The sequence below is a fragment of the Eubalaena glacialis genome, chromosome 3 (genome assembly GCF_028564815.1).
Source record: "Eubalaena glacialis isolate mEubGla1 chromosome 3, mEubGla1.1.hap2.+ XY, whole genome shotgun sequence".
Lineage (NCBI taxonomy): Eukaryota > Metazoa > Chordata > Mammalia > Artiodactyla > Balaenidae > Eubalaena > Eubalaena glacialis.
In genome coordinates this window covers 157765133-158918565 of record NC_083718.1, presented here as the reverse complement: position 1 = coordinate 158918565, position 1153433 = coordinate 157765133, and the positions used below count along the sequence as shown (strand labels likewise).

Here is a 1153433-nt window from a genome sequence, read left to right as displayed (position 1 = left end):
AAAATTTCATCAAAGTAACTTTATATACCTAATCATGGCATACTCTTTGATGAATTAAATTTTGGGGGGAGTCTGGGGCTTCAAAGATGGCTATATAACTTCTTGATTTTACCACTGTGAGAAATAAACAGGCAAATAGGTCATTTTAATTTATGTAGGATTTGGATTTGGTTTAAATAAATAAGCTAAATTAAAAGAATCACCTAAATTCTTAAATTGCCTATAAGCTGTATAGTTTATTATTATTTACACTAATATTTAAGGATTCTAAGTGTAAACATGGTTGTCCAATTAAATTGAATCATAATTTAAATAACTAACATCTTTATAAATTTTGTCCTTATAAATCTCAGGCAAAAATGAAAATTATGTGAGCCTATGGAATTAGGCTAACTAAACTAACTGGGACATGTTTTCAGGGGTCTTGTTTCTCTGTCAGATTCTTATTATTAACAGTGATGGTATTATTCTTCAATGATAATTTAATTATGTCATGTGAAATTGCTAACTGACTTTAGGATCTTGGACTAATCCAATATTAAGATAATAGTAGTCATTGTTTACCTGGAAGCCTCCAAAGAAGTTAAAATTCAGAAAGGGAGAGAAAATAAAATTCTTAATTGCCATACGATCTTCAAGTGAATTTTTAACCTATGTATTCTTGACCATATATGTCTTCTTCATAATGCTCAAACTAAGATGGAAAGTCATTCCACGTCTTTTAATCCTTCTTCCAAAATAGTGCGTCTTTTCATTAGATTTAGGGTTTATAAGAATCATCTGGGAAAGACCACAAATTACAAATGCTGGTGAGGATGTGGAGAAAAGGGAACACTTGTACATTTTTTGTGGGGATGTAAATTGGTACAGCCACTGTGGAAAACAGTATGGAGGTTCCTCAAAAACTAAAAATAGAACCACCATATGACCCAGCAATTCCATTTCTGGGTATATATCTGAAGAAAATGAAAACTATAGTTTGAAAAGATACAGGCACCCCAATGTTCATAGCAGTATTATTTACAATAGCCTTGACTGTCTTGATATGGAAGGAACCCAAGTGTCCATCAACAGATGAATAGGTAGGAGATGTGGTATATAAATGTCTATCTCTCTCTCTCTCTCTCTCTCTCTCTCTCTCTCTCTCTCTATATATATATATATATATATATATATATATACACAATGGAACACTACTCAACCATAAAAAAAATATGAAATTTTGCCTTTTGCAACAACATGATGGACTTAGAGGGTATTATGCTCAGTGAAAGAAGTCAGACAGAAAAAGTGAAATATTGTATATCACTTATGTGTGGAATCTAAAAATTAAAACAAACTAGTGAATATAACAAAAAAGAAACAGACTCACAGATATAGAGAACAAACTAGTGGTTACCAGTGGAGAGAGGGAAGGGGAAAGGGGCAAGAGAGGGATAGGGGTTAAGAGGTGCAAACTACTATGTGTAAAATAGCTACAAGGATATATACACAGAACAGAGCCAGTTTCTTATAATAACTATAAATGGATATAACTTTTAAAAATTGTGAATCACTACATTGTACACCTGAACTTACATAGTATTGTAAATCAACTATACCTCAATAAAAACAAAAACAACAAATAAGAGTCACCTGCCAAGCTTGTTAAAATACAGATTTCTGGGCCCCACCTCTGGAGATTCTGATTCATTCGCTGTGGAATAGGACTGGAGAATTGGAACTTGGCAATCTCTGAGGTGATGCTGCTTCTGCAGATCAGTGGACTATTTCATGGAACTCTGCCCCAGAACTACAGTGATTAGATTAATTTTTTAAAAAGTAGAGTTTAGGGTTTCCCTGGTGGCGCAGTGGTTGGTAGTCTGCCTGCCAATGCAGGGGACACGGGTTCGAGCCCTGGTCTGGGAAGATCCCACATGCCGCGGAGCAACTAGGCCCGTGAGCCACAATTGCTGAGCCTGCGCGTCTGGAGCCTGTGCTCCCCAACGAGAGAGGCCGCGATGGTGAGAGGCCCGCGCACCGCGATGAGGAGTGGCCCCCGCTTGCCGCAACTGGAGATAAGCCCTCGCACGGAGACGAGGACCCAGCACAGCCATAAGTAAATGGATAAATGAATAAAATTAAAAAAAAAAAAAAAAAAAAGACCTTCCAGTTGTTTAACTCATGCTCACAAAGGAGAATCTCCCTTTCAACTGGGTAAGTCAGGCCCACACAAGATAGTCTCCCAAACTTAAAAAGACAACTGATTAAAGACTTTGATTACATCTGCAAAATCCCTTCCCACCAGCAACTAGATTCGCTCCATTAAAAAAAAAGAAAGAAAAGGGGGCTTTCCTGGTGGCGCAGTGGTTGAGAATCTGCCTGCCAATGCAGGAGACACGGGTTCGCGCCCTGGTCTGGGAAGATCCCACATGCCGCGGAGCGACTGGGCCCGTGAGCCACAATTACTGAGCCTGCGCGTCTGGAGCCTGTGCTCCGCAACAAGAGAGGCCGCGATAGTGAGAGGCCCGCGCACCGCAATGAAGAGTGGCCCCCGCTTGCCGCAACTGGAGAAAGCCCTCACACAGAAACGAAGACCCAACACAGCCATAAATAAATAAATAAATAAATAAAATATTAAAAAAAAAAAAAAAAAAGTAGAGTTTAAAGCTTTGAATAATACCATCAATTAAACATATTATATTGTTGGATGTAACTATATAAACACATGTAGATGTACATACTTAACTATCAATGTATATACAATAAAGTTAGCAAAATAAGAAGTATATAAAAGAGAGACACTGGTAGCTCAGAGAAAATGGAATTGGGCTCTGGGTACATGATCTGTGCTTAAAACTAGGTAGTTTTCTCGTATCTCTTCTGCCAAGATGGTCCTACTCAAGCATGCATCTATCCTCCAGAGTCTGTTAGCCTTTGGACTGACTTGCATTATATTTTTAGATAGTTCAGCTGGAGACATTTGTGAAACAATATGGCTTCTCACACTTGAAGGAGTAGAAATTTCCAGTGATCATTATGTTACTTTCTGTCGGGATGTAATAAAATATTGTCACTGATTAGTGATATAGGCAAGGATGTAGCCGTTTCTCATTCTCAGTCACCTTTGCTCTTATCATTGTGAACTGACCTGTTTTACTTCCGGCACCTTTTTCTTATCTTGCATTTCTGTAGGATCCAGTTCTCTTTTGCACCTGGATTATTTTTGCCTGTGCACCTGCCCAGAGAGACACTGAATATCACCAAAGGTTTGCTCCTCATCTGCTTGGGCATCCTAAGGCAATGCAGCGTCCTCGGGGTTTTAGAAAAAAATTACTAGGCTCCTAATTCTTCCAGAGTGGTTCAACAGTGCAGTAAAAACTGCTTTTGTTTGTCATTCCCACAATGTGAAAAAAACTGTCAAGACAAAGAGAAAAACTTCAGGGCTGCCATTAGATTGTTTCTATCCAGAAGTAGTAAGTCATGTTCATGTCATGTACCCTAATGGGACACTTCACTTCTGTGGTATTCTTCCCCAAAGTGCAAAACTCCAATCTAATCATGAGAAAACTTCAGAAGAACCTTAAAACTTCAGAAGTTCCTTAATTGAGGAACATTCTATAAAATACCTGACAAGTACTCTTCAAAAATGTCCAGATGGGGAAACACAAGGAAATAGAGAAACTACCAGAGATTGGAGGAGATCAAAGAAACATGTCAATTAATGCAATGTGGGATCCTGGACTGGGTTCTAAACAGACAAACAAACAAAACAGGACAGTAGTGGAAAAACTGTCAAAATTCAAATATAGTTTTCTTAGTCAATATTGCTAAAAGTTTGTCCATTTTGTTAAACTTTTAGAAGAACCAACTTTTGGTTTCATTGCTTTCCTGTATTCTTTTCCTATTTTCTATTTCATTTATCTCTGCTCTAATCTTTATTATTTCTTCCTCCTGCTAGCTTTGGGTTTAGTTTGCTCTTCTTTTCTAATTTCTTAAGGTGCAAATTTAGGTTGTTGATTTGAGATTTTTCTTCCTTTTTAAGGTGAGTGTTTAAATTTCCCCCTTAACATTGTTTTCACTGCATCCCTCAAGTTTCATATTTTCATTATTATGCAAATGAAAACAGTGTTTTTTCATTCCCATTTATTTCTAAATATTTTCTTATTTCTATTGACCCATTGGTTGGTTAAAAGTGTATTGTTTAATTCACACAATTTTGTGAATTTTCCAGTTTTCCTTTTGTTATTGATTTTAGCTTCATTTTATTGTAATCAGAGAAAATACTTGTTATCCTTATATATCTTTTAAAAAATCTATTGAGAATTGAATTGTGGTATAATGTATCATCTGTATTAGAGAATGTCTCATTTGCAGGTAAGAAGAATGTCTATTCTGTTGTTGGGTAGAACGTTCTCTTGTTAAAACCAGTTGGTTTTTTGTGTTGTTCAAGTTCTTACTTATCTTCTATCTGGTTCTATCCATTATGGAGAGTGGGGTGTTGACACCTCCAAGTATTATTGTAGGACTGTTTCTTCCTTCACTTTCTTCAGTTTTTGCTTTATATACTTTGGTGGCTTGTTATTATGTCTGTAAACATTTGTAATTGTATTATCTTCTTGCTGTATTGAACCTTTTATTAATGTATAATATCGTTCTTTGTCTCTTGTAAACTGTTTTGATTTAAAGTCTGTTTTATCTGTTACAGCTTAGCAACTCCTACTCTCTTTTGGCTACTATTTGCATGGACTATCTTTTCCATTTTTTCACTTTCAACCTATTTGTGTCCTTGGATCTAAACTGAGTCTCTTATAGACAGCATCTAGTTAGATCATGTTTTTTACTTCACTGTACTAACCTCTGTCTTTGGAGAGTTTAATCCCTGACAAGGAGGGATTCACTTCTACTGTTTTGCTATCTGTTTTCTTCTATATGCCTCATAGCTTTATTTGTCCCTCACTTCCTATATTACTATCTTCTTTTGCATTTAGTTGATTTTTTGCATGTTTTAATTTCTTTCTTGTTTCCTTTAGCCTATATTGTATAGCCATTTACTTGTGCCTACCGTGGGGACTATGTCAAACATCTTAAAGTTTTAACACCCTAATTTGAAATTATACCAGCTTAACTTCAAAAACATATAAAAACTTTGCTCCTCTGAATCTCCATCCCCACCCCCTTTCAGGAAGGGATAATGGGAACAATATTCCCTGCATTCTGGCATGTTTAAAATTGCTTTCCTGCTGCCTTGATATTACAGGTAAACTGTTCCACAATTTCTTTACCTGCGTAGTTGCTATATTACTGTTTTCTTGTATTGAATGTTTATGTCATGAACATAATGCCAAACTGATGTTTTTCCTTTGTGAAATAACTTGGTCTTTCTGCTTGCAGTCCCTAAGAATTTTTTTTATTTTTAAAGTCTAATAATTCTATGAGGATATGTCTCAGAGTTGATTGTACTGAGTCAATTTCTCTAGGTAAATGTGGTACCTTTTAAATATATACAGATGGATCCTATTTAACTTCAAAATATTTTCTTGAATTAGAATTTTAAAAATTAGTTGCTTTCCCCTGTTTGGATTTTCTTTCTCAGAGACTCCAATTATACATTGGTTGACTCTTCCTTGTCTGTTTTCTGTATCTATCACTTTCTTCCTGATTTTTAAAAAATCTCTTTCTTATTTTTGAAACACTTTCTTGGTTCTTTTCATTTCTGTTCTCTATATCCTTTATTGTATTTTCAGTTTATTTATTTTCTCTTGGACACCCTGTAATTTAGTTTTCCTTTCTGAGATAATTTTGTCTTTTTCAATCTCTTTCCTGAGTTAATAAGTAAGCTACAGTTTACATGATCCTCTGGTTTGGTGCATTTCTGTATTTTTGCATCTTTGTTTCTTGTGATCCCCTCCTCCCCATATTTACAATTGTTTAAGTATTTGAAATTCTGGTTGGATTCTTGTTTTGTAATTTTCCTCTGCTAAATGACAGGAAGTTTTCAGTGTGTTTTCATGTGATAAAAATAGTTGATTCTCATTCTTTTTTTGAGGTGCCTGTTTATTTATTTATTTTTTTAAATTTTATTTATTTATTTATTTATTTGGCTGCATTGGGTCTTCGTTGCTGCGTGTGGACTTTCTCTAGTTGCAGCGAGTGGGGGCTATTCTTTGTTGCGGGGCGTGGGCTTCTCATTGCGGTGGCTTCTCTTGTTGCAGAGCACAGGCTCTAGGCACACGGGCTTCAGTAGCTGTGACACATGGGCTGTAGTTGTGGTTCGTGGGCTCTAGAGTGTAGGCTCGGTAGTTGTGGTGCACAGGCTTAGTTGCTCCACGGCATGTGGGATCTTCCCAGACCAGGGCTCAAACCCATGTCCCCTGCATTGGCAGGCGGATTCTTAACCACTGTGCCACCAGGGAAGTCCCTGATTCTTATTCTCAACAATCATTTTATCTTTGCATGTATGCTTTATTTTAATTTTTCTTGTTCATGTTTAGAATGTATTGGGTTTTTCTGGATCATATATTTGAAGAAGAAATTTCTGGATGGCAAGGAGTGAAGGTGTAGGCATTTTTACCAATTTTCAGTTCAAGGGCTCCCTTTCTGTTGCCAAAATGTAGAGCTGTTTCTTTAATACATGGTACCTTTATTTCTGGTGACGTTTTCTCTGATCCTTAGATCTTATTTATTTAAGTAGAATCTTTATTATAAGCTACTTCTTTCCTTCTCTTCACATCTACTGAGGCCTCTTCTAGACACTGCTGTCTTCTAGGGTGACTCTCTTTTTCTTCCTTAGAATTGGTACCTTTCAAACACTTTACAATTTTGGTCACAGGCACTTTTGAGCCACTTCCTTTTGAATCTTCTATTGTTAGTGCTCTGACACATCAGTCTCCGACCTGCTCTCAGTTGTTCCCTTCAGGATGGGTTCCTCTCTGTCTGAGGATGAACCCTTGTTCTGCCACTGCTAGGACCCATCCACATTCTCACTCTTGCATGCAACTCCTTCTGCCCTCCCACACCTATGTGGGCTCAAGCACAAATTCTGCTAGTCCCTGGTGTTTCTCTCCCTCACTTTCTACTAAATTGGAATGTGTAGTCTCTTCTGTCTCAGAGTTACACTATGAGGATAAGTTCTGGGTATTTTTTTTATTCTCAATTCTCTGCTTGATTTTTAGGAGGAGGTGTGGGAGGTATCAGATCTAGGCAACATCCACTATCATATTATAAGATTCTACAGGTTATGGGCTTCAGAGTTTTCTTCCCTTGTGAGAACTGAAATTAAGCTGCCATGTCAGAGGGCTTTTCCAGACTTCAGACAAACCACTGTGGACCTTTGATCTATGTTAGAGGGAAAACTTTTGGCAAGAAATACATTGCTTTTCCTCATCAATAGGAAACTACTTATTCTGGAGGAGAATCACATGTACAATATATCAGTTTTTTAAAAGTTCAGGATGGGATATATGATTATATTTCTATTCTGAGTGTATCTTTTAAAATTGTGGGTGAATTGGGTCTGATTATTTGAAGCTTGTTCCAAATGTTTGAATCTCTCTTTTCTTCATTTTCTTTAGAAGAAATGTGGAAATCTATAAAAATATCAAATGATTTATATTAGTCAGCTATTATTTTAGTAATAGCTCATTATAAACAACCCCCCAAATCTCAGTGGCTCACAACAACATACAGGCTTACCTTTGTTTCATTATGCTTCATTTTATTGTACTTCACAGATATTGTGCTTTTTACAAATTGAAGGTTTGTGGCAACCCTGTGTTGAGCAAACCTATCAGTGCCATTTTCCCAACAGTATTTGCTCACTTTGTGTCTCTGTGTCACATTTTGGTAATCCTTGCAATATTTCAAACATTGTCATTATTATTATATTAGATATGATGATCTGTGATCAGTGATTTTTGATGTTACTGTTACAAAAAATTACTTCTCATGGATGGCTCAGATGATGGTTAGCATTTTTTAGCCATAAAATATTTTTTAATTAAACAAAATACATTGCTTTTTTAGACATAATGCTATTGCACACTTAATAGACTCCAGTATAGTGTAAATATAACTTTTATATGCACTTGGAAACCAAAAACATTTGTGTGACTTGCTTTATTGCAATACTCGCTCTATTGTGGGGGTCTGGAATCGAGCCCAAAATATCTCTGAGGTATGCCTGTACATTTCTTTTTCTTGTTTATAAATCTGTAGGTCAGCTGGGGCATCTGCTTCGCTTTGGATTGGCTGGGCTTGTCTGTAGGCCATGACCTTGGCTCAGGTCTGCTCCTCATGTTTTTTTTCTAGGGCCCACCTTGAAGAGGCAGTGGCTACCTGGACATTCTCTTCTTATGTTGGATCATAGGAGTGTAAGGGTGGAGAGTGGGAAAACATGCACTGTTTCTCTGGGAGATTGGGATTGACATATATACACTAATACGTATAAAATAGATAACTAATGAGAACCTGCTGTATAGCACAGGGAACTCCACTTTACTGTACAGTAGAAACTAATACATTATAAAACAACTATACCCCAATTAAAAATAAAATGCACTGTTTCTCAAATTCTCAGCTAAAAACTTCAGTTACTTTTGCTCATATGTCACTGGCCAAAGCAAACCACGTGGCCAAGCCCAACATCAGTGCAGAAGACAGTTATGGCTCTGCCTCCTTTAGTGGGAGGTACTGCAAAATACATGACAGACCTCATGCACGTATAACTTTTGTACAGAAAGAGAGTGAAGAACTGGAAGCATTGATCCAATCTATTACAGAAGCCAAATAAGGAAGTGGACAAAAACTTACGTGACAGAAAAAAGGCATTTTATCCGTGGATATTAGATACTGTGCTAAGCTTAAGCTGATCTCTCAACCCAGTTGGACAATGGAAGCAGCATATGTAATAAAATAGGAAGAAATATTCTCCAATAATAAAATCCTCACATGGGGGCTTCCTGGCTTAAAAACTCTATACCTTGACTGGGATACTCACCAGAGCTTGGCTCTGGGGACAGGGGGCCTGTTGTCTTAGAAGAAGGTCTTCTTAAACTCTCTAGATTGCCTGAGAATTTAATGAAATCTTCAACTCCTTGAGTGCATGAGATGTTTTCTTTTCGTCCTGGAAGAAAGTATGAATTGGTTGAGAGATGGAGAGTGGAGATTTTAGGAGGATTCTGGAACCCCAAAACTGAATATGACTTTTTGAAAAAAAAAGTTTTATTTTGAAATCATTTCAAACTTACAGAAAAGTTGCAGGAATAGTACAAAGGACTCATATATCCATCCAGATTCCCCAGTTGTTGATATTTTGCCACATCTGCCTTATAATCCTTATTGTTATTCTCTCTCTCTCTGTATGTATAGATATAGATATATTGATATTTGTTTTTTCCTGAACCATTTAAAAGTAAGTTGCACACAATGCTTCATTAATACATCCACACCACCCCTTAATACTTCAATGTTGATTTCCTCAATGCAAGGGTTCTCGCCTACATAACCACACTATAACCAACCAACAGATCAGAAAATAAACATTGGAGCAATTTGACTGTGTAATCTATATGCTCCACTCACATTTTGCCTATTATCCTGATGTCTTTTATAGGTCCAAGATCCAATCCAGAATCATGCATTTAGTTGTTACGTCTCTTTATTCTCCTTCAATATGCAACAGCTCTTTGGTCTTTTTTGCTTTTCATCATCTTGGCATTTGTTAAAGAGTGCAGACCAGTTACTTTGTAGAACGTCCCTCGATTTGGGTTTGTACGATGTTTTAAATGATTAGATTCAGATCATATACTTTGGGCAGGAATACCTGAGAAGTGATGCTTTGTTCTTCTCATATCAGGAGTCACGTGATGTTGATTTGTCCCATGATTGTTGATGTAAACTTTTAATCACTTGGTTAAGATGGTGTCTTCCAGATTTGTCCACTGTAAAAGTAATTAACAGGTATGTTGTCCTTATTAATTTAACTGACAAGTATCTTGTACTTATACATTTAATAAGTAATTAATAAATATTTTGTGAGGACACAATTTGAGATTATGTAAATACCTGTTTTCCCATCAAACTTTCCCCTATTAGTTTTATCATTCATTAATGATTTTTGCATAAATCAATTATTGTTATGATGATGGATAAATGATAATTTTCTACTTCTACCCTTCCTTCTACATTTATTAGTTGGCATTCTACTGTAAGAAAGAGCTTTCAATTCTCCCTCATTTATTTATTTATACGAGTATGGGCTCATGGATCTTTATTTTATTTGATGAGTTAAAATCCATTATTACCATTATATACTCTGATGCTCAAATTGTCCCTAATTTGACCAGTGGTAGTACCTGTATCCTTTTCTCAAGTTCCTTTTGACATATTCCCATAGTTCTTTGACCATCTCCTTATTTTCTGACCCTATAAGATATCCTAGGCTCTTATTTTTTTTCCTTATCCAGTCCTGGAATCAGCCATTTCTGTAAGAAGCCCTGTTCCCTTTTATGGAAAAATAATATTTAGATTTGGATGCTAGGTATCCTCGTTGCCATGAGATACCATTGCTACTAGACCTTCTCAATGGGCAGAGCTAGGACATATACATACACACTCACAAACACATCTATATTTGCTTTTTGTATCTATCTACTAAAAATCATGAGTTCTCACTGATACCTCCAATTCCAATACAATCCTACAGAATTATTCTAGACTATCCTCTTTCCATATTTGTTAACTCCCTCAATACTGAGGAACCTGGTTCCCAATATTCTCAGTGTATTTACTTACTTGCCTATATGTAAGAAATCTTCTGGCCATACTGGTAGCCTGTTCAGCCCTGATCCCACTGACCTCTGGCTACTCTGGCTGAACCAGCCAATTCCTTGGTCCTGGTCCTGACAACCATGCCTACTGCACTGCCTTACTCCTTGGCTTCAACCCCACAGACGATGCCAGCCGCACCAATCAGATCTTCAGCTCCTGCCTTGCTAACTGTGTTGGCCATGTTGCCAAACATGTGACCCTGCCCGCCAGATCTTGGGCTTGTTTTATACGGAGGGACAGAGCTAGCAATAGCCTTTATTACTGCTTATTGCCAATGGTTGAATGTAGATTCAAGTCAATCTCTTCTGATAGTGCTTCTGACAGTAGCAGAAAGCTGCCCATAATTTTTAGAGCAAAAGAATAGAATCATAGCTTTACAAATTGAAAAAACCAAAATGCTGGAAGGGGACAGAAGAATTACAAAGGAAAGGGGAGGAAGAGCTTTTAACAAAGATCCTGAGTGGAAAAGTTTTCATTTCTGCAGGCAAAGAGATCGCTAGAAAAAATAAGTACCTATACTGACTTCCGAACGGAAATAATTCCTTGGGCCCACCTCCTCAGCTGGCTCAGAATCAAGTTGCATCCCCGAATCTGTACTCCTCTTATGGGAGCCTAAGAATTAGAAGGTCATTTCCACGTGGCAGAACCCCTAGGTCACACGGGACTTTGTGTCTTCCACACAGTAGGTGTCACCCAAGTCAAGGGCTTGTCCCCACGTTCAGTTAGGATAAGTTGTGGCATATTCCTCTCTCTTCAAAAATGTTTAATGCTGTGGGGATTTCTAATCAAACTGTGACTTCTTCTACTTCTCTCCCTGCAAGTGTTACCTTAGGGCCATTCTGCCTTTTTAATTAAATCCTTCCTTTCCTGTCAACCTGATGTAGACCCGATGGAGAGAGTTTCTGGAGGACACCCCACTCCTCCCAGGAAAGGAGCAGGGAGTCAGGTGGACTTGTAAGACTCCCAGGCACTTCCAGCCCTCTGTATGGTGAGGCCAAGTTATAGGGTCCAATGCCCAAGGGCAATTCATGCTTTGCTGCAAGTGTAAGCTTTGAGAAGCAAAGCATGCAGAAGCTTGGGGAAGGGTGCACAGAGCAGATAAAGGGGAACTGAGAGCATCTGGGTAGGGCCCTGCAGTGATCACTTCTTGTACATAAATCTATTCTCAAAGTGAAATGGAACAGGACCCTATGGTCTATGCCTCCCATGTCCTCTGCCTGTTTTTGTCTGTGGAAAAACTTTAGCCAAAGAATAAGTTTAATCAGAGAAGTGAGAAAATGCAGAAACAGAGGAAAAGAGTCAAAGGAGACCAAATAATAATAATCTAGTCATTAAGCAAAGTCAAGGACCTTTAGCTCCTCCTCAAGGGCTATAGATAATCTTCTGAGCCGTATCCTGTGAGCTGTCTTATAGATACTGAAACCCCTACCAGGTGGAAGAAGTTAACTACATGAAGACCAGACTGTAGCCATGACATAAGCTGACACAATTCTGAGAACTGGCCTCAGGGAAATGGGAACAAACCGACCCTGGAACTGAAGACTAACTGTTCTTAATCAAGATGATGCTGATCAGACCATTGGTCTTGATGACCAATTTCAAGATGACTGTCAGAGCTGACTGTGCTGTTTTTGCATGTAGCCCCCTCCCTCAGCCTATAAGAGCTCTTGCCCACTGATTGTCAGTGGGGGGAGTCGGCCTTTGGACAGGCGTCTGCCCTCCCCACCGGTTGCCGGCATCAAAAATAAAGCAAATTTTCCTTTCCACCAACCTTGCCTCTTTATCGGCTTTTCAGCGACAAGCAGCCGGACCCCACTTTCGGTTACAGAAGTACCTGTTATGAGCTGAATTGTGTCCCCTTTAAATTAATATATTGAATTCCTAATCCCCAGTTACTTCAGAATGTGACTGTGTTTGGAGATAGGATCTTTAAAGAGGTAAGGAAGTTAAAATGAGGTGATTAGGGTGGGTCCTAATCTGGGTATTAGTTACTAATATGAGTGGTATCTTTATAAGAAGAGGAAATTTGGACACAGACATGCAGAGGGAAGACCTTGTGAAGACACAAGGAGTTGACAGCCATCTATAGGCCAAGGAGAGCAGTCTCAGAAGAAACTAACCCTGCCAACATCTTGATCTCGGACTTCTAGCCTCCAGAACTGTGAGAAAATAAACTTCTGTTTTATAACCCACTCAATCTGTAGTATTTTGTTACATCAGCCCAAGCAAACTAGTATAGTATCTTCTGCATCTGGAAGCAGGTCTCCTTTCTGTAATTATATCACTTTTAAAGCAAACTATTTTTCAAACAAGAGTTTTTCTGTACCTGGATACCTGTAGGGAGGCCACAAAGTTAGTAAAAATACCTATCTTTTAATTCAAGATCTCCGCTCCATTAATGAAGCATACTGCCTTTGTTTCCAATTGCCCCTAATCCAGCCACAACACTGTCTGCTAAATATTTCACACTCACAGCCTTGGGTTCTACCTTTTTCTCTGTTCCAATCTAGAAAGAAAACATTCCAAGGCCTATCCATTTTTCTAAATGATTTAGAAGGGTTTAAATAATATTATGTTTCCTGGGACTTCCCTGGCAGTCCAGTGGTTGGGACTGCTTGCTTCCACAGCTGGGGGCCCGGGCTTGATCCCTGGTCTGGGAACTAAAACCCCGCAAGCCACACAGCACAGACAGAAAAAGAAAAAAGAAAAAAAGTGGGGCTTCCCTGGTGGCACAGTGTTTAAGAATCCGCCTGCCAATGCAGGGGACACGGGTTCGAGACCTGGTCCGGGAAGATCCCACATGCCGCGGAGCAACTAAGCCCGTGCACCACAACTACTGAGCCTGTGCTCTAGAGCCTGTGAGCCACAACTACTGAGCCTGAGTGCCACAACTACTGAAGCCCGTGTGCCTAGAGCCCATGCTCTGCAACAAGAGAAGCCACAACTAGGGAAAGCCCATGCACAGCAACAAAGACCCAAAGCAGCCAAAAAATAAATAAACAAATTTATTTTTAAAAAAAGAAAAAAAGTATTATGTTTCCTGGTTGTTTAGTCTCATTTGACATAGTGATGATCTATTGCTATTCTGTCCTTCAGTAGATGCCTGCAAACAGAACAAGCATCTGTCCTGTGTGGCCTAAAAAAGCCACTATACTTTTGTGAAAACTGTTACAGTTATGGTACTCTGGGTCCACTACCTAGAACATAATATCTCTGCAGGGGAACAGCATCTTTCCAACAACTGAGAAAAAGCTATTTTCAAGGACTCCAGACATACTGCAGTTTCACAGATGTACTCTTTATTGGGCATGATTGGAAGTTTTCTCTTTTCCTTTCATGCATAAGAATAAGATAAACCTAGGCTAATGGGATTCCATATTCAAAATGTGTCCGGTGTCTTTTTTTTGCATTTAAATGAACATGATTCATACGTATGAGATACCAAAACAGCATAAGGCACTTAACAAGCCTTGGGCAGTAGTGCTGCTAGAGACGTGGTGAGCAGGGGAAACAAATCCAAATCAGAATAAGTGGCTATTCCAATGAGGGTCAAATCACTACTATGTTGTGATGTAATCAATCTGCCTCCAGGTGCTTGACTGCCCCCAAGTGCAGGGGGCTAAGGGTTAGTGACTCTTACCGGTAAATTGGGCCTCAGTAATGGCAATAAACATGTCAAAGTAAGGGGAAGTCCATGTCATTGAACCCATTTAATTTATGAATCCATTGAGCAAGTAGGGAGTGACTAGGGAGGGAGGCTGACTGACACCCACAGAACAGGTCATCTTGTTTACCAGGTTATGGGGAGTCTCCTACATTCTGAAGATGAATAAATACTCTCATAGTCTAGACACATTTTAAGAGGGTCTTAAATCCATCTACATACCTCTTCTCCAATCTTCCTTGTCATCAATTTTCTTATTTTGCTCCTTCCAAGTCCCTGACCATACAGTTAACAACTTGCCACTTTTTTATGTGTCCCTGTGAGGTCTTACCGCAGAACATCTTCCCTAACCAGGAAAGTGGACAACAAGCTGTGCTACTTAAGTTCTACCCACTAGAAGGATTCCCTTCTCTGCAGTCCATCAGGGACACTCCGAATGTAATACAGGACACAGTAGTATAATTCTGGCCACTGCCAGTGTCCTGTGCTGAGTATTCTGTAAAAAGGCTAAACGTTTTTTCTCTTGGCTCATTGATCATAGGAAACTCTCTGTGAGGTCATTGGCATTGGCTGAGGGATGGATGGCATGTGATGAGAGTAGACATACTAGGAATGTAAGCAGTCAGCTCATGCAACTTACGTGTATATTCAGACTTAGGCCTGGTCTTATAAGACCACTTCCACTTGATGGATGACATGCCCTCTATTTTATGGTTTGGGATCCGTTGGGGTTGTATAGTCACCAAGTATTTCATGGCTTAGTGTTTTTATACTCTCCTGGAGTCCAGGAGCAAGCCAGGTGCTAGTTCCCCAAAGAGCCATTTGCTGAAGATAACATGCTTTCTAAATGTGCTCTATTTATTAGGGTAAAGTTAGCTTCACCTGGTGATTTCAAATGAGAGTCCTTTTAGACTTAATGTACTTTTGTTTCTATCACATCAGAGTATCTCAAATCAAAGGCCACCAGCCCCCATCTTTACTTTGCTCTAACTAGTCAAATAAGAGACTACTTCATGCCTCCATTTTTTCCCCATCTGCCCCCGCTGATTAAAAAAATAAAAAAACAAGAAGAAGAAAAGGAAGGATGGAGTGTTAGAGAGCCCTTTGGGAAAATTTTCTATATTGGATCCTGGATCCCATAAAACTGCCATATAACTATTTATCCTTCTCATGGGAAGCATATGGGATTAACAGACTGTGACAATGGTCTTTTATTCTTCCATAACATTTTAACTTCTATCTGTTAAAAGGTTTTCAAGACCAAAGAAAGCAACTTAAAGAAAGTAATTTATGTTATAAAACTTTTATTTGATCTAACACTTGATCTTGCTCTTTTGAGTTCAATGGCTTCACCTGGGGAGACATATGAGTGAGAGAATTCATACCTTTTTATTATGGAAAATTTCAAACATACATAAAGTAGAAAGAATGGTATAAGAAGCCTCCGAGCACCTATCATCCAGCTTCAACAATTATCGATATTCTATTCCTGTTATTTATACTCTAGCCTACCCACCACTACTTTTTTTTTCTTTTGCTGGAGTATTTTAAAACAATCCAAGACATATCATTTCACTGTGTAAATTCTTCAGTAAAAATCTCTAACATAAACAGACTAATTTTATAACCATAACATAACCACAATTTCATTATCACACCCAACAAAATTAACTATTAATTCCTTAATATCATCTAATAATCAGTCCATGTTCAGTTTTCCCCAATTGTCTCAAAATGCCTTTTTACAGTTGCTTTATTTAAGTCAGGATCTAAACAAGAGCTACATATTGCATTTGGTTGGTAGGTCTTGTCTCTTTCTCTCTCTCTTTTTTTAAGTTAAATACAGTCTTTTCTACTGAAGCAATTTATGTTTTTTCTAGTTCCTGAAATAGATATCAGGTTTCTAAACAGAAGGAAAAAGCCTTAGCCAAAGAGCCACATATTAGATATTCAGACTGGTCTAAGAAAACTAATAAATTGAGTAAATGAACTTGAATAGATTAAGAGTGCACATTCAGAACAGAATTGTACATTTTGGTCAGAAATATATGAACCAAAGGCAAAAATCTGCTAAGATTAAGGTCATTTTAAAAATATATATATAACACAAGGTATTTTTTCCTTCATTTTGCATTCATCTTGATATCATATAAAGTGCATTGCCAAGCTAAAATATGAGCTTCCTAATTTTAAAAAAATGGCATAGAAATTTCCCTTTGTTTTATGGTCTTCCTTATACCTATTAACGGCATTTTGTTTTTGCCCTCACATTCTTAGTGTAAGAGATTACTGCAACAATCATAGGACTCTAAGGCAAAAGCTTGGGTACAAAGCATGACAACTGTGAGGGTGATGGTTGTAGTGAGGAATTATTGCTTTTTTCTTTTGTAGTTAAGTTTGTTTTTTAACTGTGTGTATATTTTATTATATCAAAACTATAAAACAAGGTACATTGAGAGAGATACATCCCTATCCTTTTCCTTATAGGTAATCATTTTTATTTATTAGGTTTTGGTTTATGCACTTTAAAATTTTGAAAATAGAAATATATATGTGTATATATATATATATATATATACATACATATACATATATATACTTTTTTTCCATTCTTACACAGAAAGTATAATACTATACATACTCTTCTGCATGTTGCTTTTTTCACTTTTATCCTGAAGATCACTCTTTAGCAATATATAGAGATATTCTTCTTTTTACATTTGACTAATATTCCAGTGCATGTATGTGTCATTGTTTATTCACCTGTCCTTTACAGATAGACGTGTGGGCTGTTTACTGTCTTTTATTATTACAAAATGTGCTGCAATAAATAGCCTTGAGTATTCATCACTTCAAGTTTTTACCACTTAATCTTAGCTACATATACCTAGAAGGTAGGTTGCTTGGGCAAAGAATAAATGCACACATAGATTTGCTAGCTCTTGTCAAATCCCCCTCCATGGTTGTACCATTTTTCACCCCCATCAGCAATACATGAAAGTACCTGTCTCTCCACAGTCTCACCAACTCAGTGTGTTGTCAAGTTTGAGATTTTTGCAAATCTGATAAATAAGTAATGGTATCTCATTTTAGTTTTAATATGCATTTTTCTTATTATACAAGTAGTATATCAAAGTTAAGCATCTTTTCATATACTTAAGAGCTATTTGCATTTATTTTTCTATAACTTTCTCATTTACTACTGGGTTGTTAGACTAGGATTTGAATTTCTTTTCAATATTTAGAAAAATTTTATATATTAGGGATATTGACCTTTTGTGATATTAGTTACAATTTTGTCTTGGTTTTTATTTAACTTTTACATTGCTCATGGTATTTCAGGCATGCAATTTTTAAATTTTTAAAAATTTTAGGTACATAAATTTACCCATCTTTCCTTTATTAAATCCAGATATGGTATCATAGTTAGGAAAGTCCTCTTCATTCCCAAGTTGTAAAAAAACTTGTTTTCTTCTAGTATTTGTATGACTTTATATTTTTACATTAGATATGTGACCCACTTGGAATTTATCCAAGTGCAAGGTGTGAGGAATGGATCCAATTTTACCTTTTTTTTTTTTTCGGTTGTGCCAGGTCTTAGTTGTGGCAGGCAGGTTCCTTAGTTGCAGCAGGTGGGCTCCTTAGTTGTGGCATGCGAACTCATAGTTGTAGTATGCATGTGGGATCAAGTTCCCTGACCAGGGATCAAACCCATGCCCCCTGCATTGGGAGTGCAGAGTCTTAACCACTGCACCACCAGGGAAGTCCCAGGATCCAATTTTATCTTTATCCACTTGGCTATCAGTTGTTCCAACACCATTTGTTTATCAAACACTAAAATTTCATACGCCTTTGGAGTCTATCTTTGAATTTTATATCCTCTTCGATTAGCCACATGTCTGTTTATGCACCAATACCATAATGTTTTAATAAGAGAGTTTTTTTTTTAATTGAAGTATAGTTGATTTACAATGTTGTGTTAGTTTCTGGTGTACAGCAAAGTGATTCAGATATATCTGAATGGTTTATCATGGTTTATTACAGGATATTGAATATAGTTCCCTGTGCTATACAGTGGGACCTTGTTGTTTACCTATTTTATATATAGTAGTTTGTATCTGCTAATCCCAAACTCCTAATTTAACCCTCCCCCACCTCCTTTCCCCTTTGGTCACCCTAAGTTTGTTTTCTATGTCTGTGAGTCTATTTCTGTTTCATAAATAAGTTCATTTGTGCCATATTTTAGATTTCACATGTAAGTGATATCATACAGTATTTGTCTTTGTCTTTCTGACTTACTTCACTTAGTATGACAATCTCTAGATCCATCCAGGTTGCTGCAAATGGCATTATTTCATTCAATAAGAGAGTTTTTATAAATGTTTCAATGTGAGGTAGGGCTACTCCACCATTTCTCTACTTTTTTAGGAGATTTCTGGCTAGTCTTGTATTTATTTTCCAAAATAACCTTATAATCAACTTGTCTGGCTCCAGAAAAAAAAATAATAACCTGAGGATATTTTTACTGGGATCACATTAAGTTTACAAACTTTTAACTTGGCAAGTATTGATATCTTTCTGATATTGATTCTTCTGATCAATAACATGGTATGTTTTCCCATTTGTTCAAACCTACTTTTTGTCCTGTAAGAATGTTTTATAGTTTTCCTCATGTAAGTTTTACACAATTCTAAATTTGTGCCTGTATTTTGTTTTGTTTTGCTTTTGCTATTGTAAATGGAATCAGGGCTCTCCTCTTCCTTTATTTCTTCCAAGTGGTTATGATACCATGCACCTCAGACTGGGACTCGAACCCACGTGCTAGGACTCGAACCCAGCCAAAACCCTGATTGGGACTTGAACCCACGCAGCTGGGACTCGAATGCAGCCAAAACCCATGGTCTTCCAACTGAGATCACACACCTTGTTTCAGGACTTAATGAAGCTCAGGTTCTTGATGTCTCATTGCAGAAAGAATTCAGTGAGAGACAAAGTGATAGGTAAGAAGTGGACTTATTTAGAGAGAAACACACTCCACAGACAGAGTGTGGGCCATCTCAGAAGGTGAGAAAGGCACCAAGTTATGGGGTTGTCAGTTTTTATAGGGGTGGGTAATTTCATATGCTAATGATGGGAGGAGTATTCCAGCTATTTCAGGAAGGGGCAGGGATTTCCAGGAATTGGGCCACCGCCCACTTTTTGATCGTTTTGGTCGGCCTTGGAACTGTCATGGCGCCTGTGGGTGTGTCATTTAGCTTGCTGATGTGTTACAGTGACGTGTTACAGTGATGTGTTACAGTGATGTGTTATACTGAGGCTCAAGGTCTAGTGGAAGTCGACTTGTCTGCCATCTTGGACCCATTTGGTTCTAATCAGTTTATGTCATGTCCTCGGGCTGTGTCATTCTTTCAAAGGTTGTGCCCTGCCCCCTTCCCTCCTGTTTCAGTTACAAAGCTCTTTATTTCTGTATGTTAATTTTATATCCTGCTACTTGACAAAATACATTTACTCTTCATAGGAGGTTTTCCATTTATTATAAGTTTCCTAGAACTATATTATTTCCACATGGATGTAACTTTATGTCTTCTTTTTCAATTCTTATGCCTCTAATTGTTTTCTCTTATATTAAAAAAGTGGACATCTTTGTCTTCTTTCTGATTTTTGCAATGAGGTCCAACACAATTGTCTGATACCAGCTGTGTGTCCTACAATTCAATTCAATTGACACCAACTACCTGCAGTTAGTGAAGATCCCACAGGTTAAGGTTTTCAGTCCCACAAGGCTGCCCCCACATCAGGTCCTGCATGTCCCCAAGCCACCCACACTTCTGCCTGGCTGGATACAAATTTGGGGCTTCCCACAACATCCTCAGGTGGAAAATTCACTAGAACCAATCACAGAACTCAGGAAAGTGCTGTATTTACAATTACCATTTTATTACAAAGGATACTAACGAACAGCCAGATGAAGAGGTACTATCCCCTAAGCCTATTAAGGCGTTCACCAGCTGGGGAAGCTCCCTTAGCCTCCTGGCCCAGGGTTTTTAAACCATTGGCTTGGTGACTGAACTCAGTCTCCAGTTCCTATCCCCTTCCCCGAGGTTGAGGGTGGGGCTGAGAGTCCCAATGCTCTAATCACTGGTTTGGTTCCTCTGGCCCCAGCCCCCATCCTGAAGCTACCAAACCCCTCCCCCCATGAATCATCACCATGAAACTCCTTATTAGCATAAACTTGAATTTATAAAGTATTAAATATATCAAGAGTTGAGTTTATAAACTCAAGTATCAAGGGGCTTGTTATAACTAACAAGACACTTTTATCACTCAGAAAATTCCAAGGGTTTTTGAAGGTCTGTGCCAGGAATCTGGGAGAAAAAAAAAATTTTTTTTTTAAATTATATGACCAGCAGGAAAGCCTCTAGTGTTTGCCCACTAATTAATTAAGATGCTGAATTTGGGGTCAAGCTATGTAAGGGAAGTATCCCTCAATTTCTTTTTACTGAGTCTTTAATATGAATGGGTTTGAATTTTGTCAAATGCCTTTTCAGCATCTATGGAGATTATCAGATCATTTTCTCCTTAGGTGTATAAATTTGATACATTATGTGAACAGATATCCTAGTGTTAAATGATCTTCATATTCCTGAAATAAACCCCACTTGGTTATATATATTTATTTAATGTGCTATTGAGGTATGTTTACTAATATTTTACCATTTTTATTCATTTACTTGTTATACTTGCTCCACAAAAAGAAATTAGAAGTGTTTCTTCATCTTCTATGCTCTAGAATTGTTTAAGTAACATTCAGGTTTTTTCTTTCTTTAATCCCCGTTAAAGCCATTTAGTGCAAATCCCCCTTAAAGCCATTTGGGCCTGATGCATTTTTTGTTGGGTTTCTGTTTTGCAAATTTGTATTTCTACAGAATTCTGTCTGTTTAGATTTTATATCTCTATGAGGGTCAATTTTGATAAATTATAATTTTCTAGAAAATTATCTATTTCATCAAGATTTTCATATTTATTTGCATAAAATTGTACAAATTAATAGGCTCTGTTTTGATGGCCATGTCTGGCTTGTCATTTAGTTTGTATGTTTATACTTTATTTTAAAAATTAAGTTATTTAATAGTTTGTGCACATTGTTAGTGTTTTCAAATAAGCCTTTTGATTTCTGTATTACTTTTACTCTATTTCTATTTTTTTAATTCATTAATTTTTCACTCTTATCAATTCCTTCCTTATGCTTTCCTTTGGTTTTCTTTGATCTTTTTCTATCTTTGTGACATCAATGTTTCATTTATTTACTTTCATATTCATTGATATAAGTATTTAGTGTATGAATTTTCCTCTGATAACTTTTGTTGCTGTAGATCATTTATTCCGATGTAATATTTTTACTATTAGCAGTAGTATTTTCAAGAGTTCTGAATTTTTTATTTTTCCTTCATTGCAGGAATCATTTAAAAGTATGTGCATTAAAATTTTTTCCAAGTGGCAGAAACTTTATTATTATTTCTAATTTCTTACATTGTAATCAGAGAGTTCTATTATTTGCATTTAAAATTTTTTTACATTATTTTATTTTATTATTTTTTAATTGAAGTATAGTTGATTTACAATATTATATTAGTTTCAGGTATATGGCATAGTGATTCAGTATTTTTACAGATTATACTCCATTAAAAGTTATTTCAAGATAATGGCTATAATTTCCTGTACTGTATAATATATACTTGTTGCTTATCTATTTTATACATAGTAGTTTGTATCTCTTAATCTCATACCCCTATCTTGCCCCTCCTCCTTCCCCTCCCCACAGTGGTAACCACTGGTAGTTTGTTTTCTATATCCATGAGTCTGTTTCTGTTGCTATATACATTCATTTGTTTTATTGTTTTTTAGATTCCACATATCATACAGTATTTATCTTTCTCTGTCTGACGTATTCCATAAAGCATAATATTCTCTAGATCCATCCATGTTGCTGCAAATGGCAGAATTTCATTCTTTTTTATGGCTGAGTAATAGTCCATTGTACATATATACCACATCTTCTTTATCCATTTGTCTATTAATGGGTACTGGGTTGCATCCATATCTTGGCTATTGTAAATAGTGCTGCTATGAACATTGGGGTGCATGTATATTTTCGAATTAGTGTTTTTGTTTTTTCCAGATATATACCCAAGAGTGGAATTGCTGAATCATACGGTAGCTCTATTTTTAGTTTTTTGAGGAACCACCATACTGTTTTCCATAGTGGCTGCACCAATTTACATTCCCACTAACAGTACACAAGTGTTCTTTTTTCTCCACATCCTCTCTGATATTTATTACTTGTAGACTGTTTGATGACAGGTATGAGGTGATATCTCACAGTTGTTTTGATTTTCATTTCTCTAATAATGATTGATGTTTATTGCCAGTTTTCCTTGTGTCCTAAGATATCCATTTTTAGGAACATTCCATGTGCACTTCAAAAGGAAGTGTATTCTCTAATATTGATATTCAGAGTTTGACATATATTTGTAAGAGTTACCAAACCGATTATGTTCTTTAGGTCAGTGCTACTCAAAGTAGCCAGTCTACTGTATCACTAAGCACAAAATAGTTCAGCTGATTTTTTTTTTTTGTAGCAAGACTTTCTAGATGAAGGAAGTGGTTCATCAATTTATATTCTGGAGTAAGCTTCTTATCTCACTGCATCTGGTAACCACAGTTCATGAACTTGCACCAGTCTGTAACCACATTTTCAGTAGCACTGGATTAGGTTTCCTAAATCCTTATTCATATTTCATCCACCTGCTTTGTCTTGGAATGAAAGTAATGTATCAAACTTTTCTCTTGTTAATGTGTTTCTATTTTGTCTGCATCTGCTGTAGCTTTTACTTTGTGGAAGCTGACTGCTGTGTTATTGAGTATATATCTCCATTGTTAAAACCATTAACATTTTTAAAAGTCCTCCTTTTTCTTTTTAAAGCTTTTTGGTCAGAATTCTACCTTGACAGATACCAACATCATGACCCTTGCTGTTTTTGTGTTTTACATCTTGCTTGGTATATATTTATCCATTCTTTTATTTTTCTTTAGACTTTTTAAAAAATAAATTTATTTATTTGATTTATTTATTTTTGGCTGCGTTGGGTCTTTGATGCTGCACACGGGCTTTCCTAGTTGCAATGAGCGGGGGCTACTCCTCATCACTGTGCATGGGATACTCATTGCGGTGGCTTCTCTTGGTTAAGAGCACAGGCTCTAGGCGCGTGGGGCTCAGTAGCTGTGGCACGCGGGCTTCAGTAGTTGTGGCTCGTGGGCTCTAGAGTGCAGGCTCAGTGGCTGTGGCGCACAAGCTTAATTGCTCTGCAGCATGTGGGATCCTCCCAGACCAGGGCTCGAAACCGTGTTCCCTGCATAGGCAGGCGGATTCTTAACCACTGCGCCACCAGGGAAGCCCCCATTCTTTTATTTTTAAGCTTTCTAATCTCTTTCTTTTAGGTGTGTTTATAGGTAACATGGGGTTAGACTTTGCTTTGTCTGACAATTTGAAAATCTTTTCATTTAATATGTGAGTAAGCCTCATTTATATTATTGATAAAAACAATTTTTTTCAATTATAAAATATTTCACCATATGGTCATCTCTCTCTCTCTCTTTCTCTGTCTCTCTGTCTCTCTTTCTCTGTCTCTCTATCTCTCTCTCTCTTTTAAAAAATATTTCTCTTGATTTGGAGAGGAGACAAGATGGCAGAGTAGAAGGACCCTGAGCTCACCTCCTCTCACAAGCACACCAAAATCACAACTAACTGCAGAACAACCATTGATAAAAAAGACTGGAACCTACCCAAAAAAAAGACATTATACATCCAAAGACATAAAGAAGAAGCCCAACAAGATGGTAGGAGGGATGCACTCACCATATAATAAAATCCCATACCTCCTGGGTGGGCAGCCCACAAACTGGAGAATAATTATATTGCAGAAGTTCTCCCACAGGAGTGAGAGTTCTGAGCCCCATATCAGGCTCCCCAGCCTGGGGGTCTGTCATTGGGAGGAGGACCCCCCAGAGCGTTTGGCTTTGAAGGCCAGTGGGGCTTGAGTACAGGAGCTCCACAGGACTGGGGAAAACAGAGACTCTGCTTTTGGAGGTGCACACAAGATGTCACACACACCGTGACCCAGGGCAAAAGCAGTGACTTCTGACCTGGGCCAGACCTACCTGCTGGTCTTGGGGTGTGTCCTGGGGAGGCAGAGGATGGCTATTGCTCTCTCTGGGGTCATAAAAGCTGGTGGCAGAAATATCAGGGAGTGTTCATCTACTTGAACTCTTGTTGGAGGCAGACATCTTGCTTGGGTCATTAGCACCAAGACCTGGCCCTACCCAACAGCCTGTAGGCTCCAGTTCCTCAGACCAAACAACCAACAGGGTGGGAACACAATGCCACCCATCAACAGACAGGCTGCCTAAAGACTTCCTGAGCCCACAGCCACCTCTAGACACATCCCTTGGCATGGCCCTGCCAACCAGAGGGCCAAGACCCAGCTCCACCCACCAGTGGGCAGACACTGGCCCCTCCCACAAGGAAGCCTGCACAAGTCTCTAGACCAGCCTCACCCACCAGGAGACAGACACCAGAAGCAAGAAAACTATGATTCTGCAGCCTGTGCAACTCAGTCTGCAAATGCAGGTCAGAACCTTCCCTGGGACCAGCTGGTCTCTGGCTCTTGGGTGACAAGCAGAGACACATAGGACATCCCCTACAGAGGGCCACTTCTCCAAGGTTGAGAAACATAACTAACCTTCCACATACATAAAAATACAAATAGAAATTTAGACAAAATGAGATGGCAGAGGAGTATGTTCCAGACAAAGGAACAAGATAAAACCCCTGAACAGCTAAGTGACATGGAGATAGGAAATCTACCCGAGAAAGAGTTCAGGTGTAGTGACTGTAAAAATAATCAAAGGACTTGGGAAAAGAATAGAGACACAGAGTGAGAAGTTACAAGAAGTTTTTAACAAAGAGTTAGAAAATGTAAAGAACAACCAAACAGAGTTGAAGAATACAATAACTGAAATGAAAAATACACTAGAAGGAATCAATACAGAATAAATGAAGCAGAAGAACAGATAAGTGAGCTGGAAGACAGAGTGGTGGAAGTCACTTCCATGGAACAGAACAAAAAACAAACAAACAAAAAGAATGAAAATAAATGAGGACAGGGCTTCCCTGGTGGTGCAGTGGCTAAGAATCTGCCTGCCAATGCAGGGGACACGGGTTCAAGCCCTGGTCCGGGAAGATCCCACATGACACGGAGCAAATAAGTCCGTGTGCCACAACTACTGAGCCTGTGCTCTAGAGCCCACGAGCCACAACTACTGAAGCCCACACACCACAACTACTGAAGCCCACGCACCTAGAGCCCAAGCTCTGCAACAAGAGAAGCCACCGCAATGAGAAGCCTGTGCACCGCAATGAAGAGTAGCCCCTGCTTGCCGCAACTAGAGAAAACCCACGCGCAGCAACGAAGGCCCAACACAGCCAAAAATAAAATAAATAAATTTATTAAAAAAAAAAAAAGAAAAGAAAAGAAGTGAGGACTGGGACTTCCCCAGCAGTCCAGTGGTGAAGACTCCTCCTTCCAATGCAGGGGGTGAGGGTTCAATCCCTGGTCGGGGAACTAAGATCCCACGTGCCATGTACTATGGCCAAAAATTTAAAAAGAAAAAAAAAAAAAAAAGAAATGAGGACAGTTTAAGACTTCTGGGACAACGTCAAACACACCAACATTTGCATTATATCGGTCCCAGAAGGAGAAGAGAGAGAGAAAGTGCCTGAGAAAATATTTGAAGAGATGATAGCTGAAAACTTCCTTAACATGGGAACGGAAACAGTCACTCAAGTCCAGGAAGCACAGAGAGTGCCATACAAGATTAATCCAAGGAGGAACACGCTGAGATACATAGTAATCAAATTGACCAAAATTAGAGATAAAGAGAAAATATTAAAAGCAACAAGGGAAAAGCAACAAATAACATACAAGGGACTCCCCATAAGGTTATCAGCTGATTTTTCAGCAGAAACTCTGCAGGCCAGAAGGGAGTGGCATGATATGTTTAAAGTGACAAAAGGCAAAAACCTACAACCAAGAATACTCTACCCATCAAGGCTTTCAGTTTTAAAAATTATTTATTTATTTATTTATTTATTTGGTTGCGCCCGGTCTTAGGTGCGGCTCACAGGCTCCTTAGTTGCAGCTCATGGGCTCCTTAGTTGTTGCTCGCTGGCTCCTTAGTTGTGGCACATGGGCTCCTTAGTTGTGACATGTGAACTCTTAGTTGTGGCATGCGAACTCTTAGTTGTGGCATGCGAACTCTTAGTTGTGGCATGTGAGATCTAGTTCCCTGACCAGGGATCAAACCCGGGCCCCCTGCTTTGGGAGCACAGAGTCTTAACCACTGTGCCATCAGAGAAGTCCCTCATTCAGATTTTGACAGGTCTCAGGACTGTTCGGACAATTTAAAAATCTTTCCTTCAAGCAGAGGACAGGAACAGTATGAGTAATATCTGGATAGTACTTGGCAATGGCTTTGATAGGGAAAGAATAAAATAACCTCTTTTGATCAGTTTCTGTCTTTGTGTAAGATTTCAATTTCCATTCTATTGTGTAATATAAAATCAAAGCATGTCCTCTTGTTTATGGAAGGAGGCATTCTCAGACTCTGGAATGGGGTCTGCTGTATGAAGTCATTACTCCCTTTTTCTAATCCTCTCTTTCATTTTTACACAAAACAATTTTGAGTGATAGCAATGGTCCCTGCCTTGTTCCTGACTTTAATGGCAGTGCATTTAATGTTTAGCCATTTAATATGATGTTTGCTCTTTGTTTCTCAGAAAAAGAAAATACACAACTCTTTATCATAGTTAAGAAATATCCTTTGTCTCTTGTTTTACTTAGTGTTTTTTTTACCAGAAACTGTTCTTGAATATTCTTAGCTGCTGTATAATTGTACAGTTTTCAACTTGATTTTATCAATGTGATTAATTAGGTTGATGGATTTCCTAATTTTGAACTATCTGTAAGGGCCTGAGATAAATTCTATTTTTAGGTTTACTCTTAGGTGGTTAATAGTTTTTCTTGCTATTGTGAATGAAATCTTATTTTCTATTACATTTTCTAATTGGTTATTGCTGGTATATAGGAAAGCTATTGATTTTTTTTAGGTTGCTCTTGTATGTGGTCACCTTGCTGAATTCTCTTATTAATTCTAATAGTTTATCAATTGATTTTCTTAGGTTTTCATATGTAAGCGATAGTGTCATTTGCAAATAATCACAGTTTGCCTCTTCTTTTTTAACGTTTATACCTCTTAGTGCTTTCCTTCTCATTTTGAATTAGAGAAAATAAGTGATACCATTTTAAATAGTAGTGGTGATAAAGGTCATTCTTGTCTTGTTTCTGACTTCGATTGGAATGTGTCTATTGCTTCACCATTAAGTATGGCATTTGCCGTAGGTTTTTTTTTTTTTTTTAAATTTATTTATTTATTTATTTTTGGCTGTGTTGGGTCTTCGTTTCTGTGAGGGCTTTCTCTAGTTGCGGCAAGCGGGGGCCACTCTTCATCGCGGTGCGCGGGCCTCTCACTATCGTGGCCTCTCTTGTTGTAGAGCACAGGCTCCAGATGCGCAGGCTCAGTAGTTGTGGCTCACGGGCCTAGTTGCTCCGCGGCATGTGGGATCTTCCCAGACCAGGGCTCGAACCCGTGTCCCCTGCATTAGCAGGCAGATTCGCAACCACTGCGCCACCAGGGAAGCCCCTGCCATAGGTTTTTATCATTGTTTTATTAAAAACAAACAATGTGGGACTTCCCTGGTGGTGCAGTGGTTAAAAATCCACCTGCCAATGCAGGGGACACGGGTTCAATCCCTGGTCCAGGAAGATCCCACATGCTGCGGAGCAACTAAGCCCGTGTGCCACCACAACTACTGAGCCTGCGCTCTAGAGCCCGCGAGCCACAACTACTGAGCCAGCGCGCCTAGTGTTCCACAACAAGAGAAGCCACCGCAATGAGAAGCCCGCTCGCCACAACTAGAGAAAGCCCGCGCAACAACGAGGACCCCATGCAGCCATAAATAAATAAATCAATAAATAAATTTAAAAAAAACAAAAAAAACCAATGTATCAAATTAAGGCTGTTCTTTTCCTAGATGCTAGGACATTTTTTTTCTTTTATATCATTAATGGGTATTGAATTTATTAAGGCATTCATTTAAAATGTTTTTATTTATTAATATAATAGGTTAAATTGATATATAATCTAATGCTGAACCATTCTTCTTTCTTTCCTTCTTTCTTTCTTTCATGAATGACAACTTATTTTTTACACTGAAAGGCTGCTGAAAAACAATTACTAGTCCTATTAAAGAAAATCCAACATCTTAATTGAAAAGTATGGTGACTGTATTTACTCATTAACCACTACTGAAGTTTTCTAAAACAACTTGAAAACATCATGTGCGTGTTTAATTTCAGTACAATGGATTCAAGATCAAGTATACCTGTTACATGTATTAAGGCTGGATTACAGATGTTCATCGTCATCACCATCATCATCGTCATCACCTTCACATTTTCTTTTAATGTGTTTGATGATTCATGGGCAGTATTTTGTGATGGCACCATGTTAGTGGTAATAAGAATGTTTTTGGACCCTATTAATCCGACATTCTGAACTGCTGCTGTTGCAGGAATTGATGCTTTTACAGCTGGGACTATGAAGTGAGCATCTGTACTATAAACCTTTGCTCTGTGAGGGACATTGGAGTCCCTACCTTAGTTGAAACGGACATGATTTTTGCGGTTCGTGTGCCTGGAGTGGGAATTCTTGGTCTGCTACTAACTGAACCAACACTTAACTGTGGAACCGTTACTCTTCCTGCAGAGCAGATGCCTTTTTTTGTAAAGATTTAAGTTTATAGTTTGGACTGTCAAGCAATATCTATCAAGTGGCAATCTAGGGGCTGAATATGGCTTGACCAATGGCAAAAGAGTTTGATTTCTTTGCCTTCAATGTCTAATAAAAAATCTCTTGGGGAGGAGAGGTAAAAGATTGGTTAGTGCAACACTGGATTGCCAATCGCACATCATCTGCATCAACAGTAGCGTTCTTAGCGTGGCTTGAATAAATTTTCACATCATCTAAAATTGTGGTCACAAATTGAAAGGCGAACTCCAACATCTGATTTATAACTCTTGCCTCATAGTCTGTAATCTCCATGTCCTTCAGGATTTGTGCCATCATCTGTGTATCTTTTGGCATGCTCTTGGGAGAAGGCATCTTGCCAGAATCCGTGATATCTAATGATCAGACTCCTTGAGCTAAATCACCCACATGAATGTATTTCAGTTTTGATGCAAGTCCTTTGCCTGGTTTTGGTGCAAGTCCTTTGCCTAGTGTGGTTTTTCCAACCCCTGGTTTACCTTGCCTGCTCCACCCTCCAGCTCCACCCTGCCATACACCCTGACTGGTGAACAGCATGTTGGGCCTTTTCTTATTTTCTTAAATAGATTATATAAGGTGAAAATTATGTATCCTTCAAATGTGTTTCTCTCTTTATTAGGCTCTGATATTGTGCTACTTTCATGAGCTGAGAAAAATTTCAACTTCTTATATGCTCTGAAGTCAACTTGTTTAAATGACAAATAATCTGTCCCTTGAAGTTCAACTAGAACCACCTATTTATAACTCTCAGCCTGTTACTTTTTAACATTGTAGCTCAATGACAGTATTTTTATCTTTTCTATGGTTATTGCTCCATTTGGTTTCCTAATTCTTTTTGGAACAATTTTGGCTACTTTTTTTTTTTTTTTTTTTACTGGAAAACATAACTCAGAACTATGAGCTTTAACTGATAAAAAATTGGTATCAGAACAGGCATGAATTTGGTATTTATTTTTGGGCAGTGAAAATCCAGCTAATACCAAAGGTAGCCTTTGGCCTGCTGCCAATAGATTATCATCTGCAATCAATTATCACCTGAATGAAAGATGCGTTGAAGGCAAAGCGTTGGGGAACCAAGTGGTCTCTGCTACAGAACAGTATGGAGGGCAGATGGGATCTGTGAACTGCTGTAAAGAGGGGTTTCTTCCTGGACAGAATGAAGAAAAAGAATGTGAAGCTTAATACCCTAAAAGTTTGGCTCAAGACAAGTCCCAAAACCATTGGCTTTCTATGTCTATGATAAAAATAATTTATCTTTTGCAGTCGTGGGGCTGATAGTAACTGAAAATCAAATCCAAAGTGTTATACTGAGAATTACTGTAGTACAATATCAGTAAAATTCACAGCCTTGGGACTTCCCTGGTGGTCCAGTGGTTAAGACTCCGTGCTCCCAATGCAGGGGGCCTGGGTTCGATCCCTGGCCAGGGAACTAGATCCTGCATGCCGCAACTAAAGATCCTGCATGTTGCAACGAAGAACCCGCACGCGGGAATGAAGATCCCGCGTGCCACAGCTAAGACCCGGCAGCCAAATAAATACATAAATATTAAAACAAAACAAAAAACTCATAGCCTTGCCAGGTCTCGTATTTGAAAGTCAGAGCGTTGACCAGAAAAGAAAGCAGTCAGATGACTCAGAGCATCCAAAATCCTACCCCCTTTAGCCTCCCTAGCCAGCAGAAGTGGCTCCTCAAGGCTAATGGATGACTTCTGACAATCCTTGTCAGCAGGAGGAAATAGTGACATAGTTCTGTGACAGCCTTCTGTTGATCCTTTTTGGTAAATCAAGGTAAATAAGGTAAACTCCATGAAAATACATGTGAGTGATGCTTCTGGAGAGCCAGTGTTCTAGGGAGCATCACAATGTCCCTTCCTAAGTACAAGTTGCTTTGCCTTACAACCTCCTACCATGTGAAAGAGACAGAATACCATATTTTACTGATTCACATTTAAGAAAATAATTTATTACGGTAAAATTCACATGACATAAAATTAATCATTTTAAAATGAACAATTCAGTGGCATTTAGTACATTCACGATTCCAACGTTCTAACATCTCTGAAATGGAATTCATCTTACAATCAATGGTATGCTATGGTTTAATTGATAGTGTTTTATAAAATTCTTCATAGTGGAATATAAATAAAGGTGCACCTTTCAGTTGATGGTGTCTTAGAGTAGTTGAATTTGGGCACTTGGTGGTTTTCTTGGATTTTTGAGGGAGCATACACCATATTTGGGTGTCTTGCAACCCACTCATTTACTGAGTGACCTGAAAGACTGTCAGCTTTGAGAGGAATCCAGAGCAAAGGAAATTGTCCAGGTGGTCTAGGCTGCAATGTACGTAGATAGGCCACTTGGTCTCCATGACCCACCATACCCCAATCATGTTTCAGTCATCTTGCTGAGGGAGTCTATAGCAAGCCCAGGAGCAGCAGTGCAGAAGTGAAGAAAGCCATGCCCTGTCTGATAAGTAACTGATCTCCTTTGAGAAACAGCTTTATCTTACTACCGGTTCCTGACAGAAACTGAATGCTTGTCCATGGGACAACCAGGACAAGTGACCTTGCAAACTGAACTGCCCAATATAACCTGCGAACTATTTGATCCACTCTAAAGTCTGTAGTGTCCAAAAGCATTCATCATCAGGTAGAAAGGATACAAATGAGAACAGGCTTAAGCATGCTTTCCTTTACCACCCATTGCTCAATGAATACTTATGATCTCAACAGGCAGAGACTGTTTGAATGGATAAAGAAAAGCAAAACCCAAATATCTGCTGTATATAAGAGATGTACTCTAAAAGATGAAAGAAAATGGAAGGAAAAAGATATACCATGCAAACAGTAAGCTTGTGAAGGCTGGAGTGGCTATAATATCAGATAAAGTATACTTCAAGACCAAGACTATTACTAGAGATAAAGATAGATATTTCATAATGATAAAATGATCAATTCACCAGGAAGAAATAATAATTTAAAATGTGTAATAAAAGAGCTAATGACCTAATAACAGAGCTTCAAAATATGTGGAGCAAAAATTGACAGAATTAAAAGAAGAAATACACAATTCCACAATCATAGCTGGAGATGAAAAAAAAATCTTCAGCAATAGACTAAGAGACATAAAAAATCAATAAAGACATAGATTATGTGAACAATACCATCAATCATCTTGCCCTAACCGAAATTTATAAAACTCTGTACCACGACTGCAGGATAAACATTCTTTTCAAATACACATGATATGTTCACCAATGGACCACATGCTGGGCCATAAAACAAACCTCAATAAATTTGAAAGGATTGACTAGAAAAACGGTACAGATGAACCGGTTTGCAAGGCAGAAATAGAGACACAGATGTAGAGAACAAACGTGTGGACACCAAGGGGGGAAAGTGGGGGTGGGGAGTGGTGGTGGGACGAATTGGGAGATTGGGATTGACATATATACACTAATATGTATAAAATAGATAACTAATAAGAACCTGCTGTATAAAAAAAATAATAAAATTCAAAAAAAAAAGAATTTAAAAGGATTGAAATCATATAGAATATGTTCTATGACCACAATAAAATTAAATTCGATATCAATAATCATAAGATACCTAGAAAACTCCCAAATATTTGGAAATTAAGCAACACAGTTCTAAACAATCCATGGATCAAAGAAGCAATCGCAAGGGAAGTTAGAATGATAATGAAAATGTAAAATGATTAGTAGGATGCAGCTAAAGCAGTCATTAGGGTGAAAATTATAGCTCTAAGTATTTGTAATTGAAAATAAGAATGGTCTAAATACCCCTTACATTTTATCGTGGAATGCTGACTTGCATCCCCAACTTTATGGTTCAGCGGATTAGATAATTCTCAGTTCACGTTGGGCTGTTTCACGGCGTCTCGTGGACAAGTGTTCAGTTTCTACCAGGGTCGCTGTAAGCCAAAGACTGCTTTTCAAGTAGTGGCCAATGGTTTGCAGGTGGGATCAGAGCCTTACTTCAGAATCCTAGGTGCCCATGCTATAATTCTCCAGTTGGGGTTGCCAGAAGGTATATGTAAGTTTTTTGTCACGAAATACTTCCAAAACCATTGGGTCTGTTGGATAATCAGGCCCAACTGGTAACACAGCTTGCACTGCAACCTGGACCTACATTTTGGAGAACCCCCTTTGGAGCCAGGTTCCTCTCTAAACTTATAGGTTACTGGTAAGTGAGTCAGAGCAGCACGCCCAAAAATAGTACACATCACCTCCAAACCCAAAGAGGGCCACCGAGCTTTTAACTCTTTCTTTGAGGTGAGTGGTATAAGCTGTGGCATCTTGTTTCTTACTTCAATTTTTATTTATTTATTTAGTTTAGAAAAGCAAAAGAACTGACTTGCAAAGAAGTTTGTAAGATACTCCAAGACTTTGGAAGGACTGGCTCAAAGAAAAATACAACATGTATTTAAAAGAAAAAAAAAGTTGTCTTAGTTTGAGCTGCTCTAACAAATACTATAGGCTGAGTGACTTAAACAGTAGAAACTTATTTCTCAGAGTTCTGGCTGCTGGAAAGACTGAACTAAAAAAAAAAAAAAAGCCAAATTGCATAAAATAGACCACAGGTGAGAGCGAGGGAAGGGGCCAGGAGTCCACTCAGGAAAGCTGGTAATTGTCGACGTGGAACTGGCAGGGGAAGGAGAAGGGAGATGCCTGCAAGAGCACGAATTCCAGAAAAGCTGAAATGGTGCGGGGAGAGAACTCCCACAAACCCTGGAATACATGGGCAGTGAGTTTGACAACAGCAATCTTTTCCTTTGCTCAGGATGGAGGTGGAGTCTCCACTCAGCCGCAAACTCTGGAGACTCAGCGCTGGGGCTGGGGACGGGGGCGGGGCTCCCGAGAGCACCAAGGGAGGCGCTCCCCTCCGGAAGGCACCTGGCACTGTCCCGGTTGGTGCCACACGTGTCTTCCAGCTATTCCCAGAGGAGGTCTTCATCTTTCTTTGGCCCCCAGAACTGGCCGGGGACCACACAGGCCTTGTCGATGCCACTGTCCTCCAGCTCCTTGCCCTCAACTTTGCCAATCCCGCGCACCCCACTGGCTTTCCCCCCAGGGGTGCAGGATGCTTTGGAGAGGTTGTCATCTTGATCAGGCCTCATTGGCAGCTCCAGTTCCCACCTACCTGTTTCTTTTTATTGAGGTACAACTTTCACACGATCAAGTGCACAGTTCTTAATGTACCAGCTGAAGGCAGTGATCACTTTTCCTTCTGGACTGCTGAGGCCTCTATGGCACAGGGCCTGGCATGTAGTGGCATATCTAAGTGGCTTACGGTAAGTACTAAACAATTATTTGTTGAATGAACTAATGAACGAAATCTAATCAATGTACATTCCCACCAACAGTAGACTGGTGCCTATGTCATCCATATCCTTGTCAAAAATAGGTATCACAGTTATGTTCAAGTTTTACCTATATGATAGGCATAAAATGATTTCTCATTATAGCTTTCAATTTTTCAGCTCTTTGAATCCCAGTGAGGTGGAATGCTTATCTGTACGGTTACTGGCTGTTGCACTTCTTCTGTGACTTTCCTAATCATGTTCTCTGCGCATTTCAAAAAGTGGGAAATTTGTCCTATTAGTTGGAAAATGTTCTTCATAATTAACCTGAGCAAGACCAGGTCAGACTGAGCGGTTCTGGATCTTGATCACACCACACACAGACCACCTTCCCTTTCCCACAGTTTCTAAGGAGCCCTGCAAATAGGGTACATGCTGGGAGAGACCAGAGGATGAGGAGACCCAGTACCACGCTTAAGGAGTGAATAGTCTTGGTGAGGAGAGGGGAGGAGGGGAGAGGGGGAGGGGAGAGGGGGAAAGGAAGGAGAGAGCCAGGCCAGGCACTCAGGAGCTCCAATCCACTCTTTCTGGGCGCAGCTGTGAACAGAGAGGCTGAGGAGGGAGGGGCTTCTGCGACTCTTTTTTATTCTGCATCCTACTGCCACGGCCAACCAGTCCCCAGTTCCAGCTGACTCTACCACTGCCTCTCACCAGGTTCTCCTGCCTCCAGCTTCATCCTCCCCGCTGGCAAGCCACCAGTCATCTTTCTAAAAGATGAATCTGACTCTTTTTCAGCCTTCTTCCTAACTCTCCTCCCCATGCCACCGCCACACACCCTTCAATGGCTTCACATTGCTCTCAGGATTGAATAAAAACTCTGTTAAAGTCAACTTTGCAGCCCCAGAGCACCCCAGCCTGAAGTCCCTCTCCCAGGCCCCTCAATAGGACACTGCAATGCAAGAGTCTCTTCAGAAGTGATGCTGGGTTCCTGAAGAGGGTCAGCTGGGTGGGCACCACAGAATAAGCTCCTCTCAGGGCTGGCAGGGAGACCTGTTGTCACCTGCAGTCTGGTAGAGGAAGTGTAGCAGTGGCTCCCCAGAAGGGTCAAGAGAGAGGCATCTCTCTCTCGTCCTCTTTTCCCCAACCCCTGGACTCAGTTTCCCGGAGGAATGAGCAGCTCTGGACCCGTCATTCTGGGGGATTTCTTTTTTTTTTAACATCTTTATTGGAGTATAATTGCTTTACAATGGTGTTAGTTTCTGCTTTATAACAAAGTGAATCAGTTATACATATACATATGTTCCCATATCTCTTCCCTCTTGCATCTCCCTCTGGGGGATTTCTTAATGGCAGCAGCTAAGGTGGCACTCCAGGATGGGGACAGAACCAGGCCATGGCCAAGACAGAATGACAAATGATTAACCTTAGGGTAAACCCCTTATCACGGCCCCCAATGCCTACCTCTGATCTTAAGTCTTCCTATTCTCCCCCTCCTCACCCAACAGCCACCACACTGGCCATTTTTCTTTATGTCCTTTCAACACATAGTTCCTTCCATTTTAGAGACTTTGCACTTGTTATTCCTCATGTCTGAAACTCTCCTTCCCCAGGTATTCTGTGGCTGTTTCCATCATTTAAACCTCAGCTCTGATTTCAGCTCCCTGGAGAAAACTTCCCTGAGGTTCCATATAGTCCCCCATCCTATTACCCTATTTTATTTTTTTCACAGCCCTTGTCACCATCAGACTTACACTATCTATTTTATTGTTCATATGCTAGTTACAAGCCTCATTGGGAAATATTTGTATCTCATTCACCCACTGCATCCCCAGAGCCTAGAATAATGCCTTACACATACACACATTTATGTACCATGATCCTTGCCCTCACAGAAATGATTCTATCAAGAGAGACATATCTTAAACAAATAATTATGCAACACAGTAACTACAGGCAGAGTCAAGGGTTTTGAGGCAGAGGTGCAGGACCCTCTCCCACTTCTCGCTCTAAGGACCATTCCCTTACCCTGTGGGCAATTTCTGCTGCAAGACCCTGGCTTCCCCTGGAAACTGTTTAGAGCTCAGAGGATTCACCCAGGAATCAGGCCTCAGGAACAGGGCAAGGTTTGTACCTCTAGGCCCAGTTCTTCAAACTTTCGGGGTCTAGCTAGGCTTGTGGCTGCAGCAGCTATGTCCCCATATGCCCCCAAGCCAGAATAAGTTACAACATTGATAGCTCACTTGTGTGGGCTGTCTGCTCCTCCAGGCCCCGCTTGGATTTTTGACAGGCCCTTGGCTTGGGGCCTGGTCTCCTTAATACCTTACAAGCTCCACTCCATCCCCCATGCTCAATGCCCAGTGTCCTCCATGTCTACAGGCTAGTTTGCAGAGGCTGAAGTTGGGAGCTGCTTCCCCTGTCCCTTCTGTGCTTCCTCAGGACCTCCTGTTCTAGAAGTCTCTCTCTCTCCAGGGAGATCAGCAAGTTTCTTCCTTTGAAGGATACTTCTTCCAGCTGCTACCTGTTTGGGGCTGTGTTCTTGGACTTCTTTGGAACCCACACTAGTGCAGTTAGCTCCCAGACTAGTGAAGTTCCAGGAAGCTGGGCTCCAGGAAAGCCCCATGAGGCCCCGACCCACACACACCCCCATCAGAGGAGGTGCAAGTGAGGGTCCAGACCTCACTCCATCTTGGCAGCCACCCTGGGAAACTCTGCCTTGTCCAGTTGATCTCTTCATCTCGAACGCGTAGCACAGTATCTGGTACGTACTTAGCACTTAATGAACAGGGGCAATTAATACCACTAATTTATTTAATGAAGAAAGGCACTGTGCAAATGTTTTACATGGATTATTGGCACTTCACTTACGCAGGTACCACGACAATTTCCATTTTAAAGTGAAGAAACGAGTTCAGAGAAATTAAGCGACTTCCAAGGTCACAAAGCTGTGCACTCTCTCTCCATTGCGCGACGGAGCAACGCAGAGGGAAAATGCCAGAAAGCAGGCAGCCCAGGAAACTGACGAGCTCCTGGCAGCCAAGGAGCGCAGCAATCTCTGCGCGGTCAGTAGTTTTCACACTGGGTTACCAGCCGGCTCGGTTTCCGCTAAGCACAGACCGGAAGTGTTCCTGACGGCCGCATTTCTAACGCGCACGACCGGAAGTTTCTGTTTGCGGCTTTGCGGGGATAGGGGAGTCGCTGGGCCGCAGCCCGGAGGTCTAGGTGCGGAGGCGCTGGGGCTTAGGAGACAGCTGGGGCCGTTAGGGAGACCCAGGCGGCGGGACACTGGCGGGGCCCCGACCTGACCCTGAGCCACTCTCGTCCTCGCGGCCCGCCTCTTCACCCCGCCCCCACTTGGGGCTGAAGTGGTTCCGCCCCCCGATCTGAGCCTGGTCGCTCCTCAGGCACTGACTGTTGACCTCGGGGCGCTCCCCCGTCTCTCGGGCGCGATGGCTACGGGCGCGGATGTGCGGGACATTCTAGAACTCGGGGGTCCAGAGGGGGATGCAGCCTCCGGGACCATCAGCAAGAAGGACATTATCAATCCGGACAAGGTAGCAGTGGTGCCTGAGAGCGCTGGGTCGCGGTAGTGAAGTGGTGGGTAGGAGTGACAACGGAAGACGGCTCGGGGAGAGATGAGGTGCCACACTTCTTGTGAGATGGGCTGTAAAAGATGTGAAATAACGGGATAGAGAATATGTGTCACCTTGGTGAGATGGGATGGAGGAGGTGGGACCCCGTGGAAAATGGTGGGGACCAAGAGGGTGTGACATTTGTAAGACAGGACCTAGAGAGTGTGACACTTGTGGGATATTGGGGGGACATCAACTCGGTGTGACACGCTGAGAGATGCTGGAAAAGTATCTTCTGCTCTGACAGGTAGGGCTCTGAGGTACGGGTGTGGAGGGGAATGACCTGCTCAAACCCAGGTGCCCCTTGAGTGGGTTTCTGTACCTTCATAGTGTGTCATTATGTGTCACAGTGTGTATGTGTGTCATTGTACCTGTAGATGCTGGTTTGTTCAGGGATTGAGCTGGGCTAAAGAATTTTCAGGGATGGGAGTCTAGCCTGTGGTTCCTCTCCTGTGGTTTCCCTCCCCAGAAAAAGTCCAAGAAGTCCTCTGAGACACTGACCTTCAAGAGGCCCGAGGGCATGCACCGGGAGGTCTATGCACTGCTCTACTCTGACAAGAAGCAAGTATTAGAATCCCAGATCCCCCAGGCTTTGGTCCCTGACCAACCTGCATGTCCCTAACTCCTAATTTTCCCAGCCAGTTTTCTCCCCACCTCCCCTCTCCACACAGGGCTTCTGCTTGCTTAGGATGTGGGAGCTCGGATGTCTCACTCCGGGACGTGACTTCCTTGCTCTATGGTAGATCAGCAGCCTGGGTCCAAAGGCTCTCTACACACCTTCTGACTGTAATCTCTCACCTCCTTAAACCCTGCTGCCAGGGATGCGCCCCCACTGCTACCCAGTGACACTGGTCAAGGCTACCGCACCGTGAAGGCCAAGTTGGGCTCCAAGAAGGTGCGGCCGTGGAAGTGGATGCCATTCACCAACCCAGCCCGCAAGGATGGAGCCATGTTCTTCCACTGGCGACGGGCAGCTGAGGAGGGCAAGGACTACCCCTTCGCCAGGTTCAATAAGGTGAGCCACCACCATTGGGACGTAGGCCAAGGTTGCCCACCTACTCTGAGCCACTTGCCTGAGCACTCCAGTCTCCTAGTTGGCTCCAGAGGCCCCCTCAGGCCAGGTCATTAACAATGGTTACCCGCTCAGTCATTGGTGCAAATACCTCTGTGGGTCTTCACTGCTCATGGGGTCCTGTCCTCTCCTAGACCTGCTCTGATTTTTGGTGTGTTGCCTTAGCCTTTCATTTCTCGCTATTCTTCAGAGCTGTGTCCTAGGTGTTCTACTCTCCTCACTCTCTACTTTCTCCCTAGTGTGTCTCATTTACCCTGTGACCTCAGTTACCCTCTGTATGCCATTAACCCCAATTCAGTATCTCCAGTCCAGAGCAGCAGTCCACATATATCCAATCATTTGCTTACCTCTCTCCCTGAAGGCCCCACGGGTACTTCAGATCAAGTGGATACCCTTGAGCAGAACTCATAATCTTCCCTCTGTTCCCCACCCCCAAACCTGTTCCTCACATAAGTGAATGACACCACTATCCACCCAATTGCCCAAACCAGAAATTTGGGAATCATCCTTGACTTAGCTTCTCCCTTAGCTCTCATATTATTTCAGTCAACAATGGGACAGAGAAGGTAGGGGAAGACAGATAACAAACATGTAAGCAAATAAATTGGATTCTTTCAGATAAGAGCCATCAATAAAATGAAACCAGGATATGAAATGAGATAAAGAGTGAACTTGTAGGTGTAGGGGAGGCCTAATAGATAGGGTGGTCAGGGAGGGCCTCTCTGAGAAGCTGGCATTTGAGTTAGACTTCAGTGATACATGTAGTCATTGAGTCCTGCTGACTCTGTTTCTATAATAAATCACATCTGCCTGTGTTCTTCATTCTCTGTACCCTAATCCAAGCTGAATTATCTCTGGTCTAGATTACTGAGGCTCAGATGGAGCAGGGCCTTACACAGACTCACCCAGCCAGTGAGAAGCAGAGCTGGGCTGGGCTAGGATTCCCTAGGCTGTTGTTTAAGCCACTCACGATACGGCCCCACAGTCCCTGCAGCTTGGAGCAGCCTAGACTTCGAGTCTGCAAGCACTGGGGGCTTGAACCCAGGACTCCCAAGTCCTGACTTCTTTCCCCTCAGCCAGTATACCCACCTGCACCTGGACACCTCCCCCTGGATGGCTCACAGGCCTCTCAGACTCAGTACGTCCAGGTGTGACCCATCATTCTCCCCCATGCCCCCAAACTGATTTTCCTCCTTAGGCCCCTCACCACCATCCTTAGGCCCCTCAGGTCCAGTGGAGGGAGAGGCTGGAGATGTAAGACTGAGAAGGGATAACCAAGAGGTAAGAGATTTGAGGTGGGGGTGGGAAGGTTGGATGAGATAATTTGAGGTGAAGACAAAAGAGTGTTCATTTTGTATTTAGTAAATACTACTCCATGCCAAGTCAAGCCCGAGGCAGTGAGGACACAAACATGAATCGGACACAGTATCTGCCCTCTAGAAACTCTCCATGTTGTTGGGGAGCTGGGGGGAGGCACAGGCAATTACAGTTCGGTGGGATACATGCCATACTGGGAGGAACTGAAGGTCATGGAAACTTCCTGGAGAAGTTAGAGCTTGAGTTGAGTTTTTTTTTTAATTGAAGTATAGTTGATTTACAATGTTGTGTTACTGGTGTACAGCAAAGTGATTTAGTTATACGTGTGTGTGTGTGTATGTGTGTGTGTGTGTGTTTATGTATTCTTTTTCTTACTCTTTTCCATTATAGGTTAATACAAGATATTGAATATAGTTCCCTGTGCTATACAGTAGGACCTTGTTTATCTGTTTTATATAGTGTAGTTTGTATCTGCTAATCCCAAACTCCTAATTTATCCCTCTCCCTCTTCCCCTTTGGTAACCGTAAGTTTGTTTTCTGTGTCTGAGTCTGTTTCTGTTTTGTAAATAAGTTCATTTGTATTATATTTTAGATTCCTCATATAAGTGATATCGTATGATATTTGTCTTTCTCTGTCTTACTTCACTTAGTATGATAATCTCTAGGTCCATCCATGTTGCTGCAAATGGCATTATTTCATGATTTTTTTATGGCTGAGTAATATTCCATTGTATATATATACCACATCTTCTTTATCCATTCATCTGTCGATGGGCATTTAGGTTGCTTCCGTGTCTTGGCTACTGTGAATAGTGTTGCTATAAACATAGGGGTGCATATATTTTCGCAAATTAGAGTTTTCTCCGGATATATGCCCAGGAGTGGGATTGCTGGGTCATATGATATTGATTTGAGTCTCGAAGTATGTTACCAGGTGATAGTAGAAAAGGAGTGCAATGACTTGTTCAGGCAGAGGGGACATCATGAGCAAAGGCATAAATGAAAAATCAGTCATATGTGTGGGATGCTGTGGGCATTTCCCTCTTGATGGAGCCTAAAGTCCAAGGTAGGATATGGTGGGAGATGAGACCTGAGAGGGCAGCAGGGCCGGGTCAGGCAGGGCTTGGCAGCCAGGCTCAGGAATTGGGGCTTTGCTCTGATGTCTTTAGGGAGCCACTGGCAAATTTTAAGTAGAGAGGTGTCGGGATCAGATTTGAGTTTTAGAAAGATCGTGGTAACTGGGTGGAGAATGAAGTCGAAGTAAAGGGAACTAACAATCTTCCCTCCAATACTGCTCTTTCCTGGGGTCCCGCTTTCAGTCTGTGGCTCCCCAGCCGCTTTCTTGCTCAAGCCAGAAACATAGGAGTTACCTATGACAGCATCTTCTCTCACCCCTCACAGCCAGTTGTCACATCCTATGGTGTTTAATCTAAAGCCTCTCAAGTCCGTGCCCTTTTCTCTACCTTCCACTGGTGCTGCTTTATTTCAGGCCTCTTCACTTCCCACCTGGATTATTTCTTAAACCTGCCAGCTGGTCTCCCAGGCTCATGTTTCACCCCCTGTCTTCACTGTTGCCAGGGTGGTCTTTGTAAAAGAGAATCATGACCATCTCACTCCTCTCTTTAAAACTAACCTTACTGACGCCCGTCACCCACAGGATGAATTCCAGACTCCTTAGCAGTCACACAAGGCTTGCAGCAGCTTGCCTCTGTCAACTCTCCAGGCTCTCTTCAGGCCTCTTCCTGTCTCGCCCTTTTCTTGTTTCCCTTAGTGTCCCTGACTGCCAAGCCCGCACACATCAGGCCATTTCTCTCTCATCGCTGTTTATGTGGCCCCCCTGCTTAGGAGTCTCTCCAGCGCCTTCCCTCACTGGTTCAGTTCTACTTAACCTTAAGACTGAACCAGGCTCCATTTACCTCTTCCCTGACAACCCTTGTCCCAGGCTGCATCAGGTGTCAGTCATTACACCCTAGGCATACCTTTGTCATCAAATTCGCTGCACTTTACTAAATTTTCAGCTGGACTGTGAGCTCTGAGAAGGCAAGGCCCCTCTCTGTCTTATTCAGCATTGTGTCCCCAGCATAGGGTTAGCAGGCCCATGATAAATATGTGTTGAATGAATGACCATCTTCCTTGCTTGACGGTGAGCTTCTTTTTATTTTAAGTAGCAGTGTTCAGAGAGGCTGCAGATGGAGAATTGCTTGGAAGAGGATTAAATGGAGGCAGAGAGGCCAGTGGGGAGGCTGTTTCTCTATCCAGGCAAGGGGTAGTGGTGGTCTGGACAGGGTTGTGGTAGAGGAGATACAGAATTGGGAGGTAAAGTCCACAGATGTGGGAAAGGGGAGGGGTCAAGGGTAAAGGTAGGATTTAAAGATGCCTGCTAGGTTTCCGCTTGGGTGATGGTGACATTGACTAAGATCCGGACTGGGGGAGATAGGAGTTTGAGGGAGGGCGATGAGCTCAGTACTGAACATATTAGGATTTGTTTGTTTGTTTTTTTTAATTGAGGTATAATTATTATATATCATACATATATTAGCTTCAGGTTACAACATAATGATCCAGTATTTGTACATATTGTGAAATGACCACCCCAGTAAGCCTAGTTAACACGTATCACCTGAACATATTCAGTTTGAGATGTATACAGGATCTCCAATAGGAGATGTCCAAGAGGCAGCTGGACATAAGGGTTTTGAGAGCAGGTTCAGAGCCAATGTGGTCTTTGATGGAGAAACTTCCCTGGTCCAGCCTAGCATTGTCTCTTTCCTGGGGTCTCTGACTGATAAGACGCAGCTGGTGGTGGTGCTGTTTGTCCCTGAGGGAGGTCTGGGGGACGGGACATGGGGTAGGGGAGCCAGGGGCATGGGTGTTGGGGTGGGGGGTGTATATTGCGAGTAGGATTCAGGTGCCTTTTCCTTAGAGATGTGACCTTGGCCAGCTCTGGGGGAGCTGCAAGTCTCACTGTCACCACTGGGTGGCAGGAGTGCTCCAGACAAGTGTGCCATGACTAGGGCTCCTGGGCCTTTCTCCAGAATTTAGCCATCTGCCTTACTCCAAAGTTGACCTTTGGACTCCACAGAAGCACTTACACGTGGGCCCCTCACCTTAACCATCGGGTCAGGAGCATGTGTCCTGTTACCAAGGCTCTGGAGCCAAAGGCATGATGAAGTTGGTCCTGGAGTGGATTCAGAGGCAGGCGACAGTCCTAGAGCCTGCCAGAGCCTGTGGTCAAGCAGAGTTTCTTTTCTTGCTCTGGAAACATCATCTCCAGGTGCCCTGTGCAGGGTCCCAGGCAGAGGATTTGCTTTTGTCCAGCCCAGGGATTGACAATAAACAGGAGGGGCTGTGGTCACGCTGCTGGAGCCTGCGGGACGTGCCGTGACGTGGGCGTGCCCCCTGTCCCTCCATGCCTGTAGACGGTGCAGGTGCCCGTGTATTCAGAGCAGGAGTACCAGCTCTATCTTCATGACGACGCTTGGACAAAGGCAGAAACCGACCACCTCTTTGACCTTAGCCGCCGCTTTGACCTACGTTTTGTTGTTATCCACGACCGGTATGACCACCAGCAGTTCAAGGTGAGCTGGTATGGTGCATTTGCATGTGGGCCCAACCCCCGGGCGTGGCAGGCCCACTACCTTCATGATCTCCTTTCCACATGCCTCTGAGTGTTCATCCTCCCTCTCTCTGTATCTTTATCCTCAGAAGCGTTCTGTGGAGGACTTGAAGGAGCGCTACTACCACATCTGTGCCAAGCTTGCCAACGTGCGGGCCGTGCCAGGCACAGACCTCAAGATACCAGTGTTTGATGCTGGGCACGAGCGACGGCGGAAGGAACAGCTGGAGCGTCTCTATAACCGGACCCCAGAGCAGGTCAGCCCGAGTCCCACAAACTCTGCTCCATGCCGTGAAACCCCTTGACCGTTGCCTCCCTCCTCCGTACCCTCAACTCCCTCACCCCAGCTCCCCTTCTTCCCCCTCTTCCCCCTCTTCCCGCCCCCATCCAGTCCTGCCCCCATCCAGTCCCGCCTCTCACCGGCCATCCTCCCTGCTCTCTGTAGCCCCCACCGCCCTCACAATCCCCTGCTGCTCAGGTTCCCTCACAGACAGCCCGGCACCCCTCCGTCTCCCCGTCTCCTCTCACCGCCCCATGACCCTCACGGGCGTCTCAGCGTCTCTCTTTCCCAGGTGGCGGAGGAGGAGTACCTGCTGCAGGAGCTGCGCAAGATCGAGGCCCGGAAGAAGGAGCGGGAGAAGCGCAGCCAGGACCTGCAGAAGCTGATAACGGCGGCGGACACCACTGCCGAGCAGCGGCGCACGGAACGCAAGGCCCCCAAGAAGAAGCTCCCCCAGAAAAAGGAGGCTGAGAAGCCGGTGTGGAGACCAAGTCAGCCCAGCTCAGGGTGGAGGGCTCTGAGAGCACGCGGAGCCGGCAGGGGGCTGGGACTAACACTGGGCCCTCTCCCCGTGACACCCCGATCTCCGTAACTCCTTCTCCCCCAGGCCGTTCCTGAGACTGCAGGCATCAAGTTCCCAGACTTCAAGTCCGCAGGCGTCACGCTGCGGAGCCAGCGGGTACGTGAGTCACCTCCTTCACTGTGTCTGGGCCCTGGGCTCTGCGGCCTGAATGCTGCAGGCCATGGGGCCGGAGCAGGTGGAGGCGGACGTACCGGGATCTCGGGCATGCCAGGCTGAGCTCACAGCTTTCACTCTATTCCGCTTACTGGCTGTTTTCTTCTGTGACCCAGAGCTGCCTCTAGGGGTTAACTTCTCTTCCACTCCCCCCACTGCCTTTAGTCTCCGTCATTCTAAACTGCTTGTGGGGGGAGAGGGCTTAGCTGCCTGGGTCATTGCAGATGAAGCTGCCAAGCTCTGTGGGACAGAAGAAGATCAAGGCCTTGGAACAGATGCTGCTGGAGCTGGGTGTGGGTGAGTGCGGGGGCCGGCCCCTCAGGACGTCCCCACCGAGGCTGCGGATGAAGGCCGGGCGGTGGTGGGGCAGTTCCGGCTGCCGGCCTCCCACAGCACCCCAGCTCTGGCCCTGTGCCTTCCACCCACCTGCCCACAGAGCTGAGCCCGACGCCCACGGAGGAGCTGGTGCACATGTTCAACGAGCTGCGGAGTGACCTGGTGCTGCTCTACGAGCTCAAGCAGGCATGCGCCAACTGCGAGTACGAGCTGCAGATGCTGCGGCACCGGCACGAGGCGCTGGCCCGGGCCGGTGTGCTGGGGGGCCCCGCCACACCGGCATCGGGCCCGGCCCCGGCCCCGGCGGAGCCGGCGGTGCCTGAACCTGGTCTCGGCCCGGACCCCAGCAAGGACGCCATCATTGACGTGGTGGGCGCACCCCTCACGCCCAATTCGGTAAGAGGCCGGGAGAGCGCGAGCTGGCCCTGCTAGTGACCACACGCATGTGTGTACGCAGGCCCCACCCCCTCTAGTGCCTGCAACAGGAGTCGTCACTCTGAGGGGTTCTGAGAATGAGGGAGTGGGTGGTCGGTCAGGGGGCATCACCTTCCTGACTCAGAGCGTGAAACACGTGCACCCAGCCTGAATCTGGCCCTGGGGGCCATTGACCTCAGCACCTTCTGTGTCTCCTCAGAGGAAGCGACGGGAATCGGCCTCCAGCTCCTCTTCTGTGAAGAAAGCCAAGAAGCCGTGAGGGGCCACACGGGGCGTGGGATGGTGCTGTGTAAATAGAGCTGCTGAGTTGGACTGGGCTGCTTCCTTTTCCTTCCCACCACTTCTCATGCCCCTGGCTGGGAGGGTGGGCAGGAGGGGGGTCACCATACCCACTCCATGGGGATGGCGCTGGGGCTTGCCTGCACTGAGGCCCTTAGCAGCCCTTTAACCACTGACCAGCTTTGCCCAAACACCTGTATCCGGGAACACCCGTGGTTCTGCACTCAGGTTGGTTCACACACAGCAATGACCGTAGATACCAGCTGCTTTGAACACAGCCTTGTGCTCAGACAGTCCCCAGGGCCCTGTGCATATTCGCTGTGGGTCCCCTAGGTGCTCCAGAGACTGCCAGCTCTAGTGGTGGCCTTGAGCACAGGGCAGCCTGGCATATGCTCTAACCCCTGCATATCCAGTGTCAGGCACGGCACTGCCTGGTCCACACACACACCCAGGGCCTCGTTTCCCCGACTTTATTCAGTGGCACGTTCACAGCGGGGATGGGGGTAGACACAAGGTGGGGCCTGATCTGTCCTGGAGCCCTGGGGGCACCACACACCATGCACTACAGATGGGAGGGGGCACAGGGGGGCTTGGTGGCCCCAGCAAGAAGCCTGTACTGGGAGGAGACAGTGAGGAGGAGGTCCCCCAGCCCAGGCCCACAATGGGAGGGCCTGATACTGGGCTGAGGTTGAGGGGAGGGGGTAGGGGGCACAAAGTGTCTGTTCCAGAGGGGCCAAGTGGCCAAGCCTTACCCAGGACACAAGCCCACAGGGCGGGCTGGGGGACACTCTGGACGTAGAGCTGTGCCACTCTCCCTTTGCCCCTCTGGTGAGGGAGAGGAGGGTTTTGGGCTGGGCCAAGCAGCTACCCTGTCCTGCCCCATCCCATCCTCGGCCAGTCAGAACGGCTTTGATGTCTGCTTGAAGATGAAGCCTCGGTATGCGAGTGTCTTCATGATGTTGGCAATGTTCTTACAGTCATCTAAAAAGAGGAAGAGAAGACATTTAGATGGGCCCCAGAGCCTTCCCCTGTGGGCCCAGAGGTACACAGGTGGGGGTGGGAGGCAGGTTCAGATTCAGGAGCCATAGGCTCTAAACCAGTGGGTCCTATCCCCAGGTGGCAGCAACTCCAGCTTCAGGTTGGGCCAGGTGATGCTGGGCCAGCAAGAAGCCTGGTCTCAATGCTTCTGAGTCCCATAATTCATGCTGGAAATTGGCCAGCGTGTCCCTCCCTGGCCCCAGCGGTGATGTATGGGCACCGTCGCAGTAAGAAAAAGGCAGAGTAAATGTGTAATTTCTCCCTTGACGGCCCCCGGCCGCTGGGCGATCCTTCTTGTTGCCGCCTCGTGGGGACGGCCCGTCCGCCACACTCCGTCTTCCCGCCACCCGTCTTGATGTCTCCATTTCATTACTGTGCGGCCATTCATCACGCCCACGGCCAGGGTGACTTTGCCGGCACTTGCATGTGTGTGGGAGATGTGGCCCAGGCCATAATCACTGGTGACAAGGCACAAGCCTCGGCACTTCCAGGCCAGGGTCCCAGGCTCACGTGCTCCAGCAGCTACGGCCTGGGCGCCTGCTCCTGTGCAGCCCAGGCCAGTGGAGAGGGGCCGGGTCTGTGGTCCTCTTAACACCCTGGCCGGCAGCCTTCTACCAGACAACGCCTGTGTAGCTCAGCCCAAGCCCTGCCTCTCCCACCCCGGCAGGCTTCAGCCCTGTCTCTGGCCATATCTCAGATTAAAGACATCTGCGCCTGCCAGACCCTGTCACAGCAGTTTCCTCAGTATTGACTGCCGTGAGAAACTCCATGGTGAAAACTGTCCTAGACCCTGGTGGCCACAGGAACAGGTACTCCTGGAGCCTCAGTATCATGGTCATGGGCCCCGACTCCCTCACCTGCCTCTTCTTCCATCCCCCTCCCACCTCCCATAGGTGCTCTGCTCCTGTGCCATAACCAGGACCTCAGCTGCCACCGCCCTCGTGGGGTTGATGCTGTGGTGGCAGAAGTATCGTACGTCGATGATGTCATAATCAGGTGTGGGGGTGGTAAGGTCAAGGTGGGGTCAGGAGGCCCCTGCGTCTGTCAAGGACCAACCCCTTGCGCTGAGCTCCCAGCCTGCCCTTGCCAGGACCTTAGACCAGGAAAGGGGACCCACCAGAGCCAGAAAAAGACTGTGGGAATGGGAGGAGTCTGGTCAGGCCAGGCCCTGTATCATCAGCCAGACACCAGCTCTGCAGACCCGGCGCATGGCAGACGAGCTCTCTGGGTCAGGCCAGACATGTCACACGGGGTCCTGTCTCTCAGCTCAATATGAATGTAGCTACGGTGGATGTGGGCATGGACAGGTGACCCAGGACCCAGGCACAGGGACACCTTGTTCCTCTAGGCGCTTGGGAAGCCATGAAGGCTGGTCTGAGGCGGAACAGTGAGAAGACAGATGGGTGGGTAGTGGCGGCCATGGCAACTCCAGACGTGACCCATCCCCATGGTTTATGGGCCGGACACGCGCCCCGCTCAGCTGAGGCCCCGTCATTTGTCTCCCTTAGTGTGTACGCCTGTGCTGTGGGGGTAGAGGGTGGAGGGAGGGGGCTGTGACGGGAGGAGCTAGGCAGTTGAAAGGAAGGGGAATGGGGCAGGAATGGCTGTGCAGGAGGGGCGGGCCCCAGGAGTGGGGAGGGTTTATGACAGGGTCCAGGGGCTGTCATGGCACCGTTGAAAGGGCTACGATAGGTGATTTTCTTCCCAAATAAATCTGGCCTTGTCAGGGCCCCTCCGATCCTTGCTGTCTCCGGCACTCTGGGGACCGTGGCCGCTGTGCATATTAAGAATAAGTCCCCTCGTTATCTGCAATTACCCAGCGGCCACACACCTCATTTCTTCCAGCAGAAAAGAAAATTAGTTTTCTATTGACTTCATCTGGCTCCTCCCTCATTGCTGGACAAATTGCTCAATCTACCTCCCCTGGCCCAAGTGAATGTGCCCAGCTCCTCCCCCCAGGCCACCAGCCATCCAGTAGGGGAGCACTGACTTCCCACCTGTGCCTCGTCTGGAGCTGGGCAAAGGTCCATGTGCCCCAGTCTCGCCCCTGACCTCTCCCCACTCTACACACCAGATGGCTTCATCCACATCCTGAGCTTCTGAAAATTGCTGTCTCCAGTCTGGGCCTATCTCCTGAGCTCCAGACCACAGATCCAAACGCCTCTGGAACATCTCTTCCTAGGTATCTATACAAACTCAAAACATCCAGCAGTGAACTAATTTTCTCCCCCAAGCTCCTTCTCTCCCCTGTGTTCTCCATCCCAGTGAATGGCACTCCCAAATGTCCCAGAAGAAACCTGATTCAAGCTTGACATCCTGCCTTCCCCCCAAATCCAATCAAGCGTGAACTGCAGGCTTTATCTTCTTCTCCGTCTCATCATCTACTTCCCTTCATTCTGGCACCACTTCCCAGTCCAGACCCCATCATCTCCTGCTCTTACAACAGCAGCTGGTCCTCTTTCTTTTCCCTTTAATCCATTCTCTTACAGCCAAAGTGATCTTTCTCACACAAATCTGATCACGTTCTTTTCTCTTTAAATCCCTTCAGTGGCTCCCCTGCCCTCACTTTCAAGTCTACACGCTCCTTATTATGACTTCAAGTTAAAGGCCCTGCAAAAACAGATCCCTGCTATCTCTGGTCTCACCCCCGTCACTCTCTACCCCCAACGCCCGGATTCCAACCTCAAGGAACCACTTATGTTTTCTGAAAATGACAAAATGGGTTTTGGAGTCAGACCTGTTTGTAGTCTTAACTTCGCCCACTGGCTGTGTGCCCTGCGGCAAGTGTCGAGTTTCTCCAAACTTCAGGTTCACTAAGGGTGACAACAGATACTACCTCAGTGTTACTGGGAGGACTGAACAGTGATACACCCACATGTCTGCACATGCTGTATGTTTGGAATACCTCCTCTTTTCTTGAAGGGAAGGCCAGGATGCTAGTTTTCTGGATGACCCAATGGTGAGAAGGTGTATACTGTACAATCTGTGGCACAGATGACACAGGGGCCAGCACACTTGGTGAAACCACTTGTCACTCGCGCCACAAACTCTGACTACTGACCCTGTCCACTGGGGATTCTGGAGTCTTAACTTGTTGCAACTGGTCCACCACAATGAAGAGAGACCCAGACTGGGGAAGACAGCCCTGAAAGCCGACCTAAGAGTCAGTGCAACCCACTGATCAGCACAGAGACAAATCTGGGCTTTTAATAGACCATAAGTTCAGAGAGAGCACCGGGTGAGCCTCCCAGAAAGCCCTCTGCTCGAAGCTCTGGGGCCACCTGGGTCAGCAGCCCCACCTTGTGGCACGTCATTGAGCTACTGAGGCCAGCCTGAGGCTGTTCTGGGGTCGGGGGCAGGGAGCCTTGTGCCCACAATGGAGGCCTCCAAGAGTAGGTCTTCCTCACCTCCAAATTCTAGAAGACTAACCTGTTTTTATGTTCCTGCAGGAACATCAACTTGTGACAAGACTGCCCTCTTCTTTTGGGGGGCATTAATATTTCTAATGTTGGAATTAATTCTTAATGTTTTTATATTGCCAAGGCTGTAATGGGGGGGTTGGCTGCATAAACCCCTCAGAGAGGTGAGTGGGGCCAGCACCTAACAAAGGATGAGCTTGCTGGCTGGCTCCAAGGGTAGTCAAATATCTGCTTGGCAAAATAGCTGCTAGTGGAAGGGTGGCTCAGATCGCTTAGGACAGCCGGTGAGAACACACACAGGGCAACCACCTGAGGCTGACACGCTCCAGTTGGCTGCACTTGTCTGGGAATTGAACGGTAGAGGACAGGATGCAGAGCCTGGGCCAGGGCCACCCTCAGGAGGGAAGGGACCCAAGGAAGCTCTTGGAAGGCCATCTATTCATGCACTCATTCATTCAGCAAATACACACTGACACCTTCTGTGTGCCGGCTGCGCAGGGCCATGCTGGGCCACAGGGCTGCAGACTCTGCAGCTCCCTGCCCTCGAGGAGCTCAGAGACTGCATCTATAAGTGGTGCAGTGTGAACAGTGCTATGAGAGAAGGAGGCACAAAACAGGGCACTTTGTTCAGTCCAAGGATCAGGAAAGGGTTCCTGGGAGGACGAAGTTAAACATGCAGAGAGGGCCGGCCAGCAAGTTGGGGTTGAGGTGAGGAGGAGTTCTCAGCATACGGAACAGCACAGGCACATTTCTGGAGGGGAAATGTGGAGTGTCCCCCACAAATTTAAGTTGAGCAGGTGGGGGATGATGTAAGAATAAGAGGCAGGGGAGTGGCGAGATGAAGGCGGCGAGGTCAGCAGTGGCCGTCTAGAACAAACCCTGCAGAGCCCCGAATGCCAGACTAAGGAGCTTATAATTCCATTGTTCTGGGAATGATGGGGAGACTCACATGTGTGAGGAGGAGCATGACAGGACCCCATTTGTGTTTCAGAATTATCTTTCAAGGATTAGAGGTGTTAACGCAGAAGGCAGAGACAGCAACTAGCAGACTCTACTATGTATTTCTGGTCCAGGCCAGAAATGGTGGCCCAGAACTAGGCCAGTGGCGGTGGAAATGGAGGTGGAGATATACTGGTGATGTGGAGAAGCAGATGGAGGCAAGAGATTTTTAGGAAATAGAATGAGCAAGACTTAATGAGGGGACTGGGAGGGCTGGAGGGATACGTCTAGGATCTGAGCGCCGCTCACTGAGATGAGGCAAACCAGAGAAGGTGCAGGTTTGGGGCAGTGATGAACGTACCTTCGGATGTATTAAGTCTTGAGATTTCTATGAGACAGCTAAACTTATCAGGCATTTCTTTTATGGCTTCTGGGCTTTATATCTTGCTTAAACAGGCCTTCTCTATCCCAGTGTTATTAGAAAACTATCATGTATTTTCTTTGAATAATTTTTGTATTTAACTTTTTAATCTGTCTGGAATTTACTTTTGTATGTGGTGAGAAGTAGAAGATCTAACTTTATTTTTCCCCTAGTGGATAGCCAGTTGTCCTGTCACCATTGATCAAACTGTCCACACCTGCCCCATGCTTTTGAAACGATGCCTCTATCTTATATACCATCCCCACACATGGATCTGTCGGAGCCAGGAAAGAGAATGAACGTGAAATGATCGAAGAGGCAAACCAGATTGAGAGGACACCTGGAGCAGCAGGGTGACAAGCCGCTGACCTTACAGGGCTGTGAGGCAGTGTGGCCTAAAGGAAGACATAGACACAACCTGAGGCCTCCTGCCTAAAAAGCTCAGCCTGGCAACACACCTTATGAGTGATCTCCAGGTGCTGGTGAGGAACGGGGCTGGAGCCCACGGAGCAAAGATGGGTGGAGAGAACAGCACAAGGAGCAGGAACCATGACAAGGAAAAGAGAGCAAGAACCTGGCGCATGCCGACATTCTAGAACCTCATCTTGTTTCCACCTCTTTCTGTCTGTCTGTTAGGACACCTTGGCAGCAGCGTGCCTGAGCGCAAAGTGTCAGTGGGACTGCCAGATCAAATATGTCCCCAGCCCCACATGGGACACACTTATACTAAAAAGATTATTTGCTGTTTATCTGTTTAAATTCTAATTTAACTGATGTTCCTATGTTTTTATTGCTAACTCAGCAACTCGGTGCTGGGGGCCCGCATCTCAAGCCATGGCTGGGTGCAATTCAGGGCACAACAGCAAATAGGAACTCAGAAGAAAGGAAGCCAAGGCAGGGAATTTAGGACTAAACCAGCAGAGGGCCCCTGTATATCCTTAGATTCTGGGTTCGAATCCAACCTCCATCACTTAGTAACTGTGTGAACTTGAGCAAATTACTGTACTTTATTTAACCTCTGTTTTTGGATTCTTCTTCTCTAAAATGGGAATAATAGTGATAATTATAGCAACTACTTCCCTCAAAGGGTTGTTAAAAAGATGAAATGAGTTTTTATTTGTGAAGTGCTTAAAACAGTGGCTGGGTTAGTTATTATTAGTAGTATTGGTGTCGTTATTCCAATAATATCCAATAATAATATTGTTATTCCAACAGAAATACCCTGATATCCCCCAACCCCTGTTCCTTGTCCCAGATATGACCCACAGAGTCCCCTGGGCCCCCAGACAGGGTGACCTTGGCCCACCCGACACACCCTCCAGACATAGATTCCCTTCTCCCCACCGACACGGCTCCCACGGCTCCCTCCCCCTCCCCCCCAGGTGGGGCCGTTATAGCCTCAACTCCAAAGTGACCCCTTCTTCCAGCCCCTCCCCACATCCCCCCTCCACCCCACCGAGGTGCCCGGAGGTGCCACAGGGCTGATGGTGAAGGATGACGGTGGTTCCACAATAAGGGGAAAAGGCAATTTCATCTTGATTAGCAGGCGATTTCTCTCTCCGTAATAAGCGCGCTCCAAATAATTAGCGTGTTTTACGTAATAATGAAATTACAGAAATGCAGTCCACTTATTCAAACAACTCACCATTACCATATTTTTAAATATTAGACTTAATTAGAGTTTATCACTTCGGAGAAGTATGCGGACCGAAGATGTTTTTAAAAAAATCCTCATAAAGTGTTTATTAAGCGCTGGTAAAGCTGGGATAATGATGTGTTTGGAAATTAAGGCAATCAAACACTTACCGCCGCTTCTGGAGGCCGGGCATGGAAATGAGGCCATTACACGCCCATTACCCGCCAGCTCACAGCCACTTGGGGGGCGGGGAGAGGATGCGCCTGGCCGAGAGGGCACAGTGCCCAGAAACGCCTGTGCCAACAGCCCACAACAGCCTGACCAGTAAGCACAGCATCACTTACAGGACATCTGGCTACCAGGAGCCCAACTCAAACCTGGCCAGGCAAATGACTGGACAGGTCCCAAATGCCAAAGAAGACACCCAAGACTAACCCAGGTCCAGACTCCCAGGCCTGGCAGGACATATCAACTTCATTTAAACCCCAGTGCAGAGTGGGGACAGGAGCCAGACTGGGCAGCCAGAGAGGTCAATGAGAAGAGGCGGAGGCTGAGGAAGCTACAGACCCGAGTGTCCACTCCCAATTCTGGGCCACACAGGAAGGGGCAGCTAGAGTGGTGGAGAAGGGTCTAAGAGGAAGCTGGGGAACTGAGCTGGGAGCCAAAGATGCAGAGGAGCCAGGGGCCAGGCTCAGGAGCACACCTGGGGACAGACTCGGATTGGGGAAAGTAGGCAAGAAGGGTGGCGGGAGAGGGGCTGGTGGCTCCAGGCCCCATTTATCCCGGTGAATAACTAATTCCAGAATTTATAGTGCTGGGTTTTTGTTCTGTGGCCATTTATATCTGCGAGGGGAGGAAATGAAGAGGCAGCGCGGATGCCACATCTTTCTGTGTTATTGCTTGTCTGCCATTTGCAAATCATTATTAATTGTGGGCCCTGGTGGCGCGCTGGGCGGGGGCCGGGCTGGGTACATCCACATAGCTCTTCATCAAGGACCCCAGCCGCTGCCCCAGAGAGCCAATTACCCCGCCCTGATTGGGATCAGATAAAGAGGGAATTTTTACAAATTAGGGAATAAATAGAATTTCCACACAGGGCGCGGGCAGGACCTGAGAGGCTGTAATGAAAAACCATCCGTCACCATCAGCGCGGGCTGGGCACATAGCCCCGGCACTCCCTCCCTTTGTGGGCCCACCCTCATGCTCAGGGGCCTGGACGTACAGGTCTAAGGACACCCCAACCCCTCCAAGGCCCGGAAGCAGGGAGAGGAGTTCCCAGTGGGGCGCGTGTATGCCCTCTGGGCCCCAGCTCTGACACTGTCCCTAGTGCCTCTCCCTCAGGGTCTTGACAAGGAGGAGACTGAGGCAGTCCTGAGGACGACCAGAGTTGGGGACCACAGGGCAAAGACCACATCCACGCCCCTCCAGCTATGGCAGCCCTAGGGCAGAGCCCCGGCCCGTGGACCACTCACTCTGGGTTCCCATTAGCGTTCCTCCCCTTGGATCATTAAATATGTATATCTTATTACACGCCTTGTTAGAGTATCGAGCTCTATTGACTGATGATAAATCCTGAGCCTCGTCCTGGCCATAAATTTATCTGGAGATGATGAAGACTCAATAATCTCGTCAGGCAGATAATATCATCGGGCCTTAAAAAAGATCATTACATTATATGTCAGAATTAAAAGTGAAATACGCCGTAGTAACAGGGCGGCTGCTCTGGCCATTACAACGGGTGCCCGCCTCCCCCAACTCGTCCCCAGCCAAGGCCCCATCCAGGTAGAGGGGCCAAGAGCCTTGCCCTTCTTTTGGCTCTGGATGCCACAGATAAAAGTGCCTGATAACCTAAGGCAAAGTGAAGGGGACCTGGCCTGGGAGGGGAGAGGGGAAGAGGTGGTTACTGAGAACAGCTGAGCACCTCTGCCGTACTTGGCAGCCACTTCTGCCCCAACCGAGCTCCCACCTGACCCTGTCCCTAGGGGTCTCCTGTGGGACTGTCTTCTGGGGGTCCTTGAGTGGCTCCAACAGGAAGGTGACAGGGCTTCACACCCTTCCAGAGTGGCCTGACCAATCAGGGCAGATTCTTTCCAAAATGGAGACACAGGGATAGGGAGAGGTTAGGCTACTTGTGTGTATGCCCCAGGCACCTGTGACCTGGCCCCAGACCCATGTGCCAGCAGCATATCTGAGGCCTTTCCTGTGAGCATGTGCTATCAAGCCAGACCACGGCCACCTCCTTCCCGAGAGCCCTGCCTGTCACAGCCTCTACATCCTGTCCTTTGAGAAACTTGCCACCAGCCTCTTGTTCTTTGACCTCAGCACTAACAACCGTCTCCGTTATATCTTATTTTCACCCATTTCCACAGTCACACCCTCCACCTTGTTAACATCCTCCACTGTGCTACCTTTGAAATGTTAAATTCAAATATTCCCAGTTACTGACGATAATATGCTTTTTCTTTCATCTCACTGGAACCTCGAAACCGTTTACATCCCTAATATCTCCAGATACATTCCCCCTCCTGTGTTCACCCTTTTCCCCGTCCACTTTTGACTGCTTACCCAACAGCCACTCCCCTTCTGCGAAGCTGGCAGAGCCCGCTCCTCCCTCCCTGACCCAGGGAAACCTCCGTGGTCTGAGCCATTTGTGCGGATCCTACCCCCTTGCCAGCCATGGGTTTAGGAGGGGCCAAGTGTTCTGGCTACTGGGATATGACGGTAAGTTTGCTCAAAGACCTTCAAGGAAAATTTCTTCACTCTTACGAAGAGAACCATGAGGGGAAAATAGTCCTGTATATTCTGCTGGATGTTTTCATGTCTGCACATAATGTCTGGGACTGCAGAAGCCATATTCCAACCTTGAGGGGAGTTAGCCTGTGAAGAACATGCTGAAGATAAAAGAACAGAACAATGGAAAAAAATCTGGGTCCTTGATGACATTGCTGAGATGCTGAATTAACCAACCCTAGGATCACCTTACCTCTTTTGTGAGGGAATAAACCCTCTTATTATTTAAGATTTAAATTGGGTTTTCTTTTTCTTGTAGCCAAAAACTTACTAACATACAGAATGTAAAGGCAGGAAAGAGAATGACAAAACAAGTGAAGGGAGGCAAAGGGCAATGAGGACACTATTTCAGGCTAGGAAGCTGGTAACCCTTGTTATGCTCTCTTAAAACATTTGCTCAGGGCTTCCCTGGTGGCGCAGTGGTTAAGAATCCGCCTGCCAATGCAGGGGACACGGGTTTGAGCCCTGGCCCGGGAAGACCCCACATGCCGCGGAGCAACTAAGCCCATGCGCCACAACTACTGAGCCCGCGTGCCACAACTACTGAAGCCTGCGTGCCTAGAGCCCGTGCTCCGCAACAAGAGAAGCCACCGCAATGAGAAGCCCGTGCACCGCAACGAAGAGTAGCCCCCGCTCACTGCAAGTAGAGAAAGCCCACGAGCAGCAACAAAGACCCAACGCAGCCAAAAATAAATAAATTTATAAAACAAACAAACAAACAAAAAAACCATTTGCTCAAATTGTCTCCTGCTGTATCTCAGGACACAGGCCATGTTACCATGAAGGCTAAAAGAGTCAAGTTTAGGTGGGAACCCAGGTGAAAACAGAGGGAAGAAAATACAACTTTACTGAGAAAGGATTTTTATGTCTCTGACTTGCAATTTAAGTTGACTTTTTCAAAGTCCCACAGCAACACAAAATCACAAGACTCAAGGCTTCTTTCTCCCCTGCCCTTCTTAGCATGTCGTTTCCAATTTCCAGGTTATCTTATGGTCCAAAATGGCTGCTGAAGCTCCAATTATCACGTCCACATTTTAGGAAAGAGGAAGAAGGAAAAAGCAAGAATAATGTACTTTCCAGCTAAGTCATTTCCCTTTCAGTACTGTTCCTGGAGGACCCACACACTTTTCCTTTTATCTCACTAGCCAGAACTCAGAGACATAACCATATCCAGCTGTGAGAAACTAAAAAAAAAAAAGTAGTCTTTTAACTGGGTACATCCTGCTGCCCCTAATTATCCAGGGGCTCTATTTAGTGAGAAAGGTCAATGGCTATTGGGTACATACCAAGCAGTTTCTGTCCTAGCAACATAACTGATACACCTCGCTTTGGAGCTTGGATTCCATGGTCCACCATCTTAGTCCTTTCTTGCCAATCGTCTCAACTCTCTTGCTCCCCTTTTCTCCCATCACCCTTGCCTGGAAAAACCCAAACTCTGCCTTCTCTATGCTTACACCTGAGCTGAGTGTGACTAGAGAAAACCGAAACCTTACAGATTCACGCATCTCATAAAATCATAGTCATCAACCTCAACTGGGTGTATAAAACTGCCCCATTTCCTATGTGCCTGATCAGTGCGCATGCTCTCTCTCCCTTTCTCTCTAGTTCAATTTCCAACTTTCTCTACTTTCCACAACTCTCAAGCTCCCTACCCCCAACATAGCCCTGACCCTCTCAGCCACACAACCTCATCTCCTACTTCACAGGAAACACAGAAGCCACACCCCTGCACCTGTGCCAGTCCTCGCCTTTCATCCTGATACAAGAGAGGAACTGTCCTGATGTCACTTCTGAAGCCCATCCCCCAACTCCACCTGGTTTCTAGAGTCTAACCCGACTGCCTTTTCAGGGGTCTTACTTTGTGAGTAACCCCCTTTCTCTCTGATATAGCTTCAGTTGCTTCTTCTGCACTGGTACCTTCATGAAAACATGTAAATATATTAAATCTCTCCCATCTTTAAAAACAAGCTCCCTTTAATTCCTTTTCCCTTTTCCCATGTGGCTAAGACCCAATCTTTCCTCCCTTTCGTAGCCAAAGGTCTCATTTCCTCCTTTCCCACCCTGCGATCTGATTTCCCCCAGCAGCGCCTTACCAAACTGCTTTCTCTAACAATCCTTATGGCCTCATGGGGCTGAAGTCCAATGGAAGCTTTTCAGGTTTAGATCAACCCAGTGGACTGACTCATGCCTTGAAACTCTTCCCTCGGTTTCAGTGACACCACCTTTTCTCCACTACCCTCCTCCAGCTCTCCTGCCCACGCCTGCCTTTTCTCCTGACTACCCCTAAGAGGCGGGTGTTGCTCAGAGTGGTCGTTGGCCTTCTTCCCTTTTTACTCTCTGCACTCTCCCTGGGCAAACTTATCTACCCCTAAGCTTTATTTACCATATATTTCCCCATAGTTTCTAAACCTGTATTCCTACTACCACCACCCTGGTCCAGGGCACCACCCTCCCTCATCCAGGTGACATTAGTGCCCCTGCCAATCTCCTCTATAGCGTCCTTCTAAGCCACAAATCTGGTCATTTCACTGCCTGTCTTAAACCCCTTCAATGATCCTGGAACTGAAAAAGGACATCAGTAGAAATGCTGGTGAAACTGAAGTAAGGCCTTTCGTTTAGTTAACAGTGAAGTAATACCAATGTTAATGGCCTGGTGGTGATAGTTGTACTATGATTGGGTAAGATGTTAACACTAGGGAAAGCTGTGTAAGAAAGGCTTCTGCAAATGTAAAATGAGTTCCAAGTAAAAAGTTTAAGAGTTAATAATTAAAACGACAACCATCACCCCCACTTCCAACGGTGCCTCACTGCTCTCAGGATAGCATCCAAACTTCTACATTAAGTTCTGGGGATCTGCCCAGGTGTCCCCCTCGGGACTCATCCTTCCCACTCTCCTGTTGGACCGCGGAGTTCTGGCTCTTCTCCCTCACGTGTTTTTTCACGGGCTCTTCCTTCTGCCTGGGAAGCTCTTCCCCCACTGCTCAGCTGGAGCGCCCCCTCGTCTATCCTGAGGGATGGAGGCTTGCTGTGGTTTCCTGAGGTGCCTTACCTGCACCCCCATGTAGGCGTTAGGAACCCCTTCTGTGTGTTCCCACAGCACCCATGTTCCTCCATGTGACTGCCTCTGTCACTCCCTGCTGGACCACAAACCCTTTGGGGGCACTAAGTTTACCTCAACAGAGGCCCTCGGTAAATATGTATTAAGTGTAGGGAAGGAAGGACTGGAGGAAAAGAAAGAGGGAAGGGTGGAGGGACAAGATCACAGGTGAGCCTACTCCAGCCCTGACATCTGCCACCTGAAGCCCAGACAGGCCCAGGCCCTGAAAATCAGTCTCGGTCCTTCCTCAGATTCCAACGTGCCGGCGGCTTCGGCCCCTTCCCCACCTCCACTCCTTCCTAGTACTTTCATTTCCTCAGGACCTGCTGTGCCAGGAGACTGGCTGGGACCTGAGCTCTCAAGTGACCTGGCCAGCCTGTCCTGAACCAAGACATCTGGGGGCGGAAGTTGTGGCGCTGGGGCTCCATACTCCCCGCCAATGATGCCCTGGAGAAGGGCCTGGAGATGCCTGGGGACTCTGGTGGGGGGGCTGCCCTCCCTAAGCCCAGTCCCACCTGGTAAATATTTCATCCTCAAGCTGCTCAGCTAATCCCTATTAATTTCAATACCGCTGCCTTGCCTGGCTCAGCTCCCAATGCATTATTTATCCCCTTTGTTTGTTTGTCGCTAACAGGTGGGCCCCAGCGGAGGCGCTGACTGGGGACAAGCCCACTCCATCACAGTGTGGCTGTGAATTAATCATGAGGACTAATGGGAACCACCTCAGCTCCAGGCACTTCCCTAGCCCCCTCCCCCTGCCCTGGCACCCAGGGGTGGGCCGGGCCATCTCAGCTCAATTTAACTCAATTCAAAACAACACATTTTGCTCACCATCTACCCACAAGAGTCAGACAGTATGTTATGCTTTGGGGATACAAGCTGAACATAACAGACATAAATTCCTGCCCTCAGGGAACTTACAATCTAGTAGGGGAGAGAGGCACTAAACCACCTCTTAATGAGGACTGTGATGGGATGCTCCAAAGGGGGAGTGCACAGAGGAGGGGCGCTGACCAAGGCTACGAGTCAGGGAAGCTTCCCTGAAAAGCAAACTGAGCTGTGCTCTGCAGGAGGAGTGGGACTTGATTAGGCCAAGGGTGGGAATGGGGGCTCCCAAGGAAAATAAAGCCACGTGGGAAGGCCCTGAGGTGAGTGAAGGCATGGCAGGTTCCAGAAAATGAGGGAGGGCATTGTGCTGCCGCACACGGGGCACGAGGAGAGAGGCTTGAGAAGGGAGCGCTCTTCTCCCTGAATGACCAGCATCCATCCTGGCGGATTAGCACAGAGTCCTCCTGAACACCCGGACACAAGCACACACTCACACCACCTCTGCCGAATTGAGCAGCATCTGATGGCCTGACCTTGCGCCTGCGACACCGGAGAGGCGGTCAAGATTATGAACCTTCAACTGCACAGATCAGGAAACTCAGGGGAGCATCTGGCCTGGAGGCTTCTGAGGGGGCCAGTGCGGGCCTTAGCACCCTGAAGCTTAGGTGTGCCCGTGGCAGGCCAGGGCTGGGAACACCGACCGGCCTCGGCCACAATGCTCACATCACCCCCCAGGAAGGAACCTGCCTCACCTCTGAAAACCCAGCACTGGATGGGGCACCCACGAGATGCCAGCAAACACCTGCTGAGTGAATGACCGCACGAGAGCGAATCTCTCTCTGGGGAGATCCTTCCCCAGAGATCTAAATAGACGGAACGAGCTAACCTGTACGCAGGGTGTTACAGTACTTTCATAGTAAGCCTCACAGTAAGCCTGAGAGGTAGGAGCCATCATCAGCCCCATTTTAAAGAGGAAAAAACAGAGGCCCTGGACGGTGAATGACTTACCCAGGACCACACAACCTGAAGTGATGGGCCGTAACCAGGATGAGGTCAGCCTGGCTCCAGGCTCCTGGTTCCCACATATCCATAGATCTAACCCCTCTGTGGAGGCATTTCCCCAGGGATCTCCCTTGGTGACTCCAGGGACCCTAGTTCTTGAGGACAATCCTAAAAGGCACCTTGTTTATGAACCAAGTGTAGCTCTGCCGGGGCAGAGACCTCATTGTGCGCATGATCAGGGGTGCGTAATTCTATTCAAAGTGGCCACTTTGAAAATCCATGTGTCTCCAGGCTCTCCGTCCATCATGGTGTCAAGTCCTGGAGCAGAGGCATCCGTCAGCGCCTCCCAACGCCATGGGCTGTGCGCCCGCACGCTGATCCCGCCCATGCGCCTGTCCTTGGCTCGGGGCTGCTCTGGCAGCACTGCCCCGCCCTGTGAGAAGGCTCAGGCTAGCCTGCTTGCTTGGCCCAGCCTTACCCCTGCCTTCAGGCTAGCCTGACTGCCGGGCCCCACCCCTGCCCCAAATGCCTCCTCTGCCCTACCGGGTCTCCGTCCTCTTGGAGCTAGGCAGCCAGCGTGGAGGCAGCCTCGATAACTCGCTAACGTGCTGCCCATGCTGTTCTTAAAAATTTATGACTGTGCAACATGAAAAATCCGGCTGAGGAGCCGTCATTAGCGGCGCTGCCTCCCTCCCCCACCAGGGCCACCCTCGTAAATTGAGATTTATGGCTGCAGCAGGCGGGGCGGGGGCGCGTGCAGACGGCGAGGATGCTGTGGCGGAGACAGGCAGAGGCCGATGAGGCCGCGATGGGGCCGGGGGCTCCCCCCTGCGGCAGCTACGGTTCATCGCAGTCTGCGGAGATACCTACCGAGAGTAACGTCTGGCCTGGGGTGCAGGCCTAGCGCGGATGCTGATTCCGTTTAGCAGTCGGACTGCAGGGGGAGGAGCCAGTCCTATGCCAATCACTGGCTCCTTGAGGTGTAGGGCCAGATCCTGAAGTCCAGGGGCAAGCAAGCAAGGGCCTCTTAGTAGGATGACTTGGGGAGGGGGAAGGTTGGACCTAGGGAGGAAGGATCATCCTTGCTGGGGTCACAGGGCCTGGGCCCCCCAGAGCCAGCTTCTCCAACAAGAAGCATCTAGTTTGGGCTGTGACTGTGGTATCCCAACCAGAGAATTGAAGGGGAGGGAGGGAGGGAGGAAGGAGGATGCCAGGACCCTTCCCTTCCCTCTCCTTTCTCTGGTAAGAAGGGCCAATGGAGAGGATGTTAAAGGCAGGAGGGCAAGGACTGGATCAGCCACAGAGCCTCCCCTGACAGAGGCCAGGCTGGGGCTGAAGAGGGGAGGAGGTGAGCCCATGAGCCTGCTGCCCACCCCCCCCCACAGGCCCTCCCGATTACCTCCCCTCTGCCTCCCCCCCTGCTCACTTAGCCCTGTCAGCCAGGCCATTATGAAATTGGGGTTTCATTTACAGACTAATTAAACATTACAGCTTGTTCACAATTACAACGCGGGGATGAGGGAGTAACTAATTACGGAAGAAATGAGCTAACATTTATCTCTGCTCCCACCCTCCCTCTACCCACTGCCCACCGCCCCACCCCCAATCTGGCTTCCTCCCACTCTCTGGTCAGTACCAGCTCTCAAGGCTTATTACCTAGGATGGGGGACTGGAAGGGTACCCACCCACCCTAGACACCAGGTTGGGCTGCAGTTCCCAGCTACCCCAGGGGAGGGGCTTAGCTCCCAGAGCCCTGCCACAGAGACAGTCAGGGCTTTTGTGCAAGACCCTGTGGGTGTAAGGACCCTGTGATGGTACGTGTGGCCCTCATATGGGGGGTGGGGACCTGCTCTGGTGTATGACTGTGACAGCACTGTGGAGCCATGTGGCTCTATGTATCTTTATCTTGTGGGGCAAGGTTCTGGTGTGACTGCTGCAGACAAAGATTTGTGTGACGGGGTATGAGCGTGAATGATCCATGCCCTAACCCCCAACCCCCAGGGCAGAGTAGGAAAGAACCAGGCAGCTGCAGGAGGTGATGGTCTAAGCGGGCCTGGGATGTGGCCCCGGCAGCCCCAGGACCAAATCCCCACTGGGCAACCTTATTCACTCCCTCAGAAGCAAGAGAGGCAGCAGGGTTACCCTGCCCTAGGGCTCATCTCGTCCCTGTCCTCGGGCTGGCCTTGGCTTCTGGCCAGATGCCCCCCTGGGGCCCAAGGAGCCTCCTGGGGGCCTGGGGTGCCCCCTGTGGGCAGGAGTCCTGGGGTCTGGCTGGCCTGCTGCAGAGTTTAATAATAGTAACAGTGAGAGTAAGCGTTTCCATCCCTCCTGCCTTTGGGCAGAAGAAGAAAGGAAAGAGGAGGGAGAGGAGGGAGTGGAGGGAGCGGGCTGAAGGGAGGCTTTGAGGCCTCAGAACTCACATCAAACGGCCGGATCTGGGCCTAATTGTCTGACCCCTGCCCCTGCCTTCAATCAGCTCTGCGGCTCCCCGCCCGCCCCTCGCCTAACTAGCAGCCATGTTCTCCTCATTAGGACAAGCTCCCCTTGCACACATGTCCCCGGACATGTCCCCAGCACTCCCAGCTCCCAACCCTGCCTGGTGGGAGGGTACAGCAGGGACCCAGTTTTGGCAGGGCTCCTGGGACAGCTATTCCCTCAGCCACAGCTGGCTGGCCTGAGCAGCTCAGCACCTCTCCCTGAGCTGCAGGGTCCTGGATGCCACGTGCTGTGACATATCCCTGGGCTGGCTCAGCCGCTGGGTGCATTCTGTCCTCTGTGTGTCCTTCTTGCTACAGCCCAACTGTCTCAGACACACAGCTCCTGAGGGCAAGATGCATTTGAATCCTGTCCCCTTCTGGCTGGTTCAGCTGTTTCAGCCCGGCAGGGGGTCTGCTCTGGGTCAGGGTCTGTGTTCAGAGGCTAGGAGCTGAAGGAATTTGTCTGCCTACTGTGTAAGGGTGGTTCCCTTAAACAGATCCAGGCGTGGCGATGTGTGAGTGTCTGCGGCTGGTGGCATGGCAGTGAGGCAGGAGAGCTTGGTGGTTAAGAGCTCTGACTCTAGAGAAATGTGTGTTTAAATTCTAGCTCTCCTGCTGCCTTGGGTGCATGACAACCTTCTTGAGCCTCAGTTTCCTTATATACAGTAGAGGTGACAGCCCCAATCTCACAGGGTTTGGGAATTCAATGAGATTACAGACATAAAGTCCTCTGTACTACATCTGGCACTCAGCAAATCTTGTGGAAGGATACAGGTGTGGATGGCGGATTCAGACCAGACCAAACAAATTCCCTTCTCCACAGGCCACAGGCCTCGCTTTGTCCAGCTGGGTCAATAGTATCAAGGACAGAAGGAGCTGTGAAGAAGGGTCCAGAGCCCTGCAGAAAAAAAGAGCAGCTCCCAGGGGACCCAGCTGATACCAGGGGCAGAAACACCAATGCTGGAACCAAAACTTGGGGGCAGGAATGTCACACAGCAGTTTCAGGTGGGAGGGGCAGGGGCCCAGCTTAAGGACTGTCAGGTGGCTTGAGGTCAGATGAGGTAGGTTAGTAGGGCTGGTCCATGAGGTATGGATCGTCCCTTGAGTACTGTGGGCTTGGAAGGAGGGGATGCTGTGAACACCACCGGAGTGGAGGCTGACTGGACTGCTCTAGGTATTAATTCTCAGGGTACCAGACCTGTACAGGATTGGGGGAAGGGCTGGCCTGGTCTGGGCCCTGACATTGTCTCTCACCTTAAACCAATGGTAATGACTTGCAAATATTGATGAAAACACAAACTACAGAGACTGTGTTTTTCGGGGAGTGAAGGTGGGGAGAGGGGATAAGGAGGAAAATAAACTGAAATGAAGTCCGGTTATCTCCCATCTGTGGCTGCTCCTAATCCCCCAGCCCAAAGGAATCCAATGCAGCCCCTTATCTGCCCTGTCAATCACTCCATCACCGCCCAGTGCTTGGTGGGCACCGCACGCCCTCGCACACACTCAAGCACATGCTCACACATGCACACACACGCACACACTCAGACTCTTGCTCCAACACTCCTGCCCACCCCCAGCCCATTACTCCTCTGAGCAGGAGCAGCCAGCACGCAGGTCCTGCCAGATGGATGCAATTTGCATAATATCAGCAGCGGAGGCTGCAAGATCACCAGGGGTCAGGGCGCTGACATCCCCGCACAGTCTATCTGCAAGTGCTAATTTGGCCAGCATTGATCTGTCTTTCTGATTTCTTTGTCATTTACGTCTGCGATGGTTTGACAGGAGATACAGAGAGAGACAAGGGGAGGCCAAGCCAGGCCTGGGGCTAGGAAGGTAGGGAAACAAAGATTGTACTTCCCAGTGCATCTCACACACACAGACATACACCAGAACCTCCTCCATCTACCTGTCACTACACTCATCCATCCGTCCATCCATTTTTCCATCTGTGGTTGCTCCTGAAGACTAGAGACTGGTATCTGGCAAGGACCAGTTCCTCAGATGTCCTTGGACTCCAAGGGTGCCAGCTCAGGGGGGAAGGCGTGAGCAGCCCTGAGCACTAATGCAGGCAGGCCAGTGGAGGCCCTGTCAATGCCTGGAGATTTATCCCTCCTTGTGGCTGGCCATCCCCTGGCTCCTCACTTTCTCTGGGACACACTAGAAAGAACTGGATGGGGCGGAGAGGCGGGAGGTGGTGTAGGGGAGTGGTAGTGCTGGGGAAACAAGCACACTCCAGCTGTCTCTGACGCCTCCTCATAAGGCAGCCGTGCTGACTCCTCCCCTCCCAGCCCTGAAGATGGCCAAAGCAGGGGGGAGGGGGCGAGGCACCCCTCTGCCTCTCCAGGACAGGGCTATCATGTCTGCAGAAGCCTCATATCAACTCTTCACCACCCTCAGGTCACCCAAAGCCCAGACTGGGCTCTGACTGATTCCGAAGGCCCCTAGCTCAGCCAGGAAGCCCAAGATCAGATCGGGTCTACATCCTACCTGCTGGACCCTTGGCCAGAGTCCCCACATTCTCCCCTGCCTTGGGAGGAGGGTTCACCACAGGAATGGGGACGCTGCCTGGGGAGGAGATGTCATGGGGGAGGAGAGGGGAGGAGAAGATGGGAATTCTGGGAAGGAAGAGCCCACTGCAGAGAGGTGGGCATGGTCACTCTGTCAAGGGAGGCAGAGGGGCTTAAGCCTTCCAAGGGTGCCCCCCAGTGGCTCTGTCTTCGCTCCACCTCTTTCTCTCGCCACGGCAGCAGGAGCAGGTGATCAGAAGGAACTCCCTGCTGGGCAAGAGGGGGGCTGGCGTTTGGTGTGTGCTAATCCCGGGCCGAGGTCTTCAGAGGGACCGGGGAACTTCAAGGAGGGAAAGGCAGAGCTGTACTGCAGACGAGCTCATTAGCCAGCACCCCACCCCCCCACGAGGAGGAGGGCGGGCAGCCCAGGGAGCGCGGCAGCGGAGGCGGCAGAGAAAAGGCTGTCACTGTCCTTTCTTCCTTTTGGTACAAGCATCTCCCTGAACCAACGATTCTCCTGCAGTGACACCTCTCACGGGCGCTAATGAGATCCGTGTCACAGAGCTAATGTGCTCTGACTGGACTCTGATAGACACCCCACTCCTTCAGGGGAGCCCACAGGCCAGCACTGCCCCCCAGGGCCAGGCCCCACCTGCCACCTGCCGGCCCGCTCTCTTGCCAAACTGTGCTGGGCAGCAAGCTCCTGAGAGAGCCCACCCGGTGTCGGGCCATCCTGTCTCACCTGGAGCCTTTGGGGCCCCCAGTCCCTGAGCAGAGAGGGTAAGCAGCCAGGGCAGGACCACCTAGCTGGGCACCAGGGAAGGTTCCGACTGTTCTCCCCGCCTGTGACACCAGCAGTCTGTGGGGCCTCTGTGTCCCAACAACAGGGGAAATCTGACATTTCGTGTGCAGACTTCCAAAAAGAAGGAAGGGAAGGAGGCCCAGGCCCCGCCCTTAGAGAGGTCAACTACGTAGGGCCTGATCATTACGTATAAATGGGGTCCAGGGATGTATTCTGTGCGCTCACAGTGGGAGGGCCAGGCAAGATCCCCAGAGGAGGGGGCCCCTGGAATATGGGCAGGATTTTCCTGGGCCACGAGGTGGAGAGCAAACAGAAATCACAGTGCAGAACTAACTGTCGGGGTCAGGAGGAGGCCGGAAGCCAAGTGTTAGGGCCCTGGCTCCAAGGGCGACTGTAGCAGGGTGAAGGGTGGAGATGCCCCCGCCCCTTTCTTCCTCAGGTGCTGCTACCGAAGATTGTCAAGACCTGTGTGTTTTACACAACACTGAGGGAAATGCAGAACGTGAGCTTGTTTTCTTCCTCACCATCTCTGCTGGCAGCACAAAGCCCAAGACCAAAAAGGTGCTCCTAGTTCAGCACGGTGGTGAGAACACAGGCTTTGTGCTCAGGTGGACCTGGGTTTGAATCCTGGCTCCTGTGTGACCTCAAGCAAGTCACTTAACTAAGCCTGAGCCTCCCAATCTGTAAAATGGGAACGATAATGCCTGCCTTCATGAGAGTGTGAAAATTAAATTAGCGCCCCCAGGTAATGTGAGTGCCGTGCTGACCACTTGCTGAAATGAAAGAAGGCCCACTCAGCAGTCCCCTCTGGAGGCCGCCCTGCCTCGGAAACTGCCCGAGCCAAGAGCGCTGACGGAGCCCGCTGACCCAGTCAGTCAGCAGTCCTACAAACGTGCAGTCCCCTCACCTACAACCTTCTCCATGCCACCCTGCTCACCAGGCTCCCAAGTGCAAATCTGGCCCCCCAGGAGGAGGCGTCCCTCGCCAACCACGAGCCCACTCGGACAGCCCCCGAGCCCCCTCTCTGCCCGGAGCTCCATCCCTGAACCCTACCTCTTCCTCGGTCTCCAGGGCCAAGCCCTCACCCCATCCTGGCGACCGTACCTGTGAGCTGGGTGGGGGTAGGGCCCTGTGGCTGTCATCTCCCAACACACGTTCAGCACCTACCACAGCTCCTGACACACAGTAGATGCAAAGCAGACATCCACCACCTCCCTCCCCATGGCCACTGCCAGCCCTGAACTAACTACCACCTCCCGCATGCCTTATTACACACACCCCCCACGCCCGTGGCCTCCCCTTCTGCGATTTCTCCTCACTAGTCCTCCCTATACAAACTCTCAGATGGCGCTGACTGGAACCCAACTCTGACCAGTCACTCCTCTACCCAAACACCCTGCGGCTCCCCCTCAAACAGCTCAGCCGGGCGCACCGATCCCAGCGGGCCCCTCCCTTCCACAGCCTAGGCCCCTGCCCTGCCCGGCAGCCCAAGCCTCCAGCACGCCTGCCCCCTTACTCTGTCAGCGCCTCCTCCACCCCAATGCTCAGCAGGAGTCCCCGCCAGGTAGGCCCCACAGGCTTCCCCTGCCACACATACCTTAGAAGGAGACTCAGAAGATCCCTCCAGGGCCCAGGGTCCTCGGTGATCTGCACACCCCGCCACTGCCCCCCACGGCATTGTGGAAGAAGCCAGCAGCTCCTGGAGAGGGCCAGGCTGTGGGGTCTGCAGAGCCCTTCCCCAGCGTCACCAGTGCCGCCTCACCTCCCAGCAAGATACATACCACTCCCCACTTCGGGCTGGCAGCTCCTCACACAGTTAATTAGCACCATGTCACTGAGGACCAGCCTGAGTGGCCACTGACAGGAGCTGACCCCTGACCCCAGGGCTGGGAAACAGTCCACATCAAACTCTTACAGCGCGACCCTTTTAGCACGCACAGTAACTCGGGGCACCGCCAGCTGAAGCTCATTAAAGCTGTCTCTTTGGCGCGAGGGCCATTAACCTCACCGCTCAAAACCCGCACCTCCCCTCCCCGCCTCTCCCAGCCCAATTAATGCCCTGCATCCCCCCCCCCCGCTCCTTCCAAGCACCCTCACTCACACCTCAGAGCCAGCCAGGAGCTGGCAGGGCAGCCCTCTTCATTCACAGATACAAGGACCAAGTGCCAGGAGCCCCCAGTACCCTGGGGAGACCCTGGCATGGGCAGAGCGACAGAGGAGGCAGCTCCTTGAGCAGCCACTGTGTGCTCAGACCACACAGGCCCTTCACACAGGGGACCTCGCTGAGCTTTCCCAACAGCCCGGAGAGGCAGGTAGCATTGGCCCTTGTCTAAGGTCACGGGGCCTGAACTGCTTCTGGCTCCAAAGCCCTGACTTCATTGTCACCCATAGCCTTGGGCTGTCCCCTGGGGCCCACCCAGATGGAAAAACCTTCTTCTCTGAAGAAAGAGGGAATACTTCAGGGGTCCCACCCCAGAGTCAACATGGGTGAACCAACAAGAACGACATCACTGAGTCCCAGGAGGCAGCAGAAAGTGGGAACAAGGAACCCCTTCCTCTCACAAACAGCCCCAGGACAGATACACTGAAGCAGGGCACCCAACTCAAGGCTGCGTGGGGTGCATTAACGCAGTCCTGCCAGCCCCTCCCACCAGGCAGACTCAGTTTCTGGCAGCTCCTCCTTCCCTGGGCCAATGCAAGTCTTCTCAGTGGCCTTGGTTCTCTGGTCCCTCCCTTTCCCGTCACGCTTGCACTGATTCATCCACTCACTCACTCACTAACTGTCCATTCATCTACCATAGCATTTGTTGAGCACCTACTTAGAACTAGTGTGTACAGCACCAACTGCCTCACTGATTCTGGATCAGAGCTCTGATCCTGTCCTTATCTCACTCACGAACTTCCTGTCTCCTCAAAACCTCACAAAAAGCCACACCCTCTAACCTGGCATTCAAGGCTGGCTTGTTCCCCGTTTATTTTCTAGCCGTTTCCTAACCCAAATGTCCCACTCCAGTCACGGCAAACTACTTGCAGACGTCCAAAATTATCCTCTCAGCATGTCAGGCTTCCTCCTGCCCTTGGGCTTTTGTACACACAGTTTCCCCAAAGTGGAAAACCCTTCCTCCATCTGCCTGCCTAGCAAGCTCCTATTCATCCTTCAGGGATCCCCTGACTCAAGTCTCATCTTCTCTAGGAAACTTTCTGCTGACCTCCAAGGCCTATCAGCTTGCTAGGTTTGGGGTCTCCTCTAGGCTGTACGAAATAACTCCTGTGGGAGGGAACAGCAGTGGTTGTGGGGTACTCCCAATTCCCCAGGCCCGTTGACCACTTTCTCTTTCCCCCTGGACCCCAGGAGAGCCTTGGGGGCCAATAAGAATGATATGGGGCGTCCCTGAAGTCAGTGAAATGTAAATGAAGAAGTAGAAGCCACTTGGCAACTGAGGACAGGGGAAACCTCCCCTGGGGCAGCCCAGGAGTTTCTATCACCACCCTGAGTACCCTGGGTGGCAACTGCCCAGTTAAGTCTCTGTCTCCTCCCAGGATGTGAGCTCCCTGAGGACAGGAACATCCACTCAGCATGCCCAGCTCCACTAGGCACCTGTGATGTCCGCGGACAGGATTAGGGGCCAGTCTGTAGCAGGTGACTGGACCCTTTCGGTGTTACCTTGCCAGTCCCCTCCCCCTCATACCTCCCCAAAGGTACACAGGTTATGATAATGTCGTAGCACCACCCAGGGACACCCCTGCTCCTCCCCACTTGGAACAAAGCCTATACCTGTCAAGTACTCTGCTTGAAAGCATTTGTATGCACATGTGTGCAGATGCACACACAAAATAAGATACACAGAAATGAACAAACACACTTTCTGATGGATACACATACAGGCTGATGGTTGCTTCCATACACAGACAGGTGCCCCCAGGAAAATGTATATAGATACACTGTTACACATACACACATACACGCATCCCTCAAAAAAGATACACATACATGGACACATATAAACCCCTAGACAAACACGGAGACATGCAGCTGAAGGTGCCATTCACACACACATACACTCACAGACACATATCCACAATGATAATATAAGAAGCTAGCAGAGCCTCCAATGCCTAGAACCAGCCCCCTCCCATGCAGGAATCCCCCTGAGGGTGCACCCCCATCTGGTACCCCAAGTGGCCCCTCCCAACCCAGGCATCGCTCAATGGAGGCTGCTGCTCCTACGGGGGAGTTCAATACCCTGTGGACAGAGCCATCGGTCAGAAGGACCCTGACTAATTAAAAGCTGGTGAGGTTTAAATAATTCATCTCCTTAACTCCCATTGATCGCCCAGTTTAGTGGCCACAGACTTGAAACAATATTAAACAGCCTTCTCTAGCTCCACGGGGGTTGGGTAAGCTGACATGTGCCCACCCCTCTGAGGACATCACCCATCAGAGATGCAGCCAAGGGCAGGATCCCTTGGCCTGAATCCAAGGCCACCTGTGACCCACCCAAAGCCCAGACCCCAGCCTCCTCTTGAATGTTGTTTTGAGAGATCCTTTCCAATGGTCAGATTCCACTCTCCCCTCACTCCACCCCCATTCCCTGCTCCCCCCAGCTAAGGAGAGCACCCGGCTGGAGCACTGAATGAGCCACGGAACCCCTCTGTGTGCCAGGGGACTGGGGCATGTGGGCAGGGGACGGACCGAGTTGCCCGGGGGATATGTGGAGGGACTGACCAATGCCGCTGTGGGGCCGGCCTATGTGTTGCAGGCTGAGGCCCTTGTTCATGTCTAGAAGTCCATTCTTGGGCCAGCAGCCCATGGCGAAGCTGTAAGCCTGGAAGACAGGAGGCAAGAGTGGTTACCAGAGGCCCTGACCCCTGACCCAATCCCATCACTCACCAACACCCCCAGCCCCCCATGTCTTCCCAGCAAGGGCTTACTCTCATCATGCCACTTCATGAGAGTCCCCTTGCTGGGTCCCCTTTCCACCAGGGCCCCCTCCAGAAAACCCCTTCCTTCTCCACAGCTCCCTTTCTCCTGGGCGTCTCCCCATCAGAGGCCCCCAGCTCCCACAGGGTGCCCCTCACCAGGCTCCTTTCTACAGCTCCCATTTACTAAGATTCTCCTGATCAGGACCCCTCCTCTCATAGGGCATCCGCTTCACCCCACATCCCCCCTTTCCAGAGTCCCCGGCCCTCTGCTGGGCCCCCTCCCCACAGCATTACTGGTCACAAAGACTGCTGTCGGAAGGGACTTGGAGACCAATATATCCAGACTTCACTCCACAGACAGGAAAACTGAAGCCAGAGACCAGGGCGCCAACTACCTGCCTGTGGTCAAGTTGCTTTTGACCTGGAGGCAGGCCAGACTGCGGAGCTGAGTGCCACATGGGGGCTCAGCTGAGGAGGGGTAAGCTCACCTGGCTGACTCAGGCAGCTGTGAGGGGAGCATGTGAAGAGTGTGTGTGTGTGTGTGTGTGTGTGTGTGTGTGTGTGTGTGTGTGGTGGGGAGCAGATCTCGCTGAAGGTCAAGTGCTCACTTATGCATATTCAAAGCGGCCACCCATCGATCTGTACTTAATTGTTTTCCTGGGGTTGGGGAAGGAAGTGCTGGGGGTATCGATCTGCTCAGGCCCCCAGCACTCCATTGTCCCCCTCTGTCCCCTGGCCGCCACCCACCTCCATGGTGGGGGGCGGGGCACACATCAGGCCAGGGACAGCACCTTCTCTTACATCCCTTACAGGCTCGATGACCAGATGTCACAGATGAGGAAACTGAGGCCAAGAAGAGACTTATAAGGGTTAGAATGCTATTAAGTGGCCCAACAGGGATTTAATTCCTGTTCAGCCTGCTAGCAAGTCCCAGGCTTCTACCAGTGGGCTTGCGAGGCTAGCTGACTCTTCAAACATTGCCCATCTCCTCACCTTAGAAGTCCCCAAACACCAGGCTGTCCTCCCAGGGGCAGGAAGGTGACAGCGTGTGGGACAGTGGTCAGTGGGAATGAAGCTTGGGTGAGTTTCCAGAAGCTGGATGGTGAGTCCACTGGTGGAACTAAGGTGACTGCTAGCCATGGTCAGGTAGGCACTGCAGAGCCCCCACCCACCACTGGGCCCAGGAGGTCCCCATCCCACTATAGACTGCCTCCCAGTGGAAGAGTGCCCAGCACGGGGTCAAAAACGGAGGACAGGAGGCTGGACACACAGGCTGTGCCAGGACCAAGGGGCTGGGCAGAGGTCTAGTATCCTTCCTTCCCAGCTGCAGGAACCAAGCCTCAGCCCCTTGGGCACTGGGAGGCTAGGAGCCAGTGTACTTCAACCTCAGCCCCCTCCAAAGCCACTTTCCTTGACCACAGAGGTACCAGCCACAGCCCAACTTCCCAGCGAACCCTCCCACCCTTCCCCAGGCCACAGCTGTACCCACAAATCGGGGGCTGAGCGTGAGGCTCAAGGACAGGGGAGAGGACGCTGGCTTGGAGCCAGGGCAGAGCTGGGACACAGGCAGCAAGGAGAACAGCCAGTGGGCGGTGCACAGCTGGAGGAGCTGCTGAGCGTGGTCAGGGCCGCGGCTGGAGCGCAGTGGGCCAGAGAGCAGTGGCGGGCTGGCTTTCAAGTACTTTAAAATCACTTACAAAGGGCGGATTAAACGATCAGAAATTCCATTTAATAGGACAAATAAAGAAATAACAATCTACTCTATCAGCCTGGAGAAGGCGAGCTGGATGGGTTTTTTTTCCCCTCTAAAAAGGAAAAAGGGAAGGAAGGGGGAAAAAAAGAAGGATAATGTGTGTTTACTCAAGCAAAGAAAAAAATATTTAAGTGATGTCGGGGAGAAGATTGCAGTAACTAGTGAAGAATAACATCGTCTACTTTGCTGTCAAATCACACCCGAATTTCAGTAATAGATTCTCGGCTGACACTCAATTCAATTCGAAGGTGATCCTGCTTTATCCCAGCCCATCAAATATTAAACACTTGCATTAGCAGGTGCTGCCGCTTCCCGGCTTAAAGCGGCGGGCGGGCGGCAGGGCTGCGGAGGCCCCTCTGCTCCGCTTGCGGCTCGGGGACAGGGCAGCTCAGCGTTATCTGCACGTCATCCTGAGTCTTATCGCAGCTAAGCGGGAAGACCACTTCAGATAACATTAGGCGCTTGCCCCGATGCGTCACCATGATTAGATTATTATTATAATTATGACTCCCCAAGATCTTCTGCAGACGGGGATGTGCGGAAGCGGGGTGGAGGGCAGCAGAGACCAGGAGGGCCAGACTGGGCCTGGCTGGTCCAGGGCAAGCGGGGACCCACGGGGGGAAAACAGGGGTACGAGGCAAGGCGGCAGCCCGGTCCCGCCTGACGAATGCCTTTCAGGAAGGGCAGTCTAGCTTGTCAGAGCCGAGGCGAGATGAATTGGCGTCTCCACCACGGCCGCGGGTGTCATGCCGCACAGTTTCGTATTCCCAGATAAGGCGTGATAACCAATTGCTGCCGTGACATGGCCTCATCCAGCACTTCCTCAGGGGGGCATGGGCGGGGGGAGGGGAAGGCACGTGCACATGGGTCTGCCAAGCTCCTAATAAGAGGGATTTAATTTTTACAAATGCTGCTTCCAGCGGGGCCTTCACATACCAGCCAAAGTCCAAAATGATATTAAAAACGGTTAATTAAAACTGCTCTCCTTCAGCCTGGGCTCTCCCCCTGCTGCCCCTGCTGAGAACCCTGGCATATCTCCTCCAGGTACTGCCATGCACCTCTGCAGAGCTGAACCTTCAGACGTGACCACCTGCCTCGTGGAACCCCCCCTAGGCACAGTACCAGGGCACAGCCCCACAAGCTCCCCTCAACTCCTGCTATCCCGGGTACCCCTCAGGCACAGCCAGCAGAGAGCCACCCAGAGAACACAGGGTCCTGTCACAATTTGTGCTCCTATCAATGTGTGGTCTGGATCTTGCACCTGCTGCCCCTGTGAGCCTGTACCCACATGCCCACCACCCCCAGCACTCCCTTCTAAAGTCCCTCCCCTACTCCCCCCAACCCCAGATATATACACCATCGAGCACGAGTACACACACCCACCAAACTCTCCCTCAGGTGACTCAGCCCATCCTTCCATTCCCTACTCCCTTCAGGCATCCTCCCTAAGAGATTACATCCATCTGTGAATCTTAGCAGAGCCTTCCCAGGAGTCCAGCTCAGGGCAAGGTGATGTGGGCTATATCTCAGAGATTCTGGCTGAGAAGTCAAGGCTGGGACCAGAGAACCATCAGAGCAGGAGGATTGGGGAGGCTGTCCCCTGTGGGTTGCCCACAAGCACAATGGAGAAAGACAGCCCCATGAGGGGTTGGAGATGGCTAGGAGAGCTTCCTGGAGGAAGTGGTACTGGAGGCACCAGGAAGAAGACACAGCAAGGACAAAGGAGAATAACAGGAGCAAGCTTGATGAGAACAGGCAAAGGCTGGGGTGTGGCTGGGGCAGCCAACGTGGGTGGAAGGAGAAAATATCTTGAGGGCTGCCTCCCAGCTCTGTGCAACACTGGCCGCTGTCATCAGTCAAGGGGCCCTAATATTGTCTACCCCCTTTCTCCCACCTACTTCCTATCCCCACTCCCTCCCTCTCTTCTGCCAGCCTTTGGGGTGTGGGGTAAGGGACCCAAAAGCTTTCTGACCCTGATCAGTGCTGGGCAGAAATTTAAGAGCCAAAGCCTGTGCCTGGGCCCCTTTCCCATTCTGGTTCCAAATTCTCTGGGTGCCACTTCTCTAGCTGCACCTTTCCCAGCTACCAGGGCCCAACCTGCCCATCTGTGGCTTCCTGGCCAGAGGGTGGGGCAGGTGGAAGGATGACGGAGGAGTACTATCCAGGGCAGGTAGAGTCGGGGTGAAAGATGCTGGGCCTCCCAAACCACCCACCCCAGCCCTGTGCCAGGCAGGCACACACACTTTCCTTCCCCTGGGCTGCTGTAATTTCCATGCGCAGGGAAGCAGATGCCGAGCTGTTCCCGGCTGGCTCTCCCCTCTCGCAGCTCTGCCCGCCTTGGCTGCTGCCCCATTAGCTTAGTGGCCAGCCATCTGCGACGGGCCTGCCGCGCAGCCCTGCTGTAGGCGCGGCGGGTGGCCCCCTGTGTAACAGGGAGCTTTGCCATTAGCGCCTTTAATATTCTGACACCTCAGCACAGCCTGCTATTACATGCAAACGCTGATCGCCCTGTGAAATTACATTGCTGGGCCCGCGAAATGGAATCGTGTATAATCAGCCTCCTCCATGCACTGTCAGTCCCATCACAAACACTGCGCCCGGCGGCTTACGGGGGCTTAGCAGCTGCGACAAGTGTATTGGGTTTAATAGATGAAGTAGCCCTCATCGGCAGCAGCATCAGATCCTTCAAAGAGGAAAGAAGAGGCATCGACAGCTGCTAGGGTGTCTCTGCCCACCCATTTGCTACCTTACCAGGGCCCTGAGAGTTGGGTGGACACAGAGTGGGCAGGGCAGTGGCTGGGTCTAGAACCCAGCTCAGACCGCAAAGAGAAGCACAAACTGCTCTGCAACTTCCAGAAAACCCAGAGCCTGCAAGCTGGCAGCAGCACATTTGACCCATCCATCCTCCCCACGAGGTTACCCTGTGGGCCTAAGGCTGAAGGGCCATTTCCCAAGAGGAGGAACCAAATCAAATCACCTGCCTTTCCCATAAACACCCAACAGGCAAAGATATAGAGGTGATACTCTGGAGGATGGGGGGAGAGACAGTCTGACAGACATAACTACTACCTAACCTTTTCTTTAACTGGCCAACACATCTACAGTTGGTGAACCAAGTACCAAGGCAACAAGTATACATGAGGATGGCGTACCCAGCAGCCCAGGCCTCATGGAAAGGCAGTGTGTTCAGGCTCAGGCGCTGGTTCCCAATTCTGCCAATTATTAGCACCATAACTTTGGATGAGTTATTAAACCTCTCTGAGCCTCAACTTCCTGTACTATAAGATGGGATGATAGTTCTTTCTCCCCGGTATACCTGAGGTCACTCAGGAACACCCACTCCCACTGCCACCTCCAAATATTCTTGGTGCCATCACCCAAAATGCAGATTGCCTTTGAGAATGCTGGTCCCGCTCCCTTTTCCAGGTTCAGCTTAACACCGATCACGGCAGGCTGTATTTTCCAGTGACTGTCATAACATTATCTTCCATCTCACACATGCTCTTCTTGCAATATGACTCTGATAAACCCGCCATCAAGAGGGGGAGTCTAGGACTTCCCTAGTGGCACAGTGGTTAAGAATCCTCCTGCCAATGCAGGGGACACGGGTTCGAGCCCTGGTCTGGGAAGATCCCACATGCCGCGGAGCAACTAAGCCCGTGCGCCACACTACTGAGCCTGCGCTCTAGAGCCCACGAGCCACAACTACTGAGCCCATGTGCCACAACTACTGAAGCCCACGCTCCACAACAAGAGAAGCCACCGCAATGAGAAGCCCACGCACCGCAATGAAGAGTAGCCCCCGCTCGCCGCAACTAGAGAAAGCCTGCGCACAGCAACAAAGACCCAACACAACCAAAAATAAATAATAAATAAATTAATTAATTTTTAAAAAAATCATAAAAAAAGGGGGGGAGTCTATACCTCTCCCTTTGAAATGGGGTGGGCTTTTTTTTTTTTTTTTTTTGTACTATTTCAACCAAAACAGTAACACAGAAGTAATGCGATGTGATTTCAAGGCTATTTCAGAAATGCTGAGGAAGCTTCCTCCTCACTCGCTGGAACATTTTCCCTGGAGCCCTGAGCTGCTTGTAAATGGTAAGACTGCTCCAAGGCAGCCATGCTGTGAGGAAGCCCAAACTAGTCCACAAGGAGAGACCACATGGAGAAGCCATGAGACTAGGTGAAGAAAGAGAGATGCCCAGCCAGCCCCCAGCTGCTCCACCCACACACTGTGCCAGCTCCAGTCACTGACCACAAATACATGAGAGAACCTGGGCCAGAACTACCTAACTGAGCCTTTCCTGAATTCCTGACTCATAGAAACCACGAGAGATAATAAAACAGCTGTCGTTGTTTTAAGTCACTAAGTTTTGGGTGATAAGTTATGCAGCAGTTCTGGAAAACTAATGCCTACTCACTTCTGGATACACTGTGTCAATACTTTCAACTTCCTCTTTCTGGCTGCTTCTAGACAATTCTTCCTCTCTCTCTGGAACCTCATTCCAAATCATCATCACTCTGGGTAACTTCAGTATCTACAGGATAAACCCACTCATGCATCTAGCCTCTTCATTTCTCAGCTCCCTGTGTTCTAATGACCTTCTCCTCTACCAATTTCAGCCATCTGTCCCTGGGGCCACACCCTGGGCCTTATTACCCAGCACTGCTCTCCCTCTGGAATCATACAATGACAGATTCCACTCTGATCGCAGCCTCTGTCCTTCCAGATTTTGAACCCTCTCTCCCTCTACTCTTGCTTTTTTTCCTCGTCTGTCAATCCCCTTCTAGCCCTTTTCTACCAAACCTAGACCTCTTGAATCTATGACTTCAACCAGCCCAATCTTCAACTTCCCTGCCCATTTATCCTAGTACATCTTCCCTAAGAAACCCCAACATGACTCTGTTTCACCACACGTGCACTTGAGCTCAGTGATGCTGGAAAGAAGTCACTGTTCTGTATAGAAAGTGGCCACTATAGATCCAAGATCACTATCTTAGCAACCCTCAATGGTATCCAACCACCCTACTCCCCTCCTACTTTCACAAAGAAAATAAAAGCTGCTAGGCAGAACTCTTCCAACTGCATGCCCTTCATATACAAATGCATCTGTATCCTTCCCCACCTGCTCGTGCACCAATGCTGTTCTAATGGAAGAGACACCTCACTTCCAGTCTAAGGGCAAGCCCACACTTGTGCTGTACATCTCACTCTTTTTCCACCTCCTCAGGCCCCGTTTCATCTAGTATCCCCTTTCTTTCTAAATTCTGAACCTCCCCATTTCTGCTGGCTCCTTTCCGTTAGCATTCAAGCGTATGCTTGAATCTCTATCATCTTTACATAACTTTTTGTGTCTTAGTTTCCTTTTTGTAAAATGGGGGTAAAAACAGTTCCTACCCCATAGAGTTGATGTGAATGAGTTATTGCATGCACAGTGCTTAAAACGATGCCTGGCTCTTTGAAAGTTATGTAAGTATTAGATAATTATTTTTAAAGTCTTCCATTCATTCCACATCCTGATCCAGCTACTGCCTGTTCTCCTGTTAACAACCAAACTTCTCAAGGCTGTCTCCACTCACCTCCCCAACAGGCCTTAACCCCTGCAGTCTGGTTGCCAGCCTTATCATGTCACTTAGCTCCGGCGAAGGTCAACAGTCCTCACCATGCTGCCCACGTCTATGGACAGTTTCAGGCGCTTGCTGCCTTTGCCACCCTGCAGCCTGCTTCACATCTTTGAAATCCTTCTCCTTTGATTTTTCTCAACACCCTACTCTTTGAGTTTTCCCCTCTCTCTGACATCTTCCTCACAGTCTCCTGTAGAGTCTCATTCATCTGGTCATGTGTGGGCTTATGCATGTTCCCTTCCTGCTTCTGTCTGTGCTCTACCACTCTCCCTGGGTGATTTCTTAAACTCCCTGGTCTTCAACCTCTCCAACTTGCAAATTGATATTTTTTGCCACTACTTGAGTGTCAAACATATATAGTCTATTGCCTACCTGGCACTTCCACCTGGATTCCACTCAGGCACTTCATTCTCAGTAGGTTTAAAACCAATTTCAACATCTCCTCTCCAAAGTGCTCCTTCTCCTGGGCTCCCAAGTCCCAGTGAAAACCCTTACCACCTACCTGGTCTACCAGAAATGTGGGGGCCAGCCTTGCTTCCTTCTTCTTCCTTACCTCTCACCAAGTCCTGAGATTGCTGTTTCATGCCCCCAAGACTCTACTCGAGCAATTCCTTCAGCCTACCTAGGATGCCCTCTGCCTTCTCCCACTTTTTTCCCCTAATGAACACATACTCTTCTTTCAACACTCAATTCAAAAGTATCTTCCAGGGCTTCCCTGGTGGCGCAGTGGTTGAGAGTCTGCCTGCTAATGCAGGGGACACGGGTTCGAGCCCTGGTGTGGGAGGATCCCACATGCCGCAGAGCAGATGGGCCCGTGAGCCACAATTACTGAGCCTGCGCGTCTGGAGCCTGTGCTCCGCAACAAGAGAGGCCGCGATGGTGAGAGGCCCGCGCACCGCGATGAAGAGTGGCCCCCGCTTGCCGCAACTGGAGAAAGCCCTCGCACAGAAACAAAGACCCAACACAGCCATAAATAAATAAAAAAGAAAAAATAGAAACGTGTGGTCTATCCAGCCAATGGAATATTAAAAAAAAAAAAAAAAAAAAGTATCTTCCATCACCAGGCCTTTCCTGACTTGTCCCTTCCTTAAACCCACCCAGACTCTGAATAGCATCTGTATTATTAGATTTGTTTACAAATCGGTTACCCCATGATGCTGGGAGACTCTCAGGGTGGGGCTGTGTCTGCTCTCTCTGAACGGACTCCTTTGAGGGAAGGGCAGGAAAGCATCTCTCTGGATATAATTCCGCCAGGCAGAAAGGCCTGGTTTTCAGAGTTGCTGCTCCTGCCAATCCTATTCGGTCTCCTTCAGGAACCACTGTGATCCTGCCCAGCAGGACAGCAATCCCACCCAACCCCCAGCCATCCTTGGAACTGGGGGCTCAGCTGCCTGGTTTAGGAAAGAAGGGGAGAGTGGCCCTGTCTCCCTTCTCCTTTTCTGAACTCTTTGGTCTTATGGGTGGTCTTGACTCCATTCCTCGGGCCAGCAGAGACCTGGCCAGCATGGCTATAGCAGCAAAAGGATGGACACTCCCATCAGGTGACACAAACCCATCCTTCCTACCTCCAGCTGGTAGTTCTCCATTTTCACAGTGTTCCCTGGCTTCCAACATACTTCAGGGGCACCAGAGCTGCTGCCGCCTCTGTCCATCAACAGCACTTGAGTGGAATAATTATTTTCTCTGTGTACTTAACCTTCCTGCTCACTGCCTACAACAGGACAGCTGCCTCTAGTGCATGGGACCATCACCACAGCAAAGGCAGGGGCTGTGCTACAGGTCCAGGACCCACAACATTTGGAAGACAGCTGCCAGCGCAGTTTGATCCCTTGGGTCCTGAGTCTATTTTTAGGTAGAGCAATCTTCCTCATGTTCCCAGAGCCCTTGCTTCACTGCTGAGTCAGAGTGGACTTGGGGACACTGAGGTCTCTGGGGAGAGAACCAGATAAGGAGCAGGATCCTGAGCCGTGCCGCCTGAGCCTCCACAGAAGAGGCTGGCCTGTCTGGGGCTCCACATGCACCGCCACAGAGTCAAGGCAGCAGGTCAGTCTGAGCCAGCTGCCCAGAGTGAGAGCTACATTGTGGGTTTTCTTTGTTTTCATTACAATTTCTTCTCCCATTGCTTCTTTTGAGCCAGCCCTTTCCTCCCCGGGGTGCTGGGGATTGAATGAAACACCACCCCCGGCTCCAATAAGTGTATTTCAATTACATCTGTCACTGCATAACGATATAATGATATATCATGTGATATTAAATCCATGGTAATCATATCAGGGATTTTTTTTAATCGTGCACTAATCGCATTATGACATCTCTATAATTAACAACAGGAGGTATGGAAATTCAGTTAAGGCAGAAGGCTCAAGGTACTCCCCCCACCCCACCCCCGCCCTAGCTCCCCCAGATTAGGGCCCGATTAGGAGATGGGAACTGCAGGGCACTAGCAAGATGGGCCAAAGCTCCCACCTCCCAGTACCTCAGCCATGGGCAGAGCCTTCAGCATCTGGGGCTGGCAGACATAGGCCAGACTGAGACCAGGGTGCTGTCTGTCTTGTGGCTGCTCAGGAAAGAGCCTGGGGCAGAGGCCACACAGAGAGGGCCAACAACAAGGCAGCCGGGCCTGCCAGGCCTCCTGCCATTGCAGCGCCAAATCTTCTCCATGGGGAGGGGTGTTTGTTACCTTTCCTTCATACCAGCAAGGCCCTCAAAGGTGCTTGTAGGGCACAAGGCAAGTTCCTGTCTCATGACCTCCTAGACCAGAATTCCTCCTACTATTGCTACACATACTCCCTCCCTTGACCTAGCCCTTTGTGTTGGCAGCTCTTAACATCACCAAGTCCAGCAGCTGTGATGTCTCTGCCTCTCAATCCTATCATCCCTGAGCTGAACAGACCCAATTCTTCTTGAGGCCATTCCTCCCCAATTCTCCCTCTGAAGTTTGGCCCTGACTACTGCATGACAAGTGGATTTCTGATAACCACTGGAGCCGTTCTCCCATCCCCCCAGATGGTCCAAGTTCTTATGTCCTCCCACCCAGGCCTATATGGAGAAGGGAGGGGCTTGGGACTGCAGCCTGAACTATGTCAAATGACCCTGTCTCTCCCACCCCCTTCCTGATACTGAGCTGTCAGGACTAATCCCCTCAGGGGTGTCAGAAACCAGTCTGCAAAGCAGAATTTTGTGTTTCAAGTCCAAAGCTTTGAACTTAGCATGTAACTAGTCCTCAGTGAGGGGCAGGCATTTTGCTAAGTTTGACTCTCAGAAGTTGGACAGGCCTGAAGATGAAAGAGAAAAATCATGTTCTTTTTCCTAATAAAAAGGAGACACTAATAGCAGTCAGCACTTAGGCAAAGCACTTTAAGTTTCTAAAGTCCTTTCCAAATTAAAATATAAGCCTTTACTGAGCATGTGACACCACCACCATGGCCACCCAGCCCTCACAAACGAAGGCAGGTACATGCTGGCACCCAGCACACACACCTTCACTTCTTTCTCCCTAGGAAAATGGAAAGGGTGCTCAAACCTTCATCCCAGACCTCCCTCCCTCTTTGTTGGCTTGCTCATGTAACACACACTTAATGAGCAAATCCATGTGCCAAGCTCTGTGCCCGGTGCTGGGGATAAAGCACACTAGGCCGCTCGCTGCCTTCCAAGCTAGGGACGTCCCTGGCGGTCCAGTGCTGAAGCCTTCGCCTTCCAATGCAGGAGGTGCGGGTCCGATCCCTGGCTGGGGAGCTAAGATCCCACATGCCTCGCGGCCAAAGCACCAAAACATAAAACAGAAGCAATATTGTAACAAATTCAATAAAGACTTAAAAAAAAGAAAAAAGGAGCTTCCAAACTAGAAGGAGAGACATGTCAACTCACACGTGGTGGGGGACTGAGATCCTACAAGAGCCCCAAGGGAGAAACCAGCCTTAGAGGGGGAATAACTGAGAAGGACCAAGATGGCTTTCAATGGGACATCCAAGGTGGGGTGGCTGCGGAAGGTGGATATGCAGGCCAGGAGCTCAGTTCCATGGTCTGAGCTGAGACAAGAAAGTCCTAGGAAAGCACATGGGTGGCGCAGGAAACTGCAGGAGTGGATAAGCTCACCCAGGAAGAGAATAAGCCTTTAGGGTCAATGAGGCCCTTCTCTTCTCTGATGTTTGGACGGAAACAAGGAAGGCTGAGAGCTGGGACGGCTGAACACTAGAGCCTCCAGAGCTAAGGCCCAAAGAGACTTCTCTCTGGGCACACCCAACATCCTGGCCTCTTCACCAGGACTGTCATCTCCACCTTCACTTTACCCGGATGTGACACGATGAAACAGTGTGGACTTCAGGCTCACACCGACTTAGTCACAACAAACATTACTATGAGAGCCTATTATATGCCAGGCCATATGTGTACTTGTAGCAATACAGACACAGTACTGTCCTCAGAGAGCTTCCAGTCTATTAGAGAAAGCCCATGTTAAATAAATAGCAACATAAATAATCATTAAGTTATCATAAGGGCTCAAAGAAGAAAGGCAGGCTGTTTATAGGATGGAAGAGGGGAATCTGACCTAGCTGGGGAACTCAGGACAGGTCAGCAGAAACTGACTGACAGGAAGGCAACAGGGGAATGACACGTGCTGAGGCCTTTAGGCAAACAGCACTTGGAAGGAATCAAGTCAATGCTAGTGTCCCTGGAGCACAGAAAGCCAGCAAGAGATGAGGCTAATGAGGAAGGCAGGAAAATCTAGGGCCTCATAGGACACGATGAGGGTTTTGTACTGTTTCCTAAGGCGATGGGAAGCCATCCAAGTATCTACCACTGCCATGCTATGCGATCTTGGGTGCTCCACCAGCATCAAAAGTTAGTTCCTTTGCACACCTACCCATCCCTATTCCCAAGGGTAGACAGGCCTGGGAACCGGGGACCATTTTTTTTATCTAGAAGGAGAGAAAGAAACTGCAAGAGAGCAACTGACCTCATTGGTTCATTGTAAGATTCACACATTTACTGAAGGCCTGCCCGACCCTGGCAACTCAAGTGAATCACACGCAGACCCTGTCCTCGTGGAACTCACAGTCCTTTGCAAGGAAACAGATGTCAGTAAGTGCCTGGTCACCGCGATAGAGAGTGATTAGAGAGAACTGCAGTAGAGACAGAAAGGAGGACAGTGCTCAGGCCCGAGGCATCTGGAGCCTGGCATGGGGAGTGCTGCCCCTAGTTCTCTCCTCACCGCACAACCCGCAGCAGGCTGGGACAGACAGCACTTCCCACAGAGACTGCAGATTGGGCGGCGGGCAGGCGTGTGAGGAGGACCCTGAGCAGCAGTGAACCTAAGCCAGGATCTTCCGGTTGCAAAGATGAAGGGTGAAAGGCTGTGACTAAAGCCACTAAGGAGAGAAGAGGGAAAGGTTCACTGTATCGTCCAAGGATAAGGGAAGGGGCACCTTTAGAACACGGAACAGGACTGGAATAGAAAATCATTTCAGGAAATGGCAACTCCAGTCTCCAGGCCTGTTTCCTCTTTGGAAAACACGGGGCTGGGGGGTGGGGGAGAGGGATAAATTAGAAGTTTGGGATTAACAGATACACACTACTATATATAAAATAGATAAACAACAAGGACCTACTGTTTAGCACAGGGAACTATATTTACTATCTGGTAATAACCTATAAAGGAAAAGAATCTGAAAAAGAATACATATATATATATATAAATAAAACCGAATCACCTTGCTGAACACCTGAAACAAACACAACACTGTAAATCAACTATACTTTAAAAACTTAAAGGTGGGGGCAGGTTGCTTAATTACTTGATTTCTTAGGTCCCTTCCTGGTCTGAAATTCACCAGTTCTGAGGCTCTTCAGCCTCCCAGAAGAGTCAGGCTTATTGCCGTCCCCCAATCTTTGCTTATGCTATTTTCCCACCTGGAACACTAGCCTTCCTCTACCCTCCCCAAATCCTGTCTGCCAGGACACCACCTTCAGGAAGTCCTTCCTGATTTTTCTTCCTCCCTCCTCCACGTCCCACCCTGACCTCCACAGTTCTCCCAACAGCACTTTGCTTAATAACCTATTACATACGGTCTGGTACTCTTGCTTGACTAGTCTAGGGACTGTCTCATCACTTCCAACCTCTGACATCCATTTCAGGGGCAGGAGGGAAGCTCCACCCACACAGGCCCTAGAAGCAGACAGAAGTCTGGGTCCCCACTCCCTCTGCCCACAGTCCTTTGAGAACTCAACAGGCCTCCACTTGAAAAGGGTGCTGAAAGCAATGATGTCTCCAAGTGCGATGGGAGATATTTGTGTCTGCTTTACCCTTGGCTTTTTGCTCTGGTTCAGGTAGGAGCGGGGTGGGCTGGCTGGCAGATCTGAGAGCGCGGCACGCCCCAGCGGGCAGGGCGCACAGCGCGGAGGAAGGCGCGAGTCAGTCTGGAGTGCTCCCCATTTATCAAGCTCACGCAGGCCGCCAGCCGAGCGAGTCTTTCTATCATTACACCTCTCAAAATCCGATTCATACCACTAATCCTGCCTTCATTCTCCCAGATTAATAACATCTCTTTCAACCTTCACAGTGTGATAAATAGACAAAGAGAGAACAAAAGGAGAGACAGAAGAGAGAGAAAGAGCTGGAGCAAGTCCCCATAATAGAGAGAGCCGAGAAAGAGGAGAGGGAAAAAAGGAGAGCGAGCGAGAGCAGGGAGCGGCCAGAGACTGCAGCGGTCTCAGAGAGCCACGAGGAGAGCGGCGGCTGCGCCCCGCTATGCGCTGTGCTCCGTCCCCAAGAGAAAGAAAGGCTCGTTAACAGCTCCTTCCTGCCTGCACTTTTGTTCAAATTCTTTTCTTCCCTTCCAATCCTGCTTTAGGTCAAATTCCAGTGAAAATGAGTCTCCTGGCTTCCCGGTCTCCTCCCAGCCTCCCTACCAGGCCCAGGGAACCAATCGGGCCCCTGGCGGCAGGGCTGGGTCTGGGCACGAGACAGGGCTGGGCAGGGGCTTAGAAAGGGGTGGAGCGAGCTGGCCTAAAGCTTTGCCAGAACTGTTCCCTTAGCACAAACCCCTGCCCCTTCCCTGCTCTTTAGGCAGAAGAGGAGAGGGAACAGAGCAGAGAGGGGGCTTGGGGCCCGTCCCCGAAGGCTCTGTCCTGCACATCTTTCCAACCTAAGGCCCTAGCTGGTCCAATCCAAGGCCCCCAGCTGCTAGCAGCTCAGCTAGATGGTGAAAGTAGGCACCTCTCAAGCTTGCTAAAACCAAGGTGTGGCCCATAGCTCCAAATTCTGATGGAGAAGTGTGCCAGCGACAATAAACCCCACTGGGCCCCAGCCCTAGCCCTAACACAACTGACCTGCGATGCTTCTTGTTCTCCCTGCCCACATGCTTGCCCAGACTTGTCTCCACAGCATACTTCCCATCCTCCTCTCAGACTCAGCTCAAGGGGCCCCCTCTGGATGCCCGGCTGAGCTCTTCCAGGAGGATTCAGGCACTCCCTCTTTGGGGCTCTGGAAGGCAACAGCATTCACATTACCCTGTAGCGACTATCTGTCTCCACTGGCAGTCTGTCTTCTGAGTTCTCTAGTCCCAGGTCCAAGCTGCCCATGGCGCTTCCATTCTTTCTCGACTTTGCCCGAACTAGCTCTAGCAGAAAACTAAGCCAAACAAGCCTCGACCCTCCCTCTGGACTGCAAAGTATTCCTAGGCAACTGGCAAGCCTAGCTCAGAGGCAGAGGCAGAAGCACTCCGCATGGGGAAGCTCTCTCGGCCCTGTGCACCCACTCCCTTCACAGTCCATCAGAGTGGAGGGAGGCGGGGCTGCACCAAGCTCCCTGGACCACTCTCTTCTTCAGCAGACCCTCATGGCGGGAGATGGGGTGCACGTATGCCGAAGGAACGCCTGCCCTGCCCAATCCAGCCTAGTAGGAAGAGCCTTCCAAGAAAGTCAAGGCTTCTCCAAGGACAGAGTCTGGTAGTGGACAGGAAAGACCCAAAGCAGACCCTCAGTAGAAAGCTGGTGGCCTTGTGATCTGTTGAGAGGCAGATCCCTCCTAGGGAATATCCTGCAGACACCTGCCAGATACTTTCCTCCAAAAAGCCTCCCTCTACCCTCTGCCCCAAAACACAGCCCTCCTTTTGGATCAAAATGGCTGCTACCTACTCCCACCATTCACTCCTGGGGGCCCCATCACCTCCAGCCACAACTCTCAGGTTTGCCCAGTTATATCTCTGCCTGGGGAAAGTCCAGAGAAAAGGAGGCTTCATAGGGCCAAGTCAAAGAGCAAAGTAGGGATCATATCCCATCCACCAAAAATCCAGAAGTTCTGTTAACCTTCCCTCAGCCCCATATCAGAAGGACTGTCCACACTGTCACCTGCTCTACCAGGCCTCCAGGATCAGACACCTACGATAGGGAAGGCTGAAATAGTGACAGTGACTGACATTTGTCCACGGGTCCAAGTGACCCAAGGAGGTGGGGGGCTGAAGAGGGAGGGCAAGAAGGAGAGAGAATGATACAGTCTCACTGAAGGAGAATGGTCCTCCCTGCATCCAACCTAGCCCACTGGTACCCTGGGCTCCAGGACAGGCTAGGTCCAGCTGGCACACAGGCCCACACTGCCTCCGAGGCCAAGGCCACAGCAGAGCTCCAGAAGCATGGAGCCCAGAGGCCCTTGCTTCGCTAAGAGCCCACACTGCTGGCAGATCAGAGAGCCTCAGCCAGTCAAGCCTGCAGCCTTCTAGACACAGGCAGCCAGCAGGCCCAGACACCCCTAAACTTGCTCTAATCAGCTTCCCCAGGGGCTCAGAAAGATGCCCCACCCCTGACACTGGGACAGTCCCAGGCCCTAGGAAGAGAAGTCACGGCGGCCCCTCTATCCTCTGCCTTTACCCAATACACAGTCTCAGGGCCTCCCCCAAGGTATGCCTCCACCAGGCCATCCAACTCAGGGGTGAACCTCATCCCTTCAGGAGGCTTGGCCCCTGCAGCAGAGAGAGTCAACCTAGACCTCAGTAAGGGACCTGTCAGAGGTCAGATAGAAGAAAGTCAGCCAGACACAACAGGATCTCTGGCAGGTCGAGAAGCCAGACCCGAGTGATGCTCTCCCCCCAAACCAGACTTTAAAAGCTCACTCTTTGAGTGCCTGGTTCTAGAGCCCACTCTTCGAGGCAGCCGGTGGCACAGAGCAGGGAAGAAGTTGGGTCCTAATGTGTAAAAAGCTCCAGCAAAGCAAAATCATTTACTCTTCAGTGCGACTGCTTAGCAGAGCTAATAAATCTTGCATGAGCAGGGCCGATTCTAATTTCCTAATATGAAAAGGCATTTGGATTGAGAGAGAGGGGGAGATAAAAGTGATTGAATCTCCAATAGTCCAGGTTACTGACAAGAAACATCCTGCTCAGCCCTGAGAGAAGGATGGCAGCGCCCGGCCGCCTGCACACACCCATCCGTTCTGCCCCCCTCTTGGCGCGATACATCTCAGTCTCTTCTATTGACAGGACGTGGCTTTAAACACAGTTACACAAGTTATCATTTCTGCCTTCTGATCAATCTGAATTTTCAGGACAATTACCCTCTTAATCAATGATTGCTATCAGCAGCCCTGCGCCCGGACGGATTTCTCAGCAAGGTAATCATGCCGCCAGGCTGGACGGCGCGTGCATAGGCAATGAAGCTCCGGGTGGGGTCTCCTCCCTCCCTCCGGAGCCCCCATATCCCAGTGTCACTGCCAGCATCGAGGACAAGGACGGCAAAGTGTGAAGGCCACTTCAAGGAGTGATGAGAGTAGAAGGGAGGGAAGGGAGGGGCCCAGCCACCCCGCAGCCTTCCAGACCACCTGATTACGGAAGAAACCTCTTAAAACCCTAGATTTACTGCCCACCAAGCTGATGCATCTCCACATGCCCTCCTGCCATCATTCCTACCTCCTAATTAGCCTAATAAAGCCCAATTCTAATTATGGGCTCAAACTATTAGGGTGATCACCAAGTGCAAAGAAAAGAGAAATATTGGTTTTACTAATCTCTTAGAGGCTACTGGTTCTAGAAATTCCTTTTCTTCCATAGACTTGGTTCATATGGGCTACTGACTGGAAGGGCAGGGGCAGCCCCTCCTACTCCTCAGAGGTCCAGGCATCTGGAGCTTTCACAAAGCCAGCCTGGCCTAGAGCCAGGAGGCCACCCAGCCCCACACTCCCTCCAGGGTCCTCCCACAGATTCAGCCCTCTGTGCATAAAATAAGGCAGGGCCCCTCCTCAGGAGAAGAGGGGAGGGTGGATTTGGTCTCTGCCTCAGCATCAAGTTAGCCAGAGGTTGTATCTGCCATCATGGGGGCAACTCAGTTTCTCAGATCACCTGTTGTTGGGTGAAGGACTTACACGAGAAACGCCAACAGTGGAATGAAAAGGACATGGTCCAGGACACTGACGCATCAACTTATGCTTCAGCATGGGTGGCAGATATGTGTATACAGTTATACCCAAGCAGAGTGGGTTATGGGATTAAAACAGGTCCCCACAATTTGCTATTACATCCTGAGGGGGAAAGAGAATTAGAAAGCATGGATGTATTCACCTACTGACATTTACTGAGTGCTAACCATAGGCTAAGTGTTGGGGATACAGCAGGGAACAGTATAGAAATGACCCTTACTCTCAGGAGCTCACAATCTACTAGGAGACAGACAAGCGTCTTTCTGTCTGCAAAACAAAAACAATAAAACAAACGTAACACGAATGTTCAAAGCAGCATTATTTAATAGCCATAAAGTGGAAACAGCTTAAATGTCCATCAACTGATGAGCACATAAATAAAATGTGGGGACTTTCCTGGTGGCGCAGGGGTTAAGAACCCGCCTGCCAATGCAGGGGACATGGGTTCGAGCCCTGGTCTGGAAGATCCCACATGCCGCGGAGCAACTAAGCCCACGAGCCACAACTACTGAGGCCGCACACCACAACTACTGAAGCCCGTGAGCCTAGAGCCCGTGCTCCACACCAAGAGAAGCCACCGCAATGAGAAGCCCGCAAACTGCAACAAAGAGTAGCCCCCGCTCGCCGCAACTAGAGAAAGCCCGAGCACAGCAACGAAGACCCAACGCAGCCGAAAATAAATAAAAATAAAATAAATAAAATTTTTAAAAATGTGGTATATCCATACAATGGAATATTATTCACAATAAAGAGAAATGAAGTACTGATTCATGGTACAACATGGAAGAACCCTGAAAATTATGCTAAGTGAAAGAAGCCAGAAACAGAAGGCCACATATAAGAAATTCCCAGAATTGCAAGAATAGGCAAATTTATAGAGATGAAAGTAGACCAGTGGTTGTTTAGGGCTGGGGTGTTTGAGGGGAAATGGGAAGTGACTGCTGTGTTTTAGGGGTGACAAAAATGTTCTAAACTTAGATGGTGATGATGGTTGCACAACCCTGTGAAGATACCAAGAAACAATGAATTGAAACACTTTAAATGGGTGAATTGTATGGTATGTGAATTATATCTCAATAAAGCTTTTTTTACACGTACAGTATGATAGAAGAAGTGCAGGCTCACCAGCAGTGAACAGAGCCAGGGAAAGCTCTAGCACGGTGCCCGCATGCTCTGCAGGCACTTGATACAGGTGTGTGAAGAGAGAGGAAGTTCCCAATGGGAAAGGGGGAAAGTCTTCACAGGGGACATAAAGGAATTAGGTCTTGAAGGATAAGCAGGAGCTCACTGGGCAGGAATAAAGCAAAGGACATCCCATGCAAATGGAACCAATGTGAATAAGGTCTGGAAGTGGACGGTCACATAGGCTATCTTGGTATAGTTGGAGAGGTACTTTGGGGGTCTCAAAGGACAGGCCAGAGAGCTTGTACTTCATTCAGTAGACATCAAGATTTTTCAAGCAGAGAAGTTAGATGATCAGTACAGGATAGCTTGGGGTTTGATGGTTCAGGTACGGGAAATAACACGTCAGAGTTGCAAGGACATGGTTTTGGAGTCAGATACCCAGGATTTAAAATCCTTAAATTCCTCTTCCAATAAACTCAAATAACCAACAAGGGTTGGGATTTTGCTATTTTGCTCACTATTTTATCCCCATTGCTTGGCAGAGTGCCTGGCCCAGTAGGCGCTCAATAGCCATTTACTGAATGAAAATAAAATGAATGAATGAATGGCTATGTTGAATTCAATCCCATTTGACAAATGTTTATTGAACACCTACTGTGAAGCTGGCACTCTGGTTACATAGTGTGAGCTCTTCAGCAGTAGGGCCCCTGTCTGATCTCTGATCTCTGCCTCAGCGCCTTACACAGGTTCTGTTTGGCACAGGGCAGGTGCTGAAATCAATATTAATTCCCTTCCCTGTCCTGGTCTAGGAGGTTTCCCTAAGAGCCAGTGAATCTTGGAGAGGAGTAGCCTGAACACTTCACTGTGGTTGGCGAGAAAAGGGAAGCTGAAGCTGTAGGGGTGGAAGGCTTCAGGAGCAGGGGGTGGTGCCCACGGTGTTTGTCCCAAAGCCAGCCATGGTGCGCCAGGAGGCGATCCGAGTCATCAAAGCCAGTAAAGAACTGAGCAGGGATCAGACTGTTCCCACAGCGCATTCTCAGAACCCTCTGCAGACTGCCCTGGACCAGGCCTCCACGCAGGGAACCTAGCACAGGTAGGGTGGAAACAGAGACTCAGGACTTGCAGGTGGAGGAGGAGGGGAAGATCTGGGCCTTATCTCCTGAGCACCCTGTCTTGACCCTGGGCAGCTGCCATTTCCACATCTCCCCTCTGGTCGGGAGGGCCCTTCAGCTCATGGCTGACCACAGTAAGAAGGGGGCTCCTCAGTCTCCCAGCCCCCAATTCCTGTAGGCCTCCCCTCCCCTCCCTTTCCTTCCCTCCCTCTCCTTCCTGCAGAGCTTCCCTCGAGCCATAAATATAAAATAAAACACAAACACCCACAGTCCAGGAGGAGGGCGTCAGACAGATAATGGGCATTTTATATCTTTTTATGACACTCCCCATAGGCAGCTCGGCAATCACAGCGCAATAAAGGCAGGCATGCAGCTTGCATAGTTAAACAACTGCCGGGTAATTAGGCACAGCAAACACACCACTGGGGAGGCCTCAGGGCTGCCCTGGGATCTGCCTGCAGCCTGCCCCCCTGCTTGCAGACAAGTAGGGGCCAAGCCCAAGCCTAGCACAGTTAAGACCTGGTTGTGGGGCTGAGGACAGACCACTGGCTGCTGCCGTATGCACACTTGGGCTCATGCCTGTGCACGCTCACAAGCACACCTGCCCACACCCACACACAAGCACTTCCTGAGCAGCTAGCCTGGACCTCATCTCCCCAGGAAGGCCACTCCTCTTTTCCAAGTAGGGTAGCCGAGGGTCTCTCAAGGGCCCTGCTTTGATGCCCTTGAAGAGGTCACAGGCCTGGCTGCAGCAGGGGCTCACTCATCCAGGTAGCCCTGAGCTTACCGAGTTGCACAGGCAAGGGGACACATGAGCATATGGTCATGATTACACTGACTCTTTCTCTTGTAAATTCCAACTCAGTACAGAGGCGAATTCGAAATAAATTATTTTTTAAAAATACACTCACACATACCGTACACATATTCCTATCACCGCACTTATTACCTCTACCGCATTTTTCCCCATCTACCTTGACCCACCCATCTTCCTTGCCAGATGGGGAGCTCTGTACAGGTGGAGACCAGACCTGATTCATCTCCAAGTCTACATGCCCTGATGCACAGGGCTTCGTTGAGGAATGGTGTTAAGTGAGATGTTAACTGAGATGTGCTGGCCCAGGCAGAGCACAGGTCACTTGCTACCTGGGGCCTAGGTCCAGGCTGACCTAAGCCCAAGCAACAGAGAGAGAAGCCCTCACCAGCGCTGAGGCAGCTGCACTGTGAGTCCACACAATGCCCATTCCTCCTCTAGTGACCCAGCCAAATTCAAAGTTTCAGGGAACTGATGGCTAATTAATGGAACAGAATAGACAAAACCCTGCTCCAATCCCACTTGAAGACTGAGACAAAAGATCCCATCTCTAGGAGCCACCAGATCAGCTCTGAGGAGTCAGCCAGGGAAAATTAAAGCACTCAACCCTAAAACACTCTTCCCTCAAGAGAGCTGACAGCAGGCCAGGTGAGCTCACAGAAAGACCTTGGTTGACCCAGCACAGTCCCATATGAATGTGAACACACATCCAGCTACTTTTCCTGGTCTCTATCTGGCCGTCACTCCATGTCTGCCAAGACAATCAACAAGGGGGTCAAAGGCCAGAGGAAGGGCCTGGGCTGCACCCCACCTTTAGGGTACTGGGAGGTCCCCCCTTCACCCCCTGTAGAAGCAGGGAGACAAGCTTCTCCTCAGCCCATATTTTTATGGAAAAGCCCAAAGCCTCAATGGCATTCAGCTCCAGTCCAGGTCACCCCAAACTGTGACAGACACCATCTGTCCAAACTCCTCCCCAACACCTGAGCCCCCAGCTCTCCTAACTTGATGCCAGGCAATGCCTTGCCTTCCCTGGACCCGCAACTTTTCCCAATGCGGTAAAGGGGTAGCCCCAGGGCTAGAGATCAAAATAAGTAAGGGTCAAAGAGGGACTTCTCTTTCCTTCCTTGCATCCATCACATTTTTTGCTGGGAGCAGAAAGAGGAAACCTCATGTACAACGAATGATCTCAGAATGGCAAAGGCAGAAGAGACCACAAGAAAGATCACCTCACTCAACTTCCTTATTTGTTAGATGAGGAAACTGAGGCCTTAGAAAGGGCAAGTGACCCAACACCAGAGCCCATGACTTTATCTTCCAGCTTCGAGTTCAGTCCAGGGTTCTTTGTATTGCATCATGCTGTCCTCTAGAGACAAGGCCCACATCTGCACACCTCCAGGTGGAGTCAGACCACAGAGCCCACACCTACACCCTCCCCAAATTCCCATGTGTGGGCACATGCACACACCTGAGTATGCACAGACACAAGCCTCCCCGCAGGGAGAGATACGAGATACACATCTTTAAACACATATAGACATGCATGTTCACATGGGCGCACTCTCTTACACACAGACAGATTCCCATTAAATAGATGTCACTCCCAAGAGAACTGGAGCATGAGGCCAATCCCTGTCCTTCCCCAACCACTGCCTCCCTGGCCATACAACTAGTAATGGCCGGTGTGTGTTTGCCCAGGCCTCCAGCCCAGGCCAGACCAGAGGAACTGCCTTCAGGTAGTATCTGCTATGGGACAAGTGACAAGAAGGAAGCCATGGAAGGTGAGAACCTGGATTTACATCCTGGTCATGTGGCCTTGGGCAAGCTTCTTAATGCCTCTGAGTCTCTATTTCAGCACCCATTAAGTAGGGACAATAGCCCTTGCCTTGCTGAGTAGCTGCGAGGACTAAACGTGGTAATAATGTGTGGAAAGCGCCTAGCATAGAAGTTGACTCCAGCTGGGGCTCAATATGTTGGTGCTCTATTGCTGATACCTACAGACATGGTCAAACCTGCCTTTCCAGAGTGGTCTGCATGGAATGTGGGAGATGGGAGGCAGGGCTGCACCTCCTCCCTTCAAGGAAGTCTCTTTGCCCTTTTCTCTCCTTTTCTGTAACTCCTCCCAGTTTCCAGGGTCCAGAGTAGCAACAACAACAATTTAAAGAAAAAAAAAAAGGGAAGAAAGAAACAAACAAAACAAAACAGAACCTGGGAGAAGGCAGAGTAACTAAGGGTTCCCTTGGCTCTCTCAGACTTCACACTGAACGCTGATAAGTCCACCTCTTCCCTACACTGCCCTCAGCTCTTCTATAGTATCTATGCCTCTAAGAGCCTCTTGAGGTCCCCTCTGCTTGCCTCGTTCTGTGGATTCAGAGAAGCAGCAAATCTGGTCCCTTTCCTCAAGTGGCTTACGGTCCTGCACAGGGAGAGACCACGCCACAAAATAACCAAAAGGCACGGACCGTGGGCCACTGGGCCCTAGTCCCTGGCCCGAGGGTGAGAGTATGGGCTCTGCAGTCTGGATGCTGAGGTTTAAATCCAGGCTCCAAACACACCCAGGACAGAAGAAGCACTCTCCCCTGCTCCAGAGCAAGCTCAGAATTCACTTCCTCAAGGACACAAGACAAAGACAGAGGCGGCTTATGGTGGGACCAGGACGAAGAGGTTGTGTCATTTGACAGGACATAGACTCTGAACAGCAGCCAGCGAGAGGCACACAGACCCAGGGCGGGCCTCGCTGTAAAAACCTGCCACAGAGGGCACTGCAGGCAACTCCAGGATAGAGGTCGATTTTGTAGCAGCTGCAGGGAACCTCACCGAGGAAGAAAGAATCCCAGCTGCCTTGAGCTGATTCCTCACCTGCTCCCCTCCCCCTTGTGGCCACACTCACCAGGGATACAGAGCAAGGCAGCATCTCTCCCCGGCTGAGGCGGTGCCAGGCCACCCACCCCCACACCAAGTACCAGCACTCTTCTAAAAGCGTGACAAACAGCACCTAACTGATTCTTCACTCTGTAATTTCCTACATGTTACTGTAAGGATACTGAGGTCTTCTGGCCAAGTATTCTCAGACTGTCCACAGACAATAATGCTACAGGTCATGGTGGCCTCTTTCCCTCCCTGCTATCCACCAGGCCCACAGGCTCTTCCTTCCCTCACCTGGACATAAACATGGCAGTTTTCTGGAGCCACTGCCCCATTCTTAGAAGGCAGCTTAGGTTGGCTCCACTCTAGACATCAGGAAATGGCTCCTTACTGCGCTCACTTGCTTTCTCTGCTTTTCCTCCGCTAAAAGGCATACACACGGCTGGACCACATCAGTAGCTTACAAAACCTGAAAACTACTGTTTGTAGTTTCCCAGTGCAGCAAGCTCCTTCCCCTCCAGGCCTTTGTTCACACGGCTCCCTCTGCCTGGAATGCCCTTTCCATTTGACTCCTAAAAACTCCCTCATCTTTGAAGGCTCACCTCAACAGTTTCCTCAGTGAAACTTTGTTGACTGTCTCTCCCACACCCCAGGTGAAATGACTCCTCCCTCCTTTGCCCTGGAGGCAACAGGGCAAATCAGTTACAGGCATGGTCCCTAGATTCAGGCGCGTAATTCCACCACTCACTAGCTCTTGAACCTTGTGGAAGGTACTTAGCCTCTGTACCTCAGTTTCCTCATCTGTAAGTTGGCTAATAATAGTACTTATCTCAGAGTTGTTTAGGATTGAGCTAATTTATAAAAAGGCATTTAGAGCAGCACCTGTTTATTATTATTAATTATCTCTACTTTACAAACGAGGAAACTGAGGTTCTGAGAAGGTAAGTGGCTTGTCCAAGGTCATAACGTAGCGAGGTGGCAGAGCCAGGAACTGCCCGAAGGTGAGGGTGACTCCATACTCTATTGGACAGCCAGGCACGCTGATGGCGGCTGGAATCTAGGACATGAGATGATGGGCTCTGTTCCTCAGTGTCGGCTGAGAGTAAGCTAGTCCAGGGGTGGCATTTGGCTCCTCCTCCCTGGTGCTCACTTGCATTCTGCTGGAGGAACCCCCTTTTCCTAGCTCCTGCCCACAAAGGCTTATATGTCTATCTTGAGCTCCTGTCTCCTTTCCCCTTGCAGCCTAGTCGTCTTGTCTCCAGTGGTCAGCGCAAGGACAAGGGAGCAGCAGAGGCACAGTGCTGTCACTTCATGCCCAGGACAACTCTCGGAGTGGGTACTCTTTTTCCTGTTTTACAGAGGTTGATACTGAGGCTGAAAGAAGTTAAGTGAATTTCCTAAAACGTCACAGCTAGTAAGTGCAGAATCAAGATTCTAAATCAAGCCTACTGGACTTCAGAGTCTATGTGTCAGATATTGGCACCTTTTATAGGTTCAGAGAGGTTAAGGAACTTGCCCCAGATCACACAGCTAGTTGGTAGCAGTATCATACGTTTGAGCCAGACTCATCTGGCTCCAAAACTCTTTCTCTTGCACCAATGGTCTCTAGCCTGTGAGCCACATCCCCAGGGCCACATCACATCAAGCATCATCTGAAGACTAAGTGAAGGGGAAGTGTCACATACAGCCATACCATTTGTCTAGGATTATGCAGCTAGTATTGTAATTAAGAAATACAAGTTCATTTAAAAGCCAATCAAATTCATTGTAGCTTTTTTTTATTATGTACTTTTATCACTATACACCCAAAATATAAGTTCCACCAAGTGCTCAAGGGGGAAGGGAATGTCTGATAAGTTTTCTGACATTACTAACTAAGAGCCCCATGTGCTATGTCTGCCTACCTCCCTAAGAGCTCTCCAAAACCACACTTAGTACCTTTCTCAAGGTACCTTCCTGATCCTTAGTCACAAACTCACAATAGAGAAGTGCCTTTTGTGTGGAATAACTGTCTAAAGGTCATTAGCAGGAACAGGAGGCACAGTCCTTTCCAGGTCTTGAGTCCCATGAATGTTAAGAAGTAATGCAGTCTCCAGCAAAGAGGACCCAAGTCCTGAGCTGTGGAAGGAAGGAAGGAAGGAAGGAAGGAAGGAAGGAAGGAAGGAAGGAAGGAAGGAAGGAAGGAAGGGGTCAGGGAAGTGAGTTCCTGTCTTTCCTATCCTGGCCTCCAACTCCTTCCCTGTCCACCTGCCTAGGATACATGGTCTGGGGAAAAGAACACCTATGTGGGTTCAAATCCTAGCTTTACCTCTTCCTGGCTATGTGCTCTTAGACAAATTACTTACCTTCTCTAAGTCTATTTGTCTGGGAAATCTGGTAGGGGAATAGGCATCTGACCTCTGGAGCTCATTAGTCCAGCCTTATACTCAGCATGGGTTCAGTGAATGCTTGTTGATACCCAGTGTGTGCCAGGCCCAGTGCTGAGCACAGGACATACAGAGATAGGTGGTAAGCAGGCCTCAAGGAGCTCACAGTTTAGTAGGAAGCACGAACATGTAAGCAGCTGATTACAAGATCACATGATATACTCATTACAAAGTACTGAAGCCATACTAAGGAAGTGATTAACTATGTCTACCAGAAGTGGGGGAACACCAGAGAAGGCTTCACAGAAGAGGGTTTTGAAGGATGAACAGGAGTTTTTCCAACACATTAAAAGGGGAAAGGGGAGGTAAGCAAAGGGAACAGAATGAGCAAAGGGAAGTGAAAGTGCCCTGTCTATTTGAAGAGCAGCAAGAAGTTTGATATGGCTGGAATGTTAGAGAGACAGGAGATATGAAGATAGGGATGCTGCAATGAGCTAGATCCTCCAGGCCTTGGGTACCGTGCTCAAGAGGAAGGATGGGCCACAGCCTCCCACACCTACCCTCTTGGCTCCGGTGCTGTTCCTGTCAAAACAAGCACACTGAATCACACCCTTTCCTGTGCCTTTGATTTAAGAGTTCCTCTCCTGGCCCTGACAGTAAGGCATTTCTGTCCCACAGATTATAACTCACTCTGGGCTATTATTCAGCTCCCCAGCCCTGGCCCTGCTGCAGTTAGTCCAAACATAATATCCTTCATGCATATATTATCTGTCTCCCTATTATCTGGAATCATTTCGGAATTAAATTTCAGTCCTGCAATATTGGCTTCAGGAGCGGCACGCTTTATGGGCTAGTCAAAGGTTAGAATACCAATCAAAATAACAGTGCCGATGCAGCGAGACATTTTAATATTCCAAAACCCGGTAATTGTAAAAGGACATAATATTTTTTCCCTGATTACCCCAAAGGCAACACATGTTAACAAGGCGAGGGAAGGAGTGAAAGAAATTTCAGAGTTCAGACAGCTGTAAGACATATTTAAAGGAAAAGCCCAGGCAGGGCACTACACCATGGGGGCAGGGAGATGAGAAGAAAGAAGACAGTCTCTCTAGCTCCAGCTGCCCCATCTCCAAATATAGCACTGGTTCCTCTGCTACCTCTGGACTACGTCCCAAGAGCTCATTCCCAAGGGCAGATGTTACAGAGGATGGGATGAAAGGAGAAAGAGCTCAGGATGCGGAGTCTTGAGGCCCAGGTTCTAGTTTCAGCTCTTCAATCCAAAGCCTCCAGCCCCCACGCTGGCCCCTCCCAGGGCTTCAGCATCAAATCCAGCGGCAAACCTCAGGGCTGCTCTCCCACTCGGCCTCTCCTTGTCCGGTGCCTGTGTCCCCGCCTCTCCCACATTTATACCTGGTGCTTTTGTGTCCTGATCTCTTTGCACATATTTCTTCCCAAAGACAGTTAGAGGCCCTCATCTACCTGGCCTCAGAGCTGGCTCCCCTCAAGATGGCAGCCCATGTGCCCACTGCCCCACGGACAACGCTCTGTACTTTGGTTGATGCCAAAGACCTGCGCCACAGCCCGAGTCTCGTCCTGACCACTGAGAGGTCCAGAAGCATCTGTCTCAGTGCAAGCCCTCCTCCCTCCAAAATAAACACAGAACAAACACCTGGCAGGGCCCCTACATCTTCAAACCTCTCTTGATTTTCATTTTTGTTTTGTTCTTGTTTTTTCCAAATAGCCCCAATCAAGGGGCTCTGCGGCAGGCACCATGCAGCCACCACTGTATGAAGAGTCCCAGCCTCTGTCAGGCTGCCTATCACTTGAGCAGCTCTATCCCCACAGCTCCAAAAGAGTGACCTGACCAGCAGAGCTCCAGACCCTTTCAGTCCAGACGGCTTCCCAGCTAGCTCAGCCCACTCGCTGGAGCCTCCAATCTGCACCATCCCGACCTGCTGACCTGCCTATGGCCCCCAGCAAAGAACTTCATTAAGGCCGAGAATTTATTCCTCCATAAGCCCTTAACTTATTACTGCGCTGATTGGGACTCTGAACGCTCCAAGGTCAGGAAAAGTCGTACTCAGTCGTAGACACCAACCCTCCCTTCAGCAGTTTCTCCTGCTGCCCGCTCCCAGGGGAGGGGGAGACAGAAATGCTTCTTGGAGGGACCCAAGAAGGTCTCCTCTCCCTCTTTCACAGCTGGTCCCAACCCCATCATCCCCTTCAGGGCACGCAGATATTGTAGCAGGGCATACAGCACAGATGGCAGAGGAAAAGTGGAACAGCAATCTTCACACCCTGGTTCATCTGGGTCTGTCAAATGCTAGGTGACCTCCAACCCTACAACTTCTGAGCATGACTGGCTGAGCCCTGTCTGCCAGGACTGACTCAGAATCCTCCGAAGGCTGCTGCCTGCCTGCTTCCCCAAAAGCCCATCCAAACAGGCCCAGGCACCAGAGGGAATTCCAGACCATTTGTGAGTGTATGTGCACGTACTTGCATGGCTTGGTCTGACTGTCCGTGAATCGTGTATATGGAGGCATGCATTTATACATACATTTATACCTATGTGTCCTGCGTATGCAGTGAATATATACATACTATGTGTGCATGTGTATATCCACATACTCACATCCTTTTGGACCTACCCATTTCTTGACCTCTTATTTACACTAACATTCTCCTCCACCTAGTCTTAGCTACCCACCCCCATGGGCACACCTTGCAGCCTGCCAACACTTAGAACTGCCCCATCTCTGAAATCACTAATTCAGACATGCTACTTTCCAACCATAATCTCTTATCCTTTCATCTGGCATGCTCAACTATAGCCGGTATACCTGTTCCCCATCTTACTGGGACCTATCTACTTTTTCCATATCCGTCAGGCCCCCTGCTGTCTTCATTTCCCTCAACATCCAGCTTAAATCCCACAGCCCATCTTGGCAACCACTGTCTTGACAATATCTTCAACTCCTTTGTTCCTTTCATCACGCCCCTTGGGAAAATCTCTACTGTCTATGAATCTAAATGTCTGCTTTCTGCATGCCCATAGCCAGGCAGCTGAGCTTTGCTAAAGGAAAGCCACACAACTGAACAGAGAGGTTCCACTGTGAATTAATGTCACCAACATCAACTGGACCCGCACCACTGCCTAGAAATCTGACTATACTTCTCAAGTAAGCTCATATTGCTATTCTTTACTAAAACTACAGCAATCCTTTTCCACTTTCTGCAAACCTTCCCAGCCCTCCCCTATTAGTTATCAGCAAATGACTGATCTACTTCACAGAGAAAAACAAAAGCCTCGGATGGGAACTACTGCTTATCATCACCAAATGCACAAGCCTACCTGCATCTGTCTGCACCCATCTTCCTCTCCTTACCCCATAATGACGGAAGAGGGGACCGTCCTCCTGAAGACAGCCAGTGTCAAGAACCTGAGTTTTCCATACCATCTCCTGTCACCTTCTCAGAGACCTCTCTCACTCCTATATTTCGACCCTTCCTTGTCTAATATACAAACGAGCACGTATGTCTTTCACCTTAAAACACAAAACCTGCCTCAACTACACAGCTGCCCCACCACAGCCCTTACCCTTTCTCTCTCCTTCAAAACCACATTTCTGAAAAAGTTAAAATTTCTCTGTCTCCTCATTTACTCAATTCACTCCAACTTGGCTCCTATCCCTATCATGCCATCAAGAGGTTTTACCAGAGTCACCAAGGTCCCTGAGCCCAGGTCTGGCACTCATATTTCAGTCTTTACGTTATGTGGCTCCCTCTGAGCAGACCAGTCCTTTTCTTCGGAAGACACTCTTGGTGTCTATGGCATCACACTCTCCTGGTCTACCTCTTCTTCTACCATTCTTTCACCCTCTCTTTTTACTGTTTACTCTCTTGAGCACAGAGTCAGGTAAAACTAAATTTAAGTTCTAGCTCTGCCATGTACCAAAAAGTAAGACACTGAGCAAATTTCATCACTACTCTGTGCCTCAGTTTTCTCAACCTTAAAATGCAAAAAATAGGGGCTTCCCTGGTTGCGCAGTGGTTAAGAGTCTGCCTGCCAATGCAGGGGACATGGGTTCGAGCCCTGGTCTGGGAAGATCCCACATGCTGCGAAGCAACTGGGCCCGTGAGCCGCAACTACTGAGCCTGTGCGTCTTGAGCCTGTGCTCCACAACAAGAGAGGCCGCGACCGTGAGAGGCCCGTGCACCGCGATGAAGAGTGGCCACCGCTTGCCACAACTAGAGAGAGCCCTCGCACAGAAACGAAGACCCAACACAGCCAAAAATAAATAAATAAATAAATAAATTTTTTTTAAAATGCAAAAAATAATAGTAACTACTGTGTAGGGCTGTGAAGATTAGATAATGGGTTAGATAATGAGTGCAGTGTCTGGCACAGCACTGTCCAACGCAAACATAACGTGAGCCACATAAGCAATTTATGAATTGAATGCCCAGCTCAAGTAAAAAAGAAACAGATGAAATTAATTTTAAGAATATGTTTTATTTAATTTGGTATATCCAAAGATTACCATCTCAATAGGGACTCAGTATAAAAAAATTATTAATGAGGTATTTTGTATTTTTTCATATTAAGTGTGTAATTTACACTTATGACACATCTCAGTTGAGATGCTAAATCTTCATCAGAGATACCTGATCTGTATTGAGACTTTAAACAATTAACAGTTGAAAATGCAGATTTACCAATCCAGCGTGTTCTAAATATACTGAAAAGTTCTTCTTGAAAGTTTTTAACTTACATTTAAATTAATTAAAATTAAATAAAATTTAGAATTTGTTCGTCAGTCATATCAGCTACAATTCAAGCACTCTATTGCTACAGGTGGCTAGTGGCAACTATATTGGACACAACAGGTCTAGCACACGAAATAATCATTAAATAAGAAACATTACTAATACTACTAGTGACCACTCCTCCTCCTTCTCTAGTTCTGACTCTTCCTCCTCTATGTATCAAACGTTGGTATTTCCCAGTGTTCTGTCCTAGGCTCTCTTTTCTTCTCATCTTATTCACTCCATTCCCATGGCTTCAATTATCACTCACATACCAATAATGCCCCCAAATCTGTATCTCTTATCCTGACCTTATCCCTGAGCCCCAGACCTATATATTCAAATATGTTCTCAACAGCTTCACAAGGATGTCTCAAAGGCATCTAAACTCAACATGTCCCACACTGAATTCACCTTCTCTTCCAATCCCCAAACTTCTCCTCCTTCCATTATCTCAGTAAATGCATTCCAACTCTCCCAGTTGCTCACATCATAAACCTTGGGAGTCATGATGGTCTCCTCCTTCATCCTCAACCCTCACAGCCAATCAGTCACCATTTCCCATCTATTGTACAGTCAATTCTGCTGTAACACTCATTTTGAAAGAGCAAATTTGTTCCAGTGCAACTGAAGTATTAGGGAACGATTTAGCATAACGCACATTGTGCATTTGTGTGAGACTTTGTCCTTAAGCAATACAAGATAAACACAGGAAGTTACACCCAGCTGAACAGAGCTGTGTAAGAATAAACAAAATGACACATGCGCACACGTCAAACATATACCAGCTACCTGGATCACCACATGTGCTACAAGCCACAACCATCTGATTACAATCTCTGATTTCAGAGAATTCTCTTTCCGCCACTTCACAATAACTCACAAGCTACAACCCTTCTCATGCCCATTTTCACAAGCAAACTTCAAGTTTTTTTCAAGGTAAAATGCCATATTTATCGTAGTACTTATGTATTTCTTAACCATTTAATACGTGTAAAATCATGCTACCCATAATTTTTATTTTACTAGATTCCCATCTTTTTTCATGTGTCGCTGATGAAGTTTGTGAGTACTGTGCACCTAACCCCATTTTTATTGCACAACTTTCCATAGCACGGTGATCTGGGGGGAGGTATATGTTGCATCACAGCAGAACTGACTGTACCATTTAACACTCCAGATTCAGTCCATTTCTCTGCATTTCCACTGCTAACAATTTAATCCCAGTAGCTATCATCTTTCACTTGGAATGGTCCAATTCTCTAGTTCTCAACCAGGGACGGTACCTCCCCACTCCCGCACCATCCAGGCCACTGGAAAAGTTGTGTCTGTCGAGGGGGAGGTGGCATTTTTAGTTGTCACAGTGACTTGGAGAGGTGCACTACTGGCTTCAATGAACAGGGACTGGGGATGCTGCGAGTTCAGCAATGTTGCCCACATGATGATGTGCCCCATCCCAACACGCCAACTATAGCCCCATTAAGAAAAACTAGTACCGGTCCCCTAGATCTACTCCTAGCTCTCTCTACACTGCAGCCAGAGAGACTTTTTTCAAAATGCAAATCAGATGATGCCTCTCCTATGTTCAATACCCTTTAATTGCTTCCCCTCGCCCTAAGGATAAAGATCAAAATCTAAAGTCTGGTCTACAGATTCCCCTCCAGTTTCATCTTATGTCAGCCTTCTCTCTTCCCCACTTTCACTGTGCTTCAGGTAGTCATTCATTCAACAAATAATGATTAAACATCTACTGTGTGCCAGGAACTATCCAAAGTGATGAAGACAGAAGAGTAAACAGAAGAGACAAAAGTTCTTTGGCCCTCATGGGACTTACATTCTAGTTTCATGAAGCTGCCAGGCTTCTCTTCACCCCAGGGCCTTCCCACGTGTGGTTCTCTGCTTAGCCAATTCCTGCTCATCCCCCAGGTCTCAGCTTAGACTCCCTTCCTCCCTCCACCCGAATAAGTCAGTTCCCCTTGTGATGTGATTCCATGACTCTGAACTTTTTAGTGTTATAACACAACTGAAATTGTTTAACATCCATCTCTTCTGTTATATCCCCAGGGCCCAGCACAGTACCTGGAACACAGAAGGCGCTCGAAAATATTTTGCTTATTGATGCAGATGTGTATGTTTATATATGTGCATGTGCCCTTACATTTTATGAATATGTATATATAAACACATTCGTCTCTGTGTATATTTTCAGATATTTCTGCAGGTGAAAATGTGTATACACATGTATGCAAGTATGGATACATACATACAATTTTGGGTATGCTCGCTTGAGTGTATTCATTCACATGAGTACACGTGTATATTTGTGTGTGTGTGTGGTGTGTGTGTGTGTACTCTTCTGGCCCCTCAGTGACAGCTCTGACCTCCTGGAGGCCGCTGGAAGCAGGGCCCCAAGTCCTCTCTAGGCTGACAGTTCAATAAGAGTATAGATCATTCAATGACATTCCAAATGTCAGCAAACACCAGCTTGCTCCTCTCTGCTACAGGGAAAGCAGGTGGAGACGGGAGATGTGGAAACCTGGCCCTAGAAAAGTTGTCCTTCCCTGACGCAGCCCACATCGCCTCTGGACAGGGGAGGGCAGCTGAAAGATAACATTCTGCCTCTTCTCAGACTGGAGGCCTTAGTCAGTCAGTGCAGACCGTGACCTCAGTCCCAGGTGCTCACTCAGCACGTCTAGGTGGCCAAGCAGACCAGGACACTCCCCATTCTTTTCATGGGGCAAAGCCCTGCTGGGGGGTTGAGGAGAGGAGAGGAAGGGAAGGGGGTAGGACAAAGTAAGATCAAGGATGGGAAAGGAGTCTGCAGATAGCCAGGGCCTGGGTCCCATCTGGGGACAGAAGGCAGGAGTGAGGCTTTTACATGGTACTCCCACAACCCTGGCAATGGCCTCTCCGGCTTAGCTTTCATCATTGCTCTTTTTAAGGGTGCAGGAATTTTTGTGCAACCTGCACTAAGTCACGCAGTATAAAGATCAGAAAGATTGCCATGTGCCTGGACCTCTGGGGCCCTGCAGCCTCCCTGTCTTGCATGGCTGCTGGCAAGGACTGGAGTTCGGTCATCTTTCCTGCTGGGCCCTTAAGCACAGCTGGAACACGATGTGGCTGTAGGGCAGAGAGGAAGGGGTGAGACCCCTGGTTTTTCTTAGACCTGCTCAGTCGACCTCCCAAGAGGCGATCACGGAGTCCTCAGCTTCCCCTGGTACCCACTCCCCGCTCCATGGCTCAGCACAGCCGCCTCCACTGCCAGCAGCACCGAGGTAGTCCCGAGTGGCAATGTTATCACACGGCTCAGCTGCTTTCCCGCCTCTCTGCCAAGGAAGCTAGAGGCAGGGAGTCATCCATACACCAAAAAGTCTAGTGAACTTCACAGAGCAATTGTTCATGGTCTGCGCCTGCCTCGCTTGGTGGGGCCTTCACATTGCATTTGCCGAGGCCAGCAAGCAGCCTCAGATGCGCTCTGACAGCTGGCACGCCATCTTCCAGGAGCACAGGCCTGGCCACACCCGCACGCGTAGCCCCGCCAAGGCCCGCGTGAGAGGGCCTCTCTGGAGCCAGCTCTCAGAGATCAGCCAGCCAGTCAGCAATTGTTCACTGAGCACACACTCTGCACCTAGCCTTGATCTGGCCACCGGGGACACAGAGAGGAGCCAGACTCAGTCTTTGTGCTTTGGATGGACACGTCTGCAAGGAAACACACGGACTCAGTTTCAACCCTCAAAGATCACTGATATCCAGAGTGTCAAGGACCCTCAAGGCAAGAGTTGGACTGCAAAGCTTCTCAGTGGAGGTGAGACCTGAGCTGAATCGTCAAGGAGAGGGAATAAGCCCGATGAAGATGACTGGGGGCGCTTCAGAGGGAAGGCCATAGGCCATAGGTCAAGGCCTGAAGGCAGGACAGAGCCTGGTCTCCTCAGCCAAAGCTGGGAGGTAGTAAGCAGCTGTTGTTCAGCTGCAAGGGAGATCATCGGGAGAGGTGGGGAGGGGTCAAAGCACAGACAAGCCAGAGGGCAAAGGACCCGTACACCAGGGAAAAGCAAAGGAGTTCACAAACACTGCCACAGAGAGTGGCCGCCCTGAGATGTACAGAACAAAGTCCAAGGTCATTGTCTTCCAGTGCTCCTCCAAATGCTCACTTAGCTCCAGCCTTCACACACACCAAAGGCATGCTGCTCCCCCTGCCCCGAAGCCCCCTCTCCTCCTCAGATCCAAATCCCACCTCCCTTGAATGCCCAGTTCAAGACCCAAATCCCCACGATACCAGCCTGAGCCTCCAACGACCTCTCCCTTCTCTGGGCCCCCCGGGAGCCACTACTCTGAGCTCTGGTGTGTTCTCCCTTTTCTGAGCTTCCTGGGAGTCACTGAACGGCATGGGGTTCCTGGGGCTGCCCCAGGTCTGTTGCCCTTACATCACAGGGATTAATGGGAGTCAGTCTCCCTAGTGGCCTGGGCCTCCTAGAGTCAGGATCCTATCAGAGCAGGGGTCTGCGGAGTCTATTCCTACACCTCCCTTCTTGTGCTTACCTAGGAAGGACAGCACATACTAGGAAAGTACAGTTTTCTGGCTGATTCATTCTCTGCCAGGCCCACTTTCCTAGCTACACGGGGTCCCTCCCGGCCCACAGCCTCAGCGCCCACTCCCCAGGTGCTTAGTGCTACATGAGTGCCAGTCTCTTCCCCCATGCTCAAAGGGAAGTGGGCTCTAGTGTCCACAGCCCTTCTCACATGAGCAAGCTCGGCTGGGGCTAGACAGGACCAAAGCCCGCCTGAACCAACTCTGCCTCCCAACCCGAAGGAGATACCAGGGCCAGTCAGGAGGCTCAGAGGCCACACTCATGATCACTCATGATACTTTCCCAGAGGCTCAGCTAGGACCATCTCCCTCCCAGAGGCAATGCAGCTCAGCCCAGAGGTGGAGCTCCAAGCAAGAACCTGGAAACTACCCTTAATCGGGACTTCTCTGCACATCTGGGTTAACACCAAGGAGGGCAGTGTCAAACTCCACCCAGCAGCCTGGTCCCCCAAGCAGCTCCCCACTCCCAGAAATAGCCACAACCTTCCAGCACACATTAGCTAGGGAAGGGTATTGAGAAAAGAGAAGAAAAGAGATGAGAACAACAAGATGAAAACAGCAATGAGAAAAGAAAGCAAGAGAGGGGGGTGGTCTGAGGCAAAGGAGAACCAGAGGAAGCATGGAGCGGGACTCAGACACAGTACCTTTTTCAGATTAATCCACTGCTTGAAGTAATCTGCCACTGGCAAGCCCAAGTACTGGCACTGGCCCGGGAGCCTGAAGAAAGGGAGGAGAGAACAAGTTGAGCACCCATGTCCCAGGTATGGAGTCTTAAAACAGGAAATCTGATAGAGTCTATAAGACAAAGTGACCTCAAAAGGCTAACCCACTAGCCATGGGTCCTACCCCACCCAAGAAAAGCACCCCACCTCCAGCACTCTGGACACTGGGCTCCAGATGCAGCCCTCAGATCCAACTGTGAGAACCTGGAGACTCTATTCAAAATGATATCAGCCGCACTGCTTTCTGATGGCCTACAACACGCTAAGTGTCTTCCTTACATTCTCACGTTAATTCAGAGAGATGCTGTGAGGTGGGTAGATCTGTATATATTATAGATGAGGAAAAGATTCAGAGGGGTTACCTAAGATTCCACAGCTAAAACATGATAGTGCCAAGAACTGAACCCAGGTCTGTCTCACTCCAAAGCCTATGTTCTTTCCAATGCACCAGGATGTTGTCATCATCTTGTTTCACAGAGAGGCAGAGATGTAAGACAGGAGGAGAGAGAGGAAGAGCATGTGATTTAGAGATAGTTGGGCAGGGGCTTCGGCTCACATTTAAGTCTCAAGCAATAGGCTTTCTGTGATAGAGAAGAGACCATACAGAGGGCTAAAAAGAAGTCAGAATCTAAACCAAGAACCTGTTCTTGTTTTTTCTTTAAATTATAATTTATAAATTTTCTCCCCTTCCAGCTGATGATGCCGTTTCACCCACACAAATCCATTCAGCCAAACACTTACTGATGTTTTACAATAACAGTCAGTCACTTAGGCCTCAAAAAGTAAGACTTAACTCCTGCACATAAGGGGCTCACAGTTTGTCCAATGGAATGGATAATAAAAGAAATAGATAAAAAGCCTTAAGTTGGGACTTCCCTGGTGGCACAGTGGTTAAGAATCCGCCTGCCAATGCAGGGGACATGGGTTCGAGCCCTGGTCCGGGAAGATCCCACATGCTGCGGAGCAGCTAAGCCCACGCACCACAACTACTGAGTCTGCGCTCTAGAGCCCGTGAGCCACAACTACCGATGCCTGCGCGCCTTGAGCCCGTGCTCCGCAACAAGAGAAGCCACCAGTGAGAAGCCCGCACGCTGCAATGAAGAGTAGCCCCCCCTCGCCACAACTAGAGAAAGCCCACGTGCAGCAACGAAGACCCAAGGCAGCCAAAAATAAATAAACTTTAAAAAAAGCCTTAAGTTGCAGCATTGGGGTACATGGAAGGATGGTGGAAGATACTAGAAATATCAGCTGGGGAAGATCATGGAGTTTTCTTGCTAAGAGGAGCTTGGCCACAGGCAACAGAGAGCCTCAGAAGAGTTGTGATTTACAAAGATTGTTCTGGGGGCAACAAAAACAATACACTAAAAAAGCCGAGTAGTAGCCAGGAGACTAGACGGCAGCCGTAGAGACAGCGAGCCGGCAACAGAAAAAGATATAAAGGAAGCCTTGGTGACCGAATGGGACGTGCGGCCCAATGAGAGAAAGCAGTAGAACCCAATTCAGAGGTGTTTGGCTTGGCTCGCTTCATGCTACTCACTGAGACAGATACAAAGACCAAGTTAGGGGCGCAGAGAGCATATCTAATAGATGAAGCGGACCAGCATTTAGTCAATTTCATTATTGTTTTTAAATTTTCTTCATACAGTGTCTCCCTAAACCAGGGTACACTGCTCCCACTGCCTCGCCCCTACCACCCCACCGGATGAAGGCATGAGTTTGGGAATGCAGTTTTAGATATACACCTGACGTGTGCTAAGCGCTCAACATCTCTTGAGTCTGAGATGCCTAGGAGACATTTGGCAGTGGGGACGATGTCTAAGAGGCAGATGGATATCCAGTTTTAAAGACAGGTCGGGACTGGAGATATAAATTGCTAAGTCATTAATGTAATTTAAGTAAAATTAAAGCCATGAGAGTAGACGAGATCACCTGGGAAGAGTGTGGAATGAGATGAGCAGAGGGCCCAGGCTAATGTCTCATAAGTTTTGTTGAGCTAAAATGAAACCAGGCCACCCCTACCAGACCATCACCACAGACAAGGAACTCACTACTACACACAGCAGTCAGCTCTAATTTTAGACTCCTTCAATTCTCAGAACATCCTTCCTTAATACTAAACTAAAATCTGTCTCTTGTAACTTCTACCCATGAGTCTGAGAAATGTCTTTAGAAACTACAGAGAATGAGACTTCTATCTCTTCCTTGCAGAACCCTCCCAAGATCTGAGAGCCTAGGGAGCTTCCTCAGAGTTCCCTTCTCCAGGTCGCATAGCCTCAGCTCCTTCGAGAATTCTGTAGGAGATAATGTACCATGAGTCGGGACTCACCCAACCCACCTCCATGTCCAGAGGGCAAGGCTCCTGGACCTTTTTCAGGGTATCAGATAGCCAAGGTCACACATGCTCTTTGGACCCCACTTCACATCACCTGTGGTCAACCTAAATGATGATGAAAGCAGGTTTACCCTTTCTGGAATATTTATAACTGATTTTTGAGCTTAAAAAGCAGGTCATTAGTGTCAAATGCCAGAGCGGCCAAGCAAGATGGAGCTGAGAAAAACCCAATGAATTTGGCATCGGTGGGCTGGTGGGGACAGAAGGCAGCAGGCGACGTGTTGAAGAGCGAGAAGAGATAAGAAAGTGGAGATCACAAGCACAAACTCCTTTTTTAGGAGGCTTGGCAAAAAGAATCCAGTCGAAATGACTTGTTTCTACCCTAGAAAGTGTTAGGGCAGTCAGCCTTCCATCCATTACTCTTCAATTATTTGACAGACACTAGTTGGAAGTCAGTGCCCATGTTTCAGGTGGTAGAGTTAAGGATTTACTTTTCTAAGACCTGAGACACCTTTCCAAGGGAAGGTTCCTCTCAACACCCAGGTGGCACAGTGACACTAACTACAACCAGTCAATTTCCTGGGAGGGAAATTCTGGCTGAGGCCAAGATGATGAAGGGGTATCCAGGTAGGATGTCCCCATGTGGGAACCAAGGACCAAGGTTATAAGGAAATGAGGCAAGATTTTGAAAGATGAAAGGTAGCTTTAGGAACTAGAATGTGGTTGCCTAAGAAGCAGAACTGTAATGTCTGGATAATTTTCTTATTCCCTTCAATTTTTCTTTCATGTTCCTTATCCTTGGTATTTGTGAAATGCTTGCTCAGGTCAGCTATTTTTGAAAAATCATATTAAGACCTGTGAGTGAAGGGGGTCACCAGAAGCAGCAGAATCTACAAAGGAGCAGGTTAGGGGACTGGCCAGCAAAAGGCAAGGGTCCTGGGTCACCTATCATACCCTCCCTTAGCCAAGCCCAGCACCCTCTGATTCTTCTAGTTGACACAGGCCAGGAGTGCTTTTGGCTGGCTGGTCCTGGGAGAGGGAAGGGCTCCCTCTTCAGCAGGATTTCAAAGGCAGATGTCAGCTGTAGGCTTCTCTACCCAGGTAGGAAGGGTCTAGCTCAGTAGGATCCTGCCTGTTTCTCTTGGTGGAGGACCTATACCAGAGTGGTCACACTGAGGACAGACTAGACAGATTGTCAGGCTGGAGACTCAGCTTCAGGTACGGCTCAGCAGCATCCAGAGTGCTGCCTGGGTCCCCTGGCTGACTGAAACAGAGGGAGGCGGGACCATCATTCTCACTCGGGGCCCTGGTCACTTGCAGGTACACATGCTGTTTGCAGACTCACAGGCATTCAGGTTGTTGAGTCCTCCAGCTAATGGGAGGTCCTAGCTATGTGACTTCAAGACACAAGCAGTACAGTTATAGCAGGACCCAGGCCCATCTTCACAGGAGACACAGAGCCATATGCCAGAACTTGAACTCCCAGGTGCCTCGTGGGAAGACAGCTACACATTTCTATGACAGAACCCTAGCCCAGCTTAGAGAGCACCAACAGAAACCCTGTGAGGAAGGTAGGTTAGAGTAGTTGTCACCCCTTCATAAAAGAGGAAACTAATGCCCAGAGAAGAAAAAGGATTTGCTTAATCAGACAACAAGCCAAGGGCAGAACTAGAAATGGGATCTAAGTCTTCTGACTACACAAGGCATCAGTCATATAGATGCAGTCTTTGCAGTCCCTGGGAAGGCAAGGTCTGGGGCTTTAGAGGGGCAGATAGCATGGTGGTCAGTGCTCAAGGTCACACCTGGGTCCACGGTTCTTAGGAGCCTAAGGCTAGGGTCAGTGGGTACCAGTGGGTACATGGTTCCACCAATTCGGAAAAGAAAAAGGCAAAAGTCACCCTGGCACAAAGGGCCTGAATGCTGTGAGTTCCTACCAGATACTGATCCCAGGAAAAGAGCCACTGGCAGTGGGCCCTGGACTAGCCTACGGGTATGAACGTGCAGGCAGGTTTATGGTGCCCAGGTCTCCAGGCAGCTGGGATCACTGGGCACAGAGCTCCTCAACTGCCCAAACATCATCTGGCCATGCTTATTACTGCTGTCCAATGAAATTTTATGCACCAAGTCCACAGGTGTGATTTCCCCTTCTTTATGAGGGTCAGAATGACATCACTGATGGCCAATAGAAAAGAGCCAATTATGTCCAGGCCGTAAAAAGGAATGGGATTTTTTTTCAACCAAATCAAAACTTCCTTCAGCTTCGTGAATGCAAGGGGCCCTATTTAAGGAAGCTCCCCCCACCACCAACCCCAGTCCTGCCTGTGGGCTCTAAACCAAGGGATATGATTGCTTTCCAAATACTATGGGGCCTAGGGCCAGAGAGGGGCTCTGCCTTTGGCATTTACCATGTGGCCCTGCTCTTATCACACTGGCCCCTTAGGGTCATCAGAACCCACTGTGAAACCCTCTTGCTGATGCTTGACTGGCTCCCTGCTGCTCCATCCAGGGGGGCGTTAGATAAGATATTACTCCTGCTAAATAACAAAAAGCAAGCAAAGAAAGCCCTCTCCTACTTAGAAAGAAGAGAACAGTATGGGAGGAATAGGGGTGTAAGAAACAGGCCCCCGCCCATACAGCACAGAGCAAAAGGAGCCCCTCATCCAGCCCTACCACCTGCAGCCCAGCACTTAGGCTAGGTCCAGACAGCCCTGATGGCAAACAGGTGTGACCAGCTCAGCGCCAGCCAAGGCAGGGGACTAGCTCATTAAGGGAACGTCACCCTTGCTAATGGGTATGGGCGGGACGAAGCCACTGTTAGCAAGAGCTCAGCTTTGAAGACTGGGTGAAGCAGAGCTGGGGGACTCTGCTAGAACTACTAGGCTTGAGTCAATGGGGCCAGCAGCACCCATGGAGGTCTGACAAACAGACTGGCAGACACCAAGAGCCAGGACCAGCAGGAGAGCAGGCACCAGTTCTGGCAGAGGTCATGGACACTCTTCCTGCTGTGCTTCTCTCTCTGCAAGTCTTAGCGACAACTCTAAATTGGGGAGATGCAGGTCACTCTCAAGCCCTTAAAGAGGAGAAAGTCAGCTGAATCAGAGGCCATATTTGATCCCTCTCTGCCTCTCTGGAAAAGCTGTGGGACCCAGATCTCGGAGTGATGTAGGCTGTCAGTCCTGGTACTCAAAAGCACGTACTGCTCACCTGCAAGGGCAAACTATTTTGTCCCACCTGATATGCAGAAAAAGGGGAGTGTTGAGGTGCAGAGGCAAAGAGCAGAGAGAAAGGCCCTGTCTTCTTCAAAGTCACCTTGGAGCATGGAGGCATGGAAGGCCCAGCCTGGGGAAGGCGGAAGCAGCAGACCCAGCTGACCAGGCAGATGGGAGCTCCTGCCGAGGGGTCACCTATGAGGGGGGTTGGACTTGTTTCCATGAGGGGCTCCACACTTGCTCATTCTGATACAAACCTTCCCAAAGAATGCTGTCACTGGCTGTCCTGCATCTCAGAACCACCACATCTCCTAGGCTTGTCTCCAACTCCCAGGGCTGAGCCTCAGGAAAGGTCCCCTTCCCCTGGGTCCCAGTCTGGGAGTCCTACTAGTCAGAGCCTCCCCAGTCAGCATGACGTGATTCTGCATCCAGCTCCGGCAGGCTACCCCAGCCGAGGCAGCACTTAGCTGGGGACGCAGCTCTTTGTCTCTCCTATTTCCGTTCCCCTACCCAGAGGAGATAAACAGACCCTGGGTGATAAACGGCCCGCCTTTCACGATCACTCTTCCTCAAGTTGAGGAGAGTAGCTGGTGATGGATGGGCTGGAATTTGGTTATCAGGAAGGGCTGTCAGCCAGAGGTGCCTATCTCCTCCCCCACTACGCAGGGCATCATTACGCTGTGGCATCGAGGTAAAATATGAGCAAGGGGAGGGAAGGAAGGAAGAGGGGAAGGCTGGGCTTCTACACGGAGCCAACTGAGCTACAATGAGAGCAGGCACGGGGCTGGGACGTTAGTTATCTGCCTGTGACACCTTTTATCTCTGCACAAATTGGTCCTTCCACCCCCACTGCATCCTCTTATACAAACACAGGCAGGCACAATGTGTCACCACTGCAATCGCGTAGCAATTTAACCCGAATTAGTGAGGGGGTCAAACAAGGAAATAGAGGTTTCTCATTTCAACAGGTTCCTTAGTCTCTGCTCTGAACCACCACACTGGGGGGAGGAGGGTGGAGAGAGGCAGACTCATAATTGAATTCACTCACTTGGCCACTGCTGATGTATAAAAAATTAATGCTCAAGTCTCGTACTTATCAAAGCCAGTCAGTTTCCATCTCACCTGCAAGACGCACCATGGCAGGAGATACAGCCTGGCTGCCCCCGGTGGGCCGAACGCTCAGTGCTTTCCACCAGGGCAGGGCTGGCAAGGACAGGAAGGCAGAGAAAGGCGCTGCCCTGCACCAGCAACCCCTACTAGAAGCCTACAGGATAGTGTGTAGGGTATGGGGGAAGGATGAGGGCAATGGGGGTTACAGGAGGTGAGCACATCAAAGATGATCTTGGACAGTTCAAGAATACACTTCAGTCTACAGAGAGAAAAGGCATTCTGGCTCCACCCTCCACCAGGAGATGGCCAGTAACCCCTCTCTGTCCCACAGACACACACACACAGACACAGCTGTGCTGAAATTGAGGAAGCCAATGGGAGCACTGACAGCACTGACAAGGCTAAAAGAGCAGGGAGTGGAGGAGTCAGGTCTGTTCCCAAATCACTTCCCCCATGCGGACCCTGGAGCTAGAAGAGCCCCTGATGGGGGCGGGGGGAAGGAGAGCACAGTAGAAGCCCCACCAGGCACATGGCTCTGCAGCACTAAGAGACAACCTGGTCAAGTGAACATGTGTCCTTGGGCAAGTTACATCACCTCCATGCCCTACTCTGTGAAGGTTAAACGAGCCGGCCAAGGGAAACATATTTTATAAATAAGCACTTATAGAAGGGATTCTGGCTGTAAGGAGGTCAGCTGAGACCAAACCTGCCTTTGCAGATGCTTCCAGGCCACCTGCATTGAGAAGACAGTGCCTTGGTCAGGAAAAGGATTCTAGAGAAGTTTTCTGGGGATGACAGAGTAGGGAGGTCCCAGAACCATTCAACAGTTGCCAAAATGAATTCCAAGAAGCTTGGGGGCAAGGGGAGGAGCTGTGGATAGAGAAGCACCTTGGTACTCATTCTCCAAATCCAAAAAATCAGCACGCAAATAGGAGAGAACAAAAGCCAAGGCCCCAGTCTGAGACACGAAGTGGGAGAACTTTCTACCTGAATTGATACCACATATTTACGGGTATCACTGAGACCCAGGACCCTCAAGGAGTAGAGGCCAATCAAACCTGATTCCTATACTCAGGGAGCTTTCAGGACCACCTACAAGATAACCACAGCATGAACTATAATGATCGCTCCAGGAGAGACTACAGCAAAAGGGTCATCTCATTCCTGGGGATGGGAGGGCAATGCTGAGGAGCACTTACAGAGACTGAGCTTCAATCCCCTTTGCTATCTCACACACATACACACACACACACACACACACACACACACTCTCCCTCCCTCCCTCTCTCTGTCCCTGCACTCTCCTCCTGCCCACAGCCTTGGGAGAACGCACTGCCGACTTCTCAGCCCACTTTGCCCCCACACTTGCCCCTATCCTCTGGGACGGCTGCAGGTTACAATTCCAACCACCGGCTTCAGAAAGATGATACACTTGCTGGAGCCTGCAAAGGGTCAGGAGAGAGTACTGTTTGAAATACCAGCGTGACAGCTGGCTCCTTGTCTGTCTCTTCCTCCCCCATCCCCCTCCCCAAACTTGTCATGGTACAAGAAGTCTATAAGCAGCCCATCAGCTTTAAATATCAGTGTGCGTGAAGCAGGAGCACAAGAGCGAGGGAGCGGGAAGCAGACAGCGAGCGCCTCTGTCGCCACTGCCTGTCAGGGAACACTAATGAATTTCACCACCAGCAGCCATGCCTCAGATGGGGGTGAGGTGGGGGTGGGGAGTTTTCTAGGGAGAACACTCACAGTATTAAAACATCTCTTCCCAAAGCCCTGTTAATAAATGTCACTGCAGAGCCAAGTACTACGCCCCACCACTAGGACTCAAGGCAAGGGAGGGGTTGGGACGAGCCCTGAGGTCCTCCCAAACAGGAAGGGGAGTGCAAGTATGAGGCTGGAGGGAGCCAGCTGAGCCCCCCAATTAAGAGGGTGACCACTATCACCCGTGCTCATCTCATAATGAGATGAGCCTTGGGATGCTTGGTTGAGAGGACAAGGAGGACAAGAAGGAAAGGCCTCGCGCTGGGAGAGAGCACCAGCAGTACCGCCCCAGCCAGACTCACTCCCCGCCCCACTTCCCATCAACTTCAGCCAGCTCACTACACTTGAGGCCCCAGGTACCAGGGGCTCCAGGCCATCTTTCCAGATCTAGGGGAGGTGGGGTGAGGAAACTCAGGCACCAGTCCCAACAGGAAGCTACTTCCCCAACAGATGTCAGAAGCCAGAGCTTATTATACTCTCCATTTCACAGATGAGGAATGGGAATGTGACTTTGAGAGTGGGAATGTGACTTTCCCAAGGCCCTACAACTAGTAGGTAGTGGAGCCAGGACTCAAACCCAGGTCTCTTTCAATCCTAAAGGTCCTGTTCTTTCCACAATACCACACAGCTTCTCTGAGGAGGGGCTGATCACCTCACTGGCTCCTGTGTGTCCTCTACTGCCAGGCCCTGCCCTGCCCCTCCACCCCCTCCCACTGGTACACATGCACCTCCGGCCTGGCATGGGCCACAGCTGCCATGTAGCACAGGGCTGGGCCTCAGGCCAGGGTGAACCCAGCCTGGCAGAGAAAGCCCTGGGCCTGAGCCAGGCCATCACCCGGGAGTCTCCACAGCCCAGAGGGCATGGCTGCAGGCACAAGCCTTCCCTCGGGTGCTCTCCGCACGGCTCTGATCAGCATGTCTGATCTGGCAGCGACCTGCTGTGCAGGGGGCAAATGACATTTAATTTCCTCTTGGTTTCCCTATGGTACAGACGAAAGGCCGTCACCTGCGTCTGGGTCTGGCAGCACAGCTGGAGGTGTTCCCAGACATGCTGCTCTGGAGAGTTCCCAAACAGAAACCAGAACACAAGCAGGTGCAGAGGGACGCCCCGTAGGCCAAGCTGCCCGTACGCCCAGAGAAAACCAACCTCAAATCCCCATCGGCAAGCAGATGCTTGAAGCCTCCAAAAGGCACCGTATATGTACAGAGCACCTCCCTGCTCCACTGCTTTGTGGCCCACCTGCCACCTATCTCTACTCCCATTTCTCCCACACGGAGCCCACAGAAATAACCACACAAAGCACACAAGAGCCACAAACACCCTGGGGAACAGTCTAACATGCACCTCCCCAGTGCCACAAAATCAAATACTGTGTATCTCGCCAGCCCCTCTGGTGAAACAATAAGACAAGCGCCTCTTCGGAGTCCCTCCCGCTGCAATTCTTCCAGGGAAAGGGCACAGTGCCCCACCTGTTGTGGCTGTGAAAAGTGCTGGAGCAGCTACCAGGACCGGCCAGCCCTCCTTCCCAGGCGGAATGGCAGAGGCCCCAGCAGGCAGCAGGGAGGAGGGTCTGGGGAGGAGGGTGAGCAGGTGACAGGAGGTTTCCAGGGTACTCTGGTCAGTGTCTTGGCTGGTGAGCTATTCTCTTTTTGGCTCAGGCACTCCGTAGCAGTTTGAGTGGTCTCCAAGATACCTCATTCATCCCCCACCAGAGTCTCCACCTGGCCTATGGCCATGTTGACCCTTTGCCTGGGCTGCCTTTGTGTGGCCTACAATGCCCTCTGGAGGCTCTGCGGAGAGCATCCTGCAAGCATTCGGGATCTGGGATGTGGGTCTGACCTCTGCTTCCAGGACACAGCTGTTCCCCTGACCCCTGGCTGATCTCCTCTGCCCTGATCCCAGCTCCCCTGACCCCTTCAGGATGTGTAACACCTAGCCTACACAGTCACACTTCTGGTGGGCATTTTAAACCGTGCTCCATGGAGCTCTAGGGTTCTAGGAGGGACGTCGGGCTACTCTGTGGACTGGGGGAGGAGGAGGGAGAATGGGCAGGCCTTGCCCCAGCTTCAACCAGAAGAGCTCAGCTTTTATGTTTTGTAATATTGGGCTTTCTTTAACATTTTATTTTTTTAAAGTTTCCTGCTAAAAATACTACCCATTCAGTCTCTCTACTATGCTGCTCTGGGTTCTCATGGCATTCGTTCTGTATCTTCTTTGTAGTGTTCTCATGCTCTACCGTACTTATTACTCAGCCTGCAATTAGTTTTGCACGTGCTGCTCCTTCTGCCCTGATCACCTGGCAGTCCCTACAGTCCCCAGCACAGTACTTACTGGGCCCCGAGCAACTCTCAACAGGGGCTAACTTCAGGCTCCTGCTGGAATATTCTTCCAGGATACACAGTGGTTAGTGCCTTCGATGGCAGTTTCCAATGGTATTCCTCGGAAGAGAAGAGCTGAAGTGGGTGGTAACTGACATTTACAGGGAGGTCCTAGTGAAGACGTGTGGCACGTGCCACTCTTAAATCACCAAATGCAGCACACCTGCTACTATCATCAATCATCTAAATCAACCTCCAGGGGACCAAGAAGACTTTTGCATCTGGCCAATCTCTGAGCAAAATGCAGTATATTCCAACAGGAAATACCACTCACTAGACGTTTCTAAACCATGAATGTGGGACCATGGGAACATAGGATGATGCTCCTCAGCCAAGTACTCAAGGGTCTGTTCCCTTGTAGAGGAGTCACGAGTCCCACAGTTCTGCTTATCCGACTGGAGATGGGGGAAGCCCCTTGGCCCGTCAACCAGACCCGCCGTCTGGGCCTCCTTCTCCAGCCAGCTTTGGGGAGGTGGCAGCAGGGGGGCAGGGGACTGTGCTCCTCCTAGCTAAAGCCGCTTGTTAATAGGCCCTAGATTCCCTTATCCCCCGGGAAAGGGAGGTAGCAATGAGCCCTCTCCCTCCCTCCACACACCCCCACCCCACAGATGCCTCCCAGCAGGGCCAGGGAGGGGAGCCATTAGTGTGTGCCTCAGCAGACAATGGGGAGGAGAAGCCTCCAGAGCAAAGGACAACTGCAGCAATTAGAATGCAGGGAGGTTCAGAAGCTATTTAACTGGGTGACCCTGAGGTCGCTGCATCTGACTCCCATCCCTGGATAAATATTGTATGAGAGGGGAGGGGGGCAAGCGAGGGAGCCATCGGAGCGCTGCCCCTCCTTCCACTCCTTTCCCCACCCAACCCGGCTGCCTCCAGACACACACACCAAGAACCTTATTTACAGCCCTGACAGTCAGAGCACTCACTCTGCTAACCAAGAGGGAATGGACAGAGTCGACTCACCCAAAACTGACTCTGGCAATCGAGGAAGAATCCAGGGCTGTCGGGGCAGGGAGCTGAGCCAACACTGAAACGCAAGGCTTCCCCCAGATTCTGGGTCCAGCTGGCACAAATACTCTCTATCACCCCAAAACCACCAGCAGACGAAGCTGGTCCCAACTGGCAGCGAGTAAATCAAAAATGGACCATCCTTCCACCTTTTGGGGGCCCTGTAACGGAAAAACTCCTGGATCTTACCACTACCCAGGTGTTCCTTAGCAAAGACGGGAGTCCTAGCTACCTGTCCAGAGGAAGCGGGAAGAGCCACATGCCACTTATCCAGCAGGTCCCTTAGCTGACCTAGTGGGGAAAGGCCACGAGCAGGAAAGTCAGACAGAGCAGCAAGGGGTCAGGGTGGGGGAAGAAGAGGAGAGCGTCTGAGCACAGGCTGCTCCTCAGCCCCCTCGTGCCGCTCCTCCAGCCCTGCTCTAATGCACCCTGACATGCCTCTGAAGACAGAGAGCTGTTTGCAGTCAGCACCGTGATTTGTTAGTAATTATTTCCATGGTGTCACATTGCTGTCACTCTGTTAACAAAGAGACAGGCTGCCTCGGGCTGCCTGCAAGAAAGAATCGCAGAGAAAAAGGCCTGTCAGGCTCCCGGGATTCTCTGGGCTGGCTGGCTTTCTTCCCCAAACCAACATCCTTGCAGGCTTTGGAAGAAACAGTTTTACAGAACTATCAAGTCTGAGGCGTGTCACCCATTAGCCAGGGACACTGAGAATTTACCCCACCCGCTCACAGGCGCCCTTCCCAAAGGGCGACAGAACTAAGCCCCCAGAGCCCACAGATCATTCAGGCACGGGCCACTATGCCAGCTGCAGCCTTGAGTTCCCTGGCCTTCACCTTCCAAGACCCCTGTTTCCTGACCCTTCCTGCTCACTGGGGTGTTCACAGCCTCTCATGTGCTCTTAGGAGCCTGAGGATAGAAACCTATTTCAGAAGCAGCCACCCCACTGGCATGGATGGTGGTTAGGGAGTATACGATGGCAGGGCATCTTCCCTTCTTGAATCTGCCAATCACTGTTCAAGACCAAAGCTGCTCAGGTACCAACACCTCTGTAGCCCCCAGGTGCCTGAGCACCTGCGAGGAGATCCTCTCTGAGCTGCCTGGATCGGGACAGAATCCGCACTAGGAGAGCTGGTGGTTTGCTTTAGCACAAAGTAATGTCTCCATTACCCTGGCTGGGAATTAGAGGACAGATTGGCAAGCGCTGACAAAACAGAGGTCACTCACCTTACAGGCATGGAAAGTTGGAGATTAATTCTCTCCTCTCACAGAGGGAATCAGCCTCCTGGATAGTGGAAGAAAGCACCAATCTTGAAAAACCCTTTCACTGCCAAGCAGCAGCAGCAGAGAAGGGAGACGAAAGCCCACGAAAGCCCTGGAGAGGCCCTGTCAAGGTGGCAAGAGCCACTGCCACCAAGCTCCTACAAAATCCCAGGAGACAGAGGAGCCTAGGCAAGACTAAGATTCTTCTGGTATCAGGGTCCAAAAGACAGAGGGCAGGGCTGGCTGCATGCACTGAAATGTAAACCCCATGAAGACAGGATATTTTGGAAGTTTTATCTCTTTGTTCACTGCTAAATCCTCAATACCTGGAACAGTGTAAAACATATAACGGGCATTCAATAAACATCTGCTGAAAGAATAAATAAAATGGGTCACTAGGGCTCAAAGGCCACTTCCACAGGCCTGGGGTCAGTCTCTCTCTATCACAGGGGTTTAGAAAAGAGGGGGCCAGTGCAGATTCCACAAGAGACAGGGAAGACCACATGTCTAAAGGACTGGAATTAGGTTTTAAAGGATGAGGGAAATTAGGACAAGCTGATAGGTCTAGGGAGATGCTCGTATCAGATTGAACATTCACATACTTATTCGACAAACATAAACTGAAAGACTAAAGAAGGTATGTAGTCCAACAGAAAGGGAACAGATAAACTGCAGTACAGTAATACAATGGAATCCTACCCAGCAATAAAAAGGCTGAACTACCGATACATACAACAACACGGATGAATCTCTCATATGCTATGTTGAGCAAAGGAAGTCTGACTCAAAAGAGTACATCTCGTTTGATTCCATTTATATGAAAGTCAGTAAGAGGCAAATGATCCAAAAGTAACAGAAGTCAGAGTAGTGGTTACCTGGCAGAAGGAGGGCATTACTGACTGGGAAAGGGCACAAGGGAACTTTCTGGGATGACGGAAAAGGTTCTTCGTCTTGATCTGGGTGGTGACTACACAGGTGTATACTTGTATAACAATATATTGAGCTGTCCATTTCTCGTTTGTATACTGTATGCACCCTACTGTACCTATTTTATACCTCCATTTCTAAAAAGATAAATTTTTTTTAAAAAGCTGGATCTCAAGAGTCACACAAAGAATGTTAAAAAAAAAAACACAAAAATATCTCACCCAAAGGAAAATATTTCCCAGCATCAACAGTGGCTCTTTCTCCCTGGAGTTCAGGACACAAACCCTCCAGAGGAAAGAGAAGCCCAAACAAACGGCCAAGGCCTGGGAAGGTCCAAAAATGTTCAAAACACAAAGCAGTGCAGCCCGAGTCTTAGGTGGAGGACATCATGAGCTGGTGGGAGGCCGCATGCGGCCGCTACTCCAGACCACATGAGCTCCAGGGAAGCAGAGCTGGCACCCCTGGTCAAGCCGTGCCCTGCTGGTTCTGAGGCTCTCTGAAGCAGCCTGTCAGATTCTCCCATGCAGCGTAGAACCAGACTTCCAGACACTGCCCAGAAGAGCCACAAACATAAAACCAATTTGTCTTCCTGACAAGCCAGGCGGAGACTGGCTGAGCTACCCCAACTCTGGGCGATGGTCAAGGTCCGAGTGCCTACAGCCCCTCCTGCCAGCAAGGAAGAGGCAGTAAGAGCCTCATGGATGGTCAAGGGGCACTCCACCTGTCAGACTGGGGACCAGAAACCAGGCGGCAACACTCACTGCAGGACCAATTAAGCAGTAAAGAGCCATCTAGTCAGCAGCTCCGCAGCAGGCCAAAGCAGGAGGCTGCCACCACCATAAACATCTCAACCTGGTCAGTCACTACATAAACATCTCCATCTTTTATCAGGGTTTTAACTGAGCAAAACTTCCATTCCAGGGATTCCTATAATCACTAAAGCGCTTTAGACCCTCTGACACCTTCCAGGGGGTGAGGAGATGAGGCTGCCACTGGGGCCCCACCTTTCAGCCTAGAAATGCCCAGAAAGTGGAACACCAGAGGCTCTGTCTGCCTGTGACGGGCCGTGCTCGCAGACCCGACGACAGGACTTCTCTCTCCCCGAGTGCCCCTGCAGGCCCAAGGTCCTTCCAGGGCACACCAGCTTCCCCGGACTCAGGCTTTGAAGGAAGGCCTCAGGCTGCGCCACCCACTGACCTGCAGCTCCAGGACCACATGCAGAAGAGCGGGAAGGGAGCGCAGGCCGGGAGCCAGGAGCCTGCTCGGGCTCCAAAGAAGCCTGCTCCCGCCCTGAGGCCTGCCCAAAGGAAATGGATAATCCCCAGCCAAGCCTGCCATCAGGCGCCCCTTTCCTGCCAGGTCCAGGCCCCAGGACAGGTGCAGGAGGGGGCCCTCCTGCATCCGCGAGGAGGCTGGCCCCAGAGGCCGTGAGCCCTCAGGTGGAGGCGGGGCACCCCTCGCTCCTCCGCGCCCAGGAACTCGGGGCCCAAGGAGCTGTCAGGCTAACGAGGCTACCCCACCACCGCTCCATCTGAGCGTGGCAGGCTGCGCCGCACCACTGGCTTCAGGTGGCTCTCCTTTAATTAATGGCATCCCAGGCTCTGCAGGGAGCTTCACCCCACAATGAATGGCCCTCTCTCATTAGAGGCAGGCCTGCCATGATGTATTCAGGGCGAGGGCCAGGACTCATTTCCCTGTCTGTGGGTTGGGGATGGGAGGGAGGGGAGAGGCAGCAGAGAGATTTATATCGAGTGACTTGGATTAGCTGCAGCTGAAACATGACCCCATCAACGCAAGCTGCCTTCTTGGGGCTAACCCCATGTACCTCTGCTGACGAGAGGGCTCTAGGGAAGCCGAAGGGAGGGCAGAAGGTCTGGTTCTCGTTCTCTCTGGGCTTAGGCTGCAGCTCAAAGGCCCAGAATTCCTATACAACCTCCAGAACCCTCTCCCCACCCCGCCCGCACACACTTTGTGTGCACTGGGAGCCTACCCTGACTCTGAGCTGATCTCGTCCACTGAGAGCCTCTTCATGGCCAGGAAGCTGACCCATTGGCCTCACAGCTATGGGACCGAGGCCCTGACCATGGCAGTCGGCTGTTTCTCCTGCTTTCTGTAGGAAATACCCTCACTCCCTACCTCAGAGGAGGACTCCACAACATGGTAAGGCCCCGTGCCTGCTGCTGTGTGGGCAGGATGCCATGGGACATCTCAGACATCAGGCTACCCAGCGCTAGGTAAAAGGCAGGCATCAGTCTGACATGGAAACATGCTGGCAGCCATCACCTCACCGTGGTGATCCATTAGGCTGAACCCTACATCCAGGGTGGGGAGATCCTGTGCAATATGACTCTCCTTCCCTCCCCCTGGCGCCACTTCACAGGGATCATCAGACTGTGCAGGGTGGTCTGGGGTCTTCAAGGCAAAAAGGAAAGTGCGGCCTTCAGTGGTCCACGTTTCCAATGTACTTCTCACAGACCTGGAAAGAAGGCCACCCTGCACTCTGCTAGCCACACAAGTGGTTTTAGGCCACGGAGCTGGGTAGGTTCAGGCTGGCAGCAAACAGCACACAGGCCTACAAACTCCCCCTGCAAATCCCACTAAACTTGATGTTCAGTTTTGCTTGTGCTTGGGAGAAGAATCCTACTCAGAGCCTGCCCTCTTTCCATCCTCAGCCCTCTTAGAACGCCAATTCACTAAGAGAGCTGGAGGGTGGGCCCTCACCTGCTGCTGCCAGCTAGTCAGAGGGTTGCTTTGAAGGCCTGCTGTGTCCCAAGGAGGCCAGGGCAGAATGCTTATCATCTGTACACACCGGCTCCATGTCACCCACACTTCTCCCGGTCCTCGTGGTGGAGCATTCATGTACCCTTCCTCCCCTACTCAGAAAGAGATGTAGCTCAGTTCTGCTTTGCTAAGCCCTATTTGGCAATGTGTCTAAACACATGCAAACTTAATTAGTTCAGGAGGGGAGCCCAAGCGCTTGCAGTGACAGATAAAAGTATCAGGAAATGAGACAAGTCAGGACTGCCAGGGAGTTCTTACTCAAGCCCCTTCCCCCAGCAGGCTGCTAATCAAAGGTGATACAGCTCAGTGCTGAGACCAACTGGCAAACCCATGGACAAGAGACACGTTTTCATGAGCTTAAAGACACGACGAGATGCCCCACGTGCTTCCAAACATACTACAGGATAGAGGTGTCCAAAGTGATATTGGCAGTGGTTTCCTTAAAACAGATCTGAGGATTCATTCATCTGTAGCTCAGCAAAGAGGCTCTCAGACAGCCCCAAGTCATCCCCCACCACACCTCCTGGCCAACCACGTCCCCATAGCAAAATGATCATAACAGTCCAGACCTCCGCCAACACCAGACCAGGTACCAGAAGCCGAGGGTGTCACAGAACATCCCGAGGCTCTGCCACTCAGTTGCAAACAAAGGAGAGGAGGAAGGGCGTTCCCACCAACCACAAAGCCATGGGCCATGAAGGAAGATAGAAGCAGACAGTCAGATGGCAGAGCGGTCAAACGCATGGCTTCTAGAATTCAAATCCCTGCCACAAATTGGTTGTGTGCCCTCGACAAATTACTTACCTCTCTGGGCCCCAGTTTCCTCATTTGTTAAAAAAAAAAGTTACAAAAATAATGTTTTTCATTGGATTGTAGTAAGGGTTAAATGAGATTAATGTATAAATAGCACAGCAGGACTCCTGGGATGTAGTAAGTGCTCAATAAGTGCTGGCTATCTTTATTACCTGATGTAACTTTTCCAGAGCAGTTCCAGCCCTCAGTCCTGGGGGCACAAATGTCTCAGAGAAAGCCCTTCACACTGCGCCTAGGACCAAACTCCTCCTCCCTCGCCCAGGCCCCCCTATGCCATCTCACCCAGTACCCACCGTGGAGGGCCCAACACCCAGTGCTGGCAGGGGCAACCCAGGAGCTTCTTGGCACTAGCAGAACGGTCCTCTAACCCCTCACACTCAGGCTGGTGCAGGAGGGCCCGAGGTTTCCTCTTCCATTCCTTTCTCCCTGAACCTACCCACTATGACCCTCTGCCATTCTTCCTGAGCAGGGTATTCCACAGGCCCACTCCATAACTTAGTTGTCATTTATTCAACACACATTTATTGAACAACTACTACATGTCAAGCATTGTCCTAGGGTTGTAATGGTGCCCACAATCTAGGGAAAGAGACAGACAAGTTGAGGCAGCTACAGCACACTTTCACGTATCAATAAGCACATGTGCTCCAAGAACACACAGGAAGGCACCTGGAGAAAGACGTTAGGAGGGATCCTTAGGAACTGGCCAGTTAAGAGCATCTGGCTGGGGTGGGGACTGAATACATAGACAGCATCAAGAGATGAGGCTAGAAAAATAAACAAGAGCCTTGAAAGCTCCAATAAACAGTGTGACTTTGCCTGGAGGGCAAGGGGAAGCCTTGAAGGCTGCTAAACGGGTGTGATGTAATCTGCTACAATCAGGAGAAAGGAACAAAAGAAGCAAGACAGTCAGAGAGACCAGTGAGAAAGGAGACTTTCATAGGAATCCAAGAAGAATATGGTGACCTGAACTAGGGCAGTGGTAGTGGGTTTGGAAAGAAGGCAAAGACTCTGAGAAACCTCTGGGACAAAGGATCAATAGGATTTGGCAATTAATTTGTTATGGCTAAAGGGAGGAACCAAGGGTGATTCTCAGGTTTCTGACAGAACTACTGAGTAGATGGTACCAGTCAGTCATTATTTAAGAGAATGTTGGAGGACAAGGTGTTGGGAGAAAAGTAACACCTGAGCTTTAAGGGGTCTGTGTATATCTAGGTAAGAGAAAGAACAGGAGCTGGATATGAAGGCTTGGAGTTCAGAGGGCAGATGGAGCCGATTCCTTTTCTCCAGTGGGATCACTGCTGCCATGTCAGTTCCCACTTCTCAGATGGAGGAAAAGATGAGAAGACAGCATACAGAGAATAACTGAAGCTGGGGAATAGATTAGATCACCCTGGTAAGTGTGAGTGTGTCGGTTAAAAAGAAAAGACAGCTAGGAGAGAGGTCGAAGAAATACCAATATTTAAGAAACACCAAATTTAAGAAAAAAGGAAAGAAGAATCTGCCAAAAGGACTGTGAAGGAAAAGTCAGAGAAACAGGAGACATAAGTAGAAATGAAGAGTGCTTCAAGATGGATGAAGTGGTCAGCTCTGCTGAATGATGCCAAGAGGGCCCAGACTGACCCCCATCAAGCATGTCACCGGCTCAGCATTTCAGCCTTCATCTACATGCCCCACGAGACAGTCCCTGCCCCACAATGCTCCCCAGGCGGGTGCTTCCACTGCCGTGGGACTTCACCCCAGGTGACAGCAGTCTCTGCTCTTCCACAGTCTTGGCTGCATGACCCTCAGTAGTCCCCATTGAGTGCATGCCCCCAAATCAAGCAGTGAGTAGGGTAATATGAGCAAGTGTCTTTTTTTTTCAATCAGAGACATCATGTTTGTTTGTACTTGAAACAACAAGAAGGGAGACCTATGTAGTCTGGAAAGGGTTCAGTCATCTGAAAAAAAAAAAAGAGTGTGAATTCAGGTGTGACTTTTACACAGATGCTTCCACCTGCCTCCTGATTGGTCTTCTTCATGATGAATAAAGAACAAAATAACACAAAAAACTTCATGTCAGAGTACTGAAGTAATTGGAATAGATCTCATTTCCTTTGGCTGGACAGCATAGTATTAAGTGCTTTCCCCCAACTGGCACTCTTATAAATTATCATTCTTTTTTCAGAAAGCTTTCTACCCAGGTGGCTGAGTTTTTTGTTGCAAAATTAGTTCAGATGGTCTCACACAAAATAATGTTAAATGTTGAGCAAGTATCTCTTGATCGCCAGACTTTCACCAACAGAGGGGTGTGGTATGCACACCTCACGAGGAAAGCAAGGAAAACACTCAAGTCAAATGCCAGCCCCGCATTCACACAGTCGACCTCCAATGGCAGGAAAACTCGCTATTCCAAAGCTGAGGGGGAGGGGGAGGAGGACCCTCTCAGCAGACCTTGAGCAGACCCCTGGGCCCTGCTTCCCCACAGCGGTGTCTGATGATCCTGCCCCTCTCCTCCAAAGGGCCTCTTCCCAGGCGGCACCGAGGACCAGGTCCACCCTCATATCAGCTCTTCCTTGTCCCCCACTCCCAGCCCACACCCCCGTCCTCCTGATCTCAGACCCACAGGTCACTGGAAAAGTCTTTGGTCTAGCTTCTCAGCTACCTGTGCTATTCAGCTGGTAAACACAGGTCTCCAAGCTACAGGTGAAAAGCTGAGTTCCTCAAGGGCAGCACCTGTGCCGGTGTCACTCCTCACTCCGCATCCGCCCTATCCTCCCACCATGCCGAAGGTGGAAGCCCTTTACAGAGACAATACAGAGAGCCTGGGTAAGTGGAAGAGAGAGAAAATTGGTGAAAGAACACTAAACTCTACAAGGAGCTTCAAGAAATACCAGGTAAGGCAAAAGGAAAGGTAGGTCAGGTAGGAAAGGCAAGCTGACCAAGAGCCAAAACCACGAGTGTCGTTTCTTAAACAGGTTTAGAAGGAAAATTAAATCTGCACCCCCTAAATTAAAACCCACCATAGCAGGATCTGTGATGATAGCATCAAAGCCCATGTAAACCTGAGTGTCAACCCATTCAGACTGACCAAAGATGGACACAAAATGATTCTGTCAGGATGGGAGCAGATTTCTTTTCTCCAGTGGGATTTCCGCTGCCACTTCAGTCCCCATTTCTCAGTGCCTCACTAATCAGGCCCTTTCCAACAAAAGTGGTGTGAAGTTGGTTGGAGGGAGAGGGGGGCTGGGAGAGAGAGGAAGGACAGCAACGAGAGGGAACCATGGCTCTGAGAGACTACAGTGGGAAATGAAAATATTTGCCAAGTTCCTCAGACTTAGTTAAATCTGAAAATGGATGTCAAAATAAGAAGTGAGCCACATACTAACAAGTTGTGGGTGTCAGTTTAACACCACCCTTGTCAGGCTCATCAGCAGGCTTTACCAGGCGTGTGAGAAGGTGATGGTTCCGACGACAGCCATCTGACGAGAGGATCCAGGAACATGGAAAAGCTGTGCGCTGTCACGCAGCACCACTTAGATTTCCTCTCTGGCTGTTTTTATTTTGTTACACATTTAATTAAGAGCCTTCCCAGCAGTTATGTGGGGTTCTGCTTCTAAAAGGCAGACACAGAGCTCTCCTCCCCCAGCCACCTGCCACCTGCCACCTCCCTGCTCACTGGCTTTCACAGCTTCGCTGGTCTTCCCAAGCCAGACCCAAACCAGCCACCAAAGTCCGCCGGAATCATCTCTTTTGGAAGCTATGTGGCCTTAAGAATTCAATTCTGCCTACCTCTGAGTCTGCCAATTTGAGCCTCGGTTTTTAATTGTGCTTTGTTTTTTTCATCTATAAAAGGGAGACACCACCTCCTACCCGAGAAGGCAGTTAGGAGGACTGAGTGAAACATAGTATGTGCTCATTAACATCTGATTTCCTTTTTTTTTTAATTTTTTATTTATTTATTTATTTATTTTATTTATTTTTTTGATTTCCTTTTATGTGTGATTTGATTCCCCAACCCTATCCCTCTTCTTGATTACACCAGTTCTCGTGAAGATGCAAAGCAGCCTCCTGAGTCACCAAAATCTGTCCAGGGCCTACCGTGCCAAGGCCTGAACTGGTGCTGCAGGCCAGCACAGGCCAGACCCAAGGAAGATAGCATCTCCTCTCCTTCTCATGCAGAAACCAACCAGACGGTCCCCAACATCACGCACAGGAAAGCTTTCATATACACATATAAGTACACACCACTCACAGCTATCACAGAAGATGCTGAAACTGGGTGTTTGGGACATGAACACACCAAAGAGAGAAAGCCACTGGGAGAGTGGGAGTCTCAGAAGGCTACCTGGAGAAACTGGGCCTCTGGTCTGGGCCACAAGAGCTCCAGAACTCTGGGTGTCAGCCTGAATCCCGCCCCACCCCAGATAGCTTCTCCTGTGCTGGAGCTCCTCGTAAGTCCCTTCCCACTTCGAGCGCTCAAAGCTGCCCAGGATGCCGTAACAGAGCAACAGCCTTCCTCCTCCTCACCTTCTCCGCGGAACCCTCCCCGGACTCAGCTCTGCCTCCAGGCCCAGCCACTGTAATTTCCCTGACAACGAGCGACAACGGGAGCTCCGGAGCGTGTGGTGTGCAGTCAGCGTGCACACGACCTAGGGGCTGAGGGAGACAGGTGCACAGCCGCTTATGTGATCCAGGCCTGCCCTTCCTCCCGCCTCACCTAGAGGGTTGGGTCCAAGAGCAGGCTGGACAGCCACCTGCGTGCAGAACTTCACCTCAATGCCCAGCATCCAAAAGGCATAAAAAGGATCTTGGTGAGAAAGTAATGCCTGAATTTGTAGGAAATGTCACTCTAGAGCCACGACTCCCCACCCCGGCCAATACCCTAACCTATGTTCAAAAGCTCACACACACACACACACACACAGAGTGCTTGCTGCCACCTTCAGTCACAAAGAACACAGAGGTATCGATTCTATCAATCCTCAGCAAACAGTGCCCCACCACCTCCACCCCGCTTTAGTTCCCTGGGGGCTCTCTGAAGCCAGGTATCCAGGAGGATAGCCAAGAGGCAGAAGTGTCAACCCAGCAAAGGAACCAGTTCCGTCTTCCATAACTGGGACAGGATCAGGAGACAAAGGAGAAAAAGCAGTGACGACAAAGGAGGAAAGAGGAGGCTGGTGACCTGGGCAGCTTCCTAGAAGCATCCCTCTCTCATCCCCACACTGGGCTCTCCGTGGGACCGTCAGGGCCTCGTATCCCAAATAAGAGCCTAGCCTAGTATGATGGTTAAGAGAATGGACCCTGGAGCCAGGTTGCTTGGGTCTGAATTCTGGCTCTGTGTGTTCTTGGCAAGTTACTTAACCTCTCTGTGCCTTAAGGTCTTCATCTATAAAATAATAATAAGAATCCCTAGGGTTAGTAAATGAGTTACTATTTCCAAAGCATTTGGAACAGTAAATACTATGCATTTGGTTTAGAAAAAAATTTAAGACCCTCTTTTACCTCCTTCTTTTCAGGGCAATAACATGTAGCTCCACAACAGGAAGGGCTGCCCTGGCAAAAGCAAGAAGGCAACAGCAGTACTAGTAGGGTACTTGGCCTGTCCACTCCTGGTTCTAGAGGCAGAAGGCAGGGGTCCCAGCCCTCGTCTTGCCCTGCTGACCCCAAAATCCAGGGACTCCCTGACCCAGGTGCCCTGAGGCTTGGACATTTGAGCCTGAGAAAAGCAAAACCTGGTCCCGCAGATTCCAAGCCCTGCCAGCAAAGGAGTCCTGCTCATACTCACATGACTTTTAAGTCCCAGTCTCCACAGGTGACAAAAATTGACTTGACGTTTGGATCTAAGAGGCCTTCCTTCGCCATCCACTCATCGACCCTCTGAAAAGTACACAACAAGAACAGATGAGATTTTCCTTTTTTTTTTCCCTGAGTCTGTGAAGAGCCACACAGTGAAACGCAGATAAGCTGCTTGTAATCAGAGCAGGAGAAAACTGTAATCTTATCCCTCCACTCTGGGCTCTCAGTCTTGGCTCAGAACTTTGGAGGCCCTTGCAGGACAATCCCTGCAGGCAGATCCCACAAGCCCAAGTGGTGGGGGGCAGGGAGCCCCTCCACTCCCCCAGTGCCTGGCAGCCCACCCTGGACAGGATAAGGACAGATCCCAGGAGGTCAGTCCACGTACCTCTGGTCCTCAGACAAAGGCACAGCCTAGCACAGACACAGGCTGTCCTGGGCCACGAGAACAGGCTGGGAGGAGGCCCCACGCAGGGAACTCCAATCCACACGTTCATTCGCTCATTTCTTCATTCCACCCTCCCACCAAATGTCTACTAACCAAATTTATTAATTTGGTTATTCCCCAAATGAAGGTGAAGTTAATTTTCACCATGAGTCTAGCAGAAGAGGCTCCTCTGCCGGGCTGTAGGCCCACCTTGACAACTGGGATAGCACTGCCTGCTCCAGTCGCTAGAAGCTCATAAACTGGCCCCAGACTTTGTATTTCTCCTCTCCTGGTTGGGGATTCGAATTCAGCGGAATCTTTTGAAGGCTGAGCTCAATTCCTAGACAGGGAAAGAAACTACTCCGAAACACACTTTAAGTCTTTCTTCCCCTTCATCCCTTTGATCCATTTTATTATTTGCCTCACACTGGAAGTACAAATACTAAAATCAGTATATACCGAGAAAATTATCATAAAGAATTCATGAAGCATTGCCTGTTTTTCAGAAGATCCCAGGCATGGGGCAAGCGTGCAGCAGATCACACTGCTGCTCCACTCACACAGGAGGATTATTTTTAAAGGCTATATTGCGTAGTCCTTAGAAACGTGGGATTGAAAGTCAGACACATCTGGGTTCTAACCTTGGCTCTTCCATATCCTGGCTGTGTCACTGGTGGGAAGTCATTTAAAAGTCATATAACCCCTCTGAACTTCAGTTTCCGTCATCTATAAAACGAGGTAGGATGACTAACCTTACAGGGTTGTTTTGAGAATTGTATGTGATAATGTATTAAGTGCCTACCTAAAAATAGACAGTAGGCTGGGAAGGGGAGAAAGACAGATCATCTTAATACAATATAATAGAGGCAGCAATGCAGAAGTACCCAGGATGCCATCAGACCAAGAAGAGGCAGAGGCTAGCCTTAACTTTTACAGGGAAAGGAGTCAGAAAGGCTTCATAAAGATGACTGAACTAAGGGCTTGATGACAAAACTAAGAGTTTGCTTGACAGCATGGAACGCAGGAAAGGACGCTCCAGGCAGAGGCAAAGGCTTAGGCACAGACATTTTGTATCTGATTAGCAATTGTCTGTTTAATGTCTGCCTTCCCCACCAGACTATCAGCATCACAAAGGCAGGGACTCTTAGCTGTCTCATTCATCGTCTTAATCCCTAACCCAGCACAGTGTCTTCTTGATTAAAATGTGAGTAAGAAATAATGTGACTGGAGTCCGCTGTGATTGAAAGGAAGGGCAGGAACTGAGGCTGGGGGACTAGGTTAGGCCAGACTGTGAAGGGCCTTGGGTGCCCAGCAGGTAATGGAGAGCCCATGGTAATCCTGGGCTCCCTGGAACCGCAGAGATTCTGGAAGCCTGGCCCATGCTGAAGCAGTGCTGGAACAGGGCCCAGGATCCCATCTAGGTCCACGGCTACAGCAGCCCTAGCTCCTGGGGCATCAGGGCCGCTCCTCAGTACCGGACTCTGCAGACCCTCTTCACAGTCTGCACACCAGAGAATCCTCCTCAGCCCGAGGGTCTCCCCAGCAGCTAAATTCTGGACCTGCCACTGCTGAATGGTTTGTCTCCCCAGTCACTCTGGCCCAAACCCTTGCACGACACACACACACATGCACGCACACATGCATCCCTTCCCCAGGGTCACCTAAAGAAAATAAGGCAGACTTTACATAAGAAAAGAGGTAAGGCAAACCTGGAGGTCCCTAAGTCAGCTAATCTCGCTCCAGTTCACTGGCCTTAAATCCCCAAGGTAAGTGCCCCACCTGCTAGGGGGCTCCCCAACGCCCCAATTCCTGCACAGTGGTCCTGGAAAAGAGAGCAGGACAGGACAGGACAGGACTGTCAGGAGGCAATGCCCAGCAAGACGAGGGCTTCACCATAAGAAGCACTTACTGCCTCTTGGAAGCTTAGGGCCGAGGCCATTCTCTCATGCAGCAGATATTTAGTGAGCAGCTTCTGCTACGAGCCTGTCCAGGAAAGTGATACTTTTGGAATCATGCCTGTCCTTTTCCTTCCCTTCCTGTTTGAATGGATAAAGGGTTGGAGGGACCACCAGGACAAGCCCCAATCAGCCAGCCCTCCTGGCTACTGAAGGTCTAGAGGAATGCAGACTGAGCCCTGCTTAGAACAAATGTGTCAGGCAAACATCTAACTGGCCACCTGCTCAGGGCCTTGCTTAGGACAAGAACTAGCTCTTCAGCTCTATAACCAACTCAGGGCTAATGGGAAAGAGTAGAGCCTGGTCTGGTCTCCTTGTCCTCCCGGAGACTTCCTATCTAGGCCAATGCCAGGAATCTCCCCCTCTTCACCCCCAAAGTATGCTGAAATAGCAGAAAGTAGCTTCCTGGGTGAGACTCAGAATCCTCTGAGCATCCTGCTCCAGAGCTGGCCTGGGGTCAGCAGGAGGAAGCCTTCTGAAGAACAATCTCTCCCTCAACCAGCGCCACTATGGAGAAAACTCCATAACCTCAACAGCCCTGGTTTGGTGCTGGCCCAGAATAAGCATCTTCCTCCCGGGATCCCAGCCAGAGACACTCCAGGGAAAAGCTGCCTGCCTCCCTGGCCTCGCTCTGGGATGCTGGCTGGGAGATAGGGAAGGAAGGGTCCCCTCTTTCTCCTTGAGTCTGGGCTTGGAGGGAGCAGTCCAGGCTGAGGACCCCCCTTAGTCATAGGGGTGAATCTCCCCACCCAAAAAAGAGGGTCAGTGGGGCTTGGAGACACCTCAGAGCCCATCTTCTCCCAACCCCACAAGAGCCTGACCAGCCACAGAGCCTGGGCCTGCACGCTCCCTGGGACAGGGAGCACACTCGGCCACTGGGTAAGCCTAGACCTCTCTCTCTGGCCCTAGTTCCATCCTGAGGAGCCCCAGGAAATTCAGTCTGCATTTCTCTCTCCCATGGGACAGGCCTCTAGGCTCAAGAAAGAGATCTTCCTCCCCCTCCACCACCCTGCTCCCTCCAGGTGGACCTCCGATGCAGATGCGCTCTGCTATCCTCCAGACACTCTGCTCTCTCCTGTGATAGGGGCTGAGCTTTGGGTTTATTGCTCTTAAAGATAAATAAAGCACCTAAGGAGATCCACAGGCTTTTCCTCTTCTCTCCTCCCGCTAGAGAAGGGAGTGGGAGGGGGACCTTTCTCCCTCTTTGAAAACCCAGGCCCGCGGGGGTGGGAGACAAGCGGAGGCCAAGCACCGCTGCCTGTCTCCCTCAGGCTGGAGCACAAGCAGCAGCATCTTAACCTTTTCCAGCTCCCGGAGGAGAACATCCCAGAAGTGTGGTCTCTGCCAAGGGTTCTAAAGCCTTTAATTTGATTTTCCTCACATAGGCAATTGTTGTAATTATTCTGATTAGGAATCATTACCCAGCGCAGCCTCTGCACCCCTGACAGGCACGATGCATCCAGCGGCAAGCTGCAGTGGGGCAGGCGGGCCGGCCGCACCTCCTGGAGGAGCTGACAGCAAACAAAAGCCATCGATGGGGAGTTCTGCGTGAGTTAATGAAGTGCTCACATGCCACAGGAAGCCAACACTAAAGCTAAACAAAAACACCTCCAGTCCCCGGGGCCAGCCCGCAGTGCTGCAGCTTGGCTCCCCTACTCCCAGCCGCCCACCGCGGGCTGCCCGAGCCGCCGGAGCCGCCAGCCAGCACAGCCATGGGCCGGGAGCTGGCGGGGCCTCCACCAACCCCCGGTGGCACTCGGACATCTCGTCGGTAACCCTGACGGGAACAGCTGGAGATGACAGATCAATGGTTCAATACTCTCAACAGCATGTCACTGATGTGACAGCAAATGTTATTCTAATCAAGCCATAATCATAGTCAAATTACATGGCTACGTTCTCACGAGGGGAGGGAGAGGAAGGCAGCAGGAAGGGGTCAGAGGTCAGGAATTAAAGGTCACTCAACCTACCTCCAGCACTTGCTGCAGGCTTGGCTGACCATCCACCATGGCTTGAATAATCCCGGTGAGCTGAAAGAAAAGAGAAATAGCCGATGGGTGGAAAACCAGGGCGCAGGGACTCAAAGCTGGACTGGATCCTTTCCTTTCTGTTTTTCTCCTTCTACCGTAAAAGACTCTGACCTGCACAGCTGTAGGCTCCGAACCTGACAGAAGCCTTGGGAATCAAGTTTCCCCACAAGTTCCTGCCCCGAGATGGGGGAACACATCCACATACGGACCACGGAGTGGGTCTCAGACCTGTTTCAGCTTTCATTTTGCAGAAAATTTGATTTTATGTGTCTTTTGAATTCAACAGGCTCAATAACTCCCCCCGAATTACAGTGAATTCACCTCCAAGCTTCTCAGAAGTTCCTGCAGAACTCGGGGAATGCTCACACGGGACCAGCACACTTGGTTCCAAGTCCACCCCTTCTCTGAGCGCCGGTGTCCAGCACTTCCCCCTCTGAAACCAGCAATGGGCCGGGGGAGCCCCCCAGGCATCCACCCTTCACCCCGCCTACCTGGGCCCTCAATACCGGCTAGCCAAGCAGGAAACAGGCACCTTTAGCAGACAAAAAAGCCTACGAACCTAGTCTAGAGAATTTCTGACTCAAGGGCCTCCGCTCCACCCAGGTCAGGCCTAGGTTCAAACCAGCTTGTTGCTTTGTTTTGTTTTGAAGTGGAAAATGTCCCTCAAGCGCAGACTAGATAGGCTGCCTGGAAGGCTTGCGGCAGGAGGCCCCCTGCACAGACGTGGGCCCAGCTGGAAATCACGGTGGCCAACATGCCCCCAGCCACTTCCAGACAGAGTAGCATCTCAGGCCTGCTTGGAAACTTTTTTTTTTTTTTTTTTAAGTGCGGGGGGTGGGGATTAAACTCCAATTAAACTATAATTACATTTAATGAATACCAAATACCCAACTCACAGAAACCGCTGGCTCTAAGAGGGAAGGTTATTTTCTCATAGCGACTTACATGGAATGGTAATACACACCTTTTAGGGAAGAAATTTTCATTTTAAGAACGCTGAGTTCCTCTAGGTGGGTTTCTGTAGTTCATCAAGTCATTATTAGGTGGTATTTTAAGGAAGTGTAAGGACACAGCCACTCTATTTTATATTCCAGAAACTGTTTTTATATTAATCTGTATTTTAATTGGGTAACAGCTGCTGCCTACAGACTTCCCATGGTCTAAAAGGAAAATAAATTAGAAAGATTAACTACACTGTTGTTTCGCGAGGCTTTAACCCACAGCATGCCCACCCGGCTGGCACCTCCACACCCTTTCCTTGCTTGGGAGACCAAAGAACTGCCCAGCAGAGGGAGGGCCTGAGCCAAAGAGAAGAAAAGGTGGTCGGTCCCCTGAGGGCTGGGGGTGGGGATGGGGAAGAGCCCAGGGTCTGCAGCTTTCATCTTGGAGTGCTAAGACTCCTCCTTTTATTTAGTCAACATCTACTCCTGGAGAGGCTGGGCCCCATTCTAGGAAGCGGGGATCCAGCAGTGAAGAAAAGCGTGGAAACCCTGCCCTTGTGGAATCTGCGTTCTTCTTGGCAGCCCCGTCCTGGCCCAGTCCAGCCAGCACCCAGAGCCTGTCGGCCTTCCCGACCCACACACTGAGCAGGAAGAGCCCTGTGTTTTGTCTCATGCAGGGGCCGGAGTCCAGAGTAGGCCTGTTGCCAACTCCAGGTCCAATAGCCAGATGACTGGCTGGCACCCATGCACCCACCACTGCCCTTTCTCGCCCAGCTTCTCTCCTGCTCAGTTCTCCCAGGGCCGAGTCACATCCCCAAGCCTGGAGCTGGGGCTTTGGGTCAGGACTATCCTGGAAAAGAGGGCCCACAGCCATTCTTCTTGGAAAGCCCCAGGGTCTGTGTACAGTCTCATGTCCAGTCTGAGTTTCCTGGGGCAAGGTTAGGTCTACTCCTTCTCTTGGCTCCCACCAAGGGTCACTCAGATGAACACTGAGGGGCTTCCAGAAGGTCTCGCTTACACAGGAAACCAATGGCACCCTTGCCAAGAACCCTCCCTCCGTGGAGATGGGACTTAGGTCAGCACTTGTGTACAAGGTGCACAAGCACCTTCCCTGGGCCCCAGGAAAAGCACTACACTGAAAAGAAAAACCGGGGCACTGCTCTGCATGGTCTCTCACCACAGACTAGGCCCACCTCTTCCCACCCTGGGGTTTGGTGAGGGTGGGAGCCTCCCGGATCCTGGGGCTCTCTCACACTCCTCTCCGGGGCTCAGCAATCCCAGAATCATCAGCCTGGGAGGAGCCTAGTGAGCTCAGCTCCCTCCCTCTCCATGCTTCCCAGACCGCCATGTCCAGCAGGACATGGCTTATGGCTTACAGCTGAAGGACTTGAACTCAACCCCCAGAGATACAGGGGCTGGAGATCCTTTCAGGGGCAGGCCTCACTCCCCTGCATTAATGACTCCAACAATGGACCACATCTTATCAGCTCTGCCAAGGCACTGGATGAAGAGGGGGTGAAATCTTAAAAGTCAGTCCCTGTACCTGATACTGACAACCTATAAGACTTGTACCACAAACTGTGAGGAAGAGAGACAATATAATAAAATAAATACTGGGAAGTTATACCTTATGCCTAACCTAAATCTTTCATGCTGCTGTTTAAGCCCATTCCCACTTGGGTTAATATATGTTTGTAAAAAGCTTTCACAGCCTCACAATGAAAGGTACTACAGCAAAGCCAAGTATTTATTAAGCTGAGAACCAGGGCTCACAGACTAAACAGAGCTCAGAGACCTTAACCACTTAAAGCAGGAGAGGTGAGAGGAAGAATTAATGTGTGCTCTGTGGCTCCTTTCACTGAGGGATTACAGATTAACTCCCGCTTCTCCAGACTCAGAAACCACAAGGCGAGGGGCTTTTGACCCTGACTGATAACATGGCTGGTTACTGAGATCCCCTCCCGCACAAGGGCTTTGTCCAGGAACGAGCTGGCTTCCTCATAAACACTGGCAACTACAAGAAGCAGCCCAGGACACTCGGTGCCAATAGCATGTCAGCATCCAGTGCTTTCTCCCTTCACAGTTTATCTCCGGCACAATCGTATTCTGACACCAAGACAGTTTGTTGATTACATAAGCACTTGTCTCTGGTGTGCAATCTGATAATCAGACCCACTCTTTCTCCTCAGACAAAGAGACCAATAAATCTCACCCTTTATAAGTACAGGTGCAAGACAAAGCCCTTTACTGGCAGTTAGCAAAATGGGTATTTTTCCTAGTTTTTTTTTTTCACAATGACAACAACAACAAAAAAGACTGCACATGGTCAGCCCAGCTGCTAGAGACAGAGATCTGATGAGTTGGAGCAGATTCTAGAGGTGGTAGGGAAAGGAAAGAAACACATCCCATCCTATCTCTGTCAGAACCATGTCTCCAGACCAACTATCAACTGGAACTAAGAAAGGACCTCAAGAAAGCTAACAACATGTTCATTACACAGAGCAGTAAGAGTGTCTACATGTGGGCTGCAGACTCACTCAAGGCAGAATCCCTCTTCCTGCTGCCCAGCACTGAGCCTGTCTCTCTCCCAACACAAGCATGTGCTTGTGCGTGTACACACACGGTCAGGGTTCTTAAAACACTTCTTGTGCAAGAGGGAAAATCCTACCAGAGGAGCTGCTTAGGAAAATCTGGAGGTTTTTGTTCCTCACACTTACTAATGAAAGATTCCTTCTGGCCACAATGACCTCCCTCCCGACCCGCAAAGGCAACTACCGCCAGATTGGATGAGGTCTGAGAATGACAGCCCCGACCCGTGTCCATGCCTCTCTTTGCATTACAATCCATCTAGTATGAAGGTGGGGCAATATTTAGATGATCTGAGGTTTTACAAGGAAGACTTTACTTACTCAAAAGAGCAAGTCAGCAGTACAGCTACTCTGAGGGGAGGCAAGGTGTGGTTGAAAAACTCCTTGACGATATTCATTCAAGGAACATGTATTTTTACTTGGTGCCAGGCCCTAAGGATGGGACCAAGATGGATCAGATCTAGTTTCTGCCCTCAAGAAACTCACAATCTAGTGGGGAGATGGATAAATGACTGCAGTATAATGTATCTGATTGGTGCTACGCTGGGGTGAGCACAGCCCAGCCTGGGCTCAAGGAAGGCTTCCCAGAGAAGGTGACCCTGAGCAGGGTGCTGGAGGACAAGTAGGAGGGTGGGCGCAACACAGAGGCAGAAAGACCATCGCGTGCAGAGGCAGACCGAGGGAAGTGAGGGGGAGACGAAGCAGGGAGATCTGAGGCTGGATGCAAAGGCAGGGACCAGGCCAGGGAGAGTTCTGAGCTCTGGAAGCCTGAGACAAAATGGCAGAATCCATACCTACAGCACAGCCACAGCCTCACTTCAGAGCAGGCTTCGTAATGAGGATCCCACACCACCAAGCCTACTACCCTCCAAATTATGTATGTGTGTCCTTGGGTGAAACTTTCTACAAAAAGGAAACATCTTTCATCAAAGTCTCACAATCGGGACTTCCCTGGTGGCGCAGTGGTTAAGAATCCGCCTGCCAATGCAGGAGACACAGGTTCGAGCCCTGGTCCGGGAATATCTCACATGCCGCAGAGCAACTAAGCCCGTGCAGAGCAACTAAGCCCATGCGTCACAACTACTGAGCCTGCACTCTAGAGCCCGCGAGCCACAACTACTGAGCCCATGTGCCACAACTACTGAAGCCCGCACACCTAGAGCCCGTGCTCTGCAACAAGAGAAGCCACCGCAACGCCCCGCTTGCTGCAACTAAAGAAAGCCCGCACACAGCAACAAAGACCCAACGCAGCCATAAATAAGTAAATAAATAAATAAATAAAAGTCTCACAATCCCTCCTCCCCTTCCCCAAAGAGAAGCAGCAGCAGCCCTGCTCTGAGAAAAAACCCTTTTCCCAATATTCTCAATCATCCATTCCTGCCCAGGGCTGAGTTCCAGCAGTGCTCTGTCCCATTCCTAAACAAGTAGCAACTTCCCCAAATTTAGGCCTGCCTGTCTATGCCAGGCAGTGAGCTGGAACTGGAGCCCTCAAGGGGGAGGCCACAGAGGAGGAGGAAGAAAAGGATAAGAGGACATTACACTTTCAGGCCAGTGGAGGGCTCAGGTATCTGGCTGGTTTAAGGAAAGTCTTCCCTTCCCTTCCCATAAGGAAGGGGATTTTCATCATCATTAAAATGATGATTTTTTTCAAAAGGGGCAAACAGGACAGATTAGCACCCCCTAGTGGTATAGGTAATTCCCAGGGGAAAGAGGGGGAAAAACAGTTGACCCCAGAGGAAGCAAGAGCCTCAACATCATTGGTTGGAACAACAAAAGGCTTGAGAGACTAGACACCTTGGCAGATGGACGCCTACAACAAAAGGCCCACCTGGGTCACTGGCATCCAGCCCTGGAGAGACCCTTAAGACTCATATTTGGGCTAAGTCAGTCTCAGAGCCCACTGAGCCCCCCCAGCAGTGCAGGCAGGCCCTTCCCCAGCCCCTTCCACACCAAACGGATTGTTTTGGGATTACTCAAGAACTTCTTTCCTCCTGTTTCGTTCATATGGAGAAAGTAGGTCTCTAAATGAAGGCACAAAGTCTCTAATGTACTCTCACCCCAAATGCTTAAGATACCAAAAACGCTCATGTTTTCCCATCACCTCTACCACACACACTTGACCGGTGATTCCACCACACAGCCTGTGGCTACCACAGAGTAAATAACACGATGCACCACAGGGAAAAGCAGCCATAGAAGGCCTCTCCATACAGTCCTGGGAGTCAAACTCTTCAGGGGCACCTCTTCTCTGCCGATGGCTCTTTGAGCCTCCAGCAAGCATCAAGATCTCAGTTAGTCCCAGTTTCACAATCTGTGAAATGGGGCCATACTGACCTGTTGGCAAGGTGGCCGGGTACAGAACCAGCCTAGGATAAGGATAAGGACATTTCAGCCTCAGCCAGGCTGTCCTCATACCCCACTTGGACTGCTCTTGTCTTTCCTCAGTGATAGCGCTGTGCTTCCCACAAATTCAGCCAATGCTTCACACGGGACCACTTTGCTCAAGCACAGAAAAACATCACCAGAAAGCTAAGAAAGCCTGAACATAACCTCTGCTTCCAAGAAGCTGAAATCTTCACCTCTTGCCAAGGGCCTTAAGGGAAATGGAACTGAAAAGAAGCTGAACCCCAGAGGCACCACCCTGCTCCTAAACTCCAAGTGCCTTGTCACCAAGAAGGGGAGGGATGACAAGGAAGGGAAAATGTTGGGGAAGCTGGGACAGATTGTGCCACTGCTCTCCCTGGGTCCCCTAATGACCACACTGGTCCAAGGGGAGTGGCAGGCTTTGTAAAAAGCTGACTAGGTCCAATGCACACCTGCCTTAACCACTGAAAAGACCTAAGCTTTCCCTAAGCAGCCCGTATAGAGCACCAGTGATCCCCAAGCTCCCGTCCCAGCAACCCCTGCTGCCCAGCCAGGGCCCTTACCTCTGTACAGAAGGGAGTAAGCTGTGGATGGACTACAGGCTGGACATACATGTGAAAGGTAGACTCAATCTCCATGGTCCGGCCATTTAGCTTCAGGATGGGGAACTCGATGATTTCCTGGAACAGCAAAGGCACAGAAAAGGAGGAATGAGTTTTTTTTAACTAACCATTTCAAATAACTCAGAGTCAAGAATGGGGGAGTGTTTTGGACTCATTAGCTCCTGCCAGGCCAAACCCAAGATTGAGTGAGATGGTGCCAGCTCAGTTATAATCCTAACCCTCCCGCTGGTAACATCCTCACAGGTTCCAGGGACTCGACACATATACCATCCCCACTGTCTCTGGAAAGGGGAGGGAAGACAGTGGGAACATCTGCCCTGATTTCCCCAACTGGTTCTCTAGCAGAGGCCTGCTCACTCGAGCCCCTAAAAGTAGGACCCCCTTCCTCTTGCCCAGGTCCCTGCCCTGGAATGGGCCTGGGTCCCCAGTCACATAAATAACCAGCCATCAGACTAATGCACAGACCTCCATATATGAAGTTTAAACAGAGCCGATGAGTTTCATTAGTTTTTACAAAAGGAAAAAAAAAAGATAAATAATGAATAAAGCCAAAGGGGCCAAAGGGGATACTGAAGAGAAGGAGAAAACTGAATAAGAGTAATAAGAGTTAGTGCCCTCCCACCTTTCTTTCAGGCAGTACGCTCACCCCTCAGCTTCTCCCTCTGCCCCCCCCCCCCACCAACCCAATCACTTAGCCAGCCCTTCCCAGTCCACTGGAATGTAATGGAAGAGAAGGAGGAGGAGTGACAATTTGTTTGGTGTCTCTAAGATTAATTTGTCTCCGTTATTTAATAGAGATGCACAGCACCAAGGTCCTGGTGTGCAAACAGGCTTGCAGCATGCCGGCTGTGCAGTCCGCCTCATACATAGCTGCTGGGAAGGGAGGAACACGCCAGAGGGGGGAGAGGGCCGGAGAGAGCACGCACATGCTGGAGAGAAGAGGGAAAGCCAGGAGAGAGAATAAAAAAAATGAGTGCTTTTTAATATTCAAAAACAGTTTGCAAAATTTAATCAAAGCAGAGGAAAAGCTAACATTTTTACCACTTTGACATTTTTATTAGCGCTTTCATAAATTTTTAAAACATGAATGGAATTAGTTTACAACACAAAAAAACTGCCCTGAAAACATCTGGAAGAGACAAATAGGAAATAATAAAAATAAATAAATAAAAACAAAATCCTCTGAGTAAAATTAGCATGTGAAAAAGGCCTCCACTGCAGAGAGAGGAGGGGGGCTTTGCCCACTCAGTGGCCACCACAGTCAGCCCCAGTGGCATCCCTACCCCAGGTCCCCCGTTCTGGTGCGGACCTTTCCAGTATCACTAAAATCAAGGCAAATTGGTTCTCTCCAGGGACAGCCCGAAGAAGCAACACAGAAGCCGTTGACACCCGACTGCACTCAGGAAATGGATGAGCGGGGAGACAGAAGGAGAAACAGCCCACCTCCCTGATATTCCACGGCAGCCTGACGTCTCCCCACCAAACATACCTGCTCTGTTGGCCTCATTTTTAAAGCATCTTTATCCAACACATCACAGCAGGACTGAAGAACAAATCAAGGCAGCCAGATTTCATGACTGAGAAATTCAAAGGTTCCGGTTGACTGGTCTCCCCGGAGTGCCCCCAAAGATGGGGAAGCTGACAGGAGCCCCCAGAGATAGGAAGGGCGGAAAGACTGCAAGACTGAGGCAGAAGGGAACAGAGAGGAAGCCCAGGCTGCTGCTTAAACTAGGTGATGCTTCTCCTCCCACCGCACTAGGAAGTAGGCCAGAGAGGAGAGTTTGGCTCTGAAAAACAGAACTGAGGCACACACACACAAAATACACACTGGTTCCCCAATGTGTATTTTGAAATCAGATACCCAAGATTTCCAAGTGCTAACTCTGAGGTGGGGCTCATCTGAGTCAGGCTCATTTCTGATATACCCTTCCTCTGCCGCTAAGTAGGAGAAACACTTCCCCAACAGAAAGACCTCCGTAGCCTGGTGAGTTTGGCTGCCCTGGCGTCTAAGGAAACAAATACAGCCAGCTCCTCAATAACAATGTTAGCTGGGCCCGCAATGAAATTTAACCTGTGACACAACTGTACTTTTCATTTAAACTTTCATTTGGAGAGAAGCAGTGTTTGGAGACCTGCAGTTTGTCCTGCTAATAAAGACAAGTGTTGGGACCTTTAAGGATGCCATTCATCTCTGGCTTTTATTAAATTCAATTTTCTTAAGCCCATGATACATTATGAAATTAGGAGTTGACATTCCTCTGGAAACAAAAATATCTATCAAACATAAATAGGAAAAAAACCCTCTATTACCAAGAATTTATGGCTTAAAGTTGATCTCTTTCCACTTTTTTACAAGCACATGGTTTGTTTTAGAGATCTGAAATGTTATTATAGATCTAGAATTTTATTAGTATTTATTGTAAAATAGTAAGCGCTTCAGCTCCCACTCTGACCAGCACCAAGTCAGCATCCCCAACAGATACTCTTAAAACTTGGCCTTTGGGTTTCCCTGCTGCAGCTCAATCTTCCCTGCTGCTGGCTTCCTCACCCCTGGGGAAATGGAGCCAACCTAAGTGCTCACACTAAGTATGACCCTCCCAGAGAGGGAGAACAAGCCAGCCTCGGCTCCATGTGAAGAGGAGTGACCCTGAAATGCCTGGGGGCCAGAACACAGCAAATTGGACCTGTCCTGAACACCTCTCCAATGTTGCATGCCCATCAGCCAAGCCTTCCCTCCAGGACCAAGAACAGGGCCAATCTCAGAACATGACTTTGCAGGGGCCCTTCCTCAGCACCACCATCAGCTGTTGTAACAATGACCTTACACACTGGCATATTCTTTTGAGCCACTGAGGATGGAAAAGAGGGACTTTTGATAGATGACCCTTTGGGGAGTCAGAAGAGTAAGGACCTCACTTAGATACTTCTAACCTTCCCATGTTGCCCAGACAAGGCCAGAGCCTCAAAACACTGGCCCCAACAGCCCATTCATAGGAGAGGAGCCCCAATGTGTACCAGTTGACAAAACTCTGCAGCCAGTACACCTTGGGTATGCCAAACACTTCAACAGTTTTCAGCTGATAATGAATCAGGGCGGGAATCCCAAAGCTCTAAGCTGATCACATTAATTCCACCCAAGAGCTTGTGCAGATGTGCCCTAAGTGCCAGCTTCTAGGGACAGGTGCTCGGATCATGAAACTGTTATTTCTGCCCTTCCTCCTTTGCCCTCCTTCTAGTTCCTCATTCCCCTGGGAAGAAGTTTTTTTAAAGGAACATTTGAGTGTCTGCTTGTGTAAAGGTAGCACCATGAGGGAAAGAAGAACTGGTTTGTATTTACCAGCCCTCTTTCCCAACCCTAATAATAATTTCTCAATTCCTTACTTTTGTATGACATTTGCATTCAATTAAACTACCTGAGCATCTACGCTGTGTAGGACACTGGATAGGCGTTGGAGTGGGATTCAGAGATAAGATGTAGTCTGCTTTGGAGAAGTACACGAACTAGAGGGCAGAAAAGATACGTGAGCAAGTGATGAACAATGCACTATGATAAATATCTTAGTGGAACGACATACCCAGTGTTATGCTTTTTATTACAGTGTGCTTTCAAATGTATTTTCTTATTTTACCCTTTTTAATCCTGGAAGATAAGTCATATCGTCATCACCATCAGGTCATAAACCAATACTATTAAGCACCTACTATCTACCAGGCAGGGGCTGGGTGTGGACACAGAGGCACATACAATGAGATGTGGCTCCTCTGTCTGAGGTGCTCGGAGTCTGGGCAAGGCGTAGAGAAGAGCTGGCCCCAAGACCCTCGGAGACACACACAAAATGGAATCATTTCATTCCTTCCATTTATTGTTAACTATGTGGCAGACACTCTGCTAAACGCTCCATAGGAATGACCGCACTGAATCTACCTAACAACTCATGAGATGGGAATCACTATTATCCCTATTTTACAGAACAACTAAGGCCCAGAAAGCAGTTGTCACTTGCTCAAGGTTAAATGAGACTTAAAGAGAGTAGGACTAACAGCTTTCAAAATCTGAAGGGTCAAGAAAGATCTGATTCTTTTAGTCTGAAAGGCTGTCTTTAAGGAGCTCAGACTCCTATCTCCCAGGAAGAAAGGCTGTTCTCGCGTTACAAGAGCGATGAATGTGGACCATCCTGGCAGAAAGTCCAGCAGGATTGCTACTGAAAAGCCTCCACTATGGCTGCAGGGACACAGATGACGCTGAGCTCGGGGCTCAGAGAGGGCAGAACTGTGAGCCTTCAGTCTGCATCTCTAGCACCCAGGTCTGTTCCAGCACACAGACCTCATTCTCTGCTTTTGGTGAGTAAACACATGAAGGAGCTGATAAATAAATAGCAAGACAGAAGCCAAGCGCATGGCTCTAACAGAAAATTCTCTGTTTTCCCAGAGTTCTCCACAGGACCAGAGAGGTGAAGTGATGGTTGGTGGTAGAGCCAGGATTCAAATGCAGATATATATCGCTCCAAAGTATTGATACTCTCTACTTTCTGCCTCTCATCTCTAAGTGGTCTCCCATCCTCCCTCAACTGCTACAAACCACCAACATCCCAGTTTTCTGTTTGCCTGGGACCACAGTTTCCTGGAGCAGGAATTTGCTAAAATTGGGATAGCTTGGTCACCCTACACCATCCACCGCTACCTGCACTACTAGGTTGTCCAAGGGTAGAGCACCATAACCACAAAAAGCTGGTCTGCTGATGGTTGATGGGAAGTGGCCACAACTTGATAACTAAGCACAAAAGCCTTGGAACTTGGATTTTTCAAAGTATCCATGGTTCTAAACCTATTGTTTCTGCTGTCTCAATCAATAAAATGCTAGCGGCAAATTTGTTTTGAAAGGGAAGGGAAGACAGAGAGATTAAAAGGAAGCACCAAGCAAATATTCTTTTACCTTTTTAAGTGAGTAGAAGTTTCAGTTGGAGCAGAGATTTCAGATGCAGCTACTTTCTAAAATTGCTTAAGTAGGAACCCCAGTGATTCTCTTGATAAACTGAGGACAAAACTGCAACAGCATTTCAAATGAAATTTCACACGCACGATCAGTAGACTACAAGAAATAAATGTGTAGGTCGCTTTCGGTGTATTCAGACTCCCTTAAGCTAAAGTGTCTGCAGTGATAAGATTATATTCGAAGATACAACAACAACAAAAGGATTTTAAGCAGAAGGGACTTGGGTTTGGCATTTCTTGACAATGGGCCAGAGGGTTTAACAGTGTAGCATTCTTACAGACCTTTTCTCCAAAGCACAGATTCTTCTTTGCCTGAGCCGATGTTTCTACGGTCCTGTCTAAAATGGGCAGATCATTCTTCATGGCTCCCCTCTCTCAGCCTAGGAACTGACATTCCCTCAATTTAGAGACGGTAACAACTAATCTATCCCTTCTCTACATCCACTGACTCTTAGTCCAAAAACTGTGCACCCCTGCAGAGAAAGGTTTGATAAAATCCAAAAGCAACATTATCACACGGCAAGGCAGAAAAAGCAGTACCTGGTGAAAACATGGGTTTTATCCAGACAATGATTTTTGGATAAAAGTTCCATGCAAAGGCAGGCCCTTTCTCCAAGGGATCAAAGAGGCTCTTGGCCACAGGGAAGAGGGGAAGTTGAGAGGGAGAAGTGAGGGCTGCACTGGGCAACGGAGGGAACATGGTTTGCTTAACAGTTTCTCCTTTGGAAAAAAAAAAAAAAAAGACATTTTATGCACAAGGAGCTTATTTCTTAAACAAACACTCGTGGTTTTGATTTACACCACAGCCTGCTCCTAAATAATTTATGGCGGGTTAAATTTATTGCCGAGCCCTGGCTGGCTGCAAATTCGAATTGCCAAATAATTAGATTTTAGGGCAAAGCTTATAAATTACCCGTCGATTTGTCCGGACTTGTTTGTCAGTTGCTTTGTGCTTCGGGTCATCTTTGGCATTTGGCTGTTTGGGTTTTAATTGCTGATTTACACTTTGACAGATGAGAGCTGATGCTCTAAGTTTCAGGACAAGGAAGGGTAAAAAATTGGAGCTTTAAAAGGCTGATTTTTCACCTACATGTCCGTCTTCACCCATTCCCATAGACCCCAGAGCAATTAAAATGTAGAAAAGAGGCTGAAAATAGACACTGCTATTCTTTATGGGGGGGGGGGGTGCAGAGTGAATTATAATTTACTTTTACTGAAATCTGAATTTTAAAAAAATATATAATACCAATAAATGAAGGAGACCAAAAGTCTTAGAAACTGCATCCTCACCCAGGGGTGTACGAGCCTGCGTCTACCTCTACACGCACATGACTCTGAATCAGCCTCAGTTCAAACACTTCTAGATACTCAACTGTAAGTAACTTCTGATATTAGTGGCCTCTGTGAAGTTGACCCTTCAGGGCAGCAAACAACCAAATGATTTCTTTGTAGCTATCTGTTTACATACATTTGTCATGGAATTTATTTAAACAAATCTCAGGTTCTGTGCAGGAGAGGTTCCCCAGCGGCAGCACTATAGGAGGGCAGGGAAGTGGAAGGGTGCGAAGTCCAACTTACCATCCCAGTGGAAGGAAAAAATCTCTTTGGATAGTGCTGCGTTCCCATCTACATGCTGACAGAGGGCCTGCAGGCTCCCTTTATGCTCCCCAGAGAAGCAGGGCCTGCCTCCCAGCCACCTGCTGTATCCCAAAAGCTCACCATGAGGCCATGAGTCAAAATAATACTAGTAGTAATTCTACTAACAAGAGCTGATACATATAGCTATTACATGCCAGGCACTGTTCTAAGCTCTTACATTTTATCCTCCCAATAGTCCTATAAGATTGATACTATTATTAATCCCATTTTGCCAATAAGGCAACTGAGGCATAAAGAGTACAAGTAACTTGCTCAAGGCGAGTCATACTGCTAGTAGGTGGTAGAGACCAGACTCAGATCCAGAGGGTCCAGTCCAGTGGTTAGGAGTCCATGCTCCTAACCACTCTGCTCTATTGCTTCTCATTAGAACAGCCTCTACCTGAGTTTCCCCTCTCTTTGGAGGTTGAGAGTCCACATTCTGGGACCAGGGCACATGCAGCCAAAGCCTGTTCAGTTAATCACCCAATAGGGTGGGGAAAGTTATGTAACATGCTCAGGATCACAAGATGAATCAGAGGCTTGGTTTGACAAAGACCATTTTTCCAATCAGTGCAAATACCGCACTGAAGATCCACTAGCCGGGGGTGAAGAGGTGGGGGTGAGTAACAGGTGATCAAGACAGACCAGGCCCACTCAGGCAGACAGCGGGTTCTAGTCAGGCAACCTGGAGAGGAGCCCAGAGAGGCTGGCTGGGCTTTAGGAAGCCTTGCTCAGTAGTCCCCATCCACAGCCCCAGGGGCTGCTGGTCTCTTCACAGAAGACTGAATCCCCCTGGGATGCTTCATAGATTCCCTGCTCTCTGTGTGTACCTGACGGCTAGAAGCCAGGACAGGGAAACAACTGTGCTGCCATGACGGCAGATTTTCAAAATCACTGACCAGTAAGCGAGCAACAAAGACTGACATCTTGCCCACACTGCCTGAACACTTCTCTCTCACACTGGCTCATCGGAACCCACATCTCTGTAAGGGAGGCAGGTATCACTGCCCGATTTTATACACGAGAAAGCTAAGGTGGTCAGTGGTTTAAAGCATGGTCCCTTACGGGCAGCATCCCATCTCCTGGGAACTTATGAGAAATGCAGATTCCTGGCCTCCACCCCAGACTTTCTGAATCAGAAACCCTGAGGGTGGGCACAGCAGTGTGTTTTAAAAGGCTTGCAGCTGATACTGATACTTGCTGAAGCTTGAGAACCACTGGTCTAGAGTAGAGCAGTGTTTCTCAGACTTCAAATTACCTGAAGATCTTGTCAAATTACAGATTCCATTTGGCGCTGGAGTAGGGCCTGATATTCTGTGTTTCTAACAAGCTCCCAGAGATGCATCCCTGGGGACGCTGTTGGTTCTCGGACCACACTTTGAATAGCAAAGGTGTAATCTAGAACATCTGTGTGACTAGCTCCTTATCACAGAGATACTGACGAGTGAGAATCAGAGCACAAGGTTCTCAGCTCTTCTCTCAGAACAAACCCTTGCTTGGCCCACTTTCAAGCCCCTTGAGTGAGCCCTTTAGATCTGCCAACCACTCCCGGCTCCTGCCATCAGACATTTCATTCTCCTGGCTGCCAAGATCCAGGGGAGGAAAAGCTGGCATCTCACATCCCAGAACTTTGTAGAGCAAGTTGACACATCTCTGTTAGGAAGCCAGCAAGAGGTCTTCCTGCCACGGCAATGCCTGCTCCCTTTAAGAATGCGGTCAAGACCCAGGGCATCAGCTACCCAACAGAGCACTCGTCATACTATTCTCTCCAAAAAAACACCTTCCTTCTGTACAAATGAACCAAAAAGCAGGATTGGATACCTAGGTCTCCTAGGAAGACCTCTCATTACAGACATAAGCCAGGAGCTATTTTTCTGCCCCTGGTCCTGAGAAAGGCCTAACACTGGCCACGGATGCAGAGCGGGATCACAGCAATTCCTACGATATCCTGAGGCCCCAAGCTGGAGATGCCTCACCACACTCCACACCATCGCCATGAACTTCCTTTAAGGCCTTCCCCTAGCACTGTCCCTCTAGTCATGTTACCTCTCTAGTGAAAGCAGACCTTATCAAAATGGCATGTTTCCTCCCGCTCATCAGTCCCAGCCTCCTCCATCCCCAACTAACTACCAATCCCTTTCAGCTGAGCAGTTGGCCTTTCATTCAAATCTGCGAGTGCTGGGGGTGGGGTGGGGGTGGACAGTGAACAATACAGAGTCCCTGGACTCCATTTCAGACATCGCAATCTCAAACCATGGCCCTCAGTTTGTATCACACTTGTGGAGAGCAAGATTCCAAGCTTTTCAGCCAGTTATCATCCTATCTACCCAACCATCACCACCTACCTCCCAAAGGCCAATGGCCAAACAGTTCATCAAACAGACCCTGGAAGAGTAACGGCCTACATCACCACTAAGGAGCTGACCTATGTCAGGTGTACCCGACATGGACCTTCAGCGCAGAGCACTCCACGTACGACAACCATAGGTTTCGTTCTCCACTCCTTACCAGATCTCTTAGCACCACTGACTACCAGAGCCCACGAGTACCCAAAAAAGCTATGAGCTACTTAAGAGCACAGTTCTCAAGCTTGTTTCTTTCCCAGCACATCTAAGGGCTACAACATGTAACCCTTCTCCATTCCCACCATCACCACCTTAGTCCAACCCACTAACCCACTTTTAAGTAATGCCTCCTAACCAGTTTCCCTCTGCCCATGTTTAACCCCTTGAACACTTTTCCCTCCATTCCCATGAACTCTGGCTTATGATATCTATTTCTGTTTCCTCTCTTCCACTCAACAATACATTCACACTTCCTTTTCTGGGTCGCCAATTTTGCCCCCAACCCTACTGTGGACTCTGCACTTCCTCTCCTTTCAGCAACATCGGCATCTTCCAGTGAGAGCCTCTGCCAGCATTTAGCCTTCAGACGAGCCCTTGGCTGGAAGGGCCTCCCCAGCACTAGACCATAGCACTGGAACAGAAGTGGAGCCCATACAACAGACGTTTGCTACCACAGACCAAGATCTCCCACTGGCCAGCTACAGGCAGGGGCAGGGCCTAAACAGCAGCCCGTTCCAAGGCACCTTCACTTCAGCTTAGGAGCTTCCCTGATGTTTGACTCCCCCTCCAGAGTCTACCTCCCTCCTTTCTGATTCTCCCAGCACCTAATCGGGCTTTGCCTGTGGTAGCACTCAACACACACAAACCTTCTCTGCCTGTCCTAGCCTGCTCACCCTTCTGCTGCAGACCTGCCAGCCTGGGGGGCTAGTGTCAATCTGGGAACACTCTTGTTTCAGGCTTTTAGGCAATGACTCAGTTTTCACAGCTAGGGCTCAAACCTCATCACATAAACGCATGACTGTGGGGGCTCTTTAAGGTTGTGAACACCCAGGATAAGGGAATAAAAAATAATCATTCCAATGGCATCTTAATCAAAATGATGCAGGATCCTTTTTCCTAACAAGACACAGAGATGGAGGAAGCATCTCCTAACATCAGTTTCCTCATGTCAGACAACTGATTTCAGTCTACAAAGTGAGAAATGTAATGAACAGAGGGGAGAGGAAAAACAAAACATGATGGGGGCAGGAGAAGTGAAGCCCACGGACCAACCCTAAACGCTCCTCTGGATTGCACTCCCCCTCCTCCCTTCCCAACCTAACTGGTTTTCTTTCTGTGGCTGTGTTACCTGTTGCTGCTGCTCTGAGGGAGAGCTCGTCCCCACCTCCCACCCCCTCTGGTCACCTCCACTGTAGCAAATCTCTTCTCATCCAGGCTCTCCTGCCTCTTTATTAATCCTTCCCTCTTTCCTTCTGTTTCTCAATGTTAGTCAGCAGGCCGTTTATCTGTTTGAAGGGTATAAACCTCCCTGATCTACGGAAGGAGGTCTTCCCAAGGGATGCCTAGCAGATCCAGATCCAAACTGCCAGTACTTGGCAGGCCGAGCGGTTGTCATGTCATTCCCTAGCCCTTGCCTCTCCCTGGAGACCTCGCAGCCCAGCCCAGTGCTACCTTCAGGGGCAGCTCCCTGACAACGCCTCAGGGCCTCAGCTCACATATATCTCTATCTTGATCCTCACCCTTTTGGCCCACACGTTACTGGCTAAAATTCTCTTAAACCTCTTGTAGCCTCTGTACTCTCACTTGCAGCATCCCAATAAGATGTTCTACTTGAACATGGGAAATACCATATCACCGATATAGACAATCCTACTAGCCAAACAAGTGAAATAATTTGCCGGGTTCTGAGAATTCCCCGGTGGTCCAGGGGTTAGGATTTGGCGCTTTCACTGCTGTGGGCCTGGGTTCGATCCCTGGTCTGGGAACTAAGATCCTGCAAGACGCTCGGCATGGCAAAAAAAAAAAAAAAAAAAAATTGCCGGATTCAAAGTCTTCATTCTCCCTCTTCCTCATTTTCAACGTTCGCACACAAACAAGCTTGCAATGCAGGTCAGGTTTTTCAGACTTCATTCAGTTGGTCCTGGCTTACTCGGTGAGTGCCTTCTTTCATTCCTGCTGCAGCAGTTCTGAGAGTCCTCCAGCCCACTTGGTCCTCTCGGCCTCCTGACTTTCCCTTAACATGAAGCTGTGCAACCCCTCCCCCACCCGTGAGCAGGGCTGACCAGTCCCCTCCTCTATGTGCCCACTGTACTGAGTACTCACCCACGCCACGGTACTTATCACGCTGCTTCACAGCAGTTACGCGGCTGTCTACCCTCCTCGACTACGAGCTCCTTGAGGGTAGGGATCATTTCTTGTCTTTATGCCCCAGCATCTAACATAGAGCTTGAAGTTGTTATCCAAAGAGTAAGAGGAGGCCTTTTCGTTGCCTCTAAGGTGGCTACCATGAAGTCCTCCCCATTCCTTTACTGACCTGGTTGGTTTTGTCATGTCCAACAAAAACCTTAAAAGGCAGCTCAGTGTCACTGTTAGTTTAACAGTCCCTAATTTCATTCACCATTTATCAATGGCCCTATTCTTTAGAGCTCTTCCCCACCACCAACCTTAGCTCCGTGTCTAACAAAATCTGCGTTCCAACAGCTGTCTCAGCCCTGGAGAGGCCACCGGATAATAAGAGGCTGGGGGAAATGTCTTCCGATTTGCACTAAATTACGTGGTGACTTTGTTACCAGTGACCCAGCGCTCCCCAAGGAAAGTTCCTTGGTCCCACCCCAAGGCAACTCCGTAGCCTAACTACACACTATGGCAGCTTAAAGGTGTAAACCCTGGGGAAGGGAGAGAAGCAGACTGAATAGAGCAAATAAACCCACTTCAATCGTACCCCTGCTATGCCAAACACACGCGACAGCACCACCATGCACGAGTGCTCCGCTCCCCGAGATGTATATTTTACTTTTACATTGCTGTGTCTGCTCCAAATAAAGAAGGGCCGTTCGGCTTTCACACGAAGTTACAACAGGGTCAAGTTCCGGACACGGCAAACGGGGCAAATGCTTGTCCCACTCAGGGAGCACTAGTGGGGAGCCACAGTGAGAGCCAGGGGAGGCCCATCCCTATGAGGGACCACCAGGAAACTGCAGCCTGTGGAGGGGGGCTCAGGAAGGGGTAGGGGAGGCACCACATTTACGGAAGCAGCAACAAAAAGGACAAAAGGGCCTAGTGGGCTGCCCCATGCCCACCCATCACTGGCCACCACTAGAGGAATTCACTTACAGTGACCCTGAAAGAAAAGATGTGTTAAAGCAGAGATAAGAAAGGCAATAATTGGTCTGATGGGTAGGGGAAAAATTATTCCAGGAGTCGAGAGCCTATGCAAGAACACTTACGGCTCACACAGTCATCATAACTCAGCCCCCTCAAGCATTTTGTGCTCTGCTTATGGTGTTAACTTTAATGTCTTAACATATAACACCATCCACGCTAACACAAAATACTACACACGCCAGATGAGGCTGAGTTATAGTTGCTGTGGGAAGCATAACTTTGAATTTCCTGATTTTGGTGCATTTAATCTCAACCATAATGTTACATTAACGTCGGTTTTGCATTTCATTTCCCAGTTTAGAAGAATAGCGTCAGCGCCTTCGCCTGTCTGTACAGGAAAAGGGGCGGGGCTGACTGGGGCCACAGGCAGATGGACCACCACCCAACAACTGGGTCCTCCGCTAAAAAGCCTGACCCGACCCCTCCCCCTTAGAGGAACCTGGACCAGGACAAGTGAATGGGGAGGGAAGGGTGAGCTCTTTCCCTAGGGAATGGCCTTTCCATCCACTTGCAAAGTACAGGAACCAAGAGCAGAGGGGAAGAAGCCGAATATGGAGCAAGAGCAATGTGTGTATATCAGGTGGGGGGAGAGTAGGGGGTAGGGGGCTCCTGCCTCTCAGCCTTGAAGGGAGGAGAAGGGAATCAATCTAGTGTGATTTGTAGGGATCTTAACCAATTTCCTGTGACGTTTTCCAAAATGTCTCTCTCACAAAAGACTAATAATGAGGAGCCAGCTTCAAGTCATACTGAAATCCTCCAAATGCCTCTCTTCTATTTTATCCCTTCTCCTGTCACCATCAACCCTCCCCCCACCCTGCCCTCCCAAAATAACCCGGCATCTGGACAATTTTCTATAAAAAAGAAACGCCTTTACTCATAGTTCTAACTCAAAATGCAGATGGAGTCTCTTCAAGGTTTCCTTAAAAAAAAAAAAGCCCCTGTGGACAAAGACCAAACACTAGAAAACCTCAACCCCAAAGGTCATTTTTCTCCAAAGTTGTGGGCACTTAAATACAGATGAGAAGGAAAACAGTCACCGGGGCTGCTGCAGAGTACTGAGAAAAAGGCTGTACTTCGGAGCCTGATGGAGTCTGATGGACGAACTCAGGGAGGGAGGGGAGGCGGCAGCCAGGACATGTGCTCCCAGACAGGAGCGCCGGGCCGCCCCTCCCTGGCCATCTGGACAGCTGAGGTTACTTCCTCCTCCCCGCATGCTGTGGCCTACACCTCATTTTCCTCACTTACATTTGCTTTGGTCTTTTCTGAACACTGAGGTGGTGAGAGAACTTGCCCCCAGGTTAAAGCTGCACAATTAAAGTTCCCACCAAAGCTTTCAGGCTGCTCCCTGGGCTTCGGGGTCACAGCCACCAGCATTCGATGCACATCCACACCAAAATGAGCAACATGAACTCCTGCTGGCGAGGACAAAGCAGCCACGATTCTCCGAACCAGATAAAAACCTACTTCCATATCAAGAAACAATTCCGAAAGCAAGAAAGGAACTGTATTCCTCAAATTTTGAGTCTCTAAAACATTTTAATCCACCTAAGTTAACATTTAAGTGAAAAAATATTTTCAAACGAAAAACAGGCTCATATTCAACCAATACCTATCATGTTAATCTGAATCAAAATGTGTAAAACAAAATGAGTGCAAATACCAGAAAGGTGAAAGCCTGTTACTGGCAAACCAACCACTCCAGTTTCAGTGAGCTGAACAGAGTACAAAAATAAACAGCAAAAATTATGACAAATGGGAAATACCAGATGTTTTACCATGTTTACAAACAATATTGTTACTCAAGTACAACAGAGCTTGCACCTGTCAGTTTGCATGGTGGCATTCCTTTTGGATAGTCCCAACAAGCTGACTCAGGGATTTCTGAATACCAGACACAGATGAGAGAAATGAACCCCATGCCGAGCCTCCAGAGAGGCCCTGGCCCAAAACTTGTTCCTGCCTCCTATGCAACTGAGGGGTATGACACACTCCCAAAAGAATCAGAAATGCGCTGTGTTCAAGTGTTCAACTCTTGGGAGCCAGGCAGCAGGGGAGCCGGGGTGGTTCTGATTCACAGTCCAAGCACATCCCCAGGAGGCACACAGACCTTGTGCACAAAGTATCTCTGTCAAGTGGACAGCCATCAAGAGGTTCTGAGAGAGCTAGGTAGGGCTGATCTAACCTGCACACCATATTCTAGTCCTTTTACTGTCTCTTCTAGAAGTTCATTCTCATCCCAAATCTCAATCTTTCCTGCTTCCACTTATATTCTTTTTTTGTCCTTATTAAAATGAAGAGCAAGTTATCATCATACTCCTTGGAACAACTCCTTCCAAGTCTGGACAAGAAATCAGTCACTAAAACCATATTCAATTTCTCTTCTTTCTAAGTCTTATTTTTGTGCCTCTAATAATTTTTGTTCCTTTTTTTTTATTTTTTATTGGAGTAAAATTGCTTTACAATGTTGTGTTAGTTTCTGCTGTACAATGAAGTGAATCAGCTATATGTATACCTATATCCCCTCCCTCTTGGACCTCCCTCCCCCCTCTTCCCCCCCAATCTAGGTCATCACAGAGCACCAAGCTGAGCTCCCTAATTTTTGTTCCTCTTATCCTGAGCTTTTCCAATTTCTCCACTGCCCTTGTTGACCAAAAGATCTAAACAATACAGAGGCTATGATGAGAACCTGACCTATGAGGACCTCAGTGGAAGGACACTATCCTATCTGGGACCGACAACTTCTCCAATCCATCCTCCAGCCTTTCTCTGAATCCCTTCAGGACACTGCTACATGCAAACTTTAGGGAAGGTTTTTTTTTTTAAAGAAAGTGGGGTTGGCGGGGGAGCTTTAATCTGCCAATAACAGTAAGTCTCAAGTCACTTCTAAGCTGCCCATCCCTTTCCTGAGAGTGGTCCAGGGGGTAGTTCAACAACAGAGCTGTCTGGCCCCAAACTCACCTTCTTACCTGTTGATCACAGCATTGTAAAGGCTTAATGAAGGAGAGATGCATTACATTTATCACTTGCCCTAGATCCACTCAAATCCATCACTATGTCACAGCAAGGAGTTAGATTGATCTGACAGGATTTGCTCTTCTTCACAAACCCATGTAAGTTATTACTCAGTACCCTATGCTCGTCTAGCTGTTTGCTGATTGATTATCTGACGATCAGGTCAAGTATCTTCTTTGGAATCACAGTAAACTAACAGGTCTATAATTTCCAAAATCATTCGTATTTGCCTTTTAAAGATAAGCAAGACAGCAAATGCTTCTTCCTGAGTTCTCTAAAGTAACAGCTAATGCTTTGCTAATAATGAACCAGGACAGCCAATTCCTTAAGTGCCCTTGGAATCACATCATCAGGGTTCATTGATTCTGGAGATAATCTTTAATCAGGCTCAGACCCTGGTAAAAAGCAGGAAGCCCAACCTCAGTCTAGGTCTAAAAGGCCCTGGTGCCTAAGTCTGGGAAGGAAGTTGGTGATACAAGTGATTTAAATCTGTACTGCATTATATCTTCAGCATTGCAATAGATAAATAAAAAGAACAAAAAATTAAAAGAACAATGCCCTTGAAAGAGAGATGAAAGGTGATACTAACAGACCAAACTGAGACATGAATCCAGTTTCACCTTCAGTAACATTGGCAGGACCCTCTGTAGGACAAGAGAACAGAGCTACATAATTATCTCAGCTTATAATCTAACTGAAAAGTTCAGAAACAAATACACACAGGCATGTGCCAGGAAGCAGAAAGCAGGAAATGTCATCAAGAAGGTGTCAAGCAATCATGAGGCTTCAGAAGAGGGATGAATCCTATGCAGTAGCAACGTGTTAGGTTTTAGACTCAGGTCCTACTAAGGCTTACTCAGCAACTGAAATCATCAGCAAGGGAAATAATATGGCATATTGGGGTATGGCTCCCTGATTCTCAACCCAAGAGAATCTACATAACCAAAACTCCCACTCACCACCCAGGTACACCCACCACAGAATCTCCAGTAGTTTGGGGAGGTGGAGAAGACGACCCTACAGCACAGGTAGGAGCAAGAGGCTGAGAAAGAAAGTGTGGCTCAGGCTGCCCCCAAGCCGTCTTCCCTTTCATGCGAAGTTCCTTCCCCTAGGAAGCTCTCCTCATCCAGCGCCTGTCTTCCCAAGCCTCAGCAGGCCTGATTCCAATCCTCCCCCAAAGGCAGACCACTACTTTGAGAATAGGAAACAAACAGGAAAGAAGAAAGGGAAAGGTAAAAGTGTTGTGGTATCTGCTTTATGGAAAATAATCTACTATCCTAAAGATAGAACCCCTCCCTGGAAAAAAAACCAACCATGAGAAATGAACCCAGTTTACCTCTGAATGGACCTCCCTGTCTCCCAAGTGCCTGCTGCTACAATCCTCTTCTCCTCCTCTTACTACTGAAAGCTACTCCCAGACACACATGTCTACAAACCCCCAAATTACCCACCTGATAATCCAGCCCTACAGGGAAGAGTTCCAGTCCTAGAGTCAGGCATACCCAAGGCCCCCACACTACAACGCACTGCCACATCGGCCCCCAATCAGGCCCCCAAAGCAAACACCAAGCAATCCAATATCACCTGGCACACGTGTCTCTCTGCTACTAATCCAAGCTTCTTAGCAGCACTACCTCAAAAGGTAAAAGATCTCTGAACACAGTTGGTAACTAAGAAAAATATGCAAGCAAAGAAATTTTCCTTTTCAACAGACCAGCAATGGTTGTTCAGGTTATCTAATGCTGCATAACAAATCATCCCAAAACTTAGTGGCTTAAAACATCAATAATCATTTATTATCTCCCACAGCTTTGATGAGCCAGGAATTCAGGAGTGGCTCGGCTGGTCAGTCTGGCTCGGGGTCTCTCCTGAGTTTGAAGTCTGATGTCCACTGGGGCTGTAGTTATCTGAAGGCTTGACTGGGGGTAGCAGAGTCACCTCCAAGACAGTGCCAAGAAACATGACCAGCAAGTTGGTACTGGCTTTTAGCTAAGAGCCTCAGTTCCGGTACACATGTGCCTCTCACCAGAGCTGCTTGAGTGTCCTCAAAGCATGGTGGCTGGCTTCTTCCATAGCAACTGATCCAAAAGAGCAAGTTGGACTGTGACGCTTTTTATGACTCAGCCTCAGAAGTCACGCAACGTCTCTTCCACTCTACTCTATTGGTTATACAGGGCTAGCTCTCATTCATTGTAGGAGGGGGCAACTACCAAAGGTGGGAATATCAGGACGTAAGGATCGTTGGGGGCCATTCTGGAGGCTAACACAGTATTCCTTAAAAGAACATGCAGCAGTAGCAGGAGAAGGAAGGAGGGAAGGGAAAGGAGAGAGGAAGGATGGGACAGAGGGAAACATTTTGATTCCCAAAGGCTGAGACCAGAGAGAAACAGTGTGCCCAGTTCTCTACAAAGACCTCTCAGGTCTACCTTACCCTAGGATGCCTGAGTCAAGTCCTGCTTCTTAGGCAGGAACTCCAGATGAGTAGCTAAAAGCCAAGAAGACGTGAGAAAGTTCCTCTGGGTCCCAGAAAGCAAGTCTATCCTCCCTCCCTCCTTGCCCACCCCACCTTTGCTGAAGCAATGATGCAACAGTTACCTGAGGATGAATCTGCGGCTTGTCACACGTGGCCTCAAAGTCCAGCACTAAAAAGTAGTGATACCTCTGGGGAGGGAAGGACATCATTGCCGCCATGGATGCGCCAAAGCTGTGGGCCGCCAGCTTTCTGGTGGATATGGAGCAGAACTCCGGAACACCACAGGGAGAAAATAAGTGGGAGCCCAGCACTTTTCTTGCTCTTGAAAGTAAATATGAAGAAAATCGAGCTGCTCCAGTCTGTAAAGGTGCTAGCATTGAACATCCAGAAGCATCTAAAACTTAGGGGAGGAAAGTTTAAAAGAAAAAAAAAAAGAAAGAAAGAAAGAAAAAGAAAAAAAAAAAAAAAGAACAGAGAGTCTGGGTTACTCCCTCCCACCGTGGCCCTGTTCCACCTGGTCTTCAGGAATAGTCACAGAACATGAACCACTCCCCAGTGTTTCTGTGCCCCTTTTCTAAATCCCAGTATTCGTTACTGAAGTTCAAGACCCTTAATACTGGCCCCCACAGCATTATGACAGCTCTGAGTCTCCCAGACCATTCTCAAAACAAGATGCAGCACTAGCCTTGATCTTTAAGTGGAGCTCTAAAGTTCAAAAGAGAGAGAGAAAAATTCTGTGTTCACTTCTCAGGTGGCAACAGTTAACATTAAAGCTAAGTTTCCCAAAGTAACCCGGGGTGCCCTGGTTGCACAATCAGTCCTGGGAGCTAAATAGACTCAGACAGACAGCAGCAAACGTCCAGGACTCTCTCCTCAGCTCCATTCCCAGCCATTGTCCCTGGCTTTCCTGTCTGTATCTTGACGTCTCCACATGCCCTCCTCCCTTCTCCCAACGGGAAAGGAGCAGAGCCCATCACAGGGAGCTTGCTCACCATACTCTGGTGATTCCCCAGTCCCCAGCCAGTAAGTGGCACCTGGGGGAAAGAACGAAGCCTGCAGAGCACAGCTGCCAACAGCCTCGGGCCTTCCTCCGCTGCCTTTAGACTAACTCCCTACTAGAGGCCTTGAATGACTGCAGGACTTTTTTTAAATAGGGAAGAAAAAGAGAAAACCCAGATGTGGTGGTAATGAGAGCATTGCTAAAAGTCTAGTAAAGTTTTCTGAGTGTACATGTGCAAAAAAAAAAAAAAAATCCATATCACTTTTCAAGTTTTCCCTTTAAATTTGCAGAATGTCTGCTCCTTAGAGGACTAACGAAATATAAAAATCAAAGCCTAAGTTTTACTCACGAATAACTCAAGCTTCCTTAAAAAAAAAAAAGAAACAGGAATAAAGCAGAAATTTTGTGTTTTTCCCATTTCATACCCAACACTCAAATTCCCTCAACTTTAATCCTCAAAGTCAAACAAGAAATCATGCTGCTCAATACGGAAATGGCCATAGTTTAAGCTTCCTGAAGCCCCAGTCTGACGGAGCCAAAAGCTTGCCTCTGAAAGACTGCAATGGGCACTCACTCCCTCCTGTAGCGTGGAGGAGGCTAGCAGCCTGGGAAGTCCAGAGCACACTAGAGGCAACAAGGTCACTACCACCTGAGCGGACATGGATCATGCCAAGTATCACTTCTCACCCCAGCTCTCCCGGGACTCAAGAAATGACCTACAGTAACTTGCCTGCATATTTATTAGGATACATGCTGGTGTGGGTCCTCAATGTCCCTATTCCTATAGTGAGGTTCCATGTGGAACAAAGACCAAGAAGTATTTTAAGTTCTTCATGATTCTAGCACAAGCGTAGTGCTTGTTTTCACCGTGGCCTACAGCCTCTCCAAAAACGCAGCCAAACTCCGTAGCCGGGGATAGACAAAGGCTGGCTTGAGTTTCATTATGGAATCCCTTGGAAAGGCAAACAGGCCAAAATCCTTTTGAAAGCCGGAATCCAAAATAACTCTTCACGTCACCCACTCCTGAACAGTACTGGAAGGCTTGCTGAGATGGGAGACACCAGTCTGCTCAGATTGCACATTCTAGTTTGAATCCAAAGTCCCTCAGGGCCTTAGAACTTTTCTCTAACCTCTCAAAGTCAGGTCATGCATAAGGACTTCTGAAAGTCTTAATGTTTTCCAGTGTGTATATATAGTGTATAAAGTGTTTTTAGTCAATCAGACTCCATCTGCCAAATACTACAGGCAATTAAGCATCATGATTAAGGAGGGCTTCTGGGTTTGAATCCTGGTTTTACCACTTATTTGCCATGGCACCTTGGGCAAGCTCTGTTCTTCAATTCCTCACCTGTAAAATGACAATAGCAGCTCCTACTCCTTAAGCGAGAGTGAAATGAGAGGACATATGTAAAGCACTAAGAGCAGGGTCTGGCACATAGGGCTCAATAAATATAAGCTTACTATTATTACTACTACTATCCTATTGGGCTATGCCCACCTGGCCAAGTCTGGACCCCCATACTTTGGGCCTATAAATCCAATGCATAAGGCAACCTCAGAGAGTAACATCAATGTCTCCTGCACCCCCAGATTGCTCTAGACCCCCCATACTACATACTGTATATGCCATATCCCCTCCCATAGACAACACACTGATGGCCAGAGGTCCTCACGCCTGCAGGCCTTGCTTTCTCATCTGATTTCACCCACATAAAAAAGCTTCTCTCTTGTAAAAAGTCTTGAGAGCAGACATTAGGAGACCAGGCCTCCACATATCAGCAGTCACTGGGTTCCATACTTCCCTTACATTTAAAAAAACCAAGTTCAACTCAAGTCAAGAAACAGAGGGCAGCTCTTCTCCCCTTCCTGAAAAATTCAATCTAATGGCTTTAGAGCCATTAGTTGTGGCAGAGGAAAGTAGGGTCTACATCAGTTGAAGTGGGAGGAGCAGAAGGGTCTGGGAGGGAGTATCAGAGCCCAAGCTGGGTGAGGAGGCATCCATACAGAGGCAGGAAGGTGTGATGCAGCATGCCACAGCCCTAGCGGGGTATGAAGGGCACCGCTGGCGGAGAAGGAGCGGCAGCCTGATGTGGGGACTCACAGGCAGGGTGAAAGAGTACCCAAGGGGGGAAAGGGCAGTGGCCACAACGGGAGATTAGTTACATACAGAGGGATTGATCAAAAAAGGGCATATATTAAGGGTAATGGGACCAGGTTTCTCACTGTTAGAGGATGGAATTAAAACATGGAAAGGGAAAAACATCTGTGGTGTCGAATTGGAATTGGAGTGTGAACTCATGGTTTCTGATATATATATAATATATAAAAATAAAGCTAGGGCTTCCCTGGTGGCGCAGTGGTTAAGAATCCACCTGCCTGGGGGACATGGGTTTGAGCCCTGGTCCGGGAAGATCCCACATGCCGCGGAGCAACTAAGCCCGTGCGCCACAAACTACTGAGCCTGCGCTCTAGAGCCTGTGAGCCACAACTACTGAGCCTGCGCTCTAGAGCCCGCATGCCACAAGTGCTCAGGCCTGCACGCCTAGAGCCCGTGCTCCGCAACAAGAGAAGCCACCGTAATGAGAAGCCTGCGCACCGCAATGAAGAGTAGCCCCTGCTCGCCACAACTAGAGAAAGCCTGCACTCAGCAAGAAAGACCCAATGCAGCCAAAAATAAATAAATAAATAAATAAATTTAAATAAATAAAGCTAGATGTACATATGAAGATGAGTATATATCTATACACAAATATATAGACACATGTATATATATTTTCTAGCTCTGCTTACTGAAGGGCCAGGGAGCAGCAACACTCTGATAGCAATGTGCACATCTAGCACCTAGCTGCCTTCTAAACAACATTCTCCACTGAAAGAACTAGAGCTCTTTGGAGAGCTGGCTGATTCCAGGGCTGTGGCAGAGAAAGTACAAGATGAGCCTAGAACATCCTGTTGTGCCAGAAAGCAAGGAAATGTTCAAAAGGACGCAGAAACCAGTTTGAAGGGGCTCCCACTGGCAAGTAAATAATGATATTAATGGATTATAATGCACTGAATAAAAAAAGGAAACCATGAGGCCATAAAGATAAAAATAAATACATAAATAAGTAAATAAATTTTAAAAACTAAAGTTTGGTAAGGGATTTCACATAGTTTCAAAATATCTCCCCACAGAATGCTTATTAATTATAACAGGGAATAAGTTTACAATGGAGAAGCCTGAAAGACATCACCTTAATCAAGTGAGCAAAATGAACATCATCAATAATGGGATTAATCAAAATCTCGCATCACATGATAGGATGCAATGAGAAAAACAAAGCATCATTTCTGTGATACTCCTGTCGAAGATGCATAACCTGAATCTAATCATGAGAAAATATCAGACAAACCCTGAATGAGGGACAGTCTACACAATAACCAGCCTGTAATCTTCAAAAGTATCAAGATCATGAATCTCAAGGAAAGTTTACTGAGAAAAGTCTATAGGAGATGAGAGACTTGGTAACTAAATGCAATGCACGATTCCGAACTGGATCATTTTGCTGCAAAGAACATTACTGGGACAACTGGCAAAACTTGAATGGGGTTTGAGGATTAGATGGAGGTAACATATGAATGTTAATTTTGATGGTTGTGTTAGGTAGGAAAATGTCCTTGCACATAGGAAATGCACGCAAAGTATTTAGGGTGATGGGGTGTTAGGTTGGCAACTTAACTCACAAATGGTTCAGGAAAAAAATTCTTTGTACCCTACTTCCAACTTTTATGTAAATTTGGCCTATTTCAAACTTAAAAAAAAATTTTTTTTTTTAACCACATGCAATGTTGTTTAAAAAAAAAGAAACAGAGAACAGTATGTGAGGGAGCCATCTCCCCGTACTGCCACAGAGGGTAGGCTGCACGCTCTCCTCTGGCAGCCCTCAAAGCACGGAGTCTCCATCCTAAGTGCCCCTGCCCAGTGCCCCCTCACTGGGCATCTCTGCCACCTCTAGAGCCTGCTCGGGAAATATCCCTGCACTCCCTGCAGAGGCGCTCCACTTGCCTGTCTACCCTCTGACATCTTAGAGATTGCCCCTTTCTACTGATGTCATTATATTTTAGTCACAAGTTTGCAGAATATAAGTCTACAACTTATATCATCAGCCAGGACTTTAAGAATCTAGTTGAGGGGCAGAACTCAAAAGGAACAGTTTATGATTCTGTGTATATCTATCTCCTCACCAGCTTTCACCAGAGACGAAGATTTACACACATTTATTCTGACACCCATTTCCTTCTCCTAGCAAATTAAAGGTAGTAAGTAGCCTATGGCAAAGAGGAAAACGAATGATTCTCTCCTCAAAATAAAGGGACCAGTCCCCCAGTGGGGCAGGGGAGAGGAAAACAGGGACTGCCACAGGGCCAGCCCGATTTGGAGGAGCAGGCCTGCACCACAGCCCCTGGAGGATGTGCACAGTATTTACACAACAGACACAATGGCTCCTCTGCAGCCATTACTGTCGGTCAGGTAAATAACGCATGTGCCAAAACACACATTTAATGAGGGAAATAATATGCCTTTATAAAAAGCCTCAATTTCTATTTACCTGAGAGACCAGGGAAGCACCAAATCACCAGATTAGTGGAACCACAGAGGAGTCATTCTGGCGTCTTAGGTAAATAGACATTTTATAGCCTTCCATTACCGGAGGGGGGAAGGAAGGGCGAAGGGAGGGGGCCATCCTTTAATATCCACATACAGGCCAGGGGAGCCTGGGGGAGAGAAAAGAAGAGAAGCCCATCATGAAATATGGGGTCCTCTCCCACCCCCATCTCCCCATCCACATATACTTGGGATCTCTGGGGAGGGTATGGGTTTATACCATCCCTGGGTTCAATCCACTCCATAAAAAGCCAGACTGGGGAGTTCCCTGGAGGTCCAGTGGTTCGGACTCGGTGCTTTCACTGCCGCGGGCCTGGGTTCAATCCCTGGTCAGGGAACTAAGATCCTGCAAGCCTCGTTGTGCGGCCAAAAAAAAACAAACAAACAAAAGCCAGACTGGGAGGCAGGGGTGCATTCCAGGGAAACTTCAAGGCCCTGAGGCAGGTTCTGGGTCCAGACTAGAAGCACATGGGACAGCCACAGAGTACCCAGTTCCCAGTCTCGGGGAAGTCCCTGTTCCAATCTGACCTGCAGTAGCACAAGTGCTCAGACACCTAAGCCACAGAGGCATCCACAGAGAACACGGTAACACCTGTCTGCAACTCGTTCAGTCACAGGCCCTGTCTCAGGTGGCTAAAAATAACCTGGGAAAAATATAAATAAACTGCATGCCTTCAAAAGTCATAATTTTCAATCTAATGAATGCATTCTTAACTGCCAGAGCACTTTCTGGGAAAATCATAGACTGTCAAAGGTGAAAGAAAACCTAAGAGAAGACGCAGTCCAGCAAGCCAGGGAAAATGAGCCCCAGAAAGAGAAAAGGACAGTCCAAGGTTCACAGAGCAAGTAAGGGTAAGAAGAGAACCCACGGCTCCCGACCCCCAGTTCAGAGCCTCCAGCCACTGCCCCAACACAAGGAGCAGACACCAGCATTTGTCCCCCAAGCTTTTCTGTAGCCTCACAAGTGGAGGCCAGGGGCCTGAGGACTCGGCCTAAGGCAGAACAAAGCTTGACACCCCTACAAAAGCTTAGAACCTCTACACGACTTCCTGATGGCCCCAAAGTGGAATGCAAGCAGGAACTCTAAAGCTGGGTCCTCACCTCAATAAAACACTCTTCTCCTCTCTACACCCCATCACCCCCTAGACCTGTAGCTTCAGCTGCTTCTGCTCCAAGACAGGGCGAGGGAGAACTTGTCCAACATCAGAAGCAGCTGCTAATCCCAAACTATCAGAAGAGCTAAAGTCACTAAAGACCTTCAGGAATACCAAATTCTGATGGCAACATCACAGGCCGTAGGAGGCTCGCTCTCCCCTTCAATTAGCCTGTCTCAGCAACTCAAGGCAGCACAGAAAAAGAAGTACCTGTTTGTGATTTGCCTGCTGTTTACTAACCCATCAGCCACATTCAGTAGCTTGGGCAAACTCCTTCAAGGGGCCAAGGATGGGAAATATCTCTTTGCAAAGACCTGCACGTCAGTTGTGACCCCACACACGAGAGGGAGCAAACGCTAGTTTCCTAACACTTGGTAAACAGGATAGAAATGGAGGAAGGGCAGGGTATGGTATGGTACTCTCATCCCTGTAAGCTCCTCCCACACTTGTAGACAGCATCTGACCCCAGAGGGGAGGTACACAGAACCTGCTATACCCCTGCTTCCGAAAGGGAGAACTGGAGCAGAAACAAGGAGTCATACAGCTAGTTGTTAAAATGCCGTAATAGACAAGCACAGGTTCAAATCCTGCCTCCACCACATGCTCTTTGTAATAATAGCTGTAACAAAAATACCTATCTCTTAGGGGTTCAATTAGACCATACAATATGTACAAAGTGCTTTGCACAATAGTAAGTTCTCAGCAAAAGGGAGCTATTGCTAATACATGAGAAAGAGGAAAGTGAAACACTATTTTGTGAAAATCTACTACAAGCCAGGCACTGTAGTTGTGACTTACATATTTCATCTCATTTAAGCCTCCCAACCATCAAGCAAAATAGGTAACAGTATTCCCATTTTACACATGAGAACACTAAGGCTCAGAGGCACTCAGCTCTTCAGGGCCCTGTTCTCCTCTCCCACATTTAAGGGTCCACTTTCTCCACTTGGCTGATTCTCCCATCAGCCATAGGGCTAACAATGCATATCAACTATAGTTTTTCTTTTGAGCTAAGGTATGACTTTAACTAAAAGGAACTCAACCATAGCAATAATTAAGTCTGTCCAAATCACTCAAATTTGTTTCTAATAAGAAAAACAAATTGCAGCCTGGGTACAAAAGCGGAAACAGGGGGACTTCCCTGGTGGTGCAGTGGTTAAGACTCTGCGCTCCCAATGCAGGGGGCCCAAGTTCCATCCCTGGTCAGGGAACTAGATCCCACATTCATGCTGCAACTAAGAGTTCGCATGCCACAACTAAGGAGCCCGCATGCAGCAACTAAGGAGCCCATGTGCCGCAACTAAGGAGCCAGCGAGCCACAACTAAGGAGCCCAACTGCCACAAATCTTCCCCTTTTAGTAGCTTTCTCTGACACCTCATCAGAAAGTTAATTGCTTAAGTGATCCAGTAGCACAGTTTAACTTTTATCTCACTATATTGTAAGATTTTAGTTATGTTTCTCCTCTTAGCAGTAATTTTCAGCAAGTCGGGTGAGAAGGATGGAAGATAGCAGGTATAGGGGTGTATGTGTGTGTAAAAAGGCATATTTGAAGAGATCATTTCTTTTTCTCTTTGGCCGCGCAGCATGCGGGACCTTAGTTCCCCAACCAGGGATCAAACCCATGCCCGCTGCAGTGGACACAGGGAGCCTCAACCACTGGACCGCCAGGGAAGTCCCTGAAGAGATCATTTCCTGTACTTGTTTTTTGTCAGACCCTTGAATCCAGTTTAAAATTTCAAGCAGCATTAAAGAAAAGTATAAGATTAGCTTTTTCCATCTAAGGAGTATACGAGTTTAAAAAGTCTGAGGAACACTGAGCTAAACATAGATCCTTAAGGGCAAGGACCACATTTTATTCATTTTTGTATCCCCAGCACAGGGCCAGGCACAAAGTAAGTGTGAGGCAATGTCTGCTGAATGAATTATAATGTCAACTGCTCTGGAATCAGAACATGGCAGAACAGAGCAGGGCCTAAGAAGCAGGAAAAGCTTCTTTTCTTTCTTTCTCTCTCCTTCTTCCTACCCACCTCCCCCCAATTCTGTCCTCCCCAGTTAGAGACAGAGAGTGAGCGAGCATTGCCTTGGTGCCAGAATACTATTAAAAGGATTAATTTAGGGACCGGTGTTTGGACTGTCACATCCAATCACTACCCACAGATCTACAGCTTCCCAAATCAGGCTCATGCAAAGAGGAATCAATTGCAAGGACACAGAGGGTCTGAACAGGCATACTAATGGCTTCCTGAGGTGCCAGCGGCCAGCTCTGACACTCCCATAAATTATCCGCCTTTTGATTTTACCTGTAGCTGTGGGGCACAAGGCACAATTTTGAACATATCAAAGCAATCTCTCGTCACCCAAGGCTCCCCCAAGAATGTCCCCAAAGGAGGATGGACTAAAAACAATGACCCAAAGGGAATCTGCTTCCCAGCAGGCCTGTTCCTAGCAGTCATCAATTAAAACCCAACAGGACCAAGTGGATAAAGGGACCCAGATCAAGACTAGGAGATATGGATAAGACATGCATCAGACTGCAGTTCTGCAATGACTATACATCTCTCACTCAAAGGAAGAGAAATCACAGCAATAAACTCACACAATTTCATCTGGGGGCAACTCTGCACCAGCTCTAACAGTACCTCGCAGCATGATCTCGGACAACACACTTAACCTTCCTGGGCCTCAGTTTCCTCACATGTGTAGCAGGGACAATAATGCTGACCACCTGACCCGCTTCCCAGAGTGGTGATGAAAAGTAATAAAAAGCATTCAAGAGGCACTTTACAAAGCCACAAGGGTTGCAACATTAATAAACGACCCCGACAGACCAGGAAAATGACTGGTCACACTTCGGTGAATTTCTTTCGGGTAGCTGCTCACTCAGTTCACTTCACTGATGGTGCTGGGGCTAAGGTCCACCCTGAAGAAACTTCTGGAATTCTGAATGGGACTCCTGCTGTCTGAAGATTTTCCATTATGAAGAGCAGCATCTTGTTTAGTTATAATTTCCTCCTGTTTGCTGGCTGCCTCTGCCAGGGGCTAGGTTTCTATCACATGGCCACAAAGACAATTGGGAGCACCCCAAATGTACTAAGCCAAAGGCCAAGTCACCCAATCGCTACCTGCTTTTTAAAAAATTGTGTAAAATATTGTTAATAACAAAAGTTAAGGACACCTTGCTAAGAGTTTTACATCTCATTAAATCCTTTAACCAACCTATTAAGTTTCATTTTACAGATAGAAAAGCTAAACTCAGAGAGGTAAGTCATTTGCCCAAGGTCACATAAGCACTGTTATCAGAAACCTCTAGCAATGCACACCGGAGCTTGCAGGAAGAGGAAGACAATTCATCAGACACTCAACAAATACTTTATTTGATCCCTGTACCTGACACATACCATCATACTCAACTAGGAGACACTCTCAAAACCAGAAAAAGATCATCAGTTTCTTAGAAGCAAGCAAAGAAGAAGACTAAGTAGGACATATAGAGAATGAGGCAATTCCCTGGGAAGCTTAGGAAAATGGGTCCCCCTCCGTGTGTACAGTTCAAGAAATTCAAAGCAACTAACATTAAGCTATGAGACCAAAGACCAAAATCTCTCCCCGGCTACATTTATTCACTACTACTTTCAATAGAAAAGAGTTCCCCCAAACTTCTCATTCATTCCACACCAACTTGCCCTTCCCACATCTTTTCTAGTCTGTGAAATAGGAGCTGGTATCGCCAACAATTTCTCTGGTAGACATCCTTTAAGCTCAAGTAGATGGCCAGGAAATTAGCAAAGAGAACCAGTACACACAAAGATGCAAAGATTCAGGTATACTCAATTTTTAATTGTCAAAACACTGCCTCAAAGGTGAAAATGTTACCCATGTAACTGCCACAGCCTCCTTACTGGTCTCTCTGCCTCAGGTACTATCCCCTTCAATCCATTCTTAACACTGAACATTGAAATTAAAGCAAACTTTCTAAAACACAAATCTAGTATCAGTCCACTTCTTAAAACCTTTCAATGGCTTCTCACGGTTTTTATGATGGTCTGATCCAGTGGTTGGTCACAGGCCAAATCCAGCTGCCACCTGTTTTTATAAAGTTTACTGGAACACAGCCATGCTCACTCATTTTCCTACTATGGCTGCTTTCGTGCTATAGCAGCAGAGTAAACAGTTGTGACACAAACCCATAAAGACTAAATATTTACTATCTGGTCCTTTACAGTAAAAGTTTGCTGACCTCGTCTAACCTTTTTTTCTACCCACCATTTAATCCTAAGAGCTTATAAGGCCCTGGCTTCTGCTTACCTTTCCTCCTTAATTTCTCACTGTATTCTCCTGTCTCCCGCTCACTGAGTACTTTATGTTTCAGTCACACTGAACTTCAGTTTCTCAAACTCAACAAAGCTCTGACCTTCACACTTGGTTCTTCACATCTTCATCTAATTCTAGCTGAGTAGTTTACTTCCTCTGAAAAGCCTTCCCTGAACCCACCAGTCTGGGCTGGAGATCCTTCTGAGTACTCTTAAGCACATATACTTACCTCGTTACAGCACTCTCAGAGGTCTTGTGACTGCTTCAATACTATCTGTCTCGCCCATGAACTTGTAAGCTCTTTGGTGTCAGATATAGCAGCTGTCTTGCTCACCACCACAATCCCACCACCAAGCAAAATGCCTGGACCTCAGTTATTCAACAAACAGCATCTGACATCCTGGATATCAATCGTCAGAGTCTACCTTTTTAGCCAGCCCCGATCCTCGTAAAGCGGAGACAGACTGGGATTAACCATCCAGCCAAAGGTGACCCACAACTCAAATTTGATAAATGTATGTGACCAAGATCCCAAAGGCCTTGGTCAAATGCATTTATCAGAAGCCAAATAAATGTGATCCTTCCTATTGTCTTAAGATGTGTATTTCTCAGGATAAAGGATTATTCCGGCTCTATTCAACCTTCCTGAACTTCAAGTAAGTGCTCATGTAATGCCCACTCAGAAATCATGGCAGAACTTGAAAGTATGGCTATCCCACCTTCAACTCTCACCACTTTATAGACTTCAGGTAAGTTTCAGTAGTCTTTTAGCATATGGTATCTTGTCAGAAAAAGCTACAGAAAAGTACAGTCTGCACCAGTCCCCACTCCCCACCCTCCAAGCCCAAATACTCATAAGGAAGAAGTCAAGCCAAACCTTGACCATGCAGCAGGATTCTCACCTCTCCTTACTTCGAAGATGCCAAGACTGGCCGCTGGGGATGCTGAAGGTTCTGTGAGAGCTGGAAAGCCCCAATGCTGTGGATAAATACAGATCTCTGCAACAAGTCTATTTCAATACTGTCTGAAACAACTTAAAGATCACACTATACTTCAAACTCCTAAACCCAAACTACTTTGGGATAACAGTTATCTATGTGGAAGCACAGTGCCAGTACAGAGCTTTCAGAAGCTACTAGTACTACAGTTGACCTTTGAACAACACAGGTTTGAACTGCGCAGGTCCACTTCTTATGTGCAGATGTTTCTCAATAAATAAATATATTGGGAGATTTTTTTGGAGATTTGTGACAATTTGAAAAAACCTGCAGATAAACCACATAGCCTAGAAATACCAAAAAAATTAAGAAAAAGTTAGGATGTCATGAACGCATTAAATATAAGTAGATATACACATAACATACAAAATATGTGTTAATCAATTGCTTATGTTATCAGTAAGGCTTCTGGTCAACGCTATTAGTAGTTAAGTTTTTGGGGAGTCAAAAGTTATAAGCAGATTTTCAACTGTGTGGGGAGTCGGTTACCCTAACCTCTGCGTTTTTCAATGGTCAACAATATATACTTTTGCAATGATGAATTTCATCTTCTCTAGTGTCATACTTTTCTTCCTAAGGAGGTTTATCTCCTAGAAATACTAAACATTTACAATATCTGAGCTTGGACTGAGAGAGATGGCCATGAAGTTGTAGCTCTCTGGATAATCCTGAATCCTAGTCTAGCCAAGGAGGGGACACTAGTAAAGGCTGACAATATTCAAAACTCAGGAACTGAAGCAGGGATTGGGGGAAACACTGGTTGCCACAAAGCCACAGGCCATACTGCAAATGGCCACACAGACCAGGAAACACTTGCAGGATATATCCAGGTCTGCCTCAAGTTCTAAAAAAGTCAAGGTAATCAAACCCCAAATCAAATCATCAATGGACACCTATCATATTTATCACTTAATTCAGATTTTCCATACTCCGGTTTCTCTTCAGATAACTTAAATCTTGCACCTTTTACTCATCAGATCTTCCAAAGGATTAGAAGTTGCAGAGGTGCCCTTGTAAGCTAGCAACGCCCTTGCACAAAGAAACACCTAGGTTTGGAACCAATCTATTCCTGTCTACCACTCTACACATTTAACACTTTATTCTACTCAGATCCCCTGAGAAAATGCCACTCGCCAACCTACCCCACCACAAAGAAAACACTTTTCAAAATGAAAGGGAATAAAAGCACTTTTATTTGGAAATTTCAAGTTGCAAGCAGAGCTCTCAGCCAAGCTCTGTGACCTAGCTAGCCGATTATTTACAGGATCTTTGGGCAGGAATTGTTAATGAGCTTTTAATTTGGAGTGCTTAAGTTGCCAAAGTGCTCTGAGCTCCAGTGAAGCACCACAGAATCCATAAAGGAAACCTTATCAATCACTTCCCGGCAGCTACCTCCCACAACCCCCCCCCCCCACGAAAGGCAGCCAAGTGGGTTTCTAACCAAGATCACAGACACACACATTAGTGGAGTCACACTCCAAGTCCCTGTTTATAAATTGGCTTTCAAATGCTAGGGGATTCAGGTATAATATACTTAAGCTCCAGGCATGAACCCACCAAAACAAGGCATGCTGTGTATGATAAAGTCAGAATAAAGCAGAATTTGATGAAGCCAATTTCTGGTAGAAACTCTACAATCAAAAATCATTCAGCCAATCACAACCTACTATCGTTCAAATAGTGTACGGTCTTTAGCCAATGGGATTCCTGGTTTTTTGCCCTTCGCCTGGGAGACTGATAAAATGTCTGACAAGAACTAATACCAGAGAAGTGGCCAGAGACCTAGGGCAGAGGGAATGATGGGTACTATCAGTTTGCAAAATCCAGCCCTAAGGACAGAATCCAAACCCCCAATGAGAAGCCACGTTCAGCATCTTCCAAGTCAACAAGGAGCAGTTATATTTTGCAAGAACTCGCAATCAAGCCCCAATCCAAGTTCATGTCTTTTTGTTTTAAGAAAACACCTGTTGCTGGAGCATTTGCAGGAAAAGCAAACAGAAAGCTAGCCAAGTTAGGCCCCTTATTCAATCCTTCCACCGTAACTACGACCACCGCTACAGATTTACAAAAAGAAGTAAACTGCTAAGCTTGTGTGTCTGTGTGTGTGTTGGGGAGAGGGTAAAGGGAATGTTCTCTCTACCATCTCCTTGCTAGTTTTCTATCCTCTTTGGTCAAAGCTCTCTTCCTCCTCCTAAGTAACCCCAGGTAGGAAGTCAGCATGCTTAATCACCTCACCCAGCCTGTCTTTCAAAGCCCTGCCCCTCTCCCTCTCCGCCAAAACGTTTCTCAGTAGACCATGCATCCAGGGTGAGCACATGGGCCAGCACCCCAGGCTGCACAAACTGCGCGCCGCGACCCTCACCCCGCATGCATTACCAGGGCCCAATCTAGGGGGGCCTCGCCGCATCACCCACCCCGGGGTGTTGCCCCCAACTCGGGCCCATCCAAGTCCAGGGGATTGTAAGGGGAGGAGCAGGGGGCCAGGAGACCAGCCCTCCTTCCCAGGGCCGCCCCCGCCCCCCGTCAGCAGCGGGAGAGGCTGTCGCCATGGCAACGCCCCCTCCTCGGGGCCAGCGCGGCAGGCTCCCTCCAGGTGCAGGCCCCGACTTCTCCCTCGGCCTGAGCAGGCGCTCAGCGCAGTTTACGGCGGCGGGCGCGGCCCGCGCCGACTGCGGCGCCGGCCTGGCAGAGGCAGGGCCAGCTCCGCTCGCTCCCCACCGCCCGTTCCCGGCCGCCTCAACAGCGGCAGCCAGCACCACGAGTCCACAACACACCGACTCACCTCCGCGCACTCTGACCCCGGCCGACGCGGCGGACGGGCGGGCGCGATGGCCAACCGCTGAGCCCGCCGCCGGCTCCTCCGACCAATGGGCTGCACGGGGGCGGGGCTTCTTCTCCCCAAAGGCTCGCTCTCCCGCCGACATGCGCGCGAAGGTGCGCCAAGATGGTGACTCCCCACCGCAGGCCTTATGGGACTTGTAGTGTCGAGGGTGCACGTATTTAGAAGAAAGTGAAGGGGGGGGCCTCACTTCTGAGCTGTGAAAGAAATTTTTTACAGAAGGAAACTTTCTAAGGCCTAGAGAAACCCAGGTCCCCCACTTCCGTTTTCCCACCTTCCAATATACTCATGAGGTGAGTATAGGCTCATAAGGTGACATGTTGTATTTAGATGTCACCTTCTCATGATTAGTTCATTCAGCAAGCCATTACTATCATTTAGTCTCTGAGGTCGGCCTGGGGGAAGACCTGAGAGGAGGGGGATTTTAGGCGAAGAAAAAAATGCTTAGATTTCTGAAGGGCTTTCCCAAGGAAGAGGGAACTAAGTTGTTAAGATCAGCTCCACAGGGAACTTCAGAGTTAAAAAGGATTCTGGCCTCAGCTGTGGGGAGTTTCAATAGTCAGTCTCTTCAGTCAACTGGAGAGAACTCTGGCCAAATCCAGAGATGTATTTCTTCATCTTGGTTGTGCCTCTCTGGGAAGTCATGGGTACTAGGTTCTGAGCTGGGAAACCCCAGCCTTGTCCAAGCCAGTGATGGTTTTGACAGCCTCCCAGTCAGCCAGGAACCATCTTCTGTGCCCAGCTTCGGTCACCAAGCCCTCTGTCTGACATCTACATATTTTCACTTAAGAAAATGACGTCAGGGCTTCCCTGGTGGCGCAGTGGTTGAGAATCTGCCTGCCAATGTAGGGGACACGGGTTCGAGCCCTGGTCTGGGAGGATCCCACATGCCGCGGAACAACTGGGCCTGTGAGTCACAATTACTGAGTCTGCGCGTCTGGAGCCTGTGCTCCGCAACAAGAGAGGCCGCGACAGTGAGAGGCCTGCGCACCGCGATGAAGAGTGGCCCCCACTTGCTGCAACTAGAGATAAGCCCTCGCACAGAAACGAAGACCCAACACAGCCATAAGTAAATAAATAAATAAATAAAACCAAAAGCCAACTAATTATTGCAAAAAAAAAAAAAAGAAAGAAAGAAAATGACGTCAGTTCTGGGCCCTACCACCTCCGTGAGATCTGACCTTAACATAATGAATGGTTCCCACCTGAGCTGGGAAAGCCTGGTAATCCCCCTTTTAAGGAATGCCTTCCTTAATCCCACATGATGGGTTAGGTGATTCTACTGTGCACCTACGGAATTTATTGCATTGTTTTATAATTGTCTCTTTCTTTGTTGTCTCTCCCCCAGGGCTGTAAACTCCTGTAAGGTAGGCATTATTTCTATATTGTTCATGCTGTAAAGTAATACCCAGCACAGTGCCAGGCATAAAGCAGGCACACAATAAATGCTTGTGAACAAATGAGGGAATAAACACCAGCAGGGACAGGTGTCACTTAACCAAATGTCAGTAAAGTGGAGGCACATCTGCCTATCTGCCTGATTCTTGGAGCTGGAATTGGGTCTTCCTCTTTCCATTAATGTTATCTAGATGTTAATCCTAGTTGATCACATCAGTCAACATATTTTATAGTGCCTCTGCTAAGTGTCAGGCACTGTTTCTGTTGCTGAGGATTCACTGGTGAAAAAGACACACAAAATCTGTGTCCTCAAGGAGCTTTTACATTGAGGAGGAGGAGGGGAGAGGAAGAACAGACAATAAACAAGTAAGTAAATAGATAAATAAAATTAGACCAGTATAAAATAGATAGCTAGTGGGAAGCAGCCACATAGCACAAGGAGATCAGCTCGGTGCTTTGTGACCACCTAGAGGGGTGGGATAGGGAGGGAGGGAGGGAGACGCAAGAGGAAGGAGATATGGGGATATATGTATACGTATAGCTGATTCACTTTTTTATAAAGCAGGAACTAACACACCATTGTAAAGCAATTATACTCCAATAAAGACATTTTAAAAAAAAAATTAGACCAATAAGAGGCCTTAATATGGCCTCCCTTGTCTCTGGCTTTGTTATATCCTGAATCTGGCCTGAGAATATGGCATAGCCAGCCTTCTTGGCTGTAAGAATGAAGTAAACACACACTATGAGAATTGGAGGCTTTCCTTAAGGCCCAGCCCCAGTATCCTCCATGGAACCCTTGACTTCCCCAAAATGTGTTCTTTCCTCCTTGGTGCCCTAGAGCTCATCTGAACAACTTCCAGGGCCTCACCACATTGTAAGCTCTTTTTGGACAAAGACCAGGCAAAATGCACTCAAATTGTAGGACAGTTTAAGTACACTTGGTACCTTACACTGCTGCCTAACCCAGCATTTGGCTCCCTCAAGCCTTTGGCTGTGTTCTGGTTCCCTAGAAAACAGAGCCTGAGGCAAATCTTATGTAGTAAGATTTCATTGGGAAGTGTAATCCCAGGACAGCAAGAGTGAGGGGGAAAAGAGAAGTGAGGCAGGGAAGGAGGGAAAGAAAATATAAAGTAGTATTGTATGACCAAAGCTTAACAGAAAGCACAGCTAGTTGCTCTGTCCTACAGACCGTGTAGAACCATCACTTCTCAGACAGGAAGAAAGGGAGGGTTGTGTTACCCCACCACTCCTGTAGCCACAGGGGGCGCCAGATCCCACACCCTAAAGCACAGTGGTTCATCTGAGACTAGAAAGGATGAGAGGAGCCTCTGACTTGGTCAAAATAGGCCACTGCAGTCCCATCACAGTGGGCACATCGGAAGCTCTTTCAGAACCTAACCCTCCTCCCAGAGGGCGCTGAGACAACCAGATGTGTTAGTAAATGACATGATAGCAGTGGCAGCTGGGTTGTCCATAAAACAGGTGGCCAAGGTCTGGGGTAGGGCAAGCAGATGGGGCGAGTGAATTTTCGGAGACAGATGAACTGAGTCCAATACAGGCACATATACACCCTGGGTAGACTGCCTGGCTGCTGGATTAGGTGACTGAACTAAAGTGAACACTGAGAGCAAGAACCAAAGAGGACCACATGGGTTCTTCTGCAGCCCTGTCAAACCACCAGGAAAAACCTCAAGATAGCCATCAAAGTTGGGACCTTAATCAGCAACTGAAGGGCAGAGAACCCAGGACCCAAGGACAGCGCATGGCAGCCCCCAAACTTGGCACAGCTGAGAGAACCCAGACTGGATCTGAAACCATTTTATCTGATAACTGGAGAAACTGCTTCTGCCATTCTCAGTCCCTGTAAGCTATGTAAGATAGCATAGTGCAGTTATAGGGAGTGTGAGCATGGAGAGAGCCTGCTCAGGTTTGCATCCTGGCTCTATCTGTGACCTTAGGCAAGTCACATATTCTCTGAGGCTCAGTTTCTTCATCTCTCTAGTGTAGGTAATACTAGTACCTACTTGTTATTAGAATTAAACGTGCTTAGCACGGTATCCTGCGTAAAGAGTGCAGTAAATATTGGCTGTTACTATTATTCTTGCCCCTCCCCCACCCCTCTCCCAACTCCTCTTCCCACCGTGACCACCACCATACCACCTCCTCGCTCCCCCACGCCCAGCCCCAGTCTTCTCTGCTCCAAGAGCAGTGGAGCCTAGACCTGGCCATGCCTTCTTCGTCCTGCTTTCCCCAGGGCTGTTCCCTATGAGCCTGAGCCATTCATCTCCCTGGTGACCTGAATCTGAACTAAGAGATGGATGTGGGGTGGCTGAGGCCAGGGTGGTAATGTGCTCCCTTATCTCTGTGCCCCTCACTGGGGCCTAGTTAATTTTCTCTTTGATTTTAATATAGATTTATTGAAAGTTTCAGTTATCAAAACAAACTGCAGCAGCAAATTGGTGTTCTTTGCTGGCCTACAAGTGCCTATAAAGCTGCCATGCTCGGGAACGAATGGCGCTCTCCGGGAGGTCAGTCATGGCAACAGGAGGTCCCTGGGGACATACACACTGCCATTTAATATTTTTCTTATTAGCCTTTTTCTTCTTGGCTATCTAAGCCTCCCCTTTAAATTGGAAATCAAATGGAGCCACCTGCCCAGAGAGGCTCTCTTCCCCAAGCTGCTCCACTATTCCTTCTCCAGTCCTAGCCTCCCCACCTCTAATCTTCTGACTTCTCCCGGCCTCGCCCATTGTTCCAGAGAGAGTTGTGATTCACATGCCCCAGAGGTATGGCCCAATGCCCCGTCCCAACTGTGGAAGGTTGGCTTAGGCTATCCAGCCACTAGTCAGAAGCAAAGAATCCCTAGAAAAGATTGGGGCCTCTTCCAGATCTGGTGCTCAGAAGGGAGGAAAAAACAAAGTTTTTAAAGCAAAAGAGTTGTTTTCCAAAGGGCAGACAGTCCTGTTAGGAGCTATTGAACTCAACAGAAGCAAAAAGGAGATGATGATCCTAGAGATTGGGCAGATTTTCCTTCCAGCCCAAGGACTGTCTGATTTCATTCGCACATCCCCACTGCCATTCCCAATAAGGCCCCTCCTCTCAATCCCAGCTTGATTTTTGAGACCCTCCATTTTCTGGTACCAATCTGCCTCTCTAAGTGCAACCTGCTTTCTTGCTTGCCCCAGTGGCTCTTATAGGTAGAACCACTCACTGCCACCTCTAGGCTCTGGAATCAGTCCTGTCCTAGGGGAGAGGCTTCATGATCTGGTAACCTCTCCTGTCCCGGTCATCATCTCCTCTTCTGGGCCTGAGGTGCTGCTGGGTCACTTGTACATGCCGCATCCCAATTCCCAATGGCTTCTCCTTGCTGTTAAACATTCCCTGCCAGCAACAAGGGCTACTGCTCTTCCTCAGAACTCAGACAATGACTAAAGGTCCTGACAGCTGTAGCTGTGCAGCTAGAGTGGTGGAAGGTGCAAGGGTTTGGATCCAGAGAGCCCAGGAGTTGAACCTTGGCTCTGACACTTGCTGCCTCTGTAACTTGGGGAACCTCTCTGTGGTTTCATTGCATCTTGTGCTTGCATCTACTCTTTTCTAAGGACCACTCTATAATGAAACGACTTGTCTGTATTGCTCACCTACAATACTCTGAGATCCTTGAGGAAGAAGACTGTGTTTTAATGGTCTTTATATTCCAAATATGTCTACTTGATGAATCAGTAAAGTCTGTTTCCTCTACTATAAAATGGAGATAATACCTACATAAACAAGAAAGCACCTACCATAGTGCCGAACCAACATGAGGTAGGTGCTCAGTGAGTGAAGTTTCCCTCATCAATTTACCCTTGAAGTTGGTCATCAGCCACCAGCACTCCCACTTTTTGCCTGTTCCCGTCTCGGCTTCAAGTTCAGCTCTTCTCTCCTGTTGCCTGCTGGAGCCCTTCCACCACAGTTCAAATGCCAGCATTCACCCTGGCCGCTTTAAAGTGGTGCCAACTTCTCCTCTCCTCTAGACCAGGCTCCCTCCATTTCTCCAAATCTACTCAAAAACTGCTGTCTCCTGGTGGCTCTATTCCCTGGACTACCTTGTAGTTCATCTATAGCAGTGCAGATGCTCCCTACCATCTATACCAGCTGGTGATACCAATAAATTTACATTAATGTTAGCACACCAATGTTGCTGATTCTAGGCCCCCGCCCGCTCCTGTAGAAATATTGGTCCCCTGCAATGTTCCTTTAAAAAAGCCTCAATTGTGCCCATGGAGCAATACAAGCTACTATGATCCACTGGCTTCTGTCATTAAGTGCACCATGGGTGCTGGCCTGGAATGCCTCTGCCTGATGTGCTCAATTCTCATGGTACCATGACAGTGTGAGAGCATGGCACTCTCTCACCAAGTAAGAAGATGACTCCCTCCATATTACATGCAGCTAGGGGGATGTGAAGCCCCACAGCAGGGAGGTTTGAGCTCTTAAGTGTTTCAGAGGCAGGTCTTTCCACTTATTTAACCAGTCCTTTTTCTTCCCATTTTGTACATCTACTACCACCAGAGGAGCGAAAATAGGGTGAGTTTAATAAGAGCCATCATACTGAACCAGACCCACGATCCCTCTTCAACCCTTAGTCCTATTGTGGAAACTGGCTCATCTGCCAGACCCCCCTCTTCTCTATCATTAGGTTTCTCTCCGGAGCTCTGCTGGCCCTTCCAGCAATATGGTGTCCATTGGGTTATCCAGTCATGCTGGTGTATACCTGATCCAGTTATGGGCTTGGTTCAAAATTTTTTTCCTCTGAGAGGATTTTCAGCCCCATGTAAAACAGTGGATTCAAATAGATATTTGGGTCAGGGGATGTTGCCTGGCTCCCCACACTGGATGTAGCCAAGTATCAGCTCCAAATCCCGTAGGACCACCATTACACTAAATTTCCCCCCCAGGATTTAGTGAATAAATTCCTTTTACTGCCTACCACCTTCTGTTACCTTCCCAGACTAGTGGGGCCTTGTCCTTACACTAGACCCCTTGTGGTTTCATAGCTCCTCCTTCCTGGTCTTGACTTGGTGTTCAAGTCCTCTACACTCAGGCTTCAACCTATGCTTCCAGCCTTATTTCCTAGTAGTTCTTTAACTCCCCTTCTCTTCCAGGCCAAAGGGACTGATTATTACGCATCGAGGAGCTTTGTATGTCTCTGCCTCCGAGACTTTGCTGGTGGTTCTCTCAACGGGGAGTGTCTTCCCCATTCCCATCTCTCACCTGAACCCCGGGAGAAGCGTGCCCTGCTCCAGGAAGTATTTCCTGATCCCCAAGTGGCTATTCCTTCCCCTCTCCTGAGTCCCCAAACCCTATCTGGCTGTCACACCCTGCATGGTAGGCGGTAATGCACAGGCCAGAGGCTTGCTCAGCATTCTTGATCTCTAGGCACTGCCCGACCACAGCCCCCAGGACCTGAGAATGCTGCTGTAGAGCTTTTAAGAGGGCATCCAAGGCCTTCAGGGGATCTCCTCCAGCAACCCCAGCTGAACTAAGAGCTTGTGTGTATACTTTTTTCAAGATGCAACAAACATTCTTTGAATATCTAGTTTGTGTTAGGCTCCTTGAAAACTCAGGACAGGAACATGAGCCACAGACACAGTTCTTGCCCTCATAGAGCTTACACTCTACTGAAGGAGACACATGGGTAAGGAACCAAGTGTCACTCAGAGTGATAACTGTGATCATAGAGACCAGTTGCCATGAAGGTTTTAGGATGAGGGGTCAATCACAGCTGGAAAGGTTTCTCAGAGCAGGTGACATTTAAGTCAAGTCTTAAAGGTTGAGCAGGACTTTCCCAGGCCCAGGAGGTGGGGAAGAAAAGAGTGAAGAGGGCAATACAGGCAAAGGGAATAACATGAGCAAAGGCTCAAGGCAAAGAAACGGCCCACGTGTGGATGGGAAGAAAGCCAGTACTACTGGAGCAGAAAGCGTGGCAAAGCCAGTGGTGAAAGAAGAGTTTGAAGAAGTAGGCAAGAGTTAAATTCATGTGTAGTCTTATAAGCAAGCCTTCTTAAGGTGTTTGGACTTGATCTTGAAGGCAATAGAGAGCCACCCAAGGGTTTAAAGCAGGGCAGTGACTAGGTCAGTTTGGTGTTAGGGTGGTACTGCTCAAGCTTTAATGTGCTTGCATTCCAAGCACCTGGAGATCTTGTTAAAATGCATATTGTCATTCTGTGGTCCTGGGAAAGGCCTCAGATTCTGCATTTCTCGGAGTTCCCTGGTGACACCGATGCTGCTGGTCCTCAGACCACGCAAGAAGTAGGCAGGTCTTAGTGCCATCTCTCTGGCCCAACTTCCCGCCTTCCCCAATGCATCCACTCACAGAGCATTCTTCTTTTCACTGAAAACGGTTCAAGGCTGCTGTGGCTCTTCACTTTTATTTAGCATCTATATTTTAGAAGTTGTTCATTGATAATTTGCTCCACGCCCAGCAAAGGATCAGGTGCAGAGGGCGCAGGGCTGGGGGAAACAATAAGCAAGACATTTTCCTGCCCAAAAGTGTTCAGCGTCATCTGTGAAGGGGCAGTTTTCCCTGAGCTGCCCTCTGCCAGACTTGTCATAAACATGGTAAATGAGGCCTGTCTCAGTAGTGCTCCCTGGGGCCCCACCTCCTCGGCAGCCCCATCCAGAGATGAGCCTGTTTATCCCTAACGGTTGTCTGTGCCCTCTAAATCAATTCCCTGTCTGATACAAAAACCCTGGTCCTCCCCAATCCTCCTCCCAATTCCAGGCTATGTCAGTTTGTAAAATTGGAGGCACGTGTGATGACAGGAGTTATAAGCACAGGCTCTGAAGTCAGACTGCCTCGGTTCATAGCCCAGCTCCACTACTTATTAGCTGGGTGATCTTGGGCAAGTGGCTTAAGTTCTCTAAGCCTCAGTCCTCTCATCTGTAAATTGGGGATAATAATTCTTCCTGTGTCATGAGGCTGTTTTGAGACTCAGATGGGGCAATGCCTATAAAGCACAGCCGCTGAACCAAGCAGAGAGTACCCCATAACTGTTAGCTATTGTTTTTATAAATACGAAAACCTATGTGTACAGGAGCTTACCAAAGCCCTGTTGAAAGCCTGTATAAGCGAAAATCCCTGTCATCCCCTCTCCACCTAGGACGGCTTTTTCTGCTTGTACCAACCCCTCCCTAATGCTGGGGAAACAGAACACAGCCCGAGGCCGGCAGTGCAGAGATGCCCCGCTGGATGAGGCAGCCTTTGGAGAGCACTTACAGGGCAGGAGGCTTCAGCCTCCCAAAGCTGAGGCTCCGTGTTGGAGGGGGATGCTTTGTGGATTCCCTCCTACCTCCACGCATCCCCACAGTGTCCCCTCTGCCGGGGTCACCCGGGCTGCCCCTCCTTCTGGCTGCAGGGAGAGAGACAGCTTCAATCATTCATCATAATGTCTTTATTAAGCAGGGTTATGACCAGGATGAGACAAGAAACAAGGTCTTTTAGTGTAAAAACACGGGCTCCCTGGGCTTGGCCCCAGGGGACTCCTCCCCGGCACTGCTGCCGCTCCCAGTTACCGCTTCTGGAGGTCTAGGTCAGGCAAGATGATTCTGCCCTGATTTCTCTCTCTCTCCCTGCTTCTTTGGAAACTTCTAAGGGCCTACCCAGAGCTTTCGTGTCCAAAGGGAAGAGCATGACTTGGCATTTGGTGGCAGCCACGGGGCCCTCAAGGCTGTCTGTGTTAGGCTTGAGCCCTAACTTGGGATCACTGTCTTCATCTCCTCATCACTCACCCCCATGTGCAGGCAGCGACAGCCTTAGCCACTGGGGCCGGGGTGGGGTGGGGTGGGGGGCACGATGGGGCCTGACCTGGAGTCTGGGCTCAGAGCCTAGGTGATAACAGTTTTCCTGATTATGGAAAGACTGAGGAGGATCCTAACAGGACCATTCCACAAGTCCCCATTACTCAGAGAAGTTTCCGGAGCCATCGTGGAGTCAGCATATGCTCAGACCCAGGCCTGGGCTCTAGGGCAGTAGCTGTTGGCCCATAGAACCCATGGCTTACTGACTCTTACCCATCCCCATGCGAGGGCAGTGGTTTGTGGGCGGCAGCAGGGCCAACCCCCTGACCTGGAGAGAAGGGCAGAGGCTCCGGGAGAACCAGAATCAAAAAGCCTCAACCCAGAACACACAAGAAGGCCTCAAAGGGAGCCGTGTGCCCAGACCCACCCTTCAGAGGCATGGAAAGAGTCCCCAGATAACCGTTCCCACATTTTAGTAACATCACCCTGAGAACGCGAGTCCTTAGCTAACCGACATGGGAGGATGAGAACACGGAGCATGAAGAGGTCAAGGTTCAGAAGGAAGAGACGGGTCACCCAACACAGTTTGCTGACCACAGCCCTGCTAATCATCAGGCCACTGACTTCTGTTTCCCACTGTGCTGCTGCCTTCTCAATGGCCCTGCTTTCTCCCTCTATTTCAAGACTTATCCTGAACGTGACCTTCTCACACGGGCTTCCCTGAGGCAGGCTGGCACAGAGGAAAAGCTCAAGCTGTGGAGTCACGTGATAAAACTGTGTTCCCATCCTGGCTCTACCCGCTTCAAGCCAAGCAACGCTGGGCAAGTCATTGCTGCTCCCTGAGGGTCAGTTCCCTCTTTTGTTCCTAAAGGTCTTGAGGGGTCACTGAGACAGTCTGTGTTCAGCTTAGAGTTGGACCTGGAACACAGCAGAGGAAAGAGGGATGGAGGAGGGAACCGGGGGTCTCAGTCCTCTTCATCACAGGAAGAACGCAGGGGTGTCCCCTACTCTCCTCCCTGCAGGCTGTGGGTGAGAGGCCTTGGCCAAGGAGGGCCAAGAGAGAGCAGGCGGACTGTGGAGGGAATGCCAGAGCCGCTGAGGGCAGCACAAAGTCAGAGTGACTTAGCACTGGTCCCAGGGGCTGCATGAGCCAGGCAGGCTTTTACAGAGATATCCAGGGAACAAGAAATACCAGCAAGGAAGTTGCCCCATTAATAAATAAGAAGGCGGGAAATTAATGATGGTCTGAAAATGGCTGAGCTACTGAACTCGTTCTTTAAATCTGTCTTTAACAAGAAAAATAAAGAAAAGAGATTTGGCCAATTAGGAGGTAATGAAGACATTGTAAAAATAGCACCTGACAAAAAGCACACGTTGGTGGCGGGGGGAGGCGCTGAGTGAACATCTAATGGCCTTGACCCTGCCCCTACCCCGACCCCAGAAGAAGGCTAACAACACGGGGGAGAACAGGGGATCATTACAGGGCCTGGGAAGGAGTAGGGAAGGAACCAGAATGGGGAAACTCTGATTTGGGCTTAATTGATGTTTTTTAAGAACCTATCGTGAGCCAGGCACACCTTCTCCAACATTGTCTCCTGTGAAGGCTGGAATGAAGGTGAGAATGGGGGCAAGCGGGGCAGATAAAAGGGGAGCCAGAATGAGGCCACATGAGGTGATTGAAGGGTGCCCAGAGATGGGGCATCTCTAAGGGCAGGGAAAAAACGGGACCCTGAGTAGAACCACAAAAAGTCTAGGCCCCTGACATATTTGGGGTGGCCGCTTTGGACCATATGCCTGTAAACAGCAGAAGGGAACAGGCGAGGAGGCATGGGAGGGAAGGAGAAATGTGTCAGAAGGAGAGACCTGGAGCCTAAAGGAGAGGGCGCCAAGTGCTTACATGGAGGAAGGAAAGTGAGAGATGGTATTTGGGTGGGGCTTAGGGAAGGAGCGTGGAAGGGTGGGGTGCGGGGCCCTTCTGCTAAGTTCTGGAAAAAGCACACTGCTTGCCAGCTCCAGCGCTCCACCGCGGCCCAGGTGACCCACCCACTGAGCAGCATGGCAGCCTCAGTGACAGATGGTGTCACAGGTTGAATGTAAGCGAAGGAGCTTCGAGAAATAAGAGAAGGGTGAGCTAGAAAGATGAGGGTGAGAAAGAAGTCCCAGAGAAGATGTGACCTTGTAGGGCGAACTACAGGGGTAGAGTCTGGATGCTGCTCTGCACACCCCACCACCCAGGTCACTGGTGCAGCGGCACTCGTCCCACCCACTCTCCCTGAGCAGCTGGGGACCGGGAGGGTGTCTGCGAGAGGAGCAGGGTCACAGAGGAGGAGATTTAAAGGTGGGCTCTTGGGCTTCCCTGGTGGTGCAGTGGTTAAGAATCTGCCTGCCAATGCAGGGGACACGGGTTCCATCCCTGGTCCGGGAAGATCCCACATGCCGCGGAGCAGCTAAGCCCGTGCGCCACAACTATTGAGCCTGCGCTCTAGAGCCCACGAGTCACAACTACTGAGCCCACGTGCCACAACTACTGAAGCCCGCGTGCCTAGAGCCTGTGCTCTGCAACAAGAGAAGCCACCACAATGAGAAGCCAGCGCACCACAACGAAGAGTAGCCCCCGCCCACTGCAGCTAGAGAAAGCCCGCGCGCAGCAACAAAGACCCAGTGCAGCCAAAAATAAATAAATGAAATAAATAAATTTATACAAAAAAATAAAGGTGGGCTCTTGGGAAGATCTAGGCAGGGAGGGAGGGGTGGGGCTTGAGGAAGAAAGTAAGGGAGGGAGCATGCAGGCCCACTCTACCCCCACCCGCGCCCCCTCTTATGCGCAATTGAACATGGTCCTATGGCTAGGAAGGGAGCCCATGCATCCTCACCCCTCTCCATCCTTTCCTAGGCCATGGGCCACCCTCCCCTGCAGTCCCTGGGTGCTGCCTTTGGGCTAACTGCCCAGGGAAGCCAAGGCCCACAGCTTCCCCCCGGGGACAGAGGTGGTCCAGGGTCCGTCCTGAAATCTGGTTCCAGAATTCAATCCAAAGTGGCTGGACCGTAACAACACTGACATCGTCCACGTGGGGCATGGGGGGTACAGACAGTGACACCGCAGGAGAAAAGGAGGGCAGTCGGTGATGAATAGGGGCAGCCAGAGCCTCGTTAGAGGGGGTGTGGAGAGGATGGCCACTGCAGGGATGAGCCCGGGGCCTGATTTATCATCTTCAGAGCTGATCTGAGCAAGAGGGGTTAAGTAGCAAGTTAATGAAATCTGCAGATGCTGCTAAATGGGGAGAGCTGGATGGCTAGAGGGGTTACAGGAGGGAGGCAAGCAGGCAGGCTGGCCCCTGAAGAAGGAGACTCATGTGGAGGGGAGAGAAAATAGACGTAGCCCAGCTAAGGGGAATCCTGTCACATAGTCCCTGAAATCCGGTTTTGGCCAGCCAGGGAGAAAGAGGTTAGACAGACAGCAGGGAGGAAGGGAGAAGCCAGGTCCCGTCCCAGGGAGGTCCGCAGGGACAACAAGCTTCACATCCCCCCCGGCCCCAATCCCAATGGGCTTCAGCAAACACTTACTGGGCAGCCCCTGAGCCCCAGAGACGAGCAGGTGGGTGGGCCAGACGGGGCCTCTGCCGTCTCTTCCCCCAGGCTGAGTGGTGAAACAAGTAACTACAGTTCGCCGTGATAAGTGCTGTTGAGCAACACAAAGGAGGGAGCAATTAATTCTGACAGGGGAGGGCAGGGAGGTCAGGATGACATTAAAGCAAGCCTTGAAAATAAGGATTTTACCAGGCAGAAAAGGGAACAGAGGGATGCTAGGCAGAAGGAACAGCACGAGCCGCTGCCAGGAAAAGCGCAAGGGAAGCGGAGGGAAAGGGAGCTGGCCCAGCAGAGACGCCTGTTCAGGGAAGGAAATGGGCCAGGGGAGACCAGCCAACAGCCCTGTGTGCTCCATCCACTACTGGGCTCAGCTGGGGGCACCGGGTGTTGTGTGAGACTAGAGCAGCCAGCCTAGGTCCTGTGGTGGTCTGCACGTGCAGGGCAGGCCCGTGGGCAGCAGGATCCTGGCCAAAAGAGCTGCTTCTGCGTGCCAGCTGCACGCTCTACCTCTAACAGTAGACCAGGACCTCCATCATGGGGTTGACACAAGGATGAACTCAAAGCATCCATAGAGCTTTTGGCACAAGGCCTGGCATACAGTAAGGGCTTACTAAATGTAAGTTATTATTATTTTGGTTGTTAATATTTCCAGGCTGAAGTTAAAAACCTGGGCCAAGGGTATGGCTGCAGCTCCAAAATGCAACCAGGGAGCCAGCAGAAAAGTGGCTACTTAGTAAGTAGAAACTTGGGCCCATGAGACAGAAAGTAATTTGTCGCTCTAATGATGAGGTGGGACAGGATGCTAGTGAGACATCAGGGCCCAGAGATCCCTGAGAAGCGGGAAGACTGACACCAGGCTATCGAAAGGAATGTTGAGGACCAGGCTGTCAACACCTCTTCCCAGACCCGACAGCGGCAGCTCCTGGAAGCAGAGAAGGAGAGCAGTTTGCATCTGAAGGCTAAGCTATCTGTTCCTTCCTCTAGCCCTCAGATCAGTCCTGGGAAGATGAGTGCAGCCCTTCCTACAGAGGCCCTCTCTTCTCTACTCTTGTCCTGAACAGTAACCCTCTCCCTGTAAAAGAAACTTCCCATAGGGAAGTAGCAAGGGTATAGTGGCAAGACATGTGTTTCACTCCTTTTTATTCTGTATTAACCAGGTATTCAGTGATTGTTTGTTGGATGAAGGACCAACTCAATATGTAAAAATTTTGAAGCTCTTCTGCATAACACATCATAATCATACTAGAAAAGCCTCCCCCAACCCCCTCTCCACACCTCTTTCCTCATTGCATCTCATGGCAGCTGGCATGAAGAGAATGGCTAATGGTGTGGCTAGTTAAAGAAAAGGCCTTGATACGATCCAGCAATTCCACTCCTGGGTATTTATCCAAAGAAAATGAAAACACTAATTCAAAAAGATATATGTACTCCTATGTTCATTGCAGCATTATTTACAATAGCAGAGATATGCAGGCAACCTAAGTATCTATCGATAGATGAATGGACAAAGAAGATGTGGTACATATATGCAATGGAATATTACTCAGCCATTAAAAAAAAAGAATGAATCTTGCCATTTGTGGCAACATGGATAGACCTGGAGGGTATTATGCTAAGTGAAATAAGTCAGAGAAAAACAAATATTGTGTGGTTTCCATTATACATGGAATCTAAAAAAACAAAACAAACAAAACAGACGCATAAATACAGAGAACAAACTGGTGGTTGGCAGTAAGAGCAGGATGGGGGAGAAATGAAATAGGTGAAGGGGATTAAGAGGTACAAACTTCCAGCTATAAAATAAATGTCATGGAAATGTAATGTACAGCATAAGGAATATAGTCAATAATATTGTAACAACTTTGTATGTTGACAGATGGTTAACTAGACTACTTATTGTAGTGATCATTTCATAATGTATTAAAAAACTGAATCACTGTTGTACATCTGAAACTAATATAATATTGTATGTTAACTATAATTCAGTTTTTAAAATTAGATAGAAAATAAAATAAAGAAAAGGGCTTGGAGTCAGACAGCCCTGAGATTCAGACTTTGCTCTACTACTCACCAACTCCATGCTCCTTAGGAAGTTACATACCCCCTTAAGTCTCAGTTTCCTCCTCTGTAAAATGGTTATAATAATAATAATACCTACTTCATAGGTTTTTTGGATTAAATTAATAATTCATAATAGTTCGTATAAATAGTACAGTGTGCCTGGCACACAGAAATTGACTCTAGATGGGGTTGGATTCAATAAAATCAAAACAGTAGAGAAAATTGAAACAGTAGTATAGAAAACATCCTAATTCTCCCTTCACTTCCAACTTGTATCCCTTCAAAATTTCTCTAGGGGGCTGTTCTTTCCCTGTTGCTATATGGGTTTTTTTTAGTCAGGTCCTATAACTTTACTGTTTAATTAAAACTGGGCTTTTAGAGCCACGAAGTCATAAGGTTGTGTAGGCCCAGTAACAATCCATCCTCAGACGGAAGAGACAGATGTGAGACTGAGCATAAGCAGGACTGGAGGGCACAAGCAACCTGCCGAGCAGGTATCCCAGACTCCCCCATCGTCCACCACTGGTGCACCAGTGCGTTTCCTCTGCTCACACCTATTTGCATGGAGGAATGACCAGGGAGTAGGAGAAAAAAGCCCTACCTTGGTTCTTGGTTGGATTGACTCAATACAGGGGGACAAGCTGAAAATGGACAGTGGCTGCACTGAAAGACAGTGATGAGGGAAAGTGTTCCCAATGGACAGAGCACTGGTCATCCACTTTGTGGGGAAAGAGAAGTGCCTCAGGGATAGAATATATCTAGACTCATGGACAGTGGTTAATGACTGGGCTGACTGGTCAGGGGCCTGGAAGGAGCAAGGTTAGAAGATCACAGACAAGACCAGGGACTGGACCTATGAGAATGGACACAGGGAGATTGGTTCAAGATGGCGGAGTAGAAGGACGTGCTCTCACTCCCTCTTGTGAGAGCACCAGAATCACAACTAACTGCTGAACAATCATCGACAGGAAGACACTGGAACTCACCAAAAAAGATACCCCACATCCAAACACAAAGGAGAAGCCGCAATGAGATGGTAGGAGGGGTGCAATCACAATAAAATCAAATCCCATAACTGCTGGGTGGGTGACTCACAAACTGGACCACAGAAGTCCACCCACTGGAGTGAAGGTTCTGAGCCCCACGTCAGGCTTCCCAACCTGCAGGTCCGGCAACGGGAGGAGGAATTCCCAGAGAATCAGACCTTGAAGGCTAGTGGGATTTGATTGCAGGACTTCAACAGGACTGGGGGAAAAAGAGACTCCACTCTTGGAGGGCACACAGAAAGTAGTGTGCACATCGGGACCCAGGGGAAGGAGCAGTGACCCCATAGCAGACAGAACCAGACCTACCTGCTAGGGTTGGAGTGTCTCCTGCAGAGATGGGGGGTGGCTGTGTCTCACTGTGAGGACAAGGACACTGGCAGCAGAAGTTCTGGGAAGTACTCCTTGGTGTGAGCCCTCCCAGACTCCGCCATTAACCCTACCAAAGAGCCCGAGCAGGCTCCAGTGTTGGGTCACCTCAGGCCAAAAAACCAACAGGGAGGGAACCCAGCCCCACCCATCAGCAGACAAGCGGATTAAAGTTTTACTGAGCTCTGCCCACCAGAGCAACAGCCAGCTCAACCCACCACCAGTCCCTCACATGAAGAAACTTGCACAAGCCTCTTAGATAGCCTCATCCACCAGAGGGCAGACAGCAGAAGCAAGAAGAACTACAATCCTGCAGCCTGTGGAACAAAAACCACATTCACAGAAAGATAGACAAGATGAAAAGGCAGAGGGCTATCTACCAGATGAAGGAACAAGATAAAACCTCAGAAAAACAACTAAATAAAGTGCAGATAAACAACCATCCAGAAAAAGAATTCAGAATAATGATAGTGAAGATGATCCAGGACCTCAGAAAAAGAAGGGAGGCAAAGATCGAGAAGATGCAAGAAATGTTTAACAAAGACCTAGAGAATTAAAGAACAAACACCTAGAAGAATTAAAGAACAAACAAACAGAGATGAACAATACAATAACTGAAATGAAAAATACACTAGAAGGAATCAATAGCAGAATAACTGAGGCAGAAGAATGGATAAGTGACCTGGATGACAGAATGGTGGAATTAACTGCCATGGAACAGAATAAAGAAAAAAGAATGAAAAGAAATGAAGGCAGCCTAAGAGACCTCTGGGACAACATTAAATGCAACAACATTCACAGAAGGAAAAGGAGAAGAGAGAGAGAAAGGACCCGAGATAATATTTGAAGAGATTATAGTCGAAAATTTCCCTCACATGGGAAAGGAAAATAGCCACCCAAGTCCAGGAAGCGCAGAGAGTCCCAGGCAGGTTAAACCCAAGGAGAAACACGCTGAGACACATAGTAATCAAATTGACAACAATTAAAGACAAAGAAAAATTATTGAAAGCAACAAAGGAAAAAAGACAAATAACATACAAGGGAACTCCCATAAGGTTAACAGCTGATTTCTCAGCAGAAACTCTACAAGCCAGAAGGGAGTAGCATGACATATTTAAAGTGATGAAAGGGAAGAACCTACAACCAAGATTACTCTACCAGACAAGGATCCCATTCAGATTCGACAGAGAAATCAAAAGCTTTACAGACAAGCAAAAGCTAAGAGAATTCAGCACCACCAAACCAGCTCTACAACAAATGCTAAAGGAACTTCTCTAAGTAGGAAACACAAGAGAAGAAGAGGACCTACAAAAACAAACCCATAACAGTTAAGAAAATGGTAATAGGAACATACATATCGATAATTACCTTAAACGTGAATGGATTAAATGCGCCAACCAAAAGACACAGGCTCGCTGAATGGATACAAAAGCAAGACCCATATATATGCTGTCTACAAGAAACCCACTTCAGACCTAGGGACACATACAGACTGAAAGTGAGGGGATGGAAAAAGATATTCCATGTAAATGGAAATCAAAAGAAAGCTGGAGTAACAATACTCATATCAGATAAAATAGACTTTAAAATAAAGAATGTTACAAGAGACAAGGAAGGACACTACATAATGATCAAGGGATCAATCCAAGAAGAAGATATAACAATTATAAATATATATGCACCCAACATAGGAGCACCTCAATACATAAGGCAACTGCTAACAGCTATAAAAGAGGAACTCAACAGTAACACAATAATAGTGGGGGACTTTAACACCTCACTTACACCAATGGACAGATCATCCAAGCAGAAAATTAATAAGGAAACACAAGCTTTAACTGACACAATAGACCAGATAGATTTAATTGATATTTACAGGACATTCCATCCAAAAAGAGCAGATTACACTTTCTTCTCAAGTGCACACGGAACATTCTCCAGGATAGATTGCATCTTGGGTCACAAATTAAGCCTCAGTAAATTTAAGAAAATTGAAATCATATCAAGCATCTTCTCTGACCACAATGCTATGAGATTAGAAATCAATTACCGGGAACAAAACGTAAAAAACACAAACACATGGAGGCTAAACAATACGTTACTAAATAAGCAAGAGATCACTGAAGAAATCAAAGAGGAAATCAAAAAATACCTAGAGACAAATGACAACGAAAACATGACAATCCAAAACCTATAGGATGCAGCAAAAGCAGTTCTAAGAGGGAAGCTTATAGCAATACAAGCCTACCTCAAGAAAAAGAAAAATCTCACATAAACAATCTAACCTTACACCTAAAGGAACTAGAGAAAGAAGAGCAAACAAAACCCAAAGTTAGTAGAAGGAAAGAAATCATAAAGATCAGAGCAGAAATAAATGAAATAGAAACAAAGAAAACAATAGCAAAGATCAATAAAACTAAAAGCTGGTTCTTTGAGAAGATAAACAAAATTGATAAAACATTAGCCAGACTCATCACGAAAAAGAGGGAGAGGACTCAAATCATTACAATTAGAAATGAAAAAGGAGAAGTTACAACAGACACCACAGAAATACAAAGCATCCTAAGAGACTACTACAAGCAACTCTATGCCAATCAAATGGACAACCTGGAAGAAATGGACAAATTCTTAGAAAGGTATAACCTTCCAAGACTGAACCAGGAAGAAATAGAAAATATGAACAGACCAATCACAAGTAATGAAATTGAAACTGTGATTAAAAATCTTCCAACAAACAAAAGTCCAGGACCAGATGGCTTCACAGGTGAATTCTATCAAATATTTAGAGAAGAGCTAACACCCATCCTTCTCAAACTCTTCCAAAAAATTGCAGAGGAAGGAATACTCCTAAACTCATTCTAGGAGGCCACCATCACCCTGATACCAAAACCAGACAAAGATACTACAAAAAAAGAAAATTACAGACCAATGTCACTGATGAATATAGATGCAAAAATCCTCAACAAAATACTAGCAAACAGAATCCAACAACACATTAAAAGGATCATACACCATGATCAAGTGGGATTTATCCCAGGGATGCAAGGATTCTTCAATGTACGCAAATCAATCAATCATAAACCATATTAACAAATTGAAGAAGAAAAACCAAATGATCACTCAATAGATGCAGAAAAAGCTTTTGACAAAATTCAACACCCATTTATGATAAAAACTCTCCAGAAAGTGGGCATAGAGGGAACCTACCTCAACATAATAAAGGCCATATACGACAAACCCACAGCAAACATCATTCTCAATGGTGAAAAACTGAAAGCATTTCCTCTAAGATCAGGAACAAGACAAGGATGTCCACTCTCACCACTCTTATTCAACATAGTTTTGGAAGTCCTAGACACGGCAATCAGAGAAGAAAAAGAAATAAAAGGAATCCAAATTGGAAAAGAAGAAGTACAACTGTCACTGTTTGCAGGTGACATGATACTATACATAGAGAATCCTAAAGATGCCACCAGAAGACTACTAGAGCTAATCAATGAATTTGGTAAAGTTGCAGAATACAAAATTAAAGGACAGAAATCTCTTGCATTCCTATATACTAATGATGAAAAATCTGAAAGAGAAATTAAGGAAACACTCCCATTTACCACTGCAACAAAAAGAATAAAATACCTAGGAATAAACCTACCTAGGGAGACAAAAGACCTGTATGCAGAAAACTATAAGACACTGATGAAAGAAATTAAAGATGATACCAACAGATGGAGAGATATACCATGATCTTGGATTGGAAGAATCAATATTGTGAAAATGACTATACTACCCAAAGCAATCTACAGATTCAATGCAATCCCTATCAAATTACCAAAGGCATTTTTTACAGAACTAGAACAAGAAAATCTTAAAATTTGTATGGAGACCCAAAAGACCCCAAATAGCCAAAGCAGTCTTGAGGGAAAAAAGCAGAGATGGAAGAATCAGACTCCCTGACTTCAGACTATACTACAAAGCTACAGTAATCAAGACAATATGGTACTGGCACAAAAACAGAAATATAGATCAATGGAACAAGATAGAAAGCCCAGAGATAAACCCACACATCTATGGTCAGCTAATCTATGACAAAGGAGGCAAGGATATACAATGGAGAAAAGACAGTCTCTTCAATAAGTGGTGCTGAGAAAACTGGACAGCTACATGTAAAAGAATGAAATTAGAACACTCCCTAACACCATACACAAAAATAAACTCAAAATGGATTCGAGACCTAAATGTAAGACCGGACACTATAAAACTCTTAGAGGAAAACATAAGAAGAACACTCTTTGACATAAATTACAGCATGATCTTTTTTGATCCACCTCCTAGAGTAATGGAAATAAAAACAAAAATAAACAAATGGGACCTAATGAAACTTCAAAGCTTTTGCACAGCAAAGGAAACCATAAACAAGACGAAAAGACAACCCTCAGAATGGGAGAAAATATTTGCAAACGAATCAACAGATGAAGGATTAATCTCCAAAATATATAAACAGCTCATGCAGCTCAATATTAAAAAAACAAACAACCCAATCAAAAAATGGGCAGAAGACCTAAATAGACATTTCTCCAAAGAAGACCTAAAGATGGCCCAGAAGCACATGAAAAGCCGCTCAACATCACTAATTATTAGAGAAATGCAAATCAAAACTACAATGAGGTATCACCTCACACCAGTTAGAATGGGCATCATCAGAAAATCTACAAACAACAAATGCTGGAGAGGGTGTGGAGAAAAGGGAACCCTCTTGCACTGTTGGTGGGAATGTAAATTGATACAGCCACTATGGAGAACAGTGTGGAGGTTCCTCAAAAAACTAAAAATAGAATTACCATATGATCCAGCAATCCCACTACTGGGTATATACCCAGAGAAAACCATAATTCAAAAAGACACATGCACCCCAGTGCTCACTGCAGCACTATTTACAATAGCCAGGTCATGGAAGCAACCTAAATGCCCATCGACAGACAAATGGATAAAGATGTGGTACATATATACAATGGAATATTACTCAGCCATAAAACGGAACGAAATTGGGTCATTTGTTGAGACGTGGATGGATCTAGAGACTGTCATACAGAGTGAAGTAAGTCAGAGAGAGAAAAACAAATATCGTATATTAAAGCATGTATGTGGCACCTAGAAAAATGGTACAGATGAACCAGTTTGCAGGGCAGAAATTGAGACACAGATGTAGAGAACAAATGTATGGACCCCAAGGGGGGTAAGTGGCGAGGGGTGGTGGTGGTGTGATGAATTGGGAGATTGGGATTGACATATATACACTAATATGTATAAAATGGATAACTAATAAGAACCTGCTGTATAAAAAAATAAATAAAATTAAATTAAAAACAAAAACAAACAAACAAAAAGAATGGACTCAAAGTGTGACGATTTTTGTATCACATGTTAATATCCACCAGAGAGTATCAACCATGGAAGGAGCACTAAACCATCAAGTAAACAAAATGACTCTGCTTGTTGACACCAGCCAGCTTCTGTCATCAGCTACCCCAACATCAACACAACGAACGCATGGATGAAGTAGCTATGATGGCAGAGATGGAGGGAAGTTATGCACAGGCCCAAAAGCATCGGTTGCTACTTACCAAGGCTAATCTAGCTACTGCCACTGCAGAATGTCCAACCTACCAGTAACAGAAACCCATGTTAAATCCAAGTATGGCACAATACATTGAGGAGATCAATCGGCCAACTGGTGGTAAGTTGACTATTTGGGGCCCTTTCCGTTCTAGAAGGAGCAGAAGTTCACTTTGACAGGAATAGTCCCACATTCCAGTTATGAGTTTGCCTTTTCTGTCTAAAGGGCTTTAGCTAGCACCACCAAGTGAAGGTTTACAAAGTGTTTGATCCCCAGCATAGAATCCCATATAAAATCCACCACGTGAGACCAAGGGACCCACTTCACAGCATAGGAGGTGCAAGAGTGAGCCCATCACATAGGATCTGTTGGTTGTATCACACGCTCCAGCATCTAGAAGCTTCCAGCCTAGCTGAGCACTCTAATAAACCTCCTGCATGCTAATCTTTGTCTCAGAATGTGCTTTCTGGGGAACACAACTTATGACAGTCAAAAACCAAAATAAGATCCCTAGGGACTTCCCTGGTGGTCCAGTGGCTAAGACTCTGTGCTCCCAATGAAGGGGAGGCGGGTTTGATCCCTGGTCAGGGAACTAGATCCCACATGCTGCAACTAAGAGTTTGCATGCCACAACTAAAGATCCTGCACACGGCAACGAAGATCCCACATGCCGCAACTAAGACACGTTGCAGCCAAATAAATAAATAAATATCTTTTAAAAATAAGATCTCTATCCATGTTGAGCTTACATTCTAGTGCGGGAAGCAAGCAAAAAACAATAAACATAATAAATAAGTAAATCATTAAGTATGTTGGAAGATGTTAAGTATGATAAGTTCTAAGACATAAAGAAAAAGTAGAGCAGAGTAAGGAGATCAGTGGTGCCAGGGTGTAGGAGTTGGCAGATAGCATGCAGTATTAAATCAGGTGTCAAAGTAGGCCTTAGTGAGAGATGAGATTTGAGCAAAACTTAAAGGAGTGGAGAGAGTTGAATAAGTGGATATCTGGAGACATCCCAATTAAAGAGAATAGCAAGAGCAAAGACCCTAAGTCAGGAGCCAATGTGTGTCAGGAGCACCCAGGAGGCCAGTGAGGGTAGATTAGGGTGAGCAAAAGGGGAATACAATGACAGAAATAGAAATTGGAGAGGTAATGTGGGGCTAGAGGGTCAGATTATGTAGGGCCATTTTAAAGATGATGGCTCTTACTTTGAGTAAAATAAGGACTGTGTCTTATCCATGTTCCTCCAGGAAGCCTTCCCTGACTCTCTCTGGCTAGATGCACTCTCTCTGGTGCCTCCTCTGTGCTCTCACAGCCTCCTGGGCTTCTGCCATGGTTGCATTTATCACATTCTATTGTAACTGCCTCATTGTCTGTGTTACCCACTTTCATCGTGAGCTTTATGAGGACACACTGAGATTGCATTGGTCAAAGGGGGTCATTGTGAGGATATAGATGGAAATAAGGAAGTCAAGACATACAGCCACACAGTGAGACTTCACAGAGACTATAAAAACTTTGAGAACTGGAAGGTTATTCAGGATATAGCATAGTTCTAGAAAGTAGGTGTTTTCATTGCTGCCTCTGAATGGGCATTCATTGAGCTCCGCTCTTATAGTTCACCATTTTAGTCACGTACTACTCTGTCCTTGCACCTAACACTTCCAGCCAACATGAGTTTATATTTTCCAAGAAAAAGGATCTAATTGGTTTGGCCACACCCAGTCAATAACTCTGTTGAGCAGAGCGTTCTTGCTGGACCACTTCATGGGCTCCTGGCCAGCCAATAGATTGGCTGCCTTTGGGTCAAGTGTCCATCCCTGATCCAGTTAGCTGTGGTCAGAGTAGTAAGATTGCTTGATACAAAGCGTGGTCATCTATGCATATGGAAGCACCCAGAGCTCCTTCTCCTGACAAGGGGCAATAGATGTGACTGTTATTCACTCTCCAGTACAGACTCTCCTCTCCATTACAGCACAATGACTGGCAAATAGGGAAGATCAATCGATCAATCAATCAATCAATCTTGTATAAAGTCTACCCCTCCCAAGGGCTAGCACAATGGCTGGCACAAGATAGACAATAGTTATTTTGAAATGGAAGGCCAATGTATTCAAACAGCATTGTACAGGAGGAAAAAGTATAAAAGTACTGGTTTTGCATGTGGATTCTTGCCCTAGACTGAGGTCAAATCCCAACTCTGCCACCCAGCAACCACATGACCACAAGCAAGATACATAACCTCTCTGAGACTTAGTTCTCGCCACAGATGGCTCTGATATCATAAAAGTGTTCGGTACATTAAATGAACAATATAATAAAGTACTTTTCTACAGTCCCTGGCAGGTGGTGATGCCTTAATAGAAAATGGTGTTATTTTCCTTTGTGGGACTCGCGCTAATGAGCACAGATCTCTAGGCTAAATCCTGGTTTGGAAGGCAGCAGTCATGTCCCACTTTCAACTGAGTAAGGCAGGGTCCTACCATGCAGAGAGCACACTGATGGCAGGGCCAGGTCAACTGGCTGGACCCACAGTCTTCCCTCTGCCCCCATCCACCAGGTTACAATTTCATGGGTCATCCAGGCAGCTGTTGCTGACTTTAGCAAAGAAAACTACTATGAAGGATGTACCCCAAAACCTTTCTAAGTCAGTAATAAATATATTATTCACTGGGCAAGCAGGCTGCTATACCCTTAATCTCCTGACATGAGGGGTGTCCAGCAGAGAATGGGGAAGGGAAGAGAGAGGAGGGAAAAAGAGAGAGAGCAAGAGCACATTGACCAGAGTCAAGGATTCTGTAAGCTATAACTCGGTATCTAGCCAAGCCCATCTGGCCTGGAGAAGCCTTCTGGTCACCACCTCTGGAAACACAGGGATCAATAAGAAGATCAAGATGGAGATAGCTGTCTGTGCATTCATGTGCATGCAGACACATTTGAGATTGGAAGCTCATTCAGGGCAGAGAAAAGCCTAGCCTTACACCCTCTTGAGCCCTGCTCCAGGCTGGCACACGGCCTGGGACTGAGAGCTGATGGACGGTGAGGTTCTTCTCTGGGACCTACTTAACCAGGAAGGGCTCCTCATGGAAGAGATTGCAAGAAGGTTTGGGGAAAAGAATGCGAGTAGTCACCTTGGCTCAGGATATGTTGAGGAGGCACACAGGTAATGGGCAGGGAGAAGGAATAGAGACAGAGAGGGAGGCTGAGTCGCTGCTGCAAGCTGAGTCCTCAGCAGACCACACAAGGACCAAGGAGAGCCCCTTTCTCCATGGAGCACCGCCGTGGCCTGTGCTGTGGGCAGGAGTCTGCTGGCCCCAGCCTCGCTTTAGGACTTTCTGGGGCCATATGGCTGCGCTTCTTGGTTCCCTCCAGGTGCTCCAACTGCTACAAAGCCTTCTGCTCTGCCAGCCCCCCACCTGCCCCAAGGAGCCCCACACAGCAACGCCAACTCCCTCTTACTGTGCACAGCATCTGGTGGCTTTGAGGTACACTTGTCAAGGGAGAAGTTTCTGTTAGGAGACCAGTTTTCTCTTTGCCCCACTCAATTCATCTCTGAATTTCCTTTGAGGACTTGGTGGTGCCTGAGGCACCACCAGGGGGCACTAGGGCCTCTAGGCACCAAGGGCCAAGGAAAAGGAAATCCCCGAAGTATGGAGGCCCCAGGTGCAATTGCTGGGCCCCTGCAGCCCGCTCCGGCAGGACCTTGGCGCAGGAAATCAGGGAGACTGTGCTGGCTTATCTAACGAGAAATGAGAGGACTGGGCCAAAGAGCCCTATTTCTGTCCAGCCCTACACTACCTGCCATAAAATTAAGTGATCACAATGAGTACATTAATTACCTGACATGAATGCTTTAACATAACAAAATTATTAGCCATTCTAGATTTAGTGTTTGTACAGCACTTTATATTTGCAAGGGTGTTGCAATAACTTACCCTGCTGAGGGTGCATTTCAGGCCCTGAACAACCTCCTAAAGGGTTTCCTCTGGCCAGCCAGCTGTCTGGTCTCTGCCACAGCTGGTCCCCTGTCCTTCTTGCCTTCACTGACTGCTTTTCTTCTTCTCCATCTGCCACCTGGCATCTCCTCCTGGCAGCCCCCTCATCCGTTCATCGAATCCCTTTTACTTCAGAGAGACGGTTTTTTCACTTGCGCCAGGTCCCCTGATCCTGCATCAGAATGAAAGGGCTCAAGGGCGGCTGCCGTGGGCAGGGCTGGGGTCAGTGTCCGGCATGTCTCTCTCCAGGGCTGGCTGTGACTGCAAGTATGGACACGTGACGGGCTTGGCGCATAGCAGGAACTTGGAGTGTGAGGCCTGATGGCCCCCCAACCTCTACAGGAGTTGACGTCATGTCCTGTCGTTTGCAGAATGTTCCCTGCACCCACCCTGCAGCAAACCCAGGGCCCTCGGGGGGGCATGGCATGAGGGGACTCACCTCTGTGCAGATTCAATTGCACACTGGATGGGATATCACAGGACACTTCACTAGGAAAACTTGTTGCGGTTGGCCTGGGTGTGAAATCTGCTTCCCGGGCAGAGAGATCAAAAGCCCCCTTGATGGATGGCTGTGTACCCAGCTCTCCTTGTTCACTTTCATCTTCCTTCCAGAAGGAGGAGTAAACATTCAGCTAGTGAGCACTGCAGGTGTTCCCTCGAGGAGTGGAAAGGAATATTATTGAGAGCAGACAGGACCACCAATGAAGGTGTCCACAGGGACATCAAGGGTCTCAAGAAGGAGCAGAATGAAGGGCACTGCAGCAGCAGTTCCAGAATTTCTACATAGGAAGGTCTCTGGGGCAGTAGCAGTTTGGCTGGAAGGTAGCTGGGGGGACTTGCCTTGAAGCTGCATTTGTATAGCTTGTATGGTACAGAGCAACGCTATTTCTTAACGTGCTTTCAGTCATACTTTACACAAGTGGAGAAAACATCCATTTTCTATATAAAGTGTATCTTAATGCACAGCACAGTGGTTAAGAACAGAACTCTGGAGCTGGATTGCTTGAGTTCAAATTCTAGCTTCGCCATTAACCAGTTAGGTGAACTCAGGCACGTGCTTTAGCTTCCCTGTGATTGTTTCCTCATCTATAAAACATGGGTAACTATAGTATCTACCTCTGGGACTTGCTGTGAGGATTAAAGGAGTTAATCCATTTGAAGCATTTAGCATATAGTAAGTGTTCATTAAGGGTTAGCTATTACTTATTGGCAAGAGACTTGAGAGGGCCTAGGATGCCTGTAGCACCCACAGCGGGTATTGGGAAGTAAATTCCTAAGTCATTCAAAGTGAAGGGGAGGTGAGGAGAGGTAGCTGAGATTTAGGTTAGGAGTGGTATGTGCGGTGGGGTGCTGAGGAGACTCCTGGTAAAGTCCAGAGAATTCCACTTCCAAAGGGTCATGGGAGGGAAGGGCTGGGCTCCAGGTGATGGGAGGGCCTCAACCTTTTGTTGGGCATTGAGTGCTGGGGGCTGCCTGACACCCCCATTAACTGATCTAGATGTTTCACCTATGAGTAGTAGGGAGAATGTGGTATTCTCTTGCCTTTTGGAGCACAGGGTGTGCAGTGGAGGTGGAAGGTAGAGGCGGGATGTCTGTGCGGTGGGCAGGTGGTCCTGCACCCCTGGCTTGCCTCTGCCCTGTGCTGCCCATGGGCTAATCCCCAGGTTCCTGGCCCTGACCCAAAGTGGTAACATGATGGAGATAAGATAAGCCTGGCAGGCAAGGAGACTTGTCCCCTTTAGGTCACACAAAGCCCCAGGCCCACAGGATTGGGGGACATTGGGCACTTCGTCCCACATCTCCCTCTTCAATGAAACAAGGGGGTCTGACAAGTTTCTCTTAAAAGCCTCCTCCATCAAAAGGCCCATTTGAAATTCCATGTCTTCTTGTGGTGGCCACCAGGACAATGATGGAGCAGAGCTCAGTTCTAGGGTTTTGCTACCACTCTTCTGGGCTCTGGAACCTTAAAATTAAGATGACCAGGCCCAGTTCCCCTCCTCCCCACGCTCTAGGCAGAGTAGGCTCATCCACCATGAGGTGAACAAAGGGTCCCAGATACACATGTTTCTTCCTTGGAACCTCATTTTCAGGCAGACTCTGGATTGAGAATAAGAAAGCCGACTAGAAAACTTCTGACCTTGTTACTTGAGGAACCTTCTGTTCTATGGGTCTTCAAGGTCAGGAAGAAAATACTTGAACTACAGTTTATATGTATTTTTTATGTAAAGAAGAAAGAAATTTGGGGTTTGCTGATATTTGACATACACATTGAGACAGGCACCCTCACTTGGTGAGTCACTTGGTCACCTGTCATGTAGGGGACATGATGTATCCTGAGGAGAGACGGGGAATTCAACAATATGGGGTTGACGGGGTGCTTATGACATATTGCAGTTAACATGTGTCCACCTAAGGGATTTACTGATTATATTAGTTAGCTTTAGTTAAACATCTTCATAGAATGGACAGATGGTTTTAAAAGATTCCTGCAAAGAAAACATGACTTTTAAATAATACCAAAAAAATGCAGGCCCAAGCAATCACTTCTATTCCTAGGAGGAGTTCTTAGTCAGATTATCAGACAAAAACAATTACAAGCTTATCAGATCTGACAAGAAAGCAGCAAAAACTTTAAAAAATTATTTAGAAGAGTAGAAGAGTATGTGAAATACGGGTTTACATAATTATAACAAATTCTGCCCTATTGTACCGTGAGATATTAGCCAAGAGTAGTAATTTAGAAATATATAAATATACATATATTGAGGGTATGTGTGCATTTTTCCTAATAAGTATGCATGGTTAAAAAATTTGGAGATCACTATTTTAGCTTGTCTGTGGCTCAGGTTTTGTCAAAAATAATTATTGTTTTTCAGAACAGTGATAAGATAAAACTTCATTTCTCTTAATTTGTGATATGTTATTTAGCATCTGGACAGTCATTTTCTATCTATGAAATCTCATACAAGTGTCTCAGAACTCTCTGACCTTTGCTTTGATTACCTGTAAATCATTATAGGGTTGTTTTAGGGATTATATAAAAATGTTTAAATGTCTGTCACATTGTGGGCCCTTGATAAATGGTTGACATTATTACAAAGAAAGAAATTGCTAAACCAAATTAAGAGGATTAACAAATTAATAGGAGAAACAATATTTTGGCCAACATTTTTTTAAAATTTATTTCATAGAAGTATAGTTGATTTACAATGCTGTGTTGATTTCTGCTATACAGCAAAGTGATTCAATTATACATATATACGTTCTTTTTCATATTCTTTTCCATTATGGTTTATTACAGGATATTGAATATAGTTCCCTGTGCTCTACAGTAGGACCTTGTTGTTTATCCATTCCATGTATAATAGTTTGCATCTGCTATTCCCAACTCCCAATCCATCCCTCCCTCACCTGCCTCCCCCTTGGCAACCACAAGTCTGTTCTCTATGTCTGTGAGTCTATTTCTGTTTTGCAGATAAGTTCATTTGGGTCATATTTTAGATTCCATATATAAGTGATCTCATATGGTATTTGTCTAATTTGGCATAGACCCTGTGGTCCAGAATTTGGAGCTGACCTTGTCTGGATTCCTGCAACAGCTCTCTGTCTAGTCTCCCTGCCTTCATTGTCCCCCACAGTTCCCTGGCTCCAGCTTCCCTTTTCATGTGACTGACAAACCAGTCCTCCTCATCACTTTCATCACTCATTTCCATGCTTACACACCTTCCATAATTCTCTTGTCCTAGACAATTCTCTATCTGTTATATACTGTCTCATATTGTTCAATAATTTTTCTTTGTTAGACTTCTCTTCCAGATAAAACTGTTGTAGTTAGTACTTAGAACTTACAAGTAAGGAAAATCAGGTTGCCCTTGAGAGAATTTAACTTAATCAGCAGGTGATGAAAAGAACCCAAGGTCTCCCAGGCCCTTGGGAACAGTTACTAGACAACTAATCAGTGGTATTAACACATCTAAGGAAAGAAAACTTCAGTTCAGTATGGTCTACAATAGAGGAAAGAGAGGAAAGCCAGAGTTTATTAAACTTTAGCTGAATGCATCCAGCAAAGTCCATGGGAGAGAGTTACTGGACACAGGGGAACCTGAGCACTTCAATCATTAGTCTTCAGGGCTGCTACTTCCTCCAACAGGAGAGGTCCTGCTCCATTGTACCTTCTACTTCCCTAGGTAATATACCCAGCATTCTTCTCATCTTTGACCTCCTGGATGAAATATCCCCCTCTTTTAATTACAGTTGACCCTTGAACAACACAGGGGTCAGGAGTACCGACCCTCCATGCAGTTGAAAACCTGTATATAACATAGCTGGCCCTCCAACTACGTGGTTCTTCCATATCTGAGGTCCCACAGATTTAACCAACCATGGATCGTATAGTATTTACTAGTGAAAAAAATCTGCATGTAAGCAGACCCATGCAGTTCAAACCCATGTTGTTCAAGGGTCAACTGTACTAGTTCTGGGAATACAATCAGGGCACTGGTTTACTAATTCTGCTTCCCAAGTACATCCAGATGGAGATGGAGGCCTCTGTTAGGGGTTCAAGCATTCTGGTCAATGGAAAATTATATCTCCATTGTTTATGTGAGTCTGATAATCAAAGTTTGGTAATCTTAGTCTATGTGAAGCTGATAATTAGGTAAAGATATAAGTGGAAAAGATGAAACTTACAGACCAGGAGAAAATAGAGCAGAACATCTTTTAAATTGTGTGGTTGAAATGTCCCTTTTAAGTACGACATAACATCTAGAAGCTGTAAAGGAAAAAATTTAACTAAGGAAAAAAATTCAAACTTCTATACAAAGAAAAACTATAATTCGAAAGACATTATAGACTGGGGTTACATATTTGCAACATATACAAGAAATAAAGGATGAATACCCACAAAATATGAAGAGAACTTAATAATGAATAAGGAAAAGATAACCCAATAAAAAAATGGGCAAAGGATATGAATTAGGAAAATCACAGAAAATATGTCCAATATCAATATGTTTCACACATAGTTGAAAATGGTTCAAGCTCACTTTTAACTAAGGAAATGAAACTTAAAAAGCAGTGATACTCCCCTTCCATAAGATTGATATAATTTTTTAATAATATGTGAACATATTTATTCAGTCTATTTTTTTAAATTGAGGTATAATTGACATATAACAGCCTCAGATGTGCAACATAATAATTTGATATTTGTATATATTGTAAAATGATCACCACAATAAGTCTAGTTAACACCCATTGCCACACATAGTTACATAATCTTTTTTTTAACTTTTAAAGATTTTTTTAAAATTTATTTATTTAATTTATTTATTTTTGGCTGCGTTGGGTCTTCGTTGCTGCGCACAGGCTTTCTCTAGTTGCGGCAAGGGGAGCTTCTCTTCGTTGCAGTGCAGCGGTTCTCATTGCGATGGCTCCTCTTGTTGCAGAGCACGGGCTCTCGGCACGGGGGCTTTAGTAGCTGTGGCATGCAGGCTCAGTAGTTGTGGCTCGCGGCCTCTAGAGCGCAGGCTCAGTGGTTGTGGCGCACGGGCTTAGTTGCTCCGCGGCATGTGGGATCTTCCCGGGCCGGAGCTCGAACCGGTGTCCCCTGCATCAGCTGACAGATTCTCAACCACTGCGCCACCAGGGAAGCCCCTTTAATTTTTATCAGAGTATAGTTGATTTAAAATGTTGTGTTAGTTTCTGCTGTACAGCAAAGTGAATCAGTTGTACGTATACATATGTCTACTCTTTTTTAGATTCTTTTCCCATATAGGTCATAATATAATTTTTAAAAGATACATTAGAGGGGTGTATCACTGCTATTTAATTGAAAACTTGATAGTGTCTTTAATGCAATTGATGAGGGTGTGCAGAAACAGATATTCTCAAAATACTGTTAATGGGATATCCCTTGGTAGAGCTTCTTTTGGAGTATCATTTGGAAGTATGTATTAAAATGTGACTCTTGTTGTTATACTTGAAAGACAACTTGGCTAAGAATTGTTTGCATTTTTTCCCCCTCAGAACCTGAAGTCATGGCTCTATTGTTTTTCTGATGTTGAGTGTTGCTTTAGCTCTTTTACCCCAGCATTTTCATTCATCTCTTGATTGGTCTGATTTCATCTTAAGTTTTTGTTTTGTTTTTGTTTTCCTTTTCAGGAAGGCATCATATATTCTTTATTCCCTAAGTTATTGCTTGTTTGAAAATGTCTGTCTTCAGCTTGTTTACTTAAATGACAAGTTAACCAGATATAATATTCTTGGGCTCACTTTATTTCCCTAGACACTTTGCAGCCACTGAATCTGGTGGAGAAGTCTGAGACCAGCCTGATTCTTCCCTCTTTTAAGTGACCTGCTTTTTCTGCCTAAATGACTGAGTAATTCTTTCTTCCTCCTGAAAACTGAAGGACTTAATCAAGATATATCTTGGTTTCAGTTGTTCACAATCGGTTTTTTTTGGAACACAGTTTGTCCTTTTAATGAGTAGGTTCAGTTCTCCATAGTTCATAACAGGAAAATTTTCTTCTGTTATACATTAAAGCAGCTTTTCTTTTTAATTTGTTGCATTCTCTGAGAACACCAATTTTCCTTAGGTTGTATCATCTTTATGTGTCTTCCATATTTTTTTAAATCTTCTCTCAAATTTTTTAGAAAATTGGTTTTTTCTCTTATTCACTAATATTAAACCAAGAATCATTTTGTTCCCTGTTGTTTTACTTAATTTATTTATAAGTTATGCAAGTGTTCATTGAGTCTCTAATTCATTTTCTCTGCTCTATAATATCTCTTTTCATCTCATTCTATTGTTTTATCATGTTGTCTTTGGGTTCTTTTACTTAATCCATGCTTTTAGAAATTTCTTCTGTAGCATGAACCATTCACGGACAATTTTCTTTTCCCCTGGTTATATTTTCCTCAACCGTGCATTCTTTATTTTTTGCATGCCATGTTCCTTTCTTTCTTTGTCTCTTTTTCTTTTCTATTTACCATGTTATAATTACACATTTATCATGGTGATGTTGTGGAGGAATTCCTTCATGAGACCTATCCAACATTATTTAGTTCAAGGAGTGGGCCCATACACAAACAAGGCCAATCAGAATTCTAAGACAATTGGTAAATGGATGCTTCTTGTTTCTTTTTTATATTTTATTGCTTTGGTTTAGAATTACCATAAGAGTGTTTTATAAAATACTGAGGTTAATAGATAATATTTTATAATAACTATAAATGGAATATAACCTTTAAAAATTGTGAATCACTACATTGTATACTTGAAACTTACATAATATTGCACATCAACTATACCTCAACAAAAAATAATAACTTCTAAAAGAGAAAAGAAAATACTTAGCGGTCATAGCAGCTAAGCATCCCTCACCCTCACTGTATGTTCTCAGGCTACAGATATGTAGATAGACTACCCTAGTCCACCCTCAAACTGTAGCTCTTAGGCAAAAACAAATCCCAATTCTAGTGTCACCTCCTCAGAGAGGTTTCCTCTGATAACCCTTTCTAAGGATATCCATGCTCTAGTTACTCCATTGAAGCACCTAGTTTTATGTCTTCAAAGTATTTGTCACTATCTGAAGTAGACTACAATGACCAATCAAGGTGAAGGTAGCAGGGGTTTTTACCGAAGGGTGGAGAAGCAGTGGACTCTGAGTACCACTGAGGAGTATCCTCCTCTCCCAACACCACATAGGGATGAGAATATGAGCAGACTTTACTGGACGGAGTTGCAGGGAAAGTAGCAAAAAGAGAGCCAGGTTTAGATAAGGCAAGAAGCAGAAGGAACATTCAGAGAAGTGATTGAAGGCATAGAGGAGTTGGAATTTCCAGAGGGCTAATGGAAAGTTTTGGCAGGGAAAAGAAAGCGATTTGATTAGGCTTAGGGAAGTATAGAGCATTTTAGGAATGACAGTTCCATAGAGGACAAATTTAGGAGGGGAGCAGATACTTATATTTGGGGCTTTGACCTATGACAATAGGAATGAAGCTTGGCAGGTTCAGTCACAGCTGACCCATGGAAAACAGTGGACACAAGGGCTTAATAAAAGTCAACTGTGGTCTGGAATGTTCTGCAAGTATATGTTTTGATGCAGAGGTATGATTAGTCACAGCAGATGCAGCACAGGACAGTAGTGGGAGCAAAGAAGCTTGACGTTCAAGGTTCTTTAAGGGGAGGGGTGAACAGTTGTCCTAAGAAGATTAAATTCTTAAGTTCAGTATCCACTGGTGTCCTGTTTAATAAGGTGTTGGAGGTCTTGGTTCTTGTAGCTTGGGATTGGGTGTGTGGAATGAGGGACTTAGTAGTAGCCCAGGAATTGAGCATAGATCTCCAGGTGCAGATATAGATTTAGAACTTCCATTAGAGCACAATTTTTATTTTCATTCTCCACGTACAGAAATGATACCTAAACTACTATTTCAAAATATTTACACTTGTTCTGGCAGGTTCAAATTTTAAATGATTTGGGCCATTTCCCCCAAATTTCATTCTTATTTTAGCATATTATGTATTTGCTTAATTTTTAATTTACAAAATTTGGGGGGTTAAGTTAAATTTTCCAGCATAAGAGAAATCATGGTTTCCAGTTGGTGTAACGATGGGGTTCAGAAGTCTTAACAAAACTTAAAGTTGTCACATTTAGGGACTTCCCTGGTGGTGCAGTGGTTAAGAATCCACCTGCCAATGCAGGGGACACGGGTTTGAGCTCTGCTCTGGGAAGATCCCACATGCCACGGAGCAACTAAACCCATGCACCACAACCACTGAGCCTGTGCTCTATAGCCCGTGTGCCACAACTACTGAAGCCTGCATACCTAGAGCCTGTGCTCCGAAACAAGAGAAGCCACGGCAATGAGAAGCCCGCGCACCACAAAAAAGAGTAACCTCCGCTCACCATAACTAGAGAAAGCCCGCACGCAGCAACGAAAGCTCAACGCAGCCCTAAATAAATAAATTAATTAATTAAAAAAAATTTTAAGTTGTCACATTTTAGGAGGGAAAGTATAAAGCTTAATTTTTAATTTATTCTTTTCTTTCCAGTGCCTTATAGAATCAACAGGAAATACATTAGCAGAACCAGGCCAGAATTATACACAGTGAGGCTCCTTGCGACTTCTTGCTCCACTGAACTTCTGAGATCCTTTTGTCTCTAACACTCGGAGCTTTTTATGGGTATATTCCATTATTTTCTCACTGTGGAAGCTCTTTGTTTTCTACCCACATATAATCACTTCTAAGACACATATTTTTCCACATTTTAACAGCTCTGACATTGGGATGCTTCTTATAATCCAAACTATCTTTGATTAGATGAGATATAGCACTTTGTAGCACTCTCCCATATAACCTAACATAATTCCTAACACACAGTAAGCACTGAGCAAATGTTTGTTTATTGTTTGACTAATACGTAATTGAAGAGGCCATTTAATTTGAATTACTTCTTAAATACAAACTTTAACTTGACCTCTGGCATTTCTTCAAACTCTTAAGGTCCCCAAGTCTTTATTCAATAAAATGTTAGATTCTTACAAAAATTAGAAGAAAGAAATGAGGAAAGTGTAATTAGTTACTGCTTTTACAATGACTTTTAAATGGATTTAATACTTAAAAGGTGTTCTGTAGTAATACCTACTTTACTTTTGTGTAGAATTTGTCACCAAAAACCCCCTGCAATACAGGTAGAAAAAAAAGACTAAACGAATAACAGAGAAAGTATATGATTTGCCCAAGTTCTGCAACTAGTCAAAGTCTTGCTTTCCTGGCTCACAGTACTTGTTCTTTTCACTGGGCTGTATTGTCCCATGGAAAGGCAAATGGACCCAAAGCATTCTTAAATGCAACCCATTTTTGCAAAGGTCGTCTTAAAATTGATTGCCATGAAGTGAAATTCAAACTACACCTGTGCTGTTGCCTTCATCTCCTTCTAGTCTTCAAAAGAAAGGGTGGGAAAAGATACTGCAGAGCTAAAGCATAATTGCTTATTAGGCATCACTCAATGAGGGAGGCAGTAAGAAGCGAAACTACTATTATTGCATAGTAAAGAGCCCCTTATTTAGCTCTTGGGAAAGATTGAAGGATATTTACTACTAAAATTTCACTCACTTTGAAGGAATCATCACAAGTGTCAATTCATTTTCCAACTTAGAACCTTTAAGTCATTCTCATGAAATGTTTTTTTTTTAATAAATTTATTTATTTATGTATTAATTAATTTATTTATTTTTGGCTGCATTGGGTCTTTGTTGCTGTTCGTGGGCTTTCTCTAGTTGCAGCGAGCGGGCACTACTCTTCATTGTGGTGCACGGGCTTCTCATTGCTGTGGCTTCTCTTGTTGCAGAGCACAGGCTCTAGGAGCACGGGCTTCACTTCAGTAGTTGTGGCACTCAGGCTCAGTAGTTGTGGCACGCAGGTTCTAGAGCTCAGGCTCAGTAGTTGTGGTACACGAGCTTAGCCGCTCTGAGCCATGTGGGGTCTTCCCAGACCAGGGCTCGAACCTGTGTCCCCTGTATTGGCAGGCAGATTCTTAACCACTGCACCACCAGGGAAGTCCCTCATGAAATGTTTATATTCTTTTGTCTTGCGTGGCTCTTCTGCACAGTCCTCCATCATGTCATTCCACTGCTTAGCTTCTATTCCACTTTTGGAATAGCTTTCACTTCTACACACACATTTCCAGGCTCTCCTTAGGTCATCCCTTTCCTGCTCTTGTGTTCATGGCAATGATGTCTTATCTGACATCCATTTTAGCCAAGATTAACTTCCATTTGGGCAGACAGCAGAAGCAAGAAAAACTACAATCTTGCAGCCTGTGGAACAAAAACCACATTCACAGAAAGATAGAAAAGATGAAAAGGCAGAGGGCTATCTACCAGATGAAGGAACAAGATAAAACCCCAGAAAAACAACTAAATGAAGTGGAGATAGGCAACCTTCCAGAAAAAGAATTCAGAATAATGATAGTGAAGATGATCCAGAACCTCGGAAAAAGAATGGAGGCAAAGATCAAGAAGATGCAAGAAATGTTTAACAAAGACCTAGAAGAATTAAAGAACAAGCAAAGAGAGATGAACAATACAAAAACTGAAATGAAAAATACACTAGAAAGAATCAATAGCAGAATAACTGAGGCAGAAGAACGGATAAGTGACCTGGAAGACAGAATGGTGGAATTCACTGCTGTGGAACAGAATAAAGAAAAAAGAGTGAAAAGAAATGAAGACAGCCTAAGAGACCTCTGGGACAACATTAAATGCAACAACATTCTCATTATAGGGGTCCCAGAAGGAGAAGAGAGAGAGAAAGGACCCGAGAAAATATTTGAAGAGATTATAGTCGAAAACTTCCCTAACATGGGAAAGGAAATAGCCACCCAAGTACAGGAAGCAAATCAAGCCTCAGTAAATTTAAGAAAATTGAAATCATATCAAGCATCTTTTCTGACCACAACGCTATGAGATTAGAAATGAATTACAGGGAAAAAACTGTAAAAAACACAAACACATGGAGGCTAAACAATACGTTACTAAATAACCAAGAGATCACTGAAGAAATCAAAGAGGGAATCAAAAAATACCTAGAGACAAATGACAATGAAAACACGATGATCCAAAACCTATGGGATGCAGCAAAAGCAGTTCTAAGAGGGAAGTTTATAGCTATACAAGCCTACCTCAAGAACCAAGAAAAATCTCACATAAACAATCTAGCCTTACACCTAAAGGAACTAGAGAAAGAAGAACAACAAACAAAACCCAAAGTTAGCAGAAGGAAAGAAATCATAAAGATCAGAGCAGAAATAAATGAAATAGAAACAAAGAAAAAAATAGCAAAGATCAATAAAACTAAAAGCTGGTTCTTTGAGAAGATAAACAAAATTGATAAACCATTAGCCAGACTCATCACAAAAAAGAGGGAGAGGACTCAAATCAATAAAATTAAAAATGAAAAAAGAGAAGTTACAACAGACACCACAGAAATACAAAGCATCCTAAGAGACTACTACAAGCAACTCTATGCCAATAAAATGGACAACCTGGAAGAAATGGACAAATTCTTAGAAAGGTATAACCTTCCAAGACTGAACCAGGAAGAAATAGAAAATATGAACAGACCAATCACAAGTAATGAAATTGAAACTGTGATTAAAAATCTTCCAACAAGCAAAAGTCCAGGACTAGATGGCTTCACAGGTGAATTCTATCAAACATTTAGAGGAGAGCTAACACCCATCCTTCTCAAACTCTTCCAAAAAATTGCAGAGGAAGGAATACTCCTAAACTCATTCTAGGAGGCCACCATCACCCTGATACCCAAACCAGACAAAGATACTACAAAAAGAGAAAATTACAGACCAATATCACTGATGAATATAGATGCAAAAATCCTCAACAAAATACTAGCAAACAGAATCCAACAACACATTAAAAGGATCATACACCATGATCAAGTGGGATTTATCCCAGGGATGCAAGGATTCTTCAATATACGCAAATCAATGAATGTGATACAGCATATTAACAAACTGAAGAATAAAAACCATACGATCATCTCAATAGATGCAGAAAAAGCTTTTGACAAAACTCAACACCCATTTATGATAAAAACTCTCCAGAAAGTGGGCATAGAGGGAACCTACCTCAACATAATAAAGGCCATATACGACAAACCCACAGCAAACATCATTCTCAATGGTGAAAAACTGAAAGCATTTCCTCTAAGATCAGGAACAAGACAAGGATGTCCATTCTCACCACTCTTATTCAACATAGTTTTGGAAGTCCTAGCCACGGCAATCAGAGAAGAAAAAGAAATAAAAGGAATACAAATTGGAAAAGAAGAAGTACAACTGTCACTGTTTGCAGGTGACATGATACTATACATAGAGAATCCTAAAGATGCCACCAGAAGACTACTAGAGCTAATCAATGAATTTGGTAAAGTTGCAGAATACAAAATTAAAGGACAGAAATCTCTTGCATTCCTATATACTAATGATGAAAAATCTGAAAGAGAAATTAAGGAAACACTCCCATTTACCACTGCAACAAAAAGAATAAAATACCTAGGAATAAACCTACCTAGGGAGACAAAAGACCTGTATGCAGAAAACTATAAGACACTGATGAAAGAAATTAAAGATGATACCAACAGATGGAGAGATATACCATGTTCTTGGATTGGAAGAATCAATATTGTGAAAATGACTATACTACCCAAAGCAATCTACAGATTCAGTGCAATCCCTATCAAATTACCAAAGGCATTTTTTACAGAACTAGAACAAGAAAATCTTAAAATTTGTATGGAGACCCAAAAGACCCCAAATAGCCAAAGCAGTCTTGAGGGAAAAAAGCAGAGATGGAAGAATCAGACTCCCTGACTTCAGACTATACTACAAAGCTACAGTAATCAAGACAATATGGTACTGGCACAAAAACAGAAATATAGATCAATGGAACAAGATAGAAAGCCCAGAGATAAACCCACGCACCTATGGTCAACTAATCTATGACAAAGGAGGCAAGGATATACAATGGAGAAAAGACAGTCTCTTCAATAAGTGGTGCTGAGAAAACTGGACAGCTACATGTAAAAGAATGAAACTAGAACACTCCCTAACACCATACACAAAAATAAACTCAAAATGGATTCGAGACCTAAATGTAAGACCGGACACTATAAAACTCTTAGAGGAAAACATAGGAAGAACACTCTTTGACATAAATCACAGCAAGATCTTTTTTGATCCACCTCCTAGAGTAATGGAAATAAAAACAAAAATAAACAAATGGGACCTAATGAAACTTCAAAGCTTTTGCACAGCAAAGGAAACCATAAACAAGACAAAAATACAACCCTCAGAATGGGAGAAAGTGTTTGCAAACGAATCAACGGACAAAGGATTAATCTCCAAAATATATAAACAGCTCATGCAGCTCAATATTAAAAAAACAAACAACCCAATCAAAAAATGGGCAGAAGACCTAAATAGACATTTCTCCAAAGAAGACCTAAAGATGGCCAAGAAGCACATGAAAAGCTGCTCAACATCACTAATTATTAGAGAAATGCAAATCAAAACTACAATGAGATATCACCTCACACCAGTTAGAATGGGCATCATCAGAAAATCTACAAACAACAAATGCTGGAGAGGGTGTGGAGAAAAGGGAACCCTCTTGCACTGTTGGTGGGAATGTAAATTGATACAGCCACTATGGAGAACAGTATGGAGGTTCCTTAAAAAACTAAAAATAGAATTACCATACGATCCAGCAATTCCACTACTGGGCATATACCCAAAGAAAACCATAATTCAAAAAGACACATGCACCCCAATGTTCATTGCAGCCCTATTTACAATAGCCAGGTCATGGAAGCAACCTAAATGCCCATTGACAGACGAATGGATAAAGAAGATGTGGTACATATATACAGTGGAATATTACTCAGCCATAAAAAGGAACAAAACTGGGTCATTTGCTGAGACGTGAATGGATCTAGAGACTGTCATACAGAGTGAAGTAAGTCAGAAAGAGAAAAACAAATATTAACGCATATATGTGGAACCTAGAAAAATGGTACAGATGAACTGGTTTGCAGGGCAGAAATTGAGACACAGATGTAGAGAACAAACATATGGATACCAAGGGGGGAAAGCGGCGGGGGGTTGGGAGTGGTGGTGTGATGAATTGGGCGACTGGGATTGACATGTATACACTGATGTGTATAAAATTGATGGCGAATAAGAACCTGCTGTATAAAAAATAATAATAATAGTAATGTTAGCTCTGGGTTTTTTGCAGATGCTCTTAGAAAGTTGAGGCAATTCCCCTAGGCAAATTCGAAGGTATCCTACTTATTATCCCTCTCCTGGCTACAGCAGACTGCTTCCTACCCTGGGAAATATCTTTATGTTGTCCTTTCAAGACTCAGTTGCTTCACTGACCTCCTTACTCAGTATAAATTCTTCCCTCTGTCACCACTGCTATCAGTACCTATGTTTAGAACTGCATATGTTTATTTTCTAAACCACCCTCCTTTACCAACTTCTCCATTTCTGTTGAAGACTAGACCACACTTCAGAGTTTATCTTTGACTTTCCATATTCCTTCATATCCAGCCAATTGGCAGAGATTGTCAACTTCAATTCTATAAACACTTATTGAGCATTTACTTTGTTCCAGAGACTAAGTGACGCGCTAGGGATAAAAAAATAAGATACAATCCTGATATACAAGAAGGCTCACATCAAATAATAAACATGCAACTAAATAATTTTAATTTAGTGTGTGAAGTGCAAACATACAGGTAGTGTTTTTGGTAAAGTGGTGATGTCGACATGGAAGTTATCAACTCTGCTTGGGTGGTTCAAAGAAGGATTTGCAGAAATAAAGATGAAGTTGACCTGTGGCTTATTATATGAATTAATTAATATTTTATTAACTACAATTTACTAGACACTATGCTATGCACAGGGAATACACTGATAAGCATGACAGGTATGACTCTTGTCCTCTTGAAGCTTATAGGCTATTAGGGAAGGTAGACAGTATAAAAGTGAGAAGTATTAGAAAAAAAGAGGGGGCATCATGTGAATACATAAAGGGAGAACTAACCAACTCTGCAACCAAGTCCATAACAGTTAAGTTGAAATGTGAAAAGATGAATAGGAGTAGTTAGGTGAAGGGCAGAGATTGATAGGAGAGGGAAAGAGAGCAAGATCTTGAGGTGGAGAGAGTATGAGGTATTGAAACACTGAGAAGAGACTAATATGGCTGAAGAGGAAAGAGGAGTGGGGAGAGGGACATGGCATGAAGCTGGAAATGTAGGCAGGGGTCAGAACTTATAAGACCTTGTAGACCATATTAAGGACTGTGAACTTTACCTCAGGTCAGTGGGCAGCCATAATTTAAGCATTGAAAGCAATGTAAACTGATTTGCTCTTTCTAGAAGGAGGCTGTTGCAGTAGCTTAGACAAGAGATGATGGTGGTAGAAATGGAGAAAATGATGATTTTTAGAAATATCTAGAAAGTATAATTCCAAAATTGGTAATTGATTTGTAATGAATGGTAAAGAAGGAATGGTCAAGGATGGCTCCCAAAACATCTGGTTCTGTTATTTACTGAATTACGGAACATCAGAGAAGGACCAGGTTTGGGAATGAAGATAACAGGTCCAGGTTTTGATATGCTGAGTTTGCAGTACCAGTGAAATATTCAGGTGGAGAGCTTATGTAGGCAGTTGCATATGTTTGTCTGGAGCTATAGATTTGACAGTTTTAGGTATATCAATGGTAATAAAGCCAAGGGAGTGAATGCATTTACCTCAGGAAAAACTCCAAGTGGGAAAAGACATTAGAATAGAATGTGCAAAACATTTAATGGTTGCATAAAAGAAGATCTGTCAAAGACAGTTAAGAGGAAGCAGCTAGAGAAGAAAGAAGAAAATCAGAAACATGTGATGTCACAGAAGTCAAAGGAAGAAAGCGTTTCAAAGAGGGAATGGTCGTGTAAAATGAGAAATAAAAATGGATGATCTTACTGAGAACAGTTTTTGAGAAATGGCAGGCACGAAATCCAGATTAGTGGGTTTAGGACTAAGTGGGAGGTGAGAAAATAGAGGCAGAATATGTAGGTAACACTTGCCATAAGTTTGGGAAGGAGAGAGGGGAGAAAGAAGTGAGAGCTGAAGAAAGATGTGGATGAAGGACTGAGGGGGATCTTTCCTCTCCTTTCCTTTCCTTTCCTATGAGAGCTTCTTGAGTACATTTAAATACTGAATAGAAAAGAACCATTAAAGAACGGTGGAGAGTAACTTTCCACACTGGAGAGTAATCAATAAGTGGTAGAAACAGGGTTCAAATTCAGATCTGTCTTCACTCATTCTTAACTGCGGTGCTCTACTTCCATCTCAAATTTTAATAACTCTTACCATTGCAAACACACTTTGTGGTGCAATCATGAGTAAATTGTTTCTTGACAAATAATGCCATGGGCATTATTTTTTTTTTTTTTTAGAAATTTCATGTAATGTCTGAAACATTTATATTAACATATTTCTATACAAATAACCCAATGAAAGTTTAGCATTAGTTGTTTTGTTTGTTTGTTTTATACTGCAGGTTCTTATTAGTCATCAATTTTATACACATCACTGTATACATGTCAATCCCAATCGCCCAATTCAGCACACCACCATCCCCACCTCACCGCAGTTTTCCCCCTTGGTGACCATACGTCTGTTCTCTACATCTGTGTCTCAACTTCTGCCCTGCTAACCAGCTCATCTGTACCACTTTTCTAGGTTCCACATACACGCGTTAATATACGATGTTTGTTTTTCTCTTTCTGATTTACTTCACTCTGTATGACAGTCTCTAGATCCATCCACGTCTCAAAAAGTGACTCAATTTCATTCCTTTTTATGGCTGAGTAATATTCCTTTGTATATATGTACCACAACTTCTTTATCCATTCGTCTGTCAATGGGTATTTAGGTTGCTTCCATGACCTGGCTATTGTAAATAGTGCTGCAATGAACATTGGGGTGGCCATGGGCATTATTTTTGTGATATTTTCCATTCTTCAATATTCAAATCCTACCTCTTTAATGCCCTACTTAAATCCCACCTTCTCCCAAAACACTTCAGGACACCTCAAATCCTGATGGTCTCTCTGGCTTTTAAAATCCTGTGACAACCTGCCAGTGTTATTTGATAAATTTTATCTACATTACAATTGAGTTGGATATTATTTCACTTTTCTTTGATTATGACTTAACATCACAAATCCATAAGCTTCTCAGAGGATAGGAAGTGCCTCGTATTTTTTTGTTGTTTTTGGGGGGTTTTTTTTTGGACATCTTTTAAAACTTCATCCTAATGCCTTATCCATAGTATGTAGTCAATAAATATTTGTTGATTGATTGCTGGGTCAATCTCATCATTGATACTGGTTGAATATCTCTGAGAACTGTCTGCAACCACTTCAGAAAGTTTCCTGTTGATATCGTTCTGAGAAATGGAGGAGTTCTTATTTCTGCTGTGGATTTATTTTTTCCTTTTTGGTTATAAAACTGGGAATCTCAAAAAGACTGTTGGGGGCTTCCCTGGTGGCGCAGTGGTTGAGAATCTGCCTGCTAATGCAGGGGACACGGGTTCGCGTCCTGGTCTGGGAAGATCCCACATGCCGCGGAGCAACTTAAGCCCGTGAGCCACAACTACTGAGCCTGCGCGTCTGGAGCCTGTGCTCTGCAAAAAGAGAGGCCACAATAGTGAGAGGCCTGAGCACCGCGATGAAGAGTGGCCCCCGCTTGCCGCAAATACAGAAAGCCCTAGCACAGAAACGAAGACCCAACATAGCAATCAATCAATCAATAAATAAATCTTTAAAAAAAAAAAAAAAAAGACTGTTGGTTTGTATGTGTGTGCGGGGCGGGGGGGGGGGTCCTTTTGAAAGGGATTGTGGAAAAAAAGCAGACCTTTTATTTTGTAAAGGTTTTTTGAAGCTTACAAGTTCTCATAAGAAAAAGTCCAAATTGGTCGAACTTGAAGTTCCCCTCCTCCTTTCTCCTCCTGCAGAACCTTTTTCTAAACCTACTTCCCTTAAAATGACTTTTATTGATTTTCACTCAATGAGAGTTATTCTTCAGAATGAGGATGGAGGGGTCAGAGAGAGAAATTTACCCTGTGTTACCTGTGGAATAGGTGTACCTCCGTATCCAGTCTTGCTTTATTTGTTCTGTTTCCTGGATCCAGAAACCTGCACGTGGGGTATCATTAGGTCCTCTGTGTCTTGGTCGGAGCTTGAGTACAGTATACTAATAGATCAATTTATGTGTTCATTCATTCAGCAAACATTTATTGAGCAGGCATGTCCTAGGCATTGGAGATACTAAGATGAATAAGATGTAGTCGCTGCCCTCAGTGACCTCCAGATGTACACGAAGAACCAGCTTGCTGGGGGTTGGGGTCAGGGAAGGCTTCCTGAACGAGGTAACTGAATATCCTCCTTTGGGGAATCCTAAGAGAATGAAGAGATCAGCCTCGTAAAATAAATATAAACATCTAATCAAGTTAGCCAATTAGAAAGACATTTAGTAAGACAGTCTTTTTACCAGTATGTCCGTTGTTTCTTCTGCAATTTTCCCCTGATTTCTTTGTTTCTAGTCTACATTTAAAATTGCCAGGGCTTCCCTGGTGGCACAGTGGTTAAGAATCCACCTGCCAATGCAGGGGACACGGATTCGAGCCCTGGTCCGGGAAGAGCCCACACGCTGCGGAGCAACTAAGCCCGTGCGCCACAACTACTGAGCCTGCGCTGTAGAGCCCGTGAGCCACAACTACTGAGCCCACGTGCCACAGCTACTGAAGCTCGCGCGCCTAGAGCCCATGCTCCGCAACAAGAAAAGCCACCGCAGTGAGAAGCCCGCGCACCACAACGAAGAGTAGTCACCGCTCGCAGCAACTAGAGAAAAGCCCGCGCGCAGCAATGAAGACCCAACACAGCCAAAAATAAAATAAATAAATAAATTTATAAAAATAAAATAAAATAAAATTGCCTCCAATGTTATTTTTCTAAACCCTGATCTGATCCTGTCATTCCTGTCTTGAGAATTTTTAATGGCTACTCATTCATTCTGCATATTCATCCATCACCTACTGTGCTGTGTCAGGCAAATACCAACTGTTTGGGATGCAATGGTGAGCAAACAATTCCTCCCTTCAAGAAGCCTATAGTCTAGGGTTTCCCTGGTGGCGCAGAGGTTAAGAATCTGCCTGCCAATGCAGGGGACACAGGTTCGAGCCCTGGTCCGGGAAGATCCCACACACCACGGAGCAACTAAGCCCGTGCGCCACAACTACTGAGCCTGCATGCTGCAACTACTGAAGCCCGCATACCTAGAGGCCATGCTCTGCAACAAGAGGAGGCACTGCAATGAGAAGCCCGCGCACCACAACAAAGAGTAGGCCCCTTGTCGCAACTAGAGAAAGCCAGCGTGCAGCAATGAAGACCCAACACAGCCAAAAATAAATAAATAAAATTAAATTAAAAAGAAACCTATAGTCTAGACCGAGAGACAAGACAAGTAAGCAGACAGTTTCCGTACAGTTTCATACTAGCTTTGACAGGGCAAGCAGACGATTCTGTGGGTGTATACAGAGGCACGCCTTGTCTGGTCTTGTGCTTCCTGAATCTTGTCCTCAGATTTAAATCAATGCAGTCCAACAGATACCAGTATCTATTGTGCTAAGTACTATGCAAAACAACTGCTTTTAAGCAGATCAAAGTCTAGTGGAGGAGCCTGAGAACTTAATTGATAATTCCTGCACAATGTGGTCTGTGGATAGATAAATGCATAGGATGCTAGGATAACAGGGGTTGAAGAGGAGAGAGGACTGGTAGGCGGCAAAGCTTTTGGAAGAGATCATGCCTGAGCCGAGTCTTGAAGTATGAACAGGAGTTAGCTAGACGCTGAAGCACCCAGTTCCTTAATGTGACAAACAAGACCCTTCACAATCCGTTACTCTACTTTGCCAGCGCACCCTTACGTCTTCTATGTCTTTGTTTTTTAAATTAGGAACAAGGACCCCTGGATCATTTAGTGTTACACATGGGATATGAGAAAGTACTGGATAAATGTGGTGCATCTTTCTTAAGCATCAGTTTTACCAGATGATAAATAATATAAAACATTGTTTTATATTAAAGCACAATATATTTGTGGACTTGAAGGCAAAATTTGCATTGATTTTTTTTTTCAAGATAAAACAGGATACATAAATTCCAAGCTAATGACAAGTCACCTGTGGCTCGCCCTTAGACACCACCATCTACCACCACCCCTTTCTTGTGGAAAAGTTTGAAATGCACTATCTGAATGCACCAGGAACTTTCAGGTCTCTGTGCCTTAGCATATGCTATTCCCTCATCCGGAGTGCTGTTCCTACTTTCTCCCTAGGTAAACTCTACTTATCCTTCAAAGCTAACTTAAGTGTCATCCCATAAGAGGGGACAGTTAATTTCTTTGAACACCCACTTACATCTCTGCCTCCTTTCCCAACAGCGCCAGGCAGAGTTAGGACCACCTTCTTTTGTGTTCCCACAACCCTTTACCCAGAGTTTCCATTACAGCACTGCTCACACTGTACAGCGAAGCTTACTGCCTGTTTCCTTATCCATTGCTGTTGCTGAACTGTAAGCTTCTCTATGGCAGGGACTATTTTTAACTTTATTTTTGTGTCCTTAGTGACTGGCACTTGGTAGCCCCTCGATCAATGTTTGTTGAATGTTGAGTTTATGGACCATCCCTTAGTCTGCATCCCTTCTGCTCTTACATTAAGTAATATCTCCTTTCCTTCTCATCTTCAGGGAGTGATGTGTTCCACAAAAGCCTATTTTCCAGACAAGTGAAATTTACTTCCTAAAGTATCAAAATCTGCTTTTGGTGGGAATTTACTTTTTTTAAAGTTTTTACACGCTTCCTCTCTTAAGTAAAATATACTAAGCATAATGTGTTCCTGATGACTTATCCCTGAAAGCACCAGCTTTATGCTGGCTTGGAATTCATGACATCCTCTGGGGACACTGACGGGATAGGACTTTTTGCCTCCACACCAAATAACTCCATTCTCTTCCGGTTTGAGAGTTCTTGTGCTCGCTTCTTGTGTTTTGATCACCACTTCTTGGTGTCAGTGTGCTCGCTCTAACAACACTGCCTTTTGCTCCTGTTGTATGTCTTTTAATGGATATTAAAATCACAAAACTAATATATGTTCATTGACACACAAACAGAAACACTTAAAGTCCAAGTCCTTCCTTGTTCCTGGCCCCCCACCGTCCCCCCCACATTCACACTCCCACTCTCTAAGCATAACCACTCTTAGCAGTGTAATGTACATCCCCACAGGCCATTTTCTGTTAACGTGTGTGTATACTTGTGTATATACAAATATCAAATCATATTCTGCACACTGTTCTGACTGGCTTTTCTTCCCACTTGACAATATACAATAGGTATTTTGCATGTCAGTACATCCAAGTCTATCTCATTCTTTTTAATGGCTGCCCCCTTTTAATTTGACAATCTTAATCAGCTGTGAATGGGAAAGCCAAATAATCAAGCTTATTAGAATTGTACCTAAGAAAGAGTAAATCAGCTCTGAGTGAAGGCTTGAGGAATTCTCCTAGGAGTAAAATGTGTTAACTTTAGTGCATAGTCTTTGTAATGTTTATCTTGGCTACTCTGGGACCCCTTTTGCTTATTTCCTGGTTCATTGTGTTTTGGATAGCTGAGGTTGCTGGATATATGACCTGTGAATTAGTGAGGTATTACATATTCGATTTTGCATTATATGATTATGCTATGGTTTTGTGAGGGTTGTGCATTTAATTTTTAAATTTAGACTGTCTTTGTAGACAGTGATTATTTCTTCTAATCCTAAGTACTTGCATCATAGTGCAGACCATTGCATATGGTAGCAATTAGAATGTTTGGCTTGGTGATTGACATGGGGTTTCTTATCTATATCATCTACCTGTGAGATTGTGCACTGGATTTATGGGAACTCTATAAGCTCATCTGAGGAAGTCTTTTACTACTAATGAACATTAAAGTACTGACAGCATCTTGTCCTATAAATAATAAAATCCTTTTTAGGATTTATATAGAGTTTTCTGCCTTCATCTACTATAGTAAGTGGCTAAATCCTGTTAATTCCACCTTTTAGATTTCACTGTAATGTGTCCCCCCTTCTCCATTCCCACTGCCCTAGTACCTTGGTTCAGACCCTATTATATCCCAACTGAATTACCTGTAATAGACTCCTTAATTGGTCTCCCTACCTCCAGTCAAAACTCCACACTGCTCACCCAGTAACTAGTGCTCTTTTTTTTTTTGTACTTTTGCTCTTAGAATTGGCATTTTATTTTATTATTATTATTTTTTAATTTATTTTGGCTGCATTGGGTCTTCGTTGCTGTGCACAGGCTTTCTCTAGTTGCGGCGAGCGGGTGCTACTCTTCATTGTGGTGCACGGGCTTCTCATTGTGGTGGCTTCTCTTGTTGTGGAGCACAGGCTCTACGTGCATGGGCTTCAGTAGTTGTGGCACGTGGGCTCAGTAGTTGTGGCTCGCGGGCTCTAGAGCGCAGGCTCAGTAGTTGTGGCACACAGGCTTAGTTGCTCTGTGGCATGTGGGATCTTCCTGGACCAGGGCTCGAACCTGTGTCCCCTGCATTAGCAGGCAGATTCTTAAACACTGTACCACCAGGGAAGTCCCTAGTGCTCTTTTTAACACAGAAATTCTATCATGTCACACCCCTGAAAAACCCTCTAGGGGTTTCTCATCACCTGTAGAATAACATCCACTTTCCTTAAATTAGTATAGGTAACTTTTTAATGATTTGTCCCACTTCCCCTGATTTCCTCTTGCTACTCAATACTCATACTTCAATTTCTAGGGAAATCTAGTGGCTTGTAGTTTCTCCAACACGCCACACAAGAGAGTTCCCAATAAATGCTTATTAATTGAATGAATGAAACACCTTATGTAGTTAGAGTGACCATTCAATATGCTTGGCTCAGAATGGTCCCTGTTTACACTTTCCACCCCAGCATAATTATTAATAGTGCTTCTTTTCACTATCAAACTTGTCTCAGGCCAAAAAATTACATGGTTACCCTAATTATAGCAGTCATCAAATTGTTTTCTAACTCTAGTCTCACCTACTAGATAATGAGCCCTTTGGGGGCAGAAATTTTGTTCATTTTACTTTTATATCCTCATTTATTCATTCAACTAAGAGATTGACACTGTTAGATGCTGAGGTATAATGCTGAATAAAGCAAACATGGTTCTTGCCTTCACGAAGCTTACAATCCAGCAGGAAAGAATAATCTAGCAGGAAGAATAGTGCCTAATACATTAAATGCCACTGTGTGAATGAATGACTCAACGTGGAGATAAAAACTTAGAGGTTCCTTAACAACCCTGATCTCATGAATTACAAAGACAAAAATAGTCATAAGCATAGACCTCTAGGTTGATCAAATTAACTATTTACTTAGAGTTGCTAACTAAAAATTTTAAATACACACAATGCATACAACACATGTACACCTAAACATACATAATATTTAGATGCTACCTTAATGTTAAACATAAGAAAAAAGGAGCCATGAAATAATAGCAAGAATGAGACTGTGAGGGCTCTATGTTTTTAGATAGACAATTTGTAATCCCACGTGGTTCTTTGGAGGGCGGATTATCAGTATGTACTCCCCACCCCATCCCACCCCCTTTTTTTTTGAGATGAGAAATCTGTGGTTTTAGAAACTGAGCCACAAAAGAAAGGAGGGATTTCTTAAACCAGGATTAGATTTCGGTTGGGTTTCCCTTCCAGAGTTTGGAATACCTGCTACCCTAGAATAGTTAACCGTGTTCCCATGGGCAAGTTACAAAACCCTTTCAACCTCAGTTTCCTCTTCTATATATAAAATAGTGCTAATATTGTCTCCAGAATTGATCTAAGGATAAATGGGATTATGTAAAGGCATTTAGTCCCATAACCCAGCTTCTAGAAGGCACTCAGGGAATGTTAGTTCTCCATCCATTTCCCTTATTTATCTTTCTATACGTGGTGAATTAAAGGATGATATAAAATTATTTGAAAGGAAAGAACTGTAAATATAAACACCAATAACAATTTTTATCTCAAAAATGCGTGCTGAACTAGGCCCTCTCCATCGCCTCTGCAAGTAACAGTTTTATTTATATTCATTTATTATCTTATTATTATAGGCAAAGACCCAGAGAAGCATTCCAGGAGCAAAGTGATAGGTAAGATTTTTCTGGGAAAAAGGCAGAGTTTATGAGGGAGCCAGGATTTGGGAGTCATTCAGCTGCAGTGGGTGTCAGTATTAAAGATACCCATTTACTCTTGGTCGCTTTTGGTTCAAGAGAGGAAGAAGGACAGCAAACCACCTACTGAGATCTTTCAAGGGGCGTAAATGTGAACAAAACCAGGAGCTCTCTTCAGTTTCCACAACTCTCGCAACCCCAAGACTTTCGAGCTCTTTCGCGAAGGCCAGCAGGTCTGTGCTCCAGGAGTGTCCTGGCTCTGGACTCCATTTCCCAGAGTCCCTTAGTGCCCTAATGTATTCAGTGCTCAGAGTGCCTGTATGTGTGTGAGTGTGAATGTGCGTGTGTGTGTGTGCGCGCGTGTGTGTGTGTCTCCGAGTCCCTGGGAGAGTGGAGGCTCATTCACTGATTAGAGCCAGCGCTGAGAGGCAGCACTGCTCCTTCTCTTACACCAACCGAGTCTCTTGATCTGTACATGCAATCCCAGGCAGCTCGCGAACACAAACCCGGGGCCAGCCGCCTACTGCTGCTGCTGCTGCCGCTGCCGCCGCCGCCGCCGCCGCTGCCTCCGCCGGCTCTGCGCACCCGGGACTTTTCATGCACCACACTCACCGCCTCCTTCCCTCTGTGTCCTGAAAAGTGCGACCTTTCTCCCAAGGAATTTCCACGGCAAGTATGGAGACAGAAAGGGGTGTGGATGCGTGTGCGTACATAAGAGGGGTGGGTGCGAAGGCGGCCGGCTGGCTCAGGAACCTGGCTAACTTTCCGGGTTCGTTTCCTAGGGATTCGGGCGGCTCCCCGCCCCCCCCCTCCCCGAGAGGGGAAGGGGCTGGGATCTGGACTGGCGGGTCTCAGATCTTCGCGACCGTGCCTCCCGGCATCGGTGCCCTGCGCACTCCGTGCGCTGCTTCAGTCAAACTTTCCGTCTTGAGTTTTCCTTAATGTGTTTTATTTGGGGGGTGCGAGGGGGAGGGACCAGACGCGGGAATTGGACAAGTAGGAAGGGTGAGGGGGCAGGGGCGGCGAGGGAAGGGAGTGGGACTCCTTTTCTCCATCTTTTAATAAGCCACATTCCCACTTTGTTTGGGTCGAACGCCAGAATGCCCTCTTGCCCGGCTCCCCAGTGGATCCCGCGGTGATTTCCGGCGGGGCCCGGGCCGGCTGGTACTCAGCGGGGAGCCCGAGGCTGCTGGCAGGATGGGGAAGGGGCGATCCGAATGAGAAAGGACCTCGACCGCCCCCACACAACACACGGCCTGCCCGGTGGGGTACCCGGGGAGAGGCTGGAAAGCTGGGGCCTCCGGGGGCTCGGCTTACTTTCCTGGAGGGGGCGGGGGTGAAGGGCGTGGAGGTGGGGGTGGGGGTGGGGGAAGCCCCCGCGGGCAGGAAGGAGGCAGGTGCTGGCCCAGAGGTGGACCGCTCGAAATGCAGCGGGTAAACTCCCCGCTCCGCTCGGCCCGCGGGCCTGGTCTCAGAGCAGCCCGACCCGTGAGGGGTCTCCCGGGATTTTCGGGGCCGGGACTCTCTCTCCCAGCGGTTCCACCGAGCGGGGCGGGAGGACCGCCGTACACACAGCGGCGCGGGGCTCTTTTTGTAGTTTTATTTTTATCTTAGACCTGCCTTAAACTGGGTAACAATTTCTCTTCTTCCGACTTGAGAACAAAACTTTTCAGCGAGCACGCCGGGCGCTGCAGTCCTGCGGCCACCGCAGCCGCGCTCGTCAGCCCCGGCGGAGCGACCTTCTCCGCCCTGAGCCAGGCCCGCCACCGTGCTCCCGAGCCTCTGGTCGCCCCTCTCCCCAACCCCGGGATTTTCAGGGCTCCGCCTGGGCGTTTCGCCTTTGTGCTTTGTAAGGGAAAGCCTTTTCTTCCAGGGCACAACAAACTTGGGCGGAGAGCTTCCGTGTGGCCCCCCGGGCGAGGCCGCCCACGGTGGTGAGGCCACCCGAGGGGATGCCCGGTCTGTCCTCCGCTCCAGGAGCTCGAGGTCCGGGTGGACGCCGGCCGGCCCGGCGCGCGGGAGCCCAGAAGTAGCGGGGACTCGGGCTGCCCGAAGGCAGGGGGAGAGCTCTCGCTTCCCGATCAGAACGCGCTCTCTCGAGCCCGCCAGCGGCTGCAGCGGAGGGCCAGAGCCCGGGCCCCGAGCCGGGCGCGCGTCGCACCGGGCGGGTGTATGGGGCGGGGGCTCTCGGTTTGGGGCTCAGTCCTGCCAGGCCGGGCCGGGCCGGCAGTCTGGGGTCTCTGGCCCGCACCGCCTTCTGCCCTGGAGCAGCTCAGAGGGAAGACTCGGGCACTCTCTGCCCACGATGCCCACCAGCCACGTCTCGCCTCTCGCCTCCGCACCAGACTCGGCTTGAGGGGCAAAGGGGAAAGAAAGGAAAAATAAAGAGAAAAAAAGGGCCGGCCGGGAGGAAGCGGCGAGTCAGGCAGGAGGGAACAGAGCAGTCAGGGGTGCCGGCCTCCTCCTCTGCGCGTCTCGGGCGGGGGTTCTTCCCGCAGATGGAAAATGAGCCGAGGTGGGAAAGGCAGAAAAAGCGTCGAGGAAAAGCGGTGAGGGCGTCTTCCGTGCCGATCCCTACCGGCTCGCGGAAACCCGGCGAAAGTGGCGTCAATTCTCTCGCCGTACTCCGGGGCGAGTGGGGGAAGGCCGAGGACAGGGCGGCGCCGCGCCGCCGATGACAGACGGGGCCGGGCGGCGAGCGAGCGGGGACCACACACCTGTTCTGCGAGTCGCGTCGTGTGCGGCGGCCGAGCGGCCGCGGCGCGAGAGGCAGAGCCCTCCCTCCCGCACTCCAGGCCCGCTGTCCGAGAACCGGGAGGGCCCGGCTCCCCCGCGCCGGCCCGCCTGTGCAGGAGCCCCGCAATCCAGGAGCCTGGTGGCTGCCCGCCGAAGCAGTGGCGCGCGGCGACAGGACCCGGGTGACCTGCGGGGCGGGGCTGTGCAGGGGCACGAGGTCCTTGGACTTTGATCGAAGGCAGCCTCCTCCGAGCTTCTGCCCCGCAGGTCATACCCGGCCGCGGACGAGGGCCCGTCGCACTTAGCGGTTCTTGCCTGGCTAGAGCCCCGGTTCCCCAAAGTTACAAACAGATGTTTCGTGCGGAGGTTGTTGAGACCTAAAGTATTGTTTGTGCAAAGGCAGCCGAGAGCTGGAGGGAGAGGTCAGGCCGAGGAGTGGTGGGCTCGGCTCTGCGTTGGCCCTAAGTTTATGCAGGTTTCGCCTTCACCTCTTCTTCCTCCGTTTTCCCTAAGAGTTGGGTTTTCCCGGTTTGAAGACTTAGAGGCTGAACTGTGCACCCGCTCGCTGAGCGGCAGCCCCGCGGCCCCGCACTCTCGGACAGGCCGGGTGGTCTCGGCTTCCCACCCGCTGGCCAAGCCGGGCCTGAGTCGGGGCCCAAACCTGGGACAGATACCAGGCCACGTGTGAATCGCAGGCGTTGGCCCCAGACATGGAACCGTGTTAGCCTTCTGCTTCCTGAGCTCGTGCATGTGGTGGTAAAATTTCTGCTAGAGCGGTGTTTCCAAATACCCCCGGGCATTTGGCGTTCGGGAATTCTCTTCAAGCGAAGAAGTCTGTGAACTTAAAAAAAAAAAAAAATCTTCCCTGAGTTCTTCACAACCCTCCACCGCCCTGGCCCCATTTCCCACTGTTCTTTGCTTTTTAAGATGCCTGTTAATTTTTTTAAGTTTATTTATGCAAAGGAAAAATATCGTTTAATTTGTTCTATTATTTTAATTCTTGGCTTTTGGAAACGGTTCAGAGACCACAGAAATGTCACCTGTTGTAATAAGCAGAGGGGGGTTGTGTGTGCGTTTCAATTACCAGCAGAGTCGTAGTTTGGTGGGCGTTCAGAGCTCGGGCTCCGGGAAAGAGGCTTTTGCAGCTTTCTTTGTGGCAGTCATTTGCAAGTGGGTTTGGCTCAGGGCAGCAGAAGCAGCCACAGCTCAGCTTCCTTCTACGCCGTTCCCGGCGCGGGTCAGGAAAGACCCTGGACAGGGATGGTCAGAGGCTGGGGTGGGAGATTGCCCGCTCTCTGAGACTTTCTCTCTGGCTTTTGGTTTTTCAATGGGCAAGTGGCTAGTTCGCGCCGGAGAGCGGGGAGCGCTGCGCATCAGCCCAGTTTCCGACATGTTCACGTTCCAAACGCCAGCTTCTTCGTTTCATTTGTCTTGGTTCTGGCATGTTTAACCACGCAATTAGTGATCTCACTAATTATTCAGTTAGCTGGCGTTTTGTAATCACTTTAAACCAGGGTCGGGTGTGTGATTTAGCAAACTGCCTCACATACAGCCCTGAACCAAACCCATCACGTCAAGGATTTGAAATTTTAAAAACTCAATATTTGTTGGTCCCTCCGTCCAACCTCACTGCCTGCCAGACAATTTATTTAGCTTCGTGGATTGATCCCTCCTCCTTGTTTAGTTAATTCAACAAAGACTTTTTGCAATCTGTTTGGAGTTTGTCTGATGCCGTGGAAAAGTAGCTGATGATTTATTTGGTTGCTTTTCGATTTCTGTCTTCAGCCCTTCTTTCTCCTCCTTTCAGCGGGGTTGTCAGCTGTTATTACTTCCTATTGATCCCTTTGCAAAGTGAGAAGTGAACTAAAATTAATGTCAATTCCACTGCTCAGATCAATAGCTGGAGTTATTTTAATCTGGATTTGCACGAAGTGCTAAATTTAAAAAAATCAGCATAGAGGCAGAAAAGTAAAAGTTACTTACTTTCCCTTTGGCCGGTTCTTTACAGTCACCCAAATGCTCCATCAAGCTGATTATCTTACAATCCATATTTTTTTAATTAAGAGGGTCAGTTTTCTTATTTGGGGTTCTGTGTTTAAACCCATGACATTTTGACATTGGGAGTGTATTAACTATAGATTTTCATAATGACTGTGGTCTGCTGAAGCCTCATCTATACAAGTTGTTAATGTGAGGAGGGGGTAAGAAAGAAAAGGGAAAAGAAAAAAAGCACTCCCCCTTCCCCCACAGAGACCAACGCCCACACAGTGGAGTAAAAGAGATGTGGCCTGGGAAAATATTGTTGATTTATTTTCAGTATAATGAAGTTTTAAATGAATAACCAGGTTTGAGTGATTCACTGTGTTCTGTTGGAGTGTCCAGTGCTGTTGCCAGATTACTAATTTATTAAACTCATTTAAGATAATGAGGTGATCCAGGAAGTAAAAATAAAAAGCGAATCCTCTGGGTGATGGTTATTTTTGAGGGGGAAACATCCTTCCCCTCACCTCTAGTCTATTATGTTTGCCCTTTTCTCCAGCTTGCCTCATATAGTATTGCTTGTTTGACAGACAAGTAGTTTGTTATTTCTGTTGTGAGGAGCTGCTTAGAACCCTTGGAACAGCCCTGGACCCACTTTCGGAGCATCCATGTTGTATGACTATTAATCTGACTTGAAAACAGCCAAGAACAGGATTCCCAGACTTGTCAGGCTAACTGGCTGTCCTTGGCAGATTATTCCCTGCACTGCTATAACTTGACAGGAAAGTTATTTAAAATTTGGGAGAGAGAAAAATCCGTTAATGTGAGATACATAATCTGGTAATTTAGCAATGATGTCTATAAGGAAAGATGCCAAATGAGGAAGCAGTCTGATGGTGTGCACTCATCTTCCCAATTAATAACAGTCATTGACATGTCTGCTACAGGATGAGAGAAGGAAATACTCTCTATGCACTGCATTAAGCCGGGAGGATTCATCTACTGCTTAACTGAGGTCTCTCTGTTTGAGGGAATATCAGAGATACTCCTTTATCTAGGTGGGTTTTTTTTTTTTTAAGGGAGGGGGTAAATTTTATTTGAGACATGACTCTCAATTTAGAGGTTACGATTTGTAGCAGATGGTGCTTTTTGGTTACACTTTGAGTTTCATTAAGTTTTTATTTAGTGTACATTTTTGAAGCTAATAAGTCCTAGTATTCATCTTATGTTATCCTGACTTTCATATACAGCCCTTCTCCCACCCCCTACTCAAAATAAATTTTGAAACAGAATCAGTGGCTATGAAAATGTACAACCTAAATTTAAAAGGGAAATTGAAAGAAGTCTTTCTGAACTACAATTTGTTCCAGGGGTCTTTAGCGGACATCAACTCTGACTGGGCCAATAAGCAGAGGAAAGTAAGTCAGAAATGTTGTTAACATTTTGCTCTAAATGTCAATGGCAAATTCAAGGCAGTTTACAAATCTACTTAAGAGTGAGTGCGTTAGTAACTAAAATTACCAATCAGTTCTTTGCTGCCCCTGGAAGACAGACGCTTCCAGAGAACATATGCCAAAGGCACCCGTTATGTTTTTAAATATTGCCAGAGACGCCAGGCACTTTATTGATGAAGGTTTTGTTCCTTCTCAGAAAAGAGAAAGCCTATATGATTAGGGAGGGGTGTAGATCAAAAATAATGCTGCTGTTGTTTCTTCACATAGTACTTCTTTCTGGAAACAGTCTTAGATGATACATGAAGATGTGTGTTTATGTATGTGCCAATGTGGGTGATTTATCCACATGTACAATTTGTACCAACTAACACGTGGAGGTGTTCATGATCTCGATGTGCTTGACTTAGGGATTTTTCAGTCTCAGGGCATTGTTAGGGAAGACGAAGAGAGGATGCGGATGCGGGGGGTCATATGGGTAGAACCTGGTCTCTGAACACCAGGCCTGCCATGAGCAGTGTATGCAGGCGCAGGCCCTTTAAAATATAGACCGCACCTAATCTACTGGGTGACTTGGCCTTCCAAAGCTCATTTGCTCAGGGAATATTGTATTTGGAGGTTTTATGATTTTTTTTCCTTTGCTGGGCTCAGGCGCATTTCACCCGGAACGTGTAGGGACCAAAGTCAGCTACGCGTACATCACAGTAAGTTGTCTATTGATTTTCCTGAATGAAAATGGTCTGATGCTGCTGCCCACTGGCTCCTAAAGCCTGTGGTGTCTCTTGCCCGAGCATCTGTAAGCCAGAAGGATGGTGTTTCGATCACTTGGGGTTTCCCTTTTCTTTCCTCCCCCTGACCTTCCTCCCCTCTCTTTCTTTCTCTTTGCTGTTTCCGCAGGTCTTAGAAGGGGATGATTCCCCAGTAATATTCCCTGCCCTGATCCCAGGTGCCACTCCCTCCCAGGGAAGACTGCTTCTTGTGTGACGTCGGCCATAGAAAGAGACTCCGATGGACTTACACCGGGCAGCCTTCAAGATGGAGAACTCATCCTACCTCCCCAACCCGCTGGCATCCCCAGCACTGATGGTCCTGGCGTCCACGGCTGAGGCTAGCCGTGATGCTTCCATCCCTTGTCAGCAGCCACGACCCTTCGGTGTACCTGTCTCGGTAGACAAGGACGTGCATATTCCATTCACCAATGGTTCCTACACCTTTGCCTCTATGTACCATCGGCAAGGTGGGGTGCCGGGCACTTTTGCCAATCGTGATTTTCCCCCTTCTTTACTACACCTCCACCCGCAGTTCGCTCCCCCAAATCTAGATTGCACCCCAATCAGTATGCTGAATCATAGTGGAGTGGGGGCCTTCCGTCCCTTTGCTTCCACTGAGGACCGGGAGAGTTATCAGTCAGCCTTTACGCCGGCCAAGCGACTTAAAAACTGCCATGACACAGAGTCTCCCCACTTGCGCTTCTCAGATGCAGATGGCAAGGAATATGACTTTGGGACACAGCTGCCATCTAGCTCCCCCGGTTCACTTAAGGTTGACGACACTGGGAAGAAGATTTTTGCTGTCTCTGGCCTCATTTCGGATCGGGAAGCCTCATCTAGCCCAGAGGATCGGAATGACAGATGTAAGTACTTTGGTGCAGCCCTCCCCTAACCCCAGTAAGCCCTGCCTTACAATAGGATTCAACAGGTCGGTGGCATTTTTCATGCTCCTAGTAATGGGAAGGGCCGACTCCCTCCCATTCAATAGCTGTGGAGTGCTGACATTTACTTGTCTCTTGTCAATGAGCATTGATAGTTCTTGTAGGAAATGTTTTTCTGAAGGTAGCCGGAGGCACATTGGCCTGCACTGCCCTTCCCTCCAGGGCACGATTGGCTTATTCTCTGGGGACTCTGGAGTGGAGGGGGTGCCGTATATGGACCGGAGTGAATGTCATTTCATTAGTAAGCGTAGGTTCCTAGGGAATTTGGGGGGCTCGAAGAAACCGTCCATCCCTCCTCTCCTTGCTATTCTCATTATGTTTCTCTGATCTCGGTATTATTTTTTTAGTTTTTCCATTGTATCACATCCAGCAGACTCCACGTGATTTTATTTTTCACAACTCTCAGCCCTACTCCAAATCAGGCTATTTTTCAGAGAAGGACAAAGGTGTCGTCAGTCACCATAAAGCATTTCAAACAGCTGTGTTTTCCTTGCAATGGCAAGGCTAGAAAGCCGACTTGTCTTGGGATTTAACAGGTTTTCTGGGTGCTTATCCTGGGGCTCCCTTTTAGGACTAGACCCAGCTGGCCTGTGTGGCTGCTCCATATTTGATGCTCACAACTATTATTAATTTCTGCTTAGGGAACAGCTCTGTCATGTTCTCCAAGTGCCTTGCTGGGCTCCGGCTACACTCACTAATAGTTGGGGCTAAACCTTTACTTGGAACTTGTAGAGTAGGAGTGTTGAACCCTGCCATCTTCGCCTCTAATATAATCAGAAAATAATTGTGTTTTGAAGCTTCTGGACTATGGGTAGACCCCACAGAGCAGTTTTCTTCAAGCCTGGTGAGAATTTATGAACTGAGGGTGTTTTTCCACCCGATCCTTTGTTCTAAGATTTGCTTCATTTTATTTTCTTAAGAAAACTACATCTGAGGTTTGCTTTCCCCTCTTCTCTATTTTTTGTGCTCCCGTCCTCTCTATAACCACCACCACGAATGTCATTTTTTTCTCTTCTCTTTATGATGCCGAGGAGAGTAATAGAGACGTTGCAGCTCTCTCCCCTGTCGGCACTGCTTCCTCAGGCTGTCTCCTTGAATTAGGCACTGTGTTAACTTTCCTGCGCTAAAAGGCATCTGCCTAAACCCAGCGTACCTTTTCAATAAAAGTCATCATAAAATCAACCTGCCTTGTAAATCCATCGCTCTTTGGTTTTGAAATATGTTGCGAGTGTGTCTTTTATGTCAGCGTCTGTAAGCCCAAGACCTCTCCACTTAAGGGAGAAGGCTGCTATCTGACAGCACAACTGCCCATGTTCTCTCTCTCTCTCTCTTTTGCTTTAGCTCCTATTCCACCTTTTCCCTTTCTGTACAGCTGATGTGTGAGTGTGTGTGTGTGTGTGTGTGTGTGTGTGTGTGTGTGTGTGTGTGTGCTGATCCTGCTTTGGGAATATACTTGCTGAACCCGGATTGGCGTTGTGTCGGTCTGTTTTAGTTTAGTGTAGTTTAGTTTTCATTTGTCGAAGTGCAAGTGATCAAGGCAAGCTCTAACCTGACCTCTGGCCAAAACTGTCCTGGGTTCGGGTGTGACAGATTCTGCTCCTTTTTTCTCCAAACACAAGTTGAAAATGAAATCCTCTTAAAACTAACACGCCACAGAGTAACACCTGGAGATCAAGATTCCTTTCTTCTCTCCTAACAAATCCAGCTTGTCTCCATTTTTCCATTTTTTAGCCCAAACCTGTCTCAGACCCCCAGAGCAGGAAGAAGCTTGTTAGTCAGGTCAGCACTCATAGATGTGGATATCCATTCCCCTCTGAGTGTCAAAGCCATAACTCTTCTGTTTGCCTGGTTTGCATTGTGTAGGGGTGCCATCCCCCATGGAGATGGATCCCTCACACAGGAATACGCCTGGGTGGAGAAAAATTAAATGAGTCTGTCTCCCAAAGTGAAATGGAATTCTGACCTTGAAATTAATGAGATTCTGATCAGAAGGGTGGGGAAACTTCTTTATTTCAAACTGTAGTGTTGTATAAATTGGAGCCCTTTCCCCTTTTATTTGTTTAAAATATGCTTTCTTTAATGAGTATTTTGTGTTCTCTTTTTTCTCTTACACAAACGTTAGACCTGTAGGCGTGTCTGTGAGTGTAGACTGTCCACTCACATTATTATCTAGAGTTGCATTTGTGACTGATCTTAAATGAGAAATAAAGGTACAAAGTGAATAGGAGACTGTTACCCTGTGATAACCCTGGATTTGTGCTCCTTTCTCCTTTCCTTCCCTTGGGTGGGGTAGCAGCCTTCACAGGGTTGTACTGGGGAGCATTTGGTGATTTTCATTTTGAGTTTTTGGAAGGCTGGGGAAACATTTTTCTGTAAGGAAGGGTCGAAGAGGCACCGTGACAAAGTCTGCTGCAGCTTTCTTGGCTCCTGTCATATGCCGACGTGTGTCGGAATATTTATGGTCTGTTTTATGTAAATACATATTTAAGGGCCGTTAGAAGGCCTGATTATTCCCACTAGATGCCTTTCAGGTCCTCCCTACAGAACCGTTTTGAAATAAGTAATATTTCTCAGATAATCGAGTGACAGTATACAAGACTGCTTCCAAGGGGAGAGCTTGAGGGGCAGATGGGGCAGTGAGGGGGTGGGGAGGCAAGAAGAGAGAGGATAGAAAGTGTTCAAAAGAGCAAAGTGATAGGATACAGAGGCTTTTGCCCAGATTGCCAGAAATTAACCGTGTATATTTTAGGTTTTGTAATTCTTAAAATTTAGAGTTAATCTTTGATATGGTTGACTGATTTTTCAGTTTTCATATAAATAAAATTTTTTTCATAAAATGTAAAAAATGTTTTAATTAAATACCACAGTAAAACTCCTAAATAAGCATGTAGCTTTAGGGGTTTGCTGGGGGGTGGGATGAGTATGTGTGTGTGTGTCCCTTACTTAGAGTAGAAGCTTTATGACTGAGTTTTAAGTCAATGAAAAAAATCAGTTTTACAGTGGAAACACTGACAGTTTTTACTCTCGCAGCCTCCCCCTGCTCACACACTGCATCCATATGCAGATATGTCCACATCTGAGAGCATTTGAAAGAGGGGCCTGCAGACATGGTATAATGCACACATGTTCTTTCCTTAAATCTGGGTACTGATAGGCAGGATTTCTTTTGTGATTAAATATGCATTTTTGTAGAAAGAATGTAGCTATTTGGGTAAAGTATTGTCTCTCCTAGTAGATGATTCCAGTTTGCTTGCCTGTTCATCTACCTGGCATCACAGGTGATTCCTGAGGTAGGTGTTGGGCTCTATGGAAAAAAGAAGCCTTTACTCAACAGGACTGACTTATGTGCCCTGGAAAAAGGGAGAAGTATTTTGTGAGAAGCCATTCGTGGAGGATGCATGATTCCCCAGGAAGGGGACTGAGGTAACTCCTGTTTATTGTCATGCCCTGAACCCGTCTCCAAGGCTCCTTGTCCAGGGAAATGAGGTGAAAATTTATGGACCAATTACGAATAGTCCACGTGTGTCTTACATATGAAGTGTCTACAGATATGTTTCCCAGGGCTTTTAAAATAAACATTTCCTCATTAAGGAAACTTTACAACAAAAGGGAAAATAAGTATTCTCTGCTGCCTTGTGCTAGAATCTATACATTTATTACCCCCTTAGCACTCTGGCTCTTATCATGTGCATTTCCTGATTGTTCTCTGTAGACCACTCCTGTGCCCAGTTCCTGTCTGGGTGACACAGCAGTTGGAGTTGGCTAGGTTGCATGCTCACCCTGAGGGCTGAGAGGGATCAGAACTGCCCTTGGGAAGTGATGACGGGCCCTGCCTTCTGGCTCAGCTCAGAGATGGGCACTGGGCACTGACCCCAAGTGGCCCTCTTTCTTTGCCCTTCCCTGTGGTCAGGCAGATTCACAGGTAGGCAGGGAACCCTGTGGCTCACAGCAGTTCCCAGATGTTCTGCTTTGCTCTCACCTTTGATATATTCGAAGTCATTCAAATTTGAAAAGCCCTGAGTAGGAGAGATGGTATTTTGACTCTGAGATGTGTCTTTACAAAGGCACGTATCCTTGAAGACCCTATGTCCTAGGAATCAAATCAGCTGAGCTCACATAGGCCCAGGGCAGCCTGGAATGAGCAGGGCTGGCCACATCATGGGGGTGGTGTTAGGGGCGCTACTTCCCAAGGGCTCTGGGACTACCCAGGACTACCTCTGGGTAGCGACCTTGATCTGGGCTTTTAGGAGAATTGCTCTTGCTGGGAAGAATGTTTGGGGCGGTTCTCAGGTCACCAGGCTCAACTTCTGGATTGTAGCTGGAGCAGATGACCACTCTGAAAGGGTACAGAAATCACCAGAAAGATGGGTCAGATGGTGCCCTCTGTACTGATTGCCCAGACCTAACCCGGTTGTCGGCTCAGCTGCTCCCGGGGTTCTCGCGGAGTCCCTTTTCCCTCCCCATCTGGGGTGGGTCGGGGAGGAGGGGGCGAGAACTCCTGTGATGTGTGTGGTTGTTTCTGGTTGTTCACTCCCAACACAGTCATGGAGACTCCTTTTCATGCTGCTGGGTTTAATTGTCTTGTCGGGATAAAGAAATGTTTGCACAGCTAAAGTGGGGCCGGGCTGGACGGGAGCAGTCCCTGATGGCTGCAGAGCCATCTGGCCTGGCTTGGCTTGGCTCGGCGCGCCGCTGGCCCGCCCGGCGGCTGGGCTCGCTCCCGCTCCCGCTCCCGCTCTTCCCCTGCCTTCGCTCCACGCCGCGCCGCTCTGGTCGGCGGCTGCCTCCTCGCACGGCCGGAATGCCTAATCACCATGGTGAGAAAACGGACACCGCAGCCGTCCTCCCTCCTTGCCTCGCGCCCTCCCTCCCATCAATTGTCATGCAGAAGTGATCCGGGCTGCCGTTTCCTCGCGGCCGCCAGCCAGCCCCTCGCCGCTCCCGGCAGAAGGGTGGCTAGTAATTGATCGTTTGGGGGAGGGGGCGCGGAGAGGCGCGAGGCCGGCGAGGGGGGAGGAAGGACCACAGAGTGGGCCCCGTTGGCTCACTTGAAAAGGACCCCCAGCCTCCGCCACGGAGATGGCGTTCAAGTGGTTTCAGAAATGTTGGTGACCTCGCCGTCGCTTGGCCGGACTCGGAGGCTGCGGGAGAACTCCGGGCGCTACCCCGGGGCCGGGCGAGCACCGCGCCGCCGCCGCCGCTGCCCGCGGCCGGGACCCGAGGGCCGCCTGGTCCCCCACCCCCGCCCCGCCCCGCCCTCCACGCCCAGCGCCCCCAGGTCGCACTGAGAACCGAGCCCTGGGCCGGTTTCCTGTACGTCGTCCGAGCCGCAGAGAGATGGGGTCGGAGTGAGGGGGTGGGAGGGGTTGTGGCCGAGGAGGGGGCGCGCCCACGCGGAGGTCGGGGCGATCGGGGACCCGGCGGGAGGTGCAGATGGGCAGGTGGCGGAGTGAAGAGGCTAGGGGACACTGAGCGGGGAGGGAGCTTGGGGGGCGAGGCTGGGGGAAGGCGGGAGTGGGAGGAGGGAGCGCGGAGGGCGCCGGGGCGCGTCGAGCCGGGGGCATGGACGTGTGCACGCGCGCATCTGGATCTGGCGTCGCCACCGGCATCCGAGGACTTTGAGGTTTCTCACGTAGGTTCGAAATGTTTTCCCCGTCCGTCTTGCTTTTCAAGTCCGGGGAATGTTTCCCAAGTCCCGGGGTTCGTGAATCGGCAGGATGGCTGGTATTCGGGCGAGGCGAGTCGCGGTCACCTATGACCGTCTGAGGCTCGCAGCCAGCACAGCGGGGCTCGTTAATGTCCGGGCAATTTCTGGAACTCTTCCCACGGGAAGTTTTCCGGGGCTGCCTTCCGGTCAGTGGCCCCAGGTTGATTATTTGGTGGCCCTTTTTTGTTTGAAAACAAAAAACACACATTGTATCCAAATAACAAAAGTTGCTTTCCCTCCCCACCCCTTTTCCTCATTAGGCAGGGAAGAGGAAACTAAAAAATAGAATTATATTTTTATATTGGTTTATCTTATTTTTAACCCTTATTAACTACACCCATCTGGTTAATAAATATTGGCACACTTTGCAATAGAGTCTTTGTAAATACTCCAGATTTGGAGTGACAATACACTTAATAGAGTTATATTTTTATGATGGATTTTCATATTTTTAACTCTTTTTAACCACATCTCTCTGGTCAAAAAATATCAGAACACATGTTGGAATGTACTCTTTATAAACACTTGAGATTCGGAGTGATGTTACATTTTATTGTAAAACCCACACGATTTTAATACCAAAATAACAATAATTTTTGGATTTAAATAGTCTCTTCACACAGTTCGGCAACATTTCCCAGTGCCATTTTACCCCTCCTAAAGAGAGATGAGCTGCAGACCTAAGGATGACGTATTGCTATATAGCAGCTAAAATGCCTTAAAATTTTTTAAAAATGCCATTTAAGTTGTGGCATTTGTGACTGAAAAGAGTGTGTTTTTATCCTTTGGAAGCTCAAAGTGTGTGCTACAGAGTGGGAATTTCTAAATATCTCTTTCTTTGGGGCAAGGAGGAGAATTTTCTGCAAAAGAACTTTCACCTATTTAAGTCACTCTGTTGTGCCTTTTCCAGGAAGAGGTCCTGAGTTGGGGCTATGGGTTTAGGCCTGGAGAAATGAGAGGCTGTAGTATGAATCAGTGAACCTGGTAGATGCTAAGAAAACAGGAGTAATTCATGCCCTTCCAGCCTTACCCAATGGATCAGACTTTTCTATTATCTCAGTCACATTTTAGTTTCAGTGTTAAAAAAATTTTTAGCACTAAATCAGTACCAATCACAGCAAAGGGTTCAAGAAGTGTTAGTTGAGTATTGAATAAATTGATGGCAGTGATTATAATCTAATTTTTACTTTAAGTTTTCATCAATTTGCCACTCTTCAGCCTTGCACTGGATAGTATCCATAAAACTGTGCTATCCCAAAGGTGTAGTGGTTTGAGGAAAGAAAGGAAGAATTTATATACCTTGAGTTTTGATGAGGAGGTAAGGAGGGAGTTTTTTAAGAGACGTGCAATTACCTTTCTCAAATACAGATTTATTGTGTTATTTTGGTTAAAAAACTTTCATAACTTAAAAAATAATTTAAAATTTGCTTTTCTCTCCTAACTCTCTAGAAACCTAAGGTTGGAGTCTATCCCCTACCCAAATGTTTTCCCACAGCATTACATCTCCTATCATGGAGTCTACAAAAACAGATCTTCTTTGGGTGTGTATTTTAGGAAAAAAAGTTTCTACCTAGATCCTGGTTGCAGCTGGAACCAGACAAGTGATGTGGGAGTTTTGTAGACACATACAACCATCTGGCAATTCAGACATTTGACTGGCAATTTTCTCTGTGGAATGTGTTCTGAGTGAAGATGACCTAGAGGAAACGAAAGTTGTGTTTCTGGGGGGAGACATGGTGCTGCATCCAGTACATTCTGTTGAGCGGACACAGAGCTTTAGGAAAGTCTAGAGCTGCATGGGTGAAGAAGGAACCTTTTGGTACAGTCTCATGAGAAATCAAGCCCGGTAAGCCTTAGTGTGACTCACCAGATGAGGGTTGTCTTTTTCCACTGAAATTCATTTGCAGGCTGAGACTTATGGCTTCGCATCCATCTTAGAGCAGCAGACAGTCAGAAAGCTGTAGGGAGGGGGCAAGGGCCAGCCCTGGAGAGACCTTTGCTTTATATTCAGGTATATGATTTCCATTTAGGTGCTAGCTGATCCTATATTGCTCTCACTTGACCTTGCTTTTCAGAGTTTGATCTACACTGAGTCAGAATGGCCTAGCATAATAAATACCTGTTAGAGGGATAAATACTGTATTTGCCCCTTTGAGCCTCAACTTGAAGGTGTTTCACGTCAAAGGTGGGGAGGCAATATAACATAGTGGCTATGAGTTCAGCCTCTGGGGTAAAATCATGACCCTTTAGCTTACTTGCTCTGTGACCTTGGGCAAATTGCTTAACCTCTCTGGGCCTCAGTACTCTCATCTGTAAAGTGGGAATTACACAACCTAAAAGAGTTGTTGTGAAGGACTGAATGAGATTAAGCACACTGATAATGCTTAGAACAGTTCCTCACACATACTAAGTGTGCAATACATAATGACTATTATTATTTTCAAGGACAATCTGGTGGTATAATCTTCCTTGTTAGAAGCACTGATGTAGACAAACACAGGGTCATTACTGACTAGCATGTATGTAGGATCCTTTCACTCACTCATGCCTTATGGCGATGTGGAAGAGGGAGGGAGAAAGGCTCAGAGCCCTTTTCTGTGATAGCAGCTGCTTCACCTCCCTGCATTATTATCCATCCACCAGGATTAGCCCTGGTGGCCCTCTGACCTCTTTCTTCCTTCATTTTATTAAGAAGCAAGGTAATATTATAGTTAAAGAAACTGAGTCTCTGAGTCAGGAAGGGACTTGACTAGGATTAGATATCTAAGCAGTGGCCCAGGTTAGAGAATCTGAATCTCATCATATTTTCTTATTCTGGAATTTTGTATTATCAGATATTATTTGAAATAAATGGGCCATTACAATTTGTGTGTGCTAGAAATTTGGGCCATATATAATAGGATTTGCTTTAATGGTATATGACTAGTATTAGAATTCAGAGTCCCAGAGTTTCTAGTATGTCCTTAGATTTTAAGTTATACAGGCACTTTTCCCCTCTTGCCTATGTGAGAGAAATCTGTGAACCTTCCCCCATCTGTGTGTGTCACAGTCCCACAGCATGATGGATTGTCTCTGCTTGGGGGAGGCTTAGGAAGGGGCTTGAAGAGGCCTTGTAGGTCAGGAGAGAAATACAGCAGCAGGACTGAGCCCGGGTGGGGGGGCAGGGGGCTGCTGGGGAGAGATTAGCAGGGGAAGGGGAGGGCAGGGTTGGGCAGGGATAGGCCTCTTCCATAGTGTCTGTGTGCATTCTCCTAGGAGTAAAAGAGGGCTGTCCATTACCCTGAGCGCACAAATAAACTCAGTGTTTTTCTCTTTGTAGAAAGAAAGCCCCAGGGGGCTTGGGAACACCAGAGAATGACTGCACATCAGTAGGAGAGGTGGGGAGTAGGAGGATGGGAGTGGGAAAGACTGACCCTCTGCCTGAGGACCTTGGATTTGAGTCTGTTATTTAAATATAGGTTTCTCTTCACATATATACATAGCAGAAATAGCCATTGGAGGCCAGTTGTCTGATACCTCAATCCCCATCCGTTCCTTCATGGCTCCATTTAAGAGAAGGGGTTCAAGTCGCTCTGGGGGGCAAAATGTCTCTGTAGATCATAGAGCACCCACTCCTCTCTCCCAGTCCCCAGTCCTTTCCACACACAGGCACAGAAACGTATGGGATGTAGGAAGGGAAACGCTGAACATTCTTAATTTTGAGTTTTTAAAGAAGGGTGGAAAGTCTGGGATTTAGGCCCAAATACCACAGTCATAGGAAGGAACTCTAGGAAAGGAAGGAGTTGGGTCTGAGAGGTAGATAGTGAAGTAAAGGCAGCAGCGCATGCGAGGGTAAGTAATCAGCAGGACTGCAGTTAGGGCCTAGGCTTCAGCTTCCTTCCTGAGCAGTAAAATTTAAAAAAAAAAAAAATCCTTAGAACAACAAAAGTCTGGACGCATGGGCTTCCTTCCTGACAGGCCAACCTGGTGGGGCTTCATTCATCCTGAGCAGCAGTCAAGGCTGATTTACGGGTAAGAGGTCCCAGACAGACATGTGCTCTTAACCCTTTCCTAACTGCTGAGGTGCCTCCTTGCAAATGCTGCCCTCCTCTTCCAGTTTCCCATCATGGCGTGGGTAGCTTTTTATTGTTGTTGTTTCTTTATTCAAAGAGAGTACCTGCTGCTGAAGGACCTAATATCTTCTTCACGAAACAACTGGGTCTCTGGAAGTTGAATGACTTGAAATTCGAGATCTTACCATCCAGTCTGTGATGGCTGGCATTGTGGCTTCTGGCTGATATAACTCTCAGGCTCTTGGTGACATTACATTGACTTTGGAGTGTTGTGTCCATCTCAGATCATGGGAAGTGCCTCCTGGAATCTGTACTGGGGTGATCCTGTGAGCCTCCAATCTACATCTATAAAATACTGATACTGCAGAAGGAAGGGTGCTGCTTCATCTTAGGTGTTTTTTGGTGGCGTTTTGGGTAAAACTGCAGCAGAGTACAGGAGGCATGGTTCAGTTTCCAACCTGATAGAAAGTATGATACACTCATCAATTCATTTAATCATTCAACCAGTATTTCCTAAGTACTTGTGTCCTTCCAGACACTGTGCTGGGTGCTGGGGATATGATGATGAGCAAGACAGATTAGAGTTGCTGCCTTACTGGAGCTGAAAGCTTAACAAGCAGTTGCAGGATGTTGTGAAAAGTACTCTAATAGAGGAAATATAAAACACCATGGGGTTAGAAGCAGGAGCACCTATCTTGTCTGTGAGTCAGGGATAGCTTTCTGGAGGGAGTGACCTTTAAGCTGATATCTGAATATCAAGGAGTTACTTATTCAAAGAGGCTAGGTGTGGCAGTTTGCTTTTCTGGACCACGTATGGCATCTGAATGTGGAAAAAAGAACTCCGGAGCTTCCAAGGATTGCTCATGATGGTGAGTAAGAATAGAATTTCTCTCTACCAGGGCCTCAGACCTGACCTTGGGTCTCTATTATATTTCATCCTATAGCCAGGCATTCTTGAGAATGTCCATTTGGTGCTTATATGGTTCTGAGGCCCAGTATCATGTAGGGTCTTGCTTTTAAAGTAACTTTCTAAAGATCAGTCACTATAAAATACTTTCTGATGACATATGATATCTTAAGACCCATGAGCACTCAGAACCATGCTTGGGATGGAGTAGACACTCAGGAAATATTTGCTGAATGCAGGAGGACCATGACCCTGCTGATGTTTAGTGGGATAGATTAAGTGCCCTAAGCTTTATACTAAAGTTCATGCTCAGCTATGTACTTTGCCCTGCATGGAGACCTGTTGGATCTCAGGATCTAGAGTACTTCCTGGCCATTAAACTAAGCCACATCGCACCCAGGATTCTTGGCAGGATTTCTTGGCAAAGTTTCCTATGGGAGGTGCATTGCACAGACTTGACTTGCACGAGGGAGGTTAGGAGTGTAGTGCCAAGACTACCGAAGAAAGAAAAAAAGAAGGCAAAGCCAACTGTTGGCCCAGCCTGGCTCATGTAGGCATCCTAAAAGCAGTTCCTTCCAGCCGGGGCCTCGGGACTCCGCCGTCTCTGCTGTGGTTTTCCTTCCCCCAGCCTCTTATCGCCATTGTCATCGCTCTACATGCACAGCATTTCCTGAGCTCCTGTGTGTAGACCCCTGGGCTCTGCGCTGTTTGCGGGGGAGTCAAAGAGTTAGGAGATGATACTTCCTCTTCTTGAGAGCCTTATGGTTAAGGTGAGTAGTTAGGATGTACATGTGAAAAAGAAACAATAATGTAAGATAACAGACAGATAGGGCTCTGGGATTTCAGGAGAGGGAGTAATCCCCAAGGCTGGTTTCTCAAAATGTGATCTAAGGACCACCAGCGTCCTGATCACTTGTGGTTGTGGTGGCGGAGGGGGTGGGTTGGGGATGGGGGAGAATGTTACTTATAATGCATATTCCCAGGGCCCACACCAGACCTCCTAATCAGAATCACAGGGAATGTGGCCTGGAAATCTGCATATTGAGCAAGCAGGTGGTTCTCCTTAAAGTTTATGACCCCCTCCTCTAGGGTGAGAGTCTCAGAGGGAAGCTCTGGCAGAGGAGTATGGCTTTGGAGGAAGGGGAGTCAGGACCAGGCAGTAGAGAGGGAGAGGCTGGGACTCCACTGAGGAGCCCGGGGCTGGTAAGGGTGAAGACTCAGGGCTTGCCCACGGCAGTACCTTCTCCAGTCTCCTGTCGTGGGTGGGATCTGGCAGATGCCTCTCCTTCCCCGCTTTGCCTTCACTCCTCCTCATGTTGTTTCCCTCTCCCTCCCTTATTGCCGATCAGCTGACTGTATTGGCGCAGACCTCCCCTTTCTTGGTGCAGCATTGTAATTGAGGTGGCCCAGCGGAGGGGTTCATGGTGCTTAGCCAGATGTGAGGGAGGCCAGTGAGCGCTTTGGTGCTCCTTGGGCTCCAGCCAGCTTGTCCTCTCACTGCTGTTATACTGCCGAGAAGGGGCTGGAGGTATTTTTTGCCAGCCTCCTCTCTCCTCTTCCCCCTGAAGCTTCTGTTGCTGAAATGCTCATTTGGAAAGAAAGAAGGGTTAGAGGAATCTCACAGTGCCAGAATCGGTCACCAGCACCTGCAGGCTGGCTCTCTGCTTCAAGCTTTAACCCTTCTGGGGGCAGCTGCCAGTGGGCAGGAGGTTAAATGAGCCGCGAATAGGGGCCTGGTTCAAGGTTCGTGTGGCTGCAGACACCTGTACGCTAGTGGTTGCTCTTGTCAACCTTGCTAATGGACTTGGGGTGGTGTTCTTTTCCCAGTGTACTTCCCCCTTCTTAAACACTCATCACTTTGTATTGTAATTATTTGCTTAATTGTCCCACCTCCAAGGGCCCATGTCTGTCCCCTGTGTGACTCTATGCAGTATTTCTCCTCGTGTAGCGCCTGGCTCAATAAACATTTGTTGGGAGAGTAAGGGAACCCAGGATCACTGTTTCCTGGGCCAGGTTATGCTGAGTGTTGCCAGCTGGCTCTACCCACTGTGACCTAGTCTGAAGGACCACACAGGATCCACCAAGGGCTGGGCACCTCGTGGCACATTTACAAGTGGGAAGTGATGACAAGGAATAGAGACGTTGGGTACAGCTCAGCGATGGGGCAGGAGCATAGAGCCAGAAGCTCTGACTTGTTATTTGCTAGTTGTGTAACTTTGGGTAAGTTGCTTTGTTTCTCTGAGCCCCAGCTCCTCATGTATAAAACGGGAGGTGGCAGATAATCTTTGCCCTACCTTATAGGGTTCTTTAATCAGAAAAGATAATACAGATGTGTTTTGGTTATCTAAAAGTAACCATATAAAGGACACACTATATATATATATATATATATATATATATATATATATATATATCCCCTTCCAAGAACATCTGTCTAAAGAGTAAAATGGTCTTAGGAGACTAAAGTAGTTTATGAAATACCTGAGTGTTCAACCTAGAGGGAGCCCTCTTACATGCTGTTTCATCCTTGAAGTTGGCTCCAGAAGAGAGGCTGCATTCCCTGACACTGGCTGCAGCTGTTTATTTTCCTAGGCAGTTTGGGACAAAAGTTATGTAGACTTTTTGTGAACGTAGGTTGGCAGGCCCCTTTCTATAACAGATCTGTAACATCTCAGCTGAAATTTTATCTTGCCAGATTCCCACTGAAAGGAATGTACCCTCTGCCTTTCTTCTCAGCAAAGTTCAGAGCATCTTTATTTTTCGGTTTCCAGGGCCAGTGACTCTAATCCTACTTCGAGGAGGGAAATGTTTTGGCTCAGAGGCATAATGCTTCGGCCTAAGGAATGATAGGCAGAATCAAGGCGAAGAGGGCTTTCTGCCCTGGAGACCTTTCCTAGGCTGCGAGAATAGCCATGCTCTACAGGCGAGTAGGACAAGATGAAGAGGCCCTTGTCAGATTTGGAAGGATTTGGAAGGGCCTTCCCTTAGGGGAGAGCTTTAGAAGTCAGAGCTGGGCCAGGAGGACTGGAAAGAGCAAGCATTTGAAAAAGGCTTTACTTGTGCGGTAAACTTCACTGTGTGATTATTTAATAGACCATTAACAAGCAGATTCATTAACAAGATCTTAATTAACAAGTTCCAGGGTTATTCCTCCAACTTCCCAAGGGAACTGTTCTCCTCCTACTTAGTCCCAGAGACTTCCTATCCTCCTTAAACTAACCACAGCAGATGCATTTATATTCAATCTTTTTATTGCGAGTGAAATGACTGTGGGCAAAGACAGGCACAGAGGCCGCTCCTAGTAAGAATAGTAACACCTTTGGAGCACTTTCTAGGTGTCAGGCCCAATTCTGAGTGCTTTACAGGCAATCATTTATTTAATCCTCATAACATTCCTACGAGATAGGTATTGCCATTTCCATTTTACAGATGAGGAAACTGAGGCCCAGAGCGTTTTAGCAACACACTGTACTCATTGTCACAACAGCAGGAAATAGCAGAGATGAGATTCAAATCCAGGCAGTCTGGCTCCAGAGTCAATGGGAAGGAGGAAAACCCCAGGAGAGGGAGGCCTGTGGGTCAGATTCATAAGGAAATGAAAATAAGAATAATCCTTGTATCTGCTCATCTGTGCTGGACACAGTTCTCAGTACCACACGTATGTATGTCAGGCTGCGTCCTTATGCGAAGTCTTCTGTAGTGAGCAGCTGTTAGGCACAATCTGTTGGCCGCTCACGAGCCTTTGTCACCCTGTCTCCACTGTGAGTTCTGTGAGGTGGGGACTGTGTCTTATTCATCTGTGTTCTCAGTACCTAGAGTGCTGCCTGGAACGTACTAGTTATGATCTAAAACAAAACAAAACAAAACAAAAAACAGTTTGTCAAATGTACCCCTTGATGGAAGGGGGAAGATGCTTTAGCGTCTGCTAAGTCCTAGTGCTTCTCACGGTGCAGTGCCTGCCTTTGGGATACTTCCCACTTGACAGATACCACAATTCAGAAGACCTAACTCTGAGACAGGACAGCTTCATCTCATCTTTCTGTGCCTCAGTTTCCTCAGGATAAAGTGGAATTAGCACTAGTACCAATCCCCTAGGGTTGTTACAAGGATTAAATGTGTTCATATAAAATGCAAATCAAGTCCTAAGAACAGGCCCTGGCACAAAGTAAGCCTTTAATACGAGCTAGCTAGAATCACTATTACAGGGGCTTGGGCACAGATCTGAAGTCTCTTGAACCAGGCTCTTCCCGTGACCCCCAACCTCTACTATTGATAACATTACGGGGACAGTGAACTCTGGTAAGCCCTGATCTCTTATGGGTTTGTACAGTTTGTGACAGGTCTTTCTATAGCCAAAAGAATTCCCGATTGATATTAAGGAGCTGGTACCCACAATGTTGTCCTTCCTTCTTGGCTCCAGTTAAATGGGGCTGGGGCACGAAGGACTAGAACTCACCTGGTGACCCCCCTTTTTAACTGCCCTCAAAGGCATAGGGTGGAAATAACTAGAACTCTTACCCTGGAAAGGACAGTGAACCATCAGGACTTTCTTTTGGGATAAAGGGCTTGGTTAAGTCTTGTTGTTGGCCTCTGCCCTGCCAGCCACTCAAATAGCAAAGTCTGTGGGCCAGCTATATTGGGGAGAGGATGAGGGAGTGGCAGAATGCCTAGAATCATTGGGAAATTTGAGCTAGGAAGGAACTATTGCAGGTTGCTTTATTTTTCTTATTATTTAATTACTTACCTGAAGCTTAAGACTGTGTTTTCCCCTTTATCCTAAGAGAAAAAAATTCCTTTTTCACTATCTAGATTCTCATCCCATTGTTATGTTCTACAAAAACCCTTCTCCTCGGGCTTCCCTGGTGGCGCAGTGGTTGAGAATCCGCCTGCCAATGCAGGGGACACGGGTTCGAGCCCTGGTCTGGGAAGATCCCACGTGCCGTGGAGCAACTGGGCCCATGAGCCACAACTACTGAGCCTGCGCGTCTGGAGCCTGTGTTCCGCAACAAGAGAGGCCACGATAGTGAGAGGCCCGCGCACCACGATGAAGAGTGGCCCCCGCTTGCCACAACTAGAGAAAAGCCCTCGCACAGAAACGAAGACCCAACACAGCCAAAAATAAATAAATAAAAATTTTTAAAAAAAAAACCCTTCTCCTCAATCTCAACTTGAAGACTTCCTAGAACACCTGTTCTCACGGCTGGCCACTTTTGCTCCCACTCCTGTATCCACCCCCTGCCCCATCATCTGTAGTTAACGATCGATTGATGCTCATAAACCCCCAAACTGGCCTCCCTCTTCCCAACTTAGCATCCTTGTGTTCTTTCTAAGTAGCATGGCCACAATATCACTTTCTTTAGCAGCATTCTAACTTCTAAGAAGCTTAATAGGCAAGGAGATTGTGGGCTCTTTGACTTTCTCTGAGCCTCAGCCCTAAGTGGTTTATTCTATTAAGCTGGTTCTTGATGGTGCATAGAGCTTCACTGGATAAGAAGTTGGGGGCAGTGGGGGTGGGGTGCAGTTAGAGGCATAGGATGCTCTCAGTCCCCCTTCCACTCTGCCCCTCCCTCTAAGCCATTCCTGCCCTGTGATTCTGTTTTCAGAGCTCAGGAATGAAGGGAGTGGTAATGGAGCTAAAGTAAAGAACATTTCTTAGAGGACTTAAGAAGTTGGCCTTTTTCCCTGAGCTGTGCTTTGCCCTCTCCCCACTATCCTTCCTGTCCATTTGTTCCTGCTCTTCAATCAACCACTTTGGGATTTTTTTTCCTTTCTTTCCTTCCACCTTAACTTTTGCCTCCACTCCCATTATAGCCACACACACAAAAAAGAGTAATGAATAAAAATTAAGAACTATTGATTCAAAGGCAGGAAATCCAGGTGTGGAATGTAGGAAAAAATAACAGATTCAGTTCTAACAAGGAAACAATGCAGAATTCTTCTTGATGTTTTTCCTCAGAGTTATGCCAAGATGAATTTCTTCCTTCTGCTATTTGGACCCAGATTAAAGATTTTCGGGTTTCCCTATTAACATTCTTTCTTGCTTCAGGAGGGCCAGCAGGTTGGAGAGCAGAAGAGTGTCTGTTTTTTACTGAATCACGGTCAGCTGCAGAGAAACTTTAAGGGAACTTTGTGAGCAGGAAAAATGGGGCTGTCGGAGAACTGAGGGAAGGGAATCACGAGTGTAAGTGTAGAAAAAGTACAGGACAGACTTCACAGAGGAGGCAGGAAGAAAACCAAAAGTGATCAGAAAGCTAAAAAGAAGGAAAGAAAACTTGAAGATGGAGGCAGGAAGACGATGGAAATTTTGAAGCATTTCAAGGAATTACACATATTTTGTTTGATAACACAGCCATTGTTGGTGAACGTATGGGGAGACAGGGTCCTGTACACATCATTGGTGGGAGTGTAAAGTGGTACAGTCTCTTTGGAGGGCAGGTTAGCACTATTTGCCTATGAAAGTTTTAAATGCAAATATCCTTCGATGAGATTCAACAATAAGAAATTATCCTACATATATTTGGTCGAGTACCTAAAGATGTATGTACTTTATAGTATTGTTTGTAATTTGAAAAAACAGAAGCAACCTAAATGTAGATTGATAGGGAATTGATAAAATAAATTATGATACATCTGTATAATAGAATATTAGGTAGTAGTTTTTAAAAATGAGTTAGAGCCATATGTGCTTATATGTAAAACAAGGTACAGAGAAGTATATGACCCCTTTGTATAGAGAAGAAGATACGTATATATCTTTATATTGATATTTGCATGCAGAACTTTTGAAAGGGTGCAAAAGTAATTGTTGACAGTAGTTTCCTTTGGGGAGTATGACCGAGATGGAAAGTAGGAGTAGTACCTTCTTTTTTTTTTTTAAACTTTGAGTTTGTTTGTTTATTTATTTATTTATGGCTGTGTTGGGTCTTCGTTTCTGTGCGAGGGCTTTCTCTAGTTGCGGCAAGTGGGGGCCACTCTTTATCGCGGTGCGCGGGCCTCTCATTATTGCGGCCTCTCTTGTTGCGGAGCACAGGCTCCAGATGCGCAGGCTCAGTAATTGCGGCTCACGGGCCCAGTTGCTCCGCGGCATGTGAGATCTTCCCAGACCAGGGCTCGAACCCATGTCCCCTGCATTGGCAGGCAGATTCTCAACCACTGCGCCACCAGGGAAGCCCAGGAGTAATACCTTTTATTTTATGCTCTTCTGTGGTATTTGAATAGTTAGCATGTACATGTACTATTTTTATAATTTAAAAATCTGGTTTATAATTTAAAACAGATAATGTGGAAGTACTGGAGCAGAAAAAGGACGCTAGGTAAAAACTACAGAAATCCAAATAAAAAGTATGGACTTTGGTTAATAATAGTGTATCAATACTGGCTCGTTAGTTATGACAAAGTACCATACTAAAATAAGATGTTAATAATAGGGGAAACTGAGTGTGAGGAATATAGGAACTTTCTGTACTATCTTTGCAACTTTTCTGTAAATCTAAAAACTATTCTAAAAGATTTATTTTAAAAAAGACAATTTGGAAGACTATTTTATGGGAAAGGTCCATAGCCTAGCATCTAAAGATTGAATCTTAGAGAGATGATAAAATTGAATGATTCATCTGGTTCTAGAACTAATTACTAATTGGTTCCATTTCTTTCAAATGGCCAAGTGGGATGAGATGTACAGTCACAATTGCTGGACAAGTGTCTGATTTCTTGTTGTTGTTTATTAAATTAATTTTCTTTTCTGAATTAGTTTGTAAAAAAGTTTAACTGATGGTTGTTTCAGTTTCAACGTCCAAAAAGTACAGACTGGTCCGGGAGCTATATGGTGAAGGAGTTTGAAAAATGAAGAGACTTAAAGGTGGTCAAATTCTTGCTGCTTTCTTCAGATGAGCAGGGTGGGGTGGACAGAGTGCAGATGTGAAGGGTATGTGGACTCTCACTTAACTAGCTCCGTTTATGGCCATTTCTATGAGATTTGCCCCTCACGTCGGCACTGCAGCCAAGTAGAAGCAGGCCAGAAGACTCCATCCCTCGCCATCCTCTAAGTGGGGTCCCTTTCCTCCATGTACCATGAGGGCTAGTGGTGGCCATTGGCAGTTCTTTGCAGCATTAAGGTCTAGAAAACACAGACCTGCCATTGGCTCAATATATGTCCACATCTGTCTTTCTGCCACTGATGGTAAGAAATGGTTAAGACCATGTATAAGAAATGTTCCCTCTGAATTAGTTTACATGCCAGCCAGAGGAAGGAGGACTTGGTTTTACCTTTCCATGTAGTGGAAGGAGATCTCTAGGCCCTGCGTCCAGTTGGCCTTGGCACCCAGTTCAGAGGAGGGATCCTCTGTAGTACTGGATACAACTGATGACTTCATCCTTCTTGGAATTCCCCTCCCTTGGCTTCTGGGACATGATACTCCCTTGGTTCTTTTTCTACTTCTTCAACCGTGTTTTTGTTCCCATAATACCTGGTGTTTCCCCTTATTGCAGCACTTATTTTTTTTTTATCATGATAGAGAGTGAAGTGTGCAGGTGAGGGGAGTAGGGTGCTATGTTACTCTGTAGAGGAATTTTAAAACAACAATCAACTAAAAGTTTGCTTGCTTTTAAATACCATCACATGCTGACAGTTTTAGACAACGTTGATTATAAAATATTTCTCCCCGAAAATATCTTTTGTTGGTCTAAGTTCTGAAAAATTGCTGTGGTTATTGAGTTTTAATAATACATATGTAAGTTTCAAATTTGCGTCTTTTTTATTATTTCTTCTTTAATAAACACTGCATTCTGTAAGGAAGAATTGGGAGAACTTCCAGTTACACTGTGGGCCACGACATCTGCAGACTCGCTTCAAGTGTAAGTGCCTAACAGCTCAGAAGCATCTGAGCTCACTTAGGACACAGTTTCTATCCGTATTCATATGCAGGAATATGCAGTATCCAAGTCCTGTAATACTGCATATTCCTGCATATGAACAGTAGATTCAAAGTGAACAATGAGAGCACATTAATTATAAAGAGGAGGAAGCATAAATTGAGTTATTTCAATTCTGCCATTCTTTGGGACTATTTGGAGTTTTTATTTATGTTTAAATTTTGGAACAGTGAAACAAGCTGTGAATGAGGGGTGGGACATTTTTGTTTGGTCTGTGCAAATTTTAGTTCACCTAGTAAATAGTTTACTAAACTAGAATATCTCTAAAAATAGAACATTCCTTTAATATTGTTAATCACTTATGTTAAAGCTAAAGAATTAATCAAGAAAATAGCTTTATGACTGATAATGTCATAAAAAATGTAGAAATGATACGCTGTGTCAAATATGCCTGGTATACCTCTGGAGGTGATGTCTGAATTGAAATATGAGTGATGAGCAGGTGACAACCACATAAGTGTTGGAAGAAGGGTGTGTTGGCACATTTAAAGAGCAGAGAGAAGGTCTGAGGGCTTGGATGGGGTGAACTTGGGGGGATGCAGCAAGAGATGAAATGGAGAGGGGCTAGACCTCCGCGAATCTTTAGGGTCACAGAGAGTTTGGATTTTATTCTAGATGCAACAGGAGGCCGCAGAGTGTTTAAACAGGGAGATGTACCGTGTTGTCATTTATCATTTAAAAAGATTACTCGGGCTGCTATGTGAATAACCGACTGAAGGAGGGTAAGTGTCAGTAAAAGAGGACCACTGTAAAAAGGCCATTGCAGTGTCACAGTGAGAGAGGGAGAAGGAAGCATGTCTGTCTTACACTTCTTGAAATATCCACAATGCCTTTCCCATAGTAGGTACTTAATAAATACTAAATAAATAAATTTATAAAGCACTAAGTGTCTTAAAACAAAACAAAACAAAACCAAAACTGCAACAGGACAGATGCTGAGTAACATGGTGTTAAGCCAAGAACCACTGACTTTGATGCTCTACAGATTGGATTCTAGTCACAGCTCAAGCACTTATCAGCTGAGCTGCTTTGGGGCAGGTCATTTAAACTTTTTTGAGCCTCAGTTTTCGTGTCTGCCAAATGGGAGTGAGCTGACTCACCTTTTTGTTTTATTGAACAAATTAAATGAGATAATGTATTTATAGCATGGTGCCTGATCTGCGGTAGCCACTCAATAAATAGTGACTATTATGGTTAGCAGGACATGAGACAGTGGTCACTGGGGCTTTGATGTGGTTCCAGCCATGGAGACAGGGCATCTGAGACTCCTTAGGGTGTGAGGAACACTTTGGATCTTTTCACAATTGAGATTCTGTCTCGTGAATCTAAACTTTCACTGGCTCTTGAGTAACTGGATTTTCAAGTCTAATGAGGAAAAATAAGAAGAGAACTCTGGAAAGAGAAAGTTAGGGTTAGATTATTCTCTCAGCTCAGTTCTTCCCTTTGATTTTAGGAGGAGTCGTATCTCCTGTCCCTTCATTTCCAAGTGGAACAGTGAAGTCCTAAGGTATGTGCTTCCTTCCACGCAAAGTAGCTACTCCCCAAAGCAAGTTTCCAGTTTTCTCTGCAAAAGCTCCACGGAGTACAGGGAGCTCTAGTCTTGTACCTAGTTAAATGCCTCACTTAAGGATGCAATCATAGCTGTTTGGCTCTGTAAATCATTTCACCCTCACCTAGAGCATTCCAGGCCTCTGAGACTGCAGCAATGGCCATTCAGAGTCTTTGAGGGCAGGGTGGAGCTGGAGACAGCATTTATCCTCAGAGAGGAGAGAGCCACCTCTTTGGGGGTGATATATTTTTTCTTTCTCTTAAGGTTTTCTTGCCAAGATGTGTGTGTGTGTGTGTGTGAGAGAGAGAGAGAGAGAGCGAGAAAGAGAGAGAGGAAAAAGGCCCAACAGTGTAGAGAAACTGTTAGCACAAAGGCCAGGGGGAGGGACTTGCCGGGGAAGACAAGGAAGTGATTTTGCCCAGTTTAAATCCCACTTGAACCGTGTGGTTTCTGAGTCCTGAACCTTTTGAGGTTCAAGTTGAGTGCACTCTCGACAAAACGTGATTTTCTGGTTCACATCAAAAAGGCTTTAAAAGACTTCGAAGTCTTTTCCTTGGGACATCAAACAGCCCTCCACAAAGCAGGGTGCTGATGAGATGCCTGCAAATGAACAGATTCAACTCTCCTGTGAGGATTAGATTCTCCTTAAGAAGCATGTGAAGTTGGAAACACGGGAGACGGGGCTACACCAAATATACTCCCAAACGGGGACCCCGGCGCCCTCGCGCCTGTTTACCCTCAGTACCTCCCGGGCCTGGAAGCTGACCTTATTTGTTATAAGGTTCACATCGGAGTACCCAGGGAATTAGAAGCTGAAAACAAACTCTTCTGTATTCTCTGCCTTGCCTAAGGCAACACTTATGTCCCCCAATAAAAGGTGTAAATTAACTTAGAAAAGATAGGTCATTCCTTTGAAAAATTGTCAGTTGTCTAGGTGGCTTAGAGCAGAATTTTGCTTATTGAACCAGCCTCAATCTTTAGAGAAATAAGGACTTAAATATCTGCTCTCTTAAGGTAAGTGGACTAGCCGACTTTGAGTTTGGGGTAGGAAACCAACCAATGCAGTAGACTCTGTTTCAGAGCCAGCAGTGGATGCTAACTGCATAGACACGGCTCTGGGCAGGTCTACGGCATGTACACAGTCTCTATGCTGAGCAGCTGGAATATTAATGATTAGCTTTAAGGTGAAGCAACTCTCCTGAAGAAACCATAATTAGCAATTAAAGTATATTTAAAAAACTGTTCCAACCAGCAGCTTCTAAATAAATAATTGTCACTGCTGATTGAACCTGTTTTCTTTCCCTGTGTTTCTTATCTTGTTCCTCCCTTGCATAACTTACAACCCTGTAAATGCTCAGTAGCTTTTAATATGATTCTGTCAATACGTTTACCATGGTGACTTGGGCTGTATTTGGCGAGCATTTGAAGAAATCAGTCACTGGTTGGAGGGAGGAAAGACAAGCTGTCGATATCCAGGGAGAAATGCTAATAACCCTGGTGACAAATCATCCTCTGGATTCTCCAAGGGTTAAGAAAAAGCACCTCTTAGACATGGGAGCTCAGGGCTAAGTGGTGGTGACTTGTTAGGAAGCACAGACGTTAGCTGTCACAGACCTGCAATGTCCTTTTCATTGTCTTACTTTGTACCTCTCAAAGCCACAGATGAGTTTTGGAGACAAATGGGCCTGGATTTGGGTCCCGATTCCCCTGCTTTTTAACTGTGTGACCTTGAGCAACGCCAAACCTTCATTTTCTTGTCTGTGAGTTAGAGATTGTAATACCTAGCCTCAGAAGGGGGTGGAAAAGGACTTGCACAAAGATATTATTCACTGCTTCTCAGACTCTTCTGGGAAAGGACACAAATGATAGAAGAAAATAAACTTCTGGCCCCAGCATCGTAATGGTGAATAGAGAGTATAACGTATTTAGGAATCTTACATTATCTAAACTTTTTGTGAATTTTGCATTCTGGGTTTAATTTATCAAAATAATGTTTAAATATGCTTTATCATTAATAGAATTAGTGCTCTGATATGATACATTAATTCAACACATATTTATTGAATGCCTACTACGTGCCAGGCAGTTATAGACACAAAGGACACAGCAGTGAATAAAATAGGTAAAGTCTGGACTACCAGTGAGTCTACGACTGCATCAATCAGGAAACCTAGTACTGGCTATCTCTGAGGTCCTCTGTGACCCATTTGAGGGGACATTAAACCCTACGCCAGAGAATCCTGGGGAGGACTGGCTAGTTGCCATGATTTTAAGCAGGGAAAGATAGGGAAACATCTACCCAGAGAGAACTATTAATATTTTGGCATATATCCTTCGAGATTCTTTTTATGAGTAGATAGGTAAGTTGACAAAAATTTTGTAAAAGTAGGATTATGTTAACATGCTAGCTTGTGACTTTCTTTTTCACTTTTTCATTTATTATAGATAGTGCTCTGTGTCAGTAAATATAAATCCATAGCACCACTTTTAATAGCTACTTAGTATTCCATTGCAGGGATGTATCATATTTTATTTAACCAACCTCTGGTTGTCTAATTAGATCGTTTCCAGCTTTTCAGTATTATAAACAACACTTACAGAGAACATCTTTATAAATTTACCTTTGTCAAGTGTCTGATCATTTTCTTAGGATATATTCCTAAAAGTAGAATCGCTGGATAAAAAGTATGCATATTTCAATTTTTATGCTTATTGCCAGATTACTTATTTCTTCATGCTCTTATCAACACATTAGGATGAAACTTTTTAATCTTTGCCAACTTAATAAGCAAAAATGGTATTATGTTAATTTAATCTGCATTTATTTAGTTACTAGTGAAGCTAAACATTTTTTAATATTTTCTGAGATTAGTTTATCTTCTTTTTTGAACTGCCTGTTCATTTCTTTTATCCACGTGGTGTCCACCTTTCTCTTATTGATTTTAAGTACTCTTTTTATTAATCCTTTTTCATCTATAATTTATGTTGTATATTTTTTTCCAGTTTATCATTTGTCTTGATATATTGGTGGGGTATTATTGTTGTTGGTGGTTTTTTTTTTTGGCTGCACTGGGTCCTTGTTGCGGCTCTTTGTTGCAGCGGGCTTCTCTCTAGTTGTGGCATGAGGGCTTAGTTGCCCCTTAGCATGTGGGATCTCAGTTTCCCAACCAGGGATCGCACCCACATCCCCTGCATTGGAAGGCGGATTCTTAACCACTGGACCACCAGGGAAGTCCCTGTTGTTTATTTTGCATATAGAAGTTTTTAATTTAATGAGGCATTTTATTATTCCTTTCCTTTTTAGTTTCTGACTTTTAGCTTATCCTTAGAAAGGTATAAGGCCACTCCTAATCAATCCCTAAAGTTTCCAATGTGCTGAAGTTACCTCAAAGATAATAGTCCCCAACTTGGAAAAAGCCTAAATCCTAAGGTCCTGTGGATGTCCACTCAAAGGGAAGAAAAGAAGTATCCATACCTGAGAGAGGAAGTCTGTAGGGCCCCAAGAACACCAATGAAGTTTACACCCTAATGGAAAATACAAAACAGTAATAAAAAAAAAATGTGATGAGTGATATTATAGGAGAAGGGTAGAGGATGCTATGGAAGGTAACAAGGAAGAAACCTAACTGAGTCCAAGGTCTCAGGATATGCATCCTGGAAGAATAGATATTCAAGTTGAGATTTTAAGACTGAGTAGAAGAGTGGGGAAATACATTTCCATGCAAGGAAATGGCAAATGCAAAGACTTACAGTCTAGAACTGTAAATTATGGTAGCCACTAGCCTTGTGGGGCTATTTAAATTTAAATTAATTAAAATTAAAGAAGATTAAAATTTGATCTCCTTGGTCCCACTAGCTACAATTCAAGTGCTGACTACCCACATGTGGCTAGTGGCTATTATAGTGAACGGCTATAATATGGAACTTTTTCATCATTGCAGAAAGTTCTATTGGACAGTTTCTGTGGAGAAAGAGCTTGATGTATTCAGGGAACTGACAAGAGTTTACTCCAGCAGGTACATTTTTTTTTTTAATTATTTATTTATTTATTTATGGCTGTGCTGGGTCTTCGTTTCTGTGCGAGGGCTTTCTCTAGTTGCAGCAAGTGGGGGCCACTCTTCATTGCGGTGCGTGGGCCTCTCACCATCGCGGCCTCTCTTGTTACGGAGCACAGGCTCCAGACGCGCAGGCTCAGTAATTGTGGCTCACGGGCCTAGTTGTTCCGCGGCATGTGGGATCTTCCCAGACCAGGGCTCAAACCCGTGTCCCCTGAACCAGCAGGCAGACTCTCAACCACTGCGCCACCAGGGAAGCCCAGCAGGTACATATTGTGCAAGGGAGGGGAGGGGCGAAAGATGAAGAGGACATAGCAAAGAATGGAGGGACTTAGTCAAAGCTGACCCTGGGATTGGGACTGATGTTCCCAGCCTGTTATAGAGGAAGTAAAAGGGAAACCGGGAAATAAGTTTAAGATTTATTATACAACAACCCTTCAGGTAGATATCATCTCCATTTTATAGTCTCAGAAGATTTAAGACATTGACCAACACACAGCTAGTTAGTGGCAGAGCTGGGATTCAAAGCCAGACCTGTCTGATGCCAAAAACTTGTGCTCTTTCCCTGTATCACTGCAATAGATTGCAGAAATCTCTACCAAATGATCTCTTCAGTCAGGATAGCAGTCTGACTTATAACAGACTGCTTCTCAATTTGGTCCTTCTTCTGTTGGGGGAATGTTAATCATGGGTGAGCTTGGGACCCCGCCTGGAGGTACAAGTGAGAGCTTAGAGGCAGAACTTTCTTTGGAGCCTTAGGCCTCCTGTTCCCTGAGTCTCAAAGAGAAACTCCTTCAGGTACCTTAGAGACCTTGATATTAGCCAAATTCAAGCGGGAGCTCTCCTCAGGGCCTGGCCCTCAGAACCAGGACTGAATTGTCAAGGAGAGCAGTCAGCTTGAAGCAACCCATCTGAAACCTGGCAGTGGTACTCCTATGTATCAGAATGTGTCCCTTGATTCATTCCCTGACCTAGAACCTTTTGCGGTGGCCACTTCCAAGGTACTATCTTTGGAAAGAAAAAGTGCCGGTCCCCCATTAAAGGGGAATTCCTTGCCCTAGTACAATCCCATCTCATCCAGCAGTTGAGAGAAGTGTCAGGCCGTGCCTGCCCCAGCCCTAAGCAGCCATGGGGACTGAGGCTTTTAGTTTGCTGTCACAACTCCAGGCCTTTTCTGAGCCTGTGAAAGTCATGCATGGCAGGATATTAAAGAGAATTACCATCAGGATGTGAATTCTAGATTAGTCTGTTTCCCTAAGTACAGTATCTATTATTTTCTAGGGTGAATATGGTACCTTCACATTCTCTGACCTGGTATGAATAAATGAGGGGAAGATAAAATGTAGAATCATTCAGAACAGGAATAATGAAGGATGCAAATCTGGGGAAGAAATACAAGAGATACGGTCAAGGTGATAGATAAAAGGATTAGCCTTGGAGATGAGCAGTTATTCTAAGAGGAGTGAAAGAAGAGAAAAATTTTAATTGATGGGGAGAAAGATTCTAGTGGCCTCTACCTTTAAAGTAGGAGGTGGAGAACTGTGGAGGAAAGGACAGAGTAGCAGCTGAAAACTTAATGCATGGAGAAGGTTTGTGATCTCCGTTGAAAGTAGTGCATAGATTACTCAAGACATGATTATAAGAAGAGTAAGCAGCATTTCTTCATTCATTCATTCATTCCACAAATTTATTGAGTACCTACTATATACTGTGAACTATTAGGTCATAAGAATCCAGTGTAAACCAGACCCAGCTTTCCTTCAAGCAGCTTACAATTGTGGAGAACACAGATATATAAACAGCCAAATACATTACATTGTAGCAAGTATTTTAAGACAGATAAGTACATGGTATAGTTCACAGGACTGGTACCCAACCTAGAATTAGGTCAAGGAATTTTTTTTTTTCAGTTTTATAACTTTATTTGACCATCAGCTGTAAGTTCTCATCCAGATTTTTGAAAGCAGTGACAGGTACATAGGTATACAGCGTATAGAGCTTGTTTCGTGGACCTTCATCCTCAGTACGTTTTCTGGACAACCACACCTGGACGGATACAGTATGGGGCATTCCTTATTCCTTTGGCCCAGACAGCTTTGTTGAGCCTGGTGTCAATGCACTCAGCTGGAGTTCCCATTTCTTTCATGGCAAATTTCCAGATCTCTTTGAGTGCCCGAGGGGCATACTTCTTGAACTCTACTCCATGAATGTTCATGTAAATGTTGATGGTGTATTCTCTGGTCACTACCTCATTGATTTCAGAACAGTCCTTCTTCTTGCCACCTTTTTTGTGGGACCCAGGTTGGAAAGCAGGGGATCCTTTATGTTTCAATTCACATGTATGTATCTCCTATGTGAAGCCTTTTCTGATTTCTTTTTAATTTTCAACAAAACAGCTTTTCGGTTATAAACACATCTAGCAGTACACAGTTGTTAATGTACTTTTTGTTTTTTCCCTAAATACATTAATTTTTTCTTTTATATTGTGAAATATAGCATACCTAGAGAAAGATGCACAAACTGTATGTGTACAGTTAAGCAAATAATTGAACCCTCGTGAAACCACAGCCAGCCCAAGAAACAGAACATTTCCAGCATCCTACTAATCCTTTGTATACTTCTCCCTGGTCACAACCCATCTCTCCCTTACTTGGATAATCACTCCCTTGACTTTTATGATGATTACTTTCCAGCTTTTCTTTATAATTTTATTACCTATGTCTGTATCCCTAAACAATATAGTTTAATTTAGCATTTTTGGATCTTTATATGGGTAAAATCATGTTTTTGTACTGTTTGGGTCTTGTTTCTTTTGTTCATCATTAAGAGTTTAGGATTCATCCATATTATTGCATGTACTTGGAGTTCATTCATTTTTATTGCTGTATTATAGTCCATTGTATGAATACACCCTGATTCATGTATCCATTCCAATGATGATTCATATTTAGGTTATTTCCAATTTTTTTCTTATGGAAAATGCTACCATAAACATTTTTTATAAGTGTCCTGGTGTACAGGACACAAGTTTCATTAGGGTAGAGATCTGGAACTAGAATTGCTGTGTCCTGAGATAAGTGCTTCTTCAACTTTGCTAGCTAACATCAAACTGTTTCCAAAGAGGTTCTGCCAGTTTGTTCTACTACCAGCATGTAGAATTTTTGTTGTTCCACATTCTTACCAATACTTGGTATTGTGAGACCTTTTCATTTTTGCCAGCCTTGTGGATATATAACAATTTCTCAGTGTGGTTCTTACTTAAATTTCCCTGGTTACTGGGTAGAGTACATTTTCATGTGTTTATTAGCCATTGATTTTTCTTTTTTTGTGAAGTACCTTTTCAGAGTCCTGCTGATTTTTCTATTGGGTTGTCTCTAACCTGATTTCTTCATGTAGACATAGTATTTCTCCTTCTAGTCAACCTATTCTCCCTATGAGTATCTCCTACAAATATACTCTTTTTTGTTGTTGTTGGCTGTGCCGCATGGCTTGTGGGATCTCAGCTCCCCAGCCAGGGATTGAACCCAGGCCACGGCAGTGAAAGCCTAGAATCCTAACCACTGGACCACCAGGGAATTCCCATCCTACACATATATTCTGTATTTTCTAACTGCTCTCCTTATCTCTAAACTCCATCCTCTTCATAGCTACCAGAGTTCTGTTTCTAAGACAAGCCCTGTTCTTGTAACTCCCATGCCTGGAACCCTTTGGTGACCCCCATGGCCTCACAGACAGCACAGCGTGCAAGGCCCTCCATCATCTGCCCTCTGCCCAACAAGCCTCAGCTCTTACTGGATCCTCCCAACTCCTCCTCCCTCCTTTTTTACTGTAACCTCCATCTCTACCAAACTGCTTGCAGTTCCCTGAACACATAAAATTGTTTTATACCTGTCTTTGCTAGTTATCCTTTTTCTTCCTTTTGCCCTTAATTTGGAAAATACTCATCTTTTTAAAACTCAGTTCAAAGGTCACTGCCTCTATGAAACCTTTCCAGCTTGCCTTCTCATCTCTCATTAACCTCTCCATCTCTTGTCCTTCTACTAAGCACACTATTGTTATTTCTAGCAGGGCATTTGTTTACCCTATTGTATGTATTGGTCCATATACCTGCCTCCCCCATCAGACTGTACATAAACCCTCTGAAGGCATGGGAAGCCCCTGAATGTAGGGAAATTTCTTATTCCTCTTTTCATTCCTAAGGCCTAGCACAGTGTCTGGTACAGAGCAGGTGGTGGTAAATAGCACAAATTGTTATTAATGTTATAACTATCATTAGGAGTACTTGTCTATCTGTTTTCCTTATTAGATTGTGAATTCCTTGAGGGGCCTGGTACTTGGGTGGCATGCAGTGATATTTGTCTAATGAATGAATAACTTATAAAAACTTCTGAAAACAACCATTGCTCTAAAGCAATATTTGGAGTAGGAATATAGAAGTCATGAGTATTAAATTTGCAGAGAAACAAAACTGATTTACATCCATCTCATGAGGATGAAATTTTAGGCCCAAACTAATTCAAAGCAAAATTTTATTAAAAGAAATGTAAAATGTTATGCTTGGGTTAAAATTTTTTTAAGGATTTACGCCATAAGTTTATTTACAAACATATCTAGGATGTTGAGTTCAATCCTTTTTTCAAAGAGATTGCACCTCTTAAAATGCTCCTCTTCATTTCTGTCTCATGGATTATTATTATTTTTTTATATTTATTTGGCTGCATTGGGTCTTTGTTGTGGCACGCGGGATCTTTGTTGCAGCATGTGGGATCTTTTTTTTTAGTTGTGGCACGCAGGATCTTTTAGTTGCGGCATGCGAGCTCTTAGTTGTGGGATGTGGGATCTAGTTCCCTGACCAGGGATCGAACCCAGGTCCCCTGCATTGGGAGCGTGGAGTCTTAGCCACTGGACCACCAGGGAAGTCCTTCATGGATTATTTTTTAAGCAGTTGTTGTCTTACTATAAAGAAAGGTGCAGCAAATCTAGACCCAAAGTACAAAGTCATCATAGCTAATAACCACCACTTGTTTTCCACTGAAAATGGTAAATTATTCCCTGGACCTTCCTCATAGTGGCTCTTACAGACCATAGAGGTTGTGAACCTCTCTGGATGCTCTGTCCCAACATAGCGCTGTTGGGAGCTCTGCGAAAGGTTCAGAGACTGAAGGTAGAAGAAATGGCGGCAGCACCTGGGTTAAAATATTAAGCTGTAAAAGTAGGAAAAACTTAACTTGTTGGTTCATATGGAAAAGGAGTTCAAATTTGTTAGATGATATTGTCCTCCATCTAAAACAGTTAAGTTTCTGCAGTGGATTATAATTTGCGTGTGACTGGAAAGATGAAAATCTGAGGAAAACAGTGTCAGGAGATTATCCGTTGGTTAGCACCTATGTCTGCTGTCTGAAGAGCTTGTCACTGTCACAGTGAAAGCTTGTACATGGCCCAGCTAAGACTTTCTTTGCTCAACAAGAGTGCCTGTTCCTCGGAGTAACTATTCTGAAACTGTTTCCAAGATGAAACAATGGATGAAGTTCACATGCGTGGTACTCTGTCATAGACAAACCTACGATGAATGATGTACAATTTCTGATCCACGAGCTCTGCTTCCACCTCTTTCTCTCCCGCCCCCAAGAAAGCATATCATAATGGAAGTGAGCAGTAGTGACATTATTTATTATAGTGATAACCTTGATCTGTTCCAAGTTATATTTTCTAAAAACTCAATCATTTCTCTAAACTTCAATACTTTGTTAGTGGTAAGAAATTACTATATTCCTCACAATTGACATCTTGGTTGAGAACCAAGATATGTACAGAGGTGTATTTGTAGGAAGAAGAGAGATTTTGGAATCACACCAACTATAATTCATATTGCAGTTCAGTCACTGCCGTGTGATCCTTAGCTAGTTGCTTAATATCTCTGACTTTTATCTGAAAAATGGGCTACTTTATAAGTTGCTGTCAGGACTATAAATAATTATGTAAAACACTCAGCATAGTGCCTGCCTCCTAAATATCTTTCAAATCTGTATATATATATCTCTCCCAGCTCCCCACCTCTCCGAGGCTGCATCCCTGTTTTAAGCCACTAACATCTGTGTTCTGGATTACTGCAGCATTGTTCCTACTGGTCTTTTGCCCCCGTCCTTTCTTGCCCTGTTTTATTCAGAGCAAAGGATATTCTGCAAGGCTGACTTGAACCCTTAACCCCTAACATATGGAGACGGATATGTAGCTACCATTTACTGAGCGCCTATCACATGAAAGGAGCTGGTCTAGCATTTTATGCATTATCTCATTGAATCCTCACAATAAGCCTGTGAAGTAGGTATCGTCATTCACCTTTAAAGAACTAGAGGTTGCAGAGGTTGAATGACTTGCCCACAGCCACTCTGCTAGGAAGTAAGGGGTGCTGTGTGTGTCCAGGTTTCTCTGGTTTCAAAGTATGTGCTTTGTTCCTGTTTCATGCTGCCTTTGCATCAGGCTCAGAGACTGGTGTTGTTAAACCTCCTAATCCTGTGACTAACTCCCTGTGTGCTGATTCTGGGCTTACCACATGGTCTCCTAGGAATCTGGCTTTGCACATCAATTGGCTACAGGGAGATGATGATGGAGGCAAATATCTGGTCATATATTAATAACTGACACTCTAGTTTTATACTTCAGTTTTTTATGACTTAGTGAACATGCATAAAGCTCCCTGGGTTTTCTCAACTCTGACAGGATTGAGTGTCTAGACGAGTAAGACTGAGGGCCAGACTCTGGACTTTGATAAATTTGCCAAGGGAAATACCACCTGGTATGGGTCTTCTGGCAGCCAGCCTGATGCTTCAAGTTACAGTTTTCTGATGCCTACAATTAACCTTGATGACATTGATGAAAAATCTTATATTTGGTTTGAGACTTGACTGCTTTTATAGAATTTTAGCTGGTAACAGAGATGCAGACACTCTCTGCACTTGGTTTCCTGAGACTTAGGCTAGTCTTTGTGAATGGCTGCTCATTTCTTAATGTTTTCTCAAGCATTCAATCAACAAACATGTTTAGAGCCCTATAACAAGGGGGAATACAAAGAAATTTAGTAGTTTAAGATACTTACAGTGTAATGGGGATCATTAGACATGAAAAAAAGAAATGACCAACTATTAAAAATACAAGATCCCAGTACTTTCACATGATAAGCATTCTGTGAATCAAATGGGTTTGAAGTGAGTGTTTGATGTAACATGTGCCTGGAGCTTATGTGGGAGCTCAATAATTATTTGTTGAATGATTGTTGAATGTTGACCTTCTAGATGCGACTCTCGTAGACAACTTCTAATCCATACCTCTAGCCCTGACGTCTCTAACAAGCTGCAGACTTGAGATATCCAACTCTCCACTGGACTGGTTAACCTCAGTGAATAGCCCATGAGCACCTCAATCACAACATATCAAAACTAATTTTATTAACTTTCCCTCTTTGGAGAAGCAGTATAACCTCGGGATTAAGAGCACAGGGTCTGGGATATTGGCTGTACTTATGGCTAAGTGACCTTGGAAAGTCTCTTAGCTCTTCTTTCCTCGTGTGAGGGAAATATAAGGTTTTTCTTCGGATTCAATGAGATAATGGATACAAAGCATTTAACATAGTACCTGCACATAGTAATCATTAAATGTTAGCTATTGTCATAATTTCCCCCAAACTTCCTGTTTTCCTTATTTGGTAATGATATCATTATCCACTCCAACCCTCTCCTTCACCCCTCGCATCTAATTAGTTACCAAAAACTGTATGTTCTACCTTTTTACTATCTTTATGATTCATTCAACATATACTTACTCAACATCTGCTGAATGCCAAACACATTGCCAGGCACAAAAGACACAGAGATGAATATTTACCAGTTTCTGTGTTTGCAGAGGCAGATACATACATAGTTGCAGCCTTCAGATGATCCACATAATGGAAATGCACAAAGTGTGTTAAGAAGAGCCTGGAAGAGATATCTCCTCCGCCTTTCAAAACCAATGCTCTCGCTTGAGCCTGCATCACCTCTTACTGTAGATATTGCAGGAGGTTTTTTTTCCTTCTTCTTTTGATTGATTTTGAAAATTTACAGGTAAAACAGAAATACTTGCTATAATAAATTACAGAACACTAATTACAAAGTACAAGTCTCTTTTACTCTACTTCTTTAATCGACTCCCCTCCATAAAGGTAAGTACTGTCTACAGATTAGTATGTACCCAGACCTTTTCTTGTTTATACATGTGTACATTTATATATTTTATGGTAGATAAAAATATAGTTTTTTACACAAATGGAATCATACCATAAACATACCTCTTGCTTTTTTCACTTAATGATATACCTTTAAAAATTTTCCATTTCGAAATAAAAACAAAAATAAACAAATGGGACCTAATTAAACTTAAAAGCTTTTGCACAGCAAAGGAAACCATAAGCAAGATGAAAAGACAACCCTCAGAATGGGAGAAAATATTTGCAAACGAAGCAACTGACAAAGGATTAATCTCCAAAATATACAAGCAGCTCATGCAGCTCAATGTCAAAAAAACAAACAACCCAATCCAAAAATGGGTGGAAGACCTAAATAGACATTTCTCCAAAGAAGATATACAGATTGCCAACAAACACAAGAAAGAATGCTCAACATCACTAATCATTAGAGAAATGCAAATCAAAACCACAATGAGGTATCACCTCACACCGGTCAGAATGGCCATCATCAAAAAATCTACAAACAGTAAATGCTGGAGAGGGTGTGGAGAAAAGGGAACCCTCCTGTACTGTTGGTGGGAATGTAAATTGATACAGCCACTATGGAGAACAGTATGGAGGTTCCTTAAAAAACTAAAAATAGAACTACTATACAACCCAGCAATCCCATTACTGGGCGTATACCCTGAGAAACCATAATTCAAAAAGAGTCATGTACCACAATGTTCATTGCAGCTCTATTTACAATAGCCAGGACATGGAAGCAACCTAAGTGTCCATCGACAGATGAATGGATAAAGAAGATGTGGCACATATATCCAATGGAATATTACTCAGCCTTAAAAAGAAACAAAATTGATTTATTTGCAGCAAGGTGGATGAACCTAGACACCATCATACAGAATGAAGTAAGTCAGAAACAGAAAAACAAATACCATATGCTAACACATATATATGGAATCTAAAAAAAAAAAAAAAGGTTCTGAAGAACCTAGGGGCAGGACAGGAATAAAGACGCAGACACAGAGAAGGGACTTGAGGACATGGGGAGGGGGAAGGGTAAGCTGGGATGAAGTGAGAGAGTGGCATGGACATATATACACTACCAAATGTAAAATAGATAGCTAGTGGGAAGCAGCCACATAGCACAGGGAGATCAGCTCGGTGCTTTGTGTCCACCTAGAGGGGTGGGATAGGGAGGGAGGGAGGGAGACGCAGGGAGGAGATATGGGGATATATGTATATGTATAGCTGATTCACTTTGTTATACAGCAGAAACTAACACACCATTGTAAAGCAATTATACTTCAATAAAGATGTTAAAAAAATTTTTTTTCTCCATGTCAATACATAATAGAATTACCTTGTTCTTTTAACCCCCAAATGCTATTCCATATTTTGTAACTACCATGATTTATTTAGTTATTTCCCTGTTGGAAGCTTTTCAGTTGCTTCCAGTTTTTTACTATTACAAGCACTGCTACAGCAAACTTTTTGCAGAAATATGCAGTTATTTCTGCAAGTAAGTTTCTAGTAGTAGAAGTGCTGGGTTAAAAGATGTGAGAATTTAAATTTTTATTAAAGTGTGCTCAGTTACCCTCCAAAAAGACTGCCATCCAACAGTGAATGAGAATGCTCATTTCCCCACATCTCATCAATACTGGATATTATCATTCCTTCAATTTTTGCAACTTTAATGAATTAAAAAGCTATACTTATATTTTATAGATTTGCATTTCTGTGGTTACTAGTGGATTTGAGCATGCTTTAATATATTTATTGATCATTTGTATATCTTCTGTGAATTGCCTTTCTATGTTATTTGCCTGTTTCTCTATTAGATTGTTATCTTTTTCTTATTGATTTGAAGGCTTGCATCATTTCATTGTGATATTCTTTCTCTGTTACATATGTTACAAATATATACATATATATTTTAGTCTATTGCTTGTCTTTATTTACACTGTCTTACATAATACAAAAGGTTTTCATATGTAGTAAAATTCATCAGCCTTTTCTATTATGGCTTCTGGGGTTTGTGTTTCTCTCCCAGAAGATTTTATACATATAATCTTTTTCCTCTCAATACTTTCATAGTTTTATTGTCGAAGTTAGATCCTTAATACGATTAAAATTAATTTTCATCAATAGTGTGAATTAGGATTTTAACTTTAGTTTTTTCCTAAGAAAAATTTAATTGTCTAGACACAATTAATTAGTCTACATTTTTCCAACTGATTTGAAATGTCAGGTTGTACATGGGTCTGCTTCTGGATCCTATCCTGCTCCCCGGACTTTTTGGGTCCATTTATTTATTTATTTATTTATTTATTTATTTTTATTTTTTTTATTTTTGGCTGTGTTGGGTCTTCGTTTCTGTGCGAGGGCTTTCTCTAGTTGTGGCGAGCGGGGGCCACTCTTCATCACGGTGCGTGGGCCTCTCACTGCTGCGGCCTCTCCTGTTGCAGAGCACAGGCTCCAGATGCGCAGGCTCAGTAGTTGTGGCTCACGGGCCCAGTTGCTCCGCGGCATGTGGGATCTTCCCAGATCAGGGCTCGAACCCGTGTCCCCTGCATTGGCAGGCAGACTCTCAACCACTGCACCACCAGGGAAGCCCCCTGGGTCCATTTTTGTACCAACACCACACCGTTTTAATTATTGTAGCATTATAGAATGTTTTTATACCTTATGGGACCCAAAACTACATATACTACCATTTTTTCTTTGTCACATTGTTTTTCTTTCTCATAATTTTCTTGACTGCTTTTGTACATTTCCTCTCCCAGGTGAATTTTAGAATAAATTTGCCCAGTTCCATAAAATATCCTATAAGTATTTTGATTGGAATTTCATTAAACTTATAGTTTAATTTGAGTCTCATCCAAGAACATGATGTATTCTTCATTTATTTTTGTCTTCTTTTAAGAACAATTAAGTTTAACATATTTGCACTGATGTTCTTAAGTAAACTGGTAGTTTTCTCCTTCGTCTGTCTTTCCTGCTGGAGTAATATTAGCTTAGTACAATGGTTCTCAAACGTTCTGGTCTCAGGACCCATTTGTACTCTTAAAAATAATTGATGATCCTCAAAGAACTTTTATGTGAGTTTCCTGTCACTATTAGAATTTAAATGGAGAAAAATTTAAAACACAAGAATGTACAAGCATACGTTTTCTTTTTTTTTTAATTTTTATTTATTTATTTATTTATTTTTGGCTGTGTTGGGTCTTCGTTTCTGTGCGAGGGCTTTCTCTAGTTGTGACAAGCGGGGGCCACTCTTCATCGCGGTGTGCGGGCCTCTCACTATCGCGGCCTCTCTTGTTGCGGAGCACAGGCTCCAGACATGCAGGCTCAGTAGTTGTGTCTCACGGGCCCGGTTGCTCCGCGGCATGTGGGATCTTCCCAGACCAGGGCTCGAACCCGTGTCCCCTGCATTAGCAGGCAGATTCTCAACCACTGCGCCACCAGGGAAGCCCAAGCATACATTTTCTTAATTGCCAGAGCAATGACACCATCACATGGCATTCCATCAGTCTCTAGAAAACTTCACTGTACACGTGTATGAGAGAATGAGAGTGAAAAAGCAAAAACATCTTAGTATTGTTATCAAAATAGTTTTGCCTTATGGGCTCCCAGAAAGGGCTTCAGGGATCCCTAGACCATACTTTGAGAACTGCCAATGTAGCAGAATGAGTTATAATTTTTCCATATTTCCTGTGTACTAATATAAATAATCTAGAAATTATTTATGTCTTGAAGGTAGAACTAATCTGTAGATTATTTGGAACTGATGGTTTTGGGCGTGATATAACTTTGCCTACCGTTTCAGTTTCCTCTATGATTATTGTCCTCCTCGTGATTTATATCTCTTCTTGACTCAATTTGTACATTTATATTTACCTAGAAAGTCATGGAATTTCAGGTAGATTTTTATTTTTTATGTAAAAAGTTATGCTTAAATCACAGTTTTTAGATTTTCTTTATGTCAAATATTAAACCCCCTCTTTTATTTTCGTTATTGTTTGCCCGTATGTTTTCTCTTTCATTCTTCTGTTGCTAGAGGTTTATCTGTTTTAAAGTCAGATTTATTGAGGTATAATTTACATATAGTAAAATTCACCCTTTACAGTGTACAGTTCTATGAGTTCTGACAAATCAGTACAACCATGTAGCAACCGGTACAATCAGGATACAGAAGAATTCTGCCATCCTCAGAAATTCCCTCATTCCTCTTTGTAGTCGACCTTTCCTTTGATCCCCAGTTTCTGGCATCATATTTCCTGTTTTAGTTGTTTATTCCTTTTTATTTCTGAGTAGTATTCCATTATATGGTTATACTGAAGTTATCTGTTCACCAGTTGAAGGATATTTGGGTTGTTTCCAGTTTGGGGCGATTATGAATAAAGCCACTATAAACATTTTCAGATAGGGTTTTGTGTGAACATAAGTTTTTATTTTTCTTGGGTAAATACCTAGGAGTGGGATTTCTAGGTCATATGGTAAGTACCTGTTTGACTTTATAAGAAATTGCCAAATCATTTTCCTGTCATTCTCCGTTTACTGGATTTCTATTTGTTTTGTTCTTTCCTTTGCTTCTGTCAAATCTCTTTTTAGAATGTGTTTGGTCTACTCACACTGATTCAGATAGCAAGGGCATGCCTCAAACATAAGATGCCAGGGAGGACACCTCAGTGACAAGACTTGGGAAGTGGTTGAGCAAGATGATATTATGTTTTCTGAATTGAGACACCAATGGGGGTCATAGGAGGGAGAGAAGGAAAATGGGATAGAAAGAAAAAGAGAGCAAAAGAAGAGGAAGTGGAGCTTCCCTGGTGGCGCAGTGGTTGGGAATCCACCTGCCAACGCAGGGGACACGGGTTCGAACCCTGGTCCAGGAAGATCCCACATGCCACAAAGCAACTAAGCCTGTGCACCACAACTACTGAGCCTGCACTCTAGAGCCCGCAAGCCACAACTACTGAAGCCCGCGTGCCTAGAGCCCGTGCTCTGCAACAAGAGAAGCCACCGCAATGAGAAGCGTGCGCACCGCAACGAAGAGTAGCCCCCGCTCGCCACAACTAGAGAAAGCCCACACGCAGCAACGAAGACCCAACGCAGCCAAAAATAAAAATAAAAATAAATTAAAAAAAAAAAAGAAGAGGAAGAAAAGAAAAGGAAACAAAATGGTGCCTGAAAGGGGAGTGATGCATGCTACTCTATAATACCTTAATGTAACATCATGATGTCATGGGAGCCTAGAGAGAGCACTGACCTTGAGGACAGTAGGGTAGGGAAGGTGGGCCAGGAACCATTAATGCAGATCCTGAAAGCCTGTGGTTCCAAAGTTCAGTCTGAGTAAAGATAAGCCATTATGGGCTTTGGAAAAGGGGAATGATCTGATCCCAGTGATTGTTGTGATGGGACTCGGGTTTGGGAAAAGGAAAGAGGCTGGAGGTGGGGCCAGCACTGAAGCTGCTGTAAGAGTCTTGGGGGGTTCCTGGTACTATAAAGGGAAGGAGAAATTTGTGGGCTGGAAAATGTGGTAGGCATCCAATCAATACTTGTTTAATTAATTAATTAAGGAGTTTGATATTTTAAGTTGGTTGCAAGAAATAGAGGTTTGTTAGAACTGCAAATGAATGAACTGGAGATGGTGAAAACATTGAAAACAATATGGAAAAATGAGTAGGTTGAAAGGGGAAAACAATCCTGAAAAATGAATTTAACAGTCTGGGGTAAGGGAAGGAGTTGGCAACAGAGACAGAGAATCAACTAGTCAGAAAGCTATGCCTATAGCACAGACTCTTTGGAATAAACATGGAAACCTAGTGAAGATCAAGGATGACTCTGAGTTCTCTAGCTCCAGGACCTGCCATCTGTCCCTGATTGACCAGAGCTCGTCTAGGGACACCCTGAAGCCAGAGAGTCAAGTGATGAGAAGGAGTGTTCCTGAGGGGGTCTCAGCTTTGGGATGGGGGTGAGGGCAAATTAAATGACCCTCAAGAACCTTTCTAGCCTTGGGATCTTGTGATTCTAGTGAAAATATTGCTCAAGTGTCATATTCCCAGAATAAGAATAAGAACTCTCTTGATTTGGAGAAAGGCCCTAAGTCCTTCAGAGGAAAAGACTAAGTAAAGGCTATTGGGTAACCCAAGCCAAGACAATTACCATTAATCTCTGGAGGTGTTTAATTTAGGAGAGAATGCAGCTCTTTCCACTGCAGAATTTGTGGAATTTTTTGTCCAGTGCTCCTATAATGAGGTATGGTTACTACATGTTGTAGGAAAAGGAAAAAAATCAGGCGGCAGGACAGACGTCTTCTCCCTTCAGATTACATGATTTTTGTTCATAGCTTCAATGACACATTAAGGAAGAATTCAGTTCCCCCTTTACAAGAAAGGCCATTTACTTCTCAGAGCACTGAAAAGCCCATGGAGTTGAGTCCTATGTAAGAAAATAGTGTAGTGTGAAAAATGACATCATAACGTTGCATTATTTATGTAACATTTGTTAGGAACCTGCTAAGTGCTGGGTGCTGTTTTAGGCACTAGAAACACCGTAGTGAACAAAACACACTGAGGCCCTGCCCTCAAGAAGCTTCTGAATTTTGGTGGGAGCACATGGGAGAAAGTATTAACCTCACCTTAGACCAGGGAAAGCCCAAGAGAAGAGTGACACTTGTCACCCTCCCTATCTGTTCTCTACACACAACCAGAAAGATTTTTTTAAATCACAAAACTGAAAATGTTATTTATTCCCTTGCTTTGTTTCACCAATGGCTTCTCTGTGCTCTTCTGAGAAAGATGCAAGTTGCATTAGCATGACCGGGTAGCGCCCTGAGGGATCTGGCCTCACGCCCGTCGCCCACAGTCTCCCTTACGCTCTGCAGTCCTGCCACCCCAGCCTTCTTTCAGTATCTCAAACATGTCTCCCCTCCTGCTTCTGCCTCTGGGTCTTGGCACCTGCTGTTCCCTTGATCCAGAACACGTGTTCTCCCACCCACCTCTTTGCCCCTACCCACCCTTGCCTCCAGCCCACTCTGCCCAGTTAATCCCACTACCCTTCAGATCTGCTCCAAAGTTAACTCCTCAGAGTTTTCCCAGCGTTTGCCTTTTCCTGCAACTTTCGTATCAGCCTGTGTCTACTTTCCTGTCCCCTCTTCTTTTCTCCTCTCCTCCTTCCCTCAAACGTTAAACAAATGAACACAGAAATAGAAAATGGTAAATTGCAATAAATGCTTTGAAGGAAAAGAACAGCTTATAACATTTCAATAAAGACATATAATTATATTATTATATATATTAGTTCATTATTCACACAGATGTCCAGAATCGTGTTGAATAAATGAATGAAGAATAATTATGAGTAAGATTTCTCTCATCGGAGGAGGTAGTAAAGAGAATTCCAGGCAAGGAAAATGACACGTGCAAAGATACAGAAGCATGAATGGGCATGAAGTAATTGGCAAATCACTAGAAATATGACTAAGTGGATTGGCTGGAGTTAAGATTGTAAAGGTGAGGAGGATCCTGCTTGTAACTTTGGCTTTTTTCCCTGTTGGGAGTGGGAGAAGGTGGTGGAAATCAAAGGTTTTTAAGCAAGAGAGTGTTATATTCAAAGAGGGATAGAGAGATAACTGATTCTTCATCTATTGCTATTCCATCCCCCAAATTTTAAATTCTAAAACAGAGAAGTCCTACTCATTCAGCATGGCTAGTAGGATGATTAATCAAAATCAGTTAAAGCGGGAAATCATCAAAAGTACTCCATATGTGTTTTCAACATCTTACTCTAATTTAGAATATACAAATGCACTTGCTAATCTTCAGGTAGAGGGCCAAGGCATTCCCGTAAGTGTGGAGTCTTTGATTCTTGAATGACCGCACCCATATTGAATCGTCTAATTGATTTCAGCAGAACAAGTAACTTAAATATTTCTTATAAAATAACCTTGCCACAGACTCCATGATTATGATTTTTTTTCAGGTTTTTTACATGATAGCATAATGGTTAAGAGCACAATCTCCCAAGCCAGACTGCCTGGCTTCAAATCCTGGCTGCACCACTTCCTGACTAGGGCAAGTTGTTGGCTTCTTTGTGCCTCAGTTTCCTCAATACTCACTTCAGAGAATTATCGTGAGGATCAAATCAATATTTTATATAAAGGCTTAATGTAGTGCCTGGCACACAGTCAACATTCAGTAGATGTTAACTATTTTCCAGTTGTCTCACCCACACCCAATTCAATAGCATTTTAAAGAGACTTTCCTTTATTGGGACTTTCCAAAGCATTTAGTTTAGTGTTCTTAGAAACAACAGTTCTCTTTCTTTTTGCATCACTGGCTTACATAATATTTAATTAAATTATGTAAGTACAGTAACTACTACTATTGGCATAAATAAATTTTGGAACAATCACAAAGACTTACACTCAACTTGTGGAAGTAGATGTGGACGTGCGAGAGGGTAGCCTACTAGCCAGGACCAGGCAGGGTGCTGTGGCCATTAACCAGGGTGTGTTACAGTGGGAAGGGGAAGTTTTAGTGAGCCCAGCAGGTCAGTAAAGAAGAGATCAGTTAAGAGAGCATCTACTCTTAGGTGACAACCTCTATCCTTCTTGCATCCTCTCTCCTTTGCTCTTATAGCTATGCTTTAATTTCATCAATTCCCTAGGCCCATGCCAGACCTGTAATCTTCCTAAGCATCAAAAAAGAGACAGCTCCCCTGTGGAATTTTTTCTTTTTACATCTTTATTGGAGTATAATTGCTTTACAATGTTGTGTTACTTTCTGCTGTACAACAAAGTGAATCAGCCATATATATACATATATCCCCTTAACCCCTCCCTCTTGAGCCTCCCTCCCACCCTCCCTATCCCACCCCTCTAGGTCATCACAAAGCACCGAGCTGATCTCCCTGTGCTATGCAGCAGCTTCCCACTAGCCATCCATTTTACATTTGGTAGTGTATATATGTCAATGCTACTCTCTCCCTTCATCCCAGCTTCCCCTTCCTTCCCCCCCACCCCCCGTGTCCTCACGTCCATTCTCTACGTCTGCGCCTTTATTCCTGCCCTGCCACTAGGTTCATCAGTACTCCCCTATGGAATTTAAAATAAAAACAATACTAACTTATAAAATAAGCATAAGCACCAACATGGAGAGTTTGTACCGAGTCCCGTTCTTAGTGCTCAAATGTCCCAACCTGAAGCTGAAGAAGCCGCCCTGGGTGCATATGCCGTCGGCCATGACGGTGTACGCTCTGGTGGTGGTGTCTTACTTCCTCATCACCGGAGGAATCATTTATGATGTTATCATCGAACCTCCAAGTGTCGGCTCCATGACTGATGAACATGGGCATCAGAGACCAGTAGCTTTCTTGGCCTACAGAGTAAATGGACAATATATTATGGAAGGACTCGCATCCAGCTTCCTGTTTACAATGGGAGGTTTAGGTTTCATAATCCTGGAGCGATCCAATGCACCAAACATTCCCAAGCTCAATAGATTTCTCCTTTTATTCATTGGATTCGTCTGTGTCCTATTGAGTTTTTTCATGGCTAGAGTATTCATGAGAATGAAACTGCCGGGCTATCTGATGGGTTAGAGTGCCTTTTGAGAAGAAATCGGTGGATACTGAATTTGCTCCTGTTAATGAAGTTTTAAAGGCTGTACCAGTCCTCTGATATGAAATATGGAAAAGGATGAAAAGCAGCGGAAAAGAAACATCTAGCGAAAACATAGGAAATGTATTATAGCTTGGACTAGAGTGTCTTCTTGGTATCAGAGACAAGCTTATCAGTATTTTTTCCTGCTGGCCTATACTGACATACCAACGACGTTAAGTGGCATTTTCTTCTTCTTATTTCTTAAAGAAAATATACTTCATTTCTACAACTATAATATTGAATAAAGTGATTATTTTTTACAAACCCCTTAACATTTTTTGGAGATGACACTTCTGACCTTCAGAAATTAATGTAAAATCATGAAGTGAGATCCCATAAGCTGAGAACTCTGGACAGCTGATCAGCTTTACCTGTGGTGCTTTGCCTTTAAACAGAGTGTGTGACAGTGCATCATTTCAGATATGTATGTAAGACTGTTTCCTGAACAATAAGATGTATGAAAGGAGCAGAAATAAATAATTTTTCTAATTAAAAATAAAAAATAAAATAAGCATAAGGAAGTCCAGTAAAGTCTGACTTTTCCCATGATGATTATTTCGGTGCTTTTTAAAAAATTTTCAGATTCTCTCCCCAGAATTGTTGCAGGGGTTCCCTTTGTTTTGCTGGTGCCTTGAGAATATGTTTATCTATTGGGGAATCCAGCACTGCCTTTGACTCTTGCATTTTTTCCCAACCTCTCAGCCTCTGCCTAGAATCACTTTCCTCCCTATCAACCCTCGATCCCAAGATCCATCACTTTTAACTGCTTTCTTGCCAAAATCTTCTACCCCATTTCCTCACATACTTGTCCTTACACAGAACCCATCCAATAGCCCCCCAAACATTGGATATATTGAATTTGAGGTGACTTTTCACTCCCAGGTAGAAATGCCCAATAGACAGTCGAACATAAAAGTCTGGAACCCAAGAGACAGAGTAAAAGTAGATAAAGGGATTTAAAAATCTGCAACACATAAGTGGAATTTGACCCCATGTATGTAGGTTACATCACCAAAAAAGGGCATGTTGAGCAGGAAGAACAATGGCTGAGTTAAGAGCTCTGAGGAACATCACTGTGTAAGGGGCAGGGGAGGCAGGAGCTGCCGATGACAGAGGCAATCTTGACACGCAACGAAGCCTGAACCCAAGGCAGGAGGGCTTGAGGAAGCGATGGTTACCAGTGTCAGACATAACAAAGAAGTGAGGTAAGATTAGACAGGGCCTGGCACCTGGTAGGTACTCCAGTGCATACTTCTTCACTAAATAATACATTAGGACTGAAATCATTAGGATGGCATTGGTGATCTTGGTGCTAGGTTTGAGTTTCCAGAGAAACAGACCTTGAGACAAGGATTAGTTTATTTGAAAGGTGAGGGAACACTGGGAGGTGGGAGAGAGTCATGAAATGGGGCCCAGGAGCAGCCAATAAAGGATGAGTTATCAAGCCAGCAACCACTGTGGGCAATTAGCGTTAATCCCGCCTGGAAAGCTCCGGAAGTCAGTGCAGAGCACTCAGCTCACAGTTACCCCTCGCAGGAGTTGAGGGAGCTGGGGTATTATATACCGACTCCTGCACGTCATTTGTTGAGGGCTGCTCTTAGGGACATTAACTTACTGATGTTTCCAGCCTGATACTTGGGCAGCAAAGCAGACCCTGGTTGCACGAAAAAGCAAATGAATGCAGGTGCTGGCAGTTGGAAGTCGGGTGTGCACTCAAGTAGTAAGGAAAGGGATATGGACAGAGTGGCAACAGCACCTTGGAATCTGCAGTTTCAGTGGCAGAAGCTAGAATTCTATGGACTGGTAGTAAGTTGGAGGTGAGACCTGGAGGTGATAACTGTAGATAACTATTTCAAGATGCTTGGCTGAAAAAAGAAGATAAAAGATATGTCAGTAGGCTGACTCAATGGAGGGCAGAAAAGAAGAGCAGAATATAATGGAAGATCAGAACCTCCTGGTGATGGTCATTGAGGAAATTCTCATTTTCCCCTTCTTAGAGTGAGAAGTAGCGAGCTGCTCTAACTACTTCCCACTTCAGGGTCCTTCTTCAGCTTCCTTAGATCAGCATCCAGTGTTTTTTCTGCTGGGTTTTGGGACCTGAGTTCCCCCACTGAAGAAGCCCTGCTGAGCTAGTCTTTTCCAGCCTCAAGGTCCCAGAGATGCTAAGCCTGAAGAGCCAAAGGGGTAGACTGACTGGGGGTGCTGAGCAGACTGGGGCAGGAGTGAAGCCCAGTGGCCAGACTCTGAGCCCATGGAGAACCACAGGGTCCTAGGAGAAGCCTGTGGGCTTTTCCACAGAGTAGCTCCTCGCTTGCCTGGCCTTCCTCTCTCATGTCAGCAAATCACAACAATAGGTTTGGTTGAAGCATAACAGGCAAAAACCACAAAAGAAACATTCTTGTGACATTCATCTAAAGTATGGCTCTTTATTTGATTGCTGTCTATCTCAGCTAAAGCATAAGCTCCTGAGGGCAGGGACTGTATTCATTTTAGCACTATTGTATCCCTTGTGCCTGGCACATAATCAGTATTCAATCAATATTTGCTTAATGGGGAAGAAAAAACAAGTAATGCTGTCTATTGATGGTGCCTAGACCAATAAGAAGCTGAGATTTTTACCCCCCCAGAAATGGATTTTCTATGAAGCTAATGAAATTTAAACTTAAGGGCCCCTTATTTGCATGGGCTCCTAGGAGAGGCCTTCATGGTCACACTTTTTAAATTTGCAAAAAAATACCTTAATCAAAGCTGAAGATGACCACTGTTTCCACTCTAACTTCGTACTTCTCCTCCTGTGGAGTGGCTTTGAAGTAGCTGTGGGTGTTTTGGGGACCTGGTTAAAGGGAAGTTGAGTTGGGAATATAGTTTGTTTATTTGGATTTAATGGGATCTATTTATGTGGTTCACAGTCTCTTCTGTGCAGAGTTAACTTACTACTGGCTGTCCTGGTGTAGAAGTGGCTCTCAGGAGACCTGCTACTGCCCACTATGCTAACTCACTGGGGACCAGGACACAAAGGTGCATGGCCAGAGCTTCTATGGGCATGAATGTGCCCTAGGGTACCCTGCCATGGAAGAGAAACAAGGCTAAAAATGTATCGATCCAGAAACTAGTCATCACATATGTAAAATTGTAAGTGGAAATTTTAGTTTTTACTGATGCCTGGTCAAAACAGAACCTCTCACCTATCAGGAATATATTTCTTAATGCAGTATATACAGTGATAAATGTATTATATATTTTTTTCTTTTTTTGATGGGAATCACATGAGATAGAGTTTATTAAAATTCCTGTGTTTATAGGGCATAAACCTGTAGCAATGCTACTAATAATAAGCGCATTCTTATGTGAAGTTATGTTTTACACATCCCCAAAATATTGACATCACTGAAGATAACATAAAACTCTTAATGTGCGCTATAACTAGGGCATCAATAATAAACTGGTAAAAGAATGTCAATAAAGTCCAAAAGTATCAGGAAAATTTGAAATGCCCTGAATGCCTATAGGAAGGAAACTTGATAGATGTTTCCTCAAATTTCACAATAATCCTTTAAAAAATTATATAACAATACTAATAGGGAGTTTTGAAGCTGAAAGAAATTCCCTATATTTTCAATAATAAAGTTTGATCAATAATGGTAGATAAAAGACTGAATTATATTTCCCTTTTCTGTACAGAAAATTACAGTTAAAAATTGTTGTTCATATGAAGAGTTAATCAGAGTATGCAGTCCATTAAAAAATTTTGTGATGCTTATGATTTTCCTCAACTTTAAAAATTTTGTAATTTGTTGTGCTATCGTTTGTCATTCTGAATACTCACTTTTGAACCTGATTTATATGTGTAATTTTTTAAAGAGAGCTCTCAAAGTTGTACATGCTAAGCTTCAAAACATGGATCTGCTCCTGTATCCTCCGTCTCTCTTCCTGGCTTTAGGTGATTTTGGAGGTGAAGCAACACAGTCTTTAGAGTCGCAACTGTAGATAATTGGTGTATGACTAGTTGCCATGGAGACATTTTAGATGATGCCTGACCTCCTTTTTTGGTTTATAGAATAAATTGAGTTTCTAGAATTAACCAGGAGCTGAGGACCACTCCCTTCTGATACACTCATGGAGCCTGAGTTTTAATCTTACCCAGCTTCTTAATTCTAGAGTCTCTCTGAGCACAGGCCCCAGGGACAGACTCCTTCTTCCTTTGCCATTTGGCTGGCTCTAGAATGGAGGCAGAGATGAAGGGAAGAAGGGGGAAGAGCATCACATGCATTCTAATTCTAATTTGATGTCTCTTTGGGGGCAGTGCCTCCTAATTGGTCCCAGTTGGTACATCTTGTAGGAAATTTGGCAGAAATGAGAAAGGAGAAGACATACGATGACCGGTTGCAGTTAGTGGGGATATTTAGCCTGGAGAAGCAATGTCTCTGTTGGAAGCCTGTATCACAGGTTTGAGCTTTTGTCACAACATTGTATAACATGTCTACTCAAAACTTGGTGCCATAACGTGGTGGGTGTTTGTTTCTTGAATGCACAGGTATGTGGATCACTGAGCGTCAGCTGATCTCAGCTGGGCTCAGCCGGGCGTGGCTTCAGGCTGTGGGTTAGGTCTGTGTCTGCTCTATGTGTCCTTTATCCCCCTTGAACCATCAGCCACCAAAGGCGTGCTCTTCTCATGGTGAAAGGCAGAAGCCCAAGAGACTGATGCCAACCGTGCAAGCATATTTCTAGCCTCTGCTTGCACTATGTCTGCTAACATTCCATTGGATGAAGCACATTAACGGCCAAGCCCAAATTCAAGGGTAGGAAAATCATCTCACCCTGCTTTGAGGGCAAAGCAAGTCATATGGGCAAGGTAACATCAGTGGGGCAGGGAAGATGGAGGTGGGGGAATGGAGGGGGTGAACACTTGGTGAACCATTATGTAATATATAAAAGAAAGAGCAGATTTCCTCACCTCTCAGTCCTCAACTCACCAGAGTCTATCCTCATTCCCTGCTTTTACCAAAATCACTGTCTTACTTATTTTGCCTCATTATACATAGAATCTGATTCTTCTTCATTCTCACTGAATTGCTTGCCTGCATTGCTACTGTAGCTTGCTAACTGCTCCCCTTGTCTCTGGTCTTCTCCTTTTCCAATTTATCATTCACAGAGCTGCCAGCTATTATCAGCATCTCATCAGCATCAACATTATTGTTATCTATTTTGCATTACACTTACTGGTTTATGTGCCTGGCTCCTTCATCATACTGAGAGCTTCTGGATGGCAAGAACTGGGTTTTATTTATCTTTGAATCTCCAGCATCCTGCACTGGGCCTGACGTATGTAAAACTTCAATAAGTGAATATGGAAAGAAGGAAGCAAAGAAGAAAGATGGGATTCCAATTTAAGCCTATATGACCTTAAAGCTTAAAATCTTTCTACTCTACCATAATTTAGCCTTAGTCACAGATGTGTTGCTGATAAAAACAAGGATAAAGCTCAAACTCTCTCACTCCTACACTGGTGGAAAAGCAGGCTACTTGATCTAGATTAACTAAAGATTGTTTCTCCTGTAATCGCAATAATCCTTCCTGATCCTAATTCTTCAAAGATGGAAAGGTCTAGAAGCCACAAAAATTTTTAAATGGCCATAAGCACTTTAACTATGTGAAAAGATGCTCAACTTCACTCGGAGAGAAATGCATATGCCATTTTTTACCTATCAGGTTGGCAGAGATCAAAGAAGTTTGTAACGCTGTACTGGTGAAGGGTGTGGAAAGAGGTACATAAATTGCTGATGGGAGTGTAAATAGGTTCAACCTCTAAAGAGGGCAATTTGGCAATATCTATCAGCTCTTTATGTACTGATATGGCAGGGTCTCCAATAGACCCTGTGCTGTAAGTGCAAAGGCAAGATGCAGAACACGGGGCAGAGTTCCCTTCTGTGTGCGTGGAAGGAAGAAAATCAGATATACGTATATGCTGTTTTTGCTCAGACAAGCTCTGGAAAGATATATAAGAAACTGTTAATAACACTCCCTTTTGAGGAGGTGAATTGAGCTGGAGAACAAGGCTGAGAGGAAGATTTCTTTTTCATTGTATATTCTTTTGTATCTTTTAAGTTTTGTTCCATATAGAATAGAATTGTTTAGGTGACAGAAACGCTATCAGAAGATCAACAAACTGGAAAACATTTGTAACATAATATGGCAAAGGGCCAATTTCCTTAATCTACAAACAGTTTATAAATCAGTTAAATTAAGACAGAGGGAGAAGAAGGGAAGGGATATAAGAACTAGTTTCAGAAAGAAATACAGATGGCCAATAGTTATATGAAAAAGATGCTTAACTCATACATTATTAAAGAAAATAAAGGAAAAATCAGAAGGAATGCTTCAGAGAAGAACTGAGCTCTGTTATTAGATGTGTTTTAGGAGAGACTAAGTGACCAATTATTAAAGTTGTTTGTTGAGGGGTTTCTTTCAAGCATCTGATAAAGGAAAGATTTCTAGCATCCAAAGGAACTAATTCTTTCCAATCCTTAGGGTCTTTAATTCCTTATGGTACCCAATGGAGGGGTGTTGACAAGGCCAAGCAAGCAAGCCTAGGGAAAGAAGGGAAAGGAAAATAATGGAAGTTCACCTAAAAGCACAAAAATCTCAGAAATGGAAGGGATCTTGGAGCTCATCTTTCAAACATCCCACCTAATACATCGTCTCTTGGGGCACAGTTCCAGATTTGCCACTTAATAACACTGAGCAAGCTTATTACCAAATCATTCATTCGTTCAATAAATATTTACTGAGTTCCTTCAACGTGTCAGGCACAGCCCCTGTCCTCATGGAGACAGACATTAATCAAATATTTATTCAAACAAATGTAAAACTGCAACAGTGGCAGGCTATGAAAGCCTAAGGGCGTGATATGACCCAGACAGGGATTTTAGGAAAGTTGAGCTAATTAGGCTGAATAGGAGTTTAACTATGCACCAGGGAGAGGGAAAACATACCTAGGCAGAGCCAACGGCATGCACAAAGGCCCTATCAGGAGGGCTCACGACAAGGCCTACGACGGAAAAGACTGAAAATGGTGATAAGCCTGTGGTATGAGGCGAGGCGGAGGAGCTAGCAGTCTGGCCTTAAGGAGTCCGTCATGGAGAGCCCGCAGAGGGTTTAGGGAAGGAGAAAAAGGGGACAAGTGCCTTGATCAGATTCACATTTTGAAACTATTAATCTGGCTACCTAGTGGAGAATGGATTGGAGGGAAGCAAGAGCAGATAGACACAGGTGAGTTAGGAAGCAGATGCAATAGACGAGAGAGAATGGTCACTTAGGTGAGAGTGCTGGTGGTGGAGCGATCTGGGCAAATGTGAAAGAGGTTTAGGAAGTAAAATTGACCAGACTTGGTGATGGACTAGATCTGAAGACTGACAGAGAGGAAGGAACAATAATATTTCCTAATTGGATAGATGGTGGTACCATTCACTCAGACAGAAAACAATGGAAGACAACTGTTTAGGAGGAAATCTCAGAGTTCAGTTTAGAACATGCCAAATACGAGGTGCTTTTGAGAAGACACATCAGTCAGTCGGCAGCATTTATTTATGGAGTGTGTACTGTGCAGCTGGCAGTGGAATATACAGGTTTATTGTTTATTTGTGAAAAAGAAAAAAAAAGGATAAACACAATTCCCCTTTTTTTGAGGCCCTTGCTGTTCCACTATTATATTGTCTGTTCCTTCTTACTTCTGTCATTTGTCTGACTCTCTCAACTCCTCATTTGTTGGATGGAATGATCCAATACCACACATTTATGGTTTCTTGGCCTATTAATTTCTAAAGACCACTCTACTTCACTACGTAGTCCCATGGCCACACCATGAACCTTATCACTCAGAACTCAGCGACCTTGAACTTCTTTCACTTTCAAACTATACCCTCCTATACCTTCCAGCTCTCCCATTTTTCCTCCATGTCCATGTCTTCCTCCATTTGCTGTCCCATTTCTTTCCTTCCATTATTTCCAAGGCTTTTAAAAGGACTTCCTTCCTATTACAGCCTGACACATAGCAGACATGTAATAAGTATTTGTTGAGAGAATGAATGTCTACTTCCTTATCTTCCATTCATCCCCCAACCCGTCATGGTCCAGTGTTGACCTCCATCACTCCACCTTTAGACCAGTAAGGCTTCCTAATTACCAAACCCAATGGATACTTTTCAGCTTTGTTTTATCCGAATGTTGCTGCCTTCCTTTTAAAACGCTGTTTCCTTAAGTTCTGCATTTTCTGCCTTTCTGATCACTTTTTCTTCATATCTTTTGAGGGATCTTAACCCTCAAGGATTGTCTTCCGCCTTCTTCGTTTCTCCTTTACACATTTTCCCTAAACAATCACATCAATTCTCTCTGTTGTTAATCCTGAAATATCTATGTCCAGCTTAGAACTCAAAGAATGTGTCTCCAACTGCCTACTGGATATTCTCACCAGGCACCTATTAGGCATTTATTAAATATTTGTTAAATGAATGAATGAAAATTCCATAAGCACCTCACAGTTACCATGTCCAAACAAGAAATCATCTTTTCCTTGCAACCCACTCCTCCTCTTTTTATGTTTCTTATTCTGATTAATGGTAGCATCGCCCATCTAGTCACCAGACTCCTTACTGATGTAAGGAGATCTGATTACTTTCACCCCTAAATGTGTTTGACTCTGTCTCCTCCTCTCTGTCCCCCCTACTACTATCCTACTTCTGGCCCTCATCAGATCCCTGCTGGCTTTTCCTTTCTCAGTCTTACCATAGCTCACCTAGATTATTCCAGTAGGTTTAAAATTAGTCTCTCTGGCCTTTATCTTGCTCCTCTCCAGTCTTTTTTTTTTTTTTTAATGAGATAAAAATTTACATAACATAAAATTAACCATTTTAATCATCTTGCAGTGTACAACTCAGTGGGTTTTAGTATATTCACAACGTTATACAGCCATCACCACTATCAAATTCCAGAACGTTTCCATCACTCCAAAAAGAAACCTTATATTTCCCAACTCTCCCCCTTCCTCCATCTTTTGACAACCACAAATCTACTTTCTGTCTTTATGGATTTGTCTATTCTGGACATCGCACATAAATGGAATCGTATAAGGTGGCCTTTTGTGTCTGGCTTCTTTCATTCAGCATAATGTTTCTGAGCTTCATCCACATTGTAATATATATATCAGTACCTCATTCCTTTTTATGGCTGAATGATATTCCATCATATGGATATGTCACATTTTGTTTATCCATTTATCGCTTGATGGGCATTTGGGTTATTTTCACTCTTTGACTATTATGAATAATGCTGTTGTGAATATTAGTGTACAGGGTTTTTTGTGGATATATGTTTTCAGTTCTCTTTGGTATATACCTAGGAGTAGAAGTGCTGGATTGTATGGTAACTCTGTGTTTAATATTTTGTGGAACTGCCAAATAATTTTCTATAGTGGCTGCACCATTTAAAGCTGCCATTCCTGGGACTTCCCTGGTGGTCCAGTGGGTAAGATTCCATGCTCCCAATGCAGGGGGCCGGGGTTCGATCCCTGGTTGGGGAACTAGATCCCTCATACATGCCGCAACTGAGTTCGCATGCCACAACTAACAGAGCCCACATGCCTCAACTAAAGATCCCGCATGCCGCAACAAAGATCCTGCATGCTGCAACTAAGACCTGGAGCAGCCAAAATAAATAAGTAAATAAATAAATAAATTTTTTTTTTTTTTAAAGAGCTGCCATTCCCATCAGCAGAGTATGATGGTTCCAATTTCTCCACATCCTGAACAACACTTGGTATTTTCTTTTTTGTTTGTTTGTTTTAATAGCCATCCTAGTGGGTGTGAAGTGATATCTCATTGTGGTTTTGATTTGCATTTCTCTAATGACTATTGATGTTGAGCATCTTTTCATTTTTTAGCTGTCTGTATATCTTCTTTGGATGTGAAGTCTTTTTAAAAAGTAATCTCTACAAACTATGGTGAAATGCAAAACGCAAGAAAAAAAAGCAATCCCATCATGGTACTTCAAAAATTTTAACCCCTCCTTATTGCTGAAATAATCAAATAAAAATTTCTTAATGTAGTACACGAGGCCCTTTCTGCTCCACCTCTTCTAACACTCTCCTCCTCATTCTTTACTTTTTAGCCATATTGAACTGAGGAGAGGTTGGGGGGATTTAACTTTTGTCTCTTATTTTGTCAACCCAGTCTCCAACAATAGAGGATGTTCAACCAAAGTTAAGGAAGAGCCATCTGACCAGTGGAATGATAAGGTGGGATTAGGATACCTGCAAATCCCTGCTGGTTTTTCCTTTCTCACTCTTATCCTTCTTGTCTTGCTTCTTGGCAGCACTCACTTTGCCTTAACCAAGCCATATAAGTCCTAGATGGGACTAGATTCACGTCTCTAGACCTTTCTGGAAGGTTCTAGCTTTTAGGTCTTCCTGGGCTGTCAGGTGTGTGCTTCCTCCCGTCCCTCCACTTTCTTGGGACTGTACAACCCAGGAGGAGGCAGGTGGGCAGAGGAAGAGGAGGCGTTGTTTTCTGCAGGCCCCTTCCCTCTCTTGTGCCTGCAAAGGGCTGGAAAGTCAGCTTCTACTGTGATTATGTTATAATTTAAGGCAGTGAACATGTGCTCTGCTGGCGGCTATAAAGATTCAAATCATAAAGTTTTACAGTGGAACGGTTTCTGTAAAAGCATCGTTAGGAAGTGGGAACCATGCCTTTAATTCTTATGACATATGGGACTGCCTGGTTTGTTTTGGTTTCAGTGGAGTTTAGTAGGTGATGGTCTGACTAATTAAAGTCAGGCCCTCTTCCTCGCCACAATGCTGTGCCTCATCTGAGGACAATGTAGGAAGGTGGAACTTTTCTCCCCACTCTGTTCCTTATCTCAGCTTATCAGGGACACAGAACTCTTAGAAATAAAGAGTAACCATTCAATTACTGAATATTTTTAAATCTCCTAACCTATCAGGCTTCATTCCTTGGGGAGTCCATGTCTTCCCTTTACTGGCCCAGGAGCAAATCTAGGCAGTGAACCAAGCCTAACTGAGATGATTGCCTTCAGGGGGATCAGCTGAGAAGCCATGTGGGCCCAGTAACTAGGTCAACGGTAGAAACAAAGAGAATAATAATATGGTAGCTGGCTTCACCAGCTTCCACCTAACTGACTTGCCAAGGTAACCAACACTCTATGCTCTGTGAAACACACTAATGCCTACAATGTACTCTCGCCTTACGGTTACTGTCAATTTTGCTGTTACACAGTGTGGCCACTCACAGCTTCTCCCACCAGCTAACTTGTGTGCTTATCAAGACTCAGCTGTACTTGTTCCTAAACCTATTTTTGCCACTGGTAGCAGTTATTGTAATTGCCTCATTTCATTAAATATTTTGTAAACTGAACAATATAAAATTGGAAAGAGGTGTTGCTTGTTGTTGTTGTTGTTGTTGTTTTATGAAAGTCAAGTTGAAAATTCAGGTGAGTTTCTAAAATAATTGCTGTTGAAAGAGGTGTGGGTAAGATAGATTGAGGAAAAACATCACAACAATCTAAGAATCTGCACTCTAATTTCTTTAAGTTCTTGTTCCACTATAAAAAACTAAAACCAAGAATTGTAGACAATGCATTATGAGTGTGATTTATGCAGGAAAGGTCTGGAAAGCCAGTCAGCAGCACGTGCCCTGGGCTTACATCAAAAAATTGGAGAATGAATATACATTTATATACTTTAAGTTAAAATAAAATGTTCAGGTAAGTGTATATCTTTTGTAAGTGATGTTCTGCTTTACAGGACTTTCTGGATAATCAACCAGTGTGTTGGACAAGAAGGTTTCTTTGTAATAGGATTTATCATTTATTGGTGCCATTATTGAGTGTGTTAAATCGTTACAGAGGAAGGCATTGCTGTCCCCATTTCACAAGTGAAGAAACTGAGGCTTAGAGTGGTTAAACTTGTCCTAGTTCACTCAGAGACAGTGACCATCCCAGGTCTGTTAGCTGTAGAACCAAGAGGAAGAAGACACAAAGGCTAACGTGGAGTACATGAGTAAACAGAACAGCGGAAGAGGTATTTGTGTTTGATAAAAAGTAATAATAAGTATAACCTGATAGACTGCTGGGAATAGAAATTGTTATCATCGCTTTGGAAAAACATAACATTATCTACATTTATTCAATCAGTATCTATTGAGACACCCACTCTGTGCCAAGCACTGTTCTAGATTCTGGGCATAAGACAATGAACAAAACAGACAGAAATCCTGACCTCATGCATTGCAGCTGACATTCCTGTAGAGCTGAGTGCTTAAAAGTTCCATCCCTAGGCATATTCCCTAGAGAAACTTTTGCTCACAAGATGTTCACAGCAGAACTGTTCATAATGGCAACAAAACAAAGCCTGTAAATAACCCAAATGTCCATTAACAGGAGAATGGATGAACAGATTGTGGTATATTCATGTAATTGAATACTATAGAGTTGTGCAAATGAAAGCATTACAACCATATGAATCAACACAGAGAACTCTTAGAAATATAATGTTGAGTAAGAAAAGCCAGTTGCAGAAGAATACATATGGTGTGATACACTCATAAAGTTCCAAAGCAAGCCATATATTGCTTAAAAACATACATTTTTGGTAAACTATAGAGAAAAATAAGGATCTGAGGAGGAAAAAATCCGGGATGGTGGTTACATGAGTGGGATAGAAGAGATAGGAAGATGGAATCCAGAAAGAGCACATAACTATTAGTGGTCATGTTCTATGTCTTAAGTTGGATGGTGGTCCACAAATGTTCATTTATTATTTTGCTTCATATCATATATGATATGATATCTGTGTATCATATAACTCAGATATAACATTTAATACAATTTTAAGCCTCAAAGAAGGAAAAGAAAGTAGAAAAGTATAGAAATTGAAGTCAAAGATCTTGACTTGGAGAAGCTTGGGGTTAGGAAGCCAGAAAGCCAGACCTCCAGAAACAATTCACTTAGCGTGGTAGCTTGTACCAGGATCGAGGTTTTGGGTCTTCTTTCCTCCCCTCCCTTACAAGAGGACATCCAGGCTTACAAGAGACCCCAGTGTGCGGTCTGTGGCCTCAGAAATATTGCAGAGACTGACATTGGGACCTTGCAGCAGGGGCAACAGATGCTACAGGGAGGAAGCTGGAGGTGGCTTGGAGAAGATATATGCTGGAGTCACCAGTGTGTGGGCTTGGAGCCATCGGGGTGATGATACCCTTGGGCCTCAGGTTTCCACCGTAGCTTTGAACCAAGCTCTGTGTGTCTGTGTGTGTTTTTGTGGGGAAGTTTATGTTTTTGGAGCAGATAGAATACACCAACCAAAGTTTGTGAAAAAATTTGCCCTGGCCTTGACAGAAACAGCAGATAGCCTCACCTGCATCCGTCTTTGACCCCAAGTCATAATATTTGTCCAGAAGCAATGAAACACAGTGATGTACAAGGAGCCCATCAGTTAGATTGGTTGGTTTGGTTACCAAAGAGGCAACCTAGTTCCTTGGGAAACACAGCTCATTAGGAAGGGAACAAAACAGTTATTATTAAAAGTAAGAAGAATGGAAATAAATTGAATTACATTTTTAAAGCTGCTTTCTGAGTAGTACAAAGAGTATGCCAAGTGTTCCCTAACATATCTCTTGATAACCTACTATGCACCAGTCTTAATCCTAGACTTTGAGAATGCATTAGTGAATAAATGGACATGGTCCTCTCCTTTACAAGGCTTATAGTCCAGCGGGAAACAAATAAGGAAACATAAATATTTATTGTACAAATGAGGATGAGTACTATGAAACAAATGGCACAAAGATATAGAATAATTGGATGGTCTACTAAGGGTGGTCTCTGAAGAAATGCATTTAAATAAAGATCTGAAGTTAAGACCTGCAATGAGCAAAGCCATGTTCAAAAAGAAGGAACAGGTTATTTTAACAGTCCTGAGGCAGAAAAGTGCTTGTTGCATTTGAAGGATGAGAAAGAACTGGGGGCACCAGTGTTTTGAAGAATAAGAAAGAACCAGTTAGCTACTGCTATGTAATAAACAACTACAAAAATCTCAGCTGAATACAGCAGTAGCACTTATTTCTCATGCATCTGTAGGTTGGCTGATCTAAGTTCCACTTGACCAGGCATCTCTGCTCCTTGCAGGAGGTTGAGCTCTAGTTTGATCCATGGATGTTCATTCTGCAGCTTCGGCTGAAGAGGTGGCAGCTACCTGGCGAGAACTCTTCTCCTCAGGAAGGCCAACCACACAAGCGTATTTCAAGCCCATGTTTGGGTCATTTTTGACTCCATATACCACTGGCCAAAATAATCACATAACTGAGCCAAAAATCAAGGAGCAGGAAAGTAAACTCCTCTGTGGAGTCTGGAACAATAATCTAATCGATTGCAGTCCACCTCTTGTTCATGAATATTCACAATCCTCTCACCTGTAAAATACACTCAGTCACAATCCCAAGACTTGCCCAAATTTTATCTGAATCATTGTTCCTGCCTTAAAGGATCATGTTATATCCATGTCAGGTCTAAATATGGTTTCTCTTGATCTGAAAACCTAAGAACTAACAAAAAAAAAAGTCAACCATCCCCTTCCCCCAAGTCAACATAGAGTGGTGGAAAAGTACATGATAACAGCAATAAATTATTTCATTAAAAAAGGGAAGAACTAAATGTACATAGAAATCACCAGTCCATAGCAGTTCTGAAATTCTACTGGGCAAATGTTGACAGGTCCTACCATGCTGGGAGTTGGGACTGTTCCCTGATTAGACCCTGGTTCTGATTCCTGGGAGTGGGTATCCAATCCATTGTTCTCCATGACTCAGAAAGTCCTACCTTTTCCATCATCCTTGGGTAATTCTGAAGAGAACATTGAATAATATGCCTTTTTTGGTGGCTGAGCAGCTTTTTCAGTGTACTGCCTGGCTGTAGAAATTTGGAGACTCAGAGATCTTTTTACATCTGAACAGTCTCAGTCCCTTTTAGCTGGAACTGGCAGTGTATTTGCCAATACAACTCTCTCACAAACTTTGTGGGTTTCCCATGTATCCAATACTAGTCAGTTCTATGTGCCACAAACCATACCTACAGTTCATACAAGGCATGATCTATCCAGACTTAATTACTGGTACTCTGGGTATGTCAGGCTGCTGTAGAACCATGCTCATAAGCTTTCTAGAAGCCTGTTTTCCAACTGAAAGAGCCTGTTAAATGCCGCCTTGTTTTTTTCAGAGCTTAATGAAGACCTTCGATTTTGAATTCACCTTGAAACTTTATCTTCTGGCAGCACCATGGATTTGATCTTTAGCCCCAGGATGGATCTTAATTTGAAGATCTTTTACTAGAGAGGCTGGAGATGAGAAAGTTTTGTTTTTCAACCCAATAAGTTCTGGGTTCTCAACATTCCTGCTGAACTCTGCTTGCAAACTAGCCAGTTCTCTTTGAGTTTATCTCTTTCTTGTTAGTGCCTCAACAAATGTAGCTAAAAGCAACCAGCTCATGCTTTCTGTATTTTGTCATAAAATCTCCTCTTCCAACTCTACTGGTTCATTAGATTTTCTGCCTTCCAGATTATTATCGTTTAGCCAAATGCTTTACCACTACATAATACAAGTTGCTATTATTCCTGACTTTTATACCAGCTTCCTTGCTGCCCACTATCTAGCTCCAAAGCTGGTGTCATATATTTCGGATGTTCTGTTGTTTCTGTTATAACAACACCTCATTATTATTATTTTTTTAAGAATCAGTTTGGATTGACTGGATCAAAGATCCAACCCCTGGAGAACCCTAACATTTAAATATTTAGTAGAAGAAAAGAAGAAAGTAGTCTGAGAAGGAGTGGACAGAGAGATGGTAAAACCAAGGAGCAGGAGGGGGAGTGTTTTTAAAAAGAACAAATGGTAAGCTTTATCAAATACTACTGAGAGATCAGAGAAAGAGACATGTCTTCAGGATTTGGCAATATGGAGGGCGGGTAACCTTGAGAGCCATTTTAGTGGAGTGACAGGGCAAATTCAAATTGACATGAATTGAAGAGTTAAGGGGAGGTGAGAAAAGGTATACAGCAGATGTAGACAATACCTTGGAAATTATTGGCTATAAAGAAGAGCATAAAAATATGATGGCAGGTGGAGAGGATGTGGGTTTAAGTGAAGGATTTTTTTTTTTTTGATAGAAGATACCAGTGCACGTGTGTATGCTGATTGAAATGATCCAGAAAAGAAAAAGACTGGTAGTGCAAGAAAGAGAGATGATGATTAATGAAGCAGTTTTTAAAAGGCAAGGAGGGATGGGATCCAGAGTACATGGGGAGGACTAGACTTTATTTTTTATTTATTTATTTTAAATTTCTATTTGTTTCTTTTTTTTTACATAAATTTATTTATTTATTTACTTATTTTTGGCTGCGTTGGGTCTTCGTTGCTGTGCGTGGGCTTTCTCTAGTTGTGGTGAAAGGCGGCTACTCTTCTTTGCAGTGCGCGGGCTTCTCATTGCGGGGGCTTCTCATTGCGGTAACTTCTCTTGTTGCGGAGCATAGGCTCTAGGTGTGTGGGCTTCAGTAGTTGTGGCTCACAGGCTCAGTAGTTGTGGCACATGGGCTTAGTTGCTCCACGGCATGTGGGATCTTCCCAGACCAGGGATCAAACCCGTGTCCCCTGAATTGGCAGGTGGATTCTTAACCACTGAGCCACCAGAGAAGTCCCAGGGCTAGACTTTAATTGGAGGAAGGTCATTGTCTCAGTTGTAACAAGAGGGCACAAGGAGAAGATGGGTGTTAATTCAGAGGTAGGAAGCCAAACAATAACAGTTAACATTTTCGGGTGCCTTTTATTTGTCAGGCATTGTGCCAAACGTTTGCATGCAATACTTCAGTCTTGTGAACTTGGGTTTTTTTCATCCCCATTTTACAGATTAAAAACAACAGAGTCTTAAAGAGGTTAAGTGTTTTTCCTGAGACTTATCACCTTATAAGTAGCAGAGCTGGGACTTGAACACAGTCAGTCCAGCCTTGAACCCACACCCCTAACTTCTGTTCCAAGCTGATTCAATACATTTTTCCATAGTGGAATAGTATTTTTTTAAATGAGATTAAACCAAGCCAGACCAGCACTGTCCAGTCTAGACCTCTGTAGCCTCCTTTCTTGAGTGGGCAGGAGGAGTGGGGAGAGTGTGCTGCAGTGAAGACGTTCAAGGGAAGGAGGGAGATCAGACTGACACTGATACCGATCTGTTCCCCTGCATATACTGCATATTTTTCAAAGTATTTTTGCGTTCCTTCTCTCAGTGAGTGATGCATGGCTTAAATGGAGCTAAAAGTCTATCAGTAGGAAGAAAAGGAGCTGTGTTCTGGTAGTCATGAGGTACTTGAGTTCTAGGGGATCGGGAGTGGGATTTTTCCTATTTCACAGTGCAGCCTTGGCACAGCTGATGGCTATTTCAAGCATAGTGTTAACATACACCTTTCCAGGGGTGATTCCCATCTCCTTGTAAGCCAGTTAAGTCTGCTCTACCTTGCTCAATGCCAGAAGCCCAGCTTTCAAATACCCGCTCTTGATCAGAAAGAAAACTGAAAGGAAGTATGTGGAGGACTATCTCCAGTTTCACAGCACCACTATAGAGTAAGGAGAGGGGGAGAGCCACGCCTGTATCAGAAAATAGACTCGTCATATTAATACATGCAATGCTTGGTGCCCATTCATTTAGCAGACATTGAGCCAGGACTGAGCTCCAGGCCCTGAGCCGGCTGAGGGGGTACAGAGACAAATGAGGCTCTTCTCCTGACCTTGAAGAATTCCCAAGCCAGCGGGCAAGCAGATTATCCCAAAAAGGTGTCTGATGAAGATGTGTCCAGGGAGCTGTGAGAACAAGCAGTGCCAGGGTAGACAAGGAACCAGATCAAGGAAGACCAAAGAGTGTAAGCAGTGGTGCGACTTGATCTGATTTGAGATTATGATTTAGAGTTTGCTTTCACATACATGCTTATTATTCTATTTGAGTCAGATTTTCATATACTTCCCCCTTATTACCTTTTCTCCCTTGAGCCTTCCAGACGCTATCAGAATGAATCTTGCCAGGTGTGTGAGGGACCGAGGAACTGTGTGCAGCCTTTTCCAGGTCCAGCACCTGGGCCCACAGCCAGCCTCAGCTGTCCTAAGCCCCTTATCCTATCCAAGTGCTGAAATGTCTCCGAAATCTGCTTTCCCAGCCTTGTGCTCCAGGTTCTCCTTCCTTCCCTGCTCTTCATAAAGCTGTAGAGCCTCTGAGGAAGGGGTTGAGTCATCTCATTTGCAGGCTTTATTAGCCAGGATAGGGTAATTACTACATCAAACAAACCCTGTTTAGAAGGCAGCCTCATGGTGGTGATTTTGGAATTCAGGTCCATCAACACTTAGGGTTCAGAACCCTCTGCTCGATGTTCTAGCTGCCATTTGAGAAAGAAGGAGAACATGGAGGAGCAAGTGGGAGATCTTTACTGGCCCAGGGGAAGTGGCATACATCCCCTCCACCTGCAATCCAACAAGCAGAGTTCCGTCACATCTCAGGGCAAGGGAAGCTGGGGAAGGCGGCGGAGCTTTGTGCCCGGGAAGGAGAGGAGATGGGCCTCGGCGGGCACACGGTAGGCTTGGCTGCACAGTGTAGAGCTGACAGAGAGAGTAGACTATTGAGCTCTGGTGACAACGACAGCGATGACAGTAACGGGATCCGCCAATGCCTGGAGGCCTAGCATATTCTAATTCAGCTTTTAGGTTAGGATGTCTGGGAAAGGCACTATCCACCCATTAATGAGAGCCCATGCATGGGGGTGGGGGGTGAGTGAGAACTGCTCTGACTGGGACGGGAGCTGACCCTGGACTGCGAGGGGGTTCTCTGCTGGGCTCTCTGAACAATGCTGTAACAGAGTCAGTCTAATGGTCTCTCTGCAGCCTCTTTCAATCAGGGTGAGCATGAACGTGCTAAGGCCCCCCCTTGAATGTAATGAATCGACCTCTCTCCTATGCATCTAGGCTGTACCATCTAGATGTACTAGTGGTACCACCCTTGGGAGAACTAAGGAAACAGTTACTCAAGTAATTTTTCTGTCTCTCTGGTTCAGCTGAGGAACCTTGGTGAGAAACACTGCCTGAGGAGATGCAAACAGTATTTTTCTATTGGAAGCAAATTCTCTGGGCTCTTTCCCCCTCCCCTCAATCTCCTGCCCCCTGAAAGGAAGCAAACTGATGTCAGAAGAAATTCCTTTCTAATAACAAAAACAAATGGGAGGTCTCAGGGGGATTGTCCGCATGGAGAGAACGTGGTCGTTTAAGAATGAGAAAATGGTGACTCCTGTTCAGAGTTCTGGTTAAGTACCAGGTAGAATTTTTCCAACATCGTTTTGAATCAAGAGAGACAGTGAAATCACTTTATTAAAATCTTTGAGTGGGAAAAATGTAAAGAAAACCAAATCCAGCTCAGGCTCCTTTTCCCCAGGAAAGGCATTAGTCAGGCAGCCGCTGGAGCCAGCCGCCTCTCAAGAGCCTGTTTGTCAGTGTCACTACGGTGACTCTCCATGCGCTGGGTTTTAATTCTAGCCTCTAATCTCAGTTGCTTCTGTGATAAATTAATTGTAATGATAGAGGCCCCCCTCACAAGGTCTGCACCGTTTGCTTGTAATGTGAGCGACAGGTTTAGGGCCTGCTTTATTTAAGATGCTGGGGTAATTACATGGGAGTTAGCATATGCAGGCAGAGATATGATTCATTCTTCCAGCCACAAGCATGACACAGCTGTTTGCGGGATAAAATAGGGGAACCGTGTTGTTACAAAATGTTCCCCTTATTATACCTCATTAAAAACAAGGCTGCGATAAGTCAGGGCTGGCAATGAAGAAAATCTATTGCCCCTCTGTAAAACCTGATAGGAGAGGGGCTCAGAGCTGTGCTGTGTCATTTTATTTTTTTTTATTTTTTATTTTTTTGTCCTTTCTCTGACTCTTTTCTCCGTTATTCAGTATCTCACTGAATACTTGGGGAAGGAACAGTCTCCCAGACCCTCTTCCCTTCTTCTTATGAAATAGGGTCTGCCCTTTCCCTTTCTTAGATAAAGCTGAGAATTTTCAGAAAGAGAGAGCATTCACTCAAAGCAAAGGAAGGGGGGGTCTTTTGGGCGACCTGTCCCAATTTTGTCCTCATCACCTTCCACAGGAGTCCACAGGCTAAGAGAGAGCCCAGAGCAGAGAGAGCTCAGAGCCTCCAGCGGGGAGCAGAGCTTCAAAGTCAGAGACCATCACGGGCAGGAGACAGAGGCTCCTTCCTTTTAAGAGACAGACGTATGCTGTCTTCCCCCATCATCTTGCTTTTTAAAAATAACTTTAAAAATTGGGATGAATTTTGGCCTCATTTTCCTCCTTCTTTTCTCTCTTTCCAAGGGAACTAGTGAGAGTTTAAATCAACCTGCAGATTAACATTGAACTACAGACCCAGGGCCAAATAAATTAGGCTGTTCTTGATCAAAATGGATGGTTAGAAAAGCTAGGAGCCACAGCAGAGAGAACATTCTTCAGGCAATAGCTACTCAGGGCCATTTCAGAAGAGCTGTTCCATGAGACATACATGTGTCTGTTCAAGAAGAAAGCTACTTGGGAGGCCAGAGAGCTTAGTGGTTAAAAGCATGGGCTGGGAAGCTAGACGGCAGGGTTCAAATCTTAGCTCTACCACCTCCTAGCTGTGTGACCTTGGGAAAGTTGAGTCGATATCTCTGTACCTCAATCTCTCCACTCTATAAAATGAAATTGGCAATAATATTACATACCTCTAGGGTTGTCGTAAGGTATAAATAAGATAGTACATGAAAAGAACTAAGAACAATGCCTGGAAAACAGCAAGTGCTCAGTAAGTGCTATTATTTTAAGTAGCACAGTTAACAGCAGCAAACTGCTATGAGCAAGTGTGTTAGATCTAAATCTGTGTGATAGATTTGAAAAGACAGTTTTAAAAAATGTTGTTGCTGCCACAGAAGTAAAGACTCTAACCTGACTTGTGACCCTTCTTCAGAGTTTGGACTTGGGGACAAAGTTTCAAAGTTTCAGTTAGAGACACAGGGAGGAAAGTCTCTGGGCATTCTTAGTTGTTTGAGTTCTAAACCAAAGACCTGGTCACCTTGGTAATAGTGGTGTCTTAGGCCTTTAAACTTTTTACAGTGTGATTTACAGTAAGAAATATGTTTTACAGTGTGACTCATTACATACCCACCAACTGAAACAAAAGTTTCACAAAGGTAATACTTATCCATACTTTATGCAATGCACTCTGCCATTTTCTACCTTACTCTATTCTATTGTATTTCATTAAAATACACTCTTAAGTTGATATCACCCTCCACTAATAGATCTCACTTTGCAAGTGACAGGTACTTGGTTAGTTCTCAATAGGCGAAGTATTCTGGAGGAGGGGGTAGAATATGGAAAGAACAAAGACAAGTGTGTGTGGCATGTTCAGGGTGCAGCAAGTTTTAAAATACTGCTAGAATGATAAAAGTTGAAGAGGTAGGACCAGATAATATAAAATCTTATATATGACACAAGCAAGTATGGTCAGAAAAGCATTAGATCCTAAGAGAAGAGATCATGCAGATTTAGAGATAACTATAAAACACCATAAGAAGAATTCTGAGAAGTTGTGGGAGTTCAGAGGAAGATGAGATGGCTTTCAGGAGTTCCTTGTTTTCCTCAGGATTCTGTTCTCCACATTGTTCATGTATTCATTCATTCAATGAATATTTATTGAGTTCCCACTATGTGACAGGCACTCTCCCTTGGCTCTCCTCCATCTCCCTGGTTTCAACCACATAAGGATGACTTGGATTTTCAGCTGCCTATTAGGTATTTTCCAGCATGGAAAAGGAAAAGTCTTTTTCTCAAAACCACAGTTAAAGTCCCAGTGTATCCTTTTGACTTTGACTTGTGCTCATTTCTGAAACAATGCTCTTATGTCTGGGTCAGATCCATCAGCCGGGAGTGAGGGGTAAAATCTGCTTCATCAGAATCTCATAGACTAAAGATGGGGGAGAGGGTGGTCTTAAATACCCTACTTTGTCTCACAACTCTAAGTCTTCACCCATACTATTTCCACTGCCTGGGAAATGGTCTTTCATTATTTTGCCTAACTAAAGAGTTACTGTTTGTCCTTAGAAACCCTGCTCAGTAATTATCACCATTGTGAAATCTACTCTGCTAGACAGAGCTAATCACTTTCTTTTCTATATTCTTTTGTACTTTAAATATAAGTCTGTCACTGGATTTATCAACTTATATTACAATTGTCTGTTTCAGGGTCATCTCTCCCACTGTACTGTGAATTACTTCAGTGCAGGAACTACCTTAAATATTTTTGTATTCCCAACCCTCAGCTTGAACATAGTAGGTGCTCAACAAATGTTTATTAAACTAAACTGTTTTTCATAAGACTAGTTGGGTAGCAAAATGTAACATCAACTAGAAGGGGAAATACTGGATATCTTTCTTAGGGATAGTTAAAGACAAATAATGAAGGATCAAAGAAGAAATCAAAAGGGAAATTAAAAATTGAGATGAATGAAAATGATAACACAAAGTATCAAAACTTATGGGCTGCAGCTAAAGCAGTGCTCAGAGGGAAATTTATAGCTATAAACATCTATATTTTAAAAAGAAAAGGGCTTCCCTTATGGCACAGTGGTTAAGAATCCGCCTGCCAATCCAGGGGACAGGGGTCAAGCCCTGGTCCGGGGAGATCCCACAGGCCGCGGAGCAACTAAGCCCGTGTGCCACAACTACTGAGCCTGCGCTCTAGAGCCCGCGAGCCGTAACTACTGAAGCCTGCGTGCCTAGAGCCCATGCTCCACAATAAGAGAAGCCACCATAGTGAGAAGCCCGCGCACTGCAATGAAGAGTAGCCCCCTCTCGCTGCAACTAGAGAAAGCCTGCGTGCAGCAACAAAGACCCAATGCAGCCAAAAATAAATAAATTTAATAAATAAATAAGAAGAAATAGCTCAATTCAATAATCCAAACTTTCAACTTAAGAAACTAGAAAAAGAACAGCAAATGAAGTAAGTCTGAAAACCCAAAGTAAGCAGAAGGAAGGAAATAATAAAGACTAGAGAATGAATAAGTGAAATATAGAAAAGAAAAACAAAAGAGAAAATCAACAAAACCAAAAGTTGTCTCTTTAGAAAGACCAACAAATGGAGGAAACTTCAGTTAGACTGAACAGAGAGAGAGAGAGAGAGAAGAATGAAATTACCAAAATTAGAAATGAAAGAGGAGACGTTACTACCAATCTTACAGAAATAAAAAAACATTATAAGGGAATACTATAAACAACTATATGCCAAAAAATTAGATAACTTAGATAAAATGGACAAGTTTCTAGGAAAAATGCAAACTACCAACAGTGATTCAAAAAGAAATAAAATCTGTATAGACCTATAACAGGTAAAGAAAGTGAATTAGTACTTTTGAAACTTCCCACAAAGAAAACCCCAAGCCCAGATGGTTTCACAGGTGAATTCAACCAAACTTTTAAAGAGCAATTAATACCAATCCTTGACAAACTCTTACAAAACACAGAAGAGGAGGGAACCCTTCCCAAATCATTCTGTGAGGCCAGTATTACTCTGATACCAAAACCAGGCAAATACATCACAAGAAAATAAAACTACAGATCCCTTATGAATATATGTGCAAAAATCCTCAGTAAAATTATAGCAAACCAAATCCAGCAACATCTAAAAAGGATTATGCACCATGACCAAATGGGATTTACCACAGGAATGCAAAGTTGGTTTAACATATGAATAAATCAATGCAGTACACCATACTAATAGAATAGAGGGCAAAAGCCACATGATGATCTCAATAGATACCAAAAAATGACAAAATTCAGCAGTGCTTCATGATAAAAAAACACTCAACAAACTAGGAATAGAAGGGAACTTCCTCAATGGTGAAACACTGGGTGCTTTCCTCCTGAGATCAGGAACAAGGCAAGATGTACACTCTCATCACTTCTTTTCAATATTGAGGTTCTATACAGAGCAATTAGGCAAGAAAATGAAATAAAAGCTATCCAGATAGGAAAGAAAGGAGTAAACTGAATAATAAAAAGAATAACCCAATGTTAAAATGGGCAAAGGATTTGAATAGGTATTTCTCTAAAGAAGATATGTGAATGCTCACTAAACACACGAAAAGATGCTCAATATCATTAGTTATCAGGGAAATGCAACACGAAACCACAGTGAGATTCTATTTCACACCCACTAGGATGGTTATAATCAAAAAGTCAGGCAATAACAAGTATTGGTGAGGATGTGGAGAAATTGGAACACTAGTAAACTCCTTTTGGGGATATAAAATGTTGCAACTACTTTGCAAAACAGTCTGGCATCTCCCCTAAAAGTTAAACATAGAGTTACCATTTGACCCAGCTGTTCTACTCCTAGATATTTAATCAAGAGAACTGAAACCATATGTCCACACAAAAACTTGTACACTGATGTTCACAAAAGCATTATTCATAATAGCCAAAACAGGGAAACAATCTAAATATCCATCAACTGATGAACGGATAAACAAAAAATGATTTATCTATACAATGAATAGTATTCAGCCATAAAAAGCAATAAATACCAAACACTTAAAGAAGAGTTAACACCAATCCTTCTCATATTCTTCCCAAAAACTAAAGAGGAGGGAACTCACCCAAACTCATTTTATAAGGCCAGCACTACCCTGATACCAAAGCCAGATAAGGACACAGCAAGAAAAGAAAACTATAGGCCACCATCCCTGATGAACATAGACCTAAAAACTCTCAAAAAAAAAATTAGCAAACTGAATTCAACAGCACATTGAAAGGATCATACACCGTGATCAAGTGGAATTTATCCTTGGGATGCAAGGATGGTTCAACATAGGCAAATCAATAAATGTGATACACTATATTAATAGAATAAAAAATAAAAATCATATGACCATCTCAATAGATGCAGAAAAAGCATTTGACAAAACACAACATCCTTTCATGATAAAAACTCTTGAAAACTTGCTTATAGAAGGAACACTCCACAACATAATAAAGGCCATATATGACAAGCCCACAAATAACATCATACTCAACACTAAAAGGGTAAAAGCTTTTCCTGTTTCAGGAATAAGAAAAGGATGCCCATTCTCACATTCCTATTCAACATAGTATTGGAAGTCCTAGCCATAGCAATCAGGCAAGAAAAAGGGGGGGAAAGGTGTCAAAATTAGAAAGGAAGAAGTAAAATTGTCTCTGTTTACTGATGATATGATTTTATATGTAGAAAATCCTAAAAACTCTGCCAAAAAAGAAACTGCTAGAACTAATCAACACATTCAGTAAAGTGGCAGGATACAAAATCAACATACAGAAATCAGTTGTAGGGGCTTCCCTGGTGGCGCAGTGGTTGAGAGTCTGCCTGCCAGTGCAGGGGACGCGGGTTCAGGCCCTGGTCTGGGAGGATCCCACATGCCGCGGAGCAACTGGGCCCGTGAGCCACAATTACTGAGCCTGCGCGTCTGGAGCCTGTGTTCCGCAAAAAGAGAGGCCGCGATGGTGAGAGGCCCGCGCACCGCGATGAAGAGTGGCCCCCACTTGCCGCAACTAGAGAAAGCCCTCGCACAGAAACGAAGACCCAACGCAGCCATAAATAAATAAATAAATAAACCCAAAGTTTAAAAAAAAAAAAAGAAATCAGTTGTATACACTAACAATTAAATATCTGAAAAATAAAGAAAGAAAGCATTGCCATTCACAGTAGCATCAATAACAATAAACTACATCAGAATAACCTTAACCAAGGAGGTGAAAAATCTGTACACTGAAAACTATAAGACTTTGATGAAAGAAATTGAAGAAGACACAAAGAAGTAGAAAGATATCCCATGTTCATGGATCAGAAGAATTAATATTGTCAAAACGTCCGTACTATCCAAAGCCATCTATAGATTCAGCGTAATCACTCACAAAATTCCAATGGCATTTTTCACAGAAATAGAACAAACAGTCCTAAAATTTGCATGGAACCCCAAAAGGCCCTGAATAGCCAAAGTAATCCTGAGAAAAAAGAACAAAGCTGGAGGCACCACACTTTCTGATTTCAAACTATACTACAAAGTTATAGTAATCAAAACAGCATGGTACTGGAATAAAAATAGACATGTAGAGCGATGGAATAGAACTGAGAGGCCAGAAATAAACCCTCATACAAGGGATCGCAGAATACTCACTGGAGAAAGGATAGTCTCTTCAATAAATGGTGCTGGGAAAGCTAGATGATTACATGCAGAAGAATGAAACTGGACCCCTATCTTACACCACTCACAAAAATTACTTCTAAATTGATTAAAGACTTAAACATGAGATCTGAAACCATAAAACTTCCAGGAGAAAACAAAGAGAAAAGCTCCTTGACACTGGTCTTGACAATGACTTTTTGGATATACCAAAAGCACAAGCAACAAAAGCAAAAATAAATAAGTGGGACTATATCAAACTAAAAAGTTTCTGCACAGCAAAAGAAACAGTCAACAAATTGAAAAGGCAACCTATGGAATGGGAGAAAATATTTGCAAATCATATTGGATAAGGGGTTAATATTCAAAATGTATAAGGAACTTATACAACTCAATAGAAAAAAATCTGATTAAAAATTGAGCAGAGGGGAATTCCCCAGAAGTCCAGTGGTTGGGACTCTGCACTTTCACTGCTGAGGGCCCAGGTTCATTCCCTGGTCAGGGAACTAAGATCCCGCAAGCCACACAGCATGGCCAAAAAAATAAAATAAAATGAGCAGAGGATCTGAATAGACATTTTTCCAGAGAAGACATATAAATGGCCAATAAGTACATGAAAAGGTGCTCAGTATCACTAATCATCAGGGAAATGCAAATCTAAACCACAGTGAGATACCACCTAACACATTTTATAATGGCTATCATCAAGAAGACAAGAGATAAGTGTTTGTGAGGATGTGGAGAAAAAGAAACCCTTGTGCCCTGTTGGTGGGAATGTAAATTGGTGCAGCTACTATGGAAAACAGTATGAAGGTTCCTCAAAAAATTAAAAATAGAATTAGTATACCATCCAGCAATCCCACCTCTCGGTATGTATCCATAGGAAATGAAATCAGGATCTTGAAGACATATCTGCACTCCCATGTTCATTGCAGCACTATTCACAATAGCCAAGACATGGAAACAACCTAAGTGTCCATCAACGGATGAATGGATAAAGAAAATGTGGTATATACATATATAAAGTAATAGTATTCAGCCACTAAAAAAGAAGGAAATTCTGCCATTTGTGACAATATGGATGGACCTTGAGAGAATTATGCTAAGTGAAATGTCAGAGAAAGACAAAGTATGATATCACTTATATGTGGAATCTAAACAAGCCAAACTCATAGAAACAGAGACTAGAATGGTGGTTGCCAGAAGTTGGTGGGTGGGGGAAATGGAGAAATATTGGTCAAAGGGTACAAACTGCCAGTTATAAGATGAATAAGTTCTGGGGAGCTAATGTACAGTATGGTGATTATGTATTATAATACTGTATTATATATTTGAAAGTTGATAAGGGAATAAATCTTAAATATTGTCACCACAAAAAAGAAATGGTAATTATGTGAGGTGATGGAGGTATAAACTAACACTACTGTGGTAATCATTTTGCAATATATGTATATCAGATCAACACATTGTACAACTTAAACTTGTACAATGTTATATGTCAATTATATCTCAATAAAGGTGGGGAAAAACAGGAATGAAGTACTGATACATGCTGTAACATTGATGAACCTTGCATACATCATGCTAAGTGAAAGAAACCAGACACAAAAGGCCATGTATTGTTTGATTCCATCTATGTGAAATGTCCAGAACAGGCAAATCTATAGAAAGAGATAGTATATTAGTAGTTGCCTAGGACTGGGGGAATAGGAGGATCGGGGGTAATAGCTTAAAGGTATGAATTTGGGGGGGTTGATGAAAATGTTCTAAAATTCATTGTGGCGATGGCTGCACAACCCTCTGAGTATACCCAGAACATTGAATTTTATACTTTCAATGGATCTATTGTATGGTATATAAATTATATCTCAATAAAGTTGTCTAAAAAAAAGATATCATGAAGACTTGAACTGAAATAGTAATAGTGAGGATAGAAAAGAGGGGATAAACTAAAGATAGATTACAGGACTGGCAAATCTATTGGACTTACTAAAATTTTGACTTATGGACAAGTGAGATTCATGATAAATTCATGATAAAATTTCTAAGTTAGGTGGCTGACAGTAATGGGTAACACCATTGACAGGAACAGGAAATTTAAAAAAAGAAAAAGACTAAGTTTGGGTGGCAAGATAAATATTTTCCAGCTTTCATGGTACTTGGCACAGAGGAGGTGATAATTAAATATCTATTTAATTCAATAGTGCTAGGCACTAAGAATACAACAAGATGATGTCAAAGATTGCCTTCCAAGAATATATAGTCCAATGGGAATACAGACAACTTGAAAAGTAGTTACAATAAAATGTGGCGAGTGTTTTGATGGGGCTGGTACAATTTGCTTTGGCAGCATGAAGTTAGGGGAACCTAACCTAGTCTGGAGAGCAAGAGAGACCTAAATGATGAGTTCACTAGGCAAGAGGGAATTGGAGTAGGGAGACATTTTGGTAGAAGGAAGACAGTGAGCTTTCTAAGCTGAATAAACTGTGTACCGATTGGTCCAGAGGTGAGAGGGGAAAAGAAAGTAAATCAGATTGGCTGGAGCTCTGGGATGGCAGAGATCCGTTTTGTTCACTGCTGTATCCCAGTATTTAGAATAGTGTCTGGCACGTAATAAGTGCTCAATATGTGTTCACTGAATGAATTAATAAATGGACAGTGGTAAGAGATGATGCAATGAATAAAGAGGACAGTGGCAAGAGATGATGCTGGAGAAGTAGGTGAGGGCCGGTCATGTGGGGCTTTTATAATCCTTGTTAAGCAGCTTGGACTGAATCCTAAAGACAATGGGAAGCCATTGAAGAGTTGTAAGTGGGGCAGAAATATGACAGATTTGTGCTTTAGAAGGAGCAGTATGGCTGTAGGGTGGAGAATAAAAAGGAGCTCTGGGGAAGATTGGGTGACAGGGTGAACAAAGGGACCATCCACCGAGGTGGAAGGATGAATGTAAAGGGAAGAGGGAGTGAGTTCAGCTTTTGACATACTGAATTTTAGGTGCTTGTGGGAAATCCTGGTGAAGTTGGGGATACGGGCAGTTTTACCAGGTGGAACCCGGAAGAGGGGTCTGGGCTGGTGATAGGGTCGGTAACATTTACATAGTAACTAAAACTGTGGAAGTAAAGGAGCTATCCCTGGAAGAGGGACCTATAGGCAGAGAATGAATGGGTGAATGAATGAGTGAATGAATGAATGAAATGCACAATCTGCTCTGATTAGCTTTGGCTAAAAACCTGCAGGATGAGGAGTGCTGTGGAAAGAAGGAAGACTTAAATTATGAACCAGTGCTCCCTCCCAACCCCACGCTGCAGGGCTGGATGTAAGGGAAGAAAGCTGTGTGCTCGGAAGGAGGCAAGGGAGACTTGCCACATCACCCTTGCCCTTTGCCACCTCACCAGTAATCAGGCTTTCTAGTCCAGTGTGGTGCTGCCGTGTATAATGGATTTGTGTGAAGTGGGCGATGGTCCAGAGCCCAGTTCTTATTCTAGCTTGTCCCTTCCCCCCAACAATGAAACAGCCTCTCCTGTTCACCTAGCAAGTTGCTAAAACTAAAACAATCAAGCATGTTTACTTGGGGATGCTGAGAACAGGGAACTGCTGGGGCAGACAATTAATTATAGTGTGAGAGCTGCATGAGGTGCCTCCAGTTTCTTGTGGTCCCTCTCCAAACTCCTGATGGCCAGAAAGGCTCTGGTGCCTGCCTCCTGCCCACCTGCCTATTGCTTCAAAGGTGAAGAATCCTGGCCAGTAACGTCTCCTCTGTGACACTGGCCTGGAGATGGGGGAGGAGCGCCAGGACAATTTTTCCTCTGGCCAGTCTGCCCTTTCCCTGGATGCAGAGAAGAGTTAAACTAGTGTCACCTTTCAAATAAATTCTGGGTCTTAGAGCCCAGAATACCTGGAGCATCTCTGGAGGTTCCTTTAAAACCCTGTTGTTATAACAGACATATTTCATTTTTCTGTCTTTCTTTCTGATTGTGCCCCCCTTATCCACGATCCAGATACTTTCTTAAGGTTCTTGTTGGTTCTGGGCACGTGTGCCCATGATAATTCTTTTCTCCCCTCCTCCCCCCAACCAGTATTCTACCCTATGCTTAGAGACCAAGCCCTTTCTATATAAAATCACCTGCCCTTTACGCCCTTGGACCTTTATCCACCTGTGTGGGATAATCCCCTGGAATCTTGAGTAAACACCAGGTCTCATGAGCATACGATCAGACTCCAGTGTATGGCAGTTTCTCTCATTCACCTGTGTGTGATAGCTCTATTGCCCCATCACCATCATGTGATAATCCTTCTCTTTGGCCTTCGTGTTGTTTTACTGAATGAGATCATCTCCCCTAATCAAGTCCTCCTGCATAAAGGCCAAACCTTGTGAATATATGATCATCCTTACTCCCCTTGCCCAGAACATTGATAATCTCCCCATGCCCCCAAGTCCAACAGTTCCCGTCACTCCTGGGTTCATTTACTATCTACATTTATTGAGCACATACTGTTACTGCTCCCATGACCCCCTTTTACATGTCCCGCTTCTTTCTGCTAGAAGTTGCCTCCTAAATTCTTGGGATACACCTTTCTCCAAAGCTAATGATGTTCCTTTTCTCATCTGAACTCCCAAGGCATCTGGACTGGACCTGGAGGCCAAGATGCCTGATACATGAAAAGCTCCTTGTGCTTCTATAAAAACAGAAACCAGCTGGGGAAAAGCTTGTCCTGGCCAAGGAGCTTGCTGGCTGGAAGCAGTGGATTAGCAGCGACCGGCCCTAACTTGGCCTTGATGGCGGTTGCTTCGCCCTAAACCCAGGCATGCCAAAAGGAAGCCAGCATTTATTATGAAGTGTATTTGGTGAGCGATACACATCCCTATTTTTTTCATTCATGGATTTGTCTATCCTTCGAAACTACACTTCTTCCGGATTCCCAGAGGAGAAGGACACATTGACAGGTGTGAAGTGGAAACCCTAGAGGTCCACATGCCCCTGGTAATACTCTCACACCTTCAGCTGTAGCACAACCAGCCTCACCACCAAATTCTGCCCCAGAGGCTACCAGGACCAGTGTCATCGTGCTCTCTATTTATTTCACTCACCACAGAAGCTCCCTGACTCCCAGGAAGCCTTCATCACCTGAACTGTCATCCCCTTAGGGCTCTGAATATCCCATAATCTAGTGGTTCTCAACCTTGCCTGCATATGGGAATCACCTGACAAACTTTTAAAATACTGATATCCTTAAGGTCCCCCTCCCTGCCAGGTTATGATTTCATTGATTCTGGAGTGCAGCCTCAATGCTGGGATTTTTAAGTATGATTCAAACGTTGGGCAGCCATGGTTGAGAACCACTGCCCAAATTTGACCCTTCTCTCACCCCTCCCCGCTCCACAGTCCATCAAAATCCCCTACACCAGTAATTCTCAAATGTTAAAATCATCGAATCATCCAGGAGGGCTTGTGAAAACACAGCTTACTGGGCCCTACCTCCTGAGTTCTGATTTAGTAGGTCTGGAGTGCAGCCCAAAGATTTGCATTTCTAACAAGTTCCCAAGCGTTGCCAGTGCCGCTCATCCAAGGACCCCACTTTGAGAATCATTTCCAATATCCTGCTCTCTTGCTTCCTTGACCTTCTCTCCTCCAGTGATCTAATCCTCTGCCCCACCTCAGTCATGGATTCCAATGTTCATCCCCCAAACCTTGTCATTACCAATGACTGTACCCCTTCATAATGTCCATTTTATGCCTCCTGCCCTCCAGCCACCAATTTGCTCTTTGTTGTGCCCCAATTTCAACCCCAGTGGGTCTGTACGCCACTGATCCTACCAGCTTCTCACTGTCCCTCACCCCCATCATGCCCTAACTTCTCCCCTAACCCAGCTTAGATCCCATGGCCCGCTTTTATGTTTATTCCCTTGCATATACCCTCAATTCCCTCACTTTTCTTTCTTTCATGATACTCTCCTAGCAAAACTCCAACCCTAGTTAAGTCCACCTCTTTCCTTCTCTCCACTTAATTCTTGTTTCTCATTTAATTGAGAAAATGGAGCAATCAGGAGATAACTTCGACCTGCTCCCACCATCTCATGTACCAATACATTTGTGTCTGTACCATTCTTCAGCTTTCTCTCCTGTTGCTATGGGTGATGTCGGTCATGCTTCTCCTCCAGAAAGAGAACCACTTATGCTCTGGATTCCAGTCCCTCTCACTTCCTTAAGGACACAGTTCCAGCGATTGTCTCCCCTGCTTACATCTCATCATCATATTTTCTCTGTCTACTGGATCATTCCTGTCAACATACAAACATGCAATGATATTTACCATCTTTTTTAAAACCTTCCATTGGTCCCCTTTCCCCCTACAGCTACTTCTCCACTTCTCCGTTCCCCCCTGTGCCTACACTTGTTGTCAACCTCTTCTGCTTTCATTCTCGTTTGAACCCTCGCTAGTCAGATTTTCCCCCATCCTTCCTCTGAAATGGCTCTTGCCAAGTTCACTAGTGACTTCCCCTATTGCCAGATCCAATGGCCAATCCTCAGTGCACATAATGCTCAACCAATTCCCTCCTTGCAGAGCTTCACTTGGCTTCCAGGACATCTCTCTCTCTTGGTTCTCCTACCTCACTGCTTGCTCCTCTTTTGCTGGTTCTGACCTCTAAATTTTGTTGTACCCTTGGATTTGGTCCACAGATTCCTTCTCTTTTCTATCTACACTCCCATCCTACATAATCTCATCCAGTCCTGTGGCTTTTATACCAGCTAAATGCTGGTGACTCCCAGATGTATATCTCTAGCCCAGACCTCTCCCCTGAACTTCACACTCATGTACCCAGTTGCTTACTGGACATCTCTGGTTGCATGTCTAATAGGCAGTTCAAATGTATAAGCCAAGAACTGAACTCCTGATTCTTCTAACTGCACAGGCTCATATGAACCCCTTTCTTTCTGCCATATCAGTAAATGGCGACTTCAGTCTTCCATTTGAACCAGGCCCCAAACCTTGAAGTCATTCTTGACTCCTTTCTCTCACACCTTGCATACAACCTATCAGCAAATCCTGATGGCTCTACCATCAGGATATATCCCAAATCTGACCACTGCTCTCCATCTCTACCATAGTACCCTGGTGCAAGCCACCATTCTCTCTCACCCAGATCATTGCAACAGTCCCCTAAGGTCTCCCACTTTCTCCCCTTGCCCCAGGACCTTTTAAAACATAAATCAAATCCTCTGACTCCTCTCACTTCTTACTCATTCTGAGTAAAATCCAAACCCCTTATCAAGGCTTCAAAGACCCCACATTAGCTGACCTCCCTGCTCCTCTCTCATGCTGTTGGGTCCGCCCTTTGATCTCTCTGCTTCAGTCTTTCTGTTCTTAAATCAACAATTTAGAGCCTTTGCTCTTGCTGTTCCCTCAGGCTGGATTCTCCTTTCCCAGACACACCCTCCCTGTAGGTCTCTGTCTAAATTCTGGTATCCAGAGGCCTTCACGATACGCCCACCACCCCTCCCCCCCTTAAGCTAACCCCCACCTGGCACTCTTTGTCCTTTTCTTGCTCTATTTCTCTATAGAGACTTATACTTGAAATATTATGATTCGATTTGTTGATCGTCTGCCTTGCCCACTAGAATGTAAGCTCTGTGAGAAGGGACTTTATTTTGTTCGTGGCCGTTTCCCCAATGAGTATATGGTAGGTGCTCAATAAATACTTGTTGAATTAATTAATTAATTGAAAATGGTTCAGGTCTTTCCTCCCCAGTGGCTGCAGCCCTGTTTGGGGAGGTGTTTCCAGGCTGCCTTTCTCTATTCTCTAATAGCCTCCTGGCCACCACCTGGGCCCCCTCCCGTCCCCAGGGCCTTCCAGACTATTCTAATTGCTCCTGCTGCAGAAGGAGGGAGTTAGTCGCTAAAGAGGGAGGAGGGAGGGAGGAGCTCCATCTGGTGTCCAGGAAAATAAGGGAGCAAGCCAGGGTCTGCTGTGCTAGGTCCACCGGGAGTCCATGATGCGAGGCCAGGGAGCCTTGGGGCCTGGTGCCCTTTCGGCCCAGACTTGCTCTTGGCTCTTTTCTTCCCCTGTCAGAGGGTGGGCCTTGAGCTCCCCACAGAGGCCCCAACTTCTCTTGGTTTGGCCAACTAAGCTGAGCCCAGCTTTAGGCCCCCAAGATGCAGAAGGCAGTGGGGGTGGGGATGGCGAGAGACAATGGAGAGCCCAGAGCCAGCTCTCCTCTTCCACCAGCCTGAAGTGATACAATGATACAAAGGGAGAGTCTTGTGCAGGGGGGAAGGGGGTGGGAGAGCCCTTTGTCCCGCTATTTTCTACATTGCTGGGGGGGGAGGGGTTGGAAGGTTGGGGAGGAGCTGGTAAGCGGCTGTCAATATGGGGAGGAGCAGAGAGTGGTGCAGAGGCCCTAGAAAGTTTTTGAATTTCAATCAGATTGGCTTTGAAAGAGTTTGGCTTTTGTTGAAAGAGAGAGAAAGGTTAATGCTAAAGTTGAGGGGGAGGGGGTGGGTTTTGAAGATAGAGTCCTGCTTGCAGGCCAGTCAGCTGTGGGACACCCTGGCTGGCAGAAAGGCTGGGATGGGAGAGCGGAGAAGGAGCAGGGTCCCATCTCCCTTCGCGGGACCAGACTGAGGAGTGCCTGCCACTCAGAGAAGCATCAGGGTTACTACGAATGCGGGAAGGGAAGCACCATGGGGCAGAGCAGGGCAACTTCTTTCTTCCTTTTGCAAGCCTTCCAGAGCCTTTGACTTTTTAAGCCAGCAAAGAACGAAGTTTCCTCCCTCTCTCCCCTCCTTCCCACCCCACCCCATCACAGCAGCAGTGCATTTGCCCGGACTGACTTTGTGACAAGCACAGGCTTAGGTTTGGCGGAGAGGGGAGGCAAGGGTGGGAATCAGCTGTTTTCACTGCTTTTGTCCTCTGCTGACCCTCCTCTGCACCCTAACTCCTCCAAAAATATAACACAAAAATGTGGAGCAGTCTTTGGAACAGGAGAAAAAGAAGGGATGCAGGAGTCATAGCCATGAAACAGGCTAAAGATCTGCAATTCCAAGTCAGGCTGTGGGGGCCTGGCATTGCCCAGCTCAGTACCACTGATGCCACAAATACACAGAGTCCTCGGATCTGTCTCCTCTCTGAACTTCACACACACCCAAACACACACACACATTTTTATAAGTCTCCTGGCTAAGGCTGGAGGCATGATTCTGTGTTTGGGGAATCCTTCTGGAGAAATCTCCCGTGGGTGGTCAGTTCTCCAAAAGGAACCATTATGTGTTCTTGGCCCCATGGATTATAGACCTGCCATGACACCCCCCAGACCAATCCCTGAACTCCAGCCTAGAAATACCTGAAAAGAAAAGGTTCTGAGAAAGACAGGAAGAAAATTGGGGAATGGGATCATTCTTTTACATCTGCACACAGTGTTAGGCCTCGTCCTCAGGGAGCAAATGTTCGTTCATTAAATATTTGTTAAGCATTCCTTGAGCTTGACATTGCGCCAGGCCCTCGGAGACACAGAGGGAAGAAGAACTATCCCTGCCCTCAAAGAGCTCACCGTCTAGAATAGAAAAACAAACAGTACACAGAGAATTATAATCCAATGAGATAATAATAATATCCCCATGTCACATAATATACTGTAACATAAATTACATCTAACTTCATTTGACAAGAGAATTCTACAGAAAAATGTGTGAACCAAATTTTAAGACTACATTCACATTTTTGTCTCAATTTTTGGTGCAAGTGGAGTGTTTACAAAGGAAAAGCATTGCAGACGTGAAAACTTGTCCCACCAAGCAAGAAAAGGCTTGGATCCCAAACCCAGGCTCAGGGAAAAAGAGGAATGTGTCCATTTTTGTGTGCACACAAATTAATGTGCTAGAAAATGTCCATAGCTGTGCTGCCCTTCATCCAATGCCCCACTGAAAGTATTTTTCTGATTTTAGTCTTCACCTGGTTTGCAGCCAAAAAGTAATCCCAGACTCCCCACTTCCAACCCCGCCACCACCTCCACCAGGAGGTCCTCAGTTCATCTTTTAGGGCCAGATCTGAGGTGAAGAGAGGGCACTGGGATGTCAACCAAAGGAAGATTTCTAGGCCAGTGTTCTCAAAGCCTGGGCCCTGGACCACCAGCATCATTATCACCTGGGAATTTAGAAACGCAAATCCTCAGGCCCCACCCCAGACTGACTGAACCAGAAACTCCACATGTGAGGCCTAGCCATTTGTGTTTTAACAAGCTCTCCAGATGTTTCTGGTGCTCCCTAAAGTTTTAGCAATGCTGAGCAACATTGCTACTCTTGGTTAGATAGTCCTGATGCTCCTCAAAAATAACTTGCTCTGGGTGGAAGTCAAGCCAGTGGACCAATCTAGCCCTGCACCTGTCTTTTGGTTAGTTCTTGGGCCCCTCTGCCCAAGGGTATGGACTTGAATGGCTGACACACAGTAGCTTTAAGAACCAATTTACAGGACTTCCCTGGTGGCGCGGTGGTTAAGACTCCGCCTGCCAATGCAGGGGACACGGGTTCGAGCCCTGGTCCGGGAAGATCCCACATGCCGCGGAGCAACTAAGCCCGTGCGCCACAACTACTGAGCTTGCGCTGTAGAACCCACGAGCCACAACTACTGAGCCCGCGTGCTGCAACTACTGAAGCCTGTGCACCTAGAGCCTGTGCTCCGCAACAAGAGAAGCCACCACAATGAGAAGCCCCCGCACCGCAACGAAGAGTAGCCCCCGCTCACCCATGAGCAGCAACAAAGACCCAACGCAGCCAATTAATTAACTAATTAATTAATAGCCACCCCGTAAACTCGTTATTTCCCCTTTGATCCATGAGGATACTGGGGTGTGGAAAGTCTGTTGCTGTGTGGGGTTGCCTAGCTTTGAAGTAGCAGCAGGATTTGAACCCAGATCTGTTCATTCCTCTTTACCACACCTTCTCAGGAGAGTTCCTCCAGGTCCTGGCTCCCTCCCAGGAGGAGGGACTCTCCTTGAGAGTCCTTCCAACATCAAGGAAACAGGACTCTGGCCAAGCCCACGGGCTGTGTCTGCCCTGGCTAGATTCCCTCTTGGTGAGGCTCAGGATCAGGCCTCGCCTAATTTCTGCCCTTCCCTTCTCCTGGCCAGCTGGACTCCGCGCCCTCCTGGCCCTGCCTGGCACCTGGGGGAGAGGGCAGAGTAAAGTCTGGACAGGGTGCCATGGGCGTCCCTTCCATCCAGTTAACCCCTGCGGCTGGCCCACAGCGGGGAAGCCCTCTTGCCGAGCTCTGCACCGACTGCTCGCCTGCCTGAGTTTGCATTATTTATTTAATGTCTTGTACCGTAAATAATGGTAACTTTATGGTTATTAGGAACGGGTTAAGGTACATGCGGGTAGCACCAGGCTGCCTTCAAAAGGAACAGTCCTGGCATAAAATGTTGCGATAATTGCTTTACTGCTGAGTGTTGGTCTTTATTTTGTGTCTGATTTGTCCCTTAAGCCAGCGTAACATTCTCCCCACGGCAGGAGAATGCAGAGAGCAAATTGAAGGGCTGAGCATGAACAATGCGACATGGCGCGCTGCTGGGTTTTTCTTTTTTCCTCTTTCTTCGTTTCTCCCTTGACCTCCCTCCAATCCTCTCCGCTCCCCTCCCCCCATGCCCTGCCCAGTCTCCGCCCCACTCTGGTTGGTAGACTCATTCTCCCCACCCTTGACACCTCAGGAAGGTATCCCGTCTTACCCCCTTATTTTGAAAATTAGGTTAAAAAAGCACTCCTATTTCTTACCTCTTCTCTGGGCAGCAAACAAGACAAAACAAAAGAATAAACAGAAACAAAGAGGCTTCTTTTGCCTGGACCCAACACCAAGCAATGCCCGGGCATCTCAGCTCAGAGGTGGGTGTCCTTCATTTCACACAAGGAAGCCAGGTCCTGGCATGAGCCAGGACACTAATCTTCTCCTTAGGGCCCACCTCACCAACTTGATAGTCCCACCCAAGGCTGCAGTGGTCCTTGGGGTGGGGAGGAGTAGGGGGCAGGTGTGCAGGAGGACTGGGTCTGCCAGCAACTTCCTGACAGTGGGACAGGGAAACGACCTCCAGTGGCCACTGGGACTCTCTTCTTCTTCTCTTGGTACCATCACACCCAGGCAGGAAGACCGCTGGCCCCACCTGCCGTGTGTCCTACAGAGGAAGGCTGTCATTCCAGGCCATGGAATGGAGCAGAGGGCAGGGTGCCATGGGGCCTGCAGGCTCAGCCTTTTGCTTTCCCAGAGGTGGGCACTGCTGGCCTTCATCATTGCCCCAAGGGTCATCTCTCAGCCTCTGGCAATGCCCCATAGGCTGGGATGGTCCAAGAAAAGTCAAACCTCTGCCCCCTGTCCCAAAAAGCAGGCCCAGAGTCACCGGAGAGGGCCCCCTGGCTTACTCTAGACCTCAGGGCGTTTGGCAGAGGGGAGAACACTGAAGCAGGAGTCAGGAGGTCTGTGCTCTTACTTTTCCACCACCTTGGCAGGTGCTAGTAAACTCGTGGAAAGGGGAGGTCCTTGGAATCCTTCCATCTCAGTTCTGTCTGTAAAGCGAAGGCAAAAATACCCACCCTGTGAGATGATTATGATGATCAAAAGGAGATAATGGATTAATACAAACCCCAGAACAAAATGTGCTAGGTTTATCAGGGAGGCTCGCCTAGCCCCGCATGCTCTCTAGCCAAAGGCAAGCGGCTACTTCTGCGTAAGGCAGAGAAGGAGGTGGGAGTGGGGGAGAGCTGGGGGGGTACAAAGACGGGGCCAGAGGGTAGCAGAGACCCCTCAGCCCCCATAGCTCTCCACGGAGAAGGAAATCACTGTTGCTCTCTCTCCACCCGGCGAGTAACTCGGCTGTGCCCCGACTTGGCAGGACACCATTCAACCAGCACCTGGGGTCTCCTCTCACCCTCTGGCCCCAATCCCTTCCCCTTCTTTGGCTCGCTCACCTCCTTCCCTTTCTTCCCCCTCTAGGGTTTCTCCAACGGAGGAGACAACAGAGCCCAAGTGCGTTGCCAGCCACTGGCTTTAAGCTGTAAGAGGCTGAGGGCGTTTGTACTTCTCTCCACTTGCCCCACCTCTCCAGAGCCTAGTAACTCATCAGTAGCGGAAATTTGAACAAAGTGGAGAACCTGGGATGAAAGGAGAAAGGCGGCGGTGATTGGGGTGGGGGGAGAGGGGCAGGGGGATGGCTTTAATTAGGGCTTCTTGGCCTCTTTAGTCCGGGGGCTGGTTGGGGTAATCCAGTTAGAGCCCCAGGCTTTCATCTCAGCTGGCTGGCCTCTCTGGGGCCCTGTCAGAGCCTTTAGGGGGCAACAAGTAGCGGGCAGGCCCCGAGTCGGGTGGGGGTGGGTACCGCGCTCACTTCCAGCTGGACGCAGAGGGGGGCGCGGAATGAAGCCCCGCCAGCACAGCAGTTGGTGCCGGGCAGTGAAGTGGCCGGTGCGGGCGGCTTGGGCGCTGGGCGGCTGTCTCCTGACACCAGAAACTCTCTTTATGAAAGGATCAAGTCGGGAGCATTGTTCTCCGGGCCAGGGAACCAAGGGCTCAGAATGCTCTTTTGTGTGGAGGTGCTCCCCACACACACACTCCCCCTTCTTTTTTCTCCCTTTGAGCCACTGCTGGCTGTGCCTCTGCCCCCATGCTTGGGGGGAGCGATGGATGGTGGAGATGGGCTCTGGACAGACAGTCCTGGGGGAGCCATCTGTGCTGGGGTAGGATCCACTGGAGCTGAAAAATTAAACAGCATTTTCAATTAACTTTTCCTCTCTTGTTTGGGGGTGGGCTGAGGGGGGTGGTGGAGCAGGCTGGTTGAATTTAACCTTTGAAAAGCTACTGTGGAGGCGAGGAGGAGGGAATGACCTTTCTTCCCGAGGCAGGGGTGGGCGGGGGTGGGGAGCGGTGAGATTGTTTCCTCAGGCCAAGCAGGGGACCCTGTCCTCTGGTGAATATCCCCAGAAGGTCTTGGTGTCCTCGGCCGAGGTCCCACCTGCATAGAGTGGGTTTGTGCGTGTATCCCCAGAGGGTACACCCCAAGCAGAGATGGGGAGAGCTGCACAGGGTCAACAGGTGGAGGGAAGACTCAGTGCTGATCAGTAAGAACCTTGTTTACCCGTTAATTACCCCCTTAATGGCTGTCCCTGTTTCTCTACACATCTTCCCTTCTTTTCCTCAAAAGGGCTGCTTTTTTAATTTCACCTCTTGGGATGGGTGCCCCAGAACACGCAAGAGCACTTGTGGAAGGACTCACTTCAGATATCTGACCCAGATGTGCTCAAAGGGCTCTCCAGCCCCGTCCGGTTGGCAATGGGGAATATAACCAGAATATAACATGGCCAGAAATCAGAGCCCAAGAGCTCAGGTTGTACACTTCTTGCATCCCCAGTGCTGTATCCCGCGGCCTTCTCCGCCTTCCCTGGGATCTGGGAGCAGATCTTCCTTAGGCTCCGCTGGTCTCTTCCTCACTCAGGGCCTCACCTCTTCCTGGGTGCCCAGTGGTGAAGACTTCTCTTGCCATAATGAGTATTAACACCTGAAGAACAGTCTGTAGTTTTCAGAGGATTCGTGTGCCTTCTCTTGATGTGTGGGATAGATGGATGGGATTAATCCCTTTTTTATGATGAGGAAACTGAGACTCAAGAGAGGTTAATTTTGAAAAATAGGGCATCCTTTGGATGGCACATCAAATCACCTGGGGCCCTCTTTCAAATTGCCCATCCCTACCCAAAAGTCCCAAAACTCTCACCCCTCCTCCCCCTATCATGACTTCAGAGTAGAATTGATTAATGAAATTACATCGTGTGCATTTTCTGTTAGCCAAGTACGGAGTCCCATTGACAGGAGAGAAAATGAGGAAGGCCACTCAAGTTAGCTGAGGCAAAAGAGGGAATAAACCCAATGGTTTCAGTTGCTTTTTCACCAGCCCTGGCTTTCATCAAAGCAACAGGGGAGGATGATGTTGGGAAACAAATATGGAAACGAGTCGTTTCAACCCTCCTAGGGCACAGTGGAGTACCATCCTCCCTCCCAAGCCCGCTCTTTGTCTCGTATGTCATGCTCAGTGAAGGACGCTACACTCAGGCTTCAGCTCGGGGCCCTCTCTCCTTCACTGCCTATGTTCACTCAAACTGCTTTTCCTTTGGTTCATCAAATGTACAAGCTTTCCTTTTCAGCATCTTAGCATCTACTTCATTCAACTCTCACCCACCTTTCCTGTCTCTGTGAATTTTACTGCTCAAAGAAGCTTTTCCTGTCCTCCGAAAGCAAATCCTGTCCTCGGATTATACTTTCTCATAGCACTTTGTACTTCCTTGATATAACAGATCATGGTTTGGAGTCATACATGGAGTTGGGACTGTTTAATGTCTCTCCTCCACTAGACCTTAAGCACTGTGAGGGCAGGTATCCTGCCACTTTGTTCACTACCCTATCCCCAGTGCTTGTGGTAGGCACTCAGGGACTTAACACACGTTGAAAGAATGAATGAATGGGTGGGGAAAGGTAGCAACCCACAGAAAAAAATGAGCAAAATGAAAACCAAGTTTTCCCAGAAGTACAGATGAGAGTCTCGCTTTGACATCTAGAAAATTACTTTCAAATCCCATAATGGAAGTCAGTAGGCATGAAGGGTGCAGAGAACATTTATAGGGTAGCAGGTGGGAGAGAACATTGCTGATGGTTGAGGGCTTCTAGGTGAGGCAAGGAAAGCAGGCAGCCGACTTCAGTTTTTCCCCTGTATTTCAAAGATGTCAGTTCATTTTTGGAGCCCTGAGGAGGAGAAGAAGAACGCTAAGAACTGTAGCCAGGTGTGATGAAGAATAAGAGAAAAACAGAGGCTTTGCCTGCTAGAATCGCATTGGGTGAGGCCGCCCTAGTTTTCTGCAAAATAAAGGGATTGTCTTCAGGAAGCAGCAGAGGATAGATCCTGGGACTGTAAGCAAGAGGGTGAACCAGAGGAAATGGAGAGAAGCTTGAACTAGTGAAGGGTTAAAGGGAATACACATGTTTAGCAGTATATTGAGGTTCAGGGGAAGGGAAAGGTGGGGGAAAGACCAGCGAGCATATAGACCGCTAATAAATGAAGAGAAGTGGGAGATCCATCTTACCTCCTACAGGGCAGAGAGACTCGGCTCATTTTTTAGATCCATCTTTAAGTAGAAAAATGACAAAAAGGAATTTGGATAATTAGGAAGTAAATGCAGACTGTGCAAAAATCGGTACTGATAGAAAGCAGGTAGGAGAATCCTCAGAAAATGTAAAGGTTTCACAAATCAGCAAGCCTGGATGACATCCATCATGGGGTATTAAGGCTGGTGTTCTGGGGATGTGCTGAGTGGGGAGCTGATGGAACCACTTATAATTATGTCTGGAAAATCATAGAAAGTAAAAGGAGCCATCAGGAGCCTGGGGAAGTGAAACGATGTGACTCCTGTCTTCTAAAACATGGTGCGACAGTCCTACAGATGTTCACCCAGTCAGTCTGGAGATAGATACAAAGAACGGGGGGTGGGATATCTGTCATCTTGGGGAGAAAACTAGAATCGAGCTCAGTGTGTGTGTGTGTGTGTGTGTGTGTGTGTGGCACCTAAGGGCCAAACCACACCAAACAGAATAACACTAAGTGATCAAATTGGAAACAGAAAAACAGATGTGTTGTGACGGGTGCGCCACAAGTGGCAGTTGTTAAAACAGGTTCGGGTTCTCGCCAGTGGTGTAGGTATGCAAATGAAAACTGCACAGAGAAGAAAAATCGATGGCAGGGAATCCATTCTGGGAGAGGGACACCCTCCCGGTGAGCAGAGGATTCTGAGCCTCTTTAATGAGGTCTCATTTGGGGCTGGGAGAAACCTGCATGCAGCTGAAGAAGCTGATAGGTGGGTGTGGCTGAGGAACAGCACAGGGACCTGGAGAAGTCACCAGTGTGAGCGCCCGGTGATGTGCGCGTTGGGGCCAGGTTGGAACAAATCAATGTGTTTGGGGGGGATCTCCCCCTGCTCTTCCAAGAGGCCAAAGGAAGGCCCCAGAAGCTGCCTTGCTCTGAGAGCTGCGTGCACGATTTGGGTGTGGAGCTCTTGGACCTGGAAGGGAGGTGACACTGACACCCTGAAGTGGTTTCCAAAAAAGAGGGGAAGGGCCCTGAGGGGGCTGGCTGAGAGGGAGTGGCTTCTCATGGTAATGATCCTGTGGGCTCTGCAGCCCCAGCGCCTGCACGCTTTTACAAGGTTAAAGCAACAGCTTGAACCTGTATGGGGCGAGCATTTGTTTCCTTTCCAGATTGCCAGCTAATGAGGAAAGATTAAAGGAACGAAATCTGTTTAGCTTGGCTAAGTGACGACCGAGGCGGCGGGAGTGGAGAGGCATGCTGGGCCTGCCCGGCCGAGCGAGCGGCGTGATAACCGTCTGCAGATTTCAGAAAGGTGTGTGTAGCTCCAGTGTAGGAAGAGCAGCTGTCTCGGGTGGTGCAAGGGGCCTCAGCCTCCATCAGTGGGAGGAAACCCATTGTGAGCTCAGCCGCTCGTGGTGCAGTAGGTCGCCCTGTGGAGAAGAACGCAAGGGTCTGGACACCCCGGCTGAGTGAAGGGAAGGACTGAGCCAACCCACCTGTCCCAACCCCCAGCCTTCACTTTGCCCTCTGCTGACACCGTTTTCAGCGTTCCTGAGGGCCATCTCTGGCCCACAGCTATCCCCACTGCAGTCAGTGCCTTAGGGGGGTTTGGAGCCCAAAAAGGTTACCCCACTTTGGAGCCTGTGGCAGATGTTCTTAGTAGCTGGTTTGGCAATTCACAGCCAGGCTGTTCTTTGATGATGTCTTCGGATAGTCTTCTAAGCCTGTGAGATAGAACCTTCTAAGAGCAGAAAGAACTTCCCCCAAAAGGGGGGTCAACAGTGAGGCCCATGGTCCACTGTCCCAGGGGCCCCCAAGCCTGGACCCTTGGGGGAACTGGGATGCCTCTCATCCTGCTTCCTGTTGGCAATCTCACAGTTAAACACTTAAACAATCTTTCTTCCTCCTCTGTTCTCTCTCCCCCTCTCTCTCTTTCTCTCTCTTCTTTTCAGAGTTGACAGGGGCCAAATAAAGCCCTTTTAAAAAAAACACACAAAACAATTTTGTTCCTTCTGAAAGTGATGGAGTGAAAGTGAGTGCAGATTATAGGCCTGTGAGGCGAGGGCCTTCCTGACGGGGGGAGAAGTAGTGACATGATGGGAACCTAATGGCAGTAATTGGCCCTGGCTTTGACAGGGCCCATATCACAGCTCAGGAAAAGAGAGATGTTTAAAGTAAAAATTTACACAAAATTATATGTTTTCGGGGTGAAAAAGACTGTTTGGATTTCTTTTTTTTTCTTCCTCTTCTTCCCCCCAGGGCATGTTTCATGGGCCTTCCTCTGCCGGTGTGTGTATGTGTGTGTGTACGTGTGTGTATGCACACACGGACATGCAGCTGTCCCGCAGGTATATGTGCATTTTATCTCTGCGTTGTCAGTGCCTTCTGTTTTCTCCCTTACTCAAATGGAGGCATTGTTCAGCTTTGGAAGTTTCTCTTTCTGAAGTAGAAAGAGCCTAAGAGAATGAAAAGAGAACGATTCCAGTAATATAAGAGGCCACCCTGCGTAATTTGGCCATAACAGTGCTTGTTCAGTCTCAATACAGTCAGCTAGCATCTAGTATTTATCCTTGTAGCTCTTAGTCCTAAATAAGACCAAGTAATAGATTGGGTAATTATATTTGTTTGGTGTCTGATTCCCACTCCAGAATGTGAGCCCTTTGAGTGCAGGTCTCTGTTTATCTCATTCAGGGCCATAATCCCAGCACCCAGCACAGCGCCCAGCACATAGCAGGCTTCCAGTATGGGTGGCCCAGGATAACCGAATTCTTTTGAGACAGGAGCTGGGTTGGAAGACCATGCCTTCCTGAGGATAAAATGCTGATAAATCAGACTTTTGTTTCAGGTACTAGAATATTCAGAAAATTGATTCTTCATTGCTTTGTAGAAATGTGGCCTGACAAGAAGACATCAGAGGTGGCAGGGCAACGAGAATATTAGGTGTTCATCCCTTGTTGAGAATGCTTAAGACTTTCTTCATTGTGAGCAGTACTAGAATCTCTACAATCAAACTCCAATCAACTCTTTGATGCTAATGACCATTCCCAGTGTAGGCTGGTCCACTCAAAGCCTGCAACTTATACTGCAGCTCCCTGTTTTACTTGGATTTAGGCAAAGTGTAGGGGCTAAGTCGAGAACTAGTCAGCTATCAGTCTACTTTTGAGCTTTCTAAAAAAAAATCCCATTTGACTAACATAATAACAAGACACACGAATGAAACTAAATTGAATGTTTTATTCACATGAGCTCAAGGTGAAGTACCAGAATCACAGAATCTCAGGTTGGGGAGTGGCTTTAGAGGTTCTGAAGTACACCCTTCACTAGTTGCATGCACAATCTCTACAATAACCTCTCAAACTCCAGTTGTGAAGATTGGTGTGTTCAGCCAGCAAGGTAGAGCTTAGAGTCAAGAAATGCAAGGGCTAGGAGCTGGGCTGAGCAGAATAAATAAATTGGACATGATGTTAGCTGTTACACCATAACCTCCTAAAAGGATAGCAAACAAACTATGGGTGGTATTTGCTTTTTCACTCATCTAAACTTTCTGCTTAAAATTATGGAATCTCAGAGCCTTCTTGGCGGTCAGGCAACATTTTTTTCAATAGACTGCCTAGTCTAAGTTAAATGCTGGAGATACAGAGGTTTAAAAACAGTGTCTGCTTAAAGGAATTCATAGTTCACTAGGAGACAGCCAATCCAAAGAGATTGTTTCAATATACTATAAGTGCTAAGTTAGATGAATAAGCAAGATGCAGCACCACCGATAAGAAGCAAGCACCTCAATCGGCTAGACCTCAAGGAAGGCTCCACAGAGTTGGCAAAGCTTGAAATGATTCTTTAGGGAGGAAGAGAAGTTTGCTAAGCAGAGAAAAAGCAGAGGGCAGAGTATTACAAGCAAAAGACATAGCATGATTGTTGAAGACATCAATTTTTTTTTAATTTATTTATTTATTTATTTATGGCTGTGTTGGGTCTTCGTTTCTGTGCGAGGGCTTTCTCTAGTTGCGGCGAGCGGGGGCCACTCTTCATCGCGGTGCGCAGGCCTCTCACTATCGCGGCCTCTCCCGTTGCGGAGCACAGGCTTCAGACGTGCAGGCTCAGTAGTTGTGGCACACGGGCCTAGTTGCTCCGCGGCATGTGGGATCTTCCCAGACCAGGGCTCGAACCCGGAAGATATCAATTTTAAGTCAACTAATCCTGGCTCTCGGTTCCTTAATATGCTTAGCAGTTCCTAAGTTCACTTTCCTCATTTTTGTGACAATTGTGTGCCATGTACAGGAAGAGCGAGAAAGGGAAAGGGCTTGAAGAGTCACTAAAAGAAAGGAAGATGGGAATAAAATAGAGAAAGGGAGGAAGAGAGGGAAAAGGAAACCAGCATTTATTGAGTGGCTATTATGTGCCAGGTGGTTTTATATGATCTCATTTCATGTTATGGATGCCATTTTCTAAATTAAGAAGATGTGGTTCAGAGAGATGAATTCCTTCACCCCCTCTTCACTTTTCAGTCCCCTCCTGTCCTCCATTCCCACTGTAACTCTACCTCTCTTTGAAGCTCTCTGCTGCACTTAACCACCACCACTTGGATCTCTAACAGATACTCCATCCAAAATGCTGCAGTAATTTCCCCCACCAAACCCGCTCTTTCTCAACTCTTCCCATGCCACCTCCCCATCCACTTGCTCAAGCTGGAAACCCGGAATCACTCTTTGACCTTCCCCTCTTCCTCAGCCCCACATCTGATGCATCACTGAGTCCCGACCACTCTACCTCTAAAATGCATCTCAAATGCATTCACTTCTGCCCAGCTTCTCTGGCACCACCTAAAAATCAGGCCATCATCACTCTTGAATAGTCTTCTTGTTTGATTTCTCTCTTCCATTCTTGCCACTTGCAATCCACCTGGCAACCCAGGAATCTTTTTAAGATACATGGCCCTTAGTCCTTCCCCAGCAAGATTTGCTCCCTGTCTACCTTGACTCTCCCCTCTTGGGGTCTTTGCATCCCACCCAGCTCACTCTACCCGACCCCTTCACATGGCTGGGTCCTTCTCATCTTTTAGATGTCCCCTTAAATGTCATTTCCTCAGAGAACTCTTCCCAGAGAGTTCTAAAAAATCTAAAACAGATTTCCCCCTATTTTCTATTTCTTATCTTTATGAAAAATTGTAGTGATATATTTGTGTGTCTGTTTAATGTCTCCTCCGCTAAGCACAAGCTCTAGGAGGGTAGCCCTCTGTCTCTTTGTTCACCACTGATCATCAACACCTTGCATAGTACCAAGCACAGAGCAGGCATTCAGTATGTTATATCTTAAATTTTGATATGTTTTTTGTTAAAAAGGAGTATTAAGTGAAACTGGTTCAGGATAAAGAAGAGCTTGGATTTAAACCCATCTCTTCCTGACAACAAAGCCCATGCACTTTCTTCTCCATCACACTGCCTTCCTGGAGATGAGATCCAGCCTGGGCAGTCAGGCAGCGGTCTTCCTGGAGTTTGTTTCAGAGATGAGATGGAGAGGATCCTTTGGAAACTTAATCCTGACTAGACAGTGAGCTCTGTGAAGCTAGGGGCCATTTCTTCACTGTTTAGTAATGTGCCCGGCACAGGGTAGCTGCTCAGTAAATGATGAATGAACCAACCAATGTGCCATGAGGATCTCTCAGGTTTTAATATGAGCAAATGGGCAGAGGTACCATTTACTGAGGTGGAGAAGGGAGAGGAGGAGCAGAGTTATTGGCAGGTGGGGAGGGGTGGGGAGGAATGAAGAGTTTAATTTTAGAATGACATATAGAGAAAGGCACAGTCGCCAATAGGCGTGTGTTTCAGGAACAATGAGAAGTTTATTCATTCAGTCATTTATTCACTTAATCACTCAACCAACAAATGTCTATTAAGAGCTTAGTATATATCAAGCACTATGTTAGGTGCTGAAGATGCGACAATAAATCAGATAAAGTCAAGTGAGGGAAATGGGTAAGAAGACAGATATTCAAATGCAAAGTGGTTAGTGCCATTGTAAAAGTAAGCACATGGGGCAGTGGGACCTGCGAAGTGGAAGCAGAAAGACGTCCTGGGGAAAGTAACACCTCCATCTATCGCCTCCTGGAGGATGGAGGAACTAGCCTGACTAAAAGCCAGGGAGAGTGTTCCAGGCAGCGGAAGTAGCATGTGCAAAAGCCCAGTGACTAAAAAGAAAAGAAAAGCATTCGGAGGACAGTACATAGCTCAGTAGGCAGGAGTCATGGTGTTGGGAGCAGGGTGCTCTGGGAAAAATAGTGAGACACCCAAGTTGTGGATCTCCTCGACATGCCCCCTTTCTGTCTCTCCATTGAGAGAGGACAGAGAGAGCTGAAAGTCACACGCAGATGCAAGTCACTGCTCACAGTCACGTGTGTGAAGGGAAAGTGGGGAGAGAGACAGTGGGGCTGTCATAACCTTGGACCAAACTAGTAAGAGTTTCAGTTGCCATAATAAAGAGTATGACTTCTAAGGGCAATTGGCAACCATCGAAAGTTTTTAATTGGGAAGGGTGATGGTGGTGGTGGTGACATGATCAGATACATATATTAGAAGTAACTCATGGCTAGTGTGAAAAATGGATTAATGGAAACATGAACAGAAGCTACCATATTTTCTGTGAAGAAGACATTCTTCAGATGATTGAAAAATAAAATGGTAAGAAAATACCAAAGTCCAAGATAGTGTGTGTGTGTGTGTGTGTGTGTGTGTGTGTAAGAAGCTATCTACCTGAGTCTCAATTCTGACCTTCATGAGTCCACTGAACTACTTGCCATTTGCATCCTCTTCTTGAAAGTTCCCCCCTGCCTCTTGTCCATCTTAAACTAAAACTTTGTCTCAGTTCAAGTCTTCCCTACACCTCTCTCCCAGAGACAAATTTAACAATCCTGTTCTCTGGGCTACCGCATCACTCTGGCCATAACAACTTCTTTAGAATTACTGTTTTTCTCAGCTCTCTCCCAAACAAGACTATATGCTCCTCAAGGGCTGACTGCTCAAGTTTCTTTGTATCCTCAACAGCAGGTATGGTTCACGGTAAACAGTAGGTACTCAATAAATATTAGATGGATTGGAATGTATTGGGATACAGACAATCCCCAACTTAAAATTATAAGACATGCTTGTTTGACTTTATGATGGCGGGAAAGTGATACACATTCAGTAGAATCCATACTTCCAATTTAGAATTTTGATCTTTTCCCGGCTTAGTGATATGTGGTACAACACTCTTTCTGATGCTGGGCAGTAGCAGTGAAATACAGCTCCCAGTCAGCCACACAATCACAAGGGTAAATAACCAGTACACTGACAACTATTTTGTACCCAGGCAACCATTCTGTTTTTCACTTTCAGTCCAGTATTCAATAAATTACATGAGATATTCAATACTTTATTATAAAATAGGCTTTGTGTGAGATGCTTTTGCCCAACTGTAGGCTAATGTGAGTGTTCTGAGCACATTTAAGGTAGGCTAGGCTAAGCAATGGTGTTCAGTAGGGTAGCTGTATTAAATGCATTTTTGACTTAGGATATTTTCAACCTAGGATGGGTTTATCAAGATGTAACCACATGGTAAGTTGAGGAAGAGCTGTCCTAATAAACTGGGATGATCTCATAATGTGAAATGTAATACATGTAAATTCCTGCACTTGGATCCAAACTTTCTGCACCAGTACAGGAAGGGAGAGCAAGATTATTCATTCAGCAAACAGCTGTTGAATAGCAAGTGTGCTTGACACTGGACATACAGCAGGAAACCACAGAGATGCGTTCTTTGCCCTCATGGAGTTTACAGGCTACTGGGATGACAGATTTTAGATGAGTAACTAAACATAAGTGAAATGCCGTAGAGAAGACCACAGAGTGCAATGGGGATCCAACCTGGTCTGGAGGGTCAAGGAAGACTCTATGAGGAAGTGATATGAAAGCTGATCCAAAAGATTGCTGGAGTTTTCCAGGCAAAGTCAAGGGTTGGTGGGGCCCAGGGAGAGGGGGTTGGGTAGGAGATATGGCTCTCAGCGGATCTCAGCTCTATTGTTACTTCCTTAGGTAAGCCTTTACTGACTGTCCTGTAGCTACATGGATCGTTCTTGCAGAACTTCACTGTTTCGGATTCACGTTTATTTCTGTCGTCACTTGATTAACGCCCATCACCCCACTAGACTATGCACAGTGAATAGTCTTTTTTTGCCCACCAGTGTATTCCCAGGAGAATTCCCAGGCTCTCAACTGATGTTTACTTGAGTGAAGGAAAGAATGAATGAACGAATGAGTGAGTGAATGAATGAGGAAGTGGGCATTCCAGGCAGAGGGAACAAGCACCACAGACCAATATGTCTGGGAACAGAGTGAGAAGAAGAATGACTGTCTGAGAAAAGCTGAGCATCAGCTACACATGTAACAACAAAGTGAGATGGCTGCAAACTTGGGCTTTGTTAAGAAAAATTGTCTCTCTTCTCTGCCTACTCTTTACTCGAGACTGTCCCTTGGGTGTGGTTTTCTTTCCTGGGGACCACACTTTAGAAAGGACTGTGACAAATATTTGCAGAACATTTCCATGTGGGAAGCTCCATCCCATGATGGAAAGAGCATGGGATTTCTGACTCAGACCTGAGTTTGAATTCCAGCTCTACCACTTGCTGGCTGAATCAGATGGATCACTTAAGTTCTCAGAGCCTGTGTTCCTGTCTATAGAAATAATAATATGCACGTTCTGAAAGCTAAATAGAATAACATGGAAGATGCCTAACATGGTACCTGGCGCACAGTAGGTCCCCAGTAAATGCGAGCCCCCCCGTCTACTAAAAGAAAAAGAACTCTGGGCTATTTGAGTTCAGGAAGGCTTCTTGAAGAAGGCAAATTTTGAGCTGGTCACTTAAGGACTGGGGGATTCTATTTTATTGAAGAAAAGAGAGAGGCCCTAGTTGGGAAGGTGGGGGAAGGGTAATGGAGCATAGCACTGTGCTGGGCTCTGCACGTGGACAGAGAACCAAGTAGAGCCCAGTTCCCAGCTCCAGGCCAAGAGTTTCCCCACTTCCATCCCTGATCTTACCCTCCCAACAGGAAGGTAATGCCCTGGAACCATCTCTGACTAGGGTATCTCTTTTGGAAAGGAGGGAACCTACAGCCTCGTTCAGGATTTGCTCACAAACGTAGGCAGCCTCTGAGAGCCTGCACTCTTTGAGCTTGCGTAGTACACACACTCCACTAATGGAGGTTTGAGCAAGTACTGGTGTGTGTGTGTGAGTGTGGTTGTGAGTGTGTGCCATGTGCACACACTGAAACACACAGCAAAGCCAGAACAAAGCGTGCTACCCACCCTGGCCTTGGAGCCTGGCAGTAACAAGCACCAGCGGCCCATCCAGAGGGTAGCTTTGGGTATGGAAGGACTAGTAAGGGAGAAGGGAGGCGAGAGATGGGAAAGAACACATGTTCAAAAATAAACACTGCCTCCTGCTAAATGGTCTAGAAAGCATCTGTAAGAGGGGCTCTGGGCTGCGGGGTTTCCGAGGATGGTTAGCGCGGGAATGTTTTGTCTGTTGGTTGAGGTCGGGGGCTTCCACATCCTGCCCACCGCCACATCTGGGGAAGTCATCTGTGCTGGGCTGATGGCTCCCTGAGCACTCCTGTTTTAATGGCTCGTGGTGCCGCAAGAGGTGGCCCTGTAATGGCCGTTCCAGGCTGCCCTGGGAAGGGTCTGGGGCCCGCCCCAGGCAGCCTGTTGGCGTTTCTCCCACCCCAGCCATCTACCACCTTTCGGCCCCTCTTTGCCCAGGTGAGCTGGCCTGCATCCTGGTGGGGAGCCTCGGACTGGCTGTGGGACGCGGCCGTGGAACTAGAGGACCCAGCATTCAGAGGGGGGAAGGATGTGGTCCTGCTCTTCTGACTGCCATCCCCTTGACCAGGCACTGGCTCCGGCGTCCATCATGGTTTTTTCTCTTCCTCTGATGCAGCTGTCTCATCTCTTTGCCAAAGAAGGAGGTTCAGGGTTATGGGGTCACTTCCAAGACCAAGTGGTGCAGAAAGGGCAGGCACAGCACATTTAGAAAGAACTGCTCCTCCCTGTGAAGCAGGGTATTAGGAAGAGATGTGAAAGGAGCAAAGCAGAGAGCTGCGCCCAGGGTTCCTGCCTCAGCTGTCCCCTCAAGCCTAGAAGGACCCACTAGTAATTTCTGCCCTCACGCTCCAGTGCAGCGCCATCCTAGAGCCAGTCCCTCAGCCTGAGACAGGTAACTGCAGGTGCAGATAAACCTGCTCACCAGTGAACTCTGGAATGGCCTGTTTTAATGGCCTGAGCCCCTCACCTTGCTGACAGCTCTGGACAATTACCTGGAGGGCCCGAGAGAAGGAACATTGTGTGTAGCTACCTGCAGGCTACAAGGATGGAGTAACGGGCCCGTGGCTTCAGCAAGGGTGAGACCCCCGCCCCCGAGGCAGCCTGGAGTGGGGGACCACAAGTGCATGGGGAGAAGCTGGAGGGGCAGAGGAGAGGGGAGGGCTTGCTCCTCTCAGCGAGGGCTCGTAAAGCTGCAGGTGTGAGATGTTGTTATTTAGTCTAGAGCCTGGTATGTGACAGCCCGGACCCTCTCTCCTGCGACTGCCGCCACCGCCTCTGCTGGCCAGATAATTAGTCCATTACGGCTCTCCCACCTTGGGTGGGTGGGGGCAGGGTGAGAGCCCACCCTCAGACTCCTAGTAATTCAACTTCCTGTGTTTTATGGAAGGAGGCTGTTGGGGGCAGAGAGCGAAAGGCCCTCCTCCCTAGGCTTGGCCAACCCCTTGCTCAGCGCCCAGCCCCCATCTCCCTCCTTCCACCCAAACCCCGTTGCTGTGGTGACCAAATGTTATTTCCCAGCTCCCTATTCCAACTAATTTGTAAAAGTTTTTTACATCTCTTACCTGCCTGGAAAATGAATATAAGACGGGTATATCTCTTCCCGAGTCTTGCTCTGCCTGTCTCTCTTCCCCTGCATCTCTCCTCTGTCTCTCTCTATTTTTATTACACGCTTATCGCCTTTTTCCCTCCTGCTTTTGAAATTGATTTCCTTTCCTTTCTTCCCCTATTCAGGACCTAAACGCTGAATGTTCGATATTTCATTTGAGACCGCTAATCGCATTACTGCCCTTGACGTTTTACAGATATCATATTATGGGCGCAAATTTGGCGAATTATTAGCGCTGTAATGTATAGCTTGTCAGAGGTATTTAAGACGCTAAGAGCCCAAGGCTTATCGGGGTTAGCAGAGAGCTCTCGTTGAGCTTTTGAAATGCAGAGAGCCAGTTATAAAACACACTGTGACTCTCTCTTCAGCTGGTGAAAAAAAGGAAAAGAGAAAAAGAGAAAGAAAAAGGAAAAAAAAAATGTCACCCGTCTATCAGAGGCTTCCAGGGCTGATAACAAGCAAAATTCTTCTCTGTGGGTTTCACTGGAAATGTGAGAAGCTTTTAAAACATTTCTCAAGCTGTCTGGAAAAGAAAAAAAAAATCTTTATTGAAAGGATGTAGCAATCTTTTTTACTGTGGCCTATTTATCTCTGGGGAAAAAGCTGTAACAAGAAGATCCCCTACCGACCATCAGCCGTGTCAGGGCCTGCCTGGCTTTGGCGGCAGGACTTTGGTGCGGGGGCTTGCTGAGAGAGAGTGGGGCCGCCTTTAGCAAGAAGGGGAAAGGCTTCTGGCTCTAGTGCCTTCCTGTGGAAGAGGCAGCCTCAGCACAACGCCGAGTGCAGTGCTCAGGGCCCAGCAGACACATCTCATCAAATCCTTTTTGAATGAATGGATGACTGAACCAACCAACAAACCAAATCAACAGAGCCTTGAAGCTGCTGCCCCACTTTGGCCGGCCTAATAAGTGTGCACTGTACCTGTGACCCCCTAGTATGGTAAGCAGTGACACCTGTGTGGCCACACGTGTTCTTTCAGACTCCCACGGCCATCCCTGCTCTCCAAGGCTGTGGGAGCCTCTCTGCCTTCCCGTCACTGTCATCTGCTGATGACATCTCCCCTCTACGTGGGAACTCTGACACTCGGCTCGATAGCTCCCTGCTCACCCCTGTTCCTGCCTTCATCCTGGGAATTTCCACGCCCACACAGATCTTCCAAATCCTGGGATTCTCGACTCCAGTCTCCTTCACTCTTCCAGCAGAAGTCCACAGGAGCATGGCCCTACCCTCCATCTGACCATCTCCTAGAATTTCTTCACCTCAGAAATCATGAACTCAGAAATTCCACCTTCTAACCAGAACCTTTATCCTTACATCTGTTCCACTTCCTCACTCCCACGGAATCTGCTTTTTGACCTCATTTAGACCTTCCACCCTTGGACCATTCCTAATTTAACAAGCCCATCATTCCTCTCCTAGCTTCACTTCCTTTCTTACCCAACCTTGACCCTTTGATCAATCTCTCTAAAGAATTTCTTCATTCAATTTCCTTACCCCTCTGCCTTTCTGCCCCCACCTGTCTGCCTATTTCAGATCCAAATCCATATCCGCGCTTGCTTTCTCCTCGACTTCTGGCCTGCGATGCTTGACTAAGAAAATCACATAACCAATCCACCTGGTATCAACTTTATCCAGGCCCTGAATGCATGTCACCAGCCCTTTGGCTTGTCCCATAATCGGTTCTCTTTTCCATTTCCCACAGCAGTTGTCTTAAGCCTTTCCCTCTCTCAAAAAATGTCCTTCCTTGCCTCTGTTTACCTCATTCTCCATAGATGACTTCACTTCCTGCTTTACAGAGAGAATAGCGGCCAACAGGCTCAAATTTATCCCCTCTAACCCTCCCCTTGGCGCTGGCAGTCACCTTCCCTGTTTTACATCCTCACTCAGCGCTAATCCCCCCACCTCCTGTGCCCAGCACTCCTGCCCCTTCAGACCTTGCACCATCTCTTCCTTTGTATTTTAAACGTCCCTCTTCCTACCAGTGCCTTTCCCTCCCTTCGAGCACCCTCAAATCTCCCCTTTAAACCTTCTTTTCATGTTATCTTCCAAGCACTTCCAAGTTACTGCCCCATCTTCCTCTTTCTTTTTACTGATAAACCTGTTCAAAAGCAGTCTTACTCTTATCCCCTCTACTTCCCCATTTCCAATTCACCCTTCCCATTGTAGACTGTGTTCTATCCCTACTGATATTGTGATCACCTTTTTCTTCTTCAGATTATTTTTCCTTAGCTTCTCATTTCTTTGGCTTTTCTCTACTCCTTCTCATTCTCTTTCCCTAGCTTCTCCACCATCAGCAGGGTTGCTCCCCAGAGTACGCTGCTTCACTTCTCTTCTTACCTTACACATCTGCCCTGGCTGAGCTCCTCCAAGCCTGTGGTGTCACTTGCCAACTGAACACTGGTGATGCCCACGTCTACAGCCTCAGCCTCAACCTCTCTCCTGAATGTCATGCCCATATTCCAACTGCCAACTCACTATCTCCCCGTGAACCCAGAGCACCTTGGACTCAACATATTCAAAACTGACATTATTATATTTTTTTCAAGCCTGCAACTTAAATGATCCTTAAGCACCATCCAACCAAACACACCTGGTTCAACATAGAGGGGAGACTTCTCCCCTCTTCCCTTCCTTTTTTTTTTTTTTTTTAATTTATTTATTTATTTATTTTTGGCTGTGTTGGGTCTTCGTTTCTGTGCCAGGGCTTTCTCTAGTTGCGGCGAGCGGGGGCCACTCTTCATCGCGGTGTGCGGACCTCTCACTATCGCGGCCTCTCTTGTTGCAGAGCACAGGCTCCAGACGCGCAGGCTCAGTAATTGTGGCTCACGGGCCCAGTTGCTCTGCGGCATGTGGGATCTTCCCAGACCAGGGCTCGAACCCGTGTCCCCTGTATTGGCAGGCGGATTCTCAACCACTGCACCACCAGGGAAGCCCTCTTCCCTTCCTTTTGTCAGTCCTCTTTTACCTAAAAAGAAAAGAAATCTTTGGGGGTGGGGGGAGAAGTAAATCCCTTGCCTTGTACCTCATATCAAAATTAATTCCAGATGAATTTAAAAGTTAAATGCAAAGGATAGAGCCATAACTAGATCTGCATCAGATATGTATCTGGTTAAGGAAGGACCTTCTTAGTATAAACCCAATGGAAAAATTCACCAAAATTTGTAAATTGCTATACAACAACTAAAGCCCCATCATAACAAAAATAAAACGCAAATGCCAAAACGCCACCTGAGAAACAAAGATTTGCAGTAAACCTAGCAGAACATATGATGTCCTTAATATGTAAAGAGCTCTTACAAATCAATAAAAAGCACTAATAGCTCAATATAAAATGAACTAAGGCACGAACAAGCAATTCACAAAAGAAATATAAAAACCTTTAAAATAATAAAGTTAATATAAATTAAATAAATGACATAACATTTGGCCTATATAAACTGGCAACTTTTAAAATTATAAAGCTCAATGCTTATTTAATAAGGTTGGCATTAGACAGATATTCTTATATACTATTAGTGAAATTATATATTTGTATAATCTTTCTGGAAGCAGTTTTGTAATGTGTAGCAAAAGCCTTAAAATATTCATGTCCTTTTTTTTGTAATTCCCTTTTTGGAATCTGTTCTAAGAAAATAATTGGAAATGTGGTCAAAGATTTATGCGTAAGGATAATCATTGCAGTATTATTTATAGCAGGGAAAATCTGAAAACAACTTAAATGTTTGACAACAAGGAAATTGTTACATAAATTATAATACAATCATATGATGAGATATTGTGCAGCCCTTTAAAAAAATCTGTTTTTGAAGAATATTTCAGCAGAGATTCTAAAACAATGTTAAGTAAAAACTATGCATAGAAAAAAATGGAAGGAATTACACCAACATATTATAGTGCGTGGTGGGATTATGTCACTTCGTTTCCTTCTTTAGAGTTCTCTTGATTTTCTAAATTATCTACAATCAGTATATATAACTTTTACAATCAGAAAAAAATAAAATTTTTAAATTCTGATCATATAGTCACCAGTCATCCTTCAATGCTTGTGCTTCTACTACCTATGGCCTCCTAATATCTCAGTCCTCTTACAACCTCTGCCAGTGATCTTTTAAAAATACAAGGGTCACTCTTCTTAGATTCCACCCGTGCCTCCTGGAACCCTCAAGGTAAATTTAAGGTCCTCAGTAAGTTGCCCTAAGTGCTTCACAATCCAACCCCAACATGTTTCCTCCGTCCCATTTCCCATACACCTCAGCTTTCCCTAAACATACCCTGCTTTTGCACGATTCCATGGCTTTGCACATCTTGTGCCTTCTGCCTGTTGTACTCTTACTTCCCTTTTCCGTCTATAAGAGTATTTCTTCCAAACTCGGCTCAAGGACCCTCCCTGTCCCAAGCACCTAGCTATTCTCTCTGTTGTGCACCCAAAGCACTTTGCCAGACCTCTATCATAGCACTTAACCCCACTAGACTCTAAGAACTCAGAGGCCAAAGTCTTTTCCTTATTTTTGCTTATTTTCTCAGCACCTAGCACAAGGCCTGGCATGTGGTACATATTCAATGAATATCAGATGGGTGATTAGACTGAAGATTTCTGACTCTTCCCTGCCCCTTTGATGACAGAGAACAGGAGGGAGAGAGACCCTCTAGCCATGACATTACAGGGTCAGAAGAGCTCTGGTCCCAACTTCCATGTTGGAATTCCCTCTATTAGGACCAATTATCATCATCCAATCTCTGCTTGAATACCTCTTATGAGGGGGAGCTCATTACTTTTCAAAGCAGTCCTTATTTGGATATCTCTGATTGTTAGAAAATACTTTTCTTAAAAGGAGCCCAAATCTTATGATCAGTCTAAGTTAGCTTTAACTTTTCACCCACTTTTCTTGGTTTTCCCCATGGGGGACACACAGGAATCAGCTCCCTCTGCGTTTATCAGCCTCCTTTTTACAAACTGATGATTCCCCCTTTCTTTCTATGGTGCTGAGTTTCCCACCCTCCCTTGCAGTCCTGTCTCCTCACGTCTGAAGTCAGTACAGATTATCTCTCTCTCTGTTATTATTATGATGCTGCTGCTGATTCAGAACAGTTTACAGGTGTGAAAGTGCTATGGTTTACAATAGGTCTCCACATATATTGTTATTTGGGGCTCTCAAAGGATGGTGCTCAGACCTGCCCTGCCTGTGGTGACCCAACCAGGGAGAGCAGGAAGAGACTGTCACTGCTTTGTGAATGCAGGTGAATATCACATTGGCTGCTAACTCATATTGAGCTTGTTATCAACTAAAACCCCAAACTCCTTTTTCACTGCTGAGTCATGTCTCTTTCATCCTTTTCCTATGCTGTTATGTTTTTAGATCCAAATTCAGACCTTCCCACTTATTGTTATTATTATCTTCTACTATTTATTGAGTCCCTACTATATACCGAGGGTAGACACTTCAGATATATGCATATATTGATGTCTTTTATCAAATATTTGTATTCCTTATTAAAGCTAGGGTGGGCGTTATTATTTCCATTTAACAGGTAGGAAAACTGAAGCTAAGATAGGTAAGCAAATTTCCCAAGGTTGAGTAGCTTTTAAGAGGCAGAATTTTGTTGACTTCAAAGCCCATGTTCTTTTTTTTAAATTATAAGTGTGCCTTTCAATGGGGAAGAAGGAATAGGACAGTATGACTTGAGTACTTATTGTGTGATTGACACAGTGTTAGAAGCCTTGAATCAACAATCTCAGTTAATCCCCCCAACAATCCTACGAAAGGCATCCAGAGCCCACCTGCTGTCCACCTAAGTTTCCTAAAAATGGGAACAGCCCAAAGCAGAGGGGATGACTGGGGCTTTCTGCTGAACAGCCCCTGAAGACCCACTGACCAAGGCGTGGGAGGAAGGGTAGAGCTCCAGCATCCTGGAGGAATGGGAGAGGCGGCCTGCCAGGCTCAGTAGGACTGAGCCATGGTGGAGCTGTCCCTGGACCTGCACCTGTAAGGACTAGTCTCAAAGGAAGGAGAAAGAGGATGACAAGAAGGTAGAGGGCTTTCAGTATCCCAGAGATGGGAGTTTGCCCCTTTTCTCTGGTTTTGGAGGGGACTCCCTGGCTTTGAGGGCCTAATGCATGCTGAATTAGTGGCTGTTGTCTGGAACAACGGTAAACAAAAGTCCCCAGAGGGCTCTGGTCTGGGGTATTTGTGTAAGCTGAAAGCTTCAGTCCAAGTTGGTTCTCTCAAACTGTGCAATAAATAAAAACATGTATTAAGTGCTTGGTCTGGGCCAGGCTCTGGGCCAGGTGCTGGGACTCAAAGAGTAAGACACCTGCCCTGAAGCCGTTCAAAAGCTACCGACTAAGGCAGAGGTTAAGTACAGGCATGTAAAGGGTCACCTAGATCAGACTCAGGTAGAGTGCCAGAAGAGGCTTCCGCAGGAGATAATGCCAGACCCAAGTTCTAAGAAGTGGCTGGGCATTCCAGGCAGAGGGATCAGAATGAGCACAAGCAGAGGTACAAGCAAGCATCGTTTGTTAGGGGAAACTAGGCCCAGCTCAGCATTGCAGAGGCTTCTGGGTGAGGGACAGAGCGCAGAAGATGAGGCTGAAGAGGGAGATGGGCACCAGTTCATGGAAGCTCTTGTGGCCTCCGCTCAAGAGCTCGAACTTAATTCTTTAGTCAGTCCACATAATAGTTGCACCTAAACCCCAAGTACCATCCATTTGTTTGCTGTTGGACTCTGCCAGAGCAATGGTATTTAGTCTAGTTTACAGACATGAATCACCCTTTGGCCCACCGTTCTCTCCTTCAATTTGGGAATCCGAATGAGGTGGTCATTCCTTTATCATCACTGCCATCATCATCATCATCATTGTGGTCATCAGAATAACAAAATAACACTTGGAATTGCATAGAGGGGAGAACTGTGATCCTCCATTTCATCAACCTAAAGTCGGTGATACATCAAAGCGTGTTTCTGACATTAGAAAATGGTCAAGTGGTCCTTCTCTGGCCATTTGTGATCTGATTCAGATAGACATTTAAAGGGTGTAGAGAATTAAGACAACAAAGAACCTATCTAGAACAGAAGGTTATGACATGGTTTTAAGCTCTTCAAGTGGAAATGTTATTCCAAGGGGAACTGAGTTGTCCAGATTACATATGAGAATTATAGTGTCTCCTCTTGTTAGGAGGTGTGAAGCTTTCTGGCTTCATGGGGGTTGGGGAGGTAGTACAGAGGGTACAGCTTCACATATTTCCTTCCTTCCCTGTGGGGAGGGTCTTCTGATACACCCTCCCTTCAGGAGGCCTCTGCTTCTAAGAAATTTGTGGAACTCCTACTGGTATTGCCTTGCCTTGTCTATCATTAGGGTTCTTTGGAAGGAGCCCAGAGTCCAGGACAGTTGTGTTCAAAGTTTGAATTTCATTCGTGAATTAGCAGATCCGCTGTGAATCAATAAAAGGAGTATAGCTGTTTGGGGTACATCTCCAGCCTCTGAAGTCAACATCCATTTCCTGATACCCACGTGCATCCTTCGGTACACCGAGACAGCACAGAGCAAGGCGGAATCGACTTGCTTTCCTTCTGCCACGGCTCAAAGGGAACTACTAAAGTGATGTCCCCTTACAGGTCTAGGATGATGAATGGGGCCTAGTTAAGGCTTCTAGTCAGAGAGTTCCGTTTTAAGATTCGGCTTCTTTGACCCTCTGTCCCATTCCTGACAGTGAGTCTGTTGAGAGCTGGCCATGTGCTGTGGGTGTAGGCAGTTCAAAAGAGACCTTGCTAGGAGGATATAGTGAGAACTCTGCAAATCCTCCTTCAGCCTGGGGAGGAGTGAGAAGGGCAGAAGAAGGGTGACAGGGCCCTGAAGCCTCTTCTTCCTTCCTTACTAAATAAGGGGACTCAAAATCTAAAACCTGAGAAGGGGGCCTTCTCTGTTTCTTGATCCCAGCACTATTATGGCCTTTCCTGTGTTTGCTGGTGATGAAGGAGTAGTGACCTTAAGAGGTGTGGCCAGGGCCCAATAGACTGGCTGGGAAAGCTGGGACTTCCCTCACTTACTCTTAGCTTCTCCCAGAGCGCTGAGTGGAGGCTGGGTTTCCAGAGTATCTTGAGGGCACAGAGGCAGAAGGGAACTCTGCCAGAACCGCTGATCTCCAGAACATCTTCCCAGAATAAGGCTGCCTTCCCTAGAACTCACTGAGTAGGCACTTTGGGGATAAGGCAAGTGTTGCTTTGAACTGGGTCACTCTGGAAGGTTGGAGAGCAAGTGGTACAGATTTACAAGATCTCATAAAACAGCCATGGGACGGATACAGGCTTCTGTGCTTGGAGGTTCTGGGCTGTCCAAAGGACTATAGGCCCTGTATCTCTGGGGCCCAGCACTGCAGGCCTGCAGCCTTCCTCAGCTCTCTCCTCCTCGCTTTCCTCCTGAGCTGCTGAGATGGGGAAGGATGGGATCTCGTTGCTTCACTCTCATGAAATGGCGCATCAGTAAGTGCTACTTAAGAAAACACATGGTCTGCCCCTCGAAAAGGCCCCCCTCTGCTGCTGCCACCACCAACACCTTTCTTTATTCCGCCCAAACCTCACCAAGGGGAATTCGAAACAACTGTGGTGATAAATCCGCCTGCAGATAATTGGCAAGAAAACAACACTTGTGCAGTATATAACGTTTTATGGTTGTTTCATGTACTTTATTATAATACTAATGAGCAGTTATATATCAGGCGCTAACTGCACGCCGGATTAGCTTGTTAGCATGATATGAAATGGCAGAGCAAACAGTCCAGGCCCCTCGCTCCCTGCATGCCTCCCCCACCCTCCCTCCCTACCCCTCAGTCCCATTTGCACTCAGTAATTAGTATGCAAATTAGGCCCCGGGACCACACAAGTTCTAGTATATTACAAGGGCTTTATTATGCTCTTGTGAGTACATGATGGAAACGGCCCATGACAGTGTTTATCTCACTACCTCTGTCTTGCCACCTTCTTTATCTCTTCCTAACCCTCTGCACACACACACACACACACACACACACACACACCTTCCTTTGAGTGGTCTACAACCAACCTCTTCCTGAATCAGACCTCCAAACTTGATAGAGGCTTAACTAGGTCTTTCTACCTCTATTTGAACATATGCGGTAACAGGAAGCCTGCTCCTTCTGGAAGCATGGTTCCATTCCAATTGCCATACTTGAAAGAAAAGTCTCCCTTTTTCTGTGGTTGTGTATGTGCGTGTGTGTGTGTGTGTGTCACAGACCCCTTTAAGAATTTCTGGAAACTCATGGACCCCATACGTATTCACATATACACAACATTTATATTCAGTTTTAGGAATCCTAAAACCCATGCAAAGAGGAGGATCCATTGACTTTTTACCTCATATTGAGCCAAAATGCGCCTTTATTTAATTCTCGTCCTGGAGTTAAAGTTCTGTCCTTAGAGTCTCTTCAGAGAAAATCTTTTTTTTTTTTTTACTCTATGATGAACCGGCAAATACTTAAGAATTCCTATCGCATTTCTCAATGATTCTTTCCTCAGCTTCTCCAACCAATGATCACAAGTCGTGATTTCAAGACATCTTTCCATCTTGACCAAATCTGCCCTAGTCACCAATGTCCCCCAAACAGCATGAAGCCCAAATCAGAGCAGAATGTTCCCACTGCGCTTGTGGTGTGAGTGGCCTCCTTTGTTCTGTTCGCTGTATCTCTGCTAATGTGGCCAAGACCTTCGGAAGTCTTTTGGCAGATGTACATTCACCCCAAACTCCCAGGCCTTCTTCCCATGAATTCTTCTGAAGACATAACTCTTCCAACCTACCCTTTCAGAATTTATTTTTAACCTACATGTAGAACACTTACCTTTTTCTGTTAAATTTCCAACTTGTGGAAGCAACTTTTGAATCCTGATTCTGTATTCCATCTTGTTGACTTGTCCCTAGCTTGTCTCACTATAATTTGTTAGCCATATTGTTTATGGTTTCAAGGTGTTGATCAAAGTGCTAAACAGGGCAAAGGACAAAATCCTGTCCTATGTCACTGAAGACTTCTTTTTCAAACACTGACCAGTATTCTTTGGGAACAGTTATCCAGCCAGCTCTGTCTCTCTCCTGTGTCTCCTTTATCACCCTTTTTTTTCTGTCTGGTTTACCCTATAAATGTTCTTTTTTATTTATTTATTTATTTATCTATTTATTTTTATTTATGGCTGCATTGGATCTTCGTTGCTGAGCACGGTCTTTCTCTAGTTGCAGTGAGCAGGGGCTACTCTTTGTCGTGGTACGCAGGCTTCTCATTGCTGTGGCTTCTCTTGTTGCGGAGCACGGGCTCTAGGCATACAGGCTTCAGTAGTTGTGGCACGTGCGCTCAGTAGTTGTGGCTCGTGAGCTCTAGAGCGCAGGCTCAGTAGCTGTGGCTCACAGGCTTAGTTGCTCCGCGGCATGTGGGATCTTCCCGTACCAGGGCTGGAACCCGTGTCCCCTGCATTGGCAGGCGGATTCTTAACCACTGCGCCACCAGGGAAGTCCCTATAAGTGTTCTTTAAACTCCCTCTCCTTCCTAAAAACATCTACCCTTGATCCTGTATGTCTCCTGAAGCTACCCCTAGTTTTCTCATTCTCCTTGTAGCTGCATTTCTTGAAAGACTAGTCTATACTTTCTCACTTCCCATTCAGAGGTGACCTGGCTGGTCTGGCCTCTGCCCTCATAACTCCAATTAAACTGCTTTCACAAACTCAGTAACAACCTCTGCATTGCCAAATCCTGTGGACACTTTTCTGTCTTTGTCTTCCTTAATTTCACGTTCACATTTGGCACCAAAAATCATTGCCTTCTTTTCAAAAGCTCTATTCCTATGACTCACCATGAGCCCGTGACATGACACTCCTAGATCTTCCCTAACTCTGAGCATTTCCTTCTTGTTCTCCTTGGGTGGCTCCTGTTCTTTCACCTGCCCCCAAACCCTCAGCTTTCTACCTATAGTTCTGTTTTTCCTCTTCTTTTTATTTGTCCATTAGTTCGTGTGCTTATTCAAAATAAGTACCACTGAGCAATTTTATGTGCCATGCACCATATTAGAAGGTAAGATACAAGGATCAAGGTAGCACGGACTCTAGCTTCAAGGAGCTCGGGCTAAGAGTCCTAATTCAATGTGATGAGTGCTTGAAGGAAGATACAAAAAAGGCATTATAGGAGCCAAGAGAAATTAGTGAGCCAACCTGGAGAGGGTAGAAATGATTTCACAGAAAAGGTAACGCTAAAATCAGTCTTAAAGGATGAGTAGGGCTTTACTAAGCTCTCCTAATAATCCCTCATTTCTGAATCCACTATTTTATCATTTTTCATCTGTATCACTATACCACTTCCAAAATTTTCTGATTTCCATCTCACTCCTTGCTCCTACACCCCTACCCAATCTGCTGTCCACACCCATCATGCAGAAGAGTCTAAAATGCAAATTTGATTCTTTGTAAAATCCTTCATTGACTTCCTTTGCTATAGGCTAAACTCCAGACTCTTCTGCATAGTATGCACAGGCTTTCCTATGAATCTGGCCTCTGTTTAACCTGCCAGCTCTCTTGGGGGGAAGGGGGCTTTTGGTTGGCAGGCGGTCCTGCCCACCGCGCTAGGGTGGGCAGGAGTTGGCCATGAGAAATCCAGCCTATAAAAGACATCCTCCCACATTGGCTTCAGTTGAATTTTGAAGAATGCTCCCCCTTCCCACCCGACCTCAAAGTCTACACCTGATGGCTTCCCAAGGATACCTCCGATCCCCCTTCCTCTCCCGCTGCCCACATCTCCTTCCCAGGCAACAGCAAAGCCCCACAGTATAAGCAGACAGGAGAGAGCAGGAGAGTAGCTACCCAAAGGAGAAAGATCAGAAAGGAAGAATCTGTAAAGCATGAGCACAGAATAATGGGCTTCATGAATACTTAGCATAAGGAAGAAAGGAAAAAATTCTGTGTAGCAGGCAGTTTTTGTAAAGCGTTGAACTGTACCACACATCACCCCCTGACAGGCCCTGATGTTAGCTCCTGGAATGGATCACAAGAGACTCATTAGAAAAAACAAATATTATCGCACGCTGAAATGATTTATGGAGAAAAATGAAAAATTTGGTGTTGTTGCGTTCCCTCTCACTCACTCCCCCTCGCCTCTGCCTTCTTATGGGGAAGTTATTTATGGCTCCAGACCCTTAACAAGAGAGCAGCAAAGCTCTGAGCTGATCACTCCTGCAAACTGCCTACATTTGATTTTTATTAGTGACTTAAAGCTTCCTTTTTTTTCTTTATTGTCCTGGGCGAACCAAAATGCATTTTAATGCCTGCTATTCAGGCCAGATAAGAAATGTGTATATGCCTCCCCCACAAACCAGCCACTGCAGCGTCTCTGTCCAGAACGAAGCGTTCTGGGTGATGGAAGTGAGGAGGGAGAAAGACCAAACTCTGAGTGGACAAGCCAAGCGCCATGAACAGGGGCACTAATACATCCTCCTTTTATGGTGGCTGCTGGGTACAATGAATCAGGTTTCCTTGTTGAGGCCAAGGCTGAACCAGGTAAGTTTCAGACAAGGACAGGAGACAGTCATTAACATTTATTGCGGTGTTTGCTATATACCAGGCATAATTCTAGGTGTTTTCCCTTAGATTATTTCACTTAATCCTCCTAACAACTAGGAGTTAGGTAGGCTTATGCGCTTCCTTTTATGGAAGAGGAACTTGAACTTCAGAGAAGTCAAGTAACTTACCCAAAGTCACACAGCTAGTAATCAACTGAGCCAGGATTCAAATCCAGGTCCATCTCACATGGTTGTCTGGATTTTCTTTCTCTGTACCCATTGTCTCCGAGATTGAATCATGACGTCTTTAGAATCATAACTTCTGAGCACTAATTGGAAGGCTCCTCAGAGAACTATTTCATAGCCCCATCTCCTGCCCACCGCAGAAGCTCCCCTTTTCCTGTGCTGGACAGGTCATAACCATGCCCCTGCTGGAAGCTGCTGTTTTCCAGGGCATTCTGGGGCACTGTGGAACAGCTCCAGAGGGTCCCACATGCTTCTCACACTGAACGGTGATGGAGCATCTCCAGTCTGGTCAGATGCCTTCCCATTCTGGTCACCTCACTCTGGAAAATTATAGCTGTTAGCAGCCCTCTTAGCATGCATCTCCTGGATATGGGTAATTTTATAAAATGAAATCTTGAGAAATCCCTCTTGAGAAAAATTTTAGCCTTTGACATCCCCGGGTGGAGTGTGGTCCTTGCTTCCAGCACTGTGGCAACCGGGACTGGTGCTACAGGAGAGTGTGGGTTTGACCTAACTAACGAAACTAACTAACTGACTAACTAACTGACTCGCCTAACCTGCCTAACCTTGTTTCTGCCTGGTCTCCATGGCCTTTGACCTCTGTCTCTGTACGCTGGTCCTCCAGGCCCTAGAGTCTCTCCGGCTGCTTCTAGTACAAATGGTGGTAGCACTAGGCCAAGAACAGAGTGGGAACCAGTGCAGACCCCCTCCGACCCTGGAGGCAACTTTGCAGTAACCATCATTTTTCCCTTTCCTAGTTATTTCCATTCTGATTCAGAGAACAGTGAGCTCCTACCGTGGAGCAGGCAGTTAACAACGTTAACACGTTCGTCTGTCCGGGATGGGGAAGATGCTGGGAGTGGAGGAGTGGTCACCAAAGTGTAGGGAACCACTGTAGGGACAGTTTGGGAGCGCAACTCTGGCTAATCCTAATCTGTGCTCTCTGCTCCACAGCTGGTCCCGGAGGGAAACTAAGGTCCCGGGGGAAGAGAGGATGGTGTTATGGACGACATGGGCGGGGGGAGCCCCAGATGAAAGGCCACGGGGGGCTGCACTTCAGTGCTATCCGTAACTCACTCTGACATCTGAACAGAAGGAAGGGCAGCAGACTAAAGAGTAGCCCCTCCCCCCCCCACCTCTTCTTAATCCCAGGAGAACGGGGAGCCCAGCCTGGGGGCATCGCTAGCCCTTCCACCTGAGCAAATCAGGCTGGGCCAAAGGAGCCTGGAGAGAGGAGCAAGGGAGTGTGAGTCTGGAGGGTGTGAGCTTCCCGCCCTGCCCCAGCCCCTCCCGGGCCTGCTCTAGGCCCTGGGCCTCATTCCTGCAGGGCCCCGTCTCTCGGCAGTGTTGCTAGGTGCGGTGAGCCGGGGTGCCTGCCACCCGCCGGCCCAGGCTCCGCCCGGAGACCAATGGGGAGGCTGGGAAGAAGGAGCCGCATTATTTGGTTGATCCCTCCCTCCCTCCCTCCCCCAGCCTCAGCACACTGAGCTTTCCGGAGGGATGGTTATGAGCCAGCCCATCCCCAGGCCTTCCTCTTTGTGCAGAGACCTCCCCGTCAGACCCCCCACCTTCGCTCGCTCCCCCCTCCCCCTTCCCTCTGGTTCACCAGAGCCAGAGTTAAGCCCGGGGTTAATGCCCAGTGACACCTGCAGGTTGGCTAGTGTTGTTGACATGGGGGTGGGGGGGAGGGGAGGGGTGAAGGGGGAGATCGTTGGTGGCTTTATTATGGAGAACTCAGCAGGCCTGGGGCCTTCTATTGTCCAAGTGGCAAATAAATAAATAGGAGAAAGTAAGTCTTCCCCATGGCTTACCGACGGGAGGTTAACAGCTGGACATGACATGACAAATTGGGCATTTTTCTTTGGGGACTGATCCTTACAGCAGCTAGCAGGGAGAATGAGAGAGAGAGGGCGGGGGGAGTTGAAAGAGAGAGAGAGGGAGAGAGAGCAGGAGCACAGACCCAGCTAGTCACCGAAGTCAACGTTGAAGCTGCGTGTGCATGTCCACGGGTACGTCTCTGGGGTGTGCAGGGGACATGATATCGTATGTTGGATATCTGGGGGGGGAAACAGGCATTTTGCGTGACTGCCTCAGGCGTAAATCCCAGAGCTCTGGAAGCTGGATATCTGGCCCTGGGGAGAGACCTCACCCCAGGGATCTGTCTCCTTGGACCCCCCTCCTGGCTCCGGCCAAATGGAAAACCAAAAGGTCAACATTGGCTCGGATCCTAAAGGATCTCCTCCCTCCAGATGGGTGGGATTACTGGGCAGTTGGAAGCGGTGGAGCAAGCAGCGGCCTCAAGCCTGAGACTGCCCAGCGGCCTCTCGCAAGTATGCCCAGTTGGCTGGAACTGGTCCCAGCTGGGCAGCAGAGCATCCCACTTGTATCTGTAGCGGGGGTCAGGGAGCAGCAGCTCTCCCTGGACCCCATCCCACCTTCTTTCTCTTCCCCAGGGAAGGCCCAGCAGGGTCTGGGGGCCCAGAGGAGATAACCTCTCCCAAACGATCTCAGTTGCCCACTGTGAATTGGAGGAGGTGGGGGTGAAGGACGGAGCAGGAGCAGATGGAGAATGCTTGGTCTCTGGCGGGGCCCCAGAACCATTGAAGCCCAGGTCTGCTCTCCATCGTCTTTTTCTGAAGCAGCAGCAGGTCATGGTTCATCGCTCAGACCTGGGATCCCATCCTGTTCCTCCTCTGCTCGGCTCTGTGATCTTGGCACGTTATTTAACCTCTCTAAGCCTGGATTTCCTTATACATAAAATGGGGATTATACTAGGCTGATGGGAGGTTTAAATGAGTTGATGCCTGAAGTGCTGAGCGCAGAGGCTGGCATGTGATAAATCCTTTAAAATGCTACTTAAGATTGCTCTGGGGCTAGCCAGCCTTTTCCTTCCTTTTGCCCCGTGTTTTAAATTGACTGGGGTGGGGCTCTATGGAACCGTGCTCTGAAAAGGGAGGGGAGTGTATATCCAGTTCACATTCACAAAACTTGTATATCCACTATCTCCAAAGGCTGAATACAGACCAGGCTAGAGCTTCCATAAAACCTCGCCTGCAAGAATCACCGCCTTCCCTTCATCCTCCCCAAACTGGTGTTTCTAGCAGCGAGTGGCAAGGAGAATCCTTGCTGGTAGTTTCTGCTCCCTACTTGCTCCATGAGGGGAAGCCTGGCCAGCATTCCAAGGACGTTTAGAGGGAAGAGAGGATTCCTGACTTTCCGGAGGGTTTGTGGCTTGTTCTTCTGGAAGGCAGACTCTCTGTTCTCCCTCTGGGACCAGAGAATAACCACAGGAAAATGGTGAGAGAAGCTGAAGTAATTAAGTCATTCAAGAAGGACTTAATGAACACTTACCAAGTGTCGAGCCCAGCTCTAGACACTGGGAATAGAGTCATAAACAAAGCAGGTGGAAACCCCTGTCCTCCTGAAGCTTACGTTCCAGGCATCTAAGAAAGGCCCTGCAGTGTCGGGGCTCCCCAGAGGTGGCTCCACCCCTTACCTGAGCCTCTCAGTGTGGCCAGGGCTTTTTGTGATCTTTGATGCTCTTCCTGTTGGATTCCAATCAGCCCTGCGCAGGAATCACAAAGGGGCCTGTGAGATGTGCAAGACACCAGCAAAGAGCCAATGGAACAACTGGTACCTTTGGTTGGAGGGAGGGCAGCTGCCAGTGATTAACTGAAGCTTTATTAAAGGGAGATTTGAGAGGAGGAGGAGAAACGTGGAGAAGGAAGCTAGCATGTCTTGCATGCTTACTTCATACCAGGACACCAGGCACTTGACATTCATTGTCCAATTTCATCCTCATGGGCACTCTGCAAGGCAGTTAATATTATTCCCCTGGACAGATAAGGACACTGAGATTCAGAGGAGGAAGTGACTTATCCAAGATCCATAGCTGGTAAATGACAAGAATGGATTTGAACCCAGAGCCTTTGTTGTTTCCTCTGCCCCATAAAGCCCCACACTTGTTTGCTGGAGAAAGCCTGCCAGATGGTTCGAAGGCAACAGCTGTAGAGGAGGAAGAGGCTGGGAGAGCCGGCTAGAGGGTGGAGGTGTTCGAAGGGCAAAGGAGAGGAGAAATCTAGGGGGCCTAGAGAGTGGAGGAGACCTTGGAGCCTCCCTGAGAGCGCATGCTGCAGAAGAGCTCTCAGAGGTGTAATTGCTGTCCTTGCCCCTGCCTCCTTCTGCACTAGGTGAAGGTCAATCTGAACCTGACAGAGAGGGAATAGTTCTCTGAAGATCATTGCCAGGCCAGAGGACCAAAGGGGTGGAAGGTTTATAAACAGGAGGTTTGAAGCTGTGGGGCCTTCACACATGACAAAGGCAGTAAGCACATCATGACACCTCACAGGCATCTCAGACGGGCGTCTCCTGCAGATTGGGGGAGGAACTGGGGAGCTGACTCTCAGCCCTGGTGGCTGTGACCATTCAGCCTCATCACAGCCAGTACCAAAGTCTCAGTCCCTTGTCCTCCTCCCCAAGGCCAGAGCCTCGGCTCAGTGGCCCCAGGCCCAGCCCAAGAGTTCCCAGGGCCAGGACTTCTACCTGGAGAATCACTCCACTGTAAGCCTCTGAAAACAGGAACCACACAGGAGCTTTCATCTTCCAGGAAGTCCCTTCCCCCAGCCCCCTGCTACTCACTCCCCTATATAATATTCCACGTTAGAGCTCATAAATGCTGCTGCGGGTCCCCAGCCTGATTGAATTTGGAAGCCATTGTTTACAGACGTCTGGCTGTACAGGGGGATTTATTGAATTTTCCATGAAATGTTGCTCCCCTAATGCTGTAAAAGGCAAGCAGCCCACATCAGAGGAGCCCTGCGTTACAGGATCATGTTACCCCGAGATGGAGTGCTTGCTTCAGAATCGGTGACGCACCCAGCTCTGGCTAGAACAGGCAAGAGAGGCCTCAGGGATCACTCCTGACCCCCCACTGGCATCCCAAAACTGAAACTTCTAAGGCAGCCTCAGCCCCTTCTTTCCCCTCGGCCCTCTTCCAGTCAATCTCAAAGCCCTGGAGTCTCCATCTCCAACATACCCCTCAAATCCACCCTCCTCTCCTCCATCCCACCTGCTACTGCCTAGTTCAAACTACAGCATTGTTATGGTCGCCTCACCAGTCTCCCCCTGCAGTTCTTTCTTGCCTGCGCTAATCCCTGTACAGTATTGTATCACCCAATGCAGATGACACATAATAGGTGTTCCATCAATGTTTGTTTTGGAAACGAAGAGGAGTCAGGGCAGAAAGAAGGGAGGAAAGAATCAAGGTGTTGGTGAGTGTCACAGGCTGAAGGGGGCACCCTTCCCCCAGGGTCACTGGCACACTGGCCCTGGGGAATCTGTGAACATGAGAGGCCCCAGGACAGGGGCGGGGCGTGGCCAACAGCCCCGTGAGATGGCTAATATGGAGATGTGTCCTTGTGTGTATCACAGAAATACACCTGGACCAAGTTTTCCCCATTTAAAAATCCTGTGGACCCTCATCACTTCTTGCGCTTCTGTCCCCTTCACTGTCTCACTGCTCAAAGGTTTATTTATACTTAACCACCTCACTTCCCACCACTGGCTCATTGCTGCCATCATCCCTACTTCTCTATTGAATCTGTTCTCTTAAAGGTCATTAATCTGAATCCCCAAGTCTGTCTTAGTCCTCGCCCTTCCCAGCATCTCTTCAGCTAACCTGCTGGCCACCTTTTGGAAACCCTCCTCTCTCTCTGGCACCACGCGCCTGGTTCTCCTTGCAGACAGCTCCTTCTTTGGCTCTTGCCCTCCTCCCACCCGAAATAAAAGCAGGTATTTTCCAGTGTTCTGTCTTTGACCCTTTTCTCTACGTGTATGCTTTAATCTGATGATCTCATCCGTCCCTGCAGCTGCAGCTTTCATCTTTATTTAGAGGACTCCTGAATATGAAGCTCCAAATCTGACCTCTTGCTGCTCTGATCCCATTTTTCCAACTGCCTGGTGCATATCTTCAGTGCTCTGTCCCACAGACATCGTGAAATTGAATCCATCATCTAGCCCCCACCACATCATAATTCACCTTCAGCGGTCCTTATTTCTGTTGATGACATGATCATCCTTTCAATTACCCAGTCATGAAATCTTGAAGCGATCTTTGCCATAGATGCTCTAGACTCATAAACCCACTACATCCTGTGTATCTCCACCTAGAGCAAACCTGCCTTATAACAGCCATTATTATGCCTTAACACACACACACACACACACACACACACACACACACAACTTGTTCTCTTTCCCTTTATTTCTCAGCATGAAGAGAACCACTCTCCTTCTAGGCACCTAAGCCAGAAAACTAGGCATTCTTTTTCTCTTCTTTCTTGGCCTCACATCCCCCATGTCCCATCAGTCATTAAATCCTATAGATTCCTTATCATCCCTTTTATATGTCCCCTTATCCCCAGCCCCTGCTACTGACTTAGTTCAGGTCCCAGTATGTCTCACTTATATTATCTAAAAATCCTCGCAATTGGTATTCACCATCCAATCTTTCTATCACGCAACCTCCACCCCGCTGCTAGCATGATCTTGCTAAAATGCCACTCCAATACCTGCCTGCAACCCTCCAAGGGCTCCTCATTGCTCCCAGGGTAACATCCCAGCTCTCTAACGCCTCCAAGCATTTGCACACACTATTCCCTTTACCTGGCCTGCTCTCCTCCACCCTGATGCCTTCATTCAACTTCTATTCAGTACATTCTGGATCATTCTTTAAGACCCAGCTCAGAGGTCCTTTCCTTTGTGAAGTCTTCGCCAACCCCTCCAGACATAAAGGAGCCCTTCTTTCCACTAAGCACTTTGTTCGTGCCATCATGTTCTCTCAGGACAGATGTGATGTAGCTTGTAATGCTCAGTATACATGGCCATCTTCCCCAGCCAGGCAGTGTCTGCTCTGTTCCAGCAGCCCCAGCACCTGGCACGAGGCCTTCCATCTGGGAGGCTCTCTCCGAATGGTTGCTAAGCACAGGTCAAATTTAAGTAAAGGAAGCACAGCATACCCAAGGAAGCTTCCTCTACAGTGGGATTTTTCTCTCTCCACCTTTTCTCTGGTTCTCAAAAGGAGTGGATTCCAAGAGTGACCGTCTCTTTCTTGCCTCGCATTGTTCCTAGACTGATCCCTGGTGTGTCCGGTGGTAGGAGGGGTTCACCAGCCACGAGTTTCTGAAGTCTTGGAACTCCCTGTCTCCCCCCAGCCTTGACCAGCCTCATCTGCCATCCTTCCCAGTTCGGCCTCCCCAGTCTAGCAACCCCTTCCCCTTCCTCTCTCTTCCTCTTAGCTGGGGGACCCCTGGCCTTTCCTACTCCTCCCCTCCAGCGTGACTGAAGGGCCTTGGAGGGAAAACAGTGATCCTCCAGAGAGAGCATGTGTTCACCACGTTAGGAAAACACGCCAAGCCGCAGGGGCCGGCCTGACGGAGGGGGTCTCCAGGCAGGGGCAGGGAGAGTCCCCACACCAGCCTCTCAGCTCGCAGACAGTTCTACCCACACTCTGAGCCGGGGTGGGCAGTGGCTCTGGAGAGAAATAGCAGGAAGGTGTTTTCTCAGATTTAATTGGTTTATTTATCTTGTGCCTGGGCTCCATCTGTCCAGCTTCCACGGAGAGAAGCAGCAAGGGCTCCAAGCTACCACAGGAGCCCTGTCCTCAGCCCTCAGCTCTGCAGGGACCCAGAGCCAGCTGAGAAGTTTAGAGTTTGTCCCCTGCAGGGCCAAAGCCTGGGACAACCTTAGGCCCTAGGGCCCAGAGGGACAGAAAGAGAGCAGATTGATCAAGAAGAGAGCACAAGAGCAAGCCCGAGCCCTCCTGACTGCTAGCTGGTGTCCCTCCACGGTCCCTTTGTCAAGGCCAGGAGGCCAAGGGGGTTTAGTGGGGTGACCCAAAGCTACTCCAGAGAAGAAGCCCAGAGGACCCAGGTCTGGCCTCTCCTACTGCAACCGAGTGAGGCGGGTTTGATGAGGAGGCAGGTGGAGATCTCTGGGGTTAGGGAGACATTCCCCCAGGGAGCCTCCCAGGTGCCAGTGTCAGGTGCATGAGCTGGGAAGGCCATCGAGTGCCCGTGGCTGCCCTTGATTTCACAGCATCCTCAGGGCAAAGCTCCTCCTCTGGGTGCATAGGGAAGATCTAAGGGCTTGTCATCAATGATGAGCTGATGGGAAGAACCAGGCATGGGGAAATCGGGAGAGCCAGAGATTCTGAAAAGATGCAGAAAGGTTACTTTTCTTTTTTTTTTAATATATAAATTTATTTATTTTATTTTTGGCTGTGTTGGGTTTGGCCCGTGTGAGAAGCACTGGCTTCTCTTGTTGCGGAGCACAGGCTCTAGGTGGGCAGGCTTCAGTAGCTGTGGCGCACAGGCTCAGTAGTTGTGGCTCGCAGGCTCTAGAGCGCAGGCTCAGTAGTTGTGGCGCACAGGCTTAGTTGCTCCACGGCATGTGGGATCTTCCCGGACCAGGGCTCAAACCCATGTCCCCTGCATTGGCAGGTGGATTCTTAACCACTGCACCACCAGGGAAGCCCCAGAAATGTTACTTTTCTACCCTTAGGAATAGGAACCTCTCCAGAGAGCAAAGTCGTGCCTGCCCAGGACTTGCCCCAGATTCCTGCTCCACCTGTCGCAGCCCCGAGGTTAGGCCATAGGAGCTGTACCCAAGTATCACATAGCTAGGCTATGAATGATGGTTCTGGCCACCCCTTCTAGCCCCGAGCCTGTGGGTGGCTTCAGCAGCAACTCAGTGAAGCTCAGGGACTTCTTGGGCCTCCTTGTGATGCTTCCTTCCCCTGGTCGTGTTGGCCCCCTATTCATCTCATCCCCACTCTCCATCCTTGAATGTGTGTGTTCTCCTAGTGTCACATGGCAAACTTGAGCCACGGTTCCCAGAGCTGCGAGGTTTCTGAGGCAGGCCCAGACCCATCACTCAGGCTGTTCATGGAACAGTCAATATCCTCTAACACTGCCATCTCCACAGAGTGGAGGCTGAAGTCAAGTCTTCCCCTAGCACCCACCAAATTGACCCCCTCTCCTATCTTCCATGCTTCTGGAAGCACCAAAGTTTACTGCCATCTTCAGTTCCTGACTTTATTTATCACCTATCCCTAATCAGACAGCAAGTCCTATTCATTCTTTCCCCTATCCTTTCCCTACCCACACCCCCAAGCACATGGAAAAACATGTTCCCACCTCCCAGAGGTAACCACTAGTAACCATCTGATACTGCATTTCTTTTTTCAATGCGGAATTGCAAAAACACAGACCTTAGAATCAGGAATATCTGAATGTGAATCCTGACTCTACCACTTAACTGTGTGACTTTGAGCCTCCATTTTGTCATCTGTAAAAGGAGCTGTAATAGTATCTACTTCATAAGACAGGATTAAATGAAATGTAAGGAAGGTACTTCACACAATGCCTGACATGTAGTAAGGCTCAAGAAATATTAGCCACAGATTTGCAGAAAAATTACAAACATAGTATAGAGAGTTCCTATATGCCCCTCACTCAGCTTCCCCTAATGCTACCATCTTCAATCACCATAGTACATTTATCAAAACTAAGAAACTAACTAAACTACAGACTGGATTTGGATTTCCCCAATTTTTCCACTGATGCCCTTTTTCTGTTCTAGGATTCAATTCAGGATACTACATTCCATTTTGTATCATGGTTTTTCCACTTATCATTATGTTGTGAGCATTTTCTAATTCCATTAAGTATGCTTCCAAGACGCTTTTTCCAGTGATGTTTAAATACTTCATTGTTTAAAAACAAACACATATATACAGAGAACAGAGTAATGGTTACCAGAGAGGAAGGGGGTGAGGGGAAAAATTGGTAAAGGGGATCAATGGTATGGTGATGGATGGGAATTAAATTTTTTGTAGTGAGAATGCTGGATATATACATATAGGATATATAGAAATAGAAATACAATGTCGTTCACATGAACCTTATATCATGTTATAAACTGTTACCTCGATAAAAAATAAACTAAAAATTAAAAATAAATTTAAAAACAGCTTTCACATGCCATAAAATTCACTCAAAAAATATTTCATTGTTTAGTGTATTTTAATGTATTTAACTATTTTCCCTTTGATGAGTACTTAGGTGGCGCCTTCTTTCTTTTCACTAATGAACATTTTTGAACATACATATTTTTGAGAATTTCTGATAATTACCTTTGAAATTATTGGATCAAATTTATGAATTTTTTAAAAGTTGTTGATACATATTGATAGACAGCATTCTAAAAAGGTTATACCAATTCGCAATCTCACAGCAGTGAATGATTATACCCATTTTCTTAAAACATTATCCATATTATCAATTTTTAAATCTTCGTTAATAATCTCTGCATTATTGTAGCAACCTCCCCATTGGTCGATTGGTCTTCCTACCTCCTGTTCACCTTGCACAACACCGTCAGTTCATACATCCTAAGCTTACAATTTCACTGCTGAGAATCCTCCCTGCTGAGAATGTTCCTTCCCTGCTGAGGATCCTCAGTCCAACTCCCTGACTTGCCTGCTGCATAAGCTAGAGCTCCTCAGGCTGACATTCTACAAGCCAAGGCTTATTTTTGTCTCCTCCTGCCATGCACCTCCATTTTACCGCCCTCCAAGGGCCTGACCCAGAGCTGGAACTGGTTTGATGTATGCCAGTGGAAGCCATTGCCCTCTAGTGCCTGGGAGAGCCATCAAAGGACAGGCTGCAAGCTACTGAAACAGGAAGGATGGAGGCTGCTTGGCAGCTCTGATAAACCTCACCCAAGACGATCTCAGGGTGCTCAGAGAAAGAAGCTCAGTAGCAGGCTCAGAACTTGTGATTGTGGAAACTGCAGATTCCTGTAACTGGCTTCCTTCAGGCTGTCCCCAGACATATCCATCTCAACATCTCCTCAAGAATGGAAATAAAACTCATCTTCCACCTCCTACCAGACCTGGTCCCCCTTCTCTTCCTTTTCTTCCCATCTTCCCGGTCACCTATGCCAGAAATGGGAGCAGTCCCTGCCTCTTCTGTTCTCCTCACTCTTCCCAGCATCTATCACTCACCAGTCCAGGTTTTATCAAGTCTCACTGTCCCTGGACCTGTCCCTGTCCCTGTCAGGGCTACTGGATCAGCCTCTGAGACGGCTCCCTGCTCCCATCTTGCCTCTGCCAATCAACTCGCCACACTGCAGCCAGTTACTTCAGTACAAATCTGATCGTATCCCTTCCCTACTTAAAAACCACCAATGGCATCCCCCGTTGCTCTGAGAACCAAGTCCAGACTCTTTAATACACTCTAGAAGGCCAGGCAGGGTCTGGTCTCTACCTCCTTTCCAGCCTAATCTCTCACCACCCTCCCCTTCTACAAACTCCAGCCATACTGAGTTACTTTCAGCTTTCCAAGGCACCAGGTTCCAACTCCTTGTTTTTGCACATGCTGTTCCCTCCTCCCTCCCCTTCTCCCCTACCCTCCACTCCTGTCAACTCCAAGATTTCCCCAGATCTTAGCTTAAACTCAATTCCTCCAGGAAGTCTTCTCTGCCCTACCCCCCGAGATTAGGATAGGTGCCACTTCTATATAGTTCCACATCAAGCCATGTTCACCCCTCTGATAAGGTTATCTTATTATAATTGTCTGATTACTCATCTGTCTCTCCAACAAAACTGTGTGCTCAGTGAGACCGGGATTATATTTTGTTTACTGTTTGTTGTATCCACAGGGCCTAGCATAGTGTCTAGAACATGGTAAGTGTTGCACAGATATTTGCTGAATATAAGAATGAATGAATACACCAAGCCATACAGCTGCCCAGTCCTGACATTCTCTGTCTCAATTAAATTTCTTTTTAGCCATTGTGCTCTCTGCAAAGCTGTAGGAGTGAACATCTAAGTAGAGCAATGAGAAGCTGCCCAGGCCAAGGACATGGGATTAAATTTCTGTTTGGTTTATCTACAGTCTGCCCATCAACCCAGTAGGGAGAGGCAGCTTCTTATTAATATAATACTGAAAGACCCATGGTAGACAAACTAGGATGGGATCGAAGAGAACTTGCTGGAACAAATATATGTCCAGCTAGTGTCATATCTCTGAGGATGCCTCTTGTACTAGTCAAGGTTCTAGCAAGGAACAGAGGTCCACAAATGGAGGAACTGAGGAGAGTTAATGAAGGGACTATTCACAAAGAGAAGGTGAAGCACAGCAGGGGAGCTGTTACCACCCCTTGGCCCGAGCGAGCATCAACCAGATCCCAGAAAGAGCTGTGGCTGTGACTGCAGCTGTGCTCAGGAGCTGTGACCTTCAGAAAAGGAGGAAGGAGCCAGGATGTTATTTATCCCAACTGCTTCTCTCCTCCTGTCCTCCAATGTCCTCCATGCGTCGAACCCAGTAGGAATCCTGAAGGCAAGGAAGCGTGCTTGAGGCAGTGCACAGAAGTCGGCTTCTGGAGGACAGGACAGGATGGAGAAGGGTGGTGTCTAGAGCTGGAGGGGCAAATAGAGAAGGGAGACAGGATGGAGATGAGCAGAGCTGGGTCTCCTCGTCCACTCAGGCTGCACCCAGCACAGAGAGCAAGAGCCTCTGAAGAGGCAAAGCCAAGAATGTGGGGCTCTGGCAGCCCAGTGGGCACTGAAGACAGACTTGGGCCAAAAATCTAGGCACTCTTATCACTGCATAGGGAGTACGTTTCTCACCTGCCCTCACTCCTCTGTTATTCCACTCCCCTGGGATAGTGCCAGTTCCCAAACTTACACTGAGTAGGACCCCTGGCAGCTATTTCAAATTGCATTTCTTGATCTAGTCATACTCAGCAAAGCTCCCTGTTCTGAAGAGCTGAGAACCTGCCAAGGGCTTCCTCAGTGTGTGTAGAGTGAAGGGCTCCAATGTTAGCCCCAGGAAGGAGGGGGCCTGGAACCAGCTGAGAAGAGAATGGAGAGACAGAAAGATCTACCTTTTCCCTAGAAATCGTCCGAGGCACAGCTGGGGGCCCCATAACAGAGCAGTTCCTTGCCTGCAGCCATGTGGGGAGCCAGCCTAGGTCCCCGCTGGAATTTCATAGCAAGCAGGTAGAAGGCAATGGCCTTCCCAGCTAACCTTCCCCACCCCTTCTTCTCTCTGTTTTGGTCTCTTCCTCTTTATCTCCATTGCTTCCGTTGTTCTAGCTCAGACCTGTCCTCATACTTCCTCCTAGATTTCTTTTTATTTATTTATTTATTTATTTATTTATTTATTTATTTATTTATGGCCACGCCACACAGCTTGCAGGATCTTAGTTCCCTGACCAGGGATTGAACCCATGCCCCCTACAATGGAAGCATGGAGTCCTGACCACTGGATCGCCAGGGAATTCCCTTTTTATAATTTTTCATTTAATTTTTATTTTATATTGGAACATAGTTGATTTACAATGTTGTGTTAGTTTCAGGTTTACAGCAAAGTGATTCAGTTATATAGATATAGATATAGATATAGATATAGATATATATAAAACAGAATGGATATATATATATATATTCATTCTTTTTCAGATTATTTTCCCATATAGGTTATTACAGAATATTGAGTAGAGTTCCCTGTGCTATACAGTAGGTCCTTGTTTATTATCTATTTTATATATAGTAGTGTGTATATGTTAATCCCAAACTCCTAATTTATCCCTCCCCCTGCCGTATTTCCCCTTTGGTAACCATAAGTTTGTGTTCGAAGTCTGTGAGTCTGTTTCTGTTTTGTAGATAAGTTCATTTGCATTATTTTTTTAGATTCCACATATGTGATATTATATTTGTCTTTCTCTGTCTGACTTACCTCCTAGATTTCTGTAATAGCTTCCTAGCTAGTCTTAACAATTCTGAATCCTTAATTCTTCCTCCACACTGTTTTGTGAGTGATACTTCTAAATTGCAAATCCAGCCATGTCTCACCCCTTTCTTAATTCCTTCAATGGCTCTTTTTTGCCTGTAGGACCAGGTCCAGACTCCTGAGTATAGTGTTCAAAGCCCTTTATGATCTGACCCCACCTACCTCCCTAGTCTCAGCTGCTATGGCTCCTCTCTGCATACCCTAAATTCCAGCTATACTGAAGTACTTCCTTTGCAAATACTAATTTATTTTTACCTCCGTGACTCCACATACCATTCATTTCCTCTGCCTAAAATGCCCTATGTCCCTTCATCTACCTGTTGAACTCCTACTCGTTTTCCAAGACCCAGCTCGAGTGACACATCCTCCTTAAAGCCTTCCTTGATGTTGCTGATCATTCCCTCCTTTGTGCCTCTACCCAGAACATATTTCTATCACTATACCATTTTCTAAGATCTGTTCACATGTTTTTCTCCGCCTTCAAACCATGAGCTTCTTAAAAACAGGTTTCCTTCAATCTCGCACAGTGCCTGGCACATAAAACACGATCCATAAAGAGCCAGTTCATGACAACCTGAATGAACAAATGACTCCTTTCTCTGTCTTGAGACTTGCCTGCTGTCCTCTGCTAAACCTGCCCTCTTTTTACTACAACTCTTCCAGACGGGCTGGGCCAATTTATGATATCTCCTTGCCTCTCTTGGCTCTTCCTGGCTGTTCCTAATGTTCATTCTTAACCAAAGCTCCCCTCTATAAATGTTGCCTGACTGGCAGGGAGTACCCAGGGAGCTCAGAGCATAACTGAGCTGTCCTTGCCCACTGAGAACCCCAGGAGACTGGAAATGGCCAAGACAATCCCAGAACTAATGGTGAACCATGGGGCCTCACTCTGCATCTCTCTAGGGGCTGAGCTGAAGGAGCTTCTTTCTGCTTAGCTCTAAAACCTACCAGTTATTTTGAGTCTCAAATTTGAGATCCACTAGAATCCCTGTCTGCCCCTTTCCATCTCAAAGCCTGATTGTCATAGGATCTTGAGGGTCTTGCCTTGGGAATTCTGACCCTGCTTTTACTCTCCATAGGGGAGCCTAGATTTTCCTTTGTTGTTCATCTGTCACTACCCTGTTCTCTTCCAAATAACTCTTCTCTCTCTCCCTCTCTCTGTCCTCCCCACCCCCTTCACTGTTCCATTGTCTGAATCTAAACATGTCCTTTATTCTCCACCCCCAAATCTTGGGACTTGTCATTCCCTCTTTTCTGGGATACCTTTATGTTCTTTTCCACTTGTTAAAAACCAACTTGTTATTCAAGGCCCATTTCAAATATCACCTTCTCCATAAAATCTTTTTTGATCCCTATTCCAAACCCCACAGAATCTCTCCCTTCTTTGAGTGTCGTAGTCTCCTGCACTTTTCTTACAGCCCTCACTATGTCCACCCCGTGTTGACAGTGTTCTCTCTAATCCTCTTATAAAAGTGTAAGCTTCTGGATAGAAACTGTTCAGGTTTACATCCTGCACAATGCTTTGTCATAGTAGGTGCTCCATGAATATTTATTGCATTGGATTGAAATGCCTTGAGATTCAGGATCATCCATATTCATTCCTTCATTCAGTGAACAAACCCTGATTAAGGGACATCTACGACTCTGTCTTTCATAAATTTGTCCAAAGACTTTTTAATTCATTTATGTTTTCTGCTAGACCCACAACTTGGGATAATGAGTTTCTTAAGTTTACTGGCCCCTGTGTAAAACAGCAATCACCTGTGTTCACCCCAAATGTGCTCAAGTTTCAAAGCAAGCCCATTTTGCCTAGGGTTTCAGGATTTCATGAGTAAGTCTGCAGCCACCTTCCCTACACCATTTGTGATTTCCTTCACGTCCCCCAGCAGCCCTCACATTTGCAGACTGGAGCGTGAGTCATTTAGCCTTTCCTACCAAGGAGATTTTGCAGCCCCTGGGTCTCCTCCAGGACGGGACAGAATGACACAGCGGAGCCCTGCAGGTAGGACTGCCCCAGCTGGACACCTCGAGGAGCGTGTGCTCCTTCTTTAAGACCCTTGTTCACGGTTCTCTTAGTCTTTTGGCCAACAGCCTCGGGGAACTGTCTAAATGAAGAAGGATTTCCAGGTCCTTTGCCAGAACTGTGGCTGACCATGCAGAGTCGAGCACTGGAGAGGGGGTTTTGATGTGTTTATCACAAAAGGCATTGCCTTGCACTTGCCCGCATTTAATTGAGTCTGTACCCTTTTACCCTGAAGTCTTCCTGCCAACTAGGTCCAGGAGGATTCTGGAAAACAGCATCCCATGGCCTGTCCCCCAACCATATATACATACACACTCCAAGGGTCATAACTTTGGCTGGATGCCTGGGGCTGTTTTCTGGGAGAGTCCTTGCACCATGTAAAATAGCAGTCTCTTCCATTTCTCCCTGTCTAGTCAGACACAAAACATATAAGCCTTTGTCTACACCCTCAGAGACCCCGTAGTAGGCTTGGGGTGGGGGTGGGGGAATAGACACATACGATAGTATTATTAGCAGCAGCATTTACTGCTTATTGAGTTTATTGCCAGGTACTTTACATACATTCTTTATATTGAGGAATCAGGTTTAATCCTTACAACAGCCCCACAAGGTAGGTATTTTAACCCCATTTTACAGATGAAGCCACCAAAGCACAGAGAGGTTAAATAACTGCCCCAAGTTCACACAGCTAGTAAGTTCACAGTTAGAATTTTTTCCCAGGTGTGTCTTATTCCCAAGTCTGTGTCCTTTGTCACTACATTACATGGTCTCAACACATAACAGCTACCTGACATGTCAGAGCCCTGGTGAAGGTGGTCAGTATTGGACTCTTCTGGTCTCTCCCCGGTTACCTGCCACCTGTCTCAAGCTAATCTTTTCGTACCTGAGCTTAAACCTCATTTCCTGAGGGAAGCTTTCCCCAGCCCCCATTATTCACGCCTATAACACCTGCCCTTGCCTCTTGCAGCCACATTTAAGCAACTGTTTGTTTCGTGTTTTCCTTTCCTACTGGAAAGCAAGTCCAGAGGGCAGGACCTATGACAAGTTTGTTCACCGTTTTGTCCCTAGCACCGAGCTCGGTGCCTGGCACATAGTAAATGTTCATTAAACTTTCTTTCTCGGGGAGCTTCACTGGATTTCCACCCTCCCTCCTCCCCAGATGGGAGCAGAACACCCCAGGCCAGCCCTCCTCTGCCACCTCCACCTTGCTTCTAGAACTTCCTTCAGTGGTGACACTCCAGCATCCCCTCACCTCAGTCCTCAGCCTTCCCATCTCTTGGCTACTGGCAGTTTTGTTTGTACTTTCATGCCATTCCGTGGAAGCACGGCAGCCCCTCAGCCCCAGCAGGGCAGGGTGCTGACAGGAGCAGCCAGTAGCCAGGATACCAGGTTTCCGTTTGCTAAGCTTTTTCCTTAGGAATGATTTAAGGCCCCGAACAGATACGTGAAGAGCAAACCCGCAATGAAGTCAGCACTCTGCTTATTAAGTGGAAAAAGCTGTGCTCGGCTTATTGAAATGTTCATTAAACAGATATATAGAGATGGGAAGGAGGAAGGGAGGGCGGGCAGCACTGCAGGATCAGGCCAAGCACAGCAGGCGAGGCCGGGGGCATCTCAGGGGAGACCTTGGGCCAGCCCTAAAGGAGCAGGAGTGCGGGCTGGAGCAGGTGGGTGACACCGGTGAGGAAGAGGGGCCAGAGCTCTGACTCACTGGAAAGGAGAGCTGAAGGAAGGGGGCTCTCCCGGCGTCGTGAGGAAGTTTTGCCAGCTGAAGTTGCCATCTCTGTGAGGAGGTGGATGGAGAGGACTTGGCCCCTAGGGGGTCGAGGCATCTCCAGCCCACTTTCGGGAATGCCCACTTCTCTGCATCAAATGTCACTCTCTTTGCCCGGGCACATAATTTCTGAAGAACTCCGGTCCTGTTCATTTGCCTACTCTGAAGGCAAGAGGGTGACTGTGCTTTGTCAGGAAGAGTGGGCCCGTACAGAGAAGCATTGCAAAGCTGCCCCATCACTGCCCCCAGTGAGGGAGCCTCCTCGGGCAGAGCCCCCCAGCCCCCTGCCTACAGCTCCATCAGCCCTGAGCTCCCTCTAGGAAGGGCTGTTCCTGGGCTGGGAGCTGAGGCTTGCTGGGCCCCTCGGACCAGGCAGAGTCATGGCTCCTTCACATCCTCCAGGCTCCCGGCTCCTGTCATCCAGGTAGCCCCAGCAGAGCTCAGAGCTCTGAGTGGGGTGGCCTTTCAAAAGGCTGTAGCCACTTGCTACTCAGGATCCCCTCCTGAGACTTGGGGAGAACTCGTGGTGAGCAGGTACTTGTTGGGTGGTCCTGTGCCCCCAGCACTAGCGCAGAGCCTGGCTCCAAAGAGGCCTTCTTCCATGGAAGGTTGAGTTGGTGGCTGATTGAGTGAGTGAAAATTCTGCACCCCTGTCCCACCCTTTCAGATAGTAGAAGAATCATGATGTGATTCAAGGACCAGGCACTGTTTTCAAACAGGAAAATCAGCCCCAAGATCTTCCAATATTTTCAAGTTCCTTCCTTGCCTTCATTAGTTTGGTTCCTGGAGAATAGAGGTGGTGGTGACCATAATAAGAAAAAGGATACTGGCAGGAAACTTGTGGGAATAGAAGGATAAAAATAGTATCTGTAGCATTTCAGAGCGTCTTCACACACATTATCTCGTTTAATCCTCATTCACTTGTTCAACAAATACTTGTTGAACTCCTTTTCCCTGTCAGACACTGTCCAAGCACTGGAGCTACCTCTGTGAGCAAGACCCAAGCTGTCCCTCCCCCTGTGTAGCGTATGGCCTTCTGGAGAGCAAACTTCATGACAATTCTGCATGGGTTCCTTCGTTCAGCAAACCATGATGCCAGGCCAGACTCCTGGGGATGGAGAAATGAATCAGACATGAATCCTGCCCTAGAGAAGTTTATAGTCTATGAAGCACATGGACAAGGAAACAGACAATTATCATACAGCGCAATAAATGCACTGAGAGGTTAGCGAAGTCCTCCTGAAGACTTTTGAGCTAAGTCTTATAAAAGAGCATATGTTTACCAGGCATTCAGGGAGAAGGAATTTCTAGGCACACAGAACATGGATTTGGGGGGGAATTTAAACCATTCAGCCATGAGGGAAGTAGTGGAAATGGTGTTAAAGAGGGAAGCCCAAATCCAGAAGGAATTGCCATGCTAGGCCCTGGAGTTGGAACCATTCTACAGGCACTGGGGGTCACCGAAGAGGAAAAGTCCCCTTGGCAGCAGTGAAAGAGGTTGTCTAGAGGGGCCGAGCAAATGCAGGGCCCATTTGGGGCCGTCTCCCAATGGGCTGAGTGCGTCAGACCAGGGCAATGACGCTGGGATCGGTTGACTAAGAGACCTGCTGGGTACAGGGACTGGAGGAGGCCGTCTCCGTTTCACAGTGGGGGAGAGTGCAGGGGCAGTGCCCCATCCAGGTGGACCCAGAGCCAGGTGGGGGGTCGAAGGCGCTGCAGGGAGCTATGGCTGTTTCAACCCACAGGCAGTCCCCGCCTCTGATGCTGAGGCAGCTGACACCTGCTCCCGGGCCCTGAAGACTCCATTTCCCACTCCCTCCCTCTGCCTCGCTGACTTTGGAGGTGATTAGTAATAAAACTTTAACAAGCATCCATAGGTGTGTCTCCCTGTCACTTTTATGAGGCCATTTCCTGAGCAAAGATATAGGAGCGCCTTCAGCCTCTCCGAGCTGCTGTTTCAGTCTCCACCTCAGCCTGAGCAGGTCCCAGACAGCTGCAGGGCCTAAGTGGGGATGCCCGAAGGAGACTGGAACACACTTAGCTCAAAGAAGCCCAGAAAAGGCAGGTGCCAGCTCCCTTTACGCCCCAAAGGTTTCTTCCTATGGACTGGAAATTGTCGCTGGAAAGCCTGGGGCCATTTTCCCTGCCGGAGCCATTACAAATCCAAAGGGGCCTCATTTCTCTTACCTTCCTTTCCTCCACCCCATGCAGCCCCTTCCAGCCTTGTCCTACAGTTTCACTTTCTTGATTCATTCAATCAATATGTATTCATCCAATGCCACCACAGAAGGAAGCCAGGGATCCAGTCAAGAGCCATATTTGCTCCCTGCCCTTGGGCAGCTGGTGACCTGATTGGGGCTGGAAATGGCAGACACCTACCAAGTAACCAAAAAACACGTGATTGAAGTTCTCTTAGGCAAGAATAAAACGCTATGGCGGGAACCCAGAAAATGGTGCACTTGACAAGGCCAGGGGAATGAGGAGAAGATGGGGAGTATTTCACCAGGAAGGGGATGATGGGTCTGGGGGCCTGGGCCTCACCGAATAGGAAGGATTTTGTGAGCTGGAGCAGACAGAGGCAGCCTCTTCTTCCCTGGCAAGGTCCTCAGTCCGCAGGGGCAAGGCCAGGCTGGGCTCATTCGCTCTGAGCAAGCTCTAACTGGGCTGAGTGGAGGCCGAGCAGGGCCGCCGGGCTGTGGGCCCCCTGCTGCAGGGGTGGCTGAAGTGGCACAGCGGTTGTGGAGCAACGGGCTCTATGCACAACAGCTGAGGGCTTGAGGGATGCAGTGCTTTCCTCCTGGCCCTGATGGTGTCTCTTCCAAGGCCCTCCAGGGAAGTGGGGCCAGGTGAACAGGAAGAGGGGAAGCTGCTGCACTTGACACTTTGGCTCCTCCCTTGTCCTAGAAATTCTCTATCACGGGGTTCTGTGACCCCATTGTTTCCTGTAGTATGACCTAGTGCACTGATGCCTGAGATTGGACAGACCTGGTTTCAAATCTCAGCTCCTGAATTTGAATCGCCTGATAACACCCGAGGCAAGTTACACTCTCTGAACCTCCACCTGTAAAAGAGAGATAGAGTACCTACTTCAAAGGGTCTTTGTGAAGTTCAAACGCAGTGATAACTGTTATGCACTGGAAAGCTGACGGCTTGTTTGCCCAGCACCACCCCCTTTCCCGCCTCTCCGAGTGCCCTTCAGTCTTGTTCCTGTGCTCCTTTTCTTCCACAAGCCCCTTGGGGTTCTCCAGGGCTGATGGCTCCTCAATCCATATGTCCTGGTATTTCTCTCCTGAGTTGGAGACCCACAGGTCTAGGCGCCCATTAGATTCAGCTAGTTCATCAATTAGTAGATGCCTATCCTGCGAGAACTCTACTGGCTCCTGTGGATTCAGAGCTGGTGCCTGCCCTCCAGGATTTATAATCCCACAGTTTTATCCAATGGCCTCAGTTTCTTCGTGAAGTTGTAATTGAGGTCATCTGCTAAGAGGGGTGGGAGTGGGAGGAATGGGAGACCAGAGAGTGTTAACGGTTAAAAATAGCTGTAAAAGAACAGTTCTCAAATTTCCTTTTCCTCCCACCCTTGTTACTGCTACCCCTGTTTAGATCTCTGTCATCTCCCGCCTGGACTGTTGCAGTAGCCTTCTACTCAGTGGTTTTCAACCTTGGCTAGATGTCTGAATCCCATGATGGAGATATTTTTAAAATCTGATGCCTGGATCTCTCCCCAGAGATTTGGATTTCATTGATCTTGATGTGGCCTGGGCATCAGCATTTTTAAAGCTCCTCCGTTAATTCTGTTGTGCAGCCAAGGTTGAGAAGCACTCTCCTGTCTTCCTGCCTCTGTTCTCATCCCCTCTAATCTGCTCTCCATCCCGCGTGTGGTCAGGGTGATCTTTACAAGTTTGGTCGTGCTGTTCCCTTGCTTCCTTGCCCTTCGATTTTCGGTTCCTCCAGCACAGGGACGATACCTGAATCAGCTCTGTATCACAGTCCCTGGCATGGGGCTGTGGAGAGCACCCAGTTAGCATTCAGTGAACGAATTAATGAATCGGTAACCAACAAACTGACAGATAGCAGTCGGTTCTGTTACTAGGAATATGTTGGTGAGCGACAGCAATTCACCACTGAGCCAAGAGGATAAGGCCAGTTAGGTACAGATCAGGAAGCCTGGGGAGAAAGCAGACCCTGGGGAGGGTGGGAGGGAGGAAGGAGGCAGTGAGAGGTCAGAAAGGCAGAGTTTCCTGAGAGGTGAATTATCAGAGGGACCACCATGAGTCGGGCAAGCACCTCAGCCCAGGAGTAATGGAGTTAGGGAGGAAGGCCCGGGCAGAGCCAGAGAGCGATGGAAGCTGCTTAATCTGCCCCCAGGAAGTGCAGGCTGGGGACAAGCAGGCAGGAGGCAGCAGGCCATTCCTCAGCGGCTAATGCCCCCAGCCTAACGCGATTACCCCTTCTTTCTCCTTCGGCCCAGGCAAGGGGGAGGTTGCACGAAGGGCAAGCATGCCCTGCAGCTGGGGAGGGTGGGGGCCGTGGCTGGAGAAATCCAATCAGGAGTTCCACTTCAGTATTAGCCCGAGTTACCCATTTTAGCTGGAGGGGCTGGCAGGGCCTGGGTTAGGACCCGGATGGAGATGCTGATGGGAGATCTGTGAAAACCCTCCATTCCACCCACCCCCCTGCCCCAGTGCCAATGGGACTTGATCCGAGACTCCCAGCCCCACTGTGTGACCCAATCCTGCTGGCCAGTGGCCTCCCCTCTTCTCTGAAGACGATATGCCACCTCGGGGCTGGCCCCCGTCGCTGCTCCTCACTCCCCACCTCACAGCCTCTCACCCTCCCTCTCTGCTCCACATTGATATAAATGGAGGCTTTGGCTGCCTTTAAATAGTCCGATCTATCAGAGGGGCACACGCTGCCCATAAATCTGCCGGGGCTGATGGCTCCCTAAGTGGACTGATAGGAGCTATTTCCGGCAAGGTGTTCAGTTACAGTGCCCCTCCCGTCCCTCCCCCCAGCTTGCCCTTCCCCAGGGGCAGGGACCCTTTTTGTCATCTGGTAATTGACATTTTTTCACTTGCACTTGGTCCTACAGAGAGAGTGCAGCGCCCAGCCTGGCCCCTAACCGGATTAGCATTGGCTTTCAGAGAAGGCCCCTCCGGAGTCGACCTTCCCGTTCAAGAGATCAAGATCGAGCTGTTGGCTCAACAAGGAAGGGGGCCGAGGTGGGAGGAGAGTGCCCTGGGGAGCCAAGACTAAGTGGGGGCGGCGGGGGTGGGGGGGATGAAGTCCTGGTCCCTCTCTGGCTAAGCCTGCCTGTTTCCAAGGCCCGGGCCTGTGGGGCATGGAAGGGACCAGAAGATAGGCTTAGGAGTTGGGGGTCTCCGTCCTGTTAGATCCATCTCCCCCTGCCCATCAAGGCTGCTTTGGGCTAGCCTTGAGCTTTCTTGGTCTAGAAATGACCTCGTATTGAAGAGGGGATGGGGTCTTTCCAGATAAGTGGTATGGATCTGAGATAGAAGCTGGGGAAGCCTCAGGGCTGGCTGTTACACAGTAGGGGGTCTGGGGAGCACATACATTACCTTAATTTGGAGGGCAACTGCTAATGGATAGATTTCCCTGAGGGAGGGAGGAGGACCTCTAGAGCTCTGCCTGGCCTCCTGGCCCCAGGGCCCTGCCTGGGGAGACATAGAGATGCCCTTGGAGGTCACCCCAGTGGCCTCTGGTCAAGAGGTCATGATGGCTGCTCAGAGAACATCACTAACATAGCTCTAGTTCCCATCCCTTCCTCCTATTGTTTTCAGAGGGCAGAAAGCTGAGCCTGCCCGGTTATACAGGCCCAGGCCCTTGCCCCTGCCAAGGACTCCTAGAATATTCCTAAGGTTCTTGGGTCAAAAGAGGAGACAAAGCCAGAGATGGTGAAGGGCAGAGAACTAGCGGAGAATTATCCTGGAGTGTGTCCGGGAGGCACCTGTCAGGCTTCTCTCCTGAAGTCTGGGTTCTCTAGAATGGGATCAAGTGGGTGGGCCAGGATTCCTTACCAGGGTGCAGGAGGTGGGATGTTCCTGCTATGGATTCTGGTTAGGGAACCAGGAAGAGTCCAAACAGAAGGCTTGGAAGAGTGTTATTTCGAACAAAACAAGATTTTTATATTATAGTGATCCCATTTCTGACCAGCTATGTGGGATGAGGACACAGCAGAAGGTGAAGGGAAGGACATGTGGTGAGACTCCCAGCTGGGCAGGATCCTGGGGCAGGGACATAAGTTGGCCACATAGCCCCTAGCCAGAGTCTTGGACCTGAAGGAGACTTTATCTCCTGCTCCAGGGAAGGGCCAAATAGTCACAGCAGTAACAGACTGAGCCCTGGGAATAACATCAAGAATGCCCATATCATGGCGGTTGTTAATATCAACAGCACTTCTCACGAGATCTTTCAGGAGACTTGGAGAGAGCCTACCCTTTCTGGGTTGGGGGGTGGTAGGGAGGTGTGTAACCTTTGTTTAGGAGCAATCCAGAGAGATTCGGAGGTGGCCCCCAGGACCCCAGGGGAGCCTTCCAGAGCATAAGCATAGCTCTACATCCCTCCCTCCTTCCTTTCATTCATTCATTTATTCATTTATTCACTTGCTCATTCAGTGCACTGTGTAACCTGCCTTGTGCTGGTGACTGAAGGTGGGAGGTTAACCAGGCCCAATTCTTGCCACAAGGAGCTCGAGTCTAGCAGGGAGAAACAGACTTGTAAACAGATGATGAAACCCAGCCTGTGAGCCCGGAGGTCCCTGATCAAAGCAGCCTGGAAAGCCCAGCCTCGCACTGCAGCTGCAGACTCCACCCAGACTCCTGGGCATCCCCACTTGTTTGACCCTCACACTTCTCAGATTCAACTTGTCCAAAATTGAACTTGCCATCTGTCCCCAAGTCTGTTCCCCCTTCAGTGTCCCTAACTCAGTGAATGGTGCCATAGTGAACCAGCACTCAGCCACCACAGCCAAAATTTCAGCTCATCCTCGATTCCCTCCTAACCCTCAACGTCCACATCCAACTAGTGATTTGTCAAGAGTGTCCCCTTTTCCCAATGTAGTTAACACCGTGCCACTCCTCTGCTGAGAATCCTCCAATCCTCCTATTCCTCTTACTCAGGGTAGCACCTTTACTGTGGCCACAAGGTCCTGCAGGAGCTGCCTCTCCCACCCTCACTCTGCTCCAGCCACACCGGCTGCCTGGCTCTTCCTCAAACATTTAATAATATTAATAAACACTTGCTATGACATAAGTATGTGTTAGTTACATGTGTTATTTCACATAGACATTTGTGTACCTGTTCTTGACTTTCCTACCTGTGATCTTGAGAACACTGAATTTATCTTAACTCTTGTTGGATAAATTCACCACTGTAACCCCAGTGCCTGGCACATGGTAGATGCTTGTGTAATATCTGCTGAATAAATGAATGGGCAAATACCAAATGGAGTATCCCTGGATGAAGAAAGACCCTGGAGAAGTGCACTAGTCTAATCACTCTGCAGAACTTGGAAGGTGTTTCTCTACAACCCTTGTACTTCTGGAGCTCTGTCCAGACCTATGACAATCAGAGACAGAGAGAAGTCAAGGCCATGTGACTGACTGATGAGCAATGTGCCCATGACTCAAGGGGGCCCCAGCATCTGAGCTTGGTCTTAACAGATGAGGAGGATGCCCAGGCTGGGGACCAGTGAGGATGGAGTTATAGAGGCAGGAGAGGAGAGGCGCGTGGAAGGTCATTAGGGCTGAGTTGCATCTCTCCCACAGACACACTTTGTGGCTTGGAATAACTCATCTCCCCTCTCTGTTCTTTTTTCTTTTCATTTATGGAATGGGATGGGGGGGTTAGATGGAAAGATTTCTGAAGGTCATTCTTTCTTGAATATTCTAGGATGCTACACAAGCTGTTTGGGTGCAGACTGATTGACTGGGTCTGGAAGCTCAGCAGAGGAGCCTGGCTTTTTGGTCTTGTTGGCAGAACAGTTTCTAGGCAGAGAAGTTGGCCTCAGAACTTAATCCGTTTCAGGACTAGAGGCAAAAACTTCCTTCCTGCCCTCCAAACAGACCTTGAGGTTTTTGGAAAATTGATGAAGACCAAAGACTTCACTTGCAGGCAGTCTGGGTGTGGAGCTAAAGAGAGGTGACTGCAGCAAAGGCATTGTCCCCCCAAGGGAGACTCTGGAAAGGAGCTTTTTTATGTTTTTAGACTAGCCTCTCTCCCCACCCCACTCTCCCCAAAAATTATTATAAAGAATTATTGCCATTAGTACGTCTTTCCTACTGAAAGGAGAAAATCGCCTCATTCATAATTTATACCCTCAATTACTATTAATAAAGAAATATTTCAGCAGAAAATCGCCTGGGAAAATTACACGTAACATTGCATTAACATTCTATTTGAACATTTTCATCACATTTGTTATAGAGTTAATAAGAGGGATACGGTCCCCTGACTTCTTCATGAAATTATGGGCTGACGATGATAGTTTAATCTTTTAGACTTTATATAATATATTCACTTTACTAATTGAGCTATCCAAGGAGCAGTTAGAGATGTTCTTAAACGTGGAGACAGAGGGATCAGGGCCATGACTTTGCTGCCAGAGGCACCGCCTGTCAGGGTGGGGCATGGACGAAGCCTGCTGACTTAGGCGCTGGCTAGCCTAGACCCGACCCTCGCCAAGCCCAGGATCTTTGCATCACCTCCAAAGGCAGCAGCTACCCAGGACCAGCAGGAAGGCGTGGGGGCTGCTGAGAGGGAACAGAGAGAAAGGGAGAAAGAAGACCATGGGGAGGTGAGCGGAGAGGAGAAAAGGAGACAGAAAGGGCATTCCTTTCTAGACCTTTCTTTCCATAGTCATTGACTTACATGCCTTCTGCCTTCATTGTCCTGGGCCCCAGGGGGAGCTCAGACCCATGATGGTTTGTGGGATGGCTCTTGGCAGTGGTCCTAGGTACCAAGAGCTCCTGGAAGACCGAGGGCCATCCTAGCACAAAGGAAGGAAGTGGGGGGGGCAGACGGGGGTGTGTTCAGGTCTTAACGGAAATGATGGGTGTATGTTTTGGGTAATGGGGAGGAGAGCTGAACCAAGTTAAGACCATTATTCGTAACTGCTTTAGTTGATGTGCTCTTCCATCCATTGCCTCAGTGAGCACCCAGCAATGCTGGGAAGCAGACCCAGCGAGGGGTGTAGTTCCCACTCCTGACTCAGCTCAAATGGCGCCTCCATGGGGGCTTTTCTTACTCATCCCTTTCCTTGTCACTCTCCATGATTGCTTTGGGGGGTAACATTTATCACTTCTTAAAATGGCTTGTTTTCTCCCCTGCTAGAGTTTAAGTTCTCTGTCAGTGCCATTCAGTGTTGAATGCCCAGTACCTACAACAGGGCCTGCATACAGTAGGCACTCTATACGTGTTTGTTGGGCTGACAGATGTGAAGTATAGAATGGTCAGAAAATGGTCAGCTGAGACCACATAGTTCTATCTGAGCAGAGACTAAAACTGAAGCCTCCTCCTTTCTAATTCACTTACGATTCTTGGCACCTCTTTTAATCTTACTTACCTGCTATATCAGCCAATGGGAAGGTGTCAGACCACGTCTCACCACCTTCATTGCTTGTATGGGAATGCAGGCCGCCATCAGCCTTCCTTGTACCCCTGCAATAGTCTCCCTGCTTCCTTTCTTGCTCTCCTACAATCGGTTCTCTATACAGCAGCCAGAGTAATCCTTTAAAACATAAATCAGATTAGATTAATCCCCTGCTCCAAACTTTACCAGGTCTTCCTATCACAGACAGAGTAGAATCCAGTGTCCTTATCCGGGCCCACAGGACCCATGGTCTGGCCCCTGGCTCTCTCTCCACCCCCACTTCCTGCCACTCACCCACACGCTCCCTTCACTCCAGCCACATAGCCTGGCTGCTCCTTTAGACACCAAGTACATTCCCCATCAGGGCCTTTGAACTTGGCTCCTCTGCCTAAAACACTCTTCCCACAGATTCCCATGGTCCTGTTGCTCACTTCATTCAGACATGTGCTCAAATGTCACCTCTTCAGAGAGCCTTTCCCTGACCGCCTACCATCATGCTGGGCATCTCCTTTCCCTGTTTAATTTTTGTTCATTGCATTTGTCCCTTTCTGACCTCCTATTGTATTTTTACTTGTTGGTTGTCTACCTCCACCAGTACAAGGTAAGTTCCACGTTCACTGTTATATTTCCAGCACCTGGAACTGTACCTGGGACATGGTAAGTGCTCAATAAATTTACTAAATGAATGAATGAATTTTTGCTCCACTTTTCTCTGCACATACTCTGGGTGATCTCAACACACCCATGGAAGGGCTACTCCAATATGTCAATGGCTTCCAAATCTTAACTTCAATCCAAATCAGTCTCCTGAGGATCCAACTCACTTTCCAACCACCTACTGGACATCTCCCCATAAAGATGTCTAAAGCACAATACAGCCGGCCCTCCATATCCGTGGGTCCCGTATCCACGGATTTAACCAACCGCAGAATCTGTGGATACTGAGGACCGACTGCACTTCGCCATTTTACATAATAGACTTGAGCATCCGTGGATTTTGGTATCCGTGGGGGATCTGGAACAAATCCCCCGTGGATACCAAGGACGACTGTCCTTGCAGAATTGAACGTCTCATTTTTCTCCTCTTTTAGTTCCCATTTCATTAAATGGCACCATAATCTTAGATGTCCAAACCAGAAACCTGGGATCATTTTTGACTCTCCCTTTCTCACTCATACATCCAATCTCCAAATTCTGTTTATCCGACTCTCAAATAGCTCTCAGATTTATCCACCTCCCTCCATCTCCAAGACTCCTAGCCTAATCCAGGCCAGAGCCATCATCTCTCTGCAGAATTACTGCATCAGCCTCCAGCTGGTCTCCCTGCCTCCAGTCTCTGTTCCCTCTAATCCGTCCTCTACAGGATGTTTTATGTTTTATCTAAAACATAAATCTTTGAGTCAGAGATAATGTCCAGGCTTCTAGCTTGAGGAATTTGATGATAATGACTCCTATCACATTAAATGGAAGCAAAGGCAGTCTGGGGACGTGTGACATTTGACTGCCTTTGTGGCATTTTTTTTTAAATAAATTTATTTTATTTATTTATTTTTGGCTGTGTTGGGTCTTCGTTGCTGCGCGCGATCTTTCTCTAGTTGCAGTGAGTGAGGGCTACTCTTCGTTGCGGTGCGTGGGCTTCTCATTGCAGTGGCTTCTCTTGTTGTAGAGCTCGGGCTCTAGGCGCGCGGGCTTCAGTAGTTGTGGCACATGGGCTCAGTAGTTGTGGCTTGCGGGCTGTAGAGCGCAGGCTCAGTAGTTGTGGCACACGGGGCTTAGTTGCTCCATGGCATGTGGGATCTTCCCGGACCAGGGCTCAAACCCGCGTCTCCTGCATTGGCAGGTGGATTCTTAACCACTGCGCCACCAGGGAAGCCCCCCTTTGTGGCATTTTTTACCTTGACTGTCTCCTCCCACTAGGTGGCAAAGATCGTCTCATTCATCTTTGTATCCTCTGTGTCCTCAGCACCCAGCACAGTGCCTGGCACAGAGCAGGTGCTCATGAATGTTTACTGCATGTGACTGTCACCCTGAAATTCATTAGAGAAGGAACTCTTTTGACATTCATGCCTCAGTGGCACCCCACCACTGCTATTATAATATTTATCATACCATACTGTAATTCCTGTGTATTCGTCTGATTCCTTGCTAAATGATGAGCCCCTCTTTCATAGATAAATTGTCAGCCCAAAGTGAGTGCTCAGTAACATTTGTCAACTAAATGACAGCCTGACTCTCTCCCTGGGACATTGCAACATTCCATTTACTGGTCCTTCTACTCCTCCTGCCCAGCCGGCCTCCACAGCAGCAAGGCCAGCCATCTTGCCCGGCTGATCTTCTCTGGCTCAGCCACTTCTCAGCTCTCTTGGTGTCTGTGACTCACCACAACAAGGGTAGCTTTTGATCTCTGCATCAACTACCACCACGGAGGATCCTTCTCACCCCTCTTCTCTACAATATCAAGTACCCATGCCGTCTAAGAGAAACGTCTGTCCATAGAATTTTGTCCTGTTGCTCTGCTTGTGGAGAGATGCTCCTGAGGAAGGATGATGGGGAATTCACCAAGTAAACAAGAAAGGGAAGGGTCCTCCAGGTGGAAATCACACTGGATGAAATGGACAAGTACAGGGAGGATTGAAAGAGGAGTTTTTTAGGACCTCATGGGGGAAAGCATGTGGGAGAATAGCGTGAAAGAAGACTGAAGAGAAAGGCAGCAGAACACAGGTTGGGGGGTGGGGGAGCTTATAATATAATTATAATATGCTATAATAGAAATTATATAATTATTAAATTATTTAATAGTAATAATAGCTGTTATTAATTGAATGCCTAAAATGTGTCAGGTGGTATGCCAAGTGCTTTACATGCATTATTTCATTTGCCCTTCACTAGAACTCTGTGAGTTAGGTGCTAAGGAGTTTGAACTTCATCTCGTTTATTTTGAGGGCATGGGGATCCATTCAGGGCTTGAAGAAGGAGAATTGCTTGGTCATATTTGTCCGGAGCCTGCACATGGGATGTTGCATGCAAAAAAAGGAGATGTCAGAGAGAATAGACTGGTGGTTGCCAAGGGGCAGGGGGTGGGAGAGGGATGGATTGAGAGTTTGGGATTAGCAGATGCAAAATGGTACATATAGAATGGATAAACAACAAGGTCCTACTGTATAGCACAGGGGATTATATTCAATATCCTGTGATAAACCATAATGGAAAAAAATATGAAAAAGAATGTATACATATAACTGAATCACTTTGCTGTACAGTAGTATTAACACAACATTGTAAATCAACTATGCTTCAATAAAAAAAAGTGGGGAGATGTCAGGATCAGGAAAACCATGGGATCATTACTAAGCTATCAGTCCATGGGGACAACAGGCCAGAGAGAGGAGAAGAGGCCAGAATCCATGGGAGGAAACTAAAGGTGGGCATCATGGAGAGTAGACCTTCACTGTGAACCAGGGCAGAAGCCTGAACTAGGAGTTTGGAAGTTTGGAAGGATATCAGGAGGAGTTCTCTTGGATAGTTTGAGTTTAAGGAGTTTACATCCACTGACAGTTGGATGTAAGAGTCTGATACTCCCAAGAGAGTTCCAGGATAAACATAAAAATTAGAATCAACAGAATATAGATGGCAGTTGCTCCTTGGGACCATATCCCCATTCAGGACAAAGAACTGGGCTTACCAGGCCCTTCATCAGTTAACCCTTGCCTACCTCTTGGGAATCATCCCTCAGTGTCCCCTCAGAGTTGCTCTCCCCTCTGGCCATACTATAATTCTTAGATTTCTCCAGCTGGACCATGCTCTTCCACCTGCAGGCCATTTCCTGGGCTTTCCTTTCTGGGAAAACTAACTTTTCCCTACTCCTACTCCAGACAAAATCAAGCTTTAAATTGCTTGCCCTTGAGAAGGCTGATGTGCTAAGTCCAGGAGAACGTATATTTATCCTGTGCTTCCTGTAGTCCTGTAGAAGGGGCTTCCATCTCAAGCCCCTTCATGCTCCAGTTTAAGAAGCTTGGGTAGCATAGGCAAAAGCTTCCCAAGGCTTCACATGATTCCTTAATAAATTCACTTAGGGAAGACAGATCCAGCCATTCACTGGCCCCAGGTGCCTGAGAGCCTAAGGCCTCACCCTTCAGTACTATTTTGGGAGGAAAAGAGAACAAGACAGATCACCCAGGTCAGCCTGCCCCTGCACCACCATTAGGGATTCTGCATGTTCATTCTTCCTTCATTTAATGAGCACATTTGTTTACTGTATCTTAGATGCTGTTGCCTCAGAGAAGCCTTTCCTGACCTCCAGGCCCAGGGAGGTGCCTCCTCTGTACTTGCTCAGGCCCCTGCGCTCATCCCTGCCATAGCATTACTCTCACTGGGTTGTTTTCTTTTTTTTTTAAGTACGTTTATTTATTTATTTAATTTTTGGCATTGGGTCTTCATTGCTGAACACGGGCTTTCTGTAGTTGTGGTGAGTGGGGGCTACTCTTCGTTGCAGTGCTCAGGCTTCTCATTGCAGTGGCTTCTCTTGTTGCAGAGCACGGGCTCTTGGCACGCGGGCTTCAGTAGTTGTGGCACATGGGTTCAGTAGTTGTGACTCGCAGGCTCAGTAGTTGTGGCGCACAGGTTTAGTTGTTCCGTGGCATGTGGGATCTTCCCAGACAAGGGATCGAACCCGTGTCCCCTGCACTGGCAGGCAGATTCTTAACCACTGAGCCATGAAGGAAGTCCCTCTCACTGTGTTTTTCTTACCTGTCTCTCCCATTCGTCTGAGAGCTTCTTGAGAAATATTTGCTTAATAAATAGAATAATTGTGCCCCCACTATGTGTCATGCTCCATGATGGGCCCTGGGGCCACCAAGTTGACTAGGCCAAGGGCCCTGCCTTGAACGGCTGCCAATCTAGGGGCTTGATCCTCATCCCTGGAGTTCAGCTATTTGACTTCAATGAATTACTATAGATCACTTCATCATAGTAACAAATGCTTTTCAAGTCTTTGCATATACATAATTTCCTTTGATCCTCAAGCAGCTTTGAGGGGGGTGGTAGATAAAGCAGAGATTAGTTCCCAGACCTCAGCTACCAGGAAGAATGGGGGGGAGGAATGCCATCTTTGTTGTCATAAGTTCACCACTTGAAAGAACAGAGATGGAGGCCATGGGATTCCAGCAGTTCTCCTTTCTCGGGGGCTCCTTAGGGCAGAAGTGTGGCTATGCGGCCAGGTCTTATTCCATTTTGCACTCTATGTTGAGACATTGCCATCCGTGGCCCTAAGGCACGTAGGATCCCCTCAGCCCTACTGCTCCTCAGCCTGAGATAGAGATTGAGGAGCTCTGGGCCGAGAGAGGCCACTGGCTGGGCTCTGACGCGAGTTCCTGGCCCAGCCAGAACAGGATGGGCCCCAGTGTAAACCGGATTCGCCTTGTAAACAGCTGAGCAGCTGGGCTCCATCTTGGCGGGGGAGCTCCAGCAACAACCCAGCGGGACAGCCCCAGCCCAGCAGGGCATTGTCCAAAGAAAAAGGGGGGGAAAAAAGCTGAGTAAACAAAAAGGGCTGGCCAGTTTTCTCATCTCTGACTTGTTATTTCAGCCGACAGTTGCTGTGCTGACCGCGGGGCTGGGTTGGGCTGGGCCAGGCAAGCTTGGCTGACCGGGGCCAGGCTAAAGGCGCCGTCAGCCTCCTCACCTCACCTCACTCTGCCTTCCCTGCTGTAGGCTCACTTCTGGGAAAGGGGCCAAAGATGGGGACTGCAAACCAGTGGGGACAGGCCCCAGGAGCTGATGGGAGGGTAAGGAGTTGGGCGTTTGCCAAGTTTCCGTGTGGACATGGAAGTAAGCAAGGTGCTGGGAGAACGTAAAGCAGAGGTGTGACTAGTCGGGGCTGCTTGAGTAACACTGTCTCCGACACCCCACTCTGACCCTGCAAAGCGAGCTCACTCCAACCTTCCAATGATCTTGATCCCAAAGCTCCGTGTGGAAGCCTAGGATTGTCATTCCTATTGGGTTTCACATCCTAGTCTTCCTTGGTCACCACCCAGGTACAAGCCTCTGCAACCTTCTCCCCTGTATTTTCATCCCCAAACCACTGTGCACTCCCTCCCCTTACCCACAGCCACCTCCCCTCCCAGCTTTTCCTCTCTGCCACCTGAAGCCACAAACCTTGGCTTCTTAATATTCCCTCTACTTCCCACCTTAACTGAAATTCAATTCTCTTCAAAGGCTTCTGCTTCTCCTACAGCTCTCTTCAATAGAGGCCATTCATTCTCCCAAGATCCCAGCCTCACTCTCCTCTACTGCGGCACTTCCAGACTGTCACGAGTCTACCCCCATGTAAAAAGAAAATCCCCTTTCCCTTCAAGCTCTTGCCAATTGGCTAGAACATGTATCACTTGCTATCTTCATAATCTACCGACTTCTTTGTTGTTCCCCAACATGTATACCTGTATCAGTCTTCTCTACCCCGTCTCCTTCCCTCATCTTAGGGATCTCAGGGCCCGTGAAATGATGAGCCATCCAGCACCTCAATTCTCGGGTCTTGACCTCCTTAACTTCAGTGACCTTTCCCACCACTTTATTTGTCCATCCCTGATCTAATGTCATTCATTCATTTCACACATATTTAGTAAGCATCTACTATCTTCTCAGCACCAGAGTGGTGAACAAAACCCTGTTGTCAAAGAGCTTTTGCTTTAGAGGCAGGAAACAGATGATGAAAAAATACAAGATAATTAAGAGAGCATATTATGTATTACGAAGGAAATAAATAGTATGATAAGATAATGTGGTGGGAGGGACTCCTTTATATAGGATGATACAGGAAAGGACTCCACGTTACATGTAACATTCACGTTGAGAACTGATAGATGAAATGGAGTCAGACATGCAAAGAAGGATCCTAAGAAAGGAAAGAACTGGGTGGAATAGGACCTGATAAGGAGGCCAGAGTAGCTAGGATGTAGAAAGAGGAAAGTGGTACAAGAAGTCAGAGAGGCAGCAAAAAGCCAGAATATGTGGGCCTCACAGCCTATGGCAGAAAGTTTAGATGTACAATGGGAAGCTACTTAAAGGATTTTAGATAAAAGGTTTTAGATAAAACTGCATTACCTCTGAAAATGTCACTCCAGCCAACTATGCTTTCCCCTCTTTCACACCAGTACTCCCACCCGAGAGGCAAAGACAGCATCCGTCAGGTTTCACCCCTGTATCCCTGGCACATGACTGGTTTCCAATAAATATTGTTTGCATGAGGGAATGAATAATTGAATAAATTAATTCACAGTTGAACAGCTCCTCTTTGACCTCATCAAGATCGCCAGTACCCAGTTCTAACATTTTCTCCCAGTGTAAAACCTGCTTGCTGTTTCTTTACCCAGACTCACCGCTGCACCTGCCCTGAACACTGCTCAGCACAGCCCTGACTCTGCATCATTGCCATGCTCTATCTCTATGCCCAGAGCTGAGAGCTACTGAGCAAAATTATACAACTCTGCAGACATGTCTTCCAAATCATCTACGTCTCCGTGTTGACCCTCTTCTATCCCTCTATCGCTCTTGCAGCCTACTTTATCTAGAAAACCAGGACACCTACATGCCATCCCTCAACTTTGAGCCTCTCCCTTCGACTCCACTTAGACTCTTTCTTCTCTCCTTCTCTTTTTCCTAGAGGACTACCTCCTCTTGCTCAGGACCATGCTCCTCTGCCTGCATACAAGTCCCCCTGTGGTCTGATCTCTACCTTTCCTTCCTCATCTCCCTTCATTCTATGTCTTATCCTTTCACACCAAATCAGGCTGAACCCAATAGCCAACATAGCTAGTATGTATTGAGACCTTGTTATGTATCTGTCTCTGTTCTAAGCACTTTATATAAGTTAACTCATTTCATCATCACCATGACCTGTACTATACTATATGACTCTATAATATACTATCCATTCTATGCTACAACTGTCCCCCTTTTACAGATGAAGAAACTGAGGCACAGAGAGGCTAAGTAACTTACCAAGGTCACACAGCTAGTAAATGTTAGGGTTCAGATCTTGGCAGTCTGACAACAAACCTCATGCTTTTTGCTCTACTGTTTCTCTGCTGAGAGTCCCCTTGTCTCTACTTCTTGGCCTAATTTCTACTCCTCCGTAAAGACAGAGCTCACAAATCATTAACTCCAGGGAACACTCCCTTACCACCCTTCCCCAATCTGTCTCCCAGCACCCTAGCCCTGCTGCAACAAATATCTAGCATGTAGTAGATGCCTGATAAAAAATTTTAACAGCATTATTGAGATATAATTCACATACCATATAATTTAAAGTGTACAATTTAATGTGTGGTAGAGTGTTTTTGTTTTTGTTTTTGTTTTTTGGTATATTCACAGGACTGTTAAACCAATACCACAATCTAATTTTAGAACATTTTGTCCCTCCTAAAAGAAACCCCATTAGCAGTCAGTCCCCCTCTTCCCCCTCCACAGCCCTAAGCAACCACTGATCAGCTCTCTCTATAAGTTTGCCTACTCATAGCAACAGAATTCTTCAATATGTGTTTTTTTGTGTGTGCCTGGCTTCTTTCATAGAACATGTTTTCAAGGTTTATCCATGCTGTAGCATGTATCAGTACTTCATTCCTTTTCATGACCAAATAATATCCTATTATTTATCCGTTTATCAGTTGAAAGGCATTTGGGTTGTTTCCACTTTTCAACTATGATGCATAATGCTGCTATGGACATTCACATTCATGTTTTTGTGTAGAAGTATGTTTTCCATTCTCTTGACTATATACCAAGTGAAAATTACAATCCCACCAGCAAATAATGAGGGTTCCAGTTTCTCTACATCCTCACCTACACTTGTTACTAGCTTTTTGGCTATAGCCTTCTGAGTAGGTATAAAGTGTTCTGACAAATGTTCTTTAAACTAAATATTAATCCAGGGGTTCTCAAGGAAGGTTGACATTGGAGTTAGGTCCTGAGGGGTGAGAATGAACTAACCAGGTGAACAAGGAGGACTGAGACACCCGGCTGCCAGGCAGAGGCTATGTTTTCTCTCTGCTGGCTCTGAGCTATGGAATATCACAAAGGACCTGAAACCATGTTGATGAGACCTACAGAAGACATGATCCTAGGAGGAACAATGACTGAATCAGAATATCAAATGATCTCGATTGGCTCGAATAAGGGGTAGAATCTTCCAGCCAGATGAAATGCAACCAGGATAAATATTTGAATTTGAGTACATGCAGAGGGAAGGGAGACAAAGCTAAAGAAGCTCAGGGGGATTTTTGATAGTAAATTCAGAAGAATCCAGCAAGTACTATGGCTACCCACAAGCAGCTGGTATCGTCTGGATGCCAGAACAATGGAGGGGACAGATACTTCTGCTCCACTCTGCATTGGTCAGATTAACGTGGGGGCCTACATCCAACGTGGGAGACTAGGCGCTGATCAACAGCTCTAATCAACCCCCCACCCCCTGCAGAACACAGAACTTGACAGTCTGCCAGGAATGACACAATTCCTGTTATTTAGCACCCATGACTTTCACAACTGTCCTGGGAGCAGAATAATAATAATAGCTAATACTGTTGAATGCTTACCGTGTGCCCAACATTTTTTGTTCCAAGTGTTTTACACACGTAAACCACATAAGCCTTGTAACAACCACGAGGTAGGTAAATATTTCAGATGAAGGAACAGGTGCGGAGGGTTAGGTAACTTGGCCAAGATCACACAGTTAGCAAGTGGTTGGACCAAGATCCAAAGCCAGACTACTGAAGAGTCTGAGCAAGCCAAAGATACAGAGGCTTTTTGGGAATCAGCACTAGTTGCTTCAGCAGGAAGGGCAAGGCTGGATCTTAATCTCTCCCCAGACTTGAGAAGCCCCAGTCTGAGCCTACACACTTGAGTACTGGTGCTGTGGGGCCTGCAAAGGGAGGGGCTCCATCACTGAGACAAACAGCCTCTTACACGTGGGCTCATTTGAGCATGAAGGGCAGGAATGGGGACAGACTGCATGTTTGAAGCTATTTACTAGGATTTGGGGCAGTTAATTCTGGATGCTTGTCTGGGACAAGCAGCTGTTTGTGGATATTGTTTGCTGTTTCTGCCTCTCTCCTCATCCTAGGACCTCTGTGGACCTCCCCTGCTTGGGCAGGTCTCCACTAAGATCCTGGTCTGTCCTTGGACCACATCCTGAAGAACTTGTTCCAATGGGGAGGTTGTTCCTCTACCTAGTGTTATAATAGAGAAATGAAATCTCCAAAAGGTGAAGTACCTTACTCAAATTTATATCGCTGTTAAATAATGAGGCTGAGATTTTGAACCTTGGGCTCTGACTCTGGATGCTTTTTTCTGACTCTGGATGCTTTTTTCCCCTTTATCATACAGACTTACTTTTCCTACCGTGACGATAGAAAATGGACATAACATTCTCAGTGGAACAGAACTGGAGTGCCGATAGGTCATGATACTTGAAGTTGGGTCATAGTGGGAACCATCAAATGGACTGGAAATGCTCAATCTAGAGAAAAGAAGACATCAGGGGACATTATTAATGTTTTCAGATTCCCAAAAAGCTATTGTGTAGAACAGAGATCAAACCTTTTCTGTCTGAGCCCGAGGAGTTATATACAGACCAGTAGGTGGAACTTCCAGAGAAATAGATTTTAGTTCAGCCTCTATGTAAACTTTCTAAACAGTCAAATCTCTCCAGAGCAGACATGGTACCTGGGGATGCCTGGAGTCTCCTGGCCTTGGAGGTGTTTAGGCGGGCCACCTGTCAGGGATATTGTGAAGATGGGCTGGACCCTGAGAACTTTGAGGCTTTAAACAGAATAATCTGGGGTTCTTGGCTCCAAGTCCAGTCTCTCCTGGCCTTCAGAGTTCTGAAAGCCTCTGAGTACCACACTTGCCACCTGGCCTGCTCTCTCTGGTACGTGTCCTTCCTGTCCAAAGCATCCTCCAGCTTCTCCAGGAGACCCAGGGGAGAAGACCAGCATGGTGGGTCTGCTACCACCATGTGGGTGGGTGACCAGTTGGGTGGGTCACTGGCTCCTCCAGGTCTTGCTTTTCCTCTAACGTTGGGTAGACCTTCCTAGACCAGGAAGTGGAGCCAAGGCCAGGTCCAGAGCCAGGGTCTGGGCCAGGGGAACTTCATGGGAGAAAGGCTTACTTATGCTCAAGAGCTGAGGTCTAGGGCCTAACCCTGACTGAGGCAGGGAGTGTCCTGAAGGACTGGCTGTCTGGGGCTGAGGAGGGAAGGCTCATCTGAGAACATCTTCATTAGGATTTTCCTCTCGTCATACAGACTGTGCACCACACTCACACACATATATAACTATTGGAAAAACGATTTTAATACCCATGGCACATTGTCCTTGTGTGATATAAAATCCAATGACATGTGGCATTTGGAAAAGGTCACTTCTCCCATCAGGATTCATTAGACTGTTTCAGCCTCTACGCCTGCAGGAGGGGTCCCAACTGCCTGTCCCCTGTAGCAGGGCCAGCTGGACAGGCGGAGCCCACAGGGACCCTCCCTAGAGAGCAGGAGGGCTCCCCAGGGTGCTAACCAGGGAATCCTTGCTTTGGCCAAGCTCCCTCTCACACACGCCTGAGGAGTAAGGAGGGGTGGGATCCAGAGAAAAGGAAGTCTCTGGCCAGGCAACCTTGGCTTCGGGGTCTGGAGTGCATGGGAAGGGGAAAGACAGACCCACAGCCTCAGTGCTTTTCTAAGAGTATCATCCTCTGGGCAGAGGGAATGAGAGTTGAGAGGCTCTGGAGAAAGAGCTGAGAGTACAGAGTGGATGCTATGAGGAGGTGAAGGATGTGGGCGAAGAAGGAGGCCTGGGAGGCCACATTGGGCAGGATCCCGGGCCTTCCTTGGGGACCCTGGATAGAACCTGGGGTCTCCTAGTATTTTATTCATTCCTCTTTGCCAAAGTGGGGGCCCAGGCCTGTCTTCTTACTCCACTCTTGTGTTCTGTATGCTCTTAGATTTCGTCTCTGGGGATGAAGCAGCTGCACCCACTAGCCAGGTCCACGGGAACGGGCAGTATCTGTCAGCACTGGTGTGGCCAAGGATGAGCCATACACAAAACACTCGGCACTCACCTTGAGAGGTGACCCCCTTCCCAGCTAAATGGGAGCAGCCTGATCCTGGGGCTTTTGGTTTGTTTGTTGAGAGTTACCAGTAGATCACAGAGAAGCCTAGTGCCAGAGCAGAAGAATGAGGACAGACAGAGGAAGAGAGGTGACTTTGAAAACACTAAACCGGGGGCCAGTGGGGTAGGAGGAGGGGAACAGGAAAGAGATACTCCTTGAGGGGAAGCCTGAGAAACCAGCACCCCAGCATAAGCAGAGAGGGCCCTGGACCCTGAACTGTGGGGTCGGCCCACTCACACACTCATGCACACCTTCTCCTAAATCTATTCTTGCACTCCAGTATTTAGAGGATGGGAAAAGGCGGGGGCCTCCAGCACGGAGGCTAAGAAGGAGTGTCCAGTGAGGCAAGAAGAAAACAGGAGAGTGTGTTGTAAAGGAAGCCGAGTGAAATAAGTGTTTAAGAAGGAGGGAGAGATCTACAGTGAAGTTGCTGCCAACAGAATCGATGAGGATTACAGAGACTTAACCATCGGAACTGGTAAACCAGGCATCTTTGGCCACCCTGGCAAGAGCACTTTCAAGAGAGGATTGGAGGGAAGGAAGAGAAAATGATGACTATTGACATCTCTTTTGAGGAGTTTTGCTCCTAGCAGCAGATAGGTACATTTATACAAAGATTCGTTTATTCATTTGCAAAACATTTATTGAGGCCCTAATCTCTGCGAGGTTCTGTATTCGGCGTGTGTACCCAGAAGTAAGCAGCAGAGCCCTTGACCTTGGCAGCCTCACAAAGTAATCAGTGAATGAACAAGATGAAGTCTCCTTTCTCCCACTGACAATTTTAGCTTCATTTTCCTAACTGTTCACATAGAGATACTAGAAATCCCTGCCCTCTCTGCTTATGAAACTCAACATGTCCTAGATTTTCTAAACTGCCCCAATTCCAAATGTTTCGACCTATTATCGCACCAGGTGGTCACACTGGGTTCTAATTTTTGATTTAGAAATTGTGGGCATTATGGGATTGTTGTGAGAATCAAAAGAATTAATCACATGAAAGTATTCCGTGACCTGCCAAGGGCTCTATCAGTACAAGGCATTATTCAAACTGGCTTAGACTAGAGAGGCGGCTTAGTCACTCCCTTCTTTGTGCTTTCAGAGTAACATGTACTTCCTCCTCTCCAGCACTGGCCTCCCTTGATTTTTAATGTGTTTTAAGGTCTGTGCCTCTCACACTAAATTGTGTCTGACACATGGCCTGGCACCCAGTGTAACTTCTCAATGAAGATTTATTGGATTTCTGAATGGATGGATAAATGGTGAGAGACATAGAAAAGTAAACAGCAAATTACGAAGTAAGAGAGTAAAATGATAATTACATAGTTAACACTTACTGAGGACTAATGCTCATTTCTTTACATGCAGTACCTTTCATCCTTTCAGCTACAATAGGAGGTAGAGGTACTAATCTCTCTTACGGATGAGGCTCAGAGAGGTTAAATGACTTGCCCAAGATGCAGAGGTCCTGAGCGCCTGGGGGCTCCAGCTCAATCCGGCCTGCCCCAGGCTTACTGAAAGTATCCTTTGGCCCATGCATGGTCCCTCTTTCAGCCCATTCAGTTCAGAGCCCAGACAATTGGCCATGAACCCACCACTGAAATCTTCTCCCCTCCTTCACCAGGGCCGGCCAGGCCAGGCTAGTCTAACCCTAAGCAGCCGCTAGGGCAGGAGCTGCCCAGAGCTTCATTCCTCTTTTATGGCCCTTGTCAAATTCCAAAGCAAGTTGTAAATTCATTAACCTCGAAGGGATTAAGCTGTACAGCTTACTTAGCACCATAAACAAGATCATTGGGATGTTGATTTTCCTCTTTTATTGCTTCACTTGAGAAAGCCTAGCTGGCTCCAGCTCTGGAAACAGAAGTTGGCTCCCCCAGCAGGGACTGCTACTGTCCCTTAGTAGTTTGCTGGTACCAGCAGGAATGGGATTTGGGGCTCAGGTGTAAGTCTCCCTGCAGGCTTGTCTTGACACAGCCAGAAGTAGCCACTTCTAATCCAGCCACCCAAGCCCCTCTCTCTAGAGCTGGCTCTAGGCATCCTGGGGAAAAGTAGAAGAAAAAAGCTCAGATACCTACCTGCTCTCCAGGCCACCTGGCTCCCAGCAAAGATGGTCGTAAGGCGGCATCTCCCTTCTCCTGGCTCCCCAGCCCCTGAGGCTTTCCTCTAGCTCAGCTCTTCCATAGTAAGGCCGCCTCTGTCTGTTTAACCCATCTCTCCCTCCAACAGATTAATGTCCCCCGTGGGCAGGAATTGTTCCCTCTCCTGGTGCTTGGGATCGCATTTCCTCATGTCCCCTCTGAGACCTAGCTCCAGCAACGATCCTCTCTCTGGAGCCCCAACTGTCTTCCAAACACTGAAAAGAAACACACAATAGTCATTATGCAAAACAACCCTGTGCCACTCTTGCTCCTTCCTTCTGGTTCTTGAATGGCTTGTCCACTCTTTCCCTCCCTTTGATTCCTTAAACCCCTGCAGCTTCACGTATGTCCCTGCTGCTCCCTGACCCTGCTCTTGCCAAGATCCAGCAACTACTCAAATACAATATACTGTCAAGTCCAATAGGTGTATTTTACTCCTTTATTTGTATTCTTTCACCCAACTGATACTTAATGGGTTCCTAGATGCTGGTGACACAATAGTAAGCAAAAAAGAACAAAACTGAGAACATGAGAGGTTAAATTTAGCATAAGCACAGGCTGCCAGCTCACCTGGGTTCATACTGGGCAAGTTCCTTAACCTCTCTGAGCCTGGCTTTCTGACCTCTAAAATGGAATGATCATAGTATCGTTGTGAAGATGGTTGTGAGGATGAAGTGAATTATGGAGGCTCATAGCAAGTGCTCTAGCTACATTCACATTACATGATTCACCTAATAGCACACAGCTGGCAAGTGGTCGGGCCAGGCTTTGAACCCAAATCTACCTGATTCCAGAGCCTTCACTCTCAGTGGCATCAGCTACCTCCCTATTTTTCCTGACTCCCCCTCACTCCCACCACCCTGGGCTATTTGGGCTTGGCACATAGTAGTTACCTGGAAACTCTTTGCTCAATGTGTTCATTTAATCGGTTTGTTCTATGTTTGGGGAGGCTAGGGGACCAGAGCAATAGTTTGGGGTTTTTTTTTAATTTATTTATTTATTTTTGGCTGCACTGGGTCTTTGTTGCTGCACGCAGGCTTTTCTCTAGTTGCGGCGAGCAGGGGCTACTCTTTGTTGCGGTGCACGGGCTTCTCATTGCGGTGGCTTCTCTTGTTGCGGAGCACAGGCTCTAGGTGCGCGGGCTTCAGTAGTTGTGGTGCGTGGGCTTCAGTAATTGCGGCACGAGGGCTCAGTAGTTGTGGCTCACGGACTCTAGAGCGCAGGCTCGGTAGTTGTGGCGCACGGGCTTCGTTGCTCCGTGGCATATGGGATCTTCCTGGACCAGGGCTCGAACCCATGTCCCCTGCATTGGCAGGAGGGTTCTTAACCACTGCACCACCAGGAAGCCCAACAACAGTTATTTAACAGATAGAAATGAAGTGGAGGAAACGGAGCCGTTTTGAAGAGAAGATAATTATTTCCATCATGGATATGTCCTTTGGGCAGTTGACAATTCAGATGGAGTTCTGGACAGACATCTAATTAGAGGCAGGTTTGGGAGGGGAAGTTGAAGTCCTCGAGGGTAAGAAGAGAGATTCTCCAAGAGCAGAGAGCACAAGAGTTACAGAGGAACTGGGAAGAGGCGACAAAGTACAGGAGTCAGGTCCACTGAAGAGGAGGGAGGGACAGGAAGAGGATAGATGGCAGAGCAGGAGCCTTGAGGGAAAGCCACAGATGCTGTGAGAAGGAGGCCATGAGGTCCCTTATTCCAGGAGGCAGATGAGAAGACGGAAGAAGATTAGGGAGGGAGGGAGGGACCGGGAGCAGCAAGATCAAGGGAAGGGCTGGCCATTTTCTTTTTTTTAATTATTTTTTTAAATATTTATTTATTTATTTATTTGGCTGTGCTTGGTGTTAGTTGCGGCATGCGGGATCTTTAGTTGCGGCATGCGAACTCTTAGTTGCGGCATGTGGGATCTAGTTCCCTGACCAGGGATCGAACCCAGGCCCCCTGCTTTGGGAGCACAGAGTCCTACCCACTGGACCACCAGGGAAGTCCCAGGGCTGGCCATTTTAAGAGAGAAGTTACCCACAAGTTTGAAAGGGGAAGAGAAAGGACTAACCTAAGGGCAACACCCAAGAGTCAGAGGAGTAGATGTGAGGGTGAAGCCCCTCCGAGGACAGTGGGAACGGCTCTAGAGGACAGTAGGCACTGGTTTTGGAGGAAAGGCAGAGATTCTGAGGCCTGGTAGATGGAAGGAACCAAGTAGAGGGAAATGGCATTTGAGTTGAAGAGAAGAGTGGGGGGACTCCTTTTACATGGTCGTCTCAGCAACAGAGTAATAGTGACAACAATGATTATAAAAACAGTTCATTGAGTAGCTCAACTTGAGAGGTACAAATTGAAATCTTTACCCCCGCCAATCTCTACCAGCTATACCTTGTCAAATACCCTTTCTTGGATGGGTAGTTGAAACCTGAACAATATGGGTAAATTCCCCTGCTAATTCCCAATTACTTCTGCTTTTTAAAAGTTTACGCAATTTGAAATTCCAATCTCATTTCTGGCTTAAGACGTTCCTCTCCTGGTTTTTATTCCCCCTTCTACCACCTTGCAGGGTGAAGAGGGGGGCAAGTCTGCCTCTGGAGGATCGTCTCTCCCTCTGAACCAGCCTCCAGGTCCTCGGATGGGGTAGAGGCAGAGAGGATGGTCTGGCCTCTCTGACCCCCTCCAGGCTGCTGCAGCCCAGCTCTCCCATGGAATTACTATTTCCCTGGCTAACAGTCAGCTGGTTCTCCTGTAGGGCACATGTGCTCAAATCACTTAACCTGCCTGAGCCTTAGCTTGCTTCCTCTTCTATAAAATGAGTAACACTAGCTTCGACCTTACAGGATCAGTGTTAAGGCTTAGACAAATGCTTGTAAAGCACCTTATACACAGCACTTGTTCCACAAATGGGACTCCCATTACCGGATGTGTGAGGCAGATAGCTCCTAGGCGTGCATGGGCATTCCTGTCTCTGTCAAGATGTGTGTGTGTGTGTGTGTGTGTGTGTACCTGTGTGTGCAAGAGAGAGTTATATGTGGGCCGGGAATGGGGCACCCTTGTGAGTCAGCTATTGTGTGTGTCATTGCCTACAGCTGACCCCAGGGCTGTAAATCCTGCCTCTGTGCCCGCTAGAGTGAACACTTTATAGCCCAAGGTCAGGCCCGTGAATCATAAGCGGCCCAGCAGGAAGCAATCAGATTGAGCTGGGTGGGGCCAGGCCAGGGTGGGGTGCTGGGCTGGAGGAGTTCCCAGTGTTAGGACCACTTGGAGAGGAGCCCTGGGCATATCCTGCAATCCCAGATCGCAAAGAGCCCATCTGTTCTCAGCAGGGTTGCAGTTTCCCTGCAGCCTCCACTGGCAGGGTACCCTTCTCTACTGACAGCACCACTCACACTGGGGCTGGGGCCGCGGCCCTGCCCTCCCAGGACTGGCCTCTCCAGTATTCTGGGCCCCTGCACTGTGGGCGGGTGAGCCGCACTTCAGGCTCACCTGAAGCTGGAGGATGCGGGTCCTGAGCCCAGGGCTCCCAGCCTGGTGGATATGGAGCGCCCGGCCCTTTGAGCCAGATGCTTTTATTTCTTCTTTTCCTTTCCAATCTGTCTTGGGGAAAGTGGCCCCAATAAGGCAGCCCTTTCACTCTGAAACCTTTTTATGACTCCAGCCATAATTAACTGGAGTAATAAAATTTTTCAAATCCAAATAGATATAATTAACATTTAATGCCCCTGGTTGGTGCTGGTGGCTGGGCCCATTAAGAGCGCAGTATTGATTGAGAAGGTGAGCCAGCTGGGCCTGCCGCCGGGCCAGGGGGCAGAGGTGTCTGGAGCCTAGGGCTGCCTAGGGGCCAGGCCCCAGCCCAGGTGCGAGGAGGGTGGCAGGTGGCCAATCCCCATCCCTGCCTGGGGGAACAGGGTGTGAAGAGTACGGGGGCAGGACGGAGTCACCTCTGCCAGCCATCTCCCATGGCTCTCCCACCTTCAGTCCCTGTGACCTCAGGCCTCCCTCACCACCATGCACTTCTTTACCAGCCCTCACACTGCCTTTCTGGTGCCTAAGGCCACCTCCTCTCCCAGAACGTATAAGGAGAGGACAAGGCCACGTCTTCTCCCTGAAGAGTCCCCTGGCTTCAGACATGCCTCTTCCCACTATTTCTCCTTTCTGACTCACTCTGCGGGGCTGGGTGCTTCAGGTTGAACTCTAAACCCAGGAAAGAAGCCTTTCCTGACTCCCTGACATGACTTACACATCTCGACCTCCAACGGAACCTCACATCCCCCAGGAAGCTGGAGAGAGTGGTACAGTGGGGGGAGCATTCATTTGAATCCCAGCCCCTCCACTTCACTGCTGTGCGACCTTGGACAAGTCATCAAGCTTTTCTGAGCCCCAGTGTGCTTATCTGTGAAATAGAGATAACAAGAATACCCACCTCCTAAACGTGTACTAATGTCAACCTTAATCTCACTTATGTTTCTCAAGAGTCGCAGGCGATGGGATTACTGTCTCCTCTTTACGTGTGACAAAACAGGTTTAAAAAAGTCAAAATCCTCATCCCTGTGTCTTACACTTCTCTGTCTCTCCCAATAGTTAAATTTAATATATATTAAAAACAACATCTACACTGGGAACCAGAAAGAACAAGACGATTCTAAGATCAGACCACTGCCCTCAGGGAGCTCCCGGTCTGGTGGTGGTATAGTGCAGGGAAAAGGGGTGCACACAATCAGTTGGTTTAAGTTAAGGCTTCAAGGATAAGTGTGCAGGCTGTGAACCCTGGTGCAAGTTAAGAGGCAAAGTGCTGGAGGAGAAACAGGTGAAAATCATGGGTCCAAGGCAAAGCCAGATATGAGGACCGAGGTATGACCAGGATGGACAAAGCACAATGGGGTTGATGTGTGTGGCTCTGTGACCGTGAGGGTGCTGGCCCCTCCAAGGGGGCATGGTCCTCGGAAAATGCATTTCCTGTGGGAAGCCCTAAGCTGGGGAGCAGGCACCTGGTACTAGCACTCGCAGGCATGGTTTATGACATCCCAGCTCATCCACTCTTCGTGTTAGAAGGGCCAGACTCCTCGGACAATCACCAACATGATGCCCGTGGTAGGGTGGGCAGCCCAGGCCCTGCTGGACAAGGAGTCTAGTTAGGGGGCTGAATGCCTTCCTCTGTCCGTCGTTGCTCCCACATGTCCCCCTGCTCCCAGACTTACAGTCCTCTGCTCTCCATGAAGCTGGGTATTCCCTATCCTTTGGGGCCTTCCTCTCAATGACCCCTTCCCAGCCTTTAGGAGCCCCACTCTTCCTTGGTGCTTTCCCAACCCAATAGGGCCTTCCACCGTGGCCCTGAGGACTACCTGCTCTAGGCTACGTCTTGCATTGAACTTGAACTCGAGTGAGTCTCTGCTTTCTCCACCAGCCCCCTCTGGAATGCCTGCTCCCAGCAGGCCCAGGGCCGTATCAGCACCATCTCTGTTCTTGGAGCCCAGCCGCTCTCCCAGGGCTGCTAGCTCAGGGGGCCGTGGGGAGGGATGCTGCTGACACCAGAGGCAGAGAATAGGAAGGCCGGGGTGGGCGTTAGCCACCCCTCCGCTCATTCTCTCGTTTGACATCAGGCCTGCACCAGGCCTGCTGAGAAAATAGAGAAGTAATGTGTAATCACAGTGTGACAGGTGAAGCCGGGAGGCTATGGGGACACAGAACCCAAAGGTCCGGAGGGTACCGCTTCTAGAGGAGCTCACCTTGAAGCTGAGCTCTGAAAGGAGGTGTTCCAGGCAGAGGAAACAAAGTGTAAAGCCCAAAGGTGAGAGGAAATGGCCCGGTTGAGAAACCGAAGGAACTCTGTGTGACCAGAGCATCGGTGTGAGGGCGAGAAGCGGTGAGGCAGGAGGCTGGCCGGGCACGCAGTGGTCTCCATGGGAGCGCCCCGCAGGCCTTGCTGAGGAACCGGGCCCTTCAGGTCCCCGCTCCATTATGTGCTGGCGGTGGGACTTCCCGTATCTCGCTTGACTCCTCTGAGTCTGGGTCCCCCGGTCAGTGAAATGGGGGTAATAATCCCAGCTCCCTCACCAAGCACAGGGCTCAGGCCGCTTTGTGCTGGCCAGGACCGGCTTTTGGGGTGTGGTTACAGACATGGCCGAGACATGCCCTTCCACAAAGGGCTATTCTAGTCACCAGCCTCAGTTCCCTGTCTAAATGCTGAGAGGGCTCAATAACATGGAGGGGGTCTATGAGTCCTCCAGGCTCTGACATGCCAAGGCCGTGTTATCCCTGCCTCACAGTGCACCCTGGGCCCCTAATGCCTACAGAACAAAGGACCAGGGGAGCCCCCAGCAACCTTTATCTCCCAGACTCCAGTATTTCCTCCATCCTCCTTCTATTCCAGCCACACACTGGCCCTGCTGAGCTCTCTCAGCCTATCTTGGTCATGGCTCCACCCTTCCTTCTCTTACCATCCTACACTCCAGACGTCCGGTGCCCCCTCCTCCAGGAAGCCCTCCACTCCTGAGCATTGTGACCTCACTGTCCCCCTTAGCCCTTCTCACTTCAGCCTCGTAGTGGTATCTGCTGTGCCCAGCCTGAGAGCTTTGGAGCCTGGGCTGCACTTCTCTCTACAAGCCCCAGAGCACTGGCTCCCAAACTTTGAGGGTGTTCCAGGACTAAGTTTGGAACTGCTCATGATAAAAATGAGAGAAAGAGAAAGGAAGGGACAGACCAATGGACAGAAGGAGAGAGGGCAGTCTCCCTTGAGCATTCCAGCCTGAGCCATGGTAGTCTTCACCCAGATCCTCCCTCAGCCCCGCTCCACAATTAGAACTGAGAACTAGGACACGGGAGCCTGGGGCTGTGGCTTTCAGCCAGGGCCTGCTGGTTGAGGCTGGGCTCAGAGGCCCATGGCGCAGCTGGTACCAGGCTGTGCCTGGCCAGGCCTCCCGGCTGCCCCGCTGTCTCTGGCCCTCTTTGCACATAACCTCCAACCCAACCCCCACGCAGCTGCCTTCCTCATGACACTGGCCTGTGTTGTCCTGATGACCGCTGACCGCTATGCCTGGGGGAGGGCTAGGCCCGCCCGGAAGGAGGGGTTCTAGAGCCTCTGGGCAGAGCCTCCCAAGGCTCCTGGTCCCCCTGCACTCCCAGGCCCACAGATGCTCCCCAGCAGGTCAGGAAGACATGCCAAGACCTACTCTGTGCAAGTCTCTGGGCTTCAGGTTCTGCATACTCTTCTCATTCACTTGGTAAAGCAACCTGGGTGCCAGTATTATCATCCTCAGTCTCTAGGGATGAGGAAATGAAGACTCAGATAGATCAAAGTACCAAAGGGTACATGGCTACTAGTGCAAAGTTGGGTTTCAAGACCAGGTCTGTCTGACCCCAGAATTCATGTGCCACCTTCCCAGGCTCCTCCCTAACTCCCGCTTCCTACCTTCAGCTCAGCCCTGGCCCCGAGATTCTGCCTACGACTGAGCCACCAGGACAGAATGCAGAGAGCGCAGGTGGAGGGGATGCCAATGTGGAAAGAGATGAGGAGGCCACAAGCTTGAGGGGAGAGGAGATGTTTCTGGTGGGGGCACTGGGTCCAGAGCTGCCATGGTAAGTGTCTCCTCTGGGTCATGGAAGCCCAGTAGGCACCCACAGAACAGATCCAGGAACAGAGCCTACCCAGTCTCCTCCCCCTACACAGACCCCCATTAATTCCCACAATTCAACAAAGGGAGACGAGGCCCCCCCCTGCCTGTTCCCTCCCATGCACTAGACTTAGCAGTGGGCAGGAGACCGTTGGACCTACAGTCCTACCCAGTCAGTCTTTGCTTCCTGATATGGATTACTTTGGCCAGATGTATTAGTGTAGTCGACAGAACACAGCACTGGACTATAGGAGCCAAAAGTTTCACTTTTAAGCTTACTAGCAACAGACAAGTACTTTTACCTTTTCCTATCTAAAGAAACTGTCCCTATCTAAGGTGCTTAATATCCCAGGATATTAATAATAATAATAGCGAACACTTGACAAAGAGGGCTTATATGTGCCAGGCACTATTCGAATAACTTAAGCGTAGCCTTGTGAAATAAGTACTTTTAGTCTTTCCATTTTACAGATGAGAAAATTAAGGTACAGAGAAGTTAAGTAACTTTCCCAAGGTATTCAAAGGATCTTTTTTATTTAAGTGGTTGATGAGAAAGTGACTTGTGAAACTATAGAGATATTTTGTAATGTGGAAGTACTTTATAAATTCAGAGACCGTTTTCCTAAATAGAGATATTTGTAAGTTGGTGGTGGGAGGGTTGCTCTTTAAAGGCAGAAGGGTTTGGTACATGCAGAAGTATTTTTTTTATTACACGACGCCTCAGTGTGAGAGATGGTTCTTCTCTGATTGGACCCATCTCCTCTACTCCAGACTTGGGGAGTGGGTCACGGTGCGTAGCCCACCAGGGCAAGGCCAAATTGCTCCTATTTAAAACTGCATTCCTACTTAAAAAATCACAACATGTCAGACTTGGAAGGGGTAAATCCTTATAGTCCAGGTCATATAACTATCACCCCTGCAAGAATCAGCTTCTGTTGTGCCCAGGAGGGCCAGAGAGTAGACGGGGCTGGGAAAGAGGAAGTCTCCTTAGAGAAAACTTGATTTAGAAGAGAAGTCCTGGAGAGTGCTTTGCCTGCCCTACCCCACCACTCACCGTTCTCTTCACTTCACCCCACATACTCACACACACGTACACACACCACACACACACACGTACACACATCCTCCCTGTTCACCTGCAGTCAGGGTTGGGCTAGTGCACATACTTCCTCCCCGCCTACCCCACATCCAGGAAATGGAGGCCTTAGAACAGAAAACATGGGGTAAGACACGTTTCCCCAACAGCAAGGGGCCTTCCAGGAAGAGTGTGGGATGCCTATTCTCAACCGGACTGCTGAATTGCTTTTTCTCTCTGCCTAGGGGCAAATGCCTGAACATTGCTGAGGTCTGGATGAGCTTGTTGGAGGCATATGTCCACCAATCCTACCGCCCCGCTGTCCTGGCTCAGGCTGGTATCTAGAAGAAAGGATAGCAGAGGACCTGGAGGTTGTCAGAGAGGACATTCAGTCTTGGGATAGAACTGAAGCAACGAGTAGCACAAGTGCTGGACTTAAGGGGGCACAAGAACTGGGCTGAGGTTGGCATCGAGATGTAGCTCTGAAGGTGGTAGCTGGGATTATTAGGGGGAATTAGGATTGATTCAAGTTTAGATTGACGTTTAGGATTTGAGCTAGGAGGTAGGGCTGAGTTGACTCAGAGGACTGGGGTTAGGTTTTGCCTCAGGGTTTCCCTAGAAACTGCCTACTTCATGCAATCCAGCTGACCCCATCTCCAAAAAAACGGGATCCTAATATTTACCCTTGGCCTCTGGTCTGGGAGCTTTACTGAGGAAATAGGAGTGAGGGTGAGCGTTGGCTTTGGAAGGGAGCAGAGTCAGTGTCCCCCAACTAGGGAGCTGTAGAGGTTAGGATCTTGGTCCTCAAAGGGTGGTCCACAGACCAGCAGCATCAGCTTAACCCAGGAGCTCTGTAGAAACGCAAAACCCTGGGATGGGCTCCAGAGCTATGGAATGAGAATTTACATCTTAACATGAACTCCCGAGTGTTCCACAGACACTTCCAGTTTGAGAAGCACTGGGAAGCTTTCCTAGCAGGAAGGCCCGAGGTAGGGGTGGGAGAGGCCAAAGGACACCCAGCCCCTCGGCCCGCTCCAGGGCCCCCTGCCTGACAACCCCTCCCAGTGCTGGAGCCACAGCGACACCTACTGGCCACGGGCATCTAGGCTGCCCCCTCCAGGACATCTGGACCCTATGGTCCTGCTCTGCCTGGCCTCCACCCTGAAGCTGGCCTTCCGGAGTTCTGGGGGTCTGGCTTCCCCAGCAACGCTGGAGCAGGTGTAGGATGGGCCAGGGCCTCAGGGTGGAGCAGGGCTATGTGCAGGCTGAGGCTCTGGGGCCTCCGTGTGAAGAAGGCAGGACAGGTGAGCAGGTGTCCTCAGGCACATAGAACTCAGGTCACATCCCAGCCCTGGCGTTCTCTCCACACTCAACAGCACAGAACGCATGTTTGCACTCTTCTCTTAGGTCCTCAGCCAAAATGGACAGGGTGCAGCTTCCCATCCCAATCAGCATCCAGCAGATGCCCCAGTGGGACTTGAACCTTTGTCTAAACAACTCTTCCTGGAAGCAGGCTTTTAGGAGCTACAACAATTGAAAAGCAACTCAGGGAAGGGGAGTCGCTGGACTATTTCTGGTCCAGGGTGGTGGTTGCTGGAGGAGACTCCCACGACAGAATTCTAAGTTAAAGCAGGAGGCTAAGGCCAAAGGGCAGAGGAGTAAGAGGATAGGGAAGGAAGCCAGCCCACCTCCAGGACAGGGCTCAAGGGACTCACCCCAGGGGACCGGGCTGGTCCAGAGGGCCCCCTGGGTGCCAGGCTGCTGGGCCAGGGCCACCAGGATCGAGAGAGGGGCCTCCTTCTGGGCAGCAGTCATCCCCCCTCCCATCATTCCCAAATCTCAGTTATTGCTGGATGCCCCTCTAGTCTGCTCTCAGCTCTGAGGAGGGGTTTGCCTGAGAACTAAATGATTGTGATTGCCCACCAGTGTCTGCATTAGTGGTGATTAGTTAAAACATCAGAGTCTAAACAGTCAATTGGTTCTAATAATTAATACTATGGCTCAGCTGTGATTGAGAGAGGGTGATGGAGAGAGAGAAGAGAGGTGGAAAGAGGAGAGGGAGAGAGGATTGGCAGAGGAGCCCTAGCTCTTTAACTACCATTTCCTGACCCCCTCTGGTCCTGACGCCCCCCTGGTGCCAGGGCACATCTGGCTCCTGATTCTGTGCGCTCACAAGACTTTTTAATAAATTACATCACTGAGTTATCATAACCACCCTATTAATCTCCGTTTTACAGGTAAGAAGAATGAGGCACAGAAAGGTAAAAGCCAGTAGATGCTCAGTAACAACTTGGTAAATGAACAGATAAATAAATGCATGAAGTACCCAAAACTGAAAGCCAAACCCAGGTTAGCCTGACTCCAAAAATTTTGGGGGGACAGGATTATGGAGGGAAGAATTTGCAGAGACAAAGGAAAAAAGAGAAAACACACAACCACTCTTCTCTCTCCCACCATCTCTCTCCTTATATATGCACTCCTCTCCCACACGTATTCCTCTCTGCCTCATCACAGAGATACACCTCTCTCTCTCTCTCCCTCTTTCTCTCATAGAAACCTCCATCATTCACCCCTCCCCCCATACTTCCCTCTCTCCATGTGCCCTTGTGTCCCATGCCCACTGGCCTCCGTAGTAAGTAAGCACTCAAAGAGCACTTGGGAATTGAAATAAACACACCCACCCTTTCCTCCCGCCTTCCCGCACACACCCACTCTCTTGTCCCCTCCACGAGTCAGGCCCAGAGGCCTCCAGCTGGGCTGTCTCTGCCTAGGCTTGCTAACCTTTGAACTGTCCCCAGATCTGCAAGGGCCACAGGGACCGCCCTGCCTGGCAGGGGCGGGGGCTCTAGCCCAGTCTCCTTACTTATCCTGGAGCCGGCTCAGCCTCTCCCCACCCCCTCCCCAGGTCAGGCGCAGCGGCAGAGCCAGCGAGCAGGATGGCTGTGTGTGCATTGCTATTAATCACCCCTCCTGGTCCGCTAACGAGGCTAATGCGGTAAGTGACAATAGCCCATCTTGGTTCCTGATTTAGGGGCTCAGGACGGAAGCTGGGCTCCTGGGAGTGAAGACGTGAATTCTCCACGACACTAAACCTTCAAATAAATCTCCTCCAGTCAGAGAAGCCCAGGGCACTAAATCCCACGCGCCAGTAATTGAAACCCTTAGAGCTTTCTCGGGTAGGGAAATTGCTGAGAAAGAGCAACCAGGGGTTCCGGGTAGGGTGGCAGGCCAGCACAGAGGCCGCAGAGGGCCCTGTGACAGGGGAGGCTGCGGGGGACCCTCCCTGAGCACGTGGGTATCTGCTTGTCCTGGGGGGTATGTCTGTCTGTCAGTGTTTCCAGACGTGGGATTTTACTGTCTGGTGGCCACTGCCCACTCTCTTCCCACCCAGTCTATGAACACTTGGTATTTTTGTGGAATAGCAGTTATGGAGCTTCTGTCTTTTGAGAGCCTCTGCCTTTTGAAACCCTTGCGGCCTCTGCCTCTCATTGACCATGAAAGCCAGGCTTCATTTAAGCAAAAGGAATTTTCAGCATCACCTCAATTGCCTTCCTTCCCCTCTTCCCACCTCTCTCACCCCCACCCACCCCATCTTTCCCTCCCCTTCTGTCCCTTTAAGTCCTTCTCCCATTAACTGGGTCACTGAATCATTCAACAGTCACTACCACTCTGTGCCAGACCTTCTTCAGGGTCCTGAGTGTACCAGGATGAGTCAGATAATTCCCCTGCCCTCAAGGAGCTCAGAGTCTACCAGGAGAGACAGATGGATAAAGAAATAATTGCAATATTATCCGATGTGTGCAATAATCGAGGTGTAGACATATAAGAAACATAACATGAAAAAGAGGAATTCCCTATCAGGGAAAGCTTCAGAGAGGAAGTATTGTCTGAGTGTGGTCTTAAAGAATAAATAGGAGTTAAAAGTTGCCCATGGGGAGATGGATGTCATGGGCATTATTGGCAGTGAGAATTATAAGTGAACAGCTAGGTCTTGTCCAGCCATACATAGCACACAGCATTGCTGGAAGGGATATGAGACTGGAGAGAGACTGTCTGATAAGGAGTTCAGGATTTATGCTGTGGGCTTTGGGAGCCAAGGAAGGGTCTTAAGTAGCTGAATGATAGGATCCAATTTGTGTTTTTGGAATATCCTTCTAGCTGTAGAGATAGAAATGGATTAGAGGGGAGAGAGATGCATTAGGAAACTTAAGAGTAAAGCCTGGAGATGATGATGCCTGAACGAGGGCACTGCAGGAAAGAAGATGGTTCCAGGGTACTTAGGAGGTAAAAACAGCTACGATGTTGATTTACTGCACACAGGGGCCTGAGTCGAGAGTAAGAGTCCAGATTGCCGATTTAGGGAATTCTGTGGGTGCTGGTGCCAGCCACTGAAATTGAAAAACAGGAGGCGGGCAGGTCTAGAGGAAGATAAGTCTTGTTTCAGGCACGTTGAGCTTGAAGAGCCTGTGGGACATCCACGTAGAGAATCTGGTGTACAGTGATACATACGGTTCAGGACTGGAGGTACAAATTGAGGAAATGAAACCAGAGTAGAGATCACGCTGAGAGTGTGCAGAGAGAGGAGTGGATGATGGCGAGGATGACAGCTAACATCAGAGGAAGGAGAGTGGTTGAGAGCAGGGGCTCCACTATAGCACTGCCTGGGTGGAAAGTCCAGCAACACCACTTACCGGGTAACCATGGCAAGTTACAGAACTTCTTATGCCTCTGTGTCCTCATTTATAAAATGAAGGGGGTGGTGAGGAATGGCACAATGCCTGGCACATGGTAAGCATTTGATCAATGTTATCACTTCCCTTCCTCCTCATCTATTCAACTCCTACTTATCCGTCACATCTCAGCTTGTGTCTCTTTCTCAGTGAAGCCTTTCTGGATTCCTCTGAGCAGGGCAAATCTCCATATTATAGGCTCCCATAACCCTGTTCACCTCTCTTTGACACAACTGCAACGTTACAATTATTTGTAAAATTATTTTATTGCATGCTTCCTCACTGCTTTGCAAGCTCCATAAGGACATAGATTTCGTGGTATCCTTAGACCTTGGTGTAGTGCTTCACACATGGAAAACACCCAATACATATGTATCGAATCAATAAATTAATATAGCTGCAGTTCCATCATATTTGGCAAACGATGACCATCAAGGATCTGACTGAGAGCAGACTGATTGAGAGTAGGGTGAGGGAAATGAAAATCAGACTGCAATGAGTTTATAAGTGCTTGGGAGTATGGACAGCAAGCAAGACTCCTTGGAGCATCTTAGGTGAAAAGGGAAGCAGAAGGAAAGGGCATTAGCTACAAGGTGCCATAAGAAAGAGAGGGATGCATTGTTGATACTGTCATAACGGGGGAGACTCGAGGATGTATATGCTGATGGAGGGAAGCATGAGGAGGGAAAGGGGAGGACGCAAGAGAGAGGGGAGAACAGGACAGCTTCCCGAGGAATGTGGGCAGGAATGGGATTCTGAGTCCAGGAGAAAGGATTAAGCTAAAACAGGACGGTGAATACCTCTTGCACTGAAACAAGGAAGTGAGTTTGGGTCTGGAAGTTGAGGGAATTTGTGCCTAAGGACTTCAAATTTCTGAGTGAAGTAGGCAGTGAGGCCACCTAGAAAGAGAGAGAGGGACAGAAGATGGGGAGGGGGACTCGAGACAGTAAAATATTATTGGATTGTCTCTGTGGGAAGGGGAGACAGAGCTGACCAAGGGCATGGAAGAGGATTGCTTAGCAGTGCTGAGATTGGAAACTATGAATTTTTATTGGCACATCTCTGCGTGGTTTTGTGATTTTCCCCAGCTGCGCTGAGCCGCCTGTGTGTCTGAGACAAAAAGGAGAATAGCTGGGTTGTGGAGAAGGCAAAGGAAGTAAAGAGGTTGAATATGTTGACAAGAGGGTGTTGCAGTAATGCGCCCTGGGGTCCAGGCTAGAATCCATGAGTAAGTGGTCTCAGGAGGTGGGAGGAGGATAGAGAGAGAGAAGCAAGTGTGATGGGTACAAGGCCATGAGAGGGTTGGGGGAGAGGGAGTTCTTTCACAGAGCAATTTAGGTTGTTGACAAGGTCCTCCAGGGGGAAGTGGAATACAGGAAAAAATAACAGGAGCTGAGGAGGTCAGGGCAGTGACAGGGCTCGGGGTGACAGGTGAGTGTCAAAGTCCTTGGCAAATGTGGAGAAGGGGGATAACAGTGATGAGGGATGCAGCGTGGTACTTGCGCTCAGAGCCCAATGGGTGGAGAAGCAGTGGTCTGAAAGCGGCAGTGAGCACTAAGGAAGACACTGACTCCACCTCCTGGCCTGAGGAACTTGGAGTTGGAAGAAAAACAGCCAGCACTGGAGAGGACTGCCAGGAAGTGGTGTCTCTGGGGAATATACCAGCTTTCCGGGAAAGTGAAGAGAGGAAGTAAAGGGAGTATCTAGGGAGCGAGGATGGAGAGGATTTTATTGGCATGGTACTCAGTCCCAGAGAGCATGATGGGAAGATGGTCAAGAGCCTCCTCCATCCCCTCCTTTCCCAGCATCTCTCCTAGGACTGTCTGCATCTCTAGCCCACCTCCCCCACTTGACATCGCTCCTCCAGTACCATCTACTCCCCAGTCCACCTCCCACATGCATGTTCCCCATCCCATCCTCACGTCCCTCCCTCCTCTTCCCACACCTCCTCCCCAGTTCTCTCCTCCCCAAACCCTCTTGCTGCCCTGCCCCACCCCAGCCGGCCTGAGTGAGCAGGAACCCCTGCACCTTCATTTCTCAGGTCACTGCTTGGCTAATGGGCTATTAATTTGCTCAATCGTCCCCTGTGAGGCAAACTCAATTTCTGCCAGCCAGTCGTCCCTCCCTGTCGACAGCGTGATTGATTGGAGGAACAGCTGTCACCGCCCGGCTGCCTGCTCCCTGCCTCCTTCCCCGCAAGTCCCCGCCACCCCTCCTCCTCGGGCCGCCGCCCCGCGCCCACAGAGGCAGCGCACCCCTGCCACCTGCCCAAGGATCTGTCGCCAGCAATGAAAAATGACAGAAATATTTAAGGACAAATAAGGCTTCCCAACGCAATTGAAAATGATTACAGGCAGCTACAGATGGGGCCAATCTGATGCGCAGCAGCAAATCAAATCGAATTTCCTTATCGGCGTATTATTTTAGGCGTTATCTGGCACGTTGATGCAGTTATCAATTCAATTTCAGCCGCCGGTCCGCTGTTTACTGTCTCGGCTTTGCTGGGAAAAGGTAAACATGCTCAGCCCAGCAAATTAATTTCTGGCTGAAGCCAGAGGCTACAAAGAACTGCTCCGCAGGACTCATGGCCCCCACCTTGGCCCTGGGCTACAGTGGGCCAGGCTGGCTGGGCCTGGGGCAGGCCAGAGCTTGCCCAGAGAGCAGAAGCCCCACTAGCTGCCTGCCCCTGCCTGGCCCCATCCCCAAGCAGGATTCAGGGCTCCTAGCGGGCTGAGGTGACCGCTGTTGACTCTGCGGCTGGTGCCAGGGAGAGGTGAAGGTCTCCCATTAATTCTCAGCTAAAAATGACAAATTCATCTTGGATGACAATTAAATGAAGTCGGTAATTGATGCTAATTGATCTCCAGATGCAAGGGCTCCCCTCAGCCTTAGCAGCACGTGGCTGTCTTGCTCACTCTGCCCACCCCAGCCCTTGCACACCCCCAGCCCTCCACTTCTCTCTCCTCCTCTCTTGGTCCTGGCACACCCCCGTGGGCTCTGGGTCTCTGGACCCCAGAGGTCTGTGGGAGACAGCTGGCTGGGGCTAGGCTAGCAGGCAGTGCCCAAGGCCAAGAAGCTGGCCCACTGCCCATCCAGCCCTGCAGGCACTTGTAATCAGTGCCGCAACTTCCCCCCATAAGCTTAGAAGGCAGGTAACGCTGCCCTCCTCGGCACTTCAGGATTTACTGCCCACAGCTGCGGAGGTTCCCACTTCATTTTTATAAGCCCATAGTCAGAGCCAGCAGGGGGTAAAGCACACTTGGATTTGCTTTAAACAGTCCAGTCCTAGCATTTTGGCTCCACAGCAAGGAAGACACTGGGGGAGAATGAAGTGTCTGGGGAGAGTGTCCGGGGGTATTCAGTCTACACTTGACTATATACGTGTGCTCACATGTGTTTATCTAGATGGGAACAAATACCCACACTTGTCCGAGCACGTGTGTGTGCCAGTGCCCACACGTGCGTGTGTGTGTCCAGACATTTAAGAGGACATGTGTGCATGTCTATATGCGGATATTGTCCTGAACTGGGCCCTTTTCTGCAGTTCATAATAAAGCCTAATCCCAGGGAACTCTGGGAAGCCCACCCGCCCTACCCACCACTGGCCTGGCCCAGCACAGGGCACTGTCTGGAAGTCATTAGCTAAGGGAGGAGGGAAACTTAGCTAAGAGGAGAGAGGCTACAGTTGTGTTTGGGGCAGCCAAGGTCAATGGTGTGAAATAGCTGTGACCCCTGAAGCCCCACCAGCCTCTCAACAGTCTGGCTGGTGCACTTGGCTGGAGCAAATGCTCATGGGGCCAAGCATTTAGGGTCCATGCCCAATACTCAGTGAGCTTGATTATGCCTTGGCCCAGAGCCCTTGGTTCCAGCTAGAGCCCAAGTGTGAGCCTAGACTACCCACAGGCTGACCTCCTCCTGGCTGTCTTGCAGATGTTTGCCATTGGCCACCCAAGAGCCATGTCTGGCTCAATCCAGGCCCCCTCTATTGCTAGAGACAGTAAATAGCATCCATCACAATAGGGGTCAGGGCACCAGCCCGGCTCCTGTTTCACAAGAACCTGGAGCTGGCAGGAGGCCATGTGGAATGGGCAATGCCAATCTGAGTTTCTGCCAGCAGAGTAGAGGGAGAAGGGAAGATGGCAAGGGCATGTGGGCATGAACATGTCACCCCTATGAATTCTACCTGAGTGTATATGTCACGTGTCAGGGAGCCAGTGCTGTGTGAGGGGGTCCTCCTTATGCAAGGAAGAGGAGCAAGGGAAGAAGAGCAAATACAGTAGGATAGATGACCAGACCAGACCAGGGGCGAGGTAGGGGCAAGGAACCAGACAAAACCCCCTCAACGTCTCCCAGCTAACATCTGCATCTTCTGGGGGTTTAGCAAGGTCAGTGATCACTTATTCATTCATTCAAGGAATATCTTTTGGGTCCTACTTTTACTACTACTATCCTCTTACTTTGGGCTATGCCCTCTGCTAGACACTGGGGCTATAGCAGTAAACAAGTTACTCCCTGACCTCAAGAAATTTACAGTCTAAAGAGAGCAACAGACACATGATAGGCAATTATAATACTGTGTGACCAGAGGTAGCACAAGAAGCTGTGGGAACGCAGAGGAGGCACCTAGTGCAGTCTGGAGGAGTCGGGAAAGGCTCCCTGGAAGAAAGAATTCAGAGTCTAAAGGATGAGTAAGATTTAGCCAGCCTGTGCAAACGGTCCCTGCCATATCCTTTTTGGTTGCTTGGCAAGCCCAAAGCAGAGACAGATAGGCCTATTTGGTTCCAAGTGACTCTGGAACTGCTAAAAATGTCACCAGACCACCAGCCACTGCCCTGGGGTCTGGGCAGGAGGGTGCACAGCTGTTTTCAGGGCATCCCTGGGCACTGGCGGATAAGGATGGGCCATGGCTAAATACACGTCTCCCCTCTGCCCGCCCCACCCCCACCTCCTCGATCAGGGATGCCTATTAATCCTGACAAATGATGACTTACGAACATGTAATGCAAACTGATTCATCATACATTCAAATCCACCGCCCCGCCCCAGCGGGAGGCCCCAGCCAGACAAGTGTATTACACGGATAATGTATTTGACGTATTAATAAAACCAGCCGCATTGCTCTGGCGCGGGGACTGGGGAATGCCAATATACGATGACAGATCACATATTGATGAAATCCAGATGTTTGGAATCATAGTCTTGGGGCCTTGTTCATATTGACTGAAGGTAAAAAATGCCATCTGTCAGCATGTTAACTCTTCCTGTCCCACGCTCAGCAGAGGCACCAATCACGGTTTTCTGGAGAGAAGAGAAGGAAGAGCGGAATGAGTGAGAGGGCAGAGTGGTGGCTTGGATGGATGTGGTGGGGTAGATGGTTGCACTGTGGACATAATGGGTGGAAGGGACACTTTTCATGCCTTGTGTTCTTAACCTCTCAGCAGCATGCGAACCTAACGATGACGCTCCCCCCTCCTTGAAACTCTTCCCTTCTTGGCTTTGATGACATCACCTTGTTTTCATCCTCCTCTTGGCCGTTCCTTCTTAGTCTTCAATGACTTAAACTTCCTCCACCTGTTGGAGTTACTCAGGGTTCTGTTCCAGCCTCTTCTTACTGTACACTCTTGCCCTAGGTGATCTCACCTACTCTTAACTTTTGCTGAGTATTTACCATATGCAAGACACTGTTCTAGACACAGAACATGCAGTGGTGAATTTCAGTCTTTATCTATATGTCAGCGTCTTCAGTTCTATAATTCTAGCTCTGGCTTACATATAGTGCCTACTCAGCATTTTCACAGGGTTGCCTTAACAGTTCCTCAAAGTAAGTTTATCCAAAACTGAACTCATTTTCTTCCTTACCAAGCCTACTGCTCTTCCTCCTGTTCCACAACTCAGTAAATGGTCTACACCTAGCAGTTGCTCAAGTCAGGCAGCTTGGAGTCATCCTTGACTCCTCTCTGTCCTTGAACCCCCATGTCCAATCCACCCGCTTCTGTTCATCTCCAGCATCATCCACATCATCTCACTAGAGCAGGTCACCTTCATGTCTCACCTGAGTTAGTCAGATAACCTCCTAGATGGCCTTCCTGCACTTGATCTTGTCCCCTTAGACCATTCTCTGCTTTTCAGTTAGAATGATCCTTTTAAGATGCAAGTCTGGGACTTCCCTGGTGGCGCAGTGGTTAAGAATCCGCCTGCCAATGCAGGGCACACGGGTTCGAGCCCTGGTCCGGGAAGATCCCATGTGCCGCGGAGCAACTAAGCCCGTGCGCCACAACTACTGAGCCGGCGCTCTAGAGCCTGCGAGCCACAACTACTGAGCCTGCGTGCCACAACTACTGAAGCCCGCACACCTAGAGCCTGTGCTCCGCAACAAGAGAAACCACCACAATGAGAAGCCCGCGCACCGCAACGAAGAGTAGCCCCCACTCGCCACAACTAGAGAAAGCCCGCGCTCAGCAACAAAGACCCAATGCAGCCAAAAATAAATAAATTAAAAAAAAAAAAAGATGCAAGTCTGATATGTCACTCCCCTGCTTAAAATTCTTCAACGGCTTCTCACTGTATGTTAAAAAATAATAATAATAAGCCAAAATCATTAACATAGTTGAAAAGTCTTCCAGGATCTGGCCTCTCTTTCATCAGCTCTCAGTGCTCTGCCCCTCACTCTCTGCTCCAGCCATACTGGACCCTTTTCAATTCTTCACTTAGGCTTTCTCCCCTCTGTACCTTCAAACATGCTGTTTTCTATCTAGAACACTACTTCACCATCATTGCTTGACTGGTTCCCAGTCATTCTTCAAGGCTTTGCTTAAATGTCACTTATTTCACCTCCCAGACCAGATGATATACTCCCATAGTTCCACGTACTTGCCTTGTTCTAAGACCACGCTGGGGATGTTTGTTGAATGTCTCTATCCACAGTTAGTTCTTAAGCTCCCTGAGGGCAGACAGTGTGTCTGTCTGTTCATTACTGCATGGCATCCATACTGTAGCAGACCCATCTTTGGTACTCAGTTGACATTTGTCAATGATTGTTGAATCATTACCAAGGTGGGTGGATAGGTAGGTAGGTAGCTGGGTATTATGCAGTGGTTAAGAGCACTGGCTTTGGAGTCAGACAGATATGGATTTAAATCTCTGCTCTGAACCTTCCAGCTCTGTCATTTCATTGTTCTGAGCTCCGTTTTCCTCATCAGTGCGATAGAGACAGATTAATTATACCTACCTCATTGGACTGTTGTAAGGATTAAATGAGATTACATATGTGCAGCATTAAACCTACAGCCTAACATATAATAGCACTCAATAAACAGTTATTATTATTAATGGGCAGATAATGTTTAAGTGGATGGATGGATATATTGACAAACAAACCAGTAAATAGTTATATGGGTATGGATGGGTAGGAAGAAGGAACTCCATGGAAGCCAAAAGGGCCAGGGTACCTACTGAGTGGTACACAATCTTGATCATAGCAGGGAAGAAGGCTGGATACAGGGCAAGGCCAGGCTGGTGTCAGGATGGGGTAGATCCAGGCACAAACAGCAAACTGTGCTAGTGTCCTACTATAGATAATAGTGACTCAGCACACAGCCCTGATTTAACTATATCCTCACAAAAGTCCTGAGAGTTAGTTGTTATTATCCCTGTTTCAGACAAGAAACTAAAGCTCAGAAGTGTTAAATGATTTGCCTAATGTCTCACAGCTAGTAAGAGGCAACTCTGTTGAACGTTGCTTGAAGGCTCTTGGTCACCAGGAAATGGAAGCCCTTCGGTCGGGATTGCAGGAGGAAAAGGGTGGAGCACACACATATGTACACATAAACACACATGTACACACCCGTACGTACTCTTGAAAGTCCCAGCCTCCATTGCCAGTTGTCATTAGAGTTACCCTCCCCCTCATTTTAACCCTCCCCATTCTTAAGTCAGGCACCAGTCAGTCAAGCTCTGCCTTTTTCGGTCCGTGGAAAAAAGATAATGAAGTCTGGGTTTGCTGCTTGAATAAACAGAGAGGCAAGGATGGAACCCACAGGCAGCAGAACTGGGACAATACCAAGCAGGCCAAGCTGGAGAGGCAATCCCATGGTTGGGAGTTGCAGGGCCGGATGTGGGTTAGTGATCTAGGAAGGGAGGGTTTTCTCTTTGAATGAGAGACCCTCATCCTCCAGGGCCCAGTTCTGCACCAGGCCTCACTATGGAAGATGGCAGAGAAGGAGCAGCTGTGCCGGCCCTTGAGCTCCCAGTGGTCAGCAGTTCCCAACAGAGGGGCATAACAGAGGGCTGATCCTGGACCCCAGGTCCCTGAGGCCTTGATCCAAGGCTTGAGGGCCGGACTAGCTGGAGCCTGGCCCAGGCCAGGGAAAAGCTACTTGGCTGAACTGCCCCTCCTCAGCAGGCCGGTCCCCCTGCTTACAACCGCAGGCAGTCACTTCCTGGCGGAGCTGGCTGTTTCCTGGTGGGGAGGTATCCCAGCAGCTCAGAACGGGGAAGGGACCCTCTGGAGGCCCCACAACTAAGGGGCCTCCAGGCAGGGCCTGACTCAGCCCTGACTCTCTGCTCTTTGAGCTGGCGGTGCCCCGTGTGAGGCTGAGGGTAGGGTCAGGCCGCTCTGCTCCCTGCTCTCCTCCTGCTTGGGGGATACCTGCGGCAGGCGGAGAGGTGGAGGTGGCAGGAGCGGCGGAGCCGGCAGCGGGGTGGCGGGAGGGAGGTGCGGTAATGAATGTGGACGGGAGGCGGAATGAGCGATCCATCTTTGCATGGGAGGGGAGGGGAGGGGGCCGCGCGCCTTCCCCCCGCACACTCACACACTCAATCAGGCGCTGTCAGACCTCCGGCCGCCTGGCATTTTGGTGAAGAATCTCTCAGCTAAAAATTGTTGTCAGTCCCATTTCCTCGTTATCAGTGCAAGGGCTGAGGCAGCGCCCGGGGATTAGCAGAAGCGGCGAGCGCCCGCACCGCCATCCACTGCCGATAACACCGGGCCTCGTGCCTCACCTCCCCCATTCATCATCTTTAGCAGTGACAGCCCGTCCCAGTCCCTGTCCCCATCCCCTCATGCTTCCCGCGTCTCCCCACGATGCTGCTCAGCCTGGCTCCTGACCTCCCTGGAGAGCTAGGCCTCCTGAAGAGGGATGGGATTCAACCTAGGCCCCTCGGACCTAGACCCACCTGTGGCCGAGGGCTTGGCCATCTGTGGGGTGGGGGGGGGCTGGGTCAGGGGTGAGGAATGTTCAAGGAGAAGATGCTTTCTGACAGCCCGCCCCTGGTGGGCTCGGTCTGCCTACCTGCGATGCTGGCAGTGATGTTGGAGAAGGGATTCCTGCATTAGATGGGTAGCTGGACTAAGGATTTCTGGAAGCCTCTCCAGCCTAAGATGGACTCCCAGATACTGGGAACTGTGGAAGGGAAGAGCCAAAGGATGCCTAGGAAGAGTAGGGGGTTGAAGACTTTGTTCCCACCCCTGCAAGACCACAGCCCCTTCCTTTTGGCCATCCCCAGCGGTTTTATGGCCCGTTTTATGGCCACTGTAATGGCCCAGGTCAAAAGCTTCAGGGAGCTGTATTCTGGGAATTATGCAAACGAGGAGCAGGCCCAGGGCCAGAGTATGGATTTTGTCATTAAACCTGGGCAGGCCATGTTGTTAGTGCAGTAAAACCCACGTCATGACCACAGGTCTCAATATAAAATTACAGGGAACACAGCGGGGGAGGGGAAGCAGGTGGCCCACAGCCATGCTGCCATTCCAGCCCCTGAGAAAATAGGGGTGGGATGGAGGGCATAGGCTGCAGGGTCCCTCCGCTGATCCCTGTGAGTGCTATTCCTGAAGCTGGGAGCCAGGAAGAGGACCCATTGTCCCAAAAGGGAAACTGAGGCCAACCTCAGAAAAGTAGAAGATCCCTGTTAACAAAGCAGATGAACTGAGGACAGGTATACGGGAATGCTGATGCCTGCTCCCAGGTGTAGAGGGAGGAACCTGGGCTCTAGGAAGCCCTAAGAGCCGTACTTGGTATCCCAGGCTGAGAGGGGCTGAAATCCTGATATTTCCACCTCAGCTCCTAGTCCATGCCCTAGATCCTACTCTTTCTCCATTCTTCTCTCTTACCATTTCCCCTCTTATGCCCAGATCCTTCCTCAGTGCTTGGTTTCAACAGCCTTGTCAACTCTCCCTTATTCATCCTTCATGCCTGCCATCAAGCAATGCCCACCCCCCATCCCCCCCGGCCGGGTCCTACCACCCTCCTCTGGCCCCTTCCTGCCCACCCCCACAAACACCCATTCATGCCTCCCTCAGCCCTGACCAGGGCTGCACTGACGGCAATCACTGATTTTCTTTTTCAGCTTTCCCACTAGTTTGTGATCTCCTTGAGGCCAGGAATGTGTTGTCTTTATCTCGGAGAAAGAGATAAAGATATCTCAGTTTCTCATAGAATAATACCTGATGTAGAATAATTGTTTGATAAGTGTTTGCTGAATGAATAAATAAATGAAGCAATGAGATCAAGAGCCAAGTAGAGGCCCCTGTCTAGTTCTGAGCCTCAGTTTCCCCATCTGTAAAATAAAGATAATGGCCTGAAGAATTTCTAGGGCCTCACTCACCTCTGAGATTTTCTGGCTGAATGAAGTTAGAATGAGCTTAGACTCCTCATCTCCGCACTCCCAGACCGGGACCACATCTGCTTCTTTTACTCAGAGCTGCCTTCCAGCTGTCCCCTGAGCATCTGAGGCACAGCCACCAGGGCACATGATCAGTAGAGTCCCTTCCTTTCCTCACAGACCTAGCCACACCAACTAGAGCCATCCCAACCCGACCCCGGCACACACAAAGCCTCCAAAGCTGACATCCCAGCTCTGCAAAGGTCATCTTGCTTCTGGGACAGTTAGCTCTTCGTTCCTACCTCTCCTCCTTCCCTTCCTCTTCTCCACTGTCTCATTTCATCGTTGAGCATCTAATCTATGCCAGGTCTTTTTTCTATTGTCTGTAGATTAAAAGATGGTTAAGAAATGGTCCCCACCCACAAGAAACTCACAACCCAATCATTCATTCATTCATTCCTTTGCTCCCATTCTCTGCCTGGAACTCTTCTAAGGCACATCTCAAATTTCATTTCTTTGGTTAAACCTTCTCTTTTTCCACTCCTCAGAACACACACCCAGAATGAATCACTCCCTCCTCTGAGCTCTCAGATGACCTAGTCTGGGCATGCAGGAGAGCCGTGATCACCCTCAGTCTTGTGTCAAAAGGAGGTGGGTTCTTGTGTTCAGCCTGAACTGGGAATTCCCTCAGGCATAGGGTTACTAGACTTAGCAAATAGAAATACAGAACGTCCCGGTAAATTTGAATTCTAGAAAATCGATGAATACGTTTTAACATAAGTATATCCTGTGCGATAGTTGAGACATATTTATACTAAAAAATTATTCATTATTTATGTGAAATTCAACTGGGCATCTTGTATTTTATCTGGCAACCTTACTGAAGCAACCATCTTAATCATCACTGGCATGGCCCTTTATCTCTCTAAAAGCTAATTTGACCCTCCCTAAACACCAGAGGAAAGAAGAAGCAGGGAGAAAGATGTGGCCTTAAGCTAAAGAAGTCCTTCCTACAGTCAGAGTTTACATGGATAGAGAGGGATGTTTCTAGATGAATAGGGCTCCTCAACACTGTGCCTGTTAGCAGAGGCCAGGGGAGCATTGGCTGGGGACAGTGGCAAGGGAGGGGGTTTAGGTATCCCAATGGGTGCACTAGGCAACCTTCAGGCCCCTTTCTAGCACAGTGTGCTCTGGTTACCATCAGGGACAGAGTGGGGACAGAGTTCAGGCTCCCAGCGGGCCCCCAAGTCAGCATAGCCAGTGCTAAACCCATGTGTGGCTGTGTATCGGGGGTACACAATTTAAAGGGCATTTTGGAGGGGAAGAGCTCAGAATCTGTTATACTCACAGAGGCCAATGAGGTTATCCAAGTGAGAGGGAGTGAGACCTGAACTGGGAGAATGTAGATTCCAGGAATATTGAAGCAGAATGGAGAGGACTTGGTGGTTAAATGAATGTGGGAAGGGGAGTAAGGCCAGGGAGGGGGCCGAGGGCGAGGCGAAGGTTGCTGGCTTGGGTGACCAGGTGAATGCAGGTGTCTTTCACTGAGAAGAGCACTGCTGAAGAGGGCGGGGAGGGGAAAGTGAAGAAGCTGAAGTACTCAATTCTGGATTGTTGAGTTTCAGATTTTTGTGGGACATTCAGGCATTTATGTCCATTAGGCATTTGGATATAGGGGTCTGAAGAACACGGGAGGGATCTGGCATAGAGAAATGGATTCTGGAGTCAGCAGGGCACAGGTGGGAGTGATGGCCATAAGAATGAACAAGATCATCCCAAATGCAGAGGGTGGAGAGGAGAGGCCATGGAAAGAAGCATGGGGAAAAGTGAGGAACTGGGAGAGGATGCCACCCTGGCAGTCACCCAGGTCCTTTTCTGTCTTTCCCACTCAACTGTGAGCGCCTCAGGTTCAGGGACTAGATCTGATTATATTCTGTGTCCCCACCACTCTGCACTAGGCCTGGTTCAGTGAAGACATCAATGTTTGTTGAATGACTGCAGGAAAGAATCCCCTTTCTCCCTCTTTTCTTCCTTCTCCCGCTTTGGGGAGTGTGAAAGCAGTGAGGCTAAGGTAGAGACAGAGAGGGCCCTGGATACTCTGGGTGATGGTGTGATTAAGCAAGACCTGCTTCACTAACGTGTGAAATGAAGTGATCAAGGTTTGATTGCACAGAGCATTGATTGCGTCCTGATAGATTTCCGAGAGGGGCAGCTGGCTGGGGAGGTGCCGTGCACAGCCACAGCCTCTGGAACTGCAAAGCTGAGTGATGTTCATGGGCTCTGAGACCCTCAGGCTCACCCTTCCTCTAGGCCAAGAAGCCCTAGGAGGTAGCAGCTGGCTTGGGGTGGAGGATTGGGACAAGGCATTTCCCTCCACATATAGCCGGGCTTATATGTCTGTCTCTTCTTCCCTTACCAGGTAAGAAAAAGGCAGCAGCACTGTTTGACAGCCAGGCCCCTATTTGCCCCATCTGCCAGGTCCTGCTGAGGCCCAGCGAGCTGCAGGAGCATATGGAACAAGAACTGGAGCAGCTGGCGCAGCTGCCTGCCAGGTAAGCCACCTGACGGGGAGCCTGCCCGCCGGACGCCTCCACTCGGGGTTCTGGCCAAAAGGTCCCAGCCTTTTGGCAGAAGGCAAGGCCCTGCTGCCATTCTCCACTCTGCTTTCAATCCTCAGCTCCACCAGCTGAATGGTGCTGCCTTTCTCTTCTTGCTCTGTTTTTGGAGATGTGAGGAGAGTGAGCCTCAGCCTCAAAAGGGCACAAGAGGAGCTGGAAAGGCGAGGAGCCTCAGGGCAGGGTAACGGAAGCAGGGACCGGGCCTGGCAGCTCCCCCAGAAGTGCAGCCTGGGGTTGCCATCCACCTTCTCTATGAATCTCAAGGTCTGAAAGGTGACAATTTTGAGAACGTGCTCCGGCGTGTCCCCCCTGCTCCACCCCACCTCCCTTGTCCCTGCCTGAAGGACCGCGCAGAGGCTCCTCCCAGGCCTTGTGGAGGAGCCATGGTTGTTAAAGGCAGCAGGGGAGTCGTGTAGCAAATTACCCCAAAGCTTAGCGGTTTAAAGCAACCATTTCATGGTGCTTGTGGAATCTGTGGGGTCAGGAATTCAGACAGAGCACAGAGGGGGTTGCTTGTGTCTGCTTCATGATATCTGGGGCCCCAGCTGGGAAGACATGGTGGCTGGAAGCTGGGATCACCTGGCTGCTTCATTCACATGTCTGGTGGTTGATGTTGGCTGTCAGCTAGGACTTCAGCTGGGGCCGTAACCAAAGCACCTACACATGGCTTCTCCTTGTGGCCTGTGCTTCCTCATAGCATGGCAGCTTAGGGCTCGAAAGCAAATGTTCCAGTCAACTAGATGGAAGCTGGACCACCATTTATAACCTAGCCTCAGAAATCACTTAACATCACTTCTGCTGTCCTCTCTTGGTTGAGGCAGTATTAGCCCACCCAGATTTTAGGGGCAAGGACACACACCCCACCTTTTGATGGAGAAGTGGCAAGCTCCTATTACAAAAGAGCATGTGGGATGGGAGACATGGTCATAGCCATTTTTGGGGAAAAGGGGAATACAGTCTCTTCCACTACTCCCAATCCCACCCCTTGTTCAGTTCAAGTCACCAGACTTGACTGATCTTCCTTCCTCTACCCTCTCACCTAATCCCCCGTGCAGGGTGCAGGGGACCAAAGGTGAATCAGAAATGGTCCCATGTAAGTTGGTGCAGCCACTATGGAAAACAGTACGGAGGTTCCTCAGAAAACTAAAAATAGAGCTACCATATGATCCAGCAATCCCACTCCTGGGCATATACCCAGACAAAAGTATAATTCAAAAAGATACATGCACCCCTATGTTCACAGCAGAACTATTCACAATAGTCAAAACATGGAAACAACCTAAATGTCCATCAACAGATGAATGGATAAAGAAGATGTGGTACATATATACAATGGAATACTACTCAGCCATAAAAAAAACCACAATGAAATAATGCTGTTTGCAGCAACATGGATGGACCTAGAGATTATCATACTAAGTGAAGTCAGGAAAAGAAAGACAAATACCATATGATATCACTTATATGTGGAATCTAAAATATGGCACAAATGAACCTATCTACAAAACAGAAACAGACTCACAGACATAGAGATCAGACTTTTGGTTGCCAAGGGGGAGTGGGGGAGGGAGAGGGATGGACTGGGAGTTTGGGGTTGGTAGATGCATACTATTACATTTAGAATGGATAAACAACAAGGTCCTACTGCACAGGGAACTATACCCAATCTCCTGGGATAGACCATAATGGAAAAGAATATAAAAAAGCATGTCTCTATGTGTATAACTGAGTCACTCTGCTGCACAGCGGAGATTGGCACAGCATTGTAAATCAACTACACTTCAATTTAAAAAAAGAAGAAAGAAAGAAATGGTCCCACCCTCAGGAGCTCATAATAGCAGAGTAAGGAGAGCCAAGCACTAGAAACCCTGAGGGATAGAGGCTGCTCTACAGGAAGAACAGGAGCTGTGGGAGCATCGAGGAGGCAGCAAACCCAGCTCAGAGCAGAGAAGGCCTCCTAAGGGAGGTGAGACCTGGGCTGAATGTTGAAGGCCAAAATACTAGTTGCTGTGTTACAAATTCCTCCAAAAATCCATGGCTTAAAATAGCAAACACTTAATATTTCAGTTTCTGTGGGTCATCAATTCAGACACAGCTTAGTTGGGTAATTGTGGGTAGTTGGGGGTAGTTGTGGCTTCTGGCTCAGTCTCTCATAGGCTGCAGCCAGGATGTCAGCCAAGGCTGCAGTCATCTGAAGGTTTGACGGGGGCTGCAGCATCTGTTCCCAGGATGGCTCACTCGCATGGCTGTTGGCAGGAGGCCTCAGTTCCTCAACATGCAGGTCTCTCCACAGGGCCGCTTGAGTTTCCCTGTGACATGGCAGTTGACTTCCCATGGAGGAAGTGATCCAAGAGAGAGACTAGAGAGGAAGCCACAATGCCTTTTATGATCTAGTCTGGGAAGTCATACACTATGGCTTCTAATGTATTCTATTCTACTCACTAGAAGCAGGTCACCAAGTCCAGCCCACACTCAACGGAGAATTAAATACTATAAGCTCTTGAAGGGGACAGCACCAAAGAATTTGTGGGAATACTTAAAACTACCACAGAAGACTATACTAATGATGATAATAATAATCCTGTTGAACACCGTGTGCGAGGAACTTTATATTGTATCAACTTATTTAATCTTCACAACAACCACTGGGCTAGGTAATAATTATTAACTCCATTTTACAGATGAGGAAACTGAGGTCAGAGAGGTTAAGTGACTTCTCTAAGGTTGCACAGCCTGTGAAGTGGTAAAAGTTCAAACCCAATCAATCTGACTCTAGAGCCCATGCTTTTAACCACTCCCGCCTCCCTCCCACACACACACACACACACACACACACACACACACACATATGCAGGACTAGCCTAGAACAGGCAGGGAGTGAAAGAAACACCCTTCTGCAGTTGAGTTCCATACCTTGGCTATCCAGGAGTGTTTCTGGGTAATTTGCTCCCAGTGGAGGACTTCTCAACAGGAACTGAGAATACAGGCAGAGATGGAGGGACCCGCAGAGTCTTGTAATCGCAGTGCACCCCTAAGGGTCTGGAGAATGGGGGCCAAAGCTCTCTGCCTCTTCACTGGGGGTCACGCTACAGCCTAGTCCCTGTGGCCCCATCCCTGCACTGCCCAGGGCATCCACTTCTACCCACAGAAGTGTTCCACCCCCATCCGTGACCCTGCACCAATCCCTCCTCCCTCACGTCCTCTCAGAGCATCCCCTATGTCCACACCCTTCGGCCCACGTCCATTTCCTCACCCGGAGCCTTCACATCTGCCCCGCCCCTCACCGCTGTCTTGCGTGCCCCACTTCTGTGCCCCTCTCGTCCAGGCCCAGCCCAGCACCCCCTAACCCTTGGCACGTCCCCCCTCCTCAACCCGGTGTCTGACAGCCGGACAGCGGGATCTGCACAGCAAGTGAAATTCCCGTCGGATCGATAAAGCCGAAGCGCTGGCGGCGACGGGTCGATGGTTTTATCTGTCTCGGCCCCGCGCGCCCGGCGCGCTGACAGTCCGACCGGCCGGCAAAGGCGTTCAAGGGCAGCCGCGCCCTCCGCCCCCTCCCCTCTTCTCTCCCGCCACCCCCCCGCCCCCCACCTCCCTGCAGCCGCTTCGCCCACCGGACTGCAGGCTGGACCGGTCTGCCGCCGCCCCTGTGATTTATCTGGATTTTTAATTGGAAAAATTTTGCGAATTAATTGATTTCAGGAACTTGCCAATTAACATTGTAATTGGGTGCGTGATAAATTCCCAAGGAGCGTGTCAGCTCCCTCCGGGCTGAGGGCCGTGGCGCCTGGGTAGCTCGGGGAGGGACCCAGCCTTGAATGCCCTTGCCCCGCCCCTGCCCACTCTCTAGGAGGCAGGAGGGGAGACGTGGAGGTTGGGAGAAGATGTGGCACGCGGCATCCCGAGACCCCTCCCTCCTCCTCTTCCCGCCATCAGCGCCGAGCTTTAAGCAGGTATTTCACAGATGGGGAAACCGAGTCCTGCCGGAGGGCAGAGCTTGTGTGTGCATCACTCAGAGAGTTCTGGGCAGAGCCCAGATGAGGGCATCCGCATCCACGGCGTGTGGTCAGCAGCTTCTTCCCCAGCTCTCCAATCCTCCCTTTCTGTTCCCTTCTCTCTGCTCCCGTCCCTTTCTTTTCTTTCCTCTTCTCTCCAATTGTCCCCTCCCCTCTCTTACCCTGCCTTTGCCTCCTTTGCCCTCCTTCCCTTCCCTCAGCCTAGCCAGCTCCTGAGTCTGTGGATGCTGCTGCCAGGGTGCCTCTCCATCACCCTCCCACAAGGTTGGTCCCAGAGGAGTTCTTCTGGGTGGGCCTGGTTTGTGCTCTCTGCCCCCTTCTGCACAAAAGCACAGAGCAGGCTGCTATTTTAGACACACCCAAGGGCTCACACAGAGGAGCAGGGACCTTCCAGCTCCCAAACTAGAGCTGGCTGGTTTTCACAGACACAGGCGCAAATATATGTCCACAACATACAGGCACACGCACACAGCCCCATTCCAACACACACAGATGTGCTCACACCTACCCCCTAAAAGAACCACTTCCCACATATGCTCATTCCCACAGGCACACGGGCACACAGACACAGGAAGAAGAGTCAGAACTCCCATTGGCAAAGCACTTACACTTTTCAAAGCACTTTTCCATTAGAGATCAGAGGCTGTGCCCACACACCCTCCCTCACCCCATCTTCTACCATTCCCCCTCTCAGTCCTGCACAGGCACTCCAACAGGCCCCAGGACTCGGCTACCCAGAACAAGAAGGGCAAAGTTAGACTGAGGACAGATAGTGGAGGGCCTTCGATGCTGGAGGGTGGTCTTGGAGGTAATGGGGGAATTAGAACATCGGTGAGCTGGAGAAGCCTATCAGAGAGCTGAGCTGTAGGAGAATCACTCTGGAGGCCAGTGTGGGACATGATTTGGGGGTAGAAGCAGGGAAGCAAGTGAGGAGGTTAGGCAGGGTCCAGGGGACAGGTGGTGAAGCTGACCTAGGACAATGGCATTGGCAGTGGGAACAGAGAAGAAGGAATGATGAGAGACTGGTGGCGGGGGGGAGAAGCAAGAGAACTTAGCTGATTACTTGTGGGGTGCTTACTAGGAAGAGCTTTCTGACTTGGGTCATGGGAAGAGTGATGATGGCAGAGAAGCAGATATCTGAGGGAAAGAGGGAACAGCGGACAGAGCTCTGGGCACGCTAAGCTTTCTCTAGGATGGTGATGGGGTGGAGACTGGATGTGTACAGACAGACAGGCAGGAAAATAGATGGGGGCTGAAGATTGAAGGACAGGTCGGGGAGTGGCCCCCAGTCTTCTCTGTGGCCCTCAAACAGAAGTTTCCACCCAGAGAGAGGAAACACCCTTGGATGCGGAAAGATTGCACAGAGCTGAAAGGAGGGCTTGGCTTGGTGGGGCCTGAGCTCAGAGACCTTTTCCTGGAGGCTTCCACAGCCACTCTGAGATCTGGCCTGTAGGCTGGGAAGCAGGATCTCTAGTCAGTGCTTTAAAGGGGCTGGAAGGAGCCAGAGGGAGGCTGGGTGACTCTAGAGGGGAGGTGGGGTGTGGAGATGGCAGTGCCCCCACCCCCACTTAAGCCTTATTTAAGGCCAGCCTCCGTGTTTGGTTGGGTAATGAACTAGATAAACAATTCCCCAAATAGATTAAAACGAAGTGTAACTTACAAAGGCGGCTGGTGATGATGGTTTATTCCCGGGCAGCACACCATTTCTTTATTTCCAAGGATAATTCAGTGTAAATCACCTTAATTAAAAGTGTCAGCCCAGCCCATGAATATTGTACTTAAGAACGCGTTTCCTGGGTCCCAGTTATAATTTAAAACCCATGGATCACTAGGCAGCGAGTGACTAAGAAGGGAGGAAATCGTTGGGGGCGGGCTGTGGAAACAGGGAGGGACGAAGGCAGAGCAGAGCGGATGGGCTAGGCGGGAGCCCAGCTGCCAGCGGCTCAGGGCTCGGACTCTCCTCTCCAAGGTGGGCCCTTCGCCAGACTCCTGTGTCTGGGGGAACCAAGCACACTTGGAGGTAAGCAAGTTGTTGGAGGAAAGGTAGGGCAGTGGGGCGCTTGCTCAGGGAGAGGGAAGGAGTCCGGCGTAGTACCAGTCCAACTCGAGGGAAGGGGAAGAGGATTGCCAGGAAAAGATCCAGAGGACTGGCAAAGGGAGAGGCTGGACATCCTGACCCTAAACGTCTCCATTTCTACTCACCAGCGCAGTAAACTAAAGCCCAGAGTCAGAAGGACACTCCCCAAAATGAAGAGAGAAAAAGAACTCAGAGCTCAGCCCTCCATCCTAACCCCTGAGTGTCTTTAGGAGGCTGTGTGGCCAACCGAAAAGTAGCGCTTTGGACTCCGTCAGACATGAACTCAAATCCCAAACCCTGCATGGGCTGAGCAGAGAGGTGTCACGTAGCCTAGCCTGCTAGTCAACTTTGTAAAGTTTTTGTGAAGATTTAAAGAGATGACACATATAAAGTTCCTAGCCCATGCCTGTCACGTGTGGTGGGTACACAATTAATTGTTCATTCTTTCCTCTTCTGTTTCACCCTGATCTTGCTCAGATAACACTCAGACTTCAGTCCAGGGGTCTGGCGAGAACAGTGTCATACAGTAGATGCCTCAGTTCTGCACCCTTTAAGTCCAGGAATGGGGCCGGCACAACGGCGACGTCAGCACTTGTTGACAGTGAAGGAAAGATACAAGTAACAAACTCGCACCCAGCAGTTCCTCAAGCGCAGCTCAGTTTCCTCTCTGTATCCCTGGTGCCTGGATCAGGAGCAGGAACATGGGGACCATTTATGAACAAAGTGGCACTGACTGGAACCCAGTCTGGTGGTCCTCTCCTGCCTGTGATGCCCCCACTGTGTGATCAGACAGGCAGACAGCTATTTTTTGTTGTTGTTTGTTTTTTCAACATTTTGGCCATGTCCCGTGGCGTGTGGGACCTTAGTTCCCCGACCAGGGATTGAACCTGCGCCCCCTGCAGTGGAATCTCGGAATCTTAACCACTGGACTACCAGGGAAGTCCCCAGACAGCTGTTTTTACACTCAGATCTTAGCCTCAGCCTGCTGCTGCCAAGCCTTCTGGCCCCTGCACTGTGATGTATGTGTCTGCTTGTGTGGGTGTATATCCACGTGTGTCTACATTTGTGGGTGCACGAGTGTCAGGTGTTGGCGCACATGGGTGTCTGTGCATGCTTGTGTGGATGTGGGCACAGCTCTTCATCCAGGCCTGGGTGACAGTTGTGTGTCTTTAAGGACACATCTCTGGGAACAGGACTCTGTGTGCCTGCACCTCTTTGTGCATATCTGAGCCTCCAGGTGTGACCACACGTTGACAGAATTATAGAGACAATGGATATGTGTGTATCTGCCTTTATACCAGGGTTTCTCAACCTCAGCACTACTGACATTTGGGGCTGGATAATTTTTTGTTGTGAGCATCTATCCAGTACCCTGAAGGATGGTTAATCCCCTCTACCCACTCCATGCCAGTAGAAAACTCCCCGCCCCCACTTGTGACAATCAAAAACGTCTCCACATGCTGCCAATTGTCCCCTGGGGGGCAAAATGGCCCTGGGTGAGAACTCTTACTTTATCCAAATCTGCCTATGCCTTTGCTCACATATTGACTGTGTCTATGCCTGACCCAGTGGGTGTTCCCTGTGTATACACCAACCGTGTGTGCCCCGTGTATCTGCCCTGGGGGTGCGTCTTTTGCGCTGCGTGGATCTCTTGGGTGTGCTCTACCTGTACACCTTGTATGTGCATCTGTGTGGGGACCCTATGTGAATGGGCTGTATCTGCCTCCTGCGTGTATCAGCCAGCGCCTCTGTGTGCATGTAATATTTCTGTGCGTGTGATAGCACGTAAGCGAACGTGTGAGCACAGATGTGGTGAGCACAGTGGGGGTGGCAGGGAGGGAGGGCCAGGAACAGGGATATTAATGTTTCTGAAGTGGATCTGATTTGATACGTCTTGTTCCATTGTCAGCATCTGTTTAGCGGGGATTTGTAATACTTTGTGGCTCTGGATCACTCATGCTTAGCGCAGGATGTGGCCTTGCATACCAATTTTGTTATTAAACACAGTCCTCGCCTCCCCCACAGCCCATCCATCACCTCCCACCCCCGCTCCCCCGACTCTGAGCCGCCCACCGTATTTCAGGGCCCAGCTACCGCCCGCCTGCCGCGCCTGCCGCGCCTGATGCCGGAGGGCCTGGGGCTGACAAATTGAATCAGGGGGAGATCATTCCTGGCCTAACGCAGTTTGCAGCATGTTGGAGGGAGAATTGACAAGAGCCATATCAGTTCTATCACCCCAATCCCATAGGAGCTAAGAGCAGGCTGAGGACTGGGTTGGAAGGAAGGGGGCAGGACAGGCAGAATCCTCAGGGCTGATAGGAGCAGTCAGGTAAAGCCCCCTTCCTCAGATCCACGAGACAGCCTACATGCCTAGTGTCAGTACCCCTGCCCAGGAGCCCACTCTGGCCCCCGGCCCCTGATGGAGGCTGAGTGAGGCAGGGCCAGCTGGGGCTGAATGGGCTGGGTGGAGCTTGGCTGAGGTGGGCTGAGCTAGGCTGGCTATGTCTTCTCTCCTTGGGATCTTCTTCCTATTCTACTCTTGCATGCCCTGGGCAGCAAGTGGAATGGTCACCCTGTTCTCTTCTTTCTTGGCAGCAAGAATTCCCTTCTGAAGGATGCCATGGCTCCAGGCACCCCCAAGGTAGGTGGACAATTGTGTTTTCCTCCTGCCCATCCTAACCTAAGCCCACTCAGAACTGGTTCTTGAGAAAAAGGAGCTCTTCTTGGATCCCCAGCTGTTTTCAGGGTTTGATCGTCAGCCTGAGGCCTCAGGCTGCCCTGTGCACTTGAGTACATGTGTGTGTAGTCTGAGTGTGAGTCACAGTATGCTCACCTGACTTTCTCTTCTAGTCAGGATGCGGTCAAAGCCAAGAATGACCTGGGGGTGTGGGGGACCCAGACACTAAGTCTAGGGAGACTCAGAGGAGGAAGGTGAGCTGTAGCAGGTAAAGAAAAATATAGAAGTGCAGGTCAAGACAGGTGGTGCAGGGCCTTAGAAGCCAGACCATGGGGTGTGTGCATGTGCTTTGTCCTGAGGGCAACAGGGAGCCAGAGAGGATGCTGGGCTCTTCTGGGGAGACAATCTGACGCTCTGAACAGACACTATGGAAGGGAAGCTTGAAAGCATCAGATGGAGAAAGGAAGAGTGAAGGACAAGTGGCTCAAAGGAAGGGCCAGAGGCCTCAGCAGGATGACATGACTTGTACCAAGAACTCCCATAGGTGGCCACATAGGTAGATGGTACTGCATCCCCAAAGGTGATGTTTTGAGGGAGTGGGGACCTGGGGTTGGAGGACTAAACACTCACTCACTGAGTGTCCTCTCCCCCACCCCTCAGTAAGGTGGCATCCTGTCTTATAAGTTCTCACAATGACTTGTAACGGCAGAAATCCTCAGCCCTTTCTACAGGGAGTGAGGAATGAGTGCTGAATGGATACATTTTTTTTTTGGCCGCGCCGCGTGGCTTGCAGGATCTTAGCTCCCCAACAAGGGATTGGTCGAACCCTTGGCAGTAAAAGTGCAGAGTCCTAACCACTGGACCATCAGGGAATTCCCCAGAATGGATGAAATCAGTAAGGGAGTGTGTGTGGAGAGATCAGAGCAGAAGCCAAGAAGAGTCTGGGACTCCTGTGCTGGGGGTCAAGAGAAGGTCCCAGAGCCAGGGAAGGAGCAGAAGAGCAACAGTGACGAGTGAGGAGGGGCACAGGAGAGCATGGTGTCCCAGGATCCTAAGAGAAAAAAATTCCAAAATGTCTGGGGTGGTCAGCAGTCAAGTATAAAAAGGCTGGAGAAGGAGGCCATTGTATTTAGAAGTCTTAAAAGCACTGGTGACCTCTGAGAGAGCAGTTTTGGGAAAAGGAGCCAGAGTGACAATCTTACTTCCAGGGGGTTGGCCTGTCTCCCCTGTAGGCCCTTCAAAAGGGTGGGAGTGGACTCCGCACCTTCATTCAAGAAATCACTCAACACAGCAAGCTGGACAGAGGAGGGGCAGGGAACCTAGCCCAGCCCTGGACTGATGCAGGCCCTGGCCAAGGAAGCAAAGCCCTCCCAGCCCTCAAGAGAAAAGGCGTGGGGGGGAGAAGGGGGGGCCACACTGGCGGAGCTTGGCCCAGCCTGCAGTCTCCAGTGGCTATGGTTAAGGCAGGCAGGTCACGGACATGCTGCCAGGTCAGCCACAACCACTGACCCCTGACACCTGAGCATGGCTGGCAGGCTGGGGACTGGACCCCAGTGAGGCCTGTGTTCAAAGCACAAACACAGACACGATCCACGTCCACACCTGGTTCCCCACATACACAGATGCACACCCACCTGGCCCCGTCAGAATACTCATACAGGAAGTCTTAAACATGTGCAGATTCCTGCAACCACCAACGCGGGCTCATTGATAATCAGACTCAGAGGCAAGGGCCACTGCTCACCCACTTCTAGATATAGGCTCACGCCCCCAAAGCTGCCTATCTCAGGGTCTGTCCTCTGCCTGGACTGGGGCTTTAGGAAAGCAGGTCATAGGTAGAAGAGGCACGAGGTAGAAGGTTCAAGCAAGAGACTGAGAGGACAGGGAGGAGGAGGGAGGGATGAGGAGGAGAGGGCGAGGGGGCCTCAGACAAGATTGATGGCCTCGTTGCCATTAAGAAAAAAATTAGCCGGTGGCGGCTATCATATTAAAGGGTGAAGAAGCCGTGAATTATTTTCTTAAAGATCTTATCGCTTACAATGATAATTTTACCTTCCAAAAGGCCACTTTTAATGAGGCGAAGAGCCAGGCAAAAAGTCATGATTTAATGTCGGGATTTTTTTTTCAAAACACATTTTACTGCTTTTTGGTCCATGTTTAAAAAGCACCAGTGACCTTTTTTTATTCCGCTTGCCCCAGGTGTAATGCTGAGACCTCTCAGGGCTTCTAACCTAGAGAGAATGAGAGAGAGCACACAAGCGTGAACTTTCTCATGATGGGGGGGTAGGGGCCCCACGATGCTTCCCCTCCTCAGCAGCATCCTCCTTGGGACCAGAGAAGGAAAAGGACATTGCCTGAAAGCCCACCTCTTTTCCGAGCTGGGGGCCAAGGCACCCACTAGGCCTCCCACTGGGCCTGGGTAGGTGAGGAAGGGGCTCCAAGTTGCAGGGAATCCCATCCTAGTCCCTGCCTGGCCTCTTCCCTCCTCCTGCTCTTGGGATGAGGCCGAGTCAGGGAACCCTGCCAGACCAGCAGCTGCCCCCCCTTCCCAGGGCCCTTGCCTGAGGATGTGCAGCGTGGCCACCGCATGCAGGTCACATCCTAAGGCTCAGTCGGAGATGAAGGATAAATGGCTGCTCCATCTTTCCCAAATTGCTTTCTTTGGGCTGTCAGTGGCGATTTGGCATGGTTTTCTAAGCTGGGGAGGCCTCCTAGGGAATTGTATGCTTCCGGCTCTGGGCTGTGCAGGCTGGAAAAGGTGAGGGGGAGGAAGTATGGATTGCTTTCAGGCCTCCAGGCCCCCAGTTTGCAGTTGAACAGGCCTTGGCGAGAGCCAGCAAGAGCAGGCTGAACGTGCCATGTGGTATTTAGAATTGTGGTGCTTGTGTACAATTTAAAGCAGACAGTTTATTAATCTAAACTGCGGGCGTATGTAGAAGAGACCATGCAGGATTGACATGGGGGGGATTAGTTTTGCTGGGATTTTTGCTGGGGTCATCGCCACAGCACGGGGATAAATGGAGCCAGTGTACATCCCTAGCTGCACGAAGGAAACTCTTACACACTATTTAACTTACTGTCTCCATAGCGGGGCTGCCACCAGCCTGTATTAGGGGCAGGCAGGGCAGCAGGGATGTGGCTTTACCCCAACCCTTCAGAGACGTCCCAGAGTCTCTGCTCACTACAGGAGAACACAGCCTATACATAGTCTCAGCCCAATGGGAGGCCTGCCCCACTGGGACGGAGATTAGCTGGGGTGGAAGAGGTTGGACCCTCTCCAGGGGTCTCCACCCATCCCTAGGATCAAGCTATCCTTTCCCACAACCAGACTCTGGGGGGCCTGACCACATGCCTTCAGAATCTCAAGCGGTCTCTACCCCCCTGCCCTCCTTTTCTCTGCCTCTATCCCAAAAGCTCCATAGGACCGGACACTCTAGGGGACTGACTGTAGGTCTCATTCAGCCTGAGGCCACGTGTCCTTTTTCTTCTTCCAGTCCCTCTTGTTGTCTGCTTCCATCAAGAGGGAAGGAGAGTCTCCGACAGCATCACCACACTCGTCTGCCACCGATGACCTGCACCACTCAGACAGATACCAGGTGAGGAGGGGTGGGCTGGGCCCTTGGGTAAGAGCCTATAGGGCAGGCCTGGGGCTAATTCCTCCCATCCTCAGGAGACAAGGGGAAAGGCCTGAACTGTGTTTGGTTCCCTCTGTGTCTAGTGCCTCTAACTGAACCAAAAGGCACAGGTGTCAGGGAATGTGCCGTAAATAGGTGGATTTTAGGGAGAGATGCCAAGGTCCCCTGGGTTCAGGTGGGCTCTTCTGAAGCATCCCAGCCATCTGGAGGTCTCCTCTAGGGTTCACTTTCATCAGGGACCCAGGGACATAGCCCAGAATCACCTGAAGACTTCACACTTCAAAACCAGGATCCCCTGAGCAAATAACCATCAATCCTGCCAAACCCTGGTGTCAGGCCGTGCGCACGCGCGCGCGCGAGAGAGAGAGAGCGAGAGAGGTAGATATTGCCTGTGAGTGCCTTGGGCAAACAGGAAGGGAATAACTACACAATCCTAAAACAGCAGAGCAGGAGGGGGACCTAAGGGTAATATCCCAGCTTATATAGACCTTATTTGTGGTAGGAAGGAGAAGGAGCTTCCCCCAGAAGCTTCTGAGACAGAGCCCTGCCTTCAGGAGCCCCAGAGGGCAGAAAACAGGGCCTGCTCCAAGGAACATTTGTCTAAATGGCAGCACGGCTTCTCAGGGAGCCCTTATTTGAAAAGGGAAACACAATCCTGACTAATGCAAAGAGACAAGGCAGCAGGGACCTATCATCTGGGGTAGAGAACCAGGGCCACTGCTGGTACACAGGAAGCCTTTCTTGGAATTCGAGATCTTCTCTCTGGGCACTTTTTCCTCCCAGCTGACACAGCCTGGCGTCAGGGTGCAGAGTTTGGTGAGTGGAATACGGAGTGTGGGCTGTACACCAGCTTCAACTAGCACCTCCTCTGCTGGATGCCCTTGTCTGGGACTCAAACACTGCAGAGCCCAAAGTGCCAGCCCTGGGGAGCGATCCCTGCTCTTGTGAGCCCTGGTTTGAGAGAGGCAGTCAGTCCTCACCCAAACAATCCTGATTCAAGATGGAGAAATGACCCAACTCTAGGGGATTCTGGGATAGGGAGACAAGGCTCCATCCCAGAGAATTCTATCCCAAAGGGAGACAGAGCCCTGCCTTCAGAGGCCGATCCTCTCTATTTCAGCCACAGCATTCAGCTCCACTATTTGTTGAACTAGGGAAAGAGTAACCATCAGGCATAGGCATGGCATGCTAGGCATAGGCTAGGCGTGCTAAGGCATGGCACCAAGGCCTCTGTGATTTAGAGTCGACCTTTCCAGCTTCCATTCCTAATACTGCCTTCCGTGAATCCTGTGGGCTGTGCTCGCCAGATTAATGCTAACCACTCGTTGGCTGTGCCACTCCTTTCTTGCCTCTCTGTTTTTACACATGCTGCTTTTAATGGGGTTATTTTACCCCACCCCATCAAATTTCTATTTATCCCTCAACAACCTGCCCAACTTCCCTCTGCTCCGGGAAGCCTTTCTGGATTAGCTTTCTCTTCTCATGACCCCTTCATGTCCATGTTATTGCCCTGATCATCTTATATCAACACCCATTTAAGTATGTTTCCATTATCTTCTAGTATATAACAAACCATCCCAAAACTTAGTGGCTTAATACAACTTATAATCTCTCATGATTTCTCATGGTTCTGTCGGCTGAGTAGGCCTTTCCTCATTCATGAAGCTCATTCAGCTGGAGGACTAGCTGGCCTAGAAAGTCCAAAATGGCCTCACCACATGTCTGGAAGATTAGGGGCCTTGGTTTTCTTCCATACGGCCTATCATCCTCCAGGAGGTTAGATTGGCTTCCTTACTTGGCAGTCTCAGGACAGTGTCATGCCAAGAGGGCGAAGGCCAAAGCTGAAAGGCCTCTTGAGGCCTAGGCTCTGGAACTCACAAAGCTAACACATAATCAAGGGATGAGGAAATGCAGCTCTTTGATAGGAGGAGCTGCAAAGAATTATGAACATACTTAATCTATCATGATGAGCCTGACTCTTGCACTAGACTGAGGGGCTCGCCAAGGCCCCTTCTTTACTCCCTTCCTTTACTCAAACACTTATCTAGTACTCACTCATGCTCAGCCCAGGGTCCTTGCCTTCACGGGGTTAGATCTGCAAATAGATAATTACAGCCCAGTGTTTTAAGTGCTATGATAGAGATATAAATAAGTTTCTAGGACAGCACAGTGGAAAGAGAAAATCAGAGTAAGATTCACAGAGGAGGTAATGACTGAACAGGATGAGTAAGAGTTCACTTTGGTGGACAAGGAAGAAAAGATATTCCAGATCAAGGCAACTCTTATGTATGTGCAAAAGGCAGAGAGGTGTAACACAGAATGATGTATTTGGGGACCCACTAGCAGTTCAGTTTTGTTAGAATGTAAAACACAAGGGGAACTGGTAGAAAGTGAAGCTGGAATCCCCTGATCTTTACACAACACCTGGCATGTAGTAGTTGCTCAATTATGTTGGACTGTTTTTAAAAAATCATCAAACTTGGCCCTGAAATCAGGAGGTACTGGTTTCTGGTTTGGATTCCCATTTCCTTAGCCCCTGCTGGGTTACCTAACCCTTTAACCACTACCTCACTTTACCCTCATAGCAACTGTGCAAGCTAGGATTCATTGCCCCCAATTTATAGCTAAGGAAACAGGCCTAGAGAGAAGAAGTGACTTTTCTAAGAGCACATATATTATAAGTAACCAAGTCAGGATTTGAACTTGAGTTTGTCTGGCCCTGAATCCTAGATTGTTTCTCAGCCCTGCACTGGGTTCAGGGGCTTCCCTCATAAATATCCTCCTCTCCACCCCACGGATTTCTCCTGCATGCCAGACCCTGTTACTGGATGGAGATGACCTCCCAAGTAGAAGGGACTGGTCTGTAAACAGTCAAAATATCCAAGTTCAAAGGAAAGCCAAGGGACTGTGAAAACTCAGAGGAAGCAACTAACCCAACACTGGGGTAAAAGCGAAGTCATCCCAGAGTCCTGTAGGATGAACAACAAACAGTTAACCAAGCAGGGAATATGGGTGCATGGAGAATAATATAGCCCAAAGTCCAGAGTATGGGGTGCTCAAAGAGCTACAGGTAGTGTCAGGAGGAGAAAAGGAGAGAGCAGGAGTGGCAGAAGAAGAGTCTGGAGAAATAGGCAGAACACGTCAGAGACGACCTGTATGCCACGGTGCAGATCTCAGTGGAGAACCACTAAAGGATTTAAAGGGGAGGAAGAAAGAGGGTCAATTTTGCATGATACAAAGATCACACTGCATGTACTGTGGAGGATGGGTTACAGGGAGAAAAGCTGGAGATGAGAAGGCCAAATGGGAGACAGCTGCAAATTTAGAGAGCTCCTAAGATTATGAACTAGAGCAATGACATCCAAGATAGGTATAGCCACTGAAGAAACACGCAGGGATGGCTGGCCCTGTGCCCAGCGCTGTGCCGGGCTCTGGCTTCACCCAGGACTCACACATGGCCCCATCCCTGGAGTGGTCAGCCCACCGATAACAATTTGTACAAGCCATACTGAGAGTAGAGATGGAAGTAGAGAGGAAATAATATTTTTAGGTTAGGCCTGGAAGGGCGAGAAGGAGATACACAGAAGGGGAGAGAAAAAGATTTAGGAGACCTTTAAAGGTAGACTCTGAGATGAAAAAAGGCTTGAGTGTGAGGAACTGAAGAAGGGTGGGGTCAAGGACGACTCACTCTCAACTTTCTGGTGTGGGCACACCAGAGTGGATGGTGGTATCCCGTTAGAAACTGAGAATCCTGGAGGAAGGCACTTGGTTGAGTGATGCTGGGTTCCACTTTGGCCGCGTGGCTGTGCGTTGCCAGTGGCAGCTCCAAAGGTTGTCCAGAAGACAGCTGAAATGTTGGGAATCCTCTAATATCGGGACTGCTGAAAGGCTGGGGACTGGGGAAGAGACAGCTGGGACTCGCGGTGAGACGGGCCGCTGCAATCGGGAAGTCCTACGCCATCTCCCCAGCAAAGGGGTAGCCGCGCGTGAGGCGGGAGCCAGGCGGGGTTCCGGGGCGGAAGGAGCCCCGCGCTAGGAGAGGGCCGTGGAGTAGGCTGGGAGGACCTCGCAGCCACTAAAACCCGGACCGGTTGGCTTTGCGGCCGGTGGGAGGGACCCCAGGGCGGCCTCAGCCTGTTGCTGCCGGAGTGCGAGCCGCTGTTTCCTGGTCCCGGTCCAGCAGCCCCCGCCACTTCTTGAACTTTCACCCCCGGCGCGCGACGGCGGCGAGTCACGTGATCAAGGCCAACATGGCCGCCGCCGCCGCTGGGAGCTGAGGTGCCGCCGCCGCCGGGCAGCCGGGGGGAATCCGCCCGCATCGCCGCCCTCGCCGGCCGGGCGGCCGCGGGGCCCGGAGCGCCGGAGGCCGGGGCTGGGGCGGCACCGCGCGGCGGCCACGGGGTCCCGCTAGAGCAGCCTCCGGCGGCTATGCCGAGGGCCCGGAGCGGCCGGCGGAGCAGGGGGGCCGGCGGGAGGGAGGAAGTAGGTTTGTTTACGGGCTGTTTGGGGCGGGGCAGGTCTGGACCGGGGGCTGGGGCTGGGGCGGGGGTCGGGACTCCAGGCCGCGCTGACGCTCTCTTCTCTTTTTTGCATTTGCCCGGGATCTTTTCCCAGACCTTCTTGCGAGTGCGAGCCAACCGGCAGACCCGACTGAATGGTGAGTCTTGCGCGGCCCCTCCCTCCGCCCCACCCCCGGCCTCCTCCCTCCCTCACTGCCTGCAGTTCCTGACTTCCCTGGGTCTCTTCGACATTAGGGCCCACTGGCTTCTTCACAGTCACAGCGTCTGAGTATGTGCTGACCAAGGCGGCCGCCCTCAGTTTCTCCATCTGTCTAGTGGAAGTTATGGTCCCCAGCTCTTGCGTGAGCCTCTCTAGGCCTTGAAGAACCTTGGGGGTCAGTAAGTGCCAGAGAATGAGAAACAAGCCACACAATTCCACGCGGGAGCTCAGTTTTGAATTTGCAAACTGCTGGGACCTCACTGTACAAGCCGGCAGGGCGCTGAGAATGTTTTTCTTCCAGTTTTTAATCAGTGCCCAGTAGTGTGAATACAGCCTCTCTGCTGAGACTTGACAATGCAGTGAGATCTGGAGTTCCCACGGCAACAGGAACTAACTCATCCCAGGGCTTTTTGAGTTATCAGTCGGCCCACATTTCACAAAGGTGATCAGCGTGGGCTCGACAGCTCTTAGAGGCCTTCTCTGAAAGCACTCCGTGTATGTACTACCTGGCAGGCCACCATCCCCCCCCCCTCCGCCCCGCGCCCCTTTTGGATTCAAACCTCTGGAACATTCCTGTTTGCTGAACACAACTGAATGATCTCGTGTTTTGTGCTGGCTAGGGTGTGGTATATATGGGGGTTGTCTGTAAGGGGCTTGGGGGTCTCTAGGCCAACTGGTGAGTGAGGCCATGGATGTTCAAGGTACCCAGTTCCTGCCACTTGGTTTCTGCTGGGAGGCTGAGCCCCAGACTGGGAAAAGGAGAGCATTCATCATGGGCCGGCACCATGTTAAGCACCTTTATCATAACTGAGGGGAGTGTTAACATACATTTTGCAGATGAGGAAACTGAGGCTGGGAGAGGTGAAGGTGATTTGTTTAAAACTACACAGCTGGGATGTAACTGAGCCATGGTTTGAACTGGTTTGTTTACTTCCAAAGCCTGTGCTTCTTGGACTATGCCATGCTACCTCCTTGGCAATACTTTGACTTGTCCTACTCAGTGGAAGCCTCTAGGTAGGGAGCAAACTTTCCCTATCATGTTTTAGTAAGCTTAATTCAGGACTTAGAAGATGAATGGCAAGAAAATAACCAAACCTGAATTGCTTATCTGAGAATTTCCAGGTGATGCCCAATCCATCAGGGTCTTTCCTGGGACTACAAGGAATTTTCTGGCATGGGTGGCCTGGGCAAGGAGAGCATCCAGTATCATGCCTTCCTTGGCAATCCTATGAGATTCATTCCTTTATTCAATTATCAGTGTCTGTCATAGTCTTCTGCTTACCAGAGAGGCACTCCCTTGAGCTTTAGGCCGGGTAGGGGAGGAACCTTTGTACTGGTGCACTGCTCCATACAGGCTTCTAGAAGTTTCAGGGTACCTTGCTCAATGCCTTTCTGATATCTAGCATCCCTTCTCCATCCTAGCCCTGGCTCTAGAGCAGTGGTCCCCAACGTTTTTGGCACCAGGGACTGGTTTTGTGTAAGACAGTTTTTCCACAGACTGGGGCGGGGGTGGGGGGTGGGGGGGAAGGATGGTTTCAGGATGATTCAAGCGCATTACATTTATTGTGCACTTTATTTCTATTACTATTACATTGTAACATATAATGAAGTAATTACACAACTCACCATAATGCAGAATCAGTGGGAGCTCTGAGCTTGTTTTCCTGCAACTAAATGGTCCCATCTGGGGGTGATGGGACCACCTCAGCTCCACCTCAGATCATCAGACATTAGATTCTCATAAGGAGTGCACCACCTAGATCCCTCGCATGCGCAGTTCACAGTAGGGTTTGCGCTTCTGTGAGAATCTAGTACTGCCGCTGATCTGACAGGAGGCGGAGCTCAAGCCATAATTCGACCAATGGGGAGCGGCTGTAAATACAGATGAAGCCTCCCTCACTCACCCACCGCTCACCTCCTGCTGTGTGGCCCGGTTCCTAACAGGCCATGGACTGGTACTGGTCCATGGCCTGGGGGTTGGGGACCCCTGCTCTAGGGTGTCAAGATGGCCCAAGCCTGAGAGTCCAAGGGTTAGGGAAGTCAAGGTGAAGGAGTCTAGATCTTTGTCCACAAAATCAAGCGGGGCACCAGAACATAGTCACATCTCCTATAGTGCGAGCACAGGAAATTGAAGAGACGGGCCAGGCTGCAGACTATGGTTTCTCAAACTCCATGCTCAGTCCTGGTGGGATGGTGGCTTTCTTGATGATTTGGCTCTTTCTAGGGCTACTCTGTTTTAGGGTTGGAGTAGCTCCCTGCCTCAGACCCTCAACAGGCAGGAGCCCCAAGTGCATATTCTTGCTGACCTAGCACACTCACAGGATCAATCTTTGTTGATGCTGATCAGTTGGGGACACTCGGGACAGGAGAGCCTTCTAAGCTATGGAGTCAGACCTGGTTTCCTATGCTGCCTTTGCCACTTTTTAGCTACCTGGACAACTGCCTTGACTATCTTTTTCTGTTAAAATGGATAATACAACCTAGTTTCTGGATATAGAATAAAATGAGCTACCTTGTATAAGGTATTTGGCTCTGAACCTTACACACAATTGAGGCTCTAAACTGTAACTTATCGACTCTCACCTGCATCACCTTTCACCTGTGTCTCGCTCCCTAAACTGCAGTGATGAGCTTTCCACCAGGGTCAGTATCCACAGGAAGTTCTTTCTGGCCTTGCAGTGGGGAACCCTTCCCTCCTTGGCTGGCTCCACCCCTATCCCCACCCCAGTCAGTCTGGTCTCAGAGTGGCTAGCTCTACTTCTACTGATGCATCACAGGAGGGGACAGAGGGAACAGAGTCCCTTGTTTTGACCCCTTCCTGCTTCAGTGACAGGAGGGCTGCAGAGAGGGATTAGTGAGCTAATTAGAAATGATTGTATCTCTCGGCATTAATTAGCAGTGCTGTGGGCTTGCAGCGTGCACTTTGGAATTGAGCCCCCTGCGGGACAGCATGGCAGGGAGCCCTCTGCCTCGAGGGCTTCTAGAAGTGATTAGAAATCCGCACTGATTAGAAATGATGGAACAGGTTTGGGTAGGCACAGTAAGGGCTACCCTCTCAAGGTATCTGGGCTGTCTGACTCAGATCCTCTATACCTTTATGACTGGGCCTCAGTCTCCTCTTCTGTAAAATGGGACCAGTGGACATGAGAGAAATTCTCACTGGGGTAATTCTACATAGGACAGTAAGGGCTGTACCTCAGGGCTCTTGGCCCAGGAACAAAGGGGTTTTAACTGATAAGTGAACAGCAGGCCAAATCAGGCCCCTGGCGGGACCTTGGATTCTAGCCAAGAAATGTTCTCTAAAGTGATGCTTCTTGACTCTAAAAGAGCCTATGGTCTTGGCCTTCTGGGGAGACACATAGCAAGTGCCAAGGAGAGCATCTTTGCTCACTGGATTCATTGAGCACTGCAGGTAGGAAGGTAAGGGTTGAGCTTGACCCAGCTGTGGCCAAAGAGTGGACACTTCACTGGCCTAGCACCAATCTCCTCCCCAGGTGCTCTTGGCAAGGTCCAGTCCCCAAAGGAGCCGAAGGTGCTGCATGATGAGGGCCAGATGAGGCACTGAACAAAAGGGCTAATGGCTGGCAGGAGGTCAGGATGTGTCAGCTCCACTGGGACCTTGGGAACTACAGTGACCGTCTGCCTGTTCTATGCTTTGTTTTCGGTTTCTCCATGCAGCTCGGATTGGGAAAATGAAACGGAGGAAGCAAGATGAAGGGCAGGTATGTCCCCTGTGCAGCCGCCCCCTGGCAGGATCGGAGCAGGAGATGAGTAGGCATGTGGAGCATTGCCTTTCTAAGGTAGAGGGGCCATCACCACCTACCTCCCCTCCCCTCCCCTCCTTCCCCTGACTGCCTCCAGATCTATGGGCTGTTGGGGTCTCCCTGTGGTCTCAGCAGCTTCTTCCTCTCTGTTCTTTGCTCTCTTCCTTTGCTTTCGCTCTCCCACTCCTCCCCTGGGGCTCCAGTGGAAAATTATTGGGGAAAAGCCCAGGTCTTTGACCTCTAGATTGGTTTACTTCAAAGGAGCCCTAGAGCTGGGGGCCTGTGGTGCACACTGCAGCTTGGGGCTAGGGCTGTGCCTTCCTTGCAGGCCCTGGGGAGCAGGTAGGGATGGCCTGGGACCCGCATGATCCTGCTCTGCTCTTCACAGAGGGAAGGCTCCTGCATGGCTGAGGATGATGCCGTGGACATCGAGCATGAGAACAGCAACCGCTTTGAGGAGTATGAGTGGTGCGGGCAGAAGCGGATACGGGCCACCACTCTCCTGGAAGGTGGTTTCCGAGGTACAAGCAGCTGACACATAGGCAGTGGCACTCTGGTGGCCAGACCTCTGCTGGGTATCCATCTCTTGGGAGCCAAGAGGCCAGGGCTGGTGGCTGGTCATCCATTCCACCACGTGCGAGCTGCTGCTGGCAGGGCTCCTTTGTGACCGTGCTGCCTGCCTGTGATGTGCATATTAAAATGGATGTATTTGGGTGGGGAAATGGAACTGTGAGGCTGCAAGCTAGGAGTGACGAGGGGGTCTCTCAGCCTCGGGTGATGCATTGAAGGTGACAGCCAAGCCACGTTAGCACCTGCATAAAATATTAAAGGGACGGTTATGCATTTATCACTCCATCCCTCTTAAGGCTGATAAATGAGAATCCAGCAACCTGCTGTACACCTCCAGCACTGGGGGCCCCAAGGGCTTCCAGGCAAACACATTGGATTCCCCCCGCCCCCACCCCCACCCCCCCGCTCCTCCTCCTCGGCCCCATGTCAGGGAAATCAGTTACAGAGGAGAGAGTGAGTTATGGCAAAATTTGACCTCCCATGAGCTTCATTGGTGAATCTAATTTTAGCTCTGATCCCATCTCTTCTCCCTGGGCGCCCTCTGCCCTGAAGCAAGAGGGGCCTGTGCCCAGCTGCTCCCTGCTTCCCTGGGACTCTCCCCTGCTGCTGCAGAGGACTCTGCAGGACCCTGCCCAGCCCCACTACCTACTTGGCTCCTTGGAGAGACATAGCTTGGCCCAGTGGAAGTCCCCCACCCCCACCAGGTCAAATAGCAGACTGGTAGGTGCCCAGGGTCAGTGTCCTCTTGTCAAAGCTTTCTGCCTTGGGCAGGGCAAAGGGGGAGCTGTCAGCCTCCCAGCCTCCAGCTCTTCTCTCTTTCTGTGCACAAGCACAGCTGGCACTGCAGCTTGTGGTCATTAAGTGAGCCAGTCTGCTTCCCATCTGCCTCCAGTTCTCTGGGCAACACCCTTGGGAGTATTGCTGTGTCTGGTCCCTGGGGAATCTCACAGCAGCTGGGAGGAGGGTCTCTGCCTCATTGGGGGCAGTGCTTCTCGGGCTGGTGCTGAGGAGCGGTCCCCACAGTGCCATCCAGGGCAGACTGGCTACATGAAGGGGCCACGAGCCCAGGTGTGGCGTTATGCTTCTGGGCTTCTCTCATATTGCCCAAGCGTTTGGGGACAAGCCAAAGTGTAAATCAGGAAGGTTAATCAGGCCAAACCGTTTCCCGAGCCTGAGCACTGAGCTGGGAGGGTGTCCGTTTGCCATTTCACTCTGGTCCTATCCTGGAGTTTCTGAGTGTCTGAGGCCCAGGGAGGATGAGCAGCAAAGCCCAGGGTCCAGTGACTTGTACACACAGGTGTCTGTTCCAGGGGCAGTTCCAGGATGCCGCTCTGGGTTTGCTCTGTTGGGTGGCTGCAGATTTTCATATCTTCCATTACTCCGGCAAGTTTTTAGTCAGGTTTCTTGGCACAGAACTGGACCTGGTGGCTTCTGGGCACCAGACAGGGCTTAGGGGGATGAAGCTGCATGGGGCCTGCTGCTACAACCAAGTATTTCCCAGGCGCTGGGACGCACTTGCAGAGCGGGTGTGAGGGGCTCTTCAGCCCTATGGGCGGGTGTCAGTTTTCCCTGAGTGTTTACACTGTGAGGTTGTTCTTTTCAAGAATTCCTGAGAGGAGTTCAAAGGGGGCTTTTCTTTGAGCGATTTGGAGAGCGAGAATGAGAGTGAGACTTGAAGAGGGAACGGGGCCGGAGGTGCCTTTATCTGCAGAGAATTGCTCCGGCTTTCCTGATAGAAGCTGCTGCCGCCTCTTAAACAGCTTAGTGCAGTCAAAAGACAGGCAGACTTGAAAGGCTGTTTTACAGCGAGATCAGCAGGGGCCACGAGGCAGAGAGCAGGGCGCAGTGGAGCGGAGGAGGCTGAGGCTCCTCGGTGGGGGGTGCTATCAAAGGAGGCCCTGTCTGATCCTGACCGCCTCTGCCCCCGAAACCCTGTCTGCAGGAGCTGGCCATCTGTCAGTCTACCCTCCTTGGCCAGGACCGATAGGCCCCAACTCTTGGGGGGTTGGGTGTGGCCCCGCCAGGCGGGCTGGTGTCAGTGTAGCGCATTGATCGCCCGCCGGGCGGGCTGGGCCGCAAGCCGGGCAGCGCGTGCTTAATGTGATTGAAAGGCAGTTAAAATGGCGGTGACCTTTTCAGGAGGAATTAGATTGCCTGCCAAGACCGGTTAGAGGGAGTGATAACGCTGGCTGAAGAAGCTGCCCAGCCGACTTCAGAGAGAGGGAGCAGAGGCAGGATGAGCAGACGAGTGGTGAGGCCCATTTAAGGCGAGCTGTGCGTGCTGACAGAACAGAGATTGCTGTCCTTGTTAGATATGAAAGAATTGCAGATAAGTTCCTGTATCCGATCACCCCCTACCCCTCCTCCCAGACCAGGACCCCGTCATCATCCTCAGCAAAGCTTCCCACCAGGCCCACTGTGAGCTGGTCTGGTGGAGCAAATCGGTTTCCTTGAATGTATTCTGCCGTGGAACCAGTGAACAAGCAAGAGTTTTTGGTGGGACACTTGGCTGAGGGGAATGGGCCTTGGAGATGGGGCCTGTGGTTACTGAGGGTGAGGCCCAGATTGCTTAGGCCTGGGAGTACTTGGAATTGGTATTTTAGGACAAAACGAAGGACCAGACAGAACAGGTAAGCACTCAGATAGGTCCAGCTGGAAGTGGATCTTTAAGAGTCTGAAGGAAGAGATAAAGTTTTCAAGAGAGTAGCTTGGAAGAAACTTTCAGTGACTAGGAAACGCTCTGGCCTTCTCAGTTCTCAGAGACACCCTGGGCTGCGTGCCTAAGCTGTTGATTGTCCTCTCTGAACCTTAGGTTTGCTAACCTGCTAGTGCTGTTTCTCCCCACCCAGAGTTAATAACTGCATAAAGGGCAGCACATGGACCCTAGTACTTCACCAACATTCCCCTAAAAGAGCTCAACACTTAGGGAAGAAAGACGCTCTTCTGGTGCCCTATGCCAGCCCTGGGCAGAGCAAGGGACCTCTAGGCTGGGCCACAGCGGAAACCTAATTATACAACCCTTGGGGACAAACCTGCTCCTGCCTATAGTCAAAGGAGGTATGTGATGAATGAGCCCCAGCTCTCCTCATTGCCTGTCACCAGCTCCTGGGTCCCGGAGAAGAGACTTGTGGTGGGAGCTTTGGTCCCTCCTGTTTTGGTTGCCAGTGAAAGTTCACCCAGCTGGATTGAGGGAGCCTGGAGCTCATCATATCTGGAATGGACAGGCTGGAGAGAGAATATGGAATGGTTGGCTTCAGATAAGGTCACAGTGATGTGGTGGGCACATGAGTGGCGAGATGGAGGGATTTCCCAGGAGGCGGCACAGGAAGTGGAAGTTGCTGCAACTCCATCTTTGAGCCCTGGAGGGAAATGCATCCCTGGAATCCAGCACTGAGCCCCTTTGAATCAAACAGGTGGAGGACAGGGATGATACTAAGAGAACCCACTGTCCAGGGCCTCTGCCCTGCCCCAGTCCTGGCCTAGGGACTGCATCTTTCTCGAGTTCTTGCCTTAGATTTAGGCTGGTTCCATGTGGCCTGGGATGAGATGCCATGGAGAGGACAGGCAGGGCAGCTGTGGCACAGGTCTTTTAACTGGCTGTTGCTTGATAAAACTTCAGCTCCAGATTATGGGTCAAGGGGTTGAGAGGTGTTCTGAGCCCAGGGGCATGGAGAAATTGGCCTGGCCGTAGCTGCTGCCTCCTTTGCCGTGTTGGTTTCCAAAAGATGGGAACCCCAGATGCTAAAAATGTCCCCCAGCGCAGCCCTGCTGCCGGATGCAGTCAGTGACAGGTGTTGGAACAGCCAACTGCTGCAGGCAGTGTTGGAATGGAGAGTGTTAGGGCTGCCACCTTCTACCTCCTTACCACCTTTAGTTATAACTGTTGGCTGCTGGGAGGGGCGAGGAGAGGTGGCAAGGAGCAGGGCACCTTCTTGTCCCCTGTGGCGACTGTCGGGATTTATTCGCCTTTTGGAACACAATTGTTAAGCCGGGACGGGGAGTACAGGCAGAAGGAGTAAGTATCAATGGTTTTAAACGGCGTCTGTCTCTCTACGTCTCTCCTGACGTGAGGCAGTGAAACACGTTATCGAGGAGGCCTGGAAAGTGGCTAAGTGCGTTTGACACACGCCAACTCCCTGCCTCCACACTGGATAATTGCATTGTCAACTGTTCAGCGAGGTGGCAGGTGACACTGCAGGCCGATTGATTGTCCCGCATCGCAGCTCCCCAGACTGTCAGCTCCCCAATCGATGGCGTTTACACAAGACACCGTAACTGCATCTGTAACTAATTCCAGTGTAAAACTCTCCGGAAGCTGCTGCTGTGCACCACCACCCTCAAACCACACCTTTGGAGAGCACAGGCCTCCAGAGGCCCCAGGACTCCTTTCTCCCTGGGCTCTGGTTTTGTTGGGAGCAGCAGGTGAGGAAATCGATGGCTCCTTTTTTGTGGTTTCATGTTCCAGGACGTTACTGCCCCCAGTAAGCGGGCATCTCCAGTTTCTCAATCGATTATCTGATCAATTGATCAAATTAACGCTGATTTTTTTCTGTCTCTCTCTTTGACCTAAGAAAAAAGGAGTTTATGAGAGGGGGTCGTTTTTATAAAATTTAGGCTTTGCTTATCATATATGCACTTAACCCTCTCCCTTTCTATTGCTAGTGTCCAGTTGGAGGTTTTTTGCACCGCCCGTCCTCCCAGGACCAGGCCCCCACTGCTGAGCATCACTGACTCTCAGGCTTAGTCTGCCTGTGGGTGGCAGCCCAGCCCTTTGTGCCACAATACAGTGGGGCTGAGCCTCAGCAAGGCGGCCTCCCTGGTGACTAAAGGGTACTCTGGGTCATCTTGCAGGTCCCAGGGGCAGAGTCCCTTCCCTGGATAGTAGCATCAGGAGTGGCAGCTTGCCTGTTATCCCTGGAGCTGCACAGAACAGGAGCCAGAGGCTTGGAAAGGAGTACTCTGTGCCATCTTGCCTCTGAGTACTGGCTTGGGATGTTCCAGCAGCTGAGAACATAAAATGACTGGAGCCTTCTTCTCAAATCAGGGTGGGGGGGCGCAAGCTGGCAGGGGCGCTGTCTGCATAAAACGGCTTTATGGCCGTTTCTTTTTATTATGATTCTGCCAGAAGTCAGCAAGTGACATTTCATTAAGAAAATAAAGTTTAATGTGCTGGGAAGGAGGTTGGAGCTGGCTGGGGCAGCACAAGAGTGAAATTGGTGGTGGCAGCCTGTTCTGAACACCTGTGGGGGTAGGGAGAGGTTCCCAACATCTGTCTCTGCTGGGGGATGGGGTCAGTGTCAGAGGAAACTGCTCAGACCAGAGACAGGCCTTTTCCTTGGCAAACAAGATGTGTTGTGCTCTCCATCCTGCCAGGCTGGTCAAGGCAGCAGAAGGTCGCGGCTCACCGGAAAGCTGGGGTCTGAGAGGGAGGGTTGTGGCCTGAGAGATTTCTCCAGGCCACCAGCTAATCAGGCCTTGGCCTTCCTTCTGGCACAGGGCTCCCAGGACCTGATAGAACAGCACTGTTGGCATTAAGCCATTACTGCTCGGGTGTGTTGTATGGCACGCGCTGTGGGCCTGGCCAGCTCTGTGCTGGATGACGCTGAGATCACAGACTTGGGCTTTCATTCTGGTAAGGGACAGTGACAATACGTGGTAATAAATACGATTTTGGAGTTGCACAGGAGCCTGGATGGACGCCACGGAAGGGACCCCTATGCAGAAATGTCTGGGGACGTCTCGTCCACACTCAGCACCTTGAGGGTAGGAATCAGATCTGGAAACACTGTCCTCAGTGTGAAGCCAGGCAGAGGGTGAGTTCGATAAAGGTTGAGAGAATGTTGAGGTGAGTTCATTCAGGAGGTATTTATAGAGCAACTACCATGTGTAGGCACTATGAATAGAAGGCATGATTGAGAAGAGTCAGACTCGCAGAGCGAGCAGGAATTTGTTCTGTAGACCAAGAGGGAGATGTTTCTAGGCAGAGATAACAGGAAGTACAAAGGCATGGGGGCATGAGAAAACATGCAGGACTTGGGAAACCACAATAGCTATGTTCCACTGGAGTACAAGACCTGGTTCAGGCCTGCTAGGCAATGAGACTGCAGAGATAAGGACTTCAGCCACTGGGCTGCTTTATGTGTTGAGAAGCTAGGACTTTTCCTGGCAGTTTGGCGGTGCCCCGTTTTCTCAGCTGTGCCATGGGAGCCATACTGGGCTGAGGAGTGGTGCCAGGATTCTCGGCTTTGCTTCTCGCCCACCCAAAAGGCAGGGCTGGGCAGGGCCAGGCAGGCCCTGGCTAAGCCAAGGATGTGAGGCTGACTGCTGAGCTGCATGTACTTGGGGGAGGGAGGTTGGCAGAGATCGGGAGGCGCAGGCTGTAAGTGAACCTGACGGCCACATTCTGATTGATGGCGGAGTTTGTCTCCCAAACTGTCAGAGGGTTTATAGAGGTGCCATTCACCCACAAGGCAGGAATTGCTTGTCAGGACACTTGGCCATGAACAGTAGACAGGGCTGTAACTTGGTGTTTTCTCAGCTTAATGGCCCCGCTGCTGACCTGCCTGCTGCCTCGAGTTTGTTGGTGCCTCAGTGTGGAGGGCAGATGAGGACTGGCAGGGAGGGGTGGAGCCTGGGCAGTGCCTGGCCTCTCTCTTTCCCTGGTGCTGCTTACCTCTGGGATGGGTGGAACCTTTGTGAGACCAGAGACCAGAGGTGCAGGAGGGAGAAGAAGGATCAGGAAGAAAGTGCTTTCGAAATGGGCTTGAAAGGTGGAGAACATTCCAGATGGAGGGGAGAGCATGAGCAGGACACGGTGACGTTTGAGGTGCAGTAAGTAGTCTATCCGTATATGTGGAGCTTATGGAGTGAAGTGAGAGAAAGAGGGAAGGTGGAGAAGTGGGGGCATCCGGAGCTTAGCGGGTCTAACTGAGGAGCTGGGACTTGGTCGTGCATGCAGAGGGGAGCTGCAGACACTGCTGGAGCAGGGAAAAGGAGGGTCAGAGCTCTAAGGTAACAGGGTGAAGGAACAGGCGAGAGGTGTGACAACCCGTTACATGTCTGTTGCCCTGATGAGCGTGTTAAGACCCTGGAAGTGGGAAGAATGAACAAGAAATGTCTGAGATCATCAGGCAGAACCCTGAGCTGCTTCACACCTCTGATTCCACTCAACCCAGATCCCATCGCTTGCAGCCCCTTTTGTCCCCGGCAGGGCTGTTCCACTGGCTCATGAGATGTGGTCCGAGACGGGGACCACTGGGAGAAGACATGGGCGGGGAGGGAGAAGCAGCTTTGTGGTCACTGGCCCTGGGCCATCAGGAAGGGTGGTCCTGGGAGTCAGACCACATGGCAGGTGAGCGGGCCTGGAGTAGCTTCAGCAACTCAGTGCCTTACATCACCACCGCCGCCACTGGCCGAGAGTCCACCTGTGGCTGTGCCAGATGCACCTCGGTGAGGTCAGCTGCCTGCCCGGCCCTTGGCCCTGCCTCCGCCCACCTGCTTGCCTCCATGGACTGCTTTGAGAAGCAGGTGTGCATGCTTGTCCTCCCTCGGCCATCCCTTCTTAATCCCTTTATAACTGCACTTGTCCAGGAATCTGGGCTGAGTGAGGTTGGGATGAATAATTAATGTCAGGCGCTTCAGACACCAAATATTTGAACAGCTGCCTGGTGTTTTTGCTGGCAAGGACCTGACGGCCAAAACCAGGATGTTGGCTGGGGGTCCCGCTGTATGGCTCCGACGGGCCTTTGCCAGCCTACTCTCCCTTCTGGTAGACTTGTCAGGCTGGACCATGGGACACGGGATGCCCAGGTCCTGGGTGGGGGTGGCCTTGTAGACCTGAATGTCTCTGTCTTCTTCCTGCTCTTCTTAGACCTGGAAGACAGGTGTTCAGCAGGCCTAGACTAGGTGTCTCCTGAGGACCTGACCTAGTGTATGAATGGGCTAGTTTATAAGCAGAGACCACTTGGAGCAGGAGGCAGTGCAGAGAAGGCTGAGGTGTGCAGAGTGAAAAGGACTGAAATGTCAGTCAAGAGCACCCAAGTTTCTTGGCTCTCTATATCCCAAGCCCAAGTTTCTGTTTGGCCTTACCTAGCCCAAAACCTGACCCGTACCTAGGGAAACAGAAGGGGTACCCTTGGACTCGTCTTGCTGGCCCCAGGCCCTCCTCATATCCTGCTTCCCACAGGCTCTGGCTTCATCATGTGCAGCGGCAAAGAGAATCCGGACAGTGATGCTGACTTGGATGTGGATGGGGATGACACTCTGGAGTATGGGAAACCACAGTATCCTTGGGGCACTGCGGGACAAGGTGGGGCTGGTGGGACATTCCAAAGGGAATAAGAAAAGTAGCGAGCACCTCCGGTCACTCATCCACACCACCCCCCTAGGGTCAGTGTCTCAGCTTGGGCCGGGGGAGCCCTCCTGAGGATTCAAGCCTCATGGCCCACCGCAAACTAGGATCCATTGTCCTTGACCACCATGCCAGATACACGGAGGCCGACGTCATCCCCTGCACAGGCGAGGAGCCCGGTGAAGCCAAGGAGAGAGAGGCACTCCGGGGCGCAGTCCTAAAGCAAGTGTGGGCACAGGCTTGGGCGGGTGGGTTAGAGGGATGGGAAGCCCTGAGGTGGGTGTCAACCCAGTACCCGCCCTCAAGGTTATCCTGCCTGCCTTCAGGGCTCACTTCGTTCTTCCTCCTTCCTTTCCTCTAGTGGTGGCCCTCCCAGCACACGCATCACACCTGAGTTCTCTAAATGGGCCAGTGACGGTAAGTCCTGACGCAGGTTAGGAGTGATGGGGGGTGGTAGTGACTGCCTCAAGCCCAACCCCTCACCTGTGCTGCCCAGTCTGGCCAGAGTGTGAGTTGCCTCTCTGTCCCAGCAGAGATGCCATCTACCAGCAACGGTGAGAGCAGCAAGCAGGAGGCCATGCAGAAGACCTGCAAGAACAGTGACATCGAGAAGTGAGTGTTTGGCCAGGAGGGAGGCCCGGGGAACCACAGCTCAGTTGGAGGGCGAGGGGCCCTTTGCTAGCAGGAAGGCCTGCTGCCCTGGGCACACAGCTGACGGTGGGGCCCAGCTGGTGCTGAGCATGCCTCTGTGAATTGATCGCTGGGCCCAGGCCCTGGGAGCCTTGGTGGAGGGAGGAGCAGTCAGCCTGCCTGCCTGCCTGCACGCCCGCTGCAGAGGCCTCCGCCCAGGGAATGTGATGTATGGCCACCCAGCCCAGCCAGCACACTTGATTCATCTCCAGTTTCTGTTTCTTAATCGGGAGCTAAATTGGTTTCATTTTTCTTGTCCCGGGTGGCGCTTGCAGTGGGTTTTAGGCAGGAGTATTGGGTCTCATCACTTCTGGTAGGAATTTTTGGCCCGTGTTCTCAGGCAGGGGAAAAGGGGATCCGTTAGCACTTCCCCCAGGGTTGGGCAACCCCTGGCCTGGATCCTCAGGAGCCACCAGGATTTGAAATCAGCAGGGCACCTTAGTGCCTTTCCAGAAGGCCAGGCAAGGCCAGTTCTGGCCCCAGGAGGTGGCATTGTCCAGTTCTGGCTGCCTGGAGCTGCTGCCATTGGCCATTGCCTAACTCCTCACACCCACCCCTCCCTCCTCTCGAGGCTAGGTTGCCCAGGGTTAAAAGGCAACCTCTTCATTCCAGGGCCAGTGTTCCATCTTGCCTTCTGCCAGGAGAGTGGATTGCAGGCCAGTGCAGGGCCGGGTCGGTGGCCCAGGGTCACCTCCCATTTGTTTCCCTCCATTTTGTGTTGTCATAAATTCATTCCAGCCCGTTGTGCTTGATCAGTTTATCTCGGCCAGGGCCGTGAGTGCTGCTGGCATGATGTATGGGCCGCAGCGCGGGGCCCAGCTGCCCATGAATCACCGCAGCTGCTCCATGTCAGCGCCGGAGCGGGCCGCACGGGTTCGGCGCAACCAGCTTTGGGGGGGGAGGAATGACGTATGGATGTTTATTTAATAATTCTCTCCTACTCCAGCTGAGTGGGGCGGGCGGGGCCGTAAGGGGCACCCACCCTCATCTGGAGGGGCTGCTCATAAATCAGAAAGACAAGATCATTAATCAGGGATGGCGCCCAAGGGGGAGGTGGGGGCCAGAACCAGTGGCCATCCATGAAGGTCCTACCCTCTGAGGGCTGGGGGAGCTGGGGACTGTCCCACCTGTGTAAGCACAGGCACCAGTGGGCAGGGCTGTCTGGGATGAACTGGGGACTGGCTCAGTCATGTGCAGAGATCTCCATTGGGTCTGGATTTGCCAAGATTAGGGCCCTTCAGTCCCCATGATGTCTCTCTTCCCCGTACACATTATGGGTTCCCATCCTAGATCTTTTTCACAACCTAGGGAAGGAGGAAGGCAGGAAGACATGGCTTCTTCCAAGAAATTCTCCACCCCATACCCCCGAGGGGCTCAGGAATAGCTCACAACCTACCTGGGTCAGGGGCCTGGAGGATTGGATATTTCACCACAGCAAAGAATAGAGGCCAGTTATGTGCCGAGCAAATCCAAGGGAGGGTGGGCTCTGGAATTGGATGTGGCCTTGGAGCCTTTGGAGATGGAAGTGGGAAATGGCTTCATTCTCTCCTGGCCCCATCCTTTTTGCCTTCCCGGCTCTAACTCATTCTCTGGTTTGGGGTTTGACAGTTAGTTTTCTACTCTGGGGTAGGCTGCCCCCAGCTCCAGGCCTTGGTTTCCCAACCTTTGAAATAACCTCATAGGATCAGCCTGGTCCTTGGAGAGGAAGGGAACACAGCTACCCATCCTTGTCTCCTTGTCAGGAACTTACCAGCAGTCCAGGTGGGGATGGCACATAGAGCATTGGGCAAAATGTCTGGGGGAGGAGCCAGCTGTGCAAGTGCTTGTGAGGAAGGAGGGGATGGTAAAAGCTTTCCAGAGCTGGAAAGTTGAATGGATGCTCCCAGGAAATCCGCCAATGCCAGGAGGAGTTGTAGTCAGAGCCTTTCTCGGCTTCCCTGGAGAGAGGCAAGGCAGAAAGAATCATGGACCCATGGAGTGATGGATCTAGAGCATCCCTGACATAGGGACACAGCCATCAGGAAGTCACATTCTGTGTCACTGCTAGTGCCCTAAAAGAGAAAGGTCAGAGATCAAAGTTCATTGCTGCCCATGAAATGTTTCCCACCATCCTACCCATGGCCCCCAATACCACTTACACCCAGCAGGGACAGACTACCTGTAAGCTTTCAGGCTTTCTGGGCCAACTGTCTCCCCTAAGCTGGCAAGACAGACCACCCTAGGAGATGGTCCTTGCCCACACACCACCCTTGTGATTCTACCTCAGCTGACTGAATACACCCTTTAAACCTCAGCTCTTACCCTTTACAGCCCTCTTCCAACATTCTCAACAACTTCCTGTAAATTGCCTGTAAGATAAACTTTCTTTTCTGATTGCGGCATCTGGGGTCTTCTTGGACACAGTCTCCTTTCCCAGTGCAGCACCTTCTGCTTACTCAGAAGTGAGCCTTCCAGCCAGATGGGGCTCTAGGGCCTCTAGGCCTTGGTTCCCACTGTTCCCTCAGCCTGGAGGCCTGTCTCCTCCTGGGTGTAGCCAGTGTAGGGTAGTGGTTACTTACACAGTTACTGGTTGATCACAGAATCAGTCTGCCAGGGTTTGAATCCCATCTTACCCACTCTGTGAACCTTGGACAGGCTACTTAATGTTTCTGTGCTTTAGTTTCTTCATATATAAAATAGGAGTATTAGGATCTCCTCATGGGGTTTTTGTGAGGTGTAAATAAGATAATTACTTTTAATCCCTCAGTACAATCCCTGGCATTTAGTAAGTGCTTAATAAATTTTAGCTCTTTTATTTGTATTATTGTCATTATTATTCCCTAAAGCCTGTCTCCAGTGCCATCTTTTCTACTCCTCCAGGAAGCATTCTTCCTCCTGTGAGCCTCTCCAGGTTCTGTTGACTTGTTTTAGGAGAGGTGGGAGGGATCACTCTTCAGAATAGTCCTAGCTATTCCCTGTTCAGTATTGCAGCTCAGAGAGTCTTCAGGAAGTTGTAGGGACCTTGTGCAGGGCTTGGACTACGGGTGAGGACCAACAGGACATCTGACATGCCTAGGCAGAAGCAACCAGGAGCCCTTGAGGTAGGCTAGGACTGTAGCCCAGGGGCCTCTTCAGTCCCCACATTTCTCACTCTCCCTGGGGGTTAGACCAGCTATTTCTGCAGCAGATGTTTATTCATACTCACGTGCCTAGTATGGGGCTAATGTTCAGAGGCAGTATTGGTGGAGTGAGCAGCTTGCCCTCAGGGAAGTGAGTCTAGCAGTGACAGGCATTTGTGGTTATACTGCTATGGTGAAGTCCAGTACAGGGGCTGGAAGAGCACAGAAGGGGCAGCCACCATTGGGGTACTGGCTGGGGGCTTGGAAGAGGCTTCTGGGAGGAGGTGGGAACTAGGCCTGAATGATGAGATGGGACTAGTGAGTTAGGAGGTTGGGGTGATCCAGAAGAAGCAGAAAGTGCTGAGAGGCCAGTGGAGTGAAAAATGGTGGGGTGTGTGGGGAAACTCAGGAGTTTGGCATGAATGGAGCATAAAGTACGTGGCAGGGCACTGAGGGATGCGGCTGGCGGGGACCAGCCCAAGGAGGCCCTTGTAATCTTGTGGAGAGTTTGGTGGAGCTTTATTCTGAGGTAGACACTAAAATGTTAGAAGGAGAAGTGGTCAGGTTTGCAGAATTCTAGGTGCTAGGAGAACAGAATGGAATGAGGGGACTGGAGGCTGAGAGGCCGTTCAGGTTGGTGGCACAATCCACAGAGGAAATCATGAGCACCTGGACTAGGGGTGGTAGCTATGGAAAGAAGTGGAGATGCCAGAGATATTAGGAGCTAGATGACAGATTCTGATGTCAGGAGTGACTGGGAAGAAGTGGTTTGAGAATGGTTCCCGGGTATCTGGTTTAGAAATTCACCAGGATGGAGGTGGAGGAGCAAGGAGGGTGAGGAGTGCAGTTCTGGAATGTGGAGTTTGCGGATCTGGGATATGGGTGGGTGTCTAGCAGACATCTGTATATGTGATTCTGGAATTCAAGGGAGTTGTAGGCTGGAGGTTCAGGTTAGGGATGCCAGCCTGCTGCCTGCCCAGGTATGCCATCCTCTTTGCAGAATCACCGAAGATTCAGCTGTGACCACGTTTGAGGCCCTGAAGGCTCGGGTCAGGGAACTTGAGCGGCAGCTATCCCGTGGGGACCGTTACAAATGCCTCATCTGCATGGTGAGAGGAAGGGAACCTCGGGCGCCCTTGCTCAGGCTTCAGTGCTCCCTGGGGGTTGGAGAGGGTCTCTGCCCTGTGATCTGGGCCCTTCAGAGGGTGGGACAGCCTCAGAGTGACCCCTCCCTTCTCTGCCCATTTTCTCCCTAGGACTCATACTCGATGCCTCTAACGTCCATCCAGTGTTGGCATGTGCACTGTGAGGAGTGCTGGCTGCGGACCCTGGTGAAGTGGCATGGGGGTCGGGAGTGGGTGGCCATTTGGGGTACTGCCCAGATGTCCATGCTCATGCTTGAGCCTGCTTCGGGGGAGGAGGAGCGAGGGGCAGGGGGAGCAGAAGCATAGACCACAGCCCGAAGCCAGGATATTCACCCCCAAGCTCACTGCCCTCCCTCCTCCCCCACCCAGGTTTATTAAATTCTCCCCACGCGTGGGTTCTCTGCCTGCTCCCTTCCCCCGTCCCCCCACCCCAGCAGGCCCACGTATTACACACAGCAGTGAGATCCCGGGTCAGGAGGAGGCTGGGTGTGGGTGAGCAGGACCAGGGCCTCAGCCCCTCCCCCTCCCATTACTAAGCTCCTTCTGCTCCTGCCCCTGTTCTTCGCTCGGGAGCAGCCATTAAAATGTCGCCCGGAGACAGCAATAAAAGGCCCGGACGTGGGCTCTGTGTCCTGATCAAAGGCCGCGTGTAATCTCGTTAGGGCCGCGGCAGCCACAGCTGGACCCAGCCTTGTTCTCATTACTGGGGCTCCCGCTGCGGGCCTGGCCAGCCGGTTTGATCCTGGCGTCTCCCCAACACAGGAGTGTGCCTGCCTGCTCACAGAGGCCGCCCATGCCTCCCCAGCCCAGGCGGGCAGGACCGGTCCGAGGTCCCAGCACACAGCTGGTTCGGGGAGATGCGGCTGCAGGCCCAGGGGCTCACACGAGCAAATGTGCGGCACAGGGTATAACCCAGAGCCCTCCCTGTTCTCCCTGCAGGGTGCCAAGAAGCTCTGCCCTCAGTGCAACACCATCACAGCGCCCGGAGACCTGCGGAGAATCTACTTGTGAGCTAGCCACCCCAGGCAGGCCTTGCCTCGAGCGCCCCACCTGCCCCGCCTGTGACGTGACCCCCCCCCTTGTACATACTTGCACACAGGTTCCCCGTGTACATACATGCACACACATGAACGCACACACACATGCACACACACAGGACTCGAGCCAGAGTGGAGGCTGAGGCCCAGGCCCTGCCTGCTGGCTCCCACCAAGATTGGGGACCATACCTGTTCCAGGTTCCGTTCCCAGGGTGGGGCAGGGAGGTGGGGGTAGGGGGAGTAGCCAGGCAAGGCTCCTGAGATCCAGCCCCCCCGACTGACAGACGGACAGACAGACATGCAAACACCAGACTGAAGCACATGTAATATAGACCGTGTATGTTTACAATGTTGTGTATAAATGGGACAACTCCTCACCCTCTACCCCGTCCCCTCCCCTTTGGTTGTATGATTTTCTTCTTTTGTTAAGAACACCTGGAAGCAGTGCCTCCTTTAGGGCTGGCTGGGGGCTCGGCCCATCCACCTCTTGGGGTGCCTGCCTCTGCCTCTGCCTCTGCCTCTGCCTCTGCCTCTGCCTCTGCCTCTCCCTCTCCCTCTCCCTCTCCCGTGGTTCTCTTCCCTCTCCCATGTGCTCGGTGTTCAGTGGTGTATATTTCTTCTCCCAGACGTGGGGCACGTGCCCCAAGGGACATGATCCTCTCCTTAGTCTTAGCTCCTGGGGCTCTTCATAAGGAGTTGGGGGAGGGGGGAGGCACAGGAAATGGGAACCGAGCTGAAGCAGGGGGCTGAGACTGGGGCTGGATGAGGGTGCTCCTGGCTACCCAGCCTTCTGCAGAGAACCTTTCCTGGGATTAGACTGCTGTTCCCAGGGAAAAGTGTTGTCTCCCCTGCCCTTCTTGTGGGCCCCATGGTGTGATGCTGTGTCTGTATATTCTATACAAAGGTACTTGTCCTTTCCCTTTGTAAACTACATTTGACATGGATTAAACCAGTATAAACAGCTGCTGCCTCTGTGCATGTGTATAGGGAGGGGTGGATGATGGGGTGGTATGAACAGAGGCAGTTAAGGGGTTAATTCCTGGCCGCAGTGTGGGAAAGGACTTGGCTACGGGTTTGTAAAGCAGTGTGGGGTTGGTCTGCTCAGGGGCCCTGGAGCACTGTCAGGGGTGGGGGTGAGGCTGGGACCTGGACTCCTGACTATTGATGGGTAGGGGCTCCAGGTTAATTCCTTATCGATGCAGAATCGTCAGCTCATTAATCACAGAAGAGGTCAGAGCTTGGGGCTACAGAGGGGTTGTAGCCTCTATCCCCCAGTCTAGGGCTGGAACAGCTATAAGCTTGGGTGAAAATATAAGCCCCAAACCTCTGTCCCTTTCTAGTCCCTTGAAGTGAGCCAGGGACCAAAAATGGAACCACCATCTCAGTCCCCTGTGGCTTCTGTTCTCCATCCTAGTGACCAACAGCCGGGTATAGTTAACTGCCCAGATCAAACAAACAGTAGGAACCCCCTTTAACCAAAGTGGACCCTCAAGTCAGGGAACTGAGGCTGGGCAGCCAGCACTGGAGATGGAGCTTTGTCAAACGGTTATCCCCACGGCTGCCCAGTGCCAGGGAGTGAGCAGCATTCTGGGTACTTGGGCAGGGGCTCAAAGCTGCAGAGGAGTCCTTGTCCACCACAGAAAGCTGTTTTGACAAAACAAGATTTTGCTAAAATTCAAGACCTCAGAATATCTTTATGACTCCAGACTCCTCACCACACATTCTCACACAGCAGGCCCACCCTCCATCTTCCCAAATCTCAGACACACCTGTCTCCTCTGGGATGCCCACAGTGAATATTATAGAATCAGGTCCAGTTGGCAGCTCATGTCCCTCTCTGCACCCAGATGACAAATCACCCTGGTTGGAGTCCAGCGAAGGCCTTTCACAGGCCCAGGCCCAGCTTGATGGCACCAAATATTCTGAAAGCAAGGATCCTGGGGCCCAAGATTCTAGGGAATGTATGTGGCCCGTTGAGGCAGAGCAGCCCCAGTGATGGCTGAGGGTTTGGAAGATAAGTGGGCAATGCCCAATCCCCACCGGGCTGGCTCCTTTCGGCTCGCTACTCTCCGCTCTCCCTGCCTTGGACTCAGTGGGTCCTTGGTGGCTGGTTACTTCCACCCTGGGGACCATATGCTCTCTAACAGGAGACGTTAACCCAGAGTGAGGGCATGAAACCCGCCCTGCTGTGGGATCCTTGAGCAGTCGTGTGCAGCACTGCCACCTGTTGGCCATGGCTAGGAATGCAGCCATGCAGGCATAGGAACTGGCTGCCACAGTCGTGGGGGAGTCCCAGAGGGCTGAGGCGATGTAGGGAGAGCTTGGCTCTGGAGACAGAGGGTCCATCAGCCCTGAGACTATCAGGGGTCAGCTCCCACGCAGAGCTTTTACAGCCATCTCCTTCACTGCCGGTCAAACTTTCAAAGCCCATCCCTGCCCCCCAAGTCCCTCGATCACCACAGTAAGCTCATTAAATCAACAAATATTTATTGAATGCCTGCTATGTGCCAGCATTGTGCAGCAGTGACTTGTAGAATGATAGATGATACAGGACTCTAAGGCTGAAAGCACTGCTTCTGCCTACAGAGGATCCAAGTGGGTCTCCCTCAAGGAGATGCAAGGAGTTTTTTTCAGGCCAGTGGTTCTGGTTCTGGTCTTTAGGGCTCCTGACTCAGCTTGTCCCAGCTCCCATCTGGCGCTGCTGTCTTCCTGCTCCCCACTCCATCTGCCCATTACACACACATCTTGCAACTTTCCTGGATCTAGCGGCTTCCTGGCAAAGTGTGGTACACCTGGACAGGCCCCCCACCTGTGTATCCTCAGCTCCCCATTTGGCTTCCACATCAGACTCCCTGGCAATGAGAAGCCTGAGTGAACTGCCAAGTGGGATCCACAGGGACGGTACTCCATGCTGTGGGGCTCTGCCCTTCCGGGACCTGGGAGCACAGATCACAGCCCCTGCCCCAGCCTGCCCCTACCCTCTGGCACCTCCCTGCAAAGCTCACCTTCTATTCAAGGAATCGGAGATCAACGCTGGGGCTCATCCTCACCCCTACCCCCCACCCCCAGCTTTATTAACCCTTCACAGCCTAAATGCCACAGGGGTCAGCAGCCTGACTGTTGCACTTACCCAAACACAACCACTGCTAGGCTTCCGCAGAGACCTGCGCAGGCACTCCTGCCCCTAGAATCCTGGGATAAGCAGACCACCACAGTCCCCAGGACAGAGGCCCATGGAAATTCTCTACCTGGAGGACCATAAAGTCCCAGAGGGCTGCAGGGAGTTGAACCAGAAGAGGACCCCACCCATGGATGTAGGTTATGGGGAGGTGTCAGGCATTTATTTCTGGAGCAGAGGTGAGGTGGGTAGGGCAAGGACCTCAGCACTGGACGCAGCTGCGCATGAAGTTGACACAGAGGCTCGTGTAGTAAGTAGGGTAGTCGCGGAGATGGCTGACGTGTGCAGATGACACAAAGTCCACAGAGTGCACCAGGACCCGGTGCGCCAGGCGTGCCTCCACCATGCGCTCCACGTCCCTGGCCAGGACCACCTCGTCGGCCCTGGAGTAGAGGTAGAGCTCGGGCCAGCGAGAGGCTGCGTCAAGCAGCCTGTCATAGAAGTGGGTGTGGAAGAGGGAAGTGAGCGGCGCCAGCAGGACGTGGAACAGGACTGCCACCAGGGCAAAGGCCATCAGGAGCAGCAGGCGCAGCGCGGCAGGCCGGTGCTCCAGGACGGCTGCCAGCGCCCTCAGAGCCCCCAGCAGGTTGCCGTCGCCAGGACCGCTGTCAAAGATGGTGCCTACCACACGCAGGTGGCAGAAGCGCCGGTGGGTCTGCAGGAGCTCCAGCACGTATCGGTACAGCATGACGCCGGCGTTGCTGAAGACGTGGAAGAGCAGGGGCTCCTTCTCAACCTCGTAATCAAAGAGCAGCTCAAGCAGCTTCTGGGCCAAGACACGAAGTGAAGGGATGCCCAGGGACTCGGAGAAGAAGACCATGTGCCAGGGGGCTGTGTATCGGATCACGATGCAGCCCTGAGGAGAGGAGAGAGGCCCTGTCCATCCTCGGGGATGGGGTGGGGAGGTGGGACCAGCTAAGGTCAGAGGGGTCCAGCAGCTCCAGTTTCCACAGGCCCATAAGCTGGCAGTGCTCTAGGCCCTGCTGCAGTCTGGGCAACAGCTCACCTCTCCTAGATGCAGGAAGGTCCACCACGCCCATTTGTGGAATAAGCGCTTCATGCTAGCCAAGCCCCCTCAGCCTGAGATGGTATGCGAGGCCTGGAGCCCAGAGCTCACTTTGGAAACATCTGGGCTGACCAGAAGGAAGCCTCCTCACTCGGGTCCACTCCCTGTCTCCCTCCCACCCCTGACCCTGCACCCTCATCTGCTCAACTCTGGCACATTTAAGGCCTCACTGCTTGGCTACACCCTGCTACAGCGACTCTGCTCTTGCCTGTCCCTACTTCCCAGGGACAAACAGGTATCCCCACAAGACCCAACACCAGAGACAGCCTGCAGGCCCAGCCTTGACCACCAGAGGCCACCCGTGAGCCAGGCCCACATGGCGTCAGTCTCTGGCCACTGCCACCTTCCCACAGGGCCTTGAGAACAGAGGCCATACTCCCAAATGTCTGGTTCCAAGGCCTGGGATCACTCCTCACTCTCCCTGAAATTCCAAATACAGTAAACTCCATTGTTCCTCAAATTCTAAAATCTTAGCTAAACTCTCTGTAGGCCTCTGTACCCCTCAATGCCTGGGTCAAGTACACCTCAAGGTCTCCACACAGATCCCCTTCTAGGCCAGTTAGAACAGGCAGCCAAAGCCCCCCTGAGTCCTAATCCTCTCTCATTAACATGTGCCAGAGACAAAGGGCCCTTTGTCAGGGGAATCTGAGTTAGGCAGGCTCTGGGGTCAGACAGTTCTGGGCTCAATTCCTGGGACCAGCACTTATTAACAGTATGGATGAACAGCAATTTACTTCATTTTTCTGAGTCTGCATTCCCATCTGTAAGTTGGGAATAACATCCATCTCATGGGATTGTGGTGAAAATGAAACGAAAAAACATATCTCGAGTGCCCAAAACAGCACTTGGCACAAAGTCCTCAGCTAAGAGCAGCAGTCATTAGTGGTGGTAGGAGTAATAACAAGGAGAAAATTATATGCGCGCAGTACTTGAATGACCCAGAGCCAGAGAGAGATGGTCAGCTGAGGTAACCCTGCCATCAGCCTCCTGACCTTGTCCCCTCCCGCTGACTGTGATCACATGTGCCCCAACTCCTCCTGGCTCTGCTCTCACCAAGACCCTAGCGTACCTAAGCACCCCTCCCAAGACTCTGCAGCGGGGGTCACGGATGCTACCTGGCCCCGCAGATCTGGAAAATTTCACAAAGAGCTCTGCTCCAACTCCCCAGAGGGTGCTTTCTACCCACCCTCAACTTACACACAGCATTGCCCACGAACACAAACATACCCCACACCACCACCACACACACACGACCCTTGGGACTAAATACAGCCTTGTCCGCCGCACACCCCACAGATGCAGACACCCATGGTACCCAATGCACACTAGGGCACCCACTGCACCACCTATGAAGTGCACAAAAAAGCACAGCCACCAACGCACACCCACAGCACACACACCACTGTAGGTGCTACCTTCAGAAGCCCACACACGTGCGTGTGCACACGCCCACACACGCTCCTCCCCAGAAGCATTCCCATGCAGAACTACCTGTTGATACAGGAATAAACTCAGCAATTCCTGGGAACTCACCATCTCTGAGGGCGCATGTGCCCTCCACCTCTACGTCACCCGTGAGTGCATGCACAGAGCTTGCCTTGTGAACACCCAACACCCCCTGTGAAGGAAGGGCACATACACCAAGCTTCCCTGGGCCTCGCTCTGAGGTTTCCGTCTCTGCTGCCACCTCCCGAGTCAGATGCTCCTAGAACCCACCTGCACCAAGGACCGGGCTCTCACTGGCTGTCCGATCCCAGTCTCTTCTCTCTCCCCTGAAGCCAACCATCTCTCCATCTCCACACACGCTCGGTCCCAGCCTGATCCATCTGCCCTCACCTCACTCTACTGTATTTCAGTCTCTTCCTCGTTCCAGATTCCTGCTCAAACCGATCTCATTAAAAAAAATTAAAGCCTCTGCCTTTCCACCATGTTCCCCTCTAACTCTGTCCCACCCTCTCTTCACCTTCCCAAACTTTGACACCCACCCTCTCCACCTGGTCCCCTCCCACTGACTCCACTCTGACAGCTGCACTGCTCTTACCATGGTCGCCCACATTCTCCCGAATGGCTAAATCCCATGACACCTTTCGGTCCCCACCGTACTTTCCTTCCGGCAGCATTTGGGATTACGAGCTCTTAGAAACACTCTCTGGTAGCCCTGGCTCTTCAATAAGACAGAAACAGGAAAAAATGGACCGTTCTAGACTTATAAGAGACTTAAGGAACAAAATAACTAGATGCAATGGGCGATCCTGGATTGGACCCTGGTTCGGGAAAATCAGCTATAAAGGACACTTTGGCGACTATCAGAGAATCTGAATATGGACTGGAAACTCGATGAGATTAAAATGTATTAACATGGGACAGTGGAGATCATGGTCCGAAAAAAAGCAGGATATAAAATAGTGTATTCAAGAGATCTTATTTAGGTAAAGAAAAGATGCACAAACGGGAAAAAAGCTGAAAGGATATATACTAACGCTCAATAGAGGTGATCTCTAGGGGACAGACTATGACGTTTTTATATTCTTTTAAATAATAAAGTATCAGGAGTTTGGGGTTGGAAAATTTTTTTCTCTACCCCCATCTTATCCTCCTGACCAGGGGGTAAAGGCACCCACTCCTTTCCCAGACAACCCCCTGCCAACGAGCGCTGCCACCTCAAGCCCTCTGCCTTCCCTGGGATCACTTCCTCCCTCCACTCCATCACTTTCTCCCATGCCGTCTGCCCCAAGAACATCTTTCCTCTCTCCCTCGACAGTGGTCCATTTCCCTAAGGCTCTCTTCCTGTGGATTCCATCACATTCCCCTGAGTTTTCTTATCCATCTGTAGCCACTCCTCCTTTCCATGTGGGACCCTCTTCGTCTTCTGCTCCTTTAAGCTTGGGTTCTGTCCTGGGCCTCTTCTCCTTGCCCTCTACACACTCCCTGGGGGAAATCTCATCCACCCCAGAGCCCACGGCTTCTCTTCTAGTGCTCCTTGTTTCAAAGAACCCAGGATCTGCTGCAGCCGGAAACCTGGCATTACCCAGACCCCTCCCTATCCCTGTGCCCACACACAATCTCTCATCCAATGACCACTCTACCTCCTAACAAGCTCTTGATCCATCAACTTCCCTCCACCAGCACCACCAGCCCCAAGGTCCTGGCCACCTCAACAAACTCACTTCCCAGCCTCTGGTCCTGGCCCCCACAATCCTTTCCCCACTCGGCAGTGAGGTATTCTCAGAAGCACAAGTCTAACATCACACCCCTGCTTAAGTCCCCTGAGGACCCTCCCAGCCTCATCTCTTCACACTTGCCCTTTCTTTTGTCCTCTGTTCTGGCCACACTCACCTATTCCTAGTCCTCTGCCTGCCCTCAAGGATCTTAGTCTAATGAAGAAGCCAGACAAACTAGCCTCGCCCAGTAAGTAGAATTCAGAAGCAGCTGAAACTACTTAAGGAATAAGGCAATGCCAGAGGACCAGGCTTGTTGGTTGAGGGGAGGCCTCAAGCTCAGAACTACATCTTTCCTCCAACTCCTCTCCCATTCCAGGGCCACCACACACCTGGGGCACAGCACAGACGTGGGTCAGTGGAGGGAGGCTGAGAGGAGGGGGCCCCAGCTGGCCCTTCTCCCAGGTGACTGCCATTCCTCCTCAGTGCAGGGCTTCCAGCTGGCGGCTGTGGGTCTGTACTGATGCCTCCCTGCTTTGGGAGGTCTGGGCTGAGGAGGGCAGGGTCAGGCCAGCGGCCAAAGCTGTGAAAGGGGCTTCCCAGATATAACCAGGCCCTCCCAAGGCTCTCTCCAGTAACCACAGCCTCTACATCCAACTCTTGGTGCATCCTGAGATGAAGCAAGGAAACCGCAGTCCTGAATCTCTCTTCCAAGAGGCCCTTCTACTCTGGAAACGTGAAGGTGCCATGGTCAGCCCTAAGACTGAAACTCACCTGGTCAGAAAAGGAGAAAGCCCCAGGAGTCCAGACTATGCCCAGCACACCCGGCCCAGGTTCCTGCTGCCCAGAGAGGCAGCACTAGCCAACAGAGACTTGAGGTCTGGGCTGACCCTGCAGCTGGGAGCACATCTGGGATGGGCTGTCCACTGTGGGGCTTGGGGAGGAAGGAAGGGGGAGCAGGTCAGGGGGCTGAAGGGGACAGACCAGGCCACAGAGCTGGCTGCAAAGGGTGGATAATCCTGCCCAAGTCCCCATGGGCCCAGCGTCTTCCTCACAGGCTATTCTTGGTGCCATTCCCAGGCCTGCCTGGGCTGACTGGTGGTCAGCCTCCACTGCAGCCCAGAGATGAGGGCAGCCAAGGCTGGGAGAGCCCCGCAGAGCGGCCCCAGCGCACTGGGCGTCCACACACCTGCAGTACTCACCCTTTTGTGGTAGATGGCGCTGTATTTGGCCAGGTTCTTGTCCGTGCAGCCACCCCAGCCCAAGAGAATCACCAAAGGCTGTCGAGTCCCCGCCTCCTTCCCACCTTGGTTGGGGCTGTGCTCTGAAACACAAGCAGGGTAAGACTGTCATCCCTGGAGTTAGGGTTCGGGGTGGGGGTGACTGGCCAATCCAGAGCCAGCGCTACTCGGGCTGCTGGCAGGGGAGCACCAGGTGCCAGGCCCAGGCATCCTGCTGGTCTCTGTGCCTCAGGTTCCCAGGGGGCTCCTTCCTCTGTCCTTCACTTCAACTGGCTTTTAGGCTTCTCAGGAGGCACTGCAGGGTAACTGGAAAAACCCACCTGAGGGCCCCTTTCTTTGGTGACTCAAAGACAGCCCAGGTGAGAAAAGTGAATAAATACTTGCGCCATGCAATTTCACCTTCTAATCCAGGGATCTGCAAACTACAAGCCATGGGCCAAATTCGACCCATGATCTGTTTTCATATGACCTTCAAACTAAAACTAAAAATGTTTTTTACATTTTAAAATGGTTTTTTAAAAAATCAAAAGAAGATTTTGTGATGTGAAAATCAAATGAAATTTAAATTTCAGTGTCCACAAATCAAGTTTTATTGAAACACAGCCCAGCTCATTCATTTACATAATGTCTATGGCTGCTTTCAAGCTAAACAGCAGAGTTGGGTAGCTGCAACAGAGACCACGCAGTTCACAAAGCCTAAGATACCGCCCTTTACAGAAAAAGTTTGCCAGTTGCTGTCCTAATTGCATGAGCAGACGGAAGAAGAGGACTTTAAAAGGAGAAATGGGGGACTTCCCTGCTGGCGCAGTGGTTAAGAATCCGCCTGCCAATGCAGGGGACACAGGTTCGAGCCCTGATCCGGGAAGATCCCACATGCCACGGAGCAACTAAGCCCGTGCACCACAACTACTGAGCCTGCGCTCTAGAGCCCGTGAGCCACAACTACTGAGCCCGTGAGTCACAACTACTGAGCCTGTGCACTAAAGCCCACAAGCCACAACTACTGAGCCCCGTGCGCCACAACTACTGAAGCCCACATGCATAGAGCCCGTGCTCTGCAACAAGAGAAGCCACCACAATGAGAAGCCCGCGCACCGCAACAGAGTAGCCCGCATTCGCCGCAACTAGAGAAAGCCCGCGCACAGCAACGAGGACCCAGCGCAGCCAAAAATAAATAAATAAAATAATTATTAAAAAAAAAAAAAGGAGAAATAGATAGGGCAGTATAAGCAGGGAAGTGAAGCAGACAGACTCTGGCGGCCACTACCAAACCACCCACCCTGTCCTGACAGAGAAGAATAACAGCCGGTATTTACTGAGGTTTAACCCTCACAACAACAATACGAGTAATATTATTACAGATGAGGAAACTGAGGCACAGAGTGGTTAAGTTACTTGCCTAAGGTCACACAGGAAGCGTAGAGCTGGGAATCTGGTCCCTGCTCCCCATCCTAGCTAAGTCACTTGAGACCTTCTGTGCCACCAGCCCCGTCCACAACTAGAAGCTCATCTCCTTCGGTGACGTGCCAAGGCACAAGCCACAAGCTGCTTCTGAAGGCCTCCCTGCAACCTTGTCAGTCAGACCTCCTCTCATTTCCCCTGCCAAGTGAGTACCCACCCTCCTTGGGGCGACTTCTGTGCACAAACTGTCTGTTGCTAGTTATCTGCCCTTGTGAAAGGACCAGGGTGTACCCTTCCAAGGATCAAGCCACTTGGCTATGCTCAGCTGCCACCCTAAGATTTATGGATGCTGGTGGTGACCTGGCAACAGTAAATTTCAAGGCTAGTTAAGAGGATGGTAAATATAAATCACTAACCTTTGGACAAAAGGAAGACAACAATTTCCTGTGGAAATTAATGTGATTGAAAAGTTCAGTGTTCCTGCTCTCCAGCAGTGGCAACTCCGGCCTTTGGAGATTAACTGCCTGTACCCATGGGGATGCCAGACTGAGTTGCAACTCAGCCTGGACCAGGAGCTCCCAGCACCTCAGTCCCTTGCTGACCCCTGCCAGCTGTCCCAGGCTCCCCTGACACTGGCCTCAGCCTCTGATAAGAGAGATGGTCCCACAGCTCTAACCAGGCCACTCTAAATATTCTCACCACCTTTCTTGGCCTGGTGGCCTCCTGTCCTTGGCCAGGGCAGCTCTTCGCCTACACTGGCCTTTCTGGTGGAGAGGCTCTATCTGGGCCTCACTGAGGCCCCGGCCCAACCCTGCTGGCAATGACTACCTGTAAAGCTCAGGCTGCAGCAGCCTCATGCGTGGTAATCAACAGCTACAGTTTGGATCTGCCTTTGACCCTCTGAGGTCCAGCAGCTGGATTTCTGAGACTCGCTCCAGGGAGGCTCCCTAACCTCTGTGCAGCTGTCTGAGCATGGGCTCCCCTCCCCCAGCCTATGGGGCTCCCCTCCAGGTACCACCACCAAGACACCAGCAAAGGGTTTGGGGGTTTATCTCCAATAGAGAGAAGGCAGCCAGGGGCGGCCACATCCCCTGGTGGCCGCCCTTACCAGCAGTGGTGGGGCATTCCCAGTCCGGGAAGGTTCAGACACTTCTGCCGGGCCTCTGAGCTGCCCCTCACCCCACAGCTGGGCTCTATAACTCCACTTTGCTCCACGGCAGGTTTTGCCAGCACCCTTGGCTTCACCAACTCAGGCAGAAATGACTCTTCACCAGACACACGTCTCCACGAAGAAACTCAGAATACAGACACCCTGGACACACTGCCTCTTCGCAGAGCCCAAGCTTTCCATAACATTCCTAAAAGGAGGGAATCTGTCCTTCTACTCCAGCCAGGCATTTGAGGCCGCCCTCCTGAACCACAAGGTGCTCCTCCTACCCACAGGCATCTCCCACTCCCCCGACACAGTCTCTTCCCAGGGCCCCCTCTCCATGCCCATTCCTAACTCAGAGCCTTTGTCATGACCTCCTCCCACTGGAGCCACGCTGCCCATTCTGATTCTAGACGTGGAGCACTATAAACCAGAAAAGTCCAAGGTGCTCCAGGAACATGGCTGAGAGAGTGATGGTGACCAGGAAAGGCCTCCCACAGGAAGACACACTTGCTGTGCTGGCCTTGACGGACCATAGGAGCATGCCAGGTGGAGAAAGGGCATGAGCAGGGGCAGGGGACGATGGAGAGGTTACAGTTGCTCTGGGGCACAGCAAGCAGTCCTAGGAGGCTAGAAGCCTGGAAGAGGGAGCAGCAGTGGGCAGGAGAGCTGCCAAGTGTGGGACTGGGGCCCGATCCTGCAAGGCCCCCAAGCCATGCTTAGGAGTCAGGATTTTATCCGGAGCAGTGGAGAGCAAATGAAGATTCTGGAACTGGGGGAGTGGCACGATGCAGTCTGTATTGATTAATGACTTGCACAATTACTCGTATAACGTCTGTCTCCCCTCAGCCAGTAGGCTCTGTGAAGGCAGGAACTGGGTTTGTTGCATTCAGCGCCATATTCCCGGTGCCCAGCACTGTAGCTGGCCCGTCTAGGCACTCAGCAGAAACATGCTGAATGAATGAACACGTGGCTGCAAACTGAAGGATAGATCCAAGGAGAAAGAGCTGGCATTCTTCTTGTTACCCATTGCCCTTTCCAGAGTAATAAAAGTAATAGCTATGGCTATTGTTATTTATTGCCACATCCGGATCATGATTCCTCCATTCTCTGTAAAAGCCCCTGCTCCTTTTATGCTCCTTCCACTGGTCATCCCCCTCTCCCCCTCCCACTGCTGACATTTCCTGGCCTCTGGCCACTGCCCCTCAGGCACTGAAGACTCGGGCACTGGCTCTGTCTCCCACTTCTACACCAGGACTTAACCACAGCCCTGCACAGGCAATCAAACCCACCTTGGTCCTAAACCATCACAAACCTCTCTGAATTCCACATCTCCTTTAGCTCCTACCTCCCCCTCTTTCCCATCACCAAGAAAAACAATAACAATAACAGCAAAAAGAGAATTGTGTCAGGCACTATTCGAAGCACTTAATATATCAACTCATTTAATCCTCACAACAATCGTACGAACAAGGTACTGTTATTATTCTCATTTTACTGATTAAAAACTAAGCCACAGAGATAGTAAATAATTGTTCAAGGTTACACAACTAATAAGCAGTGAAGCTGGAATCCAAACCCAGGTGGTCTGACTCAGAGACCAGCTCATCACCACTACCCCAGGAGGCCCCCTGGGTAAAAAAAACAAGTATTAACCAAATCTCTTTCCACTCAGCTCCAAACCCGTACACATGGCTGCCTCTTTATATCAACAGATCCAACACCAACCTCTTCCACCTGCTCCTCCTCAGGCACTGGCCATCGCAGTCAGAACCTCAGCATACGCTGCCTCATTTGGTCCCTCGACCACCCTAGGAGTTAGCTGCTATTGCTATCCCCATTTTACAGATAAGAAAACTAAAACACAGAGAGGGTAAGTCTTTTTCCCCAAAAACACACAGCCAGGAAGTGGCACAGCCAGCATCCATCTCTGGACCACCATGCCACACTACCCCCCGCCTCCAGGACCTTGCACATGCGCCTCACTCCCCAGCCCTGGAGGCTGATGCTCCATGTTATGCTTTGCTAATGCCCACGCCACCCGCTGAGTCAGCTCACTGTTGACATCCAAGAAGCCCCCCTTGATGCCCTCCCCAGCCCCTTCATCACTAGACTGGGTTAGATGCCCCTCCTCTGTATTGTCACAGCACCACCATCACCATGCCACTGTACTTATCCACTGCACTGAAAGGGCTCGTTAAGAACAGGTCGTGTTACTACTGTAACACGCAAGGCAAGAGTTGGCAAATGCCTGAACCAGAGCACTGGGGGACAGGTAGGAAGGGGGAAGGAAATGATAGGGAGAAGAGAATCACAACAATTTTGGAACATGTATTAAAAGCCTCAAAACACATGCACTCTTTGACTTAGTAATTCTACTCCTATGAAAGAAAAATGTTTAATCATATGGAAATAGTCTGTAATACATTAAGCAGATCATAGACATAAATGTAAGAGCTAAAACTATAAAACTCTTAGAAGAAAATGTAAGAGTAAATCTTTGTGACCTTGGATTAGGGAATGGTTTCTTAGACATGACTAAAAGTACAAGGAATAAAAGAAAAAATAGACTTCATCAGAATTGAAAACTTTTGAACATCAAAGGACACCATCAAAAAGTGAAGAAACCAGACTTCCCTGGTAGCGCAGTGATTAAGAATCCACCTGCCAATGCAGGGGACACAGGTTCGAGCCATGGTATGGGAAGATCCCACATGCCGCGGAGCAACTAAGTCCGTGCACCACAATTACTAAGCCTGCTCTCCGGAGCCCGCGTGCCACAACTACTGAAGCCCACGCACCTAGAACCCATGCTCCACAACAAGAGAAGCCACTGCAATGAGAAGCCCACACACCCCAATGAAGAGTAGCCTCCGCTCACCACAACTAGAGAAAGCCCACGTGCAGCAACAAAGACCCAATGCAGCCAAAATAAATAAATAAATTTATTTTTTTTTTAAATGAAGAAACCCACGGAATGGGAGATAATTTTTGCAAATCATATATCTGATAAGGGGTTTGTATCCAGGATACATAAAAAAACTCTCACAATTCAAAAATAAAAAGACAAATAACCCAACTTTACAATAGGCAAAGGATTTGAAGACATTTCTCCAAATAAGATGTACAAACGGCCAATAAGAACATGAAAAGGTGCTCAACATCACAGTCATTAGGGAAATGAAAATCAAAACCACGAGACAGCACATTATACCCACTAGGATGGCTATAATAAAAAGTCAGATAATACCAAGTGTTGATGAGGATGTGGAGCATTCAGAACCCTCATACACTGCTGGTGAGAATGCAAAAAGGTGCATCTACTTTAGAAAGCAGTTTGGAAGTTCCTCAAATAAAATTAAACATGGAGTTTCCATATGACCCAGCACTTCCACTCCTAGGTATATACCCAAGAGAACTGAAAACATATGTCCACACAAAAACCTGTACACAAATGTTCACTGCAGCATTATTCACGATAGCCAAAAAGTAGAAACAATCCAAATGCCTATCACCTGTAAATGGATGAATAAAATGTGGTATATCCATTCAATGGAATATTATTTGGTCATAAAAAGGAATGAAGTACTGCTACAACATGGATGAACCTTGAAAACATATGCTAAGTTAAAGAAGTCAGACACAAAGACCATATATTGCATGATTCCATTTATATGAAATGTCCAGAATAGGCAAATCCACACGGTAGAAAGTAGATTAGTGGCTGCCAGGAGCTGGAGGGAGGGGGAAGTGGGGAGAGACTGCTAATGGTTCAGGGCTTCTTTTGGAGGTGATGAAAATGCTCTGAAATTAGATAGTGGTGACAGTTGCACAATTCTGTAAATATACTAAAAACCAATGAATTGCACATTTTAAAAGGGTGAATTTTATGGTACGTGAATTGTATCTCAATAATGTTATTATTTTAAGAATTAACAGTAACACATTAAGTGAAAAAGCAAGTTGCAAAGACGTATGTACAACAGAATACCTATATACATACATATGCACATACCTACACATACTTATGCATAGAAACAAATACATCAAATATTAATAGCAATTATTTCTGGGATCAAAGGCAATTTCTTTTTCATGATTTTTTTTTTCTACTCACTTTCTAAAATCCGTATGTATCACTTTTGCAATGAGAGTTAAAATATTATTTTTTAAAAAAGGGTCGGGGGGGGTGCTTCCCTGGTGGCGCAGTGGTTGAGAATCTGCCTGCCAATGCAGGGGACACGGGTTCGAGCCCTGGTCTGGGAAGATCCCACATGCCGCGGAGCAACTAGGCCTGTGAGCCACAACTACTGAGCCTGCGCGTCTGGAGCCTGTGCTCCGCAACAAGAGAGGCCGCGATGGTGAGAGGCCCGCGCACCGCGATGAAGAGTGGCCCCCACTTGCCGCAACTAGAGAAAGCCCTCGCACAGAAATGAAGACCCAACACAGCCATAAATAAATTAATTAATTAAAAAAAAAAAAAGGTGGGGGGAGGTGTCCTGCAGAGTCAACAGCACTTGAGAAGTCAAAGAGATCACGGATACCCAGAAGCCCCTTGGCGAGGCAGAAGTATTCTTTTCAACCCTGGCACTTCTTCAGTACCCCACAAAACAATTTAATCTCACGGGCTCTCTGTCCTCTGGACTCTTCTCAACAAACAACACTGATACCAATAATACAAGAATTACAGATACATACTATATTGTACAACAGTTCAAGCCATAAAACTAAAGCATAAATTGGATTGTGTATATCCCAGGGGCATATGGGGAAGACAAAGGAAAGGGCTGACAAGGCATAAGAATCTGTGGAACAATATGTGCTTTTCTTCTGCAAGCCAGAACAAAAATACAAAGAACCTATGTTTTCTTCTTAAAATACAAGGAATAAAAGGATCCTCAATTTCCTCTACTCCCAAGAAATACTTTCTAGAGTCTCACAGTTCCTATATTTAAACCAAATTACTTCATTTTAAATTTACTTTTTTTTTTTTTGGAGTAACAGCATAGGAGAGTAGCATGGTATCTAGGAGTGCATACTGTATAAAACCATACCTGGGTTCAAATCTCTCGTTCTGCCACCAATAACTATGAAACAGACCTTGAGCTAGTTCTCTAAGCTTCAATTTCCTTATCTGTGAAATGGGGTAATAATACATAGGACTGAATAAGATAGTGACTACTGAGGGCTTAGCATGTTACCCTGGCACAAAGAAAGAGTTCAATGAATTGAAGTTATTATTACTTCATGAGGAATGCATGCTCACTGTAGAAAAAGCAGAAAATGAATATCTCATAAAATTGGAATCATACTGCTTTTGTAATCTGCTTTCTTCAATTTAGCAATATATTGTGAACATCTCTCCCTGTCGGTTTATATATCTCTACACCATTCTTTTTAGTGGCTGCAGAGCAGCTATAGAATATTTCATAATTTATGGTGGCCAAGCTCCCATTATTGGACATGATGTTGTTTCCAATCTTTTGCTGTTATAAAAATACTTTAATGGACACCTCTTTCTTCCTGCATGTCCTTAATTGTTTCCTAGAAATGGAACTGTATTCAGGCAGTACTTCCTGATGGCAACTGAAATCTGCATGCACAGGCTTTGGAGTGAGGTTCCCAAGTTGGAATCTGGGATAACCTGGGGCAAGATACTTCACCTCCCCTGAGCTTCTGTTCTTCATCTGTAAGACGGGATAAGAGTACTCCCTACTTCACAAGGTGGTCGTGAGAAGTAATAAAATCATAAGAGGGGTTCCTGGCAGGCCTGGCATGTGAGCCAGGCATGGTCAACAATGTAAGTGCAACAGAAACCACAGAAACCTCAGGCAAAGGAGGCCAGCAAAGGGTCCTTCAGGTCTGGAGCTCAGATCCAGGGCCTAGCACAGTGCCTGGTATAAAGCAGACAAATTAGGAAGGGTTTTTATTAATGCATGAAAGAAAAGACACCGTGATTAAAAAAATAAACAAAACTCCCCTGTTTAAAAAAGAAAAGCACCTATGGGGTCCCCACAGACAAGAAGAGGGTCTAGTCCCAACCCTTCACCTGGGGTTTTGAGGCCTCTCTGGTATGACAGCTCTTGAGATTTTCTCTCTGGCTCCTGAAAGCACCTGGCCGCCTGCTGCCAGGGCCCTGCTCTCTCGGGCCACTCTCAGTCCCCCCAGCGCCCCTAGTTCTGCACTTCCTGCTGCTCCCCATCTACTTGTCAGCCCTCCCGCAGCTCCAGGTCCAGCTTGGGCCACTCTACTACAGGAAGGCAGCCGACCTCTGGGGCCCACCATGGTGGTCCAGACTGTGGTCCACCCCAGACTGTGGTCCACCCCAGACTGTTTCCCCGGTGCCAGGGAAAACTTCCTGGGGGTCAAGACAAGGTCTACATTTCTTTGACCCGGGCAGGCGCTCAGCAGAAGAGCAGACTGACAATTAAGCCTGGGCCTACAATAAACCTATCACTTCACTTCTCTGTGACCCCCCCACCCCGGAAGGCTTTCTTTGTACCCTAAGAGTGAGCCCCTTGTCCCAGCCTCATTAATTCTGTGAATCAATTATTTCTAAAAAATGTTTACTGAACATGAAAGCAACAGGGTGCCTTTAAGAAGGCCTGCTGGCCTGCCAGTGAGCCGCAGAGGGGCCCCAGGGCAGGACTTGGCTGACCATTCTCTGGCTGGGAGGAGGGGCAGCACAGCCCTGGCCTGGGATGGCAGAGCAACTTGGGCGGGGCCCAAGTGCTGCCAAACGACTCCCTTCAGCTCATTTGGCACTTCATCCTTGCCAGGCTCTGGCAACACTGAGCAAAACCCTCCAACAACACGACAGAGATCCCTGCTGTGGCAGCCCTGAGAACAGAACCTTCCCCAAAGAAATGAGATGAGAATACCCGATTCTCACTTAGGAGGGTGAGGGGATCACTGGTCAAAGAGGAGTGGGTGGGATGGGGGGAAATGCTGGGTCAAGGGATCAGCTTCAGCAAAGGACCAGGCAGACGACCCTCATTTGGCCTAGACAGCCACGGATACTTGCTGGTGGGAATCCCAGCAGAAGGACCCTGGGCTCTGAACGACCCCAGATCTGTAGCTGCCTTCCAGCTAATTGATGTGCCAGCAGAAGCTGCTCGCCTCTCTATCAACTCACAGCAGTGCTGGGCTCTGTGGCTCTGATGCTCAATTATGGGGGAAAAGCAATTCCAGAAACCGAATATGACTGTCCTACACACTTCTCCACCGTTAAACAATAATTGCAAAAGAGAGACAATCTCTGGACCCCCAAAGATTGTCTGTGAAGCCCTGTCAGCCTGGAGGGGAGCTCTCTGCAGACAGGAAGAAAACAGATTCAGGGGATCACAGTGCTGTCACTTCCTTCTGAGGGCCATACAGCCTTGAGTTCAGCTCTGGGCTATGCACTTTGAGAGGGAAAGGAATGAGAAACCAAAGCCAGTGCAGAGGAGCAATCAGAAGGAGGAGGCTATTAGAACCACACCAGAGGAGGAACAACTGAAGGCCCTGGAGGTATTTCTCTTGGAGAAGAGAGATGAGCTGTCCTCTTGCAAAGAGAGGAAGAGAGACTACCTTGCTCTGTGTTGCACCCACCACAACCTCTTAGCCCTGCAGTTACCACGTCTTTGTGAAACCACCTGCTTCTAAGCCCTCAGCCCTCCCCAGAACCACAGCTCCTTGAAGGAGTCTGTGTGTGAGTCACTTCTGAGGCACCAGCAACTAACCCATGGCCAGGACACAGCAAATGCTGAACTGAAAGCAGAAATGACAGGAAGGCCTATTGTGGCTCAAGAAAGGGAAGTGCTTTCTTACAATCCCAGTTGCCTCCAACAGGCCAGGATATTTGGGAGGAAGCATCCTGTCAGGGAAGGGTCTGGTGGCAACAGCATGCTCTCATGCCAGGAGAAGGATGCAGGACAGGGTGGCCCCCTGAGATTTCTTCCAATTCTAGGACCCAGCCCCCTGAAGCAGGGAGGGGAGCCGCAAGGGGAGGAAATATACCAACAGAGCACCTGCTCCACGCCAGGCACACACATCCAGTCACTACCTTGTTAACCCTCACAATAGGGAATCTGAGGCTCAGAGAGGTTCAATAACTTGCCAAAGCCATAGAACAGCAGGAGGTAGAACTGAAATGCAAACCAAGACCGCCAGGTTGCCCACGTGGGATGAGGGAGAACTTCTGCCCTCCTGGCCATGCAGAAGGCAGCTCCAGCTCTTTGCAGCTGAAGGTTCTCCAAGGGCAATATTATTAACTGGCTTTATCTCCCACTGATGCCAAAACTTTTCAAAAGCATTTTTACATCTATAAGCCTAAGAGCCCTCGGCCAACAGAGGGCTCTAGGGAAATACAGCTGGTCTGGAGCCATCTGTTCTGGGGGAGCCTAGGGGTTGCACTCCCCTCCTAGACCCCACCCAAGGAACACAAGATGCTATGGGAGGGGTCTGGGAAGGCTCTCCTGAAAGAGGTAACATCTGAGCGAAGCCTTAAATGATGAACTAGGCAAGCGAGGGGGCAGTGTGGGGCAGCAGAGGGAAAGGGCATTCCAGACAGAAGAAATGGAGGGAGCACAGGCAGAGAAGCAAGAAGTGTGTGGAGAATCACAAGCAGTTTGGGGTTGCTAGAACATAAAACTCAAATTGAACAGTGGAAGGACACAGTGATCAAAGAGGTAAGCAGGGTCTGCTAAATTATGGAGGACTTTGAATGCCAGGCTAAGGAATCTGGATTTGATTTATCCTGAGGGCAATAAGGAGCCACTGAAGAGTTTTATATAGAACAGTGATAAGATCAAAGCTTTGCACTGGGAAGATGGTTGTGGTGGCAATAGAAGAGGCTGAGCAGCAGCTGGAGGTGTGAAGACGATGTGGAGTAACGCAGACAAGACATGCAGCTCAGGCTGGGGTGTATGTCAAGGCTCCTCTACCATGATTCCCAATCAGGGCCAAACTTTCCATTCTCTGGGCCCCCAATCCCACTCACACTGCCAGGGATCCAGACCTGCTCTACAGGCTACTAATTTTGTGGAGCCTCCCACACACCTTTCTGTAATGATACGACTGTAGAGAGGAAAACAAAGCTAATCATTAAACTCACTCTGTGCCAAGCATTATGCTGGGTCCTTTACACAAATAATCTCAGTTGTGCAACCAACAACCCTAGGAGGGAGGTTACTATTGGTACGCCAGCTGTGCTGATGAGGAAACCGAAGTTCAGAGCTGGAAGCCTGCCAAAGGTCATCCAGCTACTAAAGGGAGGAGTCAGGATTTGAGCAAACTGCTATTTCACGGCAGAGACGGCTCTGTAACCACTGCCAAGGAGAGTGCAGAGGAGGGAGCGATGAAGGTTCTGTGTCCTGGGCTTCTGCATGGGCCCCAAGGAAAATAGTGGATGAAATATAATGGGTGGGACCCCTAACCACAACTGCCGAAGAAAGGCTAGCAGTGGGAAGCCCGACCCCAAACAAAGGAATCAGGAGGGCCTTCAGCTACCAGCAGAGACGCGAAGGTACGGGCCTGAGAACTCCGACTAAAGAGACAGAAAAAAGGGCCCCAACCTGCGGGGTTAGGGGTCGGGTAGACGCCGGGAAGGGGCGGGGCTCGGACACCAAGAGCACTCTGGGGGAGGGGCTTACTAGGGGCGGGGCTCTCTGGACCCGACCAAGTCTAGGACCTGCGGTGAGGGGAGGGGGTCCCCCCGGGGGGGGTCCCCCCGGGGGGCCCCCCCACCGTGAGGGGGTGGGCCGCGAGAGGACAGGGCCGCAAGAGGGGCGGGGCCACAGCTGCGCTTGCGACCCACAGACTCCTTAGGTCACCTCCCCACGACTGGACCCAACCCTCGTTCCATACCCTGGCTCCGGCAGGGCTGATCCGGGATCTCGATGGTGTAGTCCAGCTGGGCCGAGGCCATGATGAAGGCGCCGGCCCTCAGCTCGGGCCTCCGGCCGGAACTCTCGCTCACGTTCCCGCACCTCACCCGGGGCCCTCCTGGGCACCGCCCAATCACCACCCACCTCCCTCGACGCTACCCAATCCCTGAGCCGCGCTCTGTGACCTCCCCCCTTAGCAACCACCAAGTCTCTCTCGGGGCCTCTCGCAGCACCCTGCTAGCTCGGCCCTAGCAACCATGCCCCGCCCCACTCTATCCCTGACCCTCAGCCATTGGCTGACTTGCTTGATCTGGATCAGGTATTGGCCAGCCAAGACGCCGGTCAGGAAGAGTCCCCACCCTCCTGTGTAGGTAAGAGGGTCTGCGGGAGAGTTGCTGTGTTCTAGGGTTGGGAGGGTCTTCCTTCGAAACCGTGTCTTGTCGTACCGGGTGGACAGCAGTGCCCTTTGACTTACATCATCTAGCTATCTCTACTATCCTCTACCAGCCGCAGCTCCGAGGGCTGGAGGTAGAAAACCGTACAAAACGGCCACAGGAATGCGTGCCAGCCCATCCTCCACCCAGCTGGTCGAGGAATATTCTGACTGGTGAGGTGGGTAGGATGCAAAGGAGGTGCTATTTTCTAGCGAATACTTTAGAGACTGCCCTGTTCGTGCGGGACATAAAGGGGCTAGGGGGTACAGTTTTCTTAAATTTATCCACGCGCTTAAAAAATATTTACTGACCACCTGTTACATAGGTGGACTCTAGTGAGGATTAAGTTTTTGGCTCTGACTTCCGTAAGTCTTAAAAGGAGAGGGAGAGAAATCATGCATGAGCCAACTGCAATACTGTGCAAGAGATAAGTACTACAAGAAGAGTAGGCCCTAAGGATTTTAGGAGCTCAGAATTAGAGGGGCATTTATGGCAGTGCTGATGGCTCTTGAGCTGGGCTTTGAAAGACTTGTGGAGACATGAGAACTTACAGGGCTCAAAGAGAGGAAAGTGAGGGCTTCCCTGGTGGCGCAGTGGTTAAGAATCCGCCTGCCAATGCAGGGGACACGGGTTCGAGCCCTGGTCGGGGAAGATCCCACATGCCGCAGAGCAACAAAGCCCATGAGCCACAACTACTGAGCCTGTGCTCTAGAGCTCATGAGCCACAACTACTGAAGCCCACGTGCCTAGAGCCTGTGCTCCACAACAAGAGAAGCCCGCGCACCGCAATGAAGAGTAACCCCCGCTCACCGCAACTAGAGAAAGCCCGCGTGCAGCAACAAAGACCCAACGCAGGCAAAAATAAATAAATAAATTTATAAAAAGAGAGGAAAGTGAGGGGTCGGTGCCAGGAATTATGAGCATTTCCTAGCCAGAGGAGAGACTAACGGGAGAGCAATCCTGGAGGAACAGGTAGGTCCAGATTCTGGAGGGTCTTTGATACCACACTCAGCTCTGAACTTATGGGTAGATCTTACTGATGGAAAAAATTTCCAATGCATTTTACACCAATGAGCACAAGAGCTTAGACTTTATCCCAAGGACAATGGGGAGGCTTCAGGGCTTTAAGTGGAAGAGTAACAATCAGATTTGTGTTTTAGAAAGATCAATGAAGAGAATGGATTGGGGATTGGGAGAAGGAGGGAGACCAGTTTTGGAAGTTGTTTTAGTAATGGGGAAGGATTATGGTGGCCTGAAACATGGAGAGGTAACAGGATTGAAAAAAAGGGGATGGATTCCTTAGACACTTACAAGTTTAAAAGAACTGGACTTGGTGACTGGTTGGACATGGGGTAAGTAGGAAAAATGAAGAATGACTTCTGAATTCCTGCCTTGGGCAAACAGAAAGGAGAGTTCTTAGGAGAGGGTCAGTTCTGGGCATGGTGAGTTTGAGGTGCCAGTGGGACATCCAAGTGGAGGTGTCCAAGAGGCAGTTGAGTATGCCTGACTGGAGTTTGCAAGATAAGTCTAAACTGGAAATTAAAATGTGTAGTCTGTTGTGCCTTATATGACAGCCACACGAGTGGATTGATTTGTTGGGCTTGCCCAGGGAGTATGTGTAGAGTAAGAAGAGAAGAGGGCCTAGGACAGAGCCCTGAGAAGCACCTACATTTGAGGTTCTGCAAAGATAATTGAGATGAAGTGTCCACAGTGGTTAATTAATCAGTAGTAGAACATGGTTTCCCAGAAACCAGGGGAGGAAAGTGTTGAAGGCTGATGACTAATCAAGTAAAATAAGGTCTAAAAAAAATCCACTGGTTTTAGAAACAAGGAAGTGGTTGTAAAGGCAGTTTCAGTGGAGTGGTGGGAGCTGAGGTTGAATTACAGTGAGTTGAGAAGTGGGTGGGAAGGTGAGGAAGTGAAGACTACGCTTTTAAGAAGTTTGGCTCTTTAAGAGGCAAAAAGAGAGAAGAAAATAGCTGGAAGGAGAGACAGGTTTTTATTCAGATGGGAGAAATGCTGTTGGCATGGATCCAGCAAAGAGAAAAAGATAATATTATAGGGAAAAAGAGATAACAGAGAGTGGCGCCCCCAGAAAAAGAGTAAGGTAGGGCAGCAGTCTCCAACCTTTTTGGCATCGGCACCGGTTTGGTGGAAGACGATTTTTCCACGGATGGGGCAGAGGAGGGGATGGTTCAGGCGGTAATGTGAGCGGTGGGGAGCGATGGGGAGCGGCAGATGAAGGTTCGCTCCCTTGCCCGCCGCTCACCTCCTGCTGTGCGGCCCGGTTCCTAACAGACCACGGACTGCTACCGGTCCGCGGCCCGGGGGGCTGGGGACTCCTGAGTAGGGGATCCAAAGCATTAGTGGAGAAGTTCACTTAGAGGGACATTTGCACTGTGACAGAAAGGAGGCATGTGAGATTAGTACATTAGTAGATTTGGTGGCAGGAACTTGAGAGAATTCTTGTATGGTGGTTCCTATGTTTTCTATGGAATAAGGACATGGTATCAGCCAGGGAGAAAGGGACTGGAGATGATTTGCAAGATTTGAGACCAGCAGAGAAGGATTGAAATAGCTGCAGTGGAGAATGGGAGCAAGATAACTGAGGTAGCATACAGCTTTCTGGGCAGTTATGAGCCCTATTGAGGTTGGTGACCATTATTTTGTAGCAGCAGCAGTCTGCATGGTTGTGTGCTATGTATTTTTCCCCCAACAATATTCAGCCATCTACTGGTGGCTGCAGAGAGGTGAATTGAGTTGATCCAGGTTTGAATTTTATCAGGTGGATGAAATGGAAGGACAAGGGACAAGGAAGTTGAGGATCCTGGCAAAAGAGTGGTTGAGATGGTGGATCTTAGACCCTAAACTGCATAGGAGAGAGTAAAAGTGTTATGGGCTGGAGGTCCCAATGAAGTCAGAGAACCCATACCTTGGAAACAGTTGAATGAGAGAGTTATGATGAGAAAGTGGAGTAATGATGTTTGAGTAGTTTCAAGTGATGACAGGGTCCAGGGTATGGCCATGGTAGCAGGTGGCCAAAGTGGAATACAGAAGACAGCCAAGATGTTGACATGGCCATTGAAATCCCCCCAGATGACGGCAGGACTTGAGGAGGGAAAAGGGAAGAGGATGCTTGTGAGCCAGGTACCAGTAAAGCAGGTTGTTCTGGAGTCTGTAGATGACAGCAAGAGGAGGGGCAAAGGTCAATACAGCTGAATGGCATGACCCTAAAGTAGCAAGGGTTTTTACAAAGAGCAGGTAGAATAGGAACTGAATTGGACTCTGGTGGGGAGACATTAGCCCCTCTCCCAGTCCTGAGATCCCTTGTGTTTAAGAGTATAAGCAGCCTCCTCCAGGGTCGGCTATGCAGAAGTGGCGCCCTGAGGAAGAGCCAGCTTCCGGGGCAGGCTGGAGGTGGGCAGAGTGAGTGTGGAGCCGCTAAGTGTGGAGGAGACTTTGCTGATCAGAAACAAAAGTTTTCCAGGGAAGAGTAAGAAGGTTGGGAAGGGAAAGAAGGACAGGAAATCAGGTCAAGGAAGATGAAGCATAGAGCAATGAAGGGGTGAGGAGAACGTGGGCAGAGAGACTCTGGTTGACCTAGAGAGTTACATTTTGTGGGGAGGGCATGAAGCCAGGCCTGTGGAGTGGAGCTGGGGGCAGAAGTGAGTCTGGGGAGAGGAAAAGGGGGTCCATGGGTAGAGAATGAGGGTAGGTCTGGGAAGCTGGTGACGGCAGTAGGTTTTGCAGGAAGGAGATGGGGAAAATGGTCTATGGAAACAGGATGGAGGGAATGGTGGGTGGCTGTGGGGAAGAGATGGGGCAGATGGAGTCTGTGAAGAGGGTATGAGTGGGGAGCAGAAGGAATTTGTCACTTTCTTCTCTATGAGAAGAAAGTGACAAATTGTGTTGCATTCGGCCCTGAGGTGGAAGTAAAGGCCAGGACACCCTCTTTGGCTGGGCCTGAAGTTGAAAGGAGAATGTTTCTGTCTCTGTCTCTATCTCTTCTCCCTCCCTCTCTGAATGAGGAGCTGAGAGTGAAGAGTCGGGTTGGGAGAAGGCCTCTGTCCCATTGTGCAGGTGGAACCCACAGGAACAGGAGACAGTGACTGCCTTATCTCCGAGGCCATGTGGGGACAAGGAGCCAGGCTGGCAGCCCATGCCCTGGAGGCTTCTTGCTTTTAGAAATGTGTCTTTTGATTTAGGAGGAAAAAAGCACTCTGAGAAATTTTATTTAGAAACGAAACCTAGTGACCTTTTGATTTTTAATACCTCTTCTCACTTGTTGCTAAGGACCTTTGGCTTAGTACAGGAGCTGAGGGTTTTGAGATTTCTGTGATTTTCGTTTCCTGGCACGAAGAAGAACCATTTGGCTGCTATAGAAATGATTTATGGATGAGTCCAGATTTATTAATCACCTCTGAAGATGGAGAGGAAATTAAAAACAAAGAGTCCACTCTGGGCTGAAGACAAAGTAGGTTTGTCGTCCTTGCAGAAGACCTTGCCAAGGTTAGAAGGCCACAAACAAACCAATTTGGACCGAGGTTCTTAATCCAGATTTTAATTTCATGTGCTTTGATTTTTTTCAGACCATTTTCTCTCCAAGGTAAAATAATGACCATTTTAATTGGCTGCCACTTACAGAGAGTTTCCAATAAGCATGATGGCATACGTATATTTTTCTCTGGCATTCTGGGTGTGCTCTGGTTCTTATGATCAAGCTGGTGAAACTGAATTTTACTGCATGCTGCATGCCATGATCAGTTGACTATAAATTAAATCCTCTTTTCCAAAAGCCATTATCCATTAGTGCTAATTTGTTTGCTTTTCATTTCCACTGATCATTAGAGTCTCTGGTTGTGAGCACCAAATTGGAAATGATTTCTTTGACATTTCAAAACATTTTCTCTCCTTCTTGAATGCCATTTGGCTGCAGCTAAAGAACAGTATGGTTTGCAGAGGAACAGTTCACTCCAATTACAATTTAACTGACCGTTCATGGCACTGAATCCCTGTCCTCAGTGTCCAAAGATGACACCGCTGCTGACATTGCTATTTCCTGTCAGCTGTAAAATGCCTCATAGACTATGCACTGGCCTTCTTGGATGGAGATTCTGCCACTCTGCACATGGCAGCTTTGGGAAGTTGGTAGTTTTATGGACCTACATATCATGAACATTCAGATATAACCATCTAAACGGGAGCTGGCTGATTTCTTTACTCATTCACCCAGCGAGCATTTATTAAACATCTATTTTGTGCCAGGCATTAGGCAGGCCCTGGGGACATAGAGACAGGGAGGACCAACCCCTGCCCTTGAGGAACTCACACTCTAGTGGGAGGGACGGTGAAGTTTTACAGCATAGCAGGAGAAGAGGTGGCATAAGTGGGACCACAGACCTGAGAACCCCTAGCTGTCTTGGGGAATTAGCCAAAGGGCAAAAAGGAGGCTGGCCATTCCTGATGGCAGAGCAGGGTTGAGATACAAGTGGGCCCTGGAAGGGCCTGGGGAGTTGAGAAGTTGGTGTCTGTTGCAACGTGGAAGTGACTGCAGATGAGGCTAGGCTGGGGTCAAGTTTTGAAGGATCTTGTATGCCACATTGAGTTCAGACTTTATCCTGTAGGCCAGAAGGAGAAATTTGGGGGTGAAGAAAGGAGGAAGTGTAGAAGCTTGAGGGAAAGTCTTTGTTTATGTATTTGTTGGGGTTGACAGAGATCGTGCAAGTTTAAGAGGAATCAGAGGAGATGGAGAGATTGAATATAGAGGGGCAGAATCTAGCGCACACCGAAAGGCTGCGTGCCCATGTGGTGAGGTTAAGAATAGAGGGAGAGGACTTTCCTGGTGGCACAGTGGTTAAGAATCCGCCTGCCAATGCAGGGGACACGGGTTCAAGCCCGGGTCCAGGAAGATCCCACATTCCGCAGAGCAACTAAGCCCATGCGCCACAACTACTGAGCCTGCGCTCTAGAGCCCGTGAGCCACAACTGCTGAAGCCTGCATGCCACAACTACTGAAGCCCACACGCCTAGAGCCAGTGCTCCGCAACAAGAGAAGCCACAGCAATGAGAAGCCCGCGCACAGCAACGAAGACCCAACATAGCTTAAAAAAAAAAAAAAAAAATGAATAGAGGGAAAAGGAGTTCCCTGGTGGCCTAGTGGTTAGGATTCCAGGCTTTCACTGCCGTGGCCCGGGTTCAATCCCTGGTCGGGGAACTGAGATCCTGCAAACCACGTGGCACAGCCCCCCCCAAAAAAAATGGAGGGAGAGAAAGGAGTTGCTCCTGATGGGCCCTGTTTTTTTTGTTTGTTTGTTTTTTTATTTATTTTTGGCTGTGTTGGGTCTTCATTTCTGTGCGAGGGCTTTCTCTAGTTGCGGCGAGTGGGGGCCACTCTTCATGGCGGTGCACGGGCCTCTCACTATCGCGGCCTCTCTTGTTGCAGAGCACAGGCTCCAGACGCACAGGCTCAGTAGTTGTGGCTCACGGGCCTAGTTGCTCCGCGGCATGTGGGATCTTCCCAGACCAGGGCTCGAACCCGTGTCCCCTGCATTGGCAGGCAGATTCTCAACCACTGCGCCACCAGGGAAGCCCGAGCCCTGTTTTCTTTGTGAAGTAGGAAGCAAGGTTATCTGGGCGTCCTCCCTGATTCCTCCCCCTTTCATCCTCCACAGTCAGTCACCAGGTCCTGTCGCTCCTTCCTATGTGGCGTTTCTACTTCTCTCCAACCCTAGTGTCATCAGCATCTTTTGCCGAGATTATGGGAACAGCTTCCTAACTGGTGCCCTGCCTCCAGTCTTGCCCCGTTCTGATCACCTTTCTACACTAGAGTCAAGATGCTATTCCTAGAACAAAGTCTTTTCTTGTCACTCTTGACTTAAAGCCCTTGACTTAAAACCCTCACGTTGCCCTCAGGGTAGAGTGCTGACCCTGCAGCAGAGCATCAAGGGCCCCTTGTTCTCTGGCCTCCACCCATTTTCCCAGCCTCGTCTCTTGCCGCTTCCATCCTCATACTGTGCTCCAGCCACTCTGAACAATCTCAGCAATGAAAATAAGAACTAAGCTTTATTGAGGGTTTCCTATATGTTAGGCAGTTTGTTGACCCTTATGAGGGTCATAATACCTTATGAGGTATTATTATCCCCTCTTCTCAGGTAAGAGAACTGAAGCCTGGAGAGGTTAAGTAATTTGCATAAGGTCACACAGCCAGGAGGTGGAAGATCATCCAACTCCAGTGTCTGTGTTCCTAACCATTACGCAACACTGCCTTCCACTTGCAATTCTTTAAATATACCTTACACTCGCACGCTTCTGAGCCTCCGCATATTTTATTCCCTCTACCTGGAGTACAGCTTCCTCACCTCTTCACCTGGCTAGCTGCAGATGCCTTTCAGCCTGGATGGCATCTCCTCTGGAAATCTTCCATAACAGCCCGCACCCCAACTAAGGCTGGGTTAGGTGTCCCTCGCTCACATTCCCAAATTATCCTGTGCTTGCCCCATCCTAGCGCTTACCACACTACTGGACTTAAAATGGTTTATTTACAGGGCTCTACGCCACCCCCAAACTGCATACCCCTTGAGGGAAGGAACTCTGTTTTGTTCTCACAGTTATCCCTAGAGGCCTAACCCAAGGATGGGACACACTTGTCTCTCAGTATTTGTTGACTTTCATGTTGAATGGAATTGCTGATAGTAAGGTTGGCAGTGGGGCAGAGGGACTCCTAGTCACGTCTGAGACAATTTACTGAGGATTTACGTACAATGTGACAGGCACTGGAAACTGAAAGATGGGATGGCGGGAGGCAGCAGCCAGGGATGCAGGCTGTCCAAGAGAAGATGTCAGGTTGGAGAGGCATCAGGGAAGAAAGCCTTTTGAGCAGGAGGGATGGTCAGTGATGTTAGTTGTTGCAGCAACAGAACAAGTAAACAAAGGACTAAGATGTCCTCATTGACCTGGACAATTTGGAGGTTATCAGAGACATGGCTGAATGTGCAAGCAAGTGAACGGGGAGTGGAGAGAAGCAGAATTGCAGTGGGTTGAGGAGAGACTGGTCCGTGGAGGATCAGAAAAGAGTGTGTAGACTGTTTTTAAGAAGCTTTTCTGTGAAGGGAGAAAACCAGAGAGGTGACTGCAGGGGGACAAGAGGGTGAGGTAAGTGGTTGTTGTTTTCATTTTTGCTTATTTTTGTTTTAGGATAGGCAAGAATTAAGTAAGTTAACAAGAAAAAAATGCCTAATTAAAGAGAGCAGTTGAGGATCCAGGGGAAGAGGGAGTAGTGGATGGAGTGGGGGCTCTAAGGAGGCAGGATGGGTGGGTGTAGAGCTCTGGTAAAGGGGTAAAGAAGGAAAAGAGAAGGATGGGTATGGATACCATAACGTGGGAAGAAGGAAGAGACTGTGAGGACGTTTCTGCCTAGTGGCCTATAACTTTTTTGTGAAGCCCAAGAGTAGATCTCCTGAGAACAGATGGAAGAGGTGGGAGGGTAAGGAGCTCGGAATTGTAGACTTCCCAGGCTATTCACAAAGTTTAGGCTGTGGACCATGAGTGTGGATGCTGGATTGGATGGAGGTCACCAGAGTCCAGATTTTGTGCCTCTCCTACAAGCCCCAGCAGACCCTGGGATTTACCCCCATGAGAGCGCTTTACACTTTTCAGTAAAATCGTCTGATTCCCTTTCTCTCTACCCCACCAGTTTGTAAGCACCTTTTTTTTTTTTTTTAACATCTTTATTGGAGTATAATTGCTTTACAATGGTGTGTTAGTTTCTGCTGTATAACAAAGTGAATCAGCTATACATATACATATATCCCCATATCTCCTCCCTCTTGCGTCTCCCTCCCACCCTCCCTATCCCACCCCTCTAGGTGGTCACAGAGCACCCAGCTGATCTCCCTGTGTTATGCAGCTGCTTCCCACTAGCTATCTATTTTACATTTGGCCACTCCATGCCACTCTCTCACTTTGTCCCGCTTACCCTTCCCCCTCCCCATGTCCTCAAGTCCATTCTCTACATCTGCGTCTTTATTCCTGTCCTGCCCCTAGGTTGTTCAGAACCTTTTTTTTTTTTAGATTCCATATATATATATATATATATGTGTGTGTGTGTTAGCATATGGTATTTGTTTTTCTCTTTCTGACTCACTTCACTCTGTGTGACAGTCTCTAGGTCCACCCACCTCACTGCAAATAACTCGTTTCTTTTTACGGCTGAGTATATATGTGCCACATCTTCTTTATCCTGTCATCTGTCGATGGACACTTAGGTTGCTTCCATGTCCTGGCTATTGTAAATAGAGCTGCAATGAACATTGTGGTACATGACTCTTTTTGAATTATGGTTTTCTCAGGGTTGTAAGCACCTTGAGGGCAAAAAATATATTTGTTATGTTGACCAATGCCAGTCCCAGTGCTTGGCTAGGAGTGGCACCCTGGACATCTGTTTAATTAATTACTGTGTGGGGTTAAGGAAATTAAAATGATCATTATGAGCACAGTGTGTTGGATGTCAGTTTAAATAACACTTGTTGAATATCCATGATGTGCCAGGGACGATGCTGGCCAAAATTACGAAGATGGAACAGGTTGATGCTGAAATTACCTAGCAGCTCATGGGTAAACAGGAGGACTAGGGTGCAAGAGGGAATGGCAAGTAAATCAGCACTGGGGCAAGGGAGACGGGGAAGGACAGGACGCCTGACCTCAGAGGAAAAGAAATGATTGAGAAACAGTATGAGGACTTATTTTTTTTTTAATGAATTTATTTATTTTTGGCTGTGTTGAGTCTTCGTTGCTGTGCATGGGCTTTCTCTAGTTGCGGCGAGCAGGGGCTACTCTTCATTGAGGTGCACGGGCTTCTCATTGCGGTGGCTTCTCTTGTTGCGGAGCATGGGCTCTAGGCGCGTGGGCTTCAGTAGTTGTGGCTCGCGGGCTCTAGAGCGCAGGCTCAGTAGTTGTGGCGCACGGGCTTAGTTTCTCCGCGGCATGTGGGATCTTCCCGGACCAGGGCTCGAATCCGTGTCCGCGGCGTTGGCAGGCGGATTCATAACCACTGCGCCACCAGGGAAGTCCCAGCAGTATGAGAACTTTAGAGAATGGTGTGTGAAGCATGGGGAAGCTGGCAGCCTCCCCTTAGTTCCTACTGGAAGCAGTGACATGGGGGGCGGGGTAGGGGGGACAGACTCATATTTCAGGTGCGGCAAAATTTAGGTGGAAGACGTTCTTCGGCCTGAATGAAGAAGGGTAATGGGGAACAACTGGAGAGTTTTAAGCAGGGAAATATGCCCGATTTGCATTTTTTAAAGAATCTCTCATCACTACATGGAGAATATAGCCAATATTTTGTAATAACTGTAAATGGAGTGTATCCTTTAAAAATTGTATAAAAAATAAAGCACATTTTATTTTAATGATATAAAAAGAAGACTGTCCCATCACTGTGGAGATTAGGTTGGGGTAAACCCGAAGATCAGTTAGGAGGCTGTTGCAGCGATCCATGTGAGGGATGGGGGTAAACTACAACAGTGGCAGTGGAGATGAAGCTAAATAGACGGATCTGAGGGAGATTTAGGTGGTATAATTGGCAGAACCTGGCAGCAGATTGGATGAGGAGGGCAAGGGAGAGGAATACATCAACATAGCTCTTGAGTGACTAGGAGAGTGGTAACAGTCACTGAAATAGGACCAACATAGGGAAAGGAGCAGGGGTGAGGGCTTGATGAGTTCAGTTTGGGACTTATGGATTTGAAGAGTGTGTGAAACCTACCAAGGAAGACGTCTGTGGTCATTTAATCATATTCTCAGCCTGGGAGGGAGGCCCAGGCTGAAAATATGGATTTGAGAGTCATAAAGCCTACAAATGTAATATGAACTCTTGAAAGTGGTACGTTTCTCCCCTTTTCCCAGTTTTCTTTCCTTAATTCTTTTTAAAACTGTACTTATTAGGTTTTAGGGGTTTTTTTTTTTCAATCATCATCAAATCTTATTTTGAAGAAAAGTTGAGATTAAAATAAATATGTGGCTGTAGTCTCTTGATTAAACATGGCTGCCCCCCTGTATTTCCCCCTACCTCTCAAAACCTTGCTGACTTAACACTAAAGAAATATAAAAGGTATTAAGTTACAAAAGCTAAGAGAAGGAGGCAACAGCAGATGAAAGTCAACAGATATATGGAAGCAGAAGGCAGATGGGGGAGTGTTTCCTGGCTTGAAACATCCTAAGAAGTTACAAACCAGCTGCCAACCAGGAGAGATTACCAACAAGAAGCAAATCAGTTCACCCAGTTTAATCTCCAAGACGCTTAATGCCTTGGAAGCATGAGTTACTCCAGAAGGTCAGCAATGAGGTACAGGGCTAAACATGAGGGCTTGGCTGGAGTCTGTGTACAGAGCACTTTGCTGCGGCCCCAGAGCTGCGCTCTCAAAAGCCAAACGACTACTCTAAACTCTCTTGCTGCATAAAGAGGAACTCTGGAGGCCTCCATACTCAGGGACTTCAGGCAGGGTTTGAAGGGCAGGGATGAGATACAGGGTGGAAAACTGAGGGATGGAGGGAAGATTTACACACTACATGGTGGCAGCCCTAGTCCCTCCCCCACCCCACCCCCCCAGGATGCCAGCAGCCAGGCACTTAGCACCCCTACCCTCTCATCCTCCCTGGGAAAGTAGAAAACTCTTCTCCAGAGGCCCTGAGAACCCCAGGTGGAGGAAAAAAAAAAAAACCCTCCACTGACTGACATTTGTGAGTTTTTCAATGAAAAGTCTAGTTGTTGCCTGTTAAAGAAATTTTCAAAAACTGAAGGACACATCACGGAAGGCTTAGTATAATAACTGAAAAAGACCTGCACCAAGGCATATCATCATACAATTTCAGAAAAGGTTTTCAAAGCATCAAGAGTGAAAAAACAAGCCACAGACAAAGGCACAGAAATCAGAATGATGTCAGATTTCTCAACAGCAACCCTGGGATGCTCAATCGAGGGAAGCTTGTTCTAACCTGGAATTACACACCCAACCAATCTGACATGAGGTCAGAATACTCTCAGATTTTCAAGGACACAGAAAAAAATTCATTTCTTAGGAAGCTACTGGAGAATGTGCTTCAATAAAATGAGAGAGTAAACCAAGGAGGATGAGGTGGATCCAGGAAATAGGGCAATAGACAGAGAAGACAGGCAAAAGGAAATCCCAGGACAACATTTTTACGCCAGGCTTAGCAAGCAGCCAGTCCAAACTGGAGCAGAAAGACAGAGGTCCTTGGGACAGAGTTCTCCAGGGAGAAGATGGGACTGATCAGTTAGGGGTTGAACATTCAGAAAGATCATGGCTATGTGTTTGGAATATTTGGAAGAAAACAGCTCTAGTACTTAGAAAATTAAACAATTGAAAAAAAATAATTATTAACTCCAGGTAAAACCAACTTGTAAGAGAAGGAAAACGTAATAGTAGTTTACAGCTTGAATGAACAATGTTTATTTACTTGGTCAATAATGTAAACACTAACTATTGATTTAACTATAAATTGTGGAAAACTCTATTGTGAGAATGAGGGGAGAAAAATGGGGGTTAGAGTGGTGCAAGAGAGCTAATTCCTCAGAATTAGAAATAAATACTGCCTAAAATAGACGAATCAAATAATAGTAATGTATTAGTTTGCTAGGGCTGCCATGACAAAGTGGCACAGACCAGATGGCTTAAACAACAGAAATTTATTATCTCACAGTTCTGTACCTCTGATAAAGGTGTCCAAGATCAAGGTGTCACAGGATTGGTTTCTTCTGAGGCCTCTCTCCTTTACTTGCAGATGGCTGCCTTCTGGTGTCTTCAGATGGCCTTCCCTCTTTATGTGTCCGTGTCCTAATCTCCATTTATAAGGATACCAGTTATGTTGGATTAGGGCCCACCCTGATGACTTCATTTTAACTTAATTACCTCTTTAAAGACCCTATCTCTAAATAGAGTCACATTCTGAGGCACTGGGGATTAGGGCTTGAACATATGGATTTGTTGAATTCAGCCCATAGCAAGTAGTATAAACTCATTATTTGGACAAATAGAAGTAACACCAGAAGAAATAGCCAAAAGAGTTGAAAGTGGTTGCCTCTGGAGTGAGACTGGAGGATGGAAAAGGGGGAGGCAGGTACTATTACTCTTTTACTTTGTCAGGTGGGCAGTGGGGCCTTGAACCCAGTCTGACTCTAAATCTCATGTTCTTCCCCACTACTACGGGATTTGGAGCTCCTCCAGGCCAGGGCAGTGCGGTGCGCCTCTTCACACCTCCCTCAGCACCTTGCACAGTGCTTTACTACATATATATGACTTACAGCTGTATCACAATGACTTTAAAGCTGCCATTAGTCAGTTTTCTTTTCCTGTTTAAAAAAAAAAAAAAAAGCTGATGGGGAAGACAGATCCAAGGAAACCTCGAGGGGCCATAATATGGAGCATCCAGCTGAAAGTTTCCCACCCTTGGTGTTCTAGAATCGTTGGGTGCATCTCTGATAGCACTTTGAGTTTTGATCCTAGAAATGGTCCATCCACAGCACGGGAGGGGCACAGGCTGCTTTCCTGCTGTTGGTGGTGTATCAACCCCTCCTTCCTGGGGTCTAGAACAGCCACTCATCCCCATTTTCTTGAGTCCAGTTTGGCTGTTAAAGGTGGCCATGGCCTCTGTAAGTTATTCTCAGACTTAGGGCTGTAATGTCATTCACAATGATTGATTCCTGATCCCATGAGGGGTTTTGGTGATTTTTGTGTTTTGGTTGATCCACAGTTATTCACCTGGCTGTTAAGGCTGACAGGATATTATGGTTGGCTCCATCCCTGAGGCTACGTGGACGCCCTTCCTGGGAGCACATACCCGGTGTCCTCTGGGGAGCAGTGGAGGTTGGTGTGTATGTCTGTCTGTCTTAGCATGCCTCAATTGCTTCCTGATAAAATTCTGAGAGTTGGGCCCCATCAATATCTCAAATACATGTGAGGAAACGTTAATTTAGAATCAATTTTAAGATGTTTCAGACTGTAAAGTCCTTTTAACTATATCTCTGGCGAAGATGTAGAAGCACTTTATGGGACTGTAAATTTCATGTTGAACAGTCTTCGTGAAATACACATCTCCCCTACACACAAGCTGTTTTCTCCATATCAATCATGGCCCTGCAAGTAATGTTTCACAAATATTCTGTAACTCACAGAAAACCCCATGATAATGTGAAGTATGACTTTCACTTGTCTGTTAGACAAAAGAATCACACATGCCTCTCTCCCATCAGCACTAACATTTGTTATGGATAATAACATTTTCAATCACAACTATTTTTGGAAAACGGGTTTATTTTAAACCTTGCCTCCCCCACTGAAAACACTCTCCCAAGGACACAGTCTCCTACAAACCACAGCCCATTAATCTAACTAAGGAATGAGAACTTTTTCTTCCCACTAACTTTGTTTAAAAGTTGTTTTTAAGAGAGTTAGTCTAAAGGCCACAGGTACAAGATTAAGGGGCATTTTACCTTGGCTGATTGGCGTAAGAGGGGGCTGGGTCTCTAAAGGCCCAGGCTCTGATGCTGTGTGAGGTGAGGGCTGAGAGAGACCATGGTTTTAGGCAGCATCTGCATATCACCTGGAGCCTGTGGTCCTTTTAGTTGCGGGCACCAGCAGAGAAGCCAAAGAGCTAAAGATTTATACTGTATATTCTTAATTCCATGACAACACAGCTGGATCCTCCCTGTTCAAGTAGCAGGTGACCAGTCCTAGAGGTGTATTTTGAACGTCACTACATCCGTGAGGGTGACAGAGGCTCACCCTGCCTCCAGATGATTGCTGGAAAAGCAAAACTCACAGAGTAACTACAGGCCTTGCATGGTTCTGAGTACTTTGGTAACCTGTCTGTTTTCCCTCCTCCGTAGCCAACTTCAGGACTCACTGATCATGACTTCTATAAAGGAGCAGGCAGCAATTAGCCGGCTCTTGAGTTTTTTACAGGATTGGGACAATGCTGGCAAAGTCGCAAGGAGTCACATCCTCAACAATTTCATTGAAACCAACCAAGGCAAGACTGCCCCTGAGCTGGAACAGGAGTTTTCCCAGGGAGCCAGCTTGTTCCTGGTCCGCTTGACCACCTGGCTTAGACTCACGTATCCTTTGCTGAACAGGAAAACAAATGGGCAATCTTCAAAAGAGAAAAGGAACAAAGATTGTAGAGGGAGCTCTTCTCCTGATTCTCTCTCAGATTTTAGAACAGGACATCTAGTGATCAAAATACCATCCCTGAAGTCAAGAACTCCCTCAACATCCTGTCTTCCCAATCTATAAATATATCCTCATTCTCACTGCTAACCTCTCTTGCTCCCATCAGAGTTGAAGTGGGTGTTCCTTGTCTAGGACTAATACTCTGTCTGTGTTGCGCTTGAATCCCCTCCCATCTCCCCAAGGACTTTATTCGTTCTCTCCTATAGCCTTCACTTTTGCCTCATTACCAGCTTTTTCATCAGCATTTATGTATGCTCAAATCTCTTCCACCTTAAAATTTTAATTCAATCCTTGTCTGGAACCTATATTCCACCTTGCTTCTGCCCTTCGTGCTGAAGCCTGTTGAAAAGGCTGTTGACCTTCCCCGCCTCCCTTTCTCCTACACCCACTGCAGCCTGACTTCTGTCCCCTCCACTCCACTGACGCAGGTCTTGCCAAGGTTACCAGTGCTTTTCTAATTGTGAAACCCAGTGACCACATCCTCAGACCTTATACGTGACCTCTCAGTGGCATTTGTCAGCCAACCATTCCCACTTCTCAAAACATTCTTCCCTGAAACTAATGTAATGTTTATGTCAATTTTACCTCAATAAAAAAAAGAGAGCGAGAGAGAGAAGGAAAGCAAAAAGAAGGGCATATAGACCATATCACCACACACACACACACACACACACACACACACACATGCACTCACACACACACACTGTCACACACTTCCTGTGGTTTCTGATACCAGTTCTCTTGGTTTTCTCCTTTCTTGCTGTCCATCCTGCTCCTCCTCAGCCATGCCTTAAATGTTGGTGTTTGCTGGACTCCAGCCACAGCCCTCTTTTCTGCTTGCTCTCAGCTTCTCCCTAAGTGATCTAGCCACTGTCAGGATGTCAACACCACTCCAGTTTGAGGACTCTCAGATGTGTGCCCCGCCCACATTTCTCTGGAATCTGAGTTCCATACCTGTTAACCCAGCTGCCACCTCCACTTGTCTCCCACAGACTCTCATGTTTCTGGCTTGGGAAACTAGGCGAATGGGACATCATTACGTGGGAAGAGAATACAAGGAAAGGAGTGAGTCTGGGGGTAGATAAGTTTGATTTGGGACATGTTGTGTTTGAGGTGCCTGTGCTCAGAAGCCCCAGAAGCAGACTTGGGGCTGAAGACAGATTTGATCCCCATCATGGTGATAGTTTGAGCCGTGGGTGGATTTCAGGATATTCCCGCTCTGTATGCCCATAGCACTCCATGGATTCATCTCAGACCCTTTTCTTATGTATTTTTCTAGTTGCCTGAACCCTCTCCCCTTCCCTAAACCTCCTCTTTATTTAACTAATTCCTACTCATTATTCGGGTCTCAATCCAAGCATCACTTTCTCAGGAAGCCCTTTTCAGAGCCCCAGACTAACTTAGGTTCCCCTGTTAAATATACTCATGGCACTTCCTCTACTTTAATAGTCATAACATCTTGTTATTACCTGCTTAATATCTCTCTTCCCCCACTGGATTGTAAGCTCCACAAGGGCAGGAATTACATCTGTTCTACTCCTCTCTGTATTTCTAACACCTAACACATGCCTGGCACATAATGGGTACTTAATACATGTTTGTTGAACAAGGGAATGAATGAACCAGAGACTCTGAAGCTAAGCAGAACTAAAGGCTTAGGTAAACACAGCTCTCTTTTCTTATAGTTAATCATTGATAAAATTATTAATTAGACTCAGGCCTTGAACACAGTCCGAAGGGAATCCACTGAATACATCTCTAGGTTAACCCCAATATTCTCAGACATTAGTGTGCATAAAAATGGTTTAAAATGCAGATAACCAGTCTGCCTCCCCACCCCACCACCAGGTTTTGATTTAGTAGATTAAGGGTGGGTCCCTGGACTCTTTATTTTTCTTTTTTTTTTATTAATTTATTTATTTTATTGGGTTTTTTATTGGAATAAAATTGCTTTACAATGTTGTGTTAGTTTCTGCTGTACAATGAAGTGAATCAGCTATATGTATAGCTATATCCCCTCCCTCTTGGACCTCCCTCCCACGCCCCCTAATCCCACCCATCTCGGTCATCACAGAGCACTGAGCTGAGCTCCCTGTGCTATACAGCAGGTTCCCACTAGCTATCTGGGTTTTTTGTTTGTTTGTTTTGTTTTGGCTGCATTGGGTCTTCGTTGCTGCGCATGGGCTTTCTCTAGTTGCGGCAAGTGGGGCTACCCTTCATTGCGGCGCACAGACTTCTCCTTGCGGTGGCTTCTCCTGCTGCGGAGCACGGGCTCTAGGCACGCAGGCTCAGTAGTTGTGGCACGCAGGCTCGGCAGTTGTGGCTCGTAGGCTCTAGAGTGCAGGCTCAGTAACTGTGGCGCACAGGCTTAGTTGCTCCGCAGCATGTGGGATCTTCCTGGATCAGGGCTCGAACCCATGTCCTATGCATTGGCAGGCGGATTCTTAACCATTGTGCCACCAGGGAAGCCCTAGCTATCTGTTTTACACATGGTAGTGTATTTATGTCAAACCTAATCTCCCAATTCTTCCCACCCTCCCCTCCCCCCTCTGTGTCCTCATGTCCGTTCTCTATATCTACGTCTCTCTTCCTGCCCTACAAATAGGTTCATCTGTACCATTTTTCTAAATTCCACATATATGCGTTAATATATGGTATTTGTTTTTCTCTTTCTGACTTACTTCACTCTGTATAACAGACTCTAGGTCCATTCTCATCTCTACAAATGACCCAATCTTGTTCCTTTTTATGGCTGAGTAATATTCCATTGTATATATGTACCACATCTTCTTTATCCATTCATCTGTCATTGGACATTTAGGTTGTTTCCATGTCCTGGCTATTGTAAATAGTGCTGCAATGAACATTGGGGTACATGTGTCCTTTTTTTTTTTTTTTTTAATAAATTTATTTATTTATTTATTATTTTTGGCTGTGTTGGGTCTTCGTTTCTGTGCGAGGGCTTTCTCCAGTTGTGGCGAGCGGGGACCACTCTTCATCGCGGTGCGCGGGCCTCTCACTGTCGCGGCCTCTCCCGTTGCGGAGCACAGGCTCCAGACGCGCAGGCTCAGTAGTTGTGGCTCATGGGCCCAGTTGCTCCGCGGCACGTGGGATCCTCCCAGACCAGGGCTCGAACCCGCGTCCCCTGCTTCGGCAGGCAGACTCCCAACCACTGCACCACCAGGGAAGCCCCACATGTGTCCTTTTGAATTATGGTTTTCTCAGGGTATATGCCCAGTAGTGGGATTGCTGGGTCATATGGTAGTTCTATTTTTAGTTTTTTAAGGAACTTCCATACTGTTCTCCATAGTGGCTGTATCAATTTACATTCCCACCAACAGTGCAAAAGGGTTCCCTTTTCTCCACACCCTCTCCAGCATTTATTGTTTGTAGATTTTTGATGATGGCCATTCTGACCAGTGTGAGATGATACCTCATTGTAGTTTTGATTTGCATTTCTCTAATAATTAGTGATGTTGAGCATCTTTTCATGTGCCTCTTGGCCATCTGTATGTCAGGACTCTTTAGTTTTCAAAAGACCCCTGGGTTGACTCTGATGCCAGTGGTCCACAAGTGGTGCTTTGAAAAACATCAGGATCTACAATCTGGCTTCGTCCCCATAACTCATGACACTAACCTCACCAAAATGTTGTCACTAACTTGACAACGTTTTCCACTCAACCAAAGGGTGACGTGAGTGAGGCAGAGTCAGATCCTAGCTTTATTTAAAACTTTGATATTTTATTCATCGTGGATTTTTGTATTATTTTTTCTTTTTTTAATAATGCAGGAAATATTATTTAGTTACTGAGATTTTGATGCCCCCTTAAATTTCATACCTGAGGGAATTCCCTGACGGTCCAGTGGATAGGACTCCTCGCTTTCACTGCCAAGGGCCCGGGTTCAATCCCAGGTCAGGGAACTAAGATCCCACAAGCCACGCGGCCAAAAAAAAAAGAAAAAATTTCATACCTGAAGCAAGTGAGTCACTCGCCTCACACCCTAATCCCAGCCCTGCTTGACCACTGCCCTTTCTAAAGCTCTCCTCTCTGGACTTCCCTGGTGGTCCATTGGTTGAGACTCCACACTCCCAATGCAGGGGGCCCGGGTTTGATCCCTGGTCAGGGAACTAGATCCTGTATGCATGCTGCAGCTAAGAGTCTGCCTGCCACAACCAAGAAGTCCACACGCCACAACTAAAAAGATCCCATGTGCAGCAACTAAAGATCCCACACGCCTCAGTGAAGATCCCATGTGCCGCAACTAAGACCCGGCGCAGCCAAATAAATAAATAAATATTTTTTAAAATTAAAAATTAAAAAAAATAAAGGTCTCCTCTTCTCTCCCTTCTCCCATCGCTGTTTCTCAGTCACTGTTGCAGGGTCTTTCCTAGCACCCCTTAAATATTAGTGTTTCTAAGAATTCTGTGTTCAGCCCTCTTCTTTTTTATTTATTTATTTATTTTTGGCTGCATTGGGTCTTCGTTGCTGCGCGCGGGCTTTCTCTAGTTGCGGTGAGCTGGGGCTACTCTTCGTTGCGGTGTGAGGGCTTCTCATTGCGGTGACTTCTCTTGTTGCGGAGCACAGGCTCTAGGGCACGAGGGCTCAGTAGTTGTGGCACACTGGCTTAGTTGCTCCGCGGCATATGGGATCTTCCCGGACCAGGGCTCGAACCCGTGTCCCCTGCATTGGCAGGCGGATTCGTAACCACTGCACCACGAGGGAAGCCCAAGCCCTCTTCTTTTCTTACTCAGTCATTGCACTTGTTAACCGAGGCATTGTATCATTCTTCTCCATGTCCTAAGTGCTAATCAGAGCACCCAACATTTAGTGGACACTCAGCCAATGCTTATTAAATGAACCACGCTTTTTTTTTTGGCCACGCTGCGTGGCTCGTGGGATCTCAGTTCCTGACCAGAGATTGAACCCAGGCCACAGCAGTGAAAGCCCAGAATCCTAACCATTAGGCCACCAGGGAACTCCCAAACCACACTTTTAATATACAGTTGTATATTCAGTTTCTACACCTGGAATTATTCATAATTTCCTAACTTTTTGTGACCTTGTCATACAGGAGAGAGAAGAGACATAGCATTTTGAATCAGTGACCCCCCCCACTTCTCCTCCCCACCCCTCCAGTTACGGTGGATTTTGAAGGAAAACAAATCAATATAGCGTCATTATGTTTTGTAAAATTGACTGCCACCTAATCCCACATTAGCTTCAAACCCCTTTTTGAAACTTGAACTTCTAGAACCAATCAGTAAAACTAAAGATTTATATATTATAATAACAAAAATTATTAGTTACCATGTATTGAGTCTTTTTATGCTCTAGGCACTGAACTCTGTGTACCGCACAAATATCTCTTTTGAGCCTAACACCAAGCCTAATAGGTATTGGTATCATTCCCCCAACCACCTTTTTTTTTTTTTTTTTGGCCTCACCGCGAGGCATGTGGGATCATAGTTCCCCGACCAAGGATCGAACCTGCGGCCCCTGCAGTGGAAGCACGGAGTCCCAACTACTGGACCACCAGGGAATTCAGTATCATCCCATTTTATAGATTAGAAAGATGAACCTTGAAAAGGTTGAATAATTTACTAGCAGGTGGCAGAGATAAGGATTAAAATGGGTGGTCTGGCTCCAAAGCCCATACACCATCCAGGCGACTTCAGTGTATCCCTGCCACGGTCCCACCTCCAATACCATCTGTGTCAATAGCCCACTCCCTCCCTCTGTTTGTCTATAGGCAGGAAGGGCTGACAGTAAGAACCCGGACTCTGAGTTAGGCTGCCTAGGTTCAAATCCCAGTTCCATCAGTTAACTTTGGGACAATGATCAGGTCCTTAAACTGTCTGAGATTGTTTCCTCATGAAGGAAGTGGAAATACTGATAGCACCCACTGCAGGGTGCGCTGAGGGTTAAATGTGACAATGCCAGCGAAGCAGTTAGCACAGTGCCTGGCACACAATAAATGCTTAGTACTTGTTAGCTACTGCTGATATCGTGGCAAACTTCTGGAACTAATTGCTGGAAATTATGGGCCAGAAATATGTATAAAGAAGTGGTTATGAAAATAAGGCTAGCCTGGGACAGAGGAAAAAGAAGGTGACGAAAGTCAGTCAGCCTCGCTGCTAGCTGAAGAAAAGAGGCACTGAGAAGGCGTGGAGGCAGAAATGGGGGCTGGGGTTTCAGAGGAGCTGGGTGGTGGGCTGATAGCCTGGCCCCCAGCTAAAATGGCAACAGGCAGGGGAGCCTGGCTCCAGAGCAAACACTGTTTTTGCAGTAAAGAGCCTTTCCTAATGAGCCAATCTGTCTCTACTTCTATTGGCATCCTGGGAACCAGGGTGCAGCCGAGATAATTTGCCTCATGCACCCTCCCTCCCCAACAAAGCACCATTACCTCCAGCCCATTACATTAGCCTTTATCAGTCTTGGAAGCTCTCAGTCATCCTCCATGAGCTGCAATAATTTCAGCTAATTTCTTAAGTGTTCTAAGAGCCTGTGATGTGTTATGAGCCTAGTAATTGTTGACTGGTTCCTTTTCTGTTGTGGCTTGATTTCATACCTTGTATCCGAGCTGATGCGTGCTCTGGGTGCTTTATTACAACGAAGCTTTTTGCAAAAGCTCACATTAAAAAATAACATTAAGTACCGGGGTTGTTTTAAATCAGAGTTTAATTTTTCCACCATCTCCTGTTGTTCTTATTAGGAAGACACACAATTCTTCATAAAGATAGTGACCTCCATTATAAAGCTTTGAGCAAGTACAAAATTGAGAATTAATGATGAAGCTGATTATTTTTAGAGAAGTCCAAGAATGAGGCATACAGTAATGAACTGGGCTGAGCCCAAGGGTGCAATGGCCATGGCACAGAGAAGCTTTGGAAATTGACCCCCAGCTTTCTTCATGCACCCTCCATTCATCAGAGCCTCTTACTCTCTAGAGAGCATGTCAGAGCCAAAGTGGCTGAACTACCCCAGAAGAGCTTCCTGGAGAACCATGAACATGCCTGCCACCACCCCCCATGCCCCTACCCCTTCAACCTAGTGGCCCCTCTCAGATAAAGGATACAACTCAGCTGTTGGTCATCCTGGGCCATAGGTGGTATCAGGGATCAGACACGGGATGGAAAACCACCCTGAAATTCACTCTTTAACTTGTCGTACAGCTACATGACTGGCTCACGTTTAGATAAGCTGCTCAGGTCCATTGGCATCTTCTTATCAGCTGTAAGCAGGTGAGTTCTGTTCTAGAGAAATTCTGGGGTCTCAGTTGCCTACCGGGCTCATGGTATCCTTGACATTCACACCACATGGGACCTTAGCTTCTAGTTATCAGTGGGTACCTAGTAGCCCTCAGGATGGACCCAGAGATGGTGGCAGCTGTGGTCCTGGTCTAGTTGCTCCTCCATCCCATGTTCTCCATTGATAGTTTGCTAGTCAGCACCCTCTTGGTTGTGACTTACAGAAAACCAACTCATACTGGACCAGGAAAAAGTAGAAATTATTAGACTACTTAACTGAAATGTCCAGAGAGTAGAAATCCATATTTCAGGCCTGACTATATCCAGGGGCTCAAAAAATGTCATCAGTACTTGGTCTCTCCCTCTTTTTCTCCATTTCTCAGTATTTGGTCTCTCCCTCTTTTTCTCCATTTCTCAGCTTTGTTTTCCTCTATATTCATAGGCCTCCATGTGTTGTAGTCCTCAGTACTCCAGACATGCATCCTTCTAGCTCAGTCACACCAAAAAGAGAACATGTCTTTCCCAAGCGTTCCCAAGAAAGTCCCAGGTTTTGAGCCTCATTGGACCAACTTAGGTCACATGCCTGGCCCCAAACCAATTACTGCAGCCAGAAGGATGACACACCTTCACCTGCTCACCCTCCCAAAACCACATGGCGTGGTGGAGGGGTGATCTCCCATGGGACAGTTGAGGTGCCCTATCAAGAAGAAGAGACACAGATGCTGGAAATCCAAGCACAGGAAATGGCCATTGTATTTAACTTCTGCATTTCCTTCTGGAAGGAAAATTTCCAAACTATTGTGTTACTTTACCCACGAACATTTCCTGGCTAGGAGGAGTATATGAAGAAAGGTCCTTGAGATCCCTTAGAAAGGTTAGTGTCAAGGAACTTGACAATGTCTTATTTCTACTTTTCTATCCCTCTGGACAGTAATAGATATCTTGTAGAATTTCTTGAGGTTGGAGGGGCCCTAACACTCTTGGAAATACTTGCACTGAAGAAGATCGAGGAGGAGGACAAGAAGGAATCCATCAAGCTACTTCAGGTTATCGCAAACTCTGGCAGGAAGTACAAGGAGCTCATCTGTGAAAGCTATGGTGGGTACTGCGTAGAACGAGGGTGTCACTTCTCCTGTCTCCCAGGGGGCCGCCCCCAGCGCTGCTAGAGGAAAACGCATCACGGACCTGGTTGCACAGGAAGCGTTCTGTAGAGTGGACTCACTTAGCTCCTGTCCGGATCACCACCGGAAGACCCAGAGTTACGATTTTCTTGATTTATCATTTGCTCAAATCTTTCCATGGTGGTTTTGGAAATACTTCATTTCAAATATATCCTCTTTCGTACATCCATTCAACAAAGATTTGTTGAGCCATTTATGAATAACTCTAGAAATAAGATTGAACTAAAATCGTTGAATATGTATGCTAGGTATACGCTAAGGTGCTGGGAACACAAAGATGAATAAAATACAGTCCTTGTCCTCAAAGAGCTTACAGTGCCGTGAGAAAAGGAAATAACCCGGTAATTTCAGTGTGTCCCACCAAGTGGTCTGCTTGAGGTGTGCACAGGAGATGCCATCCCCCACGCATCCCTCTTTAAAGCACTTCCCTCACTGCTCTTTCGTCATTTCTCCCCCATGGCCTCTCTCACCCTCGGTGTATTTATCCTAAAAAGGGACCAACACCTCCCTCTCAGTGTAGTTTCCAGGACTAAATAAGGTAGTATTTGTCAAAAAACATTTAGTGCTGAGCGCTATCTATGTGTTAGTTATCATACAGCAATCAAAAGTGCAAGTTTTATTTGTGCATTTTGCAGAGCGATTTTAAATTTTAAAACAGATTTTGACAAGCTAACATGCCTATGTTGAAACAAAATCCCCCAGCCACCTAGGCACGAGGTGAAAACAGTAGTGATGCAACATGAGAACAGAGCCTCGATTTTGCTTTGACTGGACAAGCCTGGTTAAATACATTTTAATCCTATTACCTCATATTATGTAACCTTGAGTGAGGATTATTTTCATAAACCCCTTCCAATTTAGCATTTCCTCTCTCCTTTGCTCAGGTGTACGATCCATAGCAGAATTTTTGGCAAAGTCTAAGTCAGAAGAGACCCAGGAAGAAGTGCAGGTTCTGTTGGATTCTTTGATCCACAATAATCCCAAGTACCAGAATCAAGTGTACAAAGGTCTAATAGCTTTGCTGCCCTGTGCGTCCCCGAAAGCTCAGCAGCTGTCCCTGCAGACTCTCAGGACTGCCCAGGTGAGCCCAGGCTGCATGCTCCGGTGGTTCTGATTCCAACTCAGTAATCTGACAATTACCTTCCACAGTTGCACTCCATGCAGGCATGAGAAACAGAGCTCAGCCTCCCGCTGCATGTCTGCTGTTCCATCAGCGTTACTTCCAGAAGGCCAGGGCAGGGCAGAGAGTTCATGTCTCCCAGCAGAGTGATTTGCCCTGTTTACTTAAGGATCAGAAAGATGTTGGCAGACTTAAAAGTGGTTGAGACAAGCAGCAAGGATGATGAAAGGACCATAGAAAAGATTAAAGGAGTCAGTTTGATAGGGAAAGAATCATGGTGCATTTGTAGGCAGCATGTAAGTGAAGAAAGAAGCCAAATCTCCGGTGCTTGGGAAAGCTCCATTTCTCTCGTTGTCTTCTGCCTTCCTCTCGGTGCCCTAGAATGCAGCAAAGTCAGCTTTGGGGCATGGTGACCACACGAAGACACCATGTAAGGAGGCAATAGAGGTTCCAAGAGAGGTTTTGAGATGAATCATCAAAAGCTCTCGGGCTTCCCTGGTGGCGCAGTGGTTAAGAATCCGCCTGCCAATGCAGGGGACATGGGTTCGATCCCTGGTCTGGGAAGATCCCACATGCCGCGGAGCAACTAAGCCCGTGCGCCACAACTACTGAGCCTGCGCGTCTGGAGCCTGTGCTCCGCAACAAGAGAGGCCGCGACAGTGAGAGGCCTGTGCGCCGCGATGAAGAGTGGCCCCCACCCTCCGCAGCTGGAGAAAGCCCTCGCACAGAAACGAAGACCCGACACAGCCAGAAAGAAATAAATTAAAAAAAAAAAAAAAAAAAAGCTCTCAGTAGTACAGCTCCAGGAAGGGCTGGACGCAGGGAGGCAATTAAGAGACCAAAGAGATGATGCGGCCTGAACCGTGGCAGGAGGAATCGAGGTGACCAGGTTGGACAGACATTTCGGAGGCGGAGTGTATGGGACTTGGGGCAGTAAAAGAAAAGGAGTCAAGAAGACGCCAGCTTTGGACTTAGACCATGGGGTGAGTTGTGTGCCACCAAGAGAACAGGAAAAACGGATCTGATTTAGGTTTTGACCCAATAAACTTGATGAGCCTTGGTGGCTCCCAAGTGCCCATCTCAGGAGGCCCTGAGCTCCCCTCCTGTAGAATCTGACAGCTTTCGGGTGGCCTTTAAGTTCCCCCAGGCAATTCTGATTCCTAGCTCAATTGAGGAATCACTGCTCGGGACGTCTAGTAGAGATGCCCACAGGACAGTAGAAAATAAAAGTCTGAGGCTCCAGAGAGAGATCCGAGATGAAGATGGCAGTTTGGAGTTCATGAACAGAGAAGTGATATCCGAAAGAGTAGAAGTCAATAAGATCACCCAGGTAGAATACACCAACTAAGAAGAGAAGGAACACTGCCAACATTTAAGAGATGAGCTGAGGAAGAAGATCAGCAAAACATCTGATTTTCATTATTGTTTCCAGTTTCCATTTATTAAGTACCTCCTACATGTCAGGCACTGTGCTCAGGGCTTGCTTACACTTTTTCTTTTAGTCTTCACAGTGGCTGATGGAGACAGGTATTATCATCCCCATTTTAAAGGTGATGCTAACGAGCCTTAGGAGGGTGTTCAGTGACTTATTCAAGGCCACACACTAAGTAGAAGATATATACCAAGTGAACATTAAAATCCAACTCTAACTCCAGAGTCCTTATTCTTTCCATATACTACTCTGCCTCCTTGAAAAAGAATGATGGCGGGGGTTGGGGGTGGTGGTGTGATGAATTGGGAGATTGGGATTGACATGTATACACTGATGTGTATAAAATGGATGACTAGGAAGAAAAAATAAATAAATAAAAAATAAACATTAAAAAAAAAGAAAGAAAAAGAATGATAAGCCATAAAAGAAGAGGAAAACACAGGGCTGTGAAAAATAAGCGAAAAGAGTTTCAAGAAGAAGGACATGGACTTCCCTGGTGACACAGTGGTTAAGAATCCACCTGCCAATGCAGGGGACACGGGTTCGATCCCTGGTCCGGGAAGATCCCACATGCCGAGGAGCAACTAAGCCCTTGCGCCACAACTACTGAAGCCCTCGCGCCTAGAGCCTGTGCTCCCCAACAAGAGAAGCCACCGCAATGAGTAGTCCCTGCTCTCCACAACTAGAGAAAGCCCACGCACAGCAATGAAGACCCAACACAGCCAAAAATTAATTAATTAATTTTTAAAAAATAAATAAAAGAAGGACATGATCAGTTGGCTCAAATACAGCAGAGAGATTCAGTGCAGGTAGAACAGAAAGCTGAGCTCAGCAGGAAAAGTTTTGGTCAATTAGGGTACTGTCCGATGGCAGGAAAAATTAAATTACAGCCGCCTGTCAAAGGATGCATGGAGGATGAAGAAGTAGCTTCCCCCGGGAAGCTTAGGTGTAAAGGGGGAAAGAACAGTAGCAAGAGGAGACAGAGTTGAAGGACGGTTGCTTTCAATCTGGGTGATCTTGAGAATGTTTAATGCCAAAAGACAGGAACCAATGCACGGGTAGAAGACACAGACAGGAGGGTTGCCTGATTGGGTGAGATCCTGAGAGGGAGAAGATTTAGGATCTTGGATGAGTTCCACTCTCTCCAGCCTGTGCCTGTCTTCCCTGCAGCCAAGATAGCCGACTTGTCCCTGCACCTCTAGCAGTGGCCAGCTCCACTGAGTGCCTCCTGAGCCAGAGGGTTCAGTGGCAACCTCGGCAGAGTCTCTGGAGATTCCTGGCTGCCCATCTCCGCCCCTCCTCTCCAGAAGAAATTAACTTCGGACTTCCCTGCTGGCGCAGTGGTTGGGAATCCGCCTGCCAAATACAGGGTTCGATCCCTGGTCCGGGAGGATCCCGCGTGCCGCGGAGCAGCTGAGCCCGCGTGCCACAACTGCTGAGCCCGCGTGCCACAACTGCTGGGCCCGCGCGCCTGGAGCCCGTGCTCCGCAGCTGGGGAGGCCACCGCGGTGGGAGGCCCGTGCACCGCGTCGAGGAGTGGCCCCCGCTCGCCGCAACTAGAGAGGGCCCACGCGCAGCAACGAAGACCCAACGCAGGCAAAATAATTAATTAATTTTTAAAAAGAGAGAGAGAGCTCTCCCTCCCTACTAGTATGCAAAAAATTGACTATAATGTTAAAAAAAAAAAAAAGAAATTAACCTCTCGGGTGCGGGGCCAGGGCCCAGTGACTCACTGCTGCCCCCCTCTCCCCATTCAGCTAAGGCTTCCCGGCTGTTTGGAAGCCAGCTTTTCACTTCTCCCAGGTGGACCAGACGGAAAGGAAAGAGTAACCGCCTTGTCCTGCTGTCTTTCTTGCCAGTCGATCATCGGGACAACACACCCCGGCATCGTGGACGGCGTGCTGAAGGCGCTGCGCACTATGCACTTGGAAGTCCAGTATGAAGGTAGGGGAGGCGGCCGGGTCTGCTCCAGATGGCAGAAGGTGGCCATGAGAGCTAGGCAGCTTTGCTCTGAGACGTTTTCTCCTATCCACAAAGAGCCTGACTGAGTGTCCTAGACAGCCTCGGCAGACGGAAGGTGCTGGCTCTGTACTGATGGGCAAGTTATTCAGAAAACGACAGTCATGTTCTGTGCCTGGAATCAGCCACGTGCTCTAGCAGTTGTTAGAACGTGCCTGGGTCCAGAGCTGGCTCTGGTTCCCAGACTTATGTGGCACTTCCCCTCCAAACAGAAATCACCCTGGGGACTGTTCTTCTAAGAAACTAGATTGGGTAATGGTAGTATTAATAAGTTTTCATTTATTGAGTATGCCTATGTGCCAGCCACTTTCCATGCATTGCTCCATTTAATTCTCAAAATAACCACAAGAGTATAGATTCTGGTACATATTAGGTATTCAAATGTTCAAATGAATGAATGGTGGGGGTCAGCATTTTTATGTTTTTCAAGCTAGAGCACTGAAGCACAGAGAGATTAAGTATGCTTCCCAAAGTTACACAGCTGGCCAGATTCAAACCAGATCTGTCTGACTCCAAAGCCTATGCTTTTAACATGCAGCACATGGCAGGTGTTTCCAGGATGTTATTTCCTTCCCTGCTCTTACGATGGTTCAGAGAAGGGAGATTCTGTTTTCTACAGGAGAGATCAAGGAAGGGTTCTCTGAGAAGATGGTATTTGAGCTGAGCCTTGAAAAATGGGAAGGTAGAAAGCAGAGAAGGGCATTCTGGAAAGGGGAATGGTGTAAAGGAAGGCCCAGACACAGGGAAGTACAAGATGTGTCTGGGGAGTGGCATGGAGATCATTTGGTGGAGGTTTGGTAGCGGTCTCGGTCTAGGAAGACCTAGGAAGGTAGGCCAGGACCAGATCATGGAGCACCTTGAATGTCAGATGGAATAGCAGGCCAGAGCCACAGGGAGACTTTAGGCTGGAGCTGTTCAGACAACAAAATGGAATGTGCTGATCTAGCAGGATAGAGAGGCCCCAGGAAGAGAGAGGAGGGACAGGACTGGGGACCGCCTGGGTGTGGAGAGTGACATGGCACATGAAGGGGGAATGGGCCTAGCTGAGGAGGCCAGGGCAGGGAGACCCATAAGGCAGGAAGGGTCTGGGTGGCACTACATATCGGGACTTCTGTGCCCAGGATGACAGGCTGAGCCCCAGGTCCAGGAAGCCTAGGAGGGTCAGAAGGAGGAGGCCGGTACCAGGGTTAAGGTATACAAGTGAGACCCTGGGGATCAACAAAGGCCTGGCGCTCACTCCCAACCTAGATTGTTTTTTGGAGGCAGTGTTGAGATTGAATGCCCACCTTATCTTTCCTTCAGCAGCACTGTCAACTTTGTATTTGTTTGACCCCTGCGGGGGTACATGGACTCCTGTGTTGGGAAGTAATGCTATGTTGGAATCGGTTACCAGCTGGAGCAGAGCCTCCTAGCTGGGGAGGAGTTGCCAGTGAGCGGGTGGAGTGGTAGAGGCACCTAAGTCAAGGTCAGGCCCGGCAGTAGAGAGTTGTTGCTGGCATTGGAGCAAGGGGGTGAGCTGGCGGTGGAATCATGTCAGGAGGCTTAATCAAACAACCCCGAGGAGACTAGATTGGGTGGCGCTGTGACCTCCCTCCCCTCACCCAACTTCCACGTGGCAAAGTGACCATTCCGTCACTTCCCCCCTGAAGCATTTCTTCTCTGAGGGCTTCCCTGACCTGCCTTCACCCCTGCCCAAATGTCAGCCTCCTTCCTTTTTACCATCTTGCTCCCTCCTCCCCCCCAGCACCTGCCTCCATTGGAGCAGTTATCTCCAGAATGGTAACTGCCCTTTACATAGACTGTGCATGTTTCCATGCAGCTCTCATAGTTTCTGTCCTTATACCCCCAACACAGTCCCCAGCGTATGTTAGGTCCTCGGTACGTGTTTGTTGAGTGCGTGAGGGAGGGAGGGAGTCCTGCACACGCATACTGTATTAGTGACTACTTGCCTAAATGCCTTCCCCTCTGAGCAGCTTCAGGGCACGGACAGGGTCTGATTCCTCTTTTTCCAGCTCAGGGCCTGGCATATAAAGGGTGGTGTGCAGTAGAAGTCTGTTGAATAAATTTATGAAAAAATGGCTTTGCTTCAGTTTTGCTGATGAAGTCCTCCAGAGTTGAACTGGCCCAGCTTCTTCCCATATCAGGCCCAATCTAGAGTCCTGCTGCATTTATTATGTAACAACTGACTCTGGCAGAGGCAGCAGGAGCATGAATTGTCACTGCCTTTTTGGTTTGATGTCTGCTGGTGTGAAACTGTGCACCTCAAAATAATTTCAGTTAAGCCAGACTCGTAACAGGGGTACAAGAAATGTCTGTTGAATGAAAGAATTATTCTTTTTTACCGGGCACTTCAAAATAGTCTTCGTGTCCCTGGGAATATAGAGCATGCATGTGCATTGATCGTCCACTAGGGGGAACTATTTCACATGATTGGTGGGGTGGAAGTTAAGGGCAAGAATATGGTTCTGTTTCCACAGCGACTCCTTCAAAGGCAGGGGAGGGAAAGTCTGACAGGTCTTAGGTGGGGCCTAACAGTGACGACCAGAGAGGATCAGAGGTGAATTTCTCTGAGTTTGAGGACACCAAATTGCAAGACCAAGGTGGAGCCCCCCCAGGATGGTGGCAACATCAGGGGGAGCCAGTAATATAGCTGAAGGGACTAAGCTTTATAAGGGCTTGATTTTAAAAACAAGTATTAATTGAACATCTGTGGTATGCCAAGTACTATGCCAAGTACTAGGGTTTTGTTTGTGTTTGTTTGTTTGTACTTGAGGAGAAAAAGGAATGGTTTGGAAGGAGGAAGTTACGGAGGCCGTGCTCTCTACCCTGCGTGCTGCATGGGGCGGGGGATGATATCCTTCCCTGAGAAGTCTCCAGGGAAAGTAGATTCTCAGGGGGAGTCCCGTGAAAACAGGAGGTGGAGAGGCTCGGTGGGCCTGGTGACCCTTTCCCTCGCAGTGGGCGTCTGTGATGGAGGAGCCAGGAGATGACCTCACCTCCTTTTCCATTGAGACCTTCCCACCTCCAAACCTACCAGCCTGCCTGGCCTATCACCCACCTCCTCTACTCTCTTTCCCATTACAACACAGTGTCCCTACTCCCGTCACAGGCTACCTCCTTGACCCCAAGTTCCCCTCCAGCTCCTCATTTTTCCATTTTCTTCCATCATATTGGGAATAAAATTTGAAATACCTAGTTTTTTCAGCCCAGATGGCTAAGTGGAAGCTATGTGTCTTAAGTGACTCTTTACTTTCTGAGAGTTCTTAGGGCCAAGGCACAGGGTTCTGAGGAGGAAAAGGAGAAGGAAGGTAGGAGATGATAAGGCTCTCGAGCAGAGGTGGGGGTGGTATTCTGGCTACCTATATCTTATAACAAGCCACCCCAGTTTTAGTGTTGTAAAACTATCACTATTTTATTCTCACATATTATGTAGATCAGGAATTTGAACATGACACAGCAGAGATGGATTATCTCTGCTCCATGATTTCCGGGGCCTCAGTTGGAAGACAGCTGGGACCACAGCAGGAACTCGAGTGAGGCTAATGAGGATCACTCTTACTGATTTTTCCTTTTGTCTCGGGCTCCAATATGGCTCCATGTGGCACTCTTACTGTTTTTATTTAACATTTTGATAGGTCGTTCTTCATTCATTTTTTTGCATTGATTTTTTAAATTGCATTACAAAGTATCTATCTTGATTACTGGATTTTGATCTCTCCATTAAATTTTGCATCAGAGGCAACTGCTTCACTTGCCTCACCCAAAACCAAGCCTTGAGCAACACAAGGAGGCTGGGATCTTCTGGGTCTTGAAGGTGGGACTCAGAGTGGGGACTGTGCACTGCAGCACCTACATGTGGCCTCTCCCTGTAGCTTAGGCTTCTCTCAGCTTGGTGGCCGGATTCCAAGAGGAATCCTGAGTGAGCTTCCAAGACATTCCAAACCAAAGCTGCATAGCCTTTCTTGACCTAGCTTTTTTTTTTTAATAAATTTATTTATTTTATTTATTTTATTTTTGGCTGTGTTAGGTCTTCGTTGCTGTGTGCAGGCTTTCTCTGGTTGCAGCGAGCGGGGACTACTCTTTGTTGCGGTGCGCGGGCTTCTCATTGCAGTGGCTTCTCTTGTTGCGGAGCACAGGCTCCAGGCACGCGGGCTCAGTAGTTGTGGCTCGCAGGCTCTAGAGCGCAGGCTCAGTAGTTGTGGCGCACGGGCTTAGTTGCTCCGCGGCATGTGGAATCTTCCCGGACCAGGGCTCAAACCCGTGTCCCCTGCATTGGCAGGTGGATTCTTAACCACTGTGCCACCAGGGAAGCCCAACCTAACTTCTTAAGTCACATAGCGTCACTTCCTGGCCAGATTCAAAGGAAGCAAGTAGATCCCACATCTTGATGGGAGGGGGGGTCAAATAATTTTGTGCCCAAGTTTTAAAACCACTGCAGTGGGCCGTGTGGCAGCTGGGGCACATATGTTGTGGTGGCTCCATGTCTGTCTAGGTGGGATAAGCTTCTCTTTCTTCCTTTTTCTCCCCTTTCTCCATATTTTCATGCAGTTTCCTGAAATATGTTTGTCTGGCCAAGCTGGATTTTGTAACATTACATCTCCTCCATACCCATGCAGGGGCCCCTGGAGGAGGGGTGGGTCAGGGAGCCCCATGTTGAGGTCGTGGGGAAAGCCCTGCCCTTCCAGGTTCCTACAAAAGAGTGGAGGAGGAAACCTGGGACCAAGTAATGGCTTTCTGGTCCCCACTGCAGCAGATTCTGATTGCCCATTCTTGTCTGTTCTTCACTTTGAAGTAGAAATAACCAGGGAAAGGGTTCTGACACTTACATCCGCTAATTTCTGAGGATGGTTTGTTTTTGGTTTTTTTTCATAGAATTAAGACTTCAGAATTTCTTTTAATGATGATCCCATTCAATCTAAAAGAGTCAAAATTAAAATTAAGGGAGGACTTCTCCAAAGTGGTCCTGCCTGGAATTTATCTCCATTTATAATGGCTGTGAAGTGAAAAATGGCAGTTTCCTCCCAAGGAGGGTTGCTATTCCAGGAATCAGTGGCAGGCAGGGACTTAATCATGACAAGCAGTCTAAAGCCACAGAAGTATTCACTCACTGGTCTCCCTCCCTGGAGAAGAGAGATGTCAAAGTCACAAAGTTTTTTGGAAGGAGAAATTAATTCTGTTGGGAATTTGAAATATATATGTGTGTGTGTAAATATATTAGTATCTGTTACAAATAAATTATTGCCTTAGGAACATAAAAATTACTATGTATGACTTAATTAGAAACAGACGAATCATTGTAAATTAATTTGCCAAGTGTATGCTTACCCAAAAATCAATTGGCCAGATGACCAATTTGCTGAGTACCCAATTCACCAAATTACCAGTTTACTGAAAATGTTTACTTTAAATGTTTAAAATATTTAAAGTGTATAGCAGTTCCTCTTGGTTGTATTGGTACGGCCTAAGAGAGCTGGGAGAAGCCGGAACTTCTGAGTTCTCAGGGGTCTCAGCCTCTCTCTGCCCCTCAGTACCACTTTCTGCCCTTGGTTGGTCCCCTTCTCTGACCCTTGCCCTCCCTTTCTCTGCCCCACCCCCTCCCCATCCCCTCTTCTCCCAAGGATGGGCAGTCTAGGCCATGTAGCATGGTGACCTCCAGCAAGTTTCCTCACCAGGTCCCCCCTCCTTGCCCTTACTCCCTGCCACTGCAGCTACAGAGAGCTTGGGCAGAGACAAATGAAGATTCCTTAAAATGCTGCTATGAAGGCCACATGAAAGGCATTATATTCAAACTTCGCAGAAATCCGCAAAAGCTGTTAAATCAGTCCATCTATATTCATTACCTATTGCTATATAACAAATTACCCTAAAACACAGCGACTAAAAAAAATAAACATTTATTATCTCCCACAGTTTTTGTGGGTCAGGAATCTGGGAGCAGCTTAACTGAATGATTCTGGCTCAGGGTGTGTCATGAGACTGCAGTCAGGCGGTCAGCTGGGGCTGTGGTCATCTGAAGGCGTGATCAGGTCTGGAGGACAGGCTTCCAGGGTGGCTCACTTACACACCTGGCAAGTTAGTGCTGGTTGTTGGCAGGAAGCCTCCGTTCTTCACCATGTGGACCTCGCTATAGGGCTGCTTGAGTGTCCTGACATGTCAGCTGGCTTCTCCCAGAGCGAGTGATCCAAGAGAGAGCAAAGAGGAAGCCCCAATATCTTTCATAATCTAATCTCAGAAGTTGCACATGTCACTTCTGTTTTACTCTATTCATTGGAAGCCAGTCACTAAGTTGAGCCCACACTCAAGGGGAGAAGAATTGGGCTCCACCTCTTGAAAGGAAACATACTAAAAACTTTGTGGACATATTTTAAAACCACTGTACCATCTGATAAAAATTGCTGAAAATTTAACAAATAGTTATAAGAAACAAGTTTATGGTAAAATGGAAATGTTTGCGAATTTGGAAAAATGGTCATTTGGAGAATAATTTTTTTTCTAATTGACCTACAACCTACGATTAACTTGGCATGCTCATAAAATGATCATGTTTCCTATAGTGAAGTTGGAAGTGTGGCTTATCAGCCACAAAGTACAACAGCAGGATTTATGGCTAAGCAAACTGCATTCACTGACACAGTGGACTCCTCTAGAAATGTTATTGCAGGGAAACAGTGGCCCTAAGTGACCAAACAGGACAGACACAGACAAGTCTTCAAATGTGTAACATCTCCTCCCCTGACCTCCAGAGACCTGGAGAGACTGGCGATGGGCAAGAACATCATTGTTAATTTTCCTGAGGTTCTTTGTTCTGTGAAGTTATGTAGATTCCTAATACAAAGAAGTATGATTGGGACTTCCCTGGCGGTCCAGTGGCTAAGACTCCGCACTCCCAATGCAAGGGGCCGGGCTTTGATTCCTGGTCAGGGACCTACCCTGACCACCACCCCTCCCCTCACCCACTGGAAACCATCAATCTTGTCTCTATGGATTCACCTATTCCAGATATTTCATAAAAGTGGAATCTTACAATATATGAACTTTTTATCAGGTTTCTTTTGCTTAGCATACTGTTTTCGAGGTTCATCTATGTGGTAGCATGTATCAATACTTTATTCTTTTCTTTTCTTCTTCGGCTGTGCTGCGCGGCTTGCAGGATCTTAGTTCCCCAACCAGAGATTGAACCCAGGCCACCACAGTGAAAGCACTGAGTCCTAACCACTGGACCACCAGGGAATCCCAGTACTTTGTTCTTTATTATGGCTGAATAATATTCCATTGTATGGATATACCACAATTTGTCTCTCCATTCATCTGCTGATGGACATTTGAGCTGTTTCCGCCTTTTGGCTATTGTGAATAGTGCTTCTATGAACATACATGCACATGTATTTGTTTGAGTGCCTGTTTGCAATTCTTTTGGGTATACATCTAGGAGTGGATTTGCCAGGTCATATGGTAATTCCATTTAATCTTTTGAGGAACCGTCAAACTGTTTTCCACAGCAACTGAACCATTTTACATTCCCACCAGCAACGTTTGAGTGTTCCAATTTCTCCATATCCTTGCCCACACTTGTTATTGTCCAAATATATATATATAGCCATCCTAGTGGATATGGAGTGGTGGTACCTCATTGCAGTTTTGATTTGCATTTACCTAATGACTAAAGATGTTGAACATCTTTTCGTGTGCTTGTTGATGTTTATGTTTCTTCCTTGAAGAACTATCTATTCAAGTCCTATGCCCATTTTAAAACTTGGGTTGTCTTTTTGCTGTTGAATTGTAAGAGTTCTTTATATATTCTGGACACTAGAATGGTTTCTCCCATTCTGTTGTTATCTTTTCACTTTTTTGATAATGTACTTTGTTGGTTTACTTTTAAATAACTTAAGTTTTTCATGCATTCATTTACTTATTCAACAAGAGCAGGCACTGGGCTGGGCACTGTGTATATAGTGACAAATGAAACAAAGTCCCTGCTGTCCTAGAACTTTGTTACAGAAGCAATAATCATAGTAATAATAACTGGTGATCACTACCAGTGACTGAGGATGACTATGTGCCAGGCACTGTTCTAGCTCTTTCATCGTCTCCAGTGACGGTCAGGATAATTCTGAGGAGTACGTAGTATTATCATCCCCGGTTTACAGGTGAGGAAACTGAGGCACAGAGCAATTAAATAGCCTGTCCAAAGTCTCAAAGATGTTAAGCGGGAAAGTTGTGGGTCACACCCAGACAGTCTGACTCCTGCACCCATCTCCTCACCACCACACTCTCTTGTCTCCCCAGTGTTACGGGAACAAGACTTTCTTCTTTGTTTTTACCAGTTTTGAGCAGCACACAAAACCTGAGGATAGACATCATTATTATTACAATAAAACATATTTTTAAAAATTATGTGTCTCAGCTTCATGCCCTTCACAAGGTCAAGCAAATACTAAAAGATTTCATTTTTAAAACTACAGCTTTTGCCCTGTAGAACCTTGTGCCTTTGTTTCCTCCTCTGAGTTGACACGGGGAGTAGTGTCAGCCTTTCCTGTGTAAGAGGCACAGGTCCTGTGTAACTTCAATGAACAACGGTCACAAGGCTCTGACACTAAAGGACAGTTTCACATAAAAACCTACTGAATGTTTTTAAAAGATACATTATTTCTCCAAAATTACATGAGCCCTTCAACTGCGACACTTTACTTAGCATTTATAAATTTTATTGTACAGTCTTCCAGAGTTTTTTTAAGAATAGAAAGTCCTTGGGAAAAACTTGTTTCTAATTGCCCAGTTGGCCTGGCCCTAAACACTGTGTCCGCCAGGGCCTGATACTGTCTCCCCTCACCCCACGCTGCACCTGGTGTGGGGTGTGCCGCTCGGGTGACAGGGATGCTTCTAAGCACCAGCACACAGGCTGGTTGGGCTTGGCGAGACCGGCCCAGAAGGGCAGATACCAATGGGAGACACACTTTGGTAATTATTGATTCAGCAACAGGTATACCACCATAGCACGTAACACTATGTTGCTTGGCTTTTTTTTCTTTTTAATAAATTTATTTATTTACTTATTTATTTATTTTGGCTGCGTTGGGTCTTCATTGCTGCGCCCGGGCTTTCTCTAGTTGCAGCGAGCGGGGGCTACTCTTCGATGCGGTGCGCGGGCTTCTCACTGCGGTGGCTTCTCTTTGTTGCGGAGCACGGGCTCTAGGAGTGCGGGCTTCAGTAGTTGTGGCACACGGGCTCCGTAGTTGTGGCTGGCTGGCTCTAGAGCGCAGGCTCAGTAGTTGTGGTGCACGGGCTTAGTTGCTCCGCGGCATGTGGGATCTTCCCGGACCGGCTCGAACCCGCGTCTCCTGCTTTGGCAGGCGGAGTCTTAACCACTGCGCCACCAGGGAAGTCCCTTGCCTGGCTTTTTTAAACAAAATACTGCATAAAATATATTTTTCATGTTTCAACTTTGGGCTTTGAACCGGATTTGGTAAAAGAGGTGGCGGAATGTACAGGGATCAAAGACAGGATGTAATTGATCAGGAAGATGCCTGGCACTGGTCTTTTCCTTACAACAGTGCGATTTGCCCAACTTATTCATACCCCAACTCTGCTGGAAAAGGAAGCAAAGCTGTGTATGGATGGCACTGAGGTGCACTTCTTTAGTGTGGCCAGCAGGTGGCAGTCTTGTCTGGATGTGAGGACAAAGAACGGGGGCACTGGTTTTCCCAGGCTCTAGGACCAAAGAATTGTAAAACCAACCTCATCAGTGCTGAGTGCCTTGGAAACGGTTGCCTGACAGAGCCACAATTCCCAGGTGCCATGCCATTTCTGAGGCACGTCTGCCACGTGAATACGAAGCCTGCTGCTACAGCTCTATCTCCCATTCACTGCAATTCCCTGGGCAAGTCTTTGTTCTGGGTTTCTGCATCTATCAAACAGGTGATCACAGAGCTTTCTTCTGGTGCTGACAGGCTGTGGGCTCCGTGGTTCCTCTTTGGATTGGAGGAATCCTTCCCCTTGCACTCCAGTTTCCATCGAGTGTCGGTGGCACGCTCCTTGCATCTGTTTTGTTTACTGCAGTTTCAGTCAGCGCTGGTGCTGACTGTAGCTGGCACGTACCCAATCTGTTATTTGTCCAATGAATGGGCATGGGTCCTGCAGAGCTGCTTCTCAGCCTCACTGGGCATGAACTCTCAAACTACAAACCCTCCTGATCCCACCCTCCTCCCTGAGGACTCTGATCCCTTCCTTCCCAGACCCCACACTTTCCTGTCTTCCTCCTATCTCTCTGGAAACTATTTCTCAGCCCTTCACACATCCCTTTTCCTCCACCAGTCCCTTAAGTGTTGGTTTCTTTTTCTCCTAGGAATCAATCCAAGGTCTTCTCTTCTCTTCCTTTTGATTCGGTGGTACCTCATCCACTCCCATGGTTTTAATTACCACCTATAATGATAGAAACAATAATAGCTCACTTTTATAGAGTATTGACTGTATACTGAGTACTGCTCTAGCTCATTACTCATTTAGTCCTCACAACAAGCTGATGAGGCAGATATCACTATTATTCCCATTTTATGGATGAAGTGCAGAGTGGCTGAGTGACCACTGTGCAGCTCAGACCTCTCTCCTGAGCCTGAGAGCCTGACCCTCATACCCACTTGCCTTCTGGACATCTCCCCTTGGATGTCACTGACCATGTTCAGAATTAGACTCCTGCTGTCATACAGAGTGAAGTAAGTCAGAAAGAGAAAAACAAATACCGTATGCTAACACATATATATGGAATCTAAAAAAAAAAAAAATGGTTCTGATGAACCTAGGAGCAGGACAGGAATAAAGACGCAGATGTACATAATGGACTTGAGGACACGGGGTGGGGGAAGGGTAAGCTGGGACGAAGTGAGGGAGTGGCATTGACATATATACACTACCAAATGTAAAATAGATAGCTAGTGGGAAGCAGCTGCATAGCACAGGGAGATCAGCTCGGTGCTTTGTGACCACCTCGAGGGGTGGGATAGGGAGGGTGGGAGGGAGACGCAAGAGGGAGGGAGACGCAAGAGGGAGGGGATATGGGGATATATGTATGCATATAGCTGATTCACTTTGTTATACAGCAGAAACTAACACAACATTGTAAAGCAGTTATACTCCAATAAAGATGTTAAAAAAAAAAAATTAGACTCCTGGTATTCCTGCTCCAAACCTTTCATTCTCCGAGGTCCCAATCTCAGCAAAAAGCATCCAATCACCCAGGTTAGACATGTGGGTAATTGTCATCTCTTCCTGCTTCCCACCTTCAACCAACTTCTAAAAAGACCAGTCAACTGTAATTCCTTAACATCATTCATATCTGTTCTGCCTTCTCCATTCTGTCTCCACTGCTATAATTCAGGTCTTTGTATTTCTCACATCTACACTGATCTCCATCTCTCCAGCATGGTACCCACACAGTCTATTTTCCTGGTCCTCCACCAGAGAGGTTGCAGTGGAGCTTCGTTTAACGGTGAAGAATATGAGGTTTGGAATCCAACAGAGTTATTTCACTACTCATTAGCTGTTTGACTGTGGGCAAGCTTGTCAATCTTTCTGAGTCTTAGTCTTCCCTGAAATGAAAGATGAGAAAACATCTGCGCTAGAGGGTACTTGGCACATGCAAAGCCTCCAGAAGCTGGGGCTGGCCTGCCTACACAGCCTTAGCTCTCACTCCATGACCCACCACGCTGCGTCCCAGCCAGACCCCCCTGCTTGCCTGGCTACCAGAGTGGCACACACTATCGAATATGGCACTCGCCACATTCTCCCTCCCAGTCCTTCCCTTCTCCCCATGGCCTTGCCAGTTCATGTGCCACCTTCTCCAGGGAAGTCTTCTCCTGATTCTCTATCCCCCATGCCCTCAACAGGCCCTCACACCAGCCTGGCTTCCTTTGTGTTCCCATGGCTCTTTTAACACCAAATCATAAATGCCAATTTCTTTACTGGTACTCGCCAATGGACTGTGTCATCCCTGAGGGCAGGGATTGCATGTTAGTCCTCCTCATAGCCCAGGGATCCGGCACAGAGAAGATGCTCAATAATCATTCTGTTAGATGAATGAATCAGCCAATGAATAAATCAGTTTCTGCTTCAATTTAGGACAGTTGGGGGTTGTCAACACCACAGGCTTCAGGGAAAGCTGCCAATGGCAGCAGTCTCCTGTTCCCTTTGCTTTCTGAATGAGTCCGCTATGCTGAGTAATTCGCACAGTGTATAGAGTTATAACTGGCTGTGGTTCTTGTGGAGATATTTGGGCAGGGACTAGCACTTCCACTTTGGGTATAAACAGTGGCACCTGTGAAATTTAAAACTCAATCAAAAGTGATTCAGTGGGGGCTTCCCTGGTGGCGCAGTGGTTAAGAATCCGCCTGCCAATGCAGGGGACACAGGTTTGAGCCCTGGTCCAGGAAGATCCCACATGCCGCGGAACAACTAAGCCCGTGTGCCACAACTACTGAGCCTGCGCTCTGGAGCCTGCGAGCCACAGCTACTGAAGCCCACGCACCACAACGAACAGTAGCCCCCGCTCACCGCAACTAGAGAAAGCCCGCGCGCAGCAATGAAGACCCAATGCAGCCAAAAATAAATAATAAATAAAATAAATACATTTAAAAAACAAAAAAAAAAGAATCTGCCTACCAATGCAGGGGACACAGTTTCGATCCCTGGTCCGGGAAGATCCCACATGCCGCGGAGCAACTAAGCCTATGCACCACAACTACTGAGCTTGTGCTCTAGAGCCCGTGAGCCACAACTACTGAGCCTGAGTGCCACAACTCCTGAAGGCAGCGCGCCTAGAGCCCGTGCTCTGCAACAAGAGAAGCCACCCAATGAGAAGCCCGTGCACTTCAACGAAGAGTAGCACCCGCTCGCCGCAACTAGAGAAAAGCCCGCGCGCGGCAACAAAGACCCAATGCAGCCAAAAATGAAAGTAAATAAATAAATTTATTTTTTTTTTAAAAAGTGATTCAGTGGGGAATTCCCTGGCGGTCCAGCAGTTAAGACTCAGTGCGTTTTCTGCCGCGGCCCAGGTTCGATCCTTGGTCGGGGAACTAAAAACCCACAAGCCGAGTGGCACGGCCAAAAAAAAAAAAAAAAAGTGATTCAGTGAATAAATCTTCATTTTGCCAAGGATCCCCATACATCATCAAGGAGCAGACACATAATCAGTGAAGGCTCAAGCATTTAGTGCAAAGTGAAGAGGCAGAACCAGGGAGTTGTCTCCTGGAGCGCTTGGTCCCATGTGGGCAGAGAATGCCATTGGTGGTCAGGGAAATTTCATTAAAATATCCTCATCCATTCATTTTTTACCCTGAAGGTTCACCTAGCCACTTCTTGCCACAGGAAAAGCTATCTGAGGTGCAGGTTGGCATTTTTTCCAGGGCATCCTGGCACTAAGGTGCCACCAGCTTGTGCCTGGGAAGAGCCCAGCTACTACTGAGAGCTGTGCTGCAGCTGACCAGGCCCCTATAGTCAGATATGAGGAGGAGCCAACCACTCAGACCCCAAAACCAAGCAGCACTAATTCAAGAAAAAGGAAGAAAAGGTTTCACAACCAAACAATAAAAGAACAAGTGAGAAAGACTTGGGGACTGCAGGCACCAGGCTATAGCTGCCAAGTGGCCACAGGCATCCCAGGCTGCATTTTTATCCAGGTGGGAGAGTGTTTGGGTGAAGACGGGGAGGCTCAGTGTCCTGGTCCCTTTCCCTCCACAGGGTTGCTGGCTCTGTGATTCCAAATTAGAACCATATCTGAGCAATAAGAGGTTGGGGTAGGGTGTAGTTGGGATTATGAGGGCTACCTCAGGAGACCTGGATGAAAGGGAAAGTGCAGAAGCAGTGGCCAGCTGTTTCTGAATCAGGTTGGCCCACAGAGGAAAGGGGCTGGCCCACAGAGGAAAGGGGCTGTCCCAGAGGCCTGTCCCCAGGGTACCAGGCACTGGAAGGGGTGGCACCAGACATCCTTGAGGATCTTCCTCGTGGGAGAGTAGCTCTTTGATTCTGTGATTGGGAAGAACAGGCTGAGACCAACTGGGGTTCATTCCAGGAATGCAAGGCTGGTTCAATACCCCAAAGTCAACCAATTTTATCTACCAAATTAACAGACTAAAGAAGAAAATTCACGTTATTGTATATCAATCATTGCAGAAAATGCATGTGACAAAATTCAAAACTCATTCGTAATTTAAAATTCTCAGAAAAATAGGACTAGAGAAGAGCTTCCCCGGGAATTCCCTGGCACTTCAGTGGTTAGGACTCCACACTTTCACTGCCAAGGGCCCGGGTTCAATTCCTCGTTGGGGAACTACGATCCCACAAGCCATGCGGCACGCCGGGAAAAAAAAAAAAAAAGAAGGAAAAAAAAGAAAGGGTGAGAGAAGAACTTCCCCAGCTTGATAAAAAGCATCTACAAACAAAAAATCTACAGCTAACATTATACTTAATAACGAAAGACTGAATGCTTTCCCCCTAAATTCAGGAACAGAGCCACTGTGTCTGCTAAAGGATTACTTCTAGCAAAAGAAAAATAATCCTAGCTCAATAACAAAAAAACAAACAACCCAATCCAAAAATGGGCAGAAGACCTAAATAGACATTTCTCCAAAGAAGATATACAGATTGCCAACAGACACATGAAAGAATGCTCAACATCATTAATCATTAGAGAAATGCAAATCAAAACTACAATGAGGTATCACCTCACACCGGTCAGAATGGCCATCATCAAAAAATCTAGAAACAATAAATGCTGGAGAGGGTGTGGAGAAAAGGGAACACTCTTGCACTGTTGGTGGGAATGTAAATTGATACAGCCACTATGGAGAACAGTATGGAGGTTTCTTAAAAAACTAAAAATAGAACTACCATACGACCCAGCAATCCCACTACTGGGCATATACCCTGAGAAAACCATAACTCAGAAAGAGTCATGTACCAAAATATTCATTGCAGCTCTGTTTACAATAGCCAGGACATGGAAGCAACCTAGGTGTCCATCATCGGATGAATGGATAAAGAAGATGTGGCACATATATACAATGGAATATTACTCAGCCATAAAAAGAAATGAAATGGAGGTATTTGTAATGAGGTGGATGGAGTTAGAGTCTGCCATACAGAGTGAAGTAAGTCAGAAAGAGAAAAAGAAATACAGTATGCTAACACATATATATGGAATCTAAGGGGAAAAAAAAAAAAAAAAGGTCATGAAGAACCTAGTGGCAAGACGGGAATAAAGACACAGACCTACTAGAGAATGGACTTGAGGATATGGGGAGGGGGAGGGGTGAGATGTGACAGGGTGAGAGACTGGCATGGACATATATACACTACCAAATGTAAAATAGATAGCTAGTGGGAAGCAGCCGCATAGCACAGGGAGATCAGCTCCGTGCTTTGTGACCACCTCGAGGGGTGGGATAGGGAGGGTGGGAGGGAGGGAGATGCAAGAGGGAAGAGATATGGGAACATATGTATATGTATAACTGATTCACTTTGTTATAAAGTAAAAAGTAACACACCATTGTAAAGCAATTATACTTCAATAAAGATGTTTAAAAAAATTTAAAAATTAAAAAAAAATTTAAAAAAAGAAAGAAAAATAATCCTAGGAGACAATTCTCTACAGGTCTTTCACGTTTCTGCACACCTTGTAAATGAAATACTTACTGTTCTTTGTTCCAGACTATCTTTTCAAGGATGTTTGTTTAGCAAACAGCTTTGGAAAATAAAGATAGTTTCGGGACTTCCCTGGTGGCACAGTGGTTAAGAATCTGCCTGCCAATGCAGGGGACACAGGTTTGATCCCTGGTCCGGGAAGATCCCACAGGCCACGGAGCAACTAAGCCTGTGCGCCACAACTGCTGAGCCTGCGCTCTAAAGCCTGCGAGCCACAACTACTGAGCCCGCGTGCCACAACTACTGAAGCCCGCGCGCCTAGAGCTCGTGCTCCGCAACAAGAGGAGCCACCTCGATGAGAAGCCCGCGCACCGCAACGAAGAGTAGCCCCCGCTCGCCACAACTAGAGAAAGCCCGCGCGCAGCAACGAAGACCCAATGCAGCCAAAAATAAATGAATAATAAAGTCCATAAATTAACAAAAAAGAAAAAAGAAAAGAAAGATAGTTTCCCCTGTAGAGCAAAGGGCAGGCATGCTTACTGACTGCTATATAGCATTCAGGTTCTCTGAAATCAGGGTTCCTCTTTGTAATAAAATCCATTGCATAAGCAGGCATTCATCTGTGTTACTCCCATGGGACTTGGGGGCAAAGGGAACTGACGCAAAAAGAGAAAACCCATATAATCAATATGAAGACCGTAAAAGGAGACATCATTATAGATGGTACATTCATTAAAATCATTTTTTTAATGACATAATGAAAACTTCTTGCAATATGTTTGAAAATTTAGATGAAAACAGCAAGAAAATATAATTTACCAAAACATACTCGAGAAGTAGAAAACCCAAATTGTCCTCTAACCATTAAAGAAAATGAATCAGTAATTCATTTTTTCCATAAGATCAGAAGCTTCAGAGAATTCTATCAAACATTCAAGAAAAAATTCTAGTCTTAAACTCTTCCAGAGATTAGAAAAAGATAGTACATCTTTTCCAAAAATCCCTTTCACAGATTTTCCTGGAGGAGCGGCCGTAGCACAGGAATAGACAGCAGTCTTGGAGAGTTACAATCAGTTAAGGAGAGAGTGGCAAATGTAGCTAAGTGTACTCTGGTCTCTCTTCAGATCACTTGTCCTTTTTTTTTTTTTTCGGCTGCGTTGGGTCTTCGTTATGGTGCGCGGGGTTCTCATTGCAGTGGCTTCTCTTGTTGTGGAGCGCTGGCTCAGCAGTTGAGGCACGCGGGCTCAGTAGTTGTGGCTCGCGGGCTCTAGCGCGCAGGCTCAGTAGTTGTGGCGCACGGGCTTAGTTGCTCCGCGGCGTGTGGGATCTTCCCAGGCCAGGGCTCGAACCCGTGTCCCCTGCATTGGCAGGCGGATTCTTAACCACTGTGCCACCAGGGAAGTCCCAGATCGCTTGTCTTTTACCTTTTACTAAAGATTTTGTGGAGGGGAATGTGTGGGAGGTTGCCTTCTCATCTAAGAGGGAAAGTTTCCAATGTTTCATCTATTAGGTATGACCTTTGCTATAGTTTTTTCTAGATAGCCCTTACCACACTGAGATTCAGTTTTTTCAAACTTTCTTTCTATTAAGATGATATATGTGCATTCCTAGATGGCACATTATTCCTTTTACATACTGCTAGACTCAATTTGCTAATATTTTGTGTAGAATTTTTGCATCTATATTCACGAGTAAGATTGCTATATAACTTCTCTAGAGCCTCACTTACAGCTGGGGGCAGGGAATCAGAGAACCCAGTTCCCAACCTACAACTTAAACTTGGAACTGCTTTCTAAAACAACAAGTTGGCTGTATCTTCTGTTTCTTAACTAGGAACCTCTTTATATTTCTACACATCAGCCATTTGTCTTTGAAAACCCACATATTTACCCTTATTTAAGTAAAACCTCAAAAGATTCCACTACCAATTCTCAAGTGTTTCTCTCCACGAAAGTCTTTGCCAAGACACAAAAGATTTCATTAAACTGGGGAGAAATGTGTATGTGTGTACCATGCATGCCCATCCTCCCATATACTCGTTGGTCCCCCAACGTTTGTGGTGCCTTTGTACCTACCAACAAAAGCCTTTCTTCCATTGTAGAGAATTACCCCTAAACATGTTCTTACTGGGTAAAAGCTCCTGACAAGAAAATAAAAGGTGGGACTTCCCTGGTGGCGTAGTGGTTAAGTATCCACCTGCCAACGCAGGGGACACAGGCTCGCCCTGGTCCGGGAAGATCCCACATGTCGCCGAGCAACTAAGCCCATGCGCCACAACTACTGAGCCCGAGTGCCACAACTACTGAAGCCCCCGCGCCTAGAGCCGGTGCGCCACAACAAGCGGAGCCACCGCAAGGAGAAGCCCGCGCACCGCAACAAAGAGTAGGCCCCCCTGCTCGCCACAACTCGAGAAGGCCCGTGCACAGTAACAAAGACCCAACGCAGCCATAAATAAATAAATAGATTTTTATTTTTAATTTTTTTAAAAAGAAAATAAAACATTAATTTCTGTTTTTCAAACAGATAATACTGTTAATATTTCTCACGTAGTCTACACTGCATTCTGGTATGCAGATGAGCTAGTCAGGGAAACAACTTTGCCCTCGAAGTAAGTGGAGAGGCCAGCAGCACTTGACTCTGCAGCTGGGGGGACAGCTCATCTCCAAGCCCTGTCTTCCATGCAGCAAGCACTTGTGTTTACCCGCTGTCCTATCACACCGCATTACCTGCCCCCTTCCAGCTCTGCCTGTCTGGGGTTCTTTTCTCTTTACAGAAATATTCAGTCCTCTGCCATCTTCCCAGGCTCTCCCACAGCCCACCCACCCCTTTTATAGCACTTCTCACCAAACTGTTCGCCGGGCACAAGAGGCGTCCTATGCAGATTTGCCGAAAGGCTGAGTCAATGCTAGATGGAATGAATGACTGCGAAGCAGCTACAGAAAATGCCCTCTTTAAATTCTAGTCCCCTCCTCCTTCCTAACCGAATCTGTCCCTCCTTTTGCTTCCACCACTTCCTCGCTGTGGTACCTTAGGCAAGTGCTTTACCTCTCTGTGCCTCATTCCCTCAAATGTCCAATAGGGATAAGTCATCATGCTGTTGCAAACTGAAGCTCGTTGGTCACAGGGATCGTCACTGGGACACTGAACGGAGAGCCCTCAGCACAGAGCCTAGGCAAACAGGGCCTCAATAAGGGTTCGTCAGGAAGGAAAGTTTCTCTAAACTGCTGTCTACCTTGCCTCCTTTCTCATTTTCTGCTACACATCCCCACCCACTTGCTCTGTCTCCCTCTCACCCCTTGTCTTTCCCCATCCTGTCTCCCTTTGAAGACCCGCGGTCCTTCCCTCCTCCATGAAACCTTCTAGATTCCTCAAAGCCCTTTGGCGGCCCTACCTCTGTGGGGCCTCCAGCTCTTTTCAGCCTCTCAGCCTCCAACCCTTCTTCCTCCGGCTCTGGCTGGTTCTGTGAGTCCCAGGGGGCCTCGGCCTCCTCCTCCCTCTCCCCTTTAACCACGAGCTCCAGAAGGGCAGGACTGAGGGGTCGCCAGCCCAGCTCCCCCCACGCCTGGCACAGTGCTGGCCAGTAAGAGGTGCTAAGAAAGGTCGATAAAGAGTTGGGGGGGAGGGGGTGCTGCTTCCTTGCGAGGGTGGGGAGTGGAGCAGCGGGCCTCTCCAGCGCCCCTGCCTTCCCCAGCCATCGAGCTGATCAAGGACCTGGTCAACTACGACGTGTGCCCGGCGCTGCTCAAGGGCCTCGTGGCGCTGCTGATACCGTCCTTCGAGGAGACCAGCAAACAGCAGTCCCAGATCGTCAGCGGTAGGGATCCGCTGGGATCGGGGTGGTAGACCCCGACGGGGCAGGGTGGAAGACGAGGGCGAGGGGTCCTCCAGCCTCACGGCCACTCCCTCTTGCAGACTCTTCGGTTCTGCAGCTCACCGCCCACCTGCCGTTGTTCTTGCAGCAGGCCGCGGCCGCCAAGGCCATCGGGTAAGCGGGCAGCAGGTAGTGGGCGGATGCGGCAAGCCAGGCCCGGCGCTGCCCCGCGGACCCCAAGAGCGCTCCGGCCGCCGGAGGGTCCCACGGGGCCGCCGCAGCCCGAATCCCACCCCCACCCCACGCCACCCCCGCCCAGGATCCTGGCGCGAGGCAACACGAGCCTAGCCGAGGAGATGCTGCCCCTGCGCGTGGTGCACAGCCTCATGGCCGCCATGGGCAACGTGGACCACAGCAACAGCCAGCGGCAGGCCAGCCTCACGCTAGAGGTGCGCTGGGCGGCCGGGCGGCGGGCGGCGCGGCGGTGCGGCGGGCACAGCGCGTGGGCACGGCAGTCACGCCCCCTCGCCCGCCCACGCAGTACTTTGTGCAGTTATTCCCAGTGGTGGAGGAGCACGTGCGCAGGTCCATGGGGGAGGAACTCTACAAGCTCTTCCGTGTAAGTGCTCCCGCCCCGCCGCGCCCCGCGGGGCGGAACAGTGCCCCTGTGCACACCGCAGCGCACGGCCCCTCCCCTTGTACACCCCACACACAGATCGGCTTCGGGGCCGGCGGCGGGAGGGACTGCCCTGGCTTGGGCTTCTCCGCCTGGCACCCTTCCGTCCCCTTTCCTGCCCTTCCAGTCAGGCTAAGGGCCTGACCGTAGCCTGCAACCTCCATCTGCCCACGCCCAACTCCAAGTCCAGGCTGCCCTGGCATCCAGCCCAGTTCCCCTTGCTCCTGTCCTCAGAGCAACGCCGAGGACTTGTACGTGAAAATAGATAGCATTCAGGCGGACATCTTGGCGGCCAACAAAGTCAATGTCACCAAAGGTGAGTGGGGTGTGAGGGGGCCTGGAGCAGAGGTGCGGCGGCACCCAGACTCAGGCTCATCTCCCTGTCCCCAGAGCTGTATCTCAGTGGCCTCTCCGACAGCACCATGAGCTTTTACTTTGGCCATTGTAATCAGGGTCAGGTGGCCTACATCACACACTTCCAGAAGGAGGCTGTGGAAGAAAAGGAGTAACAGAGCCTCCAAGGCAAGCCAGGAAGCCAAGGCTGTGTGGCAGGGAAGCCTGGCAGAAGGAAGGAGCCAGGGCCAAGCTCCGGTTGACTCCTCTTGGCCCTTGGTGGGAGGCTGGGGTTCTGCCCGCCAGAAGGGGAAAAGGAGAGCTGGCTGGGAAGGGTTCAATAAACAAACAGTCTTGCTATCTATCTGGTGTCCGTGTGGGGAGGGCAGAGGGAGATCTAGTGAGAGTTATGACGATGGGTCGGGGTGCCCCTGCTCACCAAGGAAAAAAGCTGGTCTGAGGGGAAGGACCACCAACGTCGTAGAAGATTCAAGGGCACAGCCTGAGGAGCGGGCCTTACCTCAGCTCCCTGCTGGCCCCTGCGCTCTCCCCTCCAGGACACCACACCCACCTGGTTTTTCTCCTGCCTCTCCGGTTGCTTCCTTTCATTCTCTTTTGCTGATTCCTCCTCCTCAACCCAGCTGCCTTCAACGTGGAGTGAGGCAGGACTCTGACCTGGAGCCTCTTCCCTACGTTTACATCCTGGTGATTCCATTACTTTAAATACCACTTCTGTGCAACGACTCCCACATTTCTATTTCCAGCTAAACATTTCTACCTCATTGTGCTGTCGACGAAAAATTTAATCAGTCGATCTAAGAAAGCAATGGAAAATTTTATTCGAGCCAAATTGGCAGCGTATAAGCCGGGAACAGCCTCTCAGAAAGCTCCAAGAACTGTTCTGCCTGTGAGAGGTCAAAGCACAGTTATCCAGGGCTTTGTACGTTAAATGACGTACACAGTGACATTCACACAATCCAGATCTACACCTACAAAGCAAGTAATGGGTCATGGGTCATCAGGGCCCCTTACAAGATCAAGAAGGAAGGTTATCTCCTAAGGAGTTATCTTGTTGATACTAGGAGAATGTCGCTCTTTACAGTTGAGGAGGTATTTCTGCCGGTGGGGAGGTTGGTTGATGCATGATGCAGATACGCAATGCACAGTAGAGGGAAGAGAGGAGGCCACAGGGCAGAGAACATTTTTTATGTTCAAATTTTCCTTGACTTGCCTTAGAATATGGATTTGTATTTCATCAGTGTCCAAATCTGAACTCCCAGTCCTGTGCCATCTTCCCCAACTCAACTGATGGCAACTCATCCTTCCTGCCACTCAGAACAAAATCGTGGTGTTCTCCTTGATGTCTCTCTTTAACCTCTGGATCCATTCTGTCTGTTGACTCTACCTTCCAAATATATCCAGAATCCAACTATGTCTCACTACCTCCATTGCTAATACTCGGGTCCAAGCCACCATCATCTCTCCTCTAGACGACTCTGCTTTCTGCCCCATTCTCTTTGTCGACACAGCAGCCAGAGTGGTCCTTGTAAACTTCAGATTCTGTCACTCTGCTCAGAACCTTGCAGGGCTCTCCATTTCACTGAGTAAAGCCCAAGCCCTTACTGTTACAGCCTCCAGGGTGATCTAGTCTCCCATGACTTCTGAACTCTCTCCTACGTCCCTCTCTCTTCTTCACTGGGCTCCAGACACATTGGCTGTGTGGTTCTTGAAGTTGACAAAACAAGCTCCTGGGGCTTCCCTGGTGGCGCAGTGGTTGAGAATCTGCCTGCCAATGCAGGGGACACGGGTTCGAGCCCTGGTCTGGGAAGATTCCACATGCCGCGGAGCAACTAGGCCCGTGAGCCACAACTACTGAGCCTGCGCGTCTGGAGCCCGTGCTCCGCAACAAGAGAGGCCGCGATAGTGAGAGGCCCGCGCACCGCGATGAAGAGTGGCCCCCGCTCGCCACAGCTAGAGGAAGCCCTCGCACAGAAACGAAAGACCCAACACAGCCATAAATAAATAAATAAATAAATAAATAAAAACAAGCTCCTGCTTTAGGGCTTTTGTGCACACTTTTCTGCTGAACACTTGAGAGAGGTTCTATTCCTAGAACTCTCACCCCAGGTGTCTGCATGGCTAACTCCTGACCTCCTTTCAACTCTTTACACAAAAGGTATCTTCTCAGGACTTACCTGGTGGTGCAGTGGAGAAGACTCCGTGCTCCCAATACAGGGGGCCAGGGTTCGATCCCTGGTCAGGGAACTAGATCCCACGTGCATGCCACAACTAAAGAGCCCACCTGCCGCAACTAAGACCCGGTGCAACCAAATAAATAAATAATTTTTTTAAAAAACAAAGTTATCTTCTCAGGGAGGGTTACCCTTTTTTAAGTCGCATCCCACACTACCAACCCCTATACTCTGACCCCAACCCCTGCCACTGCTGTTTTTTCCATAGCACTTATTTATGTGTTATTTATTTATTGTCTGTCTCCCCACCTGAATGTAAGCTCCAGCAGGGCAGGGATATTTGTTTTCATTACTGATATATCCCAGATGCTGAGACCAATGCCTGGCACATATGAATGAATGACCGAGTTACTGTGAGGGAATTGTCTGTCCCTCAAAGTCAGAGGACGTGAAGTCAGATGGCAGTAATTCTCCAGGATGCCACAAGAGGGCATCACCGGCCCCGATCTTGTTGGTCAAAGGCAGCCTAACTTACCCCAAACTGGGATTTTGAGCCTCAGCTTTCCTCTATTTGGGCGGAGGGAGGAGAGAAAAGTTAACGAAATATCGGTATGTCTTCCATAAAGCTAAATGGATTTCCTGTTTTAAAGACGTGTCCTGTCCCTTGGTGTCAAGTCACTCATACTGTTTTTAGTCTTGGAATGGCCTTTTTGTAGAATCATGATTTTTAAAATTAGTACCCCAGAAATTTTTTGGAAATTTTAATAATTGGAAAATCCAAAAATCTGGAAACCACTGGTCTAAGATGATAAGAGTTTAATAACAATGGAACTTTTTAAAAAATGAAATCTTAAGGGACTTCCCTGGTGGTCCAGTGGCTAAGACTCTACGCTCCCGATGCAGGGGGCCCAGGTTCGATCCCCAGTCAGGGACCTAGATCCCACATGCTGCAACTAAGGGTTCTCATGCCGTAGCTAAAGATCATGCATGCCGCAGTTAAGACCTGGCTCAGCCAAATAAGTAAATATTTTTTTAAATAAATAAATAAAAATGAAATCTTTAGTATAATACAAATATCCAATACAAATATACGTTACATGAAATTTATCACTATACATTTATTGTCCCCCAACTTTTTATTCCCAAAAGTTCAAAACTACAAAAAGTTGAAAGAATGAGTACCTATGACGCATTTTCTTTCTCTCTCTCTGTTTACTGGGCTATTTGAAAGTTTCCGATATCATGACCTTTCACTACTAAATATTTCACATTACGTGTCTACTAAGAATAAGGCCGTTCTCCTACATAATTACTATATCATTATTGTGGTAGTGTGAGTCATAGCCTCCAAATACATCCACATCCTAATCCCAGGAACCTGTAGATATGTTACTTCACATGGTAAAAGGGATTTTGCAGGTGTGATTAAGGATCTTGAGATGGGGAGATTCTCCTGGATTATCTAGGTGGGCCCCAGGTAATTACGAGGGTCTTTATATGGCAGGAGGATCCAGAGTTAGTTCGGGGATGACACGACAGAAGCAAGAGATTTGGAGTGCAAGGAAGGGGTCACAGGCCAAGGAATGAAGGCAGCTTTCTAAAGGCAAGGGACCAGATTCTCCCTTGAAGCCTCTAGAAAAGAATGCAGCCCTGTCAACACCTTAATTCTACACTCCTGACCTCCAGAACTGTAAGAGAATAAATTTGGGTTGTTTTAAGTCACTAAGCGTGTGATAATTTGTTACAGCAGCAAGAAAACAAATACAATTATTAATTCAATACTGTCATGTGAAACAGAGTACATATTAAAATTTCCACAAAGGTACCGAAAGTGTACCTTCTGCTTTCTTCCTGCCTTCCTTTTCTTGGTGTGTTATTGGGTTTGGTCCAGGATCTAGTTAAGGTTTGTATATTGCGTTTGATTGTCATGTAGTATAAGCTTTTTTTTGTCTGTCTAATTTATGTATTGTGTTTATTTTGGGCTGTGTTGGGTCTTCGTGGCTGCGCGCGGGCTTTCTCTAGTTGCGTGGAGCGGGGGGCTGCTCTTCGTTGCGGTGCGCGGGCTGCTCACTGCGGTGGCTTCTCTTGTTGCCCAGCACGGGCTCTAGGCGCGCGGGCTTCAGTGCTTGTGGCACTCGGGCTCAGTAGTTGTGGCACGCGGGCTCTAGAGTACAGGCTCAGTAGTTGTGGTGCCCGGGCTTCGTTGCTCCGCGGCATGTGGGATCTTCCGGGACCAGGGCTCGAACCCGTGTCCCCTGCAGTGGCAGGCGGATTCTTAACCCCTGCACCACCAGGGAAGCCCTAAGCTTACTTCTAAAGTTAAAATTTATAGCAATTACTTGCTGTCTTAATCCACATTAGAAACTGGAAACTACATATAATCTTCAGCATTTCCTTTTGGTTTTTTTTTTCGGGCCGCGCCGGGCGGCCTGCTGGGTTTCAGTTCCCCAACCAGGGATAGAACCCACGCCCGCTGCAGTGGAAGCGTGGAGCCCTAACCACTGGACCGCCAGGGAATTCCTAGCATTTCTTATTTTTAACAGTTCTAGTTTTAAGGCTAAACTACCTCAACAGAAAGTATATGTATAAATATGTATCATACAATATCAACCAACTATACTTCAATTTTTGAAGTTTTTAAAAAAGCCAAGTTACACAAGTGCAGCAGTTAGAACCACAGTCCCAGAGAGGTGGGCCTCGCCGGAGGTGCGCACGTACTGCCTTGAAAAACCTTTGCAAACAGATATGCCCAAGCCTGAACTTGAATTCAAGACCTAACCACAGCCAGGTTAAGCGGATAGCCTACAGCTAGCAACCGTCTATTGCACGACTGACTGCTCTGTGCCAGGCCCCGTGCCGGGCACAAGAAGCAGTTTAAGTTTATGCCTGGTGGTCTCCAACGTGCGAACATAAAGCCGAAACCCTAGGAACAAAGTGTGTTCTCCAGCTCTGTCAGTATTTGAATTCCTTACAGCCGTGGGGCCGCTCGCGCTAAGAGAGCGGGGGGTTGCTTTTTTCGCGCCTAGTTTTTTTCCTCCCCATCCCACCCACGGGTGCCGCCTTTCTCAAACCAGGATCAAGACCACTTCGCTAGGATCCCACCGACTCCCCGAGCAGCAGCTGCACCGTCCACACCAGGCCAGCTTTCTGAACACAACCTCACAGGAACAGGACCCAACACGTTGCTCCCACCAAGCCATCCAGCTGCTTAGGAATAGCAGTCAGAAACCGCAAACACAGTTCGCCAGTGTAACACACCGCTTTCACTCCGCTAACCGGCTTAACTGCAGGCGCTTGCCCGGGTTCCGAACCCACAAGGACGTGACGCTTTTTACCGCAAGAACACCAAGAAAATAACCATCAAAGTGAAGACACGACAAACCTGGACACACCATAGCAGAAAAGGCCTACAACCGAGTCAAAAAACCATTGCCACTCTTTCCAACGTGTGGAACACCGCCAGAAGAAACACACCAAAAAACAGATCGTTCCTTTTGCACAAACTTATTAGCCTTGTGAAAACAAGGTCTCAAAAAATTGACGAGAAACTCGGACTTGTTTCTCTCCACGGAAATCTTTAGTAAAAAGCAAAAAAATTTATGCATTTATGAAGAGAAACCAGAGTATGGGGTTATGTCCTCTCACACAGTCCTCGGCTAACTCTAAGTCCCAAGGCACCAATGGTAACTATTTACCCGCAAACAACGAGTGAGTTCTGCCATTATTTCAGAAAATTCTGTGAAAATATCCTGATTTCGACCGGGGGCGGGAGTCAAAAGAAATACAAGAATCTAGCCTTTTGAAAGTAGGCAAGACCTTGAATGCAATGCATTGTGGGTATGTAAATGAAGTCGAGTCACCAACCTCGCGCTTCGGCAAATGCCTTCGTTTATTAGTTTTCCTGCTCGGTCTAGAGCCACCACCAGGGGGCGGAGCAGAAGCCAGATAGGAATATAGTGGCCGAGTCCAACCAGAAAGTCTGTTTCATTTTGGGTTTTTTTTTTAAGGGACGACATTTATTCCTTTTCCAAATGTTACAGTAAGACCAGGGGGAAGAAAATGGTCTTAGCAGTTAGAAGAAAAAAAAAAAACTGCAAATCTGGTGTTTGGCCATTAAAAGTTATTTACAACAATGTGGGGGGAGGGAAGACAAGAAGTTGTTTCACATTACAGACCTCCTCCCAACCTCAAAGCTTAATACTTGCTTCCAAGTCAAAAAAGAGACACAGCTGATTCACAAGCTGGAGGTTGCAACTTGAGTAAGACATTTAGATAAACCTAGGCGAGGGCAGTGTCCTCCCCAGCCCAGGTGCCACTGTAGGCACAGCACAAGAGACTACAAACAGCAGGGGAAGGTGGACACTCAGGGTTTGGGAGTGTAGGCAACCCCACCTCTGGCTCAGGGATTTGGGGAGTAAACATAACCTACTTGGAGAAGAATTGGGGAAGACAACCAGCAAACTGCCTTCTGCGCGGCTGGGGACAGGGAAGGAGGTAGGGCCAGGGGCAGGAGAATTTCACATCACTAACCTAACTTGGGAAACTGCAAGGGACCATCTTCAACTGGCCTTAAGAGGAAGAGCAGATGGATGATGGTGTTGCCGAAATATCAGCTTCCCTGTGCACCAGTGCCGAACAGAAATACGGAGACAGAGATTTTGGAGGAAGAGAGAGATGGCTTCATTTTTCTGCCAGGCAGAAGGGAAGACACAGCAGGCTAGCGCCTGAAGAACTGTGCCCCCATCTCCTTCGGGAATCGGAAAAGATTTTATATGTGGGGCTCGCAGTCTGGGATATATGATAAGGATCAAAGTAGTGAAGGTCTTGCATTCTTCTTCTTCCTGCGTTATTTCAAAACAGTCACTGCTGGCATCAGGCAGCCCGGTAATTGGGTCGGTTTGTCTCTGGGCTGTTGGCCTGCGACCTTTTTTCTGAAGTGCAAATGCTACAGGGGGTGATTTGCTACAAGGCAGTGCAGGATGTAATTCACATAGTGTTAAAGAGTCATAGGTTCGGGATGTCCCTGGTGGCACAGTGGTTAAGAATCCACCTGCCAATGCAGGGGACACGGGTTCGAGCCCTGGCCCGGGAAGATCCCAAGGAGCAACTCAGCCCGTGTGCCACAACTCCTGAAGCCCGCGCGCCTAGAGCCCATGCTCTGCAACAAGAGAAGCCACCCAATGAGAAGCCCGTGCACTTCAACGAAGAGTAGCGCCCGCTCGCCGCAACTAGAGAAAAGCCCGCGCGCGGCAACAAAGACCCAACGCAGCCAAAAATGAAAGTAAAAATATAAATTTATTTTTTTTTTTAAAAGTGATTCAGTGGGGAATTCCCTGGCGGTCCAGCAGTTAAGACTCAGTGCTTTTTCTGCCGCGGCCCAGGTTCGATCCTTGGTCGGGGAACTAAGAACCCACAAGCCGAGTGGCACGGCCAAAAAAAAAAAAAAAAAGTGATTCAGTGAATAAATCTTCATTTTGCCAAGGATCCCCATACATCATCAAGGAGCAGACACATAATCAGTGAAGGCTCAAGCATTTAGTGCAAAGTGAAGAGGCAGAACCAGGGAGTTGTCTCCTGGAGCGCTTGGTCCCATGTGGGCAGGGAATGCCATTGGTGGTCAGGGAAATTTCATTAAAATATCCTCATCCATTCATTTTTTACCCTGAAGGTTCACCTAGCCACTTCTTGCCACAGGAAAAGCTATCTGAGGCACAGGTTGGCATTTTTTCCAGGGCATCCTGGCACTAAGGTGCCACCAGCTTGTGCCTGGGAAGAGCCCAGCTACTACTGAGAGCTGTGCTGCAGCTGACCAGGCCCCTATAGTCAGATACGAGGAGGAGCCAACCACTCAGACCCCAAAACCAAGCAGCACTAATTCAAGAAAAAGGAAGAAAAGGTTTCACAACCAAACAATAAAAGAACAAGTGAGAAAGACTTGGGGACTGCAGGCACCAGGCTATAGCTGCCAAGTGGCCACAGGCATCCCAGGCTGCATTTTTATCCAGGTGGGAGAGTGTTTGGGTGAAGACGGGGAGGCTCAGTGTCCTGGTCCCTTTCCCTCCACAGGGTTGCTGGCTCTGTGATTCCAAATTAGAACCATATCTGAGCAATAAGAGGTTGGGGTAGGGTGTAGTTGGGATTATGAGGGCTACCTCAGGAGACCTGGATGAAAGGGAAAGTGCAGAAGCAGTGGCCAGCTGTTTCTGAATCAGGTTGGCCCACAGAGGAAAGGGGCTGGCCCACAGAGGAAAGGGGCTGTCCCAGAGGCCTGTCCCCAGGGTACCAGGCACTGGAAGGGGTGGCACCAGACATCCTTGAGGATCTTCCTCGTGGGAGAGTAGCTCTTTGATTCTGTGATTGGGAAGAACAGGCTGAGACCAACTGGGGTTCATTCCAGGAATGCAAGGCTGGTTCAATACCCCAAAGTCAACCAATTTTATCTACCAAATTAACAGACTAAAGAAGAAAATTCACGTTATTGTATATCAATCATTGCAGAAAATGCATGTGACAAAATTCAAAACTCATTCGTAATTTAAAATTCTCAGAAAAATAGGACTAGAGAAGAGCTTCCCCGGGAATTCCCTGGCACTTCAGTGGTTAGGACTCCACACTTTCACTGCCAAGGGCCCGGGTTCAATTCCTCGTTGGGGAACTATGATCCCACAAGCCATGCGGCACGCCGGGAAAAAAAAAAAAAAAGAAGGAAAAAAAAGAAAGGGTGAGAGAAGAACTTCCCCAGCTTGATAAAAAGCATCTACAAACAAAACATCTACAGCTAACATTATACTTATTAACGAAAGACTGAATGCTTTCCCCCTAAATTCAGGAACAGAGCCACTGTGTCTGCTAAAGGATTACTTCTAGCAAAAGAAAAATAATCCTAGCTCAATAACAAAAAAACAAACAACCCAATCCAAAAATGGGCAGAAGACCTAAATAGACATTTCTCCAAAGAAGATATACAGATTGCCAACAGACACATGAAAGAATGCTCAACATCATTAATCATTAGAGAAATGCAAATCAAAACTACAATGAGGTATCACCTCACACCGGTCAGAATGGCCATCATCAAAAAATCTAGAAACAATAAATGCTGGAGAGGGTGTGGAGAAAAGGGAACACTCTTGCACTGTTGGTGGGAATGTAAATTGATACAGCCACTATGGAGAACAGTATGGAGGTTCCTTAAAAAACTAAAAATAGAACTACCATACGACGCAGCAATCCCACTACTGGGCATATACCCTGAGAAAACCATAACTCAGAAAGAGTCATGTACCAAAATATTCATTGCAGCTCTGTTTACAATAGCCAGGACATGGAAGCAACCTAGGTGTCCATCATCGGATGAATGGATAAAGAAGATGTGGCACATATATACAATGGAATATTACTCAGCCATAAAAAGAAATGAAATGGAGGTATTTGTAATGAGGTGGATGGAGTTAGAGTCTGCCATACAGAGTGAAGTAAGTCAGAAAGAGAAAAAGAAATACAGTATGCTAACACATATATATGGAATCTAAGGAAAAAAAAAAAAAAAAAGGTCATGAAGAACCTAGTGGCAAGACGGGAATAAAGACACAGACCTACTAGAGAATGGACTTGAGGATATGGGGAGGGGGAGGGGTGAGATGTGATAGGGTGAGAGACTGTCATGGACATATATACACTACCAAATGTAAAATAGATAGCTAGTGGGAAGCAGCCGCATAGCACAGGGAGATCAGCTCCGTGCTTTGTGACCACCTCGAGGGGTGGGATAGGGAGGGTGGGAGGGAGGGAGATGCAAGAGGGAAGAGATATGGGAACATATGTATATGTATAACTGATTCACTTTGTTATAAAGTAGAAAGTAACACACCATTGTAAAGCAATTATACTTCAATAAAGATGTTTTAAAAAATTTAAAAATTAAAAAAAAATTAAAAAAAAAAAAAAGAAAGAAAGAAAAATAATCCTAGGAGACAATTCTCTACAGGTCTTTCACGTTTCTGCACACCTTGTAAATGAAATACTTACTGTTCTTTGTTCCAGACTATCTTTTCAAGGATGTTTGTTTAGCAAACAGCTTTGGAAAATAAAGATAGTTTCGGGACTTCCCTGGTGGCACAGTGGTTAAGAATCTGCCTGCCAATGCAGGGGACACAGGTTTGATCCCTGGTCCGGGAAGATCCCACAGGCCACGGAGCAACTAAGCCTGTGCGCCACAACTGCTGAGCCTGCGCTCTAAAGCCTGCGAGCCACAACTACTGAGCCCGCGTGCCACAACTACTGAAGCCCGCGCGCCTAGAGCTCGTGCTCCGCAACAAGAGAAGCCACCTCGATGAGAAGCCCGCGCACCGCAACGAAGAGTAGCCCCCGCTCGCCGCAACTAGAGAAAGCCCGCGCGCAGCAACGAAGACCCAATGCAGCCAAAAATAAATGAATAAATAAGTAAATAATAAAGTCCATAAATTTAAAAAAAAGAAAAAAGAAAAGAAAGATACTTTCCCCTTTAGAGCAAAGGGCAGGCATGCTTACTGAGTGCTATATAACATTCAGGTTCTCTGAAATCAGGGTTCCTCTTTGCAATAAAATCCATTGCATAAGCAGGCATTCATCTGTGTTACTCCCATGGGACTTGGGGGCAAAGGGAACTGACGCAAAAAGAGAAAACCCATATAATCAGTATGAAGACCGTAAAAGGAGACATCATTATAGATGGTACATTCATTAAAATCATTTTTTTAATGACATAATGAAAACTTCTTGCAATATGTTTGAAAATTTAGATGAAAACAGCGAGAAAATATAATTTACCAAAACATACTCGAGAAGTAGAAAACCCAAATTGTCCTCTAACCATTAAAGAAAATGAATCAGTAATTCATTTTTTCCATAAGATCAGAAGCTTCAGAGAATTCTATCAAACATTCAAGAAAAAAATTCTAGTCTTAAACTCTTCCAGAGATTAGAAAAAGATAGTACATCTTTTCCAAAAATCCCTTTCACGGATTTTCCTGGAGGAGCGGCCGTAGCACAGGAATAGACAGCAGTCTTGGAGAGTTACAATCAGTTAAGGAGAGAGTGGCAAATGTAGCTAAGTGTACTCTGGTCTCTCTTCAGATCACTTGTCCTTTTTTTTTTTTTTCCGGCTGCGATGGGTCTTCGTTATGGTGCGCGGGGTTCTCGTTGCAGTGGCTTCTCTTGTTGTGGAGCGCTGGCTCAGCAGTTGAGGCACGCGGGCTCAGTAGTTGTGGCTCGCGGGCTCTAGCGCGCAGGCTCAGTAGTTGTGGCGCACGGGCTTAGTTGCTCCGCGGCGTGTGGGATCTTCCCAGGCCAGGGCTCGAACCTGTGTCCCCTGCATTGGCAGGCGGATTCTTAACCACTGTGCCACCAGGGAAGTCCCAGATCGCTTGTCTTTTACCTTTTACTAAAGATTTTGTGGAGGGGAATGTGTGGGAGGTTGCCTTCTCATCTAAGAGGGAAAGTTTCCAATGTTTCATCTATTAGGTATGACCTTTGCTATAGTTTTTTCTAGATAGCCCTTACCACACTGAGATTCAGTTTTTTCAAACTTTCTTTCTATTAAGATGATATATGTGCATTCCTAGATGGCACATTATTCCTTTTACATACTGCTAGACTCAATTTGCTAATATTTTGTGTAGAATTTTTGCATCTATATTCACGAGTAAGATTGCTATATAACTTCTCTAGAGCCTCACTTACAGCTGGGGGCAGGGAATCAGAGAACCCAGTTCCCAACCTACAACTTAAACTTGGAACTGCTTTCTAAAACAACAAGTTGGCTGTATCTTCTGTTTCTTAACTAGGAACCTCTTTATATTTCTACACATCAGCCATTTGTCTTTGAAAACCCACATATTTACCCTTATTTAAGTAAAACCTCAAAAGATTCCACTACCAATTCTCAAGTGTTTCTCTCCACGAAAGTCTTTGCCAAGACACAAAAGATTTCATTAAACTGGGGAGAAATGTGTATGTGTGTACCATGCATGCCCATCCTCCCATATACTCGTTGGTCCCCCAACGTTTGTGGTGCCTTTGTACCTACCAACAAAAGCCTTTCTTCCATTGTAGAGAATTACCCCTAAACATGTTCTTACTGGGTAAAAGCTCCTGACAAGAAAATAAAAGGTGGGACTTCCCTGGTGGCGTAGTGGTTAAGAATCCACCTGCCAACGCAGGGGACACGGGCTCGCCCTGGTCCGGGAAGATCCCACATGTCGCCGAGCAACTAAGCCCGTGCGCCACAACTACTGAAGCCCCCGCGCTTAGAGCCGGTGCGCCACAACAAGAGGAGCCACCGCAAGGAGAAGCCCGCGCACCGCAACAAAGAGTAGGCCCCCCTGCTCGCCACAACTCGAGAAGGCCCGTGCACAGTAACAAAGACCCAACGCAGCCATAAATAAATAAATAGATTTTTAATTTTTTTAAAAAGAAAATAAAACATTAATTTCTGTTTTTCAAACAGATAATACTGTTAATATTTCTCACGTAGTCTACACTGCATTCTGGTATGCAGATGAACTAGTCAGGGAAACAACTTTGCCCTCGAAGTAAGTGGAGAGGCCAGCAGCACTTGACTCTGCAGCTGGGGGGACAGCTCATCTCCAAGCCCTGTCTTCCATGCAGCAAGCACTTGTGTTTACCCGCTGTCCTATCACACCGCATTACCTGCCCCCTTCCAGCTCTGCCTGTCTGGGGTTCTTTTCTCTTTACAGAAATATTCAGTCCTCTGCCATCTTCCCAGGCTCTCCCACAGCCCACCCACCCCTTTTATAGCACTTCTCACCAAACTGTTCGCCGGGCACAAGAGGCGTCCTATGCAGATTTGCCGAAAGGCTGAGTCAATGCTAGATGGAATGAATGACTGCGAAGCAGCTACAGAAAATGCCCTCTTTAAATTCTAGTCCCCTCCTCCTTCCTAACCGAATCTGTCCCTCCTTTTGCTTCCACCACTTCCTCGCTGTGGTACCTTAGGCAAGTGCTTTACCTCTCTGTGCCTCATTCCCTCAAATGTCCAATAGGGATAAGTCATCATGCTGTTGCAAAATGAAGCTCGTTGGTCACAGGGATCGTCACTGGGACACTGAACGGAGAGCCCTCAGCACAGAGCCTAGGCAAACAAGGCCTCAATAAGGGTTCGTCAGAAAGGAAAGTTTCTCTAAACTGCTGTCTACCTTGCCTCCTTTCTCATTTTCTGCTACACATCCCCACCCACTTGCTCTGTCTCCCTCTCACCCCTTGTCTTTCCCCATCCTGTCTCCCTTTGAAGATCCGCGGTCCTTCCCTCCTCCACGAAACCTTCTAGATTCCTCAAAGCCCTTTGGCGGCCCTACCTCTGTGGGGCCTCCAGCTCTTTTCAGCCTCCAACCCTTCTTCCTCCGGCTCTGGCTGGTTCTGTGAGTCCCAGGGGGCCTCGGCCTCCTCCTCCCTCTCCCCTTTAACCACGAGCTCCAGAAGGGCAGGACTGAGGGGTCGCCGGCCCAGCTCCCCCCACGCCTGGCACAGTGCTGGCCAGTAAGAGGTGCTAAGAAAGGTCGATAAAGAGTTGGGGGGGAGGGGGTGCTGCTTCCTTGCGAGGGTGGGGAGTGGAGCAGCGGGCCTCTCCAGCGCCCCTGCCTTCCCCAGCCATCGAGCTGATCAAGGACCTGGTCAACTACGACGTGTGCCCGGCGCTGCTCAAGGGCCTCGTGGCGCTGCTGATACCGTCCTTCGAGGAGACCAGCAAACAGCAGTCCCAGATCGTCAGCGGTAGGGATCCGCTGGGATCGGGGTGGTGGACCCCGACGGGGCAGGGTGGAAGACGAGGGCGAGGCGTCCTCCAGCCTCACGGCCACTCCCTCTTGCAGACTCTTCGGTTCTGCAGCTCACCGCCCACCTGCCGTTGTTCTTGCAGCAGGCCGTGGCCGCCAAGGCCATCGGGTAAGCGGGCAGCAGGTAGTGGGCGGATGCGGCAAGCCAGGCCCGGCGCTGCCCCGCGGACCCCAAGAGCGCTCCGGCCGCCGGAGGGTCCCACGGGGCCGCCGCAGCCCGAATCCCACCCCCACCCCACGCCACCCCCGCCCAGGATCCTGGCGCGAGGCAACACGAGCCTAGCCGAGGAGATGCTGCCCCTGCGCGTGGTGCACAGCCTCATGGCCGCCATGGGCAACGTGGACCACAGCAACAGCCAGCGGCAGGCCAGCCTCACGCTAGAGGTGCGCTGGGCGGCCGGGCGGCGGGCGGCGCGGCGGTGCGGCGGGCACAGCGCGTGGGCACGGCAGTCACGCCCCCTCGCCCGCCCACGCAGTACTTTGTGCAGTTATTCCCAGTGGTGGAGGAGCACGTGCGCAGGTCCATGGGGGAGGAACTCTACAAGCTCTTCCGTGTAAGTGCTCCCGCCCCGCCGCGGGCTTCTCCGCCTGGCACCCTTCCGTCCCCTTTCCTGCCCTTCCAGTCAGGCTAAGGGCCTGACCGCAGCCTGCAACCTCCATCTGCCCACGCCCAACTCCAAGTCCAGGCTGCCCTGGCATCCAGCCCAGTTCCCCTTGCTCCTGTCCTCAGAGCAACGCCGAGGACTTGTACGTGAAAATAGATAGCATTCAGGAGGACATCTTGGCGGCCAACAAAGTCAATGTCACCAAAGGTGAGTGGGGTGTGAGGGGGCCTGGAGCAGAGGTGCGGCGGCACCCAGACTCAGGCTCATCTCCCTGTCCCCAGAGCTGTATCTCAGTGGCCTCTCCGACAGCACCATGAGCTTTTACTTTGGCCATTGTAATCAGGGTCAGGTGGCCTACATCACACACTTCCAGAAGGAGGCTGTGGAAGAAAAGGAGTAACAGAGCCTCCAAGGCAAGCCAGGAAGCCAAGGCTGTGTGGCAGGGAAGCCTGGCAGAAGGAAGGAGCCAGGGCCAAGCTCCGGTTGACTCCTCTTGGCCCTTGGTGGGAGGCTGGGGTTCTGCCCGCCAGAAGGGGAAAAGGAGAGCTGGCTGGGAAGGGTTCAATAAACAAACAGTCTTGCTATCTATCTGGTGTCCGTGTGGGGAGGGCAGAGGGAGATCTAGTGAGAGTTATGACGATGGGTCGGGGTGCCCCTGCTCACCAAGGAAAAAAGCTGGTCTAAGGGGAAGGACCACCAACGTCGTAGAAGATTCAAGGGCACAGCCTGAGGAGCGGGCCTTACCTCAGCTCCCTGCTGGCCCCTGCGCTCTCCCCTCCAGGACACCACACCCACCTGGTTTTTCTCCTGCCTCTCCGGTTGCTTCCTTTCATTCTCTTTTGCTGACTCCTCCTCTTCAACCCAGCTGCCTTCAACGTGGAGTGAGGCAGGACTCTGACCTGGAGCCTCTTCCCTACGTTTACACCCTGGTGATTCCATTACTTTAAATACCACTTCTGTGCAACGACTCCCACATTTCTATTTCCAGCTAAACATTTCTACCTCATTGTGCTGTCGACGAAAAATTTAATCAGTCGATCTAAGAAAGCAATGGAAAATTTTATTCGAGCCAAATTGGCGGCGTATAAGCCGGGAACAGCCTCTCAGAAAGCTCCAAGAACTGTTCTGCCTGTGAGAGGTCAAAGCACAGTTATCCAGGGCTTTGTACGTTAAATGACATACACAGTGACATTCACACAATCCAGATCTACACCTACAAAGCAAGTAATGGGTCATGGGTCATCAGGGCCCCTTACAAGATCAAGAAGGAAGGTTATCTCCTAAGGAGTTATCTTGTTGATACTAGGAGAATGTCGCTCTTTACAGTTGAGGAGGTATTTCTGCCGGTGGGGAGGTTGGTTGATGCATGATGCAGATACGCAATGCACAGTAGAGGGAAGAGAGGAGGCCACAGGGCAGAGAACATTTTTTATGTTCAAATTTTCCTTGACTTGCCTTAGAATATGGATTTGTATTTCATCAGTGTCCAAATCTGAACTCCCAGTCCTGTGCCATCTTCCCCAACTCAACTGATGGCAACTCATCCTTCCTGCCACTCAGAACAAAATCGTGGTGTTCTCCTTGATGTCTCTCTTTAACCTCTGGATCCATTCTGTCTGTTGACTCTACCTTCCAAATATATCCAGAATCCAACTATGTCTCACTACCTCCATTGCTAATACTCGGGTCCAAGCCACCAACATCTCTCCTCTAGATGACTCTGCTTTCTGCCCCATTCTCTTTGTCGACACAGCAGCCAGAGTGGTCCTTGTAAACTTCAGATTCTGTCACTCTGCTCAGAACCTTGCAGGGCTCTCCATTTCACTGAGTAAAGCCCAAGCCCTTACTGTTACGGCCTCCAGGGTGATCTAGTCTCCCATGACTTCTGAACTCTCTCCTACGTCCCTCTCTCTTCTTCACTGGGCTCCAGACACATTGGCTGTGTGGTTCTTGAAGTTGACAAAACAAGCTCCTGGGGCTTCCCTGGTGGCGCAGTGGTTGAGAATCTGCCTGCCAATGCAGGGGACACGGGTTCGAGCCCTGGTCTGGGAAGATTCCACATGCCGCGGAGCAACTAGGCCCGTGAGCCACAACTACTGAGCCTGCGCGTCTGGAGCCCGTGCTCCGCAACAAGAGAGGCCGCGATAGTGAGAGGCCGGCGCGCCGCGATGAAGAGTGGCCCCCGCTCGCCGCAGCTAGAGGAAGCCCTCGCACAGAAACGAAAGACCCAACACAGCCATAAATAAATAAATAAATAAATAAATAAATAAAAACAAGCTCCTGCTTTAGGGCTTTTGTGCACACTTTTCTGCTGAACACTTGAGAGAGGTTCTATTCCTAGAACTCTCACCCCAGGTGTCTGCATGGCTAACTCCTTGACCTCCTTTCAACTCTTTACACAAAGGTATCTTCTCAGGACTTACCTGGTGGTGCAGTGGATAAGACTCCGTGCTCCCACTACAGGGGGCCAGGGTTCAATCCCTGGTCAGGGAACTAGATCCCATGTGCACGCCACAACTAAGGAACTGGCGAGCCACAACTAAGGAGCCCGCCTGCCGCAACTAAGACCCGGTGCAACCAAATAAATAAATAATTTTTTTAAAAAACAAAGTTATCTTCTCAGGGAGGGTTACCCTTTTTTAAGTCGCATCCCACACTACCAACCCCTATACTCTGACCCCCAACCCCTGCCACTGCTGTTTTTTCCATAGCACTTATTTATGTGTTATTTATTGTCTGTCTCCCCACCTGAATGTAAGCTCCAGCAGGGCAGGGATATTTGTTTTCATTACTGATATATCCCAGATGCTGAGACCAATGCCTGGCACATATGAATGAACGACCGAGTTACTGTGAGGGAATTGTCTGTCCCTCAAAGTCAGAGGATGTGAAGTCAGATGGCAGTAATTCTCCAGGATGCCACAAGAGGGCATCACCGGCCCCGATCTTGTTGGTCAAAGGCAGCCTAACTTACCCCAAACTGGGATTTTGAGCCTCAGCTTTCCTCTATTTGGGCGGAGGGAGGAGAGAAAAGTTAACGAAATATCGGTATGTCTTCCATAAAGCTAAATGGATTTCCTGTTTTAAAGACGTGTCCTGTCCCTTGGTGTCAAGTCACTCATACTGTTTTTAGTCTTGGAATGGCCTTTTTGTAGAATCATGATTTTTAAAATTAGTACCCCAGAAATTTTTTGGAAATTTTAATAATTGGAAAATCCAAAAATCTGGAAACCACTGGTCTAAGATGATAAGAGTTTAATAACAATGGAACTTTTAAAAAAATGAAATCTTAAGGGACTTCCCTGGTGGTCCAGTGGCTAAGACTCCACGCTCCCGATGCAGGGGGCCCAGGTTCGATCCCCGGTCAGGCACCTAGATCCCACATGCTGCAACTAAGGGTTCTCATGCCGTAGCTAAAGATCATGCATGCCGCAGTTAACACCTGGCTCAGCCAAATAAGTAAATATTTTTTTAAATAAATAAATAAAAATGAAATCTTTAGTATAATACAAATATCCAATACAAATATACGTTACATGAAATTTATCACTATACGTTTATTGTCCCCCAACTTTTTATTCCCAAAAGTTCAAAACTACAAAAAGTTGAAAGAATGAGTACCTATGACGCATTTTCTTTCTCTCTCTCTGTTTACTGGGCTATTTGAAAGTTTCCGATATCATGACCTTTCACTACTAAATATTTCACATTACGTGTCTACTAAGAATAAGGCCGTTCTCCTACATAATTACTATATCATTATTGTGGTAGTGTGAGTCATAGCCTCCAAATACATCCACATCCTAATCCCAGGAACCTGTAGATATGTTACTTCACATGGTAAAAGGGATTTTGCAGTTGTGATTAAGGATCTTGAGATGGGGAGATTCTCCTGGATTATCTAGGTGGGCCCCAGGTAATTACGAGGGTCTTTATACGGCAGGAGGATCCAGAGTTAGTTCGGGGATGACACGACAGAAGCAAGAGATTTGGAGTGCAAGGAAGGGGTCACAGGCCAAGGAATGAAGGCAGCTTTCTAAAGGCAAGGGACCAGATTCTCCCTTGAAGCCTCTAGAAAAGAATGCAGCCCTGTCAACGCCTTAATTCTACACTCCCGACCTCCAGAACTGTAAGAGAATAAATTTGGGTTGTTTTAAGTCACTAAGCGTGTGATAATTTGTTACAGCAGCAAGAAAACAAATACAATTATTAATTCAATACTGTCATGTGAAACAGAGTACATATTAAAATTTCCACAAAGGTACCGAAAGTGTACCTTCTGCTTTCTTCCTGCCTTCCTTTTCTTGGTGTGTTATTGGGTTTGGTCCAGGATCTAGTTAAGGTTTGTATATTGCATTTGATTGTCATGTAGTATAAGCTTTCTTTTGTCTGTCTAATTTATGTATTGTATTTATTTTGGGCTGTGTTGGGTCTTCGTGGCTGCGCGCGGGCTTTCTCTAGTTGCGTGGAGCGGGGGCTGCTCTTCGTTGCGGTGCGCGGGCTGCTCACTGCGGTGGCTTCTCTTGCTGCCGAGCACGGGCTCTAGGCGCGCGGGCTTCAGTGCTTGTGGCACTCGGGCTCAGTAGTTGTGGCACGCGGGCTCTAGAGTACAGGCTCAGTAGTTGTGGTGCCCGGGCTTCGTTGCTCCGCGGCATGTGGGATCTTCCGGGACCAGGGCTCGAACCCGTGTCCCCTGCAGTGGCAGGCGGATTCTTAACCCCTGCACCACCAGGGAAGCCCTAAGCTTACTTCTAAAGTTAAAATTTATAGCAATTACTTGCTGTCTTGATCCACATTAGAAACTGGAAACTACAGATAATCTTGAGCATTTCCTTTACCTTTTCTCTTTTTTTGGCCGCGCCGCGCGGCCTGCTCGGTTTCAGTTCCCCAACAAGGGATAGAACCCGCGCCCTCTGCAGTGGAAGCGTGGAGCCCTAACCACTGGACCGCCAGGGAATTCCTAGGATTTCTTGTTTTTAACAGTTCTAGTTCTAAGGCTAAACTACCTCATCAGAAAGTGTATATATAAATATGTATCATGGCGCCTGCGCCGCGCGGGAGCGAGCACGCAAGCCCAGGGCGCGCGCGCCGCTGGCGTTTCCTCGGCGCGGAGGAGGGGAATGAAGTAAGGGGGGCGGGGGGGGTGGTCGTCAGCTTTGGTGTCTGTGTTGGCCAGTTCTGAAATCTCCTTGAAGGACCCTACATTGAGGAAGATCAAAGCAGCAGTCTTTGCCAACTGGGGAATGGACCGTTTGAGTTCCTTTAGCAATGATCCCTCTGATAAGCCACCTTGCCGAGGCTGCTCCTCCTACCTCATGGAGCCTTATATCAAGTGTGCTGAATGTGGGCCACCTCCTTTTTTCCTGTGCTTACAGTGTTTCACTCGAGGATTTGAGTACCAGAAACATCAACGTGATCATACTTACGAAATAATGACCTCAGATTTTCCTGTTCTTGACCCCAGCTGGACTGCTCAAGAAGAAATGGCCCTTTTAGAAGCTGTGATGGACTGTGGCTTTGGAAATTGGCAGGAAGTAGCCAATCAAATGTGCACCAAGACCAAGGAGGAGTGTGAGAAGCACTACATGAAGCATTTCATCAATAACCCTCTATTTGCATCTACCCTGCTAAACCTGAAGCAAGCAGAGGAGGCAAAAACTGCTGACACAGCCATTCCATTTCACTCTACAGATGACCCTCCCCGACCTACCTTTGACTCCTTGCTTTCTCGGGACATGGCAGGATACATGCCAGCTCGAGCAGATTTCATTGAGGAGTTTGACAAGTATGCAGAATGGGACTTGAGAGACATTGATTTTGTTGAAGATGACTCGGACGTTTTACACGAATTATAAGAGACCATGGATTAATCAACCTTAGAAAGTTTCAGTTAATGGAACGGCGGTATCCCAAGGAAGTCCAAGACCTTTATGAAACAATGAGGCGATTTGCAAGGATAGTGGGGCCGGTGGAACATGACAAGTTCATTGAAAGCCATGCATTGGAATTCGAACTCGGAAGGGAAATCAAGAGGCTCCAGGAATACAGGACAGCAGGCATTACCAACTTTTGTAGTGCCAGAACCTATGATCACCTCAAGAAGACTCGAGAAGAGGAACGCCTCAAACGCACTATGCTCTCGGAGGTTCTCCAGTACATCCAGGACAGTAGCGCCTGCCAGCAGGGGCTCCGCCGGCAGGCTGACATTGATTCTGGCCTGAGTTCTTCCGTACCAATGGCTTCGAATTCAGGTACACGAAGTGCACCGCCCTTGAACCTCACTGGCCTCCCTGGCACAGAGAAGTTGAATGAAAAAGAAAAGGAGCTCTGTCAGGTGGTGAGATTGGCCCCAGGAGCCTATTCAGAATACAAATCTGCTCTGTTGAACGAATGTAACAAGCAAGGAGGCTTGAGACTGGCACAGGCAAGAGCACTCATCAAGATAGACGTGAACAAAACCCGGAAAATCTATGATTTCCTCATCCGAGAAGGATACATCACTAAAGCCTGAGGCTCTCCGGGCCTGGTGGGCCAAAGGACAGTACGGGCATTCTGGAGTTTTGTTTTTGAGCTGAATTCTCCTTGTAAAAAGAGGGGAAGAACCAAGGAAACCTTAAGTTGTATTAATGTCTACTTTCTTCTCCCCCCTGCTTTAAAATACTGCCGTTGTTGGTATTCTGCTGCAGAGTTATGTGCGAGATAAGCTATTATTAACTGTGTGTGGGCATTCATTCCTAACCCCTCTTGTAACTAAAACAAGAACCACAGTACCTCACATCACAGTGTTGGTAGAAATAGAACTAAACCAGTCTTTAGTCCCAGGAGTCCAGCTCAGATCCTTGTACTTGCTTGGGAGGTTGGTTTTCTGATTATCTGTTTTGTCTTCAAACATTACAGACAGATTTAAAATAAAGAGGTTATAGAGAGAAAAAGCTTTCTCTTTCTGTCTGAGGATTCTTTTAAGCTGACAACTTATGTTTATGAGCAAAGAGGAGGAAAATCTCCCCATGATGGTGTTGTCCCAAACTGCATCTTCAACTTTAAGGTCTGGCTTTGTAAGTTGCAGTCTGGCTGTCTAATCTGCAGTAGACTCTTGAGGAGGTGACACTGGATATAAAATGTCTCTGTTATTTTTAGAATTAATGGATTAAAATGTTGTGCTACTTTAAATAAATAAATACATAATAAAATAAATATGTATCATACAAAACTCAACCAACTATACTTCAATTTTTTTGAAGTTTTTAGAAAAGCCAAGTTCCACAAGTGCAGCAGTTAGAACCACAGTCCCAGAGCCGTGGGTCTCGCCTGAGGTGCTCACGTACTGCCTTGAAAGACCTTTGCAGACAAATAGGCCCAAGCCTCCACTTGAATTCAAGACCTAACCAAAGCCAGGTTAAGCGGATACTCTACAGCTAGCAACCGTCTATTGCACGATTGACTTGCTCCGTGCCAGGCCCTGTGCCGAGCACAAGAAGCAGCTCAAGTTCATGCGTGGTGGTCTTCAACGTGCAAACATAAACCCGAAGCCCTAGGAACAAAGTGCGTTCTGCAGCTCCGTGAGTATATGAATTTCTTAAAACCGTGGGGCCGCTCGCGCTAAGGAAACGGTGGGCGCTTGTCTCGCGTCTCCTCCTCCCACCCACGGGTGCCGCCTTCCTCTAACCAGGATCAATGTCACCGCCCCACGCTACCACACGACTCCGCGCGCACCAGCTTCATTTCACCGTTCACACCAGATCCGCTTTCCGCAGACAACCTCACAGGAACGGAAGCCAACACCTTGCTCCCACAGAGGAGTCCAGCTGCTTACGAATAACAGCCAAAAACCGCAAGCACGGCTCGCCACTGTACTTCACTGGTCTCGCGCCGCCAACCCATGTGACTCCAGACGCTTGCCCGGGTTCCGAAACCACACGGACATCACACACCTCACCGCGAGAACACCAACAAAACACCCATCAAGGTGGAGACACGACAAACTGAAAATAATCGCTGGACAAAACCAAATCGGGATACACCGGCACAAACACGATCTCCAACCAAATCAGAACCGCCTTACCACCCTTTCCAGAATGGAGAACGCTACCAACACACACACAACATTTCTTTTTCTTTGCACAAACTTATTAGCCTTAGTGAAAACAAGGCCTCAAAAAATTGACGAGAAACTCGGAATTGTTTCTCTCCACGGAAATCTTTAGTAAAAGGCGAAAGATTTATGCGTTCTGAAGAGAAACCAGAGTATGGCGTCATAGCCTCGCACACAGTCCTCGGCTAACGGTAAGTCCCGAGTCACCAATGGTAACTATTTACTCGCAAACAACGAGTGAGTTATGCCATTATTTCAGACAATTCTCTGAAAATATCCTGATTTCGAGCGGGGGCGGGAGTCAAAAGAAATACAAGAATCTAGCCTTTTGAAAGAAGGCAAGACCCTGAATGCAATGCATTGTGGGTATGTAAATGAAGCCGAGTCACCAACCTCGCGCTTCGGCAAATGCCTTCGTTTATTAGTTTTCCTGCTCGGTCTAGAGCCACCACCAGGGGGCGGAGCAGAAGCCAGATAGGACTATAGTCGCCGAGTCCAACCAGAAAGTCTGTTTTTTTTGTTTGTTTTTGTTTTGTTTTGTTTTCAAGATAATTTCACAGGTTGGGTCAGATTTCCCTTTTTTTTTTTTTAGTCTTTTTTTTTTCTTTTAAGTTTTATTTATATATTTATTTATTTATTTTTGGCTGTGTTGGCTCTTTGTTGCTGCACGTGAGCTTTCTCTAGTTGCCGCGAGCGGGGGCTACTCTTCATTGCGGTGCGCGGGCTTCTCATTGCGGTGGCTTCTCTTGTTGCGGAGCACGGGCTGTAGGCGTGCGGGCTTTAGTAGTTGCGGCACGCGGGCTCTAGAGCGCAGGCTCAGTAGTTGTGGCGCACGGGCTTTGTTGCTCCGTGGCATGTGGGATCTTCCGGGACCAGGGCTCGAACCTGTGTCCCCTGCATTGGCAGGCGGATTCTTAACCACTGTGCCACCAGGGAAGTCCCAGAAAGTCTGTTTTATTTTATTTTATTTTTTTTAAGGGACGACATTTATTCCTTTTCCAAATGTTACAGTAAGACCAGGGGGAAGAAAATGGTCTTAGCAGTTAGAAGAAAAAAAAAAGTGCAAATCTGGGGTTTGGCCGTTAAAAGTTATTTACAACAATGTGGGGGGAGGGAAGACAAGAAGTTGTTTCACATTACAGACCTCCCCCCAACCCCAGAGCTTAATACTTGCTTACAAGTCAAAAAAGAGACACAGTTGATTCACAAGCTGGAGGTTGCAACTTGAGTAAGACATTTAGATAAACCTAGGCGAGGGCAGTGTCCTCCCCAGCCCAGGTGCCACTGTAGGCACAGCACAAGAGACTACAAACAACAGGGGAAGGTGGACACTCAGGGTTTGGGAGTGTAGGCAACCCCACCTCTGGCTCAGGGATTTGGGGAGTAAACATAACCTACTTGGAGAAGAATTGGGGAAGACAACCAGCAAACTGCCTTCTGCGCGGCTGGGGACAGGGAAGGAGGTAGGGCCAGGGGCAGGAGAATTTCACATCACTAACCTAACTTGGGAAACTGCAAGGGACCATCTTCAACTGGCCTTAAGAGGAAGAGCAGATGGATGATGGTGTTGCCGAAATATCAGCTTCCCTGTGCACCAGTGCCGAACAGAAATACGGAGACAGAGATTTTGGAGGAAGAGAGAGATGGCTTCATTTTTCTGCCAGGCAGAAGGGAAGACACAGCAGGCTAGCGCCTGAAGAACTGTGCCCCCATCTCCTTCGGGAATCGGAAAAGATTTTATATGTGGGGCTCGCAGTCTGGGATATATGATAAGGATCAAAGTAGTGAAGGTCTTGCATTCTTCTTCTTCCTGCGTTATTTCAAAACAGTCACTGCTGGCATCAGGCAGCCCGGTAATTGGGTCGGTTTGTCTCTGGGCTGTTGGCCTGCGACCTTTTTTCTGAAGTGCAAATGCTACAGGGGGTGATTTGCTACAAGGCAGTGCAGGATGTAATTCACATAGTGTTAAAGAGTCATAGGTTCGGGATGTCCCTGGTGGCACAGTGGTTAAGAATCCACCTGCCAATGCAGGGGACACGGGTTCGAGCCCTGGCCCGGGAAGATCCCAAGGAGCAACTCAGCCCGTGTGCCACAACTCCTGAAGCCCGCGCGCCTAGAGCCCGTGCTCTGCAACAAGAGAAGCCACCCAATGAGAAGCCCGTGCACTTCAACGAAGAGTAGCGCCCGCGCGCGGCAACAAAGACCCAACGCAGCCAAAAATGAAAGTAAAAATATAAATTTATTTTTTTTTTAAAAAGTGATTCAGTGGGGAATTCCCTGGCGGTCCAGCAGTTAAGACTCAGTGCTTTTTCTGCCGCGGCCCAGGTTCGATCCTTGGTCGGGGAACTAAGAACCCACAAGCCGAGTGGCACGGCCAAAAAAAAAAAAAAAAAGTGATTCAGTGAATAAATCTTCATTTTGCCAAGGATCCCCATACATCATCAAGGAGCAGACACATAATCAGTGAAGGCTCAAGCATTTAGTGCAAAGTGAAGAGGCAGAACCAGGGAGTTGTCTCCTGGAGCGCTTGGTCCCATGTGGGCAGGGAATGCCATTGGTGGTCAGGGAAATTTCATTAAAATATCCTCATCCATTCATTTTTTACCCTGAAGGTTCACCTAGCCACTTCTTGCCACAGGAAAAGCTATCTGAGGCACAGGTTGGCATTTTTTCCAGGGCATCCTGGCACTAAGGTGCCACCAGCTTGTGCCTGGGAAGAGCCCAGCTACTACTGAGAGCTGTGCTGCAGCTGACCAGGCCCCTATAGTCAGATACGAGGAGGAGCCAACCACTCAGACCCCAAAACCAAGCAGCACTAATTCAAGAAAAAGGAAGAAAAGGTTTCACAACCAAACAATAAAAGAACAAGTGAGAAAGACTTGGGGACTGCAGGCACCAGGCTATAGCTGCCAAGTGGCCACAGGCATCCCAGGCTGCATTTTTATCCAGGTGGGAGAGTGTTTGGGTGAAGACGGGGAGGCTCAGTGTCCTGGTCCCTTTCCCTCCACAGGGTTGCTGGCTCTGTGATTCCAAATTAGAACCATATCTGAGCAATAAGAGGTTGGGGTAGGGTGTAGTTGGGATTATGAGGGCTACCTCAGGAGACCTGGATGAAAGGGAAAGTGCAGAAGCAGTGGCCAGCTGTTTCTGAATCAGGTTGGCCCACAGAGGAAAGGGGCTGGCCCACAGAGGAAAGGGGCTGTCCCAGAGGCCTGTCCCCAGGGTACCAGGCACTGGAAGGGGTGGCACCAGACATCCTTGAGGATCTTCCTCGTGGGAGAGTAGCTCTTTGATTCTGTGATTGGGAAGAACAGGCTGAGACCAACTGGGGTTCATTCCAGGAATGCAAGGCTGGTTCAATACCCCAAAGTCAACCAATTTTATCTACCAAATTAACAGACTAAAGAAGAAAATTCACGTTATTGTATATCAATCATTGCAGAAAATGCATGTGACAAAATTCAAAACTCATTCGTAATTTAAAATTCTCAGAAAAATAGGACTAGAGAAGAGCTTCCCCGGGAATTCCCTGGCACTTCAGTGGTTAGGACTCCACACTTTCACTGCCAAGGGCCCGGGTTCAATTCCTCGTTGGGGAACTACGATCCCACAAGCCATGCGGCACGCCGGGAAAAAAAAAAAAAAAAGAAGGAAAAAAAAGAAAGGGTGAGAGAAGAACTTCCCCAGCTTGATAAAAAGCATCTACAAACAAAACATCTACAGCTAACATTATACTTAATAACGAAAGACTGAATGCTTTCCCCCTAAATTCAGGAACAGAGCCACTGTGTCTGCTAAAGGATTACTTCTAGCAAAAGAAAAATAATCCTAGCTCAATAACAAAAAAACAAACAACCCAATCCAAAAATGGGCAGAAGACCTAAATAGACATTTCTCCAAAGAAGATATACAGATTGCCAACAGACACATGAAAGAATGCTCAACATCATTAATCATTAGAGAAATGCAAATCAAAACTACAATGAGGTATCACCTCACACCGGTCAGAATGGCCATCATCAAAAAATCTAGAAACAATAAATGCTGGAGAGGGTGTGGAGAAAAGGGAACACTCTTGCACTGTTGGTGGGAATGTAAATTGATACAGCCACTATGGAGAACAGTATGGAGGTTTCTTAAAAAACTAAAAATAGAACTACCATACGACCCAGCAATCCCACTACTGGGCATATACCCTGAGAAAACCATAATTCAGAAAGAGTCATGTACCAAAATATTCATTGCAGCTCTGTTTACAATAGCCAGGACATGGAAGCAACCTAGGTGTCCATCATCGGATGAATGGATAAAGAAGATGTGGCACATATATACAATGGAATATTACTCAGCCATAAAAAGAAATGAAATGGAGGTATTTGTAATGAGGTGGATGGAGTTAGAGTCTGTCATACAGAGTGAAGTAAGTCAGAAAGAGAAAAACAAATACAGTATGCTAACACATATATATGGAATCTAAGGGAAAAAAAAAAAAAAAAGAGGTCATGAAGAACCTAGTGGCAAGATGGGAATAAAGACACAGACCTACTAGAGAATGGACTTGAGGATATGGGGAGGGGGAGGGGTGAGATGTGACAGGGTGAGAGAGTGTCATGGACATATATACACTACCAAATGTAAAATAGATAACTAGTGGGAAGCAGCCGCATAGCACAGGGAGATCAGCTCGGTGCTTTGTGACCACCTAGAGGGGTGGGATAGGGAGGGTGGGAGGGAGGGAGATGCAAGAGGGAAGAGATATGGCAACATATGTATATGTGTAACTGATTCACTTTGTTGTAAAGCAGAAGCTAACACACCATTGTAAAGCAATTATACGTCAATAAAGATGTTAAAAAAAAAAAAAAAAAAAAAAAAAAAAAAAAGAAAGGGTGAGAGAAGAACTTCCCCAGCTTGATAAAAAGCATCTACAAACAAAACATCTACAGCTAACATTATACTTAATAACGAAAGACTGAATGCTTTCCCCCTAAATTCAGGAACAGAGCCACTGTGTCTGCTAAAGGATTACTTCTAGCAAAAGAAAAATAATCCTAGCTCAATAACAAAAAAACAAACAACCCAATCCAAAAATGGGCAGAAGACCTAAATAGACATTTCTCCAAAGAAGATATACAGATTGCCAACAGACACATGAAAGAATGCTCAACATCATTAATCATTAGAGAAATGCAAATCAAAACTACAATGAGGTATCACCTCACACCGGTCAGAATGGCCATCATCAAAAAATCTAGAAACAATAAATGCTGGAGAGGGTGTGGAGAAAAGGGAACACTCTTGCACTGTTGGTGGGAATGTAAATTGATACAGCCACTATGGAGAACAGTATGGAGGTTTCTTAAAAAACTAAAAATAGAACTACCATACGACCCAGCAATCCCACTACTGGGCATATACCCTGAGAAAACCATAATTCAGAAAGAGTCATGTACCAAAATATTCATTGCAGCTCTGTTTACAATAGCCAGGACATGGAAGCAACCTAGGTGTCCATCATCGGATGAATGGATAAAGAAGATGTGGCACATATATACAATGGAATATTACTCAGCCATAAAAAGAAATGAAATGGAGGTATTTGTAATGAGGTGGATGGAGTTAGAGTCTGCCATACAGAGTGAAGTAAGTCAGAAAGAGAAAAAGAAATACAGTATGCTAACACATATATATGGAATCTAAGGGAAAAAAAAAAACGTCATGAAGAACCTAGTGGCAAGACGGGAATAAAGACACAGACCTACTAGAGAATGGACTTGAGGATATGGGGAGGGGGAGGGGTGAGATGTGACAGGGTGAGAGACTGTCATGGACATATATACACTACCAAATGTAAAATAGATAGCTAGTGGGAAGCAGCCGCATAGCACAGGGAGATCAGCTCGGTGCTTTGTGACCACCTAGAGGGGTGGGATAGGGAGGGTGGGAGGGAGGGAGATGCAAGAGGGAAGAGATATGGGAACATATGTATATGTATAACTGATTCACTTTGTTATAAAGTAAAAAGTAACACACCATTGTAAAGCAATTATACTTCAATAAAGATGTTTTAAAAAATTTAAAAATTAAAAATAAATTTAAAAAAAAAAAAAAAGAAAGAAAAATAATCCTAGGAGACAATTCTCTACAGGTCTTTCACGTTTCTGCACACCTTGTAAATGAAATACTTACTGTTCTTTGTTCCAGACTATCTTTTCAAGGATGTTTGTTTAGCAAACAGCTTTGGAAAATAAAGATAGTTTCGGGACTTCCCTGGTGGCACAGTGGTTAAGAATCTGCCTGCCAATGCAGGGGACACAGGTTTGATCCCTGGTCCGGGAAGATCCCACAGGTCACGGAGCAACTAAGCCTGTGCGCCACAACTGCTGAGCCTGCGCTCTAAAGCCTGCGAGCCACAACTACTGAGCCCGCGTGCCACAACTACTGAAGCCCGCGCGCCTAGAGCTCGTGCTCCGCAACAAGAGAAGCCACCTCGATGAGAAGCCCGCGCACCGCAACGAAGAGTAGCCCCCGCTCGCCGCAACTAGAGAAAGCCCGCGCGCAGCAACGAAGACCCAATGCAGCCAAAAATAAATGAATAAATAAGTAAATAATAAAGTCCATAAATTTAAAAAAAAGAAAAAAGAAAAGAAAGATACTTTCCCCTTTAGAGCAAAGGGCAGGCATGCTTACTGAGTGCTATATAACATTCAGGTTCTCTGAAATCAGGGTTCCTCTTTGCAATAAAATCCATTGCATAAGCAGGCATTCATCTGTGTTACTCCCATGGGACTTGGGGGCAAAGGGAACTGACGCAAAAAGAGAAAACCCATATAATCAGTATGAAGACCGTAAAAGGAGACATCATTATAGATGGTACATTCATTAAAATCATTTTTTAATGACATAATGAAAACTTCTTGCAATATGTTTGAAAATTTAGATGAAAACAGCGAGAAAATATAATTTACCAAAACATACTCGAGAAGTAGAAAACCCAAATTGTCCTCTAACCATTAAAGAAAATGAATCAGTAATTCATTTTTTCCATAAGATCAGAAGCTTCAGAGAATTCTATCAAACATTCAAGAAAAAAATTCTAGTCTTAAACTCTTCCAGAGATTAGAAAAAGATAGTACATCTTTTCCAAAAATCCCTTTCACGGATTTTCCTGGAGGAGCGGCCGTAGCACAGGAATAGACAGCAGTCTTGGAGAGTTACAATCAGTTAAGGAGAGAGTGGCAAATGTAGCTAAGTGTACTCTGGTCTCTCTTCAGATCACTTGTCCTTTTTTTTTTTTTTTCGGCTGCGATGGGTCTTCGTTATGGTGCGCGGGGTTCTCGTTGCAGTGGCTTCTCTTGTTGTGGAGCGCTGGCTCAGCAGTTGAGGCACGCGGGCTCAGTAGTTGTGGCTCGCGGGCTCTAGCGCGCAGGCTCAGTAGTTGTGGCGCATGGGCTTAGTTGCTCCGCGGCGTGTGGGATCTTCCCAGGCCAGGGCTCGAACCTGTGTCCCCTGCATTGGCAGGCGGATTCTTAACCACTGTGCCACCAGGGAAGTCCCAGATCGCTTGTCTTTTACCTTTTACTAAAGATTTTGTGGAGGGGAATGTGTGGGAGGTTGCCTTCTCATCTAAGAGGGAAAGTTTCCAATGTTTCATCTATTAGGTATGACCTTTGCTATAGTTTTTTCTAGATAGCCCTTACCACACTGAGATTCAGTTTTTTCAAACTTTCTTTCTATTAAGATGATATATGTGCATTCCTAGATGGCACATTATTCCTTTTACATACTGCTAGACTCAATTTGCTAATATTTTGTGTAGAATTTTTGCATCTATATTCACGAGTAAGATTGCTATATAACTTCTCTAGAGCCTCACTTACAGCTGGGGGCAGGGAATCAGAGAACCCAGTTCCCAACCTACAACTTAAACTTGGAACTGCTTTCTAAAACAACAAGTTGGCTGTATCTTCTGTTTCTTAACTAGGAACCTCTTTATATTTCTACACATCAGCCATTTGTCTTTGAAAACCCACATATTTACCCTTATTTAAGTAAAACCTCAAAAGATTCCACTACCAATTCTCAAGTGTTTCTCTCCACGAAAGTCTTTGCCAAGACACAAAAGATTTCATTAAACTGGGGAGAAATGTGTATGTGTGTACCATGCATGCCCATCCTCCCATATACTCGTTGGTCCCCCAACGTTTGTGGTGCCTTTGTACCTACCAACAAAAGCCTTTCTTCCATTGTAGAGAATTACCCCTAAACATGTTCTTACTGGGTAAAAGCTCCTGACAAGAAAATAAAAGGTGGGACTTCCCTGGTGGCGTAGTGGTTAAGAATCCACCTGCCAACGCAGGGGACACAGGCTCGCCCTGGTCCGGGAAGATCCCACATGTCGCCGAGCAACTAAGCCCGTGCGCCACAACTACTGAGCCCGAGTGCCACAACTACTGAAGCCCCCGCGCCTACAGCCGGTGCGCCACAACAAGAGGAGCCACCGCAAGGAGAAGCCCGCGCACCGCAACAAAGAGTAGGCCCCCCTGCTCGCCACAACTCGAGAAGGCCCGTGCACAGTAACAAAGACCCAACGCAGCCATAAATAAATAAATAGATTTTTAATTTTTTTAAAAAGAAAATAAAACATTAATTTCTGTTTTTCAAACAGATAATACTGTTAATATTTCTCACGTAGTCTACACTGCATTCTGGTATGCAGATGAACTAGTCAGGGAAACAACTTTGCCCTCGAAGTAAGTGGAGAGGCCAGCAGCACTTGACTCTGCAGCTGGGGGGACAGCTCATCTCCAAGCCCTGTCTTCCATGCAGCAAGCACTTGTGTTTACCCGCTGTCCTATCACACCGCATTACCTGCCCCCTTCCAGCTCTGCCTGTCTGGGGTTCTTTTCTCTTTACAGAAATATTCAGTCCTCTGCCATCTTCCCAGGCTCTCCCACAGCCCACCCACCCCTTTTATAGCACTTCTCACCAAACTGTTCGCCGGGCACAAGAGGCGTCCTATGCAGATTTGCCGAAAGGCTGAGTCAATGCTAGATGGAATGAATGACTGCGAAGCAGCTACAGAAAATGCCCTCTTTAAATTCTAGTCCCCTCCTCCTTCCTAACCGAATCTGTCCCTCCTTTTGCTTCCACCACTTCCTCGCTGTGGTACCTTAGGCAAGTGCTTTACCTCTCTGTGCCTCATTCCCTCAAATGTCCAATAGGGATAAGTCATCATGCTGTTGCAAACTGAAGCTTGTTGGTCACAGGGATCGTCACTGGGACACTGAACGGAGAGCCCTCAGCACAGAGCCTAGGCAAACAGGGCCTCAATAAGGGTTCGTCAGGAAGGAAAGTTTCTCTAAACTGCTGTCTACCTTGCCTCCTTTCTCATTTTCTGCTACACATCCCCACCCACTTGCTCTGTCTCCCTCTCACCCCTTGTCTTTCCCCATCCTGTCTCCCTTTGAAGACCCGCGGTCCTTCCCTCCTCCACGAAACCTTCTAGATTCCTCAAAGCCCTTTGGCGGCCCTACCTCTGTGGGGCCTCCAGCTCTTTTCAGCCTCTCAGCCTCCAACCCTTCTTCCTCCGGCTCTGGCTGGTTCTGTGAGTCCCAGGGGGCCTCGGCCTCCTCCTCCCTCTCCCCTTTAACCACGAGCTCCAGAAGGGCAGGACTGAGGGGTCGCCAGCCCAGCTCCCCCCACGCCTGGCACAGTGCTGGCCAGTAAGAGGTGCTAAGAAAGGTCGATAAAGAGTTGGGGGGGAGGGGGTGCTGCTTCCTTGCGAGGGTGGGGAGTGGAGCAGCGGGCCTCTCCAGCGCCCCTGCCTTCCCCAGCCATCGAGCTGATCAAGGACCTGGTCAACTACGACGTGTGCCCGGCGCTGCTCAAGGGTCTCATGGCGCTGCTGATACCGTCCTTCGAGGAGACCAGCAAACAGCAGTCCCAGATCGTCAGCGGTAGGGATCCGCTGGGATCGGGGTGGTGGACCCCGACGGGGCAGGGTGGAAGACGAGGGCGAGGGGTCCTCCAGCCTCACGGCCACTCCCTCTTGCAGACTCTTCGGTTCTGCAGCTCACCGCCCACCTGCCGTTGTTCTTGCAGCAGGCCGCGGCCGCCAAGGCCATCGGGTAAGCGGGCAGCAGGTAGTGGGCGGATGCGGCAAGCCAGGCCCGGCGCTGCCCCGCGGACCCCAAGAGCGCTCCGGCCGCCGGAGGGTCCCACGGGGCCGCCGCAGCCCGAATCCCACCCCCACCCCACGCCACCCCCGCCCAGGATCCTGGCGCGAGGCAACACGAGCCTAGCCGAGGAGATGCTGCCCCTGCGCGTGGTGCACAGCCTCGTGGCCGCCATGGGCAACGTGGACCACAGCAACAGCCAGCGGCAGGCCAGCCTCACGCTAGAGGTGCGCTGGGCGGCCGGGCGGCGGGCGGCGCGGCGGTGCGGCGGGCACAGCGCGTGGGCACGGCAGTCACGCCCCCTCGCCCGCCCACGCAGTACTTTGTGCAGTTATTCCCAGTGGTGGAGGAGCACGTGCGCAGGTCCATGGGGGAGGAACTCTACAAGCTCTTCCGTGTAAGTGCTCCCGCCCCGCCGCGGGCTTCTCCGCCTGGCACCCTTCCGTCCCCTTTCCTGCCCTTCCAGTCAGGCTAAGGGCCTGACCGCAGCCTGCAACCTCCATCTGCCCACGCCCAACTCCAAGTCCAGGCTGCCCTGGCATCCAGCCCAGTTCCCCTTGCTCCTGTCCTCAGAGCAACGCCGAGGACTTGTACGTGAAAATAGATAGCATTCAGGAGGACATCTTGGCGGCCAACAAAGTCAATGTCACCAAAGGTGAGTGGGGTGTGAGGGGGCCTGGAGCAGAGGTGCGGCGGCACCCAGACTCAGGCTCATCTCCCTGTCCCCAGAGCTGTATCTCAGTGGCCTCTCCGACAGCACCATGAGCTTTTACTTTGGCCATTGTAATCAGGGTCAGGTGGCCTACATCACACACTTCCAGAAGGAGGCTGTGGAAGAAAAGGAGTAACAGAGCCTCCAAGGCAAGCCAGGAAGCCAAGGCTGTGTGGCAGGGAAGCCTGGCAGAAGGAAGGAGCCAGGGCCAAGCTCCGGTTGACTCCTCTTGGCCCTTGGTGGGAGGCTGGGGTTCTGCCCGCCAGAAGGGGAAAAGGAGAGCTGGCTGGGAAGGGTTCAATAAACAAACAGTCTTGCTATCTATCTGGTGTCCGTGTGGGGAGGGCAGAGGGAGATCTAGTGAGAGTTATGACGATGGGTCGGGATGCCCCTGCTCACCAAGGAAAAAAGCTGGTCTAAGGGGAAGGACCACCAACGTCGTAGAAGATTCAAGGGCACAGCCTGAGGAGCGGGCCTTACCTCAGCTCCCTGCTGGCCCCTGCGCTCTCCCCTCCAGGACACCACACCCACCTGGTTTTTCTCCTGCCTCTCCGGTTGCTTCCTTTCATTCTCTTTTGCTGACTCCTCCTCTTCAACCCAGCTGCCTTCAACGTGGAGTGAGGCAGGACTCTGACCTGGAGCCTCTTCCCTACGTTTACACCCTGGTGATTCCATTACTTTAAATACCACTTCTGTGCAACGACTCCCACATTTCTATTTCCAGCTAAACATTTCTACCTCATTGTGCTGTCGACGAAAAATTTAATCAGTCGATCTAAGAAAGCAATGGAAAATTTTATTCGAGCCAAATTGGCAGCGTATAAGCCGGGAACAGCCTCTCAGAAAGCTCCAAGAACTGTTCTGCCTGTGAGAGGTCAAAGCACAGTTATCCAGGGCTTTGTACGTTAAATGACGTACACAGTGACATTCACACAATCCAGATCTACACCTACAAAGCAAGTAATGGGTCATGGGTCATCAGGGCCCCTTACAAGATCAAGAAGGAAGGTTATCTCCTAAGGAGTTATCTTGTTGATACTAGGAGAATGTCGCTCTTTACAGTTGAGGAGGTATTTCTGCCGGTGGGGAGGTTGGTTGATGCATGATGCAGATACGCAATGCACAGTAGAGGGAAGAGAGGAGGCCACAGGGCAGAGAACATTTTTTATGTTCAAATTTTCCTTGACTTGCCTTAGAATATGGATTTGTATTTCATCAGTGTCCAAATCTGAACTCCCAGTCCTGTGTCATCTTCCCCAACTCAACTGATGGCAACTCATCCTTCCTGCCACTCAGAACAAAATCGTGGTATTCTCCTTGATGTCTCTCTTTAACCTCTGGATCCATTCTGTCTGTTGACTCTACCTTCCAAATATATCCAGAATCCAACTATGTCTCACTACCTCCATTGCTAATACTCGGGTCCAAGCCACCAACATCTCTCCTCTAGATGACTCTGCTTTCTGCCCCATTCTCTTTGTCGACACAGCAGCCAGAGTGGTCCTTGTAAACTTCAGATTCTGTCACTCTGCTCAGAACCTTGCAGGGCTCTCCATTTCACTGAGTAAAGCCCAAGCCCTTACTGTTACGGCCTCCAGGGTGATCTAGTCTCCCATGACTTCTGAACTCTCTCCTACGTCCCTCTCTCTTCTTCACTGGGCTCCAGACACATTGGCTGTGTGGTTCTTGAAGTTGACAAAACAAGCTCCTGGGGCTTCCCTGGTGGCGCAGTGGTTGAGAATCTGCCTGCCAATGCAGGGGACACGGGTTCGAGCCCTGGTCTGGGAAGATTCCACATGCCGCGGAGCAACTAGGCCCGTGAGCCACAACTACTGAGCCTGCGCGTCTGGAGCCCGTGCTCCGCAACAAGAGAGGCCGCGATAGTGAGAGGCCGGCGCGCCGCGATGAAGAGTGGCCCCCGCTCGCCGCAGCTAGAGGAAGCCCTCGCACAGAAACGAAAGACCCAACACAGCCATAAATAAATAAATAAATAAATAAAAACAAGCTCCTGCTTTAGGGCTTTTGTGCACACTTTTCTGCTGAACACTTGAGAGAGGTTCTATTCCTAGAACTCTCACCCCAGGTGTCTGCATGGCTAACTCCTTGACCTCCTTTCAACTCTTTACACAAAGGTATCTTCTCAGGACTTACCTGGTGGTGCAGTGGATAAGACTCCGTGCTCCCACTACAGGGGGCCAGGGTTCAATCCCTGGTCAGGGAACTAGATCCCATGTGCACGCCACAACTAAGGAACTGGCGAGCCACAACTAAGGAGCCCGCCTGCCGCAACTAAGACCCGGTGCAACCAAATAAATAAATAATTTTTTTAAAAAACAAAGTTATCTTCTCAGGGAGGGTTACCCTTTTTTAAGTCGCATCCCACACTACCAACCCCTATACTCTGACCCCCAACCCCTGCCACTGCTGTTTTTTCCATAGCACTTATTTATGTGTTATTTATTGTCTGTCTCCCCACCTGAATGTAAGCTCCAGCAGGGCAGGGATATTTGTTTTCATTACTGATATATCCCAGATGCTGAGACCAATGCCTGGCACATATGAATGAACGACCGAGTTACTGTGAGGGAATTGTCCCTCAAAGTCAGAGGACGTGAAGTCAGATGGCAGTAATTCTCCAGGATGCCACAAGAGGGCATCACCGGCCCCGATCTTGTTGGTCAAAGGCAGCCTAACTTACCCCAAACTGGGATTCTGAGCCTCAGCTTTCCTCTATTTGGGCAGAGGGAGGAGAGAAAAGTTAACGAAATATCGGTATGTCTTCCATAAAGCTAAATGGATTTCCTGTTTTAAAGACGTGTCCTGTCCTTTGGTGTCAAGTCACTCTTACTGTTTTTAGTCTTGGAATGGCCTTTTTGTAGAATCATGATTTTTAAAATTAGTACCCCAGAAATTTTTTGGAAATTTTAATAATTGGAAAATCCAAAAATCTGGAAACCACTGGTCTAAGATGATAAGAGTTTAATAACAATGGAACTTTTAAAAAAATGAAATCTTAAGGGACTTCCCTGGTGGTCCAGTGGCTAAGACTCCACGCTCCCGATGCAGGGGGCCCAGGTTCGATCCCCGGTCAGGCACCTAGATCCCACATGCTGCAACTAAGGGTTCTCATGCCGTAGCTAAAGATCATGCATGCCGCAGTTAAGACCTGGCTCAGCCAAATAAGTAAATATTTTTTTAAATAAATAAATAAAAATGAAATCTTTAGTATAATACAAATATCCAATACAAATATACGTTACATGAAATTTATCACTATACGTTTATTGTCCCCCAACTTTTTATTCCCAAAAGTTCAAAACTACAAAAAGTTGAAAGAATGAGTACCTATGACGCATTTTCTTTCTCTCTCTCTGTTTACTGGGCTATTTGAAAGTTTCCGATATCATGACCTTTCACTACTAAATATTTCACATTACGTGTCTACTAAGAATAAGGCCGTTCTCCTACATAATTACTATATCATTATTGTGGTAGTGTGAGTCATAGCCTCCAAATACATCCACATCCTAATCCCAGGAACCTGTAGATATGTTACTTCACATGGTAAAAGGGATTTTGCAGGTGTGATTAAGGATCTTGAGATGGGGAGATTCTCCTGGATTATCTAGGTGGGCCCCAGGTAATTACGAGGGTCTTTATACGGCAGGAGGATCCAGAGTTAGTTCGGGGATGACACGACAGAAGCAAGAGATTTGGAGTGCAAGGAAGGGGTCACAGGCCAAGGAATGAAGGCAGCTTTCTAAAGGCAAGGGACCAGATTCTCCCTTGAAGCCTCTAGAAAAGAATGCAGCCCTGTCAACGCCTTAATTCTACACTCCCGACCTCCAGAACTGTAAGAGAATAAATTTGGGTTGTTTTAAGTCACTAAGCGTGTGATAATTTGTTACAGCAGCAAGAAAACAAATACAATTATTAATTCAATACTGTCATGTGAAAGAGTACATATTAAAATTTCCACAAAGGTACCGAAAGTGTACCTTCTGCTTTCTTCCTGCCTTCCTTTTCTTGGTGTGTTATTGGGTTTGGTCCAGGATCTAGTTAAGGTTTGTATATTGCATTTGATTGTCATGTAGTATAAGCTTTCTTTTGTCTGTCTAATTTATGTATTGTATTTATTTTGGGCTGTGTTGGGTCTTCGTGGCTGCGCGCGGGCTTTCTCTAGTTGCGTGGAGCGGGGGCTGCTCTTCGTTGCGGTGCGCGGGCTGCTCACTGCGGTGGCTTCTCTTGCTGCCGAGCACGGGCTCTAGGCGCGCGGGCTTCAGTGCTTGTGGCACTCGGGCTCAGTAGTTGTGGCACGCGGGCTCTAGAGTACAGGCTCAGTAGTTGTGGTGCCCGGGCTTCGTTGCTCCGCGGCATGTGGGATCTTCCGGGACCAGGGCTCGAACCCGTGTCCCCTGCAGTGGCAGGCGGATTCTTAACCCCTGCACCACCAGGGAAGCCCTAAGCTTACTTCTAAAGTTAAAATTTATAGCAATTACTTGCTGTCTTGATCCACATTAGAAACGGGAAACTACAGATAATCTTGAGCATTTCCTTTACCTTTTCTCTTTTTTTGGCCGCGCCGCGCGGCCTGCTCGGTTTCAGTTCCCCAACCAGGGATAGAACCCGCGCCCTCTGCAGTGGAAGCGTGGAGCCCTAACCACTGGACCGCCAGGGAATTCCTAGGATTTCTTGTTTTTAACAGTTCTAGTTCTAAGGCTAAACTACCTCATCAGAAAGTGTATATATAAATATGTATCATGGCGCCTGCGCCGCGCGGGAGCGAGCACGCAAGCCCAGGGCGCGCGCGCCGCTGGCGTTTCCTCGGCGCGGAGGAGGGGAATGAAGTAAGGGGGGCGGGGGGGGTGGTCGTCAGCTTTGGTGTCTGTGTTGGCCAGTTCTGAAATCTCCTTGAAGGACCCTACATTGAGGAAGATCAAAGCAGCAGTCTTTGCCAACTGGGGAATGGACCGTTTGAGTTCCTTTAGCAATGATCCCTCTGATAAGCCACCTTGCCGAGGCTGCTCCTCCTACCTCATGGAGCCTTATATCAAGTGTGCTGAATGTGGGCCACCTCCTTTTTTCCTGTGCTTACAGTGTTTCACTCGAGGATTTGAGTACCAGAAACATCAACGTGATCATACTTACGAAATAATGACCTCAGATTTTCCTGTTCTTGACCCCAGCTGGACTGCTCAAGAAGAAATGGCCCTTTTAGAAGCTGTGATGGACTGTGGCTTTGGAAATTGGCAGGAAGTAGCCAATCAAATGTGCACCAAGACCAAGGAGGAGTGTGAGAAGCACTACATGAAGCATTTCATCAATAACCCTCTATTTGCATCTACCCTGCTAAACCTGAAGCAAGCAGAGGAGGCAAAAACTGCTGACACAGCCATTCCATTTCACTCTACAGATGACCCTCCCCGACCTACCTTTGACTCCTTGCTTTCTCGGGACATGGCAGGATACATGCCAGCTCGAGCAGATTTCATTGAGGAGTTTGACAAGTATGCAGAATGGGACTTGAGAGACATTGATTTTGTTGAAGATGACTCGGACGTTTTACACGAATTATAAGAGACCATGGATTAATCAACCTTAGAAAGTTTCAGTTAATGGAACGGCGGTATCCCAAGGAAGTCCAAGACCTTTATGAAACAATGAGGCGATTTGCAAGGATAGTGGGGCCGGTGGAACATGACAAGTTCATTGAAAGCCATGCATTGGAATTCGAACTCGGAAGGGAAATCAAGAGGCTCCAGGAATACAGGACAGCAGGCATTACCAACTTTTGTAGTGCCAGAACCTATGATCACCTCAAGAAGACTCGAGAAGAGGAACGCCTCAAACGCACTATGCTCTCGGAGGTTCTCCAGTACATCCAGGACAGTAGCGCCTGCCAGCAGGGGCTCCGCCGGCAGGCTGACATTGATTCTGGCCTGAGTTCTTCCGTACCAATGGCTTCGAATTCAGGTACACGAAGTGCACCGCCCTTGAACCTCACTGGCCTCCCTGGCACAGAGAAGTTGAATGAAAAAGAAAAGGAGCTCTGTCAGGTGGTGAGATTGGCCCCAGGAGCCTATTCAGAATACAAATCTGCTCTGTTGAACGAATGTAACAAGCAAGGAGGCTTGAGACTGGCACAGGCAAGAGCACTCATCAAGATAGACGTGAACAAAACCCGGAAAATCTATGATTTCCTCATCCGAGAAGGATACATCACTAAAGCCTGAGGCTCTCCGGGCCTGGTGGGCCAAAGGACAGTACGGGCATTCTGGAGTTTTGTTTTTGAGCTGAATTCTCCTTGTAAAAAGAGGGGAAGAACCAAGGAAACCTTAAGTTGTATTAATGTCTACTTTCTTCTCCCCCCTGCTTTAAAATACTGCCGTTGTTGGTATTCTGCTGCAGAGTTATGTGCGAGATAAGCTATTATTAACTGTGTGTGGGCATTCATTCCTAACCCCTCTTGTAACTAAAACAAGAACCACAGTACCTCACATCACAGTGTTGGTAGAAATAGAACTAAACCAGTCTTTAGTCCCAGGAGTCCAGCTCAGATCCTTGTACTTGCTTGGGAGGTTGGTTTTCTGATTATCTGTTTTGTCTTCAAACATTACAGACAGATTTAAAATAAAGAGGTTATAGAGAGAAAAAGCTTTCTCTTTCTGTCTGAGGATTCTTTTAAGCTGACAACTTATGTTTATGAGCAAAGAGGAGGAAAATCTCCCCATGATGGTGTTGTCCCAAACTGCATCTTCAACTTTAAGGTCTGGCTTTGTAAGTTGCAGTCTGGCTGTCTAATCTGCAGTAGACTCTTGAGGAGGTGACACTGGATATAAAATGTCTCTGTTATTTTTAGAATTAATGGATTAAAATGTTGTGCTACTTTAAATAAATAAATACATAATAAAATAAATATGTATCATACAAAACTCAACCAACTATACTTCAATTTTTTTGAAGTTTTTAGAAAAGCCAAGTTCCACAAGTGCAGCAGTTAGAACCACAGTCCCAGAGCCGTGGGTCTCGCCTGAGGTGCTCACGTACTGCCTTGAAAGACCTTTGCAGACAAATAGGCCCAAGCCTCCACTTGAATTCAAGACCTAACCAAAGCCAGGTTAAGCGGATACTCTACAGCTAGCAACCGTCTATTGCACGATTGACTTGCTCCGTGCCAGGCCCTGTGCCGAGCACAAGAAGCAGCTCAAGTTCATGCGTGGTGGTCTTCAACGTGCAAACATAAACCCGAAGCCCTAGGAACAAAGTGCGTTCTGCAGCTCCGTGAGTATATGAATTTCTTAAAACCGTGGGGCCGCTCGCGCTAAGGAAACGGTGGGCGCTTGTCTCGCGTCTCCTCCTCCCACCCACGGGTGCCGCCTTCCTCTAACCAGGATCAATGTCACCGCCCCACGCTACCACACGACTCCGCGCGCACCAGCTTCATTTCACCGTTCACACCAGATCCGCTTTCCGCAGACAACCTCACAGGAACGGAAGCCAACACCTTGCTCCCACAGAGGAGTCCAGCTGCTTACGAATAACAGCCAAAAACCGCAAGCACGGCTCGCCACTGTACTTCACTGGTCTCGCGCCGCCAACCCATGTGACTCCAGACGCTTGCCCGGGTTCCGAAACCACACGGACATCACACACCTCACCGCGAGAACACCAACAAAACACCCATCAAGGTGGAGACACGACAAACTGAAAATAATCGCTGGACAAAACCAAATCGGGATACACCGGCACAAACACGATCTCCAACCAAATCAGAACCGCCTTACCACCCTTTCCAGAATGGAGAACGCTACCAACACACACACAACATTTCTTTTTCTTTGCACAAACTTATTAGCCTTAGTGAAAACAAGGCCTCAAAAAATTGACGAGAAACTCGGAATTGTTTCTCTCCACGGAAATCTTTAGTAAAAGGCGAAAGATTTATGCGTTCTGAAGAGAAACCAGAGTATGGCGTCATAGCCTCGCACACAGTCCTCGGCTAACGGTAAGTCCCGAGTCACCAATGGTAACTATTTACTCGCAAACAACGAGTGAGTTATGCCATTATTTCAGACAATTCTCTGAAAATATCCTGATTTCGAGCGGGGGCGGGAGTCAAAAGAAATACAAGAATCTAGCCTTTTGAAAGAAGGCAAGACCCTGAATGCAATGCATTGTGGGTATGTAAATGAAGCCGAGTCACCAACCTCGCGCTTCGGCAAATGCCTTCGTTTATTAGTTTTCCTGCTCGGTCTAGAGCCACCACCAGGGGGCGGAGCAGAAGCCAGATAGGACTATAGTCGCCGAGTCCAACCAGAAAGTCTGTTTTTTTTGTTTGTTTTTGTTTTGTTTTGTTTTCAAGATAATTTCACAGGTTGGGTCAGATTTCCCTTTTTTTTTTTTTAGTCTTTTTTTTTTCTTTTAAGTTTTATTTATATATTTATTTATTTATTTTTGGCTGTGTTGGCTCTTTGTTGCTGCACGTGAGCTTTCTCTAGTTGCCGCGAGCGGGGGCTACTCTTCATTGCGGTGCGCGGGCTTCTCATTGCGGTGGCTTCTCTTGTTGCGGAGCACGGGCTGTAGGCGTGCGGGCTTTAGTAGTTGCGGCACGCGGGCTCTAGAGCGCAGGCTCAGTAGTTGTGGCGCACGGGCTTTGTTGCTCCGTGGCATGTGGGATCTTCCGGGACCAGGGCTCGAACCTGTGTCCCCTGCATTGGCAGGCGGATTCTTAACCACTGTGCCACCAGGGAAGTCCCAGAAAGTCTGTTTTATTTTATTTTATTTTTTTTAAGGGACGACATTTATTCCTTTTCCAAATGTTACAGTAAGACCAGGGGGAAGAAAATGGTCTTAGCAGTTAGAAGAAAAAAAAAAGTGCAAATCTGGGGTTTGGCCGTTAAAAGTTATTTACAACAATGTGGGGGGAGGGAAGACAAGAAGTTGTTTCACATTACAGACCTCCCCCCAACCCCAGAGCTTAATACTTGCTTACAAGTCAAAAAAGAGACACAGTTGATTCACAAGCTGGAGGTTGCAACTTGAGTAAGACATTTAGATAAACCTAGGCGAGGGCAGTGTCCTCCCCAGCCCAGGTGCCACTGTAGGCACAGCACAAGAGACTACAAACAACAGGGGAAGGTGGACACTCAGGGTTTGGGAGTGTAGGCAACCCCACCTCTGGCTCAGGGATTTGGGGAGTAAACATAACCTACTTGGAGAAGAATTGGGGAAGACAACCAGCAAACTGCCTTCTGCGCGGCTGGGGACAGGGAAGGAGGTAGGGCCAGGGGCAGGAGAATTTCACATCACTAACCTAACTTGGGAAACTGCAAGGGACCATCTTCAACTGGCCTTAAGAGGAAGAGCAGATGGATGATGGTGTTGCCGAAATATCAGCTTCCCTGTGCACCAGTGCCGAACAGAAATACGGAGACAGAGATTTTGGAGGAAGAGAGAGATGGCTTCATTTTTCTGCCAGGCAGAAGGGAAGACACAGCAGGCTAGCGCCTGAAGAACTGTGCCCCCATCTCCTTCGGGAATCGGAAAAGATTTTATATGTGGGGCTCGCAGTCTGGGATATATGATAAGGATCAAAGTAGTGAAGGTCTTGCATTCTTCTTCTTCCTGCGTTATTTCAAAACAGTCACTGCTGGCATCAGGCAGCCCGGTAATTGGGTCGGTTTGTCTCTGGGCTGTTGGCCTGCGACCTTTTTTCTGAAGTGCAAATGCTACAGGGGGTGATTTGCTACAAGGCAGTGCAGGATGTAATTCACATAGTGTTAAAGAGTCATAGGTTCGGGATGTCCCTGGTGGCACAGTGGTTAAGAATCCACCTGCCAATGCAGGGGACACGGGTTCGAGCCCTGGCCCGGGAAGATCCCACATGCCAAGGAGCAACTCAGCCCGTGTGCCACAACTCCTGAAGCCTGCGCGCCTAGAGCCCGTGCTCTGCAACAAGAGAAGCCACCCAGTGAGAAGCCCGTGCACTTCAACGAAGAGTAGCGCCCGCTCGCCGCAACTAGAGAAAAGCCCGCGCGCGGCAACAAAGACCCAACGCAGCCAAAAATGAAAGTAAATAAATAAATTTATTTTTTTTTTAAAAAGTGATTCAGTGGGGAATTCCCTGGCGGTCCAGCAGTTAAGACTCAGTGCTTTTTCTGCCGCGGCCCAGGTTCGATCCTTGGTCGGGGAACTAAGAACCCACAAGCCGAGTGGCACGGCCAAAAAAAAAAAAAAAAGTGATTCAGTGAATAAATCTTCATTTTGCCAAGGATCCCCATACATCATCAAGGAGCAGACACATAATCAGTGAAGGCTCAAGCATTTAGTGCAAAGTGAAGAGGCAGAACCAGGGAGTTGTCTCCTGGAGCGCTTGGTCCCATGTGGGCAGAGAATGCCATTGGTGGTCAGGGAAATTTCATTAAAATATCCTCATCCATTCATTTTTTACCCTGAAGGTTCACCTAGCCACTTCTTGCCGCAGGAAAAGCTATCTGAGGCACAGGTTGGCATTTTTTCCAGGGCATCCTGGCACTAAGGTGCCACCAGCTTGTGCCTGGGAAGAGCCCAGCTACTACTGAGAGCTGTGCTGCAGCTGACCAGGCCCCTATAGTCAGATACGAGGAGGAGCCAACCACTCAGACCCCAAAACCAAGCAGCACTAATTCAAGAAAAAGGAAGAAAAGGTTTCACAACCAAACAATAAAAGAACAAGTGAGAAAGACTTGGGGACTGCAGGCACCAGGCTATAGCTGCCAAGTGGCCACAGGCATCCCAGGCTGCATTTTTATCCAGGTGGGAGAGTGTTTGGGTGAAGACCGGGAGGCTCAGTGTCCTGGTCCCTTTCCCTCCACAGGGTTGCTGGCTCTGTGATTCCAAATTAGAACCATATCTGAGCAATAAGAGGTTGGGGTAGGGTGTAGTTGGGATTATGAGGGCTACCTCAGGAGACCTGGATGAAAGGGAAAGTGCAGAAGCAGTGGCCAGCTGTTTCTGAATCAGGTTGGCCCACAGAGGAAAGGGGCTGGCCCACAGAGGAAAGGGGCTGTCCCAGAGGCCTGTCCCCAGGGTACCAGGCACTGGAAGGGGTGGCACCAGACATCCTTGAGGATCTTCCTCGTGGGAGAGTAGCTCTTTGATTCTGTGATTGGGAAGAACAGGCTGAGACCAACTGGGGTTCATTCCAGGAATGCAAGGCTGGTTCAATACCCCAAAGTCAACCAATTTTATCTACCAAATTAACAGACTAAAGAAGAAAATTCACGTTATTGTATATCAATCATTGCAGAAAATGCATGTGACAAAATTCAAAACTCATTCGTAATTTAAAATTCTCAGAAAAATAGGACTAGAGAAGAGCTTCCCCGGGAATTCCCTGGCACTTCAGTGGTTAGGACTCCACACTTTCACTGCCAAGGGCCCGGGTTCAATTCCTCGTTGGGGAACTACGATCCCACAAGCCATGCGGCACGCCGGGAAAAAAAAAAAAAAAAGAAGGAAAAAAAAGAAAGGGTGAGAGAAGAACTTCCCCAGCTTGATAAAAAGCATCTACAAACAAAACATCTACAGCTAACATTATACTTAATAACGAAAGACTGAATGCTTTCCCCCTAAATTCAGGAACAGAGCCACTGTGTCTGCTAAAGGATTACTTCTAGCAAAAGAAAAATAATCCTAGCTCAATAACAAAAAAACAAACAACCCAATCCAAAAATGGGCAGAAGACCTAAATAGACATTTCTCCAAAGAAGATATACAGATTGCCAACAGACACATGAAAGAATGCTCAACATCATTAATCATTAGAGAAATGCAAATCAAAACTACAATGAGGTATCACCTCACACCGGTCAGAATGGCCATCATCAAAAAATCTAGAAACAATAAATGCTGGAGAGGGTGTGGAGAAAAGGGAACACTCTTGCACTGTTGGTGGGAATGTAAATTGATACAGCCACTATGGAGAACAGTATGGAGGTTTCTTAAAAAACTAAAAATAGAACTACCATACGACCCAGCAATCCCACTACTGGGCATATACCCTGAGAAAACCATAATTCAGAAAGAGTCATGTACCAAAATATTCATTGCAGCTCTGTTTACAATAGCCAGGACATGGAAGCAACCTAGGTGTCCATCATCGGATGAATGGATAAAGAAGATGTGGCACATATATACAATGGAATATTACTCAGCCATAAAAAGAAATGAAATGGAGGTATTTGTAATGAGGTGGATGGAGTTAGAGTCTGCCATACAGAGTGAAGTAAGTCAGAAAGAGAAAAAGAAATACAGTATGCTAACACATATATATGGAATCTAAGGAAAAAAAAAAAACGTCATGAAGAACCTAGTGGCAAGACGGGAATAAAGACACAGACCTACTAGAGAATGGACTTGAGGATATGGGGAGGGGGAGGGGTGAGATGTGACAGGGTGAGAGACTGTCATGGACATATATACACTACCAAATGTAAAATAGATAGCTAGTGGGAAGCAGCCGCATAGCACAGGGAGATCAGCTCGGTGCTTTGTGACCACCTCGAGGGGTGGGATAGGGAGGGTGGGAGGGAGGGAGATGCAAGAGGGAAGAGATATGGGAACATATGTATATGTATAACTGATTCACTTTGTTATAAAGTAAAAAGTAACACACCATTGTAAAGCAATTATACTTCAATAAAGATGTTTAAAAAAATTTAAAAATTAAAAAAAAATTTAAAAAAAAAAAAAAGAAAGAAAAATAATCCTAGGAGACAATTCTCTACAGGTCTTTCACGTTTCTGCACACCTTGTAAATGAAATACTTACTGTTCTTTGTTCCAGACTATCTTTTCAAGGATGTTTGTTTAGCAAACAGCTTTGGAAAATAAAGATAGTTTCGGGACTTCCCTGGTGGCACAGTGGTTAAGAATCTGCCTGCCAATGCAGGGGACACAGGTTTGATCCCTGGTCCGGGAAGATCCCACAGGTCACGGAGCAACTAAGCCTGTGCGCCACAACTGCTGAGCCTGCGCTCTAAAGCCTGCGAGCCACAACTACTGAGCCCGCGTGCCACAACTACTGAAGCCCGCGCGCCTAGAGCTCGTGCTCCGCAACAAGAGAAGCCACCTCGATGAGAAGCCCGCGCACCGCAACGAAGAGTAGCCCCCGCTCGCCGCAACTAGAGAAAGCCCGCGCGCAGCAACGAAGACCCAATGCAGCCAAAAATAAATGAATAAATAAGTAAATAATAAAGTCCATAAATTTAAAAAAAAGAAAAAAGAAAAGAAAGATACTTTCCCCTTTAGAGCAAAGGGCAGGCATGCTTACTGAGTGCTATATAACATTCAGGTTCTCTGAAATCAGGGTTCCTCTTTGCAATAAAATCCATTGCATAAGCAGGCATTCATCTGTGTTACTCCCATGGGACTTGGGGGCAAAGGGAACTGACGCAAAAAGAGAAAACCCATATAATCAGTATGAAGACCGTAAAAGGAGACATCATTATAGATGGTACATTCATTAAAATCATTTTTTTAATGACATAATGAAAACTTCTTGCAATATGTTTGAAAATTTAGATGAAAACAGCGAGAAAATATAATTTACCAAAACATACTCGAGAAGTAGAAAACCCAAATTGTCCTCTAACCATTAAAGAAAATGAATCAGTAATTCATTTTTTCCATAAGATCAGAAGCTTCAGAGAATTCTATCAAACATTCAAGAAAAAAATTCTAGTCTTAAACTCTTCCAGAGATTAGAAAAAGATAGTACATCTTTTCCAAAAATCCCTTTCACGGATTTTCCTGGAGGAGCGGCCGTAGCACAGGAATAGACAGCAGTCTTGGAGAGTTACAATCAGTTAAGGAGAGAGTGGCAAATGTAGCTAAGTGTACTCTGGTCTCTCTTCAGATCACTTGTCCTTTTTTTTTTTTTTTCGGCTGCGATGGGTCTTCGTTATGGTGCGCGGGGTTCTCGTTGCAGTGGCTTCTCTTGTTGTGGAGCGCTGGCTCAGCAGTTGAGGCACGCGGGCTCAGTAGTTGTGGCTCGCGGGCTCTAGCGCGCAGGCTCAGTAGTTGTGGCGCATGGGCTTAGTTGCTCCGCGGCGTGTGGGATCTTCCCAGGCCAGGGCTCGAACCTGTGTCCCCTGCATTGGCAGGCGGATTCTTAACCACTGTGCCACCAGGGAAGTCCCAGATCGCTTGTCTTTTACCTTTTACTAAAGATTTTGTGGAGGGGAATGTGTGGGAGGTTGCCTTCTCATCTAAGAGGGAAAGTTTCCAATGTTTCATCTATTAGGTATGACCTTTGCTATAGTTTTTTCTAGATAGCCCTTACCACACTGAGATTCAGTTTTTTCAAACTTTCTTTCTATTAAGATGATATATGTGCATTCCTAGATGGCACATTATTCCTTTTACATACTGCTAGACTCAATTTGCTAATATTTTGTGTAGAATTTTTGCATCTATATTCACGAGTAAGATTGCTATATAACTTCTCTAGAGCCTCACTTACAGCTGGGGGCAGGGAATCAGAGAACCCAGTTCCCAACCTACAACTTAAACTTGGAACTGCTTTCTAAAACAACAAGTTGGCTGTATCTTCTGTTTCTTAACTAGGAACCTCTTTATATTTCTACACATCAGCCATTTGTCTTTGAAAACCCACATATTTACCCTTATTTAAGTAAAACCTCAAAAGATTCCACTACCAATTCTCAAGTGTTTCTCTCCACGAAAGTCTTTGCCAAGACACAAAAGATTTCATTAAACTGGGGAGAAATGTGTATGTGTGTACCATGCATGCCCATCCTCCCATATACTCGTTGGTCCCCCAACGTTTGTGGTGCCTTTGTACCTACCAACAAAAGCCTTTCTTCCATTGTAGAGAATTACCCCTAAACATGTTCTTACTGGGTAAAAGCTCCTGACAAGAAAATAAAAGGTGGGACTTCCCTGGTGGCGTAGTGGTTAAGAATCCACCTGCCAACGCAGGGGACACAGGCTCGCCCTGGTCCGGGAAGATCCCACATGTCGCCGAGCAACTAAGCCCGTGCGCCACAACTACTGAGCCCGAGTGCCACAACTACTGAAGCCCCCGCGCCTAGAGCCGGTGCGCCACAACAAGAGGAGCCACCGCAAGGAGAAGCCCGCGCACCGCAACAAAGAGTAGGCCCCCCTGCTCGCCACAACTCGAGAAGGCCCGTGCACAGTAACAAAGACCCAACGCAGCCATAAATAAATAAATAGATTTTTAATTTTTTTAAAAAGAAAATAAAACATTAATTTCTGTTTTTCAAACAGATAATACTGTTAATATTTCTCACGTAGTCTACACTGCATTCTGGTATGCAGATGAACTAGTCAGGGAAACAACTTTGCCCTCGAAGTAAGTGGAGAGGCCAGCAGCACTTGACTCTGCAGCTGGGGGGACAGCTCATCTCCAAGCCCTGTCTTCCATGCAGCAAGCACTTGTGTTTACCCGCTGTCCTATCACACCGCATTACCTGCCCCCTTCCAGCTCTGCCTGTCTGGGGTTCTTTTCTCTTTACAGAAATATTCAGTCCTCTGCCATCTTCCCAGGCTCTCCCACAGCCCACCCACCCCTTTTATAGCACTTCTCACCAAACTGTTCGCCGGGCACAAGAGGCGTCCTATGCAGATTTGCCGAAAGGCTGAGTCAATGCTAGATGGAATGAATGACTGCGAAGCAGCTACAGAAAATGCCCTCTTTAAATTCTAGTCCCCTCCTCCTTCCTAACCGAATCTGTCCCTCCTTTTGCTTCCACCACTTCCTCGCTGTGGTACCTTAGGCAAGTGCTTTACCTCTCTGTGCCTCATTCCCTCAAATGTCCAATAGGGATAAGTCATCATGCTGTTGCAAACTGAAGCTCGTTGGTCACAGGGATCGTCACTGGGACACTGAACGGAGAGCCCTCAGCACAGAGCCTAGGCAAACAGGGCCTCAATAAGGGTTCGTCAGGAAGGAAAGTTTCTCTAAACTGCTGTCTACCTTGCCTCCTTTCTCATTTTCTGCTACACATCCCCACCCACTTGCTCTGTCTCCCTCTCACCCCTTGTCTTTCCCCATCCTGTCTCCCTTTGAAGACCCGCGGTCCTTCCCTCCTCCACGAAACCTTCTAGATTCCTCAAAGCCCTTTGGCGGCCCTACCTCTGTGGGGCCTCCAGCTCTTTTCAGCCTCTCAGCCTCCAACCCTTCTTCCTCCGGCTCTGGCTGGTTCTGTGAGTCCCAGGGGGCCTCGGCCTCCTCCTCCCTCTCCCCTTTAACCACGAGCTCCAGAAGGGCAGGACTGAGGGGTCGCCAGCCCAGCTCCCCCCACGCCTGGCACAGTGCTGGCCAGTAAGAGGTGCTAAGAAAGGTCGATAAAGAGTTGGGGGGGAGGGGGTGCTGCTTCCTTGCGAGGGTGGGGAGTGGAGCAGCGGGCCTCTCCAGCGCCCCTGCCTTCCCCAGCCATCGAGCTGATCAAGGACCTGGTCAACTACGACGTGTGCCCGGCGCTGCTCAAGGGTCTCATGGCGCTGCTGATACCGTCCTTCGAGGAGACCAGCAAACAGCAGTCCCAGATCGTCAGCGGTAGGGATCCGCTGGGATCGGGGTGGTGGACCCCGACGGGGCAGGGTGGAAGACGAGGGCGAGGGGTCCTCCAGCCTCACGGCCACTCCCTCTTGCAGACTCTTCGGTTCTGCAGCTCACCGCCCACCTGCCGTTGTTCTTGCAGCAGGCCGCGGCCGCCAAGGCCATCGGGTAAGCGGGCAGCAGGTAGTGGGCGGATGCGGCAAGCCAGGCCCGGCGCTGCCCCGCGGACCCCAAGAGCGCTCCGGCCGCCGGAGGGTCCCACGGGGCCGCCGCAGCCCGAATCCCACCCCCACCCCACGCCACCCCCGCCCAGGATCCTGGCGCGAGGCAACACGAGCCTAGCCGAGGAGATGCTGCCCCTGCGCGTGGTGCACAGCCTCATGGCCGCCATGGGCAACGTGGACCACAGCAACAGCCAGCGGCAGGCCAGCCTCACGCTAGAGGTGCGCTGGGCGGCCGGGCGGCGGGCGGCGCGGCGGTGCGGCGGGCACAGCGCGTGGGCACGGCAGTCACGCCCCCTCGCCCGCCCACGCAGTACTTTGTGCAGTTATTCCCAGTGGTGGAGGAGCACGTGCGCAGGTCCATGGGGGAGGAACTCTACAAGCTCTTCCGTGTAAGTGCTCCCGCCCCGCCGCGGGCTTCTCCGCCTGGCACCCTTCCGTCCCCTTTCCTGCCCTTCCAGTCAGGCTAAGGGCCTGACCGCAGCCTGCAACCTCCATCTGCCCACGCCCAACTCCAAGTCCAGGCTGCCCTGGCATCCAGCCCAGTTCCCCTTGCTCCTGTCCTCAGAGCAACGCCGAGGACTTGTACGTGAAAATAGATAGCATTCAGGAGGACATCTTGGCGGCCAACAAAGTCAATGTCACCAAAGGTGAGTGGGGTGTGAGGGGGCCTGGAGCAGAGGTGCGGCGGCACCCAGACTCAGGCTCATCTCCCTGTCCCCAGAGCTGTATCTCAGTGGCCTCTCCGACAGCACCATGAGCTTTTACTTTGGCCATTGTAATCAGGGTCAGGTGGCCTACATCACACACTTCCAGAAGGAGGCTGTGGAAGAAAAGGAGTAACAGAGCCTCCAAGGCAAGCCAGGAAGCCAAGGCTGTGTGGCAGGGAAGCCTGGCAGAAGGAAGGAGCCAGGGCCAAGCTCCGGTTGACTCCTCTTGGCCCTTGGTGGGAGGCTGGGGTTCTGCCCGCCAGAAGGGGAAAAGGAGAGCTGGCTGGGAAGGGTTCAATAAACAAACAGTCTTGCTATCTATCTGGTGTCCGTGTGGGGAGGGCAGAGGGAGATCTAGTGAGAGTTATGACGATGGGTCGGGGTGCCCCTGCTCACCAAGGAAAAAAGCTGGTCTAAGGGGAAGGACCACCAACGTCGTAGAAGATTCAAGGGCACAGCCTGAGGAGCGGGCCTTACCTCAGCTCCCTGCTGGCCCCTGCGCTCTCCCCTCCAGGACACCACACCCACCTGGTTTTTCTCCTGCCTCTCCGGTTGCTTCCTTTCATTCTCTTTTGCTGACTCCTCCTCTTCAACCCAGCTGCCTTCAACGTGGAGTGAGGCAGGACTCTGACCTGGAGCCTCTTCCCTACGTTTACACCCTGGTGATTCCATTACTTTAAATACCACTTCTGTGCAACGACTCCCACATTTCTATTTCCAGCTAAACATTTCTACCTCATTGTGCTGTCGACGAAAAATTTAATCAGTCGATCTAAGAAAGCAATGGAAAATTTTATTCGAGCCAAATTGGCGGCGTATAAGCCGGGAACAGCCTCTCAGAAAGCTCCAAGAACTGTTCTGCCTGTGAGAGGTCAAAGCACAGTTATCCAGGGCTTTGTACGTTAAATGACGTACACAGTGACATTCACACAATCCAGATCTACACCTACAAAGCAAGTAATGGGTCATGGGTCATCAGGGCCCCTTACAAGATCAAGAAGGAAGGTTATCTCCTAAGGAGTTATCTTGTTGATACTAGGAGAATGTCGCTCTTTACAGTTGAGGAGGTATTTCTGCCGGTGGGGAGGTTGGTTGATGCATGATGCAGATACGCAATGCACAGTAGAGGGAAGAGAGGAGGCCACAGGGCAGAGAACATTTTTTATGTTCAAATTTTCCTTGACTTGCCTTAGAATATGGATTTGTATTTCATCAGTGTCCAAATCTGAACTCCCAGTCCTGTGTCATCTTCCCCAACTCAACTGATGGCAACTCATCCTTCCTGCCACTCAGAACAAAATCGTGGTATTCTCCTTGATGTCTCTCTTTAACCTCTGGATCCATTCTGTCTGTTGACTCTACCTTCCAAATATATCCAGAATCCAACTATGTCTCACTACCTCCATTGCTAATACTCGGGTCCAAGCCACCAACATCTCTCCTCTAGATGACTCTGCTTTCTGCCCCATTCTCTTTGTCGACACAGCAGCCAGAGTGGTCCTTGTAAACTTCAGATTCTGTCACTCTGCTCAGAACCTTGCAGGGCTCTCCATTTCACTGAGTAAAGCCCAAGCCCTTACTGTTACGGCCTCCAGGGTGATCTAGTCTCCCATGACTTCTGAACTCTCTCCTACGTCCCTCTCTCTTCTTCACTGGGCTCCAGACACATTGGCTGTGTGGTTCTTGAAGTTGACAAAACAAGCTCCTGGGGCTTCCCTGGTGGCGCAGTGGTTGAGAATCTGCCTGCCAATGCAGGGGACACGGGTTCGAGCCCTGGTCTGGGAAGATTCCACATGCCGCGGAGCAACTAGGCCCGTGAGCCACAACTACTGAGCCTGCGCGTCTGGAGCCCGTGCTCCGCAACAAGAGAGGCCGCGATAGTGAGAGGCCGGCGCGCCGCGATGAAGAGTGGCCCCCGCTCGCCGCAGCTAGAGGAAGCCCTCGCACAGAAACGAAAGACCCAACACAGCCATAAATAAATAAATAAATAAATAAAAACAAGCTCCTGCTTTAGGGCTTTTGTGCACACTTTTCTGCTGAACACTTGAGAGAGGTTCTATTCCTAGAACTCTCACCCCAGGTGTCTGCATGGCTAACTCCTTGACCTCCTTTCAACTCTTTACACAAAGGTATCTTCTCAGGACTTACCTGGTGGTGCAGTGGATAAGACTCCGTGCTCCCACTACAGGGGGCCAGGGTTCAATCCCTGGTCAGGGAACTAGATCCCATGTGCACGCCACAACTAAGGAACTGGCGAGCCACAACTAAGGAGCCCGCCTGCCGCAACTAAGACCCGGTGCAACCAAATAAATAAATAATTTTTTTAAAAAACAAAGTTATCTTCTCAGGGAGGGTTACCCTTTTTTAAGTCGCATCCCACACTACCAACCCCTATACTCTGACCCCCAACCCCTGCCACTGCTGTTTTTTCCATAGCACTTATTTATGTGTTATTTATTTATTGTCTGTCTCCCCACCTGAATGTAAGCTCCAGCAGGGCAGGGATATTTGTTTTCATTACTGATATATCCCAGATGCTGAGACCAATGCCTGGCACATATGAATGAACGACCGAGTTACTGTGAGGGAATTGTCCCTCAAAGTCAGAGGACCTGAAGTCAGATGGCAGTAATTCTCCAGGATGCCACAAGAGGGCATCACCGGCCCCGATCTTGTTGGTCAAAGGCAGCCTAACTTACCCCAAACTGGGATTTTGAGCCTCAGCTTTCCTCTATTTGGGCGGAGGGAGGAGAGAAAAGTTAACGAAATATCGGTATGTCTTCCATAAAGCTAAATGGATTTCCTGTTTTAAAGACGTGTCCTGTCCTTTGGTGTCAAGTCACTCTTACTGTTTTTAGTCTTGGAATGGCCTTTTTGTAGAATCATGATTTTTAAAATTAGTACCCCAGAAATTTTTTGGAAATTTTAATAATTGGAAAATCCAAAAATCTGGAAACCACTGGTCTAAGATGATAAGAGTTTAATAACAATGGAACTTTTAAAAAAATGAAATCTTAAGGGACTTCCCTGGTGGTCCAGTGGCTAAGACTCCACGCTCCCGATGCAGGGGGCCCAGGTTCGATCCCCGGTCAGGCACCTAGATCCCACATGCTGCAACTAAGGGTTCTCATGCCGTAGCTAAAGATCATGCATGCCGCAGTTAAGACCTGGCTCAGCCAAATAAGTAAATATTTTTTTAAATAAATAAATAAAAATGAAATCTTTAGTATAATACAAATATCCAATACAAATATACGTTACATGAAATTTATCACTATACGTTTATTGTCCCCCAACTTTTTATTCCCAAAAGTTCAAAACTACAAAAAGTTGAAAGAATGAGTACCTATGACGCATTTTCTTTCTCTCTCTCTGTTTACTGGGCTATTTGAAAGTTTCCGATATCATGACCTTTCACTACTAAATATTTCACATTACGTGTCTACTAAGAATAAGGCCGTTCTCCTACATAATTACTATATCATTATTGTGGTAGTGTGAGTCATAGCCTCCAAATACATCCACATCCTAATCCCAGGAACCTGTAGATATGTTACTTCACATGGTAAAAGGGATTTTGCAGGTGTGATTAAGGATCTTGAGATGGGGAGATTCTCCTGGATTATCTAGGTGGGCCCCAGGTAATTACGAGGGTCTTTATACGGCAGGAGGATCCAGAGTTAGTTCGGGGATGACACGACAGAAGCAAGAGATTTGGAGTGCAAGGAAGGGGTCACAGGCCAAGGAATGAAGGCAGCTTTCTAAAGGCAAGGGACCAGATTCTCCCTTGAAGCCTCTAGAAAAGAATGCAGCCCTGTCAACGCCTTAATTCTACACTCCCGACCTCCAGAACTGTAAGAGAATAAATTTGGGTTGTTTTAAGTCACTAAGCGTGTGATAATTTGTTACAGCAGCAAGAAAACAAATACAATTATTAATTCAATACTGTCATGTGAAAGAGTACATATTAAAATTTCCACAAAGGTACCAAAAGTGTACCTTCTGCTTTCTTCCTGCCTTCCTTTTCTTGGTGTGTTATTGGGTTTGGTCCAGGATCTAGTTAAGGTTTGTATATTGCATTTGATTGTCATGTAGTATAAGCTTTCTTTTGTCTGTCTAATTTATGTATTGTATTTATTTTGGGCTGTGTTGGGTCTTCGTGGCTGCGCGCGGGCTTTCTCTAGTTGCGTGGAGCGGGGGCTGCTCTTCGTTGCGGTGCGCGGGCTGCTCACTGCGGTGGCTTCTCTTGCTGCCGAGCACGGGCTCTAGGCGCGCGGGCTTCAGTGCTTGTGGCACTCGGGCTCAGTAGTTGTGGCACGCGGGCTCTAGAGTACAGGCTCAGTAGTTGTGGTGCCCGGGCTTCGTTGCTCCGCGGCATGTGGGATCTTCCGGGACCAGGGCTCGAACCCGTGTCCCCTGCAGTGGCAGGCGGATTCTTAACCCCTGCACCACCAGGGAAGCCCTAAGCTTACTTCTAAAGTTAAAATTTATAGCAATTACTTGCTGTCTTGATCCACATTAGAAACTGGAAACTACAGATAATCTTGAGCATTTCCTTTACCTTTTCTCTTTTTTTGGCCGCGCCGCGCGGCCTGCTCGGTTTCAGTTCCCCAACAAGGGATAGAACCCGCGCCCTCTGCAGTGGAAGCGTGGAGCCCTAACCACTGGACCGCCAGGGAATTCCTAGGATTTCTTGTTTTTAACAGTTCTAGTTCTAAGGCTAAACTACCTCATCAGAAAGTGTATATATAAATATGTATCATGGCGCCTGCGCCGCGCGGGAGCGAGCACGCAAGCCCAGGGCGCGCGCGCCGCTGGCGTTTCCTCGGCGCGGAGGAGGGGAATGAAGTAAGGGGGGCGGGGGGGGGTGGTCGTCAGCTTTGGTGTCTGTGTTGGCCAGTTCTGAAATCTCCTTGAAGGACCCTACATTGAGGAAGATCAAAGCAGCAGTCTTTGCCAACTGGGGAATGGACCGTTTGAGTTCCTTTAGCAATGATCCCTCTGATAAGCCACCTTGCCGAGGCTGCTCCTCCTACCTCATGGAGCCTTATATCAAGTGTGCTGAATGTGGGCCACCTCCTTTTTTCCTGTGCTTACAGCGTTTCACTCGAGGATTTGAGTACCAGAAACATCAACGTGATCATACTTACGAAATAATGACCTCAGATTTTCCTGTTCTTGACCCCAGCTGGACTGCTCAAGAAGAAATGGCCCTTTTAGAAGCTGTGATGGACTGTGGCTTTGGAAATTGGCAGGAAGTAGCCAATCAAATGTGCACCAAGACCAAGGAGGAGTGTGAGAAGCACTACATGAAGCATTTCATCAATAACCCTCTATTTGCATCTACCCTGCTAAACCTGAAGCAAGCAGAGGAGGCAAAAACTGCTGACACAGCCATTCCATTTCACTCTACAGATGACCCTCCCCGACCTACCTTTGACTCCTTGCTTTCTCGGGACATGGCAGGATACATGCCAGCTCGAGCAGATTTCATTGAGGAGTTTGACAAGTATGCAGAATGGGACTTGAGAGACATTGATTTTGTTGAAGATGACTCGGACGTTTTACACGAATTATAAGAGACCATGGATTAATCAACCTTAGAAAGTTTCAGTTAATGGAACGGCGGTATCCCAAGGAAGTCCAAGACCTTTATGAAACAATGAGGCGATTTGCAAGGATAGTGGGGCCGGTGGAACATGACAAGTTCATTGAAAGCCATGCATTGGAATTCGAACTCGGAAGGGAAATCAAGAGGCTCCAGGAATACAGGACAGCAGGCATTACCAACTTTTGTAGTGCCAGAACCTATGATCACCTCAAGAAGACTCGAGAAGAGGAACGCCTCAAACGCACTATGCTCTCGGAGGTTCTCCAGTACATCCAGGACAGTAGCGCCTGCCAGCAGGGGCTCCGCCGGCAGGCTGACATTGATTCTGGCCTGAGTTCTTCCGTACCAATGGCTTCGAATTCAGGTACACGAAGTGCACCGCCCTTGAACCTCACTGGCCTCCCTGGCACAGAGAAGTTGAATGAAAAAGAAAAGGAGCTCTGTCAGGTGGTGAGATTGGCCCCAGGAGCCTATTCAGAATACAAATCTGCTCTGTTGAACGAATGTAACAAGCAAGGAGGCTTGAGACTGGCACAGGCAAGAGCACTCATCAAGATAGACGTGAACAAAACCCGGAAAATCTATGATTTCCTCATCCGAGAAGGATACATCACTAAAGCCTGAGGCTCTCCGGGCCTGGTGGGCCAAAGGACAGTACGGGCATTCTGGAGTTTTGTTTTTGAGCTGAATTCTCCTTGTAAAAAGAGGGGAAGAACCAAGGAAACCTTAAGTTGTATTAATGTCTACTTTCTTCTCCCCCCTGCTTTAAAATACTGCCGTTGTTGGTATTCTGCTGCAGAGTTATGTGCGAGATAAGCTATTATTAACTGTGTGTGGGCATTCATTCCTAACCCCTCTTGTAACTAAAACAAGAACCACAGTACCTCACATCACAGTGTTGGTAGAAATAGAACTAAACCAGTCTTTAGTCCCAGGAGTCCAGCTCAGATCCTTGTACTTGCTTGGGAGGTTGGTTTTCTGATTATCTGTTTTGTCTTCAAACATTACAGACAGATTTAAAATAAAGAGGTTATAGAGAGAAAAAGCTTTCTCTTTCTGTCTGAGGATTCTTTTAAGCTGACAACTTATGTTTATGAGCAAAGAGGAGGAAAATCTCCCCATGATGGTGTTGTCCCAAACTGCATCTTCAACTTTAAGGTCTGGCTTTGTAAGTTGCAGTCTGGCTGTCTAATCTGCAGTAGACTCTTGAGGAGGTGACACTGGATATAAAATGTCTCTGTTATTTTTAGAATTAATGGATTAAAATGTTGTGCTACTTTAAATAAATAAATACATAATAAAATAAATATGTATCATACAAAACTCAACCAACTATACTTCAATTTTTTTGAAGTTTTTAGAAAAGCCAAGTTCCACAAGTGCAGCAGTTAGAACCACAGTCCCAGAGCCGTGGGTCTCGCCTGAGGTGCTCACGTACTGCCTTGAAAGACCTTTGCAGACAAATAGGCCCAAGCCTCCACTTGAATTCAAGACCTAACCAAAGCCAGGTTAAGCGGATACTCTACAGCTAGCAACCGTCTATTGCACGATTGACTTGCTCCGTGCCAGGCCCTGTGCCGAGCACAAGAAGCAGCTCAAGTTCATGCGTGGTGGTCTTCAACGTGCAAACATAAACCCGAAGCCCTAGGAACAAAGTGCGTTCTGCAGCTCCGTGAGTATATGAATTTCTTAAAACCGTGGGGCCGCTCGCGCTAAGGAAACGGTGGGCGCTTGTCTCGCGTCTCCTCCTCCCACCCACGGGTGCCGCCTTCCTCTAACCAGGATCAGTGTCACCGCCCCACGCTACCACACGACTCCGCGCGCACCAGCTTCATTTCACCGTTCACACCAGATCCGCTTTCCGCAGACAACCTCACAGGAACGGAAGCCAACACCTTGCTCCCACAGAGGAGTCCAGCTGCTTACGAATAACAGCCAAAAACCGCAAGCACGGCTCGCCACTGTACTTCACTGGTCTCGCGCCGCCAACCCATGTGACTCCAGACGCTTGCCCGGGTTCCGAAACCACACGGACATCACACACCTCACCGCGAGAACACCAACAAAACACCCATCAAGGTGGAGACACGACAAACTGAAAATAATCGCTGGACAAAACCAAATCGGGATACACCGGCACAAACACGATCTCCAACCAAATCAGAACCGCCTTACCACCCTTTCCAGAATGGAGAACGCTACCAACACACACACAACATTTCTTTTTCTTTGCACAAACTTATTAGCCTTAGTGAAAACAAGGCCTCAAAAAATTGACGAGAAACTCGGAATTGTTTCTCTCCACGGAAATCTTTAGTAAAAGGCGAAAGATTTATGCGTTCTGAAGAGAAACCAGAGTATGGCGTTATAGCCTCGCACACAGTCCTCGGCTAACGGTAAGTCCCGAGTCACCAATGGTAACTATTTACTCGCAAACAACGAGTGAGTTATGCCATTATTTCAGACAATTCTCTGAAAATATCCTGATTTCGAGCGGGGGCGGGAGTCAAAAGAAATACAAGAATCTAGCCTTTTGAAAGAAGGCAAGACCCTGAATGCAATGCATTGTGGGTATGTAAATGAAGCCGAGTCACCAACCTCGCGCTTCGGCAAATGCCTTCGTTTATTAGTTTTCCTGCTCGGTCTAGAGCCACCACCAGGGGGCGGAGCAGAAGCCAGATAGGACTATAGTCGCCGAGTCCAACCAGAAAGTCTGTTTTTTTTGTTTGTTTTTGTTTTGTTTTGTTTTCAAGATAATTTCACAGGTTGGGTCAGATTTCCCTTTTTTTTTTTTTAGTCTTTTTTTTTTCTTTTAAGTTTTATTTATATATTTATTTATTTATTTTTGGCTGTGTTGGCTCTTTGTTGCTGCACGTGAGCTTTCTCTAGTTGCCGCGAGCGGGGGCTACTCTTCATTGCGGTGCGCGGGCTTCTCATTGCGGTGGCTTCTCTTGTTGCGGAGCACGGGCTGTAGGCGTGCGGGCTTTAGTAGTTGCGGCACGCGGGCTCTAGAGCGCAGGCTCAGTAGTTGTGGCGCACGGGCTTTGTTGCTCCGTGGCATGTGGGATCTTCCGGGACCAGGGCTCGAACCTGTGTCCCCTGCATTGGCAGGCGGATTCTTAACCACTGTGCCACCAGGGAAGTCCCAGAAAGTCTGTTTTATTTTATTTTATTTTTTTTAAGGGACGACATTTATTCCTTTTCCAAATGTTACAGTAAGACCAGGGGGAAGAAAATGGTCTTAGCAGTTAGAAGAAAAAAAAAAGTGCAAATCTGGGGTTTGGCCGTTAAAAGTTATTTACAACAATGTGGGGGGAGGGAAGACAAGAAGTTGTTTCACATTACAGACCTCCCCCCAACCCCAGAGCTTAATACTTGCTTACAAGTCAAAAAAGAGACACAGTTGATTCACAAGCTGGAGGTTGCAACTTGAGTAAGACATTTAGATAAACCTAGGCGAGGGCAGTGTCCTCCCCAGCCCAGGTGCCACTGTAGGCACAGCACAAGAGACTACAAACAACAGGGGAAGGTGGACACTCAGGGTTTGGGAGTGTAGGCAACCCCACCTCTGGCTCAGGGATTTGGGGAGTAAACATAACCTACTTGGAGAAGAATTGGGGAAGACAACCAGCAAACTGCCTTCTGCGCGGCTGGGGACAGGGAAGGAGGTAGGGCCAGGGGCAGGAGAATTTCACATCACTAACCTAACTTGGGAAACTGCAAGGGACCATCTTCAACTGGCCTTAAGAGGAAGAGCAGATGGATGATGGTGTTGCCGAAATATCAGCTTCCCTGTGCACCAGTGCCGAACAGAAATACGGAGACAGAGATTTTGGAGGAAGAGAGAGATGGCTTCATTTTTCTGCCAGGCAGAAGGGAAGACACAGCAGGCTAGCGCCTGAAGAACTGTGCCCCCATCTCCTTCGGGAATCGGAAAAGATTTTATATGTGGGGCTCGCAGTCTGGGATATATGATAAGGATCAAAGTAGTGAAGGTCTTGCATTCTTCTTCTTCCTGCGTTATTTCAAAACAGTCACTGCTGGCATCAGGCAGCCCGGTAATTGGGTCGGTTTGTCTCTGGGCTGTTGGCCTGCGACCTTTTTTCTGAAGTGCAAATGCTACAGGGGGTGATTTGCTACAAGGCAGTGCAGGATGTAATTCACATAGTGTTAAAGAGTCATAGGTTCGGGATGTCCCTGGTGGCACAGTGGTTAAGAATCCACCTGCCAATGCAGGGGACACGGGTTCGAGCCCTGGCCCGGGAAGATCCCACATGCCAAGGAGCAACTCAGCCCGTGTGCCACAACTCCTGAAGCCTGCGCGCCTAGAGCCCGTGCTCTGCAACAAGAGAAGCCACCCAGTGAGAAGCCCGTGCACTTCAACGAAGAGTAGCGCCCGCTCGCCGCAACTAGAGAAAAGCCCGCGCGCGGCAACAAAGACCCAACGCAGCCAAAAATGAAAGTAAATAAATAAATTTATTTTTTTTTTAAAAAGTGATTCAGTGGGGAATTCCCTGGCGGTCCAGCAGTTAAGACTCAGTGCTTTTTCTGCCGCGGCCCAGGTTCGATCCTTGGTCGGGGAACTAAGAACCCACAAGCCGAGTGGCACGGCCAAAAAAAAAAAAAAAAGTGATTCAGTGAATAAATCTTCATTTTGCCAAGGATCCCCATACATCATCAAGGAGCAGACACATAATCAGTGAAGGCTCAAGCATTTAGTGCAAAGTGAAGAGGCAGAACCAGGGAGTTGTCTCCTGGAGCGCTTGGTCCCATGTGGGCAGAGAATGCCATTGGTGGTCAGGGAATTTCATTAAAATATCCTCATCCATTCATTTTTTACCCTGAAGGTTCACCTAGCCACTTCTTGCCGCAGGAAAAGCTATCTGAGGCACAGGTTGGCATTTTTTCCAGGGCATCCTGGCACTAAGGTGCCACCAGCTTGTGCCTGGGAAGAGCCCAGCTACTACTGAGAGCTGTGCTGCAGCTGACCAGGCCCCTATAGTCAGATACGAGGAGGAGCCAACCACTCAGACCCCAAAACCAAGCAGCACTAATTCAAGAAAAAGGAAGAAAAGGTTTCACAACCAAACAATAAAAGAACAAGTGAGAAAGACTTGGGGACTGCAGGCACCAGGCTATAGCTGCCAAGTGGCCACAGGCATCCCAGGCTGCATTTTTATCCAGGTGGGAGAGTGTTTGGGTGAAGACCGGGAGGCTCAGTGTCCTGGTCCCTTTCCCTCCACAGGGTTGCTGGCTCTGTGATTCCAAATTAGAACCATATCTGAGCAATAAGAGGTTGGGGTAGGGTGTAGTTGGGATTATGAGGGCTACCTCAGGAGACCTGGATGAAAGGGAAAGTGCAGAAGCAGTGGCCAGCTGTTTCTGAATCAGGTTGGCCCACAGAGGAAAGGGGCTGGCCCACAGAGGAAAGGGGCTGTCCCAGAGGCCTGTCCCCAGGGTACCAGGCACTGGAAGGGGTGGCACCAGACATCCTTGAGGATCTTCCTCGTGGGAGAGTAGCTCTTTGATTCTGTGATTGGGAAGAACAGGCTGAGACCAACTGGGGTTCATTCCAGGAATGCAAGGCTGGTTCAATACCCCAAAGTCAACCAATTTTATCTACCAAATTAACAGACTAAAGAAGAAAATTCACGTTATTGTATATCAATCATTGCAGAAAATGCATGTGACAAAATTCAAAACTCATTCGTAATTTAAAATTCTCAGAAAAATAGGACTAGAGAAGAGCTTCCCCGGGAATTCCCTGGCACTTCAGTGGTTAGGACTCCACACTTTCACTGCCAAGGGCCCGGGTTCAATTCCTCGTTGGGGAACTACGATCCCACAAGCCATGCGGCACGCCGGGAAAAAAAAAAAAAAAAGAAGGAAAAAAAAGAAAGGGTGAGAGAAGAACTTCCCCAGCTTGATAAAAAGCATCTACAAACAAAACATCTACAGCTAACATTATACTTAATAACGAAAGACTGAATGCTTTCCCCCTAAATTCAGGAACAGAGCCACTGTGTCTGCTAAAGGATTACTTCTAGCAAAAGAAAAATAATCCTAGCTCAATAACAAAAAAACAAACAACCCAATCCAAAAATGGGCAGAAGACCTAAATAGACATTTCTCCAAAGAAGATATACAGATTGCCAACAGACACATGAAAGAATGCTCAACATCATTAATCATTAGAGAAATGCAAATCAAAACTACAATGAGGTATCACCTCACACCGGTCAGAATGGCCATCATCAAAAAATCTAGAAACAATAAATGCTGGAGAGGGTGTGGAGAAAAGGGAACACTCTTGCACTGTTGGTGGGAATGTAAATTGATACAGCCACTATGGAGAACAGTATGGAGGTTTCTTAAAAAACTAAAAATAGAACTACCATACGACCCAGCAATCCCACTACTGGGCATATACCCTGAGAAAACCATAATTCAGAAAGAGTCATGTACCAAAATATTCATTGCAGCTCTGTTTACAATAGCCAGGACATGGAAGCAACCTAGGTGTCCATCATCGGATGAATGGATAAAGAAGATGTGGCACATATATACAATGGAATATTACTCAGCCATAAAAAGAAATGAAATGGAGGTATTTGTAATGAGGTGGATGGAGTTAGAGTCTGCCATACAGAGTGAAGTAAGTCAGAAAGAGAAAAAGAAATACAGTATGCTAACACATATATATGGAATCTAAGGAAAAAAAAAAAACGTCATGAAGAACCTAGTGGCAAGACGGGAATAAAGACACAGACCTACTAGAGAATGGACTTGAGGATATGGGGAGGGGGAGGGGTGAGATGTGACAGGGTGAGAGACTGTCATGGACATATATACACTACCAAATGTAAAATAGATAGCTAGTGGGAAGCAGCCGCATAGCACAGGGAGATCAGCTCGGTGCTTTGTGACCACCTCGAGGGGTGGGATAGGGAGGGTGGGAGGGAGGGAGATGCAAGAGGGAAGAGATATGGGAACATATGTATATGTATAACTGATTCACTTTGTTATAAAGTAAAAAGTAACACACCATTGTAAAGCAATTATACTTCAATAAAGATGTTTAAAAAAATTTAAAAATTAAAAAAAATTTAAAAAAAAAAAAAAAAGAAAGAAAAATAATCCTAGGAGACAATTCTCTACAGGTCTTTCACGTTTCTGCACACCTTGTAAATGAAATACTTACTGTTCTTTGTTCCAGACTATCTTTTCAAGGATGTTTGTTTAGCAAACAGCTTTGGAAAATAAAGATAGTTTCGGGACTTCCCTGGTGGCACAGTGGTTAAGAATCTGCCTGCCAATGCAGGGGACACAGGTTTGATCCCTGGTCCGGGAAGATCCCACAGGTCACGGAGCAACTAAGCCTGTGCGCCACAACTGCTGAGCCTGCGCTCTAAAGCCTGCGAGCCACAACTACTGAGCCCGCGTGCCACAACTACTGAAGCCCGCGCGCCTAGAGCTCGTGCTCCGCAACAAGAGAAGCCACCTCGATGAGAAGCCCGCGCACCGCAACGAAGAGTAGCCCCCGCTCGCCGCAACTAGAGAAAGCCCGCGCGCAGCAACGAAGACCCAATGCAGCCAAAAATAAATGAATAAATAAGTAAATAATAAAGTCCATAAATTTAAAAAAAAGAAAAAAGAAAAGAAAGATACTTTCCCCTTTAGAGCAAAGGGCAGGCATGCTTACTGAGTGCTATATAACATTCAGGTTCTCTGAAATCAGGGTTCCTCTTTGCAATAAAATCCATTGCATAAGCAGGCATTCATCTGTGTTACTCCCATGGGACTTGGGGGCAAAGGGAACTGACGCAAAAAGAGAAAACCCATATAATCAGTATGAAGACCGTAAAAGGAGACATCATTATAGATGGTACATTCATTAAAATCATTTTTTTAATGACATAATGAAAACTTCTTGCAATATGTTTGAAAATTTAGATGAAAACAGCGAGAAAATATAATTTACCAAAACATACTCGAGAAGTAGAAAACCCAAATTGTCCTCTAACCATTAAAGAAAATGAATCAGTAATTCATTTTTTCCATAAGATCAGAAGCTTCAGAGAATTCTATCAAACATTCAAGAAAAAAATTCTAGTCTTAAACTCTTCCAGAGATTAGAAAAAGATAGTACATCTTTTCCAAAAATCCCTTTCACGGATTTTCCTGGAGGAGCGGCCGTAGCACAGGAATAGACAGCAGTCTTGGAGAGTTACAATCAGTTAAGGAGAGAGTGGCAAATGTAGCTAAGTGTACTCTGGTCTCTCTTCAGATCACTTGTCCTTTTTTTTTTTTTTCCGGCTGCGATGGGTCTTCGTTATGGTGCGCGGGGTTCTCGTTGCAGTGGCTTCTCTTGTTGTGGAGCGCTGGCTCAGCAGTTGAGGCACGCGGGCTCAGTAGTTGTGGCTCGCGGGCTCTAGCGCGCAGGCTCAGTAGTTGTGGCGCACGGGCTTAGTTGCTCCGCGGCGTGTGGGATCTTCCCAGGCCAGGGCTCGAACCTGTGTCCCCTGCATTGGCAGGCGGATTCTTAACCACTGTGCCACCAGGGAAGTCCCAGATCGCTTGTCTTTTACCTTTTACTAAAGATTTTGTGGAGGGGAATGTGTGGGAGGTTGCCTTCTCATCTAAGAGGGAAAGTTTCCAATGTTTCATCTATTAGGTATGACCTTTGCTATAGTTTTTTCTAGATAGCCCTTACCACACTGAGATTCAGTTTTTTCAAACTTTCTTTCTATTAAGATGATATATGTGCATTCCTAGATGGCACATTATTCCTTTTACATACTGCTAGACTCAATTTGCTAATATTTTGTGTAGAATTTTTGCATCTATATTCACGAGTAAGATTGCTATATAACTTCTCTAGAGCCTCACTTACAGCTGGGGGCAGGGAATCAGAGAACCCAGTTCCCAACCTACAACTTAAACTTGGAACTGCTTTCTAAAACAACAAGTTGGCTGTATCTTCTGTTTCTTAACTAGGAACCTCTTTATATTTCTACACATCAGCCATTTGTCTTTGAAAACCCACATATTTACCCTTATTTAAGTAAAACCTCAAAAGATTCCACTACCAATTCTCAAGTGTTTCTCTCCACGAAAGTCTTTGCCAAGACACAAAAGATTTCATTAAACTGGGGAGAAATGTGTATGTGTGTACCATGCATGCCCATCCTCCCATATACTCGTTGGTCCCCCAACGTTTGTGGTGCCTTTGTACCTACCAACAAAAGCCTTTCTTCCATTGTAGAGAATTACCCCTAAACATGTTCTTACTGGGTAAAAGCTCCTGACAAGAAAATAAAAGGTGGGACTTCCCTGGTGGCGTAGTGGTTAAGAATCCACCTGCCAACGCAGGGGACACAGGCTCGCCCTGGTCCGGGAAGATCCCACATGTCGCCGAGCAACTAAGCCCGTGCGCCACAACTACTGAGCCCGAGTGCCACAACTACTGAAGCCCCCGCGCCTAGAGCCGGTGCGCCACAACAAGAGGAGCCACCGCAAGGAGAAGCCCGCGCACCGCAACAAAGAGTAGGCCCCCCTGCTCGCCACAACTCGAGAAGGCCCGTGCACAGTAACAAAGACCCAACGCAGCCATAAATAAATAAATAGATTTTTAATTTTTTTAAAAAGAAAATAAAACATTAATTTCTGTTTTTCAAACAGATAATACTGTTAATATTTCTCACGTAGTCTACACTGCATTCTGGTATGCAGATGAACTAGTCAGGGAAACAACTTTGCCCTCGAAGTAAGTGGAGAGGCCAGCAGCACTTGACTCTGCAGCTGGGGGGACAGCTCATCTCCAAGCCCTGTCTTCCATGCAGCAAGCACTTGTGTTTACCCGCTGTCCTATCACACCGCATTACCTGCCCCCTTCCAGCTCTGCCTGTCTGGGGTTCTTTTCTCTTTACAGAAATATTCAGTCCTCTGCCATCTTCCCAGGCTCTCCCACAGCCCACCCACCCCTTTTATAGCACTTCTCACCAAACTGTTCGCCGGGCACAAGAGGCGTCCTATGCAGATTTGCCGAAAGGCTGAGTCAATGCTAGATGGAATGAATGACTGCGAAGCAGCTACAGAAAATGCCCTCTTTAAATTCTAGTCCCCTCCTCCTTCCTAACCGAATCTGTCCCTCCTTTTGCTTCCACCACTTCCTCGCTGTGGTACCTTAGGCAAGTGCTTTACCTCTCTGTGCCTCATTCCCTCAAATGTCCAATAGGGATAAGTCATCATGCTGTTGCAAACTGAAGCTCGTTGGTCACAGGGATCGTCACTGGGACACTGAACGGAGAGCCCTCAGCACAGAGCCTAGGCAAACAGGGCCTCAATAAGGGTTCGTCAGGAAGGAAAGTTTCTCTAAACTGCTGTCTACCTTGCCTCCTTTCTCATTTTCTGCTACACATCCCCACCCACTTGCTCTGTCTCCCTCTCACCCCTTGTCTTTCCCCATCCTGTCTCCCTTTGAAGACCCGCGGTCCTTCCCTCCTCCACGAAACCTTCTAGATTCCTCAAAGCCCTTTGGCGGCCCTACCTCTGTGGGGCCTCCAGCTCTTTTCAGCCTCTCAGCCTCCAACCCTTCTTCCTCCGGCTCTGGCTGGTTCTGTGAGTCCCAGGGGGCCTCGGCCTCCTCCTCCCTCTCCCCTTTAACCACGAGCTCCAGAAGGGCAGGACTGAGGGGTCGCCAGCCCAGCTCCCCCCACGCCTGGCACAGTGCTGGCCAGTAAGAGGTGCTAAGAAAGGTCGATAAAGAGTTGGGGGGGAGGGGGTGCTGCTTCCTTGCGAGGGTGGGGAGTGGAGCAGCGGGCCTCTCCAGCGCCCCTGCCTTCCCCAGCCATCGAGCTGATCAAGGACCTGGTCAACTACGACGTGTGCCCGGCGCTGCTCAAGGGTCTCATGGCGCTGCTGATACCGTCCTTCGAGGAGACCAGCAAACAGCAGTCCCAGATCGTCAGCGGTAGGGATCCGCTGGGATCGGGGTGGTGGACCCCGACGGGGCAGGGTGGAAGACGAGGGCGAGGGGTCCTCCAGCCTCACGGCCACTCCCTCTTGCAGACTCTTCGGTTCTGCAGCTCACCGCCCACCTGCCGTTGTTCTTGCAGCAGGCCGCGGCCGCCAAGGCCATCGGGTAAGCGGGCAGCAGGTAGTGGGCGGATGCGGCAAGCCAGGCCCGGCGCTGCCCCGCGGACCCCAAGAGCGCTCCGGCCGCCGGAGGGTCCCACGGGGCCGCCGCAGCCCGAATCCCACCCCCACCCCACGCCACCCCCGCCCAGGATCCTGGCGCGAGGCAACACGAGCCTAGCTGAGGAGATGCTGCCCCTGCGCGTGGTGCACAGCCTCGTGGCCGCCATGGGCAACGTGGACCACAGCAACAGCCAGCGGCAGGCCAGCCTCACGCTAGAGGTGCGCTGGGCGGCCGGGCGGCGGGCGGCGCGGCGGTGCGGCGGGCACAGCGCGTGGGCACGGCAGTCACGCCCCCTCGCCCGCCCACGCAGTACTTTGTGCAGTTATTCCCAGTGGTGGAGGAGCACGTGCGCAGGTCCATGGGGGAGGAACTCTACAAGCTCTTCCGTGTAAGTGCTCCCGCCCCGCCGCGGGCTTCTCCGCCTGGCACCCTTCCGTCCCCTTTCCTGCCCTTCCAGTCAGGCTAAGGGCCTGACCGCAGCCTGCAACCTCCATCTGCCCACGCCCAACTCCAAGTCCAGGCTGCCCTGGCATCCAGCCCAGTTCCCCTTGCTCCTGTCCTCAGAGCAACGCCGAGGACTTGTACGTGAAAATAGATAGCATTCAGGAGGACATCTTGGCGGCCAACAAAGTCAATGTCACCAAAGGTGAGTGGGGTGTGAGGGGGCCTGGAGCAGAGGTGCGGCGGCACCCAGACTCAGGCTCATCTCCCTGTCCCCAGAGCTGTATCTCAGTGGCCTCTCCGACAGCACCATGAGCTTTTACTTTGGCCATTGTAATCAGGGTCAGGTGGCCTACATCACACACTTCCAGAAGGAGGCTGTGGAAGAAAAGGAGTAACAGAGCCTCCAAGGCAAGCCAGGAAGCCAAGGCTGTGTGGCAGGGAAGCCTGGCAGAAGGAAGGAGCCAGGGCCAAGCTCCGGTTGACTCCTCTTGGCCCTTGGTGGGAGGCTGGGGTTCTGCCCGCCAGAAGGGGAAAAGGAGAGCTGGCTGGGAAGGGTTCAATAAACAAACAGTCTTGCTATCTATCTGGTGTCCGTGTGGGGAGGGCAGAGGGAGATCTAGTGAGAGTTATGACGATGGGTCGGGGTGCCCCTGCTCACCAAGGAAAAAAGCTGGTCTAAGGGGAAGGACCACCAACGTCGTAGAAGATTCAAGGGCACAGCCTGAGGAGCGGGCCTTACCTCAGCTCCCTGCTGGCCCCTGCGCTCTCCCCTCCAGGACACCACACCCACCTGGTTTTTCTCCTGCCTCTCCGGTTGCTTCCTTTCATTCTCTTTTGCTGACTCCTCCTCTTCAACCCAGCTGCCTTCAACGTGGAGTGAGGCAGGACTCTGACCTGGAGCCTCTTCCCTACGTTTACACCCTGGTGATTCCATTACTTTAAATACCACTTCTGTGCAACGACTCCCACATTTCTATTTCCAGCTAAACATTTCTACCTCATTGTGCTGTCGACGAAAAATTTAATCAGTCGATCTAAGAAAGCAATGGAAAATTTTATTCGAGCCAAATTGGCGGCGTATAAGCCGGGAACAGCCTCTCAGAAAGCTCCAAGAACTGTTCTGCCTGTGAGAGGTCAAAGCACAGTTATCCAGGGCTTTGTACGTTAAATGACGTACACAGTGACATTCACACAATCCAGATCTACACCTACAAAGCAAGTAATGGGTCATGGGTCATCAGGGCCCCTTACAAGATCAAGAAGGAAGGTTATCTCCTAAGGAGTTATCTTGTTGATACTAGGAGAATGTCGCTCTTTACAGTTGAGGAGGTATTTCTGCCGGTGGGGAGGTTGGTTGATGCATGATGCAGATACGCAATGCACAGTAGAGGGAAGAGAGGAGGCCACAGGGCAGAGAACATTTTTTATGTTCAAATTTTCCTTGACTTGCCTTAGAATATGGATTTGTATTTCATCAGTGTCCAAATCTGAACTCCCAGTCCTGTGTCATCTTCCCCAACTCAACTGATGGCAACTCATCCTTCCTGCCACTCAGAACAAAATCGTGGTATTCTCCTTGATGTCTCTCTTTAACCTCTGGATCCATTCTGTCTGTTGACTCTACCTTCCAAATATATCCAGAATCCAACTATGTCTCACTACCTCCATTGCTAATACTCGGGTCCAAGCCACCAACATCTCTCCTCTAGATGACTCTGCTTTCTGCCCCATTCTCTTTGTCGACACAGCAGCCAGAGTGGTCCTTGTAAACTTCAGATTCTGTCACTCTGCTCAGAACCTTGCAGGGCTCTCCATTTCACTGAGTAAAGCCCAAGCCCTTACTGTTACGGCCTCCAGGGTGATCTAGTCTCCCATGACTTCTGAACTCTCTCCTACGTCCCTCTCTCTTCTTCACTGGGCTCCAGACACATTGGCTGTGTGGTTCTTGAAGTTGACAAAACAAGCTCCTGGGGCTTCCCTGGTGGCGCAGTGGTTGAGAATCTGCCTGCCAATGCAGGGGACACGGGTTCGAGCCCTGGTCTGGGAAGATTCCACATGCCGCGGAGCAACTAGGCCCGTGAGCCACAACTACTGAGCCTGCGCGTCTGGAGCCCGTGCTCCGCAACAAGAGAGGCCGCGATAGTGAGAGGCCGGCGCGCCGCGATGAAGAGTGGTCCCCGCTCGCCGCAGCTAGAGGAAGCCCTCGCACAGAAACGAAAGACCCAACACAGCCATAAATAAATAAATAAATAAATAAATAAAAACAAGCTCCTGCTTTAGGGCTTTTGTGCACACTTTTCTGCTGAACACTTGAGAGAGGTTCTATTCCTAGAACTCTCACCCCAGGTGTCTGCATGGCTAACTCCTTGACCTCCTTTCAACTCTTTACACAAAGGTATCTTCTCAGGACTTACCTGGTGGTGCAGTGGATAAGACTCCGTGCTCCCACTACAGGGGGCCAGGGTTCAATCCCTGGTCAGGGAACTAGATCCCATGTGCACGCCACAACTAAGGAACTGGCGAGCCACAACTAAGGAGCCCGCCTGCCGCAACTAAGACCCGGTGCAACCAAATAAATAAATAATTTTTTTAAAAAACAAAGTTATCTTCTCAGGGAGGGTTACCCTTTTTTAAGTCGCATCCCACACTACCAACCCCTATACTCTGACCCCCAACCCCTGCCACTGCTGTTTTTTCCATAGCACTTATTTATGTGTTATTTATTTATTGTCTGTCTCCCCACCTGAATGTAAGCTCCAGCAGGGCAGGGATATTTGTTTTCATTACTGATATATCCCAGATGCTGAGACCAATGCCTGGCACATATGAATGAACGACCGAGTTACTGTGAGGGAATTGTCCCTCAAAGTCAGAGGACGTGAAGTCAGATGGCAGTAATTCTCCAGGATGCCACAAGAGGGCATCACCGGCCCCGATCTTGTTGGTCAAAGGCAGCCTAACTTACCCCAAACTGGGATTCTGAGCCTCAGCTTTCCTCTATTTGGGCAGAGGGAGGAGAGAAAAGTTAACGAAATATCGGTATGTCTTCCATAAAGCTAAATGGATTTCCTGTTTTAAAGACGTGTCCTGTCCTTTGGTGTCAAGTCACTCTTACTGTTTTTAGTCTTGGAATGGCCTTTTTGTAGAATCATGATTTTTAAAATTAGTACCCCAGAAATTTTTTGGAAATTTTAATAATTGGAAAATCCAAAAATCTGGAAACCACTGGTCTAAGATGATAAGAGTTTAATAACAATGGAACTTTTAAAAAAATGAAATCTTAAGGGACTTCCCTGGTGGTCCAGTGGCTAAGACTCCACGCTCCCGATGCAGGGGGCCCAGGTTCGATCCCCGGTCAGGCACCTAGATCCCACATGCTGCAACTAAGGGTTCTCATGCCGTAGCTAAAGATCATGCATGCCGCAGTTAAGACCTGGCTCAGCCAAATAAGTAAATATTTTTTTAAATAAATAAATAAAAATGAAATCTTTAGTATAATACAAATATCCAATACAAATATACGTTACATGAAATTTATCACTATACGTTTATTGTCCCCCAACTTTTTATTCCCAAAAGTTCAAAACTACAAAAAGTTGAAAGAATGAGTACCTATGACGCATTTTCTTTCTCTCTCTCTGTTTACTGGGCTATTTGAAAGTTTCCGATATCATGACCTTTCACTACTAAATATTTCACATTACGTGTCTACTAAGAATAAGGCCGTTCTCCTACATAATTACTATATCATTATTGTGGTAGTGTGAGTCATAGCCTCCAAATACATCCACATCCTAATCCCAGGAACCTGTAGATATGTTACTTCACATGGTAAAAGGGATTTTGCAGGTGTGATTAAGGATCTTGAGATGGGGAGATTCTCCTGGATTATCTAGGTGGGCCCCAGGTAATTACGAGGGTCTTTATACGGCAGGAGGATCCAGAGTTAGTTCGGGGATGACACGACAGAAGCAAGAGATTTGGAGTGCAAGGAAGGGGTCACAGGCCAAGGAATGAAGGCAGCTTTCTAAAGGCAAGGGACCAGATTCTCCCTTGAAGCCTCTAGAAAAGAATGCAGCCCTGTCAACGCCTTAATTCTACACTCCCGACCTCCAGAACTGTAAGAGAATAAATTTGGGTTGTTTTAAGTCACTAAGCGTGTGATAATTTGTTACAGCAGCAAGAAAACAAATACAATTATTAATTCAATACTGTCATGTGAAAGAGTACATATTAAAATTTCCACAAAGGTACCGAAAGTGTACCTTCTGCTTTCTTCCTGCCTTCCTTTTCTTGGTGTGTTATTGGGTTTGGTCCAGGATCTAGTTAAGGTTTGTATATTGCATTTGATTGTCATGTAGTATAAGCTTTCTTTTGTCTGTCTAATTTATGTATTGTATTTATTTTGGGCTGTGTTGGGTCTTCGTGGCTGCGCGCGGGCTTTCTCTAGTTGCGTGGAGCGGGGGCTGCTCTTCGTTGCGGTGCGCGGGCTGCTCACTGCGGTGGCTTCTCTTGCTGCCGAGCACGGGCTCTAGGCGCGCGGGCTTCAGTGCTTGTGGCACTCGGGCTCAGTAGTTGTGGCACGCGGGCTCTAGAGTACAGGCTCAGTAGTTGTGGTGCCCGGGCTTCGTTGCTCCGCGGCATGTGGGATCTTCCGGGACCAGGGCTCGAACCCGTGTCCCCTGCAGTGGCAGGCGGATTCTTAACCCCTGCACCACCAGGGAAGCCCTAAGCTTACTTCTAAAGTTAAAATTTATGCAATTACTTGCTGTCTTGATCCACATTAGAAACTGGAAACTACAGATAATCTTGAGCATTTCCTTTACCTTTTCTCTTTTTTTGGCCGCGCCGCGCGGCCTGCTCGGTTTCAGTTCCCCAACAAGGGATAGAACCCGCGCCCTCTGCAGTGGAAGCGTGGAGCCCTAACCACTGGACCGCCAGGGAATTCCTAGGATTTCTTGTTTTTAACAGTTCTAGTTCTAAGGCTAAACTACCTCATCAGAAAGTGTATATATAAATATGTATCATGGCGCCTGCGCCGCGCGGGAGCGAGCACGCAAGCCCAGGGCGCGCGCGCCGCTGGCGTTTCCTCGGCGCGGAGGAGGGGAATGAAGTAAGGGGGGCGGGGGGGGGTGGTCGTCAGCTTTGGTGTCTGTGTTGGCCAGTTCTGAAATCTCCTTGAAGGACCCTACATTGAGGAAGATCAAAGCAGCAGTCTTTGCCAACTGGGGAATGGACCGTTTGAGTTCCTTTAGCAATGATCCCTCTGATAAGCCACCTTGCCGAGGCTGCTCCTCCTACCTCATGGAGCCTTATATCAAGTGTGCTGAATGTGGGCCACCTCCTTTTTTCCTGTGCTTACAGTGTTTCACTCGAGGATTTGAGTACCAGAAACATCAACGTGATCATACTTACGAAATAATGACCTCAGATTTTCCTGTTCTTGACCCCAGCTGGACTGCTCAAGAAGAAATGGCCCTTTTAGAAGCTGTGATGGACTGTGGCTTTGGAAATTGGCAGGAAGTAGCCAATCAAATGTGCACCAAGACCAAGGAGGAGTGTGAGAAGCACTACATGAAGCATTTCATCAATAACCCTCTATTTGCATCTACCCTGCTAAACCTGAAGCAAGCAGAGGAGGCAAAAACTGCTGACACAGCCATTCCATTTCACTCTACAGATGACCCTCCCCGACCTACCTTTGACTCCTTGCTTTCTCGGGACATGGCAGGATACATGCCAGCTCGAGCAGATTTCATTGAGGAGTTTGACAAGTATGCAGAATGGGACTTGAGAGACATTGATTTTGTTGAAGATGACTCGGACGTTTTACACGAATTATAAGAGACCATGGATTAATCAACCTTAGAAAGTTTCAGTTAATGGAACGGCGGTATCCCAAGGAAGTCCAAGACCTTTATGAAACAATGAGGCGATTTGCAAGGATAGTGGGGCCGGTGGAACATGACAAGTTCATTGAAAGCCATGCATTGGAATTCGAACTCGGAAGGGAAATCAAGAGGCTCCAGGAATACAGGACAGCAGGCATTACCAACTTTTGTAGTGCCAGAACCTATGATCACCTCAAGAAGACTCGAGAAGAGGAACGCCTCAAACGCACTATGCTCTCGGAGGTTCTCCAGTACATCCAGGACAGTAGCGCCTGCCAGCAGGGGCTCCGCCGGCAGGCTGACATTGATTCTGGCCTGAGTTCTTCCGTACCAATGGCTTCGAATTCAGGTACACGAAGTGCACCGCCCTTGAACCTCACTGGCCTCCCTGGCACAGAGAAGTTGAATGAAAAAGAAAAGGAGCTCTGTCAGGTGGTGAGATTGGCCCCAGGAGCCTATTCAGAATACAAATCTGCTCTGTTGAACGAATGTAACAAGCAAGGAGGCTTGAGACTGGCACAGGCAAGAGCACTCATCAAGATAGACGTGAACAAAACCCGGAAAATCTATGATTTCCTCATCCGAGAAGGATACATCACTAAAGCCTGAGGCTCTCCGGGCCTGGTGGGCCAAAGGACAGTACGGGCATTCTGGAGTTTTGTTTTTGAGCTGAATTCTCCTTGTAAAAAGAGGGGAAGAACCAAGGAAACCTTAAGTTGTATTAATGTCTACTTTCTTCTCCCCCCTGCTTTAAAATACTGCCGTTGTTGGTATTCTGCTGCAGAGTTATGTGCGAGATAAGCTATTATTAACTGTGTGTGGGCATTCATTCCTAACCCCTCTTGTAACTAAAACAAGAACCACAGTACCTCACATCACAGTGTTGGTAGAAATAGAACTAAACCAGTCTTTAGTCCCAGGAGTCCAGCTCAGATCCTTGTACTTGCTTGGGAGGTTGGTTTTCTGATTATCTGTTTTGTCTTCAAACATTACAGACAGATTTAAAATAAAGAGGTTATAGAGAGAAAAAGCTTTCTCTTTCTGTCTGAGGATTCTTTTAAGCTGACAACTTATGTTTATGAGCAAAGAGGAGGAAAATCTCCCCATGATGGTGTTGTCCCAAACTGCATCTTCAACTTTAAGGTCTGGCTTTGTAAGTTGCAGTCTGGCTGTCTAATCTGCAGTAGACTCTTGAGGAGGTGACACTGGATATAAAATGTCTCTGTTATTTTTAGAATTAATGGATTAAAATGTTGTGCTACTTTAAATAAATAAATACATAATAAAATAAATATGTATCATACAAAACTCAACCAACTATACTTCAATTTTTTTGAAGTTTTTAGAAAAGCCAAGTTCCACAAGTGCAGCAGTTAGAACCACAGTCCCAGAGCCGTGGGTCTCGCCTGAGGTGCTCACGTACTGCCTTGAAAGACCTTTGCAGACAAATAGGCCCAAGCCTCCACTTGAATTCAAGACCTAACCAAAGCCAGGTTAAGCGGATACTCTACAGCTAGCAACCGTCTATTGCACGATTGACTTGCTCCGTGCCAGGCCCCGTGCCGAGCACAAGAAGCAGCTCAAGTTCATGCGTGGTGGTCTTCAACGTGCAAACATAAACCCGAAGCCCTAGGAACAAAGTGCGTTCTGCAGCTCCGTGAGTATATGAATTTCTTAAAACCGTGGGGCCGCTCGCGCTAAGGAAACGGTGGGCGCTTGTCTCGCGTCTCCTCCTCCCACCCACGGGTGCCGCCTTCCTCTAACCAGGATCAATGTCACCGCCCCACGCTACCACACGACTCCGCGCGCACCAGCTTCATTTCACCGTTCACACCAGATCCGCTTTCCGCAGACAACCTCACAGGAACGGGAGCCAACACCTTGCTCCCACAGAGGAGTCCAGCTGCTTACGAATAACAGCCAAAAACCGCAAGCACGGCTCGCCACTGTACTTCACTGGTCTCGCGCCGCCAACCCATGTGACTCCAGACGCTTGCCCGGGTTCCGAAACCACACGGACATCACACACCTCACCGCGAGAACACCAACAAAACACCCATCAAGGTGGAGACACGACAAACTGAAAATAATCGCTGGACAAAAACAAATCGGGATACACCGGTACAAACACGATCTCCAACCAAATCAGAACCGCCTTACCACCTTTTCCAGAATGGAGAACGCTACCAGCACACACACACACAACATTTCTTTTTTTTTGCACAAACTTATTAGCCTTAGTGAAAACAAGGCCTCAAAAAATTGACGAAAAACTCGGAATTGTTTCTCTCCACGGAAATCTTTAGTAAAAGGCGAAAGATTTATGCGTTCTGAAGAGAAACCAGAGTATGGCGTTATAGCCTCGCACACAGTCCTCGGCTAACGGTAAGTCCCGAGTCACCAATGGTAACTATTTACCCGCAAACAACGAGTGAGTTATGCCATTATTTCAGACAATTCTCTGAAAATATCCTGATTTCGAGCGGGGGCGGGAGTCAAAAGAAATACAAGAATCTAGCCTTTTGAAAGAAGGCAAGACCCTGAATGCAATGCATTGTGGGTATGTAAATGAAGCCGAGTCACCAACCTCGCGCTTCGGCAAATGCCTTCGTTTATTAGTTTTCCTGCTCGGTCTAGAGCCACCACCAGGGGGCGGAGCAGAAGCCAGATAGGACTATAGTCGCCGAGTCCAACCAGAAAGTCTGTTTTTTTTGTTTGTTTTTGTTTTGTTTTGTTTTCAAGATAATTTCACAGGTTGGGTCAGATTTCCCTTTTTTTTTTTTTAGTCTTTTTTTTTTCTTTTAAGTTTTATTTATATATTTATTTATTTATTTTTGGCTGTGTTGGCTCTTTGTTGCTGCACGTGAGCTTTCTCTAGTTGCCGCGAGCGGGGGCTACTCTTCATTGCGGTGCGCGGGCTTCTCATTGCGGTGGCTTCTCTTGTTGCGGAGCACGGGCTGTAGGCGTGCGGGCTTTAGTAGTTGCGGCACGCGGGCTCTAGAGCGCAGGCTCAGTAGTTGTGGCGCACGGGCTTTGTTGCTCCGTGGCATGTGGGATCTTCCGGGACCAGGGCTCGAACCTGTGTCCCCTGCATTGGCAGGCGGATTCTTAACCACTGTGCCACCAGGGAAGTCCCAGAAAGTCTGTTTTATTTTATTTTATTTTTTTTAAGGGACGACATTTATTCCTTTTCCAAATGTTACAGTAAGACCAGGGGGAAGAAAATGGTCTTAGCAGTTAGAAGAAAAAAAAAAGTGCAAATCTGGGGTTTGGCCGTTAAAAGTTATTTACAACAATGTGGGGGGAGGGAAGACAAGAAGTTGTTTCACATTACAGACCTCCCCCCAACCCCAGAGCTTAATACTTGCTTACAAGTCAAAAAAGAGACACAGTTGATTCACAAGCTGGAGGTTGCAACTTGAGTAAGACATTTAGATAAACCTAGGCGAGGGCAGTGTCCTCCCCAGCCCAGGTGCCACTGTAGGCACAGCACAAGAGACTACAAACAACAGGGGAAGGTGGACACTCAGGGTTTGGGAGTGTAGGCAACCCCACCTCTGGCTCAGGGATTTGGGGAGTAAACATAACCTACTTGGAGAAGAATTGGGGAAGACAACCAGCAAACTGCCTTCTGCGCGGCTGGGGACAGGGAAGGAGGTAGGGCCAGGGGCAGGAGAATTTCACATCACTAACCTAACTTGGGAAACTGCAAGGGACCATCTTCAACTGGCCTTAAGAGGAAGAGCAGATGGATGATGGTGTTGCCGAAATATCAGCTTCCCTGTGCACCAGTGCCGAACAGAAATACGGAGACAGAGATTTTGGAGGAAGAGAGAGATGGCTTCATTTTTCTGCCAGGCAGAAGGGAAGACACAGCAGGCTAGCGCCTGAAGAACTGTGCCCCCATCTCCTTCGGGAATCGGAAAAGATTTTATATGTGGGGCTCGCAGTCTGGGATATATGATAAGGATCAAAGTAGTGAAGGTCTTGCATTCTTCTTCTTCCTGCGTTATTTCAAAACAGTCACTGCTGGCATCAGGCAGCCCGGTAATTGGGTCGGTTTGTCTCTGGGCTGTTGGCCTGCGACCTTTTTTCTGAAGTGCAAATGCTACAGGGGGTGATTTGCTACAAGGCAGTGCAGGATGTAATTCACATAGTGTTAAAGAGTCATAGGTTCGGGATGTCCCTGGTGGCACAGTGGTTAAGAATCCACCTGCCAATGCAGGGGACACGGGTTCGAGCCCTGGCCCCGGGAAGATCCCAGATGCCGAGGAGCAACTCAGCCAGTGTGCCACAACTACTGAGCCTACACTCTAGAGCCTGCAAGCCACAACTACTGAGCCCACGTGCCACAGCTACTGAGCCTGCGCGCCTAGAGCTCGTGCTCCACAACAAGGGAAGCGACCACAATGTAAAGCCTGCGCAAAGCAGAGTAGCCCCCACTCATCTCAACTAGAGAAAGCCTGTGCGCAGCAACGAAGACCCAATGCAGCCATAAATAAATATACTTTTTTGAAAAAAAGAGTAATAGGGCTTCCCTGGCGGCGCAGCGGTTGAGAATCTACCTGCCAATGCAGGGGACACGGGTTCCAGCCCTGGTTTGGGAAGATCCCACATGCCGCGGAGCAACTGGGCCCGTGAGCCACAACTACTGAGCCTGCGCGTCTGGAGCCTGTGCTCTGCAACAAGAGAGACCGCGACAGTGAGAGGCCCGCGCACCGCAATGAAGAGTTGCCCCCACTCGCTGCAACTAGAGAAAGCCCTCGCACAGCAATGAAGACCCAACACAGTCAAAAATAAATAAATAAATATTAATTTTTAAAAAAAGTAGTAATAGTTTAGCTTTGTGAAGTACAAATCTAGGTACAGACACTATAGGTTAGTAACAGTTTAAAAAAACAACTAGGAGTGATTAACTCTTTCAGGCCAGGTTATATTTCTTCTATAGCCTGTTCACTGTTCCCTTTATTTTCCTTGTTCTAAGGAGAGGGAAAACTTCATTTCTATTTTTGTTGCAACAATGGGAGAATGCACAGGAGGGAGAGGAGGAGAGCGAACGTGGCTCGGGGGCAACCGCTCCTTCCCTTCTGGGCACAGGAAGGCAGCCAGGGCACCAGGTCGAGGCAGTGACCTCACAAGGACAGCACAGTTTTTGCAGTTTAGAGATCACCCACCTGCCCCCACCCAGCTACTCATTCTGCTCGCTCGCTGGTGTAGGGCCCCCAGGGAGTGGATGCTCTGCGCCTGGGGCCCTGCCTCTTCGGTGTCTCCTCCCTTGGAAGCAGCACCAGCCTCTGCCCCTTTGGCCTGGGGCTCCTGGCTCTCTGGTGGCGGCAGCCTTCCCTTCCTGGGCAGTGCCTCCCTCGCTGCAGGCACCGACCTCTCCCTGCTCCTGCCCTTCCTCTGTGGGTGAGAAGGCAGACGAGTCACCCCCTACCTCCTTCCGATTTCTCTTGAAGGACAGGCCACTCAATTTGAAAGGCTTCTTCAAAGAAAATTTCTTCTTCTTGGAGGTCTCCTTGGCGGGGGTTGGAGGGGGGACGCTCCCCCTTGACCTCAGCGCCCTGGCTAGGGGGTGCTGGCTTGATGGCATCGCCAGTGGCCCCGGCTGCCTCCTCTGTTCCGTTCAGGGGGGCGACTCCCCTTCACCTTTGGGGGAGAAGTTTCCATTGCTTTTCACGTGGCCGTTCTCCTGTCTGTTGACCTTAGCGGGGAGGCGCCTGCTGCCTCCTCAGTGGTCACGTAGACCCCGAGAGCCTTGGAGCTCTGAATGCCCATGGTGGGACTTCTGCTGGGGGCGCCCCGAGCCGTCCCGGGCTCGCGCCCGCAGGGGATAGTTCAGTTGGGTGGGCCTGGCCGGCGGAGGGGGTGGGGCTCGCGGCGGAGGGGGAAGGGGGCGGGAATCCAGCTGCACCCCCCTCCGCGTCCGACCTGCCAGCTGCGCCCGTCCAGCTCCGCGCCTGAATGCATGTTTGTTTGTTTACTGAAGTACATTTGATTTACAATATTATGTTAGTTTCAGGTGTACAGCATAGTGATTCAGTATTTTTGCAAATTATACTCCATTATAGATTATAGATAATGGCTATAATTTCCTGTGCTATACAGTATATCCTTGTTGCTTACCTATTTTATGATTTTGTTTTATAATACTCCAAATTAAAATTTCTCTTGAATTAAAAAAATTAAAATTGAATTTTTTTAAAGAGGCTTGAAAATAATTGTTTTCATACATTGATGCAACAAAAATGTATGGAACACTGTGTCAAACCCTGTGCTAGGCCCTAAGAGACAGGTATGTGTGATGAGCACTGATGACAATTTCAGTGACACATAGGCTGAGCAATAAAGGATCCATAGAAGTAGTGTGGTGAGGGGGGTCTAGGCAGAGAGGCACCATGAGCAGTGTGAGCCTGAGAGGTAAAAGGACAAGTGGCTAAATGACAGGGATGAGATTGGGTCTTCAGTGCCAAACTAAGACTTTGGATTTACCTTGAGAACAATGGGAAACCTCTGAAAAGCTTTAAAGAATAATATGATCAGATTAGTGTTTTGAAGCAGCATCAGCATCACCTGGTGTTATCAGTATTATGAGTTGAATTGTGTCCCCCCTCCTCCAAATTCATATGTTGAAATGCTAACCCCCATTACTCAGAATGTGACTTCGTTTGGAAATAAAGTCACTGCAGATGTAATTAGTTTAAATGAGGCCCCCAGAGCTGTCAGACAATAAAGTTCTGTTAAGCCACCCAGTTTGTGACGCTTTGTCATGGTACCCTAGAAAATATACCTAATATACCTGGGTACTCGTTAGAAATGCAAATGATTGGGCCGCACCTCAGATCTACTGAATCAGAAACTCTAGGTGGGACCCAGATACCTGCATGTTAACAATCCTCCACATGATTCTGATGCAGGCTAAGTTGAGAACCACTGGACACCCATTCTGGCTAAAGTAAGGAGACTGGAGGGCAAGACGTTTGGGGGATGATTTAGGACTGAACAGTAAAGCCAGAGAGAAATAAAAGGCAGCATGGACCAGGGGATTGCCAGGATTGCTCAAGGAGAAAGAGCGGAAAATGAGGAGAGGAAAAAAAGTCTAGGATAGGTCCCTAGAGAACAGTGGCCTAAGGGAGGCCCAGGAGAAGGAGCAGTAAAATTAGGAAGGCCAGAGGAAAAGCAGCAGTGTGGACAGCACAGAAATCAAGGGCAGTGCACCACAACTAGAGAAGCCTGCACCACAACGAAGAGCCCACGCCTCAACGAAAGATCCCACATGCCTCAAGGAAGACCCCCTTGAGGCCACAACTAAGACCCGACGCAGCCAAAAAAAAAGAAAAAAGAAATCAAGGGCAGAATATAAGTTTCAAGAAGGGAGTGGTTAGCTCTGTCAAATGAGTGATCAAGTGAGGTGGGGACAGAAAAGTCCATTGGATGCAACAACAAGGCAGTTGCTGGTGACCACGGGGGTGGGGGGTGATGGAAGCCCAACTGCAGGGAGCTGATGAGGGAGGCCACGGGAGGTAGAGAACTCAGGCAACGCTTCTGAGACATTGGGCCTGTAAAGCCAAATAGAGCCGGTAGCTGGAAGGGGTGTGGGATTAATGGCAGCCTCCCTCTGCCCCTTTTGTTAATATTAGGAGAGTGTTAAACATGCTTAAACACCTTGGGAAGGAGCCAGTACAGATGGAGAGAGTGAAGAGCCTGGAGAGAGAAATTAAAGGACAGATGAAGGAAGTTGGGGAGCGGGAGGGGAGGAGGATGGAGGTCAAGGGAGGTAAGAGGAAGGATCCAGACTCCGACTCCAAGGTGGCAGAAGGAGGAGGGGAGGGAGAGGGTGCAGTAGTAACCACCACAGTGAGGATCTCTGTGGAGCTGGCCCTCCATCCTATCGCTCGCCAGCAGTTCCTCCTCCTCCCACCCCTCTGGCCCTTATATTCCTCTACCTTTTCAGCATCTGCCCTGTAGCAGCTGAACTGCTGGAAAAATCAGACCACTGAGCCAGGCCTCTGATGAAGGTCCGGATATTACTCGACATGTCTCTAGTTGGCTCTGCTTCCCACTCTCGAGGCGCTCACTATATACCTTCTTCTCTCACCGAAACCATCCCACACCTCCTCCCCAGCTCTCAAGTTCAGCAGATAACCCCACTACAGAAGTCGCTGAGAAAGCAGAAGCTACTTCCTTATCTTCCCACGCCCCAACCTAACAGCGCCCAGCAGAGGGCCCCTTCCTCTGCCCTCCTCCCATCAAAGACCGTCCCCCTCCGGGGCACCAGCTATCTTTCCTCCCCGCTGGTTCATCCCTGCAGGCCAGGTAGCCTCCATCAACTCCCAGCTGAAAAAAAAAGGGAGAGGGTAAGACGGTGGAGCGAGGGACAGGAAGGGGCAGCGGGGGAGGGTGAACTTACTAGACCTACATCACCTCCAACTGCAGTCTCCTTTTGGAATATAGTGATCAACCACAACAAAGAAAAAACTTCACTGGGTATTTTTGTTTCAGAGAAAAATTCGGACAGAAATCTCTTTATTAAAAACAAACTTTCCTACAGCCACAAGAGAACGAATGAAACTTTCATTCTAAACAATTAGTTTCCACTGAGTTTCACCTCCAGAAGCTTAGTAGTCTTTACTGTGGATGCATTTACATCAACTGGTACCATTTTGAATTAATTAATTTTCATACTAGATGTTTTAAATGACTTTTGTAATTATCTAAACAGTGCTTTGAAATTGATGCAAACAGCAGAGATTTCAGGATACATTTAGGTGAAATAACTTCTATAGTAAAACAGAGTTCTTAGTTTTTCCCCTGGTCTCTACTTCCTCACTCCTCATTCTTTATTACTTTAAAAGTTCATCATGAACTATTTCTAACTCCACAGAAAAGTGTAGAGGACAAAAACACACCTGATACTCAGATTTAATAGATATGAACATTTTTTCAGATGTGCTTTAGATATGTTTGAAAAGTAAACAAAAGTTAACATAGCTCCCTTTCCTCCGTTTTGGAGCCTGTGGAGGCCTGCTGGGAAGAGGACTTTAAAATGATGAATATGTCTGGAAGGCTCTGGTGCAAGGCCATTTTTGCTGGCTCTAAGCAGGGTCTCTGGAAGCAGAGGGAGCACACAGCTCTTCTGAGAACTGAAGGTGTTTATGCTTGGGATGAAACCGAATTCTATCTAAGCAAGAGATGTCCTTACGTGTACAAAGCAGAGACAGCACAGTGACTCCTGGTGGCAAACCAAACCAAAGAGAGTAACTGGAAAAAGGTAATTCATGCCCATGGAAACAATGGCATGGTTCCTGCCGAATTCTGAAGCAACTTTCCTGCTAAGGCCATTGAACACAGAATCTGTGTGATGCTGTATCCCTCAAGAATTTAAATTTATTAAAAAGTAAATAAATAAAAGTGTGGATGTTCTCTTATAAAAACAAAACAAAAACAAAAACCTTATATACACAGTTGAAGCCTGCATTTGTCCCCCCAATCCCATTTACTCCCCCTCTATCCACTGATACGTACTCCGCTGAAGTTGGTGTGTCCTCCATCCACCAACAATGTCAGTCATGTGTTTTTCATGTCTTTTTTTAATATTTATTTTATTTTATTTTATTTATTTATTTGGTTGCACTAGGTCTTAGTTGTAGCAGGGGGGCTCCTTAGTTACGGCTCACCGGCTCCCTAGTTGCAGCATGCACGTGGGATCTAGTTCCCTGACCAGGGATTGAACCCAGGCCCCCTGCATTGGGAGCACGGAGTCTTAACCACTGCACCACCAGGGAAGTCCCAAGTTATGTGTTTTTTAAATTTAATATAATTATTTATATAATAAATAAACAAATCATTAAAAATAATTAATTAATTAAATAAATATATATTTAATATAAATATCTTACTTCATCCATCCTTTGGTAACTTCCTTTTTTTGGCCACACAGTGGGGCTTCTGGGGATCCTAGCTCCCCTAGCTCCCTGACCAATGATTGAACCTGGGCCCTCAGCAGTGAAAGTGCAGAGTCCTAACCACTGGACCGCCAGGGAATTCCCTGTAACTTCCTTTTTTAAGAAAGATATTTATTTATTTATTTTGGCTGCACTGGGTCTAAGTTGCAGCTCGCGAGATCTTCGTTGTGGCATGCGGGATTTTTTTTTTTTTTAGTTGTGGCATGTGGGATCTTTTTTTTTTAGTTGCAGCATGCGGGCTCAGAGTTGTGGCATGTGGACTTCTTAGTTGTGGCATGCGCACATCTTAAATGTGGCATGTGCACTTCTTAGTTGCGGCATGCAGACTCTTAGTTGCTGGATGCATGCGGGATCTAGTTCCCTGGCCAGGAATTGAACCCAGGCCCCCTGCATTGGGAGCGCGGAGTCTAACCCACTGGACCATCAGGGAAGTCCCTAACTTCCTTTTTTTTTTTTATCCAACATTACATTTTCAAGATTTATTTGTGTTGGTATCTGTAAACCTAGTTCCAGTACATCCATTTTATTTTCTGCACAGTATTCCATTGTTTGAGTATACCACAATGCCTAGGACATCCAACAAAGGGACATATAGTGACATTACTATAAAAAACTCTCTCCAACTCCAATCTATTTATTTATTTTAAGGTTTCTTAGATCTTTTACTTGTGAAAACAAAAATAAGAATAGAATTGGCAACAAACTCTGTCTCACTTTATGTATACCAACTGAAAAATAAAAGTTTGTTCATCTCATTAGATGTATTTCCAATAAATTTTTACTTTTTAGTAAATTTTTACTTTGTTTTTTACTTTACTTTTTACTTTTTAGGTTGAAAATTCTTATCTTGTTTTGATCAATCATGTACTTAGAATGATAATAATTCAACCCAGAAGATGTGTTTTAACACTCAGAGACTTAGGTAACAAGTAATCTTTTCAAAATACATAGAGAGAAATACATGTGAGTATCTTCTCATGTTTATTGGTAATTCCAGTTTCCCATTCCCGGAACTGCCTGTTCTGGTCTTTTATCCATTTTTAACTTGTTTTTTATCTTTTGCTTATTGACTTGTAGGGGTTCTTACTCTTTACATTGAGGAAACTAAACCTTTGACAGTTTATATGTATTTGAAGTTATTTCCTGTAGTCTGTCAGTTGTTTTTTTGTTTATTATCATACAGAAGTTTTAATATATTCAATTCATGAATTTTCACTTTATAGTTTTCTAGATTTTAAGAAATCTTTCCCTACCCTAACGTTATAAAAATATAGTCGTATTTTCTTCTGAAAGTTTTAACGTTTTTACAATTGAATCCCTAATTATCTAGATTTTTTTTCTGTATGATGTGAAATAAAGGCCTAATTTTATTTTATGGAGCATTGTCTGCAGCATCCTTGGAGACAACCTGACATCCATCACTGGGAGAACAGCAGGTAAAATGGGTAAAATGTACTATTATGCAACAGTTGGAAATAATGTATTAGATGTCACATTGCATCAAAAATAGAATGTTTAGTGACAAAAATGAGATGCACGATACAATAATATTAATATAACTTTTAAAATCCTTGCACATAAATAATACATGCACACAATACCCATTTTATAAGAACAAAAAACAAGAAGATATATATTAAACATAGTGGGATATTTGCCTGGGAAAAGAAGGTGAATGAGAATAAAATAAATAAATAATTAATGATAAATAGATAAATGAATGAATAGCAAGAGGAGCCTACCATAGACCACTGATGATAATGTCATGAACCCAGGAGAATAATCATCTCTTGAGGGCCAAAGATGATAGATAGATAGATAGACAGATAGATAGACAGATAGATAGACAGACAGACAGGCAGGCCTGCTATGAAAAGAGAAAGAGAGGCAGAGAGAGAGAGAGGGGGCGGGGAGGGAGGGAGGGAGAGAGATGGCAGGCAAGAAAAAAGAATGGAAAATGGAAGAAGGAAGGAGGCAGACAAATCAAACTGAGTTGTCTTCGAGGAGTACACAATCTAATAAACAAAAAGGTCCTACTCTATAGCACAGGGAACTTTATTCAATATCCTTTGATAAACCATAATGGAAAAGAATATGAAAAAGAATATATATGTATAACTGAATCACTTTGCTGTATAGCAGAAATTAACACAACATTGTAAATCAACTATACTTCAATAAAATTTTTAAAAAAGAGTACACAATCTAGGGGAAATTATTCATGTGCCTGGAAAAACATAAATACTGTAATCATAATTCAAGCAGTGGAAGAGAGTGGTGTAAGGGAAGGGGCAGTGCTGAATGGGAGCTGAATTTCTTCTCAGGAGTCCTAAACTGTAACACCTTGGCTTGTCCCTTAATAGACACTATCAAGATCTCCAGAACCAGCAAGTTATCTCCTCACCACAGGCAGTATTCAAAGCAGAAGGCAGATACTGCTAAATAGCATTTAAAAACAAACAAACAAACTATTACTCACTTTTTCTCTACATCCCACCTCACACCCCATTTCTGTCATCAGAAGCAACCGCTGTTAACTCTCAGCTGTTTCTTCTACTGGATATGTGCCTGTGTTTCAGAATAACAGACTATACTGTTGCCTAAGTCACTAATTTTATTTATTTTTTATTTTTAAAAAATTAAAAAAAAATTTTTATTGACGTATACTTGATTTACAATGTTGTGTTAGCTTCAGATGTACAGCACAGTGATTCAGTTACATATATATATATATATATATATATATATTCTTTTTCAGATTCTTTTCCCTCATAGGTTATTAAAAAATATTGAGCATAGTCCTGTGTGCTATACAGTAGGTCCTCGTTGGTTAAGTCACTAATTTTAAACATTATTTCTTGATTTATATTAAAAAAACAAAATTCAACTGAGCAAATTTTAATGATCTTATTGGCTTTATTCAATGATTCATGAATTGGGCACTGTCCAATGTAGCAGAGAGAAAGGAGCTCGGAGGAGCTGTACAAGATGAAAGACTTTTATAAGCGGAAGGGAGCAGGAACAAGGAAGTTGTACTCTGCCAAAAGTCGGGTTGGTCATGGCAAAGTTCCTTTCCTTTAGGGGAGGGCAGGGGTCTATCAGGCAGATGACCTTACTAGTACTGACCAGGCAATTCCTGATTGACTGGTTTAAGATTCCATTTCTGGGAGAACCAAAACTGTAATTAAGCCTCAGTCTGGTGATGTGGGGTTTAGTACAAGCAACTACATTTTAGGTGTTTTGTCTTATTTCTGACACTTACCATCAAGCGAGATGAGGATGTTTTCTCCCTCGCACCCCTTCTTCCCCATGCCCATCATCCCCATGTGATTGTATTTCAACATTCAATATTGTTTGAGCCAAGCCAAGTAGAGTTCTATGATTACCTTTCTTACCATGTATAACTTTTTATTTTCCTGGAGTTAAAAAGTGCCTCATTGGGACTTCCCTGGTGGTCTAGTGGTTAAGACTCCGTGCTCTCAATGCAGGGGGCACAGGTTTGATCCCTGATCGGGGAACTAAGATCCCCCATGCTGCATGGCGCGACAAAAAAAAAAATTAAAAAAAAAAAAAAGTCCCTCGTTTTAAAAACCTTTCTATTTTTTCTATTTTAAAATTATGCAGTGGACTTCCCTGGTGGCACAGTGGTTAAGAATCCGCCTACCAATGCCGGGGACATGGGTTCCATCCCTGGTCCAGGAAGATCCCACATGCCGTGGAGCAACTAAGCCTGGGCACCACAACTACTGAGCCCATGCACCACAACTACTGAGCCCATGTGCCACAACTACTGAGCCCACGTGCTGCAACTACTGAAGCCCATGCGCCTAGAGCCTGTGCTCTGCAACAAAGAGAAGCCACCGCAATGAGAAGCCTGCGCAACGCAATAAGAGTAGCCCCCGCTCGCCTCAACTAGAGAAAGCCCACATGCATCAATGAAGACCCAATGCAGCCTAAAATTTAAAAAAATAAATAAAATAAATATTAAAATAAATAAATAAACTCAAGAGAAGTGTCACTTTTGGCCTTATCCTCTCCACCCCATCCCCTCCACCCTGTGTTCCCCTGTGTTCATTAGTTTCTGGTTTATCTTTACGTGTTTCTTTTTGAAGAAAAAAAAAAACATTATCATCATTATTATCACACATATTTTATTTCCTTTAACAAAAGGTAACATACACGTTACTTATTTCACTTAATAATACACCCTGGAAATCAAGCAACATCAGTTTATAGAGATCTCCCTCATTCTTTTGTGGCTGCACAGTACTCCATTGTGTGGACATACTATAGTTTATTCGGTCAGTCCCTATAGGTGGGAATTTCAGTTGTTTACAGAATTTTGCTATTACGGATAATACTGAACTAATAGCTTTGTGCATATGTTTTTTCATATTTCTAAGTGTGTATTTTGGGATAAATTCTCAGAAGTGAATTGTTGAGTCAAAGTCTAAATTCACATGTAGTTTTGTTAAATACTGCCAAATTCTATAGTTTGTTTCCAAGTGTGCTCCCTCCAGCAACATATGAGGGTGTCTGTTTCCCCACAGCTTTGTCAACAGGATGTTGTCAAGTTTTTAAATTTCTACCTATCTAAATGGTGAAAAATGGTATCTCAGTGTAGTTTTAATTTGCATTTCTCTTTTTTATAAGTGAAGTTGAGTATTTTTTCTCTTTTTTATAAGAGAAGTTGAGTATATTTTTCATTTTTGTATCTTTTGTGTGTGTGTATTTTCTGTTTATATCTTTTGTCCATTTTTATGTTTGCTCTTTCCCCTCAATTTTTCTCGGAAACCTGCATTGCCATCTTTCAGCCATGCATCACAGAAAGGAAAAGTTTCCCTTTATTTTAAAGAGCTCTCTGTGTGTTAAGGACATTAATTCTTTATCTGCCATGTATCGTTAAGTTGCTAATATTCTCTCCCAGTTTTTCATTTGGCCAAGCAGGTGTTTTTTAATGGAGTCAAATTTATAAATCTTTTATCTCTTCTGGATTTTGAGTTATAGTTCAAAAGGCTTTCTTCACACATGGATTATTAAGAAAAATACACTCATGTTTTCTTCTACTATTTCATGTAGTTTCATTTTTTTTAAATTTATTTATGTATTTACTTTTGGCTTTCTCTAGTTGTGGAGAGTGGGGGCTACTCTTTGTTGCGGTGCGCGGGTTTCTCTTGTTGCAGAGCACAGCCTCTAGGCGCCCAGGCTCAGTAGTTGTGGCTTGCGGGCTCTAGAGTGCAGGCTCAGTAGTTGTGGCACACGGGCTGAGTTGCTCCACGGCATGTGGGATCTTCCCCGACCAGGGCTTGAACCCGTATCCCCTGCATTGGCAGGTGGATTCTTAACCACTGGGCCACCAGGGAAGGCCTAAAATACTTCTTTTAAATCTCTTTTTCACTGATTTCTACCTTTTCCCCTCTCATTTCTTTGAATCTCAACTTTGTAGTTATTTTTCAAATTATTGAACAAGGCATCAGTTAGGAATATTTTAGTTAGGTATGTTTTCAGTTGCTGATTAAAGAAAACATGAATAATGGTGGCTTAAATAAGCAAGTTGGGGGACTTCCCTGGTGGTCCAGTGGCTAAGACTCCATGCTCCTAATTCAGGGGGCCCGGGTTTGATCCCTGGTCAGGGAACTAGATCCCACATGCTTCAACTAAGAGTTCGCATGCTGCAAATAAAAAGATCCCACACGCCACAACTAAGACCCAGCGCAGCCAAATAAATAAATAAATATTTTTAAAAAATAAACACGTGGGTTTTTGTTTTCTTTTCTTTTGTTTGTAGTTACATAGCAAGGAGTTGGATTGTAGGTGGTTGCTGGCATTAGTTCAACTGTTCAGCCACCAAGAACCTTCTTGGGCTCTTCCTGCCTTCCTACTTGGCTGTCCTGAGTGTGTTGAATTTTTTTGATCTGATGACTATCAACCTACCTCATGATCGCAAGACAGCTGTCACAGCTCCAGACAAAACATCCATGTCCAAGGCAAGAAAAAAGGGGGAGGACATATTACAAGCAAATGATCCTCATTTCAGTCCCTTCTTTTTCTATCTCCAATGTGGAGATAAGTAAGGGAGAAGGGGGCTGGGAACAGCTGTAGGATTAGTCACCAACAGTGTGGGTCACAAACAACTAGCTCATTTGTTTTCTATCTTTCTTGTTTTCTTTATCCCTTCCTGATGCCGTTTGGAAGAATCCTCACCCTGATCTTATTGCTCATCGTTTCATTTTGGCTGTAACCATTCTGCTATTCAATCCATGTATGGATTTCAACTATTAAATTTTTCATTCCCAGTATTTCCAACTGATTCTTCTTGTTTGTTCCTACCTTAGGTTAACAATATCCTCCCTTATATTTTGAGGATATTTATTATACTTATTTTAAACTTGACCAGGTCTATTAACTCAGCTTCATCTAATATAGGTTTCTCTGTTTGTTGTTTTTCTTTCATTGCAAATATGTTTCCCTTTGAGTTCCTATTATTTTAGGGGTGTCAGTGAATTTAGGGGAAGGCTAAGGCCCAGACCCTAGGATATGAAGCAGGTGGGGAGGTAATGTTTAAGGTCCACTGGTTTAGCCCTACCTAGTCAGGCTAGAGTGCTGGGTTTACAGCCTCATGAGGCAATGGGGCAGGTAATGATCCACCCTGGGTCCTGGGGAGTGGGGGTGAGGAGGGGAGAAGCACAGGTGAGCACAACTGAAATAGCTCTCCCTCAGCCTCACCCCCATCTCAAGGCATCTGACCCCCTTCCACTCTGGCTACAGTCACAGTCTCCCCACAACTGGCCCCCAACTACCTTCCGTCTTCTCATGGATTTCTCAGTTTTCACTCTAGTTTCTCAAATCCTCAACCCCTCTTCAGTCCAGTGGTTGAGACTTCGCCTTCCAATGCAGGGGGTGGGGGTTCGAGTTCGATCTCTGGTCGCGGAGCTAGAATCCCACATGCATCGTGGTCAAAAAACTAAAACATAAAACAGAAGCAATATTGTAACAAATTCAATAAAGACTTTAAAAATGGTCCACAGCAAAAAAAAAAAAAAAATCTTTAAAAAAAATTTTCAAACAAATAAACGTTAAGCGCAAAGACACCATTTTCCATTAGCCTGCATCTACTATCATCAATTCATGGCCACAGTTATTTCCTGTCTCCCCATCCCTCACTGCTGGCCCACTGGATTATTGAATAATTTTAAAACAAATCTCATTTCTAGATATAAAAGACTTTAGGGAATTATTTTCAATTTTTTAAGTATAATAATGATACTGTAATTATGTGGGAGAATGGTCTTATTCTTGGGAGATGCATGTTGAAATACTTAGAGCTAAAGAGTCATGATGTTTGCAACTGTTAAAGAGAAAAACCACAGGCCCAAAATGGTGTCACTTGTGCTAAAGCCCATGACGCCAATCCTAGATTTAATACCTAACCTATGGCAGTTTCAACCTTCACTGGAAATGTAATCTTAATCACTTAGTCTGGAATTTTCTAGTCAGCACCAATGAGGTAATCTGCCAAATGGGCCCTCTTCATTCCCCAGAGAAAGAAGAGTCAATCTGTATAATAAAACCCTTGCCAGTCCCTTCCCCCACAAAAAGATGTCCTGGCCTAAAAATAATCCTTTCTTCTCTTTTGCTAATAGCTCCCTTGCCCCACCCTCCTTCCTATAAAAACCTTCCATTTTATACAACCACTTAGAGCACCCTCCTAGTTGCTAAATGGGATGCTGCCCAATTCATGAGTCACCAGTGTAATCGCCAATTAGATCTTCAAATTTACTCGGTTGAATTGTGTTTAACACAACTTTCAAGTAGTTCAGAAAAAAATAATGAATAAAACCTAAGTCTAGAGGCTGGACTGGATTTAGCTTACACATTTTTGGCATCATTATCTCCTAGATGATGCTGTGTACTTCATCTTGTATCCTATCAGGAGACACTTAACGTCAGGGTGCCTCACTACTGGTGATACTGTTTGATCACTTGGTTATAATGGTGACTGCCACGTTTTTTCATGTAAAGGTGTGCTTTCCCTTTACAAATTGTTAACAAATAATCTGTGGAGCAATACTCCGGCACCATACAAACATCCTGTACTCAGTAACCTTTCACCTAGCATCCACTGAATCATTTAATTAATTGGGAACTGTAGTATACAGTTCCAGAGGTTTTTTTATTTCAGTGGCTATACTTTTAAAGTGTTTCTAGTTTTTGTTTTTTTCATATATGTCTTTTTTTTAAACATATTGTTCTATCCTTTCACAATGATTTTTTTTAACTTGCTATTTTTTTGATGTAAAGCATAGCAATTTTATAGACTCTGATTGTTCTATTACCAGTTCAAGGAAGGGAGGGCTTCTTTTTCTCTCTATTGTGGTGATATGTACATGGTAATACGTTGGAGTCCCTGGCACACATAAGTGTCCCCAATTTAATGGCTTTGTGTTTCTGAAAGTCCTAGAGGTTTCATTATTCTCAGACCATGGGACTCTTCTGGGTCAGTTCCCCTTGCTGCTCTGACTACTCTCTTCATTTTTGGCACAAAAGGAATTGTCGACTTTGGAGACTCTGAGTTTCCTGTAGGTTTTACTGTTTTTGGACCACTCGGTGTTAAGTCCTTGACTTCAGGTTCCTATAACAGGAGGGTATTGGAATCAGAAACAAGTTATGAGGGCTGGAGTTTTATCACCCATGCAGGGCCAGGAGAAATTCACTAGGTCTGCCCAAGGTTGAGGAACTGGAAATGCCCCCTGCAAAACCCCAAGTGCCCCAAGGGCCTTGGGAAGCAGCAAGGAAGTTTGCAACTACTTGGACCCAGGTGGAAAAAGCAAAAAAGGTGGGGATGGGTCTGAATTTATATTGCCCTCCTAACTCAGGAGGCACAGAAAATAACATAATGAACATCATGTATACCCATGATTCATGTTAAAAAACAAAATTCTATTTTGTTGAAGTATCCCTCTCCAACCACTTTACTCTCTCTGCCAGAGGCAACTGCTCTCTTGAATCTTAGTGTTTATCATTCCCAGGCATATCTTTATTCTTTTATCGCATACGTATATATCTGTAAACAATATCCCACTTCTCTCTCTACTCTGACTTTCATCTTCAATACATTACCAAGACTGCTCAAGGTCACCAATGACTTAGGTGCTAGCAAATTTAAAGGATACTTCCATGTCCTCATCTTGCCTGTCCTTACTGCAGTTCTCCAGAGTTACTTCCTCCTTCATTCCTTCCTCTACTTCTACTCCCTGGTTTTCCTCATCCCTTCAAACCGCCCTAATCTCACCTCCTTTGCTCCTCCTCTGCCCTCCCTCAAAATGCTGGTATGCCCCATGGCTCCATGATGGTTCTTCTCATCTCCATCTATACTATCTCCCTAGGAGATCTCATTTAGTTCCAGGACTCTGAATACATCTACCTAAAATGACTGCCAAATCTCTGTCTCTGGCCTGGATCTCTCCCTGAGCTCCTAATTTGTGTATCCAACTGCTAACCTGACACCTCCACTCTGAAGTCTTGTATATATCTCAGACTCAACATGACCAAAGTGAAGCTTTTGACCTAACCCCCCCCAAACTGTTTCCTTCATAACCCCACTCCCCTATTTCAAGAAATAGTCCACCACCCACCCAGTTGCTCTAGCCAGAAACCAGCAGTCATCCATGATTATCCCTTCTCCTTCACCCACGTATCCAACCTGTCAACCTAAATAGAGGCAAACCAAGGCAAGCTCGAATTACCAGAAATTGAGTTGCAATTTGAGAAACATATGATGTAGCAAGATACAAGCAAGTCCCTTGAGGGTTTGGGCAGAGTTGTGTTTATGGACCAGAAGCAAGTCTGACCAGAGTCCAAAAGTATTAAGTTCATTGGCTTGAGGATGGGGAGTAATTCTTGGTGGATGTTCATTGGTCAGGAAATAAGTTTGTTTTCTGTAAACCAGGCAATTATGGGAAATCAGTCTCTAAGTTCCATTCTTTGGAGGGTACCTTTGTGAGATTCTCCATTTCAGATCCTCCTGTTTCATTTTAGACTGAAATCCTTTCACAAACCCATCAGCAAGACCCATTCACTCCACCTTTTCACCTCCCAAATAAGGTACACCTTTAATCCATCCTCTTAGCTACATTTCCAGTATCATGACCCCAGGCTAGGCCAGTATAATCTCTTACCTACTAGGTCACCTCACTTCCAGTTCTGCCCCCTTCAAATCAGTTCTCCACACAGCAGCAAGCCCAATAAACATAAAATCAAATGTAATTCAGATCTTGTCACTCCTCTGCTCAAAATTCTTCAATGATTTCTCATTAGGACAAAAGCCAAAATTATAATATTACTATGGGATACAAGATGCTAAATTGATCTCACTCTTCTCCCCCTCACCTATTGCCTTCCATCCATATGGGCTTCTTTCAGTTCTTCAAGATCAGGTTCTGTCCCCCCTCAGGGCCTTTGCATATATCATTCTCAGATCTTAGTCTGGAAGCCTCTCCACCTCCCTGCTCTTCATTTTGACATTCCTCCTTGTTCTCTAGAGTCAGGTTAAGTATCACTTCAAAGATTTCTCCCCTGACCATTTTATCTAAAGTAGGTTCCTCCATTTTTCTGTATTCCAGTTCTTGGTTTCCCTCAGAGCACTTACTACATATCGTAATTTACTTGTAATTTGCTTCTTTTTGTCCCCTGTTCACGTTAGAAATGTTAGTTCGAGGGCAAGAACTACGTGTTGCTTTCATTATTGCTATCTCCAGCGCCTTGCACCATGCCTACCACGTGGTACACACTCGATTAAAAAGCTAGTGAATCTGGTCTTCCATTCACTGTAAATGTAGCCCCTCATTGAAACTTAGCAATAATTCCGCGAGGGAGGAATCATGCTCCCCACTGTGTGAAGAGGGAAAGTTTGTAACTTGTCCGAGGTCACTGAGCAGGCAACTAAAGAAGTTCGGATTCGAACCCATGACTGTAGGACCCGTGAGCCCTCCCTCTGAGACACCATCTTGAGGTTTCTCAGTTTAGGGAACCCCAGCAGTACTGCAACCCTCTGATTGAAGGCCTGTAGCCTGTCCCCTCCGGCCGCGAGGCCTCGCGAAGCTCCCAGCAAGCCCTGCGTTCTCGGCTGTGGTCAGACGAGTGGGCGGTCCCAGGCCCCGGAAGGCCCCCCCACCCGGAGACTACGTATCCCAACAGGCTCCGCAGGGCGCCGCTGATTGGTGGAAGAGAGGCCGGCGACAGCGTGGTGACGTTCAGGGACGCCGGCGCGCGGAATTTAAACTTCGGCGGTTTACGCGGCGTTAAGACTTCGCAGTGTTGGCAGAGTTGTGGTTTTCTGGCATTTCGCGTTTCTCTTCCCGGAGCTCCTGCCTACCCATGGACTCGTCGCTTCTTCAGGCTCGCCTGTTTCCCGGTCTCGCCATCAAGATACAACGCAGTAATGGTGAGGGGCGGGGCCCTGAGGCCAAGGGGACCCGTGGGTTGAGACGGCAGAGATTACCTCCCCTCCCCAAACAGCAGGCCCTGAATCACTATTGGGGATTCCCCTCCACCCCCCAGGTCTAGGTCTCCGCACTGGCAGTCAGTCTTCTCTACCAGGGCCAGGGGCCCTGCACTGGCGGTGGGTCCCCTCCCCGTCCTCCAGGAATGGGCGGAGCTCCTTTGTGTCACTGGACCTCTCCGGGACGTCAGGGTTGCTGGATTCATTTCCCCTCCAAAGTTCGCCCCTGCAACTGCCCTGCTCTTGCAGGGACCTCGGCTTTCTGGCCCCTCTATTCTCCCATAAACACTGTGCACTTGCAGTATGTCAGATACTGGGATTCAGGGTAACGAGACAGACGAGATCCCTGCTCTTCAGGAGCTTGCAATCCTGCCCTCTCTTTTTTAGTTGAGCAGCTACCTCAACTCTGGCAGGTCTAATACCCATATCACTAGAATGGTCAGACATAAAGGTCAGGAGTGAGATAGGGAAACCTGAGGGCGCTAGAGCCTCAGTGCTGTGTTGAGGAACTGCTCACCTAAGCACTAGAGTGATTCTCCTGCCCAAACATACCTTCACCCCACTGTAGGCTCTCTTTTGAGTAGGGATGAGTCCTTATCCTCTGCAGCTCAGTTTTAAGAACTGTTCCTTGCCTACCTCACTGTGGGATATTCCAAGGGTGAAGTGCCAGGAGGTTTGTCTCCTGGGGTTAGAAAGAAAGTCAGCTGTCCCTTCCTTCAGGCCAACTCTACATTAAGAGTCTCTGTGGGATCCTAAAAGTGAAAAAGATGGGTAACTCTGATCTTTTCATACTATAGGCTTAATTCACAGTGCCAACGTAAGGACTGTGAACTTGGAGAAATCCTGCGTTTCGGTGGAATGGACAGAAGGAGGAGCCACAAAGGGCAAAGAGGTAGGTTCTACGAGTATGCCTGTACCACATTTAACACCTTCCTACCTAAAAGATGTGTGTGGAAATGGAACTTGTGTCAGCCTTTTTTTTTTTTTTTTTTTTTTTTTAATTTTATTTATTTATTTATGGCTGTGCTGGGTCTTCGTTTCTGCGCGAGGGCTTTCTCCAGTTGTGGCAAGTGGGGGCCACTCTTCATCGCGGTGCGCGGGCCTCTCACTGTCGTGGCCTCTCCCGTCGCAGAGCACAGGCTCCAGACGCGCAGGCTCAGCAATTGTGGCTCACGGGCCCAGCCGCCCCGCGGCATGCGGGATCCTCCCAGACCAGGGCTCGAACCCGTGTCCCCTGCATTGGCAGGCAGACTCCCAACCACCGCGCCACCAGGGAAGCCCCAGCCTTGTTTTTGATGTCGACTTGTCCTCCCTAATCTTAAATATGGTCCTCTTTGAATGCATTGGGATTTTATTTAGGCAGGCCTGTTCTAAATTGAAGCAATCAACAGTTTCTATTGTGTTTCTAGAAAGTAAACTGCACAGAATTCTAAAACCTTGCTCACCCAAGCTAGCTCTGAGTGCACACTACCTATGATATTGATTTGGGGAGCAAAATTGATAATCTAGTTGGGGAGACAAAAGTTTGTTTCTGAAACACCAAATAATAGAAGGCAACTACAGATGAATAATGCTAGGGCAGCTCAGAGGTGGAAACTCACTGAGGATGAGCTGGGCTTGTGGGGGCCAGAAAGCTTAGCAGAAACAGTGAGATGGCCCTCATGGGGACTGGTAAAGAAGCTGGCTCCGGGCATTGAGGAAGACCAAGGATGCTTGGCAGCAGCAAAATGGCTAAAAAAGGAAACTAGAGGGTATTTGTCTCTGGCACTAAGTTGTTTAAGATTTTATTCTGTAGGCAGTGGGAGCCTTGGAAGGATTTTGAGAAGAGGAGGGATGTGCCTAAGATATTTATGTTTTAGAGACATTGTGGTGTGGTGAAGAGGTCACCAGGCTAAGCGTATGAAAACCTGGATTCTAGAGTCTGGCTCTGCCACTACTTAATGTGTTCTCAGGCACGTTTCTGTCCCTCTTAAAAATTCAACTTCCTCATTTCTAAAATGAGGATGATAATAATATCTACTTATTTGGGGTTGTTTTGAGGACTTATTCAACAAATCCTTTTGTACTGGTTCCAAAATGCCAGCCAATGTGTTTGGTACTGGGGATACTGAAGTGAATAAGACAGACCTGGACCCTCTTCCGTGGAGCTTAACAGATAACACATGTAAAGGGCTTGCTTAGCATAGTGCCTTATGGTAGGTATGCATATATTTAGGTGATATATCTGAGAAATAGAAGAACTGAATTCTTTACATTATCTGTCCTTGAATCAAGAGGTTCCTAAAATTCCTTTCAACCATCTATTAGCAGTTCCGTGTGACTTATTTTTGTTTTTGTTGTTTGTTTAGAAATACAGCTCTTATTGGGTCTCACTCCAGCTTAAATATTGCCTTTGGAATAAAGTCCAAACTTCTTAGTGAGGAATTAAAACCTTTTCAAGATCTGATCCCAATCAACTTTTTTTCTTTATACCACACACTCCTTCCAAAGTAGTGCCAGGGACAAATGGGGCAGTTCCCCACTCTATGATCCTGCCTAGTGTCTCGCTGCCTTCACACTCTCACTCTTATTCCTTCCTCCTGAATCATCAAAGTGAGGATCAGTTAATGTCAGAACTTTGGTCTCCTGTGTCGTTTATGCTCTCTGTAGTTTAGGGATTGGAATCGGGGGAGTGGGGGAGGGTAAGGGTCTGTAGCTGTCCAAGAAAAGTGGATAGAAGCCTGGCTACTGAAGTACTCGCCAGCTTTTGCATTTGGTGGTTCTGTCCTCCTCGTCTATCCCATGCTGCTTTGGTTTCTAGCCCTTTGTGCACATGGCTTCTGTCTCCCACTAGAATGTGAGCTCACTGAAAGCAAGGGCGATACATGTCTTAATTAATTTTTGAATACCTTCCCCCTACGGCCTTACTCATGCCTAATAAGTGTTTGAATAGCTAATTAATACATAAAGGTTGCATATGTAGGAGGTGAAGCTCTCACCCTGGAGTACATGCTTCAGCTATTTCACATTTTGAAACAGAAATAATCAAGTTGGTACTATTTAGGTGTGTTTGAACCTGCTGTGAAGTATGCTGGCGAAGTTTGAGTTGTCCCCAGAGGGTTTCAGGACTCTGGTGATGTAAACCTAGAATTGTGACCTCATTGCAGGCATGAGCAGGAAGTAGGGAAGGCCTGAGCAGGATGCTGTGACTGGGGAAGAAGTTTCTGGGCCCGAAGTTTCTGGGCCCAGTAGAAAATGTAGGTAGATTTAGGATTAGGTAGCAGCTCTCGGGAACTGGTCCCTGCCCATAAGATCCTGAAGGGCCCTCCATTTGACTATCAGTGGGCAGTTAGAACTTGTTTCCTCCTTGGTGTCAGGCAGCAAGGGGTGCTCAGGGGGCTGTGCCCAGCAGGACCCCACTGCCCCGCAGAGCATTAGGGGAGCCGAGTGGCCTAGATCTACTGTGGACTTCCTGACTGTTTGCCTGCCTGTCTGCCTTCCTCTTCAGCTCATTCTCATCACTGACAGCTACCATTGGCTTGGAATCAGAAACCAATATCCATCTAGATGGTAAAACACGACTAGGGAATAAATATTTGTTTATAGCTATTAGTACTTGGTGGAACTTAAAGTTTATAAAGTCTGAATCTAGGGGTAGCCTTGATTGCAGAGATGCAGTTGGATTGAACAAGCTATGTTGTTCACAGAAGCTTTTACTTGCTCCTTGCAGATTGATTTTGATGATGTGGCTGCAATAAACCCAGAACTCTTACAGCTTCTTCCCTTACACCCGAAGGACAATCTACCCCTGCAGGAGAATGTAACGGTTCAGGTAGGTGCCTGTCACCTGACTGCAGCCAGTGCCCCATTTGGCTTGTTGGCTCTTTGCTGGTTTGTTTTCTGGGGCTGCTTAGTTCTTCAGCACAGCACATGGGCCCAGGATAGGCCCTTGAGAATTGATAAGAGCCATATATTGTGGTGGTTTGTTTTGTTTTTCAGAAACAAAAGCGCAGAGCAGTCAGCTCCAAAATTCCCGCTCCAAAGGAAGGTAAATGGATTTCTACTGGCTCACTGTCATGGGGTTTGTGCCAGGAATGATGTTCTTGGAGCTCAGGAAGCTGTGAAGTAGACTCATTGCTCCAGTTTAGCAGGTGGCTTTTGTGTGGGCTGAGTCCTGCCCTGTCTTCCAAGCATCTTCCTCAGTGAGGAAGAATCTATACAGGGAGGAAGAAATGGAGAGGTGTTGGTCAAAGGGTACAGAGTTTCAGTTATGCAAGATAAAGAAGTTCTGGAGATTTAATGTACAACATAGAGCCTATGATTAATAATACTGTATTGTATACTTAGAAATTTACTGTGAGGGTAGATCTTATTTTAAGTGTTCTTACCACAAAAGGAAAATACAAAACAAAGGGAGCAGGAGGAAACTTTTGAAGGTGATGAGTAGGTTTATGGCATTGATTGTGACGATGGTTTCATGGGTGTATACCTACCTCCAAACCCATCAAATTGTACACATTAAATATCTACAGCTTTTTATATGTCAATCATACCTCTAAAGCAGTTTAAAAAAAAGAAAAGAAGAGAAAGAATTCAACAGTTCAACCTACAGCTCTTACTTAGGCCAACCTCTCGGGGACCTGGTGCATTTGGGAAATTTGCTGACTGGCCTGTGGAATCCAGAGCAGTAATCAACCATTGTGGGCTTGTTTTCTCTCCTTGGGGGAACAACATGCCTTGGAGTGAGGTGGTGGGCAGGCTGTGAGAAAAGCTATGTCAGGGCCATTTAGAAGTAGAGTTGGCAGTGCTGTGGTGATCTGGGGGTGGGGTGAGATTGGACAGATAATAGCAATGCCTCGAACTCCAGCAGAAGGTTGGGCTTTCTCTGCAGAAGAAGTCAGCATAAACCTACTTTGCCTACAGTCATCTGTGACGGTGGCTGTAGGCACAAACTGCCCAAATAATCCAGCTTATAACCCAGAACCAGCTGTACCTCACAGCCTGCGCAGCCTGTCCCAGTCCAGGGCGTATCACTGCCTTGACATAACACAGCCACCTCGGGCCCAGAAACGACATGCCTGGAGCTTCAGGTTCCCAGGGGCCCAAGGTGAAAGGTGGTGCAGTTTTGAGCTTGAGCTGGGCATGACTGGTGTGTTGCTGGCCCTCTCTTGCTGGCTATACCACTGTAAGGGCCTGCAGGAGAGATGGGGATGGCAGCCCTCCCACTCCACGTGCATGACCCGAAAGGATACTGCCACCGCTCCTTTTAATGGAAAAAAAAACCTTAATGAATGTGCATGATATTGAACAGTAGAAATGAAACACAAGATTATAGATCTTTTGAGAAATAGGAAAATTATAATAATTCATGCTCTTTATGAAAAATAGGGATTATATAGAGCCATCAGATCAGCCTAAACTTAGGAAACTCAAATTCAGTACAAGTTGATATTTGCTTATATGACACCAGTGTTTTATTTCTAAATTCACTACTTCTTTTATTTATAGGTACATTATTTCTTTCTTATGGAGAGAAACTATATAGATGGGTAGAAATTGGCAAGAATTAAAGTATAACTCAATTGTTTCTCTCAGTTAAGCATTCTTTTAAGATTCCAGAAAATTCATGTAGCTGATCCCATGGTTTCTAGAGATGTGGCCCAGGCCTGGCTCTGTAAAGTATCTTGGAGCAGTGGAAAAAGCCCAGACTGGAATCTGGCAGTCTTGGATTCACATCCTGGTTCTGACGCTTACTAGTTGAGTGGCATTGGGCAAGTTGCTTAATTTCTCTGTGCCTTAATGTCGTCTTCCATTAGTTGGGAATACTGATACTTACCTCATAATGTTTCGTGGTATGGGAAGATTGTAGAATGGTAGGTGCTGTTGCTAAGGTTAAGAATGCTTTTTTTCAGGGATTAGGTCTACGTCTCCAGAAATTATTTCAGATTGTCTGTAGGTCCCTCCATTTACTCAAGACAGATGCTCTTGTGGGAGCCCTCAGGAGCTCTCAGATTGCAGAACGTAACAAATTAGTTTTGGGGTCACTAGTACTTGGCCTTTCTAATTTTTCCTTTCCTTGGGTGGAAGGAATGGGAAGTTGGTGGGCTCCTTTCCTGTATAGAATCTTGGAGGGTTACCCCCGACCACCCCTCTATTATGCCTGTTGGCTCTCCTGATCATGCTGCACTGATCAGCTGCTGCCCTTGGTCCTTCAGGTCTCCGAGGCCGCTCCACTCGCATGTCCACTGTCCCAGAGGTTCGCATCACCACTCAGGAGAATGATATGGAGGTGGAGCTGCCTGCATCTGCAAATTCCCGCAAGCAGTTTTCAGTTCCCAGTGAGTAATGAATCTGTTCTCCCTGTTTGAGGCCCTGGAGCGGCTCCTCACACATTGCCCTGAACCTGTTCTGGAATATCCTAGGATTCCTACACTCCCTGGCTTTCATATTGTTCTGCTCCTGCCCCACTGCTCCCTTATCTGGAAATCATCTCACTTTACTTTTTAAACTTTATTTAAACATAATATATATACAGAAGAGTAAACCTATCGTTGACTACATAGTTCACAAAGTGAACACACTCATGTAACTGACACCCAGATCAAACAGAGCATTACCAGCACCCCCAAAAGTCCCCCTCAGGCCCCCTCCCAGTTCCTAAGCCCCCAAGGGTACCTACGTCCTGACTTCAGATTGCATAAATTAACTTTTTCTCTTTTTTGGACTTTATATAAATGGAGTTTTTAAAACTTTTTTTTTTTTTTTTAATTTATTTTTGGCTGTGCTGGGTCTTTGTTGCTGCGCACAGGCTTTCTCTAGTTGCGGCGAGTGGGGGTTACTCTTCGTTGCGGTGCGCAAGCTTCTCACTGTGGTGGCTTCTCTTGCTTTGGAGCACGGGCTCTAGGAGCGCTGGCTTCAGTAGTTGTGGCTCGCGGGCTTCAGTAGTTGTGGCTCACGGGCTCTAGAGCGCAGGCTCAGTAGTTGTGGTGCACGGGCTTAGTTGCTCCGCAGCATGTGGGATCTTCCTGACCAGGGATCGAACCCGTGTCGCCTGCATTGGCAGGTGGATTCTTAACCGCTGCACCAGCAGCGTAGAGGGTAGTCCCAAACATTTTTAATTGTCAACTTTTACTAGTTATTAGTAAATAAAGTAGGTGATTTTTGTAATCATTACACTTAATGTGTATCAAATTCAGCTCTAATAAAGGTAAACAAAAGGGTAAACAAAAGGTAAACAAAAGGGTCACGACCAGGTATGGGAAGTAGTGAGTCACCATGGGTTGTACTTTTCTGGGTTGAATCAATATGGTTGGTTGGGGCTTCCCTGGTGGTGCAGTGGTTAAGAATCCACCTGCCAGTGCAGGGGACACGGGTTTGATCCCTGGCCCTGAAAGATCCCACATGCGCGGAGCAACTAAGCCCATGAGCCACAACTACTGAAGCCTGTGCGCCTAGCACCTGTGCTCCGCAACAAGAGAAGCCACCGCAATGAGAAGCTCACACACCGCAAAGAAGAGTAGCCCCCGCTCGCTGCAACCAGAGAAAAGCCTGCACGCAGCAACGAAGACCCAACGCACGCAAAAATAAAATAAATAAAATAAAAATAAATAAATTTATTTTTAAAAAAATATGGTTGGTTGTTGCTCAGGTTCCCATTATTCCTGGCTTTCAGTCCTTGCTCCTGTTAACCACCTGGGTTCTGAAGTCAGGAATTTCTCCTAAATGAGTAGAAAGGCCTGGCCTGGCCTGGCCTGAGAACCCATGCTTGGTCAAGCCTAAAGAGTTAAGGCCTTTAAAGGCTTTTCCCTTCACGGTGAAGCCCACACTGAGCTACTCACACACTCTTTAAGATTTCTTGACCCCAGGAGCCAGCCCCTGTGGAGGGACTTGTTGGGTTCAAGGTGTGGGCTGAGCTGCAGGAAAAAGCCTGAGCTTTGCTCACACGGTACGAGCCTGAGCCCTTGCTGAGCTGGCAGTCGGTAGCCTTCCTCCTGGCCTATGACCCGCTAGGGCTCAGATGAGCATGGCTGCCGTATGCCTGCCTGCTTCTCCAATGACTCTTGTTCCCCCACAGCCGGCCCCCCTAGGCCCTCCTGCCCTGCAGTGGCTGAGATACCATTGACGATGGTCAGCGAGGAGGTGGAAGAGCAAGTCCATTCCGTCCAAGGCAGCTCTTCTGCAAACCCTGTGAACTCAGGTAGACACGCTGAGCTGTCTGCTGCCCTGATCCTAGTGCAAGATAGGTAGTTACAGCCTGTCCCACACCTGGCTTGCCTTGGTACCTGAGTTCAAACCATGTTTGTCACATGGGGTCGTGTTTCTCTGTGGCCACGGAATCAATCTTTCACAAGAGGTGACCCTGTCACTGCCAGGTGGCAGGAGCCCTCTGATGTAGTTGAGGTGCTATCACAGCTAAAGTCTTGGCCAACACCCGAAGAAGAGCCCAGAGTGCCCACCAAGACCAAGCAGGGATGATCTCACCTCTTCTGGTTGTTGAGAAGATGCCACAGAGGCATAGAGAGAGCTTGGGTTAGATCTGGAGTGCCCACATTAGCAAGTCTCTTGTGGGCTTGGCCATCCTAAGAGTCATAGCTGTTGCTTCCTCTCAATGCATATGGTGACGTAAGAGCAAGGGTCTAGAGAAGGCCTAGTCCTGGGAAAGGCCCAGGACTCAACACAACAGCCAGAGAAGAACAGGCTGGCTTAGACAGGTAAAAGAAAGGGCTTCCTTTTTTTTTCTCCCCCTAGTTCGGAGGAAATCTTGTATTGTGAAGGAAATGGAAAAAATGAAGAACAAGCGAGAAGAGAAAAGAGCCCAGAACTCTGAAATGAGAATAAAACGAGCTCAGGTACCTTTCTTGGGAAGCAAGGGCAAAGGTTTTTGGACAGGCATCCTTAACTGAAACCTTGTCTGCAACAGAGATAACAGTTCGGCCCCAGCATTTCTGAGGCTCCAGTTCTGATATCCAAGAAGTTTAACTAGTTTCTCATCAGGATTCAGAGAACAAATAATTCAGATATTTTTCTGAAGGCCCTCAGATGAGGAATGTTTGCTGCTGATTGTCCAATGGGTACGCCCATCACACAGTTCAGTGTCCAGTGGGCTGCTGGGCACAGTTGCCTGCCTCCCCCGACTTCCTAGTTGTGTGTATGCAGGGGTGCCACAGTGGAGTTCCAGTTTGGATTATTTCCCTTTAGTTGGGTTAATGGCACAGGGGAATCCCAGCCTGCTGGTCTCCTAAGATGTGGGACAGTGGCTCTTGCCCCAGTTCCTAGAGTGGTTGGTGCATGCCTAGGCCCCCTGCCAATCTCTGTTCCCAAGACTTTGTTCCTGGGTTCTCTGCCCAGAGCCAGAGTGGGGGGCAGTGAGATCGTGTGGGGGCTTGTCAGCCCTGCAGGGCTGTGTGCATATGAAGAGCTGTTGTTGCTGCTGCCTAGCACTGAGGCCTGAGAGCACTTAACATCTTGGCAGTTAGTCCTTCTTCACTCCTATCCCAAACAGGAGTATGACAACAGCTTTCCAAACTGGGAATTTTCCCGGATGATTAAAGAATTTCGGGCTACTTTGGAATGTCATCCACTTACTGTGACTGATCCTGTAAGTAATCCCAAAGGGTTTCTACCTCTCCTTCCTGAGTAGGTGTACAATTTTTTTTTTTTAAACATAGTTGATTTCAACATTGTGTTGGTTTCAGGTGTACAGCACAGTGATTCAGTCTCTCTCTCTCTCTCTCTCTCTCTCTCTCTCTCTACATATATATGTAAATATATATATACATATATATATATACACACACACACACACACACATATATATGATTCCTTTTCAGATTCTTCTCCCGAGTAGGCCTACAAGTGAGAGACAGAAACATCTCTTAAGGCAATGAGAGCGTGCAGGAATCTTCACTCACCCTCAAGGGGTTTTTTAATACCCTTTGGTGGGCTGGAGCTAGCGAGGCCTAGATGGGAGAGTCTGATCTTTATCAACTCCCACACCCCCATCCTCCCTGCTTCAATAGGTTGGCTAGATTCTTACTACTAATCATGAAAGTGTGCTGAACCCTCCTATGGGCAGCAGAGTGAGGAAACTGGGAAGAAAATTCAGAGCTACCTTCTTGCGCTCCAGAGTAACTATGGGCATAGTGGGTTCCAGTGTTAGATCTTGGCCCTTGCCTGAGCCAGACTTGGGATTAGAACTGGACGGGTTCTGGACAAGCTTTCTTTCAACATTGCTCTGACCTTTTGCTCATGGTTGTCTTTTCTCATCCTCTTGAAGATTGAAGAGCACAGGATATGTGTTTGTGTTAGGAAACGCCCACTGAATAAACAAGGTAAGCCCTATTCAGTCAGAATGAGGCTTTGGACTGACTGTGGGTTCCCCTGTGTCCAGGGAGCATCCCCTGAAATACTGTCCTTCTGCAGAATTGGCCAAGAAAGAAATTGATGTGATTTCCGTTCCTAGCAAGTGTGTCCTCTTGGTACATGAGCCAAAGTTAAAAGTGGATTTAACAAAGTATCTGGAGAACCAAGCATTCTGCTTTGACTTCGCATTTGACGAAACAGCTTCAAATGAAGTCGTCTACAGGTTAGTCCCTTGCCTCTTTGTTTCTCCTCCTTCCCCCTGACACTTTACTCTTTCCAGTGAGGGACATTGTGGTAACACTCACGCTCACAGACATGCTGACCCTGAAGCCCTTCCTGGCTTCCTCTTGTGTTTTCTTTGGATGGGCCATGAGATAGAGCTGGCTCTGGCTCCCAGCACCTGGAAGGCCCTGTTGAGGCTGTCCCATCCCGTTTTTCAGCTTTAGTGGCCCGCGCTTGAGTGGACAGAAGTGAGGTATTACCCATTGCACTCTTTGAGGCTGGGCTGGGCAAGCCCTAGGGGTTCTTCCTGTGTCCTGCGCAGCCACCCATTTCCCACTGGGCTTAGCAGACTCAGCAAACTCTGGAACTGCTCTGTCCAATACAGCACCCACTAGCCTCGTGCGACTGTTTAAATAAAGTTAAAAATTTAGTTCTTCAGGGACTTCCCTGGCACTCCAGTGGTTAAGAATCTGTGCTTCCACTGCAGGGGGCTTGGGTTCGATCCCTGGTTGGGGAACTAAGATCCCGCATGCCATGTGGTGTGGCCAAAAAAAAAAAAATTCAGTTCTTCAGTTACACTAGCCACATTTCAAGTAGGACTGGATGACACAAGCCACATTTCAATAGCCATGTGTGGCAGTGGCTACTATTGGACAGTACTGCTCTAGACCAGAGGTTGATAAACTATAGTCCATGGACCAAATTTGGCTTGCAATCCCTTTTTATATGGCTCTCAAATTAAGAATGGATTTTGTGTTTTTAAAGAATCATTAAATATATATGTATATTTATGTATGTATGTATGTATATATATGGAAGAGACCTATTTTAGGCCCACAAAGCCTAAAATAATTTAGGCTCCTACTTTAGATGGTTTCTTTGATCTTTGTAGTGTATCTTATGCTGGAAGTCGGCTGCTAAGCTCAAGCTTTCACCTTGTGTCTCCAGGGTAGAGGAGGTGCTGGTGGCTCAGTTAGAGTGTGGACCATCAGCCTACTCCTGGCAGGTCGGTCCAGCTCTCCCCAGGTGGCTAGGAGAATTTCAAATTTATAAGTGGGGCTGGGGTCAGGTGGGACCACTTTGTGTGAGAGGTGTGCTCATGCTTGGAAGGAGGCCCCCAGGAGTCTGCTTTGTGCTCCATGTTCCAGGGAGCACATTTGAGGAGAGATGTACCCTCTTCCCCATCCTTTCTCCTAGGTTCACAGCAAGGCCACTGGTACAGACAATCTTTGAAGGGGGAAAAGCAACCTGTTTTGCATACGGCCAGACGGGAAGTGGTAAGACTCATGTGAGTATTCAGGCCTGGCAGAGAGCAAGCCTACCCATAGCGCAACTCTGGGTCTCTGAAAAGGAGGACAATGAGTTTGTTGCAGAAAATCCCCTCAGTGCAGATGCCCCATCTCCAGATGCCTTTGCTGTGCCAGGTTCAAGGAGGGGCCTTAGTAGGTCCAGCCTCCCCTCCCAGCTTTGGTGTGGCCCACTGTGGTGGAGCCAGTAGTGCCCTGGCCTAGGCCAAGGGCCCTTTACCACGGTCTTCTGCCCCTTCCCTTTGCAGACGATGGGTGGAGACCTCTGTGGGAAAGCCCAGAACGCATCGAAAGGGATCTATGCGATGGCCTGTAAGTAGTGTGTTCTGCCACAGTGGGGTTGGGCACAGAAGGGCAGGTTGCTTACTTAATCCAGCCTCTCCCCCCACAGCCCGGGACGTCTTCCTCCTGAAGAATCAGCCCCGATACCGGAACCTGGGCCTGGAAGTCTATGTGACATTCTTCGAGATCTATAATGGGAAGGTAGCTGGCAGGGAGCCCTTTGTTTATGCTGTTGGGGCCCCTGAAGTTTCAGAAACCTTGAGGTTGGCTAGAAATTGTAGAAGCCAAACAACCTGTGGGTTGTCAAGCCTCTGGGCCACTTCGCCCAAACGTGTGGGAGCTTTCATCCAATGGCGGGATGGTACCCACACTCAACAAGTATGGCAGGAATATGCCTCAGGGCCCCCTCTCAGATGGGAGGTTTGCCTGTGTGTGCCCTGTCCTCCCTCCACACACCTCCCTCATAACTCTCTTCTTCCCCATTCTCACACTCGTGTTCTCTCTATATGTCTGTGTATCTTTCTACCTCTCTATGCTTTTGCAGAGTCATCTTCCCCAAGTGGGGTCTAGATAATAATAATAGCTAGGGTTGCTTATTAAGATGTTACTAGGTGCTAAGCACTATTCTAAGCGCTTTACTTGTCTCAGCTCATCACCACAACCCTACTAGGAAGTATTACTGTCACTGTCACTATTGTACAGATGAGAAACGAGGCTAGGTGGTTAAGTACTTGTCCAGGTTCACATAGCTAGTAAAGTAGCAGGGTCGCATCAAACTGAGGCAGCCTGGTTCAGCTCCCAAGTGGACTGCCCGCTGCTAGTCTGGCATAACCCAGCTCAGCCTCTCCTGCCTTTCCTGCTGCCAGCCCTTGTCTAAGCTGGGACTGGCCCTGAAGGAGGGAGGAGTCAGTGGGGTGCCCGGCGCCTGATGGCCTTGGCCTTGTTCCCCTGCCTGACACAGCTGTTTGACCTGCTCAACAAGAAGGCCAAGCTGCGCGTGCTAGAGGATGGCAAGCAGCAGGTGCAGGTGGTGGGGCTGCAGGAGCACGTGGTGAGCTGTGCTGATGACGTCATCAAGATGATCGACATAGGCAGTGCCTGCAGGTCAGAGTTCCGTCCAGGGGAAGGGGCCACCTTCTAATGCCAGGTCAGGTGCCAGACTAGCGCTGAGTCCTTTGCTGTTTCCACAGAGCGCCGCTTCCCCTGGCTTGGTGCGGGCTCTGAAGGCCTCTGCCTTAAGTGGTCTCAGTGGGGCCGATGACCCAGGGCGAGACTTATCAGGGTCGAGTCAAAGTATCTTGAATCTGACCAAGGCAGGCTTTATTCCCCAGCTTTTACCCAAAGGCATGCTTCCTGACTTCTCTGGGTTTCTCCTTGCTGTTCCCTCCCTCTGTGGTGGGAGACAGGAGCTCTGGATGTGCTCTAGGCTGGAAGTGATGGGGCCACAGCTCCCTTCCTGTATAGAGGTAGGGAAGTGCACTACCAGGGCCCTAGGCGTGGTGCAGTGGATGCTGGGCAGCTTATGGAGGCCCAGGGAGAGGGCTGCCCGCCCCAGGGCCCTTGAGTTGCAGCAAGTGGTTCATGACAGCCCCTCCTTCCCTGTGTGCCCTGCAGCAGAGGCAACTCATGCTTCCCCATGTCCTATGGGCCCTGGGGTCTGGCCAAGGCCCTCACAGAGAATCCAATACTTTGACTGTAAGGGTAAGCCACTAGGTCCAGAGCTGGAGGGAGGGCAGGACAGAAGTGGGACTGGATGACACAAGACATCTTAGAGTCCTGACCTGTGTCCCTCTGCTACCGGAGAACTGACTGCTTTGGGACCTGGGGTGCCATGGTGGCTGGTGACCCTGGGAGCTCATAGTCCTTCTTTGTCCTCCTTTGCCACAGGACCTCTGGGCAGACATTTGCCAACTCCAGCTCTTCCCGCTCCCACGCCTGCTTCCAGATTCTTCTTCGAGCCAAAGGGAGAGTGCATGGCAAGTTCTCTTTGGTGGATCTGGCAGGGAATGAGCGAGGCGCAGACACTTCCAGTGCTGACCGGCAGACCCGCATGGAGGGCGCAGAAATCAACAAGAGTCTCCTGGCTCTGAAGGTAGTGGGGCCCAGCTGGAGGGGAGGGGGTTGGTCTGGAGGGCTGCTGGGGGAGGGAGGGAGAGAGTGGGCATCTCAAGAGGAGGGAGGGGACCTCAGCTTCCCCTGCTGTGCCCCAGGAGTGCATCAGGGCCCTGGGACAGAACAAAGCTCACACCCCATTCCGCGAGAGCAAGCTGACACAGGTGCTAAGGGACTCCTTTATCGGGGAGAACTCAAGGACCTGCATGGTGAGTAGTGTCCCTTTGGAGGTGGTGCAGTCCTATCCCTGGGCAAGAGGCTTGGTGCTCTTGGCCACCTGGGTTTCTAGGCTCTAACTTGACTGGGCTTCACCCCCTGCTTTTGGACACCAGGCTCCTCTTTGCCTACCCAAGAGGGGAGGAAAGGGTCTTCTCCCTTTATTGTATGTCCGTGCAGCTCTTGTTTTGGGGAAGGTCATTCCTCCCTTACCTGATGAAAAGGGGGCTGCAGAATTCAGAAGGAGGACCTTTGGGGAAGCAGGAGAGGCAGTCCTCATCTCTTCTGTGGCTTCCCTCAGGGGTCATTGGCTCCCAGCCTAGGAAATAGAGGGCCACAACTGTGAGTGACTTTTTTTTTTTTTCTGTGGCCGCATTGGGTCTTTGTTGCTGTGCACAGGCTTTCTCTAGTTGCAGCGAGCGGGGGCTACTCTTCGTTGTGGTGCGCGGGCTTCTCATTGCAGTGGCTTCTCTTGTTGCAGAGCACGGGCTCTAGGCGTGCGGGCTTCAGTAGTTGTGGCTCATGGGCTCCAGAGCGCAGGCTCAGTAGTTGTGGTGCATGGGCTTAGTTGCTCAGCGGCATGTGGGATCTTCCCAGACCAGGGCTTGAACCCGTGTCCCCTGCATTGGCAGGCGGATTCTTAACCACTGCGCCACCAGGGCAGTCCCCAGGGACCAATTTTTAAGGCACCTTAGTTTGCAGGGCCCATGGGGCAAGTTGACTGGCACAGAGTGGGTGCTTAATGGGTTCTGCCCCCAATTCCACGTGGGTATTAGCAGCCTAAAGAGACTCCTGCTGGCAGCCTCTCCAAGAGCACCCTTACCCTGTGATCCTTGACCTTTAACTGCCCGTTCCCTCTTTTGCAGATCGCCATGATCTCACCAGGCATAAGCTCCTGTGAATATACTTTAAATACACTAAGATATGCAGACAGGTACTAGTACCTACACCAGGTGGGATGGGGAGGGGGTGCAGGGTGGGGGAGGGAATGACAGCAATGAGAGCGGGGAGGAAGCTCTGGCGACTCAGTGCCTATTGTCTCCTCTTCTGTGACTCGCTGAATCTGAGGCCTGGGAGTTCATATGTGAGGCTACAACGTTTTTTCCGATCCCCTCAGGCTTTGGTGGGGAGCAGTGTGAGTGAGGGACTTCTCCTGGGCCAAAGCAAAGCTGCTAGTCCATCTCCTCGAAGGCTCGCAATCTGAGTGGTGCTGCACACTCGTGAGTGCCAAGGAGACTGCTGTGGGATCTGAGACCTTCTTGTTTTCTCAGGGTCAAGGAGCTGAGCCCCCACAGTGGGCCCAGTGGGGAGCAGCCAACTCAGATGGAAACAGAAGAGATGGAAGCCAGCTCTAACGGGGCCCTGAGCGCAAGCAATGTAAGGGGCAGGGTGGGCCAGGCAAGACAGAAACGTGGCCTCCTGAGATGGGGACTGGGCCACACCGTTGTGTCTCTCCTTTTGCCCTCTTAGTTCTCCAAGGAAGAGGAGGAACTGTCTTCCCAGATGTCCAGCTTCAATGAAGCCATGACTCAGATCAGGGAGCTGGAGGAGAGGGCCATGGAAGAGCTCAAAGAGATTATACAGGTGGAGGGCTGGCCCTGGGCTGGGAGAGACTGAATAACCATCCTAGCACAGGCTTAGTGCCATTCCTTGATCGTGACCTGGGCTTTGCCCTCCCCGGGTCTTCTGGCTGGGGTGGCAAGAGGCAGCCGTCTACTCCAGCATTTCTTAATTCTCCACTTATTTTTTCAGCTGCTCTTCTAGGGCAGCTAATTACCGCACCTCCTTCCCCAGCCTGGCACACCTAGGCTTTTCTCCATCGTTCTGGCTGGAGCTAGTCTCTCTACCCCATGCTCCTGACTGAGGGTTTGGAGGGTAACCTTGTCTTGTTTGTTCAGTGAATGTTTGGTGAGTACTTTCTATATGCCAGCTCCTGTGCTGAGACCAAGGGCCAAAAACCTGAAGTATGGATAACAGGCCCGAAAGTAAGACTTGATCAATCCTGACTCTTCTATTTATAAGCTGATTTCCTTGTGGAAGTCATTGAGCTTCACTGGGCCCCCAGATTCTTCATCCCCAAAATGGGCAAGACAAGATGGTTACATCTGAGGATTAAGTGATATGTTTTTAAAGCACTCAGCCGTCCCCAGCATGTAGTCAGCGTTTAGTAAGTGGTAGATGCTACCACTGCTGTGATCCCTGCTGTGGAAGAGCAAGTGGGGAAGAGTCCCTAAGAATGGGGCTCTCAGAGTGCAGAGCAGAGGGGAGAGCTCAGGGCACTTAGAACTGAGGAGGGAACATGTAGGATAAGTGCCTACACGTGTCCTCCTTCCCTGGCATGCTCAGGGTACAAATGTTTGAAAGGACGTGGTACTTTCAGGAAGAGTGAGAGGTTCACTCTGGCCGGAGCAAAAGGTGTGAGCAGATGAGGGAAGGAGATCAAGGCTGCGGACAGGTCAGCCGGGACCTGATGCTAAAGGGCCTTAATGTTCACACCAAAGGCCTGGACTTCGTTATGAGGGCAGTGGATGCCTTTGAAGGGAGTAAAGCAGAGTGGTGACATGGTCACATCAGAGCTTTAGGTACCTTACTATGGCCACAGTATAGAGGCTGGTTTCGGGATGTGGGGTGAGCATGAGTAGAGGCACTTAGGAGTTAAGAGCAGTTAGAAGATTGTTAGAGTTCAAGAGAGATGTTGGTGTCTAGACCAACTATGACCATGGCCATGGGATTGGAATTAGGGCATGAGATTTAAGAACCATTTTGGGGGTGGAATTAGTAGGATTGGGGGACAAGCAGGGTGAAAGAAGTTCTTGCTGAGATTTCTGGCTTGAGCATCAAGACAGATGATAACATTCATTTGACATAAGGGACAGGCACAAGTTTGGGGTGGGGAAGAGGATGAATTCAAGCTGAGAATTTCTGGGAGAGGATCAGGAGGCAGGGTATGGGCCATGGCTGGAGGAGTGGGCATCTGCATTGCAGATGGTAGAGCCCTAGGAATGATTTGCTAGATTGGTTTGGTCATTATTGACCTGACAAGGTTCGCGCTGTGTTGTTGCAGGAAGGGCCAGGCTGGCTAGAGCTCTCCGAGATGGCTGAGCAGCCAGACTACGACCTGGAGACCTTTGTGAATAAAGCAGAATGTGCCCTGGCCCAGCAAGCCAAGCACTTCTCAGCCCTGCAAGGTGGGTGCGGCCAGAGGATGGGGCCTCTGCGGGTGATGGCAGCTCTGCCAGAGAGAATGGGGCCTCTGAGAGACCCACTAACCCCGGGTGCACCACCCTTTCCTTCCAGATGTCCTCAAGGCCTTGCGCCTGGCCATGCAGCTAGAAGAGCAGGCCAGCAAACAAATAAGCAGCAAGAAACGGCCCCATTGACGACTGCAAATAAAGATCTGTTTGGTGTCACACCCAGCCTTTTCCCCTCCCCTTCCCTCCTCAGCGAACTCTGGGCACCTGGTGGGTCTAGTCAAGGTCTGAGCTGGGACAAGCTTTGGTAAATGCCAAGTATGGGGGCATCTGGGCCCAGGGCAGCTGGGGAGGGGTCAGAGTGCATGGGACGCGACTTTCCTTTTCCTCAGTTGTAGCCATGAAGGGAACAAGGATGGAAAGAGGGAGCTTTTAGTTATCTTATGTGCTGCCCTTCTCTCCAAGAGGGGAAAGCTCTCTGGTGTAGAGTTTTCCCTTGGGCAGCACTCTGCCCGTGTGGACTGGCTGCTGGTGGAGAGCTCCCTGGGGTTGTCCTGGCTCTTGGGAGAGGGAAGGAGCCTTTAGTTAAGCTCTGCTGGCCCTGGCCTGCCTTCCATACCCTTGGTCGGGGCACTAATATGTTTTGTACTTTAAAAAAAGTTTCAGGGACCTCTTCCTTCCCTGCTGTTTTTTGAGGCCCAAGAGGATCCCTGCTGTTTTCTGTTTTATGTATTTATACATTGTGTCTGACAATAAAGAGAAAAAAATCAGCCTGTTGAGTGGTATGTGGGAAGTGCCTGGGATGTGTCTGAGCCTTCTGGGACTTAAGACCCTACTGCAACTCTGAGTAGTGCTGATTCTGTACCCTACCCAGGAGGCCAAATCTACACCTGCAGTTTAAGTGACATGGTGAAGACTCCAACCTCTGCCTTGTTCAATGCTGACTAGGTCCTAGGCCCTCTCCTGGGCACAGGAGCCCTAAGCAGAAAGGAGATGGTGCTCTGTCATTTACAGTCTGCTCAAGGCATGTTAAAAGATTCTGTGGCAACACTGACACGAAAGCACTTGCCTTGCTAGACAGGAAAGGATCTGATGGGTAACACGTTTGATCTTGAAAAATGAGAAGTTTGCCAGGTAGACTGAGGAACCAAACATAGGGCATGTATGGTTTGGGAACTAGAAGACTCCAGATCCTGTGTCACAGAACATGAATTATCTAAATGGTAATGTGCCATTGAAAGGTTTTTAGCCTGGGAGCCACACAACCAAATGCGTGTTTTAGAAAGGCCTCAGTCCGGGAGACACGGTGGGGCATGGGTCATGTGGGCTACTGCAGAAACTCCAGAGAAGAGTGGGATCAGATGGACCAGGTTCTAGCCCTCTCAGCCTCAGTTACTTCATTGTAAAGTAGGGGCATTCTCTACCTCATGGTGAGAAAATTACAGGAGTTTGAGGTGCCATTAAATAACCAAATAGAGGGCCTGGATTCAGAAATTCAGCTAAATCATAAGTTTGACAGAAATGGCACTAACTCTTGAGGCCTTAAAAGCTTCCTAACTTCTCCCACATCTGTAAAACAAAGCCACCAATACCCACCTCAGAATTGCAAAGATCCAATGCCATCATCCCAGACCTGACCACCTTCCCTAACTACCCCACTTCATGAATTCTTAACTCCCAGTGACCCATTCTCCCCAAGCAGCCAGAAGAATCTTTATAGGTTCTCCCCTGCTTGGAACCCTTTAACAACACAAAGAATAAATTCTAAATGCCCTATCATGGCGTGGCCCCACCTGGTCAGCTCCTCTCTATTGGTCCAGTGGGAATGTAATTTGAGCAGAATGGTTTGGAAGCTAAGAGCCCAGCTTCTGAAGCCATAGTGCAGGGTGGGATCCGACCTCTGTGACTGCAGAACCTGAAGTGGGTTGTTTAACCTCTGTGCTCTCTGAAATGGGAATAATGCTGGTACAGTATAGAATTACTATGAAAATTGAGTTTGGGAATTCCCTGGTGGTCCAGTGGTTAGGACTCGGCGCTCTCACTGCCAGGGGCCTGGGTTGGATCCCTGGTTGGGGAATTAAGATCCTGCAAGCTGTGCGGTGTGGCCAAAAAGAAAAGAAAATGGAGTTCACACACCCAGCAATAGGTACAATGTCTCACATTTAATAAGTGCTATATAATTACTAGCTATTTAAGCACATAAGAACAAAGATTTTTGTTTTAATACTGTAACCACAATATCCTGAACATATGACAAGTACACAAAATGTATTTTGAATGAATGAATGAACGGTTCTCTAACCACCCACTGTTCTCCAACCACACTGGCCTTTATTTCTTGAATATGCCAGGGCTTTTTTAAAAATAATGAAAATGTAATTTTTACAGTTATTGAAATGTAATTCACAGTACAAAATTCACTCTTTTAAAGTGTACAATTTAGTGGTTTTTAGTATACTCATTTAATTGGGCAACCATCACCCCTAATTCCAGAACATTTTTATGACCCAAAAAGAAATCCTGTTGCACGTCAACTATACCTCAATTAAAAAAAAAAAAAAAATTACCCACAAGCAGCCATATACACACCCCCATTCACCTCTCCCCACAGCCTCAGGAAACAACCAATCTATTTTTCCTTCACTATGGATTTGCCTATTCTGGACATTTCATATAAATGGAATCTTATAATATGTGGTTTTTTGTGTCTGGCTTCTTAGCATATGTTTTGTTTTGTTTTTTTTAATAATTTATTTATTTTATTTATTTTTGGCTGCGTTGGGTCTTCGATGGTGTGCGCGGGCCTTCTCTAGTTGTGGAGAGTGTGGGCTACTCTTTGTTGCGGTGCGCATGCTTATTGTGGTGGCTTCTCTTGTTGCAGAGCACGGGCGTGGCACGCGGGCTCAGTAGTCCTGGCTCACGGGCTTAGTTGCTCTGCGGCACGTGGGAATCTTCCCGGACCAGGGCTCGAACCTGTGTCTCCTGCATTGGCAGGCAGATTCTTAACCACTGCGCCACCAGGGAAGCCCCTTAGCATATGTTTTAAAGACTCATGTTGTAGCATGTATCAATTCACTCCTTTTTATGGCCAAATAATATTCCAATTGCATGGCTATACCACTTTTTGTTTATCCTTCAGTTGATGAATTTGGGGGTTGTTTCCACTTTTTGGCATTATGAACAGACCATTTGTGCTATGAATACTCATGTACAAGTTTTTGTCTGAGCATATGTTTTCAATTCTCTTGTGTATATGCAAGTCCTTTGCCCATTTTTTAAGTTGGATTGTCTTTATTGTTGACTTGTAAGAGCTCTTTATATATTCTAGATAACTGGACCCTTATCAAATTTATAATTTGCAAATATTTTCCCTCATACTGTGAGTTGTCTTTTCACTTTCTTTTTTTTTTTTTTAATTAATTAATTTATTTATTTTTGCTGTGTTGGGTCTTAGTTTCTGTATGAGGGCTTCCTCTAGTTGTGGCGAGCGGGGGCCACTCTTCATCGCGGTGTGCAGGCCTCTCACTGTTGCGGCCTCTCTTGTTGCGGAGCACAGGCTCCAGACGCGCAGGCTCAGTAGTTGTGGCTCATGGGCCCAGTTGCTCCACAGCATGTGGGATCTTCCCAGACCAGGGCTCGAACCCGTGTCCCCTGCATTGGGAGGCAGATTCTCAACCACTGCGCCACCAGGGAAGCCCTCTTTTCACTTTCTTGATGGTATCCTTTGAAGCACAACAGTTTTTAAGTTTGATGAAGTCTAACTTACATTTTTGTTGTTGCTTGTGTTTTTGGTGTCATATCTAAGAATCTCATGCCAAATCCAATGCTGTGAAGATTTACTCTAATGTTTTCTTCTAAGAGTTTTATGTTCTTATATTTAGGTCATTGATCCATTTTGAGTTAATTTTTGTAGCTGCTATGAGGTAGGGGTCCAAATTTATTCTTTTGCATGTGGAGATCCAGTTTTTCCAGCATCACTTATTGTAAAGACTATTCTTTCCCCCATTGAATTGTCTTGGCAACCTTGTTGAAAGTCAGTTGATGGCAGAGGGAGGAGGGGATTGAATGAAGGCAGTCGAGAGGTAAAAACTTCCATTTATAAGATAAATAAGTGCTAGGGATGTGATGTACAACATGATAAATATAGTTAACACTGCTGTATGTTATACATGAAAGTTGTTAAGGGAGTCAATCCTAAGAGTTCTCACAGGAAAAAAATTTTTTTCTATTTAATTTTATATCTATATGAGATGATGTTCATTAAACTTATTGAGATAATCACTTCATAATGTATATAAATCAAATCATCATGCTGTACAACTGAAGCTTATACAGTGCTATGTATCAATTATATCTCAATAAACTGGAAGAAATAATGAAAATAAATTTTTTAAAAAGAACATGAACATATATGAGTGGGCTGATTTCTGAGACTTTAAATGCTATTCCATCAGTCTATATATCTATCCTTATGCCAATACTTCAATGTTGGTTACTGTAGTTTGTAATAAGGTTTTCTTTTTTTTTTTTCAGCCGTGCCGCGAGGCTTGCGGGATCTCAGTTCCCCGACCAGGGATTGAACCTGGGCCACGGTTGTGAAAGCCCGAATTCCTAACCACTAGGCCACCAGGCAACTCCCATAAGTTTTGAAATCAGAAAGTGTGAGTCCTCCAAGTTGGTTCTTCTTCAATATTGTTTTGGCTATTCGGGAACACTGGCAATTCCATATGAATTTAAGGATCAGCTTTTCCATTTCTGCAAAAAAGGCTGATGGAATTTTGATAGGGATTACATTCAATCTGGGTGGTATTGCCATCCTAATATTGTCTTCCAATCCATGAATACAAGATGTCTTTCCATTTATTTAGGTCTTTAATTTTTTTTTTTAAATTAATAGACTTTTACTTTTTTTTTTTTTTAAAGTATTTGTTCATTTATTTATTTATGGCTGTGTTGGGTCTTCGTTTCTGTGCGAGGGCTTTCTCCAGTGGCGGCAAGCGGGGACCACTCTTCATCGCGGTGCGCGGGCCTCTCACTATCGCGGCCTCTCTTGTTGCGGAGCACAGGCTCCAGACGCGCAGGCTCAGCAACTGTGGCTCACGGGCCCAGCTGCTCCGCGGCACGTGGGATCTTCCCAGACCAGGGCTCGAACCCGTGTCCCCTGCATTGGCAGGCAGACTCTCAACCACTGCGCCACCAGGGAAGCCCAGGTCTTTAATTTCTTTAAACAATATTTTATAGTGTACAACTCTTTCACCTCCTTGGTTAAATTTATTTCCTAGGTATTTTATTCTTTTGGATGCTATTGCAAAAGGAATTATTTTTAAGTTCCTTTTCAGATTGTTCATTGCTGGTGTATAGAAACACAACTGATCTTTGTGTGTTGATCTTTTTTTTAACCTCTTTTTAAAAATTGAAGTACAGTTAATTTACAATGTATTAGTTTCAGGTGTACAGCAGTGATTCAGTTTTATATATATATATGTATATTCTTTTTCAGATTCTTTTCCATTATAGATTATTACAAGATATTGAATATAGTTCCCTGTGCTATACAGTAGGTCCTTGTTGTTTATCTATCTTATGTACAGTAGTGTGTCTATGTTAATCCCAAACTCCTAATTTATCTCCTCTCCCCCCGCCCCCATTGTGTGTTGATATTGTACCTTGCAACTTTGCTAAATTCATTTATTAACCGTAATAGTTTTTTTGTAGATTCTTTGAGATTCTCTCTATATAGGATCATGTCATCTGTAAATAGAGAAAGTTTGACTTCTTCCTTTTTAATTAAGATGCCTTTTATCTCTTTTTCTTGCCTAATTTCCCTGGATAAAACACCCAATGTAATTTTGAATAGAAGTGGTGAGAGGGACTTCCCTGGTGGTCCAATGGTAAAGAATCTGCCTTCCAGTGCAGGGGATGCCGGTTCGATCCCTGGTTGGGCAACTAAGCCCTCACGCCACAACTACTGAACTCACGCACCTCAACAAGAGAGCCCACGTGCCGCAAACTACAGAGCCCATGCGCCCTGGAGCCCGCGCACCACAACTACAGAGAGAAAACCTGCATGACACAACTAGAGAGAAGCCCACGCGCCGCAAGGAAGACCCGACGCAGCCAAAAAAATAAAGACGAAGAAAAAAAAAGTGGTGCGAGTGGATATCCTTGTCTTGTTCCTGATCATTAATTATGATGTTAGCTGTGGCTCCTTTATCAGGTGAAGAAGTTCTAATTTGTTCTAAACACTCTAATTTGTTGAGTGTTTTTATCATGAAGGGATATTGGATTTTGTCAAATGCTTTTTCTGTGTTTTGAGGTGATCACGTGTTTTTCCCCTTTATTATTATTATTATTATTTTAAAGGAATTCCTTTATTTTTATTTTATTTATTTATTTATTTATTTATTTTTGGCTGTGTTGGGTCTTCGTTTCTGTGCGAGGGCTTTCTCCAGTTGCGGCGAGCAGGGGCCACTCTTCATCGCGGTGCGCGGGCCTCTCACTATCGCGGCCTCTCTTGTTGCGGAGCACAGGCTCCAGACGCGCAGGCTCAGTAGTTGTGGCTCACGGGCCTAGTTGCTCCGCGGCATGTGGGATCTTCCCAGACCAGGGCTCGAACCCGTGTCCCCTGCATTGGCAGGCGGATTCTCAACCACTGCGCCACCAGGGAAGCCCCCTCCCCTTTATTATTAATAAGGTATATTACCTTGATTGATTTTCAGATGTTAAACCAGCCTTGCAAACCTGAGATAAATTCCACTTGCTCGTGTTGTACAGCCTTCACTTCCTGCTTGTGCAGAGCTTCAAGGTCAGCCATGTATCACCGATATTAGGGCCTTTGCAGGTCTTTACTGGGCATGTACTCAGTCCTGCATACACACATGACCTTCTAGATTTTCTAGATTCCCAGGAAAATGTGGGAATTTAAAAAACTCCCATATTCTCCTATTTCTCCTTTTTTAAAAATATTTTATTTTATTATTATTATTTTTTATCAGCCTCTTGTCAGCCCCAACTCGTAATCCTGCCTCAGGCAGTTGTGTTGCCCCTGACTTTTTTTTCTTATAAACACCAGGGGTAGGGCTGTTCAGAGAGTGAGCTTTGAGTGAGATCAAATAAAGACAAGCCCTAAGAATGGAGCTTTTCAGCCAGCTGCCAGACAGGTCAAATGGTGATAGTTCTTTGGGGATGGGGCTTTTGGGGAGCTGCAGACCCATCTGCCCCCTCCACCTGCTGTTAGGCTGCCGCTTTTCACAAGTACCTTAGCCAGGAGGCTACTGGTTTTCAAAGCTAATGTGGAGCTAGGAGAAGGGGAGGGGATTAGGGCAAATTAAAAAGCAGTAAAGATCACTGAACAAAGTTTTAGCTGTTGTTCTTGAATAAATGCTCCTTGGATTGTTGTAAGTCTTTAGTTAATTTCAGAGTTCTGGAAAAGTTGATTTTGACAATTTTTGCCAGTGTTCTCGTTGCTTTAATGGAGGAGTGGTTTTTCAAAGATCCTTACTCCACCATTCCAGAAGTGCACACCCTTCTCAGGGCTTTTCACACTTGATGTTCCTTCAGACTGGAACCATCAGCTCTTCAAAATGTTCCTTTTTTCTTTCAGGTCTCAGTTTACCCCAGGTATCTTGTCACCCCAGAGAAGCAATTTAAGAGCATCTTAACTCAAGTTTGCCCCATGACAGCGCATTATTTCCTTCATAGCATTTATTACAGTCTAAATATCTTGTCTTCTCCAGTAGAGTTTATGCTTCAATTAAGTTTTTTTTTGGCCACGCTGCGCAGGCAGTTCCCCAACTGGAGGTTGAACCCAGACCACGCAGTGAAAGCCCAGAATCCTAACCACTAGGCCACCAGGGAACTCCCCAAGTAAGTCTTTCATTGTAAAGATCCTCCAGGGCCTCATACCAATTATTGTTCTTAATTTCTAGTGGCAGTAGTCTGCAGAGATACGTGCCTTTAACCAGCAGCATTTTGTAACCCAGGTGTCAGGCACAAGAGGTTGGACCAATCCCAGGTTTAAGGACTTACAGGGTGAGGAGCTGGTGAAAGGTTAAGGTTGAGGAAGGTAAAGATGCTCATGTGTAGGCACCCAAAAAATGACAAGGGTATTATTAGAGGAAGAGACAGTGAGTCAGGACATAAAATCTTCCAGGCACAAACTGGAGAGAACTAGAATTTATAGGTAAGTTCAATAAAGAGGAGCAGTGACTGTTGTAGTCTTAGATTCAAAGTTTGGTTTTTAGGGAGGATAGAGTAAGAATGGTCTGAAATTGGCAATGAAGACCATGGAGCACACCTGTCTCCCATCTAGAGAACAGCACAGTCATCCTCCACTTGAGAAGGCTGACAAGAAAAGAGAGAAAATCCCGTAAGAAGTAGATTTATGTTAAAAGGAAACATTCAGAGAAGAGGTTGAAGATATACAGGATTTTTCTGATGAATGACACAGGACACAGAAGATTTTTAGAAAATGAAGAATGGTGGGAGATCGGTTTAAAAAAGATAATATAATACCTATGTCAGGATTAGAGCATGGGTGATAGGTATAATCTGGGTGATGATTTTTTTAAGGTGACTAATGAAAATAGGGACAAAGGCATAATACAATTAATGTTAATGGTCTCAAAGCACATGGAGTGATGGCCTGGCTAGGAGGACAGCAGAAGAGAGGATCTCTCCGGGATCACACAGAATCATAGAGCCCCTGTTTGACTTCTGCTAAAGCAAGAGTAGAGACTTGGAGGGCACGGTGTGGGACACAGAGAACTGTCTTGCTCTGATTTCAAGAACTCCAGAGTCCGTCTTGAATATTGCCCCAACAGAGATTCAGATGCATTTATTAGTTTACCTTTCAAGTACATTTAAAAAAAAGGCTCAAGTTCAGGGTTTTTGGGCATGAGCCTTCCATCTTGCGTGGCCCTGCAAGAAACCTTTCTCTGCTCCAAACTCCAACGTTTTGGAATTGTTTGGCCTCACTGTGTGTTGGGCGCAGGAATTTGTGTTTGGTTACATCTCTGCTAAAAGAGGACAAAGTACGGACCACAGTGTCTCATGATCTGCAGATGCAGACGACGGTGGCGGCTACAACCCAGAAAAATACTCAGCTCATTTACAGCGCCTCCATGTGAGCAATATGCCACCTACTTCTGCAAGGTGTCAAGGTTGTTGAACACCCCAGGTAGCTATAGATTCCACTGCCTCGAATGGGGGACCCCAGGACCGGCTGTTTCCTGTACTACATCCACCCTTACCAGCCCAATGAGTACCTGAAGGCCTTGGTAGCTGTGGGGGAGATTTGCCAAGACTATGACAGTTTTTTGGTGGAATGCTGTGGAAAATTGGAATTAAAAAATCCCACTGTTTCTACCACATTGAGGTCATCCACAACGTGGAAGAAAGTGGCTCCTAATATAACTTCCCACAGTGCCTCTAAATTACATACAGACTTTGGGTGAATTGGATCTGGGTAAGGCTTTGCCTTTATATGGAAGTTTGATGTTTTCTCTGCTTTTCTGGCATGGTATTGACATGGTGTTTTGAAAAGTAATTTACTTTCTAGTAATTTCAAACATACAGACAACTTTACATACATAAAATAAGTCTAATAACTTGATTAAATATATTCCTAAATATTAATGTTGACATTATTTAAAATGGAATTTTTTTGTTTTTCTGGTTTTTTTTTAATTAATTTATTTTTGGCTGTGTTGGGTCTTTGTTGCTGCGCGCGGGCTTACTCTAGTTGCAGCCAGCAGGGGCTACTCTTCCCTGCGGTGCACGGGCTTCTCATTGCGGTGGCTTCTCTTGTTGCGGAGCACGGGCTCTAGGTGCGTGGGCTTCAGTAGTTGTGGCTCGCGGGCTCTAGAGCGCAGGCTCAGTAGTTGTGGCACACGGGCTTAGTTGCTCCGTGGCATGTGGGATCTTCCCGGACCAGGGCTCGAACCCGTGTCCCCTGCATTGGCAGGTGGATTCTTAACCACTGTGCCACCAGGTAAGTCCTAAAGTGGAATTGTTTTCATAAATTCTTTTTCAGATTATTTATTGCTAGTGTATACATATAAGACAGATTTTTGTGAATTGACATTTTGTCCTATAACTGCTAAATTAGTTGACTAGCTCAAATAATTTTTTGTTGTTATAGGAAGTTTTATAAGATGAAGTTTTATAAGATGATGTGATCTGTGTTCTGTGAATAAACAGTTTTAATTTTTCCATTCACACATGGATGTCTTTTATTTCTTTCCTCAAGACTCTGGGTAGAACTTCCAGTACACTGTTGAATGACTGTGGTGAAGGCCTGCTTCCTGGCCTTCTTCCTGATTTCAGGAGTAAATCTTTCAGTCTTTAACACTGAGCACGATGTGTGCTGTGGCTTTGTATACTACTCTTTTCCATATTGAATAAATTTCCTTTTATTCCTACTTTGAGTGTTCGTATTATGAAATAGCACTGGGTTTTGATTATAGCTTTTTCTGCAGTAACAACAACAAAATGCTTATGTGATACAGACTAGCTGATGGGGTGGACCACTGGGTTAGGTGGATAGAGGAGTGAGACCATGGTGGGTGGGGGTGGGAATTATCAGTCCCATTCTCTTCCAAGCTTCAGACTCATCTTTCCAACTACTTTAAATACAAAGACTAGCACCTATATGTCCCACAGGCAATTCAAACTCATCCTAAGATTGAACTTTCCAGAAACCTGCCTCTCCTGTGTTCTCTATTAATGGTGGTGTCACCCCACCATTAATGTGTTTTCCCAGGGAAGAAACCTCATGTCACTCTTCTCTCATCCCCTTAATCCAGTCTATCACAAAATCCCATCACCCAACAAATGCCCCTTGAATCCACCTTCTCCTTTTTGTTTTTTTGGTTTTTTTTGGTTCGGTTTGTTTTTTTGGCCGCACCAAGTGGCATGCAGGATCTTAGTTCCCCGACTAGGGATCAAACCCTGCCCCCTTCAATGGAAGCACAGAGTCTTAACCACTGGACCGCCAGGGAAGTCCCCACTTTCTCCTTTTTATGTCCAATGCAATTGCCTTTTCTTTTTCTTGTGCCAAGGGGCTGGGGATGGAGAGACGAATGACATATGTGCACTATATTCTTAAGACCTCAGTCTACTGGGAAAACCCATTGAATACAATGTAAGTAGAACAATAATTTACTCAAATATTTGAGTACCATTCAAATATTTATTGAGTACTTATTAAATGCCAGGCATTATTCTAGGTGTTGGAAATACAGTAGTGAACAACACAGTTCCTACTCTCATGCTTATTATATTTTAGTGGGAAGACAGATAATGAGCATGTAAAAACAATGTTAGTATTGAGTGGGTAGAGAAAAAGGAGTGTTGCTATTTAGAAAGCAGGCGCAGGGACTTCCCTGGTGGCGCAGTGGTTAAGAATCCGCTTGCCAATGCAGGGGACAAGGGTTTGAGCCCTGGTCCGGGAAGATCCCACATGCCGCGGAGCAACTAAGCCCGTGCGCCACAACTACTGAGCCTGCACTCTAGAGCCAGCCCGTGCTCCGCAACAAGAGAAGCCACCGCAATGAGAAGCCAGGACACCACAATAAAGAGTAGCCCCCACTCACCGCAACTAGAGAAAGCCCGCGTGCAGCAAGGGAGACCCAACACAGCCAAAAATAAATAAATTTTTTTAAAAATTGAGTGGTGACACAGACCCTACAGCCCACAAAGGCTACAGTATTAACTTACCCTTTACAAGAAAAGTTTGCTTTAGGCGCTCTCCCTAGGTTCCGTTCATTCTGGTAGCTTTGGTTACCATTTATATGCCAACAATTCCCAAAGTAACACCTTCTGTCCAGATCCCTTCTTTATGGATGGACCAGACATGACCATCCATCTGCCTGTCATTCCCACATGCGGGAGTCACCAGAGCTCAAAATGAACACGTCCAGACCAGCTCCTACCTCAGCCTACCCTTTCTCACTAAGTGGCACCAATATTCATACAACTGGTCACGTGAGGAATTCGGAATCCTTGACACACCTCCCGCCCCCTAAACCAAACCCTTCAAAACAAAACCCAAGTCTCCCTCTCGTTTCCACCTCTACTGCCTTACGCTCTTCTCCAACGCACTCACAGCTCTCATCCAGGACTACAGCAGTAGCTTCTAAAACGGGTCTTGTCGAAACGTAAATAAAACCAGGCAAGCCCCGCCCGAATTGTGCCCTGGGTCTCTCAACCTCCCCCCGAGGCGCGCACAGGTCCGGGCTCTGTTGCACCCCAGCCTGGCCCTCGGCCGGGCTGCAGCGCCCTCACGACCCTCTCAGGTCCAAGGCCTCGGCGCCCCGCCCTCCGACCCAAGGCCGCTCTCTGCGGCGCCCGGAAGATACGTCAAGAGGCGGGGCTACGTTTTACAAACCGAACCGTGAGGCTTTGCGTTTTCTCTTTCTAGCCAGCGCCGAGCGATGGGTGAGTGATTCTCTGTGCTGGGGCCGCGGCTGAGGAACGAGCTCAATCCGGCGCCATCCTGCCTCGCAGCCCAGCCGGGAGCGCGGGCGCCCGGGCCTCGGGCAGCGAGCCTCCGCGAGGAGGGTGATGCTCGGGCTTGGGCCGCCCGGGCCGCTCCGGGGGCCGCAGGGATAGGCGCCGCGAGCAGCACCATCATGGCTGCCGGGGTCGGGACGAGAAGGGGTCGGGCCGCACGTGCGTGATGACACCTTGGAAATGCTGTAACCTCCCGACTGCGCTATGGGGGAGCCAACCTTGGAGAGCTGAGCGTGCGGCCACTGGCGCGGGGCGTTGGGCTGGCGGGGCCCGGCCCCGGGCTCCCTGGCTGAGGCTCCCTCCCCCCGCTTCCACACGTAGGCATCTCTCGGGACAACTGGCACAAGCGCCGCAAGACCGGGGGCAAGAGAAAGCCCTACCACAAGAAGCGGAAGTATGAGCTGGGACGCCCCGCTGCCAACACTAAGGTGCGTGCGGGGCCTCACCGCCCGGGAGGTCGCCCACCTGCTCTCCGCGGTCCGCCTGAATCTTTGTGGGGCTCTGCGATTTGCTGTAGGGCCTAGGCGGTCTCCTCGCCTTTGCGTGTTGGGTAAATACTGAGAGATTGCATGGTGACAGCTACTGTGTCCTAGTGGTACCTGCAGGGCGCCTGGAGCGAGTGGGCTCCTCAGTGATAGTCAGAAACCTGGAATTTTTGTTGCACGGAGAATTAATTTTCAGTGTTTGGAATCAGGCTTTTCCTCTTGGAGGTAACTAGAGTGATGAAGAAGTATCCTTAGGCGTGGTTGTGGCCGTCTTGGTCACCTGTGTGCCACTTGCCAATGCTAGGACTTGTCATAGTTACACTGACTTGTTACCTCCGTCCAGCCCGGGTTCCCTTCCCTCTCTCTAGCTTCTCCTTGATAACCTACTTCCTGTCTCCTTGTGTTTTCTAGATTGGCCCCCGCCGCATACACACAGTCCGTGTGCGGGGAGGCAACAAGAAGTACCGGGCCTTGAGGCTGGACGTGGGGAACTTCTCCTGGGGCTCGGAGTGTGAGTGAGGCCCTGCAGGCGTGGGTGGGAACTCAGCACCTAAACCTTTTCTAAGCTTCAGTAAGTGCTTTTAGCAGGAAGTCCATGGCCTGAACCAAGATACTGAAGTTTCTCCTGTTGAAAGACCTTGAGGTTCTGGAGCTTTCTCTCCATCCTGTCCTGCCTCTTAACTCCTGTAGCTTCAGGGATTGGGGCTGAATCTAGAGACCATGTATGTGTGGGTGTCAGCCACGTCTGGAAAGATGGGTGTGTGGTAGATGAGCTTATGCCCTATGGCTCTGTAAAGGCTTAGAGTTCCCATCTCCTTAGGCCCTACTAGGGCGCGGGTGGGGGACAGTTGACCTCAGGTTCACATGGCTTGATTCTGAATTTCTCCTGTGAACAGGTTGTACACGCAAGACAAGGATCATTGATGTTGTCTACAATGCATCCAACAATGAACTGGTCCGTACCAAGACCCTGGTGAAGAACTGCATCGTGCTCATTGACAGCACACCGTACCGACAGTGGTACGAGTCCCACTATGCACTGCCCCTGGGCCGCAAGAAGGGGGCCAAGCTGGTGCGTGTTTGGGGAGCCAACTTCCTGTGGGGGGAGGGGAGGCCGCCCTGATTCCAGCCTTCTTGTGATGAAAACTCTGTCCAGTTCTGCTACTGAAGGGAGAGATGAAAGCCTTTAGTGCTGAGGGAGGTGGCAGGGGCATGGGATATGCAGTGTTCAAGGCTGTGACATTCCTTCCCTGAGAAAGGGTTTGGGGAGGCCCCACTAACCCATGTGTATTTCCTTTATTCAGACTCCTGAGGAGGAAGAGATTTTAAACAAAAAACGATCAAAGAAAATTCAGAAGAAATATGATGAAAGGAAAAAGAATGCCAAAATTAGCAGTCTTCTAGAGGAGCAGTTCCAGCAGGGCAAACTTCTTGGTGAGATGGCTTTTGCATTTGGCGGAGGGGGCTTCCCAAGATATGGTGTGCCCTCTGTGGGCTAGAGAGTTTGGTAACAGCACACAAGCACAAATCAGAATATTTGGTCATCCCATTAGTTTGAAGCTGAAATGGAAGATAGTGGGCAGGAGCCCATAGGCCTGAGCTTGGTTTCGGCCTCTGAGTTTCAGGAGTATTCTGAGAAGTCTGTGTCCAGGCTTAGGGGGTTGTCTCAGTGATGAAAACTTTGTCCAGTTCTGCTACTGACTTTAAGTGACGATAAAGTATATCTGAGGAGACAGTGGGCTTCATGCCTGCCCCCAGGATACCTGGACCAACATGGACGCTTAAGGGGATACGTAGGTGTGGATAGGGCCACAGTGTCATTTTGCTAAGGACCACATACTCTCTTGCAGCTTGCATCGCCTCAAGACCAGGCCAGTGTGGCCGAGCAGATGGCTATGTGCTAGAGGGAAAGGAGCTGGAGTTCTATCTGAGGAAAATCAAGGCCCGGAAAGGCAAATAAATCCTCTTCTTTCCTATCTTAGCTCATGTTATAAAGGTGTTTATTGTTCTATGCCCTGTGTTTGCGTTCTGAGAATGTTTGATTGTTTGCCACACTGTAGAGTGCCCCAACTCCCTTTGCCTGCCTCCCTTTGCCCAGGCCTATTATGTGCCTTTCTATAGCAGGGGGAACATTTCTCACCCCTAAGGCTGGGTTACAGTGGCAACAGGGACGTGGCATGCAGGCTGAGGAGAGACTGTATGAGGGAGGCATCCCAGCACGGGGCCCCCAACAGTATTGGGCTGTTGACTGGACCATGATTGGAACCTGAAACCATGCTGCTTCTATAAGGTTCTCTTAGCGACCCTGTGTGCAGACCTTGGTTTTAGGGGTTTATTTCAGGTTCATGGATGGTCTAGAAACCTTGAAATTGTGTTCTAGATTTCTGCGTTGTTGAACAGGTTATACACATTTACATAGTCTGTATTTTGTCAGCTTTTGGATGTCTCTCTGAAGTTAATTTTCTCTTGAACCCTAATCCTTTCTCCTCTCATTACTCAAAAGTATGTAAAATTACCAGTGATGGCTGCTGAATCTCGAAGGGTCAGCTCTTGTCTTCAGTTTAGCTACATTGTTGTCTGTCATCAACTTTTAAAGGTGGTTTAAGCTTCTTTTTTCTAACTAGCCCAGACCTACTTGACACTTGCATTTGGATATCATAATCAGACTCTAAAAGGTCACCGTGTTCAAAACTGATCACGTTCTTCAGCTTTCCCATTTCAAACAATTTCTCAATTATTTGATTGCAGCAAATAGTGGTCTTCATATGACAACATAAATCTTAGGTGATCCTTGGGTCATAACTCCCACATCTAATGTCACCACATCTTGTTGCTTCAACCTTTAACACCACCTCTACTGTTCTGGTCACATCTCTGCATCCTACTTGCTCTTCTGTTGTCCCCAACGCAATCCCAGCTATCAGTGATAATTTTAAAAGATAAGTTATTTTTTTTACAGGACATCCCACCTCAAAATTCCTACCAGATGGTATGCAACTCAGTGGGACGCGGTCCCTTCTATAGTGACTGCCATCCTGGCCTTACTGAACATATGTTCACTTACTATTCCCTGTGTTGGGAATACTTTCCATCATATACCCACATTGCTTATTCCTTCCAGGTCTTTGTTCTGTTAGTCTAGTGAGTTCTTCCCTGATCACAGGATTTTAAATTGCACTCCCCTCCATGCCATATCCTTTGCCCCTGTTTTTTCTCCTTATCCCTTAATTTGGCATAAATTTTGCTCATTTTATTTGCTTGTCTTTTTTTGCCCTCTATTAGAATATATCTCCAGGAGAACAGGGATATGTTTCCTGCTGCATCTCCAGTACCTGGAAGGGTACATGGCAATATACCAGGCACTCAAATATGTGCTTAAGTTAATGAGTTCTAAAGAAAAAAGATTTTATCCAATTTAAAGTTGTTGGAAAGCACATGTCTTAAGAGCTAAAGAAGTACAAAATCTAATTGGTCCATCACCTTGGCTAAATTGCAGACTTCTGTGAATAGACGTTTGGGAAAGGTGAACCCCCTTTTCTAGTACAAAAACTTAAGGACAAAAAGTCAGTCTGGTCCTCTAAAACCTTACCATTGGCTCTGGGGAGACCTGGCCTTGGCCTTCCCACCGAGTGATCTTCCCTTACCACCTGAACATTAGCTGATGTTTGCTGAGCTGTGTGTTGGGCATGGCACAGCAACACTTTGCCTTCATCTTCTAATTTGAGCTCTACAAGGCGTTGATGTTTATTCCTCCCCTCCTTCACCCTCTAGTCAGTCCATAGGATAAGGGGTTCTTTTTCTAAAGAGCCTTGAATTCATCAACTATCCATCTCCACTGCCCTCATAGATGACCATTCTCACCCTGGAGCAAGGCTACCTCCTCTGTAGACCCAGCAGAACACCTCAGGTGCCTTCTGAGTGAATGGTGACCACAAGGTGCTTTGTCTTCACAGTATAGATTTGTTGACTAAGGTTGAGAAAAATTCAGTATCCCGTCACCCAGCGGGAAAGTAGAAGCCAGCACTATAATCCTGTCAGTCGACAGGAGGCTGTGCATCCTCGCAACCTCTACCTACACTCTTCATGCCTCCCTTTGAATTCTGGCATTTGTCCTTCTTTTGGCTTTAAATGTTCAGTTTTGGCATTCGCCAATTTCTTTAGTGGTGGCTGAGCTTAGAAGGCAGGAATCTTAGAGAAACTCAGTTTAGCAGCAACTCTAATGTAGTGCTCTGTGGGGCTGTTTTCCACAATGCCCCCTCTTATTACCATCAGCTGAGTGCTGCGGTCCTACCACAGAGATGGACCTGCAGCTTTCACCCCTTAAACTGTCCTTTCTCCCTGTTTGGTTGGTGGGAGCAGAGAAAGGCTTGGTTCAGATGCTGGAAGTCTAGGCTGGGTGGTGGTATGACTACCCTCACGTCTCAGTTGAATCAGCTTCAGGGCAGACTCTCAAACCCTCATCTTTAGTCCATTGGCAGAGCATGCCAATTCAGTTTTAAGCAATTTTAATTGCACAATAATAAATGAATATATTTTCATTGTAAACAAAAAATTGAATATGACAGATGAAGCAAAAGTGCCCCAGCACACACTTTGACCCCTCATCAGAGTGAGGTTATCAGAATAAGGTATATCCTAAACATCTTTTTATGTGACTCAAATTGTGATCCCTGGGGCAGCAGCAGCAGCATTCCCTGGGAACTTATTAGAAATGCAAATTCTCGACCCCATCCTAGATTTAATGAATCAAACGCTGGGAGTCGTACCCAAAACTTTTTAACCAGCCCTTCAGTGTTACTGATGCTCCCTCAAGAACCGGCCTAGCCCCGCATTGTGGAGGAAATTAATCGTGCGCCTGGGCTCTAGTCCTCTATACCTCGCCTCTTGTGTCCTAGCTTCACCTCCCCTAAGCCAAAGTGGATGCATTCCTAACTCTGGTTCAGGCTCTTCTGCCCTCTCAAGGGTCGTCCCTAAGTGCTCCGGCTTAGGGTGCATGGAAGTGCTGCTCTAATAGCTCCGGAGGACCTAGGGGAGGCAGCCGGACGGCCCGGCCCTGCTGCCTCTGCTCAGGGCTCCTGGGCCTCGTCCCCTGACCCCAACGCCTCCTCCTCGATGCGGTCCGCGGCTTCGAGGTCGCCGCCCTCCTCGGCCCGGAAGCGCAGCAGGTGAGGGGTCCGGGGGGCTCCTCGGACGCGGCCGAAGTTCCGGAGGCTGATGGCTGGTGAGGGCGCTCCTACGCCCAGGAAGCGGCTGAGCAGCGGGGTCTGCGCGGCGGTCACCGGCCGGGCTGGCCCAGGGGACGCCTCCACCTGCAGGCTCTGATCAGGGTCGTCGCTAATGCTGCAGGCGGGTGGGAGGGCGGTGTGAACGAGCCTCTGGCAGCCAGGGGACCGGCTCCCCAGAGTGGGGCCCGGGGCAGGAGGGACCGAGTCCTGGGCATCCCAGAGGGTGGGTGGGGAACTGGGGCCCATGTGCTGACTCAGGTCCTGCCTCGGCCTGCGTGGGCCACTCACCGCAGGTTGAAGGTGGAACCCAGGAAGGAAGGCCGCAGCGACTCGGCCACAGTGGCCACAGTGTAGGGTGGCTGCGCCGAGTCCTCATCCCAATATGGGTCCTTCTCCGCAGGAGGCAGGTTCTGGTACATGTCATCCACGGAGAGCAGGGACACCTGGGGCGGGCAGCGGGTCACAAGGATCCCCCTCTCCTGCATACCTGGGCTGAGAGCTGGCAGGGAGGGAGAGCCAGACTGCCAGTGAGCTGCCACCAGACCCTTAATCACCTGCAAGTTGCGGTCTATAAGCTTGTTGGTTTCAAAGTCATCATCATCCTCACCAAAGGGATTGATGATCTGTTCTGCCACCTGCAGGTGATGAGAGTGTTTTCTGGGCTCAGAGCCCTATTTTCTAACCCCAGAGTTGGGGTGGGCCCTGGGCCCGTGTCTTGACCACCTGAAGTGCCCACCTTGAGCCAGCCAGCATAGAAGAAGAACTGCAGCAGAGTGGTGAGAGGCACGTACATGTCCAGGTTCCCCAGGGCTGGCCCTGGCTCCAGAGGCTCCCGAGGTTTTGCAGCCCCTGCCTCTGACTCCACGAACTGGCGGCCAACCAGGGAGAGGGCAAAGAAGGAGTATACTGCTATGGTCACCACCTGGAGAAAGGGAAGCCAGGCTAAGTGGGGCAGGGAGAAATGCCGCCCCTGCCCCGAGGGCCAGTGGCAGATCTAATAATAGTTAAAACATGTAGCAAGGTGTGGCAGCACCAGATAGGAGGGGATCATCTTAGTGGGGAGTCCAGGGAGGCTTTGAAGATGAGCCTGTGGCTGTTGAGTGTCTCACTGGACCAAACTGCCCCAGAGCAGGTACCATCTCTAATTCTCAGTGTCACACAGCACAGGACATACAGTAGGCACTGGGACTGGGGAGGTGAGAGGCAGTTACTTGGGTGTAGACGAGGGGGATGCTGATCCAGTCATAGTGGAACAGCATGCTGCACTTGGCCCGGTACTTGTTCAGCTCCTGGTGGAACAGCAGGAAGAGGAAGTCAGCGGAGGCGAGGAAGGAAGAATGGGGAGGGGACAGGGGAGCCCAGCACACGTTAGGCCTGGGCCAGGTCTGGAGGCTCATTCTGCTTTCAGAGGTGTTGTCAGGCTGGGTGACTGTGATGGAAAGCAGTTTAGCAAAGTAACTGCAAGGACAGAGCCTGGAGCCAGGTCTGAGGATGATTCCCAGCTCCACTAACTAGCTGTGTGACTTGAGCAAGTTTCTTTTCACTCTGTGCCTCAGTTTCCTCACTTCTTCACACTTGCAACAGTGTGCTGTACATAATTGGCACCATGTAAGTGTTAAGCACTAAAATTATTATTCCAGTTTGCAAAACTAGGGGGAGGAGGGCAGATGGGCCTGGTCCTAGGCTGACTCACTTCCAGGAGCAGGCAGAGAGCAATGTCATCACGGATTCGCCCATCCCTCCGGGCCTGGGCCGCTAGGTTGGTGAACCAGACGCAGGGGACCCAGTACTTATTGAAGTCAGATTTCAGGCTCTCAAACTTTTTCCTCTCTTCCTGGGACATGAAACCTGCAGGGATGAAGTGAGAGGGATTAAGACTCATCCTTGTCCCCGGGGACTCACCGCCTTGGGGCCCTGGAGCTCCCCCTAGTGGTCAAACTTCCCCTCCCAGGAGGCCCGCGGGGCAGGTCCGGTCCCGCCCGCTCCAGGGCTCCCCCAGCGCGGCACCTGCGTCCACCACGTGCTCCATGGTGGGGAAGCGCTTGAGCACGCGGGTGCTGACCGAGCGCAGCACCAGTACCGACGCCAGGTTGGCGTAGCGGATGAGGGTGCGGCGCAGCAGGCGGCCGCGCTGGTCCACGCCGTGCACGCTGGCCGAGATGACGCACATCAGCTGGTCCGGCAGCGGGATGCTTGTGTACTGGGCCCACCAGCGGTTCACCACCAAGGTCACGTAGAAACCTGGTCACCGTCATGGGTAGGGGGGACGGGAAGGCAAGATGGAGGGCTCGGGAGTCAGCGTGTCCTGCCCCCACCCAGAGCACGTGGTCCAGGCCAGGTGGAACCAAGGCAGGGGGAAGGACACATTGGCTCCAGCGCCCTGCCTCTCTGTCAGGGGGACAGCCTCTTCCTCTTGGTCCCTCCCTGATGTACCAAACCAGGCAGGGAGGAAGAAGAGTGCAAACCTTCTCAAGCAGAAGAGAAGTGATGGTTCAAGTCCAGGCAATGGTTAACTCTGAGCCCTGCTTCACATGGGGGTCGGGAGGGAGGTGTCACCTCTCTCCAGTTCTCCTCCAGTACCCAGAGGGTTGTGAAGCCAGCAGGTGGCTTGGGCCTTGTTTGGAGTAAGGGTCCAGCACGTGATAGGCAGGGCCTAGTCCTCTGGAAATCCTGGACCCCGCACGCAGCTCCCATGCCTGCTGAGCCTGCTCTGGTTGCCCTCCAGGCGGTTCCACTGGGGTAATTCTGACCCTCAGAGCTAGCAACCCAACCCAAAGGTCAGGAAAGATGGTTAGGAGGCTACAAGGGAGAACCCCTGGTCCTTTGAACTTACCCAGTACAAAGGACAAGGGGATGAGCTCCGCAGAGCGGTTGCAGTATCGGGCCACCTGAGCATACACATGCCTCTGCTCCTGGGTCAGCAACAGGCTGGGGAATGTCAGGTGAGGCCGGCGTTAGAGGGAGGTAGGCAGCCTAGTCACCCGCAGGCCAGCCCTGAGACCCTGCCCTCACCCTCGCACCGGTAGGTGATGCTGAGCAGAGCATACAGGGCGATGAATAGGAGGAACTCCTTGTAGAGGAGCTTGTAGATGCTTCCCCTCCAACGGAGAAGCAGGCCAGAGAAGCCTCCGAAGCGGGCCTCCGCCACTTTGAGGGTGTATGAAACCGTCATGGTGCTGGGGGCCTGGGGCAGAAGGTCACAAGAGCTGCTCCCAGAGCTGTCCTTCTCCCCCAGCAAACCTTCTCCTTAGCTTGCCTTCTCATCACCCACCTTAGATCCCCAGGCAACCTTCCTTCAACTCTGGTCACCCCCTACCCCAGCCTTCACCCTGTGTCAGTAGACAAGGGGGAGGAAGCTGCAGAGCAGACAGAGCACACCCCCACCCCTTAGAACTCAGTGGTGTGTGGGTCAAACCAGGATGAGGTGGGGCAAGAGGGAGCTGAGGTCTACACCCTCTCATGCATGAAGCTTCCCCAAGCTCCTCTTCCACTTGCAGGGCTAGTAGTAACCAGGTCCTGAACTGCTGAGGACAGGAGATCCAACTCTAGCCCAGACCCACGCACCTTGGAGTCTTGCTCTCGAAGCTGATAGCTGGTCTCTCAAGGCCCAGGGAACTCTCACCCGCACCCCACATCTACTTACCTGCTCTGGATGGCAGCCTGTGCTGAGGAAGGGGAACTGGGCTAACCTTCACCCCACAGCACTTAAGTACCTCCTGGGCCCATAAAGTTTGGCTGGACTGAGGTTATCGTTGATGGATTGAGGCTGTCACCCAGCTTTCCCTGGTGCTGGGAACTGGATGTGTCTCCCTATGCCTGCAGGGCTGGGCTGGCCTTTGAGTGTCATAAATGCCATCATCATTGACCCCACAGTTCACACCATGTCCTTGAAGCCAGGGTGACAGGAATTACTGTCCCAGCTCCAGGTGAGAAGACAGATGCATGATTAAGTGTTATAACAGCTGCTGATCGCAGAGCACTGACTAAGTGACAGGCACTGTGCCAAACACCACTACATCAAACCTCTGACCTGTCCTGGGAAGCTCCTTCCCCCACACTGAGCTGGTTCTCAATGCAAGTGTTTTCTGAAGAGAGGAAGCATGGAGAGGTGGTTAGGAGCACAAGCTTGAGAGTCAGACAAACCTGGGTTTGAATTCTAGCTCTCTGTAACCTTGTCCAAGATACCTAATTTCTCTGAACCTCAGTTTCCTCCTCTGCAAAACAGGATCAATAACTCCTTCCTCACAGGGCAGTTGGTAATATTCAGAGAAACAATGCCTGGAGCCTGGAGCATGCAGGCATTTATCCTGGGTGGCTGTTACCATGAAAAGCCAAGTCTTTTCCCTTTGGTTGCCACCTACTGGTCCATCCACTGTTTGCATCCCAGAACCAGGCAATCCTGCAGAGACAGAGTCAGAGACCTTTCCCCTGATGCCTGTCCTGCCTGTCCCCGAGCCAAACAGTGCCAGGTCCTGGCTTTTAATCTGGGTATAAGGCCTCTGAGATGCCCCCCACTTCCACCTGCCATCACCAGCCTCTGGCCTCACTCCTTTTCACTGCTCCTTTGAGGTTCTTTCTTGCATCAGTTAATCATACTGGCCTATAATCCATCTACAGAGAGATCTCCCCTCCAGCCCATGAGACCCCTGAGGACAGGATTGCATCTGATTCATCTCAGTAAAGCTGGGGAGGACTTGAACCCAGGCAGGCTTTTCTTTTCTTTTCTCTTTCTTTCCTTTCTTTTTATTTTATTTTTTAAATTTTTATTGGAGTATAGTTGATTTACAATATTGTGTTATTTTTTGCTGTACAGCAAAGTGAATCAGTTATACATATATCCACTCTTTTTTAGATTCTTTTCCCATATAGGCCATTACAGAGAATTGAGGAGTTCCCTGGGTTATACAGTAGGTTCTTATTAGTTATCTATTTATATATAGTAGTGTGTCTATGTCAATCCCAATCTCCCAATTTTAACCCCCCCATCCCCTTGGTTTTCTACATCTGTGACTCTACTTCTGTTTTGTAACTAAGTTCATTCATACCCTTTTTTAGATTCCACATATAAGCGATATCATATGATATTTGTCTTTCTGTGTCTGACTTCACTCAGTATGACAATCTCTAGGTCTATCCATGTTGCTGCAAATGGCATTATTTCGTTCTTTTTTATGGCTGAGTAATATTCCATTTTATGTATGTAATACATCTTTATCCATTCCTCTGTCGATGGACATTGCTTCCATTTCTTGGCTATTGTAAATAGGGCTGCAATGAACATTGGGGTGCATGTATCTTTTAACCTGAGGGGTCCTCCTCCCCACTTTTTATAAGAAACTCCCTGACATATATACACTACCAAATGTAAAATAGATAACTAGTGGGAAGCAGCCGCATAGCACAGGGAGATCAGCTCGGTGCTTTGTGACCACCTAGAGGGGTGGGATAGGGAGGGTGGGAGGGAGGGAGATGCAAGAGGGAAGAGATATGGCAACATATGTATATGTGTAACTGATTCACTTTGTTGTAAAGCAGAAGCTAGCACACCATTGTAAAGCAATTATACTTCAATAAAGATGTTTAAAAAAAAAAAAAAAAAAAAAGAAACTCCCTGGATGAGCAAGGTCTGGAAGCCAACTCATGGCCTGACAAGTTATGTTCTCCTTCCAGGGCCCAGGTGAGATGTCCATATGTGGAAAGAACAGGACTCCATGTGTGTGTCCTGGAGGTCTGGAAGACCCAGGACCTGACCTGGGAAGGGCAAGATACCAGCTCTGGGGCCTCAGCTATCTTGGCCGTGCAGCCCCTTCCCAAGCTCTGATCTGTAGCTTTTCTAGAGCATGCTAGGCTGCTTACCACTTAAAGAGTCTCTGGTACCTGGGAAGCCAGGCCCTGGGACTGGGGGAGCTCAGGCCCTGAAGTCCTGGTAGCTTCTCTCTGACAGTGCTCCCTGAGGGTAGCCCAGCTAGCTGCATTTCAGTCCTCAGCCCCCATCCCCATCTGAGGCCCCCTCACATCTGCCTGTTACCAACTCTCTGGATCCCTGGGCTGTGAATTTCCCACAGAGCTGTGGGTAAAGGTACAGAACCTGAAGGCTTGCCCCGGGAGGGAGCAGTCCCCAGGCCCCACCCAGCCCCTCCTTCCTCAGTCACTTTATCTCCCTTCCCAGCTGCTGTCAGGTCCCTTTGGTTTATGGTCCAGGAGAGGGAACCACTCCACCTGTAAATCATTTTCCCCACCCTTCTTTATCCTCCTCTGGCTCTTGCCTCTCCTTCTCTTCCAGTCCTAACCACCAATGCCCACTCCCCTCCTCACAGCCGAGAGCTGTATCTATGACTTGGCAGTTTACAGCATGGAGTCTGGAGCCAGACCGCCCAGATTTTTAAATCCGGACTTCACTGTGAACTACCTTTGTGACCTTGACCTTGAGCAAACTGTTTAACCTCTCTGTCCTTAATTTCCCCTTGGGGAAACCGAATGATAGTATCTATTTCACAGAGTTGTTGTGACTATTAAATGAATTAATATTTATAAAGCGCTTGGTAAGCATGAAATGCTACTGTAGCTATCAGCATCTCTCTTCTTTTTGGTCCAGCTTTTACTTCCACCTCTACCACCACCAAGGACACCTGAGATCTCCTTGTTGCTGAATCCAGTAGGCCCCTCCTGAGTCCTAACCTTACTTGGTATCTTTCATTCTTGAAAGACTCCCTTGACCTCTGTGACCTGATACTGTCAAGAGATTCTGACTCTGAGCTGCCAAGGGGCAAGGAGTGTGGGATACGTGCTCAACTAGCAGTGGGCCTGAGAGCATCCTCTGGGGGATGGAGACCCAGAGAGCTCAGAAAAACCTCAGCTTGGGCAGGGGTTGTGAGAGTCTTGGGGGGAGGAGAAAGGGCACTAGTAAGAGGGACAGGGAGACATGGAGTAGTATAGGAGGACAGATGCAAGGTCAGAGAACTATGGCTCTGAGAAAACTCAGGCAGGGGAATTTCCTGGCAGTCCTGGCAGTCCAGGACTCCGTGCTTCCACTGCAGGGGGCACGGGTTCGATCCCTGGTTGGGGAACTAAGATCCCACATACCACGCAGCCAAAAAAAAAAGAAAAAGTCAGGCAATGATGAATAGTGGAGTCAGACATCTTGGGTTCAGATCTTGACTCTGCCCCTTGGTAGCTGCATATGACCTTGGGCAAGAGGCTTAGCCCCATGAGCCTCGGTTTCCTCATCTGTGAAATGGGGATAATAATCACATCCACATCATAAGGTTACTGTGAGCAGTCCAGAAGATAAATGCTTAGCTCCATGCCTGGTATGTGGCAGGTGCATAAGATCCCTTAATGGCAGCATATGTTACACTGAGGGAGGAGGCAGAACAGGCTGCCAGCCCCTCCAGTTACAGCATCAGGAGGATGTCCTCCTGATGCCCTGGCTCCCAAAGGAGGGCTCAGGAGCCTTGTTAACCTCCCAAGGGGAGGAGCCAGTGATGGTAACAGAATATGCCACCCCAAAATATGCCACTCTGGCATATTGATTATTTTGAGCTGTAGGCACTTGAAAAACAGCAAATGCAGGGAGAGGCTTTCTCTGAACTCCCCTTATCTGCCTAAAGACACAGAGCCTCCAAAAGGAACTCAACGGTCATAAAACCCCTTCCTGGGAGTTTCATCTCATATCACAGGAGAGGCAATTAGAATTCTATATCATATCCAGTCCACTTTTGTCATAAACTATCATACCTCCCATTCATTCTTCTAAGGGCCCATTCATCTCTCCTAGAAATTATTTACTCTCCCCTAAGAAGCCTACATTCCCCTCCGCCTTTCTCTACTCAGATGTTACTTTTTTAAAAAAATTTATTTATTTTATTTTTGGCTGCGTTGGGTGTTCGTTGCTGCATGCAGGCTTTCTCTAGTTGCAGCGAGTGGGGGCTACTCTTCGTTGCGGTGCACGGGCTTCTCATTGCGGTGGCTTCTCTTGTTGCAGAGCACAGGCTCTAGGCGTGTGGGCTTCAGTAGTTGTGGCACGTAGGCTCAGTAGTTGTGGCTCGCGGGCTTAGTTGCTTTGCAGCATGTGGCATCTTCCCCAGCCAGGGCTTGAACCCGTGTCCCCTGCATTGGCAGGCAGATTCTTAACCACTGTGCCAGCAGGAAAGCCTACTCAGATGGTATTTAAGCCTAAATTCTAAGCCACATGGGAGAGTTATCCATTTTTCCCTGGATATCTCCCATGTATACATAAGCTCTATGTGTTAATAAACTTGCTTTTTGTTTTTTGTATTGTTCTTGTTAATCTCTTTGTTGAAGAGTCCTGTATGGGTTAATTTGTTGAGGGAATCCAACTTTAGGTAGTGTGGTTGCGGAGACCTCTCTGAGGAGGTGACATGTGAGTTAAGCCAGAAAAGATGAGAATGAATGAGTAATAAGTAAAGACTAGGGGGAAAGTATTCCAGGCAGAGGGAATAAATGTGCAATGGCCCAGAGGTAAGAACAGTTCTATTATGTGTGAGGAAGAAAGAGAAGGCCTGGCTGGGACAAAGTAGACAAGAGGAGATTGTTTAGAGAGTTAGGCAGGGCCTGATTATGGGGAACTTTATAGACGGTTGCAAGGATTCTAGATTTCATTCTCAGAGCAATGGGAAACCACTGAAGAGTTACTTGTAAGAAATGTACCAACTAATGTGAGATGATAATAATAGGGGAAATTCTGTGTGTGCGGGGGCGGGGGCAGGGGGAAGTATACGACAACTCTCTGTACTATCTGCTCAATTTTTCTGAAAAATCTAAAACTGTTCTAAAAAATAAAGCCTACTAATAAAAAATACAAAACTGAAAAAAAAAAAAGAGTCCTGTATGAAAACCTAAGATGGATGGAGCTTTGACTTCTCCTAACCCCCAGTACCTTAGATTGTGACTATATTTGGAGATAGGGCCTTTAAAAAGGTCAAGTTAAAATGAGGTCCTAAAAAAACAAACAAACAAACAAAACAAACAAACAAACAAACAAAAAATGAGGTCCTTAGGTAGATCCTAATCTGATCTGACTGATGTCTTTAAGAGATGAAACGATTAGGACACACAGAAAAAGATCATGTGGGACTTCCCTGGTGGTCCAGACAAGACTCTGCGCTTCCACGGCAGCGGGTGTGGGTTCGATCCTGGTCTGGGAACTAAGATGCCACATGCCGCGAGGCACAGGGCGGGGGTGGGGGGTGGGGGTGGGGGTGGGGGTTGGGGTGGGGCTCCAAAAAAGATCATGTGAAGTCAGAGGGAGACTGCCGCCATCTACAAACCAAGAAAGAGGCCTCAGAGGAAATCAACCTTGTCAATACCTTGATCTTGACCTTCCAGCCTCCAGAAGTGTGAGAAAATAAACTTCTGTTGTTTAAGCCACCTAGTCTGTAGTATTTTGTTATGACAACCCTAGAAAACTCATACAAAGACATTTTGCTTTATTTTCCAAATATAAAATTGCAATATCGGGACTTCCCTGGTGGCGCAGTGGTTAAGAATCCGCCTGCCAATGGAGGGGACACGGGTTCGAGCCCTGGTCCGGGAAGATTCCACATGCCGCGGAGCAACTAAGCCCGTGCGCCACAACTACTGAGCCTGTGCTCTAGAGCCTGCGAGCCACAACTACTGACGCTGCGTGCCACAGCTACTGAAGCCCACGCACTTAGAGCCCGTGCTCCACAACGAGAAGCCACCGCAATGAGAAGCCCGTGCACCGCAACGAAGAGTAGCCCGTGCTCGCTGCAACTAGAGAAAGCACAGCAACAAAGACCCAACACAGCCAAAAAATAAATAAATAAATAAATAAAATTTTAAAATTGCAATATCAAATATGCCTTATCAAACTATACATGCCTCAGCCCCATTTCCCCTGTGGATTTGCTTTTTCTGGCCTCACCTCTACCATCTACCCCCCTAGAAAACTGCTGACCTGTAGAATAAAGACCAAACTCCAGAGTATGGCACTTAAGGCCTTCCTGCCCACCCCCATTCCCCTCTCCCCCTCACTCATCTGAACTACTAATATTTCTCCACCTCTCTGGCTGGTTTGGTTCTCCATTCAGGGGACATGGAGAGCAAGGTGAGAGAAGCAGGCTCTTGTGGGCCTGCTGAGGGACTGGGTGGGATATCCATATGGCAAGAGGTTGAAATGGAGATGAGACTAAAGGCAGGGAGACCAGCAAGGTGCTGTAGCAATAATCTCAACCTGAGAGACTGTGACCCAGATTAGGGTGCTTGGGGAAGATGGAGCAAAGTGCATAGATTTCAGAGATATTTGGAAGATAAAACTGACAGGAATTGGGTACTCAATAAATATTTGTTGAATTTCCTGGCTACTCTTTCTAATGTAAGCTCTTTGGTTGCTCCTCTGTTTACTTCCTTCACAGCACTTTTCACAGCCTGCAGCTACCTTGTTTATATACTTGCCTATTATCTGTTTCCATCAAGCAGAATGTAAACTAAATGAAGGCTGCAACCTTGACCAATCTTATACACACAGTGCTTGGCACTTAGTAGGTGCTCTCAGATCTTTGAGGACTGAACAGGTTAATAATTGATTGGATGGTGCAGAGTGAGCACAGAGAGGTGAAAGGACAAGCCCAGGAAGAAGCCTGTGATCCTGGGATTCAGAGGGGTTAAGATCCCACCTCTCTACCACCTCACACCGGTCAGAAAGGCCATCATTTAAAAGTCTACAAATAACAAATGCTGGAGAGGCTGTGGAGAAAAGGGGATCCTCCTACACTGTTGGTGGGAATGTAAATTGGTGCAGCCTCTATGGAAAATGGTATGGAGTTTCCTCGAAAAACTAAAATAGAGTTGCTATATGATCCTGCAATCCCACTCCTGGGCACATATCCAGAGAAAACTGTAATTCGAAAAGACACATGCGGGACTTCCCTGGTGGGGCAGTGGTTAAGAATCTGCCTGCCAATGCAGGCGACACGGGTTCGAGCCCTGGTCCGGGAAGATCCCACATGCCGCGGAGCAACAAAGCCTGTGCGCAACAACTACTGAGCCCAAGTGCTGCAACTACTAAGGCCGCGCACCTAGAGCCCGTGCTCTGCAACAAGAGAAGCCACCGCGATGAGAAGCCCACGCACCGCAACGAAGAGTAGCCCCTGCTTGCCGCAACTAGAGAAAGCCCATGCGCAGCAACGAAGACCCAACGCAGCCAAAAATTAAATAAATAAATAAATAAATAATTTTTTTTTAAAAAAGAAAAGATACATGCACCCCAATGTTCACTGCAGCACTATTTACAATAGCCAAGACATGGAAACAACCTAAATGTCCATTGACAGATGAATGGAAAGAGAAGACGTGGTACATATATAGAGTGCAATACTACTCAGCCATAAAAAAGAATGAAATAATGCCATTTGCAGCAACATGGATGAACCTAGAGATTATCAATCCAAGTGAAGTAAGTCAAAAAGATTAAGACAAATACCATATGAGATCACTTATATGTGGAATCTAAAATGTGACACAAATAAACTTATCTACGAAACAGAAACAGACTCACAGACATAGAAAACAGACTTGTGGTTGCCAAGGGGGAGAGGGCATGGGGGAGGGATGGATTGGGAGTTCGGGATTAGCAGATGCAAACTATTATATATAGAATGGATAAACAATAAGGTCCTACTGTAGAGCACAGGGAACTATATTCAATATCCTGTGATAAACCATAATGGAAAAAATATGAAAAAGAATTAATATAGATGTATAACTGAATCACTTTGCTGTACAGTAGAAATTAACACAACATGGTAAATCAACTATACTTCAAATAAAGTAAATTTTAAAAAAAGTCCCCACCTCTCTGTCTCTGGCCCTGGGAACAGTGGGCATGGACCAGAGATTTAGGGGTTCAGTTGGCCCGGGGACCACCTGCCCAATTGTCTATTGCTAGATTTGAGAAAATACGATTCCCATTCCTCACTTTCTGGCCTCTGGCTGCTGAGCCAGGCCAGTGGATGTTTTCAGGGAAAGGGAATAGGCACCCCTCCAGAACCTGAGATCTGCCCTTCAAAGGTGTGGATGTGGGTAGCGGAAGATGTGGCCTGGTTCACGTCAAAAGCCTTGAGTGCTAGGCTGTTTGACCCCAAAACTCAGCATAGGAGCCCAGGTCTCCACGCTCCTCCCCACGCCAGGCAAGCCCAGCTGGGCGCGTGCAATTCCTTTCAGGCCCTAAGGGGGGCAGCACTGGCCTGAGCCTGGGGGCTTTGGCCAAGGGTGTGGCCAGTGCCAGTGCGCGCAAATTCCCGCGCACTTAAGGGGAAGTGTTGGTGACGAGCTCGGGCAAAAGCGAGCGCCGCCCCTGCCTCTGTCCTCCAGGCTGGAACGCTAGTCCATCTAGTTGCCGGGGAGATTCCCCAGATGTCCAGGTCCCCTCGGACCTCAGCATAAGCCCCCAAGGATGGGGGAAAAGAGGACCCCCATTAGAGGGACTCTCAGTCACCAGGGCGAGGTAGGGGACCGGGGACACAGCTGGCTCCTACATCCTGATGACCACCCGCATGGTGACTAGCTGTATGGCTGCGTCTTCAAGGCTGGAGCAGGAAGCTGGGCCTCCGGGTGCATGGGTGGGAGGAGGAGCTTCTTGATGACGTAAGGCCTGAGGAAGGGCGTGGCTTCTTGGTGACTCGCCTCCAGGAAGGGGGCGGGCTCTTAATGACGAGACGCCAGGGAGGGGGCAGGCGTTCATTGATAAAAACGCTGGGCTCTCTCGGGCGCGAGCGCCGCGTAGCAAATCCAGCCAGGGCCACACGCTGTCGCGGCCTGGCGGAAGCCAGAATTAGCCGGGCCCGCGCTGCGCCGCACCGCCCTCATGGAGCCCGCGGCCGGCTTCCTGTCCCCGCGCCCCTTCCCGCGTGCTGCCGCCCCGCCAGCGCCCCCCGCCGGGCCCGGACCTCCTGGGAGTCCCATGCCGGGACCTGAGCTGGAGGTGCTGGCCGGGCCGCTGGCGCCGGACCCTGGGCGCCTCATCACTGACCCGCGCAGCGGCCGCACCTACTTCAAAGGCCGCCTTTTGGGCAAGGTGAGCTGGGGGGTGGTGTCAGCGAGGGTAGAGGGGGACCCTGCCGGCCTCTTTGCCCGCGCGGGGCGTGGCAGGGGCGTTTGGCCTCGGCGCGGGAACCTCTGCTGGCCTGCCCTGGCGCTCCCCTGGAGCGCCCTGCCTGATGCCCCCTCCTTATAGGGGGGCTTCGCCCGCTGCTACGAGGCCACTGACACAGAGACCGGCAATGCCTACGCGGTCAAAGTCATCTCGCAGAGCCGCATCACCAAGCCGCATCAGCGCGAGAAGGTGAGCCCCAGTCCCAGCAAACGACGGGTGGGGTGGGGACAGTGGCGTGGGAGCCCTTGGCGGATGACAAACCCGCGTCCCCATTGCAGATCCTAAACGAGATTGAGCTGCACCGCGGCCTGCAGCACCGCCACATTGTGCGTTTCTCGCACCACTTTGAGGATGCTGACAACATATACATTTTCCTGGAGCTCTGCAGCCGAAAGGTGAGGGATGGTGATGGAGGTGGGGGAGGGAATGGGGACCTTAAGACCCAAAGTTGGAGGCCTGCTCTTCCTCAGCAAGCACAAATGGAGGGAGGATCCGGGAGGGCAGACCAGGGGCTGAGGCAGTGGCTCTCTGCAGTCCCTGGCCCACATCTGGAAGGCCCGGCACACCCTGTTGGAGCCAGAGGTGCGCTACTACCTTCGGCAGATCCTTTCTGGACTCAAGTACTTGCACCAGCGGGGCATCTTGCACCGGGACCTCAAGCTGGGTGAGACTCCTGGGCCAACAGGATGGGGGGTTGGGGAGGCAGAGAAAAAGGCGTCTGACACATTTCTCTACCCCGGTCCAGGAAATTTTTTTATCACTGAGAACATGGAACTGAAGATGGGGGATTTTGGGCTGGCAACCCGGTTGGAGCCCCCAGAGCATAGGAAGAAGTGAGTGTTGGAGGAGGGGGGTGGCCACAGTCTGTGTGACACAGATGACGTGTGTGACAGACACTAAATATGTATGTGGGAGGCACGATGACTGCCTGATATGTCTGTGTGACAGATGGGAAAGGATGATGGGCTGTGTGTGTGTGTGTGAAGGTGGCAGTGGCAGCCTGGGTGAATGGGAATGATGGAGAGGCTGTGGGTCCTCTGTGTGTTTAGTCCCTGAGACAGATGGGTGTAAGGATTCTTGGAGGTGTATGACTGATCCTGTGTGTGAATGTGGACGGTGACATAAGAGTGTGTGAGACGGACTGAGAGTGTAGGGATGGTGGGACATGACACCCCGTGTGTCACGATAACCTGCTGCGGCCACGAAGACTGGGTGTAAAACAGATAGCATGTGTGGTAGTTGAGTGTTTATGGGGGACGTGACAGCTGGTGTTGGTGTGTGCGGCACAGACCATAGGAGGTGACAGCCTGTATGGGTGTCTGACAGACGGGAATGGGGGAAGGAGGAAGGGATCAGTGATGGACCCTCTGTTGACCCTGGAGGAGGGGGCTGGGTTGGGGGTCAGGGCCTCCCCCTGTCCTGCAGAGCAGCTGAGCAGCTGGGCCAGGTGGGTGGGCAGGGACTCAGCTGCCATCCCCGGCATCCATTGTCTCAGAACAAGCAGGAGTTCTCTGGCCTTTGGTGACAGGCAGCTGCTTTGTCTGGACTCACAGTGGGGGCAGGGATGAGGGGCCAGCCAGGCTGCTTCTGAACCTTGCCCTCTGCTCTTCCCTACCCCCTTTCAGGACCATCTGTGGCACCCCCAACTATGTGGCCCCAGAAGTGCTGCAGAGACAGGGCCATGGCCCTGAGGCAGATGTGTGGTCCCTGGGCTGTGTCATGTGAGTCCCAGGGTCATGTGCACACAGGGGGTACCCAGGGGGGCATATGTTCCACTTTACTCCTGACCCCCTTTCTCTGCCCCACAGGTACACACTGCTATGTGGGAGCCCCCCCTTTGAGACAGTTGACCTGAAGGAGACATACCGCTGCATCAAACAGGTTCACTACACATTGCCTGCCAGCCTCTCACTGCCTGCCCGGCAGCTCCTGGCCACCATCCTTCGAGCTTCACCCCAAGACCGCCCCTCAATTGACCAGATCCTGCGCCACAACTTCTTTACCAAGGTTTGTGGCCCCCCAGACATGTCCAGTCTGCGGATTCGCAGGGGATTGAATGGGAGCAGGTGACAGGATCCCTGGGCTGCTCTTCTCTGCTCACATGCCTTCTCTCCTCAGGGCTACACCCCCTACCGGCTCCCTGTCAGCAGCTGTGTGACAGTCCCAGACCTGACACCCCTTAACCCAGCTAGGATTCTGTTTGTCAAAGTTACCAAGAGCCTATTTGGGAGGAAGAAGAGTAAGAGTGAGTCTGGGATGTCAGTGGTTTTGAGGGTACAGAGCGGCAGGGGGCTTGTCAAGTACATGTGAGGGTGTGAGTCTGAGTCCCTGGGGACCCCTGGGGAGAGCATGTGTTACACAGGCACACGGGTATGCCTAACAGTATCATCCCTGCGGGAAGCAGGGGGGCTGGACAGGATTCTGAGGGTTCTATCTCGCCCCACCCAGATAAGAACCATCCCGAGGAGCGGGACGAAGTCTCCTGTTTGGTGAACAGCCTCACTCGGATGTCCATTGGCCATCAGGATGCCAGGCCCGAGGTGAGGTGCTCACGTGGACAATGTTCCCCTGACTCACCCCCACCCTAGCAGCTGCGGGAAGCCTGGGATAAAAGAGGCTGATGAAGCATCTAGCCTCGTGGTGGCCTAATTGGCTGTGTCTCATCAGCCAGGCAGGGCTGACCTGGGGTGCCCTGGGTGCCAGGGCAGGGCTAGGCCATGGACTCTCAAGGATTTGGATTTCAGGGCCTATCTCACTCCCTTTCTCCACCCAACCCTCCAGGCTCCGGCAGCTTCAGGTCCAGCCCCCGTCAGCCTGGTAGAGACAGCACCTGAAGACAGTTCACCCCGTGGGACACTGGCGAGCAGTGGAGATGGTGAGCCACCAGGAGGGTGAAGGGTGCTAGAGGTTGCTGGGCCTGAGACCAGGCCCAGAGGGAAGGAGTGGGTGGAGAGTCACTGTCTAGGACCTGGGGGACTATTGCCTAATTCTCAGTGCCCTGTTCCCTTCAGGGTTTGAAGAAGGTCTGACTGTGGCCACAGTGGTGGAGTCAGCCCTCTGTGCTCTGAGAAACTGCCTGGCCTTCATGTCCCCAGGTGAGGCTGGGGTCTGGCGTATGTGAATGGTGGTGGGAGTTCTTTGACTGGGAGGCCAGGAACAGGTCCTCATTCCTTCCTCTTCCATGACAGCTGAACAGAACCCTGCTCCCCTGGCCCAGCCAGAGCCTCTGGTGTGGGTCAGCAAGTGGGTTGACTATTCCAACAAGTTTGGCTTTGGGTATCAACTGTCCAGCCGCCGTGTGGCTGTGCTCTTCAACAATGGCACACACATGGCCCTGTCAGCCAACAAAAAGTAAGTGGTGTCATGGGGTGTCTTGTATCCAGCCCACTGTACTCAGCAGGGCTGTACCTTGGTGTGTGCTCCTGGGCTCCCGGGCCTGCAGTCTCTCAGGGGAGGGGCGTGGGTACAGGGCTCCGTCTGACTTCTGTCTCCGTCTCCTCCCCTCCAGGACTGTGCACTACGACCCCACCAGCACCAAGCACTTCTCCTTCTCTGTGGGTGCTGTGCCTTGGGCCCTGCAGCCTCAGCTGGGTGTCCTGAGGTATTTCGCCTCCTACATGGAACAGCGCCTCATGAAGGTTTGTGGACTGGGGTGGGGCACGTTGAGGACGAACACATCCTGATCCCTTTCTGTTCCCCTTTGGGGGCGGGTGGGCGAGGGGGTGGGTGTTGAAGCTAGAAGCTGAACCTCTAAGGGAGACATGAATGGAGAGAGGACTGACTCATGTCAGACAAGTGACCTGCCCCTGCTCCCAGGGTGGAGATCTGCCCAGTGTGGAAGAGATGGAGGTGCCTGTCCCCCCACTCCTGCTACAGTGGGTCAAGACTGATCAGGCCCTACTCATGCTCTTTAGTGATGGCACCATCCAGGTAAGAGCTCCTCTTGGAGTTGGGGGTAAGGTCTGGGAGGTCCAGGGTGCTGGGGGGGAAACGATCTGGGCCTTAGGCCCTGATCAGTGCCACCCTCCTGCGCACAGGTGAACTTCTACGGAGACCACACCAAGCTGATCCTCAGTGGCTGGGAGCCCCTCCTTGTGACTTTTGTGGCCCGCAATCGCAGTGCTTGTACTTACCTCGCTTCCCACCTTCAGCAGCTGGGCTGCTCCCCAGACCTGAGGCAGCGGCTCCGCTATGCTCTGCGCCTGCTCCGGGACCGCTGCCCAGTCTAGGCCCCAACCTGTGGGGCCGGCCACCGCCCAAGCCCTCAGGCCTGACGCCTGTGCCTGTAAGGCTCTGGCCCTTGCCTTTGTGGCCCTCCCTGTTCCTTTGGTGCCTCACTGGGGGCTCTGGGCCGAATCCCCCAGGGAATCAGGGACCAGCTTTACTGGGGTTGGAGGCGGCCTCCTACCCCTTCTCCAAGAAAAGCCTGAGCCTTAGCCCCCCGCTAGGGGGCGTTATTTATGGACCACTTTTATTTATTGACAGACATTTATTTATTGGGATGTGAGCCCCAGGGAGGGCCTCCTCCTGGTATAATAAACCGTTTTTGCAAAACTCGGGGGAGTCCTCACTCGCAGTAGAACCCGTGGACCGTGGCCACGGCGAAGAGGGAGGTGTTGGTGACGGCGGCCGACGCCAGCCCGTCGCACGCCACGTCCCAGAGCGCGCGGCTGACCACGCGCACGCCCTGGCCGGCGCGCGGCCCCAGCACCGCGCTGCACACCAGCTTGTAGCGCGGCGGGCTGAGCTCGCGCAGGCGCACGCGCATCAGCTCGCACAGTTCCCGCGCCAGCCGCCTGGCCTCGGCGCCGGAGTAGCACGCGTCGCGCAATCCTGCCTGCAACGCCGCTTCCAGGACCCACTGTGCGCGCGCGGCCTCCCAGCGCTCCCCTGGAGCCGGCTCCGTGCGGTACGAGGGTTCTGCCCAGCGGGCGGCCGCCAGGGGTAAGCCAGAGAAGCTGACCCGCGAGCCTAGAAGGGGCAAGGGGCCCAGGGATGGGCGCCGACCCCCAAGACCTGCGCCTGGCCCGGCCAGCGAGTTGCGGCGCAAAAAGGACGAGGTCGGACCTAGCACGGAGCCACGGCGGGAGGCCGGGCCCGGGCCGTCTGGTCGGGTCTCATCGATGCTGGGCAGACGGCCTGGAGGCCACGCTGGTGATAGTTTCAGCCCATGGTCTTTGGAAGTCTCTTCCTCCTGGCGTCCGGAGGGCACAGGCCTGCCAGCCATGGACCTGCCGGCTGGAAGACCCACGCTTGGACGGGATGGCCCTCACTGGCCGTCTCTCTACACCATCCCGTCTCTTACTTAATGATAAGAGTTTTTACCCCCTAATCCCTTCTTACCTGTTTTTTGGGGGACAGGTGAATCAAATAGTCCGGGGCTGCGTGGATTCCTAGGTGCTTAGAGGGTTAAGGGCTGTTAGGGACACAATAAGGGGAGAGATGCTGCTCAGACTATCTTGCTGTCCCTGCCCCCTGAGCTCCACTTTCCTTGGGCACTATGGAGGTTAGTTAAATGAGCTCGAAGTACACCTCCTTTTCTCCCTTCCACCTGACTTCACCAGCAGAAGGGGGAGATGTATCTGCCCTCTGCCTCAGCCTAGACAGTGGCTCCTCCACCCCCTGACCAGAGGGAGGGACAGACAGACCCAACTCCTTCAACCCCCACAGATCCTTCTAGCTCTGTGAGTCTTGAATCCAGCCATCCTCCACCCCTACCTGCTCTTAAGGTGGCTGGCACAAAGATCCCTACAACTGGCTGCGGCTGGGGCCAGGTGACTCAGGATGGTCCTTCCACTCTCTGCTTTTGGCCTCTGGCCCTACCTCCAGAATCAGTTCTGGGATGGCTGCCCTCTTCTCCCGAAACTCCTCAGACACCTGAGTCACCTGTAGCCTTTGGCCTCCAAGCTCTCTCCTAACAGCCCTTGCCTGGCTGGCCTGGCTGGCAGGTGGGAGGTTAAGGACCCCTTGCCTTTGCTGTGGAGTTGCCATGGGTTGCTGGGCAAGCACTCCCCTCTTCCTGGTTCCCTCTTTCCCGTCCTGGCTCTGGCTTAACCTGGGAGTGTTCCTACGTGCCGGGTGACTGAGTCATCAGGGGAGAGGGATCAGCGGGGGCTTAGAGCCCAAGGGCATACAAGTATGACTGAAGGGGCAGATATAGAGAGGGGCTCTGGTCAGATTGGTGTCCCCCTACCCCAGAGCTCTTGAGCCACTGTCCATTTCACCCCTTGTGAAGAGTGGCTCTCTACTTGTAAGCAAGTCTCAGAGGGCCTGGGATATGGGGAAACCCTGAGGCTGTGGGGGAGGCCCCTCAGAAATCCGGACCTGGGCCTACGGGAAGGAGCGCGTCCCGGCCCTGTCATCTCCCCATCAGCCTCAACTAGGGCAAACGTTTCCGTTCCCTGTGCAGAGCTAGGGTGTGGCTTGGATGACTTCCTCAGTTCAGGGCTGGGGGAGGGGGGAAGGAAGACCCATCCGAACACAGACCTGATGCAACAGTGGTGACTCCACTCCCAAGTGCACCCTGCTGACCTCAGCGCCCTGGAGCTTGTCCCCAGCTGTCCACACCTCTTGTGTGCCCTACTGCCCAGATTGCCGCCCCCACCCCCCTTCGGTTGCATTTCAGGGATGCCAGAGACCATGACTCCTCTGTCAGAGGTGACACCTCCTCACCTGACCCCCCTCTGGGAGCGACAGGACTGCCACCTCCCAAACAAGCCAGGTCTGGGCCCTGAAAACGGTCCATAGGGACAAGGACTTTCCCCGCTGAGGGGGGTTCCCCAGGCCTGGCTAGCCCGATCTTGACCCTGTGTGCCTGTTGGGGGGAGGGTGGGAGGAGTCAGGGAGTTTGAACTCTGAACCCAGGACAGGCAGGGGCCACGGTGCCAAGACCCTCCGATTCTGCTTAGTGCTCCTCTAGGGCTGAAGTTTTCGCTGGGCCTGTGGGAGCTGGGCGGGGCCTCGTCTCTGGCTGGGCTCTAGTTTCCGTGGAAACCCACAGGCTTCCCACCCCAGCGCTGCCTGGGCAGGCTCCCAGCTGGGGCCTCATCCGCAGCCAGCCTCTCCTCCCGAGTCCAGTCCGCTCTACCTTGGCCTCTCTTGGTCCCCTCCCTGAGTCCCCATCCCCAAGCCAAGCCTCTGACCTCCTCCACTGGCCTCTGATGCCTTCAGGAACCTGGGCCTCCTGCCTCATTCCTAAACTTTAGCTTCTCAGCAAACAGGCTTCCCAAGCTCTTGCCCCTCCCTCTCGGGCCTTTCTAGCTCCTCACCAGCTTTAGGGCTCAACCAGGCCTCCTGCTCCTTCCACCTACCGCCTCCCACAGACCAGCAGACAACAGGCCTCCTAGGCTGTTCCTCCTGCTCACCCCCCTGCCCTACCCCACCCATGGAGACCCCAGGACTGGTTGTGCACGGGGAGGTTGCGCCCTTTTCCACAGCACTCCGAAGCCTCGTCAACAACCCCCTATACAGGTGAGGGGGGGCCCTGTTTGTGGGTTTTCCCTAGCTGGCTCTGCTGGGCCCCATGACTCTGAGGAAGCTCTGGGTACAGAGGAAGTGGGGAATTAGGACTTGACCCTCCTCCCTGGTGAACTCAGTCTGGGGAAGTCAAGTGTAGAGGATAACTACTGGTCGCTTAGTGTCTACGAGAGCCAGAGGTGGGGGCACTGGGGACCGGAGCTCAGAGCAGCTATGTGACCTCAGGGAAAGGCCTTCCTGTTTTGGATCTTGGGCTCCTGGCAGAGAAGAGCCCTCTGCCCCCTGGACCCTGAGAAATGGAATGTAACTTGAGTGCCTCCCTAGGGAGGCAGAGGAGCAGATAACCCTGCTCTGGGAACTGCGGACTCACAAGAGGAACAAAGCTCAAGAGACTGAGCCAGAGTTGCAGACAGGAAGTAGTTCAAGGGTGCTGCCTGGGGCTCACTGCCTGCCCAGGATGCTGTGGTGTCTGAAACCAAGGGATAGAGTACGGGGGCAACGCTGGTCAGGAGAACTAGAATGCAGCTTTCTGTTCCCACTGCCTCAGAGCTGGGCCCCTCCCTACGGGTTGGTGACTCCTATAACCCTACTTCTTTGGGCATCGCAGTCTGGTCTGAGCAGTGGTTCCCCCCAGGCCTTGGACCTGAGACTGGGAGGCTCCAGGAAGCTCAAGCTTCATCTCCTGCCTCCTACTCGCTATGCTGTTCAGAGGCCCAGAGGCTGGGGCCGGTAGTGATCGTGAAGATGGAAAATGTGGTCCGGCCTCATGATGGTGCCTCACTGACGTGTCTGTTTGCAGCCGGTGCACTCTGCACCCCCAACCCTACCCTCTCCTGTCTGGAGGAGGCTGAAAAAGCTGAGTCTGGAGGAGGCTGAAAAAGCTGAGTTTGCAGTCTGTGGAGGAGAAGCCAAAAAGAGTTTCCCTTACCCCAAGACACAGGCTGAGGAGGAGAGGGGTATTGGGATCAACCTTGTATCAGCCCTGGTGCCCCCTCAGTGATCAATTGATCAAACATAGCCACCTCCTAGGGTTTGGGATTCGCATCCCATTTCAGGGATGAGAAAGCTGAGAGTTAATGAGTAGGAAGTCTCTTGCCTAGGCACCACAAGGTGGAGCTGGAATTAGAACCAGGCCTGTGTGACCCAGACCTTCGGCTGGAGGGACTGTCTCTTTTACAGGGCAGATAGGAAACGGAGTTGGGCAAAGGCAAAGCCTAGAGTTGCACAGAGACTCTGGCCTCCTCTTCCTGGTTCTCTGCCCCTCTCTCCCACAGTGATGTTCGCTTTGTGGTCGGTCAAGAACGGCAGGAGGTGTTTGCCCACCGGTGCTTGTTGGCATGTAGATGCAACTTCTTCCAGCGACTTCTGGGCTCAGAGCCGGGCCCCGGGGTGCCTAGCCCTGTGGTGCTGAGCACCGTGCCAGCTGAGGCCTTCCTGGCAGTGCTGGAGTTTCTGTACACCAACAGTGCCAAGCTGCACCGCCACTCCGTGAGCCCACTGGGCAGGGGTCTGGGTGGGAGGAGGGGTGGCTGAGGGATGGGGGAGACTTCTTTCCACTCCCCCAATCACCCACTCTGCAGGTGCTGGAGGTGCTGACGGCGGCTGTGGAGTATGGGCTGGAGGAACTGCGAGAGGTGGGTTTATGTGGCGCCTCATCTCGTTTCCCCCGCCTCTTATGGGCTCAGTTCATATCCTGCCTCACACACCGGCTAGCCTGGAGAGCAACATGCACCGGTACAGACAGAAGTATGGGTATCTCTGTGTAGATACGCATTTATGTGTGCCTGTGTGCAAACGGATATGCGCATACCGTGTGTGCTGTGGGGGCATGTGGGGTGTTTATGGATGGTGCTGTAGATACCAGGATAAGTTAGCCTTGATCCCTGTTCTTCAAAGAGAGACAGACACAAGAAAACTCTTAACCCAGTGCCATAAGAAGTGTGACAGATAAGGGCAAATGGTGCTGAGACTGTACGGAGGGTCTCTAGTCTCGCCACCAGGGAGAGAGGAGGGGAAGACTTCCTGGAGGAGGAAACATTTGTGTTGGATCGGGTAGAACAGGTAGGAGTTTGTTCAGAGGGGGGAGAGGAAAGATGGCAGTCTAGTTACAGAGACAGAGGTACAAAAGATGCTGGTGAGACATTTAGTGTGGCTGGACTCAGTGTGTGAGAGGAGGAGAGGGAGAGATGAGATTGGAGAGCGTGCCAAGGGCTGGTTCCTGCAGAACTTTCAAGAATTTGGACTTCTTTTACCCAGAGGGCAGTGGAAATTCATGAGGTTTCAGATAAAGGAGTGAGGATTTGGAAGCTAAGGGGAGAAGGGATTAGGGCTTACCAGTCCAGTAAGGGGTGGGGGTGGCAGTGGTTGCCCGAGAGAGGTGCATGGCTTTGAGAGAAGTGGAATTGGTATGACCCAGTGCTTTTCTGGATGTGGGGGGTGAGAGGAAGTTGTTGTGGATGAAATTCAAGTTTCTGGTTAAAAGAGAAGTGTCTTCGAGTCCAGAGGGGGACACATGGAGAAAGATAAGTGTCCTGAGAGAAAGGGAGAGTGGAATTTTCACATGGCTCTTATCTAGCTTGATTAGTGAGGAATGTACTAAAAGGTAGGCTGCTGGGCTTGGCTTTGCTAGTTTCTAGTTCCTCCAGGTTTGCCAAGTCTCAGGCCCTGGTGATTCCCTGCCTCCCTTGGCCTGGGGCGTCTGTATGGGCCTGGGGCGTCTGTATGGGCCTGGGGCGTCTGTATGGGCCTGGGGCTGCTATAAGCCTGGGTGACTCACTGCTCCAAGCCTGCTCACTGCTTCTGGACTGGGGCTGGGGTCTTGGAACAGGGACATTTGGACACAACCCACATTGGTTTCTGTTCCCAGCTGTGCCTGCAGTTTGTGATGAAGGTGCTGGATGTGGAGCTGGTTTGCGAGGCCCTGCAGGTGGGTGTTGCTGGACAGGCTTGCCGGTGGTCCCCCTGTGGAGGGCTGAGCTACATGGCCTCTCCAGTCTCAACCCGACCTCCCTCATTCTGCTCTCAGATTGCCGTATCCTTTGGCCTGGGACCGCTGCAGGAGCGCTGTGTAGCTTTCATAGAGGCCCACAGCCAGGTACAGCTCCCGACCTGCATACTCCCAACCCCACACGCCTCATCCTGCTCCCCCCTGACCCGATCGCGGACCCACAGGAGACCCTCCGGACCCGTGGTTTCCTGGAGCTGTCGGCACCCGCGTTGCTGCTCCTGCTGCGCAGCGACAAGCTCTGCGTGGACGAGGCCGAGCTGGTCGTGGCAGCCCGGAGCTGGGCGCGCGTGGGCGCGGTGAGCGGCAACTGAGGGGAGCGCGGGGTGGGGGCGCTGAAGGAGGCTCGGGCCGCAGGAACCCGGCGAGCGGGCGGCTGGGCAGGTGCCCCCGCCCGCCTGGGCTCAACGCTGGCGTCGGCAGGCGGTGCTGGAGCGGCCTGTGGCCGAGGTGGCGGCCCCGGTAGTGCGGGAGCTGAGACTGGCCTTGCTGGCTCCGGCAGAGCTGAGCGCCCTGGAAGAGCAGAACCGGCGGGAGCCGCTCATCCCGGTACGGACGCGGGGAACACGGCTCAGATTCACTCCGTGGCGTGGGGGAAGGGCGTGGGGCGCAGCCCAGGATCTGCGGGATGAGGTAGGCATTGCGTGACTCCGCCGTGACTCGCCTCCCTTGCAGGTGGAACAGATCGTGGAGGCGTGGAAATGCCATGCTCTGCGGAGAGGGGATGCGGCCCGGGGCGCCCCGTGCCGCCGCCGGAGGGGTACCCTGCCCCGGGAGCATCATCGCTTTCTGGACCTGCCCTTTAAGTGACCAAATGCCGCGACTTGCGAGGAATTCTGGACCTCTCCTAAACTACAGCTCCCAACATGCTCCGCGCTCGGAGCGGGTTTCCGCTCCCAGAATGCCCGGCTAGCGGGGCGCAGGAGGGGCGGCAGTCTGACACGCGGAGGCGCTGTGGGTGAGGTTCCGGGGTAGGGCGGGCCTGAGAGGCGAGTCAGTGGGCTGAGCCTTGGCTTCAAGGCCCTCGCAAAGCCGGGAAGTGGGTTCCTTCGCGCTGTGCTCTGGCGTTACAGCCGGCCCTTGGGCACTCTCGCCCGCCCTGTTTACTCTTTTAATTCCCACGTATCTTTTCAGCTCAGCCCCTTCTTTAACTCCAGACCTGCCTCCTGACGATCTCTCTCTAAATTTCCCACAGACACCTCAGGCTCAATCCAAAATTGAGCTCACCCCTCATCTTTCTCCAGTTTTGCCCCCATCGTGTTTCTCATCTCCGTGGGTGCCCAAGCCAGAAGTCTACCGCTCATCCTTGCTTTATTCCTCTTCCTCACATCTGCCTCCCGTGGCTTCTGCCTTTTAAGAGGCTGAAAGTTAGCAGAATATGCCACCCCAAAATATGCCTTTTTGGCATAAGGTTATTTTAAGCTAATTATTTTGAGAAAAGGGAGAAGTTTTGAAAACAGAGAAGTTACCCTTTTGTAAGGGAAATTTTTAGAATGGAAATCTCCATTTGTGAGGGTGTCTCCCTCTCTGTACCAGGATGACTAACTCACAGGAGAATCTTCCAGTGAAGTCAGTGAAATCTGCTTAATAAACCTTATCCTTGCTTTTGGTGCTTTTTCCTGATGGCCTTCCTATAACTGGCCTCCCCACAGTTTTCTTTCTATTGTTGTTAGCTGAAGGAGGTATTTAAGCAGGTATTTTAGGCCACCTCAGGGAGTTACTCATTTTCCCCTGGGTATCTCCCATGTATACATGAGATATACATGCTAATAAACTTCTGGGTTTTTTTGTTTTCTCTTGTTAAGATGTCTTATTACAAAGGTCTCAGCCAAGAGCACAGAGAGTAGAGAGAAAATTATTTTTCCTCTCTTACAAGATCTTTCCAGCTGGTTCAGTTCTCTCAGCCCAGTTCAGCCAGTCCTATCTGTGGCAGGAATGACTGCCACAGGCTCTTATTAATCCTCCTGCCTTCACTCCAGCGGCGACCCCCTCCCCAACCATTTCCCACACGGCTGCCAGACTTGTGTAAGATTGTCAGCCCTACTCTCCTTATTAAGTTCCTCAACATTCCCACTGCCCTCAGGACAAAATATAATCTATTTCACTTTTAGGGAACTCAAAATTACTAGTGGTTCCAAACATTAGCAACTCTTCTCTCAACTACTGCCTTTGCATAAATTCACTGGTCCAGAAGGCAACTGTCCTCTAGCTCTGGATTTACTTTCATGGTTATTGAAGACTCCCCATGCTCCCCTTTCATTTGTTACACATTTTTGTCTTCCTGAGGATCTGAATCTCCCTGGAGAAAGATCTCTGGGGCCTGGAGTGGTGCCTTATTCATTTCTACTTCCCCAGTCCCTGTCACATAATCAGTGCTCTGTAAATGTTCAGTGATGACTTTGCTTTCTTATTTAAATGTTATTTTATTCCATTAAGATACTATCAATGTGGGGCTTCCCTGGTGGCACAGTGGTTAAGAATCTGCCTGCCAATGCAGGGGACATGGGTTCGAGCCCTGGCCTGGGAAGATCCCACATGCCGCGGAGCAACTAAGCCCGTGCGCCACAACTACTAAGCCTGCGCTCTAGAGCCCGCAAGCCACAACTACTGAGCCCACGTGACACAACTACTGAAGCCCCTGTGCCTAGAGCCCATGCTCCGCAACAAGAGAAGCCACCACAATGGGAAGCCCGTGCACCGCAGCGAAGAGTAGCCCCTGCTCACCGCAGCTAGAGAAAGCCCGCGTGCAGCAACAAAGACCCAACGCAGCAAAAAAAAAAAAAAAAAGATACTATTAGTGTGAAATTAGGGACAATTAACTTTTTCTTTTTTTTGGCTGTGCCCCTCGCCTTGTGGGATCTTAGTTCCCCAACCAGGGATCGAACCCGTGCCCTCTGCAGTGGAAGTGCGGAGTCTTAACCCTGGACCGCCAGGGAAGTCCCTAATTGGAAAAAAATATTCTTCTTTCTCAGGGATTTTATGTAAAAATATATTGCACATGGATTAAAAATAGTTATTTGCTATTATTTCTCAAGACTGAAAATGTGGTTACCCTCAGTACCACTTTGTTTGGATAATGAAAATTGAAGACAAACTAGTCCTAGAGGACTGGTTTAACCTAGAGGACTGGTTGAATTAACTATGGTATATTCCTACAGTGATATTTAAAAATATCCATGATTGGGACTTCCCTGGTGGTCCAGTGGCTAAGAATCTGCCTTCCAATGCAGGGGATGCGGGTGCCACCCCTGGTCGGGAACTAAGATCCCACATGCCGCGGGCAACTAAGCCTGCACGCCACAACTAGAGAAGCCCGTGTGCCACAATGAAGAGCCCGTGCGCTGTAACAAAGACCCAGTGCAGCTAAAATTTAAAAAAAAAAAAAAAAAATCCATGATCTTTGGTAAGAAAAGCACAGTGCAGACCAAGTAGAGCATGATTCATTTTGCTGAAAGAAAAGGTAATATTGAGAGGAAAAAGTTTTCCTTGCTCCTCTTCAGGTCCTTGGCTGGATCTGAAGATTAAACTGACAAAAACAACAGGAGAAAAGCATACAATTTTTTTAAAAATAAATTTATTTATTTGTTTGTATTTGGCTGCTTTGGGTCTTCGTTGCTGCGCGCAGGCTTTCTCTCGTTGTGGTGAGTGGGGGCTACTCTTCGTTGCGGTGCTCAGGCTTCTCATTGCGGTGGCTTCTCTTGTTGTGGAGCGCGGGCTCTAGGCGCGCGGGTTTCAGGAGTTGTGGCACAAGGGCTCACCAGTTGTGGCTCGCGGGCTCTAGAGTGCAGGCTCAGTAGTTGTGGTGCACAGGCTTAGTTGCTCCGCGGCATGTGGGATCTTCCCAGGCCACGGCTCGAACCCGTGTCCCCTGCATTGGCAGGCGGATTCTTAACCACTGCACCACCAGGGAAGTCCCTACAAATTTATTTAATGTAAGTTTTTACGTGACATGGGAGCCTTCATAAGGAAATGAAGACCGAAAGAAACAGTTAAGCCTGAGTATTTTTATGCTAGGTTAAAGGGTAGTAATCTGGGGGGAATTTAGCAAGACTTTCTCGTTAGAATTCTTCTCAGCGTCTCCTTGTCCTTGGAGATAAGGATGCTCATTTCCTCTCAGTATATTAAGGGCAGCTCTCACTTGAGGGTTTTATGACCCGTTTCATGGAGGGGGGCGGGGGTGTCGGGCGTTGGGGGAGTGAGGAGGTCAGAATGACTTTCCTGTTTTCTCAAACTCCTTCAGCTTAAAATACTCAATATGTGGAGGTGCCATATTTTAGGATAGCATGTCCTGAACCCCATCACAAAGTAGCACAGTGATGAAGAGTACGCCTCTTCTGGAGCCAAGCTGCCTGGGTTTGAATCTCAGCTCCATCACTTTCTGGCTTTGTGATTTGATTGAGGCTATTTAACTTTCTATGCCTCAGTTTCTTTATTTATAAAATGGAGAATGGAGATAAAAATAGAATCTAGTCAGGTTCTCAGGAAGATTAATTTTGTAAAGTGCTTAGGACTGTAGTGGGACAGTACATGTGTTTAGAAAATAAATCTCTTCATTCGTTACACATTCATTGAGTGTTCATGTGCTAGCATTGATTTAGGGTCATGGGATCTATCAGAGGACAAATCAGGTAAAGTCTCTGCCTCACAGAACCTACATTCTAGAAGGAGAAAGATAGAGCAGACAAGTAAAGAAATGCATGTATGACATTCCGGGGCAGGTTTGCACTCTGAAGAAAAAGCATGTTACACAGCGATGTGGTGGTGTGATCGGATTTACATTTTAAACAATTACTTGGCCTTTGTGTGGAGGATTGGGACAAAGACGTCAAGGGAGTGAGGCCGGCGTTGGGAGGCTAGTGCAGGAATCCAAGAACTCTTGCACCAGCTTGCTGGCACTGGAGGAGGTAAAACGGATGCGGTTGCATGAAGCATATGTTTTGAATATGAGAGTCAGTGGGAGCAGCTGCTGGCTGTGAATTCGGAGGACACGACTTAGAAAATGATACTCACTAAGCCACAATAGATAACCTCCCCTACCGTAAGGTTGGTCTAAGACCCAGCGACAAGAGAACACATTTGCTAGCTAGCCCTGTCCTCTCAATAATGCTCTTTCTGTAGAGCACTTTCCACTGAGATTCTGTATTATGTACCCAATTTTTTTTTATTTTTTATTTTTCTTTAGTTCTTGGTTCCACCAAAAACTTAACCTCCTTGAGAGAAACAACCGTGTATATTTACACGGAAAACTGGCATCGAGCGAGCATTGAACGGGGACAATCTGACGAAACTGCCTCCTCTGCTAGTTTTGGGAAAGAAACCAATGAGCCTGATTGGAAACGAACACTGCTGCGTTTAATTTCTTTCGCTGTACATCGAGCCAAAAACGTTCAGTGCTTTTTCACGCCTTTCTTTATTTCGTCAACTTCTTCACCTACTACGAAGCCTTGAAGAGAAACCGGCAGAAAAGCAGAAAAGGCACACTTCGCAAAACGAAGTAAACAATTGGAAAAGAACTCCCATTACACCGACACGGGATTTCTGTCTAAATTCCCCCGGGGAAATTACAGACAAGTTATCACAACACAGAAAGAAACATTAACTTCTCGCTTTTTATCTCCAATAGGTACTCTTGCTAAAACACACAATCTCGTATACTTAAGCAAACACTCGAAACTGTTTCTTTCCACGGAAATCTTTAGTAAAAAGCGAAAAACTTATTTGATGCGAAAAGAAACCACAATATGCTTACTCGTTTCCGCTTGGAACACTCCCAGAACAATGTAACACTCAGAACAGTTATGGTTGCTCCGCTCCTGCGCGGTTCGCGCTCCCTGCGTGGAATTTACACAGACCATAGATTTCTAATAGGCACTGTCCCCTGCAACAGTGGACAAACCCTGTGGTGGGAACTCAAGCAGCGTGAAACCGTCTTTTCGTAGTGCACCATGGGTATGCAAATCGCAGGCGGTTCCGGCCGCTGGGCGGCACCAGCCGCTGGCCGGGCAGGGCGGCACCGTGGGGACCCAAAGGTTGCAGCGTTCTCTCGTCGCTGTGGGTCCGCCCGGGAGCCGGCGCTTCCTTACCCCGGCTGAGGTTAAGTCCTACTATTCCGTACCCTCAGGGACCGCCCCCTCCCCCCGCCCGCCCCCAACCCTGCTCTAGGGACAGAAGCAGAAACGGTAGAGCACAGACAGGGACTTTGGGACCATGTAGGAGGCAGGTCACCACTCCTTCTGGAGGAGATGGCATCCAACTTATCTGCAAGGATGGTTCGGGTTTATGGGAGGTGGAAACGTGTTCTCCGCAGAGGGAATCGCCTCTGTGAAGTTATGGGTGGTGAACATAGAAAGTAATCAGTCTGTCTGGAGTAGAGGATGGTGTGTCTGAATGAGGGTGTGAATCCGGCCAGTCGCTGTCCTCAGAGAGCTGGGATGATGGCAGAGGCTAGATCAAGTTAGGCCTGGAAAGGGCTTGGCTTTGATCTTGTGATATCAGTGATGGGGAGCCATGAACGGGGCTGAATAGTGTGCGCTGCCACACAGGGTGGGCTGTCCTGCAAACACTGGGACTTGTCCCCAAGACTGGCTGTGGTCAGTGCCCCAGAACTGACCATTCCTGGGGTGGTCCGGCTCCAACTGGCTGGAATCCTTCAGCTGCTGCCACACCAGGACGCTGTGCAGTGTTTCAGGGTTATTCACTAAGCATGCAGTTGGAGCACAGACTTTCTGCATAGCTAATATCCCACAAACTACAGAAATAGCACCTATGAGAAGCCGGGTGATGTCTTACATAAATATTTCATTTAAAATCCTGAAAGGAAAAACTAGCACCCTACAAGATAGGCTCTAATCTTCCCATTTCACAGATGAAGAAGCTGAGGCTCAGAGAGGTTCTCTGACTTTTCCAGGTCACTCAGCTGGTAAGTGGCACCGATGGAGTGACATCTTTTGCACTATTCCAGCCTGGTGAGCTCTCCTGCTCTACCCAAAATCCCCTCCAAAGTGACCCAAACACTACTGGCTCCAAATCCAGTGTCCATCCCTTGGGCATCCTGGAGGCATCCCCCACTCTAGGTTCCAAGCCAACTGCCTGCTTCTCTTAAGTCTTCTCAAGCATCTTAGTGTTGATTCAGCTGCATAAGCTGCAGACTTATTCAGCTGCATAAGTCTTCCCCCTCCTCCCTGCCCACTTTTGGTCAGAACATGATTTTCTGGCCTTTGGCCTGGTGGGGTGGAGTGTGAGAAGGCAGTACTCTGGGGGTGGGATCGTTCCTGGTGAGTGGGTGGCTGGAACCCAGGGTGTTTATGTGTGTCAGTTGAGACCGAGCCCTGGGATAATTGGAGAAGGGCAATAAAAGACCTCCCCCACCTCGTGCGTCAGATGAGACTCTGTACTCTACACCCAGGGGTGTGGCCAGAATCTTCCAGGCCTCTGTATAGTGGGCCTGTTCAACCTTCACAGAACAAACAGCTTAAATACAGAGCCTCACTGGTTGCTAATGCAACCTCAATTTCAACAGTGCCCTTACTGATCCCCTAGCTGTCTGGCCAAAGATGCCTCTGGGGCGCCAAGCTGACTGCTGACTTGCAGAGGCCTCTGCCTTGGAGGTTGGTCTGGGCACAAAACTCCTAAAATACCTCCCTGCTATCCCCATCTCTGTTTCAATTGGCCACCTTCTTCTTCTTCTTTTTTTTATTTTGGCTGCGCGGCTTGTGGGATCTTAATTCCTCAACCAGGGATCTAACCCGGGCCCGGGCCGGCAATGAGAGTGCCCAAGTCTTAAGTACTGGACCGCCAGGGAATTCCCTCAGACGCTTTCTTGATCTGCTTCCACTTCTCCTCTCACCTGTTGCCTGGCTGTGTCCCTCTGCCCATCCCCCCATGCCGCTCACAAAGGAAGGTGGGTGATGAGTCTGGAGAGGTGCGCAAGGCTGGCTTATGATGGCTCTGAAAGCCACACAGTGGGGTTTGACATCAAAAACATTTGTATCACTTTGTGTACTAAGTACTTCAGTCAGACCCTGTTACCAAGTATATGACCAACACATTGGCTGAACATCATCTTCACGTGCCAGGTGAATAAACACACCAAGGACTAGGGTAGCCCCACGACCTGCGGCCCCGACGCCTCCACTTGCAAACTCACAGCTCTATCTGAAAACAAAGCGCCAAAGTCATTTGAGATGAGTTCATATAGAATATATTTCACTTTTAAAAATAAAACTTTCAGCATAGCTAACATCTATACAAACTACAAAAATAAACGTCTCCATATAAATAATTTATGTGGTGAGAGGTGGGCAGGGATACAGAGAGCCTACCCAGGAGTCAGCAAGCAGTGGGGGACCAGGACTGGTGAAGGGTGCTAGAGGATCCCTCAGGCTTAGTCTGCTGGGGGCAGCAGGGTGGGGTGGGATGGGGGACAGGGCTGCACTGCAGCCTGAAGTGCTTGCTGGCTTTCACCCCACCCGGGCACGGGCACAGGCACGGAGCACCCAGGTGTGCAAGGCTGCTCACAGCCTAGAGGGTGGTGGTTTTGTGTGGATCCCAGGGAGGTCTGTGATGGCTGGGTCGGGGAGGGGATGGAGGCAGACAGCAGCAGCAGCAGGGCTCCCCAGGAGTCTGCCCTGCGTTCAGTAACCCCTCACGGCTTCCCAGTGCCTTCATGTGGCCTGAAAAGGGTCTCCATGCTTCAGCTGCTCTTTCATCAGGTGGCTGGACATGGTCCCCTAGAACTGAGGTTGCTGGAGCCACTGGCAGCTGGTGTGGCAGCAGGGGACCAAGTAGGCTCTTCAGAGGCTGGGTGGATGTAGGCACCAGGCAGTGGGGGTGGGCGGAGGGCCACGGTCATGGAGGTAGTCACTCTGGCAAAGCTCTGGGGAAGGATGGGGGCTACCCCCCACCTGAGCCCTCCTCCTTGTGCAGCTGGTGGGCTCAGGACCTCCGGGCTCTCCTTGTACATCTGTACCACCTTGGGGGAGACACCAGCCCCAGTGAGCCCAGGGGCTACTGGGGACGCAGCCCCCTTCAGCACCTCCCTGGTTGGGAAGCTGGGGTCTTTGGCGGCTTCCAGCAGGATACGAGAGCTGACAAGGGACAGGATGTCGAGGTCTGGGGCAAACCCTGCACCTAAACGGCTAAGGTGGGTCCCATGAAGAAGTCAGGAGGGCTGAGGGGTAGGGACATGATGTCTGGGCGAAGGGGGAGGCTGCCACCTTCAGTTGGTGGTACTTATGGGGAGAGGTCCCTGTGAGTTGAGCCCTGTCTGTTGGCCGCTGAGGGCATTTTGCCCTGGCTCTGTTCCACCCCATCCCCTGGGCTGGGAGCAGAAGGAGGGTGGTCACCTCTGGTGGGGGGCCCAGGATGGACAGCAGCACAGGCAGCAGCACGAGCCCATGGAGGAGGCCTAGGAGTGTGAGTACTGTCAGCACCACGAAGAAGTACCTGGTGGGGGGCGGTGTGTGGGGCCGGTCAGCCTGGGCAGGTCCTGCCGCCAGTGCAGGGCAGCCCTGCCGCCTCGCCCCGAGCCCTCCCCTACCTTACAATGAAGTCAAAGTTGGAACCAGCAAGCATGAGCAGACCCAGCAATGTGGAGACGGCCCCATCGGTCACCGGGGCCAGTGTGTGCTCTAGGGCCCGGGCAGCCCGGAGGTTCCGGCTACCCTGGGAGGTCAGGAAGCCCTGGGGGAATAAAGCGGTCCTGGAGCTGCTCCTTGGCCAACCATGGCCAGCTCATCTGTGTCCCCAGGGCTCACCCATGCCTTGGCCCACAGAAGGCCAGGTGAACCGAGTCCCTGGAAGCTGCCCAGGACGCAAGCACGAGTCCATATAGGTAACACTGTATAGATGAGTGAGACACAGGGATGTCTAGAATAGGTTGGCAAACTACAGTCTGTCCCATGTTTTTTTGTAAATAAAGTTTTGTTGAAACACAGCCACACCCATTCGTGCACATAGTATCTATGGATGCTTTTGGGCTACCCCGGCAGAGTTGCCACAGAGACGATATGGCCTGCCAAGCCTAAAATATTTACTATCTGGTCCTTTACAGAAAAAGTTTGCCAACCCCTGGTCTAGAAGGATGGACACCAAAGTGATAACTTCTAGGGGTGGCATTTCAGAGGATTTCTAATTCTTTCTTGGTACTTTCCAGCATGCTGACATTTTTTGTCTCCCAAGGAGTATATATTATTCTTATAAGCGGAAAAATGATAAGGCTTTTATGGGGGAAGAAAGAAGGGAGCTGTTTGTGGGGTCTGGCCAGGTCTGTGCCGGAGCTGCCAGCTGGTCCACGCCCCCCACCCCACCCGCACTGCTCCCCTGCCAGAGACCACGAAGCTGTGAGAGAGGCCTGCCTGCCTCTGTTCTAATATCTCTGTCTCGGTGGGATCTCGCCATCCAGCTACCACCCCATTTCTCTGATCCTCTTCACAGTAAATCCATCCAAAAGAATTGTTGGTTCCCATTTCCTCACCTTCCATTCTGTCCTCCCTCACCCCTTTCTGGTCAGGCCTTTGTCCCTCCTCTCTACTGAAATGGCTGCTTATTTATTTGTTTGTTTACTTGTTTATTGCTTATCTCTACGCTCTAGAATAAGCTCCTTGAAGGGAAAGCCTGTAGTGCTCTTATCTCCTCAGTTCTTAAATAGTACCTAGCACACAGTAGGTGCTTGATCAATATTTGTTGAATACCAAATCAGCTGGCCCACCCCTCCCCTAGTGCCTGTGCTCACCAGAGCCACGTGGACCGTGAACTCGACACCAATGCCTACAGACGCCACAAGGATCACCACGGGGATGGCGCTCAGCTTGATGCCCAGGAAACCCATGATGCCAAAGAGCTCCACGGTCATCACTGCCAGGACCAGTACCTGGGGAGGGCAGGGCTCACCCAGGGCTCCTGGGCAGGGCAGGGGGGGAGCTATGGGTCTCTCCAGCCCCGCCCCTGCAAGGACTCACTATGAGGGAAGCTGCCCAGGGGTTGAGCAGCAGCAGGGCGCAGACGAGGAAAGTGCACACCAGCAGGATGCAGACTGCCAGCAGGAAGCAGCGCCGCAGGCCCAGATACTGCTCCCAGAAGAGGAAGGGGGAGCCGCTGGGGTAGGCACGCACCCCGGCCCGGCCTGCCTCGGCACACGCTGCCCGGGCCCCCTCAATGGTCTCCACGAAGTCTGCAGTCTTCTGGAGGCCGCGCAGTAGAAAGGGGAACTGGGCAAACTCCAGGGGCTGGGCCGCCGGGACTGTGGAGGGGAGGGGGCGGAGGGAGAGGGAGGGGTGGCCAGTAAGCACAGGGAGCCGTGGGCAGGGCCTCAGGGTAGAGCCTGTGTGGGCCCAGGCCTAGGCTCTTCGGGACTCACTGCGAAGGTTCTCCCCGGTGGTGTCGTACATGTCATGCAGCCACTCGGGAGGTGGGGGGTAGAAGTTGGCCTGTGAGGCTGCCAGACCCAGGGGGTCACTGCTCACCCACATGGTCAGCCCCATGTAGAAGAGCTCAGGTGGAATCAGCCCGTCCTTGTCCACCAGCTTCCTTGTGGTCAGCTGTAGAGGCAGAGACAGCTGAAGGCTGGGCCCATGGGGCCTGGAGCCCCTGGGTGCTCCCTGACCCTTCCAGTCCTCTCCCAACCTGGCTGAAATCCAGAGGCTCCTGGGCATCCCCGGTCTGGATAAGCAGCTTGTAGGCTAGGGCCCCATCCTCAGAGCCATTGCGGTATGAGTGGCGGGTGATGCGCCCAGAAGCCCAGTCCTGGTCAAACGCAGCCTGGATTCCTGGGAGAAAACAGGGTGGGGTCTGGTTGGCCTGGAGCTCTGGGAGCTCCTGCTGGCCGCAGCCCTCCCTGCCGGTCTCCTTGCCTCTCACCCTGTAGCCAGTTGCGGTAATAGTGCAGCCAGGTGCGGGGTGCCTGCGTGGCCGGTGGGGGCAGCACCGCCTTGAGGGAACTGAAGCGCTGGTGCAGATCAAAGAGGGCGCGTTGGGAGTAGGCGTAGTCAAAGCCACCCTGTGTCACCACGGCCACCTCGTACAGAGAGAAGTACCTGAGCTGGGCGCTCAGGAAGGCATGCTCCTTGGTGCCCCGAGGCACCACATCTGTCAGGGCCAGCCCATCCTGCACCAAGGTCGATCCATAGAGGCTCAGGCCCAGAAGAGCCCCAAAAAGTACCAGCACCATGGCCTGTGGGAAACGGCAACTAAGCTGGAGGCCCAGGGATACCCTTGGGCCCTCAGATGTTGGGCTAAGCCCTCTTCCCTTCTTGGGGCCCAGAGACACCTAAGAAGCCTAAGAGCTGTGTCTCACCTCGACCTGCCTGGGCCTGGAGGCTCACCTTGGTGTGGGACTGGAGCAGCAAGGGTGCAAACTGAGATCGGGCGAAATGGGCAAGATTCCAGCGGGCACAGGCCAGGGACTTGCAGGCTGCCTTCTGCCTTGTCCCCTCCTCCTGGCCTAGAAGGTCCCGTGTTGACCCTCCTGGGCTGAAGAGCTCAGAGGCCAGTGGGTCAGAAGGTGGGGGCACCAGGTGGGCTTGGGGAGGCAGGATGGTGACCACATGCTGGCTGCTGGCTTCACAGTGCGCAAATGCCTGAACAGTGGCAGTCAGGTGAGCAATGCCCACTGATACTGTCCTATCCCCCAGCTCCTGGGGCAGAATCTGAATCACCCGAGCAGAGCAGGGGCTGGAAGAGGCAGAGAGAGGGGGTGATGGGTCTGTGCCTGGAAATGCTGCTGAAGGGACAGGACGGGATGGGGCCAAGGAAGGACGGCCTGGTGGGGTAGGGATACCTAGAGAAGCAGCAGAGCACATCAAGGCGCTGGCAGTGGCGCCGGTGCAGGTCCAGGCTGAGGACCGCTGGGAAGACAAGCATCACGGCTGCAAAGTTGCAGCCAACCACTACTGCCGCCTGCGGGATGGACAGGAGGGGCAGAAAGCCTGGATGAAGCCTGCCCCGGCTCCATGCCCACCCTGAGCCCGGGCCCCGTTTGTGAGGCCTCACCTGCAAGGAGAAGGCCCGCAGTGCAGGTATGGGAACTAGGGCAGCCATGAAGAAGGCAACCATGTTGTTGATGGACGTGAGTGCAACGCTGGTGCCTGTGCGCTGCAGACACTCACCTGTGCGCTCCTGTCAGGACAAGGCAGCGTGAAGGATGGCAGAGGGGGGTAAAGGAGCCTCATAGCAGCTAATATTTATCGTACTGTTCTAAGTACTCGACTTGAATTACCTCACTGATCCTCACTACAACCCTTACGACACAAGCACTATTATTACCCCTGTTTACGGATGAGGAAACGAGGCACAGAGAGGTTAATTACCAGCCCAAGGTCACTCAAACCAAGAGGCTCTGAGCCCCTACGCAGCACTGCCTCAGATGAGCCCAGGCTGGAGGACGAGGCCTCACCTGGAGAGGGGTGCCAGGTGGAGCCTCTGTGAAGGCATGTGCCAGCAGGAATATGTCATCCACGCCAATGCCCAGTGCCAAGAAGGGCAGCACCTGGAGGGGCACGGGGCGGGCAGCTGGAGGAACCGAGCAGCCTGGGCCGTCGGCCCCCAAGTCTGCCCCGCAGTCTTGGTGTACCTGGGTAGTGGCGGCATTGAAGGCGATGCCGAGCAGGGCGCAGAGCCCGAGGCCCGAGGCCACCGCCAGGGCCACCAGCAACACCCCGGCGAGGCCCACGGCACCCTGGGACTGAGCACAGTCCCACCGCAGCATTGTCACGCAGGCGTAGGCCAGCTGTGGGGAGAGAGGGCAGTCTTGGATAGGGGCTCCCAGGGTGGGGGCCCGTGGTGGGGGACAAGGCGCCAGGAGGACCCACCATGAGCAGGTAGCCTCCCACCACGCGGGCAGCGCTGACTTCAGAGAAGGCGTGCAGGATGTCATCCAGGGTGGTGGAGGAGAAGGCGTGGATCTGCTGGGACGCGTTCCCAGGCAGGGCCTCCTGCGCCAGCTGGGGAGACAGGGCGGTGTGAGGGGCAGGAGGCGGCAGCGGCCTCAGGGCACCGTGCTCGCCGTCTCCACGCCTCCACGCTGACCTGCACGAAGCGCCGCTGCCAGGCCTGCAGCACCGTGCTGGCCTGCTCCTCGCTCCAGCCGATGTCATGTGTCTGGTAGTCGCCCCGGAAGTGCTCATAGAGCTGGCGGGGACTCATCAGCAGGAAAGTGCTCTGCAGGGCCTCTGCCCTGGTTGGGGTACAGGAGAAGTAGGGGTCAGAGCTGGTCTGAACACCCAGGAGGGGGTGTGCAAGGGGCTTTTGCCAGAGTTGCCTGGCATCAGGGTGTGGCTCCCCATACCTGGGGTGCCCTTACCAACTCCCAGGGGCGGCCTTACCTCAGCAGCTGTCCTCGGGGGTCTCTGGCCAGGCCTCCCAGCAGCAGTTCCTCCTGCCAGTGCATGAACTTGTGGGAGAAGCCATGGCAGCCCCCGCTCAACTCCTGAGCCACATTGGGAGCCTGGAGGCGGACAGCGGAGGGGCTCATTACTCAAGGCCCTGGTTTTGGATAACTGGGTGTCTCTGGGCTGGAACCTGCAGGAACCATGCTTGCCACGGAGCTCTGTGGGCCTGGAGTGTAGATAACTATTCTGCTGAGCCTCTTGCCTACTCTGTAAGGGAGCAGCTAGTGTCCTGCAGGGAGGAGGCCACAAGAGGGAGCCGAGGCCTAGAGACAGGCTGCGGGGAGGAGTGGGCATAACTTTGGTGGTTTTGGAAAAAGGTCCACGTTCACAGGGCCACACAGACACTCAGGAAATTAGGTATGATACTCGTGCTTAGCTAATTTGTCCTGTTTCCCTGTACACGTGTATTTTGATGAAGTCCAGCCTTTCTGGGCTTAGAAAAGGACAAAGGGATTCATAGGCCACTTGAGGGTTCCTTAGCAGAGCTGAACAGGAATGGAACCCTCTAGGTGTCTAGCACAGTGGGGGCAGGGTAACAACGTCCAGGAAATGGGGGGCAGAGCACAGAGCAGTCTGCTCTCTCCTAGAACAGGGGAACATATGAGGGGAAAGGGAAGGAAAATAACCTTTCCCTGGCAGACCTGGCTGGAACCCACCTGCCTGCTGTGATGGTTAGGGGCACTAGATGGGCAGTGGAGGTCGTCAGGGTGCAGACAGGGCCGCCCCACGTAGGCCTGGCCCACCTGTGCCTTATCTAGCAGCTCCCGGAAGCCCTCAAGGGAGGCAAAGGGGCCCAGCTCCTCCAGCAGCTGCTCTGGATCCAGGTTGGTCCACTGGATGTCGGGGCGGCCCCTGCAGGGGAGAGCCCATAGTTGGTGAGGATCAAGGATCAATGCCCACCCTCCAAACCACTGCGATGGGACCCATGTAGTAGCCCACCCTCCTCCTAGCTGCTCATCTATCCCTCTGTGTGGAGGGTGGGCAAGGCTCAGCCCAGCAGGCTGCTGCAGTGAGCTGTGGACAGATACCGGGGCTGAGATGGACCTCAAGACAGATGGTACTTAACACAATGAAAAGGCCCAGAAAAGCTCCATTGCATTCCTTCCCAAACCGTCTACCCTTGGTTCTAATACATAACCATACAGGCACCTGCTTAGAACAGGTTTTCTTTCTGGCCTGGGTCACAGCTGAGCTGACACCTAGCTAACTCTCCCTGGCAAAGTCTTTCTGGGGATCTTTTCCTTCCTTTGTTCAGATCTTACAGATCTTCGTGTTTTGTCTAAATAAGACAGGTCTGCCTCTCCTTCGGAGGTGAGGCGAAGGGGGATGTGGGGTGCTCTGACCCTGGCCTGGGAGGTAATTAGGCCCTGGGTGAGATTTGATCATCTTTACTCCCACCCTTCTTTCTGCTGGGGAGGTCCTGGCAGGGGATGAAGCAGGGCCCTGGGAGCAGCTGTGGCAGCACTCACGGCAAGTAGGCAGAGCCCCCTTGGAGCTTGGCTCCTTCCCAGAAGCAGTCGAGGGGGGTGAGGATCACGCAGGGAAACAGCTTCTCAATCATCTGCCAGGGACATCCCAGGCCACATCAGTCCTGTCCCTGGGCTCTTTTCTCCATGACCTTTGTAGGATGCCCTCTGCAATGCCCCCACCTCCTGACGCCCCCCCCACCCCCCACCCCCGCCGTCTCTCCAAGCCCTCCCTTACTGCAGAAAAGGCTCCACCTCTACCTAGTCTCAGAGAACAGCTCAGGATACTCACCCGCTCAATCATTCCATTTTCAATTAGGGGAACTCCTGACTTGTAGCAGATTTTGTTCAAATCCCAGGACCTGCAATAGCCAGGGGCACAGGACATCAGCAGAAGAGGGGGATTCCCGCTCCAGCCCTGCTGCAGCACCTCTCACCCCCAGCTGCTCAGGGGCTCAGCCAGACTCACTTTCCATAGAGTGATACTTGCACTTTACTGGCGGTGAGGGCTGCCTGGAGGTGGAGGCCAAGTGCCTCAGGCGTGAGGACATTCTCCCCCTCCTGGCGCGGGGTCTGTATCAACATCTGGGAGGTGTATGCAGCCTCCTCCCCCAGCTTCTCCTTGGTGTATTGCAGCTCTTGGCTCACCCGGCTGCCCGCTGCCAAAGCAGAGAGAGAAAGCTGGGGGGAAAGAGCCTCAGTGGATCAGAGCTCCGGGGGACGTGGGACCCTAACCCACAGAGGCCTCCCAGGACAAGTGGGAGAAGCTTCTCCCTGATGGCCATGCTGACTCCCCAGGCTCCTGGCCCTCTGCTTGGAATCTGGAGTGGAGAGGTCCAGCTGTGTGGCTCTGTGGAATTCTTGTGGGACCTAAGGTTTAAGCATGAACCCGGCTGGCTGGGTTTGGAGCAAATAACTTTAAAACGAGAGATCAACATGAGCTGGGCCAGGGTGGGGTTCTGGGGGTGTCCTGGTAAGGGAGCCCTCACTCAGTCCCTCTCTACTCTGGTGGGGAAGACAAGGAGGGACAGAGGGGCCAATAGGGAGGCTGCCATTGGAGGGTCTCCTAAAAGAACAGGTCTAGCGCTGGGGCTGGTTCCTAGTTCAGGTTGTCCCAGGCAGTGGTTTATATTCATACGCTTTTTTGCAAACTGCTCTGCAGAGGGGTGGGGGGGTGCCTGGCAATAATGGCTCTGTGGTGGCACAGGTGCGGGGGAGGGTCAGACGGTCTTTCAGTGTGATGCTGCCAACATACTGCTTCCACTCATGGAAGCACTCATGGATCCTGGCAGAGGTGACATCAAAGTGGGCCTGGGGAAAAAGATCCCTTTCACCAGTCTCTCTGTCCAGACAATGGGGAGTCCCGGCGCCAGGCCTGCCTTCATCTCCTTGATCAAGTCCTGCATTGCACTGGCCACGGAGGCCAGCTCTGTACCTGGGATCTGGGGAGGCGGGGATGCTGTGAGGGATGCTATGACCTGACTGTGGTTTGGGGGAGGCGAGGGCCAGGGCCAAACCACCCCGGAGGCTTTGTGGACTTGGCCTGGTCTTAGACCCATAATCCTGCTTCAACCCATCTGGGGCCTCTTCCTGTAGGTCACTGCCACCCTTGGGGCCCAACGGACTGCTTCTCTGAGACTCCAGCCCCACCTGGGATTATCATGCTCCCCAATCTCTTTTTCAAACCCACACAATCCCCTCACTCATGCGAGCCCCAAACCCTTGGAAACTCCCCATCACAGATTCACCCATATGCTCACACCTCCCATCCCCACAACAGTCTCACACAGCCATCATCCTGCCTTCTCGGCTGGCAATTCCACCTACTCTTTTTCTTCCTTTCCTGACTCCCCACTCCTCTGCAGTAGGCTCGTACTGCAGTGTTTATTTCACCAGGCTTGGGCCAGAGGTGCCACAAGGAGGGACAGGAGGGGAGGGCAGAGATAAGCTCCTCACAGTAAGTGAGTTTGCTGAGGGGAAGGAGGCATGGGAGAAAGAAGGAACCTGGACAGAGCTAATAAGAAAGCAAGAGAAAGAGACAAGCACAATTTAAAATACAGAATCAAGGGAGTTCCCTGGAGGTCCAGTGGTTGGGACTCTGCACTCTCACTGCCGAGGGCACGGGTTCGATCCCTGGTCAGGGATCTAAGATCCCTGCAAACCGCGTGGTGTGGCCAAAAAATTAAAAAAAAAAAAAATACGGCATCAAAGAGAATAAGGAATCCTCAGAGAAAATGAGGAAGAGAAAAAGATAAGTCTTCGCTGACGATGATGATGACAGATATGAGGACAGATGCACTAGGATGTATTGTGAGGCAAGGAGACGGGGCGAAGGGGCACAAAGGCTCTGGACAGACCTGGCTTTGGGTCTTGGCTCTGATGCTTGGTCTGTGCTTGAGTAAATTACTTAGTTTCTCTGACTCTCAATGTTCTCATCTGTGAAATGGAGAAATACCTACCTTGGTAGAATTAGAATCAATGCGAGCAAAGTACTTAGGAAGTTGTACAGAACACAGTAGGTACAGATATGGAGTTATTATTCAATAGCTGCTGGGAGAGAAATGATATGATGGAAAAATGAGAAAGAACTGGAGAAAAAAAGAGACTGCAAGTGAGTGGGGAAGAAGCAGGGGGAACAGGGGAAGGAGACATCAAAATCATCACATTTGTTAAAAACTTTACAAAAGGGGCACATATATACAATGGAATATTACTCAGCCATAAAAAGAAACGAAATTGAGTTATTTGTAGTGAGGTGGATGGACCTAGAGACTGTCATACAGAGTGAAGTAAGTCAGAAAGAGAAAAACAAATACCGTATGCTAACATAGATATGGAATCTAAAAAAAAAAAAAAAAAAAGGTTCTGAGGAGCCTAGGGGCAGGACATAACGACGCAGGAATAAAGACGCAGATGTAGAGAATGGACTTGAGGACGTGGGGAGGGGGAAGGGTAAGCTGGGACGAAGTGAGAGAGTGGCATGGACATATATACACTACCAAATGTGAAATAGACAGCTAGTGGGAAGCAGCCGCATAGCACAGGGAGATCAGCTCGGTGCTTTGTGACCACCTAGAGGGGTGGGATAGGGAGGTTGGGAGGGAGACGCAAGAGGGAGGAGATATGGGGATATATGTATATGTATAGCTGATTCACTTTGTTATAAAGCAGAAACTAACACACCACTGTAAAGCAATTATACTCCAATAAAGATGTTTAAATAAATAAAAGCCACTGAACTGTGGAAAAAAAGAACTTTACAAAACGGAGGATATAACTGGTTAGCCAGCATGGAAAAAGAGTCCACTTTATAGGTAATCCAATAAATGCAAATTAAAATAGCAATGAATTATCATCTTTCAAATTAGCAAAAATTTAAGAATTGGTAGTACTCATTGCTGGCTTACAGGAATGCATTCTAACTTACCTACCGCAGGAGTGTAATTTGGTACAATATTTGGGGGAAAGCAATACTGCAGTATGTTTTAGGATCCTCAGAAATGTTCATAATCTTTGGTCCAGAAATTGCACATGTAAGGACCTGTAAGCTATTGTAGGGACTCAAGCTGTCTCTGTGTGGAATGGGAACCATGTTATGTTTTAAGCAGAGAAGTGAGATGACCAGGCTTTTTCATCACCTGATATATTCTGGAGCTGAGCTGTGAATGACGAATAGGAGTTGGCCAGGGAAAGAAGTCAGGGAAAGGGGTTCTGGACCAAGTGTGTGCAGGTAACTAAGAGGCTCCGTGTTGCTGGGCTGCTAAGAGTGAGGCAGAGACAAAGCTGGATAAGCAACCTAGAGTATGCTAAGGAGCTTGAACTTGGTTTTGGAGACTCCCCGGAACCCAGTAGAGAGTGGTGGAAGGGCTCTAAGCAGGGATTGACTTGGCCAGATTTAGAAGCACCACAGGAGGGCGGTGCGGAGGCAGATTTGAAGGTGAGGGGGAAAGATCAGTCACTTAATAGACCTCGATTTCTCGGGCCATCCTCTGAAAGGCCTAGTGATTCAGGGCAGCTGGGCCCTTCCCCAGCCTTAGGAGGTGAAATTTGATTAGTCTAATAAGTCAATCACAGTAATTCCACCGTCTTTTCCAAGTGAAGGATTTAGGCATAGGATGCTACACAGTTCTTGCCAAAGTATAACCAAATGGGAAGTCGGTGGGGGTGGATGGTGGGGAGGGGTAGGTGGTGTATTTTTCCTCACTTTCAAAAAGGGATGCAAGACAGGGATGACTTCTCTTTTCTACCACTGCAGCAGCCACCTTGGGAGAAGGAGGTGATAAGCCTGAGGACAAAAGCCCAACATGCAGAAGGCAGAGGAGAAAGACAGAAAGAAACTGGGTCCTTGCTGATGTCCTTAGATTGCTGAATTATCCATCCTGGAACTTCTCTACTGTCTACTGCTAGACTCCTTGTTGGGGGGGATAATAAATCAGTCTTCTTCTTCCTTCCTCCCTCTTTCCCTTTCTCTCTCTTTCATGTGGCTAAAAGCATGCTAAATGATACAATCAGGAGTGTACTGCCAGGCCTCAACTAGAGCAACAGCTGCAAGGGTGGAAAGGAGGGATCTGAGAGAGGCTGAGAAGGAAGAATTTTAATTGTTTAGTGACCAATCAGGTGAGCAAGAAGAACTGAGGCTGACTATCAAGGTTTCAGCCTTGGGTGTCTGAGTGAATAGTGGTTCCACCAATTGATATGTGGCTGTCCCCTGCCTTCCAGACAGAAGGGCTGTATGCTCCTTATCTTCAGGGACAGCTCCAGTTTCAAACCATCTCTATCACTGTTCCTGTAAGTACTAGTTGGGCTACATGCTGTGATTTTCCTTTTCTTTTCTTTCCTTCCCTCCTTTTTTTCTTCTTCTTCTTCTTTTTTTTGTCTGCACCACCTGGCTTGCGGGATCTTAGTTCGCCGACCAGGGATCAAACCCGGGCCCTCGGCAGTGAGAACGCGGAGTCCTAGCCACTGGACCACCAGGGGATTCCCTGTGATTTTTATTTTAGAGAATTTATCTGAGACCTTCAGCTTAAATATTGATCAGGAAGGAGAAGTCACATTCCAAATCTCACCACGGCAAAGCTGGAGGGTCCAGAACTCTGATAGCTAATGTCTAGCTTCTTTCTTTGCTTTCTGTATTAACAAAACAGGAAAGGAATGGAAAATACCCTTCAGTCCTCACTGCCTAGGGCATTGCTGGAAGAAGCCTCAACGACAGATGTACAGAGAAAAGATCAGGTCAAGATCACTGCTTTTACCTCACCCATAGCCCCAGCTAATACAGGGCAGAGTGATATTCTTTTTTTTTTAAAGTAATTTCTTTTTTTTTTTTTAAATAAATTTATTTATTTTTATTTTTGGCTGCATTGGGTCTTTGTTGCTGTGCGCAGGCTTTCTCTAGTTGCGCTGAGCGGGGGCTACTCTTCGTTGTGGTGTGCAGGCTTCTCATAGCAGTGGCTTCTCTTGTTGCAGAGCATGGGCTCTAGGCGTGCGGGCTTCAGTAGTTGTGGCACGCGGGCTCAGTAGTTGTGGCTCGCGGGCTCTAGAGCGCAGGCTCGGTAGTTGTGGTGCACGGGCTTAGTTGCTCCACAGCATGTGGGATCCTCCCAGACCAGGGCTCGAACCCGTGTCTCCTGCGTTGGCAGGCGGATTCTTAACCAGTGCGCCACCAGGGAAGCCCCAGAGTGATATTCTGACATAAAGAGAAAAGACCTAGGAATTGATTACCACCCTCTTATATCACCCTCGCACAAGCAGCAGCAAAAATCCAGTGGGATCTAGCCTATCCCGTGCTGCAGTGTAGGAGAAAGGATGAGGAAACATGGAGGTTCAAGCAGTGTTTAGATTGGGAAGATCTGGGGAATGGAGAAGGAAGAAGAGGTGGGAGACAGCCTCTACTGTGGCAGGAAATCCAAGAGTCATTTGGGACCACCCAGGCAGCAGTAGTGTGGGTGGGGCTATGTGCATGTGCGTGTGTGTGTGTGTGTGTGTGTGTGTGTGTGTGTGCGCCCACGTTTGTCTTGGGGCTGGGGGCAGGCAGGCACAGAGAAACATCTGCTCTGGACCCCAGGGCTGGCCTAGAGTGTGTATATATGTAAGGGTCTGCAGAGGGCTGGGGGGTTGGGTGGGGATGGGGTGTGGGAGCCCAATAGGCAGGCAGGCTCCAAGAAACATCTGCTCTGGATCCTAGGGCTTGCCAGCATTTAAAATAACTCAAGGGTGTGAGAGTCTAACCTGGGCCCTGCCTTTGGGTGTGCGCCAGGGCTGGGGGAGGTTTGGGCCAGCCCACAAATGTAAATTTCCCAGGAAAGAACAGAGGGGAGTTGGACTCTGTTAAAGGGTTGCCATACTAGGCTCCAGGAAGAGAGAGTTATGTCAAAACTATTAATAAGAAATTATTTTACTCTAATGTTTCCATTAGGAAGTGAAGATCTGGCTCCATTTGACTCTGCTGTTGCCTCAAAGTACAGATTCTGTGCCACTTTTCCACTAAATGGTTGCAGGGGACCTCGCTGTATGGGACCTCTCCCTGGAGGCCTGCCAGATGATTTACTGTTTCCCCAGCCTTCTAGTTCTAACTTTTCTGATTCTCCTAGTTAGATGCGATCTCTCCCTGCCTTCTTTTATACAACATAATCATTTTCTGCTTTGTATTATATTGTATATTATATCCCAGCATATATTTTACTTTCCTTGCTACTGAAAGATGGGTCTTGCTTTAGTTGCCTTTACAAGCACTGCAGTGCAGTCAAATACATATAAAAGACTGCCAGTAAATGCTAAATAAACACACACGCACTCACAGATAACTTTTCCATATACCCATTCACAGGGTTCCACCATCTGCAGATGTCCATTTATGGATGTGAGAGGGAGCAGGGCTCCCAGATGCTCAGGCTCTGGCAGGCAGGTGCCCCCTCCAGACCCAGCGCAAAGCCCACTAGAACTCAGTAGCCAGCTCCTCACCCTATTCTCACCATACCCAAGCAACTATGGCCAGTGTCCACAACTCACCTTCCACCCAGAGCTGTTCTAGGTCTGTCTCAATGATGGCCACGCGGAGACCCAGTGCTAGGGCCCCAAAGGCCAAAAGTCCCAGGAAGAGCACTTTGCCACAGTGTCTCTGGATCCCGCAGCCCAGAGAGAAGAGCAGGCCCTGGAAGTAAGCACGAAGCCAGAGTGGAGCCTGAAGGCTCCCAGCTAGGATCTGGGATGGAAAGAGAAGGGTCAGCCAGGCATTACTGCAACAACGCATGAAACCTTTCCCTTTTCTCCTTATTATACCCTCTACCAAGCTCTAGCTTCTTGGTTTCTGGATACAAGACCGAGGACCTAAACAGACACAGGCCCAAACTTGGAAAAAATCTGACTGCATTCCCTGCCTCCCACCCAATATACACCTGAGGAAGGCACAGATTCCTTTTCTGAGATAGGATACATATACACACACCTGTTCTCAGGTGGACAGAGGTGGACATAGACACACCTACTCTCACCGGGCAGAGCAGGAGGAGACACGGACAGACAGACACACAACACAGCTTTCCCGGGCGAGGGCCAATAACACATGGCATTTAAGAGACATCACACCTTTCCGACTGACAGACTTGGGGTCTCTAGATCCGGCCCCTTCTTCCGGCTTCCCCTCCACTCACCTGGGGTGCTGCAGATCGAGCTGGGGGTGTGTAGCCCGGGGGCAGCTCCCCGAGGGGTGGCGGCCGAGCCATGCTGGCAGGGATGGGGGGCATGGGCGCCCCCAACCCACGTTATCTGGGAGCCCCCATAGGCTGGCCTGGTCCCGCGTACCGCGAGGTCCCGCGTCGGAATTCAGCGGGGCCGCTTAGCCGCGGGTACGGGTGTACAGTGGCGTCCGTGAGCTGTAGGAGTGCAGGGCGGTGCGGGCCCGGGGCGCCGAGCCGGAGTCGGTCCCGCGTGCAGGAACAGCTACGCGACGCCCGGCGCCGCTCGAGGTGGCGACCGCAGTGCCGAGGAGGCGTCTGTAGTCCAAGAAAAAGGGAAAGGCCGGGGCTACGCCCTCCCTTTGGCTTAGTCGCCGGCAAATTACCCGGAGCTGCGCGGCCGGATCCGTTGCTAGGCAACGGCGCCGCGGGGGGCGGGGCAGGAGACCACCCAGGCAGGGCCACCCCTCTCCTCGCTTCCCCGCCCGCCCGCCTGCCTGCCCTCGGGGAGGAGGAGGGAGGGAGAGCCCGGAGAGGCGATGCGTTGGCCAAATGTAAGTCAGGAGAGACCAATGCTGAGAAAAGGTATCTGCTGGCCGACCCAGCCAAGACCCAAAGACTGCTTTTCACAACTCTCTGCCTCCATTCTCTCCCCCTTCAGTCCACTCTCTCCACTGAGGCCAGTCATCTCTCTAAAATGCGAATCTGATGACAGCTGCAAAACACAAAGCCCACTTGGAGCACAGGGCCCTGCAGGATCTAAACAGTCTTCCCTCCCATAGTTCCTTCACACCCACCCAATGTTCCTTCCAGCCCTGCAGAGCCACATATAATTTCCTAAACCCACCATGTTATTCCATGTATTTCTGCCTTTGTACATGTGGCCCTCTTGTTTTGGCAGACCACCTTCAAAACGGAGCATGAGGGAATTCCCTGGCGGTCCAGTGGTTAGGACTCTGCGCTTTCACTGCCGAGGACCCGGGTTCAATCCCTGGTCGGGGAACTAAGATACTGTAAGCCTCGCAGCGCTGCCTGGAAAAAAAAAAAAAGACCCAAAACTGAATATGAATCAACCATCCGCCTTTGAAGTCTTCCTTGAGTCACACCACCCCTCCTAACGGATAGTTGCTTCTTTCTTTGTGCGCCTTATAACACTCAATTTATGTATTTATTATTGCACGTGATACAGTTTATGTACTTGAAAGTCTGCCTCCCTCACTAGAGAGTAAGTAGGTGCTCAATAATTGTTGAGTGAGTCATTTGAGAGTTGCACAAACCAGTCTTGGAAGTGACTTGGAAACAGAGCCTAGTCCCTTTATTAAACTTTCATCAACTGTCTGGCCTCTTGAGTATGTTTCTGCAGGTTCCTGACTGATTAACCTTGAGTGGCAGAGGAGGGTAAAATCAATATACTAGCATGTAAAGTTTGGGAAAGAGAAAAAGAATCTCCAGTAAACTCATTACTCTAACACAACTACTATTATCTCTGGCCAATTTCTTGGTCAATTCTTCCAGACTTGTTTATGATTACATCACAAACATTTCATGTTACTACATAGTCTTTGTATCAATCATTTGGAGAATGTCCTTAGGACAGATTCCCAGAAGTGGGGGTGTTTGGTCAAAAAGTATGAACATTTTTATGGCTCTTGCTACACATTGCCGAACTGCTTTTTGAAAAGTTGTGTCAATTGACATCATCTCCCTGGAGATCTCTCCTCAGTTCTGGTGAAAGGGGAACTTTAGGCCAAGGGGGTGAACACCTAGCAGGTTTGCCACTTCCATTGGTCCATTCACCCAGCAAAATGCCTTGAGGGAACTAATACATATGTGATGCTGTTGGCCAAGTAGTGACTACACAGTAAGAGCAGAGTATCTGCATAGCACTTTGTTCCTCCCTGTCATAGAGAAGAGGGTCCTGTTGTGTATAAAGAAAGTGTACCCTCAGCAATTCTCTGGAAATAGAAATAGCCTCTAAACTAGGTTGTGTGGGCCCCTAGATTGCTCTTGCGGCTATAGCAAAAGATGAGTATGGCTGGGTGTCATCAGGACTGGAAGTAGAGAGGCTTTGCTGTAACTAGTTCTTGAGGCCTCCTTCCTTCTCGCTAGATTTGCAGACATAAGGTCCATGGAGAAATAGATTGCTAATGACCTGGGCCTTGCGACTCTGTTTCCACAGCAGGCCCACCATTGCTAACAACTGTGGTAAAGTCTGGCACTTCTGTGGATGCTTTCAGGGCAGGGCCTGCCTGCTGAGAAAACTTCTTGCCTTGTAAAGTCCAAACACCAGGGTGGGAGAAACTGGTCTGCAATTCCAACAATTCTAACCCAGGGCCTAGTGCCCTCTGACTGCTCTGAGCTCCAAAGTGACCTTTCTTCTCCCCAACAAAGTTGAGTTCCTAAGTACAGCTGAGCTCAGCCACGGTGAGCTAAAGCCACAGACCCCAGGGAACAGGGAGGGAAGAAGCTCCTCTTTTCTCTCTATAAACAGCCTGCTTCAACTATGGAATAGCCTGGTTCACAGTCACTTCCACTGGACCTTGGTATGTGTCTTGGGCCCAAACCAGAGAAATTCTCCAAGGAATAACAAAAAGAGAAAAGCAATCATTCATTATCACAAGGGAGTAAATCTAACTACTGATTGAGACAAATATTCCTTAAGGTCTCTTATGGAGCCACCCCTTTGCTAAGCTCTGGGGTTGCAGAGTACCTGATTTTTAGAAGTTCATAGCCTAAGAGGGAGCACAGAGACCACATGGGAAACCACTGTGAGCTGGAATACTCAGGGAGGTTTCCAGAAGTGAGAAGATCTGGATGGGAGAGGTGGGAGGGTGACAGAATCTAAAAGGAGAAGACATGGTTCAAGGTCTGGATCTTTCATTTACTGGCTATGAGATCTTGGGCAAGTCACATAATCTCTGACATTGCCCTAAGGATTAAATGAGATAATATATATAGCTGAGGAACAGTGCCAGGAAAAGTGAAGCAAAACACAACACACACACACACACACACACACACACACTGTTGGGGAAAGTCATCAGCCTGGTTTCAGGGTAGGGTCCATGAGGGAGGAGCCAGGGCAGGCCTTCTTTCCCTGGTATTCCCCAAGCTACTCACTCACCATGCTTTGGGCTGGCTTCTGTTACCTGGGCCAGGCAAAGTCAATGACCCTGAGATATGGAGGAGGGAAGCAGATGCCCTAGCAGCCCCCCACTACCACCCATTACATTTAGGGGCCAAGCCTGGGAATGTATGCCCCTTCCCTCTAGGCAGATTTATTCCAGTAGCACCTGTCAAGTCTCTAGTGCTAGAGGCTGCAACCAGAGATCAGAGAATGGCCTTTTACCTTGATGGTGAGGGAAGGAGAGAGGATAAGAATCAAGGCAGAATTTCCCCATTTATCCATGGCAGAAAAGCCCCTGATGCAAGCCTTCTGGGTGGTGGCAGATGGCTCAGGCTGAGGACAGGTCATCCTGACCTCTAGTAGAATGTGTTCTCCTGCTCAGCCTCTTTATCTCCCTGTCAGCTCCATCAGAGCTGAGCTTTCTAGACCTTCTGTCTGGGTGGTCCTTCCCACACCCCTCTCCCCCTTCCTCAGACACATTTAACTATTTAAAAAGCAGCATACCAAGACCTGGCTTATGTACCTTCTTAGGGGTAGGGATGCCTGTGGATTAAAAAAAGTCTACTCTTTGCAATTCTGTGGAAATAGGAACAGCTTCTAAACTAGGCTGTGCAGACCCCTAGATCACTCTTGGGATCCAGCTAGAGTTTTCCCTGACGCTTTCCACTGAAGATGGGAGTGGGCTAGCAAAAGTAATGTGGTGAAGAACTGGGAAGTTCAGCCTCTCACCTTGGAAAAAGCTTGGAGGGCAGTCTTGGCGGTCAATCCCCTTACAGGCTCAGGGAGCTCTTGCTGGCAGGTAGTGGAGATGGGTTACTGGGGGAGGGGTTCTTGCACCAGTAGCCATCAAATTGTGTCTGATCTGGCAAGCTCCCAGAACCCTGTTCCTCAACACCTCCCCAGAGTCCTCCTTGATTTGGCATTAAAGGCCCCCTTCCCCCTCTCCTCCACTTCCCTCATGCAGCATCACTGGGAGAGAGAGGCAGGGCAGATTCTGTCAATTCTTTTGCCTGCCTGGCTCTTCTGGTTTCTGTCCCATGGAGAGGTAGCTGGCCAGTGGACATTCAGTTGCTCACTACATTTCAAACCTCTGTAGATGCTGCCAAAAGGAAACAAAAGCTGTCCCTGCCTTCTGGCAGACAAATAGAGCAAAGAGAAGAGAAATCAAAGCACCTTGGGCACTCAGCCAGTTCTGGAGTTGTTGGAGACAATAGCAGCAGTGTCCTGAGCTGGGGGCTGCTCCCAGCTGGGACTCAAACTCAGCAAGGTCTTCCCCTGGGGGACTTTTACCTTGTCTTCTTTTTCTTTCTTTTGTAAACTCTTATTTATTTATCTATTTATTTATTTTTGGCTGCATTGGGTCTTCGTTGCTGCGCGCCAGCTTTCTCTAGTTGCAGCGAGCAGCGGCTATTCTTCATTGCGGTGCACGGGCTTCTCACTGTGGTGGCTTCTCTTTGTTGTGGAGCACGGGCTCTAGGCACGTGGGCTTCAGCAGTTGTGGCACGTGGGCTCAGTAGTTGTGGCACGTGGGCTCAGTAGTTGTGGCTCGTGGGCTTAGTTGCTCCGTGGCATGTGGGATCTTCCTGGACCAGGGCTTGAACCCGTGTCCCCTGCACTGGCAGGGGGATTCTTAACCACTGTGCCACCAGGGAAGCCCACCCTGTGTTTTCTCCAGCTCCCTCCTTTCCTTGGAGCAGGAGCTGCTCATGGGCTTGTGCAAGGGAAGGTAGAGGAGAGGCTTTTCCTCTACTTTACTGTCAGGGGTTCCAAGAGTTCAGTGGGGAAGATCAGAAAGGGGTATGGGAAGGCTCTGGGACAGTTTAATCAATCCCTTCTCTTCCCCTACCCCACCCTACCTCCAAATCCACCCACCTCTATCCCCTTTCTGCGGTCAAGGGCCACCTGGACCCCAAGGGTCAGAAAGCTCTGAGAGGGGACAAAACCTGAGAAAGTCACTTAAAAGTCACCCAGTCCAACTTTTCCATTTTGCAGATGTGGAAACTTAGGGACAGAGATAGACAGTGATTTGGCCAAAGCCAAACAACATTCCACAGGGCAGGTCTTCTTCCATCGAGGCCAGGACTGTCTCTAGCATCATCGGAGCCCCACAAATTTAATATCACCTCCAAAGGGGATCATCTTGGGCACTACCACAGCTCTTTATTCCCACCTCCCCTGCAGTCCTATCAATTTCAACCACTCTGCTGCGCCATTTCAGCTCCTGTCTGATTAGGACAAACTTTCAGGAACCTTGTCCTGACCAGTGGGAGGAATGTGGAGCTCTAGAGCAACCAAGAAGGCTGGCGGAGGTGGAGATCCCCCAGGGTAGGAATGCTCATCTAGTCTCTGACAAGTTCAATAAAAGCAACTAAGATTCAGGCAAGATCACTCAAATGAACTTGAGAGACTTCAGATTTTTGAAGCAATGTAGAAACCAGTATTTCAAATCATTCTTTGTAATTACAGCCACCCACAGTGAGCACATCAAGAGAAACCTTTCCTTTGATAATTCTAGGAGGTGAAATCTCATCCCAGGAACCACTTTCATCTTCCACCAAACACCTGCAGGCTGTAAAAGCAACGTAGGAAGAGGCAAGAGCAGAGTGTGTTTGGGAGCGGGGGTGGTGAAGGCAAGGTGCACAGGGCTCCAGAAGAGCTGTGAGTACTGAAATCTCACTTCTCAATGATCTGAAGCAGGAGAGTCTGTGTAATTAGGGTATAAAGGAGTGCAGTTGGAGAAGACTCAGAAAGAATTTCAAATGATGATATAGGTTGCTGGCTCTTCCTTACCAGGTTGGGCAGACCTCACTAAGAGGAGGTGAGAAGGGGTGTGGCTTCTCTCAAACCATGGCTTTCTTTTATTGCTCTTTCCTCCACTAAAACCTGTGGGGATAGGCTTGTTGGCTAGGCAGGGGCTGCCTCCTGATTGCTTTAGGGTCTCCAAGGTATAATAGTTGAGCTGGAGAAACTGACCCGAGACTGGAAGGATAGGAAGTAAATGGCAGGGGTTAGAGGGTGAGGCTGGCGGTGGTGTGGTGTCAGGGGCCAGAAATCTGTGTGGTAGGTATGGGAGCAGAGTAGTAAGTCCTGGACTGAGGTTCAGGGGCCAGGCTGCCCAAATTGACAGCTGTAGAGGGAACATGATATGCAGAGGTCGCAATGGCAGCAGCTAGGCCTATGGGTCTAGAAAGCCTGATTAGGGTCAGGGACTGAAATACCCCCAGGTCCTTTCAGGTGGGAGATGCTTTTAAGGACTAGGCTGGGCCAGCCAGTCAGAAAGTAGCCCTCCTAGGAACTTCACCACTGGACAGCTGCTGCCCCTGCCTGATAACCTCGGTGTACAAGAGCTAGCCCATTGTTCCACACGCCAGCTCCAGATGGTCTCTACAACATGAACACACACTGTGTATCTCTGGAGCCCATTTGATGTGGAGCTTGGGACTACTCCCTAAGTTTCCAGCATGGCTTTGGGAGCCCTTCTTTTATTGGGAAATAAATACAGAGTCAAACAGGTGGGCCAGCCAACATCTGTAGTTCTGGGGGCCAAGAGGAAGGAGTCTGACTTGCTCAGAACTCAGATCTCCATGAGCTGGTCATTCCCCACGATCACCTCGTTCACTCGTTTGGCTATAAAAGAAAAAGAAAAGATTGTTTAAGAAATGGCAGCAAAATATGTCATTTCAAATCCAATTACTTCTAATTCTGTGTTCATAAACATTCATTCCTCTCCTATGTGGCTCTGCTCTTTAGAAGCTCTTGGGAATACAACCTGTCGAAAGGACTTTGGAAGAGACAGCATCTTCCCACACAGGAGGAGGCGACTGACTCTCTATACACCTGGCTTTCAGGAGACTTCACACAGGAGGGGGACTGGAACTGAGTCATAAAGAATGATAGAGTTTTTTCAGGCAGTATATCAAGGGGAAGGCATTCCAGGGTGTTAGAACAACATGAGCAAAGACATAAAGATGTAAGAAAGAGGAATGTGAAAAACTGTGGTGTGGCCAGAAGATAGGGAATGGGGGAAAACAGTGAGAAGAAAAGAGACTAAATAGTTAAATGGAGATATTCAAAGGAGAAAGGGAGATGCCTCATATGTCACATGTAAATAATACCACATACTCGACAGGGTTATTGTGAGGATTCAATGAGTTAAAGAATCATTGAGTGTTTGACAAACAGTGGTCGTTATTATTTTTATAAAGTCCAAACTCATAAGGTCCTCTATGACCTGACCTTTGCCTACCTCTCCAGCTTTATCTTCCATCACTCTCCATTTGTACCTAGAAGCCATGTTATTTTACAGCTCTAGACCTTAGTACATGCTGTTCCTTCTGCCTAGAATGCCTTTCTTCCCCTCCCTACTCACCCTAAATGCCCTAATCAAGCACCTCCACTATGTGATGCCTTCCTTTCCGAACTGTCTACTTCCTGCTCTCTGAAAACACTCTACCTGATGTGTATCTCTATCTCTACTTCACTGTAAGAATCTTGAGGGCAGGGGCAGTGGATTTATGATCACACCCCAGTGTCTAGCACAGCTACTGGCACATGAAAGATTTCAGAGGTTTGGGGTAATGAGAGGGATAGGGTATGGTTATGTAAGTAGAGAGCTAAAGTTGCAAGGGAGTGAAGGTTGGTGGAGAAGGTCAGGGAATGGTGAAGCTGAGGGGCTGGATGGTTCAGCGATGAATATGTTTAAGTTGTCCAAGATGTTTGGAAAAAGAGAGGGAGGAAAGGGGAAGACTGTGAACCCTCAATATATTTAGGGGAGTGCCCTGGGAGCTTACCAATGATGGGGTGAAAGCTAAGAAGAGGGTTAGCTTTCAAGGAGTAAGAGCTATAGAAAGGAGGCAGTGAACCAATGGTCTGGAAGGGGTAGGGGAAACCAGGAGCATGCTGTCTGCTTGTTCCCTGGAGGTATGGAGCAGATGTAGGAGGCAGGAGAGCTTTCACTGTTCTATTGGCTCAGACAGAAAAGGCTGACCACCTGGCTGAAAATGGATTCCTTCTGGGTTAGCTTGGCTTCTAAAGGTCCAACATGTTTCTTGCCACACTTGGGGGCTTGAGAGTGACCCTGATAGGTGAGGCAGAAACTCTGACTTTCCTGAGGTTCTACTTCAGCCTCAGAAGGGTTTGGTGCAGCAAAATGAAGATCGTTAACGATGGGACCAAGTTTGATAGTAAGAGATGTTTTGTTCTGTTCATACTGCCCACAGCCTGGAGCCTACTTCTGCTCTGTCAGTAGAAAGGGGGTTTCTGACCGAAGCTTTGGAGACTTTGAGATTTCAGACATGTCCTCTGTTCTATCCACCTTTCCAGTTTTGTTTCTTGTTATAGCTCCCTTATACACTATATTCTAGATTTTCCAAATGATTTTCAATTCCCAACATATCAGATTGTTTTTTGCCGTCAGGTGCCTGTTTACATGGTTCCCCTTTGCTTGAGAGGTTCTTCCCTTTTGTATATTTGGTAAATAGCCAACAATTTTAAGATTTAGCCTAAATTCTCTCCTTTGATATGGCGTTCCTGATCCTTGTGCCAGGAACTGACCAATTTCTCTCTTCTGTCCTTAATTAACCCTGACAGTCTTCTACCATCATACCCGTGAAACTTTACTGTACTTATTTCTTTACTCATCTGTGTCTCTATAATAGACTGTGAGCAGCTGGACAGCAAGAGGCAAGTCTTACTCATCTTTACACCCCTAGCCTCCCAGAGACTAGAAGATAGGCGGTAATTGTTTGTTGAAGGTGTGTGTGTTTTGGGGGTTATGAGAGGGTAGAGAAGTGGGAAAAGGAGCATGTATGGAGGAGAAGGCCTCCAATCCCCTTGTCAAAGAGAATATAACTGACACATCTGGTGCGTTACAGCAAAGGTCCTAGTGGGTCTAGAGCATCTTCGGGCCTATTTCTCTAATGTTCTCCAGTAGGAAGAGAAACCAAGGTCTAGGCCTTTCACAGAGTTTCTTGTTTCAGCATTGTATTTGACAGAGGCAATCTCATGTGAGAAGAAAAGGTGACAGTGCAGAATAGGAGAGCTCTGAGCCATAGAGATTTGAATTCTATTGGTAATTTAACTTTGAGCAAATTATTTCATGCCTTTGGGCTTTAGTTTCCTCACAAAGTTGTGGGGATTCAGTAAGATAATTGATGTAAAGAGTCTTGATGAGTATTAAACGGAAGTTACAGGATGTGGCTGCGTCTGGCCTGTGTACTCCTGCCCTAGGAGGTGTTCTTTTTATACTTCATAGCCATCTGCTTCCTTCAGTGAGAGGAATGGGAGGGAGGCCCAGACAGTGCTCAGGCTGCTAAATTCCCTAGGCCTGGGGCTGGTCCTGGAGTGTGACTGTCAATCAGGCTCTACCTTGAGGTAAGACTGACCAGAAAAGAACAAAGGAAATGCTTCTCTGGCTAGCTTCCCAGGGCACCTCCAAAAGCTCCTCTTTGCCCTTTATCCCTCTGTAGTCATCAGTTAGCCACATCATCTCATAACCAGACTCTGACATTTGCTCTTCCTTCACCCAGTCTCTTCCTAGTTTCCAGGGACACTGGAATGTTCTGAAGACAGTGCCAGTTTCATTAACACTTCTTGGTCCTCAGTGCTCCAGACCAGAGGGGTTAATGAGGGGTTAGGCTGAGGCAAACAACACCTTCTTCTGCTCTGCTAGGCTCCAAATAAATACCTGCACCATCTCTGGTTTGCTCACTGGGACTCAAGGGAGGAAGACTGTATCTGGCATTTTGGGGGAAGATGTATTTTTATGGAGATTCAGTAAGGTAGAGGAAACCTGAAGGGGAAAAGCAAGCAGTACTAGTTCTGCTTGGCCAGGGCTGGAAGCAGGCTCCGATAAACACACTGGAAAAGTTCTGGGCTGGAATCAGGTTGGGAAAGATCCTAAAGGGAAGAGTACAAGGGAGGAAAGTAAGTTGGGAAAAAAACCAGTGAGGTAGAAGGGAATGACAAGTCACATATGAAAAGCTGCACTGTTGGGAAGCTGGGGAGGACTCCTGCTGGCCAGGACTTGACCTATGTACCCATCAGGTCTACTTTCACAGCCAAAGGACTGATCACTGTGGGACCAGGGAAGAGATCCAAGTTCTCTCACTGACAGTAATAAAAGACTCAGATGAAATGTCCAATTAGTTTCCCAGGTTTTGACTTTGTTGGCTGTGGCTTTTCAGTTGGCTTGAGCAGGAGGTCAAACTTGGCTGCCAGGATTTTTGCCAGAGATAATCTCATTAACTGAGCAGGCTGGGTGGGGTGAGTAAAGCCAGAACTGTTAGAAAATGCCTTGTTCTCCTGGTAGTGCTAAAAAAGGGCAGGGGGGCCTACGCTGGGTTACGATAGTCCCATTTTTGGTGTAGAAGACTGCTATGGATGTGGTGACTCTGTGGCATGCAAATGACTGGGATTTGGAGAGGGGACGGCATTGCTTCTGAGGATGAATATTTTTTCCTGAAATCCCTCCATGGGAGGAAGACTGACTGGGGACTTTGCCATCTCCTGACTCTTTGCTAGTGAGGACCTGAGTTGATGTTTGTCTGGGCCATCCATAGTTAACAGGTCTTGATTGCTGCACTGATGGTTTGGAATTTGCATTCTCAATGTGGCTCAGCCTCAAAGAAAAGTGATAGTGGGGACTTCCCTGGTGGTCCAGTGGGTAAGACTCCACGCTCCCAATGCAGGGGGCCTGGGTTTGATTCCTGGTCAGGGAACTAGATCCCACATGCATGCCGCAACTAAGAGTTTGCATGCCACAACCAAGAAGTCCGCATGCCGCAACTAAGAAGCTCACATGTGGCACCTATGAGCCTGCATGCTGCAACTAAAGATCCCGCATGCCGCAACGAAGATCCCGCGTGCAGCAACTAAGACCCGGCGCGGCCAAAATAAATAAGTAAATAAATATTAAAAAAAAAAAGAAAGAAAGAAAAGTGATAGTGGGAACAGGTGACTGGCCAGGAGTACCTGTGGCAGGAAGGCACTGACTACTGTGCTGGACGCAATGGTCCCTCTAGCATAGAGGACAGAGCAAGAAATGTTGGGGTTCTCCAGTTTAAAGTCCAGGTGACTTCCCTGGCCATCTCTCCTTCAGGACCGTTAAGGAGAGGGCATGTAGTTACAGCCAGAAAGCCCAGGAGACGCTGCAGCCTGTGACATCCGAGGGGTTTGGCTGGCACATCCCTACGCTCCCTGATGGGAGATGTGCCTCAATACTGGCATTCAGTTGACATTCATGCATTCTGCACACAGAATGAAGAGGGGTCCTTGCAAAGTAAAAGAAAGGAGCACCATTACTTTGCTGGAAGTGGGGAGAAGAACAAGCAGAAACTGTGAGTTTCCAGGTTCCAGCAAATAAGAAAGGAGGGACACTCTAGGGCAGTGGCAAATGGAGTTCACTCATTCAAATATGCCAGTAAAAACAACAAAAGGAAGCAGCTCCTGGCTCCAGGAGGGACTGAAAGAAGAAAAGCACTAGGGGATGTTTCTACTTTTTGCTGAGCAGGAGATAATTTACAAAGACAAAGAGGCAAGAAGGCGGTGGAAGAAACATGGTGTGGGGCCATAAACCCAAATAGAAGAGAACAAAGCAGGAGAGAGAAATGCAATGAGGAGACAGGGGAGGGGATGGGATAAGAAAGCAGCCCCACAGACCAGCTGAGCAGCTGCTTTTGAAGCTCTGGGGATCCCTTCCAAGGCCTTCCATGGAGTCAGAGAAAAGGCTGGTGTTCTCAATCCTATTTTTAAGAAACAACCAACAGGCCTCAGATGCTCAAGAAACAAGTTTCTCTGCAAGCCAAGGGTAGGCCTGGGTGAACTGGTATGCTGAGCAGGAGAAAGAGCTAAGACCTGACGTTCCTGAGGAGAGTAAGAGCCATAATATGGAGGCCAAAAATATTTTTCCTATTGGTCCGAGAAAGATGGACTAAAGGGAGAAAAAGGGTATCAATGACCAAATTCTGCTAGACAAGCCAGGAATGGCTTCTTCTTCTGGTCTTTTTGGAGGCTGTCAATAGTTCAGGCTGAAGACCCAGTTTTGTCATGTACTAGCTATGACCTTGGGTAAATTTCAACTTTTCAAAGTCTCAGTTTCCACTTCACCAAATGGGTCAATAATGAATCCCTACCTTAGATGGCTTTTATGAGAATCCAATAAGCCAATGCATGTGAGAACATTTTAAAGCTGTAAACAATAGCTGTAGGCCAGTGGCGCTCTAGGAGGGCAGGGCCATCCATGCCTCCTGTGCTGGAGTTCAAGCTGGTGTCTCAGCCCTCTCACCTAAGCTAATACTCTCAGCTGGCACGGGATCACAGCAGAAAGTACCAATAGCTGGGGCACCGCTGCTGACCAACACTCCTGTTCAAAGGTTCTCCGGTGAGACACTGGGTGGAGTTTGTCTCCTACTAACTGAACTAAAAATGCCAGCCTTCCCTGTAGCTAGGGCATGGGTATAGGATCTAGGCTTCACCTGTTAATGCAGCCACCACAAACCTTGGGCTGGGCCACCACACAAAAAAGTAGGAACCAGAGAGAATCCACCTGCTGGGCGGCTGGAGTAGCACTGCCAACTGTGATAACCAGTGTTCAGCAAGGATGGCAGCAGTGTCCTCACCAGAATGATTTGGAGTGTAAATCTTGGCTGTAACCCATTTTCTAAGCTTGATTCTGCAACTATCTTAGAGCTGTGAGCTACCTACCTTTACAATGAATTCTTTATCAGCTTAAATCAGCCAGAGTTATTAGTTTATGATGCTTATAACAAAGAACCTTATTGGTAAACTAGTGACACCCAGGAAAGGCCTCTTAGAAATGACAATTCTCACACGTAGAAGAAGAAAGCACTTGAAATGTGAGAAGAAAGGCAATGAAGAGGAGAGTTGCATCTAGTCTCAAGTGAAGAAAAAGGTTGAAGGGTGGTTTCAGGCCAAGGCCACATCTCCCCAGTTCATTTATCGGTGTTGCATGTGGTTCTTTCATCAGCATAAGTTTAGAAGAAAAGCCAGAAGAGATTTCATGATAATTGCAACTAACTCACAAATGCCTTTCTTGGAACCCGAACCCTCTGCCCTGAAATGCCCCCAAATTCCCTTTATGGATCCAAAATTCATTCACTCATCTCTCCCCTTCCCACTATCTACGATAAACCAGGACCTGTTCTGAGAGCTAGGGATACATATTGAAATAAGTCAATCCTTGGCCTGAGGATCTCAGTCTAGTAGGGAAGGTAGATTCATAAATAATAGCCATAACTTGTGTACGTACTTTAATAAAGGTATTGAAAAAGGAGCAGAGGAGGAAGGAATGCTCATTTTGACTGTGGGGCATCATGGGAAGAGTCAGGGAAGGTTCAATAGGGAAAGCACTTGGGCAGAGTCATCAAGAATTCCAGAGAGAGAGGGGGCATGTGCAAAGGCATGGAGAGGCACAAGAGCATGGTGTGTATAATAAGAGCTCTAAGTCCCCTGGTATGCTCCAGAAGCTGTGTGTACTCCTCACAACATTTAACTGTATTTAATTCTCACAACAATCCTCCAAGATAGGTATTATTGTCTCAATTTTTCTAGTTTCAAAAATCTGAGGCCAAGAAATTAAAAACTTAACCTGGTGCACGTCCAGTGAGTTGCACAGCTGAGATCTGAACCCGGGTCTGTTTGAGTCTAAAGTTCACAAGGGAAGTATACAACTTTAAAAAAGGGAAGGAGAAAAAACTGAAGAAGGCCTCTACTTACTGGGAGAAGGAAAATGATGTGGCTTACACCAATTCAGAATTGGTGGGTTTAGTTCCTTCAGCAACTCCCCTATCCCATCCTATTTTAGGTTTAGGAATAATCTGAAAAGGAATGAGCCATCCTTACTGACCTTGAGCTTTGTCTACTTTTTGGTTAAAAATACCCAGCCAAATTATGGATCATTCAAATTTGACCAGCCCAGCAGGGAAATCCTGATGTCTGCATGTCTCTGAAGCACTATACAGTCTTTCTACAGCTACAGCGCAGAGCTAGCTAACAGTAAAGCTCACAGCATCATCGCTAAGCAGCTGAGGATGGCTCTGAGAAAACGGCTTCTGAAGAAGCTGCTAACCTTCTTCCAGGCCAAGAATCTATGGGACTCTCTCTCTTAACTATCAGGTCAGATGAGGTACTCAAGGACTGCAGGAGGCCAGAGCTAGTTCCAGAGCCTTTGTTGGATCACTGGCCCTTCTCTCTTATGCCTAACAGCCACTGTAAAGTATTAGTGCCAATCTGGGTCATCAGATCTTTCTGCTATGTTTTCAATTTTTTGGTAGTAAGGCTGCATAAATATGTATGAGCTTATCTAACAAGATAAATTCTTAAAAATGGAACTGTAAAGTCAAAGTTAAAAAATTTGACAGTGATGTCAATCCCCTCCTAAGATGGCTTTATCAATTTATGTTCTCACCTGAAGTGTACGCATATGCTTGTTCCCCAATTCTCACCAGCACTGAGCATTATCTGTGCTACTGTGATATGTAAAAAATGGCACCTGTGATTGTAATTTGGTTTCTGGTTTACCTTTGGCTTCAATCCTCTGGCTGCTTCCAATTAGGCAGTTCTTGATGTCTGCTCCCTTCTCGATTACAGCATTGTTGCAGATGACGCTGCCCTGGATGTTGCTTCTGTAACACAGTAACCAAGTTAGGGAGTGTCCATGGCTCTCATCACTATCCTTGTCACTATGGGTTGGGGGTTCTGGCTCCTCCATATGCTAGGACTAGCTGGCCAGTCCAGTTAATGGCTACAAGCTTATCGTTTGAAGACAGAATGGCTCAGCTGGGCCAGGAGAGGACTGGGCTTTAGAGAAGACCAGAGTTTGTATATGCTCATCATGATATTCCCCCAAAGCCTGAAAAGAGCAACCAGTCTGCCTTCAGTTCTTTAGGCACCCCAGACTGGGAGGTCTAAATTCCATCCAAACTCTCTTCCTTTGGTCTGGGGGTGGAAGCTGGCCCTGGTCCCTGGGCTGATCCATTGTTCCTGTCTCTCATCTGGGAATATATACCAAATTTCATTGGAGGCTCAGATCCCATGAATCTTCCCAGGAGATCAGCTATGGAAACAGTGGGTGCCCCACAGCTCTCATCATAGACCCTGGTTAATCAAAACCATACTCGTTTAGAAAAAAAAGGATGCTTTTTAAACCAACTCCATGCTACATAAAAGATTACTCATAAAAGCCACAGTCTCAAGAGTAGCTCCACTGGCTCTTAGCATTTGAATGTGTTTAGAAAGCATCTTCTTGGCTTCTGAGGACTGGTGGGTGGGGGAAAAGTCCTTTTGAAAATCTTCACTAGCATTTATTGCATACCTACCTCAGGCCAGGTACTGTGTTAAATATTCTATATACATTACAGGAGTGACTTACAAATCTAGCCATTTCATCAGTAAAATCATCTAGGACATTCCTAAATCATTCTGGAAGTACCATTTTTACCTCTGATGTAGTAAAAATAACCAAATTTTACAGATGAGGTAACAGATTAAGAGAAGTTAAACCATTTACCTAAAATCACATAACTGCCAAGTAGCAATTTCAAAACTAAGTCTGCCTGACTCCAGAATTCATACATTTAATCTTAATGCCATACAAAGAAATTAAGGGGGGACTTCCTTGGTGGTGCAGTGGTTAAGACTCCACACTCCCAATGCAGGGGGCCTGGGTTCGATTCCTGGTCAGGGAACCAGATCCCACATCACGCCGCAACTAAGAGTTTGCATGCCACAACTAAGGAGCCAGCAAGCTGCAACTAAGGAGCCCTGGCACAACCAAATAAATAAATAAGGTTAAAAAAAAAAAAAAGAAAGAAAGAAATTAAGGGGAGAAAAGGCTAGAGGAAGCCTGGGACTGCCTAGTTTTTTTTTTTTTTTAATTTATTTAATTTATTTATTTTTGTCTGCGTTGGGTCTTCTTTGCTGTGCGCAGGCTTTCTCTAGTTGTGGCGAGTGGGGGCTACTCTTGGTTACGGTGCACAGGCTTCTCATTGCGGTGGCTTCTCTCGTTGCAGACCACGGGCTCTAGGCACGCGGGCTTCAGTAGTTGTGGCACACGGGCTCAGCAGTTGTGGCTCGCGGGCTCTAGAGCACAGACTCAGTAGTTGTGGCGCACGGGCTTAGCTGCTCTGCGGCATGTGGGATCTTCCCGGACCAGGGGTCGAACCTGTGTCCCCTGCATTGGCAGGCGGATTCTTAACCACTGCGCCACCAGGGAAGCCCTGCCTAGTTGTTTTTTTGAGCCAAGATGGCTCGGTGGAAGGAGCTCTACCCTAACAAGGGAATATTTAATACCCTAAAGAGTCAGAAGTGGGCAGCTGGAGGGGAGAAAGAGGTGAGTAGGAAGGATGTGAGTATCCATTTAAACAAAACAAAACACCAACTAAAAAAAAAAAATCCTCAAGCAACCCAGGAGGCATGGGGGATGGAAAAGAGGCCATTCCAAGGACTAAAACTATCATGCACAGGCCATTAAAAAAAAAGATTCTTCCTTGGGACTCCCCTGGTGGTCCAGTGGTAAAGAATCCACCTTCCAATGCAGGGGACGCGGTGAAGTTCAATCCCTGGTCGGGGAACTAAGATCCCACATGCCGTGGGGCAACTAAGCACGTGCACCACAACTACTGAGCCTGCGTGCCTCAACTAGAGAGCCACGTGCCACAAACTACAGAGCCCATGCACTCTGGAGCCCACGCACCACAACTAGAGAGAGAAAACCTGCACGCCACAACTAGAGAGAAGCCCACACGCCGCAACAAAAGATCCTATGTGCCGCAACGAAAGATCCCATATACCGCAACTAAGACCCGACGCAGCCAAAAAATAAACAAATAAAATAAAATAAATATTAAAAAGAAAAATATTCTTCCCAAATGCCAAAACTTTAGTAAACTGCCAAAAAGGAATTTTAGCACTTTATGGCATTCCAGAGCCTTCTTTATCTCTATTCTTCTAGAAGGTTAAAGCTTGTCGGAAAGCAGCAAAAGGCCAAAGCCACAGCACCTCTGTGGTGTGGGCTAGAGGTGGGTAGAAACAGTTTTAGGTTTTTTTTGGCTGCACCATGTGGCATGTGGGATCCCAGTTCCCCGACCAGGGATCGAACCCATGCCCCCTGCAGTGGAAGTGTGGAGTCTCAACCGCTGGACCACCAGGGAAGTCCTAGTATTAGTTTGTTTTTTGGCTCAGACTCAGGATACACTCAGTGGGTGGGCATTAAGGGACCTTCCAGCACTTTCCAATTTGCCCTCTGCCTGAGGAAAAGCAGTCCAGTCAGTGGTTAGGGTGATTCCTGCTCCTAGGGGAAAATTCACCCCAAGAGAAGAGTAAGGAAGTATAGAAAGCCTCAGACACAGAGGCTTCTGAGACATAGCAGGCTTACAACTGGCTACTAGTTTGTCACTGAAAAGTCTCATTTCTTTTTTCAAAGTGGGAGAAAGGGGATGCTTCCTACTCAGTAGTTTAAGAGTCGTAGCATGCTCTGGAGTTAGGCTAGGGGTAAACATAGTCAGCAAACAAGAAACCGCCAACAGGAACTCCAGCAGCCATAATTAGAGAGTACTAAATGGCTATTTTGGAATCTGGGACACAAGTGGGAACCATTTCTGGAAGGAAGAATCTGGAATGACTGAGGTCAGATTTCTACACCAATGGATAGCCTGGGTTCTCCTTATGTTTAACAGGTCTGATTAAGGTCTCAGGAACCTCCTATATTGCTTTATTGCTTGTCTCATCCAGTTTGTGTGTAACTCCCTCTGAGACAAATAAACCACCACTAGAGAGTCTGCAGATGTGATAGGGAAAAAGTGGGTTGATTGATGGGAAGCTGGGGGCTCTTCTGAAGCTCTTGTTCAGTGGATCTGTGAAAGGCTTTGAGATGACAAAATGCTTAGTGAGTGTGAAATCTTTTCTACCACTTGTTTCTTCAATTGTTTCCCATGATCACTGTTGCAGTCACAAGTCACCTAGCAAGGCTGAGGTACTTTGGAAAAATTTTAAGCCAATTTAGCTTTCCTCTTGTCCAGAAGGAACTCCAAGGTTAAGGATTTTACAGGTAGTATGTGTGTTTGCTGAGGCTGGAGGGGAAGGACAGACACTACCATATCAAACAAGCCCCCCTCCAGGTCGCCAATCCACAGTAAAGACTTTGCCTTTTCTCCTCAGTGCTTAAAGCAGGAGGGGAGGTATTTCCTATACAGCTCATGAAAAGACCTGGCCCCAGTGCCAGAACTACAGTTTCTGAATCCTACTTTTAACTCTCAGCTTGGTACTAAGGACTCTGCTGTGCCGATGCCTGGCTGTGTTCTCTAACAAGCTGCTCAGAGACGGCTAAAATTTATGGGCTTTTGGTCCTCACTTCTTGGTGGTGTCAAATTTTAAGCAAAGCTGCAGGCCTTGAGAAATTACCCCGAGAACCCTAATGCTTCAGTGGAGAGGAGGCCATGAGAAAAACAGAGGCCTATTGTAAGATCACTGCCAAGATACCGTAACATATGACAGGAGGAAGAAACCCTCACCTGGGAAGCAGGAGTGCCTCCAAATTCTCATTCCTCCTCTGGCTTTAGTTAGGACTTTCTTCAGTTTATTCCAGGAGAGAAGGGAACTCACATAAATCTAATGTCTAATACAGCTCAGTCACTACACAAAGCACTTTATATTCATTATGTATCTTAATCCTTTTAGCAAACCTGCAGGAATGGTGGTATTTATTCTAATTTTTACAGAGAAAAGTGGGGCTCACAGAAGTTAAGCAATGTGCCCAAGCCTACACAGTGGTAAGTGACTCTCCACGGTGCCACGGGCTTCTGCCTCAGCTGCTGACTGGCAGTGTGTGGTAAAGAGCCATGAAACTTCTTAGTTAACTCTGACAGGCAGGTTCTTCTCTGGGGATTAGCTGGCAGGCTTTCTAAACTTACTCATAACCTTGGGGGAGAAAAGAGTAAGGAACTGGAGATACACGTAGCTTTTTTAGGCATGTGACTGAAGGTCTGCTTTAGGCCAACCCACTGCTTCAGCCCAAAGGTTATGGCTGAGTTGCCCGTATCTCTCCAGATGCCAGAGGCTCCTAATCTTGGCCCAAGAGGCCCTGGTCCAGGTGTTCCTCTAGATGAAGAACATGTATTATTTTTAATGAGATATTTCAGGCATACGGAAAAGTCCAGAGAATATACAGAATACCTGTGTACCCACCAAAAAACAATACAAAAATAAAGTATTTTTCTTTATTTCACATTTCCCTCCTTCTCCTCCCAGATGTAACTACTATTTGACTCAGGTATTTATTGTTCTTAAGCATTTTTACTACATATATTAGTAGACAATATATAGTATTCTTTTGCAAAGTTTAAAAATTTTATATAAATGCTATCATTCTCTATGTATCCTTCTGCAACTTGCTTTTTTCCCCTTCAACATCATCTTTGTGAGATTTATCCAGGTTAATTCATGTAATGAGATACAATACTTGAAGAAACATCTCACTTTCTTCCTGTCTCTGGTCACTCTTGCTCTTGGGTCCTCTAGATTAAAATGTACTGGCTCCAGTGAGCAGGCTGAACATTTCTTCCCTGTAGTTCTATGTGCCTCCCTTTACTATATAAAGGTTTAGTAGTGAAAAATGTCTTCCTCCTCAGAAATCTAATTATATTCCCTAAGCAGAGGCTAAGAAAAAGGGCTCAGGGGGAATAAAAGTAAAGATGTAACAATATTATTTTTAAAAATTTATTATTATTATTTTTGGCCATGCTGCGTGTGGCTTGCGGGATCTTAGTTACCCGACCAGGGATTGAACCCAGGCCCACGGCAGTGGAAGTGTGGAGTCCTAACCACTGGACAGCCAGGGAATTCCCAAGATGTAACAATCTTAAAAGAAATAAGCTGTAGTAGTCTAAGAAGATGGACTTAGTGCAAATGGTTCCAAGTAGGGAATGAATCAAAAGTCTGAAGGAGCCCCTTAAGTCCAGGGGATCTTGCCAAAATTTTATAATTTGGTTTTTTGAAAAGTGTGACTGGAGAAACACGGACAGAATTCTTTGAACAATTATGATCTTTTTTCAACTCTAACTGCCACAGACTTAATTTTATGTTTAAGGGAGTTCACTTTTATACTCAGCCTACCCATTTGTCAGTATTTTGTTTCATTACTTACTTGGCTATATTATGTCTTCGAGTACAGTTTTCCAGAGGGTTCATGGGTGACAAATCTCCTGAGCCTTGGAGTATTTCTGATGATTTTATATTTCAACCATATAGGATTCTTAGGTCACAATTGTTTTCCTTCCAAATTTTCTAAATGTTGTTTCACTGTCTTCTGGCCTTAAATGTTGTCACAGAAAAGTATGAGGCCAGTCTGGTCTTCTCCCTTCTATGTGCCTTGATGTTTTTTTCTTTCAGTTCTATGTGCCTTGAGATTTTGCAAAAGTGGTGTTTGCCATTTCTCCTTTGGATCGTCCATGCCCCTATTCCTTATGCTGGTCAAATCTTGGTGTTCTCTTTGGATCTGACCTAAATTTCATTGTGTCTGGCAGATATTCTTTAGTCTGTGTATGGGTACATGGCAGTTATCTAGTTTTATTATAGATGAAGCTTCCTTTTCTGGTTTTGTTTTCATTTTGGTGAGTTTGAAGGAGTAAAGCATGACTTTTTCTAGAAGTTGACAGGGCTCTTTTGACAGATAGTCAGTTACAGTAGGAGGGCTTAAATTAGGGATCTCTATTTTTCATTCAGTAAATACTTACAAGGTATCTAGTATATAAAAAGTACAGTACTACGGGGACTTCCCTGGTGGTCCAGTGGTAAGGAATCCGCCTTCCAATGCAGGGGACGCAGGTTCGATCCCTGGTCGGGGAACTAAGATCCCACATGTCGTGGGGCAACTAGGCCCGCATGCTGCAACTACTGAGCTCATGCGCCTCAATGAGAGAGCCCACGTGCCGCAAACTACAGAGCCCACGTGTCCTGAAGCCCACACGCCACAACTAGAGAGAGAAAACCTGCATTCCACAACTAAAGAGAAGCCTGCACGCCGCCGCAACTAGAAAGAGGCCTGCGCATCGAGGCAACGACAGATCCTGTGTGCTGCAACTAAGACCCGACGCAGCCAAAAAAAAAATACAGTATTGGGAGTTAAGGGATACAAAGGCATATGAGGAGTATTTCTGTATTTAAGGAATTTACAGTCTAGTTGAGGAAAAAAGAAAGATGCAGTAAGTGTCACATGAGCATAAGTAAAGTGATGGGCGCACAGGGAACACAGAGGTGGGAGAGATAATTTCTGGCTAGAAAAATTCAAGAAAACTGCATGAAGCAGTTAGAATACATATTGGACCTTGGAAGACGGGTAGGATTTCTACAGGTAAAGATCTCTAAAGAGAGGTAATTCAGGCACAGTGAATGTCAGGGATAAAGGGGAGTGGAAAAGTAAGGGGCTCAGTGGGCAGGGCAGTGAGTTGAATGTCGGTAAAGAGGACACTCAGGGTAACAATGAGAAGCAGCAGTACTGTATCTTGCTTGGCTTTGAGGGCTGCACTTGCTGCCTGCAGAAAGCACAGAAAATCCAGGTGAAATCCTGGTTCCCCAGCCTGCCTGCATGTGAAGGTGCTACCCTAGACTGCTGCTTGGGTCATTCACCTTGGACTAGGAGGAAATGCAGGAGATGTTAATCAGGACCAGAGGACCAAAGATGCAGAACACAGGATTGACACTGAAGCCTCAACAATGAAGTTTTCACTACACTTTGGATTGCTGAACATCAGCTGTCATATAAGTTGGAAGTGGTAGAAAATCAGAAAGACAGGCAGGAGGCTTCTCTGCATAGTCTTGCCCACACCTTCCCCAAGGTGGTCCTATTAGCATCCTTTAAGCCCTGAGGACCTTGGGCGGGTGTCCAAGCCACTGTCCAGAAAGTCTTAGCAGCTCACCAATGCTGGCAGAGACAAGCAGACTAAGAATATGAGAAACTCCTTTCTAGACAAATTCATGCTCCTACTGTGCCATTTAATCCAGATGTAATAGCATCAGGGTAATCAAGTCTCACATGACTGCAATTTAATCACCTTTCCTAAATTTACTATAAGTAATTAAAACTAAATGACCCGGGGCTTCCCTGGTGGCACAGTGGTTAAGAATCTGCCTGCCAATGCAGGAGACACAGGTTCAAGACCTGGTCCGGGAAGATCCCACATGCCACGGAGCAACTAAGCCCACGAGCCACAACTACTGAGCCTGTGTGCCACAACTACTGAAGCCCACACGCCTAGAGTCTATGCTCGCAACAAGAGAAGCCACCACAACAAGAAGCCTGCGCACCACAATGAAGAGTAGCCCCCGCTCTCCGCAACCAGAGAAAAGCCCGCGCGCAGCAATGAAGACCCAACACAGCCAAAAATAAAATTAAAAAAAAAAAAATTAAAAAACAAAACTAAACTAAACTAAATGACCCAAAAATAATGGGAAAATTTTCATATGGGATGCAAGATGTCTCATCTTATCACCAGGAGCTAACTTGCAGGTTTGGGTAGTCTCTAATGGCCTTCCTAGTCATTAGTTCCATGTGGGCTGCCTATAGCTTCACCTAAACTTTTTTAGTTGGAAAAATAGCAGCAGCCACCATCTAAACCTTTACTGTTTCCCCAGCTAGAAATCTTATTAGGCTATCCAAGATTATACCTCCCCCAAAACAGCAATTGACTCTGGGATATTATGCTAGGTCTTTCTATGAACTTTTCTCACATAAATAAGCTGGAGTTCCTTATAGAGCCTTAGTTTCCTTACCAAGTCTGTTCATGTCAATTCAGGACACTAACAGTGGGCTTTAGAGAGCTGCTCCTTTGTCTGCCCACCCACAGGAGGGGAGGGAGAGGTTACCAATTAGAGCAAACAAGAAAGTTATGGTACTGTCTTCCTTGGAAGGTCTGAGGCAAGATGAGACAGAGTGGGAAGCAGCCGCATAGCACAGGGAGATCAGCTTGGTGCTTTGTGACCACCTAGAGGGGTGGGATAGGGAGGGTGGGAGGGAGGGAGATGCAAGAGGGAAGAGATATGGCAACATATGTATATGTGTAACTGATTCACTTTGTTGTAAAGCAGAAGCTAGCACACCATTGTAAAGCAATTATACTTCAATAAAGATGTTTAAAAAAAAAAAAAAAAGATGAGACAGAGTGGAAGTTACAAAGCCTCATGAGCTACTCTAGAACCAGGTGATCAAATGGATAAAGGCAAGTGTAGTTCTGGTTTTTAAGAGAATGGTGACATCTGTCGGTCTTACGTAGGAATCTGGAATGGGATATGGATATGCACAGGAACAATAAGAAAAAAGTCTGGACTGCCACGATTTATTCATTGTAAAAATGCAGAAATTGAGCTGGATGATTTCTAAGGCCCCATCTCACTCTAACATTCCAGGACCCACTGTTGGAGCTAGATCATGAGAAACATGAGAAACTCTGAAGTTGAAACTTTATTCTAAAACTGAATCAAGAAGAAATAGATAACTTGAACAGACCAATCACTAGAAATGAAATAGAATCTGTAATAAAAAAAAGCTCCCTAAAAACAAAAGTCCAGGACCAGATGGCTTCACTGGGGAATTCTACCAAATGTACAGAGCAGAACTTACACCAATCCTACTCAATTTCTTCCAAAAGACTGAAACTTTATTCTAAAGGTAATGGGGATTCTTCAAAAGTTTTTGAATAGAACATGGATATGATCAGAGATATTCTTTAGGACGACAACACTGGCAACATGTCACCTCTCTGATGAGATAAAGTAGTGAAGAAGAAGATGATGATGATAACAGCTAACATTCTTTGTGCCAAGCACTGTTCTCAGTGCTTTATGTCTATTAACTCACTTAGTATTCCCAATAAACCTATGAGGCAACCCAGTTTTTACCCTATTTTATAATGAGAAAATCGGGCTCAAAGAGGTAAAGCCAATCCCCTAAGTGACTAGTAAGTGACAGACCCAGGATTCAGTCTGGCAGTCTGACCCCAAAGCTCATGGTCTAATCCATAGGACCAATGCTGGAAGGGTGGATTTAGAAGAGAAAGAAAAATGGAGACAGGAAAATAAGTTAGAGAACACAGTGATTCAGGAAGCGGTCTCTGGGTCTGACCTCTTTTCCGAACCTCTGCTCACAAATTGGCTACCAGATACATCCACACACCTGGATGTCCTACAGGTACTTCCAATCTCATGTGCCCCACACAAGCCTTATCTCCCCACAAATCTGCTCCTCCCTCACCCTTCCTCATCTCAGTGAGTACACCATCATCTACCATTTTCCCAACTAGAAACCTGGGCTTCACCGCCAACTGTCCTCTCCCTTTCCCCGTACATTCCTTCCTTGCTCGTTCCTTGTCAGTCTCCTTAGATTCCTTTTCTTATGTCTAAAATTGCTGACTTTCTCCAAGGTTTTGCCTTGGTTTCTTCAATGTCACACACTGTTCCTGGGTGGTCTCAGCTGTATCCATGGATTCGGTTACTACCTCCATGCCCACCGCCCCCAATCTGTACTTCAAGCACAGGCTTCTTTCCCGAACTCCAGTCCTATACAGCAAGTGCTGCACGTCAGGCCGCCTGCCACGAGCTCAACTTGTCACAGATGGAACGTGTCATTTCTCTGCTTCCCACCCTGCAAATCTTGCTCCTTCTCCACTGATTTCTATCTTAGTGACTGGCACACCAGAAACTTTATTGCTCTAGCAAGAAATCTAAGAATTTTCCTTAATTTCTCTCTCTTTCACCTCACATATCCAGGCAGTCATCATGCTTTATAGTTTTTACCACCCTGTTACTTATCCTCTCCATCTCCACTGCTATTGCGTTAGTTAAGGACCTCTTCCATTTTACCAGGATTATTTCAGTAGTCTTCCTGCCTCCGTATTTACCCTCTACAGATCATCCTTCTCACCACAGCCAAAATGATCTTCATAAAATGGGAATTTAATCATGCTATTCCTTTTCTTTAAACTCCTAAATTACCACTACCCATTAAACTCCTTAGAGGATAGTCCATGATTTGGCTTTTGTCCATCTATATGGTCTTGTCTCCTGTCATATCCATTTCTTTCTGAATTCTATATTGTGGTCATGATGAATCGTTTACCATTCTTTCACATAACAAATATTTATTGAGTTCCTGTAGGCCTTCAGGATATAACAGTGAAACAGAAAAGATAAGGTACTTACATTCTCAAACTAACATCTTCTTGTGATAGACAGGTAAACAAGATAAGGCCAGACAGTGATAATGTTATAATGAAGAAAATAAGATGTAACAGGGAGTGCTGGGACAGGTTCCTTCTGAGAGGGTAGTCAGCAGAGCCTCTTTTTAAGTGGTGAAATCTGAGCTAACATCAAAATGAGGAGCTGTTTCTGAAATAAGATATGCTCACACTTTAGATTCTTGATGTATCTAGAACATTCCTTTCTCCAGCCTGGGGGGCTCTACTCATTTTTCAAGATCCAGTTCAAGGGTCATTTCCTTAATTAAGTCTTCTCTGACCCTTTCCTCTTCTGTGACCATACAGATTTCTATCACAGCACTTGTAACTTCTTGTTGCATATAGCTTATGAGTTCCTTGAGGGAAGAGATTGAGCCTTACGTAGTTTTCCGTCTTCAGTTGCCTACTACATTCTTCAGCATAGAGTGAGTCCTTAAGTGTTTGATGAAAGGGTGAAATACTTGAGACAGGTTTCTATTATCAGTGCTGTGCTGGAGCCAGCTCGTCCTGCTTGGGAGAGCTGACTCGTAGCGTCTCTTCCCAAATCAGTGTTCACTGGTATCACTGGTCATAGGGGGAAACTTTATATCATGGGAATTGGCAAATGCTACAAATCAGGCCACTTATTTTTTGCTTCGGAGAACTGGTTGTTAACAATTTATCAGCACACCACTGGTAGCAGTGTACCAGAAAAATTTCTGGCTTTTTTTTTTTTTTTTTTTTGCAGTTAAAGTTATACATGCTTGAAGTTTAAAGCAAATTGTTCTGACGGCTTTATTACAAAAAATAGTAGTCCCCTGTTCCCTCAACTCATTTCCTTCTTCCCAGAGACAACTCTTTGACTTCTTTTTGCTGAGTATTTCAGTATTTACTTCCATGTGTATAGATAATAACATGCTTATATTACATCTTAATTTTTCAGTTTTAAGCATTGTCAGTAGACTTCCCACAATGGAAGATGAGGATTTAGCTTTCCTTTCTCCCCACCACTGCTCCCTTTTTCCCTTCCTACCCTCATCCTTTCAATATAGCTATAGCATAATTTTGGTCAATGCTCAGTGTTTATTATGACTATGTTATTCTATTTCATAGTTGAGCCACATAGCAAACTCTGATGCCTTCTCCTTTCTTGTACAACTTTTTTTAAAAACAGAGTTAATAACTGTTGTGTTTTTGTTAGTGTTCTATGTTATTACTAATTCAAACCTAACTTTTAGCCAGTTGTCTAAGTTTTTCAAGATGTTTATATATATCTGGCATTTTATCAGTTTCATCTTCCTAAATAAGTGTTTCCTGGATTCCACTCTGGACTAACTGCTCCCTTTATGCTTCATGCATAGCAGTCATCTTTGGATCTGCCTTCACCATCACCCCATGGATTCTTTTTGCCTTATTCTGAGTTGGATCTCTTGTTTCTCATCTATCTCCTTTTGGTTTACTTTTCATTTTGGTGGGACACACCTTTTCATGTCTGAAAATGTCTTTATTCTACTGTCACACTTCATTAACACTTACCTTGAGTACAGAATTCTAGGTTGAAATTAATTTTCCTTCAGAATTTTGAAGGCATTGTTCTATTATCTTCTAGCTTTCATTGTTGCTACTGATAAGTCCAAAGCCATTCCGGTTCCTGATTAGTTGTATATGACCTATTATTTTCTCTTTGTAAGTTGGTAGCATGCTTTGTCTCTGACGTTCTGAAGTTTCACAATGACGTGGGTTTATTTTTACCATTGGGCTGGACCCTTAGTAGGCCCTTTCATTCTGTAAATTCATATCTTTCAGTTCTGGGACATTTTCTTTTATTTTTTTAATTTTATTTATTTATTTTTGGCTGCATTGGGTCTTCATTGCTGTGCGTGGGATTTCTCTAGTTGTGGCGAGCAGGGGCTACTCTTCGTTGCAGTGCGCAGGCTTCTCATTGCGGTGGCTTCTCTAGTTGTGGACCACGGGCTCTAGGTGCGTGTGCTTCAGTAGTTGTGGCATGTGGGCTCAGTAGTTGTGGCACACGGGCTCAGTAGTTGTGGCTCACGGTTTCTAGAATGCAGGTTCAGTAGTTGTGGCGCACAGGCTTAGTTGCTCCACGGCATGTGGGATCTTCCCGGACCAGGGCTCGAACCTGTGTCCCCTGTGTTGGCAGGCAGATTCTTAACCATTGTGCCACAGGGAAGCCCTGGGATATTTTCTTATATTATTTCTTAAACAATTTCCTTCTCTGATTTCTCAGCTCTCTTTTTATGGAACTCCTATTCAGATGTTAGACATCCTGCACTAGTCCTCTAATTTTCTATCATTTCTCTTCTATGTTCCATCTCTTTATCTTTTTGTTCTACTTTTTGTGAAATTTCAAATTTATCTTCCAATTCTTTTATTGAGGTTTTCCTTTTTGTTATCATATTTTAAATTTCCTAGAGTTTGTTTTTTGTTCTTTGAAATGACAGGTTGTTTGAAAGCATCTTTCTCTCCCTGCAGAGTCCCTTTCTCTTTTTAAGTTGCTTTTTTCTATCTGTTTGATTTGGTCTCTATCTTTCATGATAGAGGCTTTCTTTAGATCTCTGGTAATCTTTGATTATCTCTTCATATTTAGGAAAGGATTCTAAAACAGCACATGAATGGAATTTGCCATCCATAATTTTCACTAAAGGGTGATTTGACTGGGCCATTAGAAATCTCTCATGTAAATAAATTCAGGTTCTTCTTCTTGGGCTGGTCAAATTCACCAGAAAAGATTCTTTCAAACTCCTGACAGAAGGTTATAGGCCTCTTTGCCAGGGTTCTGGGAGTCGTCAGGAAGTAGGCTTAGGGGAGGACAGGTCTTGGTGGTCAATATCCCCAATGGTCTCCAACTTTCCTGGTTTTTTATTAGGGTACTTTTCACTTCCACCCTGTCTACTGTCTTCCATCAGCCACTCTTCCTAAAGAGCAAAGGCTTGGGCTTCCCTGGTGGTGCAGTGGTTGAGAATCTGCCTGCCAATGCAGGGGACACGGGTTCGAGCCCTGGTCTGGGAAGATCCCACATGCCGCGGAGCAACTGGGCCCGTGCGCCACAACTGCTGAGCCTGCGCGTCTGGAGCCTGTGCTCCGCAACAAGAGAGGCCGCGATAGTGAGAGGCCCACGCACCGCGATGAAGAGTGGCCCCCGCTTGCCGCAACTAGAGAAAGCCCTCACACAGAAACGAAGACCCAAAACAGCCAAAAATAAAATAACTAAAAAAAAAAAAAAAAAAAAGAGCAAAGGCTTAACCTTTAGTTCTATCCCTACGTACTGCCTCTCACCAAAATGCTTCACTTAATCCCTCAAGGGCAGCTGTGAGAGGTAGTTCAGCTTTTACTGGCCTCAGTCTTCCCCTATCCTTCTCTCCTATCAGTTCCCGGACAGAGAAATCAACAGATGTCAGAGCTAGAATCTACCTCAGGCTGATCTAGCCTAGCGGTGTTTTTTGTTTTTTTTTTTTGGCTGTGCTGCACAGCTTGTAGGATCTTAGTTCCCTGACCAGGGATTGAACCTGGGCCCCGGGAGCAAAAGCACGGAGTCCTAACCACTGGACCACCAGGGAATCCCCTAGCCTAGTGGTTTTTAAAATTTGTTTTATAGATCAGTTTTCACATTCTATAGGAAGGATAAGTGCCCCTTCCCCACTGTATTCCAAACAACTGTGCTTTTACCAGTTTTAAATAATGAGTTTCTGCTTAAGATTTATCTTAAGAAAAAGTTTCCTTTCTAAAAAGTCTGAAAACCATTAGTAATATCTTTCCTCTCTTCCACCACTAGTGTTTGCATTTTATACAAGGAAAAAACCTGAGGTCCATACAGAGGAAGAATCTTATTAAGCATCATTCAAGTCTTACTCCAAGTTCAGGCTGTTCATAAACTAAGATTTTAGGGCATTCTAAAGCAACTTAAAATGGGGAAAGATTCTCTATAACTTGTAACAGAGAAGCTCTCCCTCAAAAATGCAAAGTGGCTTATATGTCCATTCCTCCTAGGCCTCTGCTTTCTTCAGGGCTGCTGTGGGATACTGAGATAGGGGAAGGTGACCCTTAGACAGTGGTACAGTGTCATTCCAGTCCTGCCAGTGGCTCACTACTGTGGCCATCCCATCAAGGAGAATATCAAAGCAAGAGAAGGCAGCTTCTCCCAGGACTACAATTGTCATAAGTATGAGAAGACTGATGGAAATGCTTTCAGAGACCATATTAAATATTATGGAGCCAAAACCAAGGCCTAGGCACTATTCCTTGTTTCATCCTTTCCCCTTTCTTCCTCTCCCCAAGCTGACCCCTTTCCTAGGCTGGATTGGCCTCCAAAGCCTCCCAGAGATAGCAGGGGCCTTGCCTCAAGTGGGTACAAGGGGAAACATACCCTTCCTCCACGGTAACTGAGTTCATGAGAAGGCAACTGGTGACAGTCACTCTATCTCTTATGACACAGGATGAACCAATGACTGAGTGCTTAATGGATGACTTCTCTCCAACCTGTGTATCTGGCCCAATGAGGCTGTCAACTCCAACCTGCAAAAGGCAAATATAAATATAAAAATTTGTCCACCCATCTCAACCAACTGCAAACCAACCCTCCAGATCCCTTGAGCTGGGTCTAATGGGATCTTTCCCTAGAGACACTTTAGCAAGAGGGATCATCATCAGTATTTCTCAGGGCCACAAGGTCATATAATATCTCTGACACCAACTCAAACTTACACACTCATGCACTTGTGTATATAGATGTGCTCTCCTGAAGACAGTGCTCAAATCAGGGTAAGAAGAGGGACAGAGATGGAAAGCTCCTGTGTCTGAGTCCAAAGACTATATAATGGACCTTCCTTACAGGGTTTGTGTGGCTGGGCTCAGCACCTGTCCAGGCAATCTTCTTGAGTGCCTGGGCTGGAAGGTAAGATTTTATAACCAGAACTCAGTTTGGGATTTCCCTGGGGCCAATGAGGTTCAGGGCTTGACCTGAGGAGAAGCTGGTTTGGGAGAAGCCCCAAACCAGCTTCTCAAGGACAAGCCTCAGTGCACCCAGACACTGTCCCATAACTGCCCTGTCCAAGCCAGCACTTACCAGGTGTTTGCTGACAATCTGGGCTGATGAATGGACCAGTGATTCTTCCGGACAGATAACGGGTAGCAATTTGGACACCTTGAGGAAAGAGGTTAGGTCACTAAAGACAGACCAGAAAACACCTGAAAGTACCTTAAGTAGAACCCTGTGTCCAGCAGAGATGTGGGGAGTTTTCAGCCACAGCTTCCTGTCTGTATGAGGCAGGCTGATGCATTTCCCCTAGGACAGGGATTGTTTACACAGCAGCTTCTAGATAATCTTATCCTCAGTTTCCTAGCTGAGAGTCTCCTCCCTGAAAGTAATGCCACCTCCTTCAGCTGGGAGGCTATGAGACAAGCCTTTGAGATACCCAGGCAGCACTTGGGAGAGGAGGCCTAAAGAGAGCAAGAAGCTTCCTGAGGCCTGACCACAGTCATCCTAGGTTCCTGCTCACCTCCTGGACCACAGTGGCCATGCATGAGGTGAGGATGGGAGTAATGTTAGACAACTCCACAATCAGGACAGACCCTGAGAAGGCATCCATGTTCTTCACCAGGCAAAATAAAATGCTGAAGGGGAAATTCACACTATTCTCTTTCCAGTATGAGAAAACTGAAAACGTTATGGGTATGGAGTGTTTTAGCTCTGGACCCATTAGGAAGGCACAGATAGTGTGTCTATCTGTGATTCTCCAGCATGGGCAGAATGCTGGTCGGAGCGCTGTGTGTGGTAGCCACACTAGCTGAGGGAGGCCTTGCTAGACTGGCTACAATGGAGATGTGAAGGCTAATCCCTCAGTCCCTATCCCTGGGATCTCCTCTATTACACTTCAGCCAAGGCCATTCAGGCCTGTCTGATGCACAGCCCCTGCTGACACTTCAGAGGATACTTCTCTGGCCTCAGGCTATCCGTGGACTTGCTTTCAGACCAGCCGGACAGACTCTAATCATAGAATTGAAGAAAGAGAACTAAAAGTCAAATTAAGGAAGCTTTCTATACCTCTAACCCTAAATTGGGGCTAACTTTACCCAGGACTGCCCTGGGCAAACATGGGACTAGTTGTGATTTCTCATAAACTCTCTAGCTTGGATTCCCTTGGATTTAACCAATCCAGGTTGAGGCCAGCTTGAGGTCTGGGGCTGGGAGCATATCTACCACATGGTGTGGGTCCTGAAGATTCTTGAGTCAGGTTTTCTTCAGGGATTCAATCGCAATCCCAGTGTTCCCTTCCTCCTGTGCCTGCTACACAATAAAGAGCTCCTGCATACGTTCGGCCTCTTCACTGTCCCCCTTCTTCACCCCTTGCCTTAACTAAAACCTGGCCTGCCTTTAGGGCACTGCTTTCCCTTCAATAGAAGCTACTCATTCTTCATATCTCACAAACCTCAGGATTAACAGGGTGGATTGGCAAGACTCCTCATGCTCTAATGCTGTTTTCCAGACACTTCTCTCTCATGGGCATTCCTTCCTTGATGCTTTGCCATCTGGCTACTCTATACTCTGCTCCTTTGCCTCCTTAAGAAAGCTTCCTCTGTGTGCCTATGTTTACGTCATCACAGTAATGATCACACAGTATTTATCTGCTTGTTTATGAAGTGTTGTAGATATCCCCATGCTGAGCAGAACAGGAGAAAGCTGTTCAACCCAGAGGCCAGAATTTAAGCCTTCTTGGAGATCTTGGCCTTTCTCTGGAGCCACAGAGGCTCTGCCTCTATGGACCAGACCCCTCACTTCTCCTTTTGCTGTACTTGGGTACCCCAATTGTTTCTCCTGACATGCCAGGTCTTGTTCAACCTTAGGAATGAGAGGGATTCTGAACAAGTCACTGTGTATCTAATGAAGAAGTAAGACAAAAGGCTCAGTCTGTTCCTGGGACAGGAACTCCCAGGATTTCTCTTCTAAACCCATCCTCTCACCTGTCTGTTGGCTTCCATGTAGAGTCCTAGGGTGCTCACTCGAGAGCAGAGCCCCTCTTTCATGATGTGGACGTAACAGCGCACCTGTGACCTGGACAAATCTTCCCAGCTGTCTCCTCGACAGGCATTCCAGCAGGCATCATAGGGAGCAAAGGTCAGCGTATTGGCTTCTTTTATAAAACTGTAAATATCTTCAGAACAAATACCCAAACCGAGCAAGTACATGAGAGACATGACAGAGAGGATACAGAATCAGTCAAGTTTTGAAAGAGGGTACAGCTCAAACCTCTTCCCCCACAATGCACCCATGCAGCATGGACCCTGGGGAAATCCCACTAAAACCTGAAAGACTAAGTCAAATTAAAAGAGGCAATGTGCTTTCCTGTACATCTGAAATACTGTATGATATAAAAATGCTTAAAAAGAGGTCCTATAAGCAAGTTTGACTGACAATCAAGCACTACTAGGGAAAATTAAATAGATGACTCTTGTACACCATGGGGTAGCAGAAGCAACTGTCCAGGCTTTAGTGACCAGCCATGTTGGCTTTGTGCTGCTAGCCTCCATTATCGTATCAGATAGTTGTGCTATGAGAGAAATAGCACAGGACTTGGGCTTCAGTTTTTCAACTCGTACAACAATCATTTGAAATCTTCTATTTTATGGTAAGAAAACTGGGGCTCAGAAGACTAAATAACCTGCCTTAGGTCATAGAGCTAATAAATGGCAGAGTAAAATTTCAAACCCAGGTCTGAGATGCTAAGCCCTGACATCTTAACCATCATGCTATACTGTCTCCATTTATTCCTTTGATAAGTACATTTTTTGGAACATCTACTATGAGCCCAGGACTGGCCCAGGGACCAGGCAAGGATATGAGAGCAAACAAGACTGACCTCGTCCCTACATCCTGGAAAGGAGATAGTCTGTTGGCTCTGGTTGGACTGTCATTATACAGCCCTTCACCTTTCTTCCCTTGACAGGAGAGGCTGAGTTTAGTCAGGAGTGGGGCTCCCAGAGCCTAGAGAATAGGGGAACTGAGAAGTGGTGCGCAGAGTTCAAAGTCAAAAAGGTCTAGAGAGGAACACAGCTAAACCACAGCTGTTAACCAGAGAATGGACCAGCGGCATGATTAGCCTGTCCTTGAAGAGCACAGTGACAGGATTTGCTTGAGCAAGCCCACCCAGAGCTCAGGGAGTGGCGTCAGCTAGCCTGTCCTAACTGTTGGCTAGATGAAAACCTGCTGCCTTGAGACAGGCATCTCGGGCTGGGCTAAGTTGCCCAGCCACTCTTCCAAACGTATTGTTACCCCTACCTTACTGCACCAACTCAAGCACTGACCTAAGGACTTCAGCTCCTTTTTCTTTAGATCCTCTTCTTTTTCTTCTTGTCCTTGTTGTGATGAAGCTGAGGAGAACTGTTTTCTTACTAAGTATGGAATCAGTTCACTCCGGATGGAAGTGATTGACCTAGGAAGAAAGAGTGGTCAAATATGAGAAATCTGACTATCTGGATCTAATCAGAATCAAAGACTGTGCATCCAAGGAAAAGCCAAATTCCTTCAAAGACTGTGCATCCAAGGAAAAGCCAAATTCCTTCCTGTCACGCCACCTTGGGACGGATAGAGATTAGAAATGACAAGGATTTGGCAGTTCTGGAGAAGCAGAGGATCTACATTCTCTATCAGCTTCAGGCTGGAGGTGGGAGGGTAGTGTACTGAATCTGAGACGCCCTTTCCCTGATCTATGCAGAAAATAGTCTTTTACAAGACTTCTACAAAGTGTGTGCCTGCACGTTTGTATGTGTGTGCACGTTTGTGTATCTTTTTTTTTTTTAAACACGTGTGTGTATCTTAACATGGTGCTTTGACTATTAACTAGCAATAACCCATGAGACGGTAGAATGCTCTGGCCTTTTGAAAAAAAGTTATTTAAAAAAACATAAATCAATTTCTATAAAGGTCTTGCATATTTTCTGTAAGATTAATCTGGAGTATCTTAGTTTTTTTGTTTATAAATGGTGTCTTTTAAACAATTATTTTCTTCTTCTTGTTGGTCAATAGAAATTCAATTCACTGTATTTTGATCTTGTAGCCAATTGCCTCGATAAACAATCTTAATACTAATAATTTATCTGTAGATTCTGGCAGTCATACCAACTATGTAAACAATTTTCTTTCTTCCTTTCTAATCCTTATTTTTCATTATCTTACCATATTGGCTAAGACCGCCAATATACTAACGCTGAACAGAAGCACTAATAGTCATCCTTTTTTTTTTTTTAACTTCGTAACTCCATTCGTTTTATTCACTTGACCGCTGCATGAACAGATACACCTGAAATTTAAAACAAGAGCTTATACAGAAACCTGTTCTTTCTATAGGCATTAGCTCAGAATATATGTGGGTAAGATGACATAGAAAAAAGTTTAAATGTGAAATGTGAATTTAGGGCTGAGTTAAGGAGGTGCATACTCAGTCTCATATCCGGACATGCTTCAGACACCTCCTTAATGTCTATCTCCAAGACTGAAATGACTCCGTACCTCTTTGAGGACAACAGACCATTCTATCATCTCTTCATTGATGACCAGGCCTTGACCATATGGAATATTGGTGACAAACTCTCCTACTTTAACCAGCAGCCCAAGACCAGCAGGAAAATTCATAGCGTTCTGGATATCCTATCATGTCACACGGTTCTGTTTTTCATCTAAGGATATGTGGTGTCCAGCACTGTTGGTAAATTGGATTTTCCTCAGAAACGGATGCAGCTCCAGACGCCATCAGGTGATCAATGCAGGTCCTGCTTCTGGCGGGCATTTACCTTTCTTCACCATCTCTGCTTTCAGATACCAGAGGAACTGCTCGCCTTTCAAATCATCAGATACAAATAGCGCCACCCAGGTCCAGCCAAAATGCAGCAATAACCACATCATTCCTTGAGCCAGGGAGCTGTCCGTGGTGGCCATCTGACAGAGCGATGGGAACTGGTCTTTATCACTCAGGATGGGATCAAAAGGACCATACGTGACCTGTGGGCTTCTGTAGAGCTCCAGAACTGTTCCAATCTCGGCTGAAAATGCCAACGCAGTTCCTGTAACAATGGCCACAGATTTTCTCTGTCCCTGGCAGTTGTAGTTAGGGAGAGTCTGATTTCCTCCAGAGAGCCAAAACAGGGCACTTTCCAAGGTCCTTTGGTCACTGGGAAAGGCATTGTAGAGGATGAAACCCAAGGACAGATTGGGGAGCAGATGGGAGTCCTTACTGATTTCCTCAATGGCAAAGAGAAATGCCAGGATGTATTCGTAGTTCTTCCAAAGCCACCTGGTCACACAGAAATCCACGGGTCAGTGAGGACAGGTGAAACTTGAGGCTGGTTTCAACTCAAACTTGAACTCCAGAGATAACTTGTCTTTAAGTTCATCCACGGCTTTGAAGACTGTAAGACCCCAGAGCAGGTTTCCAAACCCGGGCACTATTGATAATGCTTTGTCACGGGTGCTGCTCAGTGCAGTGTAGGCCGTCCAGCAGCATCTGCGGCCTCCACACACTAGATGCCACTAGCAGCCCCTCCCATTTGTAACAACAGAAACAATGCCTCTGCACGTGACTAAAAGTCCCCTGGGGGCAAAGTCACACCGGGGAAAGGATGGGGAGAGGGGGAACTCTGAGGAGGGGACGGCAGCGCCCAGAGCTAGGAGGAAACGGAGGCTCCGGGCCAACGAGTGGGGTGAGCCTGAGGCCCCAGAGTTGGAAACGGGGCTCGCGGGAAAGGGGGAGGAACGCCGGAGCCTGTGATGGGGGTGCCCCAGACCCATGCCCTTCCCTAGACTCCTACGGGAGCCCCGGGACTGCCGGCCGCTCACAGAGTCCTGACCCTCGCCCTGAGGCCCAACGTACCATGTGAACCCAGCCCCCTGCGGATAAAACTACACAGCACAGTGAGCCACCCCGCGAGTCCTTCAGTCATCCTTAGTTATTCTTGATTTTAAAGGGAATTTTTCTATTTTATCATTTAGACTGATGATTGTTACAGTTTCTTTTCCCTATCATCAAAGCCACCATTTATTGACTGTCCTCTATGTGTAGATATTGGGCTTCATGCTTTATAGCCAATGCCTGGCACATGTTATTGGTTTTATAAATACCCTTTATCAGGTTAAGGAACTTCTCTTTTATTCCTAACTTGCTAAGAGCTTTCATCAATGAATGGGTACTGACTTTTACTAAAAACATTTTTTTCTTGCATCTATGGAGCTCATTGTATTTTTTTTCTCCTCTATTCTGTTATGGTAATGGATTAAAACATTTTCCGACACTAACAGGTTGAATAACACCTTTCAAAGACTATATACACAATTTCTACTCTACACTCCCTCACAGTAGAGGAATTACAGGTGATTCTTCTATTTTTATGCAAATTATCAAATTTTACAACTTTAGGCTCTTCTTTAAGTTTCTTGTCTTTCATTTTCTCATAGCTTCTACGGTACTACTCTCCTGGCTTGATTCAGACTCTGCAAATTTAAAATTCATTCTGATGACTAAGTATTTCCCACACAGATTTCAACTTCCCTTCTACTTAAGAGTGGGCTCCCTCACATTATAACAGTTGTACTTATTTACCAATGGCTATCAAAGAATTTCCACAACAAAGTTAACTTCAATTTACTTTCATGAAATCAGATCAGTCTAGGACAGCACTTACAGAAAGAAAATCAGACCAAAGATCAATGTGTAGAAGAACCTCCAGAAGGCAAAAACATTCCTGTACTATATCACTCAGATACAAGCAGTAAGCAACCTTGGTCAAGAGCTTCGGAGCTCTCTTTCATTTGGCCTCGTTGGGTCCCTGGAGGCATGGTGCTTCCTCATGGGTATCGAGCCAGGATGTTGGGTCTAAATGACCAAGAATCTGTAACAGGGAAGAAGGAATCTGATCCTTAGTACAGTGAGTATGCTTCTCATTTATACTTAGCAAAGGAAATGAAAGACTACCATATGATTTTTAGTTTTCTCTCTCATACTGTGACCTTGTTAGAATTTTAAATCACTAGTTAATTAATTTAGCATTTAATAAGACTGTAGTAATATGCCAGTCACTGTTCTGTGCCTTGGAAATATACTGTTTCTGCCCTCAAAGAATTCATAATCCAGTGGAAAGTAGCCTGATTATGGATTTAAGGAGAAGAGTAGGAGATGAGGTTGATTAAGGAGGCAATGGAGCCAGATCATGAAAGCCTTCTGTGGCAGTCTAGACAGTTTGGACTGAGACAAGCCAGTGGTAGTTTTTAAGCAGGAAAGTGACATGATCAGTTTTATTTCTTAGTAAGGTCATTCTGATAGCAGTGAAAATAGGCTTGGAATAAGGAGAATGAACACAGAGAGACCAGTTACAAGACTCTGAAAGATGAGATAATGTGGCCTGAGAGAGGGGTTAATGTATTAAGCAGCCCTATAAACCTGACTGCTGCTTCATACTTCCCACCCTCTCTCCCAGCCCCTATTCAAAGAAGCTCTGCAGGCTGACACAGGACCACACAGATGGAGTGTAGGTAGGAAGGCGAGAGAGAGGTGGAGGCTGAGGAGGGTAAGCAAAATTAGGAACCCTGGAGCTACACAGTTCATGGTTTTTGTCATTTTTAAAAGATCAAGTCAAACATCTTTGAAGAATTCTGTGTAAGCTGGAAGCTCTTGTACTGAATTTCAATGTGCTTTTTCTTCTGATCCTTTGATGGAGATTAAAAATTTCCATATAAATGCAAAGAATGAAATAACACTTACTCTGAGCTTTTTTCTCCCCTTTTAATGCTCCAAACCAGTGTGGGTAGCAAATGTTCCTTGGCCCCCTCTGGTGGAAAACAAGTCAGTTCCCTTTGAAGAAATGACAAAGCATGGACAGCTGGGGGATTTTGGAGCCATGATATTTACACTATAGGCCAAACAGAACTGTCACTGCAAGAGGCAAGCAAACAAGCCTTGGCACACAGCCCTTTTAGGCAGAATCCTTTAAGGAGACCAGACAAGGATCTGAGAAGAGGACCTGAAGCAGTCCTGCCAGGTCCCACCTGCCTCTGCTGGGGCTCAGCAATCAGGTCAATTCTCATAATGCGGTTGGCCTAGCAGTACAATGGAGGACAAAATTACTCTTCCTGCATTGTACTCGAACTAGAGGTAGCTCAAAGCTGTGCCAAGAAGTGCGACAGGCCACTGTGACCCACTGTGAGCATCCTGACCTTGGGGCTGAAGATCAGCAGCTGGATCCACAGCCCTGGGCCTCGGCAACCTCACTTTCTCCCTTCCCTCTCATACACAGCCTTCCCAGAAACACCTGCCTCATGTCATAAAATTATAAGCTCCTAAGAAATAAGAAATCACAAAGGAGAACAACAGATTTGACTATCAGATGCAAACAAATAACTCCACCAAATAAAAAAGACAAAATAATTGTTACATACAGGACAAAAGATTAATATTTTTAATAGGTAAATAGATATAAATGTTCAAAAATATATAAAAATATTTTAAAGAAATAAATATTAAAAAAAGATGCAATTTCTCTCACAAATTAGCAGATTTAAAATAATTCTCATTAGTGATAAGGATGCTTCTCATACAATGTATAAACTGGTAAAATCTTTTCTGAAAAGTAATTGGCAATACATAACAAAGGTCTTGAAGACATTCATATTATTTTATCCTATAATTCTATTTCTATAAATCTATCTTAAGGAAAATACATCATGCTCAATAAATATTTGCTGAATAAACAAAATAATCAGATAATAAAAAAGGATCTTTGCACAAAAAGGTATTCTTCTTAATGTTAAAAAATAGAGAATGACCAAATATCCAACAATGGAAGAACAATCAAACACATATGTAATAGAATAGCATATAGGCAAAACTCTGATCGTAAAGAATTTTTTAATGACACAGGAAAATGCTCATGAAATAATACTGAATAAAGAAAGCAGAAAGCAGAGAGGGCAGACAGCAGAAGCAAGAACTCCAATCCTGCAGTTTGTGGAACAAAAACCATATTCAGAGAAAGATAGACAAGATGAAAAGGCAGAGGGCTATGTACCAGATGAAGGAACAAGATAGAACCCCAGAAAAACAACTAAATGAAGTGGAGATAGGCAACCGTCCAGAAAAAGAATTCAGAATAATGATAGTGAAGGTGATCCAGGACCTCAGAGAAAGAATGGAGGCAAAGATCGAGAAGATGCAAGAAATGTTTAACAAAGACCTAGAAGAATTAAAGAACAAACAGAGATGAACAATACAATAACTGAAATGAAAAATACACTAGAAGGAATCAATAGCAGAATAACTGAGGCAGAAGAACGGATAAGTGACCTGAAGACAGAATGGTGGAATTCACTGCCGCAGAACAGAATAAAGAAAAAAGAATGAAAAGAAATGAAGACAGCCCAAGAGACCTCTGGGACAACATTAAGTGCAACAACATTCGCATTATAGGGGTCCCAGAAGGAGAAGAGAGAGAGAAAGGACCCGAGAAAATATTTGAAGAGATTATAGTCAAAAACTTCCCTAACACGGGAAAGGAAATAGCCACCCAAGTCCAGGAAGTGCAGAGAGTCCCAGGCAGGATAAACCCAAGGAGAAACACGCTGAGACACATAGTAATCAAATTGACAAAAATTAAAGACACAGAAAAATTATTGAAAGCAACAAGGGAAAAACGACAAATAACATACAAGGGAACTCCCATAAGGTTAACAGCTGATTTCTCAGCAGAAACTCTACAAGCCAGAAGGGAGTGGCATGACATATTTAAAGTGATGAAAGGGAAGAACCTACAACCAAGATTACTCTACCTGGCAAGGATCTCATTCAGATTCAATGGAGAAATCAAAAGCTTTACAGACAAGCAAAAGCTAAGAGAATTCAGCACCACCAAACCAGCTCTACAACAAATGCTAAAGGAACTTCTCTAAGTGGGAAACACAAGAGAAGAAAAGGACCTACAAAAACAAACCCAGGGCTTCCCTGGTGGCACAGTGGTTGAGAGTCTGCCTGCCAGTGCAGGGGACGTGGGTTCGAGCCCTGGTCTGGGAAGATCCCACATGCCGCGGAGCAACTGGGCCCGTGAGCCACAGCTGCTGAGCCTGCGCGTCTGGAGCCTGTGCTCCGCAACAAGAGAGGCCACGATAGTGAGAGGCCCGCGCACCGCGATGAAGAGTAGCCCCCGCTTGCCGCAACTAGAGAAAGCCCTTGCACAGAAACGAGGACCCAACACAGCTAAAAATAAATAAATAAATAAATAATAAAAAAAAAAACAAAAACAAACCCAAAACAATTAAGAAAATGGTAGCAGGGACATACATATTGATAATTACCTTAAATGTGAATGGATTAAATGCTCCAACCAAAAGACACAGGCTTGCTGAATGGATACAAAAACAAGACCCATATATATGCTGTCTACAAGAGACCCACTTCAGACCTAGGGACACATACAGACTGAAAGTGAAAGGGATAGAAAAAGACACTCCATGCAAACGGAAATCAAAAGAAAGCTGGAGTAGAATACTCATATCAGATAAAATAGACTTTAAAATAAAGAATGTTACAAGAGACAAGGAAGGACACTACATAATGATCAAGGGATCAATCCAAGAAGAAGATATAACAATTATAAATATATATGCACCCAACATAGGAGCACCTCAATACATAAGGCAAGTGCTAACAGCTATAAAAGAGGAAATCAACAGTAACACAGTAATAATGGGGGACTTTAACACCTCACTTACACCAATGGACAGATCATCCAGACAGAAAATTAGTAAGGAAACACAAGCTTTAAATGACACAAGAGACCAGATAGATTTAGTTGATATTTATAGGATGTTCCATCCAAAAACAGCAGATTACACTTTCTTCTCAAGTGCACACGGAACATTCTCCAGGATAGATCACATCTTGGGTCACAAATCAAGCCTCAGTAAATTTAAGAAAATTGAAATCATATCAAGCATCTTTTCTGACCACAACGCTATGAGATTAGAAATCAATTACAGGGAAAAAAACGTAAAAAACACAAACACATGGAGGCTAACCAATACGTTACTAAATAACCAAGAGATCACTGAAGAAATCAAAGAGGAAATCAAAAAATACCTAGAAACAAATGACCATGAAAACATGACGATCCAAAACCTATGGGATGCAGCAAAAGCAGTTCTAAGAGGGAAGTTTATAGCAATGCAATCCTACCTCAAGAAACAAGAAAGATCTCAAATAAACAATCTAACCTTACACCTAAAGGAACCAGAGAAAGAAGAACAAACAAAACCCAAAGTTAGTAGAAGGAAAGAAATCATAAAGATCAGAGCAGAAATAAATGAAAAAGAAATGTAGGAAACAATAGCAAAGATCAATAAAACTAAAAGCTGTTTCTTTGAGAAGATAAACAAATTTGATAAACCATTAGCCAGACTCATCAAGAAAAAGAGGGAGAGGACTCAGATCAATAAAATTAGAAATGAAAAAGGAGAAGTTACAACAGACACTGCAGAAATACAAAGCATCCTAAGAGGCTACTACAAGCAACTATATGCCAATAAAATGGACAACCTGGAAGAAATGGACAAATTCTTAGAAAGGTATAACCTTCCAAGACTGAATCAGGAAGAAATAGAAAATATGAACACACCAATCACAAGTGGTGAAATTGAAACTGTGATTAAAAATCTTCCAACAAACAAAAGTCTAGGACCAGATGGCTTCACAGGTGAATTCTACCAAACATTTAGAAAAGAGCTAACACCCATTCTTCTCAAACTCTTCCAAAAAATTGCAGAGGAAGGAACACTTCCAAACTCATTCTATGAGGCCACCATCACCCTGATACCAAAACCAGACAAAGATACTACAAAAAAGAAAATTACAGACCAATATCACTGATGAAAATACATGCAAAAATCCTCAACAAAATACTAGCAAACAGAATCCCACAACACATTAAAAGGATCATACACCATCATCAAGTGGGATTTATCCCAGAGGATGCAAGTATTCTTCAATATATGCAAATCAATCAATGTGATACACCATATTAACAAATTGAAGAATAAAAACCATATGATCATCTCAATAGATGCAGAAAAAGCTTTTGACAAAATTCAACACCCATTTATGATGAAAACTCTCCAGAAAGTGGGCATAGAGGGAACCTACCTCAACATAATAAAGGCCATATGCGACAAACCCACAGCAAACATCATTCTCAATGGTGAAAAACTGAAAGCATTTCCTCTAAGATAAGGAACAAGAGAAGGATGCCCACTCTCACCACTATTATTCAACATAGTTTTGGAAGTCCTAGCCACGGAATCAGAGAAGAAAAAGAAATAAAAGGAATACAAATTGGAAAAGTAAAACTGTCACTGTTTGCAGATGACATGATACTATACATAGAAAATCCTAAAGATGCCACCAGAAAACTACTAGAGCTAATCAGTGAATTTGGTAAAGTCGCAGGATACAAAATTAATGCACAGAAATCTCTTTAATTCCTATACACTAATGATGAAAAATCTGAAAGAGAAATTAAGGAAACACTCCCATTTACCACTGCAACAAAAAGAATAAAATACCTAGGAATAAACCTACCTAGGGAGACAAAAGACCTGTATGCAGAAAACTATAAGACACTGATGAAAGAAATTAAAGATGATACCAACAGATGGAGAGATATACCATGTTCTTGGATTGGAAGAATCAATATTGTGAAAATGACTATACTACCTAAAGCAATCTACAGATTCAATGCAACCCCTATCAAATTACCACTGGCATTTTTTACAGAACTGGAACAAAAAATCTTAAAATTTGTATGGAGACACAAAAGTCCCCGAACAGCCAAAGCAGTCTTGAAGGAAAAAACAGAGCTGGAGGCATCAGACTCCCTGACTTCAGAGTATACTACAAAGCTACAGTAATCAAGACAATATGGTACTGGCACAAAAACAGAAATATAGATCAATGGAACAGGACAGAAAGTCCAGAGATAAACCCACGCACCTATGGTCAACTAATCTATGACAAAGGGGGCAAGGATATACAATGGAGAAAAGACAGTCTCTTCAATAAGTGGTGCTGGGAAAACTGGACAGCTACATGTAAAAGAATGAAATTAGAACACTCCCTAACACTATACACAAAAATAAACTCAAAATGGATTGGAGACCTAAATGTAAGACCGGACACCATAAAACTCTTAGAGGAAAACATAGGAAGAACATTCTTTGATATAAATCACAGCAAAATCTTTTTTGATCCACCTCCTAGAGTAATGGAAATAAAAACAAAAATAAACAAATGGGACCTAATGAATCTTAAAAGCTTTTGCACGGCAAAGGAAACCATAAACAAGATGAAAAGACAACCTTCAGAATGGGAGAAAGTATTTCCAAACGAATCAACGGACAAAGGATTAATCTCCGAAATACATAAACAGCTCATGCAGCTCAATATTGAAAGAACAAACAACCCAATCAAAAAATGGGCAGGGCTTCCCTGGTGGCGCAGTGGTTGGGAGTCCGCCTGCTAGTGCAGGGGACACGGGTTCGAGCCCTGGTCTGGGAGGATCCCACATGCCGCGGAGCAACTACTGAGCCCGTGAGCCACAACTACTGAGCCTGCGCGTCTGGAGCTGTGCTCCGCAATGGGAGAGGCCGCGACAGTGAGAGGCCCGCGCACCGAGATGAAGAGTGGCCCCCGCTCGCCACAACTGGAGAAAGCCCTCACACAGAAACGAAGACCCAACACAGCCAAAAATAAATAAATAAATAAATTTATTTAAAAAAAAAAAAAAAATGGGCAGAAGACCTAAATAGACATTTCTCTAAAGAAGACATACAGATGGCCAAGAAGCACATCCAAAGCTGCTCAACATCACTAATTTTTAGAGAAATGCAAATCAAAACTGCAATGAGGTATCACCTCACACCAGTTAGAATGGGCATCATCAGAAAATCTACAAACAACAAATGTTGGAGAGGGTGGGGAGAAAAGGGAACCCTCTTGCACTGTTGGTGGGAATGTAAATTGATACAGCCACTATGGAGAACCGTATGGAGGTTCCTTAAAAAAGAAAAATAGAATTACCATATGACCCAGCAATCCCACTACTGGGCATATACCCATAGAAAACCATAATTCAAAGACACATGCACCCCAATGTTCACTGCAGCACTATTTACAATAGCCAGGTCATGGAAGCAACCTAAATGCCCATCGACAGACTAATGGATAAAGAAGATGTGGTACATATATACAATGGAATATTACTCAGCCATAAAACGGAACGAAATTGGGTCATTTGTAGAGACGTGGATGGATCTAGAGACTGTCATACAGAGTGAAGTAAGTCAGAAAGAGAAAAACAAATATCGTATATTAACGCAGATATGTGGAACCTAGAAAAATGGTACAGATGAACCAGTTTGCAGGGCAGAAATAGAGACACAGATGTAGAGAACAAACGTATGGACACCAAGAGGGGAAAGTGACTCGTCGGGGTGGGGATGGTGGTGTGATGAATTGGGCGATTGGGATTGACATGTATACACTGATGTGTATAAAATTGATGACTAATAAGAACTTGCAGTATAAAAAAACAAACAAAACAATACTAAACTTTCATTGGGTTATTTGTATGGAAATATGTTAATATAAATGTTTCAGACATTACATGAAATTTATAAAAATCTTATATGTTCTGGTATAATGTTATAATTCTAGTTATTACTTTAAAATGTATATCTCAGAAAAAAAAGTAAATAAAATAAAATTCAAAAATTCAGAAAAAGAAAAGCAGAAAGCAGTTATTTCTACAGCACAATCTGAAGTGTGTATATTATATACAAAAATAAATAAAATGATGGAAAGAAATACACTAAAATGTTCGCAATTATCTCACAGTAGTAGAATTATGGGTAGTATTTTAAAAATATTTTTTGAATCTTCCAAATTTCACAGTCATAGGCCATTCTTCCCTTACTTTCTGTGGCATCACTCTCTTGATCTGTTCCTATTTCTGATACCTCTTTCTTTGTTTCCCCTGAAATATTTGGTGTTTCTCAGGATTTTTCTTTTTGCCTGTATTTTTCTCATGCTATTTGTCTCCCCGAGATAGATCACTTGGTGGCTTCTTTGCAGCTCATTCCCAAATGTAGACCCATAGCCAAGACCTCTCTTCTTTAGTTTAGTCTCACATTTTCAACTGCCTAATCGACTCTGCCACCATTTAGATGACCCACAGGTACCTTAAACACAATGTCTAAAACTGAACCCATCATCTTTCTCCCAAACATGCTCCCCCCCACCCCAAACACTGATTACCCTGCTTAGTGATATGGAGATTCATTTAGTCACCCAAGCCAGAAATGTGGTAATCATCTTGCCTCCTCCTCCTTCCTCCACTCCTCAGATACAACCAGTCACCAAACACTGCTGATTTTATCTGCCAAATCTTTCAAAACTGTCAACTCTCCATCTCTACCGCTACTGCCTAGTCTAAGCCACTGTCATTATTTGCCTGGATTCCTTCAGCTGCTTTTAATTGGTTTCTCTTCCTCCAGTCTTACCTCTTGAAATCTATCCTTTATATTACAGACAGAACACCCTCTCTAAAGCACAATCTGATCATGTCTCTTCTTCCTTCAAACCACCCTCTGTGTTGCAGGCACAGTGATTTTTCTAAAGTATAAATCTGGTCTTATCTTCTTAAATTTATTTAATGCTCAAGATAGTGGTTACTTTTGTGTGTTGGGGGGATAGTTGCTTGAAGGGAGCGTCTGGAAACTGGGTAATGTTCTATTTTTTGACTTGAATAGTAGTTACAAGGGAGTGTTAACTTTGTGAAAATTTATGGAGCCATAAGACTGCTCTCAAATATCATCTCTCCTTGGAAGGCTTTCGTAACACTTGTAGGTTTCTGTACTCTCATAGCAAAGACAATTATATGTATTTTTTTTAAACATCTTTATTAGAGTATAATTGCTTTACAATGGTGTGTCAGTTTCTGCTTTATAACAAAGTGAATCAGTTATACATATACGTATGTCCCCATATCTCCTCCCTCTTGCATCTCCCTCCCTCCCACCCTCCCTATCCCACCCCTCTAGGTGGTCACAAAGCACCGAGCTGATCTCCCTGTGCTATGCGGCTGCTTCCCACTAGCTATCTATTTTACGTTTGGTAGTGTATATATGTCCATGCCACTCTCTCACTTTGTCCCAGCTTACCCTTCCCCCTCCCCGTATCCTCAAGTCCATTCTCTAGTAGGTCTGTATGTATTGTTTTTGAATCCATATCATGTGCGAGTTCCATGCTAGGAAATTAATACACATATCTCAAATTCTTACAGCAATCCTCATGGTAGGTATTATGGTCCTCATTTTATAAGTGAGGAAATCAAGGCTTAGAAAGGTTAGTTATCTTGCTTAAGGTTAACACAGAGTGGAAACTTACTCCACATCTATCTCAAAGCCTATGACTCTTTCCACTATACCATATTAACTAGTATCCCATGTTTTCTGCAACCACAGCACTTTCCACAGGATTTAAAATTTTCTGCTTACTGTCTCTGTACTAGTAAACATTCAGTCAGTGCTAAATAAATATTTATTTGAATAAATGAATGAGTGAATGTGTGAATGATTGAGTGTAATCCCTCTAGGCAAGACAGCTGGCAGTAATTTTTCCTTCTGATTTTTGGAGATAGGAAGCAGAGCTTTCCTGATTTGGAAATGTAATGAACTCTAAATACATTTCTGTATTATTAATATTACTAGCATTAAAAATCCAACATTGGAAAAAACACATGTTTTAGTTTAGTTCTGCTTAAATCTGTTATTTTTAGCATTTTGCCTTGATCTGTGATCAGGTCCTCCTTGTGGCTATAAGTTTTCAGGGGAAGTCTAAAAATTATGTCCATGGCAAACGGAAAAATTTGGCTACTTTTGCATTCTGGCTTTTCTGTCTTTGTAAGCAAATCAAAGAGACTTAAAATCCTCTAAATGTCTTCCACTTCAAGTCAGTCCTTCAAAATATTAGTTAGCAAAGAGGTAGAACAGAAAACCTACTTTTATAGGGCCTGGAACTCAAGTCTGCAGAGGAGAATACTAAAGGCTTGGGTTTTCTTGCCTCTTCTCTCAGCAGAGCTGTAATTGGGAAGAAAAGGTGATTGCTGAGTTAACCCTATGCTTTGTTTTCAGTTTTTTTTTTTCCTTCAAAGAAAACAGATATAATCTGGAAGAGTAAACAGGGAATTGTTTTAGATTAAAAGGTACTGACTTTAGAACCAAGTATTTGGTATACAGTATTCTGTGATATCCTTTTCCCCTTTTTAACAAAAATACTAAAAGCTTCTATAAGAATAAATTTTCAGTGTTGGTGCATATGTCTTGAGAAAGAAAAACAGGTTCAGATCCTACAGGCTGGAGAGACTGCTTAGGCTTAGGGCAATTCAACTAACATTTTATTCATTTGAATTTATTCACTGAGTACCCAAAATGTGCCAGGCATATTCTAGACAGTGGGGATATGACAGTGAAACAAAACAGGTAAATCCATGCCCTCATATGAAGTTGATGGTTTGGCTGCCTTTATATTTACTGAGCATCTACTGTGTGTCACAAGATGAATCAGAGTTGGTTTTTGTCCTCAAGGGGTTCAAAAAAGTAGAAAAAACAGACATGCAAATTCAGTTTAATAGGATGCATGTAATAATTGAAGATTATACAAGATCAGAAGAGAGAATGATCTCATGCCTAATGGAGATAAGCACAGAATACTATGGTAGCACAGAGCAAGGGTATCTATTCTAAGTGGGGGTGAAGGGAAAAAAATTTGAGAAAAAACTTCCTAAAGGAGTAATATCTAGGTAAGCTTTAATGGATATTTAAGAATTTGTCAGAGAAGGAAGAAAGAAGGCAAGCACACCAGTTAAGCATTATACTTATAGGGAAATTATTTTTAAATCCTCACCAAACTAAACACATCTTTTCTTCTGGCTTTAGACTTTCTGGTTCCATATGATTCTTCTTCCTAGGAGTGCTTTAATTATAAATATTATGCCAGTTTAAAAGTCTTCTTTAAAAAGGTTATCTTTCCTACCATAATCTGGCCCATGGTCGCCTATGATAGCTTAGGCAAGGCTCAGCTGGGGGGCTTATATTTAAGTTAACTATAAGTCAATACAATGTGTTGCTAGGCCTTTGTCCCTTTTTCAGCAGCAAGTTATTTCCGGAAGTCCCAGAGATCAAAATGAATGTAACCAAGAAGTCCAGAGGAGACCACCCTAGTTTAATCTTGGTAGCATCTACATCTTCAGATGTCAGTACACAGCTACCACATAATAGCTCCGGTTAGAAGGTTATGTCAACCACAAATTCTTAGCTTAATTTTGTTCTGTTATTTAAGTAAAGGATACTTCATGCAATCTCTAGGACATCTAAGGACAGGAAACCAAGTACAGCTAAGTCATATGGATGCTTTAACTGAACAGTAAGGAACCAAGGTTCCTGCCTATCTCCCATGGTCTCTCATCTCTGTTTCTTTTCTCTGCTTTCCTACGCTGACTCACGGGTTTCTAGCCAGTCTATAACATCTCGCGTGTGGCTTTAATTATCACCCTGATTCTGACCTTGTAACATGGCTGCCTATCCCCAATTCCTGACTTTAGTTTGTGGGGCCCATCCGTACTCCTCTGCATCCCTGTGTAGCTAAGACTAGGAAGCTGTGACTACTCTCTTATCCCCCCAGGTATGTGTGCACATGTGTGTGTCTGTAACACAGAGACATCTGAGATATGTGGTAGATGTTGCTAGCAACCAATTCATCAACAGTGGCTGATTTTGTTGGGGTGCTGACTGTATGACATTGAGCAAATGACTTTAAGCCTCATTTCCCTCTTCTATAAATATGAAGATGATACCTAAATGAGAGAACTATTTTAAGGACCGAATGAAGTGTGAAAAGTACCCAGAATAGTATCTGGTACATGGTTGGTGCTCTGAAGGCCAAACCCTAAGACTGTATGTCCTGCACAGATGGATTGGGTTCAAACACTACAAGAGGTTAATTATAACTCTGGGTTTTTCTGAACAGGAAGGAAGTATTCAGTTTAATTCTTCCTTTTAAGAAGATTAATTTCCTCTAGGTCTCTTAAACAGCTAGCAGGTCTAGCAGGTTAGGAAAAGGGAGAGAAAGACAATTTTTTCTGGGTTTCTGTGGTAAAGGAAACCAGGATTAATTCTGGTATGAACTGCCTGTCTCTCTGGGCTTCAGCTCAGAGAGCCAGCATATTGCTTCAGTTCTCTACAGGACCGGTCTCCTTTTGGAGCAACTCCTGCTAAGCCAAACAAAAAGTTCCTAAGAGGCGAGCTTCCTTAGGCTTAGATCAGATAACACTGTAAAAGAGGAGAAACTTTTAGCTCACCACTCAGCATCAAGAGCATCACAGTAACAATACTCAGTCTAAGCTCTGCTCTGGCTCTGGACATAAAATCCAAGACATTTTTGAATTAAAATTTTCAAGACAGTCTTTGGAACATCCATCTGTCATACTACATTCAGAAATGGATTAAAAGACCTTCTAAAGAATATATATGTATATCTTTTTATTTCTTTAAAGCAAAAAATAGAATCATATTACACTGAAAATACACGCTAATACTGCAACTTGCTTTTTTTAGTAAATATATCTTGGAAATCTTTCCATATCACCTCACAGAGTTATACTTCATTCTTTTTAACAGTTGCACAATAATATAATTAATTACCCTGTTTAAATTGTTATAACTTTTCCCTGTTATGAAGGATGTTGCAAAGAACATGTTGCAAAGAACATTTTGCAATGAATATTTCCATACTCTTAAGTAAATATTTCTGTGGGATAGATTCTTTGGGAAAGAACTGCTTAGTCAAAGAGTATATAATTTTAAGTTTTGATAGGTATCATCAACTACCCTACAAAAAGTTTACGTAAAACAGTATAAGAGAATTTCCCCACAGCTTTACTAGCGTCATCACAAAATTTAAAAATCTTTGCCATACAATAAAGACAGTATTCTAAAACTGTTTAACATGCATTTTTATTTATAAGAGTAGGCATCTTTTCATATGTGTATTAGCTTTTTCTATGAACCAACTACCTATAACTTTTACCCATTTTTCTATTGAGTCATTAGTCTTTTCCTTATTGATTTTAAAGTGCTCTTTGTAATGTGAGGAAACTAGTGTTTGGGCTATCCTGGTATTGCAAATATCCCCTCCCCCCACTTTTGTTGTTTATTTTTACACTATGTTTATTCGGTTTTATTTTCCCCCCACAATACAGAATTTAAAAACTTGTTATTAGTCAAACTTACCAATCCTCTTTTTTTTTTTTAAATGGCTTCTAAGATTTATTTGATACTTAGAAAGCTTGAGTTAGTTCTAAGATCACATACTGATGAAGCTAAGTGCCTTAATGCACATGTAGACTAGCAGACATTCAGCAAAAGATATCAGCATCCAAGCCAAACAGTGGCATCCCTAAGGAAACTCCTGCCTCATCCTTATTATCCCAGGCACTACTCCTGGGCCCATGCATTACTTCAACTGGTAAATGTTGGGACGTGGCAATGCTAGTCACCAAATAATGATGCAGTCAGATTTGCAATTTAGAAAGTCCTCTGGTAGTTTTGTGGAGGATGGATTAAAAGGGGAGAGCCTGGAGGCAGAAGACTACCAAGGAGAATGCTATATTAAGCCAGTTGAGAAATGATGGACTGTTAGCTAAAAATCAATATTGAAATACATTACCTTATTAATTTCTGCCCAGTTTTAGTGATGGATTTTGCCACTAAAGTTAATCTGAACCACTGATGTTAGTTCAGCTCAAAAACCATTCAATCCCTCCTTCCCTCCCATTGCTGCTGGAGCATCTTTCTAAAGCATAGCCGTCATGACACTCCTGCTGCCTGAGGTGCCCTTTTCCCATTTATTAAGACTGGGGATCTCTGGCTTTTTTTTTTTTTCTCTCTTGTTTCATAATGTAATTTTCTCAAGGTTACAGAGACTATGGCCTATAAGACTTTGTATTCGTCTTGGTATCCTCAGCCCACAACACAGCAGTTAGAATATATTTAGGTATATATTAAATGTCTGTTGCTTTGAATTTTAAAAAAATTGTGGTAAGTCCAATTCATTTTTTAAACTCTTAAAATCAATTTTTTTGTAAATTTAACTTACATATAATAAAATGTACCTACTTTAAACATACAGTTCAATGAGTTTTGTCAAATATATACTACTGTAATCACTACTCCAAATCAAGATATAGAGTACTTCCATCATCCCCCCCAAATTCCCTTTTGCTTCTAGTATACTATTATACTACTCTACTATACTCTCATACTACTTAGCACATTTTATTGTAATAATTTTTTTTAAACATTTTTTTTTAACTACTTATCTCAATTCTAGGCTCAGGCATTAACTTTTTTTTTTTTTAATTAATTAATTAATTAATTAATTTTTGACTGTGTTGGGTCTTCGTTTCTGTGTGAGGGCTTTCTCTAGTTGCGGCAAGCGGGGGCCACTCTTCATCGCGGTGCGCGGGCCTCTCACCATCGCGGCCTCTCGTTGCGGAGCACAGGCTCCAGACGCGCAGGCTTAGTAGTTGTGGCTCACGGGCCCAGTGGCTCCGCGGCATGTGGGATCTTCCCAGACCAGGGCTTGAACCCGTGTACCCTGCATTGGCAGGCAGATTCTCAACCACTGCGCCACCAGGGAAGCCCTTATTGTAATAATTTAACCTGTCCCTCTCTCCCTAAACTGTGAGCAACTTGAAGGCAGAAACTCCATCTTTTTATCTTTAGCATCTAGCAACACAGTAGGTGATCAATTAAAAGTTCTTACTATGCACCAACTACTGCTCTAAGCTCTTTACAAGTATTTTTCACAACCACCATGTGTCAGGTACAATGTGTCCCAGATGAGGAAAGGGGGGTACAGAAAGGTAGACACCTGTCCAGGGTCACACAGCTCACTTACTAAACTTCTCTCGTCAAAGACAGTATAGGTTTTCTTTTCTCCACAGCTTTCCCTATAGCTTTTCTACTTAGTCAACTGCAGAAATACTCGTCTCTTCTCTAACTACTGATGTACAAAATTACTTCTGTTGTCTAAACTGTCACCACATCTCCTTTCCTTCCATTCACCAAGCATATATTGAATGCCTTACCAATCCAGGTAGGTATCTGATGTCAAGGAATTTGGGTGGAAGACATTAACACGTAAACAACTAGAAAAATATACAGGGCAGAATGTTAATTTTCATAGGTGAAACAAAGGATTGCTAAAGCAGTCCTTTCTTGAAGCTATGTCTCCTAGGTTTACTTTTTCCTTTCCATCCCTAAAGGAGTCCTCACAGTCAGATTACTATAAATGCCTCTTACTTACCTTGAAAGAGTCTCTTTCCCATTCGGAATAGTCTATGTTCCCCTGCCAGGTTGGATCGTTGCTCATTCCATATGGGACTATTCTGTTTAAAGACCTGTAACTCCCTGCTCAGCTGTTAAGGCCTTGTACACACTGCTCCCACCAACCTGTTCAATCCTATCTCTCAAAGCTTTGAGACATAACCTCCACTATTCCAGCCAGGAATAAAGAATCTCCCTCAAGTACCATTCTAATTTGTCCTGCTGTGCCTTTATACTTTTCCTAATTCTATATTGAAATTTACCAATTTTCAATATAATGCCTTTAATCCCAACAACTCTGAGAGGTAAAGGGTAGATGGGGCGAAAAAGAGATAAGGGTCTCTTTAACAGATCTTGAGATGGGGAGGTAGTGGAGCTGAGGCTCTGTATACTTCTTTATCACAGCAAGCTCTGGGAAAGTCCCATTTGGCAGAGCTTCTGGGCTGGAGCCACAGAATCACCAAATTTAGGCTTGTCCTCAAGGAACATACCACTGTACTACACTTGCCAGGTGTGGGAACTGCTAACTGGTGGTGGCCAAATGAGCTACAGCAGCCAGGATGAGGCTAGCTTTGTTGCAAAACTGTCTGCATATCCAGACACCAAAAGCTACAATCCCATTTGGTAGTGTTAAGGAAGTATTGTTAGATTTTTTTTTAAAGTGTGATAGTAATATTGAGGTATTTATGTTTTAGGGATATATACTGAAATATTTATAGATAATTACAACTGAAATAATTACAGATGAAATTATATCAAAATGACTTGCTTTAAAATAATCTGGTGTGACACTAGCAAGATTGGTGGTAGCAAATATAAAAAAAGATTGGCCATGAATTGGTGACTATTGAAGCTGTGTGATGGATACACGGGAGTTCATTACATCACTTTCTCTACTTCTGTATCTGTGTGAAATTTTCCATAGGAAAAAAATTAAAAAAAAAAATCATGATCTTGGGGCTTCCCTGGTGGCACAGTGGTTGAGAATCTGCCTGCCAATGCAGGGGACACGGGTTCGAGCCCTGGTCTGGGAAGATCCCACATGCCGCGGGGCAACTGGGCCCGTGAGCCACAACTACTGAGCCTGCGCATCTGGAGCCTGTGCTCTGCAACAAGAGAGACCGCGACAGTGAGAGGCCCGCGCACCGCGATGAAGTGTGGCCCCCACTCGCCGCAACTAGAGAAAGCCCTCGCACAGAAACGAAGACCCAACACAGCCAGAAATAAATAAATAAAATAAATAAATTAAAAAAAAAAATCATGATCTCTACCACTATTGTATCCCCTCTCAGCATGTCAAGGGCAGGACCTATTTCACAGGATTTCATTTTCATTTGGGCATAAAAAATAAACCCTTTAGGGACTTCCCTGGTGGCGCAGTGGTTAAGACTCCACGCTCCCAATGCAGGGGGCCCGGGTTCCATCCCTGGTCAGGGAACTAGATCCCACATGCATGCTGCAACTAAGAGTTCACATGCCACAACTAAGGAGCCCACCTGCCGCAACTAAGGAGTGGGTGAGCTGCAACTAAGGAGCCCGCGAGCTGAAACTAAGACCCAGAGCAACCAAATAAATACAAAATAAATAAATAAATAAATAAAAAATAAACCTTTAATAGCAAAGAGTTAACTTCATTTTTATAATATGGATAGCCTAGAGTGGTATGTGGAAAATGGGTCCTGGCTCACTCTAATCTTGGTAGCAAGTTTCCTTGCTATTTAAAAAGCAAAGTATCTACAATCCACTGTGGGGCTAAGGCTGTAAGTTCCATGAGGGCAGGGCCCATGTCTGCTTAGTCACCATGGATCCCACAGTTGATCTAGCACAATGCCTGTCTCATAACAGGTGCTTAATAAATATATGTTGATTGAATGAAAAAACAGAATAATAAATCAGAGGGGAGCAGGGCAATACTGTCCTGGTGAGAAAAAATAGAGAAACAATAATCCCTGGGAAAGCTTTCCAGGAGTCCAGATGATTTGTTTCACCATTGGCTCTACATGGGCCTTTCTGTAGTGGTTGAGCAGGTGTTGTAGGCAGGTGAGGGTTAGGATGCTGCAAGAAATATTATACTGGGCATGGAGGAACAATTCCTCTTCCCCTTAATATTCCTGTATATATCCCCTTAATATTCCTGAATTTAAGTGCATGCTTAGCACTTAAACTCTGGTTCTCAGACTCCCTTCCCCAGCTGGTCTGAGGGAACTTGCTGCTGTGGTACCAGCCTGATTGCTTTCCAGTCTACCAGTACTATTCAAGGCAGAAACTTATCCAGCAGCCATCAAGGAAGATAGCTGCTCCTCTTCTTAACCATGCAGTTATTAAATCTTTTCCTTCCTGTTCCTTTGAGGACTCTAGTTGTATTTCCTATCAAAAATCCTTGAGATCAACCACAAAAGGAAGTTTTCTCTCTGGAAATGCACGTCCTATGATCTGCCAGACACAGTCTCTGGGAAGTATTTAAGGCCCACAGTTCCGTTATCAAAGCAAAATCAGGGAAAGCATCAAATTTTGTTTCTCTACATTCATGAAACTTTATTCGATGTGAAGGACTTTTCCAAAATTGGAGGAAAACTTGCTCTTCTTTCTTTCCTCCTCTTGGGTAAGTGTCTGGCCCTTTGCTAAGAGGGCCCATCTATAGGATAATTGCCTAGGGAAAGGACATCTGCTTGGAGACAAATAGCACCAGAGCTGAGGAGCTCACCCTTGCAGAAGGAAGGAAGAAGAGCCTGAAACTGCAGAAAGATGCTTCATAAGTTACTATTAGTTTTATAAAAATAAATTACTGGTTTATCATAGCACAGGTCCCCAAAATACAAGCAGGAGACTCTGGTACAGACGAAATAACAGTATGCTGTAACATGAATTCATTTCTATAACAAACTGTGTTATTTATATAACTGGTTATTGTCAAGGTTTAAAACTGTTAATTAAGTCACAGGGTAGCTTAAGTGCTGTGGGTTTGACTCTATCCCCCTCCTTCTTACTTATTTTCCATTAGGAAGTCCACAACGTATTTTTTCAAGCAGTAGAGATGGGCGTCCACAAGGCCTGTGTGGAAACGTATTCTAGGGTGCCTGCGAAAAGAATAAGAGAGGAAAGGGTCACGTGAGTTCTACCCTATTATTAGGTAGTAGGCATTAGAAAGCTTATAAGGGTGAGAGCCATGCTGCCTACACCCAACTCTGGGAAGACCAAGAAGGTGGATATCGGCTCTGATCCTACCACAGAAAAGGTCTTCTCTTTATATAAGCCCTATCTCACACTTCATGAGGTCTTCAGGCTTCCAAAGACATTGAAAATTGGTGAGCCATCAAATCATTGACAAGTCATTCTTCTATTTTACTACAAATTCCTACCCACAATTCTTGTAACTGACATTTTCCTGCTTCTACTCCAACTGCCCCACTTCCTGCAGGCCATATTTTAGCCATGCTTTCCTCTAGTATTTGGCATGTATTACTCCATGTTCATAGAAGATGGAAATTCTATGAATACTTTCTAAGTCCCTACTCTTAATTATTCATTAGGGCTCTCCTCAGGTATACTCCCTCTAGAAAACCTTCCCTGACAACCCAAATTTGTGTTCCCACAACACTTGGTGCCCACCTCTACTAGATAACTTACCATACAGTAAAGTAACAGCTTACTTACTTATGCTCTTTCCCACTAGACTAATAAAAGTTCCCTGAGGGCAGAGATTTATTTTTATAGTCTTAGCACTTAGCATTGTACCTCACACAGAATAAATATTTAATAGATAGTTGTTGAATAGACAAAGACATGAATAAATTAGGTCAAATTAAGGCATTTGCCTAGTTGCTATTTAGTCTGCCATCTTTGGTTTCAGCCTTAAGAAATGTCATGCTTATAATATAATGTTCAAGGTCATTTTATTTAATAAAATAAATAAAAGATAGCTGAAGGAGAGGAGGGGAGGAGTAGGGTGGAAAAATGGCAATTCCAATCATAGCTGCCTGGTTGTCATCCTTCTTCTACTCTGTGTTACTCTGCTTTGACTGGCTTATAGTCTTAAGGAAAATTATTCTCATGGGATCTAGATACCCTAGAAGTAATTTATCAAATAGATTAAGGTACACCACCCTGGGCTTCCACTCTTTTGGAAGAAGGGGGAACAAAATGCTTCCAAAAGAGCAAGAGAAGAGTCAGATTTCGGATCTCACACCCATAACCTACACAATCCCACTAAGCCAATTAATGTATACAATGAGGATGAAGAAGAAACATCCCAATTCTAACTTCCTGAGAGTCTTGAGTTCTAAGAAATTCTTCAGGAAATAGAATTTTGCAAATGTGAATGTGGCTACTTGCCTTGTGGTGCCCGGGTTCCATGTGAAGTTCACACCCTGATAATTCTATCCTTTGATCTAACCAATCTGGAAAGTTGAACTCTCCTGTTCAGTTCCTTGGTTTACAAATTCCTTGAATCATTCAACATACTCTACTTAAATTATTTCGTCCTGCAACTACCTCATGAAGTAGATATATTACTCTCATATTTATAGCTGAAGTCAACTTGTATCATATACCTGGGAAAGGAATAACTTAAAAGTTTGAGTAATCATCTTCTAAACTGTTACCAATCCCTAGCTCATATGGCACTAACATTCATACAGCATTTTACAGTTTATAAATTTTTTTCAGGTTTTTACTCTCATCACATAAAGTAGGTAAAACCAGAAAGTTCTTGCATTAAAAAAAATTTCCAAAAATTTAGCTGGTATAATCAAGGCTAGAGATTTAGCTACAAATCTGGAATACAATGAAGGAACAGAGACGGGCAATTCAGAGATTTTTTTTCTTTCACATTAAATTTGTATTGAACGTGAATCTTGGGACCGGGAGATCAATGCCATTTAAGTTGCCAAAAAGGTTGTTTCCTTATTTTATTTTTTCCCATTTAATTTTTTTTTTAAATAAATTTTATTTATTTTATTTTTGGCTGTGTTGGGTCTTTGTTGCTACGCGCGGGCTCTTCTCTGGTTGCGGCGAGCAGGGGCTGCTCTTCGTTGCAGTGCGTGAACTTCTCATTGTGTTGCCTTCTCTTGTTGTGGAGCATGGGCTCTAGGCATGCGGGCTTCAGTAGTTGTGGCATGTGGGCTCAGTAGTTGTGGCTCACGGGCTCTAGAGCACAGGTTCAGTAGCTGTGGCGCACGGGCTTAGTTGCTCCGAGGCATGTGGGATCTTCCTGGAACAGGGCTTGAACTCGTGTCCCCTGCATTGGCAGGCAGATTCTTAACCACTGCACCACCAGGGAAGCCCCCATTTAATTGTTTTTAAATGGTATTAGAAATAATAATTGATATTTTAAAAGAAAACAAAATAAACAATACCAAAAAACCTCAAAGAGGCACCGGCAAGATCTGGGTAACTGGTTGATTGCTCTGGGCCAGGAAGATGTTTTGGATTTGTATAAAATAAAGTAAGAAATCAGTAAATGGAAATGATAAGACATTTAGAAATAGTTATAATTTTATGTTTAAAAAAATAATTTAAAACAAGTTGCCAACCATAGAAAAAGCTTATTACAATAAAAATAATATATATATATATGAAAAATTTGTGGGAATCCTTTCAGTGATGAAAACTCAGAGGAATGGTATAAAATTTTTAATCTTCAAAGTCTATAGGATCTTTGAAAAGCTCCCTAAGAAGCTTTTTCTTCTCTTCATCTAACATAAAAAGAATTTTAAAAAGGTCTATTATAAAAAAAGAAAAGGAGAGTGGAGGAGAAAAGATCTTAGAAAAGCAGAACAAATAATGGACAAAAATTTAAAAGTCTAGAAAACCTAGGACAATATAAGCCATTAGGATTATTTTTATAGACCTATTTTTAAAATAGTAAGTTGTATATTTTAGAATTTTAATTTGTAATGTTTAAAATTTAAGGGAACTCAAGCATCTTTTTATGATCTTAAAAACAGGAATACCAATTTTTAAAGCAAGGAACAAAACCAATAGGTATTAATTATAACAATTATTAATAATATTATTTTAGAATAAATGAGGAATGTATACATGAAATAAATATTGGGAATGATGCAAGGATAAGCATTTACTGTTTAACTGCAAAGATCAATGGCTTTTAAAGTATCTTCGTAAAAGTCCTTAGCTGGTCTGTATAATTTACTATTTTAACCATTTTCAAGTGTATAGTTCTGTGGCATTAACTACATTCACATTGTAGTGCAACTGTCACCAACATCCATCTCCAGCACTTTTTCATCTTCCCCAGTTGAAATTCTGCATCCATTAAACACTACTCCCCATTCCCTTCTTCCTCCTAGCCCCTTGCAACCACCATTCTACTTTATGTCTTTATGATTCTGACTACTCTAGGAATCTCATATAAGAAGAAGCATACAATATTTGTTTGTCCTTCTTGTGACTGGCTTATTTCACTTAGCATAACGTCTTTACAATTTATCTATATTGGAGCATGTGTCAAAATTTCCTTCCTTTTGAACTCTGGATAATATTTCATTGTATGTATGTACCACATTTTCTTTATCGATTCATCTGTCTATGGATACTTGAGTTGCTTCCACTTTTTGGTTATTGTGAATAATGCTGCTTATGAACATGAGTGTACAAATATCAATTTAAGTCTCTGCTTTCACACACACATTTCTTAAATTTTTATCATGGAAAATTTCAAACATACACAAAATAAGAGAAAACCATAATAAATTCCCATGTGTGCATCAAGTAGTTTCAACAATTATCAACATTTTCTAATCTTTTAAAATTTTTTGCTGTAGTATTTATTATGGGTTAAATTGTGTCCCCCCAAAAGATGTTGAAGTCCTAACCCATAGTACCTGTGAATATGACCTTATTTGGAAATATGATGTCTGTAGATGATCAAGTTAAGTTTAGGTCATTAGAGGGCCCCTAATGCAGTATGACTAGTACCCTTATAAAGGGGAAATCTGAACACAGAGACAGACATGCTTAGAGGGAAGACAATATAAAGACACGAGGAGAATGCTATCTATAAGCCAAGGATGCCTGAGGTTACCAGAAGCTAGGAGAGATGGGTGGAACAGATTCTCCCTCATAGACCTCAGAAGGAACCAACCCTGCCAATACATTGATTTCAGATTTCTAGCCTCAAGAACTGTTAAGACAATAAACTTCCGTTGTTCTAGGCCACCCAGTTTATGGAGCTTTGTTATAGCAAACTAATATAGTATTTTAAAGCATATTCCAGACATAATGTCATTTTACTGTGAATATTCCAGTATGTGTAGTATGCATTGCCAACTGATAAGGACTTTGAAATATAATCACTACGTCATTATTACACCTAATAAAATTATCAACGACTTCATAATGTCATCTAATATCCAATCCAAATTCAAATTTGTCTTTTCACAGTTAGTCTGTCTGAATCAAGATTCAATAAAAGCCTCACAATGTATTTGGCAATTTCATTTTAAAAAAGTTCCCCTTCCTGGGACTTCCCTGGTGGCACAGTGGTTAAGAATCCACCTGCCAATGCAGAGGACATGGGTTTGAGCCCTGGTCCGAGAAGATCCCACATGCCATGGAGCAACTAAGTCCATGAGCCACAACTACTGACCCTGTGCTCTAGAGCCTGCTTGCCTAGAGCCTGTGCTCCGCAGCAAGAGAAGCCACCGCAATGAGAAGCCCGTGCACCACAACAAAGAGTAGCCCCTGCTCGCCGCAACTAGAGAAAGCCCGCGTGTAGCAACTAAGACCCAACGCAGCCAAAAAAAAAAAAAAGTTCCCCTTCCTTATTCCCCTGACAAGCCATATGATTAGAGAGAGCGTATCACCTGTCTTGTAGAACACTCCATGTTCTAAATTTGGCTGGTTGCTTTGTTGGAGTGTCTTTTTTTAACAGCTTTATTGATGTATAATTTATATACTATAAAATTCACCTTTTTTAAAAAAAATTTTATTTATTTATTTATTTATTTATGGCTGTGTTGAGTCTTCGTTTCCGTGCGAGGGCTTTCTCCAGTTGCGGCAAGTGGGGGCCACTCTTCCTCGCGGTGCGCGGGCCTCTCGCCACCGCGGCCTCTCTTGTTAAGGAGCACAGGCTCCAGACACGCAGGCTCAGCAATTGTGGCTCACGGGCCTAGTCGCTCCGCGGCATGTGGGATCCTCCCAGACCAGGGCTCGAACCCATGTCCCCTGCATTGGCAGGCAGATTCTCAACCACTGCGCCACCAGGGAAGCCCAATTCACCTGTTTTAGGTGTACAACTGAACGAGTTTTAGAAAATTTACAGAGCTGTACAACTATCACCACAATCCAGTTATAGAACATTTCTATCACCTAAATAAAATCTCACATGACTGTTTGCAACCAATAAATCCCCTCTCACCCTCAGTTTCAGACAATCACTAATCTGCCTCCTATCTCTATAGATTTGCCTTTTCTGTTTCTTAAAAACTTATTATAGGGACTTCCCTGGTGGTCCAGTGGGTAAGACTCCACACTCCCAGTGCAGGGGGCCCAGGTTCGATCCCTGGTTGGGGAACTAGATCTGCATACGTGCCGCAACTAAGAGTCTGCATGCCACAACTAAAAGATCCCACATGCCTCAATGAAGATCTGTGTGCTGCAACTAAGACCCAGCGCAGCCAAAATAAATAAATAAATATTAAAAAAAATTATTACAGCCATTCTAGTGGGTGTGAAATAGCATCTCATTGTTTAAATCTACATTTCTTTAGTGACTAACAATATTGAGAATCTTTTTATATTCTTATTAGCCATTTGTATATTTTCTTTGGTGAAGTGTCCATTAAAATCTTTTGCCTATTTTGAAATTGGGTTGTTTATCATCTCCTTGAATTCTAAAAGTCCTTATGTTTTTATTTTCTTAATGGTGTCTTTTGAGGTTTGAATGGTGACTTTAATTTTGAGGATATAAAATTTATCAATCCTTCTTTTATGAATTATGTTATTGGTGTTTTAACTAAGAATTCTTTCCCTAACCCAATTTCACAAAGATTTTTTTCTAAAACTTTTACAGTTTTAGCTCTTACATTAGGTCTGTAATCCATTTTCACTTTTGTGTATGGAGAGAGGTTAGGGTCTAAATTAATTTTTTTGCATGTGAATATCAAATTGTCCCAGCACCATTTGTGTAAAATACTATCCTTTGCTCATTAAGTTGTTTTGACATCTCTGGTGAAATTCAATTGACCATAAATGTAAGGGTATATTTTTGCACTCTCAATTCTGTCCCACTGCTCTATATGTCTATCCTTATGCCAGTACCATACTGTCTTGATTACTATAGCTTTATAGCAAGTTATGAATTGGAGAAGTATGAGTTCTTCAACTTTTTTGTTCTTTTTCAAAAGTGTTTTAGTTATTCTGGGTCCTCCGAATTTGCACATAACATTTAGGATCAACTTGTCAATTTCTACAAAAACTTTATTGGGATTCTGATGGGTTTGTGTTGAATCTAAAGATCAGTTGGGGAGAAATGCCATCTTAACAATATTGAGTTGGGATTAACATATACACACTGCTATACATAAAATAGATAACCAATAAGGACCTACTGTACAGCACAGGGAACTATACTACATATATATAACTGAATTACTGTGCTGTACACCTGAAACTAAAATTAACTATACGTCAATAAAAAAATAAAAAATAAAAATATTAACCTTAAAAGAAAAAACCCCCAATATTGAGTCTTCCAATCCAGAAACACTGGAATGTGTTTCCATATACTTAAACTTTATTTCTCTTGCCTTTTGCCTCATTGCAGCCGAGAAAGCAAGATGGTTCACCAGCAGCTCTACTGGAGCCATCCAAAAAAATTCGGCCAGGGTTCTCGCTCTTGCCGCATCTGCTCAAACCGGCACAGTACGATCCAGAAATATGGCCTCAATATGTGCCGCCAGTGTTTCCTCTAGTACATGAAGGACATCAGCTTCATTAAGTTGGACTAAGTGAACTTCCTTGAATGGGTCATCCAGGACATCTACCTTATGCAGAAACAATGCTAGCTCTTTGTATGTAAAATAAAAAATTTAAACTTCAAAAAAAAAAACCCCACGAACTTTATTTCTCTCAGCATGGTTTTGTAATTTTCAGTATTATGTCTTGATCTTCTATTAAATTTATTCCTAAGTATTTTATTCATTTTGATGCTATTATAAATGGAATTGTTTTCTTATAATTTCATTTTTATTGTCCATTGACAGTATATAAGGAATATAATTGACTTTTGTACATTGATCTTGTATCCTACAACCTTGCTGAACTCTTATTAATGCCAGTAGTTCTGTGGATTCCTTAAGATTTTCTACATATAGGATCATGCTGTCTACAGATAAAGGTAGTTGTACTTCTTCCTTTCCAATCTGAATGCCATTTATGTCTTTTTCTTGCCTGAATGAACTGGCTATAATGTTAAATAGAAAAAGCCAGAGAGGCCATTCTTGCTTTGTTCCCATCTTAGGGGAAAACATTCAGTCTTTCACTATTAAATATGACATTATTTAAGTTTTTTGTATTCTGTAAGTTTTTTGTAGATACCCTTTATCAGGCTGAGGCAGTTCCCTTCAATTCCTAGTTTGTTGAAAGTTTTTTTTTTCCTTCTAATTTATTTTATTTTTGGCTGCGTTGGGTCTTCATTGCTACACGCAGGCTTTCTCTAGTTGTGGCGAGCGGGGGCTACTCTTTGTTGCAGTGCGTGGGCTTCTCATTGCAGTGGCTTCTCTTGTTGCAGAGCACAGGCTCTAGGTGCGTGGGGTTCAGTAGTTGTGGTATGTGGGCTCAGTAGTTGTGGCTCATGGGCTTAGTTGCTCCATGGCGTGTGGGATCTTCCCAGACCAGGGCTCGAACCCATGTCCCCTGCGCTGGCAGGCGGATTCTTAACCACTGTGCCAACAGGGAAGCCTTGTTGAAAGGTTTTATCATGAATGGGTGGTGCATTTTTTTTAAATAAATTTATTTATTTATTTATTTTTGGCTGCATTGGGCCTTTGTTGCTGTGCGTGGGCTTTCTCTAGTTGCGGCGAGCGGGGTCTACTCTTCATTGCAGTGTGCAGGCTTCTCATTGCGGTGGCTTCTCTTGTTGCGGAGCACGGGCTCTAAACGCACAGGCTTCAGTAGCTGTGCCTCAAATGCTCTAGAGCGCAGGCTCAGTAGTTGCGGCACACGGGCTTAGTTGCTCTGCGGCATGTGGGATCTTCCCGGACCAGGGCTCGAACCCGTGTCCCCTGCATTGGCAGACGGATTCTTAACCACTGCGCCACCAGGGAAGCCCGGGTGGTGCATTTTTAAAAATGTTTTTTTCTGTGTCTGTTGAGATAATCATGTAGTTTCTAATCTTTTATTCTATTAACATAGTATATTGTTTTTCAGATATTAAACCAATCTTGCACCCTTAGGATAAATCTCACTTAGGCATGGTTGCTGGATTCATTTTGCTAATATTTTGTTGAAGATTTTTTCACCTATATTCATAAAGGATATTGGTCTTGTGTTTTCTTTATCTAGCTTTGGTATCAAAGAGTTATACTGGTCTCATAGAATAAGTTGGGAAGTATTCCTTCTTCTTTCATTTTCTGGAAGACTTTGTGAAGGATTGGTATTATTTCTTTTTTAAATGTCTGATAGAATTCACTAAAGAAGCCATCCTTACATTTTGAAGCCTCAAAGACGTTTCTTTGTTGAAAGATTTTAAATTACTAAGTTGATTTCATTAATTGCTCTAGGTCTACTCAGGTTTTCTACTTCTTCTTGAGTCAGTCAAGATGTATAGCACATGATCCTTGTGGCTCAGACTATAGCACACTGATTAACCCAGGACTCTCCTATGCTCCCAACTCACATCTGTTCTCAGTATATTGCTATGTGTGAGCTTTTTTTTTTTTTGGCTGCGCCATGCAGCTTGCGGGATCTCAGTTCCCCAACAAGGGATCAAACCCAGGTCCCTGCAGTGAAAGTGGCGAGTTCTAACCACTGGACCATCAGGGAATTCCCTATGTGTGAACTTTAACCCAATACTCTAATTGATTCTAGTTACTTAAGGGAAGGAAGGACTGGAACCAGCATCTGCTGAATAGTTATTATGTGCCAGGCATTTTGCAATGTGCTTTCACATCTTCACAACATCTCCGTCTTCCTTTTACAGAGTAGGAAAACATAGACTCAGAGAGGTTAAGTAAGTTTCCCAGGTCACAGAGGTAGACAGTAGCAGAACTGGGATTGAAATGTAGGTATTTGTGACTCTAAGGCTTTTCTATTACCTCATAAGGTCTCTCAAGCAACTTCTTTCTTTTCTCCGTATATAATCCTAGGAGTTCTATATAGATGAAGCCCTGCTCCAGGATCACATCTAAATCCAAGGCAAGAAAGGTAGAATGCCTGGCTGTAATTAAAAAAAAAATCCCTGCTTTTGTACTTGTTCCCTTGCTGAATACCCTATTTAGGAGTTCATCAACCACTAGTACCATTCAAGAAGGAATTTGCTAAGGAATGGGGTTCTAAGTGTTGACCTAAGACAAGCCTAGAGGAACTCTTTATCATTCTGCTTCCAAGTTTCTAAGCAGATGTTAAGAAATGCTATCAAAGAAGCAGCTGCCTGTTTTGGGCAAATTACTTTTAAATGTCAAGGAGTTCAAAGACCAAGCTGTACCCGTGTTTCGTTTCAATATTTACTTACCCAAATTTTCTCCTCATATTAACAACTCGAAATACTGTGTGTGAGGGACAAAGGTTTAAGATCTCCAGAGAAGCTGGAAGAAAGACTGCCACATGGACACTAGTCTTCAGGATTATGCAGGACTGAAGACTCAAGATTTTTCTGAGAGCTTTGCTTTAACTCAAAGAAAACTAAACACAGAGCTATTTGTACCACCAACATTGTACAAAACAAAACAATGGAAAATTACAGAGCTAGGGAATAAAAAAGCAGTTCAGAAAGGCAGCCCAGAAAGAAAGAAATATATCCATGAAAGAGAAGATAAACACTGAAAAAAAACCCCACCCAAACCCCCAAAACCAAGTAATTACTATGGTTAAAATCATACCAGTTTTCTCCCTAGCAGAATAAACTTAAGAATTTAAATGCCCATATCTCTTAATAACTCTAAAAAGAGGTCTGAGTTCCTTTAGTTAATAATAAGATCTATAACCCCCACGCCCAACCCCAAAGATCTTAAGGGATTCAGATGCTCATTTCCTTCAAATCTATAGAATAGAGACAAAACTCCCTCCCCAGAATCATCATGTGTGCAGGAGAAACTGAGTTGTTTTTATCCTGTTCATTGCATAAGTTATAGCAAAGGCCAACTGGGAGTTCTATTCCCTGACATGCTCATAGTACAATGCTCATTACCTAGAAGAATGAGTAGAAAAAGGCATATAGGTAAAGAAACAGATTATGGTAATTGCATGTTTAAAAAGTGAAATTCATCTACACACTCCATGTGGACACACTATTAGACTTCCAGCACTGCTATGAATGGGACTGCAAGGATTTCTAGCCTAGTGGGAGAACTGGCATATATGCTGAGACAGTCCACAACAACCTAGTGAAGAAAGAAAGCCTCCACTAACCTAAACTGAGTATGTCCTAATAGTTTATATGGCTATACAGAATGACTTTTTCCAAACCAAACCGAGTCCAAATTTGGGGACAGGAGAATAGCAAGGAATGGGAACAGAATGACGAAAATTCAACTGGACAAAAACTCAAAATACAGAAGAAACTTAACTCTAACATACGCTTCTCTTTGCATAAATATAAATGTTGACAGGTGAAGGAAATGTCATGGATGCCTCCTGAATTCAGATGCCAGGAGATCTGAAACTTGAAACAATGACTCATAAGAACCAGAAGCAACAATTCCAAAGAGGATAAAAGCCTCCTATGACAACTTAGCCATCGTGAAGTGTTCAATGCAACAACATAAACAACTTCTCTCTTTGAAGACCTTCAGACAATCACCTTCTATTTTGTTTGGCAATCTTAAACATGTTCCAACAAAGAAGCATCTTCTCTCCACTAGAAGAGCCAGAGCTAATTCCCTACTGCCTAATCATTACAATTTAAAAGAAACTAGAGACCAAGGTGTGCTTGAAACAACCAAGGTTGTTCATAAGTAAAGGAAAGAGAGTGATCTATGAAGCATGGCTACTTACTAGTTATCTATAATTCTAATGAGACAGATTTTGGAGTAAGCACCTATTACATAACTACCTGGTAGCTGTTTATAGGAAGGCACCTGCCATACCACCCCAAATGCCTGATTTTGTTGGCACTGTAGGTCGCAGGAATGACAGATTGTTGATCGTTAGGAGTGCATATGGAGTTACCAAACCAAAGGTCTGCCTATGCAGCAGAGTGAGCTATGATGCTCAGACCCTCTCCAAGAAAAGCAGTTGTACTGAAGTGGAAGCCCTGGACTCAAAGCAGCAGAGACTGCCAGAGCTGGAAGAGTTCTTAAGAGTTCTAAGTGCTGTTCCTCATTGTACCGAGAGAAAAACAAACAGAAATGACTTTAGTCCATGTCAAAAACAAATCACTTGGACTTCCCTGGTGGTGCAGTGGTCAAGAATCCACCTGCCAATGTAGGGGACATGGGTTCGAGCCCTGGTCCGGGAAGATTCCACATGCCGCGGAGGAACTAAGCCTGTGTGCCGCAACTACTGAGCCTGCGTGCCCCAACTACTGAGCCCGAGTGCCACAACTACTGAAGCCCATGCGCCTAGAGCCCATGCTCCGCAATAAGAGAAGCCACCGCAATGAGAAGCCCGCACACCGCAACGAAGACTCAATGCAGCCAAAAATAAATAAATTAATTAATTAAAAAGAAAAAAATCACTTCACTCCTCTACGAGACAGTCCCTAGCCTATATTCATTGAACACCTACTATATTCCAGGCACTTGGGATACAGAAGCGAACAAAATGGACATGATCCCTGCATGAAGCTTAGAGTTGAATGGAAAATCAATTATTGCAAGTATGCAATAATTGTGAAAGGTGAGCACAGAGTATTATGGAAGCATATAATGGGGGACCTAGCCCAGGGTGGAAGATGACAGGAAGCTTCCCTTTAAGCTTAAACCTGAAAGAAAAGCAGGAGTTAGCCAGGTGAAAGGGGTGGAGAAAATGAGATGGGCACTCTGGGCAGAGAAAATAGTACATGCCAAGACTCTGAGGTAGACTGGTGAGTATGAGGAACTAAAGTCGCCCAGGACCGCTAAAACACAGCAAACAAGAAGGGGAGAGGCACAAGATGAGGCTGGAGAGGTTTCGGGCCATGTTAAGGATTTCTGTTTTTATTCTAATCTTGAGACTAATGACCACTTGTATTCTGTGATATCACTGGCTTAATAGTGAGCTAAGTCAAAGTTGAAAGGCAGCTTGGTGTAGTAAAGACAGCACTGGACTAAGAGCCAGGATTCTAGTTCTGGCTTCACCACTTAAATATGGCATAATCTTTCTTCATGTCAGTTTCTTTGTTATAAAAGGGAATATTGTGCTTCATAGAGTCCGAGAGTTTTCTGGAGCTGCTTTGGGAACTGCTACAGGAAACCTGAATCAGAATAAATCCCTGTTCTATGTTTCATATCTCAGGCTTCTATGTAAGATTTTACTTAAAGAAAAAGTTCCACTTCCTTAAGAGAAAATTGGAAAATTATTGCAATTTTTAATCTTAGATAATATATTCATTAATACAACAAACATGGAGGCCCATCATATTATCTCCTTGTTGCAGAGTTATTAAGATGATCAGAAATTATGCACTTAAAGTGTGTTGCATGGTATTTGCCATATATTAGGCACTCATTAAATGATAACTATTATTATTATTATTATTATCATCATGGGCCAAGTACCATGCTTGGTACCAGGAACACACAGCTGAAATAGACAGACGTTGCCTTTAGGAACTCATAATCTAGTAGAGAAGACTACGTGTTAATCTATTATGTATAATGTGATAACAGTGTAGGAAGCTAGAACAGAAAAAGATGCAGTGAGCTGTCTAAGGGAGCAGGGATAGGATAAGGTTTCATAGCCTGAGGTTGGTTCTGAATGCTGAGGAGAAATCTGCTACGCAGACAAAGCAGGAAAAGGATATTTCAGATTGAGAAACTAGCATATACAAAGGCAAACAGGTATGAAAAACAAAACAAACAACAAAACCTAGGATACAATGATAAAGGTTAAAGCTGGAGGGGTAGCCAGAGGCCAGATTATGGAGAGCCGCCTACAATGCTTAGATGTCATATTAAAGAGCTTGGATTTTGTCTCTTAGGTGATGGAAAAACCATGGAAAGTTACTGTTTTAAGGACATACATATACATGGTATGCTGGCTTATGTATTAACTTAGCTGATCTGGAATTATGTTATGCAAAATTCTCTTCTCTGAATCGTTCTGAGTTAGCAATGGCTACAAGAGATATTCTGTGTGACATTTAGAAGGCAGAAGGAAAGCTGCAGACACATTTTTTAATGCTCTGAAGGTCAATGGATGGTGCTAAGTATTATGGCAACCTGTGTATGTCACCGAGACGCTAGCTCACCTAGCAGGCAGAGAACAGTACCCAGACCTGCAGTTCCTCCGGATCCTACCAGATATCCTCCTTCAGCTTCTCTGGAATCCTGAGCCAAGCACTGTGTAGCTCTGTGGTGAAGGATGTCAGTTCTCCTGCAGATCACCCACAATAATGAAGCTAAAAGTGGTGAGAGACAGATGTGGGTTCCCGTTTGTTCTTGCTCTTGTCCACATCCAGCTTTCCTTCTGACTGTTGGTCTAGCTGACTGATAGCGATTTCAGGCTCAACACTATACAGAAGCAACAACATGCACACAGAGCTCTACCAGCTTCCACAATTGCAAAATAATCCCTTATTCTATATCACTCATAGCAGTTCTACTTCTCTGATATAGAAATTGCTACCAGAAGTGGTCCTGGAAGAACAGAACCTTAAGGATGGGTTTGCTGAATTGGTTCTGTGTCATCTGGACTTAGTTCTCTGATTTGATTAGGTTCAAAGGCCTTTCAACTGATTGATGACACCCATCTAGATTAACCAGGATAATTTCCCTCACTTAAAATCAACAGATTGTTGATATTAACCACATCTACAAAATACCTTCACAGTAACACCTAGGTTAATATTTGACTGAAAAACCTAGGTATTAGAGCATAGCCAAATTGACACATAAAATAACCACCACATAGACTGATGAGAACCACATGTCTAACATTAATACGGAAGTCAACAAAGCCTTCCTAGGCAGGATTACACTGCTGCTCACCCTCCCTGTCGTCTTAACCCAGAGTGCCGGAACCTGCTGAAGTGTGGAACATCCCTCACCCTCCCCAAGAGGTGCTTGATACAGCAATATGCATAGCTCCACTGACAAAGGGCTCCTATTCAGAGACAAACCCTGGAAAGAGAGCTGTCTCTCCCAAATTATCCTTCCAAGCTGCCTGGTCCACTATGTCTGAAGAATTTAATAAAAAAGAGTTACCATCCTCTATAGAATGGTATAGAGGATGAAAACTGACACATTAATTTGCACTCCACTCAGTCCCACTGGCCTAGCTAATATGAACTTCCAGCAGGTCCACCTTTCAGTCTTCATTCTCCAAGGAACATGAAGCAACATTCCCATTATCTTTAGGTCCAGTTCCCAGCTGGCTGTGTAGATAGCAAGAGGCAAAGGCCCAGTGAAGGATCACTCGGGTTCATCCCTCAAGGCTTGATTCCAGCTCTTGCATTGCTAGAGTTACATCATATTCGGAAGATTTTACAAGACAACCTGCTCAGGCACTCCCACCCTTTGGGGTTCAACAGTTGGGTAAATAAATTTCTCCTGAGTGGTAGATGTGCTAGGCACTGAACTGTATTAAGTATATAACACTGAATGAAACACAGCTCTAACCTAGTAATCACTTTATTGTTTGTAAACCTCTAAGGCTTCCCTTTGCGTTTTTTTTTTTTTTTTTTAATTTTATTTATTTATGGCTGTGTTGGGTCTTCGTTTCTGTGCGAGGGCTTTCTCTAGTTGTGGCAAGTGGAGGCCACTCTTCATCACGGTGCGCGGGCCTCTCACTATCGCGGCCTCTCTTGTTGCGGAGCACAGGCTCCAGACGCGCAGGCTCAGTAATTGTGGCTCACGGGCCCAGTTGCTCCGCGGCATGTGGGATCTTCCCAGACCAGGGCTCGAACACGTGTCCCCTACATTGGCAGGCAGATTCTCAACCACTGCGCCACCAGGGAAGCCCTTCCCTTTGCTTTTATTAAACCTTTTCATATTATTCTCTGTGCTTCAGAGAAACTGAGTAACTCAGTTACTTTTGCTTTCCTTTCTCTGTGTCTTCGCTCATGTGGTTCCTTCTGGAATGCCTGCCTCTATTTGTGTGCCACTACTCCCAACATGTATAAATCCTTAAAGCTCCAGCCTCAAATGTAATTTTCTCCTTAAAAAATTCCCAGATTCTCCTAATCTACTGAGGTTTTTTTTTTTCCTTTCTAAATACTTATGGAATTCTACCGGAAAAATCACTTATAGTACTAATGTTCTATTCTGCATTGTGTATCTCTATCACCTCTTTCGGGGAAGGAAGATTTGAGACTTGATCATCATAGCAGCACATTGTGTCCAGAACAGTGTATTACATGGCAGGCACTAAATACTTACTGAATGTCCAGAAGAGTATACATTCTAATAAGAGATATAGACTCATCAGAAACAAATGTTAGAGACTTCAGGAGGGTCCTGATGAGTTTGGGTGTACTTCAGAATATTCCTGGTTGGTCCAGGAGAGTTGGCAAGGTTAGGTGCACAGTAGGGAGTGGGAAGAAAGGGGTAGGAATGGGACAAACTACTGAATGATACAGTTAGTCCTAGTACGACAGGCCCCCTACAGTCAGGGTAGCAGCTATTAGCTAGCTATGCTGAGGACCTCCTCCCAACCTCACTTCCACCTTAGGGACTGCCTAACATGCAATATGGCTCATATAACCTTAAAACGTTCTCAGTTTTTCCCAAGTTAAAATATTCTTTTTCAAACTTTCCTTCTCCTCCTTCTAGTTCTACTTCTATCCTTCACAGCCAAATTTCTCAGAATAGTCCAACATGCTGTCACCATTTAACATCTTCCACTCTACCCACTTTGATAAAGTCATTAATGACTTCCATTTTAGAAAAATACAGTGATCATTTAAAAATTATCATCTTACCTAACCTCACAGCCACATTCAACACTACTGTTACTTTCTTCCTCTGGCTTCTGTGACATATGTTCTCTTGGTTTTCCTTTTCTCTTTCTCTCTCTGATTTAAATTCCTTTGGAAGCTCATGATCCTCTAGCTGGCGTAAGCCTGTTCCTAACCCTCTTTCCTCCTCATTCTGTGCTCTTCCTAAGTGATTTCATGCATGCCCATATCTTCAGTCATCATCTATATATCAGTAACTACAAATTTTTATCTTAGGCATAGTGCTAACCTCTGAGCTCCAAGTATATATTGGGTTGCCCAAAAAGTTCCTTTGGGCTTTTTTGTTTTTTTAAAAACATCTTTATTGGGGTATAATTGCTTTACAATGGTGTGTTAGTTTCTGCTGTATAACAAAGTGAATCAGCTATACATATACATACAACCCCATATCTCCTCCCTCTTGCATCTCCCTCCCACCCTCCCTATCCCACCCCTCTAGGTGGACACAGAGCACCCAGCTGATCTCCCTGTGCTATGCAGCTGCTTCCCACTAGCTATCTATTTTACATTTGGTAGTGTATACATGTCCATGCCACTCTCTCACTTCGTCCCAGCTTACCCTTCCCCCTCCCCGTGTCCTCAAGTCCATTCTCTACGTCTGTGTCTTTATTCCTGTCCTGCCCCTAGGTTCTTCAGAACCATTTTTTGTTTTTTTTTAGATTCCATATATATGTGTTAGCACACGGTATTTGTTTTTCTCTTTCTGACTTACTTCACTCTGTATGACAGTCTCTAGGTCCATCCACCTCGCTACAAATAACTCAATTTCGTTTCTTTTTATGGCTGAGTAATATTCCATTGTTTATATGTGCCCCATCTTCTTTATCCATTCATCTGTCAATGGACACTTAGGTTGCTTCCGTGTCCTGGGTATTGTAAATAGAGCTGCAATGAACATTGTGGTACATGACTCTTTTTTTTTTTTTTTTTTAATTATTTAATTATTTATTTATTTATTTTTGGCTGTGTTGGGTCTTCGTTTCTGTGCGAGGGCTTCCTCTAGTTGCGGCGAGCAGGGGCCACTCTTCATCGCGGTGCATGGGCCTCTCACTGTCGCGGCCTCTCTTGTTGCGGAGCACAGGCTCCAGACGCACAGGCTCAGTAGTTGTGGCTCATGGGCCTAGTTGCTCCGCGGCATGTGGGATCTTCCCAGACCAGGGCTCGAACCCGTGTCCCCTGCATTGGCAGGCAGATTCTCAACCACTGTACCACCAGGGAAGTCCCACATGACTCTTTTTGAATTATGGTTTTCTCAGGGTATATGCCCAGTAGTGGGATTGCTGGGTCATATGGTAGTTCTACTTTTAGTTTTCTGAGGAACCTCCATACTGTTCTCCATAGTAGCTGTTATCAATTTACATTCCCACCAACAGTGCAAGAGGGTTCCCTTATCTCCACACCCTCTCCAGCATTTACTGTTTCTAGATTTTTTTTTTTTAATTTATTTATTTTTGGTTGTGTTGGGTCTTCATTTCTGTGTGAGGGCTTTCTCTAGTTGCGGCAAGCAGGGGCCACTCTTCATCGCGGTGCGTGGGCCTCTCACTGTCGCAGCCTCTCCCGTTGCGGAGCACAGGCTCCAGATGCGCAGGCTCAGTAGTTGTGGCTCACGGGCTTAGTTGCTCCGTGGCATGTGGGATCTTCCCAGACCAGGGCTCGAACCCGTGTCCCCTGCATTGGCAGGCAGATTCTTAACCACTGCGCCACCAGGGAAGCCCTAGATTTTTTGATGATGGCCATTCTGACTTGTGTGAGGTGATACCTCATTGTAGTTTTGATTTGCGTTTCTCTAATGATTAGTGATGTTGAGCATCCTTTCATGTGTTTGTTGGCAATCTGTATATCTTCTTTGGAGAAATGTCTGTTTAGGTCTTCTGCCCATTTTTGGATTGGGTTGTTTGTTTTTTTGATACTGAGCTGAGCTGCATGAGCTGCTTGTATATTTTGGAGATTAATCCTTTGTCAGTTGCTTCATTTGCAAATATTTTCTCCCATTCTGAGGGTTGTCTTTTCATCTTGTTTATGGTTTCCTTTGCTGTGCAAAAACTTTTAAGTTTCATTAGGTCCAGTTTTTGTTTATTTTTGTTTTTATTTCCATTTCTCTAGGAGGTGGGTCAAAAAGGATCTTGCTGTGATTTATGTCATGGAGTGTTCTGCCTATGTTTTCCTCTAAGAGTATTATAGTGTCTGGCCTTACATTTAGATCTTTAATCCATTTTGAGTTTATTTTTGTGTATGGTGTTAGGGAGTGTTCTAATGTCATTCTTTTACATGTAGCTGTCCAGTTTTCCCAGCACCACTTATTGAAGAGGCTGTCTTTTCTCCAGTGTATATTCTTGCCTCCTTTGTCAAGGATAAGGTGACCATATGTGCATGGGTTTATCTCTGGGCTTTCTATCCTATTCCATTGATCTATATTTCTGTTTTTGTGCCAGTACCATACTGTCTTGATTACTGTAGCTTTGTAGTATAGTCTGAAGTCAGGGAGCCTGACTCCTCCAGCTCCGTTTTTCTTTCTCAAGATTGCTTTGGCTATTCAGGGTCTTTTGTGTTTCCATACAAATTGTGAAATTTTTTGTTCTAGTTCTGTGAATAATGCCATTGGTAGTCTGATAGGGATTGTATTGAATCAGTTCCTTTGGGTTTTTCTGTAACATCTTATAAAAAAGCTAAAGGAACTTTTTGGCCAACCCAATATATAAAACTTCCTACTTTAAGACATCTTTGGGCTTCCCTGGTGGCGAAGTGGTTGAGAGTCCACCTGCCAATGCAGGGGACACGGGTTCTATCCCTGGTCTGGGAGGATCACACATGCCACGGAGCAACTAGGCCCGTACGCCACAACTACTGAGCTTGCACTCTAGGGCCTGCGAGCCACAACTACTGAGCCCGCGCGCCTCAAATACTGAAGCCCACATGCCTAGAGCCCGTGCTCAGCAGCAAGAGAGGACACCACAGTGAGAGGCCCGCGCACCACAATGAGGAGTAGCCCCCACTTGCTGAAACTAGAGAAAGTCTGCGTGCAGCAACGAAGACCCAGTGCAGGCAAAAAAAAAAAAAAAAAAAGACATCTTTACCTGGATGCCTTAAAAACACCTCAAATTCAGCCCAAACGCTGGATCTCACCTCCACAAACTCAGTGTTCCCTATCTCACTATATATCCTGTAGCTCAAACCAAAATGTGAGTCATTCCTGACAACTTTCCACACCTCAGCACCAAGGTTCAATCACACACCAAGTCCTCATATTTTACCTGTGAAATCCTTCTCTAATTTATCCACTTTTCTTTGTCCCCACTGTCAATGCCATAGTCCAAATTACCATTACTTCTCCTGGATTACTACAATACCCTCCCTTACCTGGTCTCGCTACATCCTCTCTTACCCAACTCCAATCCATTCTCCACACTACATCCAAAGTTACCTTTTCAAAGGGCAATTTGATCATGTCATTCTCCTACTTAAAACCCTTTGGTGGTTAGGACTGTGGTAGATTATTTTCAAAAACGGCCACAATTATTCCCCTCTCTGAACCCACAACTCTTTGTAAAGTAACTCTGCAGTTCCTCCCATCAAGAGGTAAAGTTTATTTTCCCACCCCATGAGTCCGGGCTGGCCTTGTGACTGCTTTGACCAAAAGAATATGGTAGAAATGATGCTGTTTCAGCCCTTTCTCCAATATATAAGATTGAAAGGTCTTACTAGGCTCTGTCCTTAAAAACTCCATGCCAAGAGTACATTCAAACACAAGATGACATGCTGGCTCCATTAATGTCCTCTTCCAACAAATTTATTTGGCTTCTACTTATGTTAGGGTATGTATTAGATCCTAGGGTTAATAAGACAAATAAAATACAATTGTTGTCCTCATGTAACTTATAGTCCAGAGCAACAAAAGTTACAGATGTTTTCTAGAATCTCTATAGTATATAGAAGAACACAAAGGAAGAAGGGTCAATTTTGTCTAGTGCAAAGACAGTCAGGAAAAGCTTCAAAGAGAAGTGATATTTTAGCTGAGTCTTGAAAGAAGAGCAGGTATTTAGCCAGGGATGGAAGGGTAACTTCGGTTGAAGGAGCTCTAGGAATGATGAAAGCAAAAGGACAGAGGTGTAAAAAGAAATGCATAAGTCAGAGAAGTAAAAGCAACTCTCCATAGCCATATGGTGGAGTGTTGAGTATGAGGTTGTATTGGGGGAATGGTAAGATATAAGGTTGGAGGAGTGAGCATGGTTAGATGACTAAGGGTCTTAGGAATTTGTACTTTATCCTATAAGAATGTATTTACAGGTGTAGGAGAAAGAAATAGTAGAAAGCAAAGTTGAAAATTCTGGAAAATGTTGAAAAAACTGAGGAAGCAAGATTCCAGGGGAGGCAGAAGAAAATGGGATAAAAGACATAAGTGAAGGGTCTGGTCCTAAATAGGAGAAAGGAAACTTCTAAGGCTACAGAAAAGGAACTGAAGATGGGTCTGAGTAAAGATAAAATCATGGGAAGGGATAGTATGCTGGGGAAATGAGCATCTGTTAGTTAGGATTCTCTCACAGAAGGAGAAAGCAGGGTCATTTTCTGAAGCAGGAGAGTGGTGGATGGTTGATAATAGCTGCTGAGTGAAGTGGAAAGGTGGTCCAGGACAGGTGTAAGAATGCAGAGTGGTTCTTAGGGCTCAGCCAAGATTGGGACCGTGAATTTATAGTGATGCCAGTCTACAACACTGCATAATATTTCTCCTGAAGACTTTAATAGAACAGATGTAGGAGTGGACAAAGTAAATGTTAAGAGTAACCTAAAGTTGAGGGTTATGAGGGCAGACATAACAAAAGAACAATGAGTGAGGATATGGAAGGAAATGCCTAAAGTAATATAAGGTCTAGATTGGATGAAGAAGGAAATGAGGGTGAGAAAGAGAAAAAAGAGAAAGAGAGGGGGAGGGAGGAAGAGCAGGAGGAAGGGGTGGTAAGTGACTAAAAGATATAAGGGGACTGAAATGAAGTAAACAGGATCCTGGGTAAAGATGGCAGACTGAACACAGGCATTAAGCCCTATTCCTTTTGAAAGCTCATTAAAGTGACAGTAAACAGGTTTTGTTTTGTTTTTTTAAAGTTTATTTTATTTATTTATTTTTGGCTGCATTGGGTCTTCGTTGCTGTACGCAGGCATTCTCTAGTTGTGGTGAGCAGGGGCTACTCTTCATTGCGGTGCGCGGGCTTCTCATTGCGGTGGCTTCTCTTGTTGCGGAGCACGAGCTCTAGGCAGGCGGGCTTCAGTAGTTGTGGCACGTGGGCTCAGCAGTTGTGGCTCACGGGCTCCAGAGCACAGGCTCGGCAGTTGTGGCACACGGGCTTAGTTGCTCCGCGGCATGTGGGATCTTCCCAGACCAGGGCTCGAACACGTGTCCCCTGCATTGGTAGGCGGATTCTTAACCACTGTGCCACCAGGGAAGCCCAGTAAACAGTTTTTCGATTTTGTTTTTGAAGGCATTACCCCCCAAGGACAAAGATTAGGAGAGGAGAGTACAGTAACAAAATTTTAGAAGCTGTAAAGAAGGACAGTGGTAAGAGATTTAGCATATCTAAGAAAGCTGAATCCTAAACCAGCCATAAGGAAAGCTGATTTGTACTGCAGAAGCCCTGAAATGATCAGGAATTGGTAGCACAGCTTTTTTTTTTTTCCCTCACCTATGGAGTTTATTTATTTATTTATTTATTTATTTATTTATTTATTTATGGCTGTGTTGGGTCTTAGTTTCTGTGCGAGGGCTTTCTCTAGTTGTGGCAAGCGGGGGCCACTCTTCATCGCGGTGTGCGGGCCTCTCACTATCGCGGCCTCTCTTGTTGCGGAGCACAGGCTCCAGACGCGCAGGCTCAGTAATTGTGGCTCACGGGCCCAGTTGCCCTGCGGCATGTGGGATCTTACCAGACCAGGGCTCGAACCCGTGTCCCCTACATTGGCAGGCAGATTCTCAACCGCTGTGCCACCAGGGAAGCCCTGGTAGCACAGCTTTTAACTACCTAGAAAGGAGATTGGAAGATTTTTCTCTGAAGTCTGTAGCCAGTCCAAAAAAAAAAAAAAAAAAAGACTTAAGAATACTGACATGGTGGTTCTCTTATAAATAACCCTATCTACCATAAACAAAACCCTCAGAATGGGAGAAAATATTTGCAAACGAAGCAACCAACAAGTGATTAATCTCCAAAATATACAAACAGCTCATGTAGCTCAATATCAAAAAAAAAAAATAACCCAATCAAAAAATGGGCAGAACATCTAAATAGACATTTCTCCAAAGAAGACATACAGATGGCCAAAAGGCACATGAAAAGATGCTCAACATCACTAATTATTAGAGAAATGCAAATGAAAACTACAATGAGGTATCACCTCACACCGGTCAGAATGGCCATCATCAAAAAAATCTACAAACAATAAATGCTGAAGAGGGTGTGGAGAAAAGGGAACCCGCCTACACTGTTGGTGGCAATGTAAATTGGTACAGTCACTATGGAGAAGAGTACGGAGGTTCCTTAAAAAACTAAAAATAGGGGACTTCCCTGGTGGCGCAGTGGTTAAGAATCTGCCTGCCAATGCAGGGGACACGGGTTCAAGCCCTGGTCCAGGAGGATCCCACATGCCACTGAGCAGCGAAGCCTGTGCACCACAGCTGCTGAGCCTGCGCTCTAGAGCACGCAAGCCACAACTACTGAGCCCATGTACCACAACTGCTGAAGCCCGTGTGCCTAGAGCCTGTGCTCTGCAACAAGAGAAGCCACCACAATGAGAAGCCCACGCACCACAACGAAGAGTAACCCCTGCTTGCCACAACTAGAGAAAGCCCATGTGCAGCAACGAAGACCTAATGCAGCCAAAAAAATAAAAACAAACAAACAAACAAAAAACTAAAAATAGAACTACCATATGCCCCAGCAATCCCACTCCTGGGCATTTACTGGAGAAAACCATAATTCGAAAAGATACATGCACCCCAATGTTCATTGCAGCACTATTTACTATAGCCAGGACATGGAAGCAACCTAAGTGTCCATCAACAGAGGAATGGATAAAGAAGATGTGGTACATATATACAATGGAATATTACTCAGCCATAAAAAAGAACAAAATAATCCCATTTGCAGCAACATGGATGGACCTAGAGATTGTCATACTGAGTGAATAAGTCAGACACAGAAAGACAAATATCATATGATATTGCTTATATGTGGAATCTGAAAGAAAGGGTACAAGTGAACTTATTTACAAAACAGAAGTAGAGTCAAGTAGAAAACAAACTTATGGTTACCAGGGGATAAGGGGGGTAGGATAAATTGGGACATCGGGATTGACATATATACACTACTATATATAAAATAGATAACTAATAAGAACCTACTGTATAGCACAGGGAACTCTACTCAATACTCTGTAATGGTCTATATGGGAAAAGAATCTTAAAAAAAAAAAAGAGTGGATATATGTATATGTATAACTGATTCACTTGGCGGTACACCTGAAACTAACACAACATTGTAAATCAACTATACACCAGTAAAAATTTAAAAATAAATAAATAAATAACCTTATCTATGTCACTTTATAGATGTAAGAGTTAAATGTATAGAACAGTTAGTTTCAGTGCCTATACTGGACAAGACACCTTGGGAAAGGTTCCTCCCCCCTCCCCTCAAACAACTGCAAAGTGGAGAAGTACTCTAGGAGTTACAGCTGGTAAGTAGCAGTGGGGATACTAATATAGATAAACAGCACGTATTTCAAGACTTTCCACACCAACAGGAAAATAATCAAGTATGTGAACCCATTTATCATCATCTGTAGTCCCAGAAATAGAGATCTGGCCATGATCTTTGAGGCTCTGACTTAAGTTTCTGCCTTTTTTCCAAGATGAACGTGTGAACATTTTATTCCATTTTAAAAGACATCGTTTAGAAGCTTGTTTTAATATTTTCATTACCCTTCCAGTAATAAAACCCTTGACTAGTATTCAAAAGAAAACAACATAACATTGGAGAAAAGCTACATGATTTTCTTATTAAATATTTGGCACAAATACCTTTACTTATGAGTTATTAAAAACACATGTCTTTCAGAAATAAAATGGGAATTTTAGAGCTGAGCAGTGGCGGGGGGGGTGTTTTAAAGAACAACTAAGCCAATTTCAGCTGGGGAAATTGAGACTTAGAGAAGCAAAGTGATTTGCTCAGCGTCATACAGCTTTTGTCTCAAGACTAAATTCTAAATTCTCTGGACTTGAATTTCTAGTACCATGCTCTTTCTATCAGTAACATTCTTTTCCACTACATATAATGCCTTTCCAAGTCAGTAATGCATCAATTCAACATGTGGCAAAGGTGTTGTGCTTTCTCCAAATCCACTGAGGCAGTACGAATTTGGGCCCAGTAGAGTGAAGTCACCAGTGCTGTCTGATGACAGAGGGAGAATGCCTCTGTACCTGACCATAGGCTCAGCAGGACTCCTATTCCAAGTGTCTTACACTATCTCACTTTCCAGGACCAAATATGCCTGAAGCCCCACAAAACAGAACACTCTCTTTGCAATCAAGCAAATACTCCCTCCTCTGCTGGAAACAGAGAAAACAGACGGGATGTACATTCCATCATCACTGTCCTTTTCTCTTACAACCAATACATATAAAAGTAAGAAAACTATAAAACAAGAGGTTTCTGGCTCTTTATATACAAAAACGCCTTTTCCAAGATAACTTTGGTGACTTCCCAATAGGAACTAGCCCCCACCTTTGGAAATTCAGTTTGAAAAGAAAGACAGGAAGTATTGTATTCTCATATTCAAAAAGTGCTTGAAAATCTGAATCTAATTAACTATCCCACCATCTCACTGAGGCCAGGAGGAGCCATAGGAATAGGGTCATAGGAATGGGAGGAACATTTTTACTGCTCATTTATCCAGCCAGCTGCCCTATTACAGCTATACACCAAAGACCCTGAATCACTGTGGGGTAGATTACAAGTTAGAAGAATGGAATGGAGAGAAAAAAATCTGCCAACAATCAAATGTGCAACCTAGTCTTAGGAAACTGGTAGAAGATCTGGCCTTAATGGCCCCAGCATTTACCCAAGGCCCTGAGCTCAATAGGTATGAAGGAAAAATATACCTCCATCTGCTCTTCATTTTCACCTTACCTCTTGGCTGTGTCCACCTTCTTTGATCACATCATGCTCAAACCTTGCTCTCTTTGGCAGGGACCACTGGGACTATGGTATTTACTAACGGTTCACCACATGGAGCAATAAACTAGTTCCCAGGGAGGGTAAAGAGAAAGCAGGAGACAATCTCCACCTTCTAGCTGTAATTATAGAAACGTAAGACTCTGGCTTCTAAGAACTTTATGTCTAAACCTGCCAAATCTAATGTTGCATAAACATCAGTGCTTGATGGATGCATAAATGAGTCAGGTCCCTTGTTTCACATAATAATAGATGACCACAAGTAGTTCTTTCTGCATTCCAGAGGACAAAATCCCTTTACCCTTTGGAATTTTGTCAATCTAGCAATGCAACGCCGCGTTTCTTTTTAGGTCTTATACCTTAAATCTATCCTGCGTACTGCTGTCAGACTACCTTTCCAGAATCCTGAATTATAAATATTTCTCTCCTCAAAATGTCTTTAATAATTCCCCAGTATTCAAGGCCCTCTATTTTTTTAAAAAAATTAATTAATTTATTTATTTTTGGCCGCGTTGGGTCTTTGTTGCTGCACGCGGGCTTTCTCTAGTTGTGGTGAGCGGGGGCTACTCTTAGTTGTGGTGCGCGGGCTTCTCATTTGTCGTGGCTTCTCTTGTTGTGGAGCACAGGCTCTAGGTGCATGGGCTCCAGTAGTTGTGGCACGCGGGCTCAGTAGTTGTGGCTCATGGGCTCTAGAGTGCAGGCTCAGTAGCTGCGGCACACGGGCATAGTAGCTCCGCGGCATGTGGGATCTTCCCGGACCAGGGCTCGAACCCGTGTCCCCTGCATTGGCAGGCAGATTCTTAACCACTGCGCCACCAGGGAAGCCCAAGGCCCTCTATTTTTGTACCAACGTAACTTCCCAGCCTTATCTCCCAGTGCTCCCCAGTAGGGATCTTCCATTTGGGCTAAACTGTTCCTAAACAAGTCTTGCATACCCTGCCTCCACACCTTTGCTCAGAGCATTCTCCCCACACAGGATTCAGCTTCCCATGTCCCTTTCCATATCAGATCCAAATCCATCCTTCAAGTCCAAATTATTCGATTACATTTTCCTGACCACCTCAGCCCCTAGGGTTTGATGCTTCCCCTGAGTTCTTAGAACACTGTTGGCCATAATTGTTCAGAATCTGATATTGTTTGCTATTATTCGTTAGGCTTTTATATGCATAATCTTATATTCCACCAAGGATAATGAACTCTTTGAGATAGTCTCCTGCCTCCTTAAATACCAAAACAGTGGTTTAACAAGAGGAGGAAACTCAATAAACATTTGCCGGTTGAACACTGTGTTCCTGAAAAGTAGAAATCATGAACTAACAGAAAAGGCCCAGATCTGTCACTAACTAGATAATGATATGGAATAAACCCTTCTTCCTTTGGCTTTCAGTATCATTATTTGAAATATAGGGGACTGGACCAAACGACCTTCTAGCTGTGACAGTTTATGATTCTAAAATATCTATAAATAAGATCATATTTTTAATACATTAAGAGATACTCTTTCATTGCATCTTTATGTTGAGCTCTTCTAAAATAAAAAGAAACCCTCCTCTGTTTCCTAAAATTTGATTTTGATAAATGGATTAGGAGAAAAAAAATCTGTAACAAACCCTTTGTTTCTTTTTTCACAGAAAGAATTTCAGATCCAGTCAGCTATATCGTGACTGCGGTAAGAAACAAGCTGTGTTAACAAGGTCCCATCATAGATACTCTTTATAGAGAGGGAGAGGAAAACAAACAAACAAAAAAAAAACAACAAAAAAACCCCAACTCTAGTGGGGCTGGTAAACTACAGCCTGCCAGTTGGATGACCCTGCTGCCTGTTTTTGTAGATAAAGTTTTACTGTAACACAGCCATGCTCATCTGTTACATATCTATGGGTGCTTTTGTGCTGTAACAGCAGCGTTGAATAAATGGAACAGACACCAGATGGTCTGCAAAGTCTAAAATATTTACAACTTACCCCTTACAGAAAAAGTTTGCCAATCCTTGTTCTATACCTCAACATTCATCACAGAGTGCCAAAGCCCTAGATTACAGACTCAATCATAGCTGGTCACTAGGTGATTTCCCACTTATTCATTCAACAAATATTCACTGAGATTTCTTATTACTAACTAATCCTTATTTATTTCTTCATCTGTAAAATGGCATATAATAGTATCTACTTCATAGGGTTATTGTAAAAAAGCCTTTAACACAATGCCAGGCACAAAATTTGAAAAACCATAGCTGCTACTGTCGTCATCGTCATCATAATCATCATCATCATCACCATCACCATCATCATCATCACTACCACCACCACCACCACCACTACCATCACCATCCTTTCCTGATGCTGTAGGAAAAGTAGGCTCTCTCTGATGGCCATGACCACCTAAGTGAAAGGAGAGAATCCTAGCATCTCTGTGGCTTGACTTCATACTTAGGAAAGAGCTATATGTTGACAGCACTCCGACTGCAATCACAAGAATACAGGAAATGTTCTTTTGATATGAAATGGCAGTTGACCCTATAGGCTTCTGATACCAGAAATAACAGACACTCAATATCTCTTCCAGAGTTTATCAGGAAGACAAATATGATTTGAATTTATGAACACCTCTCTTGAGGACTTAGAGCTTGCTTGCAGTTCCAAACTCAAGCGACAATAAAAAACAATGTGAAATTAAATGAGTCCACTGACTTATCACTACCTTCCAAATCAACCATCTACCCAGATTTGGTAACAAACAAATTTTCTCACTTTCTGTGAGAACTATGATTTTTTAAAAAGTCTAACAGCCTGAAATATGTATGTAGTTTTTTCTAATTCAATCCAACAAGCAAATGTTGGATTGAAATGGGTGTCTACTTTTCCCTATTACAGTGTTGGTCATGTCTCTCTAACATGCATAGAAGTTGTCTGAGGAAATAAGTATGCTTTATGTTCTTTTTAGGATCCTTCAAAATTCTGGATAGGAATCCTAAGTGATTCACTGGTGGAATAAAAGATGATTTAAAATCAAGTGCCAACATCAACTGATAAATAATGGATAACTCAAATGTGATATATCCAAACAACGAAATATTATTCAACAATAAAAAGGAATGAAGTACTGACATAAGCGATAACACAGATGAACCTTCAAAACATTAGGCTAAGTGAAAGAAGCCAGTCACAAAAGGTCACATATTGTATGATTACATTTCTATGAAATGTTCAGAATAGGCAAATATATATATATATACAGAAAGTAGATTAGTGCTTGCCTAGGGCAGGAGGGGAGAACTGGGGAGAAATTGGGAGTACCTTAATGGGTACCAGGTTTCTTTTGGGGGTAGTAAAAATGCTTTAAAAATGGACTGTGGTGATGGTTGCAAAACTCTGTGAATATATTAAAACCCATGGAATTGCACACTTTAAATGGGTAATTGTATGTTGTGTGAATTATATCTCAATAAAGCTGTTATAAAAAAAGGGAAAATCAAATGCTAGGACTTCTCTCTTCCATCTAAGATTTATAAAGCTGGAAAGAGAGTTGTTCTCATTCTAAAAACAACAACAAAGAATAATCTACAAAATCATAACTTTTCTTGAGCTCATCACAGGGCAACCAAGTAGTGAGAAATCCAAGGAAAGACAAGAGACTCCAAGGAGAGATGAGATATCAACACTGGCTCACATATGCCACAGCATGGAAGGAAGACAGGGCTAACATACAAGTAGGTAAGAAGAATTCAGTTAAAATTCTTAACGTGGGCTTCCCTGGTGGTGCAGTGGTTAAGAATCTGCCTGCCAATGCAGGGGACACAGGTTCGAGCCCTGGTCCGGGAAGATCTCACATGCTGCGGAGCAACTAAGCCTGTGCACCACAACTACAGAGCCTGCGCGCCTAGAGCCCGTGCTCCACAACAAGAGAAGTCAAAGCAATGAGAAGCCCGCGCGCCACAAGGAAGAGTAGTCCCCGCTCGCCGCAACTAGAGAAAAGCCCTCGTGCAGCAACGAAGACACAATGCAGCCAAAAATAAAAAAATAAATAAAATAAATAAATTTATATAAAAAAAAATTCTTAACATATTTCTTCTTTGTTTCCCCCCCCCCTTTCTTTTTCAGCTGTGCCACGCAGCATGTGGGACCTTAGTTCCCCGACCAGGGATCAAACCTGCGCCCCCTGCATTGGAAGTGCGGAGTCTTAACCAGTGGACTGCCAGGGAAGTTCCAAAATTCTTAACACATTTCTAAAGGCTGAGTGGTAACTAGCCTGAGAGGATACTATCCCAGAGACCATAGACACATGAGGTATTTGTACTTACTTTTCTCAAAGACACGGAACTGTGTACTACAAAGAGTAAAGTTTACTGTAGGTAAATGATACCTCAATAAACCCAACTTAAAAAAAAAAAATCTAGTGCCAGGTAATTAGAAACAATCTAAATGCCCAGCAATACTAGATATGGTTAATAAATGATATATGACAGATGATTATACAGCTATTGAAAACCATGTTAAAAAACCAAGAAGACTGTGGTAGTCAGGATAATGGCCCCTCAAAGATGTCCACATCCTAATCCCTGGAACCTGTGAATATGTTACCTTATATGGCAAAAGAGAATTTGCAGATGTGATTAAGTTAAGGATCTTGAGATGGGTGGATTATCCTAGATTATCCTGGTGGCCTGGTGGACTCGATGTAATTACAAGGGTTCTTATTAGAGGAAGACAGTCAGCTAAGTACTTTCTAACTGGTATGTCATTTAGTTCTCCAGAATCACCCAGCCCTGAATGCTCAAATGTCAACATATTAGGCCTGACTGCAACACCACAAAACTAGTGGGCTGCCATTTGATTTATTTGGTCCTGCAAACATATCTATGGTGTTGGGCAGATGTTGCCTCCATTAGCTGGAACCCTCTCCTTCTGCTATGAACATGACCTGTAGCCCCTGGAGAATGAGAATCAGAGTTCCAAGCAGCAGTTTCAGGTGCTGGATCCACTTTCATCACTGCTTCCATTTATTCCTAGGGAGCGTGAAAATTCCTTTACACTCTGATAAACCAAATAACTATCCCTTTATTAAATATTTACAGAGCAGCACTATAGGGCCACAAACACTGGTAAATTGAAAGGAGTGTCTAGTACAGTGGTTTTCAACATTGGTACATTAGAATCACCCAAGGAACTTTAAAAAAACGCTCATCCTATGCCAGACTATTTAAATAAGAACCTCTAGGGTACATCAACATTTTAAAATATGCTCCCCAGGGTTGAGAACTGTTGGCCTTGTGAGAAGGACAGACAAGAAATCAATGCTTACAGGAGTGTGAGGCTGGAAAGACTCTAATTGAATGGATATACATTTTTTGGTACATTCTCAGTCAGGAGTTATAAGAGGCACAAATGTTATTAGATACCATTCATCACAGTTTTTATACATGCAGAGGCCAGTGCAACAGGTGTGCTTTCGGAGAAAAAAACCATCCAGGAAGTTTTATTCTACAATTGAAAGAATGATCACTCCAAGAGTGAGAAAGTTTGCTTTATCAGGCAAGGCAAACCACAGGGAAAACCATGTTACTGTGTGTTGAAGACTGGATTCTCTAGAAGTGATGATGAGACAGAATTTAGGGAGCAATATGTTTATAAGGGATCAACACCTGAGTAAGGAAGGGGAGGAAGCAAGATTGGGTGGAGGAAAAACTGAGATGTAGGTTCTACAAAGCCTTGGCCAATCCAGCAGAGTTCTGAAGCAAGTATTGCCTGTCACAGGATGCAGGCTGCCCCAGCGAGGGCATGACCTCAGCCAATGTGATTCTGTACAGATGAGATAGATCCTGAAGTTGGTGACAGCTAGAGGCTGTCTGTGGACTACACTCCCTATTGCTAAGTAACGAGTCCTTCCTTCAAGGGGGACCTAGGCAGCTTATCTCAATGTTTATCGTTCGGCACTATAACAATGGACACCATGGGCCAAGAGGTAATTCTTCTTCTCAGGAATTTATTCTAACCCAGGCCCCTCTCTCTCTCTCTCTCTCTCTAGGAACACAAGAAAGAAAAATTAGGACTATTTGTTGACAATATTTAAACAACAAAAGCCCTTGAAGTTTAGTAAGACCATAGGATGACTGTCCATTGTCCTTATGTTTTGGATTGAACTGGTGGTTTGTCCAAGGTCTCAGCAAAGGCATCCAGCTGAGGCAGGATGCATCCCACATGTGGCCACTGACATTCCCTACTTCAAGGATATGTGGGGAGCAAACTGAGGTTGAAAGGAAAGGAACTATATCCTATTTGAACACCCCTCCTCCTCCCCAGATGTCTTTCAACTTCATTGTTTCTAAGAACCTCTTGATTCAAAGCCTAGAGATTTAGGATTTTATTGGTCATCTATAATTGTATAACAAATTACCTCAAACTCAGAGGCTTAAAATAACAAACATTTGTTATCTCACAGTTTCTGGAATTGGGGAGTAGTTTAGCTTGGTGGTTCTGACTCAGGTTCTCTCATGAGGTTGCGGCCAAGCTGTTGGTCGGGACTGCAGTCATCTCAAGGCTCTACTGGAGAAGAATCTGCTTTCAACATGGCTGTTAACAGGTCTCAGAATACCTGCTTCCAAGCTCATTCATATGGTTGCTGGCAGTCCTCAGTTCCTAACCATATGGCTTCTCCATAGCCTACCTGAATGTCCTAATGACATGGCCGCTAGCTTTCCTTTTCCTAGAGCTGTGTCATAACGCAGCAGCTGACTTCCCCAGAGTACGTGATTCAAGAGAGAGCAAGAGAGCACGAGTGGGCACCAAAGACAGAAGCTGCAGTCTTTTTATAACCTAATTTTGGCAGTGACATCCCATCACTTCTACCACACTCTATTCACTAGAAGCAAGTTTCTAAGTCCAGCTCATGCTCAAGGGGAGTTTTTTTCAGAGGAAATGTATCAAAGAATTTATAAATATATCTTTAAAATTACCACAAAATTAAAACAGAATAGAAAGGTTTGGAGTTCAGTTAGGTTTGTTTTTGCAATCGGGTAAGAAAGAAATAAACAATCCAACAAAAGCCATTAGCCATGTCCACTGCAGAAAGTGTTTTAATTCAGCAAGAGTAAAGACTCTCCCCAGCTGCAATACTCCCCAGCAGGCATCTATGCCTACTAAACCAGGAACGCCACTTCCCAAAAGCAAGAGCAAAGTCAAATACAGTAAATCCCCTACATGCGAACGCGTTCCGTTCCAAGAGCATAAAGATTTGTCATCTTTATGAAGATGACAAATTCATAAGTCCAATTTGTTCAAGTCCAACAAAGTTAGCCTAGGTACCCAACTAACACAATTGGCTATATAGTACTGTACTGTAATAGGTTTATAATACTTTTCACACAAATAATACATAAAAAACAAACACAAAAAACAAAGAAAACTTTTAAAATCTTACAGTACAGTACCTTGAAAAGTATAGTAGTGCAGTACAACAGCTGGTGTACAGGGGCTGGCATCGAGTGAACAGGCAAGAAGTTACTGACTGGAGGAGGGAGAGGAGATGGTGGTGGAGCTGAAGGATCATCAGCAATAGGAGACGGAGGGCAAGCTGCAATTTCACTCACGCCTGACGTTGATGGAATGCACGTTCGCATCTTTGAAAGTTCGAAACTTGAAGGTTCATATGAAGGGGACTTATTGTACAGAAATGTCTTCATCCACTGGACTGTATCTTTAGAAATAACACTACCCTGAATCCTCCTCACTTTAGGTCCTTAGGCTTAATCTCCAAGGTAGTACATGTTTTTCTTGTTTTTAATACTTTTTAAATTGGAGGAAAATTTAAAATACAGAAAAGTACAAAGAAAAAAAATAATCATCATCCATACTTTCACCTTCCAGAATTAATTGGTACTGTCTCAGCAGAGATGTTTTGTTTTTTTGTTTCTGTTTTAACATAAATATCCCATTTGTTTTATGACTACCATGGCTTCTCTATTACTAAATTCTTTATTTTGGTCAAATTCTTGGCTGCCTTCATTGTCAAGAAATTTTATTTTGTCTTTTTTCCCCCCACAAGAAGGACTCATAGGTGCCACATTCTTGATTCCTTTCATGTTTGAGAATGTCTTCCCATTATTGCTTTTATATTTGAATGATACCTTCATTGTTAATAATATTCGTGAGTTCCACTTTCTTTTTCTGAAAACACAGATTGTGTTCCTCTGGTATGCAATGTAGTGAAGAACTTGGGGATAAGCTTAATTTTTACTCTCATGTAAGTGATTAGCTTTTTGTCTCTGGATGCTTGAAGAACTCTTTCTTTTTCTAGGGATAAGTTTAGTAAGTTTACTAGGATACAACTGGCCAAATTTTCATAGAACACAATAACAATATACTCTCAAAATCTGTAGATTTTTCACTTGATTCAGAAAATTTTATTATATCTTATTTTTAATTAAAAAATTAAAATTTAAGTTAAATATGCACATAAAGAGGTAAATAGTCTCTCAAGGTTTACAATGAAAAATTTCAGTCTTCCATTCCCCTTCTTTCCCATTTTCTGTCCCCCAGAAGCACACCATTTCAATTCTTTTAGTGAATCCATTTAGTATTTCTACTCATATTTCTAATAACATTCTAATATTGATATTTCTTGGTTTTCCAATTCAGACATTATCTGTTGATTTCCCACTATGGAAGATGAGGATTTAGCTTCCTTCCATCACCAGCCTGCCCCCACTACATACACCTGTACTTCTTGTATTCTCTACCTTTCTAATATAATTGTTTCATTATTTTGGTTAGCTTAATAATCAATGTTTAAGTTATTATGACTTCAGCTTTAGGTATTAGCTATTAACTATGAAAGAGGAAGTTTATCCTCTTTTCTTCCCTCATACTTCCAACAGACTAACCTTCCCTCCCATTATTCCAAAGTAATTATATCATAATTTTGGCAAGTCAGTGATTACATTATTATGCATATATAACATTAGTTACACCTGAGCCATTTAGCAACTAATGGTTTTTTTCCTGAACATTTTTTTTTCTTTTCTTTTTTTTTTTTTTTGGCTGCGCCATGCAGCTTGCAGGATCTTAGTTCCCCAACCAGGGACTGAACCTGTGCCCCCTGCAGTGGAAGCTCGGAGTCTTAACCACTGGACCGCCAGGGAAGTCCTTCCTGCACATTTTTGTTGTTTGCCTTGGCATTACTTGTCTTTTCATTTCTTAGTTTTCTAGATACTTATCAATAATTCAACTCCAAACTAATCACTAAGTGCTCAAAACTCCTCTCAAAATGTTAACGCACATCAAGTATTCTATCATTTTCATCAGAATAAATATGAACATTTTGAAGAAAATTTTCTCAAATCTTTCTGACCTATTCCAATCTGGTCTGGTTGCCATCTATCCCAGATACACAGGTGTTATCCTGGAATCTCCCTTCATCATTATCCTAGGGATTCTTTTTCCTATATCCTATGTCTTTCTCTTTCTAAGTGTATGCCAAGGTTTTGGTGTTCTATATCCTCTTGTAGCTTCCTGAAACAGATGCATGAAAAGCAAATGCCTGAAAGGTTCTTACTCTACTCTCATACTTGATAGTTTGACTAGATATAGATTTAAGAATTCTGAAAGCATTCTTCCCTTATTTTATAGTTTCTAGTGTTGCTGTTAAGAAATTGAAAGTTATTTTAATTCCTTTATATATGATATCCCCCCTCTTCTCTGGAAGCTTGCAGGATTTTCTCTTTGGTATCAGGGTTATAACATTTCACAATGATAACTTGCTATGTTTCTTTTCATGCATTTTGCTGGACACTTTCCTTTCAGTCTAGAAACCCAGCTTCTTTCATTCTGAGAAATGTTTTTTGTAACAGTTCACTGATGATTTCTTCCCTCTTCATTTTCTCTGTTTTTTCCTTCTGGAACTCCTAATATTCAAATATTGGACCTCCTTGGCTGCTCCTTTAATCTTCTTATCATTTCTCTATTTTCCATCAATTTGTTGTTTTATTCTGCTTTGTGAAAAATTTTTCCAAAAAAATTTCCTAACTTTTCTATTAAATTTTTCATTTTAATATCAGCACTACGTGTTCTCTAAATGTTCCTTTTTAAATATAGCATCCTGCTTTTGGGTTCATGAATGCAATATTCTCTCATCTCTCAGTGAGGGCAAGGATTTTAGTGTGCTTTGTTCACTGCTGTGTCCCTAGCTCCTACAACAGTGGCACTCAGATGCTCAAATATTAATAATAAATGTTAACTTTTTGAAGTTTTTTTCTCTCTGCATAATTTGTTTCCTTCAAGTTGATTTTTTTCCTATTATTGTTTTTTTTCCCCACCTGTTTATTTGTTCTGGCCTCTAAATCTGGTAATCCTTGTTTTTTTTGGGTCCAACTTCTAAGACTGGCACAATAAATATGTGATTGGGAGCACTGAACATGTGGTGGACTTTGTCAACTTTGAAATTCAATGTAGTTAGAGCCAAGAAGTATGTTATCTGCTGGGAACTCCCTGATGACTGTATCTTTAGGTCTCTCCTTTTGGACTCTACTACCACAGAGAAGAATTTTCTAATGTGCTTGTTTGACATGTGTAAGCCCGGCTGCTAGTATATAGGAGCCAAGTGGAAGAAGGAAGCTGAGGACCTCAGAACACACATTCACTTAATCCCCACTTTCCGCATGGTACCTCCAACCTCATCTATGGCTGGTGCCCCAATCCAGAGATCCTCTATTTTACCCTCTTCTGAGAATAAATCTCCAGTCTCTTTATTAGAGTTGTGAGGTTTGGGGAGGAAATCTAAGGATCTACTTTTTAGACAAACTTTGAAGTAATCCTGTTTTTAGCCTCACTACTAGATGTACTTGGTGCTGTTGAATCTTAACTCTTTTGAGAGTTTTATAGTGCAAATCAGCTTGCATCTCAGCTTTCCCCACTTCTGGCTTAGCATTCAGCTTTCCCAGGTATGCTAAATTGTCCTGCTTTTCTGCTTCCCAATTTCTGTTGTTGTTATTTCCTTGTTCATTTTCTTTAGCCTTCTGGATTTACACCCTTCTAAAATCCCTTTACTGTTGTCTTAGTGGGGTTTCAGAAGTCATATTTACCCAGTCCTTACAACTTTATATTAAAATCCTTAAATCAAATTACTTTACCAAGAATCCCTTATATCTTTGAATGCATCTTTTGGTCACATGTTCAGTTCTCTATTTCAGAGACGTTAACTATATTGAATCATCTTTGCCTTTTATTTCTATTAGATTCTAATTTCAATTATTTTCATTTTCATTTAAATTACTGAATATCTTAAACTTTTCCTCTATATATATAATTTGATTTTCAGTGGTGTCAGTTCTGCTCTTTGCTATTTTTAAATTAATTAATTCTGTAATTAAGTTATTTGGTCCTCAATTTATTTTCTTAGTTCTATAATATCTTCTTTTATCTCATTTTGTTGTTTTATCATCTTATCACTGAACTCTTATTTATGAAATTCATATTCTACTGAGTTGTTTTGCAGTGGTAGAATTGTATATTTGTAAGGAAATTCTTTCTATTCATTGAGTTATGTTTTTCTCAGGGCAGGTTTTTGTTTTTTTGCAGGGTATTTTTCTTGCTTTCATTTTTTGCTATACATTTGCACAGTTGACACACTGATTCTTTTGGTCTTGTTCATGCTTGTTTTATTTATTTTGATATATTATAGATGAATTCTTATCTCTCATCCTCATGTATCTGAGACTGGCTACCAAGTGAGTGCTGGTTATTTTGTATTCTGTGTACTTTTCTGTGGCTTCAGGGAATGATGTGAGTGGGAGGGATGGAAAGGGTATAGGGAACTCACCAAGGTACTGTAGAGTCGTTGTCCAATTATTTCTGTTTCCTGAGATTCTGTTAAATATTCTTGTTTCATTCCACATACGTAAGGGGTTACCTCATTCCTATGGAAGGACAGTCTCCAGCTTCACATTATTTCACCTATTCATTTTTTTTTTTTAAAGATTCTTTTTATTTATTTATTTATTTATTTATTTATTTATGGCTGTGTTGGGTCTTTGTTTCTGTGCAAGGGCTTTCTCTAGTTGTGGCAAGCGGGGGCCACTCTTCATCGCGGTGCGCGGGCCTCTCACTATCGCAACCTCTCTTGTTGTGGAGCACAGGCTCCAGACGCGCAGGCTCAGTAGTTGCGGCTCACGGGCCTAGTTGCTCCACGGCATGTGGGATCCTCCCAGACCAGGGCTCGAACCCGTGTCCCCTGCATTGGCAGGCAGATTCTCAACCACTGCGCCACCAGGGAAGCCCTCACCTATTCATTTTTTTAGGATTAGATCTTTTGTTTCTGTTAAAGAGTCAACCTCATTGTTCATTTTCCCTGCTTCATCATTTACTCCCCAGCAGTTGTTCCCATTGCTTCTCAGTCAGAAGAAGATAAATGTACAGATATGTACTCAGTTTGCTTCTTTCCAGATCTGGAGCTATTAGTGAGAATTTGCAGGGTTTCATTAACACATCAGTATGGCTTCTGGGGAGTGGTGATAGGGTGGAGTTGGGAGCCTACCGTTATTCCTTTCAGTTCCTCACCAGAATCTTGTTTCTTTCCTTGGCCACCAATTTTTAAGCTTTATTATGTTTGATTATCTTACTGTGTTTGCTACTGTTGAAATTTCTGCCATTTTTTAAATTAATTTACTTTTTCACATTTAATTAGAAACTAGTAGTAGGAAGCTCTATGATGCAATCTGAAGCATCCACTTTAATCCACAAGTGTTTCTATGCAAAGCTCTAATATAGAACTCTTATCCATAGGGGTAATTGGGCCAACTGAAGCTAGAGTTTAATTTCATTTTCATTAAAATATATACTCTGAAATATGTCTCCTACCTCTGTTGTGCTGGATAGCAAAGCAAACAAACAAACAAACAGGAAAAAACCCCACCAACCAGTAAGACATTTTTCTTTCCCAATTTACTCCTCTTACATTCATTTCATCCAGGCTCCAAACATTTATTAAGCATTCCTATGTACTGGCATCAGGCAGTAAAGCTCTGAGTATAGTGGCTTCTGAGCAAGCAGTCAATAAAATGCTGATTGAAGAAAATGTGACGAGGTTGCCTTTGTGCAGTCATTAGGATGGCTACTATCAAAAAAATAGAAAATAACAAGCTTTGATGAGGATATGAAGAAATTAGAACGCTTGTGCATGGTTGGTGTGATTGTAAAATGGAAAACGGTATGGAGGTTCCTCAAAAAATAAAAAATAGGAACTATCAAATAATCCAGCAATCCCACCTCTGGATATATATCCAGAAGAATTCAAAGCAGGATCTCAAAGGGATATTTGCACATCCATGTTCACTGCAGCATTATTCACAATAGCTAAGAGGTGGAAGCGACCCAAATGTCCATTGATAGATGAACAGATACAGAAGATGCGGTGTATACACACAATGGAATTTATGCAGCCTTAAAAGGAAGGAAATTCTGACACATGCTACAATGTGGATAAACCTTGAGGATATTATACTAATTAAGTGAAATAAGCCAGTGACAAAAAGACAAATAGTGCATGATTCCACTTATAAATGGTACTTCAAGTAGTCAAATTCAGAAAAACAGAAAGTCAAATGGTGGTTACCAGGGCCTGGGGAGAGCAGATAAGAGAGAGTTGTTTAATGGATACAGAGCTTCAGGTTTGCAAGATGAAAAAGTTCTGGAGATCTGCTTAACAACAATGTCAACATACTTTTAACACTACTGAACTGTACACTTAAATATGGTTAAGGTGGTAAATTTTACGTTGTGTGTTTATCACAATTAAAAAAAAAAAAGGAAGTTCTATAACACTGTCAGAAAGACAGTCCTGTTCCCTGTTCTCTCCACAGCTGCTCTGCCCCACTCCTATGCAGGATTTGATTCTACCTTGGCAGGAAAAGACACAGGGAAAAGCTAAGCTTGTGTGGTGAAGAAAAGCCTCCATCCTATCTCATGGGAAAACATTCACATACTTTTGTCAATTTCACACAGTTTAATCTAGTTTTCATTCCCTCTTTCCCATCCACTGGGTGGTTTTATTTTGTTTTAAGACAAGGAGAATTGCCAAAAAGAAAAACCCCAGGGCTTACTTCTGCAGGATGGATCCCTTAATGACCAGCTCCTCATCCAAGTCTGCTTCATTAGCCATGAAGAGCAGCCTCTTTCCTGTGCTGTCCACTCCAATGAAGTCACGCTGCTCCACTGAATCACACACAAAAAAGGAAAATCAAACAAAGCCATTTGCCCCACCTGTATGACTAAGTCAGGGGAGAGGGCACCTGCTCACATTGCTCTTAGAACCAAATACAGGAGTGAGTGCTATGTAACACATACCACAATGTTTAAAACATGGGCAGTCAAATTTTTTTTGTATTGCTCTAAAGGATATTATTAGGTTAACAGGTGAAGCCTCAATAAAGTCTGTAGATTAAAGTATGGTACCAATGTAATTTTCTGTTTTAAGAGACTGTGGGGTGTGGGGGAAAGATACACATTGATGTATTAAAGGCAAAGGGAATCATATCTGCAATTTAGTCTCATAAATAGCTCAGAAAAATAATAATTACATATATAATATATTGTATATTCATTAGATATACATTGAATATATATTATAAGAGGGAAAGCAGGAGAATACTAGAGCAAATGTTAACATTTGGGGAATCTGGGTAAAGGATATCTGCGATCTTTATACTACTCCTGTAACCTTCTGTAAATGTAAAATTCTGTCAAAAATTAAAAGTTAAGGAGGTGATAGATATGTTAATTAGTTTGATTGTGGTAATCATTTCACAACGTCTACATATGATGCCAAAACATCATGTTGTATACCTTAAATATAGAATTTTTATTTGTCAAAACTAAACAAGTACGGGACTTCCCTCGTGGCGCAGTGGTTAAGAATCCGCCTGCCAATGCAGGAGACACAGGTTTAAGCCCTGGTCTGGGAAGATCCCACATGCCGTGGAGCAACTAAGCCCATGAGCCACAACTACTGAGCCTGAGTGCCACAACTACTGAAGCCTGTGTGCCTAGAGCCTGTGTTCCGCAACAAGAGAAGCCACCGCAACGAGAAGCCCGCGCACCGCAACTAAGAGTGGCCCCCGCTCGCTGCAACTAGAGAAAGCCCGCATGCAGCAATGAAGACCCAATGCAGCAAAAAATAAAAATAATAAATAAATTAAAAAAAAACTAAACAAGTAAATAGCAAAAAATTAAAAGTTAAAAAAAAAAAAAGAGGGCCAGTCAAGATACTGCTTAGCCAAATTAAGTAGATGAACCACAAGCCCACTGTATGGCACAGAAAGAAAGTGCAACTGTTCCTCTGCAAGTAATAACCTAGGTTTGCTCACTGTGAAAATGGGAATAGCATTTAAGGACATCCACATTTAACCAACATTAACTATATGTCTACTATGCACTAGATTTTGTGCTGTGTATGGGAGCACTGAAAGAAAATAAGGCAGATATTTACCAGATGTGGAGAGTTCTCTGGTAGACAATGATCTTATAGGATGCCATATTATTGCTGTCTTCTGTGTTATACATTTCTTTCCCCCAACAAGATTACAAACTGTTCAAAGGCAGACTTATGATTCCTTTAGATCTCCCACAACATCTAGTGTAGTGTTGAACACTTAATAAAATCTGCTACTAACATCCACACAGTATCTATTTATAGCTTACAAAAACATTTTCACATAGAGGCAGCATAGCATAACGATTAAGAAGAGAGCCTCTGAAGCTAGACCACCTGGGTATGAATCCCACTTACTAGTTGTATCTCTTTGAGCAAGATAATAAACTTCCATTCTTCAGTTTCACCTGTAAGATGGGGATAATAGTGCCTACGCCTACCTCACAGGATTTTTAGGAGAACTAAATGAGTTAATATTTGTAAAGCTCTATTTAGTGCTATTAACTAAAACATTAAATAAAATGTTTAAGTTTAAAAAATTAAACAAAATACATGCTCTTATTTGATCTTCACAGCAATCAAATAAAGCAATGATTTAATACCTATTTGAAAGGGAGAAACTAAAAGTTGAGCTCTAGGAAAAATGGTATCTCTAAAGATGAATTTGTCTACCTCCTAGTGACAGACAATGGCTACTATATAACTGAACACGCTTCCCTGTTGGCTGCAGCTGCCTATATACCTAAACCAAATGCTTTACTCAAGTGTATAATGTGTTTGGCTCAGGTTCTTGAAAGCATCCATTCCTTCAGATGGTCTCTGGTTATCTCATAGGCAGTGTTTTAATCTGAATAGGGAGAAGCTATCATAAAAAATTACATGTTGTTTTTTTCTAATTACCAAGATAAGTGAATGCCAAAGAAGGAAGGGTAAGTAACGCCAATTTGAAGGTAAGTTTTACTGAGAATTTCAACTGAAACTAAATTTTGCAGAGAATTTCAAATGTCACACAGCAACTCTGACATATATCAATTCATCCATTACATGGAAACTTGAGAATATAACAAAGTCTGCAAAGCTCTGATTACCAGCCAACATTTTAAAAAGAAATAACACAGAGATGTTATTTTTGGATATATTTGGAGTGCTTACCCTATCCAACCCCTTAGGCCCACAAAAAACTTTGAATTACTGAATGTCCTGGGAGCTGTAATTTCCAACAAGTCAGTTTTTCAGCTATGTTGCACTTCAGTCACATTTCCCTCACTCTCAGGCCCCCCTCCTTGTATTTGCTTCTTTGTAGCTACCATAGTAACTGGGACCTCAGAATATGATACAAATTATAGAAACTTGGACAGGTTTCTTTCTGTTCTGCTTTAACAAAGTGAATTCCACTTGGGAAACAGAGCAAGAACATTAGAATGTCCATCCTAAGAGAAAGATTACACAAATAAGGTTAAGAAGGCAGTTAAAACTATGAACTTCCATCTTAAAAAATTCTGTCATAATCAACTATTCATATATTTTTCCAGTTGTTTTTTACTTCTCTGTCTCCTCTATAGTCATTTACTTATTCATTCATTCATTCAACTAATAAATATATTTGTGCACCACCCCAGTGACAGGCATTATGTTTGGAGTGGGGAATTCCGTCTCATTTTATGAGGCCAGCATGATTCTGATGCTAAAACCAGACAAAGATATGACAAAGGAAAATTACAGGCAAAACAAAACATTAGCAAATCAAAACTAACAGTCTATGTAGTAGATTTAAAAGGGTTACAAATTTGTTGTAGCTTTGCCCATCAAGATATAGGGTCGAGAATGTAAGATGGTAGCCACTGTGGAAAACAATATGGTGGTTCCTCAAAAAATTAAAAACAGAATTACCATATGATCCAACAATTCCACTTCTGGGTATATAACCAAAATAATTGAAAGCAAGGTCTTGACGAGATATTTTTACACCCATGTCCTTAGCAACATTACTCAAAATAGCTAAAATGTAGAGGCAACCCAAATGTCCATCTATGAATTAAATAGATAAGCAAAATGTGGTATATACACATAAGAGAATATTATTCAGCCTTAAAAAGGAAGGAAATCCTGAAATATGCTACAACATAGATAAACCTTGAGGACACTATACTAAGTGAAACAAACCAGTGACAAAAAGACAAATACTGTATGATTCTACTTATATAAGGTACTGAAAGTAGCCAAAATCATACAGACAGAAAACAGATGGTATTTGCCAGGGGCTGGGAGGAGGGGGAAATGGGGATTTATATTTAATGGTTATAAAGTTTCAGTTTTCAAGATGAGAAGAGTTATGGAGATGGGTGCACAAATTATAAATGTATTTATTACCACTGAACTATATGTTTAAAAAGAGATGGTAAATTTTATGTGTTTTTTACCACAACAAAAAAATTTGAAGAAAAAAAAAGTGCCCACAGGAAAAAAAAAAAAAGAAGTAAGGTTAGTACGGTTAGTTCCCTATCCTTTATATCTAGGCTGGCCTAGCGACTAGCTTTGACTAACAGGAGTGCGGGGGAAGTGACACGGTGTGAGTTCTGAGTTTAGGCCTCAAGAGACCTTGTAGCTTCTTTCTTATTCTCTTAGAACCTGTTGCTGCTGCCATGTGAACAAGTCTGGGCTAGCCTCCTGTATGATAAGAGACTAAATGGAAAGAGAAACTCAGCTGTCACAGCTAAGGCCCTAGACATACTAGTGAGTTCAGCTGTGGCAGGCTGGCTCCAAGAATGATAATTGCTTCCTGGCATGCACACCCTTCTATATCCCCTCCCCTTGAGCACGGGCTGGCCTGGCTACTTGCTTCTACCAACAAAAAGTGGCAAAAGTAATCAGATGTTACTTTTGTGATTAGGTTACATAAGTTCATAACTTATGTGTTGCTAGAAGATTCTCACCCTTTCTCCTTGGAGAAAGGAGAGTCTATTTAATAAATGGAGGAAGGAAAAAGAGACATCTATATGGAAAACAAGATTAAACTGGATGCCAACCTCACACCATATACAAGACACAATTCTATTTGGATCAAGGAATTATGTGTCAAGAATAAATCCTTAAAATTCTTATTAGAAAATATAAGTTAAGGACTTCCCTGGTGGCGCAGTGGTTAAGAATCCACCTGCCAATGCAGGGGACATGGGTTCGAGCCCTGGTCCGGGAAGATTCCACATGCTGCGGAGCAACTAAGCCCATGTGCCACAACTATGGAGGCCTGCGCTCTAGACCCCGCAAGCCACAATTACTGAGCCCACGTGCCACAACTACTGACGCCTGCGCACCTAGAGCCCATGCTCTGCAACAAGAGAAGCCACCGCAATGAGAAGCCCGTGCACCACAACAAAGACCCAATGCAGCCAAAAATAAATAAATAAATAATTAATTAATTAAAAATAAAGAAAAAAGAAAATATAAGTTAACATTGTTCAGAACTTGCAGTAGGGAGTTCAAGACACAAAAGATGCTTTTAAAATTTTGGTAAATTTGATTATATTAAAGTTAAGAATTTTTGTTCATAAGACGTTTTAAAGAAAGTGAGAAAAGTTTTCCCATTTTCTTTTGAGAAACTATATTTGCAGTATATCCAACTGACAAACGAGTGGTAAGAATACAAATCAGTAAGAAAAGTGCAAATAACTCATTGAAAACTAGGTAAAATATATAAACAGGCATTTCACAGAAGAGAAAATAAATATGACCAGTGAACAAATATTCAACCTTGAGAGACCAAGGGAATGTACACAAAGATCACAATGAGGTAAGATACCATTTTACTTCTGCTCAACTGACGCAAAGAATCTGACAACGCCGAGTGCTGGAGAGTAGATGAAGCAATGAATTCTTTTAAATCTCTGGTAGTTGGGGAAACTGATATAACCACTTTGGAAAAGAGTAAAACTGTTTACCAGTTTACCAATACCCCCCAAATTGAACATTCATATATTCTATGACCCAGCAATTCTATTAAGAAACTCTTACATGTGCCCATTAAACAATATGTACATAAATGTTCGTAACAGCACTGGTGACAACAGCAAAAATTTGGAATCAATCTAAACCCCCATTGCTTGAAAAGTGAATAAATGAACTGTAGTGTATTTATACAGTGCAATTTTGTATAGCACTCAAAATGAAGAAACTGTAGCTGCCCATAACTATAAGGATGAACCTCAGTAATATAATATTGGAAAAAGTAAGTCCCAGTAGATTACATCCATCATGCTATCTTTTTAAATAAAATTAGAAGCAACTAGAAAATATATCAGGACTTCCCTGGTGGCACAGTGGTTAAGAATCCGCCTGCCAATGCAGGGGACACGAGTTCAATCCCTGGTCCGGGAAGGTCCCACATGCCACAGAGCAACTAAGCCCGTGCGCCACAACTACTGAGCCTGTGCTCTAGAGCCCGTGAGCCACAACTACTGAGCTGGCGTGCCACAAATACTAAAGCCCACGTGCCTAGAGCTCGTGCTCCGCAACAAGAGAAACCACTGCAATGAGAGGTCCGTGCACCACAACGAAGAGTAGCCCCTGCTCGCCGCAACTAGAGAAAGCCTGCACACAGCAACAAGGACCCAACGCAGCCAAAAATAAATAAATAAAATTTAAAAAATACATATATATCAATATATATTTTTAGAATACATAAAGCTGAGATAAAGGAAAGCCAAAAAAAAAAAAAAAGATAAACAAGATTCAGTAAGGTGTTGATAATTACCTTAGATGGGGACAATAGTGAGTTGGGAGGGGGTAAGATCACATTGGTAGACGTTTTAAAGTTTGAGTTGAGTGGTGGGTTAAAAAAAAAAAGATTAGTATTTTCATTTTCTTTGGATATGTACCCAGGAGTGGAACTGCTGAATCATATGGTAGTTCTATTTTTAGCTTTCTGAGGAACCTCCATGCTGTTTTCCACAGTGGCTGCACCAGTTTACATTCCCTCCAACAGTGTACAAAGCTTCCCCTTTCTTCACAGCCTTGCCAACGCTTGTTATTTGTGATGACAGCCATTCTGAGAGATGTGAGGTAACATCTCATTGTGGTTTTTATTTGCATTTCTGAAAAGATACATGCACCCCAATGCTCATAGCAGTATTATTTATAATAGCTAAGATATGGAAGCAACCTAAGTGTCCATCAAATGATCAGATAAAGAAGATGTAGTATATATATATATATATATACACACACACACACACACATACACAAAGGAATACTAATCAGCCACAAAAAAAGAATGAAAATTTTGCCATTTGTAACAACATGGAGGGACCTGGAAGGTATTATGCTTACTTAGTGAAATAAGTCAGATGAGAAAGACAAACACTGTATGTTACCACTTACATGTGGAATTTAAAAAGTAAAACAAAAAAGAAAATATAACAAAAAAGAAATAGACTAACAGATATAGACAACAAACTAGTGGTTACCAGTGGGGAGAGGGAAGGTGGAGGGGCAAGATAGGGGTAGGGGATTAAGAAGTACGAAGAACTATGTATAAAATAAGTAAGCTAAAAGGATATATTGTACAGCACATGGAATATAGCCAATATTTTAAAATAACTATAAATGGAGTATAATCTTTAAAAATTGTGAATCACCATGTTGTATACTTGAAACTTATATAATATTGTAAACCAACTATACCTCACTGAAAATAAAACAGGCAAACAAAATAGAGAATTACAGTCTAAGAGAACATGAAACGTATTAATAAAAGTTCACTTGATTTTTTTTAAAGGTAATTAATCTGAGAAAAAATTTTTAGAACTGAGGACTTGAATTTTCAGATTGGAAGGCTCATTAGCATCCAACACAGGGGATGACATTAAACTATACTAAGGCATATCAATGTGAAATTTTAGAAGTTTAGAAACAATAAGATCCTATAAGCTTCTAGAAAGGAAAAAAAATGGTCTCATACAAAAAGAATCAAGAATCACAATGGTGTTGGACTTAATAGAAAAGCTAAAAGATAGTGAAATAATACCTTCAAAATTTTGAGGGGACAGGCTTTCCAAGGGAAGTTTATACCCAGCCGCCCCCTGCAAAAAAAGTGGATATAAACTAAGAAAGAGGAAAATATGAGGTTCAAGATATGAGAGTGAAGGGTGAACCTAAAATGACAGTTACACAGCAGAGCAGCTAGTCCAGAATCTAGGAGAGAGATCTTTAAGAATTTGAAATTGAGGGAAACAGTGTGTTGGAAAGTAATGAGAGGAAATTCACACAACTGGGGTTAAGGCTGAATTAGTAATAAATACATAGAAAACGAAGCAAATGAAAAAACGAGACAATTAATTTTTAGGAAAATAAAAGGAAGAAAGAGAAAAGTAACAACATACTACAGGTTCAGCTGTGAAAACCATTTATACATTCAAAATAATGTAAACATCAAATATTCAGTTAATCAACACTACAATATAAGTAACTATATTAGGAAGCTGAGGAGACTGGAAGTTTGCATACGTGTGGTGGGGGCAGAAGGTGTGGTAAAATAGAACTAAATCTTTAACTTTCATAGTAGGAAGTAAATAGATAATTCCTAAAACTAAAAATATCCAGACATAACAAACAAAAGCATGTTATTTGAGAGGTGGGGTTAAATGTGAAAAAAAATTAGCTAAAAATGTTGAAAGTGGCTGCCTCTGAGTGAGGTGAGGAGAGACAAGATGGGGGTTGCTATTTATTATAATATACCTTGGAGAATTACATCACTTTTAAAATTATGGGCATATAAAACATTGATAGAAATTAAAACTAAATTAAAAAAAAAAAGGAGTAGAAAGCCCAGGCTATGGAGTTATAAGGCACGGGTTCAAGTTCTGATTCTATCACTTACCACTGATGTGATATTGAACAACTATCCACAAAGTGCTATTAGGCCACAGATGGATATAAAAGTTGGTAAATAACAAAACTACCTAGCCCCATTCATTGGATTTTACCTTATGAGCAAATCTTGATTATTTATGTTTCTTATATAGGACTTAGCATAGATTTTATACACAGTATGTCCTAAATGCAATGACTACATCAAAATTTAATGCATTTGTTAGTCAGGGATCTGATTTCATACCAACTACCCAATCTGTACCTAAGTAAATTGCTCAACTCCTTCTTTTCAAATATCATGTCTTTAAAACATATTTCCCTGTAACTAAGGCATTAAACTGTTCCCTGTATTTTGTACATGCTCCTATTATTGTACTTGTCACATTGCGACACACAATTTCTAGCATATTTGAACTTATTTCTGTATACTGTTTCCTCAATCACAAGAATTTCAGTTTTGAGTATGCAGGGATTTCAAGTCACTTCTGTTGGATATAATTAGGAAAAAAAAGGGGGAGGGGGCAGTGAGAATAGGATTGAGAAGAGAAAAAAGATAAGTAGAAGCCTAAGCAGGAATAGAAGGTTTTTGCTTTTTTTTTTTTTTTTGCAGTAGAGCTTTGAGAAAAATCAAGGAAGCTGAAGCAAAAGAAATATAGGCTCAGAACTGCTTGCCAGCATTTGTTAATACAGAGGGAGCTAAGCTGACTGAGAGGTGACAACCAAGTGACAGCTTTCACTTGTGAGATTCTGAAGCACTTTGATATATACTGATTCTAGTCTGAACCAAAGCTGTATATAACTCTGAGAACTAGGAAGGAGTTTGAGAAATACTACAGTGAACTGGATACGTTAAAAAACAATTGCCTAGAACTTTTTCCATTTCATATATCCCAAGAGACACGGTGGAACTATAGAGATAATAGTCAATAATTTGTGTCATAAAATCATAGTAGCATTAAACATTTGCACACAGGAATGTCCAGAAAAAAAGCCCCTTAGTAAACATGTTATCTGTAATTAAGCAAAATAAACATACTATGTTCTCACTGAAATTGAGAAAGAAGGAAATCTTGGATTTTCTAACAAGCAAGGGATGGTAAGTGGAAATTAATTATCTTTACACAACTGGTTGGTTGAATCCATATTGCGAAACCTGGATATGAAGGGTCAACTACAGTGTTTCAAGTAGCAGATCACATGCTTTACAAACATCTCATTTAATTCTCACACAAAAATCCCCAAAGGATTCAGTCTCATTTTACAGCTAAAGAAAATGAAGTTCAAGTCAGTTAGACAATTTGTCCAAGACCACACAGTTTTTGAGCGTTGAAGCCCACCCAGTCTGAACTCCAGAACCTGTGCTTTTAACAACCATGCTACAGCAGTAGTTGTTTAATTTAAAAATCTTGAAAACATTTCTAAACGTGAATTAATAGGCAATGGGAATTCCCTGTCCAGTGTTTAGGACTACATGCTTCCATTGCAGGGGGCACGGGTTCAACCCCTTGTCAGGGAACTAAGATCCCACAAGCTGCGTGGTGTGGCAAAAAAAAAAAAAAAGAAAAGAAAAAAAAATTAATAGGCAATGTAGTGTCAGTGTGCTAAACCTATATTGCTGAAACTCGGGCTCTTATAATACCCACTCATGAATCTAACTACAGCTCAGACTCAAATTTTTAGGATTTAAACATCTAGGGCTTGAATTTACTTTCTCTTACCTCGGGGGCAATAAGAGTTACCTTTATAGGCAGGCCCTTCAACCCATTCAGTAATATCTACTGACTGGTCACCACCGGCCATAACTGAGCCAGACGCTGGGGATAAAGTGAACAAACTGGACATGACCCATATTCTCACGGAGCTTATAGTCCAGAGAGTAAGTAAGAGAGTAGGGCTGCCATACGTAGGCAAACAAGGGGCTATAATTTCATATTAGAGGGTCAAGGAAGACCTCTCTCAGCAAATAACTTGAAGGCTAAGCTGGATTTAGAGTGCATGTGTTGTGGGTAAGGGGAGAGCATTTCTGGTAGAGAACATCATGTGTAAAGGCTTGTAGCAGGAAAAAAAAAAACAGTCCAAAAAATCCAAACATAAGTTTGATCCTGCCCTCCTCAGTATCTACAGCTCCTACAAATCTGAGAAGGAAGTGGCAACAGGGAGAACGATGGCTCCTGAAACATCTAGGCATTAGGTATTCTCCAATAAGCCAGTAAGAACACAATTTGGGAAACCTGGACCTAAGGGATCTATACTATTGAACAATATCTGAGAACAAGAGGACTGCAGGCTGTTCTGGCACATAAGAGCAGCCAAGAGGCAGGCCAAATACACAATGAGAAATTTAGGACTCTTTTTAAAAAAATGTTTATCACTGAAATGCATAGCATTCCATGGTAAGAATTTAAAACTCAGTCATTTAGGTGAAACTTAGCCATCAAACATAACAAAATATAGATATTGAGTTCAAAATTTCATGTTAAGAATGAAAAATCTTTCTATAACGCAAATCTGATTATGACATTCTCTTGTTTAAAATTCCTCAAACAACTCCCCACTGTTTTGGGGATAAAGTTCAAACTCTTTAGTCTAATCCCTGTATTCTCTCCAGTACCATTTCCTGCTTCCCTGCCCTCCATACTCACACTATAACCATACAGCAAGTTACCAGTATACATCACACCTTTTCAAAGAGAATAGAAGAGCCAACATAAAGGAACTTCCACTAACCACGTTGTGACAACTTAAGCATCAAAACATTTTAAAATGAATAGATAGATAATAGTTACAGTTAATTTAAAATAAAATTGTGAAAAGCTACACATTTATAATGATACTTAAGAGATAAAGGCTAATATGTAATGTACTAAAAAGTTATAATACCAAGAAGAGTAACTATAGTAGGGTATTTGATTTTTTAAAATTGTTATAAGTAGAGGAGTGTGAAAAAAAGAAAACATTAATAATTGTAAAATATACATATGTTTATAAAGTCTGGATACACAGTTGTTTGTATCTGTATAGGTAGAAAAGGCTGAATACAGGAAATTATGAGTAAGCAAACCAGACCTCACGAAAGTAGAAACTATGTCAAGAACAAAAGGACTGATCCACATGAGAAGCATACATAATAACAAGGTAGAAAGAGGATTCAACAATTGATCTGCAACAGTGATTGCTTTAACACAAAAAGCAACTAGAAAGAAGTTTCAACGCTATAATCCAAAATTACAAGTTAACCAAATGCCCTGAAGAAGAGAACTAAAAGTACAAACTACATTACTCAAATCCTAGGAAGGAACATTCTAGGTGGCTCTATTAATAATAGTCAGATACTAATAAGCCATACATAGCTTCTAATAATTGCAACAGACTGCGTCAATATATAATGACAGGACAATGGGTTACATAATTCTGACTAAGAAAAACCTAAAGAACACATCATTCCAGGAAAAACTAAAACCTATATAAAAAGTATGATCTAACGAAGCTTTTTGGTCATAAGTTCAGTTTTTTTTTTTTTTAATATTTATTTATTTGGTTGCACCGGGTCTTAGTTGCAGCATGTAGAGTCCTTAGTTGCTGCTCGCTGGCTCCTTAGTTGTGGCACGTGGGCTCTTTAGTTGTGGCATGCATGTGGGATCTAGTTCCCTGACCAGGGATCGAACCCGGGCCCCCTGCATTGGGAGCGCAGAGTCTTAACCACTGTGCCACCAGGGAAGTCCCATAAGTTCAGTTATTAAAAGTAGCCCAGTCATAGAATCAGTGACTCAGGTTTGAAATACTCTGGGAAAAGCAATCATGAACTATGCCTTAACTAAAAATCAATAACAAGTCAATAACCCAAATTCTATAACCCTGGCTGGACTAGAGTATTATTCCTTTTCTTTTTGGTCTGGTAAGATTACTATAACTCTCTGAAGATTAAAAAAAAAATAACCCACTACTAGAATCCTAGGAAATATCAAGATAAGTATGTTGTAATCCTAAGAAGACAAAGCATGGTTAACGACTATTTTGTTTATTGGCTATTCAGGGTGATTGGTGTATTCAGAAGAATCAACCATATTAAATTTGTAATAATAATTTTAATTGCTTAAAGATATCTAATTTAATTTGTAATCAAATATTAAGTATTTTTTTTTAATATTAAGTATTTTTTAAACATTGATTTTAAATTAGATTTTTTGGTTTCTTAGTATATGTATTCAATTATTTGAGTTTTAAACACAATGCAAACAGTTCTGAGTGCTCCTCTCTGCAGACAAAAGCCTCTTGGATGGTACAGAATCTAATCAATAGTTATAAGCCTCTTCAAATCAGGGACAGTGTCTTATTTGACTTTATGTCATCAACCTCTAGCACAGTAGAGTCAGTTCTCAATAAATGTTTCTTAAGTGAAAGCATGAATGATAATAATAATTATAAGAACCCAACAAACAAATAAATCAAACTCTAGTCTCCTTACCTGCTTTTTTTTCCCCCTTTTGACCTGGAACTGGTTCTAAGCCATCCTGACCTTTTCTCATTAACATGGCAAGCGATCCATCATGAGCTCTGAACAGGTCCACTACCTCATGTAAGGCAACATCTGTTATCAGATCACAGCTCAGGACCAGTATATCTGTCTGTCAAATGGAGAAGGGGAAAAGTCAATATCACAAAGGACAATGGATCACACAAATCATCACAGGATAAACTTACAATGTCTTCGAAGAACACAAACTGCACACTTGCCCTCAAATCTTTTTTATAGCAGTAGCACAGGTAAAATAAATGGGGTCGTTCTAATTGAGCTGTGTTGGGGGAGGGTCTGGAATTCCTACCTCCCCTTTGTGTACGCCTTACTGCTGCTGTCCCTGAGGCACCTCTGGAATCCTGGGCTCTAAGGAACAGAGTACGAAAACCACCACATTGTCTATTTCTGTGACTACGGAGTTAATGATCTTAAATTTATACATCCCTTTACAGTTCAAAAAGCACTTTGGCAAAGTTTGATGATTCAATATGGTTATGAAATACTTTATTTTAAAGCAGTCACTTTGATTGGAAGATTAGGATTGATACATATACATTATTGATACTATGTATAAAATAGATAACTAATGAGAACATACTGTATAGCACAGGGAACTCTACTTAATGCAATGTGGTGACCTAAATGGGAAGGAAATCCAAAAAAGAGGGGATATATGTATATGTATAGCTGATTCATTTTACTGTACAGTAGAAACTAACACAACATTGTAATGCAACTATACTCCCATAAAAATTAATTTAAAAAAACTTAAAGTCACTTTTCTACAATACTAGGAAATAAATAACACATGAATATATTATAATGTGCCCTTCTCTGGGAAATCAGTCTAGCTAATAAACAATTATAATATAACCTCAGGTATGTATAAAAGCACTCATTTAATCCTCATAACAGTACAGGTTCTGCTATTTTAAAAAGTCTGAAAAACATTGGAGTAAATTATTCCAGATTTAACAATAAAGTAAATATCTACATGGAAATTTCTGTAAGTGGCTCCAACTTTTCTAAGATTTTAATTTAAAATCAAGATTCCTGCTTTGGGGGAAAATATAGATAATTTCAACTTACATTCTAGGAAAGCAAAGAATCATACTTGCTCAGGAAGTGACTCAACCATCAGAATGCCTTATCTTACTGCCTGCAATTTCTTATTCCGAATACAGAATCTGTACCAGAACCGTCATTTCTTTTTCTACATATAACTCATTATTTATAGCTTAAACAATTCCTTTTGAAGGCCTCTTAAGTTTAAGAAGTTCAAATTTGGATTTTTTTCTACTCTTCTACTTAAGGCTCTCTTAATTCTTTCTGGATCTTAACTAAGCTAAAAAAAAAAAAAGTTCCTATAAACATCTTCTTCTTAGGAAAAAAAAATTCCTTAAGTCTGCAGCTCACCATCCAGGAACTGTCAAACGTTAACAGATCAGCCCACATACATGCAAGCTAAGGAAGAAATAGCTTGCAGAATCCTACTTCTTGTTAACAATGCTTAGAAAGGAAGTATGGACCATTTACTAAAGACATGTCACTTACAGCAGTACAGAAGTTGCCCCATTTCTTTATAATGAAAATGACAGTTTGTTGAAGAAAAAAAATCCTTTCTATTTTTCTAAGTTTCTTTAATAAGATGACTGATTTCTGCAAGCTGACTGTTCCACAGTAAATTTAATTATTAAGTGTACTCCAGAGTGAAGAAAATGACCCCAATGCAGATGCCTCTGAAGTGGTGACAATGTTGTCTTGGAAAATAAATGCTGTTATCATTCAGTATCTGCAAAAAATTAATCTGTCAGCATAGTGAATGTCAAACAAGTCCTGCATAATTGTGAACAGTCTGCAGCCTCATTTATCTCTTTGCTTTTAGATGACTTTTTGCTAAGCTGAATGCAAAATCCCCAAGGAGCACAAGGAACAGAGCCCTCCCCCGTGTCTGGTTGCCATCTGTTCTCAGCGTGAAAAGAAAGGCTTCAGTCTGAAAGGGCAGGGCCTGGGATACAGATGGAGGTGCTATTCCATCAGGCCCTCTTCCTGCCTCTGCTCCCAGAGAATGCACCACTCTCACTGAGACCAAACACATTGCTGTCTTCTCTGCAACTCCACTTCCAAAGGAAAGTCTCTGCTGACAAACTGTACTTTGTTTCCAAAGCTAGAAATCCTGGAAGAAGAAACTAAAGTCTAAAAGGAAAATGAAATCATCCTTACACCTTCGTAATGCTATCTATTTTTCTTTACATTTTAATAAAAGTTGTAACAGGACGAAAATAAATGACTATTGTTTTTATTTTTATTCTAAAAATGCAAAGCCCATTCTAGAAATGCAAATGTTCTTCTACTAATTGGAGCCCAGAGAAAGAAAGTGGAAAAACTGTTAAGAGCCAGAAGTATTTCTGATCATGTGTGACCACAAACCATGAATAAACACAGACTGTTTGGACTGTGAAGCAACTGTATATCTTAACTTGAAAGTTCCTGGGACACACCAACCCTCAGCTGCCTTGTGTTCTGGGCGACCAGTTCTTTTCTAACACCACAGTATGCCTCATCTTCTGCAGAGACCAACTGGCATCTCCACAGACCTCCCTATTCACTATTCTAACAGTCCTCAGTGAGCTTTATCCCAAGCCTGCTCCTCTAGAGGAACCAGGGCAATGTCAAGGGCAAAAAGCACAGCTCTAAAGGACAGCAAATGTGTGCATTTTTCACCAAGTGGAAACATACAAGGTCTTCAAGGGAAAGTAGAAGATAGCACTTTAGTATTCAAGATACCCAGGAATTCAAAACTCAAACTGCTGCCAATTAGTCTTGGCTAAAGCAGACAAATAAAGCTTAGAAAACCCAATTACCAAGCCATGGCAAAGTCCAGAAATCTGTCATTATAAGAACATTTTCTATCAAGCCAAAACCATTGAGTAAAACTAGAAGAAAAAAACAAAGCCGGATGTATGCGTGTGTGGTGGTAATGGTGGGGTAGGAGGTGGGGAGAGTCATGGGGACTAGCCTCTTTTCCTGGAAGCTGTTCCATGACAGATTGTTATAAATAACACAATCTGGCAAACAATTTCCTACAGAAAGGAGAAAGAAAAACACACTTACTCCCCTGGAAAAAAACCGTCAGGGCAAGGTAACTACCATGCTTTTACCCACTCAGCACTTCCACAAACAATGGCTATGATCCAAATCACCACCCTACACTCCACCCCTGCCCATACGGAACTAATGAATTCAGCTACTTGGTGTGACTGTGAATGGTCACAATTTACATTACCTATGTGGCCCAATCCCAATCCAATCCCCAAGAGTAGTTTGGTGCTTTAATAATTACTGATGGCTAACTACAATGGAGACCTCACTATGCTCAATTTTGGTTGAAATACTTGGAAAAGATTCCCAGTCTGCAGTCCCCAAAGTGTTCAGCAAAGGGCCAACTGCCACTTTGTTTTTACTAGGGTTTGACCAGCAGGTGCAGGAAGGAATGACCAACTTAGTATGTAAATAAGAAATGTGATAATCCTTAGGCTTAGAACTAAATATCCTTCCTCTGCTCCTTAGCTTATAGTGTCACCACCATCCAGGATCTGAAGACAGAAAGCGGGCCATAGCCTAGGGCTGAAGTCTTCTCTTTCCTACCCAGTACCCCTTCCTCACATCTCACTGGTCCCAAGTCCTCCTCTTTTATTTCCACTGCACTGTCTTAGTTCAGGCCTCAAAATATTTTTCCAGTCTTTTTTTTCTCTTAACTTTAAAAAATAATTTATTTATTTTATTTATTTATTTTTGGCTGTGTTGGGTCTTCGTTGTTGCGTGCGGGCTGCCTCTAGCTGCGGCAAGTGGGGGCTACTCTTTGTTGAGGTGCGCAGGCTTCTCATTGTTGTGGCTTCTCTTGTTGCGGAGCATGGGCTCTAGGCACGCGGGCTTCAGTAGTTGTGGTACACGGGTTCAGTAGTTGTGGCTTGCGGGCTCTAGAGTGCAGGCTCAGTAGCTGTGGCACACGGGCTTAGTTGCTCCGCGGCATGTGGGATCTTCCGGGACCAGGGCTCGAACCCGTGTCCCCTGCATTGGCAGGTGGATTCTTAACTACTGCGCCACCAGGGAAGCCCTTTTCCAGTCTCTTAACTGGTCTCTCTCACAGCAGTTTTCCCATATTCTAATCCACACTCCAATTTCCACTGCTTATTTAATTTTTCTGCTTAAAGACACCCTAAAATAGTGTTCCCCAAACCAAAAAAAAAAAAATGATAAACACTTATCCACTTATTCCCACTTAAAAAATTTATTTAAAAACACACAAATCAGGACTTCCCTGGTGGCACAGTGGATAAGAATCCATCTGCCAATGCAGGGACACGGGTTTGAGCCCTGGTCCGGGAAGATCCCACATGCCACGGAGCAACTAAGCCCGTGCGCCGCAACTACTGAGCCTGTGCTCTGGAGCCCGTGAGCCACAACTACTGAGCCCACGTGCTGCAACTACTGAAGCCCGCGTGCCTAGAACCTGTGCTCCACAACAAGAGAAGCCACCACAATGAGAAGCCCACGCACCGCAACAAAGAGTAGCCCCCACTCACTGCAACTAGAGAAAGCCCGCACGCAGCAATGAAGACCCAACGCAGCCAAAAAACTAAAAAAAAACCCAAAACACACAAATCACTATAAATGATATAATATGCTCTTTCTATAACATATATAAAAATAGATTTAAAAGAAGAGATAAAATTAAAAAGAACTAGATATTCTAATTTATTTATTTATTTATAGATATTCTAATATTTACCTCTGGAACTCCATCCTGCACACCCTCTGGCTTTGAGAACACTCCATTCTGGAGATCATTACTGCACAGGATTGAGTTCAAATCGCTTAGCATGACATTAAGGGTCTTCAAAATATGACTCCACCTACCTAATTCAGCCTTCTTTCTCACAATCCTCCCTCCACATAGTTAATGTTAATTTGCTAGAGTAAACTGCCAAGAATGCATTCCCTAGTCTCTCTTTCCACGCCACCACACATTCATCCATCAAGATTCTGGTCTTGTCACAGTTATCGGAAAGGGAAGAGCCAATATATTATCTCATCTAGAGATGAAGTCTTTTCTGATCCATCACTGACCTTAAATCACTAAACTGGATTACAATTTTTTTCCCATCTAGACTTTGAGCTTCATAAGGAGCTCTTTTACCTTTGAATCCCCAGAGTTCAACCTGGTACGGGCAAACAAAAGCATCAGTAAATGTTGGCACACTTCCTGTTACCTCCTTGTCCTTGTCTAAATTGACTCAAAGATTGAAGACCTAAATGTAAGACCGGACACTATAAACCTCTTAGAGGAAAACATAGGAAAAACACTCTGTGACATAAACCACAGCAAGATCTTTTTGACCCACCTCCTAGAGTAATCAAAATAAAAACAAAAATAAACAAATGGGACCTAATTAAACTTAAAAGCTTTTGCACAGCAAAAGAAACCATAAACAAGACGAAAAGACAACCCTCAGAATGGGAGAATATATTTGCAAAACGAAGCTACAGACAAAGGATTAATCTCCAAAATAGACAAACAGCTCATGGAGCTCAAGGTCAAAAAACCAAACAACCCCATTAAAAAATGGGCGGAAGACCTAAATAGACATTTCACCAAAGAAGACATACAGATGGCCAAGAGGCACATGAAAAGGGGCTCAACATCAATAATTATTAGAGAAATGCAAATCAAAACTACAATGAGGTATCACCTCACGCTGGTCAGAATGGCCATCATCAGAAAATCTACAAACAACAAATGCTGGAGAGGCTGTGGAGAAAAGGGAACCCTCTTGCACTGTTGGTGGGAATGTAAATTGATACAGCCACTATGGAGAACAGTATGGAGGTTCCTTAAAAAACTAAAAATAGAACTACCATACGACCCAGCAATCCCACTACTGGGCATATACCCTGAGAAAACCACAATTCAAAAAGAGTCATGTACCAAAATGTTCATTGCAGTTCTATTTACAATAGCCAGGACATGGAAGCAACCTAAGTGTCCATCATCGGATGAATGGATAAAGAAGATGTGGCACATATATACAATGGAATATTACTCAGCCATAAAAAGAAACGAAATGGAGGTATTTGTAGTGAGGTGGATGGAGTTAGAGTCTGTCATACAGAGTGAAGTAAGTCAGAAAGAGAAAAAGAAATACAGTATGCTAACACATATATATGGAATCTAAGGAAAAAAAAAAAAGGTCATGAAGAACCTAGTGGCAAGACGGGAATAAAGACACAGACCTACTAGAGAATGGACTTGGGGATATGGGGAGGGGGAAGGGTAAGATGTGACAGGGTGAGAGAGTGGCATGGACATATATATACTACTAAATGTAAAATAGATAGCTAGTGGGAAGCAGTCGCATAGCACAGGGAGATCAGCTTGGTGCTATGTGACCACCTAGAGGGGTGGGATAGGGAGGGTGGGAGGGAGGGAGATGCAAGAGGGAAGAGATATGGGAACATATGTATATGTATAACTGATTCACTTTGTTATAAAGCAGAAACTAACACACCATTGTAAAGCAATTATACTCCAATAAAGATGTTAAAAAAAAAAAAAAAAAGGACACATGTACCCCAGTGTTCACTGCAGCACTATTTACAACAGCCAGGACATGGAAACAACCTAAATGTCCAATGACAGATGAATGGATAAAGAAGATGTGGTACATATATACAATGGAATATTACTCAGCCATAAAAAGGAACAAAATTGGGTCATTTGTAGCGACATGGATGGACCTAGAGTCTGTCATACAGAGGGAAGTAAGTCAGAAAGAGAAAAACAAATATCGTATATTAACGTATGTATGTGGACTCTAGAAAAATGGTACAGATGAACCTATTTGGAGGGCAGGAATAGAGACACAGATGTAGAGAACGGACATGTGGACACAGAGGGGGAAGGGGAGGGTGTGATGAATTGGGAGATCAGGATTGACAAATATACAATACCATGTGTAAAATAGATAGCTAGGTGGAACATGCTATCTATTTTACAGGTTGTCACAGTGATCTGTGACAACCTAGATGGGTGGGATGGGGGGGGAGGGAGGTCCAAGAGGAAGGGGATATAGGTATACATATAGCTGATTCACTTCATTGTACAGCAGAAACTAACACAACATTGTAAAGCAATTATACTTCAATAAAAAAAAAATCAACAAGAAATCGGTATCTAAAACATACAAGGAACTCTGGCAAATTCAAGTTTTGCTTTTAGAACTTTCCAGAATTTTTTTCTGAATATATTTGATCCATGGTTGGTTGAATCTGTGGATGTAGAACCCACAGATATGGAGGGCCAACAGTGGATGTTGTAACTTGCATGAATGTTGAAAACATGCTAAATGAAAGAAGCCAGATATGAAAGTCCACATACTGGATGATTCCATCATATGAAATGTCCAGAACAAGGAAATCTACAGAGACAGAAAGTAGATTAGTGGTTGTTTAAGGTGAACGGGGAGTGTGGGGTGGCGGGGGGGGGAGAGCAATAGTGAAATGGTTGGGGCTTCTTTTTGAGGTGTTGAAAATGTTCTAAAATTGAGTATGATGATGGTTACACATATTTGTGAATATACTAAAAACCAGTGTGTTGTACATTCAAATGGGTGAATTGTATGATATGTGAATTATATTTCAACAAATATACATTTTTGCTTAAATAAACAAAAAAAAAATCCTTTTTTTTAAAATTTTTGGCTGCGTTGGGTCCTCGTTGCTGCGAGTGGGCTTTCTCTAGTTGTGGCGAACGGGGGCTACTCTTTGTTGTGGTGCGCGGGCTTATTGCAGTGGCTTCTCTTGTTTCAGAGCATGGGCTCTAGGTGTGCAGGCTTCAGTAGTTGTGGCTCGCGGGCTCTAGAGCGCGGGCTCAGTAGTTGTGGTGCATGGGCTTAGTTGCTCCGCAGCATGTGGCATCTTCCCGAACCAGGGATCGAACCTGTATCCCCTGCATTGGCAAGTGGATTCTTAACCACTGCGCCACCAGGGAAGTCCAAAAAAATCCAATTTTAGATGTTTGGAAACATCAGACTTTCTGACAGAGCTGAGTACCCTTTGTAGATATTGTGACTGTTCGGAGTTAGGACAGGGATCACAGAGGTAATTTGGCAGCTTCCTAAAGCAATGAGGTAGGCAACGAACTTGCTGCCTCCAAAGAAGAAAAGACAGAGATATTTGAAAGGAAAGAAATCAGATGCTGCTGTCCTGGACAGCATGGCTAGAGGGTGATGTGCTACACTTATAATTTTAAAATGTAGGTTCAATACTTACAGTCATAATATTTTTAGTTCATTCACCTTCCTACAGTAAGTTTTCCTCTTCAGTATAGAACAAATAGAAGAATTCTACTCATCTTTCCTGTGTGAAGCTAAAAACTAACTAAGAATGTATTAATTTCTGTTAAATGAGTTCTACATAAAAATGCTGGTCACTTCTCTTCCAGGATTTAGGTATCTGTTATCTAATTTTAATCTCCAAATGCACTGATATTAATAGAGAAATAACAAAAGCTTTTTGTTCTCTCAAATCAAACCTTCGCTTTGAAATAATTTATTATTCTGAATTTATATTAAATAATTTCATTCTTTTTCTTCATGTCAGACACAAATACTCCACAGGATAAATGCATCATTGCCTCATTTCAGACCACAGAGTATGCTCTTACATTACATATTTTCTGCCTGTAACTTGAATATTAATTTTATCCTGAAGTATATGACATAGAAATAGTGTCTAGTTTACTTAGAAACCAGAAAGCTCGGAAGATCAGCAGAGGGCTGTGAAAGAGGGGAGTTTATAACAATATGAGAAACAGACAATTAACTAGTTAAAAAAAAAAAGAAACTAAAATCAAGGTTTTATCACCCCCCAAAAGTAACTTCTAAGATTAGATATGTTTATTTTTCCTATTAATTCCACATGTGACTTTGATAAGTCATTCCCTCTTTGGGCCTCAGTTTCCTCATCTATAAGATGAGAGGGCTGCACCAACTCTGAAGTCCTTCATGGCATAAAACTGTATGATTACAAGGGTCAAGCTATTCTCAATTCTTTATCTAGAGCTATGCTCTGGGTTCAGTGGCATTAATGATGGTGGTGACCCTAAAGTCCTGAGTTTCTAATCCACTTTGGGAATCATGATGAAAGATTAAATCATGTTAAGTATAATTTTGAGGCTCAGCACATTTAATTAAACTTGAATTCTTTCTGCACGACATGGGGAATATAGTAAATATTTTATAATAACTATAAATAGAGTATAACCTTTAAAAATTGTGAATCACTGTATTGTACACCTGTAACATATACTATTTATGTCAACTATATTTCAATTAAAACATAAATTAAAGTAAATAAACTTGAATTAATTCAAAAGTAATAATCCATATATGGCATGTAAGGCAATTCTCAGTTAAGTCAGTTAGGCACAAAAATCCAGAATCAGGTAACCATTCTGGTAAAAGAGAATGCAACAATCCAAGTTAATTCATTAAAGGATGTGTCTCTGAACACCTTTTAAGCAACAGCCTGACTAACCACACACTTTTAGAATTCCAATCCATAAAGATTCCAGTTCAGAAACTAGTTACACTCTACCTGCTACTGTCAGTTCAACTGGTTCTCTAAGGCTATGCTATCTCTAAGTTGATGGCAAAGACAAGTAACTTAAAATTGGACAGCATTTTACCATTTACAAAGCTCTTACATATACTTTATTTCATTTAATTCTAAATTCACATAATTCTAAAATATCAATATAGTTAAACTCATTTTATAGACAAAAAAATAGGCTCAGAAACACTATGTGATCTGTCCCTTTGCCATCACATTGCTTTCCAAAATACACACACACACCCTAACAATAATAGTGGTGCTAAATGAATCTATGTCCTCTTTATACATACCCATGTTACATTTAAATTTGGTCAGGCATCTTACTATTTAAAACTAAATCATACTTAATGAAAAACTAGAAGATAGGTTGTATTTCAAAATAATATGTATGATACTTGAAAACTGTAAAGTACTGTATGATTATAAGACTTTGCTTTTATTGAAATTAATAAATCTGTGATCATTTTGTAATGTATAAAAATATCAATCATTATGTTGTACAACCTGAAACTAATATAATATTGTAAGTCTATTAATTATACTTCAATAAAAAATTAATATATCTCTTATAATAATGACCTCCAGATCATAGAATATAAATAATACCACTGTGACTTGCACTGTTCAGACCACATTTCTGAACATCACATTCTGAAAGAGACACTGACAAATCAGAGAGGTCAGAGGAAGTTACAGGGATGCTGACGGGTCTGCAAATTATGGGAACTAGCAATCCTTAAACAGGAGAAGAGAAGAACTTGGGGACCCAATAACTGAAAGGCTGCCACTGGAAGAGCAAGATCGTCTGTTTTGATTGCTCAAGGACAGAATATGATCAAAAAGTAGAAATTTAAGAGGAGCACTGATGAGGGACTTCCCTTGCAGTCCAGTGGTTAAGACTCTGTGCTTCCACTACAGGAGGCACGGGTTTGATCCCTGGTCAGGGAACTAAGATCCCGCATGCTGCGTGGTGTGGCCAAAAAAACAAAACAAAACAAAACAAAAAAGGAGCAGTGATGAGTTCAACATTACAAAAAACTTTCTAATATCTAGAAGCTCATGAGAAATACCCATTGGAGGTTTTCAAACACAGCCTAGCATAACCTCCATGGGAATAGATTCTTGTGGAGGGTAAAAGATTAGATTAGATGTCTAATTCTAAGGTCCTAACAGTCTATCACTCTTGATTATAAAAGAACCGAAGGAATTGTTTAGGACATTTTCTCTGTCCTTCATACTGTCCTCCAACCAAAGGCCCCAGAGATGGAGTAAGTAAACTCCTTACTCATTATCATTTCCAGGCCATTTCTCTCACTCCATTACCCCAGTTCATGACATGAAGCACATGACAACAGACAAAATCACCTACTCCTCCTCGTTGCAGTCAGCTACAGAACTCCCTTGTCACCCTTCTCCTTCTTTAGAGATTGTGAAAATTTTAAGTAAAGATGATAGATTGAAGAGGCACAACTATATTTCCCTTTCCCAACATCAATGGAATAATAGTAATAGGATATTTTAAATGGGCATAAATGCACAAAAACAGGAAAAATGGGAGAGAATACAACATTGAAAACAATGACTCCTAAGTCAGTCGTAGGAAAACTGAGAACCAACTCAGTTTATACCAGACTCCCCAAAAGGCTCAGAAACTGATATGAGTAGAAAGCTGGGAAGGGAGGGGTTAAAATAAAAAGGCCCTTTGAAAGATCCCTCTTTTCTACTCTGTGCAACCCAACTACTGCACAGGTCCCACCGCGGTAGATGGCTGAAGAGAATAAAATAGAGGCTATCTGGACTGGGGAAGAAGCATAATCACAGCTGGCAGTAGGGAGAGGGGATGGACCTTAGAGAAAAGGAGGGATTTAAAAAAGAATACATACAGGATTCTGAGACACCCACGTCCCCTCCCTGCCCCAACCCCAGCCCTGACCCTCATTCATTTCCTAGAATGCCAGCAGAAAGAGAAAAAAACCTAAAGATACAGATGTAAGAGATTCCTCTGAAAGAGCCCAACCATATTACCATATCACCCTACAGTGAAGCTCATAGTCGACATGCTCCATCCATACACAAAATTTGAGGAAAAAGATAAAAAAATGGAAACTATGAGAGAAAAGATAAGAAAATTAGAGTACCAGTCTAAGAGATCCATTATCAGAATAGTAAGTTTCCAGAAAAAAAAAAAACAGAAAAAAATAGTTAAGAATCATCAACAAAATGATTTTTTAAAGTTCCCCTAAACTGAAGGACATGAATATCCAAGTTGAAAGGTTTCACTGAGTGGAGGGCTCACATGGATAAAACAGATTCACATGAAAGTACATCATCATGAAATTTCAGAACACTTGGGACAAAGAGAAGATGATACAAATTTCCAGAGAAAAAGGTGATCAGATTCAAAAGATTAGTAATTACAAAAGCTTAGGACTTAACAACACTGGAAGGTAAAGACAATGGAGCAATGTCTTCAAAATTCTTAAGGATCAGCTTTTCAACTGAGAATTCTATATCTTGTCAAACTATCAATCAAGTATGAGGGTAGAATAAAGAGATTTTTCAGTCATGCAAGGTCTCAAAAAATTTAGCTCCCAAACAAATTTTGTCAGGAAGCTCTAGTATGTTTTTCAGAAAAACAAGGGAGTAAACCAAGAAAAAGGAAAATATGGATTCCAGGAAATTGAAGAAAAGAGGCAAAGTAAATCCTCATGATGGTGAAGGGAGATGACAGAATGATAACTACACACACACCAGGCAAAGAAGGTAATCACTACTACTCTGGGAGAGACTTCTTTAGGAAGATGAAATTGACAGAATAGCTGAGGAGTCTAAATATCTTGAGAGATGATTAGACAACTAGTAAAAAGTTGGGGTTAATCAATAAGTTCATAGAAAACTAAGCATAGGAAAGACAAGCTATGACTATTACCTTGCAGGGAAAAAAATGGTGTGGCAAAGGAAAAAAACTGTAGATGACCACAAGGCTCAGCAGTTTACATGGTCAAACTACATAGTCAAGCACTAAATATTGACCTTCCAAAATTACAATATAACTATATTAGAAGGAGCAAAATCCTCATCTGTCATAGTAGGGAATCAATAAGTAGTGTCTAAAACAGAAAGTAACCATTTAAGCATGTTATTTAGAGATACAAAGGTAAAAACCAAAATAATTAGCTAAAAGAAGAGAATGTGATTACCTTTATGGTAAAGACTATGGGGAGAGGGCGACAGGGGACTAAAATTTTTAGGGACAAACTCTGAACTGCTGAACTCTTTAAATTATGTGCACACATAACTTTGATAAATATTTATTAAGATTTTTAAAGAACTACTTTAGAACTATCTTCCTCTGTTTCATTCCTTCTTTTATTACCTCAGTAATTTCAACATCCTTATGCTAGGGTTCCTTGACCACACTTCTGATTATTTTTTGCTCCACCTCACTCAACCATTTTGTCATACCCTATTCCTTGGCATTACCAATAACTGCACTATCTCCAAAGTCTCATTTTAAAATAACCTATTAATTCATAAAACACACACATACTGAACCCTTAATACAACCAGGTACTATTTTAGGGGCTAGAGATATAGCAGTGGACAAAACAAAAATCCCTGTCCTCACTGTGCTTACATCCTATTCTCTGACCACCACCTTCTCCTATTTTTCCAACTCACTTACTTTGGTACTCTGAATCCAGCAATTCTGATTCTAACAGGATCCTTGATTCATTCACTACACTGATTTTTCACATCCTCGTTCCCCTGCTGACCTCACTTACACAGCTTATGGTGGTCAATCACTATAATTACTCCCTTATATACATCTTTGCCTTCCTCACCACTCTATCCCTTGTACTCATCTGGCAAAGCTCCAATGTTGGATAAATCCCAGCTCTTTGCCTACTTTACACCTGAATCCAAGAAGCTGAACACAGGTGGAAAAAACTCATGACAGTATTTGCTAGACTTATTTTATTTATTTTATTTTAAAATTTATTTATTTATTTAATTTTTGGTTGCGTTGGGTCTTCATTGCTGCGCGTGGGCTTTCTCTAATTGCTGCGAGCGGGGGCCACTCTTCGTTGCGGTACACGGGCTTCTCGTTGCGGTGGCTTCTCTTGTTGCGGAGCACGGGCTCTAGGCACATGGGCTTCAGTAGTTGTGGCTTGCGGGCTCTAGAGCACAGGCTCAGTAGTTGTGGTGCAAGGGCTTAGCTGCTCCGCGGCATGTGGGATCTTCCTGGACCAGGGCTCGAACCCGTGTCCACTGCATTGGCAGGCAGATTCTTAACCATTGCGCCACCAGGCAAGCCCTCTAGTCAATTAACTCTTACATCCTCTGAGATGATTTCATATCTTCTCATCCTTCCTTAAAATTTCAATAATCTTCTCCCTTCCTTACTCTTAGCTGGTGGCTTCACTTCTTATTTCAATGAGAAAACAGAAGCAGCGAACATCTTTGTGGCAAAAAGTTAACAAATGTACATGCATTACATATTACATATTCTGTCTGTAATAATGGATTAACTGTCCCTCCTCCAATCTAAGGCAAACCTACCCACTTGCACACTGGATCACATTCCCTCTAATCTACTCGATAAATTTCATAAGGGCAGGGACTTTGTTTTATTCACTGTTCATCCCAAGAGCCCAGCACAGTGACTAGTATATTGTAGCCAGTAAAAATATAGTTGAATTGAATAACTGAATGCTTTCTTTTCTCTGTCATCAATTTCCTCCTCTTCAAGATCATTTCCATCAGCATACACATATGCTAAAATATAATCCATCTTAAAAAAAAAAAGAATGTCATTTTTATAAGCTAAGCAAGGGAGTATTTCTATCACACATATTCTTTTGTAGGTATGAAATATTTCATTCTGTCCTAATTTTCTTCTCACCTCATATCAAAATTTCTCAAAACAGCTGTCTCACTGTCTCCATTTCCTCTTCCTCCTCCCCTTCTCTCTAATCAGGCTTCTGTCCCTACCACTCCAGCAAGGGTGTAAGTCATGAATGCACCCATCTTGCCAAATTCTTAGTTCTCATTTTACTCAGCTTCTCAGTAGTATTTGGCACAACTGATCACTCCCTCCTTGATTCACTTTCCTCACTCAGCTTCCATGACATCTTAATTTCCTGATTTTTCTGTCTACTTCAGTGGCCATACTTTCCTAATCACTTTTGTTTGTTCCACCTCTGCTTCGTGATATCTAAATACTGGGGTCAGACTTAGGCCCTCTTCTCTTCTTCTGCTACACACACTCCCTAGATGATTTCACATTGGCTTTATTTAATTTTTTTTAAAATTAATTAATTAATTAATTTTTATTTATTTATTTTTGGCTTCATTGGGTCTTTGTTGCTGTGCGTGGGCTTTCTCTAGTTGCGATGAGCAGGGGCTACTCTTTGTTGCGGTGCGCAGGCTTCTCACCGCGGTGTCCTCTTGTTGTAGAGCACGGACTCTAGGCACGCGGGCTTCAGTAGTTGTGGCACGTGGGCTCAGTAGTTGTGGCTCACGGGCTCCAGAGCACAGGCTCAGTAGTTGTGGCGCACAGGCTTCATTGTTCCACGGCATGTGGGATCTTCCCGGACCAGGGCTCGAACCCGTGTCCCCTGCATTGGCAGGTGGATTCTTAACCACTACGCCACCAGGGAAGTCCCAACATTGGCTCTAAATACCATTTAATTTGTTGATGATCCCCAGGTTTGTATCTCCAGCCCTGACTTTTTCATTATTATTGTATTTGTTATGGTGATCAGTGATCAGTAATCTTTGTTGTTACTTTTGTAATTTTTCGCGGGTGCCATGAACTGCACCCATTAAGACTGCAAACAACAGATAAATGCTGTGTGTCTTCTGACTGCTTTACCCACTGGTTGCCCTCCCCTACCTCGGACTTCCCTAAGACACAACAATATTGAAATTAGGTCAATTAATTAATAATCCTACAATGGCCTCTAAGTGTTCAAATGAAAGGCAGAGTCGCATGTTTCTCACTTGAAATCAAAAGCTAGAAATGATTAAGCTTAGTGAGGAAGGCATGTCGAGAAGTGAGACAGACCAAAAGCTGGACTCCTGTGCCACAGCCAACTTGTGAATGCAAAGGAAAAGTTCTTAAAGGAAATTAAAAGTACTACTCCAGTGAACACATGAATAAGAAAGTGAAACAGCCTTACTGCTGATACGGAGAAAGTTTTAGTGATCTGGATAGAAGATCAACCAGCCACAACATTCCCTTAAGCCAAAGCCTAAGCCAGAGCAAGGCCCTTACTCTCTTCAATTCTATGAAGGCTGAGAGACAGGAGGAAGCTGCAGAAGAAATGTTTGAAGCTAACAGAGGTTCATTCATGGGGTCTAAGGAAAGAAGCCATATCCATAACACCAAAGTGCAAGGTGAAGCAGCAAGTTATCCAGAAGATCTAGCTAAGATAAGTAGTGAAGGTGGCTACACTAAACAACAGATTTTCAATGTAGGTGAAATAGCCTTATATTGGAAGAAGATGCCATCTAGGACGTTCATAGCTAGAGAGGAGAAGTCAATGTCTGGCTTCAAAGCTTCAAAGGACAGGCTGACACTCTTGTTAGGGGCTAATGCAGCTTTAAGTTGAAGCCAATGCTCAACTACCATTCCAGAAATCCTAGGGCCCTTAAGAATTATGTTAAATCTACTCTGCCTATGCTCTACAAATGGAACAACAAAGCCTGGATGACAACACATCTGTTTACAACATGGTTTACTGAATATTTTAAGCCAACTGTTGAGATCTACTGCTCAGAAAAAAAAATTCATTTCAGAATATTACTGCTCACTGATAATACACCTGGTCACCCAAGAGCTCTGATGGAAGTGTATGAGATTAATGTTGTTCTCATGCCTGTTAACACAACATCCATTCTGAAGCCCATGGATCAAGGAGTCATTTTGACCTTATTATTTAAGAAATACATTTCATAAGGCTATAGCTGCCATAGACAGTGATTCCTCTGATGGACTTAAGCAAAGTAAATTGAAAACCTGGAAAGGATTCACTATGCTAGATGCCATTAAGAACATTTGTGATTCATGGGAAGAGGTCAAAATATCAATATTAACAGGAGTTTGGAAGAAACTGATTCCATCCTTCTCGGATGACTTTGAGGGGTTCAAGACTTCAATGGAGAAAGTAACTGCAGGTATAGTGGAAATAGCAAGAGAACTAGATTTAGAAGTGGAGCCTGAGGATGTGACTGAAGAGCTGCAACCTCATGATAAAACTTTAATGGATGAGGAGCTGCTTCTTACAGATGAGCAAAGAAAATGGTTTCTGGAAATGGACTCTACTCCTGGTGGAGATGCTGTGAAGATTGTTGAAATGACAACAAAGGTTCAGAATATTACATAAACTTGGTTGATAAAGTAGCAGCACAGTTTGAGAGGATAGACTCTAATTGTGAAAGAAGTCCTACTGTGGGTAAAATGCTGTCAAGTAGCACTGCGTGCAACAGAAAAATTGCTAGTGAAAGGAAAAGTCAATGAATGCGGCAAACTTCACTGTTGTCTTATTTTAAGAAATTGCCACAGTGACTCCACCCTTCAGCAACTACCACTCAGATTGGTCAGTAGCCACCAACATCAAGGCAAGACCCTCCACCAGCAAAGATTACGACTTGCTGAAGGCTCAGACGATGGTTAGCATTTTTTAGCAATAAAGTACTTCTAAAATTAAGGTATGTACATTGTGGGTTTTTTGTTTTTTTGTTTTTTTTTTTTTTTGGCTGTGTTGGGTCTTCGTTTCTGTGCGAGCACTTTCTCTAGTTGTGGCAAGCGGGGGCCACTCTTCATCGCGGTGCGCAGGCCTCTCACTATCGCGGCCTCTCTTGTTGCGGAGCACGGGCTCCAGACGTGCAGGCTCAGCAGTTGTGGCTCACGGGGCCAGTTGCTCCGCGGCATGTGGGATCCTCCCAGACCAGGGCTCGAACCCGTGTCCCCTGCATTAGCAGGCAGATTCTCAACCACTGCGCCACCAGGGAAGCCCTGTGGGGGTTTTTTTAACATTTTTTATTTCTTTAACGTTGTATCTATTTTATTTATTTATTTTTGGCTGCACTGGGTCTTCGTTGCTGCATGCAGGCTTTCTCTAGTTGCGGCGAGCAGGGGCTACTCTTCATTGCGGTGCACGGGCTTCTCATTGCAGTGGCTTCTCTTGTTGTGGAGCACGGGCTCTAGGCGTGCAGGCTTCAGTAGTTGTGGCACATGGGCTCAGTAGCTGTGGTGCACGGGCTTAGTTGCTCTGCAGCATGTGGGATCTTCCAGGACCAGGGCTTGAACCCGTGTCCCCTGCATTGGCAGGCAGATTCTTAACCACTGTGCCACCAGGGAAGCCCCTGTATATTGTTTTTTAAGACATAATACTATTGCACGTTTAACAGACTACAGTATAGTGTAAACATAACTTTTATGTGTACTGGGAAACCAAAAACTTCATGTAATTCACTTCACTGAAATATTCACTTTATTGTAGTAGTCTGGAACCGAACCCTCTTGAGGTATGCCCATACAGTTTTATTTTCCATTAAGCAGCTGAAGTAATCTTTTAAAAGCATAAACCACATGATGTCACTCAATATCCCCCAAAGGTTTCCCAACAGAGAATAAAATCTAAATTCCAAATTCTTACTACAGTCTATAAGATCCTTTATGATATGGTTCTTACCCAACTCTCAGGCCTCCTATGCTACCATTCAACTACTTAATTACTGTGCTCCAGTCATACTAGTCTTGCTGCTTCTCAAACATACTAAACTTATTCCTACCTCAGGGTCTTTGCTAGTCTCTCTGCGAGGAAAGATCTTCTTATGGCTCACTACCCTACATCATTATGGTTTCTTCTCAAATATTATCTCCTGTCTAAAAGAGCTCTCCTTCCTCCACCACTTTATTTTTTTAATTGAAGTCTAAATGATTTACAATGTTGTGTTAATTTCTGATGTACAGAAAAGTGCCTCAGTTATACACATAACTGAGTGTACACATATATACATTCTTGTTTATATTCTTTTCCATTATGGTTTATCCCAGGATATTGAATATAGTTCCCTGTGCTATACAGTAGGACCTTGTTGTTTATCCATTTTATATGTAATAGTTTGCACCTACTAACCCCAAATTGCCAGTCCATCCCTCCCCCACCCCCCATCCCCCTTGGTAACCACAAGTCTGTTCTCTATGTCTGTGAGTCTGTTTCTGTTTCATAGATAGGTTCATTTGTGTCGTATTTTAGATTCCACATATAAGTTTGAAATATATGTTTGGTATATGTCTTTCTCCTTCTGACTTACTTCACTTAGTATGATAATCTCTAGTTGCATCCATGTTGTTGCAAATGGCGTTATTTTGTTCTTTTTTATGGCTGAGTAGTATTCCATTGTACATATGTACCACATCTTAGTTACCCATTCATCTGCTGATGGACATTTAGGTTGTTTCCGTTTCTTGGCTATTGTGTCCTCCACCACTCTTTATCCCCTTATCAGACTTTTTTAAAAAAAAAATTTATTTATTTATTCGGCTGTGCCGGGTCTTAGTTGTGGCATGCAGGATCTTCATTGTCGTGTGTGGGATCTTTTAGTTGCAGCATGTGGGATCTTTAGCTGCAGCATGCAGGTTCTTTTTAGTTGCGGCATGCAGGATCTTTTAGTTGCGGCATGCGGGACCTTCAGTTGTAGCATGCGAACTCTTAGTTGCGGCATGTGGGATCTAGTTCCCTGACCAGGGATCAAACCCGGGCCCCCTGCATTGGGAGTGCGGAGTCTTAGCCACTGGACCACCAGGGAAGTCCCCTGACTTTATTTTTCTTCTTAGCACTTGTTATCACCTGAAATTATTTATTTATTGTTTCCTTATTTATTATATCTCTCTCTCTCCTTAAAGAGTAACTCCATGAGGGCAGGGATCTTGTTTATCTGGTTTACCACTGTATTTCTAGAATAGCACCTGGCATATAGTAGGTGTTCAATACATATTTGTGAATAAATGAATAATACGAATATTTTATAGATGAATTAAATGCAAACTTGGAATGGACTTGTAATATCATCAAAGGTGACATAGCTAGTAAGTGATGGAACAAGAATTAGAATCCAGGTCTACCTGTTTTTGTGAAAGTCTGTATTCTTTTCACTATGTCATCCTACCTCTTCAATAAAATAAAAGAAAATAATCCTCCCTCTGGGATAACCTGCTTGGGGTAGAGGGCCAGCCAAGTCAAAACGTAAGGCTTGGTGGGAACTTACAGATGTAGATAAAGTGAACACCAGATGGCCAATGTTATGATCCCTCTGGTCTACAACCACTGAATCTCATCCACTCACGCTCAGACTCACATAAACATCTGTGTCTATATGAAAGGAGTAAGAAGCTTGTTCCAAATGTTTACAAAGAGCTTACCTCCATCTGTCATTCATTAAAAACAAATACTGAGGGGCTTCCCTGGTGGCGCACTAGTTAAGAATCTGCCTGCCAATGCCTGGCACACGGGTTCAATCCCTGGCCCAGCAAGATCCTACATGCCGCGGAACAACTGAGCTCGTTCGCCACAACTACTGAGCTTGCGAGCCACAACTACTGAGTCTGCACTCTAGAGCCCGCGAGCCACAACTACTGATGCCCATGTGCCTAGAGTCACAACAAGAGAAGCCACCGCAGTGAGAAGCACACGCACCACAACGAAGAGTAGCCCCCGCCTGCTGGAACTAGAGAAAGCCCACGCGCAGCAACAAAGACCCAACGCAGCCAAAAATAAATAAATAAATAAATTTATTTTAAAAAGAACCAAAACCAAACAAATATTGAACATCTTCTCTATGAGAGGCCCAGATATGGTTCTTATTCCGCAGTCTGGTGCAGGGAGATGATGATTTAACAGATAATTTAAATCCTCTGTGTGATTACAGAAAAATGGTGCTAATCCAGTCTTAGAAAGCTAGGAAAAGCTTGTTGGAGCAGATGATACCCTAGGTAAGAGCTGAAAAAAGGTTGGGTAGCTACAGGCTTCTTCAAATGAACTCTCTGGTCACGATGACAGAATGCTTACTGACTTCCCACAAATTGTACATATGGGTCCATTTCACTGGTCAGGCTATGGTGTTACCTTATCATTCAGAGCAGGATAGGTGGCCCAACCAAGAGTTTCAAAAAACCTAAGCTTTTCAAAAAACCTAAGCTATGTGGGCTGCTTGTCACCCAACGGTAAAGAGAGTTTGTGATGACATTCTGGGCTTTCTATCATAATCACATTTATTATCACATTTCACATTTCCCCCCTACCCTACAGCCCTCATTCCATGAAAGTTTCCCTACAGAAGGAAAGAGACTCAAAGGAATCAAGCTCACACAAAACTTGCAAGTTTTCTGGCTACCAAATGTGGTATACGGCTGTAGAAATCCCATCCCACAGACCAGAGTTCCAACAAGGGTAAGATGAAAACATTTCAAGCTTGTGGACACATATACTAGATTAGTACAGACAAGAGAAAAGCTCCATCGAGATTTCCCAGAGAGGGTATGGGAAATGGAAAAAAAGGTTCAAAAATTCCCTCATCTAACTTTTTAACTTCTTTCTGTCGTAACTCCTGGGGTTTTCTCTATGCCACCAGCAGGCTCAACGGAGGCATCATCGAGGATATACTGAGGCCCTCCCAGGCAACCACAGCCTACCAAAGCAGTCATAAGAAGGAAAGTTACCACTTAAAAAAGTCTTCAAGCAAGTTGGGGCCAAGTTCTCAGATCTTCCCCTGACCAAAGGGTACTCATTTTTTTCAAGCAGATAGAAATCTGCCAAAAACAAATCCTTGGGCAAAATGAAAGGTTCCAGGAAAGAATGACAGATTTGTAATTTGATAAAGACATCAAGCACTCAACTGAAAACAACTTGCACCTAGCTTTTTGAACACCTAAAAATAGCACATATGCTCAATCTTTCTAAGAAGCTGTCTCTCCAATGGGGATTTCATCAGCATAGTTTGTTCTCTGTTGTAGCATGTTAGCTGTTTCATAAGACATGTGACAATAGTTTTTTTTCTACATCAAAGGACTTAAATAACTAAACCTCTAACTAATGTGTTGGTATCATTATCCCTACTTTCTTCATTGTGAAACTCAGGCAGGGGGTAAATGAGGTCTGCCTGACGCCAAAGAAAGATTCCTGTCTAGATTTGATAGAAAATTATCAGCTCCACAATCCCTAAGTTAAGAGAAGCCATGAGACCTGCAATATAACATAAGTGCTTTAAACACAGGCTACAGAACTCCATTATAGATTTAGTCTGCTGAGGCCTCTTAAATATACTTCACTAACCTGTTCTCAAAACGTGTATCTAAGGAATACACTGTTTCTAAAGCACAAAAATGGCACCATTGGCCACTTACTTCAGACAATCAGAGGAGCAACTAATGTAAGTCAGGCTCAATGTCCAAGGAGTCAGCCAGCTTTGCTTTATGTGCTGATCACAGATTGCATCCTTACTTCCTGCACAAGAGATAGAGATCTTCTTGCTCAAGAAGAGACAGGTTTCTTGCTCATATGGTCTAGACAGGATAGAAAGTCTCCCTACAACACTCGATCTCCCTCCACTTAGAGAAAGATATCATCGAGCAAAAGCAGTACTCTTGGAAGACAAGGACACAACATAGTTCCTTGAGTCTTGTTAGGAGATTTGCTAATTTTTAAATGTTTTACACAAAAATATTTATTTAAGAGTTCTAGGGCTTCCCTGGTGGCGCAGTGGTTAGGAATCTGCCTGCCAATGCAGGGGACACGGGTTTGAGCCCTGGTCTGGGAAGATCCCACATGCCGCGGAGCAACTAAGCCCGTGCGCCACAACTACTGATCCTGCACTCTAGGGCCCATGTGCCACAATTACTGAAGCCCAGGCGCCTAGAGCCGGTGCTCTGCAACAAGAGAAGCCACCCCAATGAGAAGCCTGTGCACCGCAACAAAGAGTAGCCCCCGCTCGCCACAACTAGAGAAAGCCCACGCGCAGCAACGAAGACCCAATGCAAAAAAAAAAAATATATATATATATATAAAGAGTTCTACATACACTAAGAACCACTGAATTGCACACTTTGAAAGAGTTCTATATACAAAAATAACTACCAACCGCACAGACCCAAAAAGAAGAGGAAAATATAATTTTGAAAAATACCAGACCAACTAAACCTGTTCTAAAGCCAAGAGTCTAGAGTTAGAGTAGACTATAAGGACTACTGATACTTGTCTTTTGGAGGCAACATGATTGAGTGAAAAAAGCATAGGCATTTGAAATTCATAAATGCATCTCAAAATCCAGGACTGGGTTCTAGCTCTCACTCAGCACCTAACCAGGTGTGGGATTTGGGGCAGGTTATTTAAGCTCTCTGAGTATCAGGTTTCTCAACTGCAAAATAGAGTAATACCATCTACCTTTCAAGGTGGCTGTGGGGATCAGAAACCCAGGCCAGACACGCACAGTAAATATGAAAGATCTCCCTTGCAATCTTCAGAGCAAACGTTCTAGGTAGCTCCAAGGAAAATAAAATTTACATCCTCATATTTAGCTAATAAATTAACTCCCTACTTTAGAGTAGTCTCTAAGAACAGAAGCTAAGGTTCTGAAGTAAATTAACTAATTTCTCAAATGTACTCATTTATAAAGCTTTAGCCAATTTAATTATCCTCAAAAGTGCTCAACTGGCTACAGATAGAGATCTTGTGTGAATAATCAGCTGTTACTGCAAAGCAGGGCACTGTTGCTTTTCGATTTCATTTTTCATCTGCTTTTCTGTTCTCTCCCATTATTGTTCAACTTTTTAAAAAATGATAAAATTAACCTTAAATGGATATAATTCAGGCTGCCACCCAGAAAGACAAAAGAATACCAATTAAGTTATTTAATTGGCATGTTTTCTTTAGTATATTTCACAAAAAAAAATATAGACTTGGGTATAAGTTTTAAAGATATATGCTTAACACTGGGTGAGGCCTTCAGATCACACAATTTGGAGCTAAAAATACCCCCATATCTCAGTTTTGTAGTAATTCTTCAACAAAATCTACCAACATTTTCATGTTTTTTTCTGGAGCTATTCTACCTCCTTCACACAAGTAATATCTATCCCTCCTCATCACCTCACCATCACAAATTCCTATTCTTCCCACAATACTCAATTAGAAAGTGATATTCATGAAGCATTCCCTCTTCAATAAGCAGATCCAAGTAGTGTTTCCTGATACTCCTCTAGAGGGCGCATAGTACTCTTCTAACTCTTTACCATGTCCCTAACCCACACCACTACTGCACTCTTGAATAAAAATTCAATTTCCACTGAGATAAGTGCCATCTGACTGTACCTAGCAGACATGATCCTATTAATCCCTTGATTACTCAATGCACTTACCGAGACTTTGGCACCTAATGCACAGTCTTTCTTTCCACCTGAACTTTAGACAAGTTATTCAACCTTGTTGCCCCAAAGCAACGTACAGATTCAATGCCATCTCTGTCAAAGATCCAATGGCATTTTTTACAGAGATAGAAAAAAATCCTAAAATTCATATGGAACCACAAAAGACCCCTAATAGCTAAAATGTACTTTTCCTGAATCATTTTTTTCTTCTTATGTTTTTTTCAATATCTTGTAATAACCCATAATGGAAAAGAATCTTAAGAATATGTGTATATATATATATTTTTTTCTATCTCTGTAAAAAATGCCATTGGATCTTTGACAGAGATGGCATTGAATCTGTACGTTGCTTTGGGTAGTGTGGACATTTTAACAATATTAATTTTTCTAATCCATAAACATGGGATATCTTTCCAAACAACAACAAAAAAGGAGGGATAAAGATAGCATCTACCTCAGAGTGTAGTTGGAAGATTAAATGAAATAATGCATATAGAGTGTTTAGCACAGAGACTTCTGGTGTTGGAAAACTGGTGGACTAGGAACCCAAAAATGGTTATAAACACCTAAGAATTTTGGATAAGACAATAACAAAAAATTACTCCAAATGTATTCAAACTTACGAGAAAGAATAGGAAAATACCAAGTGCCAGGACTGAAGAAGGAAATGAAAACTAATTTGAAACCTTGGCTGCCCTAGCTGGGGTTTTAAAGTGTTACATTGGGCCAAAAGATGTAGCTTGAAGCTGGTATGAAACCTGGGAGTTTGAACTGAGACCCTGCACAAATGGGACCTCAGTGAAAGGGTACACTCTGGAGAAAAAAAAAAAATCTACCTATAGCACAGGTAGTCATCAAAGACGTTTGTCTGTTTGGTCTTGGAACAAAAAATTCTGAGAGAATATTATTTCTAACCTAGAATTCTGTACAAAGATAAGTTATTATTCAAGAGTAAGGATGGAATAAAACATTTTCAAACATGCGAGTTCTCAAAATATTTAACTTGTAGGCTCTCTTTAAAAAGCCAATAAGGACTGGGTTCCTTTGAAATGAGGGAGTAAACCAAGAAAGAGGAAAACGTGAGATCTAGGAACCAGGGCATCCAATACAGGAGAGAGAAGGGAATTCACAGAATGATGGTGAAGAGAAGTCCCAGGATGACAGATCTGCCGCAGGCTAGAGAGCAACCAGTAGAAATCTGAAGAGAGAATGGATGGCTTCCAGGAGGGTTGTCTTAAAGGAAAAAAAAAAGTGATTGACAGAATACCTGATGTGTTTAAACATATTGATACATTTATGTTCCTTTTAAAGGATCTGAGGATGAATGAGCAATAGAAACAGAAAACTAAGCAACTTTAAAAGTGAGGCAATTAATAACTAAGAAAAACAAAACATTGTATTTTTTTAAAAAAAGTAGGAGCTTGGAAGAGTTGATAGAACTTTTCTTCTATATCTTGATTGTGGTGGTAGTTATACCACCACAGTACATTTATCAAAACTCAGTATACGGACTTCCCTGGTGGTGCAGTGGTTAAGAATCCGCCTGCCGGGGCTTCCCTGATGGCGCAGTGGTTGAGAATCTGCCTGCCAATGCAGGGGACACGGGTTCGAGCCCTGGTCTGGGAAGATCCCACATGCCGCGAAGCAACTGGGCCCGTGAGCCACAACTACGGAGCCTGCACGTCTGGAGCCTGTGCTCCGCAACAAGAGAGGCCGCGATAGTGAGAGGCCCGCACACCGCGATGAAGAGTGGTCCCCACTCGCCGCAACTAGAGAAAGCCCTCGCACAGAAACGAAGACCCAACACAGCAATCAATCAATCAATCAATCAATCAATCAATCAATTAAAAAAAAAAAGAAGAATCTGCCTGCCAATACAGACACGGGCTCGAGCCCTGGTCTGGGAAGATCCCCCATGCCGCAGAGCAATTAAGCCCGTGCACCACAACTACTGAGCCTGCGCTCTAGAGCCTGCGAGCCACAACTACTGAGCCCTCATGCCACAACTACTGAAGCCTGCGCGCCTAGAGCCTGTGTTCCGCAACAAGAGAAGCCACCACAATGAGAAGCCCGCACACCACAATGAAGAGTAGCCCCTGCTCACCGCAACTAGAGTGAACCCACGTGCAGCAATGAAGACCCAACGCAGCCAAAAATAAATAAATAAAATAAATAAATTTATTAAAAACAAACAAAAAAACAAACAAAACAACTCAGTATACTACACGCACACTACCATATATAAGATAGATAACCAACAGGGACCTACAGTGTAGCGCAGGGAACTCTACTTGGTGTTCTGTGATATCCTATATGGGGGGTGGGGGAGTCTGAAGGGGAAAGGATATATGTGTGTGTGTGACTGGGTCACTTTGCTGTACACCTGAAGGTAACACAACATTATGGATCAACTATACTCCAATAAAATTTTTAAAAAATTTAAAAAAAAATCAGTATACCAAAAAGGGTGAATTTTATGTATGTAACTTATACCTCCATAAACCTGATTTAAAAAAAAATCAAACTGTACAATTTAAAATGGGTGTATTTTATTGTATACAAATTATAACTCAATAAAGTTGATTTTTTAAAAAGGGAAATACAATACTCGTACACTATAAGGCTCAGCTATAAATAAGCCCTCATAATTGATTTAATAAAAATTATGATGCTACTATATTTGGGAGATTAGGAAAGGGGGAGCTTGCCTATGTACATGGAGAGGGGCAGACAAAGTGTTAAATGAGTCAAATCCTTACTTTCCGTACTAGAAATTCAATAGATATTAACTAAAAATTAAAGAAAAGGACTTCCCTGGTGGCGCAGTGGTTAAGAATCTGCCTGCCAATGCAGGGGACACGGGTTCGAGCCCTGGTCTGGGAAGATTCCACATGCCGTGGAGCAACTAAGCCCATGCGCCACAATTACTAAGCCTGCTCTCCAGAGCCCGCGTGCCACAACTACTGAGCCCGTATGCTGCAACTACTGAAGCCTGCATGCCTAGAGCCTGTGCTCCGCAACGAGAGAAGCCAACGCAATGAGAAGCCCTCACACTGCAACAAAGAGTAGCCCCCACTAGCCGCAACTAGAGAAAGCCCGTGCGCAGCAAGGAAGATCCAACACAGCCAAAAAAAATAATAATAATAATTAATTAAATATTTTTAAAAATAAAATTAAAGAAAATAGTAGTATAAATATGATACTTAAAAATATTGAGGACATTATCAGAAGGAAAAAAAGAAGAGTTGAAAGCAGTTGCTTCTGAAGAGCAAAAATAAGGAATGAGGAATGATAGTGCAGGAGACCCTTGCCCTTCACTCTAAGTCTTGTAGAACTATTTGATTCTTTAAGTTATATATATATTATTTACATATACAGTATATATACTAATAAAAAGAGCATGAAAACACAATCTGGGAACAAATCTAACAAAAGATAAATAAGATTTTTATGAAGGATATTACAAAACTTTGAGATATACTTAAAAAGACTGAAATAAACAGAGAGATTCTAAGTGAATAAGAGCCTGAAATGTGAGAAGCAAGACTAAACTTTTACATGAGATTATAAGAAAATATCTTTAAGACCTTAAAATAGGGAAGAATTTCTAAAGCAAGGCACAGAAATCACAAACCATAAAAGAAAAACTGAAAAATCAATTACAGTAAAATTTAAAAGCTTCTATTTTTCCTACAGCCCAGATTGTAGTCCATAAACATCATGTTCCACAAAAAGAAACCAGGGCTCTTTTTTTTTTAACCACTTTTTTGAGGTATGACTGACATCATAATCAAAATCAAGGTTTTTTAAAGAAATGCCTGATTTCAGATCTGAATATAATGAAATATGAAGTATACATATGAAGTATTACTGCCAAAAAACTTGAAACTGAATCTAATCAACAGTTAGAGCCAAACTCCAGTTTACAAGAAAATACTGAAAAAGAGAAACAAGTTAGCCAGTGTCAACTGCAATATTATTTACAATTGCCAAGATATGGAACAACCTGTGTCCATTGACAGATGAATGGATAAAGAAAATGTGGTATATGAATACAATAGAATATTATTCAGCCATAAAAAAGAGTGAAATCTTGCCATGTGCAATAACATGGATGGACCTCAAAGGCATTATGCTAAGTGAAATAAGTCAAACAGAGAAAGACAAACACTATATGATCTCACTTATACACGGAATCTTAAAACAACAACAACAAAGCCAAGCTCACAGATACAGAGAACAGACTAGTAGATATCAGAGGTAGGGGGTGGGAGGTAGGTGAAATAAAGCAAAGGGAGTCAAAAGGTACACACTTCTAGTTATAAAATAAGTAAGTCATGGAGGTGCAATGTACAGCATGGTGACTAGTTAATGATACTGTACTGCACATTTTTTAAAGTTGCTAAGAGAGTAGATCTTAAAAGTTCTCATCACAAGGAGAAAAAATTCTGTAACTACATATGGTGATGAATGTTAGCTAGACTTACTGTGGTGATCATTTCACAATACATACAAATATCAAATCATTATAACTGTATACCTGAAACTAATATTGCATGTCAATTATACCTCAATAAAAAAATAAAACAAAATACCGATCAAAAATAAGTTAAATGACATCAGTAGAAAGCAGACATACCCGAGATGTGGGAGACTCTATAGGACAAATACTTGTTTTATTTGATAAGTCAATGGCATAAGAAAAAAAAGGAGGTGGAGGGGAGACTGTTCTAGATTAAAAGAGACTAAAAAGACATAACCAAATATAACGTGTGGACCTTTAAAAACAGTACCATTGCAATAACAACACTAGAAAGCATCTACTAATAAATTCAACAAAAGATGTGTAAGACATTTTTATAGGAAATTATTAAACTTTATTTAAAAACACAAAAATAGCCTTAATAAAGAGAGACATATTATGTTCGAGGAATAGAAAGACTCAGTATTAAAAAATGCCAACTCTCCCAAATTAATCTGAAAATCACTGTAATTCCAATCAAACACTAAGATAAGATTTTTCACGGCTGATACTAAAATTCATATGTCAAAGGTGAAGAGTGGCCAAGACAACTTTAAAGAAAAATTATAATAAGGTGAGGTAGAGGGGAGTCATCCTACTAGACAGAATTTCTATAAAGCTATGGTAATTAAAACAATAGGATATCGGTGAAGGAAAAGACAACTAGACTAGTGGAACAGAACAGAAAGCTTAGAAATAGTCCCATGTATATGTGGAGCTTGGTATAAATCGGGGAAGAAAAGATTATTCAATAAATTGTGCTGGGATAACCAACTCTTCATTTGGGAAAAAGATAAAATAGATATCTATTTCACATCATATGCAACTATAAATACTAATTTAAAAATCCAAATATGAAAAGCAAAATTGTAAAGTTTTAGATGGCAGGAGTCTATCTTTAATACTTTAAGTAAGACACAAAAAGCACCAACCATAAAGGAAAAGATTGATCTAGGTCACCACAAAAAAAAACTAAGACTTCTGTATGACAAAAGATACTATAAACAAAGAGAAAAGAGGGGTAACACTGGGGGGAAAGCTGCAACCCATATAATCAGCAAAGGATTAGTATACAGAGCGTAGAGAGTATATACTACAAATTAGCAAGAAAAAGACAAACAACCCAAACAAAAAGTGGGCAAATGATATGAACAGGAAATTCACTGAAAAGGAAAAGAGCCAATATACTTAGCAAAAAATTCTCAAGTAATCAAGAAAATGCAAAACTAAACCAACAGTGAGGGGAATTCCCTGGTGGTCCAGTGGTTAGCACTCGGTGCTCTCACTGCCAGGGGCCTGGGTTCAATCCCTGGTTGGGGAAGTAAGATCCCACAAGCCGCGTATCATGGCCAAAAAACAAAAATGAAAACAAACAAACAAAAAAAGCCCAACACTGAGGTACCATTTCACACCCATCATATCACTGAAAACGTAAAAGTCTTAGAACATCAGTTGTTAGTGAAGACAGGGAGAAATCAGAACTCTTCATTTATACGACTGGCGGGAATGTAGACTAGTATGACTACTTTGGAGAACAATTTGCCAGTATCTAGTAAACTTGGAGATGCACATAACTTACAACCCACACATCACTTCAGGTGTCTACCTTCACAACAAGAGCACAAATAAACCGGTGCAAGGATGTTCATTGTAGCACTATACATAGTGAAAGAAATGAAAGCAAACTAGCTATCCCACAGAAGAGGAATGAATGTATAAACTCTCACCCAGGACTCAGATCCAATCTGGAGGGACTGGCTCTGGGAGGAAAGTTTGTGCCAAGATCATGCCAGAAAGAAAAGAAGGAAGGGCTTTGTCCTTTAAGTCCTTAGCCAAATCTCATTCTTCCTAGCCTCAGTTTTCTCCTCTCTCCAGTGGGTACAAATGCTGACCTTGCCCATATCCTTGATCAATCCAAACATGTCTTCTCCTCCATACCTAGACACCTGAGCAATGGTGAAAGGGGAAAAAAAAAAAAAAAAGGAAATCCCCCCAACAATTGTGCTAACTGAAGTAACTATAAATTTATATTCTTCAACATCAGCTACACCCCTGATGTTGCCTAGACCTCCTTCTCAGTGTCTCTGGTCAGCTCTCTCCCGTTTTCCAGTGGTAATTCTAAAGCTTCATTACTCACAAGTCCCAATCCCATCACCTTCTCTTTCTACATTCTCAACAGACAACTTTGTCTCCTACTTCATCAAAAATATAGAGGTCTCAGGAGGGAATTATTTTAATTCCTGCTCTCCTTCCTGATCTGCATTTGAGCCTTTTCTTCCCTCCTGTCCTCTCATTTCAGTGGAAGATGTAAGCCTTCTTCCTGCCCAAAACTGTACCTTAATTCCTTCTTGTCTCCTTGGGAACCTTATCCATCATTTATCTCCTTTCTTCTGTACTTCTCCACTGTCTCTTTTGCTCTCTTATAAAAATGTTCAAGTTGCTTCCATCCTAAACTAAAACACCCTCAAAGTATAAGAAACTAATAACAGTGGCTAATAAGGAGAACTGGATGGCTGGTAGATACGGAAGAAAGGAAAACATTTCTCCATAAACCTTTTTATATTTTTTAATTTTTGAACCACATGTATGTATTAGTTATTATTTATCTATTATTTTAAAACATCCATGATCATGAGTGTCTCTCTTTCACAGGGTCCTCTTCTTCTACCTGTCTATTAAGTATTGGTGTTTCCTAAGGCCCTCTGGACTCTGTCTTTTATTTACTCTACTTATTCTTGTGGGAAAGATGGTTCACATCCATAGCTTCAGCTATCACTTATAAGCTGATGACTCTTAGACCTGTATCTCTAGCTCAGATCGTCTTCCTGAACTCTACATAAATTTATCAACTACCTGCTAGATATCCTACTTGAATCTAATTCTTAACAGGTCTGAAGCCAAACTCTTATTTTTTTATCCATCAATCCATTCACTCATTCATTCAGTCAGTCATCATTCATTCATCCATTCAAAAATATTTAAATTTTGACCAGTAATAAGTGCCAAATTCTGTGCTGGGCACTGTGGATTCTACAGTGAAGGTAAATTTCCAACCACCTAGATCCTTATGGCCTTTAATATTTAAAGTGGCTGGTTTAATCCTTTACTATCCTTCAGTTTCTCTCATCTGAAACAAGAAAATTGTTCCCTTGGACTCTAATTCTATCCCAACCTATCAAGAGATAGGAAGAGAGGGAAACAGATAACTAACAGGAATTACAATACAGTTTTATATAAAAAGTTATATAATAAGGATAAACACAGGGGTGCTTAGGGAACAATTAGATGGGGCAATTAATTTAAACTTGGAGGCTAAGGAAGGCTTCAGAGGCAATCAAAGTTTTAGCCAAATCCTGAAAGATGAGTAAGACATCTCTTGTGACCCATCTCGCATTCTGTGGGTCCATCTTTTTATTCCAGACATTTCTCTTGCCATCAGCTATGTAACCTGACAGCATTTCACTTCATGCACCAGTCATCTCTCATTTTCTGTCCTGAGATTTCCAGCAACCACCATGTGGGATACTTGTGGGAACCCACTCAGCCATTCTGGCACACATACAAACCTTAAAGTGTGAGGAAATTTATACCCACGGGGCAACCTTTGACCAATGGGTAAAGGAAGCTAGTGAATAAATACTCCTCTTTTCCAAGTCTTGGGCAATTACTCTAAGGTACATTCCACATGGCCCCTGAGAAGGTCTCCAGAGCTAAGCTTCAGTTGCCCACAGTGGTAACCAAGTCCATAACACACACTTAGATTGCCATTCCCTTTTTCCCTATATCACTCTTTCCAAATCCCACTCCTGTTCCTTAGAATCACTTCTCAAAATAAACTACCCATATACATACCTTTATCTCAGGCTCTGCTTTTGGGAGGAAATCCAGGTTAAGGAAGATCAGGAATTAGTTATTTAGGTATGGATAGAGGGAACTGAACATGTTCCAGGTGGATGTACAAGTATCCAAATTGGTGGAATTGCAAAGGCAGAGTGTATTTAGTAAGCTAAATGTAGTTACTCATCATATTACCCCTATAAATTTATTCATTGTCCTGCAGTCTCTAACTTTGTGAATGTCACCACCATCCATCCAGTTGCTCTTGCTAGAAACCTGGAAGTCACACTTGACCACTCCTTCTTTTCCTCCCACATCCAGTTAATTAGCCTTAAAGGTCTCCTAAATATTCTCCAATTTGTTCCCTTCTCTCTATTACCACTGCCATTGACTTGGTTTGGTCCTTCCTCATTTCTTACCAGGCTACTGCAAGAGCCTTCCAGGGTCTCTCTAGCTCCCCTCAGTCATGCAGTAATAGTTCTAAAATATCAACCTGTTAATGATCCTTCAAAGTATCCCTACAGGATAAAGTATACATTCTATTCTTACATTTATCCCAGACTATATGGCACAGTATGGTAGTTAAGAGCATGGGCTTTGAAGTAAATGACTAAGGTTCAATCACTAACTCTTCCATTAAACTCTCCTAAGACAGTCCCCTTATCTATTCTCAGTAAGGTCTGAAGGGGCTGGTGTAGTCCTGGCCCTATGAATTCTCGAAATTAACGAACCACCAATACTCACTTTCAACATGAAGTCTTGCACTGAGGAGAAATCACTGGGAAAAGAATCCAAACTGGGCAGCACAGGGATAATCAGTGCAAAGGAAAGAAAAAGGCCAGATAAAATGAAGATAATGAAGCAGAGGAGAAAGATCTCAAAAGAGGGGGCTCTAGAGCTATGAAGCTAGAAAAGCTATGCTGACAGCCTTCCCTTCTAAAAATTTAGGAAAACTAATTTCAGGTTAAAATTAGTAATAGAAAAGGATTACAGTCAAATCTTATACAAGGTTATTGTTGAAAAATATAATAATAAAAATTAGAATAACATCTCTACCATAAAAGCAGATGTCAGAAAGACATGCTCAAAAGACAGATTAAATTCATAGCCTAAGATTTCAAAATTATCTAAAATAAGAAAATGATAGAAAATGTCAAAGAACAACATAAATCTGAATTAGAATAGTTAGAAATGAAATGACAGAACTCAAGAATGAATTAAAAATAAAATTAAAAAATCATTTCAGAAATAACAGCTAAACTAGGAAGAACACAAGAATGAATAAAACACAACTCTTAATGCCTTAAGGCAGGGGTCCTGGTCCATGGCCGGTTAGGAACCAGGCTGCACAGCAGGAGGTGAGCAGCAGGCGGGCAAGCGAGCGAGCGAAGCTTCACCTGTATTTATAGCTGCTCCCCATTGCTTGCATTACCGCCTGAGTGCCACCTCCTGTCAGATCAGCAGCGGCATTAGATTCTCACAGGAGCATAAACCCTACTGTGAACTGTGCATGCGAGGTATCTAGGTTGCGCGCTCCTTATGAGAATCTAATGCCTGATGATCTGAGGTGGAACTGAAGTGGTGATGCTAACGCTAGGGAGCACTGGGGAGCAGCTGCAAATACAGATTATCATTAGCAGAGAGGTTTGACTGCCCAGAGACCATAATAAGTCAACTGCTTGCAGACTCATATCAAAACCCTACCAGTTGAACCTAGTTGCAGGGCAGGAATAAAGAGGCAGACATAGAAAATGGACTTGAGGACATGGGGTGGGAGGGCGAAGCTGGGGCGAAGTGAGAGCAGCATCAACATATATACACTACCGAATGTAAAACAGTTGGCTGGTGGGAAGCAGCAGCATAGCACAGGGAGATCAGCTCGGTGCTTTGTGATGACCTAGAGGGGTGGGATAGGGAGGATGGGAGGGAGGCTCAAGAGGGAGGGGATATGGGGACATGTGCATGCACATGGCTGATTCACTTTGTTGTGCAACAGAAACTAACACAGTATTGTGAAGCAACTATACTCCAATAAAGATCTATTAAAAAAATAGATAAATAACAAGGTCCTACTGTATAGCACAGGGAATTATATTCAATATCCTGTAATAAACTATAATGGAAAAGAAAAGGAAAAAAAAAAAACCCTATCAGTTAGTGGCAAGTGAAAACAAGCTCAGGGCTCCCATGATTCTGCATTATGGTGAGCTGTATAATTATTTCATTGTATATCACAATGGAATAATAATAATAGAAATAAAGTGCACAATAAATGTAATGCGCTTGAATCATCCTGAAACCACATCCCCCACCCCCCCACCCCCCCACCCCTGGTCCATGGAAAAACTGTCTTCCACGAAACTGGTGCCAAAAAGATTGGGGACCGCTGCCTTGAGGGAAACAGAATGTAAAAAAGGAAGAAAATCCTAAAAAAAAAATTTGTTTTTTAAGATAAAAAGGATTTGAGGCAAAGTAGCAGAAAGAGAAGATAAGCAACAAAGACCCAGCATACACATAAGAGTCCCAAAGACTAAAACCAAAGCAATGTAACAGAACGAATGCCTAAAACTGTAATTCTAAAAAACTTCTCTGAAGTAATAAAAAAGGCAGAAACTTCACAGGGAAAGGACATACTACATATCTAGAAAATATGATTCAGAACATCAACCGGACATATTATGTAGTAAAACCACAAGATTTTAAAGAAAAATAAAAACTCCTTTGGGAGCCTAGACAAAAGGACCAATTCACTCATAAGGGAAAGAAAAGCACATTTTCACTTGGATTGTTTTGACAGCAACACTTTACAATAGAAGATAATGAAAGAATTCGTTTAAGATATTTAAGGAAAAAATGTGAGTCAAGGATATTATATCCCCATAAATTGGCTTATGAATACAAAGGCTGCAGATAATCTGTTGAGCACTGATATCATGACCACTTCTTAAGGAATCTACTAGTAATAAGCTTCAGACAGCCAAATGACCAGAGAGACAAGGACTAGGGACTGGTGGTAATGATCATTAACAGCTGCTAACACCAAAAAAAGACAATCAGAAAATGATTTGCCTCAAGATAGAAGACACCACCTACAAAAGCATCTTGCCAAAAAAATTCAAACTGGAATTTAATTTAGCCTCTAGGTCCAACTACCAAGTTATAGAAAATACAGAGAGAGGAGTACTTTTTAAATGACACCACAGGGCTTCCCTGGTGGCGCAGTGGTTAAGAATCCACCCGCCAATGCAGGGGACACAGGTTTGAGCCCTGGTCCGGGAAGATCCCACATGCCTCGGAGCAGCTAACCCCGTGCGCCACGACTACTGAGCCCACATGCCACAACTACTGAAGCCCACGCGCCTAGAGCCCGTGCTCTGCAACAAGAGAAGCCACCGCAATGAGAAGCCCGTGCACCGCAACGAAGAGCCGCCCCCACTCGCTGCAGCTAGAGAAAGCCCGTGCGCAGCAATAAAGACCCAACGCAGCCAAAAATAAATAAATAAGTAAATAAATGTATTAAAAAAAAAAAAAGACGACACCACAGGGTCACAATCAGCAAAATGCAGACTGTGGGAAACTCTACAAGAAAAATACCCAGTTCCTTCAACATATAAATTATAAGGGGGGGGAAAAAAAAGAGAGATGGAGGTGAAATCTATATATTAAAAGAGATATTTTAATCAATTATAATGTGTAGTCCTTATTTGCTTCCTGATTTTAATAAACACACTAAAAAGATTTAAAAATTCTATTTATGAGGCAACTAGAAACTCATATACTGATTGGATACTTGATGATACTAATGAATTATTTGTTTTTTTAGGTGGTATAATGGCATTATACTTTTATTTTTATTTTTTAAAAAGCCCTCATATAGCAATGTTCTGAAATATTTACAGATGAAATAACATGATGTCTGAGATTTCCTTCAAAAGAACATGAGAGGTAGCAAGTTGGGTGGGAATACAGATGAAATAAGATTTGCCATGGGTTGATAACTGTTGAAGCTGGGTGACAGATACATAGGCAATGTTCCATGTACTTTTGTACATGTTTGAAATTTTCCATAATAAAAAGTTTAAAAAAGTGCTTGCTTCGGCAGCACATATACTGAAATTGGAACGAAACAGAGAAGATTAGTACGGCCCCTGCACAAGGATGACACGTAAATTCATGAAGCATTCCATATTAAAAAAAAAAAAGTTTAAAAAAATAACTGGTCCACAATTGGTATTTAATAAATAACAATTTCAATCATTATTATTAGTTGACTGAACAAATATTTGCCAAATGAATGAGTTCAGACATAGGTAAGACTGAATCATTCATCAGCAAATATGAAACACAATTATGAAGAAAATATAAAATCTAAGAACTTTTATATTATCAGCACCAGTTATAAGAATGGAGCTCACTCACCCAGGGCCTGGGAGAATGAATGAGCCAATAATCTCTCTTGATAAGTCAGGGAAAGAGGTTTGGGCAGCTGAAACAAAAAGTGAAAAGCCAGTAAATCAGCAAAATTGTGGGATGAGATAAGGCAAAATGAAGTAGAAAACAGTGCCAGAAGAATAAAACCAAATGAAATATGTTGAAAAAACATAACATAGCAGATATGATGTCCAGCTCCAATATTCTATAAGTACACATGACAGAAGTTTCCACATACAAGTAGGACTGCAATACATTTAGCAAATACAAGGCAAATGACAAAGATGATAAATTAAAATGATAAAACATATTTTAAACAAAGAAGCCAAATAAAGCTAATATACTACTGTGGTCTTTCTCTGAGCAAAGCAGAAGCCACATGGGATAACCTCACAGTAATATTTGGGGAACTCAATCTGGAGGAAGTGGGTAAAGATAAAAGAACCAAAAGCAAATAAACTCAAAACTCTCAAAGGGAATATTCTTATCTTACCTAAAATCTTATTGAAAAAGAGTCTCCAAATGTTTAGGAAGCTGCTTTGTGGGCACAGGGGAAGAGAAATAAATGCTCAAAGGAGCACTGCTTTTAAACCATGGCACAGCCTGTGGGTACAAGTTTCTCCCTTAAGGAGGTACCTGTCATCCCTCAGCAAACACTAACAAACTGCCTCCGAAGGCTGTCTCACTTTTTTAACTGTTTATACGTACTTCCATTGTGCTTCCTACAAGCTCATGTTGATCCCAATCAGACGGTTCTGAATTTTCGCTCACGTTTTACTTTGTTCTTAATGGCTATTCAGGCGTCTATTTATGTTCCTCCACAGGTTAGCTCTGCTGCCTTCTATTCCAGGTTGGAATACAAGCTGATGTGAAGCCAGGATTTCAGGTGCCATTGGTATAGGAGAAACCAAGTGGAGACAGCAAAGAGAGCACTTGCTAGCCAAAGTCACAGCTTGAGAAGAAAGCTCAGAGGTAGGACTGTATATAAAGGATGCAGTGTAAATGATGTGAAAACAAAGGGGTAAGGGAGGAATAGAAATTAGACTGTGCAGAATGACTTAATGAGGATTCTGATCCTAGGTATAAGGAGAAGCCCTAAAATAAGAAGTGATCAAAACCACAAGAAGAGGTAGTGACTTGGGAGTAAAATGTCCTTTTGGCAGTTACTTTACCCTTCATCTCATGCCCTCTCCTATTTATTAATAGTTGCCCCCATTATTTCTCAAGCCTCTAAGAGTTATAGGAACTTATTTGTATGAAACTCCCAGGATCTCCAGTTCTAGGCTAGGGCAAAAATAACATTTCTAAGATTTATAGATTAGGGAGCAGAGAGTTTAGTTTATACCTCCATACTAAATTGTTAGACAGTAACTAAAACAGCTCCTGGGAAGACCACTAAACACCCTTAGCTTCTTGGTAAACCTGGCGTCTACCCCTGTGAAAGAACAGAGTTCTCATGACCTTAGTGAAATTCTCCATATATTCCCTAAAGAAATAAGCAGCTGCGCTAAAGAAAGCAACACACCCAACATTACGGTATTAGATATCCCCACTGTAATCAGAAGCACCAAAGCCTACTTGGGTGGAAGCATAGAAAGACAAAAAGGAGGCCAAAAAGTGAAAGGAAATGCCTATATACATTGCACTGGAGGCCCTGGCCGGGGCAATAAGACAATAAAAAGAAATAAAAGGCATTAAGATTAGAAAGGAAGATATAATACTGTTTTTATTTGCAGGCAACATGATGATGTATATAGAAAATCCTAAAGAATCTACAATTTAAGAAAGTCACAGGGCACAAGGTCAATATACAAAAAAACAGTTGTATGGCTATATACAAGCAATAAACAATTAGAAAATAGAATAAAAAATACTAGTTACAGTATCATTACATTGAAATGAAATAGGAATAAAATTACTGAAAGATGTTCAAAACCTCTATACTGAAAATTATAAAAACATTACTGAGAGAAATTACAGAAAACCTAAACAAATAGATGTTCAAGGATTGGAAGATTCAATATTAAGATGTCAGTTCTCCCCAAATTGACCTATAGATTCAATGCAATTCCAATCAAAATCCCAGAAAGCTTTTTTGTAAAACCTGGCAAACTAATTCTAAAATTTGTATGGAAATGCAAAGGACCTAGAATAACCAAGGCAATTTTAAGGAAAAGGAAATCCAAAGGACCTAGAATAGCCAAGGCAATCTTCAGGAAAAGGAACAAAGTTGGCAGATTTATAGTACCTGATTTCTAGACCTACTTTATGAAGTTAAAAATAATCAAGACTTTATTAAATGTGGTATGGAAAGTAGAAACAAAAAGACCAATGGAACGAAGTAGAGAGAACAGAAATAGCACACACAGGGACTTCCCTGGTGATGCAGTGATTAAGAATTCACCTGCCATTGCAGGGGACACAGGTTCAATCCCTAGTCTGGGAAGATCTCACATGTTGCAGAGCAACTAAGCCCATGCACCACAACTACTGAGCCTGTGCTCTAAAGCCCACGAGCCACAACTACTGAGCCCATGGGCCACAACTACTGAAGCCTGCTTGCCTACAGCCCATGCTCTGCAACAAGAGAAGCCACCACAATGAGAAGCTCACACACCGCAACGAAGACCAAAAAAACGGAGCCAAAAATAAATAAATTAAATATAAATAAATTTAAAAAAAGAAAAAAGAAATAGCACACACATAATCGGTCAATTGATTTTCAACTAAGGCATCAGAGCAATTCAACGGGGAAAGGCAAGTCTTTTTAACAAATGATGCTGGAACAACTGAATATCCATACAGAAAAAAGTAAACCTTTATACCTTTACTTTTAGAAGTAAATACAAAAGAATATCTTTATAAGCTTGGGGTAAGCAAAGATTTCTTAGGACACAAAAAGTACTAACCATAAAAGAAAAAATCAGTAATCTGGATTTCATCAACATTTAAAACTTCTGGTCATCAAAGTCACCATTAAAAATGTAAAAAGGCAAGCCACAGACTGGCAGAAAATAGTCACAACACATATCTGACAAAAGGCTTGCATCTATAATATATAAAGAATTTCTATAATCAATAATAACAAGGCAAACAACTCAAAAAAAAGGCAAATGCCTTGAACAGACATTCCATGAAGATATACAAATGGTTAATAATCACATGAAAAGGTGATCAGCATCATTATTATCAAGGAAATGCAAATTAAAACCACAATGAGATAGTGCTACATAACACACACTAGAATGGTTAAAATTAAAAAGACTGACAATACCAAGTGTTGATGAAGATGTGAAGCAAGTGCAATTCTTATACACTGCTGATGAAGTGTAAAACGTACAACCACTTAGAAAACTATTTGGCAGTTTGCAATAAAGTAAACCCTATAACCTATAATATTTTTACAAAAAGACCTGCAGAACAATGTTCATAACTGCTTTATTCATAATATCTAAAAATTAGAAACAATACAAATAACCATCAACAGAAAAATGGGTAAATAGGGGTATATTTATTCAATGGAATACTACTCAGCAATAAACAAGAACAAACTAGTTATACCTGCAATCATATGAATGAATTTGAAAAATATTATGTTGAACAAAAGAAACCAGAATAAAATTATATAATTTCATTTATACCTAGTTCATGAACAAGCAAAATTAATACATGGTGGGACTGCGAGGGCGGGAAGACTGCTCTTCTAGGTCCTTGTTAAACATTTCTTGTGGCTGGAGGGGCAAGATGGCAGAAGAGTAAGACGCGGAGATCACCTTCCTTCCCACAGATACAGTAGAAATACATCTACACGTGGAACTGCTCCTACAGAACACCCACTGAACGCTGGCAGAAGACGTCAGACCTCCCAAAAGGCAAGAAAATCCCCACGTACTTGGGTAGGGCAAAAGAAAAAAGAAATAACAGAGACAAAAGAATAGGGACGGGACCTGCACCAGTGGGAGGGAGCTGTGAAGGAGGAAAGGTTTCCACACACTAGGAAGCCCCTTCGCGAGCAGAGACTGCGGGTGGCAGAGGGGGGAAGCTTCAGAGCCACGGAGGAGAGTGCAGCCACAGGGGCGCGGAGGGCAAAGCGGAGAGATTCCTGCACAGAGGCTCGGCGCCGAGCAGCACTCACCAGCCCGAGAGGCTTGTCTGCTCACCCGCCAGGGTGGGCGGGGGCTGGGAGCTGAGGCTCGGGCTTCGGTCGGATCGCAGGGAGAGGACTGGGGTTGGCGGCGTGAACACAGCCTGAAGGGGCTAGTGCACCACAGCTAGCCGGGAGGGAGCCCGAGAAAAAGTCTGCAGCTGCCGAAGAGGCAAGAGACTTTTTCTTGCCTCTTTGTTTCGTGGCGCGCAAGGAGAGGGGATTCAGAGCGCCGCTTAAACGAACTCCAGAGACGGGCGCGAGCCGCGGCTATCAGCGCGGACCCCAGAGGCGGGCGCGAGCCGCGGCTATCAGCGCGGACCCCAGAGGCGGGCGCGAGCCGCGGCTATCAGCGCGGACCCCAGAGGCGGGCGCGAGCCGCGGCTATCAGCTCGGACCCCAGAGGCGGGCGCGAGCCGCGGCTATCAGCTCGGACCCCAGAGACGGGAGCGAGCCGCGGTTATCAGCGCGGACCCCAGAGACGGGCATGAGACGCTAAGGCTGCTGCTGCCGCCACCAAAAAGCCTGTGTGCGAGCACAGATCACTCTCCACACCGCCCCTCCCGGGAGCCAGTGCAGCCCGCCACAGCCAGGCTCCCATGATCCGGGGACAACTTCCCGGGGAGAGCGCACGGCGCGCCTCAGGCTGCTGCAACGTCACGCCGGCTTCTGCCGCCGCAGGCTCGCCCCGCCTCCTCCGTACCGCTCCCTCCCCCCAGCCTGACTGAGCCAGAGCCCCCGAATCAGCTGCTCCTTTAACCCCGTTCTGTCTGGGCGGGGAACAGACGTCCTCAGGCGACCTACATGCAGAGGCGGGTCCAAATCCAAAGCTGAACCCCGGGAGCTGTACGACCACAGAAGAGAAAGGGAAATCAGGGAAATCTCTCCCAGCAGCCTCAGAAGCAGCGGATTAAAGCTCCACAAACAACTTGATGTGCCTGCATCTGTTGAATACCTGAATAGACAACGAATCATCCCAAATTTAGGAGGTGGACTTCGGGAGCAGGATATATTAATTTTTCCCCTTTTCCTTTTTTTGTGAGTGTATATGTGTATGCTTCTGGGTGAGATTTTGTCTGTATAGCTTTGCTCTCACCATTAGTCCTAGGGTTAGGTCCGTCCGTTTTTGTTTTTTGTTTTTCTTTTTTAACTTAAAAAAATTTTTTTCCCTAATAAATGTTTTCTTAATAATTTTTCCCTTATTTTCTATTTTTAAAAAATTAAAAAAAAATTTTTAGTAAGTTTTTTCATATTTTTTATTTTAAAAAATTAAAAATTTTTTTTTCTTAATAAATTTTTTTCTTAATAATTTTTTTCTTATTTTTTATTATAAAAAATTAATAAATATATTTTTAAAAATTAAAAAAATTTTTTTCTTAATAAATTTATTCTTAATTTTTTTTCTTATTTTTTATTATAATAGATTTATTTTATTTTATTTTATCCTCTTTCTTTCTTTCTTTCTTTCTATTTTTTCTCCCTTTTATTCTGAGCCGTGTGGATGAAAGGCTCTTGGTGCTCCAGCCAGGCATCAGGGCTGTGCCTCTGAGGTGGGAGAGCCAACTTCAGGACACTGGTCCACAAGAGGCCTCCCAGCTCCACGTAATACCAAACGGCGAAAATCTCTCAGAGATCTCCATCTTAACATCAAGATGCAGCTTCACTCAACGACCAGCAAGCTACAGTGCTGGACACCCTATGCCAAACAACAAGCAAGACAGGAACACAGCCCCATCCATTAACAGAGAGGCTGCCTAAAATCATACTAAGGCCACAAACACCCCAAAACACACCACCAGACGTGGACGTGCCCACCAGAAAGACAAGATCCAACCTCATCCACCAGAACACAGGCACTAGTCCCCTCCACCAGGAAACCTACACAACCCACTGCACCAACCTTAGCCACTGGGGACAGATACCAAAAACAACGGGAACTACGAACCTGCAGCCTGTGAAAAGGAGACCCCAAACACAGTAAGATAAGCAAAATGAGAAGACAAAAAAACACACAGCAGGTGAAGGAGCAGGGTCAAAACACACCAGGCCTAACAAATGAAGAGGAAATAGGCAGTCTACCTGAAAAAGAATTCAGAATACTGATAGTAAAGATGATCCAAAATCTTGGAAATAGAATAGACAAAATGCAAGAAACATTTAACAAGGACGTAGAAGAACTAAAGAGGAACCAAGCAACAATGAAAAACACAATAAATGAAATTAAAAATACTCTAGACGGGATCAATAGCAGAATAACTGAGGCAGAAGAACGGATATGTGACCTGGAAGATAAAATAGTGGAAATAACTACTGCAGACCAGAATAAAGAAAAACGAATGAAAAGAACTGAGGACAGTCTCAGAGACCTCTGGGACAACATTAAACGCACCAACATTCGAATCATAGGGGTCCCAGAAGAAGAAGAGAAAAAGAAAGGGACTGAGAAAATATTTGAAGAGATTATAGTTGAAAACTTCCCTAATATGGGAAAGGAAATAGTTAATCAAGTCCTGGAAGCACAGAGAGTCCCATACAGGATAAATCCAAGGAGAAACACACCAAGACACATATTAATCAAACTATCAAAAATTAAATATAAAGAAAACATATTAAAAGCAGCAAGGGAAAAACAACACATAACACACAAGGGCACCCCCATAAGGTTAACAGCTGATCTTTCAGCAGAAACTCTGCAAGCCAGAAGGGAGTGGCAGGTTATACTTAAAGTGATGAAGGAGAAAAACCTACAACCAAGATTACTCTACCCAGCAAGGATCTCATTCAGATTTGATGGAGAAATTAAAACTTTTACAGACAAGCAAAAGCTGAGAGAGTTCAGCACCACAAACCAGCTTTACAACAAATGCTAAAGGAACTTCTCTAGGCAAGAAACACAAGAGAAGGAAAACACCTACAATAACAAACCCAAAACATTTAAGAAAATGGGAATAGGAACATACATATCGATAATTACCTTAAATGTAAATGGATTAAATGCTCCCACCAAAAGACACAGACTGGCTGAATGGATACAAAAACAAGACCCATATATATGCTGTCTACAAGAGACCCACTTCAGACCTAGAGACACATACAGACTGAAAGTGAGGGGATGGAAAAAGATATTCCATGCAAATGGAAATCAAAAGAAAGCTGGAGTAGCAATTCTCATATCAGACAAAATAGACTTTAAAATAAAGACTATTACAAGAGACAAAGAAGGACGCTATATAATGATCAAGGGATCGATCCAAGAGGAAGGTATAACAATTGTAAATATTTATGCACCCAACATAGGAGCACCTCAATACATAAGGCAAATACTAACAGCCATAAAAGGGGAAATCGACAGTAACACCATCATAGTAGGCGACATTAACACCCCACTTTCACCAATGGACAGATCATCCAAAATGAAAATAAATAAGGAAACACAAGCTTTAAATGATACATTAAACAAGATGGACTTAATTGATATTTATAGGACATTCCACCCAAAAACAACAGAATACACATTTTTCTCAAGTGCTCATGGAACATTCTCCAGGATAGATCATATCTTGGGTCACAAATCAAGCCTTGGTAAATTTAAAAAAATTGAAATCGTATCAAGTATCTTTTCCGACCACAACACTATGAGACTAGATATCAATTACAGGAAAAGATCTGTAAAAAATACAAACACATGGAGGCTACACAATACACTACTTAATAACGAAGTGATCACTGAAGAAATCAAAGGGGAAATCAAAAAATACCTAGAAACAAATGACAAGGGAGACACGACGACCCAAAACCTATGGGATGCAGCAAAAGCAGTTCTAAGAGGGAAGTTTATAGCAATACAAGCCTACATCAAGAAACAGGAAACATCTCGAATAAACAACCTAAACTTGCACCTAAAGCAATTAGAGAAAGAAGAACAAAAAACCCCAAAGCTAGCAGAAGGAAAGAAATCATAAAGATCAGATCAGAAATAAATGAAAAAGAAATGAAGGAAACAATAGCAAAAATCAATGAAACTAAAAGCTGGTTCTTTGAGAAGATAAACAAAATTGATAAACCATTAGCCAGACTCATCAAGAGAAAAAGGGAGAAGACTCAAATCAATAGAATTAGAAATGAAAAAGGAGAAGTAACCACTGACACTGCAGAAATACAAACGATCATGAGAGATTACTACAAGCAACTCTATGCCAATAAAATGGACAACCTGGAAGAAATGGACAGATTCTTAGAAAAGCACAACCTGCCGAGACTGAACCAGGAAGAAATAGAAAATATGAACAGACCAATCACAAGCACTGAAATTGAAACTGTGATTAAAAATCTTCCAACACACAAAAGCCCAGGACCAGATGGCTTCACAGGCGAATTCTATCAAACATTTAGAAAAGAGCTAACACCTATCCTTCTCAAACTGTTCCAAAATATTGCAGAGGGAGGAACACTCCCCAACTCATTCTACGAGGCCACCATCACCCTGATACCAAAACCAGACAAAGATGTCACAAAGAAAGAAAACTACAGGCGAATATCACTGATGAACATAGATGCAAAAATCCTCAACAAAATACTAGCAAACAGAATCCAACAGCACATTAAAAGGATTATACACCATGATCAAGTGGGGTTTATTCCAGGAATGCAAGGATTCTTCAATATATGCAAATCAATCAACGTGATACATCATATTAACAAATTGAAGGAGAAAAACCATATGATCATCTCAATAGATGCAGAGAAAGCTTTCGACAAAATTCAACACCCATTTATGATAAAAGCCCTGCAGAAAGTAGGCATAGAGGGAACTTTCCTCAACATAATAAAGGCCATATATGACAAACCCACAGCCAACATTGTCCTCAATGGTGAAAAACTGAAACCATTTCCACTAAGATCAGGAACAAGACAAGGTTGCCCACTCTCACCACTAATATTCAACATAGTTTTGGAAGTGTTAGCCACAGCAATCAGAGAAGAAAAAGAAATAAAAGGAATCCAAATCGGAAAAGAAGAAGTAAAGCTGTCACTGTTTGCAGATGACATGATACTATACATAGAGAATCCTAAAGATGCTACCAGAAAACTACTAGAGCTAATCAATGAATTTGGTAAAGTAGCAGGATACAAAATTAATGCACAGAAATCTCTTGCATTCCTATATACTAATGATGAAAAATCTGAAAGTGAAATTAAGAAAACACTCCCGTTTACCATTGCAACAAAAAGAATAAAATATCTAGGAATAAACCTACCTAAGGAGACAAAAGACCTGTATGCAGAAAATTATAGGACACTGATGAAAGAAATTAAAGATGATACAAATAGATGGAGAGATATACCATGTTCTTAGATTGGAAGAATCAACATTGTGAAAATGACTCTGCTACCCAAAGCAATCTACAGATTCAATGCAATCCCTATCAAACTACCACTGGCATTTTTCACAGAACTAGAACAAAAAATCTCACAATTTGTATGGAAATACAAAAGACCCCGAATAGCCAAAGCAATCTTGAGAACGAAAAATGGAGCTGGAGGAATCAGGCTCCCTGACTTCAGACTATATTACAAAGCTACAGTAATCAAGACAGTTTGGTACTGGCACAAAAACAGAAATATAGATCAATGGAACAGGATAGAAAGCCCAGAGATAAGCCCACGCACATATGGTCACCTTATCTTTGATAAAGGAGGCAAGCATATACAGTGGAGAAAAGACAGCCTCTTCAATAAGTGGTGCTGGGAAAATTGGACAGGTACATGTAAAAGTATGAACTTAGAACACTCCCTGACACCATACACAAAAATAAACTCAAAATGGATTAAAGACCTAAGTGTAAGGCCAGACACTATCAAACTCTTAGAGGAAAACATAGGCAGAACACTCCATGACATAAATCACAGCAAGATCCTTTTTGACCCAGCTCCTAGAGAAATGGAAATAAAAACAAAAATAAACAAATGGGACCTAATGAAACTTAAAAGCTTTTGCATAGCAAAGGAAACCATAAACAAGACGAAAAGACAACCCTCAGAATGGGAGAAAATATTTGCAAATGAAGCAACTGACAAAGGATTAATCTCCAAGATTTACAAGCAGCTCATGCAGCTCAATAACAAAAAAACAAACAACCCAATCCAAAAATGGGCAGAAGACCTAAATAGACATTTCTCCAAAGAAGATATACAGATTGCCAACAGACACATGAAAGAATGCTCAACATCATTAATCATTAGAGTAATGCAAATCAAAACTACAATGAGGTATCATCTCACACCGGTCAGAATGGCCATCATCAAAAAATCTAGAAACAATAAATGCTGGAGAGGGTGTGGAGAAAAGGGAACACTCTTGCACTGTTGGTGGGAATGTAAATTGATACAGCCACTATGGAGAACAGTATGGAGGTTCCTTAAAAAACTAAAAATAGAACTACCATACGACCCAGCAATCCCACTACTGGGCATATACCCTGAGAAAACCATAATTCAGAAAGAGTCATGTACCAAAATATTCATTGCAGCTCTGTTTACAATAGCCAGGACATGGAAGCAACCTAGGTGTCCATCATCGGATGAATGGATAAAGAAGATGTGGCACATATATACAATGGAATATTACTCAGCCATAAAAAGAAATGAAATGGAGGTATTTGTAATGAGGTGGATGGAGTTAGAGTCTGTCATACAGAGTGACGTAAGTCAGAAAGAGAAAAAGAAATACAGTATGCTAACACATACATATGGAATCTAAGGAAAGAAAAAAAAAAAAAAAGGTCATGAAGAACCTAGTGGCAAGACGGGAATAAAGACACAGACCTACTAGAGAATGGACTTGAGGATATGGGGAGGGGGAGGGGTGAGATGTGACAGGGTGAGAGAGTGTCATGGACATATATACACTACCAAATGTAAAATAGATAGCTAGTGGGAAGCAGCCGCATAGCACAGGGAGATCAGCTCGGTGCTTTGTGACCACCTAGAGGGGTGGGATAGGGAGGGTGGGAGGGAGGGAGATGCAAGAGGGAAGAGATATGGGAACATATGTATATGTATAACTGATTCACTTTGTTATAAAGCAGAAAGTAACACACCATTGTAAAGCAATTATACTTCAATAAAGATGTTTAAAAAAAAAATATGGTGATAGAAATCAGAACAGCAGTTGACTCTAAAGGTGCAGGATTGACTAAAATAAAGCACAAAGGAACTTTGAGAGGTGATGAAAATGTTCTAGATTTGGATAATGATAACCTGGGTATATATAATTGTCAAAACTCATTGAACTATATAATTAATACCTGTGTATTTTACTGTGTGTAAATTATTCCCCAATAAAGGGAAGGAAAGGCTGTGTACATATATGCATTAATTTTTTGTTCTTTAGTGCATGGGTAGGTTGAAAATAATAATACATCTGTTTGCAGTCACTAGAAATAGTAGGAGAAATTTTGCCCCCCAACTCAAGTAAGATAGCAACATTATCACACAGAATGAATTTTTTCCAAAGGACATCAATTTTAGAACAACTGACAGTGGATCTTTCTCACTTTATGGGCCACAGGCCACTGGGGAGGCTGTACCCTCATATCCATAGACCCGTGTTAATTTCTTAATCAAAGGAGACTAAACATTCAAATATTATCATGTGGGGGAGCTGAAATTTTTGAAAGTTTGTTCGTACTTCTTTCCAGTCGATCTCTCATCTGCAGAGTCAACTGCTGGTCTGATTTCTATTACTATATATTAGTTTTGCTTATTCATGAACTTTATATAAATGGAATCTTTTGAAGTATATTTGAAGTATATCTTTTTTATAAAGATGTACTATGACTGAAAAATATTGGAAACTAGTGACTGTAACAACTGTCTAAATCTTCACTAGTAACCAAAATAAAAAGCAGTTGAAACATGGGCAAGAAAGTATGTGATGCAAGAATATCTTTTTTAAAAAGCACTGTAGGGAGTTCCCTGGCAGTGCAGTGGTTAAGAATCCGCCTGCCAAGGCAGGGGACATGGGTTAGATCCCCTATTCTGGAAGATCCCACATGCCGCAGAGCAACTAAGCCCGTGCACCACAACTACTGAGCCTGCGCTCTAGAGCCCGAGAGCCACAGCTACTGAGCCCACGTGCCTAAAGCCCATGCTCTGCAACAAGAGAAGCCACTGCAATGAGAAGCCCTCGCACCGCAACGAAGAGTAGCCCCCGCTCGCCACAACTAGAGAAAAGCCTGCACGCAGCAGCAAAGGCCCAATGGAGCCAAAATAAATAATAAATAAAACAAAATAAAAAATTAAAAAAAAAAAGCACTGTAAACTGCAATGCATTGGGAAAACATAAGATGATATTTATCTTCAATGAACAATAAAAATCAAGAAATAGTTTTTCACCTTAAGTTTCTGATATATGTGGCGCAGAGAATCTGCAGTTCCCATGTCAGCTTCATCAGGAATACACACAATATCTAGCTTCATTTTCATCTTGAAGTCTGCACATAGAGCCTTTTGGACATCCTTGGTTGTAATGACAATGACTTCTATAGCATGAAAGAAAAAAAGAAGGAAAAATGCAAAAACTCTCATTCATTTAGACAATGGTTACACTTTTTCAATTAGATTTGGTCTGTTTCTAGATTTAGTAATAACAGCTAATATTATTGAGACTTTTCAATGTATTTTACGTGCATTCTCTCAGTTAATTCTTACAGCAATCTCATTTTACAAATGAGAAAACTTGGAGTAAAAGAAATGAAGTGACTTTGTTCAGGGTACTAAAACTAGTAAACGAGATCTAAGATAAAACTCGCGTCTGTATGATTAGAGCCCACACTTTAACTAATGCATAACACACTACTTCTTCCTGATGTAAAGAATTTAGAAGAGCATTTATCAAAGCATATACAAATAGGATCACATTTTAACTCTTCATTCACTGCAAAGAAAGAGCTATCACCACTCTCCATCAGACAGCCATCAGTGCTTCACTGAGGATCACAAGGAACCCAGTAACAGGCAGTTTCCACATAATAGATGCCTTCACCTTATCCATGTAGCTATCAATTAATGACAGAAAACTTGGGGTTTTGTCATGGATCTTTGGCAGGGTAATGTAATCCACTGCAATATAACATGTGTTGCTGATATCTGAAGATCAGATTTTAGCATCTCTAAAGTGTAACAATTTCCACTACTTGTTCCATGATAGTGCTCAATTATCTCTCCCTTTCACTATAATCATTCTCTTTTCTATTTTCTTCCCTTCTTTCTTCCTCTTTCTTTTTCAAGTCATTTAACCTTCCTTCTTTCCTTCTCTCTTTCTTCCTTTCCCCATTTGGCTTTCTTTCAGTCATTAACTCACTCATTCAACCAATAAGTACAAATACATTTAATACATAAAGGACAAATAGGCACTGAGAATTCAGAAATGAACTAAACATGGTCCCTATTCTTAAGAAACATAACATGGAAAAATTAGACATGGAAATGATTAATTAAGGAAGGCTTCATGGAAGGGATCGCCTCTGAGGCAGGCCATGATGAATTCAAGTCCAACAAAAATTTCTTTATTACATACTGTACATAAAATGCTGATGTTATTCAAAGATGAATTAGACACAGTACCTGCTCTCAGGGAGATCAGTCTCCCATGCCACTAACTACAGCATAAAGCAGGCCTTGAGAGGTACTGAGGTAGAAAAACAAAGTGTGATGAAAGCATAGAGAAAAACAAAGAGTGATGAAAGCATGAAAAACAAAGTGTGATGAAAGCATAAAGCTCTGATTAAAACTGTGATTAAAACTGTTTGTGATTAAAACTGTTTGTGATTTCAAAGAGAAGGTGACATTTCCATAGGTTGGAGAGGACATTTTAGGTAGAATGAAGGGAGTAACTATAAATACGGGACAGTCAGTCTCATAATTGGACCAGAACTCTTCCGTATGGAGAGAGACTAATGCTAAGCAGGGCTATGTTAACTTCCCTAAAATCACAAACAATATGAACAGAGTGAACATAGAGTTTACTATTCAACTCCAGAATCCCATGTTTAGGAGACATTCTCCAAATTCCGACTGAGCCTCACTGAGAAGGAATTTTCTATATACCACAAAAGGCCATCACAGAGCATAACCAAAGATATATAGCAAAAGTAAAAAGAAAAAAAAAGTTATAGATGACAAATCCATAAGAACTTACTAAAGGGAAGTAGTATATTTAAAAGTGTATTAAGATGTGTCCTTCACCTGTGAGATTGAGATCTAAAAAGAAAATCTTTTCTAAAACACATCTCTTTGGGACTTCCCTGGTGGCGCAGTGGTTAAGACTCCAAGCTCCCAATGCAGGGGGCCCAGGTTCGACTCCTGGTCAGGGAACTAGATCCCACATGCATGCCGCAACTAAGAGTTCACATTCACATGTCACAACTAAGGAGCCCGTGAGCCACAACTAAGACCCAGCACAACCGAATAAATATTTTTATTTTATTTTGTTTTTTTAAAATAAATATTTAAAAAAAGTTTTTTAATTAAAAAAAATTTAAAAGTAAAACACATCTCTTAACGTCAATGTCATACAGACTACTGCAAAGAAGTGTTCATGGGTCTGTCTCAAGAAGGTATGAGTGGAATAAACACTGGATCACAACCCTGGGGCCCAGGATCTGGCACCACCTCCATCTGGTATTCTGATTTGCTATATCTAACTATAGGACACCTCAAACTCATTGTGGCCAAAGCCAAACTCATTGTCTTCGCTCAAACCTGTTCCTTGGGAAGCAACCTAAATGTCCATCAACAGAGGAATGGATAAAGAAGATGTGGTACATACATACAATGGAATATTACTCAGCCATAAATAGGAACGAAATTGTGCCATTTGCAGAGACGTGGATAGACCCAGAGACTGTCATATAGAGTGAAGTAAGTCAGAAAAAGAAAAACAAATGTCGTATAATATTGCTTATATGTGGAATCTAGAAAAATGATACAGATGAACTTACGCGCAAAGCAGAAATAGAGACACAGATGTAGAGAACAAAGGTATGGATACCAAGGGGGGAAGGGGGGGTGGGATGAATTGGGAAATTGGGATTGACATATATACACTACTATGCATAAAATAGAAAACTAATGAGAACCTACTGTATAGCACAGGGAACCCTACTCAGAGCTCTGTGGTGACCTAAATGGGAAGGAAATCCAAAAAAGAGGGGATATATGTATACATATAGCTGATTCACTTTGCTGTACAGCAGAAACTAACACAACATTGTAAAGCAACTATATTCCAATAAAAATTAATTTAAAAAAATAAAATAAAAGTCACCTGAAATGAAAAACAAAAAAAACAAAAAACCTGTTCCTTGTCCCATATTCCCTTTCCTATTATTGGCATCACCATCCACCTAGTTACCCAAGCAAAAAGTAGAAGGAACTCTTCCCTTTCTTTCTGCTACCCATCCCCATTAATCAACAACTTTTTCAGATGGTCCTTCTTCTCCATCCTTAGTGCTAATGCCTTAGTTCAGACCCTCTTCATTGCTAGTGTGGACTTTTGTAACAATCTCCTAATTTGTCTCCCTGCTTATAGTCTTAACTCCTCCACAATGATTCTTCATAAAGCTTCCAAAGCAATTTTTTAAAAAATCTGAGTTGTCAAATTTATCACCATAAAGTTGTTCACAATATTTACTTATAATCTTTTTTGTTTTTTTTGGCTGCACTGCATGGCTGTGGTATCTCAGTTCCCAGACCAGGGATTGAACCTGGGCCACGGCAGTGAAAGTGCCAAATCCTAACCATTAGACCACCAGGTAACTCCTCTGCTCATTATCGTTTTAATGTCTGTAGGATCTGTAGTGATGCCCCTCTCTCATTCCTGTTATTAGTAATTTGTGTTTTCTCTCCTTTTTCTGATCAGTCTAACTAAAGGTTTAATAATTTTATTGGGGCTTCCCTGGTGGCGCAGTGGTTGAGAGTCTGCCTGACAATGCAGGGGACGCGGGTTCGAGCCCTGGTCTGGGAAGATCCCACATGCCGCGGAGCAACTGGGCCTGTGAGCCATAATTACTGAGCCTGCGCGTCTGGAGCCTGTGCTCCGCAACAAGAGAGGCCGCGATAGTGAGAGGCCCGCACACCGCGATGAGGAGTGGCCCCCGCTTGCCGCAACTAGAGAAAGCCCTCGCACAGAAACAAAGACCCAACACAGCCATAAATAAATAAATTTAAAAAAAAATAATAATAATTTTATTGATTTTTTTCAAAAAACCCCCATCTTCTGGTTTTATTGATTTTCTCTAACACTTCTGGTTTCTATTTCATTTATTTCTGCTCTTGTTATTTTTATCTCCTTTTTTCTCCTTATTTGGGTTTCATTTGCTCCTCTTTCTCCAGTTTGTCAAAGTAGAAGCTTAGATGATAATTTGAGACATTTTTTTCTTTTCTAACAAGAGTGCTTAATGCTAAAAAATTTTCTCTAATCATTGCTTTAGCTATATGCCTCAAATTTTAATACACTGAATTTTCATTTTCAGTAAGTTCAAAATATTTTCTAATTTCCCTTGTGGTCAGATGGCCAAAAAGCACATGAAAAGATGCTCAACATCACTAATTATTAGAGAAATGCAAATCAAAACTACAATGAGGTATCACCTCACGCTGGTCAGAATGGCCATCATCAAAAAATCTACAAACAATAGATGCTGGAGAGGGTGTGGAGAAAAGGGAACCCTCCTACACTGTTGATGGGAATGTAAATTGATACAGCCACTATGGAGAACAGTATGGAAGTTCCTTAAAAAACTAAAAATAGAACTACTATATGACCCAGCAATCCCACTCCTAGCCATATACTTGGAGAAAACAATAATTTGAAAAGATACATGCACCCCAATGTTCACTGCAGCACTATGTACAATAGCCAGGACATAGAAGCAACCTAAATGTCCGTCAACAGAGGAATGGATAAAGAAGATGTGGTACATATCTACAATGGAATATTACTCAGCCATAAAAAAGAACAAAATAACGCCATTTGCAGCAACATGGTTGGACCTAGAGATTGTCATACTGAGTGAAGTCAGACACAGAAAGACAAATATCATGATATTGCTTATATGTGGAATCTAAAAAAAGGGTATGAATGAACTTAGTTACAAAACAGAAGTAGAGTCACAGATGTAGAAAACCAAGGGGATGGGGGTGGTAAAATTGGGAGATTGGGATTGACATAGACACACTACTATATATAAAATAGACAACTAATAAGAACCTGCTGTATAACACAGGGAACTCCTCAATTCTCTGTAGTGGCCTATATGGGAAAAGAAACTAAAAAAAAGAATGGATATATGTATAACTGATTCACTTTGCTGTACACCTGAACCTAACACAACATTGTAAATCAACTATTGTATATCAACTATACAATAAAAATTGAAAAAAAAAAAACTTCCCTTGTGGTTTCTTCTTTGGGTTATGTAGAAATATGTGGTTTAATTTCCAAATACTTAGGGATTCTCTTGATACCTCTGTTATTGATTTCTAATTTAACTCTACTGTGGTCAGAGAATATATTTTGTATGATTTTAATCTTTATAAATTTATTGAGACCTGTTTTATTTTTAAAAATATGGTCTATCTTGGTAAAGGTTCTTAGCACTTGAGAAGGATGTGCATTCTCCTTTACTGGGTGGAATGTTCTATAAACATCAATTACGTCAAACTGTAGAAGATCCTAAGGAATCTACAAAAAGCTACAGGAATTAATAATAAGTGTATTTAGCAAAGTTACAGGATGCAAGGTCAGCATAAAGAAACTATTTTTATGTACTAGCAACAAACCTCTGGAAATTGGAATAATTACCATTTATGATAACATCAAAAATATCAACTTAGAAATAAATCTAACAAAATATGTGTAAGTCCTATACACTGAAAACTATAAAACACTGTTGAGAGAAATTACAAAAGACCTAAATAAATGGAGAGATATACCACGCTCCTGGATCAGAAGACTCAATATTATTACGATGTGAATTCTCTTCCTACTGATCTATGGATTCAATTCAATCTCAATCAAAATTAAAGCAACCCTGGGGCTTCCCTGGTGGCGCAGTGGTTGAGAGTCTGCCTGCCGATGCAGGGGACACGGGTTCGAGCCCTGGTCTGGGAGGATCCCACATGGCGCGGAGCAACTGGGCCTGTGAGCCATAATTACTGAGCCTGCGCGTCTGGAGCCTGTGCTCCGCAACAAGAGAGGCCGCGATAGTGAGAGGTCCGCGCACCGCGATGAAGAGTGGCCCCCGCTTGCCGCAACTAGAGAAAGCCCTTGCACAGAAATGAAGACCCAACACAGCCAAAAATAAATTAATTAATTAAAAAGAAAAGTATTCCTTTAAAAAAAAAAAAGAAAATTAAAGCAACCCTTTTTGTAGAAATTGATAAGCTGATTCTAAAATTTATATAAAGATGCAAAGGACTTAGAATAATTAAAACATTAATTTAACCATATTAAACCTCGGTTTAAGCCTTTCACTGGTTCCCCACTGCTTTCAGGAAAAAAAATCTAAATTCTTCAGCATGCAATACAAGGCCCTTCATAGCATGATCCCTGTTTATTTCTCTCATTACATCTACTCCTCCCCCTTACACTTGATGTTACAGCCAAATAAAATGAAAAGTAGCTGCCAGAACATGCTGTGCTGATCATGACTCTATCTCTGCATACATTATTACTTCTGTATGGAATGCTCTCTCCACGCTGGTAGGCCTGGTAATCTACTTTTCAAGACTCAATTCAAGGGTCAGCTACTCTGTAAGCCTTCTCTGAATCCTTCAAGTAGAAATAGCAACTTCCTTATAACAAGCACTTATAATGTGCCTGTTATAACATTTATCACATTACACAATGATAATCTGTTTACATGTGTATCTTTCCAATAGACTTTAAGGTTCTAGAAATCAGGGTCTGAGTTAATATTTTCAATTCTGTACCCTAGTGCTTAATATATTACCTGGCACATACAGGTTCTCAGTAAGTACTGCTTATGAGGCACTTGTATTCCTCATATCATATTCTGACATCCTTCCAGGGTTCATCTTAGATCACTGTGGAGACTAGCTCTAAAAAAGTAACACTTAGCACTATCTTCTCAACCTTTTTCACACAGTGATAGAGTACTCCTGAGTTCCTAATTTAAAGAGGCCAGTCTCCAGCCAACATTGAGTCCTAGTCTTCTTTCATTCGTCCTGTCTCACCCTCATAAAACTGACAAATCACTGGGATCAAACACCCTAAAAGTTTTATGAGTACATCTCATTGCCGTAACTCACCTTCAAATCCAACACGTTCAAGCAGGTTCAATGGGTACCAAATTAAAGGTTTGTTCCCAACTGGAAGCAGAGGTTTGGGAATACCGGAAGTCAGGTCTGTCATCCGAGATCCCCCTCCAACTGCCATTACTACTGCTTGAAATTCCATTTTTACAAACTGCAATCACAGAGAAAAACAAGAGAAAAAGAAGTAACAAAAATCAAAGCACACACAGTATTAATCCTATTTTTAGTTAGGTTATTGATATCCACTTATGACAAATACATCATTTCCAACTCCAATAACCAGAATAAGAAAGACTCCTTAGCTGCAGTATAAACATCACATTTATCCTATTCTCTTACTCATGGATATATACTCTCAGCTCCAGCCTGGGGAGATGGGCTGGAGGAGGGATATGAATTAAGAAAAAAAAAATCTGGCCCTTGTTCTTGAGTTGCTCACAATTAAGTGAAGACAAATAGAGTGAATTACAATATATTATCATTAATGCATGATACATCCAAGACGCAGTAGGCAAATACAGTGACGCTAACACCTAAGTCTTCCTAGAAAAGATGGAAGGTTTTACAGGAAAGTAATGCTTGAGCTGACTCTTAAAGGAGTAAGAGTTTACCAAGTTGGCTTCTGATATGTGAGTTCATATTCCTTGAAAAAAAATTTAAACTTCTGACTGGAATTAACAGCACAAATACAAGCACATTAGATCTCTGAAAAGTGTGAAGTGACTTAAGATTCTTCTAATAATCCAGCCATTTGCTCCCATTTTCTCATTACCCCCAACTTGAAAGATACCACTATAAACACAAAGGTAGGCTTGTATCTTAACCTAGATTTGCAGAGCCCAATTGCAGAAACAAACCAAATTAATTCCTTTTTTTCACACCCAAGGTAATAAATGAACCTGTTTGACATTCAAAATAATCTCTTTACAGCAGCTACCACAGAAGAGAGGCACAATAAAAGATCATAAATCAAAACCTCAACAAAATACTAGCAAACAGAATCCAACAGCACATTAAAAGGATCATACACCATGATCAAGTGGGATTTATACCAGGAATGTAAGGATTCTTCAGTATACGCAAATCAATGAATGTGATAAACCATATTAACAAATTAAAGGAGAAAAACCATACGATCACCTCAATAGATGCAGAAAAAGCTTTTGACAAAATTCAACATCCATTTATGATAAAAACCCTCCAGAAAGTAGGCATAGAGGGAACTTTCTTCAACATAATAAAGGCCGTATATGACAAACCCACAGCCAACATCGTTCTCAATGGTGAGAAACTGAAATCATTTCCACTAAGATCAGGAACAAGACACGGTTGCCCACTCTCACCACTATTATTCAACATAGTTTTGGAAGTTTTAGCCACAGCAATCAGAGAAGAAAAAGAAATAAAAGGAATCCAACTCAGAAAAGAAGAAGTAAAACCGTCACTGTTTGCAGATGACATGACACTATACATAAAGAATCCTAAAGATGCTACCAGAAAACTACTAGAGCTAATCAATAAATTTGGTAAAGTAGCAGGATACAAAATTAATGCACAGAAATCTCTTGCATTTCTATACACAAATGATGAAAAATCTGAAAGAGAAATTAAGGAAACACTCCCATTTACCATTACAACAAAAAGAATAAAATACCTAGGAATAAACCTACCTAAGGAAAAAAAAGACCTGTATGCAGAAAACTATAAGACACTGATGAAAGAAATTAAAGAGGATACAAAACAGATGGAGAGATATACCATGTTCTTGGATTAGAAGAATCAACATTGTGAAAATGACTATACTACCCAAAGCAATCTACAGATTCAATGCAATCCCTATCAAACTACCACTGGCATTTTTCACAGAACTAGAACAAAAAATTTCACAATTTGTATGGAAACACAAAAGATCCCAAACAGCCAAAGCAATCTTGAGAAAGAAAAACGGAGCTGGAGGAATCAGGCTCCCTGACTTCAGACTATACTACAAACCTACAGTAATCAAGACAGTATGGTACTGGCACAAAAACAAAAATATAGATCAATGGAACAGGATAGAAAGCCCAGAGATAAACCTACGCACATATGGTCACCTTATTTTTGATAAAGGAGGCAAGAATATACACTGGAGAAAAGACAGTCTCTTCAATAAGTGGTGCTGGGAAAACTGGACAGCTACATGTAAAAGAATGAAATTAGAACACTCCCTAACACCATACACAAAAATAAACTCAAAATGGATTAAAGACCTAAATGTAAGGCCAGACACCATAAAACTCTTAGAGGAAAACACAGGCAGAACACTCTCTGACATAAATCACAGCAAGATCCTTTTTGACCCACCTCCTAGAGAAATGGAAATAAAAACAAAAATAAACAAATGGGACCTAATGAAACTTAAAAGCTTTTGCACAGCAAAGGAAACCATAAACAAGACGAAAAGACAACCCTCAGAATGGGAGAAAATATTTGCAAATGAAGCAACTGACAAAGGATTAATCTCCAAAATATACAAGCAGCTCATGCAGCTCAATATCAAAAAAACAAACAACCCAATCCAAAAATGGGCAGAAGACCTAAATAGACATTTCTCCAAAGAAGATATACAGATTACCAACAAACACATGAAAGAATGCTCAACATCATTAATCATCAGAGAAATGCAAATCAAAACTTTAATGAGCTATCACCTTACACCGGTCAGAATGGCCATCATCAAAAAATCTACAAACAATAAGTGCTGGAGAGGGTGTGGAGAAAAGGGAACTCTCTTGCACTGTTGCTGGGAATGTAAATTGATACAGCCACTATGGAGAACAGTATGGAGGTTCCTCAAAAAACTAAAAGTAGAACTACCATACGACCCAGCAATCCCACTACTGGGCATATACCCTGAGAAAACCATAATTCAGAAAGAGTCATGGGGGCTTCCCTGGTGGCACAGTGGTTGAGAGTCTGCCTGCCAATGCAGGGGACACAGGTTCGAGCCCTGGTCTGGAAGGATCCCACATGCCGCGGAGCAACTGGGCCCATGAGCCACAACTACTGAGCCTGCGCGTCTGGAGCCTCTGGAGCATTGTGGAGCAACGAGAGGCTGTGACAGTGAGAGGCCCGCGCACCGTGATGAAGAGTGGCCCCCGCTCGCTGCAACTGGAGAAAGCCCTCACACAGAAACGAATACCCAAACCAGCCAAATAAATAAATAAATAAATAAATAAAAAGAGTCATGTACCACAATGTTCATTGCAGCTCTATCTACAATAGCCAGGACATGGAAGCAACCTAAGTGCCCATCGACAGATGAATGGATAAAGAAGATGGGGCACATATATACAATGGAATATTACTCAGCCATAAAAAGAGACGAAATTGAGTTATTTGTAGTGAGGTGGATGGACCTAGAGTCTGTCATACAGAGTGAAATAAGTCAGAAAGAGAAAAACAAATACTGTATGCTAACACATATATATGGAATCTAAAAAAAAAGGTTCTAAAGAACCTAGGGGCAGGACAGGAATAAGCACGCAGTCATAGAGAATGGAGTTGACACGGGGAGGGGGAAGGGGAAGCTGGGACGAAGTGAAACAGTGGCATGGACATATATACACTACCAAATGTAAAACAGATAGCTAGTGGGAAGCAGCCGCATAGCACAGTGAGATCAGCTCCATGCTTTGTGTCCACCTAGAGGGGTGGGATAGGGAGGGGGGGAGGGGGAAGGGTAAGCTGGGACGAAGTTAAACAGTGGCATGGACATATATACACTACCAAATGTAAAACAGATAGCTAGTGGGAAGCAGCCGCATAGCACAGTGAGATCAGCTCCATGCTTTGTGTCCACCTGGAGGGGTGGGATAGGGAGGGTGGGAGGGAGATGTAAGAGGGAGGAATATGGGGATATATGTATATGTATAGCTGATTCACTTTGTTATACAGCAGAAACTAACACACCACTGTAAAGCAATTATACTCCAATAAAGACGTTAAAAAAGAAATCACAAATTCTTATTGATTTAAAATAAAAGTACTCTTTGACTTACAACAAATGATGTAACCTTTTAAAAACAAGTGTGAAATTCAATGTTTAGGAAAAAAAATTATTTAACTCCAAACTGGCAAATAATGTTGCACCTTTACCATAATTGTGATCAGTCCTGTGCTCCTCACATCAGTATCTGATCTGCAACACTCACACCCTGTACACCCAAGCACAAAGTGAAGGCTCTTGCACAACATCCACAACTTAAAGATATGGTAATTTCAATTCCAGCAGGCACTGCCTCAGATTGGAATTCAACTTCAATCTGGCGCTGTATAACTCCCATAACATCTGATGTTACGTTGAAAAGAGCTCTGGACCCCCAAGGGTCAAAAGACCTTAGTCTGAGTTCTGGTTCTGCCACTTACAGGTGAGGTAACAAGGGGCCTGACATTTAAAACTCTCAGCGTCCTCAGTTTCTAGAAGGGAGACTGGTGGTTAAGTTCACAGGCCCTCAAGCTAGACTGCCTGGGTCTGAATTCTAGTTCTACCATGAATGAGCTGTGTGATCCAGGGCAAGCTACATAACTTCTCCAAGCCTCAGTCTTAATTTTCTAAGATGAGAATAATTACAGGTTCTACTTCACAGAGATTTATGAATATTAAATGAGTTAATCTATGTAAAGCACACATAATAATGTCAATCCCATGACAAGCATTATGTGTTTGATATTCGACAGGTCATGGAAGCCTTCTGTGCCAGCTGAACCATAATTCTGGTCCCTGTATTGCTATTCTTGCTTCCTAGGTTGCGTTTCTCCTGTGCCTAGTATTTAATCACCTTCTAGACTTTTAAGACTCAGTTCAAGAACCACCTTGCCTAAAAAGCCATTCCTATCCGTTCCCACCCTCCTGGAGAAGTAACTCTTTTCTCCTTAAGTGCTTTCACTCTACTATGTACAGATCATCTCTACCTTTACAAGCTGTACTGCGCATTTATTTAAACGTCTATTTCCTATGAGTTCCTTGACTGTCGCTGCTGTATCCCCAGCACTTGACACAACTCCCGTCAGATGCTAGGCACTCAATCAGTGCTCTGTGGAATGAGCATCTGTGAACCTCACAACAACCCCGTGGTAAGACTCAAGCTCAAACATTAGAACCCAGGTCACTAGGTTCACAGAGGTTCCTGCTCTCAATGAGGCTCTGGGTGATAATCATGAACATAACCATCCATGATACCAGGCAGCCTGTCAAATGTCTCAGTGTCACTACCACGACTCTGGGTGATGGGAATCAAGGCAAACACTCGTTAGCCACTCAAGTTTTAGAGGGGGTGTTCATGGCATCCCAGACCTGCCTCGGTCATAGCACTCACTGCTTTCTCCTTTTGTAAACTGGTAAGATAAAACACCGTTATCATAACTGATCTCTCAGCCAGACCTTATTGTATTTCACTGTCTTGCACCCAAACAACCAAAAACAGAATAAATGAACGAAGGACTTAAGTGTAAAGGACTAGGCACTGTGCTCAGGGCGTCTGGTCCTGGGTCTGGTGCTCACTCGCTGTGACTTCTAGCAGATCCTCCCCTCCCTGAAACTCAGTTTCCCCATCTGTTGCACGAGGTGGCTGGCTCGGATTCTCCCCGAGCTTCCTTCTAGTTCGGGCACTTGGCTCCGCGGCCGGGTCGGGCAGGCACTCGAGCTGGCGACTCAGACTCTGCACCCCCGCCAGCCGCTCAGGCCCTCCTTAATCAGGCTCGAGGAGCCCGCCTCCCTCCGGTGCAGCGAGGCCCGGCGGCCTCCAACGCGCGGCTCACCCCGCCAGCCAGCTCGTGCGCGGCCTGGCAGCACACCAGCCGCAGCTTTACCTCAGGTCCCCGCGTGCCACAACCGCTCGCTCGGGTGGCTCCCCACGCCGCCGCCGACTGACAGCCCAAAGGCGCAGGCGCGCGATGGCCGGGCAGATCGATGGGACGAGCTGGGCAGGCCCGCGGAGAAGGAACGAGCACCGAGTGATAGATGCCGGCCGAGAAGGGCACGGCGGGGAGGAGGAGAGGAGCCGAGGAGGTGGGGTCGACTGAGCGTTTTCGTTCGTTCACACATCACCAAGGCCCATTGAGCGTCCCTCACAGGGCAGGGGAGCTAGAAACAGCCTCTTCCTTCAGGCAGTTCTCCTTCTAGGATCTGGCCTCAACTGCCACTCTGCGAAAAGAGAGCTCGTTGGGAGCTGCGGTTTGGGGCTAGCCAGTGGAGAACTCACCAAGGATTGCCAAGGTTTTCTATGTCCAGTGAGGTCTATTGTGGCGACTCAGCGTTGGCTTTCTGAACCAGACTATTATGGTATGGAAAACATCCACTTGTAGCCATCAAAACAGTTGGTCGGGGGTGTGGGATTAGGGAATATCTCATTGAGATGGTGACACTGAACAGTGGCTTGGAGAGAGTGAGTCAAATGGATATCTTGGGTAAGAGCCTTCCAAGAAGACTAGCCAGCAAGTGCAAAGGCCCTGAAGAGAGATGGCAAGTTCAAAGAACAGCAAGGAGACCAATATGGCTAAAGCAAAGTAAGCCAGGGGGAGAGTGGATGATGGCAGAGGAGGCTAGAGAGGCAATGGGGGAGAGGGTGAAGAATTCAGATCCTGTGGGTCTTGTAGGCCGTTGTGAGGACCTTGAATTATGCAGAGGAGCAGCGATATAACAGTTTTTAAAAGGATCACTTTGGTTGCTGTGTTGAGAACAGACTCCCTGGAAACAGGGGCAACTGCACGAGAGAACCCAAACACCTGAGTCTAGACTCCAACAGTTGTGAGAGATAATAATAAAATAATTTTTTTGTTTTAAGCAGTAAATTTTGACACAGATTGTTAAGCTACATTATCTGATTTTTTTTTTCTTTTTCTTTTTTTTTTTTGCTTTGCTGCGTGGCTTGCGGGGATCTTACCAGGGATTGAAGCCAGCCAGGCCAGGGCAGTGAAAGCACCGAGTCCTAACCACAGGACCACCAGGGAATTCCCTAAACTACATTAGATAGCAGGAACAATGGTCATTCTCTCACACACACATTCCTGCAATTTCCTAATCTTTTGGAAGCTTCCTCTTTTTCTATCCATCTCTTAAATCTTGAGTTGCCTTAGCTCCCTGCCAGTTAGGAGGCAGAGTCTAATTTCTGCAATAAAAATAAACGAGTTTGACTTCATTCAACATTATTTATTGCGTGCCTAATATGTGCCAACCAATATCTTAGATGCTAGATGCTGGGGATACAGCAATCAATGAGAAAGATAGGACTTGTAATTTTCCCCAGACTTTCAGCCAGAAGAATAGGAGCTCAGCTTAGAACTTACTAAGAAAAAGTCCTGAGCCACATCCATAAAACCAGCCTATCCCTGCCCTGCCTCTCCTTCACTTTAGAATGCTGGTGATGAGTTATTGGGAAATTATTTGTTTTAACTCAAAACACTGAGTTGGTAAAAGGGAGCCGAACCGTGAAGTGATTGATTTGGCCACAAGAGACCTGAAACTTGACTACCCTTTCCTTCTGCAGCAAGATTCTCTCTCTCCTTGGTATTAGCCCAAGCAAGCAGAAGCCTTGGGAATTATAGCATGGTTTTGAGGTAAGAACTAGTTATGAAGTAAGAACAGCATTCAACTTCATATCTGTCATCCATTTCTTAAAATTTAATTTTATTTATTTTTTATACAGCAGGTTCTTATTAGTTACCTTTTTTATACATGTTAGTGTTTACATGTCAATCCCAATCTCCCAGTTCATCCCACCACCACCCCCCCACACACACTTTCCCCCCTTGGTGTCCATATGTTTATTCTCTACATCTGTGTCTCTATTTCTTCCTTGCAAACCAGTTCATCTGTACCATTTTTCTAGATTCCACATATATGCGTTAATATACGATATTTGTTTTTCTCTTTCTGACTTACTTCACTCTGTATGACAGTCTCTAGGTCCATCCACGTCTCTACAAATGACCCAGTTTCGTTCCTTTTTATGGCTGAATAATACTCCATTTATATATGTACCACATCTTCTTTATCCATTCGTCTGTCGATGGGCATTTAGGTTTCTTCCATGACCTGGCTATTGTAAATAGTGCCTCAATGAACATTGGGGTGCATGTGTCTTTTTGAATTACGGTTTTCTCTGGGTATATGCCCAGTAGTGGGATTGCTGGGTCATGTGGTAATTCTATTTTTAGCTTTTTAAGGAACCTCCATACTGTTCTCCATAGTGGCTGTATCAATTTACATTCCCACCAACAGTGCAAGAGGGTTCTGTCATCCATTTTAAATGCTCATGTTTAAACTAGCAAATGTTTTCAGGGAGCTAGAGGACTTTCTCCTCTAGTTGAGGAAAGTAGTTGAGGGATTACTTCAGTTTAAACTCACTTTAAATTATTCCCTTAGGGCAGCAGTTCTCAAACGTTTTGGTCCCTGGACCCTTTACACTCTTAAAAATTATTGGGTGTAAAGCAACTATACTCCAATAAAAATTAGTTGAAAAAAATTATTGGGGGCTTCCCTGGTGGCGCAGTGGTTAAGAATCGCCTGCCAAGGCAGGGGACACAGGTTTGAACCCTGGTCCGGGAAGATCCCACATGCCACGGAGCAACTAAGCCCATGCGCCACAACTACTGAGCCTGTGCTCTAGAGCCCATGAGCCACAACTCCTGAGCCCTCATGCTGCAACTACTGAAGCCCATGCGCCTAGAGCCCGTGCTCTGCAACAAGAGAAGCCACCGCAATGAGAAGCCCATGCACCACAAGGAAGAGTAGCCCCTGCTCGCCACAACTAGAGAAAGCCCACGCGCAGCAACGAAGACCCAATGCAGCCAAAAATAAATAAATAAAATAAATTTCTAAAAAAAAATAAATGATTGGGAACCCAAAACTTTTGTTTGTATAGATTGTATCTGTTGATATCTACCATATTAAAAATTCAAACTGAGAAATTTTAAAAACAGTAATTCATAAAAAAATAGAAACAATTAAACCTATTACATGGTAACAGTAACATTTTAATGAAAACATAACTATGTTTCCAAAGCAAAAAAATTAGTGAGAAGAATGCAATGGTTTCATCTTTTTGCATGTCTCATTAATGTCTAGCTTAATAGAGAACAGCTGAATTTTCTCATCAGTTGTGATACGTTGTTTTGGGTGATGAAAACCCGACCTCACACAGATACATCGTTGGAAAAGGGAAAGTTATTTTAATAGCCTTTGTCAGATAATAGGGGTATTCTTCGATACTACACACCAAACTCAATAAGTGGTAGTTTGTTAAAGATTAGTTGCGATGTAGAATCATTTATATCAATGACCATTTTGTACTCTTATAATACTTGCACTTTGAATGGGCATTTTACCCATGCATGATTTTGCAACTTGACGCATTGATCATTTGTAAAATACTGGTTCACTAGGTTATGTAGATCTTCCCAATGTTGACTCATTATACAATATTTTTAAAGTCACATTTGTTAATATCACCACCAATCTCATTAGAAAAGTCCTTAAGAATGTTGGCAAGCTTGTGATGACAAATACAAGTTTCCCAGACTTCTGATTTTCTCTTGAAAGCTCAAATATTATCACTGTTAGTGGGTTTTCCTTGAAGTGACTGGCTTACTTCACTCATTTTGATAATTTTTTGTCCACAGTTTGTCAGTTGTTCTTTCAAGTAAATATAGTGTTTTGTGAAAAAAGCAGTAGGTCAAAAATCAAACAATGGCCCAAGTGCTTTTCTGGAGACAACTATCATACTTCTTTCATATATGCACAGAAGTTTTACATGTGTACTTCCTGTTTCATCACATAGAATATTAAAAAGATGTGTACTTAAGGACAAAGATTTAATAAAATTATTTTATTGCCTCATCACAGACATTAAGTGAAACTTACTTTGTTTTATTATTTTTTAATTTTAATTTTAATTTTTATTGCAAGTGTGTGGCAGTGAAGAATACAGTGACTATTAATACAGTTTGGTATCTCTGATTTGATTGATGCTAAAGCACCAGCAGTTTTATCCACCATTGCTTTTGTACCATCAGTGCAGATATCAGTGCAGCGAAAGAGGCAGATAGTGTTTTAGTATTATTATAAAAATAGCCTTGACCTGATAGATCCCCTGAAAGGGTCTTGGGGACTCGCTGAGGTCCACGGAGCTTACTTTAAGAACTGCTGCCTCGTGGACTTCTTGCTGGCTCCCACTGCTTCTAGTCCTTACATTATGGCACTCACCACAAAGGACTGTCATCTCCTTTTTCATGTCTTCTGTATCACACTGGGAGCCCCCTGAGGACAAAGGCTGTATCTTATTTACTTCTCTCTCCACACATCCTAGCACAGGATCTGGGACATGCTAAGTAATAATATTAAACAAATTAGAAATTTCTCAGAAATTTCCCCTCATCCTCCCATTTGGTGGTAGGAAAGCTGGGCTGAGGGCCTGGGTCACTGACATCTCTTCTTCGAAACACTTCTTTTCACTAAGTCAATCTACATTATTAGCCCTCATGCTTAGCCTCATTCTTATTATTTACTTTTAATTATTAATTACACAAGAAGTATTTAATAAATGCTTATTGAATACAGGCTATTCCCTATAATGTGTTTCCTGTTCACATTTCTTCCCTAAGGGACATTTATGTGTATGTGTTTGTATGTGGTGGGGAAACAGTTTAAGAAGGTCAAGCTCTAAAGTTCTCTTTAAACTATGGGAGACAAAAGAAACCTTTCAAAAGTTGGGCCTTGGCTCAGAAATACTCTTCCCACGGTCTGCAAGAGATCTCTCTTTGGGAATTTACTGGCCACATCACAATATTCATCTACTCCATCTGGCTAAAGACTTGTCAGTGGGGCAGGGAATTATTATTTTTAGAGTGCTGAGTGAAAGATAAAAGTGAAAAGAAACTCTACTTTGGCAACCAATTGCAGGTCCCCAAATATTTGTGTTTTATTTTTGTACATAAGCCCAGCAGTTTCCTAATAGATTCATGAGAAGTTAGAGAGCAAATGATGCTCCAGTGTTTACATAAAGAGCTTGGAAAGAAACTTCATTAACTTCATTAATATTGAAGGAATTCAATATTCAAGCACACAGAATTTTCATTGTTGGTGGTTTTGAAGGTCAGAATCTGGACATTTATGCTCTAAACTGACGGGCCAACTTTAAAAATAAGTGATTTAATCAATTTTAAAATTTTCTTCCTTTATTGAAAAACTTTTCAGATGGCTGATTTTCCTTGTTTTTAAATTGGAAAGTATGGTTTATTGGCCACCGTTCATTTATTTATTGAGTGACTACTATGTGCCAAGAATAGTTTTAGGCTCTTAGGATGTATTAGTGAACAAAAAAGGATCCAGCCTTCATTGAAGCAGGGAGAGGCAGCATAAATTATAAGGAAGTTTAAATAATAAATGAGTAAACTGTACCATATACTAAAAGGTGATAAGTACTTTGGGAATACGAAAAAGTTAGGCAGGGAGGAGGGACAGGGAGAGGAAGAACACCATATTGACAGCATAAAGTCTTAGAATTTTATAGAGGTTATTGAAATTTGTGATCTATGTCTCATTTAAATCTTTCCACAACTTTTTTAAAAAATATTTTATTTATTTATTTATTTGGTTGTGCCAGGTCTTAGTTGCAGCTTGAGGGCTCCTTAGCTGCAGCTCACCAGTTTAGTTGTGGCATGCAAACTCTTAGTTGCAACATGCATGTGGGATCTAGTTCCCCGACCAGGGATCAAACCCAGGCCCCCTGCATTGGGAGCACAGAGTCTTAACCACTGCGCCACCAGGGAAATCCCTTTCCACAACTCTCTATCTAATAAATTTAGAAATAGATACAAAAGGAACAGGTGAGATCAGTAAAAATGGTGAAGTTCCTCCAAAAATTCTCTCCTCCATAAAAGCAAATTGTCAGAATCAACTTGGATCATGTTGGATGTGCATCCATGAATGAACAATCATGTCGCTTTTTAAAGTCTGTTGGTAGTCACTGCACATCTCTTACTCAGTTCATTCACAGACAGCAAAGAATGTAGTTGTGTTGCTTCCTTGTCTTCCAGTGATAAACCCATGTGACATTAAAAAAAAAAAAAAAGGATAATTGAGAATTGGCCAACAAAATGAAAGTGCAGCAAATAAATGAGAAGTGATAATGCTGGAAGTGAAATTCAAATTGAGCATAAATGGAGTCGTATCATGGGGAAGTTAACATTTCTGTCTTGAAAGAGTATAGATATGCAGCCAGAAGGACTTAGTGAGGGCAAGCTTATCCACATAAATGAGGAAAGTGGCTGTGACAAAAAGGATGAAGGTGTCCCAGAGGAAGTAATGTCAGCAACAACTTCACATGAAAGGAATTCTCAGAGAGATTTCATGAGATTGAAAGTACAAAGAATAAAATGTTGGAAGGTGATCCAAACTTAGAAAGGAGTAGGACCAGTCACCAAGACTTAGAGTAAATGCTTGCTCCATATTATAAGACAAGAAAAAAGAGGCAAGCACTATTCAAACTACTCTTTTTTTTTTTTTTATGAAGAAGCCTCAGAAACTAGGGACTGAGGGAGGTTGTTTTTATTTATTTATTTATTTATTTTTGGCTGTGTTGGGTCTTCGCTTCTGTGCGAGGGCTTTCTCCAGTTGCGGCGAGCGGGGGCCACTCTTCATCGCGGTGCGCGGGCCTCTCACCGTCGCGGCCTCTCCCGTTGCGGAGCACAGGCTCCAGACGCACAGGCTCAGTAGTTGTGGCTCACGGGCCTAGCCGCTCCGCGGCATGTGGGATCTTCCCGGACCGGGGCACGAACCCGTGTCCCCTGCATTGGCAGACGGATTCCTAACCACTGCGCCACCAGGGAAGCCCTCAAACTACTCTTTTTTTTTTTTTTTTTTTTTTCAAACTACTCTTGATAAGCGTTTTACAAAGAAAGCAATTTAATTCTTAAATCTTCTAAATGCTTTAGATTTCAATGTACTAAATAAATATTAGTTTTACTAGTTTTTCGTTTCCTTGTACATTTATAATTGTAGGAGAGTTTCTAATGTTTTAACAAAACATTTGTCATGGAATAGTGGTAATTTCCCCCATTGATTATTATTATTTTTTAAAGTTATTTATTTATTTGTTTATTTATTTATTTACTTTTGGCTGCGTTGGGTCTTCGTTGCTGTGCGCGGGCTTTCTCTAGTTGCGGCGAGCGGGGGCTACTCTTCGTTGCGGTGTGCGGGCTTCTCGTTGCAGTGGCTTCTCTTGTTGCGGAGCACGGGCTCTAGGTGCGCGGGCTTCAGTAGTTGCAGCGTGTGGGCGCAGTAGCTGTGGCTCACTGGCTCTAGAGCGCAGGCTCAGCAGTTGCAGTGCACGGGCTTTGTTGCTCCGCGGCATGTGGGATCTTCCTGACCAGGGATCAAACCTGTGTCCCCTGCATTGACAGGTGGGTTCTTAACCACTGCGCCATCAGGGAAGCCCCTCCCCCCACTTGATTATTAAGATCTCTTTGCATGGTTTCAAAGTGCAGGATCATTTTTACAGCCTGGCACTACTGTGCAAAACGAAGATTTCTTATATATTAAAATTTAGCATACAATGATGATAAGCATGTGAAAACGCAGCATTTCAAAGCAATGGTAAAGGATAGGTACTTCACAAAAGGAAGCTGAGGGACTTCCCTGGTGGTCCAATGGGTAAGACTCTGTGCTCCCAATGCAGGGGGCCTGGGTTTGATCCCTGGTCAGGGAACTAGATCCCGCATGCATGCCACAACTAAGAGTTTGCATGCCACAAGTGAGAAGTGTGCACGCCACAACGAAGATCCCACGTGCCACAACTAAGACCCGGTACAGCCTAAATAAATAAATATTTTTTAAAAATTACTGTTAAAAAAAAAAAGGAAGCTGAGGAAACTGGCAAAGGATCTGGAAAACCTGTGGCTGTTTTCTGTTGTCCATGGTCAACATGTGGTTAAGCCAGGATATGAATACAAGCAAGCTAACTCTAGAGAATGTGCTCCTAACTAGTATACTATATTGCCTTCCTGTGGTGTGTATCCAATATATGGTTTCTTCCATAAAGAAAAAGAATTTTAATTCATAAAAATTTAAAATTTTGTATATTAGGAAAGAACATATATGAAATTAAATGGCAAAGTACAGACTGGGAAAACATATTTATAACACCTGACACAACAAGGGGGTTAATATACAGGACATAGTGCCTTAGTTAACATGTCAGCAGGCTTTGGAGCTGGCAGACAACAATCCAAATTGTAGCTTCATCACATACTACTTACGTGACCCTGGGCAAGTTACTAATTAATCTTTGCTCTAGGTTTCTCATCTGGAAATGGGCATAATAATAGTACTTACTTCATAGAGTTGCTGAGAAGATAAAACAAGATAACATATGTATAGCATCTAGCACAGTGCTTTGCTGTGCTTATTATATTAGTACTATGCAAAGATTATTATAAATCGATAAGAAAAGAATAATGAAAATAATAGAAAAATGGACAAAAATACATAAAGAGCAGTTCATGAAGAAGAAAAACAATTGTTCAATATAGTAAATAACCAAAGCAATGCAAATTAAAATAAAAATCATATAATTTTTCTGCACATTAAACTAAATGCCCAAGATTGGTAAGAGTTTAGGAAATAGATACTAAAGGGAGTGAAAACTGATACATCCTTCCTAGAGGGCAATTTGGCAGATTGATGAAGTGATTTTAGGAACTTAGTCTAAGAAAATAAATAGGTAGGCAAGGATATATGCATGAGGATTTTTTTTTTTTTTTAGTTCATTTATTTATTTACTTATGGCTGCGTTGGGTCTCCGTTGCTATGCACGGGATTTCTCTAGTTGCAGTGCGTGGGCTTCTCATTGCGGTGGCTTCTCTTGTTGCGGAGCATGGGCTCTAGGCGCACGGGTTTCAGTAGTTGTGGCTCGTGGGCTCAGTAGTTGTGGTTCGCAGGCTCTAGAGCGCAGGCTCAGTAGTTGTGGCACATGGGCTTAGTTGCTTCGTGGCATGTGGGATCTTCCCAGACCAGGGCTCGAACCCGTGTCCCCTGCATTGGCAGGCGGATTCTTAACCACTGCTCCACCAGGGAAGTACCTGCATGAGGATGTTTATTATAACATTTGTAATTTTCAATACGAAAATTTGTAAACAACCTTAATGTCCATCTGTAGAGGGTTTTAAATGAATAAAAGTTATGAAATTCCTTACAATGTAATACAATGCAGCCAATAAAAATAATGGTTAAAATGACTATCTGCCTTGTTCCAGTGACCATTATTTCCTGCTTGGATTCCTCCTTGCCTCCAGTTTCTCTCCCTGTCAACTCATTCTTTACGAAGCTGCCAAAGGCAAATCTAATCATGTCACTCCCTTGCTTAACCCTCTCATGCCGCCTCAATGCAAAACCCCCAAAGAGCCTCCAAGGCTGGAGTCTTAATCGCTTTCTTCCCTTCACACTCCAGTTAACATGCTTCTCAGCTGGCCTTTGTATCGTTATTCTCCCTAAGGATTTAGCATTTCTCTGAGCCACTTTGGTTAGAATCATCCTGTTCTGTCTTTTAATGAAACCCTTCATTTCTCCTTTGGAGCTCTTACGTAAATGTTATTAAATGTTGTTTATGCCATTATCTGTTTAATATATGTCTTTTCCATTAAAGGTTAAATCCCAAGAGGGCCAAAATTATCTGTTTAGCCACCGTTTTACCCATTGCACCTAGTGTGGTGCCTGACATAGCTGTTCCATGCAGTCACTGAATGAATGAATGACGAGCAAGCTACAAAACATACAGTGGGACTCCAATTTGGTAAAAGAGGGACCAAAGTCTCGTGTGGCCGGTACCAGACAGAAATGGCTACCTCCTGCAGGCGCGTGCTGGCCACGCCCTTCCCTGAAGAGTAGAGAAGGGGGAAGGCGCGCCGGGCGGGCGGGACAAGGCAGCGGGAGCTTGGCGGGAAAGCCGAGCTGTGGGGGAGTCGCGGCCTCCGGGGCTCTCGCGCCTCCAGCTCCCTGGGCGGAAAGGGGCTGCCGGAGGAGGGGGCACGTCTCCTGTGGACCACCCAAGGCACAGGGGTCGGGGAGCCGTAAGGCGAGTGCTGACGGCGAGGCTCATCTGGAGAGTCAGACTCCGAATTACAGGGAGGCAGTCTTCGGGGTGCGCACAGCCCCAGGGGAGGGGCTCAAAGCCAAGGCCGAGCTTCCCGCCAGGGCAGCGTCAGGGCGCGCCCTAGAGGACGGCGTGGAGAAGCGATGGGAGAGCGCGACTTCTCGGGGGGACTGCACCCGCACGATGCTCTTCTAGACTGCACCTTAGCTGTGTGGTACCTGGAGGCGGCGTGGGGGAGTGGGTGGCAATGCCGCTGCCTCCTCTTCTGTCACATCCTGATTTGGGTGTCTCTCAGCCAGTGCAAGGCTCTGTCCTCTAGGTCAGATTCTTCTGCCCACCTGGTTACTGAAGGTGGACTCCCATCCTCTAAATCGCCACACCCATCCCGGAAGATGCCAGGCCAGCTTTCTTTCCCCCTTCTGGGCAGAGGATGCCTTATTTCCCTGCTTAGCTCCAGATTTCATCTTTGCCATTGAGAAGCCCCACCACTCCCATGTTGACACACATCTCCTTTGCTCCCAGCAGGACCCTGAAGTCCTGCAAGAGTCTTCTTTAACATCCCTCGGGAGCCCAATAAACGCACTCTGAAGGAATGAATTCATCCATTTATTCAACTTTCCCATGTACGAGAGCTTCTTTGATGGAGTGTCACGGAGGCCCTTAAGGGAGGGAGGGCTGGGGCAGGGACGTGCATAAAGCCTAGGAGGAGTTTTAAAGTCTAGGCTTTATTTTAGAGTTGGGTAAAGAGGAGCTATTGAAGACTTCAGAGAGGACATAACTGGCCTTAACCTGTGCAAAGTCTTGGGGGTAAGACAGCAGACAGGAAGTCAGGCTGGAGGTGATGCAGAAGTGATGAATACGGGGTGGTAGTGGTAGTATAGATTTAATGTTGAATACATGTATGTTCTGAGCCAGGGACGGTGGTGGCACTTTGTCAGTTGAGACTTAGTTGGAGAAAGAAAGTCAGAACTCACACCTTGGGACTGGAGGGAAAGGAGGAAAAGACCAATATGTAAGGGAGAGGGTGTTCAGCAGTTTCTTCATTCTTGGTTCAGGTGACCAAGGAGGATGGCCATCATTCCCTATCCATCCTGGAGCCTTGTTCGGGGAGGAGCCTCCATCCTCCCCTCTCCCCTTGAGTTTTTAGTTTTGAGTCCAGGCTGAAACCAGAGAAGAACAAGGAAAGAAAAAAATGAGCTGAAAACTGAAGCAAAGTCCATGGGGTGGGGAGCTACAAGGCCCCCTTCAAGTAGCTCAGGCCTGGCAGCTTGTGCTGGGCTTGTGGAAGATTCCTCTCACAGATGCGAAATAATGCTGGAAGCAACCCGAGCACGTGTAGGGCTTGAGGGTCTGCGGGGCTGGGCCACCAGTGTCAACCCACTGCTCCACTCCAACCGCACCCAAGGGCGGAGTGCGCTGGCTTCCTGGGCAAGGCCGAGTGGGACCCGCGCAGGAGCAGTCCTGCCGGCCCGCGGCTGCCCCCTGGCGTCGACTCACTCCTCCCAAGGGCTCATGTCGGTGTCGATGGCCACACAGTTGTATGCAGCGTAGCGGAGCTTCTCCTCACACACCTTGGCACTGCAGGGGGCAGGTAGCTGATCAGCGCCAGGTGTAGAGGTCCCTCCATCACAACCAGGGGCTTTGTGGCTCCAATTTGTGCACCCAGTACCTGAAGCCCTCCTCCACCCTAGGATGCCACCCTCCCCCCCAACCCCCCACTCCCAGGCTGGAACCTAGGAAACCCACCTGGCATAGTGCGGTAGGAAGAGGGTGCTGGAGCAGGTGGAAGACTCAGGCAGCGCATCTGTGGTCTCATAGCTGGGGGCGTGGAGGGACCAAAGATCAGAAAGAATTGCAGGGGCACAGGGCAGGGGTCTGACACGTGAATATGTTTGTGGGGCAGGGCAGAAGGCCAGCCACAGTCTCCTTCTACTGGACCTCCCCTCCCCATCCGCACTCACCCCAGCTTGTCCGGGTAGATGTAGATCCGAGCTGGCAGACGGCTGCGGCCTGTGACAAAGCGCAGGAAGCGGCTCCGGTCCTCTAGATGGAGGAGAAGGAAATCAGTGCCCGTGTGCTGATCATGTAAGAAGTTCTTCAGCTTCAGCCCTGTCTCTGTATCCCAGGAGTGGAGTCCGAACCCAGACATTACTCTGCCCTTTCCACTGACCGTTGGTGAAGTTGTTCAGTGCCTCCCAGAAATACTGCACCCGTGTGTCAGATGGCTCGAAGTCTTCAAACCGGGCTGGTGGGGACAAAACCAGATGGAATTAATTCTTAGGTCCTTAAGCCCCACCCCGGGACTGCGCTGCCCTGCCCCACACTCACTGAGCTTGCGCAGAGCATCCACAGTGACCTCTGGGTCCCCGCACACCTTCTTCTCCAACTCTTGCCACGTTAGCAAGTCCAGCACAGCCTGTGGCACCACCTTCAGCAGACCTGCTTGCATGGCTGACACCTGCGGAGGAGGGAAAGGGCCTGGCTGGGGAAGAGGGCACAACTCCCAGCTCAGCGTGTGGTGGGGACCCTTGGCCTCCACTCATGGAGACAATGTATCTCTGTACTTCACTGATCAGCAGGAATGTGGGGAGAGGGATGGTGGGGGCCGGAATTCTTGGGATTGGGTTCTGGTGGCCTATCAGGCTGGGCTCTGGCTATAAGGAGCCCAAAGCTCTCTGTTCCACTGGCCTCTGGGTAGTACCTGCTCCTTGCTCTCCTCTAGCCGTGCCTTCTGCACCAGTTGGATGAAACGGGAACGGTCCTCAAATCCCACCACGATGCCCGCACCCCCAGGGATCAGCTCCACCACCTGCTGGTCACTCAGCACAGTGGTGAATGTTAGCTCCTTTCCAAATTTGAACTCAAATGTCTCCTTGTCCATTCCTTCCATCACTTCCAGGAGCTTTACCTGGGGGTTGAAGAGAGGCAGGAAGGTCATCTTTTCATTGTGGAGACAGTCCTTGTTTTTCCTCAAGAAGCTCACAGGGAAGCAGGAGATGCAGCCAGGCAAGGCAGTCCTCACGCAGGCAATGAGGGCAGTGAGGGGGTTAGTACAAGGGCTGTGAAAGCATCAAGACGATGCCTAACCGGGCTGTGAAAGCATCAAGACGATGCCTAACGATGCCTAACACCTTCAGGGAAGGTGTCCTGGAGGAAGTGGCAGCTAAGCTGAGACCCAAATGATGGCTGGGAATTGGCTGGGCCACCAGGAAGTCAGGAGAGAGAACATCTTGGAAAAAGGTGGAAAGAGCAAAAGGCCTTAGGAATCTGTCTGGCTGGAGCCTGATCATGAACCAAGCGTCCAGAGATACAGGGGTCATGTAAGGCCTTTCCAGACTCTGCATTTTATCCTAAGCCCAGAGTGGATCTACTGAAGGGTTTAAACAGGGAGAGTGAAATGAATTACTCTGGATGCTGGAGATCAGATGGGTAAGAATGGAAACAGGGACACTGACAACTTTTGCAGTCACTGGTTGGGTCAGAAATGAAAGTGGCTGAACCAGAGGGAAAGTAGTGAGATGGAAGAAGTGGACAGATTCCAGAGGCAGATGTGACAGAATGTGGGAAGTGAGGGAGAAGGAGGAGTGCAGAATGACCCTGAAGGGCTTGGCATGGGGAGGGGTGGGTGGTGGTGCCATTGTCAGACAGGGAGCCCTAGAGGGCAGTAGACTGGGGACAGGATGAAGAGTGTGTTGATCCTGAGGTGCCATCTTGGGACAGATGTCCAGCAGGTAAATGCATATATAGCCCCAGGCTTAGGAGAGAGGTTGGGGCTAGAGATAAGGAAGTAGGGGTCACCAGAATAGTGACAGTAGTTGAAGCTACTGGAGTACATGAGATTGGAGAGGGAGCACATATGTGGTAAGAGAAGGTTCAGGACAGCCCTGGGGAGCAGCAACCTTGGGGGCTGGGCAGAGGAAACACTGGTTCTAGGCCCTAACTCACCAGCACAGAGTCCACAGCTGGGAAGTCCTTGCTCCAGCTCACCTCCTCACCAGAGAGCTGCTTCCACACGAAACCAGGCAGAGCCAGGACCTGTGAGACAAATACTACTGTCTTCTCACCCTGAGCTGCCCAGGTTTGGCTGGCTCATCTTCCTTCCAAGAGCCAGGATTAATCTGGTGGGGTGCAGAATAGGCTACTCACCAGGAACTCCTTACCCCGAAGGGCAGCCCCCATCAGCTGTCCGATCCACTCGTACTTGGCAAAGTCTCGGCAGGAGGGGTTGGGCACATACATATCCCGGGCCTCACCCGTGCCATTGCCCTGTCCCCGAGACAGAGCTGTCAGCACGGCATGGGATGGACCCTACTTTGTTGCTCCAGATGCCTCAGAGACTTCCCTGAACACCTTCCACTGGGGGCCCTGAATGATCCCTCTGAATATACAATGGCTCCTCCTTCCCTGCCTGTCCAGAGGCTGCCCCAGGCAACTCAGTCTCTCCTCTGCCCCCTCTCTAGCTTAGCCTGGTACCTGGGAGGTTCGCAGAGACAGAACAGCAGAAACAATTTGGGAGGTAGGGATGGGAGATTACCTGGTTGGCTGTTCGGACAAAGAAGGGCAGAGGCACAGGGGTGTCCGCGGAGCTAGGGCACAGTTCTTCTGACATGTCTGCCAGGCTATCCCGGAAACCACCCCCTGAAATGACAGATAGATGCCCTCAGCTGGGGCACACAAGAGCCTCAGCCCCCATAATGGGGTAATAAGCAAGTCCCCTATCTGGTTAGCTGGTGATCTCAGAAGCCTCTACCACTCGAAGTAGGGCTGGACCCTTGTTATCGTCCCTCAGGGCCTCACCTTGGTCAATGATGCCTTCTGCAATGAATTTACACTCCCACCACTGGTCATAGCGCATGGGCCACCTGTAAGTAGGAGTGGGTCTCTGTCACCACACTGGGCCAAGGCTCAGAATGATGCACCTGCCCAGAGTCCACCCAGGAGTAGGGGCTACAGAGGGGTAATGGTGAGGGGACCAGAGGCAGTGCGTGGGTATACATGTATACATGTATACCCTGAGCAGGTCCCTCGCCCCCATGCCATACCTGTAGTCCAGGGGCTTTTCATACTTGTCAGAGGGCTTGAGACCTTCATAAACCTGGGGACAGGGGAAAGGGGAGGGAGTTGTGGGAAAGTCTGTGTCAAGACCTGGCCCCACTCTTGCCCAAAGTCCTTGCTCAGGTCCCTGTTGGCCCAGCCCCCTAGGCCCCTTACTGACCCTCCCTCAGTCTGACCCCAGGTGGTCCAAACCTGGGTGAAGACAGCGTTCTTGCAGGCAGGGTCCCTTAAGGGGCAGGCACGGTGTTCCATGGCGAGGCGCCGGTTGATGTATAGGCGTGGCATGAAGCTGGGCTTGCTGCTCTCTGAGTCACGCAGGCACTGGGCCACCAGGCCTGGCCGCTGGCGTGACAACAGCAGGAACTGCTTCACTTGCTGCGGAGGAGAGGTGGCCAGAGCAGGACCAGCAGGCAGTCAGCCTCTGTCCAGGCCCTGGAACCTTTCTCTATTCCTGGACCTAATCCCGTGGTTCCAGTTCAAGCCTAGTCCATCCCTGGTCCTTGCTTCCAGTCTCTCCCTTAGTCCGGCCACCAGGGAGAGCTTTCTAAAACAAAAAATCCAACTTTGTCATTTCCTTACATAAAACCTTTCCAGTGGCTCCGCTGACCAGGAACAAAGTCTGGCCCCAGGGCCGTCTGCTACCAGGGCCTGCTTCCTATCCACCTTCCCCCAGCCTCATCCCCATGTCATACTCACATCTACGGGCAGGCTTCTCTCACGTCATTTTGAGGTGCTGGTAACTCCCAGTGTGCACCTTTTATGCAACCTGCCCTGTCCATGCTGTAACCTCTCCTCCCCGAGCTCTGTATATTTCACATGCTCTCTGGGGAATAGCACCCCAAATGCGACATTTTGACTATTTGTGTCTGGCTTTCTTCCTATGTTCCCAGAGCCCCGTAAAAGCCCAAGCCTAGAGTAGGTCTAAGAACTCTCTGATGAAGAGTGAACAACTGCCTGAGCAGAAAGGGGGTGCCCAATGCCAAGACCAGCACTGCATGCGTCAGGCTCACCTTAATCTCACTGAAGGTGCCCAGCGTGTGGTCCCAGGCAGGTACCAGGTGGTGCAGGACGCTGTCTAGGATCTTTATGAATCTGGGGTGGGTGGGTAAAGATAACTGCAGCTAAAGAGTTTGGTATGGATGCAAGACCCCCTCACTCCCCAACTCACAGGGATAGGAGAAGGCAGGGCCCAGGGACTGCTCTGCCTCTTGAAGTGGAACAGCTTACAGTATAAGACCTTGGGGGCCTCTTCCACACAGACATACAAGGCTCAGGACGGGGGACAAGGAAGGGCCTGACTGGCCCAGGACCACAGCCACCTCTGCAAGAGAACAGCTCTGCGGTATAGCACTTCTGGATCAGTGCCTTCCAGGCGTGGATATCGCACCAGACTGGTGGGCTGGAACAGGTCTGCATTCAGCCCTAGTTCCCGCTGTCTAGATGACTTGATCTTGACCCCTCGAAGACGCACGTCAATCCCATCATCTGGAGGAAGGAGTTAGAGTGAGATCACTTACTGTGCCTGCTGCCTTTTTGGCCCTCAGACCTGACAAGGCTCCTTAATGCTCAGCCTTTTGTTACCCCTAGCCCCTAGAAACTTGGGACCTTTGGGATCCCCTCCTATAACCTGATTCTGATTATTATATTCTTTGCTAGTTCCTGTGTCCACCACTATAGTTTGGGGATGCCTGAGGGTCCCAACTCCGTTCCTCTTCCAGGTGAGCCCAAGCACTTCTATGGCTTTAAGGCAGGCCTCTTACCCAGCACCTTCCACCTGGCTTGGGCCCCAAAGCTTCAGATCCTAGAGTTAGTTCAGCTATCACCTTTACCTCAACCCCAAGCCCATTTCCTTCTCTCCACACTCACTGCCAGCTAACCCCCATCTACACACTGGGCTCCCTTTCCCTCCTTAGGGCCTTAAGCCCCACCTCGGCACTCGACGATGCGGATCTCGATGACCGGGAGGTGGACGGTCATGTCCTCCAGGACACAGACATCCCCGATCAGGGTCCTGAGAGGATGAACGTGAGGCACTTTGGAGACCCCTTGTCTTCAGGGATTGCTGGGGTCTCGCTCGAACTTTTGCTTCCAACGTGGGCCAGATCCTACTGCTAGGATCATGTCCCACCTCCCACCCCAGGCCAGTTCACTCACTCGTCAATGCTCACATCACTCAGCTTCTTCAGGTTGTCCCCTTCACCCCCATAGATCACCACCCGCTTAGGCATAAAGTTGTCATCTGTGGTATCCACCGTGAGTAGCAGCTTCCTGAGGGTTAAGAGTGTGCACGTGGGTCTTTTACACTCACAGGCATGTGGCTCACCCACCCCGTCCTACTCAGAGCCCACTCACTTCACAATGGTGCCCTTTTTCATGGTAAGCCGTACCCAGTGCTGGCACTGGGACCCATCGCTCTCCCAGTAGGTGTCCGCATTGCTGTCTGTCAGGCAGGACACATTGAACTCCTCCTGGGGAGGGGCAGAGAGGTGGAATCAGTGTTTACCCCCACTCCCTGAACTGGGGGTGTGCTTTGGGCCAGGGAGCACAAGAGAAAAAGTACAGTGGAGCTGGGTTAGAAGCACATCTGGTATGGGTGGAGGTGTCTAGGGGTTCCTACATGACTTCCAAGATGGGGGGTTGGACTGAGTATGGCCTGTGGGGATTCAGATTTGGTCCTGGCCTAGAGGTGAGAGTTCTGGATCTAGCAAGATGTGACTACATCTTGTTTGGGGTGGGAGGAGTCCCAGCACCCACCGTGTAGGAGGAAACGTCTATGCTCTCCACATACTGCTTCACGCTACCCAGGTTCTCATCCTCCTTGCCCAGGTGGTCGTACAAGAAGTGGATCAGGTCCTCGTCGCACTCGTAGGTCCACGTCGGGGGCACATAGCTAAGCAACCCCAAGTCCCTAATTAGGTCGGGCCCAGACCTGGAGCTCCTTCCTCCCCATCCCATCCCAGCTCACTCACAGTAGCCTTTGTACGGCTTCTGTGTATGCCTCGGCCGGCTGAGGCCTTGATCCCAGGCGATGCGAGTATGTCAGGTCCACCACCTGTTCCCATCTGTGTGCACAGAATCGGGGACGGGATGCGGAAACATCAGCGAGCAGCAGGAGACCCTGGAGCCTTCTCCAGATCTCTAGCTCCTCTAAACTGCGCCTCCAGAAGCCCCACCCCAGCTCCCTTCAGGTCCCGCCCCTTTCTGCTGTAAACCCTGCCTCCGCTCCAGATCCCACCACCCGGGCTTTGCCACACTAGGGCCCAGCAGTCTGACAGCAAGCCCCGCCCCTCCCAGTGCAGGACCTGAGCACCGGGCGGTAGTCCACTCCAAAGAGCTGCTGCTGCCGTTGGAGGTGGTCTGGAGTGTCGATGGGCACGAGGCGGGCCCCGCCTTCTGCCGGGCGGCACACCAGCAGCCAGCCTTCGTCCAGCCCGCAGTCGCCCAGGTGTTCCGCCAGCTGCTCCTGCCGGGACGCGCCAGACGGGGACAGCCGTCAGGGAACCGCCGGCGGCAAGCCCTGCCCAGCCCACGGCAAAGGGCACCGAACGCTCTGTCAGCTCAATATGGGGGAGGGGAGGGGAACAGCCAAGGGCTTCCCTGGTCCCGGGTCTTTTGCACCTTGGTCAGCTTCACCCAGAGCCCGTGGCCGTTGCACAGCTCCTCGCCCGTGGTGCGCACGCAGGCGCCGCGCCGGAGCTCGATGCTGTCGCGGGCGGCGCGGAGGGGCCCGGAACCGGTACAGGTGGCCGGGCCCGTGGCTCCCACACGCAGCCCCGGGCCCTCCGCCTCCCACACTGGCAACAGCACGCGCGACGGTCCCGCCGGGTCCTTGTAAAGCTTGTAGAGCACCTCGCGCGGCACGAAAGCCAGCGCCGCCGGCAACGGCCGCCCAGCGCGGAGGCTCTTCGCTGCCTCCGCCAGGAAGCGCACGCGGCCCAGCAGCTGCCGCGGGGACTCTAGCGCCGCGCCCGGGCCCGGGCCCGCCATAGCGCGGTGGCCCAGGGAAGCCCAGGGGCGATCCGGCCCCAGGAGCTTCGGCCCGGAAGGCTGACGAAGCTTCCCACCACCTTCAGCCCCGCCTTCGGCCAGCCTTCGCCGTAAGTTCTGGACTAGGCGCCCCGCACGTTCCCGCCGTATTGTCCTGTGTACTCGGATACTCAATCCTGTTATCTGTTTCTGTGCCTCCCGCTCAGCCAACCAGACCCAAGTTCAGTAGTAGTTCCTACCTGATCAATCTACCCACTCCAATCCCATTGCTACTACCATTTAATCCCCACTGCTACTACCCTCATTCAAGCCACCATCCATCCTATCTAGCCCGGAAAGTTGCAACAGCTATTTCTCAGATCCTCCGGCCTTCCGTTTTGCCTCCGTGCCCCCAGTGAGTCACACTACAACCAGAAGAATCTTTAAAAATCCGTTAGATATCCTCTCAGGTTCCCCATCCTAGGGGCAGTGTGACTAAAATGTTTGGGAAAATAACCCCCTCCCCAGCTCGGCTGCTGACAGGAGTCTTGAGTCATTTAGGCTTGATCCTGGTGGTTACTCCTAATCCCAGGACACTGGTGATCATTATCCAGTTTCTCCCAGTAATTCTGAACCAAACGAGAGGAAAGGCCGAGGTGGTTAGGGAGGAGGCAAAAAAACATGGACAGAAGCTGCTGGTGAAGTACAATCATGGAGGAAAAGGCAACTTGGTCCCGCCCCGTTTCTTTTAAAAGTTTACTGAGATATAACTCACACCATATAATTCACCCATTTAAAGTGTACTACTCACTGGTTTTTGATATATTACATTAATTTAAAAAAACAGTGGAAAATATATATAACAAAATTTGCAATCTTAACCGTTTTTTCAATGTATAATTATCTATTTCCAATACTTTTTCATCACCCCAAACAAGAAACTCTGTACCCTTTAAGCAATGACTCCTCATTGCCCCCATTCCCCAGTCCCTGGTAAACTCTAATCTACTTTCTGCCTCTATGAATTTGTCTATTATAGATATTTCATATAAGTGGAACCATACAATATTTTCCTTTTGTGTGTCTTATTTAACTTAGCATGTTACAACAATGTTGTAGCATGTATCAGAATAATTTATTTTTATGGTTGAGTAATATTCCATTGTGTATATATATATATATATATATATATATATATATATATATATATACATATACTTACTACATTTTGTTTATCTGTTCGTTGATGGACACCTGGGTGGAAAGTTTGTTTTGATATAGTTTTCAAATAATTGAAGTTATCAAGAAAAAAATAAATGATTCCATGTAATTATGACAGTTTTCCATTTTTTTCTCCTTAATAAGTTGGGAACACGGTGACTCTCTTCCCTTCTCTCCAAGCTATTTGTATGCTATCACACTACTACAAGATAAAGTGAACAAATGCACTTAACAAAGGCCTGCATGACCTGGACTCTGTAGACAGCTCCAGCCTCTTTAATTCCACCAGCTTGATCTTGTTTCCCATTAAGCCATTTGCTATTTTTCGTCTTCTTTTTACACATGCCGTTCCCTCTGCTTGGAATAACCCACTGCTTTCCCCAGTTAAATGGAGCCCTTGCTACTTGCTTCCAGCTCTTTCCCTTTAAAACATTTACTATTGTGATTGCTGATTTCTCTGTTTCCGCATCAGTCTGTAGCTCCTTAAAGGAAGGAAATGTCTTGTTCTCCACTGTAATCTCTGCACCTATTGTAGTGCCCGCCTCTTTCTAGGTAATATAAATATTTAATTATTTCAGTTCCCTGTACAACTTGGTTCCATAATTCAGCATATGCCTGGTTGGGCCAGGGATAAAATTGTTAAAATCGTGAAGAGTGGGAGTGAAAGTGAGACCTGGGCCGATTCTTCCGGGATTCCCAGGCCGTCAGAGGAGAGCAAACTCCTCACGCCACGTGAAGTGTAGTTACAGCGAAGTTCTTTTGTGGGGGGAGGGGTAGGAGGTGTTTGTTGTTGCGGCCCTACAGAGGACTTTACGGTGAAGAGACCTAAGGGGTCCTACGGGCAGCAGCCGGGGCAGCCCGGGAGCCGTTGCTGGAGTCTGATCATGTGACTTTCAACATGGCGACAGCCTTGGCTCATTCCAGGAAGGGGCGGAGCCTGGGCAGGGGGCAGGCTCAGAATTAGACTACAGCGGGGGCTGTGCTCGCGTTTACAGACAACTTACCATGGAGGCGAACAAGTGTGGGTGAGTTCTCTGTGCCACCACGCAGTGTGGCCATACGGGCTTCTGACCTGAGTCTTTCAGCTCAGGAATCTGTCCCTATACCCCTCTTCCCCAACCCCGGAGAACCGAAGTCTCTGGAATCCCAAATCCTCCAACCATGGATTCCTGAGATGTTCATCCCAGGGACCGCCTAGCTGGACTGAGTACCCCAGACCTTTATTTAGGAGATGCCCTCTGGACTTTCTAATCCTCAACTAAGATCCCTTTTTCAGACCGTCATCTCTGATCCCCCCCGTGACCATCCCCCAGCCTGGAGATCTTCCAGCCCTAAAACCAGCGCACTATTACCCTTGTTCCTGAGATTTTTTGGTCCAAAGACCCCCCCCCCAAACTCTCCTAACTGGACTTTCGTTCCCTCCCCCCCTCCCCACTCTCCCAGTCCCTCCAGTGGCTTTGAGCCTGGGGAAGCTGCGACTATGTGTAGGGTAGAGGCCCCAGCACCGGCCCTTCTAGTCCTGTACACCACCTGATAGGCAGAGGGGAGGCGGAATCGGCGGGGAGCCACAGCTTGGTAGCTGGTCTGGAGAAGGCAGATAGCTGTGCTGGACTGTATCCGCCTTTAGAACCCGAGCCCTGCCCAACCCCCAGCCTAGTTTACTGACACCTACCCTACCCGCTCCTGATCTCCAGACCTCAGGGTTTTCCGGAGCTGAAGAATGACACCTTCCTGCGAGCAGCCTGGGGAGAAGAAACAGACTACACTCCTGTTTGGTGCATGCGGCAGGCAGGCCGCTACTTACCAGGTCAGGGTCAGGGCCTTGGAGTCTAGGTAAAACTCTGGAGAGTGAAAAGTTTTTGAGGGGCAGAGGAGGGCTCTGGAGGTTCCTCAAGGCTGAGCCCTGCTTTCCCTTTTTTGTCTGCAGAGTTTAGGGAAACTCGGGCTGCCCAGGACTTTTTCAGCACCTGTCGCTCCCCCGAGACCTGCTGTGAACTTACTCTGCAGGTGAGGGGTCCACAAAAGAGGGAGAGATTTATGCTCTCAGCTCGCTACCTAGCAATCTGTCTTCTGTTCCCTATAGCCACTGCATCGCTTCCCTCTGGATGCTGCCATCATCTTCTCCGACATCCTTGTTGTACCCCAGGTACCTGCTCAAATCTGATTCTTGAATGGGTAACAAAGGGAAAAGACAGTCAAGGCTCAAGATAAGCACTTATCCTTATGGGACAGAGGGAAAAACAGGCTGGAAGAGATGGAGTTTGGCTGAGTTTTATTCTCCTTTTCCTCCTTCCTGGCATGGGTTGAACAGATCTCCTCCTCCTGGAGTTACAGGTTGGGAACCCGGACGTTTTCTCCCCCACCAGGCACTGGGCATGGAGGTGACCATGGTGCCTGGCAAAGGGCCCAGCTTCCCAGAGCCATTAAGAGAAGAGCGGGATTTACAGCGCCTCCGGGATCCAACAACAGTGGCCTCTGAGCTGGGTTATGTGTTCCAGGCCATCACCCTCACTCGACAACGTCTGGCTGGGCGTGTGCCACTGATTGGCTTTGCTGGTGCCCCGGTAATATGGAACAGGGCAGGGACTTGGGCTTGGAGAAATTACTCTGGCAAATCTGGGTGCAGACAAGGGAAGGAAGTGTCTATCTGGCTTCTGCCTTTTGCAGTGGACTCTCATGACATATATGGTTGAGGGTGGCGGCTCAAGCACCATGGCTCAGGCCAAACGCTGGCTTTACCAGAGACCGCAGGCCAGTCACCAGCTGCTTCGCATCCTCACTGATGCTCTCGTCCCATATCTGGTGGGACAAGTGGCTGCTGGTGCCCAGGTAAGTCCTAAGGGAGAGACAAATAGGCTGGGGTTTCGTCTTTATTTATTTATTTATTTATTTATTTTTGGCTGTGTTGGGTCTTCGTTGCTGCGCGTGGGCTTTCTCTAGTTGTGGCGAGCGGGGGCTACTCTTTGTTGCGGTGCCTGGGCTTCTCATTGTGGTGGCTTCTCTTGTTGCAGAGCACAGGCTCTAGGCGCGTGGGCTTCAGTAGTTGTGGCACGCGGGCTCAGTAGTTGCGGCTTGTGGGCTCTAGAGCGCAGGCTCAGTAGTTGTGCACGGGCTTAGTTGCTCCGCGGCATGTGGGATCTTCCCGGACCAGGGCTCGAACCTGTGTCTCCTGCATTGGCAGGCGGATTCTTAACCACTGCGCCACCAGGGAAGCCCTGGGGTTTAGTCTTTAAGGACCAGAAACAGTACAGTTCCTTATACCTGTGAGGGTAGGTGTCTCAATACCAGGCACAAAAGAAGCTTGGCATGAAATGATCTGGCTGGAGCAGCTAAGCCCAGACACTGGCAGGGGGGCTTAATGCTCTGTGTATTCAAAGACCAAACCTAGCACTGGGATCTGGAGAAGGCAAAACTTTTTGACTGGAACTGGGCTTATAGGCTTAGGCAGTCTCAGGGGTTGAAGTCACTTGGGGAAAACTGAAGGAAGACTGAGGCACATTCTGTATGTGGGGCCCGAGATACTTCCTCTTTATGTGTTATGCATTTCTTTTCTAACTGTAGGCGTTGCAGCTCTTTGAGTCCCATGCAGGGCATCTTGGCCCACAACTCTTCAGTAAGTTTGCACTGCCCTACATCCGTGATGTGGCCAAGCGAGTGAAAGCCGGGCTGCAGGAGGCAGGCCTGGCACCAGTGCCCATGGTAAGGATGGGGATCAGATGAGTGAAGGTGGGCTCGTGGAACTATCAGGTTAAGTCCTGCATGGACCGAAGTGACCACTGGAGGGCAGAAGCACAGCTGAGCTATATTAGGAGGCATAGCAAAGCCCTCGGCAGCCTGAGATTCGCCCTTTCCCCCAGATCATCTTTGCTAAGGACGGACATTTTGCCCTGGAGGAGCTGGCCCAGGCTGGCTACGAGGTGGTTGGGCTTGACTGGACAGTGGCCCCAGAGAAAGCCCGGTGAGTGATGGAAGGTGAGGTGGAGGGGATGCAACTGCCATATGTGCAGTCACCAGAACAGGGCACTGACTCTACTTCCAGGGATTGCGTGGGAAAGACAGTGACCCTGCAGGGCAACCTGGACCCCTGTGCCTTATATGCATCTGAGGTAATAACCAGGTCCCTGTGTGTGTCTGTGATTGTTTCTGTGCACTCCCATGGTTCTGGATATGGTTGTGTTTATTACTATATGTGTGCTTCTATTATCTGTTTATCCCTCCCTTCTACTCCATTCATACCATGTGAACTCTAGGAAGGCAGGAGTTTCTTTTCATTGATTTTGTCCATTTGTGTTTTCTTAGTGCCTGGCCCATACTAGGCATCCGATAAAATTTTTTGAATGACTGTATGAGTAACACTGAGTAGAAGCATGCCTACATGTATGTGTGTCATTATTATGTATAGGGGGGACAGAGGTGTGCTGGCCCCCCCTGTAGCCAGTGCCCTGTTGGTCCCCCCAGGAGGAGATTGGGCAGTTGGTGCAGCAGATGCTGAATGACTTTGGGCCGCAGCGCTACATTGCCAACCTGGGCCATGGACTTTACCCTGACATGGACCCAGAACACGTGGGAGCCTTTGTGGATGCCGTGCACAAACACTCACGCCTGCTTCGACAGAATTAAGCAAAATCCTTTTCTCTGAAGTACCACTAACACAGATGATTGTTTCCAGGAGAATAAAAGTTCCAGAGTTGGAGTCTTGCGTGTGGTTTTGTTTGTGAAAGATCTGTGCCCTTATCCTCAGTTCCTTCTGAGCCTCTTCCTTCCCTGGGCCTCTTTCTGCATCCTCTCCTACAAGTCATGGGAGCTCGGGTATCAGTGAATATGTATGTAGGACTTAATGTCAGGACCTTTACCACCATCTTGCTCTCAGATCTCCAAGCCCCAGAGCTACATGGGGCTGTGCAGATCTTCCTAGGAGCTGGAGCTGTGACATTTGCAGGGAAATGGGGTCCCTATAGCATATGAGGCCAAATTGACAGGGCTTTGTGTCTGGGGAGGGAAGGGTGTATAGATCAGAGTGGGACACAGAAATGGCTAGAATACTTCAGAAAGGCCTGTTGAGGAAGATGGAGTCTAGGTGAGCAGGGAGAAGCTGAGAGGCCTTCAGCTTTGACACCAAAACTTGGGAAGACATAAAGACTCGGTTAAGTTGCTTAGGATTAGAGCCTTAGACTTGCATCACTGAGGCAAGAAGGCTTCTGAAGCCAGTAGGCCCCATGGCACTCAGGGTTGCTCTGCATTCTTTTCTGTGCATACCCTCTAATTTTCTCAGTATCTTGCTGTTTCTGCTCTTCACGGTGGTACCTACTTCCTGGGATCAGGCTCTGACGGGCCGGGCCTGTGAGCTCTGGAGAGGGGTGTGGTGCAGTAGGAAATTCTTCATTTGTCATTCCACATCTTAGACTATTAGGAACCCACTGTGCTATATAGCCTAACCAGCTCCCTGTCCCAGCCAGGGTGATGGAGAAGAGAGAGAAGGGCCCCATTTATTGAAAGAACACAATTTCTGATTTTAGAAAAATGATCTTTTCTGTGATCCATGATTTATTCATAGAAAAGCACTGTGAGTTCACACACTTGCTAAAAAACGGCAATTGTGATACAGAAATGGGAGTGGCGTCTTTTTTTTTTTTTTTAAACCAACCTATTGGGCTGAGAGGTTGTTGGGCCCGTAGCTGGACGGTGAGACTTTGGTAGCCACAGACAGCAAATACAACTTACTGGTTAGTGTGGAGAAAAAAAAAGTGACACAAACAGCTTGTCAAAGACAGGAAAGTAAAGCAGACAAAGAGGTCCTTAGTTCACACTCTAACTATACCACCCCTTCCCTGTCACACCCCACCCCCTACTCGGGAACTAAAACATGAAACAGTAACCACCAAGACACTGGCATCTAAATGACTCTTCTGAATGCCTGTGCTACCTCCTATTACAATTCCAGGCTGAGCAGAGGGGTCAGGAAGGTAGCAGGAACACGATACACTGTGGAGGTCAGCCAGGGCTAAGACAGGGGTTGCCCACTAGAGCTAGAAACTAGTCAGAAAGGAAAAGGCCAAATGCATTCCAGCCACAGCCTCCAAACCAAAGACCAATGGGACTGTGACAGAAGCAGGCAGAAGAAGCTTGAGGTAGAAAGGCAGGGGAAGAAAGCAAGTACAGGGTAAGAAGAGAAATGTGGCGCTGAAGGAGCCACTCAGGGCAGAGGGAGACTAGTGCTTAGAAGCTTGTTTGGTGAGACAATGGTGAATAAAGGAGGCACAGAGATGGGGAACATGTTTAGCTGGTGAGAGAATAAGAGAAATGGGGATGAGAGATCTGGCAAAAAGCGAAGGGACACATTCATGCAGATCCTCAAACATGAATTCACAGACAAACCTACATGTGGAAATATACAGTTACACACAGACACGGACATGTTTATACACATGCACTTACGTGTGCCCAGATACACAAACACTACACATGCATCGACAAACATCAACACACACACACAGATATGTATTTTTATATGTTCACAAATGTGTATACCCTCACACAGAAACCCACCATCCAGTACACAGACATGTCTTCACACAGACACAGACCTGACACAGATACACATAAATACACATGTGCACATACAGGCATGCACAGATGTATCTATGCGCACAGATGCACGTACGTAGCCATTCAGATCCACACACACACAAGTATAATGAGAGATGAAACCAGATGCTCTCTAACACAAAGGTGACCAGAGTAGATGGACATTATGAGCCCAGTGGCCTCCCAGACCTTCACCTTCTCCCTGCCCTTGTTTCTCAGGAGCTCGGCAGGCCCCCAGAGAGAGAGGCTGTGTGAGGCAGGAGCAAGAGCTTCTGTGTCCTCATGGCTTCGTGAGGTGAAAGTCTAAGTCAAGACGGGGCCCTGCCCCTCACCCACCACCGGGCTGTCAATGCCCATCTGCAGGCCGGGGTTTCTGCATAGACTAGACTTGGGGTTTACTCTAATGGCCATTTTTCTCTCTGCCACCCCCACTCTTCCACTGCCAATAGCATATACTCTGCAAGGGAAACCTGAGAAATGGTTGTGAATCTCCTCAGAAAACAAGCCTATCTTCCCACCCACAGCTACCCATCAAATTAGAACCAGAATTATAAATAGTTACAATTTTACAATGTAATTGGCAACACATATACTATAGTATTTACAGTACCATAAATGCTTCTGTTTCTCTGGTTAAGCAATCCCTGAGACGGAACAGTGTTCTGTGTTTGCCAAGGAGAGAGGGCCAACGCCCAGGACACGCAGGATAGCGGGGCGTGAGGTGGCATGTGTGGGGTTTCTGATCGGTCTGCAGGGCCCAGCTCCTCCAGGAACAGTGGGCTGTTGCGAGAACCTTGACAAGGCATGTTGGCTAAGTTGGACTCTCCCCATGCTTAGCCCTGTGGTCCTCTGGCTTCAGCCACAGGTGCTCAGAGTCCTCTCAGGGTGGACAAATGTTTGTGTCCTTGGCCTGACCGGATGGTACCTGGGAGCGCAGGATGCCCCAGCAGCGAGCCATCTGCTCTCTCAGCCAAAGCGCTCTCGCACCAGCAGCATCAGCTTCTTCTTGCCTTTGTAGATTTGTTTGAGGTTGTCGATGAACTGGGCAAACTGCAGGTGGCCATCCTGCGGCAGCAGGAAGGTCTCCCGGGCCTTGCTCAGAAACTCAATGAACTCTCCGTAGTGGCGAGGGCTGATGTGTGTCAGGCGCGAGTGTGTGGTGTTGATATAGGCATTGATGGTGGCATCCAGCAGCTGGCGCAGGGGAGCTTTGTCGGTGGACATAAGCTTTCCCGAGCTGCGGCGGCCTGGGATGCCGGCCAGGCCAGGTGCAGTGACCGTGCAGCGCCGTAGGATGTCTGAAAGCACTGTGGCACAGTGCACGCTCTTCACCACCAGGGGAATCAGGGCCGCCAGCTCATTCTTGCCCAGGGAGTGGCTGAGGGCACACGCCCAGAGCACATCGTTGATGGCCGGGTGGGTGTCCTGGTTGTAGGCCAGGTTGAGATGGCTCATGGCCAGTGAGGCCAGCTTGAAGGCACGTAGCGGGTAGCCACGGAGCTCCATGTAGCGGGCGATGGTGAAGAGCTGTGAGTGAGTCATGCCGCCGGCAGCAGCATCAATGGCAATCTGGTAGGCTGCTTCAAATGCGATGTGGTCCTTCTCACAAAGTGTAAGGGCCGATAGGGCGCAGCTCTGTGGATCCTTCATAGCACACTGCAGGGCCAGCGTGCGAGCACAGCTAGCCAGCTCCTCCCGCTGTGGATAGTCAAGACTGAGGCGCAGGATAGTGGTGTGGGATACGGCTGTGGCAGCCACAATGCTGGTAGCCTCGGTGGGGGTGAAGAGTGTGTACCAGCTCTGCAGGATGCTCACCAGGGCCTGCACACCTGTCAGGGAGAGCCTGAGCTCAGCTGTGGCCATCCGGGTCCTGATCCAGGTCTGCCCAGACTACCGTTTGGGGTCAGAACTTGGCCTGCAGAGACGAGTTCTCCCTCCTTCTCAGCAGCCTTGAGATGATCTGAGGCAACCAGGGCAAGGGGACCATCCCAGATGCCCAGACCCTGTTTGGGGTCTCTTCCCATCCCTTCCTTCCCCAGGTGAGAGTGTTGAAGGTTTCTGCAGGTGCTCTAAGCCCCTCACAAGGATGGAGCAACAGAGCCTGTGGTTTGCCTGCCCCAAGGCAGGAGTCGCAGATCTGCCGGGGGGTTCTAGCTGAAGTGGGGCCTCTCAGGGTAGAGTCTTGTGCTGGGGCTTTGGGCTCTAGATGGGGTCCCGAGCCTCCAAGTTGTTTGGGGTTTCTCAGAATCATGGACAGGGACTGGGACCAAACCACTGGGCCAACTACCTCCCAAGGCTGCACTTGAGTACTTGTGGCTGAAAATTCACTCTCTCAGAATGTCTCTGATCAGAGGGTCAAAGTACTGCTGACATCAGGGTATGGTCCAAGCAGTGAGGGCAGAGTTTGGTCAGGCTGAACAGAGGCCATCTTCTCCTACCAGCAGCCTCATCCTTTCCTAGCCATCAGTAATAGGAATATGAGAGCTCTAAAGATTCGTCGTCCTGTCCCATGAGTAGGGCCTAGGAATCCTTTCCCCTGGGGGTACAGGGAGCTGGGATACTCACCCACTTCTGTAGCACATGTCACCAACCACCGCACCATCTCCCGGCGCCTCCAGTTAAGGGTTGATAAGGTCATCCTCATCACCTGGGCAAAAAAGCAGCCTTCCCAGTTGGCTAAGCATAACTGCTATAACCTCCCCCTCCCCACTCCCCCTTGCCATTCATTTATGCAACAAGTATTTATTGGTGCCTTAAACAGCCATCTCTCCCCTGATAACTACAGATGGTTTGTTTAATTTCTGCCCCATCCCTGCTACCAATCAGATAGAACACTCCTCTGATGACCTGTAATGAAAAAAGCCCTTATTACCACACCTTGCTTGACTTGGAGGAATGGGCGTGGGGTAGGGAGAAGAAGGGGACCCTGTGGAGCCTAAGGCTATACTGCTTAACTGGCCTTAACTTCAAAACAGAGGCCAATGTTGAGTCCTTACCTTGTCTCTAGCCTAGAAGCTGTGTCCTGGGGGCAGAGAAAGAACCAGTCCTGGCCCATGCCCACTCCAGTCCCCGTGGGATCTTATCTTCTACCAGTTGTCACTAGGCCAGAAGTCTAAAGTGGGGATGGCCCGCTTGTCCTCCATACCTGTAACCCCAGCTCCAGGGCCACGTTGAGCAGGGTGCTGTCTGTACTACTGTCCGTGGGTGTAGCAATCTTGAATGCATCTTGGGCCAGTTTGAAGATGAGGGAGGAAGAATGGATGTGCTTCTGTATTGCTTCCAGGATTGTGCGGAGCCTCAGAGTGTCTCCTACAGGTGCCGAGAGAAGGGGCAGGGACAAGGTCTTCTTTAAAGCTTCCCTGAACAGTCAGCTGATCACAACAGGTACTGGTCGAACTGGCGGCTATCAATGCACTGAGTGCTTCTGAAGGCCACCATCTCTTCTGGGTGGTCAAGCTCTGTCTCCACTGAACCCACTGGAGGCTCCTTCCTTCCCCAGGCACCCACATGAATTCACCTCTCTCCACCTTTTCATCTGCCTCTACCCCTCACCCTCTTTTCCCTCAGGATCTTTAGGTCCCAGAAGTCATTTTCTCGAACACCTGAATTTTGAGAGCTACTTATACAGGAGAAGGAAGCCACATTATTGCCAAAAAAGTATGCCAGTCCCATAGTTTGTTCCTCAGTACAGCTCCCTGGAGCAAAAAGGAGCTGGGCCACCACTTCCTATCCAGTAGGCAAGTATGAATGCACAGAGTTAAGGAATACATTGCAGGAATGCCATGTGTACCATATGACGTGAAGGTCATTGTATAATGGCAGTAGGGTATATGAAAGATTGGTGTATCTTCTGAGGGGGTAAAATGTGAAGTAAAGATAGAACAAAAAGTAGGTCTTACGTTTTACCAAGAGGTGCAGTGGTAAGAGTATACAGACTTTGGAGTAAAATACATTGGGAAGTGAACCTAGTTCAGCCATTTACCAGATCAGTTACTTCATGGAAGTAATGGAAACAATAACCTTTTAAGGTTCTTGGGGGAATTATAAAAAATTTGTGTATAGTTAATATTCTATGATTCTACTTTTATATAAAAAAGATAAGTAGTCTGTGCGTGTACAGCATGTGTGTGCACACATATATGAACAGGAAATATCTGGGAATATTTATTATAACACTGTCTTAGTAGTAGTAGTTATCTTTGGGTGTCAGGATTGAGAGATTACCTTTTTTTCTTCTATCATCTTTAAAAACAATTAAAACATTTAATAGACTTTGTGTTTTTTTTGGCCACACTGCACGGCTCGTGGGATCTTAGTTCCCTGACCAGGGATTGAACCTGGGCCCTTGTCAGTGAGAGCATGGAGTCCTAACCACTGGACCACCAGGGAATTCCCCACAAGTTTGGTCTCTATATCTGTGAGTCTGTTTCTTTTTGTTATATTCACTAGTTTGTTGTATTTTTTTAGATTTCACATAAAAGTGCTATCATACAATATTTGTCTTTCTCTGTCTGACTTAATTTACTTAGCAGAACACCCTCCAAGTCCATCCATGTTGTTGCAAATGGCAAAATTTTGTTCTTTTTTATGGCTGAGCAGTATTCCATTGTATATCTATCTATACCATCTCTTCCTTTTTTTTTAACATCTTTATTGGAGTATAATTGCTTTACATTGTTGTGTTAGTTTCAGCTGTATAACAAAGTGAATCAGCTATACATATACATATATCCCCATATCCCCTCCCTCTTGCGTCTCCCTCCCACCCTCCCTATCCCACCCCTCTAGGCGGTGTACCATCTCTTCTTTATCCATTCATCTGTTGATGGACACTTAGGTTGATTCCATTTCTTGGCTATTGTAAATGATGCTGCTATGAACACTGGGGTACATGTATCTTTTTGAATTAGTGTTTTAATATTTTTTGGATATATACCCAGGAGTGGAATTGCTGGGTCATATCGTATTTCTATTTTTAGTTTTCTGAGAACCCTCCATATCATTTTCCATAGTGGCTGGACCAATTTACATTTCCAGCAACAGTGTACGAGGGTTCCCTTTTTTCCACATCCTCGCCAACCTTTGTTATTTGTGTTCTTTTTTTAAAAAATATTTATTTATTTATTTATTTTTGGCTGTGTTGGGTCTTTGTTTCTGTGCGAGGGCTTTCTCCAGTTGTGGCGAGTGGGGGCCACTCTTCATCGCGGTGCGCGGGCCTCTCACTGTCGCGGCCTCTCCCGTTGCAGAGCACAGGCTCCAGATGCACAGGCTCAGTAGTTGAGGCTCACGGGCCCAGCCGCTCCGCGGTATGTGCGATCTTCCCGGACCAGGGCTTGAACCCGTGTCCCCTTCATTGGCAGGCAGATTCTCAACCACTGCGCCACCAGGGAAGCCCTATTTGTGTTCCTTTTGAGGACAGCCATTCTGACAGGTGTGAGGTGATTATCTCATTGTGGTTTTAATTTGCATTTCTCTGATGATTAATGATATTGAGCATCTTTTTATGTGCCTGTTGAGCATTCCAAATAGACATTTGGAAAAATGTCTATTCAGGTCTTCTGCCCATCTTTTAATCAGGTTGTTTTGTTTTTTTGATGTTAGGTTTTATGAGCTGTTTATATATTTTGGATTTAACCCCTTATTGGTCATATTATTTGCAAATATTTTCTCCCATTCAGTAGGTTGTCTTTTCATTTTGTTGATGGTTTCTTTTGCTGTGCAAAAAGTGTTAAGTTTTATTAGGTCCCATTTGTTTATTTTTGCTTTTATTTCCTTTCCTTTAGGATACAGATCCAAAAAAACATTGCTACGACTTATGTCAGAGTGTTTTCTTCAAGGAGTTTTATGGTTTCTGGCCTTACATTTAGGTCTTTGATTCATTTTGAGTTTATTTTTGTATATAGGGTTAGAGAATGTTCTAATTTCATTCTTTTACATGTGGCTCTCCAGTTTTCCCAGCACCATTTATTGAAGGGTAGCTCATTTCTTTTTATTGGTAAATAATATCCCATTGTATGGATCTACCTCAGTTTGTTTATCCATTCAACTACTGCAGGGCATCTTGGTTGCTTCCAGTTTTTGGCAATTACAAATAAAGCTGCTATAAACATTTGTGTGCTGGTTTTTGTGTGGACATAAGTTTCCAAATCATTTGGGTAAATACTTAGGAACATGACTGCTGGATCGTATGGTTAAACTATGTGCAGCTTTGTAAAAATACTGCCAAACTGTCTTCCAAAGTGGCTGGACCTTTTGCATTCCCACCAGGAATGAATGAGTCCCTGCTGCTCCACATCCCCACTAGTGTTTGGTGTTGTCAGTGTTTTGGATTTTAGCCATTCTAATAGGTATGTAGTGGTATCTAGCTTTTGTTTTAATTTGCATTCCCCAAATGACATATCATGCTGAATATCTTTTTATATGCTTGTTTGCCATCTATATATCTTGTTTGGTAAGGCATCAGTTCAGGTCTTTAGTGCATTTTAAAATTCAGTTGTTTGTTTTCCTTATTGTTGAGTTTTAAGAGTTATTTGTATATTTGGGATACAAGTCCTTTATCAGATATTGCTTTGCAAATATTTTCTCCCAGTCTGTGGCTTGTCTTTTCAGTGTTTTTCACATAAGTTTTAAACTTTAATGACGTCCTACTTATCAATGTTTTCTTTCATGGATTGTAATTTTGGTGTTGTATCTAAAAAGTTATTGCTGGGAATTCCCTGGTGGTCCAGTGGTTAGGACTCCATGCTTCCACTGCAGGGGGCCCAGGTTCGATCCCTGGTCCTGGAACTAAGATCCCACAAGCTGCACGGCGTGGCCAAAAAAAAAAGTTATTGCCAAACCCAAGGTCACCTAGATTTTCTCCTGTGTTATCTTCTAGAAGTTTTATAATTTTGTGTTTTACCTTTATGTCTGATACATTTTGAATTAATTTTTGTGAAAGGTGTAAGGTCAGTGTCTATATTCATTTTTTAAAATGTGGATGTACAGTTCTTCCAGTACCATTTGTTGAAAAGACTGTCCTTTTCTCCTCTGTCAAAGATCAGTTGACTATATTTGTGTGGGTCTATTTCTGAGCTCTATATTCTGTTCCATTGAACTATTTGTCTATTCTTTTGCCAATACCACACTATTTGATTACTGTAGCTTTATATTGTCTTGAAATCAGATGGTGTTAGTTCTCCAACTTTGTTCTTCAATATTGTATTGGCTATTCTAGGTTTTTGCTTTCCCATATAAAGAGAGTTTGTCGATATCCACAAAATAAAATGCTAGGATTTTGGTTGAGACTGTACTACTGAATTTATAGATCAAGTTAGGAAGCACTGCCATAATAACAGTATTGAGTCTTCCTATTTATGGACATGGAATATCTATTCATTTAGATCTTCTTTGATTTCTTTCCTCAAAGTTTTATCATTTTCCTCATATAGATCTTGTATATATTCTGTTAGATTTTTCTTAGTACTTTTTTGAGGGGTCCTAATGTAAATGGTATTGTGGTTTTTAACTTAAAATTCCAACTGTTCATTGCTGGTATATAGGAAAACAATTGGCTTTTGTGTATTACCCTTGTATCCTGCGACCTTATCATAATCAGTCATTAGTTCCAGTTTGTTACTGATTCTTTGGGATTTAACATAGACAATCAAGTCATCTGCAAACAAAGACAGTTTTATTTCTTCCTTTCCAACCTATATACCTTTTCTTTCCTTTCTTGTCTTATTGCATTAGCTAGGACTTCCCGTATAATGTTGAATGGGAGTGGTGAGAGGTGACATTCTTGTCCTATTTCCGATCTTCAGGGGAAAGCATCTGTGTTCTCTCCATTAAATATGATGGTAGCTGGAGGTTCTTTTTAGATGTTCTTTATAAAGTTGAATCAGTTCTCCTCTATTCCTAATTTGCTGAGAGGTTTTGTTTTTTTTTAAATCATGAATAGGTGTTGGCCTTTGTTAATGTTTTTTTCCTGTGTCTATTAGTATAATCATATTATCTTTCTTCTTTAGCCTGTGGATATGATGGATTACATTAATTGATTTTCAAGTGCTGAATCAGCCTTGCATTCCTGGAATAAATCCCACTTGGTCATGGTGTATAATTCTTTTCACACTTTGTTGGATTCAGTTTGCTAATATTTTGTTGAGGATTTTTTGCATTTATGTCCATGAGTGATATTAGTCTGTAGTTCTCCTTTTTTGTACTGTCTTTATCTGGTTTTGGTATTAGGTAATGCTGGCCTCGTAGGATGAGTTAGGAAGTGTTCTCTCTGCTTCTATTTTCTGGAAGAGACTGCAGAGAGTTGGTATCATTTTTTTCAAGTATTTGATAGAACTCACCAGTGAAATCATCTGGGCCAAGTGCTTTCTGTTTGGAAGATTACTGATTCAATTTCTTTAACAGATATAGGCCTAGATTTGTTTATTTATTATTTATTTCTCCATGTGTGAGTTTTGGTAGATTGTGTTTTTCAAGGAATTGGTCTGTTTTATCATCTAAGATATCAAATTTTAGAGAATACGGTTTTTCATAATATTCCTTCATTATCCTTTTAACATCCATGGATCAATAATGATGGCCCCTCTTTTCATTTAAGATATTAGTAATTTATGTCATCTTTTTTTATTTGTTTGTTTTTGTTTTTTGGCTAGCCTGGCTAGAGGTTTATCAGTTTTACTGATCTTTAGAAAGAACCAGCTTTTGCTTTCTTTGATTTTCTCATGTTTTCCTATTTTCAGTTTCATTGATTTCTGCTCTAATTGTTATTATCTTTTTTTTTTTTTTTCTGCCAGCTTTGCTCTTCTTTCTCTAGTTTTCTAAGGTGGAAGCTTATTTTATTTTATTCCCCCTCACCTTTATTGAGACATAATTGACATATAATATTGTGTTAGTTTAAGGTGTATAATGTGACTTGATATATTTATTGCAAATGATTACCACGATAAGGTTAGTTAACATATTCATCACCTCACAGTTACCTTTTTCTTTTTTTTCATTGAGGCAAGAACATTTAAGATCTACTCTTTTAGCAAATTTCAAGTATACAATACAGTTAACTATAGTCACCATATTAGATCCCAGGAACTTATTCATATAACTGGATGTCTGTATCCTTTGACCAACATCACCCCATTTCTCCCACCCCCTACTCCCTGTCAACCACCAATCTACTGTTTCTATAGTTCAGCTTTTTTTAGATTCTCACATATGTGAGATCATACATTTGTCTTTCTCTGACTTATTTCACTTAGCATAATGCCCTCAAAGTTGCAAATGACTGGATTTCCTTTTTATGTTTGAATAATATTCCATTGTGTGTGTATGTGTGTATGTACATGTCTGTATATATACTTTTTCTTTATCCATTCATCTGTCAACAGACTCGTTGTTTCCAAATCTTGGCTATTGTGAATAATGCTGTAATGCAATTAACATGGGAGTGCAGATATCTCTTTGAGATAGTGATTTCATTTCCTTTGGATATATGCCCAGATGTGGGATTGCTGGACCATACATGGTATTTCTATTTTTTAATTTTTTGAGAAACCTCTATACTGTTTTCCAGAGTGGCTATACCAATTTACATTCCCACCAACAGTGCACTCCACATCTCTTATCTTTTTGATAATAGCCATTCTAACAGGTATGAGGTAATAGATTATTGGTTGCAAATATTCCTTTTCTAACATTTGCATTTAACGCTATAAAATTCCCCTCCAAGCACTGCTTTCACTGCATCCTACATTTCTGATTAGTTGTATTTTAACTTTCATTTAGTTCAAAATATTTAAAAATTTCTCAAGACGTCATCTTTGATCCATGTGTTACTTAGGAGTGTGTTGTTTAAACTCCATATTTTGGGGGATTTTTTTCAGTTATCCTTCTGTTCTTAATTTCTAGTTTAATTCCACTGTGACCTGAGAGTATACTTTGTATGATTTCTATTCTTCTAAATTTACTGAGGTGTATTTTATGGTCCAGAATGTGGTCTATCTTGGTGAATGTTCCATGTGAGCTTGAAAAGAATGTGTATTCTATTGTTGTTTGAGGAACTATTTTACCAATATTAATTAGATCCAGTTAATTGATGGTGCTGTTCAGTTCAAGTATACCTTACTGATTTTCTGCCTGCCTGATCTATCAATTACTGATAGAGGTATTGTGAATTCTCAGTGGATTTTTCCATTTTTCCTTGCAGTTCTATCAGGTTTTTGCCTCACATATTTTGATGCTTTGTTGTTAGATGCATATACATTAAGGATTATTATGATTTCTTGGAGAACTGACCCCTTTATCACTATGTAATGCCCCTCTTTTAAATAATTAATTAATTAATTAATCAATTAATTTTTGGCTGCGTTGGGTCTTCGTTGCTGTGCATGGGCTTTCTCTAGTTGCGGCGAGTGGGGGCTACTCTTCATTGCGGTGTGCGGGCTTCTCATTGCGGTGGCTTCTCTTGTTGTGGAGCATGGGTTCTAGGCACACGGGCTTCAGTAGTTGTGGCTTCCGGGCTCTAGAGTTCAGGCTCAGTAGTTGTGGCGCGCAGGCTTAGCTGCTCCGCGGCATGTGGGATCTTCCCAGACCAGGGCTCGAACCCATGTCCCCTGCATTGGCAGGTGGATCCTTAACCACTGCGCCACCAGGGAAGCCCTGTAATGCCCCTCTTTATCCCTAATAATTTCCCATGTACTGAAGTCTGCTTTGTTTGATTAACATAGGCATTCCAGCTTTCTCTTGATTTGTGTTAACATGGTATACCTTTCTCCATACTTTACTTAGTTGTTGTTGAAGGAATCTGACTGTGGTTAAGAAACAGTTTTTAAGATGAAAATAACAAACTGGCTCAACTAGTATGCATGCTTTCCTGAGAGAATATCTTTTCCAGACTCTTCCTGCTTTCAGTGCAGCTGGTTTGATAGTGAGTCTCCAAGGTATGGAAAGTGGGGGCCAGAGTGCTGACAACACCTCATATGTGTGGTTTATTTATTTAAGCCCTGGCCTCTGTTTTTAGTTCAAAATATATGGAAAGGTAAAGCATACAAACTCAGTCACAGAAGAGTTAAATATCTGCCTAAAGGTACAGGATATAAATGAAGCCCAGTGCTGTTCAGTGTTTGTACTTAGGGTGTATTTGCTTGTTTTAACACTGCCTATCTATTAATTGTGGTAAAAAAAAAAAAATATATATATATAATAAAACTTGCTATTTTAACTATTTTAAAGTGTACAATTGAGTGGTGTTAATCATATTCACCATTGTGAAATACCATTCATTGTGTAAATACCAGCACCATCTATTTCCAAATAGATATACAATTTATAAATATTTTCTCCCATCATTTAAGTTGTCTTTTCACTTTCTTGATAATGTCCTTTGATGAACAAAAGTTTTTAATTTTGATGAGGTCCAATTTATTCTTTTCTTTTGCTGCTCATGCTTTTGGTATCATAATCTAAGACTCTATTGCCATATCCAAGGTCATGAAGATTTACTCCTATGTTTTCTCTTATGAAATTTATGGCTTTAGCTCTTGTATTTAGGTCATCGATCCCTTCCCTTTACTTTCACTCTATCTGTGTCTTTATATTTAAACTGGGTTTCTTGTAGACAACATATAGTTGGGTCTTTTTTTTTTTTAAATCCACTGTCAGTCTGTCTGGTTTTTTTTTCCCGCCCGGCCGAGCCATGTGGCTTGCAGGATCTTAGTTCCCCAACCAGGGATCAAACCTGGGCCCCCTGCAGTGGAAGCATGGAGTCCTAACCACCGGACCACCAGAGAATTAACTTTTTCTTTTCCAGTCTGTCTTTTTTTTTTTTTAATCTCAAAATTTCCTTTTATTTTTTTTCACATAAACAAGAAGGCAAAAAATTCTACTGTAAATTCTTGGGGGAGGAAGCAATCATTCTCTTTTGGGATACAAAATTTATTAAAATTATGCTGACATGGAAAATTGAGTAATTGCTAGCAAGTGGCATTGGTGATAAATACTTCATAAGTATCCCTACAGATAGCCATGTAAATGCAGTAGGTCAACCATCGTTTCTATTATAGACTAGTGTTTGTTGATTAGTCACTAGGTATATGTCATTAAAATATGCTGAGAGGGATTATTACCACAAAGAAACTTACAATAAATCAAGAAAATAGAAATAATTTTTACTATGTAAGTTCTCCAGTCTGTCTTTTAATTGGTGTATTTAGACCATTTAAAAGACATTTAAAAGACATTTAAAATGATTATTGATATATTTGGATTAATATCTACCATATTTGTAACTGTTTTTTATTCACTGCACTTGTTTCTTTCTTTTAAAAAAAAAACAAACTTTCCTCTTTTCTGCCTTCTCTGTTTTAAACTGAGCATTTTACATAATTCAATTTTCTCTTCTCACGATTCTATTTCTTCAAAAAATTACTTTAGTGTTTGCCCTAGAGTGGCAGTATACATTTACAACTAATCTAAGTCCATTTTCAAATAACTACACCACTTCATAAGGTACCTTATAATAGTATTCCCAATTCTTCCCTCTGTCTATAACATCATTGCTTTCATTTATCTTTAAGCTATAGTAACCCAATACATTGCTATTATTATTTTGAACAAGCAGTTATCTATTAGTTCAATTAAGAATTTTTTTAAAAACCCAAAGGATTTATTTTACCTTTATTTATTCCTTCTCTAACACTCTTCCTTTCTTCACAAAGATTTGAGTTTGAGCTCTATATCATTTTTCTTCCCTGTGAAGGATTTCTTGCAATTTACTGTCTACAGCCTTTGTCTGAGACCGTCTTTATTTCTCCTTTACTTTTGAAGGCTAATTTATTTGGATACTGAATTCTAGGTTGGTGGTTTTTTCTTGCAACATTTTAAATATTTCACTTCACTCCCTCTTGCTTGCATGGTTTATAAAGTGAAGTTGATGTAATTCTTTTTTTAAAATTAATTAATTAATTTATTTTTGGCTGTGTTGGGTCTTCGTTTCTGTGCGAGGGCTTTCTCTAGTTGCGGCGAGCGGGGGCCACACTTCATCGTAGTGCGCGGGCCTCTCACTGTCGCAGCCTCTCTTGTTGCGGAGCACAGGCTCCAGACACGCAGGCTGAGTAGTTGTGGCTCACGGGCCCAGTTGCTCCGTGGCATGCGGGATCTTCCCAGACCAGGGCTCGAACCCATGTCCCCTGCATTGGCAGGCAGATTCTCAACCACTGCGCCACCAGGGAAGACCAAGTTGATGTAATTCTTATCCTTGTTTCTCTATAGGTAAGGTTGTCTTGTTCTCTGTCTTCTTTCAAGATTTTCTCCTGGTTTTTGATTTTCTGCAGTTTGAATAGGACATGGCTAGGAGAAAATTTTTTGGTATTCATCCTACTTGGTGTTCTCCGAGCTTCCTGGATCTGTGTTCTGGTTTCTGTCACTAATTTTGGAAAATTCTCAGCCATTATTACTTCAAATATTTCCTCTGCTCTTTTCTTTCTTCTCCTTCGGGTATTGCAGAATATACTGCATATGTTATTGGGTTGGTCAAAAAGTTCATTCAGGTTTTTCCATAACATCTTATTTGGCCAACCCAAAATATATCTTTTGTAATTGTCTTACAGTTCTCAGATATTCTGTTCTGGGTTCCCCCACCCCCATTCTTTTTTAATTTTTGCATTTCAATTTGAGATGTTTCTTTTTACATTTATAATTTAAAATTTTGGAAATATTCACATGGTTCAATGTTGAAAAGATACAAAAGGTAAATAATGAAAAATTCTTTCTTCCCCTTACCTCTGACCCACATTCATCCAATTCTAACCCGGTACACAACCAATAGTTTTTGTTTTACCTTCCAGGATATTCTATGCATAACAAGGAAATACTTTATTTCCTCTCCTTTAAAAAAAATCCACAAATGGTAGCATAGTATATACAGATTTACATGTCATTTTTTCCCTACATATCAGTATATCTTGGAGATTATTCCACATCAGTACATAAAGAGATTCTTGTTCTTTTAAATGGCTGCATAGTATCCCATTTATGTACGTATAGGTCCACAACTGCTTATTCAAAACCCCTGGGTTTGGAATGCATTTGGAATTCATTATTTTTAAAGTTATATACAGATAATTTGTGCATATATTATATATAATACAGGAGGTCTGAGGCAGCATCCCATAATTAAACACATTACTATTTGCACAGTGAAAGTATGACTATTCACACTAGGTAGGATAAATAGCAAAATTAGTATTGTAGTTTTTTGATACAGTAACAAACTGATGAGTGAAATAGTGTGATACAGACCATGAATACTTGGTACTCTTTTATTTCTATGGAAAACATTCAATAAAACCTCAAACCAAGCTAAGTATCTGTACATATGCATACAGTAAATACTTCTTCCATTTGGTTTCTTGAGGATCTTGGACAAAAGGCTTCATCTGCACTGCTATTATTGTCACCAAAGATTAGAGTTGGATATTTAATGATGGGCCAGGATAGAGATTCTTTAATGAGGAAGCAACTACAATAGATGGCCTTAAAAAAGGTGTACTTCTAGGATAATGTGTCTCATTAACATAGATTTCTATATAAGCAGTCTCTTCCAATTAAGTAAGCAGCAATAATCCCTTTTTCACTGATAAATGCATGTTATTCAAGGCCAATTAACTGCTCATACATTTCCCCCATACTGTCTATGGAGATTATTTTTCAGCTGTGTTACATCTCATCATTGTCATCATTACTAGCCTCATGCTTATTTGGGTTAACACTATTTTAGCAATTTTTCTATCTTGCAAGGAATGAACAACAGGTATATAACTTATAATATTCAGTATTTTTTTGATGTCAGCTTGTTCTAACTCAGTGCTTCTACAACCTTAGTTGGCATAAATGTCATCTGAAGAATTGTTTAAAGCATAAGATTCTTGGGCTATACCCACAGAGATTCAGTAGGTCTAGAGTTAGTTGGGTCTGGGAATTTGCATTTCTAACAAGCTTCCAAGTCATGCTTGTTTTTTTGTTTTTGTTTTTGGCTGCATTGGGTCTTTGTTGCTGCACACGGGCTTTCTCTAGTTGCAGCGAGCGGGGGCTACTCTTTGTTGCTGTGTGCAGGCTTCTCATTGCAGTGGCTTCTCTTGTTGCGGAGTGCGGGTTCTAGGTGCATGGGTTTCAGTAGTTGCAGCACGCGGGCTCAGTAGTTGTAGCATGTGGGCCCTAGAACGCACGGGCTTCAGTAGTTGCAGTGCGTGGGCTTAGTTGCTCTGCAGCATGTGGTTATCTTCCCGGACCAGGGATTGAACCCGTGTCCCCTGCACTGGCAGGTGGATTCCTAACCATTGCGCCACAAGGGAAGCCCCTCCAAGTCATGTTTTATTTATTTATTTATTTATTTAGGCTGTGTTGGGTCTTCATTGCTGTGCACAGGCTTTCTCTAGTTGTGGCGAGTGGGGGCTACTCTTCATTGCAGTGCATGGGCTTCTCATTGTAGGGGCTTCTCTTGTTGCAGAGCACAGACTCTAGGTGCACGAGCTTCAGTAGCTGTGGCACATGGGCTCAGTAGTTGTGGCTCGCGGGCTCTAGAGCGCAGGCTCAGTACTTGTGGTGCACGGGCTTCATTGCTCCGTGGCATGTGGGATCTTCCCGGACCAGGGCTTGAACCCGTGTCCCCTGCATTGGCAGGTGGATTCTTAACCACTGCGCCACCAGGGAAGTCCCCCAAGTCATGTTTATGCTGCTTGTCCACTGACCACAGTTAGAGTAGCAAGGTTGGTGACTTTAGACTTTTAGCCTATTAACTTTTAGTGTTAAGTAATGACACTATGTATCTTCTCATTAGTGACACAAAACCCTTCAATATCTTCATATACAACTTCACTTTAAAAGCCAAAGTCTCTGCAAAATATTTATCAAGTATCAGCAACTGTGTAAATGGCATAATTAAGGTATACCTGAACAAGCTTCTACAATAACTCTCTTAGAAAGACTTGGGAGTTACCTGCTGCAAGTATCTAGTATGAAAACAAATATTTATATTTGCTCTTCCCTGGGAGTAAAATTTCTTGGTCACAAGAAGTTCATGAGGCATGTGTGTGGAACAGTGGTCCAGGAATGAGTATAGTTTTCTTCCATTCCAGCTTGTGTGCAATAAGCTCATGCCATTGGTACAGATTATTAAGCCAGGCAGAAATTATCTCTTCGATTACCCATGCTTTTTTGTTTACATACTAACAAATAAATCGTGAACAATTTTTTTTTTTGGCTGTGTCGCACGGCTTGTGTGATCTTAGTTCCCTGACCAGGGATCGAACCTGGGCCCATGGCAATCAAAGCACGGAGTCCTAACCACTGGACTGCCAGGGAATTCCCTGAACGACTTTGAACCATTGTGGATGTTGGCTTTTTCTAGCTTTACCTGTCTGCTGCATTGGCACATCCCAGAACTTTCAACCTGTGCTTAGAGTCCTTAAAACCTCTTGTTTGCTCATCAATCATTGTTAATTTTTTTTTTTTTTAAAGAAAACAGAACAAAGCTGTTTCATCCACCGTATAATACATGTTTGAGACTAAGGTTTTCATTAAAAATTACCTTAACAAACTGTCAATATAATTTTCATCTTCTTCACGAAAAGAAGCTATTTCATCATAGTTGTCCAGATATTTTATACCGTGATGCTTCTGAAATTTCTGCAGCCAATCTCCTTTTTTTTTTTAAAAAAAAAAAATTTATTTATTTGGCTGCACTGGGTCTTAGTTGAGGCATGAGGGATCTTTGTTGCGGCATGCGGGATCTTTAGCTGCTGCATGTGGGATCTAGTTCCCTGACCAGGGATTGAACCTGGCCCCCCTGCTTTGGGAATGCGGAGTCTTAGCCACTGGACAGCCAGGGAAGTCCCATGCAGCCAATCTTCTGATATTCTATACTCACCATAAAGGTTCAGTCTTCCATGGCATAATCTAGCTTGTTTCATGAACAACAAACCAGTCAGTGGCATATTCACATTGCTTCATTGTTGAATCCATTCAATCATGGTCGTGTCAATATCTTCATTTTTTGCCCTCTGAAAAATTTCTATTCTTCATTAGTTCTGGTCATTGTTGTCCCTGTAAAACTTCAACTCTTTGTCCTTCTATTATTTCAAGTCATATGTGGTGTTAATTCCCATACCTTATTCTTTAGTAAGATGTCTCATAGACATACCTGATCAAACTTTGCACTAACTCTATTTTCTGTGCTATTGTTAATGACAGATGCGTCCTTTGCTTCTTATTCTTACCCACAGGAGTATCTTCAATTTTCTGGGCATTTTTTACAGGGCAATTAAACTCAAACTGACAAAATAACAACCATCTAAACGAAAAAGGCAAACAATATTAGTGAACAGCAGAGATGTCTGTCACTGGTAAGAGTGTTGAGAAGCAATGCCTCATAACAGCTGAGGCCAGGTTTTGCTGTCGACTTAGAAAAAAGTTTGGATTTTCAAAGTTTTTCAGGTTTGGGAATTCCATGTTAAGAGATTTTGGAGCTAAAGTAATATATTTAACCAGTCTCCTATTGATGGCTATTTAGAATGTTTCAAGTATTTTGCAGTTGCAAACAAGGTTGGAGTGAATAACTTTGTACAAATACCATTTCACATTTGTATAAATATATTTGTAAGATAAAATCCTGGAAGTGAAATTGCTGGGTCAAAGGACATGTACATTGTAATTTTGATAGATATGCCAAATTGCCCTCCACAAAGGATTACCAATCTATACTCCCACTCTACACCTTTGCAAACACAATGTTTTATCAAAATGTTTTCTTTTATTTTGAAATAATTTCAAACTCAAAGAGAAGTTTCAAGAATACTACAAGCATCATAATTTTCTTCCCCCCGAACCATTTGAAAGTAAGTAACTAATTTGATACACAATCACTCCTGAACTCTGCAGTCTATTTCTGGCAAACAAGGACACTCTTCTACATACCTGCCACATAACTATCAAAATCAGGAAATTTATATTGATGTATTACTACCACCAAAGGAGACATGACAAACTAAATGCAACACGTGATCTTGTATAAACACATATAAAGATTTTATACAAGATCATGTGTTACGTTTAGTTTGTCATGTCTCTTCAGTCTTTGACAATTTGGAAAAATTCCTGAGTCTTCCCTTGACATTCATAACCTTGACACCTTTGCAGATTAGACTGGTTATTTTGTAGAATGTCCTTCAATATGGGTATGCCTAATGTTTCCTCATGATTAGATGGAGGTTTGCATTTTTGGTGTAATATAAAAGAAGTGATACTGAATTCTTATTCCTTCCTGTTAGGTAATATATGATTGTGACTTGACCCATTACTGATGACATATCCATTGCCCCAAAGTTTCCTTGGGACCCTTGGTAATGCCTTCTTCCCTTCCATCCTAACCTGCCCCAGCTCCCATTCTCAGGAAACTGCTGATCATCTTTCTGTCACCATAGTGTGCATTTCTAGACCTTTACATAAATGGAATAATACAATAGGCACTGTTTTTTCTTTGGTCTGGCTTCTTTCACTCAGCATAATTATTTTGAGATTCATCCATGTTGTAGTATGTATCACTAGTTCGTTCCTTTTCATTACTGAGTAGTATTCTACTGTATGGTTATATCACAGTTTTTATCCATTCACCTGTTGATGTGTTTTCTTCTAAAAGTTTTATAGTTTTAGCTTTTACATTTAGGTCCTTGATCGATCATGAGCTAATTTTTGTATATGTTTTACCACTTGTTGAAAGACCTTCATTTTCTTCAACTGAATTGGCTTTGTCCCTTTATTGAAATAGATTGGCCACATATATGTGGATCTGTTTTGGGACTCTATTTTCTTTCACTGATCTATTTGTGTATCTTTACACCCTTTGCTGATTACTACAGCTTTATAATAAGTCTTGAAATCAGGTGGTGTTAGTCGTCCCACTTTATTTTTCTTTCACAAAGTTGTTTCTGGCTACTCTAGGTCCTTTGAATTTCCATACGAATTTCAGAATCAGATTATCGATTTCTACTCAAAAAAGCCTGTTAGGATTTTGATTTGGATAGCACTGAATCTATATATCAAATTGTAGAGAATCAACATCTTAATAATACTGTCTTCCAATCCATGAGTGCAGTATGTCCCATTTATTTAGGTTTTCTTTAATTTCTCTTCTTCAATTTCTCTCAGTAATGTTTTATGATTTTCATTGTATATGATTTTCTTGTACATATTTTGCTAGGTTTATTCTCAAGTATTTCATGTTTTCTTGATGTTATAGTGATAATTTAAAAAATTTCAGTTTCTGATTGTTTGTTGCTGGTATATTGAAATACCATTGATTTTTGTATATTGATCTTGTACCCTGAAACATTGCTAAATCTATTATTAGTTCTAATAGCTTTTTGTAGACTCCATAGGATTTTCTACATAGACAATCAATGTCATTAGAGAATAAAGACAGTTTTACTTCTTCCTTTCTAATCTGGATATCTTTTACTTCTTTTTAGTGTTTTATTGTACTGGCTAAAATCATCGGTATGATATTGAAATAGAAGAGGTGAAAGTAAACATCTTTGCCTTGTTCTTGATGTTAGGAAGAAAACATTCAATCTTTTACCATTAAGTATAAGGGTAGCTGTATCATAGATGCCCTTTATCATGTTGAAGAAGTTCCCTTCTATTCCTAGTTTGTTGAGGGTTTTAACTGTTTTTATTAGGAATAAATGTTGGATTTTATCAGGTTCTTTTTCCATATTACTGAGATGATCATATGGGTATTCTTTTTCACTCTATTAGTATGGTGAAATACAGTGATTAATTTTTGAATGTTAAACCAGCCTTGCATTCTTGGGGGTAAACCCTATTTATTACAATATATTATCCTTTTTTATACATTATTGGATTCAATCTGTTAAAATTTTTATTAAGAATTTTTGCACCTATGCTCATGAGAGATATTATTCTGAGTTTTCTTTTTTTTTTAAACATCTTTATTGAAGTATAATTGCTTTACAATGGTGTGTTACTTTCTGCTTTATAACAAAGTGAATCAGTTATACATATACATATGTTCCCATATCTCTTCCCTCTTGCATCTCCCTCCCTCCCACCCTCCCTATCCCACCCCTCTAGGTGGTCACAAAGCACCGAGCTGATCTCCCTGTGCTATGCGGCTGCTTCCCACTAGCTATCTATTTTACATTTGGTAGTGTATATATGTCCATGACACTCTCTCACCCTGTCACATCTCACCCCTCCCCCTCCCCATATCCTCAAGTCCATTCTCTAGTAGGTCTGTGTCTTTATTCCCGTCTTGCCACTAGGTTCTTCATGACCTTTTTTTTTTTTTTTTCCTTAGATTCCATATATATGTGTTAGCATACTGTATTTCTTTTTCTCTTTCTGACTTGCTTCACTCTGTATGACAGACTCTATGAGTTTTCTTTTTTATAATAGTTTTTGTCTGATTTTGGTGTCAGGATAATACTGATTTTATAGACTGAGCTGGGAAATATTTCCTCTCCTTCAATTTTCTGCAAGTGTTTATACAGAATTGTTATGTTTTCCTTAAATGTTTGGTAGAATTTACCATTTAGTCCTGGATTTTCTTTCTTTTCTTTCAAAGGTTTTTAACTACCAATTCAATTTCTTTGAAATTCATTTCTATTTACTCTTTTCTTTTTACTGTGGTAAAATATGCATAATAAAATTTACCATTTTAACCACTTAAGGGTACAATTCAGTGACATTAAAGACATTCACATTGTTGTGCAACCATCACCACTATTTCCAGAACTTTCTCATCATCCCAAATTTGTAGAGAGATACTTTGAAACTATGTAAATATCCTGTTCCTCATCAAATGTTCAACCACTAGCTTAGCATCTATTGCTATTTCTTCACTGTGGCTATTCTAGGTAACTCATATAAGTGGACTCATACAATGTTTGTCTTTTTGTGTCCGGTTTATTTCACTTAGCATAATGTTTTCAAGGCTCATCCATGTTGTAGCATATATCAGAATTTCATTCCTTTTTATGGCTAAATAATATTCCGTTGTGTGCATATACTCCATTTTGTTTATCCATTCACCTGTTGATGGATACTTGAGTTATTTCCAACTTTTGGCTACTGTGAATAGTGCTGCTATTAATATTGGTGTACAAATAATCTGTTTTAAGTCCATGTTTTCAATTCTTTTGGGTATATACCTAGCTAGTTCTTATTTATTTTTGAGTGAACTTTGGTAGTTTGCATCTATGAAGAAATTAGTCTATTTCATTATGTTGTTTAATTTATTAGCATAAAGTTATTCATAATATTCCCTTATTATCATTTTAATGCCTTTAGAATTTGTTGTGATGTCACTTTTCCCATTCTTGATATTGGTAATTTTTGTCTTCTCATTTTTTCTTGATCAGTCTGGACAAAGATTTCAATTTTATTTATCTTTTCAAAGAAACAGCTTTTTGTCTTCATTGATTTTGTCTGTTTTTCTATAGTTTATTTCATTGATTTCTGTTCTGATCTCTATTATTTCCTTTCTTTTGCTTACTTTAGGTTTCATTTGCTCTTCCTTTTCTGGCTTCTTAAGGCAGAATCTGAGATCACTGATTTGAAACCTTTCTTCTTTTCAAATATAGGTATTAAGTGCTAAAAATTTCCTGCTAAGTAAAGCTTTAGATCCAATCCACAAATTTTTATATGTTGTGCTTTTTCATTCAGTTTAAAATATTTTCTAATTTTCTTGTGTTATTTTCCCTTTGTCCAGTGAGTTATATGGAAGTGTGTGGTTTAATTTCCAAAACTTCGGTGGATTTTCCATATATCTTTTTATTACTGATTTCTAATTCAACAGTGGTTATCTGGAAAAGATTTTTATTTCACCTTTGTTTTTGAAAGATATTTTCACTGGTATAGAATTCTAGGTCAAAAGTTTTTTTAAAAAGTACTTTAAAGATTTTTCTCCACTGTCTTCTGGCTTACACTGCCTCTAATGAGAAACCTGCTCTCATACTTATCTTTTGTCCTTTTTATGTAATGTGTATTTTTTCCCTCTAGTTGCTTTTAAGTAAGATTTTCCCTTTTATCACTGGTTTTAAGCAATTTGATTATGATGTGCCTTGGTATAATTTTCTCCATATTTCTTGTGCTTGAGGTCATTGAGCATCCTGGATTTGCAGTCATCCTTATCCTGCTTGGAATCTGACACTCCATGCCAGGCCACTGCCACCCCCACTTCCGACATGGATGACTATTGTCAAATTTATTACTTTTGCCAATAAGATTTGTGAAAAATGTTATCTCAGGGTAATTTTAATTTGTATTTCTCAAGTGAGGCCAGGCATTTTAATTGTTTAAAAGTCATCTGTATCTTCTTTTCTGTAAACTGCCTGATCATATTTTGTTCAATTTTTGTATTGGTTTTTTGATCATTTTTATATTGATTTATCTGTATCTTTTATCTTTTCTACAATGAGCATGCATTTTTTTTTGCAATAAGAAGACACAACATAAAGTAATTTTAAATAAAAAGTGCTTTTAAAAATTCATGTAGTTTCCTGGTATCGGAAAAATATTCATAGTCCATGGTAGCTAGTATTTTATTATAACTTCTCAGGGGCTTATTTTCACTTCTCTTTGTGATAAAACCTACATAACGAACATGGAGTATGTGAGCTTAAAAGCCTGAGTCACTCTGGACTGCCTATCTTTTGACCAGGGGCCCTAGAAAAATCATAAACTCTCGTATCTGTAAAGAGATCTGGAGCTCCATCACTTCAGTAGATCTTCCAATGGCCCTGGGAAGCTGACAGGTCATTGACAATGATCCCCATTTTATAGATTTTTAAACCAGAGGCTTAGAAAGGTAAAGTGACTTTATCATATGGAAGGTTAGATTTAGAAGTTACCTTAAAGATGATCTCATTCTCTGTACTCAGAGTCCTACAATTAGTAACTACAGCAAAACTTTGGCTTGGACTCAGGTGTTCATTCTAATAGCAGTAATCAAAGTGAGGATCCCTATCACTATAAGTGCTCAGGGGAGGACAGATAGCTTCTCTTCTTCAGGAGACAGCAGGCTAAGTCTCTGATAGGCCATGACTGGGCAGGCATACTGGGGGTGCTGGAGCCTTAGGTCTTTCTATGCTCACCTTTGGCAGCAGTCAGCATGGTGGAGGCCAGTTCACACTGCTGTGATTCCAAGTGTCCAAGCGTGAACCAGCGAGGGTAACGGCTGGGCACCACAGATACCATATGGTGAGGGTGGGAAGTGTCGCCTGCAGAAGTTGAGTTTTCTAGAACAGGTAACCTAGAAGACCCAGGGAGAGTCATAAGCTATCACCCAGACCCTTGCCATTTGGAGCCACCTTAGAGCAGCTTGTTCTTTGCTGGGGAGGAATTGGGCAGGAAAGGGTTAATGAAGAACTTTGAAGGTTTTAAAACCTATGGTACCGTACTCTATATGAGATGAGTGCCTGGGCACTTGTAGAACTCAAGCTGAATAGTTCTTACTGCAAATGGATTTGAAAGACAGTTCAAAAACCATAAGATTATTTTTAAAAGCATAAGAAATATATGCCAAGTAATCCTCAGCAGTCCTTTTTGGTCGAGCTGAGGAGCTTTCTCAGCCTTATAGCCTAACTAAAATTCTTCTTCTGTATGTTCTGCTGCATCCTAGAGGTCCACCTGCCTGAACCAAGGATCCTATTCTAGTTTGGAAACAGGATGCCCATAGCTCATTGTTCTCAAGTCTTGATATAGAAAGACTTACTTCTACTTCCCCAGATGTATCTGGTGACCTAAGCCTGGGAACCATTTCTCAGTTAGGTATGGAAAGGCTCAAACCCCTTGTGAAGCTGCCAAACTGGCCCCAGAACAAAGAGACTCAGGCCTTGGGTGCTCCATATCTGTTAAAAATTCAGAGACTTCCTCAGACAGTTCACTGAGAATGCAGCCAGGGAGCAAGTGCGTCACCAGCAAGGCATCCCAGATAGGAATCGTAGATCATATGAAAATATCTGAACCATTTTAGGGCAGGCTGATGGCAGGTCCAATAGAATAGAGAAAGAGTGAAAGAGAAGAAAGTGAGACAAACAAAGAAAAAGAACATCTGAGACTTCTGGTTTAGTGGAGGCATTTGGGCTAGGAAAGGGCTACCCACCTCATGGCACGTAAGGCTAATTTATAGGACAGGTCTGGATCATGAGGCAGTAGAGCTGAGAACAAATACTTGGCAAAGGTATGCATGGGAACACTCTCTCGGTGGATGACTTCTCCCAGACCGCTGAAGGGGCCTCCTGCAGGAAGAAGATAAGCCAGCCAGTTATTTATCTGTATGCTTTTATTTGTCTGCCTGGACTTGAGCCTTAGGATCCCACATGTGTTTGCTAGCCATAAGAACCTTCACTACACTTTAACGTCAAAAATGTTGCTGTACCTGTGCTCTGTTAGAGGGGGGAACCCAGAGTCACAGGCCTAAGACTCGGTGACAATAGCCCCTTCTCTACTTACCTTCCAGGAGTAAGATGCACTGCTTCTGCAGTGTTTGCACTAGCTCATCATCCAGCTGCAGCTCCTGGAGTCGACTAAGGAGCTGCTCCTCATTACGGCACACCTTGTCCTGTGCGTAGAGGCCTTCAGGCATCACCCTCTGTTGACCCATCCCCATCAGAGCAACTTCCATGGCCAATGACAGGTAGGACTCACTGCTGTCTGGGCAGCCTGCGGCCACAGGCACATGCTGGTACACAGGGGCTCTGCTTTCATTCATATCTGAGGACGACAGGGCACCGGATTCGGTAGGTCAGGCCCCATGGATTTTTCTGCCTCTCTTCCCCCCACACTTTGGAATACAGCTTGGTCAAGAGCTAACACAGGGAAGCTGAGTCAAACACCAGAACAGTAAGACAAATATACTGAAAAAAGGTTATACAGGGTTACAAAGATTCCTAACTCCTTCCTAATGCATTATCTGGTTAGGCCAGCTGGGGAAGAATACAGTCATACTAATCTTTTGCTAGAATGTTATGTAATACTATAATTATCTATTTTTGTGTCTGTCTCTTCACTAGAATGTAAGAACCTTAAAGGAAAGAGACTTTATCTTACTGCCTGAGGCATCTCCAGGGCCTGGTATGTGGAAGGAGCTAAGTGTATGTCTATGGTAAATAAACCCCAAGTACAACTTCAGGTTTTCAAGATGTAAGTGTCATTTTGCAGATGAAACAGACCAAAGATGATGAGTCCTTTTTCAGGGGATCAGAGGGAAGATAGGGTAGCCCCTACCTTGCATTGGGGCCACCCCTTGTATCTCTACCCACAGAAATCCAAATCCATCCAGTTAATCTATTACTTTTGTGACATTTGCAACTTTTATGTTATTATTACTTTATATGTTCCACCTTTGGGTTCAAAGTTTCAGGAGGAGAGCACAGGTTTAAAAGCCAGAGTCTTAATTTCTTTCCTTTCCCCTTCCTCCATCTGGTAAATATTTATGGAAGACTATTAAATGGGAGTTATTGCCCTAAGTGCTAGGATCACAATGATAAGTCGTAATTTCTGCTTTCAGGGACCTGACAGTCTAGTAAGAGATACTTACTTGTAAACAAATTGTAATGCAGTGTGCTAAATACCATAATAGATGAATGTATACAATACAGTGATAGCATAAAGGAAAGAAGAATCAGTTCTGTCTCAAGTCCTTGCTACTTTGAGACTTTATTAAATTACTTCCCTTTTATTTCTGTTTTGTAAATTTGGTACAAAACCACCATAAAGGAGAATGTTCAAGGGGAACATGAGAGTATTACACAAGGTATACACACACTGCTGATGGAAGTTTTTTCCCCCTTCCAGACTCTGAGGACTACTTGGCCTCTGACTCCTCAAATCCCCCTAGCCCTTCTTATTCCCCTTGGATTACTCTTTAGGCATTCACACGGTAGGGAAGTGAGAGGAGCAAAGGAAGACTGAGGCTGGCACAGTAAAATGGGTGAGTAGGACAGGGCCAGTCCACAGAGTGGGAAAGGAAGGTGGGAAAGAGAGCAATCCCAAGAAAACCTCTCAGGGGAAGTCCAGTTTGGATAAGAGACCAAAAGGCTGCAAGAGGGTAAAACAGCCTCTGTCATGGAGGAGAAGAGAGCTCCCAAGGGCAGTTTCGGCTTGCCTTGGGCTGACCCCTGTACCTGACACTTCCAGATAGCCATCATCATTCAGGCGGCAGGCCTCAGTCAAAGTGAGAAACAGGCAGCCAATGGGATCCAGGGGGTGGCCCACCCAGCCTTCTAGGTTTGTGATCGTTGTGGTTCCTCTCTGCAACAGTTCTGGAAACAAGCAGGTCAGGGTTTCACAGAGTGATAGAGACACACTGCTCTCTGTCCCTGCCTGCTCTCCATTAGTCTCTTCACCAGTCTCTTTCAGACACTGGCCCTGAAACTCAAAGTAAAGCTTCCCTCACTGTCTTGCTTTGGGTTGATGAGACTGGTCACAAGCTCATCAGCCAGCTCTGAGGCCATGTGGTATGCATTTAGGCTGCCTGCTGACAGCACACATATGTAGATACAGCTTTACAGATCTTCTCATACCAGATCTTAGTGGATTCAACTGTCCTGTGAGAGAGGCAGGCCAGCATTATTATTCCCATTTTACAGATAAGAAAACTGATATTCACAGAGGTAAAGTGAGGCACTCCACACAGCAAGTAGAATGACCTAGAATCCCCTAGCCCCTGTAGCACCAGGAAACTTAATGAAAATTAAGTACTAGGCCTTGCAGCCCCTGAGGATCCTCATCAGCCTCAGCCTAAGGAGTTAAGATGGCTCTTAATCACTATACCTTTCTTCTGATGCTTGTAGATTTCCAGCTGCCGTTGCTGCTGCAACCTCAGAGTATTGATAATGGCCACTGTGAGTCTGAGGGCCTCTTTTGGGTAACCATGGGAACGCAGGGCATCAACCCGAGCACAGGCTGTAGGCACATGCTCTACCAGATGAGAAGAAAATATTTTGATTGAGTTAAATTTTCAAATCAGGAAAATTCATGCTTGACAAAGGGAGATTGTACTCAGTTCAGTTCCTCAAATTCAACCTGACATCTACTGTGTACCAGAAATTGTATTTTATCTTTTAGGGATAGAAAGTTGAATAAGTCACACGTACTACCTCCAAGGAGATACCCTGCAGCCTCAGTGTAGTGGTTTGGTGTAGAAAGGGGCAAAGAACTAGGATAATAAAATGTTGTACCTCTTTGTGAACATGTACTACAGGAATGCAATGTCGCAACAAACTGCCTTTATAGAGGGAAAGGCCTCATTTGTTTATTAATCCTATGCTTCCTGAGAACCTATTAAATGCCAGGTAGCATGCTGGGCAAAGCAACTACAAAGATGAATAAGAAATGGTCACTTTCCTCAAAGTGCTCACAAATGATACATAAACAGATCATTATAAAACAGCTGAAAAGAAATGACATGATAGAAATATACACAGAAAGAAAATAATATTTGAGCTATATCCTTTGTAGGGCAAGTAATATTTTAAATATGTAGACAAGCAGGGAAAGGCATTCCTGGTTGCCTTTATATATAACATATAAACAGAGGCATATAAGTAAAAGCATAAAAAGTATTCTAGATAACATCTTCAGAGTATGGCAAATAGTTCTGTGTAGAGTTAGGTTATGTGGCTAGAGATAGCCTGGAAAGGTAGAGTCTGGGATGTTAAGAGCTTTGGATGTCATACTAAGGAGTTTGGATTTACCTTAGGTATAACAAATGACTACCAAAGGCTTATAAATGGGGAAGTGATTATAATGAGATTTATGGTTTATTTTGTGATTTCTTTTAAGATAACATTAAAAATTATACAAATAATTATAGAAAATTTGAAAATACAGATAAACAAAATAGAAAATGAAGATTGGAGATAACCATTATTTCTAGTTTCATATTTCATTTTATGAAAAATATATATATCCAGACTTCTCTATTTAATTTTAATAAAAATGGTATATTTTAATTATTGTTTTGTAACTAGGTTTTTCCACTTAATAACATATTGTAAATATTTTCCCATATCATTAAATACACTTCTATAACATTAAAAATGATTACATATCATTCCACTGAATATGCATACTATCCATTAAGTCAATCAATCCCCTATTGTTGGACATTTAGATTGCTTCCAATTTTTCTCATCTGTACATTATACATCCATGCTCTAATAAACCCCATAACTTTATGCATATTCTTAGTTAATTATAGCTCAGGATAAACTCCTAGAGGTAGAATTCCTGGATCAAGGGCTATGAATGTATTTTAAAGGCCTTTGATAAATGTTGTTGAAATGTTGTAAGCATTTACATTCCTACTAGTAGTATATGAGATTACCTCTCCTACATGTAACCCCTCCTCTACCAAAACCTAATTATCTTTATTTATAAAATTTCTGACTATTTGACAATCGAAACATGATAATTCAGTGTTGTTTTGATTTGCATCTTTGTTTATTAATGAGGTTATATTTTTTCTCATGCTAGTTATATATATGTTTTAGAAGTGTTAGATCAGAGAAGAAGAAATATAATCAAAGGGAATTTCAGGAGGATTCAGCAAGATCTTGTGAAAGACAAAGATATGGGGTGAGGGATGGAGGTAGGGAATTGGGAGATGATAATTAAAATGTACGCTATTGTCATAAGACTCAGAAAATGCGTATTTTTAAAAAGTGTCTAGTTTGGAATGGGCATTCTATAATAAAGTCAAGAATAGATTGACAGAGGCTAGAGGAGGGTTTAAACTCACAATGGAACAGCCCTATCCTGTTATGATGATGGAAAGAATGAGGAAAGGAAGACAGCTTGGTGACAAATGCAGATAGTGCCTTAGCTACTAGTACAGAGTAATTTAAGTTTCAAAGTTCATGCCTTTTCAGCAAAATATGTAATTTCAGAGTAGATTACAATGTTGCTCGGTAACTGCTGACTAAGAGAGCCTGTGAACTAATGTCTAATGATTTTGTTAGTACTCTTTCAGATTTACTAACTCCTTTCCCCTCCCCAAACTTAGGAAACAATATAAATCCCTCTATTTGAGGTTACTATACCTCATTTGTACATATGCAAATCGCCCAGGCTACACATAAATACCCTGAGACCCTAGTCAAGGCCCCAGAAGATCTGTATGAAGACTGTCCAAAGTGTAGTTGTGTTGCTGGTACCTATGCAGATGGCTCACTCAGGCTTCGCATGAGGTGAGAGTGGGCTCTGAAATTGTGAGAGTAGGACAGGTACACTTACCAAGCCACAGTGGCTGGCCTTGGGAATTAAAGAGTAGTCTCTCACTTTCCTGCTGGCAGGCAGGAGCTATATATACATCACTGCTGATTATTCGCTGTAAGTGGCTGTCCTGCCAATGCAATTCACGGCCCTCGATGGCTCTAGTGAACACTGTCCGTCTTGGTCTGGATAAAGAATCTGGGGAAAGAAAGAAATGCAGCAGTTCAATGATGGGTAATCTGAAGCTCTAGCTCCTGTGTCTTCTTCAGGGTGGGAGGAATGGCAGAAGAATAGTGTATAGTTAGTGACAGCAGTCACTCTGCCATCTGTCTGGGTGTTCGTTGTGTTGCTTCTTTATTGGATAGCTTTTCGTGTGTCTGTGCCCTCTATGGGAAGAACCTTTCTACATAGATCTATGGCTGAAGACCAGTTTCTCCTAGGACCCAGAGCCACATGAAATAGAGGAGGGACAGTGGTGCTCAGCTGCTCAATTATAAGGATACAAACTGCTTCTATAGAAGCCAGAGGAACAGAGAAGCAGCTAGGTAATATCGCTGGCCAACCCATAACCTGTTTCTTTTACAGCATGACCCACATCAGACTAAGTACTTCTGTGACATTGAAATAAAAGCTGAAGCCCTGTGTATTCTGGTATCTTTATCACACTAGTGTCTTCAAGCTTACAACCTTGTTCTCCAATAAGAAAAATTGATGCTGACAAAAGACTAAATTGTTTTCTCATTGGAGTCCTACCATGCCATCTCGCTTCAGGAAAAGGGCTGCAGGGAAACAGCAGACAAAGTAAGCTCAATTCTTCAGGGTGGTGTGTAGGAAGACCAAATGGAAGATACAATCATAAAATGTGGATATAGAAGGACTCATGGAAGTGACATTTAAGGAAATAAAAACATAAACAATCATTTAACTGACTCTCTGCCAGACTAAGAACAGTTGAAACTATTTTGGGATCAAGAACTGAAATACAGATATTTCCAGAGATGCCCAAATTAGTTGTGCATCTACTGAGCCTGTGCAAAAATATTGGGAGGGAAAGTCAGAGGATTCAGACTGAACATGAAAGAAATGAACATATTCATCTACTAAGCAAAAGTCCTTGGAATCTGGTCATCTCTTCAGAAACTGGTATATTCCTTAGAGTGCAGGCTCAGAGGATTAAATCAGAATAGCACTGACGATATTTACCGAAATTGCTCCTCCTTCATGTCACCCCTCAGTTGAAGCACAATGACCCTTCTACTGGCTGCAGTCGGAGCCCCTCTCCTGCTAAACTAAGAATCTACCATGGGTCTGCTCAGCCCACAGTGGGGATTAGGCTCCCAATATGTTTTGTATTTCATGAAGTCAGCAAATAATGACTGCCTACTACATGGCAGGTACTGTTCTAGGTATTGAGGATATAAGAAGTCCTTGGCTTCATGGACCTTTATATTCAAATGGGGAGAGACAGTTAAATGAATGTATAGTATAGTAAATATATAAGATGGTTATGAGTGCTAAGGAGGAGACTAAAGCAAAGTTAGGGAGAAAGGCAAGCTGGTATTGGGTGGGGGTTATTGTTTTATATAGCATGGTTTTTAATAAGGTAACATTTGAACAGAGACCTGAAGGAACTGAAGAGCAAGCCTCAGATATAACTAAGGGAAGAGCATCCTAGGCAAAAGGGACAGTAAGTGCTATTGGTGGGAACATATTTGGAGTGTTTGAGGGTAGTGAGGAAGCCAGTGTACCTAGAATGGAGTAAATAAGCAGGAAAGTCATAGGAGATGAGGTCAGAGAGGTACTAGGAAACCAGACCATGGAGGGCCTTCTGGGCCATGAGGCAAAGATGAGAAGCCACTGGAGGTCTTTGAGCCATTGAAGGTATATGATCTGATTTGCATTTTAAAAGGACAACTGGCAGCAGTATTGAGAACAGACTTTACGATGGAAGCAGTTAGGAGGCCACTGCAATAATTTGTGAAAGATGATGGTAATCTGTTCAGAGTAATAAGCAGTGGAGGTGATGAGAGTAAATGAACCCTGGATATATTCTGAAGGTAAAGGTAATAGGATTTGCTCCTGGATTAGATCTGGGATGAGAAAGAGAAGAATCAAGGATGACTCCAAGGTTTTTAAGATAGACTTGTCATATATGGAGACAGGGAAGACTGCAGGAGGAGCAGGTTTGGGTGGGGCTAGAGGGGTAAGAAATCCTACTAAGATCCTATTAATATCTAAGCAGAAACATCAAAAAGGTAGATGAACATGTAAGTCTGGAGTTGAGAGGAAAAGTCTGGGCAAGAGATATAAATCTGGATGTTGTTAGTATATAGATGATTATTAAAACAATGCAATTACCAGGGGAGTAAATATAGAAAGAGAAGTGGTTTGATAACTGAGCCCTGGGTACTCAAGCATTTTAGGTTGGGAAGTGGCGGGGAGACAGTAAAGGAGACTGAGAAGGAGGGGCCAATGAAGAGGAGAACCAAGAGAGTAGTGTCTTGGAAATAAGGTGTTTGAAGGAGACAGTGATCGATTGTGACAAATACTGCTGATAGGTCAAGTAAGATTCTGACTGAGAACTAGATTTAGCAATGGTTAGCATTAGTGACCAGTATAAGAGATGTTTCAGTACTGAAGGGATGAAAGCCTGACTGGAGTGAGTTGAAGAGAGAATAAGAGCAGAAGAAGTAGAAAAGGTAAATATATAATATTCTTTTGAGCATTTTTCTTAATTCTACCACTTATTTCTACTACCTCAGAGAAACAAGGTGGTAGACAGAGAGTCATGCGGGGTCAACAAGAATGTTTTATGCTTTGTTTTGTTTTGGGATGAAAGATAAAACAATGTGCTTGTATACTCAGAGGAATAATCCACAAAAATCTGTGATGCAGGAGAGAGCAGAGATAGTTCCTGGGGTGATGTCCTAGATAAAAGGAATAAGATCTCAAGAACAAGTGGAGGGTTTGGACTTAGACAGAAGCACAAACAAAAACAGCGGAAGAGACAGAGTAGATGGGTATAGACAGAAGCAGATGTGGTGATATAGTTTTGGAAATTCTCTTCTGATTGCTTCTATATTCTCAGTGAACAGGAAGCAAGTCTTCAGGATGAAAGTGAGGATGGGGAGAAAGTATAGAAAGTTTTAAGGAAAAGGTGGTGTGAAATAGTAATTTAGAAGACTGAAAGAAGGCATAGACTAGGGAAATGTAGTTGATGTCTGGACAATACTATGGACCCACTTGAGATTAGTGGTCATAAACTTAAGATAAGACCAGTTATCATAGTCATGTTTCTCTCCACCATGTTCAGCTGTGCGGGTGTGAGCACCGAGTAACTAGAAAGTTAGACTGAACTACTGAGGTTAGGGTTTTGCTATGTGAGTGTAACTAAGGGAACGAGGGGGTTGAGTATGTATGCAAGGTAGTGATTATAATGATGTACCAAGGAATCTAATTGGGATAAGAAGGAAAATGAGGCTACCACAAGAATGAAAAAGTGATAGGATCAAAATTCCTAGTGGGTCAAAGAATTACTGGAACTGGAATACCAGAGAAAATAACCTAGTAAGACTGGTGGTGCTAATTAGAGCTGCTTGAAATTGTGATTGTGAAGAAGGTGTAGTTATTGGTAATGACAAGCTTTAGGGTATGATCTTGGGGTTGCGTAGCTAAGTTATGATAGAAGATAGACTATTAAAAGAGAGGAGGTCAAAGAATTGAAAGACTAGAATACTGAAAGTACCATCTATGTGGCTATTTAAATGATCAAGAATCATGACAGAAGTAGAGGCAGAGAGTAGTGTTAGTGAGCCAGTAACCAAAAATCTTCAAGGAATGAGGGGGATTGCCCTAGAGGTCAAACGAGCAAAACCTGGAGGGCAGCAGACAACATATTTTAACAGCACTGACTTTAAAGCTGGGGGGTATTTTAGGAAGGAGGGTAGGACAATGATGTAGAAATGGCAATGAAGAATAAGCAGGATGCCTATTGCTCCATCAGGCCCAAAGGTAAAGAGATGTGAGAGATAAATCAGCCACAGCTTGAGAAGACTTAAGAGGAAACAACATCCTCAAATAAGAACCAGTAACAACTAATAACCAGTATACTGTGACAAGGAAGAAACTGCCAGACTGGAGGCATGTGTTTATACACACGTGACTCTCTCTATGCCAAACCAAAGTCAATACTAAAAGGATAGATTCCTGTGTTGTGGAGGTTAGATGAATGCCAGCAAAGGGTAGCTTCAAGTGGCAAAGTTGTAGGCTTTTCATCTCTCATTACCTTGGTTGCCTTAAATACACTGATAATCAATTATGGTACAGTAGATGAAGACCAAGCAAGAACAATAATTTAAGTGATTTCCTCCTAGAGGTTAAAAATATCAGTAGATTTATCACTTAAAATAAAAGGGAGGACATGTAAAATCAATGTCTGATAAAATCTACCAATAAAGGATCCCCATGGGCTAAAGAGCAATCAATTGCCCACAGCAAATGGGCTGAGTTAGATGAACTAAAGCTGATGTGAATGTTGATGTCCAGTGATACCTGGTCAGTGGGCTCAAAAGGCAGAGGGTACAATACCACTGTACTGGATTTGTCTTAAAATGGAGCAAGAGTCCTAGCCATATCTCGGAATGATGACCCCCTCCTAGAAATCTGCTGTATAAAAATTTGAGGAAAACAGAGAAAAGTAAGTAAGAAAGGCAATTGTCAGGACATTTTTTAAAGTTTTTTCTTTTTTTTTTTTCTCCCAGGTCTTCTATCATTCCCTTGAGGTAGGTCTTCTGAGCTAAAACCAACCCCAACTGAGGCCAAGATCCATTAGTCATGAAAAACTTGAAGGGTAAAGAGGACTCATGAAGAGGGCTCTAGGAGTTTATGCTGGGCACTGTAAGGACACGCTAGATGTGGAAAAGGACAGCATCCTCAATGTCAAAGATACAAGCTTACCCTTATTTAAGGTTTGGCATTTCAAGACAAACAAAAGGACAGGCTTTTCTTATTTAGGATGACAATTCTGACAGTCCAAAAGTTGTCCAGCCACCTTTGTTCTCAGGCTTTACCCTCTGCCCTTTTGGAGTTCCAGGCATGAAGACGCTAAAATGATATCTGGCTCACCTGAACGGTGACTGGCATTCTGGGGAAGTGCGTTGGTGATGTTGGGCAGCTCATGCCCATAGTTCCCATCCTCCAGGGGACAGACATCCAGGTCATTCCACTTCTGCAGTTGCTGCAGCCAACAGGATTTTTCCTCCAATTTGCAATGTGGATTTAAAATGATGCACACCCATAACGCCCCTGGAAAAGAAAGCAATCCACATTCTTGACATCTCTCCTTTGATGTATGTCTAAGCCTTAATTTTTCAGTTTACTCTTTTCTTCCATTTTTTGTTGGTAGGAAAAGTTTCCAAAACATCAGCTTTTCTCAATATAAAAAAACCAAATCAAAAAAAAAAAAAAAAAAAAACCAACCCAAAAACCAAATCTGCTAAAGTTTTCAGAAATGCTTATTTTTCCTTCCCAAAGGTTTCTTAAAGCAGAGTGACTATCTTGATATCTGGATATATGCCTGTGATGATGAACAAGACAGATTTGGGCTTGAATTCTGAGCTCAGATCTGCAGTCCAACAAACATTTATTGAGAGAGTTCTTGTTCAAGACCTTGTATGGGAGAATAAGACCCTGTTCCTACCCTTGAGGAGCTGTCCAATGGGGGAGATAGATAAATAAACACAGTGTCATTTGAATATGATAAATGTTAAGATAAAGATATATTCAGGGTACAATAATAGCACAGAGGAAGGGTATTTAGCATAAGAAGGAAGGTGCTCAGAAAAGGATTCAATTTTAATTGACCTTGGACTTTCTGAGCTTCAAATCCCTCAACTGTAAAACTGAGATCATAATGTAAAGGGCCTAGCATATTATTTGGCACAGAGTGGAATTTAGTATTTCCCTTTTCCAGGGAAAATTGTTTATTTGTACTTGGATTTTGATACTGTTGATCAGCTGTGATGCCTTAAAACTATCACATTCTTGGATCTTCTCTGTCACTATAGCAGAGTATCACATATTCCACATAACCAATGAGTACTGTTTCTTTGACCACATCACCCTTCTTTGCAAGCAAACCTGCTTCTTATTTTCAAAGTTGGCTATGTGGCTAAGACAGAAATATTCTCAATCTCAAGTTAACAATAAGCCTGGCTGCAGAGTGTCTTAAGTTAAACATCCTTTGGGATGGTGTTAACATCTATAGACGGCGGTATATTCAGACACTATTTCAAGGCCCCTCAAAGTCAAATAGGAATGTTTTAAAAGACCATTTAAGCCTCAATTTCAAGTACTAACTAGAGATGATGAAAATTCATTTCTATTGGCTCAATTCAGTTTTTCAAATCCACAATGAAAAAGAAACTACACTATGTAATATAATAGTATTATATAATGATGGTTCTTAAGGGGATTATAGTTAGGAGTCCCTCAAAAAATAATTATACTAAAGCATAGTAAATGTTATTATAGCCACATATAAAGTGCTATGAGAATATGTATGATGGAACAATTAACTCTGTAGGTGGGGTCAGGAAAAGTTATAACATTTGAGTTTGTCCTTGAAGAATAAACATGAGTTAATTCTAGTTAAAAAATGGCTAACTAAATACATATGCTCATTATCAGTCCCTCTTGATACTTCACTAAAATGAAAGTAGAGGGATAAAAACAGGCATAAACTCACACAGACACAGAGAATGGGAGAGATGAAAGAGAAGAGTCATAAAATTTTGGAATCTGGAAAGCATGTGGATGAGAGATAGCTGACATAGCAGAAGAAAGTTGAAAACTCCATCAGTTAGGAAAGCCCAGCAGCAGACTGATTCATGCTGCAGAGCCCTGCTGAAAGTGGGGCCGAAAAATAGTGGAACAGGTTAGAAGTTTGTCAAAGGTCTCAGGATCACAGACTTCCTCCTCTATTCAAGGTAGCTCAGTGCCTGTTCATTCTCTCTCCTGGAAGAAAACCAGAGCTTTACTCACTGGAAAGATAGATTCAGAGAGGTTCTGGATTGGGAATACTGTGTACAACTGAGGGTGGGGTTTCCATGCGAAAAACTGAGGGATTAAGAAAAATATACATATTGTACAAATGGACACCCTTACCCCCACCATCCAACCCTCTTTCCCTACTTGGTTCTGAGAAGACTGTGACAGGCTTATAATCCAGACATGGTGTTCATGTCCTAGTGTTCTGTGGAAGGTAGAACTTGTGAGTAATAAAATTAGCTGAGGAAATATCTAAGCAAAGTGTTGAAGGAGCAGCCTGGTTTCTCTTGACTGCTTATAGTAAAATGCAAGAAGAAAGAAATTATTTAAAGACAGAACTGTGAACCAAAAAGGAAGCAGAACTTAAAGACGTGGAACATGCTCAGCCTATCCACATTGAAAAGAACGAGAAAGCCTGTTTGGGAAAGAATATAACGGTGTGACCCTTAGAGAGGTAAATCTTCATCTTTTATTGTAGGAATAAAAAGGGAATACCTAGAATTAAAAAATCAAGAAAGAACAGTTATTTAGAAATGTGGAGGCATGTTAGAAAAAGCAGCTAAAAGAATTAAAAATTGCTCTTTCTGAGAAGTAGGAACTGACAATGTGAAGGAATATGGCAGAGGAATATTGTTTTTTATTAAAAAGTTTGTAGAACTCTTTGACATTTTAACCTGTATACATGTATTACTTCATTTTGAAAGAAGAACGAGAGATAAATAGGAGTGGTTTGGGCAGAGAGATGGAGGGAGGGTATATACCCAAACAGGAGAAAGGACATAAGCGAAGGCAAAGACGTTCTCATGAGTCATTTTAGTCTCTTTGGATATTTAGTCTATTGGATGTTTTTTTCCTTTTGGTAGAAAATTTTTGTAATCTACAAAAATGTTAGCTTTTAGTACTATTGGGACTGTGAGTTCCTACCAATTACAGTGTCCTTTCTGAACACCAGGTGGCAGGAAATCCCTAATATATAGGAGGTAAAGGAGGTAAAAAATTTCTAACCGTGTGACAGTAAGAAAGATGCACAAATATTCATATCATAAAAGTTACTTTCTCTACTTTTAGAATTTAAGAATCCTAAAGGCCTGTATAAAACTCATGAAAAAAATTTTTTTCTTCATATTGTAGTCTTTTCCTATGGTGTCTGTGTTACACTGTTTGCTGGTTCTTGTAAAATTAATGTAGGGATAGGGTCCCACCCACCAACAAACAAAAAAGATAAGAAAACCTCATCATTTAAGATGAGGGAAGAGGAGAGCTAAGAACAGAATTTTGAGGAAGCACCAATATTTAAGTTGTGAGCAGAGGAGAAGGAGGAATAAGCAAAAGAGATTAAGAACGAAAGATAAGAGAGATGGAAGAACCAGGAGAAATTAGTGACACACAAGCCAATTAGCAATGTCTAATGAGGCAGAGTGTCAGTATTAGTAACAAAAACATTTACTTTACAGTTTAAGATGTGCTTTTTGTTTATAGTGAAGTAAAAGGTTTTCACATTTAATCTTCATAAGTATAATGAGAAACAAAGAGAGGCCATTAAACTTGGCCTCATGAATGGCAAAATCAATAGGATAACAGGAACAGAAAACAGATTGGGTGAGTTGAGAGAGGCTTAAGAGGTAAAAAAAACAGGGAATTAACTACAGTCATCAAGGAGTTACTATTTCCTAGGCACTGAAATATTAAAAAGGGGATCCCTAGAAAGTGAGTACTTTCACCTGTAAGTTTAAAATGAGTTTTCTGTTTTATTAAGTCATTATGGATTTGTTTTAAAAAAAAACTCAAGAGATTGCTGCATCTCTAAGAAAGAGACAAGGCAAAAAATCCTGCAGGTGCCTACATGTAATAGGCATGTAGGGACTGTGTTACCACGATGCAAAAGCAGATTTTCCAGCAACTTAAAAAAAGCATCACTTGAGGATAAGGGGAGGGGGAAGGGTAAGCTGGGACAAAGTGAGAGAGTGGCATGGACATATATACACTACCAAACGTAAAATAGATAGCTAGTGGGAAGCAGCTGCATAGCACAGGGAGATCAGCTCGGTGTTTTGTGACCACCTAGAGGGGTGGGATAGGGAGGGTGGGAGGGAGGGAGACACAAGAGGGCAGAGATATGGGGACATATGTATATGTATAGCTGATTCACTTCGTTATAAAACAGAAACTAACACACCACTGTAAAGCAATTATACTCCAATAAAGATGTTTAAAAAAAAAACATCAAAAACTCTAACCAAGTGTAGGTACTATGGAAGTTAAAATTTTACATAATTATTATATATTAAATATAATAATAAATAATAGCGACAATTTTTTCTTTTTATGGGCTACGCATTATAATAGGCACTTTATATATATTATCTTATTCAGTCTTCCAACTGTGCGGGTCAACAGGTCTTGGATTGGGTGTAGAAGGTAGAAAACAGAGGGAACCTAGGATGACTCAGATTTTCTTCTTGAGCAACTAGATACATCTCACGACCCTGTACTGAGATGGGGAAAATCAGGCTTTGGCGGGAAAAATAAGAGTTCTGTGATGGTCATGTTAAGTTTGAGATGTTTCTTAGACATGGTGGGAAGCTGGACACTGAGCCTACAGCTCAAGAGAAAGGTCAGGGCTAGAGACATAAATTTGTGACTTGCCTACATCTAGATTATATTTAAAGCCATGGGACTGAATATGACCACTTAGGTACAGAATGTAGACAGGGCAGTGGGTACTGCAGAATACTCAATATTTAGAAGGGTTGAGGAAAGGAAGAGGAGCCTACAAAGCAGTCTGACAGAAAGTAGCCAGAATGTGGGAGGAAACCCAGGAGAGTGTGGGGTTATGGAAGCTAAGACAATACGTTTCAAGATGCGTATGGTAAATTTTATTGAAAACTGCTAAGAGGTCAAGTAAAATAACAACAGAGAAGTGGCCACGGCAATATGGAAGTCACTGGTGACTGTAGCAAGAGCTACTTGTCAGTAGAGTGGCAGCAGTGAGCAATGGAAGCTCAACTGCAGTGGGCTCGAGAGAGAATGGAGGTAAGCAAATGGAAAGAGTGACTGCAGACAAGGTTTTCAAGAAGAGTTGTTTTGTGGGATAGGGAGGGTGGGAGGGAGGCTCAAGAGGGAGGGGATATGGGGATATATGTATATGTATAGCTGATTCACTCTGCTTTTTTTGTTTTTTTTTTAACATCTTTATTGGAGTATAATTGCTTTACAATGGTGTGTTAGTTTCTGCTTTATAACAAAGTGAATCAGCTATACATATACATATATCCCCATATCCCCTCCCTCTTGCGTCCCCCTCCCACCCTCCTTATCCCACCCACCCCTCTAGGTGGTCACAAAGCACCGAGCTGATCTCCCTGTGCTATGCGGCTGCTTCCCACTAGCTATCTATTTTATTTTATTTACATCTTTATTAGAGCATAATTGCTCTACAATGGTGTGCTAGTTTCTGCTTTATAACAAAGTGAATCAGTTATACATATACATATGTCCCCATATCACTTCCCTCTTCTGTCTCCCTCCCTCCCACCCTCCCTATCCCACCACTCTAGGTGGTCACAAAGCCCCGAGCTGATCTCCCTGTGCTATGCGGCTGCTTCCCACTAGCTATCTATTTTATGTTTGGTAGTGTATATATGTCCATGCCACTCTCTCACTTTGTCCCAGGTTACCCTTCCCCCTCCCCGTATCCTCAAGTCTATTCTCTAGTTGGTCTGCGTCTTTATTCCCGTCTTGCCCCTAGGTTCTTCATGACCATTTTTTTTTTTTTTAAGATTCCATATATATGTGTTAGCATACAGTATTTGTTTTTCTCTTTCTGACTTACTTCACTCTGTATGACAGACTCTAGGTCCATCCACCGCACTACAAATAACTCAATTTCATTTTTTTTATGGCTGAGTAATATTCCATTGTATGTATGTGCTACATCTTTATCCATTCATCTGTTGATGGACACTTAGGTTGCTTCCATGTCCTGGCTATTGTAAACAGAGCTGCAAGGAACATCGTGGTACATGACTCATTTTGAATTATGGTTTTCTCAGGGTATATGCCCAGTAGTGGGATTGCTGGGTCGTATGGTAGTTCCATTTTTAGTTTTTTAAGGAACCTCCATACTGTTCTCCATAGTGGCTGTATCAATTTACATTCCCACGAACAGTGCAAGAGGGTTCCCTTTCCTCCACACCCTCTCCAGCATTTATTGTTTGTAGATTTTTTGATGATGGCCATTCTGACCGGTGTGAGATGATATCTCATTGTAGTTTTGATTTGCATTTCTCTAATGATTAATGACGTTGAGCATTCTTTCATGTGTTTGCTGGCAATCTGTATATCTTCTTTGGAGAAATGTCTATTTAGGTCTTCTGCCCATTTTTGGATTGGGTTGTTGGTTTTTTTGATATTGAGCTGCATGAGCTGCTTGTAAATTTTGGAGATTAATCCTTTGTCAGTTGCTTCATTTGCAAATATTTTCTCCCATTCTGAGGGTTGTCTTTTCATCTTGTTTATGGTTTTCTTTGCTGTGTAAAAGCTTTTAAGTTTCATTAGGTCCCATTTGTTTATTTTTGGTTTTATTTCCATTTCTCTAGGAGGTGGGTCAAAAAGGATCTTGGTGTGATTTATGTCATAGAGTGTTCTGCCTATGTTTTCCTCTAAGAGTTTGATAGTGTCTGCCCTTAAACTTAGGTCTTTAATCCATTTTGAGTTTATTTTTGTGTATGGTGTTAGGGAGTGTTCTAATTTCATACTTTTACATGTAGCTGTTCAGTTTTCCCACCACCACTTATTGAAGAGGCTGTCTTTTCTCCAGTGCATATTCTTGCCTCCTTTATCAAAAATTAGGTGACCATATGTGCATGGGTTTATCTCTGGGCTTTCCATCCTGTTCCATTGATCTATATTTCTGTTTTTGTGCCAGTACCATACTGTCTTGATTACTGTAGCTTTGTAGCATAGCATGAAGTCAGGGAGCCTGATTCCTCCAGCTCTGTTTTTCTTTCTCAAGATTGCTTTGGCTATTTGGGGTCTTTTGTGTTTCCATATAAATTGTGAAATGTTTTGTTCTAGTTCTGTGAATAATGCCATTGGTAGTTTGATAGGGATTGCATTGAATCTGTAGATTGCTTTGGGTAGTATAGTCATTTTCACAATGTTGATTCTTCCAATCCAAGAACATGGTATATCTCTCCATATGTTGGTATCATCTTTAATTTCTTTCATCAGTGTCTTATAGTTTTCTGCATACAGGTCTTTTGTCTCCTTAGGTAGGTTTATTCCTAGGTATTTTATTCTTTTTGTTGCAGTGGTAAATGGGAGTGTTTCCTTAATTTCTCTTTCAGATTTTTCATCATTAGTGTACAGGAATGCAAGAGATTTCCGTGCATTAATTTTGTACCCTGCTACTTTACCAAATTCATTGATTAGCTCTAGTAGTTTTCTGGTAGCATCTTTAGGATTCTCTATGTATAGTATCATGTCATCTGCAAACTGTGACTGCTTTACTTCTTCTTTTCCAATTTGGATTCCTTTTATTTCTTTTTCTTCTCTGATTGCTGTGGCTAAAACTTCCAAAACTATATTGAATAATAGTGGTGAGAGTGGACAACCTTGTCTTGTTCCTGATCTTAGAGGAAATGGTTTCAGTTTTTCACCATCGAGAATGATGTTGGCTGTGGGTTTGTCATATATGGCCTTTATTATGTTGAGGTAAGTTCCCTCTATGCCTACTTTCTGGAGGGTTTTTATCATAAATGGATGTTGAATTTTGTCAAAAGCTTTTTCTGCATCTATTGAGATGATCATATGGTTTTTCTCCTTCAATTTGTTAATATGGTTTATCCCAATGCTTGATCTGCGTATACTGAAGAATCCTTGCATTCCTGGGATAAACCCCACTTGATCATGGTGTATGATCCTTTCAATGTGCTGTTGGATTCTGTTTGCTAGTATTTTGTTGAGGATTTTTCATCTATGTTCATCAGTTATATTGGCCTGTAGTTTTCTTTCTTTGTGACATCTTTGTCTGGTTTTGGTATCAGGGTTTTGGTGGCCTCGTAGAATGAGTTTGGGCATGTTCCTCCCTCTGCTATATTTGGAAGAGTTTGAGAAGGATAGGTGTTAGCTCTTCTCTAAATGTTTGATAGAATTCGCCTGTGAAGCCATCTGGTCCTGGGCTTTTGTTTGTTGGAAGATTTTTAATCACATTCTCAATTTCAGTGCTTGTGACTGGTCTGTTTATATTTTCTATTTCTTCCTGGTTCAATTTCGGGAAGTTGTGCTTTTCTAAAAATTTGTCCATTTCTTCCAGGTTGTCCATTTTATTGGCATATTGTTGCTAGTAGTAATCTCTCATGATCCTTTGTATTTCTGCAGTGTCAGTTGTTACTTCTCCTTTTTCATTTCTAACTCTATTGATTTGAGTCTTCTCCCTTTTATTCTTGATGAGTCTGGCTAGTGGTTTACCAATTTTGTTTATCTTCTCAAAGAACCAGCTTTTAGTTTTATTGATTTTTGCTATCATTTCCTTCATTTCTTTTTCATTTATTTCTGATCTGATCTTTATGATTTCTTTCCTTCTGCTAACTTTGGGTTGTTTTTTTTTGTTCTTCTTTCTCTAGTTGCTTTAGTGTAAGGTTAGGTTGTTTATTTGAGATGTTTCTTGTTTCTTTTTTTTTTTTTTTTTGCCATGACCAAGGGGGATTTATTTCAAGAAAACAAAGTTGGTTTAACATCCAAATATGAATGTAATATACTATATTAATAGAATATAGGATAAAAATCACATAATCACCACTATAAATGCAGAAAAAGGATCTGACAAAACCCAACACTTCTTCACTTTAAAAAACAAATGTTAAACCACAAACTAGAAACAGAAAGGAACTTCCTCAACCTGGTGTTAGCCGTCCACAAACAAGCTACACCTAACATCATACTTGATGGTGGGGGACTGAATGCTTTCTTCCTGAGATCAGGAACAAGACCAGGAGGTCCACTTTTGACACTTCTATTCATCACTGAACTGAGCTTCTGGCTGAGGCAATTAGGAAAGAAAACAAAATAAAAGGCATCCAAAGTGGACAGGAAAAAGCAAAATTATCCCCATTTGCAGATGATATCATTTTGTAAATAGAAAATTCTAAGGAATTCATTAAAGAACAATTAGTTTGACAAGGTTGCAGGATACAAGATCTATACACAAAAATCAACAGTATTTCTAAACATTAGTAATGAACATTCCAAAAATAAAATTAGGAAAATAATTCCATTTACAATAGCATCAAAAAGTATAAAATAGTAAGGTATAAATTTTTAAAAAAGAAGCATAAGACTTATATGCTGGAAACTACGAAACAACATGACTGAACGAAATTAAAGACACTCTAAGTAAATAAAAAGACATGTCATGTTCATGGATCTAAAGATTTAATATTGTTAAGATAGCAATACTCCCCAAATTGATTTATAGATTCAATACAATCTCTATCAAAATTCTAGCTTCAGTAATCAAACAGTGTGCTTCTGATATAAGAATAGGTAGAACTGACATGAGGATAAACAGAATAGAATTGAAAATCTAAAATCAATCCTTATACTCATGGTCAACTGATTTCTAAAAGAGTGCCAAGACAATTAAATGGAAAAAGAATAGTCTTGTCAACAAACAGTTCTGAAACAACTGGATATTTATATGCAAAAGACAGACTTTCGATCCACATCTTACATCATATACAAAAATCAATTCAAAACAGACCACAGGCCTAAATGCATTAGTAAAACTATAAAACTCTTGGAAGAACACATGGGAGTTAATCTTCCTGAAACTGTGTTAGTAAAGCCTTCTTTGGTAAAGCACCAAAAGCACAAACAACATAAGAAAAATAGATAAACTGGACTTTTCAAAAATAAGAACATTTGTGGCCTTTCCTGGTGGTCCAGTGGTTAAGACTCTGTACTTCTACTGCAGGGGGCACGGGTTCAATCCCTGGTTGGGGAAGTTTTGCATGCCGTGCCGTGCAGCCAAAAAAATTAAAAAAAAAAAAATAAATAAAAACATTTGTGTCATCACATCAAGAAAGTAAAGACAACTACAGAGTTGATGAATACAGCCGTCCCTGGTATCCGCAGGGCACTGGTTCCAGGGTCCTCCTCCACACACCAAATCCGTGGATGCTCAAGTCCCTCAGATAAAATGGCACAATGGTCCTCCATATCCATGGAACCCATGGATACGGAGAGCCAACTGTATACCTGCATATCATATACAAATGGCCAATAAGTACATGAAAAGATGCTCAACATCAATAGGTCAATAGGGAAATGCAAATGAAAACACAATGTGATACTGCTTCACACCTACTAGAAGGGATACAGTTACAAAGACAGTAACAATTAGCAAGGACGTGGAGAAATTGAAACTGTCATCCATTGCTGGTGTAAAACAGCACAGCTAGTTTGGAAAACACCCTAGTAATTTCTCAAAAAGTTATATATAGAACTACCTCATGACCCAGCATTTCCACTCGTAGGTATATACTCAAGAGACCTAAAAACAGATGTCTACCCAAAAACTTGTACACAATTGTTCAGGGCAGCATTATTCATAATAGCCAAAAAGTAGAAACTTATCCAAATGTTCATCAGCTGAAGAATAGATAAATAAAATATGGTATATCCATATAATGGAATATTACACAGCCATAAAAAGGAACGAAGTACTGATATACACTGTGATGTGGATAAACCCTGTAAATATTTTGCCATGTGAAATAAGCTAGTCACAAAAAGACCACATATTGTATCATTCCCTTTCTAGGAAACATCCAGAATAGTCAAATCTACAGACAAAAAAGCAGGGTAGTGCTGGCCAGGGGCTGGGGATACACAGCAATGGAGACTGCTTAATGGGTATGGGGTTTCTTTTCGGGATGACAAAAATGTTCTAAAATTAGGCTGTGTTAACTGGTTGCACAATCCTATGAATACATGAGAAAAAAATGAACTGTATATTTTAAATGGGTGAATTGTATGGTATGTGAATTATATCTCAATAAAGCTGTTTAAAAAAATAACAGGTAATACAGTGATATAATGTGTTAGGTGCTTACCATTATGTTCATATGACATTTTACCTTCCTAAATGTTTATTTGCTGTGCTGTGAAAACAGGGTTAAGATATAAACAAGGGGAAAGCAGAGGAAAGACTTATCTTTGGGGACCATGGTAGCTAGGCATCAGAGCCCTCCCAATGTAAAATACTTACATACGCTGAATTTCTGTAACAAGGAGTTTACTTGTAGTTCAGAGTGACAGTAAATTATGTGGCATATCCTTACTAAGGCTCCATCAATGGAAGACTTTTAAGCTGTAAATGCAAAACTGGCCTCTCTATAAGAGCGAAAGCCACTCTGTTCCCAGGGCCAGCAATCCCCACAAGGCACGGAGAACAGACGGGCTCAAAAACCAGAAACACACACTCACATTCCTCAAGACCGGAAGCGCTAGCTGCTCGAAGGAAGTCAGATCCACCACATACTGCCCAATGCAGCACTCACGCTTTCCAGGCGGAAGCTCTGACCCAATCCTGGATAAAGGTCCGCGGGCGCCGGACAACGTGACAACATCGAACCCTATTCTTCTTCCTCCCTGTCTGACTTCTTCGGTATAAAACCCGTCGACAGGCAAGCCAGAGGACTTTAAAACTTCACTGGCTTTCTGGATCAGCGTTGTTTTTCCAACCCCTGGGGCTCCCGTCAGGAACACGTGCCAGGCCATATGGGTATGACCGGGTGGGGGTCACTGTCCGGGTGGGGGTCGGGGTCGAAGTCGCCGAACGGGGCAGGGGTCGGGGTCGCGACCCAGGATCCGCCCCCAACGCCCTGTTTCTTGTTTCTTGATGTAGGATTGTATTGCTATAAACTTCCCTCTTAGAACTGCTTTTGCTTCATCCCATAGGTTTTGGGTCGTCATGTTTTCATTGTCATTTGTTTCTAGGTATTTTTTGATTTCCTCTTTGATTTCTTCAGTGATCTCTTGGTTATTAAGTAGTGTATTGTTTAGCCTCCATGTGTTAGTATTTTTTCAGATTTTTTCCTGTAATTGATATCTAGTCTCATAGCATTGTGGTCGGAAAAGATACTTGATACGATTTCAATATTCTTAAATTTATCAAGGCTTGATTTGTAACCCAAGATATGATCTATCCTGGAGAATGTTCTATGAGCACTTGAGAAGAAAGTGTATTCTGTTGTTTTTGGATGGAATATCCTATAAATATCAATGAAGTCCATGTTGTTTAATGTATCATTTAAAGCTTGTGTTACCTTATGTATTTTCATTTTGGATGATCTGTCCATTGGTGACAGTGGGGTGTTAAAGTCCCCTACTATGATTGTGTTGCTGTCGATTTCCCCATTTATGGTGGTTAGCTTTTGCCTTATGTATTGAGGTGCTCCTATGTTGGGTGCATAAATATTTACAACTGTTATATCTTCTTCTTGGATTGATCCCTTGATCATTATGTAGTGTCCTTCTCTGTCTCTTGCAATAGTCTTTATTTTCAAGTCTATTTTGTCTGACATGAGAATTGCTACTCCAGCTTTCTTTTGATTTCCATTTGCATGGAATATCTTTTTCCATCCCCTCACTTTCAGTCTGCATGTGTCCCTAGGTCTGAAGTGGGTCTCTTGTAGACAGCATATATACGGGTCTTGTTTTTGTATCCATTCAGCCAGTCTATGTCTTTTGGTGGGAGCATTTAATCCATTTATATTTAAGGTAATCGATATGTATGTTCCTATTACCATTTTCTTAATTGTTTTGGGTTTGTTATTGTAGGTCTTTTCCTTCTCTTGTGTTTCCTGCCTAGAGAAGTTCCTTTAGCATTTGTTGTAAAGCTGGTTTGGTCGTGGTGAACTGTCTTAGCTTTTGCTTGTCTGTAAAGGTTTTAATTTCTCTGTCCAATCTGAATGAGATCCTTACTGGCTAGAGTAACCTTGGTTGTAGGTTTTTCCCTTTCCTCACTTTAAATATGTCTTGCCACTCCCTTGTGGCTTGCAGAGTTTCTGCTGAAAGATGAGCTGTTAACCTTATGGGGATTCCCTTGTATGTTATTTGTTGTTTTTCCCTTGCTGCTTTTAATATTTGTTCTTTGTATTTAATTTTTGATAGCTTGATTAATATGTGTCTTGGTGTGTTTCTCCTTGGATTTATCCTGTATGGGACTCTCTGCGCTTCCTGTACTTGATTGACTATTTCCTTTCCCATATTAGGGAAGTTTTCAACTATAATCTCTTCAAATATTTTGTCAGTCCCTTTCTTTTTCTCTTCTTCTTCTGGGATGCCTATAATTCGAATGTTGGTGCTTTTAATGTTGTCCCAGAGGTCTCTGAGACTGTCTTCAATTCTTCTCATTCTTTTTTCTTTATTCTGCTCTGCAGTAGTTATTTCCACTATTTTATCTTCCACTTCACTTATCCGTTCTTCTGCCTCATTTATTCTGCTATTGATTCCTTCTAGAGAATTTTTAATTTCATTTATTGTGTTGTTCATCATTGTTTGTTTGCTCTTTATCTCTTCTAGGTCCGTGTTAAACGTTTCTTGTATTTTCTCCATTCTATTTCCAAGATTTTGGATCATGTTTACTACTATTACTCTGAATTCCTTTTCAGGTAGACCGCCTATTTCCTCTTCATTTGTTTGGTCTGGTGGGTTTTTACCTTGCTCCTTCATCTGCTGTGTGTTTCTCTGTCTTCTAATTTTGCTTAACTTACTGTGTTTGGGGTCTCCTTTTTGCAGGCTGCAGGTTCGTAGTTCCCATTGTTTTTGGTGTCTGTCCCCAGTGGCTAAGGTTGGTTCAGTGGGTTGTGTAGGCTTCCTGGTGGAGGGGACTAGTGCCTGCGTTCTGGTGGATGAGGCTGCATCTTGTCTTTCTGGTGGGCAGGACCATGTCCCGTGGTGTGTTTTGGGGTGTCTGTGACCTTATTATGATCTTAGGCAGCCTCTCTGCTAATGGGTGGGGTTGTGTTCCTGTGTTGCTAGTTGTTTGGCATAGGGTGTCCAGCACTGTAGCTTGCTGGTTGTTGAGTGGAGCTAGGTCTTAGCGTTGAGATGGAGATCTCTGGGAGAGCTTTCGCCGTTTGATATTACGTGGAGCCAGGAGGTCTCTGGTGGACCAATGTCCTGACCTTGGCTCTCCCACCTCATAGGCGCAGGCCTGACACCCGGCCCGACACCCTGCACCAAGACCCTGTCAGCCACATGGACTTACTACATGTGATATACTCTGATTTTTTCTATTCTTTCAACCTCATGATTGATAACGTTTGGGGGAAAGAATGATATTCTGTTCAAAAGTCAGGTCAAAAGCTTATCCACACATTGATTTCTCAATCCAGGATCTTGATAAATAACCACCAAGCCTTTAAAATCCTTGATAGGTCTGTCTCACTGAAAGGTCTTGATCTCATTACTTCCTTTTTTGAGCTAATGGTTGAAAATGGGGATAGCTTGTAAAACTGGTATAATATTGGCTTTGATACTTCCTTATCAACATATACACTCTACATGAAGATTCTTGGGGAAACAGAAGGCTGCTGGGTAGTGGTACAGACGGGTAACAGTGCCTTAGGAAGTGACGGAATGACTGCAGGTGCCGAGTGAGATCACAAAACAAGTTTGTGCTGCCTCCTGGTGGCACCTGATTCACAGGTGCTGAATAAATGGCCGTTACTTTCACTAGTCCGTAAATTCACTGGGGGCTCCTGGGTTTCTTTCTTGAACAGCCACAACGGAGGTCTGTCTGCACGCTCTGCAGTCTTCACACAACCAGAGAAGTGGGGTGACTGCACCCCCTGTGCCACATCCACACTGCAATCTACATCCTTTACACCCCCCTAGCCCCACCCAGAGACCTTCCACAAGGCTCTAACGCAGGACTTAGCCGGGCCCTGAGAGACAAGGCTGTGAGGGTGCCCACCTGGAGTAGAAGCTCAGATTGGGCACCGCGCTTCCTGGGACCCAGGCAGCCGTTGTCCTCGGGCTGGAGGAACTGCGTGCAGCTTGATTCACTTTGTTATACAGCAGAAACTAACAAAACATTGTAAAGCAATTATACTCCAATAAAGATGTTAAAAAAAAAAAAGTGTTGTTTTGAATGGAAGAAGAGAAATGGGGCAGTAATTAGAGGGGGATGGGACCATCAAAGGCACTTTTTTTTTTTGAGATTGAAACTATTAGAGCATATTTGTATGCTGATGGAACTGATCCAGTATTGAGGGAGAAATTAATGATGCCAGAGAAAGGAGTAACTGAGGAGCAAAATTCTTGAGAAAAAGAAATGGCATAGGAACCAGAGCAAGTATGTAAGGAGCGGCCTTTTATGGGAGCAGAGATACTTTATAGATTTTAAAAGAAGATTTTTAAAAGCATATGTGTACAGACATGGAGAGATGAGAAAACTTCATGTCTGATTGCTTCTGTTATCTCTGGTTCAGGAACTGAAGGTAGTGAGCCCACTCCTCTAAATTCCTACAATCCCTGTCGAGGCCCTCCGTAGAGAAGCAGGCCTAGTGACCAGTAAGGAACCCTCAGAGTAGTCAAGGGAAGCATGAACGCACTTGCTCTAGTGTCTGACCCAATAAGGCTTCTCTTAGTGCAGTGTTTTTCAAAATGTGGTCTCTGGAACTGTGGCATCAGCATCCCCAGGGAACTGGTTAGAAATGCAAATTATCAGGCCCTACTCCAACCTATGTAATCAGAAACTCTGGGGACAGGGCCCAGCAATCTGTTTAAACAAGTACTCCAGGTGATTTTGAGAAGTTTGGGAACTACTGTCTTTGCAGAATGCTGAGAGTTTCTTGGAAGGTTGATATAGCAATTTCATAGATATGAAAATATCACAATCAAGAGCTTTTCATAATGAACCTAAGTATATGACAAAAGCATTAAAAGCACTGGGATCTAGCTCTGCTTACTTCCTCTTACCTACCTTTGCCCCAAAGGCCAAGCCCAAATCCACAAAACAATCCCATGATTGTCACAGAAATTATTCCCAAGAGATTCAGGCCTCAGATGAAACTGACTCTCTGAAGGCTAATTTCAAATTCTTAAGAAACATGCACTTTGGGGGAAAATAGTACATAACAAGGTGAAATTGAGGGAGATGTTGCAGAAGGATGTTTGATTTGGATTCAGACAGATTGGGGTTCCGGTGTTAGAGCCACCACTTACTAGTGTGTGACCTTGAACAAGTAACTTTTCAGAGCTCATTTGTCTCACCTAAACATATGGAGATGCTGATATGTTACCCTAGAAGGAAGTCCATGCCTACAATTCCTTCTGAGGAAAGAGTATAAGAAGCTGTTCCCAACTTGCCATGCATTGTGACCCTGCTCACAACTGGTTGGACCAGTAACTTTAGACTAATAGTTCAACATTCCTGTACTTCAGAAAGTGTGATTGTGTCAGAGAGACAGTTTTCTATAATTCTTTACTTTATTCTGTATCCGGAAGTAACCAGAGCTGTCTCTGTTTCTTTGCAACAAACACACAATTACCTCATAGGTTTGTTATGAGAATTACATGAAACAATGTGTGTACAATCTTTAACACAGAGACTGGCACATAACGCTCAATAATGTAGCTCTTCATTATTAATGAGAACTCCAAAGCCATTAGTGCCCCAGGTGATATTAAGAAGCCTTAGCACCCAAATCAAAATCCCACACTCAGCAGCCCCAAAGTAACCAAGTATAGTCACAGGGTCATTAAGCCTCATTCCCCATGGCTTTTAGCCCTACGACTATAATGTATATGCTTCGGGGGAATTCACTAAAATCCTAAACTGTAGTTTTTTTCTTGTGCTATTTTATATGAGTGGAAAGTTTGTCGTTGCTTTCTGGGCTGGAGGGAGTACGGAGAAGCTATATTAGAACTTTTAGAATATGTCGTATGGAAGTTTTCCAGTATAACCCCAGAGTGGGCCCATGACTGGATAGTGAGTTCAGAGTATGGAGGATTCTGCAAACAGGGGGAGGAGCTGAGTATTAGCCCTGCAAAACTGGCCTTGGAACAGGGGAATGATAAAGAGAAATAATGACTAAAGAAGATGGCCTTGATGAGAAGAATCTAGAACAGAGAAGCCATTCAGGAGGCCACAGGTCTAATTTAATCTAAAAGTCCCAAGGCCCTCAACCAGATCAGTGGTGATGGGAAGTAAAAAGTGTGAATGGACACTAAATTGCATTCTGAAGGTCAAGGAATCAAATTAATTTGGTGACTGGATGTAGGGAATGAACAAAAAATGAGTGCTTGACAACAAGTTTGATAGAGTAAGAAATGGTGGTGCCAATGCCAGGTTCAGGGGAATCTCTTTTCATAGAAGCCCTGATTTCATTTTTGGGTTTCTCAAGTTTGAGGTGATCAGGAGATTTTTTTCAGTAGAAATGGTCATAGGGCAGCTGCTAATATGAGACTGGAACTCAGGTAAGTGGAAAGAAGATGAGGATGAGATCACCATAAAGGAAACTCTGAAGCCATGCTATTGAAAAAAAAGAGTTCTCAAAGGAGTATAGAGAAAGAATAGAAGTCCAAGGCCCAAGTCTTGGAAACTGCCTTATGTCTAAGAGGTTTGTCTGGGGGTGATAAAGAAAAGCAGACCCAGGGAAAGCAAGAAAAGTGAGTTTGGTAAGTATCTGGAGAGCCAGGCTAATGCCATGGAACAGAAGCCAAGGCAAAAGGTTTTCTCTCAACAAAGGCTTCTATGTGGTAACATCTGGAACAGAATGCAGATGTCAATAGCAAAGCACAATACTGTGGAAGAAACACAAGTGAGTTCAGAATTACTCTGGGTAGCCTCTGTAGAGCCTAAATCTTCTGCCAATTGGGCTAAAGTTCACTTAGCAAGATCCACGTAATGACTGATGGCAAGTGTTCACTAACACTATTGCCAGGGGGCAAGCTGATAGGATAGACATAGCAGTTCTCTGAGATATGTGGACTTACCTAGCTCATCCCAGAGCTGCCTGCACTTATCTGTCATGGTTGTTCCTTGCTGCCTCCAGAGTGTGAGTCGTGGGTCAGCCATAAACTGCTCAGTTATTAGCGTCAGCATCCTGGCTCCATTGGAATCTCTCATCCGCAGCATCTCTCGAACCTGACACATAAGGAGGGGCAAGAGTTGGTGACTGCACATCATAACAAAGTAGGAGGAGAAAGAAGGGGAGGAGGGGGAGGAGAAGATGAAGTAACTAAGCACAGTATATCCAAAGAGCCAAAAAGAAGGCCTCTTGTTCTGTATGTAAGTTTTTTGCATGTATCAAGAAAGCCTGCTGTGGGCAATGAGATACCACTTCACACTCACAAGGATGGCTAGAATCAAAAAGCCAGATAATAAGTGTTGGCAAGGATATAGAGAAATCAGAACCCTCATACATTGTTTGGTGGGAATGTAGAATGATGTAGCCACTTTGGAAATCAGTCTAGAAATTCCTCAAATGATTAAACACACAGCTACCATATGGCCTATCAATTCCACTCCTAGAGAGAAATGAAAATATATATGTCCACACAGAAACATTGTACAAGAATGTTTATAGCAGCATTATTTATAATAGCTAAAAAATGTAAACAATCCAAATGCCCATCAACAGACAAATGGATAAACAAAAAGTGTGGTATCCACATAATGGAATATTACTTGGCCATTAAAAGGAATGAAGTACTGACACATGCTACAGCATGGATGTATGTTTTTAAATACTTTAAAATACTATTCCAGGGCTTCCCTGGTGGCGCAGTGGTTGAGAATCTGCCTGCCAATGCAGGGGACACGGGTTCGAGCCCTGGTCTGGGAAGATCCCACATGCCGCGGAGCAACTAGGCCCGTAAGCCACAATTACTGAGCCTGCGCGTCTGGAGCCTGTGCTCCGCAACAAGAGAGGCCGCAATAATGAAAGGCCCGCGCACTGCGATGAAGAGTGGCCCCCACTTGCCGCAACTAGAGAAAGCCCTCACACAGAAACGAAGACCCAACACAGCCATAAATAAATAAATAAACCCAAAGTTTAAAAAAAAAAAAAAAGCTAATGTTTAAAAAAAAAAAAAAAATACTATTCCAGGAGAAAGAAGCCAGTCCAGAATAGGGAAATCTATAGAGACAGAAAGTAGATTAGTGGTTGCTTAGGGCTGGGGGAGTGGGGCATGGGGAATAGGGGAGTGATAGGTAAAGGGTATGTATGGGGTTTCTTTTTAAGATAATGAAAATGTTCTAAAGTTGGTGATAGCTGTACATATCTGTGAATATATTAAAAACCACTGAATTGTACACTTTTTAAAATGGGTGAATTTTATGCTATGTGATTTATATTTCACTAAAGGTGTTAAGAAAAAAAAAAAACAGAGAAAGCCTGCTGTGAGAGTCCCCAGTTTCAAAATACTAAGTCTCTTTAAAGCCTCATTGGGCATCCTTGGGTTCAAAGCAGAGGGAAGGTAGCTTCATTACTAATCCCCCCAGGAATGCTAACTCACTTAGAGAGCTGAGCAGAAGGAAAAGGACTACCAGGGTGAGGCAGTAGGGGTCCCTGGATGCAACCTGCTCAAGTCTGCTCTGCTCAGCTCCCCTCCCCACAGTTAGTTTTCAAGCATTCAGTACAGGTAGGTCAAGTGAGCTAGCTACAATGCATGAAGCCAGAAGTGTGGTAAGCCCAGTTTACTTAAGAAAAAAAAAAACTTTTCATATCTTACCTTGGCAAACATTGAATTGAGTTGCTTTCCAGAGCCATAGTAACCACCCTGGGAGAGAAAGAGCTTCACTTGTTCTTTCACCTGTTCCTCATCCAAATGCCAACAGTTCTCATCATCAATGCTGGCCCCAGCTGTGGGGTCAGGGGCACCTGTGAGGAATGGGAATGATGAAATGAATCCCTTGAGTTCCTACACTACACATTCAGCAGGAGGGGCCCTCTGTGAATATATTCAGAAACAGGTGGGTATTCTGCCTTAATCTGGGCTTTGTCAATTGTGTGGGCCTAAATAAATGTAAGAGAGCTAATGCTAGTTTCATGTTCACTAAGCTCTCAGTTGTATCCTCTTCCAAAGTCTACAAATACCATCCTGGGGGAAAAAGCCCAGAAGGAAATACACAAACATGAAAATAGTGATGTATTTTTTTTTCCCTAAGAGAATGACATTTTTTCTTCTTTTTTGTTTTTCTATGAAGTTCAAATAATCCTTAAAGCACACATATTATTTTAAAATTAAAAAATACTTTCTTAGAAAATAAAAAATTCTCTTTTTAAAGTTCACTATAAAATTGTAGCTTCTCAAGTGGTGTCAACACTTCTAAATTTCTAGAAACTTGCCCCTGGGGACTTCCCTGGTGGCCCAGTGGTTAAGAATCCTCCTGCCAATGCAGGGGACACGGGTTCAAGCCCTGGTCCAGGAAGATCCCACATGCCGTGGAGCAACTAAACCTGTACACCACAACTACTGAGCCTGTGCTCTAGAGCCCACGAGCCACAACTACTGAGCCTGCGTGCTGCAACTACTGAAGCCCACATACCTAGAGCCCATGCTCTGCTACTAGAGAAGCCACTGCAATGAGAAGCCCGCTCACCACAACAAAGAGTAGCCCCCGCTCACCACAACTAGAGAAAGCCCGCGCGCGGCAACGAAGACCCAATGCAGCCACAAAAAAAAAAAAAAAAGAAAAAAAGAAACTTGCCCCTGAAGCACAGGCGGAGTTATATACCTGGTGATATAATTTTACAAATTTCCACTCAAGATATCTTTCATATCTAGGCTTACCTCAGCAACATCACTTAAAACACAGTTTTAGTTATTTATGCATCCCTCTCCCCTAGTAGCCTGTTAGCTCCTTGCTCACAGTTGAATTACCTATAGCACAGTGCTGGTAATATGACAAGCACCCAGGAAATATTTGTGGAATGAAAACTGAATCTTCTTCTGTCACTTTCTCAAAGACAGAGTCCTATGAGAAGTTTTTAGAACCCTGTCTCCAAGTGACAAAAGACTGTAAGTCAATACTCTATTAGGTGTGGTCATGCAGTTGGTTACAAATTCATGTTGTGTTTCATCAGTACGTCTACCAACCTTCTTGTACTCTTATATCAAAGCCTTGCTTAAATGAAATCTGCAGAGAAAAGCTGCTCTTCTGCTAAGCTTTTTAAAATAAATTTATTTATTTATTTATTTTTGCTGTGTTGGGTCTTCATTGCTGCACATGGGCTTTCTCTAGTTGCAGTGAGTGGGGGCTACTCTTTGTTGTGGCGCGCAGGCTTCTCATTGCGGTGGCTTCTCTTGTTGCAGAACATGGGCTCTAGGTGCGTGGGCTTCAGCAGTTGTGGCACGAGGGCTCAATAGTTGTGGCTCGCGGGCTCTAGAGTGCAGGCTCAGTAGTTGTGGCACATGGGCTTAGTTGCTCCGCGGCATGTGGGATCTTCCCGGACCAAGGCTCAAACCCGTGTCCCCTGCATTGGCAGGCGGATTCTTAACCACTGTGCCACCTGGGAGGCTCCTGCTAAGCTTTTTTAGTGCATCTTATTCTCCAGGGAATCAGGAGGGCTCACACATTAATTTATTCTATAAATACTAATTAACACTATAAGCATCCAGTTTATGGAATCTACTATATGCTACTTTTCTTCAAATGTAGTATTCTAAACCAAGTTCTGATCATATCACTTCCCTGCTCAGTGATAAACTATTCTTAAGTCTTCAGTGATAAACTATTCTTAATAAATGAAGTTCAAATTTAGCTTAGCATTCAGGGCCCTCCCTGGTCAGGCCCTTTCATTTCTAACCTTGGCTTTCCTATACTTATGCTATGTTTCAGCTAGAAACTTAGTATTCGCAGAAGTCAATGACATTTTCTTATGACTTTACTTATGCTTTTATCCTTTACTTCCCTTCCTCTCCCCACAACCTGTTCTTTGGCCAAAAAACACTTCTTCTCGTCAATATTGCCTCAGCTCTATAGTCACGGCTGCAATGAGAAATGGAAACCATAAAGTAAGTATACAGAGAGGCAAATGCTGCCAAAACTCACCTACTGCTTAGTTCACTTGGCAGGACTTTTTTACCCCCTCACTGAATTAGCCACATACCCCATTGCCACCTGTCAAAACTATGTCCATCTTATGCTCATATGCATAAAAAGGCAGTAACACTCTTCCTAGTACTTTATAATTACTTCTCTTAAAGACCTGTTGCATTTTTTTAACATCTTTATTGGAGTATAATTGACTTACAATGGTGTGTTAGTTTCTGCTTTATAACAAAGTGAATCAGCTATACATATACATATATCCCCATATCTCCTCCCTCTTGTGTCTCCCGCCCACCCTCCCTATCCCACCCCTCTAGGTGGTCACAAAGCACCAAGCTGATCTCCCTGTGCTATGCGGCTGCTTCCCACTAGCTAGCTATTTTACATTTGGTAGCGTATATATGTCCATGCCACACTCTCACTTTGTCCCAGCTTACCCTTGCCCTCCCCATATCCTCAAGTCCATTCTCTAGTAGGTCTGCATCTTTATTCCCGTCTTGCCCCGAGGTTCTTCATGACCATTTTTTTTTTTTTTTAAGATTCCATATATATGTGTTAGCGTACGGTATTTGTTTTTCTCTTTCTGACTTACTTCACTCTGTATGACAGACTCTAGGTCCATCCACCGCACTACAAATAACTCAATTTCATTTCTTTTTATGGCGGAGTAATATTCCATTGTATGTATGTGCCACATCTTCTTTATCCATTCATCTGTCGATGGACATTTAGGTTGCTTCCATGTCCTGGCTATTGTAAACAGAGCTGCAATGAACATTGTGGTACATGACTCTTTTTGAATTATGGTTTTCTCAGGGTATATGCCCTGAGAAAAGTGGGATTGCTGGGTCATATGGTAATTCTATTTTTAGTTTTTTAAGGAACCTCCATACTGTTCTCCATAGTGGCTGTATCAATTTACATTCCCATCAACAGTGAAAGAGGGTTCCCTTTTCTTCACACCCTCTACAGCATTTATTGTTTGTAGATTTTTAGATGATGGCCATTCTGACTGGTGTGAGGTGATACCTCATTGTAGTTTTGATTTGCATTTCTCTAATGATTAGTAATCTTGAGCATCCTTTCATGTGTTTGTTGGTAATCTGCATATCTTCTTTAGAGAAATGTCTATTTAGGTCTTCTGCCCATTTTTGGATTGGGTTGTTTCTTTTTTGATATTGAGCTGCATGAGCTGTGTCTAAAGTTTGGAGATTAATCTTTGTTAGTTGCTTCATTTGCAAATGAAGTTTTAAGTTTTAAGTTTCATTAGGTCCCATTTGTTTATTTTTGGTTTTATTTCCATTTCTCTAGGAGGTGGGTCAAAAAGGATCTTGCTGTGATTTATGTCATGGAGTGTTCTGCCTATGTTTTCCTCTAAGAGTTTGATAGTGTCTGGCCTTACATTTAGGTCTTTAATCCATTTTGAGTTCATTTTTTGTGTATGGTGTTAGGGAGTGTTGTAATTTCATTCTTTTACATGTAGCTGTCGAGTTTTCCCAGCACCACTTATTGAAGAGGCTGTCTTTTCTCCACTGTATATTCTTGCCTCCTTTATCAAAGATAAGGTGACCATATGTGTGTGGGTTTATCTCTGGGCTTTCTATCCTGTTCCATTGATCTATATTTCTGTTTTTGTGCCAGTACCATACTGTCTTGATTACTGTAGCTTTGTAGTGTAGTCTGAAGTCTGGGAGCCTGATTCCGCCAGCTCCATTTTTCTTTCTCAAGATTGCTTTTGGGGGGGAGCTTCAAGATGGCAGAAGAGTAAGACGTGGAGATCACCTTCCTCCCCACAAATACATCAGAAATACATCTACATGTGGAACAACTCCTACAGAACACCTACTGAACGCTGGCAGAAGACTTCAGAACTCCCAAAGGGCAAGAAACTCCCCACGTACCTGGGTAGGGCAAAAGAAAAAAGAAAAAACAGAGACAAAAGAATAGGGACAGGACCTGCACCAGTGTGAGGGAGTTGTGAAGGAGGAAAGGTTTCCACACACTAGGAAGCCCCTTCGTGGGCGGAGACTGCAGGTGGCGGAGGGGGGAAGCTTTGGAGCCATGGAGGAGAGCGCAGCCACAGGGGTGTGGAGGGCAAAGCGGAGAGATTCCTGCACAGAGGATAGGTGCCGACCAGCACTCACCAGCCTGAGAGGCTTGTCTGCTCACCTGCTGGGGCAGGCGGGCGCTGGGAGCTGAGGCTCAGGCTTCGGAGGTCGGATCCCAGGGAGAGGACTGGGGTTGGCTAGGTGAACACAGCCTGAAGAGGGCTAGTGCGCCACAGCTAGGTGGGTGGGAGTCCGGGAAAAAGTCTGGAGCTGCCAAAGAGGCAAGACACTTTTTCTTGCCTCTTTGTTTCCTGGTGCGCGAGGAGGGGGGATTAAGAGCACTGCTTAAAGGAGCTCCAGAGATGGGCACGAGCCGCGGCTATCAGCGCGGACCCCAGAAATGGGCATGAGACGCTAAGGCTGCTGCTGCAGCCACCAAGAAGCCTGTGTGCAAGCACAGGTCACTGTCCACACCTCCCCTCCTGGGAGGCTGTGCAGCCCGCCACTGCCAGGGTCCCATGATCCAGGGACAACTTCCCTGGGAGAACACACGGTGCGCCTCAGGCTGTTGCAATGTCATGACGGCCTCTGCCGCCGCAGGCTCACCCCGCATCCGTACCCCTCCCTCCCCCTGGCCTGAGTGAGCCAGAGCCCCCGAATCAACTGCTCCTTTAACCCCGTCCTGTCTGAGCAAAGAACAGACGGCCTCAGGCGACCTACACGCAGAGGCGGGTCCAAATCCAAAGCTGAACCCCAGGAGCTGTGTGAACAAAGAAGAGAAAGGGAAATTTCTCCCAGCAGCCTCAGGAGCAGCGGATTAAATCTCCACAATCAACTTGATGTACCCTGCATCTGTGGAATACCTGAATAGACAACGAATCATCCCAAATTGAGGAGGTGGACTTTGGGAGCAATGATATATATATATTTTTTCCCCTTTTTCTCTATTTGTGAGTGTGTATGGGTATGCTTCTGCGTGTGATTTTTGTCTGTATAGCTTTGCTTTTACCATTTGTCCTAGGGTTCTGTCTGTCCGATGTTTCGTTCTTTTTTTTTAGTATACTTTATAGCACTTGTTATCATTGGTGGATTTGTTTTTTGGTTTGGTTGCTCTCTTCTTTCTTTCTTTTTTTTTTTATTACTTGAAAAAATTTTTTTTAATAATTATTTTTTATTTTAATAACTTTATTTTATTTTACCTTATTTTATTTTATTTTATTTTATCTTCTTCTTTCTTTCTTTTTTTTTTTTTTTCCTCCCTTTTATTCTGAGCCGTGTGGATGGCAGGCTCTTGGTGCTCTAGTCAGGCGTCAGGGCTGTGTCTCTGAGGTGGGAGAGCCAAGTTCAGGACACTGGTCCACAAGAGACCTCCCAGCTCCATGTAATATCAAACGGCAAAAATCTCCCAGAGATCGCCATCTCAACGCCACGACCCAGCTCCACTCAACAACCAGCAAGCTACAGTGCTGAACACCCTAGGCCAAACAACTAGCAAGACAGGAAAACAACCCCATCCATTAGCACAGAGGCAGCCTAAAATAATAATAAGGTCACAGACACCCCAAAACACACCACGGGACATGGACCTGCCCACCAGAAAGACAAGATCCAGCCTCATCCACCAGAACACAGGCACTAGTCCCCTCCACCAGGAAGCCTACACAACCCACTGAACCAACCTTAGCCACTGGGGACAGACACCAAATACAACGGAAACCATGAACCTGCAGCCTGCGAAAAGGAGACCCCAAACACAGTAAGTTAAGCAAAATGAGAAGACAGAGAAACACACATCAGATGAAGGAGCAAGGCAAAACCCCACCAGACCTAACAAATGAAGAGGAAATAGGCAGTCTACCTGAGAAAGAATTCAGAATAATGATAGTAAAGATGATCCAAAATCTTGGAAATAGAATGGAGAAAATACAAGAACCGTTTAACAAGGACCTAGAAGAACTAAAGAGCAAACAAAGAGTGATGAACAACACAATAAATGAAATTAAAAATTCTCTAGAAGGGATCAATAGCAGAATAACTGAGGCAGAAGAACGGATAAGTGACCTGGAAGATAAAATAGTGGAAATCACTACTGCAGAGCAGAATAAAGAAAAAAGAATGAAAAGAATTGAGGACAGTCTCAGAGACCTCTGGGACAACATTAAACGCACCAACATTCGAATTATAGGGGTCCCAGAAGAAGAAGAGAAAAAGAAAGGGACTGAGAAAATATTTGAAGAGATTATAGTTGAAAACTTTCCTAATATGGGAAAGGAAATAGTTAATCAAGTCCAGGAAGCACAGAGAGTCCCATACAGGATAAATCCAAGGAGAAACACGCCAAGACACATATTAATCAAACTATCAAAAATTAAATACAAAGAACAAATATTAAAAGCAGCAAGGGAAAAACAACAAATAACACGTAAGGGAATCCCCATAAGGTTAACAGCTGGTCTTTCAGCAGAAACTCTGCAAGCCAGAAGGGAATGGCAGGACATATTTAAAGTGATGAAGGAGAAAAACCTACAACCAAGATTACTCTACCCAGCAAGGATCTCATTCAGATTTGACAGAGACATTTAAAGCTTTACAGACAAGCAAAAGCTAAGAGAATTCAGCACCACCAAACCAGCTTTACAACAAATGCTAAAGGAACTTCTCTAGGCAGGAAACACAAGAGAAGGAAAGGACCTACAACAATAAACCCAAAACAAGTAAGAAAATGGTAATAGGAACATACATATCGATAATTACCTTAAATGTAAATGGATTAAATGCTCCCACCAAAAGACATAGACTGCCTGAATGGATACAAAAACAAGACCTGTATATATGCTGTCTACAAGAGACCCACTTCAGACCTAGGGACACATACAGACTGAAAGTGAGGGGATGGAAAAAGATATTCCATGCAAATGGAAATCAAAAGAAGGCTGGAGTAGCAATTCTCATATCAGACAAAATAGACTTTAAAACAAAGACTATTACAAGAGACAAAGAAGGACATTACATAATGATCAAGGGATCAATCCAAGAAGAAGATATAACAGTTGTAAATATTTATGCACCCAACATAGGAGCACCTCAATACATAAGGCAAATACTAACAGCCATAAAAGGGGAAATCGACAGTAACACAAACATAGTAGGGGACTTTAACACCCCACTTTCACCAATGAACAGATCATCCAAAATGAAAATACATAAGGTAACACAAGCTTTAAATGATACACTAAACAAGATGGATTTCACTGATATTTATAGGACATTCCATCCAAAAACAACAGAATACACATTCTTCTCAAGTGCTCATGGAATATTCTCCAGGATAGATCATATCTTGGGTCACAAATCAAACCTTGGTAAATTTAAGAAAATTGAAATAATATCAAGTATCTTTTCTGACCACAATGCTATGAGACTAGATATCAATTACAGGAAAAAATCTGTAAAAAATACTAACACATGGAGGCTAAACAATACACTACTTAATAACCAAGAGATCACTGAAGAAATCAAAGAGGAAATCAAAAAATACCTAGAAACAAATGAGAATGAAAACACGACGACCCAAAACCTATGGGATGCAGCAAAAGCAGTTCTAAGAGGGACGTTTATAGCAATACAATCCTACCTTAAGAAACAAGAAACATCTCAAATAAACAACCTAACCTTACACCTAAAGCAATTAGAGAAAGAAGAACAAAAAACCCGCAAAGTTAGCAGAAGGAAAGAAATCATAAAGATCAGATCAGAAATAAATGAAAAAGAAATGAAGAAAACGATAGCAAAGATCAATAAAACTAAAATCTGGTTCTTTGAGAAGATAAACAAAATTGGTAAACCACTAGCCAGACTCATCAAGAATGAAAGGGAGAAGACTTAAATTAATAGAATTAGAAATGAAAAAGGAGAAGTAACAACTGACACTGCAGAAATACAAAGGATCATGAGAGATTACTACAAGCAACAATATGCTAATAAAATGGACAACCTGGAAGAAATGGACAAATTCTTAGAAAAGCACAACCTTCCTAGAGTTAACCAGGAAGAAATAGAAAATATGAACAGACCAATCACAAGCACTGAAATTGAAACTGATTAAAAATCTTCCAACAAACAAAAGCCCAGGACCAGATGGCTTCACAGGCGAATTCTATCAAACATTTAGAGAAGAGCTAACACCTATCCTTCTCAAACTCTTCCATAATATTGCAGAGGGAGGAACACTCCCCAACTCATTCTACGAGGCCACCATCACCCTGATACCAAAACCAGACAAAGATGTCACAAAGAAAGAAAACTACAGGCCAATATCACTGATGAACATAGATGCAAAAATCCTCAACAAAATACTAGCAAACAGAATCCAACAGCACATTAAAAGGCTCATACACTATGATCAAGTGGGGTTTATCCCAGGAATGCAAGGATTCTTCAATATACGCAGATCAAGCATTGGGATAAACCATATTAACAAATTGAAGGAGAAAAACCATATGATCATCTCAATAGATGCAGAAAAAGCTTTCGACAAAATTCAACATCCATTTATGATAAAAACCCTCCAGAAAGTAGGCATAGAGGGAACTTTCTTCAACATAATAAAGGCCATATATGACAAACCCACAGCCAACATCGTCCTCAACAGTGAAAAACTGAAACCATTTCCTCTAAGATCAGGAAAAAGACAAGGTTGCCCACTCTCACCACTATTATTCAACATAGTTTTGGAAGTTTTAGCCACAGCAATCAGAGAAGAAAAAGAAATTAAAGGAATCCAAATTGGAAAAGAAGAAGTAAAGCTGTCACTGTTTGCAGATGACATGACATAGAAAACTACTAGAGCTAATCAATGAATTTGGTAAAGTAGCAGGATACAAAATTAATGCACAGAAATCTCTTGCATACCTGTACACTAATGATGAAAAATCTGAAAGTGAAATTAAGAAAACACTCCCATTTACCATTGCAACAAAAAGAATAAAATATCTAGGAATAAACCTACCTAAGGAGACAAAAGACCTGTATGCAGAAAATTATAAGACACTGATGAAAGAAATTAATGATGATACAAATAGATGGAGAGATATACCATGTTCTTGGATTGGAAGAACCAACATTGTGAAAATGACTCTACTACCCAAAGCAATCTACAGGTTCAATGCAATCCCTATCAAACTACCAACAGCATTTTTCACAGAACTAGGACAAAAAATTTCACAATTTGTATGGAAACACAAAAGGCCCCAAACAGCCAAAGCAATCTTGAGAAAGAAAAACAGAGCTGGAGGAATCAGGCTCCCTGCCTTCAGACTATAGTACAAAGCTACAGTAATCAAGACAGTATGGTACTGGCACAAAAACAGAAATATAGATCAATGGAACAGGATAGAAAGCCCAGAGATAAACCCATGCACATATGGTCACCTTATTCTTGATAAAGGAGGCAGGAATATACAGTGGAGAAAGGACAGTCTCTTCAATAAGTGGTGCTGGGAAAACTGGACAGCTACATGTAAAAGAATGAAATTAGAACACTCCCTAACACCATACACAAAAAATGAACTCAAAATGGATTAAAGACCTAAATGTAAGGCCAGACACTATCAAACTCTTAGAGGAAAACATAGGCAGAACACTCCATGACATAAATCACAGCAAGATCCTTTTTGACCCACCTCCTAGAGAAATGGAAATAAAACCAAAAATAAACAAATGGGACCTAATGAAACTTAAAAGCTTTTGCACAGCAAAGGAAACCATAAACAAGATGAAAAGACAACCCTCAGAATGGGAGAAAATATTTGCAAATGAATCAATGGGCAAAGGATTAATCTCCAAAATATACAAACAGCTCATGAAGCTCAATATTAAAAAATCAAACAACCCAATCCAAAAATGGGCAGAAGACCTAAACAGACATTTCTCTAAAGAAGATATACAGATTGCCAACAAACACATGAAAGAATGCTCAACATCATTAATCATTAGAGAAATGCAAAGCAAAAGTACAATGAGATATCATCTCACACCAGTCAGAATGGCCATCATCAAAAAATCTATAAGCAATAAATGCTGGAGAGGGTGTGGAGAAAAGGGAACCCTCTTGCACTGTTGGTGGGAATGTAAACTGATACAGCCACTATGGAGAACAGTATGGAGGCTCCTTAAAAAACTAAAAATAGAACTACCATACGACCCAGCAATCCCACTACTGGGCATATACCCTGAGAAAACCATAATTCAAAAAGAGTCATGTACCACAGTGTTCACTGCAGCTCTATTTACAATAGCCAGGACATGGAAGCAACCTAAGTGTCCATCGACAGATGAATGGATAAAGAAGATGTGGCACATATATACAATTGAATATTACTCAGCCATAAAAAGAAACGAAATTGAGTTATTTGTAGTGAGGTGGATGGACCTAGAGTCTGTCACACAGAGTGAAGTCAGAAAGAGAAAAACAAATACTGTATGCTAACACATATATATGGAATCTAAAAAAAAAAAAAAAAAAGGTCATGAAGAACCTCGGGGCAAGACGGGAATAGAGACGAAGACCTACTAGAGAATGGACTTGAGGATACGGGGAGGGGGAAGGGTAAGCTGTGACAAAGTGAGAGAGCGGCATGGACATATATACACTACCAAACATAAAATAGTTAGCTAGTGCGAAGCAGCCGCATAGCACAGGGAGATCAGCTCGGTGCTTTGTGACCACCTAGAGGCAGGGGATAGGCAGGATGGGAGGGAGGGAGACGCAAGAGAGAAGAGATACGGGGACATATATATATGTATAACTGCTTCACTTTGTTATAAAGCAGAAACTAACACACCATTGTAAAGCAATTATACTCCAATAAAGATGTTAAAGATATATATATATATATATATATATTTATTTATTTATTTATTTTTAAAAAAGATCGCTTTGGCTATTCAGAAGACCTGTTTGCATTTTCTTTTACGTTGGAATTGTGCACTTCTCATATATTCCCAACTAAATTGAAGTTTTTAAAGACTAGTGTACAGATTCATTTTTATACCTCACAGTGTCTGGATCATTACAGCACTGAGTTAATATTTATAGAATGAACAAACGTTTGTCCTATTGACCACCTTGATTTAAGCTCCAGGTGGGCAAATAATATATCCTATACTTTTTCTGTAAACTGAAAGTGGCAAAGAAAAACAAATACACTCCTTATCCTTAAATATTTGTTAATAACAGCCATTCATTGAATGCTTCCTCCACGCCAGAGTCTAAGCACTTTTTATACACATCCCCACTAGAATGTATGCTCCTTGTGGGCATAAGTTGTTTTATTTCCTGGTATATTTGCAACATGTGAACAGTGCCTGCCACATAGTAGATGCTCAACGAATATCTGTTGAGTATATTCTAGTGAACTCTCCTAACAAATCTATGAGGTGGCATTATTATCCTAATTTTAAAGCGAAAACAACTAAAGCTTATACAGGTAAGTAATATAACAGATGGAAAGTATATGAGTTAGAATCTATATGTTGGTCTCTCTTCAAAGTCTTGTTCTTCACTACAAAGCTATACTTTGGCCTCTAGCCTCATATTGCTGTGATCTACCACCTGGTTTCAGACCCTGAATGTAAGCTGGATGGTGTGTCTGAAAATAGCCAAATCCTTTCTTGGTTTATTCTACCACACAGAATATAAGGTAAGTCAGAATAATGAATTTTCCGCACAGTGAGAATAACAAGAGTTCCCACCAGTACAGTGATTCTCAAATGTTAATCACTTGGGGTTTGTTGTTAAAAATGCAGATTACAGAGTCTCACTTCTGATTCTAGTTTTCACTAGCTCTACAGAGATGGAACTGAGATAAAATAAGATAGACTAGGTATAAACCAAGGATTGGGCCTCTGAGTACCTTGCTGATGAGGAAAGAATAGCAATGGTGCTCCAAAAGCAAGGGGCAGAGATGGTTTGAATACCAATTCTTACCCTTGGGTGGTTCAACTAGAAAAAGAAAAATCAGGAGCAGGACCCAGTCTCCCAGGGGAGCTAGCCTTAGTCAACAGATTGGAGGTGTGGAGTGACACCGCCTCTAAGGATTTGAAGGGGTATGGAGCAAATTGGTGAATCTTTTGGGCCCAGCTGGTGGTAGTAGCAGCAGCTGTGGAAGAAATCAGGCACAGTTTATTAATACCGAGTGTGCACATGATGGAAAACTTCTGGGATAGCGCAATTACTGCTGGAATACCAGGAGGGGATTTTGAAAATGAGAGCTCAAAATTATAATAACGGCAAGCAGTGATTAGGCCCCTACTATGTGCCAGGCACGGCATTAGGTACCTTACACTAGGCTAGGATAAGGCAAAGCCTAGAGAGTTATTAACAGTAAAATTTCACCTAAAACTTCAAAAGGGTTTGTTTATCTGATAGCAAAGAAAGGAAGGTAAACTGTGTAAATGTTTTCTGGTCTATAAGGAACCCAGGAGACAAGAAACTGAGCTGCCAAAATGGGTGCTTGCAGAAAAAAAAAGGGAGTAAGTCAGTATTTGAGACGTCCAGGTAACAGTCTATATGGAGCTGGTGTGGCTGTTGAAGAAATCAAAGTCATGGGAGTTCCCTGGCGGTCCAGTGGTGAAGACTCGGGCTCTTACTGCCGAGGGCCTGTGTTGGATCCCTGGTCTGGGAACTAAGATCCTGCAAGCCTTGAGGCACGGCCGGAAAAAAACTCAAAAGGCCCGAGAAGGATTTTCTAAGACATTTCCGTTTATTCAATATTTATTGAGAGCCTCCTATGTGCCAGGGGCCTGTGCCAAACACTGGATAGACAGTGTTAAATAAGCAGACATAGTCCCTGTCCTTGTGGAGCTGATAGACTAGTTGGGGAAAGGGATGTCAAGCAAATAATCACCCAGGTACATATCTGTGTGTAAAGAAAGGTCAAATAAGTTTTCCCCGAGAAAGTGACATTTAAGTGAATAATTGAGGAATGAATAAGAGTTAGCCGGGCAGAGAGTGGAGGAAATACTGTGTGTATTTTTTGCTCAAAAAAGCATGAAGCCATAAATCATTGTGGTAATTAAGTACATCTATAACAAGGGGGAGAGGATAGGAAGAGTATTCCAAGGAGAGGGAATATCATGTGAAAATGAAGGCAAAAGCCAGATCATGCAAGGTTTTGTAGGCCGTATGAAATTTGGATTTTACCCTAAGTGCAACAGGAGGCCATTGAAGGATTTTAAACAAGAAGTGATATGACAAAATCTGTAGTTATAGAAAAGTTACTTTGGATGGCTGTGTGGAGAATGGAATAGAAGGGAGCAACAGTGGCTATGGAAAGATCAGTTAGAAGGCTATAGTAGCAATTTAGGTGGGAGATTATAGTGGTTTTATTTAGGGTGATGACAGTATCAACAGAGGGAAGTGGAAAATGATGAAAGATATTTGAGAGGTAAAATTAACAGGTCTTGCACTGGAATGCATGTGGATTATGAGAAATAAAGTGTTCTATCATGATCCAATGGCTAGATGGTGGTGCTATTTATCGTGCAAGTTTGAGGAAGAAGATAAATTCATGTTTGGATATGTTGATTTGGGGATGTCTTTGATATAGAATAGTCAGTTGGATATAGGAGAAGTAAATCTGTGAGTCATAATACATAGATGACATTAAGGTAAAGGAGGTAGCTGAGATTGCAGAGATCATATAGAAAAAGAGGAGAAAATTTAAGATTAATTTTTAAGAAATAGCAACATTAAAGGTCAGATAGCAGAGAAGGGTACAGCATTTAGGAATGAACGAATAAGAACAAAGATAATTTTAACTAGATAAACCAGGCCTGGAGTTCACAACCAGCTTCTCTAGCTCTCTCACTAACTCCCAGGCAAAATCTTAAAAAAAAAAAATGATCCTTTGGTTAAAAACAAAAGATAAATATATCCCTATATGTGTTCACTGGTTAGAACATTTTAGTCTTTTTATAAAAAGAGAGGAGTGTGAAACTAATTACCCTCAGTAGTGGTAAAGTGGACTTGGTCAATATATATGATACTTTGACATTTTCGTATGAAAATTTCCACAGGATTATAAGACAAACGGTAACAAGTGAAGATAAAATAAAAGGATGTTTTTATAAATAATTATTAAACAAACTATCATGTGGGTTGAGGCTCCAAGTTAGCATTAAGACTGTAACAGTGAGACCTGTCCTGAGGGAACTGATAAGTCTGTGGAATCAATTTTTCTTTCATTCTTAAACATCCTTTTTTAAATTATAAAAACAATACATGCTTATCGTAGAAAATATACTAAAGAATAAAGAAAATAAAAATCCACTCATAGTGCCTCCAGCCATAAGTTCCCTTGTTAATATCATGGTGTATTTTCTTCCCATCTTTTTGTTCTGTACATACACATATGTGTATACACATATGCATGCATACACACAAACACACACACAGCTTTTTAAATTAAATTTAGAAATTTTAATTGAAATATGAATTATGAAAAGTGCACAAATCTTAATTGTAAAGCTTGATGAATTATCACATAGTGATTATAATAACTATCACTGAAGTCAAGAAAATAGAATACTACCAGCAGCCTAGAAGCCCCTTTGCAAACACCATCTCCCTTCCTCCTCTCCCAAATTAACCACTAACCTGACTTCTAACACTAGGGACTTGTTTTTGAACTTTACATAAATGGAATCATACAACATTTATTCTTTTGTGTCTGGCTTATTTCACTCAACATCATGTTTGTAAGATTCACTCATATTATTATGTTTAGCAAAACAATTTATTTTCATTGATATATAGTATTCCATTACATGAACATATTAATTTATTAAGCCATTCTACTGCTGATGGACATTTGGATTGTTTCTATTTCAGGCTCTCACAAATTATGCTACTCATTTCCACTGGGTAGACATCTAGGAGAAGAATTTCTGGGTCGTAGGGTACACATAGGTTCAACTTGAGTTAGATGATACCCAACAGTTTCCCAAAGTGACTGTAACAATTTACACTCCTACCTGCAATATATTAGTTCCAGTTGCTCAATATCCTCACCAATACTTGATACTGATAGTTTAAAAAATTTAGCCATTCTGGTGGCTATGTAGTGGAATCTCACTGTGGTTTTAATTTGCATTTCCCTGATTACTAATTAGTTAAAGTGCCTTTTAATATGTTTATTAGCCACTTGGATATCCTTTTTGCCAAGTGCCTTTTTGTGTCTCTGTCCATTTTACTATTTGTAGGGGTTCTTAAGGTATTTAGGATACAAGCCCTCTGTCAGCTGTATGTATTGTAAATATCTTCTCCCACTATTTGCGTGCCTTTTTAGTCTCTTAATGGTGCCTTTTGATAAACGGAAGTTTAAAAATTTTAATGTAGTCCAACTTACCAATCTTCTCCTACTTAAATTTTTTTTACCTCAAGAACATGAAAATTTTTTTCATATTATCTCCTATATGCTTTATTGTTTTACTTTTCACATTTATATCTGCAATTCATTGGCAATTAATTTTTCTGTATGGCATGAGGTAGGAATCAAGTTTTTTTTTCCCAGAATGAATTTCCAATTGATCCAGCCTTATTTATTCAAAAGATTCTTCTTTTCCCATTGCTGGGCATTTAGTGGAATCCTTTCACTTTGGAAACTCACACATTTTTGTTCTAGAAAACATTCTTTAATTATTTTATTGATGAATTCCTTACCTCTGTTTTCTATTTCTGGAATCCCTATTTTTCAAACATCGGAATTCCAGGACTCATTCTCTTAATCTTTAACATCCTTTTTTCTTCCTATTTTTCATCTCTTCATCTTCTTTTTTTAAAAAAACTTTGTCTTTTTGCTCTACTCTATAGGAACTTTCCTTACCTTTATTTTCCATCACTTAGTTTTATAATTTTTTTTGCCATTATATTTGTAATATTCATTAGTTCTTTCTGTTCTGTGAATTTCTTTTTATAGTATCCAGTTTTTATTTCATGGTTACAACATCTTCTTCTATTCCTATGATGATATTAATAATAATTTTTCAAGGTTTTCTTCTCTCTGCATAGTCTCTATTTCCCCCAAATTGCTGTTCTATGTTTGTTAGTTCTGGTCTGTATCTTCCACAATATTCAACATTGTTGACCATTTACTTCTTAAAATTCAATTTTTTACTTAAAACTCAATTTTATAGTTACTTGCTAGCTTCTCCTCATTTCTCATTCTACTTTGCAAATTCCTACACTGGCCCCTGTTTCATCACCTGTATATGCATGGCTGTATTCATTCAACAAAACCTTATTATTTTCCAGGTACCATGCTTGGTGATGGAGACTCAGAAATTTGTAAGACATGGTTCCTGACCTAACTCCTCAAGTTATCATAATTTTCTCTTGGTATCCAAACTCTCTGTATGGATAAAGAGCAACTGAAGCCCTGGCCTGGATGCTATATGCCAGAGAATCTCGGGGTATGGAGTTACCAGAGAAAATCACAAACAGAGCATGGAGCAGTGCTAGATGAAGAGTTGGAAAGATAGTCCAAATTGAATCACCAATCCAAAGGGGACAAGGCAAAGTCTAGCTAAAACCACTTACAGGGACTAATAAAAGTTTTCAGGGACATGAGGAGCAGAGCAATACCTGGATCCATTCCTGGGATTAAAAGCAGGTAGCTAGGGCTTCCCTGGTGGAGCAGTGGTTAAGAATCCGCCTGCCAATGCAGGGGACACGGGTTCGAGCCTTGGTCTGGGAAGATCCCACATGCCGTGGAGCAACTAAGCCCGTGCGCCACAACTACTGAGCCTGCACTCTAGGGCCCATGAGCCACAACTAATGAGCCCGTGTGCCACAACTACTGAAGCCCACGCGCCTAGAGCCTGTGCTCTACAACAAGAGAAGCCACCGCAATGAGAAGCCCACGCACCACAACAAAGAGTAGCCCCCGCTCACCGCAACTAGAGAAAGCCCACATGCAGCAACGAAGACCCAACACAGCCAAAATTAAATTAAAAAAAAAAAAAAAAAAGGCAGGTAGCTAGCAGTTTTAGAAATTTTATTCCTGCTTTTTAAAGTCTGTTTTGGTGAAGAGTAGGGCTTGAGAGAGAGGAGACGGAAGATGTCCTAGGTGTTTATAGATCTAGCAGGGAACAGAAACAGGACTTCAAAGATCATCTCTATGCTAATAACTCCAAAATTCTGACTTTTGTCCTCAGTTCCAGATCCACATACCCAATTTTGTATCAGAAATCTTCACCTAAGTGTTCTACAAGCACCTCAAACTTAAACTGAATTCGTCTTCCTCCTAAATTTATCCCTCCCCTTACATTCCCTAAGTGAATGGCAACATTATTGTCAAATCCAGCCATCGTAGCTGGACATTCTGGAACTGAGTTTTTTCTCATCTTCCTCTTCTTCACTCTCCACCCATCCTACACACCTGGATGTTGAATCCAGTCCATTTGCCTCTAAGATATATCCACTCCTCCCCCTCACCATTTTCAGTATCATTGCCTATATCAGCACTGGTTATTAGAAATATATTAAGAAAGACCTTGTGGAATACTAGGGAACCTGGGGTAGAAAGCTAATATTAGTCTGGAATAAACACAGGTACAGAAGTAGTAGTCCCTGGGGAAGGTTGAGAATAACATCTCAAGTTCACTGTGGCAACTTAGACTAATTTCAGACAAATAATAAGATGCTGAGATGGGAGGTATAACGAGGAATAAAGATTGCTTCAGCACAGTGGTAAAGGGGAAAGAGGGTTGCTTTGGTGACAGTGGTGATGAACAAGGCAGGTGCAATACAGGTACTCAACCAAGGTGGTTAGTTCAAGAAAAGGCAAGAGAGCTTGGATATAGGCAAAAATTCTGAGAAAGAGCTAGTGGGAATGATGCACGAAAGTAGGCCATAGCCCAGCTGTGGTGTTACAGACCTGGATCTGAACTCAGGTCCCTAAGAACTCTAGACTTAAGGAGCCTAGAGAAATAGAACAGCCTCCCTATGTGGGATAAGAAGATATATATATAAAGTTACTCTTTAACAGTATCTCTCAAATAGAGCTCAGTTACCATGTAAACACTACAACTTTGAGGATAAACCAACAGAAGATTATTTCGGCTAGTTAGCAAGAGTTCCTGGAAGCCTGTCTGACTATCCTTATTTCTGAGGAGTGGTGAGGCTGTGTGTAGGACTTGATTAGCTCTATTGGGCAACTGGGAAAAGCAGGCCCTTTGGCACATACTATAGTATTATACAGGCCATTCATCTGGTCTCACTGCCTTGTTCACTCTAATACCAAAGTTTCTTCTAAAAATAGAGAGGTAGTATAGAGAAGCATTAAAAACCTGAGTTCTGAAATCAGGTGAGCCTAGGTTATAAATAATTTCCTTATTTATAAAACGGAAATGGTTATAATACCTACCTCACAGGGTAGTTTTGAAAACTAAATGAATTAACATATATAAACATGTATAAAGTCTCTTGCATGATGCCTGGAACATAGTAGGACCTAACCAACAAAATGAAAAACTGGCTCATATAGCTCCTCTTCTCAAAATTCTTCAACGGTTTCCTGTGATTAAGTATCTACAGCCTGGCTTCATAATAAAGGCAAACATTTATTTCAGACTTAGCTGTCTTTTCTACTAGATTATAAGCTATTTGAAGGCAGGAACCATGTCTGTTTTATGCTCTCAACAATCAGCACTACCACTTGCACAGTGTAGGTACTCAACATATACTTGTCGAATGAGTAAGTGAACATAATATCTTTCTCCATCCATAAACCCTCCCATTATATAGCTCATAAACACAATGCTAGCAGATGCTCTTTGGAATAACCCTGATGCTATGCAGGTTCCTGAAGTGTTAAGGAATTCTCATATCCATTTCAGTTCACTGAATGGCACTAATTATTTTATGCTTTCTCTCACTCCTGAATATCCCAGGCTCCTGGGGCAGGGATTGTATGGACAAATGAAGTCCATAAACTAGATCAATATGTAACTCTAACATTCTCTGTCCTTTTTTGCCAAACCTTTATGAGGTGACAATTGGATTGCTTTAAGAAACAGAGTTAATAAATAGTTTGGATAGAATGAACTACAATGGCAAATGTATCCCAACCTCTAAACATGCAATAAAGCAACAAAATATATTTTTAGCAACAAAAATGTTGTACAATTACCGTTTACTTGGTTGATTTTGGAGTTGGAAGATAGAATCTCATCTGCCAGCTTCTGTGCAGTAGGAAGAACTTCAGTGTGGTGTGCCGTGATTAAATACTGAATAAACTTTTGTAGCTGGTCCCTATTCATCTGGAAAAGGGTTTCTGAGATAGGAAGACGCAGTTTGACTTGGTCTGGTTTACGGATCCTGTAGAGTGAGAGCGCTACCACATGGGCACAGTAGAATATGTCTTTGTTCCCACAGCCACACGCCACTGAAGTGATTTTGCATCGATCAAAACTGATGGCAACTTTATAAGTCACTGCTGGTTCAGAAGTAGTGGCCGGCTCAGTTACTGTGCCACTGAGATGGAAGCCTAAGGAAACAAAAAAGACATGTTTAGAGATTCTGTAGTAAGAAACCTGAAGGTTTTCATTTTGCATTTAAATTCATCAATTCAGAAACTATTTGCTGAGTATCTCCTACATACACAGTAGGCTCTGTCAAAGATCAATGAAACCCAGGTATTGCTTTTTTTTTTTTAAATATCTATCTATCTATCTATCTATCTATCTATCTATCTATCTGTTTTTGCTGCGCCGGGTCTTAGTTGCGGCATGTGGGCTCTTAGTGGCGGCAGACCCGGGCCCCCTGCATTGGAAGCGCGGAGTCTTACCCACTGGACCACCAGGTAAGTCCCCCCAGGTATTGCTCTTAAGAAACACACAATCTAGAAAAAGAGTCCTTACCCTGGAGTCCATGAACCTCCAGAACTAATAAGAAAACTTTTGTTTGCACATATGTACATTCTTCTGGGGGGACATTTCATACCTTTTACCATAGTCTCAAAAAGATTATTCAAGAACCTTGAATAAGTTAAGAACCTCAGTAGTAGATTTTGAGCTCTTTGTAGCCAAAGACAAGTCTACAAATAACGTCAGTACAATCTAGAGTAAGGTGAGCGTTATAAACGAGAGAAACCAAAAGGATGCCACGAGGAAGGACAAGGAAGATAAGGGCAACATTTCTTCCTCAAAACAAACACTTCCAAAATGGTAACCACATGGAATACCTAAAAGGCAAGAAGCCTCGTAAGACGTAGAAAGCAGAGAGCTTGGTGCAGTGAGACTATGCAGTGTTAACCTCCACTCACTAGCACACAGCACCAATAATTTTGAAATGTAGAGAGAATACATTTTTAAGTTACAACTAAATTGAAAAAAGTTAAATTCAGTAGCAAATTCATTCTATAATAACTGTTTATTCTTTAAATATGATTCTTCTTTGACAAAATATGTATTCAAACAATCATTCAGTCATTCAACAAAAGTTTAATAAGACTTTAACAAACTTTTTTTTAAGTATCCCTGTTAGCCTAGGGATGCTAACACGAAAAGGAGAGGAATATCAAATATTCGTGAAGCACCTATTATGTAGTAGAACTGTGTTGGGTGCATTTAATAATTTTTCATAACAACCTTATGAAGTTGGTATTATTTTCCTTATTTTAAAGGTATGTAAACTGAGGCTCAGAGGTTAAGTAATTTGCCCAAGGGCCCTCAGCTGGAAAGTGATAGACCTAGGATTTGGAACCAGGTCTGACTGACTCCAAAGTTTATTTTCTTTTATTTATACTACACTACCTCTGAAAATGCCATGACAAAGTCCTTATCCTCAAAAACCACAGACAAATAAATGATTACAATATAATATACCAAACGGTACAGTAGAGACAGGAACAAAGGTGAAGCTAATTTCATAGATTTTCTTGTTTTACTGCACTCCACACTGTGAATAGGAAAGCAATTTAAAATAATCTTATATTTGTTGGAGAAATATTTGCCAAATAATAAAAGGTGCATATGTTAGTTTCAGAGCTACCATCGTGACCTGGCGGAATTAAAAAATGAGGAGAAAAAACATTCCAAAGTTCAAGTTTCAGATAATTATGGCTAATTAAAGTAAGAATAAGTCCTAAATTTATAAGCATACCCATAAAATCTAGCAAAATTAACATTACTAAAGGCACATTTAGGTCCAATCCAAAGAAAGGTGCACATTACTGAAAAAGTTAAGATTAATTTCCAGAGTAAGAAAAATATCAAAATTAATTTGCTAACTTCATAGCTTTCAGGTATATTTTTAAAACTTCACAGAGGCTTTTTCTCAGTTAAACTTAGTTGCAGATTTAAAAATATTGATTGTCATTTGTTCAAAGCAAAGTAGAAAAGTTATATTCAAATGTGATTAAGTATGGCTAAAGACTGCCTTCACTTTAGAACTAAGGAAGAGAACCTTCTGCAGATTTGAGAAGTAACTCTTCTCCAGATTTCTATCCCCTGGACATAGCCAGTAGAATAACACAACAGAGAGCACATTACACTACGAATTAGGCAGCCACAATCTGCTATTTACTATGTAGTTCTGGGCGACTCACTTTACAACTTTGAGCCTAAGCTTCCTCCTTAATAAAGTGGGGATAATAATACTTGCTCTGCCTAGCTCTTAAAAGTGCTTTGTCGAACTGTAAATGTCCTACAGATTTATTATTCATGCTTTTATGCAGTTTTTGTTAATGGGTCTTCATGTCAAGGGAATGAGACAACTTCCCCAGTGGCCAAGTTTCACAGTGGTTGAAAATCAGGTGCTAAGAAAGTACATTTTTTATTTCCCTCAGGCCCTCAGGAGTATTTAGTATATTCTTGAGAAATGACTTAAGTCCTGATGAAAAGAGACCCCATAGAAGGACTACTTTATTTTTTAATTTTTATTCATTTTAAATTAATTAATTAATTAATTTTTGGCTGTGTTGGGTCTTCGTTGCTGCGCGCGGGCTTTCTCTAGTTGCGGTGAGCCGGGGGCTATTCTTCGTTGTGGTGCGTGGGCTTCTCATTGCAGTGGCTTCTCTTGTTGTGGAGCACGGGCCCTAGGTGCACGGGCTTCAGTAGTTGTGGCACGCGGGCTCAGTAGTTGTGGCTCGCGGGCTCTAGAGTGCAGGTTCAGTAGTCGTGGCGCATGGGCTTAGTTGCTCCGTGGCATGTGGGATCTTCCCAGACCAGGGCTAGAATCCGCGTCCCCTGCACTGGCAGGCGGATTCCTAACCACTGCGCCACCAGGGAAGTCCCTAGAAGGACTACTTTAAAATTTCAAATAAGATAATGATGCCAATGTGGGAAAACCTTAGGTTCCAAGCCTCTGAATCTAAAAGTTGAGTATAAACGTTTCTACTTGCTTGGGGGCACTTGGCCTGTAGCACAGTCTCTGAACCCAATTCTCTCATTCCCTTCCTGCATGAAAATGAATAAGAATATTGGTTAGAGGTGGGACAGAAACTATGGGTATCTTATTAAGATGTAAGCCGCATGAGGGCAGGGCTTTCTCTGTATACTGTTCATTACTGTGAAAAAGCAAAATCACTATGGCTGCACTATGAGAAACAGATTGGACCTCGGCCTCCATATTTTTAAGATGAGAGGCTGGCCTAGAAGACCTCCAAGGTTCTATCTAGCACAGATATATTATGATTTCATAGTAACTATCACTAAATCTTATTATCTTTTCTAAAACCAGAGTACTTTTGGGATTTAAAGAGTATATAATAATAGCTAACCTTTATGAGTGCCTCCTATGTGTTCGGCTCTAAGTATTTTACATTCATTAACTCATTAAATTTTCACAATTTTTATGAGTTTGATAGTAGGTATAATGGTAAGCTTTATGTGTCAATTTGACTAGGCTATAGAACCCAGTTATTCAATCAAATACTAATTAATCTGGGTGTTGCTGTGGAGGTGTTTTGTAGATGTGATTAACATCTACAATCAGCTGACTTTAACTAAAGGAAATTATCCTTAATAACGTGGGTGGGTTTTGTCCAATCAGCTGAAAGGCCTTATAGGCAAAACTGAGGTTTCTCTGTGAAAGAAGAAATTTCGCCTTAAGACTGTAGCATCAGATCCTGACCAAGAATTTCCAGCCTGATGGCCTGGAAACGTATACTATATATGTATATACATACATACATATGTATATATGTTATCTTCTACTGATTCTGTTTTTCTGGAAAACCCTGACTGGTTACTATTATTATTCCCATTTTATGTATGAGGAAACAAGTACAGAGAGGTTAAGTAACTTGCTCAAGGTCATTCTGCTAGTAAGTGGCAAAGCCAAGATTCACAGCCAGGCAGTCTGGCTCAAAAGCCCATACTCTTAACTATTACATTATACTGCCTCTGTATAATACTGTGTTGTATGGCAATCAATACCACATTTATATAAACTGTAAAACAACTATAAAACTAGAAACATTATTAGAAAATAACTACTGTGTTTACTGAAATTCTACAATTTCAGTTTTTATAGCATTGGTAATGGTTTGAACTTCTAGGTTAATCTGGAACTAGAGACAAAATGTTGAATATCAACTTAGATTCCATCTGTCTCCACAGCACGTCAATGTTAAAACAACTGAGAAACTTTCTGCAAAATATTTTTCAAAAGCTAGTTAGACATGGCTCCCTAGAGGCTTTGATTAAGGTCCATGATGCTCTTGGGAACATGTTCATCTGAGTTGGGCAAATCTTTGGGCTCCATCAGCTGTATTAACACTGGTATAGCTCATGCTCCAGGCCTAAGCCCATTTGAAAGGCAGAAGGTTCTGGGTGGCTCCGTGGAAGTTTCCTTGCTGGGAGTTCCTTTTTCCCTTATTATAATCTAGTAACACTTTTTTTCAAGATTAATTACTCCTGAGAATAAAGCTACATAGAGGTTCAATGTAGTATTTCTTTCCCATTGCAAACCTAACTGCCATCAATAATCTGCTGATTTAAGCAAAGATGTAGAAGCCTAATTTTAAAAAATTTCTATTGAATCAGCATGTATATATTGAATACCCACTGTGTGCTCTTTTAACTCTTTTATTTGGACATTTTCAAACAAAGAAGTAGAGAGAACCCTGTAAAATGAGTCCTCTACATCCATCACTCAGCTTCAACAATTATCAATACAAAGATAAACTTGTTTAACCTTTACCCTCTCCCAGCTCCTTCCCTGTCCTCCTCAATTAATTATATTGAAGTAAATCCCATAAATATCCTTTCGTCAGTAAATACCTCGGTATACATTTCTAAAAGAACTTAATTTTTTTGTGTGTGTGTGCCACCCTGTGCAGCATGTGGGATCTTAGTTCCCCAACCAGGGATCAAAAACCTGCTCCCCCTGCATTGAAAGCACAGAGTCTTAACCACTGGACCGCCAGGGAAGTCCCACAAGAACTGAAAATTAATAATTCCTTAATATCAAATATCCAATATTCAGATTTCCACAACTGACTTCAAAAACAAAACAGAGCAAAAAACAGGAAAGGTTTGTTCAAATCAGAATACAAACAAGGTCCAGATATTACATTTGGTTGATAATGTCTCTTAAGCTACAAGTTCCTTCTCCTTCCTCCTCCCCTTCAATTATTTACTGAAAAATAATAGTTAGCTCTAGAGAGACTTGACCAGATTCAGGGTTTTGGTAAAATTACTTCACAGGTTGTGTTGCATACTTTCTAATACATCACATCAGGAGACACATCATGCCCGATGATCCTTCTTCCTGTGCTGTTAGAATTCAGCACTGGGTTCAGGTGTTGTTAGCCTGCTCCATCCATTATAAAGTTCCTTGTCAACTTTTCACCTAATAGTTTTAGTAGTCATTGATGATCATTGCCTTGATCTATTGATATTATTTCACTTGGGTGGCTTTACTTTAAAAAAGAAATTTGGCTCTCACATTCTCTGACTCTTAACAGCCTAAACTGTAAAATAAGCAAAAAAACATAAAATGGCTAGCTCAGTGCCTGGAACATGGTGGGCTTTTAACAAAAAAAGTGACAGAAACAACCACAAAAATTGCTTAGAACTCATGGGAAAAACAACTATAGACAAAGTTTTCCTGAATATCAGCTTTGTGATGATCCTTCATTCACATTTTCTTAAAATATAAAAAGAAAACACATATATTGTGAAATCATCCTGCTTATCAAAATGCCCAAGAGACTTTAAAACAGTCTCTTTTTATCAGTTGTAAGTCGTGAAATGATTAAGATAATGGATGGACTGGTGGGAGAGGGAGTAGGCAGGCACATAGGGAAGCAACGTGCTTGCTTCACTAGTGGCTCCCGTAGGCCGTAAAGGTCAAATGCCCATACTTCCTTCCTCCTTACAGCATGTCTTTTGGTGCAAAGCAGTCAGGGATGGTGGGTCTAGTAGAGACCTGGCTTTCTGAAGAAACAGTCAGTCAATCAGGCAGCTGCTCCCCTTGTGGCCCTATCAACTTCATACACAGGGGGAAAAAAAACCTCAAGTGCTTTAACACTGAGTGAGCCTTGAATGCACCATATACTTTCAAGGAGTTCCTGTTTAGTTTTGCAAGCACTGCATCCCTCCAACCCACCCCCAAATCACAAAGCTAGCTTTGCCCTGAGAAAAAGATTTGAAAAAATTTCAACTTCCTGTTCTGTGGCTGAGGCACCTTTCCTACCTGGCCTCTACACTGTTTAGAAATTTTAGAATAAAATTGTACTGCAGCCCCTTCTCCACTACATATCACAATGGCTCTGATGTCTCAGCTTCTAGGAAAAAAATGACCTTCTATAAATGCCTGCTATGAGGTAAGCCCCTACCAGAATGTTATCCTATAAGTGTGCCATGTTTTCCTTGCCTTCAACATGCTCCAAGTACCATTTAGGAGTGGGAAAAGATTCAAAAAGTGTGCAGAAATGGCCTCATAGGCCCCTAATAACTGAGTTCTTTGCAGGCAGTCCTTGCTAGAGCTTGTCATGCTTAAATGTGCAACAAGAGCTCTGAGAACTTCAAGATTAGCAAGAAATTGTTAAAAATCCAGGAGTGGGGACTTCCCTGGTGGTGCAGTGGTTAAGAATACGCCTGCCAATGCAGGGAACACGGGTTTGATCCCTGGTCCGGGAAGATCCCACGTGCTGCGGAGCAACTAAGCCTGTGCACCACAACTACTGAGCCTGAGTGCTGCAACTAGTGAAGCCTGTACGCCTAGAGCCCATGTTCTTCAACAAGAGAAGCCACTGCTATAAGAAGCCCACGCACCGCAATGAAGAGTAGCCCCCACTTGCCGCAACTAGAGAAAGCGCGCGCACAGTAACAAAGACCCAACGCAACCAAAAAAAAAAAAAAAAAAAAAAAAATCCAGGAGTGCTCATGGCTTAAGAGTTCTTATTCTCCTGCCTTCTAAACTAAATGGTGGCACAAGAAGAAATGGAAAAGACTGAAATTGTTTACTTAACATTTCTTTTCCAGCATCAGTGCTGGGGAATCCAGGGCATGGGCTGGACCCAACCTTGGACTAAACAGAAAGTACCAAGGACCAGTTTTATACTTGAGGAAAATATAAATAAAATGTCTCTTTCCCAAATAAGGAAATCCTATGTTCTTCATGGCTTTGCTCAAATATCACCTCCATATGAAACTCTATCTGGTGCCCCAGTTGCTACACTGAATCATGTTTTTTTGTTTTTTACATTGGAGTATAGTTGATTAACAATGCTGTGATAGTTTCAGGTGTACAGCAAAGTGATAAACTGAATCATATTAAATGAAGAAACTTTAACATTTGTGCCTATGGAGCTTACAGTTTAGTTCACAAGAGAGCATTTTACCCAGAATCAACTAATAAAGGACCGAAGAGATAATAATTTCACAGATGAAGAATAGACTCAGAGATGTTATGCAATTTGCAGCTTGTAATCATTTACACGATTACAGTCATGATAACAGAAATTAAAATGACCATAAATTCACATTCTGAAACATTTTAGGCTTTAAAGACTAGGAAAAATAAACTTGTGAAGAGTTTCCTTCAAATTAATATACTTCCTGAATACAGTCAAATTGCTTCTTTTGATTTAAAAAGAACCAAAACAAATAACTTTTAATCACTAACAGTTTTTGAGCACTTACCATGTGTTCTTTTACAAACATTGCATCATTTAATCCTCACCACAATGTTATGTGTTTAGTACTATTATCCCCATTTTTTGTAAAGAAACTGAAGCTTAGAGAAATTATTCAATTTGCCTAAGTTTACACAGCCTGTAAGTGGCAGAGCTAGGATTTGAACCCAGGCATTCCGGCTTCACAGAGTCTAAGCTCCTAACAACCACATTTTATTTCTATTATAGTGTTTCCCAAACACCAACTTCATTTTCCTGGCTTAGGAAAATCAGAGTGATGTTTGGTACTGCTCCTTAAACTTTTTTTTGTAAAAATTAGGACATTGCTAAATCATACTAATTCAATTTTCATCCTTTGTTTACATACAGTCAGCTACTATGATACTAAGTTACCAAACTGATAGAAAAATGGAATCCTAACAGGGACAAATGGCAGAGAATATGCAAAATGGATTCAACCTGGTAACCCAAAAGTTACAGCACAAGTCTTCCCCTTAGAGACTACAAGAAATTTGAAGAGCCAAAACACATAAAGATGTTAATTTCTCTCTTTTTAAAAAGTATCTTAAGGTTAATTCATTCATTAAATAACTATTTAAGATCTACTATGTTAGGTCCCAAGGATACATCTGTGAAAAGACCAAATGATCCCTGACTTTATGGCATTTATAGTGTAGCTGGGGAGACAGATATTAAACAACTAAGTCCACAGAAAATTATTTAATTTTAATTGTGAAGTACAGAATGATAGAATAGTATATAATATGGAAGACCTGACCTGGTTTAGCATTCTGAGCAGAATTTTATAGAATAAATCAGAATTAACTAGGTGAAAGGATGGGGAATGCAGAGTAGTGGTAAAGAGGACTCCGGGTAGAAAAGAAAAAGTACATATGCAGACGGGAAAAGAAGGCTATGCAGAGGTGCTAAGGCCAAGAGGAACATGGAATGTTCAAAGAACGGAAAGACGACCAGCAACTGGAAAGCCAACAGGGAGGGTGGTAAAGGGGCATACAATGAGGCTGGAGAAGCAGGCAGGAGCCATGGCTCTGGGATGCATCCTAGCTCCTGCCTCTGCTCCATATCCAAGAGGGTCACTAAATCCTGTGGATTCTGCCACCTAAGGATCTCTACATTCTAGTGCCTCTCCTTTAACTCCGCTAACACTGCCTCAGCCCAAGATCATAATAATCTCCTGCTTGGATTAACTAACCTTCCTGCCTGCAAGTCTTATTCCCTCTACCCACCTTCCATAACATCAGCAGAATGATCTTCCTAAAACAAAATCATGTCATTCCTACTAAACTGTGACCTATTCATTTCACACTCTTGGTATCTAACACAGAGTCTGGCATAGAAAAAACATTTATAAAAATGTTTGCTTAAAATCTTTCAAATGGTTCCTCACTGATTATAGGGTAAAGTTCAAACTTACGATGTGGCCTCTTTTTATCTCTTCAGACTTGCTTCCTGCCACTTCTCAAAGCACTAAACACACTAAACTACTTGCAGATTCTTGACTATGCAGTGTTTCCTTAGCCTTTATGTCCCCATACCAGGTGTGACCTTCTCACCTCCTTATCCTTAATTCTCAACTCAAATGATACCTACGCTGGGGAATCTTCCCTGATCTCCCTGGAGAATTAAATGCTTCTTCTTGAGCTCTCATTTTTTTATCAGTCATATCTCTCTTACAGCACTTGACATCAGTGTAATTAATAGTTTTTATATTTGCCTTTTCCCTTTAGATTGTGAACTCCTTGAAAGCAGAGGTTATGTCTTTTTCACCTCTATATTTTCATTTCAGGCACATTTTAAGGGTTTCATAAGTATTTGTTTATGGATGAATGAATAAATGAACACTAAACTGAATCTTTAATTTATATATCCACATTCATGATACACAGAGAATTAAGCATGTTTACAAAATTCTTGATTTTATGATTTAAAAAAAATCAGCCAATAATTAAACAATTTTGCTGGGATGGTGAGCAAAGTAACAAGCTAATAATAGTGAAGCATAAGATTATCTTCCATAATTCATATTTATGCCTCAAATGGACAGCTGTTATGCTTCTGCCAATTTTCAAACCCTTTTTTAAAATATAAAATATGAGCAATTTATTAGTTAACAACTACTGGATATTTACTATGTGCCAGAGAGTGTTCTAAGTATTGATACTTTCCATGTATTAACTAATTAAACCCTCACAACAGCTCTACAAGATAGGTTTACTTATTAGTCACCTTTTTCAGAAGAGGAAACTGAGGCTCAGAGAGGTAAAGGAACTTGTCTAAGAGCACACATTCTGTGAAAGGTTGAGTTGGGATTTGTACCAGGCAGAGCCTGCACTCTTAACTACAATATATGGAATATGACTATGCAGTTTAAATTATGTATACAAAATTTTATAAAAGTCATTAGCAAGCACAGTTCTACAAAGATGCACTAATGACAAGTCAGTAAACTCTGATGTTTGCCTGGTTTCCTGGGCAATTGTTCAAGGCAACTGAAACTAAGTGCTCTGTGATGCTCTCATAGTTGGAATGAAGATAGGTTTACGAATTTATCTGTACAAGACAATGTCTCAGCACAGTGAGTGAATCATCTGAAAGTTCTAAAGGAAAGCACTTCTCAGTACAGCCCTCTGACACCATTCAAAGTCTTTTGTGTTTCCGAGCGCAAGAAAGCCTCTAGTAAAGCTTGGGCAATTAAAACCACTTTGCTCATTGCTCTTTTGATTCACCAGACCCTTGAGCAGGTGCTAATGCATGAAAATGAATGTAGTTTCAGCCAATGGCAGGGAAAAGGAGAGCTGTGGTTTACAAAAAGAATAATTTTTCTTATAGTCAGTTTAAGTGTATACACACACAGAGATATACAAACTAGATAACTCCTTTGAATGAGAACGCTTTCCTCTTGAATAAATTTGGTTTTGATGAAACTATATAGTATAAATTAGACCTTCTCACTTAATTCCTGTCTCCTGGAAGGCCAAAGCAGTATACTAGCAGCCACTCTTTTTCCTTTCTGTCACCTAGCAAAATGGTAGTCACACAAAGGCTTAAAACAGTGCAGGTGACATCCTCAAAATAACTAATTTCCCTTCTAGAAAACCTTACTCAAAAGCTGGGTAACTACTGCCTAAACAAGAGCACTGGAATGGCTCTGTGGACTCACACTATTATATACAGAGCTAAAGAATCAGGGTGCTTGAGTTCTAACTCCAATACCCCTCAATTCCTCTTTGCCTCAGTTTCTTAATTATGCAAATAGACATTATAATACTTATATGCCTACCAGATTCATATGAAAGTAATTTGTAAAGAACACATTTCCCAGAGAAATGTGTTTGCTATCATTCAATAGTGATCCCAACTGGCCAGAGCCAGCACCTATATAAGTTCACAAGAAGCAGATGGTGCCCACAGACTGGGTGAGGGTGCAAGAGATTGCAAAGTGAGGAGCAGTATTGTTATTCGGGAATACAAATGATGCTGCCCTATTACCCTGAGAGCTATTCGGTTTGTTTGTATTAGAGAGGTCACCCTAAGCTTCTCAGAGCAGCTGAGTAAGCTGGAGGGCCCTTCTTGTGGCCATCTGCTCCCCTCCCAGACTCCTCTGGCAAATCAAGAGGTTTTCCTTGTATTAACCTCTGAAGAGCAGCCACAGGCCCTTCTCAGCATCAGCTTCAGCAGGCAATGGTCTCCGCTCTCCATCTGTCCCAGCAACACAGTTAAAGAACAATGAGGCTTCCCAAGCCCAGGTATTCACTTAGAGATACCCTTGCATTACCTAGTTTTCCAGTACTCTTTTACTTGGATCTCTATTAAGGGGATTAGGTGTATATTTTAAAAGATTGAATTATTTTTCTTTTGTTATTTTAGAAACACTTTATTTAGAAAAAATAAAATGGGAATGATTTGTCCGGAAGATTCATTTACAAATCTAATACGCATAAAACATAATCACTTTAAAAATGATAAATTCATGATAAATTCATTCCGCCTACCCCAACCACTCTGTGGAGCAGAAGACTTATAGAACAAGTTGTCTTGTATATTGATGGACAATCAATCTATTCAGAACTGCATATCAGATGTGCTCCTCAGTTCACAGATTGGGAAAAAATACTACACCCTTTAAGCAGTTATCTGCAGAAACAATGTGTACATATACAAGGTACACATGTTGCCAAAAGGGGTGTTATAGGCTAATAATTACCACCTGGGTTATTGATTTGAACAGAGAAAAGGGCAACATACAATTGTAAAATGATTTCAGAAATTACCTTACTCCATTTAGTAGTCTACATCAATGGGGGAAAATAAAAATGAAACAATAAATTGTTTTTCAAAAGGAAAAGGAGGGACTTCCCTGGTGCTCCAGCGGTTAAGACTCCACACTCCAATGCACGGGGCCTGGGTTTGATCCCTGGTCAGGGAACTGGATCCTGCATGCCGCAACTAAAAGATCCTGCATGCCGCAACGAAGATCCTGCATGCCGCAAATGGAGACCCGGCACAGCCAAATAAATAAATAAATATATTTTTTAAAAAAACAAAACACAAAAAGAAAAGGATACCCACAGGTGTTTTTGATCAACCACAATATTGAGTGACGAAATGTTTATTTTTGAGAGTCTTCAAAAGAGTATTCAGATTTATATTAAAGCATTAAAAATTACCCAGATATCCTTTTCCAAGAGGAAAAACTTCTGGCTACTTCTTTGAGATAGTATACACTGAATCAAGTCATCAGAATATACTGAAATTATACTAAAATGAGGTAATAAATAGCATTTAGAATAGTGTCTGGCATACCATAAATACTCAAAAAATGTTATTATTATGTTAGTATTCCGACTATAACTGCAGTTAACTCAAAAAATGTTATTATGTTAGTATTCCGACTATAACTGCAGTTAACTCCTTTATTCCAATATCTAAAGACCCCCTCATTTTGAGCCGAGTCTTAACCTCAAATGATTTAAAGAAAATGCCTATGCATAAATATTATTTGAACTGTAATCAAATTCTTACAGCAATCAAAAGACTAATTTTCAGGCGATCTTAATCCTCATTTTTATTAAACTCCATGACATTTTATTTCCAACATGGTCTTTTTAATATGGAGATGAATGCATATCCCACATAACATTCTTTATTTAAAGGTTTCATGTGCTAGTAAGAACACCATTCCTAACATTTACGGCATTTTGGTCAAGGCCTCATATTACCCTCTAGCTTTATTCTTTTGTTCCATCTTGCGACTTGACCTGTGTGGGGCAGCAAGAATGTCAAAACAAATTCAATTAGGACAATGCTTTTCATTTTGTTTAGAAACTGGAGAAAAGCATTTTTCCACATTCTACAGTAACCTGATTCAATACAAACACCAACCAAATAGAAGACATTCTCATTAGGTCTTCACTCAGGGTTCTAAATGCATTCACATCATCCACTGGATCCAAGGAGCAGTTCTCCATTGGAAAAATCTCTAGTGTCAGCAACTCTTCTGAATCAAAATTACATTCTTACTGTACAATCCCATCAATTGGCCAGCATTTCCTTGCTCCCACTGTTTTTTTTTTTAATTTTTTAAAATTTATTTATTTTTCTTTTATATTTATTTTTGGCTGCATTGGGTCTTTGTTGCTGCACGCGGGCTTTCTCTAGTTGCGGTGAGCAGGGGCTACTCTTCGTTGCGGTGCACGGGCTTCTCATTGCAGTGGCTTCTCTTGTTGCAGAGCATGGGCTCTAGGCACCCGGGCTTCAGTAGTTGTGGCACACAGGCTCAGTAGTTGTGGCTTGTGGGCTCTAGAGTGCAGGCTCAGTAGTTGTGGTGTGCAGGCTTAGTTGCTCCGTGGCATGTGGGATCTTCCCGGACCAGGGCTCCAACCCGTGTCTCCTGCATTGGCAGGCGGATTCTTCACCACTGCGCCACCAGGGAAGTCCCGTGCCCACTGTTCTTATACGACTTTTAACTCCTTTGCTGCTCCAACCCCAAAGGCAGAGAACAAAACTGCTAACCAGAATGTTCCTCCTCGTGTATACTTCTTTAGAAGGATTCCCTGAATCACCTTTGGAATATCTAAATTGTGAATTGTGCATTTATGGGTTCTTATGCTCTGTGTGATGTAATTTATTTTTCTCTTCTTTAAACTGAGTTTAAATTTGTTTATAAAAGTCATGATCTGAGCTAAAGTCCAATGTATTCTGGCTTAGTCTCAGAATTATAGCACATTAGAACTCAGAAGGTATAGACATCAAGGAAAAGAAAAGCTTCCTTCTGTGAGTCAGCAAACTTGCTTACTGAGAAGCCTGTAGGAGAAACAAAAAAGCTAGATGAAGTTTTCTCCCATATAACCCAGGTCTATATTCAAGAGTTCCTCTGTGGTTCATGTCGGGACTCTCAAAACCAAGAATACAGTGAAGAAGAGGGCTGTAGAATGTTTTTGTAGGCATGGAAGTGCAGAGTCCTGGAAGATGAATAGAAATACTCTTACCTGAGAGGTAGCTAAAAGATAAAAATCTAGACGGTCCACAAAGACTAAGAGCCAAAGAAGTTTCTTTGGCTCAAAGGTCTAAGACCGTACAGTGGAATCCCAGTCTACACCAACACATTATGCCAGGTAAAATATCTGATTTTTTCTCATGCAAAACTGAAGGGAAAAAGAAAAACAATCAGGTTGTTATCTAGGGAAATAGTGCTAAAATTTAATGATCATTTGAGGCAATGAATGCTGAAAGGGATAAATCTCAGATCAGCAGGGTTATTACCATATTTGTGATGGCGGCCACAGTGAGCTATTTTTCTTATTTTTCATACTCTGATGAAGAAAAAAATTGATTTTCAACCTCAGGATGAATATAATATTCCAACAGCAATTCTAAGTGATAGAATAACTGATTCATTGATTCATTCATCAAACTTTATTTAAGCTCTTAAATGTGCAGGTACTAGGCTGGGTACCAAGGATACTAAGATAAGAAGGTACAGTGTCTAGTGGGAGAGCAGACAAGTAAACATAATTAAGAAAGTAAATGTTATGACAAAGATCACTAAGTGGCATTAAAGGAAAACAGAGCAGGAACAACTAGTCCAGGCTGAGGGGCTGGGGTTCAGGAAAGACTTCCAGGCAGTAGTGACATTTGAGTTAAATCTGGAAAGGTGAAAAGGAGGTGGACAGGTAGCTAAGATCTACATTACCTGACATGCAATATGAGAAGTGCTATAGAGTGAGATGGAAACACAGGGGTGAAACAACCAATCTAGACTGAAGAGGGGGCCAGAAAAGGGCTTCCAGAAGTGGGCAAAGGAGGCAGAATGTCATATGCAGAAGCAAACCAGCAATGTGGGATGGCTTGGCAGCAAGAAGTATAGTATGTGAGATGCAGTAATATAGTGATTGTATTAGTTTCCTATTGCTGCTGTAACAAATTACCATAAACTTGGTGGCTTAAAACAACACAAATTTATTATCTTATAGTTCTGGAAGTCAGAAGTCCAAAATAGGTCTCGCTAGGTTAAAATCAAAGTGTCTGCAAGACTTCCCTGGTGGTCCAGTGGTTAAGATTCTGCGCTTCCACTGTAGGGGTCACGGGTTCGATCACTGGCTGGGGAACTAAGATCCCACATGCCACTTGGTGAGGCCAAAAAAAAGTGTCTGCAAGGCTGCATCCCTTCTGAAGGCTCTAGGGGAAAATCCATTTTCTTGCCTTTTCCAGCTTTTCCTTGGCTCGTGGCCCATTTCTCCAACTTTAGCATTAGTAATGGCTGTACCTCCACTGTGTCAATATGACACTGTATCTCCTGCTTCCCTCTTTCACTTATAAGGACCTCTGTGGTTGCACTGGGACTACCTGGATAATCCAGGATAATCTTCCCATCTCAAGGTCAGCTGATGAGTAAATTTAATCCCCTCTGTAATCTTAATTCCTCTTTACCACTGGTGACTGAGAGGTGGTCATTTGGAAGGCTATTATTCTGCCTAACACAATGATTAAGAGTGTACATGCTGGAGTCATACTGCCTGGGTTCATGTTCTAGCATCTTTATTAATAGTTGTGTGACCCTGAGTAAGTTACATTACTTCTCTGTACTTCAGTTTCCTTATCTGTAAAAAGGGATAATAATATTAACTACTTTATTTTGTTGTAGTGAGGTATAAATGGGTTAATATGTGTGTGGGTAAAGGGTTCACAAAACTCCCTTTCTTCATGAGACTTTGACCTTTGATTAAAATTTTAACTATGTTCCCTGAAGACCTGAAAAAGGTAAAATGTCAACTATGTTCCTAAGCAACATTATGGTTAAAAATGACACCTGATTGGTTAGAACTGGAAGAATTATAAATACCTAATTGTATGCCAAATCTCTGGGCTCCCTGGAGTGGTGACTCTTGTAACTTGGCACAACCTTTATGGGAACCCTGAACACTATGCCTATGGAACTGCTATAAGAGATACTGACTCCTTGGGGACATGAGCCTTTTAAGTCAGGGCACCTCCTAGACCTGTCCAATGTGGATCTCATTTCTTTATACTTGAACATCACCTAGAGGAATGAGGGCAAAGAATAGCTCCTGAACAGCTGTACAGACAGCTCTATAAACTGCTACAAGCTCTCACTGAAGAAGAATGCCTGATGCTGTCTTGCTTGCAAGCTTTGGATCCTATCCTATATACTTCGTTTTCTTTCAAATTGTGTTAAAATACACATAACATTGCATCTTAGCCGTTTCTTAAAAATAGATCTTTATTGGAGTATAATTGCTTCACAATACTGTGTTAGTTTCTCTTGTACAACAAAGCGAATCAGCCACATGCATACATATATCTCCATATCCCCTCCCTCTTGAGCCTCCTTCACACCTTCCCTAACCCACCCCTTTAGGTCATCACAAAGCACCAAGCTGACCTCCCTGTGCTATGCTGCTGCTTCCCACTAGCTAACTATTTTACATTTGATAGTGTATACATGTTGATGCTTTCACTTCGCCCCAGCTTGTCCCCCCAACCCGTGTCCTCAAGTCTATTCTCTATGTCTACGTCTTTATTCCGGCCCTGACGCTAGATTCATCAGTACCATTTAAAAAAATTTATTTATTTATTTATTTATTTATTGGCTGCGTTGGGTCTTCGTTGCTGCGCGGGCTTTCTCTAGGTGCAGAGAGCAGGGGCTACTCTTCATTGTGGTGCGCAGGCTTCTTGTTGTGGTGGCTTCTCTTCTTGTAAGCACGGGCTCTAGGCACGTGGGCTTCAGTAGTTGTGGCAAGTGGGCTCAGTAGTTGTGGCTCACGGGCTCTAGAGCGCAGGCTCAGTAGTTGTGGTGCACGGGCTTAGTTGCTCCGTGGCATGTGGGATCTTCCCGGACCAGGGCTCGAACCTGTGTGCCCTGCATTGGCAGGTGGATTCTTTTCTTTTTTTTTTAAAACCAATCTATTGACTTTTAAAAAATTTATTTATCTTATTTTTTTAATTTTTGGCTGCGTTGGGTCTTTGTTGCGGTGCGCGGGTTTCTTGTTGTGGTGGCTTCTCTTGTTGCGGAGCACAGGCTTCAGTGGTTGTGGCATGTGGGCTCAGTAGTTGTGGCTCGCAGGCCCAGTAGTTGTGGCACATGGGCTTAGTTGCTCCACAGCATGTGGCATCTTCCCGGACCAGGGGTCAAACCCGTGTCCCCTGCATTGGCAGGAGGATTCTTAACCACTGCACCACCAGGGAAGTCCCTGGCAGGTGGATTTTTAACCACTGTGCCACCAGGGAAGTCCCCATCAGTACCATTTTTTTTTTTGGATTCCATATATATGCATTAACATACAGTATTTGTTTTTCTCTTTCTGACTTCACTCTGTATGACAGACTCTAGGTCCATCCACCTCACTACAAATAACTCAATTTCATTTCTTTTTATGGCTGAGTAATATTCCATTGCATATATGTGCTCCATCTTCTTTTATCCATTCATCTGTTGATGGACATTTAGGTTGCTTCCATGTCCTGGCTATTGTAAATAGTGCTGCAATGAACATTGTGGTACATATGACCCAGCAATCCCACTACTGGGCATATGCCCTGAGAAAACCATAATTCACAAAGAGACATGTACCATCCTAGCCATTTTTAAGTGTGCAGTTCAATGGTATTAAATACATTTACATTGTTGTGCAGACATCACCACCATCCATCCATATAACTTGTTACATCTTGTAAAACTGAAACTCTGTACTTATTATACAATAACTCTCCATTCTTCCCTCCCCCAAGCCCCTGGCAACTGCCTTTCTGCTTTGTGTCTCTATGATCTTAACTACTCTAAGTATCTCATATAAATGGAATCAAACAGTATTTGTCTTTTGGGGACTGGCTTATTTCACTTAGCATAATGTCCTCAAGGTTCATTCATATTACAGCATATTGTAGAATTTTCTTCCTTTTTAAGGCTGAATAACATTCCATTTTATGTATTACCACATTTTGCTTATCCATTCATCCATCAATGATACTTGGGTTGCTTTTGCATTTTTTTTTTGGCCTTGTCCTGTGTCATGCAGGATCTCAGTTCCCTGACCAGGGATCGAACCCATGCCCCCTGCAGTGGAAGCACAGAGTCTTAACCACTGGACAGCCAGGGAAGTCCCGCTTATGCATTTTAGCTATTGTGAATGATGCTGCTATGAACAAGGGTGAACAAATATCTCTTTGAGACCCTACTTTCAATTCTTTTGGGTATATACCCAGAAGTGGAATTGCTGGGCCATTCTTAATTTTCTAAAGGAAATTCCATACTATTTCCAGAGCGGCTGTACCATTTTACATTCCTACCAGCAGTATACGAGTGTTCCAATTTCTCCACATCCTTGTTAACACTTGTGTTTTGTTTTTTTGTTTTTTAATAATAGCCATCCTACTGGGTGTGAGGTGGTATCTCATTAGAGTTTTGATTTGCATTCATTTCCCTAATGATTAGTGATGTTGAGCATCTTTTCATGTGCTTACTAGCTATTTGTATATCTTCTTTGGAGAAATGTCTATCAAGTCCTTAGCCCATTTTATAATCAAGTTGTTTGGTCTTTTGTTGTTGAGTTTTAGGAGTTCTCTATATATTCTGGATATTAATTCCTTATCAGATATATGATTTGCAAATATTTTCTCCCATTCTGTGCATTGCCTTTTTACTTTGTGGATAGTGTCTTTTGATGTACAAAATTTTTAATTTTTACGAAATCCGATTTCTTTTATTACCTGTGCCTTTGGTGTCACATCCAAGAAATCACTGCCAAATACAATGCCATGAAGCTTTTGTCGTATGATTTCTTCTAAGAGTTTTATTGTTTTAGGTCTTAAATTTAGGTCCTTTGATCCATTTTGAGTCAATTTTTGTAATATGGTATTAGGTAAGAGTCCAGCTTCCTTCTTTTGCATGTGGACATCCATTTTTCCCAGCACCAATTGTTGAAAAGACTGTCCTTTCCCCATTGAATGGTCTTGGCACCCCTGTCAAAAATCGTTTGATCATATATGCGAAGGTTTATTTCTGGGATCTATACTCTATTCCATTGGTCTGCATGTTTGTCTTTATGCCAATACCACACTATTTTGACTCATGTAGCTTTACAGTTAAGTTTTGAAATGTCCTATATACTTTTGAGTAGATTAATGTCAAGTGTAGCCTATTACAGTCTTGAGTTTGAATGTTTAACTGAACCTAAGAAGACACCCTTCTCTGGTTGATGTGGCAAAGTGTTAAGCTCTTAGAAAGGTGCTGTTACATGGTATGTGCTACATTAAGTGTTAGCTATTTTATTATTATATATAAATCCTTAAAATAACGACTGGCACAATCTTGACATTTGTTGAAAAAATACTGCTATTAGTAGTAGTATCACCACCACCTCCACCATCTATTCTTCTATAATAGTGGCCTCTACATGGGACTTCAAGCAGTTTTGTATGGCTGCAGGATAGAGTGTAAAGAAGAGGATGGAGAGACGTGCCCGAAGAGGTAAGGAGGGATGAGACTATAAAAGAAACAGGTAAAGAGTGTTGATTCTTTTCTGAAAACAAGGAAGAGCCGTTAAAAGATTATTTTTATTACATTTTTAAATAAATTTATTTAATTAATTTATTTTTGGTTGCGTTGGGTGTTCGTTGCTGTGCACGGGCTTTCTCTAGCTGCAGCGAGCAGGGGCTACTCTTTGTTGCAGTGCGCGGGCTTCTCATCGCGGTGGCTTCTCTTGTTGCAGAGCACGGGCTCTAGGCACGCCGGCTCAGTAGCTGTGGCTCGCAGGTTCTAGAGCGTAGGGTCAGTAGTTGTGGTGCATGGGCTTAGTTGCTCCGCGGCATGTGGGATCTTTTCGGACCAGGGCTCGAACCTGTGTCCCCTGCACTGGCAGGCGGACTCTTAACCACTGTGCCACCAGGAAAGCCCTAAAAGATTATTTTAATAAGACAATATCATGATCAGATTTATGTTTTAGGAAGATCATTCTGGTAGGAATGTGGAGGATGAATTGAAAGAGAGGCTGGAACAGAAGCAGAGAGATTAGTTAGGAGGCTGTTAAAGTTACTTATAGAAGAGAAGCGATGGTGAGAACTAGGATAGTGTCAAGTAATTTCAATGGTTACTTTTTGCTGGAACACCCAAAAGGATTATCTCTAAAAATCTTCTAGGCTCCAGATCTACATTTGCAACTGCCTGCTGAACATCTCCTAAGGAAGTCACTTAAACTTAACATGTTCCAAACTGAACTCGTCATCTTTCCCCCCAGAATTATACTCCTCTGATTTCCCAGACCCTATTAAAGAAAACATCCTGGTCATTCAGTGTTGAACTTTGGTCGAATGTTCTACAACTTGTTCTCTTCCTTGTCTCCTACATACAAAGTTTACAAAGTTCTCTAAAAATGGTTCTATAATCTATCTATTCATTCACTCTGTCAAGCAAATAGACAATCAAATAACATCTTCTGAACAATGTGCTAAAGTTGAGCAATAAAGATGCAAAATTAGACACAGTCCTTGAGTATATTATAATGTAAAAAAAAGAGAGACATGTAAACAGATAATTATAAGACATGGTAAAAAACTCCTATGATAGAAAGGAGAAAAAGTTATAGAAAAATAGTAAAGGGAATGGCAAAAATACAAGTTGCATGCCATTTCCTTTTTTAATTCTTACAACCACTTTAGTGGTTCAGGCCTGCATTACTGCTTATCTAGATTACTACCTCCAATAGTCTCTAAACTAGTCTCTTTTCTCCAAACTAACCAACACTTAGGCACAACTAGAGGTGGCTGTGGTATGATGGAAAGTACATTATGCTTTAAATCAAAAGCTATGTATTTAAGTCTGGGTCCTGCCACTCACTAGCTGGGTTATCTTAGGCAAGCCCTAATCAGAGAGCTACTCCTTCCATCATACTGTCCTATTAAATGATACTAATCTATTTACTTCACTGGATTACAATAAGGCACAAGTAAAGTATAACACGGAGTACATCTGGTTAAAAATAAGCTGTGCTGGAGCAACATCCTAGAAGGAGCAAAACCCCAGACACCAAAATCTCAACCACAGAAGTCAGAGGCTTCTGCCCACTCTAAGTATCCACATGTATCAACACCTGGAGGAATAGTTTAAATAAAGATTTAATGAGGACAACTTAAAAATTAGTTAAGTAAATTCTGCAACACAGAAAACTAAATGTCCAAATAAAACCTCTTGGTTTAGAATAACTAATGATAAAATTCAATCTGTAATCATGATAAAAACTGTTAGCAAATAGGAAGACATGGGAACTTCCTTAATCTGATAAAGGGTATCAATAAAAACTTGCATTAAACATCAAACTAAATGCTGAAAGTTTGTTGTTGGTGGTGATGGTTATTTTTAAAAGATAATTGAACAAGAAAGGGATACTACTAGCACCATTTTTATTTGACTTTGTGCTGGAGGTCCAAACCAGTGCAGAAAGGCAGAGAAAATAAAAGTATAATGATTAGAAAGAAAAACAAAAACAAAAAGCTCCCATTATTTGTAGAGGATATGATTGTGGAGGTAGAAAATCCAAAAGAATCTACAAAAAATTAATTAATGAATTTAAGGTTACTGGATAGCAATTTAATACACAAAAATCAGTTGTATTTTGACAGAGCAGCAATTAGAAAATGCAATTGTAAAATACCATTTACAACAGCATAAAAATTTCAAATATTTAGAAATAAGTCTAACTAAAGATATAGATGAGGCTGTCAGAAAAACTATAAAAACATTATTGAGAAAGTAATAATCATGAAAAACACTGATAAATCAGACTTTGTCAAATTTTCCGCTCTACAAAAGACACTAAGAAAATGAACAGGCAAGACACAGACAAGGAGAAAATATCTGACCAACACATCTGCTAAAGGACTTGTATCCAGAATCTATAGAGAACTCCTAAAACACAGTTCAAAAAAACCCCACACAACCCAACTTTTTACAATGGGCAAAAGAGGGACTTCCCTGGTGGTCCAGCGGTTAAGACTCTGCACTCTCAATGCAGGTGGCCTGGGTTCAATCCCTGGTCAGGGAACTAGATCCCACAGGCTGCAGCAAAGATCCCGCCAAGTGGCAACTGAGACCTGGCGCAGCCAAATAAATAAATTTTTTTTAAATGGTCAAAAGATTTGAACAGCTACTTCACGAAGGAAGATATAGAAGTGATTAATGAACACATGAAAAAGTGCTCAACATCACTGGTCATTAGAGAAATGTAAATTAAACCCATAATGAGATACCACAACACACTCACTAGAATGGCTAAAATTAAAAAGACTGACATCACAAAATGTCGGCCAAGAAGTGAGCAACTTTGATATAATGCTAGTGGGAATAACCATAAATAAACTGATGAATTCCAAAATAATAATTACTTACATCTCTGTATACTTTGACCCAACAATTGCACTCCTAGGTATTTAGCCAAGAGAAATTTAAAAAAACGTTCACATGCCCTTGTATTAAAATGTTCATAGCAGCTATAGTCACAACAGTAAAAAATCTGAAAAAACTCAAATATTATTCAAAGAAGAATGGACAAATTGTGGTATATTCATACAATCAAATACCACTTGGCATTAAAAAGGAATGAACTACCGATACATACAATAATATAACAAATCTCACAAATATAATGCTCAACATCGATACATGTTACATAATCCCATTTATATGATGTTCTCGAACAGGGAAACTAAGGTGAAAAATATTAAAACGGTGGTTGCCTCTTGGCAGGTGGGGAAATTGACAAAAAGCCACCTGAGAGAAATTTTTGGAGACTTGAAAATATGCTATATCATGATATCTGTGGATTACACTACAGTATTACTACATTTAACAATATGAATGAATCTCATAAATGTAATGCTGAGTAAAGTAAGTTAGACAAAAAGTATACTACATGAGTACACTTATATAAAGTTTAAAAAAACATGCAAATTTAAACTGTAGTATTTAGGGTTATATGCTTAAGTGGGAAAACAAAGAAAATCAAGAAACTGATTACCATTAAACCCAGGGTAGTAGTTATATTTGTGTGGAGGGTGGAGATAGTGACTGAGAGGCAGCATGAGTGAGACAGGGTGTTGACAATATTCTATTTCTTGTTCTGGAAGTGGTTAAATGGATGTTTGCTTTGAAATAAAACACTGAGCGATACAAAATAAAACCATGGTAAAATACTATGTTTTAACTAAACAGAGGATAGCAGCTGATTTTTCCAAGTTTCTCTATAATAATTTCATTTTCAATTTGTAAAACTGCAAAACATTTTTTATTTACAAGAAGATGTGCATGTATATCAATGTAAGTAATAAGTAGCAAATAAATAATATAAGTAATAATAGAAACCCAGGAAAAATTAACTTTAAAAATATTATGAAGACCATCTTGAAGACAGGAAGAAAAAGCAGTTTAGGACTCTTTTCATTGAAAGTGACAGACATTCAACTCAAACTGCTTAAACAAAAAAGGGAATCTCTTCACTCATTTAACCAGGAAGTTCAAGTGGGTGACTCCAACTATAGGTATGGGTGGATGCAGTGATTCAGATGATGTCATGAAAAAAATCTGTCTTGACTCTGCTTTCATGATGGCAAAAATGGATCATTCTCACCAACATAAAAACCTGATGTAATTTTCCCCATCTTTAGAAACAAAAGCACCTCCTATTGACTCTACTTTCCCTGCTATCCACCATCCCATTTCTTTGCTCCCTTTGGAGCAAGACTAGAGTTGTTTATAGTATCCAATTCTTTTCCTTCCATGCTTTCTGAATCCATTCCAATCAGGGGCCCCCACCTCTCCAGTGAAAAAAATGACTTCATCTAAGTCATCAATGACCTCCACATTGCTAAATTAAATAGGCATTTCTCAGCCCTTATCTCACATTTGACACAATTAACAGCTTCCTCATCTTTGATATGCCTTCTTCATGGGCTTCCAGGACCCCACACTGTCTTGGTTTTCCTTTTATCTTATTGAGCCACCCCCCTTTAATATTCTTTGCTGACTCCTCCTCTTGTCCCCAATTCTTAATGTTAGAATGTTCGAGGGCTCAGTCCATGGTCCTTTTCTCTAGTTAGACTTACTCCCTTGGTTATTTCAATTAGTGTCTTTGCTTTAAATAACATCTATATGCCAATGACTTTCAAATTTATATCTCAGATAAAGACTTCTCTCCCAAACTCCAGATTTGTACATCCAACTCCCTACTTGGAGGTCCACATAAACACCTGGAGGTCTTAATAAACATCTCAGACTTAACAAATCCAAAATTTGTTTCCCCTGTAGCCTTCCCATAGCAATTGATGGCAAACTTCATCCTTCCAATTGCTCAGGCCAAAAACCTTGCAGTCATCCTTGATTTCCACATCCTACATACAATCCATCAGGAAATCATACTTGTTCTACTTATAAAATATTTCCAAAATTTGACCATTTCTCAACATTTCCACTATTTCTACTCTGGTCCAAGCCTGGATTATTTCACAAGCCTTCTAACAGGTCTACCTGTTCTACCTTTCCACTCCTTCTTCAAATCTATTCTCCATACAGCAGTCAGAGAGGTCCTTTAAAAATCTGTCTGACCTTGACACTCCTCTACTCAGAAACTTCCAATGGTTTCCCATTTCATTCAAAGCTGAGATTCCTATAATGGTCTACACAGGCTCTCTGTGATCTGGATCCCACTTACTTCTCCGACTTCTTTTTTTACTACTCTGCTGCAGTCCTTGATGCTCTTCAAACACTAGGCACGGTCCTACCATAAAGCCTTTGTTTTAGCCGTTCCCTCCAAATATCTGCTTGGCTAATATCCTTCCCTTCTTTAAGTCTCCTCAAATGTTACCTTCTCAATGAGGTCTACCAGATAATCCCATTAAATACTGAAAATGTTCCATCTCCCCACTGCTATCCCAGCACTCCAAATTCCTTCAAACCCTATTCTACTGTTCCTTTTTTCTACAGCACTTACTTTCTAACACACTATGCAATTTACTTATTATGCATAAATAATTGTCTCCCTCTGCTACAGTGTAAGCCACCACAAGAGAAGGGACCTTTACTTTATTCATTAATGTATTTTACGTGCCTATAACGCTTGGCATTCAAAAAATATTTGTTAACTGTGGAATAAATACCCATTGGCTGCTTTAGACTTGTGGAACCCTTATGATTAACACTACCAGTCAAAAGCACATGCATTTGATTGAATCCTGAATCAGTCATCCTAGTCAGGAGGTGGGGTATTCAATCAGCCGGGCCTCTCATGTACCCTCATGTGTGGTAAGAAGGGAAGTGGTCAACCCTATCTGAACCACATGGAATGATTTCCTCACAAGAATGAAGGATGGCATTATCAGAAGAAAAGGTAAGGGAAAGCATGTTGGGCAGGCAAAAAAGCACAATTGGAGGGATGTATAGTATAGTAGTTAAGGGTGGTTAAGGGACAGACTCTGGAATCAGGAAGCCTAAATTGTATTCCAGCCTTGCTACTTGCTAGCTATGGGACCCTGGGCAAATTATTTATGCTTCTGTGCCTCAGTTTCTTCATCTGTAAAATGGGGAATAAAACTAATAACTACCTCATAGAGTTGTTATAAGTATTAAATTCATTTTTTTTCTTTTTTGTTTTGGCCGCACTGCACGGCTTGTGGAACCTTAGTTCCCCAACCAGGGACTGAACCCGTGCCCTCGGCAGTGAGAGGGTGGAGTCCTAACCACTGGACCACCAGGGAATTCCCTTAAATTAGTTTTAATGCATATAAAAACACTTAGTAGAGGGCCTGGCATATAGTAAGCACTATGGAAATGTTAGCCATTATTATCGGTGTTGTTGTTATTATTGATTGGAGCAAAGTATTTCTCATCACAGCAACTGAATCATAGCAGTTGAGGCTCGGTGAGACACAACAAAGAATAAGAATTGCAAGGTGGCTTGCTTAATTAATCATCTTATCAGGGTGGCTTGCTTAATCATCCACACACTCACTAAATATATACTTTGTGTCTGGCACTTAGCCAGTCCTAGCCTTTAAGGAGTGCACAGTCTACTCTAGGGAGACATCTAGCAAATAAAACCAATAAAGTTTTATAGGTGCTATTTTAGCTCCATTCTTCCTACAATCTCTCATCTTTCTGTTCTAAGAACCCAAGTTGGAGACTAAGCCCTTAGAAGTCAGAGATGTCTTCTGCATTAAATCATTATTTAACATTCTCTAAATTTTAAAAAAATTTATTTTTTTTTTATTTTTTAAATTTTGGCTGCATGGGGTCTTCGTTGCTGTGTGTGGGCTTTCTCTAGTTGTGGCGAGCGGGGGCTACTCTTCGTTGTGGTGCGCAGGCTTCTCATTGCAGTGGCTTCTCTAGTTGCAGAGCACGGGCTCCAGGCACGTGGGCTTCAGTAGTTGTGGCGTGCAGGCTCAGTAGTTGTGGCGCATGGGCTTAGCTGCTCTGCGGCATGTGGGATCTTCCCAGGCCAGGGCTCGAACCTGTGTCTCCTGCATTGGCAGGCGGATTCTTAACCACTGTGCCACCAGGGAAGTCCCTAAATTTTTAATAATCATCTTAATTCTAGGTCTAGGGGCATCTCTTGACCCTGAGCCTCACCGCCATAGTACAATGAAGTATCTCAAGTTTCTGTGGCAGATGACTAGTTGGCCTATTCTGTTTTTGGTTTATGATCAACTGCTACACAGACAGTTCTTATTTGCTTCAATCTGTCTTCTACATAAACTGTGGACTTTCTTTTCTTTTTTTTTTTTTTTTTTGGCTGTGTTGGGTTTTCATTGCTGCGTGCAGGCTTTCTCTAGTTGCGGCAAGCGGGGGCTACTCTTCGTTGCGGTGCACGGGCTTCTCATTGCAGTGGCTTCTCTTGTCGCGGAGCATGGGCTCTAGGTGTGCAGGCTTCAGTAGTTGCAGCATGCGGGCTCAGTAGTTGCGGCACGTGGGCCCTAGAGTGCTTGGGTTTCAGTAGTTGCGGTGTGAGGGCTCAGTAGTTGTGGCGTATGGGATCAGTAGTTGTGGCTTGTGGGCTAAGCTGCTCCGTGGCATGTGGGATCCCTATGGACTTTCTTATGATCAGCTCTGGGGTACAAGAAGATGACTGGGAGTCTTGAAGTTGTAAGAAGACCATGGATAAACCTCATATTTCACTCAGACACTAATGGATCACTACATCACCGTTTGAAATGTCAGACTGAATGAACGAAATAGTTGGTTGCTTTTTATTTGATTGTCTTGAAATATTAAAAGTTCCCTGTCATTGGAGATACTAAAGAAAATGTGACCACCTATTTTATTAATTCCAATCATTCATTTGCATGCAAGATCCAATACTTAGTGTTAAAAATATAGTGATGAGTACGGTATAATCCCTAGCACTGATCTCAGTGTCTAGTACTTGAAGGGGATATAGTAAGTTTAGATTAGTAAATGAGATTTTGAATCATATGATAAAGTTCATTTTTTCATTCATTCTTTTTTTTTTTTTAATACTTTGGCTGCGCCGGGTCTTCATTGCGGCGCGCGGGCTCTTCATTGCAGCATGTGGGCTTAGTTGCCCCGTGGCAATGTGGAATCTTAGTTCCCTGACCAGGGATCAAACCCATGGTCCCTGCACTGGAAGGTGGATTCTTAACCACTGGACCACCAGGAAGTCCCCATTCATTCATTTAAATTACATTATTGACTGTCTACTCTGAGCCAGGCACTGTGGGAATGCAGTAGTGAATAAGACAAGAACAGTTTCTCCTCTTAGCATTGATTCTGATGCGGATGGTCTAGATGACGTCTAAGATTTCTTCTAAATATGGAGTTCTTTTAGTCCCCTGTAAATCAGGGGTGATAAATGACAGTCAAACTGGAGACTAAACTGATGGCTACTACCCACAACTATAGGTTGGGAAGAGGTTAAAAGGTATATAGAAGAGAAAAAAGAAGAAAAAAGGCAAGGCAGAAATAAAAGAAAGGAACTAACATAATAAATACTTGCACTGTTATTTTTATTTTCATCTAACAAATGAAAAAACTAAGGTTTACAGAGATTAAAGAACTTTCTTGGGGTCACACAGTTAGTAAGTGGCAGGACCAGAATGTGAACTTGGTCTAGCACTGTTTCCTCTCCATCTTATAGACATAGAAGTAAAAAATTTAAAGTAAAGGGGAAAAGAAGGACATTAGGGAAAGCAAGCTAGAAGGAGCTCTGGATGATGGATGGCCACTCAGAAGTAGAATAAACTCAAGCCCTTCTTGAATTAGTAATCAAAAAACTCTCAGCAAACAAAAGTCCAGGACTGGACATCTTCACAGCAGAATTTTACCAAATATATAAAGAAGAGCTAATACTTATCCTTCTCAAATTATTCCCAAAAAATTGAAGAGGAGGGAACACTCCCAAAGGAGGGAACACTCCCAAATACATTCTTCGTGGCCACCATTAGCCTGATACCAAAACCAGACAGACACTCCAAAAAAAAAGAGGAAATTACAGGCCAATATCTCTGATGAATATAGACAACAAAATCATCAACAAAATATTAGCAAACCAAGTTCAACAATTGTTTTATATAAAACAATCATATACCATGATTAAGTGGGATTTATTCCAGGATGGTTCAATAACCACAAATCAATCAACGTGATACACCATATTAACAAAAGGAAGGATAAAAATCACATGATCATCTCGACAGATGCAGAAACGGCATTTGACAAAATTCAATATTCATTCATGACAAAAACTCTCATCAAAGTTGGTTTAGGGCCTCCCTGGTGGCGCAGTGGTTGAGAATCTGCCTGCCAATGCAGGGGACACGGGTTCGAGCCCTGGTCTGGGAGGATCCCACATGCCGCGGAGCAACTAGGCCCATGAGCCACAACTACTGAGCCTGCACGTCTGGAGCCTGTGCTCCGCAACAAGAGAGGCCGTGATAGTGAGAGGCCCGCGCACCACGATGAAGAGTGGCCCCCACTTGCCGCAACTAGAGAAAGCCCTCGCACAGAAACGAAGACCCAACACAGCCCAAAATAAATAAATAAATAAATAAATAAATAAATAAATAAATAAATAAAGGAGTTCCTTTAAAAAAAAAAAAAAGTTGGTTTAGAAGGAATATATCTCAACACAGTAAAGGCCATTTATGACAAACCCACCACTAACATATTCAATGGTGGAAAGCTAAAAGCTTTCCCCCTAAAAACAGGAATAAGGTAAGGATGCCCACTCTTGCCCTTTCTATTTAACGTAGTATTGGAAGTCCTAGCCACAGCAATCAGATAAGAAAAAGAAATAAAAGGCATCCAAATTGGAAGGGAAGAAGTAAAACTGTCACTGTTTGCAGATGACATGGTACTATACATAGAACCCTAAAGTCTCCATCAAAAGACTGCTAGAACTAATAAATGAATTCAGTAAAGTCACAGGACACAAGATTAATATGTAGAAATCTGTTGCGTTTCTATACGCTAATAATGAACTATCACAAAGAGAAAGCAAGGAGATAATTCCATTCAAAATCACATCAAAAAGAATAAAATACCTAGGAACAAACTTAACCAAGGAAGTGAAAGACCTATACTCTGAAAACTATAAAACATTTATGAAGAAAACTGAAGATAATAACAAAGAAATGGAAAGATATTCCTTGCTCTTGGATTAGAAGAATTAATATTGTTAAAATGTCCATACTACCCAAAACACTCTACAGATTTAATGAAATCTCTATCAAAATACCCATGACATTTTTCACAGAACTAGAACAAATCATCCTAAAATTTATATGGAACCACAAAAGACCCTGAATTGCCAAAGCAATCTTGAGAAAAAAGAACAAAACTGGAGGTATCACACTCCCTGTCTTCAGGGACTATACTACAAAACTATGGTAATCAAAACAGTATGGTACTGGCACAAAAACAGACACATAGAACAATGGAACAGAATAGAGAGCCCAGAGATAAACCCAGACACCAATGTTCAATTAATCTGTGACAAAGGAGACAAGAATTCACAATAGGGAAAAGACAGTCTTTTCAATAAGTGGTGCTGGGAACTGGATAGCTACATGTAAAAGAATGAAATTAGAACATTTTCTCACACCATATACAAAAATAAACTCAGAATAGATTAAAGACCTAAATGTAAGACTAGAAACCATATAACTCCTAGGAGAAAACATAGGCAGAACACTCTTTGACATAAGCCATAGCAATATTTTTTTGGATCTGTCTTCCCAGGCAAAAAAGACAAAAGCAAAAATAAACAAATGGGACCTGATTAAACTTAAAAACTTTTGCACAGCAAAGGAAACCATAACAAAATAAAAAGACAAGCTACTGAATGGGAGAAAATGTTTGCAAATGATATGACTGATAAGGGTTAATATCCAACACATATCAACAGCTCATACATCTCAACATCAAAACAGAAAAACAACCCAATTAAAAAAGGAACAGAAGACCTGAATACCAATTTTTCCAAAGAAGACATACAGATGGCCAAAAGGCACATGAAGAGACACTCACCATCGTTAATCATCAGGGAAATGCAAATCAAAACCACAGTGAGATATCCTCTCACACCTGTCAGAATGGCTATCATCAAAAGACCATAAATAACAAATGTTGGCGAGGATGTGGAGAAAAGAGAACCCTAATAACACTGTTAGTGGGAATGTAAATTGGTGCAGCCACTGTGGAAAACAGGATCCTCAAAAAACTAAAAACAGAACTACTATATGATCCAGTAATTCCACTCCTGGGCATATATCCAAAGAAAACAAAAACACTAATTCAAAAAGATACACGCACCCCAATGTTTATAGCAGCATTACGTACAATAGCCAAGATACAGAAGAAACCTAAGTGTCCATCAATAGATGAATGGATAAAGAAGATGTGGTAAATATATACAATGGAATATTACTCAGCCATAAAGAAGAATGAAATTTTGCCACCTGCAACAACATGGATGGACCTGGAAGGTACTATGCTTAGTGAAATAAGTCAGATATAGAAAGACAAATATCATATATTGTCACTTACATGTGGAATCTAAACAATAAAACAAATGAATGAAAATAACAAAACAGAAACAGACTCACACATATAGAAAACAAACCAGTGGTTACCATGGGGAGAGGGAAAAGGGAAGGGGCAAGATAGGAGTAGGGGATTAAGAGGTACAAACAAATGTGTATAAAATAAATAAGCTACAATGCTATATTGTACAGCACAGGGAATATAGTCAATATTTTATAATAATTTTAAATGGAGTATAATTTATAAAATATAGAATCACTATGTTGTATACTGGAAACTAATATAATATTGTAAATCAACTATACTTCATTAAAAATAAACAAAAAACAAAAACTCAAGCCCTTGCTAAAGAACTGGCATGCTGCATATCAAACATACTCTACCCTGGATCCTAATTAAGGTAGCTCTGCTTTTTTGTTGAGCCAGGTTGGACTATACCTTAAGACTAGCCCCAGGGTACTTCCGGGGTGGTCCAGTGGTTAAGACTCCACGCTTCTGCTGCAGGGGGCACAGGTTTGATTCCTGGTCGAGGGAACTAAGATCCCACATGCCGCATGCGTGACTAGTCCTCATTTAGCGTCATCATATCTATGACTAAAATTTACTAAACTTTCCCCACATCTAAGTAGCTGTTCCTTTGAATAGGATAAAAAGAAAAAAGATCAGAATACTTAATTTAAGAAAATACATTGACCACATCTAAGTCCCCCAAATAGGTTGTTTTGCTGAAAACCACTACTCTAATTGCATTTCAAGAATGTGGTGTTGGATAAAATGCATATTCCTAGGGCTCTTTTCAGATACACTGACTCAAAATCTCTTGGCCTGGGGCCTATAGTCTGCATTTTAAATAAGCCTTTCAAGTGGTTCTGATACAATCTAAAATATGCCTACGACTAGGACTCTAAAGGAAAGATTATAAAACCATGTTACCATCTGACTATCCAGTATTTTCTCAGGAGGCCATGTGTCTTAATTGGACAGCAAGTCTTTACAAGACGGATAAAATGGAGCACTTGATAAGGTGAAAGAAATATAAGAACTCCCTTCAACTGAGTGCCCTTTATGAGCTAGATACCTATCTATCTTCTTACAACAACCCCATAATAATTAGTATCATTTTCCATATGAATATCTTGAGGTTCAGTGAACTTAAGTGACTTTCCCAAGGCCACATAATTTGTAAATAGGAGGGCCTGGATCAAACCCAAGGACACCTTTCAAAATTCTTCTTCCAGAAAGTCCATCCTTTCCCCACTACAACCCTGTGCCTCTAACCAAGTGTACAATACATGTAGTGGGAGTAAACAATGAAAAGACAAAAGGATGGGAGTAATGGCCAGAGACCATGATTATTAAAACCTTAAGATTTCAAAGGAAGAGTTAAATATAATGGAGATGGAAGTGGGTAGCTGAAATGGAATGAATTAGAGGTGAAAGTACTGGTGTCTACGACATCAAAGAAGACCAAGTATAGGATAGTGATGAGTATTGTAACAGGTAAAATAATGCCTCCCTCCCCCAAATAATGCCCACTTCCTAATCCCTGGAACCTGTGACTATGCCTTACATGGCATAAGGGACTGTGTAAATGTGATTAAGTTAAGAACCTTGAAATGGGGAGATTATCCAGGTGTGCCCAATGTAATCACAAGGGTCCTTAAAAGTAAAGAGTGAAACAGAAGAGGACAGAAAGGGAAATGTGGCTATGGAAAAAAGGTCAGACAGATGCAATGCTGCTGGCTCCAAAAATGGAGGAAGTAAGCCAAGGAATACCGGTAGTCTCTGGAAGCTGGAGCTTCTAGTTCTGCTTCTGCAACTAACTGTAGCAATATGATTCTGGGCCAGCTACCTCACCTCATCTCCTCTTTCTTTTCTACTCATTTTACAAACTGGCTTAGTTTTTGCTGAAACGTGGAGTCTAATTTGTAGATTAGTCTTTCAGTCCTGTATATATTTGGTGCTAATATATTTCAACAATATTTTAAACAAGCTATTCTCCTAATCTCAAAGAAACAGTGAATTATAAAACCACCTAAAGATAGAAAACATGCTCTATTCTCTGCAAATGTTTCCATATTTATATCTGAATCACTTTGCTGTACATCTGAAACACTGTACTTGTACACTTGTACATCTAAATCAACTATACTTCAATTTTAGAAAAAGGAAAAGCACATTTTAGAAAAGAAAAAAATAATATCAGCTTGCTATAACATTTAAATAACATGGAAGCTTATAAAATAATAAACTAAGAATAAAAGCCAAAAAAAAAAGTAACTCAGCATCCTTTGTTTCCCCCCAAATACAACACTTCTAAAGTGCATTGACAAATATTTAACCTAGTATTAAACTCCTCCCTTATATTTCTCAGATAGACTAAAGGCACTATGGAAACTGAATTACTTTCACAAACAGAAGACAACTAGTTTATTTGACTTTAATGCTACAAGGTCACTTTTCCAAAATGAACTGATATAAAAACTATATCTCCAGTATGACTGATTTAAACTTCAAAAAATCATGGACTTACGGTTCCTTTTTCAATAAAATAAAACTGTTAAATAATAATTGAAGAATAAAGGAGTCGCTCAAGGTAGAAAGACTTCTATAGATAAGACTGGATATCAATTAATGCCAAATTATTAACACAGAGGACTATTTTTCTACATTAGGTGATTTTCATAATACTAAACATTTGTTTTAGTACACTCTTACAGCTACTGCAGAACAAGGGAACAAGAAAGTTTTTTTCACAGTAAGGAGTAAATTATATGATAATTACCTAAAAATATGTCGGTATACCTTTCAGTATATTTTTTCAAGGTCTTCAATATTTTAATCAAGGGAGACTGTATGAACTCATTTTATTATTAATCTGAAGTGAATTTTTTAAATATCATGTGTAAAATTCAGGAGATCTGATTTCTTATCCAAGCTTTGCCACTAATTAACTGAGTAATCTCAGAAAAGTCACAAATTGAGTTCCCTCGTCAATAAGAAAGGTCACAACTAAGTTTGAGGATAGTCTCTTTAATTTCCTCTCTTTGTATTTTCAACTCTGTAGAGAAGAGAGAATTATGCCAACACGTGGATCCTACTCAACTATCACTTTTCATTAATCTTTGATTAATTAAAAAACTCACCCAGAATTAGTAGGTCAATAAGTATTCATTTAGTATTTACTACTTTCTCTAAAGTTTTTGACTTCCACAGGAAGTGCTTCAAGAGCTGAGTAATATTCCATGGTGTATATATACCACATCTTCTTTATCCATTCATCTGTCGATGGACATTTAGATTGCTTACATGTCTTGGCTATTGTAAATAGTGCTGCTATGAACATTGGGGTGTATGTATTTTTTCAAATTAGAGTTTTTGTCTTTTCCAGACATATGCCCAGGAGTGGGATTGCTGGATCATATGGTAACTCTATTTTTAGTTTTTTAAGGAACCTCCATACTGTTTTCCATAGTGGCTGCACCAATTTACATTCCCACTAACAGTGTAGGAGGGTTCCCTTTTCTCCACACCCTCTTCAGCACTTATTATTTGTAGACTTTTTGATGACAGCCATTCTGACCGGTGTGAGGTGATACCTCATTGTGGCTTTGATTTGCTTTTCTCTAATAATTAGCGATGATGAGCATCTTTTCATGTGCCTGTTGGCCATCTGCATGTCTTCTTTGGAGAAATGTCTGTTTAGGTCTTCTGCCTATTTTTTGATTGGGTTGTTTGTTTTTTTGATATTGAGCTGTATGAGCTGTTTGTATGTTTTGTAAATTAAACCCTTGTCGATCACATCATTTGCAAATATTTTCTCCCATTCCAAAAGGTGTCTTTTTGTTTTGTTTATGGTTTCCTTTGTTGTACAAAAGCATTTAAGTTTAATTAGGTCTCATTTGTTTATTTTTGCTTTTGTTTCCATTACTCTAGGACACAGATCCAAAAAAATATTGCTGTGATTTATGTCAAAGAGGGTCCTGCCTATGGTTTCCTCTAGGAGTTTTATAGTATATCTGGTTTTACATCTAGGTCTTTAATCCATTTTGAGTTTATTTTTGTGTATGGTATGAGCAAATGTTCTAATTTCATTCTCTTACTTGTAGCTGTCCAGTTTTCCTAGCACCACTTACTGAAGAGACTGTCTTTTCTCCATTGTATATTCTTGCCTCCTTTGTCATAGATTAATTGACCATAAGTGCGTGGGTTTGTTCCTGGGCTTTCTATCCTGTTCCATTGATCTATGCGTCTGTTTTTGTGCTGGTGCCATAGTGTTTTGATTATTGTAGCTTTGTAGTATAGTCTGAAGTCGGCACGTGATCAGGACTGGACATTTTAATTTAGCCTTATCCTCAGTGTTCTCATCTATAAGATGGAAATAAGAACCACCTCAGAGGATTACTGTGAGGATTAAAGAACAAAAATATGTAATGCAAGTATACAGATACTATAACACAACTGTCTTTCAAAAAATGTAAGCTAATAACATTCCTAACTTTTAAGTTTATTTTTAATAGCTTTACTGAGGTATAACTGACCTACAGTAAAATGCTCATATTTAAAGGGTACAATTAGATAAGTTTTGACACATGTAAATATGTGAAACCATCACCACAATCAAGATATGAACATATCCATTACCCTCAAAATTTCTTCATGCCTCTTTGTAGTACCTAACTTATGTTCCTCCTTACCTCTCCTTGGACTGCAGGTAAACACTGATCTGTTTTCTGTCACTGTATATTAGCTTGTATTTCCCAGAATTTTACATAAATGGAGCCACTATGGTATGTATTCTTTTTTGTCTGGTCTACTTTGCTCAGCATAGTTACTTAGAGATTCATCCATGTATGTATCAACAGCAAGGTTCATTCCTTTATATTGTTGACTAGTACTCTGTTGTATGGAAATACCACACTTTTGTTTGTCCATTTATCTGTTGAGAGACGTTTGGGTTATTTCTAGTCTTCGGTTATTACAAATAAAACTGCTCTGAATGTTTGTGTGGCAGTTTTTGTATGGATATATACTTTCATTTCTCTTGGGTAATACCTAGAAGAAAAATGGTTATATCATACAGTAGATGTCTGTTTAACTTTTTTAAAAAATAGACTTTATTTTTTAGAGCAGTTTTAGGTTCACAGCAAAATGGAGCAGAAAGTACAGAAATTTCTCCTATACACCCTACCTCACATATGCAAGCTTCCTCCACTATTAAAATCCTTCCCCCACTATTAAAATTACCAGAGTGGTAATTTGTTACAACTGATGAGCCTACACTGATACATTATACCTAAAGCCCACAGTTCATATTAGGGTTCACTCTTGTGTTGTACAGTCTATGTGTTTTGACAAATGTGTAATGACATGTATCCACATTATAGCATCATACTATAGTATAACATAGTATCATACTACTATTTTCAGAGTAGTTTCACTCCCTGAAAATCCTCTGTGTTCTGCCTATTCATCCCACCCTCCCCCCCAATGCCTGATCATTTTACTGTCTTCATAGATTTGTCTTTTCCAGAATGTCATATACCTGGAATTACATAGTATGTAGTCTTTTCAGATTGGTTTCTTTCTCTTAAAATGTGCATTCAATATTTTGCAAATATTTTCTCCCAGTCTGTGGCTCACCTTCTCATTCTTTTTACAGTGTTATTTCACAAAGCAGAAGTTTTTAATTTTAATGAAGAACAGCTTATCAAATCTTTCTTTCATGAATTGTGCTTTTGGTGTTCTATCTAACAAGTCATCACCATATCTGAGGTCCCCTAGGTTTTCTACTACATTATCTTCTAGGAGTTTTATAGTTTTCCACTTTACCCTGAGGTCCATGATCCATTTTGAGTTAATTTTTGTGAGGGGTGTAATATCCATGTTAGTTTTTTGTTTGTTTGTTTTTTAAATTATTTATTTATTTATTTATTTATGGCTGTGTGGGTCCTCATTTCTGTGCGAGGGCTTTCTCTAGTTGTGGCAAGCGGAGGCCACTCTTTATCGCGGTGCGCGGGCCTCTCACTATCGTGGCCTCTCTTGTTGCGGAGCACAGGCTCCAGACGCGCAAGCTCAATAATTGTGGCTCGCGGGCCCAGCTGCTCTGCGGCATGTGGGATCTTCCCAGACCAGGGCTCGAACCCGTGTCCCCTGCATTAGCAGGCAGATTCTCAACCACTGCACCACCAGGGAAGCCCTGTTTGTTTGTTTGTTTGCATATGGATGTCCAGTTGTTTCAGTACCATTTGTTGAAAAGACTACTTTGCACCACTCTATTGACTTTGCTGCTTTGTCAAAGATCAGTTGACTATATTTGTGTGAGTCTATTTCTAGGCTCTCTATCCTGTTCCACTGATCTGTCTATATACTTTAACCAATTCTACACTGTCTTAACATTGTAGCTTTATAATAAGTGTTGCTGTTTAGTAGTGTCACTCTTCCAACTTTGTTCTTTTTCATTATTGTGTTGGCTGTTCTAGGTCTTTTGCTTTTCCATATAAACTTTATAAACAGTTCATCAATGCCCACAAAATAACTTACTGAGATTTTGATTAGTATTGTGTTGAATCTTAGATCAAGTTGTAAAGAACTGACATCTTGACAATATTGATTCTTCCCATCCATGAACATGGAATATCACCCCATTAATTTAGTTCTACTTTGATTTCTTTCATCAGAATTGTATAGTTGTCCTCATATAGATCCCCTACATATTTTGTTATATTTAAATCTAAGTATTTCATTTTTTTGAGTGCTAATGGAAATGTTACTTTGTTTTTAGTTTCAAATTCCAACTGTTCATTGCTGGTATACAGGTTCAATGATCAACTTTGCTTATTAATCTTGTATCCTGCAACCTTGCTGTAACTGCTTATTAGTTACAGGAGGGTTTTTTTCTAATTGATTCTTTCAGATTTTCTAAGTAGATGATCATGTCATCTCTGAACAAAGACAGTTTTACTTCTCCTTCCCAACTGTATAGCGTTTTTTTTTTTTTTTCCTATTCTTGTCTTATTACATTAGCTAGGACTTCCAGTGCAATTTTGGAAAGGAGTTATTTTTAAAAAAACTGCCAAACTGTTTTCCAAAGTGGTTGTATTTTATATTCTCACCAGCAAAATACGAGTCCCATGTTCTTGCCAGCAAATGGTATAGTCAGGCTTTCTAATTTCAGTCATTCTAATATGTATGTAGTGGTATCTCACTGTGATTTTAATTTTCATTTCTCAAGTTACTTATAAACTTGAGCATCTTTTGATGTGCATATTTGCAATCCATATATCTTCACTGGTGAAGTCTCTACTCAAAATTTTGCCTATTTTATAATTGGGTAGTTTGTTTTCTCATTAGTGAGTTGGAGTGTTCTTTCTATTATCTAGATACAAGTCATTGATTAGGTATGCAATTTGCAAATATTTTCTCCCAGTATGTGGATTGTTTTCATTCTCTTTATCATGTCTTTCAAAGTGTACAAGTTTCTAATTTTGATAAAGTCCAATTTAACACTATATTCTTTTATAGATCATGATTTTGTTGATGTACTGAAGAAATCTTTGCCTAACTCAAGGTCGAAAGATTTTCCCTGAGAGTGACATCAGCATCATGGTAGCATAAGATGTTGCTCCTTCTTGTTCCCCCTTTTAACAAGAAAAAGTCAGCATCCATCCACAAATAAAGGTACCTCTGGGAGTTGTGAGATCCAACATCATATGCCAAGGGACCTGGAAGGAGTCTCGCCTACCTGTGCATCAGGTAACAGGCAGACAGAACTCAATAAGGAGTTCTGCAAACTGGTCCCAAACCCTCTTAGCTACAGCTAGGGAAAACCCAAAGAGTGCTAATGTGGAAGTCACCCACAGATAAGAAAATGTTTGTAGAGTCCAGACTTCCTGAGGGGAGATTTTAGCACTACACTGGAGCAAAAACAAAACAAAGCAAAACAAAAAACAAATTTGGTTGCAACAGAGAGAGTAATTAGAACTTTGCCAGTGTTATCCCTCTCCCAAGGCAATACAGTAGGGGGAAGGGACAGTGATGAGTGAGTGCTTAGCTACTCTAGCTGTGCAGACACTGCTGGAGAAACCTGTTTCTTTTCAGCAGTACCCAGAGTATTGAGGTTGGACCTCCATGTCTGCGGGTAGGGAGGAGACTAGGAAAGAGGCAGATAAGAATATCAAAGGGCATAAAAGGGACATGGTTCCTGCTATCTGCCCACCCATGAGCTACTGGGAGAACCTCACCTAATGATCTCCCCACCTGGCCCACAGGCACCCCAACATCCCAAGTGCTAAACCCACAGCCCCCATTTCTGCAGTTAGCTCCTTCTGCACATTCCCAAATGAGAGCCCAGTGAGAGTGAGATCCAGAGGAATGGACTCAGATAATGAGACCAGGGTCTGTGTGCAAGAGAAACCACAAACTTAAGCTGTAGCACCACCTTCTGGAAAATAAAAGAGAGGTTTCCAGCAATTGGCTTTGTGAGCTGTAAAAATCAGAGAAGACATAAAAGCTTAAGAATTCTGCCACAAGAATGAGCAAGAAGTGTGAAACAGGTGTACCCATTCGAGGTCGGAGAAAGTCCCAGATACAACAGGACCAACAAACAGTATATCCCACCTGAAGGCAACTAGTAAAGATTTGAGGAGGTGTCTGCTACTCCAAATGGGAAAGCAGCAACACAGAACTCCAAGGAACCTGAAGAATCAAGGAAACATGTCATCACCAAAAGACAACAATAATCCTGCAATAAATGAATACAAATATACAGAATTCTTCAATCTAAATGATAAAAAATTCAAAATAGTTGTTTTGAGGAAACTCAATTTACTACAAGAAAACACAGAAAGATAATTCAATGAAGTCAGGAAAACAATACCTAAACAAAATGAGAAACTTAACAAAGAGATAGAAATCATAAAAAAGAAACAAACAGAAATTCTGGAGCTGAAGAATCCAATGAATGCAATGAAAAATTCAATAGAGAGAATCTACAGCAGAATAGACCAAACAGAAAATAGAAATAAGTGATCTAGAGGATAGTCAGAAGGGAACAACAGAAAAAAAGAGGAAAGAAAGCCTATGTGATCCATATGACACCAACAATGTTCAGTTATTAGAATAACTGGAGTACCAAAAGGAGAAATGGGGACAGAATGTTTATTTAAAGAAATAATAGCTGAGAAGTTCCCAAATTTGAGGAGAAAATTGGACAACTAGGTTCACTATCTCAATGCAAAACAACCTTCTTCAAGATACATTATGAAACTGTCAAAAAACAAACACAAAAAGAGAATCCTAAAAGCAGCAAAGGGAAAAAAGACTGTAACATACAAAGGAATCCCCATTAGAACATCAAATGATTTCTCAGCAGAAACTTTACAGGCCAGGAGAGAATGGAATGACATATTCAAAATAATTGAAAGAAAAAAACTGCCAGCCAAGAATACTCTATCCAGCAAAGTTATCATTCAGAAATGAAGGAGAAATAAAGACTTCCTGAGACAAACAAAAGCTGAGGGACTTCATCAGCAATAGACTCGCCTTGCAAGAAATGCTGAAAGGAGTTCTTCAAGCTGAAATGAAAAAACACTAATTAGTAACATAAAAACATACAAAAATACACAACAAACTGGTAAAGGTAAATACAGAGTCAGATTTAGAATACTAACTGTAATAGGATGGTATGTCAGCCACTTAACAACATAAAGCTTAAAGGAAAAGAGTTTTTAAAATAACTATAGCTACTATAATTTATTAAGGAATACACAATACAGAAAGAGGTAAATTGTGATACCAAAAATATAAAAGGGGGGAGTATAAGGGTGGAGCATTTATATGTGATCAAAGTTACATTGCTATCAGCTTTAAATGGACTGTTTTATCTATCAGATATTTTATGTAAGCCTCATGGTAACCACAAAACAAAAACCTAGAGTAGATTCACAAAAGATAAAGAAAGGGAAATCAGAATATACCACCATGGAAAATCACAAATTTACTAAAGTAGGCACAAAACAGAGAAAAAAAAAAGTAACAATGGAACTACAAAACAGCCAGAAAGCAATTAACAAGATGGTATTAGTAAGTACTTACATATCAATAACTACCCTAAATGTAAATGGATTGAATTCACCAACCAAAAGGCACAGACTGGCTGGATGGATAAAATACAAGACCCAACTATATGCTACCTACGAGGGACTCACTTCAACTATAAGGACACATAATAGGCTTAAAATGAAAGTGAAAAATTATTCCATGCAAGTGGAAACCAAAAGAAAGCAGGGGTAGCTATACTTAAATAAGACAAAACAGACTTTGAGCCAAAAAAGGTAAGAGGAGACAAAGAAGTTCATCGTATACGGATATAGGGGTCAATTCATCAAGAAGATATAACAATCATAAATACATACACATTCAACATTGGAGTATCTAAATATGTTAAGCAAATACTAACAGATCTAAAGACAGACAACAATACAATAATACCAGGGGACTTCAGTACCTTACTTTCAGCAAAGAGTAGATCATCCAGACAGAAAATCAACAAGGAAACACTGAACTTGAATGATACATTAGATCAAATGGACCAAACAGCATTTATAGAACATTCTATCAAAAGCAGCAGAATACAGGGACTTCCCCAGTGGTCCAGTGGTTAAGACTCGGCACTCTCAATGCAGGGGGCACAGGTTCAATCCATGGTCGGGGAAAAGATCCTGCATGCCCCATGGCATGGACAAAAAAAAAAAGCAGTGGAATACACATTAAGTGCATACAGAACATTCTCCAGGATAGATCATGATAGGACACAAAACAAATTTTTCTTTGCAAATTTTAGAAGATTGAAATCATTCTGACCACAATAGCATGGAACTAGAAATCAATATCAAAAGGAAAGTTAGAAATTTTACAAGTATGTAGAAACTACCTTACTCCTAAACAACCAATGGGTCGAAAGAGAAATAAAAATACACCTTGAAACAAATGAAAATGGAAGTATACACCAAAACCTATAGAATGCTGCAAAAGCAGTTCTTAGAGTGAATTTTACAGTGATAAATACATGTATTAAGAAAATAGAATGATCTCAAGGAAAAAACCTAACTTTATACCTCAAGGAACAAGAAAAAAAATGAAGCCCAAAGTTAACAGAAGGAAGGAAATAAAGATCAGAGTGGAAATAAATGAAATGAAACTAAAAAAATAATAGAAAAGATCAAAGAAACTAAGAGCTTTAAAAAAAAAAGATAAACAAAATTGACAAACCTTTAGCTAGACTCACTAAGAAAAAAAGAGAGAAGACTCAAATAAAATCAGAAATGAACGAGGAGGCATTACAGCCCATACCACACAAATACACAGGATCATTACAGACTACTGTGAATAATTATATGCCAACAAATTGGATAGCTTAGAAGAAATAGATAAACTTCTAGAAACACAACCCACAGACTGAATCATGAAGAAATAGAAAATGTGAACAGATCAACAATGAGTAAGGCGATTAAATCACTAATCAAAAACCTCCCAACAGGGAAAAGCCCAGGATCAGATGGCTTCACTGGTTAGTTCTACCAAACATTTAAAGAAGAATTAGTGCCAACCCTTCTCAAACTCTTCCAAAAAACTGAAGAGGAGGGAACACTCCCAATCTCATTTTGCAAGCCCAGCATTATCCTGATACCAAACCCAGATAAGAACACTACAAGAAAAGAAACTACAGATCAATTTCCCTGATGAATATAGATATAAAAATTCTCAACAAAATATCAGCAAACCAAATCTGACAACACGTTAAAAGGATCATACCCCATCACCAGTACCTGGTATTTATCTCCAGGATGCAAGGATGGTTCAATATACGCAAATCAATATGTGTAATAAACCAAATTAATAGAATGTAGATAAAAATCATGTAATCATCTCAATGGATGCAGAAAAAATATTTGACAAAGTACAACATCCTTTCATGATAAAAAGCCTCAGCAAGTTGGGTATAGAAGGAACACACTGCAATATAATAAAGGCCATATATGAAAAACCCATAGCTAACATCATACTTAGTGATCACAGGTTGAAAGCTTTCTCTCTAATATCAGGAACAAGATAAGGGTGCCTGCTCACTTTCACCACCCTTATTTATCATGGTACTGGAAGTCTTAGCTGTAGCAATAAAACAGAATTTTTTTTTTAAGAAGGCATCCAAATTGGAAAGGAAGAAATAAAATTGCTGTTGTTTGCAGATGCTATGATCTTATATAAAGAAAATCCTAAAGATTCAATCATAAAGCTGTTGGAATTAATCAACAAATTCAGTAAAGTTGCAGGATACAAAATCAATGCACAGAAATCAGTTGCATTTCTATACATTAACAATGAAATACCTGAAAAAGAAATAAAGAATAACATCTCATTCACAACAGCATCAAAAACAATAAAATACTTAGGAATAAATTTAACCAAGTAGTTGAAAGACCTATACAATGAAAACTAAAAGACTCTGATTAAACAAATTGAAGACACAAACAAATGAAAAGATATCCTGTGTTCATGGATCAGAAGTATTAGTATTGTTAAATTTCCATTCTACTCAAAGTCATCTATAGTTCATGCAATGCATATCAAAATTCCAATGACATTTTTCACATAAATAGGACAAACAATACTAAAATTTGTATGTAACCACAAAAGATCCCCCAAATAACCAAAGCAATCCTAGGAAAGAAGAACAAAGCTGGAGGCATCACATTTCCTGATTCCAAACTTGACTACAAAGCCATAGTAATTAAATCAGTAGGGTGCTGACATTAGAAAAACAAAAACAAAAACAAAACAACAACAAAAAAACCCTAGACCAATGGAACAGAATAGAGAGCCCATAAATAAACAACTGCATATATGGTCAATTAATATTTGACAACAGAGCCAAGAACACTCAATGGGGAAACGACAGTGTCTTCAATTAATGTTGTTGGAAAAACTGAATAACTACATACAGAAAAATGAAACTGGATCCTTATCTTACACCACTCACAAAAGTTAACTCAAAATGGAGTTAAATGACTTAAATGTACAACTGGAGACCATAAAACTCCTAGAGGAAAAATAGGGAAGACGCTCCTTGACGTTGGTCTTAGCAATGTATTTTTGGATATGACACCAAAAGCACAAGCAACAAAAGCAAAAATCAACAAGTGGGATTATATCAAACTAATAAACTTCTGCACAGCAAAAGAAACAATCAACAAAATGAAAAGGCAACCTATAGAATGGGAGAAATTATTTGCAAACCATAGATTGGATGAGGCATTAATATCCAAAATATATAAAGAATTCATACAACTCAACAACACCACCACCACAAATAATCTGATTAAATAATGGGCAGAGGAACTGAATAGACATTTTTCCAAAGAAGACATCCAAATGTCCAGAAGGTAAATGAAAAGATGTTATAATCACTTTTTTGTTATAATCACTAGTTTGTTTTACTTATTAGATTCCACATATAAATGATATACAGTATTTGTCTTCCTCTGTCTGACTTATTTCACCTAACATAATACCCTCCAAGTCCATCCATGTAGTGGCAAAAGGCAAAATTTCATTCTTTTTTATGGCTGATTAGTATTCCATTGTGTGTGTGTGTGTATACATACACACACACATACATACCACATCTTTATTCATCATCTGTTGATGGACACTTGGTTGCTTCCATATTTTGGCAATTGTAAATAATGCTACTATGAACACTGGGGTGCGTATATCTTTTCGAATTAGTGTTTTTGTTTTCGTTTTTTTTTAAAGATTTATTGATTGATTGATTGACTGATTGCTATGTTGGGTCTTCGTTTCTGCGCTAGGGCCTTCTCTAGTTGCGGCAAGCGGGGGCCACTCTTCATCGCGGTGCGCGGGCCTCTCACTATCGTGGCCTCTCTTGTTGCGGAGCACAGGCTCCAGACGCGCAGGCTCAGTAATTGTGGCTCACGGGCCCAGCTGCTCTGCGGCATGTGGGATCTTCCCAGACCAGGGCTCAAACCCATGTCCCCTGCATTGGCAGGCAGATTCTCAACCACTGCGCCACCAGGGAAGCCCGTGTTTTTGTTTTTTTCTATGCAAAAGGTTTTAAGTTTAATTAGGTCCCATTTACTTATTTTTGCTTTTATTTCCTTTGCTTTAGGAGACATCCAAAAAAATATTGCTACAGCTTATGTCAAAGAGTGTTCTGCCTATTTTTTCTTCACGAAGTTTTATGGTTTCCAAGCTTACATTTATGTCTTTAATCCACCGTGAGTTTATTTTTTGTATATGGTGTTAGAAAATACTCTAATTTTATTCTTTTACATGTAGCTGTCCATTTTCCCAGCACCACTTATTGAAGAGACTGTCTCATCCTTATTGCATATTCTTGTCTCCTTTGTTACAGATTAATTGACCATAGGTGCATGGGTTTATTTCTGGGCTCTCTATTCTGTTCCATTGGTCTATGTGTCTGTTTTTGTGCCAGTACCATATATATATGATTATTTTAAATTAGTGATCTTTTAATTTCAAATGCATTTTAATGACCCTGCATTTGTACTCTCCTCCCCTCACAATTACTGCTTTTGATATCATATTTTACATCAAATTATTTTGTGTATCCCTTAACTGCTTATTGTAGATATAGATGAGCTTTTTCCTTTTGTAATTTTCATGTTTCTATTTGTGGCCTTTTTTTTGTTTTCTTTTTGCATAGAGACGTTTCTTTAACATTTCTTGTAAAGCTGGTTCAGTGGTTCTGAACTCTTTTAGCTTTCACTTGTCTGTAAAGCTTTTGATTTCTCCATCAAATCCGAACAAGAGTCTTGCCATGTAGCGTATTCTTGGTTGTAGGTTTTTCCCTTTCTTCACTTTAAATATATTGTGCTACTCCTTTCTTGACTGCGGTTTCTGCTGGAAAGTCAGCTCATGGCCTTATGGGACTTCCCTTGTACGTTTCTTGTTGCTTTTCCCTTGTTGCTTTTAACATTCTCTCTTCAACTTTAATTTTTGCCATTTTAATGGCAATGTGTCTTGATGTGGTCCTCTTTGGGTTAATCCTGTATGGTACTCTCTGTGCTTTCTGGACTTGGATGTCTGTTTCCCGAGTTAGGGAATTCTTCAGCTATTACGTCTTCAGTTATGCTCTCAGCCCCTTTCTCTCTCTCTTCTCCTTCTGGACCCCTATCATGTGAATATCAGTGCACTTGTTGTCCCAGAGATCTCTTAAACTGTCCTCATTTCTTTTCATTCTTTTTTCTGATCAGCATCAGTGATTTCTACTACTCTGTCTTCCAACTCACTGATCTGATCCTCTGTATCATTTAGTCTACTGTTGATTCCTTCTAATGTACTTTTCCTTTCAGTTATTGCATTCTTCATCTCTGTTTGGTTGTTCTTTATATTTTCTCTTTGTTAAAAACTTCTAACCTCTTGCTCTGTGCATCCATTCTTCTCCTCTTTATGATCACTATCCTTAACTCTTTCTCAGGTAGACTGCCTATCTCCACTCCATTTAGTTCTTCTTCTGGGGTTTTATCTTGTTCCTTCGTTTGGAAAATGTTCCTCTTTCACCTCATTTTGCCTAACTTGCTGTTTCTATTTTTATATATCTGATAGGTTAATTATGTTTCCCAACCTTGGAAAAGTGGCCTTTTGTAGGACAGGTCCTATGCGTCCCAGCAGTGCACTACCCTCTCTTCACCAGAGCTATGCTCCAGGGGTTCTCCCTATGAGGGCTGCATGGGTCTTTCTGTTGTGGTAGACTGACTATGTGGGTAGTCTGGTAGGCTTTGTTAGACCCTAGTCCGGTTGGTTGCTAGGTCCTGCCTTGTGTGGAGGCTGCTGGCCACTGATAGGTGGGACCAGGTCACTAGGTGGCTGACTGTGGAACCCCAGGCAGCCCCGGGACTAGTGCTGAGTTACTGGTGGGCAGAATCAGGGTCCAGGAGAGCCTGGGGCTACTGCCTGCCCACTGGTGGGTGAAGCTAGGTCCTGGGGCTAGTGTTGGCCAGCTGGCAGGAAGAGCCGGGTCTTGGGGTCTGGTGGCAGGGCTCTCAGACCTGATGTCAGATCACTGATGGGAGGTGTTGGTTACTGACACAGTTAGTTGGCTGTGGGGCCCTTGGTGTTTTGAAGCTTGCATTGACTTGCTAGAAGGTGGGACTAGGGCCCCACTGGTCCCAAGGCAGGATCTGTCCTGCTAGTGGGTGGACTGGGTCCACATGCTGTGGGGCTGTAGTTTTCTTGTGGCTGGTATATGCCTACTGGTGGGCAGAGCTGGGCCTGAGACTACAGCAGGGTTGCTGGTGGGCAGGGCTGGAGCCCAGCCAGTTCCAGGGGAGGGTCTGGGCTGCTAGTGGGCAGACTGGGTCCACAGACTGTGGTTTTCTTGTGGCTGGTGTCTGCCCCTGCTAGGTGAGGCTTGTCCTGATGCTAAAGCAAGCTCCCTGCAGGGTAAGGCTGGGGGCCAGGGATTCTGAGGCTGGTGCCTGCCCACTGGTATGTGGGGTCCAGTCCTCGAAACTCTGGGGAGCAAGCCTGTGTCCAGAAGTGGCTGAGGGCTCAGGGGGTTTTAAGGCAGCCTGTCTGCTGGTAGGTGGAGCTGTGTCCATGCCCAGTGAGTTGCTTGGCCTGAGGTGTCCCAGCACGAGTGCCTACAGACCTCTGGGTCAGGGCAGGGCTGGGCCCTGGTACTAATAAGCTAGAGGGAGGATTCCAAAATGGTACTTGCTCATACCAGTGTCCAGAGGGTAGAAGGATCTCCCCAAAATGGCTGCCACCAGTGTCTTTGTCCCCACGGTGAGCTGCAGTTGCCTTCTGCCTCTCTGGGAGACTCTCCAAGATCAGCAGGTTGGGCATGACCCAGGCTTCTATCAAGTTATCACTTCTGCCCTGGGTCCCAGAGCATGTGAGATTTTGTATGCACTCTTTGTGAAGTCTTTTCCCCCCAGACCTCTGAAACTCCTGAAAGTAAGCCCTGCTGGCCTTCAAAGCCAAATGCTCTGGGGGCTTCTCTTCCTACTGCAGGACCCCCAGGCTGGGGAGACCAATGTGGGGCTCAGACCTCTCACTCTTTTGGGAGAATCTCTGCAATTGTAATTATTCTCTCATCTTTGGGTCACCCACTTGGGGGTATGGGACTTGACTATATCACGAACCTGCCCCTCCTACCCATCTTGTTGCAGTTCCTTCTTTGTATCTTTAATTGTAGATCTTTTCTGGTAAGTTCCAATCTTTTTCATCAATGGTTGTTCTGCAAACAGTTGTGATTTTGGTGTGCCTGTGAGAGGAGGTGAGCTCAGGGTCTTTCTACTCCACCATCTTGGCCCATAGCCCTCTGATCTATTTTTATATCTTTACACCAACACCACACTTTTTTTTTTTTAATTTTTGGCTGCATTGGATCTTCGTTGCTGTGCATGAGCTTTCTCTAGTTGCGGGGAGCGGGGGCTACTCTTCACTGTGGTGCACAGTCTTCTTATTGCAGTGGCTTCTCTTGTTGCGGAGCACAGGCTCTAAGCGCACAGGCTTCAGTAGTTGCGGCACGTGGGCTCAGGAGTTGTGGCTGGTGGGCTCTAGAGCGCAGGCTCAGTATTTGTGGCACATGGGCTTAGTTGCTCCGTGGCATGTGGGATCTTCCCAGACCAGGGCTTGAACCCGTGTTCCCTGCATTGGCAGGCGGATTCTTTTTTTTTTTTTTTAACACCTTTATTGGAGTATAATTGCTTTACAACGGTGTGTTAGTTTCTGCTTTATAACAAAGTGAATCAGTTATACATATACATATGTCCCCATATCTCTTCCCTCTTGCATCTCCCTCCCTCCCACCCTCCCTATCCCACCCCTCTAAGTGGTCACAAAGCACCAAGCTGATCTCCCTGTGCTATGCGGCTGCTTCTCACTAGCTATCTATTTTACGTTTGGTAGGGTATATATGTCCATGCCACTCTCTCACTTTGTCCCAGCTTACCCTTCCCCCTCCCCGTATCCTCAAGTCCATTCTCTAGTAGGTCTGCATTCCCGTCTTGCCCCTAGGTTCTTCTGACCATTTTTTTTTCATTTTTCTTTCCTTTTTTTTAGATTCCATATATATATGTGTTAGCATACGGTATTTGTTTTTCTCATTCTGACTCACTTCACTCTGTATGAGTCTCTAGGTCCATCCACCTCACTACAAATCACTCAGTTTCGTTCATTTTTATGGCTGAGTAATATTCCATTGTATATATGTGCCACATCTTCTTTATCCATTCATCTGTTGATGGACACCTAGGTTGCTTCCATGTCCTGGCTATTGTAAATAGAGCTGCAATGAATATTGTGGTACATGACTCTTTTTGAATTATGGTTTTCTCAGGGTATATGCCCAGTAGTGGAACTGCTGTGTTATATGGTAGTTCTATTTTTAGTTTTTTAAGGAACCTCCATACTGTTCTCCATAGTGGCTGTATCAATTTACATTCCCACCAACAGTGCAAGAGGGTTCCCTTTTCTCCAAACCCTCTCCAGCATTTATTTTTTGTAGATTTTTTGATGATGGCCATTCTGACCGGTGTGAGATGATATCTCATTGTAGTTTTGATTTGCATTTCTCTAATGATTAATGATGTTGAGCATTCTTTCATGTGTTTGTTGGCAATCTGTATATCTTCTTTGGAGAAATGTCTATTTAGGTCTTCTGCCCATTTTTGGATTAGATTGTTTCTTTTTCTGATATTGAGCTGCATGAGTGGCTTGTATGTTTGGAGATTAATCCTTTGTCAGTTGCTTCATTGGCAAATATTTTCTCCCATTCTGAGGGTTGTCTTTTCGTATTGTTTATGGTTTCCTTTGCTGTGCAAAAGCTTTTAAGTTTCATTAGGTCCCATTTGTTTATTTTTGTTATTTCCATTTCTCTAGGAGGTGGGTCAAAAAGGATCTTGCTGTGATTTATGTCATAGAGTGTTCTGCCTATGTTTTCCTCTAAGAGTTTGATAGTGTCTGCCCTTAAACTTAGGTCTTTAATCCATTTTGAGTTTATTTTTGTGTATGGTGTTAGGGAGTGTTCTAGTTTCATTCTTTTACGTGTAGCTTGTCCAGTTTTCCCAGCACCACTTATTGAAGAGGCTATCTTTTCTCCACTGTATATTCTTGCCTCCTTTATCAAAGATAGGGTGACCATATGTGCGTGGGTTTATCTCTGGGCTTTCTATCCTGTTCCATTGATCTATATTTCTGTTTTTGTGCCAGTACCATACTGTCTTCATTACTGTAGCTTTGTAGTGTACTCTGAAGTCAGAGAGCCTGATTCCTCCAGCTCCGTTTTTCTTTCTCAAGATTGCTTTGGCTATTCGGGGTCTTTCGCGTTTCCATACAAATTGTGAAATTTTTGTCCTACTTCTAAGAAAAATGCCAGTGGTAGTTTGATAGGGATTGCATTGAATCTGTAGATTGCTTTGGGTAGTAGAGTCATTTTCACAATGTTGATTCTTCCAATCCAAGAACATGGTATATCTCTCCATCTATTTGTATCATCTTTAATTTCTTTCATCACTGTCCTATAATTTTCTGCATACAGGTCTTTTGTCTCCTTAGGTAGGTTTATTCCTAGATATTGTATTCTTTTTGTTGAAATGGTAAATGGGAGTGTTTTCTTAATTTCACTTTCAGATTTTTCATCAATAGTGTACAGGAATGCAAGAGATTTGTGTGCATTAATTTTGTATCCTGCTACTTTACCAAATTCATTGATTAACTCTAGTAGTTTTCTGGTAGCATCTTTAGGATTCTCTATGTATAGTGTCATGTCATCTGCAAACAGTGACAGCTTTACTTCTTCTTTTCCGATTTGGATTCCTTTTATTTTTCTTCTCTGATTGCCGTGGCTAAAACTTCCAAAACTATGTTGAGTAATAGTGGTGAGAGTGGGCAACCTTGTCTTGTTCCTGATCTTAGTGGAAATGGTTTCAGTTTTTCACTGTTGAGGACGATGTTGGCTGTGGGTTTGTCATATATGGCCTTTATTATGTTGAGGAAAGCTCCCTCTATGCCTACTTTCTGGAGGGTTTTTATCATAAATGGGTGTTGAATTTTGTCGAAACCTTTCTCTGCATCTATTGAGTTGATCATATGGTTTTTCTCCTTCAATTTGTTAATATGGTGTATCACGTTGATTGATTTGCGTATATTGAAGAATCCTTGCATTCCTGGGATAAATCCCACTTCATCATGGTGTATGATCCTTTTAATGTGCTGTTGGATTCTGTTTGCTGGTATTTAGTTGAGGATTTCTGCATCTATGTTCATCAGTGATATTGGCCTGTAGTTTTCTTTCTTTGTGACATCTTTGTCTGGTTTTGGTATCAGAGTGACGATGGCCTCATAGAATGAGTTTGGGAGTGTTCCTCCCTCTGCTATATTTTGGAAGAGTTTGAGAAGGATAGGTGTTAGCTCTTCTCTAAATGTTTGATAGAATTCGCCTGGGAAGCCATCTGGTCCTGGCCTTTTGTTTGCTGGAAGATTTTTAATCACAGTTTCAATTTCAGTGCTTGTGATTGGTCTGTTCATATTTTCTATTTCTTCCTGGTTCAGTCTCGGAAGGTTGTGCATTTCTAAGAATTTGTCCATTTCTTCCAGGTTGTCCATTTTATTAGCATATTGTTGCTTGTAGTAATCTCTCATGATCCTTTGTATTTCTGCAGTGTCAGTGGTTACTTCTCCTTTTTCATTTCTAATTCTATTGATTTGAGTCTTCTCCCTTTTTTTCTTGATAAGTCTGGCTAATGGTTTATCAATTTTGTTTATCTTCTCAAAGAACCAGCTTTTAGTTTTATTGACCTTTGCTATCGTTTCCTTCAATTCTTTTTCATTTATTTCTGGTCTCATCTTTATGATTTCTTTCCTTCTGTTAACTTTGGGGTTTTTTTGTTCTTCTTTCTCTAATTGCTTTAGGTGTAAGGTTAGGTTGTTTATTTGAGATGTTTCTTGTTTCTTAAGGTAGGATTGTATTGCTATAAACTTCTCTTAGAACTGCTTTTGCTGCATCCCATAGGTTTTGGGTCATTGTGTTTTCATTCTCATTTGTTTCTAGGTATTTTTTGATTTCCTCTTTGATTTGTTCATTGATCACTTCGTTATTAAGTAGCGTGTTGTTTAGTCTCCATGTGTTTGTATTTCTTACAGATTTTTTCCTGTAATTGATATCTAGTCTCACAGCATCGTGGTCGGAAATGATACTTGATACGATTTCAATATTCTTAAATTTACCAGGGCTTGATTTGTGACCCAAGATATGATTCTGGAAAGTGTTCCATGAGCACTTGAGAAGAATGTGTATTCTGTTGTTTTTGGATGGAATGTCCTATAAATATCAATGAAGTCCATCTTGTTTAGTGTATCATTTAAAGCTTGTGTGTCCTTATTTATTTTCATTTTGGATGATCTGTCCATTGGTGAAAGTGGGGTGTAAAAGTCTCCTACTATGATTGTGTTACTGTCGATTTCCCGTTTTATGGCTGTTAGTGTTTGCCTTATGTATTGAGGTGCTCCTATGTTGGGTGCATAAATATTTACAATTGTTATATCTTCTTCTTGGATTGATCCCTTGATCATTATGTAGTGTCCTTCTTTATCTCTTGTAATAGTCTTTGTTTTGAAATCTATTTTGTCTGATATAAGAATTGCTACTCCAGCTTTCTTTTAATTTCCATTTGCATGGAGTATCTTTTTTCCATCCCCTCACTTTCAGTCTGTATGTGTCCCTAGGTCTGAAATGGGTCTCTTGTAGACAGCATATATACGGGTCTTGTTTTTGTATCCATTCAGCCAGTCTATGTCTTTTGGTGGGAGCATTTAATCCATTTACATTTAAGGTAATTATTGATATGTGTGTTCCTATTACCATTTTCTTACTTGTTTTGGGTTTATTGTTGTAGGTCCTTTCCTTCTCTTGTGTTTCCTGCCTAGAGAAGTTCCTTTAGCATTTGTTGTAAAGCTGGTTTGGTGGTGCTGAACTCTCTCAGCTTTTGCTTGTCTGTAAAGCTTTTAATTTCTCCATCAAATCTGAATGAGATCCTTGCTGGGTAATCTTGGTTGTAGGTTTTTCTCCTTCATCACTTTAAATATGTTCTGCCACTCCCTTCTGGCTTGCAGAGTTTCTGGTGAAAGACCAGCTGTTAACCTTATGGGGATTCCCTTGTGTGTTATTTGTTGTTTTTCCCTTGCTGCTTTTAATATGTTTTCTTTGTATTTAATTTTTGATAGTTTGATTAATATGTGTCTTGGCGTGTTTCTCCTTGGATTTATCCTGTATGGGACTCTCTGTGCTTCCTGGACTTGATTAACTATTTCCTTTCCCATATTAGGAAAGTTTTCAACTATAATCTCTTCAAATATTTTCTCAGTCCCTTTCTTTTTCTCTTCTTCTTCTGGGACCCTTATAATTCGAATGTTGGTGCATTTAATGTTGTCCCAGAGGTCTCTGAGACTGTCCTCAGTTCTTTTCATTCTTTTTTCTTTATTCTGCTCTGCAGTAGTGATTTCCACTATTTTATCTTCCAGGTCACTTATCCGTTCTTCTGCCTCAGTTATTCTGCTATTGATCCCTTCTAGAGAATTTTTAATTTCATTTATTCTGTTGTTCATCACTGTTTTTTTGCTCTTTAGTTCTTCTAGGTCCTTGTTAAATGGTTCTTGTATTTTCTCCATTCTATTTCCAAGATTTTGGATCATCTTTACTATCATTATTCTGAATTCTTTTTCAGGTAGACTGCCTATTTCCTCTTCATTTGTTAGGTCTGGTGAGTTTTTGCCTTGCTCCTTCATCTGATGTGTGTTCCTCTGTCTTCTCATTTTGCTTAACTTACTGTGTTTGGGGTCTCCTTTTTGCAGGCTGCAGGTTCGTAGTTTCTGTTGTTTTTGGTGTCTGTCCCCAGTGGCTAAGGTTGGTTCAGTGGGTTGTGTAGGCTTCCTGGTGGAGGGGACTAGTGCCTGTGTTCTGGTGGATGAGGCTGGATCTTGTCTTTCTGGTGGGCACGTCCACGTCTGGTGGTGTGTTTTGGGGTGTCTGTGGCCTTATTATGATTTTAGACCGCCTCTCTGCTAATGGATGGGGTTGTGTTCCTGTGTTGCTAGTTATTTGGCATAGGGTGTCCAGCACTGTAGCTTGCTGGTTGTTGAGTGGAGCTGGGTCGTGGCATTGAGATGGCGATCTCTGGGAGATTTTTGCCATTTGATATTACGTGGAGCTGGGAGGTCTCTTGTGGACCAGTGTTCTGAACTTGGCTCTCCCACCTCAGTGGCACAGCCCTGACGCCTGGCTGGAGCACCAAGAGCCTGTCCTCCACACGGCTCAGAATAAAAGGGAGGAAAAAAAGAAAAAGAAAGAAAGAAGAAAAAATAAAATAAAGTAAAATAAAATAAAGTTATTAAAATAAAAAATAATTATTATGAAAAAACAATTTTTTTTAAGAAAAAAGGACAGACAGAACCCTAGGACAAATGGTAAAAGCGAAGCTATACAGACAAAATCACACACAGAAGCAAACACATACACACTCACAAAAAAGAGAAAAAGGGAAAAATATATATATATCATTGCTCCCAAAATCCACTTCCTCAAGTTGGGATGATTCGTTGTCTCTTCAGGTATTCCACAGATGCAGGGTACAACAAGTTGATTGTGGAGATTTAATCCGCTGCTCCTGAGGCTGCTGGGAGAAATTTCCCTTTCTCTTCTTTGTTCGCACAGCTCCTGGGGTTCCGCTTTGGATTTGGACCTGCCTCTGTGTGTAGGTCGCCTGAGGGCGTCTGTTCTTCGCTCAGACAGGATGGGGTTAAAGGAGCAGCTGATTCAGGGTCTCTGGCTCACTCAGGCCGGGGGAGCGAGGGGTATGGATGCGGGGCGAGCCTGCGGCGGCAGAGGCCAGCATAACATTGCACCAGCCTGAGGCGTGCTGTGCATTCTCCCAGGGAAGTTGTCCCTGGATCATGGGACCCTGGCAGTTGCGGGCTGCACAGGCTCCCGGGAGGGGAGGCGTGGACAGTGACCTGTGCTTGCACACAGGCTTCTTGGTGGCTGCAGCAGCAGCCTTAGCGTCTCATGCCCGTCTCTGGGGTCCGCACTGATAGCCGCGGCTCGCGCCCACCTCTGGAGCTTCTTTAAGCAGCGCTTTTAAGCCCCTATCTTTGCGCACCAGGAAACAAAGAGGCAAGAAAAAGTCTCTTGTCTCTTCAGCAGCTCCAGACTTTTTCCCGGATTCCCTCCCGGCTAGCTGTGGTGCACTAGCCCCCTTCAGGCTGTGTTCACACAGCCAACCCCAGTCCTCTCCCTGGGATCCGACCGAAGCCGGAGCCTCAGCTCCCAGTCCCGACCCGTCCCGGCGGGTGAGCAGACAAGCCTTTCGGGCTGGTGAGTGCAGGTCTTCACCGATCCTCTGTGCGGGAATCTCTCCGTTTTGCCCTCCACACCCCTGTGGCTGCGCTCTCCTCCGTGGCTCCGAAGCTTCCCCCCCGCCGCCACCCGCAGTCTCCGCCTGCGAAGGGGCTTCCTAGTGTGTGGAAACCTTTCCTCTTTCACAGCTCCCTCCCACTGGTGCAGGTCCCGTCCCTATTCTTTTGTCTCTGTTTTTTCTTTTTTCTTTTGCCCTACCCAGGTACGTGGGGAGTTTCTTGCCTTTTGGGAGGCCCAAGGTCTTCTGCCAGCGTTCAGTAGCTGTTCTGTAGGAGTTGTTCCACATGTAGATGTATTTCTGATGTATTTGTGGGGAGGAAGGTGATCTTCGCGTCTTACTCTTCCGCCATCCTGAAGCTCCTCCTGGCAGGTGGATTCTTAACCACTGCACCACCAGGGAAGCCCCCACACTGTCTTGATTACAGTAACTTTGTAAATTTTGATTTTGGGTCTTGTTACTCTTCCAACACTGTTCTTTTTTTCCACCTCAAAAGTAATTTTGGCAATTCTAGGTCCTTTGCACTTCCATAGGAAATTTAGATTTAGTTTGTCAAGAAGTTTGCTGTGCTTTGACTGAAATTGCATTGAATCTACAGGTTGACTTGAGAGAACTGAAATCTTAACAATATCAAGTCTTCTGATCCATGAACATGGTATATCCCTCTATTTATTTGGGTCTTCTTTAATTTATATCAGCAATATCTTGCAGTTTTCATTGCAGGTATTTTACATCTTTTTTCAGATTTATCCCGAAGTATAATATTTTGTTTATTGATGACTGTAGTTGCATTATTTTAAAATATCAATCTTTGCTCATTCCTAGTATATAGAAATACAATTGACTTTTGTATATTGATCTTATATCCTCCAATCTTGATAAATTTACTTACTAGTTCTATTATAGCATTTTTGTAGATTCTACCACATTTTTTACATAGAAGATAACATCATCAGCAAATAAAAGTTTTACTTCTTCCTTTCCAGTCTTTTTTTCCTCACCTATTACAATGGCTAGAACATCCATATGATGGTAAATAGAAGCTGAAAGCAGAAATTCTTGTCTTTTTCCTGATCTTGAGGGGAAAGTATTCAGGCTTTCACCGTTAAGTACAATGTTATATGCAGTTTTTTTAATAGATGTTCTTTAACTGATTGTGAAAGTTCTCTTCTATTCCTAGTTTTCTGAGTGTGTGTGTGTGTCTGTTTATTGAAGAATAGATGTTGAATTTTGTCAAATGTTTTCTCTAAATCTGTTTAGATGATTACATGATTTTCCTTTTTTGGTTTGTTAATATGGTGAATTACATTGAATTTTTACATTTATTTTAAATTGGCTTATAATTTGTATTCTTTTAAAAATGTTTTACTGAGATATAATTCATTTACTATAAAATTGACCATTTTAAAGTGTACAATTTAGTAGTTTTTAGTATACTTAGTATGTTATGCAATCATCACTATTAATTTATTCTAGATAATTTCCAACACCCTCAAAAGAGACCCTGTACCTATTAGAGCCAGTCCCAATCTCTCCTGCCTCCATCTTCTAGCAACCACGAATCCATTTTCTGTCTCTGTAGATTTGCCTATTCTTGACATTTCATATAAATGAAGTCATATAATATGTGGCTTTTTGTGCCTTTCACTTGGCATAATGTTTTCAAGGTTCATCCTTGTTTTAATATGTAATAATACCTCATTCCTTTTTAAAAACTGAAGTAAAATTCACATAACATAAAATTCATCATTTTAAAGTGGACAGTTCAGTGGCATTAAGTACATTCACAATGTTGTGCAACCACCCCTGCTACCTATTTCCAAAACTTTTTATCACACCAAACAGAAACTCCGTACCCATTAAATAATCACTCACCATTTCTCACTCCTCCCAACTACTGGTCATCTCTATTCTACTTTCTGTCTTCAGAAATTATCTATTTTAGATATCTCAAATAAGTGGAAATCATACAGTATCTGTCCTTTTGTGTCTGGCATAATAATTTCAATTAGCATAATGTTTTCAATGTTCATCCATATTGTAGCATTTATCAATACTCCATTCCTTTTTATGTGTAAATAATATTTGATTGCATGAATATACAGTATTTTGTTTATCCATTCAACAGGTGATGGATATTTGGGTTGTTTCCACCTTTTGGTTATTGTGAACTATGCTGCCATGAACACTGACGTACAAGTATTTGATTCCCTGTTTTCAATTCTTTTGGGTAAATACTTAGGAGTGGAATTGCTGGTTGTATGGCAATTCTATGTTTAACATTTTTGAGAAACAGCCAAACAGTTCTCCATACCAGCTGCATCATTTTATAATCTCACCAGTGATGTATTAATATTCTAATTTCTCCATATACTCACCAACACTTATATTCCCATTACTATTATTATTATTACCATTCTAGTGGGTGTGCAGTGGTATCTCATTGTGGTTTTCATTTGCATTTACCTAATGGCTAACGATGTTGAGCATCTTTTCATGTGCTTACTGACCATTTGTATATCTTTGGACAAATGTCTATTCAAATCCTTTGTCCATTCTAAAATTAGGTTGTTTTGATATATTGTATAACACAGGGAATATAGCGAATATTTTACAATAACCATAAATGGAACATAAACTTAAAAAATTATGAATCACTATATTGTACACCTGTAAATTATATAATAGTGTACATCAACCATACTTCAATAAAAAAATGAAACAAAATAAATAAAATTAGGTTGTTTTTTGGTTTGTTGTTTTGAGTTGTAGGAGTTCTTTATATATTCTGAATATTAAGCCTTTATCAGATGTATGATTTGTAAATATTCTCTCCCATGATACGGATTGTGTTTTCACTTACAGTGTCCACTTCATTCCTTTTATTGCTAAATAATCTTCCAGTATTTTTTTGCCTTATTTTGTTTATTTATTCATTAGTTGCCCTATTTTGTTTATTTATTCATCAGTTGATGGGCATTAGGGTGGTTTCTACTTTGGGGCTATTATGAACAATGATGCTATTAACATCCATGTACAAGGTTTTGTGTGTACACGTGTTTTCAATTTTCTTCGGTATTGCTATAGATTGAATGTTTGTGTTCACCCAAAATTTTTAGTGGGATGATTTTTAACTATAAATTCATCTTCCTCATTAGGGCTATTTCTTCTCCTTAGCACTTATCACCTCATTTACTCTTATTTATTATCTATCTCTCCCCAGTAGAATGTGTGCTCCATGAGTACAGAGTTGCTTTGTCGTTTTTTAAAAAATCTCTTTCATTCTCTGCTATATTCTTAGCACATAGTAAGTGCTAAATATACTAATGAATTAAATTATAAACAGGTACAAATATGTGAATACTTTATCATGTTTTCTAATGTCTTTCAGATGCCCAAGCAGTTATATATTGAAATTTATCATCTTGTTATAAATTATCCTTGTTTTACATATTGTTGGGATATTATATTTATTTTTCAGAAATTATGTGATAAGTAGTTTATATTATCTATGAATTCAATTTTAAAAGAATAAAGGGAGCCTTATAAAATATGTGTCATAAATGGGCATACTGGATGTGATAGGTTGAGAATAACTGACTCAGTCACATCAATTAGTGAGAGAAATATACAAGGGGCAGTACTAGGCCATTGCTCTGGAAGTTCTTTGAAAGAACTGCTCTCCCCACATTTCTAAAAATATCCATCTATAAAATATCTGCAAGTATTGTGGGACAGGATAAGCTACGGAGAGGAAGAAATTATAAGGACCATCAGCATCTTGAAGTTATAGATGGGATCCAAGAGAATTCATACCTTGTTTTCAGGATGTCAGTCAAGGGTGGTGTTAATTATGGAGAATTTTCACCTTAATAATGGAAAAACATTCAAAAGCCACTGTACATCCTTGAAGTAAAGATATAGGTAGAATGTTGGCACCCCAGGACTGGGGCTTCCCTTGATTGGTATATCTGTACTCCTAGGTACAGAGGAAAAGACTCAAGCAATCAATGAACTGTTTCTCTAGGCTATCCTGGATGTGGTGGTGAGCAACTGCAGAGTCATGAAAGTTCAGAGTATCATATGATGCCAGTTTCATTGAAGAAATCAACCTAAATAATTATCCTTCTGCATGAAGGTTGAGGAGAAGACCATTCATGGGGCAGGAGAATTGCATGAAAAGCACTATAATGAGAGTAACCAGTTTGCCTGGTAGAAGTTGGGTTTACACCTATTGTCCCGTATAATTGTAAGGAAGGTGGAATCGCTATATTAATATAAAACAAAATAGACTTTAAGACAAGGAGTATTACTAGAGATAAAGAGGGACATTTTTACAATGACAAAAAGGATCAATACAGCAGGAGATAAAAAAAATCATAAATGTATATGTACCTAATAATAGTACTCCAAAGTATAAGAAGCAAAAACTGACAGAATTGAAAGATGTGGGCAAATCAAAAAATCTAGTTTGATATTTCAATACTCTTTAATCAATAACTGGTAGAACAAGAATGCATAGTTCTGCTCTCTTTTCAACTGACAACTGGTTAAGTATTGTACAACGCACGTTTGTACTCCATGACTTTTCTTTTTGTAGCCAAACATATTCATCCTGTATCATTCTGTTCAATGAAGTTCTGTATACTACAGCAATGAGTTTTACTGTTTCCATGACTTACAAAATTAAAAATAAGGAAGTATTTTCTTTTTCTTTTTAAATAAATTTATTTATTTAATTATTTATTTTTGGCTGTGTTGGGTCTTTGTTGCTGCGTGTGGGCTTTCTCTAGTTGCGGCAAGCGGGGACTACTCTTCGTTGTAGTGCGCGGGCTTCTCATTGTGGTGGCTTCTCTTTGTTGTGGAGCACAGGCTCTAGGCGTGCAGGCTTCAGTGGTTGTGGCATGTGGGCTCAGTAGTTGTGGCTCGCGGGCTCTAGAGTGCAGGCTCAGTAGTTGTGGCACACGGGCTTAGTTGCTCCGCAGCATGTGGGATCTTCCCGGACCAGGGCTGGAATCCGTGTCCCCTGCACTGGCAGGCGGATTCTTAACCACTGTGCCACCAGGGAAGTCCCAGGATCTAGTTTCAATTCCTCATATCTTTCTCCAAGAGAGCACAGATTTTAATCTATACCTGGCACTTGAGCTATCAGTATGGTAATTAGTTTTTTACCCAAAGAAGCACCTCAAGAACTATCTCCTTTCTCCTCCTTACTAGTAAATGCTTATTTAATGACACAGGTATAGAGTCTGAAGCTGAAAGTATAGATAGTAGGCTCTAATGAAAAAAGCAAACAAAACAAAACCACTTCAAGATTTATTGACAAAGCTTCTCTTCAGTAATGTTAAGCTGCAGAATAAACATCTCCGACAAGGCCAGAATACAACTCAAGGCACCAAGGTATGGTAGAAAAACCACTGGACAAATAGTCTAACCTCTGAATATAATAAGCAGTGTCCTTGGGAATTTAAATAAATAAATACATATATACATACTTGGTTATCTCCTAGCTTTGACTGTCTAGGACTATTAAAAAAAAAAAAAGGATGACACTATTCATTGCGGTCAGCAAGGGTATACTGCTTGGCAACATAAAGAATTCCAAGGGATAAGTTAGAACACTATGTTACATTTGCTCCTCACCCTGGTTCACATCCCCCTTTGGATGGGAGAGTTTGAAAAATATGTACAAAACACAAAAGAATCAGGAATTCCCCGGCGGTCCAGTGGTTAGGACTCTGTGCTTTCACTGCCGAGGGCCCGGATTCAATCTCTGGTAGTGGAACTAAGGTACCACAAGCCATATGGCTCGGCCAAAAAACAAAAACAAAAACAAAAAAAAACAACATAAAAGAACTTTATTTTGAGGAGTTATATTTAGTATAGTTAAGACTGTTTACAATTAAATAAGCCAAAGATAATACATTTAATCAAAACATTTGAATCACTGAGGAAATTCAAGTCATTTTATTAAGTAGTTAGAGATCCATAGGAAAGGTCTATGCAGAAGGCAGGCTGTGTTTTATTTGCGTGAGGGCCAAAGGAAGCTCAAAAGACAGGAAAATGGATGTTTATAAGTTTGATAACTAATCCTCATGACTAAGATTCTAATCAGAAGGAGCATGATACAAAAGAATGTGCATGGGGTGGTAAGGTGAAGGTTGGGCAATAATTGAAGTGAGAAAGGTAGTCAACATTTGTACTAATCACTGGTTTTGAAACTCTCTTTCAACTGCTAGAGAGGATCATTAGCAGATAATTCAGAGTATCATAGAGGGATTAAATCCCATAAAACTTTCCCTGGTTATATGACTGTCCACTTAAATTCACCTTATATAAGTAACTTAGGGATCCCATTCTCAATCACCTCCTACACAAGTTTAACCAATAGGGTTGTGTTGTATGAGTGCATACTGGCATAGAGACTGGTCACTGTAACTGAAGCGGCCTGGTTTAAATTCAGCAGAGATCACAGAAAACACTCAGTAGCTTTTATAGAAGAGAGTGGTAGCTCAATCTAAACCAACTTGTATGAAAAAGCACGTGCAAATCATTTAGGACAGACTCTTTCTGAGCGCTGTATCTAAGAACAGGTCATACAGGGGCACTGGTAGGAGTGCTGGTTGAAGGTAGAGGAGAGTAGTATTCAAACACTGGTTGAGGGACCATCCCTATTAATTACAAGAGACAGGTAGATATGTGCAATGGACTTTGAGTCAATACTACTTACAAAAGCAAGTATTTTAAAATGTCTAAGATCACTACAAATGTATTTTAAGGGATGGTTCAGCTCATCAGCTTATCCAACTATATAGTCTCCCTGCACAACAACAAAATAATTCATTTGCCTTCACAAACTATGAAACTGAGAGCTTATATCAAACATTTTTATGTGAATGAGAAGTATGAAGTGCTCTACAGTGGGCTCCCAGCTACCATTAATTTGTAACTCGCACTGTTATATGTTGCTTGGCAAAAAAAACCCCACTAGTAATATATTTGTTCAAATACTCAGGTTACTATCCTCCTTTGCCTGCACTTGCAGCATTAAATCTCTTCAAATTCTTGTTGTAAATCTATATAACCACTGATTTTAAAGTTTTAAATCAATATCCCTCTTATGATACTTGCATGTGAAGATTTATTTATATTAAATGCTTTAAAATACAACTAACCCCACAGGTATTGCCATTAAGAAATAAATTTTAGTCAAAGATGATTTCATTCCTTAAAAACATTTTGTGGCTATAACACTGCTAAGTATTCCAGTAATTTGTAGATGATACTTAGTTTGATACTAACATCCTAATTCAGTACTAAGAAAAATTTAAAACTCAGGCAAAATATTACTGATTTTCTTGAATTAATGAATTAATCACTTAAATATTTACTGAGCACAACTATGTGCTAGGCACTATTTTAGGTGCTAAGGATGTAGTAGTAAATAAGACAGTGTCCTGCCCTCATGGAGCTCACAGTATAATAGAGAGGGACAGGCAATAAATGAATAGACAAATAAAATAATTTCCTCCTGTAATAAGTTCTATAAAAGAAACAATGTGCTCTACATTCAGGGTATACAGAGTGGAGGAGAGCAGAGTAACCACTTAGATAGTTGAAGAACAGCCTAAGGAGATGACATTTTAACTGAAACTAGAAGAAAAGTAGCAATAGGTTCAAAACAAAGCCACTCAAGAACTTTAAACAGGGAAATGATGCAATTCTTTAGCATCTATCATAACCTGAGAAAATCTGAATCTGGAGTTAAGACCATTTTCTCCTACCCATTTTTTTTCTCCGAGTTTATAGTCCTCCTTACTTTACCAGCACCCTAAACCCCTGTTCTTATCCCAAATCTTATGATAATGCTCACTGGATCACAGGAGTCCCTGAGAAATGATTACATAATCCACCATTTATACTCCTGTATTTGAGCACAGAAGATAAGCACTCAGGCCCACCCCTTCAGTTACTGCACTTTACTCTTTTCTAAACATTAAAATTCAGTTTTCACTCAGAACCTCAAAACTTTTGGTCTTCTCATTTTTAGCTGATAATCTCACCTCCTATTTCCCAGAGAAATTAGAAGCTAACAGTCATTTTCTACTGCGCTAAGCACAAAATTAACTTTATCACATCCATCCTTTTCTATTCCCCTAAGCTCTCCTTTGCTCAACCATCCTTTTAGTTTACCAAACTGATAAAACTTCAACTCTAGATGAATCTAATTGCTTGCCCTTTCTAAATCCACTCAGAGTTGCTGAACATTGCTGTCAAAAATCACACAACTGTGCAAATTAACACTGAAATATTAATTATAGCTACAACCTCAAATAATCCGTCAATTCTGCCTCATACCATTCTATGTTTTCCATATCCAGCTTTCTATCCTAGTCCTCCAGGGCTGTTTCAAACACTCTCCACCATCCTCAAACCTCCATCCTCCCCACATCCTATCTCACTTGTGACAAATGACATTACCTCACACTTCACAAAGAAACAGGAGTCACCAGCTTTCTGCTTCTAAGCTTATAAATTTTCTCCATCCGCAGCCCTCCTTTTCATTTTTCTTTTTATTAAAATAGATGTTTCTCTTCCTAGCTAAAGCCAACCCTTCCACCTCTGTCATGAATCCTATCACCTTTTACCTTAACTCTTGGGATTATTTCCTCTCATATAGTCAGCTATCCTCGTTCACTGGCTTCTGCTCAACCGTCTCCTCTGTAGGCTCTTATTCCTCTGCCTATCCCTTTACTATTCCTCTTTCCTAAGTTGTCTTCTCCTCTTATCCTCTCTCTCATGATCCCATGGTTTCATTTACCAAACTCATATAATCAACTTCATCACCACTTGGATTTTCCATAGAGACTTAAACTTACAGAGACAGACTTAGTCTTAAAACATCTTCTTCTTCATCCCAAACTTGTTTATCCATTCAATTTGTTTATAGTTAGGAATCATTCTTGATGCCTTTTTTCCTTATTTCCATTATCCAATCAGTCAGCATGTCAAATCTCTCTCAAATCTGACCTCTTCTCTCCATTCTCAGTGCCGATAACCTAGTCCAGGCAGACATTATTTCTTGCTTGGATTATTGCACTAACTGTCTCCTAACTGGTCTCCTTGCCTCTGGTCTTGCTTCCCTCTATACTACCAACCTCCCTTTCTAAAAGAAAAATGTGACAACAGTCTCTTTCAAAACCTCTTTCCCTTAAGACAAAATCCAAAATCCTTAAAGTGACAGTTGCAAATGCCTGACCTTTCCCTAGCATCTTCTCATATCACTCCCTCCCTAAAACTCAATGCTCCAGCTTACCTAATATTTTTCAGTTCCCTGAACACCCTATTCTTTATTTTGCTTCCAGCCCATCACATAAGCTATTTCTTCTCTTGGAAAATTCTCTCTCTCTCACCCCTTTCCCTGGGTAACTTGGGCTAATTCTTCAAGTCATGGCTAAATGTCACTTCCTTTGAGAAGCTATACCAGAGTCCGAGATAAAGATAGTTGTCTCTATTATGTGCTTTCATTGCATCCTGCACTTCCACTACCATGGTACTCCTATCACACCACTAGCACTAGACTAGTAGGTCCATAAGGGCAAAGACTCTCTCCTGTTCACGGTTGTACTGACATCTTGTTACATGGTAGATATCATAAACTTTTGTTATATAGGTGAAAAAAATAAATGAAAAAGTACCCATGTCCCTACCCAATCTAGTTCAAAATTAGTACTTGAAATCTAGATCCCTTCTCCTCCCATTCCCTAAATGATGATGCTCCATCAATTATATCCTCTCTCATATGGTAACTTTACTCTTGCTGTTTCAATTGGCTCTTTCTTCTATCTAGAAACAGGCTCAAGACTCCTAACGTAAGCTCCCACCTCAAGAATCTAGAAAAAGTAGAGCAAAATGAACCCCCCAAAAACAGAAGGAAGGAAATTATGAAGATAAAAGCCGAATGAATGAAACTGAAAGCAGAAAAACCAGTAAAAATAAGCTGGTTCATTGAGAAGATCAAAAGAATTGACAAATCCCTGGCAAGACTGACAAAGAAAAAACAGAGAAGACACAATACCAATATAAGGAGTGAAACAGGTGCTTTCACTACAGGCCGTGCAAACATTGAAAGGATAATAAGGGAATACTATGAGCAACTCTACATACATATATTTGACAACATGGATGAAATAAAACCAACTCCTTGAAAAGCACAAACTGCTATCCAATATGAAACAGATAACTAAAATAACCCTAAAATTGTTAAGAAAATTGGATTCTTAATTTTAAAACTCCCAGACAGAAATCTTTATGCCCAGAAGTTTTTACTGGGTAATGCTGCCAAATATTTTAAAATGAATTAACATCAATTCTACACAATCTATTATGGAAGATGTAAGAGAAGGGAACACTTTACACATCATCTTATTAAGCTAGTATTATCCTGATACCAAACCAAAGACAGTACCAAAAAAGGAAACTAAAGACCAATATCTCTTGTATCTATGTCACAAAAATCCTCAACAAAACATAAGCACATAGAATTCTGCACTATATAAGAAGAATTATACACCATGACCAAGAAGAATTAATTCCAGAGATGCAAAACTGATTCAACATTTGAAAATGATTCAATATCTGATAATCAATTAATGTGATCCACCATATTAACAGGCCAAAAAAAAATCACACAATCATTATCAAATGATGAATAAAATGTATTTGACAAAATGCAACACAGATTCATGATAAAAACTCTTGGAAAAAAAGTAGCAACAAAGGAGAAATTCCTCAATAAAATAGAGCATCTACAAAAACCCTATGGCATGGGACTTCCCTGGTGGTCTAGTGGTTAAGAATCTGCCTTCCAATGCAGGGGATGCGGGTTCAATCCCTGGTCGGGGAACTAAGATCCCACACACTGCAGGGCAACTAAGCCCACACACTACAACTAGAGAAGCCCAAGAGTTGCAACAAAGACCCAGCGAAGACAAAATAAATAAATAAATAAAAATTAAAACCCTACAGCTAACATTATACTTAATAGTGACAGACTGAATGCTTTCCCCTAAGATAGGGAACAAGGAGAGATGTCAGCTCTCATCACTCTTATTCTACAAAGTAATGGTGAATAAATAAGCTCAGCAATGTCACATAACACATGATAAATATTAAAAAATCAACTGTATTTCTCTATACTAGCAAGGAACAATAAAAACTTAAAATATAGTATTGCTTAAAATTAAAGAAAGAAAGAGGTTCAAGATGGCAGAGTAGAAATACGTGCGCTCATTCCCTCTTGCAAGAGCACTGGAATCGCAAACTGACTGCTGAACAATCATCGACAGGAAGACACTGGAACTCACCAAAAAAGATACCCGATATCCAAAGACAAGGAGAAGCCGCAATGAGACGAGAGGTGGGGCTCAATCACAATAAAATCAAATCCCATAACCGCTGCGCGGGTGACTCACAAACTGGAGAACAATTATACAACAGAAGTCCACCCACTGGAGTGAACGTTCTGAGCCCCACGTCAGGCTTCCCAACCTGGGGGTCTGGCAATGGGAGGAGGAATTCCCAGAGAATCAGACTTTGAAGGCTAGTGGGATTTGACTGCAGAACTTTGACAGGACTGGGGGAAACAGAGACTCCACTCTTGGAGGGCACACACAAAGTAGTGTGTGCATCAGGACCCAGGGGAAGGAGCAGTGACCCCATAGGAGACTGAACCAGACCTACCTGCTAGTGTTGGAGGGTCTCCTGCAGAGGCGGGGGGGGGTGGCTGTGGCTCACCGAGGGGACAAGGACACTGGCAGCAGGAGTTCTGGGAAGTACTCCTTGGCGTGAGTCCTCCCAGAGTCTGCCATTAGCCCCACCAAAGAGCCAGGTAGGCTCCAGTGCTGGGTCGCCTCAGGCCAAAAAACCAACAGGGAGGGAACCCAGCCCCATTCATCAGCAGACAAGCAGATTAAAGTTTTACTGAGCTCTCCCCACCAAAGCAACACCGAGCTCTACCAACCACCAGTCCCTCCCATCAGGAAGCTTGCACAAGCCTCTTAGATAGCCTCATTCACCAGAGGGCAGACAGCAGAAGCAAGAAGAACTACAGTTCTGCAGCCTGTGAAATGAAAACCACATTCACAGAAAGACAGACAAAATGAAAAGGCAGAGGACTATGTACCAGATGAAGGAACAAGATAAAACCCCAGAAAAACAACTAAATGAAGTGGAAATAGGCAAAATTCCAGAAAAAGAATTCAGAATAATGATAGTGAAGATGATCCAGGACCTCAGAAAAAGAATGGATGTAAAGATTGAGAAGATGCAAGAAATGTTTAACAAAGACCTAGAAGAATTAAAGAACAAACACCTAGAAGAATTAAGGAACAAACAAACAGAGATGTATAATAACTGAAATGAAAATTACACTAGAAGGAATCAATAGCAGAACAACTGAGGCAGAAGAACGGATAAGTGACCTGGAAGACAGAATGGTGGAATTCACTGCTGCGGAACAGAAAAAAGAAAAAAGAATGAAAAGAAATGAAGACAGCCTAAGAGACCTCTGGAACAACATTAAATGCATCAACATTCGCATTATACGGGTCCCAGAAGGAGAAGAGAGAGAGAAAGGACCCAAGGAAATTCTTGAAGAGATTATAGTTGAAAACTTCCCTAATAAGGGAAAGGAAATAGCCACCCAAGTCCAGGAAGTGCACAGAGTCCCAGGCAGGATAAACCCAAGGAGAAACATGCTGAGACACACAGTAATCAAACTGACAAAAATTAAAGACAAAAAAAATTATTAAAAGGAGGAAGGGAAAAACGACAGATAACATACAAGGTAACTCCCATAAGGTTAACAGCTGATGTCTCAGCAGAAACTCTACAAGCCAGAAGAGAGTGTCACAATATATTTAAAGTGATGAAAGGGGAGAACCTCCAACCAAGATTACTCTACCCAGCAAGGATCTCATTCAGATTCGACCAAGAAATCAAACGCTCTACAGACAAGCAAAAGCTAAGAGAATTCAGCACTACCAAACCAGCTCCACAACAAATGCTAAAGGAACTTCTCTAAGTGGGAAACACAAGAGAAGAAAAGGACCTACAAAAACAAACCTAAAACAATTAAGAAAATGGTAATAGGAACATACATATCAACAATCACCTTAAATGTGAATGGATTAAATGCTCCAACCAGAAGACACAGGCTCACTGCTGAATGGATACAAAAACAAGACCCATATATAGGGCTTCCCTGGTGGCACAGTGGTTAAGAATCTGCCTGCAAATGCAGGGGACACGGGTTCGAGCCCTGGTCTGGGAAGATCCCAAATGCCGCGGAGCAACTAAGCCCATGAACCACAACTACTGATCCTGCGCTCTAGAGCCTGTGAGCCACAACTACTGAAGCCCGCGTGCCTAGAGCCCATGCTCTGTAACAAGAGAAGCCACCGTAATGAGAAGCGTGCACACTGCGAGGAAGAGTAGCCCCCGCTCGCCGCAAATAGAGGAAGCCCGTGCACAGCAACAAAGACCTAATGCAGCCAAAAATAAATTAAAAAAAAAAAAGACCCATATATATGTTGTCTACAAGAGACCCATTTCAGACCTAGGGACACATACAGACTGAAAGTGAGGGGATGGAAAAAGATATTCCATGCAAATGGAAATCAAAAGAAAGCTGGAGTAGCAATACTCATATCAGATAAAATAGACTTTAAAATAAAGAATGTTACAAGAGACAAGGAAGGATACTACATAATAATCAAGGGATCAATCCAAGAAGAAGATATAACAATTATAAATATATATGCGCCCAACATAGGAGCACCTCAATACATAAGGCAAATGCTAACAGCTATAAAAGAGAAAACCAACAGTAACACAGTAACAGTGGGGGACTTGAACACCTCACTTACACCAATGGACAGATCATCCAGATAGAAAATTAATAAGGAAACACAAGCTTGAAATGACTCAGCAGACCAGATAGATTTAATTGATATTTATAGGACATTCCATCCGAAAACAGCAGATTACACTTTCTTCTCAAGTGCGCACGGAACATTCTCCAGGATAGATCACATCTTAGGTCACAAATCAAGCCTTGGTAAATTTAAGAAAATTGAAATCATATCAAGCATCTTTTCCAACCACAACGCTATGAGATTAGAAATAAATTACAGGGAAAAAAACATAAAAAACACAAACACATGGAGGCTAAACAATACATTACTAAATAACCAAAAGATCACTGAATAAATCAAAGAGTAAATCAAAAAATACCTAGAGACAAATGACAATGAAAACACAACGATCCAAAACCTATGGGAGGCAGCAAAAGCAGTTTTAAGAGGGAAGTTTATAGCAATACAATCTTACCTCAAGAAACAAGAAAAACCTCAAATAAACAATCTAACCTTACACCTAAAGGAACTAGAGAAAGAAAAACAAACAAAACCCAAAGTTAGTAGAAGGAAAGAAATCATAAAGATGAGACCAGAAATAAATGAAAAAGAATTGAAGGAAACGATAGCAAAGATCAATAAAGCTAAAAGCTGGTTCTTTGAAAAGAAAAACAAAATTGATAAACTTTAGCCAGACCCAAGAAAAAGAGGGAGAGGACTCAAATGAATAAAATTAGAAATGAAAAAGGAGTAACAACGGACACTTCAGAAATACAAAAGCATCATAAGAGACTACTACAAGCAACTCTATGCCAATAAAATGGACAACCTGGAAGAAATGGACAAATTCTTAGAAAGGTATAACCTTCCAAGACTGAACCAGGAAGAAATAGAAAATATAAGCAGAGCAACACAAGTAATGAAATTGAAACTGTGATTAAAAATCTTCCAACAAACAAAAGTCCAGGACCAGATGGCTTCACAGGTGAATCCTATCAAACATTTAGAGAAGAGCTAACACCCATCCTTCTCAAACTCTTCCAAAACATTGCAGAGGAAGGAACACTCCCAAACTCATTCTATGAGGCCACCATCACCCTGATACCAAAATCAAACAGAGATACTACCAAAAAGAAATTACAGACCAATATCACTGATGAATATAGATGCAAAAATTCTCAACAAAATTCTAGCAAACAGAATCCAACAATGCATTAAAAGGATCATACACCATGATAAAGTGGCATTTATCCCAGGGATGCAAGGATTCTTCAATATATGCAAATCAATCAATGTGATATACCATATTAACAAACTGAAGAATAAAAACCATATGATCATCTCAACAGATGCAGAAAAAGCTTTTGACAAAATTCAACACCCATTTATGATAAAAACTCTCCAGAAAGTGGGCATAGAGGGAACCTACCTCAACAAAATAAAGGCCATATATGACAAACCCACAGCAAACATCATTCTCAATGGTGAAAAACTGAAAGCATTTCCTCAAAGATCAGGAACAAGACAAGGATGTCCACTCTCACCACTATTATTCAACATAGTTTTGGAAGTCCTAGCCATGACAATCAGAGAAGAAAAAGAAATAAAAGGAATACAAATTGGAAAAAAGAAGTAAAACTGTCACTGTTTGCAGATGACATGATACTATACATAGAGAATCCTAAAGATGCCACCAGAAAACTACTAGAGCTAATCAATGCATTTCGTAAAGCTGCAGGATACAAAATTAATGCACAGAAATCTCTTGCATTCCTATACACTAACAACGAAAGATCAGAAAGAGAAACTAAGGAAACACTCCCATTTACCATTGCAACAAAAAGAATAAAATACCTAGGAATAAACCTACCTAAGGAGGTAAAAGACCTGTACTCAGAAAACTATACGACACTGATGAAACAAATCAAAGATGACACAAACAGATGGAGAGATATACCATGTTCTTGGATTGGAAGAATCACTATAGTGAAAATGACTATACTACACAAAGCAATCTACAGATTCAATGCAATCCCTATGAAATTACCAATGGCATTTTTTACAGAACTAGAACAAATTTTCTTAAAATCTGTATGGAGACACAAAAGACCCCGAATAGCCAAAGCAATCTTGAGAAAGAAAAACGGAGCTGGAGGAATCAGGCTCTCTGACTTCACACTATACTACAAAGCTACAGTAACCAAGACAATATGGTACTGGCACAAAAACAGAAACATATATCTATGGAACTGGATAGAAAACCCAGAGATAAACCCACACACCTATGGTCAACTAATCTATGATGAAGGAGGCAAGGATAAACAATGGAGAAAAGACAGTCTCTTCAATAAGTGGTGCTGGGAAAACTGGACAGCTACACGTAAAAGAATGAAATTAGAACACTCCCTAACACCATACACAAAAATAAACTCAAAATGGATTAAAGACCTAAATATAAGACCACACACTATAAAACTCTTAGAGGAAAACGTAGGAAGAACACTCTTTGACATAAATCACAGCAAGATCTTTTTTGACCCACCTCCTAGAGTAACGGAAATAAAAACAAAAATAAACAAATGGGACCTAATGAAACTTAAAAGTTTTTGCACAGCAAAGGAAACTATAAACAAGACGAAAAGACAACCCTCAGAATTGGAGAACATATTTGCAAATGAATCAATGGACAAAGGATTAATCTCCAAAATGTATAAACAGCTCATGCAGCTCAATATTAAAAAACAAAGAACCCAATCAAAAAATGGACAGAAGATCTAAATAGACATCTCTCCAAAGAAGACATACAGATGGCCAAGAGGCACATGGAAAGCTGCTCAACATCACTAATTATTAAAGAAATGCAAATCAAAACTACAATGAGGTATCATCTCACACCGGTTATTATGGGCATCATCAGAAAATCTGCAAACAACAAATGCTGGAGAGCGTGTAGAGAAAAGGGAACCCTCTTGCACTGTTGATGGGAATGTAAATTGATGCAGCCACTATGGATAACAGTATGGAGGTTCCTTAAAAAACTAAGAATAGAATTACCATGTAACGCAGCAATCCAACTACTGGGCATATACCCAGAGAAAACCATAACTTAAAAAGACACATGCACCCCTATGTTCATTGCAGCACTATTTACAACAGACAGGTCGTGGAAGCAACCTAATTGCCCATCGACAGACGAATGAATAAAGAAGATGTGGCAAATACATACAATAGAGTATTACTCAGCCATAAAAAGGAACAATATTGGGTCATTTGTAGAGACGTGGATGGACCTCGACACTGTCATACAGAGTGAAGTAAGTCAGAAAGAGTAAAACAAATATCGTATATTAACGCATATATGTGGAATCTAGAAAAACGGTACAGATGAAGCGGTGTGCAAGGCAGAAATAGAGACACAGATGTAGAGAACAAACATATGGACACCAAGGGGGGAAAGTTGGGGGGTGGGGGTGTTCGTGGTGGGATGAATTGGGAGATTGGGATTGACATATATACACTAACATGTATAAAATAGATAACTAGTAAGAAACTGCTCTATAAGAAAAATAAATAAAATTCAAGAAAGAAAGAAGGAAAGAAAGAAAGAAAGAAAGAGACATACTTAGGTGTAAATCTAATAAAACATGTGCAGGACTTGCATTCTGAAAACTACAAGTCATTGATGAAGGAAAACACAAAAGACCTAAATAAATGGAGGGAGATTCCATGTTCATGGATTGGAAGACTGAACACGCTTAAGATTTCAATTCTCCCCAAATGCAGTTAATGTAGTTCCCATAAAAGTTCCAGCAAGATTTTTTATGGATATAGACAAAATTATTCTCAACTTTTAATGTAAAGGCAAAGGAACTAGAATAGTTAAAACAAATTTTTCAAAGAAGAATAAATTGGGAAGAAACAGTCTATCCTATTTTAAGACTTGTTATATAGCTATAGTAATCCAGACGGTGTGGTATTAGAGAGATAGACACATAGATCAATGGAACAGAACAGAGAAGCCAGAAATAGACCCATACAAATATGACCAACTGATATTTATTTGTATGCTTCAAAATTCACAGTTTACATTAAGGTTCAGTCTTTGAGTTGTATAGGTCTGTGAGTTTGACAAATGCATCATGTCATGTATGTATCATTACAGTATCATAAAGAGTAGTTTCGCTGCCCTAAATATACCCTGTGCTCCAGTAATTCACCCTTTCCTCCCCAGCCACCACCACTCCCCAAGCCCCTGACAAGCACTGATTTTTTTTTTTTTACTGTCTCTATAGATTTGCCTTTCCAGAATGTCATGTATTTGGAATCATACAGTCTATAGCCTTTTCAGACTGGCCCTTTCACTTAACAATAAGCATTTAAGGTTCCTCCATGTCTTTTCATGGCTTGATAGCTCATTTCATTTTTATACTGAATAAGAGTCCATTGTATGGATATACCAAAGTTTATTTATTCACTCACCTTCTGAAGGACATCTTGGTTGCTTCCAAAATTTGGCAATTATGAAAAAAACTGCTATAAGCATTCCTGTACTAGCTTTTATGTGGACATAAGTTTTCAACTCATTTGAATAAATACCTAGGAAAACAATAGCTGGATTGTATGATAAAGCTATGTTTTGCTTTGTAAAAAAATTTTCCAAAGTTGTTGCAAGTGCATTCCCACCAGCAATGAATGAGAGTTCCTGCTGCTCCACATCCTCATCAGCATTTGTTGCTGTCAGTGTTTTGGATGTTAGCCATTCTAATAGGTGTGCTGTAGTATCTCACTGTTGCTTTAATTTGCAGTTGCCTATGGCATATGATGTTGAGCATATTTTCACATGCTTATTTGCCATCTGTATATCTTCTTTGATGAGGTATCTGTTCAGATCTTTTGCCCATTTTTTAATTGGGTTGTCTGTTTTCTTACTGTTCACTTTTAAGAGTTCTTTGTATTTTTTGGATAATAGTCCTTTATCAGATATATCTTTTGAGAATATCTTCTCCAAGTCTGTGGCTTATCTAGTCTTTCTCTTAACAGTGTCTTTCACAAAACAGAAGATTTTAATTTAAGGAAATCCATCTTATCAATTTTTTTCTTTCATAGATCATGCTTTTGGTGTTATAACTAAAAACTCATTGCCAAACCCAAGGTCACCTACATTTTCTGTTATGTAACTTCTAGGAGTTTCATAGTTTTGCGTTTAGGTCTATGATCCACTTGGGTTTAGTTTTTGTGAAAGGTGTAAAGTCACTGTCTATATCCATTTCTTTCATGTGAACGTCCAGGTTTTCCAGCACCAGCTGTTGAAAAGACTATCCTTTTTCTATTGAATTGCTTTTGCTCCTTTGTCAAAGATCAGCTGAGTATATTTCTGTGAGTCTATTTTTGAGCTCTCTCTTCTGTTTCACTGATCTGTTTGTCTATTCTTTTGCCAATATCAAACTTTTAAAAAAAATTTTTGTTTAAAGTGTTTTTTTGATGTGGATCATTTTTTTAGTCTTTTATTGAATTTGTTACAATATTGCTTCTGTTTTCTTTTTTTCTTTAATGTCTTGGTTTTTTGGCCACAAGGCATGTGGGACCTTAGCTCCCCAACCAGGGATCGAATCTGCACCCCCTGCATTGGAAGGCGAAGTCTTAACCTTTGGACCACCAGGGAAGTCCCCCAAACTGTCTTGATTACTGTAGCTTTATAGTATGTCTTAAAGTCAGGTAGTGTCAGTCCTCTAACTGAAGATTTCTGGATCTTTTGCTTTTCCATATAGACTTTAGAATCAGTTTGTCAACATCCACAAAGCAACTTGCTGGGATTTGGACTGGGATTGTACTGAATCTAGACAAAGTTGGAAAGAATTAACATCTTAACTATACTGAGTCTTCTTATCCATGAACATGAAATCTCTCTTCATTTATTTAGTTCTTCTTTGATTTCCTTCTTTAGAATTTTGTAATTTTCCTCATATAGATCTTGTATGTATTTTCTTAGATTTATACCTAAGTCTTTCTTTCTTTTTTCCTTCTTTCCTCTCCCCCTTTCTCTCTTTCTTTCTCGTTCTTTCCTTCTGTTTTGTTTCTCTCTTTCTTTCCTAATGTAAATAGTGTTGTATTTTTTATTTCAATCCAATTGCTCATTGCTGGTCTAGAGGAAAGAAACTGACTTTTGTATATTAACCTTGTTTTCTTCAATATCGCTCTAATCCTAACTTATTTTTCACAAAGGTGCAAAAGCAATTCAATGGAGGAAAGAAAGTCTTTTTAACAAATGATATGTTTGGATATCCACAGGCAAAAAATAATAATAATAAACTTCGGCTTAAACCTCACACCTTATAAAAAAATTAACTCAAAATGGATCATGGACTTAAATACAGAATGTAAAACTATAAAACCTCTAGAAAAAAATAAAATCTTCAGGATTGAGAGCTAGGCAAAGAGTTCTTAGGGCAATCCATAAAAGGAAAAATTATAAATTGGACTTAATCAAAATTATAACCTTTGCTCTATGAAAGAACCTGTTAATAGGATAAAAAGACAAGCTACAGATTAGGAGAAAATATTGCAAATCACATAGCCAACAAAGGACTAGTATTTAGAATATATTTTTTAAAAACTCTTAAAACTCAACCGTTAAAAAAAAATCCAATTATCAACTGGGAAAAAGACATGAACAGATATTTCAGCAAAAATATCTGAATATTTTCCATACACAGATGGAAAATAAGCACACTAAAAGATGTTCAACATCACATGCCATAAGGGAAATGCAAATTAAAACTGCAATGAGATATCATTATATACCTATCAGACTGGGTAAAACAAAAAATAGCAATACCACCAAATGCTGGTGAGGCTGTGGAGAAAATGGATCACCTGTTAAGTTGTTGGTGGGACTGTAAAATGGTACAGTTTGGCAGTTTCTCTAAAAACTAAACATGCAACCACCATGTCCAGCATGATCTAGCAATTGCACTCCTAGGCATTTATCCTAGGGAAATAAAAACTTAGGTTCACACAAAAACCTGTCTATGAATGTTCAGAGAAGCTTTATTCATAATAGCTAGGAATTAGAAATAATTCAGATGTCCTTCAATGGACGAATAGTTAAACTTTAGTATATTTATCCATACTATGTAGCATCCATGCCATGTTTAGTATGTATATCCATACTGTCAAACACAACAATAATTTTAGTAATAATTAATAAATGCAACAACTTGGGTGAATTTTCAGAGAATTATGCTGAGTTACATATTATGTTATTCCTTTTATATAATATTCCTGAAATAATGAAATTATAGGAACGGAGAATAGATCAGTGGTTGCCAGGGATTAAGAATGTTGCTTGGAAAGGGATATGGGAAGGAAGTGAGCGTGGCTATAAAAGGACAACATGCGGGGATCCTTGTGGTGACAGAAATGTTTTGAATTTTGACTGTCTCAATGTCAATATCCTGGTTTTGATATTGTACTATAGTTTTGCAAGGTTTACTACTGGGGGAAATTAGGTAAAGGACACAGGGGATTTCTTTGTATTATTGTTTACATGTGTATGCCAATTTACAATCATCTCAAAGTAAAAAGTTTCATTAAAAACTTATATAATACTTACAAAGTGAGTAATATATAATATTTCTGACTTTGGTGAGCTGATGAGTTCACAGGCCAGTAGATAAGACAAGTATTCAAGTAAAAAATCACAACGCATTATGATAATAATAATAGCTCTATCCATTTACTATGCACCGGACACTGTCATAAACTCTTTATATATATTAACTCATTTTGTCTTCATATCAATCCTATGAGGTATTATGATTTATGATTATTATTATTTTATGGATGAACAAACTAAAGTACAGAGATATTTGGTGAGTTATACAAGGTCACACAACTTGCAGCTAACTAGTACTATAGAAGTTATATACAATGTATGGAGATAACACAGAGATTAGAATGACCCACTATATCCAAAGAGACAAAGGATGATGCAGAAAGGTTCACAGAACTGAATTTTGACGGATATTAAGGAGTTTATCTGGAAATTCTAACCGAAGGAATCAACATATGCAAGTTTCAGTGATGTGAGATAAGAAGATGCCACTGAGGAGAAGTCATTTCGTTTCTAAGGATCTCAGTTTTCTCCCTCATAAAATAAGTAGTTTGGACTGTGTTATATCTAAAGTCCCTTCTAGCTCGTACAGGCTATGATTCTATGCTGTTAGTGTACAAAGTTAAATTATTGGGGCCATTTAGGTACAGCCCTTGTCTCTATGCAATACTAGAAAAACTTACGTGAAATGTGTCACTGTGCCCAAGAAACAAGGATATAGCTATTATCAATTATAAATGAAATACCACTGTGGCACAAGTTTAAAAGGCTTTGGAGTTAGCTGGGGAAACCAAACCACCATTTACAATATTGTTTCTATGGGCAAATAACTTTCAAACTAAATATGGCATATAAAGCAATTGTTTAAAAATTGTGCATTCTCTGTTCAAATGTATTCTAAAATGTCTCTTCAGAAGAAAGAAAGGGATGGGTCCTTTAAAAAAATTAGAATCAGGCTTGGAAGGAGCTGTAGGTCTTAGAGAAAAGTTAATGAATAATCTTTTGTGTCTGATGCCAATAAGCTTTTGTAACAGTTCCAGCCTTCAAAGGACAGGAAGCCGCAGAAAAGAATTCAAGAAAGAATTTCCACAGGAAGGGTGGGAGGGAGGCCCAAGAGGGAGGGGATATGGGGATATATGTACATGTATAGCTGATTCACTTTGTTATACAGCAGAAACTAACACAACAATGTAAAGCAATTATACTCCAATAAAGATGTTAAAAAAAAAAAATCAAAGTGACATAAAGCAAACATGGAAAAAAAAAGAAAGAAAGAATTTCCACCCAGACTGGAAAAAGTGGCAGAAGGTAATCTCAGGAAAACAGTGCATATGTAAACAAAATCATTTCCTTTCTTTTTGGTTTAAAATGGAAAGAGCAGGATGCTGAAAGATGAGGGGAAGCAAGCAAAACCTGAGCTAGGGTAGCAGGAAAGAAATAGCCTCTAGTGGGAAACACTAGTAGAAGATCAACTAAGAGCAGCACTTTTTCTTAGCTTTTCATCCCTACGAGTGAGAAGAAAAGTAAGAATTCTTGTTAAACCAGAGTAAAGCCAAGGTTAAGTCACAGGAGTGGAAGTTTTCTGATGATGAAGTACACCAGTTCGCTGAGATGTTTTATTCAACTGTGCCCTGAATTGTATGTTTAAACTGAAGCCCCAGGTTTACACTGACTATTCCACAATAATTATTTACATTTATAATTTAGGACACTTTTCTAAACTTGAAATCCTTATATTCAACTGCCTACCTGATGTTGCCACTTAGATGCCTCACAGGCACATCATACTTCACAAATCTGTACTACTGTGCCTTCTCCTAACCCTAATTCCTGGCACAGCTTCCCTCCAAATCTGCTCCTCCTCCATTCTTCTCCACCTCAAGAAATGGCACCACCTGCAGCCACTATGGAAAACAGTATGGAGGTTCCTTAAAAAACTAAAAACACAGTTACCATATGATCCAGCATTCCCACTCCTGGGCATATATCCAGAAAAGAAGAAAACTCTAATTCAAAAAAATACATGCACCCCAATGTTCATAGCAGCACTATTTACAATAGCTAAAACACGAAAGCTACCTAAATGTCCATCAACATTTAGAAATGGTATACACACACACACACACACACACACACACAATGCGATATTACTCAACCGTAAAAAAGAATGAAATAACGCCATCTGCAGCAACATGGATGGACCTTGAGATGATCATACTAAGTGAAGTAAGTCAGACAGAGAAAGACAAATATCATATAATATCATTTACATGTGGAATCTTAAAAAATGATACAAATGAACTTATCTACAAAACAGAAATAGACTCACAGACATAGAAAACAAACTTATGGTTACCAGAGGGGAAAGGGGGAGATAAATTAGGAGTTTGGGATTAACAGATACACACTACTATATATAAAATAGATAATCAACAAGGACCTGCTGCATAGCACAGGGAACTATATTCAATATCTTGTTATAACCTATGATGGAGAAGAATCTGAAAAAGAATATATATATATATATATATAAAACACTGAATCACTTTGCTGTATACCTGAAACTAACACAACATTGTAAATCAACTATACTTCAATAAAAATAATAGTAATAAAATAAAAATACTGATATATAAAAATAAAGAAGGAGGTATTATATAAGGGTCTACAGAGCCATGCCTTACATGAATAATATAGAGGAAAGTTCAGTTGGAGTATTTCTTTAAATGCTGTATTAGGATCTTACATCTAAAGTAAAGTTCAAACACTCTATAGGAGAAATTCCTAAGTAAATGTTAGTACTTTCTAAGATCCACTTTTAATAAGTTTGAAACTAGCCATGTTTTTAAAGGGAGACCACTTTAAGCAATAAAAGTATTAGCAAAAGGCAAAACAGATAATCTAGGTAATATAAATTGTGGCATTGAGGTGGGCAAACCTTCATTATGATATTAGTGCTCTTCTGAGTTTCTCCCTTGACAGTAAGATACTAACAAATGAAATAATCTAGCAAATAGGTTTTATGTGAAACTCCTAGGCAGATAATAGATGAATAAGAGAAACCTTTTTACCAATACCTTCAGCTAAAATAGTACATAGAGAGGGGATGAAAAGAAAAGATAAATCAAAATTCCATTTATTAGCAATATATAAAAACACAGCTATCATATTATTCATAACTGCCTGCATCCACCCTGTTCTTATTTCAGAACAATATGGCATTGGTATTTTCTAACTTTAAAAATTAAGGATATATAATGAATATCACTGATATCTTCCTTTACTAACCTGAAATTCCGATACCCTCCTTCTATAATAAGAAACAACCTAGGCAATGAATATTAAAGCAGCAAATACTGAAAACAACTGGAAATTTTTTAAACTAGTCTCAGTCATAGTTTCATATTCTTACTTATAAAATTTCTGAACACAGTTGCTAACCAGAAAAAACTGCTATCTTTTTGATTTTCATCTGATCTGTTTTCCTGCCCAACCTCTTTTGGAGGTATGAAATAAGCAAAGCGTAAACAACAGAAGGGAGGTGAAAGGAAATCAGAAACAAATTACCTGGTTAATCCATACACTGAATGATCACTCCATGAATGCATAATTAAGAACTAATTGTGATATATATTATCTTTATACTAAAAAAGTCTCATTACTCTAATTTTTTTTCTTCTTTTTTAAAATTTATTTTATTGGAGTATAGTTGATTTACAATATTGTGTTAATTTCTGCTGTACAGCAAAGTGATTCAGTTACATCTACATGCACTATATTTGCTTAAAATTAAAACGTTTGCCTCACAAACTTTATAGCTTGCTATTCACATTCTCAGGTGATTGGCTAAGACTAAGTCATGCCCTTCATCCTAGCTGCCAGGGGAATGAAAGACGAGGAAGAATCCAGCTCTTTTTGCTTCTGAAGTGGACTCTGAGTTATTCTCTCCAACTAAAACTTTACATATTTGGATTTCCCTCTAAAGTGGAAAGCTGGACAGCTAAAATAATTCTGAAAAATGTCCATCATAAGGAAGTATGTGTTTGGGGGTTGGGGGAGTAGATGTGTTCAAAGAACAGTGAGAGGATCTATTTCACTGGATACTTGCTGGGGAGCAAAAAGGTCGAAAAAGGTGATGTGTAATTGTAAGGTGCTTCTTGAAAAGAGTAGTATTTGAGAAACTGTTATGATTTAGATAAAGAAAGGTGAGGGGATTTCTAGCAGGAGACTATGAGAGAATAAGGCAGGAATGAGGATAGTGCATTTTCAGCAAAAAAGGGAAATCAACCTGAGGTAATAACTATAATAATTCCTTTCTGCTCTTAAATCCAACATATAACATAAATCTGACTTCTTCTCTTTGGTCAAATTATTACGATCCCAGTCCAAGCCACGTATATCAGAAAATAGTCCCAGTTTAATATGCCCTTTACAGTCTACACAGCCTTCTATAATCATATAATACTAGTGTATTTCTGGTTTACCCTTACTCCTAGGGTGTAGCTCTTCAGGTCAAAAGCCAGGGGTGTTTACCAGGGCCTCTCCTCCTTGGCATCCCTTCAATTTTTGTTCTTTTAGTATCATGAGACCACTGAAAGCTCTATTCAGCTTCTCAGTCTCTTTGCCATTGACTTTAGAAAAGAGCAATCACCTTGAGTGGTCCCAAACGTTGGGCTCACCTCCCTTGGCTTCTCTCTTCTACCAGATCTTCTACCTCATAAATGCTCACTGCCTTGTTTTTTTCTTTTTTTTAATTTATTCTTTTTTTTTAAATTTGCATTTGTCTGGTGACCTTTGAGATGGAACATTTTTAAAAATTTATTTATTTTATTTATTTACTTTTGGCTGCATTGGGTCTTTGTTGCTGTGCTCGGGCTTTTTCTAGCTGCGGCAAACAGGGGCTACTCTTCATTGCGGTGCATGGGCTTCTCATTGCCGTGGCTTCTCTTGTTGTGGAGCATGGGCTCTAGGCGCACAGGCTTCAGTAGTTGTGGCGCACGGGCTCAGCAGTTGTAGCTCGTGGGCTCTAGAGCGCAGGCTCAGTAGTTATGGCACACGGGTTTTGCTGCTCCATGGCATGTGGGATCTTCCCAGACCAGGGCTAGAACCCACGTCCCCTGCAGTGGCAGGCGGATTCTTAACCACTGCACCACCACGGAAGGCCTGCCTTGGTATTTTCTGATGCTTTCAAAGATTTCTAAAGAAAAAATATTTTGTCCTGTGTGGAGTTTTCATTTTAGTAGGAAAAGAATGGCAATAAAAATAATGAATAAGTAAACTGCAGTATGTTAGAAGATCGTAGGTGCTACACAAAGGAAAAAAAAGGAAAAAGAATATTAGGGTTGGGGATAAAAAATAATTGGAAGGTAAGTTATCATTTTAAATACAGTAGACAGGACTTCCCTGGTGACACAGTGGTTAAGAATCCACCTGTCAATGCAGGGGAAACGGGTTCAAGCCCCGGTCCAGGAAGATCCCACATGCTGCGGAGCAACTAAGCCCATGCGCCGCAACTACTGAGCCTGTGCTCTAGAGCCCGAGAGCCACAACTACTGAGCCCACTTGCCACAACTACTGAAGCCCACGCACCTAGAGCCCGTGCTCCACAACAAAGAGAAGCCACCACAATGAGAAGCCCGTGCACCACAACAAAGAGTAGCCCTCGCTCTCCGCAACTAGAGAAAAGACCACATGCAGCAATGAAGACCCAATGCAGCCAAAAATAAATAAATAAATAAATAAATTTTAAAAATAAATATGGTAGACAGGGTAAGCCTACCTACCTCATTTAGAGGATAACAATTAAGCAAAGACTTGAAGGAAGTGAGGAAGTTAGCTGTGTGGATATCTGAGACAAAAAATTTACAAGCAGAGGGAACAGACAATATAAAGACCCAAAGACAGGAATATGCATAACATGTTCAAAGAATAGTAAGGAGGCCATTGTGGTTGGTGCAGAATGAGCTGGTGGGGCAGTAGTAAGAGAGAAGTCACACAGGTAATGAGGTGGAGGAGATGACAGATTAGGTAGGGCCTTGTAAACCACTGAATGGAACTTGGCACACAAAATACTCTGAATGAAATAAGGGGCCTTTGCAGAGACTTAAGAAGAAGAGTGACATGACATTCTGGATTCTGTGTTGCGAACAGACTACAGAAAGGCAGGGGTAGAGATAGTTACATAGCTATAATAATAATTCAGGTGAGAGATCATGCTGGCTTGGATTAGGGTGCTAATAGTGGAAACAATGAGAAGCAGTTATTCCAATGTTACAGTTTACTTTCTTCCCGATCTCATTTTTAGGAAATTACCTGAACATAAACCCCCACAAATATGAAACATGTATAAGGTTATTGATTCAGCATTATTTCTAATATCAAAGGAATGGAGACATCCCTTGGGTCCAGCAAAAGATGTAGAACATTTTTTTCCAAATTCCTCCCATGTGTCTTTGCAATGTGACTGTGCCACTCCTCCCATCAAGAGGATGAGTCTGTTCTTTTCCCATTTAGATCTAGGAAGGTCTCGTGACTTGCTTTAACCAACCAAAGGCAGCATAAAAGACACTGGGCCAGTTTTAGGGTTGGCCTTAAGAGATATTATAGCTTCCACTTTTGCTCTCTTGGAAAGCTGCCCTGACAATCATGTAAGGAAGTCAGGAGAGCTTATTGGAGGATGACAGGCCATATGGAAGAGAATCACAACACCCAATACTTAGCTAGCACTAACTTTCAGACACATGAGTGAAGCCATCTTAGACCATCTGCCCCAGCAGGTCCTGTGAAGTGAATTCGGGTGCATGAATGATCCCAGTTAAAAACAGCAGTGGAACCACCCAGCCAAGCCAGGAAACATAGGAATAATCTGTGTTGTTTTAAGTCATTAACTTTTGAAGTAGTTTATGATGCAGCAAAAGGTAACAAACAATAGGAGACTAGTAGGATAAACTAGTATAATATAGTCACAGAATGGAGTACAATGTAACCATAAAAAAGAATGAGGACTATCATTCTTTACTGACATGGAGTGATTTGCAGCTTTTATATTATATAAGTAAGTGAAAAACATCAAGGAACATACAGTGTTTACAACACCATAGTATTTACATGTACCCTATATATAAGAAATAAAGGGAGCTTTGCAAAAACACTAGAAGAATAAAACCTGAAATTAATAAAGATGGTTACCTAGCAGTACGTTAGTGTTGGGCTAGGAAGTATGGCAGAGGGGAAAGAGATGTGAATTAGATATCTGAGTATACAATTTTATAAAATTTTCACTTTGAACCATATAAATGTTTTACATATGCAAAAATAAAATTAAATTTGATAAAAAGCAAACATGAAAACTTTAAACAAAAGGACCTATCTATATATCTGATACGTAACATAAGTAACTTTTATTTTATTTTTTTAAATAAATAAATTTATTTATTTATTTATTTATTTATTTTTGGCTGTATTGGTCTTTGTTGCTGCACATGGGCTTTCTCTAATTGCGGTGAGTGGGGGCTACTCTGTTGTGGTGCACAGGCTTCTCATTGTGGTGGCTCCTCTTCTTGCGGAGCACAGGCTCTAGGCACGCAGGCTCAGTAGTGGTGGCACGCGGGCTCAGTAGTTGTGGCTCACGGGCTCTAGAGCACAGGCTCAGTAGTTGTGGCACATGGGCTTAGTTGCTCTGTGGCATGTGGGATCTTCCCGGACCAGGGCTCAAACCCATGTCCCCTGCATTGGCAGGCAGATTCTTAACCACTGCGCCACCAGGGAAGTCCCATAAGTAACTTTTAAACATGAATTCCTTCTATTTATCCTTAGTAGGATATAAATTAAAGACAGAAATAACTGTATGGAAATCTTCACACAGTAATTTTATTGTTGGAAGTAATATTGGTACAAAAATTTTAAAACCTCTTTATGTATACTGGAGATAAAGTAAGCAAGTAAGCATATTAATGTTATTGAGAACCAAGCTTTTCTGTGAAACAGAAAAAGATAAAATGTAAAATTAGAGAAATTAAAAAAACCTGTAATATTAAATATGATTTAGAAATATCAATGTGAATTCATTATTTTAAAACTTATTTCCCAGCTTACTGAAAAGGCCTAGAAAAAATGATGTCACAGAGGCAACAAGCATATAAAGCACGTAGATCTTCGTTTCTAAAAACCGTTTCTCACCAAAAGTAACCAGAGTTCCGTGGTGAATTCCAGGTCTAGGCAGGGAAGGTGCCAATTTTTTTCTGGGTCATTTTTTATTGCCTGAAGTCAAGGAGGCACTCAAAGACAAGTGTTAAAAGAAGACAAGAGCCAACTGGAAAGGACTTCCACTAGCCAAATAAAGGACAATTTGAATATCAAAAAGAAAAATGACTATGACTGTAAAATACTTTTAAAAACCTATGTGTCCGAGCCTAAGAGGCGGAGCCAATATGGCAGTGTGGGAAGACGAAGAGTTAGCGTATCCACACAACTAGGGCGCCCGCTGGCTGCTGGTGGGGGATTCTGACGCCCAAGGAGACGGGAGGAACTCCAAAGTGAACCAGTAGGATGTAGGGGGACAGAGCGGGGAGGAGAAGTGGAGGCCAGACAGGATCGGCACCTCTGAGGCCAGGGAGATCAGGAGAGGCAGGTGGGAGGGACTCTCTGGGAACAGCGGGAAAGGAGCGGAGGGCGACTGCCCCGCCCACTCGGGCTCAGGGAGCCTGCTGAGCTCCCAGGCTGATCCCCTGCCCTCCAAAGCCCCTCCAGACTGCGTGGGTCCTGGGGGGCATAGGAGGGAGGCCAGGGAGATCATGAGAGGCAGGCAGGAGGGGCCATCCAGGAGGAGTGGGAGAGGAGCAGAGGACGACTGCCCTGCCCACTTGAGCCCAGGAAGCCTGCTGGGCGCCCAGGTGAGGTCCCCTGCCCTCTGAGACCAGGGGTGGGGGGCAAACCAGGGCCCCTTCTGTTCCTTGAGCCTAAGCCCCACCCCCCACAGCCCCAAGGGCCTTTTCCAGACCTGTGGGTCCTGAGCATTGGCCCCACCCACTGCCCAAACCTTTCCCTTATTTAGGCCCCACCCTCCACAGTCAAGGCTTCCCCCCCCCCTTTTTTTTCTTTTCCCTGCTCCTCTTTTTTACTATTGTGGTACTGATGTACCTTCCAGTTGTTGATTCATCTATATTTTTATTTTTATATTCTTCCTAACTTACCTATTAGTTTCCTAGTCGAATTTTATTTTTTACTTTGTTATTTTTTTAAATTTATTTATTTATTTTTGCCACCCCAGGCGGCTTGTGGGATCTTGATTCACGAGACCGGGATCGGGCTCAAGCTCCTGTGGTGGGAGCTCTGAGTCTGAACAACTGGACTAACAGAGAACCTCAGACCCCAGGGAATATTCATCGGAGTGAGGTCTCATGGAGTTCCTCATCTCAGCACAAAGACCCAGCTCTACCCAATAGCCTACAAACCCAAGTGTTGGAAGCCTCAGGCCAAACAACCAGTAAGACAGGAACACAATCCCACTCATACAAAAAAAAAAAAAAAAAAAAAAGAGATGGCAAAAAAATGTCACAGATGAAGGAACAAGGTAAAAACCTAACAAGACCAAATAAATGAAGAGGAAATAGGCAATCTATCTGAAAAAGAATTCAGAGTAATGATAGTGAAGATGATTCAGAATCTCAGAAATAGAATGGAGGCACAGATTGAGAAAATACAAGAAATGTTTAACAAAGATCTAGAAGAACTAAATAACAAACAAACAGAGATGAACACCACAATAACGGAAATGAAAAATACACTAGAAGGAATCAATAACAGAATAACTGAGGCAGAAAAACGAATAAGTGAGCTGGAAGACAAAATGGTTGAAATAACTGTTGAGGAGCAGAATAAAGAAAAAAGAAAAAAGAATTGAAGACAATCTCAGAGACCTTTGGGACAACACTAAACACACCAACATTCGAATTATAGGGGTCCTAGAAGAAGAAAGGCTCTGAGAAAATATTTGAAGAGATTGTAGTTGAAAACTTCCCTAACATGGGAAAGTAAAGAGTCACCCAAGTCCAGGATAAACCCTAGGAAAAATGCACCAAGACACATATTAATCAAATTAACAAAAATTAAATTCAAAGAAAAAATATTAAAAGCAGCAAGGGAAAAACAAAAAAATAACATACAAAGGAATCCCGATAAGGTTATCAGCTGATTTTTCAGTGGACACTCTGCAGCCCAGAAGGGAGTGGCAGGATATACTTAAGGTGATGAAAGAGAAAAACCTACAACCAAGATTATGTTATCCAGCAAGGATCTCATCCAGATTTGATGGAGAAATGAAAAGCTTTTCAGACAAGCAAAAGCCAAGAGAATTCAGCACCACCAAACCAGCTTTACAACAAACACTAAAGAAACTTCTCTAAGTGGGAAACACAAGAGAAGAAAAAGACCCACAAAAACAAACCCAAAACAATTAAGAAAATGGTAATAGGAACATACATGTCCATAATAACCTTGAATGTAAATGGATTAAATGTCCCAACCAAAAGACACAGACTGGCTGAATGGATACAAAAACAAGACCCATATATATGCTGTCTACAAGAGACCCACTTCAGACCTAGGGACACATACAGACTGAAAGTGAAGGGATGGAAAAAGATATTCCATGCAAATGGAAATCAAAAGAAAGCTGGAGTAGCAATACTCATATCAGATAAAACAGACTTTAAAATAAAGACTGTTACAAGAGATAAGGATGGACACTACATAATGATCAAAGGATCAATCCAAGAAGAAGATATAACAATTTTAAATGTTTATGCACCCAACATAGGAGCACCTCAATACATAAGGCAAATGCTAACAACCATGAAAGGAGAAATCAACAGTAACACAATAATGGTAGGGGACTTTAACACCCCACTTTCACCAATGTACAGATCATCCAGACAGAAAATTCATAAGGAAACACAAGCTTTAAATGACACAATAGGCCAGATACATCTAATTGATATTTATAGAACATTCCACCCAAAAGTGGCAGAATACAATTTCTTCTCAAGTGCACATGGAACATTCTCCAGGAGAGATCACAGCTTGGGTCACAAATCAAGCCTCAAAAAATTTAAGAAACTTGAAATCGTATCAAGCATCTTTTCTGACCACAGCTATGAGACTGGAAATCAATTAGAGGATAAAAACTGTAAAAAACACAAATACATGGAGGCTAAACAGTGCATTACTAAATAATCAAGAGATCACTGAAGAAATCAAAGAAGAAATTTTAAAATACATAGAAACAAATGACAACAAAAACACGATGACCCAAAACCTATGGGACGCAGCAAAAGCAGTTCTAAGACAGAAGTTTATAGCAATACAATCTCACCTCAAGAAACAAGAAAAATCTCAAAAAAACAATCTAACCCTACACTTAAAACAACTAGAGAAAGAAGAACAAAGAAAACCGAAAATCAGTAGAAGAAATCGTAAAGATCAGAGCAGAAATAAATGAAATAGAAACAAAGAAAACAATAGCAAACATCAACAAAACTAAAAGTTGGTTCTTTGAGAAGATAAACAAAATTGATAAACCTTTAGCCAGACTCATCAAGAAACAGAGGAAGAGAACTCAAATCAATAAAATTAGAAATGAAAAAGGAGGAGTGACAACGGACACTGCAGAAATACAAAGCATCATAAGAGACTACTACAAGCAACTAAATGCCAATAAAATTGGCAACCACGAAGAAATGGACAAATTCTTGGAAAGGTACAACTTTCCAGACTGAACCAGGAAGAATTACAAAATATAAACGGGGGTCTGGGCAAGATGGCGGAAGAGTAAGACGCGGAGATCACCTTCCTTCCCACAGATATAGTAGAAATACATCTACACGTGGAACTGCTCCTACAGAACACCCACTGAATGCTAGCAGAAGACGTCAGACCTCCCAAAAGGCAAGAAAATCCCCACGTACTTGGGTAGGGCAAAACAAAAAAGAAATAACAGAGACAAAAGAATAGGGATGGGACCTGCACCAGTGGGAGGGAGCTGTGAAGGAGGAAAGGTTTCCACACACTAGGAAGCCCCTTCGCGGGCGGAGACTGCGGGTGGCGGAGAGGGGGAGCTTCGGAGCCACGGAGGAGAGTGCAGCCACAGGGGTGCGGAGAGCAAAGCGGAGAGATTCCCGCACGGAGGATCGGTGCCGAGTAGCACTCACCAGCCCGAGAGGCTTGTCTGCTCACCCGCCGGGGCGGGCGGGGGCTGGGAGCTGAGGCTTGGGCTTCGGTCGGATCGCAGGGAGAGGACTGGGGTTGGCGGCGTGAACACAGCCTGAAGGGGTTGGCACACCACGGCTAGCCGGGAGGGAGTCCGGGAAAAAGTCTGGACCTGCAGAAGAGGCAAGAGACTTTTTCTTGCCTCTTTGTTTCCCGGTGCGCGAGGAGAGGGGATTCACAGCACCGCCTAAACGAACTCCAGAGACGGGCGCGAGCCGCGGTTATCAGCGCGGACCCCAGAGATGGGCATGAGACGCTAAGGCTGCTGCTGCCGCCACCAAGAAGCCTGTGTGCGAGCACAGGTCACTCTCCACACTGCCCCTCACGGGAGCCGGTGCAGCCCGCCACGGCCAGGCTCCCGTGATCCGGGGACAACTTCCTCGGGAGAACGCACGGTGCGCCTCAGGCTGCTGCAACGTCACACCGGCCTCTTCCGCCGCAGGCTCGCCCCACATCCGTACCCCTCCCTCCCCCCCGCCCGAGTGAGCCAGAGCCCCCGAAGCAGCTGCTCCTTTAACCCCGTTCTGTCTGGGCGGGGAACAGACGCCCTCAGGCGACCTACATGCAGAGGCGGGTCCAAATCCAAAGCTGAACCCCGGGAGCTGTACGAACAAAGAAGAGAAGGGGAAATCTCTCCAAGCAGCCTCAGAAGCAGCGGATTAAAGCTCCACAAACAACTTGATGTGTCTGCATCTGTTGAATACCTGAATAGACAACAAATCATCCCAAATTCAGAGGTGGACTATGGGAGCAGGATATATTAATTTTTCTCCTTTTCCTTTTTTTGTGAGTGTATATGTGTATGCTTCTGGGTGAGATTTTGTCTGTATAGCTTTGCTTTCACTATTAGTCCTAGGGTTAGGTCCACCCTTTTTTTTTTTTTACTTAAAAAAAATTTTTTTCCCTAATAAATGATTTCTTAATAATTTTTTCCTTATTTTCTATTTTTAAAAATTAAAAAAAAATTTTTAATAAGTTTTTTCATATTTTTATTTTAAAAAATTAAAAAGTTTTTTCTTAATAACTTTTTTCTTATTTTTTATTATAAAAAATTAATAAATCTATTTTTAAAAATTCAAAAAATTTTTTCATAATAAATTTATTCTTAATAATTTTTTTTCTTGTTTTTTACTATAATAGCTTTATTTTATTTTATTTTATCCTCTTTCTTTCTATTTTTTCTCCCTTTTATTCTGAGCTGTGTGGATGAAAGGCTCTTGGTGCTCCAGCCAGGCATCAGGGCTGTGCCTCTGAGGTGGCAGAGCCAACTTCAGGACACTGGTCCACAAGAGACCTCCCAGCTCCACGTAATACCAAACGGCGAAAATCTCTCAGAGATCTCCATCTCAGCATCAAGATCCAGCTTCACTCAACGACCAGCAAGCTACAATGCTGGACACCCTATGCCAGACAACTGGCAAGACAGGAACACAGCCCCATCCATTAGCAGAGAGGCTGCCTAAAATCATAATAAGGCCACAGACACCCCAAAACACACCACCAGACGTGGACGTGCCCACCAGAAAGACAAGATGCAGCCTCATCCACCAGAACATAGGCACTAGTCCCCTCCACCAGGAAGCCTACACAATCCACTGAACCAACCTTAGCCACTGGGGACAGATACCAAAAACAACGGGAACTACGAACCTGCAGCCTGTGAAAAGGAGACCCCAAACACAGTAAGATAAGCAAAATGAGAAGACAAAAAAACACACAGCAGGTGAAGGAGCAGGGTCAAAACACACCAGACCTAACAAATGAAGAGGAAATAGGTAGTCTACCTGAAAAAGAATTCAGAATAATGATAGTAAACATGATCCAAATCTTGGAAATAGAATACACAAAATGCAAGAAACATTTAACAAGGACGTAGAAGAACTAAAGAGGAACCAAGCAACGATGAAAAACACAATAAATGAAATTAAAAATACTCTAGACGGGATCAATAGCAGAATAACTGAGGCAGAAGAACGGATAAGTGACCTGGAAGATAAAATAGTGGAAATAACTACTGCAGACCAGAATAAAGAAAAAAGAATGAAAAGAACTGAGGAAAGTCTCAGAGACCTCTGGGACAACATTAAACGCACCAACATTCGAATTATAGGGGTCCCAGAAGAAGAAGAGAAAAAGAAAGGGACTGAGAAAATATCTGAAGAGATTATAGTTGAAAACTTCCCTAATATGGGAAAGGAAATAGTTAATCAAGTCCTGGAAGCACAGAGAGTCCCATACAGGATAAATCCAAGGAGAAACACGCCAAGACACATATTAATCAAACTATCAAAAATTAAATATAAAGAAAACATATTAAAAGCAGCAAGGGAAAAACAACAAATAACACACAAGGGAATCCCCATAAGGTTAACAGCTGATCTTTCAGCAGAAACTCTGCAAGCCAGAAGGGAGTGGCAGGATATACTTAAAATGATGAAGGAGAAAAACCTACAACCAAGGTTACTCTACCCAGCAAGGATCTCATTCAGATTTGATGGAGAAATTAAAAGCTTTACAGACAAGCAAAAGCTGAGAGAGTTCAGCACCACCAAACCAGCTTTACAACAAATGCTAAAGGAACTTCTCTAGGCAAGAAACACAAGAGAAGGAAAACACCTACAATAACAAACCCAAAACATTTAAGAAAATGGGAATAGGAACATACATATCGACAATTACCTTAAATGTAAATGGATTAAATGCTCCCACCAAAAGACACACACTGGCTGAATGGATACAAAAACAAGACCCATATATATGCTGTTTACAAGAGACCTGCTTCAGACCTAGAGACACATACAGACGGAAAGTCAGGGGATGGAAAAAGATATTCCATGCAAATGGAAATCGAAAGAAAGCTGGAGTAGCAATTCTCATATCAGACAAAATAGATTTTAAAATAAAGACTATTACAAGAGATAAAGAAGGACACTATATAATGATCAAGGGATCGATCCAAGAGGAAGGTATAACAATTGTAAATATTTATGCACCCAACATAGGAGCACCTCAATACATAAGGCAAAAGCTAACCGCCATAAATGGGGAAATCGACAGTAACACCATCATAGTAGGGGACATTAACACCCCACTTTCACCAATGGACAGATCATCCAAAATGAAAATAAATAAGGAAACACAAGCTTTAAATGATACATTAAACAAGATGGACTTAATTGATATTTATAGGACATTCCACCCAAAAACAACAGAATACACATTTTTCTCAAGTGCTCATGGAACATTCTCCAGGATAGATCATATTTTGGGTCACAAATCAAGCCTTGGTAAATTTAAGAAAATTGAAATCGTATCAAGTATCTTTTCCGACCACAACGCTATGAGACTAGATATCAATTACAGGAAAAGATCTGTAAAAAATACAAACACATGGAGGCTACACAATACACTACTTAATAACGAAGTGATCACTGAAGAAATCAAAGGGGAAATCAAAAAATACCTAGAAACAAATGACAAGGGAGACACGACGACCCAAAACCTATGGGATGCAGCAAAAGCGGTTCTAAGAGGGAAGTTTATAGCAATACAAGCCTACATCAAGAAACAGGAAACATCTCGAATAAACAACCTAATCCTTGCACCTAAAGCAATTAGAGAAAGAGGGGAAAAAAAACCCCAAAGCTAGCAGAAGAAAAGAAATCATAAAGATCAGATCAGAAATAAATGAAAAAGAAATGAAGGAAACAATAGCAAAAATCAATGAAACTAAAAGCTGGTTCTTTGAGAAGATAAACAAAATTGATAAACCATTAGCCAGACTCATCAAGAGAAAAAGGGAGAAGACTCAAATCAATAGAATTAGAAATGAAAAAGGAGAAGTAACCACTGACACTGCAGAAATACAAACGATCATGAGAGATTACTACAAGCAACTCTATGCCAATAAAATGGACAACCTGGAAGAAATGGACAGATTCTTAGAAATGCACAACCTGCCGAGACTGAACCAGGAAGAAATAGAAAATATGAACAGACCAATCACAAGCACTGAAATTGAAACTGTGATTAAAAATCTTCCAACAAACAAAAGCCCAGGACCAGATGGCTTCACAGGCGAATTCTACCAAACATTTAGAGAAGAGCTAACACCTATCCTTCTCAAACTCTTCCAAAATATTGCAGAGGGAGGAACACTCCCCAACTCATTCTACGAGACCACCATCACCCTGATACCAAAACCAGACAAAGATGTCACAAAGAAAGAAAACTACAGGCCAATATCACTGATGAACATAGATGTAAAAACCCTCAACAAAATACTAGCAAACAGAATCCAACAGCACATTAAAAGGATTATACACCATGACCAAGTGGGGTTTATTCCAGGAAGGCAAGGATTCTTCAATATATGCAAATCAATCAACAACGTGATACATCATATTAACAAATTGAAGGAGAAAAACCATATGATCATCTCAATAGATGCAGAGAAAGCTTTCGACAAAATTCAACACCCATTTATGATAAAAGCCCTGCAGAAAGTAAGCATAGAGGGAACTTTCCTCAACATAATAAAGGCCATATATGACAAACCCACAGCCAACATTGTCCTCAATGGTGAAAAACTGAAACCATTTCCTCGAAGATCAGGAACAAGACAAGGTTGCCCACTCTCACCACTATTATTCAACATAGTTTTGGAAGTGTTAGCCACAGCAATCAGAGAAGAAAAAGAAATAAAAGGAATCCAAATCGGAAAAGAAGAAGTAAAGCTGTCACTGTTTGCAGATGACATGACACTATACATAGAGAATCCTAAAGATGCTACCAGAAAACTACTAGAGCTAATCAATGAATTTGGTGAAGTAGCAGGATACAAAATTAATGCACAGAAATCTCTTTCATTCCTATATACTAATGATGAAAAATCTGAAAGTGAAATTAAGAAAACACTCCCGTTTACCATTGCAACAAAAAGAATACAATATCTAGGAATAAACCTACCTAAGGAGACAAAAGACTTGTATGCAGAAAATTATAGGACAGTGATGAAAGAAATTAAAGATGATACAAATAGATGGAGAGATATACCATGTTCTTGGATTGGAAGAATCAACATTGTGGAAATGACTCTACTACCCAAAGCAATCTACAGATTCAATGCAATCCCTATCAAACTACCAAAGGCATTTTTCACAGAACTAGAACAAAAAATTTCACAATTTGTATGGAAACACAAAAGACCCCGAATAGCCAAAGCAATCTTGAGAATGAAAAACAGAGCTGGAGGAATCAGGCTCCCTGACTTCAGACTATACTACAAAGCTACAGTAATCAAGACAGTATGGTACTGGCAGAAAAACAGAAATATAGATCAATGGAACAGGATGGAAAGCCCAGAGATAAACCCATGCACATATGGTCACCTAATTTTTGATAAAGGAGGCAAGAATATACACTGGAGAAAAGATAGCTTTTTCAATAAGTGGTGCTGGGAAAACTGGACAGCTACATGTAAAAGAATGAAATTAAAACACTCCCTAATACCATACACAAAAATAAACTCAAAATGGATTAAAGACCTAAGTGTAAGGCCAGACACTATCAAACTCTTAGAGGAAAACATAGGCAGAACACTCTATGACATAAATCACAGCAAGATCCTTTTTGACCCACCTCCTAGAGAAATGGAAATAAAAACAAAAATAAACAAATGGGACCTAATGAAACTTAAAAGCTTTTACACAGCAAAGGAAACCATAAACAAGACCAAAAGACAACCCTCAGAATGGGAAAAAATATTTGCAAATGAAGCAACTGACAAAGGATTAATCTCCAAGATTTACAAGCAGCTCATGCAGCTCAATAACAAAAAAACAAACAACCCAATCTAAAAATGGGCAGAAGACCTAAATAGACATTTCTCCAAAGAAGATATACAGATTGCCAACAGATATATGAAAGAATGCTCAACATCATTAATCATTAGAGAAGTGCAAATCAAAACTACAATGAGGTATCATCTCACACCAGTCAGAATGGCCATCATCAAAAAATCTAGAAACAATAAATGCTGGAGAGGGTGTGGAGAAAAGGGAACACTCTTGCACTGTTGGTGGGAATGTAAATTGATACAGTCACTATGGAGAACAGTATGGAGGTTCCTTAAAAAACTAAAAATAGAACTACCATACGACCCAGCAATCCCACTACTGGGCATATACCCTGAGAAAACCATAATTCAGAAAGAGTCATGTACCAAAATATTCATTGCAGCTCTGTTTACAATAGCCAGGACATGGAAGCAACCTAGGTGTCCATCATCAGATGAATGGATAAAGAAGATGTGGCACATATATACAATGGAATATTACTCAGCCATAAAAAGACACAAAACTGTGTTATCTGTAGTGAGGTGGATGGACCTAGAGTCTGTCATACAGAGTGAAGTAAGTCAGAAAGAGAAAAACAAATACAGTATGCTAACACATATATATGGAATCTAAGGAAGAAAAAAAAAAAGGTCATGAAGAACCTAGTGGCAAGACGGGAATAAAGACACAGACCTACTAGAGAATGGACTTGAGGACATGGGGAGGGGGAGGGGTGAGATGTGACAGGGTGAGAGAGTGTCATGGACATATATACACTACCAAATGTAAAATAGATAGCTAGTGGGAAGCAGTCGCATAGCACAGGGAGATCAGCTCGGTGCTTTGTGACCACCTCGAGGGGTGGGATAGGGAGGGTGGGAGGGAGGGAGATGCAAGAGGGAAGAGATATGGGAACATATGTATATGTATAACTGATTCACTTTGTTATAAAGCAGAAACTAACACACCATTGTAAAGCAATTATACTTCAATAAAGATGTTTAAAAAAAAAAAGAAATATAAACAGAACTATCACAAGTAATGAAATTGAAACCATAATTAAAAATCTTCCAACAAACAAAAGTCCAGGACCAGATGGCTTCACAGACAAATTCTATCAAACATTTAGAGAAGAGCTAACACCCATCCTTCTCAAACTCTTCCAAAATATTGCAGAGGGAGAAACACTCCCAAATTCATTCTACGAAGCCACCATCACCCTGATACCCAAAGCAGAAAAAGATATCACAAAAAAAGAAAATTATAGAATAATATCACTGATGAACATAGATGCAAAAATCCTCAACAAAATACTAGCAAACAGAATCCAACAGCACATTAAAAGGATCATACACCATGATCAAGTGGGATTGGTCCCAGGGATACAAGGATTCTTCAATAAACGCAAATCAATCAATGTGATACACCACATTGACAAATTAAGGAATAAAAACCATATGATCATCTCAATAGATGCAGAAAAAACTTTTGACAAAATTCAACACCAATTTATGATAAAAACTCTCCAGAAAGTGGGCATAGAGGGAACCTTCCTCAACATAAAAAAGGCCATATATGACAAACCCACATCAAGCATCATACTCGATGATGAAAAACTGAAAGCATTTCCACTAAGATCAGGAACAAGACAAGGATGTCCACTCTCACCACCCTTATTCAACACAGTTTTGGAAGACCTAGCCACAGCAATCAGAGAAGAAAAAGAAATAAAAGGAATCCAAATTGGAAAAGAAGAAGTAAAACTGTCACTGTTTGCCAATGACATGATACTATACATAGAAAATCCTAAAGATGCCACCAGAAAACTACTAGAACTAATCAATGAATTTGGTAAAGTAGCAGGATACAAAATTAATGCACAGAAATCTCTTGCATTCCTATACACCAACAATGAAAAATCAGAGAAGTTAAGGAAACACTCCCATTTACCACTGCAACAAAAAGAATAAAATGCCTAGGAATAAACCTACCTAAGGAGACAAAACACCTGTATGCAGAAAACCATAAGACACTGATGAAAGAAATTAAAGATCATACAAACAGATGGAGAGATATACCATGTTCTTGGATTGGAAGAATCAACATTGTGAAAATGACTATACTATCCAAAGCCATCTACAGATTCAGTGCAATCCCTATCAAACTACCAATGGCATTCTTCACAGAATCAGAACGAAAAATTTTACAAATGTTAGGGAAACACAAAAGACCCCGAACAGCCAAAGCAATCTTGAGAAAGAAAAAACCGAGTTGGAGGAATCAAGCTCCCCGACTTCAAACTATACCAGAAAGCTACAGTAATCAAGACAGTATGATACCGGCACAAAAACAGAAATATAGATCAATGGTACAAGATAGAATGCCCAGAGATAAACCCACGCACATATGGGCACCTAATTTATGACAAAGGAGGCAAGAACATAGAACGGAGAAAAGACAGCCTCTTCAATAAGTGGTGCTGGGAAAACTGGACAGCTACATATAAAAGAATGAAATTAGAACACTATCTAACACCATACACAAAAATAAACTCCAAATGGCTTAAAGACTTAAATGTAAGACGAGACCCTATAAAACTCTTACAGGAAAACATAGGAAAAACACTCTTTGACATAAACCACAGCAAGATCTTTTTTGACCCACCTCCTACAGTAACGGAAATAAAAACAAAAATAAACAAATGGGACTTAATGAAACCATAAACAAGACAAAAAGACAACCCTCAGAATGGGAGAAAATATTTGCAAATGAAACAACAGACAAAGGATTAATCTCCAAAATATACAAACAACTCTTGGAGCTCAATATCAAAAAAACAAACAATCCAGTTAAAAAATGGGCTAAAGACCTAAACAGACATTTCACCAAGGAAGACATACAGATGGCCAAGAGGCACATGAAAAGATGCTCAACATCACTAATTATTAGAGAAGTGCAAATCAAAACTACAATGAGATATCACCTCATGCTGGTCAGTATGGCCATTATCAAAAATTCTAGAAACAATAAATGCTGGAAAGGGTGTGGTGAAAAGGGAACCCTCCTGCACTGTTGGTGGGAATGTAAATTGATACAACCACTATGGAAAGCAGTACGGAGATTCCTTATAAAACTAAAAATAGAACTACCATATGACCCAGCAATCCCACTACTGGGCATATACCCTGAGAAAACCATAATTCAAAAAGAGACATGTACCCCAATGTTCACTGCAGCACTATTTACAATAGCCAGGACATGGAGCCAACCTAAATGTCCATCAACAGATGAATGGATAAAGAAGATGTGGCACATATATACAATGGAATATTACTCAGCCATAAAAAGAAATGAAATTGAGTTATTTGTAGTGAGGTGGATGGACCTAGAGTCTGTCACACAGAGTGAAGTAAGTCAGAAAGAGAAAAACAAATACTGTATGCTAACGCATATATATGGAATCTAAAAAAAAAAAAAAAAATGTACTGATGAACCTAGTTGCAGGGCAGGAATAAAGAGGTAGACATAGAAAATGGACTTCAGGACATGGGATGGGAGGGTGAAGGTGGGGCGAATGAGAGTAGCATCAACATATATACACTACCGAATATAAAATAGTTGGCTGGTGGGAAGCAGCAGCATAGCACAGGGAGATCAGCTGGGTGCTTTGTGATGACCTAGAGGGGTGGGATAGGGAGAATGGGAGGGAGGCTCAAGAGGGAGGGTATACGGGGACATGTGTATGCATATGGCTGATTCGCTTAGTTGTGCAACAGAAACTACCACAGTATTGTGAAGCAATTATACTCCAATAAAGATCTATTAAAAAAAACACAAAATCTATGCATCCATAGAGATACTAAAAAAAAAAAGAAAAAAGAAAAAAAGAAAAACCTCATTTGCCACCACTGGAGGTAACTATTACACCAAGTCCTTATCTGAACTTTTTAATTAAAGGGGAAAAAATTAGCAGTAACAATGTTTTAGTAGGAACTATCCAGCACTTATCAGGAAACATTCTCTTTGCAGAATGCCAGCTGATAAATGTAGAAGGAATGATGGAATTAGAAAAATAACTATTCTATAATACATAATAAAACAATTGATTAAGGCAATTGTTTATATCTGGTTAATACCCAAAACATATTAAGAACTCATACAACTCAAGAGCAAAAATTCAATCTGATTAAAAAATGGGCAAGGGCTCTTTATAGACATTTTTCCAAAGACATACAAAGAGACAACAGGTACATGAAATGGTGCTCAATATCACTAATCATCAGGGAAATACAAATCAAAACCACAATGAGACCTGTTAGAATGCCTATTAACAAAGAGACAGGAAATAACAAGTGTTGGTGAGGATGCAGAGAAAAAGGAACGCTTGTGCACTGCCGGTGGGAATGTAAATTGGTGCAGCCGCCATGGAAAACAGTAGAGAAGTTCCTCAAAAAGTTTAAAATAGAACTACTATACAATCCAGCTATTTCACTTCTGGGTATACATCCAAAGGAGATGAAACCATTATCTCAAAGATAGCTCCCATGTTCACTGCAGCACTACTCACAACAGCCAACACATTGATATAACTAAGTGTCCGTTAATGGATGAATGGATAAAGATGTGATACACACACACACACACACACACACACACAATGGAACATTATTCAGTTATAAAAAAAAGGAAATCCTGCCATTTGCGACAACATGGATGGAGCTTGAGGGCATTATGCTAGGTAAATAACTCGGGGGAAAACAAATATTGTATGATTATATGTGTAATCTAAAAGAAACCAAATCTCAAAGATACAGAGACCAGATTGGTGGTTGCCAGAGGCAGGGGGTAAGGGGAATGGGTGAAATTGGTGAAGGTGGTCAAAGGGTATAAACTTCCAGTTATAAGATAAATAAGTCCTGGGAATGTAATGTATAGCATGGTAACTATAGTTAACAAAATTGTATTGTACATTTGAAAGTTGCTAAGAGAGTAAACCTTAAAGTTCTCATCACAAGAAAAAAAATTTGTAACTATCTGTGATGATGGATTTTAACAAATTATTCTAGTTACTCATTTGGCAATATATACATATTTCAAATCATTATGTTATAAATCTAAAACTAATACAATATTACATATCAACTATCTCAAATGAGTGTCTTATAGACAACAAAAAATTACCATATTATTCAGCAATTACACTTCTCAAAGTGGTATCTGTATACCCATGTTCACAGCAGCATTATTCACAACAGCTAAAACATGGAAGCACCCCAAATGTCTACCGACCAATAAATAGATAAGCAAAATGTGGTGTGTGTCCATATATATTACATTATATTGTATTATATATGTATATATGTATACATATATATGCACACACACCCACACACATACATACACACACACAATGGAATATTATTCAACTTTAAAAAAGGAAAGACTGCAATGTGCTACAACATGGATGAGCCTTGAGGACATAATGCTAAGTAAAATGAGTCATAAAAAGATAAATACTGTGTATTTTCACTTATATGAGGTACTTAGAGCAGTCAAAATCATAGAGACAAAAAGTAGAACTGTGGTTGCCAGGGGCTAGAGAGGTGGGTGGAATGGGGGTCTTTGTTCAATGCATACAGAGTTTCAGTTTTACAAACCGAAAAGATTTAATGAACATGTATGGTGGTGATGGTTGCATAAAATCATGAATATATTTAATACCATTGAACTGTAGAGTTTAAAATGGTTAAGATGGTAAATTTTGTTATGTGTATTTTACCACAATAAAAATTTTATTTAAAAAAAGGAGAAATTAAGACAGTCACAGATAAACAAAACCAAAATTCACTGTTAGCAAATCTGCCCTATAAGACATAGTAAAGGAAGTCCTTCAGACTGAAATGAAAGGACACTAGACATTAATTCAAATGATCACAAAGATAAAGAACACTGATAAAGGTAACTACTTAGGTAAATATAAAAGGCACCATAAATGGATTTTTGCTTATGTCTTGTATTGTTCAGATGGCAATACTACCCAAATTGATCTACACAGTCATCACAATCCCTGTCAAAATCCCAGCTGTCGTTTTTGGAGAAATTAACTAATTCTAAAATTCATATAGAAATTCAAAGCACCCCCAATAGCCAATACAATCTTAAGAAAAAAAAAATTGGAGAACACACACTTCTCAATTTCAAAACGTACTATTTGGCTACAGTAATCAAGACAGTATTATATTAGCATAAAGAGATAGATAGATAGATAGATAGATATGGAATAGAGTTGAGAGCATAGAAATAAACCCTTACATTTATGGTAAATTGGTTTTCAACAAGGCTGCTAAGACCATTCAATGTAGAAAAAGAAGTCTTTTTTACAAATGGCACTGGGAAAACTGGATATCCACACGCAAAAGAATGAAGTTGAACTATGTCCTCATACCATACACAAAAAGGAACTCAAAGTAGACCATACACTTAAAAGCAAGAGCCAAAACTAAAACATTCTTTTTTTTAATTGAAGTATAGTTGATTTATAATATTGTGTTAGTTTCAGGTGTATAGCAAAGTGATTCAGTTACTTTTTTCAGATTATTTTCCATTATAGGTTATTACAAGATATTGAATATAGTTCCCTGTGCTATACAGTAAATCCTTATTGCTTACCTATTTTATGTAGAGTAGATTTTATCTGTTAATCCCATACTTCTAATTTAACTCTCCGCCTTCCCCCTTTGGTAACCATAAGTTTTAAATGTCTTTGAGTCTGTAAAACTACAACATTCTTAAAGGAAAACACGGGAGTAAGTCTCTGTGACCCTGGGTTAGGCAATGTTTTCTTAGACATGTATGACACCAAGAAGAAAAGCAACAAAATAAAGAATAGGTAAATGGACTTCAACAAAATTAAAACCTTCTTGGCTTCAAAGCATACCATTAAGAAAATAAAAAGGCAACACACAGAATTGGAGAATTTTTTGTAAATCATATAAGGGATAAGGGACTGGTACACAGAATATATAAAGAACTCTTACAGCTCAACAATAAAAAGACAACTCAATGCTAAAAACGGGCAAAAGATTTGACTAGATGTTTCTCCAAAGAAGATATACAAATATTTAATTAGCACATGAAAAGATGTTCAAGATCATTAGCCATTGGAAAAATGCACATCAAAATCACCATAAGATACCACTTTCACCCCTACTAGGATGACTAAAATTAAAAGAGAGCCAACAGTAAGTGATGACAAGCATGTGGAGAAACTGGAACGCTGATGGAAACGTAAAATAGTGCAGTTAAGTTCCAGAAACAGGCAGTTTCTGAAAATGTTAAACATAGAGTTACCATACTGACCCAGCAGTTCCACTCCTAGGTATCTACCCAAGAGAAATAAAAACATATGTTAAGGGACTTCCCTGGTGGCGCAGTGGTTAAGAATCTGCCTCCCAATGCAGGGGACACAGGTTCGAGCCCTGGTCCGGGAAGATCCCACATGCTGTGGAACAACTAAGCCCGTGCCCACAACTACTGAAACCCGCACGCCTAGATCCCGTGCTCCGCAAAAAGAAAAGCCACCGCAATGAGAAGTCTGCCCACCACAATGAAGAGTAGCCCTTGCTCGCCACAACTAGAGAAAGCCCACGCACAGCAACGAAGACCCAACACAGTCAAAAAATAATTAATTAATTAATTTAAAAAAAAACATGTTAACACAAAAACTTTTATATGAGCATTATTCATAAAAGCCAAGATACGGATACAAGTTAAATGTCCATCAACTGATGAGTGGATAAACAAATGTGTTAAATCCATATAATGGAACAATATTTGGCAATAAAAAGAAGTGAAGTTCTGCTAAAACATAAATGAACCTTGAAAACAGTGTACCAGCTTAAAGAAATCAGTCACAAAAAAACCACATATCATATCATTCCATATATATGACGTGCCTAGAAAAGGCAAATCCACAGAGACACATATTAGATCAGTGGTTGCCTGAGGGGGAGTATTGGGAGTAACTGCTAATAAGCACAGAGTTTCTCTTTTGGATGATGAAAATGTTCTAAAATTAATGGTGGGACTTCCTTGGTGGTGCAGTGGTTAAGAATCCACCTGCCAATGCAGGGGACATGGGTTCAAGCCCTGGTCCAGGAAGATCCCACATGCCACGGAGCAACTAAGCCCATGTGCCACAACTACCAAGCCCGCACTCCACAACTACTGAAGCCTGCGGGCCTAGAGCCCATGCTCTGCAACAAGAGAAGCCACCGCAATGAGAAGCCCACGCACTGCAACTAAGAGTAGCCCCCGCTCGCCACAACTAGAGAAAGCCTGCGCGCAGCAACAAAGACCGAAAACAGCCAAAAATAAATAAAAATAAAAATAAATAAGTAAATAAACAAATAAATAAAATTAATGGTGATAGTTGTGCATCTTTGTGAATATACTAAAAGCCACTAAATTATACACTTTTTATTGATAAAAAGGTAACTTTTATGACATTTGAATTATATCTCAAGAAAGCTGTTATTTTTATAAAAAGAAAGAAAGAGAGAAAGGATCTTAATAAGACCCAGAGGAACAAAGGAAAGGATGAGCATAGATTTCTTGACAGAAACAGTACACGCCAGAAGAAAATGAAGAAACATCTTTAGAGTACTGAAAGTAAAAATAAATAAATAAATAAACTTAGAATTATATACCCAACGAAAATATCTTTCAAAAATGAAAGTGAAATACTTTTTCAGACTTACAAAAGCTGAAAGAATTCATCAACAGCAGAAATTTTAAATGAAGTTCTTCAGGCAGAAGGAAAATTATATCAGATGGAAACCTGCATTTACATACAAAAAATGAAGCATACTGGAAACTGTAACAATGTAGATAAACTAAAGACTTAATTTTTTATTTAAATCTCCTAAAAATATAATTGACTGTTCAAAGAAAAAACAATAACAATGTATTATAAAGTTTATAGCATATGTAAAAGTAAAATGTATGAAAACAATAGCACAAAGGTTGGTAGGGGAGAAATGGAAGTATACTGTGGTAAGGTTCTAATACTATAAGTGATGAAGTTTAGTACTACTTGAAAGTAGATTGTGTTAAATTAAAAGTATAACCATATGTTGGCAAACTACAGCTCACAGACCAAATCTGCCCTGCCACCTGTTTTTGTAAATAAAGTTTTTTTAGAATACAGCCACAGTCATTCATTTACATATTGTCTCTGGCTGCTTTTGTGCAACAATGGCAGTGTCAAATAGTTGTGACAGTGATAGTACAGTCTGCCTGGACCTTTACAGAAAAATATTTACTACCTGGATCTTTACAGGAAAAGTTGCTGACTCTTGGTATACACTGTACATCCTCAAAGAAGCACGAAAAGAGTTATAGCTAATATGCCAACAAAAAAGATAAAATAAAATCATAAAACATACTCAAACCAAAAAGAAGCCTGAAATATAAGAAAAAGAGAACAAAATACAGATGGGACAAGGAGAAAACAAATAGTATTTGATACATTTAATCACAACCATATCAATAATCTTCAAAAAAGGTCTAAATATCTCAATAAAAAGGAAGAGATTATCAGGATGGATAAAAAAGCAAGCCACAGATTGGTTCAGGATGGAGGAGTAGAAGGACGTGCTCTCACTCCATCTTGCGAGAACACCAGAATCACAACTAACTGCTGAACAATCATCGACAGGAAGACACTGGAACTCACCAAAAAAAGATACCCCACATCCAAAGACAAAGGAGAAGCCACAATGAGACGATAGGAGGAGCACAATCACAATAAAATCAAATCCCATAACTGCTGGGTGGGTGACTCACAAACTGGAGAACACTTACACCACAGAAGTCCACCCACTGGAGTGAAGGTTCTGAGCCCCACATCAGCCTTCCAAACCTCGGGATCTGGCAATAGGAGGAGGAATTCCTAGAGAATCAGACTTTGAAGGCTAGCAGGATTTGACTGCAAATCACAGGACTGGGGGAAACAGAGACTCCACTCTTGGAGGGCACACACAAAGTAGTGTGTCCATCGGGACCCAAGGGAAGGAGCAGTGACTCCAGGGGAGACTGAACCAGACCTACCAGCTAGTGTTGGAGGGTCTCCTGCAGAGGTGGGGGGAGGCTCTGTCTCACTGTGAGGACAAGGACACTGGCAGCAGAAGTTCTGGGAAGTATTCCTTGGCATGAGCCCTCCCAGAGTCTGCCATTAGCCCCACAAAAGAGCCCAGGTAGGCTCCAGTGTTGGGTCACCTCAGGCCAAACAACCAACAGGGAGGGAACCCAGCCCCACCCATCAGCAGTCAAGTGGATTAAAGTTTTACTGAGCTCTGCCCACCAGAGCAACAGCCAGCTCTACCCACCACCAGTCCCTCCCATCAGGAAACTTGCACAAGCCTCTTAGATAGCCTCATCCACCAGAGGGCAGACAGCACAAGCAAGAAGAACTACAATCCTGCAGCCTGTGGAACAAAAACCACATTCACAGAAAGACAGACAAGATGAAAAGGCAGAAGACTATGTGCCAGATGAAGGAACAAGATAAAACCACAGAAAAACAAATAAATGAAGTGGAGATAGGCAACCTTCCAGAAAAAGAATTCAGAATAATGACAGTGAAGATGATGCAGGACCTTGGAAAAAGAATGGAGGCAAAGATTGAGAACATGCAAGAAATGTTTAACAAAGACCTAGAAGAATTGAACAAACAAACAGAGATGAACAATACAATAACTGAAATGAAAACTACACTAGAAGGAATCAATAGCAGAATAACTGAGGCAGAAGAACGGATAAGTGACCTGGAAAACAGAACGGTGGAATTCACTGGTGCGGAATGGAATAAAGAAAAAAGAATGAAAAGAAATGAAGACAGCCTAAGAGACCTCTGGGACAACATTAAATGCAACAACATTCGCATTATAGGGGTCCCAGAAGGAGAAGAGAGAGAGAAGGGACCCGAGAAACTATTTGAAGAGATTATAGTTGAAAACTTCCCTAACATGGGAAAGGAAATAGCCACTCAAGTCCAGGTAGCGCAGAGAGTCCCATACAGGATAAACCCAAGGAGAAACACGCCAAGACACATAGTAATAAAATTGGCAAAAATTAAAGACAAAGAAAAATTATTAAAAGTAGCAAGAGAAAAACGACAAATAACATACAAGGGAACTCCCATAAGGTTAACAGCTGATTTCTCAGCAGAAACTCTACAAGCCAGAAGGGAGTGGCATGATATACTTAAAGTGATGAAAGGGAAGAATCTACGACCAAGATTACTCTACCCGGCAAGAATCTCATTCAGATTCGATGGAGAAATCAAAAGCTCTACAGACAAGCAAAAGCTAAGAGAATTCAGCGCCACCAAACCAGCTCTACAACAAATGCTAAAGGAACTTCACTAAGTGGGAAACACAAGAGAAGGAAACGACCTACAAAACCAAACCCAAAACAATTAAGAAAATGGTAATAGGAACATACATATCAATAATTACCTTAAACATGAATGGATCAAAAGCTCCAACCAGAAGACACAGGCTTGCTGAATGGATACAAAAACAAGACCAATATATATGCTATCTACAAGAGACCCACTTCAGACCTAGGGACACATACAGACTGAAAGTGAGGGGATGGAAAAAGATATTCCATGCAAATGGAAATCAAAAGAAAGCTGGAGTAGCAATACTCATATCAAATAAAATAGACTTTAAAATAAAGAATGTTACAAGAGACAAGGAAGGAAACTACATAATGAACAAGGGATCAATCCAAGAAGAAGATATAACAATTTTAAATATATATGCACCCAACATAGGAGCACCTCAATATATAAGGCAACTGCTAACAGCTATAAAAGAGGAAATCGACAGTAACACAATAATAGTGGGGGACTTTAACACCTCACTTACACCAATGGACAGATCATCCAAACAGAAAATGAATAAGGAAACACAAGCTTTAAATGACACAATAGACCAGACAGATTTAATTGATATTTATAGGACATGCCACCCAAAAACAGCAGATTACTCTTTCTTCTGAAGTGCGCATGGAACATTCTCCAGGATAGACCACATCTTGGGACACATATCAAGCCTCAGTAAATTTAAGAAAATTGAAATCATATCAAGCATCTTTTCTGACCACAACGCTATGAGATTAGAAATCCATTACAGGGGAAAAAACGTAAAAAACATACACACATGGAGGCTAAACAATATGTTACTAAATAACCAAGAGATCACTGAAGAAATCAAAGAGGAAATCAAAAAATACCTAGAGACAAATGACAATGGAAACACGATGATCCAAAACCTATGGGATGCAGTTCTAAGAGGGAAGTTTATAGCTATACAAGCCTACATCAAGAAACAAGAAAAATCTCAAGTAAACAATCTAACCTTACACCTAAAGGAACTAGAGAAAGAAGAACAAACAAAACCCAAAGTGAGCAGAAGGAAAGAAATCATAAAGGTCAGATCAGAAATAAATGAAAAAGAAATAAAGGAAATGATAGCAAAGATCAATAAAACTAAAAGCTGGTTCTTTGAGAAGATCAACAAAATTGATAAACCATTAGCCAGACTCATCAAGAAAAAGAGGGAGAGGACTCAAATCAATAAAATTAGAAATTAAAAAGGGGAAGTTACAACAGACACCACAGAAATACAAAGCATCCCAAGAGACTGCTACAAGCAACTCGATGCCAATAAAATGGACAACCTGGAAGAAATGGACAAATTCCTAGAAAGGTATAAGCTTCCAAGACTGAACCAGAAAGAAATAGAAAATATGAACAGACCAATCACAAATAATGAAGTTGAAACTCTGATTAAAAATCTTCCAACAAACAAAAGTCCAGGACCAGATGGCTTCACAGGTGAATTCTATCAAACATTTAGAGAAGAGTTAACACCCATTCTTCCCAAACTCTTGCAAAAAACTGCAGAGGAAGGTACACTCCCAAACTTATTCTATGAGGCCACCATCACCCTGATACCAAAACCAGACAAAGATACTACAAAAAAAGAAAATTACAGACCAATATCACTGATGAATATAGATGCAAAAATCCTCAACAAAATAATAGCAAACAGAATCCAACAACACATTGAAAGGATCATACACCATGATCAAGTGGGATTTATCCCAGGGATGCAAGGATTCTTCAATATATGTAAATCAAGCAATGTGATACACCATATTAACAAATTGAAGAATAAAAACCATATGATCATCCCAATACATGCAGTAAAAGCTTTTGACAAAAGTCAGCACCCATTTATGATAAAAACTCTCCAGAAAGTGGGCATGGAGGGAAGCTACCTCAACATAATAAAGGCCATATACGACAAACCCACAGCAAACATCATTCTCAATGGTGAAAAACTGAAAGCATTTCCTCTAAGATCAAGAACAAGACAAGGATGTCCACTCTCGCCACTATTATTCAACATAGTTTTGGAAGTCCTAGCCATGGCAATCAGAGAAGAAAAAGAAATAAAAGGAATACAAATTGGAAAAGAAGGAGTAAAACTGTCACTGTTTGCAGATGACATGATACTATACATAGAGAATCCTAAAGATGCTACCAGAAAACTACTAGAGCTAATCAATGCATTTGGTAAAGTTGCAGGATACAAAATTAATGCACAGAAATCTCTTGCATTCCTACACACTAACAACGAAAGGTCATAAAGAGAAACTAAGGAAACACTCCCATTTACCATTGCAACAAAAAGAATAAAATACCTAGGAATAAACCTACCTAGGGAGACAAAAGACCCATATGCAGAAAACTACAAGACACTGATGAAAGAATTTAAAGATGATACCAACAGATGGAGAGATATACCATGTTCTTGGATTGGAAGAATCAATATTTTGAAAATGACTATACTACCCAAAGCAATCTACAGATTCAATGCAATCCCTATCAAATTACCAATGGCATTTTTTACAAAACTAGAAGAAAAAATCTTAAAATTTGTATGGAGACACAAAAGACCCCAACTAGCCAAAGCAGTCTTGAGGGAAAAAAATGGAGCTGGAGGAATCAGACTCCCTGACTTCAGACTATACTACAAAGCTACAGTAATCAAGACTATATGTTACTGGCACAAAAACAGAAACATAGATCAATGGAACAAGATAGAAAGCCCAGAGATAAACCCACACACCTATGGTCAACTAATCTATGACAAAGGAGGCAAGGATATACAATGGAGAAAAGACAGTCTCTTCAATAAGTGGTGCTGGGAAACTGGACAGCTACACGTAAAAGAATGAAATTAGAACACTCCTTAACACCATACACAAAAATAAACTCAAAATGGATTAGAGACCTAAATGTAAGACTGGACACTATAAAACTCTTAGAGGAAAACATAGGAAGAACACTCTTTGACATAAATCACAGTAAGATCTTTTTTGATCCACCTCCTAGAGTAATGGAAATAAAAATAAAAATAAACAAATGGGACCTAAAGACACCCCTCAGAATGGGAGAAAATATTTGCAAACTAATCAACGGACAAAGGATTAATCTCCAAAATATATAAACAGCTCATGCAGCTCAATATTAAAAAAACAAACAACCCAATCCAAAAATGGGAAGAAGACCTAAACAGACATTTCTCCAAAGAAGACATACAGATGGCCAAGAAGCACATGAAAAGCTGCTCAACATCACTAATTATTAGAGAAATGCAAATCAAAACTACAATGAGGTATCACCTCACACCAGTCAGAATGGCCATCATCAAAAAATCTACAAACAACAAATGCTGGAGAGGGTGTGGAGAAAAGGGAACCCTCTGACACTGTTGGTGGGAATGTAAATTGATACAGCCACTATGGAGAACAGTATGGAGGTTCCTAAAAAATCTAAAAACAGAATTATCATATAACCCAGCAATCCCACTACTGGGCATATACCCAGAGAAAACCATAATTCAAAAAGACACATGCACCCCAATGTTCATTGCAGCACTATTTACAATAGCCAGGTCATGGAAGCAACCTAAATGCCCATCGACAGATGAATGGATAAAGAAGATGTGGTACATATATACAATGGAATATTACTCAGCCATAAAAAGCAACAAAATTGGGTCATTTGTAGAGCCGTGGATGGATCTAGAGACTATCATACAGAGTGAAGTAAGTCAGAAAGAGAAAAACAAATATCGCATATTAACGCATATATGTGGAACCTAGAAAAATGGTACAGATGAACCGGTTTGCAGGGCAGAAATTGAGACACAGATGTAGAGAACAAACGTATGGACACCAAGGGAGGAAACTGGCAGGGGGTGGGGGTGGTGGTGTGATGATTTGGGAGATTGGATTGATATGTATACACTGATTTGTATAAAATGGATGACTAATAATAATTTAAAAAAAAAAAGCAAGACCCAATGATATGCTGCTTACAAGAACCATTTAAAATATAAAGAGATAAATAGGTTTAAAAAAATGTTCAGGTTTGGTTCTGGAGAGTAATACTTCACTCTATCTCTCTTATCGAAAGCCTTAAAACCTAGATAGAAGGCACAAAGTAGTATTTGATGATTGTGAGAAGTCATTATTAGCAGGCAGTTTGGGGAAGACGAGAATTCAAAGTTATCCTTTTTTTCCCTCTAGTATCCTATAGCCTGAGTTCAACACATCAAAAAACCTAGCAATGAGTACTGGGGTACACAGAGCTCCAAGAGAAGTTCTCTTGTTCTGGCTCAAAGTGGTAAAGGAAACTCCTAATGCTCAGACACAGAGTGTGAAAATCCCTCATTTTTTCTTTTTTTTTCTCCATTCTCTCACCCCAACTCCCAGGCAATTCTACAGTGATGGCAGTGAAGGCAGCAGCAGCAACATCGGTGGTAATGGGAATCATTAGAAGCTAAAACTCTAAAGAAAGGACCTTCCTCTGTATTTGGTGAAGCTGTGGTTCTAAGAGGGTGAGACCAACTCCCACTGTTTTTCTCCTTTCTCTGTTCTCATACTGCTTGGTCCTGGATATGGAAGTATACAGCAGAATACTGTGTATAATGTCACTAGGGTAACTAGTGCCCCAAACTTCTGGCTGGAGAACGAAAAGAGGAGCACCAGATAACCAGGAAGTACTAGGAAGATTAAAGAGATGGAGAAACTCAGGAGAGCAACCCCATAAAGTTGTTTATGAACTCATGGGCTCAGCCCAAGCAACAACGGTATAGACCTGATTCCATGCAGCATACGAAAGACTTTGAGAACTGAACTAACAAATAGAACACTGCCCAAGTCCCAGGTGGTCACTGAGTGGCACACATACTGGCTTTAAAAATGAAACTGACATTGGAATCACTGTCAAATGATTCCTGAGAATCCTGGTTGGAATTTGGGGCCTGAACGTAACTAGGTTAGGCTACCAGCATTCTCCATAAGATTTAAACAAGATCCAACTGACTCCAAGAAACTCACTTGAAATATAAGGATACATACAGAAAGATTAAAAGTAAAAGAATAGAAAATAGATATACTACGTAAATACTAATCAAAATAAACCTGGCATGGCTATAGTAACATAAGACAAAATAGACTTTGGACAAAGAAAATACTACCAATAATGAAGAATATTCTGTAATAATGAAAGAGTAAACTCACCAAGAAAATAACAATCCTACATGTCTATTCACCAAACAACAGTGCTTCAAAATACAAGCAAAAAATGAAGAGATATACACAAATTCACAATTATAATCAGAGACTTCTACATTCTTCTATAAGTAACAAGTAGAACTAGTAGAGAGAATGGGCAAGGATACAGATAACTGAACAACACTATCAACCAACCAGATGGAATTAAGATTTACAAAATACCACCCAACAACAGCAAAACACATTCTTTTCAAATGCATGTGGAAAGAAAGAAAGATAATTCATATCCAAGGTCATAAAACAAAGCTTAACAATTTTTTAAAGAATTAAATTATACAGGGAATTCCCTGGCAGTCCAGTGACTAGGACTTGGCACTCTCACTGCCGGGGCCCTGGGTTTGATCCCTGGTCAGGGAACTAAGATTCCGCAAGCTGTGTGGCACGGCCAAAAAAAAAAAAAAGAATTAAATTATACAAAGTATGTTTTTGGATCATGATGGATTAAATTAGAAATAAATAATACAAAAATAAGGAAAATCTCCAAACTCTTGGCAAGTTTGAAAACAGAAAAACAATAGAGAAAAATCAACAAAGCCAAAAGCTGATTCTCTGGAAGATTTTTTAAAAAGAGTAAATCTCTACCATGACCGATAAAGAAAAAAAAGAAGACACAAATTACCAACTTCAGGAATAATAAAGGAGATTATCAACACAGACCATGCAGACATTAAAAGGATAATAAAGAATAACTAGGGATAATTCTATACACACAAGTTCAACAAGTTTGCTTAAACAAATAAATCTCGCAAAAATTCAAACTACCAAAACTCTCCAAAGAGTAAGTAAGTCACCACAATAGTCCTATATTATTAAAGAAATTGAATGTGCAGTTAAAAATCTTCTGAATAAAAGAGGACACTCAAGATGGTGGAGGAGTAAGACGTGGAGATCACCTTCCTCCCCACAAATACATCAGAAATACATCCACATGTGGAACAACTCCTACAGAACACCTACTGAACACTGGCAGAAGACCTCAGATTTCCCAAAAGGCAAGAAACTCCCCACGTACCTGGAAAGGGCAAAAGAAAAAAGAAAAAACAGAGACTAAAGAATAGGGATGGGACCTGCACCTCTGGGAGGGAGCTGTGAAGGAGGAAAAGTTTCCACACACTAGGAAAGGAAGCCCCTTCACTGGTGGAGATGGCGGGTGGGCGGGTGGGAAGCTTCAGAGCCACAGATGAGAGCACAACAACAGGGGTGCAGAGGGCAAAGCAGAGAGATTCCCACACAGAGGATCGGTGACAACCAGCACTCACCGGCAGGAGAGGCTTGTCTGCTCACCTGCCGGGGTGGGTGGGGGCTGGGCACTGAGGCTGAGGCTTCAGAGTTCAGATCCCAGGGAGAGGACGGGGGTTGGCTGCGTGAACACGCCTGAAGGGGGCTAGTGCACCACAGCTAGCCGGGAGGGAGTCCAGGAAAAAGTCTGGACCTGCCTAAGAGGCAAGAGACCATTGTTGTGGGGTGCGCGAGGAGAGGGGATTCAGAGCACCACTGAAATGAGCTCCAGAGACAGGTGCTAGCCGCGGCTATCAGCGCGGACCCCAGAGACGGGCATGAGATGCTAAGGCTGCTGCTGCAGCCACCAAGAAGCCTGTGTGCAAGCACAGGTCACTATCCACACCTCCCCTCCCAGGAACCTGTGCAGCCTGCCACTGCAGGGTCCCGTGATCCAGGGACAACTTCCCTGGGAGAATACATGGCACGCCTCAGGCTGGTGCAACGTCACGCTGGCCTCTGCCGCCGCAGGCTCGCCCCACATTCCGAACCCCTCCCTCCCCTGCCTGAGGGAGCCAGAGCCCCCGAATCAGTTGCTCCTTTAACCCCATCCTGTCTGAGTGACGAAAAGACACCCTCAGGCGACCTACACACAGAGGCAGGGCCAAATCCAAAGCTGAACCCCAGGAGCTGTGTGAACAAAGAAGAGAAAGGGAAATTTCTCCCAGCAGCCTCAGGAGCAGAGGATGAAATCTCCACAATCAATTTGATGTACCCTGCATCTCTGGAATACCTGAACAGACAACGAATCATCCCAAAATTGAGGCGGTGAACTTTGGGAACAACTGTAGACTTGGGGTTTGATTTCTGCATCTAATTTGTTTCTGGTTTTATGTTTATCTTAGTTTAGTATTTAGAGTTTATCATTGGTAGATTTGTTTATTGATTTGGTTGCTCTCTTCCTTTTTTTTTAAATATATATATATTTTTTTCCTTTTTCTCTTTTTGTGAGTGTGTATGTGTATGCTTCTTTGTGTGATTTTGCCTGTATAGCTTTGCTTTTACCATTTGTCCTAGGGTTCTGTCTGTCCGTTTTTTGTTTTAATATGGTTTTTAGCGCTTGTTATCATTGGTGGATTTGTTTATTTATTTGGTTGCTCTCTTCTTTCTTTCTTTCTTTTTTTCTTCTTTTTTTAATTAATTTTTAATCTTTTTATTTTTAATAATTTAAAAAAATTTTTATTTTAATAGCTTTATTTTATTTTTTTCTTTCTTTCTTTCCTTTTTTCTCCCTTTTCTTCTGAGCCATGTGGCTGACAGGGTCTTGGTGCTCCGGCCGGGTGTCAGGCCTGTGCCTCTGAGGTGGGAGAGCCAAGTTCAGGACACTGGTCCACCAGTGACCTCCCAGCTCCACATAATATCAAACAGCGAAAGCTCTCTCAGAGATCTCCATCTCAACACAAAGACCCAACTTCACTCAACGACCAGCAAGCTACAGTGCTGGACTCCCTATGCCAAACAACTAGCAACAGAGGAACACAACCCCACCCATTAGCAGAGAGGCTGCCTAAAATCATAATAAGGTCACAGACACCCCAAAACACACCACCGGACATGGTCCTGCCCACCAGAAAGACAAGATCCAGACTCATCCACCAGAACACAGGCACTAGTCCCCTCCAACAGGAAGCCTACACAACCCACTGAACCAACCTTAGGCACTGGGGGCAGACACCAAAAACAACAGGAACTATGAACCTGCAGCCTGCAAAAAGGAGACCCCAAACATAGTAAGTTAAGCAAAATGAGAAGACAGAGAAACACACAGCAAATGAAGAAGCAACGTAAAAACCCACCAGACCAAACAAATGAAGAGGAAATAGGTGGTCTACCTGAAAAGGAATTCAGAGTAATGATAGTAAACATGATCCATAATCTTGGAAGTAGAATGGAGACAATACAAGAAACATCTAACACAGACACAGAGGAACTAAAGAGCAAACAAACAACGATGAACAACAAAATAAATGAAAATAAAGATTCTCTAGAAGGAATCAATAGCAGAATAACTAAGGCAGAAGAATGGATAAGTGACCTGGAAGATAAAATAGTGGAAATCACTACTGCAGAGCAGAATAAAGAAAAAAGAATGAAAAGATTGAGGACAGTCTTAGAGATCTCTGGTACAATATTTTTTTTTAACATCTTTATTGGGGTATAATTGCTTTACAATGGTGTGTCAGTTTCTACTTTATAACAAAGTGAATCAGTTATACATATACATATGTTCCCATATCTCTTCCCTCTTGCATCTCCCTATCCCACCCCTCTAGGTGGTCACAAAGCACCGAGCTAATCTCTCTGGGACAATATTAAATGCACCAACATTCGAATTGTAGGGGTCCCAGAAGAAGAGGAGAAAAAGAAACGGACTCAGAAAATATCTGAAGAGATTACAGTTGAAAACTTCCCTAATATGGAAAAGGAAAGAGTCAAACAAGTCCAGGAAGTGCAGAGAGTCCCATACAGGATAAATCCAAGGAGAAACATGCCAAGACACATATTAACCAAACTATCAAAAATTAAATACAAAGAAAAAATATTAAAAGCAGCAAGGGAAAAACGACAAATAACATACAAGGGAATCCCCATAAGGTTAACAGCTGATCTTTCACCAGAAACTCTGCAAGCCAGAAGGGAGTGGCAGGACATGTTTAAAGTGATGAAAGGGAAAAACCTACGACCAAGATTACTCTACCCAGCAAGGATCTCATTCAGATTTGACGGAGAAATTAAAACCTTTACAGACAAGCAAAAGCTAAGAGAATTCAGCACCACCAAATCAGCTTTGCAACAAATGCTAAAGGAACTTCTCTAGGCAAGAAACACAAGAGAAGGAAAAGACCTACAATAACAAACCCAAAACAATTAAGAAAATGGTAATAGGGACATACATATTGATAATTACCTTAAATGTAAATGGATTAAATGCTCCAACCAAAAGACATAGACTGGCTGAATGGATACAAAAACAAGACCCATATATATGCTGTCTACAAGAGACCCACTTCAGACCTAGGAACACATACAGACTGAAAGTGAGGGGATGGAAAAAGATATTCCATGCAAATGGAAATCAAAAGAAAGCTGGAGTAGCAATTCTCAGGTCAGACAAAATAGACTTTAAAATAAAGACTATTACAAGAGACAAAAAAAGGACACTACTTAATGATCAAGGGATCAATCCAAGAAGAAAATATAACAATTGTAAATATTTATGCACCCAACATAGGAGCACCTCAATATTTAAGGCAAATGCTAACAGCCATAAAAGAGGAAATTGACAGTAACACAATCATAGTAGGGGACTTCAACCCCTCACTTTCACCAATGGACAGATCATCCAAAATGAAAATAAATAAGGAAACATAAACTTTAAATGATATTTTAAACAAGATGGATATAATTGATATTTATAGGACATTCCGTCCAAAAACAAGGGAATACACTTTCTTCTCAAGTGCTCATGGAACACATTCTCCAGGACAGATCATATCTTGCGTCACAAACCTTGGTAAATTTAAGAAAATTGAAATCGTATCAAGCATCTTTTCCGACCACAATGCTATGAGACTAGGTATCAATTACAGGAAAAAATCTGTAAAAAATACAAACACATGGAGGCTGAACAATACACTACTTAATAACCAAGAGTTGACTGAACAAATCAAAGAGGAAATCAAAAAATACCTAGAAAACATGACAATGAAAACACATCTACCAAAAACCTATGGGATGCAGCAAAAGCAGTTCTTAGAGGGAAGTTTATAGCAATACAATCCTACCTCAAGAAACAAGAAACACCTCAATTAAACAACCTAAACTTACACCTAAAGCAATTATTGAAAGAAGAACAAAAAAACCCCAAAGTTAGCAGAAGGAAAGAAATCTTAAAGGTCAGATCAGAAATAAATGAAAAAGAAGGAAACGATAGCAAAGATCAATAAAACTAAAAGCTGTTTCTTTGAGAAGATAAACAAAATTGATAAACCATTAGCCAGACTCATCAAGAAAAAAAGGGAGAAGACTCAAATCAGTAGAATTAGAAATGAAAAAGGAGAAGTAACAACTGACACTGCAGAAATACAAAGGATCATGAGAGATTACTACAAGCAACTCTATGCCAATAAAATGGACAACCTGGAAGAAATGGACAAATTGGTAGAAAAGCACAACCTTCCAAGACTGTATCAGGAAGAAATAGAAAATATAAACAGACCAATCACAAGCACTGAAATTGAGACTGTGATTAAAAATCTTCCAACAAACAAAAGCCCAGGACCAGATGGCTTCACAGGCGAATTCTATCAAACATTTAGAGAAGAGCTAACACCTATCCTTCTCAAACTCTCCCAAATTATAGCAGAGGGAGGAACACTCCCAAACTCATTCTATGAGGCCATCATCACCCTGATACAAAAACCAGACAAAGATGTCACAAAGAAAGAAAACTACAGGCCAATATCACTGATGAACATAGATGCAGAAATCCTCAACTAAATACCAGCAAACAGAATCCAACAGCACATTAAAAGGATCATACACCATGATCAAGTGGGATTTATCCCAGGAATGCAAGGATTCTTCAATATATGCGAATCAATCAATGTGATACATCATATTAACAAACTGAAGGAGAAAAACCATATGATCATCTCAATAGATGCGGAAAAAGCTTTCGACAAAATTCAACATCCATTTATGATAAAAACCCTCCAGAAAGTAGGCATACAGGAAATTTACCTGAACATAATAAAGGCCATTTATGACAAACCCACAGCCACATCATTCTCAATGGTGAAAAACTGAAACCATTTCCACTAAGATCAGGAATGAGATACGGTTGTCCACTCTCACCACTATTATTCAACATAGTATTGGAAGTTTTAGCCACAGCAATCAGAGAAGAAAAAGAAATAAAAGGAATCCAAATCAGAAAAGAAGAAGTAAAGCTGCCACTATTTGCAGATGACATGATACTATACATAGAGAATCCCAAAGATGTGACCAGAAAACTACTAGAGTTAATCAATGAATTTGGTAAAGAAGCAGGATATAAAATTAATGCACAGAAATCTAGGGGCAGGACGGGAATAAAGACTCAGAGTTACTACAGAATGGACTTGAGGACACAGGGAGGGGGAAGGGTAAGCTGGGACGAAGTGCAAGAGTGGCATGGACTTATATACACTACCAAATGTAAAATAGATAGCTAGTGGGAAGCAGCTACATAGCACAGGGAGATCAGCTCGGTGCTTTGTGACCACCTCGAGGGGTGGGATAGGGAGGGTGGGAGGGAGGCACAAGAGGGAGGAGATATGGGGATATTTGTGTATGTATAGCTGATTCACTCTGTTATAAAGCAGAAACTAACACACCATTGTAAAGCAATTATACTCCAATAAAGGTATTTTTTTTTAAAAATCTTCTGAAAAATGAATTTCCAAGAACAGATGGTTCCACAGGCAAATTCTTCCAAACATTCAAAGAACAAATAACGCCAGTTTTATATAATTTCCTCCAGAAAATAGAAAAGGGAGGCATACTTCCAAACTCATTTTATGAGGCCAGCACTATTTGGTGCTAAAGGCAAACAAAATCAGAGAAAGGAAGGAAGGGAGGAAGGGAAGAAAAAGGGAGGAAGGGAAGTAAACTACAGACCAATATCCCTCATGAACACAGATACAAACCTTCCCATCAAAATGTTAGTATACTGAATACAGAAGAATAATATACCACAACAAAGTGGGTTTTATCCTGGGAATGCATGGCTGGTTCAATATTTGAAATTCAATCTATGTAACCCACTGTATTAACATTCTAGATTTTTTTAAACGATCATATCAATTGATATAGAAAAAAAACCATTTGACAAAATACAACATCCATTCATGACAAAAAAATAGAAAAAAATAAAATAAAACTCCTAGCAAACCAGGAATAGAAGGAAATTTCCTCAGCCTGATAAAGGGTATTATCTACAAAAATCCTCCAGCTAGAATCATACTAAATGATGAAAAGATTTAATGCCTTCTTCCTAAAATCCAGAACAAGGCAAGAATGTATACTCTCACCATCAGAATGGAAAATCTTAACTGGTATAACATGGTAAGAAAAAGTGATAAAAAGCATGCATATTGGAAAGGGCTAACAAGCACATGAAAAGATCCTCAACACCATTAATCATCAGGAAGATGTAAATCAAAACCGTAATGAGATATCACCTCACACCTGTCAAAATGGCTATTATCAAAAAGACAACAAATAGGGCTTCCCTGGTGGTGCAGTGGTTAAGAATCTGCCTGCCAATGCAGGGGACACGGGTTCAATTCCTGGTCCAGTAAGATCCCACATGCTGCAGAGCAACTAAGCCCGTGTGCCACAACTATGGAGCCTGCGCTCTAGAGCCCGCAAGCCACAACTATTGAGCCCACGTGCCACAACTACTGGAGCCTGCATGCCACAACTACTGAAGCCCGCGTGCCTAGAGCCCGTGCTCTGCAACAAGAGAAGCCACCGCAATGAGAAGCCTGTGCACCACAACGAAGAGTAGCCCCTGCTTGCTGCAACTAGAGAAAAGCCCACGCATGGCAACAAAGACCCAATGCAGCCAAAAATAAAATAAATTAAAATAAAATAATTTTTTAAAAAGACAACAAATAAGAAGTGTTAGCTAGGATGTGGAGAAAAGGGAACCCTCATGTACTACTGATGGGAATGTAAATTGGTGCAGCCACTATGGAAAACCGTATGGAGATTCCTCCAAAAATTAAAAATAGAACTACCATGTGATCCAGCAATTCCGCTCCTGTTATTTATCCAAAGAAAACAGAAACACTAGAACACTTAGAAAAGATTTATGCACCCCTGTGTTTATCTCAGTATTATTTACAATAGCCAAGATATGGAAGCAACCCAAGGGCCCATCAATAGATGAATGGATAAAGAAGATGTGGTGTGTGTGTGTATATATATATATATATATATATAATATATATTATATATATAATAGAATATTACTCATTCATAAATAAGAATGAAATCTTGCCATCTGCAACAACATGGATGGATCTAGATGGCATCATGCTAAGTGAAATAAGTTAGACAGCGGAAGACAAATACTGTATGATTTCACTTACATGTGGAATCTAAAAAACAAAACAAATGAACAATTTTAACAAAACAGAAACAGAGTTATAGATACAGAGAACAAACAGGTGGTTACCTGGGGCAGGGGAGAGAAGTGAGGGAAATTAAGACCTACAAACTTCCAGTAGCAAAATAAATGAGTTTCAAGTATGAAATGTACAGTGTGGGGAATATAGTCAGTAACTAAGTACCAATGTTATCTTTGTAGGGTGACATATCGTAACTAGACTTATCATAGTGATAATTTTGAAATGTATAGAAAAAAATCACTATGTTGTGTAACAGGAACTAACATAGTGTTGTAGGTCAATTATACTTCAAAAAGAAACAAACAAATATACAAACAAACTCGTAGAAACAAAAATCAGACTTTTAGTTACCAGAGGCAGGGAATGTCATGAGGGGGAACTGGATGAAGGCAGTCAAAACATACATAATTACAGTTATAAGATAAGTAAGTATTAGGGATGTGATGTACAACATGATAAATATAGTTACCACTGCTGTGTGTTACATACGAAAGTTGTTAAGAGAGTAAATCCTAAGAGTTCTCATCACAAAAAACTTTTTTTCTATTTCTTTAATTTTATATCTATATAAGATGATGGTCACTAAACTTACTGCGATAATCATTTCATAATGTATGTAAGTCAAATCATTATGCTGTACACCTTAAACTTATCCAGTGCTGTATGCCAATTATATTGCAATAAAACTGGAAGAAAAAAAAGCATATATATTGGAAAGGAAGAAATAAAACCATTCAAAGATGACATGATTTTCTATATAGAAGCTCCCAAAGAACTTACCAAAAAAAACTCCTAGAACGAATAAGTACTGGGCTGGCCAAAAAGTTCCTTCGGTTTTTAAGTAAAAATAAAAGACACATTTTTCATTTTCACCAAGAACTTTATTGAACAACGTATTCACCATTTTGTTCCACTACCTTCTGCCATTTTTCAGGCAACTTCATAATTCCATCTTCCCAAAACCTTTAATCTTTTTGAGCAAAGAACTGTTCCAGGTGCCTTTTACAGTCTTCCAGGGAACTGAAATTTTTTTCACTAAGAGAATTTTGGAAAGACCGAAATAAATGGAAATCTAAAGGTGCAATGTCTGGTGAATACGGCAGATGAATCAGAATTTCCCAGCCAAGCTGTAACAGTTTTTGCCTGATCATCAAAAAACATGCAGTGTTGCATTATCCTGATGGAAGATTATGCGTTTTCTGTTGACTAATTCTGGACGCTTTTCGTTGAGTGCTGCTCTCAGTTGGTCTAATTAGGAGCAGTACTTGTTGGAATGAATCGTTTGGTTTTCCGGAAGGAGCTCATAATAGAGGATTCCCTTCCAATCCCACCATATACACAACATCACCTTCTTTGGCTGAAGACCATCCTTTGGTGTGGTTGGTGGTGGTTCATTTCGCTTGCCACATGATCTCTTCCGTTCCACATTCTTGTACAGTATCCACTTTTCATCACCCGTCACACTTTGTTTTAAAAGCAGAACGTTTTCATTACGTTTAAGTAGAGAATCGCATGTGGAAACATAGTCAAGAAGGTTTTTTTCACTTAACTTATGTGGAACCCAAACATCAAAGTGATTAACATAACCAAGCTGCTGCAAATGATTTTCAACGCTTGATTTGGATATTTTGAGTATGTCGGCTATCTCCCGTGTGGTATAATGTTGACTGTTCTCAATTAATGTCTTGATTTGATCCCTATCAACTTCAACTGGTCTACCCAACCATGGAGCATTGTCCAGCAAGAAATCTCCAGCACGAAACTTCGCAAACCACTTTTGACACATTCGACCAGTCACAGCACCTTCTCCATACGCTGCACAAATCTTTTTTTGCTTTTCAGTTATGTTTTTACCTTTCTTGAAATAATAAAGCATAATATGCCGAAAATGTTGCTCTTTTTCCTCCATCTTCAATATTAAAATGGCTACACAAAAATTCACCAAATAAGCGCCACTAGAGCCATCTAACAGAAAAAACCAAACAAACATTTTGGCCAATCCAATACACTTAGCAAGGACTTGGATACAGGTCAACATACAAAAATCAATCAAGTTTCTTTATACTAGCAAACAAATGGAAAATAAAAATTTTTTAAATATCCAATTATATTGGGACTTCCCTGGTGGTGTAGTGGTTAAGAATCCGCCTGCCAATGCAGGGGACATGGGTTCAAGCCCTGGTCTGGGAAGATCCCACATGCTGCACAGCAACTAAGCCAGTGCACCACAACTACTAAGCCTGTGCTCTAGAGCCCGTGAGCCACAACTACTGAGCCGGCGTGCCACAACTACTGAAGCCCACGCGCCTAGAGCCCATGCTCCACAACAAGAGAAGCCACCACAATGAAAAGCCCAGGCACCACAATAAGGAGTGGCCCCCGCTCACTGCACCTAGAGAAAGCCCCCGCGCAGCAACGAAGACCCAATGCAGCCAAAAATAAATAAATAAATTTATTTTTTTAAAAAATCCAGTTATAAGAACTTCGGAAAAGTAAAATATGTGGATAAGCCTAACAAAACATGTACAGAATCTGGGGACTTCCCTGGTGGCGCAGTGGTTAAGAATCTGCCTGCCAATGCAGGGGACATGGGTTCGAGCCCTGGTCTGGGAAGATCCCACGTGCCATGGAGCAACTAAGCCCGTGCACCACAACTACTGAGCCTGTGCTCTAGAGCCCGTGAACCACAACTACTGAGCCCGAGTGCCACAACTACTGAAGCCCGCGTGCCTAGAGCCCATGCTTCACAACAAGAGAAGCCACTGCAATGAGAAGCCCGCGCGCCCCAAAGAAGAGTAGCCCCCACTCGTCTCAACTAGAGAAAGCCCGCGCACAGCAATGAAAAACCAACACAGCAAGAAAGAAAGAAAGAGAGAGAGAGAGAGAGAGAAAGAAAGAGAGGCAGGAAGGAAGGAAGGAAGGGAGGAAGGGAGGAAGGGAGGGAGGGAGGGAGGAAGGGAGGGAGGAAGGGAGGGAGGAAGGGAGGGAGGAAGGAAGGGAGGGAGGAAGGAAGGGAGGGAGGAAGGAAGGGAGAAAGAAAGAACAAACATGTACAGAATCTGTATGCTGAAAACCACAAAAGAGTGATGAAATAAATCCAGGAAGATCTAAATAAATAGAGATACTGTGTTCACAGACTAAAGATTCAACATAGTAAAGATTTCAATTTTCCCAAAATTGATATACAGGCTTAATACAATACAAATCAAAATATTAGCAAAATTTTTTTAAAATATATATTGATTCGAAAAGGAACTGGAGTGGTTAAAACAATTCTGAAAGATATGAATAAAGTTAGAAGAATCACACTAAGTGATTTTAAGACTTACTATAAAGCTACAGTAATAAAGACTGTGTGGTAATAGTAAAGGGGTTGACACGTAAATCAATGAAACAGAATAGTCTTGAAATAGACCCACGCAAATATGACCAATTGATTTTGACAAAGATGCAAAAGCAATTCAATGGAGAAAAGACAGTCTTTTCAACATACAGGGTTGGACACTGAATATCTACATGCAAAAAAAAAAAAAAGAACCATAACCTAAACCTCATATTTTGTACAAAAATTAACTCAAAATGGATTACAGAGTAAATGTAAAATGTAGAAATAGAAAATGTTTAGAATACAACATAGCAGAAAATCTTTGTGACCTGGGGTTAGGCAAAGGTTTTTTTGTTTTTTTTTTTATTGAAGTATAGTTGATTTACAATGTTGGGTTAATTTCTACTGTACAGCAAAGTGACTCAGTTATACACATATATACATTCTTGTTTATATTCTTTTCCATTATGGTTTATCCCCAAATATTGAATATAGTTACCTGTGCTAAACAGTAGGACCCTGTTGCTTACCCATTCTATATGAAAGGGTTTTTAGACATGTCAGTAAAAGCACAATCCACAAAAGAAAAAACTGGTAAGTTGGACTTTATTAATATTAAAAACCTTTGCTCTACCAAAGATGCTGTTAAAAGGATGAAAAAACAAGCAAAAGACTGGGAGAAGATACCTGCAAAGCACATATCCAATAACGGATTTGTATCCAGAATACATAATGAACTGTCAAAACTCAAAATAAGAAAACAAAGAGCCCAATTTAAAAATAGGCAAAAGATTTGAACACCTCTCCAAAGAAAACATGCAAATGCTAAGTAAGCACATGAAAAGATGTTCAACATCATTAGCCCTTAGAGAAATGCAAATTAAAACAGTAATGAGATATATACTTATGAGAATGGCTAATGACAAAACAAGCAAACAAAAAGCAAAACAAGAAAAAGAAAAAAAATATTGACAATACCAAGTTCTGGTGAGGATGCAGAACAACTGGGACTTTCATTCATTGCTGGTGGGAATGCAAAATGGTACAGGCATTCGGAAGAGCATTTGGCAGTTTCTTATAAACCTATACCCCCCATGTTACCCAGAAATCCTACTCCTGGGGGGGATTTCTCCCTAGAGAATGAAAACTTATGTTACACAAAAACCTGATTATCAGTGTTTATAGCAGTTCTGTTCACAACTGTCAAAAACAACTCAAACTGGAAACAACTCAAATGTCCTTTACACCAGGTGAATGGATAAACAATTTGTGGTACATCCATACAAAGGATATTACTCAGCAACAAGGAGGAAGAAACAAAAGATACATGCAACAATTTAGAGGAATATCAAAGGCATTATACTGACTAAAAGAAGTCAGTCTAGAAAAGTTACATACTGTACAGTTCCATTTATACGAGATTCTCTCAAACACAAAATTATAATGATGGAGAACAGCAGTGGTTTCCAGGCGATAAATGCGTGGCTGTAAAGGGATGACATCAGGAAGATTTTTAGGGTAATAGAATTGTTCTGTATCCTGATTATGGTACTGGTTACACAAATCTATACAAGTGTTAAAATTCATAGAACTGTATACATCAAAAGAAAGAAGAGTCCATTTTTTTTTAACTATGTGATTTTTTAAAATACTTTTCTAAAGTTGAGGGACAAAAAAGAAGAGGAAGAATGAGCAAAAGAGACTGAGAAGGAAATACCAATGAAGTAGGAGAAAAACTAAGAGTGTGGTATCCTGGAAACCTTGTGAAGAAAATCAAGGATGAGGGAGTAATCTATATCAAATATTACTGATAATCAAGTTAGACAAGGAATGAGAAATGACAATTAGCAATGTAGAGGTCATCAGTGAATTTGATGAGAACAGATCTGGAATAGAATGGTCAACACTGGCTGAAATGGGTTTAAGAGAAAATGGGAAGAGAAAAATTGGAATTAACAAGTAAACAGGATAGGAAAGAAATAGAACAATAGTTCACAGAATTTAGTAGAGTTAAGAGAAGATAATTTTTTAAGAAGCAAGAAATAAAAGTATGTTTATATGCTAATGGGAATATCCAATAGAGAATGAAAAGTTGATGTAGTCCAAATTATTTTGCATACAGCTTTTTTTCAGCACTTATAACTAATTGTTTACACACACACACACACACACACACACACACACAGACTCTCCATATGGTAACCATAAAATCTGGAAACATAGGGAAATATACCTTTCACAAGGGCTTCCTGGATCTTAAAAACACGTATATATATAAAATAAAAGTATCTATGTTTCCAGACTTTATGGATATCATACACACACTGTTGCAAATATACACAGTAATAGTGACTATCAGCTCCTTAAGGACAACTATTATATCTTACTCATTTTTTTAGACCTAGTCCCTATGGAACAGAGTCAGTATTCAATTAAAAATATTTGCTGAATGGTTATAGTACATAATAAATCAGTCAGATTTTTAAAAAAAAAGAATTCAACTCTATGGGCCAGCTCTACAATAAATCAACTCATTTTCCTATGAATATCCAATACAGCACTAAGTAACTCCCTGAGTTTCCTGATCAATCTGACCCACGTGACTATCCTCAGTCCTACACTACCCACATGTATTAACTATGAACTTAGACAAATTCTTCTGAGTTTTCATTGCTATAAAATATAGTCCTTTTATTATAAATGTTCCATGGTTTCCTAACGTCCCAATGGGCACAAATGGCAAGTTCTAAATAACAAATGACATCACCTTTAATAAAAAAACATTATCAACCTCAAAAAGGGCTAAATATTATACCTAAAAACCTGTATTCTGAAAGTGGGAAATCCTAATTCAAAACGTAACTAGATGTAGATACCAGTTTAAATGAAATGTCATATTAATTCAAGAAACAATTTTCCTATATAAAACCCCCTGCAATTACCACAAAGGAGAAAAAATATGTAGGTATACATATTTCAACTTGCCAGGTTCACTAGAAAATGTACAATTACCATCATAGGAGAGGTTTCTGCTTTGCAGAACTCTACTGTGCATTCAAAAACAGTTCTAAGAAAGGCTTCTAATCTCTTCCATTGTTAGTCAAGTGGTTTATACATGCAGGAAAAAAAAATGAAAATGAGCTAGATATATATAATATGGGAAGGAAAAAAATAAGGAAAGAAATCACCTCAACAACTCTTACTTTTCTCCTTTCCAAAAATCCCTTCTTATCATTACCCCCTTTTCTCATTCCTCCCTCCCAAAAGAAAAAAGAAGCCAGGATCCTTGCCAAACCCCACAAAAACCCTTAGGCCTCTCTCAAGCATGCAAATGTAATTTTCTACCCAGACAACACACTCCCTTTTTAATGAACTCCAAAAACAATCTGTGAATGCCCACAGAAGAGAAAAGAGGAAAATTGCAATGAAAGAAAATAAAAACAGAGATGTGGGGGAGGGTCAAGATGGATATGGCAAGTCCAGAGTTTAAATAGACATAAAAGATAATGAAGGTGAAGGGACTGTAATCAAATAAAATGGTCTGCAGTCTGTCATTTCATACAAATTAGAGTCAGAGAAATATATGAATATTCACTTGAATAAAAATCATTCATTATAGGAGTGGTCCTTCAAGTAAAAGGATCCCTGTCAGGGCCCAATGTGCTCTTTGTTCCATTTTGTAACTAAAAAACAAAAACAAAAACAATTGTGTATAGATGAAAAAGAAAAAAAAAATAATTCTACATATACACCCACCTCTGAAATAGTCAAGAGCAGGAGCAAATTTCTTCATGATATAGCCAAATACTATGTCAAAATTAGACATTCAAAGAACGTTAATAAATGACAAGAGACACTTCACTCAGTCACATGATTCAGGATCCCTGCAGATGCACATTATGATTCAGATTTGAACAGCAAACAGAGTAGGCCACAGGGTAGGGTGGGAGGACTTGAAGAAAAACGCAATGTAGGAAAGGTCGTCAAAATGAAAACTGTCTTCTTGCCTCAAAATTTGAAGAGAAGTTTTATTGGAAAAAAATAGCTTTAAACCAATTTAGGCTGAAATAATTACAACATTTTACAGTCTAACCTCTTAATGATGAATAGAATTCTTCTCCCTGCTTAAGGATCAAATTGGTTGGGCTCTACACTTGTCTGGCACCATGCTGTGGGCTATTTCCTTTAATATATAACCAATCAAAGATGTATTCAAGCTTTTGTGAGATCCAAAGCTTTGCTAACTGCATATCCTAGAGCATCATGAGGTTCTCTAAAAGGAAGCAGACAAAGCGATATACAGTGATAGCCTCCCTTGGATAAGTAATGTTGAGTAGACCCTCGTTTCTCAAAGGTAGACATTGAAACCTTTTACAATACACCAAATAGACACTTTTTCTTGTAATCTTTATAGTACTTGTCCTATAATATTTATACTAATTTTTTTCTCCCTTCAATTTATATCAACACACTACAAGGTCACAGCTGCTTAGGGGAGTGACAAAAGAAAACAAACTCTTCAAAATACGTAACTGTTAAAAACACAATAATCTATAAGTACTTACTGAAAACTAACACTGCTTTATCAGGCTTAATGATGTCATCAACTAAATACACAATTTAGTATAAAACTTTATGGAGTGACTATGCTCATATAAGGCATACATAAACACTATAACATTGTTATATTTATGATTCATTGGTGAAAGTAATTTTACATATTGTCACATGTTACACAGCAAAATCTATATAAATATGAGACTGATTATACAGCCTTTTAAAACCTTCCTAACAAAATGTATTAAAGTAACCAAATTAAATCAATAATTTAAGAATAAAAGAACATAAAAAACAGTACTATATGAATTAAATCTTGCTTTCATTTATTTATAACAAGTGTATCATCCAGGGCACCCACATGAGAGTACAGAAAATAAACAGAGTTAAACATTTGTTTATACTGAAAAATGACAGGTATCTTTGTAATAAATCTATTTCAAGTCTATCACACTCTTTACAAAACAATATTTTGTTCATTTTCCCATATAAATCATTTTAAAGCACAAATTAATGACATAATAACTTTTAGACTACCATAGAAAAGCTGCCATAAGGAAGATATACAAATGACCAACAAGCTCATGAAAAGATGTTTAACATCATCGATCATTAAGAAAATGTAAATCAAAACCACAGTGAGATAACACTTCATACCCACTACGACAGCTATAATCAAAACAGGAAGATAACAAGTGCCGAGAGGATGTGGAGAAATAGGAACCCCTGTACATCGTTGGTAGGAATATAAAATGTTGTGGCTGCTGTAGAAAACAATTTGGCAGTTCCTTAAAAAGTTGAAAACAATCACCATATGACCCAGCGATTCCACTCCTAAGTATATATCCAAGAGAAATGAAAACATATTTCCATCCAGAAGCTTGTACAAAAATGTTTATATCAGCATTATTCATAATGGCTGAAAGGTGGAAACAACCTGATGTCCATAAACTGATGAGTAGATAAATTGTGGTATATCCATACGGTGTAATATTATTCAGCCATAAAAAGGCACAATGCTACAATCTGGACGAACTTCGTAAACATTAAGAGAAAGAAGCCAGACACAGAAGGTCACATATCATATGATTCCACTTATATGAAATATCCAGAGTGAGCAAATCCACAGAGACAAAGAGCAGAGTAGAGGTTTCCAGAGGATGGGGGAGATGAGTTAATTGGTACCGGGTATTCTTCTGGGTTCATGAAAAAGTTCTGAAAACAAGAGTAAGGTGGTGGTTGCACACACTGTGGATGCATCAAATGCCACTAAACTGTGTCCTTCAAAATGGGTACTTATGTTGTGTGAATTTCATGTCAATTTTTAAAAAGGGAAAGCTTCTATATTTTTAAAAATTAGGACTTAAAAATAGTATAGAAATATTATATGTTATATGTTATATGAGGAAAAGGAACAGAGAAAGTGGACAGTAAAATAAGATCATTAACTACTGTAAAGGTAATTGTGAGATTCAAAGGATACCATTTACAACTGACAAACCACAAAGTAAAAGGTTAAGTTAAAAAAAGATGATTATGGTCATGTTAAAAAGGTATAAACATAAAAATAATCACTAGAACAAAAAAACAGACCTTTCCATATACCAAAAGAAATCTTAAAAGAATAACAAAGACATAGGAAAAACTCCCAGGAAATATAATACAGCAGTAATTAAAACATAAAATAATCATACAACAGCACTGAGACCAAACATTTTAGTTACATCAATAAATGGAAATGGGCTTAATTTATTTACTGAAAGAGAAAGATTTTAAATTGGCTCATAATAAAATCTAAATCTATGCTATATACAAGAGATACATCTAAAACACAGAAATTTAGAAATACTGAAAATAAAGGAATAAGCAAAGATATAACAGGCAAATGGAAAAAATATAAAGCAATCCTGATATCAGACAAAGCAGAATTTGGTGAAAATGATTAAATGAAACAAAGAAGAATATTTTATAATGCTAAAAGCCAAAATTAAAAAGAAGACATAACAGATCTCTATATCTATCCAGAAAAAAGACAAAAACCACCCATATAAAGCAGAAACACCAGGAGATAAAATAAGAAATTGATAGAAACCACTACTAGTGGAAAGCTTTAACAGCACTCTTAGTAAAAGACAAGTGAAGTGGACAAAAAACAAGAATGGATATAGAAAAATGTAACAATATAATCAATAAGATCTTATGGAGATATTGATATAAATAAAACACTACACTCTAATAATAGAGAATATATTTTCTTTTCAAGTGCTCATGGAATGTTCACAAAAAGTGATCAGAAAACATCAGCAAATTCCATAAAGTAGCAATATTAAAAACAACATGCTCTGATAAAGCAAGATAATTAAAGAAACAAAAAGTCCCTTTGACCTAAAAATGAAAAGGCCTTCTGTTAAAAAACTCTTGAGTGAAAGGCGAAATACAAACAGAAATTAGAGGATTTTGAAAAATAACAACAAAACACTACATATCAAAATCTATGGGATCCATTTAAAGCACTGTTCAAAAGAAAAAAATTCATAGCACTGAACACCTATATCAATAAGAATAATGAAAAATTAAATTCCCATATCAAAAAGCTAGAAAAAGAACAAAAAATAAACAGAAAGAAAGCACAGTAAAGTAAATAATAATGATGAAAGCAGAAATTAATAAGGTAGAGAACAGAAATTAGTTATTGAGATTAATAAATTAAAATTCTGGCTCTTTGAAAAAAATTAACAAAATAGACTAGGTAAGAAAAAACTCCATTACAAGAGCAACAAAAAAGGCAAAATACTCAAAATAAACTTAAGAAATGTATGAAGAAACACATAAAACACTATGGAAAGAACAAAAGTCCTTGTTCAAAGATGTATCTCATTCTTAGGATATCTTAACATCACCAAGATTTTAGTGCTCCCTAAATTAACATAATTTAATGCAACCCAAATAAAAATACCAAGCTTTTTCACTGGAGCTAGATAAGTTGATATTATAGTTCATATGGAAAAACAGACATAAAAGAATAGCTAAGAAAACACTGAAAAAGGAAAGCTATGAGGAGAAATTACTACCAGATATAAAACTTGCAACGTCTTTAAAAGTTAAGCAGGGCTTCCCTGGTGGCGCAGTGGTTGAGAATCTGCCTGCCAATGCAGGGGACACGGGTTCGAGCCCTGGTCTGGGAAGATCCCACATGCCACGGAGCAACTAGGCCCGTGAGCCACAACTACTGAGCCTGCGCATCTGGAGCCTGTGCTCCGCAACAAGAGAGGCCGCGATAGTGAGAGGCCCGCGCACCGTGATGAAGAATGGCCCCCGCGTGCCGCAACTGGAGAAAGCCCTCGCACAGAAACGAAGACCCAACACAGCTAAAAATAAATAAATTAATTAATTAATTAAAAATAAAAATAAAAAAAAGTAAAGCAGCATAGTACCAGCACATGAGTACACAGAAAGACCAATGGAATAAAACAGCACGTCCAGAAACTGACTCAATTCACAAGTATGTGATAAAGGCGATACTTCAAATCACAAGGACAAAGATGGACTTTTTAATAAATGGTGTTGGGACAACTGAAAAAAAGATTAGATCCACTCTTCATACCATATACAAGAATAAACTTCAAATAGATCAGCGATCTAAATGTAAAAGAGTGAAACTATGTAAGTACTAGAAAAAAACATGGGTAGGTTTCTCTATAATGCAGATGTAGGGAGAAGCTATAACTCAAAATCCAGATGAATAAAAGAAAATATTGTTAAATTTGGCTACATAAAAATGAAAAAATTTTTGCATGGTTCCAAACATCATAAAATCAAAAGACAAATGACACTTCTAATAAAAATCAATTTAATTTTCTCTACCTATTCTTCACTCCTCTCCTAGGTGCCTGGTACATAGTAAGCACTTAATAAATAATGATAAATGAAATTATCATTATCATCCAGCTTAGATTCCTTGGTCCATTATTTTAATTGCTCTTTTGTCAATATTCTAAAACCTGTTACTCAACTATCTTTATTTGACAGCTACCTGGCAAAACCTTAATCCTAGAACTATTCGCCTTCTCCATACCTGACTGACAGACACTGATGAGTAAAAAATCACACATTTAGATTGACTGGTGCTATTGAAAATTCAGGTTCACCAATTCTATTTGAGCTCACAATATTGTCAGGCATTCTTATTATGTTTTCTTCATCAGCCTCTTCTCCCATTCTCAGCATCAAACCTCATCCTCTTTCTTCAAAATGCCACTTGTTATCTACACTTGGATGCGGCATAGATATTTCAAATTCAACATGTTAAAGACTAAATTCAACATCTTTCCCACCCAGCACTTCCCTCAACTATCCAAATACTTTCCCTCCCTTCTCCAGCCCCCTTACCTTGGTAATGGCACCACCATAAGGCCAGAAACCTGGCAGTCAGCCTTGTCTCCAACTGCTGCCTTACCAGCAACCTTCCCAATATCAGATCAATCATCAAATCATGTTCATTACTTTCCATGTATGTGTAGAATCCAACCACTTTTTTCATGGGTTCCATGAGCCCAGGTAAATATTATTTTCTAACAGCTTATAGTTTTTCAAAACCCACCTCCCTGCCTCCACTCTTACCCTAATTCTAATTCTTTCTCCAAACTGCAGTTAGCTTTCTAATTGGCTTAAGACTCTTACAAGGCCCTCTTTGATCTGACCCTAGCCAAACTCTTCAACTTTACTAAATTTCTTTCAGTCTCAAACATGTCACTCTCTCACCTCTAGGACTTTACAAACACTATTCTCTCTACTTGAGATACTTCCCTTATACTTCTTAATCTGGTTAACTCTTATTCAAACTTCAGGTTTCAAATACAACATCACTTACTCTGGGCTCTATCTTATTTCTCAGAATAGTTAAGAGCCTGATGTCATTTGTTTCCTACCCTGTACTGTCCCTGCCCTCAAGGAACTTACAATGTAATGTAAATAAACACATAAGAAAGGAGTCTTTTTTTTTTTTCTAAATGTTGGAGTCACAGAGAAGGTGACATCTGGATAGTTTTAAAGAATGAAGAGAGGTCTGGCAGAATGATGAGGATACTACGCCCTCTCTTCCCCACAAAATACATACACAGGGAGGGAAAGATGTGAGAGGATGGTATCCAAACAGATATATGAACATGTACATGTGCAGGGCATGAGGAAGACGTGAAGGAGGGAGGTCAGGGACAAGTAATTCTGTATTATAGTGGCATCAAGTACAAGAGTGTGAGAGACAGCGTTCAGTATTTCCCAAGGGTGGTCTGCAGACCATCTGCTTCAGAATAACCAGGCATTAGATTTAATCAATCAGAATCTCTGGAATTGGGTGCCCAGTAATATGCAATTGTGGGTAATAACCCAAGAGATCTTATGCACATCAACGTTTAAGAATTGTAGGTAATAATTTTTTTTAATAGAGAGAAACTGACCTTTATCCTAAAAAGGGTCACTTAAGTAGTTTAACTTTTTATATAAATATAAGGAAAGCTGGAAGATCTGTTTAGTGATTAGAGTTTAGCAAAATACCTTGAGATTCAATGATAGATAACACACTCCATCCCTGGTTACCAGGGAGAATTAATTGGCTTAAACAAACCAAGACTTTCTGGGAGGAACTCCGTAAGAGGCCTTTTGCATTTGGATGGTAGGGGAAAAATTGCTTAATTCATGGGGGATTCTCATAAAAAGACATTGATTGTGGGCTCTGCATTGAGAGGGTACTCAAACTCAGCTAGGCACTTCTCTGTGACAACAGAGTCTCATAAAAGAATGGATTGTGTTGTATGCCTGAAAGGATTGGGAACTAAAAGAGGGATACCGTAAGTCAACTGGAACACTGAGAAAGTAAATTTTCCATGGAATCATCATCATCTGAAAGGAGCTTACCAGCTTTTGCCAAAAGCTTTTGCCAGTGAAATTTTGCTGTTTGGGGACCAGCAGCACCAGATGATGGAAATGACTATTTGACACCTGTACCACCTAGTGACAAAGAACAACAATAATACCAGACTGAGAATCACCAAGATTCCTCCCTGCTTAGAAGTGGGAATCAGATACACCTTCTGTTTAAAATGAACAAACCCTTTGAAGCTTTCAGACAATACAGTGGAAAGGGAAATGCCTGTATTTCAGATATTATGTGGGAAAGGGTGATATTCTGCTAAATATAGCATATAGGGACTTGGGTTGGCTTTAATTTGTTAGAGAATAAGACCCAGACTGCATTTTCACTTTGAGTTTTATGAAGCAGATCACACCAGTTGTATGTAAAAGATTTAGCAGAGTCTGGATCACTGCAATTAACCAATAAACGGTAGTCATTGTGGTGGTTATTATTTTAGAGGAAGAGAGAAACAAAGGTGGTTATAACATTTATAGTCTGAATATTAGGGAGAATGATCACAAACAGGGAAATTAGGAGAAAGATCAGAGTTTGTGGGGAATAACTGGCTTAACACACACACACACGCTGAGTTTGGGGTAGAATAAAGGCATCCAAATAGAGACGTTCATTTGCTTAAGATGCAACTTCCTATCATTTCTGCTGGTTGAAATCTTGTCCATCCTCTACCTCGTTTTACCTTCCAGCTTCCTTTCTGCCCCTACACCTTTGCAATTATTCCCGCCTTCTTCAATCCTGTAGTACATTTATATTTCTGCTATTACTCTTATTACATTCTATTTTATATCATAATTATTTTTCTACATATACGTCTTGTCAACTAGATTGTGAGTTCCTTGAGAGCAGGGAGAGATTAAAGTCAGGTAGATTGTTTTCGTTTTTCCCAAAGAATCTTGCTGGTGGTTGGTACTTTACAAATCTATCAGCAGCAATCAAGGGAAGCATTCAGTACTCTGTGTGCTCTAGATACAACACCTAAACTTCCACTTCACTGTTCGCAGGATGAACAGAAGGAACCAAGGATTGTGTGATCCTAGCAAGATTCCTGATGCTCCCATTGTTCAACACTAACAACTTCCACTAATTGCCTTGAGACCTTCAAGACTAATCTCATAATGCCCTTTATGCCCCACCACTCCAAGGAGTCCAGAGCTCCTAGGTCATCCCTCAATGCCCAGATTCTAATCCCTATAGGTCTCTACGAGCAATGAGACAATTCTCCACATGCCTCAGCACCACTTATTCCCCTTCCCTGCTCTATTTTTCTCCACAGTGTTTACCACCACCTGACTATTTAACTGTCTGTGTCCTGACTCTTAAGTGTAAATTCCATGAGTGCAGAGATATTTTTGGTCTGTTTTGTTCATTGCTGTAACTCCAGAACCTAGAATAGTACCTGGTTCCTGGTAGGGCTCAATGGATACGTGCAGAATAAATAAATGGATACATATTTGTTAATTCAGTCAACAAATATTTCAGTGCCTATAATACATCCCTAGGATACATTAATGAACAAGAAAGGCATGGTCCCAATCCTCATGAAGATTACAGTTTAGGTGAAAAGATGACATTAAACAAATACTACATAATTATGCATAATTATGAGAAATGCTCTGAAGGATAGGATATATAATAGGGAGAATTAATCTAGTGGGATATGAAGGGGGATTCCAAGCTAGATCCTGAAGAAATATATTTAAGCAAAGACTAAAGAATAGGTAGGAATTAGGTGAGCAAAGAAGAGCAAAAGAAGATTCCAAATAAAAAGAACGTGCCAGGGCTTCCCTGGTGGTGCAGTGGTTAAGAATCCTCCTGCCAATGCAGGGGACATGGGTTCGAGCCCCGGTCTGGGAAGATCCCACATGCCCCGGAGGCCCGTGCACCACAACTACTGAGCCTGTGCTCTAGAGCCTGCGAGCCACAACTACTGAGCCCACGTGCCACAACTACTGAAGCCCGCGCGCCTAGAGCCCGTGCTCCGCAACAAGAGAAACCACCACAATGAGAAGCCCATGCACCACAACGAAGAGTAGCCCCTGCTCGCCGCAACTAGAGAAAGCCCGCGCACAGCTAGAGAAAGCCCGCGCACAGCAACGAAGACCCAGCACAGCCAAAAAAACAAACAAACAAATAAATAAATAAATAAAATCTTTAAAAAAAAAAAAAGTGCCAAGACCCTAAAAAGGAACATAGGCGTTTATTTAGCAGCTTTATTGAGAAAAAATTAACATGCAATAAACTGTATCTATTTAAAGTGTACAATAGGTTATGTTTGACATATTAAGTTTGACATAAGTTTTGACATACATACATGAGACCATCATCACAATTAAGATAATGAACATATTCATCTCCGCCTTGGCACATAATCTGTAATTACTCAACTAATATTTATTGGTATCTAACCATGTGTCAGGCCCTGAGTATACACTGGTATATGATCCCTGCCCTTTGGTACTTAAAGTTCAATAGGTATCTGGTTCAAGGAAGCAAAAGAAAGCCAGTGTAACAATGTCTGGGAAAGTAGGCAGAGGCCATACTTGCAAGGCCTCGCAGACCGTATTTTGATCTTAATACAAAGAGTAATGGGAAGCAAGCAGGCAGGGACTCAGTCCATGCTGGACTTGAACAGGAAGCCTTAAGAATGTTTTAAGTAGGGCAGTGACATGATCACATTTGTCTTTTCAGAAAGATCATGCTGACAAAAATGTGAAGAATAGGTAAGTGAAAGTCAAGAGTAGCTTCTGGAGGAACCAGTTAAGCAAGTGCAACAGTCCTAGCCAGACATGATGGTAGTTTGGCCAAGGGTAGTGGTAGTAGAAAGGATAAGTTTTAGACTGATTCAAGAGATTTAGGAAGCAGGACCATCAGGACTTAGTGGTGAATTAGATATGATGGGTAAGGAAAATGGAGGAGTCAAGGATTATTCTCAGTTTTCTGGCTAAACAATTAGTTGGATGTGATGTCACTACCAAGACAGGGGACTCTAGAGGAAGAAGACTTTGACAGAAACAATGAGTTCAGTCTTGGACATAGTGAGGTTGATGATCTAAAGAGATACATAAGTGGACATACCCAGAAGGCAGTTAATTATACCAAGGTTGGATAGAATAGAAACAGACTGCAAAGGTGACTGAGAAAGGGTGACTAGGCAAAGAAAAGAAATAAAAGGCATTCAAGCTGGGAGGGAAGAAGTAAAACTACTATCTCTATTTACAGATGGAATGATCTTATATATAGAAAATCCTAAGGAACCTACACAAAAACTATTAGAGATAAATAAACAAGTTCAGCAAGGTTATGAGATCAATACACAAAAATCAATTGTACTTATATGCACTTGCACCGAACAATGAAATTCTAAAAAGCAAAGATATAAAACCTTACCATTACCCCAGGAAGTTTTCTCATGCCCCTTACCAGTCAATCCCCTCCAGAGGCAACCAGTGTTCTGATTTTTTTTTAAATGATTGATTAGTTTTGCCTATTTTAGAACTTCCTATAATAAAATCAAACAACATGCACTCTTTTGAGTGAGGCTTTTTTCACATAGCATAATATTTTTGAGATGTACTCACGTTGTTGCACATATCAGTAGTTTGCTCTTTTTTAAAAAAATTGTCAAACAAAGCTGACTTTATTTTTTTTTTTAATTGGAGTATAGTTGCTTTACACTGCTGTGTCAGTTTCAATACAGCAAAGTGAATCAGCCATACGTACACATATATCCCCTCTTTTTTAGATTCCCTTCCCATTTAGGTCACCACAGAGCACTGAGCAGAGTTCCCTGTGCTATATAGTAGGTCCTCATTAGTTATCTATTTTATACATAGTAGTGTATATATGTCAATCCCAATCTCCCAGTTCATCTCACCCCCCAGTTTGCTCCTTTTTATTGCTGAGTAGTAGTCCATTGTATGAATATAACAGTTTATTTAGCCATCCTTCTGTTCATGCACAACAAGGCTGTTTCCAGTTTGGGGCCATTACAACTAAAGCTGCCATGAACATTCTTGTACATGGTTTTTGTTGACATCTTTTTCTTTTTTTTTTTGGCTGCACCGGGTCTTAGTTGCGGCATGCGGGATCTTCATCGCTGCATGTGGGATCTTTAGTTGCGGCATGCAGACTCTTAGTTGCAGCACACAGACTCTTAGTTGGGGCATGTGGACTCTTCGTTGCAGCATGCATGAGGGATCTAGTTCCCCGACCATGGATCGAACCCGGGCCCCCTGCATTGGCAGTGTGGAGTCTTACCCACTGGACCACCAGGGAAGTCCCTTTGTTGACATTTTTGAAATGTGCTTTCATTTATTTTGAGTAAATACTTGAGTGGAATTTCTGATCATAGGGTAGGTGTATCTGTAGACCATTGTCCAAAGTGGTTATACCATTTTATATTCCCAAAAATAATGTATAAGACTTCTGATTGCTCCACATCCTTACCAATATTTGGCTTTTTAATTTTAGCCATTCTGGTGGGAATGTAGTAATACTATCTCATTGTGGTTTTAATTTACACTTCCCTGATGACTAATAATGTTGAGTGCTTTTTATTGTGCTTATTAGCCATTTGTATAGCATAATCTTTGTGATGTGTTTGTTTACATCTTTTGCCCATATTATATTGGGTTGCTTGTCTTATTACTGAATTGCAAGAGTTCTTTATATATCTCGATACCAATCTTTAGTCAACATATGTTTGGCAAATATTATCCCAGGTGACAAGTATTTATGGACTGGGTTGCTTATAGTTTTTAAGTAATGTTACAGAACTTCTCTCTTTGAAATCAAACAGATTTGGATTTAAATCCTGGCTTTACCTATAACTAGCTGTGGGAATTTGAGCAAGGTATTTAGCTTCGGGGGCATTTTTTTCCATCTGTAAAACAGAGACACCACTTACCTTTATAGGGTTGTTGTGATGATTTAGACAATGGATTTAGACATATCTGGCATATAAAAGGTTTTCAATAAATGTTAGTTCCATTCTCTTCTGATTTTAGTTCTACGATAATATGGCAATTGCTGCCTTAAATAGCTGAACTGCAATTCTTACACTGTAAAACTCTATAAAAATTTGAATTTTCACAATGGTAAAAATCATTGCAATAGTGGAAACCATAAAGAATTAGGGCTCCTGGGAAGAGAGTAATGTATCTTTCTTTTATTCTAGTTCAGTAACATATTCAAAATAAGGCTGAACCTAAAAGTAGCTAAATCAAATGAAATTCATCTGGAGGTAAAATTGAAAAGAATAAGGTGAAAAATTCAAATTGTGTTGTGCTAAGTCATCTGTTATAGCATGTGGAAAATTTAAATAACATGCTATTGTAAATACAATTGTACTAAATCCCGTCTACACCAGAGTTAGTTGTATTTCATCTCTTACAGAAATTCACATAAAAATAGGTTTAACCCAAAAACATTTTTACGGAATAACTTCAACATAATAATGTTTATGTAAAAGTTGTGTTAATAACTTACTATAAATAAGCTAATTCAGTTCTAGTAATTACTATAATTGTTATTATACAGTACAGAACTTGCTTTATTGTTCCTATATTTATTTGTTGCTATAAAAAATTTCAGGTTCTGGATCTAAATTCTGCCCCCTTGGTTTACGAGTCAAGCAAGTTAACTCTTCTAAATCTCATTTCTTTCATTTGTAAAATGGAAATGGAAATATTATCTATCTTATATCACTGCTATGAGGATTAAGTAAGTGTATAAAGCCCTTAGCACAGAATACTTTTAGCATATAGTAAGCGATCAACAATATTAGTTATTTGTTATTGTTGTTTACTATGTTATTATTGTTTATTATGTCTTACTTGCAAGATATAAATCTTTCCAAACAGTAAATCCACAGTGGTCTGCGAAAATGAAAATATTGGGAAGCACGGCACTGAAATGAGCTCTTCAATTCATCTTCCACTCCCACTTCCAGCCCTGTGCCACTGCCTTAAGCTAGCCACTTCTCTCACTTTTTCTATCTATTACAATAGCCTTCTACGTTCATTCTTTATTCTCACCAATCCATTCTCCACACTGAGGCGAGAATGATCTATCTCAAGATCAAATCTGGCCATGTCACCACCCTTGTTATTAAAAAGCTTGTATGGCTTCCCATCTATCTACAGCAGAGGCCATAAACTGATAGCCTATGGGTTGAGTAAAAAATAAAGATGAAGGGTTTTTTTCCCCAGACACACAGGTGCTTTGAAAATATGATTTCATATTAAAAATATGGATATGTAACTTCTCTTCAAAAAATTAGAAAATTCAGCAACACTAGGCCCAAATTTCCACATAGAAAACTGTGCTGGAGCAGAGGACAGGACACCTAGATAAGACAGGGCATATGTGATTTGTGATTTCCAGTTTACCACAGTCCTTACCCACTTCAATTCATTCAAGTACCTTACCTGCCTGGCTCCCCATAAACAATTGAATTTGTGCTACCTGCTTTACAGGATATATTCTAAACTCCTTAGAAAGACATACCCTTGATGATCTGGGTTCAAGTTAAATTTCCTCTCAATTCCCATCATCTCTCTTATGCTTTCCCTTTACACATGTGCTATAGTCATCACTTCTCAAAAACACCACATCGTTTCACACATTCTTTTACCTTGTAAGCTGTACATTTAGTTCCTTCTGCTTGGAATGTCCTTCCTAAATTTGTTTCCCCAGGAAATGAATGCTTCTACTCCTCCAAGTGAGATAATGCATGTAGCACAGAGGCGGGCATATCGTAACCTCTCATTAAATATCCTTACAACAATTCTAAGAGGTAGGCATTATGACCCTATATTAGAGACAAGGATGCTGTTGCCTAAATAAAGTAAGTAACTTAATCAAGACCAAGGAGCTAGTGACACATTTGGAATTTCTTTTTTTCACTGTTGATAGGATTTTTTTTTTATCCAATTGTTTTTTTCTTAATTGAAGTATAGTTGATTTATAATGTTGTGTTACTTTCTAGTGTATAGCGAAGTGACTGAGTTATACATATATATGTATTCTTTTTCATATTCTTTTCCATTATGGATTATTACAGGATATTATAGTTCCCTGTGCCATACAGTAGGACCTTGTTATCTATTTTACATATAGTAGTTTTTTTGTTTTTGTTTTTTTAATATTTATTTATTTATTTGGCTGCGCCAGGTCTTACTGCGGCACGCAGGATCTTCGTTACCATGTGCGGGATTTCCTTGTGGCATGCAGGATCTTCGTTGTGGCACACGGGATCTTTAGTTGCGCATGTGAGACCTAGTTCCCTGACAAGGGATCGAACCTGGGCCCCCTCCATTGGGAGCACAGAGTCTTAACCACTGGACCACCAGGGAAGTCCCTACATATAGTAGTTTGTATCTTTAATCCCATACTCCTAATTTACCCCTTCCCCCTGCTTTCCCCCTTGGCAACCACAAGCCTGTTCTCTATTTCTGTGAGTCTGTTTCTGTTTCAAAGATAAGTTCATTTGTGTCCTATTTTAGTTTCCACATAAAAGTGATATCACATGGTATCTGTCTTTCTCTTTCTGACTTATTTCACTTAGGATGATAATCTCTAGGTCCATCCAAGTTGTTGCAAATGGGACTATTTCATTCTTTTTTATGGCTGAGTAGTATTCCATTGTGTGTGTGTGTGTCTGCCACATCTTCTTTATCCATTCATCTGTCGATGGACATGTAGGTTGCTTCCATGTCTTGGCTGTTGTACATAGTGCTGCTATGAACACTTGGGGTACTTGTATCTTTTCAAATTAGAGTTTTCTCTAGATATATGCACAGGATTGGGATTGCTGGATCATATGGTAACTGTATGTTTAGTTTTTTGAGGAACCTCCATACTGTTTTCCAGAGTGGCTGCACCAATTTACATTCCTAACAGCAGTGTAGGAGGGTACCCTTTATTCCATGCCCTCTGCAGCATTTGTTATTTGTAGACTTTGTAATAACGGCCATTCTGACCAGTGTGAGATGGTACCTCATTATAGTTTTGATTTGTATTTCTCTAATAATTAGCGTTCTTGAGGATCTTTTCATGTGGTCATTGGCCATCTCTATGTCTTCTTTGGAGAAATATCCATTTAGGTCTTCTGCCCATTTTTGATTGGGTTGTTTGCTTTTCTGTTATTGAGCTGTATGAGCTATTTGCATATTTTGGAAGTTAAGCCCTTGTCAGTCACATCATTTGCAAATACTTTTTCCCATCCCATAGGTTGTCTTTTCATTTTGTTTATGGTTTCCTTTACTGTGCAAAAGCTGTAAGTTTGATTAGGTCTCATTTGTTTATTTTGCTCTGTTGTTGGAAAAGTTCTCTGGAAGGATGTTCAGATGACTTTTACCTTTTTTCGCTGTACTTTTATATTTTGTTGTAATTAATTAGTATGTAATTTTTTTAAAAAACAAAGCTATTTTAAGAAATAATTCTTTTTGAATCCTCAAGAGTAAAGGGATTAATCATAATCCCTCCCATCTCACGCAAAAACATACCGAATCACATTTAGGAAGTAAATATTTAAGTCCTAAGAATAGGTAACTACATAAATTAGAAGACAGTTTTAATTTTAAAAAGACATGTTATATACTCAATGTCCCTGAAATAACTTCTTATTAAGTTAAAAATGACTGGAGAATTGCCAATACTTATAGCACAGTACTGAACTTACATTATTTCACATGATTATAGAAAAGTAATTACATTTATCTCATAATACAGCAATCGTTTTCTTCAGAGATCATATATATTTCACATCCACTCTAGATTCAATTTCTTTTTAAAAAAAAAGACACATTTAACAGTGTGTAGGGAATTCCCTGGTGGCGCAGTGGTAAAGAATCCACCTGCCAAAAAAAAAGAATCTACCTGCCATTAACAGCTGATCTTTTAGCAGCAACTCTGCAAGCCAGAAGGTAGTGGCAGGATATATTTAAAGTGATGAAAGAGAAAAACCTACAACCAAGATTACTCTACCCAGCAAGGATCTCTTTCAGATTTGATGGAGAAATTAAAACCTTTACAGACAAGCAAAAGCTAAGAGAATTCAGCACCACCAAATCAGCTTTGCAACAAACGCTAGAGGAACTTCTCCAGGCAGGAAACACAAGAGAAGGAAAAGACCTACAATAACAAACCCAAAACAATTAAAAAAACGGTAATAGGAACATACATATTGATAATTACCTTATTTAAATGGATTAAATACTCCAACCAAAAGACATAGACTGGCTGATGGATACAAAAACAAGACCCGTATATATGCTGTCTACAAGAGACCCACTTCAGACCTAGGGACACATACAGACTGAAAGTGAGGGAATGGAAAAAGATATTCCATGCAAACAGAAATCAAAAGAAAGCTGGAGTAGCAATTCTCACATCAGACAAAATAGACTTTAAACTAAAGACTATTACAAGAGACAAAGAAGGACACTACATAATGATCAAGGGATCAATCCAAGAAGAATATATAAAAATTGTAAATATTTATGCACCCAACATAGGAGCACCTCAATACATAAGGCAAATGCTAACAGCCATGAAAGGGGAAATCGACAGTAACACAATCATAGTAAGGGACTTTAACACCCCACTTTCACCAATGGACAGATCATCCAAAATGAAAATAAATAAGGACACACAAGCTTCAAATGATACATTAAACAAGATGGACTTAATTGATATTTATAGGACATTCCATCCAAAAACAAGGGAATACACTTTCTTCTCAAGTGCTCATGGAACATTCTCCAGGACAGATCATATCTTGGGTCACAAATCAAACCTTGGTAAATTCAAGAAAGTTGAAATTGTATCAAGTATCTTTCCTGATCACAATGCTATGAGACTAGATATCAATTACAGGAAAAAATCTGGAAAAAATACAAACACGTGGAGGCTAAACAATACACTACTTAATAACCAAGAGATCACTGAACAAATCAAAGAGGGAATCAAAAAATACCTAGAAACAAATGACAATGAAGACACAATGACCCAAAACCTATGGGATGCAGCAAAAGCAGTTCTTAGAGGGAAGTTCAGAGCAATAGAATCCTACCTCAAAAAACAAGAAACATCTCAACTAAACAACCTAAACTTACACCTAAAGCAATTAGAGAAAGAAGAACAAAAAAACCCCAAAGTTAGCAGAAGGAAAGAAATCATAAAGGTCAGATCAGAAATAAATGAAAAAGAAATAAAGGAAATGATAGCAAAGATCAATAAAACTAAAAGCTGGTGCTTTGAGAAGATAAACAAAATTGATAAACCATTAGCCAGACTCATCAAGAAAAAAAAGGGAGAACACTCAAATCAATAGAATTAGAAATGAAAAAGGAGAAGTAACAACTGACACTGCAGAAATACAAAGGATCATGAGAGATTACTACAAGCAACTATATGCCAATAAAACGGTCAACCTGGAAGAAATGGACAAATTGGTAGAAAAGCACAACCTTCCAAGACTGAACCAGTTAGAAACAGAAAATATAAACAGACCAATCACAAGCACTGAAATTGAGACTGTGATTAAAAATTTTCCAACAAACAAAAGCCCAGGACCAGATGGCTTCACAGGCAAATTCTATCAAACATTTAGAGGAGAGCTAATACCTTTCCTTCTCAAACTCTTCCAAAATATAGCAGAGGGAGGAACACTCCCAAACTCATTTTATGAGGCCATCATCACCCTGATACAAAAACCAGACAAAGATGTCACAAAGAAAGAAAACTACAGGCCAATATCTCTGATGAACATAGATGCAAAATCCTCAACAAAATACTAGCAAACAGAATCCAACAGCACATTAAAAGGATCATACACCATGATCAAGTGGGGTTTATCCCAGGAATGCAAGGATTCTTCAATATACGTAAATCAGTCAATGTGATAAACCATATTAACAAACTGAAGGATAAAAACCATATGATCATCTCAATAGATGCAGAAAAAGCTTTCGACAAAAATCAACACCCATTTATGATAAAAACTCTCCAGAAAGTAGGCATAGAGGCAATTTACCTCAACATAATAAAGCCCATTTATGACAAACCCACAGCCAACATCGTTCTCAATGGTGAAAAACTGAAAGCATTTCCACTAAGATCAGGAACGAGACAAGGTTGTCCACTCTCACCACTATTATTCAACATAGTTTTAGCCACAGCAATCAGAGAAGAAAAAGAAATAAAAAGAATCCAAATCGGAAAAGATGAAGCAAAGCTGTCACTGTTTGCAGATGACATGATACTATACATAGAGAATCCTAAAGATGCTACCAGAAAACTACTAGAGTTAATCAATGAATTTGGTAAAGTAGCAGGATACAACATTAATGCACAGAAATCTCTTGCATACCTATACACTAATGATGAAAAACTCTGAAAGAGAAATTAAGGAAACACTCCCATTTACCACTGCAACAAAAAGAATAAAATACCTAGGAATAAACCTACCTGGGAGACAAAAGACCTGTATGCAGAAAACGAGAAGACACTGATGAAAGAAATTAATGATGATACAAACAGATGGAGAGACATACCATGTTCTTGGATTGGAAGAATCAACATTGTGAAAATGACTATACTACCCAAAGCAATCTACAGATTCAATGCAATCCCTATCAAACTACCAAAGGCATTTTTCACAGAACTAGAACAAAAAATGTCACAATTTGTATGGGAACAGAAAAGACCCCGAATAGCCAAAGCAATCTTGAGAAAGAAAAATGGAGCTGGAGGAATCAGGCTCCCTGACTTCAGACTATACTACAAAGCTACAGTAATCAAGATAGTATGGTACTGGCACAAAAACAGAAATATAGATCAGTGGAACAGGATAGAAAACCCAGAGATAACCCACACACATATGGTCACCTTATTTTTGATAAAGGAGGCAAGAATATACAGTGGAGAAAAGACAGCCTCTACAATAAGTGGTGCTGGGAAAACTGGACAGCTACATGTAAAAGAATGAAATTAAAACACTCCCTAATACCATACACAAAAATAAACTCAAAATGGATTAAAGATCTAAATGTAAGGCCAGACACTATCAAACTCTTAGAGGAAAACATAGGCAGAACACTCTCTGACATAAATCACAGCAAGATCCTTTTTGACCCACCTCCTAGGGAAATGGAAATAAAAACAAAAATAAACAAATGGGACCTAATGAAACTTAAAAGCTTTTACACAGCAAAGGAAACCATAAACAAGACCAAAAGACAACCCTCAGAATGGGAGAAAATATTTGCAAATGAAGCAACTGACAAAGGATTAATCTCCACGATTTACAAGCAGCTCATGCAGCTCAATAACAAAAAAACAAACAACCCAATCTAAAAATGGGCAGAAGACCTAAATAGACATTTCTCCAAAGAAGATATACAGATTGCCAATAGACATATGAAAGAATGCTCAACATCATTAATCATTAGAGAAATGCAAATCAAAACTACAATGAGGTATCATCTCACACCGGTCAGAATGGCCATCATCAAAAAATCTAGAAACAATAAATGCTGGAGAGGGTGTGGAGAAAAGGGAACACTCTTGCACTGTTGGTGGGAATGTAAATTGATACAGTCACTATGGAGAACAGTATGGAGGTTCCTTAAAAAACTAAAAATAGAACTACCATACGACCCAGCAATCCCACTACTGGGCATATACCCTGAGAAAACCATAATTCAGAAAGAGTCATGTACCAAAATATTCATTGCAGCTCTGTTTACAATAGACAGGACATGGAAGCAACCTAGGTGTCCATCATCGGATGAATGGATAAAGAAGATGTGGCACATATATACAATGGAATATTACTCAGCCATAAAAAGACACAAAATTGTGTTATCTGTAGTGAGGTGGATGGACCTAGAGTCTGTCATACAGAGTGAAGTAAGTCAGAAAGAGAAAAACAAATACAGTATGCTAACACATATATATGGAATCTAAGGAAGAAAAAAAAAAGGTCATGAAGAACCTAGTGGCAAGACGGGAATAAAGACACAGACCTACTAGAGAATGGACTTGAGGACATGGGGAGGGGGAGGGGTGAGATGTGACAGGGTGAGAGAGTGTCATGGACATATATACACTACCAAATGTAAAATAGATAGCTAGTGGGAAGCAGTCGCATAGCACAGGGAGATCAGCTCGGTGCTTTGTGACCACCTAGAGGGGTGGGATAGGGAGGATGGAAGGGAGACGCAAGGGGGAGGAGATATGGGGATATATGTATATGTATGGCTGATTCACTCTGTTATAAATCTGAAACTAACACACCATTGTAAAGCAATTATACTCCAATAAAGATGTTTAAAAAAATACAAATAAAAAATAAAAGAATCCGCCTGCCAATGCAGGGAACACGGGTTCAAGCCCTGGTCCGGGAAGATCCCACATGCCGCGGAGCAACTAAGCCCATGTGCCACAACTACTGAGATTGCACTCTAGAGCCCGTCAGCCACAACTACTGAGCTCACGGGCTGCAACTACTGAAGCCCACGTTCCTAGAGCCCGTGCTCAGCAATAAGAAAAGCCACCGCGATGAGAAGTCCGCGCACTGCAATGGAGAGTAGCCCCCACTCACCGCAACTAGACAAAGTCCGAGTGCAGCAACGAAGACCCAGTGCAGCCAAAAAAAAAAAACACACAAAGAACATTGTGTAGAACTAAGAAGTTTCAACACAAGGATTTATTCAAACAATTAACTGCTATATCAGTTATTGAAAAATGCTGCCAATGGAACAACTTCTACATGTTGGCTTCCAGAATGGCCTATGTTCCTCCATATACATTTTCAATTCCCTAAAATCAAGCTTTCTTTAAAAAATCAATAAAATGTCAAATACCCTCCTCCATTGTCTTTTCAGTGAGCTCCAGTACTATACCACAGTAACTAAGACTCAAAAAAATTAATTTTATATTGAAAACAATTATTGTATGGTATTTCTTTGTTCTAAGGTCAGAAAGTCAATTGCATTTGAACTGTCTACAATGGCATGTATCTGACCAAGATTAATTTAAAACAGATGTCTTTGAAACCAAAGTCCATTCAGCAGTTTCACAGCCTATCAACCCTGTGAAAGCCTCTCTGGCTGCAGCTCTGCTGACTATTACACTTCTTTCAGAAATAGTTCAGTCTATTTTTATAAGATAGAAGGTCATATTATTATATTCCATAACCCCATAAGGATCACAGAAGTACAAAAGTACAAAGGAGATAAAGCATGATCTAAGGGGCTTCCTGAGAGTGAACATTAACCAATACTATCAAGAAAAATGCTGAGGAATATTATATGCTGTCTGGAACATTATAACACTGTAACCAGTTTTTGTTAATTATGAATAATTCAACTAATATACTTTCAAAGAAATTTAACCAACTGCTTAGCAAATTATTTTAAGAAAATTTTTACAAAATTATTCGGAATTACAGTTGTTTTTATAACACAAAAAAGGTAAAAGATATTTAAATGAGGCTGTTCAAGTAAGAGTTTACCTTTTTCACTCACCTGCTGCTTTAAAGAATCATAAATTTCATTATATGAATTTTTCAGCCTAAAAATTCTTTTTAAAATCTGCCTAAATTCATAATATCCAAAAATGCAGGGGGACAGCTTTTCATATTATAAGAATGCTTATAGGTGTGTACACAGATGTAATGTTCAAATTAAAGGAAAGATGATCCATTCAATGCTGAATCCAAAATGCAACCCAAAGGGTTGTAAAAATGAACAAACAAGATTCTGTTTGGGGGCTACCCTATACTTTGTTTTGACCATACTTGTTGAGCGAATATTAATAGTTGTACTTTCCTCTCAAAAAAATTAATCTGCCCAAAAAAGGAGATAAAATGCCAACCTCAGTTGTAATAAACAGCACATATGTTCATTAAAAGCAACATTATAATAACTGAAGAACCCAGTGCCAAATTAGTACTACAAATATATTCTTAGTGGAGTGAGCTAAAATGAACAAAATATGTTCTTTAAAAAAATGATATATTCTATTTTGCAGACAACTGAAAAAATTTCTAATTTACAGTTCTGTAGCAAATATATCACACATGACCTTAGACAAGTCACAACTAATATCAATACAGAACTTTATACTTCAACAAGCACTTCAGATATATTACCTCCTGCAGCTGATCTCTGGGAGAAAATATTCTGCCATAAAAGGAGCTACGAAGATTGTTGCACACGTTTTTCTCCCACAGCATGTCCTTATGATCTTCCCAGAGCCTCTAGGATCACAGGGTTTGGAGCAGTTAGTAAATGAACTGCATATTTAGATTACAACCATCATATAAATCACTCTTTTTTTTTTGGCTGGGCCGTGAAGCTTGCAGGATCTTAGTTCCCCAACCAGGGATTGAACCCAGGCCCTGGCAGTGAAAGCGCAGAGTCCTAACCACTGGACCGCCACGGAATTCCCGTAAATCACTCATAAAATGAGTTTTATAAACCACTTATCAGTAACACTTCTAAATGTTCGGCTTTTCTTCCTTCTACTGCTTTCTAACAAATTCCGTAATGTAATGAAAATTGAAACTAACTAAATTGCTACTGGTAAATCATAAAGACAATTAAAAATAAGGTGAAGAAAATCAACAATATATTCCCCATTTATGAAGTCACCTGTTTTTCTTTCTCTTTTAAAAATATTTATTTATTTATTTATTTATTTATTTTGGCTGCATTGGGTCTTCATTGCTGCGCATGGGCTTTCTCTAGTTGCAGCGAGCAGGGGCTACTCTTCGCTGTGGTGCGTGGGCTTCTCATTGCAGTGGCTTCTCTTGTTGCCAAGCACGGGCTCTAGGCACATGGGCTTCAGTAGTTGCAGCATGTGGGCTCAGTATATGCCGCTCAAGGGCCGTAGAGTGCAGGCTCAGTAGTTGTGGCGCATGGGCTTAGTTGCTCCGCGTCATGTGGGATCTTCCCAGACCAGGGCTCGAACCCGTGCACCCTGAATTGGCAGGCGGATTCTTAACCACTGCGCCACCAGGGAAGCCCTGTTTTTCTATCTGCACTGCAAAGTGTATTATTTCCTTCATTTAAGTTATAACTATCACTAATTTCAACCATTTTATACTACTGGAGAAAAAGTTAATCTTGTAAGAATACATAATAGGGGGACTTCCCTGGTGGTCCAGTGGCTAAGACTCTGAGCTCCCAATGCAGGGGACCCGGGTTCAATCCCTGGTCAAGGAACTAGATCCCACATGTTGCAACTAAAAAGATCCTGCACACGGCAACAAAATTCCCATGTGCCGCAACTAAGACCCGGGGCAGCCAAATAAATAAATAAAATTTTTTTTTAAAAAAGAGGGACTTCCCTGGTGGGGCAGTGGTTAAGAATACGCCTGCCAATGCAGGGGACACGGGTTCAAGCCCTGGTCCGGGAAGATCCCACATGACGTGGAGCAATGAAGCCCATGCACCACAACTACTCAGCCTGTGCTCTAGAGCGCGCGAGCCACAGCTGCTGGGCCTGCGTGCCGCAACTACTGAGGCTTGCGTGCCTGGAGCCTATGATCCGCAATGGGAGAGGCCGCTGCAGTGAGAAGCACATGCATCGCAGCGAAGGGTAGCCCCTGCTCGCCGCAACTAGAGAAGGCCCTCGCGCAGCAACTTAGACCCAACGTGGAAAAAATAAATTTAAACAAAAAGGAATACATAATAGGTCCATGATATATTAATTTAATATACTAGGCTCAACAATAGATTTATTGTTCTAGTACAGCATCAGCTAGTTTTTTTTAAGTCTATGCATTAAAGATGTGATATAATGTACAAGGCAAGAATGGGTGTTATTAAAAGCAATAATGATTTGTCATAGTCTATATATAAAATCTATGTCTGAATTTTCTTATTTATGGACAGGAAAGGAAAAATAATATCAGTATATAATGTTTTCACTTAATTGATTTGTTTTGCCCTTCTCAATCACTATTTTGGACTTAAGTTATTCATTTTATTTTTCACTATGCATAACTGAATATAGCATGATTAAGATTTTGGACACAGGTACCAGACTGCCTTGGTTCTAACCTCAGCTCTTCCACTTAACTAGTTATGTGACCTTGGACAAATTCTTATGTGGGAATCATGTCCTCATCTGTAAAATCGGAATAATAAAATACACACCTCAAAAAGACTATTGTAAGAATGAAATAAGTTAAAACATGTTAAACACTTAGCACAGTGCTAGCATAGTAAATGTTCACTATATATGTATTAGCTATTAATATTATTGTTGCCACTGTTATGCAGAATAAGTGATATATTATTGGTATACTAAATATCAATATTTACAAAGCTTTAAAAATCATAAGACTGTAATTTATACAACCAAGAAAGATATAATTTTTTTAAAACTCAAAACTTTAGCTTGTCATTTGAATAATAACCAAGTATCCTTTAAAATAAATGATGAGGGACTTCCCTGGTGGCACAGTGGTTAGGACTCCGTGCTCCCAATGGAGGGGGTCCGGGTTCGATCCCTGGTCAGGGAACTAGATCCTACATGCATGCCACAACTAAGGAGCCTGTGAGCCGCAACTAAGGAGCCCACCTGCCGCAACTAAGGAACCCACATGCTGCCACCAAGGGAGCCGGTGAGCTGCAACTAAGACCCAGCACAACCAAATAAATAAATAAATAAATAATTTTTAAAAAATAAATGATGAGTTATACATGTTTGTACTATTGATAATTTAACCTTTAAAATGAACATGAAATAAAACTAAAATATTCGTTTTGATGAAGCCAGCTAATAACTGGGTTTGGAGTACCAAAGTGAATTTATTTAATCCATGGAGGTTGGGAATCTGAGAAACTTGAAGTGGAGTTTGGAGAAGGTGCAGGTTTAGGTGACGACAAAATCAAGGGTATGATTATGGGGATAAGAGCTTGCAGTCTATTAATATTTGTCGGGAACAGAGGCAGTCCTAATCCTATCCCCTTGCTCTTCTACAAGAATTGAGAAGAAATGTACAAAGATGACAAATTAGGCAACAGTCTCTCATCAACCACAGATAGCTGTCGATATTAACATCCTTTTAATCAAATCAGGATCTTTACGAGCAAAAATCAAATTAAAGTATATCTTGTAGATGAGAATTTTACAGAATTAAGAGGAGAAATAGCAGGACCTCCAGACACACCATATGAAGGAGGAAGATATCAACTAGAGATTAAAATACCAGAAACATATCCATTTAATCCCCCTAAGATCCGGTTTATCACTAAAATATGGCATCCTAATATTAGTTCCATCACAGGGGCTATTTGTTTGGATATCCTGAAAGATCAATGGGCAGCAGCAATGACTCTCAGCACAGTATTATTGTCATTGCAAGCAGTACTGGCAGCTGCAGAGCCAGATGATCCACAAGATGCAGTAGTAGCAAATCAGTACAAACAAAATTCCATAATGTTCAAATAGACACCTCGACTTTGGGCACATGTGTATGCTGGAGCACCAGTTCCTAGTCCAGAATACACCAAAAAAAAAAGAAAACCTATGTGCTATGGGCTTTGATAGGAATGCGGTAATAGTGGCCTTGTCCTCAGAATCATGAGATGTAGAGACTGCAACAGAATTGCTTCTGAGTAACTGAGACATAGAGCTGCTGATATAGTCAAGCTTGCCCCTTCTTGAGGAGCATCAACATCTGTTATTTTTAGGATTCTGCGTAGATTTCTTTTAAACTGGCATTCTTGCCTAATGATGTTATCTAGGCACCACTGGAGACTGAAAAAAATCCCTGCTCTGTAAATAAAGCTAATTAAACGTCTGTAAATTTAAAAAGGGGAAATACTTTAATTTTTTTCTTACTTAACAGTGTAAAAATTCTTTGAGCTAAGCTAAAACCATGGAAAAAACATGCTACTTTAGTGCTTAGCAGTGTACCAAGACTAGCAAGAGTTTGCTTCAGGATTTCATTGAATAATTAAGATAATATTTTGAGTGTGTCAGGGCCATTCAAATTATTGGTGTTGCATCACAGCTACCTTAACTGTTTTTAACATGGATCCTCTGTGGCTGTGAATTTACTTGCATGCTTGTACCTGACTTCTTAGGATGGGTAGCTGAAAAGACCACCATTTTAAGTATTTGAGAATTCTTAAATATGAGATTATTCAGAATTGAAGATGGCGACCTATTCAGAGCCTTTTTGTCCTTGTCAACATACTGGGACACCATATCTGTTTTTCCCCTCTTACCACACACAGCTAATATTCTAATAGTAAATTTCTCTATATTTGGTGGGGAAATGTGCTGAGGGACAGTATCCCTTGCTCCATTTTTAGGTCATCCATTTGGAATGTTTTGTCACAATTCTTCACTCTTAAAACTTTCGTATATAAGTAAGTAATAATGTAAAACTGGAGCTGCCAATTTTGTTTCTCTTGCAAAAACAGTAAATACTTGATGTTGCAGTATTCCCAGATTTAATGAAAGAACCCAGCTTAATTTTTCAGTGAATTTAACATCTTTCTATTTTTAAACTGATGAAATTTTTCTTTGACAACTTGCAAGGATGAAATCAACTGTTTGAAGTTTTTTAAGCCTAAGTTTGGCTTTATAAGAGATTGCTTTATTGGATCCTTTAAAGTCACTCTTGCTTGCATTTCCCCCTATTGACACATGAAAGCTATGTTGGTATTTTACTCTACATACTTCAAATGCACATAGGAATAGAAGTGTGCTATAAATCTAGCTTTCATTATGATGTTTCTGATAATAAGAGAATTGAAAACTTTACTTTCTCTTGTACACAGTCAGACTTTCTAAACATTTCATTCTAAGTTCAAAAGTTTGAAAATTATTAGTTTTGCAAGCTCAAACACTAATGTGACCATTTTATGAAGGGTGAAATGGATTTGTGTAGGCTGTTCTACACATAGAAACACAGTTCTTATTAAATATTCAGGGCCAATGCAAAAATAACAAAAATGTAATGGAATCAAAATGAATTAAAGTAAGGCTGTATATTGAAAGTCATATTATAAAAGGTTTGCTTTCTTCAAGCGTTACTTATCCTAAATTATAATGGTGAAGTGTTTGGAAAATAGTTTTGAACCAAAAATTCAGCATAATTTCATTTGACTTCTCAATAATCTTAGAAGCAATAAAAGAACCATTATTAAATATATTGTAATGTTAAGACGTGGCGGTTCTTCCAAAAACTTGTAAGGCTTTCCTAATGAATAATAAACTCTTGTAGTTGATTTTATTGCACACTAAACACAAGTTGCTGGTTTTTTCCCCTATATGTTTGCTTAAGTATAAATTTCTTTATACAATCACCCCCTTTTGTTGTAGTTTAGTTACTTTCTAAAGATGCCAAAGGAAACAAGATTTTTCTTATTTATATTAAATAGCTAAAACCATGTACTTTTCTTTATATTTTTGAAGGGTGGAATTGTGTGAAAATGTGGACAGTTTTGTTCCATTGTTGGTTAGAATTAATTTTTTTTTTTAGTGGCAGGTGGCTTGGTAATATTAGTAATATTTGGATTATTTTAAATATCAAACACCTCTACCCAGTTTACTATTTGCCTATATTATCAGGGTATATTTAATTGTCCTGTGGTTTGACAAATGCGAGAGAAAGAACTGAGAAGTTACTAAGGGTCAAGCATTATATACTTTGCTCTTGGAGGCAGCTATACCTTGCCTATGACTTTTATGCATATTAGCCCCTTAGGGTTTATGCATCTAACTACAATTCAACATCCCTAATGCCCAGGAAATTGAAAAGCACAATTTTTCATTTCAAAAATTTACCTCATTTACATTTAATGTGATAATCTCTTTCTTTTTCTGGTACATTTCCTACTGTCACCATCTGTTGTTCTGTTTGTTTGTTTTTGTTTTTTTCCTATTTTTCTACAGGTAGATTTATTTCCCAAACATAGAAATAAAGGCAATTGCTTTTTTCTGTGGTCTTCAAAAAAAAAAAAAAAAAAACTAAAATATTAAAAATGACTCTTATTCGAATAACTTTGGAGATTTGAAATGTTAAGCTAAGAAACAAAAAATATTCTCTTAAACAGCTCAAAGTAAATAGGTAATATGGAAGCACTCATTATTAAATAAAGTTCATATGAGATTAAATATCGTATTTATTCCTTTTATTTTGAAACAATCTCAAACTTGCAAAATAGGTGCAAGTACAATTCAAATAATTTTTTGGAGGGGGGAATATTTCCTAATTTTTTTCCAACTTCATTGAAGTATGATTGACAAATAAAAATTGTATATATTTAGGTTGTACAACATGATTTTTTAAGTTATACAATGTGATGATTTAATATACATATACATTGTGAAATGCTTACCACAATCAAGTTAATTAACATATCCATCACTTCACATAGTACCATTTGTGCCTGTGTGTGTATGTGTATGTATGGTAAGAAGATCTACTTAAGATCTACTCTCTTAGCAAATTCCAGTATACAATACAGTATTATTAACTATAATCATTATGCTATATATTAGATCCTTAAAACTTATTCATCTTACAACTGAAAGTTTGTACCCCTTGACCAACATCTCCCTGCTCTCTCACTCCCTAGCCCCTGGCAACCACCATTCTACTCTCTGGTTCTATGAGTCTGACGTTTTTAGATTCCCGAATAATCTATGGGCCATCTAAGTTGCTGGGCTCTAACACTCCCTTTTAGGCTGCTGCCACTTGGTGCTGCTACGTTCCCTCTTTCCCTGTCTAACTTCCTTTTCTCTCTTGCTTCACGAAGGTTTGGACTGAATTTTTCAGGAAAGTAAGGCAGAAGAGAGAAAAGGTTAAGGGTTCAGAGACTAGAGAGAAGAGTAAAGAGGAAGAGCAAGTATTTTATTATATCTTACAATAAGCTATTTTGCTATACTACGACTCCTTATGCTCCCAAAACCTATCTTGAAAATAGAAAATAAATAGTACAGAAAAATAATAGGAAAGAAAAAAGAATATGATACCGAAAAAGAAAGATCGTTTTTCTTAAATGTACTTAATCTTTGTTCTTACTTTATTTTAAGCTTCCAGCCATTAAGAGTTGTCACAGATTATAACAAGGCTATGAACTATGGCCAATCCCTTTTTCTCATCTTGTAAATGAAAGAAACCACATCACATACCCAGGGAATTTAAGGTATTTAAGTTTGGAGGCTATGCAGAACAGCAACAGCAATAGCGAAATTCCTATAATCCTACAATCCCTACAACCCAAACTGTAAAATCAATAATGGTTAAAGTTAGAGAAGGATATGCAAAATATACCTTTAATAGCAAAACATTTCCCAGTTCTGAACTTGTTAAGTGAGAAATGGGAGCCAGAGGATATTCTCCATGCCCTTTCTATAAGGCAATTCAGGGAGATTGAGCAATCAGTTGCCACTTGATAGCAAATGGTAACCAGCTCTATACACACCTTTATATTACTTCTCCCTCATTTCCTGTCTCACTCCCTTTACTTTCACTCTTGCTTCCCTAGGATTGCATTCTCTAATAACATAATTTAATAGCACATTAAAAAGCCTTTCCAAGTTCAATGTAAAGCAGGAAATCTCCCTTAGTCCAATACATTCTATGGCACAAACAACACTGAGTTTTGTGACTTGCAAAAATAAGGACCACAGGTTCCAGATTGGAAAGGAAGAAGAAAAATTATCTCTATTGACAGAACTAATAAATGACTTCAACAAAGTTAGAGGTACAAGATCAATATACGAAAATCAATTGTATTTAAATACAGCAGAAATGAACTGTCTGGAAATGAAATTCAGAAAACAATTCCATTTATGATAGTATATAAATGAATAAAATACTTAGGAGTAGTCAACCAAGCAAGTAGAGAATTTGCACTTAGAAAACTACAAAATATTGTTGAAAGAAATTAAAGAGGATGTAATAAATAAGATAATACCCCAAGATATTGTTAAAATGGTATGGTAGACAAAATAATGCCCCCCCAAAAAAAAGTCCACGTCCTGATTCTCTGAACTTGGCAAAAGAGACTTTGCAGATGTAATTAAATCAAGGTTCTTGTGATATAGAGATTCCCTGGATTATCTGAATAAGCCCAATGTAATCACAGGGTCCTTTATAAGAGGGAGGCAAGGGGACCTGGTGGCGCAGTGGTTAAGAATCCGCCTGTCAATACAGGGGACACAGGTTTGAGCCCTGGTCCAGCAAGATCCCACATGCCACGAAGCAACTAAGCCCGTGTGCCACAACTACTGAGCCTGCGCTCTAGAGCCCGTAAGCCGCAACTACTGAGCCCATGTGCCATAACTACTGAAGCCCGCACGCCCTAGAGCCCGTGAGCCACAACTACTGAGCCCACTGGCTGCAACTACTGAAGCCCGCGGGCCCTGGAGACCGTGCTCTGCAACAAGAGAAGCCACCACAATGAGAAGCACGCACACTGCAATGCAGAGTAGCCCCACTCACCGCAACTAGACAAAGCCCACGTGCAGCAACAAAGACCCAACGCAGCCAAAAATAAATAAATTAATTAATTAATTTTTAAAAAAAGAGGGAGGCAAGGGGCTTAAAGTCAGAGAGAGAAAATGTGACAATGGAAGCAGAGGTTGGAGTGATAGGCTATGAAAATGGAGGAAGGAGCCATGAGACACAAAATGTAGATGTGGCTTCTAGAAGCTGGAAAAAGGCATGGAAAGAGATTTTCCCCTAGAATCTCCAGATGGAACAAAGCTCTGCCAACAACTTGAGTTTTGCCCAGAAAGACCCATTTCAGATTTCTGACTACCAGAACTATAAGATATTAAATATGTGTTGTTTTAAGCCACCAAGTTCGTGGTGCTTGTTACAGCAGCAATAGAAAACTAATACAAATGGCAATACTAATTTGTACAAATAAACCTACAAATTCAATGCAAACCCTATCAAAATCCCAGCTGGCTTTTTTGCAAAAATGGACAAGCTGATCCTAAAATTCGTACAGAAACTCAAGGGAACCAGAATAGCCAAAACAATCTTGAAAAACAAGAACAACAGTAATCAAAACAATATGGTACTGGCATAAAAACAGACCTACAGACCAATGGAAATCAAAAGCCCAGAAAATCAAAAACCCATGCATATATGGTCAACTAATATTGATATTTGACAAGGAAGCCAAGAAAACTCAATGGGAAAAATAGTTTATATTTACTGATAGTTTCTTCAATAAATGGTGTTGGGAAAACTGGATATCCACATGCACAAGAAAAATTGAACCCCTATCTTATACCACTCACAAAAATTAACTCAAAAAGAATTAAACTTAAGAATCTGCCTGACAATGCAGGGGACACGGGTTTGAGCCCTGGTCCGGGAAGATCCCACATGCCGCAGAGCAACTAAACCTGTGCGCCACAACTACTGAGGCTGTGCTCTAGAGCCTGGGAGCCCCAACTACTGAGCCCACGTGCCACAACTACTGAAGCCTGCGTGCCTAGAGCCCGTGCTCTGCAACAAGAGGAGCCACCGCAGTGAGAAGCCAGCGCACCACAACGAAGAGTAGCCCCTGCTTGCCACAACTAGAGAAAGCCCACGCACATCAATGAAGACCCATCGCAGCCAAAAATAAATAAATAAAATTTTTTTTTAGTTAAAAAAAAAAAAGAATTAAACTTAAGATCTAAAACTGTAAAACTCCTAGAAGAAAATAGGGGAAAGGCTCCCTGACCTGAGTCTTGGCAATGATTTTTTGGATATGACACCAAAAGCACAAGCAACAAAAGCAAAAATAAACAAGTGGAACTATACCAAATTAAAAACCTTCTGTACAGCTAAAGAAATAATCAACAAAATGAAAAGGCAAACTATGGAATGGGAGAAAATATTTGCAAACCATATATTGGATAAGGGGTTAATATCCAAAATGTGTAAGGAACTAATACAACTCAATAGCAAAAATACAAACAATCTGATTAAAAAATGGGTGGAGGACTCGAATAAACATTTTTCTAAAGAAGACATACAAATGGCCAACAAGTACGTGAAAAGGTGTTCAATGTTATCAGGGAAATGCAAATCAAAACCACAATGAGATATCACCTCCCACCTGTTAGAATGGTTATTATCAAAAAAAGAGATAACGAATGCTGTCCAGGATGTGGAGAAAAGGGAACCATGGTGCATTGTTGGCAGGAATGTAAACTGGTATAGCCACTATGGGAAAACAATATGAAAGTTCCTCAAAAAATTAAAATCTGAACTACCATATGATCCAGCAATCCCACTTCTGGGTACATATTTAAAGGAGTGAAATCACTATCTCAAAGAGATATCAGCACTCCCATGTTTACTGTAGCATTATTTATAATAGCCAAGACATGGAAACAACCTAAGTGTCCATCAAGGGATGAACAGATAAAGAAAATGTGTGTGGGTGTGTGTGTGTGTGTGTGTGTGTGTATGTGTCTGTGTGTGTGTATTATTCAGTCATAAAAAAGAAGGAAATCCTGCCATTTGTGACAACATGGATGGACCTTGAGGGCATTATGCTAAGTGAAATAAGTCAGACAGAAAAAGACAAATACTGTATGATCTCATTTATATGTGGAATCCAAAAACATCAAACTCATAGAAACAGAGAATAGAATGGTGGTTGCCAAGGGCTGAGCGGTGGGGGAAAAGGGGATATGTTAGTCAAACTTTCAGTTATAAGGTGAGTACGTTCCAGGAATCTAATGTGCAGCATGATGACTATAGTTAACAATACTGTACTATATACTTGAAAGTTGCACATACCACAATGTTCATTGCAGCTCTATTTACAATAGCCAGGACATGGAAGCAACCTAAGTGTCCATCAACAGATGAATGGATAAAGAATATGTGGCACATATGTACAATGGAATATTACTCAGCCATAAAAAGAAACGAAATTGAGTTATTTGTAGTGAGGTGGATGGACCTAGAGTCTGTCATACAGAGTGAAGTCAGAAAGAGAAAAACAAATACCGTATGCTAACACATATATATGGAATCTAAAAAAAAAAAAAAAAAGGTCATGAGGAACCTAGGGGCAGGACATTCTCTACACAGACGTAGAAAATGGACTTGAGGACACGGGGAGGGGGAAGGGTAAGCTGGGACGAGGTGAGAGAGTGGCATGGACATATATACACTACCAAATGTAAAATAGATAGCTAGTGGGAAGCAGCCACATAGCACAGGGAGATGAGCTCGGTGCTTTGTAACCACCTAGAGTGGTGGGATAGGGAGGGTGAGAGGGAAACGCAAGAGGGAGGGGATATGGGGATATATGTATATGTATAGCTGATTCACTTTGTTATAAAGCAGAAACTAACACACCATTGTAAAGCAATTATACTCCAATAAAGATGTTAAAAAAAAAAAGAAAGTTGCTGTGAGAAAGGGCTTTAACGTTCTCACCATAAAAATAACAAAATGGTAATTATGTGAGGTGAAGGATGTGTTAACTAACCTTATTGTGGTAAACACTTCACAATATATACATGTATCAAATCATCACATCATATACCTTAAACTTGTATAATGTTATATGTCAATTATCTCAATAAAGCTGGGAAAAGAAAGAAATAAAAGAACAAAATTCAAAACTCACTTTCCAATTTCACATTTTCCAACTTCAAAACTTACTACAGAGCAATACAAATCAAAATAGTGTGATATTGACATAAGTACACACATATAGATCGATCGAACAGAGAGTCCAGAAATAAATTTAATTAATTTTCAATTAACTTTCAACAAGAGTGCCAAGACCATTCACTGGGGAAAGAATAGTCATTTAAACAAATTATGCTGGGACAACTGGATAATGACATGCAAAATAATGAAGTTGAAGACATTTCTGATACCATATACAAAAATCAACTCAAAATGGAACATAGAAGTACAAGAGCTAAAACTATAAAACTCATAGAAGAAAACATAGGAGTAAATCTTCATGTTCTTGTGCTAGGCAATGTTTTCTTAGAAATGTTATCAAGAAAACAAGCAACAAAGAAAAAAATAAACTGTACTTCATCAAAACTAAAAACTTTTGTGCTTCAAAGGTTATGACCGATAAAGTGAAAAGACAGTCCACAAAGTGTAAGAATATGTTTGCAAATCATAAACATGATAAGAGACTACTATCTAGAATATATAAAGAACACTTACAACTCAGCAATAAAAAGACAACCCAACTTAAAAATGGGCAAAGGATATGAATAGTCATTTCTCCAAAGAAGATATACAAATGACCAATAAGCACATGAAAAGATGCTCAATATCATTAGTCATCAGAGAATTGCAAATCAAAATCAACCATAATGAAATACTTCTTCACTCCCACTAGGATGGCAATAATAAAAAAGATAGATAATAACAATTGTTGGCAAGCATGCAGAGAAATTGAAATCCTTATACATTGCTGGGGGGATTATAAAATGGTGTAGCTACTTTGGAAAATAATTTGGCAGTTCCTCAAAAGGTTAAACATAGAGTTATCATATGACCCAACAATTCTATTCCCAAAAGAAATGAAAACATATGTCCACACAAAAGTTTGTACATGAATGTTCATTGCAGCATTATTCTTAACCAAAAGGGAAACTACACAGAAGTCCAACAACTAAGGAATGGATAAACAAAATGTAGTATATACATACAATGGAATATTATTCAGCCATAACAAGGAATGGAGTACTGATGTGTGCAACAACACAGATGAACCTTGAAAAATTATGCTAAGTGAAAGAAGCCAGTCACAAAAGACTATATGTTATATGATTCCATTTATTTGAAATGTCCAGAATAGGCATAGAGACAGAAATTAGTGGTTGCTTAGGGTTAGAGGGGATGATAGGATTGGGTAGTGCTATTAAAGGATATACAGTTTCTTTTTTTATTTTTTAAGATTTATTATTTATTTATTTATTTTATTTATTTTTGGCTGCATCGGGTCTTAGTTGCGGCATAGGGAATCTTCGTTGAGGCATGTGGGATCTTTCTTTGTGGTGTGCGGGCTCTTCGTTGTGGCGCGCAGGCTTCTCTCTAGCTGTGGCATGCAGGTTTTCTTCTCTAGTTGTGGCGTGCAGGCTCCAGGGTGCATGGGCTCTGTAGTTGCAGCGCACGGGTTCCAGAGCACATGGGCTCTGTAGTTTGCAGCACGCAGGCGCTCTAGTTGAGGCGCGCAACCTCAGCAGTTGTGGCTTGCAGGCTTACTTGCCCCGCAGCATGTGGGATCTTAGTTCCCTGACCAGGGATCAAACCCACTTCCCCTGCATTGTAAGGTGGATTCTTTACCATTGGACCATCAGGGAAGTCCCCAAGGGTTTCTTTTAAGATGATAAAAATGTTCTAAAATTGACTGTGGTGATGGCTACCCATATCTGTGAATATACACCTTAAATGGGTGAGTTGTATGGTAGGTGAATTATATCTTACCAAAAGTGTTAAGAAAAAAAGGAAGGGAGGGAGGAAGGAAGGAAGGAAGGAAGAAGGAAGGAAGGAAGGAAGGAAGTCTGCTAAGAGAGCCCCCCAGTTCCAAAATACTAAGTCTCTTCAGGGACACTGCCAACACTCTCACCTTCAAGGCCTCATCAGGCAGCCTTGGCTTCAGAGCAGAAGGAAGGTTGCTTACTAAAACCTCCCAGCAATGCTAACTTGTCTTGATGGTTTGCTAAATGACATAATTATCACATGGCTATATAACTGCAGTAAGTTAAAATCCAACTCCTTCTCAGTTTTTCAGTTCTGATCTCTAAGTGAGTAGGTAATGGGGAGAAAGTGCTAAAAAACCACTCACTACTAACTAAAGTTCTAAATAAAACTATACTAAAATACTACAAATAAAAACATAAGATTTTGGATAAGGAACTTCTTTTGTTGCTAATTATCCTGATGATATATCAATAATATTTGCAAGGGACAACACAAGAGGTGACAATCTACATACCTCTGCAATTAGCATTCCCATAATGTATCACAGAAACATTAATAAAGCAGATTCAACAAGGTTATATTTGATCTTTAAAACCCAAATAATAGATCTGATTTTAATGTCACATAAATATAATGTGCTACGTTAGCAACATATGGTGTTTATAAAATTAAGCAGATTTACCAACACAAAGAAAAGTAACATCAGGAAGTAGATGACATTTAGCATCAAGGTTATCACTGGAGCATCTCTTGATACTCCCCCTTGCCCAATGTTGACACTAAATGAACAAGTATAGTGGCCAAGACCTAAAAAGGGCATGGTAACTAGGCTCAGACTCCTCAGTCATGACAGTCACCCCATCTGGTAAGCCACCTAAACAGGAAAAGATTCTAGCCAAGAATCTAGACTGGAAATTAGTGGAGGGAGACAGTGAATATCAGTTGTTATCTGGAGACTAGCTGTAGTGGAAGAGGTTGTAATTCATCTGCTAATCTCACTCTTGTAAATTCCCCACATTTTATGAGACCAAACAGAATGTTACAGAATTTGTTCCCACATGGGGTGAAATTACTATATGAAATGAATCCAAGAGGCACAAGGAATACAGTGACCAGATACTCCCTTCAAGACCAAGGCATTCATTCCTCTGTCAAGAGAGTTGGCTGCTAGCAGCTCACAGCCAAGTCCTCCTCCACAAACTGCCCTCAACCAAAGTATCATGGGTTGCGTTCTCTAAAAGCACACACTGAGAGGGAATTTGGGATGCAAGATGCTTATTAGAAATCAATACCTGTGAAGGAAAGGCAACAGAAGCAGGCTGAGAAGAGGAAGAAGTCAAACTGTAATGCAGGCCTGACAACCAGGTACAGTTCCCTGGAGCAAGTACTGCCTGTCAAAAATAGCTAGACCTTTATACCCCCACCTTGCTCAGCCGTTTGCAAGCTGCCCCTAGAAGACTGTGATCTCAGGTGAAGCAGCTCTCTGTAGCTGAGGCAGACCCTGAACCAGCTGACAGTTGAAAGCCATCTGCTTAAAGCACTTTCTGCAACTGGGAAGGAGAACTGTGTAGTTCCATCTTTTCCACAGAAAGAAACTACCCCACCCAAGGTTACGCCCTCAGGTCAGCCCACATCTAATTCCAGACAGCTCTGAAGTGTCATCCAAGCTCCAGAGTTCCCAAAAGGACTGACTAAAGTCTCTGTTTCAACTGCATCAGTTGAATCTCTCTGCCCTCCTAATCTTGCTTCCCTCGCTCCATTACAAGTATTGTTCTTAATAAACTTTCTGCAGGCAAATCTCCATCTCAGAGTCTATTTCCCAGGGAACATAACCTAAAAAATCTGATTCCATAGGAAAATTCGATAAAGAGGTAGCTATGATCTACTCTATTCAGTAACCTCACAGGATATTATTTCAGCTAGTGCAAATCATTAAAACTTAGCTGTCCATGGCACAATAATGTCAAGGCATCATTCTGTTAAAACAAAAAAAAAAGGAACTTAGCAGCATTTAGATAAGTAGCAAAACAGAATAAATATATAAAAGATGACAAAATTGAAATATTTTTGCTATTTTGCTAAAAATAGCAAATAGTAGATCTGTGTTAACCTTTAAGAAAATAAAGTAACTATCCTATTCATAACCTGAAATGGGTAGAATAAAAATGGTTAATGAATCACATCCACCCATATTATACACATCAAGGCTCAAAGGCAATAGAGGAACTTATTGCAGGATTTTTATCAAATAAAGCAGATTCTTCTGCATAAATTAGTGGTTCCTGAACTTATTTGAGTTATGGATCCCTTTGAGTATCAAATGAAAGTTATATACTGTCTTCTCTGAAAAATGTCCATATGCATTTGTAAAATCTGAAAATAATTTCAGGAGTTCCTGGATCCCTGAAAGCCATTTACAGATGCCAGGTTAAGAACCCCTTACCTAAATCACATTTATAAAGGTAAAATGACATCTGTCCAACACATGTTAACTTAAAAGACAAAGATGCTGACCAAAATGCAGCTGAATAAATCATACTGTCTTTAACTTATTTTAATTACATTATTATATAAGGAATATGTAAATAGGTTCTCACTATAAAATAATTAAAACAATACAGATTAAATTTCCTCTTGGTCACCCCTATTCCCCTTTCTCTTCACAGAGATTATTTATCAGTTTGATGTAAATCCTTTCAGACTTTTCCAGTGTTTTTTCAAAAACGTACTACCTATTAAAATGTGGAGAATCATTTTGGACACACTATGTTAAGAACTAGCATTTAAAAAGAACAAAGGATAGGGACTTCCCTGGTGGTGCAGTGGTTAAGAATCCGCCTACTAATGCAGGGAACACGGGTTCAAGCCCTGGTCCGGGAAGAGCCCACATACCACGGAGCAACTAAGCCCGTGTGCCACAACTACTGAGCCCACGCGCCACAACTACTGAAGCCCACACGCCTAGAGCCCGTGTTCCGCAACAAGAGAAGCCACCGCAATGAGAAGCCCGCGCACCACAACAAAGAGTAGCCCCCGCTCGCCGCAACTAGAGAAAGCCCGTGCACAGCAATGAAGACCCAACACAGCCAAAAATAAATTAGTAAAATAAATTTATTTTTAAAAATTACTCAAATAAATAAATAAAAAGAACAAAGGACAGATATTAGTGGTTTTCCTAATAGCAAATGCAGTGCTGCTAAGATTAATGACTTTTTCATATAACTCTTTCCTATAACCACTCTATCCATTTTTTTCAATTTGACCCACAATTTCCAAATCTGGTTTGGAAAAAGCTAGTGTATAAATCAATCAATAGAGCAACATTTAAACCTGGAGAGCTTGTCAAAGAAACAGATTCCTGAGCCCTATTCCAATTTTAGTTAACTAGAATTTACAAGGGTAGAGCCCCAGAATGTATTTTACCAAAGTTCCTCAAGTGATGTGAGTAAAATATAAAGCAGCAGTGTTGGGAATCACTATTATGAAAATCATAGAAATTAAAAAGATAATGGTTTCAATTCATTTCCACAAAGACCTCTTAAAAGTCCATTATGAATTCTACTAGGTATTGTGCTGGATGCTGAATATATTGCAGGATACAGTCCTTGCCCTAGAAGTGCTTACAGACTGGAAGAGAAAATCATACCTAATAATAAATAATTATAACACAAGCTGAAAGTAGAAAGTGCTGTCTGTCCCCTAACTAAAATGTATGCTCCATGAAAGCGGGAACTCTGTTTTATTCACTGCCATGTCTCCAAGCGTCTAGACAAGAGCCTAACACATAATAGGTACTTAATAAACAATTGCTGAATAATGCATAGGACTAAAATGGAAGGTTTAATTTCAACTAAGTAGATAAGGAAAAGGTACTTTTAAGAACAGATGTATAGACTGTTAAGAGGCAGGGAAGGTTAAAACAAAGAGAATTAATATTCATAGTACTACCCTATAATGTGTAAGAAATTCCAAGTTGACTTTGAATACATTATCTCATTTAACTATGATATAAACATTCTGAGATGGTATTGTGTCTCCATTTTAGAGATAAAGAAACTGAGGCACAGAAGGGTTAAGTAACTTGTCATCCAAGGTTACACAGCTAGAAAGTAGCAGAACTGAAATTTGAACCCCAGTCTCTAATAATAAGGCTTAGGAATTTAGACCTCATTTCCTAAGAATAAGAATGTCTTTGAAGTTTTTTTTTTCCTATTTGGAATATTTGCTTTTTAAATAACAGCTTTATTGTGATGTAATCCATATATCACAAAACTCACTCTTTTAAAGTGTACAATTCAGTGGTATTTAGTATATTCACAGATTTGTGCAATCATCACCATTATCTAATATTAGAACATTTCATCACCCAAAAAAGAAACCCCATACCCATCAGCAATTACTTTCCCTACCGCCAGGTCCTGAAAACCACGAATCTACTTTCTGTCTTTAGGATTTGCCTATTCTGGACATTTCATATAAACTGAATCATATGACATGTAGCCTTTTTTAAAACTTTTTTTCTTGTGGTAAAATATAAATAAGATGTACTCTTTACCCATTTTAAGCATACAGTTCAGTGACATTAAGTACATTCACACTGCTGTGCAACCATCACCATTATCCATCTCTAGAACTTTTTCTTTTTTTTATAAATTTATTTATTTTATTTTATTTATTTTTGGCTGCGTTGGGTCTTCGTTGCTGCGCGCGGGCTTTCTCTAGTTGCGGCGAGCAGGGGCTACTCTTTGTTGTGGTGTGCGGACTCCTCATTGCGGTGTCTCCTCTTGTTGCGAAGCACAGGCTCTAGGTGCGCGGGCTTCAGTAGTTGTGGCACGCAGGCTCAGTAGTTGTGGCTTGTGGGCTCTAGAACGCAGGCTCAGTAGTTTTGGCACATGGGCTTAGTTGCTCCGCAGCATGTAGGATCTTCCCAGACCAGGAATCAAACCTGTGTCCCCTGCATTGGCAGGCGGATTCTTAACCACTGTACCACCAGGGAAGTCCCTAGAACTTTTTCATTATCCCATAATAAAACTCTGTTTACCCCTTAAATAATAACTTTCCATTCCCCTCTCCCCCCAGCCTCTAGTAACCTCTATTTTACTTTCTGTCTCTTATGAATTTGCCTATTTTAGGTAGCTCATATAAGTGGAATCATATAATTTTTGACATTTTGTGTCTGGCTTACTTCACTTAGCATAATGTCCTCAAGGTTCATCCATGTTGTACCATGTATCAGAATTTCCTTCCTTTTTAAGGCTGAATAATAGTAAATTGTATGTATATACTAAATTTTGTCTATCTATTCATCTGTCGTTGGACACTTGGGTTGCTTGTGCCTTTTGGCAATTGTGACTACTGCTGCTATAATGTGGGTGTACAAATATCTGTTCAAGTTCCTGCTTTCAATTCTTTTGGCCACAGACCCAGAAGCGGAATTGCTGAATCCAGTAATTTTATGTTTAGTTTTCTGAGGAACTACCATAACATTTTCCACAGAAGCTGCACCATTTTATATTCCCATTAGTGATGCACAAGGGTTCCAATTTCTCCATATCCTTACCAACACTTGGTATTTTGTTTTTTTTTTCTTTATAACAGTCATCCTAATGGATATGAAGTGATGTCCCACTGTGGTTTTTTGCATTTTCCTAATGATTAGTGAGTGATGTTGAGCATCTTTTCACGTGCTTATTGGCCATTTGCATATCTTCTTTGTAGAAGTGTTTATTCAAGTCCTTTGACCATTTTTTAATCAGGTTGTTTGCTTTTTGTTGAGTTGTAGGAGTTCTTTACATATTCTGAACATTAATCCCTTATCAGACATATTCATTTTGAGTGGCTATTAGGGTATCCATTTAGAAATATCTAGCAAGCAAATATACATGCTGATCTTGAATTCAAGAGGGAGAAACAACGATGTACACTTAACAGTCATAGTATTTGCACAGTGACATTTATAAAGTACTTTCATGTATATTAGTTTCTTTAGAATCTCACAAAAATCCTAACACTTGTACAGATGAGAAATCTCAGGCAGATCTCCAGACTACAAATCCCAAGATTAAGATTATTTGGAAGTGCTTCAGGGATCAAAGGGAAGAAGCTGGCCAAGCTGCCTGAGTTTTGGGCCCCATCCCAATTCCCAAAACATCTCAAATTTTTCTGCTGCAAAAACTGGAATATCATGTAAGATTTCAATTGAAAATAAGTAGAGTTGCTTGAAACAAATTTGAAACCATTACATTATATGATACTAACTTATGTCCTTAAAATAGTTATTGAAGCTATAGAAATAAATAAGATTGCTTAATTAGAAAACCTGGGGCAAGAAGGTAATCCTACTTTTGTGGGGTAAGAGAATAAAGAAGGAAGGTAGAAGGAAAACCAGAATGGTGAAGTAAAACAAAAATCTAGGAAGAAACATTTCAACAGGAAGGTTCAGAAGACTACAGAAAATGCTATACAGAGGGCATGACGGATGAGGACTGGAAAAAGGATACCGTGTCTGGCAATCATGAGGTCATTGGTGACCTTTAAGAGATCAATTTTAATATAGTGAGCGAAAGCAGAAGTCAGATTGAAAAGGCTTCAGAGGTGGCGAGAAGGTTAAAGAAGGAAAGGTAACAAATATGGAATACTCTCAACAATTCTGATACAAGAATAATAGTGAATGAATATTTACGTAATACCTGATAAGTGCTAGGCCCTGTTCTAAATACTTAACATATTAATTGATTTATACTCAAAACAATTCTTTTTGAGTATAAAACAAATGGACCATCATTCTGGTCCATTTATAGTTGAGGAAACTGAGACATAGTGAGGAGCCAGAATTCTGAGGCTATCTGCTGCATAGTCCCTGCATATATATAATAATATATAATATAATCACATATATATCATATGTCATATTATATAATATATGTGATAATATAATATATAGTAGATAAATGCAAATATACACGACAGTAAAGAGTACAATAATATTGAGTATAATCTATAAAAAACTGAATCACTGTGTTGTACACCTGAAACAATATAAAATTCTAAATCATCTATACTTTAATTAAAAATAAAAATAATAATATAATATTGAGTGAGAGAAAAGATTAGCAAAAGTATTTTTTCACAAGAACCATAACATGGGGAAGGATTTTATACCACTAACATCAATGTATGTTGGTGATGCTTGACAGTCATGTCAGTTTACCAGGTGTTGACAGATTTAAGCAAAATAAAAACAGGCTGACTTTTACTGAATGTATTAATGTGGCAGGCTTCCATTCAATAAAACCATGAATGAATAGGGAAAAAATGTAATTATCTCCAAAGGCTTTCAAAGGCATAATACATTCTCCTGTTGCTTACAGAATGCAAGATAATGAATGGATGGATGGACCAAAATCTATTTTACTGATTAGCTCTATCATATATTTGCACCTTTAAAAAGCAACAATTTTTTTAAAAAAGAAAAAAAGGATCCTATGAAGATATAACAAAGCTATTGTAAAGACAGAAATCTATAAAATTTATTCTGAAAAAAAAAAAGAATATCTGGCAGTATTTTTGTCATCTTCCTGCCTGCCAATGTTACTCCTTTGAATCAACTATAGGCTAGAGTATTATAGGGCAGAGAAATGCCAATATAGAAAGAATTTCATGAAGGGTCAATCTAACTTGTAAGCAATAAATAGTGTTTTCAATCTAATATTGCAATATTAGACATAATTTTAAATTTCTTATAATTGGAATATTAAAAGAGCAATTTATCCAGCTGTCCTCATTTCTCTAATCACTTTCTACCCTTTGCCTCCACAGTAACTACCTCTATCATTACAGAACACTGTGTTAAGTGCTATTTTAATGTGTATCTTATACTAAACTGTATACTCCTTAAATACAGAATTTATATTCTATTTTGCACAGAATATTTAAAAATGTTAAATATAAGTTTTATAAATGAATGGAGAAATGAACAAACATGAATAAAATTATATGTTGGCATTACATTTATACAAGTGTCTTTTGATGGTAAGAATTTATACACTTTTGCATAAGACCTTTCCAAAACACAGACACACATTTTAAGTAGTAAGAGAATAATTTTCCTTGAGATCCATTAATAAACCTAAAGATAGATAAAAGAAAATAGACTGAAGTAGAAAAGAAAGTTGACGTAGTCCATAGCACTTGTGTAATAAATATTACATAATGTTTTGACTGCCTATGATAAGTTTAAAAACACTGACAACACTAATAAAGGTGATCATTTTTCTAGAACAATGTTTTCAAACCTTGGCTGCACATAAAACAACCTAGGAACTTTTTAAAAATTCTGAAGTTCAGTCCTCATTCTCAACAGATTCTTATTTAATTAATTCGGGGTGAGTCCTTGGCACTATTTTTTTTAAAATCTCCCCAGGTGATTTTAATGTGAAACCAAGATTGGAACCCACCACTCTTTCCTTTAAAATCAATTTTTGAGGCATAATTTACGTTCAATAAAATATACCAATTTTAAGTATACAATTAAGTTTTGACAAATGAATACAGCCATGTAACCACTACCATAATCACAACATAGAACATTTCCATTACCCAAAAAAGTTTCCTCATGCCCCACTTCCCTCTTCCCTAGCAACCACTGATTTACTTTCTGTCACTATAGCTTAAGGCTTTCTAAAATTTCATGTATATGGAATTGTATTGTATGTTCTCTTTTTGGTCTGGCTTCTTTTATTTAGGATAATGCTTTTAAGAATCATCCATGTTTTAGGACATCAGTTTGTTCTTTTTTATTGCTGAACAGTATTCCACTATATGCATATACAACAATTTCTTTATCTGTTCACCCATTTCATAGACATATGGGTTGTTTCCAGTTTAGGGCTATTCTTAATAAAGCTGTTCCGAATATTCAAGTACAAATCTTTATATGAACATATGTTTTCATTTCTTTAAAGTAGATACCTAGGAATAGGTTGCTGAATCTTATGATTAAGTGTATGATTAATTTTATAAGAAACTGTTTTCTGGGAATTCCCTGGTGGTGCAGTGGTTAAGAATCCGCCTGCCAATGCAGGGGACACGGGTTCGATCCCTGCTCTGGGAAGATCCCACATGCCACGGAGTAACTAAGCCCTTGCGCCACAACTACTGAGCCTGCACTCTAGAGCCTGTGAGCCACAACTACTGAAGCCCACGCGCCTAGAGCCGGTGCTCCGCAACAAGAGAAGCCACCGCAATGAGAAGCCCGTGCACCGCAACGAAGAGTAGCCCCTGCTCGCTGCAACCAGAGAAAAGCCCGCGCGCAGCAACGAAGACCCAACGCAGCCAAAAAATAAAATAATAAAATAAATAAATTTTTTTAAAAAAGAAAGAAACTGTTTTCCAAAGTGGCTGTATCATTTTGCATTCCCACCAGCAATGTAAGAGAGTTCTAGTTGCTCCACATCCTTGTCAGTACTTGGTAGTGTCAGTCTTTTATTTTACACATTCTAGTGTGTGTATAGTATTTCCTTAGGTTTTAATTTGCATTTCCTTAAAGACTAAATAAATATAAAAACAACTGTTCTTAAGGTAAGAAAACCACCAGGGAGAGGGTACTTCATCTTTTGATTCAACAATGTATTTTTAAAGACGGTAACTATATTATACTGCCTTGCTTACCACATTCATCACTCCATTATAATGAGAAAGAAGCAAATGACCAAAAAAGCTTTTCAAAAGCAAGTTTCAGAGAATTTCTTAGGGTCAAGTACCCACTCAGTTTACAACTTCCCACCTACATAAAGATGGCAACATAATGCAGTTCTAGAAGCACAGGCTTTAGTGCCCAACTTGGGTTTGTATTCTAAGGTAGGGAAATACAAAGTATTTTAGAATGATTTCCACCCAAAATAAGTAAACAATTATTTACTGAGCTTTACACAAAACAAGTGGCTAAATGTTCAATGAATGAATCAAGAACTAGTTAATAATAACTTTCAGTGGTATTTTTTAATCTATATAATGTTTTAAAAATCAAAAACATGCAGAAATTACATCTTTATTTTATTTATATATCTTGCTAGTATATCTCCTAGGCTCCAGTTACATATAAATCAAGGAAGAGAGATTTCCATACTACATAAATATTTTTTAAATTATACAACAGTTTACTCATTCATTCAATAAGCATGTACTGAGTACCAATTTATGGCATATCACATTATACATTCTAAGCGGGAGGACAATTTTTCTCAATACTGAGAACCAAAAATTAATCAGTTGGCTACATGTGATTATGAAAAGTATCAGAGTAATTTAGCATATGATAATATAATGCTAAAGCTAATGTTAAAATGAGTGTGATTTCCTTGGCATACCAGCTCCATGACAGGCTAAAAGTGGCCAAGAAGCATGCTGCCTATATGAGGGAAGAAATAAGCCTATAAATAAACCACAAGGTAGAAAGTTCACATAAAAGTAATCTGGAATGGACTGCAGTCTATTTCTAATATCAAACACAATTCCGAACCATATTAACTTGGGGTTTGGAAAAAGGTTAAGACATGGTTCATATGCTTTCATGGTTACCTATTTCTTTTTTTTTTTATATCTTTATTTTATTTCTTTACAAATTAAAGATGCATTGAAAAATAAACCAATAAAGAGAAATAAGAGGTCCAGAGCAGGGGCATCCCAGGCTGGGAGCAGGTGAGCCTGGCCACCATCAAGGCTACCCCTTGTCCTGTCCCAGCCAGTTCGGGTTGGAAGATAACTGTCAGCCACTCTGTCAATACCAAAGCCCAAGTGGTGTCCAGGCAGGAGAGACCTGCTCCAGGCACCTCTGCCTCTCTCCTCAAGAACCCCCAGCTTGGAGAAGCAGTGTTGCCAGTAGGAGCTCAGAGTGGGAAATGGGCTGGCTCTGTGAGGTATTGCAAATTGATGATCAGACTCCCTACAGAACCATTCAGTGTTGGGGCCTCTCCAGCTGGAAAGAAGGCTGGTATCTCTCCCAGATCTTAATTTATTTTGTAACTCAGTTCCTAGACTTATTCATCTCTGACAATGTATCTCTATCCATGGGGTGATCACCAATCATTGCAGGAGAGAGAAAGAAGAGTGGAAGCAGAGAGGGAAAGCTAATCAACCACTCTGATGTTGCTGCTGACTTCCAGGCCCAAGAAGGACTGATCATTTTTCTCTCCACCACCTATGGTCTATACCCCAGCTCTTGTGCATGTGTACGTTTTATCCCTAATATAGGAAGTTGTTGCTAACAGAGAGCTAAATTAACAGCCCCTCCCCCTGTAGTAATCCTGGGATCCCCACTCCTTCCTGCCTGCCCCTCTCTTCTTGAAGGCTGGTCCAAAGGGACACATAAAATTGCCAGGGTCTGGGTGCCTCCAAATTCCCCAATACCAAATCACATAAAGTGAACTGAGAAACTACATGCATTACCATAGGAAAAGCAAGATAAAGTGACAGGATTAGGGGCACCTTCCATCAGTAGCACATGACAGACTGGTAGGATACTTCAGCCCAGAAAAGAAAGTATCTCCTTAAACTTCCCCCTCCCAGCAAAGAGACTGAGGTCAGCTTACATGACTTATAAGATATGCAACTGTCCAGATGTCTCTGCTCTCCTGGGATGCTTTCTGGAAGCTGGCCTAGGACCCTATTCTGTTTACCCACTTGCTCTAGCTCAGTAGCTGCCGAACTTCCTTGTACGTATGACAGAGAAAGTCCATACAAGGTGCCCCCCAGCTTAGGCTCTTGTTTTCCACCAGGATGAGCTTGTACAGCATCTCCAGCTTGTCCTACTGTTTCTCTACGATAAGCTTCAAGCACTGCGATCTCTATGCCCTTAAGCTATCAGTGAGATCCCATACCTTCTTGTACAGTGGATTATGCAGAACTGGCAGAACACTCAAGCCACTGGTGATCTGACTGAAGGAGGAGATGCTGAAGAGGCTCTGGACAACTGAGGGTTACCTATTTCTATACACGAGTTATAAATGGTATGCATGAAAAAAATCCCACAGTAATTTGTTCACCCATGCATGTATACTCTGAGTGCTATATTGCACAGTCATCATTTTTTATAAAGAAGGATGACAGGTTTAACCTTTAAATGACCACTTATTTGTCAAAAAAGTCCCACATGTATTAAAAATATTAAATAATCAATCATGCAAATTGAATCAATTAAATTGAAATAATGCTTACCTAATAAAGTGAATGTGGTGATTTCTAATTTAAGCCATATCCAACACATAAAAGTTTAAAAGTCACATGAAACTCTGTTATGCAACAAAAAACAAGCATGAGAAGCTGTTATGAGTTGAATTGTGTCCTCCAAAATTGGTATGTTGAAGTCCTAACCCCCAGTACCTCAGAACGTGACATTTTTTTGGGAAATAGGGTCATTGCACGTGTAATTAGGTAAAATGAGCTCATACTGGAGCAGTGTAGGCCCCTAATCCAATAATCCATGTCCTTATAAAATGGCCATGTGAAGACAGAGATACATAGGAAGAACGCCTGTGACAAAGAAGGCAGAGATTGTAGTTATGCAGTTGTATACCAAGGAATGCCAAAGACTCCTGGCAAACCACCAGAAGCTAGCAAGAGGCAAGGAAGGATTTCCCTATTGGTTTCAGAGGGAGCATGACCCTGCCGATACCTTGATTTCAGACTTCCAGCCTCCAGAACTGTGAGACAGTAAATTTCTGTTGTTTTAAGCCCTCCAGTTTGTGGCAGTTTGTTACAGCAGCCACAGGAAACTAATACAGCATTTTCAGTATTTCTTTTATACATTAATTTACTGACATATTAATGTCTTGATTTTTAAAAATTATTTTCTAAAATAATACAGTAAATGTGACTTTTTGGGGTATAGCGCTCTACATTTTAACACGTGTGTATATATATATAGCCATCAACCATAAGATACTGACGGTTAATGTCTTGATTTTTTTTTTACATATTTATTTTATTTATTTATTTATTTATTTATTTATTTATTTATCTGGCTGCACTGGGTCTTAGTTGCAGCACGCGGGACTTTTAGTTGTGGCATGCGGATCTTCTTAGTTGTGGCACGCGGGGTCTTTAGTTGTGGCATGTGGGATCTAGTTCCCTGACCAGGGATCAAACCCAGGCCCCCTGCATTGGGAACACAGAGTCTTAGTCACTGGACCACCAGGGAAGTCTCAATGTCTTGATTTTTAATAGCCATTACTGAAACAAGAGCAAAGAAATTGTTTCACATAGGCTTAAGTAAATTTCCAGCCCTTTCACTTCAAAATTTAGACTTTGTATTCACACTTCAATAATATATTTTTTTAATTCCTAAAATAAAGATAACCTCTAAAAGTCCACTATCTTTAGTTTATTCATTATCTTTAAAATCTAAAGCTCTATTCCTTGAGAAAGTCACTTTCAATAAGAATTCATCTGAAGTTTTGAAGAAACTGATAAATCACCATTCTTCACATAAAACAGTCAACATAAAAGATACACACTGGGGCTTCCCTGGTGGCGCAGTGGTTGAGAATCTGCCTGCTAATGCAGGGGACACGGGTTCGCTCCCTGGTCTGGGAAGATCCCACATGCCGCGGAGCAACTAGGCCCGTGAGCCACAACTACTGAGCCTGCGCGTCTGAAGCCTGTGCTCCGCAACAAGAGAGGCCGCGCGAAACTGAGAGGCCCGCGCACCGCGATGAAGAGTGGCCCCCGCTTGCCGCAGCTAGAGGAAGCCCTCGCACAGAAACGAAGACCCAACACAGCCAAATAAATAAATAAATAAATAAATAAATAAATAAATAATTTTAAAAAAAAAAGATACACACTGTTGCAACGTTCATACCACTTACTGTTATCAGCTTATTATATGCGCAAGTATGGAGTTTTCCCCATGTCTTCTAACACTGCACTCATTATAAAAATTCATGTCTCTCTCTCTTAGTTTTAGAACACTGAGAAGTCTGTTTTTAAACTTCTAAACATTCACTATTCAACAGACTTTTTTTTACCAAAGTATACTTAATTTACAATGTTATGTTAGTTTCAAGTGTACAGCAAAGCAGTTCAGTTATACACACAAACATATATACTCCTTTTCATATTCTCTTCCATTATAGGTTATTACAAGATATTGTATATAGTTCCCTGTGCTATACAGGAGGTCCTCGTTGTCTACCTACTTTATATACAGTAGTCTGTATATGTTAACCCCAAACTCCTAATTTATCTCTCCCCCCCACCCCCACTATCCCTTTTGGTAACCGTAAGTTTGTTTTCTATGTCTGTGAGTCTATTTCAGTTTTGTAAATAAGTTCATTTGTATTATTTTTTCAGATTCCACATATAAGTGAAATCATATGATATTTGTCTTTCTCTGTCTGATTTTCTTCACTTAGTATGATAATCTCTAGGTCCATCCATGTTGCTGCAAATGGCATTATTTCATTCTTTTTTATGGCTGAGTAATATTCCATTGTATATATGTACCACAGCTTCTTTATTCATTCCTCTGTCAATGGACATTTAGGTTGCTTCCATGTCTTGGCTATTGTAAAAGGTGCTGCTATGGACATTGGGTGCATGTATCTTTTCATATTAGAGTTCTCTCTGGATATATGCCCAGGAGTGGGATTGCTGGATCATATGGCAGCTCTATTTTTAGTTTTTTAAGGAACCGCCATACTGTTCTCCATAGTGGCTGCACCAATTTACATTCCCACCAACAGTGTAAGAGGGTCCCTTTCTCTTCAGAGCCTCTCCAGCATTTATTATTTGTAGACTTTTTAACTATGGCCATTCTGACTGGTGTGAGGTGATACCTCATTGTAGCTTTCATTTGCATTTCTCTAATAATTATCGATATTGAGCATCTTTTCATGTGCCTGTTGGCCATCTGTATGTCTTCTTTGGAGAAATGTTTGTTTAGGTCTTCTGACCATTTTTTGACTGGGCTTTTTGTTTTTTTGATATTAAGCTATAAGAGCTGTTTGTATATTCTGGAAATTAACAAACATTTACTAAATATTAAGATGTGTGTGTGAGGCACTGTGGTGGAGGAGGAAGGAGAGAATTCATTGATCAAAAAAAAAAATAAAAGAGCAATGTGATTTTAAAACTTGGTAAGTTTCTACTCTAAAAAATGTTACCACTTATCCCTTAAAGGTATGCAGCTGCTTTCCCTGCTGGAATATCTCACATATAAATAAGTCATTTTTCCCCACATGGAAATTTTATTATGATTTTTCATTCTAACTTACACACAATACTATAAAGCTTTTTAGATGAGGATATCTTTTGTTCCCCTAAATAATAGAGATTAAAAACAAATTACATATAAAAATCAACATCTGTAATACTTGTTACTGCTGCATTTCACAAAAGTTTGTACTACAGAAAAATTTCATAGATGTTTATTGATAATATATACATGCTCATAATTATAAACTTACTAGTTAACGTTTAAGCTATGGATAACTTCCTGAAATGGACCTTTTTATTATTATCGACTTTGTAATTACACTTCTTCCACATATAGTACTTAGCATTGTGGCTCTAGTCTTGAAGACTATCCGCATACAAATTATGTGTTTATTAGAAAACACGTAGGCTAAAAATATGGGGCTCAACTGTCAGAATCTATGATAATTTCTGGATATTTATATAATTAAGATATACCAGCACTGAAGGACCCTGCATGCCTTTATCCAATTTTTGAAAATCTAAATATTCAAATAAATATAATATTTCTGCATACAAGAGAAAAACTGTTAATGCTTCTTTTCCCTCAATCAATTCATATTTCCCTGAGAAGACACAAACCTCCTTTAAATTCTACCAAACACAGAGAAATCCATTTAAAATATGATAGATAGCAAAAAAGGGTCAACATCTTAAAATTATTAGTAAATTATAGTTGTACCATTCTTATACCGTCTGCAGATTCCTGAGTATTTTCCCACGGTTTATACTACCACTATTTCCATGGGCTTCTTAAACAGGTTAAAAATGCAGATGCTTAAAACACCTGAACTCTATTACCGTCATAATACTGAGAGATCAGAAAAGTCTATTCACAGAGCTTCAAACTTACAGACGTCCATGAAAACACTAATTTACAATTTTCCCCTTTTAAAAGGAACAGTACTTCTGATTCAGTACTGTCATGTAAAAGAAATGTATCCTTTGAGCATAACAACCTAGTCCTCCCATTTGCTTACATCAAGCTGGGAAAGTTTTAGTTCTGGCACAAAATCTGATGTTTTCTACAGAACATTTGCTTTTCAACCAGTCCATGACTCCCTATTACCAGATTCCATGTGGAAAGTAATCAGAAGTTACCGAATTTAATATACCTACACTTTGTACAAGTTTTTGTTGTTGTCTAATTTTTTTTCCTTCCAATTTTTTATTCTGTGTTGTGCTGTTTTATTTTTAAATTTATTTATTTATTTTAAGGTATTCTTGTTTTCCTCATTTAAATCCCCTTATGAATCTTTTCTTTAAAAGATGTCGTTAAAGAAATACCCTAACATCCCTTCCTTCCTAAAGTATCAGCCTTTAGTAACTTCCCAATTCTGAGGTTACAACTATGGCTTGGACACAGTAAGGAAATATGTAGAATTTTTAATAATACCACTGAGTAATTATATTGAGTTTGAAGTGAAGTTATAAAGTGAAGAACATCATTACCATCTTGCTAAATACAAATCACTTTTTCACTCATCTCTTGGCAATACTTTTATAAAACCTATCATCTAGATTAAGTCACATACTCACATTTTAGGTTTAAGAGATGAGGGATGGGTCTCTCACTTTACATATTAAAAGATGGTTCATGCCAAGATACAGAACGCAGAATGATAGAGAATGGAATATCCTTCTCTTCCACACTTACTAGCATAAATTAAAGTCAGAAAAATAAAGATTACACAGCTCATGGTTCTCAAATAGCATTACTTAAAAGTGATTAATTCATTCTCCTACCTTCATCTATGAAATCCAAAGTAAGAATCAGAAAATATGCTTAAATATGTCCTTTCTCCAGTCCCTAAAACTATCATACAAGAGCTCATCACCCTAATAAGCATGCCAACTATCTTATTATAAAAGAAAAATATCTGATTTAAACATGACCTGGATCACCCACAAAATCTGATTTCATTTGTAACTTGACATTATAGTCACTTTCAAAATATATACCTCTTTAAAACTCTTCCTCTCTCTCATCTGCCTCCTCAAAGTTTGAAAATTCTTTCAAACCCAATATTTCTTACTATAAAATGACCACGTAAATTGACACTTTTCAATTCAAAATATTTTAAACAAGAATCTTAAAAGTTAACTGATAGAAACTCATACAAAGAATAAGGTCTACAGACGAATAAAGAAATGCCTATATTCATTTTCATGTTTTCAGTATTAAAGCTGTACACCTTAATTATCTGATTATTCAATTAATTATTTCAAAGATACAAACACACAATGGACTAGCCTCAAATAAACAAAACTTTCTCAACCCACTGTCACTATATTCTGACACAGGATAAATTTAGATAAATTTACACTTCACATTTGCAAAACAAACTGTGGTGTATGTTGTTTTAAAAAGAAACACAGGGTTCAGTGACTCTCAATAATCAGAAGTAGACTACCTTATATGAAACACCACAATGTACTACTCTTAAAATGAAAAGAAAATTTCAAATATGTCAGTTTTACCTGGGGAGAAGACAGCTAGATGTCTAGGGTTCCTGTGTGTGTTCCTGTGCTTGTTTAATTCTAAAAACAACCTCTCTCCAACTCCTTTCAAAAATCAATATTTTTTCAATAAATATGAGCATATACTGTACAATGAAATGCATAAAGATAAGGTGCACTTCCAAAATGCTATAACAGTTCAAATAGAAAAAAAAAAATCAGTGTTTTAATTTCCCACATAGCAAGTCAATGTTAAACAATGTCATTTTTTTCCCTTTCTTCCTAACCATTCCACAAATCAGGACTACTGTATTTGTATATTTAATAAGATGAACAAACTGACTAGAAGCTCTGGAGGAGTACAAGAGAAAGAAATCCTTTTCATTTTCCCACAAACAAAAAGATAAAACAAAAGCAAATATGAAGACTTGTTAAATGAGAAGCATTTGAAAAACCCAATGTGACCAGCTTTTGATTTACCCCAGTCTGACAAGGAAGACAGACCCCACCCCCACTCCAGATTGTGCCTTTTTTTTTCCTTGGGTGGGAGTGTGGAAAAGAGAAGCTGTCACATTTCCATCTTCGGTTATTGTTAAGTCCACAGCCTAGATTCCCAAGTATCACTGGTCCAGAGGGGAAAATATTAAAGCAGGCAATTAAAATTGTCTGAAATGCACAGTATTTTGTTGATTTTTTCCATTTTTAAAGTTAATTATACCCAGCTTCAATCTGCGAAGACTAGATTGCCTTTGACAGCCTGTCCCTCAAACATTCCCTGTAAGACCGCTTGCTCCAGATTCACTAACAATTCTCTCCTCCCTAAACTTAAATTAGAAGAACGCATTTCAGAAATTATTACATCCAGAAAGCCAAACCTCCCCATCCTTCTTGCCTTGGCCTGGGGTGTAGAACGAAAAGTAAAAAAGAGATCTATTCGCTCTTCAAACAAAAAGAAAAGCGGGTACAGGGGTGGTGGAGGAAAGAGCAGCAGTGGACCTGAACGAAATGTTAAGAAAAGTTTTTTATGTGACTAGTTTGTCCTTTCACGGGAGAACAGGAGTTGGGCAGAAAGCCGGGGTCTTGGCCCAGGGCTTGTGCAAGGAGAAGGCACCTGCGGAAGAGGAAGCCGGGGACAAGAGAGGAGTCAAGCGAGTACCTACCGACTTGCAGCACATTCTCCACGGAGCCGCTGTCCAGCAGACGGATGCCCCGGCGGAACGGGAGCCCCTCGCCACCACCGCCACCGGCGGCTCCTGTCCCTGAGCCCAGTCCGGGGGACGCCCCCGCCGCGGCGGCCCCGGGGGCGGAGCCGGCCGGAGCGGCGGGGCCGGGGGGTGGCGGCGGCCCCTCCTCGGCCGGCGAAGCCCCCGCGGCGCCTCCAGCCGAGCCGGCGCCAGGGCCGCCGCGGTACTGGAAGCTGGAGTACATGCAGATCTCCCGCTCATTCCGCGGAAAGGACCAGTAGACGATGCGGCGCTGCACGGGCTCCGGGATCCGCTCGAAGCGTTCCTCCACCCGCTCGTACGCCCACTTTTCCGCAACCGTCTTGGCGGCACAGTCCAGCAAGGACTCGGGCTGCAGGTGGGGACGAGCCCCCAGGGGCAGGCAGCTGCCGCCGACGCCCCCCACCCCGCCGCCGGCCGCCCCGGGCGAACCGCGAGGGTGGTGAGCCTGCGGACTGGGCCACGAGCACAGGCGCTTGGCCGGAGAGACCGGCGGTGGCGAGAGCAGCTCCTCTCGCTCACCTCCTTCCGCCATTGCTGGGGACTGACTGACTGACTGAGGCGGAGGCAGCGGCGGCAGCGGCGACAGCGGCGGCTGCACCGGCGGCTGCACCGGCTGCGGCGGAGACCCTAGCCACGGCCACGCGCCCCGCGCAAGCGCCCAGCTGCGGCGCCGGGGAGGGGCGGGGCGAGCAAACCCGCGAGCCTGACGGCCTGAGTGTGGAGCCTAGGCCGGTCCGGTGCACGCGCCGCGAGGGCCGACGGGGGCGGTCTGAGGAAGAGAGGCGGCGCGCGCCGTCCGGGCCGCCACGAGCGCGAGGAGGGACGGGAGCGAGCGCGGGCCGGCGGCGCGCGCCAGGCGCAGACGGCCCAGAACGCGCACCGAGCGCTCGCCCCGGGCCGACCTCCACCTAGAGGCCAGCCAAGGGCGAGGAGCGTCGGACCCTCGCCAGCTCGCTCACCTCCAACCCACCTGCCGCCTGGAGGGAGAGGAGTGGACTGTGCGGCCAAGTGCAATGGCCGGGCGCGAGCCACGTGAGGAGCCGCCGCGAAGTGCTAGGTTTGCGGAGCGGAGGAAGAGAGAAAACTCAAAATCGGGGTCCTCTGTAGACTGACCAGACGCGCGACGGTCACAGCGGAGCGAAAGATCTGGCAGAAAGACGCTAGGAAGACACTAGGAAAAAATCGGAAAGTTCCAGTGATGAAAACACTCCTCACACCACAGCAATGTAGAATAAAGTCGGCGGTCCCCTCCGGAGCCGGGCAAAGCCGCACCAGCCCCCGACTGGACAATGGGGCGCCAAGATCTCACCGCCACGGCGGCTGCAGCCTCCGTGGATACTGAAGGGTTTTAGCACCTTGCATCCTAGGGGTGGGGGGGAACTTTTCGGTGTGGTTTCTGGTACAGTTCTCTGATCCCCTGCCTCCAGTCTAAATTAGGTCTTTTATGTTTTCCTCACTTGGCTCAGTCTTTCTACACTTTCATGTTACTTATAACAAGTTGCACACATATTTTTACATATTTGTGTAATGTCTGACTGACCAACTGACTGTAAACACCATGAGAGCAAAGATTATGTCTATTTTCTTCTCGATAATTTATCCTCTGCCTGACATGCGGCAACTTCACCACTAACTCCTCAATAAACAAAACTGAGTTGTAAGCAACGGTATGTTGCTCAGTCAAGAAAATTTATTATTTCAGATTTGCTGACAAACTAATCTCTAAAACGTTAAAATGTTCCAACAACTGTCTTGAGAGTTCCTTCAGTTGCGTTGTCCCTGCAAAATGAGCGAGTTCTAGAGTGTAGTATAAAATAAGGATAAGGGAGTAAATGACTGGAGATGGACATGGGCCAAAGTAGTTTGCTTTTGCTGTAATGTCAGAATTAAAGAGCATAGGCCATAGAGTCAGAATTGGGTGTGAATCACCCTTGCTACTTGTGTGATGCTAATCATGACTCAAGTCATTTGTAAAAGTGAGCTAGTAATAATGCCTATACATATAATTTATTAGAAGTAATTCAAATCTAGTGCTTATTCGGTGTAGTAGATAATAAATATGTTTATATGTGTTAATGGATTTATATCTGTAAATATCTAAATAGATTATTGTGAAGTAGCATAATCCCTACTGCCCCTTAAATCTGATACGACAATTATAGACTTTCATGGCACCCAATCTTTTCTTTCCTAGAACTTATCAGAGGTTATTTGGGGCATGAGTATTCCTCTAATGCCTTTCTCTCTGATTAGATTATGAGCTATGTAAGGGCAGAAAATATTTCTATATAAAGGCCTGTCCCAACACTCACCATAATGCATGCACATGGAAGATGCTCAAAAAACATTTGCTTTCTGAATCAATGAATACGTTACTCTGATTTACTCAACTGCTGGAAAATATAGTTTATAGAGGTTGGGATATATGAAGAAATGTTACTAAACATATTTACTAAGAGTCAAGTTTGATTCTTACAAGTTTGGTTTAACTAGGTGATTTTTCCTTATTTGGAAGACATTAAACTTTATAGAAAAGCACAAAGAATAGCACAATCTATGCCCATATACTCACCACTCAGAATTAATAATTATTACTTAATATATCAGAAGTCCACTTTAACCACCTCCATATGGCATCACTGGGAGCAAGTACAAGCTGAGTTTGGAGTCCATTTTTAAATTATGTGTGTGTACATATGTAACATTGTTTTTTGTATATTTCATTTAATTAAATGTTATTACAGCTGCCTACCATCACATTGCTAACTTTCTTTTTCCTGTGCATACTGACACAAAGATCTAATTCCTTTAAGTGCTGTAAAATATTCCACCTTAAGAATATATCACATTTGGGCTTCCCTGGTGGTGCAGTGGTTAAGAATCCCCCTGCCAATGCAGGGGATACAGATTCGAGCCCTCGTCTGGAAAGATCCCACATGCTGTGGAGCAGCTAAGCCCGTGCACCACAACTCCTGAGCCTGCGCTCTGGAGCCCGCAAGCCACAACTACTGAGCCCATGTGCCACAAATACTGAAGCCTGAGTGCCTAGAGCCTGTGCTCTGCAACAAGAGAAGCCACCGCAATGAAAGGCCCATGCACTGCAATGAAGAGCGGCCCCAACTCGCCGCAGCTAGAGAGAGCCTGCACGCAGCAACAAAGACCCAAAAGAGCCAAAAATAAATAAATAAAAATAAATATATTAAAAAAAAAAAGAGGATAGCTTCAAGATGGCGGAGGAGTAAGATGTGGAGATCAACTTCCTCCCCACAAATACATTAAAAATACATCTAAGTGTGGAACAGCTCCTACAGAACACCTACTGAACGCTGGCAGAAGACCTCAGATTACCCAAAAGATGCCCTCAGGTGACCTCCACACAGAGGCGGGGCCAAATCCAAAGCTGAACACAAGGAGCTGTGCTAACAAAGAGAAAGGGAAATCTGTCCATGAAGCCTCAGGAGCAGTGGATTAAATCTCTACCATCAAACTGATGTACCCTGCATCTGTGGAATACCTGAATAGACAACGAATCATCCCAAAATTGAGGCGTTGGACTCTGGGGTCAAATGTACACTTGGGGTTTGCTTTCTGCATCTAATTTGTTTCTGGTTTTATGTTTATCTTAGTTTAGTATTTAAAACTTATTATCACTGGTAGATTTGTTTATTGATTTGATTACTCTCTTCCTTCTTTTGTTAATATATATATTATTTTCCTTTTTCTCCTTTTGTGAGTGTGTATGTGTATGCTTCGTTGTATGATTTTGTCTGTAAAGCTTTGCTTTTACCCTTTGTCCTAGGGTTCTGTTTGTCTGGTTTTTTTGGGGGGGGGTAGTATAGTTTTTAGCGCTTTTATTTTAATAACTTTATTTTATTTTATTTTATTTATTTATTTATTGTTTTTCTTCCTT

At 44.5% G+C, this 1153433-nt stretch overlaps 22 protein-coding genes, 12 non-coding genes and 9 pseudogenes across 52 annotated transcripts; 25 read left to right on the top strand and 18 right to left on the bottom strand.

Annotated features, from left to right (window-relative positions):
* Positions 1-29056: 29056 nt before the first annotated feature.
* On the bottom strand, positions 29057-34615 carry LOC133087201 (transcription initiation factor TFIID subunit 9-like; annotated as a pseudogene).
* A 3338-nt stretch (positions 34616-37953) lies between these two features.
* On the top strand, positions 37954-46531 carry DMAP1 (DNA methyltransferase 1 associated protein 1). Its single transcript, XM_061186672.1, has 10 exons — positions 37954-38349; positions 38897-38988; positions 39247-39442; positions 44236-44394; positions 44522-44689; positions 45005-45190; positions 45320-45391; positions 45673-45745; positions 45885-46180; positions 46419-46531. The coding sequence occupies exons 1-10, from the start codon at positions 38245-38247 to the stop codon at positions 46476-46478; spliced, it is 1407 nt and encodes a 468-aa protein (XP_061042655.1). The 5' UTR covers positions 37954-38244; the 3' UTR covers positions 46479-46531.
* Positions 46532-46953: 422 nt separating this feature from the next.
* Positions 46954-175595, bottom strand: ERI3 (ERI1 exoribonuclease family member 3). Of its 8 annotated transcripts, none has more exons than XM_061186665.1 (9): positions 175577-175595; positions 172674-172774; positions 160808-161085; positions 142782-142898; positions 136266-136325; positions 131906-131997; positions 108478-108550; positions 72181-72280; positions 46954-47479 (listed from the first exon to the last, which is right to left on the bottom strand). In XM_061186665.1, exons 3-9 carry the CDS (start codon positions 161060-161062, stop codon positions 47397-47399), a joined length of 780 nt encoding a protein of 259 aa, XP_061042648.1. In that variant the 5' UTR covers positions 161063-161085; positions 172674-172774; positions 175577-175595; the 3' UTR covers positions 46954-47396. The 8 variants fall into 8 exon arrangements, with proteins under 8 accessions (XP_061042648.1, XP_061042647.1, XP_061042650.1 ...); XM_061186664.1 differs by having other exon boundaries at positions 172699-172774; positions 175577-175589; XM_061186667.1 differs by lacking the exon at positions 175577-175595 and adding an exon at positions 175209-175556 and having other exon boundaries at positions 172699-172774.
* Positions 175596-233535: 57940 nt separating this feature from the next.
* Positions 233536-447981, top strand: RNF220 (ring finger protein 220). Of its 3 annotated transcripts, none has more exons than XM_061184313.1 (14): positions 233536-234160; positions 411484-411616; positions 420371-420416; positions 423947-424048; positions 428702-428744; positions 432485-432528; positions 432959-433091; positions 441326-441422; positions 441626-441712; positions 441852-441907; positions 442024-442102; positions 446279-446387; positions 446535-446609; positions 447363-447453. In XM_061184313.1, the coding sequence occupies exons 1-14, from the start codon at positions 233536-233538 to the stop codon at positions 447432-447434; spliced, it is 1701 nt and encodes a 566-aa protein (XP_061040296.1). In that variant the 3' UTR covers positions 447435-447453. The 3 variants fall into 3 exon arrangements, with proteins under 3 accessions (XP_061040296.1, XP_061040295.1, XP_061040297.1); XM_061184312.1 differs by having other exon boundaries at positions 432485-432606; XM_061184314.1 differs by lacking the exons at positions 233536-234160; positions 411484-411616; positions 420371-420416; positions 423947-424048 and adding an exon at positions 428418-428569 and having other exon boundaries at positions 432485-432606; positions 447363-447981.
* Positions 276814-277471, top strand: LOC133088647 (oligosaccharyltransferase complex subunit OSTC-like). Its single transcript, XM_061186662.1, has one exon. The coding sequence runs from the start codon at positions 276817-276819 to the stop codon at positions 277264-277266; it is 450 nt and encodes a 149-aa protein (XP_061042645.1). The 5' UTR covers positions 276814-276816; the 3' UTR covers positions 277267-277471.
* Positions 447982-449930: 1949 nt separating the features above from the next.
* TMEM53 (transmembrane protein 53) lies at positions 449931-468639 on the bottom strand. Its single transcript, XM_061184317.1, has 3 exons — positions 468501-468639; positions 456065-456186; positions 449931-451494 (listed from the first exon to the last, which is right to left on the bottom strand). Exons 1-3 carry the CDS (start codon positions 468559-468561, stop codon positions 450841-450843), a joined length of 837 nt encoding a protein of 278 aa, XP_061040300.1. The 5' UTR covers positions 468562-468639; the 3' UTR covers positions 449931-450840.
* LOC133087359 (armadillo-like helical domain containing protein 1) lies at positions 467951-531786 on the top strand. Of its 2 annotated transcripts, XM_061184315.1 has the most exons (14): positions 467951-468159; positions 482722-482834; positions 483857-484084; positions 491374-491442; positions 492380-492546; positions 493514-493710; positions 497041-497125; positions 516522-516644; positions 516743-516815; positions 516961-517090; positions 517183-517260; positions 517552-517633; positions 531489-531611; positions 531710-531786. In XM_061184315.1, exons 3-14 carry the CDS (start codon positions 483879-483881, stop codon positions 531784-531786), a joined length of 1410 nt encoding a protein of 469 aa, XP_061040298.1. In that variant the 5' UTR covers positions 467951-468159; positions 482722-482834; positions 483857-483878. The 2 variants fall into 2 exon arrangements, with proteins under 2 accessions (XP_061040298.1, XP_061040299.1); XM_061184316.1 differs by lacking the exons at positions 531489-531611; positions 531710-531786 and adding an exon at positions 517708-517910.
* LOC133089338 (U5 spliceosomal RNA) lies at positions 523352-523469 on the bottom strand. Its single transcript, XR_009700701.1, has one exon. It is a non-coding gene; the product is annotated as a U5 spliceosomal RNA (small nuclear RNA).
* Positions 531787-531808: 22 nt separating the features above from the next.
* LOC133087362 (armadillo-like helical domain containing protein 1) lies at positions 531809-532864 on the top strand. The gene is made up of 4 exons (XM_061184322.1): positions 531809-532057; positions 532150-532227; positions 532404-532485; positions 532560-532864. The coding sequence occupies exons 1-4, from the start codon at positions 531809-531811 to the stop codon at positions 532676-532678; spliced, it is 528 nt and encodes a 175-aa protein (XP_061040305.1). The 3' UTR covers positions 532679-532864.
* Positions 532865-537482: 4618 nt separating this feature from the next.
* On the top strand, positions 537483-538884 carry LOC133088645 (transcriptional adapter 2-alpha-like; annotated as a pseudogene).
* A 1096-nt stretch (positions 538885-539980) lies between these two features.
* LOC133087361 (armadillo-like helical domain containing protein 1) lies at positions 539981-558275 on the top strand. Of its 3 annotated transcripts, none has more exons than XM_061184321.1 (7): positions 539981-540561; positions 550207-550329; positions 550428-550500; positions 550646-550775; positions 550868-550945; positions 551122-551203; positions 558224-558275. In XM_061184321.1, the coding sequence occupies exons 2-7, from the start codon at positions 550269-550271 to the stop codon at positions 558259-558261; spliced, it is 462 nt and encodes a 153-aa protein (XP_061040304.1). In that variant the 5' UTR covers positions 539981-540561; positions 550207-550268; the 3' UTR covers positions 558262-558275. The 3 variants fall into 3 exon arrangements, with proteins under 3 accessions (XP_061040304.1, XP_061040301.1, XP_061040303.1); XM_061184318.1 differs by lacking the exon at positions 558224-558275 and adding an exon at positions 551278-551582; XM_061184320.1 differs by lacking the exons at positions 539981-540561; positions 558224-558275 and adding exons at positions 546871-546973; positions 551278-551582.
* On the bottom strand, positions 540410-540526 carry LOC133089337 (U5 spliceosomal RNA). Its single transcript, XR_009700700.1, has one exon. It is a non-coding gene; the product is annotated as a U5 spliceosomal RNA (small nuclear RNA).
* LOC133088644 (transcriptional adapter 2-alpha-like) lies at positions 556187-557588 on the top strand (annotated as a pseudogene).
* Positions 558276-558684: 409 nt separating the features above from the next.
* On the top strand, positions 558685-575792 carry LOC133088643 (armadillo-like helical domain containing protein 1). Of its 3 annotated transcripts, none has more exons than XM_061186660.1 (7): positions 558685-559265; positions 567719-567841; positions 567940-568012; positions 568158-568287; positions 568380-568457; positions 568634-568715; positions 575741-575792. In XM_061186660.1, the coding sequence occupies exons 2-7, from the start codon at positions 567781-567783 to the stop codon at positions 575776-575778; spliced, it is 462 nt and encodes a 153-aa protein (XP_061042643.1). In that variant the 5' UTR covers positions 558685-559265; positions 567719-567780; the 3' UTR covers positions 575779-575792. The 3 variants fall into 3 exon arrangements, with proteins under 3 accessions (XP_061042643.1, XP_061042641.1, XP_061042642.1); XM_061186658.1 differs by lacking the exon at positions 575741-575792 and adding an exon at positions 568790-569094; XM_061186659.1 differs by lacking the exons at positions 558685-559265; positions 575741-575792 and adding exons at positions 564382-564484; positions 568790-569094.
* LOC133089336 (U5 spliceosomal RNA) lies at positions 559114-559230 on the bottom strand. The gene has a single exon (XR_009700699.1). It is a non-coding gene; the product is annotated as a U5 spliceosomal RNA (small nuclear RNA).
* On the top strand, positions 573704-575105 carry LOC133088642 (transcriptional adapter 2-alpha-like; annotated as a pseudogene).
* An 838-nt stretch (positions 575793-576630) lies between the features above and the next one.
* LOC133089335 (U5 spliceosomal RNA) lies at positions 576631-576747 on the bottom strand. The gene has a single exon (XR_009700698.1). It is a non-coding gene; the product is annotated as a U5 spliceosomal RNA (small nuclear RNA).
* A 2410-nt stretch (positions 576748-579157) lies between these two features.
* Positions 579158-586611, top strand: LOC133087200 (armadillo-like helical domain containing protein 1). Its single transcript, XM_061184006.1, has 8 exons — positions 579158-579182; positions 584872-585006; positions 585236-585358; positions 585457-585529; positions 585675-585804; positions 585897-585974; positions 586151-586232; positions 586307-586611. Exons 1-8 carry the CDS (start codon positions 579158-579160, stop codon positions 586423-586425), a joined length of 765 nt encoding a protein of 254 aa, XP_061039989.1. The 3' UTR covers positions 586426-586611.
* A 4612-nt stretch (positions 586612-591223) lies between these two features.
* Positions 591224-592625, top strand: LOC133088641 (transcriptional adapter 2-alpha-like; annotated as a pseudogene).
* Positions 592626-594154: 1529 nt separating this feature from the next.
* On the bottom strand, positions 594155-594271 carry LOC133089334 (U5 spliceosomal RNA). Its single transcript, XR_009700697.1, has one exon. It is a non-coding gene; the product is annotated as a U5 spliceosomal RNA (small nuclear RNA).
* Positions 594272-597109: 2838 nt separating this feature from the next.
* Positions 597110-597699, bottom strand: LOC133088640 (MARCKS-related protein-like; annotated as a pseudogene).
* Positions 597700-600967: 3268 nt separating this feature from the next.
* Positions 600968-601306, top strand: LOC133088639 (large ribosomal subunit protein eL33-like; annotated as a pseudogene).
* A 16058-nt stretch (positions 601307-617364) lies between these two features.
* Positions 617365-631778, top strand: KIF2C (kinesin family member 2C). The gene is made up of 18 exons (XM_061186656.1): positions 617365-617413; positions 619581-619703; positions 621440-621562; positions 622114-622214; positions 622868-622963; positions 623642-623696; positions 623788-623950; positions 625147-625237; positions 625505-625568; positions 625648-625739; positions 626500-626642; positions 627426-627630; positions 627749-627859; positions 628733-628800; positions 629138-629243; positions 629337-629450; positions 630931-631054; positions 631164-631778. Exons 2-18 carry the CDS (start codon positions 619604-619606, stop codon positions 631244-631246), a joined length of 1839 nt encoding a protein of 612 aa, XP_061042639.1. The 5' UTR covers positions 617365-617413; positions 619581-619603; the 3' UTR covers positions 631247-631778.
* Positions 631779-643398: 11620 nt separating this feature from the next.
* RPS8 (ribosomal protein S8) lies at positions 643399-646036 on the top strand. Its single transcript, XM_061184311.1, has 6 exons — positions 643399-643495; positions 643892-643998; positions 644467-644566; positions 644952-645127; positions 645360-645489; positions 645906-646036. Exons 1-6 carry the CDS (start codon positions 643492-643494, stop codon positions 646013-646015), a joined length of 627 nt encoding a protein of 208 aa, XP_061040294.1. The 5' UTR covers positions 643399-643491; the 3' UTR covers positions 646016-646036.
* On the top strand, positions 643729-643808 carry LOC133089270 (small nucleolar RNA SNORD55/SNORD39). Its single transcript, XR_009700646.1, has one exon. It is a non-coding gene; the product is annotated as a small nucleolar RNA SNORD55/SNORD39 (small nucleolar RNA).
* LOC133089283 (small nucleolar RNA SNORD46) lies at positions 644283-644386 on the top strand. Its single transcript, XR_009700657.1, has one exon. It is a non-coding gene; the product is annotated as a small nucleolar RNA SNORD46 (small nucleolar RNA).
* Positions 645187-645256, top strand: LOC133089282 (small nucleolar RNA SNORD38). Its single transcript, XR_009700656.1, has one exon. It is a non-coding gene; the product is annotated as a small nucleolar RNA SNORD38 (small nucleolar RNA).
* Positions 645720-645788, top strand: LOC133089281 (small nucleolar RNA SNORD38). The gene has a single exon (XR_009700655.1). It is a non-coding gene; the product is annotated as a small nucleolar RNA SNORD38 (small nucleolar RNA).
* Positions 646037-649121: 3085 nt separating the features above from the next.
* Positions 649122-652452, bottom strand: BEST4 (bestrophin 4). Its single transcript, XM_061186655.1, has 9 exons — positions 652301-652452; positions 652114-652208; positions 651288-651521; positions 650974-651128; positions 650492-650569; positions 650017-650202; positions 649835-649915; positions 649569-649723; positions 649122-649395 (listed from the first exon to the last, which is right to left on the bottom strand). Exons 1-9 carry the CDS (start codon positions 652450-652452, stop codon positions 649122-649124), a joined length of 1410 nt encoding a protein of 469 aa, XP_061042638.1.
* Positions 652453-661991: 9539 nt separating this feature from the next.
* On the top strand, positions 661992-666956 carry PLK3 (polo like kinase 3). Its single transcript, XM_061186652.1, has 15 exons — positions 661992-662337; positions 662497-662604; positions 662694-662810; positions 662950-663079; positions 663161-663248; positions 664041-664136; positions 664224-664422; positions 664534-664660; positions 664864-664955; positions 665197-665290; positions 665427-665510; positions 665604-665766; positions 665924-666053; positions 666232-666345; positions 666453-666956. The coding sequence occupies exons 1-15, from the start codon at positions 662128-662130 to the stop codon at positions 666642-666644; spliced, it is 1944 nt and encodes a 647-aa protein (XP_061042635.1). The 5' UTR covers positions 661992-662127; the 3' UTR covers positions 666645-666956.
* On the bottom strand, positions 666929-667704 carry DYNLT4 (dynein light chain Tctex-type 4). The gene has a single exon (XM_061186654.1). The coding sequence runs from the start codon at positions 667640-667642 to the stop codon at positions 666983-666985; it is 660 nt and encodes a 219-aa protein (XP_061042637.1). The 5' UTR covers positions 667643-667704; the 3' UTR covers positions 666929-666982.
* A 1737-nt stretch (positions 667705-669441) lies between these two features.
* On the top strand, positions 669442-674538 carry BTBD19 (BTB domain containing 19). 2 transcript variants are annotated; one of them, XM_061186650.1, is made up of 8 exons: positions 669442-669885; positions 671166-671379; positions 671472-671525; positions 672758-672817; positions 672917-672985; positions 673063-673194; positions 673319-673444; positions 673571-674538. In XM_061186650.1, the coding sequence occupies exons 1-8, from the start codon at positions 669800-669802 to the stop codon at positions 673703-673705; spliced, it is 876 nt and encodes a 291-aa protein (XP_061042633.1). In that variant the 5' UTR covers positions 669442-669799; the 3' UTR covers positions 673706-674538. The 2 variants fall into 2 exon arrangements, with proteins under 2 accessions (XP_061042633.1, XP_061042634.1); XM_061186651.1 differs by lacking the exon at positions 671472-671525 and adding an exon at positions 671545-671649 and having other exon boundaries at positions 671166-671384; positions 672751-672817.
* A 3982-nt stretch (positions 674539-678520) lies between these two features.
* LOC133089340 (U5 spliceosomal RNA) lies at positions 678521-678638 on the bottom strand. The gene has a single exon (XR_009700703.1). It is a non-coding gene; the product is annotated as a U5 spliceosomal RNA (small nuclear RNA).
* A 2434-nt stretch (positions 678639-681072) lies between these two features.
* Positions 681073-697318, bottom strand: PTCH2 (patched 2). The gene is made up of 23 exons (XM_061186649.1): positions 697266-697318; positions 696395-697133; positions 695754-695946; positions 689215-689404; positions 689038-689107; positions 688749-688840; positions 687936-688131; positions 687214-687335; positions 686918-687065; positions 686701-686832; positions 686463-686618; positions 686286-686378; positions 685883-686008; positions 685671-685789; positions 685216-685564; positions 684752-685064; positions 684518-684660; positions 684252-684432; positions 683854-684134; positions 683628-683765; positions 682434-682576; positions 682240-682339; positions 681073-681866 (listed from the first exon to the last, which is right to left on the bottom strand). The coding sequence occupies exons 2-23, from the start codon at positions 696485-696487 to the stop codon at positions 681603-681605; spliced, it is 3642 nt and encodes a 1213-aa protein (XP_061042632.1). The 5' UTR covers positions 696488-697133; positions 697266-697318; the 3' UTR covers positions 681073-681602.
* Positions 697319-702998: 5680 nt separating this feature from the next.
* Positions 702999-866831, bottom strand: EIF2B3 (eukaryotic translation initiation factor 2B subunit gamma). 2 transcript variants are annotated; one of them, XM_061186647.1, is made up of 12 exons: positions 866773-866831; positions 860917-861073; positions 853978-854123; positions 804487-804646; positions 791827-791938; positions 752240-752329; positions 730085-730212; positions 728744-728934; positions 726849-726926; positions 726150-726298; positions 711084-711187; positions 702999-703172 (listed from the first exon to the last, which is right to left on the bottom strand). In XM_061186647.1, exons 2-12 carry the CDS (start codon positions 861062-861064, stop codon positions 703120-703122), a joined length of 1359 nt encoding a protein of 452 aa, XP_061042630.1. In that variant the 5' UTR covers positions 861065-861073; positions 866773-866831; the 3' UTR covers positions 702999-703119. The 2 variants fall into 2 exon arrangements, with proteins under 2 accessions (XP_061042630.1, XP_061042631.1); XM_061186648.1 differs by lacking the exon at positions 752240-752329.
* On the bottom strand, positions 725272-725343 carry TRNAK-UUU (transfer RNA lysine (anticodon UUU)). Its single transcript has one exon. It is a non-coding gene; the product is annotated as a tRNA-Lys (tRNA).
* LOC133088631 (small ribosomal subunit protein uS14-like) lies at positions 759041-759220 on the top strand (annotated as a pseudogene).
* Positions 841092-841198, top strand: LOC133089208 (U6 spliceosomal RNA). Its single transcript, XR_009700593.1, has one exon. It is a non-coding gene; the product is annotated as a U6 spliceosomal RNA (small nuclear RNA).
* Positions 866832-877642: 10811 nt separating the features above from the next.
* On the bottom strand, positions 877643-886162 carry HECTD3 (HECT domain E3 ubiquitin protein ligase 3). 2 transcript variants are annotated; one of them, XM_061184310.1, is made up of 21 exons: positions 885723-886162; positions 885407-885567; positions 885074-885166; positions 884859-884994; positions 884457-884572; positions 884259-884372; positions 884033-884115; positions 883424-883589; positions 883115-883196; positions 882297-882479; positions 882092-882144; positions 881847-881911; positions 881584-881687; positions 881196-881315; positions 880995-881084; positions 879751-879957; positions 879378-879507; positions 879220-879294; positions 879011-879092; positions 878796-878867; positions 877643-878209 (listed from the first exon to the last, which is right to left on the bottom strand). In XM_061184310.1, exons 1-21 carry the CDS (start codon positions 886089-886091, stop codon positions 878125-878127), a joined length of 2586 nt encoding a protein of 861 aa, XP_061040293.1. In that variant the 5' UTR covers positions 886092-886162; the 3' UTR covers positions 877643-878124. The 2 variants fall into 2 exon arrangements, with proteins under 2 accessions (XP_061040293.1, XP_061040292.1); XM_061184309.1 differs by having other exon boundaries at positions 878116-878627.
* A 2062-nt stretch (positions 886163-888224) lies between these two features.
* Positions 888225-891984, top strand: UROD (uroporphyrinogen decarboxylase). Of its 2 annotated transcripts, none has more exons than XM_061186645.1 (10): positions 888225-888316; positions 888986-889098; positions 889219-889298; positions 889375-889437; positions 889658-889855; positions 889959-890120; positions 890853-890990; positions 891149-891249; positions 891331-891397; positions 891750-891984. In XM_061186645.1, exons 1-10 carry the CDS (start codon positions 888297-888299, stop codon positions 891909-891911), a joined length of 1104 nt encoding a protein of 367 aa, XP_061042628.1. In that variant the 5' UTR covers positions 888225-888296; the 3' UTR covers positions 891912-891984. The 2 variants fall into 2 exon arrangements, with proteins under 2 accessions (XP_061042628.1, XP_061042627.1); XM_061186644.1 differs by having other exon boundaries at positions 888231-888316; positions 889603-889855.
* Positions 891985-894842: 2858 nt separating this feature from the next.
* ZSWIM5 (zinc finger SWIM-type containing 5) lies at positions 894843-1150165 on the bottom strand. The gene is made up of 14 exons (XM_061186643.1): positions 1149458-1150165; positions 967517-967873; positions 947955-948103; positions 946215-946365; positions 928281-928460; positions 923178-923354; positions 920715-920861; positions 920066-920203; positions 918393-918653; positions 918043-918178; positions 917033-917190; positions 897022-897185; positions 896442-896523; positions 894843-895705 (listed from the first exon to the last, which is right to left on the bottom strand). The coding sequence occupies exons 1-14, from the start codon at positions 1150053-1150055 to the stop codon at positions 894843-894845; spliced, it is 3561 nt and encodes a 1186-aa protein (XP_061042626.1). The 5' UTR covers positions 1150056-1150165.
* On the bottom strand, positions 937111-940084 carry LOC133089055 (cancer-related nucleoside-triphosphatase-like). The gene is made up of 2 exons (XM_061187220.1): positions 939693-940084; positions 937111-937176 (listed from the first exon to the last, which is right to left on the bottom strand). Exons 1-2 carry the CDS (start codon positions 939984-939986, stop codon positions 937111-937113), a joined length of 360 nt encoding a protein of 119 aa, XP_061043203.1. The 5' UTR covers positions 939987-940084.
* LOC133089054 (ubiquitin-conjugating enzyme E2 K-like) lies at positions 1118685-1120892 on the top strand (annotated as a pseudogene).
* Positions 1150166-1153433: the final 3268 nt, after the last annotated feature.

Coding starts and splice junctions, on each gene's coding strand:
- DMAP1 (XM_061186672.1), top strand. CDS start 38,245: ATGGCTACGGGCGCGGATGTGCGGGACATTCTAGAACTCGGGGGTCCA. Junction 44,395..44,521: donor ATGACCACCAGCAGTTCAAG/GTGAGCTGGTAT, acceptor CTTTATCCTCAG/AAGCGTTCTGTGGAGGACTT. Junction 46,181..46,418: donor CACCCCTCACGCCCAATTCG/GTAAGAGGCCGG, acceptor GTGTCTCCTCAG/AGGAAGCGACGGGAATCGGC.
- ERI3 (XM_061186667.1), bottom strand. CDS start 175,343: ATGGCGACAGCCTCTCCCGCTGCTGACGGGGGGCGGGGGCGGCCCTGG. Junction 161,086..172,698: donor CATCTTCGAAGTAAGGAGAG/GTGAGAATCCTG, acceptor TCCTCCCCTAAG/TTTTAGATGCTTCTGGATGT. Junction 136,326..142,781: donor TTACTCCCTTCTGTACAGAG/GTAAGGGCCCTG, acceptor CTTTTCTTTCAG/CTCACCGGGATTATTCAAGC.
- RNF220 (XM_061184312.1), top strand. CDS start 233,536: ATGGACTTACACCGGGCAGCCTTCAAGATGGAGAACTCATCCTACCTC. Junction 441,908..442,023: donor CTCTAAATGGGCCAGTGACG/GTAAGTCCTGAC, acceptor CTGTCCCAGCAG/AGATGCCATCTACCAGCAAC. Junction 446,610..447,362: donor AGTGCTGGCTGCGGACCCTG/GTGAAGTGGCAT, acceptor TTCTCCCTGCAG/GGTGCCAAGAAGCTCTGCCC.
- LOC133088647 (XM_061186662.1), top strand. CDS start 276,817: ATGGAGAGTTTGTACCGAGTCCCGTTCTTAGTGCTCAAATGTCCCAAC.
- TMEM53 (XM_061184317.1), bottom strand. CDS start 468,561: ATGGCCTCGGCCCAGCTGGACTACACCATCGAGATCCCGGATCAGCCC. Junction 456,187..468,500: donor TCAGCCCTGCCGGAGCCAGG/GTATGGAACGAG, acceptor CTTGTGTTTCAG/AGCACAGCCCCAACCAAGGT. Junction 451,495..456,064: donor GCGCCATCTACCACAAAAGG/GTGAGTACTGCA, acceptor TCCTCTCCTCAG/GGCTGCATCGTGATCCGATA.
- LOC133087359 (XM_061184315.1), top strand. CDS start 483,879: ATGACTTCTATAAAGGAGCAGGCAGCAATTAGCCGGCTCTTGAGTTTT. Junction 484,085..491,373: donor ACCACCTGGCTTAGACTCAC/GTATCCTTTGCT, acceptor CTTGTCGTACAG/CTACATGACTGGCTCACGTT. Junction 497,126..516,521: donor CTTGGAAGTCCAGTATGAAG/GTAGGGGAGGCG, acceptor TGCCTTCCCCAG/CCATCGAGCTGATCAAGGAC.
- LOC133087362 (XM_061184322.1), top strand. CDS start 531,809: ATGCGGCAAGCCAGGCCCGGCGCTGCCCCGCGGACCCCAAGAGCGCTC. Junction 532,058..532,149: donor AGGCCAGCCTCACGCTAGAG/GTGCGCTGGGCG, acceptor CCGCCCACGCAG/TACTTTGTGCAGTTATTCCC. Junction 532,486..532,559: donor CAAAGTCAATGTCACCAAAG/GTGAGTGGGGTG, acceptor CCCTGTCCCCAG/AGCTGTATCTCAGTGGCCTC.
- LOC133087361 (XM_061184318.1), top strand. CDS start 550,269: ATGGCGCTGCTGATACCGTCCTTCGAGGAGACCAGCAAACAGCAGTCC. Junction 550,330..550,427: donor GCAGTCCCAGATCGTCAGCG/GTAGGGATCCGC, acceptor TCCCTCTTGCAG/ACTCTTCGGTTCTGCAGCTC. Junction 550,501..550,645: donor GCGGCCGCCAAGGCCATCGG/GTAAGCGGGCAG, acceptor ACCCCCGCCCAG/GATCCTGGCGCGAGGCAACA.
- LOC133088643 (XM_061186658.1), top strand. CDS start 567,781: ATGGCGCTGCTGATACCGTCCTTCGAGGAGACCAGCAAACAGCAGTCC. Junction 568,013..568,157: donor GCGGCCGCCAAGGCCATCGG/GTAAGCGGGCAG, acceptor ACCCCCGCCCAG/GATCCTGGCGCGAGGCAACA. Junction 568,458..568,633: donor AACTCTACAAGCTCTTCCGT/GTAAGTGCTCCC, acceptor TCCTGTCCTCAG/AGCAACGCCGAGGACTTGTA.
- LOC133087200 (XM_061184006.1), top strand. CDS start 579,158: ATGTGGGCAGAGAATGCCATTGGTG. Junction 585,805..585,896: donor AGGCCAGCCTCACGCTAGAG/GTGCGCTGGGCG, acceptor CCGCCCACGCAG/TACTTTGTGCAGTTATTCCC. Junction 585,975..586,150: donor AACTCTACAAGCTCTTCCGT/GTAAGTGCTCCC, acceptor TCCTGTCCTCAG/AGCAACGCCGAGGACTTGTA.
- KIF2C (XM_061186656.1), top strand. CDS start 619,604: ATGTCCACTGTCCCAGAGGTTCGCATCACCACTCAGGAGAATGATATG. Junction 628,801..629,137: donor ACACTAAGATATGCAGACAG/GTACTAGTACCT, acceptor TTGTTTTCTCAG/GGTCAAGGAGCTGAGCCCCC. Junction 631,055..631,163: donor GCACTTCTCAGCCCTGCAAG/GTGGGTGCGGCC, acceptor CTTTCCTTCCAG/ATGTCCTCAAGGCCTTGCGC.
- RPS8 (XM_061184311.1), top strand. Junction 644,567..644,951: donor CTTCTCCTGGGGCTCGGAGT/GTGAGTGAGGCC, acceptor TCCTGTGAACAG/GTTGTACACGCAAGACAAGG. Junction 645,128..645,359: donor GCAAGAAGGGGGCCAAGCTG/GTGCGTGTTTGG, acceptor TCCTTTATTCAG/ACTCCTGAGGAGGAAGAGAT.
- BEST4 (XM_061186655.1), bottom strand. CDS start 652,452: ATGACGGTTTCATACACCCTCAAAGTGGCGGAGGCCCGCTTCGGAGGC. Junction 651,522..652,113: donor CCCCTTGTCCTTTGTACTGG/GTAAGTTCAAAG, acceptor GACGGTGACCAG/GTTTCTACGTGACCTTGGTG. Junction 650,570..650,973: donor CTCTCTGCCTGCTCCTGGAA/GTGAGTCAGCCT, acceptor CTGTTCCACCAG/GAGCTGAACAAGTACCGGGC.
- PLK3 (XM_061186652.1), top strand. CDS start 662,128: ATGGAGCCCGCGGCCGGCTTCCTGTCCCCGCGCCCCTTCCCGCGTGCT. Junction 662,605..662,693: donor AGCCGCATCAGCGCGAGAAG/GTGAGCCCCAGT, acceptor TCCCCATTGCAG/ATCCTAAACGAGATTGAGCT. Junction 663,249..664,040: donor CCCCCAGAGCATAGGAAGAA/GTGAGTGTTGGA, acceptor ACCCCCTTTCAG/GACCATCTGTGGCACCCCCA.
- DYNLT4 (XM_061186654.1), bottom strand. CDS start 667,642: ATGGCTGGCAGGCCTGTGCCCTCCGGACGCCAGGAGGAAGAGACTTCC.
- BTBD19 (XM_061186651.1), top strand. CDS start 669,800: ATGGAGACCCCAGGACTGGTTGTGCACGGGGAGGTTGCGCCCTTTTCC. Junction 671,650..672,750: donor AGACAGAAGTATGGGTATCT/CTGTGTAGATAC, acceptor CATTGGTTTCTG/TTCCCAGCTGTGCCTGCAGT. Junction 672,986..673,062: donor TCATAGAGGCCCACAGCCAG/GTACAGCTCCCG, acceptor GCGGACCCACAG/GAGACCCTCCGGACCCGTGG.
- PTCH2 (XM_061186649.1), bottom strand. CDS start 696,487: ATGCCCCCCATCCCTGCCAGCATGGCTCGGCCGCCACCCCTCGGGGAG. Junction 686,619..686,700: donor TGGGAGGCTACCTGCTCATG/GTGGGTCCTCCT, acceptor CTCTCCCCACAG/CTGGCCTACGCCTGCGTGAC. Junction 685,065..685,215: donor TGCTCCAGTCCCACACCAAG/GTGAGCCTCCAG, acceptor CGTTTCCCACAG/GCCATGGTGCTGGTACTTTT.
- EIF2B3 (XM_061186647.1), bottom strand. CDS start 861,064: ATGGAATTTCAAGCAGTAGTAATGGCAGTTGGAGGGGGATCTCGGATG. Junction 804,647..853,977: donor ACATATATCAGAAACTTAAG/GTGAAAAACTAT, acceptor TCCATTTGACAG/ACAGATATACTGGTCCTGAG. Junction 791,939..804,486: donor AAAGGGGGAAAAAAAAGCAG/GTAAGGAGACTA, acceptor TGTGTGATTCAG/TGGAGCAGCGTGACTTCATT.
- HECTD3 (XM_061184310.1), bottom strand. CDS start 886,091: ATGGCGGGCCCGGGCCCGGGCGCGGCGCTAGAGTCCCCGCGGCAGCTG. Junction 884,373..884,456: donor AAAAAGGGCACCATTGTGAA/GTGAGTGGGCTC, acceptor CTTAACCCTCAG/GAAGCTGCTACTCACGGTGG. Junction 879,508..879,750: donor TAGAGGAGAGCAAGGAGCAG/GTACTACCCAGA, acceptor CCTCCTCCGCAG/GTGTCAGCCATGCAAGCAGG.
- UROD (XM_061186644.1), top strand. CDS start 889,012: ATGACACCTTCCTGCGAGCAGCCTGGGGAGAAGAAACAGACTACACTC. Junction 889,099..889,218: donor GGCAGGCCGCTACTTACCAG/GTCAGGGTCAGG, acceptor TTTTGTCTGCAG/AGTTTAGGGAAACTCGGGCT. Junction 890,121..890,852: donor AAGTGGCTGCTGGTGCCCAG/GTAAGTCCTAAG, acceptor TTCTAACTGTAG/GCGTTGCAGCTCTTTGAGTC.
- LOC133089055 (XM_061187220.1), bottom strand. CDS start 939,986: ATGGCCTGGCACGTGTTCCTGACGGGAGCCCCAGGGGTTGGAAAAACA. Junction 937,177..939,692: donor CGCTTCCGGTCTTGAGGAAT/GTGAGTGTGTGT, acceptor TCCTGATCTCAG/GAAGAAAGCATTCAGTCCCC.
- ZSWIM5 (XM_061186643.1), bottom strand. CDS start 1,150,055: ATGGCGGAAGGAGGTGAGCGAGAGGAGCTGCTCTCGCCACCGCCGGTC. Junction 967,874..1,149,457: donor GGAGAATGTGCTGCAAGTCG/GTAGGTACTCGC, acceptor TTGTTTCCTTAG/GCTTCCATCTCAGTGGCACA. Junction 895,706..896,441: donor GACATGTGCTACAGAAGTGG/GTGAGTATCCCA, acceptor TCTCCCTGACAG/GTGTGCAGGCCCTGGTGAGC.